Source organism: Tenrec ecaudatus, chromosome 7, assembly GCF_050624435.1.
Source record: "Tenrec ecaudatus isolate mTenEca1 chromosome 7, mTenEca1.hap1, whole genome shotgun sequence".
In the NCBI taxonomy this organism is placed as follows: Eukaryota; Metazoa; Chordata; class Mammalia; order Afrosoricida; family Tenrecidae; genus Tenrec; species Tenrec ecaudatus.
Genome location: NC_134536.1, coordinates 5,133,091 through 6,286,523, shown reverse-complemented (window position 1 = coordinate 6,286,523; position 1,153,433 = coordinate 5,133,091). Strand labels below are relative to the sequence as shown.

General features: G+C 45.7%; 2 protein-coding genes, 1 non-coding gene and 2 pseudogenes across 3 annotated transcripts in view; 2 read left to right on the top strand and 3 right to left on the bottom strand.

Moving 5' to 3' along the window:
- PRKN (parkin RBR E3 ubiquitin protein ligase) overlaps positions 1-377,463 on the bottom strand; it is a 1,192,284-nt gene extending 814,821 nt beyond the window's left edge. The window contains exons 1-4 of the mRNA XM_075554213.1: positions 377,451-377,463; positions 376,675-376,838; positions 205,589-205,826; positions 133,838-133,956 (exon numbers count right to left, since the gene is read on the bottom strand). Coding sequence (XP_075410328.1) covers positions 133,838-133,956; positions 205,589-205,826; positions 376,675-376,838; positions 377,451-377,463 — 534 coding nt within the window. The remainder of the gene's footprint in view (positions 1-133,837; positions 133,957-205,588; positions 205,827-376,674; positions 376,839-377,450) is intronic.
- Positions 377,464-380,936: 3,473 nt separating this feature from the next.
- LOC142453134 (phosphatidylethanolamine-binding protein 1 pseudogene) lies at positions 380,937-381,582 on the bottom strand (annotated as a pseudogene).
- A 189,006-nt stretch (positions 381,583-570,588) lies between these two features.
- Positions 570,589-1,126,567, top strand: PACRG (parkin coregulated). Its single transcript, XM_075553861.1, has 5 exons — positions 570,589-570,913; positions 670,208-670,342; positions 881,203-881,374; positions 909,286-909,435; positions 1,126,200-1,126,567. The coding sequence occupies exons 1-5, from the start codon at positions 570,758-570,760 to the stop codon at positions 1,126,358-1,126,360; spliced, it is 774 nt and encodes a 257-aa protein (XP_075409976.1). The 5' UTR covers positions 570,589-570,757; the 3' UTR covers positions 1,126,361-1,126,567.
- LOC142453065 (ras-related protein Rab-4A pseudogene) lies at positions 598,760-603,054 on the bottom strand (annotated as a pseudogene).
- Positions 630,743-630,906, top strand: LOC142454153 (U1 spliceosomal RNA). The gene has a single exon (XR_012785673.1). It is a non-coding gene; the product is annotated as a U1 spliceosomal RNA (small nuclear RNA).
- Positions 1,126,568-1,153,433: the final 26,866 nt, after the last annotated feature.

Below are 1,153,433 nucleotides of genomic sequence, written 5' to 3'. Positions count from 1 at the left end.
TATATCGATGCTTTTCTTTCCTCAACAGTATTTTAAATTCTATGCCACTGGCTAAATTAATGATACTATCAATAGAATTACTTTATGACCTAAAGGGATAATTTACAATGTTTCACAATAAAAGAGTAACGGCATCTCTAAAGTGAGCTGGGGATATGTATAAGCCAGAGATAGAGGAGAGGATTTTGAGCTCACACTTAGTCATTGCCCTAGTCTAACAACATTTACTGCTTATGACTAGGCCCTTCTCAGTATGTGCCCCCAGAAAGAGGCCACTGAAGATATGGTACAGGAGGAATAGTACCTGAGGTCTTAAGGGCTTGTCTTAAAATAAGCAGCCATTGAAGTGAGGCGTCAGCCAAATACACACAGAAGAACAGCAATCCATGTGATCCTACGATTTTTAACAATAAAACTCAAACACAGAGGAGGGAATAGAATGCCAGCTTGAATTCTGAACACGTGGATATGCAGAAGGCTACGCTGACCGTGCAAACACGAGGCCCACTTGCAGGGTCTTCACATGGATGAGTCTCTGGCGAATTCCCTCCCTCTGACTAAGGACTAGTTATGTGAATGGTGTATGTGTTTCAGTTTTTAATATTTCCTATTGAAGTTTCTCTCTGTTTTTTTTCTGAAGTTTTTGTCATTGTTGTGGGTTTTTGGTTGTTTGCTTTCACTTTTAGTTTAGCGTGCTTCTTTGTATATGAAATCCAGGATCGGAGAATCCATGTAGAGAGGGATCAATCATTTGCTAGGAGCAAGGCAGGGGAGGTAGCAGGGGGAATGGGAAACTAACAACAATAAGTACAAAAAAGAAAGAAAATGCCCCCAAATTGATTATGGTGATGACTGCACTACTATTTTCAATATGATTGAATTATTGAATGGTGTGATATGTGAAATATGTTGTAAAAAATAAGAAAATGAGGTGGGAGCTGTCCTAAACAGTTTCTTAGCAGACAAATTCTTCTTTATAGAGGACTGCTAGTAAATGTAATAGAGAATTATAAGTGACTAGACATACCTATGCATACCCAAATATGCCTATCTATACATACATGTATCTATAGATATTTACATTTCTCTCATTATGCCACCAGGGGTCTACTTTTATAATATGAATACAGTAATTGAATAAAGCAAGAATAAAATGAATCCTTATGAAGATTAACGAGTGATGTGGGGATTGATAGAAGTGATAGTTGCCAACATGATGAAAGTAAATCATGGCCCAAAAGTTTTGTGTACAAGAGGTTAAAAAGGCACGGGCTTGGTTACACCTTTGTGATATATTTTATCACAATTTAAAAGAGGGAGACAGAATGCGAGAGGCAGACAGATAGGCAGACATGGGTTTTATATGTGTGGGGAGAGAGAGAGAGAGAGAGAGAGTTGGGTAACAGGAAATCTCATGTCCTGAAAATGCATTTTACTCAGTGATGATACAGGACAAAGGGCCTTTATGAGTGAGATCAGGGCCATCTCTCAGGTAAGTCAATAAGGGAGCACTGCACGACAAATACCAAAAGTCAACTTGTTGTCATGTACCTGTTGAGATGATACAATACCAGGTACATGCTGTCTAGAAAATACCTGTGCTAAATATGCTTACAGTGAATGTAATTATGAGAATTACAACCATAGAGGGAAGAGCGGAAAACGACCAGGTTTTGAGCCAATTGGCACAAGACAACTGGCCTAAAATTATGTATGCATTAGGTTTACCAAAGAGATGCAAATTTATAATGTATTTCATTTTCCTATTGGAATTTTTACTGTGATGTTGTAGGATATCTTGAAATGTTTACTTGTGCCTTTGATTTAAACACAGTTTTTTATTTAAAAAAAGAAAAATAATAATAATGTAAGTCATGCAGAAAACAATTGACAAGAGGTACACAGAAATTCAGGAGTCGGGACCGAATGCAACATGTGGTCCTTCGTGGGCTTAGACCAGGGAAAATGAATACAACCACATGAGGACAAATGTTGTAATGCGTATATGGGCTGGATATTAATTAATAATTATTAATCAATGTCAAATCCCCAGACTGCCATAACAATGCCATGATTATGGAAGAGGCTGACTTTGTAGTAAACAGTTATGTACTGAAATATCAGATGTAAAGTGTTAAAATAATTGAAAATAAATCAATAAAACATATGCATATATGAAGGGCTGCCTATATCTTCACGGGAAACTTACATGTTCTTTCACATCATTCATCCATGAACCTCTTAAAATTTCCATACAAGGGGAGGGAGGGGAAAAAAAAAAAAGAGGACCTGATGCAAGGGGCTTAAGTGGAGAGCAAATGCTTTGAGAATGATTGGGGCAGGGAATGTATGGATGTGCTTTATACAATTGATGTATGTATATGTATGAACTGTGATAAGAATTTTAAGAGCCCCTAATAAATTGTTAAAATTAAAAAAAAAATTTCCATACATGTGAACACTCTCAAATAACATGGAAACATTTATCTCATCTTTGTATGTGAGATGTGTAGAGTTATGTGTATTGCGACAGTGGAAAATGTGACAAAAAGTGAGTGCAGGTGAAAAGGATTTAGTGTACTACTCTTTGAACTTTCCTAGAGCTTAGTTATTAACAAAATAATAGCTATATGGGAAAATGGGATTTATTCATTTTTTGAAAAAGGAGGAAAAGACAGATAACAACCAGAAATTTCTGATGATTGAATTAAAAGACATCAAGTGGTCACTATGCCAAACATTGAGATAATGGGACATCTCATGTTTCCACTGCCTTCAAGAAGAGTGGGTGAAGGGAGACATTGGACAGTGTAGACATAACAAAATAATAATAATTTCTAAATTATCAGGGATTCATGAGAGAGGGTAGGGGAGGGAAGGGAAAATGAGGAGTTGATACCAAGGACTCAAGTAGAAAGAAAATGTTTTGAGAATGATGAGGGAAACAAATGTACAAATGTGCTTGACCCAATGTAGGCATGTATGGACTGCGATGAGTTGTAACGAGCCTCCATAAAATGATTTTGAAAAAAGCAAGAAAACCTCCAGGTCTCTCCTTCGTTGCATCAATGGACAATGTGGAGTAAAATCTTCTTTCTAGTATTTTTGAGTACAGTGATGATGTTCCAATTTCATACAATCCAAATGTGTCTCAAAGTCCTCCAGAATGAATCCAAGGCAATATTCTGATTTTTAAGCCAAATTATTTATCGCCATTCAACACCCTCGATACTTTAAAATCCAAAGAATGCACGTGTTCCCCTATTAGAAAACTATAATCCCTTGTTTCAAAACTAGAATATTTCCACATAGCGCATGAAATTAATATTCATTATATATATCCACCTTTATGCTAAAGATTGTGGTGACATTCTTACAGGCCAAATCTCTTCAGGTGCACATGATAATCCAGTCCAGCTACTTTTGTTCTGTTTTTTGTTTTAGGAAGAATTTGAGATAAAAGAAAGAAATATTCAAAAGCATCTATTACTACATTTTTACTATGTATTTTTAAAGAGCACTGTTTACGATCCTCACTCAGGCACTATGTAAGTTCTCTCTCTCTCTCTCTCTCTCTCTCTCTCTCTCTCTCTCTCTCTCTCTCTCTCTCTCTCTCTCTCACACACACACACACACACACACACACACACAGCTTTAAAAAGAGGTTTTAGTCATCTTCAGATAATTTCAGTTGAATTTTGACTTATTTAATGCAACACAATAGCCACCTAACGACCGTCAACTAAAACCCTTGCTTTGGACCCTGGCTTTGTTTGACCTCATCCTCATCTTGCATTCTGAACGCATTGAAGATGGGAATTCAGGTTTCAGTTGTACACACGAAGAGAGCGTGCATGTATTCGCCCCTGGAGAACTGACTAACTGATCCCATGATTTCATGGATTAAAGTAAATGAAATATATTCCAAGAAGCTTAAAGTTAATGCCACTTGAATCCCACGGAACATGTCAATGAACCATCTGACACCCTCCTATTAGGGAACGGGGTGAAATGGCCCCTGGTGCAGCGCACACTCTCTAGGTAATAAGCCATATGACATGCTATGTCTTTCACCCAGCAGATGCTACCTTAATAGACAGGCTCAGTTAAAAAGAATGCTAAAAGGTCATCAAGCCTGATTACATTCTACTCAACACTATCCGGCGCAGTCAAGTATGAATGATTATGGAGCAAATTATGAATGATTCATTCAGAGTAGGTTTTTTTCATTAGAAGGTAATGTCTCCTTTTCCAGTAAAGTCAACACTGTGATCCAGGAGGGCATTTCTTAGAGTTTATGCTATTAAACAAAGATCTGACGTGGGAGTCTTGTTAAGTGTTCTGCATGCACCTGAAAATGAAGTCCCATACTGTGGTCACTGGAGAGGGGGGAGGAGGGATGCATGTGTGTGACACAACTCAAGAGAGTGTACCTGCATGTATATGTGTGAGTGCATGAGCAATTTTCATTCCTGGCCTTTGATTTGGTATTCAATTACAAATACATATTTCCTTAATGTATTCAACATTTTTGAAAAACAACAACAACCCATCATTGGTACTTAACACGTTCGTCGTTATCAAATATTAAGTAGCATTTGGATGACTCCCAGTCATCTGCCTGGGGTGAGCACTGTGAGGTGGAGAGTGAGGGATGTTAATAAAAATCGTTCACCAAAGCACTGGATCCCATGATCCCATGAAGATAACCCTTCACACATGGCTAGATATATGAAGAAGTCTGGGCACATCACGGAACTCCTTCTTGTAAAGGTAGGCATTCTTGGTAACAGGAAGAACCCTTTGGAATCCCATGTATCAACAGCACTAGCTAAATAGCTCGATGGAGTTTAAAATATAGCTACTTTCTACAACACTTGTTTCCAAGGAACATCTTTTTAAATGCTTTCAATTTTCAGTCTCTGTGAAAGTCACTTAACAGTTTTTAAGGCCCCTTGTCTTGTACATCTTTTTGAAAGACAGAAATAGGAACTCTGAGAGATAAGAATTTCCTCCCCCCTTGTACAGTAAATTTGCCCTTCCATAAGTGATACATCACCCATGTAATGTTCCATCCTTGAGGCCTACCAGGCATTTTACTCAAAATCAAACCCATTCCAACTCATAGCCGCCAAAAGTGCAGAGTGTGACTGAGCAGACAGCCTCCTCTTTGCCCTGTGGAATGGCTGGTGAGTTTGAACAGGCAACCTTGCGGTGAGTAGAACAAATGGGCAGCCCTCAGCGCAACCACGGCTCCTTTGAGCCCGGGTTACACGTACGTCAATATTGGTAGAATAACGGCAGAGCATTTCAATAGACTTCATATCCCAGTATGTTCATCCATTCCAGAGCGCTAAATTCCATTCGGGAACTGCGGGACAGGCTAAGATTGGGAAGAGAGTAAGTCACAAAGTACTGATACTAGGGGTTCCACTTCATACCTGCACATGTTCATTCAAACAACATGTGCTCGAACACGTCTCTGTAATCAGCGAATGGCTGCAGCCCAGTTCTCTCAGTAACACCCTTGGCATATTAGTCTCGTGAGTGTGTCTTCAGGAAAAAAAGTTAAATCAAAACAGTGGCTTCCAAGGAGACCCGCTGGGTCGGTTCAATCCAAGGCAGAGAGGTCAGCTCAGAGGTTATGGCAATTTATTTAAAAGTTTATTTCAATGGGTCAATCTTGATAGAATTTTTGAAGGGTACAGGAAGACCATGGGGGCTTATTAGGAAGAAGTTTTCAGAAAACTGAAAACTGCATTAGGGAGGAAAATGCCAGGATGCTTTCTTCTAGAAAAAAAATTTTTTTTTCTCCTAACTCACAATGCAAGGGCTGTCCTGTGAGAATTTGGTCAGGAAGTCTGTCCCCTTCACCTACCTAGACACCCTTGGCTTTTTCCCTCAGGGATTTCTTTTGGTTCTCAAGACTCAAGAACATTGAAACGGAGCACAATTTGAGTTCATCGATGAGGCCCAAACTCCCATTCCGACGTGGCGTACAGGAACGAGCACAGCACTCGGCGACGGGTTCCGAAGGGCAGAGACCCAGACAGGAGCCATGTCGAGGAACAGCAGCTTCCCATAAAGGTGTGCTGGCTTTGTAGTACTGCTCTCACACTTAACCTCACAAGAGAGTTGTTGTTGATGTTAGGTGCCACGCAGTTAGTGCGACTCATGGACATGCACGCACAACACACTGAATCACTACGCAGTCCTGTGCCATCCTCACCACTGTGCCAATCTTTCCTGTCCCAGGTCATCCTCTGCCTCATTGCCCCTCTACTTTACCAATCATTATGTACTTTACTAGCCACTGGTCTCTTCTGGATACAAGTATAGGAGAGGAAGTCTGTCCATCCTTGCCTCTAAGGAGCATTCTGCCCCTACTTCTTTCTAGACAGAGTGGTTTGTCCTTTTAGCAGTCGATGGTCCTTTCAATATTCTTCAACAGCATCGTAATTCAAATGCATCAATTCTTCTTGGGTCTTCCTTATTCAATGTCCAACTTTCACGAGCACAAGAGGTGACTAAAATTACCCTGGCTTGGTCAGGAGCATCTTAACCCCCAAGGTCACATCCTAGCTTTTCAACATTTGCACAGGAAATTTACCCAGTGCAATGCGTGGTTTTAGCTCTTGATTGCTGCTCGTGGTGAGCTCGCGGCACAGTCTTATGTAACTGACTCCGCAGTACAGTCGATGAACACGTGAATAACTCCAGGGACTGACTTTACTCTCTTACTGGCATCTATGTTTCAACTGATGATGATGTTCTGTATCCTGAGTTTTCCAGTAACTACTTTAATGATCTGGCTGTCCAGGAAAGGGACAATAATAGGAAGATGCTTGTAGGGGGAAAAGGGGGATATGAGCCTTTGCCTAACTGGCTTTCTCATTTCCTCTTCAAGCAGATAAAACCCAATCTGAGAAACTGAGCACTTACAGTGGGGTAGGCAAGGCTGTATCTGTGACATGAATTTATTCAGTCTAGAAAGGTTATGAAGCTTGTCCTGTTGGCCATACATCACTCATAGTAGGATAAAAAATTAAAAAATAATTAAACCACTGCCATTGAGTCAGTTCTGACTCACAATGAACCTCTAGGACAGAGAACAACTATTCCTTTGGGTTTCTGAGCCTGTGACCTTCCATGGGAGTAGAAAGCCTTATCTTCCTCTGCTAGACCTGGCTGGTGGTTTTGAACTATTCCCTTTATGGTTAGCAGCCCAACACAGAACCACTATGCCATCGAGGCTCTAGACAGGACATACCACTAAAAATTCAGGGATGAAGCAAAAAGTCTCATGGAAGATGCACACAGACCAGCAGGCCAAGAGTGGAAGATATTAAGCAGAAAAAGATTCCCATAAAGGAAATTGTAGGGATCAGCGGAATTCATCAAAGGGGTTTAGAGGGTGTATCACCTTGCCACCGGAGGAAACTGGGATGTTTTCAGAGATATGATATCGTGGAAATGTGGGCAAGCAAAGATCACAATAGAACAAATCGAGGGATCAGTGTTTGATTCTGAATATATTGGGAAAACTTTGAGAGATTTTTAAGGAACTGAGAAACATTATGCAGTTTCAAGTCCCTAAGATAGCAATTTAGAAGGCGGGGTTCAGCGCCATGAAGTATGTTTCCTCAAACAGTAGCTAGCCGTTTCTGTGCAGCACATAAAAAAGGGCAAAGCTCTCTGGGGAAGCAACCACCATTCACATGATGACACAGACACCGCTTTAAATCATTCGTGAAAAACATTGCAAGGAAAGGAATCCACAGGTGGGAAGGAAGAGGGAGGCGGGGCATAGCATACCCATGGGAGATGATTCTAAACCTCCTTATTGCTGGCAGGTATGTGGTTTGATAACAGACAATTCTAGGAAACACTGTGGGACACCAAGAAAGAGTTGTCAGCAGGATCAGTTCCTCAGAGGTCTAATGTAGTATGCTGGCCATTGTAATAGGTTTCTGTGCCAGCATGAATCCCATAGGAACAGGTGGACAGAGTTTAGCCTGTCATTCAGGTCACAACTTATTTTTAGGGTGACCAAGATAAATGATTCTCTGAAGGCCAGTGCCTCTGTCCGCCCCCCCCAACCCCCGCCGCTGCATACTCCTATTGAAGAGGCAGTTCAATCCATGGTGATGGCAGTCAGAGTTTTGGAGATGTGTCCATCACTGTTGACTCTACAAGACTTTGCACCCACAAACCTGTGAGCTTCTTGCATTCTGCATCATTGCATGTGGCTGCACGTCTGAAGAGGGATTTATGGACTACTATCAGGCTTATGGAGCAGTGATGGATTTATTGACTTGATCTGGACTGGCCTGGGTTGTTTGCTTGATAAACCGTTACTTCTCGATATAAAGCTTTCTCTTACACATATACGAGTGTTCATGGATTTGTTCTCTAGTCAACCCAGCCTAACACAGCCATCAAGTAGATCTTGCCCTCCAACTGGGGCCCACGTCTCCTACAGCCACAAACAAACAAACAAACATCAGACCCGCTGCTAGGCACAGCACTGTGGATTCCAGAGTGGGACTGCGCTCTCTCTGGTTTCCCATGGTTGACTTTTCAAAAGTAGACTGTCAGGCCTTCCCTCCAAGTTGACTTTGAGTAGCTTGGGATTTCTAATCTGTGGTTAGCAGGACTTTGAAATGATTTACACCACTCAGGGACTCTCTCCTCTTTACCCAGAGTGTGTGAATTATATGTATCAAAGATAAACCTAAATGAGACAGTGTGATAAGCTTATTCCCAAGGCAAATGCTCCCCTACCGGATAGGGCAATTAGGGTAAAACTGTAGGCAATGTTGCAGGAAAGATACACACACACACACACACCGCCAGTGCACATGCTCCCCTCCCCCACCCCGCATCAGCTCTCAGTTTCTGTCTCCATTGTATCTTAGGCATTCAACAAATACACATCTTTTTGATTCAGAAACTCAGGAAGAAACCCCAACCCACTCCATCCTTCCTGTACCCAGACTGGCAGCCCAGGCCCTGGCCTGAAGAGAAATGATGGAGGGCCATGGACCAACGGACCTTTAATAGAGCTACTATGTCAATTTTGTCTCTCTGGAAATATCATAAATAATCTTTTGATGGCAAAAAAAATAATGAGGGAAGGGAAGTGATACCACACTATAGCTCACTTTGATATGAATACAATTTTAAATATATTTAAAAGGTTGGTATCAAGTGCTTTAGATCATATGTCCATTAGGAATTTTCGTTTAAATGCTGAAATTAAAAAAAAATAGTATGGCCATGCTAAAACACACATGCACACACACGCACGCACACTGTTCAGCTTAGAGTTACTGCATTTTTAGACTAAATCCTTTCTTTCATTTTTATCATTTGGTAAAGATAAATGGATTTATTGAACTTTTAAATACAAACAGCAGCTCACCATGTCACTGCTGCTCAAATCCTATGTAAATGTCAAGTGGAGATAAGCACAATTTAGGGTTATAACCTTGAAATGGGCTGGTGATCAATTACTGAGACATGGCAGCATTAACATATGCCCTTGGAAAGCAAATAAAACCACCCACAAACAACAGGCCATTTAGTCTTTGTTTTCATTGAGGAGAAATCAGTGCATCCTGAAAGAAACGAAGGACAAAGGAAGGAGAGATTCCCAAGCCTTGTTCCATTATGCTGTGCGCTGACTGCACAGTGGCAGCCGGCTCGGTTCTTGGAACAATGAAATGATGCTCTTTTCGTCACACTTCATGCTCTCAGCATGTTGCACAAGGTGCCCCTTCCCTCCCGGCTCATAGGAAAGGGCTGCACCCTGGAATGTTCTTCACCAAACCAAAAAGTATCGGACAGACTGTTTAGATTGGCATGGCATGCGTACCTCTCCAACACTTTCACCAAGGAGCCTGAGTCTATCTGCCTTAACGCTTTCACCAAGGAGCCTGAGTCTGTCTGCCTTGTGTGCAGCCTAGTATAAGAGACTTTACAAGAGGTCTGCACTTATGTATCAAGCGACTCTACCACATGGGCCTTATGAACCAACTGTCAAATTGCAATTCAGCCATCTCCGTCGAATGGAGATCCTATCGGGCTTTTTGTTGATTCTGATCTGGTCAGAACATAGATCACCATGAGACCATGGGCATGAATTGTCCACAGAACAGTGGGTGGAATTTCACCTGCTTCAATGACTCCTCTCAACAAGGTTAGACCCATCCACCAGCTTGGCGGGAAGAACTGCAAGGTCAACTGGCAGAGGAAGAAGTAATTTAGGCTTCATTTACAAGGAATTCTGGATAATATGCTTCCACCGACAAGTGACTACTGCAAAATTTGGCCACCTGCTTTGATGAGGCTGAGGCCCTGATTTGCCAATCCATGAGTTTCACCGCATGGTGAAGGAACAGGATTGGTTGCAAGAGCAATATGAAAGCATTGAATATATCTCTGAAACATGGTTCCAGAATGTGGAGATAGCTGTACCCCATCTAGAGATCAGAATGTGGAGCTAGCTGTGCCCCATCTAGATATGCTCACCAAAGGGTGTGTCCTGCCGACAAAGACCCGGAGATCAGCCCAGCACGCGCCCTCTGTTCACCACGGAGGACAGGCGAACAAGCGCCTCATCTGCTAACTGCAAAAACAAATGCTAACGATGCAGTTTTTCACAATCCCCCCAAAGAGTCCTCTTTGAAACAGGCTGATCACTCTGAATGCTTCCATTGTGGAGGGGACAGAGAAGTGTCCTCATTGGAAAAGATATGTATGCTGGACACTGATTTACCTTTCCTGTCCACCATGCTTCCTCTCACCTACTTAGGGCAGATGATCAGGCGGGACGCTCCTCTGGAAAAAGACACCATGCTCGGAAGAGCAGAAAACCTAGCCCAAACCAATTGCCACTGTTATGAGTCAAACTTAGTGACACTCGGGTTTCGGAGACTGGAGGCTCATGGGAACTCACAGCCTGATCTCTTGCTTGTAGAGTGATGGGGGGTTTTAACCACCAACATTGAAGTTAGCACTCTAGCACTGAACTCCCAGCACCACACGCGGTTCCTTTGGTAATTCAGAGGGAAAGGTAACCCTCAGAGACGAAGGAACGCAGCGGCTGTGACAATGGTCAAACACAGCAATGGTCGTGGGAATGGCGCAGAAGCAGGCAGCATCTTGTCCTGGGGGAGCTAGAGTCACGAAAGAATCGGAATCTACCAAATGAAACCTATTGACAGATGTCACAACCTCAGCTTCCTTGTATCATAGCCCACAGGACGCTGCTTATAAATAGAACTCATTCTGCTGCAAGGAAGTGCTATCAATGGACTTTGGTGTACTGACTTTGTCCTAGGTGCCCTGATAGAGGAAGAAATGGCTACTGAAGACTCAAGGGTGGGGCCAAGTGGCAGCCACATTCTACCCAAGCTTTATCAACCACTCTGAAACAGCGACCAATAGAGAGAACAGAAATCAAGAGGTGGCAATAGGAGGACCTATTTTCATGATTACGGCTCATCATAGACTCAAGAAACGTTTGCTTTCTACCTTCTCCATCTAAGGCCCTGCTGATTCAGATGACTGCCAAGGTAGGAGATATCTTCTAAAACACAGGCCAGTGTGGCTGACCCAACGAACAAGGTAAAGGGCTCATTTACTTACTAGTCTGTAGTGAACAACTTCACATTTTTCTTCACATCAAAGATTCTGGGGGAGCGGGGCATGGTGGGCGGGGGGCAAAATGGAGACATATTAAGGATTCCATGTAGAAAAAGAATATCTGCAAACTGATTGTGGGAACAAGTGTACAATTCTACTTGATGTGCTTGAAATATGGAAGAATATATGTATTTAATCCCAATTAATAATAAACAATTTTAAAAGATTCTGCTCCTAGATCTGGCTGACAACTATCTCTCTCCCAACTCCACAGCCCCTCCCTACAGAAGCCAATCTTCTTTCCCCCAGTTCACAATCCCTGACAGGGCCTGAGTACCCAGCGAGCAAGGTCAGCATGAGTGTATTTGTGCTTAGGTATCTACTTCATTTCACGATTGAACTCCAGAAGCAATCCTTCACTACAGATTAGTAAGTGAGCGCAAGTAGTCTTCCGCTTACCTAGCTGACATGGAAATCTTGACTCCCCCACCCCACCCCAGCTTATAACCGGGGTGGGGGGTTCAAGGCTCCTCCAGGGAACACAAATAGCTGCATGTATTAAAATGAGACTTCTATCTGGCCGTCTCTGATACTGAATCAGCAGGGAATAAAGGGTGTGTGGAGGCTGGAGAGTGGAGCCCGGTTCCCAAGAGGAGCTAGGATTTCTGACACATCATGATAACCATGGATAACTATGGTCCCTCGTCAATATACCCGAGCCACGTGATAAATATCCTTATGAAGAGCCACGTGATAAATATCCTTATGATAAATATCCTTATAAATATCCTTATGTGGCAAACAAATACAGATAAGACCATTGATTATTTAGGCCATTCAAGGATGAGGGTCCTGATCACCAGATAAGGGAAATAATCCCTCTAAACCGAGATCACATTTGAGGGAAATGGTATGAATGAAAGCACTGTAGAAAAAATATATTTTAAAAGTGAATTAAACCTGCATTAACAAAATTAACAAAAATGTGATTTTCCTTCGTTGTCTGCGCGTATTTAGATATATAAAATGTACTTCCATCCAGTCACTTATGATTCATAGCAACACCATATACGGATTCCAAGACTGTAAATCTTTATAAGATTTCCCGAAGAGTGGCTGGTTAAGCCGTTCAGTGCTTAACTCACTGCACAACCTGGGATCCTGTTGAGATGTACAGGCGCACTGATATAGCTATATCTGTGTGTCTGTGTGCACACATGTGTTTTTCTTCTTTCATATTTTCCTTAGTTAATGAACATGTCTGTATTTTTGTGGTTAATTTTATAATGCAATCATGGGAGTATAGGGTGACCTAAAGGAAGAATGAACTTTGAAATGTCTATTAGAATGTCTCTTTTCCAAGACCAGGAGAGACTAAGAAAGGATCTGAATAGATACCGTATATACTCAAGTATAAACAGACCCGAAATTTTCAAACCAAAATTTTGAAAATTTATACTCAAATATATACGGTACTTATTTCTTGCTACACCCATTCAGAATTTGCTGCTTTGAAAAAGAGACATTTAAATATGTACACAAGGGTGCACAAGCATCCTGAGTAGCCAAAATGGGACGATGCTTTGGCAGCTGTCTCCCAACGTCAAGCCCACCATCTGTACTTGGCTCTCTAATGCCAGAACTGGGACTAGACATATTAGATCATACAGATGCCTTTACCAGGTGGCTTCTTAGAAGGAGTCAGGGGTTTAGGAGGCGAGGTTTGAAAAATAAGATGAAGAGAAGAAAGGTGCTTCTTTCCTCTAGTTTCTGGATACTCCCGGACTGTTCTCTTCCCCACCCCCGCCCACCCACACACACACTTGTTGCCATGGCGTCCCTTACAACTCACATCAGCCCTGCACACGAGAACTGTGAAACATTTCTGGGGAGAAAAGTAAAGTCAGAAGATTGAATTTTGAAAATGGCTACATTTTGTTGTTCCACATAAACTCTATCAAGGTCAAAATACTTTGGCATGAGATCAGATCATCCAAGTAGTCCATCCCTAAAGAACAGAGGGTCCTGAGTATTGGAGCATGTTGATGCAGTCTTTTTTGCATTATTAGTTGAAGAAAAAAAATGGGTGCCCTTTATTTTTTTTAAAGATTCAGACACCATGAGGATGCCAAAGGATTTCCCATAAAACTTCTTGCACCTTCAGCTTTGTTTGATGGGATGTAGAAACGGGAGCATCCTTGGCTCTCTGGTGAAGCTTTCCCAGGCATTTGTCTGCTAAAGTGTGGGGTCACCTGCCTCAAACATGCTCATAGTAGGCAAACATCATCTCTCTTTGGTCCTCTTGAAAGTCAACCATCACTACACCTTGGGCATTCCCAAGCCCATTACCATAAACGTTGTCCTTCACAGCCTGGCTTTGGCTATGGATAGACCACTTCCACCTCCTGGAAGACATTGCTCTGTATGTGCTTTGTCTTCACGATCATACTGATAACATCCTGTTTTATCTCCTGGTACAGATCCTCCAAGATATGCTTCAGGATCTTGACCCCATTAGATTAAAAGTTCCATGGAAAACCTGGTCTTGTCTGTTGCTAATCTGGTTGCACCACTTTTGGCACTTAATAACTAGACAGTTCAAACTTTTTTTTTAATGTCCTGTCTGAATTACATAAGGCAAGCCAATTGATATATCTCAGATGTTGGCTATCCTTTCTTCTGCTAATCACTGGATAGGGAAAAAACAAGGTTAGTTGATGCCTCAAAAATTGACAGGAATGGTCTAAGTGCTGATTGTGGGACTCCTCTTCAACATAAGCCATCCCACCTTGAAACTAGTTCTTCATTCTGCTGATTTCTCTGGGTTTTTTGCCACCAAACTTCGCATAGAGCATCAGTGATTTCACTATTCTTCCACTCAAGCATTGCCCTCACCTTGATGGATGATTTTCATTTTCATTTTAGCAGAATTCATGTAGTTCTGACAGGGCCCCTCTAAAATTGCAGTCTTAACCTTCTTAGTGCCTCCGGTAGTTAAAGGGTTAGGCCAACAGAATTCTCAGTGTTTGGGCAGTAGGGCACAGTATTCATCCAAGTTGTAATGTAACACAATGAAATCACTCTGTGATGACATCTGTCATGAGCAGCAAACATTGAAAGGATGTTTCCTGGGAGTCTGGCCTGCTTTCCATATTACGTGGAAGCTGTAGAATAGCTTACTCGCTTTTCAGGGGGTCTGGTTCCTGCACTTGGTTCATCACATGACTTCCAGTTCTTTGAACTTGAGCCAGCATTCTGCTGTCCTCTCTGCTAATCTTAAGATACATCGGCAGCTGGCCATCTTATCTGCTGACCCTGGACTCACCTCTGAAGGCAGACACTTTCTATCTGACCTGCCGTTCATCAGTCTCTACAGCTGCATGGGTCAGGAGATGTGTCATCCCGTATGAAATATACCACACAAGTTTGGGACTTTCTCTCTTCTGCAACTGGGTGAACTGCCAGCTCCTTGATTACCACCCTCTCTGTGTATACATACATCGATAAGCTTCACTGAGTTGGTTTCACTCGGGAACCCAATCAAAGGCATGAGAAAGACCTGGGAGTCTGCTTCTGTAAGCTTTCCAGCCTTGGGAAATGTCTGCGTGGTTCTGCTCTGTCCTATCATGGTACCCACCGGGAGTTGGAATCCAGTCCATGAGAACACGCCAGGTGGGTTTGGGGAAGACGGGAAATCAGTGAGAGAAATGGACAGGGAAGAGTCAAGTGGAAAATGGATTGGGAAGAATGACATCACTTCAAGCCACGGTCCATAAAGCAGGTGGGTGGCAGGAAGGGGGAGTCCGTCGTGTCACATTCCCACAGAGGAGATCTCCGCCAGTGCCAAGTACAACGTTTTTAGAAAGTGAGTAACTCTCCCAAATGCCATCTACCAACCTGCCAGCTGTCCCGGGGGGCGGGGAGGGGGGTGCATCAGCATACTCACTTGTGATCTAGTAAGAAGGACACGACCAGCTAGCAAACATAGAAACAAGAAGAATGCTGCCAACGTCGTGTAGCACATCCCCAAATACAGCCTGCTTCCCAGCCAGACTCGGAGCGCTCTGGGAATACAGGCAGTGAGCCGATGGCCGGTGGCCCACCTCCAAAGTAGAAAAAATAGTTTGAAACTTGGGACTCACCAGGAGTCAATGCTTCACAGACACCCTCCCCCCACTCTCCCCCGGCATCCTGTTTTGTTTTATTCAATCGGCAACAGGCAAATATCATGCTCATATCTTCCTTTAGTCATGACAATTTTTTTTCCTACAAAAGACGTGAGTTGAAGGAAATAAAACCCAGCCTGAGTTTAGCAGAGTTTTGAGTAGGGACTGGCAGAAATAATGAGGACGCAATCATGCCCGGGGATCAGGTAGAGATCCACCAGGCACCCGTGCAAGGATTCCCATGACTAATATAAAGCAGCCACAAACATAGGGTGTCAGTTCCATGGCCGGTGACGCGTGACTGACAAACCTGCAGTCTTGTAAAACTAGCCAAACGAGTGGTACTCCGCTTCCCAAGCAGAACTGAAACCCATCTTCAGAGCCCATCCAGGACAGGACTAGACAAGTATTTGCATAAAGATATAAGTGACCACATGGTGACAGAAACTTCATGTCAAGGGATGTGAATTGCTGTCGTTAAACCAAAGAGGTCTGTTGTCCAGGATCCCACGTGCTGTGCAGAGTCAACGTGTGGGTGACGTGTTATGGTTTGAAATAACTCTTTGCACCATGTGTGTCCAACCTGTACACTGGCAAATAATGTGAGCAGCTGAACTACATGGAGAAAACGAAGCATCGAGATTTAAGGAAGGATCGTTAACAACCATCCCTAAGGAGAGGACATGATCTTGCTGGCTGAAAATGAAGAGAGCTTGAAACACTCGCTGATAAAAATCAAAGGCAGCCCCCTTCGCCATGGAGGGTAACTTAAGGCAAACAACAGAAAAAGCCTCACAACTGGACCGAAATTGCCAGTGAGTTTATTTTACTTAGACCAACAATCAATGTTCATGGCAGCAGCAGTCAACAACAACAACAAAACCATGACAAATCTCCTGCACACAAGACCTCTTTAAGATGTTAAAGAGAGATGTCACTTTGAGAACCACAGTAGGTCCTGACCTAAGCCATGGTACTTTCAGGTGCTTCGTATGCGTGTGAAAGCTGAACAATAAATAAGGAAAATTGGAGAAAAATTGATTAATTTGAATTATGGTGTTGGTGAAGAATATGCACAGTATCTCCATTGCTAGAAGAACAAACAAAGCTATCTCACAGGAAGTGTAGCCAGAATGCTCCTTAGAAGCAAGGACGGTGAGATCTGGTCTCACATATTTTGCACATGTTGTCAGAACAGACAAGTCCTTGAGAAGGACATCGTGCTGGGTAAAGCAGTCAATGGAAAAGTGGAAAATCTGCATAGAGATGGATTGACTCAGTGGCTGCAACAATAGGCTCAAACATACCAACCACTATAAGCGAGGAGGAGGGAAAGGCAGCGTTTCTGTTTGTTGTGCTTTGAGTTGCTCTGAGTTGGAAGCAATTGTTGGGTTCCTAACAATAACAACAACCATTAATTCCAACTCATAGTGACCTTATAAGGCAAAGTAGAGCTTCCCCTGTGGAATTTCAGGACTACAACTTTTTTTTAATACTTAGTAATTATGGTTAAGTTTATCAATTTCTACAAAAGACATGCAATGTGCAAAGATACAACAACATTACAAATATTTAATACATTTTTGAGTTGCAACTTCTTTTCAAAGTTATCAGAAATCAAAATTTAAAATTTCAAGGTGAATTTTTATACATCTGAAAGACTCATCTGCCATTTTTGAAAACATATGTATTTTAATTCAGAATTTGCTCTGCCTAACCATCATCAAATGTATATAAAGACTGAACAATGAACACTGTTAGTATGATAACTCACTCACTCATTCACTTTCATCTAATGCAGCAGTTCTCAACCTGTGGGTAACGACCTCTTCGGGGGTCAAATGACCCTTTCGCAGGAGTCTCCCAATTCATAACAGTTGCAAAATTACATTTACGAAGTAACAACAAAATAATGTTATGGTCAGGGGGTCACCACAACATGAGGAACTGTACTAAAGGGTCGCAGCATTAGGAAGACTGAGAACCACTGAATTCTGGCTCATAGTGACCACAAAGGAGAGAGCAGAATTTCCCCTACGGGTTTCTGAGACTGTAACTCTTTACCACAGTAGAGAGCCTTGTCTTTCTTCCTGAATGATAACAAGTATGTGCTAAATTGTTCACTTTTGCAGATATTGTCTGAAGTGTCTTAAACTTGTTATTTTGTGCTATTTTATTTCTTTTTAAAAATAGTTTTATTGGCATCTGATTCACACATCATGCAATTCAATCTTTCAATCATATTACGAAGAGTCGTGCAATCATCAGCACTTCCAATTTCAGAACATTTTCTTCTACATTCATTGTTGCTAGCTCCCCATTTGCGCCCAGCCTCCTTCGCTGTGCCCCTTGTTGTTAGGTGCGCCAGTCTGTTCTCAGCCAGAACAACAGTGTGCACAACCGAACAGAACCCTGCCAGTCTTGTGCCGTCGGCGCGATGGTTCCCATGCTTGAGTCCCTTATTGCGACCTCTAGATGATAATTAATTCAGTTGCTATCTGGTTAGATTTACCTATCCTGGACTTCATGCACACAAAATAAAACAAAACAAAAACTGGAAGCAAACAAACAAACCGACAAGAGAGAAACAAGTAAAAAAAAATCTCAGTGGAAAAGAATGCAGAAAATATTAAAAACTGAAACAACTTTAAAATAGGTCAAAAGAGAGTCCATCTCAGGCTGAGTACAGCTGCCATAGTCGGCTTTACAATGCTCTCTGTCTGAGAGAAAGGCTCCTCACACCCTGGAACATCGTCAGAGGGGACTCCGCGGAGGCTTGATCCATGTGCGGACCCTGCAAGTGGGCTGGGGGCTTCCACTGTCATTCACAACTTTCTGCAAGCTGGCTCTTTACAATTTAAGCTCTGATACCCTTCCCTCCTTTGGATTTGGATTTTATTATTTATAATCCTTGAATCCTACAGGCTGGTATGCTTCTCCGTGTGTGCTTAGTTGACGTCTCACTTAGATAACCGTTTAAGAGGAGTCCTCAGACTCCATTCTTTCCCACAGCCAGTCACTGTCCAGTCTCCTACCACACTTTGCGATGGCACCATGTCTTCATGAGCTCTTCATGAGGGTGAGTATCAGGTAGAGCCTTGTCACAAGACCTCATTGTTCTGGGACTGGGGGCTAGGATTTAGTGTGGACCCAAAATTAATTATAGACATATGGATGGAATTGGGGCTCATACTTCATGTCTCCAGTTCACGTGAGAGACATCATTATCGTTTTAAGATAGAGAACATTCTAAATCCTTCTCCAGCTTCACATGGTAATTCTATTGATCCTGCCAATGGGATAGGATTCAAAACACTGATGAGAAAAGGGAAGTACGCAAGAATAGGTGGCAATATATGAATGATTGACTTATACAGATGAAACTCTTAAGTGACTGAATACTGTTTCATGAACAATGGACATTGGGAGTGGGACAAAACTTTCAATAACAATCATGCACAAAGGCAGAATCATGCTTGCCAGATTAGATAACAATATAATTATTTAAAATAGTAACTCTGCGGTAGTCCTAGGCCACCATTCATTGGGCGTCCTGGAAGCAAAAGGTCCGGACCAAAGTCCAACAACAACCAAGTACATGACCTTGCAATAGCAGTCATCCGTTTTTCTCACACAAGTTGGTTTCAGGTGTGTCTTTAATCTACAAAGTTCTTTAAATCTGATACAGATGAGCTTGGGGTAAAACTGTTTGTCTAGGGACTTTTCCACATGGAATCTTCTGGTGTGGCCTATGAAAGTCGTTGTGGGTCTCTAAAGGACAGAGTCTAAAGACCCAGTCAGAGTCTATAGCGCATGGCCTGGTTCCCAAAGAGCTGGTTCAAACTAGGTCAAAAGTGCCCTCAGGGGCATACTCAGTGCCTCTGAGCCAATGCTGACCCAACGAGCACCTCCTGCCACCCTGCCTGCCCACCCGTCCTTCCCCTGAGGACCAGTGAGTGCAGTGGTCTCAACCTTCCGAATGCTGCTTTCATACAGTTCCTCAGGTTGTGGTGACTGCCCAACCATGAAATTATTTTCATTGCTACTTCATCACTGTCATTTTGCTACTGTTATGAATGAGGTGACCTCTGTGAAAGGGTCATTCGACCCCCCCCCCAAGGGATTGTGACCCACAGGGTGCAAACCACTGAGCTAGTAGTTTTGAACCATGGACAATATGTATTGCTGCCAGCTCGACTCCTCACCCCTACACACCAGGGCTGCACCGTTAGGAACAGAGTGTGGGCATCATCCCCCATCCCCACCCTTCAGTCCCATCGAAGTATTGCTAAGCATTTTGTTTCTCCCAATGTCAGGTTGTGCTGCCCGGTTTACCCACCAACAGAAATATATCCTCTCTGTCTCGCAAAGACAAGCTACTGACCCCTGCCCCTGACTTGCCTTGCCTTCCCAGCAAGACTCGAGGACCACTCTTGTAGGAATAGCTACAAATTAGGGGTGACTTTAGTTCAATGTTGACTGGAAGCAACTGAATGGTCTTTTCCCGCTCACCTCATCTTGTGGAAGTGACCCCAGCTGAGGGGAGGTCTATTTTGTCAGAATAATTGTTAAGCCAAACCTATAAAGGGAGTGATATATGGCTCCTGGGCACAAGGCAGGCTCTCCGCCTCACTGCGTGGGAGCCGGCGTTAGAGAATCACAGAACCTGGGAAGAGGCTTCCTTCGTGTAAGTATGGACCCTCAGAGTAGTGGACTCACACGATAGCTGTCCTTTTGTGACCGAGGAACTTCACTCAGCATAATAGGCTCCAGGTCCGTCCATGCATAAAGTGTTTCATGATTTTGTTGTTGTCTTACAGGAACGCGTAGCAGTCCATTGTGTGTGTGTTCCGGGCTTTCTTTATCCCTTCAACTGGTGGGCATTTGGCTGCTTCTGGCTTCTTGCTAATGTGAACTGTGCCACAATAAACACGGGAGAGGAGAGGATTCTAACACTTTAGCGTCGCTATGAATTGGAATCGGCTCCATGGCAGGGAGTGTGGTTTTGAAACAACCATTAACAACTGCACAAACAGGGTGCTGGTAGGAAACACTATTTGACCCCGAGGTCCTTGTTTGGAACTACACATACAAAGTTCATGAGCACTGACCTCTGTGGGGTGCGGTGGGTTAATTGATGGGCTGCCAACCCAAAGGCTGACAAATGGAATCAATCACTGTCCCTTAGAGAAAACAATGGAGTGCGGGACATGGGTAGCCTTGGAAACACGACACAGCAGTTCTAGATCATGTGAGAGGTTTGCTGTGAGTCAGAATCCGTGGGCGACTGTGGGTTTATGTGTTAGACAGGGTTCTCTAGAGAGACAAAACCAGATTGCTAGTAATTTTATATACATATGGCGTTTGGGGCGTTCAGGATGTGAAGCCCTGGTGGTGTAGTGGGTATGTGCAGAGTTGTGATCTGCATGCTTGGCTGTTCCAAACCACTAGTAGCTCCAAAGGGGAAGGTATGGGCTTTCGACTCGCATAAACAGTTACAGTCTCGGCAACCTGAAGGGGTTGCTCTGAGTCAGGCTGGACTCGATGGCAGAGAGGTTTCCTTTGATGTGCTGGATGACTCTGGAGAGTGCAATGCGAAAGTGAACGAGAACCTGGGATGTGCGGCAGGGGCACAGATCCAGACGCATGCCTTCAACCACAATACACATCATCTTTGTTGTATGTTTGTTTTTAATTGCCTACAGGGCCAATATACAATCAATGCATTTTTAATAAAGTATATTCAGAAGGACAGGTATCCATTTATAATTTTTGTTTGTCATTGGGGTTAAGAGTCTTCTTAGAGGAGTTGATACCAAGGGCTAAAGCAGAAAGAAAACATTTTGAAAATGATGGTGGCAACATGTATACAAATGTGCTTGACACAATGGATGGATGGGTGGGTGGACTGTGATAAGAGCTGAGCCCCCAATAAGACAATTATAAAAAACAACAACAAAGAGTCTTCTTCGGGCATCAGTACGAGATAGAACACACATCCACAAAATGCTCCTGATGCTGCAGCTAGTGCTCTTTCGCTCTCTGGGCTGCGCCCTTGCCGAGAGGCTGTCCGTAGTGGCATCCTTCCCTCAGTCCTAGACGTGGAACTTTGTTGCTGCCTGGGTCCCAGGTCTGGGCACTGTTTCCGCAGGCCATCTCTCAGGATGTTTGCCCCAACCACCCCCGGCGGTCATGGGATGAGGGCTGTGTCCACCCTGACAAACTTAGCATCTGTATTACAACGGTGGGTATGGTAGTTGGATGATTTTATGCCAACTAGACGGTCTTGACTTGGGGTGGGGTCAACCTGCAATATCTGGATGACACTTCATTGGGGGCCTTGTGTAGGAGAGTAGGGGGTTCTGGGAACTGCCTTTCTCTCAATCTCTCCACCACTAAGCCTTTCTGGACTTGGTGGGCCTTCACTGGGACATATGTCTTCCTTCAGGGGTGGTCCCATGTAAGCCACCAGACCCATAAAAGCTGTAGATCCCCTGTCATGTTCCCGCCAACCTTGAATCTCTGAGAAATTCTCCACCAACAGCCCTGCTTCCTGCTTCACTTTCTGCTTCATCAGTCTGCAGCTACCTGAGTCTCCAGAGGGCTTGGATAGCATTGGATCTATGGACTTGAGCTGGAATGGGCTGTGGTAGCTTCTTGATGTAAAGTTGCTTCCTAATATAATTTTTTTTCTGGTGCATATATGGTTGTTTCTCTAGGTTTTTTCTCTAGAAAATCCAGGCTAACACCATGGGAGAGTCTCCAAGCACCCAGGTCTTTTAACTGTGATGCAAACCCACTGAGGAAAGAATATCTGTAGCACTCCACTGACTTGTGGTGACCCTACAGGGCAGACTAGAACCGCTAAGTGGGGTTTGCAAGGTTACAAATCTTTCTGGAAGCAGACTGCTTAACCTTTCTTCAGGGGTGTGGCTTGTGGGTTTAATCCATTGCTATGCATCAGAGAGGGCTTGACAGAAGTGGGTTTGCTTGATAGCACTCTAGGAGGATAAAGAGGGGCAGGCATCAACATGTAGACACTAACCCATCAGTCTCTCTTTGGTGTGAGTGTCCTAAACCTTTGTCTCTGGCCTAAGAGTCTCTTGTTTTCTGATAGCATAATCAAAGCTTATTAGCTTGTAACTATGGAGACACTGCAGTCTATTAAGATTGGCTTAAAAAGGAGATAAATGTGAAGATATGATGATTTAATACAGCCAAAATTTTAGGTTTGGGTGCCTCTGTCTACTTATTCTCTTTTTAAACCAGAATCCATCTCAAATGCTTGCATGTACTTACACTACAAAGGTTTAGTTGTCAGCACCTAGTAATTTCTGAAACAGCTCTCTGTTTCTTTAAAATAGAGTGGTGTAAGATATATTGAAAGTCATTTGAAAACATCTTTCAAGTTCTTACTTTCAAATTCTCACTCAACCAGGGGTGTCTCAAATAAGTTTAATTAGTTAAGATTGATTTCAGATCAAATTTACCTATCCTTATTTAGGAATAGATCAACTTATCTGTTCAGTGTTACCACAGTTCATTTAACACTAACAAAGTTATACATTCACTGTGCTATTAGGAAGACATGCTGGTAGCACAGAAGTTAAATGTCAGGTCGCCAACTGAAAGGGCAGTAGTACAGACCCAGTAGCTGCAACACAGGAGAGAGATGGGGCAATCTGCTTCCATAAACATCCACAGCCGTGGGATCCCAGGGGGCAGGGTTAACATGAGTTGCAGTAGACTTCATGGTGGTGGGTTTTAATATCATAATGCCATCAACCATGTAAAAAGTAGTCCACTGACCAATGTTGATTAATAATGGGACAGTTTGGGGCCAACAATACTTCTTCTGAAAGGTACATGGTTACAGCTCTTGGTTCTTTTATTCTCTGATTTAGTCCAACACCTCCAGCCCTGAGTCCTCTTTCCAGACACGTCTTCAGTATAACGGTCCCCAATATAGTCTTGATGGCTCTCATAGGGCGGTTTCACTGTGAGCAACAGGGTAGGATCCACTCAGAAGAGCGAGTTATGGAAGCAGAAGGGTGAAACGGGGGCTTCTGGAATTCACTGGCCTTTGGCACTCAGTCTCACTCCACTTTGAGCAGCAACTTGGTGTCCTGGATCACAAGGCTCTCCTTTCTTGCCCCCGTGTCTTCTCAGCCACCAGCCCCCTTTCTCCGTCCAGTTGACCTCCTTGGTCTTCTCTACAAAGTGGTTTTCAAACTGGAATCCCTCTGCCTAGTAAATATTTTCACAAGCTTTCTCAGTTGATAATTAAATGAATATATATATTTAAAGAGAAGCATATATTTTATAACATAAGAACAAATAGCATCTGCCACTGAAGAGTTATAGAAAATTCAATAATCAACATGGTTTGACAGAAAGCTAATTTCTATGGCACTGTTAGAACGGCCATTTCCATAATTACACTTCTGATAACACTCACTTCAGATAGCTCCACAATGTCCAGCAAATGTTCACAAATGCTCTACCTCAGTTATCCTGACCAAGTCATGGGAAATTCCAGATAAAGTGACCAAGACTGAGCTATACACATGTACAATTCAGCAACAGAATGTGTGTCCAAAATTGCCAACAGCATGCCAGTACCTTTAAACCTTCAACAGGGCCGAAGAGCTTTCTCATGGCCATGGTAGAACCCTGGTGGAAAACCCTAGCAAGCAGCTCCTCCAGTTTGACCCTCAAATCACGGAGATGCAAACAAACAAGCAAAAATCATTACCTTCCAAGTGATTATAAAAATTACTTTCGCTTCAGCTATCTAGTGACTACCCCTGAGTTCTAGCTACTTGTACGGCCCTGTGCTGGCCATTGCTGAGAGTGGACAAAATAGAGCGTTCACTGGTGGTGACTTAGAGACGAGAAAACCATCACTCAGTCCCTGACCAGTTCTCATTCATTTCACACCCAGGTGTGGTCCCATCTCCAACTGGACTCTCTACTCCTCTGCCTGGCTCCTTGAGAAGCTTTTACTCACCTCTAAGCTCAAAGCCACGTTTACATTTACTCCTGGCTCAACAAGCTACCAGTGTTCATTGTTCCTCCCGTCTTTGGCCTTCACTCTCACTCAACCTCAAGTGGCAACCTGGCTTCCTGGACCTCCAGGATCTGCCTTCTTGTCCCTGGTGTCTTCTCCGCCACCAGCCTTATCTCTCAGTCTCGCTGACGTCCTTGATCTTCTCTACAAAACATGGGCATCTCTGACCCAATGCCATGTGCTTGTGATATTTCAAACTTGCCCAGGTCCTGATACTGTACCACCGTCTACATAGAGCCTCCGACACATCCTTCACCATCACGCTGCACAACTGAAATTGAGGCCGGTCCTAATTTGTAATAATCTTGGCATTATGCTCAAGGATCAGCTCCATGGTTTCTCTTATCTTTTTCGTCTTCCTTGAGGCCATTCCTAAAACTACTAAAATGGGTACTTGTAGAATTTTCGGCCACACATTGAATAATAATTTAAAATAATCTAATAAATAATATAATATCAGTGCACTTTTCCTCAAAAGAAGACTCTCCTTGGGGGACAATGATGAATGTTATCTATTGATAACAGAAAGGCTTGGCATTGGAGCACCTGGTGCTTTGTGAGAGAAAGGCATGGCAGGCGGTTTTCATAAAGATTTACAGTCTTTGAAGCCAAAGAGGGCAGTTCTGCTCTATCTCACAGGGCCCTCTGAGTAATCGTCAGTTGGATGACAGTAGGCAGGGAGTGACCTAGTCATGGGATGGTGTCCATCCTCAGCTTCACAGACAGGCATGTTGTCCCTTTGACTGGGTGCCACATGGAGTCACAAAGAGTGACTCCTCCTCTCAGAGTGACCCCACAAGACGACTGTGCCCTGAAAGATACCACCTGACCAGCTCCACTTCAATGGCTAATGTAGGACCGACTTTCAGTGTTGAATACAATCATCAAAGGGATGCGAGTAGCGATACGTAAGCTGGGAGAAGCTAAAACACCAAACGCTTCCCCAGTCTGTGCTGCTGTTGTGAGTTGGCATCATGCAGATTCCGACTCACGGGGACCAAGATCTGTGCGGCTGTTCTGGTTGTTGTTGTTTCTCTTAGGTGCCAGTCAGTCAGTTCCAACTCACAGCAACCCTGTGATCAGCAGAGCAAGACACGGACTGCACCTGGGCCACCCATACGAACAAACTCACTGCCACAGAGCTGATCCTGACTCAGCGATGCTCTCTGTGGTTTTGAGGCTGTAAATCTTTACACGAACAGAGAGCCTCATCTTTCTCCCAAGAAACAGTTGGTAGGTTGCAGCTGCTTGCCTTTAGAGGAACAGCCCCACGGGTAACCCATTATGCCCCAAAGGCTCCTTGTTAAGGTGTACCATCTATATGTTTATATGAATGCACTGCCAGAGTCAATTCTGACTCATGTTGATCCTCTAGAACAGGGGAGACATGTATATTTCCAAGATCATAACTCTTCAACAGGAATAGAAAACCTCATCTCCCCTGGCGAGCACCTGGCACTGTTATTCTGCTCACCTTGCAGTAGCAGCGCATTGTGGAACCCACTAAGCCACATGCTGATATTGTACTGTGGTTCACTGCCCGCCTCCGGAGGCAGTGGGAGAGGAGAGCAACGGGGAGCCTGGTCTCGCATCCTGAAACCGGCCAGGCATCGGAAGAGCAGCAGTGAGAGAAGTGGGAGGACGTGAGGGGCTGAAGGTCAGGGAGCAGTACAGGAAGGCATCAGGCATTTTTAATTAAGTGTCATATGGCAGCCAATTGCATTCAAAATTTCAGCTAGAAAGTGCCATTTCATTCAACTTTGTTGAATCATTTATTTCAGTTGAAAAAATATTTACCTAATTAAAAATATCTGGAAATGAAATTTCCCAGGATGTAAAATGTTCATAGAAAACAAAGTAAATAGATAATAAAATTTGGGGGTTTTTTTAAGGCAACCATCTTGAGTAATAAAAAATTAGGCAGAGAAATAACCATTGCAGTTTCAGAGCTGATATAAAGATAATTAACAATTCCCTACACCCCTAATTCCTTTTAGAAACGTGACTAAGAGTATAACACTCTCTAAAACAAGTCTCCATCTTACTGGGCATTCCCTGGCCATGCCTGCCCAGGCTCTGGGGACCCAAACTCAGAAATCTCAAACTCCACAGTCTCTTCACTTACACCCCACAGTGCGGACTCTCTAATGAAGTGTCTCTCATGCCAGGAATCCCATCCTTCTCCCACTGGCTCCTGTGATGAAATGGTTAACTCAACTGCTAACTGGAAGGTTATGCGTTCAAACCACCCAGCTGCCCCCTGGGGGAAAAGATCTGGTGAGCTGTAGTCTGGAGACACCAGCCACTCCACAGCGGACTTCTGCTCTACCCCGTGTGACCTCTACAGACCAGAATTCACTCAGCAGCATCCGAGAACGACAATAAAAATACACGGTCGATGTTTATTTATCAAACCAATTGATATTAATACAATCTACCATCTCACATAAACACATTGCTGTAGAGTCCATTCCAACTCTGAAACCAACCTTAGAGGCTACAGTCGATCTGCTCCACAGGGTTGCCCAGGCTGTACAGTTTTAGGGAGGAATTGAACTCATAGTCTTCTGGGGGGGGGAGAGTAGGGTTGGATTTGAACTGCTGGCCTTTACTAAACAAGTTATCAGCCAGGCTTTTACTCACTGAGCCAATGAGGCTCTAAACCTAACCTCCAAACACAAAGAGTGATTCCATGGGATGAGCTATGGCCTATTGACGACAAGGTCGATGGGTCACACCTACCAGTTACTCATGGAAGTAAAGATGAGATGAGGCTGTCTGCTTTTTAAAGCTTTACTGTCTCAGAAACCCTATGTTGAATCATAATGAGACCTGGTGACATGGTGGCTTATACATTGAGCTACTAACCACCAAGTCCACAATTAAAAATCACCAGGTGCTCAGAAGGAGGAAGATGAGCAATCTCATCCAATAATAGTTGACAGCCTCAGAAACCCCAGGAGAAGTTCAATTCTGTCCTATAGAGCCACTATGAGTCAACATTGACTGATGGCCACTGGTTGTTTTTCATGAGTAAGAATCAACTCAATGACACTAAGTTTGGTTTTGAGATTTTTAGCCACAAAACACAAATTTTAAATCTTGGAAGTGAAACAAAAACCACTGAGAATGTAACAGCATTACACTTCTTCTGGGGCACGGGGGTGGGAGTACATATACATATGCACGGAATTGCATGCAATTTCAAAAAGGCATCTCCCACATCCAGAACTGTTAAATGAGCAGTCACTAGGTGATATCATTAATTATGGCCAGTGTCCCGTTTTGCTGAGTTTTGGTGTCCATTCCAATAAACCTTCTACCTTCAAGTCAATCCTGACTCACAGCCACCTTGGACAGGGTTTCTGAGGCGACACATCTTTCTCGGAGAAGATAGACTCTTCTCTCCGCTGAGAAGTGACTGGTAGGTTTGGAGCGCTGACCTTGAAGTTAGCAGTCTCATGCTCACCCTCCATTGCCACCAGTGCTCCTCGATCCAGATAAAGTGTCAGATAAATATTCTGAATAAAATGCTTGCCTGGTAACATGGGTCTTAATCTGGGGAGTGTTAATATAAGTGACACTGCTCCATGTATGACGACTGCACCAGCACCCAAGGTCAACATATGCTACCTACTGACTAGCACATGAATTTCAGAATCAGAACATCAGACTTCAAAACTTAGTTTTACCAAATAGGTGCCCTGCTAGTTGTGCTGGGTAAGGGTTGGACTGTTAACCCCAGGTCAACCATTCAAACTCACCAATGGCTCCATGGGAGAAAAATGAGGCGATATGTACATATATTCTTGTAAAGATTTACAGCCACACAAACCCTATACAGAATCACTAAGTCAGAATCAACTTGATGGGAGAGCGTTTCATTTGGGATTTGCTGTGAAATATAAGGGCAGAGAGTTATCTTTCTGTACTAGAATTTTATCATCTGCAAAATTGAGATTGTGATAGTTGAGGCTTTGTATCAACTTGGCTGGGTCAAGATTCTTAAGTGATTTGAAGCCTAGTAATTCCCATAATGAGAGCTTATCAAGGTTGTGGTCTCCATCCAATATAAATGGGTGCTGTGGAAAACATGATTGATTTTTGCTTGGTCTGGATCCTTCATTTGGCCCTTTGACCTCTGGTTCTTTGGACTTGAGCCAGCTAACTGTCATATTGCTTGCTGACACTGAGAGTTTTCAAAAGTCCACCATTTTATCTGCCAACCTGGGATTTATTCACCAAAGCAGCCACAAGCTTGACCTGCCAACATTGGATTCAATTGGCTCCACAGCTACAAGCCTGCTGTCTTCCTGCCAATCTTGGGTTCATCACCCCCGCGGCTATTTCAGTGGAGAGAAACCTCTAGCCTAACATGTGATCCAAAGACTGGTGGCTTAGTCACTTGTAGAGTGATGTGGGCCATTTCCTTTAAATAAGCCGCTTTTACAAAACAAAGCACTGCTTGGTCCTGCACCGCCCTCTTAATCATTATGCTTGAGCCTGTTATTTCAGCATATTTCCATATCTCTCTGGCAATAATGGACTCACACATAATGATTCGTGAAGATGGTGTAGGGCCAGGCAGTGTTTTGTTCTGTTGTATACAGAGTCACTATGAGTTGAAATTGACTCAACACCTGAAAACTGCTACAATACAAACATTTATATGCTTCATTGGTTTTGCTTCTCTAGCCAATGACAGAGATAATAATCTCACTATCCAAGGGCCACAGGTAGAGCTATGTGACCAGGATGTCCATATGTGCCATATTGAGGGAATCATCACCAATTCATGATGAAGATGGTGAAGTCATTGATTATGCTGATTAAAATTATATACTCCAATATTTCAATAACTACATTGATAGCCTAAAATGCCCTCTAATGTTCAAGGATGGCTAAGTTCAAAGTACCTCTGCTGAAAATTCTATTTCATTTGAAATTATTTCTACTTCAAAACCAATCTCCCTCCTAAAAAAAATCTCAGCTCCACGGTATCACAAATTATGAGGCAATCCCAGAGCCATGGCGTGCCCCATCTACAAAGACTTGGGACCACTGATAAACTTCTACAGGTTCAGCTCACATCTCATTTGCTGAGGGTCTATTAGGCACTAGGTACTGTGTACACAATAATTTTATCCCATCGAATTGTCGCACTGTAAACTGGAACCAGAGAAGCGGTGGCCTCAGATGAGAAAGAGAATGTAGCTCCAATGCAAATCAGGACGAAAATAGCAACCTGAAACTGAGGGAGTGCAGCCATGGCTAGATGAATTCTCGTTCTATCAACGTGCTTTCTTTCATATTGTTTCATAGCCTACATTTCTAGTCTTCTGTGAAAATGCAGCACATGACGAAGATCAACATTTATTATCTTAGCTTGTATTCCTAACTCAATGTCCCCGAGGACTGCTATACATGTGATAGGGTCTGGGACTGAATTAACAAAGCTATTTGGGTAGCAATTGAAATAAGATCGAGAATGAAATAATGCGTCTATAAATCTTTTTCTGTGTCTGTAAATTCTGCACTCCCTTCGAGCAACTTCCTTGGTACCTGGAGGAGAAAATGATTATTTTAATTTTAGAGAGCCAGCAAGTGCAAGTATAGGCTGGGAGGTGGAAATAGGACTTAGCTCTTTGAAAGAGATTTCATATAATTTGGATATGGCTGCAGCAGGAGAATTTTTGCCTCATTTGAGCTTCTGAGCCTTGGTCGTGCAGAGGTTAAAGCACCGGGCTGCTAACCAAAAGGTCGGCAGTTCGAAACCACCTGTGGCTCCACGGGAAAAGATGTGTCTGTAAGATGCACAAGCCACACCCTTTTTTTTTTTTTTTGCCTTTTTTTTAACAATTTATTAGGGGCTCATACAATTCTTATCACAGTTCATACATATACATACATCAATTGTATAAAGCACATCTGTACAGTCTTTGCCCTAATCATTTTTTCTCCTCTTTTCTTGCCCACACGCTTATGGGATGATTCTACTCTGTCTTATAGGCCCCCTGTGAGTTGGAATCCACTTGATGACAGTTGGTTTGCTTTTGGACTGTCCTCGTAAAGGCTCAGAATAGAATTATTATAAGTTCATTCATTCATTCAACAAATACTTTGGGAGAGTCGTGGTGGCATAGCGGGTCATGCTTTGGGCTTATAATCACAGGAACATCAGAAACCAACCACTCCACTGCTCTGCTGGAGAAGGACGGGGCTCTCTACTCGTGTGAAGGTTTGCAGTCTCTGAAACCCACTGGGGCAGTTTTACTCCATCTCACAGGGTCACGGTGAGTCAGAATCGACGTGGTGGCAGTGGGTTTTTGGAGGGGTAGTCCGTGCTACACCCTAACTAGCTGGCAACCACCACCAGTAGGGACACATGGGAGGTAGGAACAGGTATGAGACATGATTCGGAGTGAAGCTAACTGGCCAGGATGTGACCCTATCTGGTCCTAATCTCTACTTCCAGAGGGTTAGGTTGAAAATGAAATTGCTGCTCAGTGCTTATTAAGGCTTCAAAAGAGAGTTGGTTTCATGCCATTGTTGCAATTCTGTTCTCACAATATCCAAATCATAGGCTTTCAGAAATGTAGGGATTCACATGAAGAAATAAAAATGTTACTTAAAAAAATGAAGAAGAGTTTTTTGCACTAAAAGATGTTGACTTTGATGGTTACCAGGGCAGGGTAGGGAGAAAGGGAAGGAGAAGCCACAAGTTCAAGGGCAGACAGGTGTTAACTTAGGGGAAGAGGAAGACGGTTCAATAAGAGAAATATGCCCCTCCCACAAAAAATTCTTGAAACAGAGAAAGCCTTTAGAAGGCTTGATAAGTTGTTGGACATAAAAATGATGATCTGCTCTGCCAGCTTTTCCCAAATTCACACTAAAGTTCTTTCATAAAGAGATATTTTTAAAAAGAAATAAAAATGTTATAATTTAGATGAAGAACTACAGGGTAACATTTTTCAATATTGTGTTTTTAATTACATTATTGTAACACTTGACCCCTGGTAAAAGTGCAGTATAGCTAGGCACTTGACAATCTATTCCCAAATACATTTTGTTTTTAAACTGCATGTTATCATTCTTTACTGTGTTTTAAGATGTAATAACCTACTTGATTATTTCTATTATAACTTGCTCTTCCTATGTGACTTGTAATTTCTCTCATTTATGTTTTATTTTTGCTTTTGTTCCTGCCTTTAATTAGCCTAATCATATTCAAAGTAATTAAAAATAGGGCAGCTTCATTCGATTCCTTACTCATTAATAAAAAGGTTAGTAATTCATCATTCTGTAAGCCTGTCTGTAGGAACCAGAGTTAGTAGTAAAAAGACTTGCTCTACACTCACATGCTTTATAGCCACGGCTAATAAATGCATTGTAATTTGATTGTTCCTAAAAAATAATGAATGATACCATAAAATCATTAAACTTCTTAGTGCTGAAAATTCTGATGTAAACATATATTAGCAAGAACATGATCTATTGGGTTACTGATGTTATGAAATTGGGGAACGGGAATAAGACACCTGCTCCTAAGACTTTAAACACAAAGTAACAGTAATAAAAACAATAACAGAAATCTTGAGAATTATAACTATAACAGAAAAATTATCTGCTAATATCTACTGATGATATAGCGTAGTTACCACTATACTGAATGCCGGCACTGATATTCATCTATCCACTCATGCACTAACTCTCCACCCATCTACCCACCAACCAATCTAAACCCACCCACCGTCCATCCATCCATTCATCCATCCATCCATCCATCCACCCAACAACCGACCTACCCACCCATCCCTCTCAAAACCAGTCTCCCAGTGACCTACTTTGAATCAAGACCGGCTGTGGGTGCTAAGAACACAAAAGGATGTTGCAAAACATGCTCGCATGATGCAGAGGGGGAGATACAGACTAGAGATGAGCAAGATGAGTTTAGAATCCATTGTGTAATGTGTTCCAACAAGAAAATTATACTGCAGTCAAAGGAGTGCGTGTTGTAGGACAGTGGTCAGAGAATCACTTAGAATAAACAACATTTGCACACAGACCAATATAAAACAAGGGGGAGAGCCTGAGGTGAAAACATTCTTGGTGAGCAGTAGTCCAGAAGTCTGCGGACCAGTGCGGGTAAGAGAAGGAGATTTGGTCTTAAAGGCTTGCAGAGGGCTAGGGGCCACGGGAAGGATTAACTTTAGCTTTCCTTTTAAATATGCGTCTGTTTAGACATGTGGGGAATGTTTTAGGAGGACTGTTCCAGCTGCTCCCTGCAGAACAAGCGGAAGTTCGACAGGCTCAAAAATCAAGGGAAAGTTTTTCATGCCAAAAGAAAGAGACGTTGATGGTTGCCAGGGGTGGAAGCAGAAGGATAGGCAGAAGGAAGACAGATGTTAAACTGGGGGAAGAGGCAGATAATCTCCTGCAAGATGGCAATGCGGAAAGGGAAGCAGGGCAAGTCACTGGGAAAGTAGGATGCATCATTGGCTGCAAAATTGATGGTCTCAGTTATAGACCCCACCTAACCCACAAGAAGAAGTTGTTATCATACACACATAACCTAACAAGAGAGGAAGGAAGAAGCCCTGTGAGGAGGCATTGTGGGGAGCCAGAGGGAGCCAGGGCAGCCTCTCTGGTGAGGGTGGTAGTGGAGAAGGGTTCGCAAGATCAGATTTAGGACTAGTGTGAGACACACTTCTCTAGGTTTGCTGATGGATTATAAGAAAGTTACATTACTTTCCTCTAGTTCCTAAATGCTTCTCCTCCCCTTCCCAACCCCCCCCCCCCCACTATCATGATCCCAATTCTACTTTACAAATCTGGCTAGACCAGAGGATGTACCCTGGTACAGATAGGAACTGGAAACACAGGGAATTCAGGGCAGATGATCCCTTCAGGATCAGTGGTGTGAGTGGTTATACTGGGAGGGTGGAAGAAGGGTGGGTTGGAAAGGGGGAACCGATTACAAGGATCTACATGTAACCGCCTTCCTGGGGGACAGACAACAGAAAAGTGGGTGAAGGGAGACATCGGACAGTGCAAGATATGACAAAATAATCATTTATAAATTATCAAGGGTTCATGAGGGAGGGGGGAGCAGGGAGGGAGGGGAAAAATAAGGAGCTGATGCCAGGGGCTTAGATGGAGAGCAAATGTTTCGAGAATGATGAGTGCAATGAATGTACAAATGTGCTTTATAGAATTGATGTATGTATTGTGATAAGAGTTGTATGAGCCCCTATAAAAATTAAAATATAAGAAAGTTGTATTAATGACTTCATACTATTATAATTTTAGCCTTACCACCTCAGTACGATTTTGGTTTTTATTGTTTTCTGTTGAGTTCACAAGCTGTGAAGCACAGGAGAAGTGGATGCACAATGAGAATAACTGATACAAGGGGACATAGGGAAAGCAGGGGTGGGCTGTAGGTGATAGGGAGAGAAAGGGGTTTTCAGGAGTAAGTAATGAAGGTAGGAGGGGGCAGGGAGCCCTAGAACTGATTGTGATTGCACAATTCATTTTAAAGGTGATTTAACCATGAGGGAGGGGGAAATCTCTAAGATTGATGTGGTGTAGACTGTATAATGCCCCTTGGTATGAATGAACGATTGAATTGTATGATAGGTAAAGTATGTGCCCATAAAATGGTTGGGGGTAAAAGCTGAGTGAGAAGGTGAAGGATCAGATAGATCCCTAAGATTTTGGAGTTTGCCAAAGGCAGCGGGAAGGAAAGAGAGAGAAAGAGACAACAAGGGGTTACATGGTTGACAGGTGTTAATGTGGGTCAAATGAGAAAGATAGCTCACCATAAGAGGGAGAATACAAGCCATGGAGCAAGTGAGGGGTAAACTATTAAGGGATTTGAGGATTGGTTTAAACTGTTGAATACAATGCTGGTGATCTAAAGAGGAAACCCCTGCCTAATAAAGAGTTAAAATTTAATTCTTTGAAATATATGTATTTGACTCAGCAATGAATAGCAGTGCTATGAGGGGAGATATGGGTTGTGGGGGGAAGAGTGGGCTTGACACGCACTACGTTGAGTTGCATGATGGACATGCCATGTCTGAGACACCTATTCCCCATGACACACTGATTCAGTAGTCAGTAAGCGAGGGAGTATGGGTAGAGAAATCCATTATGGAGTCATCATCGCACAGTTGCATTAAGAAGGAGAGGTCTACATGACACACATAACAATATTGTACAGAACAGAGAGCAGTTCTCAGAATTCGGCCCTCATGCTTTGTTCTGAAGCAGAGAGGAAATCACGAGAATGACTGAGAAGAAGTGGCCCATGGGACCGGCAGGCAATAAGAAGTGCTGGAGTCCCAGAGGTCACAGGACAAAGGGGTGTGTACCATGGGACAGCATGAAGACTTTGAAGTGGTTGAACTGAGGGACAGGCACAGACAGCCATGGGTGGGAAGGCAAGGCAAGGCATTGAGCCCAGATAATGTTGAGTTTGGGTTATTGTAAAAGAGAAGGAAAATGGTGCGGCAGACTGTCAGTGTGAAGCATGTCATCTATTTGCACGGAGTTTGTGAGCTAGTTCAACACCCTCTGTGTCCACAGGAATGACCCAGTATATGTTATCCTTTCGAGCATTTACACCACCTCTACAAGTTAGACGTTATCACCATTTCACTGAAGAAGAAATAGATTTGCAAGGAAGGTGGTCTGGCCAAGGATGTCAGATCTACTGGCAGGGCTGGGAAGAACACAATTCAAATAAAACAATCTTTCACCTCTACCAACAAGATGTGTTTGTCCTATTAGCAGTCCATGGAATTTTCAATATCCTTCTGCAGCACCACAATTGAAACGCATGGATGATTCTTAGGTTTTCCTTATTCAATGTCAGCTCTCACATGCTGGGTTAGACAAGGTTGACTAGAGAAAAAATCCACTGACACTCATATATGTGTAAGAAAGAGCTTTCTATCGAGAAGGCCTTATATGTCAAGCAAACATCCTAGTCCTGTAGAGATCAAGTCCATTATGAGTCCATAAGACCCTCATTTAGACTCATCCAGGATTATCACAGGCAGGTGGGTGGTGCAGTCTTGTGGATCCAGTAGGGGTAGATGCATCTCCAGGGCTTGGACAGGTCTCAGCATGGATCACCAACAGGAAAGGGAAGGCATAGAGAGAGGGGAAGGGTCCCAGGTCCCTCCCTAGGAGGAGCCCACAGCCACCAGGAGGCAGCATCAGGCTGTGACCTGATTGACAGGCTCCACTCAACCCCTACACTTCAAGTTGGCAGGAAATTAGGCAACTGCCACACATACATATAAAGTCATTGAAAATAGTATGGTTTGGGTCTGACTCACCTGAGTCTTCAAAGTAACTTGTCTTTCAAAACTCTAAAGAGGCCGTGTGCAGCCCATTTACCTCATGCAGTGGTCCTCAGCCTTCCTAATGCTGAGACCCTTTAATACAGTTCCTCATGTTGTAGTGACCACTCAACCATAAAATTATTTTCGTTGCTACTTCATAACTAATTTTGCTACTGTTATGAATTGTGCACCCCCTGTGAAAGGGTTCTTTGACCCCTTTGAGGTTGAGAATCATTTACCTAAAGCATCGTGTCCTTTCATCTCTTGATGGCTGTTTCCATGAAAATGAGGTCATTGTCTTTGTCCTACTTCAATTACATTCCGGCATGGAGTAGGGAACCAGTGGAGAGGTCTGGGAGGCTGGCCCCAGTACCAAATACTAAGGGAATGCCTGCCCCTCCCCCAGAAGAATTTATTTCAAAGGACAGCACTGAATCTGCAGCTCCTGGAGAGGGACATATCTGATCAGAGCACACGCGAGCAGATGAAGGGGGAGTAGGAGAGAGTGGAGCACATCCTGGCCCACCAGGCCCTGAGGAGGATGACCCCAATTAGAGCAGCCAGTCCACAGAGAGGACCACATGGCGGGCCCCACTGTGAGACATGACATCCCTCACTGACCCATGGCCCTGCGGGAGACAGCACCTGAGACACAGTGTGGGAATTGCGCCTGATCTGATCCTGCCAAACGGAGGCAAAGCACTGAGGGAGTGCAGTGGAACAGAGAGAAATGGAGCAGCAAGGTCCCCTGGGAATGCTGAAGGTGTACTTTGGGGCCAGGGCATGGTGCCCCAACAGACTGGACTGGAAAACACTCCTAAATGCCAACAAACGATCCTTGAACTAACCATAAGATTTTCTTTCTTGTGTTTTGTTTTGTTCATTGTCAGTGGTTTGTTGTATATTGTCGTTTGGTTTTGCTCTGTCTTGTTTTTGTGCATGTTATTATCTCCTCAGGTCTGTCTAAATAAGATAGAATAGATGAACAAGCTGGAGGAAAAACAATAGGACCGACAGTTCCGGGGGGAAATGGGATAGGGGGAGGTGGGGTTAAGGAAGTGGTGTTAACAAACTCAGGGACAAGGGAACAACAAGTGATCCAAATTGGTGGTGAGGTGGGTATGGCAGGTCTGGTAGGGCATGATCAAGGGTAATGTAACGAAGAGGTATTGCTGAATCCCAGGTGGGGATGGAGCATGATAGTGGGACAGGAGGGAAGTCAAGGGAAATAGAGGAAAGAGCTGGTAGGAAAAGGGCATTTACAGAGGTCTAGACAAAGACATGTACATATGCAAATATATATATGAGGATGGGGAAATAGATCTATGTGCCTATATTTACAGGTTTAGTATTAAGGAGGTGGAAGGACATTGGGCCTCTACTAAAGTACTCCCTCAATGCAAGAATACTTTCTTCTATTAAATTGGCATTCTATGATGCTCACCCTCCCGACACAACCGCTAAAGACAAAGCGGGTGAATAAGCAAATGTGGCAAAGAAAGCTGATGGTGCCTGGCTATCAAAAGAGATAGCGTCTGGGGTCTTAAAGGCTTGAAGGTAAACAAGCGGTCATCTAGTTCAGAAGCAACAAAGCCCACATGGAAGAAGCACACCAGTCCGTGCAATTACGAGGTGTCAAAGGGATCAGGTATACGACATCACAGAACAAAAAAATCTTACCATAGTGAATGAGGGAGAAGTGCAGAGTTGAGACCCAAAGCCCATTTGTCGGCCACTGGAGATCCCCTTGCAGAGGGGTCTAGGGGAGGAGATAAGTCAGTAAGGGTACAATGCAGCACCGCACTGATGAAGAATACAACTTTTCTCTAGTTCCTAAATGCTTCCTCCCCCCACCCCCCACCCCCACCACTATCATGATCCAAATTCTACCTTGCCAGTCTGCATAAAGGAGAGGATGTATACTGGTGCAGATAGGAGCTGGAGGCACAGGGAATCCAGGACAGATGATACCTTCAGGACCAGGGATGTGAGTGGTGATACTGGGAGGGTAGAGGGAGAGTGGGTTGGAAAGAGGGAACCGATTACAAAGATCTACATGTGACCTCCTCCCTGGGGGACGGACAACAGAAAAGGGGGTGAAGGGAGATGTCATACAGGGCAAGATATGACAAAATAATAATTTATAAATTATCAAGGGCTCATGAGGGAGGGGGGAATAGGGAGGGAGGGGGGAAAAAGAGGACCTGATGCAAAGGGCTTAAGTGGAGAGCAAATGCTTTGAAAATGATGAGGGCAATGAATGTATAGATGTGCTTTACACAATTGATGTTTGTATGGATTGTGATAAGAGTTGTATGAGCCCCTAATAAAATATTTTTAAAATAATAAATAAAGCAACAAGTGTCTTTTTATCTCTTGACTGCTGTTTCCATGAAAATGAGGTCATTGTCTTTGTCCTACTTCAATTACAATCAATGCTCATGGAAGTAGCAATCAAGGTAAGACTGGAGTGGTGATCACAAAGCGATTATAAAATTTGAATTGAATGCCAAATCTGAAAATCTGTTTAACAACAAAAGAACATCACAAATCTGTTGCCTTCAGGTAAATCCAAACTCAAGGCAGTCCCAGGAATGCTGAGTAGAATTGTGTTTTAGAGTTTTCTTGATTGCAATCATACTGAAAATAATTAGCTAGGTCTTTCTCTTGCAGTGGTGCTTGGTGGGTTGGGTCCACCAAACTTTAAGTTAGTATTTAGGTGAGCAGTCAGTCAACCTTTCAGTTAGCCACCACTCATAAACCACAGGCACCACCCAGGAAGTCAGTAGCCAGATAACATTGTTTTTCTTGCTCTGCTTGATATCTATATCTATTGCTCTTCCCCCCGACCCCCACCCCAAGAAGGAGAGAACTATACAAGAATCCACAGGTGAATGCATAAGACGTTTCAGAGTCAGAGATGAAGTCACACATTTTAGAAAAGAAAGCAGAGTGAATTGGCTCAGACACTTCAAGGGCAGGCAATTTGCTTAACTAGAATGTCAGAGGAGGAAGAGATGACGGCAGGAGAAAGTTGAAGTCTTGGACAGTCTAGTCAAAGGCTTTGAAGTCAAGAGGAAGGATTTAAAGCTGCTTCTCTTTAGAGCGAAAGATGCTCTGAGATCAAAGCCATGGGGGAAAGAAAGGTTGACAGCATCATGGAGAATTGATTGGAAGACGTTTTTTGATGGAGGCAGAAGGCAAGAAGTGCCAGAAAGAAAGACTGGCTGTCAGCTCATTTGCCAGGCAACTAATTACAATAACGAGCCTCCCCTAGTACTGTGAAAAACTAGAGATCAGAGCCCACTATTGCACAGAGCTGCTTTTACACGAAAAGAAAGCCTTACATTTTCATCAGGGGTGCTCGCTCGGGAAGTATGATAATTCAATCACCTTATACATCTATACCTTACAATGATAAAGGTGCATCTCCTAAGTGGATACGAAACTCGTTTGCCACAAGGCTAGCTACTGCCTGACTAGTAGCAACCCTGTTGGTTGCTTGAAGGGCAAGATGGGCAAACAAAGGCTGATAAAAGAGGCCAAAGCAATTTTGCCTGTAATCTAAATGGGCTGTACTTCTTTTAAAAAAAGAAAAAATCTCACATCTGAGAAATAAAACAATAGTTGATCAGATACTGGAGAATTAGAGAATCTGGAGCAGAATGACCTCTTCCTACATGAAATGGATAGATATTTATTACCCCAAACTGAGGGAAACAATAGAAGTAACAAAGAATAATTTCCTTTTTTTATTTTGGTATGGAGTTCAGCATGATAAATGGAGAAGACTGAAGTTGTCAAAGAATCTGTCTTGCTTGGATCCACAAACAAGGCTCATGGAAACAGTATTCAAGAGGTTTAAAAACTGGATTGGATTAGGTAAATCAGCTACAAAAAACGTCTTTAAAGTGTTAAAAAGCAAGGATATTACTTTGAGGACTAAGGTTGGCCTGACCCAAGCCATGCTAGTTTCAATGTGCACATGAATGCTTGCCACTAATTGATTGAGGAGGACTAAAGAAGAAGCGATGCAGCAGATTAGGTTACCGGAGAAGAATATTGAAAGTGCCATGAACTGTCAAAATGGTCAGAATGCTCCGTAGGAGGGGAGGATGGTAAAATTTTGTTTCACACACTTTGGGCATGTGGTTAGGAGAGACCCGTTCCTGGAGAGATAGACATCCTGCCTGCTGAAGTAGAAGGCTCTCAGCAAGATGGATTATACAGTGGCTGCAAAAGTGGGCTCAGGCCCTGGTAGGTGATGCTTTGAAACAGCGGTGCTCCGCCTTCCTCAGGCCGCGACCCTTTCAGACAGTTCCTCACATTGTGGTGACCCCAACCATAACATTATTGTCATTGCTACTCCATAACTATAATGTTGCTACTTTTATGAATCAGGTGACCCCTATGAACGGGTCATTTGACTCCCCAAAGGGGTTGCGACCCACAGGTTGAGAACCACTGCTTTGAAGGGTTTGAAACTGTCAACATCCTCTCGGCAGAAAGACCAAGGTTTCTGCTCCTTAAAGACTTCCAGTCTCAGAAGCCCACTGAGTCAGAAATGACTTACTGGCAGTGAATTATTTCAGCAGGAACTGTTGAATGTAAAATTGTTCACCTTCTCTGTAAAACCTCACCCAATTCACAATTTTTAAAAGGTTGGTAAATAATAAATAAATTTCAATGTAATGTGTTCAAAGGAAATGGAGTTGGAATTTTTCCTTAATGAGGAGAAAGCTAGCTCTTCTCCCCAGAGTGCTGGTGGTGGTGGTGGTGGGGTGACCATCTACCTCCGCCAAGGAGGGTTAGCCTGTGACCAGGAGGCAGAGCTCCAAAGAGGAAGGCAGAAACACAGAGGTAACCGTGGAGGGGTGACCGGCAATGCCTGCAGCAGCGCAGGCCATTCCTGACCACAGAGAAAAGGGATTCTGGGGGATCCTTTCACTGAAACAGAGCAGCGCTCATATTGGACTTAACTGAGACCAAGAACAAGTAGAATCTAATAAGTGACATTCTACAAAGCCACTCCGAATCCAATGGTGACTTCAAAGCTCAGGCCAAACGTTGTCTTCAGCACTTGTCCTGGACATTGCAACTGCTGTTCATACTCAGCTCAGGATCCCACAGGATTGGGGGCGGGGGCGGGGGGCAGTGCGGGTTTCAGCCAGTTCACGCCACTTCTGCAGAAACGACACCTAGTGCTGTGTCGTGTTGAGTTCGGCAAACGGGTTGTTAATATGACACTCGTACAGCCAGCTGCCTACCATGGAAATCACAAGGTCACGTTCCTTAGTCTTTGGTAACATACATCTGCTCACAGCATATTCCAAGCACCAGAGTAAAGCTCGTTCCATTCACACGCATAAAAAATTACACACAGCTACGCTTATAACGTTTACTTATCTTTTTATAAAAGTGTAATGCAATCCTTTTAATGAAATACTAATTTTTCATTCCATTGTGTTTGTTAATTCTATAAACAAGTACGCAATGTACAGAGAAAAACTGCCAAACAACCAAAGGGTGACACCGGTCATTTGTTTCAGCTCCAAATCCCCAGGAGGTAGTATGGGTGCACTGGTGCCCCATTCAGGCAAACCAATAAGAAGCCAGGGTAAAATGAGAACCTGGAAATAGAAGGGTCCGATGGGGAGGGCAGGGAGGGAGTTGATGAACTAATTACTTCAGAAACCTTCAAATTCCTAAACGTGTTTAAAGAGCTAAAAATTTCTCAGAAAAATTGCTGTAAATTCAGCAGAAACAGAAAAGGCTTTTTCAAAAGATGGACATAATATGTTCAGAGGCGAGAAGTCACCTGGTTCTAAGATATCCAACGCGAAAACTGCTGTCTAACTGGCCAACCTCTAAGGACAGGGACCCTCCTCTGAGAGAGAAAACACGGGAAGGAAAACCCGCCGTTGCAATGACGCCTGGATCAAAGGGACAGCACAGCGAGTGAGGACCCCAGTCGGGAAACAAAATGAAAATAACTTAAACGACTGCTTTATTGTTGTCGGGGATTATTGCATGTTTTAAAATGACTTGTTATCCCATAATCTAGTTTTGTGTGCCTCTTCTGTTTTTATTTAAGTACTGTCTGTAAAAAATAATAAGCTATCTTTCTTTATATCTTGTTTATTTTTTTCCATTTAAAACAGTCATTAGAGTAGCAGACTGGTTGTTAAATGTTGTGAATCCTACCACTAGGCAACACTGTGTGTGTATGTGTGTGTGTGCGTGTGCGCGCACGCGCGTATGGGTGAAGAAGCAGGTGCAACTTCCAGTTATACGTTGATTTGCTCTGGTTGGACTGTGTCAACTAATTGTTCAACTATGTGTGAGAAAGACAGACTTGTTGCCCTTGTTGTTGCCGTTATTCCCAGCCGACACTTAAGAAACACAACATATGCCTGTGAAATAAATGGAGGAAAATCAGCATATGGAATCAAGAGTCAAGGAGGTTAGTGAGGGAGTGTAGTCATTATGCATTGGGTTGCAGACTGCAAGGTCAGGAATTAGAAACCATCGGCCTTTCCACAGGGGAAAGACAGCCTTGTAACCGTGTGTGGAGGTACAGTGTGGGAGACCCACAGGAGCCCGTTGTACCTTGTCTTATAGGGTTTGGCTTGGTTTAGTCCCTAAGAAAGGCATTTCTCATATAGATGATTAAAATAAACTGAACTACTTAAATAGCTTTTTAATACGGTTTATTTTATAATATAATATAGAACCATATACGATCTACCATGCTCTTGTGGTTAGCTGCCATCGAGTCAGTGCCCATGCATCATGACACTGTGTAACAGAAAGAAAAGACTGCCGGGACCTGTTTCCCCCTCACAATGCTGTTATAGTTGAGCCCATGATGGCGACCGCTGTGTCAATCCGTCTCCTTGAGAATCTTCCTCTGCTTTCCGGACTTGCTACTTTATCAAGAGTGGTATCCTTTTACAGGGGCTGGTCTCTCCTCACAACATGTCCAGAGTGTTTGAAATGAGGTCTCATCATCCTTGCTTCCAAGTGTCCTTCGAGCTGTACTTCTTCCAAGATACACGTGCGTGTTCTTCTGGCAGCCCACACCATGTTCCATACTCTTTACTGACACGGTGGTGCAAACGCACCCATTTCTCCTAGGCCTTCCTTACGTGGTGTCTCATTTTACATGCCTATGCGGGGATTAAAAATCTCATGGCCTTTTCAAAGTGACTTCCTTGCAGTTCAGCATTTTAAAAGAGATTTGGGGCAGCAGATGTGCCCAATGCAGTCGGTTGTTTGGCTTTTGACGGCTGCCTCCATGCACAGTGATTTTATGAATCCAGGCGAGATGAAATCCTTAACAACTTCACTATTTTCCCTGTTTCTCATGCTGTTATCTATTGATGCCATTGTAGGTATGTTGCTTTTCTTTCCACAGGGCTGCAATCTACATCGAAGGCTGTAGCCCTTGATCGTTAGCAGCAAGTGCCTCAAGTCCTCCTCATTTCAGCATGCAAGGAATATCATCTGTACATAAAAATCAAACTCATTGACATTGAGTCAATGCTGGGCCCTAGCACACTAAAGGACAGAGTAAAACTGCCAGGGTGTTTCTGAGACTGTAACCATCTACCAGAGTAGAAAGCCTCATCTTTCTCCTGGAGAGTTGCTCATAGTTTTGTACTTCTCAAATTGAGGTTACTCACCTAATGTGAAACCCACTTTGTCACGAACTTTTAGAAGATTGTTACTAAGCCTTCCTCCATGCATTATGTCATATTATTATTCTTATAGACCAGCTTCCAGAATTATTTGCTCAGCATGAAGATTGGCTGAGTATGGTATGAGGCTACACCCTTGATGCATAGCTTTCCTGACTGTGAACCATGAGATATTCCCTTGTTCTATTTGAACCACTATGTTTGGTCCATGTCCAGGTTCTGAATGAGGGCATGCAGCAGAGAAGAAGGGGGAGCAGAGTGATGAAAACCCCAGGAAGGGGGAATTGCAGAGTGGAGACCCAAGGCCCAAGTGTCGGCCAATGGAGATCCCCTCATAGAGGGGTTTAGGAGAGGAGATGGGTTAATTAGGGTACGAGGTAGTACCGATGAAGAACACAGCTTTCCCCCAGATCCTGGATGCTTCCTCCCCCCAACTACCATGATCCGAATCCTACCTTGCAGGGCTGGATAGGGCAGAGGTTGCACACTGGTACATATGAGGGCTGGAGGCACAGGGAATCCAGGGTGGATGATACCTTCAGGACCAAGGGTGTGAGGGGCGATGCTGGGAGAGTGGAGGGTGAGTGGGTTGGAAAGGGGGAACTGATTACAAGGATCCACATGTGACCTCTTCCCTGGGAGAGGGACAGCAGAGAAGGGGGGAAGGGAGACTCCGGATAGGGCAAGATATGACAAAATAACGATGTATAAATTACCAAGGGCACATGAGGGAGGGGGAAGCGGGGAGGGAGGGGGAAAAAAAGAGGACCTGATGCAAAGGGCTTAAGTGAAGAGCAAATGCTTTGAGAATGATTGGGGCAGGGAATGTATGGATGTGCTTTATACAATTGATGTATGTATATGTATGGACTGTGATAAGAGTTGTATGAGCCCCTAATAAATTGTTTAAAAAAAGAAAAAAGAAAACCCCAGGAATACCAAAACTAGACTTGGGAGACAGAGTGTGGCACCCCATCAGACTCGACTGGAAAACACTCATAAAGGCCAACAAACAGACCTTGAACAGTTTATAGGCGTTTCCATTTTTGTCAGTGGTTTTCTTTTTGTTGTTATCTTGTTCTTGCTTTCTGCTGTTGTTGTGTGGTGATTGTTGTGTTGGTTTTGACTTCCTTTGTTGTTTTATTTGGCTTTGCCTGGTTTTTGCACTTATTAATGTATCTACATGCCTATCTAGATAAGACAGGCGGGAAAAATAATTTGGAGATGAAAATAATGGAACCAATGGTTCTGGGGGTATACGGAAGAAGGGGAAGTGTGATAAAGGAAATGGGTGGGGGGCGGGATCCAACCCAGAGACAAGGAAGCAACAAGTGAACTAAAAACAATGGAATGAAGGTCATAGGATGCCTAGTGGGGCTCAATCAAGGGCAATATAGCAGCGAGGATTTACTAAACCCGAAGGGACAAGAGGGAAGTAAAAAGGAAATAGAGGAAAGAACCAAGAGGCATAGGACATTTATAGACACCTAAATATAGGCATGTGCATATGTAAATATATATAATGAGAGGTGAATAGAACTATGTACTCATATCTATATGTTAAGAATTAAGGTTGCAGATGGACATTGGGCCTCGACTCAAGTACTCCCTTAACACAAGAACACTTTGTTCTAACAATCCAGCATTCTATGATGTTCACCTTCCCAAAACAATCACTGAAGATAAAATGGGTGCACAGCAAATGTGGTGAAGAAAGGTGATAGTGCCCAGCTATCAAAAGATACAGGGTCTTAAAAAGCTTGCAGACAAACAAGTGACCATCTAGATCAGAAGCAACAAAGTCCACATGGAAGAAGCACATCAACCTGTATGATCATGAGGATCAGGCATCAGGCTTCTAAGATGCAGAATAAAATCATACCCAATGTGAATGGGGGGGGCATGGAGTAGCAACCTAATGCCCATCTGTAGACAATTGGACATCCCCTCACAGAGGGGTCACAGGGAAGAGATGAGTCAGGGTGCACCGATGAAACACACAACTTTCCCCTAGTTCTTTGGTGCTTCCTTCACCCCACTATTATGACCTCAATTCTACCCTACAAATCGGATTAAACCACAGCATGCACACTGCTACAGATAAGAACCCACAAGATGGGGAATCTGGGATAGATAAACCCCTCAGAGCTAACAAGTAAAGTAGAGATACCAGGAGGATTAGGGGAGGGTAGGGGGAGAAAGGGGGAATCAATCACAAGGATCAACCTAGAACCCTCTCTCCCAAGGGGACAAATAACAGAAAGGTGGGTGAGGGGTAACAGAAGATGATGTAAGATATGAAAAAATAATCTATAACTTATCAAGGGTTCATGAGGGAGAGGGGGAGGGAGGGTGAAGAAATGGGGAGCTGATATCAGGGGCTCAAGTGGGAAGAGAATGCTTTGAAAATGATGATGGTGGCATATGTGCAAATGTGCTTGACACACTGGATGAATGTATAGATTGTGATGAGAGACATAAGAGCCCTCAGTAAAACTAGGATTATTCTGTGTCTTTTGAGAAAGTCCTTCGAGAGTACTGCTTTGCAACCCTCCCAAACCAATCATCATAATCTTCTGAGTGGAACTTTGTGCTTCAATTTAAATATATATTCCAAGCAGCTTCCTGTTGGAAGCCATCATTTTGACTGGATCTCTTTTTTTATTGAAGAAACCCTAACAAGACTAAGACATGTGTATCACCCTGAGAATTTACCTGCAGCCATCCAGTGACTACCAAGACCTGTTGAAGCATGTTTTCTTTGGAATAAAATGTGCATAAACTAACGGAAACCTTGCCTGAAACACTCTTGGATATAATCTGTTGTAAGGAAGAAAAGAGATCCCCAGATTTCAGATATAATTTGTGTTAGTCAGGGCTGATTAGAGAGACAAATCCAGAGACACTCATGTGGTGTAAAAAAGAGCTTTACATCAAGAAGTAGTCATAAATCATGAAAACATTCCAGTCCAGTCCAACTGAAGTCCATATGCTGGATACTAGACCATAAATCCAACCTCATACTAGACCATAAATCCAATCCTAGTCCATACATCCCTCTGCAGACTCATGCAGACACATGCAAGGATGCAAAATTCAGGAAGATCCCAGGCTGGTGGGAGAAAAATCTTGTGATTTAATGGGATGGGCACATCACAAGGCACACACAGTTCTCAGCATGGCTCACCAGCAAAAGGTTGAAGGCTGAGAGAGAGAGAGCGGGAGGGTCTCAGGACCCTCCATATGAGAAAATCTTGCCCACAAGGAGGCACTATCAGGTTGTGATCTGATTGACAGGCTAGACTCCACCCCTACATGTCAGGTTGACACAAATTTATGTAAGCTACCACATAATTCAGAGATGCATATTTATTAAGTCTGAAAGAGGACAAAAACTAAAGAAGGCAAAGAGAAGTCCTCTAAATGAGGAGAGTGTCAGCATGAGTAGTTAATGGCTTCTGGGGATTTACAGAAATGGAGTCACATAAACAGGAAATGGCATGCACATGGGAAACTGTCACAAAGCATGACTGGTTCAGGCAGGATGACAAAAGCAGGACAGGGGCCATCACTAGGATAGATATACTATTCTACATAGAAAAGCATACACAATTGGTTGGAGGCCCCCCAAGCTAGGAAGTATGAATCAAAATCATGTACCAATGTCACTGCTCCCAATCCCATCAAGAGCACACTTTAACCATGTCCATAAGGGCTACATTGCACCTCCTTGGGCTGGCTAGAAGGAGCGCTGAAGGCATATTAGGTTATACATTGTTAACCAAAAGGCTATCAATTTGAACCCACTAGCTGCACCTTGAGAGAAAGATGAGGCGTTATGCTTCCATGAGGATATGCAGCTTCAGTAACCTGCAGGGGAACTTCTGCCCCATACTACGAGTTGGAACCAACTGGAGGACATTGAGCTTTGTTTTGGAGTTTGGGGTTGGCTAGATTCAAGAGCTCTGGTGGCCTAGTGGCATACATCCCTCCCCCCCCAAAAAAAAAAAATCTCCAAAGGAGAAAGACGAGGCTCTCTCCTTTGGCAAAGATTTAGAGTATCCGTAACCCCCGGGGCAGTGCTCTTCTGAACTCTAAGCCACTGTGGGTCAGCGCAGCCTGAACGGCAATGGGTGTTGGAGAGCACTGATAGCACTCGGTTTTCTAACACGCTCTGCCTGAGAGCAAAGCTACTCTTATTGCCTGTAATGGTCGGAAAGATTCAATGGAGGTTAAATCCACATGGATAATTAAAAATTAATTCAGTGCTTTCACTGTAAACCACAGTCATCTACAAACTAAGGGGCAGTTGTGTCCTTAAAAACCCTATGGGGCAACCCTACTCTGTCCTCGATCATTGAAATGCATCAGGACTAACTCTCTGGCAATGGTTTTTCTATGTTTCTTTGTCTTATATAAATGCTGCCTTATTTATTTGCTTGGTGCAAGTACAAACCATACACTAATAAGCAATATGTGTTCACATTTGAGCCAGAGGTTATAGATTTAAATGTGAACTCTGGAATTGATCAGCTATGACATTTGGGGCAAGTTAATTAACCTGTCTAGGCACGAATTTTGTTGTTTGTCAAGAAAGAAGCGTGCCTGACAGGACGGCTCAGAGGGCGGTAGGAGATGACATTTGTGAAGTGTTCATTAAGGGTAGCCTCATTATCCCGCTCACCTTCATCATCATAATGGTGATCAGTGAGTTGGCTGACTTCATCTCTAAGAACAGGACCCTTGAGTGGAGAAGCTGGGTGTTGTCTGTGTACTTGTTACCTTCTGGGAATTAATTCCAGAAATCAGGGAGCCCAAGTTTCAGCAAAGTTTACCTAAAGCAAGACCATGAATGGTGGTGGGGGACTTCTCAGGTATCAGAGCAGATGACTTCACAGGAAGGGGATTGTTAAATCAGAACTTATTTTTAAATCTCCTTTATATATACCTACACTGAGATAGAGACTTAATTAAAGCAAATTGTATCCATCAAATAGGGATTGCAATGGAGTAGAGAGTCAAAATAGATAGAATATCGATGTCCTTACTGCATGTTTCATTTTCCTGTGAGGTTTTGAAAGCGACATTCAAGTGATCCAAAGAAAACAGTTATGTGGGCAGTGAATACCTTTAAAGGAGATTGCAGCTGTGAATGACTTTACATAGAAATCATGTTCTTTCTGTCCAATCTGGACATCTGTCTAAGACATCATAAGAACACCATTATGCTGCACAGGCTTTGAAATCTTACTGATCAGATGTGACATTTCCACTTATCACCTGCCACAGGAGTGGTCCTGGGGAAGTTACTCACACCGCCTTGGAGTCGGCATCCTTATTTATAAAAGGTCTATGATATGAATTGCTGTCCCGTCCACTTCGAGGCTGATTTTATCCAGTGGGTTAAGTGAGAATTCTACATCCCTATCAAAGGAGTCAATGCTGTGGGAATTATCCTTACACCACAACCAACTAGAAAACCAGAGGTTAGAAATACTCAGATCCATGGAACTGGCTGGACACAAATGGAGATGTGGCCTAGGTCACTGCCTGGACACTCTGAGTCTCCATCACAGAGAAAGGCAACAAAACAAAGCTTGACCATCTCAATGGGTACAGGAGACAGAGGAAGCTCAAATGACAGGGCAGATTGTGTGAAGGAAGGGAGCCACACAAAAAAGAGTCTCTGCAGAAATAGAGGAACCTCGTATCTGCTGCTGGCGAGCACATGGGTGAAGGGAACACTTCCCAAAGGGCACAGTAGTCTGCAGTCCCAGCAAACAGAGTGGAGAGACTTGGGACGGAGACTCCATGAAGACTATTGTTATAATGGGCTGCTGTTAGGTTCCCTTCAATCTGTCTGTCTCATAAAGGCCCTATGCAAACAGAATGAAATATTGCTACATACTTAACCGTCCTCACCTTCATCACTCTGTTTGAGACCAATGTTGCAGGCTCATCTTGTTGAGAGTAGCCTCTTTTTCATAGACCCTCCACTTTACCAAGCATGATGTCCTTGTCCAGGGATTGGGTCTCCTCTAATAACATGTTTAAAATAAATGAGATGGAGTCTCACTATCTTCCCTTCTATAGAGTTTTCTGGCTGTGCTTCTGCCAAACAAATGTGTTGGTTCTTCTAGGAACCCGTGGCATATTCAATATTCTTGACCAACACAGTCATTTAAATGCATCGGTTCTCTGGTCTTATCCACTGGCCAGCTATCCCATTTATACAAAGTTGTTGAAAACACCATGGCTTGAGTCAGGTGCACTTTAGTTCCAAGTGGTATCTTTGTTGTGTGTGTGTGTGTGTGTGTGTTTGCTTGTTTTGTAGGAGAGAGTTTGAAGAAGATGTATCCCATGCAACATATCCTTTGATTTCCTGAATGCTGCTTCCATGGGCATTGACTCTGGATACAGATAAAATGAAATGTTTGGAAAAGTCTTCCCCCCACCCCAATAATGCTGTTTACCTGTGCAGTTGTAACAGTTTTTGTTGCTTTTATGTGGAGACCTAGTCCATACTGGAGACTATAGTCTTTGATCTTCTTCAGTACATGCTTCACGTCCTTTTCACTTTCAGCAAGTAAGGCTGTGTCATCTGCACATCACTGGCTGCTAGTTACAGATGTTAAACCCTGCAGTCTCTCCTTGTTCTTTGCTAATCACGGTCTCTTATCTATTGGGTACTCCTAGAGATAAGGGTATTGCGGTAGTTACATAATCTGTTGTAAACTTGAGACTATCAAGGGTTAAGAGGTGGGATTTAGCCTATCAATCACGTCACAGATTGATGACCTCATTTAGCTTGCTGAAGGCGAGACATGCACTCTCTCTGGGAGACATTCCTGTTGACAAGCCACATGGAGCTCCACTGAGTGCCAGGTCCCTGGAGGTGGAGGAAACACGTGGGGACCCATACCAGTGCTGAGATACTTCTACCACCACTGGATCCACAAGACTTTCCATCCACTGACCTGTGATATTCCTGCATTCAGCGGCATCATTGCATATGTTGCATGTGTCTGAAGAGCACTTTATAGATTGATATGGGTCATATGGGCTAATATTGAACTTATGGACTTGATCTGGACTGGGCTGGGATATTTTCTTAATGTATAATTGCTCTTTTATATAAAGCTCTTTCTTTTACACATATGGGTCTCCCTGGATTTGTTTCTCTAGTCTATCTGGAGTAACACAGGTATTTAAAATATTCCCATGACTCCAAATCATTGTAAATAAAGGTATATTAGCAATGTACCATACATATACAACATAATCCACTTGAGGAAAGTGAGGGCATCTTGAAGCACTTGCTCATGAAGATCAAGGATTTTAACCTACTTAATGTAGAGAAAACCCATATCCTTACAACTAGACCAAGATAGAACATCATGATAAATGAAGAAAAGTATGAAGATGTCTAGGATTTTGTCTTGCATGAATCCAAAATTAAAGATCATGGTAGCAGCAGTCAAGAGATCAATTAACCCATCACTTTGAGTAAATCTCCTGCCCAAGAGATCTTTAAAGTATTGAAGAACAATAATGTCACTTGGAGATCTAAGAACTGACCCAAGCCATGGAATTTCAATTGCCTCGTATGCATATGAAAGTTAGCCACGGAAGAAGGAAGATCAAGGAGGATGTATGCATTTGAATTAACGTGTTGGTGAAGAATACTAAAAGTACCATGAACTGAATACACCTTAAAAGCAAGGGCGGTGAGACTTCTACTCATGTATTGTAGCGATGTTACCATGAGAGATCAGCCCCTTGAGAAAGACATGAGTGATACAATGGAAGGACAGCAAAGAGAAGGAAGGCTCTCAATGAAACAGATTGACATGGTGGCTGCCGCAATGAATTCTACCATCGTAGTTGTGAGGATGGCCCAGGAGCAGGCAGTGTTTCATTCTGCTGTGCGTGGGGTGGTTTAGGGTTTGAACAGACTCAGAGGCACCCAACCACAATACGAACCTCCACCTAAGTGCTTCAGCAAGTCTCAGTGATAGCAGATGGGTCACAAGTGACAGCACTATCTGCAATGTCCAGCATTCTTTAAAAGAGTATGGCAAATTCCCAAACCCACAACCATAACATTTACAGTGTCTGCAGTCCAATATAGAAACAGATACAATTAGCTGTCAAGAATGTTTAGCAGCGATTATAAACATGCCCAAACTTGTTTAAGATCGTGGAGAACAGCGTGTCCTTGAATACAAGAGAAATTCACAATGGAATATCTGGAGAGGAAAAGACATAATGATTTATATGAAAACAAACTGGATGAAAGTAGCAATTGATTAGACATGAGGGAAAAGGTCAATGAACTTGATAATATCACAAAAACAGCTACAGATACTTGGGCCCTCCGCTCACTAGTAACCTGGAGAAGAATATCAAGTGTTAAAAGGAGGAGAAAGTGGACACTCGGAAGAATAGAGAGAGGAGGGATTGACAAAAATACTTAGGAAACAATGGCGACATATTTTATAAATATCAAATATCCATTGAATACTATATACACAATAGTGCGCATACCTGCGTATACAGACAGAGTGCTCCTGGCTTAGCAGCAACGATGGCAAGACTTTGCATGTACTTTGGACATGTTACCAGGAGAGACTACTACCTGAACAAGGACATCATGTTTGGTAAAGTAGAGGGACAGCAAAAAAGAGGAGGGCACTCAAGGAGCTGGATTAACAGTGGCTGCCAAGGTTAGGTTCTAGCTTCTGGCCAGGAAGAGGTGGTACACCTTGGTGGGCAGTACACCTGGATTGGTCCATCTAGGCCAGGTGAATTTGGTTCGGCCAATGGGGTCGACCAGTATGCCTCCCAACAGGGGTCCTAAAAAGAGGTCCTAAAAAGCCAGAAGTTTTCTCTGGCGCTCTCTCTCCCAGCAGCTCCAACACACAGTGAAATGGGCCAAACTGTGGTCACATGGGAGCATGACTCAGCCCCAGGCCCGCAGTCCATGCAACCGCGCCACACACTCTGTCTGGCTTATGTTCCATTTACTGTGAATCTTTCTCCTGCGAAGCCAAGGGTGAAGGAATATCTCTCCTAGGCGAGATCGAACACAACCACGGGCTCAAACACAGGAACAACTGTGAAGATGGCACAGGACCAGGCAGTGTTCCCTTCTGCTATGCATAAAGTCTCTCTAAGTTAGAACCCACGCAAAGATACCAAACAACTGTGTGTGTGTGTGTGTGTGTGTGTGTAAGATACTTATATAATCTTATCAAAAATAGCATTGGGATGAAAGTATGTTGTGAAAGTGCATTACTTTATGCATAAACAATGATGATATTTGAAAATAGATTGTAGTAAGTTGAATGTATATATTACATACCATAGACACAAACCAAATTCCACTACAGTTGAATGAATGACTCCCAGTGGCCCTATCGGACAGGGTAGAGCCGCCCTGTGAGTTCCTGAGACAGTGTCTCTTTATGCTTTTGAGTTTCTGACATTGAGGTTAACAGCACACAGCAGAAGCACTATGGCCTCGTAGATCGACTGCCATTAAAACAGAGAGGTTTAACTATACCTTGGTAAATATATAGATAGATACAGATATATAAATTCAAAGGAAAGCAGGTAATTGAGGGAAATATTAAAAAAACTTAAAGGACACTGAACGAAATTACAAGATGATATATTTATTCCTAATGAATATATTGATATTTTACCACTGATAATTACATCATTGATAATTATAGTAAATGTTAAGGATCTAGTGACTTCAATAAAAGTTGCTTTTTAAAGAATCACACTTAAAACATAAACACAGGGAGAGGTTAAAGTAAGTTAAATAAAAGAGCAAGGATTTTCTATATAAACACTAACCCTAACAGAGCTGGAGTGATGACATTAATGTCACATAAAGGTGATTTCAGAACTGCATCTATTACAAGGGATAGAGGGGATGCTTCCTGAAGATACTGGGGCTAATTCATGACAAGAACCTTGAGAGAAGGTCCCATAAAGCAGAGCTTCAAGGAACATGAAGAATAGACAGAACCAAAGGGGGAAATACGCATCTCACAATTTCCATCAGAGATGTCAGCACTTTTCTTTCATGAACTGAACAGATAGCCAAAATTTAGAAAAGGTATAGAAGCCTTATGAAATATAAACTAGCCATCAAAAAACACAACCAAAATGTACATTATTTTTTCAAGTTCTTGTAGAACAATCATAAGGATAAGCCTTGTCATGGCTTCTGATATAAGTGTCAGTATAGTTAGAGTAATTAAAATCTCACAAAATTATACATTCCTTAATCACCTTACTATCTCTATACTAATAGCACAATAAAGGAATAAATAAAAGGCATAGAGCTGGGGAAGGAAGAAGCAGAGCTGTCTTCAGAGAAAACATGATCTTCTATATGGAAAATCATAAGAAGTCTGACACTCCCTCTTATTGGTGTCCAAAAGTGCTACACAAACTTCTAAGTGGTTTGAGAAACTTAATTTAATTACATCAATGTGCAATTAATTATAGTTTTAAAAAGTAGTAACATTCAAATCTTTGAAATTGAGGTTCAAATTGCAATGACACAAACAGTAGCTGTAAAGCTAGGTAATACTTGCAATTTTTGCCAGATTTATACACTACAATTAAAATATATTTCTGGGATAAATGAAAGTAAGTAATAAATGGAGGGATATACCGTGCTTATGGGCCAGAAGTCTCATATTGGTCAGTTGTCAGTCCTCCCAAATTGATCTGTATATTTAATTCAAGACAAAACACAAGCTTGCATTTTGACATTGACATGCTATTCTTAAAATTTTTCAGGGGATAGAAAGAACGAAGAAGAGTCCAAATAATTGTGACAAAGAACAAAGCAGCATGACATTTCAAGACTTGCTAAGATGCTACCACTATCCAGACTCGTGGTTCTCGACCTGTGGGTCGCAACCCCTTTGGGGGGGGGGTCAAAGGACCCTGTCACAGGGGTCACCTGATTCATGACAGCAGTAGAATGACAGTCATGAAGTAGCAACGGACATAATTTTATGGTTGAGGGGTCAGCAGAGCATGAAGAACTGTATTAACGGGTTGCGGCATGAGGAAGGTTGAGGACCACTGATCTAGACAGTGTGGTGTCCGTGTATGAAAGGACTTGAAACTGGCAGGTAGAATGCAGTAGAGTTGGGAATTAGGCCCGTGTGTTTGGAACGCTGCTGGCTCCGTGGTGATGCACTTGGTGCAAAGTGCAAAATCAGTGGTTTCAATCCTCTGACTCCTCAACAAGAAGATCTGAAAATCTGCTTGCTTACAAACGGACACCCTTGGGAACCCCACAGGGAAGTTCCCCTCTGTCTCGTTGAGTCATAATGGACCCAGTCGCATGGGTTTGAGTGTATCTTCTCGTCAGTCTTCTCTATCTAACCACAGACTTGAATCGCCAATTCAAATTATACTTTATATTCACTGCCATCGAGTCGCTTTTGACACATGATGACCAAGTACGACAAAGTAGAGCTCCCCCTGTGAGATTCTGAGACTGTATTTCTTCGTGGCAAGAGAAACCTAATGTTTCCCCTGTGGAGCGCCTAGTGGTTTAGAACTGCTGACCTTGTGGTGAGAAGCCCAACACACAAGCTCCTGGGCCACCAGAGGGTCTTCCCATTCACATTAACATACCACACATAATGGAATGCTTGTTTCTCTCACTCCCCAAGGGAAAAAAAATCAGTGCCATCAAGTTGATTCCAACTCATAGCAACCATATTTGACAGAGTAGAACTGCCCCTGTGGGTTTTTTGAGATTGTAACTCTTTAAGGGAATAGAAAGAAGCCTCATCTTTCTCCCATGAAGCAGCTGGTGGACTTGAACTGTTGACCTTGCGGTTAGCAGCCCAATGCCTAACCATTCCATCACCAGGACATCTCAGACTACTCCAGTCTAAATTTGTTCCTTGTCTAGTCCCCTGTATCGCAGTCAACAGCTCTCCTGTCTGGTCTCAAGCGAGATAGCAGGACTCATTCTGTTTCCATATCTTTGCCTCCACAACTCATCATCAGCAAGCCACTGGGGTCCATGTGGCTCTCTAGCTCCTTGGCCACAATTCTGATGCAGCCGTCACCACTTGATGGCACTGCAGACCCCCTCAGTTACCTCCTTTCCTGTTCCCATTCTCTCCGTTTTCTCTTCCACGGCCTCTGCACTGTTCCTTTGTACACACCGTGTCTTCTCTCTCTCACTCAATCCATGAGCTTACCAATTCCGAATGACAGGCCTTATATATTTACTTCCCTTGGCTCGCTAGTGTCGAACACATAGTCTTTTATCAACAATATTCTGCGAGGGACTTATCCTAGCTTCATGTGTTTACCAGCAGTCCCCGCCAGGCCTGTGTAGCTGTAGTAACATCATAACTCAATCTCCACACTGATTCTCTCTTTCTATAAGACTCCACTGAAGAGGCATCGGAATGACTCTACTCTGAGATGAACTCATTGAGCGTCATGGATACCATCATTAACTTTTCAGAAACCATCCGCATGGAAAGAACACATTCCACAGATAAGGTTCACTCTTACAATACAGGATTAAGACTTGGTCGTGGATTTTTAAAGAAGAGAATTTAATGCATAGCAGTTAGAACACAGTCACGGCTGTTACAGCAAGAGACAAAATACTCCTGTCTTAGTTTTGATTAGTGTTGTTGTTATTGTTAAGTGTCAAGTGGGCTCTGACCCATAGTGACCCATAGTGACCCTGTGCATAACAGAAGGAAACACTGCTTGGTCCCTCACGACCCTCACAATTGTTCCTGTGCTGGAGCCTGTTGTTAGAGCCATGGCGTCCACCCACCTCCTTGAGGGCCTTCCTCCTTAGCTGTCCCTCCACTGTACCAAGCAGGATGTCCTACTGCAGGGCCTAATCTCCCCGACAATATGTCCAAAGTATGTTAACATGAAATCTTGCCATCCTTGCCTCTAAGGAGCACTCTGGCAGTACTGATTCCAAGACAGATTGGGTTTTCCTTTTAGCAGTCCATGGTATTTTCAATACTCTTCCCCAGCACCGCAATTCAAATGCATTGATTCTTCTCAGCTTTCTTTATTCAGTGTCCGACTTTCACATGCATCAGAGGCAACTAAAAACATCACGGCTTGGGTCAGGTGCATCTTAGTCCTCAGAGTAGCATCATTGCTTTTCAGTGCTTTAAAGAGATCTGGTGCAGGAGATTTACCTAATGCAACCATCTTATGATCTCTTGGTTTCTGCTTCCATGAGAATTGACTGTGAATATAAGCAAGACAAAATCCTTGCTACCTTCACCCTTTTCTTCATTTATTAGGATGTTACCTATTGGTTTTGATAGAGGTTTTTATACCCCACTTGGAGTATATGTGAGGGACCTAGGTTCCTCCATTCCTGATTTATTGCCATGCCTGAAGTACTGTCTTCATGTTCATGGTCAGATATGACTCAACACAGTGACTATTCCAGGCAATAAAAGGAGGGGAGAACATGGATATGTATTTCCTTTGAAGAGGCTGATCTCACCAATACATAAAACCCTTCCATTGACATCTCACCAGCCAGACCTTCGTCACATGACCACATCTAGCTGCAAGGGAGGCAGAGCAATATAGTTTTAAATTAGGCTGCGAAGTGTCCAGCTAAATCTTACATTGCTATGCTGTTGAAGTTAGTTCTTACCCATAAGGACCCTTTGTGCAGCAGAAAGAAGTGCTGCCCAGTCCAGTGTCATCCTTAAACTGTTGATAGGTCGGAGCCCATTGCTGCAGCTGCTGTGGCAACGAGTGTCTTCCCCTCCTCTCTGATCTCTGATACCAAGCATGGCGCTCTTCTCCAGGAGCTGGTCCCTTCACATAGCAAGTCTGCAGTAGTGAGACAAAGTCTCCCCATCCTGCCTCTAAGGAACATTCTCTCTGCCACTTCTTAGCAGGTTATGTTGGTTATTCCGGAAGTCCATGGTATTTATACTATTATTTTCCAGCACTGTGATTCAAATGCATCCATTTTCCTGAAGCCTTCTTTATTCATTGTCCAATTTTCACATGCGCGTGAGGCAGTTGAACATACATGACTTGCGTCAAGTGCACTTTGAGTCCTCAAAGTGACATCACTTTAGAAAAGAATATTCAGGGCATAACTATTTAATCTGTGAGCTCTAGGAACACACTTTGGACATAGTAATTACTAACAAAGAAAATATGCAGCCATAATTATACTAGTTAAGATATACACGCTCAGGCTTTTGATCTCCATGCATCCAGGCCCATAGAACACCATATACAATGTGTTTCTATGCTTGCATCTGATTAACTATCTAGTAGCTCAATCCCCACCACTACATGAACGTAGTTAAGCTTTATGTTTAAGTCTGGAATGGATGGAACAATTGAACTTTAATTATTTTCAATAAGACTTCCAATTAATTAATTAACTTTATTTCCTGGACATCTAGATTTTCAGTAGTTATGCACCATTCTTGGAGAAAATTAAGAAAACTATGAATCCAACAATTTCTGCCTTTTGTGGTGCATATAAGAGATATTGATTGAGACAGCGATCACCATTATCATAAGGGTAAGGATTGATTACAGATTAAAGACCTTTGGAATGGTCCTCATGATAGGCTGTGCTCTCTTCTAATGCTTGCAGATATGGAGATCTAAGTGTTACTGAACCTAGAAGTCACCTGTCTCCATAGGACACGCTCCTCAGAGGTCTTAATTTAAGAACCCAAACACTGGTGCATTATATTGCACGAAGAATCAAAACTAACCCAGGAGAAGATTTTATGTCACATTCAGGAGGTCTGATGATTTATTAGAGCAGCGGTTCTCAACCTGTGGGTTGTGACCCCTTTGGCATTAGGAAGGTTGAGAACTACCGTATTGGAGGGTTATATATGTGACTGCTAATTTCTAGGTGAGCAATTCAAAATTGGTAGCCATTCTGTGGAGGAAAGATGAAGCGTTCTGCTCCTATGAAGATTCACAGCACTGGAAACCCACATGGGCAACTTCTACTCTAGTTCTTTAGAATCCCTATGAGTTGGAATAGACTTGATGGCAGTGAGTTTGGTTTTGATTCTGCACATTACCTACTCATAGATAAATTTCCTTCGAAATGTTAGCCTCAGTGATTACCTGTTACAGGCATAGAATCTTCAAGGATAGTGTGGTAATTACATAATCTGATGTCAACTTGAGACTATTAAGAGTGAAGGAGTATGGTCTAGCCTGTCAATCAGGTTACAGCTTGATGACCCCATTCTGAAGGTGCAATGGAGATAAATAGCTCACTGAAGGACAGATGCACTCTCTCTGCTTTATCTCCCTGTGAGACATTCCTATTGACAAGCCACATGGAGCTACACTGATGGAGCAAGAGCCCTGGAGCTAGAGGAGTCATCTGGAGACCTACACCAGCACTGAGATCCCTCCACCACTACTAGATCCATAAGACTTTCCACCCACTGTCCTGTGATCTTCCTGCATTCGGCATCATTGGATATGTTACACGAGTCTGAAGAGGAACGTATAGCCTGGTATCAGACATATGGGTTAATATTGGACTGTGCTGGGATGTGTTCTTAATATATAATTAGTTTTTGATATAAAGTTATTTCTTATACACATACAAGTGCCTCTGGATTTGTTTCTCTGGTTAACCCGGACTAATGCAGATAGTTATAGGGGCTGCTGGTGTCAAAATCAAAGCAGAAAAGCTCTGGTGGTGGCCGTCAGTAGCTATCTGATCAACACTGCAAATGCACCAGAGACTCTTTGAGAGAAAGTTGTGGCAATCAGCGCTTCCATAAAGATCACGGCCTTAGGAACTATGAAATACTTCTACTCTCCTTTATGCAGTTTCCATCAGCTGGAACCAGGTTGATGACAATGGGTTTACTTTCAGGTTGTTGGTAAAGTCAGACTACATCAATGCTTTATCCTCCTCAGGGATGTCCTCATGGGTTGAGCAAATGTCTTCTCTGGGTCTTTCCAGAGACATATCGATGAATTTTTCCTCCTTCCAACTCTTTTTTACGCTGTTCTGGCTATTATGTCACTTCCTTATTAATAAGCTATCTATCCAGAAAAGTACAATCAGATTAGCTTGAGAGAAAGTTTCTTAAAATTATACCTTTGGAATGTCTCCCTGAATGCCAAGTTACCATGACAGAATGGGAGATGACTGCAAATTATCTCCATGCTCATATCTATTTTCTCCCTCAAGAACATGACTGAAAAAGCAGCTGGACTTACCACCAGGGCTACGCTTTCCAGCAAAGAAAAACCAGGGAGAGCACATGCTCCTTAGAACAGTCCAGAGTTCACGCTATAAAAGGAAGCCAGAAAGGCGAGGGAAGAAGGATCCTGGAGGAAGTGGGAAAAATACTATGACATGGTGAGGATTGAAATCAATGTCACAAAACAGAATGTATGTGGGTTGTTGAGTGGAAAGCCAGTTTACCTTCTATCATTCCCCTGAAAAACAATGTTTTTCAAAGGTCAGATGGGAGAACTAAGGTTTTACTCCCATAAATTAACTGCCCAGAAGCTGTAAAGCCTGAAGCTTTTTATGAAAATGTCCCTCCCTGTGTTTATCAAGAGAAAATGAGACACTATTTTGTCAAGAAAATTCTCTTGAATCCACAAGATGCAATGGAATCATATTTGGTTGGTCATCTTGCAAGGTGAGAAGAGCTGATTATGCTGCGTCTCCTTCAGGGTGATACTCATATTGGTCTTTATCACTGTTGGACTTGACTTAATGTTGGACATTGCGTGAACGCCTGTGGAGATGGAGGGTCAACATAAGCATACAATCAACCAGAGATTAGAAACAGCCAACACAGAATACCTATCGACCTTTCATGTGAAAAAAGAAAAATGGAGCAGACTGTTGACCACACATTTAATTGCGATGAAACATTCTACATAGAAGGAAGGGAGGTTATCTAGACAACCCGATGCACATGAGAAGTCCTAGAGATTCCAACATACACAGGACTATAAACTGAGGGATCTATGTCATTCGGGATACTCTCAGCGTCGTGTAACTACGGACTCTCCAATACTATGTGACAATTGCTGAAACAGAGAGCTCTTGAGCTGACTAATAACATGGTTCAATGATAGGACCATGGTCCAGTTTGTCTCTGAGCCACGCTGCAACCTTCAACCTGTGCCTATCCCTGTGTCAGTGCTCCAAAACAAATGGGTCTGGTACAGAGAGCAGATTTCCACTCAGAGCAACCATAAAGGGCAGTGTAGAACTGCCTCTGAGTTTCTCTGCTGTCAATCTTTACAGGAATAAAAAGCCTCATCTTTTCCCCCATGGAACAGAGGTGGTTTTGAACTGCTGGCTTAGAGTTAGTAGCCTGATCATAACCCACTATACCAACAAGGTTCAAAGATGACGGCACCTCGCAGGGAATATTGAGGTGGTTTTCACTTGGAGGAAAAGTGGCTCCCATATACTACCAAATTGTCATTGGAGAGAATCGCTTTCATTTAATCCAAAAACCCTTCCTCTGAATGAAGCGCTGTCTCTATCTGCTTGCACATCCACAGGAGGCGGCATCCACGTCCTTATTAAGGGACCCTGATGATGCATCGCTTAGACACTCAGCTGCCAGCAGCAAGGGTGACACCTAAAATCCACCAGAACGTCATAGGAAAAAGAACTGCTTACCTGCTTCTTTCATGCCCTCCATTGGTTCCCACTCACGGACACTCTGCGCAGCAATAAGCCACTAACCAGACCTGTGCCATCCCCACAATCGTTGTTCTGCACGGCCCATTGATGAAGCCTCTAAATTCATTCACTTCCTCATGGTCTTCCTCTTCTTCACTGCCCCCACCCGGCAGGGTGTCTCTTTACAGGAACTGGTGACTTCTGATAACGTGTGCAAAACTTAGAACACACCCTAAAAGGCAAGTCCATCATCTGTCACAGGGTTGCTGCGAGTCAGAAAGAACTTGGATGCACCTGAAACAGCAAGTCTTTATTTGCAGCCAATAGCTTGGAGTATCAAGAAGTAGTGGGAGTGGCTCTGTGAATATATATCAAAGCAGAACCCACCGTCATCAGAGACTATGATTTTAATTTGATATCAAAAAGATGGCATTGAAGTGGATACTTTCACGAAAGCACGTCAACAGGGACTTTCTCCACTAGAAATTCAATCTGATCTCGCCTATAATTAGTGATTAACAGCAAATGACCAGTGGGAGCTTTATGCAAAAGGCTGAATACTTGATTAAGTTCTGAGGACGAAAAATGATGAGTTGGTTCTTTGCTCCTATTCCTCAATGAGTTAAGTCTTTTATGTTTATCCTCATAGTTTCACTCAATTCTGACTCAAAAAAAAAAAAAAAAAGGTTCCTTCCCCAAAACCACTCAGTCTTTATCACCCACAGGGAATATTTCACTACAAAGCTGAAAGCCAAAAATAATAGAAATGTGATCAAGTTACAGCTAAAGCCCAAGGTCACTCCATGATATGGTCACCTTAGCCACTCGGAGTCAAGGCTAATGGGACTATTATAGAGGTCAGAACACAGTACCAACTGACCTACATGTCATTTCCGAGATGCCAGTGGTCAAGCCAGAGCTGTACATTTATAAGCTGCCTTGGTGCTATTTACGGAATAAAAATGAATTGACTCCAAAAGAATGAAAGTCTAAACACAGATATCTATTATGGCAGCAAAGACATAACATTTACTATATCAGAAAGACTAGCTTGATGATTATTCCACAATAGCATGGCAATGTATCAAGAATTTCTAATTTTTCTGATCTTTTACATCTTGCTTTATCACTCATGGCTAATTTAAATCCTTCTCGCCTTTCCTGGGTTGGCTCCAGTCTACCGTTCTCCATGGCATCTTCCACAACCAGATGCGTGTGCACATCTCTGTCTGTGTCCACTCGTCCACTCAAGCCTGGCTACTTTGTTCCCCTTGAAGGCAGAGGTGGAAATAGGGCAGCCTGATCTAGATATGTCTCAGGCATCTTTTGAGTAACAGAGAAATATTATTGGTTGGTTCTCTGACTTTCCCATTTTACTGGGCATTGTTCACTAGGTTTGGCACCTCGCGGGGGGATGTCAAAGCCAGTGAAGCCACTCTTGACATGGAGTGGGTGGAGACCACAAATGAAACACTGGTCAGATAAACTGGAAGGAAAACTACAGATGCTGGTCACTGAGCAAATGCTAGTGCACGAAGGGAGAGGATTGGCTTTCTAGCTAAGGGGATGACACAGGTAGTTGTTCTAGCCATTAAGCTGGACCCGTTTTACCTTACGCTTCCATTTGTTCTTGTTGAGTATGCACTTCTCTCTCTAATTAGTGCTCCTTGAAGCTTTGAGTGAGCGCTGTGCGGTGGTATCAGAAGCTGAGTCTATGAGACCACTGCTTTGTTCTGTCTGAGCCACAGCCAATGGTCCGCCCCTTGGAAGCTCTGGTTGCTTATCTGTTGTATAATTAAGAAGTCTTGAAATACATATAGCAAAAAGTGACCACAGAGATTGCCACAGCCTGTTTGGAAATCACGTTGGCTTTCTATTTGTGTTATGTCTATGGTTTTGACATCATCCATAATGCACAACAACCCAATATAAAGGAGACCACATCATCACAAATAAACCAATAATTAAGTAACATCATGATAAGTGGAGAAAAAGTTGAAGTTGTCAAGTATTTTATGTGGCTTAGCTCCACGCAGTCAATGTTCATGGCAGCACTGTCAAATCAGAAGACACATTGTATTAGGTAAATCTGGAGCACAAGACCTCTTTATAATACTGAAGAGCAAGGATGATACTTTGAGGACTTAGATTCTTAGATGTACCTGGCCCAAGCCATGGTATTCTCCATTGTATCATATGCATTGGAAAGTTGGACAATGAATAAGGAAGACTTTAGAAGAATAGATACATTTCAATTGTGGTTCTAGGGAAGAATATTAAAAGTACCATGGATTGCTAAAAAGACAAATTTGTATTGGAGTAAGTATGTCCAGGGTGCTCCATAGAGCACTGACCAAAGGTTTAGGGTTAAGACTCACCCAGAGATGCCTCAGAAGGAAGGCCAGGCATCATGCTTTTCAAAGGTCACAATCATGAAAACTCTTTGGAACATAGTTTCACAGAGATTCTGGATTGGGTCTCTGAGTGTATAATGGCAACGTGCATCAAGGTAAGTAATGGCAGATTGAAAGAACTCATGAGGTGCAATCAGGCTCTGATGGACGGGTAGTTTGTGTGGGCTGCCCAAAAGACAATTGTATGCATGCACCTGGTATTCAGAAAACACTGACCTATGACCCATATTTCTCTCAGACCTTTCAGGAGGAATCAACATGGCAGATAATCTCAGTTAGACCTCTCCCTCCAGAACTTGGAGAAGATAACATCTCTGTTCTTTGAGGTCCCTCACACTGTTAAGTTTTCTTATAGCAGTCCTAGGAAACTAAGCTGATTCACAAGTAACAGCCATGGTGCTTTGTAAAGCAGACTGACAGTGAAAAAAGAGGGAAACCCTCAAGAAGATGGATGGTCGTAGTGGGTGCAACAACGGGCTCCAAACTAACAACGACAGGGGCAACGTTCTGCTGCGGTGCACACAGTCACGATGAGTAGAAACAGACTTGGTAGCTCTAACAATACGGCATCTCATTTAATACACATAATCTAATGAAAGGAAGACAAATAATAAGAACGTCTACGGCGATCTGTTTCAGAGTGTAACAATGAGTACGTCGTGTACTTGAAATGTGGGAAGAGGTCGCACACGAAAGTGCAACATCTGGCCGAAGATGCAAAACCAAACTCAAACCAAACCGACTGTTCCAGAGCCAATGCGGACTCACAGCAACTCCCTGAGGACTTCTGAGACTGTGACAGTTTATGGGAGCAGACAGCCAGTCTTTCTCCCATGGAGCTGCTGGTGGTTTCCAACTGCTGGCCATGTCGGATTACAGCCCAACGTGTAATCCCTACAGTATGAGCGCATTCCCTTCCCTTCCCTTGTCTTCCCTGTACAGGGCCCAAGGCAAGGGCAGCAGAGGTCAGTCTGGCCAGGTGTCAGCAATACAGGAGGCTCTAAGAGACAAGTCAAATGTTCTTCAGTAATGGGAAAAATGGTCACAGAGCCTCCCTCGACACTTTTAGCCAAGACAGAAATGGGCAGAATTTGGGGGAAGCCTGGGCCCGAAGTTGCCAGTAAACACCATTACTCGCATGGGCAGCTGCAGCCAAGGCAGTTCCCAGCCGGAAGCATTCTGTTCCCTCTCTCACACTTAAAAGGTAGACAGACAAGCACAAACCAAGGAAGCAGACATGCCACTGAAACCTACGACCCCACTCCTGGGTCTGACCATTTTGGTGCATAAAGTGAGTCTTTCCTTGAACCATTCCTACCCTGACTGGGCCAACTCCTTCCTCCTCTGCAGATTCACAGTCCCAGCAGGCCATGGGTCACACAGAACTGACTAGCTGGGACTTATGGTACAGCGGTCTTTGACTCGTGGCTGGCTGCCCCGTGCCCATGAGGGGAGAGCTGTGCACCAGAGCTCTCAAAGGCTGAGTTTGTCAGTCAATCACTAGGCCTTTCTTGCAAGTTGCCCATGGATGAGTTAGATCTTTCTACCTTTCAGTCACCTGTCAAGAGTATTTGCTCCTTAAAATATGCTCTTATTATGAGATGCCTTTGAGTCTGTTCTGACTCATAGCTCTTCTTGGTACAGCAGAATGAAATGCGGCCCCGTGCTGCACAATCTTCACTCTTTTCTACGTGTGAGGCCATTGCTGCAACTACTGGGTCCATGCATCACATTGAGCGTCCTCCTCGCTTTCTTTCTCGGGCTCGACCTAAGTCATGGATGTTGACTCATAGTGATGCTGAAGAACAGGATGGAACTGCCGCTGTGGGTTTCTGAGACCGTAACTCTTTATGGGAATAGAACGCCTCATCTTTCTCCTGTGGAGCAGCTGGTGGTTTTGAACTGCTGACCTTGTGGTTAACAGACTAATATCTAATAACTATGCCACCAGAACTCCTTAAAATAAAACTCATTCCTTGCCAGCTGGTCAATCCTGACTCATAACATCCCTGTAGGACAGAATATAATAATTGCCCCTGTGGGTTTCCCAAGCTACTCCTCCGGGTTTCCAGATTTGCGGTAATAAAAGGCCTCAAGTGTCTCCCGAGGAGTGACTGGTGGGTTTGAACCAGCAACTTTGAGGTTAGTCGCCTAACACATAACCTACTATGCCACCATGGCTTCTCCTTAAAATGCAGGACAGTATGTTTTCCAAAGTCCCGTGAGTATGAGGTCAGGATGGAAAGGAGGCAGGTTCCTGAGGGCAGAGTGATTGAGGTCCTGTGGTGTGACACTTACAGGGTTGGATCATTTGAATGTCAGGGGGCCTCTTAAAAACTCGTTTCCATGGAGTCCTATCTGAGCCCTGGTGACCCTGTGGGACAGAACAGCACAGCCTCCTGACATTCCAAGGCTGCCATCTGACAGAAGCCTATCTTCTCCATGGAACCAGCCACCGTCCTGTTGGCAGTTGTGCATTCAACTACACCCCCACGAGCAGGCAGTGTTCACATAGTGTGTGTGTGTGTGTGTGTGTGTGTGTGTGTGTGTGTGTGTGTGTGTTTAGGGGAGGAGGGCTCCAGCACTGAGATGGTACAGGAGATGGGGTGGTGTGGGCAAGGCTTATGAAGAAGCACCAGGAGGGCATTCCCAGGCTGCAATTGGACATGTGCTGGGAAGCGGTGTGTGCAATACACTCTGCCCAGAGTGCTCATCACAGAGGCGTCTTGGTCTGCAACCCCCCTGCCCCCCACCCAGTGACTACATCATCACTTTCTGACCTACTGGTCACTCTGTTCAGTGAGATCCACCAGGGATACAGTGATGCTGCTTCCTGGTCTTTTTTATTTTCCTTTTAAAAAGGGGGCAGCAGCAATGGGTCATGAATTTGGAGGGAGATGGATATTTTCACAAACACCTGGTACCCACAGACAGTGAACGACCAGACCACAGAGTGGACAGGAGTGCTGGGAAGCCTGCACGAGGGCTGCCTTTCTGCTGTCAGGATGTTTTCCAGGAGCTTGGGGGAGCTACTCAGGTCTGGCTTTGCTCTTCCCTCCCTATAGAGCTCCAGGGGATAAATGTTTTCTAGGGGCAGAATCTTCACAGGCTTCCCCCAGAGGAGGCTTCTGGGGCAGAGCTGCCCAGGGGCCCAGGCTCTGGCCCAGCAAGATGGGCTGAGTTCAAGCAATAGATCCTGTCTTGGTAGGAGGACATCTAGGCCAGGGCTAACTGGGCCTTTATAAAGGGTTGTGAACACCTAAACCACCCTCTGCTTTATGCACAGCAGAACAAGTGGGGAGGGAGCTCCCCTGCCAGCTCTCTTGAGGAAGAATGAGCCTGTGGTTTCAGTCCCAGGAACAGCGGCAAGGTGCCAGCAGCTTGGGTTCCCCCTACCCCCATCCCCTCACACTCTGGTGCAAACTGGAAACAGAAGAGCTGATTATTCCTTTTAAGGAAGCCATCTAATTCTGGTTCATCTGGCTTTATGGAATCCTACAGAGCCAGCTGGGCAAGCTGTGAGCCTGGTGTGGCGTGGTTGCTGCACTCTATAAGAGATGCTTAGCTGTCACCAGAGACCGTGGCCTAGATCCCATGACAGAGATGCCACTCAATGGAAAAGAGAAATTGGACCGGCTCAGGAAGTTGATGAGGAGTCAGGGGGTACAATGGCTCAGCACTTGGTTGCTAATTGAAACTTACCCGCTGCTTCGTAGGAGAAGAGACTTGGTGGTCTGCTCCAGGAAAGACTGGTGGTGGTGGGTGTCCTCGAGTCGGTTCCAACTCGGGTACAACACAGTGACTCACTGCTGGCTCTGCACCATCCTCACAAGTGTTACGTCTGAGCCTATGGTTGTAGCTACTGTGTCAGTCAATCTCATCAGGATGTTCCTCCTTTTCACTGCCCTTCTACCTTACCAAGCAGCATGCCCTTCTCCAGGGGCCGGACTCTTCTGATATCATGTCCAAAGTGTATGTGACAGAGTGTCCCGCATCCCTGCATCTACAGCCAGAGAAACCCGATGGGCCAACTCCACGCTGTCACAGAGGTCTGACATGAGTCAGAATCTACTGGATGACACAGAACAGAAAGAGAAACAGATAAAGGATAGAAGCTGCTTCAATTTCTCTTGAAGTCCAACGAGGAGAAAAGAAGACCCTATCCAGAAAGATGCCAAACATGACGCAGGTGGGGCTACATGGGAGAGCCAGTGCGGAGCGCGCCAAGTTCACTTCCTCTTCACTAACCTTCAGGAAGTGGTGTGCACCAGTGGGCAGCAAGGCAATCGGTTGACCTGGCTGCTGGCGGGGCCTGTGTGATGCCATAGACCCACCCTGAGAGGCCTTCAGTGGGTGCTTTCTGTTCGGGGACCTAATTCAGGGCATTTTGACTGCAGGGATGGGCAGATTCTGGTTGGCTCAGAGCTTGTCTCAAAGTCTGGCTGCCACGGGAGAACAGGTGGACTAGCCTCTCCTTCTTCATTCCCAAGGGCACCTTCTTAGAAAATGAAATTTCATGCTCAGTCAGACTTTAGAAACATATGATTTAAACATATGCTAGTCTCATTCTACCTATTTGCAAGCTTCTCAACTCTCCACATCTCAGGCTCTTTTTTAAAATAGCTTTGGGCAAAGCCCCAAGCCTGGCTGGACAGTGATGGTTCCTTCTTTCTGATCCACAGCAGAGAACTGTGAGAGAAGGGAGTAGCCACAGCAAAGCTGAATCCAAGGCATTTTGTAACTGTGGTCAGGCTTTCTCAATGCCTGGGACCATTTGCAGGACTATGGAGAATTTTCTCCTCTTGGAGATGCAGGCTTCCCCAAAAAATGTAATTTTTTTTTTGCCATTGACCATAAGCAATCAACACCTGCTAGTCCAACATTTAGAAGAAAATAACAAAAGTGTGAACAATTTATGGAGATATAAATATCTTGAAACGGCAGGAAGTAAATTATTTAATCTGAAGGCAAGTTGTTATCTACATTAAATAAGCACTCATTTCTCTAATAGGCCACATGTATGAGACCTTCATTCAACTAGAGCCAGGCCTAAAAGTTGACTGCTAACAGGAGGGAGAGGCTCACTCAGAAGAGAACAATCAACTATTGGTGCTCCTAACCTAAGGGAGCATTTGCCCACGGGCAAATTCAGTAGTGGAGGTGTGGTGGGGGAGGAAGGCTTAGGGATCAGGGGAAAAGGAGGCATGCATGTAAGGGAGAAATGGGGAGACGGAGTAGGACAGAGAACCAGTTGAGCTACACTGTGGGAGCTGCAATCATTGATATGAAAGAACATGTGCATGCATTGTTTTCTTTCTCAAGGCTCATAAGACATAATAAACACTGTTTGTAGATAGAGGTCAAGAGAAAAAGCAAGCAGGAAGCAGCTGTAGAAGAGTGAGCTCAGGCGCAGGGCAGCCACTGGCGCTGTCTGTCCCATGCAGAACTGTGCTCCACAGGGCCTTAAAAAGATCTGCTCCCACCACACTGAGGCACACACTATGGGGTGCAACAGAACAGCAAGCGACTGGAGCAGTGAGGTCCCCAGAGAATGCTGAAGGTGGACTTTGGGGCCAGGGCGTGGTGCCCCAATAGAATGTACTGGAAAACACTCCTAAAGGCCAACAAACAGTCCTTGAACTAACTACAAGCTTTTCTTTCTTGTGTTTTGTTTTATTGTGATTGGTTTGTTGTTGTTTTGATGTATATTGTTGCTTGGTTTTGCTCTGTCTTGTTTTTGTGCATATTATTATCTCCACGGGTCTGTCTAAATAAGATAGGCTGGATGAACAAGCTGGAGGAGAAAACAACAGGACCGACAGTTCCTGGGGGACATGGGAGAGGAGGAGGTGGGGGAAAAGGTAGTGGTGTTAACAAAGTGGGTGAATAAGCAAATGTGGTGAAGAAAGCTGATGGTGCCCAGCTAGCAAAAGGTATAGGGTCTGGGGTCTTAAAGGCTTGAAGGTAAACAAGCAGCCATCTAGCTCAGAAGCAACAAAGCCCAAATGGAAGAAGCACACCAGCCTGTGTGATCAAGAGGTGCCGAAGGGATCAGTTATCAGGCATTAAAGAACAAAAAAAATCATATAATGTGTGCTCACCTCCATATGATCGCTGAAGACAAATGGGTGCATAAGCAAATGTGATGAAGAAAGCTGATGTGCCTGGCTATCAAAATATATAGCATCTGGGGTCTTAAAGGCTTGAAGGTAAACAAGCAGCCATCTAACTCAGAAACAACAAAGCCCAAATGGAAGAAATGCACTAGCCTGTGCGATCACGAGTTGTTGAAGGGATCAGGTATCAGGCATCATCAGAACAAAAATCTGTGAATGAGGGGGGGAGTACGGGGTGGAAACCCAAAGCCCATTTGTAGGCCACTGGACATCCCCATATAGAAGGGTATTGGGATGGAAATGAGCCAGTCAGGGTGCAATGTAGCAAAAATGAAAAATACAACTTTCCTCTAGTTCCTAAATACTTCCTCCCCTGCTACTATCAAGATCCCAAACCTACCTTGCAAGTCTGACTAGACCAGAGGATGTACACTGGTACAGATAGGGAAGCAGGGAATCCAAGGCGAATGATCCCTTCAGGACCAGTGGTGTGAGTGGTGATACTGAGAGGGTAGAGGGAGAATGGGTTGGAAAGGGGGAACCCATTACAAGGATCTACATGTGACCTCCTCTCTTGAGGGCAGACAACAGAAAAGTGGGTGAAGGGGGACATCAGACAGAGCAAGATGTGACAAAATAATAATTTATAAATTATCATGGGTTCATGAGGGAGTGGGGAGCAGGGAGGGAGGGGAAAATGAGGAGCTGATGCTAGGGGCTTGAGTGGAGAGCAAATGTTTTGAGAATGATGAGGGCAATGAATGCACAAATGTGCTTTACACAATTGATGTATGTATGGATTGTGATAAGAGTTGTATAAGCCCCTAATAAAACGATTGAAAAATAGCTAGTTCATGAAAAGGAGAAGATCACTGCTAGGCTTTGTTGCAAGGCATCTGTAGGTGGACTCAAACCTGTAACCTTTGAGTGAGCAGCTGTGCACATGTACTGTTTACCCCACCCAGGGATTCCATCACCCCAATGGCATCGGGTTGATTTTGACTCACAGCCACCCTGTCAGCCCGTGAAGGGTGGCCAAGGTTATTCTCCTTATGGAAGCTGTCCACTGCCAACTTTCTCCCTTGGCTAGCAAGTAGATTGGAATCTGTCCTTCTGGTTAGCCAAGACTGCACTATGCCTCACCGGGGCTCCTTAGGACTCCAGCCCACTGCCAGGTGGTTGATTTGGACTCAATACCACCCTGTAAGATAGAGCAGAACACACACCGCCCCCCCCAAAGGGTTTCTGAGATTATCAGTCTTTAAGAGAGAAGATCATCTCATCCTGCTCCTGCAGAGAGGTTGGTAGGTTTGAACCATTGGCTTGGGAGTTAACAACCCAACATCTAAACTTCACTGTGTAAGTAGATTCTCCTTAGGGGCTCCACATTTCTTATTTAAAACAAAACACCAAAAAAAATTCCAGCTACTATCCAATCAATTCTGCCTCTTGCAGAGATGCATTGGATGTCAGAGTGGAAAGGATCTCCATAGGGTCTTCAGGCAATGAAACCCCAGCTCTTGCCTGTAAGGCATCTCAGAGTGAATTCAAGCCACCAGCCCTTTGCGCAATGGCCAAGTGCTTAAATTATCTGCCTGACTCTGAGTTACGAGTTACATGATAAATCGTTCACATTGATTTCAAGTAAGAGTTCTTTAAAGGAACACTTTAGACCAAAATCAGATAGTCATGATGTTTTAGGTCTCCTTAGGTTAATATACTGGGGTTTACAATAGCAAAGGGAATTTGTCGAGGGTGAGCCTGCCAGGGACTCTGAAGGCCACAGTGGTTCCTTAAATGGAAATTCTCTTCCTCGCGCCAACCCACAGCAGCTGACCCACACCAATGAACAGTTATTTCCCAATCCGGACACCCATCTGAAGTGCTGTTTTGTGTCCAAGCTGATGGGCTCCCAGTTTCCCAAGCTCATCCTAGCTGTGTCTGCTCAGTTCTCTAAAATTCCTTCATCCTTCCTGGCACAAATGAGTCCCCATGTTCTCAATGACATGCATGTGACAGTCTGCCAGGCTGCTGCTGCCCACACCAATCTCTGCTAACCCTTTCGATGGCAGAGGGTTTGTTGGGGGTTCAGTTCTTCCCTCCCTTCTATTCAGATATGCCCCGATCTTCTTAGTGAAGGTCCCTGAGACCAAGTGGCCAGTAGTGATCAGGGCCCATGGTTACAAAGCTTTCTTCCAGGGACCAGTATTTGTTCCCTGGTCCATGAGGTGAGCCTCTAGACCTCTTCACGGCAGCTGACGACAACAAAAGTTGAGAGGCACTTTGATCTTTTGCTTTTAAAAACTATCTTGGCCACTATTCATTTGCTCCCTCACTACTGTTACATTCTGAGCAATCCAAAACATTTCAGTAGTATGCAATATAAGAGGTAACTTTTGTTTACCCACCAGAGCTATACCTTAATCAAAGAAACGTATTTTATTTTTCCTCAGAACTCAAAAACCACGAACACAAACAAAAAACACATTGATATCAAATTCCTTCCATCTCATAGCGACCCCATAGGACAGGGTAGAACTGCCCCTGCGGATTTCTGAGACTGTGCGTCTTTAAAGGAGTAGTCGACAGCCTTGTCCTTCTCCCACGGAATGTCTGGTGGTTTAGGATGGAATTCATGGTTGGCAACCCGATGTGTATTTCACGGTTCCACCAGCACTTTTCTCTTTTAAAACAGGACAATGATTTTTTTTATCATCTTAAAAATGCAATGGCAATGCCAAGAGGCCTATTCCTTTCTTTCAGTGCCAGATTCTCCCTCTGGTGTGCATATAGGAATGTGTCTCTGAAAGAAAGGTGTCAGGTGTAGGACAGGAAGTCAATTCTGCCTTTCGGGTGGTGTGCGTCAGCTTCGATGCCCTGCATCCACACGTCAGCGCATCATTAGTGGGATGACTGACACATTTGTTTTCACTGGAGCATTCTCCCTCGGCGAGATGAGCCAATCGGCATTTATTTACCTTCCGGCACTGTCTACCAATCTTTCAACACAGTCTTCTTCATGTACCCAGTTCGTAAATATCAAAAGTCTGCTAACTTTCTTTTCAATTTTGCATTGTGCTATTTTAATTACGCAAAACCGATCAAGTGAAAACTAACTTAATGATGAAGTAAAAGCCAAGGGCGCGCCAGTGGGGCTCTGCTCAGACCAGAGCAGTGCATCAGGCCCAGCCTCTTCACTTCGGAGCATTTGGGATGGGGAACAGAATTCTCTTTAAACAGCAGGACTTAATTACCAGGAGGATAGGGAGAATGAATATTGAATTTCAGCTGGAAAAGCACCAAGTAAATTATCGCAGTGTGATGGAGGGGCTCTCCGAGCGTTCATGGTAAAGTTGATCAAGCAGAAATGAACAGAACCGAGTCGTCTCCAAGGACCAAAGCATTCACTGTATCTTCGATTCCTGGGAGCACTTGCCTCCATTGGATCTTAAGGAGCTATTCCCAAAGTCAGGAGCAGGAGCCATGGGTCCGTGAGCCTTGAGCCTAGCAAAGCATGCATCAAGCTTGAAAGGGGCGCAGGGGGGAACAAAATCAATTAAGGGTGGCCAACTAAAAGCGTAAAGCATTATGAAAGAGATTTCAGTAAGAAGTTTCGAAGCTTGTATGAACTAACTACAAAATGGATGAGCCTGGAAGCATCGACTTTGAAATGATCGGATTTCTCTGCGATAAAATAAAAAGGGCCTGAGGGGGGAGGGGAACGAGGAAGAGTCCAATGAATCCCAAACATTCGTCTTCATTGAGACCCTTGGTTAAACTGAATCGTGCTTAGAGATTTCCATCCTTGCACGGGGCATGGAGTTTTGCTATGTCAGACTAAGGATGGCAGCTATCGCCACACGGACTGCAACTTGGCACAGGGCAACACTCCCACTGAATCAAGTCTGCATCACATCAAATCAGAACCTCCTGGTTGACAGCTGAGCCCTTGAGCCATTGTGCCCCCTGGACTCCCTAATAAAAGCTTAGGGAATGTAATACAAAAGAAATGCAAAAGGCATCCCCACTGGTCTATATTCTTTCAGATGATATTTTCCCATATGGATTGTGTTTGTTATTCAGTGGTGATGAAAGAGATTATAAAGGAGTGGAATTAAATGTATTTCAGAAAGTTCAGGACCTTTCAACAACCCTGGTTGGATGACTTGGTCCAAGGCAGCATGAGGGCGGTCCGACTTTTCCTTCTGCTTGCCAACGTGCATTGCTTCTGATGCTTGTTGGGAATGGATGCTAGGTGTGAGTGGTCTCTGGACTAGCATCACCTTATCTTGTATAATGATCGCTCCTAAGCACTTCCTCTCTTAATATCTAGTTTCATGTTGACCCCTCCGATTTTCCTGTCTGATTTCCTGCTAACTCACTGCCATCTAGTTGATTCTAACTCATAGCAACCCTATTCTAGAGGGTTCCCAAGGCTTTGTAAACCTTTCTGAAGAAAGATAGTCTTATCTCTCTCCCAAGGAGTGGCTGGAAGGAAGGTCTGAATGGCTGACCTAGCAGTTGGCAGTTCAATGCTCACTGGACAGTAACACCAGGGCTCCATGATTTCCTGCTACACGTCATTTACTTCCATCACTTATCAGAAGCCAACTCATGGAACAGAATATACACATCAAGGCATGATAAATCTCTTCAATAAGTTCTATTTAACTCATTAAATCAGTGTGTGTGTGTGCGTGTGTGCACATGTGCGTGCACGTTTGCGTGTAAAATGCAAAGTTTAATAAATACCTGTACTTTTAAGGGAAGAGTTAGTTTAGTTAGTTTCCATCTGTGCATGGAAATCATCTACAATACATTCCAAAGTAATCCACAGATCTCATCCCACTGACTGGTCTCTTCTTTGGCATCAGAAGATACCACATGCTGAGTATCCGCCTCCTACCACAGGGGTTCTGAATACTGACAACAGGATGCTAAGGACTTTCCCTTTTTGCGAACCAGGGCACTCACCTTGCATGGTATAAAGCTCAACATTCTTACTGGGCCAAGTTCTTGCAATTGCATAGAACCAGAAAAGCATACACAACCACTTAGCCTACAAATTACTATTGATTTAACTATCAATAGGTGGGCTAGGAGCCCTGTTGGCTGAATGTGCTATATCTATTGGGCCTCAAACCACAAGGTCAAGGGTTCAAAATTACCATCTGATCCTCTGAAGAAAGCAAGGCCATCTATTCCTGTACAGAGCTGCAGACTCAGACCCACAAGGACAATTCTAGTCTGTCCTACAGGGCTGCTATGAGTTGGAATAGTCTTGATGGTTGTAATTTTAAATATTTAAATGAGTGGAGGAGTATTTAATGATTACCTAGTTCTCGACTGGATGAGGGAGGCAGAGAAGCAACTCATCTGCATTTGAGAAACTCATCATCTAGTTGAGTACGAGATGCTCTGCCGAAAACATCGTTTAAACTCTGCTGAGACACTGTGTTGGATAGAACTTGAGACTGCTTAGAGGCCACCCCTCCTGTACACTGATTGGTTGGTACAGTGACTCTGTATTTCTTCCAGGTTCTTTTGATGCATCCTTCACCATGTATCTTTTTCCTTTTAATTGCCTGCTGGCTCTTTAAGTCTGGTCTGTTTTAATTTTGGAAAAGCCACTGAACCCTGTCTACTGTGAGTGGCCCTGCTAGCACTTGAAACATCAGCATCAATGCTTCCAGCACCGCAGCAAAACTCAGGCCACAACAGTGGGGCACGCTGAGGGATGAACAGTAGACCTTACGGACAGCGGTTAGTATCAATCTTATGGCACTGCTCATCTTTCTCTTCTTAATAACCTTATTATATTTTCCTTATTTCATTGTATTATGCTAGGTAATAGTTCTGTAGATTTTAAATTCCTTAAGGGTTGGTACTATATCCTATCATTCATCCTCATTATCTACAGCACTCAGTTCAGTGCTCTGTACAGAGTAGAAATCAGCACAGTACTTTGTGTGCAAGTAGGACCATGTATATTGGATTTATTGGTTTGACTTTTTAATAAGGTTTATGTACTCTTGCTAGGAAAATGATCTCAATTTAAACTTGAGAGCTATTTATATTGTAATTACTGTCTAGGAAGCGAGAACCTGAGGATGATATTCGGTGAAACAAATAATGTCTGTTCTCACTTGTAGCCCTGGTGGCATAGTGCTTATGTATTGGCCTGTGATCTGCAAGGCTGGTAGTTCAAAGCCACCAACTGCTCCATGGAGAAAGACTGGACTTTCTACTCCTGTAAAGAGTTATAGCTTTGGAAAATCACAGGGACAGTTATACCCTGTCCTATTGACTCAATGGTAGTGAGTTACTTGGGTAAATGAATGCTGCAAAAAGAGTATTCCATTAAGGATCTTGTACTTGGGTTTTAATAAGAGATGAGATAAGATAGGTGTGTGGTTCCTGTTCCATATGGAATTGTATCCACCCCTTAAAAGTAAGGGTTGAGGGGGAGGGAGGAGGGGAAAAAAAAGAGGACCTGATGCAAGGGGCTTAGGTGGAGAGCAAATGCCTTGAGAATGATTGGGGCAGGGAATGTATGGATGTGCTTTATACAATTGATGTATGTATATGTATGGATTGTGGTAAGAGTTGTATGAGTCCCTAATAAAATGTAAAAGAAGAAAAGAGAGAAAAATGATTAGGGCAAAGACTGTACAGATGTGCTTTATACAATTGATGTATGTATATATATGAACTGTGAAAAGAATTGTATGAGCCCCAATAAATTGTTAAAATTTAAAAAAAAAAAAAAGAAATCACCCCAACCCAGTACTGCCCAAGCCCACAAATCCAACATTAGCCCATATGTCCAACACCAATCCACAAAGTCCTCCTCCATCTCCCAAAATGTATAAGCATCTCCGCACTGGCAGGGGTCCTAACACGGCTGCTCCAGCACCCAGGGCTGTGTTGGGGTAGGTCCATATGGCTTCTTCTTAGGGTTGTCTTGCAGGAAGTGAGCCTTGCAAGCTGAAAGAGGAACTGGCTAAGGCAGCTGCACCCTGGTCCGACCATCAGAAAGCAAGACGCCCGAGAACTAGAAAGGCGAGACTCACCAAGCCATTCATCTCTCGGCCCTTCAATGAACCCCACGTGTTTATCGGCCAGGTTGGCCCAATAAACTTTAACTAACTCAAAAAAAAAAAAAAAGTAAGGGTTGAAAGTCAACCCATTTATTTATCAATGTATCATATTGTATCTAGAAATATATATTATATCTAGAAATGGGGTTTTCTTTTCACGTGTTTTTGGGGTCATCCCAAACCTGATCATCTGAGTCATAGTAAGACACAGACATGGTTGAGAGCAGGGACCATTCAGATGAACACAGACACCAAGAAGCATCAAACAACTCCTGAGGCTTCCAAACAAAAAGGACAGATTGCCTCCCATTGCCACACCCAAAATGTGGATTTCTCACCTCTGGAACCCTAAGAAAACAAATGTTTGCTTCTTAAAGCCTTCCAGTAAGGAAACTGAGGCAGTTTGCTAAAATCCAAGGTGACTTCTAGCGAACAGAATCACCTTGCAGGTGAAACAGTTCCCATGAGATTCCCGGTTCCACGGGGGCAGTGATAACACCACTCCACTCTCCTGAGCATCAACAGCGGCGGCAGCCAGCTGCTGCTTCCTGAAGTGCTGAGACCATTTGGGCACTTCTGGTCTTACGAACAAGAACAAGGAACAATGGTCAAATGAGCTAGGTTTCTCAGACTAAGACATTATTAAGAGAAAGCTACCTCATAACTAATTATACTTGATTATCTTGGAATAACCCACCACCACAAGAGATCCTCCTGCTGTAGACATTCAAAAATAAGTAAAAAATTGGTATCCGTTTATTTAAATCTGTTACAAAGCCCATTAAATTTTAAGACACGGAAAACTGCCTGCGCTGTATATGGGTATATGAAAGTGATTGCTAAGAACACACCAAACTCATTGCCACTGAGCTGATTCTAACTCACAGTCACCTACACACAGGGTAGAACTGCCCTGTGGGTTTCTGAGTCTGTAACTCTTTATGGAAGTAGAACACTGGGTCTTTATATGGAGCGGCTGGTGGTTTCGAACTGCTGACTTGGTGATTCATTTCCAAACTGGTATCCACTCTGCTACCAGGACTCCTCCAAACATGCCAGGCCTAGTTTAAAGGAAGGTCAGGTGAACAGCAAAAACACCCTATTTGTATTGTATTACAGGTATGTGTTGTTGAGTAAGTCTTTGCCTTCTAGCGACATCATGGTTAAAAGGTAGGTCTGCTCCCTGGGTTGTCTAGGTTGTAACAGTCACAGAATTCGATAGCCTCGTCTTTTCTCCTACAAAGAAAGAGGCCAGTTCTCAGGACAGACTTTTCAGGTAATAGCCTATTTCTACTTCTGAAATAGTCTATTATGTTAGTGTTATCTGAAATATAATTTTAATGAGAAATACCGTTTAATGGTCTACCTTCAAAAATCCGTATCTGGATCCACGTAAAACTTCCATTAAAATGGTGATTTGTGCATTATAATCCTGGATGAATATTACACAGTCATAGTTAACACTATGAAAGAATTATAACAAATTCCTTATATTTTTGTGGCTCGCATGTTTCTTTGATGCTGACAATTATTCCACTGGCATTCCAAAGATAAGTAGGCTCCCCAGGGGTGGACAGGTTTCAGTAGAGCTTCCAGATCAAAGCAAAGAGGGAAGAACCGGCAGTCCACTTCTAAAATACGGAGCATTTGAAAACCACAGACAGAAGCAGAACCTTGTGAGAGTGGCAGAGAGAAGTTCCTCAGATTGGAAGACCCCTCAAACTATGACTGGGGCAGAGCTACCTCCTCAAAGTAGGGTCAACCTTAATGATGGGGTGGTTGAAAGCTTCAGGAAGCTCATTTCCTGATGCGGCATGGCACAAAATGAGAAGAAATGGATGTACACATCCACTAAGATCTAAACAAGGAGTGTATAAAATATTAATCTACAAAAGTTGCAAATCAGAGGGACTTCTGGGAAGATGGTGATGGAGTGACATATACCAGAGGGACTCCGCAGAATTCAGCCAAGGAGAGTTGCTTAGAGGGAAATTTAACGCTGCCGGAATGCAGGAGGAACATCATAAAGATAAATAGGCACAGACCCACCAGGTTTTGAGGGGCTGGGGGCTTTTGGTGTACCTCAGTGGAATCCAGCTGGGGCTTGACCTTGGCCCCGCCACTGTCTCTGCCAGAGCTGGGACCACTTGGAGCCAGTAGTGGGCCTTGGTAGCAACCCAGCTGAGCCAGACATGGTGCAATGTAGCAACGATGAAAAATACAACTTTCCTCTAGTTCTTAAATGCTTCCTCCTCCCCCACTATCATGATCCCAATTCTATCTTGCAAGTCTGGCTAGACCAGAGGATGTACACTGGTACAGATAGGAACTGGAAACACAGGGAATCCAAGGCAGATCATCCCTCCAAGATTTGTGGTGTGAGTGGCGATACTGGGAGCATAGAGGGAGGGTGGGTTGGAAAGGGGGACCTGATTACAAGGATCTACATGTGACCTCCTCCCTGGGGGAAGGACAACAGAAAAGTGGGTGAAGGGAGACGTTGGACAGGGCAAGATATGACAAAATAATAATTTATAAATTATCAAGGGTTCATGAGGTAGTAGGGAGCGGGGGGGGGGAGAGGGAAATGAATTGCTGATGCCAGGGGCTTAGGTGGAGAGCAAATGATTTGAGAATGATGAGTGCAATGAACATACCAATGTGCTTTACACCATTGATGTTTGTATGGATTGTGATAAGAGTTGTATGAGCCCTTAATAAAATGATTTTTTTAAAGTTGAAAATCATAACAAATGCAAGGGAATACATGAAAACCAATACCCTAGCCACTCATTAGTGAGCTGAAGTAGACTAGACTGGGTATTGGCCACTTTGAAATCACCAAACATATGGTCTATTATGCAAAGGACAACAAAACTGAAGAGAAATTTAATGACACCCATACTCAAAATGGACAGTTTAACATCTATCTTAAGTACAACATAGTCAGTGACAGGAAAACACCCATACACCTACACCTTATTTAAATTCAAATACCAAACACTAATCCCAAAAATGAAGATACCATTTTTTTCCCCAAAGTCTGCAGCCTGAAGCTGATAACACATGTAATGAAGATGCAGGCCTGGAACTATTTGCAGACCACTCCGCACACCCTCCTCCCCCCTTTTTTTTATCATGTCTACCTATATAAGATAGGCAGTATAAATAATCCTAAGGAGAAAACAATGGGGCCAACAGTTCCAGGGGAACAGGGGAGAGGAGGAGGTGGGGGAAAGGGAGGGTGTAGCCATCAAACCCAAGAACAAGAGAACAACAAGAGATCTAAAATCGACAGTGAAAAGGGCAAAGAATGCTTGGTGGAGGGTGATCAAATGCAGTGTAACTGAGAGGAATTACTGAGAGTCAAATGATGGTCGAACTTGATAATGGGACAAGAGGGAAGTAAAAGGAAATAGAGAAAAGAACAAGGAGGCAAAAGATAATTATAGAGGTATAAATATGAGCATATGCATATGCAAATATATTAACATGTAACGATTATGGAGGTATAAGTTTGGGCATGGGCATATGTAAATATATTGATATATGCCGATAGGAATATAGGTCTATGTACATATATTTAAATGTTCAGTATAGAGGTAGCGTACATTGGGTTTCCGGTCCATGCTCTTCTTCCTGGTCATTTAGAACTTGAGACACAAAGTCTGCAGTGACCCTTCTCATCTGCAAACCTTCTGTTAAAAGTAGCTGAGCTGAGTTCCAACATACTCCGAATAACTTCCCCATCTCTTCAATGGTCTGTTGTAAGTTGAGGAGCACAAGTGCACGGATTTTGTCCACATTTCTGTTTGTTCAGGAAGTTGATGGACGTCCAGAATGAGGTTTGTCATCAATTGACATTTCATCTTTTTTTGAACTGAAAAAAACACTCATACACTTGAGTTTTTCCCGTAGTGCTGTCTTTATAAGCTGTGTTCAACATCACGGCAGTTTCTGCACCATTTTTCCCAAGCAGGAAACAAAATTTCACAGCAACACGCTGTTCTCTTAAACCAGCCAACACAAAAAAATGAAGTTCAAGCAAAATTACTTTTATGAAAAAATTCACTGTGACTGGGGAGAAGCTTCCCTGGCCACGCTACTAGGTGCACTAGTTGTGAGCATTGCTGAACGCTCGTCTAGACGAAAAGTGAGAACGACAAAAGTTCCACCCAGCGGAGCTTTTTTCTAGTTTTTTGTTTGGGGGAACCCCACCATAGGGGTCCGTGAAACTTGCTCATGAATGGAAGAATCATGAAGGAGCGCTAAACAGTCCATAGTAAGGGGTTGCTTGAGAAAACAAAGTAAATTATTTTAATATAATGTGCAAAGTACGAAGCCTGAAGCTTAGAAAACCACAAGCAAAGAACAAGTTCAGCATTGCTCAAGGTGGGAGACCTGGAGAAAACTGAAGTCTTGAGGTGCACACTTTCGGCTGTAATAACCACGAAGTTTAACTGAAGAGGGGGTATTAAGAAAGATGCGAGGTGGTGTTTGCTTGATTGCAAATCCTTGCTCATTGCACTGGTGTGGAACCAGACCCACGGTATCTTCCGGTTATGCCCACGGCATAACGCAGATCGAGAACTAATGTACTGAAGACCACTGGTCTGTCCACAGAGGCCCAGGATGGCTCACTGTTGGGACATTTGGGGGATCCTTGGGACTCAGGGAGTGTGGCATGGTGCCCCAGCGTGGGTGTAGAAGACAGCAGACCAGGAGACACATTGTCTGCTGACAAGTCACACGCTGCATAAGCAGGAGTGCCACCAGGGATTCCCCACAAGGACACTGACTGAGGAGAAAGGAACCTTTGTTAGAAATTCACTAAGACAAGTGTGAGGGGACCATGATCTGGAAAGCAATATCTCCTTAAGGTATTTCTACCTATTACACAGTATCACAAAACTTGCAAATACACATCAAACCAACGTCCACAGGCTGCGTCCCCTAGCTGCTCGCTGCCATTGCAACAAGGAAACCTTTGCTCATAGGATAGTGATTCCTCTGGAATAACGACTTGTCGACACTGCCCTTGATAGAGTGAACACCTTCTTAGACTGCCTCAAGATGTGGTGTGGCCGTTATAGAATCGTTTGTCAATTTAAGAGGATTAAGAGTGAAGGGGTGGAGTCTAGCCTGTCAATCAGGTAATAGCCCATTAGGCCTCTGTATGGGAATGGCCTTCTGAGGATTCTGGGAACTCCTGTATTCCTCCTTGGAGATGGGAGACACACTCTCTCTCTGTGCTGACTCCATGGGAGACACAGCAGCTGACAAGACACATGGAGCTATACTAGCCCCAAGCTGGAGGAGGCCTATGTCAAAGTTGAGATGATTACAACGCCACTGGATCCACAAGACTTCCCACCCACTGGCCTGTGCTCTTCCTGTATTCAGCATCATTGCATGTGCTTTGTGAGTCTGAAGAGGACTGTATAGATTGGTATTAGACATTTGGACTAATATCGAACTTACAGACTTGATCTGGACTGGGCTGGGATGTTTTCTTAATGTACAATTACTCTTTATATAAAGCTCTTTCCTATACACATATGAGTGTCTGTGAATTTGTTTCTCTAGCCTACCCAGACTAACATATGTGGGGAGTTTGAGGGCAATTCTGCCAGTGCCCCCATCTTCCAGGGTCTGTCTGTCGCATTGCTGTCCATGCCGACAAGTCCATCTATCTTGAGTCTGTGCTAAAGCGAGGGAACTTAGGACATGCTACATGTACCACTGCGTCCATGCTCAATAATGAATATAAAAAATGCCCTTCCTCTCTTAAGAGTACTGTTTGTCTTACGTTCTCATTAGTCAAGTTCAATGAACAAACTACCACGTGGTCTTGTGATATTTTCACAGTAATTATAGCTTCTAATTGATATCAATATGCTCTTTCATAATTTCCAAAAGTGACATTCTTACAATCCATAAGTTCTATGAGGTATAAAGAGAATTACACTACAGATGAGAGCTTGTGCTCTGCTCTCCAGCCAGAGAGGGACGGAAACTCTAAAGAGGGAAGCAGGTTTTGCCCTCCACAGATAAGTGATGAATGCACGAAGCATGTTTGAAATGCACAGCAAGGAAATCAGTCCTTCACAAAATAGTACTAAGCCAAACAATTATCAAAGAGGGGAACACAACACACTGCACTACCTTGAGCGGCCCCTAAAGCAGTGGGGACCTCATAAAGTCAAGTTCAATTCCTGGGCCTACTGCCAGGGGAGAAGAGGGTTGCAAGAGAAAGGGCACCCTGCTGCTTCTACCCACCTTGTGTAATAACCCGATCACAACTCAGGGTGCCAGCTCCTTCTCCCACCTGTACCCACAAATCAGGAGTTGGGTTCTAAGTGAGTCCCCTCCACAGCTACAGCTGTCACTCCCGATTAAACCAAGCTGCCTGCCTTGGAAGAGCGCCCCGCTCAGTAGTGGATGAGTACCTGAGAGTGTGCACATGGAAACAAAACTGGAGACAGCAGGAAGGATACCTGAGGAAGGACCCTCGAAGATGTGTAAGTTGCAGGTGATGGAGCAAGTGTGTGCAAGCAGGAATTCACGTGACCTGTGCTGAAGAATGGAGCACAAGCTGCTGACCATCAAGGTCAACCCAAGTAGAAATGCAGCAGTTGGTGTTAGTAAAATAACTGAAAACCAAGTTCACTGCCAGCCAGTCGAAGTCAACTTCTAGTAGAGCACTAGGACCAGGTGGAACTGCCTGCCCCCTGTGAGTTTCTGAGACAGTAACATGTTATGGGAGGAGAAAACCCCATCTTTCTCCCCAGAGTGGTTGGAAGTGTAGAAATTTGGACCTTTAAGATTACAATCCAAGATGCAAGTAAAATACCAAAGGATGTATGTGGTAAGAAGTATTTTGTTGTTTCTGTTGTTGTATAAGCAGTTGCACTTTTTATGTGTGAGCACTGAGCCTCCTTCTTTTGCTCTCCTACCATTATTCCCCTACAGGAGAGGGAATAGCAGTGCACCACTGGCGGTCTCATGAAGGATTTCATCTTGTTTGGACCCACAATCAATGCGGCAGTCAAGACATCAAAGGATGCTTCACACTGGGTAAATATGTGGCACACGACCTCTTCAGAGTGTTGAAAAGCAAGGATGTCACTTTGAGGACAAATATGTGCCTACCCAACCATGGTATTTCCATTCACCTCCTATGCTAGCAGAAGGTGGACACTGAATAAGAAAGCCCAAAGGCAAATCGATGCATTTACATTATGGTGCTGGCAAGGAGTCTGGAAAATGTCATGGGCTGCCAAGAGAATGCCCAAATCTCTCTTAGAGGAAGCACAGCCTGCATGCTCTTCAAAAGCAAGGAGAGTGAGGCTTCGTCTCATGCGCTTTGAACACTTCGTCAGGAGACACCAGCCCCTGGAAGAGGACGTCCTGCTTGGGAAAGTGGAAGGGCGGCACAAAAGGGGAAGGCCCTCAACAAGACAGATGGACACAGTGGCTGCAACAGTGGGCTAAAGAGGAACCATGAGCATGGTCCAGGACGGGGCGGTGTTTCATTCTGCTGTACAAAGGGTCGCTACGCTGTGGAACAGGCTCAAGGGCACCTAACAACCACCACACAATTGGGAATTGAGAAACTGTATTTATCGGCAGATACTTCTTACAATGGAATATGACAACATTGCCCAATGTATACAGACATATTAATACCTATTAATAAAGGTGTGCGCGTGTATCTTGGAAGAAGCACAGCCATTACGCTCCTTAGAGGTAAAGATGTGGAGGCTTAGTCTCACGTACTTTGGACATGTGATCAGGGGAGGGAGAAACCAGTCCCTGGAGAAGGACATCATGCTCCCTAAAGTAGAGAGACAACGAAGATGAGGAAGGGCCTCAATGAGATAGATCGGCACAGTGGCTGCAACGAGGGGCTCACACATAGCCACTGTGAGGATGGCACAGGACTGGCAGTGCTCTGATCTGCTGTGCATTGTTTCACTATTATACAGAACCACCTCGATGGTACGTCAGCAATAACACTTAGTGGAAGAAGGTGGGGTACCACCTTTATCTGCCTTGTGCCTCGCTGCACACCCTCTCCGTACATTTACTTGTCTCTCACACAGCCCCATGTCCCTTTGAAGAAGGGTCTTCTTTTTCTGAAGGCGGATGACAACACACAGTAGGTCCTCAGTGGCAGTGCCAATAAATCCCACACTCAGGACTGGGACATGTACCTCTTGTTATGTTCTCGAGTTTTCCTTGATGCCAGTTTCTATCCACTTTGAAATTACTATTTTTTCCGTTTCATCCACATTCCCAATATAAAAGCAATACAAGGAATGACTAAGGATAGGAAGGAAGGCCAGATCTAAACAAGACCACCTATTAGTTTCATCAATGTCATCACAGGTCAGAAAACACAGGTCATAAAAGCGAGTTTCTGGTGTAGATTTGCTTAGATGATTGACAAGATCTAACCTGGACGTGCAGGGCATGGATCTCGCCTTCTCCTTCCCAAGGAGTATTTAAATAGAGAAAAGAAAAAAACAATAAATAAAAGATCACATTGTAATTAACTCTATACTGTTACCATTTGCAGCCCTGAATATTGATCATCTCTTCCTAAAGAATCTCTCTTCTTGGAGATCAATGATTATGGACCTTCTCTGACCTCTAACTTGCCCTCCATAATACACTCTCACTGAGACAAGAATAGCATTAACATTAATAATGTACGTGGCTCATTTAACAAAATCACCTAGAATTCATAGTAAGTAGCCCCCTTGCACTGAAACTAGAAGAGCCCTATACAAACTGTGTGTTTCATTTCATCTCATAGCCAATGCACCGGAAATGAGCCCTTCTGAATGAGGTTATATTGCTAGGCTCAGAATCCATCCACATAGGCAGAACATGAATTATTGCCCAGGATAGGCAAGGGCTGCATTGTAGAGACACTGGTGGCAAGTGAGACCGAGATCATCAGGGTGCAAAAGCCCCATGTTTCAGTGGCGGTGTCAGCCATCCTCCACTTGTCCCTGGACACCTGGTAACCCCCTCCACAACAGAACCAAGCATAAATTCACTTAGAAGAGAGAGTATGTTTTAGAATTGTTATAGATAAGAACTTGCTGAGCGAGAGAGAGAGAAAGGAATGAGTGACAAATCAAACTTCTAGCACAGGGATATAAAAAATATACTGGGAAATGAAAGCCTATAGGAATATGTAAGAAGGGCTAGAGCTGTAAATTAAGAAAAATGTAATGCAAGAAGAAAAATAGTCATAACGCAGGATCCAGGAAACCTCCAGCAACATGAAAGGGAGAGTAGAAACGGATTCCACCACCAGGGACAGGGAGCCCTGGGCTTCTCTCCATCCCAGCAGCCAAATCGCGATTGAAGTTTCCTAAGTGAGGCCTTCCAGACATGTCATAACAGACATGCTATTAGGAGAGACCAGCCTGTCCCTGGAGAAGGGCTTCGTGCTTGGCAACGTAGATGGTTCGGGACTAGAGGAAGAGATGGATTGGCACAGTAGCTACAACAATGGGCTGAAACATACCAACAACAGTGAGAATGGTGCATGACAGGGCTGTGTGTCATGCTGTGTGGTACATGGGGTCTGTGAGTCAGCAATGACTGGACAGAACCTAACAATAACACAAGGGACAAAATAGGCTAAGTGTGAAGGTGATTGCTCCCAGGATGACAAGTTAAAGATACCTAAGAATCCCATCCCCTACTATGTTGCGGTGCTCCACGGGGTTCTGAATGTCTCTTGGCATTCAGAGGGTGCCCTGGTGGTGTAGGGGTTATGCATTGGGCTGCCATCAGCCTCTCTGACATCGATAATGTTTTTTTTTACTCTCATTCAGAGTGATAGTCTGGCAAACTCACAAAGGCAGTGGGTTTCTACTCTGTACTAGAGGGCCGCTGTGAGTAACTTTCATGGGATGGCAGTGAGAGCCCCTTTCAGAAGCAGATTACCGGGATGACAAAGAAGGTGTTTTCTATGAAAAAGTCTGAGAGAGAGATTTCAAGGCATAGAGCAAGCCAGCTGGGGTTGGCTCATGGTAAGCCAAAGGTGTGCTGACATAGGGTGGACTCATTCAACAATGGCTCCCAGTGCCAACCATAGACCAGGCAGCATTGTAGGTACTGGGCACAGAGAATCGAGCTACAGAGACACAAATTTGCTCACCGAAAGCTTACTTAACAGTGGACTCTCTGAGGAGATGGTGTAGAAGCCAAAGACTGGGTCACCAAGCTTGAGGTTTGGGGGCACAACGAAAGGTAACATATTTTTCACACCCTGGCATTCTTTCAGGTGCCTGGCACATCCTCCATCAGGCCTGATTATATCACAGTTGTTAAGGACAGATCAAGACATACTTTGAAAACAAAAACCTCAAGGACAACTATGAAAGACATGGCATATCGACCTAGACTTCGAGGTTGGCCATGGACTTGGGCTGAATGGACCTGTTCGTAATGTGGCGACCACCCTATTCCTTGTTGATTCTGCTCATTGCTGGTTTAATTTTTCATGATCTGGCTAGGGATATTTGAATGAGAGACAGAGAGTATTTAAACCAAGAGTGTTAATAATAGTCCATCATTTCAGGTGGAAGGAGCTTTAAATAAAAAATTCATTCTCTTGCTCATTCAAATGACATTTATTGAGCGGTCTTCCAAAAAAAAAAAAAAGTGTCTTGGAAGAGAGAATCACTCCAAGGCCGGGGTAATCTGCTCAAGCTATTAGTGAAATGTGAGGGCCATTATCGGAAGAAGTAAAATTACGGTATCAATCAAAGAATAAAATATTTCCCATAGAACTAACCGAATGAAGCTGCATGTTCTTACAAAAGTAATTACTCTCCCCTTATCCTGGAGAAATTGTGGATCTTCGCTTAGAAAATGAAGACTTCAACGGTTAAGCTGGTCTAGTTTCGTGGGATCACAGTCTCAAGCTGGATGCAAGTCGGAGGGTGTCCAGGGCAGTCAGGTTGGAGAGTGCTACCACAATCCAAGGCGGTCAGGTGCTGCTCTGCACCGTGTACAGTGGCTGCCTAGACTTGTATGAAGTCCTGGTGAGGCGGTGGGTAAGTACTCGGCAGCTGCGAATCTGTCCAAGGTTCGCACCCACCAGGTGCACCGCTGGAGACAGATGAGGCAGTGCGCTTCCACAAAGATGACAGCCTCCCGGGCCCTCTGGAGCCGGCCTATTCTTATCCTGTAGGACTCCTGTGAATTGGACTCTGCTCGGCAGGGGTGGGTTTGATTTGGGTTATTGGAGATTTTATTTCCCATCTCCACTGAATGAGGTACAGAACTTGTCTGTGTTTATATTTTCTTTTTAACTCAAGGGGAATTATGACACCTGCAAGGTAAATCTGGGCATTTCATCCATCATTCTAATCTGTCTCACTAAAAAAAAAAAAAAAAAAGAATGACCGAAGAAGCAGCATTTGGGGAATAGAACAATGGGCAGAAAAATAACAAAAGTAAGTCAATAAAAGTGATATTTCAGAGATCCAGGAAGCTGGCAGCTAATATGAACATTATCACTTCATCTCCCTAGACAGCATATTATCACCGATCATGTTATTACAGATGATATAAATCGTTGGCACGCCACCCATTGTATACTGAAAAGTAGCAGAAGGAATTGGGGTCTGTGCCAGGATTCAGGAAACAGTAGACGCGAGAAGTCAGTGCACCAGCTGGAGAGAACGCTAGAGCCCACCCGCCAATGCGCGTCTGTGCTCCTGTGGGCACGCGATGGGAAAGAGAATCTGTACCAAATGGAGTGAAAAGCTTACTCTTGGCCATTACTCACATAGTGTTGCCTATTTTTCTTTTCTTTTTAAAATCACTTTAGTGGGGGCTCTTACAGCTCTTATCACAATCCAAGCATACATCCATTGGGTCAAGCATTTTTGTATATGTGTTGCCATCATCATTTTCAAAACGTTTTCTTTCTACTTGAGTCCTTGGTATCAGCTGCCCATTTTCACCCGCCCTCCCACAACCTCCCTCCCTCATAAGCCCTTGATAATTTATGAATTATTATTATTTTCATATCTTACATTGTTCGCTGTCTCCTTTCACCCACTTTTCTGTTGTTCATCCCCCTGGGGGGGTGCGGTCTATGTAGATCATTGTGATCAGTTCCCCCTCCCCCCCATCCCACCTTCAGCCTACCATCCTGGTATCGCTACTCTCATTATTGGTCCTGCGGGGTTTATCTGTCCTGAACTCCCAGTGTTTCCAGCTCTTATCTGTACCAAGGTATATGCTCTGGTCTAGCTGAATTTATAAGGTAGAATTGGGGTCATAATAGTCGGGGGGAGGAAACACTAGAGATCTAGAGGAAAGTTGTATGTTTCATCAGTGATATCCTGATTGGCTCATTGCATTAGTCTGGGTACTTTGGAGAAACAAATCTACAGAAACTCATGTATAAGAGAGTTTTATATCAAGGTTAAGTGCACATCAAGAAAACATTTCAACCCAGTGCTACCCAAGCCCACAAATCCAACATTAACCCATATGTCTGACACCAATCCACAAAGTCCTACTCCATCTTACAAAACCCACACAATAATGCCGACAGCTGGAAGAAAGCCGTGTCATTGAATGTGTAAGCATCTCAGCGCTGGCAGGGCTCTCCACAAGACTGCTCAAGCACCCAGGGCTGTTTTGGGATAGGTCCATGTGGCTTCTCTTCAGGGATGTCTTGCAGGAAGTGAACCTTGCCAGCTAAAGTAGAGAACTGAGTAAGGCAGCTGCACTCTGGGCCTACCATCACAAAACAAGAGACCTGAGAACTAGAAAGGCGAGGCTCACCCAGCCATTTATCCCTCCGCCCGTCAATTAACCCCACGTGTTTATTGGCCAGGTTGGCACAATAAAATAACTACCTCACTCGTCTCTTCTTTGTGATCCTTCTGTAAGGGGATGTCCAATTGTCTATAGATTAGCTTTGGGTCTCCACTCTATGAGTCGTCTGATTTACATCAATAAAATTTTTTTGTTCTGCGACTTTGATGCCTGATACCTGGTCCCTTTAACACCTCAGGATCAAACAGGCTGGTGTGCATCTTCCATGAGGATTTTGTTGCTTCTCAGCTATATGGCCACTTGTTTACATTCAAGTCTATAATTTTGTTTTTTTTAATCATTTTATTAGGGGTTCATACAACTCTTATCACAATCCATGCAGACATCATTTGTGTAAAGCACATTTGTACATTCATTGCCCTCATCATTCTCAAAATATTTGCTCTCCACCTAAGCCCCTGGCATCAGCTCCTTATTTTTCTCTTCTCTCCACACTCCCTACTCCCTCATGAACCCATGAAAATTCATAAATTATTCTTTTGTCATATCTTTCACTGTCCAATGTCTCCTTTCACCCACTTTTCTGTTGGCCGTTCCCCAGGGAGGAGGTTATATGTAGATCCTTTTAATTGGTTCACCCTTTCCAACATACCCTCCCTCCACCCTCCCAGCATCACCACTCTCACCACTGGTCCTGAAGGGATCATCCGCTCTGGATTCCCTGTGTTGACAGTTCCTATCTGTACCAGTGTCCATCCTCTGGTCTAGACAGAATTGTAAGGTAGGATTTGGATCATGATAGTGGGGGCATGGGGGGGTGGGGAAAGCATTTAGGAACTAGAGGAATTCACTTGCTTTGTCTTCAGTAGTTGTGTCGGGAAGGTGAGCATCATAGAATGCCAGTTTAGTAGAACAAAGTATTCTTGCATTGAGGGAGAACTTGAGTGGAGACCCAATGTCCATCTCCTACCTTATTAAACCTATACATATATGCACATACATCTATTTACACATACTCATATATAAATATATTTACATATGTACATGCCTTTATTTAGACCTCTATAAATGCCCTTTGTCTCCTAGCTCTTTCCTCTATTTCCTTTTACTTTCCCCTAGACCTACGATCATGCACAGTCTTCATTTGGATTTCAGTAATTCCTTTTGGTTGCATTACCCTTGATCACGCCCTACCAGGACTCCCACACCCTCCTCACCACAAATTTGAATCACTCGTTGTTCCCTTGTCCCTGGGTTTGTTAACACCACTTCCTTACCCCCCACCTCCCCCTATCCCATTTCCCCCCGGAACTGTCAGTCCCATTATTTTCTCCTCCAGATTGTTCATCCAGCCTATCTTATTTAGACAGACCTGTGGAGATAATAACATGCACAAAAACAAGACAGAGGAAAACCAAGCAACAATATACAACAAAACAACAACAACAAACTACTGACAATGAACAGAACAAAACACAATGAGAAATAAAAGCTTGTAGTTAGTTCAAAGATCATTTGTTGACTTTTAGGAGTGTTTTCCAGTCCAGTCTGTTGGGGCACCACACCTTGGCCCCAAAGTCCACATTCAGCATTCCTGGGGACCTCGCCGTTCCATTCCCTTGCTGTTCTGTTGCACCCCCTTAGTGTGTGCCTCGGTATGGCGGGATCAGATTGGGCGCAATTCCCACACTGTGTCTCCGATGTTGTCCCCTGTAGGACTATGGGTCAGTGAGGAGCGTCATGTCTCATAGTGGGGCTGACCATATGTCCTTTCTGTGGACTGGCTGCTCTGAGCAGGAACATCGTCCTGAAGGCCTGGTGGGCCAGGATGTGTTCTATTCTCTCCTCCTCCCCCTTCATCTGTTCCCGTGTACTCTGATTAGACATGTCCCTCTCCCAGAGCTGCAGATTCAGTGCTGTCCTCTGATATAAATTATTCTGGGGGGAGGGGCAGGCAGACACTATGTCTTTTGATAGCCTGGCACCATCAGCTTTCTTCATCACATTTGCTAATGCACCCATTTTGTGTTCAGTGATTGTGTCAGGGAAGGTGAGCATCACAGAATGCCAGGTTATTAGAACAAAGTGTTCTTGTGTTCAAGGAGTACTGGAATAGTGGCCCAATGTCCATTTGATACCTTAATGCTTAACATAAAAGTATATACACATAGATCTATTTCCCTATCATTATATATAAACATATTTCCATATGTATATGCCTGTATTTAAACCTCATAAATATCCTTTGTCTCCTAGTTCTGTCCTCTATTTCCTTTTATTTTTCCTTCCTCTTGTCCCACTATCATGTTTGGACTTCATTAGGGTTTCCATAATTCCTCTTGACTACATTGCCCTTGATCAAGCACCAACAGGTATCCTATGGCCTCCTTGCCATCAATTTCAGATCACTTGTTGTTCCCTTGTGCTGGGTTTGTTGACACCCCCATTTCTTTCCCCTACCTCCCCCTCTCCCGTGGTCCCCAGAATCGTCTGTCCCATTGTTTTCTCCTCCAGATTGTTTATAAGCACAAAAACAAGACAAAGCCAAACAAAACTACGAAAGACAAAAACCAAAACAACAATAACAAAATGACAAAGAAAAGAAAAGCCTATAAATAGTTACGGGTCTTTTTGTTGACCTTTAGCAGTATTTTCCGGTTGAGTCTGGTGGGGTGCCATGCTCTGGCCCCAAAATCTATCTTTGGTATTTCCAGAGGACTTCACTGATTTCCTCCCCTTGCTGCTCTGTTGCATGCCCATAGAGTTTCACCCTATGTGGTGAGATAGTGCTCTGGGGGACAATACTGCAGACACGGTGTGAGAATTGTGCCCGTTTGTGTCTATTTTTCTAGGCAGGTCTATTCTGCCTGTCTAGATTCTTAAGTACTATATCTCACTGTGCAATTCAAAAGCCACATGAGGTCACAAGATTCCAAGCGTTACCCAATGCCAGCTCTGCTGAGGACACTGGAGTCCCTTCCCCTAAAATCAGTGGTCACCTGGCATACAGGGATAGGTAGCTAGCTAGATTTAGGGACAAAGGGGTTGTCCCTCCCATGCCTGCAAAGGCGCCCCAGAGGAGGCTGGAAGGCAATTGGGCAACCAGTAGACTCCTAGGGAGACCCCAAATTCCTATTCAAGCCCCAGCCAGGTGGGAGGTATACCTGGGCAGTCCAAACTAGGCCTGGTTTCATGACCTCACCCAGGTGGGCATAACCCAGCCAATGGGGTCAACCAATCCCATCAGCCACGTCTCCACAGCCAGAGGTTTGAAATACCCTGCCTGTGGGAAGATCTCTTCTACTCTGCTCCTGGTCAGCAGTAGTTTGGAAGGTGGGGGTGCCCATGAGAAGCCCCTCAGGGCCTGCTCTGAGCCTCCTAGGGGCCCACAACCTCTCGCCTGCTTTCTGGTTCCCGCTTGTGCCACAGCCTCTCTGGACCCCTAACACTGGCCCTCGTTTCGCACTTGGGGATGCTATTTTGTTTGTTTGATTTTTATTAAAAGATCATTTTATTGGGAACTCTTACAACTCTTGTTACAATCCATACATCGCTCGCATCAGGTGAGTTTGTACACATGTTGCCTTCATTCTTTTCTAGACATTTACTTTCTATTAAGCCCTTGGTATCAGCTCCTCTTTTTCTTTCCCCCCTCCCTCTCCCCCCACACCCTCCTAACCCCTTGGTAGATTGTACATTGTTATTATTTTCATAGCTCACACCGACTGCTGTCTCTCTTCCCCTGTGTTTTCTGTTGTTCTTCTCCCTAGAGAGGGGTGCATGGCTATGTATTGATCATTGTGATCAGTTCCCCTTTCTTCCGTGCTCCCCCCTCTTCCCCTACCCTTATGACATCGCTATTCCCACTCCTGTTCTTGGATTCTATGTGTCATGATCACCCATGTCTTATCTATACCTGTGTACTTGTTCAGGTCTAATCTGAATTGAGAAGCAGCACTGGGGTCATGGCAGTGGGGGTGAGGAAGCCTCAAGGAACCAGAGGAATATCGTGTGTTTCATCGATGCTTTACTGCACCCTCATTGACTCACCCATTCCCTGTGGCCCCTCTGTGGGGAGACTGTTCCATCGTCTATAGAGGGGCTTTGGATACTCTTTTCCATTAGGTTGCTCGTGCCCAGTGTGAACTCCAGTGATACTTCTGCGTGGCTCGGGACACTTTCCAGGGATAGCAGGTATCCTTTGAGACTGTAAAACCTGCAACTTGTCCCATACTTCATAGAACCCCACTTGGATTATTAAACGGGCTTCAGTGAGAATTCTTTCATCATGTAAAGCCAAGAACCAGGGTATCCACTCACTCAAAAAACCTTACTCGCGCAGCAAGACTTTGGCGTCTCTCCTCCTGCTTTCCCTTCTGTTTAGACTCGCACAGGTTCCCGAACTTGTTTGGCTTACAGTCCCCCCTTCAGACACAAAAACGACTCAGTGCCCCCCACCAATTAAAAACATTTATAGTGTAGCCCACGATCCAGGACAAAGTGTATCTGCTTTTGCAGGCCCCGGGATGGTTCCAGTAGAGGAAGAGGAAGGAGTGACAGTGGAGCAGGGGGTTACATAAGGGGCTGTACCTGAAAGGTCGGCGGTTTGAGCCCATCCAGCGACTATCCTTTCAAGTGTACCATGGCTCTTTGAAATTGCATGGAGAACCATGAGACTTGCTGCTCCGGGAAATATTAGCAGCCTGGGAAACCCCAGGGAACAGTTTTATCCTGCCCTAGACGGTGGCTGGAAGTCAGAATTGACTTGAGAGCGGTGAGTTCAGTTTTGTTTTGCTTTGTCTTTTTGCTTTATTTTGCTCTGTGGGAAGATATTTGGCTCTTGTTGCTATTGTGTCGTTTGTTGCTGTTGTTGCCCGTGACTAGTGCCGTGGGGAATTTGGGATGCTTTCATGACTGTGTGGTGTGAATGTGTGGGTGGAGCACAGCGGCTGGCTGTGAGGCTGAGGCTGAGCTCTCCAGGTAAAGGAGTCTGAGCCGTAGATGGGGCAGCAGCAGGCAAGCTCCTCAGCCTCAAAGTCAATGACATTGAGGATGGCACTCACTTGTCAACAGCTGAAAGCCTCACAGGAAGACTGCTTCCGCTCTTCGGACAGATGTATGGGGTAGGAAACAGGTCTCACCAAGTGGGGTACAAACTCATTTGGCAACCCCACGTGTGCCAGAAGAGAACTGTGTTCCAAAGCTTTCAGTGGCTGAGTTTTAGAGTAGGTTGCCTGTAAGGCTCCCCTGGGGTGGATTTGAACCTTTGGGTTATCAGCAGGCACAGCTACATGTTGCACTAACCACGCATCTATAGCCACATATGGCTGCCCCCCCCCGACACACCGCCACCTCCCCTGCCCCCCAGTTTCATGGGACAATGGTCAGCATGACTCTATCAAGTACCTTCCCTGCTCCTGCTCTCGGCGCCTCCATTTCCTTTGGAGACAACTATAAAACTGGAATGAGAGATTGGGTTTCCCGCCTCTTCCGCTGAGTTATTTATTTATTTATATCTGCTTCAGGCAAGAGCGTTGTGGTAAATGTGAGAACAATTCACCCATCAATGTTTTAAGATTCCCCCCCTATAAATGGCATGGCTACCAAAGATGTCTCCCCATAGGCACTAATTAAAAAGCAATAAGTTCACGTCTGGAGCACTCCTTCTTTGTGCCTCTGTACCAGAGGCTCCTCCGTAGTTCAGTTTGAATATGACGACTCTCTGCCAATACGGAAAAAGAAAAGAGGCAGAGGATAATGCTAAGGAATAAATTGGAAACACAATCTCTTAACCCACAATATCTGCTGCCCTCTCAAAAAAAAATGCTAAGGCTTTAACTTGTTCTGCATCCCTGAAGTATCAGGTGACAGGTTTTTTTGCAAGGGCAATGACCAGAACCCGTGACCAATTAGCTGGGCGTCTACAGCCACGGTCATTCTATCTTTAGCTGCTGCTCACAACTACAGCTGGAAACTGTTTGTCTGACACCATTTTCTATATTAATCACCTAACCTCAGCCTACAAAGAAGGAACCAAATTGCAAATGACAAACTTGAGCTGCGGAGAGAGCTTTGAAATATAAGACTTCTCCATGACCTCCAGCTGTTTAAATAAAACATAGTCTGAATTTCATATGCAATCTCTTTAATACAAAAAGATGGTTACTGTCATTAAATGCTATCAAGTAGGTCCTGACTCATAGCATCCTACCCACAACAGAATGAAACATTGTTTGATCCCACTGCATAATGAGCAGAAAAATCAAGGCAAGACCAGGGCCGAGGAGCATCTACATTTTGGAGGAGACAGTGATAGTTCAGTTGGTGAGTATGGTGGGTGATTGGGGAGAAGTAACCTCACATTGGAAGGGGTGCTAAACAATGAGTAGAGGGAACCTAGGGGGACAATGGGCCAGATTTTATGTTTCTGGGTAGAACCTACTGTGATAGGTAGGTTTATTGTACAAACCTGGCCAATAAGAACATGTCGGAATAATGAGCCACAGTTTGATTGGAGGGCAAAGAGACAAATGGCTCTGCAAGGCCCACCCCTTTCTTTCTGGTGACTGGACCATCAGTCAGCAGCTTTAACTAGTTCTCTGACTCAACTTGTGAGCTATACTAGCTGTGGAACAGCCAACCCATGGATCATGTCCACAGAGCTCGAGGTTCCTTCGAGACCTGCTTAGCCATGCTCCTGGTGTATACATCACTGCATCACTTGAGCTTGAAACTGGTGGATACTGTCATCTAGCATCGCTTGAGTTTGATATCCCATTCATACCTACTTTGATAAGCTCCTGAGCTACTGACTGTTGGTGACCCGCCCTGCTGTTTGCTGCCTGGGGGTGGACTCTGCCTACATTGCCCAAGGGAAGACTCAGCTTTCTGCTTCGTTGACCTTGACCTAGCAGAAGGACTTCCAGTATATTAACTTTTCCACAGAAGTGAGTTGAAGTGAGCCCTCTGTACTGCTGTGTGGACTAATTAGCTTTTATATTCTATATACATATATAATCATGTGTCCTGGTTTTGTTTCTCTAGAGAACCCCATCTAACACAACTGCGTATACATTTCCACCCAACCCTCAGTGAAACATGTTATGGACTAAACACCATGATGACCTTGGATGCTGACCTTAAAGCCAGGGGCTACACCAGAAGGACTTTACATGGAGGCCTGGCAGAATAAACTGATCCATGCCTCAAAGATGCCTGCAACCTGGGACTAACGTCTGGGGTACTCGGATAGCTGAGGAAGCAGAGAGTGGCCATCTCAGACCTGTGGAAGTGGCCGTCATTGGACCTGTAGGGGAACCCCCGGTTTGGTTGGTGCCCAATGCAAGGGGACCAATAATCACCATATATCTAGTACCTAGATGTTTTCCTCACAGCAACATGACAGGTTTTTGTCTTTTGGGTTGGGGGTTGAACTTGAAAGCAATGACAGGAAGTTTCTCCTGGCACCAACCCCCATGCTTAGAGCTCAATCTAATGGGAGAGTGAACTGTACTTGCATAGAGTCATCATATCTACAGTGTCCAAAGTGAAGTGTTCTTGGAAAAATTGATGATGTTACAAGTGCAATCGCCTTATACCTGAGGGGAATGCTTGACAATGAGTTACGTTTCTGTTTTGATGGAGGTTTTGTTTCCCTATCTTTAGTTTGCTTGTTTTTGTTTGTTTGTCTCTTGTTTTCTGCTAGTTGGTTTGTTGCTGGTGTTGGGGTAGTTGGTCCAATGGGGTTTTGAATTTTTCAAAATATGGCCACCAAAATAAACCTAAGTCATGCAAATCTCAGGGGCAAGCAGATGGATTATGGGCCCCCAGTGAACTCTAGCCCCAATCAAACAACAGTTAGTTCTGATAGCATAGCCCTGCTCAATACTCACCTTCGTGAAATGATCACCGAAGATAAGAGTGCGAGTGTCTGGGGTCTTAAAGGCTTGCATTCAAGCCAGCAGTGATCTAAGCGAGGAGTCAACTAAACCCACATGGAAGAAGCGCACCGGCCGGTGTGATCCAAAGATGACAATAGCAAAACCCAAATATGACAAAGGGAAAAGGGTCATAGCCTAAATTGTGAGTCCCCAATTTGTAGAAGACTATAGAGGACAGTAGGAGTCCCAAACCCATCTGCAGCACATCTGGCTTGATTTAGGTATTGGCACGTCCCCACAAGATTACTCTAGGTGCAAGCATTCCTTGCTTATTCCATGACAAAATGTTCTTCCCTGGCCTTTTAAATATTCATGGTGGTCTTATCTTTTGTACCCACTATCTGTATTTTTAACTCATTATTATTTAATCCTTACCACTTTTTTACTGTTTTTTACCGTTTCTGTTGAGTTTTCCAGTTTGTGAAATACATAAGGAGTAGAGGTATAGAGATATGAACTGACACAAGGGTTTGGAGGGGAGGTACAGGTAGGTGTGGAAGATAGGGAGGGTGTGAGGGAGTTGAGGAAACAAACAATGTATGTGGGAGGGAGAAGGGAGCATGCCCCAGAACTGCTGGTGATTACACAACTCAGTTTAAAAAGTGATTATAAATAAAGATAGGTGGATTTATCTATGTATGTATATGTAAATAAATACAATAAAGAAGCAGATGGACTTTGGACCTCTACTTAAAGCCGACCTCAGTACATGAATGGTTAATTTTAATAATGTGGCAATGTATGACACTCATCTACCTGACAGGATCACTGGAGACAAAATGCGTGCAAAAGCAAATGTGGTGAAGAAAGCTGATGGTGCCCGGCTATTACAAGTAATAGAGTCTGGGGTCTTAAAGGCTTGAAGTTAAACAAGCGACCATATAGCAGGGAAGCTACAAAGACCATATGGAAGAAACACACCAGCCTATGTGATCATGAGTTGTTGATGAGAATAGGTCTCAGAAGTTCAAAATCGAGCAAGCAAGCTAATGTTAAGGAACACAGGCAAAGTGGAGACCCAAAGCCCACCTATAAAATAATTGGACAGCCCTCACAGAAGGGACATATGGGATACCAGCATGGTATTCATTTATTGAAGCACCTTTATTGGTATTGCATCAGCTCCGGGAGCCTGGCTTTACACCAATGCCTTTGGTGCAGCTTGGACATCTTCCTCCATACAAACAGAGTTCTTGAGAAGATGCCACTTCTTCGGTGGTTGAATGTTGAGTCATTGTTTTAGTCTAGTGAATTGGCTTTTGGTAGATGATCTGGCACCATTTGCTCAACATTGTGTCCCTAGAACCTTTCAACTCGGCAATGCAAATCCTGAATGTTTTCTTCAGTTTTGTCAGCTTGAGACACGCTGTTCCCACTTATTTTCAGTGTGTGTTTGTTTTTAACTCATATGTGTCATTTTCTTTTCTCAAGCTGCCCTTTGAAATCTCCTAGTCAGCCTTTCACTTTGACGTTGTACTGTTAGGGGCCTGGTGGTGGAGCAGGTGACTCTTTGGGCTTCATCAATGATGAGGCTTTCTGCTATCATAAAGTGTACAACGGCATAACCCTAAAAGGGCAGTTCTAGTCCATCCTGAAAGGGTTCCTTCCCTAAGTCCAAATTGACTTGCCGGCATTGAATTTGGTTGTTTTTTGATGTTGTCATCTTTAGAAAACTACTTATTAAAGTTTATGAGTTCCTCCGTGGAGGGAAGTGGTGGTTTGGTGGTGGCAGGTGGCCAGTTATTTCCTCAGGCTGACTGTTACTGGACAGGCCTCTGTTCTCCAACTTTTTTTTTCCAATTATGAGACCAGCCATCCCTCACATGGCACTCTCCGCTTCTGTTGGGTAAGTGAATTCATTTCAATGGCAACATAGAACGCACAAAATGGAGCTCACAGACAGTACTCAGGATCATTGGAAAGAAACAATTCAGGATCAAGAATGACTCAGGATGTAGGTTGTCAGTCAAGGCAGTTTCTTAGCTGCACCCAAGGCCGGCCTATCTCTGGCCCACAAACCTCTTGGGTTGACCTCTCCCCTGCTTATGTAAGTGTTATAAACCTCATTAGCACCACCAATAAGTGCACAGAGGAACCCCCACTCCACCAGCAAGTCTTCTACCCAAAGGTGTTCCGCTTTCTCACTCTGTAGGCTGGGAAGCCCACCACACCATCTCCTGCTGTCTCTTGGTCCATCTGTCTCTGCTGCTGCCATTTCTTGTCCTCTACTTCTCTTCAGTTCTTGCTGTCTCCAATATTATATATATGAGGGGGGTCTATACTTCCCCCTCCAAAAAAAACAACAACAGGAAAAGCTCTGCTGGGCGGAGTTTTTGTAGCATGCATTTTTTTTTTTTTTTTTTTTTTTTTTGCCACTAGGCAAGCATTGAACAACTTGATCTGAGTTACCCTTTGGCATCGCCTGGGAAGGTCTCTCTGGTTACAGTGATTTCTGCATGGGTCACAGAGCTTCTGGCCATGAATTCAATGTCAGTGCATTAAAGCAAGGTTAGGCACCGATCAGCTGATGACCATGAGGGGACCAGAGCTCTCATGAACAGAACCCTGTAACTCTCAAGGAACTAGGGCGCAGCGGTGGTTCATTCCATGTGGGCTGCGACTTCACAGAATCTAACCAGTGTGAATAAGGAGGATCAGCTACAATCTACTTCTTCTAAGTACAGGTCACTCTTTGGGGGGTTGAAACTCCATTACACTTGGATGCAGACATTCTGAAGGAGCACAGATATAGTGGAGGTGCACCCTGGAAGGGCCCCTGGCCTCACCTACCAGAGTTTTAACCTGACCACAGCACTGCAGCACAGTCAGGGCTCTGCTGAGCCAGGGGTCAGGGGCATCTCCTGCACCATCCAGCCCATCCCTAGACCTAGAGATGAAGGAAGGAGGCACCAAGGGAGTGCCAAGCTCGCTCGTCTGGGGAATTGAGCAGGTACCCAAGAGATACACTACGGACGAGCTGAGATCCTGAATGTGCAGACTCCAGGAAGGAATGGGTTCAAGACAGGGTAGAGATCATTCTGCCTCTTGTTCTCATGCCCCCCACCATCCTTTCTCCCTAAACCCAAAGAGGAGAACATCAGACATCTCCCTTCATCCTGTGCCAGGGCTCCAAACAAAACCAAAATGGAAAAAAAAAACAAAAACCAACCTAAAAACTAAAAGCCACACCTCTCCTTGTCAACAAATTGATGCTGATCCACAGTGATCCTATAAGACTGGGTAGAACTGCCCCTGTGAGTTTCCAAGACTGTAACTTTTTATTGTAGTAGAAAGCCCTGTCTTTCTCCCTCTGAGCAGCTGGTGGTTTTGAACTATCATCCTTGCAGATCACAGGCCAATGAGTAGCTACCATATCAAGTCAGGGCAATCACTTTTAATTCCCAGCATGGATGGCCCACTGCCACCAGGCGCTGCATTGCCCTCCCCTCATGGTTTACCACCCCCCTTGCCCCTTAGATCTTCCCTGCCCCGGCTCCCTATCAGCGGACAGTCTCGGGCCACCAATGTCCACACCTAGACACCAACACCCAGAAAATGAGTCCAGCAATTAGATGGAGCCACCACGGTGAGAGCGGGAGAACTCCCTGTGCCATAATAATGAAAGGCCTGCAGTGACCGCTTCGTGCAGACAAATCGAGCCTTCCTGCGGGTGGCCTTTGATGGCAGCAGGCAGCTGCATGTGTAACTGGTCCTTGACATTTAAAGGCAGATATTTTGATACTTGTAAAAATTATTTTTAAAGAATGAAGAGGGAGGGGAGCAATCAGACTGAATTGTTCTGACATGACCTGAGGGCATGTCTGACTTACAGCTGCAGCTGTGTTACCACTGAATACCGGTTTCCCTCTATCCTTCTATCCCAAAGTAGAACCTTCCTGTGAGCCTTTCCTCGGTTGTAATGGAGAAAAACAAATAAGCAATTGTCATTCCTTTATATGGGAAATCTTTCTCCACAATCACACACTTGGAAAATCACTGGCCAACCCATGCAAAAGAGCGCAGGACACCTCAAATGACACCCAGTGTTGCTCCCAGACACAGTGCTGAGCTCTGGCTGCCTGAGGCTGGGGGCGGGGGACAATTCCCAGAGGAGGAACTAGACAGCACACCACGCTTGGGCTGGGGGTGCTGGGCATGCAGCTTCCTAATGGGCGCACAACAGGCAGGCAAGTGCTGAAAACTTCTAGCTCTGCCTTGTGCTTTTGTTTTTGTTGTTCAAGTGGAAAAAAAATCTTCTTTGGATTTTTTTCTCTTAACAAAAACTGGCACTGCCAAGGATTGTAAATAATAAAATCCAAAGCTAGGGGAGGGAACAGTAGTACAGCTTAGCAGGAGACGATGGATGATGGCGAATGTCCAGAATCCATTGCAGGATCCCTGTGAAGTGCAGTGTGCGTGTGCCATTGAGAGGTAGAGTTGATATGCTCTATGATTTAAAATAGGCTTCAAAGAGGGGACGAGTTTCCCCAAAATAGTGGTTTCCTTCTAGTGAATCCTCACCCCTAAGGAAGATCTGAGTCTAGATTCACTAAAGAAGCAGAGCTACTTGAGAATCTGTTCCCTTCCCCTCGGCAAATATGCAGTATTAACCCGTGGATGCTGAGCCAGGGCCCCCAGACCCGCACCCTCACATACCCAGGCGCATCTCGCTTCCCACCCTGAGGACACGCACGATCTGAGATTTGTTTCTGAAAGTCTGTGTGCTCCGTCTGCTATTGCACTCCGCCAGCAACATTCTCCAACTGCGTTTCCGGTCTTACTTTGTTTTTTCCTTCCCCTTCTTCTTAGCTACGTTAGCTCTCGATTGAAAATACAGTTCTTCCCATAACAGGACACACGCACTATCTTAAAGGGCTCACACTTTGCAGGTGCACGTGCTTTATCTCACCACTTACCTAGATCACTAGCAATTCTGGCTTCACCCAGACGTCTAATCAATTCCATATCCTTGTCCAACGCGTGTTTTCTTATTTTTCACCTTGAGTCAGGTTCCCTTCTCCTTGTTCGCTCTTTTTGTTCATTTCACACACAACTGGTCCCATGCATAGGAGACACCTGCTTATCCAATTTGTCGTGCTTCACAAATGAATCTTTCTAACAGAAAGTCATTATGTCCTTCCACCTTCAGAAATACTGACTGGGGAAGAAACCTGAAGCTATCCTGAAGGCCAGACCATTTATCTCCTGTTCAGAACCATCTCAGGAACTCACCCACACTGTGACCCAGGTGGGGAAGTCCGGAGGGTTTTTCAAATCACTGAGAAAGGAGTTGTTCCCTAGATGCATCTTCTTCCACAAAGGGATGCTCTGTGCTCTGCTGGAGAGGCAGGAGACATCAGAACGATATTGGATTCAAATTCAAGGTTTTGTTTGTTTGCTTGAACTTGTTGTTGTTCTTAGTTGCCATCAAGCCCGTTCTAACTCATGGCACTCATGTGCACAGATAGAACTGGGCTCTGAGGGGGTTCCAAGGGCTAGCTTTTCAGGAGGTCGCCATAGCTTCCTTCCAAGATACTTCCTATGAACTTGAGCCGTCAGCCTTTAGAAAAACCCACAGCATGGACCCTTCACACCACTTGGGACTCTACATCCTCGCTGTTGTGTTGGCATTAGATGAAGGCCAGCTGCTTCTGACTCGTAGTGACTCTTTGTTCAACTGAACCGGGCACTGCCTGGGTCTGCATCAGCCTCACGGGCATCAGGCTTGGGTGCGTTGTCCCAGCAACAGTGTCAATCCATCTTGCCAAGAGCCTTCCTCTTGCTTGATGACCCCTATTTTATAAAGCATGGTGTCCTCACCCCTTCCAATTATATACCCTCCCTTCCAAGGAGTATTTTGGCTGTACTTTTTTTCCAAAATAGATGTTTATTGCTCCTACCAACTTGCCATGTATTAAATATATGACATTAAGCCTGCCTATTAGTTACTAAAATCCCGCCACACCATCTGCCTATGTCTTGCAGACACTCAACTCAGTTATCTAATGTTGTGGTTGGCTGATCGATGCCATCAAGTCAGTTATGACTCATAAAAACTCTACGTAAAGAGACCAAATCCCTGCTTGGTATGGCGCCAGCTTCGCAACTATTCTTCTGTTTGAGTCCATTGTTGTAGCTGTGCGGTGGGGGGCTGGGGGCGTCCAGGAAAGCTGATGCACATTACTCACCACATGGAGGCCGAGCAATGGGAGGACGCCGAGCTCTCAGAGACGTGAAGAGCATCGGAGTGATGAGAAAGGAGTATCAGAGGAGGAGCCAGAGGGCCACAGGCACGTTCATGCTCAGAAAGCCCCCGGTCTTCACAACACAGCCTAGGTTCAGAGGGCCACAGGCACGTTCATGCTCAGAAAGGCCCGGGTCTTCAGAACACAGCCTAGGTTCAGAGGGCCACAGGCACGTTCATGCTCAGAAAGACCCGGGTCTTCACAACACAGCCTAGGTTCAGAGGGCCACAGGCACGTTCATGCTCAGAAAGACCCAGGTCTTCACAACACAGCCTAGGTTCAGAGGGCCACAGGCACGTTCATGCTCAGAAAGACCCGGGTCTTCACAACACAGCCTAGGTTCAGAGGGCCACAGGCACGTTCATGCTCAGAAAGGCCCAGGTCTTCACAACACAGCCTAGGTTCAGAGGGCCACAGGCACGTTCATGCTCAGAAAGACCCGGGTCTTCACAACACAGCCTAGGTTCAGAGGGCCACAGGCACGTTCATGCTCAGAAAGGCCCAGGTCTTCAGAACACAGCCTAGGTTCAGAGGGCCACAGGCACGTTCATGCTCAGAAAGGCCCAGGTCTTCAGAACACAGCCTAGGTTCAGAGGGCCACAGGCACGTTCATGCTCAGAAAGGCCCAGGTCTTCAGAACACAGCCTAGGTTCAGAGGGCCACAGGCACGTTCATGCTCAGAAAGACCCGGGTCTTCAGAACACAGCCTAGGTTCAGAGGGCCACAGGCACGTTCATGCTCAGAAAGGCCCAGGTCTTCACAACACAGCCTAGGTTCAGAGGGCCACAGACACGTTCATGCTCAGAAAGCCCCAGGTCTTCACAACACAGCCTAGGTTCAGAGGGCCACAGGCACGTTCATGCTCAGAAAGGCCCAGGTCTTCACAACACAGCCTAGGTTCAGAGGGCCACAGGCACGTTCATGCTCAGAAAGACCCGGGTCTTCAGAACACAGCCTAGGTTCAGAGGGCCACAGGCACGTTCATGCTCAGAAAGACCCGGGTCTTCAGAACACAGCCTAGGTTCAGAGGGCCACAGGCACGTTCATGCTCAGAAAGGCCCAGGTCTTCACAACACAGCCTAGGTTCAGAGGGCCACAGACACGTTCATGCTCAGAAAGCCCCAGGTCTTCACAACACAGCCTAGGTTCAGAGGGCCACAGACACGTTCATGCTCAGAAAGCCCCAGGTCTTCACAACACAGCCCAGGTTCAGAGGGCCACAGGCACGTTCATGCTCAGAAAGCCCCAGGTCTTCAGAACACAGCCTAGGTTGTCATGGCCAGCTGGTTCCCATTTGGGGCGTCAGTAACTCAAATCCCAAACTCCTATGGTGATTCTTCCAATAAGAGAAGCCCACTTTCTAGCCTTCTCTGGATTAGCAGAAATAGGAAGAGAAGACACTTTCCCATGGATGCCACCAGGGAAGATGGCTAGGGTCTCTCTCTGGAGGCTACACACCACAGAGCATTTCTGAAAAGGAGGTTGGGCAAGCGGACAAATGATGGGTGTCCAAGACAAAGCACTTGCACATAATCTGTGTTTAATATCGTACAGAGGTCCGTGATTCCAAACACCATCTAAATTCTGATGACTTGGAATTGATCTCATTTTATATCATACATGCCAGCCCAATGGAAAATCTATTAGGCTTCTGAAAAGGAATGTCCAAAATAGAATTCTCAATGTCCTACCAAAAATCAAATCCAACTTGCCATTCTCCCACTTTTTCATCCTAGTAAGTCACACACTGCTTTCCCCATTTTTTAGGCTAATTAATGCAATTAATGCTCAAAAAATGCACCTTTGTCTCATCCAAAGAAATAACATCCCAATGCAGGCCACTACCTGCCACGGATAAAGCTCAAAACCACTATGTTGAGTGAAATACCTCATTTGCAAAAGGAAAGAATAGTGGATGCTCTCAGATACATAAGCTAAGCTAACATGTGGAAGCCACCAACAGTGGAAGGCAGAGAAAAGGTGGGTTTTTGCTAAGAGGACATGAAGTTATCACTGGTGGAATGATGCTAAAAAAGCAACTAACTGCCCAACTTGAAGGATGCAATTGAGTGACCTATTCAATTGTACATGTAGAGATTTGTAAAGAGCTATCTATTTTGCTATTCATGGTTCCACTACAAAACAATAATAATAATAATTTGGAAGAAAATCCACATTTTGTGAATCATGCTTGTAACCTGTATCTCATCATTCACATAAAACCCTTCAGCGAATGCTAAGCACCGCATCTGTCCTTCCACTCTGTCTCATATAGCAATTATGCCCCACTGTTTGCCACGATCTTGATCAATATTTCTCCAACAACTTATCCATGTTACATACTGTAGATCTTCAGTTTAATTCCCAAATTTCCCACAAAACTTAAAGGCCACGAAGACTCAGATTTTTGTTTACTGTATTGTTATGTTTCCTAGGTTAGTTCACAGCACATGTAAACACATCTGACACATAGTAGGTATTCTATGACCATGGGTTGAACATAAAACATACTGACTGATTCTTGTTGTGACCACTGTGCCTTCCCACTGCCATCAAGTTGAACCCTTTTCGAACTGATACTTAGTCTATCAGGTGGACAGTCTCTTCTTTCCATAGTACTGGCTGGTGGGTCTGAACTGCCGGGCTTAGAATGAGCAGCTGGGAGCTGAATCCACAGCACGACCTGGGAATTTTTTGGCAACCACATGGAACTACAACATAAAGATGACATATCCCTCACCTTCTAAGGTTGCAGCATATACTTCCATGACAGTGTGTGCTGGAAGATGTATGTTAATGGATTTCTACCAAGTGGGAACCAAACGCACCACAAATAGGAAGAATTAACTGTCTTTTCCACTGTGGAATGGAATTAAATAAACTGCAGTACAATAACCAGTGACCCACTCTACAGACACCTTCTAGAGCAATAACTATTCCATAAAGTCACGTATATCCCTGCGGCTGCTGCTATTAGATGACAGAACATGGTTCCCGTTGCACTGTGGGACAGAGACCACGTAGGTCACAGGATGAAACACGGCCCACTCGGGCACCACCCGCACAATCAGTGTTATGCTTGAGCCAACGTTTGCAGCCACTGTGGCACTCCATCTTTTGTAAATGTCTTCCTGCTCACTCTCCCTCTACCAGGAGTGCCGTCCTTCCCCAGGGGCTGGATCCGCCTGATAACCTATCCAAGGTACAGGAGACAAACTCTTGAAATCCTTACTTCTTCTTTTTTTAAAATACTGTTATTGGGGGTTCTTACATGTCTTATCACAATCCATACATTCCTCCAATGGGTCGAGCACATTTGCACATATGCCGCCATCATCATTTTCAAAGCATTCTCTTCCCTCTTGAGCCCCTGATATCAGCTCTCCATTTCTTCCCTCTCCCCCACCCTCCCTCGCTGACAAATCCTTGATAAGTTGTAGATTATTTTTTCCATATCTTACATTGTCCTCCATCACTCCTCACCCACTATTCTCATATTCGTCACCCTGGGAGGGGGTTCTAGTTTGATCCTTGTAATCAATTCCCCCTTTCTGCCCCCACCCTCCTCTAATCCTCCTGGTAGCTCTATTCTCCTTGTTGGCCCTGAGGGGTTTATCTATCCTGGATTCCCTCCACTCTTGTGGAAGGTCCCATTGTTCAGCTTTCATATATTATAGAAAATACCATAGTGAGTGATAATACCTTTTTTGAGACAGGCCAATAGCAGTCAAAGTGACAGGTGCTGGTTAACACTTCAGGGAAGTCTTGTGAAACAGATTTGTCCAAGGCAATACGTCACTTCATTCTTTAATTGCTACTTCCATAAGCACTGCACTGACTGTGGGGCCAAGCAAAATGAATTTCTCCACAACTTCAAACATTTTTTCAGTATGTCGGGATTTTGTCTATTGGACCAGTTGTGAGGATTTTTTTTCACATTGAGTTGCAATTCATACTAAAATCTGCAGTCTTTTACTATCACCAATAAGTGCTTCAAGTTTTCTTCTCTTTCAGCAAAGCATGGCTGAGTCATCTGCACATTCTAGGTTTCCCTCAAATCCTTACCATGGACCATGAATCCATATGCAATTTCAGATGATTTTTCTCAGTGTATGGATTAAATAAATAAACATGACAAAGGATATTGCTTTGATCCACACTTTTCCTGATTTAAAACCATTAAGTATTTCCTTGGTCTATCAGAGCAGCTGCCTCTCACATCTGATCAGAGCACACAAGAGCAAACAAAATGGGAAGGAGAGAAAGTGGAGCACATCCTGGCCCACCAAGCCCCAAGAACGATATTCCTGCTCAGAGCAGCCAATGCACCACCATGAGACAAGACATCCCTCACTGACCCATAATGCTATGAGGGACAACACTGGAGGCACAGTGCGGGAATTGTGCCTGATCTGACCCCACCACACCAGGGCCAAACACTAAGAGCATGCAACAGAGCAGCAAGGGGAACAGAGCAATGAAGTCCCAGAGGAATACCAAAAATACACTTTGGGGTCAGGGCATGGCACCCCATCAGACTCGACCAAAAACCCTCCTCAAGGTCAACTAACAGACCTGGAACTATTTATAGGCTTGTGTGTGTGTGTGTGTGTGTGTGTGTGTGTGTGTGTTTATTGTCTCTGCATGTCTATCTAGATAAGACAGGTGGGATAAACAAATTGGAGGGGAAAACAAGGGGACCATTGGTTCCAGGTAGACACAGGAGAAAGGGGAGGTGAGGGAAAGGAAGTGGGTGTTAAACAAACCCAGGGGCAAGGGAACAACAAGTAATGTAAAATTGACTGTGAGGAGGGTGTAGGGTGACTAGTAGGGCTTGATCAAGGGCACTGTAACCAAGAGGAATTACTGAAACCTGAATGATGTCTGAACATGATAGTGGGAAAAGAGGAAAGTAAGAGGAAAGAACTAGGAGGCAAAGGGCATTTATAGAGGACTAAATAAAGACTTTTACATATATAAACATATTTATATATAACTATGTGGAAATGAATCTATGCACACATATTTATGTTAAGTATCAAGGTAGCAGACAGACATTGGGCCTCTACTCAAGCACATCCTCAATGCAAGAGTACTTTATTCTAATAACCCAGCATTCCTTGATGCTCACCTTCCCAACACAATCACTGAAGACAAAACAGGTGCATAGCAAATGTGGTGAAGAAAGTAGATGATACCCAGATATCAAAAGATAAAGTGGCTGAGGTCTTAAAAGCTTAAAGACAAACAAGTGGTCATCTAGCTGAGAAGCAACACAGTCCACATGAAAGAAGCACACCAGCCTGTGTGATCATGAGATATCGATGGGAGGAGGTTATCAGGCATCAAAGACCTAGAACAAATAATCATATCAATGTGAATGAGGAGGAGTGCAGAGTGGAAACCCAAAGCCCATCCATCTATATACAATTGGATATCCCCTTACAGAAGGGTCACAAGGAAGAGATGAGCCAGTCAGAGTGCAGTACAGCACCAATGAAACATACAACTTTCCTCTAGTTCTTTAATGTCCCTCCTCCCCCACTATCATGATCCTAATTCTACCTTAAAAATCCGGCTAGACCAGAGCATGTACATGGGGTACAGATAAAAGCTAAAAACACAGGGACTCCAGGACAGATAAATCCCTCAGGACCAATAATGAGAGTAGTGATGCCAGGAGAGGAAGGGGAAGGTGGTGGGAGTAAGGGGGAACCAATCATAATGATCTTCATATGGCCCCCTCCCTGGGGGATGGAAAACAGAAAGGTGGGTGAAGGAAGACATTGGTCATTGTAAGACATGAAAAAATAATAATTTATAAATTATCAAGGGTTTGGGAGGGAGGGAGGGTGGGAGAGGGCTCAAGTGGAAAGAAAATGCTTTGAAAATGATGATGGCAACAAATGCACAACTGTGCTTGTCACAATGGATACATGTATGTATTCTGATAAGAGCTGTATGAGCCCCCAATAAAATTATTTTTAAAAGGAAATAAAAACAGCTGCCTCTTCTTCTATGTACAGGTTCTACATTAGCACAATTAAGTATTCTAGGATTCCCATTTTTCTCATATCCATAGTTTGCTATGATCCACACAGTCAAATGCCTTTGCATAGCTAGTGACTAAAAAAGATGTAAACCTCTTTCTGGTATTCAATGCTTTCACCCAAGATTCATCTGACATCAGCAATGATGTCCCTTGTTCAATGTCCTCTTCTAAATCTGACCTGAACTTCCGGTAGCCTCCTCTCCATATATTGCTGTACGTGTTGCTGGATGATCTTCAGCAAAAAGCCCCTTGCATGTGGCGTCAATGATATCATTCCGCCATCTGAACATTCTGTTGGGTCACCTTTCTTTGGAAGTGTACAAGTATGGGTCTCTTCCAGTCCGTCAGCCAGGTAGCTATCTTCTAACTTTCCTGGCATAGGTGAGTGATCGCTTCTAGTGCTTCTCCAGCTTGTTGAAACATTTGAATGGTATTCCATCGATTCCTGAATACTTATTTTTAGCTAATGCTTTCAGGGCAGCTTGGATTTCTTCTTTCAATAATACTGCTTCTTGCTCATATGCTACCTCTTGAAGTAGTGGAATACCAACTCGTTCACTTTGGTACTGTGATTCAGTGTATCCTCTCCATCTTCTATTGATGAGCCCTGCATCATTCACTATCTTGCCCATGAAATCTTTCAATATTACAACGTGAACCTTGAATTTTTGTGTTCTTTCCGTTTAATATATGCTGAGTGTGTTCTCAACTTTTGGATTTTTTAACTCTAGACTGCATATTTCATTATATTTTTCTTTGTCTCCTTGAGCTTCCCTTTGAAATGTCCTTTCCTGCACTTGGATTTCATCATTTCTTCCATTTGCTTTAGCTACTCTATTAAGAACAACTTTAGGAATCTATTCTGACATGGAATGTTTTCTTTCATTTCTTTCCTGTCTTTCTAATGAGCTTGTTTTCTTCATGAATGATTTTATTGATGGCCTCCTTCAAACCACCAAATCTTCTGTCGTCAGTGCTCGATACAACCAACAGAGCCTTAAAATGTCCTTAGAATTCAGCAAAATAGACTAAAGGTTGTATGTTGGCTCTCGTGGACTCATTTTAATTTTCTTCAGCAGAAACCAGAACTTACAACTGAGCAATTGGTGGTTGGTTCCAGTCAGATCCTAGCCTGGTTTTAGTTGCTGATATTGAGCTTCAATGTTGTCTCGTCCCACAGATGTAATTAATTTGATTTCTGTAGATTCCATCTGGAGAAGTCACCTTTAGTGCTTTTGCAGAAAGACATTTGTTACACACAAGTCGTTGGTCTTACAAAATTCTATCATGCAATCTCAAGCATCATTTCTATCACCAATAGCACACTTTCCAACTGCTGTTCCTCCCTCTTTATTTCCAACTTTTGCATTCCAACTGCGAATACCTATCTGTGGATCTTGATTGCCATATTTGAGAAAATTCAGACTGAAGACATTGGTAGACTTCCTCCACATCTTAATCGCTAGCTTTAGTGGTTACTGCATACATTTGAATAAAAGCTGTAGTGATTGTTTCCTAGAATGTGGGTAGATATAATCCCAACGCAAACAGGGTTGTCCTTAAAAATAGACTTGAAATATTCTTTTTTTACAATCAATGCAATGTCATCCCTCTTGATTATTTCATTCCCAGCAGAGCAAAGCATATGACTTTCTCATTTAAATGGCCAATGTATGTCCACTTCAGCTCACCAGCACCCAGGGTATCGATCTTTATGTGTTCCATTTCATTTTTGAAGACTTCCAATTTTCCTAGATTCATCCTTCATACATTCCAAGTTCCTATTATCAGTAACATTTTGTAACTGTTTCTTCTGCTTTGCACCCTTGGGTGTGCATGATTTGGAATTGACTTGACCCAGTTCTCTGGTATTCACTAAATATGCTGTTAATTTAGAGCAATATATCTCGACTTCAACTGTTGTTACTTTTTTGTTGATTGCTGACAGGTAGATTCCAACTCAGGGTAAGCCCAAGTGTCAGGGCACAACAGCTCCGTGTGGATTCAAAGCTGTGACACCACCATACCACCACCACCCTGGAAGCCAGTGGGCAGGATTTAATCGGAGGCATCTCTGAGTGGGTTTGAATTGTCCACGTTTTGATTCACAGGCTGTTGTTTAACTGTTTTTGTCACCCAGGGAATCCTGACTTAGCCACTTAAACAAAGAATATTGCACCTCTTTGACAAGCTGAAGAAGGAGAATGTCACTTTGAAGACTAAGGTGTGTCTGATCCAAGCCGCGGTGTGGTCAATCACCCCCGATGTATGGGAACATTGGACAGTGAACACAGAAGACCAATGAAGAACTGATGCATTCAAATGACGGTGCTGGCCAAGGCTATTCAAAGTACACGGGCTGCCAGCGGGACCAACACATCTGTCTTGGAAGAAGTACTGCCAGAATGTTCCTTAGAAGCCAGGACGGCAAGGCTGCCCCACGTCCTTAGGAGCTGTGTTCATCAGGGACCAGGCCCTGGATAAAGACATCAGGGTTCAGTCCTGCTGTACACGTCAGAGTCAGACGTGACCTGAGTGCACTAAACAACAAAAGCACACTCTGAATACGTGACGAATCATGGTGGAGCAGTGGGTTATTAGGAAAGACTTACAGCCACTGTATCCCCAAAGGGCAGTTCTACTTACTCTGTCTTTCAGGATCACTATGCGTCCGAATCAGCTCAGTGCCAGTGGGTGTGGTTGGGTTTCACGCATGCATTGATTCTCAAAAACGCGGCATGCAGTAAAATGTAGGGAGGGGAAGATGGGCCAGCCAACCCAAGGCCGCTCCCCAAAGTCTTGCTTCTCCATGTGTGAAGGACTGCCTGCAATGTTCCATGGGAACCCTGATTCCCCAGCCTGCAATGTTCCACGGGAACCCTGATTCCCCAGGGACATCAGCTAGGACAGAGTGTGGAGCCAGAGTGTCAGGAGGGCAGGGCTCTGGTCCCCCACCCACATAAGTATCACAGCAGGGAAGCTTCAGTCCACCTCAGTGAGTGCCAAGGACAAGTGGGCACTTCTACCAGGCAGCAAACCAGGCGAACATCATTGATACAATTGTCATTAACATCTTAGTGACCAACCCACAGCCTGGTTTTAACATGAAGCTCAGGAAATACCTGCTGCTAAGCCTCTCTGCAGGAATTTTCTCCACAAACACTGCTCCTGAAACCGGCCTGTGTGCCCTCTGCATTCGGCCTTTATAGACATGCGTGCACCAGCTATTTAACTCTGGAGGCTGGCTCTAGGCTTTTTATGATTTTGTAAGTAACAGTCAATAGGGTCGGAGAAAGATGAAGCTTTCTACTTCTATAAAAAGTTACAATCTCACAAATCCACGAGGGTCATTCTACTCTGTCCTACAGGAGTGGATTTCAGGTGAGTGAGTGAGTGAGTGAGTGAGTGAGTGAGTGAGTGAGTGAGTGAGTGCTTGAGTGAGTGCATGCATGAGTGAGTGAGTGCATGTGTGCGTGAGTGAGTGAATAATGTGAATGAGTGAGTGAGTGAGTGCGTGCATGAGTGAGTGAGTGCATGTGTGCGTGAGTGAGTGAATAATGTGAATGAGTGAGTGAGTGTGTGTGTGCATGAGTGAGTGAATGAAGTGAGTGAGTGAGTGAGTGAGTGAGTGAGTGAGTGAAGTGAGAGAGTGAGTGCGTGAGTGAGTGAATGAAGTGAGTGAGTCGAGTGAGTGCGTGAGTGAGTGAATGATGTGAATGAGTGCGTGCACAAGTGAGTGAGTGCGTGTGTGCATGAGTGAGTGAATGAAGTGAGTGAGTGAGTGAGTGAGTGCGTGAGTGAGTGAATGAAGTGAGTGAGTGAGTGAATGAAGTGAGTCGAGTGAGTGTGTGAGTGAGTGAATGATGTGAATGAGTGCGTGCACGAGTGAGTGAGTGCGTGTGTGCGTGAGTGAGTGAGTGAAGTGAGGGAGTGAGTGAGTGGAGTGAGTGCGTGAGTGAGTGAATGATGTGAATGAGTGAGTGAGTGGAGTGAGTGAGTGATGTGAATGAGTGAGTGAGTGCATGCATGAGTGGATGAGTGAGTGAAGTGAGAGAGTGAGTGAGTGCGTGAGTGCATGAGTGAGCGAATGAAGTGAGTGAGTGGAGTGAGTGCGTGAGTGAGTGAATGATGTGAATGAGTGAATGAAGTGAATGAGTGAGTGTGTGAGCAGGAGCCTCTGGGCACATAGCATCAGCACCCATGCTCATCATCTCCCTTATCAATTAGAAAACCCCACGACCTCAGCACAGGAGCTGCTGGAGCCAGCGTGGTTGAAAGCATGTGTTCAGGTCTTCATGCTCCGAAGAAGTAACAGAATGAGTCGGGTTGTGTGTTTGGAGGGATGTGGGTGTGGGCCAATCATCTTCACTTTCTAGCCCCAAATGCAGTGCTCAAAAAGACTCCAGAAGACAATAAAAAGGGAGAGTGGCTGCTAGAGGCAAGGCGGCTGCTTCTTTTACCCTAACACGGTGGCTTTATTTATCCCTTAAACAGTCACACCAGCAGAAGACCATCCGTTACACAGGAAAGAATGACTCCTTCTCACTTTACAGACAAGAGGGGCATGTCAGGCCAGTGAGAGTCTCCTATCTAGTCAACTGAAGAAATCCCTGCAACTGGTTAACATGTGCGGTTCCTAACCCAAAGGCTAGAAATCCATCTCTAGAGGTGGCTCCGAGGAAAAGCCAATCCACTTCCCAAATGTCAGCCACTGAAGACCCGCTGAAGCACAGTTCCACTCTGACATGCCTAACATTGCCATTGAGTTGAAACGTTCTATTGATTAAATTCTCTCTCTCTCTCTCTCTCTCTCTCTCTCTCTCTCTCTCTCTCTCTCTCTCTCACACACACACACACACACACACACACACACACACACACACACACACACTCACATGCACGCACGCACGCACACCCCTATTAACTGGGTCACTGTAGTCACACTCATGGACACACAACAGGGAGAGAAAGTGCATATCACACCAATAAATCACCAGTAAAGCAACAAAGTAATGCCTACAGAAAACAACATATCACCTCAGAGCACAGGCTATTAGGCAGGTAGAAAATTCCACGGGACAAAGAGTAACTGAAGGAATCGTTAGTTGTCCTCATGTCCCTCAAGTTGGTTTGTCCTCATAGCAACTCGAAGCACAGCAGAACAGAAGGCTGCCTGGTCCTGCGCCAGCCTCACCCAGGTTGCTATGTCTGAGCCACTACGGCAGCCCGTGTGGTAACCCGCCCACCTCGTGGCGCTTCCTCCTCTTTTAACTGCCCTGCCACCTTATCGACCACAGCCTCCTTCTGCAGGGAGCGTTCGCTCTTAGATAACAACATCTTGCCGCCCTTGCTTCTAGGGGGCATCGTGACTTCCTTCTCCCACGGCAGAGTGTTGTCCTTTCGACAGTCTACGGAACTTACACTTTCCTTTGTCAGCACCACAATGGGAAAGCCATGGTTCCTCTCGTCTCCCCTAGTCAATGTGCAACTCCTGCATGCACACGAGGCTACTGAAGACGCCATGGCTTGGGTCAGGTGCACCTCAGTAACATGCAACCTGCGAGAGCATAACAAACTAGCAGAAGAGTGATAAGGAGTCGCTAGTCGGAATTAGTAAGAAAAACACATCTAGCTAAAAATCTGTGTTTGAACATAAGTATGTAGCTGGTCACTGACATGCTACCTGCTGCCAACAAGTCGGTTTTCATTCCTAGTCAGCCTACAGAACAGAGGTGGCTTGTCTGCAGAGTCCCCAAGGCTTTAAATCTTTACAGGAGCGCGGAGCTCATCTTTTGTCCTACTAAGCAGCTGGCGGGTTCAAATCCCTGTCTTTCCATTGCCAGCGGTGCACGCAAGCACTGTGCCACCCCACGGGCCCCGCTAAAATGTCAGTGACAATTACAGCATCGGTTTGTGCCTAACCGTTATTGCTAACATGGCTCCAATATTACATAATGAGAGTGCATTTTAAGACACAATAAAGTTAATAAATCTACCGGCATGTGGAAAAGAGTCTGGTGGAACTGGTGCTTTCCTGAGTCAAATTTAAAAACAGACCGGGAAGCTCGTGGCCTTCCTGCTTGCCATCAGCGTGTCTCACAGGAAAGAACAGATGGCGGTCTTTTTGAAAATGGCTCCAGGCCCATCATTCCCAAGAACTCTGCTACAATGAAGGACAACTGAAACAGAGGTGAGTTCTCTCTGCGCTTTCAACCCCCAGCAAGAAGACAGACATTTGGCCGCGCAGTTAATAAAGAAAACAAATTAAACAGAGTGCTCTGCACTGGGCACTGAGATCTCAGTGGCAGCTGCCAGCATTAAAAAATGAAGACCGCACCATGTTCCTGCAGCTCCGTGGCACCTTGGCCCCGGGCCTCATCAGTGCCCACTGGTCCCGGGATGTCCTTCACTTCTCTTTGAGCGTGTCCAGGCATCTTGAATGAAAACACTAGGCAGTGTGCCTTCCGATCTCTGAGTGCCGCTGACCGCCAGGAACATCACCAGCAGGACTCCTGCTTGGAGATCAGATTCCACCCTCCTGGCTAAGGAGGTGTCTCTAACAGAGGCCGCTCTGCATCCCTCGGCCCTGCAGATCAGAGGAACTCCGTTATGCCATCGGACAGGTCTCTTTGAGTCCGAGCTGCTCCATCCTACCAATTCCGGGAGAGAGCATGGAGACGGGTATTCCTTGTGGATCATCTGTGAAATGTTCCCTGTGAATTTGCAAAGCCTCACTGCAGAATGGAATTGTGGAGAAGAACTCTGTTTGGGAGTAGCCTGTTTCAGCCACGGTCTCTCCTGGCACAGCTGCCCTTCAGAATAAGGCTGTGCTCTGTTGAGCAGTGCTTCTTCAGATAACTTAGCATGAAAGTTGGGGAACCCAGAGTTGAGAAGTCACAAGGATGGGGCCAGCCACTATCACGGCTCAGTGTAGCTGTGGGTGGGGCAGGCATGACAAGCCCAACTCCCTTTAGAGTTGAAGGTAAGTTTTTACCATCAATTTCCTGATTTAAAGATTAAATCTGACTATTCTCAATCAGTACACTTCCATGTTGCGCCAAAGTACTCCACGTGGGCACAGCTCTGTGCCACATCTATCGACGGCAATCAGGAGGACGCGCCAACATTCAGTTTGATCTATGGCTGCAGACTAATATAACCATCAGACATCTGTTTTCTCACAGCCCTGGCTAGAAAGCCACATTCGAGGTTTGTCTCGAAGGGAAAGCCGTCCTCTGTCTCTGAGCATGAGTAGCCTCTCACAATCCTCGGCGCTTCTGAGTTGTACAGGCATCTACATGCATCCTTGCGGAGACAGTCTCCTCCAGTGTGCCAGGCATTAAAGGTAACAGAGGCACATGCTATTGCATACAGGTTCCTCCAAACACTGTGATCTAGGAGGAGATGCGGGTGTAGACATTCATGCTCACTCAGGTATGGGAGGGAAAGTGGGCATATATCTGTGACTATATATAGGTGTGACAGAGGGTGTTTGTCTGTGCGTATTTACCTGTGCTGCAAATCTATCCATGAGTGCGGAGAAGCATACAAAGGAGAGAGCTATTGAAACTTCTCGGCCATCACCAGATACCTTGAAGGAATAAGTCACTGCACTTGGGGAATCAGGTACAGAGCCTCGGGAGTCACTAAGAGCAACTGGTATAATAGATCATGAGGTCAGGGGTCGACATCCTAATTTGGTAAATACTGACTGGCATTTTAGAAGCTCATGAGCAGCCATATAAGGTACAATGGTTGGGCTCTCCCTGTCCAGGGGAAAGAAGAGAAAGGAAATCGAAAGGCACAAGGGAGCAAATCCTCCGGTGTTGGTGTTCGATGCCACTACTCAGTGGCACCTATGGGACGACATGCAAAACAGAAAGAAACAGTGCTTAGTCCTGGGTCATCCTCCATCTTGTCCCTGTGCCTGAGCCCACTGTGGCAGCCGCTGGGTCCGTCCATCTCCTTGAGGACCTTCCTCTTTTTCGCTGCCCTTCTAGTTTGCCGAGCATGATGGCCTTCTCCAGAGACTGGCCTCTCCTGACAAGCTGTCCAAAGTGCGTGAGACAGCCTTGCCATCCTTGCCTCCAAGGAGTACTCCAGTCATGCTTCTCCAAGACAGATTTGTTTGTTTTTTGACAGTTTGGGGTGCTTTCAATATTTTTCTCCAGCACCACAATTCAAATGCATCAATTCTTCTTCAATCTTTCTTATTCAATGCCAACCTATCACATGCATGTGAGATGATTAAGACTACCATGTCCCTCCCATGGGGTTGCTGTGCGTGGGAATGGATTCCAAGGCTTGCTATTTTTTCTGGAATGCTGGCCCCACAAGAAATCCCCAATCCATCTTTGGCACCCCAGATGGGGGTCTAGTTCACCCATTGGCTCTAGCCATGGCAGTCATGGCCAGGGCTCTGCAGAGCCACTGAGCAAGCCAGAGATGCTTGCTTCCCTCCTTCCAGGACCACCCTCAGCCCCTTCCCCAGTCTACCCCCTAAGGTGTTTGCAAGCTCTTCTAGTAACACATGGTCCAAGTGTTAATAGCCAGATGAAACCATTCAGGTCAACAGAGGTCAGTAGAAATGTGGGGAACTTAATGAGAAGGAGATGCAGGAGTTTCCTATGTACTGAGGCAATATCTAGAACTGTGTCTGGATGGATCTATGCAGGCCCCTTACTGAAGACTCATGGTCCCTACTTATTATATGTGATAAATAAATCAAGACCCCAAATCTACCATTATCTCCCCTTGCGTCCTTCTGCATGGCTGCTATTTATCTGTGTGTGTGTGTGTGTGTGTGTGTGTGTGTGTGTGTGTGTGTAAGAGAGGGGGAGAGAAGTGTTCAAATGTTTACTCAGTTTATTCACCTGCATGTACATGGTAGGAGATGAGGTGACGAAGGGAGGGAGGAAGAATGGAGAGGGGATGAGAGGGAAACCAGTTTTGTCTCCTGCACAACACTGGATCGTGGGAAACAATGTCAAAGAAGCAGATATTTAGCCTGAAGATACAAAAATGATCATTTGGACTCACTTTTGTTCCCACAAGCTTTCTTCCTATTTCCCCCAGAATAATCTCAGGGAGGAAGGAGACAGCAGGAGAGCATGTAGCAACGCTTCTTTCCTAAAAATGCATAGTGGACGCGATGCCACCGCTGAAGCCCTGGGAGGTCTGCATGTGAAACGGATGCCGAGGTGCGGTTGAAGTGAGTGCTTCGCCTTAATTCGTTGTGAGTCTGGGGCTGTACTGATAACTGAGGCGGAGAGGACACCATTACTGTGTTGTGTTCAGCATAGTCTACACGCATGGGGATTTTCACTTGATTGAAAGTCTTCCAAGGTCTTGAAGACATGACAAACATGACAGTCACTTCCACAACAAGTCTTACTCTAACTCCTCCAAATAGTTGTTAAAGACAACGTGGGCAGAGAGTGTCTGGTGTGCTCAACGGGCAGCTCCAGATGAGCACTTGACCCCCCTCCAGCCTTTCCCGTTCCTGTACTAAGTAAAGAGTGTGTGGTCTTGTAACGGTATTTCTCAATTAAAAGAAACAAACTCAAATCTATTGGGTAGCGAAACTTACTCAATGAATCTATCAGTAGCTTAATTGTCTTCAAAGTTGTATGTATGTAGGCAATAGACAGTGGATTATGTAAAGGAGTTACTATACACCCTCCCAGTTCTTGTTGCTCAATGAGTACAATCATTAATACATTCAGCATATATACAAATGAGGAAGAAGCAAGGGCCTACACAAAGCCAGATAAGCTATAGACCCAAGAGAACATCCTATGCACATAGTCCCCAAGTTATAACCTATTGAGTAACATGGATTGTACTCATCAATGTCTGCTTTGGCCTTGGGCACCCTTATCATCGTGGCATCCCATGTACTGTGTGTCAAAGAGCACTGGAGGCACAGTGAGTTACGTGGTGGGCTGATAACCCAAAGCCAGCGATACAGAACCACCAGCCACCCTGCCAGGGAAAGATGAGACTCTACTCCTGTCAAGATGTACAGTCTCAGAACCCCACAGGGCCAGTTGGACCCTGTCCTATATGGTCACTGTGAGTCAGAACAGACTCCATGCCAGTGAGTGAGACAAAGAATATGACAGGGTGTAATCTGCTGAGGATATTCCTTACAGATGTCCACAGATTGGGTTTATAAAGAAACTGATCATTAAAACTAATTTGATGGACCCTAGTTAGACCAGGGTGGATTGCTCCTCAAATTCTCAGAGGCCACTGAAGCACAGCAGAAAATAAAGAAGCAGATCAATAGAGAGTCAAGCCTGGACCAATGTTGAGTGGACCAAAGCATCCCACAAAGTTCACCTGAAATACAAAATAACAGTGATGACAATGATGATGTATTGATGATGATGAAAGTTAAAAGTTGGGAAGTAGGAGAAGAAGGAACTAAGATTTACTGAGCAAGCACTAATGATTGGACCCATCTGGTGGATTGAGCTGAGTGGAAGCTTGTCTTAGGAGGGCTTCCACCATCATGCCTGGGTAGCTCCCAGGCATGATGACTCTCCAATCCCACTGTGGTTGTTAGGTGCCATCATGTGAGTTCCAACACAATGCACAACAGAACAAAGGACTGCCCAGTCCTGAGGCACGCCACAGTTGTTCCGATGCCGGACTCACTGGGGCAGCCAAGATGTCAACTCAAATAGCGGAGGACCTTCCTCTTTGTTCTGCCACTCCACTTTACCAAGCATGGAGGCCTTCTCCAGGACTGCTCTCTACCAAGAATATGTCCAAAGTATCTAAAATAAAGTCACCCCATCCTTGTCTCTGGCTGTACTTCCAAGACAAAGTTGTTTGTCCTTTTGGCAGTCCATGGTACTTTCAATAGTCTTCTCCAGAAACACAATGCAAATGCACCAATTCCACCGAGAGCACCAAAAAGCACTAGTGTTTTGGTCTCTGGTACAGGGCCTGACACAGTGTTAGGATTTGATTATGGAGACTCTCAATAAGTGGTTCTTATTGACAGCAATCTGTCATTCAAAAGAATATGTGTGTTTTTAGTTTACAAATGAATGACGATGGTATACTTCGGAATATTCAGGTGAACTTGGGTTCTGTGAAAAACACTTTTCTTCAGCTGCAAAGGCATATTCTTTACAATGTAACTGGTAAGTTAAAAATGGCATTTTCCTGTGGGTTTGAAGATATGGAAACTAAAAACAATATCTGTAAAGGCAAAAATCCTGGGTTAAATACTTGTGATTTCATTTTAAACACCCATTGGCTGTAAGACAGGAGCATTCTCAGAATGTTCTTAGCCAGTGGGATTATAAAAAGCACTCTGTGTTGACCAAACTTAAACAAATTCCTTCCTGAATCCCATCTCTCCCTCTGTCAACTTTCCTTCCCTCCAGATCCCTCAACTTAGAGATGCATACCCCATAACATAAGAATTACTTATACTTTTTGTGAAAGATATACCAACATTTCCTGCTTTGTAATATTTGCTCCAATTTTGTTTCCCAAATAGGGCATTTATTTTAAAAAATTCATCATAGATTGAATTCTATCCTGCCCCCTCCAAAGTCAGTGTCAACTTGGCTGGACCATGATTCCCAGTATTGTGTGGGTGTCTTGCACTTTGTGACCTGATGCAATTGTCTGTTAATGCTACTGCTTTAGATTAAAAAGGCAAGATTAGTGAGGGTCGCTTCTAGGGTCACAGACTTATCAGAGGCTGTGCCTCAAGTCCTACTCTTCTTACTGGTCACCATCATTACAAAAGCCTGTACCATTGCTTTGGCCACAGCCTCATTTGAGACGTGTCTTTTAACTGGCAAGAGCTAAAAGAATAGAGTTGTGAGCAGAGAGAAGAGGGGACTCACTAACACCCAAAAAGAAGAGCAGGAACAAAGCATGTCACTAGACCCCGGGGTCCCTACACTGAGAACCTCCTATACTCAGGGAAAGATGGATGACAAGACACAAGGGCATCATCAAGGATGCCGAAAGAAGACAAAGATCTTCCTCTGGTGTAGACACAGAGATAAGGCCTCCCACAGGAGTCGGCAATTGACTGGGTTCTAGCCTTTTAAACGATGAGAAAATAAATGTCCGTTTGTTAAAGCCATTCTATTTCTGTTATAACAGCACTAGAGAACTACAGCAACTAGTATATAAAGAATTGCAATATTTTGTTTTTTTTAAAAAACGCAAACAAGAAAGAAAAGAAAAAAATTGCTAACCTTGGCCATCTGCACTGAAAAACCTTAGCCAAGTCTCATCTAATAAGACATATTGAAATTTGTTATGGAATTTGTTTTAGGCTCAACTCTTCTGAACATATAAATTGACATAATCTTAGATTTGTGATAGTTATTTAGAACATATTTTACCAGAACTACATGCTGCAGAACATTTTTCGATGTTATAGATTTTTTTGCCCTAAATTCATCAGATTTTGCCAAGTGTAATAAAAAACATAGCCATCTGAAAACAAATATTCACTAAATCTTCAGAGTAGCATGTATATGTGAAATGTCTTTCCCATTAAACCCAAGAAGAACACACGTAGAACCATGCCTATGTATCAACTGACCCTCTTCAAAATCAGAGCTTTTTTAACCAATAAATAAATCCATTGCTCAAATTAATGCTCCAAATTAAAAAGGTATCTGTATCATTACTAAAAGTCATTCAACTGAGTGAGAAAACACTTGGAAGAACTAAGCATCAGGTCAAATCCTAGTAGGCGATGAGGTCTAAAAAATGTTCTGTCCTTCGTCGTATGGGATAAAACAATCTTTATCTCTGCAGGAATGACTAGTCGGTCAGAAATAAAGCAGACACACACACGCACACTTACAAAAACCATTCTGACTCACCATGACTCTGCAGGGCGATCAGAACTGCCCACAGAGTGTCCAAGGCCACAGTCTCTACAGTAGCAGACTACCACATCTTTCTCCCGATGCCTGGCTACTGAGTTCAAACTGCTGACCTTTCTGTGAGCATCCCAGCGCTGGGCCACTGTGCTACCAGAGCAGAGCTGAAACAACAGCACAATCCACATCCCAGCTACTTTCCACCTCTCATGTATCTTTCTACCATGACAGGAGGGGGAGGGGTAGAGACACGTGTAATGAAACGTTTAGCAAAAGATGTGCCAACAGCATCCCTGCCCTCAGCTGCGATGGAGTCTCCCTAGTGTGCAAGGAAGAACGCATGACGACATCCTGGAATAAACAGATGGGCAGTGATCACCACACTCAGAACATCCCAGGTGGGCTGAGTCTGAGGACTGTGAACAATGGTCCTCTCAGGACATCTTTGTGAAGAAGCATTTCCAAGGCAGAAGGTCACTGCACAATTAGCAGGATGGCTTTCTACATTGGCAGGAAGTCCCACATGCACAAATGAAGATTCCAAAGACATTAACAACTCAGGTAGTTCTGACATTGGACAAAAATCTCTTTTGAAACTAGCTGGCACCACCTGAGGTTCAATCACAGGGACAATGCTCCCCAGGCTCAGAGACACAGGTGAGCTTTTTGGGACTCCCACTTTTGATTCTTTGGCTTGCTCAGCATGCTGCTGCTGTTAGGTACTTTTTTTTTTTAATTTTAACAATTTATTGGGGCTCACAAAATTCTTTTCACAGTTCATGCATATACATACATCAATTGTATAAAGCACATCTGTACAGTCTTTGCCCTAATCATTTTTTTCTCTTTTCTTCTTTTACATTTTATTAGGGACTCATACAACTCTTACCACAATCCATACATATACATACATCAATTGTATAAAGCACATCCATACATTCCCTGCCCCAATCATTCTCAAGGCATTTGCTCTCCACTTAAGCCCCTTGCATCAGGTCCTCTTTCCCCCGCCCCCCCCCCCCCGCTGTTAGGTACTTTTGAGTGAGTTCCACCTACTAGTGACTTTATGCACAAGGGAACAAAGTGCTCTGGTCCTTCACCATCCTCACAACCATTGCTATTTCAAGCCAACTCCATTTTTTCTAAGTGTGATGTCCTTTACCAGGGACTGGACCTTGTGATGGCAAGACCCTCCCCACCCCTCCACTGCCATCAAGTTGGTGCTGACTCATAAAGACGGATGGGACAGGGTGGAATTGCCCTTGAGGGTTTCTGAGACAGTAACTCCTTACAAGAGGAGTGCCTTGTCATTCTCCCCTGGGGGTTTGAAGTGCTAACCCAACGTGTAACCACTCCTCCACCAGGCCTCCTTGATAACCTGCCCAAAAGGCCATGAAATGAATGCTTGCATCCTCTCCTTAAGGAGCATTCTAACGGCACTTCCTCCAAGAGAGATTTGTTCATCCTTCTTGGCATCCGTGGTAATTTCAATATTGTATGTCAACACTACAATTCAAAGGCATCAATTACTCTTTGGTCTTCTTATTTATCAGCTAGCTGTCCCATCTTTACGATGGTGATCCAAAATACCACAACTTGGGTCAGGATCTCTCTGGCCTTCAAAGTGACGGCTTTGCCTCTGAACACTTTAAAGGCATCTTTTGCAACGAACTTGCCCGATAATGGATCTCTTACAACTTCCGATTTTCCTAGATTCATACTTGTACACCCCATGTTCCAATTATTAATGGATACTATTAATATAGCTTCTCATTTTTGAGCCATACCCAGTCAGCAAGTGAAGCTTTACTTCATCCATGTCATTACGCTTGACTCCACTGGGAGGAAGGAGCCCTAGTGGTGCTGTCAAGTAAGCAGGGGGCTGCTAACCACAAGGTCAGTGGTTCAAACTCGCCGTGGGAGAAAATGAGACTCTTAGCTCCAGATTAAAGTCCATAGCCTTGGGAACCCTGTCACTGTGAGTTGGAAGCAGCACGATGGAAGTGGGTGGGCTCCACTTGGAAGAGGCGGCTCTTCGTTGGGTGTAATATTTTGAGTACCTTCCCACCTCAGGGGCTCAGATTCTGGGACTAAAGATGACCATGTTCAACTGCTATTTATAATATGTCCCCCTGCCAACATTTTAGATGTTGATCATCAGGCCTTCTTTCTTGTCTGCTTCGTCTGGAAGTTCCACTGAATCCTGTCTACCATGAAGGCAGGTGGCATAATTTCCAGATCACACCAACACACAAGCCCACCATGGTGTGACACGCTGACAAGTGAGTAGTGTCCGTTTGCATTAGATTTTCTAACAACCTACTTTGATTAACTGGTGGTGTTGTGGCTAACTAATGGGTTTACTTTAAGAAAAAAATTGAAAGAAAAAAGGCCGATGGATAAGACGTGACAGAACTCCTTGAATTTCCTTGGTTTCCTTCTTTCCAAGTTCCCGGAGGAGCATCTATTTTCTCTTCACTAAAGGAAAGTGTCCCGTTTCACTGCCCCAGTTGCTGGATTTAGACTTGGCATCAGGAATGGAAGCCAAGTCAAGCCGGCCTCTCTGAGGAGAGGGCTTGTGGAGAGCAGCCTGCCTCTCCCGCAGCCCTCCAGGGAAAGCAATGTAAGGTGAGAGGGGGGTTTTCAGTAGGCCTCCAAACGTGGGTTCTCCAGATTTAATTCTCCATTTGGCTCCTTCCTCACTGTGTGACCCCAAGAAAGTCAATTAACCTCTCCATTTCCCATCCGGCTTGAATGATGCATTTATGCAAGTAGCTTGATATTCCCAGAAGGAACGCAGCCTGCTGCCTCCGTCCAAACGCTTCTGTAAAGTAACTGCAGCAACGTGTTCAGTTCAGACCTGGCCTCATTCTCTTGTAGGATTTTTTTACCGCAGAGCCTGCCTTGTCTTTTTATTGTTATTATTATTAAAGTTAATAGACTTGGTCTTTATAAAGTGGTGACAAAAGATCCACTCTGGAGCAAGAGAGGGCAGGCAACTGAATTATTTTCATCTGTCCCTGAAGATGTCTCAGAACTATTTACTTCTTAAGCAAAGCACAAACAAATTAACCCGCTGCCCTAAAGATCTATTTATTATTTCCACAATTCTTGATAAGGCTTCTAAGTAGTCCAAGGGATAATATATCCTTTTTATCCTTTAGACAACCAGAGAGCTATACTACGCCTATGTGAAGAAAAGCCCAACAAATCAGCTGTGAGGTCACACACACAATTCCAAGGCTGGCCACGTGCCTGTGACTGTCGCAGTGATACAAACAGGGCATCCCACGGTCCAGCTTTCATTCCTTAATGAAACGAAGTTGATGGCAAAGACCTAAGACGATTACCCATGTACAAATCTGGCGTACGTCAGTCATGGCCCAGGAGCGGCCCCTCTCCTGCTCTCCCCGTGTTAGAAGAACTCTGGTGATTGTAACAGACCAACCCTTGGGATTGAACTGGGGTTGGCAGAAGAAAACCACGGCCGATCTAGTTCCTTCTGGCAAAGTCTTGCATTACAAGTTTCCGTTGCCGGGATACAAGTTCCTGGATGGTGCAAATACTTGGACCCAACCACTAGTCGACAGGTCAACAGTTCAAACCCAGCCAGTGGTCTGGCAGAACAAAGGGCCTGGAGATGGGCTCCATTCAGACTGCAGCCAGGAAAACCCCAGGGAGGAGTCCTGTTTGGCGACACATGGAGTTGCTAGGGATTTGGTATCCACTGGACGACAATGAGTTCGGTTTGGTTTTGCAATTGCTAGTGGACACGTGGTCCAGCTATGACAAGTGATCTGGGAGGGGCCTTCTAAGAAGGACTGCTATCATGTCCTTGTTTGAGCACAAGAGACATACATGGGTTGCCTCACCCACCCTATCCCATGCACAGTCCTGAGACTCTGACATCAGTGGTCAGGGCCCCAACACCCAGGAAGAAGACCCCAGGGAGAACAGCCTGCCAGGCCTGGTGACAGCATGATATGTCCTGATGGGGCAAGCTGCTGGCGCTCTTCTCTCGCTGCCGGGGACAGCACCAGTAAACAAAGCAGCCCGATTGTGAGACACGGTAGCTGCAACTGCCACTTGTAAAGGCAATGGTGAGCTGCCTCAGGACCTTCCTTAGGACAAGTGACCTTTCCCTTGGGGCTACACCCACGCCCAAAGCTGCGTCTGTGGGTCCTGCTGCCATGCGCGAGAGCCTTGAATGTCAGCAGACACTGTGCTCCACAGTGTTTTCAATGACTCGCTAGTGGGGGGTAGGGGGATAGGAGGGAGGCATTTTCCCCTAAGGACCTCTGGGTAGACACCAACCTTCTAACTGAATGCGCATTGCCCAGGGTCTCCCTTAAAACTCTCACTCACTGTCATCCAAGAGAGAGCGGCTCCCAGTGAGCCTGCATAACAGTGTACAACTACCCTGTGGGTTTCTGAGATTGCAACTCTTTACAGGAGTAGAAAGCCCCATCTCTCTCCTGTGGAGTGGCTGGTGGTTTTGAGCTTTTGACATTGCGGGTCACAGCCCAACAATTAACCACCAGGCCACCAGGGATCCCTAGTAAAATTCTCAAGAAGACAAAAGTATTCAACTGAACTTGAGGAATCATTGAGTGCCACTCAGCAATGAAATCTAAGGTAAGATACTGTGGACTTTGAAACTGGGCAAAATAAACACCTCTTTGGTTAAACAATAAATTGTGAGTGGAGGAAGTGTTGGAAAAATAAAACTTTAGGGAAACAGAAAACAATTGAATTGAATAATAGAGAGACATCATAGCAAACAAATACCTCCATATGAAAGGTGGGCATTTGGATTATATACATAATCAAAAGAGAATCTCCAAACATGGCATGTCCACAAAAAAAGAAACTATTCTCAAGAAGGTGAATCTACCTGTGGCCCTTATCTTTTCCTAAATGGAACATTTCTTTAAATTATATTTTAAAATATGTCATCGACTATTTAGAAGATAATCCAGTGGGAAACACAATAACAATAACCAATCAATTACAAAAGAACATTCTAAAAAGCTGTCCTTTCCTATGATGTGTTGGTACCATTAACCAGTGACAATTGGAAGGGGGTGGACAAGACGGAGCCCACTCAGAGGTTTGTACCTATGTGTCGATTATCCAAAAGGCATGATGCTTTTTTAAGGAAATGGCACTAGGGACTATTTATTTAAACTCTTACAATTGGCTTGTAAAAGCTGACATGGTGCATGGAAGTGGTTTGGATCAAGTTGACTTCACAGTTGATACCAATGAACATTTAGAATTTGTATCAGACTTGTAACCCATGGGGAGCTATACGGAGGTGGCACAAGGCACCGAACCATGTAATGCTCACGTTAGTTCTTTCAAGTAGAATTGTTTGTTGCTGTGCACCTTACACTGGCTCTGGTCCCGGTGCTGGTCTGAGAAAAAGGACAGTGTTTGAACATGTCCTCAGTTGCCCCTGGGTTGGGTGTTTCCCCAGCGTGTGGGCAGGCATCATTGGGATGTGGGATTGAGGATGGAAGCATGACCTCATTGGGAGGGAGGAATTGAGATAAATGATGGCAGGAGGGAAGTCTCTGAAGGACACCCCAGGGAAAGGTCTTGACAGGACTAATGGCTGAACATGAAGCCTCTCTCCTCCCCGCCCCACCTAACCCCACTTATAAGTGAAATAAACCCACTGCCCAAACCTGGTACTCCAAGACAAATGAAAACAGAATCCCACTCTCCAGAGAACAATGACGGAAGCACAAAGCACTTCAGGTCATGAATGGACCTGGAGAACATTCTGCTGAGTGAACTGAGTCAGCCACTCACCAAGGGCCCACTATTTTATGAGCCCAATATTACAGGGCAGGGTGGGCGACAAGATAAAGACTTTCACACCAAAGGGAACAGACTTTGGAGGTTAGCCAAGAAGGGTGCGCAGGGGAGGGGGAGATAAGGCCATGGGCCTGAGGGGTGAGAAGTATTAAGTGGTCCACAAAAGGAAGAAGAGAAAAGAGGGAAGGGGTGGGGTTGACTATGGGGGATGGGGATGAGTGGTTTGCAGTGTTAGATGCAGAGTTGATTGAAAGCAATTGAACTGAAAGGCAACTTCCCACCAAGCTCACCATAAATAAGCCACCAGATTACTTAATAATTCATTAAAAGACATCAACTGTCCTACCACTAATAAGAAGAAGGCAGGTAAGGCTGTGATTTCACCATTGGGACACCCAAAATGTATGATAAAAGACTAAGAATATTTAAGGACAAGAACTTGTACCAACTTTTCCACTGGACGCGGAAAACCGAGACATGCCCCCGATGAAAGTCAGCGCAGGTACCGCGGGGTGCAGAGATCCGAGGTGAGCACTGGCGTGCTCTAGGACTTTAATTGATGGCTCAGATGGGAGCGAGGGTTTTGATAATAAGAGCAGCAAGTCGATTCCTGACCAACAATTAATCTGTAACAAATATTAAGTTTGGGATGATTATGCAGTCAGACAATATTTCTTAATAAACTTCTGCCCATAAATTGTGCCTAATCTATAAACCAATTTTCAAGCTAATCCATCATGCCAGGCACTCTGCATCTTCTCCTATTTATTGCACCATTTCTCATCAGAAGCTTTTTAGCGTTCCTGCCACCCCAGGTCGGAGCACCTCCTTAGAGTAGTAACGAGCAAGTTTTCCTGCGGTTAATGCAATGGTAGGGGTGCCAGGGAGCAAAAGCACCCCGCCTGCTTGGCTGCAGCAATCGCCTGGGTTCTGATGGGCTTCACATCTCTCACACTGAGTGCAGGCCAAACAACGCTAAGAGGAGAGGCTGAGGGCTGGAGCACCGGTGTGGCGCCTTCGTCAGATGGAAAGATCCGTCCGGTAGGTGGGATTCTCTAGCATGATGTCACCTGGTGCTTCTGTACTCACTTACTTATTGTCTTACTGAGCAGACCACTCTTCCCCTGAACAAAATGATCCCAATAGCCACCAACCTTTTTGGAATGGGCCAAGAACTCGGTGGCACAGTGGTCAAGCGCTCAGCTGTTGACCAAAAGGGCAGCTGTTTGTATCCAGGGGCTGCTCCACTAGAAAAAGGTGTGGCAGGGCTCCACCTTGACAAAGCTTGGGATTTGGGGAAGCTCATGGAACAATGGGGTGTCCACAGGTCAATGGGCAATTGCACAGGACGTGGCAATGTCCGCCACAATGCAGAGGACGGTTTGGCTTGCCATGGGAGGGACAGAGCAGAGCATGGAGAGACCACAGAGACCAGGCAACACTTCACAGGGTCTAAGAGATGCAGAAAAAGAAACAGGTGAAGGGGGAGTCAATGCTTGAATTGAGGGCATGAACGGTGGAGCAGTTCTGGGGCCCAGCATAGGTGGTCCTAGGAGCTAGAATTGGAGATGGGTGGAGAGGGCCAATGAAGGGCCTTGTTGGCAGGTCCACGCCAGGATGATACCCCACTGCATCCAGGTCGAGATGCTGAGATAGATGCAGCCCCAGCCTTCTTCATGGAGGGGAGGGGATGAAGGTGAGAATGTTATCCATGCTTTAATAACAACTGGTTATTTAGGAACACGGATAGTGAAACTGCATCTCACCTACTTTGGACATGTTGTCAGGAGAGACCAGTCCCTGGGCAAGGACATCACAATTAGTAAAGTGGAAGGCCAGCCAAAAAAAAAGAGGAAGAGCCTCTGTAAGATGGACTGACACAGTGGCTGCAACAATGGGCACAACCAGAAGATGGATTGTGAGGATGGAGCAGCACGGGGGAGGGATGATTTGTTCTGTCATACATAGAGTCCCCATGAGCCTGAATTGACTCAATGGCAGCTAACAGCAACAAACGACCCCAAACAAACTAAATATTATATATGTATAAACCCTAAGTATAATGTGTATACAAAAAAAGAGTTCAAGTCTGAAACGAGCGATGTATAAGTACATATCGCTGTTGAGTATGCTCTGACTCATAGTGATCTTATGGACATCAAAATAAAACATTATCCTATTGCATGATCAAAGTAATAGCGTAAGATTTTTAAGGTTTCTGCTCCAGGTCCAACTCTAAACACTCTTCTCAAATTAACTAACCTTTATAAGAAAGAAATAGTGAAGGGAACCCTCTATTTCAAATGTCCCAAGTGAACATAAACAACCCAACTCCCTGCCACCGAGTCGAGGACAACTCATCGCTCGATCCTTTGAGCAGCCCTATCGGGCAGAGAAGAACTGGCCTTGTGGCTTTCTGAGACTGTCATTCTACATGGGAGCCAAAGGCCTCATCTTCCTCAACTGCCAGTTCCCAGCACAATGCCTACCCACTATGGCACCAGGCTCCTTCAAGTTAAGAAGTTAGGATTCTAACCAGGCAGAGCCTGGCCCTCAGTCAGTCTGACAAACTCTGTCACCCAGCGTCTCCTCCGTCTGGGCTTTACCCACTGGTCCCCTACCTCACTGGGCATATCTTCAAGTGAAAATTGTCACACTTAATTCCAGATTGGTTATTTTCTTGATTAGGAAAATAAATAACAATTTGGTCATATTAAGACATCACCCCATCACTCTGCCAGCTGCAGGCAGGGCTGGCCAGGACCTCACCCATCTACCACAGTCCCTGCCACCCCCCAGGGCTCACGTGTGCCTGGATCTCCTCCTCCTGCCTGGTCACGATGGATACTTGAGTACAGCTTATGCTAATTGTAAACACAGCCAAAGAGCACAACGGAGAACGATGGTGGAGCTCAAGTTCAGGTCAGGAAGCCAGAGTTCAAAAACCAAATCAACCGTTTTTTATTCCCTTGGGGATTTTTAGAAATATCTTTAAACCTCCTCTGTCTCAATCCTAAACTAGGGTTCCTAATACTAGCAGGCCCCAATAGTCCTAACAGCTGTGAGCATGGCACAGAACCAACCATTATCTCCTTTTGCTGCACACAGTGCGACAGCCTACTCGATTACCTAACGCCACCTTAAGGATGATCGCGGATGGCAGCCTTCAGTATGGATTACAACTCAATGTAATTCTCACAACTGGACCAACAGGTAACATCATGAGAATGGAGACAAGATTGAAATTGTCAAGGATTTCATCTTGCTCAGATCCATAGTCAATATTTCACAGAAGCAGCAGTCAAGAGATCAAAGGTTGTATGGCATGGGTAAGTAGGTTGCACAAGATTTTGTTAAAGTGTTGAAGAGCAAGGATGTCACTTTGAGGACTTGGGTGTGATGGACCCAAGCCATGATATTTCCAATAGCCTCACATGCATGTAAAAGTTGGACATTAACTCGGGAAGATTGAAGAAGAATCAATGCAATGGAATTATGGTGTTGGCAAAGAATATCTCAAGTATCATGGACTGCCAAAAAAAAAAGGGAAATTTGTCTTAGAGGGCGTACAGCCAAATGCTTGTTAGAAGCAAGGATGGTGAGATTTGTCTCACGTACTTTGGAAATGTTGTCAGGAGAGACCAGCCTGTGGAGAATGACATGAAGCTTGGTAAAAGAGAAAGGCAGTGGGCAAGAGGAGAGTGGTCCGACAACAGGCTCGAACAAGGGAACAATAGTGAGGAGCTGGGGGTGTGCATTCTGCGGCGCAGGCGGTCACTCTGGTGGAACCTAACAACAACAACACCTGCGTAAGGTGTCCTTTCATGCCTCTCTGCCAAATGCCCTCTGCGCCCACGCAACATGGTCACTCCTCTTCCATCTAGCCAAGTCCTCCTCAACCATCACTTGGAATCCCTGAAAACACCCTCCCGCTGTTTTAAACCAGAGGCGCCCACTTCCCCTACAGCAGGAGGAGTAAACAGTTCGGGCTTCGCAACAATCAGCTCACCTCTGGCCCCACCACTGGAAAGCCCCTGGAGTCACGCCCTAGAGGAGTGTCCTGATACAACTCCCTTTATGAACATGGAATATACATTTCATTTACTTTACGCGGACCATGGGAACATCTTTCCTTACGTTCCTCCACCATCTACAAAGCGTAAAAACACACTGAGCCGGAGGATTCTACAGCAGCAGGCAGCGGGCCCTGTTTGGCCCGTGGGCCACAGATTGCTGACCTGACGGCAATAACACATTGTTTGCTGACCGCCCGTTTTCTCTTTCGCTTTCTTCTATTGAAGCAGAACCCATACCTGACACCTTCAAGTGTTCTTCCCTTCAAAGGCAGGGCAATGAGCTTGGACATAAAACCTTCAAGTGTTCTTCCCTTCAAAGGCAGGGCAATGAGCTTGGACGTAAACAGACAGACAATCTGACCACCCCACAGATGAAGGCACTGAGCATTTCCGGTATTCCAGAAGGCTCTTTCACACAAAGAAGTCCCTTCTCATAGACTCTCATCAAAGCACCATCACTTTGTTAGGAATGCGGTATCTCCACTCTTTCCCAAGCGGTCTGGATCAAAAGGATCTGGGCAGCGGCCTTGTGCTGCTCGAACTAGAACAGAAAGAATCCCAGCAGGCCAAGCTGCCACTCAAGCTAGAAGTTCAGGGATCGTGGGCTCTCCTGGCCACACACAACAGTGCCTCTCACTGCCCAGGACGTGTGACGAAGACGTAGAACCAGCCAAGGGCACACTTTGGGAGATTCACAGATGCCGGCTGCAGTGCCTTACCTGGGTCAAGGTGAGCGTGGCTTGCTTGCAGGTGCCGCACTGCACCCTCAGTTTTCCGGGCTGCACCGCCTGACAGGGGCCTTTGCAATACACATAGAAGCTGTTGTAGGTGCGTCCACCTGGGGGAGCAAACGCAGAGGAACCGTCAGTCAATGCCTATCACCCACTTTGGGCCATGAAGCTCCCTTTAAAGTACTTGATAGAGGAAATGTTCCAACTTACTCCCCACTCCGGGGCCTGCTGAAACATGAGCAGGACGAGTGTTTCAAGGAGGACCCAACTGTTTAAATCAAAACACCTCGTCCAGCGCTCAAAAGAGGAGCGGACGTTTCTTCTTGGCACCAGCCCCAGCGACTGTGCAGCACTGGAAGCAGCCTGCTGCCCAGCTGGACACTGAGAGCCTGTGCAACTCGGTGACCCTCGTTCAGTGAGTGCTCCCTGGGCTGGGGAGCACACAGAGAGGATCAGAATGCAAGGCCTGCTGGGGAATCAGAGACCCCTGCTCTGGATTCCGATGGAATGTACTGCGCACATCTGGGAACGGTCCAGGTTTCCCTCATAAACCCTGTCCATAGGGACATACCAGCCCCACTGCTTGTGAGACATTCCAACCATAGACACGGGTGGGAGTGCACATGATGTGGAACAAGGCCCTGGGAGGCTGGCAGACCAGGGTCTTGGAGCAGAAATGGATACTTAGTATGTCGTAAGCGGTCTCCATCACTGACACGTGCCATTGGAAGAATGCATGGGAGGGGCTCGCAAAAGGCTGTGGAACAGTGGGACACAAAGGTCAAGAGATCTACCCACATGTTCGGTGCAGCCCTCTCACACATTTCACCAGGGCAAAGGCTGCCCCAACTAACGACAACAATATGAATTCCACACGGCTGATGTGGCTCTCAAATATTAGAACATGGGGATAATATTAAACCAAAGAAACAAACTCACTGCGGAAGAATGGATGATGACTCATCGTGACCCTTTAGGGAACTGCCCGAGGGAGTTCTCGAGGTGTAACTCTATAGGAATAGAAGGTTCCACACTTTCCCTGCAGAGCAACCAGTGGTTTTCACTGCTGACCTTGTGATGAGCAACCCAAATCTTAACTACTGCACCACGGGGATCCTTAGGGATGGAGCAGGACTTCACATGGCTGCATCTTCACAGTGAATCTTATTTGGAAGCATTCAGTAAAGCACCCCCTGCCCATCTTTGTCAATGTCTAAACATTGCTAATAACTCCCTTACTGAGGCTGGAGTCCTGGCGGTGTAGTGGTTACTCATTGAGCTGCTAACCACAAAGTGGGCAGTTCGAAACCACCAGTTGCTCTTCGAGAGAAAGATGAGACTTTGCGGTCCTGTGAAGAGACAGTCTTGGAAACTCACAGGGGGCAGGTCTACCCTGCCCAACAGGGGGGCTTGGAGTCGGCATCAAGCCGGTGGCAGTGACTTTGGTTCTTGTTTAACTGCGGTTAGACGGAGGCAACATAATTGGCTGTGGAATCAGATCTTGTCTAAAATTTTACTAATATATCCAACACACCTAAAACTAACATTCAGGAAGGCTTGCTGAATGTCCCATGCGGAACCATTAGATCCCTCAAATGCCGTGGTTGCCTGAAATCCAATGGAACACAAAGGATGGCATGGCACAGAGAGTAAGTGACCGTGAGCCACGTCCGCTTGTGTTTCTCATTTATGGAAAGGGACTCTGTAGACATACTGCCCTGATGTTTGTTCTGTCACCCTTACTAAGATGTGAGGGGACAACACTGGGCAAGATAAAGCTGCCACGCTTTACAAGTGTATCATGTAATGACAATGTGTTTTATAAACATGACAGAGATTAATGCAGAAAGTTCCTCGTAGAGGGGGGTGGATCACACACAAAGGTTTGTCTGTGGTGGTGAAAAACTACGATTCCCTGACACTGCTGCACCGTGTTGGTGCCTCAATGGGTAAGATCTTCGAGTTTATAAATATAGTGGTATTAGCAAATATAATTCTTAGCATATATCTTCAAGATTTTATGCACACCATAAACACAATAGATCAGAGCCATGGATTAATGGCCTATAAATATTTATAACCTGAAAACTGACAGAGTATCCAGAGACTGTAAGCCCTGGAACCATTCTAACGTGTACTAAGCAAAACTTAGGGAAGGAGACAGGGGCCGTTCCTTTTTATCAGCAATCGGGACAATTCCCATTTACCATTTTCTCTTCGCCTCCTGTAAAGGTTAAGCGTGAAGGAAGAGGAGAGAGGAGTGGGGGAGGCCGAACAGGAGAGAGGTTCTCCAAAGGGAAGTCAGGGTGAAAGAGGCTGGTGTTGAAAGGTGCATTAGCAGTAATTTTCCAATATTAAAAGCAGCTCAGAAATAGCAGGAAATGAATACGACTCCTCTCTGCCAGAGGGCACCGACAGTGTTTGTGATATTGTTTCAGCTAACCATGTACCAAGGCAGAATATGGAGGCTGCAAGTCCCTCCCCTGCTCCTTGGTGGTAGGACAACCTTCACAGGAGTCCTTGAGAACTTATTCAGACATTGCCGCGTGCCTCCGCCCGTCTCCGCCATGGGCCCTGGAAGCCTGCTGGAGACGGGCTGCAATCTATTACACTTTGCTTCCCAGAGCTGGCCGCAAGTTGGGGATTAATAGCCAGTCTGAGGAAAATCAGGTCAGGCCAGTCTGAGCTCTGTGAATTTCAAGCTGTTGACTGCTCAGGCCAGGAGTGTGGGCCCCAGCTAACGTGTGAGAGCCAACCAGACAAGGTGCCACGGTCTGGATGGCACTGGACCACCGCTTCAAGTGGACAAGCTTTTCTGTCTCCTGAAGAGCCCCACATTCACTGCACAGGGATAAGGTCCCAGTGGAGGCAGACTCCTCCCAGGATGGCGAGTCAAGTCCACACAGGTCTGGGAAGACTTCCTCTGGGTGCATAGCTGCCCCTCCACACCCGGGCCCCCCTGCACTTCTTTTGGGCGCTCACCATCATTTATTCATTACTATCATGCCCATCAATCATTAATCGGCTCTCCAAGCTGGCGACTCTTCGCAACTCAAAATAATCAATAATCAAAGACGCTTATGTTTGGGCTGACAAAACGCCCTTCCACTATCAAAGGTGGGAAATCTTGCCAAAATTGTAGCACTTACTCCCTTCCCAGTTTTCCACATTTGCTAACCATTTGAGATACTCTCGCTCCATGTATGTGTATGAGTGTGTGTGTGTGTGTGTGTGTGTGCATGCGTGTGCACATGTGCCAATATAAACCCAAACCAAACTCACTGCCATCGAGTCTCTGCTGACAGGCTGGGTGGAACTGCCCCTTTGGGTTTCCAAGGTTTTGCATCTTTCCAGGAGCAGGCAGACCGCCACGTCTTTCTCTCGAGGGTACTGTGCCTGCTATTGTTGTCAACAGCCCCACAGGTAGCCCCCACCACTAGGGCTCTTCTGTGTACACATACATACACAGACCCACACATACATAGGTATGTACACACACGCGGGTTATTGGCTGGATCGTTTATAAACAAGTTGAAGACGTCACAATACATCACCCCTTAAATCCTTCAATATCAACATCCTTAAAAAAAATCTGCATGTACCACCAATCAGCTTTCTACTAAGAAATTTGGTTACTTCAGTTGTTCTATTATTAGCAAAATTAACTATAAAATAAGCCTGTGTTAGAAAACACTATGGTAGTTTGCATGCTGCTAAAAGGTGCCGCACACACTACAATATAGGAGACTCTTGGGTTCAATCACCCTCCGTTCTGCCCAGTTAACCCCGTTCCCAGACTCTAAGCTCTGCAGAACTTCTGGACTCTGACTAGAGAAGGAAGCGTGACAAGCCTGTCCCTTCCTGACAGAAGCATTCTGTGAAGTTATATTTCTCAGAGGAAGAACAAATGTGAACCCCACTGACCAACCATTCCACTTGGAGGATAGGCTTCAGTCGGAATGCTCCTTAGCTGTGAGGTTGGCTTGACCTCTCTGACTTTGGATATGCTGTCAGGTGGGACTGGTCCCTGAAGAAAGACATCAAGCTTGGTAAAGGAGAGCAGCAGAACCATGCTATCTCCGTTTTGCTCGTCACTGTTTCTGTTGGGTTTGCAGTCTGTGAAGCACAGCAGGAGTGGATGCAGAGATAAGGACTGATACAAGGGCTGGTAGAAGATACAGGCCGTGGGATTGGGGGGTGGGGGGGGGACAGTGAGGGTGGGGGATTCCTGGTGTAAACAATGAAGGGGAGGGGGAGTGGACTAGAATGTTCTAGCACTAGAACGGAATGTGATTACACAGCTCATTTTAAAGGCGATTGATTTAATCATGAGGGGAAAGAAAATAATGAAAATGTTCTAAATTTGATTGGGGTAATGATTGCACAATTTTTCTTGATATGATTGAATGGTATGCTATGTGGATTATATGCCAATAAAAATGTTGAAAATTACATAGAGGGACAGAGACAGCCAAAAAGAGGCAGGCCCTCAACAAGATAAGACTGGCAGGGGACTGCAGCCATGGGTTCCTCAACTATGGTGAGGCTGGTGCAGGACTGAGCAGTTTCTTTCTGATGGAAACAGGGTCTTCAGGAGGGAGAGCTGACTTGACTGCACCCAGTGACAACCGTGACAGGAAGCATTGGTCCAACTGGGAAAGTTTATAACCTTAAAAACCAGCTGACACTGAGTTCTGCCCTTCCCTCCCCCAACCCCCGGCCCCCAAGCACAAACCCAAACAGTGCCCTCACTGCCAGGGAGTCAATTCCCACTCATATTAACCCTACATAGACTGTCCAAGACTGTCCATCTTTCCAGGGGCAGGCAGGTTCATCTTTCTCGCTTGGAGCACCTGGTGGGTCTAAACCTTCAACCTTTCTGGTAAGCAGTCTAATGCTTATGCACACAACCACCGAATCCAAAGCTCCTGGCCATCAGGTGGACGCCAACTTACCACGACCTAGTGGACAGGGGAGGACTGCCCCTGTGAGTGTCTGAGCCTGAACCTCCTTATGGGAGCAGAAAGCCCTCTGAGGATGGGCTAATGATGGTTTCAAGCTGCTGACCTTGAAGTTAGCAGCCCAACAGGTAAGCACCACGCCACCAGGGCTTCTATGGCTCCTTCACCCCTAAACAAACATATATAATTCGTTTATCATTTGCCTGGAGGCGTGGCTCACTAATGTAATTCTTTCCCAGGGTAGCTATATTAATTTCTTTCAGAAGCTATTTTCCCCTCCTACCACAAAGATGTTAAGACCACAGGTAGTGTGTATGTGTTCAGGGCCTTTTTAAATGTAGCACTGAACATTAATCTGCTGTCAAGTCAGTTTCTACCACAACTTAGCGTTATCATTTTATTGTCAGCCTGAATTTTTCTCTTCCACTTTGACTAAATCATCCCTAATCAATGTTCATCTTTTCATCTATTCTCCTTCCTTGGCCTTAAAACCTATCAAGAGCATTAACAATATACAGAAGGTATTGACTGAAGCCTCCATTTGCTTCTGGCTTTTTGAGAACACCACTTCATTTACAATACTTCATTTTAAAAATATTCTAATGGGTTTTAGTTAATGGGCTTTTGGCCCGAAGACAGTTGCTTCAAAGAGATACATGGGTAATTAAGAAAATCCATTCTGGTTCCCATGAAAAGGTGCCAATGACCTCCGAAGAGGCGGTGACAGAGTCAAGAGCTTAATTTACTTGACAATGTTTTTCTCATCGGTGAAGGAGTTAAGACTTAGTACATTTCTATGTCTGTGTAACATACCCTTCTGTATCAATGGACTATTCAACTGCCAAGCACTCAGAACACAAAAGATTCAAAATAATGTTGATTGCATTGAAACATGTTAAAAAAATGAAGTGAGAGAATGCTTGCAATGGACCTGTCTGAGGTGATAAAAAAACTGTCTATGCCTACACTTTCCAATAGAGTGGCTGCAATGTGACCTGTTGTCAGACAAGAGGTAGGAGCTGGAACTTAATACACAAGCAGGGTCACTCAAGGTGGGTGGGTGTTGGCAGAACATCTAGCGTGAGAGAGACCAGGAAGAAAGGCTGGTGATCTCCTTCCAGGAAGTTCTCAGTGAGAATCCTGTGGTGCTTGTAGAGCAGAGTTTGGGTGACTCTGAAAATACAACTTGACCACAACGATGGATTCAAGCTGACCAATGACCAAGGAGATGTCACAGAAGGGGACAATGTCTCAATCTGTAGTACACAGGGGCAACAGGATTCTGTACTAACCTGATGTCAACTCAGGGACAACAAAGCTAGCCACCTGTGGCAATTGAAAATTTTTTTAAATTCTTTTTGATAATTGAAAATTTGCAGAGTGATGACAGTGAGGAATTATATTTCAGGCTGTAGTCCTTGTAAATAAATTTAATCGAAATATCCCTATTTGGATGGCAGCTATTCAATTAGAACAGGAGTAGACAATGCATTAATGTGTCCGGTCCCTATCTCCCTGTCTAACCTGGAACACAGGTAACCATACCAAGGAGAGTCTTCCAGAACTCTGGAGAAAAAAATGATGTGGTCCCTGCACTGGTACAAGATAATTTTGGATATATAGAAGAAAAAACAGAAAGATTTGACCCTTGAGGTCTGTGAGGAGGGGCCTTGTGTCTTATTAGGTTCCTCTGATTCAACTCTGAATTCAGAGTGGACCCATAGGGACCCCATAAGACACAGGAAAAATTCTCCATAGCTACTACGGCTGTAAATCTTGACAGGACCAGACTGCTTCATCCTTCACCCTGGGAGAGGCTCCTTCGTTTGGACTGCTGACCTTGAGGTAGGCTCCCCAGTATTTTAACCCACTGTCAAAGGTGTGTTCCTTAGATTGTCATGGATATATTGTTAAACAATTATATAACTAAGTATAAGTAATAAAGTATCCACCCCTGTTGCTAGTGGGGGTCTTGCGGTCAATTTGACTCCCATGTCAGTGCATCCTCAGGGAACAGAACAAGAGGCTCCAGAAGGTTCGCTGGTGTACTCCAGGCGGCAGTGCTGGCTCAGAGATGACTGTGACTTTGTGATCGCCAAGCCCAGCTCTGCTCTCTGCCGTGTGACAGCAGTGCAGACTGAGACAATAGATTGCACGACTTGCTTACTGCAGGAGATTGATTCTATGGAGGCTGAAGAGTGGCACCTTCCCGCAGGTTGGCAATTGTGGGCCATGGCCAGCAATCACTAAAAGGGCTGCTTTCCTACCAGCCTGGCCCTCTCCCTGCTTCCCTCATTCAATCAGTGTTAGCGGCGTCATGGAAATGTCCATGAATGCTTTATTGCACTGGCATTCAGCAAGATGTGCACACACAGCAATTACCAGTCAGGGAAATAAAATCTCATTTTTAAGAGTTAGCATTTAACGCCAAAAGGGAGTGCTGTACTAGGAAACGGTAATCTGTGGCTGGACCTCAGAATAAAGAGAATCCAGCATTTATTTATTTATTTATTTGCTATTCAAAAAATATACATTTTTAAATCTTCAAATGTTAATCGTTCAACATACTGGAGAAAACCATGAGGACTTAAACTCTCGAGGGGGCGAACTTCTTTGGAAACCTGGCAAGCCTGCCTTGACTCTCCCCACACAGGTCCGCCTCCATTCCTCATCCTACTGCACCTGTAGCAGCCAATGTGATTAGTTTGAGGATTATGCTTTACTTCAGTATCACATTAATAACCTGCACTATGGGCATGCCATACTCCTTTTCCAGAATCCGATTATTTGAAGTATTGCTTCTTGCTACCCCTTGTCATCAAACCCATTCCAACTCACAGTATCCCTGGACGTGATTTCTGAGGCTGGAAGTCTAGAGGGGAGCAGGCAGCCATTTCTTTCTCCGATAGACCGCTCAGTGGCTAACCCACAGCTCCACCGGGCCCTGCGTAGCAAGTGATGAAACAGGACACATTAGTAAACCTGATCTTTTTCATCATGGATTTCAAAAACGCTGTGGGAAACGGAGCTGCAGACAAACGCAAGTCGATCTGAAGAGCCGGGAAGGATCACATCCTTTGGGTGATGTGGTGATTCATGTGAAGGTACTATGATGCCACCCACTAGGGACAGGAGAAGAGGAAACGACAACGGGTCTCTTAATCGGAGGTGAAATATTGAGAATGATGTAAGCTTCTCCGCTGCAGACAGGAATCACTGTGGCTGAAACAAGTTCTTGAGCTCTCAACCCACAAGGCCACCAGGGCCCAGCCAAGTCCAAGGTTCAGAACCAAGCTGCAAACCTACTCTTTCTCAAAGATTTAAGCAACTTACCCCTACTGTGCTGACTAGGAGACCTGATGGCATCGTGGTTACCTGTTGCACTGGTCACCACAAGGTCAGCAGTTTGAAACCACCAGGCAGATCCTGTCCTAGAGGGTTGCTAACAGTCAGACAGACTCAGTGGCAGCGACAGTTTGAGAATCAGTCTGATACCTGGAATGCTTCTCTTCAGCAAGGCCTGTGATGTTTGCTGATACTGAGGATTGCACGGCTCTCTGACGGCCCATGGACTAGGCTCTTCCCACGCCTGGTCTAGTAACCCTGCTGAAGCCAGTCCAGCATCGCAGCAACATGCTAGTCCCACAGGCTGCTTGGTGGTGTCTGTGCGTGATGTGTGCCGCCTAGAACCCTGCCAGGGTCGCGCTCACAGAAGGGGAGAATTCTACCACTGGACCAACCGATGCCACCTCTGTTTCCTTGCGTTGTTGGTGTTGCTTGGCTCTGACTCACAAGCGGCCCTGTGTTTCCTTGTAGGATCAGTTTTCTAAGGATAAGGATCCACCTCCCGCATCTTCATACCGGGGCCTCTGCAAGCCATTAGGACCCCAACAGTACCCAACCTGGGACAGAGAAGGAGCGCAGAAGATGTACGAAATGAGCAAAGGGGCTTTGCAGAATTCTTCATACTGTCGGCAGACTTTGAGTTGTAGGCCTGTCATTGGTCACCTGCAGAGCAGATTTGCCCGGGGACGTACTGGCCTTCCTCTGAAAGCCCCTAACTACTACTGTTGCTCAAGCCCTAAAGGGCAGCTGCAGCCGCACAGCCGCAATGTGCAGGAAAAGCCTCATTTGCCAGGTTAATCTACATATTACAAGGAGCTCAGCAACATTATGGGCTAAGAACTGGCATTTTCATTTTATTACTATAAATATTTCACCAAGAATAACAAAGTAGATTTTCACACAATACAGGCAGTCTCCAACTAAGACTGATGTCTGTCCTGATGAGTCCTTTAAAAATTGGTTTTACCACAAGGAGAGACCCTCTTTTTGTTGTTTTGAGTTCCTTTTTTTTTTTCTTTTTTGGTCTGGGTTTTCTGAGTAAGAAGAGTAAGACATTCTTATCGCCTTTTATTATAAATATTTCTACAATCCCGATATTTGAGCATCTGTGAGTCATATCAGCAAGTTGTATGCTGCAGACATTGTATGTAGGTTAACACGCTACTAACGATACGATGTGCACACGTGCACACACACATGATGGTCTAAACACATCACTGACCAGTCATGTTTTCATTCCCAAACACGGCTGGCTGGTCATAAGGTAACTCATATTTGCATGTACGCTAGTTTATGCAACTTATAAGCTTTGAAACCATGTCTTATCTGTCAGTTTGTCATACTGTGATGACTTACATACTTTGGACATGCTATTTATCAGGAGAGACCAGTCCCTGGAGAAGGACATCATGTTGACAGCAAACGGGCAGAGAAAGAGGAAGGTCCTCAATGAGCCGGATGGACACAATGGCTGCCCCAGGGGCTCAAGCTTAAAGACAGTGGTGAGGGCGGAGCAGGGCCAGGCAGTGCTCCTTCTGTCTGCTCTGCTCTGTTGTGCAGTGGGTCTCAATGGGTCGGACCGACGCCATGGCACCTCACAACAAGCCTGGGAAGCAATACTGGTCCTCCCAGGGGCTGCCTGCATGTGAGAGTCTGGGCTTGAAACAGCCAGTCAGCAAAGTGTTAGCTACGGTTTGTCATCGTAATGCAACTACTTCGTCGTCTGACACTGTCTGCACCATCGAAGCGACTCCCAGAAACCTTTTTCAAATAGTACCCACATGACGAGCAGCCCTGGTGGCTGAATGGGTATGAATTGGGCTGTGATCCGCAAGGACAACAGTCCAAACCTCCAGCCACTCCATGGGAGAAATACGGACTTTCCACTCTCTGAAACAGCTACCGTCCCCGAAACTCATTAGGGCAGTTCCACCCTGTCCTGTAGGGTCACTCTGGGTCAGCATCTGACCCACTGCAATCAAGTCCATTCCCACTCAAGTGACCCTTCCGTTCAGAACAGAGGTCTCTGAGACTAACTTTTTATAGGAGTAAAAAGCCTCATCTTGCTCCCTGGAACAGCTGGTGGCTTTGAACTGCTGGCTTTGGGGTTAGCAGTCCACTGTATAACCACGATGCCACCAGGACTCCTCTTTTAACTGTTACTTAGAGAGAGGAAAAAAGCTTCTCATCTTTTGAGACATCGGTGAATATGGAGTGCCGCCGGCTGCCGTCTGACACAGGTGGAAGCCATTCAATGACACCTGGGCCAGCTGTGTGTCATAGCAGATGGGCTGTCTACTGCCCCTGCGGGCTCCCCTCCCTTCTGCCCTCCCTCTTCTCTGCTCCATGGTGTTTAGCAGGCCACCTTGCTTCCAGTCCCTTCAAAACCTATCAACTCTCCAAATTGCTAACAGATTAATTTTCTGGGGGAAAAAGTTTTTGATCACATCATTCATCATAGATGTCTCCTTGCTGTCTTCTGTATAGGATTCAATTTTCTTTAATTCAGAACCCTTCATTTTCACATGAAATCTACTCTTCTATTTTTACCTTCCACTATTTTTCTCCATGAACAAGCTAAACTGAGCCCTCGTGTGACAACCCTGTTTCTTTGTCTGAATAAGTCTCTGAAACTTCGAAATGAGATGATAAAAGCGAGTTCAAGTTCTCCCAATGTCCCGGGGGCAAACGCCATTTGAGGAAACCCCAGGAAATTCTGCACAAGTGGGGAGCTCTACCATCCTGGAAACATTCTATTACATTGTCCCATAGGACAGCCACTGCCCACACGGAGCCACCGAGCCCGTGAGGAGCATGTGAAGTACTACGACTCCAACTGGGGGCTCGCTTTTCCTTTATGTTAACACTTGGGCATTGGACTGACAACCCGAAGTTCAGCACTTCAAATCTGCCAGCAGCTTCTTGGAAGAAAGAGGAGGTTCAACTAAGTACGACGTATATTTATAGACTCAGAAAGCCTAGGGAGTGTTCCACTCCGTATTAAGTCACTATGAACTGGTATTGGGGAGGTGGCAGTGGGTTTTACTATTCTTTAGGTAATCTTAGGGGGCAGAGTTAGCATTGTATCTAGTGTTGATGAATAATAATAGGAAATATGAGGGGGATCCCCCCAAAAAAACAGGAATTGTGCTGGGCAGAGCAGAATTTTTGTAGTACGCATTTTCCTGCCACAACTCACTCTGAGTTGCACCCAGTGGGGTTGCCTGGAAAGGTTCGCTCAGGCCAGTGAGTTTTTTTGTAAAGGTAGTTTTGTTCCAACCTCATTTTTTGTGATGGCTGATTTAAGAAAACAACAATGTAGCTGTGAATTTTTGTTTCCTGCTCAGGAATAATGCTGCAGAAACTCTTGTGATGTTGAAAACAGCTTACAAGGACAAAACCCTATTGGAAAACTCAAGTGCACAGGTGATTTTTCTCCTTTCAAAGAGTGAAATGTCAATTGATGACAAACCTTATTCTGGAGGTCCATCAACTTCCCAAACTGACAAAAATGTGGGCTCGTAGTGCATTTGGAGTTCAGTCCACCAGGTCAGACTGTTCATCAAGTGTTCTATTCAGAGGTTCTGAAAAGACTGCACAACAGTGTGCAACAAAAGGCCTGGTTTCTGGCAGAAGGGGACTGGTTTTGCCACCACAACAATGCACCTGCTCACGCAGCCATCTCGGTGTGCCAGTTTTGGGGAAAAAACAGTATGCCTCTCTTGCTGCACTCACCTGACGTCACTCCATGCAACTTTGTTTAACTTCTTTTTGTTTCTGCGAATGAAGAGGGGCACGAAAGGACAGCTGCCAGGGGAAGCCAGCCCCTACCACATCATTATGGGTCCGGTAGGCGCAATTGTACAGCGATAATAAGTAAAGATTATAGTAAAGTTACAGAGGGCATGCAAAATAGAAGAGAAATATTAAAATAAATGGAGTCAGACACAATTCATGGTAGCATGCTCACCTCAGCCCCGCTTGGGGTCCACATGGAGGGAGAGAGGGAATCTTCAATGCTAGCCCAGGCTTTTATATTCTCTGAGGACGTGCAAGCCCCCTAATTACAGGTGAAGACATAGGTCACAGGAAGGGGTTGTGCTATAGTTAATACAGTAATGGGAGGGGGTGATCTAGGGGTATCCACACAATAGGAAGATGAGGGATTGGGGATACACATGTGGCCAAGATGGGGGATCCTAGAGTCAGGATGGCAGCTGGATCTCCAGAAGAACCATTAGCAGTAGGGTGTAAACCCCACCTACAGGAACCAAGCTAATCTTTGTAAGCCTCAGGGAGAACCAATCCATTGTCTTTAGCAGCAGGGAGCAGGCCCACCCCTGTGGTGTGGCCAGACTGCATTCTGCCTCCAGGGAGAATGTCTAAGCATCTGACCTCTCCCCACAGACAGTGATTTGATGACTTAGAAGTGAAGAAAAAAAACAAGGGAGGTGCTGTCAGCCATACAAACATATGAGATTGAAAAATGTTTTCAAAAGTGGAATTGCACATTTGACAAATATATTAAGTGTAATGGAGAGTGCTTTGAAGGTGATAAGGTTTTTTTTCGAGAAAAAAAAGAATACATAGCTTTGCGGGTGGGGGGGGGATCCAGTTTGGGGGGGGCGGTACCCCTTTGAATATGCAGGGAGTCAAGCACCTGGACTTTAAATTAACACACAGAAATCCAAGAAAGTATTCTAGTGTGTGCAGAATATGAACTTTCCATCTAAAAACATTAAAAGAAAACAAAATACCAACATTACCGTGAACTTGAATTTGATCCACAGGGACCCTATAGGCTTGCATAGGACCATTCCACGGAGTTTCTAAGGCTGACCTTTTTAAGGAAGCACACTGTCCCATCATTCTCCATGTGAGTGCTGCTGGATTCGAACCATAGCCTTTCTGTTAGCAGCTCAGCCCCTAACTTGAAATAACATAATCTCTGTGACAAAATAATGAGAAATGTCCCAGCAGGCCCATTAGGATGACATGCCAGTTGATAAGTATTTTTACAGTCTCGGGATTCTGAAACTAAACGTTTTCTCAGCTTCTGTTATTTGGCAATGCTAAATGAATGTTGTCAGAAGATTAAATATAAATTGGTGATAAATCTTCATTTAACTACATTGTGTAGGGAAGGCTACATTACAGCCGTCGTGTTTGTGGACACTGAGGAAATGAAGTCTTATTTTAATTGGGATTAATGTTTATTCTACATAATAGACTTTGGAATGGGGGTAGGGATGTTCACTGGTCATCCGAACAGATGAGCACGTTGGGGAAAAAAATTAATAAATAAAAACAGTGAGTGAACCCCACTAAGATTAACTGGATGGAACATTATATTCTCTGTGACGTTGGTCCCCATTTGCCAAGAAGCCTGTTGACTGAGTGAAAGACTACGTTGCTCCTTCTCAGCAGATTTCCCACACTGACTTCAGGAAGGTGTCCTTTGTCAAAGTCCCTTGGGCTGACATTTTTCAGGGATCACCAGCCCTGGGACTATCGATCTGAGGCATCATCTGGAGCTTCTGACATTGTGAGCTCCTGCGACATCATCCAGAGATGAAGTTACAGTCCCACTGCCATGTAGCTGCAGAGCTGGACGAGCATCACTTCACCGAAAACTGAGCTCGCCGCCAAACAGTGACGACACGGGGTCATGGGAAGATCATTTTCCAGGATCAGCAAAAGCCTGCGGAAGAATCCCCTCTTGTCTTGAGGTGCTGTGGCTTTGGGGAGATCAGATCTCTGGGCTTGGGAGGCAACCAGCCCTGCAGCAATCACGTGCATTCTCCACTGACAGAGATTCTATAACTTCACAGTAAGCACTCAGCTGACAACCCAAGAACAGAAAGGTGGCCTATCTGCCGCATGGAAGCTGTTGTTAGTCCAAAAGTGAGGTTCTAAAGTGAGCAAAAGCCGAAATGACCTTTTCTTGACATATTCCTTTAGTATAAAGCTTAAAGATAAATATATATATATACGCATGCAATGACAAGTGACCAGCAAGGTGTTTAGTACATGTGCACCAAGACTATTCTGGAGGAGGACAACTTTGAAGGAAAAAAAAAAAGAGGAGGGGGACATATCTGATTAGAGCACACAGGAGCAGATGAAGGGGGAGGAGCAGAGAGTGGAGCACATCCTGGCCCACCAGGCCCTGAGGACGATGACCCCAATTAGAGCAGCCAGTCCACAGAGAGGACCACATGGCCAGCCCCACTATGGACATGACATCCCTCACTGACCCATGGCCCTGCAGTGGACAGCACCGGAGAAACAGTGTGGGAATTGCGCCTGACCTGATCCCACCACACCGAGGTAAAGCACTGGGGGAGTGCAGCGGAACAGCAAGGGAATGGAACAGCAAGGTCACCAGGGAATGCTGAAAAGGGACTTTGGGGCCAGGGCATGGTGCCCCAACAGACTGAACTAGAAAACACTCCTAAATGCCAACAAACGATCCTGAACTAACTACAAGCTTTTCTTTCTTGATGTGTTTTGTTCTTTGTCAGTGGATTTTTGTTGTTTTGTTGTATACTGTTGCTTTGTTTTCCTCCGTCTTGTTTTTGTGCATGTTATTACTCCACAGGTCTGTCTAAATAAGATAGGCTGGATGAACTATCTGGAGGAAAAACAACAGGACTGACAGTTCCGGGGGGGACATGGGATAGGGGGACGTGGGGGCTAAGGAAGTGGTGTTAACAAACCCAAGGACAAGGGAACAACAGTGATACAAATTGGTGGTGAGATGAGTGTGGCAGGCCTGGTAGGGAATGATCAAGGGTAAAGTAATGAAGAGGTATAGCTCTAACCCAGGTGGGGACGGAGCATGATAGTGGGACAGGAGGAAAGTTAGGGAAATAGAGGAAAGAGCTAGGACACAAAGGGCATTTATAGAAGTCTAGACAAAGACATGTACATGCAAATATATATATGAGGATGGGGAAATAGATCTATGTGTCTATATTTATAGGTTTTGTATTAAGGTGGCAGAAGGACCTTGGGCCTCTACTCAAGCACTCCCTCAATGCATGAATACTTTCTTCTATTAAATTGGCATTCTGTGATGCTCACCCTCCCAATACAACCGCTGAAGCCAAAAGTGGGTGAACAAGCAAATGTGGTGAAGAAAGCTGATGGTGCTGGCTATCAAAAGAGATAGCGTCTAGGGTCTTAAAGGCTTGAAGATAAACAAGCGGCCATCTAGCTCAGAAGCAACAAAGCCCACATGGAAGAACACATCAGCCTGTGTGATCACGTGGTTCTGAAGGGATCAGTTATCAGGCATCAAAGAACAAAAAAGTCATATCATTGACTGCGCACCTCCATGATCGAATCGCTGAAGACAAATGGGTGCATAAGCAAATGTGGCAAAGAAAGCTGATGGTGCCCAGCTATCAAAAGATATAGTGTTTGGGGTCTTAAAAGCTTGAAGGTGAACAAGCGGCCATCTTGCTCAGAAGCAACAAAGCCACATGGAAGAAGTACACCAGCCTGTGCAATCACGGGGTGTCGAAGGGATCAGGTATAAGGCATCATCAGAAAAAAAAAAAACTTACCATAGTGAATGAAGGAGGAAGTGCAGAGTGGAGACCCAAAGCCCATTTTCTGGCCACTGGAGATCCCCTCGCAGAGGGGTCTAGGGGAGGAGATGAGTCAGTCAGGGTGCAAGGTAGCACCGATGAAGAATACAGCTTTCCTCTAGTTCCTAAATGCTTCCTCCCCCTCCCCCCCCCCCAACTACCATGATCTGAATTCTACCTTGCAAGTCTGGATACAACAGAGGATGTACACTGGTGCAGATAGGAGCTGGAGGCACAGGAACTCCATGGGGATGATCTCTTCAGGACCAGTGGTGTGTGTGACAATACTGGGAGGGTACAGGGAGAGTAGGTTGGAAAGAGGGAACTGATTACAAGGATCTACATGTGACCTCCTCCCTGGGGGACGGACAACAGAAAAGGGGGTGAATGGAAACGCCCGACAGGGCAAGATATGACAAAATAATAATTTATAAATTATCGAGGGCGCATGAGGGAGGGGGCAGCGGGGAGGAAGGGGAAAAAAAGAGGACTTGATGCAAATAGGCTTAAGTGGAGAGCAAATGCTTTGAAAATGATGAGGGCAAAGAATGCACAGATGAGCTTTATACAATTGATGTATGTATGGATTGTGATAAGAGTTGTATGAGTCCCTAATAAAATGTTTAAAAAGAAAAAAAGAGGGAAGTTGGTAGGTCATGTTTTGTTTTATATAATCATATTCTTTATACTTGTGCTTTATTTAATTTCCACAACTATGAAAATGGTGTTCTGAACCAGTAGATGACTTGGCATGGTGTTCATCTATTGAAGAGATTTTCTAAAGCAAGACCAGGAGGTCACACCAGGAGAAGTCCACCATAGCCTTGGTTCTGCCTCCACACTTAGCGGACAGCTTGCAAAGAACACAGCGTTCCACATGGACACACACCCACACAGCAGCCGCTGCGGAGTGAACCTGCTGAAGTATGTATGGCTCTTCTCTCCCTGGCTTGGCATTTCCCACCATGGCACTGCGTGGGGCTGTGCAAAAAAACTCAGTGCCACCTAGTCCCTGCGGACTCCTAGCGACCCTGTAGGGTAGAACAGAATTGCCCCTGTGGGCTCCTGAGGCTGTAAATCTGTCTCAAAAAAACAAATTCCCTGCCATTGAGTCCATTCAAACTCATAGTGACCCTGTAAGGGCAGGGTAGAAATAAATGTCCCTGTGGGCTTCTGAGGCTGTAACTCTTCACAGGAATACAAAGTCTCGTCTTTTCTCTTACTTACTGATTTCAAACTGCTGGCTTTGGAGTAAAAGCCCAATACCAAAAACAAAACACAAGCCAACACCAAACTGAATTTAGAGACCATCTCAAGTATAGATTTGACCCACTGAATACTAATGACCAAAGACCTAAAGATCTGTATGTAGTATGACATCAAAGCATCATATTTAGAGAGAAAATGGCTATTGAAAGACAAAAAAGAAAAAATATATCTAGTTCAGAGTGGATACCAGAGAGACCTTAACACTTGCTCTTTTATGTAGAGGAGCTAAGGCAACTGAAAGAAGTGAAGAGATAAAGGAGCTGAATAAAATTTTCAAAAGGCAACTTGAGAAGACAAAATGAAGCATTATTAGGATAAGATGTATAAAAACCTGGAATTAGAAAGCCAAAAAGGAGGAAGACACTTAGCATATCTCATGTTGAAAGAGTGAAGGAAATATCCAAGCCTTGAGTTGCAATACTGAAGAAAGACTTCCATTGGCAAAATACTGAATAATGCAGGAAACATCAAAAGAACAGGCATGGGCTTAAAGCATAAATTGCTCTAAAAAGAGTAAAAAAATGTGATGCACATTTCAAAGCCCTTCCCTCTGTCACATCTGCATTAGATTCACCTGCACCCTGAGCTAATTCCAGTTTCTTTTCTTTCTCTTCCTTCCCATCCAGCTATTATGAACATTTGCAACCCATTAGAGATTCAAGAATAAAAATTGTACTGAATACAAGTATCTCTTACTTGTTCCACGACAAAATTTTCTTCCCTGGCTTTTAGTACATTAATTAGGGTCTTTTTCTTACACATTATTTCTATTTTTGTCTTTATACTAATATGATCTTATTCTTACCACCTTAGGGCCATTTGTTGCGTACTGTTTTCTGTTGGGTTTCTGAGCTGTGAAGCAAAGGCGGAATGGATGCATAATGAGAATAAATGATACAAGGGGATCTAGGGAAAGCAGGCTGGGAGAATAGGTGACAGGAATGGAAAGAGGATTTCAGGAGAAACTAGTGAAGGCAGGAGGGCGGAGGAAGCACAAGAACTGAGTCTGATTGCACAACTCATTTTAAAGGATATTTAACCAAGGGGGAGAGAGATGGGGGATGCCCTAAGATTGATGTGGTGGTGATTGAACAATTCCCCTTGATACAATTAAAAGACTCAATTGATTGGTGTATAAATTATTTGCCAATAAACTGTTTTAAAAAGCAGTGATATACAAACTTGGAAGTGAATTATGTTAATAGTTACACCCAGTAAACATAATTAACATTGCAAAAATGTAAATGTACACATGTTTAGGTGGCAATAAAATAAAATTTTCATTAAAACAATTGAAAACCTCCCCTAAAAACTTGGATGAAATGCAAAGCCCCAAACCAAAAAGAACCATTCAGCCATTTCAAGAGGAAGCATGCGATCGGGACCGGCTGATGCTGAAGTAAGACATGTAAGTTGAACTGAAGATATTAGTGAAAAACGGGGTCTCAGGGGTTCCTAGCTATAAATGAAAGCACTTCAACAAACGATGCAATGCTCAGAGCACTCAGTTCATCCATGTCAAGAACTATGGAAGGCAGCCAACTGCCTTCCAACTGAGAGATCCGTATTTGTGTTTGCACCAAAGAAAGCTGATCCAAAAGAGTGTGGACATGATTTAACAATGTCCTTAATATCACATGCAAGTAAAGTTTTGCTGAAGATCATTTAAAAAGGGTGACAATAGCACCTCATCCAGGAGCTGCAGAGACTCAAGGCAGAGCCAGAAGAGTAATGTGGGATGAGAGCTATCTTTGCTGACATGAGCTGAATATGGGCTGAAAGCAAGCCATTCCAGAAAGATGTTGACTTGTGTTTCATTGACTCTGCAAAAGGCATTCAACTCGATGGATCATAACACGCCATGGTTGCAATTATCAACAGTGGTAATCCAAGCACATTTCATTGTGCTCATGCAGACCTTGTACATAAAAAGCAAAAGACAATCTTCTGGACAGAACAAGGGGAGAGTGCAGGGAAAGATGTACATCTGGGTTGCATCCGTTCACCACACTTACTCCGTGTGTCTGACGAGCCAGTCAATGAAGCAGCTGGGTCAAGTTAAGGAGGCTGCGGCAGTGGTACTGGGAGTACACTCAAAACCTGGCAATACGACCGCGCTTACTGAAAGGGAAGAGGACTTGTGGAACTTACTGCGGAAGATGAAAAAGGAGCAGCTTCAGTATGGATTCCAGGAGCCCTGGTGGCAGACTGGTTACATGTTGGGTCACTAACCGTAAGGTCAGCAGTTCGTAACTACCATCTGCTCTTCAGGAGAAAGATGAGGCTTTCCATCCCTGTTACAGTCTCAGAAACCCAGAGAGGCAGTTTGATCCTGTGCTTTAGGGTTGTTATGAGTCAGTACAGACTCTTTGGGAGGGAGACAGAGTGGATTATAATCCTCACAACTGTACTGATCAACGACATTATAATAAATGGTGAAAAGATTGAAGTTGGCAAGCATTTTGTTACTTGAATCCATGAGCAATGCTCATGGAAGCAGCAGTTACGAATTGAAAGGACATACCGCATTGGACAAATATGTTGCATAAAACTTCTTCAATGTGTTCCAGAGCAAGGGTATCACTTTGAAGACTAGGGTGTGCAGGGCACAAGCCGTATTTTCTCTGCATGTGAACACTGGATAATGAATAAGTAAAGCCAAAGCACTGATGCATTATAATTACTGTACTGACACAGAATACTAACTATGAGTTGCCAGAAAAATAAACACACTTGGATTGGAGGAAGTGCTGCCAGAGCGTTCCTTAGAAGATAGGAGTATTTCTGGTCACACACTTTGGACATTGTATCAAGAGAAACAGTGTCTTGGAAAGCATCCTGTTCAGTCCGGAGAAATTCAGTGACCGAGAGGAAGACCGTCAAAGAGATGGGTGTGGCGGCTGCAGCAATGGGCTCAAACACTTATGAGGATGGTGCAGGACCGGGCACTGTTTCTTACATGGAATCACTAGGAGTCAACACTGACTCCGTTTTAGGGTATGAAAGAGACCCCAACTTCAAATAGAATTTAAGGAGAACATTCTTTTGTCTTAACTAAAAGAGAAAATAAAGACAAAAACTATAATCTCAATGAAGGAGACCATTAGCACAAGGTCAAAATGATGTCCAAGGGTTTTGCTGAGATTTTAGAACACAAGGACAGGAAAGGACAAAGGAAACTGTCACAAAAGCCTGAATGGTGACAGATGAATGCATCACGGTTCTTGACACAAGAGCCAAAATACAATGTTGAGTCTGCCCCACCTGGATCTTGGGCGTCTCACAGATTGGGGCCTTGAGCACGCACTGGGCTTGCATCTACAGCATCTCGCATGAAGAGAGCAAACTGGTTATTAAAAAGACAGGAAAGGAGGAAGAGGCCAAAGGGATGGATGTCAGGAGCAATGGGAACTGGCTCTGAATCGTAGAGTAGCTAAGGTAAACAGAAGAAATGAGGTAGTCACCCATCTTCAGAGAAAATTCAAAGAACACCTCCAGAAAACAAAGTAAAATGTTATTAAAAAAATGTGCAAGACTACTTAGTTAGAAAAGCCCAAACGTAAGGGCATGCTCGGTTATCTTAAACGGAAAGAAGTAAAGAAAAACAGCTCAGGCCTGGAGTTACAATATTAAATGATTCTATCGGCAAGTTGTTGGGAGAGCCGAGTCCCTGGAGGAGGACCTCATGCCTGGTGAAGCGGATGGGTGACGAAAAAGAGGAAGGCCCTCCCCTGGATGGACTAGCACAGTGGCGGCAGCACTGGCCTCAAACACAGGAACAGGGTGACGATGGAGACGGAGCAGGCAGTGTTCCCGTCTGTTGTACACAGGCTCACTGGGAGTCGGAAACGACTAAAGGGCACCGAACAGCGTGTTTCGGCGAACACAGGGAGCCATCACAGCTCAGCCAGCTTTCTGATTAACAGCTAAGGGCTTGACCCCTGCACCACCAGAGCCCTTTGATCTAAGAGGCGGGGGATGGCTACCTGCGGATGAGGCGTCCAGGTGGTACATCCACCAAGCATCGAAGCAGGGATCTCTTGTCATCGTAGCCCCTTTCTTCATGGATTCCAACCCTCTCGCCCTTCTCTGTGGCCTCCCAGTGTTTGTATTTCTGGGAGGGGTCTAGAAAGGAGAGGGTGGGGTTGGGCCTCCCAATGAAAACACAAACAAAGAAACAAAGACTAGGTCAACTAAAGGAGAAATACTTCCCTTTCCACCAAGCAGAAAGAGAATTCCTGTCCTTGTATGCAAATATGCCTTGAGCTAGAGGGGCAGCCAGGGAGGTGTGGGGGCAATTCACATCACCCTGTGAACTTTAGGTGGGTTGGACTAAGCTGAGGGAGACTTCCCTACCATTAAAAGGTCAGCAGCACCCAGGGAGGTAGCTTCCGTCTTGACCTGTGATGCTGGTTTAAGCATGTGACAGGGTCAGGTATGTGCAGACACTGGACTGCCTTGTCAACAGCCCCCTATTTTTAGGCCAGGGACGAAAGCAAGCACACAGCTGTCAAGTTGATTCCAACCCTCAGGGACCCTATAGGACAGAAGGAATCTGCTCTCAGACTGGAATTATTGAAAGTACCATGGACTGCCAAAAGAACCAACCAATCTGTCTAGGAAGAATGATAGCCAGAATGCTCCTTAGAGGCAAGAACGGTGTGAGTTCATCTCTGTACTTGGGACATGATGTCAGGAGAGACTTGTCCCGGAAGAAGGACACCATGCTTGGTAAAGCAGAGGGGCAGTGAAAAAGAGGAAGGCCCTCAGCAAGAGGGATTGATGCAGTAGCTGAAACAATGGGCTCGAAATGAGAACAAGTGTGAGGCTTGTGCAGGACCAGGCAGCGTTTCACGATATTATTATGCACAGAGTTACTGTAAGGCGGAATTGACTGGAAGGCACCCAACAACTCTTCGTGTGAGGAGACAGCCTCATCTTTCTCCTTCAGAACAGCGGGCAGGTTTGAACTCGCAGCCTTTCTGTTAGCAAGCCAATGTTCCACCAGGGCCCCTTAGAAGTCAGCACTTCGTACCCATGATGGGGCATGCCCAGGAAGGGGAGAACCAGACCCCTCCCACTTCCTTCAGAAGCCCCTGAACCTGTCAGCAGGAATCCAGGAGGGGTGGTGATACAGGGTGCTGCAAACCATTACGATGCTCAACTGCGAACCTAAAGGCTGGGGGCTGGGACCCACCCAGGGGGAGCCTGGGAAGGCCAACCTCAGCCCCTGAAAACCTCCAGGGTACAGCCATCCTGGCAGTAACTAGTGAGGGTGGAAAGGGGGTGGGCCAAGTTTAACCCGGTCCTAGGAGCAGGGGAGGGCTCCTCTCACCCAGGGTGGGTAAGCTGCTGGGGGCTTCTCCTGCAGGCAAACTGTTGGTGAGGTGGATGTGGGAGGCCTGGTAGGGCATGATCAAGGGATTGCTGAAACCCACATGTGGACAGAGCATGATAGTGGGACAAGAGGAAAGTCAAGGGAAATAGAGGAAAGAGCTGGGAGGCAAAGGACATTTAGAGAGGTCTAGATAAAGACATGTACATAAGCAAATATATTTATATATGAGGATGGGGAAATATATCAATGTGCCTATATTTATAGGTTTAGTGTTAAGGTAGCAGAAGGACATTGAGCTTCCACTCAAGTACTCCCACGATGCAAGAATACTTTCTTCTATTAAATTAGCATTCTATGATGCTCTCCCTCCTGACACAACCGCTGAAGACAAAGCAGATGAATAAGCAAATGTGGTGAAGAAAGCTGATGGTGCCCTGCTATCAAAGGATATAACATCTGCGGTCTTAAAGGCTTGAAGACAAACAAGTGGCCATCAAGTTCAGACGCAACAAAGCCCACATGTTAGAACACACCAGCCTGTGTGATCATGAGGTGCTGAAGGGGTTATCAGGCATCAAACACTAAAAAATCATATCATTTGGTGCACACCTCCATGATACAATTGCTGAGGACAAATGGGTGCATAAGCAAATGTGGCAAAGAAAGCTGATGGTGCCCAGCTATCAAAACGTATAGTGTCTGGGATCGAAAGGCTTGAAGGTAAACAAGCAGCCATCTAGCCAGAAGCAACAAAGCCCACATGGAAGAAGCACACCAGCTTGTGCGATCATGAGGTGTCGAAGGAATCAGGTATAAGGCATCATTAGAACCAAAAAACCTTACCATAGTGAATGAAGGGGGGAGTGCAGAGTGGAGACCAAAAGTCCATTTGTCAGACACTGGAGATCCCCTTGCAGAGGGGTCTAGGGGAGGAGATGAGCAGGTGTGCGATGTAGCACCGATGAAGAATACAGCATTCCTCTAGTTCCTAAATGCTTCCCCCTGCCCCCCACTATCATGATCTGAATTCTACCTTGCAAGTCTGGCTAGACCAGAGGATGTACATTGGTACAGATAGGAACTGGAAATACAGGGAATCCAGGGCAGATGATCCCTTCAGGACCAGTGGTGTGTGTGACGATACTGGGAGGGTACAGGGAGAGTAGGTTGGAAATAAGGAACTGATTACAAGGATCTACATGTATCTCATCCCTGGGGGACGGACAACATAAAAGTGGGTGAAGGGAGACATCGGACAGGGCAAGATATGACAAAATAATAATTTATAAATTTTCAAGGGCTCATGCGGGAGGGGGGAGCGGGGAGGGAGGGAAAAAATGAGGACTTTATGCCAAGGGGTTAAGTGGAGAGCAAATGTTTTGAGAATGATGAGGGTAACAAATGTACAAATATGCTTTACACGATTGATGTATGTATGGATTGTGATAAGAGTTGTATGAGCCCCTAATAAAATGATTAAAAAGAAAAAAGAAAGAAAGATTAAACCATTTTCATGAATTAACAATAGCAACATTACCAGGAGATATAGCTGATGCCTTTAACTTCAGAAAGCATGTACAGAGGACAGGAATTTGGAAGGACAGTTGGGATTTACCTGAGAAGTAGCTATTAACTTATCTGAAAAAGAACTGGTTACAGAAAATAATTACTGCCGCTGTCGACCTCTCTCTCTCTCTGTATGTGTGTGTGTGTATATATAGATATATATACACACACATACATATGTATATGTGTGTGTAAATGTGTACTATATATATGCATATACATGTATTTTCCCATACTGTGAAAGAAAGGTTACTAGAGTTTGGTTTGATGAATGAAGAGATATTTCTGTAAATAATAAGAATAAAGCTGCACTGTGCTTAGAGTTTAAGCTACTTGATTAAACAAGCCCCATCTTAAGTCTCTGTGGTTCAATAATCATCGAGTGAAATACCTATCTCAGAGTTGTGGTTAGGTGCTGGCAGTCCGCCCCAGCCCGGGGAGAGCCCATGTGAGACGGGAGGAAGCACCACCTGTGCCTGCGTGGTCCTCACAAGTGTCCCATATTGGGGCCCATTTTGCAGCCACTGGGTCAACCTTGCCTGTCAAGGGTCTTGTAAGTGCCCCTCTGCTTTGCCAAGCATGATGTCCTTTTCCAGGAACTGGTAACATGTCCAAACTACATATAAGAGATAGCAAAGGATTTCAGGATTTTTTAAAATGAAATAATTCCTTTCTCACTGGGTGACCCCAATGTACTCCAGCCCAGCACTTATACATTTCTCACATACCTGAGTCTCTTCTATTAAATGTGAATGTCCTTGATGAGTGTAATACGTCATTTTCACATTGCTACCTTCAATGCTACATGCAATTTGCTATAATGTGTGTACAAGGTCACAGTGAATATATGTTGAGCAAATGACAAGGACTAAGAGTTTTAAAACACTTGGAATTGTAGAGCCCAAACCTCTTCAAATGACTGAAATGATTACTGTTTCTACTCACCGAGTTTAAAACTATCTTCAAGTCCTTCTGTTGCCCTTTAGTGTTAGGCATTATTCTCTAAAGAAATGACACCAGCACACTTATGAATATATATATGGATAGGTTTATACAATGAGAAGAAATATAACACCTAAACTACTGGGAGTCCTTCAACTCAGGTGGGCTGCCGAGTCCAAGGTCAAGGAAGCAGACAGCAGAATCCTCCCTGACGCAAGGCGAGCACAGCCTGCCCACATGCAGCAGGGTGGCTCACCAATAGTCAGTAGCTTGGGAACTTAGTGAAGCAGGCCTGAATGGGCTATCTAACACAAGCAATGCAAGGTGACAGGATCCACCAGCCTCACGCTGAAGTGATTGATTTATGCACCAGCAGCATGGTGAAGCAGGTCTCAAAGGAGCCTAAAGCTCTAGTGACAGGATCCACAGATTGGCTTGGCCCACAGGTAGTATCGCTCACATGTTGAGGCAGAGAACTAGCTACAGCAGCAGCAGGCATGCTCCAGCATCCTCTGATCACCAGAGAGCAAGAAAGAGGAGGATGGACTGTGTAGAACCATTTATCTCTTTGCCCTCCAATCAAACTGCAACCTGATTAATCCCACATGTTCCTATTGGCCAGGTTGGCACACTAAACCTACATATCACATCAACTAGCAAAAACATTTTTTTCTTGTATTAGTGTTCACAGGATAGTAAATAGAAAGATTGGAAATCTATTCAAAAGATCTTGGAAGTGATATTTATAAACTGGTCACCAATTTTACAATTCCTTAGAACTGTTATAAATTGGGAAGTATCACTTAATTTTAAACCTAAGTAAAGAAAGACAGAGGAAGAGATAGAATGGCTGTAGGGCACTGTCCCGCTTGTTCCTGAGGTAGGTGCCCACCAATCTTAACAGATGAGAACCGAGAGTCTTCTACAACAACTTGTTGTGAGGTGTTGAGTCAGTTCCGACTCATAGCAGCCCTCTGTACAAAGGATGGTCTTGTGCCATCTTCACAATTTTTCTTATGTGTGAGCCCATCAATGCAGCCACCATGTCCATCCATCTTGTCAAAGTTCTTCCTCTTTCTCCCTGCTTAGCTATTTGTGGCTACAGAAATATCTACACCCTGACACAGGTGCAGAGGAGGGTGTTGTACTGTCCACTATCTGTCACTCTCTTTTTCACAAATGATAAGCATTGATACTCACAGCCAAGGAACAAATTCTTTTCTGTGTATGTATGTGTGAATTCTCACTTAAAAAGTTCACACAGTCCATTAAGAGGAAAACAAAGATTTCGGGCAAGAGAATCGTGTCATCCATTGATCTCTCACGATGCTGAAGGATTGCTAAATGGTTTGAGATGAAAGCTTGAAGAACACAGGAACTGACTCAAGTTATAAATATCTTCAAAGAGCTATTGAAAGCTTAGGAAAAGCCCCACTTTTTTAATGAGGGGGAAAACATAAAAATTAGCTCTGCTTAAATGCCTAGAAGAGTCCACTATTGTACCTTAAAAACTGCCTTCTGCCGAGCTTATTGGTTCCCACTTTAAATTCCAAATTACTACAGTGGATCGGATCTCTTTATCAATCGTGCGTGTCAAAGGGAAGATGTCCACATTTGAACCTGTGGTCATTCCACAGCAAAGCCTGCTCCAGGCCACTCTCCTTCATCTCGCTAAGAACACTACCATTCACACACGGGTCAAGTCAAAGGACCTATGGACCCTCCTTAATGTCTCTCTTCCCATCATAGTCTAGATCCATATAGATTCTAGCTGCAAAATCTATCCAGAACTGGGTCACTTGTTATGGTTTCTGGAAGTATAAGCCCTAACCCAAGCTGCCACCATATCTCACATGGAACCTCATAACCGGTCCCACTGCCCCATTGCTGTCTCCCCAAAACTATTCTTGCATTGAGGCTACAGTGTCACTCCTCAGCTCTCCAGCCTCCCACACTTCACATCCTCCCATTTTACTGTGGGAGTTACATAATTTCATGTCAACTTGATGAGTATAGGGGCGGAGTCTAGTCTAGTCAACTTGATTAATGAGTATAGGGGTGGAGTCTAGTCTAGTCAACGTAATTAAAGAGTATAGGGGTGGAGTCTAGTCAACTTGATTAATGAGTACAGGGGTGGAGTCAATCAGGTCACAGGCTGATGATGCCTCCTTATGTGCGTGGCCTTCTCATAAGGATTCTGGGAACTTCTGGTCTTTCTTCTGTGAGATGGCCACTGTCTCTCTTTCCGCTTCACCTGCCTGTTGAAGACCCATACTTGGAGATCTGGAGGAGCCACCTGGAACCCTGCACCAGCACAGAGATGCTTCTACCGGCACTGGATCTACATGACTTTCCACCCACCAGCTTGTGATCTTCTTACATTCGGCATCATTGGACGTGACGACATGAGTCTGAAGAGGAATTTTGAACAAGTATCAGATATATGGGTTAATATTGGACTTATGGACTTGATCCGGACCAGGCTGGGATGTTTTCTCAATATACTATTTCTCTTTGATATAAAACTCTCTTACACACATATGAGTCTCTCTGAATTTGTTTCTCTAGTCAACCCAGTCTAACGCACTTACAAACGCCTTCAGGATTCCACAATATCCTGGCATTGCTTTCCCAAAGTCCCTAGGCTCAAACCCCAAACAAGCCTCATGAACCTTCTTTCTATGTCTGTGTGAGGCACAGGTACAGTTCACCTGGGTCAGGGCTAGAATAGGCTGTGGAAAACCAAAGTTTAGGTGGGCCTAAGTGTCAGTTTCTCAGAAAGGGCCCAAGGTTCAGTTTCAGGAACAGACGTAAACCACTGCCTGTGATGTAGCCTGACTCACGCTGACCAATGTGACACAGTGACTCACGCTGACCAATGGGACACAGTGTTCAACAGGTGACCACCCACCCTCAGCAGACCAATCAAGAGGACACACGCGACTCTACTGGCCAGTCACTGCCAGACAAGACTGGCACCAGAAATATTCTCCAATCAATTTAAAGAATAATAACCCTGGACTGCCCCTTGCCCCCTAACCCTATAAAAGCCTGGAGAACAAAGAACTCAGGGCTGATCCCCTTTGGACGCTGGGTCCCGCTGCGCTGGGCAGTGGGGGGAGGAAGCCCTAGCTCGAGCTAGAAAAATAAACTCCTTTTGCCATTTTTGCATCTCAACTGGTCGTAAGTGCACCCAAGGTGCGCTCGCATTCCATTCCCCAATCTAACATCTGCACATACCAGACTCAATACCTCCATGAAACCTTTGCAGCTGCTGGTTCCTCTTCTTTTATACGCTACCTCCAAACATTCTCAGGGAGACCAGCAGTCCACCTCCCTCTCTCCCTGCAGTCTGCTGTATACGTCCTGTGGAACTCATCATGCCCAAGTGGCACAAAGAGACTGACTATTCTTGCTATTGGCTGTCTTCCCACTACAGAGTTAGCTCCTTCCTGTCTGCCAGGTGCCACTACTGTATCTGTAACCCAAGTTATATTACTTAATGTCCTCAGAAAACATCCCACGCCCGCCTACAAAGTGCAATTCGCCTAAGGTACTTTACTGAATGCAGTCTCTGTGGAATTTTTATAACTTGCTCAGTTGTGTAAACCACCACACTATCACACACATGGTTCCAAATCAGGAAAGGTGTGTGCCAGACTTGTATCCTCTCACCACACTTGTTCAATCTGCATGCAGAGCAAATCACCAGAGAAGCTGCATTAGATGAAGAAGAGTGTGGCATCAGGAGTGGAGGAAGGCTTATTATTAACCTGCGGATGCAGATGACACAACCCTGCTTGCTGAAAGCTAGGAGGACTTGAAGCACGTGCTGATGAAGATCAAGGATTGTAGCCTTCAGTATGAATTATGACTCAATGTAAGGAAGACGCAAATCTTGACAACTGGCCATTAGGTAACTTGATGACAAATGGAGAAAAACATTGAAGTTATCAGGGATTTTGTCTACTTGGATCTACAATCAAGGCACATGGAAGCAGCAGTTAAGTGATCACAAGATGTATTGTGTGGAAAACTGAGAAACAGGAAATGAATGTATGAGGCAAATTTCCTACACTCATAAGTAAGAGTCCAGGAGGCAGACTCTGGTGGAGGAAGGCCTTCACTCTCATGAGATGGAGATGAATCCGTCACATTCTCCTAACTAGAACTCATCCCCCAAATGCCATCTGTAATAATACTAATTTTATGATGCTTCTGGTAAGTACAGGTTTCCTGCCTGAAGGTTCTCTGCCAGGAGCAATCAGACCCTATTGCCCCACCCTATGACCCACTCCCTTCTGATAAGGATCATTGAGAAGAGTTCAGGACAGTTAAGGTCAAGCCAGCTGAGAGGAGGCCAAGAGGTTAAGTAAGTTAGGACTTCCCCATCCTGGTGTGCATGTCTCATGTATATCCTTCCTATCTCTTGTATGCCTCCAAGACAGTGGATCTCAACCTTCCTAATGCCACGACCCTTTCATACAGTTCCTCATGTTGTGGTGACCCCAACCATCAGAAATATGTGTTTTTTTTATGGTATTAGGTGACCCCTGTGAAAGGGTCACTCAACCCACCAAAGGGGTCGAGACCCACAGGTTGAGAACCACTGCTCTAGGACATCCCCTTTTGGTTTTGTGTATGCATGCCTCTAGTACAGTGGTTCTCAACCTGTGGGTCTCAACCCCTTAGCTAGGACATCCCCTTTTGGTTATGTGTATGCATGCCTCTAGTACAGTGGTTCTCAACCTGTGGGTCTCAACCCCTTAGGGGGTCAAAGGACCCTTTCACAGCGGTCACCCGATTCATAACAGTAACAAAATTACAGTTATTAAGTAGCAACAAAAATAATTTTATTGGGGGGGTCACTACAACATGAGGAACTGTATTAAAGGGTCTCGACATTAGGAAGGTTGAGAACCACTGCTGTAGCACGTCCTTCCTGTTAGGTATATGTGTGATGTGACTTGCAGGCCCTAAGATTATAGAAGTCTGTAGGAGGATACATCATCCACCCCCTCACTCTCTGGTTCCAGACTCCATGGAAGAGGTGAGCCTTTGCATGCCTTGTCTGTTGTCTCTAATTTTTCCCTTTTAAATACACAATCACTCCTTAGGACCTAATCCCTTGTGGAGGCTGGTCCCCTACAGTATTGCATGAGGGAGATCTGCTGCACAAGACCTCTTTCGAGCATTGAAGAGCAAGGAAGTCACTTTGAGGACTAAGTTGCACCTGACCTAAGCCATGGCATTCTGCAGTCCCTCATGTATGTGAAAACTGGACATGGAATAAAGAAGACTGAAGAATTGATACATTTGGATTATGGTGCTGGAGGAAAATATTGAAAGTACCATGGACTACTAAAAGGCCAAACCTATCTGACTTGGGAGAAGTATGCCCAGAGTGATCCTTAGAGGCAAAGATGGCAAGACTTCTCGCACATGTTGTCAGGAGAGACGAGACCTTGGAGAAGGACGTCATGTTTGGTAAAGTAGAGGGTCAATGGAAAAGAAGAATGCTCTCAAGGTGATGGATTGACACAGGGGCTGCAGCAATGAGTTCAAGCACAGGAAAAATCACAAGGATGGCAAAGGACTGGGCAGTGTTTTGCCCTATTGTGCATAAGGTCCCTATGGTCCCAAACTGTCTGTCTGGCACCTGACAACCACAGTAAGTGTGCATTTAGCTTGTTTAAGCACCAATTGATTGCATTATTGCCATATTGGGGGTCACAGACTAATTTTATGGACCGTAGGGGGACTTGGACCAAAGGTTGCATATAAGCAAAGACAACTTCAGGCATCCCTAAGCAAGGTCTGGGAGGCTTCTGTCCCTGAACTAGAAATATCTTCAGAAGCAAGGGAGAGGGCAGAGTCCCCTCTCTGACAGGGGTAACTGAGCCATCTTCATAGCTACCGACACGGGCTCATCAATCCACCAGCTTTTGGACCCTGCCAGTACCTGCAGAAAGACGGATGGAAGTCAAGAAAGACAGTTGGCGGTCAGCCAGGCTGGAAGGGTTGAGTTTGGTCAGAGCCAGGGAAAGAGTTAAGAGGAAGGTTCTTGGCTGATAACCAACTGCCTACATCGTCCCACTTAATTTCGCGATTGGTATTGCAGCCATTTTAAGAGTGTTCATCAGAGAGGCTGTTCTCTGAACAATAGGTCCCCTAGGACTGTCCATGTTAATCTGCTCATATTTCAACACGGAGCAGTGTGTACAGTTTGAAGATAGGAATCTATACAGCTGTGGACAATGGAGGAGGTCATGGAAATCTGTTAACAGCCTGTAGTGAAGCATGGCCCTGCTAGCATGGCAGTGAATTGTACTCCATGCAAAATCCTTCCTGCTAATTCACTGGCTTCCTATCTTGCATAACCTAATTCACAGGGAATAGGAGGTTTGCCTAGCTCTAGGAAGCAGCACTTTATGAAAAATTCTGTGCATGCCCGCTGAGAAATAACTTAAAATCTCTATTGTAGGTCTCTGTTCTCCTCTCCATTCTGAAAAATATATTTGCAAATTAGGTCTGGGGCTCCACCGCATGTCTTCACAAGGTGAGGAACAACCACAGGTTCTTGGCCACCCTGCTCTCCAGTGGTGCTGCAAACTGGTGTATTTGTATTGGCCTCAAGAGGATCAGCTTTCTCGAGATGGGAAAGTCACCCTTTTTTTGAAAAATGGGATGAATATGTGTTATCTTCTTATTGCGTAAGCCAAATCCATTCCAAGACATGTTTCAGAGTGCTAAGGGATCCCAAGCAAAGATGCCACCCCTCCCTTTTGCCCAGTTTCTCTCCCTCCAGCTTAGTCTATTGGCTGTATATTCCTATTGAGATGCTAACAGCCCCATTGTCTATCTAGACAATGTCTTCCCAGGTGGGAAATCCTAATTCACTGCCCCCAAATCCCAAAAAATATCTGCATGGCAAATGGAGCTCAAAGACTTGGAGGGGTCCTGTCTCCACAAGCTGAGTAGTCCCCTATGCTTCTTCCCCTGTGGCCCTATGTCTTTGCAGACTTGTACCTGTTTTCCAGTTCAGGTGCCCTGAACTTCCAGAAGGTAGTATGGCCTGGGAATGTGCCCTGGGAAGAGAGGGTGGCTGGGGATTCACAGCTCCCGCCTGGATCTCCAGCCAGCACCATGAAAAACCACCATGTGAGGACACAGAACGCTCTTGGGAAAATGGCTCCGGAGGAGCGATCCCATTCACTCTGTGAATCGCCCACGTGCTGAGGCTTTTTGCAGTGTGAAATTAGGGTATTACCTGTTCATTCATAAATCAGAACACCCAATTTCATCTCATTAGCCATTGTCCCAAGTGATTAAATACATCCCTGAGATAAGGAGGGAAAATGAAACAGTGCTGTCTCACTGAAGTAAGACGGGAGAGGAAGAGGAGGAATCCCTTTGTAGGAGGGACCTGATACTGAGTCTCTATAATTCAGGGTGCCCACCTCAGTGACCACGGAGACCCCATGTGCACAGAGTAAAACCGTGGCCCTGGGGTTTTTATGTTATTTTAGTCTTTCAGTGGTTATGTGTTGGGTTACTCGCTATCACATCAGCAGTTTGAAACCACCAGCTGCTCCAAGGAGAAGGAGGACACTTTCTACTCCCATAAAGAGGTACAGTCTCAGAAGCCACAGGGGAAGTTCTACCCTGTCCTAGAGCAGTGGTTCTCAACCTTCCTAATGCCCGACCCTTTAACACAGTTCCTCATGTGGTAGTGACCCGCAACCATAAAATTATTTTCGTTGGTACTTCATCACTGTCATTTTGATGTTAAGAACTGGGTGACCCCTATGAAAGGGTTGTTTGACTCCCAAAAGGGTCGCAACCCACAGGTTGAGAATCGCTGTTCTATAGGATCACAATGAGTCCAAATCCACTCGATGGCAGTGAGTTTGGTTTGTTGACTGGAGTTTTACTCTTTATTGTGAATGGACTGAGAGCTGACAGAGCAGGTTGGTGTTTTAGTCAACATGTCACTTCCATTGTGTGTCTGCCCACTGATTGCCACCCCGGCGATGAAATGCCGCACATCCCTCTGGAAGCCTGAGGGTCCTGTGGCACCTCCTCCTTCATTCCTGTCCCTTCTGAACTTTGTCCTTGAGCAGGTGCCACCCAGACTTGGACCCCAGAATGTGTTGCCTCACAGTGATCTTTCAGAAGCAGGACGCCTGGTGCATTTCCCAAGGCAGTGAGTGTGTTTGAATGGCCAAATGTATATCCAGTTGTGTAGCGCTTAATCCTGTGTGCCACCCAGGGACATAGCGGGTAGCGTGACATAGTATCAGCTCTGCAGCACCACGCACATCCAGGTTGGTGATGTGGGTGTCAGTGTGCCCTGACATCATTGCCCATCACACAGAGCTCTGTGCCAAAGGGGAGGGATATTTGACTTCTTCTGTACCCTTGTCCATGTGAGTCAGCCACACTCACAGCCCCTGGAATGGCTGATTCTGAAGTCCATGAGAAGGGAGCGGACTCCTCCTCAGGATGAGGTGGAACCAGGCCTGAGGCCTGTGGAGAAGGGGTGCCATGAGCATAGTCTCATTCTCTGCCATCAAGTCAACTCAGGGACCCTAGAAGGCAGAGTAACATTGCCCTTGTGGGGTTTCCCAGATTAAACCTCTACAGGAAGATAAAGCCTCATCTTTCTCCCTTAGACTGACTGGTGGATTCGAACAGCTGACCTATGAGTAACCCATTATGCCACCAAAACTCAAACCGAATTCACTTCCATCAAGTTGACTCAGATTCAGACCCACCCGATGGGAGAGGGCAGAAGTACCCCCGTGGGTTCTAGAGTCTGTATCTCTTCAAAGGATTAGAAAGCCTCACCTTTCTCCCTCAGAGTGACTGGTGACGACTCTGCTGACCGTGAGGTGAGCAGCCCCACCCTCTGTCCACTGGAAGGTACAGTCTCTGAGCCCTGCAGAGGGCACCTACAGGGCTGTGGGCTGTGTGGTAGGTCTTCCTGCCTCACCTCTCCCTCGCCAGATTTGACTGCCTATTCCTCTGTAGCTCCTTCCTCTCCTTGGGGGGAGGGTGACAAAGGGAGATGCAGCCCCCACCTTGGGCTCATCCCCCTGAGGGATGATAGTTCAGCTTAGGGACTGGCTAGTCGGATGTCCATGGAAAGTAACGCTGGCTCTAAACTGGTCAGTTTGTCACCTCTTCTGTCACCTCCACCGCAAGGGACCCAGAACAGAGTAGTGTTTTGTTGGGAACTAGGGATTGCCTGGAGCAGGAGCTCAAACCAATCACTTCCCACTTGTTCTTATGAGCTCAGGGTTTCAGGGCATCTCTCCCACTCTGCTGGGACCTCATTCCAGGCACTGTAACATCATTGTCAACCCTCGGGGTGGCCTAACAGAGCCCTCCGCGCAGCCCCATGTCAAGAACCGGTTCCCTGCCCCTCTCTGCGCTATGTACAGACCTTGGCCTTGAACCGCTACTGATCAGTGCAGATGGGAGATGCTCCATTGTGTTCCTTCCTGAAGGGCTCCGTGTCAGGGGGCTTCAGCTAAAACCCATTCTTGGGTCACAGGAAGTCAAGGTAAATCCTGGAGTAAAAGGCAAAATCCATCACCAGGAAAGTGTGCTTTATTTCCTCTCTATAAATAGCACCCAGAGCGCCAAGGAACAGCCTAGATTCCCCTACAAAATACCGATGCAGCAATAACAAAGACGGAATGCCTCATGCAGCATGCCAAGCAAAGATGTAGGATTGTGTATGATTTCACCCTGACGTGCACAAAGCCGCGTCCCCACTTCAAACGATCCACAGCGTATATCTCAATAGCAAGTGAAGAGAAATAAGGAAATCTTCTCTACCTAGTTCAACACGCCCATTCAATAATCTTGGTCAATTGGATGTGATGTTTAGCCAAAACAAACAAATAAACCATAAGCTTATTCTGAAGGCAAGTGACCACACCTGTCGTTCTATGAAGTGACTTGAAGTAACACATTTGAGGACACGTCAAAGTCAATCTGATCCAGTCTTTCTGCTACAAGAAGCTTCTCCTCAGGGCGCAATGAGTCCCAGGTGCACCTACGCCCGCACAGCGGCCGTTTGCTGGAGTGCTGCTACCAGGCAGTAGCTTGGCTATGCGAGAAAGGCATTCTGCAGGGACCCACTCGGTGAATTAGAGTTCAGTTGGACGAAATCAAAAGGAAAAAAAATGCAAACAGACTCACTGACACAGTGTTGTTCCCGGCTTAGAAGAGTTGTTTCTGAGCATTTCCAAGATTGTACTTTTTTAAAGGGCCCCAAATCTCCAGTTTCTCCTGAGGAGCTGCGGGTGGTTTTGAGCAGTTGATTGTGAGGTTCGCAGCCCAGTGCAAAATCCACTGTGCCACCAGGGCTCCCTCTGCAGCTGTCCGGAAAAGGGAATGCGATGCAGCATAAAAAGCCACCTGAGCTTGGAGTAGAGCAAAGATCAACTGCATTCCATTTGAGAGCAAGGGTGAGTGGCTTACAGTGTTCCATGCAGGACACCCCTCCCCATCTTAACAGCCATGATCTTGACTGCATTTGTCTGTAGATATGTTCCCTAAGCCTCCAGTCACTAATCATACATGGACAATGGTGGGTCCATGGGGAATTCTCATCTTTCATACCAGAGACGAGACAAAGCCTCAATGTCTAGCCAGTGCAACTCCGGTAGTTAGATTCTGTCAACTTACACCCCTGTAGGGGGCAGGATCCAACTTGCCAATGAGGTTGCAGCCTGATGATGCCTCTTTGGGTGAGTGGGGGTAGCCTTTTTATAAGAGAGGCACTGGACCCCTCCCCTTGCTGTCTGTTTCGTCAGCTTCCTGCTGGCTGGGACTCTGTCTGCCTCTAGGGATGGCCCAACCCTGGAACTGTCAGAGCCCTGCCCTGTTTCCATCCCCATGCCTCTGAGCCACTGGCCTGTGAGCGTCCTGCTTCCCTCTTCCCCTTCCTGCATCATTGGCCTGCAGCTATGCTGGAATGGAGTCCGAAGAGGGTCTGGTTCTGCTCAGACCCGGGGATTTGAGTTGGACTGGGCTGGGATGCCTTCTTGATATTAGATTACTTCTTGATGCCAAGCTCTTTCTTATGCATCTGTGAGTGTCACTTGTTTTGTTTCTCAGCACCCTAGGTGTGGCTGACCACCCATTTGAATGTGGGGCTGGTATACTGCTATGAAGTTCCTCAGGTGTCAGGGCAGCCGGCGGCCTAAGAGGGGCTACGAAGAAAGGCCTGGCGAGTACCTTCAAAAATCAGTCAGTGAGAACCCTCTGGCGTGGGTGACAGTGCAGGACGAGGCGGCACCCAGCTGCAGTGTGTATGAGGCTGGCATGAAGGGAGAGCACAGAGCACTGCAGCTGCCAACCACCAGCCGCGCCTGAATTGCTGGGTCCTAGGATGCCAAAATGGACTCGGGCCTAGAGGGCCACGCCCAGGGGCCTTTCCTGAGCAGTCCATGGGGAACTGGGTGGTATTCCCAGTCACATAGCTGTCAGATTGCCAGTTTAGGAGTGAGTACCTGTGTGTGTTTGCTGTACTGCTAGTCCCGATTCATAGGGGCATTAGGTACACCAGAGTGAAACATGGCCTGGTCTCGCACCCCCCTCCCTAATGCTCTGATGTGGGAGCCCACAGCTGCAGCATGTGTTTAGTCCGTCATTCCCCTCTGAGGACGTGGTCCTGTCTGGACGCCTGTGTGACTGATGCACTACAACAAAAAAAGCCGAAGGCACGGCCCCCTCGGCCTCAGTCCTCTGTAAAAGGACATGTGGGCTACCCAAGAGCACACAGACAGAGCAGGCACGCTGGGGCGGCGGGGGTTTACTTCTAGTAACTCTTCCTAGGCCTCATCTTCTAGCTTTCCCTCCACAACTTGGAAGGATGGGAGAGGCATGACAAAGCGAACAAAGCAGCGACAGACCAGCTCTCACAGCCACCGAAGGACACATGCAGTGTGTGAAGTCCTTTCTCAGGAGGCAGGGAGAGAGGAGGGGTATGGCCCTGGGCCAGACTGAGGGCTCAGAGGAAGGAGAGAAGCTGCCTTAGGGTGAAGAATCCCATTCTTGGTGGTCGGGTTGGGGCATTAACAGTAGGCAGTGAGACAACAACAGACAGTGGTCAGTGACACAGTAACAGACAGAGGTCAGTGACATAGTAATAGACAAGTGAGCAGTGACATAGTAACACAGTGGTCAGTGACATAGTAATAGACAGAGGTCAGTGACACAGTAACTGACAGAGGTCAGAGAGAGAGTACAGACAGTGGACAGTGACACAGTAACAGACAGAGGTCAGTGACATAGTAACAGACAGAGGTCAGTGACATAGTAACAGACAGTGAGAAGTGACATAGTAACACAGTGGTCAGTGACATAGTAATAGACAGAGGTCAGAGAGAGAGTACAGACAGTGGGCAGTGACACAGTAACATAGTGGTCAGTGACACAGTAACTGACAGAGGTCAGTGACACAGTAACAGACAGTAGTGGGCAGTGACATAGTAACATAGTGGTCAGTGACATAGTAACTGACAGAGGTCAGTGACACAGTAACTGACAGAAGCCAGAGACAGAGTAACTGACAGTGGACAGTGACACAATAACAGTCATTGGGTGGTGACACAGTAACAGTGGACAGTGACACAATAACAGTCAGTGGTTGGTAACACAGTAATAAGGTGGTCAGTAACAGTGGACAGTGACACAGTAACAGTCAGTGGGTGGTACCCCAGTAACCCGGGCAGGGCAGGGAAAGCAGTAAGGTGTGGAAGGACACATGTGTGCACAGTCAGGTCAACTTTGGCCCTCCTCCCGTGAACATGTCTTTGTTCACAGCATCCAGCCATCTGTTAAATGGGGCCATGCATCCGTGCATGGCTCATCAGCATTGTCTTAGGAGTGAAGGTGGCCTCTATCACTAATAACAGCAGCTATATGATTAGAATAGGGAAATGAGTTGTTTTGAAACATGTATTTGGTCCTTGCCTTGATGGGTCATCACAGTGGGGAGATGGGGGATTTCATAGGATACACAGCACAGAGCCCCTGGTGTAGAGTCCACAGAATACACAGAAGATAGCACACAGATATGAGTGCAGCACACAAACCTTATATCGAGCATTGAATGGAGCACACAGTATACAGAGGATACTACACAGATCACAGTGCATGAATATAATGCACAATACACAGAATATAGTGCATAGCAGACAATGCACAGAATACAATGCATAGAATATAGCACATAGTGTTGAAATCCAGTACATGAATAGAGCACATGATACACGGAATACAGTACACAGTACATGATTATAGCACACAGCACGCAGAAGATAGTATGCAGCAGACAATGCACGGAATAGAGTACATGGAATATAGCACAGAGTGCACAGAATTCAGCACATAAATAGAGCACGTGACACATGGAATATAGTGCACAGCATACAATCCACGTAACATAATACAGAGAACATAGCACACAGTGCATGGAGCTCAGTGTATGAATATAGTACACAGCATTGAGGACAGATCCTATATTATACATATGCAGCACAGAACAACAGCACACCGATGCCAGTCTAAAACGCACACATGAATTCCGTACACAACATACAGTGCACCTTATACAGCAGATAGCATACAGTAGACCACACACATGCAGGTGCATATGCATACCGCATATGCTCTATACAACGCAGAGCCCACAGCCCACAGCACAGAGCAGCCTGGGCTTCAGAGCAGGTTCGCAATAAGCAAGTGGCCACCAAGGGCCCCGGGTGCCTGGTGTTGTGAATCACTGTGAATGGGGGCTGTTCAGTAAGCTCAGGACATCTTTCAAATCTCCAAGTATGGTTTCCTCAGGGAAACACATGGCAGGAGGCAGGTTAACCCCCAACCTCTTGCTGGGTCCTGGGAGTCCCCGTCCACCTGGAGCCTGGGTGGTGGTGGGGGGCTCTGGTCTCTCCATGGTACAGACAGAGGATGCCCTCTCCGCGGTGTCCAGTTGAGCAGTGCGCAAGAAGAGTCACCTTCACCTTGAACACTGACATAAAACAGACCCTCTCAGGCTACACACACACACACCTCTATTTTCAAGAGCATGTTCATTTTTTTGGAAGGAGTCCTGGTGGCACTGTGAGGCTGGTGCTGGGATGCCCACCACAAAGTCGGTTCCAACCCACCGGTAGGACCAGGGGCAAAAGATGAGACTGTCTTCTCCCATAACAATTCCTAGTCTTGGGACACCTCTGTAGGGTCACTGTGAGTCAGGCTCACCCGCAACGCAGTGGGTTTATCCTTTGGGGAAATTTTTAGAGACATCAATGAGTAATTTCCCTGTGCCTAATAGGTACCCACTGATTAGAAATAACATACGTGTTTCTGTTAAGAAGCCATTAAGTGAAGCTGGAAGAAATCTGAAGAAGAGCAAAGCAGACGCCAGGAAGAGACACCAATCCTCTCTCGCACAGCAGCCAGGGCCAGGGGAGCCTCCCTGAGAAGGCGCTCCCTTGCTCAGGGACAGCAGGAAGGCCAGCACCTGGCCCTCCAACTGAGCCCAACACCCAGTGAGAGTGAAACGCCGCCACATGGGGAGCAGGGCCTCAGAGAAGAAGAGTGGGGACGAAAAGGGTACTCAGAATGACAGTTTCTTATCCCAGAGTCGCCCACTTAGTCACAGGGCCGGGCCTCTTTCTCCCTTTATCTCTGCATGTTTTCTCACATAAACTGATTCACCCGTTGCTGCCCGGGCAATTCTGACTCACAGAACCCTCGAGGCCCAGCAGCACTGCCTCACGGGGTCAACAAGGCACCGTTTTTATGAACGTAGAGGGCGGCTTCTCTGGCTCTCTCCCATCAGAGCTGCCTGCAGGTTCAAACTGCAGCCCTGGAGGCTGGTTGCCAGCCAAGTGCTTAACCACTGAGCCACCCGCTTTCTATCCTAAAAACCAGTGATCAGATTTCAGGCCAGAACAGTTTAGGTGGAAGGATATCTCTCTCTCTCTCTCTTTCTCTCTCTCTCTCATTCAATCTGGCTCTAATGCAGAGAATTTATGAGCTGGCTTCTTGCATTTCCGTTCACGGTTAGAAGTCCAGACTCGTCGATCTATGTTCAAGTGTGTTCAAGTTTCACACCTTGTCTTGTTTCCTCTTACTCTTTGGAGGCGATTCAGTCAAGTGCCCTTTATTACAAAGAGCAGTGGGTTACGCGCGGGGCCGCTCACTCGAAGGTGGGCTGTGGGAGTCCACCAAGGCCTCCTTGGGAGAAAGATGGGACAGTCACCATCTCTGTCAGACATGCAAGCTGTGAAACGCCCTTGACTGTTCCCTTGAAACTACGGAGAGTCATCCTTATTGTCATCAATCGAAGAGGAAGGCAAGACCGGGCTTGTGTTTTGCTCAGAAGGGCTGGAGAAGGCCCGGTGGAGCGCTGCTTACTTCGGGCTGCTACCCAAAATGTGGGGGTGATGGCGGGGAGTCCTTCGATCTCACCAGCTGCTCCTTGGGAGAACGCAGGCTTGGAAACCCCATCGGGTCAGGTCTACTGTGTCTTAGAGGGTGGGTTCAAGGGAAGAGGCTTTCAGTATTCCTCAGAATCGTGTGGAAACCTCACTGTAAATACACAGCTGCACAGTCTAAGGATACTGTCTCAAGGGGCAAACGCAAACAGGAAATGGGCCAAGAAGTTTATTTGAAAAGGCGCTGAAATGGCACAATAAATAGGAGCTCAAGTAAAGAGGAGCTCATTTGGTGCGATATGGGGATTACAGAGCCAGTGATTACAGAGTGAGAGGACAGAGCAGACTCTAGGACTTTAGGACCCGTTGTAGCATTAGCCTCCAATGCCTCTTTCTATTGCTAACCAGAATATTAGCTAGACAGAAGCCGGCAAAGGGAAAAGAGGCGAAGACAGCAGACTGTTAACACAAGACGAAGGCGTACACACTTCACACACATGCCTGCCCTGTACAAGGGGGGTGAAGGGCAGATAAGATACATTTCCTCATCAAGCAGACACCAGAAGTGGGGAAAAGGGGTGCTGGTGGTGGGGATGAGGGGGTAATACAGGATATTTACCCTGCCCTACTATGGCTGAATAGTCTCTTGGGTTTGGGGTGTGGATACAAGGGCATAGCATGAACTCTGAGGTGCAAGGGTGCAGGGATGCACATACCTGGAGTGAGGAGGTAACGCCACAGAGAACCAGCCAATAAGAGAAGACCCTCCTGAAGGCCGGCCACTGGTGGGAGGTTGGCCATTAGCTGAATGCCAAGTCTGGCTCAGCATTCATTCCGAGGGGCCTTTCAGACTAGCCAGGGTCCCTTTGCACTTCTTTCTCAATATATCAACCTTTTCTCTGACTCTGCTCTGAATGCTGTCCCTCACCTAAACTCTTCCTTGGGAGGGAGACAAAAACAATGGGACTGAGGATTAGAGAGTCTCTAAACCTTGAGCTGCCTCCAAGAAACAGTAGTGAGGTTAAAACCAAACAAACAGACTGGAAAGCTCCACCCTAAGTTCACATGCTATCCCATCTACTAGTTACCTTCTGGAGGGAGACTTCTTGGGAGTGTAAGCTATTAGTTGATGTTTGGTTTTGCTCATTGAATACTTTGTCACAAAAATGTTCACATTAATAAAAAGTGCACTGTGGGTAGCTTCTAGAAGCCCTATTGGGCTACTAACCATAAGGTCCAGGGTTCAAACCCACCAGCCCAATCCTTGGCAGAAAGTTGAGGCTATCTGATCCCATAAAGATCTAGAGCAGCAGCTCTCAACCTCTAGGTCGTGACCCCTTTGGGGGTCCAATGACCCTTTACATGGGTCGCCCAAATCATAACAGTAGAAAAATTACAGTTACGAAGTAGCAACGAAAATAATTTGATGTTTGGGGGTCAACACTGCCTGAGGAACTGTATGAAAGGGTCGTGGCGTCAGGAAGGTTGAGAACCCCTGCTCTAGAGCTTGGGAACCCCTCTACAGGGATCCGAATGGGCCCACTGGCAGGCGGTGAGACTGTAACATCCAGCACGTATTTAGAAGCATGAAATCGACATAAACACCAGAAAATCTGGGAAAGCAAAAACATCATGTTTTCTTCAGCTTAGCAGACACTGTGTCTTGTTTCAGTAAAGTAGAATCTCTTTTAGAAGGAATTGAAAAGAAAAAGAAAAAGAAAAGGCTGGTTGTCTTGGTATTTCCCCATAAACACACACAAAACCCATGTCATTGACTCGCTGCGGCCTGCTAGGCAGTAAAACAGTTCCCTGTGGGTTTACAGTGCTGTTGACCTTTAGGGGAGCAGACCTCTTTGTTTCACTCCAAGGAGTGGTTGCTGGATTCCGAACTGATGATGTCATGAGCAGCAACCCAATGATTAATCTACTGTGCCAGCAGGACTCTTGTGATTATGTCAACTTAGTCCTGGGTAAGTAAGGGTAGGGGTAAAGTCCTGCCTGTCAATCAGGTCATAGGCTGATGCCACCTTGTCATAGTGGAGCCTTTTGAATAAGAGACCCAGCAGAGTAGAATTCTCTTTGGCCCTTCACCTTCTGCTGAAGCCGGATCCTGCATCTGCAGATCCCAGGAACCTTCAGTGAACTATCAACAGTGGATTCATTAAACTGGCTGTGGATTCATTTACTTCACCATCTGCCAGCCTGTACCCCCCTGCCAGCTTTGTTATCCTGTTTTCTGTTCATCTTCCATGAGTAAGGAGAAGCCTGATTTGAACGAGGCTGGACTTACGACTTCTGAAACTGTGTGAGCCACTGCTTGCTATAAATCTCTATCTACAACACATACAAGCGTCACTGGTTGTACTTCTCTCAAGAACCACACCTAACAGCTCCTTAGACACAGACACCACCGTGCCTGTAATTTGTATCTGGCAACAATCCACACTAATGATTCAGTTAAACCAAATCCCCTGGGTGCTTCTCATGTGGACTTCCACACTGACCAAGAAACAACAATAACAGGAAATATTGAGAAGAGAGAAGAAAACAAATGGTTTCCAGAACATACCCAGGTATGCCCATTCCATTGAGTTACCTGAACAAAATATGCACATGTGTCTACACCCAGAGCCCTGGGGGTATCATGGTTATGCATGGGGCTGCTAACTGCAAAGCCAGCAGCTGGAAACCAGCAGTCTCTCCTAGGGAGAAAGATGAAGCTTTCTACTCCTGTAAAGAGTTACATTCTCAGAAACCCACAGAGACAGCTCTACCCTGTCCTATAGGGTTCCTGTGAGTCAGAATCAGCTTGATGGCAGATAGTGTGTGTGTCTACTCAACTCTAAGGGGAAGACAGACTCTCTACACATAGACCAAAAGACTGACCTGGGGCCAATAAGAGGAGAGGCACTCCTTTCTGATGCTCAAGGGGCTTCCAGAGCAGGATGTACAACACAGCAAGCCTGCAGGCCAGACAGAAGATTTTCCAGTGGGGGTGGGGGTGGGGGAGAATGGGAGGAAAGAGAGGGGGGGAAGGCTTGCTCTGGGAGGCTTTGTAGCGTTTGAGTGAAGTGGGCTGCCAGAAACTAGCCACATGGTTGCCATGATGCCAACATACCCAGAACTCAGAGTAGGGTAAGGGAGCAGGAAGCGTTGGCCGTGGTCCTCTGGCTGTGCTGTAGCACCCTGGCTCCGTGTGCAAGGGTGTATTTGAGGTGGGTCCAGGGACACAGAGAGGACTCGCACAGCTGTGGTGGCTGTTTTTTGGAGCATTAGCACTTGTCCCTACAACACAGTAGATATATTTACACACACACGCACACGGTTTCTTCCTGTCATAGTTGTTGGTTGCTGATGCATCCATTCCTAGCTATTCTGACTCCATGTGACTGAGTCAAACTGTTCCGTTGGGTTTCCTAGGGGAACCCTTGGTGGCACAGAGGTTTACTCTTTGGCCGCTACTGCAAAGGTCCATGTCTGAACCCACCACTCACTCAGTGGAAGAAAGACAACTGGCTGCTGCAGCAACGCCGGAGTCCAGCCTTGAAGCCCTTTGGGGCAGTGACCCTCTTCTAGGGGGGCTGAGTCAGCCCGCATCAACACCGTGACAGTGCAGCTGGCTTGGTCGTAGAAGCAGGTCACCGGGCCTGTCTCTTGAAGTACTGGCTACAGAGCTTCGAAGGACAGCCTGCTCTGGAATCATTTCACTGTCTGGGGCCCTTGTGGTCTCACGAGCTCACTGCCATCAAGTTCACTTCTGGCCCTGCAGGATAGAGCAAGGAGCTGTGGTGGTGGTGGTGTGGGTTATGTGTCGGGCTGCAAATCCTGAGGTCGGTGGTTAGAAACCACCAGCTGCTCCATGGGAGGACGAGGCTCTCTACTCCCATAAAGAGTCACAGGCTCGGAAACCCACAGCGGCAGTTCTAGCCTGTCCCGTAGGGCCGCCGTGAGTCGGAATTGACTCCGCGGCATTGAGCTTGGTGTTTTGGAGGACAGGGTGAAGTGGCCCTACAGGGTTTCCCAGACTGATGACCACATCCTGCTCCCAGGGCGAGGCTGGTGGGTCCAGCCCACCCATGAGGTCACAAAGGAGGGGCTTCTCCCTGGGAAGGTGTCCCTACCAGCAACGGAAACAGAACATGCTGAGGTAAATGATTGTGTTATATTCTATTGAGATTTCTCCTATGTAAAATTCACTTGTGTACTTACCATGCATTATGAATATTTACACGCACAAGTTGCCTCTTCCATGTAAGTCAATAATCTCTTCTTACAGAACAATTGACTATTAAATCATGCAGAAATATCCCCAGATCATGTACGCACCACACTTTGCTCAAATAAAGAAAGTACTCACATCTACAAATGCCTTCACCATGGGGCTGTGGAAACACGTGGAGCCCCATGCGGACAAGAGCCACTCAGACTCTTTTGTGCCCCCACCTGCTGTCTAGGTCTGGCCTTCCAGAGAGACAGCTCTCGCCCCGGCCCTCGCCCCCCCCCCCAACCCATTGCAATCAACTCGAACGGGCATGGAAGCCCCTGGCCAACACTAGCAGACATATCCCACAGAGATGACTGTGCTGCCAAGCAAGCACACCTGGTCCGTAAATGCCACTGACCCTGTTTAGAAAACCTGTCTCTCTCCAGGGCTGGTCTCTGTGGACTGTGGGCTATGAGGGAAGGTACCGTCTTCTCAGAGTTAAAAGCCTAAGATGGGAATGAGGTCTTTTCCATGGCAGTGGTGGCAGTAAATGACCAAGTGGGCTCTCTGTTTACAGAGATGGGCTCCATGAGTCATTGTATCGAAACCGCTCCGTGATGCTAATGCGTCACAAAAGCACAGTCTGCTTGGCTGGCAAGTCAGGAGGGGCTACCTAGTTCCACATGGAGGACCAAGTGGTGGCAAAGCCAGCACCCTTTCAGGGTTAATGAGGAGCCTTCAAAGTATGTTCACCAACAGCAGCTCCTCAGTATGCTCTACCAGCTAGAGAAGTAAAAAGAAAATTCATTAAAATTTTAATTTGCCAATCCATTTGAAGGAGTCTCTGGGTGGTCTGCAGAGCAAACAATCTCAGATGCTCGCCAGAATGCTGGAGACTCAAACAGGTGGTGTAATTCAGAGATTTTAACAATTGGTTCGCTGCTTTAGTGACCTTTGTAAGTATAAAAAAAGATGTATCAAAGGTAGTTTATTATTTGATACACTTAATACTTAAATGAGAATAAAAGAGGTACATAAAATTAGATGATGAGTTTTAAACTATTAATGAAAAATATCACATAATACAAAAATAACAAAACGGTTATTGAAGATATTTCCATATTGCGCTTGATTGGCGTCCTCACTTGCAGTACTCTGCGCGTTTATCTGAGCATCAGGGGCTGTGTGATTGACCTTGGACCATCGTTTCATGGGAGGAGTTTCATGGGATCCCATTCCTTTCCGGGTTGGCCAATTAGACAACAATTCTTGAGTTTGATCTATCAGAGACTAGTCTTCTTTGAGTATAGATGTCCATCTTTGAAAAAAAAAAATTCTTTCTGCTTCGCTGAATTTACAGCAGTTATTCTGACAATATGTTTAGCTCTCAGAACACTTTCAGGAATTATAGAATTCCCTCGTACTAGCTCGCGGGCACGAGGGGCGACACACAAAGCTGAAAGGCGTGACAGCGTGTCACCCTCCGGATGCTTGGCACTTTTTCTCTTTCCATCACATGTGTTTACTTAAGTAACAAACAGAGAATAAAGAGGTAGTATTTCATGAAACGTAAAATGAGTTTTATGAAATGATAACTAAATGTTACAAACATAGTTCCATCAAAGTTGGGGGAAATGACCATGACTTTGGGCTTAGAGCATGCTGTTGTGCAGATCAACATTAAAACGGAGTAAAGAATGTCAATTTGTGAGAATCTGGGGATTTCCCTCAAATCACGATTGAAGGATGGGATACACTGCTTACAAAGCAGAGTATTGGAGAGAGGACTATAGGAGATCAAAACGATAAACCTGACTTGAACGGTTACAACCTTGTCACTTGATCCACCCTCTGATGTACCTGGAGCCTGATCTGGTTTTCAATGTTGTCTATCTTCTGTCTTAAAACTGGAGAAGGAAGTTTTTTTTATAGCTATTTTTTATTAATCATTTTATTGGTTTTTTTTACAAATCTTATAACAATCCATCATTGAATTGTATTAATCACACTTGCACATATATTGCCATCAACATTTCCAAAACATTTTCTTTCTACTTGAGCCCTTGGTATCAACTCCTCTTTCTTCTCCTCCCTCCCTCTCCCTCCCATCCTCGGGAACCCTTGATCAATTCTATATTATTGTTATTTCGTGTCTCACACTGTCCGTTGTCTCCCTTCACCCACATTGCTGTTACTCGTCCCCCTGGGGGGTGGGCTATATATCCAAACTTGTGATGACTTCCACCTTTCTCCCCCCACCCCCAGCCCCTATCTGTTTTTTCCCCATGGGGTTTGTCGCTAATGTATTTCGGCATTGTGGGTAGCCCTCTTGAATTGTTCGATGTTTTTCTGGTTTTCGGTATATGAATCCCAGGAATGACGAAACTACAGTGACAATAGTAGAATAAGGGTTCCTGGGGGTATGGTGTGTGTGTGGGGGGGGGGGTAAAGAGGAGCTGACAACAAGGCGTTCAAGATGGAAGAAAATGTTTTGAAACTGAATGTGGTAGCAATTGTACACTACTGCTCAGTAGGATTCAACTACGGAATGGGATGACATCTGTAAGAGGTCCCAATAAAATTTTGTTGGGGAGGAAAAAGTATCATTTTCATACCAGTTCACCAAACTCAAAATTAAAAAAAAACAATTATATATTGGTTTTGCCCAATTTTGTGATCTGGCTGAGTCCCCACACTGGCTAGAACCCACGGGATGCAGCCACTCGCAGCCTTGGGAGAGGAGCTTCACGTCGTGTGGGTCTCCAGGTCGTTGTTCATGGCCAGCTAGGGAAGCCATGCCCACCGACTTTAAACACTTATAAAACTGGATGTTCATTAGAGCTGAAAGGAGACACTGCTGGACGTCCTGGAAGTCAGCGAATGACTGACAACCACCAAGTTCTTCGGGATTACCAGGGGACAGGCAGCCAAGCAGGGAAGTTTCTCCTGCAAAGTTCATGGATATCTTTGGAGTGCAGTGACTTGGGAATGGACAGAGAGGATGGCTGTGGACTTGAAGGATGCGCCTTGCAGGATTACTGCTCTGTACAGGGAGACGTGAATGCTCCGGCACCTATAGCCTCACCACAATGGAAACCATTTTTAGATCACTGTTGAGAATGGCATACGTTTGGGCATTTATATCATTAACATGATTCTCAAAGAAAACTTTTAAAAATCCATTTGCAGAAGGCGTATAGCTTTTACAAAGCTAATGTGCATATTTCTGGGTCACCTCATTGCGTCTCAATGAAAGAGGCTGCTTGGGCTTTTGGGTCACCTCAATGCGTCTCAATGAAAGAGGCTGCTTGGGCTTTTGACAAGCCCCAATCCCACAACTCAGTCTAACCCCGGGGGAAAGAAAGATGACACGCTCGGGACTCCACACAGACGAGACAGCATTCCCTAGAGAGACGTCTTGGTTCCTTCTTTCCAAGAACGATCGATTCTCTCCTATCCCCACGGACTGTGAACATAATTCATGCATAGATTGTATCATCAATCCGTCAATAATGTGTGTTTCTGGTCAACCACAGTCAAACAGCAGAGTGAAAACACATTCCAACCAGACAGCTCCCTTTGGACCAATTATTGTAAATCAAAGCAGCACAGAGGAGAAACAGTTTCTCTTTAGAAACACTCGCCCAGTCTATATCTGGCATCCACATTTCGAATGTCATCCCCTAGGCAGAGTGCAAGCCAGTAGACCTGCAAGGACAGACGTGGCTTTCTGGTTTGCTGGTTCAGAGGCTGCGTGGCTGTGTGGTGACAGGGTGTACAAAAGGAGTGTCCTTTATTCCAGGCAGCCATTGTGCATGGACCACGGACCACATTTTGAAAGCACTCGCAAGGAGTTGGTGAATCAGAATGCAGGTGGTGGCGGTGCCTGGCTGTGGACGGTGAATATTATAATTTTACACTTATACAATCTTCCACTGTATAAAGAACCAAAACAAGTTGATTCCAAATCAGAGTGACCCCATGGAGCCGAATAGAACTGCCCCTGTGGGCCTCAGGGGCTATAAATATTTTCAGAAGTAGAAAGCCTTGTCTCTGGGAGGAGATGAGCCAGTCAGAGTGCGATGTAGCAATGATGAAACATACAACTCCAGTTCCTAAATGCCCCCCCCCACTATCATGATCCCAATTCTAACTTATAAATCTGGCTAGACCAGAGGATGTACACTGGTACAGATAGGAACTGGAAACACAGGGAATCCAGGGCAGAGGATCCCTTCAGGACCAGTGGGGTGAATGGCGATACCGGGAGGGTGGAGGGAGGGTGGGTTGGAAAGGGGTAACCGATTACAAGGATCTACATGTGACCTCCTCCCTGGAGGATGGACAACAGAAAAGTGGGTGAAGGGAGACGTCGGACAGTGCAAGATATGACAAAATAATAATTTGTAAATTATCAAAGGTTCATGAGGGAGAGGGGAGTGGGGGGACAGGGGGGAAATGAAGAGCTGATACCAAGGGCTCAAGTGGAAAGAAAATGTTTTGAGAAAGATGAGGGCAATGAATGTACAAATGTGCTTTACATACATTTGTTGTATGAGCCCCTAATGAAACGATTAAAAAGTAAGAAGTAGAAAGCCTCTTCTTTTTCCCTAATCTTGTAGTTTGTAGCCCAATGCATAACCTACCAGGCTACCAGAGTGCTTATATATGGGACAGAAATGGGTTCTCCAGCACACTGTGTCCTGACCAGGAACTAAACTGCCGCAAGGTGTGAATGCAATATCCCGGCGTGGAGTAGGGAACCAGTGGAAAGGTCGGGGAGGCTGGCCCCAGCACCATAAATTAAGTGGATTCCTGCCCCTCCCCCGAAAAAAATTTGTTCCAAAGGACGGCATTGACTCTGCAGCTCCGGGAGATGGACATATCTGATCAGAGCACACGGGAGAAGATGAAGGGGCAGGAGGAGAGAGTGGAGCACAGCCTGGCCCACCAGGCCGTGAGGATGATGTTCCTGAGTAGAGCAGCCAGTCCACAGAGAGAACAACATGGCTGGCCCCACTATGAGAAATGATGCCAATCAGTGACTAAGGGCGATACAGGGGACAGCACCGGAGACACAGTGTGGGAATTGCACCTGACCTGATCCCACCACACCAAGGCAAAGCACTGGGGGAGTGCAGCGGAACAGCAAGGGAATGGAGTGGCAAGGTCCCCAGGGAATGCTGAAAGTGGACTTTGGGGCCAGGGCGTGGTGCCCCAACAGACTGGACTGGAAAACGCTCCTAAGGGCCAGCAAACAATCCCTGAACTAACTACAAGCTTTTCTCTTGTGAACTGTTTTGTTCTGTTCTTTTTCAGTGGTTTGTTTTTGTTGTTTTGTTGTCTGGTTGTATACTGTTGCTTTGTTTTCCTCTGTCTTGTTTTCGTGCATGTTAGTGTCTCCACAGGTCTGTCTGAATAGGACAGGTTGGATGAACTATCTGGAGGAAAAACAACGGACCGACAGTTCTGGGGGGACTTGGGGTGGGGGAGGGGGATGGGGGGGGTAAGGAAGTGGTGTTAACAAACACAGGAACAAGGGAACAACATGGGACCCAAAATGGTAGTGAGGGGGAAGTGGCGGGCCTGGTGGGGAATGAGCAAGGGTAAGGTTGCATAGAGAAGAGGTACAGCTGTAGCCCAGGTGGGGATGGAGCATGGTGGTGGGGCAGGAGGAAAGTCAAGGGAGATGGAGGAAGGAGCTGGGAATCAGGGGCATTTATGGAGGTCTAGACAAAGACATGTACATGCAAATATATATATATGTATATATATATATGGATGGGGAAATAGATCTATGTGTCTATATTTATAGGTTTAGTATTAAGGTGGCAGAAGGACCTTGGGCCTCTACTCAAGCACTCCCTCAATGCATGAATACTTTCTTTTATTAAATTTGCACTCTATGATGCTCACTCTCCCAACACAACTGCTGAAGCCAAAGTGGGTAAACAAGTAAATGTGGTGAAGAAAGCTGATGGTGCCCGGCTATCAAAAGAGATAGTGACTGGGGTCTTAAAGGTTTGAAGATAAACAAGTGGCCATCTAGCTCAGAAGCAACAAAACCCACATGGAAGAACTCACCAACCTGTGTGATCACGTGGTCCCAAAGTGATCAGTTTTCAGGCATCAAAGAACAAAAAATCATATCATTGGCTGCACACCTCCATGATACGATCACCGAAGACAAACGGGTGCATAAGCAAATGTGGCAAAGAAAGCTGATGGTGTCCGGCTATCGAAAGAGATAGTGTCTGGGGTCCTAAAGGCTTGAAGGTGAACAAGCAGCCATCTAGCTCAGAAGCAATAAAGCCCACATGGAAGAAGCACACCAGCCGGTGCGATCATGAGGTGCCAAAGGGACCAGGTATATATACCATATATATATATATATACCATAGTGAATGAAGGGGGAAGTTCAGAGTGGAGACCCGAGCCCCAAGTGTCGACCACTGGAGATCCCCTCACAGAGGGATTTAGGAGAACAGACGGGTCAGTCAGGGTGCGATGTAGTACCGATGAAGAACACAGCTTTCCCCCAGATCCTGGATGCTTCCTCCCCCCAACTAACATGATCCGAATTCTACCTTGCAGGACTGGATAGGGCAGAGATTGTACACTGGTGCATATGGGAGCTGGAGGCACAGGGAATCCAGGGTGGACGATACCTTCAGGACCAGGGGTGTGAGGCGCGATGCTGGGAGAGTGGAAGGTGAGTGGGTTGGAAATGGGGAACTGATTACAAGGATCCACATGTGACCTCCTCCCTGGGAGATGGACGGCAGAGAAGGGGGGGGGGTGGGAGACTCCGGATAGGGAAAGATATGACAAAATAACAATCTGTGGATTATCAAGGGCTCATGAGGGAGCGGGGAGCGGGGAGGGAGGGAAAAAAAAAAAGAGGACCTGATGCAGAGGGCTTAAGTGGAGAGCAAATGCTTTGAGAGTGATTAGGGCAAAGAATGTACAGCTGTGCTTTATACAATTGATGTATGTATATGCATGGATTGTGATAAGAGTTGTATGAGCCCCTAATAAAATGTTTAAAAAAAAAAAAGAATAGAACACTGCCATCCTCACAACAGTTCTTAGGTTTAAGCCCAACATTGCCGCCAGGTGTCAGTCCAGCTCCTTGAGGGCGTCCCTCTGTTCCTCTGCCCTCTACTTTCCCAAGCACAAAGCTCTTCTCTAGGGACTGGTCTCTCCTTACCACATGCCCAAAGGACATCTCATGTCTCAAGTGGTCCCAAAGGTCAGCTACACACATATCGGAAGAGGTTATCTGTGTGTGTCCTGTGATGCGGGCCCTTCTTCAAAGGCTACACAAACAGACATCTTTTCTGTGGGGAAGGACCACTCAGCTGCTCTATATAATCCGAGAGTTGTGGAAGAGCTGACGACTGGTTTGTTGGTTTTGCATCGGAGCGCACAGAATTAGTGTTGTTCTGAAAAGACATTCCAGGGATAAGCCGACACCTATGAACCCTTTGATCCAATCCAAAGTGAGCCAGACCTTAACCTCAACATGTTTTAGTTGGAGGAACTTAGACAAGAATCTTAGTTTATGAGCAAAAGGTAATTGGTGCCCTCATTTTAAAAATCACAAAAGAGAATGCCAATGTACATGTTTCACAAATGGTTAAATCCATCGTCATCAAGCCAATTCTGACTCACGGCAACGCTATAAGTTAGGGTAGAATTGTCCCTGTGGGTTTCTGAGACTAAAGCCTCCTCTTTCTCTCGAGGACTGGCTGGTGGTTTCCAACTGCTGACTTTATAGTTCGCAGTCCAGCTCTGTACCATCATGGCTCCTCGATGCTAGTGAAATATGTATTACTCTGCTGAGATTTTAACCAATGTTTCTTTGCCACGTCGACTAGGGTGCTGGCTAGAGGGAGTAGAACATTACTTTCTGTAACAGCTCGCATTTTAAGTAGAGTAGAAAGGACTACTCCTAACTTCATTCAGTATTCTGAAGAGATCTATGAAACTTGAAATTAGGCCAAAAGGGTAACTGGAGCTTTGGGAGCATGATGCTGATTGACTGATGAGCTAGTTTACAACTTTGTAGGCCAGGGCAGAGGTTAACGTTTGTTCAGTAGAGATGCAAAGAATCCCTGTCCTGTGAATTCAAACCAACCAAACCTGCTGCCCTCGAGTTGACTCCAATGTGGAATCCCATCCCTTCTGAGAAAGACAAGGAGCAGATTACATACAGCAGGAAGCTCATCATACCGGGGAAGGCCGATGGCATGTGGGAACCCCCAAGGGGCCATGGAAGACCTGTGTCTAAGGACACGAACAGAATCAACATGGTCAGTTGCTTGATTTGCAGTTTTAGCCCCCAGCATGATGAGAAAATACATTTTGGTTCATTAAAATGAAATCAATTGTGCTATACTTATGTTATAGCAACTCTAGGAATCTAAGTTACTATCTATTTTCAGTTATCTATGAACTTCTTTAATTCTCCTTGACCCAATTTGTACACGGTCCTATTCCCCACATCAAGAAATAAGTTGAACGGAATACGGAATGTTTGGCATTTGTTCATTTTATATATTTACATGAGAATCTTGATGTTACCTTTTTGAAAATGATGCCTTACCACATTTGGTGGGGCCATAGTTCTGTGCAAATGGACATGTTGGATGGAGCCAGTGTAAGGGAACTGTCAGAGATATGAGTCCCATAGGTCCATGCACATCTTCTCTAGAGTCCTACAGGAGATCCTGCTCCAAGAGGGCTTCCTCTCCCGCCCCTTTCTGCTACTGGTGGTGGGTTCAGCTTTCTGTTCCTGACTCATGCACAGATGAGAGTTTATACTCTTGATGGTCACCACGATTGAGACATTGTTCTAGGGTCTGACTGGTCATTTCTGAAGATGGATAATAGAATTATAGAATTTGGTTCCTTGTTGAGCAAGACACACAATAAAAATCTGTTAACTTTTTTTTTTTTTGCTTATCTCTGATCTCAAATCAAGTTTTTAAAAAATATTGTGTTTGTTGGAAAAGGAAAACACTTGTTGAGCTCTGGACCAGTAAGTTCCCGTGATTGTGTGTTTACTTTTGATCTGTGAGTCTCGCCTAGGACTGAAGCAACACGTGCTCCGCATGCCCGGCGCCTGTAACCCAGGAAGCATTTGCCCTGCTGTGTCTGAAGAGTCTCTCTACCACCAGGGTTTTTTAACAGGCTGAAGCACTAGGTTTATAGACTGGTTTATGGAAATAAATAACTACATATGTAAATGGAATATCCCCCAAACTCTTGGGGAAAAAACTGAACTTCAAATCTGTTAAATACTCTGGATATTTTAAGAAGAAATAGGAAGTACCAGTCTGGAAATGTTTGAACAATTCAAATTTACAAACTTAAGCTAGGTCTTTGGATAACTACATTGTTTTAATAATTTGGCCATACAAAAGAGAAATGGCTATAGCTCTTAATTCTGATATGTGAATCTGTTTTATGAGACTTGGGATTTGTTTCTAATGAACAGAACTAGATGAAGTTCCAGACTTTGTCATATTAGTTTATTGATCAGGTAACCTAATGTTCCACTTACATAATACCTATGGACTAGATGGATTGACAGTGACTGCAGTGATGGGCTTGAACGTAAGAACCATGGGGAGGATGACACAGGACCACATGGCATTTCATTAGGTTGTACATAGGATTTCTATGTATTGGAATTACCTCAATGGCACCCGTACCAACAAGTAAAGATGTATATTTTCATATGAATAACTTGAATCATAATAAAGAGAAAATATTTGCATTTAATAGTGATATTGCATAGTCAATCAATTGAAAGATAATTTCTTAGATCCTCAAGTATCTTAAATTTTTGAAGTTATACTAAATCCAGCTATTTAATGAATAATCTTTGGGTGCTATTGTTATTAGGTACCATTGAGTCAGTTCCGATCCATAGCAATCCTTTGGACAACAGAACAAAAACACTGCTTGGTCCTGGGCCATCCTCATACGTATTCTGATGTAAGTTTTCAGTATCTGACAATGTTTAACACTACCCATAAGGTTTTTCAGTGGCAAATTCCTCTGAAGGAGAGCCTGTTCCTTCTTCGGTGTCTGACTTAGCCTGGAAGCTCTGCTGAAACCTGTTGACTTTGGGTTCCCTGCTGGTGTTGAAATATCAGCGACAGCTTACAGTGTCACAGTGGCACACCAGCTATCACAGTTGGACACACTGAGAGACGAGTGGTAGAATTTTGGGAGAGCTGGGGAATTTTTCATTATGACAGGCTGCAAATGCTTGGCTAAATAAACATAACTTAAGGTTTATATATTCCTGACTCTTTATTTTTGTATGTTATAATATGGCTTCCTTTGGGGCCATGTTTATGAAGTGTTAGGCTTTTGCTACTTTAGGAAAGTTCATAGCTATGGAAAAGTGTGTGAGGTGTGTTAGCTTCGCTCAGCCGCTAAAATGCTTTTGTACAATAGCTGTTCCTCCAGGACCTCTAACTCGGTGCACCCCATGGAAACAATGCTGGTGTTTGGGCTGACACTTGTCATCGGTCCTGGTGAGGGAGCCTAGGGAATCCATCACGACAGCAAAATAAAACTGGCCAGCCCAGGCTGTGGGACGTGGTTTCCTTTTTTATGGGAGAAGAGAGCTTTGTCTGTGTCTGTTTCATACTACCCACAATCAGTGGGTTCCAGGGCATGGAAGAAGGCAGAGACACAGCCTGAGCTCTTACCAGCAGTTCAGCAAGCTTGAGGGTAGCTCTGGTGCCATCGTGGGTGCAGAGCTGTGCGGACTCCAAGCAGGTGGATTCAGACTTGCAGGGCCCCGCAGCTTTCTGGATGGCCAGCAAGCAGGAAGGTCTATGAAGGCCACAGCCCCAAGGCCACAGTGTCAGCGTGAGACCTGATCGATAGGTTTGACTCTAGCAGTCAACTAGCCAGCGGTGTCTAGTTGACATATAGTCATCTGACTACCATAGAGACGCTGGTCAAACCCTTATGGTAACATTTTTGACTGCGTCACCAAAGTGAACTTTATTTTCCTGAATCTTATATTCCTGGGCACTGTAATAATTAACCATACTACTCAGTTTTACTGTTGAGAACCGCACTGTGAATACAGACCAGAGTGTGTGTCTTCAGTACAGAAGAAAGACAAGGCTTCTTCTCAGCTTCACAAAACAGGTTCTGTTACCAAGACTTCTGAGCTGACACTATCAGCTCAACAACTTTTAGGTTTACACCTGTGGGCTGAATCAGGCTTTCCAACATTCACGTTGGAACATTCTGGGAAAAGACATCCTCATGAAAATATACCATGAACCCAGGTCGGTCAACCCACAACAAGGACCAAATAAACTGGAGAGGTTAATTTAATGATGCCCATCTTGTAAAATAGGAGCCCTGGTGATATAGTGGTTATTTCATGGACTGCTGACTACAAGATAAGCAGTTCAAAACCACTAGCTGCTCAGAGGGAGAGAAATGAGGCATGCTACTCCTGTAAACAGTCTCGGAAAACTCATGGGGCAGTTCTACCCTGTCCTATAGGGTACCTATGCATCAAATCAACTAGATGGAGCTGAGTTTGAGATTTTGTGAAATATTATTGCTATTTAAAATTTGATTTTTAAAAGAATATATAAAGATCTCTTTCTTCTTAGGACTATCACCTTCAACATAGACTATGCCATTGTAAACTCTTTAAACTATTACACATGGGACCTGGTTTTGACTTATGCTCACAATCAGAAACAAGTAGTCTTACCGGCTCTCTTCACTTTTCACAGCAGTACACTTAGTTACTTGCAAAAGTTCAATAGGAAACTGTTCTCATTTCACCAGGATTTAATTCACAAAGTTATTGTACAAAAACTTCCTAAGCGGGGAGTTGTATCAGAAGATAACTCTCACTATTTGTAGTCCCTAGGTAGGTAGTGCAAGTGGCTAACGAACTTAGCTGCTAACAGAACGGATGGTGTCTGAAGTCCACTCAGAGGCACTTTGAACAATGAGCTCAGACATCTACTTCTGAAATATTTGCCATGCAAAAGCCATATGGACCTTGACAAGCGAAGAGAAAGTAAGCAACAGTAGACTGTTGACGGGTGTTAACTTGGGTAAAATAGAAGCCTGTAGTCTATGGGGGACAGGAGGAACTAGTCTATGGGGGAAAAGAGAAACCAGGGAGGGAGAGAGAGGACAACTATTGGGAGAGGGTCTTGGTGAACACCCTCTGTTGAATACAAAGTGGATGACCTTGAATGTAAACCTCCACCTAATTAAACCAGAAACAAAAGCTACGGAGCCCAGTTGGACAGTTCTACTCTGACAGGAGACACAATGAACTCTGCGATGACTGGTGGCTGTGGTGGGGATGGTGGCATGGGAAACATGATGGATAAATGCCTTGGGGCTGTCTTTTCAGCCTTGGGACAGAACAAATGATAAAGGCTTTAGAAACTTAACTCTGAGATGATTTTGTGAAAATGTTCAGGCAGAGTACATTTTCTGGTTCCAAGTTTATGGATCTAGATTTGCAAAACAAACCTAATAAGGCTTATATAAGCGATTCTCAACCTGTGGGTCACCACCACTTTGGGGGTCAAATGACCTTTTCACAGGGGTCGCACGATTCATAACAGTAGCAAAATTATAGTTACAAAGTAGAGATGAAAGTAATTTTATGGTTGAGGGTGACCACAACATGAGGAACTGTACTACAGGGTCGCAGCCTTAGGAAGGGTGAGACCTGGCTGGTCTGTATGGTTTATATTCAGTCCAGCTGCACCAGGTGGCCTGGCTTTCAAATAGGTCAAACATAGCGGGAAGTACTCCCTGCCTTTTTTGGTGTTAAAAAAGTCAAACTTTTAGGTTATTTATGATCATATAGATATGGAGGATCAGAAAAATGATCTGAAATCTGGAATTAGGGGAAAGGGATTATAAGTAGCTCTTTTTAACATACTTTTAAAAATAATTTCAATGTGTTTCAATAAATGATACATGGTATCCTTTTTACTCTTGGATTATCCCATCTTTGGGAAACAGGCCTATGTGTACTTCAAGCTTGTCCATTACCCTTCAGTAACATCCACAAACTCTCCAGCAAAACAGCTCAACAAAGTCCCAAGTTCCATCAAGCTTACATGTCTGTCCTGGGACAAAGGCTTAGAATGAGCCTTTCTCAAAGATTTCCTGGTTAGTTAAACAACACTAATGGGCTATACTAGGAAAGCCCAGGACCTAATTCTTAAATTTTTAAAAATTGAAAATAAATAATTTAGAAAATTTTTTGAAAAGAATGGAGTAGAAATATGATGTGATGAGTCAGAAAGAAAAGCAAAACCATAAGGTCTGAAAATGTGGCCATTCATCAGAATGCCCCATGGAACTATTAGCATACAGGTTCCTGGGACTCAGTCCCCTCACTGTCTGCCGGCTAGTCATGTTGTGATGGCTTGTGAGTTGCTAGATGCTGAAAGCTATGCCACTGGAATTTGTAATTCAGGGTGGACAGTGTCAGCCGAGCTTCAAGACTAAGACTGGTGAGCAAGGAGGACTTGTTATTAATGTACTTCTAGGCACAGTGACCACTGACCACATTAAGAAAAGCAGTGTGGCACTGTTGGATAGAGTGCCAGGAAATGAGTCTCTCAGGTCGAAGACACCGGAAATACTGCTACAGAAGAGCTGCCTCTTCAAAGGAGAGCTGATCTGAATGATGAGGACAAAGCCTTTGCTTCCTGATGGGCGTGATGCAAAATGAGAAGAAAGCATTGCAAACCTCCATTTATAATCCGAGTGTGGAATGTGCAAATTATGATCCTATTGAAAGTTTTCAAAAGCTAGATGGAACGTTTAAAGAACAGCTATCTTAGTGGGAATGGCTCTGAAGAAGGCTCCAGCAAGCATCAAACACCGTAGACTTAAGTTAGCCTACGCTGGAGTGTGCCTTCTAGACGACTTCTTGCTGTAACGGTCTGTCTTGTGCGAAGATGAGTGTCACTGGTTTGGTTGCTCTAGACAACCAAGCCTAACACAGAATGCTATGCTGAATATCTTTCTGCACAATTCCTTAATGCGTCATTATGATAAACTGGTGCTGGTAGCCCGATGTATGCAGTACATCTCTTAAATTAAGATAATGAAATAACTAATTACAAATGCAAACTTTTTTTCTTTCTTCCCACAAGCACAGAAAACAATTTGCTATGGGGTACAAAAAAAAAAAAACAAAACACCCAACTGGAAATAAAGGGAAATAAGCTGGAAAAAGACTTGTTTGGGAAATATTAGATTATTGTGCTTATGTAACAGAGAAGGTGGTGATAAGAAATGTCAACCTAAAACAAATGTCCCTCTGTCACACTTAGCAGGTGGTAGGCCTGCATGTGCACATGCCCCCAAGAACACTGGAGTTTTTAACACTGAGGAGGTGATATGATCTGTGGACATATGACTTTTTTATGGGCATGAGGAAAAAAGAATAGGCAAAGGAATTAAAGGTACAGTTTTTCTTCACCAGCAGAGGTTGACACATTTGAAATAAATCAATAGCAGCTATGCTAGTATTACTAATTAAAGCATTAATTCCTCAGTGAAAGATATCATTTTCATTTCATGAAGGGGCACCCTATATGGTTGATATAAACTGAGATGCATTGAAATCTGCAGAAACTTCTCTTGGTTCCAATACTTTACTCATTTGTTAAATATACCAAAAAAAATCACCATATATTTCTGTCATCCACTAAGGAAGAGTCAATGAAGTCAATGACTATCAGGTTATTCAACAACACCCTAAACACCAATAAATCAAACTCACTGCCATCAAGTCAATTCTGACTCCTAGGGGCCCTATCCCCTCTCCTCATGTAACAACATGTCTCATTTTCAAATAGTGGGTGAAAATCGGCGTTCTGCAAATTTCAGAGGCTGCCCCAGTGCTCTAGCTCTGGGAGTCATTTTGAAGGAGTTTGATGTAAGACAATCAATCTATGGGGCTGCTCCCGCCTTGCAGCCAGTTTCTGAGCTGCAACTTCCCCACTTCTGGCTGGGTTGGTTGGCTTGTACTTTTTCAACCCACAAGCAAAGCTGATTAGGTCAGCTTTATAGCCAGGCGACTATTCGCCCTCCCCCAACCTACTCGGAGTTCTTGCTCTCCCAAACACATCCATTCTGCTTGCTTCGGGGGCACTGAGTTCATTTAACGGCGGTGGACCAATTTGGAGAGGGCTAACAATAATGCAACACGAAGAGTATCCTCAATGGCACTGCATGTAGAAGGTGTTGAATTGGTGAACTGGTTTTGTTGTGTACATTTTTGCCAAAATGGGGGGGGGGGTTACATGAATAACAATGAGTACGGCAAAAAAGAAAATGTTCTAAAACTGATTGTGGTAAAGATTGCACAACTCTTCTTGAAGTGGTTAAGCTATTGACTGTATATGTGGACACAGTGCCAATAAAACTTTAAAAAAAAAAAGAGTCCACTCCTATGGGCTCACCAGTGCTCCCAGGCACTCAAGGGGCACATTGTGGTTTCTGCAATGAATGGACTGCAATCCTTACCTGGCTTTCAGATAATCTAAGTCGAGTTTTAATTATTTTGTTAAGGTGAACTGTTGGATAATGAGATAGTCATTAAGTGAGAACTATCAGTCGTTAAGTGTAAATACACTCAGTCATTAAATTTATTCTTTCAAAGATGAGACTTCAAAGCCATCAGTTAAGAAGCAAAGGGCCTGACTGGCTCTTTATCACTAAAGAGCTTCTACTGGCGCCAGCAGCCCATGCAACAAGCAGCTTTTTATTAAAAAACCACTCAGGCAGGAGAATAACTGTCTTGACACGCTTTGCGACAATAGAGAAATTGCATGGCAAACAGCAGTAATCTGCGAAGATTGGCAAATCATCCTCGCCTCAACCATCACTCAAGATTAAAGTCAATGCCTTAGTTTGTCAATGGCTTAGCAAAAACGGTCTTGCCTCCGAAAGGCAAAGTGTCAAGAAGATGCATCCATCTTTTTCTTGCAATGATGTACGAATGGGAATTTTGAGATCCACATGCAGCCCTAACTTCCCTGTCATGATCCCAACCTGCACATATGCTACAGTAAATGACACGAGGGTTGGGTCGGGTCGGGGGAGGGGGGAACAAGGCACACTAACCTTGTCTGGCTTCCCTAATACCATGAGGTTGGGGCCAGACCTGCTTCTGTATGTACGCTGACACCAACTGTCCCTCCCCTGGCACCCTACATCTAGGCGGGGCTCTACAATCATTGCGTTGGCCAAACACAACTCACAGACAATACTTACCATTAAGAGGGTTTACCATAGAAGTTAGGGAGCTCTAATGGCCTAGTGGTTATGCACGGGGCTGCTAACCCAGTTCAAAAGGCCAGCAGTTCAAAATCGCCAGCCATTTACCAGGAGAAACATGAGGCTTTCTACTCCCATACAGAGTGGTAGTCGCAGAAACCCACTGAGGCAGTTCTACCCCATCCTACAGGGGTGCTGGGAGTCAGCTTTGACTCAATGACACTTTAACAAGCCTAACTCTCTCATTCATTGAGAGTTTGATTTTTGGTTTGTTAGGGAAGTTGACAGGCTACCAAAGGTCAGCGTAAGTAATGGTAAGGATAGAAGCATTGGTCCATAGCACCTCTTCTCAGCCAGCAGCCAAATCCTTCACTCAGTTCTCAGCCTCTCAGCCACATATCCTTGGGCTGTGCCTTCATGGCCCAGGAAGCCAGCCCACTGGTCACTTTCCCAGTCCCAGTGTCTCAGCAATGGCCCTATGGTTGGTGTCATGTCATGGTGCCCTTTTCTTGTCCTCTGGCAACCATCTGGCTCTTTGCTGTGTCCCATCCTCTCCATGCCATAGTCTCTGGTCTTGGCCTCCACCGCTTGAGACAGAGATCTTACTGAAGAGCTTCCTCTTTATCTCTGCCCCTCTACTTGACCAAGCATGAGACTAGCTAGGTTAGTTATAAAAGAAACAAACACGAAGTCTTAATGCTCAGATTCTGAATACACCCAAAGTAATCAACCTCATGTAATCATCAGCAATTCAGAGAGAACGTTAAGGTTGTCCAGGGTTTCCTGGGCACCATCTGGAAAGTTCACCATCACGCAATGACTACGGATGGAGTGGAACAAGAGTGGTACACTGGGAGGCACTGAGGAGAGGCTCTACTAAGTCTTATGTAGTTGCTATGAGTCAGAATCAAGTCAATGGCAGTGAGTTTGAGGTTTTTGAGTTTACTGATATGAGCATGCAAACGTGTCAGATGAAAATAAGACAGATTCCCAAGTACAATAAACCGAAGGGAGCGACAAATTCTGCTTCTGTATGACTATTTTTATTGGATCAATTTTACAGGACAAATCCTGCTTTTATAGGACCACTTTCCCCGACCCAAGTCAACCCATAATATTCCAGATGGGCAAAATTCCCACCAGGCTCCTGCATCTTTTTCTGGGCTTTCTCTTGGAATGTTACAAAAAGCACATTGGGAGCACGTACATGGTCACAGATCAGAGCTGGAAAGAGAGGGAATCCAGGACAGATAAACCCCTCAGGTCCAAAAGGAGAGAAGCCATACCAGGAGTATAAGGGGAAGGTGGGGGGAAAGGGGAAACCAATCACAAGGATCTACATATAACCCCCTCCCAGGGGGACAGACATCAGAAAAGTGGGGGAATGGAGACATAGGTCAGTATAAGACATGAAAAAAATGATAAATTATCAATCATGGCAACAAATGTACAAATGTGCCTGACACAATGGATGGATGGCTTGCGCCAAGAGCTGTATGAGTCCCCAGTAAAATGATTACAAAAGAAATAAAAAACACTTTGGAGTAAAAGTGAAGGTGCTGAAGAAAAAGTTAAATTCTTGGCAGAGTCAAAATTCATTTTAATAATAGGATGTGCTGTCACTATTACATGAGATGCAGCCTTTGTCATTTCAGGGGAGATGGACAGCACAGGCATTCTGAAAACAGGTCCAAACACCAAGGACTCACACTGTCCGCCTCAAAGTTACCAGCATGGGTGGTTCCCATTTTCAAATATGTGGGATTTGATATTAGATAAAAGGTGAATTAAGTCAGAAGCTTAGCTTTTTTTTTTTTGACATTCAGTTCTCCTTTACTAATTTGTCTTTGATATGTGTTCACTAATTTTTAAAAAATATTTTATTAGGGGCTCATACAACTCTTATCACAATCCATACATATACATACATCAATTGTATAAAGCACATCAGTACATTCTTTGCCCTAATCATTTTCAAAGCATTCGCTCTCCACTTAAGCCCTTTGCATCAGGTCCTCTTCCCCCCCCCTCCCTCTCCCCCTCCCTCATGAGCCCTTGATAATTTATAGATTATTATTTTGTCATATCTTTCCCTATCCGGTGTCTCCCTTCACCTCCTTTTCTGTTGTCTGTCCCCCAGGGAGGAGGTCACATGTAGATCCTTGTAATCAGTTCCCCCTTTCCAAACCACTCACTCTCTACTCTCCCAGTATTGCCCCTCACCCCCTGGATTCCCTGTACCTTGAACTCCTATATGCACCAGTGTACAACCTCTGCTCTATCCAGACTTTCAAGGTCGAATTCGGATCATGGTAGTTGGGGGGAGAGGAAGCATCCAGAATCTGGGGGAAAGCTGTATTCTTCATCGGTGCTACATCACACCCTGACTGACTCATCTCCTCCCCTAGACCCCTCTGTGAGGGGGTCTCCAGTGGCCGACAAATGGGCTTTGGGTCTCCACTCTGCACTTCCCCCTTCATTCAATATGGTAAGATTTTTTTTGTGTGATGATGCCTTTTCCCTGATCCCTTTGGCACCTCGTGATCGCACAGGCTGGTGTGCTTCTTCCATGTGGGCTTTATTGCTTCTGAGCAAGATGGCCGCTTGTTTACCTTCAAGCCTTCAAGACCCCAGACACTATCTCTTTTGATAGCTGGCACCATCAGCTTTCTTCGCCACATTTGCTTATGCACCCGTTTGTCTTCAGCGATGATATCATATCATGGAGGTGTGCAGCCAATGATATGATTTTTTGTTCTTTGATGCCTGATAACTGATCCCTCCGGGATCACATGCTCACACAGGCTGGTGTGTTCTTCCATGTGGACTTTGTTCCTTCTGAGCTAGATGGCTACTTGTTTATCTTCAATCCTTTAAGACCCCAGACACTATCTCCCTTGATAGCCAGGCACCGTCAGCTTTCTTCACATTTACTTGTTCACCTGTTTTGGCTTCAGCAGTTGTGTCAGGAGGGTGAGCATCATAGAATGCCAATTTAATAGAAGAAAGTATTCATGCATTGAGGGAGTGCTTGAGTGGAGACCCAAGGTCCTTCCGCCACCTTAATACTAAACCTATAACTATAGACACATAGATCTATTTCCCCATCCATATAAATATAAATATATATATATTTGCTTGTACATGTCTTTGTCTAGACCTCTATAAATGCCCTTTGTCTCCTAGCTCTTTTCTCTATTTCCCTTGACTTTCTTCCTGCCCCACTATCATGCTCTGTCCCCACCTGGGATACAGCTGTACCTCTTTTTTATGTAGCCTTACCCTTGATCATTCCCTACCAGGCCTGCCACTCCCCCGTCACCACCAATTTGGATCCCATGTTGTTCCCTTGTCCCTGGGTTTGTTAATACCACTTCTGGGGGGACTTGGGATAGGGGGAGGAGGGGGGGTAAGAAAGTGTTGTTAAGGAAGTGTTCACTAATTTATGATGCCAGATTAATTTGCATCTGGTTGTACATTTCAGCATTGGAGAAAAAAAAGAAAAGAAAAAAAAAACCTTGACAAGAGGGTATTCCCCAGTAATTCATGATGGGACTATGATATATATCCAAAGCTTACATCTTTTTTTTAAAGATCATTTTAATGGGAGCTCTTACAGCTCTTATAACAACCCATACATCAATTATATCAAGCATATTTGTACATATGTTTCCATCATAATTTTCTAAACATTTCCTTTTTTTTTGTTTTGCCCGCAGAGGCTTGGCGGCCCATTATACGCCAGCACTTGCTCTGGCTCCGCAGCTTAACACCCGCCCCTCCTCCCCCACCTCCTCCCAGCTGGGCCATGGGCAGACGAGGTGGGTTCAAACGCAACGTGATAAACATTTACTTTCTATTGGTGCCCTTGGTATCAGTTCCTCTTTTTTCCCTCCTTCCCCCACCCTCGTGGACCCTTGATCAATTATAAATTATGTTTATTTTCATATCTTACACAGACTGTTGTCTCCCTTCACTCACGTTTCTATTGTTTGTTCCCCTCAGGGGTATATGTGTGTGGGGGGGTGGTGGTTGTTATGTGTCTCAGTTCCCCCCTCCTCTCCTTTTCCCCTAAAGTCTTAAGGGCATTTTCTTTTACTTAAAAAAGTATCATTCATAGTTGGCCTATTTTAATATTTCTCTATTTTGTTTTCAACTATATATCAGTAATTCCATTTAATTTATGAGTTGTTGTTAGGTACTGTCAAAATAGGTTCCAATTTACATGGCCCTGTGCACAACAGACAGAGCCCTGGGGCCACAGTGGCTGCCCTTTGGACTGCTCACGGCAAGGTCAACAGTTCGAACTGACCAGCAGGTCCACAGGAGGAAGATGAGGCTCTCTCCTCCCGGAAAGATTCACAGCCTCAGAAACTCACTGGGGCAGTTCTATTCGGTCCATAAAGCAAAACTGACTCCCTCCCATCATGCTGGTTCCTATTGACAGTGACTCTACAGGACAGTGGTGATTCTGTGATAAAAGTGCTCAGCTAGGAGCAGAAAGGTCATTGGTTAGAACCCGAGATTTACAGCTTTGGAAACCATATTGAACTAGATTTCCTGTTGACTTGGTGGAGCCAGGGTTCTCAGTAGTTTGGAAGTTAAAGCCTAGTAATCCCCTAAGAGCTAACCTAACCTAAAGTCATCACAGTATAAGTGGTGAGACAGAACCCTTACTCAGGTCACAGTCCTATTGCAATCCTTTGAAAGGACCTTTCCTCGCGAATGGCCTGCTTCCAATATGTGGACACTACGGAAAAGCTCACTTGTTTTTTGCTGGGTCTGGGTCTTCTATCGGGCTCATCAGCATCCAGTTCTTTGGACTTGGGTCAATGGCCTGCCCTATTGCCTGTCCTTTGACCTTCTGGTCTTGGTTTCATTTGCCTCTGCAGCCACCAGCCTGTGGTCTTCATGCTGAGTGTGGGTTCATCAGCTACACAAGTTAGGAGAAGCCTCCAGCCTAACATATGGCCCATGAATTTGGAACTACCCACTCTACAACTGGGTAGCACTTCCTTGATTCAGATTTATGTTATCTGTCTGGTTTGGGGATTATGAGTGCCACAAGTTCTTGATGTTATGAGTACTGCAGAATTTCTGTGATTTGAGAAACCAAACTGTGTGAGTACTGTAAGTACTCACAAAACAGCCAGGGGGAGCCTGTCTACTTTTGCTCAGACTTCCTCTAGGGGCCCCCTTCTTACTGGGGGAACATTCTGAGCACGTGACCCTACATAACTTGGACCTGCCCTCTCTGACATCATTTCCTCCCAGCTTTCACCTGCCTCCATTCCAGTCAATCCAGGAAGAGGTTTCTCTGCCTGAGGGTCTAACTCTGCTTGGGATCCTTGAATGGATGTGCTCTGACTTATTTCCATCTCTGCTCAATCATCTCCTTGGAGGAGCCTCTGAGACCTTCCTCCCTTATTCCGCTAATCTCCATAGACCAGACGAAAATTCCTTATGTGTTTCTTTATCCTGGTTCCCTCCCAACTACAATGAGCTCCATTGGGTCAGATCTTCTGCCTGGTTCTAGTTGCCGCCACATCCTCAGCACCCAGGACTGTGCTTGGCAACTCGTGAGGGATCACTTTGACTAGCTGCTTAACTGCAGAGCAATGCTGGAGACCAGACCTTTTCCTACACCTGATCGTCAGGGGTGATAGACGAATGAACACCTTGGCGCTCAGGAGTAACCCTTTCAATGATCTTATTTCAAGCTTATAAAATGATACATTTTAAACAACACTATTTCTAACTTTTCTATGGGAGTGCAATTCAAATCACAGTTTGCAAGCCAGCAGTATCAGTAAAACCTAGACGTCTGGAAGAAGCATGATTTAGTGAGAATGGACTTGACGGCAGTGGGATTGCTACAGTAGACCCCTAGTGGTGCAGCAGTTTGGGTCTTGAGTTGCTAAGCGACAGCAGTTCAAAGGTACAAGTTGCTCTACAGGAGAAAGATAACAGGTTTAGAAACCTTAAGGCACATTTCTACTTTGCTCTATAGGGCTGTGATGAGTTGGAATTGAATTCACAGCATTGGCTTTATCCTAAGCCACCATCACCCATATATGCTGGAAGCTATCACACCAGTTGTTCAAATACCAGCAGGGTTAGCCACTGTGTTAGGCTGAGTTGTCTAGAGAAACAAAACCAGTAAAACTCATATATGTATAAGAAGAAACTCTACATCAAGAAATTGTGCCAGCCCAGTCCAACTCAAGTCCATGGGTCCAAAGCTAGGCGGAACCTGTTTCAGACTCACAATCAATAGCTGATGATACAGAAAGTTGAAGTGGATGCAGGGAGATCACAGGTTGGTCGGTGAAAGGTCAGTGGAAATGCAGCAGGGTGCCAGCAGCTCTCAGGGTTAGGCAGCCCAAATGGGACCACCACTGGAGGCCAGGATGGAATCCCAGCAATGAGAAAGGCAAAGAGGCAGCAAGAGAGAGGAATCTCCATTGTCTCTCTTATGAGAAGGCCATACCTCTTATGGACAGGTTGGACTCCCCCTCTACACAAGTTGACATATAATGAAACTTCCACGCCCACTAAGGATGAATAGTTTCAATAGAGCTTCTAATCTAAGATAAACTAGAAGAGCCTGGGGATCTACTTTTGACAACTAGCCAATGGATCACAGTGGACTATTTATTATTCAATGCCACTACTTTGGAAATGGTGTCAAGAGGAGTTGATGGCTAAGGAGAGCACCTGGTCTGGTGCAAAAGGCCATCGAAAGTAAAGGAGACCTTTGGTGAGATAGAGTGGCACCGAAGCCACAGTGATGGTTTCCAACATGCCAGGGATGATGAGGGGGACACCAGAATGGGCTATACTTTGCTCTCTTGTAGCAAGGGTCACCATGAGGCAGTTGATTCGGCAGCAGCTATCTGTTTGTCTATACCCAGACCAACTAAACCATCCTTTCTGGAGCAGGGTTAGCAGTCTGAGGAGTAGGAGAACCACTGTGTAGGGAATACGTAGATGGGTCATTTCATTTCTTTGAGTTCTTCAGGTTCCCTGTAAAAGAGCAGGTTCTAGCTTTATGTACCAGCCGGATGACCAGCTGCGGATGGAGAGCAGGAAGCCCCCTTCATGGGAACCAGGGATCCCTTTCCATCTACAAAGACCGGAAGGGCACCTCTTGGTGTTGGAGGAGTCTGCCACGGGCAGCGCCAGCTCAGCTGCTCTCATTGGGGAACCTAACTTCTTCCTTCTGGGGACACTCAGAACGTCAGCCTGGGACCAATAAAGGAAGTTCTCACTCTAGCCCCGCACACAGGCTTTGCAGAACTTAGACTGGTTTTCATATTTTCTTACTCACCCTCCCACCCGCCATTCTACAGAGTTCAAATAAGAAAAATGCCCTTCTTTTCCTGTGACTGAGTAGATGCTCAAATCCACTCTACCTTGTTCACAGACCCGTGCTCCCGTCCCGTGCAATTTTCAAAGACCCGTGCTCACTTCTTGGTTCTCAGCTCCTAAGACGTCCTCCTCCCAAGGGCTGTGGTCCTTCTCCCCTCCTCAAGTCCAAGGCCAAGGAGCCAGGAAGCACACCCACTCTCCCTTCCACACGTCCCAGGACTTCCAGAGAGCCAGCTCAGAACTTAACATCATGGCCTCTCCGTCTTTCTTCTTCTTGCCTTTCAATTTTTCTTTCGTGTTTTAGAAAACTTTAGCTATATTTTTCAATTATTAAACTTTATTTAGTGACTCTAGCAGAAGGCATGTTATGCTATTTTAGGCTTCCATCTGGACAGTTCTGGAGTGCTCCAACATTCCCTGAATCTTGCTGTCCTAGGGCTGCCTACAGCCTTGACCCTTGTGTGTGGGAGAGGAAGAACCTTGGCCATGAGAAAGCCATTGTGATCAGTTTGTGGTTCTGTCGCCCACCGTGAAAATCGCTCACATACATTAGACCTTGGGCTATTTGGACTGGAGAATTGGACCCTAAGGAACCGTGTTGTCAATATTGTAAAATAATCAAAGGGATCACCCCTTGCTAAAGGGAACGAGTTCAGAAATGGCCACAACAAAGAGAGAAGGAACACTCCCTCCTCATGATGAATTCCGTCAACGACATAATGTATCAGCCTAAACAAAGGAGGATGAATAAAATTTTTTGCAAAAGTTTCCTTTTCCCTTTCAAATATTTCTTTACATTATCACAAACATACTCAATGAATGCATGCTTTAAGATTCACAACAAATAGTAAACAAACAAACAAAAATACATTGGTGAGAATGGAGGGGGTTGGAGTAGAAACCCAAAGCCCATCTGTGGACAACTGAACATCCCCCCACAGAGGGGTAACAGGGAGGGGATGAGTCAATCAGGGTGCAATAGAGCACTAATGGATCTCACAATATACCTCTGATCCTGGGAACCTCCTCGACCCCATTATCGTGATGCCAACACCACTCCCCACTCTGGACTAGACAGGAGCAAGTACATAGGTATAGGGAAGAGATAAAACTCACAACACATGGAACCCAGGAACAGGAATGTGACTAGATATACCAAAAGGGTACGAGAAAGGTGAGGAGAGGTGGGGAGGGAGGCGGGCACCAACTGCAATGAATGTCATATAACCACATGCCCCCCCCCACACACCCCAATCCAGGGGAAGAACAACAGAAACCAGAGGGGAAAGGAGACAGTGGTCAGTGTGACATTTGAAAGTAATTAACAAACTATAATCTGTCAAGGGGTCACAGGGTTGGGGTGGGGGAGAGAGGGAAAGAAGAGGATCATATTCCAAGGGCTCAATGGAAAGTAAATGTCTAGAAATGAACAATGGAATATGTATACTAATATGTCAGATGCAAGTGATGTATGGATTGCGACAAGAGTTGTAAGAGCCCCCAATAAAATGATGTAAAAAAAAAAGAATTAGGAAGTAGACAAAAATAAAGGCAAAAATGGAAGATGGATATATATTTCCCTACATCACATAAGTTACTCCTTAAACATTTTATCATATTCATACCATGATAATTACCATATATATTCATGTATAAGCTGAGTTTTTCAGCACATTTTTAGTGTAGTTTTTGTGGTAAAATTAGGTGCCCTGGCTGATATTCAGGTCAGCCTATACTCGAGTACCTATAGTAAGTTATTTGTCAACTTGGCTGAGCCAAGATCCTTGATTCTCATTTGTGTGGCAGTTGAGGCCTCCCCAGTCACATAATCTAAAATGATGCATCCACGCAGTGATGGGATCCACTGTGAGCAGCAAAACAATTCTGGGAAGATTAGGGTGGAGTGCAACCCTTTACTCAGGAGCCGTCCCCTGATGTGCCCTCCGGGGCGGGGGTGGGGTGGGGTGGTGGTGGTGGCCTGCCTCATGTATTAGTTGATGTTGTGGAGAACTTATTTGCTTCTTGCTAATATGGAACCTGCATCTGGTTCATCGACCCCCAGCTCTTTGGACAGGAGTAATTGCCGGCCATATTGCCGCCTAACGCTAGATGTTATCAGAGGCTGCCAAGATGATCTGTTGACCGTGGATTCATCCCTCTCTGCATCCACCAGCTTTGTTCATCCTGCTTCCTCGTTAAACATCCCTGACAGCTACTCGAGTTAGCAAAAGCTGTCCATCTTAATATCTGACCCAAGGACTTGAACCAGACTTACCCACTTCTGTAACTGTACAAGCCACTTTATTGGTATAATTTTTTTATGTCTTTGGTTGGGTTCTCTAAGGAAGCAAAGCAAACAGCACTTTTATGTGATGTAGATGGAAAGATATTTATACTAAGAAATGGCTTACCCAGTTGTAGGAATGAGTATGTCTAATTCGGTTCAAGTCAGGCTTCTCCTAATTCATGGAAGCTGTTGAACAGGAAGCAGAATGATAAAGCAGAAACAGTGGGGAAGCCCAGGCTGGAAGATGCAGAGGTAATATGAATCTGAAGTCAGCTGAATGAATCTGCTGTTGGTGGTCCACTGATGGCTGCTGGGACTGGCAGGTCATGCGACAAGAGTGGAACCCAGATGCCAGCACCAGCGCTAGCCACAGGCAGCAGGTTGAAGAGGATTGAACTCTGTTTGCTTCCTCTCTGTCTTATACAAAAGGCCACACCCTCAAGGAGGTGTCATCAGGCTGTGATCCAATAGATAGGTTGCTGTCTATCCCCACCTTTGCCCTGGAGTGCCTAGTTGACATAATCCCTAACTATCACCCATAATCATCCCTTGATTTGCTTCTCTAGAGGAACCAACATAACATATCTACCTACTACTGTACTACAAAACAAACCCAAAATAAAATTCTCTCATCAGACACCCTCGCTGTTGCTAACACTTATTCTTAAATATGAAACCCAGTTCCACAGCACTTATGATGGAATGCATTCATTGCATATGTTATGTCCTTTCTCCTCATGATGTCTTCCTCTTGAGATTATAGACTCAAGTCCCAAACCTACCATAAATGAATTATGTTACCACCCAAAACCAGACCAGCTGTTGTCCAGTAAACCGTGGCTCCCAGTGACCTGGTGTGTATCAGAGTGGGACTTGGGATTCTGGGGTTTTTCAGTGATTAGCTGTCAGGAGTAGATGGTCAAACCTTTTCCCTGCGGCCTCTTTGGGTGGAATCCATTTTTCTTTCTTCTAGCCCTACCCCTGAGCCCCAGCCATGAGGTCATTCTCCATGAAGACCTGACTATGCCACAAAGGAATCACTTTAGTGAGTCACCTGGGAGGAGTTGCAATTACCTGAGCTCACAGATGGTGAGGGGGCACTCCTGCCATCACTCAGGACCACGGCCAGGCCCACTGAGTCTGCAGGGAGGATGGAGCTGCCCAGGTCCACCCGGGTCAAGCTCGCAGGCTCCCTCCCAAGGCCCCAAGCGGTGTTCCTCAGGCGGGCCCCTCTGGTTGGCTCAGGTTCCAGAGGTTGGCTCTGGGGTCTCTGCACAATGTGGACGATGCTTTGCTGCTCCAGGTCACAGTTCTGAGTGGGTTCAAAAGAGAAACAAGGAAACACAGCATTAAACAGCCAGCACCATCAAACTTCTCCTCAAGGTTTTTACCCTCTATGAGCAGAAATGGGACTTCAAGGGAAGTGACATGTGCAACCTGGTCAGATTTGGCACATTTGTCCTGATGGCAGGGTCACAGCTCCAACTGTGTGCATGTTAGACAAGAAATATTACATGAGGGCCAGATGCTGACATTTGGGAATACACAGAACACAGCAGAATATAACAACACTATTCAAAGGGACATAAACTCTGAACAGAACCAGCTGCCATCAAGTGGGTGGTGTGGCAAAGACCACGTGTAGGACAGAGTAGAACTGCCCCGAGGGATTGCAAGGCTCATGTGGAACCTGTACAAGGACAAGGAGGCAGCTGCTCAAATAGAACAAGGGACCCTTTGGGGTTTTAGATCAAAAAAGGTGTGTCAGGGTAGTAGATGTTCACTTGTGTGTGTTGAGGGGATAATGAGAGGAGCTGGATTATGTGAAGAAGAATGTGGCATCGGGGTTGGAGGGAAGCATGTTCACAGCCCGTGATATGCAGATGGCATTGACTTGCTTGCCGAAAGTGAGGACTTGAAGCGCTTGTCGATGAAGCTCAAGGATTGCCGCCATCAGCGTGGATGACAGCTCCACGTGAAACAAACCAAACCACGTCTGCATGACTGGACCAATGGGTGACATCATGATCAATGGAGAAAAGACGGACTTTATCCAGGATTTTGTATTGCTTGGATCCACCATCAACATGCAGGGAAGCAGCGGTTAAGAACTCAAAGGACAGATTGCACTGGGCTAATCTGCTGAACAAGCTCTCTTTAAAATGTTAAAAAGCCAATGGATGGGTGGGTGGATTGTGATAAGAGTTGTATGAGCCCCCAATGATATGATTTTAAAAATAAAATGTTGAAAAGCAAGGGTGCTACTTTGAGAACTAAGGTGTGCCTGACTCAAGCCATGGTATTTTCATTTGCCTCATATGCATGGATGTTGGATGTTAGATAAGGAAGACTGAAGAAAAATCAATGCATTTGAATGGTGGCAGTAGTGAAAAATATCAAAAGCTCCATGGACTGGAAAAAGAACAAATATGTCTCAGAAAGAGGACAGCCAGAATGCTTCTTTCTCAGAGCAAGGATGGCAAGACTTTGTCCCAAGTCTCAAGTCCTCTGCTTCAGGAGAGACTAGTCCCTACAGAAAGATATCATACTTGGTAAAGTAGAGGAGCAGCCAAAAGGAGGAAGCCCCGAGAGAAGATCGGATTGACACAGTGGCTGTAATATTGGGTTCAAACATAACATTTGTGAGGATAGTGCAAGACCAGGGAGTGTGTGTTTTTAAGAGAGGGCAAAAGTGTGTGTGTGTGTGTGTGTGTGTGTGTGTGTGTGTGTGAGAGAGAGAGAGAGAGAGAGAGAGAGAGAGAGAGAGAGATTTAAAAAATCTAGCAGCTAATCATCTCAGAAGCAAGGATGGAGTTGTGAGACATATGTTCTATAGATAACTCTGTAACTACTGAAGTTTGCTTTGGGGCCTTCTATCCCCCTTGGCACCTCTTAGTGAGCATTATGAAAATCTGGTTTGGCAAAGGAGAATGTATTCATCTTTTGGATTTCTTCCACATTTCTCCAATTTATGTGCCCCTGTAAATGTGCTCAGGTTCATCTTGTGTTCCATGGTATCTGAGCATATGGGGATTTTTAGAATATCACTATCCTGCTTGCAGAAAGTTGGAATTTTACCAGAAGAATCGTGGCATCTGTAGCTTCTGCTTATTCCAATGTCTTTGCATATTTTCCAAACAGGATTTTGTAAATGGAGCCGCTAAATAGGATTCTGAGGCTTGACTGATGCACAAGAGCAGGCAACCCTCTTTTTTTTTTCAGAGCCCATAAGTGAGTATGGTGATGGCATTGACTTGGTTTTCACCTGCTTCTATTGGTCGCTGTGTGTACTCCCTACGTTTCTCTAAGTCTAAAGAGCTATCTTCAAAGTCGATATGACAATGGGGCTCAAAAAATTGTGGAAAAATTCCATTATCTTCCAATTCCATTTTTGGATGAACTATTTGAAGCCACTTCATATTAGTGCCAATGGCAGGTGAAAAAATTGAAGCTTAGAGACAGAAGCAGTTTGTCACACACCATACAGCTCATACATCACCCGGGGTTGAGTTTCTTTGAATTCTACTTTCATGCTGTCTTTTGCATGTTTGGCTGATGCTCCGTAGATGGCGTTAGGTGCGGAAGGTCTGGTTAGGCATATTGTTGACCATTTCTTTCACTCGTTCCACTCCACACTCATACACTTCTTGAATTGTCCATTGTCCTCTTGTCGCCCTGACTTGGTGGTCAGCCGAGAGCCACCCCCACGATGGTGAGTCCATTCTTGGGGTGATTGCAAATCTTTGAAGATGTCTCTTACTTTCTTGGCTCTCTGCCTCACTAAGCATGATACCCTTCTCCGGGGACTGGTCTTTCCCTATGTGTGGGGATGGCAGGGCCTTACAGGAAGAGGGAGGGCGGGAGAGGAAAATGAAAAGGATACAACAAGGAGTTGCTGCGGGGCCCAATCCGGCCCTTGGCAAAGCCCACGTGTGGCCGAGTGGAACTGTGCTCCACAGGGTTTCCATGATGCTGTGCCCTTTAGAAAGCTGATTGCCATGTTTCCTAGGAGGTACCTCTGGGAGGGTCCCAATCACTAGCCTTTTGGTTAACAGTCAAGGACCTAACAATTTGCACCATCCAAAGAGAACTGTAACCTAACCCAGTGTCACACAGTCACTTCAACTCATAGCAGTCACTTCAACTCATAGCAACTCAAAGTAGCCCAATGCCTAACCCCCAGACTCACCAGAGGGCGCTCCATCTACAAACAAACAAGCAAACAGAAAACCTATCAACTCTGCCATTGAGTTGATTCCTGACTCATAGTGACTCTATAGGACAGAGTAGAACTGGCCCAGTGAGTGTCTGAGGCTATAAATATTTAAACCAAAAACAAACTCACTGCCATCCATTCATAGTGACCCTATAGGACAGGGTAGAACAGGCCCTGTGAGTTTCTGAGACAACAACTGATAATAAGAGTAGAAAGCCCTGTCTTTCTCCCATGGAGCATCTGGTGGTTTTGAACTGCTGACCTAGCATATAATAATTCTGTGCTCAACTTCTATACCACAATGGCTCCTGTATGATTTTTTATGGGAGTAGAAAGCCTCAATTTTCTTCCAACAAGTGGCTAGTTCTGTCTGAATGACTGATCATACAGTTAGTAGCTGAATACATCACCCACTACACTACCAGGGCTGCCCAGGGGAGAGGAAATGGTGATGCATCAATGGTGGGGAGAAGAGAACATCCCAGACAAAGACTAGGAGCCGTAGTGCCCTGAGCCAAGGGGCAGGACAGGAAAATCCTCTGTCAAACCAAGGGAGGTGGCTTGTTTCTTCTGCGGCTCCAACATGAGTCTTGAGGGGGCAGGGAGGTGTGGTAGGGGGCTGGGTTAGAATGAACAAGTCTACAGGTCCTGGGTGAACAGCAAGGTTTGGAAGCTGTAACATGGTCAGCCGTGGGTACAGAGGAACTGCTGAGAAGGGTCATAGCACAGAGGACAAGCTGGAGGTAGTCACAGAATGCAGAGCTGGATCTGATGAAAAGGGGATGGTTGTGGGAACCCAGTGCAGCTGATGGAGAGCTTGTGCAAGCCCACTGAAGGGGAAGTGGTGGAGTCCGGGGAACAAAGCAAAGCACCAATAGCCGCAAAGGACTGGGTGTGGTGACAGTCTTCTTGTGTGTCCTCTCACGCAGATCTTCACAACTCAAGTGTACAACGCTCACCACTCTGTGCTTCCTTCCATTAGCAGACAGGGCCCTCTTTGGGAAAAGGGCCTGATTTTTTCTCATCCCATGTCTACACCAAACAGCTAAGGCTGTTCCTGATACAGCACAATGTAGGCAGAATGATCCCATGAACCTGTGAAGCACAAACCTATCACTGTAGACACTTAAGAGACGAGAAAACTTTTCAGACGATTTCAATATGGTGCCAAGTCAATGAAGCAAATGGAAGAGCCATAGGTGCAGCCTAAGTGTTCTGGTCCTTTGCAATCTGCCCGCCAGTACCAGTTGATATCGAGCCCACTCTGACTCATGACTATACAACCCATATGTGTTCAAATAGCATTGTGTGCCCCACGGTTGGTTTCCATGCTGTCACCCCCTGGAGGCGATCACCAGACCTTCCAAGGTGCCTCTGGCTAAGCTTTGAATTCCTAGTGGAGTGCGTTCACAATGGGCACTCCCAAGGAATCCTGGATCCCTCTCTCCAGTCTCTGGGGAGTGGTTTCAGACGCATCGTAATCCAAAGGGATGGAGGAGGACAGCCCCGTAGGATTTCCAAGGATGGGACGGATGCAACGGGAGTTGGCTTGCTGAATCTTTACAGAAACAGATGGTCATCTCTCACTCCTGTGAAGCACCTGGTGAGTTTGAACTGTTGATCTTTTGCTTAGTATTTAAGCACTCTATAACCAGAGCTCCCTCCTCATGCCTTCGGAGTTTATTCATTTCTATTTCCTCACACACAATGCTTGATAACATCTCGGTAGAAGACTAGTCATGCCCCATTACAAAACACCAAATCTGCATGTGGAATTTTGAAAATCTAATTTAAAAAATAACAGAACACACCACATTTTCTCTAGGAAAGCACTAATTTTTATCAGTGATGGATTATCAGATAAAAAAGGTTTCCTAATTTTCTATTCAGTGATGTTATCAGATTTCAAATTAAAAATGAATTTTATTTAAAAATCACTGTAAATTTTTTAAAAAAAAATCATTGTATTGGGGGCACTTACAGCTCTTATCACAACCCATCTATACATACATTGTGTCAAGAACTTTTGTAACTATATTGCCATCATCATTTTAAAAATATTGTCTTTCTACTTGAGCCCTTGCTATCAGCTCCTCATTGTTCTACTTCTCTCTCCCACCCTCCCTCTGGCATGAAACCCGGATAAATTATAAATTATTTTCATATCTTCCATCGTCGGCTGCTTCCCTTCATCTACTTTTCTGTTGTTCATCCCCCCTGGCGGTTGTTATATGTTGGACATTGTGAAAGGTTCCTCCAAACTAATTTTTACATGAAGCATTTTCTTAGCTATTTTTTGAGAAACACATTTGATATAACAACTTCAATTTTCTTCCTCTTTCCCTTTTTTTGGGTGCTAAAAATAAATGCAGCACACTGGTTACTTCTTTTGAAAACAACTTCTAGCAAACATGTTGTTTGTTTGATTTTTGTAAGCTTACCAGTTTGTAATAATGCATTTTCTGTGCCGAGGAGCGAATAGACGGCCGCTGTGAGGAAGTCATTTAAGGGAAATCATTGAAGTGGTTTGTATGGTCACTGCTAACAATGCTGTAGAGACAACACACACTCACAGATGTTCAGAGAGGCTCCGACTAACCGACAACGGGATTTTTCCCTCAGTGACATTTGCGATTGAACTGCACTCTGCCCTCCCCCCACCCCATTGGTTCCAGAGAACGTGAAATGCCAATTTATATTAATTGGAGGAGAATAAAAACTATTCCTTCAACTAGATCCTTCGGTTAAAAAATAATAAAAAAGCAGACCTTAAAAAGATGGATACTTGGTGACTTTACACTTTGAATTTATTCCACTTTTTTTCTAGCTGGTCCCCATTATAATCAAAGATATTATGCTAAAGAGTGATCTTGAAAGGCCTCTCTCACATTCCCAAAGGCAGAGTAATACAATTACTGTGAAATGTCAATTAGCCCCACACTAATGAGCTGACCTGGGTCTTGGCCATGTCCCTGAGTTCCCTTGACTCCTTCCCGCTGACGGTCCTTGGCCATTTACCTTCTCATTAGGACCAGTACCAGAGGGGACTCAGCCAGGCAAGGGCATCGAGAGGCCTGGGAAACCACAGAGTCTGCGCCGCCATTGCCATGACTGAAACTGGCATCGGTGTAGGAAAAGGCCAGTGCCGTAGGCTCGAGCGAAGTCTGGGATTTCATGATTCCACATTTGCCCATCCTGTATGCAAACGGTAGTGGATCATTAAGCTGAGACCCATGAAAGCCAAGCTAAAGCCATGCTGGAATTTACACTTAGCAAGAAATGCCCTGAAGTGCCATTCCATCAAAGATCATTTTAGCACTTGCTATGATAGGTCTTTTGAACATTAGGAAATCGATGTGGATTTTTCAGACAGTATTTATTTTATTTAAAAAGGCCATCATATGTACCTTAGCATACTCTTGGGGTGGGTGAACTCCTGGGGTGGGTGAACCAGCAAGCTCTTCCTCTCATGTGCTGTGTGGCAAAAGGGGCGAATACTAACAACCTATTCTATAAAATGAATTTTTTCCTATAGACAACCTCCAAGTACTTCAGCTGCAGAGAAGTGTGTGTGTGTGTGTGTGTGTGTGTGTGTGTGTGTGTGTGTGTAAACAAGCTAGTTCCCCACCCCACTCCTTGTCTCACTGGGCTCTTCTCTCCTCATCCTAAACTCAGTGAACGTGTTTATTACCATTAACAAATGTGAGCTGGCGCAGATTCCTAATGAGACCAGAAGGAAGTGCGGTGGGGCTGTGGGCTTAGCTAAGCACTGGGTCAGTAACTGCACGGTGGCCAGGCCACAGGGCGCGTTCCTCAGTGGGAGGAAAATGAAACCGTCTGCTCGTATAAGGAGCTACCATCTCAGAAACCCTGGGGAGCACCTCTGCCCCGTCCTACGGGGTCACTGTGTGTCAGAATCCCCTGGTTGGGTGGGACTATGAAGAAGTAGGCCCTTCTTTCTTCCAAAAATGTCTTAGGAAACAAGAACCCTTTCTTAGGAGATGAAAGGCATGGATATTTCTTCTTATTCGGGTACACCATAATGTTGAACTAAGGGAAAAGAGATGGGTACAATCGCTCACTCAAGGGAAGAAAAAAAATAAGCTAGGCACCTTATTTTTAACAATTCCAGGTTTCTCTCTAAATCTCCCAGGTGCCTCCTAGACATCAAAGATGATCTAGCCCAGCGCCAACCCACAGTTCCATTCACTCTCCTGCCTCACTGTTAACTAGGCCCCCAGGGGGAGTACACGTCTCCCCACAGCTCTAGGGCATGGTAAGCAAGGGCAAACGCCTTCTCTCTAGTCTTCATCAGCCAGGAAGAAACCAGAGCTGACAGGCACTGATGTTTATGCTTCTCAACAACACAGAGGACAGCAGGTACACAACTTGGCTGTGAATTCCATAAGGCTTAGGTCTCTATCGTGGGTCTAAACATGAAACACGCTGAGACCCAGGCCTGCAACTCTCTCATAATCGGAATGACTTCTTCCCTGTGCCATAGTTCCTCTGTTCGGCACAAATCACACATCGAGAGAGCCCTCCTGCTGTACTCCACTGCTTCAACACACCCTCGGGAACTGCTTGAAAATCCCTGCAGACTGGGGCCAAGGAAAGTGACCGCAGGCTTCTGTGACCCCGGACACATTTTCGATTGTCACGTGCAACCACAGGAAGGGCTAATAGAGGGCATCCCCCAGATTCTTTCATTTCAGTCCATAGTCCTAACAATTTCTTTTCTTCTAATCATTTATTCTGGAGCAAAAATGTGGAAAGGGCACAGGCCACCTAATATGATGGCTGAGAGCCACAGGTCTTACTGGCCAGGATTTTGATGAGCTTGTGGTCACAGCAGGCAGTCTCCAGCCCCAGGTGAGGAGAGAATCGGGTCTCTCATTACTGAATAATGCTTCAGTCCAATGTAACTGATGAAAGCTCTCCTTGGCGAAAGGAAACTATCTGGAAAGGATTTTATGGAGCCCATCTACAGGTACTTCCTTGACAAATTGTTGAGGAGGCGTTTTACATTTTCGTGATGCAAATGTTCAGTGCTTTGTTATGCAGATGAGAGGAGCATAACAGAGTTCCCCTGGTTTCCCTCTGTGATAAACCTATTAAGATTCAGGAGACTTCATGGTGAATGAGTTCAAACTGCAGACCTTGTTGTAAGGAGCCCAACATGTAATCCACTATGCCACTGGGGTTCCTGAGGGGCTTAAGAAGAGACACTAATAATGGCATTATAAGCTAACATTTTTGGAATTGGCTACACGTCTGGTACTGTTTCCATTTGTACTGAGCCCAACCACATAGGGAGGGAGATGCCATGAATGGCCTTCTTTTCTAGATGAGAAGTTGACGTTCAAAGAAGCTAAGTCTTCATTGAATGTCTCAATAGCCACCAAATGCCTGGGCTCAAATAAGAACTAATATTTGTGTGGCACTTCTCCCATTTGCAAATCCCTTTCACAAACAGCGATATATTTAATCCCACATAATGCTTTCTCAAGTAGGTTTTATGTTCGGTTTTTTAACAAAGTAATGTAGCGCTCCAGAGACAAGATGGATCAGTTGGGGTGATACAAGGGTTATCTCAGCAGATGTTCTTCTAGCCTGATAAAAATATGCACAAAAAAGTCATGTGAAATGTCAACTCAAGGAAGAGTAATTTTATGTTTCATGGATAATCCTATGGCTTCAGCATCTATCAGGGCTGTATCCTAGAAATTCATGTGCTGAAGAACTCCTGGTAACTCGAGCTGTGCAGTCCGTTAAGAATGCCCTTGGTGGCAGAGGTTGTACACTGGTGCATATGGGACCTGGAGGCACAGGGAATCCAGGGTGGACGATACCTCAGGACCAGGGGTGTGAGGGGTGATGCTGGGAGAGTGGAGGGTGAGTGGGTTGAAAAGGGGGAACTGATTACAAGGATCCACATGTGACCTCCTCCCTGGGAGATGGACGGCAGAAAAGGGGGGTAAGGGAGACTCCAGATAGGGCAAGATATGACAAAATAACAATCTGTGGATTATCAAGGGCTCATGAGGGAGGGGGGAGCGGGGAGGGAGGGGGAAAAAAAGAGGACCTGATGCAGAGGGCTTAAGTGGAGAGCAAATGCTTTGAGAGTGATTAGGGCAAAGAATGTACGGATGTGCTTTATACAATTGATGTATGTATGTATATGTGTGGATTGTGATAAGAGTTGTATGAGCTCCTAATAAAATGTAAACAAAGAAAAGAAAAAGAAAATGATTAGGGCAAAGAATGTACAGATGTGCTTTATACAATTGATGTATGTATATGTGTGGATTGTGATAAGAGTTGTATGAGCCCTTAATAATATGTTTAAAAAAAAAAGAATGCCCTTGGTGAGACACAGAGTGGGTTTCAGACCTTGGCATCTCTCAGTCCTCCAGTGAAATCCTCTATTGTCACCTGGTCACAAAATACTCAAGACCCAGATTTTCCTCAGACTTCAGTTGAAGCTGATGATTAGGTATGCCAGTGAGTTACACATGATATGGCCAAAATAATGCCTCCTTGCTCCCACACCACCTGTGCCTGCCAATCTGGGTTGGAGTTCAAACTCTGTAGGAGCCCTGGTGCCACAGTGGTTATGCATTAGGCTGCTAACAGTAAGGTCAGCAGTTCCAATCTACCGGCTGCTCTGCCAGAGAAAGATGAGGCTGTCTGCTCCTATAAAGATTCTCAGCCTTGGAACCCCCCAGGGGAAGTTCAACCCTGTCCAATAGGGTCACTATGAGTGGTAATCAATTCAGTGATTGACAGTGAGTTTGGTTTGATTTGGTTCACCTGTGAATGAATCCCATTTGGCAGTAGGGATTTCTCTGTTATGTAAATTAGATCACCCCCAGTTGAGTGGTTCTAAATGTAATCACCTCTGGTTATAACAGAGCAGAGGAGATGCAGATGTTCACATACACAGGGTGGAAGTGCCCACCATGTGTGGGTGGACTACAATACAAGGTGCCTCAAGGAACACTGGGGAGGGGGCGCTACCAACAGGGGACCTCTACAAGGCTAAGACCTTGATTTGGATGTTCAGCCTCCAGAAGTATAATAGCTTCCCACTCTTCACAACTCCTACAAGTTGACATTTGCACGAGGAAACTAGCATAACCAGAAAGAGTTGGGGAATGACAAAGAAGAAGGCTCTAACCCACGAAGGCTCCCATGACACCAAGAAGCTTGTAATAGTCGTTTTTCTGCTGGCTACCACTCTCTCAGTACTGGTCACTAACATGTTAGATCTAATGAGACCCACAGGCTTCGCAGGAGTACTAGTTACTCATAAATTGGACAATGGAAAGGCTCGTTCTCAGATAGGTTATGCTTACTGTAAAAGAAGGCACAGGGTACAATGAAGAGCAAGTGCATGCAACCAGATACACTTGCCAGATAGTTACAAGCGACCAGTAGCAAATGTGGCATCAGTTCTGTGTTTGGAGGTGGGTCCCTGGATTATCGTACATAAAGTAAATCATGTGTGAGGCCACAGGCAGATGACAGGGATAGGCCTTGCCCGTGCTGAGTGGTTTCATTAACCTATCAAATGTTTGGAGCAGCACCACATGAAGTCAATGGCAGAGAACATTCATGTTTTGAGTACATTGATGACTTAGGAACTGTTTCACCTTCTCTGGCTTGATTATCTAGCTTAGATTCTATCTTGGCTTGTGCCAAAGGGAAGAGGGTACATGAATAAAACAAACTCATACATAGAGGTTTTTTGGGCACCAATGCCCACAGGTAGCACTCTCTACACTATCCAGCTAGCAGGAAGGGATGCTTTGAGCAAACGAAGAAAATCTCTGCAGCCCACTGGTGTTACCAGAAGTTTCCATGGTGGGGATGACCACAGAAAGCTGCTACTAGTGTGGGCTCCCCGACTTTGGGACTAACCATCATGCAGTGTGTGCAAGGAAGGAAACATCAGCTGGATAAATAGCCATGGAGCTGAGGGTAATTAAAACACTTAAAAGACCAAACCCACTGCCCTCCAGTCAATTCTGACGTACTGACCCAAGAGAACAGAGCAGAACTGCTCCATGGGGCTGCCAAGGCTACACCTTTTGACAGAAGTAGACTGCCTCATCTATTTCCCCTGGAGTGAGCTGGTGGGTTTGAACTGTGATCTATTGGTTATTAGCTGAGTGCTTACCACCGTGTCACCAGGGATCCTTGAAGCAAATAATTCCCATTACACACACACACACACACACACACACACACACACACACACACACACAGCAATCGAGTAAATTATGACTCGTATCAACACTGTGGGTCAGAGTATAACTTCTTCAATGCATCAGCTGTGAGTCTGAACTGCAACCTTTTAGTTAGCCCATAATCCACAGGGCCTCCAGGGCTCCTTCACACACAGGACCCTAGAAGCATCCATAAATACATTCTACATCCTGAGTGCGAGGAAAGCATTGAAATTAAGGCAAAATCCCTATGCTATAACATATTAATAAATTGAACAAGCTCAAAATTAGAGTTTTTTAATGACAAAATGTATCATAAGCCTAGGCACATGATAAATTGGAAGGTAAAATATTCAAGATTTGGTACCAATTTGGATGATGCTGACTCATAGTGACCCTATAGGACAGGGTAGAACTGCCCCTGTCAGTTTCTGAAACTTTTACAGGAATAGAAAGCCTGGTCTCTCTGAACTCTTAAAAATAAGAAAAGTTTAAAAATCTCCCAGAAAAATGGGTAGAAGACAGGAATAGTTGCAGAAGAACAAAGGTACAGATGAATAACAAAGTATGAAAAGGTGTCCACCTTTAATACATGACAAATGACAATTAAAATGCTTAATGTCCTTGTTATGAATGAAATTGAACAAGTTTCAAAAGCTAAAGAACATGCTCTGTTTTCTGTGAACTGTTCCGGAAATTAGCCCTCAACAGCTTCGGGAGAAGTTGGCACTATTTAACAAAGGTACACACAAGTGAAAGAGAAAGCCCAAAGGTAGAAGCCCCCACCATAAGATGGATTGATATAATATAGTGGCTTCAACAGTGGGGTCAAAGATAACACCAATTGTGAGGATGAGGCTGGACCAGGTGGGGAGTTCTTCATTCCGTTGTACATGGGGTCGCTCTGAGGGGTAACCAAAATGACTGCAACCTAACAACAAGACAGCACAGATAAGCTAAGCACTTGCTCTCCACTTCCAGGCGTTTATGATGAGCATAATATACCTCCACAATCAGCAAAAAGCTTACGCACCAGTGAGGGATTCTTTCTAATAGCAAAATACCAGACACAAGTGACACACACCCATTCACAGAGAGGCAGGGAACGCTGCATACTTTGAAAGATTTCACAGCACAACAAACATCCAGGTGGGAGGGAAGGGAGGACAAGTTACTGGCTAGAAGAGAAAAGAGGGCGAACTTGCTGAAAGGGAAGGCAGGATACCACAAGAGGAAGGTCAGCAAAAACATGGTGGAGGCAGGGGAAGGCATGGGAGGAGTGAAGACGACAGACGTTGTGGAAATACCATAGAAAAACAACGAGGAAGCTTGACACAATGGATGGGTGGATGGATTGTGATAAGAGTTGTATGAGCCCCCCAGTAAATGATTTAAAAAAATGAAAAGAAAAACAATGAGGAAGATCTGTATTGATAAGGAATGATGAGTGTGGCAGTTAGATAATCTCCTGCCAACTTGGGAAGGGGTGGAGTCTAGCCTGTCAATCAGGTCACAGCCAATGGGGCTTCTGTGTGGGCATTTCTTTCTCCTGAGGATTCTGGGAACTCCTATATTTCTCCCTGGAGGCTGGAGACACTGTCTGATTTTTCTTCCTGCTGACAAGCCACAAGGAGCTACACTGCTGCAGCCAGAGCCCTGGAGCTGGCGGAGCCACGGGGAAACCCATGCCAGCACTCAGATGCTTCCACCACCACTGGATACACAAGACTTTCAACCCACTGGCCTGTGATCTTCCTGCATTCAGCATCACTGCATGGCTGTGATAGTCTAAAGAGGAATTTATGGACTAGTATTGACATATGGGCTAATAACAGATTTATGGACTTAATCTACACTGGGCTGGGATGTTTTATTAATGTACAATTGCTCTTTGATATAAATTTCTCCCTTACAAACATATGAGTGTCTCTGGATTTGTTTCTCAGGTCAACTCGGACAAAACACAAGGAGACTGAAAAGAAAACCAAACACAGAATAGGAAAGATTATGTGGCCCTTATGTGTAACAAGGATAAGGCAATCCACATATGTGTGTAGTTTACTTTACAAAGGAATGATATCATTGTTGATTTGAACTCCTAACAACCCGTGTGAGAGGAAAACAGCCTATAGGGTGTTCTAGGCTGCATTCTTTTTTAAAGACAGGTTTTTTTTTTATTTTTTATTTTTTTTTTATTTTAACAATTTATTGGGGCTGATACAATTCTTTTCACAGTTCATACATATACATACATCAATTGTATAAAGCACATCTGTACAGTCTTTGCCCTAATCATTTTTTTCTCTTTTCCTCTTTTACATTTTATTAGGGACTCAAACAACTCTTACCACAATCCATACATATACATACATCAATTGTATAAAGCACATCCATACATTCCCTGCCCCAATCATTCTCAAGGCATTTGCTCTCCACTTAAGCCCCTTACATCAGGTCCTCTTTTTTTTCCCCCCCTCCCTCCCCATTCCCCCCTCCCTCATATGCCCTTGGTAATTTATACATCGTTATTTTGTCATATCTTACCCTATCTGGAGTCTCCCTTCCCCCCTTCTCTGCTGTCCCTCTCCCAGGGAAGAGGTCACATGTGGATCCTTGTAATCAGTTCCCCCTTTCCAACCCACGATGCTGGGAGAGTGGAGGGTGAGTGGGTTAAAGACAGGTTTATTGGCATAGAGTTCACAAATCGTACTATTTAACAGTTTGATCAGACTAAGAAGAGATGTGCTGTCATCACCACAATTTCAGAACACTATCTTCTTTCTCACACTCCCTGCGAGGGAAGTATCAAGTGGGACCATGTCACAGACCAGCTGCTCCTCAATTACGAGGACGACGAATAAGTGGGAACCCAAATCCACGCTCAGATTCATACTTTCTATACGTCTCTGGTTCACTTTTCAGACATCATTTTCATTTTGTGATACAGAACGTTATAAATCCTCCCCGAGGGGAATGAGATAATTCTGCCGATAGCATCATTGATTTACAGGCTGTATTCTTTATAGGGGTTGATCTCTCGGAAAAGGCTATTTCTACATTGGGAGACAGGTATCACCTTATCCAGGCCACAACCAGTATGACTTTAACAGAAGACGATGAATCATTTTCAGAATGCCAGAAATGGATTAGCAGGTCATGATAGCTCTGAGAACGTTATTGGCACAAATAAATACATTACCCAAAGCAAATGACTTCTCTTAGAATCCTAAAACAGCTCCCAGAGTCTGGTGCCAGGATTGATGAAACACCAGATCAATTACTACACGTGTGTGGCTGAGCTAAGGAACCGACTTCGTCATTACATAGGCATGAGGGTGCATGGCCAGCGTCACTGGGTGACATGACCACTAACTGAGAGGTTATGGGTTCCAGCCAACCCTTAGAAGACAGACCTGGGGAATCTGCTTCCACAAGTCACAGTCTTGAAAACCCCATGGTGCCGTTGTAATCTGTAGGCCTGGGTCCTATGGGGGAGGGACGCCAGGAGTTGGAACCTGCTGACCAGTAACTAAGAATGGCCACTGAAAACCCAAACGCCTGCCCTTGATTCAATCATGATAGAACTTTCCAGTTTGTAAAACTTTATGGGAGGAAACTGCCTCAATTTTTACCATCAGAGAGGCTGGTGGGTTCGTATCTGAGGAAACCCCGCACTTCCAGAACTGGGAGAAAACTAACTCCTTTCTTTATAGGCACCCATTCACATTGCTCTTTGAGAAGCAGGAGGTAGCCAAGATGCACCTTGTATTAGTCTGGGTAGACTAGAGAAACAAATCCACAGAAACTCATGTATATGTAAGAGTGAGTTTTATATAAAGGGTAAGTGTACATTAAGAAAGCATCCCAACCCAGTGCTGTCCAAGCCCATAAGTCCAACATTAGCCCATATGTCCAACACCAATCCACAAAGTCCTCCTCAATTTCACAAAACACATACAATGATACCGACTGAAGGAGGAAAGCTGAATCAGTGACATTGTAAGCATTTCAGCACTGGCAGGGGTCTCCAAACGGCTGCTCCAGCACCCAGGGCTGCATCAGGGTAGGTCCATGTGGCTTCTCCTCGGGGATATCTCCTAGGAAGTGAGCCTTGTCAACTAAGGAAGCCGCACACTGGTCCGACCATCAGAGAACAAAAAAGGCGAGGCGCACCGAGCGATTTATCCCTCCGCACTTCAATTAATCCCACATTTGTTTATCGGCCAGGTCGGCACAATAAACCTTAACTATCACACACCTCACCAGGTGTTTGGCAGTTTCCCATCAAAATGAACATTTTGGGAACATCGTAATTCCTAAGCAAATCCGCAAACCCCTCATCTATTGCTCTCAGAGAGAAAGTACTATTCCCCCGCTGAGAGCGAGAAGAGATGTTTTGTGAGACTCATGGTGTGGTTTGGATGGTTGCCATGCCAACACCCAGTTCTTTGAGTAGAACTACCATGAGGCATTCGTTAGGAAAATCAGTTCCTAAGCACTGTGGTTGATGCTTTTCAGCATCTAGCAAACTAGCTGAGCTGATCGAGCACTTGACCATTATTTTCTCATTTTAAACGTTCTAAAACAAGTACAACTTTGCTGAATATAATTCATAAAATGATTGCACAGGGAATCCAGGACAGATGATCCCCTCAGGACCAGTAGTGAGAGTGGCGATACCAGGAGGGTGGAGAGAAGGTGGGGTAGAAAGGGGAAATCGATTACAAGGATCTACATATAACCTCCTTCCTGGGGGATGGACAACAGAAAAGTGGATGAAGGGAGATGTAGGACAGTGTAAAACATGACAAACTAATAATAATTTATAAATTATCAAGGGTTCATGAGGGAGTAGGAAGCTGGGAGGGAGGGGGAAAATGAGGAGCTGATACCAAGGGCTCAAGTAGAAAGCAAATGTTTTGAGAATGATGATGGCAACAAATTTACAAATGTGCTTGACACAATGAATGTATCTATGGATTGTGATAAGAGTTGTATGAGTCCCCAATAAAATTATTAAACTATATATACACCATAAATTTATTTTTTAATATCCAATTTGATTCTTAAAATATTAGGGGCCAATTAAAAGAAACGCTGAACTCAGAATTGACTCCTTGGTAAATATTTCCATCTGACAAGCTTTACACCAAAAAAACTACACATGCTGCCCTAGTGAATTTTACTGTGTAAACATTGCATCAACGATGCGACAGCTAAAAAATATGCCTTCTAATCAACTGAAAATTTTGTTATCTAGTAATAACATTTTCTGAAATTAAAAATATATATATTTGCAGCAGAATGATGACATGCGATTGCCAGAAATGAAGGCCTGATTCAGAGAAATACATGGAATGGAGGATGTCATTGGCAATGCTGGATGTGTCTTAGTTGGATGCAAAAATGCTAGAAAGTTGTTAACTTATGTTTTATTGATTTATGCAAAGACATTTGACTGTGTGGATCATATAAAAACATGGGTAATTCTGAGAAGCATAGGAATTCCATACCACTTCATTGTGATCATGAAGAAGCTGTACCTAAACCAAGAGGCAGCCATTTGAACAGAAAAAGGGGATAGTGCAAGGTAAAAACCAGGAAAGGTGTGCATATATCCCTTCACTCTACGCATCTAATCGGCATACTGAGCAAGTAACCTGAGAAGGTCAAGTTTGTGAAGAAGATCACAGCATGAGACTTAGGGGAAGGCTTGTTAAGAAACAGCCATATGCAGATGATGCAATCTTGCTTGCTTTTTGTTTTTTAAATAAATCACTGTACTGGGGACTCACATAGATTATAAGAAACCACACATCATTGCCTCAAGCAGACATGTACAACTATTGGCATCAACAATTTATAAACATCATCTGTCTTCTTGAACCCTTTGATATCAACCCCTCTCTATTCTTCCCTCCCCCACGCTGCCACCCCTGGGAACCCTTAATAGATTATGTGTTGCTATTATTATTTACACATATCTTACACCTCCCACTCTATCTCTTCACGTATTACCCTGGTATTCTTCCCCTTAGGGGGTTATGCTGGCAACATTGTTATCTATTCCCCCTTCTCTACCTTCCTCCACTTTCTCTTCCCCTAGTCTCTTGGAATCATTGCTCCCATTACTATTTCTGAGGGGGGTTGTCTTTCCTGAGTTCCGTATATTGAAAGCTCTCATCTGTGCCACTCCCTGTACACTGGACTAGCAGGAATTGTGAGATTGGACTGCGATCATAATAGTGGGGGGAGGAAGGATTTAAGAACCAGAGGAATGTTGTGTATTTCATTGGTGCTAAACTGACCCCTGGATGCATTTTTCCCTCTGCATAGTCCCTCTGCACAGGGTCATCCAATGACCCATGGGTGGGTTCTGGGTCTCTAGCTTCACCCGTTTCCATCACCTCGATGAGGTTGTTTATTTTTGGAATTCTGATATGGGAATTTTAGTTATTTTAAGTGGAACGGACTTGACGTGCTTACTAATGAAGATCAAAGACTACAGCCTTCAGGAAAGATTGCAACTCAATATAAAGAAGGCAGAAATTTGCCATACTGGACCAATAGATAAGATCCCTGATAAATGGAGAAAACACTGGCATTGTCAAGGATTTCATTTTACTTGGATACACAATTTGCATCTATGGAATCAGTTGTCGGGGAATCAAAAGCTACATTGCAGTGGGCAAAGCAGCTGCGCAAAATCTCTTCAATGTGTTGGAGAGCAAGGAAGGCACTTTGAGGACTAAGATGATCGTGATCTAAGACATGGTGTTTTCAATCCCCTCATATGCATGTGAAAATTTGACAATGTATAACAAAGACATAAAAAGAATCAATGCATTTGAAATATGGTGTTAGCAAAATATATTACTATACTGTTAATTTCCAGAAACAAACAAACAAATCTATCATGAAAGAAGTATATCCAGAAGGATGCTTAGAAGCAAGGATGATGAGACTACATCTCACATCCTTGGGCATGTTATGAGGAGAAACCAGCCCCTGAGTATTGACATCATGCTGTCCTGCTTGGTACAATAGTCACTGGGAAAGAGGACGACCCTCAAGGGAATGGGCTGACACAGTGACTACAACAAAGGGCTCAAACAACAACCATTGCGAGGGTGGCACAGGACCAGGCAGTATTTCCTTCTGTTGGGCCTGGGTCGCTATGAGTCAGAACTCACCTGGAGGTGCCAAACAACAACAATCCCTTGAAAGAAATATTAGATATTTACTGATTTCAAGGAATTGTTGAAATAAATATTAGATATGTAGGAACTGAAGCTTAGAATATTTAGTTGAGTTCTTAACTTGAAAAAGAATATTTGTGCTCAGCTCATACCCCAAACAAAAACCAAAATCACTGCCACTGAGTCCATTCAGACTCATATCAACCCCCCAGGACAAAGGAGAACTTCCCTGTGAGTTTCTGAGACCAGTACCTCACTCGGCTGCTAATCGCAAGATCAGCGGTTCGAAACCACCAGCCAGCAGCCACTCCTAGTCCTGGGGAGGGGCCTAAAGGTTGTTGCTTTGAAGTGGTGCTGCAGAGGAAAGGCCTGCCCACCTACTTCTGAAAGGGCAACAGGATACTCAGGAAATCCTACAGAGCAGTTCTCCACTCTCTAACACACAATGCTACCTTGAGTCTCACTGACTCCTTGGCAACAAGCTTGCTTTGGGTTCGGGTAGTGGATATGGGTTCAGCTGGTAACCACAAGGTCAGCAGTTCAAAATCATTAGCCACTCTGTGGAAGAAAGATGAGGCTTTCTACTCCTGTCAAGATTTATAGCCTCAGAAACCCACCGGGGCAGTTCTATCTTGTCTACAGGGTAACTGTGAGTCAGTATTGACTCAATGGCAGTGAGTTTTGTTTTGAGGGAGGGGAAAGATGACTTCTCGCTCCTTCTGTGGGTGGAAATGAGGGCATGTGAAAAGGCAGCAAGAACAGCAAGCCACCTTTTGGCATTCCTGAATGTTGGGGTGCACATTTCAAATACTTTTTATTGTGATTTGAACTAAGGTTTACAGAACAAATCTATTTTCCAGTTAGAAATCCATACTCATTTTTCTTCTCTCTCTCTCTTTTTTTTTTTTACCGGATCCACGATTATGAGGTTTATTTGGGAAACAACAGGTTTTTATTTTAATTTTCAATCATTTCATAGGGGGCTCTTACAGATATCAAAACATTCCATAGTTCAATCACATCAAGCACTCTTGTACAATGGCTACCACAATCCATTTCAAAACATTCTCTTTCTTCTTAAACTCCTTGATATCAGCTCCCCTTTATCCCCTCCCACCCCATGCTAGCCACCAGGAACTCTTATATCTATCTATCTATCTATCTATCTATCTATCTATCTATCTATCTATCTATCTATCTTCCCTATAATAGTCTATTTGCTCTTTTTATTTACTAAAGTATAGGTGACTGTTTAAGAGGTGTACACCTGCCTTGGGATCTACCAAAAGCCTCACTATCATTGAGTCAATTCTGACTCACATGGACCCTACAGGCCAGGGCAGTACCACCCCATTTGGGTAAAACTCCAAAAACCAAGTTCACAGCTGTGGAGTCAATTCCAGCTCCTAAAGACCGTATAGAACAAAGTAGAACTGCCCCTGTGGGTTTCTGAGGCTGTACATCTTCACAGGAACAGAAGAAAGCCTCATCTTTCTCCCTCACAACTACTCTTGGATTTGAACTTCCAACCTTATGTTTAGCAGCTCAATACATAACCCATTACATTAGCAGAGATCTTAATACACCTTATGAGTCTGTCTATTGTTTGACTGAAAGCTGAATCAAGAATAGTGACCAAGGGCCATCCAACAAGACTCTCAAACTTCTTCAGCATATTCTCCGTGGTGGACTGTGTTAGTTCGTGTTGACTAGAAAAACAAATTCATTGACCCTCATATATGTGTAAGAGAAAACTTTATATCAAGATTTAATTATGCATCAATAAAACTTCCCAGCCCAGTCCAGATCAAGTCCAGAAGCTTGATATTAACCCATACATCCACTATTAGCCCATTAATTCCTCTTCAGACTCATGCAGCACATGCAATGATGCTGGATGCAGGAAGATAACAGGCCTGTGGGTGGAAAGTCTTGTGAATTCAGTGGAGGTGGAAGCATCTCCAGGGCTCTGGCTCCCATCAGCAGGGTTCCATGTGACTTGTCAAGAGGAAGGTGAAGCAGAGAAAGATTGTGTCCCAATTCCAGGAAGGAGGAGGGGTTGTGACCTGATTGACAGGCTAGACTCCACCCTTTCCTTCTATTTATCAAGTTGACATGAAATTATGTAACAACCACATGGCCTTTAGAGAAAAAATGTAAGATTGCTTTCCTCAATCCAATCCAATGGTTCGTCATTCTTTCTGTTACTTATGCAAATGATATATGTTGTTGTTGTTGTTGTTAGATGCTGTTGAGTAGGCTCTGACTCACTGCAACCCTATGCACAACAATGCCCTGTCCTGCACCATTCTCATAATTATCCCCATGCTTGAGTCCACCATTGCAGCCACAGTGTCCATCCATCTCATTGAAGGTTTCCCTCTCTTTTGCTGTCCCTCGACTGTCCTTCTCCAAGGACTGGTGTCTCCTGATAACATATCCAAAGCACGTGAGATGAAGTCTTGCATCCTTGCCTCTAAGGAGCACTCTGGCCGTCCTTTCAGCACTGATCGCTTTGGCCCTTTAGCACTATTCTTCTTCAGCACCACAATTCACACCCATCAATTCTTCTTTGTTCTTTCATATTCAACGCCCGACTCTCACATGCAGTTGAGGCCATTTAAAATACCATGGCTTGGGTCACGGGACCCTCAGTCCTCACAGTAACATCCTTGTTTTTCAATACTCTAAAGAAGTCTTGTGCAGCAGATTCTCCCAGTGTAATGCCTCATTTGATCTCTTGACTGCTGCTTCCCTGAGCATTAATTGTGAAGCCAAGCAAGATGAGATCCTTGACAACTTCAACCTTGTCTCCACTAATCATGATGTTATCTGTGGGGCCCGTTGTGAGGATATGGGTCTTCTTGATGCTCAGTTTTATTCCGTCCTGCAGGCTGCGATCCTCATCTTCACCAGCAGGTGCTTCAAGTCCTCGTCACTTTCAGCGAGCGAGGCTGTGTCGTCTGCAGAGTGCAGGTGGTGAGTAAGCCTTCCTCCCATCCCGCTGCCACATTCTTCCAGCTTCCTGATGAATTGCTCAGTACACAGACTGAGTAAGTATGATGAGAGGATACAACCACCACACACTTTTCTGATCTTAAATCATGCAGTATTCCCTTGTCCTGTTTGTACAACTGCCTCTTGATCCATGTCCAGGTTCTGCATAGTGATTCCTAATTATGTCAGAAGAAACCTGGAGTGGGTTAAATAGAACGGCCTGGTTGCTTTCATTCAAAACCTCAGATTACCAAGAATCCTTGTTATTAAGCCCATTCCAACACAAGGCAACCCTATACGGTGGAGTAGAATGTCCCCATAGAGTCTTTAAAGCTGTGATATTTACGGATGCCGACTGACCCCTTTTCCTCTCATGGAACCATTGAAGGACCACAGGACTTTCTGTAAACTGAATCTCTTGCTCTAAAGTGAAGGCAGGGAAACAAGGCTTGCTGAGCAAAAGTGAAAGGTGTTTTTGAAAGTGAGGCCCACAGCGGAGTGCCCAGTAAGAAGATAAAAGACCCGGCTTAAGGAGATCACCTTTTCATATTACCTTGGCAAAGACTTGCCTTTTATCTTCCTGCGGGTTATTCCACGAGGGGCCAGTGGTCTCCAGTGGGACCTGTTTCCCATTGCACAAGAGTTGGAGCTTGGGCCCTGGGGCTTGGTAAGGGAAGTTTAAAATTTGGGGATAAACAAAAATATTATTTTTATGTCGAGCCAACTTGGGGGCTCCTTTTGCAAAAGTGAACAGCGACTGGCAGGTAAACTTCATTTATCTTTCTTCTAGTTTTTGTTTTTTTTTTTTGTCAACTGACCCTTCTTTGAAAGACAGCCAACTAGTCAACAGAGAAGCAATGCAGCAATGGAGTGGAATCTTTTGAAATATCACCAGATAGATTTTTCTTTGTTGGTTACCCCCTGTATGCCCTGCAGCCCTCAACTTTGAGACCGGCCCCTCAGGCAAAGATTTATTCCCTCTAGGAATGGAAACTATGTGTCTGCCTCCCATAAACACACACACATACACAATTATCCCATGAGAAAGGTGCAATGGTTGATTATCAAGTTCCTGAGAAGAGCCTGGTGAATCGCTCCCAGACTTAAGCTGCTTCTTCTGGCCAAGGCACACCTGTGACTAGCAGAAGCTGGTGGCTGTGGGAGCCACTTTTCTCTAAGACAGTGTTTCCCAAAACAGGAAACACTAACCCCTGGGGTGCTGGCACAATCCATGGGACGGAAAAGGCAGATACCTACTTTATCCTGCATTGGGGCCTATAGGATAAAAGTTTTTCACTCCCAGGTGGGAGATGAGTAATATTTTTTTTAAATAATGGTAAGTCAAGTGAGTGTGGGACTTATGATATGGATTTTTAGGAGGGAATATGGCCCTGCTGAATTTCCATCTGCATTTTCTAGAGCAAAGGGAAAATACATTTATTTTGCTTTAAGCCACTCAACCTAAAAGCAAACACCCCAAATCAATGCTGTCCAGTCCAACTGACTGTGATCCCACAAGACGGAGTAGAAGGGTCTGTGGTTTCCCCAGCTTTACAACGGGGTCGTGGTGGTGTAGTGGTTTCATGCTGGGCTGCTAACGGCTAGGTCAATAGTTCAAAACCACCAGACACTGTTTGGGAGAAAGGCAGGGCTTTCTATTCCCATAAAGAGTGACAGTCTTGGAAACATACAGGGCCAGTCCCACCTCATCCTACAGAGTCACTGTGAGTTGGCATCTACTCAGTGGCAGTGAGTTTTGTTTACTTTTAATTAATAAATCATTTTATTGGAGGCTCTTAAACAGCTCTTATAACAATCCATACATCAATTGGTATCAAACACATTTGTACATATGCTGCCACCATCATTTTCAAAACATTTCTTTCTGCTTGAGCCCTTAGTATCAGCTCCTCTTTTGTCCCTCCCTCCTTCACCCTCCCATCCTAGTGGACACCTGCTAAGTTATAAATTACTATGATTTTCATATCTTACACTGTCTGCTATCTCCCTTATCCATATGTCTGTTGTTTGTCCCTGTGTGTGTGTGTGTGTGTGTGTGACACGTTGATCGTTGGAGTGGGTTACCCATCTCTCCCTGACAGTGAGGGTTTTATTTGAAGCTTTTACAACAAAGACGGCCACATCGTTCTCCTCAGAGCAACCTGCGGGGCTCAAACCCCCTACCTGTAGTCGGTAGCTGAACACCTAACCAGTGCACCCAGGCCTCCCATGAGTCCCCCACCCAGACTCCTTTGTGGTAGGTTTTGTCGGGCAGCCCTCCAAAGCTCATAAGGAAGCTAAAGCAATGACACAAGGGCAGCATCAAATTCCTTTAACTAGAAAGAGCAAAGGGTCCGTTTGGAAGTCCAAGGATTTGCTGTCAGTAGACAGTGCTGCACTATCATCCTTCAGTCTTCTGGAGCCAGTACTCCAGTGCCACCAGGCAAGGACCACTTCTGAAAAATCAAGCAGGGTCTTCAGACCACGGAAATGACTAAGCATCCTGTCTGCAGCGAGGGAACTCCTAGCGTAGGATGCCCCAGGTTGGCTGTAAAGATCAACCTCAGTAAACTCAAAACTCCACACTCTCTGCCATCAAGTTGATGCGATTTCATAGCCACACTGTAGGACAAGGTAGACCTGGCCCTGTGAGTGTCCTTAGAGGCAAGCTCCGTGCCAGTTTCATAACCTCCGCCTCACGCTCTACACCAGTTGCAGTGGACATGGATTGATGCTGCTCTTTGGCAGGATTATGGGCTTTATTTTTCATGCCTGCTTTCTCAAACGTTGTCCCTCAGGCTCCTCCTGGCCACTGCTATTACCAATTGTTCGTGCGGCACAAGGGAGCGTTTGAGTCCTTCGCGGCTCTGAGAATCCCATCCCCAACACATACCGGGCCATCCAGGCAGTGGTGCTAATATGTTAAAGTACCACACCAACCATTTGCACGTGGCACTGGCCCAGCTGTGTTTGTGCAGCTGGTCCATCTGGACCAAAGGACCATAGCCAGATGCAGCAGGGATCCAGGCTAGACTGTGAACGAACATCTGTTTGAAAACCAAGCAAAACCAGATATGGCACTGGAAAGAGCAAATGGATCACGAGACACACATGTCACCACGCAGGTACAGTCAGGGACACCCACAACTGATGACTGCATCAGGAAATCCGTCTATTGTGAAAATTTGTGAGCATATATATTTTTGGAGAACATTCCTTCACTTCCAGGGGAAAATATAATTAAAAGATACCTAGGAGAAGGAGAGGTGACAAATACTGTATTTCCTTTTTCTTTCAAATAAGTGCCCACATAAATAAGTAACACCTCTATAACACAGGAGGCAGAAACAGGAAAGTTATGTACAGAAAAGGGTGTGCCAAAAACCATATGGCCTACTGTGTCATTTGCATAAAAATATGGACCATTTTTGGAATTATTTATAAGTGATCCTCTCTACTCTATCTTTTATCTTTCACTCTAATGTCATCCATTAAATATCTAGTTTAGAATTCTGTCCAAATTTAAAACCAAATCCACTTCCATTGAGTCAATTTTGACTCATAGAACTAGCCCTCGGTTTCTGTGATTATAACTCTTTAACTCTTTAATGGAATAGAGAGCCCCATCTTTCTCTCACAAAGCAGTTGATGATTTTGAACTGCTGACCTTGTGGTTAGCAGCTCAATGCTTAAGTTACTTTGCTATAGCTGAAAATAAGAAGTACACTTACTATTTTGAGGGCCTTCTCCTTTGTGCTTACTCTACTTGCTCATCCACTATGCCTCCCCTTGTCCCTCCTCTGTGTCTTGGAGTGCTACCCACCTGGATATCCCCGGGACTCAAACTCTTTCATCTCAGTTGGGTTTAGGTGTTTTGAGGTATCATTGGAAGCAAGGAGGGCAGATAAGCACCTAGTTTACACTTCGTATTTGGTGCATCTGGGTTGTATCCTATTACCATATTTATTCAATCTGTATGCTGAGAAAATCATCAGAGAAGGTGGATTATTTGAAGAAGAATTTGACATCAGGTTTGGAGGAAGGCTTATTAATAACTTGTGATATGCAGATGAAACAACCTTGCTTGCTGAAAGGGAGGAGGACCTGTAGCACTTGCTGATGAAGATCAAGGACTGCAGTCTTCAATGCGGATTACGACTCAATGTCAAGAAGAACAAAATCTTTACAATGGGACCAGTTGGTGACATGATGATAAATGGAGTAAAGGTTGAAGTTGTCAGGATTTTGTCTTGCTTGGATCCATAATCAATTCTAATGGTAGCAGCAGTCAAGAGAACATAAGAAGTGTTGTATTAGGTAAATCTGCTGCCTAAGTACTAGAGAGCAAGGATGTTTCCTTCAGGACTGAAGTGCACCTGACTGAAATCATGGCATTGTCTATCTCCTCATATGATGGGGAGCTGCCAAAAGTCCAGGCCAGACTCATAAGAGAAGGGGCACCATTGCTAATGTCAGATGATCCTGGCTCAAAGCAGAGAATATCATAAAGACGTGTATATGAGGCTCATGGACTATGCCAAGGCATTCGACTATGTATACTATAATAAACTGTGGATCACCTTGAGAAAAATGGAAATTCCAGAACACTTCATTGTGCTCATTTGGAACCTGTAGGTGGATCAATTGGCAGTCTTGAAAAGAAAATGAGGGAGTATTGCATGCTTTAAAATCAGGAGAGGGGTGCTTCAGGGTTCTATCCTCTCACCATAATTGTTCAGTTTATATGCTGAGCAAATCTTCAGAGAATATGGATTACATGAAGAGGAAATTATTAACAACCTGTGATTGGCAGATGACACAGCCTTGCTTGCTTACAGTGAGGAGGAATTGAAGTGCCTGCTAAAGAATATCAAGCATTGTCGCCATCAGTATGGATTATAACTCAATGTAAGAAAAACTAAACTCCTCACAACTGGGCCAACAGGTAACAAGATGGTAAACAGAGTAAAGGTTGAAGTTGTCAAGGGTTTTGCCTTGTTTGGATCTTCCATCAATGCTCATGGAAGCAGCAGTCTAGAGATCGAACCACGCATTGCATTTAGGTAAATGTGCTGCACAAGACCTCTGTAGAGTGTTGAAGAGCAAGGATGTTTCTTGAGGACTAAGGCGTGTCTGACCCAAGCCATGGTATTCTCTATTGCATCATATGCATGTGAATGTTGGACAACGATTAAGGAAGACTGTACAAGAACCGATGCATTTGAAGTGTGGTCCTGGAGAAGAATGTTGAAAGTACAATGGACTTCCAAAAGACCAAACAAATCTATCTTGGAGAAGTACAGCCAGAATGCGACTTGAAACAAGGATGGCAAGACATTGGCTCAGATACTTTGGCCATGTTGTCAGGAGAGACCAGTCCTTAGCGAAGGGTATCATCCTTACAAAACAGAGGAAGGCCCACGGCAAGATGGACTTACACAGTGGCTGCAGCGATGGGCTCACGCAGAACCATTGTGAGGATGGTGTAGGACCAGTCAGTATTTCATCCTCTGGTATGTGGCGTTGCTATGTGTTTAAAAAAACTCAATGGCCCCCAACAAAAACAACAGGAATAACAAAAACAATAAGAGAGAGTGTGTGTATTTATTTCTAGTTGAACTTGAATGGTTGGAATTAATCCAACATCACTGGAAAACACAGACTGCTTTCCTTTAATTAGCTATCACCATAATTATTTTCATGGCGACACTGTTGCTTTTCATGCAGGATACACAGTGCTATTATTGGCGACTTTGTGTCTACATGTGTCCACATTGCTGTTGCTGGGGGCTGGGGAGATGATTTCCACCACGCCATGTGACCGACTAGAAGCGCCCCACTAGGATGTAATCTTCGCTGAAGAGCCTGCTTGTGCAGTGATGAAATGCTCAGCTGCTAACCCCAACGTGGCACGTTGAGTGCACCGGCTGCTCAGAGGAAGAGAGGTGGGCAGTCTGCTGTCTGTGGCAGACATGCGGGGTTTGCTATGGGTTGGTATGGCCTCAGGCAATGGGCAATCTTTACTGAATCAGATTGCCAGGTATTTCTCCCGCAGGACAGGTTAGAATCACCCACTAGGTAAGCACGTACAAAGTCTCCCAGCAGCTGAGTGTGGGGTTTAAGAAATTCTTCCCGCCTGCTGAGGTTAGCCTTTTGCACAGGTGTGCTCAGAATCTGTGAATGATCATTCAGATCGATCCTTAGATGCACATTAGCTCCAGCGCTAAGTATGCATTTGTTTCTTGTATAACACCCCCCACAAAGCTGTGATAACAGCTGCAATCAGAGTTCTGTGCCAATCGCCCAGCACCCATTGCAGCATCACTGATCAGAGGCATGGTTGGTTTGTCACTCACGGAAAAAGAGCATCATGCGATTCTCCTAGTTAGTGCTGAGCACCGGCCATGCTTGCATTCCGCTCGCTGTCCTTTCGTGAGCCACACAGTTTCAGACCAAAATCTACTGAGTATGGGCGCTGGCCTTCCACGGCCACAGCAGTGGGCAGTAAATGATTTCTGAAAGTATCTACCCACAGTAATCCAACAGTGTTATACATACATAATTACTTTCATAAAATTTGGGATACAGACATGACTGGAGTTGCTTGCTCCATTCAGTGCATTGTGCCAGCCTTTTCCTTCCTGTGACTCTCTCTCAGCACAGTGCCTTTTCTCATTTAAAAACAAAAACCAACATTTCAAATGAAATCACACCTTCCATACGGTCAGAGTGTACCTAAACCAATCCCAACCTGTGAAAGCCTGCCAAGTCATTTTCAAGACCAACAGAGATGATTCCACAGTCACCACACCCTTTCCTCATGCCCTTTGCATATTTCCTAGTGCGGTTCCAGATGAGGGAAGACCCCCTGGCATGCCCCTTGTTGCTCATCTGTATGAAGACTGGGGGTTATTCAGCCCCCTGTGTTTTTCATCTTGTCCCTCTTAGGTACTGTGGAGTCGGTCCCAATGCATTATGGACCTGTGTACCACAGAACACAGCACTGCATGGCCATGCCCAGGCCTCACATGGTTGTGATGGCCAAGCTCATTGTTGCAGCCACCGTGCCAATCCATTTGGTCGAGGTCTCTCCTGGCAGCATGTCCAAGGTCAGACCTGGTTTACTTCTTCCAAGACCGATGTGTTTGTTCTCCAGCAGTCCAGGGTACATTCAATGGTCTTCAAAAGCACTATAATTCAAATGCACCTATTCTTCTTAGGTCTTCTTTAGTCAATGTCCAAAGTTCACACGTGATGCAAATGAACATACCATGGCTTGGATCAGGTGCACCTTAGTCCTTAGAGTAACAGCCTCGCTTTTCAAACCTTTGAAGAAGTCTTGCGCAGTAGATTTACCTAACGCAATATGTGGAGCAGCTGGTGGGAGCAAACCTTTTAGGGTGTGCTTTGCTTAATCCACTGAACCACCAGTGCTGACCTACAAGTAGTCTCAATTCTCATCTTTGCCTTTAGATGTTAGTGTCTGTTATTGGCCATGCTTCCACACCTCCCTCAATGTGCTTTCTCTCCTTGCTGGGTCAAGAAGCCTTCTGCTTTCGTGACAAAGTGCTCTGGACAATCAGTGCAGAGAACACATTACATAGAATTTGCATGGACTGAATTTAGAGTCATGTGTGTGTGTCACTCTTAGGAGAACAGCTTTGTGGTTTTATTTTTCGAATCCTGCTTTGTAAAAGCAATGCTGTCTACTCTTGAATTTTGAAGGAAGCCCTTCAGTGACCTGGATCAACACGGTGGGTGTAATAAACGGCTCACACATGAGAGCAATTGTAAGGCTGGCACAGGGCCTGCTGGTGCTTTGTTCTGATGTCCACATGGCCACTAGGAATCAGAACTGGCTTGATGGCATCCAACAACAGAGAGTTCCAGGCATTCCATTCCATGGATAATTGTTGACGAACAGGCATTACTTCAATGATTCTCAACAACAAAGTACTCACAGAGTTTCAACTATCACCGAGTATACAGAAAACCCCAAATCATACTTGATAAGTATACATATTTCTACCTTGATGTCATACATCTTTCCCACACTTAAACCCCTTAAATAATTCACCGTGAAAATTATGGGGAAGACATAAATAGAACATCTTGGGGATAGATTAATGTAAGTCTTCGATTAATAATTAGGCTGCTTTAGTTGTTTGACTTAAGGAAAGCAGATGATATGGACTCTCTTTGCACACAGAGTGTCTTCTACAAATGTTGATGCAAATGCAGACTGTGGCATAAGAGCCCAGAGACAGGTTATGTGTTAGGGACCTGCGTCTGGAAACGAGGAAATCTCAAAGCTGGCCCGGGTGGCTGGCCTGGGGAGCCGGGTGACCCAGAAAGGCACTGCGGAATGATGGTTCTGGTTCCGCGGACTGCCAGACCGGACAAAGACCAGATGTCCCTGTCTGGAGAGGCCATGGCACTTTCTGGTAAAGGTCAGCTGGTGCTAACCCCAGGCGGGCAATTTTCACTATAGGTAATTACTTTTTGTGTATTTAATCTTCCCCGAGCGCTCAATTGGGAATGGTTTCATTAAATGTTTTCCTTTCTGTGCCATAAATTAATCCCTGTACTGTACATCCCATGTGTGTCTCTGGCGGGAGTTGTGAAAATTAATCATTTAATTGGTGTGAATGGCTTGGAGAGGTCCCATAGGCTCTCTGAGAAGCTGGAGAGATGCACAGATGCACAATACGCAAACCCTGTGGCAAATGCATGCCTTTCCCCCACAACTACCCTTCCAGATGACGGGTGTCAGCGAGAGAGACCAAGGCTAAGGAAATCTCTAATGGATTGGTAACTTGTGTCAATACACAGCTCTCTGAGTAGACCTGGCCCAGATGGGCACTGCACTCTAAAGTCTCTGGGGCTGGAAAGGGGAGACAGAGCTGATTGTCCGCAGGGATCCCAGAAAACAGGAGACCTTGCAGCCCACCCAGCAGCTCCAGGCACTTGTCTCTCATTTGATACTGACTCTTGAGGACCTCCTGTGTGTCACAGCAGGAGTGTACCCCATGGGGCTCTGCCCACTGATGTTTCAGGAGTATGTGGTCAGGCAGTTCTTTGGAGGCACTCTGAACCAACCCGAACTTGCAACCTTTTGTTTAGTGTCTGAGTGCCTTCACCATTTGCAGCACCCAGGTGATCCCCTGACAAATGTGATCATCTCAAATTGGGTGTCTGGGTCTATGACCCACAGAACTGGTGATCCAGAGCCGTGTGCATAAAATGAGCCAGTGTGTAAAGGTTCACACTGATTCAAGGTTTTTCAAAGGTATTTGACTTGATGGCCAATCCAATCACATCTGTAGGCCATGTTCAAGGCAGGCCAGTGCTGCGAAACCTCACTCAGGTACAAAGTGATGCACGAGAATTTGCTAACTCTGTTTCCACCTTGGCACGCTATCTCTTTTCCATGCTTTAACATCTTAAACATTTGGCAATGGAAGTAGAAAGGAGATAGAAATGTAATTTCTCAGGAATCCGGGGTCAGTTTGTAGTCATTGATTACTAGTTAGGACATGTTAGCATGCATCCAATAGCAGGAGGCGGCTGCAAGAAGTTCATGTAAAAACGGAATTCGAAGGCAATGGGACACTCCCAGGAACTTCTTGGAGCCCTCTCTCCTGTGTTCCAGAAAATACATGCGTGAAAGAGATACATTCCGGACTGCAAGTAGGAGCGAGTGATGTCAGTGAGGAAGAAAGACCTGAATTTCACAATGAATGAAAACACTCAATCTTAGATGATATAGGTGGGTGGGCACAAGACTGGCAACATGTCATAGTTGATAAGAATTTCTTGTTTGGAGTGGTGTCAAAAGTACAGCAGGCACCATCCTGACAGAAAAAAAAAATCCAGAAAGCCTTGCACAGGTGAAAGGAAACAGTGAGCAATTTCCAGAGAAGCCCAGTGGGCACAACCCGGACTGTGTCTCTACAGATGATCAGAGAAGAAGAGGGTGAGGAAGAGAAACACAGTTGCTTTTAAGGTTTTAAGAACAGTTCTTTGCAATGCATTCTGGGACCCAAGGGAAAGGCAGCCAAGAAAGAAAACCTCAACATGTTCTCTTAGAACATTAAAAAAATTGTTTTCATTTGTGTTTGTGTGTGAAGTTGGGGGATTGGACACAGGTAGCACGTGAAAATTCAGTGCTCAGTGAAAGGTCCCTTCCGCTGGACAGGCCCCATGCAGGCTGGTGGTTTGCCCATGAATAAAGAAGCTGGTGTCTGTGTAGAGGTCCATGCTGGTCCCATCATGGCTCCCTTCATGGCTGGGCATCATTACACCTGCTCCCATTGTTTTCTGTCCTGCAGGGCCAGTGCACATCCTCCGGGCCCACTTTATATTCCCTCATTAGTGGAGTAGCAGCCACCATGCAGTGTGAAATAATATTCATGCATCTCGGCTAAGCCAGAAAAGTCAGACCTTGCGGGGGAGGGGGTGGGGAAAAGGGGGCAGGGCACCAAAAATATTTTGTGTATGGGAAGAGAGAAGTTGAAATGAGATGGGTTGAAATAAAAGATTGATGAGAAGGTATTCAATGCTTGCAAGGGGAAAAAACATTGTGAAACAATTGATGTTGGGAAGCTTTTGATAAGATACTCAAAAGTTCCATTTTAATATTTATGGCTTGTCGTGAAATTGATTGGTCTCTCTCCGCGTGATGAGGTCGTGGGAGAGGAGATGGATGTGCAAATTCATTATTTCTGCTTCTGTTCTTTCTATTTTGATATTAGTCTATTTCTCCCCCATAAACCATCCTGTGGCGCACCTCCCCACTCCTCTGCGTTTTTTAAATATAATTTTCCTGCCATCTTTAATAAAATACTGGCATTCCCCTCTGCTGTAAGTGTAGGGATAAAAATAGATTCTTTGGGGGAAAAGGGCTGATTCAAAGTTTCTAGAGATCTATACTGTAAACCATATAAAAGTTAGGTCAATGCACTGATAGGCTGTCAGCCCTCCTTGTCTGTAGGAATGAGCACTGGGGCGCTCATTAATGTAGAGATCTTCTTAGCCCTATACACTTCCTTTGCCTACCTGTTCAACCACAGCAGTCCCATGCATGCCCTTCAGTCTCGTTCCGTCTTTCCCGTCCACGTTTCCATGAGCATTCTGAAGTGCCCTGGAGTACTTAGGGTAGACGATGTTTAGAACATCTACAGCAGGTGTTTGGTATGCACAGTGGCAACAGTCTATTATTACATTTATATTAAGAAAAGTAAAACAACTATATCAGCCTTTTGTTTTCAATTTTAAAATGAAAATTAAAAATCACTGAATTGCATGATTAGAAAGGCACTCTGGAAATCACCTAGTTCTTCTGTTTCCCAATAAGTGGTACCTAAAGTCTACGGAAACAGAACATGGTAAATGCCACGTTTCCCAAGGCGTTCCACTTAGGAAAGCACATGAAGGTGAAAGGCAGAAAGTATCCATGTGAGACCGAAGTAAAGAACAGTGAACGAATAAAAGACTCTTAAGGTAGTCACTAGAAGGGAAAAGTATTATTATCTATTAACTAATAGGATGAGGTTAATGATCACTCAATACCAGCTACTAATTTTTAAAATTTAACCTGCATTTATTGGGTATCTTATCAAAATGATGAGTTTTATTGAAATCTCTTTGATAACAAGGACAGTTGGCTTTCCTGCAATACTTGAAATTTTGCTCTATTGGGTTAGAAGAACCGATGAATTATAACTTGGAGATAAAAAATTATTGCTGTACAAATATATTTGCTAAAGCAGTTGTTGTAGAAAACTGTGATTAATGAATGCCTGCTGGGTGGTGGTTGGGCCAGGCAACCCTGGTTACAGACCAGACCTGTGCCTAGGTGTGTCTTTAAGCGGAGTTTGTAGGTAAGTGTCAGAACAGATGCTCACGGTACTTATGAAGGCTTTCTTCAGTACAAAAAAAGACTGAATTCTTCCAGATGATTTGAAAGCTATGTGTGCAGCAAGTGAAGGTGATTGTGGGGAAGGACTTCTGCAAGTAGAGACAGAGGGAAAACAAATTTACATACCATCAAAGAGCAAGTACAGTAGGTGTTGTCTTCAAGTTGAATGTTCATAACCCTGAGGACTGCCTGTACCTGGCAATTTGTGATAATGAACCGAGACTGGTTAACTTCACTGATCAGGGTCTCATGAGCAGAAACTGTATAACAGAACCATGAAGAGACTCTTAAAGTTAGGAACATGGTTATGGGCTTGTGACCCCCTTATGAATGCTATCTTACTCTTGGGCATACAAGTGACTCAAAGGAGCCCTGGTTGTTCAGTGGTGACACTTGGCTGGTAATCAGAGGGTCAGTGGTTTGAACCCACACTGCTCCTAAGAAGAATGACGAGATAAGCTAGTTCCATTAAAGATTGTTGTTGTCATCGTCAGGTGTCATTGAGTAGCTTCTGACTCATAACGACCCTGTGTCCAACAGAAGAAACACTGCCCAGTCCGGCGCCAACCTCGGTCATTGTCAAGTCCATCCTGGCAGCAACTGTGTCAATCCATATTGTCGAGGGTCTTCCTCTTTTCCACTGTTCCCTCCCCCACTTTATGTCCTTCTCCAAGGACTGGTCTCTCCTGAGAAATTAAGAGAGACAAAGCCTTGCCTTCCTGGTACTAAGGAGCATTCTGGCAGGACTTCTTCCAAGACAGATTTGTTTGTCCCTTTGACAATGCTTGGTACTTTCCATACATCTTGCAAGCACCGGAATTCAAAAGCAATGTCCAGCTCCCATATGCATAAGAAGAAACGGAAAATACCCTGGATCTAAGTCCAAAAATGACAGACTTGCTTTTCAACACTCTAAAGAGGTCTCGTGCAGCAGACTTACCCAGTGCAATGTGTCCTTTGATCTGCTGACTGCTGCTTCCATGGGCATTAATTGTGGATGCAAGCAAGATGAAATCCTTGACAACTTCAGTCTTTTCTCCTTTTATCATGATGCTACCGACTGGTCCAGTTGGGAGGATTTTCTTCTTCTTGTAATCCATCCTGGAGGCTGTAATCCTTGATCTCCATCAGCAGGTGCATCAAGTCTTCCTCACTTTCAGCAAGCAAGGTTGTGTCATTTGCATACCTCAGATTGTTAATAAGCCTTCCTACATTCCTGATTCCTCTCCATCTAATCCAGCTTCTCTGAGGATTTGCTCAGCATATCTACTGCATGCGTATGGTGAGAGGATACAACTCGACGTTTTTCCTGATTTCAAGCACATCTTTCCTGACTTTAAACCATGCAGTATCAGCTTGTTCTAGTCCCACGATATGTACAGGTGAGCGAATACTAAGGACTGCAACCGTGGCCTCTCCGTGGGGCAGTGCTTCTGTTCTATAGTTTACTGTGAGTCAGGATCAAACTCCACCACAGATGGATTGCTGTGGGGTCAACCATGGGGCGTCTCCTGTGCGTATATTCCCTGGAGTCCCACTCGCACCATTTTCCGGGCTGACGGTCAGAAAAATCCATAGCATTGCAGCCTGTCCAACATCTCTCCAGGAAGCTTTGTCCCCTCCAGTTAGCATGGTTCTCACACAATGCCACCTGCTCTAATTTTCCAGCTCCACATATTGATATTCAGTTTCTTGGGAGGATTCATCTTTAATCCCTTTATGTTCCGGTTTTCCATCTGACCTGCTTATCTTGGGCTCACCAGCCCCTTCGGTTCCATGAGTCAGGGGAGGCCTGCAGTCTGACATCAGACCCAATGACTTGACACCTGCCTGCCTCTACAGGCATATGAGAGCTATTTGCTTGGTGTAAATCTCCCCCCTCTACATATGTATTTTCATTGCTTTTCTTCTCTGGAGAACTCAGTCTCAGACAGATTTAGCTAAGCCTTTGGCCCATTATATTGAGACCCTTTGGAATCCTAGGTATTTGGGTTTTCCATAACCGGTTCTTTCCATTAGACTTCCGGCCCGGGGTCCCACCCCAGTTTACGTTATGCTGCACTCATCCTGTGGACTTCATAGGAACTGGCTTCTCTTCATTTCTCCAATCGGTCAAGAATATATGGAAGTCTAACCTTGTTCCCCTAGGTTTTACTCCTCCATCTGATTTGGTGACGTCTTCAGAAATCAACTCAGTGGCAGTGAGTTTGAGAGTTTGAATCCAGACCAGGTGAGCATACAGTCCATTGCACCATTCAAGACACCGTGAAGACAGTGAGTAGAACTGGGCATTGGGTTGACCAACGAGGTTCACCACTTGCGTCTGCCAAGTGGATGTCATGCCATTATTACTTACTCGGAAGGAGACATGTCCAAGACGAAAGAGGGTAGCCTACCTATAGCATCTCTATCACTAAAACAAGCATCTCTTGGGCTTCTGTTGATGTTCAGTTAGCTAGACAATTCTTATTCTCTCAGATGTCATTGAGCCGTTAGGACCCTTTAGCCATACGATTCCCTTTCCCGAAGAAGCTTGCATGTTTGTGCTATGGTGTGCTGTGTTAGGATTTCTCATGAACTTCCTCAATGCAGATCATAGAGGTCCAAATCATATAGGTAAAAAATGCATAATTAAGATACCCTTAAAATGTTCCATCCTGTGGTGAAAATAACCCTTTCAGATCAAGGGTACATTTTCCCAGTGACAAACTTGAGCGGGTTCAGAAAGAAGGAGGCCAAGGACGCAGGCAAAGTGGAGAGGGATACTACAATGAGGGAACCGCGGTCCATGAGAAGAAGTAAAATAAGTACGAACTTTTGAATATAAAACTGTTGCTCTGGAAACCTTTACCTAATTCACAATAAAACATTTAAAGAATTTAAAAAAATTTACCATCTGATCTCAGGGTGAAAGATGGGTTTTCTACCCTGTGAAGAGTTTCAGTCTCAGAAACCCACAGGGGAAGCTCCCCTCTGTCTGATAGAGTCACTGGCACTCAGAATTGACTCAATGGTGGTGAGTTTGTTTTTAAGCTTTGCTTAAAAACTACAGCATATACATTACCATGGGAATTTGGAAGATTCAGTTTAACGTATATTGACCTACATCATCAGGTAAAATAATTATTCACATGCTTAAAGGAGTTTTTTTTCTTCCAGTTGTTGAAATCAGGTGAAATGAAAATTTCAACGTGTTAAGGAGCAAAGATGACACTTAGAGAACTTAAGTGCCCCTGACTGAGGACTTAAGTCTCCCTACCCCTACCCCAGACATGATATTTTCAAACATCTCATTTGCACGTGAAAGCTGGACAGAGAAGAGTTGATGCATTTGGATTTTGGTGCTGGAGAAGAAAACTGAAGTTACTATGCACTTCCAAAAGAACAAACAAATCTGTCTTAAAAGAAGTACAGCCAGAGGACTCCTTAGAAGTGAGGGTCTTGAGACTTCCTCTCATATGCTTTGGACATGTCATCAGAATGGATAAGTCCCTGGAAAAGGGCTTCATGGTTCATAGAGTAGAAGGTTCGTGAAAAAGAGGAAGGCCCTCAATAAAATGGATTGACACAGTGGCTACCGTGGACTCAAGAGTTTAAAGATGGTAGAGGATTGGGCAGTATTTCATTCTGTTGAATGAGGGTTGATATGTTTCAGAACCAACTCAATAGTAGGCACCTAACAGCAACAAACTATTTTATGTAAAGTTTTGCGTCAGTCTTACACTAGAGAAACAAATTCAGGGAGACTCATTCATGCATAAAAAAGGACTTTATACACAAGAGCAATTGAATATTGAGAAAACATCCCAGTCCAGTCCAGGTCAAGTCCATAGCCCATATGTCTGATTCCTCTTCAGACTCACACAACACATACAATGATGCCGAATGCAGGAAGATCACAGGCCTGTGGGTGGGAAATCTTGTGGATCCAGTGGTGTTGGAAGCATCTCAACTCTGGTAGGGGTCTCCACATGGTTCCTTTGGTTCCAGGCCTCTAGCATAGTTCCATGTATGTTCTCCACAGAATGTCTCTCTGGGAGTGTCTGTGTGTCCCACCTCCAGCGAGTTATTTATCTCCTTAGCATCTCCAAATGAGATCATCAAGCTGCGACCTGATTGACAAACTAAACTCCACCCCTTCACGCTTAAGTCTGAAATTGACAACAGATTATGTAACTACCACAAGGTTGTTTACATTTGATATTTTCAGGATATCTTTAAGAATCTTTTGTTTTGTTTTTTTTTTTTTTTCTTTAAGAATCTTTACAGTAATCCATCATGTTTATTATTAAGCTTACTAGACATGTAGAAACCAAAAGCAAACCAAACTCCCTGCCATCTAGTTGATTCTGACTCACAGAGACTGTATACGACAAGGATGAACTGCCTCTAGTGAGTTTCTCAGACTGTCAAACTTTACGGATTAAAAAGTGTTGTCTTTCTCCCAGCTGGTGGTTTCAAACTAATGACCTTGTTGTTTGCAGCCTAATGTGCAATCACTACACCACCAGGGATCCTCCTCCTCTAGAAGCAGATGCAACACAAAGCAGTGCGGAGAACAGTCACACACCCTGATGAAGGCACAGAGCATGGTTCTGAGCGGAGCCTGTGCTCTGAAGTCCTGGGCACAGGTTCTCCTTCATGCTTGTTGTACAGAATGTATTGGTCTTCCCAAGAATGCTGCTGGGCAGCTCTGTGTACCCTGTATTCTGGGTTGAGCAAAAGGAAATGAATCAAGTGTTGTCCAAGGTACAGGGCTCACAAGTGACGGCAGTGGAATTCTAAAGTGCAGCGGGTTTTCCAAGACCAAGCCTTCTTTCCACAGCTCCATCCCAGGGAGGTAGTTCAATAGAACCTACTGACTCTATTGAAAATAAGGCTCATATTTGGCTCAGGACCACTTTTCTTCTTCCTTTGTATTCTTCACAGTAGCTCCTAATTTTGCTGTGAAATCATTAAAATGGTTACATTATTATTTCCACTCAAGAGCCCTTGGGAAGCTGAAGAACATGAGCTTGTCCTCTAAGGATTCAGATCGGTAATCTTCTTATGCTTCCCCACCCCGTACTGAGACTGGCCTTGAGATTCATCACCATCCTCTGTGGTGGACAGACTCTGGACAGTTAAGCTGTGGCCACATTGTATTTTATATGTACCCCATTCAGTCCACAGAATGATCCTTTCATTTGCCTGCCAACTTACTCAGCGCCCGGTCATCCACGGCTTCCCATGTGGCACGAATCGCTTGGGAGGGCATCTCCTCTGACATGCCTTCCACCAACACATGGGAAATCCCAAACCCATCCTGCTGTGTGTCACGCTGGTGTGCCATTCTGAACTTGGGACCCACTAAAGTCTAAGATGCTTTTCACATAAGCAACTCCAGAGTCGCTTCATCCTGAACATAGGCCCCTGGCTTTCTGGAAGTATGTGCTTACACGTTCTGCACAGAACACCTCTAGGACTTACTGCCACCATCCTGTACACTGGTGTTTTTCAACAGGATTCAATAATGTGTGCAATACTGTGGCTGGTATGTCTGTTTTTGTCTAGCACAACATTTTGGTAAAGTAGGGGAACAATGAAAAGGAGGAAGACCCTCAGCAAGATGGAAGACACAGTGAGTGGCTGCAACACTGGACTCAAACATGGAGACAACGGAGAGGGCGGTGAGGACCGCACCACGTTCCCTTCAGTGGCTCGCAGGCTCTGTGAGGTGGAGCTGACTCGGTGGCACGGATCAGCAACAACAGCAGGACTGAAAGGTTAAAGCCATTAATCAGTGTATCTTGAGCAATGTGATTGAAATTGAAGCGCCAATAACAACTCAAAGGACCACTTCTGACCTTCAAGGGCAGTGCCCGTACGTTAATAGGTGAGGAGCCGACTCCAAGAGTGTGCGCACGGTCGCCGGATTGCACCTGTAGGCATAGTTCAACTGGTATGTTTGTTGTGTGTGTTCTCAACAAGGGAAGTTCAAAGAAGAAAACGCTATCAGTTTAAGAGTAGTTCTACTCCTTCTATGAGTTCTTCCATAAAAGCAAATAAAATCGGTTGTTTCTGAGACCCTCCTTCCCACCACAGCCACCCATTTGTCCCGGCTTGCTCTGTACAGACATTTTCTTTTCTTTTTTTTCATTTAAAAAATTTAATGAATCATTTTGTTGGGGGCTCTTACAACTCTTATAACAATCCATACATCAACTGGATCAAGCACATTTGTATATATATTTCCATCATTTCCAAAACATGTTCTTTCTGCTTGTCAGCTTGGTATCAGCTCCTCATGTTCCCCTCTCTTTCCCACCCTCCCACCCTTGTGGACCCTTAATAATTCATAAACTATTTTTATTTTCATATTTTACACCTTCTGCTGTCTCCCTTAACCCACTTTTCTGTTGTTTGTCTCCCTGGAGGTGGTGTTGTAGGTCAATCATTGTGATCGGTTTCCCCTTTCTCCCCCTTCTCCCTCCTACCCTAATGGTATCACTACTCTCATTATTGGTCCTGAGGGGGTTATTTGTCCTGGATTTCATGTTTTGGGAGCTCTTAACATATGAAATCCAATGTACATGCTCCGGTCTAGCTGGATTTGTAAGGTAGAACTGGTATCATGGCAGCAGAGGGGAGAGGAAGCATTAAAGATCTAGAGGAATGTTGTGTGCTTTGTCAGTGCTTTACTGCACCTGGCTGGTTTGTCCCTTCCTTGTGACTCTTCTGTGAGGGGATGTCCAATTGTCTATAGATGGGCTTTGGGTTTCCATTTTGACCCTACTCGAATGGAAATGGTTGTTTGAAACAGTTCTCATAGACATGGTTATTTGTTTTGGATCTCTTGATGCCCGATACCTGATCTCATCAACATTTCATGATCACAGGGGTTGGTGTGCTTCTCCCATGTGGGCTTTCCTGCTTCCCTGATAGATATCCACTTGTTTGGCTTCAAGCCTTTAAGATACCAGATGCTATATCTTCTAATAGCCAGGCACCATCAGCTTTCTTCAGCACATTAACTTATGTGCCATTTTGTCTTGAACATCAGAGAATGCCAGGTTATTAGAACAAGTTGTTCTTGTAGTGAGTGAGAACTTGAGTAGAGGCCCAATAGTGACCTTCTACATTAATACTAAACCTATAAATATGGGAAAAAGAGCTATATCCCTATTTTTAAAATAAAATAATATATTTGTATATGTACAGGCCTATGTTTATAACTCTAGAATTTTGCCAACTAGTTCTTCCCTTTATTTCCTTTCCTCCTGTCCCACTATCATGTTTGACTTCATTCTGCTCTCTGTACTTCTCTTTTGGCTACATGGCACTTGATCAAATTCTACCAGGTATCCTATGCACTCCTGGTCATTGATTTTAGATCTCTTGTTGTTCCCTTAACCCTGGGTTTGTTGGCTCCCCCATCTTTTCCTCCACCTTCTCCTCTACCCTGTCCTCCCAGAACCATTGGTTCCATTGTTTTCTCCTCAAGATTGCTTATTATCCTGCCTATCTTATATAGATATACATGAAAAAAAATAGCCTATGAATAGTTACAGGTCTGTTTGCTGACCCTTATGAATGTTTTCCAATCGGGTCTGATGTAGTGTCCAGCCCTCCATCTTGAGTCTGAAGTCTAGTTTCAGAATTACTCAGGGACTTTGGTGCTTTGCTCCCCTTGCTGTTCTGCTGCACCCTGGTGTGTGGGGGGAGGCCAGACAGGGCACAATTCCACACTGTGTCTTCAGTGCTGTCCCCTATAGCACTGTGGTGCATACAGCATACCAACATAAAAAGCGGGGGGGAATAGGCAGAGAGGCAAGAAAAAAAGGGGGAAAGGATGAAGGCCTTGGGGGAACAGGGAATTAATCCCCTATAGGGTGGGCACTTTAATGACTCCACAGGAAAGGGAGAGATGGACTACACTTCAATCTGGTGCACCAAGCCTTGCGAACAACATACCCGCATGAAGTAGTGAACTTACAGAAAGGTCTGCGGGACTGAGTCGGCTCTGGTCCCAGCTATGTTGACGCCTCTTCCCAGAAGAATGTGCTACAGAGGATAGCACTGAAGATAAAGCCCTGAGAGAGTGGCAGGTCTCGGCAGACCACATAGGCATAAACTAAGAGGGGGTGGGTAAGAGATAGAGAGAGAGAGAGAAGCATCCTGGCCCACCAAGCTTCAAGGATGACATTCCCACTCGGAGCAGTCAATGCACAGAGAGCACCAGAGGGTTGGCCACAACACAAGACACAGCGTCCCCTTAGTGACCCACAGCTGTACAGACATTTCCATCTCTGCCTCACAGAATGAAGTACACCTATGAAAGCATTTGTAAAAAGAAAATACGAGTAGGAATCATCTCCTGTCTCTTCCACTGAAATCTTTTCTGTGAGCTTAAAATGATAAGGGATCTGATGGTGTTACAAGAAGTTAGTTCTTGAAGTGATTTAATTTAGTTTGGAATCGCCAGAACCATCTCAGGGAATTTTATTGTTGTTATTAATTCAATGGACGCAGCTAATAACTCACAAAGGTTAAGGCAGTCGTTTGAAGTGGCCGGGGCCAGTTACAATTATAATATGACTTGTGGAACAGTGCCAACAACCGCAGAGGAACCGCCTCGGCCGTAGGGTGACCAGACGGAGCAAGTTAACAGTACAAGGCACTCTGTTAAATTTGAATTTCAGATTTGTTGATCATTAGCATTGGAAATGCATTGTCTTAAATTTTATCTCGAGGCCTGTGCATCCGATTTGGACACAGCCCTTGCTAATTAAGAGAGACATTATCACTACCACAATTACTTCTCTCTCAGGATCCACCACCTGGGGGTGGGGGTGGGGCAGTTGCCAATGTAACTTTATATTTGACTTCTATGCATTTTGAAAGGTGAAGTCTTCTCTGGGAACCATTTAGACCCTTAAGGGACATGGTAAAACCTTAGAGAAACCAACTGGCATTTTTCTCTGTGTCCATAGATATCTTAAAATCACAGGGGCAGGTAAAAGTCCATTAGATCTACCTATATACTGCACATGACCGCTTTAAAGTATTTAAAAGCAAAGATGCCACTGTGAGAACAAAGGTGCGCCTGACCCAAGGCATGGCATTTCAAGCACTTCAGATGCATATGAAAGCTGGACAATGACAATGTGGGGCCACGGAGAATCAATGCCTTTGATGCATGGTGTTGGTGAAGAATATTAAATAGGTCACTGACTGTCAGAAGAATGGAGAAGTCCTTCTCAGAAAAAGGACAGCAGGAATGCTCATTAGAAGAGAAGATGGAAAGACTGTGTCTCGCGTGTGTTGGGCATTTTATCAGGAGAGTGGAGTCTCTGGAGAAGGACACCAGGCTTGGACAAGCGAGGGTCAGCAACAAAGAGAAGTCCCTCGGGAGCTCAAATACAGCCACACTGGTGAGGCCGGTGCAGGTCCTGGTGCTGTTTCCTTCATTTGCAGCAGGGTCGCTTGGCACTGGACCCAAATTGAGGTTGCCTAACATGAACAGCGTGCCCCAGATGCTCTGCAAGGTGCTTACCATTCATCAACACATTACATTGCTATGACAACCCAATGAGGAAAAGACCACTGTCTTCCCAGTGGAAAATAGGCTTTAGGATGCTTACATAATTTCCCAGTTCAAATCACCAGTACACTAGTCTGTTAGTCTGGGTACTTTAGAGAAACAAATCCACAGAAACTCATGTATGAGAGAGTTTTATGTAAAGGTTAAGTGTGCATCAAGAAAACATCCCAACCCAGTGCTGCCCAAGTCCTCAAGTCCAATATTAACCCATTAACCCATATGTCCAACACCAATCCACAAAGTCCTCCTCCATCTCACAAAACAGACGCAATGAAGCCGACAGCAGGAGGAAAGCTGAGTCAATGAATATGTAAACATCTCAGCGCTGGCAGGTGTCTCCACACGGCTGCTCCAGCACCCAGGGCTGCTTTGGGGGTAGGTCCATGTGGCTTCTCCTCAGGGATGTCTTGCAGGAAGTGAGCCTTGCAAGCTGAAGCAGGGAACTGCTAAGGCAGCTGCACCCTGGTGCGACCATCACCAAGCAAGAGACCCGAGAACTAGAAAGGCCAGGCTCACTGAGCCATTTATCCCTCTGCTCTTCAATTAACCCCACTTTTGTTTATCGGCCAGATTGGCACAATAACTAACTCCACTACCATTTGTCTAATAGGAAGATGGCAAAAAGCTTCAGCAATATTTCAATGCGTTACACGTAAGGTCACCATAAGTCAGAACTGGATGTCAGCTAACAACAAGTGTGAAGGATAGCAGATTAAAGTAGACGCGTTTTGTGATCATATATTATAGATATACAACAACAGGGCTCTCTTCAGCATGCCTTCATTTGCAACTAAATTAAAGCCTCCACACTTGGGTAGTCAGGCCAGGGAGGATGTTCCAATTCCTGGTGATTTTCATTTTAATAGTCAAGGAGAAGATTTAATTTGTCCATAAAGTAACTTATTATTTCCCTCTCAAATTTTATTTTACTTATTTTAGGCTATTTTTGTTTGTTCTATGATCTCTTCCTCAAATATCTATAATAAACACAGTTGAATAAAAGAGACTTTATCATAGGAATTGGCCTTTGGGGTAAGTGGGCTATGATGTGCCAGGGATTCAAGAAGGTAAGAATAGTTTTGTTGGTCAAAACTTCTACCACTTAGAAACTGTGACTTTTGTGTGTCCCCTGATCTCTCAGATGGTGGACAGCTACTTCTGCTAAATGCATGTTATCGTGGTGGGTCAATGAATTAGTGCACCTAGAGGCCCCGGGACTCCAAGTAAGATATCAGCGAAGGTCACACAGGAGCACACTACCGTTTGCAATGCAAAGACTGCAAATAATGAGATACAAGGGCAAAGGGGACCTGCAGCCCAGCTTTAATTCTGATCACCTGGTTTGGAGAAGTCTATGGATGACAGCGAAAGCTCATTACTAGTTTGCAGGCTTTCTCTCAGTATTAAACCTCAGGTGAATTATTCCTGTCTATTGACCATGGGTGTGAACAGCCTTTGATCAGACAGCGTGCACTGGATAGGGAAAGGTAGGGATAGTTAGGATAATTTTAAAAAATCATTTTATTGGGGGCTCATACAGCTCTTATCACAATCCATACATCCATCCATTGTGTCAAGCACATTTGTACATTTGTTGCCATCGTCGTTCACAAAACATTTTCTTTCTACTTGAGCCCTTGGTATCAGCTCCTCATTTTTTACCTTCCTTCTCCCATCTTCCATCCCTCATGGATCCTTAATAATTTATAAGTTATTATTTTTTCATTTATTACACTGACTGATGTCTCCCGTCACCCACTTTTCTGTTGTCCATCCCCAGGGAGAAGGGTTATATGTAGATTATTATGATCAGTTCTCCCTGTCTATCTCCATTTTCCCCTGCCCCTCCTGATATAGCTACTCTCATTATTGGTCCTGAGGGGTTTATGGTTTATCTGTCCTGACTTCCCTGTGTTGCCAGTTCTTATCTGTACCCATGTCCATGCTCTGGTCTAGCCGGAGTTGTAAGGGAGGATTGGGATCACGACAGTTGGGGGTGGGGGGTGGCGGGGGAGAGGATGGAAGCATTAATGAGCTACAAGAAAGTTATATGTTTCATTGGTGCTCTACTGCACCTTGACTCGCTCATTTTTTCTTTTTGTAAGGGGATGTCCAATTTTTCACAGATGGGTTTTGGGTCTCCACTCTGCACTCCCCCTCATTCACAATGATATGATTTTTTTGTTCTGGGTGTTTGATGCCTGATACCTGATCCCATTGACACCTCATGATCACACAGGCTGGTGTGCTTCTTCGATGTGGACTTTGTTTCTTCTCAGCTAGATGGCCACTTGTTTTTCTTCAAGCATTTAAGTCTACAGATTCTATATCTTTTGTTAGCCAAGTACCATCAGCTTTCTTCACCACATTTGCTATGCACCCATTTTGTCTTCAGCAATAATGTTGGGAAGGTGAACATCACAGAATGCCAGGTTATTAGAACAAAGTGTTCTTGCATTGAGGGAGTAATTGAGTAGAGGCCCAATGTCCATCTGCTACCTTGATATTTAACATATAAATATATGTACATAGATCTGTTTCCCTATCAACATATATAAATAGATTTACATATGGACATGACTGCATTTAGACCTCTATAAATGCCCTTTGCCTTCTAGTTATTTCCTCTATTTAAGTAGAATAAAATTTAACACCTTATTATTGGTTCTCCCATTTGTTCCATCATAAATTTATTAAGAATTTTTATTATTTATTATTTTCTACTTTCTTTTCAATTGAGATTTTTCTCAGTTTTATTTTATTAGTGTTATTGTTTGCATATGTTTTTTGTCTATATATAAAATCCAGGATAGATCAATCTGTGGACACAGTAACTGAATGAAGAGTTTCTTAGGGTTATGTCAGAAGTATTTGGGAGCTAAAGGTAATGAGAATAAGAAAGAAGAAAATGTTCTAAAATTGATTTGTGATAATGATTGGACAACTCTATTTAATATGTTTAAATTGTTGAGTCATATGATGTGTAAATTCTATGTCAATGACATTGTTAAAAAAAAAAGAAAGGTAGATAAAAAATACATAAAGGTCCGTGGCACTGCCTGAGCCGCCACAGGCGTTCCACAGACATGAGCGTGTCCCTTTCTATTTTTGTACTTGTGTTATGACAAACATAAGACAGCAAGTAAATTGTCATACATTCTAGTTAAAATGTACTGAGAACCTTAAAATATGTTAGAGCCTTAAAGAGCATGTCTCAATATCCCCAGGAGTATTGTTACTGAGAAAAAACATTACAGATTTATATTTACGAGTCCCTCGGGTCAATAGATAGGATCTTCACCTCATTTATCTGGGAAAAAGTGGTGGTGATTTAGAAAGATTTATTCCGTGCCATGTGACATATGATGAAGAAGTTGGCTTATATGGGGCACCTTTAAGAGTACATAGAAGCAAATTGCTTCATTTATGAAAAACTATGACAACCCTCTCTCATATATAGATGTTATAAGGCATTCACATATGAAGGATCTGCTCTTTTTCTTTAAGATGAATATCAACTACTCTCAGATCAAGCACTGGAGAAGAGAAAGGACAGTCCATTCCTCTGGCTTAAGTGCCATTATGAAATAGGAATTGCACATTGGCACTGCATACAGATAGTAGGTAAACATATATCTTATAAACCAGCAACCCTACTGCCATAATTGATCCGTGGCATAGAACAGAGAGGCATGCATATATGGGGAAAAGACCTTGTGCAAAGGCAGTTAAGTGGAGGAAACAAAACAGAAAGTCTTAGAAAGGGGGAACTGATTACAAGGATCTAATCTACATATAACCCCTCCCCGGGGGATGGACAACAGTAAAGGGGGTGACGGGAGATGTCGGATAGTGTAAGATATGACAAAATAATAATTTATAAATTATCAAGGGTTCATGAGGGAGGGGGGAGAGGGAAGGAAGGGGGTAAAATGAGGAGCTGATATCAAGGGCTCAAGTAGAAAGCAAATCTTTTGAGAATGATGATGGCAACAAATGTACGAATATGCTTGACACAATGGATGGGATGGATGGATTTTGATAAGTTATTCGAGTCCCCAATAAAATTATTTTTTTAAAAGTCTTTTCAACAAATGTTGGTGGAACAACCTTTTTTAAAAAAAATCATTTTATCTGGGGCTCATACAGCTCTTTTAAAAACACATATGCACATGCATTGTGTCAAGCACATCTGTACATTTGTTGCCAGCCATCGTTCACACCACCACTTATCAAGCATTAGTTTGAAACTGATATTGGACCCCAATGTAGCATATGAAACAATGAAATCTCTAGAAGAACATATAGAAAGGATGTTTTATCATGCTGTAACAGGAAAATAATTCTGTGATAGGATACCCAAAGTATTATCCATAAAAGAACAAACTTATAAGATGCATTCAATAAAAAAATCAGCAGTTTTCCCTTTGAACCATACTGAGTGCTTTGAAAGTTCTAAGAGGATGTAAAGGAAGGACAAACCTGGAAGAAATGATGTTCAAATGTTCATCTGATAAACCACCTGCACCGAGAAGCTACTCCTAGGAAAGAACTGGGAAAGTTCAATACTGAGGCGTATCAAAATGCATATTCAAAAGATTTAAATGAAGATTTCACCAAAGAAGACATGTGAACCGGTAAAATTAAAAAGACAAACCACACCATGTATTGGCAACGATAAGGAGCATGTGGAACCCTCTCACTCTGCTTTTGGGAACAGACAATGGTAAAATCACTTTGGAAGACCGTGAGTTTATTAAATTAAGTAGGCACCTACTATATGTTTCAGTCAATCAACTCATGGAAATGAATGCATATCTACTCAAAGATCTAAACACAAATATCCGCAGTACTTTTATTTGTTATAAAGAGCCTTGGTGCTACAGAGGTGAAATGATCATCTGCTGACCAGAGGTCCGCAGCTGGCATCCAGCAGCCACTGTGTGGGAGAAAGATGTGTCAGTCAGCGTCCACAATGACGTTTGGTGCTGGGTGCTGAGTAGCTTCCAACTCACAGTGAAACACGGCCTGATCTTGGGCTACCCTTACAATGGTAGTCATATTTGAGCCTGTTTTTGTAGTCACTGTGTTGACACAATTTTTAAAAATCATTTTATTGGGGGCTCATACAGCTCTTACCAAAATCCATACATCTATCCATTGTGTCAAACAAACACATTTGCACATTTGTTGCCATCATCGTTTTCAAAACCTTTTCTTTCTTCTTGAGCCCTTGGTATCAGCTTCTCATTTTCCCCCCTCCTTCCCCAAGACTGGCTCACTCACCAAACCTTGGTAATTTATGAATTATTATTATTTTTTCATGTCTTACACAGACCGATGTCTCCCTTTACCCACTTTTCTGTTGTCCATCCCTTGGGAGGGGGTTATATGCAGATCATTGTGATTGGTTGCTCCTCTCTCCCTCAATCTTCACCTTACCCTCCTGGTGTGGCTACGCTCAATCTTGGTCCTAAGGGTTTATCTGTCCTGGATTCCCTGTGTTTCCAGTTCTATCTGTACCCGGTCAACAGAATTTTGTGATGACCCTCCGCCAAGTAGAGACTGTTGCTCTTAGATGCCACTCCGACTATGGCAGCCGCCCTGGGTACAGAGAAGGAAACACTGCCAGGTCCTATGCCTTCTTAACACTTGCTCCAGTGTTTGAGTCCGACGATACAGCTGCCTTGTTCAAGGGCTTCCTCTTTTTCTTTTTTCTTTTTCCTTCTGCCCCTCCACTTTACCAAGCATGCAGTCCTTCTCCAGGGACTGGTCTCTCCTGACAAATATCCAAAGCACATGAGACCAACTCTCGCCAACCTTGCCTCTAAGGAGGATCCTGGCTGTGCTTCTTCCAAGGAAGATGGGTTTGTTCTTTTGACTGTTCATGGTACTTTCAATTTTTCTTAGCCAGCACCATCATTCAAATGCATCCTTTCCCTTCAGTTTTCCTTATCCCATGTCCAACGTTCACATGTGTAAGACGTGATTGAAAGTACCATGGCTTGGGTTCAGGGCATAGTCCTCAAGCAGACGTCCCCACTCTTCAACAGCACTTTAAAAAGGTCTTTTAGGGTTATCTCAGAGCTGTTACATCATTGGGAGTCACCCTCTTGAGGTTGTGTTATGTTTTTCTGATTTTCGGTATATGAAACCCAGGATTGATGAGCCTATAGGGAGAGCAAGTACAATAGTGTTTCTTATTTGGGGGTGGAGTAGGGGCGAGGTACAGTGGTGGTGGAGGCGGAGTGTTAAAAGTGAGACGGTGTCAAAGAGTCCAGGAAGAAAAAGGATGTTTGGAAACTGATTACGGTGGCAAGTGTGCAATACTGCTTGACATGATTTAACTAAGAAATTACACATGTATTAACTCCCAATTAATAATATTTTAGAAAGGTGTTATGTAGAAGATTTGTCCAACGTAATATGACTTTGGATTTTCTGACTGATACTACTGCCAGGAGCACTGACTATGGATCCAAGTGAAATGAAATTATTGGCACCTTCAATTTTCCCTCAGACGTTACTTATTGATCTTGTGAGAATTGGTCTACTTTATGGTGAGTTGTAATCCATATTGAAAGCTACAGTCCTTGCTCACCATTAGCATGTGTTCAAGCAAGGTTGTATCATCTGCATATTTCAGGCTGTCAGTGAGCCTTTCTCCAATCTTGACACCCCATGTTTCTTCATAGTCTGCTCCACACACAGACGAAGCACAGTGCAAGCACCAACTCTGATGCCCACCTGTCCTGACTTTATGCCACGCCATAGTTACTTGTTATGATCACAGGACTCGTTATCTATGTACAGGCTTAGCATGAGCATAATGAAGCGTTCTGCACAGTGCATACTTCTTAATGCCATCCACAGCATTTTATGAGCCACACAGTCAAAAGCCTATGCACAACCAATATACAGTACAAGTAAACGTCTTTCTGGTATTCTCTGTTTCCAGGCAGGATCTGTCTGATGCCAGCCATGATCTCCTTCATTCCATGTCCTCGTGGATTTCTGGCAGATCCTGGCAGAGGTATTGCTGAAACTGTGGTTGACATATTTCCAGCAATAGAATTACTTGCATGTGTTATTAAGAATATTATTCCATAATCTCCATATTCTGTTTGGTCACCTTTCTTAGGAAAAGGTATAAATAAAACTCTCTTCAAGTCAGTTGACCAGGTGCTATCAAACATTTCTATTTGTGTTCTATCAATTCCTGGAGACTTTTTGTTCTGTTTCCCTAAGGTCTTCAGTGCAACTTGGATTTCTTCCTTAATTTTCATGGTTGTTGATCATATTCTACCTCTTGAAATGATAGAATGTCTCCGAGTTCTCAATGGTACAATGACTATGTATTCCTCCCATCTGACCCATTGAATCAGTCAACATTGCAGTTCTAGGCTTCTGTTTTTCTTATGCGAGCATACACTGAACATGTTCTTTTACTTTCTATGTCTACATCTTTGCACATTTCATAATGTTACTTTGTCTTTTCAAACTTCCCTTTGAATTTTCTGGTCAGCTCTTTGACCTCATCATTTCTTCCACTTGCTTTAGCTGCTTTACGGTCAAGAGCATGTTTCAGTCTTTTCTGACATCCACTTTGATCTTCTTTTTATCTCTTGTTTCTTAATGACCTTTGGCCTTCTTCATGTATGGTGTTCTTCATGTCTTCCCACAGCTCACGAGATCTTTTATCATTAGTATTCAGTGATTCAAATCTATTATTGATATTTTAGCAGACTTCAGGTGGGATATACTCAAGGCCATACCTTCTTGTGGACTTGTTTTAATTATCCTTAACTTCAACCTGAATGTACCTATGAGCAATTGACAGTCTGTTCCACAGCTGGCTCTTGGCCTTGTTTAGGTGCAAGAAGATACTGAGCTTCTCCATTGTCTATTCCCAAAGATGGAGTCCATGTGATTCCTGTGTATTCCATCTGGAGAAGTCAGCATGTGTAATCACCTTTCATGCTGTTGAAAATGTCTTTGCAGTGTGGAATTCATTCTTTTTACAAAATCCTATCATGTCATTTGTAGCTTTGTTTCTTTCTATCACCAAGGCTATATTGTTCAACCAATGCCCCCTCCTCCTTTTTTCCAGCTTTAGCACATCAATGCATCCTGGTGGCATGTTTCATCAATTTCAGACTGAGCTGGTAAAATTCTTCATATTTCTTCATAACTAGCTTTAGTGGTTTGTCAGCAAATCTGAATAATAGCTATATCGCCTGCATTCCCTGTACGTTTATAGATATTATCCTTTCACAGATAGCATTGTACTTCAAGATAGATCTTTTTTTAAAAAAATCATTTTATTGGGGGCTAAGATAGATCTTAAAATGTTCTTTTTGACCATGAATTTGACACCATTCCTCTTGTATTTGGCACTTGAGACATAGTAAATCATATGACTGTCTGACTAAAAATGGCCAACATCAGTCCATTTCAGCTCATAAATGCCTCAGATAGCTATGTTTATGCATTCCATTCCATATTTAATGACAGCTAATTTTCCTGGATTCATACTTCATGCATTCCATGTTCCAGTTACTATCCGGTGTTTAAAGCTGCCTGCTTGCATTTGGAGTGGTGCCCCACCAGCAGCTGGAGGTCCTGAAGGCTTTATGACAAAGTAGACTCTACATCGAGAAGTCTCCTCCTTCTCAGCTGAAGAGCCCTTCACCCCTGACGGGCTCATCTCTTGGCCCTATATCTGACCACGCATAATCTTTGGATTATAACTGTTCAGTTTACCAGTAATTCCTATCTTCCCTTTTAAGTTCTGTAAATTTGCCTTCACTTTGAAGTGTCTACTCCACCACCACCCCCACCACAATTAGTTCTCCATCACAATCTCCTCCACTTGTTGCATGATCCACTTTCACATCATGGTGGAGACAGCTTCAGGGCTTTACATGCACTAAACCTAAACCACCAAAACCTCTGCTATGGAGTCCATTTGGATTCACTACAACCCTATGGGACAAAGGAGAACTGCTCCCGAGAGTTTCCAAGGCTACACATTTTTACAGCAGCAGACAGCCTCATCTTTGTTCCACAGAGTAGCCAGCAGGTTTGAACCACTGACCTTGGAGTTAGCAGTCCAATGCTTAACCCACAACAATCTTAGTTCCTTTTATTGTACTAACCTATGCACTGCCATTGACCCTATCCACCAAACCCTGTGGCAGAGCTTAATGGGACTAATAGCAACTCTCTATAGAGTTTCCTAGGCTGTAAATCTTTATAGGAACAGACAGATAGCCTCATCTTTATCCCTTGGAGTGACTGGTGCATTCACACTGCTAAATTTGCAGTTAGTAGCTGTGGTGGAATGAAGTGTTTTCAATATGGCTCTTCTGGCCCATGTCTCTGTAACAGCCACCAAAATGAGTATGCATACAAGATGTGTGAAGCACTAATAGAGGGGATTGGTCATGTTTAATCACCACCTCCTTGGTGATAAGGATGAGTGTCTTTGAAGCAGGCACAGAGAGAGAAAGCCCAGGACCATGGGAAGAGCACGCTCCAGATCTGTCTGAAGTGGTGGAGGCTGACACCAGAGACACCAGAGACTGTGGCACAGAGACTGCATGTCTGACCAAGAGGAGCAGCACCAAGGCAATGGGACTGTGAGACAGAGGCCCAGGAACTGCGTGATTGCGAGGCTGAGGACCAGAGAGAGACTTGGCCCCTGGCTGAGGAAAGGTGCTACTGTGGACGAATGACTACATCCTTACTGTTTACTGATACTAGCTTTGGTAACCTGTGAACTCCCCTAGGAAACTCTATCAATGCTGAGTATTGTCTGTCAGTTCTGTGTGGCCATTGCAACAAACTGCCAAGCCCAGCACAGCAGTAGAGTGGCGTGGGAAGAATGGTGAGTATCAGAGTGGGCAAAGAAGGCTGTCGGGTGGAGGCCTGTCTGACTCCTGCCCCCTGGAAAGAGGGACGCCAGAGGTGGGACTTGGTCAGGAATGGCTCCTCATGCTTCCCCACCATGTCTTGGGATAGCCCTTGAGTCACCCATTATGCCCCCAGAAAGGCTAAATACAAACTGCATGTATGTGCACTGCTTTACCGGCAAGTTCGGCACCTTTAAGAACTCATCTTTTTCCCAGCCCAGGGACAGGCTTCACTTCAATTTTTTTGCATCTGATCCAAAAGAAACAAAGAAATAAATACAACCACTACTGGCTTTGAAATCCCTGGGGTAGTTTCCCCAAAGTTTAATTTAAAAAACAAAATCAGCATGCTAGCGTAGGCAGACCCCGGATAGTTTAATTGCAAGGACTGTGTCCATAGGGACATAAAGATGACCATCACTTGAAAGGGGAATGCCTACCTCAGATTCCAGAAGCAAGTGTCGGTCTCAACAAGCACAGCTGATACTGTCGTAGCCCGCACCCTGGCGCTCCAGACCCAAGGGCCCTGGGGTGAAGCTCCCTGAAGGTGAAGCAAGCCAGACAAATGGCTCTTCTTCATTGACACTGTTTGGCTGCTTAACACAAGTTATGGACTCTGGGATTGTAGGTCGCCAAATACTTCATAATTAAGAGCACTAGGCTTTTGAAGATATCTTTTCTTCCGACATTCATTTCTTAGTTCTGCGTAAGATTGAAAACAAGTCTCCTTGTGAATGAGGGGGAGTGCAGATTGGGGATCCATGCACCTCTGGAGGCAACTGGACATCCCCTTACAGAAGGATCGTGGTGAGGAGACGAGTCAGTCAGGGGGTAGTGTAGCAATGATAAAACATACAACTTTCCTCAGTTCTTAAATGCTTCTTCCCCTCTCCCCCCACTATCATGATTCCAATTCTACCTTAAAAGTCTGGCAAGAGCAGATGATGTAAACTGGTACAGATAGAAACTGGAAACACAGGAAATCCAGGAAAGATGATCCCTTCAGGACCAGTGCTGAGAGTGGTGATACTGGGAGGGTAGAGGGAAGGTGGGTAGAAAGGGGGAACCTATTACAAGGATCTACATATAACCTCCTCCCTGGGGGATGGACAACAGAAAAGTGGGTGAAGGCAGATGTTGGACAGTGTAAGATATGACAAAATAATAATAATTTGTAAATTATCAAGGGTTCATGAGGGAGGGGGAGCAGGAAGAGAAGGGAAAATGAGCTGATACTAAGGCCTCAAGTAGAAAGCAAATGTTTTGAGAATGATGAGGGTAACAAATGTACAGATATGCTTGACACACAATAGATGTATGCATGGATTGTGATAAGAGTTGTACGAGCCCCCAATAAAGTGATTTAAAAGAGAAAAGAAAACAAGTTTCCATAGTATTTTTAACTGACCTCAGTTGGTTGTACTGTTGCAAGGAGGTCTGGGACCCTGCTTCTTCTACCTCTTTCCTGATCCTGGAGTCAAGCAAGGCCCACAGTTGCTCCCCCCACAGGGGAGCGAGATGGCCCGTCTGCAGACCCAGTCAGGGATTGAATTGTGTGGGACCCCAGCCCTTCTACCTGTGGATGTGATCTCATTAGCATTAGGATCATTGGTTATGCTAAGGAGCCCTGGTGGCATAGTGGTTACATGTTGGACTGCTAACTGCAATGTCAGAAGTTCAAAATCACCAGGCAGCTTCTGAGAAAGAAAAGGCTTTCTATTCCTGTAAAGAGTTATAGTCTAGGAAACCCAAAGGAGCTGTTCCACCCTGTCCTATAGGGTCACTGCAGTCTCAGTGGCAGTGAGAGTTTCTTTTGTTGTGATTTGGTTTGATTTTAAGATGAGCCATAGCACTGTGCACTGTGTCTAAACCTTATCCCTTCTGAGTCCTAACACAGCAGACTAGAAAGAGAAGTCTGACAGACATGCCACTTGGAGATGCCCAAGGAACCAGGGAACATAGAGGCTTCAGGAGGTGCAGCAGGGAGATAGGGACCCTCCCAACCCACCCCAGGACAGACAGACAGCTTGCCCTTAGGGCTGGTGCCCTGAATTCAGACAGCAAGTCTCTCACATTAGTAGTACTAGCTAAGGAAGAACCCCTTCCAGGAGTGTGGGAGCCTCCTAGGAAACACACACAAGCCTCGCCCTCCCCCTTGCAAACCTGATTCACCCTCAGGATCCTGAAGACTCCCTGAGACGTGAGTCAGCTAGACTGCTACAGAGAGCCAGTCGAAGGAAAAGCAGGTGATAGGAAAAGCAATCCCCAAACAAAAGGCACACGTCCTGTAGACTTCCCCAGTGTAATGGCAGGTCAAGGGCAAATAAGACACATTTCCTTATTAATGGAAGAGAACCGAGGCCATAAAAAGTGTGGTAAGGAAAAACAAGATGCACACACACACACACACACACACACACCAAGGGTTGGATTGAAACTTGGTTTGGGGTCTGGCAACAAGGGAACAGCAGGATCTCTGGGGGCAGGAGGGCAAGTATTTGGAAAGAGGAGGTACTCTACAGAAAGCCAGCCAATAGCATAAGATGCCCTGAAAAGCCAGCCAATGGGGGAAAGTCCACCATCCTCACAGCCAGAGTCCATGCCAACTCATAGAGACCCTATCAGACAGGGCCAAACTGCCCCTGTGGGGCTCTCAGACCGTACCTCTCTTCGGCAGTAAAAAGCCTGCTCTTGCTTCCTGAGAACAGCTGTTGGCTTTGAACTGCTGAACTCAATGTTAGCAGCCCACCTTGGAGCCACCACGCCACCAGGTCCATCATTAGCCGAATAAAAACCTTGCTCCTCAGTCGACTACACCCTCAGACTAGCTGAAGACCCTTTTTGTGTTCTATGAAAAAAAGTATTTCTCTAATAAATTCATTCATTCTGTTGAAATTTCTTCTCCTTCTCTGGTCTAAATGTTATCCTCACCTGGATTTTTTTTTTCTAGTGAGTGGGACCAGAACTGAGAGAGGAGAGGCTCTAAGTCTTGAGTCCCCCTAGGTAACAAGACTAAAGGGCGCTCCTCTCTTGATGTTTGTATTCGTCCTAAATAACCATTGGCACTAGTAGATACTTAAAAACATGGAAAGAGAGTCTGAGTCAGAATTGACTGGGGTGAGTAAGCGAGTGAGTGGGTGTGTTAAAAACAAAACAACACTTTGAAATCTATTCTGCTGCCTTCAATCCGTTTGCAACTTCTACAACGTTTAAAGACTGCTTGCTTAGGGAAAGCAGACAGGACAGAGAAGAACTGCCCCACAGGCAGGTAGCAAATCTTTACAGACGCAGAGAGCCACATCTTTCTCCTACAGCTCAGCTTGGGGGACCCCAATCCCCACCTTTGCCTTAACCACCGAGGCACCAGGGCTCCTACTTTGCAAACAATGTGCTACATTGAAACTGTATACTCTTCAGAGTGGTGGAATACCTGCCATTCTCACAGACTCCAGTGTAGAGTCTCTTAAACACCCGCAGCAATAAATAAAAATAACCTCTATGTGTGAGTCAGTGGTGTCTACTGGTGACTGTACAAACTAGGAGCCACTCGGAGCTCAATAAAACACACTATCACATGAGATCACTCACAGAAGGAAGTCAAAATGTCTTTACTACAGGAGGTACCATTTGTAAGATCTAAACCGCTACTGCATTTTAATCGTCTGGATGAAAGTTGAATGGAGGGAGGGGGAGGCTTCTTTGCAAGCAGAAAGCTGTGTCTTTCAGAGATTTTACAGTATTTGATAATTTGCAGGAGTTTGAAAGGTATTTTAAATTGGAGGAAGAAGAAACATGGCCACAATAAAAGAGCCCTGAAGACAGGCTGCGTGATAATACTGTGCGGAAGAGTCTTAACGAGGCCCGACTCCATTGTTCCCAGGGACTAAGAGTCAGATAAAATTAAGGCATGTGGCATTTTTATGTAATATTTGGTACGATACGGTTACCTAACGGCTTATCCTAAAGCAATATGTTTCTGCTTTTATCAGTTGCCTGAGGATGGAAAACTATCAATGATTTCTAAATTTCCAACCCTCTTTAATATTTGCATAATATTAGAGGAGCCATAATCACATATAAAGCGACCTCCTAGAGAGCTTTTGAGAATTGCTTTTGCCTCAGGTCCTTGGCACTAGCACTTCAAGAGATTAAAAATATCTTTCTTGAAAAGAGCTTTCTTCCTGCCCAGAGAAATCTAACAGGCTTCGTTAAACATAGACAGAAGAGGAGATGCTATAAATCAGTGATGCTCCTCATAATGGCCAGAGATTCCAATCACAGATTTTAAAAAATCACCAAGTCTTGATGGAGAGATTCCCACTTAGAGCAGCGAATCCACAGAGAAGACCATATGGCTGGCCCCACTATGAGACATGACATCCCTCACTGACCCATAGCCCTACAGGTGAAAACACTGGAGACTCAATGTGGGAATTCTGCCCGATCTGATCCCACCACACGGAGGCAAAACACTAAGGACGTGCAACAGAACAGCAAGGGGGACAGAGCAATGAAGTGTGTGGACTGTGTCTCGCCTTCATCATTTTTAAGGACCATGTTGGCTGTACTTCTTCTAAGACAGATTTGAATGTTCTTCTGGCAGTCCACAGCTCCATCTGGCATAAAGGTAATGAGGGAATGGACAAGAGAAGGGGAGGGATGATGTGGTGTGTGGATCACAGCGGGTTCAGGCCAAGGTCTGTTAGATGGTGGAGGCTGTGTCTTGGGAAATGACCCGAGAGCAGCCCCAGTATGACAAGGCGGATGTGATAGCCGATGGGTGTACATACACACAAAGTCCCGAAGTCTCTCCCCATCCCTTTGCATGCAGATGTATCCTTCTGGGGTTGTAGAATCTAAAGGAATGAGCAGGTACAATATCAACACATTAAACAACCAACAAGGCAATAGCGTGTTGGAAAGGGTCCTGTCTGAAGTTGTCTGGCCCTATCTACTTCTGACGGGTGACGGTTAGCCCTCAGACACTGCCTGATATTTTCTATATCCCAATTGGCTTCTGGATTTCTATTAACTTAATCTCACCTAGAAACTTTTCTGTACTTACTCTGGATGCATTTATCTTGAGGAAGAAAAACAAAAGGGGACAAAGAGAACACTAACTTTCACTGCACAGTAGTTTCAGTCAAATGACAAAATGGGATTACAATCAATATCAAAAAGAACATTTAAAGGCATATCTTGGAGCACAGTACTGTCAGTAACGGGGTAATATACATATGCTTACAGGGAACCCAGTTGATGTAATTATTACTCAAATTTATGTACCAACCACTAAAGTTATTGAGAGAGAAATTTAATAGTGCTATCAATTTCTTCAGTGTTACATTGATCACACAAGCAATCAAGATGTATTTGGTACTTATTGGTGATGGAAACGTGAATGTTGGAAACAAAGAGGATGGGGGGGCGGGTAGTTGAAAAATAGGGCCTTCTTGATAGAAACCAAGCTGGAGATTTCATGATAGAGTTCTGCAAGACCTACTACTTCTTCATTGCAAATACCCTTTGTCAACAACATAACTAGTAATGGTACACATGGGCCTGACCAGATGGGATACACAGGAATCAAATTGAAAAACATCTGTGGGTGGAGATTATGGGGAAGCACAATATTATCAGTCAAAATGAGGCTAGATGGAAGTTCAGATTAAAGTAGAAGAAAAAAAATTAAAGTCCACGAGAGTTAAAATATGCCTTTGGCCATATCAACCTGAATTTCAAGAACATCTCAAGCATATATTACACACAGATGACCTTATATGGTGTGCAATGACATCAGGAATACCATACATGAGGAAAGTTCATTAAAAAGAACTTGAACATAGCGTACCTTTTGAACATAGAGTGTCTAAGGCAAATGGAAGAAATGATGAAGTAAGAGTTGAGTGGAAAATTTCAAAGGGCACTTTGAAAAGACGAAGAAATGTATTATAATGAAATGTGCAAAGATCTGGAATTGGAGTAAAAAAGGAAGAACACACTCAGTGTATAGCAAGCTGAAGGAACAGAAGAAAAATCCAAGCCTCCAGTTACAACATCGAAGGATTCTGCAGACAAAATATTGACTGATATAGGAAGCATTAAAAGAAGATGGAATGAATACACAGTCAGTGTACCAAAAAGAACTGGTTGACATTCAACCAATTCGGGAGGTAGGATACGATCAAGAATGAATGATGCCAAAGTAAGAAACACAGCTGCATTCAAGGACAGAGAAAAAGAGAGGGGGTGCTGCCCAGGAACTGATAAAATATCAACAGAAATGTTTCAACAAGCTGATGAAGCACTGGAAACACTTTTTTACATTAAGACATTTGGAAGGAAGCTAGCTGCTGGACAGCCAACTGAAACAGATCCATTATTTGTGATCTTTTCTAAGAAAGGTGACCCAGCAGAATGTGTGAATTATTAAACAGTTTCATTAATATTCATGCAAGTAAATTTTTCTAGAGATTATTCAACATTGAAAGGGCCATGGACTGCCAGCAGAGCAGATCTGTCTTGGAAGGAGTATAGCCCAAATACTCCTTAAGAAGGAAGATGGTAAGACTTGTCTCCCCTTCTCTGGACACGTTGTAGAATGGTCAGTCTTTAGAAAAGGAAATCACACTTGGTAAAGTAGGTCAGCAAACAGAGGAAGACCATCAAGGAAATGGATTGACATAGCGGCTGCAACAACGCACTCAAACATCGGCATGATTATGAGGATGACATGGTGTCTTGTTCCATTGTACACGAGGTCACTGTGGGTCAGCACCGAATCAGCATTCACTAACAACAAGGACAAGAGTTTCCCTCCCTTTTGGATAAAGCAAGTAGCAACAAATTAAGTCAAAACTTTTATTTTAGCAGACTAGCATTTTCAGAAAATGTTCAGCTGTTTGCTCATTCAATTCATATTGATTGATTTCCAGCAAAAGTCCAAAGAGCCTCATTGTGAGTCTTATGATCAATAACAGGAATGCGTCACTTATGCCTTGCCTGCCCAGGCCTGAAGTCAATTCCTTAAAGACACAGGCAAGATCAACTGCTAAGTTTGCTTTCTCTGGCTAACCTATTGAATTACCAAAGTATAAACCACCTTTTCAAATAGCAAGGATTTTACATAACAATCCAAAGCCTTCCATCCCTTAAGGAACTGGCAGATCTAAGTAGCAACTCTAAACCTTTACATATTAGCAGGGCCGAGATTAGCTAGAGACAATTAATAACAACCTCTACTGATGAGTGCTCTTCTTTAAGGGAATGAAGACGACTTAGTTGCACAGTGGTTAGCATTTTGAAACCACCAGCAGCACCTTGTGAGAAACAAGAGGTTTTCTACTCCCATAACTCTATAGGAGTAACCCAGAGGGGCCGCTGTATCCAGCCTATAAGGCTGCTATGAGTTGGAATCAACTCGATGGTAGTGAGTTTGAAATGGTTTGGAGTACACACACACACACACACACACACACACACACCGGAGTCCCTGGGTGATACAAAGGTCAGCACACTGGCTGCCCATGGAATCAAACGACTCAGTCCTGCATCATCTTCATGACCTTTGACCTGCTTTAGTCTATCACTGCAGCCACCTTGGACCTTGAGTGCTATCCAACCCAGGGGGCCCAGCATCCAGCATCATTTGGGGCAAGATGCTGTGGTGATCTATGATCTATGATCTCTGAAGTAAATCCCTAGGCCTTTCTCTCCTGTTTGTTTTATCTGGAAGCTTCGTTGAATCCCACCTAACTTGGTTGACCTTAAAGGCATCTGAGTACCTGTGGGCATAGTTTCCAGCATCGTAGCAACATGCATGGTACAACACACTGCCAGTTGGGTGGTGGACAGTTCCCCACCCCCCAGTGCCCAAATCCTGGGTAGGAAGGCTGCCTTTCCTGGTCCTTTCCGGTTCCCTCAGAAGATATATTTCAGTAGTCAGGGCTTCGCAGATACCTGGTCTCTGAGGACAATGCCCTGGTGATCATCCGCTCCTCTCCCCAGACAAATCCCTTACTGCCCTCTCCCTACCACACACATGCACAGCCTGATACAAACACGTGTCTAGGGAGTGAACTTCCAACAGCTGCTAAGTGCACAGGCAGAACGTGCACTAATTCACAGAGGAGGATGTGCCCGGGCTTCCTACGCTTTCCCGGAGTGACACTAATGCTTGCTCTCAAACCAGGACGCTTTTTAATGTGAGTGAACAGCATGTGAGTGTGGCATGGCAGGGCTCTGGATTGACAAATGTCAACCCTGGCTGGCAGTTTCCATGGTACCCCTCCTGCTCACCTTCTCCTCTGCCACAGAGGGAGCCTTGCCTAGCCACTGGCTGTACCTTTCAATGGAGAAAACAATCCATCCAGGGCCATCACGTCTGTTCTAACTCAGAGTAGCCCCATATGTGCACACATTGCTGACCTTACACGCGAGCAGCCCACCATCTCATCTGCGGTGACACCGGGGGTCTGTTGAGAAAGTCATCTAACTGGTTGGTCCATGCAAAGTAATGCCATGGTGGTCAGCATCCCCAGGACCAAAGGGACTCCCAGCGGAGGGGCCTTTCAATACTGAAATCTGCAAAGTCCTGGGAAACATGGGACCAGTGGTCGCTCTGACAGGCAGCTAGGTTCAATAATCACAGCAATTCATCCACATGCCTTGGCTTTCTGTCAACAAGTGAGCTGCCCTTCTCCCAGTAGCTCCCTGGAACTGAGCACAGACAGGGATGGCCACGGTCCCCTTTTGTGAAATAGCTGGGTAGCAGTCATCGGTATTAAGCCCACTGCCATTGAATCCACCTGGACCATTGAGTCAATTCCAACTTATATCCAGCCTGTAGGATAGGCCGGAACTGCCTACATAGGAGTTCCCAGGCTGCAATTGGACAGGAGCAGACTGCCACTTCTTCCCTACATGGAACATCTGGTGAATTTGGACCGGTGACTTTTCAGTTAGCAGGCAAGGGCTTTTACCAGAGTGGCGCCAGAACTGCTCCCCAGCAGTACTTAAGCCACTGCCATTGTGTTAGTCCTGGTAGACCAGAGAAACAAATTCATAGAGACGTATATGTGTATAGAAAGAGCTTTATATACAAGAACTATTGAATATTGAGAAAACATCCCAGCCCAGTCCAGATCAGGTCCATATTAGGTCTGATATTAGCCCATATGTCTGAAACTAATCTATAAAATCCTCCTAAGACTCACTAAACATGTGCAATGATGTCGAATGTAGGAAAATCACAGGCCAGTGGGTTGGAAGTCTTCTGGATCCAGTGGCCTTCTCAGCGCTGGCAAGGGTCTCCATGTGGTTTCTCCGGCTCCAGAGGTCTGGTTGCATGAGGATAGGTCCATGTGGTTTCTCCAGCTCCCAGGGCATAGCGCCAAGTGTCTTGTCAGTAGAGCATCATCTCAGGGAGTGAGCAGAGAGAGAGAAGTATCTCCTGCGTCCAAGGAGGAAAATACAGGAGTTTCCAGAATTCTCGGGAAAAGGCTGTGCCCACACAAAGGCTTCACTGGTTATATCTTGATTGACAGGGCAGACCTCACCCCTTCACTCCTAATCATCTCTAATTGACACAGATTATGTAACGACCACTGCCATCAAACCCGCTCAGCTGCATAGCCAACCTAAAGGGCCAAGGAGTGCCCCATTAGGGTTCCAAGACTCTGACTCTCCAGACAGCGCACTTGCCCCTGTAGAGTGCCTGCTGGATCCAAGCTGCTGACCCCGCTGTCACCTGGACTCCCTCCAGCAGCGTGAAGGCTATTGAAACGACGCTCTGAAACCAGGAGTGGCTTCCTCCTAATTAACTTTTGTTTTTCTTTTCATGATACTCAGCTGCAAATGTAGCGTCCCCTTTTAAAAAGTATGAAGTGTTCATTTTATTCCATCTTCAAAATCTTTCCACTTTTCCCCCCTTGCTGGAAATATGTCTCCACACACCCAGTGCCAATTTCAGTGAACACTCTGGCTCCGACTCTTCCCTTCCCTCTCTGGCTGCCTCCGGGGATTGTTTGGGTGACGGGGAGTCGTGTATCCAAACAGTCTTGTGATTCTGAAAGTTACCGATTCCCATCTGGTCCTGAAGGCAGTGCCAACTCTCAGGGCCTGTGCTGGTGAAGATCCGCAACCTCACGTCAATTCCCCGCCCAGTGTGACAGACACTGAGGAGGATGAAGAGGCTAGGGCCTGCCGGCTCATCCACAGGGTCTCTCAATGCACAGCCAGTGGTCAGGAGAATGGCACATTGTCCTAGAAAAAGCTCAGCTGGAAGGCTCTTTAGAAGTGAGGACGGCGAGACAGCTTCTCAGTACTTTGGGCACGGTATCAGGAGAGACTAGTCACTGGAGAAGGGCATCCTGCTTGGTAAAGCGAAGGAGCGAAGGAAAAAGAGGAAGGCTCACAAGACGGATGGACCCACTGGCTGCAACAATGGGCTCAGACATAACCATAATTGTGAGGGTGGGCACGGCCAGGTGGCATTCTCTTCTATGGTACACAGGGTCACTCTGAGTTGGAACCAACAAATAAAGCAGATGATACTTGATTTCAGAACACTTCCCATGAATTTCACTAGATTCAGTAGCTCTTAGAGAGACTCAGGATCCTGGCTCCATTCCCAGAGATATTACCCCTTTCAAGACTGAATTATTTTCTGCTTTGAAATGTTTTTAGAGTTGTTGCTATTTCCATGTGTTTTCAGCAATGTAAACCATTTTGAATAAAATGGCGGCGGGGGGGGAGACAACCCTTTTTTCTCGGAGTTACCGGAATTCTGACACAATCAGTGGGACACATGTTTCCTGAGGGGTCTCTGGTGACAGAGACGGCAAGAAGGGACCATTTCACCAGATTCCTATAGTGAAATAGGCCCCAACCAAAAGGCAGCATGTCCCAGAAATGAGCACACGAACCCTAGAGGTGAAAAATGCAGGGGAGGACCGTAGAGCCCGGTTCCCTCCTTCTTCCTGACTGCTTGCATGAACAATGGACACGGCTTGCCTCTGACAGGGAGTGTAACCAGAAGCTATGTCATCTCTCCTCGGAGTGTAACATGTTTGGGGCACTCTTCAGATACATGACTCGCTCTCCCTGCCACCAAGTCAATGCTGGTTCACAGCACCACCCTTTCAGCCTCCCAGACAGAAACTGTTGACAGGAGTAGAAAGCCCAGTCTGACACCCTCAGAGCTGCTGGTGGCTTCAAACTGCCGACCATGAGGATTCCAGCCCACCACGTAACCACTGCACCGCCGGGGCTCCTTCAGAGAAGTGAAGCTACTTATTAAAATGTATTACTGGTACGGCTACATGAGCAATAATGAATAATGCCAACTATTTGCAGATGGAATCCGGTTGAAGTAAACGGAGCGGGTATGAGAATAATGAGGTGGGGGCCGAGGGCCGAGCAGCTTCTTCCCACCCGGGGACGCGGGAGGCGCACGGCGCGAGCTTCCTGGTTTCACTGGCAGCTGGAGGAGCAGCAGGTCTCGATCCGTCATCATTACTTCCCTGGCCCCACACCGGCTGCTAGGACTCACGGGCCTAAGACCGACCAGCTAGCAACTTGGCAGGGCGCGGAAGGGACTGGGCAACTGAAAGGAACTTAGAAGAGAGCCAAGAATGGCTGGCTGGGGTCGGAGGCTCAGAGGCTGGATGGGAACAGGAGGCTGGAAGGAAATGATACGTGTTTAGGATAAAGTAAGGACCTGCTTCCAATAACAAACTCACTGTCATGAAGTCAGTTCTGACTTACAGCGGCCCTGTAGGACAGGTTATGTCATGAATGAGGTGACAGGTATATATTTTAACACAATCTATCCAGTGCCCAGAGGTGACCAGTCTAAAGTATACTTGCAGAACAAGCCCGGAACAGGGCCCATAGGTTGCCCTGGGCTATGGGACTGGTTCTCCCTCTGTCAAGGTTCCTACAATCATCTAGGGGAGACAATGGTGCTCTCATGGCCACTGAAAATATAAACAAAACAACCCAAAAAACCAGTAAAATCAAACTCACTGCCATCGAACTGATTCCAATGTATAGGGACTCTGAAGTACAGGGTAGAACTCTTGTTGCAGGTTTCGGAGACTGTAAGTCCTCAAGGGGGTAGAAAGTCCTGTCTTCCTCCTGAGGAACGACTAGTCCTGAAGTCAGCAGCCCTGAGCTTAAGCGTGCACTAAGAACACACAAGGGGGCAGTCCTGGCGGCTCCGTGGAAGAGTCATCACCTCCCCTGCAGGCGGCCCAGCATAATTGCTTGTCAGTGCTCCTTGCCCATTCCTCCCTGACTGCAGTGTAGGTGTGCATGTTGCTGCATGGGGAACAGGTTTCAGCAGAGCTTCCAGAATAAGATGGGTCAGGAAGAAAGGCCTGGTGATCTCCTCCTGAACACTAGCCAGTGATAGCCCTGTGGACTACTCCAGACTGATCCCCAATTGAATGTGGAGATGCTGTGGAACTGGGCAGTTTCCTTCTAATTCAGGGCCACCTGGAAGGCAGCTACAATCACTCACAAAGACCAGCAGAAGTACAGTCTAGGCATATTTTGTTCTTCAAATTGCCTATATTTCTTTTACTTCAAGTAACTTGGATATGACACCGTAATGGAATTTTGTCTCAAAAATTATTTATTCAACCTTACTCTAAATTTTGAAATGATCTTCTAGGAATTGGTTGGACGAGGCTCTCCTGTGATCTCATAGGGTTTTCATTTGATACTTTTCTGAAGTTGATTTCCAGCTCTTTCTTTCTAGTCTGTCTTGGGAAGGTCTGCCCATCCCTGCCCACTATGTGTGCCCCTGCTGGCATCTGGAATGCTGGTGACACAACTTCTAGGGTCCCCGCCACATGAACGGCAGGCAAACTGATGGTCTGAGGTAGATCCATAGCAGGTGATATGCTATTAGCATGTATATTTCATGGTTGAAGAAGACTGATGCTTGCAAGCAAAGTGGATTTTGTTTTGGTATCATTTTTGGTTTTTAATTTTTTTTAATTGTGAAAAGGGTGAAGGTCTACAGAGCAGATGATGAGTTTATGTTTTACCTTTGACAGTTTGGATTCATTTTGTTTCATGTCACTAATTTCAACCCCCACAACGTCACATCGCTCACCCCTTCTCCTCCCCATGATCCTTGCTTCTGTGCCTCCCGCTTGCAAACCCATCTGAACGCTGTCTTTGGGTCAGTGCTGCCCGTTGGATCTCAAGTGGTGGTTATTTTAAGGTGCAGACCTTCTACCTTCAAGTGTACTGTTCCCTTTCCATGAGCTTTGGGGGAGAATCATTTCCAGACCTGAAGGACGAGTAAGGGCCATAGCCTCAGGGGTAGTACTGGTCTTCATCAGGCCAAATAAGTCTGGTAATCTTCTTCTTTTTTTAAATGATTTTTCATTTGTCCCACATATTCCAGGACAGTCTAATGTGGTTCCTTTCAGGGTGGCTGGTAGAAACAGCTGGCACCATCTAGTTCTTCTGGGTTCAGTGGAGGCTGAGTGAGTTAGTCTGGGTAGACTAGAGAAACAAATTAATGGACACTCATATGTGTATAAGAAAGAGCTTAATATACAAGAGCAGTCAAATATTTAGAAAACACCCCAGCCCAGTCTAGGTCAAGTCCATAAATTCTATATTAGCCCATATGTCTGAAACCAATCTATAAAGTCCTCTTCAGACTTATGAAACACATGCAATGATGCTGAATGCAGGAAGATCACAGGCCAGTGGGTGGAATGTCTTGTGGATCTAGTGGCAGTGTTGGCATCTCAGCACTGTCAGGGGTCTCCACGTGGCTCCTCTAGCTCCAGAGCTCTAGCGTAGCTCCATGTGTCTTGTCAATGGGAATGTTTTGCAGGAAGTGTCTGTTTGTCTCATCTCCAGCAAGCTATATATCTCCTCAGTGCCTCCAAATGAGGTCATCAAGCTGTAATCTGATTGGCAGGCTAAAATCCACCCCTTCATTCTTAATTCTCAAATTGACCAAAGATTATGTAAATACCACACTGAGGTTCCTGTGGGCCCTTGCTCCACTGGACTAATTGTTCCTGTGTGTTTTAGATTGGCCTTACTCGTTTCCTCTGATCAGGGAGAGACTAGAAGCTGGACCTCAGATGGCCACTCATGAACGAGCTTTAGCAAAACACTAACTGGACAAATAACTGCCTGCATGTGGTAAAGAGTGAAGAGACACTTACTTCCTGGTGTGGTGACTCTGAAGGCCATGGACGCCACAGCCTCTTGGTGGCACGTGCGGTGTCACTTAGGTGACAATGCTAAGGTTGCTGAGGCAAACTAAACTGACAGCCCTGGCTCTCAATGCCAACAATGGCGAAGGCTCTCTTGAATAAAATTAATGGGCGTCTGGTCCCCTGAACACTATGGCCATCGGATGACTACCACACTGTTTGCTTGTGCTTCCTTTTCTTTGCCAAGCTAGCATGGCACATGGGCACAGGCACATAGACGGTGACTCACGGGTGCCTCTGTTCACAGGGGTGCAGGATATATGGCACCGCAAGTGCGGACAGCTGCAGATTGCTTGACGGAAGTCGTTATTGCTGGGCATGTGGTCCAGGCCGCCGTGATGAAGGCATTTTTTTAAGACAAAGGATGGCTCTTAAAGCAAGCATCCGTGGAAGGTGATATAAATAACCACTAGGAAGAGCTGGGGTTAGGGAAGTAGATGTAGAATTTGTTTCACAAAAACAAGCGGCAGCGGGGGGTTGGGGGGGAGTCTTTTATAAAGTGCCTGTGTTCCTAAAGCAAATATTTCTCATCAGCCGAAATGCCTGCTCCTGTTGGCGGCTCCGTTCTCTTCTCCCTAAGAAATATACTTCATTCCTGACAGCCTCTGGCTCCAGTCTCCTCAAATGTGCAAGTGGAATAAAACAGGGAGAAGACCGTTAAACCGGGAAACCAGGGCTGTTAGCATTTGCTTTCAGTGATGATTCATTGTGGACCCATTTATATTGCCTTGCTGTTGTTAGGAGTCAATGAGCTGGTTTGACCTCGCAGTGACCCTGGGAACAACTGAAGGAGTCCCTGCCCAGTCCTGTATCATCCTTTATGATGAAGGGTGGGTTCTGAGCAGGCTACTCTCTGACGTGGAGACACTGCGCGTGTGTGTCTGTACAATCAAGCCCTGGTGGTCATGTCTGTTTCCTATGCTGGTTCCATGATGTCAACTGCCTTTCTTGGTCTTTCATGAGGCTAAAAGGTGGCGTTGCTCCCATTTCTAAGGTACAGTCATAAGAAAAGAGTACAAAGCACCACAGCTGGCAATGCCCCTGGCAGCCAGGTAAAGGATGCTGAACTCTGAGACCGAGTGAGGGCTCTGAGACTCCCTGCATGGTGGAACCCTGTAGAGATTTAGAAATACAAACTTGGAGTAATGCATGCATTGCTTGCTTGAGTTCATTTTCGTGAAAGGGGTACGTGTATAAGTAGAAGTCAGAGATTACAAAAGTAAGATCTATGGGGGACAGAACTGGGAAGAGAGCGTATGCGAACAAATTCTCTACATTCAGACATTTAAAAGTGTTAAGGAGTCTGGGATGCTGTGGAGGGAGACCTTCACGTTAGTAGGTTGGAGATGTGTTCCAGTCGTAGTCTCCTAAGTGAAAGTTATTGTCCATAATGTCCCCTCAAAATAAAGCCATAGTTCCTTGTAAACACATGGCTGCAACGATATACACTTGAAGGTAACCGCTTGAAGGCTACTTGACTGAAGGTTGCCTGTCAGGGAGAGCAATCAGATCCGATTGTCTGTCCCTCCCGAAGTGGGGTCCACTCCCTTCTTTTAAAGATGATGAATTTTTTCTCTGGGCAAGAGCTCAGGGAATTTAAGGTCAAGTCAGCTCAGAGACCACCAAGATTAGGCTGCCATCTTGACTCTAGAATCCACTCATCTTGTTACATATTTACCTTCCTGTCACATGTATGCCTCTAGTACCTCCCCTTCCTATTGCGTGTACACCTCTAGCTCATCCCCCTCCTGTTATGAGTACATCTCTAATACAACCCTGTTACATATGTGCTTGCCATAATTTGCATGCCCAAGATTACATACGCTTCTGAGAAAAACACATTACTCCCTCATTCTGGTTCCAGTTGTCATGGAAGAGGTGAGCGCCTGCATGCTTTATCTTGTCTGATGCCTCTTTAATTTACCCCTCAATTACACAACTGCCCCTGAACCATTCCCCCACCGAGATGGTAATACTGTGAAGGCATATACATTGGTGTTTCAGGAAGCTTACTGATTTCCAGAGCAGCCGAACGACAAATACAAAGCTTCTTCCCTTAAAACCGACACATCCCACACTGTTCTTTATGAGATACGCGCCTGGGGAATTACTGTGGGGATTGCACCCATCAACAATACAGAAGAAAGGCGGATCTAGTCCAAAGGGGGAAGAGCTAGTCTAATGGCCATCACGTTTCTGCCACCTTCACAAGTGCTCGACTCAGAGCTGGGCTGGATTGGATGGTGGCGTCAGAGTGGCCATCTGTTGCCACCGTACAAATGTAAGAAGAGCCTGAGAGGAGAGATTGTTTTCAGGGGCCATTCCCACATGCATATCATCCCCCAATTACTGGCACACACAGGACTAGCTTTGCATTCCTCCAATGGATGGCACACAAGTCCACCTGCTCCCACCTGGGCAACTGGGCAACATGACTCCCTTCTGAAATGGCTCACCACAGATTTTCAAGGCAACACAAAGATGCATGTGTGTACCACGCTCACTGCAAGCAGACTAATGCAGTGTTTGCTGGTTAATTGGTCCCAGGAGGACCCCCATCGCTGTGGCAACGGAGAGGGAAAGGGCTGCTCTGATACTCCACCCAGACCACCAGACACACCCAGACTGCCTGGTGGCAACCCGGTTCCCAGGTAATCCAGGTCTGATGACGGGAATAAAAGGAGTGTATATCAGCAAGGTCCCACACCATTCCCCCTTCTCTCTTCCTCTGCAATGCTTCTCAGAGGCTGCCTGGGGGTGCATGGCTGGGGCTTAGGGGAGCTGAGTGCTCTGAGCTCTGGAGCAAGTCAGAAGGTACAACAGATGTTGGCTACACACAGAATGATCCCTGGGCAGAAGCTTAGACTTGGATGATTCCTTAGAGTGAAGGAATTAAAGAAAGCACTCTGTCTTCTGGGTGGGGAGACAAGAGTGGTGGCAGCTGCGAGCCTGCATCCTTCCTAAGGGATGTGATGAGTTGTGGACTGCCGGTTTCTCCTCTGGTGCCTGCTGACTCCAGGCTGGGCAACAGAAGGACTGAGTGCTCGTTAATTATGGGAAGCTCTTCTTCCACCAAGGTTCCCCAGTTAGGCATGAAAAGAGTATGCGCAGGCTCTTCTTGGGTGACTCCAGGGCTACCACATCCCCGACGTGCTCAGTTATGCAGGGGAGTCAGAAGAGTCTCATTCTCTCTTCCAGGCATATAGAAATGTGATGGATTTCAGAGTATTCAAGTTTTCTGCTCAATTGGGTTTCCAAGACGGCAAATCTTCACGAAGAAGGAAGCCTGACCTTTCTCCTGAGGAGCAGCTGGTGGTGCCAAACTGCTGACCTTGCAGTTAGCAGCTCAATGCAGAACCATGACACCAGCTAGTCTTCAGACTAGCTTGCTGGGGACAGAGCTGCCTCCTCAAAGCTAAGTTGACTTTAAGGACATGGATGGAGTAAAGCTTTGGGGACCTTCATTCATTTGCTAATGGGGCACAACTCCAAGTGAGGAAAATTGGCTGCAAACATCCATTAATAATTGGAACATAGAATGTATGAGTATAAATCTAGAACAATTATTGCTGTTAGGTCTAGTCAAGTTGATGACAGCTCATACTGACCCTGTGTACAACAGAACAAAACACTGCCAAGTCCTGCACCATTCTCACAATTGTTGGTCAGTTTGAGTCCATTGTTGCAGCCACTGTGCCAACCCATCTCCTCGATGGTCTTCCTTTTTTTCAATTGTCCTACTGTACCAAGAATGGCATCCTTTTCCAAGGACTGGTCTCTTTGACAACATAGCCAAAGTATGTGAGATGAAGTCTCACCATCATCCCTCGAAAAGAGGATTCTGGCTCTACTTCATCTGGGTACAGACATGTCACTTTCAAAATTCTTGGCCAGCACCATAACTCTACTGCGTCAGGTCTTCTCTGCTCTTCCTTAGTTAATGTCCAGCTCATGTGCCAATGCTGTTGTTGTTAGGTGCCATCAAGTCAGTTCTGGCTCACAGCAATCCTATGTGCAATCAAAAGAAATACTGCCGGGTCCTATGTCATCCTCACAACTAATTACTAACTTTGAGCCCATTGTTGCAGCTACTGTGTCAATGCACCTTTACTCTTTTAGGCTGTCTCTCCACCTTAAAAAGCATGATGTCCTTCTCCAAGAACATGTCGAAGCGCATTAGATGAAGTCTCCCCATTTGTGCTGCTAAGGAGCATTCTGGCTGTACTCATACCAAGACAGATCTGTTTGTTATTTTTGGCGATTCTTTTGGTACTTTCAGTATTCTTTGCTAGCACCATAATTCAAAATATGCATATGAAGCAATTGGAACTCCCATTGCTTGGGTTGGTGAACCTTAAACCTAAAGGTGACATCCTTGCTTTTCAACCCTTAAAGAGATCTTGTGCAGATTTGCAGGTTCTCAACCTGTGGGTCTCAACTCCTTTGGGGGGTCTAATGACCCTTTCACAGGGGTCACCCAATTCATAACAGTAGCAAAATTACAGTTCTGAAGTAGCAATGAAAATAATTTAATGGTTGGGGGGTTACCACAACATGAGGAACTGTATTAAAGGGTTGTGGCATTAGGAAGATTGAGAACCACAGTGCGTTGTTTGATTTCTTGATTGCTAGTTCCATGAGCATTGATTTCAAATACAAGCAACATGACAGTCTCTACAACTGCAATACTTTCTGTTTGTCATAATTTTATCTCTTGCTTAAATGATGATGGTTTTGGTCACTTTACAATGAGCTGTAATTCACACTGAAGGCTGCAATCTCTGGTCTTCATCAGCAAGTGTTTCAAGTCCTCCTCACTTGCAGCAAGCAAGGCTGTAGCATACGCATACTGCAGGTGGTTAATAAGCCTTCCTCTAATTCTGATGCCCAACTCTTCTTCATAGAATTCAGCTTCTCTGATTAATTGCTCAGCAGACAAATTGAATAAGTATGGTGAAAGGATACACCAACCACTAAAGCCAAAGATGAGGGAATTCAAGAATTTATAAGCTTCTTCAGGCTGATATTCATCAAAATCAGCACTATTCATTACTGACGATTGCAATGTAAAAGGCGGAAATGAAGACGGTCTGGTAGCTGGAAAAGATGACCATAGTAAAAGAAACAATGTTGGAGACCCACATGACAGATTTTTACAAGACCAGAAACCTATTCATGCAAACATGTTTCTCCCCACCACCTAACTGCTGACGAAGCATGTGGAGTTCATCTACTAGAATGCTCAGGAATCAAAGCAACTACAGCTGTGGAGAGAGACAATGGAGAAACCCAACATTATGAGTGAGAACAAAGCAGGGTCCTGCTGTGGAACAAACCATCCAGTTGCAATACTAAAGGATTCTCAGGGGAAATATGTCAAATGATATAGGAAGCACCAGCAGAAGATGAAGGAACACTCGAAGCCACAGCACTGCAAATATCTGGTCCATGTTCAACTATGTTTGTACGTTGCATATGACCAAAACCTGGCGATACTGAGGAAAGAAACCTCCAAGCTTACTGACATTCAATGGCATCCACTGGAGATCCTGGTAAAACCAAATCAAAACAAAAATACAAGGCTCCAGGAATTGAAAGACTGCCAATGGCGATGTTTTCTTAGAGGTAATTCTGGAAGTGCTCAGACAGATATGATGAGAAATTTGGAATACCAGGCAAACTCACTGGTCGAGATCCATCTTTGTGCCCATTCCAAACAAAGACAACACAACAGGATGCAGAAAGTATCAAACACTTTCATTCACATCACACATAAGTAAAGGTAATTTTTTCTCATAGTAATTTTTTTAAATGGTTGCTAAGCCACACCAACATGGAACTGATAGAATCCAAGTCAGTTCATATGAGGGCAGAGAAGAGGAGACATCATTGCTGACGTAAGATGGATATGGGCTGGGAGCAGAAAGCACCAGACAAATGCTTATCACTGTTTTTATTGACCGTGCAAAGGTATCAGTGGTTGTGTCTATAATAACAAATTATGGATAACCTTCTTGGGGGAAAAAAGAGGAAATTCTGGAATACTGAATTGTGCTCACCTAGACCTGTAAGTAGCTCCAGGGGCCCTTGTCCAGGCAGAACAGGGGCTACTGGATGGCTTAGGATCAGGAAAGTTGTGTGCTCCTGTCAACCACACGCGTTCATCTGTGTCTTGAGAAAATTATCCTCGAAGCTGCACTCTGTGAGGAGGAGCATGGCATCGTGATTGGGGGAGGACTCGGTGACAACCAGAGATGCGTATTAAAATCGTGGACTTGTCATCTGTGCTGCCCACCGTATCTGAATTATACAACAGCAATACTGTTACCAAGGGCGTTTATCTGATTTTTCCCCTTCTCCATCTTCCTCTTCTCCTTCGTCTTCCCTGAACCACCACGATTACCCTAGTGAAACCCATGCCACATCAGTCAGTGGTTTGTTACAGTGTACAAAAGACCAAGGGTAACAATTTACTAGCAAAAACATTGTTACTATCAGGTTTTACAATGTGACCACGGGCAGATCTGTATCCAGAAAGTGGCTCATGGTCAGTCTGCTAACCTTCATTTGGCAAATTATACTTTTCCACGGCTCCCATGGAATCTGGGATGGAAGAGATGACCCACATTTTATCTGTGTTCTCCAAAAATTAACACAGTCTTTCCCATGGATGTTCATCCAAAAAATAACACAGTCTTTCCCATGGATGTTCATCCGAAATAACGCAGTCTTTCCCATGGATGTTCATCCGAAATAACGCAGTCTTTCCCATGGATGTTCATCCGAAATAACGCAGTCTTTCCCATGGATGTTCATCCGAAATAATGCAGTCTTTCCCATGGATGTTCCCCCTAACACAGTGCAGTCTTGTCCACATTTAGGATAGGCTAAGATTTTGTTGCTGAAAACGTAGCCACAATATTCAGAAGGCTTCTGAATATCACCGACTTTATACTGTATAAGTATTAGCAAACATGCCTTAAATGTTTACTTCATGATTACTACCGCTTCTAGGTTCTATGTCTGTGGGGTACAAGCAGATTTAAAAAAAAATCAAGGCAGTTCTCCTACCTTGTGCTGCGTGTGACATTCAGTGACAAAGCTAGAAGCCAGACAGAGGTTTGGCCTGCCCGCTACACACCCAGTGGTCCTTCTTGTTAGAACAGATTACATGGGTGGGACATGGTGATGAGCCACGTCAACAGGAGGTGGGAGGCCCGTCCTCCTGACAGCGTGATTCGGCAATGCTTGACATGTAGCAGCACACACAGTAGCCCCAGGAGCTAGCCCTGACTACAACGCTCAAGACTGATTGGTGTGGGTATGGAGTACGGAGACCTGGGGAACCCGTGCGCCCAGGTGGCCATGAGGAGCAGAAGTACTCTCCACATGCAGGCATTAGGCCAACTGTGAAGCTGTAAGAGCAGAGATTCAGAAAGCTGCCACCTGCCATCAGAGTGAGTCACCCACGTCCACCTTTACCTGCACAACACAGGTAGGGCGGCTCCCAAAGCTGCGGTGACCCAACCATTTCTCGCAAGCTGCGCAGAGCTCGTGTGTCCAGAGGCTGTGAACCTCTGCTGCTGTTCAAGGGAGGAGAATCCCCTGGTCAAAAGCCAGGTCAGGTCAGAGGGATAGGAATCCTGGAACCCCCTCGCACAGGGTGGCCCCCTCACAGTCACAGCCTCGGGCAGGGAATAAGCAGACGTTTGCTGGGAGGAGCAAGAGAAAAGCAGTCGGCCTGCTCCCATGGAGACCATTTCCATCTCATGAATGTCCCATTATTTTCTTCTCCAGCATGCTTCTGAAATTACAGGGTCTTCCTAATAGAAACATCGAGAGAGGATGCAGGGGGTATTGTAATTCTAGCAATTAGAAGCTAGCCACCTCCTTTTCTGGGTTGGATACTGGGTCTTAAAATGGTACACTGGTTTCTCTCTTGGGACAGCACAATCATGGCAGAATCCAGACCTTAAGTAGCTAAGATGAATAGATGGAAGGTGAACCTATCATGCTTAATCTAAAACTAGAATTTTTTTGTGAAAAGCCCCTTCCCGGCCCTGTCCCTACTAGCAGGGAATGGATACCATTAAACGTGTTCTATTATTTAAGATGCTGTGCTTAATTTTTGTGGTTTTCAGTACACGCATGTCCATTCTGCAGGCCCCCAGTGCCCTTCTGCAGGCCAGCACTGAAAAGGCCTCAAACTGCTGGCAGGGCGGGGGCCTCCCCCTTTTGCTTCGTGGTTCCCTGAGTTGGTGTTTTTCCTTTAGACCAGAGGTGGAGGTGGGGAGGTGGGGTGGTGGCCTGTTTTCTCTGCATGGCCATGTGGATCTTTATAACACCACGCACGGTGTGCTACTCGCTGAGCTGCCAAGTGTAGGCTCCGGAGTCGGGATCTGGAGCCCACCTGCTGCTCCAGGAGAAAGAACAGGCTGTCATTCTCATGAAAAGCGACGGTCTAGGAAGCCCACGGGGACAGTTCTTCCCTGCCCGTACAGGCAGGGCCTGATGTCAGTGACCTTGGAGTTTGGGGGATGTGATGGCTGGAGCTGCTTCTCTTTGTGAGGCATGAGCGACGTTGACAAAACTCCTGAGCCCACTGCCATCAAGCAGACTATGGGAGCAGACAGCTTCTGCGTCATCTTTCTCTCTAGGAATGGCTGGTGGCTTTTGAACCCTGGACCTGGCAGTGAGCAGCCCACCACTCCCATGGCAAACCCACCAGGCCTCTGTTAGTGGAAGAAAAGGACTATACAGGGCCATGCAAAACAAAAGAAATGACAGAGGCTCCAGTAAGCCATAACCTACTGCAGTCAACTTTTGTATTAATTAACCCTGACTTTTACCTTGTCTACATCCCTGGGAATCATAGGAACCTAGCATGGTATGAATAAACGAATCCAGGGTTACGGCCAGAGAGCCTTAAACAGAAATCCCCCTGCCCACTTGCTGGAGATTGGCCAGTTTCGTGTGTCTACAGTGTCAATAGTAACGGACTTCTCGGAGTTCCCTCGGGAGGCACAGTAGGGTGTAGCTGCAACAAGAAGCCAACGATGAGATGCACAGCCGCCACAAGGAGAAGCAAAACCATACACTGAGTGCCCGTGCTTGCCATTTTGCTGGGTTTTATCATTGTTGTAGCTGTGTGATTATTGCATCTCTGCAAGCTCCACATTTTTTATCGATTATCTCAGCATAGTAACAGTAGCTTCTGGTTTTGTGAAATGAGTCGCTTACCTAGATGTTCAGTTTGTGGAACATGGATGGAGCCTTGTCTCAGAAAGGTTCCATAAAGTTCTATGTATGTATTCATAAGTGTGTAAAATGTCATACTTCACTAAAGGGGAAGGTATCTACAGCAGCACTAAACTAAAACAAAAATTTCTAAGAAGATGAAAGAAAACTAATTCACTCATTATTTAAAAACCCATATATAGAAGAGTAATGTATTGACGTAATTCCCCTAACCATCTACTCGGGGTTGCTAACAGGACAGTTGCAAGATATAGGAAAACAATTTAATAGCAGCCTAGAATTGGACAGCAATGCACTGTCTTGGTTAAGAAGACTAAAATCATTTATGTACCATGAGTAAAAAGAGACCAGACTTTCTCCTAACTCCAAGTGAGTAACATCATAGACTGAAATCTCTACTGGGGCCAGAGCCTCAAGGCTCACGTCTTAAACTACACCATTAAGTAGGAATCATGTGAGGCGTCTGTGACAATCGGAATAGCTTTTCACCTGTAATGAGTCACAAGGAAACGAGAGCAGGTGCAGGCCAAGTCTCTGTTACAGTTACTCGCTTTCCAAAATGTGTATTCTCACTTTGTTACCCAGCTTGACTTATAAGAAAACGTATTTTCTGTTCCTTGACTCTCCATTTAAATACAAGGTGTCATCTTAATTGTTCTCTCCTCGGTTGTTTTAAACTATTGTATTGTTTGTCTTGATTCATGTCCACTAACCAGCCACAAACCATTTCTTGGATAGGATTATGTATCGGCCTTTCTTTTTTTCAGACTAATGGATTTTTATGCAGGTATTTTTATGAAGGATATGGAAAATATCAAATGGATGCTTTCAAAAATCAGATTGAGGAAATGAATGCAAACACACCTTGATTTTCCTTGTTCAATTAGAAAAATTAATATTGTTACTCTCCTACTCAAATAATGAAAAGGTAACTCAACTTATGAAATAGCATAATGCCTACATTATCAGTATGTCCACATTAATTATCTACAAGTTTATCATTAATACTATGCTGAGGTCTTTAGAAGATTAGAAATGTAAAACTAAAAAAAGTAATATTGTAACAGTTTGATTTGGTCCAGTAAAAACATTTATTATGTTTTCTGGTTTCCCAGAAAGAGGATACCATTTATGTTCATGCCATTCTGTTAAACAATAGAGAATTTCACACTCACGATTTAATTACAGAGTTAGATTTGAAACTATGTTGTGCTCTTGTTGTTAGGTGCCTTTGAGTATGTCTGACCCATGAAGAGGGCTACACACGATGGAATGAAGCCCTGTCCGGCTTGGCATGTAAAACCATCCCATATGATTTACATAGATGATGTTTAAAAAGCAGGATGCAGGAAACAGAACTTTAACCAGAACTGAACTTTGACAAATAGAATGATGATGCAACTTCTATCTTATTCCAATATGTTGTCTAGTTTTGTTACATCGAGGATGTAACTTTGAGGATTAGTTGACTCAAGCCATGGTAATTTCAGCCCCGCATAGGCATGGGAAAGGCAGACATTGAATGAGTAAATCCAGAAAAGAATCGAAGCCTTTGAATTATGGTGCTGGTAAGAATACTGAAAGTATCATAGATGGCCAAAAGGAGAAGCAGATCTGTTTCAGAAGAACAGCCAGAATGCTCCTTAGAAATGAGGATGGAGACACTTTGTCCACATTTTTGGACATACTGTCAAGAGAGATCAGTCCCTGGAGGAGAACATCATGCTTGAAAAATCAGAGAGACCACAAAAGAAGAAGAACCCTTGAGTCGGAACTGGTTCAAAGGCACCTAAAACAACAAGAATAATACATGGATAATAATACTCTCTGTAGGGACTTTGAAAGTATCAAATGAGTGCTTTAACAATTAGATTGAGCAAATGAATACAAACACAAGTTGCCTTTCCTCATTCAATTAAAAATTTATACAATTTATGTTTGAGAAGTTATATAATTTTTAGAAAGAGTCTGGAAATTTTCTGAAACACATATATATATTTTCACTTAGGAAAACTTCATGTTTATTCCATGTTCTCAGTATGAGAGCAGAGCTTTCTATCAGGAAAGATCCCTAAATATCATCTTCTCTCTCTCTCTCTCTCTCTCTCTCTCTCTCTCTCTCTCTCTCTCTCTCTCCCCCCCTGAGTCACTGCCAACTCATAGTGACCCTATGGGGCCAGGTAGAACTGTCCTGTGGGCTGCTGAGACTCTAGCTCTTTTTTTTTTACATTTACTTATTAACAGTTTTATTGGCATGTAATTCACATATATAATTAAATCCTTCAATCATATTAAATGCAGCTGCACAACCTACTGTAGAACACTCTCTGCTTTCCTGCCCTCATTTCCTCCGTCTCTGCCATACCTCCAAGAAACCATTGATCCACTTACTGTCTCTCCCAAGGATAATGGTTGAATTTTCCCTATTCATTACGGAAACAAAACTCATTGACCGAGCTACAAGTGGTCTCAGGGTTGAAGGGGCAAGTCCATGTTGCAGTGTCTACGCAGGACAGGCAAGAGAAGGGCAGGAGAGCAAGCGAGGCGAGGGGCAGAGAAGGGAAAACAAGTGCTCGGTATCAGCCGGACTCCAGGTTTTACACCACATTAAAAGAGGGCTAAAGGTCTATTTTGAAAATTTATATCTAAGTCAGGAATTCTGAGTGGCATGAAAGGAAACTAATTCAGGAAGCATTTATCTTTCCTGGGGAATTTATTATTAAGCAGAATTTGCTTACAAGGGTAGAGGGTCAATGTAGTTTGTCACTATAGATCAATCTGATGGATTCCCAAAAGTAACTTGTAGAAAGCAAAAGCAGATGTATCGCCAGGAATGAAGAGTCTGCACAGAATGAGTGGGTCAGTCTGACTGTGGTGCCATGATGTTTCTGTCATCAAATTCAAATTAAGCCACCAACATACCTCCTATAGACTGAATTGTGTAACATCCCCCCGCCCCCACCAACCAGTCCCATGTTTAAGTCCTGACAACCCCCATATGTATACACATGTGGTCTTATTTGTAAATGATACCATTATAATTTTTGTAAAAAAATAAAAGCTTTTCTGCTTTTCTTTTACTAAGAAAAATTTAAAAACATGCAATGCTTTTTTAAAGTGCTACCTCTGTGGTTTCATATGCTGCACATCTACATGTCCCCATTCCCCATGGGAATCATCCTGCTTCCGTCCTCCCCAGGGGTATCGCAGCCTCGACGTTTAGTGGAGAAGGCACAGGCCTCAATTCTGACACTCAATGCAAGTGTGGGGACAGTTCCACAAACACCCTCAAGTGTGATGGTTCACATGAGCTCACAGCCATCGAGTAAATTCTGACCCCAAGGACGGGGTGGAGCTGCCTCTGTGGGTTTCTAAGACTGTACCTCTTTATAAAATAGAAAACCTCATCTTTCTCCCGTGCAGGGGCTAGTGGTTTTGAACTGCTGACCTTGTGGTTAGCCGCCCAATGTGTAACCACCACTCCCCCAGGGTTTCCTACTCTTTATTAAGAGGGACAATCTTGCACACTCACCGGGGCAGTTCTACCCTGTGCCCTGTAGGGTCACTGAGTTGGCATCAACTACATGGCAGTGAATTTGAGTTTCCTTCCTTTCTTCTGAAAATTCCCCTCCAAATTTATGGTAATCAGGTTTGGGCTCACGTGGAGTTGGCTACTCCTTCCCCTTGTGAATTGAGAGGAGGTCAGACACCACCACCTCATCCCCACCACCCCATGGTGGCAACAACGCAATGCATTTACCCGATACCTGGCATGTTTTAGGTTAAAAAACTATTCTTTCTGATGCTCTAAACTATGACCAATTTATTCTTTCCTTTATTTGTTATTTTTGTTGATGATTCTTAACTTTTTGCCTTTCCATAAGGTGTGCTCACACTGGCCTCAATTTTCCTGTGGACCACTGGCTTTGGAGATGGACATTTTAAAACATCAGCATCTGTTCTGTCCCCTTTGAAAGTCAGCAGTAAACACATTAACAAGACTTTGAAGAAGAGAGTATTTCCACTAAGAGATGCTGAATATTTATGTTGGTGTCTTCTAACACTTCCGGTAGAGCACCCCTCAGATCTAAGCAGGTCCCAGTTCTGTCCTTTTGAACCCTAAAAGTGGCCTTTGTGGGAAGCCCTTTGTTGCTTGGGTAAGGGAGAGGAAACAAAGCCAATGGAGCAACATAGCGTGTGTTATAGATTGGACAGTGTCTCCCAGATCCCTGTGTTGCAAAACTCAATCCCTACACTCTAATAGGACAGTGGGTTAAGCATTGGGCTGCTAACTGCAAGGTCAGCTGTTTGAATCCACCAGCCGTTCCTTGGGAGAATGATGAGACTTTCTGCCCCAGCACAGATTTACGGCCACTGAAACCCACAAGTGGAGTTCTACTCCAGCTGTAGGGTCCATGGGAGTCAGAACTGACTCGACTGCAGTACATTTCTTGTTTGTTTTCTAATATACCAGTGACAGTGCCCCATTGGAAACTTGGCTTACTCTGCTGTGGTAATTAGGTAGAACTCAGGTGCTTCAAAGGTTGATAGGGAAATTCCATTCTCTTTACATTCCACTGCTTCCTCAGACTTTCTGAAGACCCCTCTTACTAGGGTCCAACCAAATCCACCACCATGGAGTGAGCCAATTCTGACTCAGAGCCATGCTTTAGGATAGGGGAGAACTTCCCCTGTGCATTTCAGAGATGGTGACTCTTTACTGGAATTGAAAGTTTCATCTCTGTCCCAAGGACCTGTTGGTGGGTTTGAACTGCGACCTTGATATTAGCAGCCCCCAAAGGTAAGCCAGGGCTTCTTTACATTTATGCAAGCATCACAGATTCGATACAACAGGTACCAGGATAAAGGACTCAAATCAACAATAAGGATGGCTTAAGGAGTTTGTCATAGGGCAGTGGAGAGCCAGTAAGCACTGCTTGAACCAGAGGGGCATGATCTGATTCTCTCTCCACTCCAGGGTTCTTAGAGTGGACACCCCTCAGGATGCAGAATGAGGAGCAGCACACGGAGGAGAGAGGCCATGCCTCCTTGTAGGTCACCGGGACACTAAAGAACAGCAGCTGAAACGAGACAGGATCTTCCGCCTTGTACAAGCACCTTGCTCTTGGATTATACGAACACACATGTTGTATAATCCAGATCCCTCACAGAATGTCACGGAAGCCTCCCCAAGGCCAGGAGCTCTTGCTCTGTCATCCTCCTTCAGTCTACATTTCCGTAGCACAGTGCGCCACGGGCCAGCCAGACCCTGCTTGGAGCGGCTGTCCAGAGCGCTCTGTAATTCTCTCTCTCTCTCATCTTTCTTCTCGATGGGGGGCAGAGTAGTGATTAAAAGGAAATGGAGCTGGTTTTTGAAAGGCATCATGGATAAAGGATGACAGCTCAAATGAAATATGTTGACAGCTTTGAGCGTTAGTGAAAATTAGAATTTGGAAAAGGAAATGAATCAAGCCACCGCCACCACCACCACCTCTACCTCCACCTCCACCACCACCACCACCTCTACCTCCACCTCCACCACCTCTACCTCCACCTCCACTACCACCACCACCTCTACTACCAACCACCACCACCACCACCTCTACCTCCACCTCCACCACCACCACCACCTCTACCACCACCTCTACCACCAACCACCACCACCACCACCACCACCACCTCTACCTCCACCTCCACTACCACCACCACCTCCACCACCACCTCTACCTCCACCTCCACCACCACCACCACCACCACCACCACACCACCACCACCACCACCACCACCACCTCCACCACCACCACCACCTCCACCACCACCACCACCACCTCCACCACCTCCACCACCACCACCTCCACCACCATACCACCACCACCTCCACCACCACCACCACCACCACCACCACCACCACCTCCACCACCATACCACCACCACCTCCACCACCACCACCACCACCTCCACCACCTCCACCACCTCCACCACCACCACCACCACCACCACCACCACCACCACCACAGCACACAAAGGGCCAGCATGGCGAAGGACCCATGTCTTCAGTGTGATATTCTCATCAGAAATGTCCACACCTCTCCTGCTGCCTTTCATCTCAGCTCCAAACAAGATGAGTCATGTCATCAGCTGGCACATAACTGATGGACAGCAGTCACTGCCACACGGTCACGTTTCTACGTCACAGATGGTTTTGTGTTTACAAAAGCTGATGAGAGGTTTAAAAAGAGAACGAGACAGGAACAAGGTAGATATTTCTTGCTGGCCATTTAAAAAAATAAGATTTATTGGCATATAATTCATGCATCATACAATTCAGTGGTTTAATCATATTAAAAAGAGTTGTGCGATCACCACCATCATCAATTTCAGAACATATTCTTTCCTGTGCTCATTGTTAGCTCCCCATTTCCCTTCAACCTCTCTTACCTTAACTCTAATAAACTATTCTGAATTTCTTGTACAGAAAGACATACAAAAAGATGGGGGGGAACCCCAGAATAAAAACTTTAAAAAGCAGAAAAGCCTCACTTGAAAAGAAAGTAGAAAAAATTAAAATACAGAGAACGTTTTACATGGTTGGCAGCGAGGATGGATGATGCAATGTCATATGCTAACCTCACTGTGTCTGCGTTCGTGCACCTTCCAATGCACTCTGGGTGTCGGACAGGATCTGGACACTGTTCTTATCAATTGCTCTTTAGGGTACGTGTCTGGGGAGCACAGGCAGTACATATTCAGCTACTAACCAAAGGTTGGTGGTTTGAATCCACCTCGAGGTGCCGCTAAAGAAAAGCCAGGTAATCTGACAAGCCATCACAAAGCAGGGAAACTCGATGGAGTGCAATCCTACATGGGCCCACGTGAGGTTGGCCTGATTGAAATCGACAAGAGGGCAATTGGTTGGTATCTGTTTTCATTTTGTTCCTTGTAAAATATTGGCTCAATTTTGTGATTCACACTAGTTGATGCTAGGGTTCTCTTCCTGCCAAATGAGGTTCTGTTTCCCTACGGAAAAGAAACCTAGAGAAATGGACAGCACTGAGGTGTCCAGAGTTCCAGGTGCGCACGCACGTCCAATCCATGTTGGCAACAGGGGACTGAGCTCAAACCAGCCAACAAAGCCATTGCTTCCCAGTGGCCTTGGGAGCAGCTGTGGACCTTGGAACAAACAGGGGCCAGACAGCCAACAGCAGCAAGTGCAAGTCCATCCCAGGAACAAGAAAAGCATTTGAATGGACCATGAAAACGAAGGACTGGGAAAACTCCAACTTTTCAACTGTGAATCACTCAAGCTCTACACTGGATGTGACAAATTCTGGGAATCCCAGGATCCAAAAACATCCTGTCCAATAAATTCCGCAGCCGTGTCGAGGGAAGCCTCCAAAGGGAATTTCTTTCCAGAATTACGGCTCCGTCGATAGACGATGGAGCCGTGAAGAACGCACTGTAACTTCAGTTTGTCAATTTATGAGTCGACTCAGCAGGACGACATGTATTTATGAAAAATCAAATGATCACTAGACTATCCTCCATCCCACATGCACTAGATAAAATGTGGGCTTTACAAGCTGTCTGCTATGCATTTCAGAATTCCATTTTATGGAATATAAAACACGTTCATAACTCTTAAAAATATCATGATATTCACTTGCCTGTCTTTAAGAGAGCATTGCGATATTATGGGAGGAAAAGGAACTACGAGAAATGGGTCATTTTAAATTGTTGCAATATAACCCTCTTTCTTCCTTTTAATTTAATCAAAGGAAACATCAATTCTCTCCCTAGCCCTATTGTTTCTTTTTAGCTTTTCCATTTCACGCTTTTAGGTGAACAAAAACATGGCAGATGAATGAGACTAATTTGGAGGGAGATTGCAAAGCTTGGGGAAAGAGGAGAGAAGGGCAGCTCATGGTCAAGGTCAGTTCCTCCAGACCTTCTCACCCAAGAACTCCCAGTGGACAAGTGCCCGGTGGTGTCAGGACACAGGCGTGGCAGCCTCCCAACCAATGGAAATACTGCCCCTGCTACACTGAAGGCGGTTGTACACAGTCATGACTTCCACTGACTGGAAGTCGAAGTAGGCACAGCTGACACCCATGACATTGCTCCCAGGGAAAACCCAGTGGCATGGTGCAGAAGCCCCACTTCAGAGGCTCCTGTTATGCAGTTCCCTGCCTTTTCAATGAGCTCTGATGGCACTGTGGGTTATGCAAGGTCAACAGCGTGAACCCCCAGCCCCTCTGCTGAAGAAAGAGATGTATGTACAGCCTGGTCAACCCTCGCGGTCAGGTCTCCTCTGTCTGATCAATCACCTGCAATGAGCCCTGATGGTGCTGTGGGGGAGGTGAGGGGCTGCTAATGCAAAGGGCAGCAGGTCAAAATCAACACCCCCTCTGGGGCAGAAAGGTGAGGCTGTCTACTCCCCTCAGATTTACAAACCGAGCAGTTCTCTAAATGGGCATCTATGTGCTGGAATCTACTCAGTGGCAGTGGGTTTGGATTCACGGTTCCGTGACATTTGGCTGCTACCTTGAAACATCACTTCCGAATTGCTCTTGTGACCCCTGCTTCACAGAGCAGAACGGCCTCAGAAGGGTTTGTTTCCAGGCTGTCCTGGTCATAGGAGGAGCAGAGGTGGTGCAGTGGTTAAGCGCTCCACTGCTAACTGCAAGGCCATCGCTTTGAACTGGGCTGGCTCTCCATGGGAGAAAGGTTTGGTGACTTACTCCCATCAGGGGATCGGAGAATTGCAGCAGGCCAGTCAGGACCACTTCCATGGCAGTGGTGTTGGTCTTGGTAAAACCTTCACCCAACCAGATGCCCAGGCCCTTATGCTGCAGTGGGGCTCCAAACTGCCGGATTTGAGGAAGAAGCTTAATGACAACCCATTTGTACTACCCAGCGTCCTGAATAACCCACTGCTCCCTTTTCACATTAAAAAAAATGGAGTGTTCTTTCTGAATCCATACACACCCCCTAGGCAATCTGCACTTCAGTGTATTTCCCCTTAACATTTAATCCCTCCCCTCACTACACTGTGCTAGTTCCAACTCACAGCCACCCAACAGGACAGGGTAGAGTTGCCCCAGTGGGTTTCTGAGACCTGTACCTCTTCATGGAAGCAGAGAGCCTTGACTTTCTCGCACAGACTGGCTGGTAGTTTCCGACTGCTTGTGGTTAGCAGCCCAATGCATGACCACTAGGCTCATATCGAGTGAGCCTGCCTGCTTGCAAGTTCCGTTGCCCCTTCAGCACCTGGTAGCGGCGCAGAGGACACACCTAGAGGCAGCAGAGAGGTGACGGCAATAGCTGCTCCTTCTTCAGAAGACATGAGCATTTCCTATTGTTACCTGGTGAGCTTTTAAAGTTACTTTCGCAGGATAATAAAAGTAGAGCTGTGATATGTGTGCACACATATGGTAACATAATCACATACAATTAGCCATGATGACATGAAATTACAGTCCCAGTTGGACCTTGTTATAGATTAAATTTGCATCTCCCAAAATGATACTTGGGCATGCCAACCCCTATGTGCTAGGGGGTGACTTTGTTTGGAAATAGGGTCTCATCAGTTAGGTGAGCAGGAGGTCATACTGGAATGGGATGAATCCTAATCCCCTCTGAGTATTGTCCTTGTAAAGAAGAGCAGCAGACACAGAGACACTGTAGGGGCATGCCAGGTAGAGGTGTATTGACAAGCCAAGAAATGCCAAGGGTTGCTGAGAACCACCAGGAGCTAGGAGGGTAGCCTGGAGAAGATTCTCTCTGCCAGCCCTCGGAGATTTATCAGGGACAACACCCTGTGTTAGGCCAGGGTGACTAGAGAAACAAATCCAATGACACGCATACAGGTGTAAGAGAGAGATTTTTATCACAGAGTAATTGTATATTCAGAAGACGTCCCAGCCCAGTCCGGCTGAATTATATAAGTCCGATATTAGTCTGATACTAGTCCATGAATCCCCCTGCAGACTCATGCAACACATGCAATGACGCAGAATGCAGGAAGATCACAGACCAGTGGGTGCAAAGTCTTGTAGATCCAGTGGTGGTGGAAGCATCTCCAAGGGCTCTTACAGTTCTCCAGTGACTCAACAGTAGGAAGGTGAAGCAGAGAGAGTGTGGACCACCTCCCGGGAGAAAGTAAGTTCCCAGAGTCCTCATGAGAAGGCCACACCCAAAAGGAGGAATTATCAGGCTAGACTCCACCCCTCCACTTATTTATCAAGTTGACATGAAATTATGTAACTGCCACCAGAAGATATAAACAATAAAGTATTGTTCTTTAAAACTATTTAAAGTGCTGGGTAGTATTTTCCTATGGCTCCCCTCCCCTAAAACCAAACTCACTGCCATCAAGTCAGTGAGGACTCACAGCAACTTTATAAGACAGAGTACATCTGCCCCTGTGGATTTCTGAGACTGTAATTCTTTATAGGAGCGGAAAGCCTCATATTTCTGCTACCGAGCAACTAGTGGTCTCGAACTGCTAACTTTGAGATTAGCAGCCCAATGTGTAGCCACTATGCCGCCAGGGCTCCCTAGGCAACTAAGGCCTCTTGCTTTCTGTCATGGCTACTACAAGGCATCAATGTAGAAAGATTGCTGTGAGGGGTTTCAGGTTACTTGTTTGGAAGTAGATTGGCAGGTCTTTTGCCTTAGGTGCCTCAGGGTGGACTTGAACTGGCAATCCTTTGGTGAGTAGTTGAGCACTAATCATTGTCACCACTCAGTGACTCCATGAGTTTGAATGAACTCATTGGTGGCTGATTGGTTTTGGTTTTCTTTTTGTCTTGCCGAGTGTAGCAAGGCTCCGTGTTGGCTTAAGCTGGCCATTTCTCAGGGTTGCTTACGCAGCTGGGACCATTAACAAAAAAAGCAACCTCTCCCCCCAGACAGGAAGCAGGCTTGCTTATTGTTGTGTTTGGTGTGATGTGCCATCAACGCAGCACTGACTGGCAGCAGCTCCAGCACAACACAGCAAAACACTGCCCAGCAGTGCCCCATCCTCACAATGGCTGCTGTGTGTGAGCCCATTGCTATGGCCACTGTGTCAGTCTGTCTCATTGAAGGTCTTCCTCTTTTTCCACTTCCCCGAGTGTCCCCAGTGGTGTACTGGTTACTTGTTGAGCCGTGAGATTGATAGGACTTCTGATTCCTATAAAGTTACAAACCCAGACACTCACAGGGGCAGTTCTATCCTGTCCCATAGTGTCATTATGAGTCAGCATCCATTTGATGGCAGTGAGTTTGGATTTTTTGTTTGTTTGTTTGTTTGTTTGTTTGAGTTTCGACTTCCCCAAGCATGATATCCATTTCCAGATGTGCGTATTGCTCTTTCTATAGGAATGGACTCTTCCATCTCAGTATTTCTGAGAAGTGATGTGAACCCTCGCATCCATCCACCTGGGTCATCGGAGTGCTCTGGGGAAGCTAGGTGCAAACGGAACCAGCACAAACATGCTGCTGCTCATGGTACTGCCCAGCAGAACAGAACTCCAAGCTTTTCCTCTGGGCCCAGGATCCCGGGCCTCCCGGTAACAAAGTGAAACAGGCGCAGGCGAAGTCGTTGGGCTGCAGGTCCAGTAAAAAGAAATCGCAGCCCTGAACATGCTATCTATGCAGCCTCCGCAGGCACGGTTAAAGAAAGGCAAACGATCAATGTAGCAATCCACAAAGAGCCGATGACCTCGCTGAGAGTTATGCGCTTCAGAACAATCCCAGAGCAAGGAAGCGGTCTCTATTCTCTTCATCCTTGACCACTGTGCACCATTGACCAGGTCAACATTCCAACAGAATTCCTGTGGGTCTCCATTAGTTTCTTAATATAGAAACCTGCTTCCTCCAGTTCCGTGGAGATGCCCTTCCACGTGACCATAGTTAACCCAGGAGTAAATGTTCCCCAACCAGCACACAGGCATCGACTTTTCCAAGTGGGAGACCAGAGGAAAAGGGCATTCGACATGAAAGGGAGCTCTCAAAATATTCTTTCCAGTGAAGAAAGACCCCCTCCAGGACCTTATCTTGAAAGCTCACATTGGTCGGAGGGCGACCTTTTGAAAGATTACCTTAACATTCAAGGGATTGGGCTCTCTCTGATTCCTCCTGAAATTTACACTAAGGGGGGGGGGGAAGATCTGCAAAACTGATATTTTGAAAGTGGTCAAGAGTTGAAGAAGAAAAGCTTAAATTCCCCAAATGAGCTGGAGTTCAGATGTATAGTCCTCTATGAAAAAGGCAAACAAGCAGAGATGTCATCGCTGGCTATCAGTGTGCAGAATGCAATCCAACGCTTCTGCTGCAAGAAGCAGGCAAGCAAAGCACAAGCCCCAACAAGCCCCAAGGCAACGGTTTAGAATAGAAATCTCTGTACTATGCCAAGAGATGCAACGAGATCTTCTTCAGCTCAAACGATCCCAGTGAGCCACTTTCCTAAACATGCTTGAAGAAATGCCACCATGCTAAATGCGTGCTTTTATATCACCCACACCAAACCCACTGCCGTTGAGTCGACACTGATCCACAACCACCCTATTGAATGGGGAAGAGCTGCCAGGCAACAAGACTTCATGGAAGGAGAATGCAAATCATCATAGAAGCTGAATTATATGAAGAAGAATTTGGCATCAGGAGTGGAGGAGGGCTTAGTAACGTCCTGTGTTGTGCAGATGACACAGGTTTGCTTGCTTAAAGGGAGGAGGACTTAAAGGCACTTGAAGATCAAGAGTTGCAGCCTTCATTATGGAATAGGACTCGGTGTAAAGATGACCAATCTGTTCACAACGGGGCCAGCAGGTGACTTCATGATAAAGGGAGAAAAGGTTGCAGCTGTCAAGGATCTTGTCTTGGTTGGATCCACAGTCACGGGGGCAGCAGTGAAGAGATCAACCACCACACTGCACTTGGATAAATCTGCTGCCGGAACTCTTTCAAACGAGGAGAAGCGAGGATGTGACTTACTCTGAGGACCGAGGGGCACCTCACCCAAGCCATGGCTTTTCAATTTCCTCATATGCGTGTGGAAGTTGGGCATGGAATAAAGAAGACCAATGAGGGATCGATACATTTGAATTGTGGCGCTGCCGAAGAATACTGAAAGTCCTGTGGAATCTGAAAGGAGAATTAAAGCTGTCATGGAAGAAGTGTGGCCTGGGTTCTCCTTAGAGGCAAGGAGGGAAAGACGTAGTCTCGTCTACTTTGCGCATATCGTAAGGGAGCTCAGCCCTTAGAAGACATCATACATGGTAAAGTATAGGGGCAGCCAAAAGCAAGGACAACGCCGACATGATGGACTGACAGGATGGCACAGGAGCAGGGAGCGTTTCGTTCTGTTGGGCACAGGGTTGCCATGAGTGCGGACAGACTCGACACCTAACACAACGTCACTGCATGAAGGTAAGTTGCTCGGTAAACGTGAGATGAACAGTAGGCTCTGAGCTAAGGCTATCTTCAAAGTCTGCAAAGCCCACCAGCCCCTCTGAGGCCGTCTGTCTCCCTAAAATTGACAGCTTCAGAAACCCACAGGGACAGTTCTACTCTGACCTACAGGCTCGCTGTGAGACAGGCTCTGCTCGATGGCAGCGAGTTTGGGTTGGTTCGGGAGAGGTTGGTAGAAGTTTTCTGCTCGCCCACCTTCCGACTCAGACATCTCATGTTTGCTGAAATCTTTCCACCCCTCCTCAACCTAAGTAGTCTGAGGGGGCTGCAGGGGGCACTACACTACCTTCTGGTTTGTAGCTTCACCTTTATACCCCTCACTCGCTGACAGTCTTGTCCATGATTTCCCTCCCCGCCCCCACCAAGTTAAGTCTTTCTTCTCGCTGTAAGAGGAACTTTTGCTAGTGCTCCCCAATGCAGCCTTTTTAAGGAGCTCGATGTGGGCCACAATGGCTTTCGATAAATAGCTACCTTAAAAAGTTGGGGGGGGTCCCCAATAAATGATTTTTTTAAGTTGGGGGGAGGAGGGATGGCAGGGAGAGGTAGCTAGAATATTCTCTGGGTCTTTGGCAGCATAGTGGTTCCAGGTTCTGCTGAAACCACCAGCTACTCAGAGGAAGAAAGATGGGGGCTCTGTACGCCCATAAACACTGACAGTGTTGGAACATCACGGGGGCAGCTCTCCTCTGTTCTACGAGGGGCTCGGCATGTCAGCATTGCCTCGATGGCAGCGAGCTTGCTTGGAGAACACTCTTCAGTGTGTAACGCAGCACATGAACATGTGCATTTCGATGACAGCGAAACTGAAAATGGGAACACTTACGTTTTGGGGTTTGGGGGTGGGTGCGTTTGCGTGCACGCTGATGAAGCTTCGAGGGCCCCTTTCATTCCTGCCAACGTTTTACAAGTGGTACTGTCCCTTGAATGGAGAGGGGCTGGCTAAGGCCAATCTGAGAGGGGGGTAAAGAGGAATTTTCTCTTTGTTCATTCAATTGCTAGCCTGCGTTACAGAATCTTTTTTTTACATGTCTATTGCTTTTGTGTTCCATTGATATATTCATCATTTAAAATGGCGAGATTGTTTTTTTCTTTGTGATTATGAAAATCTCATTTGTGCCTCTTTTGTCAGAGTCTGAGGGGGTGTTTTGGTGGGTTTATTGAGGTCTTAAATCTGCCAGGAACTGATGTGCTCAAAGGCTATTATTCTTTAGAAATGCAGAGGAGACGTTTTCTTAATAGAAAGTAGCAATTTTGGAAATTTTTTAGAAAGTTCCCAGAACACAGCAAAGAAAGTAAAACCCACCCAGACAGAAGCATTGTTACTTGTATGTGATTTCCTGGAACTATGCTTCCTTTCAGAGAAGCCACATGGGGGCCAGAAAGGTCCAGAGAGGCCACCAGAGCCTAGAGGAAGCCAGGAGGATGGAAGTGAAGATGAGCTAGGGGAACATGAGAGGAGAGAGAAGGGGGGGGGCGGGTGTTTCCTTCTCCTGTCTCCTGAATTACAGGAAGAACAGACCAGGAACCAATGGCCTAGGCCCCTGGGAAATGTAGTTTACTCCCAGAACAGCAAAACTGGTAAATGCCACTGGGGTGAGGCCAGCAGGAGGGGTAGTCTGAGTGGAGCCTGCCAACTTTCCCTGGGACCCAAGAATGGACCTTACACTGAGGAACAGATGTGCTGGTCTGGTTTCATGGGTGGGACACTAATATTGTGGGATTTACTTCCTGGGCTGCTTTGATCAATAATGCACCTGCTGTAGATAGGAATCCATCAATACTTCAAATTCTCCCTGAGTTCATATCAACGTTCCCAGGGCCTGCTGAGCTAAGGGTGTATGTTATATGCGCCCTGGTCAATGTCAGTGCTCTATCTGTTCCCAGTAAGGTCAGGGCCTGGTCCTTCTCTGGAAGCACCAGAAGGGACTCGTGTCTCCTGCCAATGGTGGGGTGAGCAGTGGCAGGGACGCTCAACAAATGCAGGCTGGTTTCTACCCAAATGTATACAATATTTCAGGCATGAGTCAGGGAGGGGGGTGGAAGCATCACTTCACAACCCAGGCAAGGAGCTTCTAGTTGGTCACCTACCCTTTAGCTCTTCATTCTCAGTCAAATATGTTCCCTGCAGTTGAAAAACACAGCTCCTTTGTGTCCCAACCAAGTGACTGGATATCATGATGATATGGACAGTCAACTCTGGTTCTCTCTACTCATCATTTGGCTGACTTGTCAGACAGGCCTGGGCACGTCAACTGTGAACACACTTGTTGTTGGTCGACTCACAAGGAAACACAGCTTGGTCCTGCACCCTCCTCTCCGTTATTCTTATACCTGAGCCCACTGTTGGAGCCACTGTGTCAATTTATCTCAGGCGGGCCTTCCTCTTTCTCACTGCTTCTCCACGTTACCAAGCATGGCGTCCTTCTCCAGGGACTGGTCTTGCCTCAGAACCCATCCTTGCCTGTAAGGAGCAGTCTGGCTGTACTCCCTTCAAGACAAATTTGTTTGTTCTTTTGGCAGGCCATGGTATTTTCGGTATTCTTGACAACACCACAGCTCAAGTGCATCATTCTTTCCTTTAGCTTTCCTTATTCAATGCGCTCCTGTCGCAGGTATAGGAGGCAAATGAAAGACACTCCATGTTTCACGGGGAGTGCCGGCAGGAGTTTCTTCTTTCACAATTGGGTCTAGGCTGCATGGTCACAGTGGGCAGAGAGCTAGTCTATTAGACTTTCATGGAAGCCTACCCCTCAGGCAGAATATGCTTTCTGTTTCCAGCAGTTCAAATACACCTGCTTTGGTTTACTTAACCTTTCTGTGTAGCTTCAGAAACTCACTCTCATACCTGTATGCCATGAAATAGGTCAAAAGTTCCCAAACTTATTTGGACTACCACTGCATTAAAGGGAAAAAAATACTCAGTGCCCCATTGCAAGGAAAGAAAAACTTTCATACTAGACTCCATTGTCCAGGATAAAGTGTATGCATCTGCTTTTGCAGACCTGCCTGGATCGTTCTAGTGCCCCCCCCCCCCCAAGGGCAGTATTGCTCACCATAGGAAATGCTGAAATAGATCGTAGCCCCCTCCACCTCCCCCCCAAGTCTGTGTCCCCTTGGTTGAGTACAGTTCTCTGTCTGTTTTCTGGCAGTTGGATAATAAGGTCCTCTGATGGTCACGTGATGAGATCAATTAGAGGACGAAGTGTGGGTCAACCCAAACCAGACTCCCTGCTGTCAAGTTCATTCTGATTCAGAGGCCCTGTGGATATAGCAGAACCTCCCCGTGAGTTTCTGAGACTGTGGTTTTCTTTACAGGAGTAGAAAGTCTCATATCTCTCCCCTAGAGGGGCTAGCAGTCTAGGGTGTAAGCATGGAACCACCTTAATTCAGTCACAGTCCTGGACCAGCCTGAGGAGCTGGGAGGTGCCCTGTGATTACCAAAAGAGGAAGGGGCAGAAATCAGAGAGATCTATCAAAGAAGAGAAGAGAGTGGAGTGGGTCTTTCTGACATGGGATCTCTGCACTGTGAAGCTCCTAGACCAAGGGAAGATTGATTCCAAGACACAAGGAGATCTCTGAAGAATGCCAGGTACACAGATGCGGAAAGGCAGCAAAAGGAGACAAGGAATGTTCTCCAAAGTCAACAGATACCAAAAGCCGTCCTCTGGGGCTAGCACCCTGGACGGAGACTGGTCAACCCTGAAACCTGGAGAGGATGGCCGTGATTTCTAAAGCCACCCGCACGTGCTACTTCCGCGAATGCAGCACTACATGACAAGGGAAGTATGTGTACATCATAGATGCATAGATGATGATAGAGAAAAGTGAAACCAGAACACAAGGCTTGGATTAGGTACCTGTGTTGGTGTATTTATATTTAATTGGCAAGTTCCACTTAAGTTTCTCTGTGGTTAAAGGAACACAAGAAAGACCACATTAGAAACAGAGTTGGTGGGGACACCTGAGCTTGAAGGAGCCCTGGTGGCATAGTGAGTTATGAGTAGGGCTACTAGCCACCAAGTCAGCAATTCAATCCCACCAGCTGCACCTTAAGAGAAAGATGAGGCTCCTACATGGATTTATAGTCTCATGTATCTATAGGGGAAGTTCTACTCTGGCCTATAGGATTGTTATGAGTCAAAATTGACTCAGTGGCAATGGGTATGCTTTGATCTTGATAAAATTAATCTCAGTTATATGAAATATTGTTATATTTGAGCAAATTTCAGGGCTCAATTAAAGCTATTTGTGCCATAAATATACCCTTAAACACTGGCTCTTGGAATCCCATCCTTTGCTTCAAATAAAAATTGCATCATTAGCCAATTTGTTGGCAGTAAAACTGTGCACAGTCCACGCACAGAAACTACTTGAAGAGCTCAGCATCTGGCAGTGCCAATTAAATTAGGTCTTATTTACTCACAGAGAAAACAATGGCAAATGTATTTGTCTCGATTGAAGAGCCTGTGTTGATATTGTATATTTAATTGGCAAACTTGTTTAATTCTGCTGGGGCCCATAAGCTTACTTGCATTTAGACCCCTTTTCATGCGTCCTTTTTCCATCCGTGTGCCAGAGATCTCTGCAGAGAGCCAACCTTCAGGGTTGGAAACCACCACCCGGAAAGGTGCTGCAAGTTAGGGAACGCGCTCCGCTTCCCTGGAAACTGGAGGTAGCTCCTCCCGCACCACGGCCTCTCGAGACGGAGCATAAGGAAGCACTGCGCGTGGGCTCTGACAGAAGAGTCGCTGCAGCTGGCCCACCTGCTTCAGGACTTGTTGCTATGTGAGAAAATAAAAGTCCTTGCTATGTAGGTCAACTGGTGTTGGGTTTTCCTATTTAATGACATGAAAGCATCGTAATCAGAAATGCTTGCACTTCCATTACTAGAGAATAAACACCCACGGGCTCTCACTTCACCTGCAAATGACCACTGAGTCTAAAGAGTTCTAATACTAGAAGCATAGGATTTTTTTTTTCCTATTAAGAAGGCTCTTCTCTTCACATGAGAAAGCTTAATGGCAATGTTCACAGACATGGAACACTTCACCCTCATCTCTCTTCTCTTTCTTAAAAAAACAATTTAAAAAATATAATTCACATTTCAGACAATTCAGTAGTTGAATCATATTAAGAAAAGTGTGCAATCAACACCACAATCAATTTGAGAACATTTTCGCTCTTGAACTCAATGTTGCTAAGCTCCCCATACCTCCCTGTCATGCTTCTAGGTACTTATCAATCCAGTGACTGATTCTATAGATTTATCTATCCTGGATTTCACATACAGAAAATCAAACAGCATAAAAACAAGAAACAAACAAAACAATAACATTGACAAAGAAAAACAGAAAAACCTCAATTGAAAAGGAAGCAGACACTATTAGAAACGGGGAAAAAAAACTTTGAAATGAGAAAAAAATGAGATCAAATGATAGGGTACTAAACTTTAACCTAAGTACATTTCCCATAGTTGACCTGACAATGCTCTCTATCTGACAGCGAGGCTATTCATACCCCTATGGTGGTCGGAGACAATTCACCGGAAGCTGAATCCTGCAAACGGACTTTCGTCTTCCACTGTCATTCACAGCCTTCTGAACCCAGTGTTCTCACTGCAAAATCTGGCGTCATCCCCCTTCCCAGATTTGGAGTTTATTATGTGCAATCCTTGGATCAACCAGCTGGTGTTCTTCTTCTCTGTGAACTTAGTTGGTGGCTGGCTTGGAGAGGTGCTTGTGTTAAGACGAGCCTCTGAGATCCCAGACACTCTTCGTTCTAAAAGCTCCGCCATCCGATCCTGCAGCCCCCTTTGCTCTAACGCCATAGCTTCAGTGATAGTTTCCTGAGCAAGAGTCTTGGCAGCATCATTCTCCTTTCAGACTTGACCTTCAGCTCTTCGCTGGAGCACATGTTCTTTTCTGCCATTGGGAAGGACCCCCGGTGACAAGATGATGTCGATCGGCAAGCTGTTTTTGGAGATTGTCTCTCCTACAGATTGGGCTTATTGACATATTCCAATTAGAGGTGGTTTCTGTTTTGCAAAAACAAATGGTTTGGTGGGAAAATAGCACATTGTTTCTATATTAATCTAACTGAACACAAATAAGAAGAACACAGGGCTAAGGAACTGTTGTTGAGTTGCCACCATCTTGGTTGCGACGTAGCGCACCGTGTACAATGGAACCCGATACTGCCGGTCCTTTCCCCGTTTGCACAAACATTGCTGTTTGTGAGCCCATGACTGGAGGCACTGTGTCATTCCCTGTAACTGAGGTCTTCCTCTATTCCGCACACCCTATGCCTGATCAAGCACAATGTCCTTCTCCAGGGACTGGCCCTGCCTGAGAAAATTGGCAAAGTGCATGAGGCAATATCTTGCCATCCTTGCTTCTACAGAGTAGGCTGGCTGTCCTTCTAAGACAGGTGTGTTTGTTCTTCTGGCAGTCCACGGTACTTTCAATATTCTTTCCCAACCCCACCATTAAAAATATCTCTATCTATATTTCATTGTACAGATTTCACATGCATGTGAGAGGATTGAAAATACTTGGGTCAGATGTACCTATACATGCAAATGACGTCTTTATCTTTTAACACTTTTCCAGCCAATTTCCCCAGTGCAGTGTGTTGACTGCTGCAACCAGGCATCTTGAATGTAAAGCCAAGTAAAATGAAATTCTTGACAGCTTGAATCTCTTCTCATTTTACCACCGTGTTGCTTATTGGTCCAGTTGAGAGGAGTTTTGCCTTCTTTATGTTGAGGTGTAACCTGTACGGCAGGCGGCTGTGTTTGATGCTCATCAAAGAATCAGTCCTTTTGGTTTTCAGAAAGCAAAATTGGTAATGAGCCTTCCCCTGATCCTAATACCATATACTTTTAAATAATAAAAACTGAAAACCTTCAAAGGCATACCTTCTCATGTTTTATTATCTTAGTGGCTTGAGGAGTACAGCAATCAATTTCAGCCCCTTAAAACTGCATTTCAGTACAAAACAGAAAGTTCTGAAAGCCATCATTTATCCTATTATGGAAATACTCATATCACGGTTACTGTCACCTCTTTACTTTGGTTCTGGAACAGGTGAACATGTTTAGGCTTATTGGAAGAAACACCGTTATGTAAACAAAATTTGGTGCCAGTGCCCACGTGAATATTCGTGTCTGATCTATCAAAAATAGTATATGTCAATCTACAATAACAGATGTGAAATGACTCATTCACATACCCGAAGGAGATGTCGCACGACTTGATATACTGGTAGCCATTTGGAATACCATTGTTGTTAGGTGCTGTCTAGCCAGTTCCCACTCATAGCGACCTTATTTACAACCCAAATGAAACACTCTCCAGGCTTGTGTCATCCTTACAGTCTTGGCTGTGTTTGAGCCCACTGTTTCGGCCGCCAGGTCACTCCATTTCACAAACAGGCCTTCCTCTTTCTCACTGCCCTCCACCTTACCACACTTACTCAGCTGGTGTGCGGAGCAGGCCATCACAGAAGGTAGATCATCTGAAGAAGGCTGTAGCATTCAGACTGGAAGATGGCTTATGAACAACCTGTGACATGTAGCTGACACATTAGCAAGAATGCCGACTACAAGTTCTATTTTAACAACCAGCTCTCTGAACTTAACCAAAAATTTACTCATCAGTCCTGCCAGCTCAATCTCACCACCAAGTGTGACCGTGGGCAGTGAGTGACTGTGGCCCTGGTCCCTTATGCTGAAGATTGAGAACAGCAAAGGGCCCGGCTGTGCACAGGTTGTTATGAGAATGACACCAGGTGTTATCTGGCATGTGATGGGCCTTCAGCAACCTTCAGAATGACACCAGGTGTTATCTGGCATGTGATGGGGCTACCTGTTGTCATTCATGCCCTGAAGTTGCAAGGGCCTCAATTCCCTCCAGGAAAGCATTCTCTTCCAGTTTCAAATGTGGCGACCATATCCTCTTTGTAAGGTTAGACAAGGGAGCCTGCTAACCTGGAGGTACCAGAGGGCATGCTCAGTGCTGGTGGGTTATGGTGCTCTTGAACTTTCTTGACAGGAGTCCCACCAACTCTCACAGACGCTGTCCTGACAGAAACTCTCTTCCTGGCCTGCGACATCTTGGGAGAATGCCAAAGGGATTCCATGCTTGCCGCCATCTTCCTCAAGATGAGCAATGGGGTTGCTCCCAGAGTGACCCAGGCTAGGGTTAGCCAGGTGACCAGGTGGGGTAAACGGTGAGTGGGCAAGAAGATCTGCTACCTGATCGGGTTCGTCGCTTCTCCGTGTTAGTTAAGCCCGCTAAGATGTTCTAACTTGGTTTAGCGAACATTTTCCACATGATGCATGAAGTGTATTATCATTATGTCCACTGAGTAAGGCGTTGTGTGTTCAGACAATTTATGTAAAGTCACTGGCCCAATAGTACTATAGACTGACCTGTGGCCAGTCTTTGTTCTGTCTTAGTAGATACCCCAAACAGCAAACTCGTGGCCAGCAAATGGACTCTGGCTCAAAGCAGCACTCTGAAACAGAATGGAGGGCCTCTTGGTGCTTCCAAGGCTGTGAAGCTGGGGCTTTCCACACCTAGAGAGGTACAGCCTCACAAACAGACACGCAGGGGCAGTTCTACTGTCCTTTCTGGTCACTATGAGTCGGAGTCAACTTGAGGGCAATGGGCTCAGTTTCTGAGCTTGTATATTTCGGGAAGCAGACTGTCATTTCTTCCTCCCATGGAGTGGCTGGTGGGCCTGAACCAGTGAGCTTTCGGCTAACGGCTGAGTGCTGAATGCCTGCGTCACCGGGGCCCCTGGACTGATAGAGTAGTGCTGACATAATGAGTGGTTCCACAAGTGGGTGGTTTTAAAAACAGAATGTAATTTTCTTCCACATTTAGAAGCTAGACCTCCACATCCGGGATCTGGCTGCAGGGTGGACATCCATCCTTGTCTATTTGAGCCGTCAGATGCTCGTGCATTCCTGTGTGTGGTCACATCTTGGGATCTAGGCAGCGCTGCAAACAGTTCATAGGGGCGGGTATAGGTGTCACTCCCTCACCCAAACAAAAGCCAAACTCACACTATGGAGTTGCTTCAGACTCAGCAACCGCGCAGGACAGTGCAGAATGGCCTCTGTGGGGTTTCTGAGAATGTAACTATTTCCAGGAATAGAAAGCCTCATCTTTATCCTTATTCACTCACTGCTACTGAGTCAATTCTGAATCAAAGGTCAGGGAAGAATCATCCCTGTGAGTTTCTGAGAATGTAACTCTTTATTGGGATTAATAAAGCCCCATTTTCCTCCTGGAGAGCAGCTGTTGGTTTTGAACTGCTGACCCTGTGGTTAGCAGTCTAATATATAACCACTAAACCACCAGGGTTCCCTAGATGCACTACCTTAGAACCTGCCTTTTCACAAGTTCCCCGGGTGATGTTTATGGTTTTAGTATGGCCTGAGGCTCTTGTCACAATGTGGATTCTGGTTCTGCATATCTGGGGATAGGCAGGTGGGGAATGAAAACTCCCAGGAGGGAGAATGAGCCAGTTCAAAGGCCTCCTTTCAGCACACACTCAGTGCTCAGCATTCTCTGCACACAAATACCAAAAAGAGCCGCGAGGCAAGAAATAGCATACCAAAGACCCAGAAGAAAGTTTCGGAAATATTTTAGAGAAGACAACTTTGAGAAATCCAATATAAACCATAGATGCTCTACACACACACACACACACACACACACACACACACACACACACACACCACGTCAATGAACCAAAACAAACTCACCACCATTGAGTCCATTCCGACTCATCCTGACCAGAAGGCACAGAGAAACACTGCCCCTGCGGGTTTCTGAGACTGTAACTCTTCCTGGGAGTAGAATGCCTCATCTTTCTCCTGCCCAGTAGCTGGTGGTTTTGAACATTTGACCTTGCGGTTAGCAGTCCGATATATAGCCACTACCCCACCCAGCGGGCTCCTAGCCATGGGGAAGGAAGGTTGGAACTAGCACTGTGCCCTATGCCATGCCAGCCAGTTTCCACAAGTCCATGTGAATGTTTAAGTTCTAGCAGCCCCGCTGGCTTGGTTTCCCTGCCACATAAGGGTCGACATGCCTTTAAAAGCTGCAATAGATCCTGGTGGCACAGGTGGCCAGGCTCTGTCAGGGTGACCCCTCCCCTGGCACCCCTGATGGAAGGTGTTATTGCTTGAGCCATCAGAGCCCCTCAGGTGGGGAGGCACAGGCCTAGGGAGTCTCCTGGGAAGGAGGAACCACACTACAGGTCCTCCTTACTGCTGGCTACTCCCAAATCCTCACCAGTGAGCAGTGTCATGGTAACACAATAAACAGAAAAGACTGAAGCTGTCAAGGATTTCGTTTCGCTTGGATCCAAAATCAATGCGCATGGAAGCTCAAATCAAGAGCTCAAATGATGCACTGCATTAGGGGCATGCTGCACAGCGCCTGTTCCGAGTGTGGAAAGCAAGGACGTCTCTTTGAGGACTCGGGTGCGGGTATTTTCACGGGGCTGATATGCATGTGAAAGTTGGACACTGAATCAGGAAGACTGAGGCAGGATATGAACCATGGTGCTGGAGAAGACTATCGAGAGCTCCACGGATTGCCTAAGGAACAGACCCTCTCTTGGAGGAAGTACAGCGACGACGCTCCTTAGAAGCAAGGATGGCGATACTCTGTCTTATGTACTTGGGGCGCACTATCAGGATCAGGAGAGACAAGTCCTTGGAGGGAGACATCAGCAAAATAGAGGAAGGCCCTCAACAAGATGGACTGACACGGCGGCTGCAGCAAGGGGTTCAAACTAAGAATGGTGCAGATGGCGCTGGAGTGGGCAGTGCTTTCTGCTGCTGCACCGAGGAGTGCTCTGAGCTGGGACTGACTTGGACACAACAACGCCCCCTCAATCACTGGGACTCTCTCTCTCTCTCTCTTTCTCTCTCTCTCTCTCTGAAAGAGAGCGTTTTGTCTACCAGGATTGTCCGAGTCTGTCAAGTTGGACCTGATGTGCCACGACCCCGTGAATAACAGAACAAAATGTTGCCCAGTGGCCAGCACAAACACAATCTAGGCTGTGTGTCAGCTCGCTGGGGCTGACACGCTCTCTGAGCTCCAGTAAAACTCTCCGAGAGAGAGGGTCCGTGGTGGGCAGAGTTCTCTCGGGGGACAGGGTGCAGGTAGGTGGCCCAGCCTGGAGACTGGCTGCATGAGCGCACATTCTTGGCTAAGGGGACAAAGATGTGGTCCACTTCCCATGAGGAACTGTCACAGACTGGGAGCTGCCAGCATTGCCACCTCCTGCCAGAGGCGAATCAGAATAGAATGCTGACACCAGCCCATAGTGCTGGGAGGGAGCTTGTGAGACTGACTAGCCACTAGACGTAGCTAAGAGTCACTGGAGCACGGCTTTTTACTGCCTAGATTTTCAGATGACTGATGCTTCTAACCCCTGACTGCTTGAAGCTGGTGGCTGAAGCTGGTGGCTGAAGCTGGTGGCTCTTGGAGGAGAGGGAACGGGTCCGTGGGAAACAAAGTATCTTGTGCTTAGGAATGTTCTGAGGAAAATCAGAGTCTGAGCAGAGAGGGAGGCACCTTTCTGCCCTTTGGGCAGGATGCTGTGCTCATTCAGAGGTACAGACATGGCACCATCCAATGGAGTGCTTGTGCCATCTTGAAGTCAAGCTACAACTGCCAACGTATGGTGCGAGGCAGAAATGGACCAGCTACCTGCAGGCGTTTTCTCTCCTTCTGCGTGTACAAGGCAAGGACAGAGGAAGAGAGACAATGAATGAGAAGAGAGGTGAGCGCGGGGATGGCGTGTTTGGGGTGAACCACCCTACCTGGGTCAGGAGGGCACATCCCTCCATCTTTCTTCAGGGACTCCAGTTGGTGAGTGGGGCCCAAGGTAATCACAGGGGTGTGTGTAGGGGGTGGGGTGGCCAGACTCTGCTCAGAGCGAAAACTGCCTTCCACTCCCTGGCAGCTCAGTGTGTTTTCTGGGAGGTGGGCCGCTGAGGGCCCAGGTACCTGCAGGCCTGTGGATGTTTATTTGCAGCCAGAGCCAACAGCACCAGCAAGAGTAATTTCCCCTTCCTATTAACCCAGTGTATTTTAAGACATGATTATTCAAGCTTTCATCTGCTATAATTAGTCTCAGACGTTCAGGATGATAAGAGGAATGGGCCTGGATATCCAGTCCCACGTACAATCGCGTTCAAATGGTTTTCCTGCTACCTGGCTGTGCCTAAGAAGGATTAAATGAGCTCAAACCTGATTATCAGGAGAAACAGAACGCACCGCCAGAAGGCATTCCTTAATGTCATCATTGGAAACCACAGGTACTGAGAGATCTTGCTGTTGTTGCTGTGTTAGGTGCCCGTCCAAGTCCAGTCCCCCCCGACCCACCCCCACCCCGCGAGGGAGCATTGTGAAATGTAATTCAGAGAAACCCCAGCTCTTTCCTCTCCAATCCCCCCAGCCCCCAACTGCTTTTCACACATTTCCAACCCCGTCCCTCTTCTGTAGGTAAAAGCGTTATGGAATCTGGGCCGTATCCGGCAGCAAGCGTTATTAGACCCTGTGGCACTTCAGCTGTGTCAATGCGGACACCTATAGATGGGCGTGCTCTGAAGCTGGCTCTGGTGCCTGTGACTCCATGGATGGACCAGCCAGTCCCATCTCCTAAGTGCTTCCTACAGGCCGGGAGTAGAACCTCCTCCTCGATGCATCCAGCTGGGAAAAGACCCAGATTCGAGGCTGGCAGCTTGCTGGCGGTTCTCAGAAATGCCATTCCCTACCTCCCGCGTGCTTTCTGGGGATCTCATTTTCTCTACCCCGCAAGGCTAAATAAATGCCAACTCAACTCTCTGTCGGGATTTTGAGGCTCCAGATAAAGCTTCCATTTGGGGTTGGGCTAATCCCCTTAGCTCTCCTGGGCAGGCAGGCAGACAGGCAGGCAGTCTCCCTGTCCTGGCCTGCCTTCTCCGCTGCTTGCTCTCTGAAGCTGAGAGCACTCCGAGGGGCCTGCTTACTGCTGCTTTTGGGCTGGATCATTCTGGAGCCTCCGGGGAAAGCCACACGGCCCTCCTGCTATGCGGGCCACCGTGCAGGGTCTGCGCAGACAACGTCTCTGAGGCGCCGTCAAAGTGCAGGCCAGTGCAAAGGAAATGGACCACTTGGATTTCATTCAGGAGCCTTCAAGCCTCTGCTGCTACTGCAGGCCGACGTCTGCCTGGCACGCTGGGTACAGGAGCCCACGGTGAAGTGGATGAGCTGTGCCAACCCGAGGGAGGCAGACTCGAAGCTTCCATTTAAACGGACGCCTGCAGCACTCACTTGTGCATACCAGCTGTCAAAACAATTCAATACCCAGAGATAAACAGAGGCTAAGAGGCCCCCAGTACACTGTAGTCGGCTTGGCAGAACCTGAACTTAGCCCAGGTGGCCTCCATGAGAAGGCTGTGTCTAGAAGAATATGTCATGTGGGCATTTTGCTTTAGGACGAGTGGATTCAGTGCTGACGGAGATGGGTCAGTACAAATGGTGCCAGAAGAGGGTGTCATGACACCATGAGGACACATGGAATCGGTTCATTGGGGCGACTGACTAAGGTGTGATAGTACAGGGTGCACGGGTGTATAACTCGTCGTAGGACGAGGTCACCACTTGTTATCCAGTCAGGAGAGGAAAGGCATTCTGCCTTTGCATTATATTCAAAACAAGGATGAGTGAAATAAGCTGCAGGGACAGAAAACGTCCACCTCCTCCTCATCCTCTAGGAGGGTCCCTGACCGCCCTACTGTCACTGCTTCCTGCAAGTGCATACAAGTGTGTGTGCCCACATGCATACACACACACACACACACACACACACACAGTTCTGCCCAGATACACTGTTTATCCACATCTCAATGCTCCCTCTCTGCTGAGGACTGGATTGTGTCTCCACCACCAAACAAACAAATAAACAAAAACTTACAATGAAGTTCTCGCCTCTGAACGGTGAGTGTGACCTTGTTTGGAAATTCGGCCTCTGAAGACATCACCAGTTGCTTGACAAGAGGGCACACTGGAGTCAGGGGATGCCTAGCTCAATCTAAGTGGCGTCCTTATAGAAGAGACAGAGAGAGTCCTCGCCAAGAGAAGATATGAAAATAAGATCATTTATATTTTATCAGAGGTCCACGAGGGCAGGAAGGTGAAAGAGGGAAAAAAACAGAGGTGCTGATACTGAGAGATTTTGAAATCGGTGATGGCGGCATAAGTATAAATGTGTTTGATACAATTGGTGTATGGATTGTTATAAAAGCTGTAAGAGTCCAAATAAAATTATTTATAAATCTAAAAAAATTAAATTAAAAAAAAACCAGAGATAATTGTCAGATCCTGTTGGCACTGCAATTTGGGACTTCTGGTCTCCAGAACTATGCGACTGTAACTGTATGCTGGTTACAGTCACCCACTTCGGGCGACGATGGACTTCAGCATGGTTACAGTTGTGACACTGGTGCAGGACCGGGCAGTGTTTCATTCTGCTGTACCTGGGGCTGCGGTGAGCTGGAAGCCACCTGATGGCACAGAACAACAAGGGCTCTTAGTGGCCCTTAGTCCGGCCATGCAAGGAAGCTAAGATGCCTTGAAGCCTCTGGTCTGTGACCAGTTTCAGTCTTGAGTCTAACTCTTAATTGTCTGTGGAGGCGGCTCCTCTCTCCCCTTCCGAACTACGCTTTCCTAAGCCAGGAGTGGGAACCCGATTCCTTCCCAGGGCCATTTGGACATAGACACCACATTCTCGGGGCATACTGGTCAAAACCTCACCCTTGATGGGACGGCTGGATGTGCTTCTCTTGGGTGATGCGTGTGCTGTGAACTGGCATGGATGCTTTTGTGGACCGAGGGCCAGGTGTTTCCCATGCCTGGCCTAAGTCAATCTCACCCACTCTTCTCTAGTCATTCCAATAACCTTCTCCTTGGCCTCTCTACCCGCACTGTCTCCTTCCACCTCCACGTACTCTTGGAAGTAAGTCATCTGCTCCGTGGACAGATGGTCTCTTCCAGTACAAACACGGCACTGCACTGTCCACAGGGCTGAATCACGTGCAAGCTAAAAACTCTCATTGTGACTTTCGAAGCCCTTAGTGACCTGGACCCCCAAGCCCAGTCCCTTCTATTTTTCAGTGGACCTGTGGCTCCTGCATTAGAAAAAAATACTCCCAAATAACGGATTGGTCTTGCAGAAACACACCAAGAGGCACTGTTGTGTAGGACAGAGGGTTGGGTGGTCAAGGTCCCCAGTGAATGAGGACTCCTCTGAGACTTAGTTCGCTTGAGTGCAAAAAGAAATCGGGGATATGATTATTAAGGATTGTTGTGCTTAATCAATAGCAGAGTAGTGTTTCTAATCAATAGCAGAGTAGTGTTTCTCTCAAAGCCGTTCTGGTGGCATAGTTTGTTACACATTGGACTGCTAACCACAAGGTCAGTAGTTCGATCCCATCAACTGCTCCAAGGGACAGAGGTGAAGGGTTCTGCTTCACTAAGGAGTTGCAGTCTCAGAAACCCACGGGAGCAGCAGTACTACTCCATCCCATATGGTCGCTATGACTTAGAATTGATCGTATGGCCACGGATTTGCTGGGCTGATAGCTCTCACAGGAACCCTGGTGGCACGGAATGCTACACACGGGGCTGCTATCACAAGGCTGGCAAAAAGGCAAGGTTGTCTGTTCCTGTAAAGATGTACAGCCCCAGACACCCACAGGATCAGTGCTACTCTGCCCCACTGGGTTGCGCGGAGTTAGAATGGAGGACTTGAGGGCAGCGCGTCTGGTTTGGTGGCTCTCAGCAACTGGGAGGCATCGCCAAGGAAGAAATGAATGGCAGAAGGAAGGAAGAGTCCCGTTGAAGAATCTGCATCTCCACACCTCCAGGGTTCCTCCTGACTCATCTCCAGCAAGCCTGCTTCCTGGAGTAGCTCCCTACCACCTTGCACCAGCATGAGAGCTGGGCAATAAGAACTGATACCTGTGCAAGGGACGCCTCGATGGCCTCAGGGTTTGTGTGTTCCACTCCAGTGCTTCTGGGTAACCCACCCACAATGCTCGTTTGCTACCTGGCCAGACTCACTGCACCCACCTAGAAAGACAAGGCTTGGGCGCCGCCACCCACCCACAGGCCCCCAGCAGGCAGTGTCCACTGTCAGTGGCTTCCTTTTCAAGCATAGACCTGTGACTAGCATTGCCTCACCACCTCAGTCGCGGGGACATTTGTCACCAGTTCTTTTTGACATTCTAATGCCCCCACTCATTTGCTATGTTTTGAGCTTATCTGGCAGCTATTACCTAAGAGAAGTTTTGTAAGCAATGCGAGCCCACCCCTGCAGTGAACCTTCCTGAAATGTAATCACAGTCACTTAGACACCCATTACAGGGACTTAGAATCCCATCTGAGGAACAAATATATTTCCATTACTCACGTTTCTTTGTCCATAGCTGTCTTAAGTCTCACGCACCAAAATGCTCTCAGAAGAGGTGATAAACCATGGCGCACACGCCCCTGGCCTCCCAACCCCATGATAGCACGGTTAAGGAAATGCTTCTAGTCACTGAGCCCTCCTGCCTGATTCCTGCCCTCGGGTTAAAGTTGAGCAGCATAAACTGCTGGCCAGTGCTCGGTGGACTGAGAGGAGGGAGATCAGAGCATTTAGCTTAGGTGATTAACACACAATTCTTTTTACAGCAAGATTGTCTCGAACTCTGGGTAGGATTCAAGTAAAGCCCATAAGAAATAGGAAAAGCAGGTGGGCTGACTGGCTGAAGTGTTTGATTTTAGCCTGACAAAAGTAATCCCACTGCCCTCAAGTGGATTAGAGTCACCATATAAGAACCAGAAAAACAAACAAACCCATGCTTAGGGCCATCGATTCAATGCTGACTCATAGAACAAGGTAGAACTGCCACTGTGGGTTTGCTAGACTGTAACTCTTTACAGGAGTATAAAGTCGTGTCTTCTCCCATTGAGCAGCCAGTTTTCAACTGCTGACCTTTTGTTAACAACTCATGCAGCTGATAACAACAAGATCCACACCAGCCACGCTGTAGGATGAAAACAAGGCTTTCTACTCCATCAAGGGTTAAAGTCTTGGAAACCTACAGGGACAATTCTACCCTGTCCTAAAGGGTCATGATGAGTCTGCATAGACTTGATGGCAGTGAGCTTGTACAGCTATAGGTGAGGTTCATGATAGGCTTTGCTACGCATCTCTTGACGCTACTCATGAACTACCCACCTCAGCCAGCACAAGCTGACCCTAGAAATCAAGTACATTGCTTTCACTCTCATAAAAGAGGTGAACATATTAGCTAGTAATAGAAATTCAATTCTACCTGTCTTCTGAAGAGATAGGTAGAAACGAAAGCTCTCATTGTTACTCATGTTTACACCTCGTCATGGTATCTCATCTGACTTACAGTGGTTGGGTTAAGGGTTGAGCCACTATTCGCAAGGTCAACAGTTCAAACCCACAAGATGTTCCACAGGAGAAACACAAGGCTTTGCACTCTTGTAGGGTTGCAGTCTCAGAAACCCACAAGGGCAGTTCTACCCTGCTGACTCAGTGGCAGTGAGTCCAGGTCGGGTCTGAGTAACACAGGACACAGTAGATGCGCGCATCAGGTTTCTGAGGCTGTGAATCTCTGCAGAAGCAGACCATCTTTCTCCCTCTGCATGGCTGGCAGTTGCGAAGGGCTGAACTTGCTGTTAGCAGCCAAGTGCTTAACCACTGTACCACCAGGGCTCCTCTGGGGGCTGTACAAAAAGAAAAACAAATCACTTCCGACCCATGGCAACCCAACGGGCCAGGGCAGAACTGCTCATGTGGTTTTCAAGACCATACCTCTTTACAGGAGTAGAAAGCCCCATCTTTCTCCTGTGGAAATGCCTAGTGGTTCCAACCTGAGGACCGTTTGGAAGGTCCAGCGCATCACCACTGTGCTGCCAGGGCTCAAGGCGCCGTCCAAGTAGGTGAACCTTTCATTTTCAGTTTGGAGATGGGGAAATGCATCCAGAGAGGACAGATAACTTGTGTAAGAAAGGGGAGTCAGGACCAGGGACAGAAGTGAATGGTCTCCAACTCCTTTTTATCTGTTGACAAGTCCTACCTTCCCTTTGCCCCCTTTTCATCTCCAATCCATGTCTATCTCACAGCTCATTTTAAATGTTTGGGAGCTAGGCCTGGTCCCCTTTATGTCTTAGCTCCATCAGTCCAACTGACGTGTGGACCCAGAGGGCCCAGCACAGGGATTGTCTGAAATGTGACTGAAGAGAAGATGCCGTTGAGAAAGATGTTTCTGGAACTCAATGAACGTGGAAGGTGCGTTACCTCCACTTTCCCTGAAGGGCTGGGAAATGGCAATAAATGTTCACATTGTCTGAGGCTTCTCTTAGCTTAGAGGGACCATTGATGGTGTAGTGGGTTATGTGTTGGGCTGCTAACCTCAAGGTCAGCAGTTTGAAGCTGCCAGCCACTCCTCAGGAGAAAGAGGAAGCTTTTTACTCCCATAAAGATTCACAGTCCCAGAACTCACAGGGGCAGTTCTTGTCTCTCCTATGGGGTCACTGTGAGTAGGAAGAAACTCTATTTCTGTGTGTGTGTGTGTGTGCGTGTGTGTGTGTTTGTTTTGTTTTACTCATAGGTTATGTCAACGTACCTGGAATGTACCAATATATGCTGTAGATAAGAGTCAATATTAGAAATGTATACAATAGCTAGTGATTCCCAGATCTTTCTCTCTCTCTCTCTCTCTCTCTCTCTCTCTCTCTCTCTCTCTCTCACACACACACACACACACACACACACACACACACAGATTTGATGCCACCAGAGTGCCAATCATTAACGTCACGAGTGGCTCACTGGCTGACTTGGGTCACTTTTCCCTGTTCTTCTGACGAGGATGACATCAGCTAGACCGCACACCCCCCCAACAACACACAGGATGATACTTCCAATGGCCATGTGCACTTGCTGTCATGGGCTCTCCCCATCTCTGCAGGGACCGTCTCTTCTGAGCTCACCACTGTCTTCTATGCTGACAAGGCAGGGGGGAGGGGAAGCTTGTTGGACCTTCTTCCTGGGCCCACCCCTGCCTACTCTGCCTTTCAGGAATTCCTTTTGGGAGGGATGGGGGAAAGGCTTCTTTTAATCCTTTAAAAGCAATTACATTTTATTTTCACTCATTTCCCCCTTACGGAAAAACATTTTCCCATTAAAAATTTTCTTTATAAATATCTCTATGATCCATAGAGATCAAAATAAAATAAATACAATTTGCCTTGTCCTCTTGAGAATGACAAGTTTACTGCAACCCTGGGAAAATCAATTTCTGTAAATGGTAATTTTAATATACCCTGTATATAATTGTGCATCACTTAGTGAGTGTAATAACACTGACCATCCATCCTGTAAACCTTCACACACTTCACAATCAAAGATTGAACCGGGGGCGGGGGCGGGGGGGGAGGGAATGAGACTCCATTCAGAAGCTACACAATGATTTTACAGTTTCAGACTCAATGTCACTGTTTTGGAGGATAACATTTTTGGCCACTAAGGAGGCATGTACTAAATAAAATCGCCCGCAAGGTACAATGGTGCTGTGTTGCATGTGCTTGACCACACGTGACAGGGTAGAAGTGACCCAAGGCTACACCTTCATGGGAGCACATGAACAGGATTTCCGCCCCCCCAGGAGGCCCCAGGTGGCCTCCAGCCGCCTGCCTTTCTGTGAGCAGCCCAGCGCTCTGCCATCGCACCCCAGAGGTCCTGCACACATACCCAGAAGAGTGCATGCGGAACCAGTGCATTTCATGATGTGCCCAGGCAGGGGCTCCTCTTCAGAAGGACGTGTGACTAACTGGGAGTCTGTGTGAGCACGTGCCCCGGCACCTGTGCAGGCTGCAAACGTCTGTGGAGAGGATAGGTGAAAGATCGCGGAGTGTTTCCACAAACGTTTGGAGGTCCTCCTGTGGGTGCTTACGCGAAAGTGAATGCAGGCATCCCTACACTCGCGGACACATGACAAAGAGCTCGCAGGGATGTCACCCTTAAGAGACCGATGAAAGTGGGAGAGAAAAATACAGAGGGAGGGAGCAACATGCGTGGGTAGGACGGGTGCTCTATGCCATTGCAAATAGAAACCCTTGTCACCAGGAAGTTCCCTCCCACCAGGACTCAGTGGAAAGCCGGGGCACAGAAAGAGGAGTCCTGGGGCCACAGTGGTTATGAGGTGGGCTGCAAACCAAAAAGTCAGAAGTTCCCAATGACCAGCCACTCCCTTGGAAAAAGTTGAGTGACAGTCTTTGAAAACCGCAAGGACAGTTCGACCCTGTCCTACAGGGCCCGCTATGAGTGGGACTGGACTTGCTGGCTGCGAGTTGAGGCAGACACATACACATGTGCATGCACACATGCCTATAGGTGTATGTGTTCTAAAGGGCGGTGCTTGACCAAAAGCTGTGGTTTTAAGTTGCAACAAACCAAGTGTGATTCATATGGTGCAACTGAGAGGTAACAGTGAGTTTTTGTGCAAATGGATAGAAGCAAGAAATCAAACCCAAACTCACTGCTATCTACTTGGTGCTGACTAGTGGTGGCCCCTGTGGGTTTCTGAGACTGTAACTGTTTACTGGAGTAGAAAGCCCAGGAGAGCTGCTGGTGGTTTCGAACTGCCAGCCATGCATATTGCAGCCCACATGCAACCACAATACCACCAGGGCTCCCAAGGAAACCAAATTAATAGTTATGGTTTCTACAACCTCCTCTATACACACACAGAACAAAAATTATGTAGATTTTTAAATCATTCCTTCGATTAGCAAAGTCGAAGCACCTCCAAGTCTAAGCATGAACTGAAAAGTTCCACGTTGACCCTTGAGCACTGTAGACTGAACTCTCACCAGCCTGACATTTGGGACTAGTACCCCGAGGAGTCCCATTGCCGGTGAGTTGATTCTGACTTGTTGCAACTCTGCAGGACTTCCCCGTTGGATACCCCAGGCTGTAAATCTTTGTGGAAGCAGAAGGCTACTTAGTTCTCTTGTGCATCATGGGTGGGTCTGATGGGTGGGCTTGAACCCTGAACCTTTCCCGTGGTAGCTGAGTACTTCACCATTGTGCCAATAGCGACCCTTTTCCCTGGGAGGCGATGTCTCCATTGCATGGCCTAGGACATCTCAGCAAAATAAAGGAGGTAGGCAGTTGCATTGAAGGAAACTGGTTCCTGGGAGGAGCCCTTGGAAGCACTGGTTCTGGCCAGCACCCTACAGAATCTGACAGTGCTGGGGACACAGCAGGGGGTCTGGCAGGCAGGTCCCAGCACACCTGACAGCCCAGTGGGGGAGCTACAATCCACAGCACACACAGACTGGCCTTCTGCAGAGCAGAGGAGTTGGGTAAGTACCTGTAACAGGGAGCTCTTCTAGAGGCTGGGTGGGCTCATGCAGTTCTTGAATTGCTCGGGGTGCTTTGAGCTGGCCCAATGGAATGCAGAGATAAGGAACTGGGTGTCCATGTGGTGGAAGCAGGGACTCTGGGCACTGCAGGATTTGGTTGAGCAGGTAGCCAGGGAAGGATGTTCTGGGAGCTCCTGGCAACCCCAACTGTCTGCACCTCCACACCACCCGCCCATCCGGTGGCCAAATGGAGGTCCCCAGGATACCCTGCACAAGGAAAGGGCTGACGTTCATTTCTCATTGTTTCTACCATAGGTGGCCGTGATGACTCCCTGGTGATGTTTAGTCTTGGTGGTGTAATACATCAGGCTACTAACTGAGAGGTCAGCAGTTCGAAACCGCCAGTAGCTCCTCGGGAGAAAGACAGGGCTTTTTATTCCTGTAAAGAGGTACAGTATCTGGGGTGAGGACTGTGTAGTATGGCAGAGACCAGATCAAATCCAGGGATGCACATGGTAGACAACTGGGGAGGAGGTGGGGAAAGGAAAATAAAAGGATGAATATAAGGAAGAAAAGGGGAGCGGGGGCATGGGACACTAACCCACCCAAGGGGAGGGTATTGTTTATATCTCCACAGGGAAAGAGGGGCCAGACTTCAACCCAGTGCTGGTGAGGGGGGAGTGGCAGGCCTGGCAGGGAATGATCAAGGGTAAGGTAATGTAAAGAAGAGGTATAGCTGTAACCCAGGTGGGGACGGAGCATGATAGTGGGGCAGGAGGAAAGTCAAGGGAAATAGAGGAAAGAGCTAAGAGGCAAAGGGCATTTAAAGAGGTCTAGACAAAGACATATACATGCAAATATATATATGAAGATAGGGATATAGATCTATGTGCCTATATTTAGAGGTTTAGTACTAAGGTGGTGGAAGAACCTTGGGCCTCTACTCAAGCTCTCCCTCAATGCATGAATACTTTCTTCTATTAAATTGGCATTCTATGATGTTCACCCTCCTGACACAACTGCCAAAGCCAAAGCGGGTGAACAAGTAAATGTGGTGAAGAAAGCTGAGGGTGCCCGGCTATCAAAAGAGATAGCGTCTGGGGTCTTAAAGGCTTAACGATAAACAAGCGGCCATCTAGCTCAGAAGAAACAAAGCCTACATGGAAGAAGCACAGCAGCCTGTGCCATCACAAGGTGTCAAAGGGATCAGATGTAAGGCATCATAAAAAAAAAAACTTACCATAGTGAATGAAGGGGGGAGTGCAGAGTGGAGACCCAAAGCCCGTTTGTTGGCCACTGGAGATCCCCTCACAGAGGGATCTAGAGGAGGAGATGAGTCAGTCAGGGTGCGACGTAGCACAGATGAAGAATACAGCTTTCTTCCAGTTTGTAAATGCTTCCTCCCCGCACCCCACTACCATGAACCGAATTCTACCTTGAAAGCCTGGATAGAGCAGAGTTTGTACACTGGTGCAGATAGGAGTTGGAGGCACAGGGAATCCAGGGTGGATGATACCTTCAGAACCAGGGGTGTGAGGGGCGATACTGGGAGAGTAGAGGGTGAGTGGTTTGGAAAGGGGGAACTGATTACAAGGATCTACATGTGACCTCCTCCCTGGGGGACCGACAACAGAAAAGGGGGTGAAGGGAGATGCCGGATAGGGCAAGATATGACAAAATAATAATTTATAAATTATCAAGGGCTCATGAGGGAGGAGGGACCGCGGAGGGAGGGGAAAAAAGAGGACCTGATGCGAAGGGCTTAAGTGGAGAGCAAATGCTTTGAAAATGATGAGGGCAAAGAATGTACAGATGTGCTTTATACAATGGATGTATGTACATGTATGGATTGTGATCAGAGTTGTATGAATCCCTAATAAAATGTTTAAAATTTTTTTTAAAAAAGAGTTACAGTATCAGAAGCCCACAGAGGCAGTTCTCTCCTGTACTAGAGTCTCTCTGAGTCAGCACTGATCTGGGAGGAAGTGAAAGTTAGGTGTCTTACTCTCCCCCATGTCCCCCTGCCCATTAGTTCACTGCCAGTCATAAGGGAAGAGGCTGAGGGCTGGTCCGAAGGTGATGGAACAGGGAGAGCAGGCTGCTGGTGAGGGCAGCTGCTTCCTCAAAGCTGCACTGTGTGCTGGGCCTGGGCTGGCTCTCTGTGTCCCCTGCTTCACCAGTCTCCTCTCACCCAAGAAGGAAAAGCAGGGGGCCCAAGGGTCTGAGGCCCCGATCAAAGATGCGCTGACCAGCTGGGTCCAAATGTCCCCAGAAGGTCACAGAGATCATGTCCCCTGTCCCTTCCCAAATCCAAAGCCCATAGCACACCTCTCAACCTCCTCCATTAAAAGTTCTTGAAGCCAGAAACACCCTGCCTCGGTGCTTTGCTGCTGTGGAGTCAGGCCCACCCCACGGGGACACTGTGTCCATCCAGAGTCAGACAAGGCTGGCCCTGCACCCCGAGATATACCCCATGTGAAAAAGGAGAGAGTAAGACAGGAACCCTTTCCAGAGTGCTTTGCTTTTCAATGGGCTCACATCTCTGGCCAAAGGGCAAGTGGTTTTGTCAACTACAAATGGCTTCTAAACCAGTGCACAAGAGGCAAAGGGTTAACATACTCAGATGCTAATGGAAAAGTTGAATATCTGAAGCACCCAGAGGCACAGAAGAAAGGCCTGGCCATCGGGGTCGGAAAACAAGTTGTTGGAAAGTCTGCGGCTCTCGGTTCTCCTTGAACATGAGAGTAGTGCCAAGGAGCCACCTGATGGCAGCTGTGCTGGTGAGGTGAGCTCAGGGCTCAGAGAGACAGCCAGGGGCAGGGAGGGGGCACCCGGAAGAGGTGGTAACCCAGGGAGACAGACTAGGAAAAAGCCACCTGCCCAGCTCCTTCCACAAGTCACCACTCACTCACTGCCGTCCAGAGCATGCTTACTCAGAGCGACCCTGCAGGCTCATGTGGAGCTGCCCCTGGGCACTTCCAAGTGTAACACTGGTGGGATGGAAAGCCTAGTCTTTCTCCTGTCCCACATGTCATCGCCTTGGAAACGAATGGCTGCTCTTCATTCTACCTGTCTGGTGAGGCATTTCTAAATACCGGATGATAATTAAAATAAGTTTTTTAAACTAACTTTACACAATGGCTTACTCATAAAAAGGAAAAAAAATAAGAGATCTTGCCACTCCCCAAACCCTTATGAAAAATAACTACCGTGACAATTCCTTTTACTCCAAAAGAACTACGTGACATCTACTACGAAAAGTGAATCCTCACACTCATAGGAAATAGATGTGATTACTCGGAATTTACAGACCACCCTCACTCACTGGGGCGACTGACTCATCTCACCCCTTATGGCAGAGTACACTCCCCTGGGGGTTTCCAAGACTAGAGCTCTACAGGAGAAGAAAGCCTCATCAAACAGTTGGTGATCTTGAACTGGTGACCTTGCAGTTAGCAACCCAACGGAGGACCCAGTGCACCAGCAGGGCTCCCAAGGAGACTGAAAGGAGACTGAATTTGTAAATTATGAGACAGCTCTAGATAACCAGGAACATACCAAAGACTATCTGGCTAGTGAGAGAGAGACCTGGACTTCAAGCCACGGCCATCTGATCCCAGAGTTGTTGCGTGCTCCCCTGGGGGGAAGTCACAGAGTGGGGTGGGGGGTGGGCTTGCCGCCTCTTCTGCCTTGCTTTGCCTCAGTCCACTTAAGGAAGATAAATCTGCGTGTCCATAGCCAGGATGTTGACAGAGAGCTCAAACCATTCATCTGACTGACCCATGTGGCCAGTGTCCTCCTGGAATAAATCAAATGGAAAGGACTGACCCACATGGTCAGCTTGATGATGCTTTGCTTTTCTTTTAAATCATTTTATTGGGGGCTCGTACAACTCTTATCACAATCCACATCCATCCACCGTGTCAAGCACATTTGTACATCTGTTGCCATCATCATTCTCAAAATATTCACTTTCCACTTGAGCCCCTCGTATCAGCTCCTCATTTTCCCCTTCCTCCCCACTGTCCCCTCCCTCCCCTTCCCCCTCCCTCATGAACCCTTGATAATTTATAAATTATTATTATTTTATCATATCTTACACTGTTCAACATCTCCCTTCGCCCACTTTTCTGTTGTCCATCCCCCAGGGATGAGGTTATATGTAGATCCTTGTAATCAGTTCCCCCTTTCTACCCCACCTTCCCTCCACCCTCCTGGTATCGCCACTCTCACCACTGGTCCTGAAAGGATCATCTATCCTGGATTCTCTGTGTTTCTGTTTCCTGTCTGTACCAGTGTACATGCTCTGGTCTAGTCAGGTTTGTAAGGTAGAATTGGGATCATGACAGTGCGGGGGAGAAAGCATTTCAGAACTAGAGGAAAGTTGCACCTTGACTGGCTTATCTCCTCCCCATGACCCTTCTGTAAGGAGATGTCCAGTTGTCTACAAATGGGCCTTGGGTCCCCAAAGTGCACTCCCCCTCATTCACAATGATATGATTTTTTGTTCTTTGATGCCTGATAGATGATCCCTTTGACACCTCATGATCGCACAGGCTGCTGTGCTTCTTCTATATGGGCTTTGTTACTTCTGATCTAGATGGCCGCTTGTTTACCTTCAAACTTTTAAGACCCCAGATGCTATATCTTTTGATATCCAGGCACCATCAGCTTTCTTCACATTTGCGTATGCACCCATTGGTCTTCAGCGATCATGTCAGGAAGGGGATCATCATGGAATGCCAGTTTAATAGAACAAAGTGTTCTTGTACTGAGGGGGTCCTTGCGTGGAGGCCCAATGTCCACTGATAATGCTTTTCCATGGTGGGTCCTGCTCTGGGGGCCAGTTTCAGGAGGGGCAGAAACCCAGCTAGAGAAAGGAGATGGAGACACATGCAGCTGTTGACTAGTTGGCCATGTCAGGACATCAACTTGTTCCAAGTGTTCCTGGTTGAAAGACATGCCGGTGCTTAATGAGTCCATGGATGGTGCTGACTTCTGTACACATCATGGCACGACTACATAGTCAAGGGAGTGTGGATGTAAATATTTCTATTTCTTTCTAGCTGCTGCTTCGTTGCATGGCTTTCTCAGTCTATAGAGGCCCCAAGGTAAAACTATTTATTGGTGTTTCTTTTCCTTGCCTTTGGGAACTGCCAACACTTAGAAGAAAAGCAATACTTTCATTAACCCGGTGCTGTTGAATCAAGAGCTCACATGCTGCAATTGCGTCAGGTAAATCTGTTGCACAAGGTCACCTTAAAGTGCTGCAAAGCAAGGACAGCCTCTGAGGACTACAGCTCACCTGATCCAAGCCATGCTATTTTTAATGGCCTCATATGCATGTGACAATTAGACACTGAATAAGGAAGAGTGAGGAAGAATCAATGCATTTGAATTACAGTGTAGGTGAAGAAAATTGAGAGTACTGTGCACTGCCAAAAGAACAAGCACATCTGTCTTGAACGAGATGCAGCAGGAATCCTCCTTAGATGAGAGGATGATGAGACTTTGTCGTCCTGTGGACATGTCACCAGGAGAGACTAGTCAGTCCCTAGAGAAGGACACCATGCTTGGGAAAGCAGAGGGGCAGCAAAGAAGGGGAAGACCCTGTACCAGATGGACTGACACTGTAGTTGCAAGTGTGGCTGTAAGATAGGAGCAATTATGCGGCTGCGCAGGGCCAGTGGTGTTTCCTTCTGTTGTGTCCAGGATCACCATGAGTTGTAACCTACTCAACAGCACTTAACAAGAATGCTGGATTAGCATTAAGTACTGGAGGTAGTAATCCCCCAGTCTCTCAGGATGCATTCCTAAGTAAATACTGAAAATGCCTGTCTTCTGCTTTGCAATCCTCTCTGGTATGCAGGATGGGGTTCTATTCTGACTCTTACTTATCAACCCTTCTATGGCAGTGGTTTTCAACCTTCCTAACGCTGTGAACCTTTAATATAGTTCCTCATGTTGTGGTGACCCCCCAACCAAAAATTATTTTCCTTGCTACTTCATAACTGTAATTTTGTTACTGTTATTAATCAGGTGACCACTGTGAAAGGGTCATTTGACCCCCCCCAAAGGGGTCATGACCCACAGGTTGAGAACCTCTGCTCTCTGCTTTATACTGAAAAATTAATTTAAAAACCTGCTGGTACCAACTTTCTTAGAAAACATAACACTCACCCTTTCAAAGCTTCTCATTTTTTCAGGGGAGGGAGGGATGGTGTTGTAGCATACTATTATATAGAAACAATTCTTAAGAATAAAATCTAGTGCTATTTTGTTTTATACACAGTGCAAAAAAATTACAGAACAAACTATAGAATTAAGCAAGAAATAAATTTGGGGGAGAAAGAAATGAAAAAGAATCATTTTCTCCCAGTCTAAGCAGAGTAAACACCACAAGTAGCTTTCCATTTTAATGATTGAATTATAATGAGGGACTCAATAAGTTCATGGAATATCCACATTATATTCTGACTCCATTTTTCAACAAACTATTTGAACCCTCCCAAGTGGCATAGCGGTTTATGAGTTCGACTGCTAACCACAAGGTCAGCTGTTTGAACCCACTAGCAACACCAAGGACCATATACTACTGTGCTTTCTACTGTAAATAGTTACAGCCTCAGAAACTCACAGGTGCAGGCCTACCCTGTGCTAGAAGGTTGCAATGAGTCCACATGTACTCAATGGCAGCAAGTTTGGGTGTTTTGTCTTGTAGCAAGCCCTTGGTCAACGTGTTGTTAGAATTCCAGGGACACTTTGGGGTCACCTCTGTAAGCTCAGAGAAGAATTGTTTTTGAGGTCATGGGTGTAGACCTAAACATGGTGAGGTGGTTGCCTCAGCTACTCTGCAGTCCGAGGATGCTGTAGAAGACAACGTCCTGACTACAGGTGCTTACTTCTGGATCTCTGCAAGGGACACCTGGGTCCCACCCTCTAAACGCTCTGGGAGCTGCAGGAATGCACTTACAGCAAGGCCCACACCTTCTTTCAGACTTATGAAAATGGCTTAGGCTGTTGCTTGTGTGGGGTGCTGGTGAGTAGGAGGGAGCACTGGCAATGTCTGCACCATCGCCACAATTGTCAGGTGTGGAAGCATTAGTGGAGCCTCTGGGTCGATCCATCGCATTGAGGGTCTTCCCCTTTCCCTGCTGACCTTCTGCTTGACCAAGCATGGTGTCTTCTTCCAGGGACTGGTCCCTCCTGAACAACAAGTCCAAAGCATAGGAGATGAAATCTTGCCATTCTCACTTCTAAGGAGCATTCTGCTAGTACTTCTCCAAGACAGGTGTGTTTGTTCTTCTGGCAGTCCACAACAGTACTTTCTTTTTTTTTAATCGTTTTATTAGGGGCTCATACAGCTCTTATCACAATCCATACATATATCTATTGTGTAAAGCACATTTGTACATTCATTGACCTCATCATTCTCAAAACATTTGCTCTCCACTTAAGCCCCTGGCATCAACTCCTCATTTCCCCCCTCCATCCCTGCTTCCCCTCCTTCATGAACCCTTGATAATTTATAAATTATTATTTTGTCATATCTTGCCCTGTCCGACATCTCCCTTCACCCCCTTTTCTGTTGTCCATCCCCCAGGGAGGAGGTCACATGTAGATCCTTATAATCGGTTCCCCCTTTCCAACCAACCCTCCCAATATTTCCACTCACAACACTGGTCCTGGAGAGATCATCCGCCCTGGATTCCCTGTGTTTCCAGTTCCTATATGTATCAGTGTACATCCTCTGGTCTAGCCAGACTTGCAAGGTAGAATTGGGATCATGATAGTGGGGGGCAAAGAGGGGGAGGAGGCATTTAGGAACTAGAGGAAAGTTGTATTTTTCATCACTGCTACATCGTACCCTGACTGGCTCATCTCCTCTTGAGACCCTTCTGTAAGGGGATGTCCAGTGGCCTAAAAATGGGCCTTGAGTCTCCACTCCACACCGCCCCCATTCACTATGATAATACTTTTTTGTTCTTATGATGCCTGATACCTGATCCCTTCGACACCTTGTGATCGTACAGGCTGGTGTGCTTCTTCCATGTGGGCTTTGTTGCTTCTGAGCTAGATGTCCGCTTGTGTACCTTCAAGCCTTTAACACCCCAGATGCTATATCTTTTGATAGCCAGGCATCAGCTTTCTTCACCACATTTGCTTATTCACCCGCTTTGTCTTCAGCAGTTGTGTCAGGAAGGTGAACACCATAGAATGCCAATGTATTTATTTATCTATTTATTTATTTATTTATTTTGTGGAGCAAAGATAGACTTTATAGGGGGAATAAAATTAAATCAAGTGAAATCACTTGTACAGGTTGGTGCTTCTGGCCAGAGACTTCTTCCACTGGCTCACTATGACCCGAGATAATCTTGTTCAAACCTGCATTTGGAATCCACCCAATTGCAGTGTACTTATATAATTATGTTTTATGTCGTACTTTCTTTTTTTTTTCTTTACATTTTATTAGGGACTCATATAACTCTTATCACAATCCATACATATACATACATCAATTGTATAAAGCACATCCATACATTCCCTGCCCCAATCATTCTCAAAGCATTTGCTCTCCACTTAAGCCCCTTGCATCAGGTCCTCTTTTTTTCCCCCTCCCTCCCTTTTCCCCCCTCCCTCATGTGCCCTAGAATGCCAATTTAATAGACTAAAATATTCTTGCACTGAGGGAGTATTTGAGTGGAGGTCCAATATCCTTCTGCTACATTAACACTAAACCTACAAATACATGCACATAGATCTATTCCCCCATCCTCATATATAAATATATTTTCACATGTCCGTGCCCTTATTTAGATCTCTATAAATGTCCTTTGCCTCCTAGCTCTTTCCTCTATTTCCTTTTACTTTCCTACTGCCCCACTAACATGCTCCATCCCCACCTGGGTTTCAGCAATTCCTCTTGGTTACATTACCCTTGATCATGCCCTACCAGGCCTCCCATACCCTCCTCACCACCGATTTGGATCATTTGTTGTTCCCTTGTCCCTGGGTTTGCTAACACCACTGCCTTTCCCCCCACCTCCCCTTCTCCCATGTCATCCAGGAACTGTTGGTTCCGTTGTTTTCTCCTAAAGGTTATTCATCCAGCATATCTTATTTAGACAGACTTGTGGAGATAATAACATGCACAAAAAAACAAGACAGAGAAAAACCAAGCAACAATATACAACAAAACAACAACAAACCACTGATCAAAAAAATAAAACACAAGAAAGAAAAGCTTGTAGTTAGTTCAAGGATTGCTTGCTGACCTTTAGGAGTCTTTTCCAGTCCAGTCTCTTGGGGCACCATGCCCTGGCCCCAAAGTGCACCTTCAGCATCCCCTGGGGACTCGCTGCTCCGTTCCCTTGCTGTTCTGTTGCACCCCCTTTGTGTTTTGCCTCGGTGTGGCGGGATCGGATCGGGTGTAATTCCCACACTAGTCCACAGTACTTTCAATACTCCTCACCCACACTGTAATTCCACTGCTATCTCCTCAGTGTTCCTTATCCATTGCCCGAAGTTCCCAAGCACATTGAACTATATGACCATGGCTTAGGCCAGCCATACCCTAGTCCTCAAAGTGACAAGCTTGCCGTCCAACACTTTAAAGATGTTTGTGTTGTGCATGCTTTGTAAAACATGAGTATACTAAATTTTTCCTAGGAACACATACATATTTACACGTCTAGAATTGAAATAGAACACTTGGTTGTTGGCTTTAAGAGGGGTTGAATAGCGTTTTGTGTGTAGCACTTTACCCTTTCTCACTTTCCTAAGGGTCCTATTCCCGGTTTTGTTTTGTTTTTCTATGTCATGTGGATGCTATGGATCAGGACATGGGTTTCCTCCTTGAGTGAGCTCTCTTGACTGCTGGCCTGGTGAAAGGAAAGTACTGTCTGATACCTCTTACTAAAAGCAAACAAACAATGCCAAAAACCAAACAAAACATTGCCTTGTTATCTGCAAGTTAGCATGACCTCCTTTCATCTTTCTACCTTGTTCTGGTTGGTGCTCAGAAGCAGCAATGAGAAAGTATCTGTTCAGACCTATGTTCTTCACAACCCATTCCTCACTGAGAGTTCCCTTCATCTTTCCAGCAACTCGAGTAAAGTCCAGTAGGTTTAGGGAGCATTTCTGCTTCTTTGCTTCATAGCACTTCTATCAACCACAGTGTCTGAATGGTGCACCCTCCTAGACTTACACGTTGCTATCTACCTCTTTCACCTATGACTATACTTCTGTTTGGAAACAGGGCTTTTCTTTTATGATATTACTGAGGTCATACCAGAGCAGGGTGGGTCCTACACCTAATCCCTTCTGAGTGATGGTTTCTAAAAGGGGGAGACCAGAGTAACAGGATGAAGAACCTGCAAACCTAGAAACTCCGAGGATTGCCCACAGACCCTCAACAAGATGGACTGACACAGTGGCTACGACAATGGGATCAAACATGATAACAAATGTGAAGCTGGCCCAGGACCAGGGAGTGTTTTGTTCTGTTTTATGGAAGGTCGGTATGAGTCAGAACCATCTTAAAGGCACCTATTGAACAATAACAAAAACTGGAAGCTGACAAAGGAGGGTCTTCCATTGGGGCCAGATCCCTGAATTCAGGCTTGTGGACTCAACAAATGGGGGGAGATCAAGTTCTGTTGTCAAAGACCACCCACTATTGGAGTTCTTTGATGAGGTAGCAGGCATAGATACCTACCCACCCCTGCACACTGTGGTCCGTGCACTGTTCCCTGGAGCAAACCCTTCAGCATTCACATTCCAGCTTTCAAAGGCCTCATGATAGCTCTGTGAGATAACTTAAATGGAGCCTTCTCTAAGCGCAGGTCTAAGACAGTGGATTCACGTTATGGTTCCAGTAAGCTCATGTGCTATTTACAGATGTGCCAGGCACATAGATCTGGCAAGTCCAACTTGGATTGGAATTCTGTGGTGGGTTGGGTGTATCAATATGAGCACTGTAAGCTTTATCTTGGTCCGAAGCCCAGTGTTATATTGTTGCCATCATCTAAGCTCCTGGAAATAAATTCCCATCATTTGGGGGAACAGTCCATCTTTGCCCAGAGCGCAGAATTCAGAGAAAAATGTGCTCTGCTTGTCTATTACCCACCGAGATACCTGTACTGAAATGCAGAGCTTTGAAGAGAGTAAAATATGCCACTGGGGACTTTTGGTTTTGTGGGTTAGGATCACCGGTGATCCAGACTCAACACTGCGTTTCCTGACTGCACAGTGTGATGTGTAGTTCTCAGTCCTCTCTGCCGCCTCTTATCTCTGACTCATATTTCACAGGAGTCCTTCTTTGACTTGAGGAACGTCCAGCATGCTGGCTACTTTTCTGTAGGACGATGCCACCTTATAAGGTGAACTAAACCACAAATTGTTATAGTTGAGGCTAGGGGGAAGTGAAGATATTTGAGACTTTACATGAAATCTCCAAATGTGAATTCATCAGTGAGACAATGAAACTGATCTTCTATGAACCCCATTTTCTTTACTCCCACCTGATACAATCAGTTCCAACTTTACTAGAAATGCCACCCAACATGGTATTGTGAAGATAAGTAACTGAATTTTTATCTGGCATATTTATTTTGGGATATACATTTTTTTTAAATTGAAATAGTTTCATGACCTCAGGCACTTCATAAATGTGGTAATCTTTTCTCCCGGAAAAAAACAACAACCAGGTAATAATCAACTTTATTACAACCTAGAAAATTATCCTTTAAAAATGTCTTGCAAAAACATCACATTTAAAATATTTAATATACTGGTAATTATATTGCTTATCAGGTAATAAATACATAGCTACCCCAGGTTAGATAAAATGATAATGGTTGCTTACTAACTCATATTTCTATCATCTAGACATGATTATATGGTCATTTTAGCAGTAATTAGTTACCAGAAGTATTTAAAAGTTGAAAGTGACTTGATGGCAGTGTTTTCATTTTTGTGTTTTCCCCTCAGAGGGTATATAGAACGAAGCTTTATATTTTACCCACACTGCTATCCAATACATTTCAACTCCTAAGTGGTTACATGGTGACCGATAACTATAAGGTCAACAGTTTGAAACCACCGGCTGTTCCAGGGGAGGAAGATGAAGCTTTCTCCTCCTACAGTGAATTATAGTCTCAGAAACCTGCAATGGCATTTCTGCCATGTCCTATTGGGTCAATATGAGTTTCTTACTTAGAAACCTTTAAAAATCTTTCTGGACAATAGTGTGCTGAAAGGTACTGTGGCAGTTATATATTTTGTGTCAACCTGTACCCGTGTGAAAGTGTAGGGGTGGAATCCAACCTGTCAATCGAGTCACAGACTGATGATGTCCCCTTGGGGGTGTGGCATTTTTAATAAAGGAGAAAGTGAGAAGTTCTCCTCCCACTCTCTTTCTCTTTGCCTTCCTCCTCACTAGGATTCTGTGTCTGCCTCCAGGGGTGGCCTCATGAGGGCAACTGACCTGGAGACTGTCAGGACCCTGCCATACTTCTCCCACCAAACTTGAACGCACGCCATTCTGTTACCGAATGGCTTGTGCGCTCTCTGCTGCCCACGTCACCTTTCTGGGTCATCAGCCTGTGGCTTCATGAGTCTGAAGAATGTCTTGGGTAGCATCGGACCCATGGACTGGACTGGGATGTCTTCTTCATATAGAGTTCTTTATTATACATGTGTCAGTATCACTGGTGTTCACTCAGTGGACAACCCAGCCTCACACAGGCATATGTTTATATTTGCTAAGAGTAACCTGTTTTTCCGAGGTTACTCACCAAAGCTTTTGTTTTCCTACCCTGTAATACCTTGAGCCCTTGCTTGGACTTCCTATTCTTACACATTACTTAAAAAGGTTAAACATACTTCAGGAAGAACGAAAGGAACCAGTAAGTTTCTTCTTTGGCTTTAGATCTCAAACCATCAAGTCACTCATGCGAGTCAGTGGAATTAAAATAGCCCCTGGGCACCTTGGGGAGCATGTTTCCCGGTGTGGAGGGACTTTGCTACCTCTTTAAAAGGACCCGGTCCAAATGAACACCTCCCAGTCACATCGGGACACGCAGCAGAGCATATATGAGCAGTTCAAGTGGTGCAGACCTCTTAGCTATAATCATACACACTGAAGGACTAAGTAGACCTTCGGACCACAGTCTTGAGGGACATCTAGGTCAACTCGCCTAACAAATTCATACTATGTTCTACATCTTACTTTGGAGATAGCAACTGGGATCTCAGTAACTATTCAATGGCCACACCTGGAGTCAAAAAAGAGCAAAGAAAATTCAAGTCTTAGGAAGACAATTAACCCAAGGAACTAATGGACGACAATCACTGGTCACAGTCTCTCTTAGCCCGAGTGTATCCTCCCATGGAGGTAAGGAGCCTGGTGGAGCTGTGAGCTGATAGCTACAACAAGGTCAATAGATCACAACCACCGGGTGCTCCTTGGAGGAAACATAAACAAGGGCAGACTCTGTACATAATTAGAGGCTCGGAAACTCACCAGGGAAGGTGTCTTCTATCCTATAGGGTCTCTGTGAGAGGGAATCGGCTCAAGGGCAATGGGTTTTTAATTAATTAATTACCACAGAGGCACGTTTAAGGAATTTATGAGGCTGCAAATCTTTATGGGAGCAGGCAGCCTCATCTGAACCTTGTAGAATGAGTGGTGGGGTTGAGCCTCTGACCTTTGTGATTCTCAGTCCAACTCCTAACGTGCAGTGCCACCAAGAACCCTGTGAGTCCAGTAGAATTAAATGGTGGCCGGCTCCCATGTCTGACCTTTCTGTGGGATCCTGACGGAAAGTCCTGAACAGAGGGTGGCAGGGGTGGGAGTGTAGAACAAAATTCAAAATCATAAAAAACCAGAGACAGGTGGAATCCTTGCAAGGACAGCCTCGAACCTCAAACTGTAATCACTTTAGATAGCCTCGAACCTCAAACTGCACCCACTCTCAGGGATCAGTAGACAGGCCTTGGAAGTGAACTCTACCACCCATGGGAACATACTTCTTAGAACAGACACCCACAAGAGACTAGAAGGACACACAACAAATTAACGAGCAAAACAAAGTCCAAGTGGCAGCAGGGCCAGGTGAGATGGGCACCTGGAAGTTGGGAACCAAGAGGACATGAACAGCACACTGTTACACTCAAGGGCCTGTCAAGAGTGTCAGCAGACAAAGCGCAGACACATTGCTGAGTGGGAAACTTGCCCTGGAAATGTTCAGACGAACCACAATAAACAATCATGATAGAGAAGGATTGCTTCTTCAGAGCTTAGGGTGCTGTACGTAAATATGTATTCCTCTAAATGATCTCCATCAGGGAGTAGCTCCCCTGATGCCGATTGTGTTTAAGGTCAACTGACTCCTCAGTGGGATTGTAATGGATTCACTCGTCACTATTACAGGCAGGGCCGTGCGGCTGCAATCCACAAGGAGCAGCCCTTTCTGGATTTTTTTCTGCAAGTGGCATTTTGGACACTTAAAGTAAGCCATCATAGTGCCATTACAGATAAACGGCTTCCCTGTAGAAAAGATGGCATTTGTGATACATCCCCAGACCTTATCGCATGCACGCCCAGGGAAATGCATTCATTTTGCCTCGGTGTAAGGGAACACATCACTAAATTACTGAGAGCTCTCTGGTGCCATGTGAAAACCAGCACTTAGCATGCAGAGCGAATCATGACGCCGGCCTGGAGAGGTTATTGTGCTCACCGTCATCCAAACACAGGCGTCCCATTTTCCTAAGGAAATCACCTTGACACCACGTGTCACTTGTGGCCTGTAGGATCTGGATACAGGCAAGTGACCACTCTATACTACATCTTGGCCGTAATGCCTCTTTTCAGTGATGAGACATTGGCAATGAAATGTCCACATAGGAGATTACCGACCTCATAGAAGGCATACATTTCCCCAGAGAGCCCCCCTATGCCCTTTCACCATTGCACAGCGAGCTCTCCTGCCAAGAGGAAGCTTTCAAGATGACCCTCAATGATGCACAGCTCAGACCATTGTACTGTCCCTTCTCATGCTGATTCTTGGCTAGCCCTGGATGGCATACAATATGGCAGTAGTACCAGTGCTGGTGCCTGCGGAGGCTGGGACATAGAAAGCAGTATAGCTTTGCCCTTGGACTTTTGGATCACTCATTCCAGGGTAGTCAGCTATTATGCCAGGCGGACAGTACAGCCGCAGTCCTGTGGGAGGTCCAAACAGAGAGGAGATAAGGCCCGCAATCCACAGGGAGCACCAGCTCACCTTCCATGCGATTTACCACTGGGGCAGCAATGCCTGCAGCCCCAGTCCGGCCTTCAGATGATGGTATCTATCTCTCACATGAGAAACTGAAGGATAAATCTGCTCAGCAAGGGTTGTTCACCATGTCTGACCCACATAACGAGGCAAAGTAAAACGTGATCATGACAGTTTTTGTATCTTTTTTTTAAATTAATCATTTTATTGGGGGGCTCTTACACATTTTAAGACAATCCATCATTCAACTGTATTAAGCACACTTGTACATATGTTTACATCTACATTTCCAAAACCTTTTCTTTCTACTTGAGTCCTTGGTAACAGCTCCTCTTTTTTTCCCTCCCTTGCTCCCTCATTCACCCACCCTCATAAATCCTTGATCAATTATATATCATTGTTTTTATTTCATATCTTACACCGTACATTGTCTCCCTTCACCCAAATTTCTTTTATTGTTCCCGCTAGGGGGTTAGCCTATATATCCAAACTTGGGATTGGTTTCCCCTCTCTCCCCCTTTCCTCTGCCCCCTCCCCATCATTCCCCTACCCGCATGATATCGCTACTCTCACTACTGTTTCTGAGGGTTTTATCTCTCCTGAATTCAATGTGTCAAGATCTCCTGTCTGTACCAATGTGCACACTCCGGTCTAGCTAGATTTGTAAGGTAGAACTGGGTCATGGTAGTTGGGTGGGGAGGAAGCATTCAGGGGCTAGAGGAATATTGCATGGTTTGATGCTATACTGCACCCTGGCTGAATTGTCCCTTTCTGGTAATCCTTCTGTGGGGGGGATGTCCAATTGTCTACAGATGGGCTTTGAGTCTCCACTCCAACCCCCGTTTTTCACATAGATATCATTTTTTGTTTTGGATCTTTTGATGCCTGCTATCTGATCCAGTTGACACCTCATGATCACACAGGCTGGTTTTGATCCATCGATTTTAGTGTAACTTGTTAGTAAATAGTAAAAACCCCACAGAGATCCTAAGATTACCCTTATCTGCTCATTTCTGTACTCCCAAATTTCCTGCTATCAAGTTCATGCTGACTCTTAGTGACCCCTGTGGGATCCTGGGACTGTAACTGTTTGCAGGAGTAGAAAGCCAGGTCTTTCTTTTGCAGATAGACTGCTGGTTTCAAACTGTTAACCATGCGCCTCCCAGGCCAATAGGTAACCACGACACTCACAGGGCTCCTTCCTCTTTGTACAGAGAGGGCAATGATGGAAATTTGTACAGCCAATGTCCACCATACCCTGGGGTTGTTTTGAAGATTTTAAGGTTCAAAATCTTTGGGTAAAAGAAGATCTAGTGGCCCATTGGTTACACATCTAGTTGCTAACAGAAAGGTCTGCACTTCACCCTGGAGAAAGAAGCAGCCATGCCTGATTCTGCAAAGATTACAGCCCAGGGAACCCTGTGGAAAATATACTCCATCCTAGCGTCATGAAGAGTTGGAATTGACTTGCAACAATGCATTGTTGTTTCCTTGTTTTGTTCTTATGCTTTTGGTCAATTAAAAAGGAAGGCTGAATAAGAATTGACGCATTTTAATAGGAGTGTTGGCACACAAAAAAATGGAGCATACTATAGATGGCCAGAAGAACAAACATTTCTGTTTGGAAGAAGTACAGTCAGAATAGCCTTTAGAAGTGAGGGGGCGAGACTTCGTGGAGATTGCTTTGGACATTTTAGGAAGGAAAGCCAACCCTTGGGACAGACAGCATGCTTTGGAAAGCAGAGGGCCAGCCAGCAAGAGGCAAACCCATGATGAAAGGGAGGGCACCCTGGCTGCAGTAGCGGGCTCCAACCGGATGGTGCTTGTGAGGATTCTTGGAAATGACGCTGATAAGGCTTTAACTAGCTTCCTTTGAGCAAACCATGCAGAAACACCAAAGGAAAACGATAGAGCATTAGCTAGAGCGTCTATAACAACAATACCCCAAGCAGGTGACATTAGCAAGCAGAAATTTATGTTTTCACAGCTATCTGAATACAGAGTGCTGGCTCTATGGGGGAGTGTCTCTGTCTCCCGCACCACCACCCCCTCCCTGGGAAGGTCCTTGTCTCTTCAGCTTCTGCTCCCGGGCGGTCCTCATGAGTCGCACCGTGTCTCTTACATGCCTCTGCTTAGCTCACTTGTTCAATCTCTTTCCTATCTCAACAGAGATGGACTCAGGACATCGCCCGCACAATCCCTTCCGCGTAAACCTAGCAAACGCAGCCACGCCCAATGTGGCTAGAACGGCGGAGGTTAAGATTACAAGCGGCACCGAGGATGCGTCTCAAATGTGTGTGTGGAAAGCAAGCAAAAGCAGCCGAGAGCCACACCACTGCGAGCCAGGCAGAGCGCTCACTCCGCAAGCACTTCACTTCCAAGCAAAGAGCCCGGAGCGCTGTGGCTACCGGAGCAACAGGCAGACCAAGCCATCCGTCCGTCTGTCTGTCTGTCCGGGCCAGTGCCTAGGAACACCTGCTCCTTTAGGACCAGTGTGGGGACTGCAGCTCTTATTTTCGGTCCCAAAGCATCTCCCCACTGTAGCGAAGAATTCACGGCGTGCAGTTTACAAAAATGAAAGAAAACCTCACAACACACTCACGGCCATCAAGTAGGGGCTGACTCAGCGCAGGACAGGGCAGACCTGCCTCTGTGAGTTTCTGAGACCGTCTCTTTGCGGGACCAGAAGCCCGACTTTCTCCCTGAACAGAAACCACTGCTGTGACAACCTATCTTCCTAAGAACGAAACTGCCAACCTAAGCAGCAACACAAAAAATACGACGAAACCAAACCTTGGAGCAGAAACAGGCACAACGGCCAGAGAGCACGCAACTTAGGCACTGCTGGAGAGGAACGCAGGGGAGCCGCTGAAAGGGAAATCAAGGCCAGGGCTCAACTCCCACCCCAAACAACCCAACACACCTCCGGAGGGGTGCTGGGAAAGAAGAGCAAGAGTTTCCAAACACGCCTCCATTCAATTTCTGAATAACAAGGCCAAACCTGGTTGGGGGGTTGGGGGAGGGGGTATAGCTGAAGGAATAATAGGAGAAATGAAAGCTGACCTGGATTGGGGTCGCTAAGGGGGAATGCCCTCCATCAGTCAGCACCGAGATCTGCACAAATAAATTGATTCTATTCTTGAGTTGGAGAAAGAGCCCCCAGGGCAGGCAAGCACCCAAACAGGGAAGAAAGGACGCATAATCCGTTCCACCACATCGAATAGGTACCACGGTGGGCCAGCACATCCCCTAGGGATGAAAACCGCACATCTCCTGGGCCCCTGCTCCAGGAGAAGACCTGGTGGCCCAGTGGTTGAAGCACCCAGCAACTGATTCACTGCCAGGCCAGGGACTCTAAGCCAGCAGCAGCCTTGGGTGAGAGAGCCATAGTACCAGGATGACACACCGATTGGTGATGTGCCACACATTTACACACACACACACACACACACACACACACCAAGTGGGAGGACTCACATTTCCTAATGTCAAGACACTGTACAGAACTACAGTCAACAAAACCAGGGGATACTGGTATATAAAAGGTAGACAGGAAGACAGATGGATTAAAATACAGAGTTTGTAAATAAATTCCTACATCTATGGCCAATAATTTTTTTCAAGAAACATGTCAAGTTCATTCAAAGGAGCAAGAAAACTCCATAAATAAAAATCCCACCCAAAACCAATGCTTTTGAGTCAAGGTCAATTCATAGTGATTCTATCTGGTATCTGTGAGACTATAAATCTCTTGGGAGCTGAGAGCCTCATCTTTCTCCAAGTCACAGCCATTTGGTCAGCAGTCCAACATGTAACCCACTGGATTAAACTCTCCAAACTTCAAATCCAAACTCGCTACCATTGAATAGACTCTGACTCAAAGCAACCCTACAAGGCAGGGTAGAACTGCCCCCATGGGTTTCTGAGACTATAACTCTTTATAAGAATAGAAAGCTTCATTTTTCTCCTGCAGCGAGGCTGGTGGTTTTGAACCACTGACCAACACATATGAATTTCAAAGGAAAAAACACAACATAACATCATTTTATGATCACACCTAGAAATGACAAGTAACCTGCTAGCTGCTCCACTTAAGTGATCCTTTTAAGCAACTGTGGCCTTAAGAGTGAATGCAGACTGAAATCATAGACTGCATTAAAAATAGTGATAATGAAAAGTCCTGCTACCACAAGGATTGATAAAAAACAAGGAACCAAAACAGGGTCTCACAAGCAGGTGGTATAAGGGAAGACAGACCCATGAATACACAGGTGTGAACGATAGGAGCCTAAGAGCAGAAGAGAGGACGTGTACGGCGAAATCAGGATTCCACAAGGAGAACATAGGCCCAAAGAGCAAAACACTGCACGTAAATTGAAAAGCTAGTTATTGAGTGAGAGAACACACACACGCACACGCACACACGCACACACAACCCTTTATTTCAAAGACTACCAGGACAAGAAAGGAAAAACATAAAGATCTAGAAAATGAAAACAAGGAAAACCAACAGATACAAAGGTCGCAGGTGCATGCTGCATTAGCTCCGGGGCGCTGCTATAACAGAGGGTGCGGGCAGATGTCTTTCACAGGCAGACACGCACTCGAGGCCCTGAGTCTGAAGGCAGGGCTCTGTTGGCTCGAGGCGGCGGCTTCCTTCCCTCTGTTGGCTCTGGGGGAGGTGCTTGTCCCTTCTGAGCACCTGCTCCTTGGTGATGAGACTTGGCCTGTCTTTTTCCGGGCTCAGCTTTGCTCCCTCGTCTCATCTCTTTCACATCTCAGGAGAGATTATCTCAATACACCCTCAATCAATGCTGCCTCGCGAGCACAGCAAAGACAGTCCATTTCCAAACAGATTTAAAACCACGCTGCTGGCACAGAGACGCCAACAAATACTTTGGCGGGGCGTAATCCTGGGGAGACCAGTCCCTGGAAAGGGAGGCCCTGCTTTGTAAAGGAGCGGGGACGTTTAGGAGGCAGGTTGGCAGGGCAACCACAGCAGTGCACTTACTCAAACATCAATGACAGGACCCCAGTGCCTCCTTCTATGCACCACAGAAGGAAAGAGCCTCGTTGTCACCTAACACCAACAATTCAACAACGCATCCTAAGTTATAACCTGCTAGCATCGGAAGCTCCTCTTTGTATGGAAATGTACTCAGATGCATGAGCACTTTAAAGAAGGTTGACTCCAGGTACAAATCCCATGACGGTGATGCCCATAGACGCATTTGCCCGTTTTGGTTACATAACTCTTTAACGAGCTCTGAGCAAGCATTAGGGATCAGCCCAGCGTATTCCAAACAGCAGTGTTCACTTCAAAGGACACACACAGCTAGAGTTAAGGAAATGCAACCACATATCTGCCAACTGTCTCATCGTTGGAGTTAATGGAAAATTAAAAATGAAAAAACACATAAAAATTTGTTTTTTCATTTGTGAATCGATGGAATTAAATGAAACAATTCAACTAAAAATGAGCACACTACATGAACTTGACCAAGGAAGACATCCACTCAGATAATCCAGGAACACATGTAAAGATACTTGCCACTATTAACTGTTAATCACTCAACGCAGCTCAGCTCAACTCACGGCGACCCTGTGGGACAGGCTAGAAGTGCTCCCTTTGGATTTGGAGGCCTGTGACACTGTGGGTATGGCGGGCCTCAGTCTTCTCCTGTAGAGCAGCTGGTGCTTTCAAACTCTTGACCTTTTTGGTTGGCAGCCAGCTGCATAGTCCGCTGGACCATGAGACTCCTCACTAGTCTTTCACTCACTACCATCGAGTTGCTCCGGACTCCTAGCAGCCCTGTAGGACAGAGTAGAACTGGCTCTCTGGGCTTCGGAGGCTGTAAAACGGTGAACAGGAGTCGAAAGTCCCATCTTTCTCCCTCATGAACCATTAGAGATAGGCAAATTAATACTAGAATGAGATACCTGCTCATCCCAGTGATAATGACAATGATGGGACATCAAACATGAAAAACCAAAACAAAGAAAAACAAATGGGGGCTAAGACGGTGTGGAGATGGAAACTCTTATACTTTGGTAGTGGGACTGCAAAACAGTAGCACCACTGGGAAAATGGGAGGATGCTTCTTTCAGAAGCCAGCGATGGGAGCATGCTATGCACCAGGACCCCTGCTCCTAAGTATGTAGAGATATACCCTCAGCTGTAAGAGCTATAGCACACACAGACATACGCACATGCACACCCAAAGTCGTCGCAGCAGCGTTCCCAACAGCAAATGAACTGGGACATGTTGCTAGAGGTAGGCGCCCTCCAGTTGATTCTGCCTCACAGCGACTCCGTGTTCAATAGAAGGAAACACTGCTCCTGGGCCACCCTCTTCTTTGAGCCACGGGGCAGTTCTACCCTGCTTTGTAGGGTTGCTATGAGTCGAAGTCTACTCAACGGTAGCGAGTTTGGGATTTTAAGTTTGTAGAGTTTAATCCAGTGGGTTACATATTGAACTGCTGACCAAAAGGCTGTGGCTTGGAGAAAGACGAGGCTCTCTTTACACCCTGAACTGCTAATTCCTAGGTCAGCAGTTCAAAATCACCAGGCGCTCTGCGATAAAAGATGGGGCTTTCTACTCCCGGAAAGAGTTCCAGTCTAGGAAATGCACAGGGGCCATTCTACCCTGTCCTACAGGGTCACCAAGAGTTAGGATCACCTCTGTGGCACTGAGTTAGGTTTGGTTTGGGCTCTTTGTTAAGCAAAGCTCTGTCCCCTCACTCCTCCAGGGTCCTCTGACTTTCATTCTCAGCCTTGGAAACCCACAGGGGCTCTCTGTCCTCCCTAGTTGCAAGAGTCTGAAGGTTGAGTAATGAGCAAATGCCTGAGGATCCACGGGTTTCCTAACACCACCGATTTAACCTAATGCTTCAGCAAGCGGCTTGTTCGAACACGCATTACAGGTTACAAAGGCACTGTTTAATCCCTTGAGAATCAGGGCAATGGCTTCCATTGCCATGTCGGGCTGATTTATCAGGACGAGGGCTTTCTCACTGGGCACCACCCATGCAAACAGCTCTTGGAGAAGATCCCCAAGGAAGACTTTAAAAGCCACCCTGCAGCTGGTCAAATCAAGCCCTCTTTTCAGAGGACAGCAGTCACATGGGAGCCAAAGAAAAAAACACCCACCGCCACCACCCACCTCACACAAAACCAGCAGGGCATTCTCCTTTTACAGGATAGAAGTGACCCTGCTGTTTTAAAAGGAAGAAATAAGATAAGCTGATTTTCTTTCCACGGCTGGTGGGGGAAAAAAAGTTTTTAATAGAGGAACCTTCCAGAACTCAGCATGGCTAACAAAATAACATCACCAATGAGAAGAAAACAATGGATTAGCCCCACCATCCTGCCTTCGGATTTCAGAGGACTTCTCTCCCCCTTCAGCCCCCCTGAATATTGGCAGGCCTCTGAGAAAGAAAGCTCACACTGGGGGGTGCCTGTTCCCACAGTCCACTTGCAAAGAATAAAGTCCTCTTTCTTTCTTTCCCTTTTACATTTCAGTGGGAGATGAATTGGTTTAGGGGCTGTCTCTGGCCTCCCCACCCCTCCCAGGAGGTTTTTATTCCCCCTCTTCTTCTTCTCAGTTTCCCCCCTCTCTGAATCAGCAAGGATGGCCCCTCGACCCCATTCTTCCCTCAGAGGGAGTCCCAGGTGGAAAACTTTGGGAGCTTCACCAGAAACAAGCTCAAGACTAAACAGCGGGTCCAAAAAGCTGCCAGGGGTCTGCAGCTGACCGTCCAGATGGAGAGGAGCCCAGCCTGTCCTGTTGCCTGCCTTCTGGAAAGAGAAAGAAGCAGGAGGAGGGAATGGTGTCCTTTCCCACCTGGGCTCTGACCTGAAAGGCAGGGTTGGGCTGCCATCTTTGGCTGGAAGAGGTCCTTTTGGCTGGCTGTCCAAAAGCAGGTCTTGGAGGAGCTCAGGGCTGTGTGTACCAATGCAGAGGAGAGGAGAACAGAGGTGCTTATTAGGAAGACTATTCCCCCCCATCACTTACAGGGTTCCGGGAATCCTGGTCCCTTTAATTCCATGTCCAAGCACACTCAGGTTGATTCCAGCTGGGGGCCCTGGCACTGGGAACTGCTGAGCTGGGAGCCTGGCTTCAGTCATTCCTGTCCCACAGAGCCGAGGACTGTCACAAAGATTCAATCAGGGCAGTCTGGAGCCCAAGCCAGCAGAATGGGAGGCTCAAGAGGAGGAACTTGGGACGAGGCAGAGTGGGGATGACTGGTGCCAGGCAGGGGCCTGGGACTTCCTCTGAGCACACTGCTAGACTGAACAAAGCGGGAAAACAAAGCAAAAAACTAATGTGATTCTTCTAATATGTAAGGGCTTCAAAAAACTCATGGAGAACAAGCAAGAACGCAAAATCTTTTCATCCCGGTCGCTCACAGACTTCCTGAAGCCCATTTGTATTTGGACAGTAGATAAAACCCAAATCAAACTTACTGCCAAAGAGTCCATGTGTGGCAGTTACATAATCCACTGTCAACTTAAGTGAAGGGGTGGAGTCTAGCCTGTCAATCAGGCCATAGCCAATAATGCCTCTGTGTGGGCGTGTCCTTCTGAGGCTTCTGGAAACTCCTGTCTTCTGCCCTGAAGGCGGGACACACTCTGTCTCGGCCTTCCCTTTCTAGCTGTTGAGACACTCAGAGAACAGAAGGAGACACGTGGAAACCCGCATCAGTGTTGAGATGCTTCCACCTCCACTGGATCCACAAAACCTTCTACCCACTGGCTTATGATCTTACTGCATTCAGCTTCATTACATGTGCTGCGTGAGTCTAAAGCAGAATTTATGGACCAATATCGGACACATGGGATACTATAGGGCTTATGGACGTTATCTGCACTGAGCTGGGATGTTTTCTCAAAATACAATTGCTCTTTTATATAAAGCTCTTTCTTACACTCATGAGTTTCTCTGGATTTGTTTCTCTACTCTACCCTTACTAACACCATGCCAACCCATAGCTCCCTATAGGACAGAACAGAGCTGCCCCTGTGGGCTTCTGAGGATGTCACTCTTTGTGGGAGTAGACAGCCTCATTTTTCTCCTGCAGAGCAGCTGGTGGTTTCAAACTGCTGACTTCGCGGTAGATACTGACCTGACATTATAGCTACTGAATCATAAAACATGAAATATCCAGAAGGGAGCATACATTTTTAAAGCTTTTCCAGGCTTTCCTTATAATTATCTATAAGAAGCTATCATTTTAAAGCAGGCGCCTCTAAGCAATGGTCTGCTAACCACAAGGCAGGCAGTTCAAACCCACTAACCACACCCTGGAGAGAAAGTTGAGGTTGTCTGCTCTCATAGTGATGTGTGATTTCAGAAATCCTAAATAAGGTTGCTATGTGTCAGAATCAACTCAATGGCAATGGGTTTGCTTTCCATTTTTGTGTTTGGTGTTAAGGGAAATATTAGAACATTTGTTTTTAAAACATTTATCTTTCAATGATGTTCACAAGTATTGCTGTGTAACCAAGTAGGTTCCATTCTATAGCAACTTTATGTGCAACAGAATGAGACACCACCGGGTCCTGCACCATCCTCACCATTGATCCTGTACTTGAGCCCACTGTTGCAGCATGGCATCAATCCATCTCATTAAGGGTCTTTGTTTTCACTGCTACTTCATCAATCGTAATGTCTTCCTCCAGACACTGGACTCTCCTGACAACATGTCACAAGAATATACGACAAAGTCTTACCATCCTTGCCTCTAAGGAGTTTAAAATCTGAGCCTTCAGTTTGCAGAAGGCTATGGATGACAGTGACAGCCCTAAATTTGTATGAATTGCCCCCACATAGATTAAGCCTCCATTGAACGCTCTGTGATACTTAACCAAGAAAGGAGAAAATCTTGCCCTCTGGCACAGTGCCTTAGAAAGTGGATTACCTCCATCCCTCTCCAGTCAGCTCAGAGATGGGTCTGGGTGTGTCCTTGATGGATAGTACTAGGGGTCTCAGTCGTGAGGCATGCCCTGTCAGTCATGCCCCGACTGCCTTGGCTGAAAAGGACTGGAGCAATCTTGTAAGCTCCTCTCTTTAACACAGTGTATGTGTCCCTACCATGGCCCTGTTCCGCTTCTCTAGTACCACCTTTAACTGCGATAGATTGCTCTGCCACCAATCAGGAAGTTGCGAGTTTCCTGTGCTCCATGACTTATTTAAGTAGCATCATGACTGTGAATCTTGGGGTGCCATTTTGGCCTCCTGCCTCATCCAAATGATATGTCCTTGTCTTTGTCCCATCTAAGGCTTAATAAATGTTCTCCTTAAACTATATTTGACATGGAGGTCTCTTTTGTACCCGGTAACAGAAAGTAAAAATCACATGGCGATTAATCTATCTATCTATCTATCTATCTATCTATCTATATCTAGTAATGCAGAAAAAAATGTGCTGGGAAACAAATATAAATGACACCATTAGGCTACCCAAAGCATAACAAACAAACAAGCATGCATGCATTAACAGAATGATATCAAAACTACCCATTACTGTTGAGCTGATTCCAACTCAGGGGAACGCAGGCCTGTTGGTCAGGGTGGTACACTGATCCTTAGGGCTATCAAGGGCTGTGGCGGTTTGCAATTAGATGGCCAAGCCTAGCTTCTGAGGCTCTCTGGGTGCATCTGAACCACTTAGCTTCTGATTGGTAGCGGATCACTTAACTGTTGATGCTACCTAGAGACGCCAACAAAAACCAAATGAACAAACCTTGGGGTACATGTGATTCTTATGCCAGGGTAATGATTCTTAGTCACTAACAAATTGTCTTTATTTTGTTGAGGGGCTGTTTAAATAAGATGGCATAAGAAACAAGGATTTTAAAGATTAAGCTTAACATCCTGTAACAGATGTTAGGTAGTTGTTTGGCTGTTGTTGTGTTGTTTTATTTTTCCTTCTACCGCTGGGAGGAATACAATATTGTTTGAGATGACAGTTGTCAACTGTACATTGCATGTGATAAATCACAGAAGTGAAAATAAGGCTGAGTTAATAAGCATTCCACTTGGATCACCACTGTTATTTAAGTACCACCTGCAAGAAAAAAATCCAAAAAAATTTAAAAGTCTAAAAAATTGAGACCATGAAGAAAGAGGCACATCATGACCTAAGACTTAAAAACTTTTTTTCAAACACAATTAAAATTTGGAATCAACTCCCCCTTCTGTTATCCTCCTTAATCTCAGTCATGATGAGGGCATGACACATAGCACACAAGACACACCCTGAAACGTTTTCAACTCTGCCTGCCATCTTTATTCCAACCTCCTCTGGTCCCTGGTCCCTTACCTCCCACTGCCCTCGCATGACTTGGAAGCACAGAAATCGTTGATGGAATTGGAGACTTCCATCTGTTAGCCAGGCGCCAGTTTGGACTCGGGGAGTCCCTGGGCTTTCAATTACGGTGCAGATTGAGCTGGGGAACAAGGTCACTTCCTGGAAAGACAGTGTGAACATTCTTTGGTTCACAGATGAGATGAGTGCATTCTGTGTTAGGAGAGATTGGGCTGCTTCTGGAAGGAGGAGGTTGTCCTTGGTATAAAAACAGAATGGGCCTGGCCCACTAGGCCGTGATGATGATATTCCTGAGTAGAGCAGCCAGTCCACAGAGAGAACAACATGGCTGGCCCTACTATGAGACATGATGCCCCTCAGTGACTAAGGGCGATACAGGGGACAGCACCGGAGACACAATGTGGGAATTGCACCTGACCTGATCCCACCACACCGAGGCAAAGCACTGGGGGAGTGCAGTGGAACAGCAAGGGAATGGAGTGGCAAGGTCCCCAGGGAATGCTGAAAGTGGACTTTGGGGCCAGGGTGTTGTGCCCCAACAGACTGGACTGGAAAACGCTCCTAAGGGCCAGCAAACGATCCTTGAAGGAACTACAAGCCTTTCTTTTGTGAAGTGTTTTGTTTTGTTCTTTGTCAGTGGTTTGTTTTCGTTGTTTTATTGTCTGGTTGTATACTGTTGCTTTGTTTTCCTCTGTCTTGTTTTCATGCATGCTAGTGTCTCCACAGGTCTGTCTGAATAGGACAGGCTGGATGAACTATCTGGAGGAAAAACAATAGGACAGACAGTTTCGGGGGGACAGACAGATCTGGGTGGGGGAGGGGGCGGAGGGTAAGGAAGTGGTGTTAATAAACACAGGGACAAGGGCACAACATGGGACCAAAATGGTAGTGAGGGGGGAGTGACAGGCCTCATGGGGAACGATCAAGGGTAAGGTTGCGTAGAGAAGAGGTATAGCTGTAGCCCAGGTGGGGACGGAGCACGGTGGTGGGGCAGGAGGAAAGTCAAGGGAGAGGGAGGAAGGAGCTGGGAGTCAAGGGACATTTATGGAGGTCTAGACAAAGACGTGTACATGCAAACATATATACGAGGATGGGGAAATAGATCTAATTGTCTACATTTATAGGTTTAATATTAAGGTGGCGGAAGGACCTTGGGCCTCTACTCAAGCACTCCCTCAATGCATGAATACTTTCGTTTATTAAATTGGTACTCTATGATGCTCACTCTCCCGACACAACTGCTGAAGCCAAAGTGGGTGAACAAATAAATGTGGTGAAGAAAGCTGATGGTGCCCGGCTATCAAAAGAGATAGTGACTGGGGTCTTAAAGGCTTGAAGATAAACAAGCGGCCATCTAGCTCAGAAGCAACAAAGCCCACATGGAAGAACACACCAGCCTGAGTGAGCGAGTGATCCCAAAGGGATCAGTTATCAGGCATCAAAGAAAAAAAAATCATCATATCATTGGCTGCACACCTCCATGATAGGATCGCTGAAGACAAATGGGTGCATAAGCAAATGTGGCGAAGAAAGCGGATGGTGCCCGGATATCAAAAGAGATAGTGTCTGGGGTCTTAAAGGCTTGAAGATAAACAAGTGGCCATCTAGCTCAGAAGCAAAAAAGCCCACATGGAAGAAGCACACCGGCCAGTGCAATCACGAGGTGCCAAGGGGACCAGGTATAAGGCATCATGCAAAAATAAAAAAGAACATGTGTATATATATGTATATATATGTATATATGTGTGTATATATATATATATATATATATATATACACACCACATTGAATGAAGGGGGAAGTGCAGAGTGGAGACCCAAGGCCCAAGTGTCGGCCACTGGAGATCCCCTCATAGAGGGGTTTAGGAGAGGAGATGGGTCAGTCAGGGTGCAAGGTAGTACCGACGAAGAGCACAACTTTCCCCCAGATCCTGGATGCTTCCTCCCCCCAACTACCATGATCCGGATTCTACCTTGCAGGGCTGGATAGGGCAGAGGTTGTACACTGGTACATATGAGGGCTGGAGGCACAGGGAATCCAGGGTGGATGATACCTTCAGGACCAAGGGTGTGAGGGGCGATGCTGGGAGAGTGTAGGGTGAGTGGGTTGGAAAGGGGGAACTGATTACAGGGATCCACATGTGACCTCCTCCCTGGGAGAGGGACGGCAGAGAAGGCGGGGAAGGGAGACTCCGGATAGAGCAAGATATGACAAAATAACGATGTATAAATTACAAAGGGCACATGAGGGAGGGGGGAGCGGGTGGGGAGGGGAAAAAAAAGAGGACCTGATGCAAAGGGCTTAAGTGGAGAGCAAAAGCTTTGAGAATGATTGGGGCAGGGAATGTGCAAATGTGCTTTATACAATTGATGTATGTATATGTATGGATTGTGATAAGAGTTGTATGAGTCCCTAATAAAATGTAAAAAAAGAAAAGGGAAAAAAAAGAAAGAAAGAAAAGAAAATGATTAGGGCAAAGAATGTACAGATGTGCTTTATACAATTGATGTATGTATATGTATGGACTGTGATAAGAGTTGTATGAGCCCCTAATAAAACGTTTAAAACAAACAAAATAAAAACAACAGAATGGGAAACTGAACCTGTGGACAGCAACTTCCTGGTGCCGGCTACTAGTGACTGTCAGCGACTAGAACCTAGAGCCAGGATATCCTAGCAGAAAAGCGCAGGGCATGAGGTGACAAGACCCTTCCTGGAGGTCGGGCACACAGCTGCAAGGAGAGAGAGTCTAGGTCAGAGTCGAAGAAGGGCATGTCCTGTCTAGAGGATTAGAGGAGTTAGTGAGTGGTAGACCCAAATACAGTGAGTGTGGTCCACGGGGAAGGGGTTGTAGTGTGGTACCCACAGTTCATTCATATCCCCTTCCCCCTGCATCCCAAGAATGAAAATATGTTATATGCTCCTGACAATAGGCTTGTACCCAGACACTGAGCACAGAAACCACTGGGGAGGTCACTTCCAGGCTGACTCTGTCTTGCTTCCTAAGGGCTTCCAGCAAGAAGAGGGCCCATCCATCCTCCTTTCTAAGTGTTTTCAACAGGGTTGTAACAAGTGGCCCTTTCCCACTCCTCGCTGTTTATCATGACACATGAAGCAGTGACACACTGTGCTGCTGACCCACCAGCTACTCTGGGGGAGGGATATGCGCAGACTGCTTCTATAAAGATGCCAGTCTGGAACCCCATCCCCCAACCCCACTCTGGGGCAGTTCTATCCTCTGTAAAGAATACCATGAGCTTGAAGCACACCCAGGGCAGGGGATTTGCTTTCTTTGGCTTTCTCGTTACTGCCCACCATGTATTTCTGCCCAATAGGGAAAAGCTGGAGCTTGAGAGCAGGGAACCTGACCACTGTTCTCAGACAGGACATACACATTAAGCCTTGGTTTTCCAATCTCAGGGTTGGTGGTTCAAGCCCACCAGTGCCTCCTCTGGAGAAAGACAAGGCTGTCTGTTCCCCTAGGATTTGCAGCCTCACAAACCTGGCAGAAGCCTGCTACGAGTGGGAATCAAACCTGTCAGTGCGTTGCCTGGGTTTGCCATCCTCAGATTATATCTGCATGAACGGATGACACAAACACACAGACATTATTTAAACCCCAAACCCACAACTCACTGCCATTGAGTCGATGCTGACTCACAGCGACCCTGGAGAGAAGGGTCCCTGTGGGCTTCTGAGACTGAAATCCTTTATGGGAGCAGACATTCCAGGACTGAGAAAAGGTCAGCTGGCTTTAGGGGGCACATTTTTAAAAGCTTCAGCGGAGAAGGGACTGGCGATTTCTGACCTCGGCCCTATAAGGTGAGGCGGGTCGTATAGTGAGTACAGCACGTGTGACACACAGTCTAGATTAAGGAGAGGATGGCTGGAGCACTTGGTCTCTCGAGCAAAACACGTTCCTTCCGTGTGCATGTTCAGGGGTGGTGGGCAAAGAAGAGGGGAAGTTGGTCTCATGCACAGCCCACCTGGTGACGAAATGGGCGGAAGAGAAAAACTAAACTGCAAAGCCTGTTTCCACAGTCCGTTGGGAGTTTGCCTAAGAAGCCCTCGCTACCTGGGAGTCAGGACAAATGAAGAAGCCGAGTGAGCTGCAGCGAGGGTGACACGCGGCTGGCGCCAGGTCATGATTTATGCGCGGGGCTGCTCTGGAGAGTCTCAGCTCTGCGGGGAGAAGAGACCAGAGGGTCTCTGGAAAGGGATGCAAAACGAGTCAGGACAGCAGCAGGCTGGAGTTAATCAGCTGCCTGGACCGTGACTCACTGACCAGCCAGGCATTTGACACAATGAAGTGAGGACAGAGGCACAAAGGCCCCGCTGCCTTTGGGGCTGGAGCTCCTTCCTCTTGTGTGTCACTCGTCAGACGGTGCCCTAAATCTCCTGCCTATATTGGCCCCAAACAAGTCTTGCTTGCTCACGCCTCTGATTTGTTTCCCCCCATTTATGAGGTAAGGTCACATTTTAGTATTTCGACTGCAGTCCCCTCGCTGTGTTTCTTGTCTAATGGGACGGAGCTAGAATGTCATCTACCGGCGCTGTCTGATTTAGTCTGAAGCTAGCCTTTAGATATGCTGCCTGGGGTCAGTGGGGAGGTGCCAGCAAGACATAAGATTGGGTCCTCAGGCGTGGTCCCTCTCAGGGAATGGTGAACCAGCCTTCCCAGCTGAGACCTGATGGCTGTAGGAAGGAACCACACCTGTGACTCTGTAATATTAACTTCAACATGCAAGGCTTCCTATAGGCCCAGGACTGCCATCTCATCTTAAGCTGCTTCCGCGAGAGGTCAGGACGGGCAAATCTGACCTGTTCATGATTTGGTTGCCCACCTCATAAAAGTCAGCATCCTCAAACAATGTCGTGCTATACAATAAAATGGGAGAGTGGACTAGAAAGTGTAGAGCACACACACACACACACACACACACACACACACACACACACACGGTGCGTCAAACACTGGGGTGCAAGGACCAGCGTCAGTGGTTCAAACCCAACAGCTGATCTGTGGGAGAAGGAGCCTCGGTGCTCCTCTCAAGGATGGTAGTCTCCGAGAACCTCCAGGAGCGAGTCTACTTGTGCAAGAGGGTCAGGGAGCCAGAATCCAGGGACAGCAGTGAGACTGAGACATGTATATGACAGGGCTTCAGAAAGTCCTGAGAAAATGGAAATGAACAGATAAAGGAAGTTTCCCACAAACTCTTTGTGTGCATCTCTGTATCTCCATACCTACATATTAGAACATGCTAGGTGCCATTGAAATGAGTCATTTCTTACTCCAAGTGACCTTAATCACAAGAGAACGAAACACTGCCTGGGCCTGCGCATCCTCACGACTGTCCCTGTGCTGGAGCCCATTGCTGCAGCCACTGTGTCCGTCCAGCTCGTCGAGGACCTGTCTCTGTTTGGCTGCTCTCCTAATAATAGGGTCCAATAGTTTCCACATCCTGTTGGATCCTTTCTTTGGAATGGGCACAGATAGAAATCTCTTCCAGTTGTTGTTCAGGTAAGCTGTCTACCTGAGTGCTTCCCGAGCCTCATCGGGGGTTTGAAACATTTCAGTTGGCAGTCCATCAATTCTTGGAACCTTGTTTTCCAACAATGCCTTTCTGTGAGGTTTGGACCTCTTTCTTCAATACCACTGATCCTCGACCATTAGCCAGCCTGTACCAAGGTTGACTGCCAATGAGTTATTTTGGCACAGTGGCAGCGTATCCTTTCCATCTTCCTTTGCTGCTTTCTTGTTGTGATTATAAAAACAAAATGAAAGCACGGTTCTTGAGTGAATTCTGAATTCTAGTCACCCTAGAGGATGCCTTAATATTGCACCTGGAGCCTTATCCTTTTCTTCCGTTCAGTTTCTGCGTGGGGCTGTGCTGAGCATGTTCTTTTGGTTTTCTGACTCCAGGCATTTGTGCATTTTATTACACAGCTTTACTTGGGGTTTCCAAATTTTCTGCTCTGCTCTTTCACATCATCATTTCCTCCTTTTGTTTTAGCTGCTCTCCATTGAAGAGTAAGTTTTAGAGTCTCTCCTGGCACTCCACCTGGCCTTTTCTTTCTTTCCTGTCTTCTTATTGACCTTTTGCTTTCTTCATGTAGGATATCCTTGATGTCGTCCCACAACCCAACTGGTTCTTAGTCATTAATGTTCAATGTGTCAAACCCACGCTTGAAATAGTCTTCAAGCTTAGGTGGGTTGAATTCAGGTTCATACTTTAGCTCCCATGAATCTGCTTTCCTTTTGTTCAGCTTCCACCTGAACTTGCACATGAGCAATGGGTAGTCTGTTCCGCAGTTGGCCTCCGGCCTTATTTTGGCTGTGGGGATTGAGTTTCTCCTTAGTCTCTTCCCACAGACGTACTCGGTTTGATTCCTTGGTCTTCTCTTCAGCAAGATCCACGTGTGTGGTTGTCATTTATTTAGTGGGGTTTAAACAACTGACTCTGAAGTTAGCATCCTGACTCTGAAGTCACATCACCACCAGACTCTATTCTTACCAATGGAGGACCCTCACAAATGACACTGAAAATGGACAGCTTTCCAGTGGAGACGTTGTCAAGTGCCCCTTGTTTGTTGGCACCAACATTGAAGAAACCAGTGCTGTTGAGTAGGGGGTGAGGCCCTTACTTTCCCCAAAGACATACCACTGTCCCAGATCTGATACCCGGCATCATACTTTCTCAGATACCAAGCCGCTCCCTGTGGATATTTCAGCCAATCACCCTTGCTCCACGTTTCCACCATCACTGTGCCTGCAGCCAGGTTAAGGTTGCTGAGTGGCATGACTGGCTTGCCATTGCTACCCCATTTTCCTCGTTTTTAAAATATTCACTTCAATTCCCACCCCCTCCTGTGCTTTTCACCGCACAGCACCATGAAGGACCATCCTTGCTTCGAGGGAGTGTGCCATTCAATGAGGTGGGAAGAACTGCTCTGATAATGCTTTATTCAACTTGGATGAACAAGAGCATTCCGCTTCCACCTGCAGTTGAAGCCTTCTCTCTCCATCATTTGCTTCCTTCTCATTTCACAGTGATGTACCGGTGGGATAGTGGTTATGCATTGGGTTGCCAAGTGGAAGGTCAATAGTTGGAAACCACCAGCTGCTTCTAGGGAGAAAGATGAGGCTTTCTCTTCCCACAGAGCCACAGTCTGGAAAACCCACAAGGGCAGTTCTACCCCATCCTCCAGGGTCATTATGCATGGTAGTGAGTGCTTTAAAAGCAGCAAAGTCAGTGTCCTTGGTGGGAAGCACAGGGGACCTTCTGTGAAGCCCTGCTGCCAGTGTGTATGCTTGTGCGTGTGGGGTTTGTGGGATGTTATATCCATCAATGTTTCAATGATTTCATTTCAAGGTTTTCTTTTCTTTAGGCAGACAGAAACAAACAAACAAACAAACAAAACGATTTCCTATATTCCTAGATCTGCCCAGCTTTTGCTTTCCGGTCTTATTTTTAATGATGTTTCTCCTTAGTCTGGGCCAGTTGAGCAGCATGCTTGAAATTCCCACCAAGCATCCCGGGTGCACTTCCTAGATCGCAAAGGGCAATTTAAGTAAATGCATGTCACCCAAAGAGTCTGCACATAAGAGATGAAAAAGCTTTAAAAAGACACTTAAATAGACCAGCTCAATAATCCACGAAAAGAATTCCAATGAAAGGGTGGAAACCTCCTTTGACATGCAGGGTCCAGTCTTGGAGCAAAATCCAATGCAGCCCATACTCTAGCAGCTGGTTTCAACAGGCAGACCGTGCACGCCAGTACCCTAACAGCTGGGAGAAATTACAGTCCAGGAGACATGTGTGTAATTGGAATTAAACAGATGCAGGCTGTGAAGAAAATCAAACAGCTCAGGGTAATAGACGCAAACAATGTTAAAGAAACAGCGAAGAATCTGTGCATTTATGAATTTTCACAAAATGCGGGGCAAATGTTGCCCTTCTTGTGCCAGAAGCGACCTGGACTAGTACAAGTTAATGAATGATCCCTACCCTCATCCATAAGTCCAAAGGAAAGCAAGTCAAATTCTAAATCCAAGCAATGCAATCCTTTCTGTCTTCCATCGCACGTCTTTTTTGATACGAGATATTGATCATGCGTTTACATCAGCTGCTTCACCTCGGATCAGCTGCCCTGATTTCTCTAAGGGGATCCACACAGTGTGTAACAAGCCAGACCAATTACACCATCTCAGGTTGTGGGAGTTTAGGACCAGGCTGGAGGGAGAAGCGTGCCTGGCTTGCAGGGAAATGTTTGTTCTGTGGAAGAGGTCTAACTGAGATGCCATTTTCCAACCAGGAGGGGTTAGGGCCCACTTTAATGAGCAAAAACCTTGCATTTAAAACTACAAGTTGTTCCAGCACTTTGGGTCAGATGATGTTCTTTGGAATCAAAGTGTGCTCCAAGGAAACATATGCACAGTCTTGGGGCCTCCTCCTGACAGCAGCATTTCTCCCAGAGTATGCCCTTCAACGTTTATGGCCAGTGCTTCCACCAGTGTTTATGGGTCTTCAGTTTAGAGTCAAGGAGTTAGCATTTGCACCGTGGGTAGTCTGATGCTAACAGCCACCCCTCACTCCAAAATACATAGGAGGTGTGTGTGGGTGTTCGTATATCTACATCTATCTATTTATCTATCCATGTATGTGCTTTCTTATATTTCTTAAATAAGATATACCTTACATACCTTAACTAGTAGACTGCTCACCACTCGGTGAATGTCAAGTTATTGATATGAAACAAAATAAAATCTCAATATCAGCAGGCATTTGGAAAGGCATCTATCTGTTTATTGATCACGTGATGAGATGTAGAGTCATCCTAAGGTTCCATAACTCCAGCCCCATGTACACACACACACAGTAAATGTCTGCCTATGTAAAAGCAAACCAAACAAAAAGCATGTGCACGAATGTTCATAGCAGCATTACTTATCATACCCCCAGAACGAAACACCCCAGATACATATGGACTGATGAACATAGAACTAAAATGTGATATCCTCCTAAAACAGAATATTAAAAGACAATAAGAGGGGAGGGAGTACTGACACCAATATGGAAGAACCCTGAAAAGCCTTCCATTTGTGTGCAATAAGCCAGACACCAAGAACTGCATTTCGCATGAGCCCCATCAGTGCAATTTCACAATTATATGGATGCACAGATGAGGCAAATCTGGAGAGACAGAAAACGGTCCCCAGGAGCTGGGGAGGAGCAGTGCAGGGAGGTAACATCTAAGGGATAATGAAAAATGCCCTGAACTGAATTTTGGTGATGGCTGTACAACTCTGAGGAGTGACAAAAAGCCATGGAATTGCCCACTTTCCATGGGAAAATTGGATGGCATGTGAACTATATCTCAATAAAGCCATTACCAATTCTCAGCAGGCATAAGAACTAGCTCATATGCTGTCTCGTGAACAAAGCCTGAGGTGTGTCGGACCCAAGCCCTGGTGTTTTCAGTCACCACACAGGTAGGCAAAAGCTGGTTCAGGACTAAGGAAGACAGAGGAGGAGCCATGCATTTGAATGCATCTGTTGGCCAAGAGCGCTGAATGTGCCACGGACCACCAGAAACACAAGCGAAACTGTCTTGGAAGAAGTAAAAGCAGATTGTTTCTTAGAAGGGACGATGGGAAGACTTCATCTCTTGTACCTTCCACCCATTAGCAGAAGAGAGCCGTCCCTGGAAAAAGACATCATGCTTTATAAGGCAGACGGCCAGCAATAAAGCAGATCACCCTTGGTGGGGTGGACTGAATGGGCTTGAACACAGTAAGGACCGTGAGGATGCGGTAGACCGGGCAGTGTTTCCTTCTGCTGCAGACAGAGTCGCTATAAGTGGGAGCTGATGGGAAAGCACTTAACAACAACAACAGCAACAAAGTCCACCTTTGTATTTTTGGCACTGGGGTCCTCTGATACTTTACTTTTTTTAAGTTAGAAAATCAATCCATGTTTCTTATGAAATTCAGATCTTTCAGACATGTGTTATTTGTACAGTGATCTACAGACATCTCCCCCCCTACTCCCTTGGCTTCCATCCACATTCGGGGTTTCAGACACAGAGGACCCCAGCTGGAGGAGGTAGGAAAATGAGGGGAAAGTACCACTAAGTTAATTCCCAATGTTGTGTTTTGTTTTTTACAGTCATGGACTGGATGTTCTAATAAACAGATTTAGCTTGTGCCTGTGATTTTAAGAGTTCAGAAGGAAGTTTGCTAATGACTGAACGAAAAGCCTTGGCTGTTTTTAGTCATGCCTGGGGCCAAGATGCGGAGTCCTGGTGGCAAACTGGTTGTACATTGGGCTGCTACCTTCAAGGTCACCAGTTCTAAACCAGCAGTGGTTCTGAGGGAAAAAGACAAGGCTTTCTACTGCAAACATATACAGCCGTGGAAACCCACAGGGGCAGTTCTGCTCTGTCTTGTAGGGTCATTATGAGTCAGAAGCAACTCTATAGCAATGAGTTTGGAGTTTTTCTTTCATGAATAAAGGGATGGTGGTTTGTGTTAGACCAGAGAAACAAACCCAGAGACACTCATATGTGTATAAGAAAGAGCTTAATATAAAAAAATAATTGTATATTAAGAAAACGTCCAGCCCAGTCCAGATCAAGTCCATAAGCCCAATATTAGCCCATGTGTCTGATACTAGTCTATACATTTCTCTTCAGACTCATGCAGCACATGCAATGATGCTAAATGCAGGAAGATCACAGGCCAGTGGGTGAAAAGTCTTGTGGATCCAGTGGCAGTGGAAGCATGTCAGTGCTGGTGAGGCTCCTCAACAGGAAGGTGAAGCAGAGCAAGATTGTGGCCCTCCTCCAAGGAGGAAGAGAGGAAGTTCACAGAACCCACATGAGAAGGCCACACCAGCCTACCAGGGCAAACTCAAGGAGAAAAGGGGATTGATCCATGACTTCAGTCCTCATGGAACCTTCCTCCAGCCTCCATATTCATCCCTATACTTCAAACCACTGTGCAGGGGAGTGTCTAGCCCAGGTGTCCTCAAACTACGGCCCATGGGCCACATGGGGCTGAGGACATTTATCTGGATTGCCACATGGTTTTGCCCCATTTTGTGCTTTACTTCAAAATAAGATATGTGCAGTGTGCATAGGTATTTGTTCATAGTTTTTTTTTTTAACTATAGTCTGGCCCCACAATGGGTCTGAGGGACAGTGAACTGACCTCTGTTTTAAAAGTTTGAGGACCCCTGGTCTACTCAGTATGCCTTAGCTCAGTTCTGTTTCTGAGAGCTGGTCTAGCATCAGATCAGGTCCAAGTGTGTCAGATTTTGAACATATTAGGTTGTAGATAGCCTTTGCACCTGCTGTTAAGTTGCCGACAAGGCCATTCTGACACATGGCAGTCCCTTGTGTACAGAGTGGCACTGTCCTCTATGTGTGGTCAAGGCTGTGCCCCTTCAGAATGTCTCCCCATTCAAGGTGCCTCGTTCAAGAGCCTTGAGATGAACTGTTTGCACCCTGAAGGGACTCCCCACCAGTGAATAACTTGTAACTGTGAGAGGCAAGATACTCACTTAACAAATGTATTCTACAAAATGTCTCCTCACAGCACTCGCGTGGGGCAGAAGTAAGAGTTACATACATGAATGCCTAGCTTGAGCCATGCTCTGTTAAGGTGCTTTGCAAATGTTATTTACCATGACAAACAACAACCAAATAAAACACATCAACAACGATCAAAACACACACATGAAACAAAGAAACCAAAACCCAAACTCACTGCTATCAAGTTGATTTTAACTCTTAGTGACCCCATAGAACAAAGGAGGTCTGCTTCTTTGGGTTTTCAAGGTCAAGAATCTTTACAGGAGCTGAAAGCCTCATCATGCTCCCGTGGAAAGGCTGGTGGGTTCAAACTGTGGAACCTGGGTCAACAACTCAAGACTAATCCACCCCAACCCTGACCACACCATGAAAGGCAGAGATGATGATTCCTGCCTTATCAAGGCGCACAGGGTAAACAGATGAAGGCGGCAGAATATTTAACTAACTTGTCTAACATCTCATGGACCACAGATGACAGAGTGGGGACTCTGTGCCAGCAGTCTGCTAGTGAACCACTTGGTCTTCTTACCCACTATGCTTAATGCCCACACCCCATGGCAAACCCAGATTGTTATCATCCGACACTGTTGAGTTGGATCCTGCCCCATGGCCATAAAAGAAAGACACCCTTCCCGGTAGGGTACCATCTCTGTGCTAGGTCATAGACTGAACCTTTGTGATCCATAGAGTTTCTTCCTAGTCCATTTAAGTCAGGAAACTCCTTCGAAACCTGTGCAACATCATAGTAACACACAAAACTCCACTGACTGACAGATGCTGGCTCTGCATGAGGTTCCCTGGCTGAGAATCTGACCCCATCTCCCACAAAGAAGGCCAGAATTCTACCACGGAATGACTATTGCCATTAACTTCAGAAGAACAAACACAGTAACTTGGGCCAAGACAATGAAATGATAAGACCAGGTCAGACATAATAAAATGATCACATGGCTTTTACTATGCTAGGCACAAAGTATCCCAAAAGACTTGGAAAAAATCGCTGCATATTCAAATTCCTTGGCCCCTGTTAGAAGCAAATGTGCACCTAATAAATGCGCACCTGAAATGAAAACTTCGTTACCTGCTTGAGGGTATTCCCTCCAGAGGAATAACTAAATTTCAGTAGGAACCTAGCAGGCATCTAAAGATGAAAGATTTTGATGATTAATTTTAGAACAGAGACTTGTACATTTTGACCTGATTAACCTTCAGTCTAATCCAGATAACAAATCCACTCACAACTGAGCAAAATCTTCAACACTCTAAATAAGAATAGACAAAGAAAGTGTTTGGGGAACAAATAAAACTCTGACTTAGGCATATCTGAAAATACTTTTTGAATGCTTAATTCTATTTGTTGGGCGAAGTCTCACAACGTCAACTCACAGTGACCCCCATGTATAAGAGGTCAACCCCGGATGCAGCAGAGCCACCCCACAGACAACAGAATCAGCCTGTGTATGACAGAACAACCCACATACAGTGGAGCCAGCCCACGCACAAGAGCAAGTCGCTAAGAGAACAAGCTCACATACAGCAGAACAGGCCCCTGTACATCAGAACAACATGCCTACGTGACACCAAGTCCCTGGCCTTGCACGATCGTCCAGTTGTGGTGATGTGTGAGCCCTTTGTTGGAGAGGGATTCTCTCTACTCTACCAAGCATGATGTCCTTTTCTGGGAGCAAGTCCCTCCTGAGAACAAGTCCAAGGATTTAGGCTGATGTCTTGTCATCCTTGCTGCTGCGAAGCATTCTGCCTGTCCTTCTTCCAAGACTGACGTGCGGCTCCTTTGGAAGTCCACGGTATATGCAATAGCTCTGTGCCAGCAGAGTAATTCAGAGGCAGCAGGTCTGCAAACGTCCTCATTCACGGTCCAGCTTTCACCTGCCTGTGAGGCGACTAAAACACCCTGCCCGGAGCCAGGCACACCTCAGCCAGTCTTCAAAGACACATCGCTGCTTTCGTACCTCGTGAAGAGGCAGAAGACTGTCCCGGGGCATTAGGCTGCTTGATTGTTTGCTGCTTTCCTGAGCGTTGGTTGGGGAAGTAAGTAAAGAGAAATCTTTGACAATGTCAGTCTTATCTACATTTCGTATGATGTTGCTTACTGGACAAGTTATATTTTTATTTTCTTTATGTCGAATTGTAATCATATTGAAGACTGCAATCCTTCCAGTGTCATACGCAGGTCTTCATCACATTAAGCAAGTGTGTGTCTGAATAGTCAGTTGTTCATGGGTCTTCCTCCACTCGTGTAGCCACGTCTTCTTCATAGAGTCTAACTTCTCTATTTCTTCAATATACAGATTCAATAAGTATGGTGAAAGAATATGAATCTGCGGTATATCCTCCCTCATTTTAACCACTCAGTATTCCCCTTGTTCTATCAAAAACACTTGCTTTTGTCCTATGTACAGATTTATCATGAGCACAATTAAGTGCTATTCTTCACATTATCCAAAATTTATAAGTATTCATATAGTAGAATGTTATGCATAGTCAATAAAACAGAGGTAAGCGTCTTTCTGCCATTCTCTGCTTTCAACCAAGATCCAGGCGATATTAGCAACGATATTCCTTGTTTATATCCTCCTCTGAATCAGCTCCAGTATCTGACAGTTTCTGGTCAATGTACCACTGCAACTGTTTTTCTAACTATTTTTAGCAAAAGTTAACTATAGTTGGAAAGTTTCCACATATTGATCTCCTGCAGTTGTTGGAACATCTCACTTGGCATTCTCACAATACCTGGTGACTTGTTTGTGATGAGGGCTTGCAGGGCTGTCTGGACTTCTTTCTTCAGCACCACTGGTTCATGGTCATATGTTATGTACTGAAATGATTGAATGTCTCTCAGTTATTTTGATACGATTCTGTATATCTCTTCCATCTTCTTTTGATGTTTCTTGAATCCTTTAATATTCTACCATTGTTGTTGTTAGGTGCCGTTGAGTCAGTTCCAACTCATAGTAACCTTATACGTGGCCAAACAAAGCCCTGCCCAGTCCTTCACCATTCTTACAATCGTTCCCAAGCTTGAGCCCAGTGTTACAACCATGGTGTCAATCCATCGCCTTGAGGTTCTTCCTTTTAACACCCCTCCATTTTACCAAACATGATGTCCTTCACCAAGAAAAGATGTCTTCGAACATGTCCAAAGTACATAACACAAAGTCTTTCCATCCTTGCCTCTAAGGTGCACTCTGGCCTTACTTCTTCCAAAACCAAATGGCTTGTCCTATTAGCAGTCCACGGTGCTTTCAATATTCTTCTCCAACACCACAATTCAAGTGCACCGATTCTCCTTTGGTTTTTCTTTATTCAATGTCCAATCTCCACACGCGTAGGGAGCAATTGAAAATATCATGGCTTGGGTCAGGCACACCTTAGCGTTAAAAGTGATATCATTGCTTTTCAATACTCTAAAGAGGTCTTGTGCATCAGATTTACCTAATGCATCTTATCTTTTGATCTCTTGACCGCGGCTTCCAGGAGCATTGATTGTGGACCCAAGCAGGACAAATCCTCGACAACTTCAACCTTTTCTCCATTTATCATGATGTCACCTATTGGTTCAGCTTGTAAAGATTTTGGGTTTTCTTTACATTTAGTTGCAATCCATACTGCAGGCTGCAATTCTGCATCTTCATCAGCAAGTGCCTCCAGATCTTTTTGCTTTCAGCAAACAAGGTTTTGTGTGTTAGTCTGGATAACTAGAGAACAAACTCATAGACACTTGCATGTGTATGAAAGAGAACTTTCTATCCAAGAGCAATTGCACATTAAGGAAGCATCCCAGCCCAGACCAGTTCAAATCTATAAGTTTGATATTAGCCCAGATGTCCAATACCAGTCTATAAATTCCTCTTCAGACTCATGCAACACATGCAATGATGTTGAATCCAAAAAGATCACAGGCCAGTGGGTGAAAAGTCTTGTGGATCCAGTGGCAAAGGAAACATCTCAGTGCTGGCAGGGGGCTCCATGTGGCTCCTCCAACTCCAGGGATCTAGTGTAGCTCCATGTGTCTTGGAAGAAGGAATGTCTCGCAGGAGTGAGTGTATATGTCTCTTCTCCAGTGAGCTCCAAATGAGGTTATCAAACTGTGACCTGATTGACAAGCTAAACTCCACCCCTTCACTCTGTAGTCTCAAATTGACAGCAGATTATGTAACTACCACATTGTGTCATCTGCATACTTCAGGTGGTTAATAAGCCTTCCTCCAATCCTAATACCATATTCTTCTTCACATAAACCAGATCCTCTGATTATTTGCTCAGCATTTAGATTAAATAAGTATGGTGATTGGATATAGCCCCGTTGCACACCTTTCCTGGTTTTAAGCCACACAGTATTCCTTGTTCTATTTGCACAAGTGTCTCTTGTGGACACGTTCTAAATTTAGCGCAGGCAGCACTCCTTGTTCTGTTTTCACAACTATCTCTTGACCCGAGCGCAGGTTCTCCGGGATTCTGCCACCCAAACTTTTCAATGTGGTAACTTGATTTTTCTTTTTCTTTCTTTCTCTTTCTATCTTTTCAGCATAGGAAAGGCCTAACATTTTCTTCTCTTTATTTTTGTAACTCCAGGTCTTTGCACATTTGGCTAAAGCACTTGACTTTGTTTTTTCAGGCTGCCCTTTGAAATCTCCTGCTCGGCACTTGTGTTTTCATGTTTCTTTCATTCACTTGCTTAAGAGGAAGTTTCTAATTCTCTCTTGACAGCCAGTTCAACTCAGCGTGGGGCCTTTCTAATGTATTTGTACATGTGTGATTCTCAATAACTGAATGTGTTCAGGGTGAGGGAGCAATCTTCTTTGACTGTGTTCATTAATGAGCCTCACATTTGGACAGCTATATTTTTATGTATTCAGATTCAGCTTAATATAGATTAAATGCATTTTCATTTATGTTTTCAGCAAATTGTAGACACATTTTAAAGTGCTCCCTTAAAAGGAGTTACTCTAGCATTAGAGTGCAATAAAGGGAACAAAGTAATGCGTGAAGAGAAATGGACATAAAATGAAAAGCAAGCCTTATTTAGTCATAATGATCAAACAAAACTGCAGATAAAGAGACCACACTCCCATCCGCATGCTAGAAGAGCAAATGGCGTCATCCCAGCAGCCGTGCAGTCACGGGTTTCTTCCATCTAAAATGTTCCCCTCCTCTCTGTCTGGAGAGGCGCTCAGATTCGACAACAAAACAGAGCTCGGTAAACCATGCTCTTTCGAGGTGGCATCGAAAGGCACGGGGCCAAAGGATCTGGTCCAATCTTGACTTCGTGAATGAGTTTCACCATGTTGAAGCCAGAACCTTCTGGTGTGCCCCTGTTTGTTCATGCGGTGCACAGCCATGCCTGGGCAGCTCTTTGGCTGTGCTGTTTGTGGTCTGGGCTAGTCCAATGGGCTCTCGAGTGGTGACGCCTCCATTGGGGAGAGTTCATGGGATTTTCATCAGCGAGTTTCAGAAGCCGATTGCCAGGCCTTTCTTCCCAACCATGCTCAGTCTAGGACTTTCCCATAACGTGGATGGCACCTAGTGCTGTTTCAATGTGGTAGCAGTTTTCTGGTGAATGTCAACTTCTACTCTGATACTTCTGCACTTCCTGTATTTGTCTGTAAAAAAACTGGCATTGAGTATGCACCATTACTTAGGTTTTCTTTTAAAAAGTTGTTTTTACATTGTGTGTGTGTGTGTGTGTGTGTGTGTGTAGTGTCAGACACGATACATTAGGGCAAATACTACATTCATTCATCCCTGCTTTTCATTATACAACTTCAGGATGTCTTGTTAGACATGCTCTCTTTCTCTTAACACACACGCACACATTCACCTTCAATCAAGTTGGTTCTGACTCATAGGGACTCCACAGGACAGAGCGGAAATTCGCCAGTGGGTTTCTGAAACGGTCCATTTCTATGGGAGTAGAAAGCCTCGTCTTTCTCCCAAGGAGCAGCTAGTGATTTAGAACTGTGGATCTTGCGGTTAGCAGAACAACATGTAACCCCCTACACCGCCCTGGCTCCTAGCTGGACAGTGACATGTGTATTGTAACAACTAGTACATGGAGGTGCTCTTGGTGTGTGGGTACCCTTGAGTTGAATCCACCTCACGGTGATTCTAGGTTAGTCTGGCAGTGTCCTCACAATCAGGGCTGGGCATCCCAGCCCGGTCCAAGTCAAGCCCATAAGTCCAATGCTAGCCCATCAGTACCTCTTCAGACACACATAGCCACATGCCAGCAACACAGACAGATGATGCAGGAATGCAGGTAGATCCCAGCCTAGTGGGTGCCGAGTCACATGGATCCAAGGGTGGTGGGAACGTGGCAGACTGGCGGCAGTTCTCGGGGCCAGATGGCCCACATGGGGGCTACTCCTTGAGGCAGACAGAGTTCCAGAAGGCAGGAAGGCTGAGGGGTGGAGAGATAGGCAGTTCCCAGAGTCCTTCACGCTTATACAACAGGCCATACCTCCAAGGAGGTGTCATCAAACTACCACTTGATTGACAGGTTTGACTCCACTCCTAGCGAGGAGTGTCTACTCAACAACAAATCATCTACCACACCAAGCATGATGCCCCTTCTCCAGGGACTGGTCCCACCTGATCAAGTGTTCAAGGTACAAGAGGTAAAGTTTACTCTAAGGAACATTCTGGCTGTATTCTCCCATCCAAGTACTAACCAGGCCCAACCCAACTTAGCTTATGATATCAGACGAGATCGGGCGCATTTGGGCTGGTATGGCTGTAGACACATTCTGGCTGTATTCTAAGGCAGATTTGTTAGTTCCTCTGGCAGTCCACAGTACATCTGTTCTCCCCCACGGAAAACAGAAGTGAGGTAACTCCATTAAAGGACACATGGGCACCTGTGTGTATAAAGTAATGTCAAAAAAGATTGAAAAGGTATGAACAGAAAGAGCTACAAAACGAGGAGGATTTCCAGTAAAATGTGAGAATGTGATGTCTGATTTCAGCCACATTTATGTTACTTGCATTGTCTGTTTTGCTCAAAGCTGAGACATGCACATAAAAGGTCTTTTCACACTGGTGGAGAAAGTTTGGGTGTTTCTCAGACTTAAAACTATGGTGAAGAGATGCTTTCAGTGTGAGCCAGGGAGGAGTCCAGAGCCTAAATCTCTCAGGACCACAAGTTTCATTCCATAGCTTAACATCACCTTCCATGGGGCAGAGTGTGGACATCCAGTCACTCTTGGGATCTGACACCAAAGACCTTTGTCACAAGATTTTGAATCAAAACCATGAAATCTGGAGCACGTTTGAAGTGCTCACAGAGCTGACAGGAGGACTCTGAGCAGAAAGCAGGCAGAGTTCCACCCAAAGCAGTCAGCCTGTGCAAGGAAACAAGGAGCATATCCACAAACAGCGCAAACATTCTTTGAAACGAAAATCAAGTAGTCAAAACTGTGCACACAATTAAGTACAAATGACATGTAATGTTTAAGTGATCCAGAATGCAGGAATAGAAACCAAGAAATGCAAAATATGAAACAGATGGCAAATGCATAGAATATCCAGGTTTTGAAAGTCCAGCTCGCCCCCAATTAATGTTCCAGAACTAGAGGCTGAAGAGAAGGGAAGAGAGCCAATACTTGAAGATATACTAAGGATAATTTTCCAGAAAGAATGGACGATGGGAATTTTCTGATATGGGATTCATAGTGGATAATGAAATAAAGTTAACAACTAACCAGATTGTATTGATAATGTCTGGTATCAAACATAAAAGAAGGCTTTTAATGCAGCCAGAGAACAACAGATTGCCTACAAAAGAACTACAATTATACAGAAGGAAATTGTATCCATATTAAAAATAGACATGGCATTCTGGATCTTCAAAGTCTGCAAGAAAATTACCTTCAATTTAGCATTCTCTTACAGGCAATTAGTAAAATAAGCCGAGGGTCCCCATGAAGAACAAGACGTGTAGTATGGAATGCCCTGTCAGCTATCAAGAATGAAAAATCCACGATAACAAAGAAGAATACTGAAAATAACATGAGCAGCCAAAAGGATAAACAAATTTGTCTTAGAAGAAGTAAGGGCAGAGTGCTCCTTCGGGGCAAGGATGGGAAGACTTCATTTGACCTACGTTGGACACGCAGTCAGGAGAGACCAGTCCCTGGAGCGGGACCTCATGCTCCGTAGAGTGGGTCGGGAGGCCGTGAAAAAGAGGAAGGACATAAATGAGCTGGACTGACACGGTGGCTGCAACAATGGGCTCGGGGTTGGCCACGATCGTGTGGTCATGCAGGTCCATGTGGTGCTTTGTTCTGTTGTGCACAGGGTCGCTGTGGGTCAGAACCAAGTCGATGGCACCTGACAACAACAGCATAACCAAGACAAAGAGGCACTGGTGGCAGGAGCACCAAAAGAAACCTGAGGGAAGGAGGGCACGGAAGTCGGTCGAGGCGTGCATGGAAACAGGCTCGATGTCAAGGGTGTGTGACGTGACAGGGATACTCCATCGTGAGCATGACGACGAAAAGATTCCTCATGAAAAAACTTTTAAAGGGTATCTTTTTCATGTATCATTCAGAAAAGATGCGCTCCAATCAGGCCAGACTTATATTTGAAAACTAAAACTATTAGAAAAAAAGTATCTTTAAAAAACCATCCTATCATAACATAGAAATATTTCTAAAATTAGACTCAGGGACATCATTCCATAAAAGAAAAGTTACATTAAGATTTATAGATTAAGGCAGAAGTTGTTACACACACAGTAACTGTCTAAAATAGAACTGAAAGATTGGTCTCTTCTACATACATTGGGGTGGATTTTGTTTTTTGAAATTTATATGTATATATATCCTCAATAATAGATACATAAAATTATATGTAATATAACTTAACTTATATACAATATAGTATTGTATACAATATTTATAACTACTATATAATAAACTATATATGATATTTGGTTATATATGTTATATAAAGTGGAGGGGCAGTGAAAAAGAGCAAAGCCTTCAGTGAGGTAGACTGACACAGTGTCTATAACAATGGGCGCAAGCACGAAAATAATTGTGAGGATGGGGCAGGGCCGGGCAGTGTTTCGTTCTGTTGTGCACAGGGTCTCTATAGGTCGTATCCTACTCAATGGCCCCTAACAACAACAACATACACTATACCATACATATAACTGTTAGTATTTAAGATGCATTTATTAAGTAGAAATAGACGTAAAAAAGACACGTCCCATTGGAAAACTTGTAAAATACAATGAGTACTCAGAAGAAGAAATAAATATGACAAGATGCATGATCAAAAAATGTAAGCTACATCTATGTTCATATAAAACCTGACACCGGTCAGGTTGTGAAACTGAGTAAGTCTGAAAATACTAACCTTGACTAGTAGGTGGACCACAAGGGGTGGCTTTGAACCAGAATCAACTGGATGCCAACAGGGAAAGTGGTAAGTGTGATGGCCACACAGCAGAGCAATTTTTCGTGTATCTAGCATGGTCAGAGGTGCACACACCCTTCCCCCAAAAACTCTCACCACAAGGGGCCCAGCTAGAGGGATCCCTGCTTGCAGGCTCAAAGCCTGGCTTCAGGCTGTTCAGTGCAAGTATTATGTGTGACACTAACAGTTAGCAACCACTGGAGTTCCCAGCAGTGTGAGAGGGAGCATGTGCTGACACGTTCCTCATACTACAGGCATGCACTTCACTAATGCACATACATGCTGCAAGCTACACTCATCAGCACGGCTCATATCAAAATGACATTGAATAAAAAGGCAGAGTTACCTAAGGTAGGTGGAATATAATGTAGTTAAAGGTTACTTTTTAAAGAAAGATATTAGTATCTCATAATATTTATGGATTGATTATTACATAAAAAGGTATAGAACAATGGAAGAGAATGATAAATTACAAACTCAGGATGAGAGTGATAGTCTGAAGAAGAAGAGGCATGACACAGAACCAGAGAGAAAGGAATTTAGGACTTTAGCTTTGCTGTTTTTATAAGGTGTCATTTGGTCAGTTCCCACCCATAGTGGCCCTATGCACAACATAGGTCCTGTACTGTCCTCACAAATGTGCTGAGCCCATTGTTGCAGCCAAGGTGCCAATCCATCTCATTGAGAGGCTTCCTCACTTCCATGGTTCCTCTACTTTACCTACCATGATGCCCTTTGCCAGGGACTGGTCTCCCCTGATAACAGCTGTAAGGAGCAGTGTTCTCCTGTTAGCCTTAAGCTGGTGACGGGCACTGTTGTTTTTCGTATATGATTTCCATGTTCTTTGCATTCCTGAAGCATTTTGTGATAACAATTACAAATACATCCTTGCCCTCTGAATTCTGCCCTGAGGATATACACCATTCCTTCCTCTTCAGCATGTAATGGAAATTTGACTTGTGCAGGGAATCAAGATTGCCAATCGGAGACATTATAAATGAGCAAGCACTGCAATCAAATTCAACGTCCGAGGCACCTCCCTCCATGCAGTTCTATTACGGTTTGCCATTTAGACTCTTCAACCAACCTCACTTTAGGAACATGGTGTCTATTCTAAACGTTACCTGATGAGGGAGTTTTGCCGTCTGCTCTGTTCTTTGTTAGTACTGGAGCATGGAGCTCCAAGTTGACAATTCAGTTCTGTCCTCTTACCCACAACCTTGGACTTGGGGAAGCAAAGTACTGCCATCAAATGGATTCTGACTTACAGCAACCTTTTGGGACAGGGTAGAATTTCCCCTGTGGTTTCTGAGACTATAACTCTTAGAAAGAGTAAAGTCTCATTTTTCTCCTGAGGAGTGGCAGGTGACCTTGAGGTTAAGAGTCTGCCATGAAACCCCCTTGCCAACATGGCTGGCTCTCTGTAACCCAAAGACTCGGAGTGTAGACTTTGCCATTTCCAATAGTGGTCTACGTCCCATTCCATGGGGATGATCCTGACTCCCAGCTGCCTTACAGAACAAAGTAGAACTGCCCTATGGGGGTTTTCCATGACTGTAAACTTCACAGACCCATGGAGCAGCTGGAGGATTTGAACCAATGATCTTTTGTTTCACAGCCAAACATTGAACCATTGGCCACCAGGGGTTCTTTGACCCACAAACCCATCCACCTCGTCGATTCTGACTCACGGGATCCAATATAGACTTTACAAGACTGTCAGTCTTTACAGGAGCAGACAGCTTAGTTTTTCTCCCTGGAGCAGCTGGGGGATTTGAACTGCCAACTATGCGGTCAGCAGCCCAGTGCTTCCCCATGTCAGGAAGTCTGACAATGGCCATTTTTCTGTTTGAGAGGCTGTCAAACACCTGCTGTTCATGATATAAACCACCAGCTGTCAAACACCAGCATTTCATGATATAAACCACAGACGACACCTGTGACATCAGAAACCCACCCTTTCCTTTTAAGGCTCTTACCACAAACAGGCCCGCGGGCACAGGCCCGTGAGCAGACACTGCATTAAACTACAGGGACAGAACCGCACCATGAGCTGTAAATGGACTACAAGATGATGGATTATGGAAATATAGTGCTTCCACAACACAGACATTAACGAAGCCAGAAATTAATCACTAAGTGGGTCACGGGATGTGCTTCCTCCTCTGTGTGATTGCAGACGCTCTTGCCCTTGACTTTACATGCCAGTGGCTCACAGAACTCCCAGGAGCCATCTCGCACTACTGTGCATGCTGCCTTAAACCAATTTTGGCAGCCAATCCTCCAGGCCAATTGCGCAGACGCACATCTATTCGTCGAAGGAAGGAGCAGCACGCACTCTACCCGGGTGGGCTGTGCCCTTGTCTTAAGAAAGCCGTTGATGGGGAGAATGAAATCGCAGCAGCAGCTCTGACGGGGTGGTCCAGACCCCGGCACTTTGTAGACAGCCTGAGCATGGGCTGGCCGACATGCCACAGGAATTCACTCACCGCCATCAAGTCAATGCGAACGCAGAACAGCTCCATGGGGCAGGGGAGAACTGTCCCTGTGAGTTTCCAAGACTGACTGTTGATGGGAATAGAAAGCCCCATCTTCTTTTGAACTGCTGACCTTGGAGATCACAGCCCAATGGATAATCACTGTGCCACCAGGGTGCCACGGGGCATGCGGTCCCTTTTGGAGCAGTTTAAAACAGAGCAGGTTTCTAGGCTGAAGCTAGGACACACTAGAAATCAAAGGATTAGCTTTATGTTTGTGAGTGTTTCCCCGGGTTAAATTAATAATGGCTAATATTATCATTGAGCCCTCACACCTGTCACAAAACGTGCACTATATGTGTAGGTTTCAGTAGCTTAAATTTAATGTCATGATCAAAATAGCCCTGTGAGGAAATGCACACCCCTGTGACGATTTCCAATGAAGCGGGGAGAGAATGTAAGTCTGCAGAAATGACCCAACTGGGCCCCACCAAGCGGGGCGGACGTCAGAGTCGTTCTTTGAAATGCTGAAGGAGATCCTGGCTAAATGGCTTCACCAAGCGTTGGCATCCTTGAATTGCTAGTTTTTCCATTACACCCAGAAGCTTCCCTATGCCTACACGTGGGTGACACTATAAAACCCTTCTTTGGTGAGCAAATGACAAGGAGCTGAGGCTTCTACACCAGGGCCAGAGGCTCAAAGCCACAATGAGAGGCTGAAACACAGGGAGGGTGGTGCAGATGGGACACGGCAGGCCAACACAAGGCTCTTCTGCCATTAGGGTACAAAGAGTTGGCGGGGACTCTGTAGTAACTAACAACAGCAACAACAACATAGTGGGCATCTCAATTGTTCAAAATGGAAATATTTGCCACAGAGACTGGCAAACGGAGTTAAACCAAGGAGGCATATCCTACCTGCCTCAGCAGGTTCTTGCTTCCTCTGCCCAGGTTTTAAACAGCAGGAGAATGATCTGAGTCACATTTTTGGTTTGCATTTTCTCCCATTTCTGAACAACGTTTTGCTGAATTATGCATGAACGGAATGCAGACACGCAGATCCAGTTCCCTTGGAAACACTGAGGACCATAAAAACGAACAGGGACATGCCGGGAACATCTGTACTGAGTGCCCAGAAGCCCCCATATTGGGCCACGAGTACGTGATGTGCTCCAACACTTCAGCACCAGAGGTGTCGTGCATCAGCCATCATGTCACTCTCCTGTGCCAGAAGTGGATTCGTTTCACAAGGAGAGCTCCTTGGCCCAATTAGTCTACACAGTACATCCCTGGGTTTTTAAATGTTTGTCTTAAAACAAGCTAAGTCCACGTTGAAGAAGCGTACTAGACTGTGTGTGTGATTCAAGGATTGTAAATGACAAACTCTAAGAATGGAGGAGGGAATTGTATGCGAGCTTCAATTCTGAGTCTCCAGTTTGCAGAAGGCTTTGGATGACAGTGACAGTGCCAAGTCTATTTGCAGGGGGCCCATGCAGTTAAGCCTCCAGTGAATACCCCGACCATAGACCTGCTATCTTGCAGAATGCATTGGAATGTGGATTAATGCCTATGTAATAAGGTTAAAATTGAACACTTTATCATTTGACCCCTTTGGACCTTTTTAAAATTTGTTATAACTTTTCAATATTGTCTACTTTCTTTTCAATTGAGATTTTTCTCTGTTTTACAATGTTATTGTTAGTTTTTGTTTGGTTTGGGGTATGTTTTCTGTATACGAAATCCAGGATAGGTAAATCTATAGAGACGGGTGGATGGGGGCGGGGGTGCTGATGAGCACAAGAAAGAAGAAAAAGCTCTCAAATTGTGGTGATGACTGCACAGCTCTTTTTAATATGTTGGAGCTATTGAATTTTACGCTGTGAATTATATGTCAATAGAACTATTTTTACAACTCCCAGGGGACTGACATTTCTGATGTCACAATGGCCAAACTGACTGCTGGGCTGGGGACAGTCCACAGCAGAGTGAAATGTGAAGCAGAGCCTGCTCTGGTACCCTGCAGTGTACACAGACGTGATAGCTGCTTTCCAAGAATTGCATTCCCCAAATCACCGTGCGTTTGCCTGCGCGGTGGTTCTTAAGTACAAAGGGTTGAGATACTCTTAAAAATAATCCACAAATATAATGAACAGGAGAGCCCAAGACTGACACTAAGTTTACCAGCCAGGCGCTCGCACCACAGACCAGGAAGAGTGACCGCAATTCAGAAGAGCCTCTGCAACCTGGGCAGTGGCACGTGGCTGAAGACCAGCCTCCAAGCCTCTCTTCGGTGCCTTCAGAGGGTGAGGATGGCAGCATTGACGTGACCCATGTTAATTTTCACCAGATGTTCACTTGGTTATGAGGGGAGGCAGCTATACAAAAGGTCAGCAGTTTGAAACCTGCAGATGCTCCACATGAGAAGGACAGGGCTTTCCGCCCCCATTCACAGACACAGTCTCAGAAACTCAAAGGGCCATTTCCAACCTGTGCCATGGGGTTGCTATGAGTCAGCATCAACCTGATGGCAGTGAGTGACTTTTGAACATCTGCCAGAATGCTCCTTAGTGGCAAGATGCAAGACTTCGTCTCACATACTTTGGACACACGTTGGCATCGACTAGATGGCAGTGAATTTGAATATCGAGAGGGACCAGTCCCTGGAAAAGGGCATCATGCCTGGTAGATGTAGAGGCAGAAGTAGAGGAAGTCCCTCAAGGAGACGGACGGACACAGTGGCAGGGACAATGGATGCAAATACAACAGTTGTGGGGATGGCGCAGGTCAGGGCAGTGCTTCATCCTAGTGTGCACGGGGTCACTATGAGTCAGCAGATTCAAGGGCATAAACCGCAGTAATGGTGTGTAAGGACTTGAGCCCCATGAAAACCACGCCCATTCAGAAGAGTATAAAACTAGCATGCTGGCATGGCACATACCAGCTGAGAGAAAACCCAGATGAGGGCATGTCACATTTTGATCAGCCACAGATAATCTCGGTGCATAAGCTTAAAAGGACTTTTTAATAGGAAACCCTTAATTGCTACCTGACAGTAATCCCAGGCATGGCCCAGATCTACCCTCCGTTATTTGGTAAGAGTGAAAGAGGCAAAGGTGGGATCAGGCCAGAGAATGTCTTTTGATTTAGATGCTTTGGGGATGAATAATGTAATAGATAAACACACACACACACACACACACACACACACACACACACACACTCTTAGTCTCCTCAGCCTTCCCTTAAACAGTGATGACTGTGTTTTCTTCTGCAGAATCAGGTCAATTGGTATGCTGGAATCTGAGCCAATAACAGACAACAGAACAGAATACTGAAACCGGGGCTTCAGTGAATAGTAATAAGATTTGCACGGTGTGTAACGTCTTCTCTTTCATTTGTCAGGCTTCCTATGAGACAGGCCTCCACATTATGAGCACTAATTAAATGCATCCTCTGCTCTGATTTGGGGGGTTGGTTTCAAGAGTCACTCACACACTGCCTTGGGAACCAGGGTCAGAGGAGCGTGGGAGTGCCTGAGACCAGGGCTCAGCACACTTACAGGATATGCGGCTTCAGCTCCTTAGCAGTAAATAGTATCTCAACTGTGTGGTTGTTGTTGTTGTGTGCGGGTCTACGCATGTCTGTGGCAATCCTCAACAATGTGTGCTATGGCTGCTGGACTCTGAAATGGCAAGTCTTCCTTTGGGCTGTAAAACTCCATTTCTGAGGGGTCTGGACAATGCAGGGATGGGTGACGCCGATATTGTCGGTGTGGGACACAAACAAGGAGGGATAAGCTGACCAAGCAAGGTTCTTCCTGAAGGAGCGCTCTCGCCACATAACAGCCGCCCTGCAAGTTCACCTACTAACCCCACAGCATCAGCCTCTGTCCTCAGTAATAGTTTTGTCTGCAAGAAAATCTTTCCATGAAAACAATCCGCCAATTTCCAAGTACCTAAAACACTGAACTGAAATCTAACAACAGTTCCAGGAGGAGGGGGAAAAATGTGTTTCTTCAATGCCTGCCTGTATACTTGAACTGACAATGATAATAAAATAGAAGACAATCTGGTAGTATTCATGGAAAATACATGAATTATAAAATTATAAGTGCTAATATATTCATTACGATATAGAGAAAGAACAACTGGTCAACTAGGAAAAAGATACAATAGCAGAATTATAAACAAAGTCTAACCCACTTCCACAAAGACCATTTTGACTCGCTGTAATCCTGAGCAGGGTTCTGACATTGGCTTTTAACAGAAGCAGCAAACCTCACTTTTCTCCTGTGGAGCAGCCAATGGATTTGAACCAATGCCCTTGCAATTAGCAGCCCACAGAAACCTAGCAGAACTATTGGGGGCCTGGTGATGCAGTGGTTAGACGTGAAAGTTACCGTGCTCACTGGTCATCTCTACTGGGCTCATTGTTCCTTCTTGAGGTTCCAAGATTCTTTCTCTCTTTATTCTTAAAAGCCCCCCGTTGTGTGTGATAAGCCGTGTGGTCATATCACTTCACTAGTAAGTAAACAAAGAACCGGGAGGCTCACACCCACTCAAGGGCTGCTTGGAAGAGAGGCCTGGTTATCTATGATGGCACCCGGCCCCACCGGCAAGGAGTCTGCTGGTATTTGCACCTGTGTCCTTTCAGTTTGTACAAACAGTATCTATGAGAGGGCTTCTAAAAGTTCATGGTAAAATGGAGGTAAGCAACCACAGAACTTTTCAATGACGTTTTGAAGCTCCTTCATCCCAAGGGATAACGAGGTCAAGGAGACCATGTAGGGAAAGATTGGTTGGAAGTTGATTGTGGTAGCAATGGTACAATTCTACTTGATGTGAATGAAATAGAGAATGATATGATATATTTACTAAATCTCAACTAATAAAAAAGGAAGATACATGTAAATATATATATAAGTATATTCAAAGACACATGATAATGTTGGAAAAAACATTTAAAAACTTTTTTTAATGTCAACATTTTTGGAATTTGGATAACATATAAGCAGTGGTTATGGATATAGGCCAGGGACATAGTGTCTCTGTACAGCTTTGTAAAGTTTCAGATCTCCCCATGGTGACTCTCAATGTGACGGGCACCATCTATGTTCCTGACTGTAACAGGTGTGTTGTCTTACCGATGGCAGGGCACTGCAAGTGGCTTACCTTGTCAGGCAGAGGCATTTGTCACTAGTCACAGATTTTAAAATACTGCTATCATATGTGTCACTAAAAGCATAGCTAATTTAATAAGTGGGCCTCTCTCTGTAATTTGTGTTTCTCTCACATTTACCACTTAAGGCTTTCAAATCTAAATGTCCCTGGTCCTCTGCTCTCAGACTTTGTATTAAAAGGCATCGAAGAGATGGGAGCAATAAACTAACATCCTTTAATACTATAAGAATGACCTATTTTATAAAATGAGTTGCTAAATGTGTACACACACAATTAAATATTTGTTCAAAGGCATGTATGGTTATCCTGGTGAATCATTTTATAAAATGGAATATTCCTTTGCAAATGGAATAATCACAGGCCGTCTTCTAGTTTGTAAGTTAAGCCCATCATTACAAAGATACCATGAATAGAGTCATTTCTCAGGGACGGAGATTTAAGTATATCCAAGTTTCTCCTCTCTGGGTTAACATATACCTGTCCATTCTGACCCACCATGATCCTACATGATGAAGCAGACCTGCCCTAGAAGGTTTCTTTGCTCGCATTTTTATGATTGCAATTGGCAGGTATTTTTCTTGCAGGGCCAATGGGTGGGTTTGAACCATAAATCTTTAGGCTAGTAGATGAATGCATAACTATTGTAGCTCCCGGGTTCCTTAATAAACCTATATTGGTAACAATAAAAATAATACAAACCAGGTCAATCAACTAAAACCCTACAGAAATTCTCAAGTCCCTGTTATTAAAAAAAAAAAATCTGTCCTTTCCCTTTTATTTCTCAGTGCCACTCACAGCTTCCAGAATCTGCCTATTTAAGCGTTTCACTTGATGTTTTCTGTTTTAAACTTGTTTTTATTTTAGTTTTCTCACAGCATTCTCATCGGCATGAAATTCCCATATCATGAAACTCAATAGTTCAATCAATCAAGAAGAGTTGCACAATCATCACTCTAATGCGTCTGAGCGCAATTTCTTCAATTAAGTACCTATTAACTTACAAGGTAGTCTAACTATAACGCTCACCAGTTTTAGTATGCCAACAGCCTCAAGTCAATTCCGACTCATAGCAACCTCATATTCAGCTATATTTGAATTGTTGCTTTCCCTGTCTAAGCCCGAATAATGAATTAGAAGTTACATAAGGTGATTTTAGGTATGCTGATGGGTAGTATGTTAGATCTGAGTATTAGAAGACAGGGTTGCCCATCATTTGAACAAATCCTGAATCCTGTTACAAGAACAGACAAGAGCCCTTTATAAAGAGAAGACATCACTCTGTTGTAAATAATATGTCAAAGATTAATATTTTATTATATATTCTTATATAGATAGAAGAAAAAGGATGAAAACATCTAGAGAGCACTAGTTATAATGTAGGAAAATAATGTATAGCTCTTTCTCATTTGCTGCTGACAAAGAGTGTGATGTGGATAACTGGTTTCAGAGATTATCTTTTAAAACAATGAGACCATGATGACTCTTTTCTAAACACGACAGGTCTGGGTTTTCACTTTAATCAAAATAGTTAAAACATTCTATAAAGTTTCACGTGTCAAACACATGCTCATATGTTTTTGTTCCAGTAGAATCCTTATGACATTATTATTGTGTTAACTCCTTATTGCAAGCCCACTTGTCATGATTCACTGTAAGAGTCCTGGTTTATTGAGGTTGATGCCTGCCTGATGATGATGATGATAGTGGTGGTGGTAATTGCTAAAATTTCTATAGTACTTGCCATATGTCATATTCTATTCTATGAGTTTTGCTTAATTAACACATTTACACCTCAAAAATTCCAACAAGGTAAGTACTATTACTATTCCCATCTTACCAATGAGCAAGGTGGATGACCCTGAATGAATGATGGACAGGATAGCGACACACATAAGTTACTCTCTAAATAGGCAGCACACACATTTTCAGAAAACATTTTGGCTGGATTTGAAATGTGGAATAGTGAATATGGTAGTAATATATAATCGGGTATCACCTTGAGAATTGGAGCTGAAAGTTATATACCAAGAAATAAGCTTATGATATAATGTTAAGTGAAGAAAAAGTCAGAATAAAAAATCCTATTTACAAACTATTTAAATGGTAGCAAGCAGCCCTGCCTGCAGTCAATGGCTAGAAAAAGTAGTACAACGTGGTGTGGACGTGCTACTTCTCCAGTGAACAGCCCTATCTCTGCCTCTCCCCCACGTTTGTAGCAAGCTGTCTGTCTGTGCTCTGAACATCCTGTGTTCCTGTTCCCTTGCTCAGAGCTTACCCCTGTGGTCAGGTGGCCAGCTGCCGGACTGGTCGACAGCCCCGAAGGTCTCCTCAGTCACCAAACTCACCAAACCAAAAAGCTGATTCTCCCAACCTTCCTCCACCTCTTCACAACACACGTGATCCTTACCAGTTCCTGTCTATTTGTCCCTTCCCCTTTCACACAAAGCATCGTGACTTACTGGCTTTCCTCTTTTATTAGCTAGTCCCTTTATTAAATTGTCACGACAGGAAATCTTATTATTCACCCTTTGTCCCTAGAATCAGGGGTCTACCAGATAGCCTCAGAAACGTCAGTGGAAGAAATGCGACCTTCTTTGCTGGCCTCTCCACTTGCTTACATCCTTCCCCTAGCTCGCTCTCCATGCTGCCCCGTAGCAAGGACACCTTAGCAAGGAGCTGCAGTGTGTACCTCTATGCACACTGTCCTTAATTGTGAGACGAGCCCTCAAAGCTCCAGCCGGAAATGCCCAGTGGCCTCCCAGGTATCGCCACAGGTATTATCAACCTGCAGGTTTCCACTCTCGTCACAGACAGAAACACATCATTCTTCTGATTGAACCCCAAGGGCTCTCCATCTCTATGCATCCTCCTCTCTATGGCAGGGTTTGCTTCTCTTTGGTCACGTGTATGGTTAGCTGGTAGGAAAGGTGCAGAAGGCCTTACATGGCCCATAGATGGACGTTCCTCACCTCTGCTCTAGAACCTGAATGTTCTAGTCACGTATCAGATGGTTGGCGTAAGGTCATAGGCTTTACAATCATTTATTTGTGCCAGAACATTCTTGGATCGAGAAGTTGGCAAGTACAGCCAAAGAAGCTTTACAGAAGCTTTATAGTTTGCTGAACTAAAAATCAATCAATCAAAACATTTTTTTTAGCACACACACTTGCCTTATGAACACAAACTGCCCTAAATTCAAGCTCTGCAGTTTGTGCACAGGGAGTCCATGTGCCACTGCCGGCAGGGGGTGATGAGGACAGTGTGCCTTTCAGTCTCTTCCTTCATGCCCCCAATTCCAAAGGCCTTTCACAAAGCCATAGGATAACCCAGAAGAGACTGGGATGGAAGGTAAGTACTGAGGGTCAGCTATGCAGACAGACACGAGGTCACCCTCCATGAATCTGAGCTGGTGCAGAAGGGGGAGGGGTGTTTGTAGGCTCCCTGAGTCACTTGTCCCACTGTTGAAGGCACCAAGTGTGTGGAGGCTTCTGTAGTGAATGCTGAGTGGCACTTGCTGGGTTCCGTTCCTTGCAGGCTGTGTACCGATGGCTCCCTACCTCCTGCCCACAGCCATGTGCCACACAGTGCGCCCAGAGGAGCAACATGCCAGGTTCTGATTGGATTAGGAGCAGGTGTGATGGACAATGGGTGAGGGGCCACTGCCTGCTTCATAACTTCTGTGTTATATCCGATTCTGAGGAAACAGACCCAGCCAAGCTGACCCTCGGAGAAATGACATCTGCACATGTCTGTCTGTTGTGCCTGCTCCTGCTCTCTGCCAGCTTCGAAATGACACATGTGTGACTCTGAGCCCACCCTGGGCATCCCGGACCTTGGAGCAGTTTCGGAGCACAGCTGTCCTCGGATGCTGGGTGGTAGATACCCAGCAGAGCTTCAAGGAGCCTCCAGGGGTCACACTTGGGTAATGAATCCCTCCCCTCACACTGACTGGGGTGGCCTGGTTTGGAACCATTTATTCCAATCCTTCTTCATTAAGATTCAGATGGAATGGGTGAGGTGGAAATCGAAGAGACCCAGCAATTGCACAGTCTGTGCCTTACAGTCGGTAAACATTTATCCACCGAGCCCAGTTGATTTTCGTGTTCTCTCTCTCTCTCTCTCTCTCTCTCTCTCTCTCTCTCTCTCTCTCTCTCTCTCTCTCTCACTTGCTCTTCTAGCCCAGCCTGCTTGCAGCTTTCATGCATAATTAAGAAGGTCAGAATTAATGAGGCAGAGAGGAGTAAAGTTCAAGGATTCCCCAGCCACTGCTTATTCTATCAGATCTTGGGCGTGAATGTCAGACTGACTGCAGACAAGGCAGGAGCCAGGGTGCTGGCCCAATTCTAGAAGGTGGTCACTTGGGAACACTCACCTGCAGAGTCCACTCGTTCCGAAGCTCCTTCCCGGCGAAGATCACTCGCAGCTGGTCAGCCGGAACCCCCTGTCGCTTGGCAACCGCCTCCTTGAGCTGGGAGATGCTGGTGTCCTGATGGACCTCCACGGGAAAGCCATGGCTGGAGTTGAACCTGACGAACACTGAACCAGATAAAAGCAAGTGAGCAGCCTATTGGAGCCCACTGGGCCCGCACACACTCCCAGGGATGGGCTTCGTAAACGGTTTCTACCTGCCACCCTCATGCCCCAAGATGTTTGCAGTGTGGACAAGCACTGCCAAAAACACCTTGGGTTTGAAACGCGATTGATGTTGAATTAATTTGGGGTCGTGTGCACTTATAAACCGTTTCCTCTTGCAAACATTTTTGTAATCCTCACATTCAGTGAGGTGCCCCACATGGAACCGTGGCCCACAGTTTAAAAGGCTTTGGTGTAGAGCATAAGTTCCCCAAACTTATCTTGCCTAGAGCCTCGTTTGTAGAAAAGAGAGGTGTCAGCAGCCCCCAAGCCATGAAACACATGTGTACTAGAGCCCATAATCCAGGAGCCCTGGTGGTACAGAGGGTTGTTGTCAGACTGTGAACCACAAGGTCAGCAGTTCAAGTCCAGGATCAACTCCGGGAGAGAAAGATGAGGCTCTCTAATCTTGGAGAGTCACAGTCTCAGAAACCCACAAGGACAGCTCCAGTCTGTCCTACAGAGTCGCTATGAGCTAGAATGACTTCATGGCAGTGAGCGCTTGAGTTTACTCACTTTCACCCCCCATGTCCGCCCCCCGTCCCCCGCCGCCCACCTCCTCTCTAGGATGATCCCGGCACTCCCTAGGGGGCAGTATTGGCCATTTGGGGAAAGAGTAAAATAAACGCATTGCCATTGAGTCACGTCCTGCGTATAGTGACCCTGTAGGGCAGACTAGAACTGCTCCTGTGGGTTTCTGAGCAGGACACTCTTGCTGAGAGCAAAAAGCCTCATCTCTCTCCCCCTGAGCAGCCGGTGGTTTCAAATTGCTGACAGTGTGGTTAGCAGCCCCTCCCCTAACTCACTATGCTACCCATATAGAGCACCTGGGAACACAAAGCTTCTCATCGGCTCCCGGTTACAGACTAGTCAGGGACCGCACACCATGCTGCGTGAGAGTGGGCAGAGGGTCTTGAACAGGACTCAGCTCTGGCAGCCTGTGTCGAGACCTGCTGTTTACATGGAGGCCCCGGAGACAGATGAGCAGCCACCTAAGAGATTGGCAGCAGACCCACATGGGTCATGCTGGGGAGCCCACCAGCCACACTGGGGCCCAGGCAGAGATGTTGGATCAGCTGGTGGTTTGCACTTCTGGCCACGTGTTAACAGCCTAATGCTTAATCACTATGCCCTGGGGCTCCTTCCCAAGTGCTGGCTCCTCCTCATGGCAGACGGAAACCTCTCCTGGGATAAGGGAAATGATAGTAACTGACCTGCTTCCATTTTATGAGACATTTAAGGGTAGGATGAAAGTGTGGCTTTAATGAGACCTGCTATCACACCAGAAACAATGACCGATATCCATACTGGGTTTGATACATTTTTTTCCCACAACATGATGAGTTGGTAGACAGATGGCAGGGAGTCATCCCTATCCTGGTGGTTTGGGTGATTCAGACGACAAGGAGGGACCTGGGAGGGGGCAGGGAAGGCACTGCTGGGACATGGTTGATCCTTTCAAGGTCTTGGTGCTACCTGGCTAGACTTCGGACATCCTCAAACAAGAACGACTAGAGTCATTCATTCATGGCTGAGACTGTTTCAAGGTCCTGGCTGCCTCCCTGACATCCACCCTGATCCTTCCTCAGCAGAGGAATCATGACTGGAGGTGGTAGCAGGGTGGGAACACTCTCTCATCCGTAGGACTCTATTTTTTCTTTTGTTCCTTTATTCTTATCATCACTAAGCTTATTAGCCAGGATTGCCTTAACTAACACACAGGCTTATAGTTCATATGCAATTGACTATATCTTCATAGTAAATGTTAATTTACATGATTTTACATCATATTCTTATTCAAAGTCTCATTCTCACTGGACTTTCCAACTCCTTCTTTTACCAGTGTCACATGGCTTCCCTGGAATTGTTTTTAATTCCTAGAACCCGTCCCTACACTTATTAAGTGATATGATTCGCTCACAATATCTCTGCCGTACAGCTACTTAAGAAATCCTGTCCAAGAATCTGAAACCACTTGAAAAACAAGGTAGAAATAAGTTGCTTCCAATCACATAGTTTACAGTGAGTAAGTGATCAGGAAGTCAAATATTTTTTTCACCCTATTTCTTGCATTCATAATTTACACTACTCGTTAAAGAGGTGTGATGTATTAGGAGTTGATCATGGGATTCTACTGATGAAAAGTTCAACAATCCCCACCCCACCCCCACCCCAAACTCTACCATTGAACCAATTCTGACTCATAGCAACAGGGCAGACTGACTATAGGACAGGGTAGAACTGCCCCTGAGGCTGTAACTCTTCATGGAAGTAGAGAGCCTTGTGTTTCTCCCTTGGAGCTGGCTAGTGGTTTCAAAGTGCTGACCTTGTAGCTACCAGCTGAGTGCATAATCACTACACCACCAGAGCTCCTGAAAACTTTGGGGGGGGGAGTCTTTCTTTAATAGCATCAGTGCTTCATCAGGTGTTCCTTTCTGAAATGGTGGAACATGGACCAATCATTTTTGGTACAGTGAGTCTGTATATTCCTTTCCTATTATTCTTTTTTATCAGCCCATTCATTGTTTCTATTTTTATTCACGATAAGGAAACAGCAAAAACTAACACAACGTTCAGCAACTCCAGAGCAGCTCTACTGACCCCAGAGAAGAGGAACCAATGTGACAAGCATGGACTTAAGGAGCCCTGGATAACCTCTCCCACAGTACTTGCGCTAGTCTGAACAGCAGGGCCTCAGCACCTGAAAGTATGTCTGCTTGTAAGAGTTATCCCTTGTTCTACCACTAGATTTGGGCTTTTAATCTGGATTTTATTTTGATTTTATCCTTTAAATTGCTATTTTTATAAGGAACAATTTGTTGGGCCTTGTGGTAGTTACATAATCTCTTGTCAATTTGAGACTTAACAATGAAGAGGTGGAGTTGTAGCCTGTCAGTCAGGTCATAGCTTGATGACCTCATTTGGAAGCGCTAAGGAGATAAATAGCTTGTTGGAGGCAGGACACATGCTCACTCCCTGGGAGGCATTGCAGCTGACAAGACACATGGAACTACACTAGTGCCCTGAGCTGGAGACGCCACATGGAGACCCCTGCCAGCACTGAGATGCTTCCACTGCCACTGGATCCACAAGACTTTCCACCCACTGGCCTGTGATCTTCCTGCATTCAGCACCATTGCATGCGTTGTGTGAGTCTAGAGAGAACTTTATAGATTGGTATCAGACATATGGGCTAATTAATATTGGATTTATGGACTTGATCTGAGTGGGATGGGATGTTTTCTCAATATTCAATTTCTCTTATATATAAAGCTCTTTCTATACACATATGAGTGCCTATGAATTTGTTTACCTAGTTAACCCAGACATATAAGAATATAGATATATACAGAATGAAGGAATATAACAACTAATTAGTCCAAACAGCAGTACAGAGAACTCAGGTCAACTCACTTCTGTGGAACTGTTAATATACTGATGTCCTTCAACTCAAGAGGGCTACTAGGTTCAAGTTCAAGGGCAATGCCGGCAGTCTGGCCATAGGCAGCAAACAGCAGGGCGGGTAAGCAGCTCAGCAGCTTAGCAAAGTAGGGCCAGATGGGATATTAAACTCAAGCAATGCAGGATCCAACAGCCTAAAGCTCAAGCAACGTATACACCAGCAGTGTGGTGAAACGGGTCTCAAAGGAACCTCAAGCTCTAGCAATATGATCGACGGGTTGGCTGTCCCACAGGTAGTATATCTCACAAGTTGAGGCAGAGAACTAGCTAAATCAACAGCATGCTGGTCCAATCACAAGAGAGCAAGAAAGAGAGGGGTGGGGCTTGATGAGCCATTTATCTCTTTGCCTTCCAATCAAACGGTGACCTTATTAATCCCACATGTTCCACAAGGCACAAGAAACCTACCTATGGCAGGCTTATCAAGGATACCAAAACATCACCCCAAATGGAGTTCAAATTTGATCATAACATAAATAGGGACATGTGAGCTATAATTATGAAGGGAAAGTCACTTTAGCTAAACCACTCTCTGACTTTTCATGTCTCACCTATGAGAAGGAATGGGACCCGGAACTGGGAAGAGGAGAACTCCAGATGGGTCACTGAATTTGAGAACATCACTGGCACCTCAGGACCAGTCTTCATGCCCCCATGTTCCTGCTTCCCCAACAGCTGCTCATAGAGCTGGGGCACATAGTGGTCCCATTTACCTGGTAGCATATGCCAGCAATGGGGGAATTTGAGCTTGTACTTCTTTTTTGGAAAGATGCCACCTTGAATTTGCCTCCGTGTCTCCAGATTGGTTTCTAAGAATGAGTTCATCACACTTCAGAGGCCTGTCCTGCTCGCAGACAAGTCAGACATAGCAGTTGATGTTTGTGCCCTTGGGCAGCAGAGTCCACATAATCGGAGGACCGTGCCACTGCTGGTGCCGTTGCCCTTCATGTTGACCACTAGAAAATCATGCCATTCCCTGAATTCGGGGTCCTCCCTGCTGGGTGCATCTCAGTCTGTCAGGACCAAAGTGTAGAGCTTACCTGAATTTAGGCCATCTCATGTGATGGTGGTCCTTCATCTGAGTGGGAATCAGCACTTCTGCCACACCGTGTTTGACCTGCTGTGGATGTTCATCTACTTCCTTCAGGTTCGAGGGTCCAGGCCACTTGCTGAGGTCCACAAGCATCTCAGGGCAAGCAGAGTGGCTAGACAGAAGTGCAGCAGCAGGCAGAGTGCACACAACCCAGTAACAGTGACGACAGACTCGCATCTTCTTTTCATGTTTTCCACGTCATTCCATATGTTGCAGAGAATCCCTCAGTATTGCAACTTGAGACTTTATTTTTTCTTTCTTTCTTCAGGCCTTTTTAGCTAGAAAAAATTCAAGGGCTGTTCCCCTTTGGTTTTCTAGTTCTAGGTCTTTGCACATTTAATTATAATTTACTTTGTCTTCTTGAGTTGCCCCTTAGTTCCATCATTTCATCCATCGTCTCTGCCACACCCTGACACACACACACACACACACACACACACACACACGCATGCGTGTTAACTACACTACATTCAAGAACAAGTTTCATAGTGTCTTCTGACAGTGACTTTGCCTTTTCTTTCTTCGTGCATGATGTTCTTGAAGTGATCCCACAACATTTCTGGTCTTTGAGTCTCAATTCAGCCTCTAAATTCAGGTGGTATATACATACTTAGGACATAATGTGGCTCCCAGGAACTTGTTTTAGAGTTTTAGTGGACCTGTGGATTAGACCTTAAGTGGCCAACCGGGAGTACTGGTTCAGACCCACAAGACACTCTGTAGGAGGCAGATGAGGCTGCCTGCTTCCTTAAGGATTTACAACCTCAGATGCACTTTCTAGAGTTGCTATGAGTCAGACTCCAATCCATAGCACTGGGTTTGGTTTTTGTTTTCGACTTGTTTTGATTTCTTCTGCTTCAACTTGAACTTGCACATGAGCAATTGGAGAACATGAAGCTGGAGAAGCTAGCTATTGGATAGGCCACCAGAGAGGAGACCACTGGGAAAATGCACTCCGTTGCAACCAAAGATGGAAGGATTTTACCCTCTCTATATTTTTTGTTTTGTTTTTCAGAACAAAGTCAAAAGATGTACCATTATTTTGAGTCCTACCTACTGCACTGCTGCAGGAATGTAGTGAACACTCAGTCATCTAGTCCCATGCTCCCAGGAATCATGTTTAAGAACACAAACTCTAGACTTTGACTGAGTTTTTGGAATCAAAGCTCAATGGTAAGTGACCTTACATAAGCAATTGAGCCTTCAGCATGTTGCTATAAGGACCCAGGTTATAATTAGCTGTTACTATTTTTAAAAAACTATTCTTGTATCACATAACTTAGACCTTGATTATATGCTGTCTGCTAGCATCCTGTATTAACTGCCTGCATAACTCCTGATCCTAGATTTCTGGCACAGTCTGTATGGCAGGAGCCTCATTTAGCATCTACCCCCTTCGCCCGCCCCCCAGCACCACAGTATGAAGCAGCGGCCAGGCGTCGGCTTCCATAACAGCTATGTACTACGACAGCCTGTCACATCTCCTGCAGAAAAGGACTGCCGAGTCTGTACTTGATGGAAAGCACAGGCCCTTGCAGGCACTTCAGGGTGAACAAAAGAAGGGGGTTCTTCTCAGGAAGAGACTAGCAAGAGTGACCCTCCGTGAAGCCAGGGTCTGTTTGCACAGCTCTGAGCCTGTGGGCAGACGCAGCCACATGAGCACGGCCTGGGGAGGCAGAACTTTGAGTCTGAGACAGTCTTGTACCCTTAGGGGAGAGAAGGAAATCCCAGGAAGACAAAAATAATCCAGGGAACTTGAAAAGAAAACCTTGCTGCCAGCCAGTTGATTCTGACTCTTGGAAACCCCATAGGACAGGATAGAACAACCCTGTGGGATCCTGAGGCTGTGACTCTTTGAGAGAGTAGAAAGTCCCATCTTCGGTGCAGCAGCTGGTGGTTTTGAACTGCTGACCTTGCGGTTAGCAGCCCAAGGCATAGCCACTACACTACCAGGGATCCTCAATCCACCAAAAGAAAATTCTCTCTATATCTCTGGCCGACCCCAGAATGATGAAGGTGCACAATAAGCTCAAAGCAGCTCAGGTCAGGAAACAAGGTCGGCTTGAGCAGGGGGAGCGTGAATCCTGAGTCCCGAGGGTGGTCATGAATGGCGGTCCTTGAAGAGCAAAAGGGCATTCGGTAGCATCTAAAGAAATACCAATACAGTATGGATCTTAACATTGCATTTAAACTGGTTAATTGCAAAAATGTATTATAATAATGAATGATGATAGAAATAAGGAAAACCAGGTATGGGGTACATCATAACTCTGAATTATATTTATAGTTTTCTCTAAATCTAAAAATGTCATTAATAAAAAGTTGGCTTATTTAAAAAACAAACATCTGAACTATAAACAGAACTGCTAAAGGAAGAACCTTGTTTTTGTTTTGTTTTTTTGAATTCAAGCCGTACCCTCCACCCCAACCCCCCGCCCCAAATGTTTTCTAACAAAATTGACAGCTGTCATGAGAGGAAAATGGGAAAGTGGCAGAGCGCAGGATTGGCAATACATCACACGGATCCTGTCCGGGGTGACGCGCAGGAAGACGAGGATGGTGCAGGGCGGCATAGTGATTCACTCTGCTGCACAGAGGGTCGCTGGGAGTCGGACCCGGCACAATGGCACTTAACCCAACGTGAGACAAAACCGGAAATCAGTACAGGTTTTCAGGAGGGCAGAAAATCAACCGAGATAAACTCTGAGACCACTCCGTTTTGGGAGCCAGCAGACAGAATTTTTCAAAGCGGTTTTTATAACTGTTTCCAGGGAGGTAAAACACGAGTCTGTTTGCAAGGCACGGATATGCAAGATGGATAAGTAGATGAGAAGAAATTATTTTAATTTAACTTGAACAGAGACTCTGTAACTAAAAAAGACAAAATATGCAATAAATAAATCATTGAGTAGATTTAATATCTGATGGAACATGGCAGGGCAAACTACTAGTAAGGAATGCTAACATGAGATTTTTTTTTTACATTTTATTAGGGCCTCATACAACTCTTATCACAATCCATACATATACATACATCAATTGCAAAAAGCACATCCGTACATTCTTTGGCCTAACCATTTTCAAAGCATTTGCTCTCCACTTAAGCCCTTTGCATCAGGTCCTCTTTTTTTTCCCCTTTCCTCCCCACTCCCCCCTCCCTCACGAGCCCTTGATAATTTATAGATTGTTATTTTGTCATATTTTGCCCTATCCGGAGTCTCCCTTCCCCCTCTTCCCTGCCGTCCATCTGCCAGGGAGGAGGTCACATGTGGATCCCTGTAATCAGCTCCCCCTTTCCAACCCACTCACCCTCCACTCTCCCAACATCGCCCCTCACACCCCTGGTCCTGAAGGTATCATCCACCCTGGATTCCCTGTGCCTCCAGCTCCTATATGCACTAGTGTACAACCTCTGCCCTATCCAGTCCTGCAAGGTAGAATTCGGATCATGGTAGTTGGGGGGAGGAAGCATCCAGAATCTGGGGGGAAACTGTGTTCTTCATCAGTACTACATCGCACCCTGACTGACCCATCTCCTCTCCTAAACCCCTCTATGAGGGGATCACATGAGATATTTTTTTAAGACCAAATCTCAGAGCCTACAATGTAACGATACCAAAGAGTCTAATACTGACATATAATTAGTCACAAAAGGAGAGCAGAGAATGGGGCTAAAAGTGTTTGAAGGACTAATGCTTTCCAATGTAGCAGATGAGCGAGAGACATGTTTACCTATGCATCGGGCTCGACAAACATCAAAGAGTGCGACTGTGGGTAGGACTAGGGTGAGACCCTACGTAGCCTTGGTTGTTGAAGGCCAAAGGTAAAGAGCAAGGATGGAAAACCACAGAGCTGGGAGACACCTTCATAGAAGGTTATAATGATGTGCTTAATGGTTGACTACTCATTAACAATGAAGGCCAGCATCAGGGTACAACGTCCCCAGTGTTCCCCCCGGGGGAGAGGACCCCAAATTGTCAGCACCCAATTACATATCCTGTGATAGTGGGTGCACAGCTTAAAGCACTCACTGGCCTACATGCCAAGAAATCTGTAAAACAGCTACCAAGCCAACTAACTGGAAGAGATGTATATAGGATCCACTCCAAAGAAAGGAGATCCAACAGAATGAAGAAATTGACCAAACATATTATTGATATCACAAACAAATAAAATTTCTCTGCAGGCAACTCACTACATCACCAGGGAATCACCAGAAATGCCAGAAAGCTGTTAATCTGTGTTTTCAATAAAATGCTATGCAAAGTTTTTGACTGTGTAGATGCTAACAAATTATGAATCACATGATGAAGAACTGGAATTTCAGAACACTTGTCATTGTGCTCATGTGAAACTTGTACACGACCAAGCAGCAGTCCTGAGAGCTGAACTAAAATTCCCAAACCGAACGCACTGCCATTGGGTCATTTTGACTCATACTGACCCTGTAGGACAGAGAAAAACTGTCTCTGTGGGTTTCTAATATTAAATCAGTATGGGAATGGGAAGCCTCCTCTTTCTCCCAAGGGGATATACTAGGTGGTTTAAAGTCAGAAAAGGTGTGTGTCAGGGTTGTATCTTTTCACCTTACTTATTCAATCTGTGCTCTCTGTAAAGCATCGGAGAAACTGGACTATGTGTCGGACAATGCAGCATCAGGATTGGAAGAAGATTCTTTAGCAACCAGGGATATGTATTTGATACAACCTTGCTTAAAGAAAACAAAGAAGACTTGAAGTACTGAAGATCTAAGACTACAGCCTTCAGTATGGATTATACTTCAACATAAAGAAAACAAAATCCTCACAACTAGACCAATAAGTAATAGATTTTTTTTGATGGTGTAGAGGATTTCATGTTACTTGTATCCATAACCAACCCCCATGGAAGAAGCAAACAAGAAATAAAACAGCATACTGCATTGGGCAAATCTACCACAAAAGGTTATTTAAAGTATAACAGAGATGTGACCTTGAGGGCCAAGCCAAGCCAAGCCATGATATTCCAAACAGTCACATAAGCATGTGAAAGCTGGACAATAAATAAGGAAGACCCCAAAATAGCTGATGCCTTTTGAAATATGGTGTTGGTAAATAATATTAACTATATCATGGACAGCCAGGAAAATAGACAAATCTGTCTTTGAAAAAGAACAGTCAAAATGCTCTTGAGAAACGAAGTAGACAGACTTTGTCTCACACACTTTGGGCATGTTACCAGGAGACCAGTCTCTGGAGAAGAGCACCATTCTTGGTAAAGCAGAGGATCTGCATTACAGAAGAAGATGCTCAGTGAGATGGAGTGACAATGAGATGGGCTGACCCAGTGGCTGCGACAAGAGTCCAAGGACAGATGGCAAGAACTGCACATGTGGTGCAGGACCGGGCACTGTTTGGTTCTGTTGCACTTAGGGTCTCTATGAGTCAGAAGCAGCTCGATGGCACCTAACAACGCCTGGGTAACTAAACTGTGTACCTCCTATTTTCCTTTAATAAGAGGGATTCTCCAGATGGAGCTCTATTTCATTACGCTTTATAGTACAATGTAATTGATCTCAAGTGACTTTAGAATCCTGATAATGATGCTCTTACAGAAATTATCTTGGTTAATCTTAAGAACAGCACTGAAAGGTAATTGGGACAGCCTTTACTATGCCTACTTTAAAAATTAAGAAACAGATGCGCACATAGGAAATGTGGTTGAGCCAAGATTTACAAGGACTAGCACAGGAACCAGGGACTAGGTTCTTAACAGCCCTCCCTCCCTCATATGGGTGCTATCCATCTTGTACTGTGTGTCCGACTGGGCAAATGAAAGACTTGCCCATGGAAGGCCATCTCTCTATCTCCTGTCCCCCCTGCACCCATATTTAGCACCGATGAACTTGATGCATGGTTGTAGATGACACATCGTAACAGAACCCCGTCTTACCATCTCTTCAGAGTCACCCTCCCATTCTATAAAGCAACTCCTGGTGTAAGCATCATCTCAGGGTGTCAAAAAAGCCCGCGCATGACCCATTGGTGAGTGGAGTCTCTTCTATTAAGGTCCCATCATCCCACTGTAGAGCTTCACTTCCTTCGCACTAAGGTGATGCTTGCGACAGGAACAGTGCCATTTTCGTCATCTGGAGATGTCAGGAAATCAGAAACAGACTGAAGACTAACAAGAGGAAGGAAAAGGTCATTTAACAACATCAGCTCTTACAGCCCCCTCAGTAACACCAAAGAGCCCATGCCTCTGCAGAAGAGCTTCAGGAGAGCACCTCTGTGAGAGTGATCTGGGACGCTGAGGGGGACTGCCCATTCATGACCTCATTTTTCATCCATATGCCCGCTCACCCACTTGCTCCATGCAGTATAAAAGTCTAAAGTTAGCAAAGGGACTCAGAAGAGCCCATTTTATTTCTGACCAATTAGGTCTTACTGACTGATTCGGTAAAACTTAATTTTCTCATAAATTGAATTAATGATATAAACAACTTCCAGGATTTTTGAAAAAAATTAAAAACACACTTAGAGATACAAACACTTCATCATAAATATTTTACTGGCAAGAAAAGCACTGTGATACATAATATTTCAATTTCCCAACCTTTCCTAGATGTATCAGATTGAATAAAATCCCTCTCAATGGAAGGATAGCAAGAATAATTCATAGTGAGTATAAAAAACCTTGGTATTCTGTGAGATATATTTCCCAGAAATTAAGGTGAATGATTCTATATGAGTACTTTCTAAAAAGGCACTTGCAAATTATTTCCTTTCAATAAAATTAAAGGTGTACTTAATTGAGTTATCAATGGACAGATAACAAGAACATTTGTAAGAATGAATTACTAAGTAGTTTTGGGCAAAGTATAAAAGTGAAGACAATTTAAAGATGAAGTGTTGTTACTACAATAAAGCCCCATGTACTCTTCCATTAGAATAAGCGTTTACAGCTACAATAGAGAAGACCTTGCAGCTCCATTCCCTTGCTGTTCCACTGCACTCCCCAGTGCTTTGCCTCCGTGTGGTGGGATCAAGGTCCCCAGGGAATGCTGAAAGTGGACTTTGGCGTGGTGCCCCAACAGACTGGACTGGAAAACACTCCTAAAGACCAACAAAAGGTCCTTGAACTAAGCTTTTCTTTCTTGGTGTGTTTTGTTTTGTTCTTTGTCAGTGGTTTGCTGTTATGTTGTATACTATTGCTTTGTTTTCCTCTGTCTTGTTTTGTGCATGTTATTATCTCCACAGGTCTGTCTAAATAAGACAGGCTGGATGAACTATCTGGAGGAAAAACAATGGGACCGACAGTTCCAGGGACTTCAGATAAGGGGAGGTGGGGGGTAAGGAAGTGGTGTTAACTAACCCAGGGACAAGGGAACAACATGGGATACAAATTGGTGGTGAGGGGGCAGTGGCAACCTGGTAGGGAATGATCAAGGGTAAGGTAACGTAAAGAAGAGGTATAGCTGTAACCCGGGTGGGGACGGAGCATGATAGTGGGGCAGGAGGAAAGTCAAGGGAAATAGAGGAAAGAGCTAGAAGACAAAGGGCATTTACAGAGGTCTAGAAAGACATGTACATGCAAATATATATATATGAGGATGGGGAAATAGATCTATGTGTCTATAGTTATAGGTTTAGTATTAAGGTGGCGAAAGGACCTTGAGCCTCTACTCAAGCACTCCCTCAATGCATGAATACTTTCTTCTATTAAATTGGCATTCTATGATGCTCACCTTCCCGACACAATTGCTGAAGCCAAAGTGGGTGAACAAGTAAATGTGGTGAAGAAAGCTGATGGTGCCTGGCTATCAAAAGAGATAGCGTCTGGGGTCTTAAAGGCTTGAAGGTAAACAAGCGGCCATCTAGCTCAGAAGCAACAAAGCCCACATGGAAGAACACACCAGCCTGTGTGATCACGTGGTCCCGAAGGGATCAGTTATCAGGCATCAAAGAACAAAAAATCATATCATTGGCTGCACACCTCCACGATACGATCGCCGAGGACAAATGAGTGCATAAGCAAATGTGGCGAAGAAAGCTGATGGTGCCCAGCTGTCAAAATAGATAGTGTCTGGGGTCTTAAAGGCTTGACAATAAACAAGCGGCCATCTAGCTCAGAAGTAACAAAGCCCACATGGAAGAAGCACACCAGCCTGTGCGATCATGAGGTGTCAAAGGGATCAGGTATAAGGCATCATCAAAAAAAAAAATCTTACCATAGTGAATGAAGGGGGAAGTGCAGAGTGGAGACCCAAAGCCCATTTGTCGGCCACTGGAGATCCCCTCACAGAGGGGTCTAGGGGAGGAGATGAGTCAGTCAGGGTGCGATGTAGCACCGATGAAGAATACAGCTTTCCCCCAGATCCTAAATGCTTCCTCTCCCCCAACTACCATGATCCGAATTCTACCTTGCAAGTCTGGATAGAGCAGAGGTTGTACACTGGTGCATATAGGAGCTGGAGGCACAGGGAATCCAGAGTGTATGATAACTTCAGGACCAGGGGTGTGAGGGGCGATACTGGGAGAGTAGAGGGTGAGTATGTTGGAAAGAGGGAACCGATTACAAGGATCTACAAGTGACCTCCTCCCTGGGGGATGGACAACAGAAAAGGGGGTGAAGGGAGATGCCGGATAGGGCAAGATATGACAAAATAATAATTTATAAATTATCACGGGCTCATGAGGGAGGGGGAAGCAGAGAGGGATGGGAAAAAAGAGGACCTGATGCAAAGGTCTTAAGTGGAGAGCAAATGCTTTGAAAATGATTAGGGCAAAGAATGTACAGATGCGCTTTATACAATTGATGTATGGATATGTATGGATTATGATAAGAGTTGTATGATCCCCTAATAAAATGTTTTAAAAAATAAAGAGGAAGAGTAAAATTATACTGAACCTCTTTCTTTCCAGCAACTAGTAAGATTCATCCACAGATATATGTATCAAATTAAGACAATGATCCAACCCACCTAAGTAAAAGATATATTTTCAATATCATGTGTATCCTTAATAAAGATGTGTCAAAAATACTGTCTGATTATTAATATGAATATGAAAAATACTTACATGGTTTTAATAGTTTTATACTAAGAACAACACTAATAGTATCCTTATCCTGTAAACATTGATAATACCAAGACTTAGGACAACATAAAATTGAAAAACAGGAGAGGGGTTCAAAAAGTTTGTGGAAAAATGGAATTTTTCCATGAATTTTTAACTTGTTCAAGCCCCCTTGTATATCAAAATGAGTGAATGACCAAATATGATGTAGTAAGATGATGGTGCCTGGCCATCAAAAGATATATCATCTGGGGTCTTAAAGGCTTCAAGCTAACCAAGTGGCCATCTAATTAGGGAAGCAACAAAGCCGACATGGAAGAAGCACCAGCCTATTTGATCATGAGGCATAGACAGGATAAGGTATCAGGCATCAGAAGACCCCTAACAAAAATTACATCAACCCACATGGGGCAGGAGGGGAGATCAAAAGGCTATCTGTAGACAATGGGACATTCCCTCACAGAGGGTCGCAAGGAAAGACTGAGGCAGCCAGGGGGCAGCACAGCACCTACGGGACACACGATATTCCTCTAGTTCTTTAATGCTTCCTCCTCCCCACTATCATGACCCCAATTCTACCTTACAATCTGGCTAGACCAGCGCATGTACACAGGTACTGATAAGAGCTCTCCACACATGGAATCCAGGACAGATAAAACCTTAGAAACACTAATGGGAGTAGGAATACCATGAGGGTAAGGGGTAGGTGGGGATAAAAGGCGGAGAAATGGGGAACAGACTACAATGACATATAATTCCACCCCCTTCTCCCACCCTATCCCCAGGGGGGCATAAAAGAGTAAAGTGGGACACCAGGTGGTGTAAGATATGAAAATAATAAAAATTTATAATTCATCATGGGTCCATGAGGGTGGGAGGGTGGGGTAAGGATGGGAAGAAAGAGGAACTGATAACAAGGGCTTAAACAGAAAGAAAACATTTTGAAATGGATGGCAACATATGTATAAATGTACTCGATACAATTGATGTATGATTTTTATAAGAGCTGTAAGAGCCTTCAATAAAGGCCTGGTAAGGTGTGACCAAATGCAATGTAACTGAGAGGAATTACTGAAACTCTATTGAAGGCGGAACATGATAGTGGAACAAGAGGAAAGTAAAAGGAAATAGAGGAAAGAGCTAGGAGGTAAAGGGCATTTATACAGGTCTAAATACAGGCATGTACATATGTAAATATATTTTTATATATAAGGATGTGGAAATAGATCTATGTGCATATATATATATATATATATTTGTATTAAGGTAGCAGATGGACATTGGGCCTCCACTCAAGTACTACCTCAATGCAGGAATGATTTGTTCTATTAAACTGGCATTCCATGATGCTCACCTTCCCCACACAATTGCTGAAGACAAAGCAGGTACATAAGCAAATGTGGTGAAGAAAGCTGATGGTGCCTGGCTATCAGAAGATATAGCATTGGGGTCTAAAAGGCTTGAAGGTAAACAAGCAGCCATCTAGCTCAGAAGCAACAAAGCCCACATGGAAGAAGCACACCAGCCTATGAGATCGCAAGGTATTGAAGTGATCAGGTTTCAGGCATCAAAGTACAAAAATTCATATCATTGTGTGCTCACCCCCTGATACAACTGCTGAAGACAAATGGGTGCATAGGCAAATGTGGCAAAGAAAACTGATGGTGCCCGGCTATCAAAAGATAGAGCATCTGGGGTCTTAAAGGCTTGAAGGTAAACAAGCGGCCATCTAGTTCAGAAGCAACAAGCACGCATGGAAGAGGTACACCAGCCTGTGCAATTACGAGGTGTTGAAGGGATCAGGTATCAGGCATCAAGGAACAAAAATCATATCACTGTGAATGAAGGGGAGTGCGGAGTGGAGACCCAAAGCCTAGCTGTAGGTAATCCCCTTACGGAAGGGTCGCCAGGGCAGACGAGCCAGTCAGGATGCGATGTGCAACGATGAAACATAAACTTTCCTCTAGTTCTTAAATGCTTCCTACCCCACCCACTATCATGATCCCAATTCTACCTTACAAATCTGGCTAGACCAGAGGATGTGCACTGGTACAGAAAGGAACTGGAAACACGGGAATCCAGGGTGGATGATCCCTGCAGGATCAGTGGTGAGAGTGGTGATACTGGGAGGGTGGTGGGTGGGTGGGATGGAAAGGGTGAACCGATTATAAGGATCTACATATAACCTCCTCCCTGGGGGATGGACATCAGCAAAGTGGGTGAAGGGAAATGTCGTAGAGTGCAAGATATGACAAATAATAACTGATAAATTATCAAGGGTTCATGAGAGGGGGGAGTAGGGAGGGACGGGAAAAAATGAGAAACTGATGCCAGGGGCTTAAGTGGAGAGAAAAAGTTTTGAGAATGATGAGGGCAATGAATGTACAAATGTGCTTTACACAATTGATGTATGGATGAATTGTGATAAGAGTTATATGAGCCCCTAATAAAAATATTTTTTAAAAAGAGCCTCCAATAAAAGAATTTATATATATATATATATATATATATGTATAATAATTCTGATTCAGTTGTTGAAACCACATAGACAGTTAACGGTGCACACATGCATGAGGTGACCATGGGTTGACGGCACTGTAGAAGGTCCCACGGTTGCTTATTCTTCTGTTGGATTAGTCGTAGATAAAATACTTTCTATATGCAATTTTTTAAAACTGTGGGAAATTTAAAAGTGTTACACCTATCAGTGGGTTCAATCAAAAAGTTGTTGACAAGGGTATGAAGAAAAATAATTTCTCAGAAGTACCATTTTCGGTAAAACTCAGTCTTACATAAATACACCCAGTACTGAATGGACCTACCACCCAATTCCTGTCTTTGTCTCACCTACTTTGGACAGGTAACAGAGAGAGGCAGTGAACAGAAGGAAGCCTGGCAAGAAGAGCACCTAGCAATAGCAAATACATCGTTACGTAACTATCAAATTGCATCATTACCTAATTGCCAAACCATTGATCATAGCCAGTATTATTTCACCTCATATTTTGGTGTTTTTTATGGCTAGATGTATGTTGTTAATGTACAAAAGAGTCGGTAGATTTTTCACTTCGTTTAAAGAGTGAAACGCCTCATAATGAGACAGTTAATAAATGAGGAGTAGGTATTGGTTAAAAATTTCTCTTAAATTCTACCTGTAGAATTTTTCCTAAAAACTCCTTTACGCATGTGGGGAAATGAGAATTGTACACTGTTGATGGGGGTGTCAGATAGTGCAGTGCTTTGGAAAACAGTGTGGCAGACGGCTCAACATAGAATTACCATAAGACACAGCTATCTTACTCCTGGATGTACATCCAAGAAATGAAACTGTGGTTCACCAACGAATGTGTGTATGAATTTACATAGAAACACTACTTATAATAGTCCAAATGAGAATGGACTGACAAATTAAAACACAAAATGGATTGCATGCAGACCATGGGAAATTATTCAGTAATGCTCAAAAAAGAATGAAGGACTAATATGTCATAAAATGATGAACTTTGGTAATTGAAGAAGCCAGTGCTGAAAGGCATGTTGCAGAACTGCACACAGGTGAAATGTGCTGAGCAGGAAGAGCCCTAGAGACAGGGAGGGAGGGCACTGGGGCAGGAAGCCTGGAAAGAAGAGGGAATGGCGGATAAAAGGCAGCGGCTTTCTTTGGGGGATGAGTATTGTGTTCTAAAATTCATTGTGGTGATAATGGAATAACTGTGGTTTGAATGAACCATAAAATGCTGAGTTTTATTCCTTAAATGGGTGAACTTTATAATAAATTACATCTCAATCTGGCCTCCCTAAAATAATAGTGTAATTCTGACCTATTAAAACACCTAGACAGGGACAGTTATTTAATGTTGTGTTTTTTAAAATAAACAGATGAATAAGCTCACTTATTCACGTTACTTTTAAATGGCTTTTCCCTATTTTTATACCTTCTATAAATCATGGCAGTGAATGTACAAAATGTGGAGGCATCATGTTTTGCATTTAGATCTTAATCTTTTATAATGCAGCCAAGTTGAAATCTTCTGTTAGTTGCTGTACCTAGTAGTGCTTTCAGGATCTGAAACCATGCTAATGGTAGGAAACATTAAGACATAAATCTCAACATTTAATATAGAAAATCTAACTTGCTTAAATTACTCACAATAATTCTAATTTCCATATGCTCTAATGTAAGTATGAATAAGATTTAGATGAAATTGGTGGTGACATTAAAATTCATTCACTCGCATTTTCAACAAATATTTATGGCATAAGTAACTATGTGGTAGGTACATTGTTAGAAACTGATGTCACAAAAGTGAATACCACAGCCTGGGGGGAGAGACGTTGAGATGGAATGATGTATGATGATGCTATGCGTGCTTCCTCAGGATCGGTACCCTATGCAATCAGGAGCCTTCATGGCACTGCTATGTAGACAGTGGACTGCTAACTACAATGCTGGTGGTTCAGACCCACCAGCTGATATAAGGAAGAGAGTCGAGGCTTGTCTGCTTCTGTAAAGGTTGGCAGCATTGCCATCTAAATGAGGCATGAGTTACAGTCACACAGCCTGTGCGATCCAACGATATTTAAATAATAAAATCCAAATCTGGAAGAGGGAATGGCATGAGAGCTTAAATTCTGAACGCTAGTTTTGCAGAAGACTCCGGATGACAATAGAAGCCCCAAGTGCATTTGCATGGCCCCACGTGGGCTAAGTCTCCGGTGATTCCTTCTAGTCACAGCCCAGGGAGGGGAGTAGTCTTGCTATCAGAAAGAGCGCACTGTAAAGTGGAATGTGGTAGACTTGGGCTAAAATGTCACACCTTATTATACGATCTCCCCTTTGACTCATTTTAAATTTGTTCCAGTTTTTAATAGTCTACTTTCTTTTTGCTTGAGGTTTCTCTGCTTTGTTTTGCTATCACGGTTGGCTTTTTGCTTGTTTGGTGTTTGCTTTGTATATATTGTGCCTTGGATTCCAGGAGAGGTAAATCTATAGAGACAGTAATTGGATTGATAATTTCCAATGGCATGGCAGGATAGGTTAGCAGAAGATGGGGAGCTAATGACAATAGGTACAAGAAAGAGTAAAGTGTTCTAGAATTGACTGGTGATGTTTACATCGCTTTTCTTAATAGGATGTATGAATTATAAGCCAATGGAATCTTTTAAAGAAAATGAGATTTGCTGCATCAGAACACCTATTACCAGGAGTTAGAACCAACTCCATGGCAGCGGGTCTGGGTTTGGGGGACCAGGGTTCAACCACCAAATGCCCTGAGAAGAGAGAGTGGCTAACAGTCTCTGCGAGAGAGAATTCTACATGGAACTCTTGGGTTTCTGTGATCTCGTGAAAGAGACACTTATGTCCTCTGTGTTGGCCTCTCTTTCCAAGGATGTTTGGATTCCAAATTCTTTGAAAGATCTAGGTAGTGCCTCCTGTTAATAAAAGATGTAGGCTCTCTTTTGAGGGCCTGGTTACTCATTAGGCTGCTAACAGCAAGGTCAGCAGTTCGAAACCACCAGCCGGTCCACAGGAGAAAGATAAGGCTATCTTCTTCCATAGAGTTATAATCACAGGGGCATTTCTACCCTGGTCTGCAGAGTTGCTATGAATCAGCATCAATGCAATGGCAGTGAGTTTTTCTTTCTTTTTTTTTAAATTGGTAGCTCTTACAGATATTACAACAATCCACAGTTCAATTAGATCAGACATAGTTGTACAATTGCTGCCACCACCATTTCCAAAACATTTTTTTCCTTTTTGAATTCTTTGATATCAGCTCCTTTTATCTTCTCCCCTCCCACTACCCCCCAGGGACTCTTATTATTGTTATATTATATATTATTATTGCCATATATTCCACCATCCAATGTATCCGTTTACCTACAAGTATTCATTGATTATTCATTCCCCTCAAGTAGGGGTACACAGTCATCATTGCTATCAGTTCCTCCTGCCCCTGCTTTCAGCACCCTCAGGGAATTGTTGCTCCTGTTACTATTTCTGAAGGGTTTATCTCGCTTGAATTTCATGCATCGAATTATCTTAGTTATACAAATGAACATGCGCAGTTCTAACAAGACTAGTGAGGTAAAACTAAGACCATAATAATAAGGGGAGGTAATATTAACAAACTAGAGGATAGTATTGTGTTTCAGTGCTATACTGCATTCTGGATATATCATCCCTTCCGTGTGGCCCTTCTGTGAGGGACTATCCAGTGATCTTCCAGGTGAGTTTTGGGTCTCCACTTTGTTTACGCTCCTTCATATATCCCGTCCACATGGCAGCACACTAAGAGGGAAAGGGAGCGAGAGAGCAGACCTCATTCTGGCACGCCAAGCCTTGATGACAATGCTCCTGCTTAGAGTTTGCTCATTTCTTTATAAGGTCATAAGGGATTGGAATGGACTCTATGGCCGTAGATTTTGTTTTCTGTGTTGGCTGAGTATGTATGTGTCACCTGGGATTCCTCATGTCACCCAGGGGGTACTGGTGCTCAGAGGATGATGGTCCTACGGTTCCTGCTATTGTTGCAACAACTCCGCATTTCTTGACCCAGGAGTCGCAAATGCTCCACCAGCCCCTAGCACTCCGGCTGCTCCAGGCTAACGTGTTAGGTTGTGGTGTGGACAAAGCTCCCCACACTTGCCACCATTTCTCTTGCCTCAAGCATCACCTTCTCATTAGTTGGGGAGTGAGTTTCTGTTTTTTATTTTTCAGAAATCTAGAGAGGACATTTAGGAAATTAAGCATAAATGCAGTTTGAGTATGAGCCTTTAACCTTTAATTAGTGGTATTCCCTGCCTGTCCTTTGTGTGATCATGAAATAACAGGCACGCTCTGGAGACGTGCTTACAGTGCTATTAACTGCAAGCACGTTCGGAGCCACGAGAATGCTAACAACCCTGAGACTTTATAAGCCAACTTAGAAGAACAGCATCATTTTTTCCTCTTCACCTGGAAAATGTGCTGAGGCAGGTTGGAAGTTGATGATTCCACATTTAGGTTTTTAATCCAAATGGGATGTATCCTTATAAAGGGGATTCAGGGATACTATTTATAGCACTCACTAAATGGCAGAGATTATGTGTGTGTGTGTGTGTGTGTTTACATAAACGAGCTGTGCAATCACGGTGTCCCTGCATGAGAAAGCATTTCACTCACCCTCTTCAGGGTTTTGAAATTTTACCTTAAGTCTTTTGTTGTTGCCCTTAAAACTCAAGCTTTGATTTTCAAACAGCCCTCCGGATTCCGCAGTGAGCACAGCACACGTACAGGCACTAGAGAAAAACTTTGAGAGTCACATCAGACTTCACTAGAAGTTGGTCTGAGGATGCACATTTCAAGGGCTTCCCCACCATTCCTAACAGATGCTGACGGAGTTACCGTTAACACCTGGAGAATGTCTAGAGGCAGACTGGCCTGCAGGCGGACAGGGGGTGTCCCGAGCTTGTGGTAGGCTTCACATGGACCCCGGTCTCCCATGCTGAGTGTCACCGACTTGGAGTCATCTGTCATCTGCATATCCGCCTCTCCCCGACACACACCAAGCTCACGAGAGGATTCTTGCCCTGAAGACACTTGGGACTGGTGAAAAATTATTGGGTGGATTATTTTATCCAATGTTTTTCCGTAGAATTGCCCTCTATTTGAATTCCATTTTAATTCTCCAACCAGGCTGGAATCTCTCAACAGGAAGCTCCAAGCTTCACCAAATGTTGTCCTTCTCTGAAATATTCGTCTGTCACTTGCAATTCTACACAAGCCTTTGAAAGAAGCATTCAAAAATTATACAAAGTTCACTGCCACCGAGTCAGTTCTGACTTTTAGTGACCCTACAGGACAGGGTAGAACTGCCTCTGTGAGTTTCCCAGTTGTAACACTTTAGCAGAGTAGAAAGCCTCCTCTTTCTCCCATGCCGTTATGTTACAACAGCTTATGGCTTTGCCCTTTTAATTCACAATGGAGCCTGAGCTTTTTGCCATAGTTATTTTGATTGATCTTTTATTGTGATATAATGCACATGCAGTCAATTCTTGTTATAAGCAACTGCTAAATTCTATAAAATAGCCACTGAATTAGCAACTACTGGACCGTTGCTCTGTGGGTCTGTTGCACAGACCGTTGCTCTGTGCGTTGGTTCCACTAGTCTCTAATCACAACATTTTTGTCAACCAATCCATGGATCGCATTGCTGTATGTATGTGGCTGTTTCAAGCGCTCTATTCCGTACACTCTGTGATTCCTGAACTTGACATTCATGGCCAACAGTCGTAGAACACGTGCCTTCTCTGGCTCAGCAGCACTGGGCAGTCTTCAGCACTACAAAACAAGCTCAAGACGCTGCCATCTGTAGATTGCTGTACCCAAACCACACAACTTATGGAGTGATGCCTGTCACATAGCCATTTTTACACTCCTCAGCTGGGTGCAACCACCACTACTGCTTCAACCTCAGAATCTACGCGATGGGGAAGGGTAGAATGGCCCTGGTGGGTTTCCAAAACTCGAATCTTTACGGGATAAGAAATCCCGCGTGTTTCTTGAAGCGTGGATGGTGATTTCAAACTATGGATCTTCGGTTTACCGACCAACATGCAATCCACTACACCACCAGGGCTCCCACCAAATGGAACAACAAGGAAATAAGCAGGAAGAACCTGGCTCTAAAGAGACTGCAGGAAGGACACTTGTGCCCACACTGGGAGCTGACACGGAAGAAAGAGCATCACCAGTTGGGCCTCCGCTTGGAAGATGTGTGCCTGGTATCTCAAGGTCGGCCACTCTGAGCAACTCTGGTGACAAAAGCGTCACTAGCATGGATTCTGAGGCTACAAGTACATTTTAAAACAAGTAGAAAAAATCCACAGAGTATCCTCAAAAAAAAAGATTTTATTGTTTTGTAAAATTCACAATTTACTGAAGAGCCCAATATATTAGCTTTTATAGTGTTCAGACTTGTGCACCACCATTACTACTGAACTTGAGAATATATTCCTTAGCCTCAAAAATCCCATGTCCATCACCAGTCACTCTCCTTTTTTCTCTCTCTCCAGTTAGTATTTCATTGCTTTTTACTGCTAGATGCGATTTCATTGCATTCATCGGTCACTGCATGGTGATAACCTCCTATCAACTGATGGATACCTGAACTGGTTCTACTTTTTAACTAATATAAGTAATACAGCTAAGAACATTCAAGTATAAGTTTTTGTGAAGAATATGTACTCACATACATATACTATATAAAGAGAACATCATCAGGATTAGATATGCATACACATTTTATGATTCCTTATTTTCACAGTAAGAGAGTCCAAACAGGAAACAAATGCACAAGTCAGGTTTTAACTTGATCACCTGCATGACAAGGCATCTTCATAATGTGAAATATTTCACAATGCATGCTTTTGCGAATTTTATGATAGCATGTTCTGGCAGTGTTTAAAAGTCTTCTGACCTTAGTGTTTGTTATATAACTTGAGCAGGAGAAGAATTGATGTAAAGTACAGATTGTAAGGGATTGATATAAAATATGGAGAGTGGAAAAGGGAGAGAATAGTTTAAGAAATTTATTTTTTTAAGCCAAAAATACGACTTCAAGATTTCTCATTTGAGAAACTAAGAGACCAGTCATAGTTGAATGGTGATGGATCACACGAAAATAAGGGCCATTTGGATTGTGCGGTGCTTTCACTAGCTAGACCATATTACTCCCATCCCATCAAGGATGCCCTCAGACTTGCTCAACAGCCTCACTTCAGCACACATGCACAAAGTAGATCTTTATTTTTACGATTTAAAAAATAAAAGCATGAATTCGTGTTTTAAAAAAATTCATGGATTCCATGTGATTTGAAACTAGTAAGGTACTAAGAGAAAATGATTTTTTAAAGATTATAATTTTCTGCATTAAAAAAATCTCAAACTTAATTATAAAAAGCACTAAACTCCTTTTCATCGAGTAGAGGCCTAGAACAACTCTAGGACAGGGTAGACCTGCCCATGTAGGTTTCCAAGACTAACTTGTTACAAAAGGAGATAAACTTATCTTTCTCCCACAGAGTGGGTGGTGGTTTTGAACTGCTGGCCTTGAAGCTAACAGCCCCACACGTAACCACTATGCCCACAGTGCTCCAGATACTGCTTAAGAGAGTGAATCCTATTTTCAGCCTATATTTGCTTATGTTTTTATATATAATACAATGTCAGTAAAAATGCTGATCAGAGGAATGGAATGTCAACATTATGTCAGAAGAAACAGATTAAACTAAATAAATAACCCAACTGTCCCAAAGACATTAAAATGCAAAATAACTTTCTGGAGATAATAAGAAAGTAAAAATAAAATAAGATAGAATGATAGTATGAAAATGGTGTTATTTCTTCTTAAATTTCAAAACAGAATAAAAAGTGTTAAGGTTATATTCATAATGTTATATTAATTGTATAAATAAAACTAATGATAGGTAAAACAATTAAAAAATGCTGATTTTACTTGCCCCAACCCACCCTGGAAATTTTGTCATCATATAAAACCTATCAGATTAAATATTAATCATACTTAAAATTTTCAGTATGTTTTATACTCCTCTGAAAATTCATTAAAATTGTATTGAAAGAGGGTAGGTGGTGTTATTTGATGGTAAAGCAGAGCTATCACAACATCATCACACTGAGGCTTGTTTTGTTATCACTCTCTCATTTTATCTACAACTGCTGGATGCATGATGACTAATATATCTTAATGTCTTTCTGTATATCAATAGTTTTATTATGTTATTTCTTAAGATGACAACTCCACATAATAACTAGTGCTGAAAGAAAATACCAGAAACACCAATATTTTTCTTTCCTTGACATGCTTGCAGATACATATTTCTATGTTCATAACAGAAGTTAATAAAGAAACAAAACCAGCTTATTATTTCTGGATTGATTGCTGAAATAGCTGCTACCCTTTATGATGACGTGGGTGTGTACACACGTATTGATGAACAGCAGCTGTGACAGATTACTTCAAGAAAACGACACTTGTCATGGCTTTTCTTTGGTCCAGCTCAACTTGGGCTCTGAACTGAAATGTGCTTCAGCTGGTCTTCAGTAGAAAGAAATGACCGTTGGCAGACCACACTGTGAGCTTGCTTTTAGTATCCACCTCTGCCCAGACATTACCTGCTGGTGTGGTTAAGCGCTGTCGAGTCGATTCTGACTCATGGTGATCCTAAGTGCAACAGAACAGAGCATGGCCCAGTCCTGCACCAGCCTCACCATTGTTCCCATGCCTGGGGCCATTGTGGCAGCCACTGTGTCCGTCCATCTTGTTGAAAGCCTTCCTCTCCGTCTCTGCCCTTCTACTTTACCGAGCATGATGTCCTTCTCCAGGGGCTGGCCTCCCCTGACAACTTGTCCAAAGTAAATGAGACAGTATATGAGTGCTCATTCTAACTGTGTGGACATGTCAGCTGGGTGGAAGCTGGCTTCCTGGGCTTGGTCTAATAACATGGCTGAATGAAGAGTTTTATCCAAGGAGTGCCAAGTATGTTCAACAGTTCACACAATGCAGAAAATATTTATGTGCTGAGATGCCCCAGAGCTTGGTGCTGGAACAAAAAAAAAATGACCTATGATCTCTCACCTAGAAGGGTGCATAGGTGTTCTCCCAGCAGATCACAGACCTCGGTTCCATGCTGCTGTTGTTAGATGCCATCCAGTGACCCCGGGCAACCTTGAGATATCCAAGTGTGATGTCCTCCAAGGACTCCTCTCTCCGGATAATAAGCCCATGGTATATGAGATGGAGCTCTCACCATTCTAGGGAGCATCCTGGCTACGTCCTCCAAGGCTGATTTGTTGCTTCTTCTGGCAGTTCACAATTTACATAATTTTAAATGACTATGTTGGATAACTAAATATACAACAGTTCTATAAATATTATCTAGGGATGGTATGATAGATAAGTTTATTGGGCCAACCTGGCCAATAGGAACATGTGGGATTAATCAGGTTATAGTTCGTATAGCGGGCAAAGAGATAAATGACTCTGCATGGTCCGCCCTTTCTCTCTTGCCCTCTTTGATCAGACCAGCTTGCAGCTGCTTTAGCAAGTTCTCTGCCTCAACTTGTGAATTACACTACCTGTGAGACAAGCCAACACTACCTGTGAGACAAGCTTGAGGCTCCTTTAAGACCTGCTTCCCCACACTGCTGCTGTATGCATCACTTAACCTTGAGGCTGGTGGATCCTATCGTCTTGCATTGCTGGAGTTCCATTCCCCATCTGGGCCTGCTTTGCTAAGCTCCTGGGCTGCTGACAGCTGGTGACCCATTCTGCTGTTTGCTGCCTGTGGGCAGACTCTCCCTGCATTACTGGAAGGAAGTCTCATCTGTCTTCTCCCTAGACCTCGACCCAACAGCCTTTGAAGGACTTCCAGTATATTAACTATTCTATAGAAGTGAGTTGAACTGAGCCCTCTGCTGTATAGACTAATTAGCTGTTATGTTCCTTTGTAGTGTATAAACCCATCTATCTAATCTATCTATCTATCTATCTATCTATCTATCTATCTAAATAATAATTATCCTGGTCTTGTTTCTCTAGAGAACCCTGCCTAACATGGATGGTAAGAAAATAAAATAAAGATAATAGTGAATTAGCATCCAAGAGATGATAACCACCTGAAAGGCTGGATTAGATTCTTTTTTCAGCATTTCACGAATTCAATAGCTCAACTCAATTGAGAAGAGCTATGCAATCACCACCACAATCAATTTCAGGAAATGTTCTTCTCTCTTATGCATTGCAGCCGCTGCCTCCCTATTTGCCCTGAACACCCCCTGCCGCATCCCTAGGTAATTATTAATCCTGTTGTGTCTCTAAATATTTACCTATCCTGGATTTCAGATACAGAAAAATCACAGAGAACAAAACCAAACCAAACCAAAAAAAAAAAAAACCTAATAAAGGTGACAAAAACAAAAAGAAAACTCGGTCTCAAATAAAGCAGAAAATATTTAAAGCTGAAACAACTTTACAAGGGGCAACCGGGAACAAGTTTAATCCTTTAAATGAAAGGTAGATGAAGTAACTAGAAGGCCCTCCTCTGACTTCCAAAGTACCAGCTCTATATTCACAGAGTTGACAAAGAAGGTGATCATTCATCAGACCCTCTGTAGGTGGCAAGGAGACCTGGTGGCACAATGGTTCAGGTGCTGGGTGGCAGATGGAAACGTCGATGGTTGAAATCCACTAGCCTCTCCTCATGAGAAATATGATGCTGCCTGCTACTGTGAAGAATTACTGTTTCAGAAACCCTAGGAAGCACTTCTCCTCAGCGCTGCAGGGTCACGATGAGCAGAAATAGATGTGACTGCAATGGTGTGGGGGTGGAGGGGAGGTTCAGAGTCAACCGCCATGCACTGATCAGGAAAACTGCCTTCATCCAGTGGTGCCTCTCACAAGGGAGTCTGAGCACTGGGCGGGTTCACTATGAGTCGGAATCAACTAAACAGGACACAACAGGGACAACGACATCCAGCCTCTGCTAGTCAAACGACGCCAGACTGTCCCAATCAGTAGCAGATCCCACTCTTCAAGAAAATACCCAATGGAAACCGTCACGATAATGAGCACACTTGCCGTTATGACTCTTGGAACTGTCAGAAGAATTGGCCTGGAGGCTGTGGTGTGTTTAGGCAGAATGGGGGGCTGCAGAGATGGTGTGACAGCTGATAACTGTTTCCCAATATTCCAAAAGCAGGTGTGTGGGAGAAATATTAGGTCCCACTCTCTATGGTACCAAAGGAGTCCTTTTGGGGCAATGGTTACGTGTTTGGCTGCTGAGAAGTTGGCGGTTCAAACCCACTTTGTGGCTCTAAGGGAAAATGCCCTGGTGATCAGCGTCTGGAGAGATTTCACAAAGCCCAGCATGGAGACCACTATCCCACCAGGGCTCCTCTCAGAGAGATAACAGCCGACAAGGCAGCTCTACTTGTTACCTGGGGTCTCTAAGAGTTGGAATTGCTCGCTGCCACCTAACGACCTATATGACGGCAGGGCACAGCACCAGGAGACTCTTGTTGTAAAGACTTTGGTGCAGTCAGCAGTCTGTGCCGTCCTAGGAGAGAGCCATTGTACCAGAAAGGGAGTTCTCCGTGGATGGCAGATATCCACAGCCCCTGGGCGTCCTCTCGGCCAAGGTGTGATATGGGGGCTGGGACACTGAAGAGTTGACAGGTTAGGTGAGGACTGCACCCCACGATATTAGACTTCTGTGATCTTATGAGAAGGAGTATGAAAAAAGAGGAAGAACAAATTCCCCTTCATGCATTTCATTTATTCACTCGCTCCTCCATCCAATGAACACGCGCTATTTATACTGTTGCAGGTGGTGGGGATACAGCAGTGCATGTAAGTGGGGCAGATCCCTTGCCTTCATGATGTTCACCTCTGGGAAGAGCTCACGACAGAACGGACTGTGCGTGCAGAGTACTAGTGTGGCTGTCGCTGAGGTCCATCTGGAGGCAAAGCGATGCTCGGACCACTCAGGAATGTTTCCGGAAGTGGAAGGTGTCGTGGAAACTGCCATTTGTTCAAGCTACAGTGATTGTACTGCTCCCTCTGAGAGCCTTCATCTGTACTAGCTTTCCCCCTTCTTTTTTCATCTACGCTTGTCTCCCTTGCAAAATGACGATTTATAATTAATCATCTATATTTTGCAATTATTAATAAAATATGGTTCGCCCTTTACTAAAAAAACACAAACAGATATTAACTTTCTCTCTTGGGTTTGATATCCTACACGTTAAATTTTCCACTTGTAAAATAAAATAAGCATAGAATTAATTATTTAAAATGCATAAATTATAGAGAAGCATGAAAAATTAAAGGGTATATATACTTCTGGTCTTTTTATAGAATGATCTATGCATACATACAAATATAGATTTAGGCATATAATTTTCCAAATCTGGGGGCACTTTTGCAGCTTCAGTTTTTGATGGTGTTATGAAAATTATTACAAAGCTAGACCATTTGGAATTGATCTAACAGATCCCTGAGTTGGAATTACAGCCACCTATTACCATCTTTCTGATCATTCATTAGAATTTTTTAAAATCTGACAAACAACAGTCATCCAACAACACCATTGGGGTTCCTAAGTCTAAGAACATCGGGTGATAAATATTCCTGGTTGTATAGTGGTTACCTGTTGGTCTGCTAACCACAAAGCCAGTAGTTCAAATCTACCAGCTGTTCTATATAAGGGACAGGAGGCTTTCTGCTTCCATAAAGATTGATACTGTCAGGACACAGAGATAGGCCTGCCCTGTCCTGTGGAATGGCTATCAGTCAGAATTGACTCATTGGCAGTGAGTTGTGTTTTTAAAAAATAACCGAGCCACACCAAGTTACCAGTACTCAAGGTTTCCTGTGATACAATGATTGTCATATTCTATATAATAACAGAAAAACTTTAGAAATACACATTTGATTCCCCATTTATCTAAACACATCTAGAGGCTATTTGTCCTTTGGGTTGAAAGTTTTTTGACTTCTGTCACAAGAGTAAGACATTGCAAGCCAAGCCCATGTGTTGTAAAACAGTCTATTAAACTCAAATGTTGAAATGAGGGTTGATAGGACCAAACTATTTTCAGAGACCACTCTGGCCTCTGAGATGGAGCATGAAGGCATGTCTCACCCCGACTAGTGGACCTAGGAGAGCCAGAGGAGGTCAGACATGGCCATGTCCACACTGATCTCACAAGCTCCAGTCTAGAAACTCTCACGTTGAGACTATTGTTCACTGCCATGGACTGGATGCACGGCTGGTGGTTTCAAACCACTGACCTTTCAGATCACAGCCCAAAGTTGAGAAGAATGAGAGAGGGGCAGAGGCAGCTGGCAGGCAAGAGGGACTGGAATTACAGCACGAAACACTGTCTCGTCCATCACAATCATTCTTACGCCCCAATCCACTGGGGCAGTCACTGTGTCAGTCCCTCTTGCCAAGGGCCTTCCGCCTTTCACTGTCCTCCACTTGAGCAAGCATGGCGTCCTTCTCTAGGACTGGTCTCTCCTGACAATATGTCAAAGTATATAAGATGAATGCTCATCATCCTTGCCTCTAAAGAGCACTCTGACTGTACTTCTGAGACAGATTAGTGTGTTCTTTTAGTCCATGGAACTTTCCGGATTCTTCACCAGTACCATAATTCAAATGCATTGATTCATCTTTGGTCTTCCTTATTCGATGTCCAACTTAGGAGGTGATTGAAAATAGCATAGCTTTGGTCAGGTACATCTTAGTCCTCAAAGTAACCTCCTTGCTTTTTGTTTGGCTTAACTTTGATTAGCGATCACCCCACCACCACCACATGAGGAGACCGGACTATAGGCTAACCATGGCAGGAACACTACCTTCAAAGGCAGGGCAATGTCGATGATATCCCCAATTGGACCCAATTTTCTGGTCATGTCACCCACTAAATGGCGTGTCTGTGTGTCATTTGTTTCCCAGACATAGTCAATATATGCTATGCTTATTTTTCTGGAAGATTAGAATTTATTAGCACACAAAAATTTCTCAAACCTAAATTACTATCTTTCCTGGCTGTTAATACATGTAAAAAAGTGGGGATGAAAGTGAAGGACCCCTGGCTATCAGAAAGAATACAGTCTGGGATCTTAAAAAACCCTCTTAAAACTACCAGCCATCTTCTAAGTGATGTGTCAGCTAAGCCCACACTGAAGAAGCCCACCAGCCTGTGTGATCCCAGGATTTTAAATAATCAAATCCAAGATCAGAGAGGCATTCGCATTAAAGCTTAAATCCTGAGCCCCAGTCTGCAGAAGGCTATGGAACCCATGCCCAGGGCAGGGATGTGAATAGGCTTGCCCTCCGACAGAGGGCGTCAGAAAGTAAGTTAATGCTGAGAGCGCTAGATTAAATTTTAACATCTTATCATCTGTTTTCCCTTCTGACCTATTTTTAATTTGTTCTAGTTTTATTATTTTCTGATTTCTTTTGAATTGAGGTTTTCTTGTGTTTCATTTTATTATTGTTCTTTTTGTATGATTTTTTACATGATACCCAAGATAGGTAAATCTATAGAGACAACAGGCCGAGTAATAGTTTCTTAGGGTTTTGGCAGGGGATGCTAGGAGGGGGCAGGGTGGGGTGGGGAGTTCATAATAATGAGTACAACAAAGAACACCTATCAAGTTGACTGTGAGGATGACTGCACAACTTTAATTGTATGGTGCATGAATTATGTTGATAAAAATGAATAGATATTCTCCTGTGACTTGGCATGCTAGGGTACCTCCCTACTTTGCTGCTGTCCCTTTGGTTCTGTTTCACCTTTGGAGTATGATTCCAGTCTCCCCTTCAGGAACCGCAGAGATGACCACAGCCGGGTCCAGCTGTGTACTCAGATGGTGAACCAAATGGAAGCCAAGGCCATTGTCACCAGGTCTACTCACGGTGACCCTGCATGCTCCAGACCTGTGCTCCCCAGGCTTCTCCTAGCTGCCATCGCCAGGCCTTTCTGCTGCCCAATGGTGAAAGGCATGCTTGTCTTTTCACTTGAAACAATGACACCCCCAAGGTGCAAACATAAAGATCCATTTCAAATAGCTGTCTGCTTTAAGCCAGGCACTGACTTTCCAACAAAAGTGTGGACAGGTTTTTGCTTTTTTGTTCTTTGCTAATCATTTTTCTTGTTTTATATTCACTTTGTGCTAAAGAAGAAGATTCTTAAGTATCCCAACCAATGCCCCACCACACAAATACTTCATCGTCCATCTCCACGGTCCACTTGGAGAACATCCAGCTAGAGACATGCATGGCCTTCTGTGGTTACCCAGGAAGCCCATTATGATGAGCCACGGAGGTGTCAGCATACCACAGGCTACAGCTTCATAATGCTGTCGGGCTGTACGTGCTTCAAGAAATCAGATGCTCAACGAAAAGCACGACATTGGTCACCGCAGCAGTGAAACCTACTAATGCTGGGATCAAAGATAATTAGAATCAGGGGTGATTGATTGGCTTGGTTATCTGTGAGGGGTCATCGAAAAGTAGTGAAAATGTGGAAATCAGAGATAATGGAATTTTTCCATGAACTTTTTGAAGCCCAAGCTCAAGTGTGTGTGTGTGTGTGTGTGTGTGTGTATTTTCTTGTTGTTGTTGAGAATATAAAGTATGTAGAATAGAACATACACCAATGCAAGGTTCATCCGCGTACAAGTCAGCGATTACTGATTACATTCTTTAAATTGTGCAGCCGTTGGTACCCTGCTTTTCCAAATTGATACTCCCCTAGTACCATAAACCCCCAATTACCCATCTAATCTTCCAAGTTGTTGCCAATTTAACCCATATCGATCAATCTTAAAAGAGAACAATGTCTAAGGTCAACATTCATTACCATTTAAGCTGAGACTTGAGGGGGATATTTTGGGTTTAAGGCTTAGTGATTATTTCAGGCTAACAGCTTCAGGGGCCCATTCAATCTCCAATCCAATCCTATCAGAAAGTCTGGAGTCCATAAGCACTTGAAATTCTTCTCTGCATTCTCTCTCTTTTCATCAGAATTTATCTTTAGAATTTTTGAATAAAGAATTCAGTGATGGTAGCTGAGCACCACCCAGTTCTTTGGTTCTGATGGCAAAGGAGGCAGTTGTTTAGGGTCAATTAGCCACATATTCCATATCTTCCTGCTATATTTCTTATTGGATTTTCAGGTTAGATTTTCACTGAATAATTCCTATTTAACTTATTCAATGACCTTGATTACATTTTTTTTTCAATCTCAAGAAAGCAAAATAATAAACAACAGACCTAATTAATAATGGGCTAAAAGGGAAAACAGATGCTAAGATATTAAATTTTTACCTAAATATATATCTGCAGTAGTTCCTTTTCTGATGGACTCTCTCTGTGGACAGGGCTTTGAACATCCATGGTAAATGGTCAGAGGGCACTCAGTGGAAGCTTATTCCCTTGGGGTCTAAGCAGGTGGATTTCGGGCTTTCAATCATCCATCCCAAAAGTCAAACTCACTGCCACTGAGTTGATGCTATCTAACAGTGACTCTACAGGACAGGGTAGAACTGTCCATGTGAATGTCCAAGACTATCGCTCTTTATGGGAATAGAAAGCCCTGTCTTGCTCCTGAGGAGTGGCTGGTGGTTTCTAACTGCTGATCTTGCAGTCTGAGCCCAACTTGCAACCACTACATGACCAGGGCTCCCTCACTGTCATCCATAGTCTTGTGCAAAGTACGTGCTCAGAATTTTAGGGCCAATACATTTCTCTGCTCTGATCCTGGGTTTTGTTGTTTACAAGCCTTAGATCCCATAAGTGGATACACTTCTCCGGTGTGGGTTTAGCATAGCTGCCCTCCTCCTTTGTTTGACTCTCAGTCTTTCTCTTTTGCTCCAGGCACACAGAAAGCAAATGTGTCCTGGGTGCCCAATGACAAGCTATTAAGACCCCAGAGACGCGAGGAACCGAGAGATTTAAGAGAAGCACTGAACATGGTTTAGGGAAGTTAACTGGGATCTCACGATTTCTTGGAACCAAGACCCCCAACCACCAAATCAGGAAACCAACTTCCAAGAAGTATTTGCTTTTACAAAAGCAACCTCCGCAACTGCTCTTTTTGTTCTTGTTGTAAATCCCTCCAGTTCAATTATCTAAAGAGGTACATCTTACTGTCAGTCATTGTATTAAATGGCTGCACAGTCCTTGGCCTTAATCAATGCAATATTTTGCATCACTGTAACCCCAAACTTAGTGCTCCATATATATTTTTAAATGTCTTAATATTAAGAACAATGAAAGAAAAATATGTAGTGGGTACACTGTGCAGAGTGAACAATGAAACCAGAGGAGACAGGAGTTCTATTGGAACAGAGAAAATCTCCAGACGCGAAATCTAAAGTGAGATGGCTGGGCTCTGACAAGCCCACACCTCTGCAGCCTTCCCATGAAGTGATCCTGGAGATCGTTTACTCCAATGACCATGCAATGTAGAGACCTCGGCTCCGTCATGTCTGATGGTTCAGCCCCAGCTGGAGCACTTGTGGGCTCAGAGCGGCCCCTGCTCGGTGACACAGATTGCATTGTCCGACAGCTCTAATTGTTCATGCTCACCCTTTCGTGGGTGAGGAGGAGCCGAAGACCAAGACCAAGAAGTGACTGACTATCCTCATGACACTCTCGATACACAGCACGCTCCTCCAGACTGCCAGAAGAAACCAAGGGTATAGTCTCCTGCCTCAAGGACAGCTCACCTGCCCCAGAGTTAAACCTGACACGTCAGTGGGTTAGTGCCAGGTCCTCAGAGAAAGAGGAGGCATCAAGATGAGAGAACCTGTGCAGGTGTTAGGGAAACACCTTCGGGGGAGGGACAGAGGGTCTTTGGAGTGCTGGCATTCTTCTGTGCCCTGTGAGTGAGTAGCTGGGTGCGTATGAAAAGACATAGAGTGCTCTGTCATCCAAAGGGAATTTTATTGTCCCCATAGAATTAAAAAAAATTAAATATATGGTTGAAATTTTTGGAAAGAGCCATGGGAGTCTGGTAGAGACTGAGCTGTGGGTCCCCTGGGAAAAAAGGGTAAGAGGAAAAGGGGAGGGTGTTTGGTGACTTCTAAGGGGAGGGTGCTGGTGAGGCTCTCAGAATGTTCTGGAGAGAGGCCCTGAGAGTCTTATATCAAAGTCTGCTGCCACAACAGCTTGCATCTCCTAGGAGTGTGCCTGCCTGCATAGCCCTGCTAGACCTTGAAGATGCTCAGCCTGGGTCTGGTCTTCCACTGAATCCTCCTCTAGGTGCTGTTTCCTCAAGGATCTCTGGTGGTACAGTAGGATGTGGATTTCTCTGGGGGAAGATGTGGCAGTTGGCTCCGGGAAGGACAACAGCCTTGAACAGCCCCGGGGGCAGTTCTGTCTCGTCTGCTAGTCACTATGAACTGGATCAACTCCTGGGCACTGGGGCTCTATGGACCTCTAGAATTCATTTTCTGCCCAGCTACCATAACAAATTCTCCTATTGTTTGTAATAGTTTCTGGGTTCTTCCAAGATGCAGTCATATTATCTGTTGATTTTGCTCAGCCTGATTGTCAGGTGAAGCGGATACTCACAGGGGCAGGAATATCTCTTAGAGGGTGACCCTTGTTCTCTTCTGAGAGGCTCTGGATGGAGCCAGGGTGGGCTTAGTGAGTGTAGGACATGTCAGAATGATGCTGTAAAGATACAGGAGGGATCTGAGGGTGAACAAAAGGACAGGAGAATGAGGAATTGCAGGGGACATTCTGGCATTGACCATCAGCAGTTGAGTAAGCAGTGTGACCATTTGTTGAAGCAGCAGGGGTAAAGTCTCAAACAGGAACTCTGTCTTAGCACATTAAACCTGAGCTGTTCATTGGCCCCCACCCCCAAGCAAGGTGTTGACAACCCATCAAACTTTATGACCGTGCCTTTGCTATTCGTCATCATCCAGTTGATGGAGACTCAGGGCGACTAGCCTGGCGAGTGGAGTGCATAGAACTGCCCCCCTGCGTTTTCCTGACTGTGACTTTTCCAGCGCAGGTGGTCAGCCTGTCTTTCAAGGTGCCTCAGGACAGGTTTGAACTAGCGATATTGTGGCGAGTTGGTGAGCACTTAGCAGTGTCTACCACCCAGGGACTCTCTGAGCTGGTGTAGCAACACCTCATTCTAAGTAACAGCTTTTCCAAGGTCAGTGAGATGGCCCACATTATGTGATTATCAACCCTGTGTGTTGCTGCTTCTGTGACCACCTGAGTTTTTGCTCAGTTCCCTGCTGGGCATATCCAGGGAGTTCCAAAAAGTTCATAGAAGAATTCCATTTGGGTTTAATTCCATTCTCTCGTGAACTGTTTGCAGCTCTCTCATATGTTTATTAGTCTGCAGGAGCTGTATCATCTTCAAGACATGAGGGATTTTATTGTGTATATTAATTTTTTTCCTTGGCTCATTTTAATAGTTGAATTGCTTATAATGTCATTTTCCCTAGAAGAATTCCTAATTTTACGCCGTCACATCTTATAGTCTTTTTTTCCCTCTGCCTTCTGGCATATTTTTATTTCAAAATCAGAGAAAAAAACAACCTAAAGACAAGTCCCATTATTAATCTTTAATGCTGAGATAAATTGCACAATATAAAAATATGCCTTTGAGTATTTTAAAACTTTTACAGAAATTAGCAAGAATGGAGGGCACAAAGTGGTCATTTTTATTAAGCCAGTGGAAGATTTTTATGAAGTTAAAGTTATAGATATAATCATTGCTTCACTCCTTAAGGGGGAAAAATGATAGCAAGAGGCATTTCTTGAATTCAAAGTCTATATCAAATAAGTATTCCTCAGAGGAATGGCAGGAGTTATTTTGACGCTGAGCAGGAGAGCTCAGCTACAGCTAATCAGTGTGTTTCCAGGTAATAGTTTTAAAACACGGTGACTCTCTTCACTATTTTTAAATGCACCAAAGTGATATGAGAGACGCTAGTCCCTCTGTCCTTCCATGGATTCTGACTCCTAGTCACCGTTTAGGACAGAGCACAGCTGTCCCATGGTGCCTTCGAGGACGGTGTCCTCATGTAAGCCACCCCATCTGCCTCCCGAGTTCACACCACTGACCTGTTGCCTTGTAGCTGAGCACTTTAACCACTGTGTCACCAGGGAATCCCCATACATCACGCTGCTGCTTTTTAAAGTGCCACTTAGCACAACGAGTGATTTATAAAGGAGGTCATTATCTGCTTTAATGTCAGAAGGAAATTTAATTGCTAAAGTAACCAACCCAAATCAAACTCATTGTCAGCCAGGCATTTCCAACTCACTGTGAGGCCTCAGACCAGAACAGTCCCTTCCCTGTGGGTTTCTGAGACTAAATCTTGATGGGAGTAGAGAGACTCATCTTTTGCTCATAGAGAGGCTGGGGTTTCGAACTGCCTACCCTTTGGTTAAGCAGCCCAGCACCTAACCGCCTACACAGAAGGGCTCCCTGAATGCTAGAGTAGAAAGTGAAAATGAGTGTGATTGAGGTTGCTGTTAGGGGCTGTCAAGTCAATTCTGACTCGTAGCGACCCTATGTGCCCCACAGTGCAACACTGAGCCATCCTCACAATTGTTCTGCTTGAGGCCCTTGTTGCAGCTACTCTGTGCGGCCATCTCACAGAAGGGCTTCCTCTTCCTTCGCCCCTCTACGGCACCAAGCACTGGTCTCTCCTGATAACATGGCCAAAGCTTGGGCGATGAAGTCTCCCCAGCCTCGCTTCTAAGGAGCAGCGTGGCTGTATTCCTTCCAAGACAGATTTCTCTGTTCTCTTGGCAGTCTGTGGTTTTAATAGTTATTAAGGTACAGCCAGATAAATCTGTCCTAAATTAACATCAGACCCAAACCACCAAAAAAAAAACCCCCACAAAACCAAACCAAACCCACTGAGATTTGGGGACTGGATATCCAGGCCTCTCTTCCCACACCTCTCTGAGCGGACTTGAACCTCTAACCTTTCCAGGAGCAGGCAGTGCCTTGATCAACTGAACCATACACGGGCTCCTGCGACTCCTCCCTGTGGGACAGGGATTTCCCTCTCTCGTTCCAACCAGAACTCCATGTGGCATCTCCGCGTCACGGATCCTTTCACATTGCACTCTGCACCCCAAGGACCCCCCAGGCCTCCCTGTAACCACCTGTGTTCAGCAATGCTTTATGTTCTAGGGTCACTTTTCCCCCATCAACCTCCCTCTATGTCCTTGGAGTAAAATTCTGAGGAGGGGGTTCATGACTTAGAGTCTCTTTCCTTTTTACAGCACTATAATGGGGACAAGAGAGCAGATGTGAGTAATCTGATAACCCTTCCATCATCTAAATTTCATCCACATATAAAGAGGTAGGAGATCTCTCCCCCATTCCAGCGCCCCCAAGAGCCTCTCAGAAGCCCAGGGACTCTGTCGCTGGCTACCATGTGATGTGTCTTCATCAAGAAAAGGTGTTGGTGGGGAGGGTGCACATTTCTGGGCCATGGCTTCATGTAATGATTAGGTTCTAAGTCAACTTGGGCAGGTCAGGATTCTCCTCTGATATGGTCTAATGCAGCATGGACAACTCTGTGTGCAACTGCCAACAGCTGATCTGGTCAGAGTCTTCATACATTTAGGGAGGTGTCATTCATCAGCCTACTCTTAGTATAGACTGACTCTGTGGAAGTGAACTTCTCCTGCTGGTTCCTGTTATAGAGCCTGCTGATCCCAGGGTCAGCAGCATTCTGCTGACCCTGGATGCATTTAGCCGGCCTCTGATTCCTTCGGCCACTCTCAGATTCATTTAGCTCAGCATCCACCCGCCTGTGGTCTTCCTGCTTCATCTTTCTGCTTCCTGTTCATCAGCCCCTAAAACTGCCTGAGTCAGGAGAAGCCTCCAGTTTACATCTGACCCAAGGAATTTAACCAGTTTGGTCTTAGCCACTTGTACAACTATGTGAGACATTTCTTGATATAAGTATCTTTCTATGCACATACACACTGGTTTCACCTCTCCAGAGAACCCAGTCTAACACAGCTCAGACTGAACAGAAAAGAACCACGCTGTCTTTTCTGACAACTAGCCCTTGATGGAATATTGGGTAAACCTTTATTTACTGCCCACTGACCATAAGGAGAACAAAAGAAAAATAGCCCTCCCCCCCCCCCACTTCACAGTGGAAACAAACGTTTGACTACTGGCTTGGCTTTACATTTGCTTCAATAGATCAGGCCACAGCTTCCACCAGCTCTCCTTTGACTAGGCTCCAAAAAACTCACTGTCATAGAACTGATGCTGACTCACAGCAACTCCTGTGCATTTCCAAGACTGCGGCTGTTTACCCAAAAAGCCCAGTCTTTCTCCTGTGGAAATGCTGCCGGTGGTTTTGAACTACCAACCATGGGGACCACAGCCCGGCGTGTAACCACACCACCACCAGGCAGTGCAATACAGAGTGACACCCACTGATAAATCAGAGGCCAAGATGGCAATGGCGAAAGCCAACCTCCGGGTATGCTTCTGTTAGGCTTCCCTGCATATTGTTTAGCAAACAGTGGGCTTGGTTTTCCTTCCCAAGCTCCTCGCATGGCCCTTTGAGGTCTCTGAGGAGACGCCGCAGTGCCCACAGAGTGTGCGGCCACACTCGCATTTGCTGCGCGGACAGCGTCCACTCAGCCACACTCTACTTGCCCACCCACTTCAAATGACAGCAGAGGGTCCTAGGGCAAGCTTCTGGGGTGCTCAGCCAGCCTTGCAGGTGCCCTCACACTTCTGAGGTCATGAAGGAAAACCCCAGGGACGGGCTCTGGAATGTGATATAGGTAATGACGAGCCCATCGCCGGGCAGAAGAGACACCTCATGGTCACTGTCAAGGAAAACCAAGGAGGGCCCAGAGAGAGGTACAAAATGACTCCACAGTTTTGTGGTCACCTTGTCCCTCCACTCGTTGTTAGAGAAACCTGTTCCCGTCAGCTGTGACTGATGGCCCTTTCCTCAGCTCACCTGGACCCTTACACTCTCAGCCCTGAGCCACTTCATTTTTTTATTTATCATTTTATTGGGGACTCTTACAGCTCTTATCACAATCCATCCATCCATCTACCCATCCATTGTGTCAAGCACATTTGTACATATGTTTCCATGCTCATTTTCAAAACACTTTTTTTCTACTTGAGTACTTGGTATCAGCTCCTCATTTCCCCCCCCCCTACCTCCCCCCCACCCTCCCTCATGAACCCTTGATACTTTATAAATTATTATTTTTTCATGTCTTACACTGACTGATGTCTCCCTTCACCCACTTTTCTGTTGTCTGTCCCCCTGGGAGAGGGTTATATGTAGATCATTGTGATTGGTTTCCCTTTTTCCCCCCAACCTTACCCTTATCCTGCTGGTATCGCTACTCTCATTATTGGTCCTGAGGGGTTAACTGGTCCTGGATTCCCTGTGGGTCATAATAGTCATGGGGGGGGGGGGGGGAGCATTAAAGAACTAGAGGAAAGTTGTATGTTTCATCGGTGATATACTGCATCCTGACTGGCTTTTCTCTTCCTTGTGACCCTTCTCAAAGGGGATGTCCAATTGTCTACAGATGGGTTTGCGGTCTCCACTCTGCACTCCCCCTCATACACAATGATATGATTTTTTTGTTATGGGTCTTTGATGCCTGATACCTGATCCCTTCAACACCTCATGATCACACAGGCTGATGTGCTTCTTCCATGTGGACTTTCTTGCTTCTCAGCTAGATGGCCGCTTGTTTATCTTCAAGCCTTTAAGATCCCAGACACTATATCTTTTGATAGCCGGTTACCATCAGCTTTCTTCACCCACATTTGCTTATGCACCCACTTTGTCTTCAGCTATTGCATTGGGAAGAAAGTGTTCTTGAATTGAGGGTTTGGACCACTTCTTCCACCAGCCTGCAGGTGTCTATGGCAGCCCCTGGGTCCTTCTACCTGTGCACCTTGGAGGAGCAGGGGAGAAAGGCAAAGACCCACTTCCACAGCCTCACTGTGCACATGGGGCTTCCAGTTCCTTCTCCCACCCTCTTCTTCCAGCCTCCAGCCCTGCCACTTGAGCCAGATTTTCAGAGTTTAGTCTCACAAGAAAAAGTTGCTGTAATTCTTCTTTATGTGGCAAAACCAGGCACCACTTTCAAAGAGAGGAGGAGGACACATAAAATTATTCTACGGGCCATCTTCATTCCTAACAATGGCATTTGATCTTCTTCTAGGTGATAATTATCCCCTGCTCTTAAGACTAATCTTAGGTGTTTAGGCTGAGATATATCGTGTGACTAAAAGCTACTCAGAGAAGAGGCTCATATTTTAGATACGAAAAGCTTTATCTGAGGATTAGGGTTAGGGTTAGGGTTAGGGGTTAGGGGTTAGGGTTAGGAGTTAGGGGTTAGGGGTTAGGGTTAGGGTTAGGGTTAGGATTAGGGTTAGGGTTAGGGGTTAGGTGTTAGGGGTTAGGGTTAAGGTTAGAGTAAAAAAAAAAAGGAAGAAAAAAAAGAAAAGCTTTATCTGTGGGGTCTAACCAACTACAGCCATGAAAGTGTAGGAATGATAAACAATAATCTCCTTACAACCAAGAGGACAGAGTCTAAGAAATACAAAAGTTAAAAAGCACTGCTACAAAATTATAGAAAACTTTACCCAACAAATACAATGTGAACATACTGTTTGCCAGTGTTTCCTCCATCCAGGTCCACACATGTCTGAAGGTGGTGTTTGTATCTCTTGAACCCTTCCCCTGAAGGAATTCTGTGACCATCCATATGTACCGTGTCAAAATGGTACTCATTCAGTGGGAAGATATATTAAATGGGGAGGGGATAGTCTCTTCAACAAATGGTGCAGGCAAATTTGGGTTAAATATGCTAATCCAATGAATACATTTAAGAAGGGAAGAGAGTGTATCTTCAACAAGTGGTGCAGGCAAAATTGGATTTCCACTTGCAGGAGCAGGAAACAGGACCCATTGCTTACTGCAAATTCAAAAACCACCCCAATACAAGAATTGCGTCATCCTCAAGGGACTCAAATCGTGTTCCCTTTCAGTATTCTTTGTGCTTGGGACACCAAAAGAAGTCTGAGGGGGCAAGATCATGGCTGTAGGGCAGATGAGGTAAGGTTTCCTAACAGAATTCTCCTCGGACAGCTCTTGCTACTCTTAAAAAATGAGCGGGTGTACTGTCATGATGGTACAAGCTTCCTGGTCCTTGTCTCACCATGCACTTTGCAAATGTTTAAACCTTCTCCCTATGGAACCCACAAGCCCATCCTGTGTGGTAGGTAGGGTCCTCTAGAGAAACAAAACCAGCACACTTATGACTAGATAGATAAAGTTTATACAGCACAAAGGAATGCAGCAGCTACGTAGTCCACACAGCAGTACAGAGGGCTCAGTTCAACTCACTTGCATGAAACAGTTCCATGGAACAGCTCATATACTAGAAGTTCTTCGAATCACAAGGGCTGCCGGGTGTAAGGTCAAGGAAGCAGGCAGGTGAGTCTTCCCTAGAGCAATGCAAGCACAGGTAGAAAACAGCAGGGTGGGTCACCAATAGTCAGCAGCTCGGGATCTTAGGGAAGCAGGCCTAGATGGGATATCAAACTTAAAGAATGCGAGAAGACAGTATCCATCAGCCTCAAACGCAAATGATGGGCACACCAGCAGTGCGGCGAAGCAGGGCTCAAAGGAGTCTCAAGCTCTAGTGACACAATCCATGAGTTGGCTTGTCCCACAGGTAGTGTAGCTCACAAGTTGAATCAGAGAACTAGCTAAGGCAGCCACACACTGGTCTGATCACCAGAAGGCAAACAAGAGAGGGATGGTCCATGAAGAATCATTTATCTCTTCACCCTCTAATCAAACTATGACCTGATTAATCCCACATGTTCTCATCACAATAAATCTACCTATCACACCTTGTGTCATTTGAGAAAATCTATCAAGATTATTTCTTTGCGACACACACACAAAAAAACAAAAACCCAACATACTCAAAACCCACAATAAAACACTTCCTATAATCTCTAAGCTGATTTCTTTGTCTTTAATTTAACTAGCCAGCAGATGCCTTTGGAAGTCACTGTTTTGATCGAAACTTTCATCCTAAAGCATCTCCAGTGGTCCTGAAATGCCATTGCCTGATCACAGGAGCCACGCACCTTCCCAAGGTGCTTGATCAGTGCCGTCGCCTTGCTCACAGACACTCAAGTTAGACATGCTGGCACCATTCTTCCTCACTTCTGGCCTCTATCATTGGCTGCTGAGACCTACGAAGCTCCCCTTGGACGTGTCTGAATAGGCTGTAGCCTCTGGTCGAGGTTCTCACTCTCTCACCCGTTGACCTCCAGTAGCTATGAGCACTGTTTGTATGCCACATGCTGGTATTCCCTGTGTACCACATGGTCCTAGTCCTATAATGGTGTGCACTTGATCCTGAGCTTTTTTTGGTATCCCCCATGCAACTGTCACTGTGTAGCCCTTTGTGCACAAACCCTGGTTTCCTGAAACCTCAACTCTTCCAGTTACAACAAAACTCTTTAACTAAATGCAATTTGGGGCCAACTATTTGACTTGGATGGACAATGATAGCCCAGCCATCATCAGTCACCATACAAGACACAGGAAGTGATATTAACCCAAACTTAGACATTTCCTGGTTGCTGCATTGTTAGCCTGATCTCTCCTATCTACCTGTATTCTCTCAAAAAGTAACACATGAAATGCAGGAGCTGTGTCCTCCATACTTGCTGCTGTTGTGTGTCGTCACGTCAGTTCTGACCCATAGCTACCCTATGGACAGAGAACGCTGCTGGGTCCTGCACCAGCCTCTTCCTGATGGCCATGTTGAGCCCACTGGTGCAGCCATTGGGTTAATCCATCTTGTTAAGGCCTTCTCTTTCCCCTGACCCATCCACAATCTGATTGTGATGTCCTTCTCCAGGGGCCAGTGTCTTCTAAGAACTTGTCCAAAGTACCTGAGACATAGTTTCACCATACTATCTTCTCAGGAGAAAACAACAACAGCAACAACAAAAAAAACAGTTGTACTTTTTCAAAGAGGTTGGTTCATATTTCTGGAAGTCAGTGGTACTTTCATTATTCAACACCACCACTCAAAGATGGAGCTCATTAAGAGTACTGTGAATTTAGGTCAGGATTAACCAGGCTCTTAATTTATATTTTTTCACCAACGACTTCCTATAATAAAAAAATATTTATCAAAATAAGTACAAATTACAGAGCCTCTTTTGGTTCATACTCTTTCATCAGCCTGGGCTAAGGCTCCTTAAGTCGTTGGTTTTTTTCAGTCTCACCAGTATAGATTAGAATGATAAATGGTAGCAAATCCTGCTTGTGGAGAGCAAATGCAGACTGGCTCGCATGAGTGCCCTCTACATCCCGTGGAATGGATTGTACATAATGAGCGCATGTATTTGTAACAACAGCGGGCCACTCGAGCAGCGGAGGTGCAGCTGGCTCTTCATCACTGTCAGGTGGGGAGGAGGCTTGGTTTTCTTCTAACGCGGAAAAACTCCTGCTTTCCCGAAACACCAAATATGTAATCTTAGGTTAAATTAGAAGCATTTTCTTCTCAGTAATAAATGAATAGATCAGATGAAAGAAGTCTCTTGTCTCTCTGTGTATCTCTCTGTGCGAGTCTTTTTTGTGCATACCCGCATATTTCTCCGTCTCTCTCTGAGTCTCTCTGTGTACATGTGTGCACGCATGTCTCTCCCTCTCTCTGAGTCTCTTTGTGTACATGTGTGCATGCATGTCTCTCCCTCTCTCTGAGTCTCTTTGTACATGTGAGCACGCATGTCTCTCCCTCTCTCTCACACTGGGTGTCTCTCAGTCTGTGTGTCTGTGTGTGCTCTTCTCTCTCTCTCTCTCTCTCTCTCTCTCTCTCTCTCTCTCTCTCTCTCTCTCTCTCTCTCTATCTCCCTCCCTCCCTCCCTCCCTCTACACAGATGCAGAGCTGTAAAACCTAGGTGTGTGAGTTCTATTCCCCCTTCACGCCCGCCTTAGCTGACGGAAAACAGATGCCGTCTCTCTGCCGGGCTGCCACGAAGACTAACGTGGAAAAAGCCAGTCCCCGGGTCATAAACATCTAACTTACAGATGATTCCTACTTGTCTGTAAATGTTACACAAATTCGCCCTCGATTTGAAAAGACTGAACACCTCCGCCCCAAACAAATTCTTCATTGAAACCCCCTGCACCTGCTGCACTTGGGGCTTTCAAGTAATTAAATGGCAGTCAAGACCTGGGGAGCACGGCCACAGGCACTATTCTGAGTCACCACATAAGGAGGGAAAGCCTCAGGGACAGAACTCACCATAAGGCAGGGGCAGCCTGGCTGTATCCCAAAGGGCCCAGCAGAGCATGGATGCTTCGAGGCAATCCGGAGACCGTACCTGTAACTGCACACTGTTTACCTGCCGTCTAGGTGGCGAGCAGCCCTGCTGGCAGAGTGGCGATACATTGGAAAGGTAACTGCAAGGCTGGCAGCTGTAACTCACCAGCCCCTCCGTGGGAGAAAGAGGAGCCTTTCTACTCCTGTAAAGAGTCACGGTCTCAGAAAACACTCAGTGGCTGTTCCACCAGCAAGTTGATGCCCGAGGCTATCCTTACAGAATCCGGAGAGACTCATCTTTCTGCAGAGGAACGGTCGGGTGTTTGAACTGCTGACCTTATAGTGAGCAGTCCACCTTTCCCCAGAATTTCCCCAGGGTGAATGCTAACAGGCTGCCTCAGGCCAGAGCTGCTGCTCCCAGCTCCTCGTCCCCCTTCCATGTGACCCAGCAGCACACGTCCTGAGTGGGTAGGCCTTCCCCTCACAGCCACTGTATACATGGTCAGCTCCCCAGCACAGTGCTTGGTCCCAACTTTCCTGGGGCTGGTGGTACTCAGAGTCATTGCTAGTGGTGTGAATGCTCAGTCAGCTGGCAACAGATCCCTTCTAAGGCAGTGCACTCCTACTGCCTGAAAGGAATGACTCCTGTAAGGATCGGAGGGCCCAGCATCATGGCTGCTGACATACTGTCTTCCAGGGGAACACAAGCAAGAAACCATGTTCTTTTGTGGAAGAAACTGCCACTGACGAAGACCAGACATTGTTCAGAAGGGAAAACTTCTGACTGCTCTTGTGTCTCTAGAAAAGGCCCGGTGCTTGGTGACATGGAGGGTCAGAGAAGATGAGGGAGGACCAGGAGGCTGCAACAATGAATGGGCTCAAGTGCATCCACGGGAGGGATGGGGGACCCAGCGTCTACCTAGGCCTGGGCCATTACACACTGCCTGCTGGTCGGATCTCTCAATGTCAGCTAACACTCAGCGCCACCACAGCAGCTACTGTAGTGCACACCACCGTCCCTCAGGGAAAGGGAAAGGTATGTGCGCATTCATTCATTCATCCTCCCATTTATGCATGAAACAAATACCTTCGTGAGACTGTACTTACTGCTGCCAAAGAGAAACTAGATCCCAGCCCACCCCAGCGTGGGACTGCCTCATGGCCCCCTTCCACACGAGATATTAACTGCCTCCATGATCAATCTGGGCCTCCCTATCTCTTTCCCTCACCTCTTCCTTCTCCTGCTAAAGTCCCTCGGATTGGGCCCGGCTGCCTCTCACCCCCACAGCTCTGGAGAGAGGTGTGCTCTGCACGGAATACCCATCCTCGCTCCGCTCTGCTGAGAGGCTCTTGCTCAGCGGAGGGAGCTCTCGCTCTCCTAAGGCTCCCATATTCCATCTGTAACTGCTGGGCGAGGAGTTCCTCCTGTGGGCCCATGGCCCGGGCGGCTTCCCTTCATCCTTCCCTTCATCGGAGCTACCACGAGTTCACGGCTGCTTCTCTGCCTGCTTCTGTCACTTCGTCTGTGGATGAGGGGATGACAATGATGCTTGGGCCCATGTGCCCCATACCTGGCAGAGTGCCTGGGAAGCATGGGCACCGGTTGGATGTAAGGCTCTTATTCATGGATACACGCGGAACACAGAAGAAGCAAGGTGCAGAGAAAGCTGTCTGGCTAGGACCCAGGAGACCCAAACAAACAGATCTGTCATAGGAAATGTCTGGTCAGAGGGCTCTTTAGAGGCAAGAACGGGGCGTACTTTGGGAATGTCAGAGAAGACTAGTCCCTGGAGAAGAACATCATGCCTGGTCAGGCAGAGGGCCAGTGCAAAGAGGAAGGCCCTCTATGAGATGGACTGAGGGTTGGGCTGTACCAATGGGCTCGAGCATCAGATCAATTGGGAGGGTGAGGCAGAGGACCAGGCAGGGTTCCCTTCTGGTTGCCGTGGGTTGGAGCAGACTTCGTGGCACCTGACAATAATATCAACAATACCAACACTAGCTACCTGTGCTAGCAGGATCCCGGAGACCTCTGGGAGCTCGCTGAATCTCTTTGTACACAAAGACCCCCTCCTTAGCTCTATGGCTGTGTGGCATTTGCTGTAACAGACTGAGCTCTAAGGTGGCCAAGGCTGAGAGAGAGAGAATTTACAACTGCAACGAGGATATTACTTGCTTGCGCACGGAGACATTCTCTATCTTAATTTCAGATTGCTCAGGACAGGGGCTCTGATAGAATGCACTAAGTGTCAAATGTACCATCTTTTCCAAAAGATTGTGTGTGTGTGTGTGTATATACATATATTCCCCCAAAGACTGCCCTCCGCAACGTATCTCTAAGTTGTCCCTGACTTAATAGTGTTTTTGTCAGGTGCGACGAGTCAGTTCTGACTCATAGTGATGCTATGAACAGAACAGTAGCAGGATAATTAAGGATAGACAACTGATTTCTGCTCTAGCTAAGAATGTAGTGTAGTTCTCGGCCTGTAAGGGGAATCCTACACCCTGCAATGGCTCATGGCCCTGGACAGGCAACTTTTAAATTCCTCTTGAGCTGCCCCTCTCAGACCCATCTGTCTCTTCCCTCTGGTCAGACCCCTACTCACCCAGATGGCAGTTCTGGGGACCAGGTACAAATGAAGCTACCCACTCAACAAGGCACTGGGAGTGTGGATTCTTGGGAAACGCATCCAGTCCTCACTTAGTGTCCACAGTGAGGCTCCAAAGACCAGGTCATTCTGCCAACATGGAGAGTGACCCCATCACCTCACTTGCCGGTACTGTGAAGGACCCACCAGGCCCACTGAGGTCCCTGGTCACTACTGCCTCGCCAATCACCTCAGAGAACTTATGCCCCTCCGGTCCCAGGGGGTAGGGTGGTACCCAGGCTCACAGGGATAGCTTTCTGGGGCACCAGGGTCCTTTTGAAGATGGAACAGGAAATGAAGGCTGGCAGGGCATTACTCCTCTAGGGGAGGCAGGCAGATGTACTGCAGGGTGGGGGAGGGGGTAGCTCCAAACTCCTGTGGTTGCCTTGAGATAAGAGGCATAGACCAGGTTGTTTCAAAGTGGGAAAGGAGAGGAGCGAAAGGACCGTGTGTATCCTTGAACCAGACCGCGCGGATCTAGAGGGAAGAAATGAGGGTGAAGCAAATGCACTGTGCTCTCTGCTTCCAGCCAAAGCGGGCGGATATTCCTTAAGATGCCTTGAATATTCTTCATGTTAAACAGACCTCCTCCCCCAGTTGCCTTCGGTGTTTGAGATTGAGTACAGGAGGGCAAAGGTCAGTGGTTCAAATCTGCTTGCTACTGCACGAGAGACACCTATAAGTCTGCTTGAGATAAGATGCACCCTTGGAAATCCTATGGGGCAGTTCCATTCAGGTCGCTATGGACTGGGACCGAAGCAAGGGAAGCTGGTTGAGGCAGGCGGAGATGGAGATGCGGGAGTTGGTCCCACGGCTGGGCTACATGAAGAGGGCCCACGCACAACAGTATGACAGGGCTCAGGCTTGACCCTGTGCCCCAGGCGAAGGCAAGGGGTAGTGGAGAAGATGTGGTGCTGTGGGGTGCCCTGCTCAAGGGGGCTCTGATAGAACACAGTGTCCTGGGGGAGGTGGAGAAAGACGCAAAGGTTCCAAAGGCCTGAGCAGACATTGGTGAGAAACCAAGGGTTCGGGTGCCCGGTTGGTCTAACATGGAGACTGACCAGGATATCAATCAAAGAAGAAATGAGTGTGAGGACAAATGTCCCCCCACCCCCTTCTTCCCAGGAAAACAGAAAATAAGAAGTATGAGACGGCTTCTGGAAGAGGGGACAGGACGAAGGCTGCACATTTTCTAGCTGTGAGAAACAGCCGCGCTGTGGGGTTGTCGCCCCCGCTATGGGTTCAGAAGAGGTTATTGACACCAGGAGGAGGATTTGTTCATCAGAAAGTCCTTGTCCCCTTTGAAAGGACTATTTTATTAGCAGTCCGGGAGAAAAAGTCATATTCCATTACCTGGCAGATTGGATGTGCGATACGGAATTGGTAGCAGCAAGCATGGCCTAATCCTTCAGATGGTTTCAGGACAGAATATAAATAAGGGAGGTGACAGCTGATGGATTCAGGCTTCAAGGAGGTGGGGTAAAATGGAATTATGGGCCCGGGTTAAAGGGTTAGCTCTGGGATTGGTGAGGAACTCCTTCTCAGATAAGGGCAGAAGATGGAGAATGAAGAGCAGATAAGCCAGGAAAAGCCAAGAAAAGTTCAAGGAGAAGCTGGCTCCCAGCCACCATGAACTTGGATTCAAGGTCCCAGCACAGGTGCCAAGGACAGAAGCAAGGCTCCAAGATCAAACTCGCTGCCATGGTGGCATTTCCAATTCAGAGTGACCCTATGGGACAGGGTAGAACTGCCTCTAGGGGTTTCCAAGACTGTAACAACTCTTTACAGGATTAGAAAGTAGCTGGTGGTTTTGAACTGCTGACCTTGCGGTTAGCAAGCCAGTGAGTGCCTCTTCCTAACTGAGGAAGAGGCAAGTTGGGACAGGTGCATGGAGTTTTCCAAGGAAAGAGCACAGGATGGTCATACCAAATTTCCAGGGCTTTGAAGATGAGAGAAATGGTGTATGATGAATGTGGATAACTTGAAGTTGACGTAAATAAGGAAGGAAGACTTGATGTTCTTTACAAAGACTCGTTTCAGAGTTTTTGTTGTTTACTTTGCCAAAACCAGTGTGCTATTTCCCACCTACAGATGCTCGCCCAACTAGTTCACAGGGACTGGGAGTACCTTTCTGAGTAGCTAGAGGTGCAGGAGATAGGTCAAAGAAAACATCCAGGTTTCTGACAAGTTCATCTCATGCTTGTCAAAAAGCAAAGATGTCTTCTATTAGGTACCAGGACCCCCTGAGGCCCTCAATGCCAGTGAGTCATGAGCATATAGGTCAACTGAGTGATTTGAGAGTGTCGAGAAGAAAAACAAGCCAGGCTTTGAAGAAACCCCGCCAGGGTGCAACACCTTTGGTGCAATAAATATGTAAAGGTGGGAACTCTTAGAAGTGGTGATGGAGAGGCTGCCATTCAGAAAGATGAATCCCTAGGAAAGGCTGCCATGTTGAGTAGAAGGTCGGTGAAAATGCGGGGAACCCTCAGTGAGATGGGCCAACGCGGTATCCGCCCCAATGGACTGCAGCATCGCGGTGGTCCTGCAGAAGTCTCGGGACTAGCAAAGCTCCATGCTCTTGAACCTGGGGTCACCATGAGTCGGAACAACCTTGACAACAACTGACAGCCGACACCCACCATGCCCTCTCTCAGGCCCTTTTAGCCTAAGCACTTTGACCCAGAGAGTCTCCGGGCCTCACTCCTGGCTGGAACTCGAGGTAGCTAAGACGGAGACAGGAAGCTGTTCAGGAAAACCAAGCTCAGAAGTCTCCAAATGAGGGTTCAGCTATTCAGATGAGAGATCTCAGTGTCTCCTGGCCACTCCCATTCCGCCTCTAAACTGGTGAGAGTGAGGTACAGCCAGCTGAGCTTCACAACAGACCCCTGCACCCCAAACAAAGCCCTATGATGATGCTTGCCCATGATGGACAGTACAAACAAGGGGATCTGGGTGCTTTAAGTCCATGTTCCTTTCATAGCATTTCCCATTGGGCCGCCAACTGTGAGGTGAGCAGTTTGAAACCATTAGTCACTCTTCAAGAGGAAGATGAGGCTTTCTATTCCCATAACGAGTTGCCCCCATATTGGAAACCCACAGGGGAGTTCTATCTGGTCCTACAGGATCGCCACGCGTCAGAATCGACTCGATGGCAGTGAGTGAGTCTTTCTATAAAAACAGTTGCAGAACCAGCCTCCTTTCCAGTTCTGCAGTTTGTATGATGTGTGTTCAGTGCCGTGGTGCTGATTCATAGGGTCCCTGTGCACAACGGAACGAAATGCAGTCCAGTCCTGCGCCATCCTCACAATTGTCCTTATGTTGAAGCCACTGTGTCCATCAGCTTGTTGAGGGCCTTCCTCCGTTTGGCTGCCCCTCTACTTTACCAAGCATGATGTCTTCTCCAGGGAATTTCCTCACTGACAACATGCCCAAAGTATGCGTGAACTAGTCTCGCCATCCTCGCTTCTAGGGAGCCTCTGGCTGCCCTTCTTCCAAGACAGATGGGTTTGTCCTTTGGCAGCCCATGGCACTTGCAATATTCTTCGTCAGCACCATCATTCAAATATATTAATTCTTCCTTTATCACTGTCCACTAGGGGTCTTTTGTGTTTGGTCTGCCAGAGAGAACGCCTGACAGCCATATTTGTTCAGTTCTTTGGCTGAATATTTCTAACAGGTAATTCAGCAGACGTAGTCACATGTGGTTCTATGGTTGCTCCACCCTGCTGGCCCTGGTCCTTAAAAATATAAAGGATCAACAAAAACACAATGTGGGAGAAGGTGCCCATGTGCTGAACAACTTTGCTCTTACAAATCAGCTTCAGCTAGGATATCATGGGTAAACCAGGCTCCATCGGAGAGCCTCTTGCAACCATGTTTAAATGCATGTCCATTTGCTCAGACCAAAAGGAGATCATTCTTGAAAATGACTGTGATACTACAATGGGAAAGCTGCTGAGCTGGCTGATCCCTCAGGTCACAATGGCCCCACAACTCCTCTCCTTGGGGGGATGTTTTCACACAGGCAAGGGCTGATCCAAAAAAGAAAGGTGTGCCTTGTCTGATTCCATGGTTCTGTTTCTAACAAGAATGGGGTGAATTTTTAGATGGCTCCACATCCGCCAGGCAAGGCCTGAGTCCCGCTGGAGCTGAGCTGGGGAGAGACGGCCCGAAGTCTCTGCTTGTTGGGACTGTTCCTCACGCTGATGGTGGCAGGTCTTCAATAGACGATGAAAACAGGCAACTCCCATCTGGCGTGTCGCTCTTTCATGCTCAAGACCTCATTTCAGATGCAACAAATCTCTACAGCGGTTATTCAAAGGGCACAATGAAGGAGTGGGAGGATGGAGGTCGGCCCGAACAAGCCTTTGGTTTCCTCAATGCGGAGGCTCCGGATGGGATTGTCTCCTGTGTTGCAGCGGGCCTGGAAGCTGCCAAGTGCCACAACACTCCATGCCCAGCCCAAAGACTGTGGTGCCCAGAGACAAGTGCTGCTGCTCCTGCCAGCCCCAGGCAGAGTGCTCCAGCAGATTCTGGCCACTGCAGCAACCCTGTTTGGGAAACGGACTTGAAATCGAGCCGCGCGGGTAAGTGCAGGCATGCATCTTGGCTGCACACACTGAATCATGCTGTAGGTGTTATGCAGTGTTTGGGATGCATGTCGAAGGTGATGAAGGAAGACATCCACCTGGGACTGCATGCAGGGAACCCGACTCTGAGCCAATTCTACTCACTGTCGGCTCACTCTCCCTTCCTAAGAGCAGGCCCTTATCAAGATCCAGTGCTCTTCAGGTAAGCTGAATGGGAGGATCAAGGAGCATATGCCCGGGCTCCCTGTTGCCAGTTTATGACTGAGCAGCGCCTCTGCTTCCTGCTGACCGCTACGCCCTCTGTCACATCACCCGCTCAAGAGCAGCTCTACTGGACACGGCCACTTCACCATCACAGGGGAGAAGGTGGCTGAAGAAAGGTCTGTTCCAGGACTCTACTTTGGCAGTTACATAATCTCCAGTCACCTTGAGCGAGGGGTAGAGTCTAGCCTGTCAATCTGGACATAGCCAATAATGCCTCTGTTTGGACATGGCCTTCTCCTGAGGATTCTGGGAACTCCTGTCTTCCTCCCTGGAGGTGGGACACACACTCTCTCTCCTTCACATTCCTGATGATAAGCCAGAAGGAACTATACTGCTTCAGAACCATGAGGCTGGAGGAGCCCTCTGGAGACCCCTGCCAGTGTTGAGATGCTTCCACTGCCACTGGATCCACAAGACTTTCCACCCACTGGTCTGTGATCTTCCTGCATTAAGTGTCAACACATGTGTTGTGTGATTCTGTAGAGGAATTTATAGACTGGTATCGGACATATCGGCTAATATCAGACTTACAGACTTGATCTGGACTAGGTTGGATGTTTTCTCAATATTCAATTGCTCTTGCATATAAAGATCTTTCTATACACATATGAGGGTCTATGGATTTGTTTCTCTAGTCAACCCAGACTAACACAACAATCAATTTCAGTATTATAAATAGGGACAGTTCCTGGAGAAGGACACTATGCTTGGTACAGCACAGACACAGCAATACAGAGGAAGACCCTCGATAAGATGGACTGATGCAAGGCTTCATCAATGAGCTCAGGCATAAGAATGATTGGCGCAGGACAAGGCAGTGTCTCCTTCTGTTTGCAGAGGGTTGCAATGGGTCAGAACAAATTTGATGGTACCTAACATCACTTCCAATAGTGGGGAGTATGTTAGAGGGGCTGTGAAAAAGAGGAGGCCCTCGACAAGATGGGTTGGCACAGCGGCTGCAACAATGACCTCACCCATGAGAACAGTTGTGAGGATGCTGCCCGCCCAGGCCACGTTTTGATCTGTTGTGTGTACGGTCGCTATGTGTCAGCCCGGACAGGGATCAAGAGGCAGTTGTGTGAAAAGAAAGGAATGTCTTCCCCAAGGACCGCCGAGCAGGTCTCCAAAGCCTGCTGTTGTCCAATGGCCACCAGAGGTTCACCACACGGATTGATCTGTTCACTGAATCAACAACTTGACAAAGGAAACCCAATTGTTAAACTGAAACAGACAAGAAGCATGATTTTCTGTCTGCTGAAGAAATGTAGACACCTTAATCCAGGTGTTACATTCACCTGTAATTGTTTTGGCTGTAAAATTAGAAACCGGCTCTCTGACAAGCTTGACGTTTCTCAAGGGAGACCTTCACCATTGTTTACTTGTGCCAGGATCCTCTGCGGCCTTCAAAATGGAAATTAAGTTATTCATCGAACTCCTGGCAGCTACGCTCTGGGTGCATCAACTGAAACCAAGGCCATGCTTGTGATTCCATCCCAGCTCCCAGTGACCCTGCAGGGCAGAGGAAAAGACCCTGCGGGGCTTTCCAAGGTCATTTAGCCTGGGCTTATGGGAGGTCTCCTAGCTAAGGAAACAACAAACAAGACAAAAGTACCACTAGACTGGACTCTGAGATTTACCCACTCTGGAGGACAGAGCTTAATTACTCCCTTGGTCTATCTTGACTAGAGCAGATGGCCACAGGGTGGCTGAGGAGTTTGAACCCCAATGACTTAGAAACCGAATTCACCACCCAGACATCACCAGGGCTCTCTGTGTATTGACAAAGTCATTCATTAAAAGTCAGAGTAATCTGAGCTAATGAGAGACCCGTGTGTCCCTGTGTAAACCCGGTGACTTGTGTCTCTAAGGAGTTGGGTGGACTGCAAAGTCCAAGAACCATCCTGAGTATCTGACTTGGGCTTCTTGCTGTGCTAAATCAATGTGGCCGTCAAGGATCTGGGCCAGTCGATGAGGGGACTCGTGTGTGTGTGTGTGTGTGTGTGTGTGTGTGTGTGTGTGTCTTCCTCATTTTCCACCAAATGATAAGAACGAAGTTGCCCCCCACCTTCCCTGGCTGCATTTTCTGGTAACTTCTGCTGCCTATATACCAGAGGGTTTCAGAAAGTTGGGGGCAGGGAGGGAGGAGCTGAAAGATCGTGGTATTTTCCACCTACTTTTTAAAAGGTCCCTGTGTGTGTGTGTGTGTGTGTGTACATGTGTGCGTGATGTGAATATTAAAACCACAAATCAAAATCAAGAATACAAGGGGCCCCAAGGAGTCTTTGGGCAAATTCTCTGACCTTTTCATTCCATGAACTTTTTGAAGCCCCTCCTACATACAATTCTGGCCCATGGTGTCCCCACGGGTGTCCTAGTACAGCTGTTCTCCATGGGGTTTTCAGTGAGTGGCATCTTTGGAAGGAGTTTGCCACTCCTTTCTTTTGCATTGCCTCACAAACCCAACTTGCTGCCATCGGGTCAATGCCGACTCATGGCGGCCAGGTTAATGTGAGCCCCACATATATGGTTAGCAGGCAAGCCCATTAACCAATGCATCCCCCCCCCACCCCCCTAGGGACTCTGTTCACGTGCACAAGTCTTCGTTTTTAAATGCAGAGTCAAGTCCAGGTCAAATTGTGGGTGCCGGGGGCAGTACAGTCATGAATAAGGGATTCCCTCAAGCAGAAAACCATGGGGGACTTCAGGGAACTCATGGGAATCTTCCATTATCTTTTATTTCAACTCCTCCATGAATCGTTTGGGATCCCCTGGAATTCCTGCCAGGAGCCCTGGTGGCGCAGTGGTTACGCCATTGGGCTGATAAGTGCAAGGTCAGCCGTTTTAAAGGACCAACTACTCCGCTGGAGAGAGATGGGGTTTTAGACGGCGCTAGTCTCAGGAACGCGCAGGGGCAGTTCTACCCTGTCCTCTAGGGTCACTGTGAGTCGGCATCGACTTGATGGCAGAGAGTTTGGTTTGGTTGTCTTTGTATTCCTGCCACTTCATCACCGCCTCAGTGGACTTGAGGACAACACCCTTATCTCTGGGAAAGAAAAAGGGTCCCTGGAAGCCTTAAAGGTGCTTAACACGCTTCTTATCTTTCATCGGTTACACGTCGGTAATTTTAAAAGACGATACATTATTCAAGATTTCAAATCGCACTTCTTGGAATCAATAAAGTAATTAAAGATAACAAAACACCCGTCCTGGTGGTAAACAAACGTGGCTGAGTGTGGAAGGAGGAGATTTGGAAGTCACCGGTCAATACAGAAAAACCACAGAAGAATTACCTGCCTGGGAAGGAGCCAGACTTTTCTAGACCATACCTCACTGCCGACTATTTCGGGGATTAAAAAATTTAAAAAATGTAAATTCTACCTTATAAGTTGATGCTCTCAGTACAAATGAGCCCCATTACATAGAAAAACAAACAGCAGTTAACCCGTACGTGCCAGGCGAGTGACCAATAGCCAGCTGTAGGGGAATTTCAAACATGGTGTTCACGTCAAGAGGGGCTGGTAGTGAGGGGAAAGATTTATAACTGAAGTGTCACCTTGGGAAAATACATAAGTGCACACACACAATTTAGAGTCGTGGAGGAGCCCTGGTGGCATAGTGGTTACATATTAGGCTGCTAATCCCGTGGTCAGCAGTCCAAAACCACCAGTCGCTCCTTGGAAGAAAGAAGGGGTTTCAAAGAGTTAGTCTTAGAAATCTACAGAGGCAGCTCTACCCTGTCCTATAGGGTGGCTGTGCGTCGGCATCGACTCAATAGCCGTGAGCGTGACGTCGTTGAGTTGTATCCTCTCAGAAGCTCCTGGCACTTCATCTCTGGCCCCAGTTCATCCTGAGCCACTTGGATCAGTCTCCCGTGTTGGGTTCTCACGTCGGCTTGGGCGCACAGTGACTTCATGCAACAGAGCCCAATGCCCCATGGAGTGTCCCTGTCTCTCATCTTTGTGGAGCAGACCTAAGACACCCCTGTGTGGATTTGAACTGCAAACCCTGAGCTGGTAGGGACAGAGGGCAGGGGCTTTCTTGTGGTGGCATTGGGGGGGGGAGGGTGGCATGTTGCTCCTGCTGCTGTGGCAGGTGCGGTGGAGTTGGTTTTCTACTCACGGTAACCCAGGGACGGAGCAGAACTGCCCATTGCCTTTTCTGACTGCTGGTACAGTGGTTGTGGGTTGGGCTCTCACTCTCTTTTTTTTTAAGTCATTTTATTTGGGGCTCATTCAACTCTTATCAATCCATACTTACACCCATTGTCAAGTGCATTTGTACATTTGTTCCCGTTCTCAAAATCATTTCTACTTGAGTCCTTGGTATCAGTACCTTATTTTTCCCCTCCCTCCCCCTTGATAATTTACAATTCTTATTTTTTCATGCCTTACACTGTCCGATGTCTCCCTTCATCCACTTTTTTACTGTCTGTCCCTCAGGAAGGGGGATTACATGTAGATCACTGTAATTGGTTCCCCCTTTCACCCCCAACTTCCCCCTATCCTCTTGGTATCACTACTCTCATTATTGGTTCGCAGTGGTTTATCTGTCCTGGATTCCCTGTGTTTCCAGCTCTTACCTGTACCCATGTACATGCTCTGGTCTAGCTGGTTTTGTAAGGTAGAATTGGGGTCGTGATAGTGGCGGGGCAGTGGGGAGGAGGAAGCATAAAAGAACTAGAGGAATGTTGTATGTTTCGTCGGTGCTATATTGCAGTGACTGGCTCATCTCCTCCCCTCGACACTTCTGTAAGGCGATGTCCAGCAGACTACAGATGGGCTTTGGGTCTCCACTCTACACTCCCCCTTGTTCTCTTAAGCACGAGGTCAGTGGTTCAAATCCACTAGCCACCCTGTGGGAGAAAGATGAGGATTTCTCATATCATAAAAAATTATAGCCTCGGAAATCCACGTGGTCAGTCCCACCCTGTCCTATAGGGCCGCTATGAGTCGGAATCAACGTGACGGCGGCGAATTTGCTTTATTGAGTCTGAATCTTCATAAGGGTCAATGGCCTGGCCTTTCTCCTTTGGCCTGTGGGGTTGGTGAGAGCAGCCAAGCTTTGAGTTACAGCCAGGCGCTTAACCATCACACTACCAGTGTACCTTGTATTTCTCCTAGGCACCCACAATCATCTGACCCCTGAACTCTAGTCTCTAGGTACAACCTGTTTCTGAATAACCACGAACACCCCTTGCTAAATCTGAGAGTGGCCAACCAATGAGTTGCCAGAATCTGCTGGAACCCCAGGACGGCCCACGGACTTACCATTGTCTCTGCACTAATTTACTTTTTAGGGTACTACTCTGAGCAACTGACTAGTTCAATTTCTGTCCTTCCGATTTTTAAATGGAAAGAAAACATCTAGGGTGCCTGGTAAAAGAGGCAGATTGAGACGGTCAGACTGGTCCTCAGTCGATGGCTTTTGCCTTTTGCTAAGCAGATCTCTTTCCAATAGCTCATGAGTCTGAGCGTCTTACCATTGAGCTGTAAATAATGTCCTTCATCTAATGACTCTGGACTTCTGAGGACCTGCAGGACCAGGATTGGCAGCATGAATGCAGACGTCCCTGCTGCAGTCCCACAAAAACATCCAGCGCAAGCCGGAGATGGCGCCTGTCCTGCCGTCGGCGAAATCCTGCTGTGGGTCAGCAGAGGATTTAATACCTGCCAGGCTAATCATTTAAGCATGTAATTGATTCCTATTTTCTTTCGTATCATTGTCATCATTTCTATCAGAACTGTCACTGCCACGTAAACATTCCATTGTTTATTTACAGTTCTGCCCATGAACCCTTCCCTAGGGGAAAGGATATCACGAAACTCTTCACATTTCCCCAAACCCAGCCATTTGATGAGACCCCACCTTCTCCGCAGAGAACTTCCAAGATAAGAGAGAACGTGGACCCTGGGAGAGTGAAGGGCCTTGGGTTCAGATTTATTGTGGGAAGTTACGGTGATATTGACATTTAATGGCCTACAAACCAAAGGATGCTTTCCTCCCTCAGAAAAGTCTCATCTCTTTCACCAGCTTCCTCCAAACTGCCCTGAAAACCCAACGAAAGAGTCCTCCTCATGGCATCCATTGAGTTTGTAAAGAAGACAATCGTAGCACCTAAGTGCATTATAACCATTTCCTCAGATCAAATGATGTAAAGACTCAGTTTTCCTGTGAGTGTGTTCATGAGGGGCAGTTGGGGTGTGGGGCTATTCCTATTTTTCACAAAACACAACCGCACTACTTTCATAGAGTAAATAGAGAGACAGTGAGGACTAAGTTAGGTCTGACCCCAAGTCATGGTATTCTCAATCACCTCACATGCATGTGGAAGTTGGGCATTGCACAAGGAAGACCACCGAAGAACAGATGCATTTGGACTATGGTGGGGTGAAGAATCTTCCAAGGACCACGAACTGTGAGACGAACAAACAAATCTGCCTCAGAGCAAGTACAGACAGAATGCTCCAGAGAGGTGAGGATGGAGAGACTTTGTCTCATGTACTGTGGACACATTATCAGGAGAGCCCAGCCCTGGCGAAGGACGTCACGCTTGGTAAAGTAGAAGGGCAGCGAAAAAGAGGAAGATCTTAACGACCAGACAGATTGGCACAGGGGCTGCAAGAATGGGCTCAAACCTAAACATTCTGAGGATGGTGCAGGACCGGGCAGTGCTTCATTCTGCTGTATGGAGGGTCACTCTGAGTCAGAAATGACGTGATGACACAGAACACAAGGTCCACTTAGCATGTACACATTTATGCATTTGGCAACTTGCTGCTTTACAGAATATGACTGAAGTGTGAAATACAATAATTCCAAATAAAATAAAATCAGCCCTTTACTTAAAGATGAAGCAAATTTAAGCATATTGATTATAAATAAATGCCAGAGGCAAGGACGTTTAAGTAGAAGTATGGAACTTCTATTTAACATCATATTTTTCACTCAGTATTCCTATTATTTTTATTTTTCAATCATTGGAGACTTCATGGGAGGTGGCCCCATACTGACAATTTCTTTAGATGGAACATTTTAGCGGAATGGCTTATAAAGATATCAGCCCTTTCTCCCTGCAGCCCTGTATTTATGCTTATTGTCTGCCACCTGACATTTCCATTTCAGTAAGATTGAGTGCCAGAGTATCAATGCTTTTATGAACAACTGACAATTATTTCTGATGACTTTTGCCAATAGTCGACAAAGCTCTGGGCATTAGTCTTTACATCACCATGAAGCAGATTAGGGTATCTGGCTTTTCTGTTTCTTGCTAAGCTACTTTCAAATTAAGAAACAACTTTTGCTTGTAGCCACACGTTCCAGTTAGTTCCTTCTCCCGGCTGCTGAGAGGCTGGGGCACCGGACAAGGCACACAGGCTGCGGGGGGAGCCCACAGGTCAGTGAGAATGGGGCAGCTTCACAGCCAGGAGGAGGGTCATACCAAATGCAGACAGGGATCCCCAACCGCATTCTGAGGACTGACAACCCACTGTTCTCCAGTCAATTCTGACTCTGAGTAACCCTACAGGACAGAGTGGAGCTGCCCCTGTGGGTTTCCAAGGCTGTAAATCTTTGGGGGAACAGACTGCCACAACTTTGTCCCCCAGAGCAGCTGGTGGATTGGAACCACTGACCCTCATGTTAGCAGCCAAATGGATAGCCATGGTACTATGTGTAATGACGGGACTAACCAGAAATGCTTCACCTATTCTGTCATGAGTTGTCCTTTCTCTCATGATACCACCTATGAGAGTATGTTTTGGAAAAACAATTATCAGTATGTGTGTTGCAATATAATTCAGGCCAAAAACCAAGTCATGCATTTCAATTAATCCCTCACTGCCGTCGAATCGATGGTCCTGTGAGTTTCTGAATCTGTTCATCTTTATGGGAGCAGAAAGCCTCACCTTTCTCCTGAAGAACAAGTAGTGGCTTTGAACTGCTGACCCTGTGGTCAGCAGTGCCATGTGCAATACCCTACACTACCTGAGGCTCCTTTGTTTGGATCATACATCCTGGAAAACATGAACAACTGATTTTTCCAATAAGCAAAGTGCCTCTGCCTCCTCCTAGGCTCCTTCCTCCTTTCTCGATTACCCATAACACATCAGTAGAGGCCAACACAGGAGTGGTGGTCGTGTTTCCTCTCATAGGGCCATGACCTTGAAACTGTCACACCCTGTCCAGACACTCTGTACATACCCCTGCTCCCCCAACCCAGAGCTAAAGGTGCGGGCTGCTGATGGCCTCCTGGATGCCTGGGGAGAGAATTATGACCAGCAGAGCTTGTTTTACTCTGCTATCGAGATAACCAGGTATGAAAGGTTCAAACAATCTTTTAGTAGGAGCTTGTTGGAGGCTGAGCTTACTTGGACTCTCACAGTTTGGTCATTCTCACAAGACTCCAGTCTTTTCATGAAGCTAGTGCCCACTTAGCAGATAATTGTGGCTGTTGTTAGGGTGTCACCGAGTTGAGGGGAGACTTGATAAGAAGGTTGGAAGGCAGAGGCTTGTCTGTGGCCTGCCCCATAGGAGTCAGCCTGCAGCAGCTGATGCTGGGAATTTCTGATCTACAAGTTTGCGCCTGGAAATCTCTGAGGCCTCTTGCTTCTGACCTGCGCCAGTCACGATTCAAACTGGCTGGGACTTTACTTCCCAGTCCGGGTGGAGAAGAGAAAGAACGAGAGGAATGGAGAAGGGGAAGAAGAGGCCTTGGCTATGTAGGACGGTGGATTACATGTCCTTCAAGGTCAGAGTGACTCTGGCCCCAGGGTGAGACTCTGACCGTGGCAGCAGCCATGGGGGAGCCAGCTACAAGGGGGTGAGCATCGGTGCACTCTGTGTAGGCCGTGAGACACAATGCCTGGCCTTGGCTTGGAGAGAAGCCATTCACGTTAGGGCGCATCCATCAGTGTGCCCCTCCTGTGGAGCGACTTTCATTTTTATGTGAGTTCTTTTCAAAGTCAGAAACAACTGATGCATTGTCTGCCTGCACACAATTCATTTACAAAACATCTAAACTGCCCAGGAGCCAGGGTGACTGATAGGCTGGCTTAGAGAGGTGAGCCAAGGTGAGGGGGTTTGCAACCGAAATCAGCAGTCATTCTCTTCTGATACAACCTAAAACACCTCTCCCCACATTTTTCAGTGGCTCAGAGTCTCCCTAAGTGGATGACACAATAATCAGCATTTGGAGGTGTTGCTAGCTCCCCACCCACCCCCCACACACACTCACCCCAATGCTCCCAGGCTGTGATAGGGGCAAAGTAGAGAGAATCTGTGATGTACACCAGCTGCTGGGGTTTCCATTCAGAGTGCCATCAAATCTTCAAGACAGAGGCAGAGTGCAGGGCAGAGTGCAAATGAACGACCGTCTCAGAGAAACATAGAAAGGGGTATGTCTAACTGCTTCCTGATGATGAGAGATGGGAGCAGAGAGGGAAGGAGAGGGGCAGACACGCAGGCCTGGGACACTGGGCCTGGGACCCAACATACACTACAATATAACTATAACCATGACTGAGTATGGTGCTGGCGAAGAATACCGAGGGGATCATGGATTGGAAGAAAACAAAGTGATCTGCCTTGGAAGAAGTACGGCCAGAGTGCTCCTGAGAGGCAAGGATGGCAAGATTTTGTCTCACATACTTTGGGCATGTTGTCAGCAGATACCAGTCCCTGGAGAAGGACGTCATGCTTGGGAAAGTGGAGGCACAGTGACAAAGAGGAGACCCTCAAAGAGATGGATGGTCACCGTGGCTGCAACAGCAGCCTCAGGCACAGAAACCATTGTGAAGCTGGTGCAGGACCAAGCATTGTTTCATTCTGCTGTACCCAGGGTCTCTGTGAGTTAGAGTCTGAATCCATTAGACCCTAAATAGACCAAACTCACTGCCACTGATTCAGTGCCAACTCAGCAACCCCGTGGGACTGTCTCTGGGGGTTTCTGAGACTGAATCTCTGTGGAAGCAGAGAGCCTTGTCTTTGATAAGCCAAAACAAGCAGACTCACTGCCACTGAGTCAATTCTGACTCACAGACACCCTACAACATGGGGTAGAACTGCCCTGTGAATCTCAGAGACTGTAACACTCCAGAGTAGAGAGCCTTGTCTTTCACCCGTGGAGCTAGCTGGCCAATCTGTAACCACTATGCCACCAGGGCCTGAAGCAATAAACTGCGGATGAGAAGCCCATGAGGGGAAGCAATGAGAAAACAAGCCCAGGGAAGCGAGTTCTCAAGCTTGGGAAGAACTTGGTATCCTCAGAAGAAAAGTAATATATACGTTCCGAGAAAGCCATCAGACGCTTAATGATACATAGACACAGAAGGAACTTTATGGGACTTTCTAACCAATGCCAGCCCCTCAGCTCCAAAGCACCCGGGACCTACCTGCAGCTGGGGGAGAGTAGCTGGGGGTGGGGTGGGGGTGGGGGGCTGGGCTCAGGGAGGAGTGGACAAAGAGGAGGCACACAGGATTCAGGGCCTTCATGAAACACACTTGCAGAAGGTCAGATTGTCGAATTTTGTGGACTTACGCCATGGAAAGAACGCCCAAACATGCCCTGCTGGACAAGGGCCCCTGACCGCTAACACCTGCATTAGCCTCTCAGTGCACGGCCACCAGGGTGGTTGCCCGCTTTGGTTTGCACTTATTCTGAGGAGAACACAGCATCAGACCAACCAGCCCAGAAGACCAACAAAATGCCCAGCCAGTGGACAGAAACCACCCTTCACTGTAGTGTGCCCATTTGCATGAATTGGAGGAAGACTGCCTAGCTCACGTGACGTACTCCTAGGTATGATGACTGGTTTGCTCCTGGGAACTTGCAGTTGCGAAATGAAGGGGCACAAGTTACCACCATGGGAGCACTTTCTGCTCTGACTGTAGGGTGGGGTGGGTGGGTTGGGGGTGGGCATGGCAGTAGGGCATCCCACAGGTCAGAGGAAGGGGGACGAGCAGCACCTGACAGATCTAAATGTGACTGTTACCTCTGCTGAAATGTGAAGGTACTGGAAGCCACCTTGAGGAAATAGGCACAATCTTTCACAATCAGGGTAATCCCCAAAGAGAAGCTCCTGGGGCGAGAGTCTCCTTGCCACACTCTCCTGCCTTGTCTTGGAGAGGAGCGCATTCATCGAAGGGCTCCTTCCTCTTGAGAGATGTCTGTGTTGAGGTGCGTCCTGTTCAAGGTCAGAGACCATAGGGGCCTCGGCAGCCTGCGATGACACCATGCTGGGTGGACAAGTGCCCCCCTAAATAAATCTGCCTTCACAGGCCAGACCAGTCACGCGGACACAGGATTCTGGATTAGCTGAGATGCACACAGTGGCTAGCTGGGAACATCTACCTGCAGACCTAGAGCTCCTTTCGGGGTTCCAATTCAAAGGTGAGCCGCTCAGCAGGATGCTGGGCCACAGGGAAAGATCAAAGCAGTCTTCGCCCTGTGACCAGTTCAAACTGGCCAACTTCTGGGGGGAACTCTTTTGCAATGGCAGAGGCCAGCAGAGACTTCAGTGGGGTGGAGGGTGGGGGGCAGTCTATGGCCAGGGTGACTTGGTGGCACCATAGCTAGGTGCTCTTCCACTTAACTGAAAGGTTGGCAGTTCAAACTGACCAGAGCTCCCCTGGGAAAAAGACCGCGTGATCTGATCAGGTCAGAAGGACAGCCAAGGAGACCCTGTGGTGCCAGCTCTCTCAGCCCTACAGGGTCCCTAACAGGAGTCATCCGGAAGGTGGTGGCAGGTTGCTAGATAAAGGACAAAAGGGAGCTGTCTTCCGTAATGCCTTCGCTAAATGATAATTAGCTGTCGATGCCACAATACAGGGGTTGCAAAGAAATCAGGTACACTAATTAGACACCTATGGGAAAATCCAAAACTGAGCATGCTCAGACCCAAGCTGCCTAGGCTGGTGGAAGCGAACCTGGGCACACCCGTCTTAGGCAGCAGCAATCTGACGTCACATAGGTGCGCCTAAACTCAGCCAATAAGGTCAGCCAAGGCCTTCAACTACGCCTCCCAGTCAGTGGGGTGGAAGGGGATAAAAGCAGGCCGCAGGCCCCTCCTCACTCTCTCTTGCTTCAGTGTGCTCTGCGAGCAGAGGGCGAGAATCCTCCCTGCGCACCGACTTGTGGCCCGTTCACTCTCTTGGGATTTCGTGCTCTGGGTTCGTGCTCCTAGCTCCTCGTGCTGGTTCTGCACTCCTGTTCCAGTTTCCTTCCACGTTTTTCCCTTGAGACGGCCACCTTCAGTCTTGAACTTCCCCAGCCCGCACCCCCATAGGCCCTGCCTGCTGTCCAGAGACAACTTGTTCACTTTCCGTGACTGTAATACCTGAGACGTGCCTTCCCCGCATAATGATCACTGGGATTTACAAACATGCTTCTGCCACGTGAATTCTTTCAGCGTTGCACCCCAGAAACCTCACAGTAGGGACACCTTGTCCTGATGGTCACTATCAGTAGGAGTCAGTTTGATGGTAGGAACCTCACCCCATGGGGCAGCTCTACCCCAGCCTCGAAGGCCTCTGTGAGTAGTCAGCTCAATGGTGGGCACCATAATAAGGTGGGCCTGGAGCTAAGAGTGGTTCACAGAGAGTGGGCTAAGAGGGGAGGCTCCGGGCCTTTTAGAGGCAGATCCTCACTTCTGGCCAGCCTTGGCACACCCATCCCGCTCACTTCAGTCTCAGAACTATCTGGGAGGGAGGAAGTGGCCCAGTACAGGAGCATGAAGCCCTAGGTCAGGCTGAGAAGGCAAATCTGGGCTGTGTGGCTCCCCAGTCTGGCAACGGGCACCTCAGCAACATGGAGACTGGACAGGTGGCCAGGGAGCAGCGCACCATGGCTGCAGAGGCACAGGGGTGCAGTCAGACATGGCAGGTCTACCTCATAGCCCCACCTGGTGACCAGGGCCCTGATGATCACGAGATCTTTGCTCAAGTGGAGCTGCTGGTGGGTTCAAATGCAACTCTGGCTCGCCGTCAGGAGGGTGAGGACAAGGCTTCCTTGCCACTGGCCATGGGGAATGAGAAGTATGGAAGGGGCAGTGGGAAGGGCCCCATGGAGTCCATTGTGGTGCAGAAAGAGCTGTTCATGGACAGTGTGTTCCCATGTATGTGACAAGCAGTAGCAGCAGCAGGCAGCAGCAGCCACCACCACCACCAAAGGGACATTCAAAAGCTTCCAGACCACTGATGTTCTGTCCAGCCATCGGATCTAGTCCCGTGGGAAACAAAGCCCAGCACTTCGCTGCACTTACTACATGAGGACTTCTCATTTGCATTAAGATAGCACCCCGGCAGCCATTGGGTCTCTCTAGACGATGACACATGTGTGCCCTTCTGTCCCAAACAGGAGACGGTCTTCCCCCCAGGCTTATGTTGAGGCCTGTCACCGCAATTTTGATCTTTTTCCAGCTGACACAAGGGGCCCCAGCCCCTAAAGGCTTTATAGCACAAGACAAAGTATGTCTCCAACCTTGGAATGGTTGCTTTGATAGGAAAACAGTCCAAATCCACTGCCATCAGGCCTCCCTATAGTGAATAGTGAAATAATCCTATGTTCTGCCATGAGCTGCTAGGCGTATATAGCCGAGATCCTCCCCCCACCCAACCGCCTCTGCCAACATGCAGCCTTCAGGCTTGTTCTGAGACATGCCCCGGGGTCTGCCTTGCAGCAGATAAGTTGCATGTTTGCTCCTGCTTGGTTAGGAGTCCCCCGAGTGGAATCTTCTGTGTGCAAGCTTGCTATCTCATTCTCCTGCCATGAAGGTGGTCCCCGAGCTCCGAGGACCCAGGGCTCTTCCAGGGGGTTGACATCCTCTTTATTTCTGGATCCTCGCACCGAACCCGCTTTGTGGGAGGCACTAGGCACTCTGCTCATGCTGCGGGGCTGAACCCCCCTGAGTGAAGATGCACTGTGAACCACGGGTGCCATGGCATGACCTCCCTCCTTCGAGGCGAGGACCACGTGGGTCTGAAATTCGAGCAGAGGCTGGCTCTTCCCTAGCTCTCTCTTCAGGATCAGTACAGAAGCTCAGCTTGATGTTTCTTTCTGTGGGTGGGCCACCTTCCGGGCAGAAAAAGCCAGCACTTAGCTCTTTGATGGTCTGAGAAAGTCAACACACCCCACCCGCTGGCACTGCCCAGAGCTAGTTGCTGAGCAAAGGAGATGGGATCCCATCCAGCAACAGTACCCACCCCCAAAATATGACATGCTTGGCCTCCAGGTGCCGACACACCTCACATTAAATGGTGCCTGGAAGATGCAGGGCCATCTCACAGTGGCTTTGCTGCTTCCTGTCAGTGTACGTCAAGACCAGGCTGCTTTCAAAGCATTCTCATCTCCACTGGAGGGCAAGCCCAAGTGCCTTGGCTCTCACAGGTGTGGAAGCTGTATGCATAAACCACAACCAAAAGCCAAATTCACTGCTATGGAGTCATAGTGACTCTGACTCATAGGGCAGATTAGAACTGCCCCTGTGAATTTCCAAGACTAACTCTTTGTGCTTCATTGACTGTGCAAAGGCATTCATGTGTGAGCCATAACAAGCTGTGGGTCACCAGAGCAGGACGGGAATTCCAGAACGCTCCACTGGGTTCATTCGGAAAGGGTACATGAGTTAAGAGGCAGTTGTGGGAACAGAACAGGGAATACTGCATGGTTTAATATCAGGAAAGGTGTGTTCAATCTGTACGCTGAGCAAATCATCAGAGAAGCTGGATTCTATGAAGAAGAGGTCAGCATCAGGAAGGCTTAGTAACAACCTGTGATATTCAGATGACACAACCTTGCTTGCTGAAAGTGAGGAGGACTTGAAGCACTTGTTGATGAAGATCAAGGACTGTAGTCTTTAGTATGGATGACAACTCAATGTAAGGAAGACCCAAATCCTGACAACTGGACCAATGGGTCACATCATGAGCAATGGAGAAAGAGTTGAAGTTGTCAAGGATTTTGTCTTACTTGAATCCAAAATCAGTGCTCATGGAAGCAACAGTCAAACTGCATAAGACCTCTTTGGAGCAATGAAGGGAAAACATATTTGAGGACTAAGGTGCGCTTGTCCCAAGCCACGGTATTCTCCATTGCCTCATATGCATGTGCAAGCAAGGCATTAAATAAAGAAAACAGTAGAAGAATTGATGCATTTGGATTGGGGTGCCGGAGAAGAATATTGAAAGTACCCCAGACTGCTCAAAACCCATCTGTGTTGGAAGAAGTGAGGCCAGAGTGCCCCTTGGAGGCAAGGAGAGCGGGACTTCATCTTCCATACTTTGAACACATCAGGAGAGACCAGTCCCTGGAGGAGGACATCATACTTGGTAGAGTGGAGGGGCAGCGAAAAGAGGAAGGCCCTCGATGAGAGGGATGGACACAGTGGCTGCAGCCATGTGCATCAGTGTGTTTCATTCTGATGTGCATAAGGTGGCTATGGGTTGGAGCCATCTGGAAGGCACATAACTCCTTATGGGAGTAGAAAGCCTCATTTTTGTCCCAGGGAGTGGCTAGTGGTTTCAAGCTGCTGACATTGCTGTTAATAGCTCAGGGGTGACTTATAGCATTTGTAAGAATGTAAGCCCACAAAATCATCAAAACCAGCTCACCTAAGAGCATCACCCTGCATCTAAGATGGCTTCACAAAGCTTGTGGGAAAAATGGAACAGAAGATAAAGGAATTTTCCCATGAACTTTTTGAAGCCCATGGTGTGTGGGTGTGTTCTTGCACACATGCATATGTGTGTATACCACTCACATAAAGGTTAAGGTATCTATGTTGACCAAAGAACACTGTTACTTTTTTGTTGTTTGCTCAGTGTTTTCTTGTAACCGTGTCTACTTTGCCACTTCTAGAAGTTCCGGGAGACAATTCCAACCCCCCCCCCCCCTTGCAAAGTCCCAGGTCTTGTTTCCAACAGCAACTCCCTGATCTGCTTTCTGGGAAGGATTCGGTAATTGGAGAACTCCATTCTTGCTGAACTGAGATTTGCTTGGGGAACTTTTAAGAATATTAAGTAGCAAAATACCTGACCCGTGGTAGCTAATCAATGCCTGGAAGTCTCTTCCTCCATGATCTTCCTGCCTGTTGGCTGGCCCACACTTGCCTACAGGGGACCTTATGGGATCTCGTGGCCCTCTGCTAAGGTACCCTCAGTTTCCTGAAAAGCACCTGACATCACCCGGAACACTCTCACACCAGCTCAGTGGCCAAGACTTCATTCTTCCCACATGATGTAGCTCGTCCATCTCCCGGATCCTTATCTTACCAGTTTAATATCTGTTCTTGAACCCCTCCCCCAGCAGGTAGTCTTCCTTTACGGACCTTCCCCGACTCTAAATCCCCATGCCCACTCTGGTGCCCTGTTCACTTGCCACAGTGCACACGGAATGTTAGCACTCTCAGGCCGCCCACTAAAGTCCACATTTGCACTCCTTGCCCAAGGATACATTTACCACCAGGCAGCCCCTCTCTCTGCAGCCTTCCCTCCATTTCCCTCCTGGGACTCTATGTTCCATCACAATGTAACCCTTCTTGGAATAAGGCCAAACCCAAACCAAACTCTCTGCCATCAGGGCCGCTTTCCCAGTTTCTGTGATGTCCTGGGGGAAATCCATCGTGCAGCTCTAGCAGTGAGGAAAAATGAACTATTCAGCACACGCGGCAATGAGAGATGAGAGGTGAGAAACGGGCTGATGGCTGCCGGAGCTCTGTCCAGGGAGTCCAAAGAGCAGTTGGTTGATAGTGTTTCAACAGGCAAGCTAGCAACGTCCATCTCCTGTCAATGCCTGTCCTCTCCTGTTCACCCCTCCGCAAAGCCCCTCCACCTCCACTTTAGTTTGCGTAGGCCTTGTTTCTTGAACGTGAGATGTTTTCAGTATGCTAGGGAGACTTCCGGGGCTCTGGTGGCATAGTGGATTATGCTCAATGGGTAAAAGATAAGGCTTTCTACTCCCGTAAAGAGCTACGATCTCAGAAACCCAATAAGGAGAGTTGTACTCTTTCCTACAGGATGATAGAGTTGGAATCGACACAATGGCAGTGACTTTCATTCTGGAGGCATGCTTCCACCACCCATTGGTCATGGTATGCTGCCTTATGTGACCCCCAGTATTTCCCGTGTCAGCGGGGTCACCCATGGCAGCTGCTTCCACTGGAGCTTCTAGGTGAGACAGTCTAGGCAGAAAGTCCTGGTGCGAAACTCCTTAAAATTAGCCAAGGAAAACTTCATGGATCACAACAGGGCATTTGGATGGCATTCACTCTTCACATGCCAGCAGTCATGAGATGGTGCAGAATAATCTGCCATCCTGAGTCATAGCTGCTTCCGTAGCCACCAGCAATGACATCCATCGGGAGACTCACATAAGAGTTGGACAGTAAAACAAGTCATCCACTATCGGGGCCTGACTAATCCCTGGTCGTGGTTGTCTCTAAATTCACAAACACTCTGCCTAAAATATACCCCTTACAAGGGCACAAATGACAGTGGCACCAGGGTGATCTTATATCCAGCTAGACAAATAGTCACATCCACAACTAGCCTCTCTCTTTCCCATCAGAGCTCCCTGAAGAAGAGATTTCTGAGTCCAACAGAGACCCCAATCTCAAATACCACTTAAGGAGAATAGGGCAAGGCTGAGACCAAGACCAAGATGCATCATCCAGATGAGGGAGATCACTAGGATGAGGCCATCATGGTGTCCAAGGACTCATACCCTCACAGCTGCTTAAATGGGGGATGGAACTCAACAGAAACAGTCTCAAATCCATCCGTGGCAGATCAATGTATCACAGTTACAAGCGGGACTACAGAAGCAGGAGCATGGCCATGACCGGGCCACATTATGTTAGAGAGAGGAGCTTACAAGATTGGTCTGGGGCCTTCCCACCAAGGCAGTTAGGGCACAAGTCATGATGATGCTATGCTCAGTACAGTGGTCTCCATCCAGGACACATATAGGCATATCCTTAAACGAGACTGCCCCACCAGAGGTGGCTGAGTGGTGGTAATTGACTTTCGAGTTCACTCTGGCCAGAAGGAATTCTGTGGAGGCGGAATCCCTGTGAGGACTCTAAAAATGGATATGGGGCTTATCAATGTCCTTCAAGGCGCTCTGCAAATTAAGTGCTCAGCATTTAAGCTCTACCACAGAGTGCGCTATCCTTTTGAAAGTCAGACGGAGGCATGGACTCACCCTGTAGCTAAGGCCAGCCAAGCTGAGACGCTGTAGCTGCTCATCAAGCCTACATGAGGCATCTTGATAAGGATCACGCACAGGGTAAAGCACACCAGGCTAAGTGGCATGAGGGTGCACCCCGCGGCCCTGCTGCCCAGGCGCAGGGCGTGTCTGTGTGGTTCATGACAGCTTGAAATGCTGACTCTAGACAGAACCGTGGGAGAAACGGCCACCCACCTGGGAGAAGTTGGCCCCTTGAACTTGAGACTCACCAGGCGACTGGGTGTGTGCACACGGCTCTTATAAAGACAAGGTGAGCACGGGCAAAATGTCTTTGCAAATTAAGTGCTGGGACTTGATGGCTTGAACACCCACTGTCTGGATGCAAATCCCGTCGCACACATTCACACTTACAAGAAGTCTGTTTTTATTATTATGATTATTTTGTTGTTGCAAACGCTTGCTGTGAGTTTGCCTTGAAGCGATGGCAGCCAGTTTGGTTTCAGGAGCTTTTTCTGCCTTGGCAACATTTTCCGTGTTACTAAGGAGGAGGTCCCGGATGGGGAGCAGTGCTAGCCACTGGCAAAGGTGGGTAATGACAGAGGTGTAAGGCGCTATGTGCCACGGGCCTCAGGTGGCAGCAGGTTTGATTCATCAGACTAATCCTGGGCTGAGAAAGTCACCTGATGCTCAGTAAACTCTGATTATTTCTATTAGAAAGTTTCTGACCTATAGACTTACACTATCAACTTGATAGCTAAATATGTAGTCTTGTTTCTCCACTGTATGCAAATTTAACAATTCAAAAGGAAAATACTTCCTGCGGAGGCTTCTGTGAAGTGTCTTGGCATTTGTGTTGATAGAAAATATTCGTTTCCAAATAAGTTAAAACTCCCATGATTCGGGGAGGGAGAAAGAGAGAATGATAAAAGAGGGTCCATCAAATTCTCATCGAGAGAGCAGGCAGGGCCATTCCCACCTGGTGGCTTTTGGTCATTTTCCACCCTGAGGAAGAAGGCTCATGAGAAGATGGAGCTGTCTGTTTCTGTGCCCGGGTACCGGGCACCATGGGTGTTGTTTACTGGATGGTGACTGAGGGGCAGGGCAGACGGTGTCAGTCAAACGGAGGGGCAGGCAGCTGTCCGGGCTGCAGTGTGGCTGAATGCCAGGTCAATTACAGCCGTGCCGGGGAGGAAATAGGAAGACGGATCAGCTTAATTCTGAGTGGGAGCATCCTGGCTTCGTAGAAGCCAGGGACAGATGAGCGTGATGGCCAATTACTGGAGAGCGAAGCAAAATGCATTCAGAGGGCATCTTGCTACATGTGAGGGGTCCTATGTTTTATTTCTCATTAATCAGAGTGGACGCAGGGGGCATTTTTCTTCCAGAACATGTCCATCCTTATTTCAGACAGTGACACATTTCTCATGGGACACTGGGATCCTCTGAGCCTGATCTTCAGAAGAAGACTTTCAATACTTAACCTATGGTGCCTGTCATGAGGGTTCCTGTAAAGGTTGCTGTTACCTCCATAAACCAGGTCGGCACAGCGCATCAACGTTTGGGCAAGCAGGCCAACAGTATATCCTATCTGGTCACACGACTCAGCATGCCTCTCGCCATCCATGTCAGCACGTGCTGTGGTTCTAAGTCCTCCCCATCCATTCCCACCATCCCAGTGTAGCTGATGACTGAAAGGATATGGCCATATCTATGTACCTGTCAACAATGGTGAGGATGGTGCAGGATGAGGCGGTGATTCGTGCCACTGTGCACAGGGTTGTTGTGAGTCAGAAATGACTCCATTGCACCTAACAAAACAACAAGAACAACAACATATCTAGATACTGCCTCATTTTACAATGAGGTGCTCCAGTGAGGTGGTGGTTATATGTGGGGCTGTGATCCACAGGTCTGAAGTTTGAAACCACTAGCTGCTCTGTGTGGGAAAGATTGGGCTTTCACCTCCAGTAAACAGTTATGGTCTCAGAAACTCACTGGGGCAGTTCTACCCTGTCCTATAGGGTCACTATGAGTTGGTATCAACTCTATGGCAGTGAGTGAGATATCTGTGAGAGCTGGTCAGGGAGACAAGGTGAGTTACCTTGGGGCAAGTATAGCCCTAAAATAACTGGCTGACATGATGAGACACCACACCTCCCAGCCCTTTTCCTCTTAGGGTGTAGCTCATCCTTGGTCTGGCGTGTCCCTGCTGCATTCACTACCTGCCCACTAATCATTGCTGCAAATCTCTCCCTGTGCCTAACATAGAAATTAAGCACAACCACAATGTGTCTGCATGTTGAGGACAAAGCCTTGTACATATAGGGTTCTCAACTCTCTGGGGGTTCAGGCATCCCCCAGAGTCTCAGAACACTTCTCCATGGGTAAGGCATGGGTGGGCGGGAGGTGGGGGGCCACTACTGTGTTATAGCCACTCGTAGGAACCCTGGAGGACTGCTTGCTCTTCAGCGTTTCCAGGACAGGGAATCTGTATGGGAGCAGAAATAATTTGCCTCATCTTTCTCCACTGGAGCAGCTGGTGGGTTTGACTTGTTGACTTCGTGGCTAGCAGTTCCAGGCTTAATGCCAGTGCCACCAGCATTTTGTTGCTATGTGTCCTACGGCTATTCACCATTTGACAAGGGGCTAAGCTACAGATAGAGAAACAGAAGAACCCACTATGCAAACTTCAGGCCCAATTTGGAATCTCAAAGACCTAACTGGGTAAGCATTTATTTCCTTAAAAAAAAAAAAGGTGGGATGTTTCTTGTAAATTCTGAAGAAGAAGATAATTGAGACAGAAGATTTGACAGCCCCAGGGGCATGTTAGTAACTAAAGAGTTACCATTAGTTTGGCAGCTCCATTTCTCTCTTCCAAGTGAAGGTAAAAGAGCAAAAATAAATGCCTTTTCCTTTCAAAGTAGGGCAGTAAGCAGAAAAGGACAAGTTGAAGCTGGATGATCTTAAATTGTTAAAATTCCAGTGTGACAAAATACACACATAAACATGCGTATGCAAACCTACAAATAAACAACCAGCTATGAAAACCCAAAAGACAAATTACATTATTAATCTATGAATAGTTCTGATAAGCAAATATGAAAAAGATAAGTACCCAAATATGAAAAAGATAAATGAAAAAATTGATATAAATTTTGAAATGAAAATATGAAAAAGATAAATACCCAAGTAAAAGTAAGCAAATGATCGAGCCAGTTCCAACTGAGAGCGCAGCTGCTGAAATGTCGCCTGGTCCTGTGCCACCCTCACAATCACTGTCGTGTTTGATCCCAAGGTGACAGCGAGTTTGTCTCTTCATCTCATGGAGGGACCTCCCTCTCTTGAGGAGCCTCCACCCAGGAAGCAGGATGCCCTCCCGGTAGCCGTCTAAAGCACAAGAGGTGAAGTCATGGCCTCCTTGCTTCTAAGGAACATTCGGGCTCTACTTGCTCCAAGACAGATGCATTTTCAGCTGGCAGTCCAGGCTCTTTTCCACTTTCTTCCCAGAATTATAATCCAAATGCATCGATTCTTTTTTGATCTTCCTTATTCGTTCTCCAGCTTTCTTGTGTGTATGAGGCCATTGAAAAGATGATGGTTGGGCGAGACATACATAAGTCCTCTAAGAGACACTGTTGCTTTTCAACACTTAAGAGAGACCTTGAGCAGCAGATTGGCCCAAGGGAACACACTGATTTCATGAGTGCTGCCTCCATGGACATCGACTGTGCAGCCAAGCAACACACACACACACACACACACACACACACACACACACACTCACTCACTCATGTTGTATCCCACTCACTCACTCACTATCACTGAGCCAACACTGCCTCAGAGCGAGGCCCCCATGGGTTTCCAAGACTGCAACTGTTTACAGGAGTGGAAAGCCCAGTCTTTCTCCCTCTGAGCTGCTGGTGGTGTTGAACCACCAACCAAGCGGATTGCAGCCCAATATGTAAGCACTACACCAGCAGGGCTTCGTACATAGCATCCAGTAAATAATATACAGTATGGTATATTATAAAGATGGAAGGTGAGGCACTGTGTGCTGCTGTAAAGATTTTAGCCTTGGGAGCCCCAGGGAGTAGTTCCACTGTCCCCTAGGGCTGCTCTGCGAGGGACTTTGACTTGACAGTAATAAGCCTGGTGTGGGGGCTGGGTTTCCCAACTCGCTGCCTTTGGGTCAGTTCAGGTCAGAGCAACCCTCTAGGGCAGAGTGGAACTGCCCCTGTGCGTTTCTGAGAGTGTAACTCTCCACGGGAGCAGAAAGCCTCTTTTTCTTTTCCTGGAGAGATGCTGGTGGCTTTGAATTGCTAACCTTGCAATTAGCAGCCCAACGTGTTACCTAGTATGCCATCAAGACTATAATATCAAAAAGGATAATATTTTACATATGTGCGCACGCACACACTATTTCCTTTCCTTGTTTCATATGTACAGACAAAAAGGGAGTGGGAAGAATATAGTTTTAAATTATGAAGCCTGCTCACATATTCTATTTGTTCATCATTCAGAATTTTTTTCACACAGTTTCAATGTCATGAAGCCTTAACCGTTTTGCTCTAAGCATCTTTGATTTGATTTTTCACACATAGTATATTTTAAGGGCTGTTCGTTTGATTGCGTTTGGTTCATTTAAACTCATCTCATCAAAATGCAAAATTTCTAAGAGCTATTTTATCTCCAAAAAGCCATTTAAGTCTAATTTATGTCCTATTTTTTTCTTAGAAAACGCAAAACAAATCCTACCAGAAGCAGATGAACTTCGTCTCCCTAAGCTCCCATCTGGCACAAAAGCATCTTCAATACCGAGAGGCTGGACAGATGTCTGGCCTTCAGTTCTTACTCAGGGCTTACCCACCCAAGGCCAAGGCCAAGGCCAAGTTCATCCCTCTACAAAGTAGATGGAACTGCCTTTCCATAGCTTTCAAAATGGTGTGTCCTGTGTCATTCTTTATCATGAAAACAGAGAGTGGCCCATTTCCATATGAAATTTGAGGGCAACATCAAGGGGGGTTGGGGATTGGAGGATGGGGAGCTATGTACTGAATTTCCACTCTAGCCCAGGTAGCAAGATCTTGCAGCAGCATGTGGAGCACAAATATGACATAGCAAACACTTAAAGATATCAGCAAATAGATGTATCTGAACTCTGGGATCTCAGCTACATCAATTTGTAGTGATATCACAAGGTCAACAGTTGGAAACCATCAGCCAATACTAGGGAGAAAGACAGGGTTTGGTACTCCAGTAAAGAGTTACAACTTCAGAAAACCACAGGGGCAGGTCTACCCTGCCCTAGAGGGTCACTGGGAGTCAGCATCGACTCCATAGAAGCAAGTTTGGTTTGGGGGAGTTGAGCTTTAGGAAGCTCAGGCTCCAATAGGTGCCACATCTACAGCCAGTTCCCGAAGGCCAGTGGGTGGGGCCATTCCTGTTTTCAGAGGGGCAGTTTCAGGGTCTGAGACACATGTTGCTCGGAGTGCAGAGGGCCAAGTGTGTTTGCTGCGCTGAGAAATGACCACAGGCTGTGTTCCTGAGACACAAGGATGGAGCCAAGGCCAGGGACATCCCTTCCTAGAACTTGCCTCTCTAGCCGACTCCCAGCGGGCCTCACTGCTAAATTAAGACACTGCCACAAAGGCTAATGGGAAGATGAAATGTATTACCAGAGAGAACTGAGATGAATAGAAATTTGATTTCTTTTCCCCCAAAGAATATCAAGAACTGAGAGGCGAGAGGTTAAGAAAAGGGCAAAAATGGTAGAGCAATTCCTACAGAGAAGAGACTGGGCAGTCCTTTACCTTTGAGTTTTGTTTGTTTTTTCATCAATTCTGATTCACAGTGACTCTCTAAGGCAGAGTAGAACTGCCCCTGTTGGTTTCAGAGACTGTAACTCTTTGTTTTCCCAAATAAATCACTTTATTGGGGGTGTTTTCAACACTTATAATATTCCATACATCAATTTTATCAAACACATTTGTATATATGTTGCCATCAACATTTCCAAAACATTTTCTTTCTACTTGAGCCCTTGGTATCAGCTCCTCTTTTTTTCCTTTAACTTTGAATGGAGTTTTGTGGGACCCCGCCCAAGAGTAGCCCTCTGCTGTGGAGTCATGCTAACTCCCACCCCTCCTGCTGTCAGGGAAGAGGGGCCCCAGGCTGTGACATGAAAGTGGCTGACTGCCATGCCTCTCTCCTGTGGCGCATGGGTGGGTGGGTTTGAACCTGGTGCTGGTGGCTGCTGGGTGCCACTGAGTTGGTTCCGCTCATGGAGACAAGAGAAGGAAACCTATCTGGTCCCACTTCATCCTCACAATTGTCCTAACGCTGGAGCCCATTGTTGCCACCACGGTGCCATTCCATCTTGTCCAGAGTCTTCCCCTCTTTCCCTGCCCTTCTCCAGGAGAATGATGTCCTTTTCCAAGGAGTGGCCTCTCCTGACAATATGTCCTAAGAACATGAGACAAAGTCTGGCCATCCGTCGTCTAAGGAGAATTCTGAATCTACTTCTTCCCAGACAGATCTGCTTGGTTAGCAGTTATGTAAGCAGATGTCAGCTCACCTGCGTCATGGTATCAATAACAAAAAAGCCTTTGTTTGGGTAAGGAACCATCAACCTGTGCTGGCTTGTTGGTCTTCTCCTACAAAGATCACCATTGAACTCAGATTTTACCAGCTATTTCCCCAGTAGGAGTTTTGGTTGAAGAAAGAGAGATCCGTTTAGCTAAACTGCCCTCACATTTTTTACCCAGTTTGCTCCTCCAGTGGGGAGCAGATGCCTGCTCTCAGGAGGGATCCATTCCCAGGGCCACGCTCAAGTTTAACTCTGCAGGACAACATCTGTCCTGTTGTGTTTCTCTTAAGACCCAACCAAACAATGCAAGCTGTCTGTTCCCAGATGCAGGACAGAAGGAACCCTGGGGACAGGCTAGGTAAGGGCTCAGCCACTCCCGAAAGGTTCAAACTGCCAGCCGCTCCACAGAGGGGATGCTGTCACAGTCTGCCCCATAAAGATTCACAACCTTGGAGATCCTCAGAGGGCAGCTGGACTCTGTCCACCACCAGGATGGCTCAGGGTGGGATCTGACTCGGTGGAAAGGCAATGGTTACTTTTTTTAGCCACTGCAGCTTCATCTTTTAAATGCCTTATGGTTAAGCCTCTTAACTGTGAGACATAAATAAACATAAATCTCTCTGATGATATTATTAAGTGTTTCATACAGTACCTCTTGTCTGTGAGAGAGTGCTAAGGAAGAGGAGGGAAAGAGATTATGTCCGAGCAAGGCGCCTGGTCAATGGGGCCTTGGGCTCCCACTGCGTTGGAGGATCCCATGGACTGTATACTAGTTCAGTGAGAGACATTTTCAATCGGAGGACAGAGCACTTTCAGAAAGTGCAATCGTGTCTACAGGGCATCAAACAGGAAGCGGGCTGGACAACTTCCTGCATCATTGGTTTGTTCTAGTTTCAGAAGATACCTTGGATGAACTAGGACACCCATGCCCTGAACACAAGCAAGGGTTTACGCCATATGAATGTAAACAGAGGCTCTGGGTCATACTGTCAGGGGAGATGAGTCCCAGAGAAGGACATCATGTTTTATAAAGTAGAGGGGCAATGAAAAGGAAGAAGGTTCTCAACAAGATGGAATGACACAGTGACTGCACACTGGGATCAAACACAACAATTATGGGGATGCATAGGACCAGGCAGTGTTTCGTTTTATTGTGCATTGGGTCACTATGAGTTGGGATCCATATGACTGTATCCAATAACAACTTCCTCCCATAAAACATGGGGAACATGAAAATCCAAGATGAATGTGAAACCATTTTCCCAAAGCCTCCAGATGCCATTCCAGGGGGGTAGTCCATAGCGATCTCTGCTGGTCAGGGAAAGGTTCTTCCTGTGCTCTTTGAGTGTGGCTCTGCGGCTGAAACTGACTGACCAGAGAACTTGGGAAAACAGAAACAAAGTCATAGCTGAGATGCCTTCAAAATGTCGGACCCCTGGTGATGCAGCAGTTAAGTGGATGCTGACTGCTAGGTTGGTGGTTTGATCCCACGCCAAGGCTCTGTGAGAGAAGCACTTGGAAACCTGCCCCAGGAAGATTAAACCCAAACCTACTGCCCTGGAGCCAATTCTGACATAGAACCACCCTGTGCAGGGTTTCCAAGGCTGCAAGTCTTTAAAGGAGGAGGGTAACCTCATCTTTCTCCCAGTGAATAGCTGGTAGCTTTGAACCACTGACCTACTAACTCCCTCAAAACTCACTGCCATTGAGTCAGTGATGATTCATAGGGACCCTATGGGCCAGGGTGAGTTTCTAAGACTGTAACTTTTTATAGGCATAGAAAGCCCTGCATTTCTCCCACAAGTTAACTAGTGATTTCAAACTTCTGACCTGTCAAATCTCAGCTGAACGTATAACCACGGCACTACCAGTGTCTCCTAATACTGACTGGCAGTGCCAACAAAACCCTACGGGGGCAGTTCTTAGTTCTGTTACTCTGGCACATAGAGTCACTATGAGAGGGCATTGACTCAATATCACCCAAGAACAACCAGACCCAAACCAAACAAAACCCACACTCACTGCCACTTCGTCAATTCTGATTCATAGAGAACAAAGTAGAACTGGCCCTGAGAGATTCTGAGACAGCAAATCCTTACAAGAGTAGAAAGTCTCACCGTTCCCCTAAAGAGCGGGCAGTGGTTTCAAAGGACTCATCATGCAGGTAGGCATAACTCATGATGCCACCAGAGTCCCCTGACCCACCCCAACAACAATGCTATCTTTGTCATGTACCTCTTGATCCACCTGATGAAAATCTCTCAGTCCATGATCACCTTCAATTAGAGATCAGAAGCTCAGGTTAGAATCATGTGTATTCAGAAAACATGGTTCCTGGCTCGGCCCCAGAAGTGTTCATACATAGTCAATACTGGCTGTGCATGAAAACTAAAACCAAACTCACTGCCAACCAGTCAATGCAGACTCCTAGCAGCCCTCCAAGACAGGCAGAACTGCCCCTGTGAGTTTCCAAGATGGAAACTCTTCACCGGAGTAGAAAGCCCCATCCTTTTTCCCGTGGAGTGGCTGGTGGCTACCAGTTGCTGACCTTGTGGTTAGTAGCCTAACACGTAACCACTGCACCAACAGGCTCCTGGCAGGGGACAGAGTTTGTGAACCATCAATCAGGGAAGTGGTTAGACTAAAGCCCACTGGTCTTGCATCTAGAAGTCAGAACATAAAGAAAGAACATCACTGATTTATGTCTGAATAGCATCATACTTATTTCCAGAAATGATGAAGGAAAAATAAGTGGCAGCCATATGTTGAATTTTAGGGATTTGCCATAATGTGATGTTAGAAATATCGTCTATGTTGTTCTGGAAGAAGATGAGGCTGTCTGTTCCCAAGGGATTGACAGCCTCAGAAACCCTAGAGGACATTTCCAGTCGGTCCCATAGTGTTGTGTGAGTCGACATCAACTCAATGGCAGTGAGTGTGGCTTGCTTGTTATGCCCAATTTAACTTTGAACGGCCTATTCAATAAATACCTTCCTTCTTCTACTTTAGAAATGGTCTTCTATCTTGTTAGATAATGGTGACATAAACAACACTTGGAAGAAGACACTTTGAACACATTTGCTGTTCAATCACAATAAATATGTTAGCCGATCAATAATGGCTGTGATTACTTGAAGGATCGCTTTCACCTACTGAGGAGTCCTGGTGGCTTAGTGGGTGTAATAGGTAAGTTTATTGTGCCAACCTGGCCAATGAACACATGTGGGATTGGTTGAAGGGCAGAGAGATGAATGGCTCAGCGAGCCTCATCTTTCTTGTCTCTTCCTCTTTGATCATCGGACCAGTATGCGGCTGCCTTGCTTGTTCTTTGCCTCAACTTGTGAGATACACTACCTGTGGGACACCTAACCCATGGACTTTGTTGCTGTAATTGGAGGTTTCTTCAAGACCTGCTTCACCATGCTACTGGTATGCTACTTCATACATCGCTTGAGCTGGGGACTGTCGGACCCTGTCATCTGGCTGACTGTTGGTGACCTACCTTGCTGTTTGCTGCCTGTGGCGGATTGCCTGATTGCTCTACAGAGAACACAACTGTCTGCTTCCTTGACTTTCACTTGGTGGCCCTCGTGACTTAAAGGACTGCTAGTGTATTAGCTGTCTCATGGAAGTGAGTTGCACTGAGCCATTTGTACTGCTCTTAGATTAATTAGCTTTTTATTTCATATGTTGTATATCTACCTAAATATATATAAAATTTTTTGTTTCTCTAGAGAACCCTAACATAGTGGTTAGGCAGTAAGATCCTACCTAAAAGTTTGGTGGTTCAACACTACCAGCTGCTCCATGTGAGAGAGATGAGGCTGTCTTCTCCCATAAGGATTTAGTCTCAAAGCCCCAAGGATCAGTTCTGTCCTATAAGGTTGTTATGGCCAGTGGCTCTGAATCAACTCCAGGGAAGTGAGTTCGGTTTGGGACCTTTTTATTGAGTGACTAATTGTCCCCATGCATCTGTCTGCATTTCACCTTTCTCCCTCTGTTCACGTTTAGTTCTCCTGGGATCATGGGACCAATTCCCACCATCCTTAAAGCCCGATGTCCCACTCCTCCCATAAATACTTGCTGCAAAGTATTCCCAGATGCCAGAGGTTGGTGTTCACTATTTTCAAACATATAAGGATTCCAGTCTTCCCACTGTTCTGTTGTTAGTAGGTTCCATTGAGTCGGTTCCAACCCATATCAACCCGCCTGCGTCGTGCTCCAACCTCCTAGCTGTTCCTATTCTTGAACCCATGTTTGAAGCCATGGTATCCGTCCAGCTCCTTGACGGCCTTCTTCTTTTTTGCTGCCCCACCCCCACTATACCAAGTCCGATGTCCTTCTCCAGGGACTGCTCCCTCCTGATGACATGTCCAAAGTATGTTCCATTAGCAATTCTTTAAGGTGTAGACTATAAGCAGTAAGATGAGACAAAGGCAGTTAGAAAGTTCCATAACTGTTAACAATGTGGTGGGGTCTTTTCTCTCGTTGTTTGTTTGGAGATTTTTAAGCCACACTCCATGGAAAATACACTGGCTGTTCTGCAGGTTTTATGCTATTTTGTTACAAGTGAACTTCTCCATCTGGGTAGTGATGCCATCTCCAAGATGGAAGAACAGGGAACTGGATTTGGAAAGGTGATGTGGTGTGACTAAGACAAGGTTGCAGTGGCCAAGACACCCCCCCCCCCTCAGCTGGATTCACTGTCTCTGGCGCATGGCAGGAGAGGGAGGGCTGTCTATCGGCTTAGCAGACTAAGTGAACAGGATGTGATGGCGAGGGACATCATCGTCATGCAGACCTCACTTCCTTGGTGGGTGATAAAGCCACTCTCATAGAAACCTGACACCCTGATACCCCTACTCTGAGAAAACCAAACCACACAAAGGCTGTTTCTACTTCAAATGGAAATTAAAATATACTCTACTAATGCCACCTGTGGAAGACCACAGAAGACACATGCATACAGATGTGCTTGGATGGTCAGAAAGCTGCCTTCAGATGTTCGTGGAATGGGCCAAGGTGGACTCACACCTCAGGATCTTGGCCTTGTGTAATGCTGGACCGTGCCTGCTACTGCGGAGCCAAAGACTCATGGTACCCCCAGCACCGTGTTCTGCCTGCTCAGGGAGGACCCTGAAGTTCTCCCAAGAGAAACCTGCACCTTATGATCCTTTCCCATCTGACAGTGAGCTGAATCACAGTTGCTGGCCCTGGAAGTCCACCACGAGGGGCTGTGAGCCTGGAACCCACTTGGCAGCTTCTGCATATCCAATATACAATCCAGAGGCCAGCCAGGTATCTAATTGAGGACATGGTGCCATCTCCCTAACAGAACAAGGAGTTGTGAAAAGGTCAGATGTGTTTGAAGGTCAGAGCGGGGGAAGAGAGGAGCAAAGAGACAGAGAGGGAAGGTGGACCAAGATAACAGAAATATTAGCTCTTACATTGGAGTGACTCTTGGTGACTTAAGGAGTTGAAGTTAGGTTTAATAGACACTCACAGGGTATCTTCTAGAGGAACCCTGGTGGCTCAATGGGTTAAGTACTGGGCTTACCTTGCAGTCCTCAAGGTCCTCCTTGGGTGAGAGATGAGCTGTCTGCTCCTGTGGATATTGCCTTCTCTGTCCTTTGCTGCTTGGGTTTAGCTTTCTGTGACCCTGTGGTTGGCTCTTGGATCAAAGGTGACCCAGAGGCCATTCCTAGGGCCCATCCTGAGCCTCACTGTCTTTCAAAGGGCCTGTGTACAGTATGACAGGCACAATAAAACAACCATAGCCAAGTGGAAGAAGGCATTTGCTCATTCTGATACTTTTAGAGATAGAAAGGTTTTAATTGAAGTATAAAGTACTCATCCACTAAACTCTGAGGCTAGAGGTGTTGCCGAATGAAGACTGACCATCCACCCACTGCCCTCGAGTCTGCACTGGCTCCTAGCACCCCTGCAGGGCAGGGAAGAACTGCTTTAGAGTTTGGGGGCTATCGATCTTTATGTGAGCAGACAGCCTCATCTTTCTCCTGCTGAGAAGCTGGTGGGCTTAAAACTCAGGTCTTGTGGTTGGCAGCCCAGTGCTTAACTCACAGTGCCACCTGGGTGTCCTATTTAAAGACCCCATTGTTAATTCAGACACTGGCAATCATCAGAAACAGAAACATGGAGTCTGAGACCAAAAGCTGACCTTCAGCCATGCACAAATATGGGCCAACATGAAAATAAAACCCCAAACACAGTGCAGCCTCTGACCTATGGTCACCCTACTTCCCACGGAGTCAAAGAGCCCCCTGGGGCTTTCCTGGCTGTGATCCTGACAGAGCCATGTGGCAGGCCTTGGTCCTGAGGCACTGCTGGTTCAAGCCACAGCCCTTGAGGTGAGCAGTGGAGAGCAAGAGGTGAGAGCACCCAGGACCCTTGGTGGCAATGTACTGATAACCGGAGTGACATTACATGGCATGACAACCATGCAAAGAATAGGTTACTTGGATAGTTACTGCGCACATGCTTATGACATAATACGTATGCACAGGGCACTGTCAATGTGGTCTCAGTGGCTTATCACTAAGGATTTAGAAATGAACCTCCTAGACACTCACAGAGCAAGAAATGTGTCCCCACCTATGGCAACAGCAGAAAGTCATGCACCACAGCGAGCAACCGGAAACCCTACTCAATCAAGTTATCACAGAGGGAACAAGAAATACACAGGGGGGGAGGAGGGCTGGAGGGAGGAAGGAAGCTCAATCATCCATGCTGTGGAGAGATTCAACATCTCTGGTATAGCGTCTTCTCTCAGCGCCACAAATACATAGAAATTCTTCATAACTTTTCTGGGAGGGGGTGGGATATAATGCAGCAACATAAATTCATTGGAATTAAATGAGTTGTACTGAGAGAAAGGCCAGGTGACTATTCTGACCTAGAAAGTGAGGTAAGACAAACTCTAGGCAAAGAAACGGGCTGGCAGACCCTCCGTGGGGAGGTAACACTGCTGAATTCCCCAAACAATGAGCAATAGTGAGCTAGGATTACCTAGCGATCAAGTCCTCCAGGACCATGAGACTGCTGGGACACAGTCCTGGGTACTAGCACTGGTCCCAGGGGGCATCCCGGTCCTGGTCCTGGTCCTGCCCCTAATCTCCCCCTCAGCCTTACTGAGCAGCTCCCTGGTTCTCATGAATACCAAGTTGCTGTGCTGCACCTTCAACTGCATCGTGACTTCATCCACATCAGGGCAATGGGAGACATGCCATCAGTTGTCATTGTCATCATTGCTGAGAATATGAACAGTACAAAGCCTGTGGTCACCATCCTAAGACTGTCTGTCTCTCTTTCATCCCCAACTCTGCCCCCTCTCGAGAAGGGTTTAAAGCCAGGAAGGTTGCAGCCTCTCACCATGCCTATTCAATCTGCATGATGAGCAAATCATCAGAGAAGCTGGACTCAGACTAGGACTGCATCCGGACTGGAGGAAGGCTTATTAACAACCTGAATACTCGCAAGACACGACCTCGTTTGCTGAAAGTGAGGTGGACTTGAAGCACTGGGTAAATATGCTACAGAATCCCTCTTTCAAGTGATGAAAAGCAAGGATGTTATTTTGAGGACTATAGAGCACCTGACCCAAGCAATTTGCATCAAATGCATGTAGAAATTGGACATTTAATAAGGAAGGCTGAAGAAGAATCAATGCATGTGAATTGTGATGACAACGAATATTGAACTGTCAAAAGACAAAGAAATCTGGCTTGGAAAAAGTACAGCCAGAACACTCCTTAGAAGCACGGGTGACAAGACTTGGCCTCACGCACTGTGGGCGTGTCGTCAGGAGAGACCAGTCCCTGGAGGAGGATAGCATGCTGGGTAAAGTGGAGGGGCAGCGAAACAAGGGGGACAACAATGGGCTGCGGCACAGGCACGATTGGGAGGACGCAGGACTGGGAGGTGTTTCGTTCTGTTTGCACGGAGACACTGTGTGTCACAACCAACTCAACAGAACCTGACAACAACACCTTCTCCTGTGGGCACCGGGCGGACCCTGTCTCCGTCCCTCCATTCCCCATCTCTGCTCCCACTGCCACAAAGGCGTGCTGCCTTTCATCACGCCAGAGCATCATGACAGTCTGTTGTGCCCAGCAGGAGTTATGGAACTGACCCAAGCTATGTGACCGAGGGACTGCATGGTGGCACAGTTTTCCCTAGCCCACTCATCAGAAGGTTGGCGGTCCAAAGTCACTTGAGGCTCTGTGAAAGAAACTCGTGGTGATCTGCCAAAAAAAAAAACCCAAACCCTGAGGAGCGGAGTTCTACTAGGTCGCACCTGGGGTTGCCAGGAGCCTTCAGCAGTCCTACAGTGAGGGCTTATCTATACCTGCTGATCTCCTGCGGAAAACCAGCCATGGGAAAACCCCATGGGATGCAGTTCCATGCCCATGCTCCTGGGGTCACCGTGGGTCGGAATTGAGCTGATGCCCACTGGTGGGCTGGATGTGCCTGGGAAATGACGATGTTTGCGTGACCCCACAGGATGTGGTCTCTCTCCCTGTAAGGCAACGACATTGCTATGTGGTTGCTGTTGTTGGGTGTCCTGCAGTCAGGTCCAATTCATGTACAACGGAACCCAACACTGCCTCGTCCTGCACCATGCTCACAACTGTTGTCAGGCACGAGCCCACTGTGTCCACCATCTCCTGAGGGCTGTCTACTTATTCTCTGCCCCTCCCCTGTGGCAAGCAGATGGATGTCCTCGTCCAGGGACTAACCCCTCCTGGTGGCATGGCAGAGTACATGAGACATCTCACCATTCCTTCCTCTAAAGGCCATTCTGGCTGCACTTGTTTCAAGACAGATCTGTTTTTCCTTTTGGCGGTCCACGGTATTTTTCAATAATTTTTCCAGTACCAATAGTCTGAGAATTGTCTTTATGGATATTTCTGACTTCAGCAACATTCCTCCACAAGGAATAGCCTCTCCTTTGGCTCTGTGGGCTCTCTGTCTGTTGAGACATTTGACTACCATGCCCACTGCTTTGAGGGAATGCTGAGTCCTCGCTTTCCTGTCTGCTGCTCTACAAGGGCGCCGGGGCCTGCCCATCAGTGGGACCAGCTTGCTCTGGGCCCAACCCTTCCAGGTGGCTTCAGTGTGGAGCACTCTCCATCTTCCTTCCCCCATCTGTCCCTTTAGTAAATTACATGCTCATTACAAACCAATATGGAGAATAATAAAAAGCTGAAGCGACATTTGTAGGCCCTCTTGGTATTCTATGCCGGCAAGTGGGTTCTGCCTCACAGAGATCCTACAGGACAGAGGAGGGCTGACCCGTCTAGCTTCTAAGGGGAACCGCCAAGAACTCGATCACTGTGCCACCAGGACTCCCTCCTAGACCCTCGCCCAATAATAAGGACGCCTTCACCCTTGGTTTCTTTCTCCCCAACACCCCTCTTTCTCACTCAGGCTTCTGGAAGCAAGAGAGATAGGGTCACACAAAGTCAGTCACTATTTCTAGTCTTCTCTGTACAATTTTACATTGTGACAGATTTTTTTCTGCCTTGAAAATTATTTGCAATTGCCTTTAAAGGCAGCTATTTCCATGGACTGAATATGGAGCTAAGCTTTCCCAGCACACTGATTAGTCAAAATGGAAGTGAAAATAAACTTTAGCTTATTGTTACTATTTCCATCTTCACTTAATTCTGTCAATCACTCATAGAGACTTATCTTTCTCATCGTTTTGCTCTTTCCGCACTAAACCCACACGCTAACACACGGTGTCATTTGTCTTTTGTAAAGCTGTGACGTGTCCCTATCACCAATAGTCAGTAGCACACGGGGACCATGAGTCAATGCTTGTAAGCTGGACCTGGTTAGGGAGCATTCCACTCCTTTGTCAGTGGGTCCTGCCGTGGTGGCCTGGTGAGGCTGGAGGCTGTACCAACAGCATATATTCTCAAGCACCAGCAGGGGCACCAGTGGTAGATTTTAGCACAGATCTCAGATGAGGAAAAGACTAGGAAGAAAGAAAGGTCGTCCACTTCCGCGGGACTGGCCACTGGACACCTTATGAATGGCAGGGGAACGTTGTTAGATACAATGCTGCACGATGAACCTCTTGGGTAGGAGGGTGCTCAAAACACCACTGCAGAAGAGCTGCCTCCTCACAGTAGACTCAAGCATAAGGATGTCGATGGAGCCTGTTACAGAACTTTAATTTGCGGATGGCACATCTCACAGTGCAAAGAAGCAGCTACAGACATCCACTGATCACAAGAATGTGGAACATACAAGCTAGGCGTCTAGGAAAACTGGAAGTCATGATAATTGAAGTGGAAGATTAATATCCTAGGCATTAGGGAACTGAACTGGACTGGTATTGACTACTCTGAGTCACGCAATCATATGATTTACTATGTGGGAATGACAGATTCAAGATAAGTGACATCACATTTATATTAATATTTTTTCAGGAACTATCTTGATGTATACTGCTGTCTGTGATATACTAATATCTATATGTTTCCACGGAAGCCCCTTTAATGCAACTACTATTTAGATTTACCCTGCCACCACTAAAGCCAATGATAAACAGCTTCTTCCTCACTCTGAACTTGACCAAACATGCAATTAAGATGCATTAACAATCCCTGGTGATTGGAACGAGAAAGTTGGAAACACAGAGGAAGGAGCATTCGTTTGAAAATATAGCCTGGTGATAGAAACAAAGCTGTAGATCACATCACAGAAGTTTGCAAGACAAGAACTTCTTCATTAAAAATGCTTTCTTCCAGAAGCTTCAAGGTGATTTTAACATGGGCCTCCCCAGACGGACTACACAGGACTCCTAAACAAGGTCAGGGCCGATGGTGGAACAGACAGATCAGATCATCAATTGCTCATATGAAAATTCAGGTTAAGCTTGAAGAAAATTCGAACAAATGCACAAAAATCAAAATACAAACTCAAGCATATCCCATCTAAATTTAGAGCCCACTTCAATAGCAGATTTGATGCATCAAATACTGATAACCAAGGATCAGATGAGCTGTGGGATGACATGAAGAACATCATAAATGAAGAAAGCAGAAAAGTCATTAGACTGGAAAGGAAGAGGTGATGTCAGGAGAGACTGTGAAACTTGCTCTTCATCATAGAGTAGCTAACGGAAATGGAAGAAATGGTGAAGAAAAAGCTGAATGGAAACGTAAAGAGCATCTCAAGAAGACAGAGCAAATCATTATGATAAAATATGCAAGGAGCTAGAGTAGACAACTGCAAGGGAGCAATAAATTCAGCACGTATCAAACTGAAATAAATGAAGAAAAAGCCTGAGCCTCAAACTGAAATACTGAAGGATTCTAAAGGCAAAATATTGAAAGATGGAGGAAGCATCAAAAGTAGATAGAAGGGATACATAGAATCACTGTACAAAACAATGGTTGAACACTCAGCCATTTCAAGAGTTGGCATATGATCTAAAAATGATGGTATTGAAGGAAGAAGCCCAAGCTCACTGAAAGCATTAGTCAAAAGCAAGGCTCCAATTTATGGAGTGCAATTGGTCAAAAATAACAATGCCGATTTCTGGAATACAGATTGAAATGTTTTAACAAATGGATGCAGCACTGGAAATACCTACAAGTTTACGCCATGAACAACTACTTGGCCAACAACTAGAAGCGGTCCATGTGTGCACATTCCAAAGGAGGCAACCGACAGAATATAGAAAGCATAAAACAATACCATACTAGGCTATGCAAGTACATTTCTGGGCTGAAGACAACTGAAAATTTGGTTGTACCATTACATCAAGAGAGAGCTGTCAGAAAGTCCAGCTGGATTCAGAAGCGGGTGTGGGACAAAGGATATCATTGCTGATTTCAGATGGATCTTGGCTGAAAGCAGATGATACCAGAAAGAGATTTACTTGTATTGCTTTGTTGACTCTGGAAAGTCATGCAACTGTGTGGATCATAACAAACTATGGCTAACATTGAGAAGAATGGGGATTCCAGATGCTTCATTGTGTCCATGTGGAGCCTGCACCTAGAGGAAGAGGCAGCTGCTGGGGCAGAACAAGGGATACATCATTCAAACATGGTGAAGATCAGAACAGGTGTGCATCAAAGGTGTTTCCTTCCGCTGCATTTATTTGACCTGTATGCTGAGCAAGTAAGTTGAGAAGCTGGGCTATCTGTGGGCTGAGTAAGTAAGTTGAGAACAAAATGTCAGGATTGCAAGAGGGCTTATTAACAATGATAATACGCAGATGACACAGCCTTGTTTACTGAAAGCAAGGAGGACTTGAGGCATTTGCTGACGAGGATCAAAGACAGCAATCTTCAGTATGGATTACAACTCAATGTCAAGAAAGGCAAAATCTTCAAAACTGGACTAATACATGACATGATAATCAATGGGGAAAAGACTGAAGTTGTCAAGGATTTCATTTTACTGTGTTCCACAATGTTCATGAAAGCATCAATCAAGAAATCCAAGGATGCACTGCATTGGGCCAACCTGCTGCCCAAGACCTCTTCAAATTGCTAAAGAGAAAGCAGGTGACTGAGGAATGAGGTGTGCCTGGCCCAGCCAGGGCATTTTCATTCCCCTCATCTGCATGTGGAGGCTGGAAGAAGGGTAACAGCAGAAACATTGTTGCCTCTGAATTATGGTGTTGGTCAAGACTACGGAAAGTACCATGGATTTCTAGAACAAATAAATCTGTCTGAAGTACAACCAAAAGGCTCCTTCGAACCGGGGATATTACATATCTGAAGATGTTTCCAAAGGGATGAGTCTCTGGAAGAAGCACCCGATGCTCGACAGAGGGTTGTGGAAAAGAGGAAAACCCTCAAGGAGATAGATTTACACAACAGCCACGACCATGGGCCCAAGCACCCCGGCAGTTGTGAGTGCGCTGCAGTGAGTGTGCTGTTGTACACACGGGGGCTGGGGCAGCCAAAACCGTTGGGAAGGCAGGAACAGCTAGCAATAACAGAGAGGTTTCAGTTATCCGCGATGAGGAGATAACAGCCCTTTGGATGCTAAAGAATTTGTGTAGGAAATACCAAAGAAGTGCATCCCTTAGAAGTCCCGCTGCCTTGGTAACACTGCGCATCAGAGGGGTGTGAAATCTCTGAAACTCCCAGATAGCTTCCGCTTGCCAGAATAATGCTCTCTTCTCTTTTCCTTTACAACAAAACTTACTTGATATTTTTAATCTGTGAAGCAATAAATCCTCATTACAGAAATTGTACATTTAGAGAAGCACAGAAAAGACTTGTCTATTTCTGCCTACGAGCCCTACCTTTAAGGAATAATAGTAAGCATTAGAAACCATATCATTGTCATTCAGATCACTGGTCCAAGAGAGAGAGGAAAGGTTTGCACTAAAATCTAAAAATACCTGCTGATCAATCTATGGAATGAGAGGAGAAAGCAATGATCTTAATTCCGAGTTCACGTCCACCTTCACACACGGGGAACGGCAGCGGCTTTCTTGTGGTCTTAGGTACGAGGGCCCACGAGGACAGGCCTGCGTGGCTGCTACAGCATATCCCATGGCCGCTATTCATCTCGCGGGCTTCCCTGCCACCCTTCATCTAGATCCTTTGGACACCAGTCAGGTGGGTGCAGGGTCCACGGTTGCCCCACTGAGGGGCGCACATCCGACCAACGAGGGCATTTAATGGAGGGTCCTAGAGACCATGCAGGCCAAGGAGACACCTAGACATGACACTGACATCAGCCACAGATATCTGGGCTACAGTAAGTGCTTGTGAGCCCAGGCTCACCTGTGACAGTGCCCCCTTGCAGATATGTCTGTAGTTTGGGAAAAGACTGGACCACAAGTGAGGAATTCAGCCCCAGACCTGGGTGGTGAGGGGGGAGCACCCTGAATTTGTTGAACTCTTCTATGAACCTTGAAAATACTAATACCTAAAATACAAAGGATCTCCTCACTCACAATTCAGTAAGATGAATGGTTTGAGGGCTGTACTTCTGGAGTTTAATAAGAATTTAAATTCAAATTAAATAAGGCAAACTCCACACCCACTGCTGGCAAGTCAAATGTGACTCATAGCAACCCCAAAAGACAGGGTAGCACTGCTCCACAGGTTTCCCAGAACTGTGCATGTTTATGGGAGCAGACCAAGGCAACAGAGACCCAAACTCACTCCTAAGGAGTCAATAACAACTGAGAGTGACTCTATAGGCCAGATCAGAACTGCCTCCATGGGTTTGTGAGATGGCAACTGGCTACAGGAGTAGAAAACCTCATCTTTCCCCCTCTGAGTGGCTGGTGGATTTGACCCATCATCCTTGTAGTTAGCAGTCCAATATTTACCCAGTGTACCACCAGGGCTCCTCCCTTAAGTGTAACTCTGACAGCATTTAAAATGTCTTCTGCAGTGAAGTACAACGATTTGGCAACTATACAGCAAATATGAAATGACTACACACACCCTGCTCTTCCGAGCGTCCTTTCATGAGTGGTTCTCTTGGCCTGTGTTCTCATTCGGGTCTACTGAGCGGTTGTAAGTTATTCAGTGAGGTAAAAACAGGCAGACGGCCCAAGGCTACTGTGGCTCCAGTGTCTCCAAGGAATCCCACAGACATCGCTGGGCAAGTGGTTTGCTTTTGGGCCACTGAAAACTGCAGCGATGGCGACTCGGTGGGAAAATAAATCCCAGCAGGCCCCTTATTCTCCTCAACCTTAGCTCAGAGTAGTGTGAGAGCAGCCCTTCACCACACGGTCTCCACCACCTCTTCCTCTTCCTCCTGCCTGACCTGGCCCTCCGCTCTTCCTTCTCCTCCCCCTCGCCATCCCACCCTCTCTATCAGCACCTCGTCCTCCTCCACCACCATCACCATCACATCGCCATCACCACCATTTCCACCACGACCACCATTTCCACCACCACCACCATCACCATGGACGCAAAGGATACAACATAACATGGAAACAGGGCGCATCAACATAACTTCAGGTACTCTTTTAACTTGATCTCATCTCAGAAGGAAGCTTGTCTGTGTACTCGGGGAATGCTAAGAGGAAGGGCCTGAGCTGAAGCTCGGGATGAACGCTAAAGAAGCTCTCAAAGTCTGCTAGCATGCCCTCGTCAGCTAGTCCACAGGACGGCTGTAACCTTTGACCCCAAGCCTCCTGTCCGTCCGGGCTGGACAGTGACAGCAGCATCAACACTTAGGAGGGTGTTGAGGAGGAGGACAAAGCTGGACTGAGGAGAGGAAGTGCTGGTGTCACTGTGTGTGTGTGTTTTAAAAATAAAAACATCCATGAAATTACAACAAGAAAGACATTATGCGTAAGCCCAGCTTACACATATCAATACAATTCTCCAGAACACCAAACTCACTACCATCTAGTTGATGCTGCCTCTTTGTGATGATGCACGTATGACAGGGGGAAACTGGGTTTCTGAAACGGTAACTCTCTACAGGAGTAGAAAGCCCTGCCTTTTGCCTCTGGAGCAGCTGCTGGTTTTGAACTGCTGACTTTGTGATGAACAGGCCCACCATAACCACTAGGGCCCCTGGGCTGCTATCAGGATACTCACAAGGCCCTTTGATACTCTCCCATACCCCCGCCCAGTGCTCTCAGAAATGAGGCTCCACCGTGCTGCTTCGTATCACAGATCACTGGTCTCGCCTGTCGGTCCTACACGTAGGTGCTGCTGTTGCCTTGGTGTCCCGCAGGCTCAGATTTTGTCAGATTTCCTTTTGCTTTGCTTCCGTGTTGTGGGAAAGAGCATTTATGCTCTTGTGTAAGTTAAAGGAGAAAACTCAAATGAGGTTTCTGCCCAGTCATTAACAGTGTTGCTATGAATGATGTGGTGATTCGGCGCAGACAGATCTTACTAAACAAGTGATTGGTAGTATCTGTAAAATCTATGTCATATTACATTTTATACAATGTACAACTCTATTTTGTCACACTTTTCTATGATTAAGAGTGATAATAAATATTACCGTATATACTGATGTATAAGTCAAGTTTTTTCAGCACATTTTTATGCAGTTTTTGTGGTAAAATTAGGTGCCTTGGCTGATATTCGGGTCAGCTTACACTCAAGTATATAGGATACTAAAGATTCTGCCTGAGCCCCATTGGCCTGCTGGGTTGTATGTTGGGTTACTTATCACAAGATCAGCAGTTCAAAACCACCAACTGCTTCTTAGAGAAAGACAAGGCTTTCTATTCCCATAAAGAGCGACAGTCTGGGCAAGTCCTAGGGCCAGGTCTGTCCTGTCCTATTGGGTCACTATGAGCCAAAATCGACTCAGTGGGACTGAGTTTGGTTTGGGCTGTTTAAGGATTCTCGATGGTCATACAGGAGGTGGTCAACAGGGTATGGGTGACACCAACGCCAGTGGTGGACCAGCCATGAGCCTGGTGGCAGTCACTTCAGCTAAAGCATGCACAGTTCCAGTGTCTGGACAGGAGAAGCAATGGACAGATGAAGTAGAAATAGGGCCAGTTATGCATTAGCAGGAGGGAGGTGGTTCCAGTGTAGAATCCTCATCTTCCTCTCATGAGCCCTAGGTTTGATTCCCAGCCAAGTCACTGCATGCTTCAGCCTCACCTGTGTGTCTGTGGAGGCTTGAATGTTTCAGCCCAGCTCCTGGGCTAAGATGAACCAGGAGGAAAGGCCTGGCAATCCATCTCTGAAAATCGGTCCCCTGAGAGGTTGGAAGGTCAAACCCACCAGCCACTCATAGGAGAAAGAAGATGCAATCTACTCCCCTAAAGATTTACAGTCTCAGAAACCCCATGTAGGGCCCTATGCATCAGAATCGAAGGCAGAGGTGTTGGATGGTTTTAGTTTTTAAATTATATGCATTGAATGGAAGTAGATGATTATTTAAAATGATACTTCCTGCTTTATATTTACCATAATTTTGTAAGAAGTAGATCAACATCATCTTTCATATTCTTATAAAAAGCTCACAAAATCAGTGCTGGTGGGGAGGGGTAAGAAAGGCAATAACATCCTAGGCATTGAAGTAAAGCGATGAAGCACCTTCTCTGGCATTGTAACTTACCTTTTTAGGCATTCTAGCAGTGTGATTATGTTTTCTATCATAAAGGAGACTGTCCACTTTCAATCATATTAACAGTTAGCAACAGACATCTGAGTGGGCTGGAACCCCAACCAGAGTCTGCCCTATTCCAGATAGCCACAGACAATGCGCGGGGCCTGCCTTTATAAAGAAAAGACACTGTGGAAGGATCCCCCTTCTTGCTGTTTTCTAGAGACAGAGAGTCATCAACTGCTGCTGCAGGAAGACTCTTACATCCAAGGAGGAGGCACACTGGGCCTTCAAGAGAAGCAGCTCTCTGCCTGGGTCCTAAACATAAGAAATGCTAGTGTGCCAGCTCTTATAGGGAAGAGAAATCAGTTGTGAAGGCACTCGTTTGATGTAGCAATGACTGGCATTAAGGTCTGAACCTGGGTTTCTCCCTCCACCTCACTGGGAATGGACGATTGCTAGGCAGCATCTTTGGATCTCTTGGACTGTTAATGCAATCCAAATGGGTCCTAAGCATTGTCTTCTGGCTCAAGCTTTGTAGGAATCCTACCTCCCTGTTCTTCAGGAAGGGACTCCTGGTGGTGTCATGGTTACCCATTGGGCTGTGATCCAAAAGGTCAGCGGTCCAAAAACACCAGCAGGTCCACATGAGAAAGATGGGAATTTCTACCCCCTTACAGGGTTACAGTCTCAGAAACCTACAAGAGCAATTCTGCCCTGTCCCATAGGGTCACTATGAGTCAGCATCGACTCGATGGCAGTGAGATTTTAGTTTGATTCTTCAAGAGAATGTAATCAACTTTTACAATTTTCTACTGCTTTGGCAGATCTTTTGGCATGTGGAGGTAAAACAGAATGCTGGAGATGGCGTAATTGCTTCGGATTCTTGCATATTTTTCATCAGCTCTTCTGTGAAATGTTTAATTAAACAGACCAGGATACCTCTGTTTCACAGGGTGGCTCTCCTGGGACGAGCCCTCTCTGAATCCTTCTTATTAGATGTCGCCATTGTTTTGTCTAAATGAACTGTCTTCTCTTTGCTTCGTGGCTTATGTTCCTGATGAAGTGTTCATCTATTTCAAAATGATAATCCAATTCTCATCTTACACGTGCAAAGCAGCTCTTGATTGAACCTATATCACACACATGCTATTACTGTGCAAACATCTCGGTGACTGGCAATGTGGGTCAATATCCACACCCTCAGGCCAAGCCAGGGCTAGAAACTCACAGGGTCCCTTCTATTATAAATCATTTGGGGTTCAAGTCGTGGTGATCATTCCCTCTAACATTATAGTTAGAAATAATCTGTAATAACTTTAATTCACTCATATTTGATCATGAGTGGTAAATTACAATGATCTCTTGTTGCCCACAAATAGGGGGCTTCCAAAAATGTGGGAGGGAAAAAGTATTAAAAGGCAATGGAATTATTCCACGCATTTTTCAAAGCCCCCTTTTAGAACATTAATCCAGAATTATAATCCATTAAGCATGTTCCATGGGATTGTACACCAATCAGGTGTTCATATGAATTAACATAGGATCATGTTGGAAACAAGTTCATTTCCTATGAATTAGCCACCATCCCCTGAGGCCATAGCTACTATTGGTGTTACACAAGTAATTATGCATCCAATTTTTTGTTTTTAATCTTGCTTATTGTCTAAGTATGTCAGAAATGATTATTGTCATAACATGGAAACCTATTTCAAATGACAAATGCATTGGCTTCTTCAGCAAAAAGGCGAACATGCAAACTTTTGGTTTTTTTAATGACTCGAACAACTCTTGAGTTTCCTAAATCGCACTCCTTTACTTATTATTGCAAGGGAACGCTCGATGATGTTTAGTGAGATCTACTCTTTCCCCGATCAGAACAATTGGGAAGATGACACTGCACACGCCGTGCCCGGTGCTGTGGTGCCGACGGTCGCCATGAGCTGGCACTGCCTTGATGGCACTGCACACAGGAGCAACAACTCGTGGCCCGGTGATCACTGTCCCAGATTCAGAAGTGATGGGCACAGAGCGGCTGCCCCTTCATGGAGCACATCCCCCACTGGGGTTCTGGAGAGTCCATGAACATGCTAATAATAAGTGCCCAGGGAAACCAGGGAGGGGACCCAGCCTTCTGGTCTGTCAGAAGGACAAAGGCCACAGCAAGAACGAAGAAGGCATCCATGAAGCTGAAAGAAGATGTTCTAAAGTGACTAGAGGTAGCCTGACAGAAAAGTCATGAGCCCCTGTGGTCCAGACAAATTAACAGTACCCCAGAATCCAGACGTGATCTGTTCCTTATTCCTTCCGCAGAGAAATCGCATCTATTACTTTCAGAGGCACCTCAGACACGCTGACAACACAACTGCTATTTCTGTTTGTAGGAAGTGAACTGCAACCCTCCTGCCCCAAAGCACCAGACACTGGGATTCAAAGATCATGACCCCTTTCTCTGATGGTGGAGCTGGCAGGGGCTTTCAGAGATGGATGGGTAGGAAAGTGGGGTGGGGGGTACTCATTCAGCTTAAGTCAGTGGTTCTCAACCTTCCTAATGCTACGACCCTTTCTTTAATACAGTTCCTCATGTTGTAGTGACTCCAAACCATAGAATTATTTTTGGTGCTACGTCATCACTGTCACTGTAATTTTTCTACTATTATAAATCAGGTGACCCCTATGAAAGGGTCGTTCAAACCCCAAAGGGGTTGTGACCCACAGGTTGAGAACCGCTGGCTTAAGTGTTGCCCACCAGCCCTGCCCGCGAGGATCTTGCTGGTTTTGGGAACCAAAGGGCGGCACACGATTGTCCCTGTGAGACAAGCATGTCTCCTTGTCCTTCACAACTTGGAGAGGAACCACTTCATTCACCCGTAGAGCTGAGTCCTCAAAGGCTCAACCCGGTGATGGGCTGGTGAGGTCGGCCAGCAGCACAGAGAGGCCACAGGGAAAGCTGTCTCTGTGCCTCAGGAATATGACTGAGAGCATTCTCTCCAAAGAAGATGCTCACTTCCAACTACAGCTACGCAGAGATGACAACATGGGGGAGAGGACTGGGGGGGGGGGGGAGGATATGAGGGGGAGCACTGCTCTGAGCTGATGCAGGCTGAAAAGGGAGAAATACCCAGTCCCCGGAGGGTACCGGGCTTCCTGGTGACAGAACCCAAATGCAGATGTTCCCCCAACCAAGGGGCAGTGAAAAAGAGGAAGGCCCTCGATGAACTGGATCGATGCCAGGGCTGTAGGACTGGGCTCAAACACAAGAACGTGGTGAGCATGGTACAGGGCGGGCAGTGTTTCCTTCTGTCGTGCACCAGGTCACTGCGAGTTAGACAACCCAATTGCACCGAACAACGGCAACACAGCTCTCGTACATAGAGGTTCGGTGGGATGTAGACTCGTCCCTTCATTTGCTATTCACGCATGCACATGTGACAAGGTCTACAAGAGCAGAGTTAATGGCTTGGTGACGCCTCCCTACAGCAGCCCTTCCCTGAGTCAGCTGTCAGCCTAAGAGCTGCTTCGTGCCGCTCCTCGGCCATGGAAGGCGATCTGAGCACCCCTGGGAGGCAGTGTTTGCTCTGTCCCAACAGCACAAGTGGTTGAGAATCAGAACCGACGACTCTACAGCAGATGGTCTCTCTCAGGTGGGGTCCCACAAAGCTAGACCTTCAATAGGTAAACCACCACCCGAACTCTCTCTTCTGCTGCAAATCACTTAGGACTCAGCACTGCCACCTGCTCACAATGCCCCCCAGCTCCCCGGTGCCGGGCTGTAACTCTCTAAGGCATGGGTGGCCCTGCAGTGTGTTCCCAGCCTTCTGGGAGTGAAGCCCTGCCCTGCCTCTCCCCACTGTGTCTGGGGTTGGCCCTCCAGAAGAGCAGGGTCCCTCTCCTGAGCAGGTCAAATGGTCAGACCCTGCTGGGGTGCCCCCACCCCATATGAAATAGTATAATCCAGTCTCACCCTTTGCAGCTCGATTCTGGAAATGCACAACAGCAGATTTCCCTGAGTGGAAGGGCACTGCGTTCCCCTTGTTCCCAGGCGCCCAGACTGGCATGGGATGGTCAAGTGAGACAGAGGTCACACCCCCTGTGGGGGAGGGGGACAATCCTTGACTGCCTTTTGTTAAACTCAGACTTCTGATTTTCGTTCCTCCATGCCTCTGATGGTAAAAACCCCAGAGCAGGTTTGTCAAGAGAAGGATGATGGTTCAGGTAAATGGTATAGAGTGTTCCCAGCCCCACTATTTATCAGTCTGTAGTGACAAGGACTTGGGTGTGACCAGACTGGGAGGTCCACACACCTCACATGGTGAGAAGAGAGGACTGATGTATGTCACGCGTTTGGCCCGTGGGCATCTCTGGGTCCCACCAAACAGGTGCAGATTCAGGAATCAGATTCCAAAATGATGCATCCATCCGCCTGAAGGCAAAGCATGTCCCTTCCCTCTGCTGTCCTTCTCAGCTGAATGACATCATAGTTGTCCCAGCAGAGGACTGTTGTTTCTTTAGTCAGAATTTTCTAACTTGAAAATACTGAATGCATGGCCGAAGATATAACAGGCAGAGAAGAAATTAACCAAAGGACTTCCATGTGCTAGATAAATGTCTTTATGCTCACATACGGACATGTTTGTATCCACGGTGCTGGTAAAGAATATTGAACGTACCATGGGTGGCCAGAGGAACACTCACATCTCCCTTGGAAGAAGGACAGCCAAAATGCTCCCGGGAAGGAAGGATGATGAGACCTTGTCTCTGAAGCACTTTGGACACATTATTCCCGGAAAGAGATAGCACGCTCCTAGAGCAGATGGGCCGAGAGAAAGAGGAAGGCCCTCGATGAGATGGATTGATATGACCCGGTGGCTCCGACAATAGGCTTCAACCTAACAATCCCTGTGAGGCTGGCGCAGGGCCAGGCGGCAGTATTTGGTTCCATGTACATGAAGGTGCTCTGAGTCAGAACTGAGGTGAAGGCACCTAACATCAACAACAACATGCATGTCTCCCCACTAATTGCTTTATTCTTACTTGGTAAGGGGCAACAACTAAATTGACTGACAGTTTCACCTATATACATGTTATATTACACACATGGAATCCAATAGCATGGAATTTTATCAACACCAATACAGGCATCATACCTCCAGAAAACCAGTTCGAGACAGGACAACATTTCACTGACCCCGAAGTTGGAGCTGACTAGACAGCAGCTCACAACAATCATACTCACTGCCATTGAGTCCACCGACACTCACCAGGACCCTGCCCTACAGGACAGGGTAGATCTGCCTCTATGGGTTGCCTAAACTTGAACTCTTCAACGGAAAAAACAAACACACCGCCATTAGTCCGTTCAGACTCAGAGAATAGGGTAGAAATAGTCCCGTGGGTTTCCAAGACTGTACCTCCTTAGGGAGTTCAAAGCCTGGTCTTTCTCTTGAAGAGGGGCTAGCGGCTTCAAACTGCTGACCTTGAGCTTAGCAACCCAACAGGTAACCACTGTGGCACGAGGGTTCCTTGAGAGCAGCAGGCTGGCGATGGGAATCCATTCACTTAGCATTCATGCACACCTTTCCAGTAATTGAAAACGACCCATCTTAACCAACCAAAATGCTGAAGCAAGCTTCATAATTGGTTGATAACAGGCTGATAAAATTTGTTTTAAAATCACCACCGGTAGCTGTTACCTACAAGAGTGGAAGGAAAAGGGTGCTCTGGGGCAATAACTATCTCTCTCCGTGCTCACACGTCGGTACATGTGAACATCAGAGCAATGATAGTCGTACTTAAACAGGAAACAGAGTGCTAGGAGGAAACGAGCGCATCAGAACAACGGGTCCTAGCACACTGCCTGCTGCAATCACGTGCCAGCATTGGGCGCGGGGGGTAAGGGGGCACCCTACGCTTTGTAAACCGGAGTAAAGGTTGGTTGGAACTTGGAAGTGGGCATTTCCCCATGGGAGCTCTAAAACATATTTTCTCAAGAAGCATGCATGCGTGCAGTGACAACAGTTGAGGGCAGCCTGACCAGAATGCCACTGGTTCCTGATGAAGCAATCCAGGGCTTACTGTGAATTCCAGCGTCCAAGGCCACGCCTCTTGTTGGAGATGAGATCTGTACATGTGCAGAGAGTGATGGCCCACCGCAGGGCAGGAGCAACACTGAGGCCAACCTCAGTGGGACCTGTGGCGGTGTGTGGATTCCTCTTTTCTTTGATACCTATTTATGCCTTTCCTAGAGACTGTCATCTTGAGAAACTCATTATGCTTGTTGGGAACATTAATACAAGCACACCAGCTATACTAACTAAAACAGAACCGACATATGGTGACAATTTGATTTCCATATAAATGCATATCTCTGTGAACTCTATCTCACCAGGCTGGCACCAGTCATTTTGGCACAGCCCTAAGCCAGAATGAAAGGAAGAGTCTTAAAATGAAGTGAAATGCAATAAAATGACCAATAAATAAACCCACTGCCTGCACAGTGAGCCCACAGGACGGAGTAGGACTGCCTCATGGCATTTCAAAGTAGTCATCCTTCTGGGAGCTGACGGACAGCCCTTTGCTGTGGCTCATGGGGTCACACCACTGACCTTTCAGGTAGCAGCTGAGAGCTTCCCCACTGTAGACAGATTGTGAGAATGGGTCAGGGCCAGGGGGTCTTCAGTTCTGGCTTTAGGTAAGGTCACTCTGAGTCAAACTCAATTCGATGGCATTTAAAACAAGCCGGAAGCCCCAAAATATCAGAGCTCAACCTTCTGAAACGCACAGCACAGACACTGAATAAAACCAACAGAAGGTCTAGAATAGATCATTAGATGAAGATGATTAGAAACAAAGAAATTGAAATTACATTTTTCCACAGTGCCACTTTGAGTCTTTTTACCATGTCACTTCTTTCCTGGACATTCATATTTGAGACAGGGGAACCCAAACCTAAGTTACTGCACCACCATCACCACAGTCACCACCAACACGACCACCACCATCACCACCACCTCTACCTCTACCACCATCATCACCACCACCACCTCCACCACAATCAACACCACCACGACCACTACATCACCACCATTACCACGATCACCACCACCACCATCACCATAATCACCACCACCACCACCACCACCCCCACCCCTACCAAGGCTAGTCCGTACATAGCATGTACCCTGTTCAGGCACTGTTCTAAATGGGTTGGAAACAGAACTCATCTAGTTCTCATAACAGTCCTTGTGACTTAGTCACTATTCTTCTCCCTATTTAATAATCATGAGGAGACAGCTCTAGGTCAGTGGTAGAACTCTTACCTTCACACTGGAGACCAAGGTTCAACTCCCAGCCAGGGTACCTCATGCACAGCCACCACCAGTCTGCCTTTGGGGGACAGAGGGTGGGAGTGGGGTCTTGCTATGATGCTGAATGGGCTTCTTCAGGGTTCGCAGACTAAAAAGAGCCCAGTCTGGTGATCTCATGATCGACACATATGGGAATCAATGCAGGGAAGCCTTTGGATCACAACAGCCATGGGGTCTCATCAGGAACATGAGTCTTGGGCCAGTTCCACGGCAGCTAGCAATCGCACCCCACTAAGAAGGGTGCAGCTATGGTGCAGAGACGTGATGAAACTTTCCCAGCAAAGGACATGAACAGACAGTTCACCAAAGAAGAAATCCAAGTGGTTAATAAAGATGAAAAATGCCCATGATCATTAGCTATCTGGGAGATGCCAATCAAAGAACCTCCTTATGGCAACAATGATAGTCAAACACACACAGGGAGGGAGGGAGGGAGGGAGGGAGGGAAGGAGGGAGGGAGGGAGAGGGAAACAAATGATGGAGAGATTGGAGCCCTCATACACTACACTGCTGGGGAGTCTGTAAATATGTACACTCACTATGAAAAGCAATATGGTACCACCTCAAACAACTGAGCAACCAAGAATGGACATGCTTTAGGATTCAGCCAGCCCTCTGCTAGGTATACATCCTAAAGGAGCAGAGTCAGCACACAGATTGATGCACCCCAATGTTCAACGCAGCACTGCTCACACAGCAAGAAGATGGAAACCAACCAAATGCTCACCAGCCGAAGAAAGAATAAAGAAACTGGTGCAGACGCACAATGGAACATTGATGTCTTGCTAACAACCCAACGCCTCCTGGCATGAATGGCCCTGGAGAAAGAGATGCTGAGTTAAGCCGGGCAGTCGTCAAAGGGCAAACAGTGTATGAGACCACTGTTCTGAAGAAAGAAAACAACAAGCCAAGACAAAGACTCACTATCAAGGGAACAGACACTGGGGAGGAGGCAGGAAGAGGAAGCAACAGGCTGGCGGGTTGACAGGTACTAATGTGGGGGGAGGGGAATTTGATAACCCACCAGAGGGAGGAGAGAAATCAAAGAGGTAAGCGAAGTTATTTGGGGTGGGGGGGGGCCATTGATTCTTAGTTTAAACTGTTGAATACAAAAGTAATGATCTGAAATGCTAAACTCCTGCCTCCTTCACAATAAAAAAATGTTCGTTTTTTTTTAATTAATAAAAGAAAAGAAAGAGAATCACCTAGGCGTCCACACCTGCACAATGCAGAGGCTCAAGCAGCTGGCCCCCAATCTCCTTGACCACGGCCCTTCAGTTCTCTCCTAAGGTGCCTCTGGGGACACAGCTCATTGGTGCATCCATGGTGAGTGGGACCCTGACTGTGTAGACACAACACGTCACTGCCAGTTGTCCCTTCAAGCACCGGAACAATCACGTCCTGCTCTAAGCCCTCAGCAGGCCTGCAGACATCACAACATGAACAAGGAACGTTAAGCCATAAAGCAATTTGTACATAAGTGAGGGGTGCTGGCCCTATCATGGTCACCATAGCAACCAAGTAAGATGGGCCTGCAGAGTACAGTGTGTCCTGGGGTACTGAACCCCTCACAGAACACATTTCCTCAGTGCACCAGGAAGATGTGACCTGCCACAGCAAAGCAGCAGACCACCTCCATAACGGATTATCCTGCTGTCCCAAGTGGCCGGGGTTCGTCTCGGCACTTTGGTTTCCTGGAGATTATGGGTTAGGCTCGAATCTGCCCAAAGTACATCTCAGAGCTGGGAGAGCTTAACCTCGTCAAGATCTGACACTCCATCAGGGCTAAGGTAACTGGGATCATTGGATTTCATGTACCTGTGTGGAAGTAGGGGTCGAGTTCACGCCTCTCCATCAGGTCACAGTCTGGTGATGCCTGCTTGGCCATGTGCTCTTTGAGAAGAGAGACCTTGAGAACTTCTTTCACTCTTGTGCCTCTCTTCACCTTCCTGCTTGCTTGGATCCGGTGACTGGCTCTGGGGTGGGCAAACCATTCTGCCTGCTGACCCTGGGAGTTGTCCAGGGTCAGCCAGGTTCCTATGAACCTTGGATCCACATGGCTCCACAACCACCGGCCTGTGACCTCCAGCTTCCTGCTCTGGCTCCCTGCTCCACCAACCTGTAGCTGTGTGAGTCTGGAGGGACCTCTAGCTAGCAAACCCAGGCACTTGAGTTGGAGTGGGCCTGGCCACTTCCTGGATATAAATTTCTTTCCTTTTATGCAGGTCTTTTGGGTGTATGTCTGTGTTTGTCACTGGTTTTCTTTCTCTAGAAAACTCAGCCTAACCTTTGAAAGAAATCATGGCATTTGCAGAAGTTCAATGAAGGAAAAAAAAAACAGGTAATTACTCAAAATACTACAGCCATGCTCTGTAAGTAAAAAAACAAAAAAAGTTGGTCTCTAGTACAGAGTACATCCATAATCATCTCTGGATATATTTCTCTAAGAGTAACATATTTTAGAAATCAAGATCAATTGTGAAGAGTAGGCCTCATGGGAGAAATACTGTCTAAAGATGCTTAATAAATATTATTTAGAGAAAGACTGCCAGTACTGCATGCAGGATTAACTGAGAAAGAAATATTGAGCGAGGCATCTGGCTTTGCTCCAGGGGTTGGGGTAGCTCTGTCCTCAGCAATCTGGGGCAATGACATGGATAAATTGGAGCAGGTTATTGCATTTCAAATATTCGGGTGACAGGAGACAAATGAGAAATTCAGATAGTTTGGTACAATTTGCTGATCTTATCAAGCTCAAGTTTAATATAAATAACCATGCTGGGGCTTCATCAAAACAGCTTCACAAGGGCAAGAAAGACGGAAACAGCGTAGCATTACATCAGAGCCTCTGTCCCCAGAGTCTGTAAGAGTTAAACATTGTGTGTGTGTGTGTATGTGTGTGTAGAGGTGGGTGGGTGTTGGCCTTTCCTTAGGTGACCAATGGGTATACAGGACGAAGGATACAGAGCTGAGCCACCCCTGTGCGACACAAGAACTACAGCATTGCATCTTAGAAAGGACACCATCATGGACAGACATGCCAAGGAAAGCAACCAGGAGGGGCGTACTATGTCTGCAGCACATGCAGAGTGACACAGTATTAAGATGTGTCACATAAGGAGTCAATGTGTCCCCTGGAGGTGGGCCAGAGCCACTCCACCAGAAGTCCTGGATGTCAAGACTTGTGACAGCTGCATTAGGTAAGGCTTGCTAGCCTCCGAGCCCCTGGTTTGACAGACACTGGGCTGGTCTCGACCACAATGTAATACAATGCAATCACCTTCCATCTTGACGTGAGCAGCCAGCTGGGGGGAAGAGGAGCTTCCCTGGTGGTGTGGCCTGCCGCTTGTGCATCAATGATGGTTCTAGAAAAGTTCTCTTTTGATATTGCACTTTCTAGGCAGCTGACCTCCAGTTTCTGGGGTGTGCCCCTGCACACGTCTCCGGTCTGCCACCTGAGCTACAGATTGTGGCTCCCCTGCCCCCTCCATCCTGTGAGTTAGATAACTCTGGTTCTGCTCCTCTGGAAACGTCAGACGGAGGCAGGGGCTGGCTGCATCATGGGCAGTTTGGTGCTCAGTCACTGGACGAACAGACTCATGTGCAGAAGAGAAGCATCAGGGACGCCAAGACGGGGAACAGCCGTATGAAGGAAGATGAGAGAAAAAACCTACTAATCACTCTGTCTGACCCCAAACGTAGGACTCGAGGTTGACGGCACCAGAAAGTATGCCCCCTTTGACCTTGGTGCCATCCAGAGCCCCTGGAGAGGGCCCCCTGCCCAGTTCCTCATGCTGACCATGGCCACGCCACATGAGAAGCCCACACTAACACTTGGGGACAGGGCTTCCCTGCACACGAGAAAGCCAGGGACAGGGCCCCTGTGATAGGGACACTGGACCCACCCCTTCAGTGAGGACAGCGCCCACTGATGTGCTGGTGGACTCAGGTGCAGCAGCTTGGACGTGCACCCTTCCGCGGACTCACCCCATAGCCAGCAAGTCCATGCTGACTCACAGAGCCCCTAAAGGACAGCATGGAACTCCATGCAGTTTCTGAGGCTGTGGATGTTCACAGGACACAGATGCGGCTTTTTCCTGCTGAGACTGGTGGGTTTGAACCACTGGCCTTGCAGTGGACAGCCCGACATTTTCACCCAGGACAGCACTCCTGGTTACAGGGTAGCTGCTGGGTTATTGGAGCAAGTTCATCCTGGATGGTGATGGGGGCTTTGGCATGGCATGATGGGGTGTCACAAACTGAGGGCTGAGAGCCACTTATCCAAGTGGCACTTTGCCGAGGTGTGCTGGGCCTGCTCTGGCCCACCGAGGCCCCTGGCTGTGTGTGCATGCCACACAACTGGCTCATCAAGGAACGTGTGCATGCAGTCTCTCCCCACCAAGCTACAGCCCAGGAAGGGAATGTGGAACATTCCTGCTAACCCTGACGCCCTGTGACTGTCCAAAGTGCCAAATGCTCAATACAGCCTGTGAGGCAGGTAGTTTATTGTGCCCACCTGGCCAACAAACACATGTGGGGTTAATGGAAGGGCAGAGGGATAAATGGCTCGGGGAGCCTCACCTTTCTAGTTCTCGGGTCTCTTGCTTTGTAATGGTCATACCAGGGTGCAGTTTACCCAGTTCCCTGCTTCAGCTGGCAAGGTTCCCTTCCTGCAAGACATCCCCAAGGAGAAGCCACAGGGACCTGCTCTGATGCAGCCCTGGGTGCTAGAGCACCCATGTGGAGACCCCTGCCAGTGCTGAGATGCTTACACATTCACTGATGCAGCTTCCCTCCTGCAGTCAGTGTCATGGTATGTGTTTTGTGAGATGGAGGAGGACTTTGTGGATTGGTGTTGGACATATGGGTTAATGTTGGACTTGTGAGCTTGGGCAGCACTGGGTTGGGATGTTTTCTTGATGTGTACTTAACCTTTATATAAAACTCTCTATTATACATGAGTTTCTGTGGATTTGTTTCTCTAAAGTACCCAGACTAACACATTCTGCAAAGGCCAAGATGAATCCTAAGAGCTGGTAACATTTCATTCTGGTTCCCTGGGCTAGAGGGAGGGATGAGTGAGGAAATATGACTCAGACAGAAACTCTCCCAAAGGCTCAGGGTTTGGTGGTGAGAACCTCCTGACTCCAGAGACAAGCTTCAGCCACAGGGGTCACACATGGCTCCCACTTAAAGATACTGCCATCAAGAACAGCAAAAAAGAGGGAGAGAGACAGAGACAGGGAAACAAGGAGAAACAGAGAGATGGAGAGAGAGAGAGATGCAAGGCTTTGGTCAGATAGAAGCACCGTGTAGTGTGGAAGCCACTGTGGGATGATGCACATGTAGGGATGATATCGAATGAACTGGAGGATCAGTGTCTGCACAGATCAGAGAAGGCCTGTGAGCATGAATGGCTCTGGTGAGGACACGGGCAGGTGAAGGGGCAGGGACGGCTGCCCTTGGGGTCTGAGTTGGCAGACCAGTTCAGTAGAATGAATGGATAGTGTCATCACATTAAGAATCCTGATTTTAGATTCTATAAAATACTTCACACACACATAGTACATACATTATATACATACATGTAACTGGTGTAGGATGTCCATTTTACTACTTTGTCCTCTCCTGTAGTAGCCTGGGTGACTGCGGGCTGGGCACGGGGTTAGTGGTTTGGCCCCACCAGCCACTCAAAGGGCAAGTGACCAGGCTGTCTGCTCTTAAAAACAGTTATGGTCTCAGAAATCAAAACCTTCCATTTGACACTGTCCAACAGTCGTTCTGAGTCAGGATTAACATTTAATTTAATACCCTACAAAATCCTGATCTATGCGACCTCGTGCACATGGCTAGGAGAGGTTTGTAGGGTGATTAACGAAACACCTGACACTTTAGGGAGCAAGATGATCGACCTGATCACTGGATTCTCATTGCAGGGGCCTATAATAAGATGGTGGAGGAAATGGGTTGGCTGAAAGTGTTAGAAACAATGACTATGCTTTATTCAAAAGGACAGAAGGTGGACTAGGGTCAGTATGGAAATGGCTGCTGGGGGAATCCTAAACTAGTACAGTGAACAAAACCCCGAAACTACTGCCACGGGGGGGTGGGCACTCCCAATTCATATTGCCCCTGCACAGCGGGGTGGGGAACCTTTTAGCTGCTCTGGACCATTTGGCTATTTACTACATCATTCGGGGGGCATTCAAAATTATCCACTTGAAAATTAGCATGCCATACTTGGTCAAACATGTCAATAGCTCAAACCTACCATGATAGCTGGATCTACTTCTCTGTGGGGAGGCAAGTGATGTTAGCTGGTATTGACCATTTCAATGGGCCTTATATGGCCTCTGGGGTGATGTTCCCCATCCCTGCTATATAGTGTTTCAGAGACTGAATTGCTATAGGGAAACAGTCTGCCTTACCTGTCTCCCCAGGTGTGGCTGGTGGGTTTGAATTGCTGACCTTGTAACATACTTAATCCACAGCACCACTAGGGTTCCTTAATGGACCCCAGGAAAAGGGGAGGTGACTGCTGTGCTGGAGGAAATACCCAGCCCTGGACCCCAAAAAGCAAGACTAGTCAGGGCTCTGCTCTACAAGCAATTTTAGTGCCTCTTCTAAAAATATTTTAATGGCCCTTGTAAAATGGTGTATATCATGTACACTAATTTATATATGGATTTAATAACATGCGCCCATAAAATTTTAAAGTCCCTAAAACTCTAAATACATTTAGCGCATGCCTCTAAAGTTGTATTTACATGTCAAATGGATAAATGTCAAATAGGCACATAAATTTTTACAGTGGAAAAAATATGGTTAAATCTGACTTCTGGTTGATTGGCGGGAGAGTCAACCTGGCCCAACCCAGATGGATGCTGACGAAGGTACCAAGCCTCTGTTGGGAGAGGGCAAGGTGTGGCTTGGAGCTCTGAGTAGGGAGGTTGGAATCTATAAGAACAAGGTGACGCATAAAGGATGACATCTGGAGCCTGCCGTCTGACAACTAAAGATGACCAGTGTGCGAAGTGGCACTCAGACGTTCCGGAGGCCCGTCTGTGTGTGTGTGAAAGTAGAAGCAATGGCCCGCGGCAGAGATGAGGAGAGGTGCTCCACCAACGTAATCAACAGCCACCCCGGGCCTCCCCACTCCTCTGCAGTGAGAATTCCACCCAGGGAGGCCCACGGTGCCTCTTTGCTTTATTCTCCCCAATTAACAGATGATTGGATATGACAGTAATTAGACACCTCAGCTGGAAGAGCATCATTATGTCTTAATGAGATGATTAAAAACCAAAAAAATAAATAAATAAAGCATTTCTTGATAAATATTAGCCTGTACGGACAGTCCCCAAGTTAGGGACGCCTGACTTAGGTACAACCGGTAGCTACCAATTCTGGGAGGCTGTCTCGGCCAGTGTCCGAGGCCGAGGCCAGGATGATACTTTGAGATTGCAGATGGGTGCTGTGCTGCCACATACATGCAAACAGCATGTCCGATACAGGGTGATCGTGTGAACAGTGCTTTGCTAGAGAGGAGCCTGCAGATATCTACCCGCAGAAGCCAATATTTGACTCAGTGCTGTTAGCTGCAAGCCATGCTTCGGGCTCCAATTCATGCCCAAATCCTCCCAAAAGAAAGACAAGACTTAGGAATGGAACTTGTTCATAATCTGGGGACCACATTTGTCTGTAGGTTGGCTGTGCTTTTGTCAGCCCGTATGACAAATTCAGCAACCAAAATATGCCCTAGAAAATTATACAATCTGGACAAAGTACAGCCTTTTTTAATAACCAGAGGGTGGGTTTAAGGCTGGATTTATGTGGGGGATGTTTACTGGTGGTGCGCCGACAGGGCACATTACAGTAGCCACAGAGCATTACAGAGCTTCTCATGATCTATCCAACAGCAGGGGGAGGGTCTGATCCATCACGGAGTTCTCTTCCCCATTCCAAATGTTACTTAATCCATCTCCATGCGAATAAGAAATTATTTAAGGCTGAACAGAGACCTAGCTATGACTGCCTGGCAAACACATATGAATGTGGACTACTGGAGAACATGGTATAACACACATGCCCCCTCCGCCCAGGTCAGATGTCTGAGTCAGGTAGGGAGTCCTGTTCCCTCCCACCCCGAGGTGGCCTGCATGTGTCAGCTGGGAGGGGTGGTCACTGCGCAGCAGTCCTTGCTTTCCTTTCTTGGCTACGTTTGGACACAGTTAGGGGCAGAGAACCTGGACAGGCCACCAGAAATAGGGGCCAGGAAGAGAGAATGAGTGGGACACCAACCATCTGAGTTGAGGTGCTCATTCATTCATTCATTCATTCATTCATTCATTCATGCCTTCTTCTCACCCATTCACTTACTCCGTCAGGAATCACTGACTTCACATCAACTAGGTGTCAACCCAGCCGAGACGGAAACTTCACAGCTCCTCATAAGCACGTTGTAGGGGACTGCCTTTCGCTCACAGTCATCCCAATCAAGGACGTCCTGTGTGACAAAGTAGTGGGTCCATGAGAACGAACGAGGGGGGCCCTCAGTGAGATGGATTGGCCGCACAGCCCACACCATAGCTCAGACATGCCGAGGACGGTGAAGGTGGTGTGGGGCCGGGCAGCACTGCATTCTGTTCCCCATGAGGTCGCTGTGAGGCTGAGCCAACATCAGGGTGACTTACATAAACAATGAGGCAGGACCGACCCTTCTTCCATCTTAAAGAAGGAGGTTGTTCTCTTACTGAAACATCACTTTAACTGCTAGTGTGTAAACAAGAATTGAGTCCTGGCACTGTACGCCCATGTGTTCAACACCCAGATGTCATGGGTCACCCACCTGGATGGTGTCTCTAATGGGCTCAGCTTTCTGACCACTTGGTCCCTTCTTACTCAGGACACTGTATGATGACAACTCTATAGGGGTGTGATCTGTTTGATATCTAGAAGGAGACCTTGGGAAGAACCTCTTCCTCTGCCGGCTGGCCTGGATCCTGCATTGCGTTTCTGGGGACTTGGGTTAGTAGCAGCCAAGTGTCTTGCTGACCCTTGGGAGCTGCCGCCATCCTGCCATGTCCCCTGTCTTGGACCCACTGGATTCTATTCCAGGGGCCTGGGGTCTTCCCACCCCCTGCTTCACTTTCCTGGTTCATCCATAGGAGGCAGCTGTGTGGCTTGGGAAGGTTTCTGCCTAGCACCGGGCCCATGGACTGGAGGTGTGGGCTTGCCTACTCTGGAGGTGTGGGCTGCTTTCTTTGTATGCATTTCTTTCTCTGTCTTTCCTACACATATGAGTGTGCTGGATTTGTTTCTCTAGAAAATCCAGCCTGACAGTGTCCAAAGGTCCTCTTCTCTGGGCGCTTTGCTCTGGGCATGGTCACGCAGAGTGAAGTGACCGTGCATGTGCCTGCAGGAAGCCCTCTGAGGGCTAGGAGCTAGCTTACTGGGGTCATATTCCCACATCCTGCACTGCCACAGATAGGCCCGTCCTACCTACTCCACCCCCACCTCTACCTCACCCCCACCCCGGGCTGTTAAGGTTGTTACTCTGTCACACCACTTGTACAGAATTTTTTTAAAAGAGATTACCACTTACATTGTACGAAAGAGCAGGTGTGCACCTGTTCCACCCTCCTCTACCCACGTGGACTTTCCTCAGGTGGTGTTCTCACTCGGAGTTGGTAAGTCAGCAATTCAACCCCCCCTCCCAGTGGCTCCATGGAGAAAGCTCTGGTTTTCTGTTCCCCCAAAGATTTTTAAACTCCCCCAACTCACTGGCATTGAGCCTATACTGACTTACAGTGACCCTATTGGACAGACTAGGGCTGTGCCTATGGGTTTCCCAAACTGTAAACCGTTGCTGAAGTAGAAAGCTTCATCTTTCTCCCAAGGAGTAGCTGATGGCTTTGAACCGCTGGCCTTGTGACTCGCAGCCTAATGGGTTATCTATGGAGCAGTTCTGTTCTGAAACACACCACGTTGCTGCGAGTTGGCACCTACTAGACAAGACCTAGCAACAACAATGTACTCAACCCATGGCTTAATGGTATACAGCCTGGTGCAACTGACCAACACAATGGCCTTCTCCTGCTCTCTTCCATCCATCAATCTGTTGGCATACCACAAAACGGCCATCCCTTTGAACCGAAGCAGCAGCAAGCCCTCCATAGTACAGCACTAGGCTGATGCTCCTTGGCAGACACGTCCTGTAGCTGCATTCTCCTTGGCTATAACTCGCACTCTAGACGGGGGTCCTTCTTTCAAAGTAGCAATATCAGCAGGAGCAGGACTCCTTATGCTGAAAAAGAAGGGGTTTATCATACAAGAGTTCTAGTCTTCTGAAACCAGTATGTGGCAGGGAACAGCTAACAGGTGCATGGCTCACACAGTATGCAGGGGGATCTACCTGGACCTTCAAAAGGTACTTGCTAACAGTGTGATGGCCCTCACTGTAAGTATGTTTGAACTTGTACGATGAAGTTCGATTTTATAGCCCTGGGGTAAAATATGCAATTATACACAGGAACTTCAAAGAGTTCATGGGAAATGCATTATCTTCTCAGTCTATTGGAAGCCACTGGTATAAGGGAAACAACGCTGCCATCATGCAACACTTCAGTCTCCACGGCCACGGGCCCTTCAGGGGCAGGTGGCCATTGCTTTCTCCTGCAGCACCTGGGTAGGTGCGACCAAACACTTTTACTTTAGGAGCCCAGCACTTAACAGTTTGCAACATCCAAGGCCTCCTCCTGAAGACCAAGGGAAGAAAAAGAAAAAAAAAAAAAAAGCCTCACTTCCATCTAGTTAATTCTGCCTCACAGGGTCCTGGTGGCATATTTTGGGGTGCAAATTTCCAGGTCAGCAGCTGGAAACCACCAGCTGCTCTGCTGGAGAACCCTGCTGCCTTAAAGATGATACGTAGCGCTTACACACTGGTGCGGTTATACTCCGTACTTAGTGCCCAGGACGAGCATCAGCCACCCCGGACACGAGGGGGTGGATGTGGGACAGTCTCAGGCTCAGGACCAGCTGTGAGGGCCTGAGCACCAGTCTTCCACAGGTGCACATCTTCATGTTTTTGTCTTGTTTTTATTCAAAATCATTTTATTGGGAGCTAGTAGAGATATCATATAATTCCAACCACATCAAGAAGTGCAACTGCTGTCACAATTCATTGCAAAACATTCTCTTTCTTCTTTTTTTGTTTTAATCACTTTATTGGGGGCTCATACAACTCTTATCACATTCCATACATATATCCATGTGTCAAGCACATTTGTATTTTTGTTGCTATCTTCATTCTCAAAACATTTTCTTTCTTTTGAGCCCTTGGTATCTGCTCCTCATTTTTCCCCTTCCTCCTTGCTCCCCCCTCCGTTTAACCCTTGATAATTAATAAATTATTCTTATTTTGTCATGTCTTAAACTGTCCTACGTCTCCCTTCGCCCACTTTTCTGTTGTCTATTCCCCAGGGAGGGATTATATGTAGATCCTTGTAATTGGTTCCCCCTTTCTACCCCACCTTTCCTTCACCCTCCCGGTATCACCACTCTCACCACTGGTCCTGGAGGGTTCATCTGTCTTGGATTCCCTGGGTTTCTAGTTCCTATCTGTACCTGAGTACATGTTTTAATGCAATGAAAACAGAACACCGTCCTAGACATGTCTCTCAGAAACTGGAATCCTTTTTTACCCCCATGTTTGAAGTGCATTTTAAAATAGGGATGATAGAAGATCCCCAGTCACTAAAAGTGCAGAAAATTCAGATCTCAGGAAGCAATGTGCCCCATGCCATCAACTCATGGAAAACAGTGACTTATCTGACAACGGCCTAAAACCTAGCCTTTCATCGGAAATAAAGGGCAATTTTAAGCACTGTTGGGGACACTTGCTGCCAGTCCAATGTCTCGTCACCTTGAGGTGAAATAATCCACTTCCGAGATGCCATGTGTCGGCTGATCATGAATCCACTACTCGAAACGTTTGTCTAACTCCAGGCCCCCCCCCCCCCCCCCCGGCAGCTTCCACCCCTGCAGACGCCAGAGTAGCCACCTTCCTATCCCTGGAATAGACCTACAGGCAGAGGTTCCTAGGCTGAGCCTGGAATCTCAATAGGCCTCAGCCCCAAAGAGCCTTATTGCAGAAGGATAATCCCTCAGTTTATAATGAAAATGCTGACTCCCTTTCCAGCTACTGCATAACAAATGCAAGCTATGCAGAGTGACAGTCAGAAACTCTGCTTTTATTTCCTGCCTCCTAACAGATGTGCCGGACTTCCTCTGAATCCCTCCCGGCCCCCCAGAGTTAATTGCCTGTCTATCAAAGAGATAAACATCTTGTTTCAGGCTTTGGGGACATTACATGTGCGAAGCAAACCAATACTCTGGAGATCCGTTGTGGCCCAGCTGCATGTGCAGGAAACCTAGTGCCCCTTCTTGGTCTCTGAACCTCAGGGAGCTGTCCATAGGGGCAGTAGTCAGTCCACAGTTCTGGGGCATTTGTGGGACTGAGCCAAGTGTAAGATGCTCTGCGTGGCTGGTGGCTGTGGGGCATGCCTTTAGTGGGTGTGACAGGAATGTGGCTCGCAGAACTGTATTTTTACAGAATGAAGGAAGCACCCTGTCAGGCTCTGGGAGCCAGAGGAGGGTCCTGGCAAAAGGCCTGTTGCCCCTTCCCCCCACTGTCATTGAGTCGATACCGCCTCACAGGGATCCTTTAGGGCAGGGTAGGAAAGGCCTGTGGGGGTTTTCCGAGACTCTACTTCTTTACGGGAGCAGAAAGGAGGAGGCTGGTGGTTTTGAACTGCTGACCTTGCAGATGGTAGCATAACCACTACACTGTCAGGGCTCCTGTCTGCTGGCCCAGAGTTTGTCACACAGGGACTCCCGGCTCATTCGTGGGTGATAGCCACTTCTTAGCGGTGGCTTAAAGTGAAGAAGAAAAGATCAGCACACATACAATCAGCTGGGTTCAGTGAGTACACCACACACATGCACACATGCACACACGCACGCCCATGCACAGGTGGACTGGACTGTGCGATGGGACAGGAATGGAAGGTGCCATTGCAAGAATGTTTATTTTTCAAGAGACTTCCCCCAGCCAATGAGCTCAGAAACTCCATGGTCTGGCAGCAGAGTGCCACGGTTCCTTCTCCCCCCGCTGCTGCGAGTATTTATGTCACTCATGGGCATAAGGTCCTCTGACACTTGTTTTAATGCAAATTTCCTTCACCTTTATCCAGGGCCTTGAATGAAGTGCATGCTGTGACCCGTGGGTCACAGGAATCCTGCCTCCACCCCTTTAGTACTGGGATTTCCAGCCCACAGGGGTGGGGACACCGAGGGAAGCTCTGGACCCAGGCTGGCCACTGTGGAGAGCACTGAGATGTCAGTCACAACATGCCCCGGGAATTCGGCAATGCCGAGAACAAGCCCGGATTAGCCAGAGGATGAGGCACAGGGCCTCTCTACTCCCACCACCACAGCCAAAAGTCGCAGAGTTGGCCGAGGTCCCCAGCCGGACTTCCAGCTGGCCAGCTGTAGGAGACAGTGCCTCCACATCAGCCACAAGGACCACCCAGGCAAACAGACACACGCAGTACAAATGGTGCTTGGTTTATGCTAAGGCATTTGGGGGTAACTTCTTACAAAGCAAAAGGTAGCCGAAACAGTGTTGCTTTAGTTCAAGACAACAATTTTCCATGACCCTTTTACTCTTTCACTTCCATTGCATATGTATATATCCTTTATCCATTGTTGAATCTACTGAATCAATCCTCTCCCTATTCCAGGTACCTTTGTCCCCATTTCCTTGAATTTCTGCTTCAAGCCTTGGAAATTGGCCTTCAATTTAACTTGAATATCAAAACTAACTTCAGCTTCAACCACATTTCTATCACGCACTTCAATCAGTTTTTACTTTGCTAATCATATTTTTTAAATTTCCTAGACATTTATCCTGCTCTGATTACTTTTATATGTATATATAATGGCCTATTATCACTACAGTATCCTCTCAAGTCCTGCTGAGAGTACTAATCAGATTTCTGTCTCAAGTCCTCATTCTCTGAATTCCACCTCAAAATCTTCTGGTTTCAGTGAGGGCCTCTCTCTGTGCCTGTAAAAATAGTTTTCCTTAAATACCCCATGGGCCTTGATATCTGTTTATTTTTTCTATAACAACGACTGCTGATTAGCGTGCATTGCTCTGACTGTCTCCTCAACACTGTTAGGCGTGGAGTCCCAACAAGCCCTCCCAGGAATGGATGGGCCACCTTGGCCACCGGAGGGCCTTGGGGTATCCAGCCAGGGCAGCAGAGGGCCCACACCCACCAAAGGAGGAGGTTTATTTCACAGGTGGACCGCTCTGGTGGACTTCGTCAGGGACAGCTCCTTGACTTCCTTCTCCACATTGACTCAATGTGGAATTTCGCTGTTAATTAAGGCATCCTTTCTGTGGCTAGACTGCTGCCCCGGGAGAGAGGGGAGACTGCCAAGGGTGTTGACCCTGCTGTCCCAGACTGGGGAGAGAAACCCCCTGGTTCCCCCAGATCTCTTTCAAGTTGTAAACCCCTGACGTGGGGGACAGAATCCATGGACTTCATTTTGGACTTCATTTCCAGAGACTACGGACCAGCCAGAAACACATCTGTAGATCGCGTGCCCGCGTAGGATCCTGTGAGAAACAATGAAAGCTCCCTCCTGGGGAGGAGGGGAAGCTGTGTCTTTCTTTGCTCAGGGATGCTGCGGTCAGTTGCCATGGGGGGCGCTGAGTAGAACTGCTCCCCAGGGTTATCTGGCCGTGACCTGCTTGAGGGAGATGGCCAGGCCTCACTACTGAGACGCTTCCGGGTGGTTTTGAACTTCCACTCTCTCCCTTAGGAGACCAGCACTTCACCATCTGAGCCATTTGGGAGCTCCCTCCCAAGCGCACACGCACAGCGCTCATGTGTGCACGCCTTTGTGTTGAACACGTTCCAGAGGGTTCTGGACAGGGGGGCACTGCCTTGAAGTCATCAGCGTGTCCCCTCCTCTCCTATGCCTCCATCTGCCTTGCTTCTGGTCCGCGCCCCGCCGCTCTTCACGCCCTTTCAATGTGCGTACCTTCCACATATCCCTGTTACTATCTGACCTTGGAAGTGGAGGCCCACAGGGCACGGCCGGAACTGAGTCTGTGGAGAAAGGAGACTTTCAAACGGTTCCATTTCTACCTTCTCACTCCACGCCGGGCAACGTCAGCATCCTGGAAGTTTTGGGAAAACAAGTATTTCTTAATCACCTTGAGTGGCCAGGGCTGGAAGGAAGGCCTGGCGGACTGCTTGTGAACATCTGCAGGTCTGTAGCGCTCGTGCACACGCGGGCTCGCCAAGGGCTGGAACCGACTGGACAATGGCCGGCAAAGCCAGCACCGTGCCGGAGTCCTCTTCGTACAAATGGAAGCGGGGAAGACAGACAGCAGAGTCCTAGGGCGGCTGCACTGGAACGTCTCCCAGTCACAGACTAAGACGGGTGGGAAACCGCCCCCTCCTATTGACCTGTCACATAGGAGACTTCCTTGACTATAGGATGAGAGGCGTACAATCAGAGCGCTGACACGGGGCCAATGAGGAAAGCCTGTTTCACACCACGGGTGTGCGCATGTGGAAAAGTCCTCCCACAGAATCCTTGACCATATGGTCCCCGCGTCCTTTTGCTAATTACCTACAAATCACTGCACAGGTGCCACAGATGCTGCTTATTACTCACGGGGCCGCGTTTGCCGCAGAGATGCGTTCCTTCCATCGTACCTGTTGGTCTCCACCGTTAAGAAGAAACACTCCAGTGGCGACCAGGCTCCGGTGCCCAGCCTTGGGTGCTGGCCACCCACATCCTCCAGGGATGCAGCCCGGGGACTGAAATCAACGCTCGTGACTTGAGCAAAGTTTCAGCAGACCAAAATACTGCTCAAGTCTTATTTCCATCCACATTTTAAAGATTCTCCATTCGAGTCTGGCAGCCCAGAGCACAGAGCACGCCAGGCTGGCAGTGAAGTGTTGTAATAACAGCTTCTGATATAGAAAGCAATTAGCTCTTTGGAAAAAGAAAGAAAGAAAACGCCTCTTTTATATAAGCCATATCTAATTTGGGACATCTGCTTTAAACAATGTTAGAATTAAATCTGAGTTTCGCAGCATAAAAATCTGGAATCTTTATTAATGTTTTAAGGCACATGCAGCTGGGTAGCATGGTGGCAAAAAGGGTAAGAAAGAAAAGTTGTGCAAATCTGGATGCAATCCTCACTGCTACCTTTCCCAGAGGATTTCTGTTAAATTCTATGATGTATCCAATGGAGTTCAAGACTGGGTCACAGGAGATGTATTTGTTGCTGTGACGCAAGCAGGCTTCAGCAGTACCTTGTGATTAAGGGAGATGAGCAAGAAAGGCCTGGCACTCCAATGGACTCTCACGGCCTCATGGGCCACCCACTAGGGTCCACCCCAGTGGAGCCAAACATGATTGTGGGCAATAGAAAAGCTACACATTTCTTACTCCTGCTGCGACTTTGTTGTTGCTCTTGTTAGCTGCCCTCTGGTCTGCCCCTTACTAGGCATGAGCCCCAGAACAATGGAACCAAGTGGTGCCTGGTCCCAGGCATTTCCACGATGGGGGTGGATCAGTCTATGAGGGGCCCTAGGGTTTTCCCTGGCTGATTGACAGGCTTTTGTTCTTAGGAAGTGCTGCTGAAACCTAGCCAGCCTCACAACACCCACTAAGTCTCCCATAGAACTCAGATATCAAAACTCACTGCCATAGAGTGGATTCTGACTAATCGCAACCCTGTGAGACAAGGTAGAACTGCCGCTGTCAGTTTCCAAGACTAACTGCTTACAGGAGTAGAAAGCCTCCTCTTTCTCCCTGGGAGCAGAGACTGGTATCAAACTGATGACCCTGAAGCTAGAAGCCCAATGTATAAACCACTGTGCCACCAGGGCTCCTTCATATAGTAATAGAAAATTTTTTAAAAAGAAAGAAAAAGGTCTGAATATACCCGACCGTTCATTGGTATCCTAAAGGCCACTGTAAATCCTCCCCTAATCTGCACACTGTCCTGCCAGGATAACGAGTTTTCTTCTTGCTAATACTGCACAGATCTTCAGAAAAGCTACTATCAATTACTTTGATTTGCCAGGCAGCCCGATTGCTAATGGAATTGAGTAATTAAAGTTCTTTTAAGACAATCCCAAACGGGAGCATCTCCACAACCGGCCTGATTACTGAGCGCCGCCATCTGCATTAGCAGGAATCGTTGCCAGCGTGTAATATGCGTTTGATGAGGCAGGCTGATCATTATCTCAAATCCTCTTCCTGAAATGTGACGTCTGTCTGGGGAGGGCCTGAGATTGGAGGGTTACGATGCTTCTGTTTCCAATAACTGGTCTCTGAGAGGCCCACACTCCAGACCCCTCTAACTGGGGACAGCCTTGAACCCTGCAAGCACCTTAAATGGCCACCTCACTCATTTTCCCCCCTCTCACCAAAAACTGCTAGTACGCACTGACAGATCCTGCATACGGTTCTGGTCTATATCCCTAGAGGGAGGGTGGGGAGGCCCCAGAGACTGTGGAAACATCCAAGGAAAGATCATGGGACTTCCCCCAAACTTTGAAGCCCCCAAACTTATCATTGGAAGAAGGTCCCCAGTGGATAGCCAGCAACTGCAAGAGTTCACAATTCACTTCCCAACCAGACGTGCTCCTTTGTGAAGTGAAAGGAGGCCTGGTGGTGCAGTGGTTCCAGTGCTTGGCTGCTGGCCGAAAGGCTCACACGCTCGGCGCGAGGACAGTGTGACTCTCTGCTGCTGTGAGGTGCCAGCTGTGGGACCCTCTGGGGCTTCCAGGAAGGCAGTGATCCGACTCTCTCCTACAGGTCACTAGGCACCAGGACTGCCTCTACCACGGGGTAGAGTAGGTGTGTGTGTTTATGTGTGGCAGTGTGTGTGTGGCATGTGCATATGCATGTGGGGGGCATGTGTGTGGAGGTTTAGTTTTTTGGTTTCAACAAAAGATCAACAGGAAGTGAAAGAAGGCTGGGAAAGCAAAGGACAAGGACCCCATTGTACAGCATCACTGGGCCACAGTTGGGGGGCTTTTGGTCAAATGGACTGGGGTGACCTGGGAGTCACAGTGCTTTGTCCCGAGCTCTTCCATGTGCTTGTCCTGTTTCAGGGTTGCATGTGGAGGGATGGCCAGCAGGCCTCTCAGCCATGAAGTGAGGGTGCTGTAACCGGATTGCTAGGTCTGAGGGTGGCGGGGGCACTGGGCTCACCTGTGCTCCCAAAGGTATGAGTGTTTTACAGGGGTCACCACGATGTAGTGGTGGCCCACACAGAGGTAGAGGTGCAAACCCACTGCTGTCAATCATTGCCTATAATGGCGGGACTCACTGCTCAACTTTTCCAATGGGACATTGTAGCACAAGCCCTGAGGCCTGGGTCTTACAGCTCCTTAGGGAAAGTGGTGGTGGGGAGGGGGATTCCAGGAATAAATAATGAAGGCAGGAGGGGGAAGGAAGCAGGAGAACTGATTGTGATTATACAACTCATTTCAAAGGTGATTTAACCAAGGAGTGGGGGAAATTCTCTAAGATGGATGTGGTGGTGATTGTACAATGCAGCTTGATATGAGTGAATGATTGAATTGTGTGATATGTAAATTTTGGGCCAATAAAACTGTTGTAGGGAAAGAGCAGAACTGATTTTGTCTGGTTGCCATAAGGAAGCAGGTGAAAACACACAAACACACAAAACAGACCCCACTGCCAGTGAGTGATTCAGACTCATAGTGACCCTAAAGGACAGGGGGGAACTGCCCCTGGGCGTTTCCAAAACTGTAACTCTTTATGGGAGTAGAGAGCCTCTTCCTCAGTGGAGTGGCTGGTGGTTTTGAACTAATGACCTTGAGGTTAACAGCTAAGGTTAGCTCACTATGCCACCAGTGCTTCCACAAGGAAACAAGTCGATCAAGCTAAAGCTCAAAATGAGATGAGAGGCCCAAACGTGCCCAGGAACTGATGATTGGATTCTTCCTTCAGGAAAGTGCTATTCACCCTGAGCACCCTCCAAACAGAAGGATCACGAATGCTGGACAGTGCAGTGCGCTGCTTCAACGTTTCCTTGGGATCTGCAAGTGCCTCCCCTTTCTCTCTCATCCACTAAGATCATTGACGTAATTGTATTTTAAACAATGACCGAATACTAAATTAAAAGTATGGCCCAAACCAACCATGAAGCAGCAATTTATTTTGTAATCTAGTGATCGGGCAATAAGAGGAATAGCCTTGGATCATTGTCGCGTCATCGAAACAGGCACGCTAACTTGTCTCTAGTAAAGCTGAAACCCAAAGGATCAGCAGGTACAATCCAATGGGAACAGGACATGGTTGCCGAAAGCATTAATGTTAACAAGCTCACAGGGTGCACTGCATTAAGTGAATCTGCTTCAAAGTGTTGAAAAACAAGGCTGTTCCTTTGAGGACTGGGGTGCACCTGACCCAAGTCATGATACATTCAACCACCTCATGTGCACATGAAAGTTTCTGACTGAATAAGAAAGACCTAAGGGAAAATGATGCCTGGGAACTATGGGGCTGGCAGGGAATGGTGAACGGACCCGGGATTGCTGAAGTACAAACAGATCTGCCTTGGAGGGAGCGCAGCCAAGGTGTTCCTTAGGGGTGAGGATGGCCAGATTTCGTCTCCCGTACTTCGAACATGTTCTCAGGGAAGACCGGTGCCTGCAGGAGAACGTCTTGCTTGGTAGAGCAGAGGGTCAACAAAATCGAGAATGTGCTCAACAAGATGAACAGACGCAGTGGTTGTAACAATGGGCCCAAACAAGAACAATCGTGAGGTTGGCCCAAGAGCAGGCAGTAGTTCTTTCTGTTGTACAGGGGGTTTCTATAAATAGGAACTGACCCAACGGAACCTAACAACAACAACATGTTATGCTTGGACCTGTGTTGTGTTTAACATGTATCTTAATTGGCATGTCATTAGAGTTTGAATGTATGCATATGCTATGCAGCATTTGGTGGTCCCTTCTACTGCTTATGACACCTGTAGGAGTCAGGTGAGAGTTCTAATTCATGGAATAAGTGAAAATGGATGAACATTTCGATACATTTTCCCAGTTAGTCCATAGGAAAGGGGAGGTTGTAATTCCCAAGATTGTCCTGTGTAGAGATGCCGAGTCATGTATAAAGGCACATTTAGACAACCTTATACCTTTGGATGGCTGTTAACTAGGGACATCTGTTCCATTCATCAAACTACAGAGCGGGTGGACTGCCTAGTCTTTGCCCCTCTCTCCAAACACTGGAGCCCAGTGTGTTCCTTTCAGTGTGCCTGGATGGGAGGACTGTCAGTCAGAGCCATGTGGTCATGCTGTCATGACTGAATGGTGTGCTCCCAGGCTGTGTGTCACCTTGACTGGGTCACCACTGCTCAGTATGACCCCGTGATCCTCTACTTGTGACCCACTGTGATCACCTGGAGGGCAGCACATCCTAACCTCTGTGATGCTGATGAGCACAGTAGAGCCAACAGGATCAGGTTGTGGCTGAGTCCATATCTTCTGAGCTATGAAAGAGATGACACAACCAACTGGATTGTAGCAAGTAGACCACCAGCCATTTCTTCCTCCTCTGTCTTGGTCAGGAGGCTTCCTGAAAACTGTTCAGCACCAGCCCCCTCCCCCACACCCTGGCACACAGGTGCAAGTGAGGTGCACTGGCTGAGGGGGAAGGAGCCTTGGGTCGCCTCTATGTGGTCTGACATGCATGAGTAACATGATAGCATGCCTACTGGTAGATGTAGGGACTCCTGGGACAGGGACCTGCCCTGTGGTGTATGTTGTGGGAGACGTAAGACCTAGATCTCTTCTTCCTCACTCTTCGTAATGGTTTGGAGCAGCCGGTCTTGGGCGTTCCATGGATGCCATGAGCCGACCTGACCTTGAATTCTGGGGCAGCTCATGTGACCCACACAGCATTTCAGATTGGGAAGAAACATTCCTGACCTCGCCTGTGACTTCGGTGCTCATTTTCCCCTAAGATCGCAGCTTCCCACGGATGGCTTAGAGCCCGCAGCCGCCCTGCTGCCGCTGCGGATGAGCCCGAGGCCACCCAGCTGCCGCTGTGGATTCCCACTCAGGCCACGCAGTGGAGTAGCTCCTGAGTGGCTCACCACCTCACCCACAGCACCACCAGGGCTCCTTTAATTTGGGCCATTTTGTAAGGTTAATGAGAAGTTTGTTATTAATTATTCCATTTCAAACTACTTTAAAACCTCTAATGTAAGTCGCTTATTCTTAAATTTACTTCATCATTATTGACTCTCCAGATGCGGCAGCTCCTCAAAGAGTTCAACTTGAAACTGCCAGGTGTCCCCGGACATCCAGCCACAGGGTATGGTGGTGGTTGTTTGGGGCCTTCGAGTCGGTTCCCACCCATATCAACCTCGTGCACAACAGAACTATCCACCGCCTGGGCCTGTGACACCCTCACAATGGTTCCCGTGCCTGAGCCCACGGTGGCAGCCACGGTGTCCATCCATTGTGTGGAGGGGCTCCTCTCCTTCACCGCCCTTCCACTTTACCAAACACAATGCACTTCTCCAGGGCCTGTCTCTCCTGACACCGTGCCCCGAGTATGCAATCTCATGAAAGATGATGAAATCTCACCGTCCTTGGCTCTAAGGAGCACTTGGGCCATGCTTCTTGGGCCCCAGGTACTTGCCCAAAGCAACAGAAAGCAGGGAATTGATCGGATCCACCTCTCTCTGTGCTCTCTGTTGCAGTATTCACAACAGCCAGGAGGGGGAAATAACTCATGTGCAGACAGACAGCTGTGAGGTGTACTCATGGGGATGGGACGTTGCTCTGCGGTAAGAGAGAGAAGGACCATGCTGGCTGGCTCTGTACTCTGGAGGAACCTTGAATGCATTATGCTGAGAGAAGCAAGTCAAATAACAAAAGATGTAAACGGCAGGATCACACCCATTTAAAAAAAATATCCAAAATAGGCCGCTGTGTTAATGACAACAGTGGTTAGCACAAACTGGGGGAGGGGGAGTTACAGCTTAAGGGGTTCTTTCTGTTTTGGGTGAAATGCCTTGAGCATTGTTTTTTTTCAAAGTGATCCTTAAGAAGATTATTTATGGCAGTGCAAGTACTGCAGCTGGATCCCAGTGCGTTTCATGACCTCAACACCAGCCCCCCATGGCCTTAAGTGAGGTGCTGGCATAAGGCAGGAAATAGGGGCATCGAAGGAAATGCAGCAGAGTGGACTGCAGTCTGGGAGATCACTGAAAGGAGACACTGTTGGGCTACTAACCACAAGATCAGCAGTTTGAAACCACCAGCTGCCCCACTGGAGAAAGATGAGGCTTTCTACTCCAGTAAAGAGTTACAGTCTTGGAAACCCACAGGGGCAGTTCTACCCTGTCTTATAGGGATGCTGTGAGTTGGAATAGACTCACTGGCACTGAGTTTGGTGTGGTATTGTGGAAGAACACCCCCAAATTACCCAGGTGCCAGCTCAATATCCAATTGGGGCATTCAGGGGCACGGACATGTAGATTAAGAACACGGAGGCCATCAGAATGAACCCTTGCTAACTTCCCCTTCATTGACAGATTGAAGCAGCTGTGGGATTTTAACCTTACCTAGAAACGAGACCACATGTCGGGTATTTGTTTCGGCAGGAAAGACCAACAGCAACTTCCCTGACGGGGCTCTTGTTGCAAGGGGGCGATGCCGGAGCTGAGCAGGCCGTGTGGATCCCACAGATCTAAGACTCATATCAGCTTGCAGGAAACACCTATTTCATTTCAGTCTGAATTTTATAAACATGCTGTGCACTTTCATGGACATCTCAGAGCTCTCTTGAAGCTCCTCATACAGGTTTTCTGAAGTACACTAAATTTTCCACTGAATAATTTAATTCAATTAATACTTTTTTTCTTTGTAGGGAACAGCAAATTACTCAACTTATTAACACCCTCTGGACTTCCATAGCATTTTAAATTAGACCAGGCACAGAATTTCTGCTGTAGGTACTTGGGAAGCAAAGTTATATAGCTCCTTAGGTTTCCTTGTGCTTAGGTATCATTTCATATTTATTTAATCAAACAGAGGATAAGGAAAGGATAATTGTGGTAGTTACATAATCTCATGTCAACTTGAGAATATTAACAGTGAAGGGGTGGAGTCTAACCTGTCAATCAGGTCACGGCCTGATGCCTCCTTGTGGGCATGGCCTTCTCATGAGGATTCTGGGAACTTCCTCTCTTCCTCCCCAGAAGCTGGACACACTCTCTCTCTGCCTTCCCTTTCCTGCTGTTGAGACACTCAGAGAGCTAGAGCGGAGGCCTGCACCTGCATTGAGATGTTTGCACGGTGACTGGATCCACAAGACTTCCTATCCACCAGCTGTGATCTTCCTGCATTTGGCATCATTGCATGTACTTTATGAGTCTCAAGAGGAATTTTTGGACTAGTATTGGGCATCTGGGCTAATATCAGAATTATGGACTTGATCTGTACTGGGCTGGGATGATTACTCAATATGCAATTGCTCTTTGATATAAAGTTCTTTCTTATTATATATATGAATGAATGTCCCTAGATTTGTTTCTCTAGTCAACCTGGCCTAACACAGTGATATTTGGGGGAAATGCAGGTATGCCCCATCAAAGGAAAGAAACCCTAAAAGCTAAACTCACAGCCATTGTGTCAGCCTCCTAGTGACCCTATAGGACAGGCTAGAACTGCTCTTGTGGGTTTCCAGAACTGTAACTCTGTATAAGGCCAGAAAGCCAATCTTGCTCCCTGTGGATGGCTGGTGGTTTCAAACTGGTGACCTTGCGATCAGCAGCCCAATGCATAACCAGGGCTCCTCCCGAATCTCTGGAGAGCCTGTGTATTTACAGAAAAGTAGCTTTCATCTAAGGCATATGAAAAGAATGCACATTCACTTTAGTAAATTTGTGGCTGGAAATCTTACAGCCAAACATGGCTCTGTCATTTCAGGGCAGCTACAAGTTCACATCGGCAATGACACTTGAGGCTGAGAGATTGAGACGCACTTCCCCCACCCCCAGAAACAAAGCTTAGTCCTGGTAGCCAAGATGACAGGGCCCTTAAGATGAAAAGGAGAGTTCTTCTGGTACCCTTTACATGAATTCCACCTGAAAAAACAAACATACAGGAAAGAAGCTGTGGTCTTCCCTCATTCTGATAGTAAGAATCTAGGAAAAAATACCAGCCTTGCCTCCCTGATCATTGCCCTCCAGGTCCCACGTGTGAATACACTTCTTTCTCAGTCTCTATATGTAGCCGACTGACATAATGGCCACACAATCTCTCGTCCAAACCCAAACAAGCAACCCACGGCCAGTGTGTCAATTCTGACTCAGAGACACTCCCGGACGGACGGAGCCTTGTCCTGTGAGTTTCCACAGACTGTCAATCTCTATGGAGCAGACAGCCTCATCTTTTTCCTGTGGAGCAGCTGGCGGGTTTGAACCACAGCCCTTAACCACCAGGGCTCCTTTGGGGAATAGAAAGGGCTATTTATAACTGGGCCAGAAGCATGAGCCTAACCGGGGCTATCACAGGCAAAGGGGCACTGTCTATCCCGTAAAGTATGAAAAGTGGCAAAATGCACCAAGATAGCGATTACTTGTGCTATCTACATGACTCTTTCTCTACTTGTCTGTCCATGTGGCGCACTGTGGTGGCTGTGTGGCTGTGATGCTGGGAGCCTTGTCGCTGGAATTGTCAAATGCTGGCAGGGCCACCCGTAGTGAACAGGTTTCAGCAGAGCTTCCAGACTAAGAACAGACAACAAAGAAGGAATAGGCTGTCCACTTAATGAGGAATTAGCCACTTAGTAGCAAGAATGACGAGACTGTGTCTCACATACTTTGGACATGCTGCCGGGAGAGGGCAGTCCCCAGAGAAGAACATTACACTTGGTAGGGGGGCAGTGATAAAGGGAAAGACCCTCAATATAATGAATTGACACCGTACCTGCAACCATGGGCTAACATAGCCACATAGCCACAACCTGAGGATGGTGCAGGACTGGGTAGTGTTTCAGTCCATTATACTCAGGGTGGCTGGGACTCAGTACCAACTCTACAGCACCTAACAACGACGCATTACTCAATGATCTCCAAGTGAAAATTCATTGAACTTTCGCTAAGTGGAAGCATGGATCCGTGGCTACAATGTAACAACACACAGCACTGGGTCATTAGGCGTGATGTAAGAACAATAGTTGCATGGGCTTCAGAAGCCACAGCTACGTCAATGAACATCTCACCACTGGAGGAGGCTGAACCAGGGACAGCCTCACACAAATCATGCTGCCTCGCAGCTTGAGGGGCCGAGGCCCAGAGGGACATTTTCCCAAGAGAGTCCCTTGATCTCAGATGCCAACCAGGTCCGATGCGCCCATTTTCAGCTGGCATTTCATTTTCTGGTCCTGAAACATGTTCCAGAGGTGGACCAGATGCCTGCAGCCCAAACAAGGCCTCTCCTAGCAGTCTGTTTCTTTTGCCCTGGGTCCCTGTCAGTCTCTTTCATTCACAGCTTTCCCAGCATGCTGTGCCCATTTAGCCCAGATGTTGCCCCTTCTACACTCTAACCCCCCACCGCAAGTCTCTCACCTGGAACAGAAGTGCAGTAGTCCTGGTGACATATGGAAGGGGCCGTCAGGGGCTAGCAAGCCTCCATGTGCAGGACTAGTCCATGTGCCTCCATGTGCAGGACTGCCCATCTCTCTGGCTGGCTCATCCCTCCTCAAAGCTGATGCGAGCACAGCCTGGTCTGAAGTATTTCCCAGTGGCTGCGCCTTCCTCCACAAGCCACTGACCCCTTCCCCAGGGTCTGAGGGAGTCTTCCCAGAGAAGGCACACTGTCCCACCACGTGTGGGCTTCACCTGGGACCCAGACCTCTTGGTACACTGTGATTAGCTAAGTGTGCTGTCTAACCCAACCTCAGGCCATTATGAATGTATGACCTCACGCCATTGAACAATTCTCGGTCTGATTAGCCATAAAGAGTGAGCGTGTGAAAACGGGTGCTAGAAACCCAAGTAGAAGCAGTCCAGTCACACACAGAAGGTGGGCGCTGGGATCCTACAGACCCGGTGCCACTGCCCGTCTGGTTGTTGGTCATCCTGTGCATCGTTCATACCGTTGTGGTGCTGGGGCTTGGTCACTGGCATTGTGAATACCAGCAGGGTCCTCGATGGAGGACAGGCCTCTGTGCAGTGCCCAGAATATGTCAACTATGAAGAAAACCTGGCCCTCGACTTTGGCACTGGGCTGGTGAAAACTCTCTGACTATAACAGCAGGAAGGGGAGTGGCCTAGGCTAATCCCAAGCTAACCTAAGGCTGTCGAATGAATTCAGACTCCTAGCAGCCCCACAGGACAGAGCAGACCTAGCCTGAAAGGGCTTCAAGGCTGTGAGCTTCAAGGCTGCCACATCTTTCTCCCACAGAGTGGCTGGGTGGCTTGAATTGTTGGCCTTTGTGTCAGCAGCCACGCCTGTAACCTCTGCCCTCCCAGGGTACCTTCCTAAGTTAGTAAAACTCAATGTTGAGGAGTTGATTCTAGCTCATAACAGCCTTATAGGACAGAGTAGAAGTGCTCTGTGGAGCCTTCAAAGTTGCCATCTTTATGGAAGAAAACTGATGCATCTTCCTCCCCTGGAGAGGCCGGTGGGTTCTGTTAGCAGACAAATGCTTAGCCCATATGCACACAACCAGAGCTTTCCTAGGTTTATCATGAAACCATCCCTACCCTTGAGTTGATGCTGACTCACAGTGACTCTAGAACAGGGCAGGACTACCCCTTTAGGAGCCTGAGACTGTAACTCTTCATGGGAGCAGTAAGCTTTGTCTTTCTCCCTCAGGGTGACTGGTGGCTTCACACTGCAGTTAACACCCTAGTGTGTTAGCACTACACAACCAGGGCTCCATCCTATTTGGGGAGGCACTCAAAATGCACATAGGGCACAACAATAACCTTGGGCAGGCCAGCCAGCCATCACCAAGAGGGGCGCGGACCCAGGCCCTGTTCGAGTCTGCTGGGCATGGGTGACCATGAGGCAGCCCCAACACAGTGGCAGCAGCCTCGCAGAGTGGTGGGGAGCCCCAGCACTGGCATTGAACTGTGGTGGGGTTTGGAGAAGGAACATAAGCTTGGGTGATTGAAAACCATGACCTGTCAGGCTGCTTTCCGGATTTGTGATCTGAGGTCTGCAGAGGACCTAGCGTAGTTGCAGGAATGGACTAAACAGTCAGAACTTGCTGGGGAAACTTTATTAATATTGCCGAGTATTTGCTGGCATTGAGCTTCCTCCCAAGTGCTTGTTTATAGTGTTCACCCAGGTACACAGTCAAATCTTCAGTTTTATCTTCATATTTGACCAAACATATACATGTTCCTGTGTTGACACCCGCCTTATTGGCCATTTTATTGACTAGTGTTGGGTTGAATGCTCTAAGTTTATTAGAGTCTGTTGATCCTTTGTACTCATCTAATTATTATGATATTTTGTGTAACAAATCACATAAAATACCAAGAAAGAGAGAGGGCAGGGGTGACAAAGGATAGAGTGGAGAGGAGGAGACTGGAGTGCAGAGGGGTGAGGAAGGAGAAGGGAAGAAGGGAGAGGAGGGAAGGGGAGGGAGCAGGAAGATGGAGAAGAGAGTTGGGAGAAGGGAAAGGAGAAGAGAGACAGAGTGGACAAACCGCAGTTTAGCAAGACCCAGATTCCCTTCCCCTTCCCAGTGTGACCATGTGTCTGGCTAACAGAATGCCAAACCAAGACACCAATCCAAACGCACTGCCACCGAGTCGATACAGGCTTGTGGTGATCCTATAGGACCAGGCAGAACTGCCCCTGTGGGTTTCTGAGACCGTGACTCTTTCTACAGGAGTAGAAGGGGCTTTTTCTTCCACAAAAGCCCAAAGTTCCTGTAATTAATTAATTATGACTGTGAGTCAGCATTGACTTAATGGCAAGGAGTTTGAAGTTTTGGTTTGAGGTGTAAGATCTTGCCTGGTCAATGTCACCGAGAGCAATAGCAAACTATCATTCTTTTGAAAAACAGGTGTTTTGTTTTAGTTTTTGTTGTTGTTTTTTATAAATGAAAAACAGAGAAAGTGAGAACCACCGACCACATTTTGATGTACATTTCCTACCTGTCTTCTATGAATAACACACACACACACACACACACACACACACACCCCTAGGTAGAAGAAGGGTGTGGAGATGAGACAAGCCCCCTCCGCTTCCAAGAGTACTGCACAAACGTCTCAATCGACCACATTGCCAGATGCTCTCTCAATTATCACATTTTGAACAAGAAAGCTCCATTTGAGGCAGCTGCATTAACCTGAGGCAACCTCAGCCCAGACTCGGTAATTATTCCCGCAGGTTCCACCCTCATAATCACCAACTCTGAGGGTCATAAATAAAATTTTTAAGGACTGCTTTTAAAAAGCCATGCTGTCCATGTTCACACGGACGATAATTAGGGTTGTTCCCTATAGGAAAGATAACCACATGCCCTGGTGACACGCCAATGGATTCAGAAAGTGCAGGGACTTGACAGCCTGTGGCAGAGGCTGTATAAAGAATCTGAATAAATGTATTTCATGATCACGGAAAAGGTATATGGATTCTTGTTTGTATCATTGCAATGTGGACTAACAAACAGATGAGATAACTGACTTTTTACCTTTCCCCTAAGGTTTACCTAGGTCAGGACTTGGGTAAAAGCGTTTAAAGGACCCTTTTAAAAAATTTTTATTAAATCATTTTATTAGGGGCTCATACAACTCTTATCACAATCCATACATACTTCAATAGTATATTTATTGTCCTCGTCATTCTCAAAAACATTTGCTCTCCTCTTAAGCCCCTGGCATCAGATCCTAATTTTCCCCCTTCTTCCTCACTTCCCCCTCCCTCATGAACCCTTGATAATTTATAAATTACGATATTGTCATATCTTACACTGTCCGACGACTCCCTTCACCCAGTTTTCTGTTGTTCGCCCCCCAGGGAGGAGATTATATGTAGATCCTTGTAATCAGTTCCCCATATCTATCCTACCCTCCCGGTATCACCACTCTCACCAGTGGTCCTGAAGGGATCATTCACCCTGGATTCCCTGTGTTTCCAGTTCCTATCTGTACCACTGTACATTCTCTGGTCTAGCCAGATTTGTAAGGTAGAGTTGGGATCATGACAGTGGGAAGGAGAGGAAGCATTTAGGAACTAGAGGAAAGTTGTATGTTTCATCATTGCTACACTGCAGCCTGACTATGACCTTTCCGTAAGGGGGTGTCCAATTGCCTACAGATGGGCTTTGGGTCTCCACTCAACACTCTCCCTTATTCACAATGATATTACATTTTTGTTCTGATGATGCCTGATACCTAATCCCTAAATACCTCATGATCACACAGGCTGGTGTGCTTCTTCCATGTGGGCTTTGTTGCTTCTGAGCTAGATGGCCGATTGTTTACCTTCAAGCCTTTAAGACCCCAGATGCTATATCTTTTGATAGCTGGGCACCGTCAGCTTTCTTCACCACATTTGCTTATGCACCCATTTGTCTTCAGCGATCATATCGGGGAGATGAGCACACAATGATAAGATTTTTTTTGTTCTTTGATACCTGGTACGTGGTCCCTTTGACACCTCTTGATCACGCAGGCTGGTGTGCTTCTTCCATGTGGGCTTTGTTGCTTCTGAGCTAGATGGTTGCTTGTTTTCCTTCAAGTCTTTAAGATCCCAGATGCTATATCTTTTGATAACCACGCACCATCAGCTTTCTTCACATTTGTTATACTCATTTTGTCTTCAGCAATTGTGTCAGGAAGGTGAGCATCATGAAATGCCAGTTTAATAGAACAAAATATTCTTGCATTGAGGGAGTACTTGAGTGGAGACCCAATGCAAAAGGACCCTTTTTATTTGAGTAGTTCAGGATTTTTATTATCATTTGTCCTTTGTTTAAGGACCAGCTCATATTCGAGTTTTTCAATCTTGGCACTATTGACATGGTTAGTTAAATATATACTTATATTTATATTTGGATAAATAGATGATAGATGATGATAGCTAGATAGATAGAGTTAGGGATAAAGATAGAGATAGATAGATGGAAGCCTCCATAGGTAAATTCATATTTATTTGATATAACAATAATTTAATAATATTTAAGATAGCATATTGATTTAAGGTACTTACTAGGGATACCCCCCAAAATTGAATTATTTTTTCAAAGCTATGTATTTAATTTTTTTTTTTACAAAACAACCATATCACCTTCAAAATACTCTCCATTATACTTACTATATTTTTCAGTTTGCAATTCCATTCTTGGAAACTTTGTTCAAACTCTTCTGTTTGGATAACTGACAGCAGCACGCTCATTTTTTTCTACACCTCTTCTACATCATCAAATCACGGCTTTTTCCTATCCCTCTTCATTTGTGAAAACAAAAAGAATTCACATGGAGTGAGGTCAGGTGAGTAAGGTGGGACAAGAGAGGCATGCTGGTTTTTCCAAAAGCTGGTGCACTGACATAGCTGTGTGAGCAGGTGAATTGTTGTGGTGGCAAAACCAGTTCCCCATCTGCTTCAAATCAGGCCATTTTTGTCACACACTGTTATGCAATAATTTCAGAACCTCTAAATAGAAAGCTTGATTAACAATCTGACCTGGTGAAAAAGCTCCAAATACACTATCCCCCTGACATAAAAAAACAAACAAACAAATGAGCATCATCTTGATCTTTTGGGGAAGTTGACACACATCCAGAATGAGGCTTGTCATCAATTGACATTTCACCTTTTTTGAAACGAGGAAATCACTCATACGGTTGAGTTTTTCCCATAGCACTGTCCTTGTAAGCTGTGCCCAACATCACACGCTTCTGTGGCATTTTTATTGAGCAGGAAACACAATTTCACAGTTGCTGCTGTTCTTTTAAATCACCCATATTTAACTTATGGGGGCTGTCTATGCATTGAAAAGTGTTTAACAGCATCTTTGGTCTAGAAAACTACAAGGCCATCACACACCCTCAGTTGTTCTAACCAGAAATACACCCAGATGCTGTGTCCTGAAGGACAAAACCACCTCTGACTGCAAACAAATGTCTTATATTTGGGACCGCCTCTTACTTGACCACATTATTGTGGTTGTTGGTACTGTGGAGGTGGTTCTTACTCAGAGACCCTAAGTACAACCGAGATGTACAACACCAGAAAGCACTGCCCTGCACCCTCCTCCCCAGGGTTGGCATGGTCAAGCCCGTCACTGCAGCCGCTATGTGGACCTATCTCATTGAGGCTCTTCTTATTCTCAGCCCTTCTACTTTGCCAAGCATAGTGTCCTTTTCCAGGGACTAGTCTCTCCTGATAACATGTCTGCAACACGGGAAACCAAGTCTCTCTACCTGAGGAGCACTCTGTACCTCTTCAGAGAGATTGGTTTGTTCTTTTGACAGTCTGTGTGACTCTGGACGTATGGGAGCCCTGCGCGCATAGTGGTTACACTGCCGACCAGCAGTGTGAATACACCGGCCTCTTTGAGGGAGGCTTTCTACTCCTATAAGGAGTTACAGCATCAGAAACTCACAGGGGCAGTTCCATCCTGTCCTACAGGGTCACTGTGAGTCAGAATCAGCTCTAGGGCAGTGCGTTTGGTTGGTTTTGAGTTATGGCACAGCAGTTAAGCACTCAAACACTAACTACAAGGTGGGTGGTTCAACTCCTTTCAGTGGCCTGCCAAGGAACGGAGTGGCAATCCACTCCCATAGAGACCACTTCCTAGAAAACCTTATGGGGCAGTTGTGCTTGGTCATACGTGATTTCCATGCATCTCAATGGATTTGAAGTCACCAAACAACATCACTCCCCCCACTCCACCCAGTAACATAAAATTGTACTTGTCAACGTGGAGTGATTCAAGAGCTTGTCAACAGCACTTGTGTGTTCTCTCTCTTAGATTCTCAGGCAGGGAATGGCACCCACAGTTGGGATCTGCCTGCTGGGAACAATCCTGACGATCCTGATGACTCACAATGACCATGAGCCTTTTACAGAGAAGCTATACATGCCCCTAGACATAATGATCCTGATTGGCATTCAAAATAAATGCCAAGTAGGAACTGGTTTTTCAACTCCCAAGTGGATGGAGTTATTGTAGGTCTTTTACCCAGTTAATATTCACTGAGCTAAATGGCATCTGGTAAGAGGTTTTGTAAGGTTTCCACAGATAAGCTGTATTTAGTTAGTTTAATTGGATCAACTTTACCATCTGAACCAGACCCACTACTCTCTGAAGAGGTTTGTTGGAATTTCCAGCTTAGGATCATCCTTATCAATGCACCCTACACATAAAGCTTACTGGAAACATTCTCAATATCAGTCCTGTTTTCTCGGGCTGCTGCTCTGCTGGTGCTTCTTCAGGGAGGGTTTCTGGCTATCGTAGTCGAATGTGTTCCTGCTCAGCCTTTTCCACCCTGTACTACAAAAGAGCCCCTGAACCTCTAAAGCTCATCAAGCCAAGAAGGATTTTTGTTTTGTTTTTCTTTGCAAAATTACAAGTTCCCAGATATACTAAGCCTAGAAGTGTCGAATGAGCCTTTTCTAATTCTTGGTTGTTAATTTCATGTACTGAGCAGAGATGTTCATGAGTAATGACCATTAGGCCCTGTGGATCTGAAGGCTCCCCAGGTCACCTTTCTTTCTAGTGAAGGATCACCTAACACCTGTGGCCAGTATTGTTTATATCCAAGTCTACTCAAGCTTAACCTACTGCTTGAGTGGATGCCGACTTATAGTGACCCCATAGGACACGGTCAAACTGCCCCTGTGAGGCTCTAAGATGGTAACTGTCGATGAGAGTAAAAGGTCCGTTCTTCTTCGGAGGAGTGGCTGGTCGTTTAGAACTGCCATCTTGCAAATGTCAGCCCATGCCTAACCAGAGCCAGGCACAAACAATTTAACTTGCAGGTGCCACTGCATCATCAAATAGCACGATCAAGTGCCAACATTATGATTTGAACAATGCCACATCAATTGAACATAGCCATTTGGGGGGTGGGAATGGAGTATCAACTTAATGTGTTTTAGCTTCACAGCCAAGCAAAGAACTGCATGTAAAGAAACTGCCAATGTACAGCTCTTCTTAATAGGACTGAATGATTAAACTGTATGATATGTGAATTAAATGCCAATAAAACTGTTTGAAAAAGAAAATTTCATACACTCCACAATATGGTCTTTGCTAAAGAATTTTTGGTCTTTGCTAAAGATTAATTTCAAGGGAAAGATTTAACTACAGCTAACACTAACTTGCCTTAGATGCTCGTGAGTATGTACATACAAATACTACCCATATAAGTCAGAGAAATAAATTAGATGAATCACCAGGACCTCACGTGTGTTTGGTACCCTTGTATAATAGTTATCATCAAAGTACTACAAGAGATAAGGCAATGCTTCTACAAGAAGGCAGTCAGACCATGGAAGCCTTGATCCTGTACCCACCACATGTCTTTACAAGTCCCCCTCATGCCATGATGTCACCCAGACGGGACCTGGGCTTCCAGATCGATCCGTAATAAAGTCGGCTTTCCTGATTGACTTCTTAATCTACTGCTAGAGACCCACACCTTTGCTCTTTTCTAACGTGGCCACTTCAGAGAAGTTTCCCTTGAATTGTTGTTTGCTGCTCTTTAAAGAAATGCTCTCCTTACCATGTTAGGGTCAAACAAACTATCTCCAGAAACTAGTCTACAAGTGCTATGCTGCAGTTGACAGTTAAAACACCAAGCGAAGCACTCCAAAGTTATGATTCCTGCAGTAACTTCAACACAACACAACTCTGAAGAAATTATACACTCATGCCCCATCCCTGCTGTGTCACAGACACACAGGACCATGCATGCCATACTGTACGCCCTAGCCGTTCCCCCCCCCCCATGCTTGCTCTTGGCAGCACGTAGCATTTGAATTTCCCCAAAAACACTCTAATTCTTACTCATAATGCTGCGTCAACAGGCCGAGGGCAACAGTGGCTTTAGGGTTGTCCACATATCATATGTCTCTGTGGGGCCTGCAGTAGCAAACTAAAAAGCATAGGAACAGGACAAGAAATAGGCATGTGCCCGCCATCCTGAGGCATCTGCGTGTGGTTGTATCTGAGAATTTTCCTAGAGAAACCAGGATCAGAGGTAGACATTGGTCTTCTTGATAAAGGTCAATAATAAGCAGTTAAAAACAGCAAGAGGTTAAAATTTTACAGGGTGCTTTTCTTCATACTAAAGTTCTAGAGCCCCATTTCCACTTTCTAGACCATAACATGTCAAGCATTTCTTCTTGTTTGAATCCATAATCGATGCTCATGGAAGCATCAGTTGAAAGACCAAACGATGCAATGCATGGAGTGAATCTGTGGCACAAGAGCGCTTTGAAGTGTGGACAAGCAAACATGTCACTTTGAGGACTACGGTGTACCTGACCCAGGCCAGGGATGTTTCAATTGCCTCACATGTATGTGAAAGTTGGACAATGAATAAGGAAGCCCAGGAAAGAATCGATGCATTTGGATGATGGTGCTGCAGAGAATACTGAAAGTCCCATGGACGGCCAGAAGAACAAACAAAGATGGCTTGGAAGAAGTACAGTCAGAATGCTCCTTAGAAGAGAGGATGGAGAGACTTCCTCACGACTCTGGACATTCTGTCAGGAGAGACCGTCTCTGGAGAAGGCCATCCTGCTTGGTAAAGTAGAGGGGCAGCGACAATGAGCAAGGCCCTCGACAGAAAGCTTCAACACCGTGGTTACCACGTGGCCTCATGCACAGCAGCAATCGTGAAGCAGGCACAGACAGGGTGCTGTTTCCTTCTGTGGCACACAGGGTTACCATGTGTCAGGACTGACTGGCCAGGCCCTAAGCAGCAGGCCACACCTCCCCAGGACGTCAACAGAGAGTGCCACACTCAGCAGAAACGGGCTCTTGACACACGCATGCCTGTGTCGGAGAGCTCACATCTCAATATGGACTCCCGTGCTGGTGACTGCTTGAAAACACAGCATCTGGTCTGAAGCCACAAGTTCTGTCACTAACTCATATGAATGGAACACGATTGGGGTCAGGGAGGAAAGATTCAACAGGGATCTAGAAAAACTGCTAGTACCTGACCAATGTCTGTACGCGACCAATGTCTGTACATGACCAATGTCCGCATGTGACCAATGTCCGTATGTGACCAATGTCCGCATGTGACCAATGTCCGCATGTGACCAATGTCGGTATGTGACCAATGTCCGCATGTGACCAATGTCCACATGTGACCAATGTCGGTATGTGACCAATGTCCGCATGTGACCAATGTCCGCATGTGACCAATGTCGGTATGTGACCAATGTCCGCATGTGACCAATGTCCGCATGTGACCAATGTCCACATGTGACCAATGTCTGTACGCGACCAATGTCTATACGTGACCAATGTCCGCATGTGACCAATGTCCGCATGTGACCAATGTCGGTATGTGACCAATGTCCGCATGTGACCAATGTCCGCATGTGACCAATGTCCACATGTGACCAATGAATCATTCAAGGGGAGCCTGTTCAGCCGGTGCTATCAATGCCCAGATATGGAGCATGTGCTGACACCACGTGGGACTAGAACTGCTGGCAGGTGCTGCCAAAGACGCATCAAGCAATAACTTCCCTGCAGTCACATCATTCTGCTCCCTGACGCCCAGGACGGTGCTGTCATAACGGGATTCGGGAGCTAATTTCCTAGGCTGTTCCAGACAGCTGAGAGATGAAAAAGTTATTTGGGGTAAATGCATACTAAGCCTTGCCTCTTCCATATTCTCCCCTATAATTACACAAATTACACTCAGTAAATTCTAAATGTGAGTTCCATGCTAGCAAAGAAGATTGAAAGGACTGTGAACTGCTCAAAGGACAAACCAATTTGTCTTGCAAGATGTAAGGTCAGAGTGTTCTTTAGAGGCAAGGATGGCAAGACTTAGATGTTGTCGGGAGAGAACAGTCTCTGGAGTGGGAAGCACATCATACTTTGTAAAGTAGGGGGGCGGGGGCAGCGAAAAAGAAGATCGTCAATGGGATGGGTTGACACAATTACTGCACCAATGGGCGCAGGCATCGGAACCATTGTAAGGATGGTACAGGGCCAGGCAGTGTGCTCTTCTGTTGTGCATAAGGTCCCTAGGGTCAGAACTGACTCAACGGCACCTGACAATAACAACAAAATTCCAAAGGCTGAAAGAAGCTCCCGAGTGCATGGACTTCAAACTGTATCATGAGAACAGGAAACTCTACCTAGTAACACACGCCAAGCCCCTCTAGATTGTCTGCAGGCTTTAACTCTTCCATCACAGGCTGGGTATTCACTCCTCACTATTGGGAATGCATGGAGCTAGGCACCCAGCTCCCACACCCCGTTACTGGGCAATGTTATCATCTGAAAGCTTTCGGTCCTGTGACTCAAAACTCTAAATGATAGCTGGGCCTTTCACTCCCCAGGTTTACAGGGAAGAGAGTTTGCTCTTTGCAGGTATTTCAGAAGGACTGACTCAGGGGTAGTACCCTCACCTCCCATGCAGGAGACCCATGTTTGGCTCCCAGCAAAGGCTCATCATGTGCAGCCAACGCCCCTCCACCCCCACCCCCACTTCCCCACCCCTGGTCAGCGCATGCAGCAGTGTTGATATATTGCTATGACGCCACACAGGTTCCAGGCTCAGTCCTGTGTGTGTGTGTGTGTGTGTGTGTGTGTGTGTGTGTGTGTGTGTGTGTGTGTGGTGAGTAGGGGAGCAAGGGGGGCGGGGAGACCAAGTGATGTGTTTCCCGAAATCAGCCACTGAACCCCTGTGGATCCCAGCAGTCCTATCCTGGAAGTGTTTTGTTCCATTGTGTGTGGAGTCACCATGAGTCAAGGTCAGCTTCGGGCCAGTCAGGAAGGGTGACAGGAAGAATGCAATCTTATGTCATGAGAATATTTCTGAGGTTTTGAAACCATTGAAGAGCAGAGATGCAGCATATGGCTGATTCTTATGACCGAAATCCAACTTGTGATAGTTGGGTTTATTGTGCCAAACTGGTCACTGGGGACATGTGGGATTAATCAGGTCGCAGTTTGGTCGGAGGGCAAAAAGATAGATAGCTCTGTAAGGCCCGCCCCCCCTCTCTCTTGCTCTCTGGTGATCAGAGAGTGCCGGAGTGTGCCTGCTGCTAGTTTTCTGCCTCGGCCTGTGAGCTACACTATCTGGGGGCCAGGCCAACCTGTGGATCATGTCTCTAGAGCTTTAGGCACCTTTGAGACCTGCTTCGCCACACTGCTGGTGCATACATCACTTGAGCTTGAGGATGGTGGATTTTGTCATCTTTGCTTACATTCGATATCCCATCTGGGCCTGCTTCGCTAAACTCCCAAGTAGCTACTGACTGTTGGTGACCCGCCCTGCTCCTGTTGTCTGTGGGCAGGTGCTGCTTCTGCTTACCTCACCCCAGGGAGGACTCTGCTGTCTTCTTCCTTGACCTTGGACCTGGCAGCCCACGTGAGTGAGTTGAAGGGCTTCCAGTATATTAACAATTCCACCTCTGGACTGCTGTATGGACTAATTAGCTGTTATATTCCTTCTTGTTGTATAGACATATACATATATGTATAAGCACACACATATAAATGTATATATATGTAAACACACACATATACTCATAAGCGTCCTGGTTTCGTTTCTCTAGAGAACCCTGCCTAACACACAACCCATGCTGGTGAAATGTCCCTAAAGCCCACTGTGATTTCGGGAGAGGCACCAAGGTCATTCTGCATTGTAAAACAATGGCACCACCACTAGTGCTAGTCATAGGCATATTGGAGTATATTGGGTTGGTCTCCAATGATAGGATTTTAGTGGGCAAGGGCTGTCCTATTCAATTCCCTTTCGCTAACTCTTCACTCCGAGTTATACTTAATAAAATATCTGTGAAGAGCCAGATGTGAATGAGAGAATATTTGCTGAAAATAAGGCAAACTGAGCATCAGCATTCATGGTCATGACAGCCTAGGGCGCTAGAAATAGCACCTACGATTTGAACATCACTACTCCAGGCATCCATTTTCTTTAAATTCATGGATAATTAGCTCCACGAGAAGCCAATGCCATGTATGTTGCTGGGAATTCAAGTGGGATTCAAGACACAGCGTACCTTGAGATTCTTTTAAAAGACTGTCCAAATCTGTATTTTAAATGTTAGGATGCTTAACACAGACTCTGCTCTCATCCCTTGTTTGGTGGTCAGTGGCAGAAGTGGTGCATGCCGGGTAGAATCAAGCTTTAAAAAGTCTTGAAAAATGCATTTTTTTTCCCCAGGGGATGCTTTCAGATGGTGAGTCTGTAGTGGCTAATTGTGTCCAATCTTTCACCACGTGTGGACGGTAGACGATGGAGGACGCCTTCAAACACCATCCTTCCTTGTGTGAACTCCAGGAGACCCTATGGCCTGGTTGCAAATGTAGTGCCTTGCTGGCTACATTTAAAAGTGGCCACGCGCTCCCTGTACTCCTCACATAGCACACAGTCCTCTTCCAGTTTCTTGGCTTGTAAAGTTTGGATGGGAACACATTTCATTCCAGTGGGGTCTGTGACATAGACCACAGGGAAAGTTACTTTCCTGTCTTGCTCCTAGAAAGCCATCTCTAGTCCTGCACAACATGCAGATTAAGAAAGTTGCACATAATACGGCATGCGCTGGCGTAATTTGAAAAGATTCATCTTGCTCACGTTTGCTAGCTCCTAGTAAAAGATTTATAACACTAGTGAAACAGGAATTGATGAATTCATCACTGTCTGGGGCATTTTGATCATAATCAATAACATAATTTTACCCTTAAAAAGGATTTCAATTAAAGCGCATTTTTCAAAGTAATTTTACGTTAGCACAAAAATGGGCTCTGGGATCCAGGAATCATTAACCCATTGGGTGCTGTAACGAAGATCGCTGTCTCATTCATGGTGCACATCAGAGAGGTGCAGGAGCCAGAAGCCAACTCTCTTTCTCCTATTCCACATTCCCCACAGGTATACTGCACTGAAAAGATTCTATTATAATCCTCCCATCCTGGAGAATGGAAGGTCATATCTTTTATAAATGAGCCAACCATAAAATCCTATCAGATGGAATCCCAATGACTGCCTCCATGTGAACCGTACCAGTTACTGTACGCATGAGCCCAGCGTCATTTCACCAAACTCAACCGGTCATGGACCATCAGAAACACAGGAGAAAGCGAGCGAGCTGGAGGTGTGGTAGACTATTTCCCGTGCATCTTCTGACAAGCCTCCTACAGCATCATCACTCTATTCACTTTGTCTTGCCCTCATTGAGCACTGGAGGCTGGGCCTCTGGTCACCTTGCCTGTGGATGGACCCCTCCAGGGTGGTGTTTGATCCCAGCTGGGAGGGAGTGATCAGATGCTGGGAACTTCCTTCCAGTAGGGACATCACAGATTTGAGGTCACTATTTCTCTGCCTCCAGTCCAGCTGGGACTTGCTTCTCATGAGCAGCTCTAAGCCCAGGGGAGCAGCCATAAGAAGAAGGCAGCATTTTCAGAGCCGGCTGGAGCTGTCCGTCCACACTGGGGTTTTCAAGAAAGCATTAAGACCGATAGGACTCCCAGAGTCCAGAGACAGAAGTGTGAGCAGCCAGGAAGAGAAAAGGTGTGGGTGGAAGGGGACCTACAGCCCTTAAGTCAATCCCGAATCATAGAAACCTGAGAGGGAGGGGAGAGGATAGCCGCAAGGGTGGGGTGGAGGGATTGGGAGACTTGTCTTTCCAGAATCAGAGAAGCAGTCCAAGCCTTATCCCACTGTGCCGCAAGGACTCCTTGGGATGGGAAGGATGTAGCCCAACTTGACGACTTGCCTCCTGGCAGGCGAGAACCCGCAGCTTGTGTGGTTTGTAATTCAGTCTCGAGAGTCTCCAGGGAAGCAGGAGGGAGGAGGAGGGGCAGCTTCTGCTTCTCCTGGCTCTCTGATCAGGATGATCAGGAGGAGGCTGGTCTGCAAAGTCTAAGGGCCATGAAAACTGCACAGACATACTGGCACCTATTAACAGAGCCCCCTGGATTTTCCACTGATGGGGAGAAGTCAAGAGGATCAAATACCTGAAAGGAGGCCAAACCCACTGGGAGGCAGATGGGAACCATCTCATAATTGAGGAAATAGCATCAGGGTGTGTGCACAGAGTGCCCCTCGGCATTGGCACACAACAGCACCCACCTGGAATAGCACCCACCTGCAACAGCACCCACCCACAGATGTCTGCCTGGAGATGGACGGAGAGAGAACCCCCCAAGGAGCAGAGGGAACTAGAGCCTTTGCCGAGTCAGGCAGGAGAAAGGCGGGCTGACCATCTTGGGAACCCATGGGGTAGTTCTACCCTGCCCTATAGGGTCACTTTGAATTGCAATCGCCCTGGTGATTGAGTTTCACAAACTCACAGTGGAAAGAGAGAGCCTGCTGATCAGGGGATAATACCCCAGTGGGTTGTGTGCCACAGACACACTCGGGAGTCACTATTTTGCCAAAACAAAACAACTGAGTATTAAGCTGTGATTTTAAAATGCTGTTGGGGTTGAAACATTTTCTTTTTATAAATTACTGTCCTCTGAGGTTGGTCATGAAGCGGAAGACCTTCCCAATACATTGGGAAAGTAAGGGCGGAGATGGAGGTCCCACTGCAGTGGGACCCCTGGGTCTGCAAGTCTAGAAAGCAAGCTCTCAGGCCTCAGCTGCTCACAGGCACAGGGCAAGGTGCCCTGGGAACGTGAGGGGACAAAGTACTCAGGATTATGGATTTCAACCAGTATTCTTAAGTAGTGTGAACACGTCGGGCTCACTGTTACACTCCATCTCATTGCTTACAAATTAATCAAGGACACAATAAAGGAAATTATCATCTGAAAAACACTCTTGATAATACCACTAAGCACTGTCGGGCCCCAATTATCCATGCTAATTACCATCACTGGCTAATCCTACACAATAGATGCTTGAACAACTCCCTGAACTGGCCCGGCTCATATTCCCGCGCCAGCCTGAGGGGTCTGAGGTCCATACTCTGTGCACCCACAGGCGTGGGACCTTCTGTGCTTACCACATTGAGAAAAGGCAAACAAAACCCGCCATCGAGTCAATTCTGACTCACAGTGACACTGTAGGACAGCGCAGAAGTAGAATTGTGGGCTTACGGGAACAAAGTAGCCTCTTCTTTCTCCTACAGAGTGTCTTGTTTACCTCTCTCATTGACCTGGTTCTAATTCACAGTCACCCTGTAGGACGGAGTAGAATGGCCCCAGTGGGTTTCCAAGGCTGTAGCTCTTTACGGGAGTGGGAAGCCAGGGTTTCCTACCTAGGAACCTAGGTGGGTTCAAACTGCTGACCTTGTGGTTAGCAGGCCAACGTGTTACCCACGATACCACGGAAGGGCCTCCTCTTTGACACATAGTGACTCTGGAAGGTTCCCGAGTCTGTAAGCCTTTACTGGCACAGACCACCTCATCTTTCTCCCCAGGAGTGGCTAGTGGGTTTGAACTGATGACCTTGCCATTAGCAGCCCAAAGACGTAACACACAGTGCCAACAGGGCTCTTTAAAATGAGAAAACATCCTTTTGATGTTACAACTTGATAATAAGTTATCGCAAAAACAAAAAAGCATGAGTGTCCCTTTGGGGTTCATCTGCCGTTGACAATTTGGAACCATACCAAGGAGAGGGTGTTTGTTATCTTGTCAGATACTTGGCCGGGGGGTGGGGGTGGCGGTGAAACCACAAAATGGTGAGACTGTTTTCCCCCCATGAACTCTTCATATCGGCAAGCCCTATATGTGTCCTGGGTAGAGTAGCCAACATACTAACAGTGCCGCTTGTCATGCTGCCCTCTGCCTGGCCCCTGAGGGATAGTGGCCACACAGAGTTGATGGATCAATTCCCCACCCTGGGGAGAAGTGCTGAGTTCTGTCTTCCAGGGGACAGAGATAGCATTTTCATTGCCTCAGCCCACAGAGCCACATCTTATAACCAGCTCCAAGAATGGGGTAAAGGGGAAAACAAAACACAAAAATAAAAAAACTAGAACTTCATGACAAACACAAGAAAATAAATGTTCGTTTTAAAGGCGGTCTCCTCACTCCCGTTGGCCACCCTGTCCCCCCGGCACTTCAGTCACACTCACACCCTTCACTGTAATGTCTCAAAAATCAATAGCAATTTATTCTCTTCTCTGGACCCCAAGCAACAAAAGTAAATACTGCTGTCACCTCTGGTCTGCCTGCCAGGACAGTCTTGCCACCAAAATGCCACCAGAAGCAGCTCTTTACCTACGCCAAGGCTGCTGACTGGGGGTGGGTGGTGCACTTTCAGCATGGACAGCAACTTCAGCAAAGCCACACAAAGGGTCAGGCTCTCAGACGTTCGACAGAAGTGCAGACAGCGGCCACAATGTGGGCAAGGAGGAGGAAGATCCAGTAGGTGGACTCCGCAGATTGTCCAAGGGAAGGGGGCGGGAATTAGGAGCTCCAATATGCTAGACGCATGTGTGCACCTTTGTCTTCTCTTATAGAGCGTCAGAAACCACCAGGCCTCCAAAAGCCTCCAATAGTATGTTGCAGCTAAGATCTGTGATGGGCCAAGTTTGACATTATTTGGCTGATGCAAATACTAATCAGTAAGCAAACTCGGAACTAAAACTAGAAAGCCGTGGTTCTATCGTGTGCAGCAGGACCACGTTAACTGGCACGAGACACACTCATGAATAAAGAAGGTGGCATTTAGAAGCAACAGGACACGTAGGGGCCATTTCACGTAGTCCCACCATTTACAAATAAAAACATGCTGGCAGGGCTCCTGTTTGTTCTGAACCCCTTTAGCCACACTGCATATTGATGAAAAATCACTTACAGGTGATTTGGGGTGTTTTCTGATTTAACAAACAAGACACGTTTGCACAGGAGATTTAAGTATTTTTTTAAAGTTTCCCTATGATGTGGCATCATGGGTCAAAAGCCTTCAGGTGGCAATGTCAGAGTGACACGAGAAGCCCATTAGTCAGAACGAGTCTTCAAGAAAAGCGCGTGGGAGGGGGCCGTGCTCTGGCAGCGGGAGGGCAAAGGTGACCTCTCAGGAAAGCTGGAAACTTGGGACTGTCACAGGAGCCAAGAGCAACCCGGTCAACAGGCAAGTGATGAACCTTAACACTCTGCCATCATTTTCATATGATATGAGGGAGATGCAGAATGTGTCTGGGAAAAACCCAATGTCTTCTAATTCCATTTTTCCAGGAACTTTCCAAAGTCACTTCCTATTGCTGAATATAGTTGATAGTCATCCACTGATTACTCCTCGTATTGCGGGCTTTGAAGAAAGGGGCCGACACACTTGCAAACGGACCTGCAAACATGGAAGAGGGGTAACAGGTAAGCAGCACTCACACCAGGGGGCTTGGAAGCTGAGCCACGCTGTGGGCCCCGTGCCCCCGGTGCTTACACCTGTGCTCAGCACACACAGAGCCAGCCAGGATCAGGGCACGTATCTAACTACACAAAGTGGACACGTTGAACCCTTCCTTTGTACTGATAGCCACTTACATTTCTAACAAAACTGAAGCTACTTATAACAAAGCACGATACAGTGTGGATACAAGTGGAGGGGAAAGGAGACCTGCATCATGTAGACATAGGAGGAAAAGGACAGAACAGAGGAAACCCAATCACATCCTTGAACTTCTTGCTGCGCAATGCTACATCAGAACTGTAAGTGAGGCAGTAAAGATTTACAATAATATCGCCAAAGATTTACAAAGCAAAACGGAAGAACACGCTCCGCATACCTCAAGCTGAAAGAACTGAAGACAACTTCCAAGTCTCTGCTGCAATTCTGAAGGATTGTAAAAGCAAATATCAAATGACATAGGAAGCATCTATGCAAGAAACAAGGAACGCAGAGAGTCACTGTACCACAAGGATGTGGTTGGCCGCACCATTTCAAGGGGTACTGAAGGAAGAAGTCTAAGTCTAGCTGAAGCAGCTTAAGAAGCATCACTCACTGGTCTATGCCAAGACATCTGGAAGACAGCTTCCTGGTCACCCAACTGGAAGAGATCCATATCTGTGCCCATTCCAAAGAAAGGGGACCCATCCGGCGGAGGAAATCATTGCATGATATCATCGGTATCCTTTACAAGTAAGGCTTTGCTGGAGGTCAATTCAAAAACGGACATAGCAGTACATCCATAGAGACCTGCCAAGCATGCAAGCCAGATTCAGAAACAGAAATGAAGTAAGGGATGTCGTTGCTGATGTCAGATGAATTGTGGCCCAAAACAGAGAATACCAGAAAGATGCTTACTTTTGTTTTATTCGCTCTGCAAATGCATGCCACAGTGTGGATCATAACAAGCTATGGATAACACTGTGAAGAGGGGAAATTCCATAGCACGTATTTGAGCTCATGCCAGAAGAAGTACAGTCAGAAGGCTCCAAAAACGCAGATGGCAAGACTTCATAGTGCATGCTTTGGACATCTCATCAAGAGGGACCACTCCCTGGAGAAGGAGATCATGCTCGTCAATGAAAAATAGGACAATATTTAATGAGATGGGCAGAGTGGCTAGAACCAATGGGCCAAACACAACGATTGTGAAGACGGTGCAGGACCAGGCAGTGTTTACATGAGGTCAACCAGAACCTCCTGGACAGCACCTAACAACAACATATGAAACGCTTGGCTAACTGAAGCCTAGCCTACACCGCCCAGTTGGAAGAAGATCTTACCAACATCTAGCAGGGCCTCAGAGGATGTCCTGTGTAGAGGTATGCATGGTTTTATGGGAAGTGAGAGGAAGAGACGATGCACCCTTGAGGGTCAGAGGTGCTGGGCAACAGGAAAGGGCATCATGGTCAAAGTGGTGTATAACAAGGACAGGGTCAAGAAGTCGGGGGGCACCGAGACAAGGGGACTGGGGGACAGGACTGGGAAGGCAGAGGTGATGCAACAGAGGCCTGAGGGAAGAGCCTGTGGAAGCAGATGGTGCACAGATGAGGGAAGATGCTGGTGGAGGGGCCTCGAGGAGTAGGACAGTAGACTAAGTTGGGTCAGTGTTTGGAGCGCCACAACTGAACAAAGCATAGCCATCTTGGGCCAGTAACAATGCCTGCGTTTCAGATGCTAGAATTGTTATCAACAGAGGCCAGGACACCAAGAATCCCAGGTCACAGAGAAAACTGACTGCAACTAAGTCAGCGGGGGTGGGAAGTAGATGCCCATGCCCACATGCATAGCAGGGAGGCACAGGAACAATAACTGTGGACACGGCCATCCAAGGTGATTTCTCAGTTGTGGCCTGCTAGAGCTGGGGCAATGATGAGATCAACTAAGGAAGGTAACACGGGTGAAGGACAACGTAAGGTGGCAGAGAGTGACAGATTTCAAAGACTTTGAATAAAAAGGCGGCTTGGAATACAAGGGGTGAGGGGGTGATGCTTAACAGTAAGATGGAAATGAGACACTTAGCTCAGCAGGCAGATTTGGGGGCAACCTGCATAAGTTGTTGCTGCTGTTGCTAGGGGCCATGAGTCAGTTCCCACCCATAGGAAGCCTCTGCACAAGAGAACAGAACACGGCCCGGGGCGGTGCCATCCTCGCCGTGGTCCTATGCCTGAGCCCTCGGGCGCAGCCACTGAGTTCGTGCATCCCACTGAGGGCCTTCTGAGGGCATGGAAAGTAAGAAGGAGGGGAAGTGGTACCCCTGATAATATCAACAGGAAGTGTCAAATGGCTCTACTAACAACCTCCGAACAGAAATGATTGTGAAGAGGAGAACCTGTGAGAGCAGGAACCTGTGTAAGGTGGAAACCAGTCAGAGAAGGAAGCTCAAATAGATTCTCGTAAGAGAGAGAAAGAAAAGTGCTGTGACTGCATCCTACCACACGAGCACAAGATGTGCAGGGCCAGGTTCATGGGGGGGGGGCGGGTGTGTGTGCGGTACTTATGTAATCTGTTGTCAATTTGAGACGAAGGTCTGGGGAGCCCCGATAAGAAACTAAACAACCCAGCAAAATGCTGAGTCACTGAGAATAAGTCAACAAGTGGACTAGGAACCACCCCAGAAGGTCTGGGGAGCCCCGATAAGACTTCAAATGGCCAGCTGAACTGCCTATATAAACCCCGGTAGAGAGAATGAAATTTCAGAGAGCTAGGAACCAAGGAGACATCAACTCCTGTCCTCTCCAACTCTGCCCGGAGTGAGTACACCGAGGAAGGCAATGCTTAACAAGACTGCGAGGCAAAATAATAGTGTTTGTAACCATCATAGTTAATGATTTATGTTAATTTTAGAATTGTTAGATTGTTTGATGTGTGTTTGCAGTGACTAAATGGAGCATTCGAAAATGTCAAAGATCGTTAAGTAATTATTGATCGTGCTGCTCATGATGGAGACTTAAGAGTGAAGGGGTGGAGTTTAGCCTGTCAATCAGGTTGCAGCTTGATGACCTCATTTGGAGGCACTAAGTAAATAAATAGCTTGCTGGAGGTGGGGCACACTCGCTCCCTGTGAAACATTACTGAGGAAAAGTCTGACGGAGCTATGCTGATGCAGCCAGAACTCAGCTGGAAGAGTCACGTGGAGACCCACGCCAGGGCGGAGATGCTTCTACTCCCACCTGATCCACAAGACTTTCCACGCCCTGGCCTGTGGTCTTCCTGCATTAGGCATCATTGCATGTGTTTCATGAGTCTGAAGAGGACTTTATAGATTGGTATCGGACATATGGGTTAATATCAGACTTATGGACTTGGATCTACACAGTTTGAGGTTGTAAAGAATTTTGTTTTGCTTGGATCCACAGTCAGTGTTCATGGAAGCATCAGTCAGATCAAAAGACAAGTATCATTGGGTAAGTGTGCCGCACAAAACCTTTTTAAAGTATTGGAAAGGCAAGGATGTTACTGTGAGGACCAAGGTGAACCTGACCCAAGCCATGGCATTTTCCACTGCCTCCTATGCATTTGAAAATTGGACACTGGATGGGAAGACCATAGAAGACTTGGTGCATTTGAATTGTGGGGCTGGGGAAGAACAGAGCCAGGATCGTGGACTGCCAAAAGGACAAACAAGTCGCTCTTGTAAGTATGGCCAGTGTGCTCCTCGGAGGCTTACTTTGACATGTAATTGGGAGAGGCCAGGCCCTGGAGGAGGACATCATGCCTGGAAAATTCTAGGGGAAGCAGAGAGGAGGAAGGCCTTCGGGGGATGGAAGAAAGAACATGGTAGCTGTGAGAGTGGGAGGAGACATCAGAATGATACGGAGATGGCGCAGGCCCGGGTGTTTGGTGCATGGTAGCTCTGAGCCGGGAGGGACTCAGGGGCAGGCATCTAGAAGCAGAAGCAGCATGAGGAGCGTGTGGAGCACAGGGGCAAGAATCAAACTGGGGCAGAGAGACATGAGGAAAGCACTTGCTCTGGGGAAACAGTGCCTACAGACTTGACTGGAGCAGGGTGGCGCCAAACTTTCCATTTGTCAAAAGCCCACAATGGACTCAGAGCACAAGAAAATGAGGCAGCGGCACCATGGAGCTGCTAACCACATGGTCAGAAGTTTGAAACCACCAGTCACTCTTTGAGGTGGGGAGAGATGGGGCTTTCTACTCCCAGAAAGCGGTGCAGTCTGGGAAGCTCACAGGGGCAGTTCTGCTCTGTCCTGAGGGTCACTATGAGTCCAAATCGACTCGATGGCAGTGATTTTGGGTTTTGGCTTGACCATACAACTCTCTGCAGTAGAACCAAGAGTTACACAGTTCCCCCTGGGATTGCCACAATGGCTGTCGGAGGAAAGAAGAAATAGAAACAAAATAATTTCAAAATACTCCCAAAGTAATTTTTCTTGTAAAAACGCTTTTTTTTAATGTGGAAGAAATGCAATTGAAAATCTGACAACTGGAAGCAGTGTCTGACTCCCCTAAGCGAGTAAGTACTTGTGGAGGAAACCCTCCGTCGTTCCTTATTGGTGACGAGGCGGCGGTGGGGACCAGCCATGTGCCCTCACAGGCCAGCATGACGGTCAGTTTTCTCTGTTGCTAGAATTTTGGCAGCTCATATTCTTATTACGCAGGATAAATTTCCCATTAATGTTCATTTAATTTTCCTGATCTACCCTCATCGTTTAATAGGTATGTTCCAATCAACTGTGGATTACCAGGCCGTGTCCCTCCTAGTGACGGGGCAGCTGTCACTGCCCTGCTGCGAGCACCTCAAAAGGCCAGGTGCTGGGGCTGTTCCCTGAAGCTGCGGGGGGTGGGGGGGGCTGGGATTTCTCGCAGCAGTTTCGGTCCGGAAGGTTTGAAACCCAACTCTTGAGCCAGGCAAGGCCACTGCGTGAACTGTAGCTATGGAGGCCAGAGCTGCATTTAACAGTGTTTTATATCCCCGCCGCTTCCAAGCCAACTCAATGATTATGTACATTTTACAGGGCTGCTAACTGCTCCTCAGAGGTGGGAATTGCATCCCCACTGCAATTATTATCAGCAGATAATCCTAAGAAAGTGTAAGCTTAATGACTCCCTTTAAAATGTGTCTATTTAGAAAAAGCGATCTTAGTTGGGGGTGAGGGGTGGGAAATGATGACAGATTACTGGAGGTCTGATTTCAATGACTGATTGCATTGCATCTTTAGGCTTTGAGTTTCTTATCTGGGAAGGGGGGGGCAGTAAGAAGCAGAATGCCCTGTGGGTGGCTGTAGTGGAGCAGTGGGGACAGCTGGTGGGGCAGGCTACTTATCTCACATTCTGTTAAATATTGATAGGGCAGATTACTTGAAACAAAAGCAGAACAAAGGGGCAATTATTAAATATACAAACTGCAGCAGGGTTACCGCTCTCGAAATCCATTTCACAAAGATGTACAGACAAATCCGTGAGGTATGCAGGTAAGGGGGCTAGGGCACAGTGGGCTAAGTGGTACACTGCTTAACTTTAACTGCAAAGTTAGTGGGTTCAAACCCACTGGCCACTCCGTGGGAGAGAGCTGAGGCTCTCTTCCCCAGTAAAGATTTACAGCCTTGGAAACCCTAAGGAGCACTTCTCCTCTGTCCTGGTGGGCTGCTGCCAGTCAGAATCAATCAACTACACGGCAGTGGGTTCTATTATTTTTTGTATGTTTATCTTAAATGCAAGGTAGCTTTACATAAAACTTCCTAAACCTTGACAATGCCACTTGAGAAGGTAATATAGATGCAGCTTCTTTAATGCACACTTTGTGCTGTGAACGTGAGTCAACTTTGGTCTATCGCATTGGTGGGGGCACGGCAGCTGTCACCCGCCTTCCCGTTGCTCTCCACACCAGCTCTGCCCCTCACCAGCTGTGCTGCAGTGGGGGCAGCTTGCCTCCCAGTTTGGACAGTGAGTCTTCTCGGTGGCACGCTGGGCACCCAGGGGTGCTGTGTGGCACTGTGGTGAGGCTGGGTTTGCTGCAGGGCCCAGGTGGCAGAGGGGCAGGAAGTAAGGGCCCTGCATCTTCCTGGTGCCCTCTTGGTGGTGTCCCTCTACCCCCTGACCTCGAAGAGCCCAGTGAGTACTTTTTCACCGGGGATGTTCCAATGTCAATCACTGTCCCCGTGAAGGAGGAGGACCACACGGTCTCATCCAGGAATACTTGAGCACACAGGTGCAATTTTCAGTGGGGATCATTCCGTCTCCCGGTGGCATTGGGCAGCGTTGATCCTCTAGCCCAGCGGTGCTCCGCCTTCCTCATGCTGCAGCCCTTTAACGCAGTTCCTCATGTTGTGGTGACCCCCCAACCATAAAATTATTTTTGTTGCTACTTCATCACTGTAATGTTGCAACTGTTATGAATCGGGCAATCCCTATGAAGGAGTCGTGACCACAGGTTGAGACCCGCTGCTCTAGCCCACCCTCCAGCATCAAGTGTACACATCTGCATCTGCAGCCCCCTTGGATCATGCCAGTGACCTCTCCCCCATCCCCCAAGGGGCGGTATTGCCCACTTTGGGAAACACTGCCATAAAAAATGTACACGAATGTGGGCTTTTTGTTTGCTTCCTACAAAGCCTGACCAGAAATGGCCCTACATTTACATTTGCAGTATGAAAAGCACTGCCCGTTCTTGGAAAGCATGGTAACAGGGAATGGGGGGAGGAGAAGGGTGAAATCCAGAGGGGCTCAGCCTTTCGCAGCTGCCTTGAGTTTGTGAGAAATTGACCCGCCTTCAGTCCTGTCTTTTGGCAGAGGTAGGGAAGGAGGGGCCACTTCAGCCAGAGTGGGGAAAGCCATGGGAATCCAGAGGCACATGGTGAGGTCCAGTGACTAAGATTCTCTTCTCTCTGCCCAGGGACTGATACGATGGCTAAGTGTCTGGTTGGTGACCACAAGGGCGAAGGTTAGAACCAGCGCCCAAGGGCTCCTCAGAGAAAAGACCCAGCGTTCTTCTCGGATGAGGCTAACTCCGTCCCTTCAACTCTGTCCCATGGGCTGACCGGCGTCAGCGTTGCCTCAAAGGCCTCCAACAAGAGTGTGCTCGGTGGCGACCAAAATCTCTGCTTTGGGTGACGCTCTTTTCTAAGCCTGAGAATGAGTGTGTCTGAGGGGGTGGTGCAGTGAGACCCAACACCCACACTCACACCCCCCCACATCACCTGCTTCTCTTGCTTCACTCCCTCGGCACTGGCTAGCCCCGTCCTCTTTCTCCCTGCTCACCTCTCCTCTGTCCCTACTGAGTCACTGTAGTACCGGCTTCTGTGGAGCTGGGGCTGTTCTGAACAGCGTGGTGTGTGGACTCTCAAATAGTTTCAATCCCCACCCTGAGGGGTCTCATGTCGGCCGCACAGGGCGACCTGGGACCCTCGAGGGTGGCAACAACAGCATGCGCAAGTTGAACAGGCGGCACAACGGCTGAGAACCTTTCTCTCTGAGAAATATGGCTGGAAGGAGCCCTTTATCCATGGCGCTCCAAGCACCATACCAACGGCCAAGCCCTCCAGCATGAGCCCGCGGCTGCTCACAGGAAGGCCCAGGGCTCCAGAACACAGCCTTGGAAACCCCGTCAGTCTGGCACAGCTCTCCTCTGCAACCCGGGGCTGCATGCGTTGGCACCAACTCCACCGACAGCATTCACTGTGCCAGCCTTAAGGAGTCATCTGGTTCGGCCTGAGCAAGCCGTCTTGGCACTGGAACCAAGATCTTTTAAGCTCATGGGAAGCAGTAAGAACAATCCCACTCCCAACAGGGCGGGACACAGATGGTGGTCGGGAGGCCTGATTCTGGAGGGGACATCCTCTGGGTGAGAGGGAGGGCACTTGGAACCAGGTAGGAAGAGGCTGGATATCTAATCTTTCATGGCTAATTTGGGCTACAGAAGAAAAGAGACCTTTCAGAGCACCACAGAGGAAGCCACAAGTCATCAGAAGGCTGAGACACCAGCAATGAATTAGACGCCGAGCATCCCTAACAAGTGTGTTCTCCATGGAAATGGAAATGAACCGCCGCTCAGCATCTGAAGATGCCAGGTACCCGGGCACTTATTTATGCTTATAAAGCACAGGCACAGTGATGAGGGAGGCTGGCTAGGGGCAGACACAAAGCCCCTGGGCATCCTCCTGAGGAGTTTGAAGAGACAGACTGACGGACCCTTTCCTGGGCAGCTGGGCTCCTTCCGTCTGCGGAGGTAATGGAAAGAGGCAGGGTGAAGCTGGGTTTATGTCAATGTTCTCCAATTGCCCCACTTCTTTAGGGTCAAAGGCAGATAGGAAAGTCATTGTATCCTTGCTCATGCTCCATCTAGGTGAACCGTGGGCAAGCCCGTGTAAAAACCAAAACAGCAAGTCGGTGATGACGTCTGAGAACATGCTGGGTGAACTATACACAGAGCCACCTGAGAAGCTGAAACAACATGTCGGTGACGACTTCTCTGGAACTCTCCCACCTGAGCTACTTTTGTGTCCAGCCCAAACCTCCCAGGAATCTCTAATTACCATACCAGTGGGGTGACTTCACAAGGGGCTTGCCGGCCCAAGAATATAATTTGATTCTCGGCATGACTGTAAGAATGGCAATTTACAAGCTGCAGCAACAAGTTACTGGGTATGATGAGCTTGTTAATTTGTACATCAGAGAGCTCAGGGCGCGGAGAGTAGCTGGAGCAACTTGGGAAAGAACCCTTTTGAGCCCTTCCATTACAATGATACTTATTACCGGGTGTTGGATTCAGGTCCCAAAGTCAGGGCAATGATTCCAGGGGCTGTAGACGTGATTTCCTAAATCTTCCTGAGAGTCAGGGGCCTAGTCTACTTACTCCGCTCACACCCACGACGGAGCTGAAAGTAGGCAGCCTAAGTTTCTAAAAGAGGTCACGAGGCCAAGGCTTTCAATGCACATGGCACCAGTTGCCGTGACTACCTCTCCTGTCCCGTGGGCATGAGGTCTCCCTTGTTAGCAGCTAGTGGTGACAGCTCATCCGTGCCTTCTGTACGGATCCACCTCAGAGCGACAACATAGCCCAGAAGGAAACACGTGTGGGAGAAGACCCTGCACCGTCCTGCTTGTATGAAGATCAGGAGCGACAGAACGAGTCCGCACTCTGTGCAGGGACTGGCTGAGCCTTCGAAGCTGTTTGGGGATATCCCATATCTTTGCTTGGATGGTGGGGGTCGTGGGGATGGATGTACACACGATCCGTGTGGAAAAGTCCTTTGGCTAGATGAGTGAGACGTGTGCCCTATACTGTTGGTCCATTCTACCCCAGTACCAATGAAAAAGTAGGGCACGGGACTTTGCCAGCTGTCCCGTACATATGAATAACCACACTAGATGAGTGTCTGCTAAGTATAAAGTACCCTGGATCTTTCCTAAAACAACAGTGCTAGTTGCCCCTGGGTGTTAGGGAATTCCATTGCTACCGGCCCGAGGAGGTGTCAGGACCGTTTCCTTGTGTAGCGGGGCAGTAACTATTGTACAGTTCAGAGTGGACACAGGCCTGGTGCTCCTGGTGAGAGGCCCCCAGACGCATGGGGATGGAAAGGTTCTTGATTCTCGCCAGCCATCTTAACACCGAGCAGCAAGGACACTTGCAAAGGATCCCGCTCTCGCAGCAGGACTGCGTGGCTCTTCAGCACAAGCATCATTATAACTGCATGCCACTCCCCCAACCCTTCCCCAACACCCTCCTTGCTTCTCCAGGAGTGAGGTGGCAGTGACTGCACGATAAACCTGGACCTCATGAAGGGGCATGAGCCCTCACTGACCCGCAAAGACAGTGGGGACAGTGATTTAAGGGGTGGTGGATTTTCGCGAGGCTCCACGTGAGATGCTCAGAAAAGACTTGATAAAGCTGCATTTCCAAGTCACCTTTCCCTGCTCCCGGTGTTCACCAGCAGGAGCGGGCTGCCGCGCGCCTAATTTGTCAGGATCTGGTGGACAGCATTGTTGTACAGCGCCTGGCCGCCTCTTCTACAAGGGCCCGGCAGCCCTGTGGGCAATTAATAATTCATGGCCTTCCTTGGCGCACAACAGGGACATTACTCAGAGGGCATCACTCTGCCTGCGATACGTAAGCAGCCACAGGCAGATCAACAAAACACGAGTCACAGAAGCAGTGCCCCCCCCCCAGACTGTGGGCTCCAATTCTGACGCAGAGAAAGGGAGTCATGACACCATGTTTACCTGTGCTCGCCCCACCAACGTGCCTGTGGTGGGACCCCATGTTTTAGGGCTGCCATCAGGTGTATGGGCCTGGAGACCCTCCGGATTGCTTCATTCTTTTGTCAGTTGGAATAACTGGTGCCCTGGTGGCTTTGTGGTGACAAGTTGGGCTGTGATCCCAAGGTCAGCAGTTAGAAACCCATAGCCTGTCCCAGGGGAGAAAGATGGGGCTTTCTACTCCTGTAAACAGTCACAGTCCTGGAAAGCCACAGGGGGCTGTTCTCTCCTGGCCTGTAGAGTCACTATGAGTTGACACTGAGAATGGGTGTGGGAAGGAAAAGTACTCTCTGTTTACTGAGCTGGTTTCCACACAGTAACCTTTTGGGCCAGGAGATAACATCTGCTTTGGGGTTCCAGCATCACCTATTTACCAAGGGCAGGGGTCCCCAAGTCTCCCAACTGGAAAATGAGACCTCCAAGAAGAGAGTTGCACACCACCAAGCCTGACCATCCTTGGGGTGAATCTGAGACCGGTGATCTATCCAATCCATCCAGACCAGGGTAGGGAGACAGTTTTCCCTTGTCCAGCACCATCTGAATATTTATAGCATCATTTTCGGGCCATACAAAATTATTAACTTAAGAATTAGCCTGTTGTATTTAGTCAAACCTTTCATTAACTCGCCCCTCAAGTGATGGCTGGAACTGCTTCTTAGGCAAGGTGAGTGACATTTGCTGGTATTGATGATTTAGAAGGCCGGATGCTCCCCACTCTAGATCTAGAATGAATGTCAGGGCCTCAGGTTCCCCAGGTTCCAGAGGGACATTGAGCAGGAGGTTAGGGTAGCCCAGGAGTCCAGAGGGAGCCCAGGCAGGCTCCCAGGCATTTCAAACACCAATCAGAAACAGACCCAAACCATTGTGAGTACAATGGGAATCTGCGAGTCTGGGCCCATGGTATGCGTCTATCTGTATTCTGCATGCATTGGGGTACAAAATAAGGTGTGCTTGTTCCTCGAAATGAATGCTTATTTTCTTGAAGAAGAAGGATTTGAGGAAACGCCCGGATCGATACAAATTAAGTTCCAGACAACGCAATGAGTATTCTGAGCAGCAGTCAACAGGAAGCCGGCTCTAATTACCAAACCTGACTGTGCCTGCTCGCCGCCAGGAGCTTGGGCCGGTTGTTGCCACTGACTTGTGCCCTAGTCGATTCCGCCCTACAGAAACCCTGCAGTCGGAGAGCACAGCTGCCCCTTACTAAGGCTTCCTCAAAGGCAGCTCTTCATCTGAGCTGGTCACCGGGTTTCTCCGCCCACAGAGGCACTGTTACTACTGATAGGACACCTGCCATCCCCACGTTAGCATCATGCCAGTTTGCTTCTCCTAGACACCCGTGTTGTGGTTGTTGTTGGATGCCATTGAGTGGACTTTGACCCAGACTCAGACTACAGTAGTATGTTTTCCCTAACCAAAAGACATTCTTGGGGGATTTTACATAAAAGGGCACAAAGGGAAACTTTCTAGAGTTCGGGGTTTGTTTTGTAGTGAGCTGTTAAGAGGTGGCACCCCATACCCTTCCCAGTAGCCAGGGTGTTGCCACCAGGCTCCATCCCAGGAACTCCGCTCAAAGTCTGGGCATCATGCCGCCAGCCCTGAGGGCCATGTCTTTGAACATTCTGGGCCATGGTTATTGTGGGTTGGGGATTTGTTGGGTATGAGTTGGTAGGTTATATTTGGGAGAGGAGAATGCTCAAAAATGCTTCCTATGTAAATGAATGGTCAATGCATCTTTGTTTTATGCTGTTTCAGGAACGCTCAGTATTTGGGAGGGGAGGGGAGAAGGGAGGGAAGGGGAGCGGAAGAGCGAGAGGAGAGGTCCAGGCTGGCAGGGCCAGCACAGAGACCCCGGTCTCAGTCCCCATCTCCAGAGGCCAGGATTCTGCATGCCCCACTCTCTCTCTCTGTACCATCTGACAGATCTGCTTTCCTTGATCAACACTAGACTGAGCTCAAGCCCTGGGAAGGCACTGACCAGGCCGGGTCCATCCTGGAAGCAGCAGCCGAACATAGCAACCAGGCAGTGGAGTCTCCAGCACACAGGCAGTCAAGCCGTGGGGCAGCCTGGTCATGAGTAACCCACTGCCATCTAGTCCGTGCCAACGCAGAGTGACTTTGAAGGGCAGAGTGGAATGTCTCATTGGGTTTGCAAGGCTGTCATCTTGACCCAAGCTGATTGCATCTGCTTTCTCCCATGGAGTGGCTGGTGGGTTGGAACCACTGACCTTGCAGTTAAACAGCCAAGTGCTTAGCCAGTGCCCCACCAAGGATACATAGCCATGAGAAAGCTCCTGACCTGATTAACCTTCTTTCTTGTTTTCTTGGTGGAAAACCCCTAAGACAAAGCCTAGCAAGCAAGGGATCTTGGAAGGTGCTTAAATTTTCCTTTCGTGCTAATGTCTTATTTTAAAAGGTTATCAACTAGATGGCGCAGGAAAGACCTGGCGGGAGACCTAACTGTGGGCACTGAGGGAGATGCTGCCAGGATGGTCACAGGCACACACAAAAAGGTGTCGTTAGGCACAGCGTCAGATTCATTTACCTGCAGTGTTTCTTACTGGCTCTTGCAAGGGGACCAGACCGACATCAGAATGACACTGAGCATCTCACTCATTGTCCGAGTGCGTGTGACGGGCGCCAAGCCACCAGAACTCTTTTCACAAAGGAATAACTCTGATGTTGTTGTTGGACATGCAAAGACAGGCTGTTTCAACTAGATAATCAGAACACCACAAATATCTTCCCTCAGCTTACACATTTAAGACCAACATCCTGAAATGTTGTAGCACCAAGTATTCTAATGGCGTTTGTCACTGGATTAAGAATAGGCTGCTTTCCCCTGATGGAGAGACAACTAGCTGTCATCTTGCCTAACAGATGCGGGCTAGGGAATCTCAACTTTATGCATCATTCCAAGAGTATGTTCTATAAAAAAAATTAAGGAGCTGTGCCTCAGATATCAAATAATAATGGCCAATATGGTGCAAGGAGCCTTCTATTCGGAGTTCCTGCAAACACTCATCTCATTACGACTGACAGAAAAGAGTGCTCTGCTTTGACAGTGTGGCCGCTCTCACTAGCCCCGGTGTAACCCCCTGGTTACGGGCTCTGAGAGCCTTGCTGCAAAGCAGCATTCCCTTGGTTTAACCCTGTGTATCTTAGGCTCCATTGGTCATTGGTCTTTCATCCAAACCATCCAAAGAGCTGAAGGCAGCAGTGTGTCCTGGATGCCAATGAACTTGGTAATCTCTTAGGGCCTTGCTCTCAGTTCTCACTCGCCGCCATCGAGTCATTGTGGACTCACTGTGACCCTATCAGACAGGGCAGAACTGCCCCTGTGAGTTTCTGAGATTGTAACAGTGTATGGGAGCTGAAAGTTCCGTCTTTCTCCCTGTGAGTGGATAGGCTGGTGGGTTTGAACCACCGATCTTATGGTTCGTAAACCAAGGTGGAACCCAGCAGCCCGTCAGGACTCTTTCATTTCATCCTCATACTTCGAAATTTGTGAGAAAGAGCTGTTTCCCAAACCAGCCTACAGGGGAAATGAAATCGCTCGGTCAGCACTGCTGCGGAGGAAAAAGAGGAAGAAAACCCTTGGTCACTTCAGGAGGGCAGCCTTTCCAGGATCTGGATAAAATTCAGAAACCAAACCCACTGCTGTCGGGCCAATTCCGACTCACTGCAAACCCACGCAGGGCTTCTGAGATGGTCAATTGTTATCAGAGCAGACAGCCTCATCTTTCTCTCTCAGGACAGCTGGTGGGTTTGAACTGTCAACTTTTGGTTAGCAGCTAACTACTGAACCCACAGTGCCCCCAAAGCATGTGGGAGGAAGAAGAATACCCTGTTAGGCCCCTGTTTGGGGCTAATGCCTGATTTCAGTGTTGAGAGCTGGTGCAGGACTGGGGGGATGTCAGTCTGCTGCACAGGGTTGCTGGGGGGCAGACCCACTCCAGGACCCCTGACAACAGAAGCCGAGCTTTCTGTTGACTGGACTTTGGAGGAGGTCATTTGATTCTGAAATTGCAGGTAGTGATGTTTTTTTACAAGGTCATGTATCTACCCGCACAGATAAGAAGTATCTACTGTTTCTATAGAGCGAGATAAGATAGCAGGAGTTATGAATGGACCTGCAAACAGCACAAACCCAAACCCTCAGTGGATGAGCTGATTCCTACTCAGGGCTAAACCACAGAGGAGCAGCCGGCCTCATCTCCACCACCATCCCAAAGCAGATGCTGGGTTTGAACCTCCAACCTTGTAGATAGCAGCTCAATGCCTAACCCACAGTGCCACCAGGGCTCCATAGAGATTGCTAAAGCTGCTTCTGTGTAAGCCACTCTTTCTCTGGCGGACTCAACAGACGGACGGCATGCACACCCAGCCTCACCCCAACCCAGCACGTGCCTACATGAGAGCAGGGTGTCCTGACCCATACTCCCCTCCCTAACTTCTTGCTCTTCACAGTGAGACCACACTTTGCCCCCCCTTCAGTAGGAAACAGGCCTGAGCTCAGGGCTGTCAGGACGTGGCTGAAGAAGGTAAAGATGCTAAAGCAGGCAATGTCTTCCAAAGCACCTACCCCCGCCCCCTCGCCGCAACCTCAAGCCCTCCACCTTGGCATCAGTTCTTCTGGAGCCACTATATGAGGAGTCAAGAACTGCCTCCTGCTATCAAGAAAACATGACTACTGTCAACAGGCCAGAAACGCTTGGACCCTCAAACACCCCATTCTCTGCCCTGGATTTCAGGCTGATTTCTGTGCATAATAAATGTCTCATCACAGCCTCTCTCAGAGTCCCTGTTTGAGGGATTTGGTGATGTAGGGACAAGTCAGCGAAACTCCAGATGCACACCCGTTTTTGGATCATGACACTTGTGAGCTCCTAAGGAGACACAAAGCACAGCTGTGCCCACTGCCTTTACACAGCTCCATGGGCAGACAGTGGGTCAAAATTAATGCCCCACTCCCCAACATGGTGTCAGTTCTGACCGATGGATGCCTTACAGGAGCAGACAACCTCCTAGCTCCCCTTCAGAGAAGCTAGTGCATTTGAACTGCCAAGCTTGTGGTAAGTAGTCCAACACCTATCCAATAAAGCCACCAAGCACCAAGCTGATGGCCACCGCGTACATTCCAACTCATAGCAACCCTACAGGATAGAATAGAACTGCCTTTGTGGGTTTCTGAAGCAATAAATCCTTACAGGAACAGAAAGCCTCATCTTTCTCCTGGGGAGTGGCTGGTGGGTTTGAACTGTTGGCCTGTGGTTAACAGCGCAATGAATAAATAACCCAATAGGCCACCAGAGCTCCTTCATAATGCCACTAGGGGTCCTGGAAAAGGGAAGGATGCTAGCGTTTTACTCAGAGGTTGAGGGGAAATACAGACAGCTCTGGAAGCACCAGGCTGCAAACCCAAAGACGTGTGGTCACTGAGAGGAAGACATACATGGCAGCGGCATTCTGTCTGGCAGTGCTGGCCCGGGTGGGAATGGGCATGGTGGCAGTGGGTTGGTTTAGGTTAAACATTGATGTCCATGCACACCCGCAGCTTAGCCACGGTCACCTCTCTCATTCATTCTGAGTACCTGAGTACAGGAGTGGGTTGCAGCAGTGGGAGGGGAAAAGGGCCATGGGCAGCAGTATCAAGAAAGAACTGTGTGGGGGACAGGGATGCATGTGTTTTTGTGACCCCAAACCAAATGACAAAACCCACTAGCATCAAGTCGATTCTGACCCAGACAGATATTTTCCTGAGAGCCCCAAAGAAACCTCCCCATTGCCATGGTCACCCTGGTAACACCCTGGTAATGCCACCACCACCCCTAAGTTGAAAGACTCATTGAGGATTTTTTAAAAATGAGCCTGTGTCTCTCCAAGAAGGAAGGGCTGGAACTGGGTGCAACTCATCTGCTGATGATGAGGGCCTAAAGCAGGGACCCAGAGGGTTCATGCCCAAGTCACCCGTGTGCTGACCATTCACTTAGTGTCCTTCAGAAAGAAGACCAGTCTGGGACAGAGAGGCATGCAACTTAATCTGGAGGTGATTTCACTTGATGAGAAATGCATTTAAATTATTAATCAGGATTACATCCGAAATAGCTCAAGGCTTCCAAAATAGCTTGAGAACAGGTTTCCCCGTTGCCTCTGTACAGTCAGTGGGGCCTTTGGATCAAACAGTTGAAGTCCTTTCAGGGAGCTAGGCCTGCATTCGCATTTACAACAGGCAAAGGTGCTTAGTGCCACCATCGTGACCTGAGCCATGTCCTCCTGGAACCTGTCACCATTCCTCTCATCTCTAACACTTTGAAGTCCAAGGTTCCTAAGTGTTACTATGCTCCTGTCATATCTACACCTGTCGCCAGGCTGCAGTCACTGTAATCTGCAGACAGAAATGAGAAGAAATTGAACATATTTTATGGCCGTTCTGCTTGATGGAGGAAGAATAAGGTGTATCAATACTTCTTGTCATTTCCCGAGAGCATTGTCTTCCCTGAGACATTTAGCCAGCACTTGCCCATTTAAGCAAGGACAAAAACATTAAAAAAAAGATAGAGCGATAGAGAATTTTAACTCAGAAAATTAGCATGTCAATATTTCTGGGTCACAGAAATTGAAGCCGGATCCAGCATTACTCTAAGCCCAAGTGAAATCCACTTGCAAGGTTGGTTGCTCTTACTAATGGCAGCTATCATTAAGAATACCTAAAACTTCAGGAAGGAAAGGCCATCTTTAACATCTTATTATTGCCATAGAAATATGGGTAAGTTTATAGTCTATTTAAAAATGCCAAGACGTGACTTTCCATGTAAAATCCAAACATCAGAAACCAACTATGACTGGGCTTATTTTACCCCCATTCAATGTTTCATCAATTCAGCAGGAAACTTTTATACAGGAAAGCTCATTAGACTTTACTGTTTAATATTATTTCTAACCTTTGTAAATGGAAGAGCCTTGGTTACACTGAGCAGAAGAATATAAATGTGAAGGTCAGCGAGACTACCCAATGGTCGTTCAGAATTTAGGAAATGATGTCTGACCCTGAGCAGAATATATTGTCTAGAGTCATAGAAACCAGAAAGCAAATATGAACATGCCACCTAAGACAGGTGAGACTGAAGAAATCATCATAAAACTCTCTGGGCCCAGAATTAGCCTGTGCCTAATACTGTTATTGTTAAATGCTGTGAAGTTGGTTCCAACTGATAGTGACCCCGTACACAACAGAACGAAACATGGCCTGGTCCTGAGCAATCTCCATAATCATTCTTATGCCAGAGCCTCTGAGTCAATCCTTATTGTAAAAGGTCATTCTCTTTGTCAACATCCCTCTACTTTACCAAGCATGATATGCATTTCCAGGGAGTGGTCTCTCCTGAAAACATGTCCAAAGTACATGAGATGAAATTTCTCCATCCTTGACTCTAAGGAACATTCTGGACATGCTTCTTCTAAATCAGATTGACTTGTTCTTTTGGTAATCCAGGGTACTTTCAGTTTATTTCACTAGCACCATGATCCAAATGCATCAATTCTTCTCTGGTTTTCCTTATTTAATGTCCAACTTTCATATGCATGCGCAGTGATTGAAAATACCATGGCTTGGGCCAGGTGCGCCTTAGTTCTCAGTCTTGCTTTTTATAATTTAAAAGAGATCCTGTGCAGCAGATTTGTGCAACACAGTGTGTCCTTTGATCTCTTGACCACTGCTTACATGAGTATGGATTGTGGATCCAATGGGAAAACTCAAATGCAAGACTGCTTTGAAAATCAAATGGACATCTATGAGGGGGTATCTGAAAAGTGCATGGAATTATCCCATGACCTCTTCAGTACATTTTCCCCATGGCCTTTTGAAAGGCCCCTAGTATAGACAGCATCTGACACAAGGCTTAAGGTGTTGGGCAAACCTGGCTTTCCCTCTGCCTGTCTGTAAATTAACATGATAGAATACACACTAAGAAGGACGAAGGGGAAATGTGTGTTCTGGGTTAAGCTGAATGGAGTTCTCAAAAGAGGCATGTTGTTCTCTTAACCCCCAAGTCCTTGTCCATGGCTAGGGTCTTTGAGGGTGTCATCAGTTAAGTCCAATCTGAGTGCGGTCTTCAAGAAAGAGGAGAAGTGACACAGCAGGAAAAGGGCAGCACTGTGCTGTTCTTGCAAACTGGGACTCAGGATCTTCCCCTGGATCCTCAGAAGAAAACATGGCCCTGCCAACAGCCTGCATAAGGACACCCAGCCTCCAGAACCTTGAGGCAACAAATGTCTTGTCCTAGAAGCTTCTTGGCATGTGGAGTTTCGGCACAGCAGCCTAGGAAACTGGTGCATGGCATCGAGAGGCCCAAACAAGCCACATTCATGGCAGTGATGATGGTTAAAGGGTAAGAAACAAAATAAGACAAAATACACGGCTGGATCAATTATATCTCCATGTGTGAAGTCAAGGTGCAGAATTTTAATTTCTAAGAAAGACGCACTTCTGCCCACAGCAGGAAAACCAGTTCATCACAAGAGGGAACAAAGACGCTCAAGCCTTGCTTTGTTTGGGTTTTCTTTTGGTGGGTTTGTTAGAGGCTGGTGGATTTAGTTCTGTCCATCTAGTTTAGCAATGAATAAAGAATATCTAAGGAGAACCAATGCATTTGGACTATGGTTTTGACTAAGAGTATTGAAAATACCACAGACTGCCAGAAGAAAGCATGAATCTTTGGCAAGAAGCACAGGCAGAATGCTCCTCAGAGGCATGGGTGACTAGATTTTGTCTCTTTGGACATGCTATCATCAGAGGCCAGTCCCTGAAGAAGGGCATCACGCTTGGTAAAGTAGAGGGTCAGCAAGAAAAAAGGAAGGCCCTTAGCTGATGGATTGGCACAATGACTCTACCAATGGGCTCAAACTGGACTGCTTGGGAGGATGGTGCAGGAGCAGCAGTGCTTCTTTTGGTTGTACTTCACATTGCTCTGGGTCAGAACTGACTTGAGGGCCCCTCACATCGATGACAACAGCTAAGCTCCAAGCGCTGTGAATGGAACAGTCATGTGGAAGTGTAATCGTTTGTTTATGAGAAAATTAAACACCGGAATTCATTATATTATCTATTATAATCACTAGTGACTGAAAGGATTTTTTAAATAGGCCCATGTTAAGCAAAGGCCCGAGATTGCATTATTTGATAATATACATATTTCAGAATGTATCTCCTAATCAAAGATAAGGATTCTTTACAAGTATACAATACTATTAACACATCTAAAATATTAGCAATATATCCTTACTATCAAATCTCCAGTTAGTCTTCAAATATGCTCCGCTGTCCCATAATGTCTTCCCCAGTGTGCTCATGGGGGTGGGAGGTAAGTGAGGGAACATACAGGGGAGAAAGGTCAGTTGGGAGTCAATAACTACTCACATTCGGATGGCGGGCTGGGAGAAGTCATTGTGCTATTTTCTCCACAAGCAGTTTGCACTCATAAGAATATTTTGTCTTGTGTATAATAGAAAATTAAACACAAATAAAGGCCATTATAAATTAGCACTGAATATAAATGGCAGCGCTTAGATTACACAATGGTGTTGACAACCCGATCCTCTGAGATCTTGGTCCTCGGGAATCAAAAAGTTACCGAGATGAAGAACTCACTTTCTAGGAAGAAAAATAAACCTAACAGTATCCAAATATTCGGAAATTCACTGCTATCGAGTTGATTCCAACTCATAGCAATCCTGTAGGACCAGGTCCAACTGTCCCTGTGAGTTTCTGAGACTATTACTCTTCACGAGCATGGAAAGTCCCATATTTCTCTCGCTGACGCTGACCCTGTGGTTAGTGTCCCAACTTGTAGCCACTATACCACCCACCAGAGCTCCTATCATCCCCCCAAATACTCCTTGGATAAGGAATAAAGTCCAGCTTTACCCCGGGTCAGCTGGTGGTTATCGTCATGTGCCATTGAGTCTAGCTCAACTCATAGCAACTCTGATAGACTCAGTAGGCGTGCTCCTCACAAAGGCTTTAGTCCTCGGGGAGCAGGTGCCAGGTCGCTCTCTCCTGGGGTGTTGGTAGGTTGGATCATCAGTCATTCGGATGGCAGCCAAGCACTTGACCGCAGGTTTCATTCTAGGCAGGGGTATAAAGGAGAAATGCTGCTTGTCATTGTGGAGACTATTGTCTCACTCAGCGTTTTACAATTGCTAGGATGTACCCCACAAATGTACATTCCCTCAGGCAGCGAGAACTCCTCAAATGTCATCCACTGGAAATAGTGCACCATGGTGTGATTTTCTGTATCTAAGAAGGCAACGGAAAGCATGGAGTCCAGAGGTTTGCCAAGCAGTAAGTTTCAGATAAGGTTAGTTTTTGTCGATTCACAATGGCGAAAAGCTGCAGAGACCAGGGTTTAGTTGCATAGTGCCTAACCTCCGTCTTCAAGCGCACACCACATGGCATCTGACCTTCACCGGCCCTTCAGGCATACGCTTTTGTATCATATCCAGGTGTCACAGGTAGTTTATTAGGATTATATCCCCAAACATGAAAGGCCAATCACTAGAAAAGAACATCGTGATTGGCAAAGTAGGGGGTCAGCCAAGACAGGGAGGTTCTCGAGGAGACAGGCTTACACAAGAGCTGTGACAACGGGCCCAGACACATCAGAGATCACAGATTACGAAGGTGAGTGAGGCAAGTCTACCAACAACCAAAGCAAGCTGTGGTGCATGAATCGTGCACACAGGGCACTGGACTTCATGGAGCAGGTGGGCTTCATCTAGTATCAGACAACTAAAGCCAAGAATTGAATGGACGGAGTCTTCTGTGCTCATTCCTTCTTACATATTCTGATGAAGTACAATTGAAATAAGAGCAACTTTAAAAGTGAACACCTAATGTTTTATGTTTGCATGATTGAAAGAAATATGAAGTCGTTGATTTAATCCCATTTGGAGCTCAGTTGGAAGACATTGGAGTTAATGAGCATGCTCGATTTAAACCTCTCAGAGTGATGTGTCCAGAGGAAGCAGGCGGAGGCCTGTCTGTCTTCTGCACCAAGGAGAGAACCTGTGAGCCTTCACCAAAAAGTCGAGAAGAGGAATCAACAACTTGCGAATACAAGAAGCCATTATGCTGACCATGAAACTGGGGACTGTTGCCAACTGGCATGTACAAGACACATTTGGACTTTTGGAATATAATTCTTCTTTCCTGGTAGTTGGTGAGGAAATAACAATCCAGTATGATTCGACTTGTAATTGATTTGACATGGAAAGCAATGCCTCAATGAAACACTGTGGGAAGGAATGTCCATAAACTATTTATTAACTTCTGCCCAGTCAGGTAAGAACAGAGAATGGAAATGGACTTTTATCAGTATCTGGGTAGAGTCACCATTGAGTAAATGTCAAGTAACTTTTCAGTTGGAAGGTGCATTGTAAACCTCTTGAGCTCAATCAGAGGCGCCCTAGTGGTATAGTGGTTATGAGTTGGGATGTTAACTGAGAGGTCAGCAGTTTGAAACCACCAGCTGTTTCACAGGAGAAAAGCGGGGTTTTCTACTCCTGTAAAGAGTTACTGTCTCAGAAGCTCACAAGGGCAGTTCTACCCAGCCCTATAGGGTCGTTAAGCGTCAACATTGACTGGAGGGCAGTAAGTGAGTTAGCTCAATAGGGGAGCACTCAATTGCACTCGGCTACAACAGGGGCTTACATCAACTATTTACTTTACACATGACAAAACTTAAACACATGTATAAAGCCCTGAATGCCTGTTGTGTCAGTTTAGCCAGGGCTAAAGGGTTGGCCTCTACTACTAGATGGCAGAGGATTGGTTTCTTGTTTTGCTGTTGTTGTTAGAGATAATTGAATATAATAGCCTGTAAAGGCAAGAGTCAACAAGAAAGAGTGCCTCTTGGTGGGTCAGTGAGCACCTAGCTTTAACCCTACACATGTCAGGTATAACAGCATCCATGACCTTCAGGGTTCTCAAAATTAGAACTTTAAAAAATTCCCTGCTTCTGTGCATCTTATTTCTACACATGGTGGATGTCATCAAGTCTGTTCTGATTTATAGGAATCGCACACACAACAGAGTGAAGCACCGCCTGGTCCTGTGCCATCTTCACAACTGAGGTTATGTATGAGCCCATTGTTGCTATGTCAGTCTATCTCATCAAGGGTTTTCCTCTTGTCCCTGCTCCTCCACTTTACCAAACATGATGTCCTTCTCCAGAGACTGATCGCTCTCTCCTGATAGCACATCTAAAATACATAAGGCAAAGTCTCATCATCCTTGCTTCGGAGGAGAATTCTGACTGTACTTCTTCCAAAGCAGAATTGTGTGTTCTTTGACAGTCCACGATACTTTCAATATTCTTTGGCAGCACCATAATTCAAATGTATTGATTCTTCTTAAGTATTTCTTATTCAATGTCCAACTTCCACGTGCATATAAGGTGCCTGAAAATACCATTTACACATAAATGGCATGAAATAAAACCAACAAACATTCATGGAGGCATTTATAGAAGAGATGCATTTATAGACACACTGTTTTCTTGTAGCTCCTGTTAAATAAAATGCTTAGAAATCAAATCATATTAAAATATCTTCCTAAAACAAAAGCTGTCGTATAAATGGATGTCTTTAAAATAAGAGTTAACAATTATCCTGATAGCTGTTCTAGGCTTAAGAAAATTAGTGAAAATATCTTAGAGAACCAAATTTCATCCATTCACATTGATGTCAACGCAGTGTGTTAGTGACTGTCAAGGACTACAAACAGCAGGATGTTGAAATCAGTGTTTCCAAATACTGGCCAGGACATATTTGATTTTCTGGTTTATTTAAACCCTTTCCTCTGAAAGCCATCTCTGGGGACTTTTGGCGCGACAGCAACACAGGGACTCTGGAGAAATCAGCGCAGGGGAGTCACTAAGAGAGCAATTCCACACCGCCGGGTCACAGAAGGAGCATCATACAGATAAGTAGGCACAGACCCACTAGGGTTTGAGGAGCTGGGGGCTTTGGGCTCACCTCTGTGTAGCTAGCTAGCGTTTAACCTTAGCCCCACCATTGTCTCAGATAGAGCCAGGATTCTTTGGATCCAGTTCAAGGGCTGTATCTCAACACAGCTAAAGCTTGCCACCACCTTGTGGCAAGGTTTAAACCCCTCCAGCCCCATGGTCAGGGATCAGGGCTTAACTATATTGCTACTTTTGTTACCCTGTCTTCTCTTTGCCCCCACAGTTTCAGCGGGCTCAGATTTTTCTTTTTTTCTTGTTTGTTATCTTTTTCTCTCACATGCCACTGAGGACCTGCAGGCCACTCTCCTTAGCCTACGACATTTACGCCTGTCCTCCACCCGGCTGGTAGAGCCTCAACCTCTCCAACATAATACAAGACTGGGGAAAGCTCGCCCACTTAATTCCAAGGGATATCCCGCCCACTTTCTTCCAGGAGAAATCCTGCCACCTTCTGCCTACCCACCCTCTGCAGTGCTTAACATGCAGCTGGGGAAATCTCACTTAGCTTCTTCTGGGGGAAGGCCAGGCTGCCTGGCTGGGGGAGCTCCTTCCAGACCTCTGGGGTGAGTGAGGGAATTACCTTCTGCCTGCTGGAGTACCTCATAAATCTTAAGGCAGCTCATCAAACACTCCAGCACTCCACGCTACTGCAGGAACCTCTGTCAAACCTCCACTGTGATCTAGCTGACCAGGGCAATTCTACCCACCATCCACAGTGCTCTATATCAAAGCAAGCACACCCACCTATCTTCTGCAGCTCTCCCATTTCAGCAGAAACCCCTGCACACCCTATTCAGTTCCCAAAGCTGCTGTGGGCCACACCATCACGGCTTCTTGAGGGACCACCCAGTGCAGCACCATCCTTATGGGTCCACAAACACCCAACCAGTGTCCCCTGAGAGGACCGTCCAACTTTCCCAGAATACTGGTTTACTATGGAAAAAGTGAAGGCATAGAGGGATAAAGCAGTAGACCAATCCCATAGTGCAATTAGATGCAGGAAGTTTGAAGAAGCATTCTTATGAGTCTCCCAGAGAGAGCCCAGCTCTTCGACTTTCTGGCAGTTGGCACCGGGTTCCTCTAACACAACAAAATTCAAAGAGCAATCAGCTCCAACGACCTCAACGAACAAGCAGGAAGCAACAAGAAAGGCAATGTTGGAAGATGATCAAAAGAATGTGCACAGAAGAAGCAGACATTGATCTGCCACAGAAATACATTTTCAGAATGATATTGGAGTTGTACAAAATATGAGTGAAACAATACATAAAAAGGATGAAATGATAGAGGAGATCAAGATCATACACCAAAGAGCTTAGGGACGAGACAACAAAACCAAGTAGCAGACAAATGGGTTTTGGTAACTGACTGGGGGAGGGAGAGAACCATACCAGTGCCCTAGAGGGCAGCCAAACAGATTTAACAAATGTGTACAAAAGTTTAATAAGATCATCAGAGAAGCTGAAGGAAACCTAGGGGCTATGTCTGATTCTATGAAGAGGAACAACCTCAGAATGATTGGATTACCAGAGGAAGATACAACAAAGAAGTCAACTACAAAAATAGTGAGAAAATTCTTGGAGGAAAACTTCCCCAGCTTAATGAATGAAAATCAGGAAACCATTCAGGAGATTGAAAGAACACCAGATAGACTGAATCTCAAGAAGAAGTCACCAAGGCACATAAAAGTTAAACTATCCAACTTTGAGGAACATGAGAAAATCATGAGAGCAGCAAGGGAAGAACAAGTAGTCACATATAAAGATTCCCAAATAAGAATATGCTCACACCTATCAGCAGACACTATGAAGAGGAGGAGAGAATGGAGTAACATATTCTAAAAATTGAAGGAAAATAACTCAAACTGAAGAATACTCTATCCAGCCAAATTATTTATCAAGATAGAAGGAGAAGTAAGAGTCTTCCCAGAGAAGGAAAAACTCAAAGATTTGTTAAAAGAAACCCAGCCCTACAAAAGATCCTTGCCCAACCAGTATGGGCAGAAGAACAGCACTCAGCAAGCACAAATAAGAGATTGTCACACAGAACAACCCCACTCAGAGTGTGGCAAAGGGAAAACAGCCCCCAAGATAGCTCTGGCTTAAGGGAGGAAAGAAGTCAAGAATGAAACACACACAAACACACATACGCACAACACACTGATAAGGAAGGGACGCACACATACACACACGCACAACACACTGATAAGTAAGGGAAGTAGGAAAATACCCAACACAAAAGGTCTAAAATGATATCACAGAGTCCACAGATGGATGTAATAACCCTAAATATCAATGGACTGAACTCGGGCATTAAAAGGCTGAGGCTAGCAGACTGGCTTAGAAAACACAACCCAATAATCTGCTCACTACAGGAGACACATCTCAAGATTTCAGACAAAAATAAGATGAGAATCAAAGGCTGGAGAAAAAAAATACCAAGGAAATAGCAATTCAAAAAAAGCAGGGGTTGCAATCCTAATCTTAGATAAAATTGACCTCAAAATGCAAACCATAAAAAGAGATAAGGAGTGACACTATATAATGATCAAAGGAACTGTGGACAAAGAACCACTAAGCATTTTAAACATATATTCCTCGAACAAGAGACCAGCTTAATATGTCAATCAAACGTGCCAAAAGATGAATAAAGAAATCACAGGATCAACAATTATAGTAGGTGACTTCAATACACCACTCTGAGAAAGATAGACCACAGGGCAAGAAACTCAACAGGGAGACTACAGATCTAAACAGTACTATTGCACAATTTGACCTGATGGAAATTATAGAGCTCTCCACCCAAATTAAAAATAAATCATATTCTTTTCAAGACCACATGGCACATATTCAAAGATAAACTAAATGTTGGGGCATAATTCAAATCTGCATATATTTAAGCATATTGATATCATTGTGACCACTCTTTCTGACCACTGTACCATAAGGCTGAAAATCAACAAAAGGAAGATGAATAAAACAAGGCAATTAGAGGATGAATAACTCTTTATTGAAAAAGGAGTGTGTACTGGCCCAGATCAGAGATGAAATTAGGCCATTTCTAGAAACCAACGAGAATGAGAGCATGATGTACCAAAATTCATGGGACACAGCAAAGGCAGTTATCTGAGGAAGTTTCATAGCAACACATGCACACATGCAAAAGACTTATGATTTATATGTTAGCACAAAATGTATGTCAACTAGAGCAGAGTCAACAAGACAATCCTACTAATAGCAAAAGAAAAGAAATAACAAACATCAGGGCTGAGATTCAGGAGAGAGAAAATAAGAAAACTATGGGGTAAAATAATGCTGCTAAAAGTTGGTTCTTTGAAAGGATAATCAGAATTGACAGACCGCTGGGAAACCTAACGAAAGAAAGGAGGGAACAAATTTTAATAACAAGAATGAGGAGTGAAAGAGGAGACATTACAATAGACACTAATGAAATCAAAAAGATAATTACACAGTACTATGAAGGACTGTACTCCAACGAATTCAACAACTTGGAAGACATGGGCAAATTCTTGGAGAAACAATCCCTCCCCAGACTATTCCTGATAGACATCAAGAATCTCAACAGACCCATAGCAATAGAAGAAATAGACAAGGATATTGAGAGATTACCAACAAAAAAAAAATCACCTGGACCAGATGGCTTCACAGGAGAACTGACACCAATCCTACACAAACTCTTCCAGAACATAGAAAAAGATGATAAACACCACAACTCTTTCTATGATGCCATAACCAGGCAAGGATCCCACAAGAATTGAAAAGTACAAACCATTATCTCTAATGAACATCAATGCAAAAATCCTTAACAAAATACTGGCCAAAAGAATACAAAAGTATGTAAAACAAATAATTAACCATGATCAAGTGTGATTCATCCCAGGGATGCAGGGATGGTTCAACATACGAAAGACCATTAGTATCATTCGTCACATTGACATGAAAAACTATAAGAACCACATGATAATATCAATAGATGCAGAAAAACCATTCGACAGCATCCAACACCAATTCCTGTTTAAGATACTCAAGAAGATAGGAATGGATGGAAAATTCCTCAATATAATACAAACTACAGATGAAAAACCAACAGCCAACATGGTAGTCAATGGATAAAAGATGCTAACAATCCCACTGAAAAAGGGGACCAGACAAGGATGCTCCCTACCCCCACTCTTATGTAACATCATACTGGATGTCTTAGCAAACAGCATAGGACAAAGAAGAGACATCAAAGGTATTCATCTGGGGAAGAAAAAGGTGAAATTATCGTTATTTGCAGATTATATGATTTTATATATGGAAAATCCCAAAAGCTCCAGAAGGAGTACTGGAAGCAATAGAGGAATATGGTAGAGTGGTAGGATATAAGATCAACAAACAGAAGTCCGTCAGACTGCTATACACATCAGACAAGACCACAGAAGAGGAGATCAAAAAGGGTACCCTTCATAATAGCCAAGCACAAATAGAAATATCTAGGGATATACCTGTCTACAAAACAAAAAGATTTGTATGAGGAAAACTACAGAACACTATTACAAGAAACCAAGAGTGACCTCAACAAATGGAAGAATATCTCACACTCATGGATTTCAAGACTCAATATAGTAAAGATGTCAGTTGTGCCCAAGGCACTGTATAAGTTGAATGCAATCATGATACAATTACCATCATCTTTCTTCAAAGAAATGGAAAAACTAATTACAAACTTCATATGGAGAGGGAAGAAGCCCAGAATTAGCCGAGAACTCCTCAAGAAGAAGGACACAGTGGGAAGGCTTCCTTTACCTGACTTTAGCACATCCTATAAAGCCACAGTGGTCAAAACCACGTGGTATTGGTATAATGACAGATACTCAGACCAATGCAAAAGAATAGAAAATCCAGAAATAAAATCATCAGTATACAGACAACTGATCTTTGATAAGGGCCCCCAAAATATCAAATGGAAAGTGGTTGCCCTCTTCAACAAGTGGTGCTGGAATAAATAGACATCTACCTGCAGAAAAATGAAGCAAGTCCCTTATCTCACTCCATGCACAAGAATAAACTCAAGGTGGATCACAGACCTCGAGGTAAGACCACAAACTATTAGGGCCATCATGAAGGAATTGGGACAAACCTGAGAACTTTGGCACAGGGGATACTTAGGCTATCAGAAATAGAAAAGGGCACTAATACAGATGAGTCACAAATTGACAAGTGGGATATACAGAAGACAAAACACCTGTGTACATCAAAAGAATTCCCAAGAACGTAATATGAGAGTCTACAGACTGGGAAAGTATCTTTAGCAATGACACATCAGAAAAAGGCCTTATTACTAAAATCTACAATACTCTGCTAGCTTGCAAAAGAAAAAAAACTAATTGCCCACTGAGGAGGTGGGCAAAGGACCTGAACAGATATTTCACAGGGGCAGAAATCCGAATGGCCAATATACATATGAGAAAATGTTCCCGATCATTAGCCACCTAATACCCTCAAAGATCATCCAATTTAAAAAATCAGAAAACAATAAGTGTTGGAGTGGCTTTTGTCCACTGCGGTGGGTATGTACAACCACTATGGAAATCGATTTGGTGATATCTAAAACAGATGGAAGTTGAGCTATCATACGACCCAGCAATCCCACTACTGGGCATATACCCAGAACAGACAAGAAACAAACCATGGCCAGACATCTGTACTCCAATGTTCATCATGGCACAGTTAGCAATTGCAAATTTCCATCAACAGACGAATAGATTAAAAACTGTGGTACAATCTAGCTCAGAAGCAAAAAAGCCCACATGGAAGAAGCACACAGGCCAGTGCGATCACGAGGTGCCAAGGGACCAGGTATAAGGCATCATGCAAAAAAAAAAAAGATATAAGTGTGTGTATGTATGTGTATATATGTATGTGTATATATGTATATATATATATCATATTAAATGAAGGGGAAAGTGCAGAGTGGAGACCCAAGGCCCAAGTGTCGGCCAATGGAGATCCCCTCATAGAGGGGTTTAGGAGAGGAGATGTGTTAATTAGGGTGTGAGGTAGTACCGATGAAGAACACAGCTTTCCCCCAGATCCTGGATGCTTCCTCCCCCCAACTACCATGATCTGAATTCTACCTTGCAGGGCTGGATAGGACAGAGGCTGTACACTGGTACATATGAGGGTTGGAGGTACAGGGAATCCAGGGTGGATGATACCTTCAGGACCAAGGGTGTGAGGGACGATGCTGGGAGAGTGGAGGGTGAGTGGGTTGGAAAGGAGGAACTGATTACAAGGATCCACATGTGACCTCTTCCCTGGGAGAGGGACAGCAGAGAAGGGGGGGAGGGAGACTCCGGATAGGGCAAGATATGACAAAATAACGATGTATAAATTACCAAGGGCATATGAGGGAGGGGGGAATGGGGAGGGAAGGGGGGAAAAAAAAGAGGACCTGATGCAAGGGGCTTAAGTGGAGAGCAAATGCCTTGAGAATGATTGGGGCAGGGAATGTATGGATGTGCTGTATACAATTGATGTATGTATATGTATGGATTGTGGTAAGAGTTGTATGAGTCCCTAATAAAATGTAAAAGAAGAAAAGAGAAAAAAATGATTAGGGCAAAGACTGTACAGATGTGCTTTATACAATTGATGTATGTATATGTATGAACTGTGAAAAGAATTGTATCAGCCCCAATAAATTGTTAAAATAAAAAATAAATAAATAAAATAAACTGTGGTACATGCATACAATGGAGTATTACGCATCCCTAAAAAGCAACGATGAACGCATGAAGCACATTGCTGTATGGGACGAACTGGAGGAAATTATGCTAAGCAAAGTAAGCCAAGCACAAAACAGCATGAGTACCCTGAGGTAAGCTTTAAAATGCAAAAGGAGGATAGGGGAAAAGCTACTGTATACATACATTCCTGGGGTGAGGTTCAGGTCATATGGCAGGAGCCTGACCAAATCCAGGGGTACATAATAGCCAACTAAAAAGGAGGGGGAATAAAGACAAGGATAGCAGGGGAACAGGGTACTAATCCACCCAAGGGGAGGGTATTGATTATATCTCTACAGGGAAAGGGACCAGATTTCAACCTGGTGCTCCAAGCTGTGAATGCAACATACCAGCATAAAGCAGGGAACCAAGAGAGAGGTCTGAGGGGCTGGTCCCAATCCCAACTATGTGGATAGTACCCCCTCCCTGCAGAAGAATTCACTTCAGAGAACAGCACTGATGCTAGAGCTCAGGGAGAGGGACATGTGTGATCAGAGCACACAGGAGCAAATGAAGGGAGACAAAGATAGAGTGGAACACATCCTGGCCCACCAAGCCCTGAAGATAATAATCCTTCTGAGAGCAGCCAATGCTCAGAGAGCACCAAAGGGCCAGCCTCACTAAGAGACACGACATCCCTCACTGACTCATAGCGCTACGAGGGATAACACTGGAGACACAGTGTGGGAATTGCTCCTGACCTGACCCCACCACACCAAAGCAAAACACTAAGGTCATGCAACAGAACAGCAAGGGAACAAACTCCCCAGGGAGTACCAAAAATATACTTCGGGGCCAGGCATGGCGCCCCATCAGACTCAACCAGAAAACACTCCTAAAGGTCAACAAATAGATCTTGAACTATTTATAGGCTTTTCTCCCCGCCCCCGCCCCCCCCCCCCCCGTTGGTTTGTTGTTTTCTTTTCCTTTGTTGCTTTGTTTTGCTCTGTCTTATTTTTTGTGCATATTTTTATCTCCGCAGGTCTATCTAGATAAGATAGGCAGGATAAACAATCTGGAGGAAAAAACAATGGACCGATGGTTCTGGGGGGAATGGAAGTGGGTGTTAACAAACCCAGGCACAAGGGAACAAGTGATCTAAAATCAATGGTGAGGAGGGTATAGGAGGTCTAGTAGGGTTTGATCAAGGGCAATGTAATGGAAAGGAATTCCTGAAACTCAAATGAAAGTTGAACATGATAGTGGGACAACAGGAAAGTAAAAGGAAATAGAGGACAGAGCTAGGAGGCAAAGGGCATTTATAGAGGTCTAAATACAGGCATGTACATATGCAAATATATTTAAATTTGATGATGGGGAAATAGATCTATGTGCATATATTTATAGGTTTAGTATTAAGGTAGCAGATGGACATTGGGCCTCTACTCGAGTACTCCCTCAATACAAGAACACTTTGTTCTATTAAACTGGCATTCCATGATGCTCACCTTCCCTGTAGGATCACTGAAGACAAAGGGGGTGCATGAGCAAATGTGGTGAAGAAAGCTGATGGTGCCTGGCTATCAAAAGATATAGCACCTGGGGCCTTAAAGGCTTGAAGATAAACAAGTGACCCTCTAGATAAGAAGCAACAAAACCCACATGGAAGAAGCACACCAGCCTGTGTAATCATGAGGTGTTGAAGGGATCAGGTATCAGGCATCAAAGAACAAAAAATTGTATCACTGTGAATGAGGGGGAGTGTGGACTGAAGACCCAAAGCCCATCTGTAGGCAACTGGACATCCCCTTACAGAAGGATCGTGGGGAGAAGACGAGCCAGTCAGGGTGCAGAATAGCACTGATGAAACATACAATTTTCCTCTAGTTCTTTAATGCTTCCTCCCAGACCCCATTGTCATGATCCCAATTCTACCTTACAAATCTGACTAGATCAGAGGATGTACACTGGTACAGGTAAGAGCTGGAAACAGGAAATCCAGGACAGATGAACTCCTCAGGACCAATAATGAGTAGTGATACCAGGAGGGTAATGGCAATGTCAGGGGAGAAAGGGAGAACTGATCATTATGATCTACCTATAACCCCCTCCTTGGGGGACAGAACAGAAAAGTGGATGAAGGGAGACATCAGTCAATGCAAGACATGAAAAAATAACAATAATTTATAACTTATCAAGGGTTCATGAGGGAGGGAGGGAGGGAGGGAGGATGGGGGAGGGAAGGGAAACAAGGAGGCGCTGATAGCATGGGCTCAAGTAGAAAGAAAATGTTTTGAAAATGATGATGGCAACAAAAAAACAAATTTGCTTGACATAATGGATGGATGGATGGATGGATAGATGGGTTGTTACAAGAGTTATACGAGCCTCCAATTAAATGATTGGGGGTAAAAGGAAAGCCATCTAAAGTAATTAAGCAACAAAAATCCTCTATTTCAAAATACTCTCACTTCCAGTTCCTCCACATGTGGCCATTAAAGAAGTTTAAGCAGCTCTAGTTCTTAGCAAATAGCACACGGAGAGCAGATAACCAGAAAGGGTAACTTTCAAAGAAATGGACCAAGAGAACGTCCGTCTCCCCAGTCTCCCCCTTGGCCCTCGGTGCCCACATTGGCAGCATGAATGAGAGCTCCTTTCTTCTGCGCCAGCTCTTTGTCCTCCAAAGGTTGTATAATCATATTCATCTCTTAAAAACGAAGTAAGCAGCCTTTCCAAAGTGGTGTTCGCATTAAATCGGCTTTCGGATCCGTGCATTGCAGGAATAAAGCAATGCAATCACATCTCAAATTGGTTTACAGCAGGCTGTCTACTTTATCCCAGTTCCCAGGATGGAGGCAATGAGTAGTTTCAAAATAGCACTTTTTGAAGTGACATGGGAATTAATAGTGCGTAATTATCTCGGAGCTGACACATGAGAGAAGGGGACCTCCTGAATTCTGCGTTTCTAATGAGCCACTGTCGGAGAGGGCTTCCAGATGGGGGCCTTGTTGATGGCTATCGGAGGGGGAGGGTTGAACCACAAAGCCCTTCTAAAAGCCAATTTCAGGTAAACATCGAAGGAATCCACTTTCATATTTTAAACAGTCTCTTAAGATTGTGCTGCAGGGGTCAAAATCGTGCTTGGTGTTAGCTTTCAGCTGGGGGCCTCAATTTCTGTGCTATCTGTTAACCAAGAAGCAGTCGACCTTTTCAGAAAGTTACATCCAAACAAACGTTGGCCTGAGCCCCATTCCGTGAAAGAAAAGGCCTACACGAGGAGGGCTTTAAAAGGCAGGGCAGAGAGGATGGGACTGGGCCTTCTCCTTGAGGATTCTGATGGCACGGAACTGCCAAAGAACGGCACCACCAGTTCCATTTAAAGAAATCCCAGGACGTGTGAAATAGTTACGCCAAGATTACAGGACCACGTGGAACACTAGTGCTTTAGACATGCCTCTAGTCTCACATTCATAGTCAGTAGCGAGGAACTCTAACCTGGTCGCCGGGCTCGAACATACGGACTGCCAGGGTGGCTCAGGGCCGGGCGGTGTCCTGCTCTGTTGTACATCACGTTGGGTGGCTGTGAGTGGGGCCGAGTTTCAAAGATGAAAACTGGGCATCACCTTGGAGATAAGGTCCCTTTGCTCACTCGCTCTCTTAATTTGCTAGCTTCAGTGCCCAAATCAAAACTGTTCAAATAAGAGGAGGTTTTTATAACAATGACTGGAAATTGCTTGCTTCAACTTGTCAGCTATGTAAAGGGAACTTTTCACTCAGGGGAGCTGTGCTGGATGCCCTGCCAAACGTGCCACCGGAAGAGTTGTGGGTGGTGGGTGAGGGGTGCGGCTGGGGGCAGAGTGACCAGATCCTGGGGTCAGGTTCATGCTTAAACTTCCCCCTCCCTCCGCCTCACTTGCTCAAATGACACCTTAAAGATCTCCCCAGGGTTCTCCCTGGATTTGAAATCCTGATCCCAGGGGCAACACCCTTCATGGGGCGTGTCTCATGGAGCTCTGTCAGTAGGTATGTGTTGAGACAGTCTGTCTCTGAACAGTCAAGGGGACGCAAGACCAGGCCTTCAGGAGGCCAAGAGGTCTCCCCCTAAAGTCAGCTCTCAGAACACTGCCCAATGTCCTTCGAGAAGTGACAGGGAGGCAGGAGCCACCTGGGAAGTTTGAAGGAAGCATCTCTGCCCTGCCCCATGGTGAGAACCAAATCATTTTCCTGGCCTGGGGGACGTTGCACTTCCATTTTAAGCTGCTGTTCTGCAGCTCGCAGCCAGACCAGTGGGAAGGTAATTATCCAGACTCCAAGGCTGGTCCCTGCTGGGTCTTGGAAGTCAATTTGGAGAGCTGAATCAAGGTACTGAGAGGTAGTAAGCTCACGGCTCCCCAGAGCTCAGCTGTGTGACCCCTATGGAGTCTGGCACAGGACGCACCACACTCCTATTTACCAGCCAGGCAGCGACCACACAGCACACCGGGTCACCCTGGACCAGCTTCTGTGCCTGCCAATCAGTATTGGCTGCACAGCTGCCAACCTCAGGCCCTGCTTTTAAATGACACGTGTGAATGGTATTGGACTGTCGGCCTTGGCACCAAGTATGTTCAGTTTTACCCATACGCTCCTCCAAAACGGGGTCTGGCAGGACAGCTGTCATTGGGGGAAGAAGGGCTGACAGCCTGTCCCCATGAGAGGGGCCAAGAGGGGCTCTGCTCCCAGGCCAGCCTGGACGCCCTCTGTCCACGGTGAGCCAGCCAGGCGGGCCATTTACTTTCCCCAGGAAATGCAGGAGGAGATGGTTAAGTTGAGGCACGTGGTATCGTCACCTGCCTTGTTAGCCTCTGAATGGAGTCAAGAGGGAGCTGGGAAGGCTCTGTAGAGAAAGGAGAGGTGCAGGGAAGACCGACAAGCAAGAGCAACATGGGTCAAACGCCTGGCTCCCACTACTGCCAACATGGCTCACAGCCTCCTCCATCAGCCCTCCCTGGTACCTCAGTGGTCCTGTCTCTCCTAGGCATAGGGGAGACTCCAGCTTCACAAGAGGGTGCAAGGAGAAAAGGAAACAGCAGAAACGGGACTGAACACTCCATGAAGGCAGACACGGTATCTACTTCCTTTTCTCTTTGAGTCACACACACACACACACACACACACACACACACACACACACACACACACACACACACACAATAAAGACGAGTCTCAAGCTCCTTTTAGGAGTTCAGTGTTTTAGTAGCAGAATTGAGATGTCTGAAGACGAGTGTGCTTTGGTATCCTGGAGGAGGAGATGAATGAGAGAGATGACTTCATCCTTGGATCAAGAATTCTGGAGAGGTTTCCTCTTTGAATGTGGATACAAGGGGCAGGAAAAGTGGCTGCTGGGTGACTAAAAAGTGGGTTGGCCGAATCGAAGTTGAACTTGTGATGTTACTGTTGGGTGCTGCGGATGAGATTGGCACTCCTGGTAACCCACCAGGACAGTGGGACTGCCCCCCACCCCCACCCCAGGGTCTGAGGACAGGTTGCCAGGCCTTTCCCCCTTGGAACCACTGGTAGGAAGGTGGTGCTTTTCCACGGAGGGTAAACAAGGACTCTGAGGACATGACCAAGGTCACCCTCACGTGCATCCAATGCAGGGCCACAGGTTTACATGCCCGGCTTTCACAGGACAGCTGCTGGGCAGATAAACTCATGGGGTACACTCAAAGCCCCATTATGGGATGGCGGGGCAGTGGAGACCACTGAGGTAGTTACATAATCTGATGTCAACTTGTGGAGTCTCGCCTGTCAATCAGGTCACAGCTTGACGACCTCACTTGGAGGTGCTAAAGTGATAAACAGCTCACTAGAGGTGGGACACAGTTTACTCCCTGAGAGACTCACCTCACAAGACACATGGAGCCACCCTAGAGCCCTGGAGCTGAGAGAGCCACATGGAGACCCCTGCCAGGGCTGAGATGTTTCCACTGCCACTGGATCCATAAGACTTTCCACCCACTGGCCTGTGATCTTCCTGCAGTCAGTGTCATTGCATGTGTTGCGTTAGTCTGAAGAAGAATTTACAGACTGGTATTGGACCTATGGGCTAATAACAGACTTGGGAACTTGATCTGGACTGGGCTGGGATGTTTTCTTAATGTACAATTACTCTTTATATAAAGCTCTTTCCTATACACATATGAGTGTCTATGTTTTTTTCCTCTAGTCTCTCCAGACTAAATACAGCCACCCTTGCCCTGCTACTCCCTGGCAAAGCTTGGCCCCAGGTTAACAATGGAGCTTTCTCCATCCACGAAGCAAGCTGGGAACTGGTGGGACCAAACGGCTGCCCTCCTCGTGGCAGGCAGAGGAGGTCCTGCATCTTCAGAAGGACCCCACCGCATGCATGACGACCATGACAACGGCTGCCAGGCATTATGTGACTGAATACAAGGCTGTCACAAATATGCCACATCACTGGTTTCCTATCTGAATATTTTTTTAAAATCATCAATTTAATTCAGAATACATTTTGGGGCTCAGAACAGATACTGCGCCGGACTGCTGCCTTCAGTAAAAAGACAGGGGTGAATTCAAGGGCTCCGTTCCCCCAGGGGTGACCTAGGGCCATGCCCACCTGCCCTGATACCACAGGGAAAGAAGTATGTGAGGGGGTGGGGAGGTTTCCTGGCTCTGCTGAACACAGGGGCCATGCTAGGAGCTGTGAGAACCATTCAGCAACTCTAAGGAGAACTGTTACTAGGTTTTGATTGTCTTCTATTTCATTAGTATTATTTTTTACATTGTTAGTGACTCAGCCCCACTGCGCCGTAAGAGAGTGGAATCAACACGGATGGGAAGGTATTTGGAAACAAGGGTGAGAAACTGCCCACACGTCTATGCCGGGAGCTCACAAACGTTATGCTTCAATTAAGGGCAGCAAATACACTCCGAGGTGTCTGCCAGGAAAGATGATAGGAGTGGAAACCATAGCTCTGGTTTAATTATCATGGTAAAACAAATAGAAAATAAAACCCCTGCACGCACCCCAGGAAAGCAAATAGCCCTTCCAGTAAAAGGTAAGCAGGAGAGCAGAGATGAACCCTCACTGACAGGCAGATAAGATGTGGGGACCCCGGTGCTGACCAGAAAGGGAAGGTGGAAGTGAGGCCCTCCTCCTCTCACATGCAGACACTGCCCCCGCTTTAGAAGTTCCCACATCTCATGAACCCCAAGGCCCTGTGGGAATCCAATAGCCTTTTCCTGTCCTGCTTCCAGTACTGGCCTCACCTTATTTCAGGGAAGTTTCCAAAGTAACACAGCCTGTCTTTGCTGGTACAGACACACTGGCAGGGGCAGGAGGAGTGGCTGAATGGGCCAGCGGGCTGCCCCAGGTCCTCGTGCACCCACACAGGGCACTGGGTCTATCAGGGTGGCTCCCACACCTGGGCCATCCCTCGGGTCATTTTTGCTGTGATGAGGCAAGCTCTGCCCCTGCATGGGCAGTGGCTTGCTTCCTGCATATTTGCTAGAGCTTACTCCCCAGGCTCAAAGTTCACAGCAGGTCACTGGAGCAGAGCTTCCATATGGACCCCCAAACCTGGGACAAGGACAAGGGATGCCAGCTGCTGATGCACAAGCAGTTGTGGAGCCACAGGGTCACAAGATCCTCTGTCTCTGACCTGGGTATGTCTCCTGTCTCTGTTGGGCATCAGAAAAGAGTAACAGGCTCAAGTGTTCAAGAACAAGTAAGGTGAAGCCCATCTCAGACCCAACAGCTTTGGAGAAAAGATAGGGATGTCGGCAGAAGCATGGATGTCTTCTGGAAGCTGGAGGGAAGGGGGGCATAGGGCCATGACGATGCCTTGTCATCTGGGGCTGAGAGACCAGCAGCCAAGAGAGAGGCATAAGCCAAGGGGGACCAATGGTGCCTGCGCTGTTTCTCACTGCTTGAAGCAGGATGGCCTTGGGACATCAGAAGGTAGTGTGGGAGTGAGTGCTGGACCCAGTAGTCCCTGGAGGGTCAGTGATGGGTGTGGATAATGGCCTTGCTGTCAAATGTAGGTCTCAGATGGGCCATAAACCAAAGCTCTAACCAGGAGGCCCCTGGGACCAAAGTGCATGATGGACGTGGAACTGCTCTCTATCCCTCCACTCTGCACATAGCTGTCTTCAGTGGAAAGATGACTGGGATGGACCCAAGGGACTGAGAGCCAGACACACTCGCTCTTGTGAGATAGGGTGGTGGGGGTGGGACACAAATTTGGATTGCTGCAGGTGTCCTTCCTGCCTGCCCCTGTGGGAGGAGGAGACACCAAGCTCAGGTGATGGGGTGAGTTACCTGTCAGTGCGGAGGCGGCAGCTGGTACTCTCCTGTGCAAAGTGCATACCTGGGATGCCCACAGCCACTCAAGTGCCATGCTGAATAGATCAGAGAGGGCCCCACAGACCTCACTGGTCAAATGGAAGTGGCACATTCCGGGGATCAGCTGGTCTGAGCCAAGCTTCACCCCGGCTCGATAGAAAAAACGGCAGCTACTCCTCTGGGGGAAACCATCTCCCCCACACCACCACCTGAAGCCAGCTGCTGCAGCCCCCTGACCCTGATTCCTAGGAGTCCCCGAAGGACAGGGCCTGAGGCTCGTGAGGTGTGACTGCGCTAAACGCAGGTCTGACGAGTAAAAATCTGGGACCTGGGTGAGCAGGCTCTTTCTGAAACAAGGATGGAGGATAAGTGCGTGTGGACACCCAGGAGAGGGGTTTAGAGGGTGACATCAGAACTGGCCAAGAGCATGAAACCAATTTTTTTCCCCTTTTAATACCATAAAAAAACAAAACAACCTCAGGATAATTAAAATCTTATCAGCCCAAATGGAATGCGTAGGGTGTTTCCACTATGAGGCTGTACATGGGACAAATAGCTGCCGACCTTGCCCTGCTGCTTCCCTCATCAATCATGCCAGGGCCCAGAATTAAATTGAAGTGATTGGATCAAGGAAAATCAGATTGTTGTTCTTTCTTTTCTTTTTAGCATTTAGGTTCAGAAATGTGATTATGAAGCTTTTAGTGATACTGTAATGACTTGGATGTTTGGAACATATGTTTCTGCTGGGAGTATTCCACGGAGAGAAACAAGCGCGTGCAGACCCTGATGAGGCAGAGACGCGGGAGGGGCTCAGTTAAAAGCTGAAGGTGGAGAGGGGACAGCCCACTGGTGCCTGGTACCCTGCAGGTGGAGCAGGGAGCGCCCATTTTCAAACCCCAGATCACCCTGAGGATGAGCATTGGCCAGGCTGTCGAAGTCCCAGCAGGAAAGGAAGGAGCAGGGTCATCACCCAGGCTCATTCCGGTGTCCCCACTGGAAATGGGACAGACAGAAACATGTCCCCTAAAAGGGAAGGAATTAAAAATACGTATTGTGGACTGAAACCAATCCGCATCATTGTTTCTGGTATTTGCGTATTCATTCTTATATCCATCCCAACACTACCTGGGAGCCAGAGAGAGCAAATAGCAACAGAGAAAAGAAGGAGGTACAGGCAGGCCTTGAAGGGATTGTGGGTTGGGGTCCAGCCCAACTCAAGAAGGGGGCCACGTGAATTTCCTGATGTGCTAGAGCTCACCCAAGCTCTGCTGACACCACACTTGTCGGTGAAGTGTCCACAACCCGAAAGGGCGGACCCAAATGTGACACAGGGACATGGAGCAGCCCACACTGCTGGAAAGCGGCGTCTATAGACTGGCTCTGGGCTTCAGCACAGGGACCATTGTGAGGATGGCACTGCACCAGGCAAGTGCTTCCTCCTGCTGAACGAAGGGTCACTATGGGCCCGAACTAATTCAATGGAATCACACAACAACACAGACTTGCTCGATGCAGGTTCATCCCAAACCTGCCATCTGGTAAAAGGCACACTGTCTGTGCAGCTTGGTCACTTGAGGTCTGCCTGTGATCGATACCAGGATGAAGATCAGAAAGATGAGCCCAGAGACCAGGGCAATGGTCTCCTTCAGTCCTACCTCCATCCATTCAGAGGAGCCCTGGTTAGGCTGCCATATGAAAGGTCGGCAGTTTGAAACCACCAGCTGCTCCAAGGGAGCAAGGTGGACTTTCTACTCCTGAGTTCCTCTCAGAATTCGGCTCAGAAACTCACAGTGTTAGTTACCCCCTTGTCCCACAGGGCTGCTATGAGCAGGCATTGCCTTGATGTCAGTGTGTCTGGCTGGTTTGCTTGGTTCATTCACTCATGAGATGCAGCCCATTAACATGGCCCTTGTAGCCATAGTTCCTCCTGGGTCGTATGATAATTCTGAACTGCCTATGGCTAAGATCCTGTTTTGTAAGGCGTTCTCTGTTACAGGATTAGGGTGCGGTTCAGTGCTGAGCTTATCGAGGGCATGAGTCAAGCCGCACCCTTTGTTTCCTGGGGGCATCTTTAAGCGGGCAAGGGTTCAATTTAGGACACTACCACCGTTCTTTTTCCTTGGAAGTATGATCTCTGAAAGACAAGACCACACCTCATCAAAGCCATTCTTCAGTGCCTAAGATCCATCTAAGACACAGAGCTTGAGCCCATGGCCATTGGAGAAGCTTGTCCAAGAGCTTCCTCTGAAGTGGCAGGGGCTGCTGAGACCAGGCGCAACAGAAGCTCAGAGGAGCGGCGCTGAGCCCATGGGGGCCTTCTCCTCAGGCTGGCTTTCTGGTCTGCAGATGCAGAAGCCAGGAGGCCGCATGGGTGGAGAGGTGGAGGACTAGAGAAAGACTAGGCTGCTGGATGAGATGAAGGGTGGCTGTGGACTAACTTGCTGATCTTGACTTATGGTAACCCGGTAACTTCCCTGATCACCTCCTTCAGTGGTAAGTACCATCTGTGAGTTCTGTGCAGCCACTGCAATGCACGACGGAACCCAGCGCCGTGGGAGGAACCACGGGCATGATAGGAGGTAAAGAGGGTGTAGGGTGAAGACATGTCTGGCCCCTGCCTGGAGGCAATAGGTGAGCCAGATAGGGCAGGCATGTCCAGCCTTCCATGCCTGTTACTGCAATTCAACCATTCCTTAATGAGCACAATGAGCCTCTTTCCTCATGCCTGAGGCGGGCAAGCTGATGCTGGACCTCAGCATGGGAGCAGCTGTGTTCTTCGTAAGGAGGGTCACCCTCCCAGGGTCTGAGAGCACCGAGAATGCCTGGGAGTGGGCCGGGGTTGGGCCTCACCATCTGGACACAGTCCTGATGGAGTGGAAAGCAAGTGGTCCTTCTGGAAAAAGTCCCCTCCTCGCTGGGGCACCTGGGGCTCTCGAGACTGGCTGCAGACCCAGGCCTGGGGATTGGAGGATTCCTTCTTCTTCCAGGTCAGAAGTATTGATTCCTCAGGCCTGGGTCTGTGGTCACCTGTGAAACTGAAGCTAACAAGGCAGGGGATGCCAGTGCCGTCCGCACTGACCCCTGCAGGGCAGACAGGACTGCCCCCCGCAGTACTCAAGGCTCGTTCTTTCTGGAGCCAGCCTGCCTAAACCTTCTCCCTGAGGTTCACAGCAGAGTGCTCTCACCCCTGGGTCTTCGAGGCTCCTTCATTACCAGGTTAGTATTAAGATTCAGGAGAGCAGGAGCGCCTCCATCTCTCAGCAGAGATGGCAGAGACAAAAGCTGGCAGCCAGAGTGCCACTCTTAGGAAACAATCTTATAGTCGGGTAAAGGGCAGAAGTCAGACAGGAGAGTTGTGGACGGCCAGGAGGACACAGCCAGACTTCCTTCGAAGCAAGGATGGTGAGCTGTCATCGTGGGTCCTCTGGACATGCTCTCAGAGGAGACCAGCCCCTGGAGAAGGACAACATGCTTGCCAAAGTGGAGGGGTGGCAGAAAAGAGGAAGGAAGACCCTTGGAAAGATGGATTAACACCGAGGCTGCAGCCATGGGCTTGAACACAAAAACGCGTGTGTGGGCGGTGCCGGACCAGGCAGTGTTTTATTCTGCTGCACACAGGGTCATCCTGAACTGACTCTATGGCACCTAACCATTAGAAAGAAGTCCCTGGACTGACTTGTCCCAACAGCCCTCTCTATCCTCGGGATCACTCACATGAGCAGAAAGCCTTCTTTTGTTTGTTTGCTCTGCCCAGGTTGAAAAAGCTCTCTAACACACAAACACACACAAGACTAATTCACAAGTGTCTGAGAAAGCTGCATATGAACAAACTTGGAGATGTGTAAGAAAGAGGTAAACTAGAGGCCCAGGGACCAGCAGTCAGGCAGGAAGTGGCATCAGGAAGCCATCTCCCTGCTGCGGTGGGAGACCCGGCACCCCCATGGTTACCTGGGAAGACTTTCCTGATTTCCCAGGATGCCAAGGGAGGGAGATGGATTTCTCTCAAATGCTGCTTTCCACAAGGCAAGACATTATCCAGACTCTTTTCCCTCCCCCAGGCAAATTCAGAAAATACTTGACAGATTTTATTTACTGTGTTGATTCATAATTCTGATTACAACTGATAAAAAACGTGTAGCCTAAAATGTCACAAAAAAAAAAGCATATCTAAATGTTCAACACCATTATCATTAGTCCAAAGCAAACCTACTGCTGCAGAGTCAGCTACAAGTTATAAGAGGCCTACAGGACAGAGTAGAACTGCTCCTTGGGGTTTTTAAGACTGTAAATCTTCACAGGAGCAGACAGCCTCATCTTTCTCTGACAGAGTGACTGATGGATTTGAACTATCAACCCTGTATACCTAACACACTGTGCCAACAGGGTTAAACTGGCGAAACTCCAGAAAATTGACAACACTGAATGCATCAACTCTGTGGCAGTGAGTTTGGTTTGGGGTTTTTTGTTTTTTTCTTTTGGTTGGTGGTATCGTGGTAAAGCTCTTGAGTGTTAACCAAAAGGTCAGAGGTTCAAGCCCACTGGCTGCTCCCTAGGTGAAGGCATGCTCTCTTAAATATTTAGATCCTTGACAACCCGATGGGGCAGTTCGACTCAAAGGTTGTGGATCTGGAGAAGTCTCAGAAAGGCTAACTCGTGGGTGGAGGCATTATATTTACCCATGATTCTCTGCTGCAGGGGGAAGTGAGGTGACCAGGTTGGCAAGTGGTAGCATACATCAGCCAACAGCTTCCCAAGACAAAACTTAGAGAGAAGCCATTCAGATGTGCACAAAGAAGCCTTCACAATGAGCTCATTAAATGCAAATTAAAACAGAAGTACTGAATAAGCACTGGACCACAATTAAAGATGGAAGAAACAGCAGGTAAGAAACAATTTTCATTGATCAAAGGACTTACAGCTAACAGAATAGTCTGCATTGAAACTGCTCCCATGAATATGAAGCATTGCAAAGTGAAGACTCCCCCTCCCCTTTTGAGGGCTTTGTTCAAAGAAGCTTTGGAAGTAGAAATGGATTTGCATATTTTAATATAAGGCACTTCCATTGAATAAAGAAGGCTCCATGCTTTTGAATTGTGGTGCTGGCGATGAATATTGAAAGTACCATGGACTGCCAAAAGGACAAATAAGTCTGTCTTGGAAGAAGTAAGGCTAGAGTGCTCACATACTGTGGACATGTTATCAGCAGACATCAGTCCTTGGAGAAGGACATCATGCTTGGTAAAGCAGAGGGGCAGTGAAGAGAGGAAGGCCCTCAACCAGACAGACTGACACAGTGGCTCCTGGAATGGGGTCAGCAGAGGAATAATCGTGAGCATGGCACTGGATCGGGCAGTGTTTCATTCTGTAGTGCAGAGGGCTGCTATGGGTCAGAACTGACTCAATGGCACCGGACATCAACAACAATCTCCACTGAGTCATCTTCGAGTGATGGAGCAATGAGGTTGAACAAATATGCAGACTGCACAGGGACCTGAGGAGTAGGGCCGGGGGAAAGAAGGCAGGCGGCTGTCTCTGGGGCACCTTGGACTCCAAGGAAGAACCGCACATGGTACACGAATGAAATCTACAAGGAATGACAGGTTTCTTGGACTCCCCTTTGTGACTGCGTCTCATCCTGAAAAAAGCTTTCTAAGCTTGGGGACAGTCTATAGACAGTTCTTCCTCCACAACTTTTGAAATGGCACGGCAAGGAGCTGGCTTCGTGGATTCAGCTATCCACATACATCCCCAGCTGTTAAAAGCCACCACATAGAGCTTGAGAACACACGGACAGACTGCTTGGCCAGTCGGTGTTGGGCCTGGCACCCAGGGTGGCAGCTACTCTGCTTCTCTCCTTTCTGGTTCTTTTCCTGGACACCCCGAACCCTGAAGAGCACAGGACAGGGGTCCCATGCTGGGCCTGGTTTCAGGAGAATAAAGCGTTAGCAACGGAAACGTGGAAGGTTTTGCCTCCAAGGACTCATCATTATTTCGTGAAGATGCCATTGTTTCTCTCTCTGAGTGACACCAGGGAAGGGGGAGGGAGGTGAGGGCGCACAGCAGGGGAAGGCATCCCTTGACATAAAGGCTGTGGGGGAGAGAGGGACGGCAAGGACAGTTGTGCAGTATATGCACTGTTCACAGGCATGAAGCCCAGGGGGGTGGTAGGTGGAATTCAGCAGGTGCTGTGCCTCTGTGAGCTAAGTGCGCTGTTTTTGCCGGGTGGCAGCACACCTCACTGCTACCCAGGGGCACGGGAGGCCAGTAGGAGTGCGCCAGCAGTGGGCACCTCTTTTAGAAACTTTAGAGACAGCCATCTGAACTCAGCATCCATCCAGAAAGGGGACGGATATGTTTTACCTTTCGTGCATGTTTGCGTACACAAGGGAAAACTGCGGGCACAAAAATCCTCAGGTGAGGATTCCTGTCTGTGAGTCTCCAGACTGCCCACCCCTCCGTGGGTATTTGCACAATCATGTACACCCACATCATAAACACCCAAGCAGTCAGCACTGGGGGTAAACTTGTACTTGGAGATATGTCAGTTCTCCCAAACCGTTTCAGCTGCATAACGTTCAGCAGAGGTATGTCCCAATTAATGAAGTAACTTAGAAATATAAGATATTAAATGTGAATTTCCAGACTGGCAGCTTGGCTTCATATCTTTTCATGTGTGTGACCCAAATCCCTAAATTCGGTACCATAGGCATTAAGGACATAGCACAGATATGACTCCTGGCATTTAGTGTGTAATCATAGGTCTTCGGATATAAATTGAAACAGAAAAATGTTCAGCATGACACAAGTTCTAGAAATTGAATGGAAAATGTCTTACTTTTTTTTAACGAGGTGCCCACAAAGACAGTTTTGTAAAGGCTTTCTTAAGCTTCCCCACTATGCTCTGCAGCATCCTGAGACCTTTACCCATCGTTCTCCCAAAGTCACGTTTTCCATCAACTTCAACCATACTCTTTCTACGACTGGGTGGGCCTGGGGCTGTAACAGAACAATCATCATCCAATCGGGAGATGAAAGTGCTCAGGGAAGTCTAGGCACCACTTGGCATTTTGAGAAATTAAAAAGGGAAGGTGATTTATTGGTGGTAAGCTCTTGGCATTCCCCTTTCTGCCGTAGCCTGCTAAGACACCCACCTTGTGGTTCTTCTTCTTTTTTCCTTTTCAAAGGTCACAAAGATAGGAGCAAAGTGTAGCCCTACTATGCACAGTCAAGAAGCTGTAGTAAGTCAGGAGAAGAGAGCACAGGCAGCAGAAACAGGGGCTCTTTCCTAAAACTGCCTCTGTCTCTAACAGAGAAAGCAGGCCCCAGACACACAGTGCACCTATGAGCATCCTGACCTCCTGCTGACAGGTGGAGACAATGTCTTCCCTGGGCCCCATGCTGCCCACATAAACAGGACACCAAGCTAACCACTTCCCTTTCATCATGTCCACTCCCTTTCTCCTGCTTTTTGCACTGTTCAACCATGAAACATCCACAACTGGATATTACGCTTCTTATCAGAATGTGCCCACCGACAGAAGGAGGAGGAACAATCAAACATATAAAATAGCTGATGTTGCTTCGCTCATTGCATGCCTTCAAGGGGAACCTACCCTGGTATCACCTGCTTCTATGCACTGTCTGGTATTAAGGGTGGAGTTGGAATTGAGAAGCCCATCCTGGCTTAGTTCGGTGATTAAACCCACTGCCGTCCAGATAATTCCACCTCAGAGAGCAGAGGTGCTCAGTAGGATTTTCCAAGACTGTACATTTTTACAAGAATAGGCAGCCTCCTGTGGAGTGGCTCCTGGGTTTGAACTACCAACCTTACAGTTAGCAATTCAATGTATAACCCACTCCACCAGCAGGATACTTCCTGGAGTCAACTAGAGAGCAAGTACAAAGAACAAATGCTTATCTGTGAACAATCTCACTGTCATAGAGTTAATGGCAGTGAAGGGAAGAACTGCCCCTGTGGATTTCTGAGACTGTAATTTTTCTCCTATACAGACTGCTAAGTGCACCCGCCACAATCTGTGTTGGGACCCTAACCCCAGTCCTTCAGGAAGTGACCCTTGGGGGAAATAAGGTTTGCTTTGCAATGTTACATATGCCTGTGCCTTTAAGGCTCGCACATTGAACAGCTGACCACAGATCAGTAGTTCGGTCGCTCCAAGGAAGGAAAGTGAGGCTTTCTGCTCCTGTAAGGGAGCCCCAGTGGCATTGAGCCTAAGAATTGGGCTGCTAACTGCCAGGTCAGCAGTTCAAAACCACCAGCCGCTCCATAGGAGAAAGGGAGGGCTTTCTACTCCCACAAAGAGTTGCAGTCTTGGAAACCCACAGGGGCAGTTCTATGCTGTCCTATAGGGTCGCCAGGAGTCAACATCAACTCCACGGCAGTGGCTTGGTGTTGGTTTTACTTGCTCCTGTAAGGACCTGTAGTGTCTGAAACCCAAGGGGCGCTTCCACTCTGCTTTATAGGGGTGTTATGAGTCAGCTTTCTTCTGTTTATGGTGCCTTATCAGAACTGTGGGAAAATAAGTTTCTGTTCCTGAAAGCCATTAGCCTGTGGTACTTCAGTTATAGTAACCTAGGAAACTGAGACATAATCTGAGGTGTTTTACACATCCACCACACCTGGTGCCGAACAGTCCGTACCCAAGTTCAGATGTACCTGCTGCATTCAAAGGTATTTGCAAGTGACATAAACCCCAACAGTCTCACCAACCCCCAGTGCACAGCATGAAGCAAGTTCCTGCTATAATAAGTCCCCCAAATGAACAAGTTTGTCTAATCCCACTGTGCATTTCCACCAATGCTCAGGGCTAACTCCACCTTTAACAACCCTGGAAGAGAAGCTCTTTGGTCACCTTTAATACCATAAACCAAGAAAACCAAACTCAATGCCATCAATTCCATCTCAAAGCAATTCTATGGGTCAGGGTATAACTGATCCTGTGGTTTTCTGAGACTGTAACTCGCAGTAGGCAGCCTCAACTTTCTTCCAAGGAGAGGTTGGTAGATTCAAACTGCTGGCCTTTCAGTTAGCAGCCCAACATGTAACCACTATGGCCCCAGACCTCCTCCTGAAACACTATGGGGTACACAGAAGCAATTCTAAATGCCCACTTCCAAAGCTTCCTTCGCAGCATGACATCTGGGTCATTCTGTGTTCAGGAATAGTCCATCTATGTGCATATTAATTCATGATGCAAAATGTATACGATTCATACTGCCAATTATTCTTTGATTTCACACTTCCAGTGCAAGAGTGTAAATCCACACAAGGGAAGTTTTGGCCCAACCTTGCATCTTTCATGGGAGTTCTAGGACTCTAGGTTTTCCCATAGAGTCCTCCTGACAGGTCACAAAACGTCCTAAATTGAGACAACCAGACAAGTGCGAAAGGACACTTAGGCAAGGTGAGGGGACACTTGAGCAAGGTGAGGGGACACTTGGACAGGGACACCTTCGAGAGGACACCTGCGCATGGAGATAGGGGTACTTGGGTAGGACACCTGGGCAAGGTGTGTGTGAGGACACCTGGGCAGAGACACCTGGGTGGGACAGGAGCTCTATGACTCTGGCCTGGCGGGCAGCGTCCATGGGGCTCTAGAAGTAGGTGTTCACATGGTCTCCTGGGAAGGGCGTCAGCTGGTCATATGAGGGCCATGGCCACACCAGCGCCAGCCTGGCTGCTGTCCCTGGCTAGCTGTCTTCGCGGGGTCTGCTCGCCCACAGGAGGACGAGGTCACACACTTGTGTCTGGGAGCAGAGCAGAGACCACGGGCCCGGCGTGTCCGCGGGGACAGGAGCCCCGGCGGCGTGGGCACCTGTCGTCTGCCACTGACAGGTGTCATTCGGGCACTCGGACACCCGGGCCCCTGGGCCCCGCGCGGCACGGCGGCGCACAGACGATGTACCTGGCAGGCACCACGTACCTATCATGGTCACTGCGCCGGCGGTTGCCGCTCGGCAATGGAGGGCCACACGTCCCGCGCCCGCCGCCTCCCACGGCCGCTCTCCGGCTGTAGCTCTGCTCTTGGCCCCCTCCGGGAGTCCAGCCTGCTGCGCACGCGCAGAGGACTGCGGCCCGATGCCTGCCGGGAGTCGTAGTCCGGGGGCGTGCGGTAGCCGTTCCCCACCCCCCGTGACCCGCCCACTCCTCTCCGCCCACCGCATTCTGGCCGGGGCCCTGGCACGATTGCGCAAGCGCCGAGTTCACGCGGCCCCGCGGCCTGCCGGGAGTCGTAGTCCTGACGCACAGCCGCGGGCCTTTCCGGCTTGAGGGCCCAGGAAGAGCACGTCACGACATGACGAGGCCGTTCGGCCTCAATGTTGATGCGTTGCCTGGCAACCGCAGGCTTACCTTTGGAAGCTTGTTGCAGGTCGGCTCAGGTCCTGCCTTCCTCCCGCCCCTCCCCTCCCCAAAGTCCCTTCACCTAGGCGCTGACAAACATCTGGATTGGCCTGGGCACCAGGAGGGGTTGGCTTCCATCAGTAGTGTGCCTTTGGGCCATCTGCCCTGACCTTCTCACATCCGTAGGCCCCACTGATCCTTAATACACAGTGGTTTTTTGTATGAGAACAAGACATTCCTAGGAAGATGGTGGCAGAGAAAGAGACCCTAAGCTTAAGCAAATGCCCAGACAAGATGCCGAAGAGGACCAAGCTGCTGGCTCAGCAACCGCTCCAGGTGCACCCGCCGCACTCACTGGTATCCGAGGGATTCACTGTCAAAGCCATGATGAAAAACTCGGTCGTAAGTGATCTCCTGTGGAACGTATGCCCCCACCCCCTCCTGCCCCTGTGCCAGCAGCAGGCTGGGGTGCACAGGCCCTGCCTGCCCTGGAGACCCAGCCCGCCCCAGGGGAAGACCTACCAAGCCCGCTGCTTGACCCAGCCCAGGGGAGACTCACCAAAGCCACAGCGTGACCCTGCCAGGGAAGCAACCCACTAAGCCCACGGAGTAACCATGCCCACAGTGTTAACCTGCGGGGGGTGGGGAGGAGATCCATCAAGCCTATGGAGTGACTCTATTTGGGGGAAACGCACCCTGCCCACTATGTGGCCCTGACCACAGTGTGACCTTGCCAGAGGTTAGACCCAATCTGCCCACTCCTGCCCCTGACTATAGCATGATCCTGCCAGGGGGAAACTCTGCCAACGAGAGACTCACCCTGCTCAGAGTGTGACCCTACCAGAGGAGAGACCCTGCCCAGAGTGTGTGTGGGCCAGGCCAGCTGGGTGACAGAGGTTCCTCAGCAAGTGACACCCATCCCCTTTAGGAGAACCTCCTTGTTCTCCCTCATTTCTAGACCACCCAGATTACACCCAGCTCTTTACAAGCAGAACAAAACTCCCCTTATTAACTGCTGACCTAGCTCTGCCCAGCAAGGAGCCATCAGAGGGGGACGCTTAGAAACCACAAGCTGTCCTGCAAACCTAGTATGTGCTTATGGGCCACCAGCACCCTAACTGGTGCAATCTTCTGAGATGAGAAAGCTCATTTATTTAGGCAAATTTATAATTTCTTTCCCCTTTCATTTCAAAATAATGACAGTGTGTGAGCATCCTGGTAGACAGCTGAAGTGAATTTCCTCATAGTATCCTTAAGCGATGCTTTAAATAATCCCATCTCCAGTTCAAGAATCCCTGCCTGCGACAGCCAGTCCAGTTCTGCTTCTAGCTGTGGTCATAAAAAAAAATATATTCTTAATACTATTAGGGAGGAGAAATTTGAAGCACACACGCGTGGTTTGGCTGTGTGAATAATTTGTTTTGTTTTTATAAAAAAGGAAAGCTTCCTCTTTGTGAAAGAGCTTGAATTTTGGTATGCGAGACCAGATTTTACTACTGTGTAAACACCTGTCTGGGAAGGAGGCCTTAAATAATAAATGGAGCTTTCAAATCTGTGTAATTTACACCCTGGGAGGATCTGACTTATTGTATTGTAACTCATTATGTTAAATGAATAGTGCCGCTTCCCGGTGTCACATTATTAGTTTTACTTAAATGTTGCAAACGCAATGCCTTGTTCCTGAAGCACATCCCTCAAAGATGTGAATGAGACAGATGACCTCTGGTCCCCAAAGGCGGTGGCCCACAATGCTGTTCTTGTTCTTGGTGTGTGCGCCCATCCATTTGCAATGGTTAGAATCCTGGGAAACAAACTCATGCCCCTGCCTATTGTTACTGCAGCCTCTCCGCTGAATTGCAGGGAAACACGTTTCTGGGGCAGCCGTGCAGAATATCATGGGCCATTGAAGGGCATCGTTTATCTTTCCTTCCGTACACTGTTGATGATGATGACCATTTGATGATTTTTGTCCAGTGCTGCATTCTAACATCACAACATGTAGGGGGGTGGGTAGGAGTGGGTGAGGGGAGGTTCCAAATGCTTTACTTTCTAAACCTATATTCATAAATGTTTCTTCATGTGTGTTCTTGAACATAGCTATAGACTCAAAGTCTTTGTTCAGGATAATCATGTGTTTCAGTATTCAAAAGAAAACAAAGTCAAACCCAAAACCCAAACCTGATGCTGTTGAGTAGATTCCAGTGCAGAGCCCCCCAACATGTGTTACCAAGGGTCTTTTTTTCACTGTGACCTTCAGGGCAGCGATTTCGGGGTTCAAACTGTCAACCTTTCTGCCAGAAACTGATCACCAACAGCTGTGGCAGCTGACTAGTATGTTGACCAAAGCATTGGTTCTGAAGTAGCTTTTTTGTGTACGGCTCATGGGAGATGACTCTCTCCTTCTCTTTGGATCGTTTTGAAAACAACATTTAGTGTAATATTTCTCTCTCCACTGGGACCCAAAATGGGATGAGTCTTTTTAACTTTTTACACTTAATGGGCATCATAATTCTTTGATGTAAATATGATTCTGTCTGTAGAGAACTTTGGAGGGAGGTGGGGACTGGAGGGAGGCATGGGTACTACATGTGAAGCAGTGTTGAGGATTGGGGATCAACAGTAAACAAAAGCCCCATCCCCAGAAGAGCTGATCACCACCCCGGCTGGCCCCCAATCAAGTCCTCAAATAGCAATGGACAGGGCTGTGTATGCACTCTCACTTCAGGGGTGCCGGGAAGCAAATATCCCCCTGTTCAGGGTTTGTCACAGTGGAGCTCCCCAGGCCTGTTTGTAAAGTTAACCGACCCCTCAGTCCTTTTGTGGCTGCTCCTCTCTTCCCAGAGCACAATAACCTAGCTTTTCTCCTACTGGTAGAACTTGGACTCAATTCCCTTGCTCCATAGATGACTTTGTACTCCTGAACGGTATCCTCCCACCAAAAACATATACAACCGGGCCTCCAGGAGTTACTCTTCTGAGAGTGATGTACTGATGGTGTCTGGGCTACTTTGACTTCAAAGTGAGCAGTTGGAATCCACACATCCCTCTGGGAGAAAGATGTGGCCATGCACTTCCATAAACAGTACAGTCTCAGAAACCCACGGGGGCCATTCTACCGTGTCGTATGGGGTCACTAGTGATGAGTTGGAATTGACCTGATGGCTGTGAGCTTGCAATTTCGGTACCAACAGTCACACAAAGTTGACCTCAAGCAGACTTGGTCCGATGGGCCATATGAACAGGAACCCTTATCTGAACAGCCAGAAGCTCTGTTTGAGAATGCCAGACTATTTGCCAAATAATGATCAGTGTAACCAGCGGGTATTTTGAGGTCAAGGTCGAACATGAGTTCTTCCATAATGAGTTGTTTCCTTACTTCTGTGAATTCGCTGCTGTAGTTTCTGAGAACACAGACATAAAAAAGAGACAAGCAATGGAGAGAGAACCTGCTGGTTGCTCCCAGTATAAAGTTCGCCTGGAAAGAGTGGCAGTGGGTAAAAAAACTTTGAAGTTTTTGTAGTATCTTGTCCCGGGAAGGCTATGGCTCCGTAGGACCTGGCCAATGCCCACAACTCTGGGAGCCTGCTGGTGGTGCGCTGATCTAGGCAGGCAGTAGAGGCTTTCTGTGCTCGCTTACCTTGTTAGAAGGCACGTTCGTGTGTGGACCCCAGGCGATGGTGGTAGAGAAGCTTTCTTTCAGTTGAAGCTCTGCCACAGCTTCAGTCTCTCTTGCCTATACCTGGTTTTCTCCACGCTTGGGGAAACGAAATCCTTCCTAAATTTACTTTAGAGAGAGAGTACTTTATACTTGCCAATCATACCTTCATCTGAGAGGCAGCAGTTGTGGTCTCCAATGATACATTGTTAGGGTACTGATGCGGCTGCTTTGAGAGAGACTGAGTAAGCAATAGCTTAAATAAGACAGAAGTTGGTTTCTCCTGCCACGAGGCTGGGCAGTTTTCCTCATGAAGGGAAGAAAGACACCATGGGGTCAGGTTGGCTCCCCCCCACCCCTGCAAGAAAGAGAACAGAGGGAGGAGAGGACTCTCTTTTAGCCGCTTAGTAGTTGAGATGTTTCCCTCTGTTACCACACACATTTCACTGGCTGAGATGAAGTAATTGGGCTCTATTTACCCCGTTTGGAAAAGCATATGAAAGGCTGACCCCTAAGCAACTCTCTGGCTCTCAGCCTCACAAGTTCCACCAGAAAGGAAGAGTCCCCTCCTGCCAAGATGGAGTAGGTCTCCTCGACTCATTTGTTTTCTACTTTGTTTCAGAATTGTCTTGCTTGTGTTTTATTTCCCAGTGAGGGCCAAGTTCAGGTCCAGACCATCCTTCCATCCTAATCTTCTCCTAAAAGTGCACTCAATAAATACTTAATGAGTGATGACAGGACTGTCCCAGTCTTCCCTGTGTCTACCTTCTCCCTCTTTCTTGACATTGTCATTTTATTTATCTCTAGTCAGCTTTTTCTTTTCTTTTCTTTTTTCCCACCCACCTTCCCCTAAATTAAGGAGCCTAGGAGATCCCTTCACAGCAAAATGTGATTAGGTGCTCTCTAGTCAGTTCGGATTCACAGAAAGAAACACTTCCCAGCCCTGCTCCAGTCTCACCACCATTCCTATCTTTCAGCCTGTGGTTGCAGCCACTGTGTTAATCCATCTCCTTGATGGTCTTCCTCTTTGTCGCTGACCCTCCACTTCACCAAGCATGATGTCCATTTCCAGGGACTGGTCTCCTCCAATAACATGTCCAAAGTACTTGATACAAAGTCTCTCCATCCTTGCTTTTAAGGAACATGCTTGCTGTACTTCTCGCAAGACATATTCTCTGGTTCTTGTGGCCATCACGGTGTTTTCAATATCTTTGTCAAAACCATAATCCAGATACATCAGTTCTTCCTTATTCACTGTTTTCCTTATGTGATTGCCCAGCTTTCCCATGTGTATGAGACTGTTGAAAATAGCGTAGCTCTGGTGAAGGGTACATTAGTTCTCAAAGTGGCATCCTTTCTCTTCAACACTTTAAAGAAGTCTGGTGCAGGAGAATTACCCAATGCGATGCATCCTTTGATTTCTTGACTGCTGCCTCCATGAGCATTGACTGTGGATTCAAGCAAAATGAAATCCTTGACAACTCCGATCTTTTCTCTGCTATCACGATTTTCCAGAGCAGAGTCCTTGGCATTTCCCAGAGACACACCATCTCCCAATGGGTCCACCATGTTCTGGTCACCTTTGCCTTTCTAACTTGTTACTTACCCCTTTATCCCTCACTCATCCTGTCCCATGCAGAGTAGGTCTCCTTGATTCATTGGTTTGATCCTTGAAGACATCAGCCTAACTCACTCAAGGCCTCAGGGCTCTCGGTTCCCTCTGTCTCAAATACCCTCCCCCCAAAATAATAATTCCTTGCTCTTTACCCTCCTTCAATATTTTGTTCAAAAATTTAGCCCATCAGTGAGGTCTTGCATATCTCTTATGTAGCCCTGGTAGCATAGTCACTATGCATCGGTCTGCTAGCTGCAAGGTCAACAGTTTGAAACCACAAGCCTGTCCACTGGAGAAAGATGAGGCTGTGTATTGCCATAGAAAGTTACACTCTATAAAATGCTCAGGGAACTTCTATCCAGTCTTAAATGGTCCTTATGAGTCAGAATTAACACAACGACAGTGAATTTTCCCTAACTTCTCTATTTAAAATGTCAACCTCTGTGTTAGGCAGTGTTCTCTAGAGAAACAAAGCTAGGACACTTAGGATTGTTGAATATATATATATAGGTTTATACAGCGAGAAGGCATATAACAGCTAATTAGTCCACACAGCAGTACAGAGGGCTCAATTCAGCTCACTTCCATGGAACAGTTAATATACTGAATATCCTTCCATTCTCTTGGGCTGCTGGTCCAAGGTCAAGGAAGCAAACAGTGGAGTCTTAAAGCAGATAACAGTGTGGGTCAGCAACAGTCAGTAGCATGGGAGCGTGGGGAAGCAGGCCCCCATGGGATCTCTAACTCATCAAGCAATGCACCGTGACAGGAAATACCACCCTGGAGCCTCAAGCTCTAGCTACAACCCACCGGTTGGCTTGGCCCACAGGTAGTGCAGCACATTGTTGAGGCAAAGAACTAGCTCAAGCAGCAGCACACTGGTAACCAGGGAGGAAGAGAGGCATCAGAAGGCCATACCCACAAGGAGGCATCAGACTGTGACCTGATTGACTGGCTAGACTCCACCCCTTCATTCTTATTTATTAGTTGACATGAAATTGTGTAACTACCACACTTTTACTGTGTTATTATTATTTTTATTTACTTTAGCTCTGTGCAATGTGCCCCTCTTCGTGTCTAATTCTTACTACCACATTCTCAATTAGCTCCTCCATCTCTAGTCTAGCACTTGTATCTTCCTTCCCTGCTTTACGGTTTCCCATACAGTCGTTCCACTCTATCTGTAGGGTTCCCTATGAGTTGGAATTGACTTGAGAGCAGTGAGTTTTGTGTTTTTTAAAAATGTTAATTTGTTCATTCTTCTTGCAGTCCATGGTATAGTTAATATTCTTTGCTGGCACCATAATTCAAAGAAATCAATTCGTTGATCTTCCTCATGCACTGTCCAGATTTCACATACATATGAAAAGACTGAAAATACCATGGCTTGGATCAGGTGCACATTAGTCTTCAAAGAGACATCTTTGTTCTTTAACACTCTAAAGAGGTATTTTGCCACTGGTCTGTCCAGTGTAATATGTCTTTTTATTTCTCGACTTCTATTTCTGTGAGCTTGATTGCGGATCCAAGTAAAATGAAATTTTTGAAAATGTGAACCTCTACTCATTGTGATGGTGCTAATTGGTTCAGTTGTGTTAGAAGGACAACGACAATGTTCCTGAAAAGCTTGGAAGCGAGCATGGCAAGGCCTCAACTCACATGCTTTGGATCTGTTGGCAGGAAGGACCATCTCCCCTGGAGAAGGACACCCTGCTTGATACAGTAGAGGGTCATCAATGAAGAGGAAGACCCTCAATGAGATGGGCTGGGGGAGTCATCCTAACAGTTGGCTGCAACCTAAGAATAATTGTGATGACGGTGCAGAACCAAGCAGTGCCCCCCTCCCCCCACCCTCCAGTCATTCATAGAGTTGCTGCAAGCACAGACTTATTTTTATTTTCCATTTGTCATGTGCATTTCAGACAGTTTAATTTGTTGCTGCGGTTTTTCAAGGTTACTTAGTCAATGGCAAAACAAGGAATCAAACCTAGATGCCTAGATTTTCCTGGTTCAAACCAGCCTTCTATCAGTCACTTAAAAAGAAGCAAACAAGCAAAACACCCAAACTGGTTACTGCTGATTATGTGTACAGAACAGCCACATGCTCCAGTGTGGCCAGCACTCAGTTCAGGGGACACTGGCAATTCCAGGAAATCACCTGGACCTCTTTAGGATCACACCCCAAACACAGCCCCGGGCTAACCTCCTCCTGACTTCCCCCAACATCCTTTGGTTTTGCTTGTTGACCCCAGAGGAGTATGAATGGACTCACACAGCATGGGATTGTGTTCTCTGACCACATCCTTCCTACTCCTGTGCTCTGTGTGTGTTTGAAGTGTGGGGATTCACCCACCACAGCTCCTTTACCCTGCCTCTGTAATGGATACCTGTCCGTCTTCTGTTAGTGAAGGAAAGACATTCTACTCTAGTCTTTGGAGGGCACACGTATGCAACCCCGGCTCCTAGTGGACCTCCTCGGGAGCCCTGGTGGTGCGGTGGTTGAGCATTCGGCTGCTGACTGAAAGATGGTTGGTTTGAGGTCAACAGATATGGCAACCCTATGGGGCAGATAGTCTTTTCTTCTTTTAGACTAGTTCATTCGACACACACAAAAACACTGATGTCCATTTCAATTTTAATTTTCCTCCTTTTATATCCACTTGGACCACTGTTTCGATCTGAAGGGTAAGGAAGCCAGGGGTCTTTAGGGGCGGGACTTCTCTCTCTTTTTGAATGAAAAATTTATTTACTTGGAAAACGAGATGATTTCTCCTTTTACTCACGGAGGAGAACACAGACACACAAAATCAGAGGGCGCACTCTGACACAGCGCATCGCATCAGAACAATGATGGGGGCCCACAAAGCCCCCAGTGATGCTGACTTCCTTTTCTTTCTCTCCCTCCTCTTTTTCTCTTTCTCCTCTTCCTCCTCCTCCTCCTCCTCCTTTCCTCCTCCCACCTTTCTGCCCTGCCCCCCACTTCTCCTTCTACTCAGTGTCACATGACTCTAATCCCTCTCAATGGCAACAGGTGCCTGGTGGGAGAGTGCACTTGTGATCCCCTAGGAAGACAGAAGAACATCTTTCCAAGCTGATGTTTCCGATTCATGCTCTTCACCCGGGATGTGTGACAGGGTCTTGTGCTCCATGGTCTTGCTAACAATTGGATTTTGAATGCAATGTATGTGATTTCATGGATCCATGCCCCGGTGATGCTGTCGGGTAAGCAGTCAGACTGCTAGCCCCAGGGTCGGCCAGTCAAACTCACCAGCCACGCCACAGTGGAAAGATGAAGCCATCTGCTCCCATGAAGCTTTCAGCCTTGGAAACAACATTCGGAGTCACTATTAGTCAGAATTGACTCAATGGCAGCGGGTTTGGTTTTTGGAGTGGGTGTTGGTGGGGTGCTCAGGATACAGTGAGTTAGACATTGGGCTGTAGCCCCAAAGGTTAGTGGTTTGAATCTACCAGCTACTCGCTATTAGAAAGAAGAGGAAATTTGCTTCCATTCAGATCCACGGCCTCAACAATTCTCCTCTGCGCTTCCTGCAAGTAGAAGTTGGAAAGGACTTGATGGCAGTGTGTGGGAGCAGTGGGAGCGAGTATGTAATGTTATTTCATTATGGACTTAGCATTCATTTTATTGTGAAGTTAAGGCTTATAGCCTTCAGTATTGATTGCAACTCCATGTTAAGAAAAATTTAAAAGACCACCAATGGACCAATAGGGCACATTATGATAAATGGAGAAAAGATTGAAATCAAGGATTTTGTCTTGGTTGGATCCACAATCAATGCTCACGGAATGAACAAGTAAGAGATCAAAGGTGCATTGCATTGGGCAAATCTACTGCACAATATCACTTCAAAGTACTGAAGGCTATCACTTTGAGGACTAAGGGGAGACTGACCTAAGCCATGGTATTTTCAGTCGTCTGATATGTATGTGAAAGTTGGACATTGAATAGAAAAACCGAAAAAGAATTTTTGCATTTAAATTATGGTGCTGGTGAAGAAAATGGAAAGTACATGGACTGCTAAAAGAACAAACCACTATGTATTGGAAGAAGTACAGCCAGAGGCGGCTCAGAGATAAGGATGATGAAACGTCATCTCACTTATTTTGGACATATCACCAGAAGAGCCCAGTCCCTGGAGAAGGCCACCATGCTCAGTAAGGTAGCAGGGCAGTGGAAAAGAGGAAGGCCTTTGACGAGATGGACTGACAGATGGCACAGGACCAGACAGTGTTTTCTCCTTGCACATAGGGTTACTATGAGGCAGACCAACTCGATGACACCTAACAGTGAAGTTAAAAAACTTAGAAATCAATCTACTGGACATTTGGATGTTCTGTCTTGTGAAGTGCTTTTTCAAAACGTTGTCTATTCTCCTTTTGCCTTGATGGGCTTATTGATTTGGCAGATCACTTCATTCATATTCCTTCATAGAATACGAACCATTTGTCAACTTGTCCGTATTACAGACATCTTTTCCCACCCCATTCACTTAAAAGAGGGACATTCTCTTGATGGCAAATTCCATCCCTTGTTTGTGTATGTGGGAGGGGGAAGAAGATGTTTAAAAATTAATTCATTAATTTGATGTTCCTCAATCGATTCCATTTGGCTCACAATGAAATAGATGGGCATTAAGATACAAGGCTCTGAAGATGAATTCAAGCCATCAGAAGCAAAGCAGAACAAACAAAAGTGAAATAATGTAATAAAATGTAATTAAAGTAGAAAGCCTGGGCTAAGGAACAGGGGAATCAATTCTGCCTTTTTAAGGGTCAGTGTATTTATTGATGGCTGTTCAGATTTGATCCTGAGCACCTTGGCCTCTAGTGCTGGAAGAGGAGCTTAACATACTCCCCACCGCACGCACGAGGCACCTCATCAATCCCAGGGGGACTGAGGCTTCTCTACAGAGAATTCTCAGGCAAATTGATCATGGAGCAATTTAACCATGTGCAGTCTGCTGTATCTGTGTTTTTGTCTCCTCCAAGAAGCTCGAGTTTTCTTCATAAGAGATAACAGGCTCAAGTACTTTCAATGAAAGCATATCCCAGGGGAAGCAATCTCTTCTCTGGGATGGAAATGACCTGCCGCATGTATTGGTGTCCAACTTGATCCTAGAACAGAGTCCACAGCACCACAGCAGGGCGTCGGGTGCGTGCAGAGTGAGTGTGCGTCAGAGCTCTTTGTTCACTCCACAAGAGGTACGAGAACACCGTTACTTTTGTCAGCTGTGCGAGAGGAAGTGAGTGTGTGAAGCCAGGGCTGAAGGGAGTGAGTGCACAGAGCTGGGCGGAGGGGAGGAGGTTAGGTTCGAGAAGCTTCTAAGAGGGAACCATGCTGGATGAAATCAGAGAGACCATGAGGACCCAGGGAAGAGATGGTAGAAGTGGACGAGGCCCAGAGACTAGAGATATCCAGCTACCAACATGTTCTGTTTTCCATTTTTATCTTCATAAGATAATTGCCACTTTCTACTTTGTGCCAGGAAATGTTGTGTCTTAAGTTCTGTTTATTACGTATTGTCCTTAGGTGCCTTCAAGTTGGCTTCGACTCACAACCGAACAAAACCGTCTGGTCCTATGCCTTCTTCTGAACTGTGGTTATGTTTGAGGCCACTCTTGAAGCCACCATGTCAATCCATCTTGTCCAGCGTCTTCCTCTTTTTCACTGCCGCTTTGCTTTACCAAGCATGATGTGATTTTCCAGGGACTGGTATTGAAAGTATCCGAGACAAACGTCTTACCATCCCTGTTTATAAGGAGCACTCTGGCTGTACTTCTTCCAGGACATGTGTTTGTTCTTCTGGCAGTCCGTGTCACTTTTAATGTCCTTCGCCAGCACCGTCCTTCAAATGCATCCATTCTTCTTCAGTCTCCTTTATTCAGTGACCAACTCACATAAGCATAGGTGAAGATACACAATACCATAGCTTGGGTTAGGCATACCTTAATCCTCCAAGTGAACACAGTTGATTTCATCCTTTCAAATAGGTCTCGCACAGCAGAATTGCTGACGATAATATGGGTATGTCCTTTGTTTTCCTAACAGCTGCTTGTAGATCCAAGTCAACTGAAATACTTCAAATACTTAAAAGCTTCAAGGAAACATTTGAAATGTGTAATTTTTCATATTTGATAGACGATATGCACACAGAGATATATTAACCCATTATGCCACCAGGGATAGACACATATATCTCCCTGGTAGTATATTGGGTTATGGATTGAAATTGAGTTTCCTAACCACAAGTCAGTGGTTCAAACCCACCAGTTATTCCACTGGATAAAGATGAGGCTGTCTACCTCCATAAAGATTTAAAAGTTTTGTAAAACCCAAAGGAGTAGATTAACTCTATCCTATAGGATCACTATGAGTTGGAATCAATTAGGTGGTAATGAATTTTAGTTGTTTTGATACACACATACACACACATATAACTTTGAATAACATACATATGTACACATAGATATGCATTATTTGTGTATTTATTTTGCGGTGTGGATACCTGTGATAACCCACTGGCATGTAGTAAATTCTGACTCTTCCAACCGTACAGGACAGAATATAGCTGTTCCTTTTGTTTCCCAAGGCTGTATATTTTCGAAGTTGCAGACAGCCTCATTTTGCTCCCTCAGAGGAGCCAATGAGCTTGAAGTTAGCAGCTGAACCCACTCTGCCATCAGGGCTTCTATTGCCTATGATAGTGTCTATATATTATATACATATAGTGTTTATATATAGTATATGTCATTTTTGTTTCCTTCTAACATGAAGATGTTTGAAACATTATTAATAAGTTCTTCCTAAGCATTTAAAAGACATCATAATATTCTGTCTGCTCAATATGCCCTTAGTTTACATAATCATTTATCCTTCCTTTCTGATTTAGGTATTATGCATAATGTTATTGTGGATATTTTTGTACCCAGGGCTTTTTTGTGTTTTTAAATGTTTCACTGAGATGCGACTTCTGAAGTGTAAGTACTGGGTCAGAGGGCCTGGCAGTTGGGGCGGATCTGAACTGTCGCAGGCGATGTTCAGTGGGCCTGTTGTGTTTCTTCCTGAGAGCTTGATAGTCTAACTACCCCAGGCCCTCCTGCCTGCCATCTGCCCGCCCACCCTGCCCAGTGTGGAGGGGAGCAGTACCTTGGCACCTCCAAACCCTACTCTCGAGATGGGCAGAAAACATCCAAGGCTATAGCTCTCAGGTTATGACCTGGCATCATCTCAGAGTCAGGGTGGCATAGTGGGTCCTGAGTGGGGCTGGTAACCTCAGAGTTGGCAGTTGGAACTCACCAGCAAAGACAGAGGAGACCATCTGCTCCTGTAAAGACTGGCAGCCTCAGAAATCCCAAGGTCAGTGTCCCTCAGTACTGGAGGGCCGCTCTGAGTTCAAATCAACTTGATGGCTGTGGGTAAGAAAGAGCAGTCGTGTCTGGCTGCTGACCGAGGATTCTGCAGTTCCAGCCTCCCTCCCAGCTGTTGTGCAGGAGAAAGGGTATGGTCCTCAGCTTCCTTTGTTTAGATTCACTGCCTTGGAACCCTTGTGGGGCAGTCTGGTCTGGTCTGTCCTACCGGGTCACGATGAGCTGGGATTGATTGACTCAAAGGCAGTGGCTTCAGGGGACCTTAAAAATATACTGATTCCTGAATCCCACCATGAAAAAATTCTCATTTCAACTGTTCTCTGGTTAATTTAATTAGCATGTAGCTGAGAATGCTTGGGAACTTAGTATTATGGGAACCAAGCCAAACGAAGCTCAGTTCTGACTCATAGCGACCCTGGAGGACAGGGCAGCACTGCTCCTGTGAGTTCCCAAGACCATAATTCTTTAGGGGAGTAGAAAGCCTGGTCGTTCTCCCTTGAAGCTGCTGGTAGTTTCGAACTGCTAACCTCACAACGGCTCTGAGGATTCTGGGAGGATCTCAAAAAGCTGTTTTAAAAATAGCTATTCCATTTTTTTAGTCATTTATTAAATAATGTTTCAGTCCCAATAAGTCTTGCTGTGATTCCTATTTTGTCACATATCTGCATGATATTCAGATATGTGAGAGGAACTTTTAACCAATGTCGCAGTATTTTCATTATTAGAACATAATATATTTCAAAAACTAGGAAAGTTAATTTCTACTATTAATTCCTACTCCTAATGATTCTTTTAGCTTTTATTACTTTACCAGTTTAATCATCCCAACAACCTTCTAATAACAGACCAAGCTAAAACATCCCTCTGCAATACAATGACTCTTTAAATCACTAGGGGAACAATTGCCTTCTTATCACGGTACCTTCTCATCAGGGTATCTGGTAACAATGGATCAATCATTTCATTTTTGTATGTAGGTCAGCTTCCTATTGTCTATTTTTTGTATCTATTTTATATCCAGTAACCTCACTCCCACAATTTTTAAGGTGACATTGCTCCCAATGAACCACATGCTTCATGTTAGTCATGTGTCCACATAGTAAATCCCTGAGTTAGAAACAGTCCCCACAGGGACACCTGCCACCTTCCTTTCATGGGATGTAAGTTTTCCCACACTTTGAAAGGACTGAGGGACCCCTCTCTCATTCTCACTACCGTCGAGTGGATTCTGACTCATGATGACCCTATAGGAGAGAGCAGAACTGCCCCTCTGGGTTTCTGAGACCCTTATTCTCTCCTGGACTAGGAAGCCCTGTCTTTCTCCCAAGAGGGGAAACCCCTCCTGGCAACATATCCACCAAAATCACCTTCATTCACTGTACAGGCAGCTTTGAAATCACTGAAAAGGCTTCCAGCCTTTGCACTGAACCAACTGCCATGAGACACTTAGAGACCCTGCCGTACAGAATAGAACTGTTCCTGAGGGTTTTTAAGATTAGATCTTTCAGGAGCAGACAGTCTCTTATGGCTCCCTCCCACCAGCTCTTGGGTTTGAATTACCAACCTTCTGGTTAGCAGTACAATGTTTAGCCTACCTGCTCACTGCCATTGAGTCAATGCTGCCTCATAACAACTCCTGTGGGTTTCCGAGACTAGTATCTGTTCACAAGAGTCAAAAGTCTCATCTTTGTTCTGAGGTACTGCTGGTGGTTTTGAACTGCCGACCATGCGGATTGCTACCCAGCACATAAGCACTATGCCACTAGGGCTCTTTTTTTTCTTGCATGAAAACAAAAAACCAAACTCACTGCCATCAAGTCGATTCTGACTCCTTGTAACTGACACCAGTGGGTTTAAAATAGACCTGCTTCTAGGGGGTTCCAAAAGCGGTAGATCTTTACACACATAGAAAGCCTCTTCTCTCAGGAAGCAACAGGTGGATTTGAACTCCTTACCTTAAGGTTAGCTGTGGAAGGGTTAACTGACTATGCCATCAGAACCCCTCTTGTTGTAAAGCCCTGTTCTCCAAAGTGGGCAATACTGCCCCCTCGAGGCACTGGAGCCGTCCAGAGGGGCTGCAAAAGCAGGTACCTGCACTTTATCCTGGGTAATGGGCTATGATATAAAAATTTTAAATTTCTGGACCAGGGGCTAGGCTCTGAGTAATTATTTTTCAGAAAGTGGGGGCAGAGGGTCAAAGAAATTTGGGGACCTAGGTTCTAAAGTAAAGTTCAAAAAGAACCAAGAACCGCATGCACCTGCCCCAACTTACTTACAAATTCGAAGTAAAGACACCCTTAGGAGCAGGTCTGATTTACAAGATAGGGGCTGCCTGTATGTACAGAAACCAATGGACTAGGCAAGTGTTTGTCGCCTCTGTGGAATACCTAGTAGTGTTGTATTATAATAACTTTAAATTCTTTTAAATCACCCTTTGATCTGGTAGAACACACATTAAACCTGTCAACAGGAGCTGCAGCCTCACAACCCCTTGCCCCCGTCCACATCCCCAGCCCTGGGATAGCCCGGACCCCACCTGTTTTTTCCAGTGTGTTTCTGTGCAGCCATACATAAGAGAGAAATTCATCTATGAGGAAGGAATTTATAGGAGTACCTCCCACCTTGGCTTTTCGTGCTAACTCAGGTTCACTTAGTCCACAGTACGGGATTCTGCAGGGGTTTCTCTGTGATGTTCCCCATTGTGTTAACATTCTGTGTCAACACAGAGTAGTCACAGCTGGATGAAAGACACTAGCCCCTCTGGATGTAGCTGTGACACAGGAACGAATGAGGGTCATGCAGAAGAGCATGGTTACCTGCTCGCCCCAGGTTCTGCTTCCTGGTTCAGAAGGTGCCTGTGCTGAGACGTGAGCTGAGGAATATTGATTCTAGTATTTCTTCAACGTTAGACACAAGGGATTTAACTCTTCATTGCTACTATTACATGCTATCAAGGTGCTTTAAACTCATAAGGACCCTATGTACAACAGAAAGAACCTCTCCCGAGTCTTAAGCCAGCCTCAGAATCGTTGGTATGCTTAAGTCCATTGTTTAGGCCACTGCATCAATCTATCTCATTGACGATCTTCCTTTTCACTGACCCTCTGCTTTACCAGGCATGATGTCCTTTTCTCTGGAAGCAGTCTCTCCTGATGACATACATGTCCATATTTAAATTTACGAGTGGATTTTTATTAAAATGATTATTTGTGCTGGGGTTACAATATTGCTTCTTAAGTGTTATTGTCCCCTTATTATTCCTGTTGCCCTTGTCATTCCTAGTGGGCAGCTCAGGACCACATATCCTGTTTTACCCAAAGGTATGCAGGCAGTCTTTACCTGCTGAATCATCTCTCATCTTATTAGTCTGTCGGTTGTTCATTCTCTTCCTGAGAGACTGCTAGGTATCTTCATTGCCAGATCACCCACAGCCCCGTGTGTGTGTGTGTGCGCGCGCGCACGCGTACACAGATGCCTGAGTTAACCACAGGTAGAATTGCTAAGTCATAAGTCATACCTTCAACTTTAATAGACGTTTGGTCAATTTTCTCTCCAATGCCTGGTGACTTATAAGGTGACAGGCAGCTGATAAAAATCCTTGTTTCCAAAATCTTAGTCATCACCTGATGATCTTAACCCTAAAACTGAGGTAAGTTCAAAGGTATGAAGGGGTGTCTGGTTTTAATTCTCCATCTTCCCAGAGATACTGATGTGACTTTCTTGTGAAAGTATATTATGCTTCTTTCTCTGTTGTCCACCTGCAAAGTTTTGGCCCATTTTACCCTACTTTAACTTTATTTATCGATGTTTCTGTTTTATTTCCTTTTTCCTGGTTGGGAGAATATTCACAGCAAGAGCACACATGAACCCATGTGTACTGCCGTGGCATTGATTCCTTCCTTCCTTCAGACTGTTCGTGGCTACTATCATACCCACCCACTTCTCTGAGGGGCTTCCTCCTCCCAATCAGTGCCAGCCCATTGCCCCTGAAGGCCCTTGTTAACCCTTTCAGGTGGCTGCTGCTGTGGTAGACCTTTGCTGCTCGGTCTTCTGGCTGTCGGTCTTGTAGGATCCATATAGGTGGTCCATTCCCAAATCTTCTGGAAGACACACCTGACTGTGACTTGGGACTTTCCCCTTTTTTCTCATTGTCTTTGATGAACAGACATTCATCGCAATTTAAGATCAACTGCCACATTTTGTGAGCATTTCTTGTCCAATTTTAAGTGGAATTATACCGGATGCAGAAGAACTGGAGGCTCCTAGCACCCATTTCACTTTACTGGATATGATATGTTTTCTTAAGAAACTTTTTTGTGAGAATTATTGATTTTTATCAGGATTTTTTACTTTTAGGCAGCAGTCTGTTACTGTGTCCATTTACATTAATCGGTGATATTCTGAAGTCTAATCTCCCTTGAAATGCTGTACAATTGAGACACCTTTAGTTTGAACAACAAGGAGGAATTGTAGTTGCCCCTCCCTTACCAGGAGGCCAGGTCCTCTTTCATCCAGCCCACCAGAAACCCACTGCCTTTCTGAGTCGACCCTGGAGGGCAGAGGAGGGCTGCCCCACAGGCTTTCCAAGGCTGTAAGCCTTTATGGGGGGCAGACCGCCTCCACTTTCTCCAACCAAGCACTAGGGAGTTTGCTCCTTCCAGGTTAGCAGTGCATTGCTTAACACATTGCGCCACCAGGGCTGCTCGTAACCCTGCCAGTGTCCCCTATACTTTATCGCCCAAGGTAGATGTCATCACCACTGTGGACAGGAGGGTTTATTACATCTGACTCATCCCATGGGCTGGAGGAAGGTCACCTTTCCCAGAATTCTTTGCTGCCAGAACACAATGATGTTTATATTACCTAAACAAAGAAACAAAAACCCAACTAATGAATGACTGTTGGGAAGAAAATTAAATATTATGTACTGCATTTGAATTCTGGGAAAAAACGTATGTTTTAATATAATTTTAATATTGTATTCTGTAATAATTGCTTTTATTGTAAAAGAGGGGAAATTCTTCTTTAGACTCTTGAATCTATACCTAAATGAGACCAAAAAAACCCTCAAATTCCATCTGCTAGAATAAGTCACTCTTAAATTATTCCCAGAAAACCTCTAAATGGTCTTTGTGTTAAAATAGGAATCATACAGATATTGTTGTTCTATTTTAAAATTCAGTGCCTGCCCTCATTATATTCTCCCAGCTACTTTTATTAATAGAGTTGATTAACTTTACTGATGGTGCATCTTACCCTCTCATTGATGCATGGATTTTCCTAGTTTTGATAACAGATTTCTTCTAATTTATACTTTTACATATTAGTTTCTCTCTCTCCATACTCCACAGTAACTTTCTCCTCCTTAGCGTTGGATTGGAATGTTTATTTCATGTCTTTTTATGTTGAGGCCTTTTAAAATAGAGACTATTCAGATTACTGTAAAATACATGTAATTGTATTTTTTTCCTCTTTCATAACATTTTTATTTGGGGGAGGTTATTTCCCTCCCTTGGTTAGGGATCAATGATAATTTTTGTTATGCTCTTTGTTGTTAATAGACTTAATTAACTGATGGTTAGGTAATTTGGTTTCTATGCTTTCCCTGCTTAGAATTTATTAATGTCATCATTTTAGTCTAAAGTAAGATGATTTTCTAAAGTATTCTGTAGAAACTTGAATAAAGGCATGTTTTATCTATACTTATTCTAGATTATTAATTTCAGAGAGGATATTTTCATGCAAAAAAGTTACCAAGTCCATCTTTATGAAACTATGACCAGCTGAATACTGCAAGTCCTAAGTCAGAAAGATTGAGTGCATTGTAGGCAATTCTAAAATAAATAAAATTTGGCCTTCCCCTCTAATTCTTTCTATATCTTTAGCTAATTCCATAAGACAGCACACTTATGTAGGTTTGATAAATTGTTGTAAGATTTTAAAAGTAGCACTTTGTTTGTTAAAACCCCACCTCTGAAACATGTATGACTCTTGTGATTTTGACTAATGAGGCTAAAATGCAAAAGAAAAGGCATCGGGTTGTCCTGTTTTTTCCATCTCTGTTATTCTTATCAGGGGACCTACTTAGGAATTCTGAACATGACCTGCCAATAAGTAAGAATCATATCCATTCTTAATGGAAGGACTCAGGATTTCAGAATTCATTGTCTGTGTAATTTTTCTTTTAAACTTCCTTTAAAGTGTGTATTTATAGTTTCAATGTGCATCATTCATATTTAATGCCTTTAAATGAAATTTTAATAGAAGATGCAGGAAGTCCTTTGATTTTGCTTCTGCTTCCTTAATACAAATTGACTTCAAAACCCCTGTGCCACACGGGACAGATTGTGGGGACACCTAGGCCACCCAGCGGTGACTGTGGATTGTTGAGAAACACATTGAGGGAAGGCTGACTTGGTGCGGCATTGAAAGTGAGGGAAGAAACACTGGGAATGAACGTTTGGAATGGAAGAGTTGAAGCTGCAAAGCATGCCTGGGGCTAGTTAGTCCAGGGCAGTAAAAGAGTGCTGTGTGCAGGGAGAGATTTTTCTCTCCCCTTTTAGTTTTCCATAACCCTGCAAGAATTAATACCTGAAGAAAAATGTAAGCTGTCTTTATCCACGATTTGTTTATTTCCCCAAGATACTGTTGTTTAAGAATGAGCATGTGAATTGATTGTGCCATAAAGAATAATTGCATTGTATAAATAATACTTTGTATTTTGTAACTACCCTGTAAAAAATTCAAATTCAACTCATTGATAGAGCATAGTTAGTTAAAAAAATAGGAAAAATATGATGATCTAATGAATGTCAAGTAAAATAACGAACACAAGATAGATCATGCCTAACTACTGTCCCTTTGTGGTTCTCAGTTAGCAGAGATTTCCATGGGGAAGTATATTTCATCAATTGTATGTTCTCAATGAAAGCTGCTACAAAAAAAATAGTCCCTGAGACAAGCAGTAAATCCTTTACCAAATCTGTGTCCTTAATGTGATTTTTTAAGAGCAATGCTGATGTTTCCATGACAATAGTGCAGCTTTGCTCTATTCCAAATTAAATAAAGTGACACACCTTTAAATGTTTCCACATGAAGATTAAAAACAAATCAATCTAAGCACCCTATGTAACTATGTTTTAGGGTTCTATGTGATGTAGTGATTGGAGATAGCACAAAGGAACAACTACATGGAAGACATCATGCTCTTTTAGAACAATAACTTGGGTACATCTGCTTATACCTTGTTTCCATTTGGAATTTCTTCAGTGAGTGATAAACACCATAGCTACTGGTGCTTACACTAGCTTATACACATGGTAATTTACATACACACCATTATCTTCTGCCATTATTATGGGTAGTTATTAAACCCTTTCAGGAGGAGTGCATGAAGCCTAGTTTTTATAAGACACAATGGCGTGTTAGATCAGGTCGACTAGAGAAACAAATCCAGTGACACTCATATGTGTGTAAGAGAGAGCTTTCTATCGAAGAGCAATTGTATATTGAGAAAGCATCCCAGCCCAGTCCAGGTCAAGTCCACAAGTCCAGTAGTAGCCCATATGTTTGATAAATTCAGATATTAGCCATATGTCCATAAATTCCTCTTTAGACCCACACATCCCATGCAATGATGCCAACTGCAGGAAGATCACAGGCCAGTGGTGGATCCAGTGGCAGTGGAAGCATCTCAGCCCTGGTGCGGGTCTCCACGTGACTCTTTCAGCTCCAGGTCTCTGGCTCCATCAGTGTAGCTCCATGTGGCTGGTCAACAGGGATGTGTAGCAGAGAGAGAGTGTGTGTCCTGCCTCCAGGGAGGAAGATAAGAAATCTCAGAATCCTCATGAGTAGGCCATGCCCACAAAGACAGATCAATCAGACTGGCCTGATTGACAGGTTGGACTCCACCCATTCTCTCAAGTTGACAGGAGATTTAGTAGTTGCCACAAATGGGGAGCGTGAATGGCCAGGGTATATTGGCATTCTTCGCCAACACCCTAACTTAGATGTGACTCGTCTCCTGTATTCCTTATTCACTGTCCACCTTTCAGATACACATAAGTCAATTGATAACATGGCTTGGGTCAGGTGACCTTCAGTCCCCAAAGTGACATCTTTGCCATTTAAACATTGTAAAGAGTGTTTACACCTAACAACAACAAACCCAAACCCACTGCCATCAAGTTGATATCAACTGATAGCTACCCTGTACAGGGTTCCTGAGATACCAAACCTTTACAAGGCAGTCAGCTGCCCCATCTTCCCCTCGCACAGAGGCAGGCAGGTTTCAACCCTCAAACGTGTAGCTAGAAGCCCAATGGCTAACCCACAGCATCACCCAGGCTCCTTGGAAAGGGCAGAGGCAACAATCTTGATCCTATCACAGGCCAGATCCAAAGTATGGGGATTTTTCTGTGGGGTGTGGCCAGCACCAACTTTATCTTACAAGAGATCAAAGGATAAAGAAGCAGAGGCCACAAGAACCTACTACCTCCAAGAAGAAACTGGGAGTGGAATGCGTACCATGGACCTGAGATCACTGCAGTAGGGAACCCTGAGACCCCAGGGAAAACTGACACCAAGACACACGAAGATCTTCAGTGAATTCAGGCCAACAGATGCTGAAAGGAGACAGTGACTTTTCTCCAAAGACAACAGAGATCAAGCCTCCCTCTAGAGCTGACTCAGACTTCTTGCCTCTTAAACTGAGAAAATAAACTCATCTTTGTTAAATTCACCAACTTGTGGTGTTCCTATTATAGCAACACTGGATAACTAAGACGGGTTAGTTGTGGGTCCAAGTAAAATGAAACACTTGACAGGTTCTATGTTTTTTCCATTTATTACAATGGAAAAGGAGTTCTGGTGGCATAGGCTGCTGACTGCAAGGCCAGAAGTTCAAAATCCCTAGGTGCTCTGAAGGAGACAGGTGACTCTTTCTATCGCCATAAAGAATTGTAGTCTCAGAAACCGACCTAGGCACTTCTACTCTAACCTATAGGAATTGACTTGATGGCAGTGAATTATAATGTGAGGATTTTTGTGCCCTTTATGTTGAGTTGTGCCCTCTGAAGGCTGTAGTCTTTGATCTTCATTGGTAAGCATCGAGTCCTCTTTGCTTTCAGTAACCAAGGTTTTACCATCTGCATATCACAGGTTCTTAAAAGAGTCTTCCTCCGAGCCTGGTGTCATATTCATTCTTCTCCATATAGTCCAGCTTCTTGGGTTGTTTGGTAAGCATACAGACGGAATAATTATGGCGAAAGGATACAACCTTGTTATATACCTTTCCTGAAATTAAACCAGGTCGTACCCCCGCGTTCTATTTGGACGACTGCCTTGGTCTTGTGTACAGGTTCCACATGAAAAACATGACATGGTCTAGAATTCTTCAGGAAGCCCTGGTGGCATCATGGGCTAAAGGCTGGGCTGCTTTCTGCTAGGCCAACAGTTCAAATCCACCAGCAGCTTCTTGGGAACAAGGTGTGGCCTTTTGCTCCAGTAAAGATTTACAGCCTTGGAAAGTCCGTATAAAGTTGCTATAGATCAGAATCTTCTGGTAAAATCACCCTTGGCCTGTTATTTTTACAAGCACACGTTAACTGGATTGGTTTGAAACGTGTCAAGATATGGTAGTTCCATAGAATCAGAGGAATTTCATTCACTGCTTTTTATATTAAAACCAACAGAACCAATCCATTGTCATCGAGTCCATTAAGGCTCATAGAAGCCCTATCCAGTGTTTCTGAATCTGGAAGTCTCCACCATTCCTAGAGCCCCTTCTCCCTTCTTGTGCTCATGAGAGGAGTTCTGGTGTTGGCTTGCTAACTACAAGTTCAGTAGGTTGAAACCACCAGCTTCTTCATGGCAGAAAGAGAGCCTTTCCACTCCTGTAAACAGTCACAGTCTTGAAAACACACAGAGGCAGTTCTATCCTGTCCTCTAGGGTGCTATGAGTTGGAAACAACTCAATGGAAGAGAGTTTGGTTTTATGGGAGACGCCAGTTTGAAAGGATCTTTCCAATTAAATGCTACCTCCATCATTCTCCAAGACCAATGTTCCTTGTCTGTGGGTGCTGTAAATGGTTTGGAAACATAGATTTGATTCTTATCAAAGCTTGTCCCTCTACTGCATCACTTTAATCACCTCACTCAATTCTCTCCCCTTAAAGCCTCCCCAAAGCAAGCCAAACTCACTGCCATCTAGTCCATTCTGACTCACATCCATGCTTTGGCTAATTAACCTGGGGATTTTGTGTTTCCCAAGATTGTTGATGTTGTTAGGTGTCATTCAGTTGGCTGGACTCATAGTGACCCTAAGCAAAGCAGAAGAAAACACTTCCTGGTCCAGCACCATCCTCACAATTTTTCTTGTGTTGGAGCCCATGGTTCAGGCCACTGTGTCAATCCACTGCGTTGAGTGTCATCTTCCTTTTCACTGCCCCTCTGCTTTACCAAGTATGTGTCCCTATCCCCAACCCCCAGGGACGGTGGCTAGTGTCCACAGTAAGTGAGATGAAGCCTCATCGTCCTTGCATCCCATGGGCATTCTGGCTGTGCTTTTTCCACGACAGATTTATTTGCTCTTTCGGCAGTCCCTGGTGCCTCCATTATTATTCATCAATACCATAATTCACATACATCACTTCTGAGTGATATCACATATATCACTCTCAAAACTCTGATTCCAACTCGTGGTCTTCTTTACTCATTGCTGTGCTTTCCCAAGATTAGCTCTGGAGTGACACGATGTTTGTATGAAATCACTGAAGGCATTTCAGTTATACCCAATAGGCTTAATGTACTCAGTAGTACTCAGTAGTAATGTAGTCACTCAGTCCTTTGACACCTCCCAAGGACTTTTATTCCCTCAATTTTGCAAATCCAAATCAGAAGGGAGCCCTCATGGCACTGTCAGGTCAGGAGTCCAAAGTCACCAGGTATTAAACAGGTCCAAAAGTTGTCTACTGTGAGGCTTATATTGACAAATCCATGGACACTTGATGTGTCCTTGTTCTATAAAATAATGCGTTCATCTTATTAATGAATGCATTTCATTTAACTCTGTTTTATCACCATACTTCTCACCTCTTATAATCACTTACCAATAAATGACAATTGTCAATAATGAAAAATAGTTTGGAGTGAATCAGCTGAAATTCATCAATGTATTGGAAAACCAACTCAGAATCATTTATAGTAGAATAGTCTTACAGTCTTACATTGTCAGTACCTTTCCAAGTGAAAACTCATTTTTAAAGTATCCATGAGATGCGTGTTCAGGTTAATGAGTGCAGTTGTAGAGAATGGCTTATCAATGTACATCGCTCACAGTCCTAGGCCTCCCCCCTCGCCCAGCACTCTGGCCCTTTAGTTTCACCTGGAGAAGTTGAACACTTAAAAAAAAATCATTGTATTGGGGGCTCATGCAGCTCTTATCACAATAAATACATCCATCCATTGTGTCAAGCACATTTGTACATTTGTTGCCATCATCATTTTTAAAACATTTTCTTTCCACCTAATCCCTTGGTATCAGTTCCTCATTTTTCCCCTCCCGACCTCCCTCACAAACTCTTGATAATTTATTATTTTTTCATGTCTTACACTGTCTGATGTCTCCCTTCACCAACTGCTCTGTTGTCCTTCCCTCAGGGAGGGGGTTATTCGTTGATCATTGTGATCGGTTTCCCCTTTCTCCCCCCACCTTCCCCTTTGCTTCCTAGTAGCGCTACTCTCACTATTGGCCAAGGCAGTAAGGGAGGCATCGGGCAGTGCAAGACATGAAAAAAAATAATACTTTATAATTATCAAAGGTTCATGAGGGAGAGAGAGGGTGGGGGAGAGAGAATCAAAAATGAAGAGCTGATACCAAGGGCTCAAGTAGAAATAAAATGCTTTGAAAATATATATATACACATACACACACACACACACACACACACACACACACACACACACAGTATCTCCAGACTACAGCCGCATTCGTTACTGACAGACACTAGTACAGCCGCTGGGACTAGAGCTGGTGGCAGGTAAGGCAGAGACAGTGAAGCTCTCAAAAACAGGCAGCGTGCCGAAAGGTTAGGAAGTGGCAAGAAAAAGAAAGAGGGGAGAAGAGGAGGAGAGAGAAGAAGAAGAGAGAAGAGGCTTAGACAAAGAAGTTCCCCCTACTTAGAAATCTCGGGGAGAGTTGTATATCATTTAACCAGGAATAGTTCCACACATGGTCCCGATTGGCAGTTTGTAAAAGAATGTCGTCCTTTTAGGGACCTAGGGATCCATTTGCAGCTGCAGGCAGGGATGCTGGTGTGTGGCTGGGCAGCAGGAGTGGGCAGAGCGAATTTTGTAAACAAAATGGCTGGGGTTGCAATCTGTAGCGCTGCTGCTAGACCCTTTAGTGGTCCCTTGGCCTCTGTCTCCTTTTGGGTTAAGAAGACAAACTGCTACTTTGTCTCACAGCCTCATAGCCTCTGTGCTGCTGCTTTGCTCTGTCTCACAGTCTCCTTGCTGCAGCCTCTGGTCATGGTTTGGCTCCTTTGCTCTGCCCCGTGGTCTCCTTGCCTTGGTTCTGGTTCTTGGGCGCTTTCTGTCTCCTGGGGTCTTAAGTGGTGGTGCCCTGTGATGTTTCCAGAAGCACATTTGAGAGTTCTAGTCCTCAACATTCTTGCCCACACCCAATGATCCTTCTATTAGATGTATGACAGTAGCTCATTGATATTTAAATTTGTGTACCTGGTGAGGCTAAGGAGCCCTGGTGGCACAGTGCACTAAGTGTTGGGCTGCTCACCCCAAGGTCAGTGATTCAAATCCACCAGCCATTCCACAGAAGGAAGATGAGGCTTTGCATTACAGTAAAGATTAACGTTCTCAGAAACGCCAAGGAGCAGTTCAACTCTGTCCTATACAGTTGTCCACAGTTGGAATCGACTGGCTGGCAGTAGTTAATGATATTGAAGTCTTTTTCATGAAGAAGCCACTTTGTGTATGACTTATACTAGTTCTTCCATCCTGTAATTTCTCTTTGCATTTCTTAAAAAGTGGTATTTAAAGAACAAGCCATTTTAATTTTGGTGAAATGTATTTTAATGACTTCTTTCTTTAGGGATCATCTTAAGCTGGCTGAGTTCTCTAGCGAGGGAAAACCAATGAAGCTTATCTATGACTGTCTACATTGAGAATTTTATCCTAAGGAAATAGCTCACACAGCTGCAGAGGTGGGCAGGTTGCAAGCAGTGGGTCAGATGTCAGCTTGGAGGCTTGTCCTGACTCACATACCTTTGGGGGCTGATGAACTCAAAGTCTATTGGTAGGTTTCTAGCTACAGAGGAGAATAAATCGAAGGTAAGATGACAGGCTGTGGAAGATCCCAAGATCAGCAGGTTACATGGCAAGATGTTACCTCAAGTCTGTAGAATTAGAGGTCAGGTATTGAACTAGACACAGTATCCAGACCCAGAAAACTGTAAGAATGTCCACATAGATTGGAAGTAGGCCACACAACCAACACAACCTCAGGTCAAATTCCCTTTTATTTGATTGATTGCTTATAACAGATCTCATCATGGAAATGATAACATGAAATCTCATCATGGGCATGGCTATAGCTTAACTGTCAACACTGAATGCTGGCCCCGCCAAGTGGACACAAATTTAACTGACTCCAGGAGCTTCATATTAGAAATCTTTGCTGTGCCTAAAGACATCAAATATATATATTCTTTCCTTTTTATTTTCTTCTTCTAGAAGTTTTACATTTTCCCTTTAGGTCTATAAGTCATTCTGTATTAATCTCTGTATATGGTGAAGGTATGAATTGATGGTCACTTCTTTTTGGCATAAAGATGCTCAATTTTGTCGGAAAATTTTTTTTGAAAATACTCTTTTTTTCCCCACTGAATTAGCATTTAATTTGTTGAAAATTACTTATGCATATTCATGTGGGTTTCTGTCTATGTCTCTAGTGTCAGTTGACCATCTTTGTGCTGTCTTCACAATGTGTTGATTACTGGATAAAGCTTTATAAAGAATCTTGAAATCAGATCTGTTAGTATTCCAATTTTTTCATTATTTTTCAAAGTTGACTTTCCTAGGTCCTATGAAATTTCTATGAATTTCATAATTGTGAATTTCTGCCAGAAAAAGCTTGTTAGTATTTTAGTAGCAATTACAGTGAATACATAGTTCAATTTGCAAAAAATTCATAGTTACCTAGTGCTATAGTAAGTAGATGTTACTGTACTAATACATACTATTAACAGTATGGTATTGGCAAAGAATATGATTATACTGTGGACTGCTTGAAGAATGAACAAAGAAGTTCTCTTGGAATAAGTACAACCAGAGTATTCTTTAGCAGCAGGCATGATGAAAGGTCATCTCACACACATTGAATATGTTGGCAAGAGGGAGCAATCCTGGAGAAGGATATCATACTTGATAAAGTAGAGGGTTAGCAAAAAAAATAAAGGATGACCGCCAAGAAGATGGATTGATTGACCATGGATGCACAACTGGTCATGCGACAGTTGTGAGGATGGTTCCGGATTGGGCAGTGTACGGTCTCTGTGAATTGGAGCTGATTCAAGGGCACCTACCAGTACCAAGAGCAGCAGTAACACAAATGCCAGCGAATGGCGCTCGTAAAGAAACTTCCAGATTCTCATAGTTCTGGAGGCTAAGGTCCAAATCAGAATCTAGATATGTAAATTTCTTTGGAGAAACTTTCACCTGGTTTCTAGTGTCTGTGTGATCCTGGGGTTCCTTTGCTTGTAGACAACCCTACCCTGTCACTTTGTCTTCTCCGTGTGTCTTTATCTTTGTGTGCATCCTGGTCTTTTTATTTTATGTGATATTTTTGAAAAAAAAATAGTTTTTTCATTTTATTTTGTTATTAATGAATAACTACTGATCTAGTATTTCACATGTAGATCATGTAAACACCATATAGAGTGTAGTAAACAGTTAAATAAGAAATGCACTGGCCTTCAATGCCAGAATCTTTGAATAGGAGGTCATAAGTATAACTAAGTGTGCAATACAATCAATATAATTGACACGATGATAAAAAACACCTCACAATAAACAAAATTTAGTTCATATGATTTTAAAAAACTAAACTGCATTTAGTGCAACATTATATTTTATCGCACACATCATCTCCCATGCTGGAGAGACTTACTGAACTAGAATATACTGTATACACTTGAGTATAAGCCAACCAAATATCCGCCGAGGCACCCAGCTTTACCACAAACACTGCATAAGAATGTGCTGACAACGTGGCTTCTACACCAGTATATACAGTACAATGCCATTTTTCAAACTTAAGGGAAAATGTGGACCTGAAAAATGTTACATCCATGTATACATTTAATGGTATTGCCCATTGAGTTAGATTTATTTTATGGTTTGCTGTGCCATGTCTGCTACCCTCCATAACAACCCAAATCATTATTCCACCACAAAGATCTATTTCTGTATAGAGTAGAAAGAAAAGGTGGTAAAAAACAAACCAGATTCTTTCAGCTCCAACCATTGTGTCTCGAATACCGTGGCATGTACCCCTTGCTTGCCCTAGTGCTGATTTTTAACCACATTCTTGCACATCCTGGGCTTGTGCTCCACGTGAAGACCCCAGCTGCCTCAGGGCAGTATCTCCATCCTGGATACCTGGGCCCATCCTTTCTGGATCCAGACCACCTGAATCAGTTTTGTTAAGTACTTCCCTTGCACACTGCACAAGGCTTCTTCTCCATTCTCCCCTGGTGGTGCACTTGTTTCCAGAAGCATCAGCTCGTCTTCTTGAGTGGATCTGGAGGCTTCTAAGAAAGTCACTTCATGATCTGCATCAAGATCCTTCTTGTTTCCACAGAGGATGATCACAGTGTCCCGACTAGCCAGCATTCTGGCATCTGTTGGCCAATTAGAAAGCGCATTATAGGTTTCTTGACATAGGTCTTGGACACGGCGTCTGTGACATCTTGGAGCAGTATGGCCTGGTCATTTTTATTTTTAATCAAATAATTCAGAAGTTAATAGGTTTAGCGTCTACCTGACACTGGCGTTACCTGGGCAGAATGATTATATTATTATTATATTATATTATATTATATTATATTATATTATATTATATTATATTATATTATATTATATTATATTATATTATATTATATTATATTATATTATATTATATTATATTATATTATATTATAATGCATTATGGAAGTTGGTTATACAACATTACATCTCATTATGGAAAGTGATGGAATTATACTATATTGCATTACATAATATTACATATGTAATCTGCTCCACCCAAGGCCAATTGCTTAATCTTGAAGAAGGACATCATGCTCGGTAAAGTTGAGGGTCAACCAAAGAAGAAGGCTCTCAGTGAGATGAATTGACACAATGGCTGCAGCAAAGGCTCAAAGATGGCAATGATTATGAGGATGGCATAGGACTGGGCAGCGTTTCATTCTGCTGTCTATGGGTCCCTATTCATCAGAACTGACTCACCAGCACCACCACCAACAACTACCCCATGCCAAGAACTAGACCATGACAGTGGGGCGGGAGGAAGCCTCAAGGAACCAGAGGCATATTGTGTGTTTCATCGGTGCTATACTGTGCCCTAGTTGGCTCATCCCTTCCTCGTGATCCTTCTGTGAGGGAATGTCACATTATCATGACCCCAGTCCTGCCTTTCACTTCAGGTTAGACTGGAGCATGTGCACAGGTACAGATAAGAGATCACGATACACAGAATCCAGGAACAGGAAGGGGAGTAGGGATACCAGGAGCATAGGGGTAAGGTCAGAGAGGAGGGTTGGAAGAGGGAACCAATCGCGATGAACACATAACTACTGCCCACCACCACCACCACCACCCCAGGGGGATGAACAACAGAAACTATGAGGAAGGGAGACAGTGGTCGGAGTAAGATATGAAAATAATAATAATTTACAATTTATCAAGGGGTCACAAGGGTGGGGTGGAGAGAGGGGAAAAACAGGAGCTGATACTAAGGGTTCAATGGAAAGTAAATGTTTAGAAAATAATGATGGCAACATATATACAAATATGCTAGATATAACTGATGTATGGATTGTTATAAGAGCTGTAAGAGTCCCCAATAAAATGATCTTTTAATAAAAATAAAATAAAGAAAGAAAGAACAAGACTAGTATTTGGGCCAAACAATTGGGAATTATGCCCTAGCTAACACCAAGCTAACACATAAAATTAGCCATCACAGAGATCTTAGCAATGTCAAGTCTTCTGATCTGTGGATATCATATTCATTAGTCTTTTATGATTTATTTCTGGAATACATAGTGTTTTTCAACATATAAACCTTATCATCTTTATCTGCTTTAAAATGTTAATTTTTAATTATGAATGTTTTTATTTTTCTATATATATCTTTATCTCTTTTGATACCTATGTCCTAGTGTCCTGAGAGTTTTTTTAAATCCATTTTTAATGGATTTAATCTGAGTAATATACTGCAGCCATGGAGATGAATATGTATATATCCAAAAGTGCATATTTGGATGATTTCTTGGACAAGGCACTCTTCAGCACTTCAGAGCTCTTTCTTTGTACTCTGCTCTGTAAAATCTGGCCACCACTGTCACCTGGGCTTCTCTGTCCCATCTTCCTGACTCAGGTATTTGCTGGGTTGCCCTGGACCTGCCTATCCTGGTTTTGTCCTAAAAGTGATTAAGGCTCGGGAAATCACAGCATTGACCTCATCTGTTTCCTGTCTCTTGGGGCTCAGTGCCATTCACTGGTATCTAGTGCACTTTAGTTTCTTCATCCATCCATTGCAGACATCATCTGTTCAGTTTCTACTGATATGGACGTGACACATTGCAATTTACCTGACTAACCCCTTTCCTTAGTTCTTCCTGTTTCTCCCTTTAATATAGCTATGCTCTGATAGTAACCCTGGAAACTTCAGATACAGTATTTAAAGCACACTGTTTTACTGCATCCTCTGTAGATCGAATCTCTTTATGCGGTGCTTTCCAAGATACTTCTTTCTCCTTTTTGACTTCTCCTCCTCCTGTTGGCTTCCACTTCTCAACCATTACGTTTCAACCCAGAGACTTGGTAATACTTTTTATTTTATCCTTTAACCAGAAAGCATTATCTACATACTGGTTGATTTTGGATGTTAGATAACCAGTGGATAATATTTAACTCCATTATGAGAATTCAACATTTGTTCACTGTGCAATAGAAGGGCCAGCTAACTAGTTAGGGAGGGATATTCTTACTTCAACCTCCATCCTCAAAACACACAGGCCTTTCTACCAGTAACATTCCCTAATGTAAAGTTCAAATATATTTTCTCTCTGTCTGCACTCCGTTTTCCCATACAAATGTTCTTGTCCGTGTATGTGGGCGTGTGCGTGTGCACGTGCGCACACACACATTCCTTTCATTTGCTTTTGATGTTCATTTTTGCTTTTGCTATTTCTGCGATCCGAAGAGCCCTGGTGGTGCAGTGGCTACCCATTGCACTGCTAACCTCAAGGCCAGCAGCTGGACACCACCAGCCCCTCCTCGGGAGCAAGATGTGGCTTTCTATTCCCATAAAGAGCTAGGGTCTCAGAAACCCACAAGGGCAGTTGTACCATGTCATGTAGGATTACTGTGAGTCAGAATTGACTCCATGATGGTGAGTTTGAATTTTTGAGATTTCTTCCAAAGAATCCAGCCGTTTTCCAGATCCCTGCCCTCACCCAAACCCCCGCTCTTCTCGGAGCCTTCCATCATTTCCTGGAAAATGGGAAAGGTGGGGCAGGTCACTTTGAGAATACAGCCACGGAATCACTACTTTCCATGAAACTATTGGGAAGCAGAGGAGGCACAGCCTCTTTCCATTGTTCCTTCTTCCCGGGAAGTTATATTAATGGCGGTAACACGCTCATTCTTGTCATGTGTCAAACAGGGTGAGGTCTCATACTGTGTGCACACGCCTGCTCATCACATGCGGACTCTTCTTTGAAGTCTTTACTGCAAGGAATAAATGGAAAACAAAGCATCAAGTTATCTCCTGTTTTGCTAAGGGTACAGCCGTCTTCTCATAATCCGAACCATCCTCCTCACTCCATTGATCTTTATGCAGTACTAAATATAGGGTTACAGTATGAGATTGACTGAAGTATTGCTATACGACATGGTGAAAACAAAGTCTTCATAATTTTCCCCATGAAAATCTGTTTTCTGTGTGTGGTTGTTCTCTCTCTGCTGTAGGTTGCCCAGCATATATTAATGTTTAGAATTTCTCATTTAACTCCATGGTAGTTATGCTTTACCATTTTGCTTCATTTGTTGGGATTTAATAGTCCCTTGTACATAAAACTGAAATTTATGGCCGCATTCATTTATTTTCTTCCACAGATATCGTAGGACTCCTTCACATTTTATCAGGAGCCATAAATTTGTTTCCCCTAGAGCCAGCAGCTAGTTTTCCTGCTGACCTAGAGGCATGCATGCAATTTAGTCGGCGGATTTTGAAAATTTGAGTGATAGCACATTACAGTAGAATAATGAACCAATAAAAAATTTTATAGCATTCAGAAAAATTATTTTTCAGGCATTCACACTGTCATTTCACGCGTTAAAAATTATTCCAGGATCATAAGTTAGGCCATGTATTCCTAATGCTTAAAATACCCACCGACCTTTCCTGGTGATCACATGACTTGGTCTGCCTGCAAGATACTCAGTGTGCTCGGTTTAGAAAGGCTGGGCCAGGCATTTGTAACTAGATTATTTACCTTTAGGTAACAGAGCAAACTCCTTGTGAGTCCTTCCACATGGATCGTTAGTGTTCCTCTCGTGTGGAGTGCGAGGGATTGGCACCATTGTAGCTTTTGTCTTGGGGTAGGGTCTGCCAGTGTATGGCCTGGGCATCTCCCTTTCTAAACTTGAGCGATTTCCTCTGCAGATGGAAATGCCGCTCCATGTTCATTATCCTACTGTGGGGATCGAGTGAACTGTCCCTGGCAGAGAAAACACCATGCCCAGCTACATGGAACTCCCCAAGCATTATGTGTTCACCCTCCAGTAGCTTTCATACTCTCCACACATCTGTTAACATGTAATTGGGCTGTCCTATAACCCAGACCTTTAAGGATTTTATTAGATTCTAATCTGCTCAGTGCTTTAGCCACGATGGACCGTGAGTTATGTGCTCAGGAAGGCATACTAACGCTTACGAGCCACTAAGGTACTATTTGGTGTCTGCCTAATAACGTCACTGGCCTTTGCCGCAGCGGACAAATGCACCTAATCCAGTAAGGAAGAACGCCCTCCCGAGGCGCTCCCCCAGCGACGGGAGCTGCCATACCACGCACGTTGTTCTTATTTGGGTTACAGAGGAAGTGTTTGAAACTGAGCGTGGCAGCTATCCATAGGGCTATTTCTGGGTTCCATTACGGCGGATGAAGAAAATCGTCATGCTTTTCCAGTACCCAGTCCAAGTCAAAGAAAAAGAAAGTCCCCAGCTACGCATTTTTAGATTGGAGCTTGGCAAGTAAATGCTTTTATCCAAATGAAGAGCTGATGGAGCTTATTCATATCCTCGTTCGTCATCCGGGCGTTGGTTTCTAGTTGCTTCACGTTTCTGCTGTATTTCAGTTCAAGGGCTGCAATGAAACACCGCTATTTGTCCCACAAGCATTCTGAAATCTTCCCGCTTCGTTGCAAGAAAAGCAATACGAATATTCTATAATATATGGTCTTCCATCAGTTGGAAATTTTCTTTTTCAGTTGTTAGTCTCGATCTTAATTGTGACTATGAACCGGAGCCTCTCAGATGAGTGATACAGTTTCCAACTTCCCAAACACACTCTTCATTTTCCCTAGACTGGGCCCAAATTGCTCTGTTTGCATTTATAGTCAGAAATTGATTGGGTTGCTGTGGAAACTGGAAAAGTGAATTGCTGGGTTGAGGGAAAGGAAAAAGAGCATGGAGTATGAAGTGGCGTTATCATCCATGCCTGCCCTCCTCCCTGACTGTCTTTGCGATTCAGGACATTGATAGACGTTCCACGTCTGAATCCAAACATTTCCCTTCAGAAGATGGCTTTGTGAGTAGTGTTAACCCTGTAATTTGATTTGATACCAAATGCGTTGATTACATATTTAATTTGTTTCTGCACTGAACTATTTTTTTCTTTACACAAAATGAGATTTGTTTTCATTTTGCTCATGTTTCCAATGCACATCTCAGGAGGGAAACGCAAACAAACCTGGAGCATGGTAAAGTACTGCCTGGAAACCAGACTCCAAAGCATGCCAATGGCCCAACATGCTCAACTCACTGCCATTGAGCTACTGCCGACTCGTATCAACCTGATAGCACAGGGTAGAGCTGCCTCTGTGGATTACCAAGACTGTGCATCTTTATGGGAATAGAAAGCCTCATCTTTCTCCTGAGGATCATCTGGTGGTTTCAAACTGTTTACCTTGTAGTTAGCAGGCCAACCTGTAACCCACTAAGCCACCAGAGCTCTTAGTTGCCCAACAAGAAGACCCCAAATCAAGTGAGGTAAATTCAGATGGGAAGGTAGTTTTAATCTCCGGGTCTACAGAGATACCGGAAGAAATAAGATCTAGTTTATGCATAGAAGCAGTAGCAGCCACATGAAAGCGAAGATGTAAGATGCATCCCCATTGGTTAGCAATGCCTTTAAAGGGTTTGCGTGTTCAGTGTGAGAGTTGGCATGGAGGCAGAGGTCACCCAGCGTTAACATGGTTCATCCAGGCAATGGGGTGTGACAACAAAATAAGGACGTGGCCTTGAATGGAGTCTGAAATGGCCAACTCTTCCAACATGCTCATCTTCTCCCCTGATTCCACCCTTGGGTATATTTCCTCACATCCTTGTTTTGTTCTGCCGCAACATCCCACAGAACCTCACGAACCTTTGAGGGAATGCCTTAAAATCAGTCAGAGGCCAGCCAAATGCAGTGTCCAGAGCCAGAAGTCAAAGTTGTCTAAAATCCACAGCAGGTCTTTTTGGTTTTACCAAAGCTTAGTCAGGAAACAGGGATATCGCTTTCCAGATGAGGTGAGGTGATGTGTTTCAGGTGATGTGTCTGGTGGTATACGTGCATATATATGTATACACAAAACATACATGTATATGCAAACATATATATAATTGTGTGTGCGCGTTTATATTGAGGAACCTTGGTGGTGTAATGGTTACGCATTGGGCTGCAGTCCAAAAGGTCAGCAGTTGGAAACCACTGGCCACTCTGCAGGAGAATCAGGCTTTCTGCTCCAGGAAACAGTTACAGTCTCAGAAACCCACTATAGGTTAGCACAGACTCAGTGGCAGTGTGTGTGTGTGTGTGTGTGTGTGTGTGTTTGTGTGTGTGTATGGTTTATATGAGTTTCCCATCCCAAACTCAGTGTCATGGAGTCGAGGTAAAGGACAGGGTAGAACTGCCCCTATGAGTTTCTGAATTGAAGTACTTGCTGATGAAGATCACAGATTGTAGTCTTCAATATACAACTCAATGTAAAGAAGACCCTAAACCCTACAACTAGACCTATAGGTAACATCATGATGAGTGAATGAAAGTTGAAGTTGTCGAGGATTTCATCTTGTTTGGGTCCATAATCAATGCTCAGGGAAGCAGCAGTCAAGAGATGTACACAAGACCTTTAATTTTAGAGTATTGTAGGGCAAAGATGTTACTTTGAGGATTAAGTTGCGTGTGACCCAAGCCAGGGCATGCTCCAAAGCCTATACATGTGAAAAGTGGACATTGAGTAAGGAAGGCTCAGGAAGATTCGATGCATTTGAATTGTGGTGCTTGAGAAGAATGTTGAAAGTACCATGGGCTACTAAAAGGACAAACGTATCTGTGTGGGAAGAAGTAAGGGCAGAGTATTTCTTAGAGGCAAGGCAAGTCTTCATCTTACATATTTTGGGCATATTATCAGGAGAGACTGGTCCCTGGAGAAGGATGCCATGGTTGGTAAGGTTGAGGGGCAGCCCCTCAGAGATGAACTGATACTGTGGCTGCATCAATGGGCTCAGGCTTCGGAACGAAACACTGCATGGTCCTGTGCCATCTTCACAATTGTTTCTATGTCGCTACATGTTGGAGCTGAATCGATGACATCTACCAACAACAACAGATCCCATCCAAGGAAGGCAATAGATGGTGTTTTTAGTAACACTATCTACTAAGGGAGAAACAGGGTGTGTCTTAGTTCACACCCTCTACTGAGATCAGGTGTCAATCCCACTTTCATGTCATAGCAAATGCCCTCCAAAATAGAGTTCTAGCCATGTAACATATAACATACTAGATCACATCAGGAATTGTGGCTAGAAGGACCATGTTCACTGACTGTAATGTGATCGTTTTACTAATGGATGGTGTTATTTATTTAAGTCGGTCTGTTAGTTAGCTAGAAGATGTCCTCAGGGAATCGTTTTGATTCAAGATTTGGTGTGTCGGGGTGTAGTGTCAAGGAACCTTCTCAGTCTCAACTAGTATGGCAAGCCTGAACTTTTTAAGAATTTGGGTTCCGTTCCATTTAGTATGCTGCTGATCAGAACAGTCAGTAAATGAAGTCATGCACCAGTTAGTCTTGTCTTTGTGTAAATGAGGTCATGGTTTGTGTAGACTTTGATTCCTGTGAACCAGCATCTTCTCTGAATCTTTCTTTTCCATCTTTCTCTTTTACTGTGAATGCATCTAGACCAGGAGATGACTGCTTGCATGCATTTATTTTTGACACTTTTCCCTCCATACATGATTGATGTAAAGCCAATGTACATAATACAGGTTTTGAGATTTCTTTAATAATGTGATCATTACATCTGCTGTTATCATTTTATCTAAGATACGTCATTTTAATTATGTATTGATGAGTTTAAATTTTTCCACACATAATCATATAATATATGAATGGAATCTTTCTTCCTTCATTTCCAACATTTTTCTTGTCTTACTGGGTGGGCCAGACTTCTAGCTTATTGTAGAACAGATGCTATAACAGTCAGCATCTTTGCCTTCTTCTCTAACTCGGATAGCAAGTTTCCATATTTCAGTATAAAGTATATTTCAAGGAGTTTTACTTCAGATTCCCTTAATCTAATTAAATGAATTTTCTAAAAACATATATCCTAAATAGATGTTGGTTTTGTTTTATATCTATTGAGATGATCACTGTGGTGAACTGAATTGATCTGGGATGACTCTTCCATCCGTAGTCTTTGTGACACCCACCAAATGACTGGGTGGGAGCATAATACATAAGGTCCACAGGACTCCAACTTGGGGATTAACCAGTTTTGCCTTTCCTTTGGGTATAAAAGCAATCTCAGAAGCAGGAAGAGATGAATCCTGGGGCCACCAAGAAAGAAAAGCCATCAGTGGTGGAAGCACAGAGGAACCAGGGGTCTCAACACTGAGACCACGAGGCTTCCTGGCCCCCACAATGAGGCAGAGGGTCAGAGGCTACTTGGCTGAGAGGCCAATGCCCAGAGAAGGGACATGCCTGCCAGCACAATTGGGTGAGGTGCTGCAGATCAAAGAATTATACCTTAACATTTTGTAGCCTGTTAACTTCCTAAAAAAGCCTATGATCTTGAGTATTGTCTGTGAGTTCTATGTGGCCAATAAATAAATGATTGAACTCAGCAGAAAAGTCGAGTGCCCTCGGAGGGAGGGACAGTTGGTGTCAGAATAAGGTGGCGGAAGATGGAGGGTGGTGGCATGTCTGACTTCTGGCTCATAGGAATCAGCCTTGGACCAGTTTGGAGTTGTATTCTTCTTCTCCCTCCTGTAGCTGGAGAGGGACAGATGTGGCCCCACACCGTTCCTCATTGGTATGCTTAGAATCTTCTCTGATGTTTGCTTATGAATGTTTTATGTATGGTCACAAATGATCCTGTCATATTCTTTCTTTTCATGTCCTGTTGAAAATTACTGTATACTGTGAAACCAAGAATAAAACTGGCATTAGGAGACTAAAGCCCATGTGGTTCAGTGTACACCTATGTACACACTTGATATGCACAAAGATGAGAACCAGTGGCTTAAGCGTCACAGTAGGGAGGTTTTATTACTAGTTTTATCCTAAATCAGCTGTGTGATGCTTTTCAAGTCATTGTTCCCCTTGACCTCTCCCCCTTTTTTTTTGGTAAAATAAGGCATTTAAAGGTGTTATTTTTGAAGCCTCATTCAATTCTAGAGTCCTGTGATAGGCAGAGGGTTGACTTTCTCATACCTCTAAATACAAAGGGGCTTAAGCAAGTTTCTGGAAAAACACCATTATCTTTCATCCCATTCTTCCACAAAACCTTCCAAGCCTCGTTCTATACTTAAATGCATGTTATCCTATCTGTAGATGGAAGAAATAAATCTTGTATTATACTCGTGTATAAGCTGGGTTTTACAGCACATTTTTAATGCAGTTAAATTTAATGCAGTAAAATTAGGTGCCTCAGCTGATATTCAGGTCGGCTTATACTCAAGTATACATGGTAGTTGGCCAATTTGCATCCAGTGGTCATTTGGCTTCATTGACTTTATATTTTCCATACTCTGAAGGAGCCCTGGTGGCATAGTGGGTTACATGTTGGGCTTCTAGCCACAAGGTCAGCAGTACAAACTCACCATCTGCTCCAAGGGAGAAAAATGAGGCTTTCTGCCTGAGCTAGAGCCTCAGAAACCCACAGGGGAAGTTCTGCTCTTTCCTACAGAGTCACTAAGAGTCGGAATTGACTCAATGGCAGCGAGTGTGAGTTTTGTGCTCTGTGTAGATCCCCTGGTTAGCTATTGGGCTGATAGCCACAAAATCAGCAGTTTGAACCCACCACCCAATTCAATCCACAGGAGAGAGATGAGATGTTCTGTTCCTGTAGAAATGTCTAGCATTGGAAACCCTATGGAACATGTCTGCTCTCGCTTGTAGGGCTGATATGCATCAGAATGGACTCAGTGGCTATAGTTTTGTAATAGAATCAATCCATTATCTTATATCCTCAGAACATAGTATCTTCCCTTCATTAATAGTTAGGGTTACCGATGTTTCTCCATCACTTTGGGGCCAATGGGTAAGCACTTGGCCATCAACTGAAAGCATGGTGGGTCAAACCCAGGCAGAGAGCCCTAGGAGGACAGGCTGGTCCATTTGTTTCTGGAAGGTCACATGCTTAGTAATTCTATACAACAGTTCTGCTAACTCTCAGGGCATTACTATGAGTTAGAGTCACTGGAGAACAAACAATAACAATGACAACAACAATGCTTTTCCTCCACATTGACCAGATTTATATGTTCTTCGTCAGTGAGAGACTTGACATATGAGAGGGCTTCGGGACTTTACTGGAAAAGGGACATTATCTTTCAATTCTTTCTGCCCATGAACTTTCTGAAGCTCCCCAATCCCTGAAACGACCATGAAGATATTTGTGAATATCTTAGCTATGGTTTTCTAGAAAGGAGTCCAAGCCAGGGATTCTTGTGCCAATGGTCTATTACAAAGCTGGATGATCTTCTAGTTTCCAGGATGATCTGGTTCCAACTGGCCCCAAGAAGACTCGTTTGCACCTGGGCTTCATTTCTGCCTGGAGTCCAATGAGTCAATCATTAGATGTGGACTATTGCAGGTAGAGGTCTTACCTTTCAATTCCTAGGGCCATGACCCCCAGCCTCCTCTGAGCGAGGTTCTCGCACAACCCAAGAAGAATCCTCTGAGAAGGTCGTGAGTTTTGAGCTGTCAGCCACAGTGCCCACAGGGACTGCTGGGGACCTGCATGGGGCACCCACAGCCTTTCACAGACTCTGAGTAGAATATTCACCCCTTCACACATGAGTGACCATTGAAGGCACGTTCGGTGGCAGGAAGGCATGTAGTGTGCTTGAAGAGTGCTCTGATGGACACCCCTAGAGAACTGAAGCAAGTGATAGCAAAGGAGAAGGAAAAAACGATGCAGCCGAGGACTCACGGTCCAGAGTCTTGGAGAGCAACAGGAGATTGCATATTGAGTGCCATGGAAAGCCGATGAAGGTAGGTGATTTCTTCATGTGACCCGGGACCTCAGGAGGCTAGCTGGGCTGGAGAGTGAATCAACAGATTCTGGAAATTTCCAAGAAAACCCCCAGCTCCATGATTCACTAGAAGGACTTACAGAACTCAGAAGAACTGTTATGCTCATGGTCATGGTTTATTATAGTGAAAGGCACAGATTGAAATCAGTGTGAAGCAGAGTGTAGGAATGACTAGCTATGGGACATCCAGTTGTCTATTCCCAGGGACTGGTGTAAACAACAGCTCTTTTTCTCCCCTGCAGTAATTTCTAACAACATATACAGTTTTGTCTCCAAATGAGAAGCTCATCTTAACCTTGCTGTCTACACTTTTTACTTGGGGATCAGTCAATGAACTTGGATGGCCACCTATGCTACTGATATTAGCCTCCAGGGGTCAGACTGATACTAAGCATCACAGTCAGGTTAGCCTTCCCAGCAGGGTCAATTTTACGGTGTCCTAGGGTCACTGTGCATTAGAATTGACTCTGTCACAGTGAATTTGAGCTTGATGTGCCCTTAGAACCATGAACAGGGTCACCATCAGTTGGAATGGACTCAATGGCACTGGGTTTGGGCTTTAGATTTTTTTGGTGTGGCCCACGCCCCAAATAAATAAAGCCACTCTTATGAGGCAGGAGGTTCTAAAGACTTCTTCACTAAATTGGGCTGCAGTGTACAATTACTCCCAGGGCTATAGGTAAGGACCACACCTTTCTTTAAAAACAAACAAACACCAACCCCTTGTTTGCAAGCCCAGTAAGACTTGGTTTACTTTATAGGACTGAGTAGAAGTGCTGCCCCTCTGGGTTTCCAAGGTTATCGGCTTCCGTCTTTGTTCAAAGTTACACTCCACCCACTAATGGCAAAGAAAGCATTTCAAGGTTTTTTTATAGTCAAATTTTGATCAAGCATGCAATCAAAAGGCATTGATGATTATAGCTTATTAGAATGTGAAGCTATTGGAATGTAAGAGCAAGAAGAAGGATTCAGAGCTGGAGAATAAAACCTTGAAAGTAGAAAAGAAGCTGAGTGGCTGTGATAGAATTTTGCAAGACCAAAGACCCGGTCACTGCAAGTACCGCTTTTCAGCAACAATGCCAATGTGGACCTTACCACATGGGAAACACAGGAACCCAGTTGACTCCATCTCTGAAACGACCATGGAGAAGTTCACTGATATTATCAATCAGCTATCAGTAACTTGGAGGAAGGAGAACTTTGTTCTGACATGATGCCTCATGGTAGATGGGATATCTGAAAGGTCTTTAAAACTAAAAAATATTTCAGCAGGTTGAAAATAAATTCACCCTAAGCCAAAGAAATGCTGTGAAAAAAAAAGCCAAGAAGTTATGTACAAGATAGTTTATTTTCTACATAAAAATTTAGAATTAAGACTAGAAAATATTTATTATGGATCATACCGGCTAAGGATTTTGGTCTTCAAATCTCTCCACTTGGACAGCCTTTTGGGGTATTAAAGAGTAGGGATTGTGAGGGACACAGAATTCTTCTTCTTCTTATTGTTCTGCTTGAGTTTTTTCATTTAAAGAGCAGTCATTGTTTGTTGTTGTTGTTCTTTTGGATGTTCTTTAGAATATGTTCCAACTCAGATCAACCCAACAACAGAACGGAATACTTCTGGGTCCTGCTCCATCCTTACTGTTGTTGTTATGCTTGAACCTATTGTTGTAGTCCACCATGTCAATCCATCTCTCAGAGGGTCTTCCTCTTTTTCCCTGACTCTCTACTTTTACAAGTATGAAGCCCCTTCCCAGGGATTGGTCTCTCCTGACAACATGTCCAAAACACATGACACAAAATCGCCACCATTCTCGAGTCCAAGGGGCGTTGCGGTTGTACTTCAAAAGACGGAGATGTCTGATCTTCTGGCTGCTCATGATATATTTAATATTATTTGCCAGCACCATAATACAAATGCATCAATTCTTCTTACATGTTCCATATTCATTGTCCAGATTTCACATGTATATGAGTTGATTCCGCAAGTGCTTCAGGTCCTCCACACTTTCAGCAATCAGGATTGTATCATCTGCATATCATAGATTGTTCATAGCCTTCCTCCAATCCTGATGCCAGATTCCTCATGTAACTCAGCTTCTTTGATGATTTGCTCAGCATATAGATTTATTAAGTATGGTAAGAGGATACAAACCTGTTGCACACCTTTCCTGATTTTAAGCCATGCAGTATTACCTTGTTCCGTTTACACAACTACCTCATGATCGAATGCACAATATCTGCATGAGCACAAGGTTTTAAGGATCCACACTGTCAAATGCCTTGGAATAGCCAATAAAACACAATTAAACACCTTTCTGGTATTCTCTGTTTTTAGCCAAGATCCATCTGACATCAGCAATGATAACGCTGGTTCCATATCCTCTTCAGGATCTGTCCTGTACCTCTGACAGATCCCTGGAAATGCACTGCTGCCACCGTTGCTGGGTGAGCTCCAGCAGCGATTGAAGCACTTGCCGATGAAGATTAAGGATCGCAGCCGTCTGTGTGGATTACAACTCAATGTAAAGAAGACCAAAAGCCTCACAACTGCACCCATAGGTAACATCATGATAAATGAAGAAAGGGTTGAAGTTATCAAGGATTTTGTCTTGCTTGGATCTACAGTCAGTGTTCATGGAACCAGCAGTCGAGGGATTAAAAGATGAGTTGAATTGGGTAAATCTACCACACAAGACCTCTTTAGAGTATTCAAAAAGCGAGGTTATTACATTGAGGATTAACGTGCACATGACTCAAGCCGTGGCATGTTCAGTGGTTTCATATGCAGTGAAAGTTGGACATGGAATAAGGAAGACCGACAGTGTGGCGAGAATGCCCTGGGTTCTGACTTCTGATCTGTTCATTGTGACTAGTGCGGTAAGCGATGTGAACAGGATTTGTATTCTGCTGCTTTTGAAGGAAACTTGTTTCTAAAATCGATTTTACATATATTTGTTACATAAAGAGCAGTGAGTAATCAATTGTGGAAGGTGATCATTCTGCATGTTTTCAGACACTATCTTTTCATTCATGATAGGACGTCTATTGATTTGATTATGATATTGTTTTACAGTAAGATATAAGCTTGATTTATATTCTCTCGTTCAGTATTTATGTGAGTTTACCAGGTGTGTGTATTATTTTATCTCTGTAGTTACAGGGAATGTGCCAGGTTTTCTTCTTAATGACACTTAGGGATGCATTTAACTTAACAAAATCCAACAAAGGGCCTATTGGTTCTGGTTTAATGGAACCATTTCATGACCCTGGCAGACTCTCACTTTTTTTTTTTTTAAATACTAGACTCACACAAACCAGAAGTATCCAGACTTTTAAATTTACAATTTCCACCCAAACCTTAAATGCCCTTGATTAATAAAAATGCACGTGACAGCAAAGTGCAGCCCTGCTTTTAAGCTGTTAGCGAGAACATAAAGCGATTATGGCTTGCAGTAAGTGTGGTTATGGCCCTAGGATGTTCCCTGAGGGACTCTGCAGACTCTTGCACTTTCCTTAAGACTGACCCTGCCTCCTTGAGAAGCCGCGCTGAGGAGAGCTGCAGAGACGGAGCGCTGGCAGGTCAGCCTCTCCTGGCGCTGACAGGGCTCCGATAGAAACCTAATTTACAGTCTCAGAAGCATATCCATTATCCTTCTGATTTTAAAATAGAACATACATCAGCAAAATGATAAGAGAAAGTACTTAAGAATTATGAAAGTCAAGGACTATTTCCTTTCATAAGTCACAACCCTTTTGGCAATAGTATTACCTTAAGTTATAGAGGAGTTTCATATGATTCATGTGTCCTGTCCTTTGGAAATTAGTATCACAGTACTCCAACTATTGATAATCTCATTATCACGGATTAACTCTTGGCTCCCTTCTGTAATTAGCTTGATGATCTGTTCGGCATTTAGGGAATCCTTTACAAAATGGATGTGCCCATGAATATTGCTGCTGTTAGGTACGGTTGAGCCAACTGTGACTCATGGTGACCCTGTGCACAACAGAATTGAACACTCTCCAGGCCCGCACCATCCTTGTCCCTGTTCTGTTCAAGCCATTGCAGCACCCACGCATTATTCAGTCTCACTGAGGGTCTGCCTCCTCTCCTCCACTAAGCGTGATGTGCTTCTCCAGGGACTGGTCTCTCCAAGAGCAGGAGCTGAAGTGGGACAAGGGAAAGGACACTTGGCTGTCATCCATTGCTGTAATGCAGTTAGTGAAGCTCTCTCTGGTGGTGCACTGGGCTGAGGGGTGGGTCCCTGAGAAGTTGACACTCCCAGCCACTCTGTGGGAGACAGATGAAGCAAGTTAGCTACCGTAAATATTGGAAACCATATGGAGCAGTTATATTCTGTCCTGTTGGGTAGCTATGAGTTGGAATTCACTCAACAGTCGTGACTTTGGATTGTTGTATACATACACATGGGTATGCCCCCACCCTCCAAATTGAATTTAAAAAAATCTATGTATATGTTGTTTTTTTTTTTTTTTTACAAAATAACCATGTCACCTTCAAAATACTGTCCGTTCCACTTAATACATTTGTCAAATCTACAATTCCGTTCCTGGAAACAGTTTTCAAACTCATCTGTTTAGAAGGCTGACAGCACCTCCCTCATTTTTTCTTCACTTCTTCTAAGTCTTCAAATTGCTGTCCTTTCATGCCCCTCTGCATTTCCAGAAACCAAAAGAAGTTGCACGGAGCAAGGTTAGGTGACTCAGGTGCTTGGGACAAGAGAGGCATGGGTTTTTTTTTGCCAAAAACTGATGCACTGAGATGACTGCATGAGCAGATAGATGCATTGTCATGGTGGCAAAACCAGTTCCCCATCTGCCACACATCAGACCTTCTTGTCGCACGCTGTTATGCAATCTTTTCAGAACCTCAAATTAGAAAGCTTGATTAACACACTGACCTGGTGGAACAAACACCAAATGCAATACAAGTTGACTTTTTCATCCCTTTGGGAAATTGTTTGATGAATGTCCAGTACAAGGTTTGTCATCAATCAACATTTCACCTTTTTTGAAATGAAAAAAAAAAAAAAACCTCGTACACTTGAGTCTTTCCCGTAGTGTGGTCCTTGTAAGCTGTGTTCAACATCACAGCCGTTTCTGCAGCATTTTTCCCAAGCAGGAAACCAAATTTCACAACCACATGCTGCTATCATAAATTGGCAATCACAAAAAAATGAGGTTCTAGCAAAGCTGCTTCTGTGAAAAAAGTTCAGTGACCAGAGAGGACCATCCCAGGTGCCACCACTGGGGACACTAACTCATAGCCAGTTGCTCAGTGCTCACCTCCCCTGAGGGTTTCTGAGATGCTACCTCTGTGAGAGTAGAAGCCTTCTCCCAGAGAGCAGTTGGTAGTGTCAGATGCCTGGCCACACCGTTAGCAGCCCAAAGCATAGCTCACTATGTACCAGGGCTCCTCACCAAAAAGAGAGGCAGTTTGGATCTTCCCAGCATTCCTCAGAAGAAAGGTCTGGTGATCCACTTCAGAAAGATCATAGCCTTTGGAAAACCAGTGGAGCACTTTTCTTGGCCACACGTTTGCGGGGGGGAAGGGGGGGACGGGAGGGGAGGGGAGAGCTGTGAATTGGAATCAGTGGAATCGGCTTCCTTTACACAGATAGAGTTGCCAATACCTAAACATTTTTACCCCTTTGTTCATTAGAAAGACTCATCTATTTTTATTTTTCTGTACTAAATTTTTAAAATCTGATTTTGGCTTTTGCCATCCAGTGACCTCATAGAAATGAGATGGAGTACATTCCACATTAGTCTCTTTTCTCGAAGAGTTTGTGTAAAATGAGGATGATCTTATCTCTCAGTTTAATTGAACATTTCTGAAGCACTATTGGGATTTTTTTATGTGAACATCTACAAATAGTTGTCGAAGAACTACCTGTGTGTACAGTGTTTTTATAGCTATTTTTTTATATTGAAATCAATTTATGTAACTGCATCATGGAAGGAACAAAGGATCTATTTTATTTTATTTTTGTGGAGAATTACTCTATGAACTAATATAGGATATATGGTTGTAAGGATTCCAGGAGTCCTATAAAAATATGTCTGTACTCTAAATTTTGGTTGTAGAACTCTCTGACTGTTATTTGAGCCAAGGTGTGTTTCTTGGCTTATGTACGTGTGATGTGTGTTAATGTGTATGTGTGTGCTTGTTTATATGATGTTGCTGGTTTAATATTTTCCCCTGGGGTCCTTGGCCTATCAGGTGAAAGATGGAGCTGTTCTGAAATATCCATCCACAAGGGCCGATTTACCTATTTCTCTCAGTTTCATGTGTTTGTTTTGTTTTTACATAGTTTCAGGTAATCTCACTAGGTGCAAAAAATTGCATAAAATTCAGAATCATCTTCCCTTCCTGGTGACTAGAAATTTTACCATTATCTAGTGATTCTTTCTCTAATCTTTTTCTCACTTTAAAATCAAATGTATAGCCTGAGAGTCATATAACTACTGTACTTTCCTGTATTTAGTGATCCCTTCTCTGAAATTTTGAATATATTACTTCAATATTTTCATATCTTTGGGGTTTTTGAGTGGGTGACTCTCTTAAAAATAGGATCTACACTTTTAATTTTAAATCACATATATGCTGACAATTTGGGGAGAATTTGGCCTATTCACGTTGATTGTGATCACTGGTATACTTGGACCTAATTCTACTTTATTACTTTCAAATTTTCTTTGTGTTTTTAATACTATAGCTCTTTTTCTCACTTTCTGTCATTTAGTTTTTTTCACCTACTCTCTCTCTTTTTCTTGAATTATTAGTCTAGTTCTAATCCTTTAATCTTTGCTCTTCCTCTTGAACTTTGGTACCATGCATAATTTCCCTAATAAAATTTAAATGTGGGTTATGCGTTAATGTAAGAACACTTAAAGCATGACCTCCATTCTCTTAGCACACAGGCTGCCTCTTTATCCCCTCCCCCTGCATTTAATATCATTTTCAGAAGCCCACCTGCCTTACACATTATTTTAATTATTTTTGAACAGTTAGCTGGACATACGTATGTTCACCAAGGTGCTTGCTCAGCAGTCTTCCGAACATCCCAGACCATTCAGAAATCCTCTTCTTTCTTCCTGGAAAAATGGGCTTCCTTGCTGCTTTTAATGAAGGTCTCTTGGCGGTGACGCTATGTGTTGAGGAAAATGTTTTTATTTTACCATCACTCCTGATACGTAAGTTTAAAGCTCTAGAGTGATAGGATAATGGCCATTGGCTCTCAGATTTTCAAAGAGATTACTGAATGATCTTCACTAGCTAGAAGCCTGCCCTTCGTTTGTAGACGATGTGCTTTTGTTCCTCATTTTTGCATATTTTATAATATAATTGTGCATCATTATCATTTTTATAATTCCCTCCGAATCTTTTCCATTCAGCAGTTCCACTTTGATGTCTAGGTGCCCATTTGGCATTTATTGGGCTGCACATACATTGGGAATATTTTCTTGGGTCTGGGGGATTTGGAAAGTTTTTCATTATACTTCAAGATGTCTGCATCTCCTACTTTCTTCAGGGGTTGAAGACATATTGTTATGTTGCTTATGCCCTTTCCACCACATTTCTTAATTTTAGAAATATGTTTGTGTGATCTCTTCAGCTCCACTTCCTGCTCTTGTTAGCTGCTGTTGGTACTGCAGCAGACCCTTATGAAATGTTGCCTGGTCCTGCATCATTTTCATGCATTTTGGTGTGTTCAAACTTAGTGTTGAGGCTGGTGTATCAGTCTAGCTTGCCAAGGTTTCCTCTGGTTTCCCATGGCCCACTACAGCCAAACACGGTGTCTTTTTTCTAGTAATTGGTCTTCCCAGGGGGTGTGTCAAAGTAAACAAGATGAATGTTTGCCACCCTTGCTTCTAAGGAGTTTACATGTTTTCTTTCTTCTAAGATGGATTTGTTAGTTCTTCTGAAAGTCCGTGGCTTCAGAGAGCAACACTTGAGCCATAAGATGACGTTATCTAGGAGTAAATCTAGGAACACATGCACACACCCTAAAGGTGTAACAGAAATGCCTTTTACGGATATCTCCAGATGGACACAGGACCTTAGGTGCCACTGACAGAAGAAGGGTCTAGTTGCATGGAAGTGAGTGAAACTCAACTCTACAAACCCAGGTGACACGTCAACCAGTGTCAGGTCAAGTGCTTGGCAAGGAGAGCGGTTCACAGCGGGAGGTCGTCCAGGGCTTACCTCTCTGTGGCTTTCTCTAGAAGCGCCTACATTGGAGCCCATGCTTATCCTCTGGTCTGAGACCAAGGCACCAACTGACCCCATGTCATATGGAGCCTCAACTTTCAACCAACTAGAGACATTGTTCATTCTTTTCACCTAATTGTCATGTAAGTTTGACATATCTTTTTTGTAATAGCCTTTGTGCCTTGTACTCAGCATTTCAAGCAAAACCTTTGACTTATCTAGACAATGGCAAATTGTAGTTGACCTTGAGTCTCAGTTCCTCCAATAACCTGACGTTGTGAAAGACACATCGAGTGTACTGGTGTCATCCTTATGCCAAGGAGCCCCCTTGGGTGCTCTCCACAAGGGTGCATTCACTAGTCTTTGCCAGCACACCTCACTTCAAATGTTTCCATTCATCTTCTTCTTTCCTGGCCCAACTGTCTTATACAAATGAGACTGCTGAAAAGACTATGGGTCAGGTCAGGTGCCCCTTAGTCATCAAAGTCGCTTCTTAGCCTTTTGGAACTTCAAAGGGGTCTTTTGCAGCACACGTCCCCAATGTCATTTAACTCCTTGACTGCTGTAGACACTGGTCATTAAGCCAAGTTGAGTGACATTACTGACATTAGTTTTGCTCCATTTGTTGTGATGTTGCTTATGAGGATTAAAAAAAAAACCCTTCTGGGACCCTTTCTATAAGAGTCAAATCATGAATTCTTTCCTCAGCCTAGAAAGATCGAATCGAGAGGAAAATAGAATACAATTCCATATCATTGTATTCACGAGTTCTGAAATACCAACCTGAGTATGAGGAGGCGATTTCTTGACTCTCTAAAGTGTCTCTGAACCTATTATTTTTATTTAAAAACTTACTGCTCTCAGGTGAATTATGAATCATTGTTGTTAGGCGTCTGTGAGTTGGTTCTGACTCATAGAGACCCCGTCTCCCACAGAACACAACTACCAGTGCTGGGCCGTGCTGAGGATCCTTGTGATGTTTGAGCCCATTGCTGCAGTCACTGTGCCAACCCATATCACATTGATGCCTTTTTTGCATGATGCCCTTTACCAAGGACTCGTCTCTCTTGATAACATGCCCAGAGTAAGTGACATGAAGTCTTGGGCTCCTGACTTCTAAGGAGCGTTCTAGCTGCACTCCTCCAATACAGACTTATTTGTTCTTCTGGCAGTCCATGGTACTGTCAGCATTCTTTGGTCTTCCTTATTCAGTGTCCAACCTTTACATGCATATGAGGTGATTGAAAATCATTGAAAACCATGGCTTGGGTCAGGTGCACCTTAGTTCTCAAAGTAACACCCTTGCTCTTCCACACTTTAAGGAGGTCTCGTGTGGCAGATTTATCTATGTAGCAGTCAAGCAATCAAGCTAAGCATGGCATTGAGTAAATAGCTTTCATAGTGACCCTGTACTGCGTTTCTAAGGCTGTATTTTATTTTTTAAAGATAAATGATCTTTTATTTTGGTTCTCTATGTTTATATAACCAATTGACTACCATGTGTATGTGTATGTTCTTTGCTTTTTCCACATAGCAGATTTTGGAGATTGTCCAGTAGTTGTTCAGAAAGTGTTTGCTTCTCCATTCTTGTTTATTCCTCCATAGTCTTCTGCTACATAGATGTCTCATAGGTTTTAAACCAGTCCCTTGGCTTTGCTGTTAGCTGCTGGTGAGTTGGCCCCAGTGAATGGTGACCATTTGTAGAGCAGAATGAAATTTTGCTTGCTCTTGGTTCTTCTTCAGGATCATCGTGTGGCCAGTGGGTACTTTGAGCACCTCCCAGTACTACACAGGACAATATTCTATTGTGATTCATAGGGTTTCCGTTGGCACCATTTTGGATTTAGATCACTAGGCCTTTCTTCTTAGTCTGGATACCTCATTCAAACTTGTCCACCCATTGTGAATGAGGGGGAGTGCAGAGTGGAGACCCAAAGCCCATCTGTAGGCAATTGGACAAAAAGGTCGCAGGGAGGAGACGGGCCAGTCAGGGTGCAGTGTAGCAAGTATGAGATACATTCCTCTAGTTATTAAATGTTTCCTCCCCCATACTCTCATGTTCCCAATTCTACCTTACAAATCCAGCTAGATCGGAGGATGTACACTGGTAGAGATAGAAACTGGAAACACAGGGAATCCATGACAGATGATCCCCTAAGGACCAGTGGTGAGAGTGGCGATACCGGGAGGGTGGAGGAAAGGTGGGGTAGAAAGTGGAAACCAATTACAAGGATCTACATCCTCCCTGGGGGATGGACAAAAGAAAGGTGGGTGAAAGGAGATGTCAGACAGTATAAGACATAAATAATAATAATAATTAATAAATTATCAAGGTTTCATAAGGTAGTGGACAGGGAGGGGTAGAAAATAAGGAGCTGATACCAAGGGCTCAAGTAGAAAGCAAATGTTTTGAGAATGATGATGGCAACCAATGTACAAATGTGCTTGACACAATGGATGGATGGATGGATTGTGATAAGAGTTATACTAGCCCCCAATAAAATGATTTTTTAAAAACCCAACTTGTCTACCATGGGTGACCCTACTGATATTTGGAATCTCAGGAACAGGGATACCACTATTATGGCAACTTGAAAGTTATCACGCACATTTCATTCACAGGCAGGTAGAGCATTCCTTCAAAGTTTGTCTGCAAAAGTCCACTTCTTCTCCCATTCTAAGGGAGTTCCATTTAATACAGAATTCTAGGTAGCTGTGTTTTGTTTGTTTGTTGAGGCTGTAAATCTTTACAGGTGCAGGTACCCTCACCTTATCCCCACAGGTGGTCAGAGATTCTAATTGCAACATAAGTGAGCATATTTGGTCAGCATTGCTCACTTTAAGTCAAACTCGTTTTCAGGTTTCCCAGCTCAGACAGAAGTGGGCTTAAACGATGCATCCTGTGTGAGCCCCTCTTGCCTGTCTTTCCTGGTTGTTATCGACCAGCCCTGCCTGTTCTGCTAGCACACTTTAATTAACCATCTCTGCTCATGCACTTGGACTATGTCCTTGTAGCTGTCTGCTGACTTGTCTTAACCCCCTGGAGGGTCCAATGGAGAAAATGCATTGGGATCTGCTCTATTCTACCCAGTAGGGTCTCAGTGAGGTAGAATTGACAGGATGGCACCCAGTGACAACAGCCATATCCCAAGCTAAACTCCCAGCTGAAGCACTTCCTTTTCCGGCCAAAGGAAGAAGCTGTGGCAGCTTGGTGGGACAGACCTTCAGGTAGGGGCATTTCCTGAGACAGGACTGACAGAAAATGTCACTTTCACACCCTGTACTTAGACGCCCCCCTCCGTAGATTGAAGGCCAACAAGGAAGACAGTTGTCTTAGGAAGTGGCCTGGGCAAACTGAAATCTCCCTCAGAGAGAAGCAAACATTTATTTTGTTGAACCCCTGGGAGTTTCCAGGGAGGTTCTTACTGCTTCATGACCTGACTTGGCCGGCTGCTGCTGTTCGGTTGGGAGCAAACATTATCATGCCTGTTTTCTCAGGGAGGAAATGCAGTTAGAGAGGTTAAATGACTTGCTCAAGGCTAGTATGTGCTTTAGTGAGAACATGATATTATTCATAGTTGTCTGCTCTTTAAACCTTCACAGTCTTTGTGCCTTCTCTATAGGGCTGGTACTTTCTGCCCCAAAGGCCACGTCAGGGTGATTGAGAGTATATTGATAAGGTACTAGGGAGAAGACATAGTTTATATAAATAATGTTGATGTAACACATACGAAAGCTAATACATTTCGAACAGTGCTCTTCACTTCAGCTCTGAACATCTGGATTTTCCTCCAGGAACATAGAAAAATGTATTGAACACAAGTATTATTCTACTGAAAAGCAGGTTAATCTCATTAATTTACCAACTGTGTAATTTTTAAGACTACTGGGGATTTTTAAAAAATATTGGAGATGTCTGGAGACTGTAGTTATGGATGTCATTGTGACTGGTTCTTTTGGATTACTTTGGAGTGGCGTTACATCTTATGGATTTTCCATATTTCTTCTTTTTCACAGACTTGAGTTCTCCAAGATCTTTAAGATGATATACTTACAGTGGTTTGTAGACACATGGTGGTTACGGATCCCTCTATAATTTCTATCAGCTACTGTACAGCTATCCTAAATGATTGACATATCTACAAATGGTAGTTTGAAGGCAAATCAATGTCCATTTCCCCGCGGATCCTCTCCATACTCCCTGTAGAGAAATTCCTATGAATGCTGCTGCTAAGGTGCTTTAAACTTTAATGGCGTAGGTACAGCCCTTCAAACTTAAACATTATCTGTTCCGTCAGACAGTTTTTCTAAAATATTCCGTTGCCATTGAGAATTGGCTGAGGCATGTTTGTCAGCTTTCCTAAGGTCTTTCCATGGGTATAGTTGGGCACCTCTCGTACAGTTATCCAGGTTTGCAGACCGATTGCACCTAAGCTGATCTGCATGAGCTGCGGACCTATGGCAAGCCGACTTTCCATCAGCAGGACTCCTTCCACTCCCTCATTTCTGTGTTCTTGAAGAACTTTTAGAGACCAAGAGTTCAAATGAAATCAGAGAGTAGAATCAGAGAGTATCCATTTGAGAAGGCTGATGTGAACAAAGAAGCTCAGATTTTGGAGTTTTCACAAAAGAAAAAGCATGAGGGGACAGCGGAGAATTGGACTGAGACATATCTATAAGATGGTGTTAAGAAGTGGGTAAAGTGTAAGTTTCAGGATTATTGCATGTGTGATACTCATGGAAATTGCAGGTAGAGACTATTAAGTAGCAGAGAAACAATGGATGCTCACTATCTACTCTATATAGCCCATCCTCACTGTCCTGACTGCTCCACAACCTTACAGTTAGTCTGGGGCTACAACTTGTTCTTCTCAATGAAAGAGGTTGCCAGGCTTAGTACATAAAAACTTAGGACATGTAATTAAATTTCAATTTCATATTAATTGGCAACAGGTTTTTTCATATTTTAAAAATATCAATACCTCTCAATATTTGGGGCATAGTTATGTTAACATTTAAAATATATACATGTGATTTTCCAGGAATGGGACTTCAGAGTAGGTAGGTTCCTCCTCTCCTCTTTTCCCCTGCAGTAGAGGACTTTGAAATTGATGTCTGCTATAAAAGTAAAAGACCCTGGATCCCTGAGACACTAGCTGGAGGAGAGGCCCTGCAGGAGCACAGAACAAAAGGTCCGGAGATCACATCCAAGAAAACCCTGCATAGCAGTTCTACTGTTACACATGACGACACGGAGATGAATCAACTCAAGGGCGACCAACAAATTATTCTTTGGAAATCAAAGTTTTATTGGAACACAGACACACCAATTCATTGAGGAATCATATAAGTCCGTAATTATGTTGTAGTGGCAGAATTGAGCAAAGGAGACAGAGACGATTTATCCACTACGTGTAAAATACTTATCAACTGATTAATGCTATCCCACCAAGATAAAATGCATGGAAGTTAATTTTAACATCCACTGAGTGGCTAAATGGAATGTTTAGGAGAGTGTTGTTCTTGCTGTGAAGTGCCATCCAGTCAGTTCTCATCCACATCAACTATGTGCACAACACAAGGAGACATTGGCCCAGCGCGGTTCTCCCATTTCAAGTGCATTGTTGCAGCCCCTGTGTCCACTCATTGCGTTGGAAGTGCTTTATTGTCTGCTGACCTTCTACATCACCAAGCATGATGTCCTTTCCCAAGGATGGGTCTCTTCTGACAACATGTCCATAGTACTTGTAATGCAGTCTCACCATTGTCTTCTAAGCAGGATACATTCCTAAAGAGCATACTATTGCTTTTAAGGAGTACCTGGCTGTCCTATTTCCAAGACAGATTTGATTATTCTTCAGGAAATACAAATTATTTTCATTATTCATTGTAAGTACCATAATTCAAATGCATAAAATCTTCCTTAGTCTTTCCCGTTCACTGTCTAACTTTCACATGCATATGAGGAGTTTGGAAATACCATGGCTTGGCTGAGGCACACCCTCAATCTTCAAGGTAACATCCTCATTCTTCAACACTCTAAAGAGGCATGTACAACAGATTTTCCCAGTGCAATATGTTATTAGATTTCTTGACTACTGCTTCTATGAACATTGACTGTGGGTCCAAGCAAGATGGAATCCTTGGACACTTCAGTCTTTCTCCACGTATCAGAATGTTACCTATTGGTCCGATTGTGATGATTTTTGTTTTCTTTACACTAAGTTGTAATCCATAATGAAGATCACAGTCCTTCAGTATCATCAACAAGTGTTTCAAGTCCTTTATTTCAGCAAGCAAGATTGTATCCTCTGCATATCACAGGTTTTTAATAAGCCTTCCTCCAATCATGATGCCATCTTCTTCATGTGGTCCAGCTTCTCCGATTACTTACTCAGAATGCAGATTGAATAAATATGGTGAAAGGATACAATCCCAGCACAGATATTTCCTGATTTTAAACCACGCAATGTCCCCTTGTACTGTTTGTATGAGTGCCTCAATACAGGGTCGCCCTGAGGACAGTGAATTGTTCTGGAATTCCCACTTTCTGCGGGTTTACCAGGATCCCGAAAGTTGAGTGTGTTCAACTGATCAACAAGTATAAATAAAGGTTCCTTGTGGTGTTCTCTGCTTTCAATCAATATTCAGCTGACATCACCCTCAAGCCACATTCTCGTCGGAACCTAGCTTGCATTTCTGGCAGATCCCTGACATCGTTCTACTGCTGCAACTATGGTTCCATGACCTTCGACGCCTTTTTACTTGGGGTGACATTAGTGATTTGATAATTTATGCATTCTGTTGGTTCACCTTCCTGCGGACTGAATACAACTATGGATCTCTTCCAGTTGATTGGCCAGGTAGTTAGCTTCCAAGCTTCTTGCGTAAGGTGAGTACTCCCAGTGGTTCCTCCAGTGGTTAAAACCTTCAATTGGTATTCTGTCAGTTCCTGAGCCTTGTTTTTTTGTTAATGCCTTCAGTGGAGTTTGGGCTTCTTTGTTTCTGTATCATTGGTTTTTGTTTTGTTTTAATCATTTTATTAGGGGCTCCTACAACTCATCACAATCCATACATACATCAATTGTGTGAAGCATATTTGTACATTCATTGCCCTATCATTCTCAAAACATTTGCTCTCCACTTAAGCCCCAGGTAATTCTATGTATTAGTGAGCTAAAATGGACTAGTTTGGCTATTATGAATTTAAAAAGTGACATGGTTTGCTATGCTGGGAATGACAGGTTCAAGTGAAATCGCTTAGAATTCATGGTCTAAAAAAACATTTCAAGATCTATTATGAAGTACAATGCAGTCTGTAATAGGATAATATCTATCTGTATACAACTAAATCTAGGCAATACAACTATTATTCAAACTTCTGCACCAATCATTAAAGTGAATGATGAAGAAATTGAAAAATCTATTGTGTAGAGCACATTTGTACATTTATTTCCCTCGTCATTCTCAAAACATTTGCTCTCCACTTAAGCGCCTGGCATAAGATCCTCATTTTCCCCCTCCCTCCCCACTACCCCCTCCCTCATGAACCCTTGATAATTTATAAATTATTATTTTGTCGTATCTTTCCCTGTCTCCTTTCACCCACTTGTCTGTTGTCTGTCCACCAGGGATGAGGTTACATGTAGATCCTTGTACTCCGTTCCTCTTTTCCACCCCACCCTCCCTCCACCCTCCTGGAATCACCACTCTCACCACTGGCCCTGAAGGGGTCATCTGCCCTGGATTCCCTGTGTTTCCAGTTCCTATCTGTACCAGTATACATCCTCTGGTCTAGCCAGACTTGTAAGGTAGAATTGGAATCATGGGAGGAGGAAGCATTTAGGAACTAGAGGAAAGTTGTATGTTTCATCGTTGCTACATTACATCCTGTCTGGCTCATCTCCTCCCCACAACCCTTCCGTAAGAGGATGTCCAATGGCCTACAGATGGGCTCTGGGCCCCCACTCCATACGCCCCCTCATTCACAAGGATCACTGGTTCTTGCTTAAATGCGACCTCTTGAAATAGTTGGATGCCAGCCAGCCAGTTCTTGGTGCAGCAGCTCCGTGCATTTCTTCCATCATCTTTTGATGCTGCCTGCTTGCTCAGTAGTTTGCTAATGTTGCTGCTGGTTCTTTCCCATACGGATATTCTGCACAACAGAATGAAACACCTCATGGTCCTACACCATCCTTAGACTTGTTGCTATGCCTGAGCCCATTCTTGCAGCCACAGTGTCAATCCATGTACTTGAGGGCCTTTCTCTTTTTGCTGCCTCCGGCCTTTCCAAGCATGATGTCTTTTTTTTTTTTAATCATTTTATTGGGGGCTCTTACAACATTCCATACACCAATTGTATCCAGTATATTTGTACATATGTTGCCATAATCATTTCCAAAACATTTTCTTTCTCCTTGAGCCCTTGGTATCAGCTCCTCTTTTTTTCCCCTTCCTTCTCTACCCTCCCACCATCACAAATCCTTGATCAATTATCGGTTGTTTTTATTATTTCATATCTTACACTGTTCGTTGTCTCCCTTTACCCACAATTCTGATATCCATCCCCTTGGGGGGAAGCTATATATCCAACCTTATGATGGGTTCCCCCTTCCTCCCCCTCCCCATCCATCTCCCCACCCTCATGATATTGCTACTCCCACTACTATTTCTGAGGGGTTTATCTGTCTTGAATTCCATGTGTCAACAGCTCTTATCTGTACCAATGTATGTTCTCCAGTCGAGTCAGATTTGTGAGGTAGAACTGGGCCATGGTAGGGGGGATGGAAAAAGCGCTCAGGAACCAGAGGAATGATGTGTGCTTCTTCTTTGCTATACTGCACCTAGGTTGAATCATCCCTTCCTTGTAACTCTTCTGTAGACAGATGGGCTTTGGGTCTCCAGTCCAACCCCCAAACCGCATTCACATTGATATAATTGTTTGTTTTGGATCTTTTGAACTTGATACCTGATCTCCTCAACACCTCATGAGCACACAGGCAGACGTGCTTTTTCCGTGTAGGCTTATTTGCTTCCCTGCAAATGGCTGTTTGTTTAACTGCAAACCTTTAAGACCCCAGATGCTATATCTTTTAATAGCCGGGCACCATATATACATGCCTAGAGCTATACCTCTATAAATATAAATTGCCTCCTATTTCTTTCCTCTTGTTTCCTTTCACCTTCCTCCTATCCCACTATAATTTGGCTCTCAATAATTCAGTTGGGTGAAACGTGAAGGGAGTGCAACAGGGCAGCAAGGGGAGCAAAGTAAACAAGTCCCCAAGGAATCCTGAAGATAGACTTCTGATCAGGGGACAAGACTTTGCACCTCATCAGACTTGATTGGAAAATATACATAAAGGTCAGCAGACAGACCTGGAACTATCTATTGGTTTTTGTTTTATTTTTCCTTTTCTTTCACCCTGTGTCTATTTATATGAGATTGGCAGGACAAACAAACCTAAGGAGAAAACAATGGGACCAGGTGGTTCTGAGGGGATATGGGAGAGGAGGGGGCAGGGCAGGGGAGTAGGAAAGCCAACAAACTCAAGGATAAGGAAACAACAAGAGATCTAAAATTGTGGTCAGGAAGGTATATAATGCCTGGTGAGGTTTAATCCAGTGCAGTGTATCCAAGAGGAATTTCTGAGAGCCAAATGATGTCCTTTAAGGATTGGTCTTTCCTGAAAATACGTCCACAGTGCATAAGATGAAGTCTCACCATCCTTACCTCTATGGAGCACCCTGGCCAGACTTTTTGCAAATTGACTTTGCATTCTTTCCTTCAGTTCTTTCAGCTTGAGATTATTTGAGTGTGCTTTTTCTTTTTGATTTTTGTAATTCCAGGTTTCTTCACATTTCATTAAAATACTTTACTTTGTCTTCTCGAGCTGCCTTTTGAAATTGTCTTTTCACCTCTTTTTCCTTCATCATATCTACACTTAGCTAAGTCTCTTCTGCTATCTATTGTGACCTTCTATTTCTTTTTTTGTCTTCTCGGTAACATTTTTCTTTTTATGAATATATGCTTCATGTCATCCTGCAGCTCATCAAGTCTTTTGTCATTAGTGTTCAGTAATTCAGATCTATTCTTGCAATTCTCTAAATTCAGGTTACATATATTCAAGATAATATTTAGGTTCTAATGGGCTGGTTTTAATTTTATTCAACTTCAATCTGAACTTACATGTGAGCAATTGGTGGTTTGTTCCACAGTTGTTCCCTGATCTCATTCGGGCTGCTAATATTTAGGAGACTAGATATTGAAATATCATTCTGAATATTTTTGGACCCCTTTTGATTTTTTATCTGCTTTTTTAATATACATTAAAATAAAACAATCAGAGAAACAAAACCTGTGACCATCAAGTTAATTGTCAGATTAGAACTGCACTACTGGGATTCAGGGGTTCCAGTTTTGATGAACGCTGACTGCGTTGTAGTAGCTGGTGGATTTCACCCTCTGACCTTCTGGTGAGAAAATGAGAGGTTGGGCACTGTGCCATCAGGGCTCCTGGCATGCATACGTACGTCTCCCCACGTGAAATGATACAAGAGGGCTTTTTAAAAACTTGTGGAAAATCCCATTTTATTTTAATTCCATCTATCCACAAACTTTTTGGAACCACGTTGTATATCTGCATCTTATCACATCTCACTCTCCGCTGATACCACTCTCAGTGCCAGTAATATTATTTGTATTATAATTTTCAGTGGTTATTTTGAATTCCTTTTTAAAGATACTCTATACTTAATAATTTTTCTCTATTTTAAAATGTGCTATGATAATTATTATTATACCCACATCTCTGTGAACTTACCAATTACCTCATTAATATAGATTCTTGGAAGCATAATTGCTGGATCAAAGGGTATTAACATTATTAATGTTGATAACTATTACCAAACTTCTCTCTACAAAGATTGAACTCAATATTCCAACCATCTAGTAGAATAATAGTGTATTTTTCTGCTCTTTCTAACAATTAATATTATCGATCTAATTTTCACAATTAGTTAAAAGAAAAGGGTATGTTTGTGTGGGTTTATATGTATTAGAAATAGGGATGTATTTCTATCACTTCATATGCCTTGCTGACATATTAAAATATTTTACTCTTTATGATAAATGTAAAATTATTTGGTCATCTTCCTTAAAAATGCATTGATTTGTTTATAATTATCTTGCCTAATTAAAATATATAACAACCGTATATAGTGTATATATAGTTATAGATTATATATAGATTATAGGTACACATTTCATCTCTGGAATATTTCATATTCTCCTAGTAGAAAAAATATATACATCTTTATTTCCTTACGTCTTTACTTATGACCTTCAAGAGAGCTTCGTTATTACTTTATTTCGTGATGAAGGAACCATATCTTCTTCTTTTTGCCAGCAGTCTCCGTTTCCGGGTTCCCTTGCAGATATGCATGATCACACACTAAGTGCTAGCAAGAGAACAGCATTTCCAGCCCTTGCTTGTAAAACCTTTCCATCATCACCTTAGCTGACTTCCTCCGTCTCACCTGAATGTCTCCCACTGACCAAGGACTGCTTTCTTGAGCCTTATGTGATGAAGAAAAAAGGTGTTACTGTTTTTAGACAGTAAAGTTTTCTTTGTTTATGTGGGGAAGCAAATCAGAGAGGAGTCCCCTAACACAGAAACTCAGACATTGGTACAAGGAATTGGGGTGGCCCCATAAGAAAAACCAACACCTAAATGTTAACTATTTAAATTCTTGCCCCAATCTTGAATGCCAATGATGGAGAAACTGAACATTTATACAAACTTCTACAGCTTGATATTGATCAAACATGTAATCACAATGCATTGTGAATTATTGGTGATTGGAATGCAAAAGTTGTTGGGAACAAGGATCAATATTTGGAAAATATGATTGGTGTTAAAAAACGAAGCTGGAGATTGCATGATAGAATTTTGTTTTATCAACAACTAAGTCAGTGTAGATATACTACTTTTCAACAACTTTAATAATGACTAGATATGAGGACCTCACCAGATGGTATACTCAGGAATCATATCAGTTGCATTTTTGGAAAGAGAGAATGAAGAAGCTCAATATCATTACTCAGATAAAGGCCAGGGCTCAACTTTAGAACAGACCATTAATGCTCATGTGGAAGTTGAAGATGAAGTTAAAAAACTTTTAAACAAATCTATGAGAGCCAAAGCACAGCCTTAAGAATGAAAAATGAATACTTACCTGGCAGAGGAGATACTGTGATCACGAAGGTGGTTTTCTCAGGGCGAGGCTTATCCATTGCACTCCGGATGTGCTGACCCCTGCGATTTCCCCAAATGTGGGAAACTCGACTGCATAATTGGTGGTAGTGGGGGGCTGCGTTTGCGCTCTCCCCTTAAAAAAAGAAAGTTAAAAAAAATGAAAAATGAGCAAAAAACCGAAGCCCACTGTCAGAGAGTCAATTTTAGGTCATCCCTCCTCTGCGAGCCTATTAGGATTTCCAAGACTTTGCCTCAGAGTGGCTAATGAGTTTGCAGTGATGACCTTGAGTTTAGCAGCACAGTGCTTATCTGACATCATCACCAGAGCTCCTTACCTTGACACACACCCCACCTGAATTTAGAGACCACGTCAATAAGAGATTTGTTGTATTGAACACTAATGATTGTAGACCACACTAGTTGTGAGATGACATCAAGTGCATCATATTTGAAGAAAGCAAAAGATCATTAAAACAGGAAAGAAAGAAAAGACCAAAACAGACATCAGAAGAGACGCAGAAACATGTTTCTTGAATACGGAGTAACTAATGCAAATGGAAGAGATGATGAAGTAAAAGCTGAACAGAATATTTCAATGGATGTCTGAAGAAGACAGAGTAAACTTCCGACCTTCCCATTAATACCCCAATGCTTAACCCACTGTGTGTGCAGTGCTCCTTTCCATGAGAGCAGCCGTCAGTGAGCTGGATGGATTTGTAGTGGCTGGAATCACAGGCTCACACATTACAATGTATGTGAGGATGCCATAGGACTAAGCAGGATTTCGTTCTGTCACACATGAGGCACTTAGAAGTTGGAATTAACTCTACATCACTTAAAAACAACAGCAAATATGACAATGACTTTTTATTACTGGGCATCAGGGCTGTGAGTTGACATATACACAGGGTGAAAAAGCCTGAGAAATGTTGGTCTTCAATTTAAAAATCCTTTCCTAAATGCCAGCTCTGATAATTTGGGATGCTGTTCACGACCTACACGACACTGTGGTTCTAGAAACATGGTTGGAAAAGTTCAAAATAATAGTGCATGCTGGTGACTCTTGGTTCCTTCAGCAGGCTATTATAAGAAAGAGATGCTCTAGGATAACAATCAACCAGTTTCCAAACAGAAAAATGTGACTGGAGAAAGGTTAGCCTTCAGCATATCCTATAGTTTGCAAAATTCATCTGCTTCTTGACCTCAGATAACGAGAAATATGCTAAGAAAGTTCTAAGGTGCAAAGGCCCAGTTAGAATTCTTAATAGAACAAGCTAACTTGGGCCTGAACCCTATTGCACATATGGCTTTTCCAATTTAGGTTTCAGAGCTGCCGGGTGGCCGCAATTATGCTGAGAGTGAGAGAGAGACAGAGAAGCATACTGGGACAAAGACGCAAAGAAATAAATCAAGACTGAGAATTATAGCAGTAGAAAATAATTTTGGATACGGCTATTGACCCACCACTTTTCTGTCAGTTTGTCATACTGTGGAAGTTTGTATGTGTCTGTGATCCTGGAAGCTATGTTTCAGTTACCAGCTGGGTTGCCCAAAGTGAACAGATTTCAGCAGAGCTTCCTGACTCAGAGGAGACTACAAAGAAGGAATAGGCTGTCCATTTCAGAGAATTTAGCCACTGGAAACCTATGGATAACATAGAAACATTGTCAGACACTGAAAATCTCAAAAGCAGACGCAGTAGTTACCAGAGATAGTGCCGGAAGATGAACCCGTCTGGTCAGAAGGTACTTTAAAAATGAAGGAAGATTAGCTACCTTCTCAAAACAGAGTCAACTCTAACGATATAGATGGAGTCAATCTTGTGGGAGAAAAGCCTTCAGGACCTTCATTAATAATGGGGTATGACTCAAAATGAGAGAAAGCATTTGCAATCCTCAATCATTGGAACTACTTCTTACATATGAAGTATGAATCCAGGAAACTTGGAAGTTATCATAATGAAACAGAATGCATTAAATTGTAATTCTAGGTATTGGCGAGCTAAAATGGACCAGTATTGGCTATTTTTAATTAAAAAATCACTAGGTTTACTTTGCTGGGAATGACAGATTCAAGAGGAATTCATGGTCAAAAAAGAACATTTCAAGATCTATCATGAAGTACAATGCAGTCTATAATAGTATAATATCTATCGGTATACAACTAAATCCAGGCAATACAACGATTACTTACACGTCTGCACCAATCGATAAAGCTAATGTTGAAGAAACTGAAAAATTCTATCAACAACTTCATTGGAAATTGATCAAATATGCAAGCAAGATGCAGTGAAAATTATGGTTGATTCGAATGCAAAAGTTGGAAGCAAAGAGGGAGGCATCATAGTTGGAATCTATGGACTTGGTGATAGAAAAGAAGCCGAAGAGCACATGGTAGAATTTTGTAAAGCCAATGATTTGTTCATACCAAGTACCTTTTTTTGCCCCTAAAACATCAAAGGCAACTATATACATGAACTTCTTCAGGTAGAATCCACCTAAATCAAATTGACTGCATCTGTGGGAAGAAATGCTGAAGAAGCTCAATATCAGCCTCTAAAACCAGGCCAGTGGCTGGCTCTGGAACACTCCCTCAATTGCTCGTATGCAAGTTCAGGTCGAAGCTAATACAATTGAAACGACTTCACAAGAGCCCAAATAAGACCACTATCCCATCTGAATTTTGAGACTATCTCAAGCATGGAGTTGATGCACTGAACACTGAGTACAGCAGACCTGATGAGGACCTCTAGAGCATCACACATAAAGACAGCAAAAGGTCATTAAAAAGACAAGGAAGAAAGACCAAAATTTATGTCAGCGAAAACAAACAACCGCGGAAACTGGCCATACTTACTCCATCCACATGCTGAGAAAATCATCAGAGAAGGTGGATTATATGAAGAAGACCTTGGCATACAAATTGGAGGAAGGCTCATTAACCACCTGTGATATGCTGATGACGGGACTCTGCTGAAAGTGAGGACGACTTGAAACACTTGCTGATTAAGATAAAATAGTGTGGATTATACAACTCAATGTGAAGCAAACCAAAATAGGTAACATCATGATAAATGGAGAAAAGTTTAAAGTTGTCAAGGATTTCATCTTATTGGATCCACAATTAGTGTTCTTGGAAGCAGTAGTCAAGAGATCACAAAATGTACTGCCTTAGGTCACTCTGCTGCACAAGACCTCTTTAGAGTGTTGACACACATGAATGTTCCTTTAAATGCTAAGATGCACCTGACCCAAGTCACAGTATTTTCCATAGTCTAATTTTCATACAAAACTTGGACACTGGATACAGCTTTCGAAGAACTGATGCGTTTGAATTATGGTTTTGGCAAAGACTATAGAAAAAGTACCATGGACTTCCAAAAGAACAAATAGACTGTCTGGCAGGGAGCTCAGGCAGAATGCTCTTAAAATCAAGGATGGCAAGATTTCACCTCTTGCACTTTGTGTCAGGAGACACCAGTCCTTGCAGAAGGACCTCATGCTTGGGAAAGTAGAGGGACAGTGAAAGGGAGGAAGACCTCTAACAGGACTGATTTACCCAGTGATACAACAATGGGTTCAAGCATAAAAATAGTTTTGAGGATGACACATAGCTAGACTGTGTTCAGTTCTGTTGTACTTAGGGTCACGATGAGTCAGAACTGACTGGACAGCAACATGGCTATTGACATACAAATCAGATGGAAATAGATAAGATCAGTAGGTTTGGGGGAGAATTGAATTGCTAAAGACTTTTGCGACCTGAAAAAGAAAAACAAAGCACAACCCCTCAAAACTGAATAAGAATTTTTAAGTTAATTCCTTACATAAACATTTGGATCCCCATATTTGCAAAGCTAGAAGCAAATTATGAAAGCATTATAGTTCCCAAATGTATCATAGTCCCCAACATCAAATTTTGATGTGACCCGAAAGGACAGACATCCTTTGGTCAGAGTGTGGGAATGTGGAGGACAAGAGACAGGATTTTTTCCAGAGAGCTGGACTAGGTTCTAATCCAGGGATCTTCCTCATTACCATAGAACAGAGTATTCTTGGCAGGGAATGCTGTATCTCTAACTCCCCCATTTCTAAGTGGAACCCTTGTTGTGTGAGCAGATTCACATCTGAGCTGATGACGAAGATTACACGTCACCCAGATACCTCCTCGATTCAACTTTTGGTTTCTTCAACACTAGGAAGAACTTTGAATTCTCTGTGGGGAGAGGGACTATCTTTTATGATGAAAAAGAAAAGTAAAATGGTTATTTGCTGATAAGACCTGCAAATGATAGGAACAAAAACCATACATGAAGAAAGTCAAAGGTCATTACAAAGATAGAACGTGAAGAAAAGACCAACATGGCCACGAGTGGCCCTGGAATTGCGATTGAGCCAATGGAATGGGAGTGGAAATGGTGTATGCCGTTTCCTGTAAAGCCCCAAATATCTCCCAGGAGTCATCAGCCATTTGCTCTCTTCCTCATCCGGAGTCTTTGAACCTGGAAATGGAGAGGTAAAGAGTAGAGGAGGCTGGTGTCCAGAGTGACCTTGTGGAAGGCAGGACCATCTGATGCGCTGGTCTCAGACCAGAGGAAGAAAGTTCCTTTGGGGTTCACACAGTCCATTGGGGGTTTTGATAATTTTAGAACCAAATATTAGTTATGCCAATACATTTCTTTCTTTTTTCCATTGTTATTAATTTTGGTCTTCACTTTTAGGGAAGTTGCCATTGTGAACCATTCAGTAGCCTAGTTTGAACAGAGGCATGCATTCATTCACTTGCCATCTGTTACCTAGTTTTAATTAAATTAGGATATGATAAGATTTGCAAAAGGCAGAATCTGTGTGAGGTGAGACTGTCAGAGAAGGAACTGGCATATGTATATTCCCCACAAATTGTGAGAGGAAATGTATGGATGGATTGTGATAAGAGGTGTATGAGCCCCAATAAAATGATTTTTTTTTAAGTTGGAAAACATTGGAGTCTGGGTAGTACAAAGTCATCCCATGGGGCTGCAGCTTTCACGGGCTCCCCTGCGCATTGTTAGCAAAGGAGGCTCTTAAATCTACTATTGAAGACCATGGGCTATAATTACTAATCACTGCCACAAACTTGGCCCAACTCATAGCAATCCCATGAGGAAGATCTCCCCTGTGAGTTTCCGAGATTGTACTGTAACTCTTTAAAGGGGAGGGAGCCATGTCTTTCTCCTGAGGAGCAAGTGAGGGTTTCAAACTGCTGACCTTGTGGTTAGTAGCCCAATTTGTAACCCGTTATGCCACCAGGACTCCTTGAAGGGTCACTTCAGCTGAGATCATCTACAAACAAGTATATATCCAACACAGCCACTGTGCCAGCAGGGCTCCTCAGGAACTAAGTATTGGTCATAATTTCCACAGAACATTTTAAATGCTACCAAAGAATAGGTTTTATAAGTAGAAACCATGAAATCGATGCCACGAGTGAGCAATAAGTAGAGGAAGGAAAACAAGTGTGTGACCTGCCCTTAGTGTTTGCCTGAGAGCTGAGAAGGCACGATTTAACCATCGGTCATTCACTTAGGAATAGCCCTGGGTTTCATTCCTGTCCTGTCAGACTGTGAAGACCAGCCACCTGTACTAAAGCTGCTGATGTGCCCTGTACGTATAGTTTTATTACCTGTTGGAGAAGCTACACAATATTGGCAGTCTTAAATAATGAGCACTTTGTGTTTCCTCATGTCAGCAAATTTCTTAGATTGATGCCCTTTGTTTGATTGATGGGATTATACTGACCTTTTTCTATTTTTTAAGGGTGCTAATTTCTCTAGATGCTGGTAAAAAAAATATCTGGAGGGTGTGTGTGCATGCGTGTGTGTCAGAAGGCTATGGCAAGTTTCTGGAACACACACACTTATACGTGTATATGTGGGAGAATAAAATAGTTTGTGGAAAGTTTGCATGATCTTTTTTCTTCCATTTTTCTATGACTTGTTTGAATCCCTTTGTGTATCTTTGCATATAGATGAGAATGAAGCAAAAAGTATTACTACTAGGAGTAGCTAATTAATACATGCACAAATTTATCCCAGGCAAAAATTGCTTAAATATATTTCTATGATCCGCAGATAGGTGCAGACAGGTTCATTAGTAATATATGTCTTTTAGTCTCATTTAGGTGCCTTCAAAAAAGATCCAATCATATTACAGGTTTTCTGTAGGGGCCCTCGTGGGCCATGTGAAGTCAAGGCAGAGAGGTCAGCTCAGGAGGTTATAGCATCATTTGGTGATGCAAATACTTTGTGGTTAAAAATAGGAAAAAGACTGTGAAGGCTGCACCTTTTCATCATACTTTTTCAGTGTAAGTGCTGAGCAACTAATCTGAGAAGCTGGATATATGAAGAAGAATGTGGCACTGGGATTGGAGGAAGACCTCTTAACAGGCTTCAACACTCAGATGACACAGCTTTGCTTTCCTGAAAAGAAAAGATGTGACACATGTACTGATGATGGTCAAAGACTACGACAGCCTTCAACATAGATTACAACTCATCAGACCAAAAAACATAGATTTCAACTCAATGTAAACAAAAATCCTCACAGCTGGACCAACAAACAATGTCATGAAAAATAAAAATGAGACTGAATGTGTGTCAAAGATCTCCTTTCACTTGGACTCACAACCACAGCTCATGAAAGCAGCAGTCAGGAAGCTAACAAAGCAGTGCATTGGTCAGTCAGCTGCAAACCTCTTTACAGTGTTAAAGGGCAAAGCTGTCCCTTTGAGGACTAAAGTGCGCCTGACTTACACCATGGTGTTTTTAATGGTCTCATGTGCACACGAGCGCTGAACAATGACCAGAGAAGAGTGAATACATTTGAATTATAGTGTTGGTGAAATTTTTCCAAAGCACCATGGAAGAACTACGACCAGAGTGCTCCTTCAAAGGGAGGATGATGAGATTTCATTCCACATTCTTAGGACATCTTATCATGAGGGCCCAGTCCCTGGAGAAGGACATCATGCTTGGTAACTCAGAGTCAGTGGAACAGAGGAAGATCAAGGGGATGGATGGACACAGTGGCTGCACCAATGAGCCCACCCTTAACTATGATTGTGGAGATGGCACAAATAATGGGTGGTGTTTCTGTCACACAACTTGACAGACTTCCCAACGACAGCAACATTGACTGAACAGTTATTAGTTTAAGTCCACTTAGTTGCACTGTGAGAAATGGTTTGGTGACCTGCTTCCCTCAAGTCCACTGTCCCGTTAATTCTCTGACACTCACAACTACTCCTAACACTTGAGGTTTCCATGAGTGTGAATGAACTTGAAGGCAAGAAGTCAACTTTTTGGTTTTCATAGTGATGTTCAGTTGTGTTTCTTGGACTCTGAAATTTGCCACAAACCTTCAGGTTTCACGACAGCACTCTTTCCTCATTCCGTGATCAAGAGAGAAGAACGACCACTTCTATGCTTTGTGATTCCTTGCAAGTAACTGACATATTTTTTAAGTTTTGCAACAGAATGGAATTTAATTCAATTAATCTTTTTAAATTCTAATCTCAAGGTTTTGAAAAGAGGGTCGCAGTCCAACATTGGTATTGAATCCGCTGAAACAGTTTTCAAGAAACAAAAGACAGGCCTCATTTCTACTCCCTAATTTGAATTCCTGGTCAAAAGATTCCTATTTTCTTTCTGAATCTTTTGTGGTCTCCCTCCAAGTCTTTTACAAACCTAATAACCTAGATGCCCGCATATTGATTACTGATTCTTTATATGCTGCTGTATGGTTAGATGCTATTGACTTGGTTCTGACTCCTAACAGCTATAAATACAACAGAAGGAGGTGTTGCTGGCCTGGGCCATCCTCAGGGCCTCTCTGTGAGTCTGAATTTACTCGGCGCAGGGAGTTAGGTGTGAGTTGATGCCATTCTCACAATAGTTGTTTCACCTGTTATTTCCATCACTTTGTCAATTCATCTCCTTGTCAGTTTTCTAGACTCAAAGATACACAATATAAGTATTAAGATTGGTGTGCCTTGTGACTGTATATGAGAACTAGTCAAAAAGTACTGCTACAAAATTCATACATTACATTAAACAAATATATCTAAATCAGAAGCTCTTGTTTCTTGACATATCCTCAATCTGGGTCTGTACTCTTCTTAAAGGTGGCTTTCCCTTCTTTTTAGCCCTTGAGTGACAGAGTGGTTATGTGTTGGGCTGTGATCTGAAGGGTCAAGACCACCAGCCACCCCATGGGAGAAAGATGGGCTTTCTACTCCCACAACTAGTTTTGGAAACTCACAGGGGGCAGTTTTATCCTGTCCTCTAGGGTCGCTATGAGTTAGCATTGACAAGATGGTGGTGTTTTTTTGGGTTTTTAAATCCCTTCCCTGGAGAATGTTGTGCTTTGATTTATACCAAGTCAAAACAGTAGTTTTGATATCTCAAGGGACTCAAATGCTGTCCCTTTACAATATTTTTTGAGTTTGGGGAGTACAAAGGAGTCTGAAGGGACAAGATCAAGGGTAAGGGGTGGGTAGGTAAGATTTTGCATGGAAATTCTCTTGAGACCATTCTTGTCACCTTTGGAGAATGAGCAGGTACATTGCCCTGATGAAAAACAGTCCTAGCTGAACGTTCCTGGCTTTTCCTCATCAGTGCGGTGTTTAGTTTTCTTTAAGCTTCTTCGTTAAAAGCCTCCAGAATCGCCCTGTGCCCTTCTAACAGCATTGATACCCCTGGTTTCATAGCCTCTTCAGAATCGGACTGGAATGTTCAGCACTTCCTTGTGGATCAACTGCTGCAATCATTTAGAATTGTCTTCATCAATTTTACTCTTGTGTAATATTAACGATGATGTTGTTGTTGGGTGCCTTCTGGTTGGTTCCAACCCACCGCTACCTTCTCCACAACAGGAAGAGCCCCGCACAGCCCCGCTCCATCCTCACAGTTATTCCCAAACTGGAGCCCATCTTTGCAGCCACTCTGTCGATCCATCTCCTTGAGGGCCTTCCTCTTTTCTTTCTTTTTGTTTGCTTCTCCTTTTCTGCTGCCCGTCGACTTCCCAAACATGGTGTCTTTCTCAAGGGACTGGTCTCTCTTAACAACATGCCCAAAGGATGTGAGATGAAGTCTTGCCATTTTACCTCTAAGGAGCACTCTGGCCTTATTCTTCCAACACACATTGGTTTGTTATTTTGGCCATCCATGGTGCATTTAGTACTCTCCTGCTTGCACAACTTCCTCTTGATCCATGTGTAAGCTCTTCATGAGCACAATGAGGCGTTCTGGAATTCCCATTCTTCTCAAGGTTCTCCATGGTTTGTTATGATCCACATAGTCAAATGCCTTGGCATAGTCAATAAAACACAAGCAAACATCTTTCTAGTATTCTCTGCTTTCAGCCAAGATCTATCTCACATCAGCAGTGATACCTCTTGTTCCGTGACCTCTTCTGAATCTGGCCAGAAACTCTCTGGCAATTCCCTGTCAATGTACTACTGCGCAGGTCATTGGGTGATCTTCAGCAAAATTTTACTTGTATGTGATATCAGTGATACCGTTCAATAATAATTTGAACATTCTTTTGGTCATCTATCTTTGGGATGGGTATGCATACGGATCTCTTCCAGTCAGTTTGCTGTCTTCCTGGCACAGATCATGAGCACTCCCAGTGCTTCATTAGCTTGTTGAAACAACTCAACTGGGATTTCATGAATTCCTGGAGCCTTATTTGTGACTAATGCTTTCAGTGCAGCTTGAACTTCTTCCTTCAGTACCATTGATTCTTCTTATATGCTAACTTCTGCAATGGTGGAATGTTGACTAGTTCTTCGAGGGACTCTGTATTCTTTCCATCTTCTTTGGATGTTTCTTGCATCATTCAATATTTTGGCTACAGAATCTTTCAGTATTGCAGCTTGAGGCTTGAATTTTTGTGTGTTCTTTAAGTTTCAGACATGCTGACCATGTTCTCCCCTGTAGGTTTTCTAATTCTGGGTCTTTGCACATTTCATCCTAAGATTTGGCTTTGTCTTCTCTAGCTGCCCTTGACATTTTTCTGTTCATATTTTTTACTTCATATTTTTTCATTTGTTTTAGATAGTCTACAATCAAGAGCAAGTTTCAGAGTCTCTTCTGACATCCACTTGGATCTTCTCATTCTTTCCTGTATGATTAATGGCTATTGCTTTTTTCATGTATGGTGTCTTTGGTGTGCTCCCATAGCTCATCAAGTCTGCTGTCATTATTGTTCAAGGCATCGAACCTGTTCTTGTGATGTTCTCAAAATTCAGGTGGGAGAGACTCAGGTCATATTTTGGCTCTCATGGACTGGTTTTACTTTTCCTCAGCCTGATCCTGAGCTTACACATGAGCAGTCGATGGTCTGTGCCACAGTCAGCCCTTTGCCTGGTTTTAGTTGCTGAGGTTGAGCTGCTTCATCGTATCTTCCCACAGATGTAGTCAGTTTTATCCCTATGGATTCCATCTGGACATGTCCTTTCATGTTGCTGGAAAAAAAGGTATTTGCAATGAACACATTGGTTTTGCAAATTCCATCAGGTGATTTCCCAACACGGGTTCCTTCCTGTTTGTTTTCAACATTTTCATTCCAATTGCCAATAATTATCAATTCATCTTGATTGTATGTTTGATTAATTTTCAGTTGATGTCATTAGTAGAATTCTTCAATTTCCTCATCACTGGTTTTTGTGGTTGGTGTATAAATTTGAACAATAGTTGTATTGATTAGATTCTCTTAAAGGCAAAGTATAACACAGATAGCATTGTATCACGATTGAATTTTCAGTGTCCTTTTTGAGAATGAATGCCACATCATTCCTTTTGATTGTGTTGCTCCCAGCACAATAAATCATGAGTTTCTCATTCAGAATGGCCAGTACCACTTCATTTCGGTTCACTAATGCTTAGGATATTGGTCTTTGTGTTCATTTCGTTTCTACTGCAATTTCCTTGTATTCATACTTTCCCTAGCTTGAACTTTCCAAGTTCTGATCATTGGTGGATTTTTGCAGCTGTTTCTCCTTACCTTGAGTCATGCCCCATCAGCAAAGGATGATCCCAAAGGCTCCGCAGGTTTCGCACAACTCACTTCCCCTTGGTTTACTCCACTCTTAGAAATCAGCAAGTCCTCCGTCACAGTTCAAGTGCCCTCTGACCCAAGGGTCCCATCCTTTGGCAGTAGCTCCAACAATGTTCTGTTTCCTTTGTTTGGCATTCAGTATCTGACAACGTTTAGAAGCTATGTGTGAGATTTTCAGTGGCTCCTTCCTCCAAAATTGGGACCAAGTCTCTCTTCATTGTCTGCTCTTAGTCCGGAAGCTCTGTCGAAGCCTCTACAGTTTGGGTGACCCTGCTGGCATTTGTAATGCCAGTGTCATAGCTTCCATCAGCACGCAGCCAGAAGCCACTGCAGTACATCAAACGGAGAGACAAGTGGTAGGATATTAATGACAGTGTTCAATGATTCCATGATTCTGTCGGGTTGTTTTTGTAATGGACACAGATATGGGTCTCTTCCAATCAGTTGGCCCGGCATCTGTCTTCTAAATTTCTTGGTATAGAGGAATAGCACCTTCATCACTGTATCAGCTTGTTGAAACATTTCTATTGATATTCTGTCAATTCCTGGAACCTGGTTTTTCACCAGTGTTTTTTACCTAGTTTTTCACCAGCTTTAACTTATTCCTTCAAAATCATCTGTTCTTGATCATATGCAGTCTCCAAAAATAGCTGAATATTGACCAGTTCCTTTTGGCATAATGACTCCATCTTCCTTCTAATTTATTTTTATGCTTCCTGTGTTGGACAACATTGTGCTGTAGGATCTTTCAGTATTGCATCTGGAGGCTTGAATTGCTCTTCCTTTCTTTTAGCCTGAGAATTGTGAAGTGCAGTCATGCGTTTTGGTTTTCTAACTCCAAGCCTTTGCATATTTTATCATAATATTTTATATGCTCAAACTGCCCTTTCTGTTCAGTTCGTTTATTACTAGTTCCCCTGACACGCCAGCTTCTCTACATTCAATTTCAAGTTTGAGTCTCTTCTGACATCCATCTTCTCTTTCTTATCTTTTTCGTTACCGTTTGCTTCCTTCATGTGTGCTGTTCTTGATGTCCTTCCACAGCTCATGTCCAGTCATCAGTGTTCAAAGCATCTTATCTATTCATGAGATGGTCTCTATATTCAAGTGGGATCCGCTGAAGGGTGTATTTTGCCTCTTATGAACTTGTTTCAATTTTCTTGAGCTTCACTTTGAACTTGCGTAGGAACAATTATTGGTCTGTTTTATGGCCAGCCCCAGGCCTTTTTCTGGCTGATGACATTGTGCGTCTCTGTGATCTCTTGCCACACCACAAATGTAATCAATTTGATCCCTGTTTATTCCTTCTGGAAAATTCCATGAGTGCATTTTCTGTTTATTTTGTTGAAAAAAATGGTACTTTCAATGATAAGTGATTGGTCTTGCAAGTGTCTATCAGGCAGTTGCCAGAATAATTTCTATCACCCAGGCCATATTTTCCGACAACTGATTCTTCTTCTTTGTATCCAACTCACATATTCCAGTCACCAGTTAGAAGTTAAGCAAAGGTTATGCACATTTCCCTGAAGCCTTGAAAATTGCTGTAATCATTTTTATGATATTTCAATAAAATAGTTATTAGTTTCTAAATAGCATGACAAAACAAAGTTTTGTGAACACATATAAATTCATTTTATTTCATTTTAGCATAACTATGCTTTATACATTGAGTATTTGACCATGTCTATTACATAAACAGAACTAACAACTGGTCCACTACAGAAAAAACCACCATAAGAACCCATAGTAATCCTGCTTTCCAAGGTACAGTTTCCACTATGGAGCACACTTGCTTGATAGGGGTTAAAAGGAACACATCCATCTCAAATTATTCTTGGCTAAGCTCTAGGATGAGCTTTCTTACATCATCTTCTATTGAGTTATTTGAAAATTAAATGGGTCCATTTCAAATCATATGAATATCATGAATTAATTGACATAAAGTACTCTTACTTTAATTATCTCTCAGTATATCATCCGATATTAATTTAGACCATTCTCATAAGTCTCTTAGATTTCTTCAGCAGAAAATTATTTCCTGAAAATTTGCATTAATTATTTTTCCTACATAACAAGAGTGAGATAACTGTGAAGATGAGTGGTCAGAGAGAGTGCAAATTAATTTAAACCACTCTTCTAAGCGTTATGGGTGAGCTTGATGATACCTTACCATGAATCCATATACTCTAAGCCTATATATCTGTCTGCACGCAGATTAGAACCTGACCATAAAATCAGGCATCTACGTGAACAGTCTCATCTTTCCCAGTAGTAACGTTAGAGCTGAATTTCAACTTGTGGACAGTGCTTCTGTTTATCTGTGTTGCGATAAACTCTGATTCCATAGGGTATTTTAACATAACACAGTATATCTAAATGATGTTTTAGTGTGTTTAGGTCTGACATGTATTGGTAAAATCTTTGTTTCCCTTGTATAATGTTGGGTTTAACTAATTGTGTGTGGGTTGTGTTATCGCAACAGGATTAGGGCTAAACAATGAATATTTATAGGCTTAATAATTCAGATGGCCCATAGACTCTACAGGTCCTTAGTTTTCCTTTCTCTAGCTCAATTTTAAATATTCTAGTGAAGGGTCTAATTATTTTGTAGCAATCAAATCTTCTCTTAGCCATTCCATACATAGTTAATTCTTTTAATCTCTCCTCATCAATCAATCTTACTGGCCCATTAGTCATCCGTACTGCCCTTTGAAAATCTGACCATATATATTCTTTCCCTCAGTACCTTGTAAACCTGATTTCCCCTCCGCACAAAATTTATTATACATTCTTAAGTAGGCTGAAGGTAGAAATTGCTTTTCAGAGGAATATTGCTTTAACATTAAAATGTCTCTACGAGTGGCCTTAGTTAGGTCTGTGTTGATCTCCTCTATGTATCAAAAGACAACTTAAAACCAAAAGAGATCTGAATAATCTTTTAAATTATTTTACACTTCTAAAATATTGAGTTACACTTGACTAGATAGAGCTAATAAACCAACAAGATTTATCACTTATAAAACCTTGCAACTACGTTATTGTGTATTGTCCAGGAAAATTTCCCAAAGGAAAAACATACAGATTTAAACCTGTAGCAGAATTTATTAGTGTACTTGAGTATAAAATACTTCCAATTGTTTTCTCTCCCTAAAATATATCATGGTTAGCTAGAATTAGCACGTTGCTTTCAATTTGTATGTGGGGTGCCTATAATTTTACACAACTCAAGGTGTGTTTTGTAGTGGGTGTGAAATTGATGGAGAATCAAACACTATTATATTGGTCCTTAACTTAATTTGTGTATGTGTGTGCTTACAAGGGCTGGCAGTGAACAGTAGGTACATTTGCTCGAGTCTATTTGGTGCCTCTGAAGTGGACACCACCATTCCTTCTTTGCACACTCCTCTGAAACCTGCTCACTTTGGGTGACCCTGCCAGTCTGTGAAATGCAGGCAGCAAAGCTACCAGCAGCACACAAGCCACCACGGGACAAAAACCCAACAGACTTGTTTTCAGGGAGACCAGTCATGCTCAGAAAAGAGGAAGGGCCCTTGACAAGATGGAGTGGCACCTAAGAACAGTTCTGAGGCTGGCGCCGGCGCAATAGTGTTTGGTTCCATATGCTCAGGAGCATGGGCGCCCCCCCCCCCCCAGCAGCAAGACAGGATGTGTTCTTCCGACTGTCTGCAGGGTCACTGTGAGTCAGAACCAACTCAATGGCACCCAACAACAGCAACAACAACAAACATTTGGTGCCTTGTTCTGAAGGTCCCTTTTTAATACAAGGCCCAGGTTCAAGATCTCAAAAACGTTGACTCCTCCCTCTTTTCGCTCCCATCCCATATGTTGCTGTCGCCAGCAACTCGTCCACTCCAAATCAGAGCAACCTGTAGGACAGGGAGGAACCGCTCCTTGTGTGTCAGAGACTGGAACTGCTTGTAGAGGTAGAAAGCTGCAGCTCTCTATAGAAAGAAAACGCTACCTGGTCCCTGCACCATCCTCACTACTGTTCTTGTGTTTGAGGCCACTTTTGCAGCCATTGTGTCAATCCACCTGCTTGAAGAATATCCTCCTTTTCACCAACTTTCTATCAATGATGGTGTCCTCCAGGGAGTGGTCTCTGCTAATCACGTATCCAAGTACATGAGGCAAAGTCTCCCTAGCCTTGCTTCTAAGGAGCATTCTGAGACAGATTTGTTCATTCTTCTGGCAATACATGGTATTTCAGTATTCCTCATCAGCACCATAGAAAATAGGGATTTTTCAAATATGCCAGAGCAGTAGCATGTTGGTAATGACCTATGTTTTCTTATTACGTTAACTAATGTATTTATAGTTTCCCTGCTCTTTCTGGAATGTAAACTCCAGGAGGGCAGGGTTCTCACCTGTCTAATTCATTCCTTATGTGTAAGGAGAACAGTGAATGCCTAATAAGTCTGGATAACGAATTTATGAATGGCACTTATCTGTCTTCATTTTACATTAGACTAAAACCACACACGCTAGTATGTTTTGCTTACAGGGGAAATTTAAAAACAAAAGCAAAAGCCATTGCCCTCTAGTCGATTCCAACTAAAAGCAAACCTACACAACGGAGTAGAACTGTCCCTCTTGGATTTCCTAGCCAGTAATCTTTGTGGGAGCACATCACCGGGTCTTTTCTCTCACTCCTCATGGGAGAGCTCCCGGTGGGTTCGAACCTCTGACCTTTTAAGTGTAGCTGCACACTTAACCACTGCACCCCCAGGGATCCCGGTCAGGATTGATGGGGGTCATACTCAGCTTTGCCACACCCCCAGGCAGGAACACAGGGTGTACCCTTCCACCTGTGGTTATGTGCCGGACCAGGTGGATGGAACCAGTGGAGGTTCTCTCTGTGCCATTTCTGGTGTCCAGTAAGTAGAAGCAAGACCCTCAGCTTGAGAAGGAGCACAGGTGTTATAGGCGAGAATAAAAGACATGAAATAGTCATCCATGTGAGTGGACAAACGTGGAGGAGGTCACTGTGGAAAATTGCCCAGTGACTGCCTGGATCCAGCCAGATGACCTGTTTGTTAAAGAGTGTAGCTGGACTGAGTCAACTGTAAAGGTGTTAGCACAGAGATAACAGGGAGTTGATTGTGATTAAATGCTCTTCTGTTAATGGTTCAGATCTCCAGCCACTCCAAAGCAGGACACCATCACCCACTTCTGAGTAGATTACAACCCTGGAAATCCTATGGTGCAGTTCTACTGTGACCTATAGGTTTGCTATGAGTTGGCATCAACTCAACAGCATTCGGTTAAGTTTTTGCAAACATTCAGAGAAGAAGACAGGGATTTGGGAAGAAAGGAAGGGGGAGATAACAATGATTAGTCATGAACTTAAACTGGCTGGGGAAGAAAGTATGGAAATAGGGAGGAAGGACAAGGAAGAGGAGATAGAATAATTTGATTTTCAGTTTTATAGTTAGGAGTTCAGAAAGATTGAGGTAGAAAGAGCCATTTGTGTTAGGGAGAGAAGAAACTTGCCCTGTGGTGTGGTTTGAAGCCACTGAATCGATTCTAACTCATAGTGACCCAAAGGCATGGGGTTATAATATGGGTCTTGGAGATAAAACAGCCAACAGTAAAGGGGGCAGTGTCCCTAGGGGACTGTCAGTTCTCCGCTGGAGCAAGAAGGTGAGGAAAATATTCTGAATTGTTATAGAGGCTAAAAGAGATTTTTCTGTGAGCTGTGGTGAGTGTAGAAGGAAGAGTGTAGCAGAAGCTCTCTAACATACTCACCCACTCTATACATTAAGATTTTGTGTTGCTTTTCTTCTACTCCACACTGCTGCTGTGAACATCTATAGCTTCTCCCAGTACACTTGCTTATTGAGAAAGACAGCCATCCTGTGAAAGGTTCTTTTGGATAGAAGCCCAGGAATGCACGTACCTGCTCACCAGGTGTATGTGTCTTCACAGATTCAGCTTCACTAGACAATGCCAACTGCTTTGCAAAGTGGCTGTATCATCTGCCATTTGAGCTCAGCAGGAATAAAACCTCCCATTTCTCCACAGCATCCCCAGTGCTTGTGATTCCGGAGTGCTTTACTTGATACTACTAAAACCTGGTCCTTGGTCAGATGTTAATGCTTGGCATCCTCATATATTGCATCATCTGGTATCAAACCTCCCAAACCAGACCCACAGCCATCCAGTCAATGCCTTTGGGTTTCCAAGACAGTAGATCTTTATGGGAGCAGATAATTCCATCTTTGTTGTGTGGAGCTTGAGGCTGGTAGACTTGAACCTCAGACCTGGTGGTTGGTAACCCGATGCATAATCTTCTGCACTATCAATGATGTTGTATTAATCATTTAGATTTCACTCTATGGGTATTATTAAAAGTAGAGCTGTTTTGGTTTTTTTTTTGTTTTTTTTGCTTATTAGATGCTCAGGTTTACTTTCATGTTTAGTCGGTATTGATTTATTGAATTCTTTTCTATTGCATTATTTACATTTAGCTTATTGGTATTTTGTACTGCTTAGGTGTTTTGGAAACTTTTTAGCAACTTGTGTGTGTGTGTGTGTGTGTGTGTGTGTGAGTGTGTGTGTGTGTGTGTGTGTGTGTGTGTGTTCAATGTATCTGTTCTCAGTCTGGGGCTTATCTCACGTTATTTAATTTTAAAACAAAAATATAGTGATACTCAAGGAAGCCTCTCATTGACTCTGGTAGTGTGTGTTAATTACTTGTTCAAGCATAGGGGATAATTGTATAAAAATTTAATCATAATGCCTAATATATTCCCAATCATCCATTAAAATCCTATTCAAATCTTGGAATTATATGCAAGCTTCTAAAGTAAGGCGTGCTGTTCAAGAAGAAAAATACTGGATGTTAACGGAAGCTATTGATAACAGCTTCTACACTGGTTAGTGTAAGGGTCCAATTAGTATTGGCTAGCCAAATGGCCTGGTCAGACTTATTGCTAATGAGAAGGAGATCAAAGTTTATTCTCCACATGCAGTAATTGGCATTATTTTGGCCACACGCTGACAACTTCAGCCAGCCAAATGATGATTTTGGCTCATGAAAACTTCTAATTTACCACAATAACATACCAAATGAAGTTAAAACAATTCCATTCAGAAATAGCAACAAGAAGGATAAAGTACATAGGAATACATTTAACAAAGGAGGTGTGCAATAATCTCTGAAAACTGTAACACAATGTAGAAGTCATTTAAAGAAGATGTAAATAAATGGAAAACACCCCACGATTATGGATGGGGTGATTTAATACTGTTCAAAATTGCAATACTCTCAAATGTAAGTACAGGTTGACGGCAGTTTCTGCCAGAGCCCAGATGATTCTTTGTAGATCCTGGCAAGCTGATTCTTCAAGTCATATGGAACCATAAGGGTGGGCGAGTAGCCAAAGTAGTTACTTTTGTTTGATTTTAATAATTTTATTAGGGGCTCATGCAACACTTATCACAACCCATACATACATCAATTGTGAAAAGCACATTTGTACATTCATTATCCACATCATTCTCAAAACATTTGCTCTTCACTTAAGCCCCTGGCATCAGCGCCTCATTTTTCCCCTTCCCTCCCCTTCCCCCCACCCTCATGAACACTTGATAATTTGTAAATTATTATTTTTTCATATATTACACTGTCCACATCCCCCTTCACCCACTTTTCTGTTGTTGGTCCCCCAGAGAGGAGGTTATATGTAGATCCTTGTAATCGGTTCCCCCTTTCCACTCCACCCTCCCTTTACCCTCCAGGTATCACCACCCTCACCACTAGTCCTGAAGGTATCATCTGTCCTGGATTCCCTGTGTTTCCAGTTCCTATCTGTACCAGTGTACATCCTCTGGTCTAGCCAGATTTGTAATGTTGAATTGGGATCATGATAGTGGGGGTTAGGAAGCATTTAGGAACTAGAGGAAAGTTGTATGTTTCATCTTTGCTACAATGCACCCTGACTGGCTTGTCTCCTTCCCATGACCCTTCTGTAATGGGATGTCCAATTGCCTACAGATGGACTTTGGACTCCACCCCTCACACGCCCTTATTCACAATGATATGATTTTTTGTTCTGATGATGCCTGGTACCTGATCCCTTCAACATCTCATGATCGCACAAACTGGTGTGCTCCTTCCAGGTGGGCTTTGTTGCTTCTGAGCTAGATGGCCGCTTGTTTACCTTCAAGCCTTTGAGACCCCAGACAGTATATCTTTTGATAGCCGGACATCATCAAATTTCTTCACCACATTTGCTTAGGCACCCACTTTGTCTTCAGCGATTGTGTCAGGAAAGTGAGAATCACGGAATGCCAGTTTAATAGAACAAAGTATTCTTGCATTGAGGGAGTACTTGAGTGGAGACCCAATGTCCATCTGCTACCTTAATACTAAACCTATACATATATGCACATAGATCTATTTCCACATCCTTATATATAAATATATTTGATATGTACATGCATTTATTTAGACCTCTATAAATGCTCTTTGCCTCCTAGCTCTTTCCTCTATTTTCTTTTATATTATTTTTGTCCCACTATCATGTTCAGCCTTCATTTGGGTTTCAGTAATTCCTATTGGTTGCATTACCCTTGATCACGCCCTACCAGCCTCCTACACCCTCCTCACCACAGATTTGGATCACTTGTTGTTCCCTTTCCCCTGGGTTTGTTAACACCACTTCCTTTCCCCTCATCTCCCCTTCTCCCATGTCCCCCTGGAACTGTCGGTCCCATTGTTTTCTCCTCCAGATTGTTCATCCAGCCTGTTTTACTTAGACAGACCTGCAGAGATAATAACATGCACAAAAACAAGACAGAACAAATCCAAGCAAGAAAATAAAATAAAACAGCAACAACAACAAGCCAATGACAAAAACAAACCCCAAAACAAAACCCAATAAGAAGAAAGAAAAGCTTGTACTTATTTCAAGGACTAGTTCAATCCTTTAAGATTATTTTCTGGTCAAGTCTGATGGGGCACCAAGTCCTGGCCGCAAAGTCTATTTTTGGTATTCCCTGGGGACTTAGTTGCTCTGTTCCCCTTAGTGTTTTGCCTCGATGTGGTGGGATCAGGTCGGGCAGTATTCCCACACCGTGTCTCCAGTGTTGTCCCCTGTAGGGCTATGGGTCAGTGAGGGATGTTGTGTCTCATAGTGGGCCTGGACATGTGATCTTCTCTGTGGGTTGGCTGCTCTGACCAGGAATATCCTCCTCAAGGATTGGTGGGCCAGGATGTGTCCCACTTTCTCTTCCTCCCCCGTCATTTGCTCCCGTGTGCTCTGATCAGACATGCCCCTCTCCTGGAGCCGCAGATTCAGTGCTGTCCTTTGAAATAAATTCTTCTGGGGGGAGGGGCAGTTATCCACATAGTTGGGATTGGGGCCAGCCCCGCAGACCTCTCCACTGGTTCCCTACTCCACAAAGGCATGTTGCATTTACATCTTGGAGCACTGGGTTGAAGTCTGGTCCCTCTTTCCCTGTGGAGATATAAACAATACCCTCCCCTTGGGTGGGTTAGTGCCCTGTGCCCCCACTACCCGTTTATTTTATTTTTCCTCCCCACCCCTCCTTTTTAGTTGGCTATCATATGTATCCCTGGATTTTAGCCAAAGTAATTCTGATATAAAAGGGCAAAATGTGAGGACTTAACTCTGTGATCTCAAAGCCCATCACACAACAGTTTTAATTAGTAGAGTTTTAATTAGTAGAGTCTGCTACTAAGGGTAAAGGTAGAGGTAAATATGAAAGGGCTTCAAAAAGTTTGTGACAAAAAATGGAATGAAAAAATAGTGGATTTTTCCCATAAACTGTCTGAAACCCTTCACATATGTATCAAAAAGCTCTTGTCGTCGAGTTGACGCTGACTTATCCTGACCCTGTAGGACAGACAGGGTGAACTGCTTCTGTGAGCTTCCAAGACTGTAACTCTTTATGGGAGTAGAAAGCACTTTATTGATCGTGAGGAGTAGCTGGTGGTTTGAGCTGCAGGGCATGTGCTTAGCAGCCCAATAGCAACCACTATGCTTCCAGAACTCCTCTTCTGACACCTAGATCAGTAGACTTCAGAGTCTAGAAGTAAACTTACACAGCTGTGGGTGTTTTGACAAGAGTACTAAGCTCATTCGATGAGAAGGAATATTCTCTTCAACAAATGGTGCTGGGATAACTGGATTGACACATAAAAGAATGAATTATGATCTTTAATTCACACGCAAAAATCAATTAAAAATTGATCAAAGGCCTAAATGTGACAGCTAAACCTATATCTAAGAATAATAATTAAAAAATAAATAAAGAGCCTTTATGGTCTTGATTTTGCTAAAGGATTCTTAGATAGAATACCAAATACATAGGCAACAAAAGTTGTTGTTTCTATTGCTAGGTGCCACGGAGTCGATTCTAACTCCCAGTGATCCTGTGGATGTGCAATAGGAGGAACCACTGCCCAGTCCTGCACCTCCCTCACGATTGTCTTTATGTTTGAACTCATCCAGATAGCACTGTGTCAATCCTTCTTGTCGAGGCCTCCTTCCTATTTTTTGCTGCCCCTCTATTTAACCAGGCATGATGTCTTTCTCTGGGGACTGGTCTCTCCTGATAACATGTCCAAAGTAAATTAAGTGAAATCTTCACCATCCTTGCCTTTAAGGAATATTCTGGCTGTTCTTCTTCCAAGACATATCTGTGTGTTCTTTTGGCAGTCCATAGTACTTTCAATATTCTTTGTCAGCACCATAATTTGAATGCATCAATTATTCTTCAATTATTCTTATCCAGTGCCCAACTTCCATGGTAGGGTGTGCTAAATATTGCTTTCCTTAAAATAATAGCAAGTTCTTATTGGAGAATATCAGTTTGTATCATTCTACACAGAGACCTTCAAATTTTATATTTAAATATTCATGGTATGAAGAGGGGAATGGTAATTGTATCTTCACATATGCAAAAAATAAGCTCCTCATGCTAATTATGCAGAAAGAAATGATGCTGTTTCAAGACACAGAGGATGTATGTTTGGATATGAACTATTTGCCAAGCTCTCTTCGCTAAAGGGGCTGGAGGAACAGTCTATTCGGAACGCTTCCCCATTTATATTCTCCTTTCGCATTGAGCTCCCTCGTTCCTTTCACTGTGGTGTTAGGTGTGACAGTGTATTAGCAAGCTGTCTCAGCTATTCAGGCATTTTATCAGTTCTACAAAGGCAGATGCTAAACAGCATGGTCTACACTGAAATCTCTGATGACTCTCCAGAGACACGTTGATGGCAAGCACCACACTGGGCCACTGAAGTAGGTGGCCTTTTCATCTGTGTAACCGCAAGGACAGGGCAGCTTCGGAGGAACCTTTCTTAGCTTCTTTTCTTTTCCTCCATCATTTGAGCATTGAGTTCTTTTGGAAAGCTATCCAGTTTTGTTCTCAGGGCAAGGAAGGATTTAAAGCAACCGCCCTCCCTCTGCCATTAAGCTAAAACAATGTCTGAAACAGCGTGCCATCTGACCGCTCCATCCAGGCTGAGCCCATGGAGCCACGCTAGAAGTGGGTTCTAGGTTAGTCGTCCATTGAAAACGGCACAAGCGCGACTTGCTCAACAATCTCTGGGTCTTGCTGATGTCAGTCAGTTATTATAGAAGGAGTTCTACTTTGAATGAACGACCTATTTATGTTACTGGATTTCTGCGTGAAAGAAGCCTATGAGACTGAGCTTGCTACAGGTGATGGAGCTGGAAAAGTCAGCGTTGAGATGGACGCAGGGATAGCTGTTTGCATTGTCCTTTTGCTTTGGATTCAGATTAATGAAGAGCAAACTGAGGGGTAGGTGCTCTTTGAGGGCCTCCTTAGCCCTCGAGGTACATGGATTCCATGTTCTGTATTGTAGATCCTCAAGTATTTATGGACTTTCTATACATGGTGAGTTTTAGATGTGTTGAAGAAATCATAGATGTTAACCAGAATTTTTAAAAGTCTAAGCTCATGATGTTCTATTAAGTTGTATTGCTGTGTCACATGTGTCTTCATGAGCCACCTTAAGTCCTTTTAGGAACAACCACCCCATCCGCCCCCATGAAATTCACTGCCATCCAGTTTGATGACGACTCACAGAGACCCTGTAGGAACAAGGCAGAGGATAATTGCTTGCCATAAGAAAGCTAGGAATAATACCAAAAGATTCTGTAGTCACTTAATGAATTACTTATATTGTCATTTTACCATGTCTTACTATCTGATGAATAAGCCCACACCTTTCCCATTAAAATGGAAAAGTGCATTATTTGATTTTTTTCACTCTGTAATCATCATATAGTAGACTCTCCACTATATAATTTCTATTTTTATATGTGATAATTATATTTAAATTAAGTACTTTTGAATAAAGTACTTCAAGTATCACGTAATCTTTCAATTTCAAGCAATATTTTTCTAGCTTTACAACTGAATGCAAAAGAGAAATATATAGATTTTTAAACTAAGATTTTACAGAAAAAAAATGTCCTGGTTTTATTCATAGTGAATGGTTGGTGATAAATGTTGTGATAACAATTGATTTAGATCTAAGAAACTTACAAGAATTTCAGGAAAATTAAATTGAATGCAGCCATCAATAGCCACCCACAAAAAAACAACCCAAGCAAAACAAAATAAACAAACAAAAAAAATCCACTACCAGTGAGTTAATTCTGACTCATAATGACCCTAAAATATTTGAGGTGGGAGTATGTGAATAAGGATTAAATTAATCTTGTTTGAGTCCAGTCAAAAAAGAACCAAACTCATTGCCATCAAGTCCATGCTGATTCATAGGTACCCTAAACGACTGGGTAAAATTGCACCTGGGGCCTTCCAAGACTAACTCTTTCTCCCTCGGAGCAGCCAGTGGTTTCACACTGCTGACCTTGCAGTTAGCAGACCCCTGTAACGCTATATGACCAGGGCTTCAAAGGTGGCTTTTGTTGAGGTGAAGAGGGGGATAAAGATGGCTGGTTCCACAGCACAGTTATGCTCATTAATGTTCGCTGTGTGGTGTCAACTAGAACAAAGTAGTCCTGCTCTGTGGGACTTTCTAGACTGTCTTAGCTACACATCAAAGCACATCACCAGGTCTTTGTCTCCCCCTGGCCTTTCCGAGGGCAGCCCAGCGCTCAATCATTGTGCCTCCAGAGCTCCCAACCCAAACCAAACTCACATCAAGCTGATGCTGGCTCATGATGACCTGACTCATGATGACCCTACAGGACAGGGTAGAACGATGGGTTTCCAAGACTCACTCTCTACAAGAGTAGAAGGTCTCCATGCAGATTGCTCCAGTGGTGTGCTGAGGTTAACTCTGGTGAGCTATCCCCCCGAAAAGCCAAACCTGAGGAAAAGAAGCAGGAGCGTGAGGGAGATGAGTTTTGGGAGAGGATCCTTCGAAAGGTTAGGTTTATGCTGAGTCTTCAAGGTAGATCCTTAGGAGAGGGGAGGGATGTGGGAGACCTACAGGCTGATGGAAGAGCAAGGTCAGCAAGACCAGAGAGCATAGCCACAAGTTCGACTTATGCGTTGGGGGCCTGTGGAGAAACACCTAGAGAGAGAACGCCAGTCTATATGTGTCATTATGTATCGTGTCATTGAGCAATTGTTTATGGATTTTAAGCAGATGTGAGAGAGTGTTTCATTACTCCCTCCGAGTTTCAGTACACGTCAGCCAAAAGAATGATCCAGAGAAGGCAAAACAGGAAGTAAAGATAGGCTTCCTAAGCAACAACGAGAACCTTTCATGGTTAAATAAATATCCCAAACAGCATAAAAGCTCCAGTGCCATCAAGTTGGTGCTGGCTCATAGTGAGTGACCCTATAGAACAGTGTAGAACTGTCCCTGTGGGTTTCCTAGACTGTAACTCCTTATGGGAATAGAAAGCCCTCTCCTTCTCCCATGGAACGGCGGGTGTTTTTTGAACCACTAACCTTGAGGATTGCAGCCCAAAGAGTAACCACTATGCTATCAGGGCTCCTGCTAAATAGATCTCAGATACAGATGAGAATAAAAAGGTCAGGCGATATTTGCAGTAAATGCCATCACTGGTTGATGCTTTTCAGTATAAAGAGGTCATGCAAACGTGTTGACTTGGAACAGACATACTGTATGAACAGAAACATGTGCAGATAACATTTATGCTAACGGGGAACTTGTTCACCGTTTGTTTACCAGAGCAATCCAAATCGAACAATAGATAAAGAAGACCTGCTCTTCTGTCTAATTAGTCAAAGCTTTTATCAAGAAGCATAAAATATAGATAAATGTTGACCTTATTATCTCACGCTTGGAACTCTGAAGGAAATAACATAAAATATGGAAAATGTCACAAGCCTGAAACGCTTATGACAATGTAAATTAATTGGGAAAAATGGAAATAGCGTAAGTTCCAAATAGTATTGCAAATTACGGGTAGAATATTGCTTAGCCACACACCAGAACAGGAAGTTTTGAAGCTAATAGCACCCCGGGCACTTACTGCTCTAAATGAAAAGACACTGAATGGGCAGGACAGAAACTATAAAAATATCATATCTACAGCCGGTATGTTCTGGGAAACCCTAGAAGGGAAAGCACAAGAGCACTCACAGGTGAGAGAATTAGAGGTGGCTTAGGAATGTTTTTCTCCAGATCTTCTGCAGGCTGTTGCCAGTTACATGATTCGAACAGCTGTTTGCCACTTGGTGGTCTTGGTGTATGTTTTCTCAGTACCTTTCTGTTCTCCTCATCACGCCAGTCCGCTCTGCGTCCCCTTTAGATTGTGCCTAAGTTCAAACAACTAGTATTATGTGTGAGGCCATGTCATTTGGAGACAATAAGCGCTACTAGCCTTTCTCTAAAATCATTTCCTTTGGCTTTGTTGAAATTCGAGCCACACAGTGAGCACAGTTTTGAGGGACTTTGTTATTCTTGATGCCATGCTCGTTTGAGATCTTTGCCTTCATTCCTGGGCCACCACAGCAAAGTTGAAATTGATCTCTTTGACGCCACATGACCCTGACTTCAGGCCATCCTCTTAGATATCGATGAAATCATGTGCGTAGAGTAGCTTTCCAACATTACTTGGGAGCTGTCCTTCCCATGTAATCTTTTCTGGACATTATATGATCATAAAACATTGTAGTGTCTAATATTGTTAATAAGTATATTTTAAACCTTCTTATAGTAACTTTAGCTGATAATATGAGCTCCTTTTTGTTATTCTTGAAGTGTCCCATGTACCATTTGCAGTCAGGTTTTCTAGTTGTAATACTTTTGCAAGTATTTTCTTTGTCATTTGGTGAGCTTAATTGATGCATAATTAGTATCAGCAAGTTGGGAAGACGCCATGTTTACAATATTTCTTACTCAGAAGTCCAGGCTATCAAAATCTCAGAGCAAAGACTCATCTGTAGGATTAGTAACCACAACCTCATTTAACCTGAGACCAGAAGAACTAGATAGTGCCCAGGTGTCATCACTGATGGATCTGATCAGGGTCCCAACAGATGACCCTTGGTAGAATGGTAGGAAAACATGGCACAGGATTCAGATGCTTAAAAGCTCCAGACTTGCTGAGCCCATTGAGAGCCAAGGACACTGAGACTTGTTCTCAAAGTAAGCCCAGAGACCACCTTTTATCAAAATAAAAGAGTGACACACAGAATGAAGGCTCTTATCTGTGAGCACAGAGCTCAATTAAAAATGAAAATGTCTATATGAGGCCAACAGTCCAACCATTACTCTAAAGCAAAGATGAGACATCAAGGATGCAGGGCACCCAGAATTCTAGAACCAGAACAACCAGGTTTCAATGAAAGAAAATGTGGGTTCCTTGTGAGAAGTGTTAACTCATGCCACTGAGCAAATTACATAGACACTGTTAAATAGGGGGCAAATTTACTGCACACATTTTCACCCAAATCAATAGCACATTGTATATAAAAAGTCTCAGCTGATACCAGCTAGCTTGCCATCTTGGGATTGACAATAAGCACCTGAGGATCTCAGACACTCCATGCCCCTCCAATAAGGTGCTTAGCTGGAGCTGTCATGAATAAAAATTTTATATCGAAGCTGCAAAACACATAAAGTCAATGTCTTCACATATTATTGTTTTAATGGTATTGAGTTGGCTAAATGAACCAATTAGATTTCCCACATGAGTCAAAGGCTTTGTTTTTCTTCTTTTTTTTAAACTGCTTCAGTTTATTCTAAAAAACAAAGATACTAAAAAAGAGACTTGCAAACCTTCAGATGATGAATTTCAGAAAGGCTTAAAGTAGTCTTCCCTACTAATTATGATTACTTTTGTGACCACGTGACAGACACTGTGATCTAAGCCCTACATTCATTATGGCACGTTCAATAAATGGAGGCATCTGAAATACTCTGTCATCCATCGTCATTAAAGGCTGCATTCAATATCTGGGTCCCCAACTGCATGAGATTGTATTAAATGCATTCTGCCACAACATCCAGTCCTCCTAATTGGTTTACAGATGGCCCCCACCACTCAGGCACATCCTAATTGCATTTTTCCACATGTCTAACTTGATTTATGGTTCCTTATTTGCTTTATGTTATTTATAACAAATTGGGGTAAGATTGTGAAGACACGAAATATAATTTACAGTAGTTCTTCTTCCACAAAGATGGAAGTTACCTAAGAATTCCTAACAGCATTTTTGCTTTTTTATAAAGTGGTTTGCTCAGATTATAACAAATAATGTCTTCATTCTCTTTCTAGAGATGATTATGCTTTTTCCTGATTTTCCATTGATAAATGTTTAAAATTATTTGGGCTGAGTTGTGTGCACAATACCAAAGGAATCTTGCCCTCGGTCAAGTCTAGATGGGCATTTGGAAGAGAACCCATGTTATCCAGAAGCGAGTGAGCAAGCGCGGAAGTATCTGATTAAAATTAAGTCAAGGCACTACTGCAACAAGGCCTCTTACTGTGAACGATCTTTTCTGTTCTACAAACAATAACTTTTCTGATGCCAGTGGTTTAATTTATAACGAATTGAAAGCAGATAAAACTATATGAAGTATTTCAGAATAGTAGGCAGAAATGTAACGACAGAGAATGACAGCTGCTAGAGAAAGAATCCCCTCGCTGTTCTGTGTTATGTATCATCATGGAGAGTTTTTGCCAACTCTCTTAAAAAATGACTTTCCATTGGAGTTGTAGGCAGGGGCTCATTTCTATAGGAAGTCCAGGAAAATGTATGTGAAGAGGAGGAAGCATGAGTCATTTACAACAATCTATAGAAAGCCTCTGGTCTTCCTTTGAGAGGAGAGAAACAAGGTTTATACCACCAGGATCTAGGTTCAAACGCAGAGTGCATGAGTAAAAGAGACAGAAGGGAAAGAGAAACTGATTGGAAGAGAAAAATGCAAAAAAAGCGAGGGAAGGCTGATCATTTCAATCTTATTTTTGTGAATTAAATATGTGAAAGGTTGCAGTCCATAGTATAAATAATAAATTGGCGCTAGCAAAACTAGAGATGCTGGTTACCAGACGATGATGCAGACGATCTCAATAATGGTTGCAGTTCAGTTCTTAAAAGAAAGTTTTTCTACTTTTCATTTCCTCATGTGAGCCTACACTTCCACCCCTCTGTACTGAAAAGTCCCTCCCCTCCCCTCTGGGGTGATCCAGGAAGACACCCCATGGAAGGCTCCACTGGGGCCCAGGAGGGTTGAAGCTTCTCCATCTGTGGTGTTGGTGGAGTTCAGGGGAATTGGGGCAAAAACAATCTGCTCTGTTTGCCCCTTCTAGGAGGTCTGGTGGCTTAGTGGGTGTACATTGAGCTGAAAACCACACGGTCAGCAGTTCAACACCACCAGCTGCTCCTCGGGAAGAAAGAATAGGCATTTTACTCCCTTAAAGAGTTTCAGCCTCTTAAACCCACAGAGGCAATTCTACCCTGTACTATAGGGTCACTATGAGTCTGGATCCACTTGATGGTAGTGAGTTTGGTTATTGAGTGTCCTCTCCCTTCAAGGAAAGGAGATATGAGGGAAGGGTGAGTGGGGAGCTGGAATTCCTATCTCCACTCAGCTTCAAAAAGGAACTGTTTCCTCCAGTGTCCATGCTGTCCAGTAGATTCGGAGGCTTCTAGCCCAATCCAGCTTGAACAAGGCAGTTCTCCCTGAGCCCTTCCAGAGAGATGGCAGAAGGAGTCAGCTGTGGCAGGAGGTTTAAAATTAAAGTTTCATAACACTCCCAAGTTTCAATAAAAAAAATTACTCATCATACCAAGACCGGGAATATCTCAAATGAATAGCAACAATATTGAGGTCCCAAAAATGTTAGATTTATCTAACCAAATTTTTTAAAAGTAGATAATCACCACTTTGAATAATGAAAATATAGACAACTCCAGCAAAGATGTGGAAAGTCTCAGGGAAGTAGGAGATATGAAGGACCACCAACTGGGAATTTTAGAATGGAAATAGGATATCCGGAATGGAAACCAGAATGCTTGGGTTCAACAGCAGAATGAAGGTAGAAAAAAACAACTGAACTTGAAATTAAAGCAATAGAAATTACTTGATCCAGAAACAGAGAAAACAGGAGGCCTAACAAAAGTGAACAAAGAGAGCTTCAGGGAACTCTGGGACTACAAGGGGGTAGTACCAAAAACCAATACCACCACCACCAACAACAATAACCAAACAGAATTGCACTGGATGGAGCAAAGCTTTCCTAGTACACATTTTTCCCTATAGACCAGCATCCAGCAACTCGCACTGAGTTAGTGCATCCAGTGTGTCACCTGGAAGGTTCTCTCCGGTCACAGTGAATGCTTTTTGTAAAAGAAGTTTCGCTCAAATCTCATTTTTTTGTGATGATTGATTTAAGAGAACAGGCTGTATCTTTGGAATATTTTTTCCTGCTCAGAAAAATACTGTAGAAACTGTTGTGATGTTGAACACACCTTACAAGGAGAGCATTATTAGACAAACTCAAGTGTATGAGCAGTTTTCTCATTTCAAACGAGGTGAAATGTCAATAGATGACAAACCTCATTCTGGACATCCATCAACTTCCTCAACAGACGAAAATGTTGACTTGGAGTTCATTTGGAGTTCATTCCACCAGGTCACACTGTTAATCAAGCTTTCTATTTAGAGGTTCTGAAGAGATTGCATAACAGTGTGTGACAGAAATGGCCTGAATTGTGATAGCCGGGAGACTGGTTTGCCACCATGACAATGCACCTTCTCAGACAGCCACCTCAGTGCACCAGTTTTTGGCAGAAATCCCCAGCATATCTCTCTTGCCCCATCCACCTTACTCACCCGACCTCACTTTGTGTGACTTCTTTTTGTTTCCTTGAATGAAGAGGAACATTAAAGGACAGTGATATGATGTAGAAGAGATGAAGACAAAACAAGGGAGGTGCTGGCAGACATCCAAACCGAATACTTAGAAAAATGTTTCCAAGAATGGAATCACAGATTTGACAAATGTAGTAAGTGTAATGGAGAGTACTTTGAAGGTGATAAGGTTGTTTTGTTTTTAAAAAAATTAATTATGTAGGCCTGAAAAAAATAAATCCATTTTTTAGGAGTACCTTCTCCTATTACAGAAATGTAATCTCTCCCTGGAATGCCAGAGTGAAGGGAGGAAACGCCTGAGAATAAACCCAAGGAAACCCTAACTGAGCACTTCCCAAACATGCCAGGAGCCATAGCCTGAGCAACAAGACGCTGGGCATACCAGGAAAGTATACATCTAAATTAATTCATGGCAAGGGACATCATAATTAAACTTGAGAAAACTAATGAAAATACAGAAAAATGACACTTTACCTCTAAGGAAAAAATAAATTACATGACTGGAGTTTTCACCAAAACCAAGAGGGAGAGGGAAGTGGCATGGTATTTTGTAAGAGCAACGAGCAAAGTACAGGGATCCAAATGCCGATGTCCAGGAATAATGTTTTCAGGAATAATGGTAAAATCAGGATATTCTCAGATGGAAGGACGCTAAGATTTTGTTTACAGCAGTCCTACCCTAAAGTAATGCTGTAGCAAGACCGCTTTGCAGAGTGGAGATAATAGAAAAAGAAACCTTGAAACATTGGAAGGAAGGGGAAGAACATGGTGAAAAATATGGCTAATACGCCAGACTTCCCTTTTACTTCTTGAACTTTCTGTTTTATGCCGATGCATGAGGCAAAAATGATGTCTGTATAGAATTTAGTTCTAATAATTTTGTTATAAATAATGAAGAGTAATGGATGAAATAGGAGGTTGGGTTTCTACATTTCATTTGAACTGGTAAAATTGTACACCAGTAGACTGTGAAAAGTTAGGTATTTATAATGCAGCATGTGTGTGGGCCAACCTTTCTGTCAGCTACACAAAGAGATCCACTCCACAACGCAATGTGGCAGGTGTTCTTCGGTGGCCTTGACACATTTTAACTCATACTGACTCTCTGTACAACAGAGCAAAGCACTGAGTCATCTTCATAATTGTTCTTATATTTGAACCCATTGTTGCAGCCGCTGTGACAATCTATCTTGCCCCAGGACCTTCATCTTTTGCACTGCTCCTCTGCTTTATGAAGCATGACGTCCTTCTCTGGGGACTGGTCCTTCCTGGTAACATGTGCAGAGTACCTGAGACAAAGTCTATCCATCCTTGCTTCTAAGGAACATTCCAAGAAGACAGATGTATTTGTTCTTTTGGAAGTCCATGGTAATTTTTTAGTATTCTTCACCAGCACCATAATTCAAATGCTTCAATTATTCTTTGTCCGATATTCACCTGCATGTTAGATGGTTGAGCCAGTAACAGTCTTGTTTCTCAACACTTTAAAGAGGTCTTGAGTAGCAGATTTCCTAATGAACTGCATCCTTTGCTATTTTGATTTCTGCTTCCATAAGCATACATTAAGGATCCAAACAAGAGCAAATTCTTCACAGCTTCCATTTTATCTTTATTTATCGTGGTATTAACTATTGGTCCAGCTGTGAGCTGTAATTCCATACGAAGGCTGCAATCCTTTATCTTCATCAGCAGGCGCTTTGAATCCTCTTTCTTTTCATCAAGCATGTTGTTTCATTGACATAGTGAGGGTTGTTAAACTTTCCATTGATCCTGATGCCACATTCTTCTTCATATAAGTCGGCTTCTCTGATTACATCCTCAGTTTACAGTGTGAATAAGTGTGGCGAAACCTGACACACCCCGACACTCACCTTTCCAGATTTTGAACCATGCAGTACTCCCTTGCTCCATTCACACAACGACCTCCTGATTCATGTACAAGTTCTTAGTGAGCACAATCAAGTGTTCTGGAATTGTCATTCTTCCTGAAGTTATCCTTAGTTTGTTGTAATCCACGCTCTCAAATACATTAGTTAATAAAACACTAGTAAATATATTTCTGATATTCTCCATCTGATCAGCAATGATATCCCTTGTTCCACCTCCTCTTCAGAATCCAGCCTGAACCTCTGTCTGTTCCCTATCAATATATTGTTGCAACTGTTGTTGAATGATCTTCAGCAAAATTCTACTTGCTTGTCATATTAATGATACTCTTCTATAATTTGAGCATTCTGTTGGGTCACTTTTCTTTGGAATGAGTACAGTTGGCCCAGTTGCTCCCTTCCAAATTTCCTGGCATAGATGAGTGAGTGCTTCCAATGCTTCATCAGCTTGTTAAAACATTTCAATTTGTATTCCATCAATTCCTGGGGTGGCCTTTTTGACCAATGCTTTCAGTGCAATGTGAACCTCTTCCTTTAGTATCATTTGTTCTGACTAGTTCTTTTGTGATTCAGTGACTCTAGTGGTTCTATAGTCTTTCTATCTTCTTTTGATGCTGCCTGATCATTCAATATTTTTCCCATAAAAACTTTCAAAAACCTGAGGCTTGATTTTTTTTTAGTTTAAAATATGCTGAGCTTGTTTATGGGGGGCAGTTTCTTTTGTCTTCTAACTCTAGGTTTTTTCAAATTTTATTATATTTCACTTTGTCTTCTCTAGCTGCCCTTTGTCAATTTTCTCTTCATCTCTTTGAAGTCATTTCTTCCATTTGCCTTAACTAATCTAAGATTAAGAACAAGCTTTAAAGTCTCTTCTGACATCCACTTTGGTCCTTTGTTCTTTTCCTGTATTTTTAGTGGCTTTGTGCTTCATGAATGATGCTTTTGATGTCTCCCACAGCCCATCCAGTCTTCTGTCATTAGTGTCCAATGTGTCAAATCTGTCATTGTGATGTTCTCAAAATTCAGATGGATTATACTCAAGGTTGGATTTTAGCTTTGTGGACTTGTTTTCATTTTCTTTGGCTTCAACCTGAACTTCCATATGAGCAATTGATGGGATGTTCCACTGTGGGCCCCGGACCTGGTTGTAGCTGCTGCTATTGAGTTTCTCCATAATATCTTCTCATAGATGTAGTTGATTTGATTTCTGTGTACTCCATCTGGACAATTTCATGTGTATAGTCACCTTTGTGTTGTTTTAAAAGAGATATTTTTGAGTAATCATTGTTCTTGAAAATTTTTATCACATCTTTTCCATCTTCATTTTTATCATGAAGACCATATTTTCCAACTACTGTTCCTTTCTGGTTCCAACTTTTGCATTCTAATTGCCAATAGTTATCAATGCATCTTGATTGTTTATTGGTAAATTTCAGACTGAAGATGTTGACAGAATTCTTCATTTTGTCTTCATCCCTAGCTTTAATGGTTAGTACAAAAATTTGAATAGTTACAATGATTGGATTCCATTTTATGTGGATAGTTATAATCTTAATACAGATAAGATTGTATTTCAAGATAGGTCTTGAAATGTGCATTTTATAATGAATGCAAATTTTTCTTCTTGAATGTGTCATTCATAGTATAGTAAGCCTTGTGATTCTTTTGGTTTAAAATGGCCCACACTAGTTCATTTCAGCTCTCTAAATACCTACAATATAAATCTTTATGCATTCTATTTCCTTTTTGACAACTTCCAAATTTTATAGATTCATCCTTTTAATATTCTAAATTCTGATGGTTAATTACTGTTTGCAGCTGTTTCTTCTCATTATGAGTCATGCCTCACCAGCAAATGGTGGTCCCAAAGGCTTTACTTACATAGGCTTTATGCCACGGGCGTAATTATGGTCTACTCTAATTTGAGAAAGCATCTATTCTTCAGGCATATTTGGGTGCCTTCTGACTAGACAATGTTCTGCTTCTAGTCATAAGATTTTCAGTATATCAGACAGTGTCCCCAGCTATAGATAGGACTTTCAGGACACCAGGTGATGTTTCCCTGCTATGCATAAGGTTTTCAGTGGCCAATTCCTCAGAAGTGACTCATTCCTCAGTTGACTCCTTCTTGGTCTGTTCTTAGTCTGGAATCTCTGAGGAACCCTGTTCCCTTTGGATGGCCCTGCTAGTATTTGAAACACCAGTGACAGAGCTTCCAACGTCACAGAAACCACAACAGTATGATACAGACAAGTGATGGGCATGCCAGAGGATTCTTGAAAAAATAAAAGTTCAGACATTCAGAACAGATTAGTGGGATGATTGGAGGTGATTACAGGGAGCAGACAATGGTGATGGCGATGTGGTTATGGAAGCGTTTGACCCCAGGCGCAGATATGTTAATCTAACTTTACAAAAGTGTGACTCTAAAAAACCTTTCCCTTTTTATACATCTCTGTGTTCTGTGCAAGGCAATTGTCGAATGCATCCAGCTTTTCTCAAGTTTGGCTGAAAAACCAAACTCTCTCCTGTCTAGTCGTTTCCAACTCGCAGTGACCATATAGGAAAGAATAAAACTACCGCTCCATAGGGTTTCCAAAAGTATGGTCTTTCCAACGCAGCCATCTTTTTTTCCCCCCTCTTGGAGCAGCTGATGGGTTTGAACTTCTGATCTTGACCTTTTAGCCAGCAGCTGAATGCTTTAACCACTGCTACACCAGGACTGCTGTGACTGAAAACACTAGAACAAATTTCAAGAATTTGATAAGTAAACAAAAATCATGCTTGCCTGCAGCTCAGTGTCTCCTCCAAGGTGTAGGTCCATATACAAGGACATGGGATGCTCTCTATTGAAGCAAACGATAATTTCCAGCATGTGCTTTTGTGTCGTGTCAGCCCTCACCTCCACCTCATTCACCTGCGCATTCCTTTTCCTTCCATTTTAAGTATCAGCCTTTGTGGCCACATTAGGGAAAGCTGGTGGAGTGATAGTTATGCTTTGGGCTGCTAATGGGAAGGTCTGCCACACTGAGAGAGCAAAACAGGCCTTTCCACTCCAGTAAACCATCCCCTTCTCAGAAAGTAACAGGAGCAGCTCTACCTTGCCCTACAGGGTCGCTGTGGGTCAGCATTGACTGGACAGGATTGAGTGAGAGCCTAATTAGATCTCATCTGTCATGTCTAACATAGGTTATTGCATTAGACATACTGTGTCTTTGGTAAAATTAAACATCCCCACAAAAACATCAAAAACAACTGTTTCCCAATGATTTTAAATATTTAGATTTTATATACTTGATTTGCTAGCTTGCCCAATTTAAGCCATTACCAAAATGATTCTGGTTTTATGAAACTAATAAATGACTGTACGAGAGTACTTCAAAAATTCATGAGAAAATTCCATTAACTTAGGATCTCATTTCCCACCAATTTTTGAAGCCCCCCTGGTATTGACTTTTGTGTCTTCAATCATGGAAAGTCAACAATGTTTAAAAGATGCATAAGGAGCCATCTTTGGGCTCTCCTTTCCTGAACAATCTACTCGGCACTGTGTGTTTTATACCCCAAAAGAATTAATTCAGATGTAGACAACATACCGTATATACTCGTGTATAAGCCGAGTTTTTCAGCACAAAAAATGTGATGAAAAACTGGGGTTCGGTTTATACATGGGTCAGTGGTACCCCAGTGAGGAGTAACATCTCGCTGGGTCCCCCTTTCCCCAGGTAACGGGACGAGCACCCATTATCTCGCGGTTGATTGCTGTTTTTCTGCTGTTCATTCAAAGTTCCGCTGACACTGCAGGGCTTTGAATGTTTGTTTACTCACATCTAACCAATCAGAGCCGTCCTATGACATGGATGGCTCCAATTCGCAGAAGCACCCATAGTGATTCACTTACACCAGCAGCTGAAGTGGTAAGGATGTATCTGTGGCTGCACTCCATCTCTCCCCTCTGGTCTCTGTGTTAATTCACATCCTGCATCCCCCGCTGGCACAGACTCCCCCGCCTCCTCCTGGCTAACACATCCCAGGGCGGAGGGAGGTGGGACATTACCATGAAAGTTCTTTTTCAAAGTCTTGTTTTTTTATCCTATTAGAAATGGATACTCTTGAACCAAAACAAAAATGCCAGTCAGAGGAGGCTGGTTTCAAAATGAAGGTTGTGTCAAGAGCAGAAGAAAGCAATAATAGTATTGCAAGTAAGGAATTCTGTGTTGACGAAAAGCAAGTGAGGGAATGGCAGAAAATGAAGGCTGATTTGGAACAGATTCCAAAAGCTAAAAAAGGTTGTTGTGGTTTAACATCTTTTTATGGGGCTCTAGAGAGTGAATTGCATAAATGGGTTATGGAGTGTCGTCAAAATGGTTACTGCATAACATGCATGGGAATCCGCATACGTGCTCTACAAATGGCTAAGGATGACAAATATAAAGCACCAGGCATTGAAAAATTTGCTGCATCAGCAGGATGGTGTACCCGCTTCATGAGTAGGTTTGGTCTACTATGTTTGAGACAAAGAACAAAGATTTCCCAGAAATTGCCATAAGACCTTGAAGAAAAAAATTATGTCATTCCAGCCATTTATTATAAAACAAAGAAGGATTTATAATTATGACCTGGCAGATATTGGGAATATGGATGAAACTGCCATGACTTTTGATCTTCCAAGCAACAGAACTGTGGCAAGTTTAGGAGAAAAAACAATTTTTCTCAAAACCCCAGGAAATGAAAAACAAACAAACCACATTACAGTCATTTTATCATGTTTGGCTAATGGAACTAAGTTGTCCTGTCATTATTTTAAAAAGAAAGACCTTGCCTAAAAAGATCAATTTCCCACCAAAAATTACTGTGCGTGCACATGTTAAAGGCTGGATGGATGAAGATGGGGAAAAAAATGGCTGGAAGAAATTTGGAACATATAACCAGGAGCAGCCTTAAAGAAAAAGTCATCGTTACTTTTTTGGGATTTGTTCAGAGCCCACCTATCGGATGACATAAAAATTTGGCAAAATCCAGTAAAGTTACTTTAGCCGTTATTCCAGGTGGGCTTTCATCTGTCCTGCAGCCTCTGGATGTATCTTTGAATAAACCTTTTAAAGACTGTGAAGGATGTGGCATGAATGGATGTCATCTGGTCAAGCCCGACTAACAAAAGGAGATCATCTCATGAAGCCTGACACAGAGTTAATAGCCAAGTGGGTTCGAGATGCATGGGAAGACATTTCAGAAGACATGGTGCGACGTGCCTTCCAGAAATGTAGCATTAGTAATGCTATGGATGGCAGTGAAGACTGTGCTTTGTGTGAACATGACAGCAGTGATGGTGATGACGGCGATCTCAGTGAGGACAGCATCTATGATGACCTCACACCAGCTGAAGCTCTGCATTGGGATACGGATGATGATGAGGAACACAGTTTTGAAGGATTTTAACTCTACATTTTAGCTTGGTTGCTGATTGAGCTCAGGGAATAGTACTCTTAAGGTTTCATTGTTGATACCTTATTGTTTTTGTTGAACCTATTTTCCACTTACTGTGCTGGTTTACTAATGTTAAAGAATTTGTCTTTTTATTTAAAATAAATATTTAAATGCATTACCCCACTGATCTCAATTTTTAGTAATTTTATTTTCATTTGTTTTGATTATTGAAACTCACCAATAGCTTCTGCATTTTCCAACCTAGGCTTATACTCAAGTCAATCAGTTTTTCTGGTTTCCCAGGTAATAATTAGTACCTTGGCTTATATTCGGGTCGGCTTATACTCGAATATATACAGTAGGCTCAAAAGACGCGTTCTATGTAAATAACTCAATATGGAATATTTCTTCTTTGATGCAAATCACATTCCCAGGGAGTGAAGATTCACAGGCTAACTATTCTAAAGTTAATTCAGTTCCTCTTGCATGTGTTTTGCTGGGTGTATGCCAGACTCATATACTGTAGGCCACCATTGTTTTCTTGTTAAATAAGCCATTCACCCTCACTTCATTTTATGTCAGTGTTATGGCGTTGTTGCTAAGATTCATCCTGTGAGAACCTGTCCCTCACTTTGTCTACACTTTTCCAAACTCACTGCCATCAGTGATGCAGACTCATGGTGACTCTACTGGACAGGGAAGAACTGCCCTTGTGAGTTTCTGAGAATGTAACTGTCTAGAGGAGTAGAAAGCCCCGTCTTTTTCCCTCAGAGCAGCTGGTGGTTTTGAACTGCTGACCTTTTGGTTAGCAGCCCAATTCGTAACTAGTATGCCACCAGGGCTCCTTACTCTTACCTATGAAAAGATTGAAATGAAAAAACAAACAAAAACTTCAAGTACATTACTCAGCTTTCCACAAATATATTGGATCCGTGATAAGAATTTGCAATTCTTGAGCATCTTAAAAAGCACATTTAACAGTCTGCACTGGTTATTAGGTGCCCTTGAGTGGTGCCAACTCATAGTGACCCTGCGCACACCAGCAAGAAATACTGTCTGGTCCTGGATCTTCCTCACAGTTGTTCTTATGGGTGAGCCCACTATTGCAGCCACTGTGTCATTCCATCTTGTCAATGGCCTTCTTTTTCTCTGCCCCTCCACTTTACCAAGCATGATGGCCTTCTCCAGGGACTGGGCTCTCCTGACAACATGTCCACAGCATGTCAGACCAAGTCTCGTTGCCCTTACCTCTAAGGAGCATTCTAGTGCAGTTCTTCCAGGACACATGTGTTTGTGCTCTTGGCAGTCCCTGGTACTGTCAATGTTCAGTGCCGGCACCATATTCCAAATGCTCTTAGAGACCTCTATTTGCATGGTTTCTCTCAACCAAAACTTCAGGCTTCCATGTAACGTGATATTTTTAAAGTAATACTTTATAGGAATGCTTTCTAACCTACAGGAAAACAAAACTGTCCCCTCAGAAGTGATCATGAAGGAAATCTTCTGACTCCACAAATGTTGGTAGTATTGTCCTTTCTGGGGTCCACTAGGAATTACTTGGCCATCCACCTTGTAGCGTGCCTTAAACAGGGCACCATCTTTGTTAAGAACCACAGCTGTCTCCTTGGGGATTTTCTTGGGGGTGTTGAGACCTAATTGTCCTTTTCTCTTCCCTTGAAGGTGAGAGGCCCCCCCACGGCAGGAGCTTTCAAAGAAAGACCCACGAAGCCCACAGCATTTCGGAAATTTTATGAGCGCGGCGACTTCCCCATTGCCCTTGAGCACGACTCGAAAGGAAACAAAATTGCGTGGAAGGTAAGTGCTGGCCCGCGCTGGTGCTGCTGTGTGCTGACGAAAGTGACACCCCCAGCGCCAAACAAACGTGGCTGGTAAGTAAGCGGCGTCCAGTCATTTCTCCTCAAATGGAAGATGGTGGGTCCAGGTCAGCGAAAGCCCCCCTGGTGACAGCCGGCCACCTTGACGAACAATTAAATTACAGCCTGCGAGGAAGAAAATGACAGAGTGCCTTTGCCTTGGAGAATTGCCTGCTCCCCAATCCATCTCTATTTTTATGAGAGGCTGGCAGCCCGGCCAGTCTCAGGCAGTCCATCAGAAGATGGAACTACTGCTGGCCAGACGGAGCGAGCACTGGCCATTTATCTCCCCCCATCGCCATCTCTCCCCCACTCCTCCCTCCCCCCATCCCTGTTCACCTTCCTGCAGGACATTTCCAAATGGAAGCTTTAATTACCTAAATGGATAGGTCGCAATGGCCTGCTCCCAGCCAATGCTGAGCAGAATACCAAAGCAGGCAGCTTCCCCTCCCTGGGCCTGCGGGCGCAGTCACTGTCCTACGTGCCCCTGTTAGTCGCTGACCGCCGCAGCCACCATTACAACCCCCCTCTCCCTCTGACAAAAGGTTAATTGGCTTCAAAATAAATGCATTGCCTAATGGCTCCATTCCAACGGGGCTGTGTTTCTTTCTAAAAGGCTCGCTGAAGTTATTAGCCTGGAACTCACCCGACTCCTACCTGGAGAAGGCTTTTGCATTTAATTTGACAAACGAATGCTGTCCTCCCACCTGCTTCTGCAATGTCATTGCTGGGGGGCGGGGGAGGGTGTCTCTCAGTTTCCAGGGTCTCTGTGCAAACACAGCCCAGACCCACTTGGGTGGGAGTCAGGGAGACCCCAAGCCTGTGAAAGGAGGGATGGGCACACTTGACCACCCTGTCCTCCAGGGGTTGTCTGGGGGTGACATGAGGACTTGTTTGCAAATAGGAAAAGATGGAGTTGTGTTAGTTTGTGGTTGCCGTGTTTAATAACCCTGTCACGTTGTAGGATTTCTCAAACTACATAGCTTAGGAAGATTCACTAAAATGCAGCTTTTCCTCCCTCCATGGACAGCCTGGCAGAACTGTTGGTCTCATTTCCAGGAAGCCTTTAAAGGATGCTGCCTTATTATCAGCCACCATTTCTCGATCTCGAGCTGTCACCAGCTACTCGGTGATGCAGCTTAGAGGAATCCTGAACTAGCTGGCAAGAAAAATGTGCGCCCCAGTCGGTTCCTCGTTAGGACAAGATCTTGTCTCTCAAGGGGGCCGGCGGGGGTGGGGTGGGGTTTGAAGGACATACTTTGCTTGCTTTTACACATTTCTGTGACAATGTTAAGTGAAAATGCACCCACAATGAGACAGCAAAGATAACTTCTTTATATTAGTCTTGGGATAAGTATGTATTCTCAAAAGGTCCTTGTGCTTTGGGGTTCATTTCCATTCGCTGCATTTCATGGATCTTGTGTGTGATTGTCCATGGACCGGTTCACATGGAAGAAGTTCCTAAAGGGCTAGGCCCTTTTAAGGCCAAGAAAAAGGCAGTCCTTTCTACAAAAGGAGTGGTTGTCAATATTTTAAGTCGTTATGCCCTACAGAGAGAGACATGACAGGGAGAAAAATAATTTATTTAGATTCATTTTGATCTATTCACATTATTTGATGAGCACCACTGGGGTGTAGCAAGAGAGTGGAAAAGACGTACCTTTAAGATGAATTAGTAAGAATAAAAATGTAGGAGAATCATTTTGCTCTACCTTTGATAGCCCAAGAGTCAGTAGAGATATGAACGGCTTTGCTTTCTTAGAGTGGTATGAATTCTCTGAAGCCACTATCAACTGTAGCACTGATTCGGCAGGCTAAAAAGGAGTAATAAAGCGGAAGCAATTTATTTGCTGTCACTGGTAGGATAACATCATACATTTAAAGGAGCATCTTATTCCATAGCTTGTAGATCTCGACTCTGGTCTTTTGAAGCTTTGCTCACAACACTTCAATTAACTTAAGAGAATGCTGAAAATAAGGCATGAAAACCGTTCAGCACAGGCCCGGGCACAGACCCTCAGTAGCGGACAGCCTGGCATCAGCGGGCAACAGAGGGCCCCTTTAGGTGGCATTCCCTTCTTAAGGAAAGGATCCCTGGTTGCGCAGTGGGCTAAGCACTGGACTGCCAACCACAGGCCGGCCTGTTGGGAGCCACCAGCTGCTCCTTGGGAGAAAGAGGAGTCTGTCAGCTCCTGTACAGCCTCGGACCCCCTATGGATCAATTCTACCTGGTCGCGCAGCGTCCGTGTGAGTTGGAATCAACTTGACAGCTGGTGGGGTCAAGCACCCAACTCTGCCATCAGCAGCCCACAAATGAACTCCCTGGGCCACCAGGGCTCCTACAGGAGTGACAACAGTCACCGGCAGTGAGGGATAGGCGTGTGCTGTTGCATGCGTGCTATGGCCTCTCCACACATATCCTGAACTGACCCAGGAGTTTAGTACACAGGGAAATGGTCCCTTGCTCTCCATTCAGCATTGACAACCTGCATGTCCCAAACGCTCTGGTGTAGCCCCAGAACAAGTTTAGCAAACTATCTATAGGGAAAATGCCTACAGGCCTATCTGTGACAAGTACATTATCAATACATCTGACTTAGTCTGTGAAGAACATGAAGGAGGATGTCATGCTTGGTCAAGTGAAAGGGTAGCTAAAAAGAGGAAGTTCCCGAAGAGATGGACTGGCACGGTGGCAGCCACAGTGGGTTCTAGCGTACCAACAGGTGTAAGAATGGCGCAGCCCCACGTCTCAGTTCAGTTTCAGACAGCCTTCAGTGCTCCTCAGAGTTGTCCCTGCAGCCTCTTCCTGCTCCCCCCCCCCAGCCTTCTTCTTGCCCTCCTCTATCTCCTCCACCTCCGCATTTCCTGCGTCCTCCTTGTTCCCTGCATTTCCTGATTTTTCTTCTTTCCCTTTCACCTCTTTTTCTCCTTCTATTTGTCACCTCCTTAAATCCAGATTTTCTCCTATTGCTTTTCTGGGGTTGATTAAGGGATCAGAGCCCCACTGGTCCTCAGTTTTGGCAGGAACCCAAAGTAATTTCAAATATTGTGTCTTAAAACTACCAATGATTCTTCTTCATTTAATGAGGCCCACAAATATGACTAATCACTAGCATGATGACACTTGCCATTTTATTAGCAACTTTAATTGATTCCAAATCATTGTTTCACATCATATGGAAGTACAAATATAATTAAAATAGTCACTTTGAGAGATCTTTAGAGAAAGAGTTGGCAGAAATATCATAGGCATATTGGATTAAAAAAATAACTTTGTGGTATTCTCAATAAGCCAGTCACTGAGTTTGGAGGTGACTTTGGAGGCATCGTGATGGAACAGATGCTAATAGAAACCACTGCTCCCCCACTGGCCGCCGTTCCGGGCTCCCTGACAGAACGCGAGGACCCTGAGAACGCCCAGCTTCTGAGTAAACCTCAAGTAATCGCCCTACGAACGCCCCAGATATCGCCAGGATTTGAATAAGCAATCAATACCTTACAACTCACTAGCCAAATTAGGATGGTGTATAAATGCTAATACACACGCAGCTGTGCTTGCAGCCCTTCTGATGTCTCAAATGAAGCTGTGCTTTATTGCAGAGCCCCCTCGGTCAGCCCTTCTCGCTCCTCATCTGGCCCAATCCTTGACATCCTTGTCCCAAGCAGCATCAGTGCTGGCCCGCATTTCTGCATTCTCGTCTCCGTTTAGCCTTCTATTTTACACCCACGGTACTTTTAGCAGCCAGTTCTGGCGCAGTAAAATGAATGAAGTCAGAAGTGACACACAGAGAGAGGAGCAGGTGAGCACTGGCATTGGGTGGTCTTTAAAGCCAAGAGTAAAACAAGCCAATCAAAAGCTCAAGTTGATTCGGACTCATAGAGTCCCTCTAGGCCAGAGACTGTAAATCTTTACGGGAGGACAAAGGCTCATCTTTCTCCCTCAGAGTGGCTGGTGATTTCCATTTGCTGCCTTTGGGGTTATTAGTCCAACACATTACCCACTGCGCCACCAACGCTCCATCGGATGATCTTACTCATTGTCAAAATGTTTTTCTCCCGCTGGCCTGAGGAGGATGTATGAGAATTTATCACTAAGGAGCAGAATTCCCTGGTGTTAGTATCCTCATTGTGCAGTGACTTGTTGATGAAGCCGTGGGTTATCCCATGGACCGTTTTTCTTCGGGGAGAAGAGTGGATGTGATCTTGAGTTGTCTCCAGGTGCTGTTTCTTCGGATGACTGCCAGAGCCTGAGTTCGGAGAGCAGGCCCGTGTCGGATCTGTAAGGCAAACTTTACAGGAGAAGTGACAGTTTACCTGATTTCTATACAAGAGAGCTGCCGTGTCTCCACTATTAATTCCTCTGTGATTAATTAATAGACAGCGTGGATGCTGGAAGTCTCAGAAACCGAATCCACTGGCAATTAATGCGCTGTGCTGTGTGTTTCGGGAGGAGGGGGGCACGCACAATTAATGCCACTCTTCTCTGATGCAAATTGTTATCCCTTAAAAGCCCACAGATGAAAACACCGGCCTGTCTCAGAAATAACTTTAACTTAAATTGGCGAGCTGACCTCTGAAAGCTGGACGAAAGATTTTCTGCTGAATGGGCTGGTGCTCCCTGCTGCCCATATAATTGATGTGAGAAATTAGTGCGAATGGCTCACTTTTATGGAGCGGTGCTGCTTGTAGCAAGCCTGCAGAAACAATTTCCCCCCAAGCCTCCATCTGTTCTTCAAACGAGGGCATATGCCATTTCTTGGAGCTTGAAAGTCAACTGATTTATATCTCCTGCAAAGTGCAGACGTGGAAAAGAAAGGTCGGCTGCGGCTACGTGACAGTGATTTGTTGGGCACTTGGCTAAGGACAATTCCCATTACCAGGGACCCGAGGGGAAACCAGGAGTGTGGTGAGTGCCACAGCCCAGTAGATGGACAACTAGACAGAAAACAAACTACCCAGCTTTCCCGCCAAACGGCCACCACTGCGGAAAAGATGGTACCGTCCTGGGAGTGTGGCGTTAGTGTGGCCCCAAGCTTGATCGCACCCCTCCCCCCCTCCCCCGTGACGAACTGCAGTTTCCCACCTGGCTCCCAGGTGTGAAGGCTACAATCATGGAAGGGCCAATTGTCCCATCTGTATGTCCTGCGTGGGGCCACAGGAAGGCTTGGATGCATTTCCTGGATCCCCTCTCTGTCTTCTCATTCACCACACATATCTTCCCTTGATGGAAGGCCCGTTAAGCTAACGCCTCCATTAACAGAGGACGAATAAAGTCATGCACACTATGACGATCGAAAAACAAACAAACCTTGTTGGCTCGATGTTTCCACCTAGAGCGGGGTTGAGGGTGCCTTCAGATCGGAGGTTTGTCAATGCCTCGTGAGTTTTACCACCGCTTGTCTGTCGGGTTGTCCTACTGTGGTGGCTTTCGTGTTGCTGTGATGCTGGAGAGACATCACGGGTGTTTCAGATGTCAGCAGGATTGTCCAAGGTGATCAGTGGGATGTCCACCAGGTTTCAGTGGAATTCCAACAGGTTTCTTGAGACCAAATCTAAATAAAATGTCAACGAAGAGGCCCAATGATTTTTATCCAATCTTCAGCCAATTTATTTTGGGGGGGGGGGTGGAGATATGTTTCTTCTTTTGTTTTTCTATGGGAAAAAAAGTGTGACCAAGTAGTTCAGCATTGTTCGTGTGTACAGTTTATTGGCGTCAGTTATGTGCAGCATGTTGTTCCACGGTCATTCTCATCTGCCCCCTTCCTTGATCCAAATGAAGAGCCACTTACTTCTGAAAGGTCAATGAGAAAATAAGTACAGGTAGGACAATCAGTGGAACTTAATATGAGTGACATATAAAACGTTCTTCATTTTATGACCCACAAAACATACTTCATACGAACTCTATCCATGTTTATCTTAAGGAAAGGAAAACTCTCAAACGTTGAAGAAACAAATAAATCGTCCTTCCTTCCACTATGCTCTGAATATGCCCATTAGCAGTTTTCATACTTGTTTCCATCGTGTTCTCTTTGAGCATAGGGGAGATCACAGTCTATATAATGCTTGACATTTGTGTTACATAATACATGGGCATCATACACACTTACTCTTAGAGTTTCTTGATGTTTTTCTAGTTTAAAAGTAATGCAGGCTTATTGTGAAATATTTGGGAATGGAAAAGAAGTAAAAGAAAATAAAATCAGCATTGAAATTATAACTTCATATTAATTTTATTTGAGATTTTGGTGATTCTGTTCAGTGTTTTTCCCACATGTATGTTTTCTACATGGTTGAAACTGTGTTTCTTATGTTGACCTTCCAAAGGACTTGTTAAACAAGAAAGCCTGCATTTAGTATTAATGTACCTTTAAAAGTCCTCAAAAACAATTACTCAAGGCCTTTGGAAGAAAAGATGCTAATCTCTGTCTCAGTGCACCTCGACTTTAGCAAGGACAGAAATGGCTTTTCTTGTAGTAATTCTTGGTTCAAAGTTCCAATCACATAAATTGGTTTGTCATTTGAGTTCGTAGCATGTGTCTGAATAGAATAATAATAGCTATGTAAAGAAAATTCACCAAATAGAAAACATGTTACTTGGTTTGGGAAACTGTGCAAAACCAGAAGAGGATAGTGGATGGAATCATTATAAAGCCACCCTCTTCCCCAGTTTAAGGCATCTCTCTTCCAACAAAAATCCTACAGAATGACCATGCCTCCAGTCCAATCTGAATGCAGGAGCATATTTAACCCTTTCAGTCCATGAATCCCCAACTCTGGAGTTCTTATTCAGACCCATCGTTTTCTGTTGGTGTATATGTTTAAGCAGTTAGGTAGGAGATACAGGGGTTAAAGATATCTAAATCTGTATCAGAAAATATGTCCAATATAATGTACCTGCTTCCCTACATGAAGCATGATTTTATGTCAAACCCCTGACCTATCAGCTTACAGCCTGGTGCTCAATCCGCTGTGCCACCAGATCTTGTGATGGAAATGGTCATGACTTTTTGAAGCTATACCCCTCCTAGTCTCTGTAGAATGAGGCAAAAATCCATTCCTCAGGTGTGAGTGCAGACGATTGAAGACTCATGACTTGTAATCCTTTGGTGGCGGTCTGTTTTTGTTGGCTTAGGTTTCTGTTTTGTTTTGTTTGTTTGTATGACAGTGATTCCACTGCTTTTCTTTCGTTATAGTGATGTCCACCTAGTTTTTCTTTTTTTATTACACTTGATCTTAGCCAAAAGGCCGAGAAGCGATTAGGTTTTCTTTTTTGTTGTTGATTCTTTCCTTAAATTTTCTTTAGAGGCGTCTTCTAATTTGGTAAGCTTATTTTGTCTACTTACTTGAAGCATTTTTCAAGTGAAAATTTTTCTTCCATCATCACATTATCATTCTTGTAATTTCTCTGCTTTCTTTCCTAGAACAAACAATACATGTAGATACATGTGTTGTCTGATTGTTTCCTTCATTGTCTGTCTCTCTGAATACTGTCTTCTCCTTTTTCTTTTCTTTTTCTTTGAACCTTCAGGAGGGCTTTCTTAAGTTCCCTCTTTCCCTTACTATGTTGCTCATCTCTTCACATGTGTCATTACACACATTTGCTCACGATTACTGTACAAGACATTTTATTATAGAAACTGTTTTCATGCATTCGTCCACAGCTCCAAAATCATATCTCAGACTAGCAGAAAATTGCTAATGTACTATAATCCCCAATCCGCTTTTCAGATCCTTATTTCTCATCTAATCTGTATATGCAAATTTAAAATATCTTAATAATAATTTTTTAATTAATGCAATTTAATAAATGGTACTTCCCTGTCAATGAATATGGCCTTATATCTAATTTAAGTGTATCTCTAAACTGTCCCACAATTTAACCAGTTTCTTACTGTTGAATATCAATATGAATGTTCTCCTCAATATTTTGCCATTAGATAATACTATTACCTAATATAATAATAATAATAAGTCTATTATCAACATAATTTAGACGTCTTGTCAGGAGAGACCAGCCCCTGGTGAAGGACATCCCGTTAGAGGAGCAGTGACAAAGAGGACGGGCTCACATCTATGAACAACTGGAGGGAAACCAGGCAGTGTCTCCTTCTGTTGTGCACGGGGTCACTGTGAGTCACACTGACTTGATGCCACTTGACAGCAACAACATTATCAACACCGTTGCCTTGCAAGCGTGCCTCAGTGTTCCCTTAGGATAAAATCTTATTTTCTCTTTTGTCTCAGCCTATTCACTTCAGATTGGTTTCTGTTCTTCTGTCAGAAAGATTTGTCTCTTGAATCCCTGAGAATGCCCGTTTCTACAAAAGAAAAATCACAGATTTCATTAGTCATGATTTTAAAAGGGTTTCTACACATGCTACGTCTATAAGAATCTATTTTTGGGGTGGGGGTGCAGGATATTTATGAAATTGATAGTTTGGTATTCATATAGATGAAATTTGGTCCCAGTCTAGGGTTGGTGTCAGGCAAGACACAGGGTGCACCTTTCTGCCTGATCTCACTAGCGCTTTGGGTGGGTTCCACTGGGCTCCTTGGGAACTTCACGCCAGCCCTAACATCAGGAGCCACTCAGGTTTCACTCGGCACTGTTCTGCTGGCGTCACAGGGTAACTTCTGGCACCTGGAAGCACCTGGAGTACACACACTCCTAGAGTCTCCAAAATAGCTGGGCCCCTAGTCTTTCTATTGACCTATAGCACTTTGGCTCCAGGGTGGTTTACCATTTCCTGGGATGCAATGCAGCGTGTTCCCAGGAGGAGCCCTACGGCTGCCTAGTGAATTGTCCTCTGCGAGCTGATGAACTTGCTATGGATGTGTGATCTAGGTGGAGGTAAGAATGGAAGCAGGTCCCCTTTCTCTTAAAAAATCACAACTTTTGGGGTAGAAAAATGGTGGCTTAGCATCCTGCTTCTTTGTCTTAGACCTTAAATTTCAGCCCAGGGAGCAGGAAGCACGGGAGGGATTGAAGAAGCCACCTACTCATCTTTGGACAAGTGCTTTGGGGACAGGAGTTGACCCTCAGTGGTAGTTTGATTGCTGCTATTATTTGCAGAAGTGCATTTTATGTCACCCTGGTTTCCAGTGACAAGTTGAGTGTTACTTTTGTTCTATCTTCAGAGAGAAGTTTGTGGCATCCTGGGAAAGATAGCCCAAGGCTCTGGCCATATGCTACTTAAAACAGCTTAGTCTGATTTATTTCTGTCGATTAATGACTGGGCCATAGCTCATTACAGAAAGTAATGTGATCTCACTAACATGGCTTATCTATTCATAAACATGCAAAACCTATAATGGAGGAGGCTCAGTGCTGAGCCCTATACCCTGGGTGGTAGGGGGACTGACTTTAAGAAGCTTATTGACTTGAGCACTCATTATTCAAAGAAGACGTGGAAATGCATATCTAGTCTTAAAACTTGCCTCATGTTTCATATCATAAATTAAGAATCATTTATGCACTATGCGTTAAACACGTATTCCCTTGTTAATGAGAGTCATATATATTCTCATTGCCATAGTCAATTTCAACTCATAGCGGCCCTATGAGACAGGGCAGAACTGTTCCCAGTGGGTTTCTGAGACTGTCACTCTCTATAGGAGTGAAGACCTATTGCCATCGAGTCAATACTGACTCATAGCAACCCTATAGGACAGGGCGGAACTACACCTGAGTTTCCGAGACTGTAAAGAGTTAAGGGAGTGGCAAGTCTTGCATCTTTCCCATGGAGCAGCTGGTGGTTTTGAACTGCTGACCTAGTGATGAGCAGCTCAACACACACCCCACTATGCATTCAGGGCTCCCTCAGATGAATCAGTAGTAAAATCAGTTGTTTATAAATTGGTATCCATTTGGGACCTTCTGTTTCAGCCTTTATGTTACCATGAAAAGGAATCATAAATTTTCACCTTCTGAGTGATCTTGAGGTGAACAATCGCCACACTGATGTATCTGCATATCGCGGTAATCCCAAGAATCAACTAGAAATCACTAAGAACAGACTTCTAGTATGTATTTTAGAGAAAGAGCTATTATTTATGCTTACACCTAGGCATGGATTTTAAAGATTTATTCTGACTGGTTTCCCTGTTAACTATGTGCACCCTGGCTGCTGCTTGTCGTTTCCATGACGCTCTACCTCTTCTTAGTTTCAATCTCTATCTCTTGAAGTTTTATTCTAGCCGATTTCCTTACATTTTTCTTCCAAAATAATAATATTTCTTTCTCTCTGTCACTTTTGTTCGGTCTCTTTCTATCTCTCTCTGCTGGGTTTAATCAACTGCTTAATATGTATGTTGACATTTTAAAAATACCATTTCAGTGCATATCAATCCTAGAGTTTGCATGAATTTGTTTAAAAGGTATTCCTCTTGGGTTTTTTTTTCTCTCCTCCCCCCTCCCCCCCCCAGTGTCTTTTCACGTCTGGTCGTTCATACTCATTCATGTAGTCATCCGCATGTTCATTTAAAGGTTCCCGTGCTGCTGGGACAAGAACAAGGCCAGCAGTGCTCACCTGAGCGTATCCACTGGCTTTAGTTCCTGGGGTGCTAATCAGCCGGGGTTAGTTTCTCTCCCTCAAAACCACAGGGTGCATCCTTCCTCACTCTATGATTCTTCTTGTGATTTATGTTTTTCACCTGGGAGCTTCTCTTCCGTGGAACATGCTTTCCATGGGGATCCCCAGTGCCCCGTGGCACAGTTTTAAGTGTATCTCTACACGTTCCTATTAGACGTAAGCGGCAGTGGCTGTGTTGATGGCTCAAACAGAGGAGCAATGGTGAGGATGGTGCAGGGCCGGGCGGTGCTCCATTAGGCTGTGTAAGGAGAAACTGACCTGACGGCACCTCTAAACAGCAGCCGCACATTCCCACTGACCACACCGCCCTGCTGTCCCTGACCTCCCTTTAAAGACAGCCCTCCTGTGTCTATGAACAAGATAGGTCCCTTTCCTCCTCCTGACATTGGCCACACACACACACACACACACACACACACACACACATCTATATTTGAATTTTTTTTCCACTTGGATTTTATTGGGGGTTTCCTTTGGTCCCACTAACAGAAGGTTTTCTATAAATTCTACAGCAGTTTTTTTTTCAATCAGTTAAATAACTTGGCTTAGATAGCATAGAAAAAAACCATCCTGAAATATCATCTCTTTTTGTCTTAAGACCAGTTCTAAACGTTACCCATGTGAAACACTCAATGAAAGAAGAAACTTCCTATTTCTCGTGGGAATCCTTTTGTTTGAAGACTGGGAACCAGTACTTTCTTAGTCAGGGCTACAAAATTCAGTAGTTCTTAAATTGGTGTCCATGTCAGTGAATACAGCTTGCTGGTGCTTCTGTTTTTCTTCCATTTCGCCTTTATATTATTATAAAAATAGTGAATCGCACCTTCTAGGTGGCCTTGAGGTGGACAATGCCTGTGGCATGTAATGGACACATATAAACGTTTCCCTAAAGGACTGTGAGGATGGGGCTTGGACACACCTCCAGGGAAAGACTGGGCGAGTCCACAGCTTTCTCTTCCGCACGTGTCTGCGGTGTGTGTGCTTGTACCCGTGTACCTACCTGTGAGTCTATGAAGAGAGGCGCACAAATGTGTGCATACATTTTGTTTCTATTGGAGCAGTAGAGTTAAGATTTTAAACTTCATTCTGTAAAACTCAACCAGCAAATGAAGGTCAGAAAGGTATTCCTGAAGGAGACCTTTATCTCCTCCTTATTCACATCTCCTAAGAGGGAATCTCTGGAGAAGCATTAGCCCATCCATTGAAAAATATATGATTAAGTGCTTTCCATTTGCAGTCATGTTGTATCACATTTTTCCTAATGTAAGCTTTTTAACAGTATTAAGTTAAAAAAAAAAGAACAAAAACGGCCAACATACCATAGCATTAAACAGGAGAGAATTGAATGTTTTTTTAATAAATCGTCCTTCACAGAAGGAATGGTTTCAGCTTTGTTGATGATCAATATTCCTTTTTGAAGAGTGGGTTTGTATAATGAAGAACCATTTGTATATGCACAAAAGGGACAGTTCATTTACATACCTTTTTCTTTACATATATTTGTAAATGCAATGTGGGAAGTGTTCCTGAATTTGACTGGTAAAATTAAAACCACAAGTCAAAAAACAAACAAAAAGAAGAAGTTTAAGATTTTTGTAATTCTATTTGGGAATCTGTAGCCTTCTCTGCTGGTGCGGGTTATAATTTTAACACTTCGTTATTGTAACTTATTGCATTTAATAAACTAACAATTGGGACTAGCTTCAAATCTCAAGAAGCCATTTAGCAGATGGCTCATTTCATGAAGGAGAAATGTAGACTGTCTCCGCTCTGGCTGTGCTTTGGGGGAGAGAAGGAGCAGGGGAAAGGGAGGTGTAATCGGTTAGCTGAAGTATTACTGTAATATTTTGTTTGTCGGTAATATGAAGATACTGTGTTCGCAAGAATTGATCCGTTTGCAGAAAGAATGAGCCCTAAAACAATGGATATACCCTCTGTGGGATATAGCAGAGAACTATTTGCACCTGAAATTTTACCTGTTACTCGTGTAAAATAGGACATTTTGGCCTCTTAAAGCAATCACTTTGCCATTTTGCCGTCTACACAACAGAAACCATCACGTAGGGAGATTCCCTGCTGGCCGTCTTGTTTCTCACCTCTTAGCTTTTGCATCTGTCGCCTTCACGTCTTCAGCGAGTGCTGTTTCATCTACCCAGACTCAGCTCAGGAGTTCCCTTCTCCCCTAGTCTTCTGAGAATTTTCAAGAACATACCCACTGCCATCAAGTAGACTCTGACCCCTAGAGATGCTTTGAAGCAGAGTAGAACTGCTCCCACAGCATTTCCAAGACTGTAAATCTTCATGGAGAGCAGACAGCCTCACTTTCTCCCCGGGAGCAGCTGGTGGGCTTGAACCACTGACTTAGAGTTCGACTCTGTTCAAAAGCTAACCCACAGTGCCTCCAATGCCTTTGGCATGACATGAATAACTCTTCGGTGCTGATGCTTCAAATGATTCTTTAAACTGGAGGAGTTGTGTTCACTTTACTTTTTTGTTGACTTGTTTGATCCAGTAGCAGATTGACTTTCCATCCTCTCAGGTACCAACCTAGAGCCTGACTATCTTTACCACGTCTTACATTTTGTCCTTCACACCCCATACACTTAATTTCACATGTTTCTTTTAGAATGTTGTTTGGGGAGAATTTTTCAGGGTCTGAATAGAGCCAGTTAAATTTCTTCTTGTTGAGGCATAGAATTTGTTCAGTGAATCCATTGGCTGGGTTTTCCTCAAATCCTACCCTTTGGAGTATGCTTCTTCTGACTGTGAGCCTGGTGTCCCTGGCACTTAATAGGAAGCATCCACACATGAAGTGGATACCACCTGAAGGCCCACCATGTGCCAGGCAATGCGGCAGGCTCCAGAGCTACAGCCACAAATAAAGGAGGACATTCTCTGCCGTTGTGGAGCGTCCATTGTTGTGATGACAAAGTAAGCAGCTGAACAAGAAAATATAGACAGTTGGTTTTGTGGTGGCCTTTTGAAGAAGTGTGAAGCTGGGTGGTAGGGAAAGAGCCTGATGGGAGGACAGGGCATACTTCAGGTGGCCAAGTAAGTCAAGAGTCCTCCTTCCTAAAGGGATATTAAAACAGAGGCTAATTAGTAATATAATCTACATTTTTAAGTCTTTGGTTTTTAAATAAAAACCCCTGCTCGATGCCTAATATTGAACAAAAAAAGCAAGTGTTAAAGAGCAAGCAGAATGAAAATAACCAAATAAATCTCAGGCTCCCAGGACCTGCTAATTAAATGCAAACAGTGCCAAAGTTATAAGCCAACACTAATGAATTAGCAAATTGCATTTTCATTAAGTTCATACTCATACACTAATTAAGGGATCACAAATGACTGCATTTTTGTTTATTTCAACATACATATTTTATGAACCTAGGCAAATACACATTTCGTTAAAAACAAACCTCTCCCTGCCTCTGACCAGGAGCAGGGTAAAAGAGCAAGGCCTTCCTACAACCTAGATGTTTCAAACCTCTGCCTGGGGAGGCGTGGGTATCGGTGGCCCTCATTAGCTAAGTTAAGCCCACCTGGGTGGTGCCATGAGCCTGGGCCTAATTTGGATGCCCAGGTGTACCTCCCACCTGGCTAGGGGCTTGAGTATGAGCATGCTCAGTTTGGGATCTTCATAGGTATGTAATGGCTGCCTGATTTCTTTCCAACCTCCTCCATGGGGGCCTTTACAGGCATGGGAGGAACAACCCCCCGTCCCTAAGTTAGCTACCTAACAAAACTACTACTGATCCCAGCTAAGGTGGGTCTTCATGATTTCATGATCGTAGGTTGTTGTATTGTTGTATATGGTCCAGTTGATTTCATCTCAATGTAACCTTGAGGGCAGAGTAGAGCTGCCCATTGGGTTTCCTAGGTGATAAACTTCACTGCCGCAGACGGCTAGGGCTTCTCCAGTGGAGTGGACGTTGGATGGTGGGCTAGGAGCTCTGACTTTTCAGTTAACAGCCACGTGTATGACCATTGTGCCACCAGGACTCCTAGGTTATAGATCATCCACGACCATGGAGTTGGTTCCAACTCGGAGCAACATTGCGGCGGGTCACCAAAGCTGTACGGCTTTACAGGAATAGTCATTCGTATTTTCCTCCAGAGGCGCGTCCAGTGGATTTGAACTGCCAGCTTTCTCATTAGCAGCCCAGTGTCTATTCTTATTCAGTAGCTCCATCAGGGATCCTTGATGATAAATGAAGGCTATTCAATTAATATTTATTGAGTTTCATTGTTTTAGGTATTTCATTCAACAAGTACATGTTGAAACATCTGCAGTAAGTTAGGCCTTGTTTCAGACACTGGGCGATATAGCTGGAGCATGTAAATCCTTGCTCTAATGCTTCTTGGGTTATTGACTAAGGTGAAATCTATTTAAAAATAAATATCCTCAGCTATCGCTGAGATTTTTAAATCTAAACAATGATATTCCTAGCCTTAGGAAAATGTTCGTGCATTTATTTCCCAATCCTTTGATTAAGCTCTTTTTCCTCCTACCCTATTGAAAAATGAGAGCTTTTAGAAGAAAATAATTTAAGAAAGGAAAATCTCTTTAAATTACTGTAAATTTTAAATATGTGGCCTCAGGTTTGGGGGAGGCTGAAAGATCAGGTTGAGTGACAGTTGTGGAACTCCATTGTCCCCATCCCTTGGGCCCCCCAGTAACTGTTCAATAAAGTGATTGATCTCAAAATTTTAATCATAACAAGTATGTGGCCTCAGTATTCCAACCTACCTGGACTGGATGCTTCTAAACTTTATTTTCAATAGTACAATGCAACAAGCAAAATTCTTGCTCTATTTGGCTTCAAATAGCTTTGATGATCAGCATCTGTTAGTGGCAGAATTTACAAATTTTGAAAAACTTTCCCTACATCTATTATGTTCTCTAGCTCCTGCTGGGAGTTGCAGCTTAAAGGAAAGTGGGAACAATGTCGCTGGTATTATTCTGATAATTAACATCTGTGAAGGACAAGCTTCTGCATACATTTCTCTCATAATGGAGGGGAGCTGCAGAGAAGCCGAATGAGGCATCCTAGGATAATGCTTTAATATTTAAATGTTGTCCTGTCTGGGACCTAGCCTCCAGCCTCCACACATAAAATCCCTCTTCTTTCATTTATTTATTTTAAAATTTATTTTACCCCCACACCCAATAAATCCAGATGATTCCAAATAAGCTTTTGTTAGGAAATAAGAGTCTCTGTCTCTGTCTCTCTCTTTGTTTCCTACACATGAAAACCAAAGGATTTAATTCCCTCATAGCCTTTCAAATAATTTCTGTACCAACTGCATTTAAAAAAAAATGATTCTTGGTATAAATTGTAAAAGGAAGATTTAATCAACAGTTGAAAGAATCAGGGCCAACTCTGATTTTGATCAGTCTCATCTATTGAGACCTGCTCAGCATGTTGAGGCAGAAATGCAGGGTTTCACTCTCACCCACAAACCAGTAGTTAGGGATGGCATGCTGAGTTTCCCATGATTCCTAGGTCAGCTCCCGCTGCCTCTTCCTAGTGTCGCAAGACCACATGGTTCGGTTTTGTTACGCAGTTGAGCCACCGTGATAACAGGCTCAGAAAGGAGTCTTGAGAGGGCACCGCCCAATGCTTCTGTCTCATCGCTTTCTGTTGTGAATTGCACTTCTGGTGTGGTTTCATGGATGGCCTTGTTCTGAGCAGGTTCCCGTCATTCTGGATTTGCTATCACCAGCCATTATCCCTACTTTTGATACCTGGAAGTCATCTTTCCTCTTTCTGTGACAGCTTGTTTCATCTTTCTTTTCTTTCTCCCCATCAGAACTGACACATGCCTTTTAAAAAAATAGTAACTCAAAAGTTGAGGTCACATAGTGAATTTTAAAACCACTTTAATGAAACCCGAACCAAACTCACTGCTGCCAAGCGATGCCCACTCATAGCAAACCTATGAAGTAATTTATAGGCTCAACACAGGTTTTGTTATGTATAGAGTTTCTTGGTACTGTGAAATCTAATTTGGATCTTGAAAATAGGAAAATATTTAAATCAATGATGTCACCCTACTAATGGTTGGTAGCTATCGAAGGAGAAAGACAAGAAAATGGTTGGCCTCACAAAATGTATGTGATTGCACTAGAAATGGAAATAGCAAGGTTCCTGTAAGCCCCGCCTGCAACTCTGCCGTGCACTCTAAATGCATCACGTATCGAACTCATGAGTAGAAAGCTTTTCAAACATTAGAAAATGGTGCAAGATGCTTAAAATAATTGAAATATGGATATGCCAGCTCCCCAATACTCACTTCTGTCTCCTTACTGCAGTGTAGTAGTTATGAAGTGGACCGCTAACCAAAAAGGTCAGCAGTTCAAACCACCGTTTGATCCATAGAAAGCTGAGGCTCTCTACTCTGCAAGAGTTACAGTCTGAACCCACAGGAGCAGTTCCAGCCTGTCCTGTGTGGTCTCGTGAGTCGGAATCGACTCAATGGCATTGAGTTCACCTGCACCTCTAGGCACGTATGGGTACGTGTTCACCTGTTTGTGTTCGATTGCATTTCTACCCCCAAAATATGTGGTGCCTTATATTCTTACTAAGACAAGGAATTGTGTGAGTTGATTAATTTTAATGTATGTAAAAGGATCTTGTCAGGCCTCAAGTTCCTTTGACCTCCAAGCTGCCTTTGCCAGGAAAAAAGCTTTTAAGTAGCTGCATTAGTCTGGATACTTTAGAGAAATCCACAGAAACTCACATATAAGAGAGAGTTTTCTATAAAGGTTAAGTGCACATCAAGAAAACATTCCAACCCAGTTTGCCCAAGCCCACAAGTCCAACATTAACCCATATGTCTGACACCAATCCACAAAGTCCTCCTCCATCTCACTAAACTAAACATATGCAATTACGCCGACTGCAGGAGGAAAGCTGAATCAGTGAATGTGTAGGCATCTCAGCGCTGGTAGGGGTCTCCACGTGGCTGCTCAAGTACCCAGGGCAGTATCAAGGTAGATCCATGTGGCTTCTCCTTGGGGATGTATTAAAGGAAGTGAGACTTGCCAGCTGAAGCAGGGAATCGGCTAAGGCAGCTGAACCCTGTTCTGACCATCAGAAAGCAAGAGACCTGAGAACTGGAAAGGCGAGGCTCACTGAGCCATTTATCCCTCCGCCCTTCAATTGACCCCGCATGTGTTTATCAGCTAGGTTGGCCCAATAAACTAACTACTTCAGTAGCTAAGCCCTCAGTGAGACTATCTGGTACAGTGGCTGCAAAAATGAGCTTGAGCCAAAGGTTGGAAGAACCGTGAGGCTAGCCAGGGCCGGGCAGCATTTCATTCTGTTGTCTGTGGTATCACTGTGGGCCAGAATCCGCTTGAAGACTACAACAACACACCATCGGAGGGGGCTTGAAAAATGATCATGGCGAAAGGAATGAAAAGTCCTGGAAAATATCCAGTAATCTTATGAGCCCCCCTAGTTTTAGTGAGGGGCCTTTGTACATATGTAAGGAAGTGCATTTTGTCGCTGGAAATCCAGAATGTGAGGCTTTGGTGTGAAGCAGCATTCAGATGACACTCCTAAACTTAATTCTTCCATAAGACTTAGTAATGTATTTTAAGCTATATAGAAGTTCGTTATAACATAAAACTGTTGTGAAAAGGACAAACGAATCTGTCTTGCAAGAAGGACCGCCAGAGTGCAGTTAGAGGCAAGGACGACGAGACTTAGTGTTTCATACTTTGGACATGTTGCCAGGAGAGACCACTCTCTGGAGAAGGGCATCATGCTGGTGAAGCAGAGGGGCAGTGATGGAGAAGAGGCCCTCCAGGAGAGGCATTGGCAGCTTCGCTGCTACAATGGGCTCAAGCATAAGAGGAGTTGCGAGGATGTGGCAGGATGGGCCACTGTTTTGTTATGATTGCTATGGGTTGGAATGGCACCTAACAACAATAGCAATTTATTTTCATCAAAGAAGAGTTTCCTCCATAAAAGATTAGATTATCTTTACTTTGGTGTATTAAGTTGTAGTCCTCTTTTTAAAAATTACAAAATGTAAATGCATATTTAAGGAGCCCTGGTGGTACTGTCTGGTAACTGTTAAGACTCACCTGTGGGAGAAGATGAGACTGTCTGCCCCATGAAGATGTACAATGCCCCCGAAACCCTGTAAAGAGTTACTATGAGTCACAATTGATTGGATAGCAATGAGATGTGTGTGTGTGTGTGTGTGTGTGTGAGTATGCTTTAGAAATAGCTTTTCTAATATAGCAATATATTTCATCAGTCATTTCTATTTGATTTAATATGCAAAGTATACTTGAAGCATTACTCCAAGAATCTTTACATTAAATTTTATTGCTTGCCATTTATCATCCTTTCATAATTGTGTCTAAAGAAGACCCCATTCCTAAACTGAAGAATCAAATAGACTGTGTCTGTGGGAAGATACAATCAAGAAGCTCAAAATCATCAGCTCCAAAGAGCCCCGGTTCCAACCGTGGAACAGACTGTCGGTTGCTCATTCTTCAAGTTCAGGTTGAAGCTGAAGAAACTCTACACAAGGCCACAAGAGCCAAATATGACCTTGAGTACATCTGACCTGAATCTTGAGAAAATCTCAAGAACAGATTTGGCACCTTGAACGCGAAGTGCCAAGGATGAGTTTGGGGATGGCGCTGAGAACATCAGACATGAAGAAAGCAGAGGGCTTTAAGAAGAGAGGAGAGAAAGGAAAAAGCCAAATGATGTCAGAAGAAGCGCTGGCCTTTCTTCCAAACTTAGAGCAATTACAAGCAAATGGAAGACATGATGAAGTACAAGAGTTGAACAGAACATTTCAAAGGCAGCTCAAGAAGACAAAGCAGAGCATTTTAAGGAAATATGCCAAGACCTGGGGTTAAAGAATTTAAAAGGGAAGGCCATGCTCAGTACGTCGCAAGCTAATAAAACTGAAGAAAGCTTCAAGCCTGCAGTTGAAATATTGAAATATTCTATGGGAAAAGTACAAAATAATGCAGGAAGCATCAATTGAAGATGAAATGAATACACAGTCGCTGCACCAAAAAGAATTAATTGACACCTGCCATCTTGAGAAGTCGCGTCTAATCATAAACCAATGGCACCGAAAGAAGAACCCCAAGCTGCTCCAAAGGTGTTAGTCAAACACAAGACTCCAGGAATCACTGGATCACCAGCTGAAATATCTCAACACACCAATGCAGCAATGGAAGCATTCTCTCTTCTGTGCCAGGGATTTTGGAAGAAAGCTCCTGACTGGGAGAGATCCAGAGTTGTGCCCATTCCAAAGAAACGAGGACACAAGCGAATGAATATTTTACTGAACAATGTCATAGCACATCCAAAGACAGTTTTGCTAACGATCACTTCACAGCGATTGCAGCAGTACACTGACAAGAGTTTGCCAGAAATCCAAGCTGCACGCAGAAGAGGATGTTGAATGAGGAATATCCCTGCTGGTGTCAGCTGGACCTTGGCAGAAAATACAGGGAAAATGTTAACATGTGTGTGTTTTTAATAGACTTAAAACTTTTATTTTGGATCAGGTGAAATTTAGAGAGCAGCCCATTCAACAGCTCCTCGAACCTCCCATCGTTTTTACCCGTCTCCTTCTGGTGGGACATGGTCTTCCTCTTCACCCAAGTTAAAGCCTGTCTACCCTCTAGCCGGAGACACCCTCTCCGTTCATGTCCCCTCTCTGCCCTGGTAGCCACCAATGTCTGTTTCTCTTAGTATAAAAGCCCTTTCTGTTCTTTTTCTTTTTAATAGTTTTATTGACACATCGCACACAGTCCAATATATCCATCCACACAGAGTTCTGTAGTTCAATCCCACTGAGTGGAGTTATGCAGCCACCAATGCTGTGAGTTGCCCATTCCCACCCCTGACCCCCACCCCAGCCCCTCTCTCTCCCTGTACCCTCAGGATATCATTACCCCTGTTACAGTTTCTGCAGGATTATCTATCTCGGCTTTCATTTGCTGAGCAATCTTAAATATACAAATGAACATACGCAAATCTAACATGATTGACACAGTCTTATTTACTATGCAAAGCCAAAAGCAAAAGCAGAGGCATTTAGAAAATTATGGATGGCATTGAGGATAGGAATACCAGAACACTTCATTATACTCATGTGCAACCTAGACACAGATCAAAAAGTAGCTGTCGGATCAGAAAAGGGAATACTGCAATGTTTAAATTCAGGAAAGGTGTGTGCCAGGGGTTAGATGCTTTCACCATGCTTATTTAACTGGAATGCTGAGCAAATAATCCAAGAAGTTGGGCTATCTGAAAAAATACACATTAGGATTGGCAGAAGACCCACTGAGAACCTGCAGTATGCAGATGCCATACCTTGCTTGCTGAAAGTCAAGAGAACTCACACAATTTGATGAAGATCAGCAACTGCAGCCTTCAGCTAAAGCAAAGACAACAAAAATGATCAGAATTGGACCATCAGACAACATCATGATAAACAGAGAAAAGAGTGAAATTGTCAAGAAGTTCATTTTTCTTGGATCCAAAATCAAAGCTTATGGAATCAGAACTCAAGACATCAAAACAATGTGTTCTATGGGGCAAATTAGCTGTTCAAGACCTCTTTAAATTGTTAAAGAGCAAAGACATCACCTTGACAATTGTAGTGCACTTGAGTTATGTCTTGGTGTTTTTAGTCACCTTATATAGATGAACAAAAAAATCTGTCTTGGAAGAGTTACAGCCACCTTATTAGGAAAGACATGGAGAATTCATCTTACATACTTTGGGCATATTCTAAAGAGAGACCAATGTTTGGAAAAGGACATCATGATTCCTACAGTAGACGGCCAGCAAAAAGTAAAAGAGGAAGACCTTCCAGGAGAGGACTGACGAAGTGGCTGCCACTGCCGGGTAAGACGGAAGAGCCGTGGTGAGGATGGTGCAGGACTGGGCCACGTTCTCGTCTGTTGCACATCGGAGAGCTATGAGTGGGGCCCAGCTCAACAGCACCCACCAATAACAGCAGCACACTGCAAATGCAGGCTGGCTGGCCTTTCTGCCTCCTCTTTTTCCAGGCATTTGTCACAAAAGGAGCTGGACACCCCTTCCAGAGGGGTAGTGTGGAGGAGATGGGCCACTCAGGGTTCAGTGTAGCAACAATGAAACTCAAAACCTTCCTCTAGTTCCTGAACGCTTCCTCCCCTCCCAATCATCATGACCCCAATTCTACCTTGCCTGCGGACCTGGTTATACCAGAGGATGTACATTGATGCAGTGGGGATCTGGAGGCACAGGGAATCTAGGACAGACGAACCCCTCAACACCAGCAGTGGGAGTGGCGACACCTGGAGGGAAGGGGGTGTAGAAAGGGAGAACTGATCTCGGAGATCTATGTGTAACCTCCTCTCTGGGAGATGGGCAATGGGGAGGGGAGATGCCAGGGAGTGTAAGATAAGATATAATAATTATTTATAAACTATCAAGGGACCAGGGGTGGGATCGGGGAGGGAGGGGGACGGGGGAAAAAAAGGGAAAACTGAGCTGATTCCAGGAACCCAAGTGGAAGGTGAATTATGAGAATGACGAGTGCAACGAATGTATAAGGGTGCTTTGCTCAATTGATGTATGTACAGACTGTGATAAGAGCCTTATGAGCCCCAATAAAAAGATTTTTATAAAAAAGGAGCCTTGGTGGCACAGTGGTTGTGATTGCCTAAAGCAGTGGCTGGGGTTCAAACTTACATCTTCTCTGTAAGTGAAAGATGGGCAGTCTGCTTCTGTAAGGGGCACAGCTTTGGAAAGCCCTAAGGTTCCCATGGGATGAACTAGGCTCAGTGGCAGTGGTTTTGTTTTGGTGTTTCGTGACGCAATGGTTAAGCGCTCAGCAACTACCTGAAAGGCAGGCTGTTGGAGTCCTCAGCTGTTCCATTGGTTAAGACCTGGTGATCTGGTGACAGCCTGGGGAATCCCGTGGGGCCATTCTACTCTGTCCTGTGGGAGTGTTAGGAGTCTGAATTGACTCAGGGGCAATGGGTTGGCTTTGTGCTTAGTAGCCTAAGAGGAACAAATCTGTCTCCAGTTCTTCAGGTGCATTAGGAAATTATTCTTCACTAAATCCCATAACGTGTAAAAAGATAAAAGCATTCCTAGTGGTAAAATTGACACCAAGTGGACATATTTGCCAACCATTGGTTAGTTATGAATGCATTTTGTTAGCATTTATCACACGTCCTCAAATATATGTTTGATCATGCCTCCTGATAAGCCACACAAAATCTGAAGCTCTAAGAGTTTTAAATTCCTGCATCACGCCGAGAGAATCTGAGTGTTTTCGCTTCTCGCTGCAGTGTGCTGCACTTCTGGACCGTGGGCCCTTCAGCTCTCCACTGTCCTTTCTGCCCGCTTGTCAAGGACAGATTGCTTGGTGTCAGGGGGAAGAAAAGGGCTGTGGGTCTTGCAGCCGGCCACTGGCCTCATTTTAACCAACAACAATAATGCCCTGGGAGTTTTAACTCCTTTCAAGTTTTCTGGAAAGTAGTATGCTATTTCTACAAAATTCTTGTTATCATTCCCAACTTGGAACAAGAAAACAAAACATGATCTAACAGCCACATATACCTTCCCCACTCCCTTTTCCCTTTGTTTTTGTCAGGTCTCTACCGCACATCCTGGTCTGTCTTTTTTTACTTTATTGTTATTAAATTGTTTCCTGTCCTAAATCTTCCACTCTAACATGTTTTTAAAATTTGTTTTAAGGTTTCATTTGCCACGGGCATGATTTATATGTTTCTTTTTTTTCTCTCTTTCTTTTATTGTCTTGGCCAACACTCTGTATGTTCGTTATACAGTATTTTGGGCGGGAAAAAGGCATAATGAATTTTTCTCTATTCCTTTGAATTTTCATTTCCCCCTGAATTGACAAATGATTTTAAACACATGCTTCTCCCCTCTTTATTTTTCTCAGTTGGGTCATTAATTTTTTTTTTCAAATCTTTGCTATAGGTTGGCTCAAGAGTAATCTGCAGGGTAACTGATTTCAGTCTCAACCCAAAAGCTATAGAGGAGTCTCTCTCTCTTGACTTCTCCCCTTCATCATAGCTCAACATCTCCTGGTTTCCTTGGCTGCTAGCCCAGCAAGGTGAGACAGGGACACACATCTGAACACCTACCTCTCGATCCTCTCTCTTCCTTCTGGGATCCCCCAGACTAGCGGGATTGAGCTTTGGGCTTTCCATCTCTGTTCCACCATGGATCCTCTTTTCCTACTCATGAGTGTGGCTCCAAGGTCTTAGGACTGAGCTGAGAGGGAGAATCTCTCTCCACCACAGTGAAGTTCTAGTTGCCACCACCGGCCCTGAATTTGCCCTGTGCTTGTTACCCCATACATTCCTCGGATCTGACGTTTGTCTCTTGTTCCTCTGGGCCTGCTTGCCCAACCATGTACTTCTCACCAGTCTTTCCAAGGTGTCATCATAGTGTGTACAGAAGAGATTCATGTCGACATATTCTTATACCTTGTGCTAGGAGGATTTCTTCAGTAGAGATTATCACGAGGAAAGGATTGCTCAGAGCATCTTCCTGTTTTCAAAGTGTAGACATGATCTCAGGTAGGTTTTGTGGTTTGCTTTCAGAACTATGAAGCTAATTGGTCACGGGGATGGGACTTGATCCTTCATTTGCTGTCACCTGCCACTCCACCTGTTGACTTTTCTGCTAGGATCCCAGGCCCTTCGCAGCTGAACAGGGTCAAGAATTCCCATGAATTTATGTGTAGAAAAATTTAAATATGGCTTCGGAGTGGCCCATCTGACTGAGAAATGAACATTAAAGTAATTTGATTGATCACTGGGGGGAAATGTGTGCCGAGAGTAAAGGAGAAGACTGAGACCAGATTGTGAAGGGCATTGGGTGTCCATGTTTTCTGTGCATCCTGGGGAGAGGGCAAAGTCTGAACTGAACGTTTGCCTAAGAGTTACGATTACAGACACTTGCTGACTACTGTGAGTCAGTTACTTTATGAAAGCACACTGAGTATACAAGTCAAGCAAAGTGTTAATTTAATAGCTTTCGGCTGCCGGGTTTGTGTGGACTATGCTGCATTCCAGAGGAAGTTTCAGATGTCATGTAGAAATATTAATGAGCATGAGAAGAAAGATGACGGATGAGAAGATAGAATCGGCAAACAATAGAATGCTTGGGCTCTAAAGCAGGTAGGTGTTTAAAAAAGTTCAAAATACCAGCAAGAGGCAGAAGATTGCAGTTAAGATATCATTTTACATGAATAAGGAAAAAATGTTACAAACTCACTGCCATCAAGTCCATTGTGATTCATAATCACCCTATAAGAAAGGACAGACTGCCACTATGGGTTTCTGAGACTGTTCACTCTTTACAAAGTCGAGAGCCTCATCTTGTCTCTACAGTGCAGCTGCTGTCTTCGAACTGCTAACCACAAGGTAACCAGGAGCAATTTTAGTGGAACTTTGCCACTTATCTAGAAGAAACTAATGTGATGGCATTTTCTAAGGCAGGGATGAAAAGGAAGCTCCCCTCTACTATGTTTGAACAACTTTTGTAATGAAAATACAGCTTAGCACACAACTGGCACAATCTTTAAAAAAAATCAGAGAAGGTACACACCCCAGCACACAGTTTTTAAAACATTGGTGGAGGCATTGCATGTCCAAAAGACAGGGTGCGTGTTCACTGAAGGTATCTTGACATGTGAGAAACAATTTGAAGGACGCGAAGGAAATTGTCAGCATACCTTTCACCATATATGTAAAGGAATGCTAGGTGGATGAATTTTAAAAAGAAAATCAAAGAATGAAAGTAGGGGGAAAAGTCCAATAAATGTTGTTATTAAAAAGGATGTGTACAGTATTGGGTTTAGTTTAGGAAAGATGGATTCTACAGAGTATTGTAAGCAAGAAGAAAAGAAAATTACCCCCTGGAGGAAATAGTGTTAATAGTTTGTCATATTATTTCCAGGTGGCGACACTCTGCTCCTATGTTAGTTGAGACATGGTTATAGATCATTTTTATTCAGCATAAGGATGTCCCCTGATGGGGAGGTTCACCCTGGCTGCTGTCGAAAACCACACCCATCCCCAGTGTCCTGACATCTTAGCACTCACTTGTCAAACACCTCAGCCCTGAGCTTCCCTGGAGGGGCTCTGCTCCGGCTGGGTTTCTAACATCCCATGTCCACAGGCTGCGTGGCAGAACCCTTCCACTGAGGCAAGTGGGACCTGAGCCACGTCCGTCTCCAGCCTCTGCCTTTCCCCAGGGCCGCGAGCCTTTGCTGCATCATCTGCTGGATTTTTTCCCTGCGGATACAGAAAGGGACAATGTGGGCCATTGCGAGCGATGGCAATTTGGGGTCAATTCCAGTCCATCTTCTGCCCCTCCTTCACGCCCACCTACCTTTCCTTGGTCAGAAAGCAGCCCCCTAGCCTGACTAAGCCAAGTGGAGGCTGGGAGGTCCAGCTGTGTGGCAGGCGCACAGTTGGCAGGACTCTGCCCCACCAGATCATCGCAAGCCCCTTCTCGTATCAGGAGCATTTTGAGCATTTCCGAGGCAGCTTAATATTCAGGGCCCAGATGACTTCACGAACAAACTGCTGCTTCCTCTGGAATAATTAATCCAGAACAACCTGGCACCGCTGTGCTCTTTCTACTCACTTGTCCTGCTCCATCGTGTGAAGGTCGCGTTGGGTAGTTGGCACCAACTCCACCGCCACAACCACAATCAAAATCACAATTGACACCTTCCAAAGTCTCCATGATCTGTCGTCAATCAGCTCAGCACAGAGATGTCTTAGATGGTGCTCACTGTCATGCTGGTTCACGGAGGAAGGCCAGGCAGTTCCAGTCCCTTCACGACCAGGTGTCCTAATCCCTCGTGTCATGGTGGTCATTCCGAGCGTTGTGGACTCTTGCAGCACACTCCTCTATCCGTCCCACCTGAGAGTCATTCCAAATTTCCACATGAAGCCGTAAAGATGTGCTCTCTGATTAAACAATTCCATAGCCGGGCTGTGTGGGAAATGGTGGTGCAAAGAGAAGTTTAACCTGTATGAGAAGATGTTTTTCTCATGATGAGCATTTGAAAGCAACCTAAATCTCTTCAATTGGATACTACTTAGTTAGAATTAACATCATAGGATATTGTGTTTTAATTTTGCAGATGATAATGTGAAATTTTTGGTGATGCTAATGCCAAGTTAGAAACAACAACAACAATCCCTCTGAAGCACAAGTGGTGTATTCCAAAATTAAAGTTATGCGAATCCCATTAACATGTCAAAACAATCAACAGTTACACACCAGAGGTGTAAAATCTCTTATTTTTGTGTAGGAAGAGGTTTTTTCTTTTTTAAATTACCTTTGGTTATTATTGTCTTGTACCGTTAGATAAGGTTCATTACTTATAAAGTTAACATTTGTAGGTAAACATGATATTTTTGTTAGATGCTGTGTGAGGCCGGGTTGATTAGGGAAACAAATCCAGTTATATATGAGAGGTTTATATTGAGAAAGAGTTATATATTACAAACAATTATATATCACATCCCAGCCCAGTCCACCTCAGTCCCTCTTCAGACTCACGCAGCCACATGCAGGGATGCAGAGTGCAGGACCCTCTCAGGCTGGTGCGTGCAAAGTCCTATGGATCCGGGGTCGGTGGAAACAGGGCAGCTCTCAGAGTGTCCGGCAAGCTGGGAAGTCAAGGCAGGGGCAGGATGGGGAGTTCCTCGGGCCTTCCTCATGAGAAGGCCACGCCCACATGACAGGTGGAATACCACCCCTACACTTTTAGATATCATCAAGTTTACATGATATTATGTAACTTACACAGGGGCCATCAAGTCTCTTCGGCCTCCTGGCACACCACAGAAGGAAATACTCCCGGGCCATTCACCATGCTCACAGTGGTGATGTTTGAGGCCATTGTGGCAGCCCCGGTGTCAGTCCAGTCCGCTGATGCCCCTGCCCTGCCCGTCTCCTTTGCAAGCATGAGTGCCTTTTCTGGGGACTGGTCTTCGCTGCAACGTATCCCAAACTCACTGCCATCTTGGCAATGCCAACTCTGAGCTACCCCACAGAGCATGGTGGGACTGCCCCTGTGGACTTCTGAGAGGGTCACTGCTTATGGGAGCAGAGAACCTTGTCTTTCTCACAAACAGACATGTGCACAAGGGCAAGGACTGATACAGAGCATGCTAGCTCTGGACACTGGTAGTGACAGTGACTTTTCTTTCCAAGAAGATGTTGCTGCTTCGCCCACAGTGTTTCTAACACCCATCACTACTAACTTCACACCACAACCCTTTGTAGAGGTGCGAGGTTTGGGGGCCTATATGATCCACATAACTTCATTCAATTTTTTTTCAAATTACATGTTTACTGTTTAATAGAAAGGTGTTAATTTGCCTCCAGCTGTGAAAATTAATTGCCAGTTTGTGTCTTTCAGTCTTTGCATTTTAATTTAAATGTTATCACACACTACCTAATGCTTCATATCCTGTTGTTATTCCATGCCCCTCTCCTCCCCCACCCCATCCCCTAACTGTGGCATTCTGGCTATTTCCCAGCATGACTAGAGTCTCTGCATTTGCACATGTCTCGCCCAAGTGGCAGGTGCCAAGACAGGATAGAGCACCCACGGAATGCAAGAGACAAGGGAGGAGAAGCTCTCTGCAGGGGAGACGGGGGTGGGAGGAAGTCTGGGAGAGATGAGTCGGGCCAGGATACAGGTCCACCCCAAGTGAAGGAGAGAGAGAAGGAAAGACATGGGTGGAAACTTATTTGTAAAGATGGTTATTAAAACCAGTATTTCCCAAAGTGAAAGATATTGCCCCCTAGAGGCTACTGAAAAAGCCAGGGGTGGAGCAGGCCCGCACTTTATCCAGGAGCCCCGTGGACAAGGTGCTCTGAGGTTTGAAACCACCAGCCTCTCCACGGGAGCAAGACGAGGCTTTCTACTCCGATAAAATGTTAGGCTGGGAAACCCGCAGGGGCAGTTCTACGCTGCCCCATAGGGTCCCTATGAGTTGGAATAGACACAATGGCAGAGGGAAAACACTTTATCCTGGTTTGTAGGCTATAGACAAACCTTTTTAACAGGTAGGGTGAGAGATTGAGTAATTTTTTTCCCCTGAAGAAGAGACACCATGCCAAATAAGTTTGGGAACTTATGATTTAAAATTTTATAATTTATAAAGTTATATATAACGATGAAAGCTTAATATTAATATCATAAACAGCATGTTTATGTTAATATCCTATTGGATAGAATAGAAATATGTTACATTTATAGTCTATAATGTTTATTAATACAATACATGATATATTCATATAAATTTCAAGTAAGACATTGGTTAAGTAGACATGAAAAATAATAATAATTTATAAATTATCAAGGGTTCGTGAGGGAGGAGGGTGGGGGAAGGAGGAGGTAAAAATGAAGGACTGATACCAAGGGCTCATGGAGAAAGAAAGTGTTTTTAGAATGATGATGGCAACAAATGTAAAACGGTGCTTGACACAATGGATGGATGTAGGGATTGTGATAAGAGCTTACAACCCCCCAATAGAATGATTTAAAAAAACAATAGAATACCATTCATAAATAAAAAATAAACAACTGTTGAAAAAATCAAATAAAATCACATGCAATTGTAATTTGCACAACTGCATGTGAAAGGAAAGGCTGCAGATTGTCTGCTCACCACAGAGCGGGGCTTCGAACCCGTAAGCCAGCCCCTCAGCGGGAGGAGGGTGAGGCCATCTGCTCCCCTGAGGATGTGAAGCCTCAGGAAACCCAAAGGGGCAGTTGTCTTCTGTCGCGCGTGGCCGTGTTGATGTGGAGAGCTGCGTGAGGGCAGTGAGTTTGTGGTGGCACTGTGGGCTAGGCATCGGGCTGGTACCCGCTCACGCCCACCAGCCACTCTGCGCTCTGCCCCCACACAGAAGTGCAGCCTCAGAAACCTCAAGAAGCAGTCCTACTCTGCCCTATAGGGTAGCTGTGAAGATGATGACAGAAACAGAGAGACCTGACCATCCAATAGTTTATGTCCAAATCGAATAATTTGAGCTTTATATTGAAAGCTATTGAGAGCATTGAAGGAGACTTACGGAGGCAGGGTCTGGTCAGATTTGCTTTCCAGGGCGATATCCTGTCAGGAACGTAGAGGAGAGTTTGGAGGGGCCCGTTGGAGCCTGCTCTGTAATCAGGTGGAAATGAGGCGGCCTTGAGAGGAGGGGCCTGAGGGCGACACTGGAGAGGGACCAGAGACAGCTGCTGGTACGTTACTGCACAAAGTGGGTAAGTGAGGCGCCAGTGCCGTAAGGTTAGGTCAAGGAGAGCACCATCTGGGAGTGTTGCCGTTAGGTACCGTGGAGTCGGTTCTGACCTCATTGCGACCCTCTGCACAACAGAACGCAACACTGTCCAGTCGGATGCCATCCTCAAATTGTCCCTGTGCGTGAGCCCATTGTTGCAGTCGCCGTGTCGGCCCATCTCCTTGAAGCCTTCCTCTCCGTCTCTGCCCCTCTGCTTTTCTTGGATATCTTTCCATTTGACAAGAAGTCGAATCTCTACTTCCACTCACTTTGACGCTAGCTCCATACATCAGCCTCTGCCCTCCCTGAAAAAAAACGAGGAAGCGCACATCTTTCTTTCGCTGATACTGAAAGGTGTCCTTCAGCTATGGGAGGCCCATAGGCAGAGTCAGGAGAAGAAAGGAACACCCCGGACCAGGCTGGCCTGGCGAGCTAACCCCAGCGACCGCGATCCAGCGTTTGGCCCAGGAGGTAGAATCGGATTCAACACATCACAATGTGGTGTCGCAGCTCCTTCAGAAAGAAAAAAGGAAAATCCCATTCGGGCATCTGCAAAGATGTACTTCACCGAGCCCTTTGCTCGGTAGCAGAATACCAAGAAGTGCTTTGTGAAACGCTTAAAATTTTCCTTCCCAGCTTTCAAATCAAGGTACTTTAGTCTTTCAGAGGCTTTTCTGAAGCCAACTTTTATGAAGAGGAAGAGAATTTTGAAAGCATCTGAATTTCTTTCCCTGTGACTTTACTTTGTGTTCATGGATGGTAGCTTTATAGCCTTACTGTCACTTAAGACATATTTTATGCAAATCCAACTAGATAATAATCACTTACTGAATCATCTGAATATGTACTATATGCCAGGCACTGTACTAAGTTTTAGAAATGCAAATATTTCACACAACATGGTCTTTGTCCTTTGAAGTTTATTGGTTTAGGGAAATGAATATGCATGTATTTATGCTCGGACATCATTTTGTACGTATGTGTATGGTGTTGGTGTGGTTTGTCATTGAATCAGCTCCAACTCATATCAAAATGTCCATGTAAGTGGATCTACCTGTATGATCATGTATTTGTAGATTCACACACATTTGTTATACGGACATAAAGATTCAAGTGCTATGGAAATACAGACGATGGAACCACTTTGGGGAAATCAGGAGGTCTATAACACAGAAATTAGCAACTGAGTTGATTCCAAATGGGAGGCAGAGGCCACCAAGGGAAATCAGGGACGTGAGCGAGGGTGGTGTGATGAATAAGGCTGACTTCATCTAGACAGTCCTGGGAAACAGCAGGGGTGGAGCCCAGCCTATCACTCGGGCCTTAGCCTGATGACACCTCCTTGGGGGGCATGACCTTTTCTCTAAGGAAGACGATGGAGCACAGGCCAATCCTCTGTGGTCCTTCGCCTTCTGAAGCTGAATCTCATGTCCGGTTCCTTAATCTCTTGTTATGTTGCCTGCCGGTCCCGGTAGCTGTCAGCAGATTACTGAGAGTGGATTCATCTGGCTGACTTTGGATTCATTTACTTGTCTGGGCATCCAGCAGTCTGTGGCCCCCGCTGTCTCTGTTTTGTCATCCTTCTTCCTGCTCATCTTCTTCCACAAGTCAGGAGGAGTCTGACTTGAACCAGACTGGATGTACCTATTTCTACCACTGTGTGAGCCATATCTTGATATAAATCTCTTCCTATGTGTGTTAGTCTGGGTAGACTAGAGAAACAAATTCATAAACATTAAAATTCTTTGACAGACTAGATACCACCCCTTCACTCTTAATCCTGTCAAGTCCTAAATTGACACCAGATTATGGAACGACCACACTATGTACATACACATACAAGAGTCACTGCTTTTGCCTCTCGACAAGACCCAGCCTAACACACGTGGATTCCAGGGAAAAGAAACAAATGTTTGTAGAAACAACCAAAATATCAAGGAATTTGGCATTGTTGTGCAGACAGTAAGCAATTATGTGCATTGGCATCAGAAAAGAATGGAGGAATGACTCATTGAAAAGATTTCACAATAAGTTGTTCAACTTTACTCTAACACACACACGCACACACACACACACATTGTGCAATAAGGCATGGGGGGTAGGGCAAAACAAAATAACAGTATGGGTTAAATCATCATGTTGTGTTGAAACTTCCATGAGCTTCATCAGCTCCAAGATCTGGTCCCTGGAGTAGAATATGAGTCTCATCTCCCACTGTCCTACTGACAAGAAAGATCGTCAGAGCAGAGCACAGGGACAGAAGGCCACGCCATTGTCAGGGTGCCCACTGCCCAGTATGACCCCGAGTTATCATTCACCAATTTGCATGGTCTATGCAGGATTTTTTGTTGCTTGAGGTTGGTGGGGGAGTAGGGAGTGGAAGGTAGGTAGATGGGACCTGAAAATACTGTATATCCTGTCTTCATTGATAAATATGCAGCTTTCTCTTCTTGAATTTTTTTACAAATGTGGTGTTAACTGAAAATGACAATTCAGAATTTGCAGTGATCAAAGTAACAGTGAAACAGTATACATGTCAAACATTAAAAAATCATTTTATTAAGGGCTCATACAACTCTTATCACAATCCATCCATCCATCCATCCATCCATGTGTCAAGCACATTTGTACATCTGTTGCCATCATCATTCTCAAAATATTTCTACTTGAGCCCTTGGTTACACATCAAACTTTTGCAAGTACCCAAATATCAATGACCTCATATGGATGTGAGGGCTGGACACTGAATAAAGACGACGGAAGAGGAATCGATGCATTTGAATTGTGGTGCTGGAGAAGACTATTGAAAGTTCCATGAACGGCTACCAGGACAAACAAATTTGTGTTGGAAGAAGTACGGCCAGAGTGTTCCTTGGAGACAAGGACGACAACACTTTGTCTTACATACTGTGGACATGTTGTCAGGAGAGACCAGTCCCTGGAGAAAGACACCATACTTGGTAAAGTAGAGGAGCCACGAAAGAGAGGAGGACACTGGATGGAGTGACACAGTGGCCACAACAATAGGCTCAAACATAGGGACAATTTGACAATGGTGTATTACCGAGTGGTGCTTTGCTCTGTTGTATAGCGGGGCATCATGTGCTGGGGCTGACTCGATGGTACCAAACAATGACAATAAATATGACAACATAGTGTGTGTCAAGGAGAAAGGACATGCTTTCTGTGTACCACAGGACAGAACAGCATCCCTTCCCTCACCCCCTAAAGCCCCACATTTCAACTACTCAGCAGATTCAACTTCATCCACAAGAAGCATCTTTCTGTCACAACTATCCTCCAATTGTTGTTTTCTTGGGTCATGTACAATTCCAAGAACTGATTTCTATATGTATATGTTTATGTGTATGTATATATGTATATGTATTGATCAATCACCAAGAAACTGTATAAGAACCTTTATGTATGGGGAATATTTCCTTTTAAACAAAATAAAACAAAACTTCATCAGTTTTATACTCGGCAATTTGTACCATTTTGCTCCATCTCATTCATTGCAATTCCCTCCATGCAACGCCACTCAACTTCCATCTCCCCTCCCTGAGCCCTCCCTGAGCCTCCAGTCTCTCCTCTCCTCTCCTCTCCTCTCCTCTCCTCTCCTCTCCTCTCCTCTCCTCTCCTCCCCTCCCCTCCCCTCCCCTCCCCTCCCCTCCCCTCCCCTCCCCTCCCCTCCCCTCCCCTCCCCTCCTCTCTCTCTCTCTCTCTCTCTCTCTCTCTCTCTCTCTCTCTCTCTCTCTCTCTTTCTCTCTCTCTCTCTCTCACCCCTTCGGAACTCTGTCCCTGGGCGAATGCCACCCTCTTGGTCTCAAATGGCTGAGGATTCTAAGGTGTGCTTGTCTCCCTAGTGATATTATTTCTAGGGAAAAGGTTTTCTGATATTAGCCTTCTTTGTTTTGTTCATTTATTGGAAAACCTTACAGATAACTTGCAATAACCCAGTGTACCACCTAACATCTACAACTACCGTAAGACCACTGTGAGTTCTAAGAACAAGGATTTGGCTGGAGCCACTTACCACCTGCATGTCAGCAAGGGTGCCACTTCCAGCCCCCTCGCACGATCTAGACCTGGGGATGGTGGAGCCCGGGACATTCCCTGCCAAGTATGGGGACACTGAGGGGCTTCCTTCTTTTGGAACTCCACAGGTGAACTATTGTGAAGAGGGAGTTGGGTCAAGGGCATGCCAAGGCATTCTCCAGCAGGTCTGTTTAAGGAGAGAGTACATTTGGACGTAGCCATCTGGAAACTGAGCCCCTAAGGACACCTGAATTATAGCAGCTCTCGTAAAGCCTTTGCTTTCGCAAGATTTGCCTCCCTGGCTTCAGGCCCGCTGCCCTGGAGGAGTTGAACCTTTCTGGAGAGCAAGTCGGTGGTTCTGTGTCTTTCCCGGAAGCACTTGCTTGCACCAGTGGCCTGCAGAGCTGCTTCCCTCTCGTGGCATGTTCTCATTAGCATGGACTCCGGGACCTCAGAGGTCTCCCAGCCCATCCTTTTCCTCACACCCATCTCCAAAACCAAACTCACTGCTACCAAGAAAATTCCAACCCATCGCAGCCCCACCGCCAGAGGAGCGCTGCCCCTGTGGGTTTCTGAGACTTCACATCTTTACAGGAGTAGACCAAAAGTCAAAAGACCAAACTCAGTGCCATTGAGTTGATTCCAACTCAAAGCAACCCTATAGGACAGGGTAGAACTGCCCTTGTTGAATTCCTAGACTATAGCTCTTTATGGAAGTAGAAAGACTTATGTTTATCCCACAGGAATGGACAGCCTCATCTTTCTCCTGTCGTGTAGTGGGTGACTTCGAACCATTGGCCTTGTGGTTAGCAGCCCAGTAGACCACCAGGACTCCTTACACCCTACTGACCCTCTCATAAACTCCGGGAGGGAGGGAGGGATGAAAGAAGGGGGTTGGCTCAGCCCTGCTTTCTATGCACCCTCCAAGTGGCTATCAGAGTGTCAGTGGGAAGAGTGACACGCCCTTCTGGAGGGCATGCCCAAAGTATGTGCGGCAAAGTTTCACCAACCTTGCTTCTAAGGAACATTCTGACAGTACTGTCTCCCAGGCAAGTGTGTTATTCCTCTTGCAGTCCAAAAAATGCAAAGCCAAGTTCACTGCCATCACGTTGATTCTGACTCATAGCAACTCTATAGGGCAGAGTAGAACTGCCCTGTGGGTCTCTGAGGCCGCTCATCTTTAGGAGAGTAGAAAGCTTCATCTTTCTCCTGCAGAGTAGTGTGTGTTTGGACCCCCGGCCTTGTGATTAGCAACCGAACACTGCATCCACTGCACCACGGGGTCTCCTTCTTTGTAGTCACAGTATATGTAATATTTTTTTGACAAAACCATAATTCAAAGGCATTGATTCTTCTTTGATCTTCCTTATTCATGGTCCAGATTTCATATGCATATGATGCCATTGACAATATGTTAGCCTGGGTCAGGGGCACTATAGTCTTCAAAGTGACATCTTTGGTTTTATTTCTCACCAATCCTGTAAAGAGCTATAGTCCAGGAATTCAACAAGGGAATACTTGATTTCCTGGTTTAAGCAAAGAGCGAAGTTCATTTTTTTTTGTGCTTTATTTGTGACCTTGAACACAATAATCATTCAGTAAGTGTCTGTAGTACAGGTGCTGGTGGGTTACATGTTAGGCTGCTAATCACAAGGTCAGCAAGCAAAACCACCAGCTGCTTTGCAAGAGAATCGTGTAAACCCATCGAGACAGTTCTGCTCTGACCTTTAGGGTCATGAGGAGTCCGCGTGGACCCAATGGCAGTGGGTGTGTGAGGCCCTTAGGTAGCTTTGCAAGTCCACGGGGTTGACTGAATGCAAGGTTCAGTTGGCAACACAAATGTCCAGCCACAGAGTTTCACTAAAGAAGAATACCTGTTGATGCCTGTGTTAGGAATAGGAGCTAGAGGTTTGCACAAGCTCCAGCTAGACATGCCGCTGGACCGCAGACATCTTAGGCAAGAGATGAAGAGGCCAGCATCGCGTGCCCTGCAGCCAGGTCATTCTGTAGCTCATGCGTTCTGCTAAATGACAGTAAGTGGACGGGACACTGTGGACAAGAACCTGGTCACTGTGTGGTCCCTGACTGTTAATGTCGTTTTGTTTGAGGCTGGGTTTGGAGAGTGCCCAGTATGAAATGAACTTGATTCTTATTTTGTCTCCACGAGCCTGCCTTCATGTTTGAAAAGCCCATTCCCACTCCAGTTTCTTTGGCATGGTCACTCTGTCAGTCTGCTCCTGTGACTTGTCCATTAATTCCAGGAGGACACGGATGTTAAACACGCACCATCCAACCACTTCCCGTAATTATATATGTGTCTGTGGCAAATCATTGACACTTTTTTAGCCCGTTTACTCCTTAAAGCTGGAAGTAAGAGACCACAGTACTAACACCTGCAGCAGTAAGTTCTCAGTACCCTACAGCTTTCCTCTGGTTCTTTAATGCTTCCTCTCCTCCCCCCCCCCACTATCATGATCCCAAGTCAACCTTACAGATCTGGCTAGACCAAAGCATGTACATGGGTACAGATAAGACGTAGAAACACTGGGAATCCAGGAAGGATAAACCCCTCAGGACCAATACTGAGAGTAGCCATACCAGGAGGGGAAGGAAAAGGTAGGGGGAGAAAAGGGGAACTGATCACAATGACCTATCTATAACCCCCTCCTAGGGGGATGGACAACAGAGAAGGGGGTGGGAGGAGACATATGAAAAAATAATAATTTGTAAATTATCAAGGGTTCATGAGGTAGGAAGGGTGGGGGAAGGAGGGGTGAAAATGAGCTGATACCAAGGGCTCAAATAGAAAGAAAATGCTTTGAAAATGACGATGGCAACAAATGTACAAATGTGCTTGAGACAATGGCTGTATGTATGGATTGTGATGAGTCGTATGAGCCCCCAGTAAAATGATTTTAAAAAATTCTTAGTGAAATAATGCTTGCAAAACACTTAGCACCCTGGCTGGCACTTAATGAGGATGCGCTGAGTGGTGCTGCTGTCATTTGTCATCTGCAGACCCTAACAAAACCATGGGGGCCTTTGGCCTCTGCGGGTGTTGAGAGTCACTGCTCGGGCCCCACAGCCCTTTCTGTCTACGTCTCAAGGACATGGAAGCTCGGTGCCTTTGCTTTCAATCCCACATTGCTCAGTGAAGAAGGGACTTCAGCCGTCAGTTTTAATGTGTTCCATTGTACAAATTTCAATTGTACCCAATTACAAGCATACGAACAAGCCCAAATTGTACCAAAATACAACGACCCAAACATGGAATGTAATTACGTACCAAATTATGGTATGTAATTATACCAGACCACTGCCATCTAGTCAATATTGACTCCAAGCGACCCCCTAGGACAGGGTAAAAGTGTCCCCTCCAGGATTAGGAGACCAACTCCTTAAGGGAAGAGAAAGCTCTGTTGTTTTTTTCTCCTGCAGAGTGGCTGTTGGTTTCAAACCACTGACCTCGAGGATTGCAGCCCAACTTGTAACCGCTAGGCCACCAGGGCTCCTGTTGTACCAAGGGGAGGTGTGAACATTGAAAAAGAGGAGAAACAGAATGGGGACTTGTCTGACACAGCACTAAAATGGATTTTAAAATGAAATAACCCAACAACGTCTTAAGGGAATCAGCTGAAGAGCCGGTGAAATGACTGACTCGGCAAAAGCCCTCTTGTGAATCAGAGAGCTCTCTAGGAGGCCGGAGGTGGAAGTGGCACACAGCTGGCTCTGGAGGCTGGCGGACACCTAGCTTGTCCCAGGATGTCTCTGTGGTATTTCCCTCTCCTGGTGAATCTAGTAGCATTCCCTTCCACTGGACTCTGGAAAGGGATGGATGGTCTTCCTCAGGCGCTCAGAACATCTCACTAATTAGCCAGCCTTCACTAGTGATTGCATCTCAATGCAAAGAAAACTCAAATCCTCACAACTGGCTATAGACAACCGCATGATTAATGGATGAAAAGTTGAAGTCGTCAAGGATTTCATCTTGCTTAGGTCTACAACTAGCACTCGTGGAAGCAGCAGTCAAGAGCTCAAGGGGATTACTGCATGAGCTTGGGCTCGGCCATAGCAACAATGGTGCGCGTGGCTCAGGACTGACCAGGCTGCATTTCCTTCCGTCGCGCAGAGGGTCTCTTAGAGTTGGAACAACAGCATTGCATTAGGCACATAGGTCAGGCCGCACAAGACCTCTGCCGATTGTTTAAGAACAAGGATGCCATTCTGAGGACTAAGGTACATCTCACCCAAACTGTGGTATTTACACTCACCTCATATGCAAAGAAGGAGCGATGCGTTTGAATTATGGCACTGGTAAAACCATTGAAAGTAACGTGGACTACCAGGTGAACCAGCAAGTCTTGGTCTTGGAAGAAGTACAGCCACATGCTCCTTAGAGGCAAGTCTGGCGAGACTTCATCTCACACACTTTGGACATGTTATCAGGAGAGACCAGTTAATGGAAAAGACATCATGCATGGTAGAGGGGCAGCCAAAAAGAGGAAGGCCCTGGACAGGATGGGGTGACGCAGTGCATCAACGTGAAAATGAGCTCATCAGTGGACTCAAACACCAGCGTTGGGAGGATGGTGCAGGACCCAGCGGTGCGTGGCTTTGTTTTGCAAGGTTTGCCATTAGTTGGAACTCACTGGACTGCACTTAACAACAACAACAAACAACAAGCAACAAACGCCAATCCTATCACAGCCTCTTTTCCCATGCCATCTAGGCCATTGCTCTACCCATTCATACACTGTTCTGGTATACCCCGACCTTTCGCTGTACCTGATCCAGAAGTCACTCAGCCTTATCAGCCTTAAGAAGCCCACCTTATCAAGATGACAAAGAGTTTCCACCCAGAAGACCCAGCAGATTAGCTGGAGTCACTCTGAAGCTCTTGAGGATTTTGCCGTATGTGGTAGCAACATGATTTTATGTCAACAGGAAGATACCTAAAAGTGTATGAGGTGGTTGGTATTAAGCCTGTCACTCAGGTCACAGCCTGATGGTGCCTCCTTGTGGGCGTGGTCTTCTCATAAGGAGGGTCCCAGGAACCTGCTCCACTCTCTGCCTTGACCTTCCTGCTTGCTGGCCACCCTGAGAGCTGCTGAAGCCCTGCCAAGTTCCCACCAGTCTTGGATCCACACAGCTTTGACCACATAGGCCTGTGATCTTCCTGCACGTGACTCTGTGAGTCCGAAGAAGGGCTTATGAACTTGCATTGGACTTGACGACTTGAGCTGGACTGAGTTGGGATGTTTTCTTGCTATATAATGACTTCTTTGTATCAAGCTCTTTCTTACACAAATATGGATGCCACTGGATTTGTTTCTCTAGTCAACCTGGCTTAACACACCACGGCATGAAAGCAAATAGTAATAACTGCCCCTTTCTTAGCTGCGCTTCATGTCCACTCCCTGCCCAGGCCACCCACCAAATTATATATATGTCTGCAGAATGGTGAAGACTTTCAAGTGGCAGGACCTTGCATGTGTCAAACCATGCTTCCAATAGCTGAGAACTGCTGGCCATGATTTGTTGCTGCAGCGCCCGCTGTCGAGGGGCTGCTTTGGTAAAGCCGTCAGAATTCCATTTCAGTGTCGCTACAGAGCGCCTAACACATTCACCAACAGCGTCTTTACTTAGCCACTTTTCCACGAGTCGAGTCGGGTGTTGTAGTATGCTTTTATTAGTTCTTATTGGTAGTAGTGACAGCATGGTCCAGAGAGCTGCCTCTTCCAGATGTCGCCGCATACCCATTTTTGGCTGAGTAGGCATTGGGAGGGAGTGTCCAACACATCCTGGAAACAGACCCCCCCCTCCCCGACCCCAACCGGAGTTATTCCATGATGATCCCATGAAGGCAAGAGAAGTGCTCTTACCAGTAGGTGGCTCACTCTGTATGTGCTTGGGAAGGGATCAGGCCTGTCACCCCTCCTCCAAGTCTCCATTGTTTTCAATCCCTGCAGTTTGGAGGCATTTTCTGTCCCTTTACAGGAGAGGGGGTAGAAGGGAATGAAATAAACAGAAGAGAGCACCGGCCTTTAAGGGGAAAAGCGAGCCACCCCCCACCCCTCCATCTCAGCCTGGAAAGACAGCCCCCAGAGTCCCCTTTACCCTCCCCGCACACAATTGCTCCATCTTTTGTTCCTGGTGTCCTTGGCAAAGACTGAAAGCTCTCAAGCTGTCATGCTTGGCCCCTCTTGGGTCCCTTAAGAAATAATGCACCATTGTCTTCATTAAGGGAGGTCCTTGTTTTAGCAAATAGAATCCACATCCTGGAAGGGGACAGGGGAAAGGGGCAGACATAGCCCAGAGAGATGCTGTACAGAATTCCCTAGAGAAAGGCCTTTGTTGCTCCCTTCTCCAGGCTCCTTCCTGAGCAAGATTCATATTCAAATAGGCTGAGGTTGTGAATTAGTCTCTCGCACATTCTCATGCACCCAGGAAGGCTATGATTATGGCTAATTACAATGAAGAATGAAACCCTAACAAGAGTGCTCAATCAGATTGTTGTTCATGCATGAAGCAACCGAGGCCAGCCAATGGAGGTGTGCTTTTGGTAATTACAAACAATGGGGCTATTTGAAAAGTGCTTAGTAAATCTGTTCAAGACAAAATAAGGTCTAATTAATCACTTTAGGCACTGAATTCTCCAGATGATCTGCTGGCTCTGTTTTGTGTGTGTGTTGTTGCTGTTGTGTGTGCTCCCCTTGCTCCCTCCAGTCCACACCGCTGCTTTGTTTTTTTCCTTCCAGGGCTCCCATTAATACAGGAGATCTGAGATCCGAAAAGCCCCAGTTTCCATGTGTTATGTGAATGACACGGTGTCATCTGTTGGGAGGTTCCTTGTCTGCCGATCATGTTACAACCTGCTTTTAATGCAACTTGACAGAGGGTTATTAAAAATAAGTATGTGTGTATTCTTGTTATTATCTGACACAAACATACGTATGAGCAGCTCCTGTTACTGCTAACCATTAACTTCATAAGCACGGGGGTACCGTCAGTGAGTTGTTGGATGTCAACTCCTGACTGTCTATCTGGTAGAGGGTCTGTCCGGTCCTGGCGTTCCAGTGGTGAAGGGCTCACCTACGAACTAAATGGTCAGTGGTTTGAGTCCACCAGCCTCTTCTGTAAGGATGACAACCTTGGAAAGAAACACTGTGGGGCAGCTCGGCCTTGGGCTGCAGTGCCACCCTGAGCCAATACCAACTCTGCAGCAATGTGGCTGGAACATTCTCCCTAGAATCTTTGGGTGTCTCTGGGAAAACAAAATGAAAAGGTACACATCCCTACAGCCCAGCATATCTGACTTTTTAAAATAAAAATGCTTGAACTGAAGGTGTCTTGAACCAAACACTTTTTCTGTTTCCCACCTTTACTTCCTCGTCTAAAAACAGGCTACTAAAACCACCAGAGTTATTTCAAGAAATACAGTGACAAAGATCCCCAATCAGAGCTCCCGTCGGCACGGCTCGTCAAGTCCATCCGAGCGCTCAGTAGTAGATGGGACACTGTCCCGGTGTCTGAGGAGGCCCGTCAGCTTTGCCTCCTTTGATGTCTGCCTACGAACCAAAGGGAGCGGCCTTTTCTTAATTGAATTAATAGGACTAGAAATTAACCTCAGTCCAAATGTTTACTTAAGGAGTCATGTAGTGCCGTCTTACAAACTTGGGTGCTATTCTTTTTAATTGGGGGCAGGAAGGGATAAGGAGTAGCCCCCCACCAAAACAAGATAGTTTTATTTATTATATTAAAAACCAAAACCAAATTCACTGCCCTTGCATCGATGCAGACTCCTGGGGACCCAAAAGGCAGGGTGGAACTGCCCCTGAGGCTTTCTGAGACTGTCACGCCTGATGGCAATAGAAAAGCCAGGTCTTTCCCTTTCAGAGAGGCTGGTGGCTTTGAACTGCTGACCTTTCAAATTGCAGCCCTAATCGTATCCATGAGGCTACCAGGGCTCCTTTATTTGTTAGATACCTTATTTTGAATATAAATATATAATATATACTATATATATAAAGCATCGTAATCTACCCAACAACAAGTTTGCTTGTCAGCTCGTATCTTCTACAATGGCACAGTGTTGGTTTCCTCATGAGAATCACTGTGGAGGAAGCATTCTTGTAAACTCCAAAACAAACCGAAAAGCCTCACTGCCCTGGTGGTGTATACTCTCACAGCGACCTCACAGGACTGGGGAGAACTGCCCCTGTCGGTTTCTGAGACTGGAGCTCATTGTCCTTCAGCGGAGCACCTGGTAGCTCCAAACACTGCTGGCCTTGTGATTTGGCAGACCAATACATAACCCAGGCCCCTTAATATTGCTGCACCACGTTTAAAAATAATCCCACATGTCATTTACACATCTCTACAAAAGGCCTTCAAAAAGTTCATGGAAAAAAATCCATGATCAATTACTTCCATTTTCCCACAAGCCCCCTTACATATTTCAGTTCTCTGAACTGATATATAATTAGACAGCTTCTAGTATTTTCATCAAAAGAATTATACAGATAATGAAGACATAACATAATAAACAGCTCAGAAAAAGTGGGGTTCAGACGCTTGGCTCACTTCTTTTAGCCGTCTACGCTCTCGAGACTACTGACTGCTGTGTGGTCAGTGCTAACTTGTAGTGGCCACGCATGACAGCGTGGAACTCCCTCTGTGGGCGTCTGAGACAGTGCCTCAGTACAGGAGTAGAAAGCCCTGTCTTTCTCCCTTGGAGCTGTGGTTGGTTTCAAACCGTGGACCTTGCAGATTGCAGCCCACCTTGTAACTGCTATGCCACAGGGTGAGAGTAGAGCTTGCCCACTTGACTGCCTTGCCAGTGGTCTGGAGGAAATGAAGACCCCACATCCAAGTATATTTTGCAAAGACCCCTTTGTTAAATCGTAAGCCGGACCCAGACAAGACAGAGCATGAGTGAGGGCTCAGTAGGAGACCAGAATGGTGTCCCAAGGATTCATGGCTCCATTGCTTGTTACAGATAGAAGATGGAAAACAAAAGAAACTCAACACAAAATAATGGTTGGGACAGACCAAATCATTGCATTTGTAAGGGTTCTACAGAAGCAGAAAGGGACCAGGAGCCTCTGAGCATCTTGGTCTGGAGCCTGACTCATGACCACGTGGCGCTGGTTCCCCATTTCCTATCAAGGGTGAGCCAAGGCAGGTCCCTGAATGAGACCCTGCCCCTGCCTGGGCTGGCCAGGGAAGTCAAAGCAATTTAAGTACACTCTTGCCCATTAGGTTAATAGAAAGAACTCAACAGAGCTTCAATCAGTTTAAGATCAAAGTGGGTGGGCTCGACTTGGAATTTAAGCTCTACTCCAGCGGTCTGTGGAACTCAGGTCAGCTCACCATATTACTATTATTATTTTATTTCAAGAAGCAAGTGGATTAGAGTCTTTGACCTGCAATGTGTATAGTTCAAGTCACCGTGATTGTTATTTTAGCCACCCAAATATCTTCAGCATGTAACAATATAGAGCATGGTTCTCAACCTTCCTAATGCCACGACCCTTTAATACAGTGCCTTAGGTGGTGGTGACCCCCCCAACCATAAAATTATTTTCATTGCTACTTCATCACTATAATTTTGCCACTGTTATAAATCGGGCGACCCTTGTGAAAGGGTTGTTTGACCCCTAAAAGGGGTCATGACCCACAGGTATAGACCATCTGTTTAAATAATTGACAATTTTGTATGTAATGTTTTATTTCAGATTGCTTGTCAACCAGTCCACACATCTTTTCCAATTTTGTAATCTCCATCCAGGGAGGTAAACTTAAAATGTGTGTTACAGAAGTGAGCCCTGTGGTTATGTCCCCTCAGCAGGCTAGGGAGAGTCTTAGCTGGTGATTATTCTGTCCTTTATTCTATCCTTGTCCTGGTAGTGCCTTGAAACATGGGCATTTCGAGTATCAGCAAAGATGGCTAAAAAATGGGAGGAATCCCAGCGGTTGCTCAGGGGGATGAGTGAGGTCGCTTTTTCGCCCCCATCCCAACTGAACCCCTTCTTTTTCTGCTGGCCCAACCCATTGATGCCGATGCAAATGAGGTAAGGCCACTTCCTCTGTTTCAGCTGTCCCCTTGGATCAGGGAGAAAAACAAGGAGCCAGGGAGGGGCGGCTTCCCAGGGAAGCTTTACCTTTCTCTTACCTGCAGAAAGAATATTTATGGCTCCCACAGCTGGCAGCCAAGCACCCTTGAGAACTCTCACCTCCTATTCAGCTCACAGGAGTTGCCAACGCTATCCATTCAAAGCGCAGACACTGGGAGAGCTAATAGAATGTCTTGATAACTGTTTGATGCATTGATGTGTGGTTGGTCTGATGCCTCATTCATCCACACAGTGAAAACGAAATTCCAATCCTCACTCGCAGGTGGACCTTAGAGGATGTTCATGAAGTTTGTCTCGAGATGGCCCCTTTCCCAAGAATGGGAATACGGTTAAATGTCATCCATCAAAATATAATTTCATATTTGGTTTAAAATCGATTTTAGGTAGCAGTGGTTTTGTACTTGTGCAGTGTTTTATATGCCCCAAATGTTTGTTACTTCCCTTCACATCTAAATTGCAATAAATGAAAACCCCAGCAAGAAAAGTAGGGGAGGTACTCGTGGCCAATTGGCAAAGAAGGCAGCTAAGTCTCCGAGTGAAGTTACGTACCTAACAAGCACCCAGAAGTAAGTGAGGGGTCACTGGTCAGACCCCTTGCCACACTCCCTGCCTTGCTAAATACCGGGTGTCACCGCCATGCACAGACACAGAAGCGGTGGCAGAAAGTGCTGGGTAATTATGTGTTGATACATCTGTTCTTCCTGCGCCTTTTTAAAAAAGTACACTCATTACAGCCATCGGTGCAGTCACTTTATGTCTCTTATAAAATCCTACTGGGTTCAGTTTATAGTGGTATTCACAAGTCATGATCTAGCTCAGCTGAAATGCCTCGGAGATGAGCAGTAACAGGGAGCGAGCAGTGAGGACCTTTGGCTTGGACAACAGCAACCCCACTCTCAGGAGCCTCTGTGGCCCAGTGGGTTGAGTGTTGGGCCACTAAACCTGAAGGCCAGCAGTTCGACCCACCAGGAACTCTTCTGGAGAAAGACAAGGCTGTCCCCCTTCTGTAAATACGTGCTATCTTGGAAGCCCTGAGGAGCAGTTCTACTCTGTCTTATAGGTTGGCCACGTGTTGGAACTCTGTTGATGGCCGTGGGTTTGGTTAGGCTGAACCTGTCTCTGTCTAACTTGAGCACACGTTAGCTAGAAAGAAGCTGGGTCCCTCCATGGATGGAGGAGGGACTTGAGAGCTAGGCTGGGGACACGGGATTTTGGATGCCCAAGAAGCTCTTGCAGATTAATCCCAATAAGTCCCACCGTGCCCTTTTTTGCAAGATTCAGAGCTATGGGAGAGAGAAGAGCAGGACATGGGTCTTGTAGCCGCACCAGAGAGTGAGGGGACAGCGTGGCTGAAGGTGCTTCCAGGGTCCCTGTAGGCCTCCTGTAGGGGTGACCCAAGCACCATTAACTCTCTCTCATGAGCACCTGACACTGTTGGAGAAAGGAAAGCCCCAGAGCCCACCAGAATGCGCAGTCAGAATGCATTTGATCCTGGGCAGAGAAGAAGGGATACCAGTCCACTGTAGTATCTAAGTTGTATCGCAAGTTTTCTAAACTGAGAACATTTTGAATATTGCATGTCCTAGATTCAAAGAAAGCATGTACTCATCACATTACAAGCTGTCCCCTGTGTTTGGAAAATACTTGCCCGATTCAATGCATGCATTACAACCCTCATCCTGCGGGACACCATGCTTGCTAAAGTAGAGGGTCGGGTGCTGGCAAAGAGGAAGTCCCTGAATGGATGGGCAGACACAATGGGTTCAAACATAGCAGTGATTGTGAGGATGGCACAGCGCTGTACACGGTCTCTGTGAATGGACCCCATGGTCCCTAACAACAACAGCACCCCAAGTATCTCATCTCCTGACCTTCCATTTGGCCCCCACACAGATTAAACAGGGATCTGAAAACTAGGCGGAGCCCCAGAGAGGACAGGTACCAGGAGAAGAGAAACTGTTCCAGGAGGTTTTGTCATGTCTCAGGATTTGAGACAATTCTGCCTGTCTTCTTTTGTAGTCTGTTCCTTCCCTCTCTCTCTGTCTAGCCCTGTGAACCCTGGGCCCACCCCTTCTGAAACACACCCCGTCATGTTGCCTTTTTACCCTTGTTTGTCTGGTTTAGATTTGGGTTGAAAACTGAATTTTGAACTGAATTTGACAGGACACTGATTATCAGGATGTTCAGGAACTCATATTTCTCTTTTCCGTCTCAACCCCGTATATTAAACAAAAGCAGGTGTTAGTGTGTCAAGAGAGTATGCAGTAGAGTGGGCAGAGTCCTGAGCTTTTGCCTCCTTGTGCCTGATTTGATGATTGAATCATCAAATAACTATAATATGAAATACCTCTCTGGGCCCCAAGTTCCCGATTTTAAAGTTTTTTCAGTGATAAAAAGAAAAATGGAAACACATGTGGATTAAGCCTCTGGTGAATTCCCTCTGACCACAAACCAGTAAGGTAAACGGCCTCGCTGTCATGCACAGTACCTTGGATAGTGGATTATGGCAGATACTGTTAGGTTACAGTTTAGCATCTGATTATTTGATCTCCCTTTTGACCTATTTTAAATTTATGCTAGTTTTTTCTTAACATTTTCCACTTTCTTTTCTAATGAGGTTTTTCTGTTTTACCTCGTTATTGTTGGGTATGTTGTTTTTGGTGTAAATTTTTCTAGATAGGAAAGCCAGGGTAGGTAAGTCTCTGGAGACTCACTGCATGTCATCCCTTGAGGGTATGGCAGGGAAGGTGGGGGGTGTGGGGAGCTAATAACAATGGGTACAAGAAAAAAGAAAATATTGAAAATTGATTGTGGTGATGATTGTACAACGCTTCTTAATATGGTTGAACTATTGAATTGTATGATATATGAATTATATGCCAATTAAACATTAAAAAAAGAATTAGACTAGACAATATTTGAGACCCTTCTTTCATAAGGAATCATTCTCTAATATGAACCAAGGAAAATGTGGACCTGGTCCCATGCCTAAGGTATGACGTAGTGGTTATTCTTTGGACTGTGGTCTACCTGGTTGGCAGTCAGAAACCAACAACAGCTCCTTGGGTGAAAGACTGGGCTTTCTACTTCTGTAAACAGTTACAGTCTAGGAAACCCATAAGTCTGCATTGATTTGATGGCAGTGAGATTGCAATTTTGTTTTGTTTTTATTAACATATTAATATATTTCAAAACACTCTATTATATAGGGTTGCTGTGAGTTCAAATAGACCCCATGGCTCTCTCTCACTGCCATCTAGTCCATGATGACTCAGAGCGACTCTATAGGACAGGGTAGAACAGCCTCTGTGAGTTTCTAGAGTGTAACTATTCACAGGAATCGAAATCCCGTCGTCCTCCCTCCCAGGGGTTGGTGGTTTGGAATTGCAAACCTTGTGGCTTGCAGCCCAGCCGCATAGCCACTATGCCACCAGGGCTTGTTGACTTGGCGCCAGTGAGGTTTTATTTTATTTTTAATTGCTGTTGGTTGTTGTCAGGCACGATCTAGTCTCCCTTTTCAGAGCAACACCATGTGTGACAGAAGGAAGCACTGTCTGGCCCCGCTCCGCCCACCCTCAGCATCCCCGACACGCGCGCACCCCTGGTGGCTGCCACTTTGTGGACGGCCTTCTTCTTCTGTATCTCTGACCCTCTCCATCACCGCGCCTGTTCCCTTCTCCCAGGACTGGTCCCTGCTGATCACACGTCCAAAAGACTTGAGGTGACTTCTCTTCATGACAATACATCGGCGCCTGTGTCCACTCTCTTTCCCCTAATTAAAAAACGAGTCTCTTTTACACGAGGCTGTTCTTAGTAGAAACCAGCTGGATGGTAGCGATGCTAGTGATTTAAAAATTTTTTTTTTTCACTCTCAACGAGAAAGGATGATGACCCAGGATGGAACTGGGTATCTGTTGAGAATGGGATGGCTCAGGTACATGGAAGCACACTTATACAAGGGGTAAGCATTTAACATGCTGTTGCTCGCCAGGCTACTCTCAGATATTCTCCATGCCATCCTTCACAGGTCAGTGAGATGTGTAAAATTGCTTCTTGAGCATGGAACCACAGACTCAGAAGGACTGCGTGATGTGCACTAAGATTCGCGGTAGGGTCAGGGTTAGAAGGCAGGTCTGAATAGATTGTACATGCGCTTACACTATGCCTTATTGTTACTGAATTGCCTCATTTGAGAGACTTCTGCACTTTCCTTTTGAGGAAACCTTATCCTACCCCATCTTTATCTCCTGACCTTCTGTTACTTTCCCCCTTCATCCTTGATAGTTCCATTATCTGTATGCTTCTTCATCCTTTGATGTGAATCTTTTCACTCTTGGGCTAAGGGCTCTTTACTCCTAATTTCTCACCAGATACAGAATTCCTTCTATTAGTAAGTACCAACAGCAACCTGTTTATTTCCAAATCTGACCTGTCATCTCCCCTACTTCTAAATTGTCTGTTGCATTCTCTGTTAGGATTTTAATAAGTCTTTGACACCTGGTACTTTCATTAAAAAATGCCCATTTGAAAATGTCAGACTGACTGCCAATCCTAATTGTGTTGCTTGAGTTCCACTGTGAAATCATAGTTTGGTGTGAAAGATAATACTTAATTATAGAAACAGTCAAATTAAAAGAGAGAGAGAGAGAGAGAGAGAGAGAGAGAGCCCTAGGACAAACAAATATTTCTTCATTCCCTCAATCCCTCTTGTTGATTACCTGCTGTGTTCCCCGGGATTGTTCTGGGTGCTTATATATTTACTTTTCCTGTTTATCCTTGGAGTTTAAGCATGAATTACGACTGCTGAGTTAATGTTAGTTGACCTTGAGTTGGCACCTACCCATGACTACCCCATAAAAACAGAATAAAACGCCTCATTCTACACCATCTTCTTGATCATGAGTGTGCTTGGGTCTATTGTTGAGGTGACTGTGTGTCCTGAGTGCTTTCTGACCTGGGGGAGGGGTCTGTCTTCCGGCATCATGCTGGGCAGTGTTCTGTTGTGATCGGTAGAATTTTCATGGGCTAATTCTCAGCAGTATATTCCCGAGTGGTTGCCCTGGTCTGCATTAGTCTGAGAGTGCTAGCAAAGCCTGTCCACCGTGGGTGTGCCTGCTAACTTTTGAAATACGCGTCTTCCAGCATCACGACAGCACACAAGCCACCACGGAACAATAAACAGACAGGTTAGCCGTTACAGAGATACAAAGTGAGACTAATGCGTTCTTTCTCCCCACTTGTCTGTGAACAATCATGAAGGTGGTCTAGGACTGCCTACACCAGCCTGGCTCTGCTACACTTGTTCTGTGCGTAGGAGTTTGGTCCATAGCAGATGACAACAATAATAACACCAGTCTACTTGTCTGGCTGCCCACTTACTCATGGATGCCTTCATGTGAAAAAGGGCCCAAGGTGAAGAAAGCCAGTCTACAAGGTTCTGGTTCTAGTCCTGAAGTTTAAGTGAGCTCCTATCTACATATTGAGAGATAGGCCATTAATGTGCCCCTTAATCCTTATGCCCATGGCAATGATCTCAGGTTGGGGGGGGGGGGGGTCTGTGTTTCAGGATTACGGTGTGGTGAAATTCTGACCTTCACAGAGGGCGCCAACTAAGTCACACCCTTTGTTTCCTTGGGGGCATTTCCTTGGAAATGACTGTATCAGCTTGTAGAACTTACCACACCATCCTTTGTTTTCCTTGGCTATAATGGTTGGCTAAAAGACAAGAAAAAACCCCAAAAACCTCAAAAATTAAATTCTCACCCAAAGCTACAAATGTTTGATTTCACATCCAAGAACACTTCTACTGAAGCCCTAACTGCAGACGGATGGGGGTTTCTGTACATCTATTGACTCTGACCACTCAGGCTGCTGCTGCCGACACATATATATGTATAATTTATGTATCTATGTTATATATATACATATACACACATATGTTAACTAAAATCCCTGGTGGTGTTTCTGCATTTTCAGCACCTCAGGTGAATCCTGTACCAGTTGCCACATGCTAACTGAATACCGGTGAGCATGTGTCCTCTACTCCCTGTGGGACAGTAGAAAACCTCAAGTAACAACAACAAAAAATAGCCCAAGTAACCTAGGAAAATAGCCAAGCCCTTGCTCTGGACGGTGCTTCTCAATAATCATTGATGTGTAGTGGTGATTTAAGACCTAGCAGCCGCTCTGGTTAGAATACCATTTGTGGTTTAAAAAAGGGGGAGCGGGGACTCTGTATGCCATCTGTATGCCTTTACTCCCCTCAGTTATGAAGTTTTTAAAGGTACATGACCCATGAGCATTTTGAAAAGAATGCAATATTTCTGCTCACGATGATAGCTCTGTTCTATTCCCTACTTTTGAAGAACAGGGGCACTCACTGAAGAACTTGAAGAAAGGATCTTCCTTGAAGAATATGAGGCCACTCAGCCACCAGGGTCAGTTCCGACTCACACAGGCCCTAGAGCGGTGGTTCTCAACTTTCCTAACGCCATGACCCTTTAATACAGTTCCTCATGGGGTGGTGACCCCCCCAACCATAAAATTATTTTTGTTGCTACTTCATCACTGTCATTTTGCTACTGTTATGGATTGGGCGACCCTTGTGAAAGGGTCTTTGACCCCCAAAGGGATTGAGACCCACAGGTTGAGAACCGCTGCCCTATAGAATACAACTGACCTGGGTTTCTGAGACCGTAACTCTTTCAGAGTGGGAAGCTCCATCTTTCTCCCCAGGAGCAGCCAGTGGTTTCAGACTGCGGACCAGTGGGGCAAACAACTCCGTGTGGGTTCCCTAGGCTCCGTGGCAGCAGTAGCATGGAAACTTCCCTGTGCATGCGTCACACAGAAACAACACTTTGATTTGTTTTTTCTGTGTAGATCAAGTTTTGATGGCACCGATTCCTTTAAAATGTTCTAGAAGAAGATTTTGAAAATCTTAGCCCCTTGTTCCTGAATGCACAATCCCCCTAAACCCTGCCCCCCAATCCTGACAGTGCTTAGCAATTCATCCATTACATAAATCAATCGACCAGTTTATTTTAGACTCCATGAAGACCCCGAAATCCTTACACTTGTTTAACAAAAGGCTCATGGGCTCGAGAATCCAGCAATCTCCCCTCATGCCATTGGTATGTAGAAAGGCTCAAATTAGCTGGAACAGCACTGAACAGACCCTCTAATTAACCAGACAGAGGTTTGTATCTTTTTCTCTCTGCTTCTAGAAAGGGAGCCGAGATCACTGGAAAACAAACACTCTCCTGGGGTTGTTTGCACCTCAGTCCCCGCAGTTCATGCTGGGGTCACCGACCAGCTGGCCCAGGTCTCCTGTTCTCAAAGGACGAGACGTTGTGAAGCCTTGAGAACAAGCAAGCCAGACAACCAAGGTTTTCTGGTTCCCAAGAGAAATAGTATATTATGTCTGCTGTGTGGTAATTTGCCAGGGCAGGAATAGGGAGTGAAGAGCTACAGCAAAGTTGGATCCAGAATCGGTTTACTAGTTATCATGCTAAAAACCGAGAAATCCAATAAACCCAAATTCATGCTCACTTGAGCGTTCTCATTAGCCACACGGATTGAAGAACACACAGGTGAAGACAGATGAGACAGGCGTGTGCTAGAAAAAACAGAAAACACACACAAAAAAACAGGTGACGCGTGTGGTCAGAGGAAACACTGATTTGCAATGATGGCCAAGTAGGCCCACATGCATGGAGGGAGAGCACAGCTGAAGTCCCGTTCTTCCCATCTCTGCCAGGTGATTCCCTAAGTCCCCAGTCACCCTGGTGGCAAAGCAGGTGGCATGTTGGGCTGCTCACCAAAAAGTCACCAGTTCAAGCCCACCACCTTCTCTGTGGGCGAAAAGATGAGGCTGTCTGTTTCTGTGAACAATCAACAGCCTTAGAAAGCCTCTGGGGGCCGCCTACCCTGTCTTGGCTGTAGCTATGACTCAGCATGGTTTTTGTCTCTGTGTCACCAGCCCCCCTCCAGAAATGTCTGCAAGGCTTTCTGACCGGCTCTTGTTCACTTGCTCTCTAGCATCACATTTTAGGGTCAGCAAAGACGGCCTGACAAGTGACTGCCTACATGCCACGAAAACCCTCTCACTCTGTAAGCCCTGGCCTTGGCCTGTGACGTAGTCTTCTCCCCGGGTCACCCTTGCACAGGCTCACATCCTTCATTCTTTGGGATTCCAGAGAGGCTTGCCAGACACCTACCCGCTGCCGCCCCTTAGACTTTGAGTCATACCAAACTCATAAGGGCGAAACACAATCAACTCTCCAAATTAGAATGCAGCTTTCTCATTTGCCAAACACTGTCATTTAGCCACTTTCCTACATCCCCAGAGAATGTGGGAAAACTGTAAAGACCTATTTACAATTAAAGCCTATATGTAAAGGGGGAACAGGAATTGAGAAAGCCAATTCTACCTGTGGGGCTGGGGGGCTGCTGTACTGCAAAGGAGAGCCATGTGTGACTGAAAAGGTAGCACCTCTCTTCATGAAACCCCTAAGTTGAACTCGCTGCCCTGGAGTCCATTCTGACTCACAGGGACCCTGTAAGCGAGGGCAGAACCGCCCCTGTGGGTCTCCTAGACGGCAACGCTTTACAGGAGCAGGAAGCCTCGTCTGTCTAGGGAGGAGCGCTGGGGGTTTGGAGCTGCCGACCTTGCAGTTAGCAGCCCAACTTTGCCACCAAGACTCCTCTATTCATGATAAGACAAGCAAAACAGGAAACATGCTGAGTCCCATTGTTCCAGTTTGATGAAAGGAAATGGGCTATCGCATCAGGAAGAGAGGACATTTTCTCTGAACTGAACTTTGGGCTCCTCGTATGGTAGGTGTGTGTTTACTATCCCGTGGACTTGAACGCTAAACACTGAATGTACGGGACACTTAGGTGATGGACAGGACCTGCAGCGGAAGGCTGGAAGGCAGGTCCCAACTCCTTTTCTCTTCCACCATGCAAGGACTAAGCAGAGCTGAGCAATGTCCCTAAGACTTTCAACCCACCGTGGTCCCCAGTTACAATGTTCTGAGCCCCCATCTTGCACACTGGCAGACGCTTACAGACCCTGCCCAGTGACTTGCTGGGTTCCTCCTGCTTTGTTTCATTCAATTGTTGTTTTTATTCTAAACTCCTCTGTAGGGTTTTCTACATGTCCCCCTCCATCACTGTCTTTACTTCTCCCAAATCACCAGTCATAGAAATCCAAGCTAACAAGCTTGAGGTTGTGGTTGGGTTTTTGCTTGAGGCATGGAAGTCATGGTAGGGTGATTATAATGCTCCACATGGGAAAACATTAGCGTGAACTCACAAACATGTTGGGGTCGGAATGATGGCCACCTTCCCCTAGCCTGTGACTCTGGGCCTCTTTCATTGCCCTCTTCTTCTTCATGACTATTTCTTGACAACACAGGACTCCCTGCCCCATCAATCCCATCCACTCTGTTCCCCGGGCTCATCTTTGCACAATCAAAGGCGCATCATGGTATTTTCCCAAAGAAAACTGGAGCCTGACACTAAGAGGGTCATTTTATCCTCCTTGGCCAACGAGTCCAAATGTAAATCAGATTTTTGAAATTAATGAATGTGTCCAGCATGCCCTAAGCAGAGACCTTGATGACGAGGACGCTGCGAACCAGGCCACAACACCCTAGCACCCTGGGAACGTACACCATTCAGAACACACTCTGAGACTTCGGACTGCTCACTACACGTCGGATCCAGGAGGCAGCATCTCAGAGGAAAAGAGCATGGAGTCTTCTAAGGACCTTGTAGAGCCTCACTTTTCTCATCAATGAAGTGCAGATAAAAGTGTTAACCTTGTGTATGCTGTGCCATAGTCCTCTTCCAAGTGATCATCTCCTCCTCCTCTTCCTCCTTCTCCTCTTCCTCTTCTTCCTCCTCTTTCTGTCCCACCACTCTCCTCCTCCTCCTCTTGACTACTTACATTTAAACTTTATCTCCAGTGGTGTGATCCACTGCCAAACCCACTGTCATCAAATTGCTTCCAATACAAAGACCTTATAAGACAGAGGAGAATTACTCCTTAGTGTTTGCAGACTAAATCTTTTAGGGAGCCAACAAACCCCATCTTTCTTCTACAGAGTGACTGATGGGTTTGCACCACCAACTTTTTGTTTAGCAATCCTGTGCTTAACGAGGTGAGCCACCAGAATTTGTTCCAGTGTTTAAGAGAAGCTTTATTTCAGAGGATCTTCAGGAACCTCTGAGCAGGTAGCAGGGACATGTTGGCACAGAGCCCTTGGCTATCATACCAGCATATTAGGCTGCAGGCCACACAGCCAGCCTTGAAGGTGGACCCTCCTCAATCATGTAAGAGAAGAGCAGTTGGCTTTGATAAAAGGTATACCACCTGGATTTTCAGCTCTGCTTTTTGTCCTACTAGAAGAGTGACCTTGAACTTTGTCTAGTTTGACCTACACTGGGCCTCTCTAAGCCTTAGAGTCTAAGGAGTCCTGGTGATGCAACGGGTAGATCTTTAGACTGCCGACCCACAAGGTCAGCAGTTCAACCCCACCATCTACTAGCTGTCTGCGTCTATGAAGATGACTGCCTTGGAAACCCTATGGAGCTGTTCTATTCTGTCCTACAGGGGAGCTATGAACCTGAATTCCTTTGAGATCATTGGGTTGGGTTTGGGGTTTTGGACTTTCTAAAGTGTAAGAAACAACCCTCATTCTCAGGGTTGCTATGAGGCAGTTCTTTGCATAGGGTTCAGAACCAGTTGGTCTCGTCAGAGCAGTTGAGGGCCAGCCACAGAAGCACAATGTTCACACCCAGCCCACTGGCCTACTTCCCTGGTTGTTGGTCTTCCTGAGAAGTAATGATGGAGGCTCTTTGGAGAAGAACCTGGTTTGGACATCTCCAACCTCTTCTAGCCTCAACCCCAACCTCCCAACTTTTGACCAGAGCTTTTGTGACGCATCCTCTTCTTTCCCGCTTGGGAAACTTAGAGCCCCTCCCCATGCTTAGACCATGTGGTTTCTAAGAGGAACATACTGTATTTAAAAAGCAGACTCTTAAAGCAAAATTAGAAGTAAGGCAATAATTGAAATTTATGCAGTCTATTTAATATTTGATGTTCAATTTGTGGCAACATTTCCAACCAGAGAGTCAAAAATGTTCCAAAGAAAAATAATCTTTCACAGATTCATACACTCCAGCTTGTCTCTAATAATCGTGCATTGCCATGGAAACAGGGCCTGAATAATGCTTACAGAGTAACTTGTGTGCTTCCAATATTTTCTTGAAGAACTATTCCGACAATTACCGATTTATCCCAAGACATAGTTTCTCATCTGCCCTTTGACATTTCTGTTGTTGAAACTGCATGTAGATAGCTCTTTAAAAGAGCACAGGGCCACAGGTAAATGCTCTTCACCAATTAAGAGGAACTATTGTTCACTTCAAAGATGAATTCTAAGAAATACGTTTCCTCAAAGTTTAAGGTTCAAAGATGATACAAGGGTGATCTCGATTGGGTGGTTCATTTCAGCCACCATGGAATCCAGAAAAATGGGTTCCTCAAGACTGAAATACCCCATTCCTCCAGACGGAGGACTGCTTTTAATTGTTACCCAATCACAAGCTGGCGACAAAAGAAGGCCACAGCCACACCCAATTTCACACCAGACCCTGCCTGAAGCCACATTTCCTTGCTCACTTTCTCGTTGAGACTGCCTTAAACTCTATAGCTGCTGAGGAGCTACCGAGACACTTAAAGTAGGACAGTGATGCCTTCAGAGATTCTGCATATCCATGTACCAGCCTATGTAAAGAAACACGACTCACCGACTATTCTCTGATACATGGCGTTTCAATGTCATCCTGTACAGTGACGCTTTATGGGTCTTTATAGAATGGTGAGAATTTATCTCACGTACTTTGGATGTTGTCAGGAGAGACCAGTCCTTGGCGAAGGACATCATGTTTGGTGAAATAAAAGGGCAGCAAAGACTAGGAAGGCCCTCAGGGACATGGGTTGACATAGAGGCTGCACCATGGGCTCTAGCGTAGGGTGATTGTGAGGATGGCACAGGACCAGGCAATGTGCTGTGTGTTGCACACGGTCACTATGCCTCAGAACTGACTCAGTGACACCTGGCAGAATCAACATGGAATGTCCAGGAAGAGTTGTGGGGGGTTGTCACTGAATAACAGTAAGAGAAATGTCTCCAAAATATCTGTAGAATGAGCTCATTGTCACTAAAATGCAGGGGTGGGCCAGGATGCCTCTAAGGTCCCGACTGGCACAAAACATTGCTTGATGCCGTGATTCAATCCATCTAACATATCCTGGAAATCTTAGAGCTTGTGTTCTGAGTCTCTCCCTGTGGAATGCCTTGTCTACCAAAAGCTGAACTTGATTATTTGAAAGTAATGAATCAGAGCAAAAAAAAAAAAAGATGTAGAGACTGTAGGATATTATGAGTTTCAAGTTGACTAATCCTTATTTTATGAGATTTAATTTCCATGAAGTTTACTTTCCCTTTCAGCTGATTGTCAGAAAGACAGTGCTTTTTGTATCTGATGAGAGATAAGCAGAGGCACTAATGAACGTGTGCCTTTCTCTTGCTCAGATAAACGCCAGAGCTCCAAGAAGTCACTGTGGGCGGCTGGGACCCTATTGTTTACTAGGATCAAACTAATACCTGACATGCTTTCTAAGGCATTTGAGAGATGTGACAGATTTATTTTTCATATAATTTCCAAGTTAGAATGCTGGAAAATATGAAGCCAAATTCTAGGTAAATTCATTGGCAATAATAATCCTAGCCAGAATAAAAGGACATTTTTAGCCCTAGACAAAATTTTTATATATCATTTTATGTGGTATGACTGACATGAATTGCATGTTATAAATGGTGAGTCATTAAAGTGACCTGAATATGTAATGTGGTTTCCCTGAAGAGCATCGGGGATGTGTTCTGGGATGATTTGGTTGTATTGTGAGCTGTGTGGTTCCAGGAAACCAGGGGAAATCCTAGAGTCTCTGAGCTCTCAGGGCCTGGAGAAGTCCTTGCATTTCCATCAAGTGGGTGTCGTTTCTGCAATGACCTCTGGAAGTGGAAAGACGACCTCCCGGGGCCAGTGCCAATGCTATGTCCTGGGTCACCCGTGTTGTCAGGAGAGACCAGGCCCTGGAGAAGGTCATCACACTGGAGAGACTAGAGGAAGCCCCTCTGCGAGCTGGATTGTCACAGTGGCTGCAACCATGGGCCCAAGTGTAGGAACGACTGTGAGGATGGTGCAGGACCGGGCAGTGTTTCCTTCTGTTGTCTGTGGGTCTCTAGGGGTCAGAGGCAACTCGAGGGCACCCACAGCAGCAGCACTATATTTTCTTTGTTAAATATTTTTTTAAAAAATCATCAATCAAAATTACATCAATCAAATGATATGTTTATTAACAGACATGTATCGGAGCCCCAGAGAGACAACAGGTTTTATGTGTGCATGTGTGTTGTTGTTAGATGCCATGGAGTCAGCTGCGACCCACAGCAATCTTAGGCTCAGCACATCCCTAAAAATATTAGCAATGAAACTTGTACAGACCAGAGGAAATAGTCATACCAAAGAAAAAGGCAAGTAGGTGAGGCTTATCATTGGATGACGTTGGTTCAACAATATCAAGAAACAGTGCAGCTGTAAACATCTGCCCTTCCCTAGCAACACCCTCTCTACCCCATCTTTCGATGGCACCCCCGTCTCTGGGCAGAACTAAGCAGAGAGAGAAGTTTCTAGAGTATCCTTGAACAAGTACTCCACCGTGGTGCTGTACCTTCTTATCTCTTGCTAGTGTTCCAGTTTTGGTCCCTAGGCCTGAATATCATCAGATGAGGACTCCCGCTTCATGAGTATATCCTGAAAGATAATTACTCATCTAATAAGTGAAAAGTAGAACCGGTTTAATGTGCAATAAAGCCATTGGCAGTGCCAATGTGAACTTTGGACTCACATGCACATTCCAAGCTTGGAGATTTTCTATGCAATGTGCTGCTTTTCCACCCCGCTCCCCCAATGGAAATGTTTGCTTCAATATTTTCAAGACGTGAGTATAAAAAAAATAGGAATACCAGATTCTAGGAGTAGCTTGTGCACATTGCCGATGGATTAAATCAAAGTTTCCCCGTGGGCAATCCATTAACAGGTGAGACGTTGTGTGAGAGCGGGGGCTTTCTTTGCCACTCTATCCAGAGAACCTAGTACAGAGAATAGCCCAGTTCAAAGTGCATATCAATAAAACACCAGTGCAGTCATTCCAGTTGCGTCACACATTGCTGTTTTCCATGTGTGAAGGGTAGATACTTATCTGTTGCCATTGAGTCAATTTTGACTCGTGAAGACCATCAACACGTTAGACTGCGATCTGGCCTGGCGGTACAAGACCACCAGCAACTCCTCGGGAGAAGACTGGACGTTCTACTCCTGCAAACAGTTAGAGTCTCAGAAACGCATAGGGGTCGCTGTGAGTCAGAATGGACTCGAAGGCAGTGAGAGTTTAAAACCATATCAGACAGGATAGAGAGGTGTTGTAATCTGTACAGGAGCTGACTGCTACATCTTCCTCCTATGGGACAACTGGTGGGCTTGGACCCTCATCCTTTGGGCTATCAGTGCTATGCTTACCTACTGTGCCACCAGGCCCCTTTTAGTGGTAGGTCCTATGACTTCTTGGTAATCCTCACTTTCATTCACTTAACCAATCTGCACACATCCTAGCTGTCAGAATGTGTCTTCGCTGCTCTCTATACAATGCCCTCAAGTGACGTCATCTTTTCCATAGTAGAGAAACATTCACTTGCCGAGATGTCTAAAGCCTGGACAATGGCGGCCATTGTTTTGGCGGGAACCACCAGGATGCCCTTCTTGATCCCAGCTATGTTCAGAATGCCTGTGAATGCACTCCAACACCACCCTGTCCAATTTGATCCTCACTAGCCTGGAGAAAGCTCACGGGACTCTAAATGTGTTCAATGTTCTTGATGCCTTAACCATGAATTTGGCATTAAAACTTTTAGGGGTTCTTGGGCTAGTATCTGGCTGCCTTTAAAATAATTTGGTATTATCCCCAATAGTAGGCATGAAGAGGAAGGACGGTTAGGAGGCCATTAGGTGCCCTGGTGGGGCAACTGTTAAGCCCCCGGCTGTTAACCAACCAAAAGGTTCACCATTGCAACCACCCAGACAGAGCTGGAGGTCAGCTTCCATATTGACGACACCCTCAGAACCCTCATCCTGTCAGGTCGCTACGCGTCAGAATCAGCCCCCACCACCCGCAGCACATGTCACCGCCACCTTTCAACTATGAACGGAGGAGTACAAGAGCGGTCCATTCATTTGTTCGTAGGTTTCTTGTAACTCAAGCCATCTTCTCTTCAATAAGTTAAACCATGCAACTAGCAGATTTTATTGCTTACAAATGCGTGGTGTTTCTGATTGCACATTTCCCGTTAGACCTCATATTAACATCATCGATTCTTCTTGGCATTTACATAAACTCAATATTGGAATGGACTTCTTTTCAGTTGCTTTATATTCTAAATCAGACAGATCAGCCAGAAACACATGGGGAGTTAAGAAATATGTATACATTCTCAGATGATGGATCACTTGTATAACAGTCCAGAGATTTTTTTTCCCCCTCCTTTAAACTTTGCTTCCCCTGCTAAATACTCTGATACCTGCAAGGCTTTTTATCAACCAGGCAACCTGATGTCATCTTCCCTTTCAAATTTCTCCTGCCAAGTTGCCCATCATCGTGTTGACTGGTAGAATACAATTTCTCATCCCTTTATTCCAGTTCGGTCTTTGAACTAAGGCTGGATCCCATATCCAGGCACTTCTCAGTTTTCCACTGAGGGATCTGTATGGAGGAGGGCCTTGAACAAAATGGCAAAGTGTCAGGTGATTAGTGAAGATAGGGAAAGGGCCTGATCATTGTGAAGTTCAAGTGTCCCTTGCAGAAGTAGCCTGGGCCAGGACCTTATCATGTCTCTTCCCTCTGGTTTTATCCTTTCAGTGGGGCAAGACCCTTCAGAACCATGAGACCTAACAGAGGGGATGGTGGATCATGTCTACTGGTGGACATATGTGTACACACACACACACACCTTTCAAACGATGACTCCTGCAGGATGTAGTTGTGTACATGCCCCATCTTTTCTCAAGAAAGATTTTTTTAAGCCCCTAGCCAAAAATAGCTGGAGGAAATGTCTTCTTTTTCTTCTATAAAATTCTTCTTGCCTACAGGTTTCCCATGACCCACATGTCCTCTTCCTCTTTGTCCAAATCTGGTCTCCCCCACTACATGTTGCTGTAATGATTGTTTCCTTGACTCTGAGTTCATAATGCTGAAGGCAAAGGATTTCAGTCTTGCAATCTGTTAATGCTCAAAATTCTCTTTTAAAAGAGTTTTCAACAGTTGCATTTTGGGGGCTTCCAAAAGTTCCTGGTCCTTTCCCATTATCTTTTCATTTCGTTTTCCCACAGAACTTTTGAAGTCCCCTCCTATTTCTAGCAGCTTGTCTTCCTTCAGCTGATGTTGTTAGGCGCCGTCGAGTCCCTTGCCCTATCCTGTGGTTACCCCCTGGGCTACTAACTGTAAGGTCAGCAGTTCAAAATCACCGGCCATTCCGAGAGAGAAAAATGAGACTCTCTACTCCTATAGAGTTGCAGCCTCAGAAACCCACGAGGGCCGCTCTGCCCTGTCCTGTAGAGTTGAGTTGAGTTGAGTTGTGCCGCCCGCACAGTTGTTGCTACCTTTGAGCCCCTTGTTGTTCTTGTTGAGGCTGCACGGCTATTCCGTCTTCACAGTTTGTGTGGTTTCCCAGGAATTTGTGTTGCCGGGCCTGCCTGCTTTTGTCATCGCCCCACATCGAGCTTGTTCGCACCGCACTGCAGTATTGGGAAGGAAAATGTATATCCGTTTCCTCTCCTGGCTGGAGTCCAACGCGGTCTTCTTCCTCGTTGCCCGCTTTCTCCTGCAAAAGTCCTGCAGTCTCGACGCTTGCTGGGAACCTCTACCTAGCACGTGGGAGGCAGCCATCTAGGGAGGTACCAGTTAAATAACTGCCACGTTTGAGGGTCGAAAGTTCCCTAGAGAAGGTAGTTTCAAGTGGGGCTTCACTGAATATAGATTTGAGGATCTCGCAAGTAAACCATCCTGACACTTTCTTCTGACGACGAGGAAGGAAAGAAAGGGACTGGGAGATGAGGCAGTGCGAGCCCAGTGGCGACAGGCCATCATTCCCTCTTCTGGCCCCACTCTAGCAGTGCGGAGGACCACAGGCACATCAACTTCCACACACAGAGAGGCACCCAGAACTGCTGAGGGTATGGGCTAGGTGCAGGGTTCTCTGCCCATGTCCCTCATCAGATATGACGTCTGGGGGCCAAAGAGGCAGCACATGTAAATATCTTAAAGACGGGTGCTAAAGAAAGTATTGTCCAATGTCCTTTCGTTCAGAAATGCCCTTTCTTCTCTTCTCCAACCCAGATAAACTGCTATCCTCTCATTTTAACAACGTTATTATTTTTCATGAAAAAGACAAAGGGGGTGAGCTTTCCCTCTAGTTACCGACAAACCATTTCCTGCCCCACATGACTCAATTGCCATGCTCATCATGTCGATTCCAACTCACAGCAACCGATACAAAGCAACTGCCTTAAGTGCTGTATATATTTTCTGAGAATTATTTCTGCAGCTTTACCAAAGTGATAAGTAGTTTCACTGAACTATTTAAATGCTAAATTTAGAATGCATTTGTGAGTTATAAGAAACGGGATAAAAATTTTAATGTTAGTGGTGTTAGTGGATTAAAATTCTATGAGCGTCGCATACTGGAGTGATTATAAATATAATAACATTTAGATGTTTATATCTATTAATGCGGATGAGATGTAATAATTAGCACATTTTACATTTGACAATAGAATTAATGTTACATCACCAGAATAATAGCTATTAAATACTAACGCGTTTGATCATGTATGTAAATAATAATGTATACTTAGAAACACAAATAAGAAAATTCATATACTTAATTTTTAGTGTTTCTTCTTCAAGTCTGACTACATTAGTGTCATTCTCCTAATAATCAGCTCTTTTTTGGATAAAAAACAAGGAATCTTTCTAGTAATGGTTGAATATTTTATCTTATGTACTATTTGATGTTTTCAAAATGAATAAATCGATATTTGTAGTGATGCTTTGAAAGAGAGCTCTTCTTTGTATATGTAAGTTTAGATACTGATTCTTCTTATTAAACTCCCTGCCACCGAATTAACTTTGACTCATAATGACATTAGGGCAATCAGAACTTTTCTCATCTTTGGATGTGGGGATAAAACGGACATGATAGAAATCATAGAGGATGAAGCCTCTGGCTTTAACTCCCTTATTGTTTTTAGCTTATAACTCACCATGATTCAGAGCGTGTTAAAATTAATGTGTACACAGAGGCCCATACGCTTTTCGAAGTCTGGGTGGGATGGATGACTGTGGTGACAAGTTTAAGTAAAGATATGTTGCTTTTCTTAGTTTATGTTCCAGAAGTATTGTTGCTTTATAGAAGGGTTCTTTGTATTTAATATTAAAGTTTTAGTAGTACTTAAATTTTTATTCGCCAAATATTACTTTTCCTTTGATGTGTAATTGCATACAAATGAGTCGTAGCAGAGCCAGCAGAGCCTGAACACCCCCCTTACCTTGAAAAAGCCTCATCTCTTGCTGCTGGTCCTCGTAAATTAAACCCCGATGTGATTCTCAATAAATTCACAACGCACAATATTAAGCTTAATGTAAAAAATATATATTGTAAAATAAATACTTTATTGCTAGTTGTGCCTAGAGTCATAGTCTACTTTTAGCATTCATTGAAAAAAAAAACACCCCAAACTTATATATCCTCTGCTCTGTAGAAATGGCCCTTGGCTGGAGGGAGAGGATGACAGGAACAGTAGAATGGTGAAAACAAGCATTTTACTTCCATTTGTGTTCAAACCATCTAAGATGTGAAAGTCCTACTTTTCCAATTGGGCAAAAATTCAAATTGCTCCCTGGGATATTTGACCTGACAGACCCGGCTGAGGGGACTCTGCCTTTGGGTTTAATGCTCATTGATGGTATTGATGGTAGATGGCATGGTGTTGGGGCAAATCATCGGGATCAATTTGATACACTTACAAGATGCAGACTCTAGATAATTCAATATCCAGTAAAAGAAGCTAATCTAGTAAATGTTTTAATCAGCAATTACAGTAAACGGGGGACTTCCTGCGCTCCTTCAACCTCATTCATTCAACCGCACGTACATTCAAGGAGATAGATGTAGAGCTTCCAATCCTCTAAACAAGGGGCAGAGTTGGGCTACATCAGCCTCACGGGGCGCTTGTGCATCCTTTGTTATCTGCATCTCTCTTCTCTGAGACCTCTATAAAACACCGACCTCATAGCATGGCTGCATCTCCGTGCCAGGTGGTCAGTGCCTGCAGTACTTAGCAGAGCCCTTGGTTGGTGGCAAGACCTAATCGCCCAGTGCTGTGCTTCCTCTGGTGGGTCTAGGTCAAAGCATGCTGCCTCTGCCTTGTGAAATCCCATGCAGTTGTCCTACTTGAACAACTAGTTTATACTCACAAAGGGGAGGAGCGTCAGAGAGAGGCTGCTGAATGGGGAGTCCCACAAGAGGTGATTGCCCAGCTCCTTTTATGCTTACAAGTATGTCAACTGGACAACGTGCTCTTGAGACATCTGACCTCCCATATCAGCTTGTTTTGCCTTCCCTGTTTAAAACTTATCAGATCTGTTGGATATGAACTCGCTTTAGCAAGAGCTTACTGAATGTGGACCGTAGAATAGTCAGTGTTGCCTACTTAGGGATTTGCGGATGCCATGACCCAGGCCTTGCACCGAGACGTTAGCCATCAAGGTGCATACCAAAGGTGATGCTCCATGACTAAGACCAGTGCCATTTCTTGGACTCACTCTGTCCACTGACGAATGAGACTATAAAGTAGTTTTCGTGTTGGAAAGGTGACATAGCCAAGGAGGAAAGAAGGACAGAGACCTTCGCACAGATCACGGAGCTGCCAGGATCAAGGAAAAATGCTGATGTTCTGTCAGCTTTTGAATGAAGGACAAGATCTCCAAATCAAATGTATTGCCATCGAGTCAGTCCTGATTTATAATGGCCCTATAGGACAGAGTTGACTGCCTCTATGGGTTTCTGAGACTACATACAGGAATAGATAGTTTCATCTGCTCCTGTGTAGTGGCTCGTGGTTTTGAACTGCTGACCTTGTGGTTAGCAGCCTGACACCTACCCCCTGTGCCATCATGAGGTGCAAGATACAGACTTCTAAAGCTGGACATTTGAACCCTTCAGGAAGGAGGGAGCCCGGGGCAAATAGAACATGGGGAAGGAGGGCATTTGGAGGGCAGAAGGCTTCCTCTTGTCAATAAAGCAATTGGGCCTTATACCCAAATTATCTGTGACTGCTTGAGACTGTCCAGCTAACGACTCACTGGTCCAAGGAGATACTCAAGGCAACCAGGAGGTGACTGTCAAGAGTTAGAATGAGACGGGGCCCACCAGGAGCTCACCCTGGGACCGACATAGATTCTTAGGTTCAAGGCCACACTTTCTTCTTCATTAGTGGGAAGTGATTTACAACAACTAGCATATGCCATTTTGCTAATCTACCCCTCTAAAATGAGACCAGAAAACTGTTATCACAAACTACTATTTGATAAAATATGTAGTAACTACTGCAAGATTTAATCATAAATGTTAGTCTCCTTTGCTTTCCTAAATGAAAACAAACTAAACTTGCCCAAATATGGGACATTTAATTCATGAAGACCATGCTATCACTGGATAGTCTGTGTTAAGCAAAGTCACAGGCACTGCTAGTGGTTGTACAACTGTAAAACAAGCCAGGAAGCCTTTCAAATGCGAAAGAACGTGCTAAGTATAGTATTATGGTGGAAGGAAAGAATAGTCTGTTCATATATGGAGCCCTGGTGGCATAATATGTTACACATTGGACTGATAACCACAAGGCCACCAGTTCAAATCCACCAGTTACTCTGAGAGAGAAAGATGAGGCTTTCTGCTCCAGTAAAAGTTTACAGCGAAGGAAACCCACAGGGACAGCTCTAGTGTGTCCTGTAGGATTGCTACAATTGGAATCGACTTGGCGCCAGTGTTTGTACATATATTCTTATTGGAGTCTACCTGAAAGAATGATCTCTTACTTGATATTGGTATTTGATGGATTTATCTGGACTCCTTGTTGTTATACTGGTATTGTAATACCAATATGCTGGTCTATTTATTATAGGAAAAAAATGAAAAAAACAGAGAGAGGTTTTTGTCACATAATATAGTGCAGAACAATGTTTCCTGTAGTGTTTTGCATATCTGAGGTGGATGGTGGCAGGCGGCCAAAGACTGTGGGTATTCATGAATAAAACGAGGTGAAATACAATCCCTTGTCTCTTTCAGGCCACCCTGGAGAATATGCAGTAAGGTCAAGGATGGTTATTAAGCAAGAATGCTGGAAGAGAAATGAAAATGTATATTCCTTTCATAATAAATTTCCCCTTAAATTTCTATAGCGTATTATACCTCAGAAACGACACAAAACTGCACATGAAAATAGAACAAAACAAATTAAAAAGAAACAACCTGATTGCACCTCTGTGACTCCCCCTTCTTAGGCATCCCCGAACGACAAAGCACACTTATCGTAAGTCACACGGTGTGAGCATGGCTGTGACTTCTTTGTCCCCAAGATGGGAGAGGCAGAGTCCACTGGGGATCGTGCAGTGCTCGCCGGCTGTATCATAGGATCGGGTATTTCTAGAAAGTCACAAACGTTCCAGGATATCACTGAGTCCTGGTGGCCTAGTGGAGTCCAAGAGGGGCTGCTAACCACAAAAGCTAGCAAATCAAAACCACCAGGTGCTCTGAGGGAGGAAGATGAGGCTTTCTACTCCAATAAAGATCGACAGCCCTGGAAACCCAGGGGTAGTTCTGCTCTGTCCTACAGGCTTGCTGTGAGTCAGAGTCAACTTGATGTCAGCGAGGTTTTTGTTTGGCAGCTACTGATGGCGACCATGGTGGCCAGGTCTCAGAAAGCAAGTGCGAGCCAGCGTGCCTGCTCTTGTCCAGGCTCCGGGCACCGTGAGTATGCTTAGGACAGGATGTTATCGCAGGTGAATTGCAGCCTGGAGTCCCTGCCTGGTTCAGAGACTTGCCTCCCACGCTACCTGAGGACTCTTTGAAATGAGCAAAGGTTCAATGGCAATTATTTCTTAATGACCCGATTCTCCTTGGGGCTACCAATGAGGTCATGCACCATCCTCCACACAGAAGGCGAACTCTTCTAAAGGACCTTTCAGGAAGGACTCCAGCCCCGCTGTTATCGTCCGGTGCCATCAGGTCAGTCCCCACGCATCACGGCCGTATGCACCCCAGATGGAAACCCTGCTCCGCCCGGCGCCATCCTCACAGTCTTACTTGTGTTTGCGCCCGCTGTTGTGGCCATGGCGTCAGTCCATCTCATCAAGGGCCTTCCTCTTTGCTGCTGCCCCTCCACTTCACCAAGTGCCAAGTCCTTCGCCAAGGCTTGGTCTCTCTTGACAACAGGCCCAAAGTACGAGAGACCAAAATGAATATTCTGGCTGAACTTCTTCCAAGACAGATCTGTCTGTTCTGTTGGTCGTCCATGGTACTTTAATAAATTCTTCATCAGCACCAGAATTCAATTGAATAGATTCTTCTTCAGTTGGGCTGGTTCAAAATCTAACTTTCACACACGCATCTGAGGCAGCTGAAAATATCATGGGTTCAGTCAGGTGCGCTTTATCCTCAAAGTAACATCTCGGCTTTTGTGCACTCTACAGAGGGCATGTGCGGCAGCTGGGGCCAATGCTGCAGCTCCATGGGAGATGTAAATTAGGAGAGGAGGTGGGTCAGGTATGGAGATAGTGGCCTCTCCAATAATAACCTTGGAGAGACTGGCAGAGGCCTGCACCTGTTGGTTTCCCTTTGGGCTGCAGGGACAGCAGTACTGGGTGTCTTTGCCTCAGAAATCACAAACCCCTGTGGACATCATATCTTTCTGTCAACGGAGCGCCCAGCCCATGTGCTTCCACTGGTGTCCATTGCTGCCCGTTGGCTGTTACTCACCTGACTCCAGGGACAACAGAGGCCATGTTGCTATGTCCCGCATGGTCTTCCCTGTGGTTGGCATGCTGTCGTGCCCCATTGTGGTCTCGATAAGTCTGGGGAGTTCTGTCACCTACTGGACACATCTACCCGAGCAGACAATGCTCCATTAGGATGTCTTGTCAGTATTGGGATGTCTTGTCAGTATTGGGATGTCTGGTCAGTATTGGGATGTCTTGTCAGTAGAGCGTCTCTCAGGGAGTGAGTAGAGAAAGCGTTTCCTTCCTCCAAGGAAAAAAACAGGAGTTCCCAGAAGTCTCAGGTGAAGGCCATACCCAGAGTCCTCATTGGTTATATCTTGATTGACAGGCCAGACTCCACCCCTTCACTCATAATCCTCTCAAATCGACAGAACCAATTCAACAGCAACTAAGGTAATAAGAATCCTTTCTCATATATAGACACATGCGTATGTGAGGGTGTGAGCATGCATTTATGTTGTGGTCAGAACATATATGTAGTTCATCATCTCCATTGATGATCTTGTCTCAGTGAAAATTCAATGAGGTCAAACAGAAATTTCAGGAAACCATTTTTATGATTTATTTATTAGCCTCATACGAATCCAACTTATGGAAACGTATTAAAAATGTGCCAGGTAAACTTATGTATGTGTCACAGAATTTTCTGTTCTCTCATCAGTTGACTCATTCATTTTGCTTAGCTTTACCAGAACCATGATCAGTGCCATCAAATGACACGTGCACTGGTCAGTAAAGAAGAGGCTGCCCCTCAAGGGGATGGGTTGACACAATGGCTGCAAAAATGGACTCAAACATAAGAACGATTGTGAGGATGGTGCAGGACCAGGCCATGTTTCATTGTGTTGTCCACTACAGGTAGGAACCACATTAACAGCCCCTGTCAACAACAGCTCTGGGGATGGATTAGCATGCTGAAGATGAAAGGAAATACGGTATTGTTTTCTCTAATGACAATGCTACCATTGTCATGATACCGTCTTTTTCTGAGATGCATTTTCATGAAGAATACAGAAAGTACCACAGGCTGCCAAAAGAACAAGCACATCTGTCTTGGAAGCACAGTCAGAATGTGCTTCAGAGGTAAGCATGGTGGAGCTTCATCTCCTATACTTTGAACATCGCAAGTACTGTGACCACCAGTTGCTCCGCAGGAGAAAGGTGAGGCTTTCCTCTCCTGTCAACAGTTACACAGTCTTGGAAACTAGCAGGCCCCATTCCACCCTGTCCTACAGAGTTGCTATGAGTCAAATTCTAGTCCATGCAGTGAGTCGGGCCTTTGTTTTGAGAGATGGCCCTCTTATTAAACAAAAATATCAAGATGCAAAGCTTTGTTTCTTGACAGAGTTTCCATATAGGTCTATGCACTTCTTAAATTGTTGTTTCTGTCTCTCCAAACTTTCCCCAAAGATTCTCCATTCTTGAATTTAAACCATGTCTAAAGGACAATTTTAGCATCCCTGTGATTCAAACTGTGTGTAGTCTGAAGGTCAAGGATTGGGGGCTGTAGAACGTTGGGAGAAGGTTTCCCAACCAAATTCTTATAGGGGGCCCCTTGTGATCCCTGAGAAATGAGCAGGTGCATTGTCTTGATGGGGGAAAAATTCCCTCAGTGGGCCATTTTTCCGAAAAGCAGTTTCCAGAAACTTCTTTAAAATAAGTCCCTGTGATTTTCCTGTGTCATTTGAGAAAATATATCAAGACGACCCTTTGAAATCCACACCTGCCCCAAATCGTCACCATAACCTTACAAGTTGACCTCTTGTGCCTTGAATATCAATGCGCCAGCAGATTCCTTCTGAAGGCACAGTTGTAGTTGGACGTCTCCCAACGAGGCTAAGACAAGTAGTGTTATTACCAAGAGAGCTTGCTTGCAGTCAGCCACGGTTTATAAAGGCTTCGTGCAAACCGTCTGCCCGGAATGAGCCTGCGTGTGTATGACCTAGAACCTTAGTAGCTGCATTTTATGACTCAGCCTCGGGTTTTCCTCTTTTATTAGGGACGCCATTTCGTCCCTGGGAAAGCAGAGGCAGTGTCTGCGCCACTATAATGAGTAGCCGTGTTCTGATTTTCTCTGGAGATAAACATTTGGGCTTGAAAATTATACATTCCAGATACTTGCTTATTTTTTCTTTTGGTTTGGTAATTTGAATAATTGAATTATTAAAGGAGAAAAGAAGAAATCTCACCTATTGCATAATTATGCAATCCAGATTATAATTGAACAGTACCTCCTGGTATTATGACCATGGTCTTTATCAACTGCCAGCCTGGAGCAAGGTGCTCTCAGATCATCTGGCAATTGCCAATCAAGTAGAAGAAGAGCCCAGTGGATGAGGGATGACTGACTTCCTGGGGATACTTGGCTATCTCAGTGGAACATAGTAGGTGCCATTCTGCACACATGGGCTGCCTTGGGGATGTATGTGATCATGAGTGGCTTCGCTCTCTGTAGTTACTGAGGTGGTCTCCTGGGAAATCCCTCCTATCACACTTCCTACACATATTCAAAGTGACAGAACTAAAATAATCTTTTCCATTCCAGACAGAACGATGAGTGTTAAGAAATGTAACTTTACTTTTCATATATGAGGTTGAATTTTGAGATGATCATACAAAGTTCAGAACCCAGCCCAGGACCATGGGGTTAAGCACAGCTCTCCCTGGGGCTAAGCTGAGTCTTGGTGTTGGGAGCAACAAGGCACAGAGGGAAGGGCATGGGGGAGGAGGTAGATCCCAATCATCCTAAATAATCAGTTGATCCTATGGTGCAGGGGTCAGACATACCACCCGCCAACCTCCCAATTTAATGATCCTAACACCTCAGATACCTCTCATGGCACACTCTACTTCTCAGCTGCATTTGATAATTCATAGCAGTGGCCACACAGAACTCACAGACAAGATTCATGATGGGTAGGCATTATTAACATTTAAACATCAGAAATGTTCAGGATGCACTTCTTTGGTCAGGACAGCATCTTCTCTGTTGTGCCTATAGGCAAAAGCCTCTTTTGGGTTCCTCAGCACCTTGGCCTGGCTTGTGGCCTGCTCAGGCAGTACTGCAAAAACTCTTATAACACTGCTGATAAGTGGCCAAGGCCATACTACTCCCTCAGCCCCAAAGGGCTCGGTGGGTTAGCAAACCCAACTCCCTAGTTCAGTGCCTGAATGCACAACGCTCCTCGGGCACAAGCTTACTTGCCATGAGATCTGGGAAGCCCACTGCTCTGTCTTGTGCTTGGGCTGTGTTTCTGCTGCTGCTGTTGGCCCTCTGCCACTCCTCTACCACACCCCCTCTTGGGTCAAAATGTTCTGTCCCTGCAACAAGAAGGCTCAATGTGCAGGAATCATAGGACCCAAAAGATGCTCTTCATTTCTTGATAGCTGTGAAATTGTCCCTCCTGCTTCTGAGGTGTTGCATCCTCTGTGTCGTTCGATCTCATTGAAGGTATTTCTCTCCTTTTTCACTACCCTTCTATTTTGCCAAGAAAGATGTCCTTTTCCAGAGTCTGGCACATGAGAGGAAGTCTTTCCATCTTCACTTCTAAGAGACATTCTGACTGTACTTCTTCTAAGACATTTATCTGTTCCGGCAACCCATACGTGATACTTTGAACATTCTCAACCAGCACCATAATTTAAATACATCAATTCTTTAGTTCTTCTTTAGTCTTCATTATTCCGATTTTTCCATGCATATGGGATGACTGAAAAAAATCATGGCTTGGGTCAGGCACAACTGAGTTTGCAAAGTGACATCCTTGCTTGTTAGTGTGTTAAATGGATCTTATGCAGCAGATTGACCCAGAGTGGTATGCCATTTAATGTCTTGACTGCTGCTTCCATGGGCATTGATTGTGGATCAAGCAAGACGAAATCCCTGACAACTTCAGTCTAGACTCTGTTTAGAATGGTGTTATCTATGGGTCTGGTTGTGAGGATTTTAGGTTATCTTATATTGAGTTGTAATCCATACCGAAGACTGTTGTGATTGATTTTCATGAGCAAGTTCAAGCCCTCCTCACTTCAGCAAGCAAGGTTGTGTCGTTTACATTTTGACGGTTGCTCATAAGCCTTCTTCCAGTCCTGCAGCCATGTTCTTCTCCACACAGTCCAACTTCTCAGATTATTTGCTCAGCAGACAGATTGTGTGAGTACTGTGAAAGCATGCAGTCCTGATGCACACTTTTCCTGCTTTTAAACCACTCAGTATTCCTCTTGGTCCATATGAGTACAAAGAAATGTTCTGAAATTCCCATTCATTGTTTGTTATAATCCACACAATCACATGACTTTGAATAGCCAATAAAACACAAATATCCATCGTTCTGATTGTCTCTATATCGAATGAAGATCCACCTGACAGTGGCAATGATATCCCTTCTTCCATGTCCACTTCTGAAACTATCTTGAATTTTTAGCCGCTCTCTGTGGTGTATACTGCTGCATCCATTGTTGACTTATCTTCAGCAAAATTTTATTTGCATGTGATACTGATTATATCATTGATAAGTCCCACATTGTTGGGTCACCTTTCTTTGGAAGAGATACAAATATCAGTCTCTTCCAATCAATTGACCATGTAGCTGTTTACTAATTTGGGGGGCATAATAAGTGAAGACTTCTAGTGCTTCATGAACTTAATGAAACAGTTCAGCTGATATTCTGTCAATTCCAGGAGCCTTGTGGTTTTGCGAATGTTTTCAGTTCAGCTTGGACTTCTTTCTTCAGTAACCTTGGTTCTTAATTGAATGCTGCCTCTTGATATGGTAGAATAATTCTTTTTGGTACAATGACTTTATGTATTCGTTCCTTCATCTTTTGATGCTTCCTGCCGGATTCAAAATGTTTTCCATAGAGTCCTTAAATATTACAACTGGAGACTTTGGTGTTTTTCTTTCTTTTGTTCATTCAGCTTGAGATAAGGCTGAGTGTGTTATTCCGTTTTGGCTTTCTAACTCCAGGTCTTTGTACACTTCACTATAATATTGTACTTTGTCTTCTCAAGCTACCCTTAGAAATGTTATATTTAGCTCTTCACCCTCCTATTTTCTTTAGCTACTCTACATTCAAGAGTAAGTTTCAGAATCTCTTCTGATATCCATTTTGCCCTTTCTTTTGTTCCTGTCTCTTTTAAAATAACCTTTTGCTTTTGTAATGTGTGATATTCTTGATGTCAACTCACAGCTCTTTAGGTCTTCTGTCATTAATGTTAACTCTGTCCATTTTGTGCTTGAGATGTTCTGGAGATTCAGGTGAGGTGTACTCTAGGTTAGCTTTTGGATTTTGTGGATTGTTTCAATTTTCTACAACATCAACCTGACCTTACATATGAACAATTGATAGTCTTTCTATAGTCAATCCCCGGCTTCATTTTGGCTGCTAATATTGAGCTTCTCAGTGTCTCTTCTCCCAGATGTAGTCAATTTGATTCTTGTGTATTCTAACTGATGACGCCCATGTGTACAGTCACCTTCTGTGTTGTTGATAAAAGGTATTTTCTATAAACAAGTCATTGATCTTGTAAAATTCTGCCATGCAATCTCCAGATTTGTTTCTATCACAAAGGCTAGACTTTCTAACTATGGTTCCTTCCTGTTTGTTTCCAACTTTTGTATTCTGATCACCAATAATTATCAGTGCATCTTGATTGCATACTTGATCAATTTCAGATTGAAGAAGCTGGTAGAATTCTTCAGCGTCTTCATCGCGAGCTTTAGTGATTGATTCATAAATTTGATTAATAGTTGCGTTGCCTGGATTTCCTTGTATGCACATAGATGTTATCCTATCACAGACAACTTTGTACTTCAAGATAGATCTTGAAATGCCCTTTTGGATAATGAATGTGGTGCATTTCTCTTAAATTTGTCATTCCTGGCAGAGTAAACTATATCATTGATTCAGTCACAGTAGCCAAGGAAAGTCCATTTCACCTTCCTCATATCTAGCATATCAATCCTTTCATTCATTCCAGTTCATTTTTTTAAACCACAGAGATTTACTCTACAAAGTTTAATAGAATTGAGGAATGACCAATTGTAAACTACTGTGGTGAGTTAAATAGCCTGATCAGCTCACGAAGGTTCTCCTTGGAGCCCTGGGCTGGATGGGCACTTTTAGACACCCCCACAATCCATTTCGTGCCCCCGGGTGTTGTTGTAGGCTTCCCAGCAACAGTCTTTGTCTAATGAGATTCTCTAACTGAAGCCTTACAGGGTGGGGCATGTAGGAGGGGGAGGGGCCAGGTCCCCAGGTGGTGGCCCACCTTCCACTAGGGACCCAGGTGCCTCCTCCATGATGCTCACACAGCACGTGTGATTGCCATCTCAAGAAGGAAGTGGTTTCCTGTCCACTTCAACTTTGATGACTTCCAATTTTCCTAGATGTGCGCTTTGTACTGACATATGTGATTTATTAATGGATGGTTGCCGGTGAGTCTTCTCATTTTGAACCATGCCCCATGAGCACACGAGAGTCTGGAATGTTTAACTCTATCCACATCATTTTGTTTGAATCTGCTTTGATGTAAGGTTATATTTTGAGTGCCTTCAAACCTCAGAGGCTCATCTTCTGGCATTCTGACACTGTTTTACTGCTAAACATACGGGCTTCTGTAGCAAATACCTCATAAGTAGACAGCCTTTTTCTTCTCCATAGTCTCTTCTTAGTCTGGAATTCCACCTGAAACCTGTTCATCTTGGGTGACTCAGATGGTATTTGAAATTCAGGTGACATAGCTTTCCACATCACAGCATTGCATGAGCCACCACAGTAAGACAAAAGGATAGACCTGTGTTCGAGCCTCACATTAGAGTCCCATATTTCTATAGTCACAGTTAGCCCTGTTAATGATTATTCACCATGGAGTCAGATACTCCTGTTGGCATCTTTTCCAGTCGTTGCTTTCCCCAGTCCCATCAAGATGAAGTCTTTCTGGCGTGAAGAGTCCTATCTTGTAATCTCCTGCACTACATCTGGTCAGGAGGTTTTCCCTTGTGTTTTGACTGCCACTTTGTTAGCAGTCAAACTTGGTCTCATCTCTGAAACATGAGAGACCACTGGGTCCAGCAATATCCCCAGCACATTGTGCCACTCCTGGGCATGATGCTCAGCTTCAGCAAGTCTGTCCCTGCACCCTCCAGATCCATGGGCTCACCCATTACTGCTTCTGGATCCTGGCCTCTTTCCAGGACGTTCTGAGAGTCCCTTGCTGAATCTAAGTCTAAACACAGTTCGGTCATCTCTCCTCCTGCTCAGCATAGCTGGCCTGCAGGGAGCACTGCATGCTCCATGGCTTTTCTCTGGAGAGACCTGACAGCTCCCTCTGCCCTTACCATCACCTGCACCCCCTGACCTCAGTCACAGGGAAGGTGAAGAAAAAGTGGGTCCAAGCACAGTCATTTTTTAAAGACACCACAGTAGCATAAGCTGTAGGCTGCCCCCGCCAAGACTGGAGAACAAACACCCTCTGCTCTGGAGGAAAGATGGAAAGAAGTTCCTTAAATAATTACTCTCCAACTTGGGTGGGCCTCCACTTGGCTTCTGTCAGTGTTGGAACTCTTTAAAAGCAAACATCTTTTCTCCGATCTCTTGGAGACAATGGATTGCTGGCACAAAATCTAGGTGCTGTCCAAATGGGAGAAAGGGCCGGAATGTATGGGCAATAACAATGGAAGAGAGCACAAACATTTCAGAGTGTTACCCTGTTTTGATCAATATCGAAATACGGTCACATGATGAGCAGGTGAGGGCCACTCTTCCTTAGCGAGTCTTGGTCACAGGATGCTCTCCCCCTGTGACAAGACCACACTGGCAATGTCATGAGCACTATCATAGCAGTAGATCAGGGCCAGCAAGTCAAAGGGCCCACTCATTTGCATGCGCCTTCTTCATCACTGGGAGGCCCCAACAGTGTGGTCACACAGCTGTTTGTTTTGTCCAGCTGTGCAAAGCTGAGACATTTCACCATAATCAGGTTGGCTAATTCTATTTTCCCTTTCTGTCCTTTCCTGTGGCACATGTACGTGAAACCGGAGTGGCGCTCGGCAGGTAGGGACCCGGCCGGAGGAAAGGGGTGTGAGGCTACACTGAGTCTTGGTTAATGTGACACGGGTTGTGTGGCTTGCTTACTGCCGCTTTGCCCATGTGTTAGAACTCATCGCAGAAGGCCGCAGCCAGAGATGTGGTCTCGATGTGGACATATCCTACAGCGTCGGCCGCAGTCATACCTGTGTAGTAGGAGACACGTTAGAAATGTGTACAGCACGAAGCACGTCTGTGGAACAGCCTTCCCTCATCAGAGGGGCAAGAAAATAGCCAGCGGAAGATTCTTTTCTCGGAAATAATGAAGCATTTACCTACTGCAGGCATAGCCATTGATTGGTTCCTTTTCCTGTGTGAATCATGCGAAATGCCGCTTCTCGCTTTCCTCCCTTTGCCACTGGTGGTCCCTGTGTGAAGTTGCCGGCGATATGCCTCTCAGCGTAGGGGACCAGCTCTCAGCATATCTAAAACACCACACATCCCACCCCCAAAGCAATAATTCATTAGGAGAGAGAGACACACACACATTTCAAACTCAATTAATGAATCAGCTCTTCAATTAAAAAAAATTATGATTCACCTAATGAAGAGGGGTGGGTTGACAGAGAGCCATTGGAATAACCTTCCGACATCAATGGAGACCATCTAGTGTGCTTCATAGACTCATGCCAACCAACCCCAGCATTGAGCGCTTGGTGACAGATCGGCTAGTGAGCCCCATCAGCCCAGAGCATTTGAGATTCTCCCCAACCCCAGAAAGCTTGAGAAACGCTGAGACCATACAGCTCAGATGTGAGAGAAAGTTGGGCTTCCTCCAATTTGGCAAATCTAAAAATTGCACATGATGTAATCACTAATGAGTTGTGAAGCCGAAACAAGCTGCTCAAACTCTAAGTAATAAAAAAGAAATTTAGATCAACCATGCTAAAGGGAAGATTGACTTCTCTTTCTGTTCTCTCTTTATAAAATGCTGCTCATAATTTCATATTGTTTTGCTCAGTGCGCCCCTCAAATTGCCTGAGCCTCAGGCCCCACAGACCCTAGGTTTACCCTGAGCAGGTTCCAGATACTCCCTTTCCAGAACTTAAGGGCTCGTCATTCGCGTGAGATACTGAGGTAGAGAATTTACTCCTGAAGAGGTAGGTAGTCCATGTGAACTGAGCTGAGTGTGGGCAGGGAGAGGGGAACGAAAGTAGTGCTACCATAGCAAGACTACAAACACAAGTAACACAGTTTGACTTTACAGAAGATTCTGGTAACCATCACAGCAGTAGGTGGTGAAGAAGTCTGTAGGATATAGAATCTTACACTTGGCGTGTATGTCTGTCACCAGGGTATCCTACATCTGGCATGAGATACTGGTACGCTAGTAGCACTCTTGGTAATCATTGGACTGCTGACCAAAAGATTTCTAGCTTGGTAAATCTGAGATAGGGTCGCTGTGAGTTAGAGTGGACTCACTGGCAGTGGGTCTTGTACACTACAGAAAAATGGATGTCTAGTTTGAGTATGTGCGTGGCCGTCTGGCACTGTAGACCTTGGATTATAGAAGGGATCCCCAAGCAGGATTTGGAGACATTGCCAAGGCTGATGCTTCTGCATGGAATAGGACCCACAGGAGACTGATTCCATGCTAAAGCCAGGGAAGCCCCAGGAATCCCACATCCCCAGATACACTATCATCTGGCTGTACTTCTTCCACCTTTGCTGTCAAAGTGACATCCTTGCTCTTCAATATATTACAGAGATCTAGTGCAGCTGATGTACCTAATGGGGTATGTCATCTGATCTGTTGACTGTCACTTCCATGAGCACTGATTGTGATCCACTTTAGGAACTAATGTGGACCTGACCCAAGCCAAGGTATTTTCAATTGCCTCATATGTATATGAAAGTTGTACATTGAATAAGGAAGACTGAAGAGGAATTGATGCATTTGAATTGTGGTGTCAGGGAAGAATATTGAAAAGTACTATGAACTACCAAAAGAACCACCAAATGTGTCTTGGAAAAAGTACACCCAGAATGCTCTTTAAAAGCAAGGATGGTGAGACTTTTTCTCACACACTTTGAGCATGTTATCAGGAGAGACCAGTCCCTACAAGAGAATATCAGCTTGGTAAAGTAGAAAAGCAGTGACTAAGAGGAAGGTTCATGATGAGACTGATTGATGCAGCGACCACCACAGTGGGTTCCCAGGTACCAACAACTGTGAGAATGGTGTAGGATTGGGCGTTGTTTTGTTCTGTGGTCCATGGAGTCATTATGAGTTGGAGCCTGCTCAATGGCACCTAACAACCTTAACAACCATCACGCGACCTTGGTGCCAAGAAGAAGGAGGAAAAGATCATAAAAACAGCAGCTTGCATTTATTGAAGCATTTAGATATTCTTATTACTTTTATTTTACAGATAGGGAACTGAGGCATAGAGAAATTCATCACGTGTGACAATTTCAGAGCTGGGAAGAGACAAGGCCAGGAACTTGATGTCATTCCTGTCCACTGAATCAGGGTGGTTCAGAAGATGAGACAGGAAGCATCAGCAGTGACCCCCAGCAAGTGGAGGGTCAGAAAGGACAGTTGTGTGTTGGATGGCTGGGGAAAGACAATGGGTCCAATATGTCCAGCTCAGAGCGTGCTGGCACGTGTTTGAGAATGTCCTTCAGAATCAAGTAAGGGCAGTGTTCCCTTGCTGTAGAGTTTCACTGTAGCTTTTACTAAAAAGACCAAATTGCCCGCGCTGGACACATTCCACTCATTAAGTTTCATTTCAAATCACCTTGGCTTAAATCTCTGGGTGGTAGGCAAAGGAGCTTGGAAGGATATTCCAAAGGTGCCAAAGCCATCCTTAGAGAGCACACTATACAAAGCTTATGCAGGCAGTCAGGGCCATGCAGGTAACTGCCAATCACCCAGCTGATCACATGTCTGCAGATTTCTGTTGGATCAATTGGTGTGTGTGGGGTGCTATAGAAGACCTTGTTGACACACGATTTTGTGGCCATGTGAGCTGTGTGTGTCCATGATGTACCCAAACTCTTTCCTTTAACAACAACAACAAATACCATGCCAGTTTATTGCCATGTAATTCACAGATCATATAATTCAATAGTTCATTTGCATCAAGAAGAGTTGTACAATCCTTACCATCACCAGTTTTCAAACATTTTCTTCATTCTTGTACTTAACGTTATTAGCTACCCATTTCCCCCCAACCTTCCCTACCATACCCCCAAGGAACCATTAATTCAGGCACTGTCTCTTTAGATTCACCTATCCTGGATTTCACATACAGGAAACCATTTAAAAACAAACAAAAACTAACAAGAATAGTAAAGTAAAATTGATTTATAAAAACCTCCATTGAAAAGAAAGCAGAAAATATTAAGAACAAAACCAAGTTTAAATGGATCATAAGGGAAATCAAATGATAGGGTCCTAAATTTTAACCTAAGTGCACCTGCAACTCTCTTACCCTTTCTCTTCTCTCTGGCCTTGACACGAGGACTCCTGCCTATCAGTTCTCCAGCCCAGACCAAAACAAGCATTTAGACCTTCACACTTGTTATAAGTTTTGGATCTGCCAAGTTTTAAGACATCTTAAAACAAAACCAACCAACAAAAAAGCAACAACTTCTGAAGCATGCCCACTGCTTCAGGACCAGTAATGTATGTGTGGCTATAAGATGAAGAGGAGAGCCATGCTTGCAAAGATGAAGGACATTAGGTGTGAAACCACCAATCCGTAGGCTCCCGGGGGTGCTTGGAGTGGTTTGTAAACCTTTCAATATTCTACATTAAATACATAGCATGCTGAGCACCCTTAAGTAGCGCCGAGATGAGGTGGTATGTTTGCTATGAAAGATGGTAGGAATTCTAAGTCTAGATTCAATCTAGGCATAACAGTCCAAATTATGTTTCTTTCTTTCTTTTGAAAATGTTTGCTTTTTAAGAAAGGAAATGCTTTTTGCATCTAGTTCTAATTTATCATTTTGTGGTTCTACCCATTGAACTGATGGACCATTATCCTATCTTGTTAAAACACTCAGGACTTGTTGCGATGACAATATATCAACAGAAAAGCAAAACAAGGCAATGCCGACTGAGCAACTTAGTCAATTTTGTCTTTGCAAACCAGGTTTCTAGGTAGGGATGTTGTAATTCTTAACAAAAAATGCAAGGCTGAGTTTATTTGTGCTTCAGTTTCCGATCAATTTCTGAGACAACAATAATCCGTTGCTTTTGTATGTTAGCCAAATTATTTTCTCCTGACTCTCCCCAAAGGAAAATAAAGTATTCTTTTTATCAGTTTGACCCGGTTACAGATGTTGCCCTGGAGGCTTTCTTCTTCAATTCCAAAAGGCATTTTAACAACCATAATCCAAGACAAGAAAATAATATATGTATTTGATTTTTCACAATGCCTACATTTCTGCTATAATAATATACCTCCCTGTTAGTCCTTCCCAGCTCTTAGATGGAATTGTGTCTAGTGCTTAAATATCCCACAGCCAAAATCTTGCATTATTTCTAGCTTTGCATTAAGGATAAAATTCATCCAGATCTTGATAAAACTGGAATTAATGAATGTGCATCTCTCCCCACCCATCATGGTGGTTGTTTGGTATCAGGAAGCAGCTAGTGATATTGGTCGAATCTGAAGGTAGCAAGCAGGTACAGGTAAAAGTCAGTTTGTGTTCTCCGGTGTAGGTTGGGAAGGTTGGAGAGTATGTTTTTCTCTACAAGGAAAAATAATATGCTACTAACCACGGAAACAATAGCTGTGCCTTCTAGAAGCCCTGTTGGTGCCGTGGGTTATGATTTGGGCTGCTGACCCGGGTCAGCAGTTAGAGCCCACTGGAAGAAGATGAGGAGTTCTGTTCCCATAAGGAGTTGCAGTCTCAGTTCCCACGGGGACAGTTATGCTGTGTTCTATAGGGTCCCTATGAGTCAGAAGAAACTCGGTGGCCGAGTTTGGCTTTTGGGCTTTAAGCTAAAAAAGAAAGCATGCTCTTCCCTTTGGGTCTGCTGACTCCTGGTCTTTGCATATCTCATTATGAAACATTGCGTTGTCTTCTTGAATCACCCCCTTAAGTCTGAAATGCAGCATGCCGCGGGGAGGGAAAGCAGCGACTGGAGTGGAGGGCTAAGGTAGAGGTGCTGGCGTGCTCTGAGCTCAGCAGTTGAGTTTCCTTTGGGAAGAAACTTTCGTGGGGAGGCCTTCAGAATGAGTCTGAGTGAGCTAGTGGGGAGAAGGGTCCTCCAGCCCGAGGGGCCACAGTGCAAGAACTAGGGTCCCTCAAGGAACTGAAAGGATTGGGAGACAGACACACAGACAGACAGATAGACACTGGCCTAAACCAAATCCTCCTGAACTCTTTGTAGGCCATCACCAGTATTTAAACAACAAGGGGTCCGTTGCCTGAGAGAGGAACAATTAAAAGAGAAAACCTCTCAGTGAGGAGAGAGATTCAGTTTGGACTATGTTAAGTTTGAGAAACATTTGGGGTTCTACACGGGGAAACATTATCTGTGAGGACGGAGACCCGGCGCCATTGTGGGTTACACATTGGACTGCTAACCCTGGCTTTGAATCTACCAGTCACTCCAGAAGAGAAAGACGAGGCTGTCTGCTTCCAGAAAGATGCAAAGTCTCAGAAATCTGAGGGGGCAATTCTACTCTGTCTTATAGGGCGACTACTAGTCGGCATTTAATTGATGGGAGTGGGTACTATTTGAAGCGTCTATGTGTATGGAATGGGGAGATGCCTAAAGATGGAAAAGACTGTCTGAATATTATGTTTAAACAAACCAACAAACAGGGAGCTAGTGCTCGTGTTGAATGGCTCTCCCACAAGTGCCCCTGTTATCAAAGAAAGCCTCAGCTTGTTAGCTGCACGCACAGATCTTTTCATCCAAAGCTTACATTTGAAAAGTAAGGCAATTGACGCCAACAGATGAGCTGGACCAGAATCAAACCCTCCTGGCGTCTAGAACGTTGCTTTTCCTGCCACAGTGGGGAAGGAAAGGGAGGGAGAGAGTGACACATTTTCATTTGTCTCATGCTGCACCCTCAATTTCACTTTTATTCCTAATCTCGGCATTGAGATTTCAGTTAGTATGGTGCTATGATTGATTGGTGGTGGCTGTCTGAGATGCAACATCAAGGGGATTCTAAGACGATATTGAGACCAAGTTGAGGAGTCCACGAGGAAAAGGGCATATTTCAGCTCCACATCTTTCTCAGAAGAGAAGCCAATGGTGACATGTCGTTAATTATGCAGCAACAGCAGGCAGGAGCAAGGACTACACCCAGAGAAGTTGGGACCATGGTCTCCCCATAGCAGGGCCCATGTGTGGGGTTTTCAATCCAAGTAAGAAGTTATTTTGATCCTGCCAGGAAAAAGAAAACATGAAAATGGGGGGAAAATTGATTCTGAGCGTCAATGAAGTTTCAGATGTTTTTGAGGTAAAAAAACAAAAAAAGAACCACAAAACCTATTGTCTTCTACATGGATGTTTATTAAATATCGATCTTGAATATAAATAATGTTTTCCTCATAAAAGCAGTGATTTAAAATAGTGACTGTTTATTTAGTAGCCACAGTCCACTTCGATTCCAGAGAAATGTCAAAGCAGGAGCACACTGATGCCGGTCTAACTCAAAGCTCTTCCTTCTGCTCGCCGGCGTGATCTCTCGCCATCCAAGAACAAAGGAGAACAGACCCTGTCTCTGTGAAGGTGGTACCCCGGGGTTCTTGTGGACTTTCCAAAGCAACTGTGACACCAGAAGGAAGGGGGCTTCTGTTGGAAGAAGTTAACTAACCAGTGGAGTGACTTAGGAACTCTTGGAAAGTGGCAGCTCTTACTGGTCGGAATGATCGAATGAAAGAGCAACACATCTGGAAGATGCAGTTGCCCCCATCGGGAACAGAAGATTCATTGTTAGCAGTCATGATGGGCTGGGCTCTCTGCCCACCACTCTCAGGGGACACTTCCTCGTGGTCTTCAAGGCATTTGTCTCGGATTTCAGTGACTGAACTCTCCTGTGTGTAACAACAGAAAAACTCCCAATGGCTTGTGGTGGTTGCCAGTTACCACTGGGTTGATCTTCCCCATGGCGGCCCTGTGCAGTGTCCCCTTCAGAGTTTAAGAGGTTGGTGGACTTGTGGTTAGCTCTCTTTGAGTCAGTTCTGACTCATCGTGACCTTATGTACAACTGAACAAAGCATCACCCTGCAACCGCTGTGTCAGTTTGTCTTGTGGAGGGTCTTTCTCTCTTTTGTTGCCCCTCTACTTGACCAAGCATGATATCCTTCTCCAGGGACTGGCCTCTTCTGATAACGCATCCAAGTACATGAGAGCAGGTCCCCCCCATCCCTGCTTCCAAGGAGCATTCTGGCCTTACTTCTTACAAGACAGATTTGTTGTTCTTTTGGCAGCCCGCAGGACTTTCAGTATTCATTGTGAGCACCACAACTCAAAGACACTGATTCTTCTTCAGTGTTCCTTACACCTGGGTATCTAATGGGTTACACATTGGGCTGCTAACCCTGAGGTCAGCAGTTGGAACCTAGCAAGCCACTCAGCTGGAGAAAGATGAGGCTTTCTACCCCTGTACACTGTTACAGCCCCAGAAACCCATAGGGGGGCAGTTTTACTCTACCCTAGATGGTCCATATGTGTCGGAATAAACTCAGGTGGCAGTGAGTTTGGCCAAGTTTAAATCAATTAAAACAGAAACTTGGCTAGGACACCACCAGGTATCACACTGTCAATGATGACAGTGCCTGCATATCAATACCAAGGCATCTGCAGAGGAGGTACGAGTATTCAGCGTAGGGATCCGCGTAACTAGAAATTTCAGAAGGTAATCCACATGTTGTTAAAAAATAGACCGAACATCCGATAGCAATGAGACTCTGTGTTGGACTCTGTACCTCAGAGTGCAGTCCCTATACCTAGTTCATCCCAGAAATGCTCCTATTACGGAAATTCGTTTCAGAATCTGGTATATAATTAATAGTTATTAAACACAATTTGAGGCACTGGAAATTATACACATATGCAAGTATCTCACAGATGTAGCAAGCTGAGGTTTTTAGGGTATTCAGAATTAATATTTACTATGAAATGTTTTTGTAAACACCAGACTTAAATAAACCCAGACCCTCATCCCTTGTCATTCAATCGATACTGACTCATAGCGACTCTGCAGGATAGAGTAGAACTTCCCCTTAGGAATTCCAAAGCGTAAATTTTGATAAAAGGAGACTGCCACATCTTTCTCCCCCAGGGTGACTGTAGATCCAAACCACTGACCTTGTGGTTAGCAGCCGAGGGCTTTAACCAAGGTGCCACTAGGGGCTCCAGAATTAAGCAAAAAGCTTCCCCAAATAAAAGCAAAAGCTCCATTGTTCACATGCTGTGAGATTTTCATTTAAATTACTTACATGTATCAATTTTAAAATATGGAAGGCTTTTTTATTTGTCCTGGAAAACATACATTTGCTTATGCAAATCTTGCCCTTTAAATCTTACAACTGTTACAATTTAAATATAGCTCTTCTGTGTTCTATGATTTAGAAAATGGATTCAACGGAGTGATGTTATTCTCAAATAGTACGAGTCCATGCCTGCTTTTCTTCATTTAGAAAAGTGAATGTCTGCCTCATTCTCAAGACAGATTTAAACTTTTATAATTTTCTTTTCTCTTAATTGGACATGCCTAAAATTTTAGCATAGTTGAAAAATCACCCCGGGGACCACTCGAGAACAATTCTGGCCAAAGTTAAAGAGAAAGAAAGAAATAAAAAAAGGCTTCCTGCCATCATCCCATTAGCTAGGACAAGGTAGGGATGGTCTAATGGGACTTGAAGCAACATGACCTGGTAGAAATAAGAATGATTTAAAATATTTTAATCCCAAACTTCATTAACATAAAGACCCATAAACATTAGAAATGTATGACTCTTTTGTTTCCTTGCTATAATATTTTATACCCGTGATTTCTAAAAATTGCATTTACAATTAAAATATGCTCATGAATAGGATGAAGCCATAAAACATACTCCATTAAAAAACAACAATAGTATGATGTCTTCAGCATGTGCCCCGTAGTCTCCTCTTAGTGAGTTGAGAAAGGAAAGTGCCCTCCAGAAATTACATGTTTTTAGTAATTTATTATCAAATTACCATTCTCAGGGCATCTGCCCCCTGATTCCAATGAATGAAATGTCACATGTGTGCCTGTAGTTGTTCACTGCTCTTGATGTGATTCTGACTCGTGGTGGCCCATGGGGGGTTAGGAGACCTAAACCTCACGGAGTGCTGCTTGCACAGCAGTTAAATGCTCAAAGGCTGCCTGAAAGGTCCCTAGTTGTAACTCACCAGCAGCCCGGTGGGAGAAACCCATGGCAGTGTTTGCTTTTGGTTTTTCCAGTAGAGTCTGACAGCCTTGGAAACCCCATGGAGGCTTTTACTCTGTCCTATAGGGCCACTGTGAGTTGGTGTCTACTTGGTGGCAACAGTGACGTGAGGTGCCTCTCAAGTATAAATGACAACTGCAATTTGGATATGCTTTCATGAGGTGTCATTGTTCCATGTTACGCTCACAACTCTCCCCAAACCAAACTGACTTCCATCTACATGCACAGAAAACCTCATTGCATCTAGGGGGGATCCCTACTCACAGCCGGCCTAAAACTCACTGCCATCGAATTGCTTCCAACTCATAGCAATCCTATAAAACATGGTAGAGCTGCCCTTGTCGGTTTCTGAGACTGTAACTCTTTGAGGCTTTTAATGCCAGACTTTGCGGTTAGTAGGCCAATGCATAACCCACTGAACCACACGTCTCCTGGTAGCCGCCCTCTATAGCTACGTTTCTCTGCTCAAGTGCAGCCTACAAGCCAGTTACCCAAGACCACAAGCAACCCCCCCTAAGCAAAGGCCATCTATGGTGCCTAGGGCACCCTCGGAGGCGCTTGGAAACTGGACTGCTGTAATGAATGCTTAGGGCTCTTGTAGTTGCTTCCTAAAGAAAGTCCTCAACACAAGCACAGGATGGGAAGTGTATTGGATCACATGCAAAAAGCCCAGAGGCACACTGCCTCCTGGCATGATGTTGGCCCAGAGATTTTGAACCACTTCATCATGTTACCATCTCACAGAGAGTTTCTTTCTAAATACAGATGCTTCTGGCAGCCGAACCCTCACCTCTGTCTGTTGGGAAAAGCCAGCAATAGTAAGCCTTCTTTCCCAACAGCCCTGGCAGGAATGAGCTGGAACAATTGTGATTAGCCAGCCAGCCTTCAGTACCATGAGCATCTAGGAACCAGTTACAATGGGTGGGGAGGGGGTTACTTTGAAGCCTGAAGCATATGTCCAGCCTTTGGCTGTGGCCATCGGGGGCAGCAGGATCAGTTTCATTTGAACCCTGTGGGTGAGATGTCTCACTGGAGGGGCGCTATGTTACCCTACGATGGGAATGAAAACTTGGTGGGCAAGAAGCAGCTGATGTGCACTACAAATCATCTCTGAGCACACCAACACAGTGCAGGCACATAGGGGCTGAACGAGGGGCTCAAACCTAAGAAAAATTGTGAGGATGGAGCAGGACCATCATACACTTAAGGTGACCAGACGTCCTGCTTCTGGTGGGACAGTTCCAATTTTTTAAAATTAATAAATCTTTTTATTGGGGTTCATACAACTCTTATTACAATCCATATATACATCAATTGAGCAAAGCACCCTTGTACATTCGTTGCACTCGTCATTCTCAAAATTCACCTTCCACTTGGGTTCCTGGAATCAGCTCAGTTTCCCTTTTCCCCCTCCCCCTCCCTCCCTGCTCCCCCCTTCCCCCTGGTCCCTTAATAGTTTATAAATAATTATTATATCTTACCGTACATCGCCCGGTGTCTCCCCTCACCCACCCTCTCATTGCCCATCTCCCAGAGAGGAGGTCACACATAGATCTCCAAGATCAGTTCTCCCTTTCTGCACCCCCTTCCCTCCCGGTGTCGCCACTCCTACCGCGGGTGTTGAGGGGTTCGTCCGCCCTAGATTCCCTGTGTTTCCAGATCCCTACTGCACCGCTGTACATCCAAGGTAGAATTGGGCTCATGATAATTGGGAGGGAGGAGGCGTTCAGGAACTAGAGGAAGGTTTCCCAATGCCCATCTATAGACAGCTGGACATTCCAATTTTTAATAATTTGTCCCGCGGCATTTTTTAAAAGTCCTGATTTTTGGAAAGAATACATGACAAGCTAGGGAATGGCAGGAGAACAGGAAGGGAATATAGATAATACATAACGCCATTCAAACAGCTGCTGATTTGTTGCCCATAGATGTGGAAAATACTGTTATTGAAATATATTCTTATTTCTATATATACACTATGCTCATTGAAATGCTTAACGAATTTTGTGAAACGGCGGAAGTCAAATATCAGAAAATACTTGGATACAATAAAACATGCTGGTTAACTCTTTTGCCGGCTATCAAAAGAATTTTGAAAATATATGATCCTTTGAAATCCTACTTTCTATCACAGGATAAATGTCCTAGAATTTTAGATGATTTTTAAAAAAGAATCTTCAAAAATTTGGCTAGAGTTTGTACACAATCAAGCAGCTCTTTTTCAAAATGCTATAAAATTTATTGAAGGTGACAAAATTTCGGTAAACGAAGTAGCAAATGAAGTTAATAATTGAAAATTTCAGTGTCAAGAGCGGTTAGAAAATAATTTTCTTCTGTTAACTATCTGTAACAGTATAAGCCAGCTAGAAGAACAAGGTGCAATAAATCGTGCAGATATCATGAATCACATTAAAAAGTTCTATAGTAACTGCATAGATTATTTAGAAGAGTGAATGGTACAATGATATTGAACATTTTCAGTGGGTTACATTAAAACAAGAACTTAATTGGAATGATGTGCAAAAATCATTCGATCATATTATTCAAAATTTCCCATATAGTAATATTTCCAAAAATGATCTTTTTAATGAGATATCATTATTAAAAAATATATATTAATAAGGAAAAGGTTAAATCCTGGGCATCAGCAAAAATCACAATGGAGAACAAATAGTTAGAAATATTTCATCATTTTGAAACAAACCATGTTCCATACCATAATGCACTAAAAATTGTGGAATATGCGCTGTCCTTACCAGGAACTAATGCTGTGACTGAACGCATTTTTTCTATGATAAATAAAATGTGGACATCAGAAAAATCACAATTAAGTGTTGAGACTTTGATAGCCATTTTATGTGTGAAATATAATTTAACAAATTCTTGTGAAAAATATCATGACCTTTTAAACGACAGCAATCTACTAAAAAAATTCACTCAAATGAGAAATAAGCCAAAGAATAAAATAATACTATACATAATTTTAACATATTATATTTGTAAATTGTACTTATGTTGAAATTAAAAAATATATTACAATACTATTTTTGCATTCTATGAAAATTTTTGTTGCTCCATATAGACCAAATTTTTAATCAAGAGCAACCCCCCACCCCACCCCTGTCAATGGTGTTCCGCTTTACCAATGTTAAAATCTGGTCACCTTATCATCCACAGACTGGCAGTAAGTCGGAACCGGCCGGTGGTGGCTAATAACAACACAAGTCATCTGAAAGTTCTTGTGTGTCTATCATTCTCTGTGTTCTGTTCCCTGCTTCCAGAGTGCTCTGGTGACATCCTCCTGCCAAGTGACAAGATACAATGTGGTCCTCGTAATACTCAAGCCTCTCATCTTAATGCCTAGCCTCTAACTCTTCCAACCTGGCCAGCCTGCTTCCCCATCCTCCTCTTTACTGAGCGATTCGTGAGCCTACTGAATGGCATTGGTTCCCAGCTACTGCCCTCCTCAAGTCCTCCTCTTTCTCCTGCCAAAGACTTTGCACGGCATCTCTTCTGCCTGGAAACCTCCCCCACTGTTGTCATAATTCCTCAGGACATGGCCCTCCTTCAGCTTGTTTGCTTCCTTGAACTTTCTCAGACTGATGTTGACCTTTCTCTTCCAGACATCTTACAGGGCCCTGGTGGCTCTGTAGGTTAGTCACTGGATGGCACTCTAGGAAGGTGAAGCGGTCTGCTCTTAGAACGACTACCATTTTGGTAACCCAACACAGGGTCTCCTGAGTTGAAATTGACTTGATGGCAGTGGGAGTGATTTCTCGGTTTATTCCACTCAGAGAGCTCTGTGTTTGCAGCTGTCGTTAGCGTTCGCCGTATTGTATGGGAGCATGTGGCTTATCAGTCTATCCCCACTGCATCATGAACGCCTCCAGAGCGTACCAGATGCCATCAAGGCAGTTCCAACTCAGGGTGACCCCTGTGTGTCAGAGAAGAACAAAGGTTAAAGAAGTGTAGCCACCTCTAGACCACCCCTCCAGGCATCCTCAAACTATGGCCTGCAGCCACATGTGGCCAGCCGAGGACATTTATCTGGCCTGCCAGGTGTTTGTGCCTCATTTGTTTTTTTACTTAAAAATAAGATATGTGCAATATGCATAGGAATTTGTTCATAGTTTGTTTGTTTTTTTAAACTATAGTCCGGCCCTCCAATGGGTCTGAGGGACAGTGTTTAAAAAGTTTGAGGACCCCTGCCCTAGGTAGTTCAGACATGAGTTGGCCTCATGATTGCGAAGATCTGATATTGCTCATTCTGCAATCCCAAACTCATGCAGGTAGACTTCACATTACAGGCCTGGTTGAACACACTGCTAACCCATTAGGAGGCCTAAGGGAAGGGCAGACACTTTTTGAGCTGGAAATTGATATATGTTCTAAGCCACAGTATGCATTTGCATAGATATCAATTTGTTTTCATTAACTTAGACAATTAAAATCAAGAACTAAGTTATTTTAAGCAAACAGCTTCATTTCACATTCATTTATTTCAATTTCCATGAAGCACAGCTGCATTGTAATGTGAACAAGCACAATAAACTGTGCTCTATTGTTTATAGATGGAAAATGTTTAGCACTCAGGTGGGTCTACCATTTTACCTGAAGTCTTTTCAAAATACAAGTATGAGATTTCGTTCATTTCCCAATATAACTCTTAGTCAAACTTTACAAACTATGGATTTTTCTACCTCCTAAAGGAGCATGGTGTGGGTTTGGGACTGCAAGATCAGCAGTTCAAATCCACCAGCCATTCCAAGGGAGAAAGTTGAGGTTGTCTGCTGCCATAAAGATTTTCTCTCTCAGAAACCCTAACTAGGAAGGAATGCTGTGGGTCAGAATTGACCTCATGGCGGCAAGTTTCATTATTTTGTTATGCCTTTTTATTGCCCAAACGGGAGAAGGATATTGTGCTTGGTAGAGAGTTAGCAAAAGGGAAAGACCTTCATCAAGATGGATTGACACAATGGCTGCAGTTTCTTTTTGCTTTGCCTCAGTTGCTTGGAGTCAGAGCTGACTGGGACAGCATCTAACATTAACAATATCGATGAAACAAAGGGAATATTTGGGGAAAATAGTTCAAGATACTTAATCAGAAGTACCTTTTCCAATGTGTGGAATCCTTTGGATCAGTGAGTGTTTGGGATATCTTCAGGCTCCATACTTGCATAATAGAAGTGCTCAGGTCATGAAGGAGTGTGCCAGGACTCTAGACCCACAAACCAGAGTGGACTCTGTGATAGAATATGTCCATATTTAGCTTTGCTGGTTATTGCTCAAGTGCTCCCTAATGAAGGCAGGATAATCATCGGCGCCTCGTTTGTCAAGATTACCAAGGTGGGAGACGAAGCAAACCAAGAGATGATGCAGCCACCTTTCAGCGTTCTACTGTGACCTGGCGGAAAGTTTACAGGGCAGCTCAGTTTTCCATTCAACACTTGTAACTCACTTTGTTTCGGGCACCGATCCTCCCGACAGTGTGAAATTCTTCCCACTTCCTCTGCTTTCCGAGTCCATTTGTTCTTTCCCTGACCACTCATTCTTCCATGGCCCCTTTGGTCCGGTTGACCGTTCTAAAGGAGCCTGTTCTTCCCTGGTGGCACTGGCCACCCTACAGTCCCGTCATTGCTTTGCCTGAAAGTTGATCCGGGGGGTGGGGGAGTGAGTTCAATTCCAGGTTTGAAGGCTCTCTAAGGGTAGCTTCACAGTTGAGATAACTGGGTACAAATGGATGAGGGGGGGGGGGATGTTCCCTGGACCTAGAGCTCATGTGGAAAAAGTTGTTTTGAGAAGACCCAGAAGAGAGACTTCCATGGGAACAACATCCTACTTCACCCTCCTTCCTCCTTCCATTCTTGTGCCAGAACCCACACTGGCCAACTGGTCTGGCAGTCAGAAGGCGCTGGGGTCCATTCTGGTAGGACCTGCAGGTCAGCTGCTCAGGACAGACAGCAGGCAGGATCTGGATAGGAAGACGGAAAGTGTCTAGCTGCCAAGTCTCTTCAAGTTATTAAAGTAGAGCTCATCAGTTGCTACATCCTGTTGCAAAGTAATCCCCAGTATATTCCCATTTTTAGCCTATCCTCTGCCAGTGACACCTGCTATGAGCAGCATTCTTGTACATGTGTCCCTACAAACTTGAGGATTTCTTAGGGTACATACCCAGAGGAACATGGATAGACAGAATCTGACTATCAAGTATCTCCTCCCTCAGAAGTGCAGTGTTCCCACATTCCCGCCTCTTTGTCAGCATTTGCAGCTTTGTAACATTTGCCCATATAATCCATGTAAATGAAGTTGCCTGTATACAGATATATGCATACATCCAGAATGCTTTCATGTAAATGTTAAGCCCATAAACCACACATCGTATTATTTTTATATATATATGTAATAAAATATGTAAAAGGAGATTGGAAAGCTACCATCCTGCATTAGCTCAAGGGGAGTTTCAACTGTATGTAAAGTTTTATGTACATAAAGCTTGAAGAAATATGGCAAGATACTAACACTTATTTCTACTGTTCTAATGTAAGTTCAACATTTATTATTTTAATATTTGACTGTGTTTTGGATGAAAGCATACACAGCTAATTAGGCTCCCAGTTAAGAGTTTTCTATACAGATTGTTCAGACATCAATTATGTTCTTGACTCTTGGTCAACATTCTGATGACTTTTGTTCCAATCATTCCATTTCCAGAGACCTGGTTTCCTTGATCCCCTTACCTTCTTATGGCCATTACATAGTTTTGTGTCCACTTGAGGGGATTAAGAGTGAAGGGGTGGAGTCCAGCCTGTCAACCGGGTCACAGCTTGATGATGCCTCCTAGTTGGTATGAACTTCTCATGAGGATTCTGGGAACTTTTTCTTTCTCCCTGGAGGTGGGCCACACTCTGTCTGCTAATATTGAACTTATGAATTTGACCTGGACTGGACTAGGTTCTTAAAATATAATTGTTCTTTGAGCTACAGCTCTCTCTTACATACTTCTCATCTTTGCTTGAGAGTAACGTATGACCCTTTGGTCTCATGTGGATGATTTTTCATTTGAGAGGAGAACAGCATCCATGTCTAATCATCTTTATTTTATGAGGAAACTTAATATTTAGGCGACAGGTGATCCCCGGGAGTAGTGTCAGTACAATGTTTCAGTATTTGAAGGGCATCTTGGAGCATCTTTGGGCAATACTCTCTAGGGGTCTACAAGCTTCAATCAGTCCAATCAGTCTGGACTTTGAAAGAATTTGAGTTCTGTTCTGTATTTCTCTCCCATTCTATTAAGGTCCATGGCTCATTGCCCTGAACAGAATGGTTGCTACTGCTAACCGGGCACCATCTAGTTATTCTGGTCTTAAAGTAGCCAAGGCTGTAGTTTGTAAAGTTTATTTTGTTTGTTTTTGTTTTCTGAACCTTTGTTTTCCTTCTTTATCTTTGACTCTGAATGTTTAGGGATCAAGAGTTATCTCTTATAGATTTGTTCACATTACAGTTCTACAACTTCATGGGAGTTTAAATAAAGTACAGTAAATCACATTGACTTAACGTGTACAATTTGATAAATGTTGGCATATTATCCACCCATGGAAATGTCAACACCATCATGATAATAAGCATTCCATCACTTCCAGTTCTTTCCTTTGGTTTCGTAGCAATTCCTCCTCTTAACTCTGTCACCAGGCAAACTAATGGCTTAGTTTTTTTGTCATTGTAGACTAGTTTGCATGTTCTAAAATTTTACCAGAATGTAATCATACAAAAAGTACAATTTGTGCTTTTTAAAAACTAGTTTCTTTCCGTAATCTTGTGATTTTGACAATGATCCTTTTGTATTTGCCGGTGACTGATTTAATGTAGAGATGTTGCTACTGATAAGTGGTTTTGAGCCAATTCAAACTCATAACGAACTGATTTACAGATGGATGAAACGCTGCTTGGTTCTGTGTCAGCCACAAAATCATGGTTATGGTTGAGCATTCCCTTGACATCTTGTCCATTTTTGCTGAACTTCCACTGTACTAAGCCGGGTGTCCTGGGGCATCATGCAGGGTACAGTAGGGGACTGCTCACTCCTTGTAACAGGTCCAAAGTATGTGAGACAAAATCTTGCCATCCTTGCTTCTAAGGAGAATCTGGCAGTAATTTCTTCATGACAGATTTGTTTGTTTTTCTGGAAGACCATGGAACTTTCAATATTTTTCAACAAACCCCAAGTTCAAATGTATCAATTCTTCTGCAGTCATCTTTATTCATTGTCCAACTGTCACATGTGTATGAGGCTATTGACAATATCATGACTGTGGAATTTCAACTCCAAATGTTTTATGTGTATAAAACATGAAGAAATATGACAAGATATTAACGCTTATTTCTACTGTCCTGATATTAGCTGTACCTCTGTCCTCAAAGTGGCATCTTTGTTCTCCAAAACTTTAAAGAGGTCTTGTACAGCAGATTTGCCCACTGCAACATGTCATTTGATCTCTAGACTTCTAAGTTCTATGGGTGCTGATTGTGGATCAAAGCAAAATGAAATCATAGACACATTTGATCTTTTTTCCCCTTGTTATCATAATGTTATCTATTGGTCCAGTTCTGAGTATTTTTTCACTTTGAGTTATAATCCATACTGAAATCTGCAGTCCTTGATTTTTATCAGCGAGTGCCTCAAGTCCTCCTCACCTTCAACGAGCAAGGTTGTGTCAGCGGCATATTGTGCGTAAGTCTTCCTCCAACCCTGACGCAGTGTTCTCCCTAGAGTCCAGCTTCTTGGATTATTTGCTCAGCAGGCAAACTGATGAGGTCTGACAAAGGAGGCATCACGCACCCCGACCTTTCCTGATTTTAAACCATGTGCTATTCTTTTTTTCTAGTTGAATGAAAGCCTCTTGGTCTTTGTACACCTAGAGCAGGCAAGCTTGGTTAGCACAATGGAGTGTTCTGTAATTTCTATCTTCTCAATGTTATCCACCATTTGTTGTGTCCCTATAGTCAAATGCCTTTTCATAGTAAATAAAACATGAATAACAATCGTTCTGATATTCTCTGCTTTTAGCCAAAATCCAACTGAAGCCAACAATGATATCCCTTGTGATAGGGAGGTTTATTGTCCTATCCTGGCCAATAGGAACAAGTGGGATTAATCAGGTCGCAGATTGATTGGAGGGCAAAGAGATAAATGGCTCTGTAAGGGCTTCCACCCTCTCTCTCTCTCATGCTCTCTGGTGACTGCACCAGTATCCTGTTGCTTTAGCTAGTTCTCTGCCTCAACCTGTGAGCTACACTACCTGTAGGCCAAGGCAACCTGTGGATCATGTCGCTAGAGTCTGAGGCTCCTTCAAGACCTGCTTTACCACACTGCTGGTGCATACATTGCTTGAGCTTGAGGCTGGTAGATCTTATCTCCTTGCATTTCTTGAGTTAGATATCCCATCCCGGCCTGCTGTTTTCTGCCTGTGGGCAGCTTCTGCCGGTCTTGCCTGAGGGAAGACACTGCTGTCTGCTTCCTTGACCTTGGACCTGGCAGCCCATGTGAGTTGAAGGACTTTCAGTATATTAACTGTTCCACAGAAGGGAGTTGAACTGAGCCCTCTGTACTGCAGTGTGAACTAATCGCTGTTATATTTCTTCTTGCTGTATAAACCTATACTTTTATATATATAACTATATAATCATAGGAGTCCTGGTTTTCTTTCTCGAGAGAACCCTGCCTAACACATCCCTCGTTCAATGTCCTCTTCTGAATCTAGCTTGGATTTCTGGCAGCTCCCTGTCAATGCAATCATTTGTGAGTTGTCTTCAGCAAAGTTTAAGTAAAGTGATATTAGTGATTTTGTTCAATAATTCCTGCATTCTATTGGGTCACCTTTCTCTAGGATGGACACAGATATTGATATAGTTAGTCAACCAAGTAGTTGCCTTCCAGGTTTCTTGGCATTGATGAGGGAGTGCTTCCAGCACTTCATCAGCTTGTTTAAACATTTTAATTGATATGACATTGATTCCAGGAGTCTTGATTTTATTGTAAATGTATGCTTTTTGATATAGTATACCATATTGTTAATAAGCATTTTCAACTTATTTTGTTTGTTTGTTTTGGGCCTTCACAACTGTGTTGCTATAAACAACTCTGTGTACTTTTTCCTTGCGTGGACACAGGTTTTCATTTCTTTTGAGCTTCAGAGTAGAACTCTACTCCATGGGATTTTCTTAGACGTCATCTCATGGAAGCAGATCACCAGACTTTTACTCTTCAGCACCAAGGGTTGTATTTCAACCGCCAACCCTTTGGTTAGTACATTGAGCACTTAGCCATTTGGACTATCCGGGTCCTGTACCTACACCCTGGGCAAAAGCCTTGAAGTACAGTGGCTGGTTCTTGGTAGTATATGCTGACCTTTTTAGGAAATTTCCAAGCAGGTTTACCGACTCCTTGCTAAGAGTTACGTCACCACTGTCAGCATATGAGAGTTCCTTCTGCTCTGGCATGCACCCATTCTTGGTGTGCTTGTTCTTTTACTTTGAGCCAATTTAATAAACAAGTAGTTCTAGCTCACTGGATGTTGCCCAAATGACTAATAATTCTAAGCTAGCTATTTCATCTCCCTGAACCAGGGTGTTTTCATCTATAACAAGGAAACAATAGAATTGTGACAAATAAGCCCAATGTGTTTAAGGTGGTTATTAAGTGTCCTTGAGTCAGGTGCAATACATGGAACCTCTGCACGAGAGAAGTGAACACCACTCAATCCTGGGCCATCCTCACAATTGTTGTCATGTTCAAGTTCATTGTTGCTGGCACTGTGTCAATCCATCTCCTTGAGGGCTTTCCTCCTTTCTCTGCCCCTCTACTTTACCATGCATAATGTCCTTCTCTAGAGACTGACCTCTCCCTGATAACAGTGAGACAGAGTCTCACCATCCTTGCCTCTAATAAGTGTGCCTTAGAAGCCAGTGTTTAAAGTATCCAGCATTAAAGCGGCAAGTAGAAGTAGTAGTTACTCAAATAAGATTGCTTCTCCCAGCCCCTCACATCCTATTTTCACTTAGCTTAAGATGCCTGCAGGTCTTCCTCCTCTCCTCCTCAGGCTTCTTGCTAGAACTCTTGGGTGATAGTGATTCCCACAAGCTCTGACATTTATGGATGGATAAATACATGATGGAATGGGTATGCTTCTAATGTCTGTCTGTTTGTTACAATGGACTTGTACTATAGACCCTTATAGGGTCTTCTTATGCTGATCGCCAAATAGTTTTACAACGTTAGGTGGGATATAGAAGGTGGACAGACAAATGTGATGCTTCTTGGTATCAAAAGAGCGTCCTGACTTCTTAAATACGGTTCTCTAACTAATTTAGCAATTGGTCATAGGTCATTCTCATTCACGATTAAGTGAAAATACTCTGTCCATTCATTTTTTCTTTAACATCCTATTGTGCCATGGGTGAAAGTTTGCATAGCAAATTTGTTTTCCAATCAGTAGTTCATGCTCAAGTTGCTCCGCAGCATCACTGCTGGCAATTCACAGAGCATGTCAGCTTGGTGTGCTTGTTAGGTGCCGCCAAGTCGATCCAGTCCCATCGCAGAACCCCATGAATAACAGAAGCAAAGCCTGAATGGTCCTGCTCCACCCTCACAGTTGTTATTGCAAGGCCAGTGTGGCAGCAGCCCACTGGGTCAAACCATCTCCAGGGGACCTTCCCCTTCCTCCCTGCCTTCTTTACCAAACACGAGGCCCCTCGCCAGGGATTGGTGTCTCCCATCCTTGCCTCTAAGGAACATTCGAGTTGTACTTCTTCCAGGACAGATCGGGTGACCCTTTCAGCAGTCCGTGGCACTTTCAATATTCTTCTCCAGCCCCACCGCTCAGATGCATCAGTTCTTCTTCGGCTTTCCGGATTCGTGTCAGCACCCTCCCTGCTCCCCCCTAGGGCTTTCCCTTTCCTTTTGTCCCGTTTCCTTGTTCCTCGGACCCTCTCTGCCTTCTCGTCGTCTTTGATTTGGGCCACATATTTTCCCCGTTGGTCTCCTGTAGATGATTATTCTAAGAAGCACGTTTTACATAGACGTTTCTTTTTGTTGTGTAGGCCCATCTAGTCCTTGGCTGAGAGGTGGCTTCTGGGAGTTACATCCATTTTGTGTTATAAGTTATTGTCTCAGGGCAATTGTTTTAAGGATCCCTCTAGCCCCCCTTCAGGCTAGGTAAGTGATTTTTTTTTACTTTGAATTATTTTACAGCTTTTTTCTAACCAGAAGATTGTATTGTGTTCTTGGCTAGAGTGGTCAATAATGGCAGCTGACTACTATCTAGTTCTTCTCATCTTAGGTTAGAGAAAACTGATCCATCCGGCCTATTCATCCATTACTCTGTCACTTCCAGTGGAGTAAAGCACACACAGAGAGAACCCAATTTTGTTATCAGAATTTGTGTTTTCCACAGAATAGGAGGTAAAGTCCATTAGTCTATATTTAAATTAGAGCCTGTTTGCATTCTAGGTAATAGGGAGAACAAAAGTCATTATTTTTAAATTCTATGTAAATGTGAAAATAAATGCTACTCATACTACATCTGCCTAAGGCTTTCATAAAAACACAGTTAATTTCCCCAAAATAATGTATCTATTATATTTTATGTTCACATGGATAATTTGAAACATATATTTCTACTCTGGGACTTTTGAACTAAACAGTGGAACAAACTGAAATAATTAGCTGAACTACAAACCAAACTTGAATGTTAATGCGTTTGTACATCAACAACTTTTATATACATATATATATATATATATATATATATATATATATATAAGAGCGTCTGACTATGGTGAAACTCACGCTGTAAAGCTTGGTAGCTAAAGCAGCCACACTCATTGTTGTGTAGGCCCAGCCAGGACAGTGTGCAAATGTGATGATGGCCCCTCATCTTTTCACGTAGAGGTTTCAGCCTACCTCCTTCAGGAGAGCAGGACGTGAGCAAGGAATAGAACCAGTCCATGTATGAGAAACTCCAGGAACCTAGGCTGACCTCACCAAGGGGAGGAGACAGCTTTGAGCCAAGAGCCCCAAGACCATGCCTCACACCTAGATGTCGAAGCCGCATGCCAAGCTACAAGATGGCAGCGCCAACAGGAAGCCTCTGATGGGGGTGATGTGTGCACCTTCAACAGATGGAGGAAATTAGTGGTCGAGGTACAAGGGATTTTCTCTTCTGCTCTTTCTTCTTCCATGCACGCAGGTGACAGGGTGTGGACTTTAAGACCATAGGCCACAAGAACTACCCTTTTGGTTGTCGCCTTCTGCGACTGCATTAGACATCTGAATCTCACTGCTTATTTTGCTTCCTCCACCTCTCCGAGGCCATGGAGGGTCGACCTGTTCTTCCCTACCCTCGCTGTCCATCAGGGTTCTCTGGGAAGCACTGCAAGGTCTAGCAGCCAGGGCTCCCCGCCTGGAGGTGTGGGCTCTCGGGGGCTGGAAAGAGCACAGTATCGATCTCTTCCAAGTATCTGTCTCCCAAATTTCATGAAATAGACCAGTGAGCGCTTCTAGGGCTGCATGAGTGTTTTGAAACATTTCGATTCGTATTTCATCAATTCATAGAGGCTTGTTTATCACCAGTGCCTGCGACGCAGTTTGAACTTCTTTCAATACCATCAGACTTTGATCATATGCTACCTCTTGAAATAGGTGAATATAGAAAATGTCTCTGTATTTCTCCCATCATCTGCTGATGCTTCTTACATCACTCTTTCAACATTATAATTTGAAACTTGAATTTTTCCCTTTAGCTCTTTTACCTTGAAAGATGTTGAACATGGACATCCTCTCAGCTTTCTAACTACTTACCTTTTAACATTTCATTGTTATTGATTTCATATGTTCCGTCCTGTTTGGTAGAATTCACTCGATTGATACGCTGGGTCTAGAGTTTTCTTTTGGGGGAAATTTTATTCAGAAGTTCAATTACTTTAACACAAGGGAGCTATAAAATAATTTTTGGATAAAGACAGAATTAAAAGAAAATAGAATTTCCCCATAAACTCTTTGAAGCTCCCTTGTGCACAGAAGCCTACCCACCTAGCTTTTTCCTCCTGAGTGAGTTTAGGCAGTTTGTTTCTCTTGGAGAACTGATTATTTCAGTTGTCAAATTTATTGGTATCGATTTATTTAGAATACTTTCTTCCTGGTTTCTTTAGAAAATGTACTGCACTGATTTCTTTGACTCTTTTATAAATTTGACATTCCCCACTCCCTACCCTGATCATCCTGTTGAGAAAATGATCTCAAATTTAATGGTCATCTTGGCATTTGTTTTCTTCATTCGATTTGTTTTTGTTTCAGCCCCACTTTTCCCAGCTTTTGTTCTTGTTGCTGTTGTTTTGGTAACAGAGCTGCTGTGAGCCGGAATTGACTTGATGGCATTGACTTCATTAAAATTAATTGAGATTCTTAATGGCCCCATGGTATCTCTTGTGCAATTGTTGGGTGTAACTTTTCATTGTGCTCTGTTGACTGTCACTCTACTGTGTATGGCATGCATCTCTAATTACGGACCACCCTTAAGTGACAGAATGCATGTCAGTACATGGGCCTTCTTTGTCATGGTGCTAAGGTGCCACACTTGTTACCTGTGTGAATGTTTGCGGCCTCCCTCGAGACTTGTGCTTTATACACTCATTATCGTGGAGCTGGGCTTGTAAAACTGTTTGCATCTAAATGACTTCTTTTCTACTTACTCACATCTTTACTATGACCGGTGGGTTTTCTCTGTCACTTGTGTAGATGCAGCTTATCTTTCATATTATTTTCTTCTGTCTAAAGAGCCTCGTTTAACACCCCTTGTACTTCAAGTCTGTTGGTGAGGATTTGTTTTACCTTTTTAACTTCAAAACCACTTTCATCTCACCTGATTTCGTTTTGTTTTCTCTTTTTTCATCTTTATATGTTCTGCTACATTCATGGATGTGTCTACAGCAAAGGTAATTAATTACCCATGTACAAGTATCCTCTCTCTAATATGTGTGTATATATGTATATGTGTGCATATATATGTGTATACACACACACACACATAGCTGTAGGTATAGCCCCTCCCCTTCCACAATCCTCTGGGGATTCCACTTTCCAATTATCCGGGACTTCCTATTCCGCCTTCAAGTCAGTCAACTGCCTGCTTTGCCCAGGTTGTACCATGGGCACTGCACCTGGAAAAGCTGCCAAGCAGTAAACTGGGCCAATTGTGGGGTTCCCTCTCAGTAATGCCTAAGGGTGGCATCTAGAAACCACTTCCTCATGTATCTTATCCTGCTTTTTAGTATTTCCAGGAGGGGAAATACATGTGGTCTTCATTATTGCATCTTGGCTGGAAGCAGAAGCTGGATGGGCCAGCAGGGGATGAGGCGGTGAAAGAGACCCAGCATCTCCCCAATGATGGCAGTAACTTCTGTAGCAAAAAGAGAGTGGTAAATTTTCAGCACCTTTGAGAGTGGACAGAAGGGCAAGGAAAGCATGTATTTTGTAGAGTGTGCTTGTCTGGAATGAGACTTTCAGAGATAGCAGAGCCTCAAAAATCTCCCCCAAAGGTGAAAGGGGCCGAGAAATCAAGTGTTTCACTTGAAGTGTTTTTCACATTTTATATAAAACGTTTTCATCACCTCGCTGCAAATCCTAAAAGCTCAGTAGTCATGTTTTCTGTGTGTTCTGAAGAAGCGGAATCACATTGTTTATCTGAAGAAAGGACTTATTAATATTGTAGACACCTGTGACAGGGGTGCGCAACCATGCCAGAGTATAATGGCTGAGGTTTCAAAGCCTGACGTCTTTACCACCCCCACCCCCCAAAACGAAGAGAGAAAGAAATGGAAATTCAGAGAAGTGAAGATTTAGATAACAGCCTGAAGTTTATTAGCATGAATCGGAAAGCATATTGTCAAATTTAAAATAAGAGCCCAACAATTACTGGAAGCAAATAAAACAGATTTCAGAATTACTGCTTTCTGAAAGAATTATGGCCAAACATGCACTTGGCATTCTTTCGACTAGGTGTTGTGTCGATCCCAGAGCTCAGTCTTATCTACAAGTGTATTAACGTAGGAAGCCTTCTTATCACGCAACAGGATTTTCACTGCACTGCCCTGCATGTCTGAAAGCTATTAATTGCTGCAATGCTTTGATTTGGACCACTCGGAAGGGCAAGCATGCTTTGCTGTTTCTACAAAGAGGGGGCGCGCTTGCACTCAGTCCGGCCTCAGAGCCGGCAATGTGGGAAAGTTTGCCACCTTATCCGAAAGGCGGGTGATGCCTTACCAATGCACTGCTCACAAATGCTGCACTTAAGTCATTCTTAGTAGAGACTGTTTGGCTAAACGTGGATTTTAAATCTTGCAACTGTTGTTCAGATGCCACTTTTAGGAACACCCTTCTGTTATAGAAAAACAAACAATTCATTTTTTAATATTATCTAAAATTTGCAGTCCATGTTTATGTGGTCCTGTTTCTCAGAAATAGCTTTTAACAGTTGGTTTATTTGTATCAAGATTTGCAAAAGATAAATGTTTATGTTTCGGAGCCTCTTTGAAATGGGAGCAGTGCTCCCTCCGCTCCTTCCAGGTTTCTTCTTTACTTTTTTTTTTTTTTTTACATTTTATTAGGGACTCATACAACTCTTATCACAATCCATACATACATCAATTGTGTAAAGCACATCTGTACATTCTTTGCCCTCATCATTTTCAAAGCATTTGCTCTCCACTCAAGCCCTTTGCATCAAGTCCTCATTTTTTCCTCTCCCTCCCCGCTCCCCCCTCCCTCATGAGCCCTTGATAATCCACAGATTATTATTTTGTCATATCTTGCCCTATCCGGCGTCTCCCTTCACCCCCTTCTCTCTTGTCCATCCCCCAGAGAGGAGGTCACATGTAGATCTTTGTAATCGGTTCCCCCTTTCCAACCCACTCACCCTCTACTCTCCCAGTATCCCCCCTCACACCCCTGGTCCTGAAGGTATCATCCGCCCTGGATTCCCTGTGCCTCCAGCTCCTGTCTGCACCAGTGTACATCCTCTGCTCTATCCAGACTTGCAAGGTAGAATTCAGATCATGATAGTTGGGGGAAGGAAGCATTTAGTAAGTGGAGGAAAGCTGTATTCTTCATCAGTGCTACATCGCACCCTGACTGACTCGTCTCCTCCCCTAGACCCCTCTGTGAGGGGATCTCCAGTGGCTGACAAATGGGCTTTGGGTCTCCACTCTGCACTTCCCCTTTCATTTTTATATGAATTTTTGTAACATCTCCATTTTATATCTGTAGTGTCTCCGAAAGCACCTTGCTCTTTAGGCTTGCTTGCTGAGAGACCTGCTCACGTCCAGTGTTTCCACTCAGATTCACTCCTGGAGTATTTCCAAAACCAGGCATCATTGAGGCTGGTTGATCACCAGGACAACTTCTAAGTTTCTGCGTTAAGTCACTGGGACCAAGGGGAATGAGGGAGGAGGGGCCTGGGCTGCTGGTCAGGACAGGATAGATGCTTTCATTTTGGCCTATACCAGTCAGAGACATAGTTTTCATTATGATAAAAAAAAATATCTCCTCCCACCTTGCCAGTGCAGCGGGGGCACCTCTCTGGAAAGCTTGCGGTTTTACTTGGCCGGTGAATTATTCCCAAATGCACCCTCAACCAAAAGACCCGATCTAGCTAAGATTGGAGTTGTTGTTGTTGATAGGTACCATCCAGTCAGTTCGGAGTCACAGAGACCCTATGTATGTGCAACAGAACGAACCAGAAAAGAGAGCATCTCGGAAGGGGGATTCACCTGAGAATGGGAGAAGGTAGCAGCAGGGCACAGAGACTTCGTGGTGCACACGTGATTTGCAGCTGGACACAGCATGTGTCTCATGGGGGCCTACAACCAACACGAGCAGAGAGGCGCAAGGAGTGGTAAGAGGAGAGTAGGCAATCAAGATACCTCCTTGCTGGTGTTTTACTTCATTCCTTTCTATTCTTCCCCTGCACGTCTCTGCTCTCTTCTTTCTTGACTTCCATGCTCTTTACCTCTCCTTTTTGAAGTTATTATCATTTTTCCTCATAACCTCCTCCTCTTCTTATATTTTTTTAACTTTCTGATTTATTTCCCCCTCCTCCTTTTTTCCATCGCATACACACATGCACACACACACACACACACACTCCCATGAATGAGTCACAGAAGTATCGTTACCAGAACCTCTAAGGCTTAATTAAACAAGACTATTAAGATGTGAAGCTACGATTCCCACTGTATTCTCCATGTAGGCCTGTGCACTTCTGAAGCTTATGTTTCCATCTCTCTGGCCCTCGCTGAAGAATTCTGCTTAAGTCAAAGGTCAGCTTGGTGATTTTCAAGGGATGCTTGAATGCTCTTTGAGTGGAAAAGCAGAGGGCGCCTGAAGGACAAGCTCAGGGCTGTGAAACGGTAGGATGAGCCTTCCCCAGGGCATTCTCACTGAATGGCTCTCCTGCTTGAAGAGCAAGTAGGTGCATCGCTGTGATGGAAAAGGATCTCTCAGCACAGCTTTCTTGGGTGTTTTCTCACCAACATAGTTTTTTATTTTCTTGAAACATTCTCATAAAAGGCCCCTGTAGTTGTCCTGTGTCCTTTGGGAAAATCCACTAAGATTACGCTTTGGGAGTCCGAAAAGACAGTTACCATGACCCTCTGAGTTGACCGCTCCCTACCCGGAATTCATCTGAGAAGTCTTCCTAGCCTTCTTTAAGGTACTTGATCCATCTCAAACCCCTTGTTTCTGTGGGACAGCAGTCCTGTAAGCTGTCGCCAAGCTTCAATGATTTGAGAAGTCCACTTGAGTTTTGTTAAAAATAGGATCTTAGCCCTGACCTAAAAATTGTGTTTTTCAATGGAGCAGAAGTCTTCTGTTTTGAAGACACACTAGGGAGACCAAGACAAGTCTATTACTGAGAGGATGTCTCTTCAGCCATCCATTGATCACAGTCATGTGAAACTCTATTTAGAAGATTCCCACTCATATATGAATTTCAAAGCTAGTAACAAAATTTTTGATGTACTTTAGTAAATAAAAATAGGACTATATTATATATACCATATACACATATAGATCCTATACATACAAATATATATATATATATATATTTAAACTAAAACATTCACTGCCATTGAATCAATTCTAGAAATGCTTCATTGGGTTTCCTAGGTTATAAATCTTCTTTTCTTCCATATAGTAGCTGGTGGGTTTGAGTAGTGACTTTATGATCAAACCAAAAGATAACCCACTAAGCCACCAGGGCATGTTCACATGTTCTCTGTCTCTGTCTCTTTACACACACACACACACACACACACACACACACACACACACACACACATATGTTTATTCTTTTCATCTTCATTTCTCTCTCTCTCTCTCTCTCTCTCTCTCTCTCTCTCTCTCTCTCTATATATATATATATATATATATATATATATATATATATATATATATCTTATCTATCGAGCCCTGGTGGTGCAGTGGTGGTAGTTTGAAAACCCCAGCAGCTCCGAGGGAGAAAGAATAGGCTTTCTAGTTTCTTAAAGAGTTACAGTCTCATAAATGTAGAGGGTGTAGTTCTGATTCATCAATTACTCCTTGTCAGTGACTTCAGAGTTCGGAATACACACACACACACAATACATATATGCATACATATATACATACATACATACATACATACAGGGGTAACTCCCCCCCCCCACACACACACACAAACAACCACCAACACCAACGGGGAAAAGCTCTGCTAGGCGGACTTTTGTAGTGTACATTTTTCTCTCTAGCTGAGTATCGAGCATCTCCTCTGCGTGCATCTAGTGGCATCCCCTGGGAAGGTTCTCTCTCGTCACAGTGAATTTTTTTTGTAAAAGCAGTTTCGCTCAAATCTCATTTTTTGTGTTGGCCGATTTAGTAGTACAGTGTGTGGCTGTGAAATTTTGTTTCTTGCTCAGGAAAAATGCTGAAAAAGTGTGTGATGTTGAACACAGCTTACAAGGACAGTCCTATGGGAAAAACTCAAGTATATGAATGGTTTTCCTGTTTCAAAAAGGAGAAATGTTGATTGATTACAAACCTTGCCTGGGTATCTTTCAATTTCCTAAAAATGTCAACTCCTAGAGCATTTGGAGTTCATTCCACCAGGTCAGACTGTTAGTCAAGCTTTTTATTTAGAGGTTCTGAAAATATTGAGTAACCATGTGCTACAAAATAGGCCTGATTTTTGGCAGATGGGAGACTGATTTTGTGATCCTGACAATGCAGCTTCTCATGCTGCCATCTCAGTGCCCCAGTTTTTGGCAAAACCCAACATGCCTCTCTTGCCCAGCACCCTAGCTCACCTGACCTCGCTCAGTATGACTTCTTTTTGTTTCTGAAAATGTAGAGGATCATGAAAGGACATTTGACAACATAGATGAGATGAAGAAAAAAAATGAGGACGCTGTCAACCATCCAAATAGATGATACTGATAAATGCTTCCAAGAATGGAATCACAGATTTATCAAATGTATTAAGTATAATATACTTTGAAAGTGATATGGTTGTTTTATAAAATAAATAAATACAGACCTTTGTGAAAAATATTCCTGATTTTGGGGGTACTTCTTAGTGTGTGTGTGTTTTGAGACAGAGAGAAGAAAGATTAAAAAAAGAATAAACATATATATGAAAGATTGAAAGAAGAATAAACATATATATATAAGGAGAGAGAAGAAATGTTGAAAGAATAAACATTTATATATATAGAGAGAGAGAGAGAGAAAGAGAGAGAGAGAGAGAGATTAAAAGAAGAATATATACATACATACACACACACACACACAGAGAAGGAGGATGTTGCTTTGAGGACTAAGATGCTGATCTGAGTTCATGGAGAGTCAGTATAAAAGACAAACCCCCTCAAAGAGATGGATTGGCAAGGTGGCTGCAACATGGGCTCAAATGTAACAGAAATTATGAGGATGGTAAAGGACCAGGCAGTGTTTCATTGTGCTGTACACAGAATCGCTATGGACTTGAACCAACTCAACGATGACATATGGGTGCCAGAAAGTTTGTGAAAACTTTGAGCTAAGATATATAAAGGGTGTTTTTTGGTGAACTTCTTGAAGCCTCTTTGTGTATGTGTCTATGATTGTATATAGGTATAAACATACATATTCTGTTTCTCAGATCATTTAACTGTTTGAGAGGGTTATTTTCCTTTAATAACTATTGAAATGATTTTTAAAGTTGTATTTTCCATTGGGGTTTTCTTCACTTAGCTTGTTCTCACATGGGCTGGAAGTACATGTTTTATTATCTGTTACAATCATGGAACACTTTTATGTTCTGTGCTTTTATTTTATTTTTATTTAGACAACACTTTAAATTCGTAATCATATTTAAGTTGTTAATTTGAAAAATTTATTTAATGCCTGCTGTCACTCTTTTTTCTTAAATTAAGAAACATGCAATAAATTATTTCATAGTAGTAATTATATTTTCTAAAATTATTGAAGCAAATCAAAACTAGAATGTCAATATATTTCTCTCTACTGATGCTAAAGCAAACCCATAATTTAAGTTTGTTGCTAATTCTAATTGCATATAAACACTCCTTATAATAGATCTATACTTCCTCTTGATTATGGACCCAGACTTGTATAGAGTGTTAGTCTAAAAGGAAGCAGTATGGACAAATCTCTGCAATATATCCTTTTACAGGTATTGATGCTGAAGTCTGGAGAGAGCCTCAGATGTGCCCAAGGGCAGGCAGCAAATTAGAAGCCAGGCAGGTTTGGATGCGATGAGCTAGAAGTCAGACTTCAGAGCACCTGCTACGTTCTCAGACAGATGTTCACTGTCCCCTTCTCTTGGGCTGGGTCTTTCCCTCCATGTCTGCTTCTAGTTTTCTCTCTGGTCATCTTTACTTGGTGGATCTCCGTGCCTTCTCTCTCTCTCTCTCTCTCTCTCTCTCTCTCTCTCTCTCTCTCTCTCTCTCTCTCTCTCTCTCTCTCTCTCTCTCTTTCTCTCAGTCCTGGTTGAAGCAAACAGAATACAAGGATGGTGCCTCTAGGGATTAGATGTCATCAGGAAGAGAGGAATTGGCTCTTTTTTTCACAGGACAGGAGGCAGAACTCTGAAGCTCCTTTCTGTCCTGACCCACCCAGGACCAGTTAGTCAGCATGCACTCTTGGATCTAGACTTGTATAGAGTGTTAGTCTGAAAGGAAACAGTATGAACAATATCATCATCCTTCTAATGAGTATGTGACAGTGGATCTTCCTGTCTTGGGTTTGGCATTGTGGGTGTTGTTTGTTTTGTGGGAAATGGAAAGTGGGAAGCAGGAAGGTGATGGCAACAATGGTACCTTCTCACACTCATTAGCACACAGCTCCGACACTGACCTTTTCCTCCCTAAGAGAAAGCAGTGCCTTCTGGGAGCACCAAGACTCAGGCAGATGGATCCCTGGGAGACACTCAGTTAGACCCCTTCAGGCTGTGAGGGAAGCATTGTGAGGGCTGCCATGCTTCCAATTTCCCATAGCCCTAGGGCTACCTCTTAGGAGGGCTCATCTGAAAGACTGGAGTATTTACCAGATCCCTCTTCTTCAAAAAACCCTGCTCTCCCTGCCTCCATGTCTAAATCTCTACTTAGGTGCCAATATGACTTCCAAGCTTCTCTCCTGTTCATGTGGAGCAGAGGAATCAGCAACTGTCCCAAGGGGAATTGAACCAGAAGGTGGGTGTGATGGTTAATTTTCAGTGCCCATTTGGCTAAATTGTTTGGCCAAACATTAGTTTGCTTGTCATGGACTAGGTCCTTGTGACTAGGTAGCTTGTTCTTGAGTAAGGTAGATGAGTTTCCATAATGTAATGCACTTAATGTGATCCAACGACTCTTTTTAAAAAGTCATTTTATTGGGGTTCATACAGTTATCACAATCCATTGTGTCAAGCACATTTGTATATTTGTTGCCATCATCATTCTCAAAACATGTGCTTTCTACTTCAGCCCTTAATATCGTCTCCTCATTTCCCACCCTGCTCCCCCTCCCTCATAAACCCTTCATAATTTATAGATTATTATTATTTTGTCATATCTTACACTGTCCGACATCTCCCTTCACCCACTTTTCTGTTGTCAATCCCCTAGGAAGGAGGTTATATGTAGAGCCCGTTTTTCTGCTCCACCCTACCGGTAGCACCACTCTCACCACTGATCCTGAAGTGGTCATCTGTCCTGGATTCCCTGTGTTTCCAGTTCCTATCTGTACCAATGTATTTCCTCTGGTCCAGCCAGATTTGTAAGGTAGAACTGGGATCATGAGAGTGGTGGGGGAGAAAGCATTTAATAACTAGAGGAAAGTTGTATGTTTCATCATTGCTACACTGCACCCTGACTAGCTCATCTCCCCACGACCCTTCAGTAAGGGGGTGTCCAGTTGCCTACAGATGGGCTTTGGGTCTCCACCCTGCACTTACCCTCATTTACAATGATATGATTTTTTGTTCTGTGATGCCTCTTACCTAATCCCTTTGACACCTTGTGATCTCACAGGCTGGTGTGCTTCTTCCATGTTGGCTTTGATACTTCTGAGCTAGATGGCTACTTGTTTACCTGCAGGCCTTTAAGACCCCAGATGCTATATCTTTTGATAGCCGGGCACTATCAGCTTTCTTATCCACATTTGCTTATGCACACATTTGTCTTCGGCAATTGTGTCGGGAACATGTGTATCATGGAATGCCAATTTAATATAACAAAGTGTTCTTGCATTGAGTAAGTATTTGTGTGGAGGTCCAATGTCCATCTTCTGCCTTAATACTAAACCTATAAATATATACATGTAGATATATTTCCCCACCATCTTATATAAATATATTTACATATGTACATGACTGTATTTAGACCTCTAGTAAATACCCTTTGTCTCCTAGTTCTTTCCTCTATTTCTGTTTACTTTCCTCTTGTCCCACTATCATGTGTAGCCTTCACTTGGGTTTCAGTATGGATCATTGCTTTTTCTGTTTTGTTGCCATCTTTGTGTTCTCTTTTGTCACTTTGTCTTGCTATGCCCTGTTTTTTGGTGCATATAATTATCTCTGCAGATCTATTTAGATAAGATAGGCTGGATAAACAGTCTGGAGGAGAAAACAACGGGACTGATGGTTCCAGGGGCGCATGGGAGAAGGGGAGGCAGCAGTAAGGAGGTGGTGTTGACCAACCCAAGAACAAGAGAGCAACAAATGATCCAAAATTAGTGGCAAGGAGGGTGGTGAGAGGCCTGGTAGGGATTCAGCGAGGGCAATGTAATCCAACCACTCTTTATAATATTATAACATAACCATATCATATAATATAATATAACATAATATATAAATGGTACAGTGTGATGTAATGACCTTAAACCTTAACTGCCTAGGTGGTCGAAAGTTATCAGTCACTGTTCAGACTTAATGTCCCATGAAGTGAGTTGTAATATATTTTAAGGAGAAAGAGCATTGGTGAATGCAGGCATGTCTCTTCTTTCTCTGACTCTGGCCTTTCGGGTCCTAGACACCTTGGCTACTTACTGGCCTGTGTGTTCAGACTGCTTTCTTTTGGTTTGTATTTGTTTGGGGTATGAACTACCCAGAGACAGAAATTCTTTCTTAATTTGTTTTAAGAGTTTTCTCTCTTTCCTATCATCTTGCTTGCCCCACCCCTGAATGCTTAGAATATCATATTTTGGACACCTCCTTTGGCTGAAGCCTCAAGTTTCAGTCTGTGATGACAGAACATCCCAGGGAGATTAAAGCCAATCAGATCCCTAAAGGTCCACTTCCATCTACTTTAAAAAGTTCTTTAAGGATTTAAAAACTACGTCTTTGTACATGCGGATATTTAGAAGACTTTCATTGCTTTGGGAAATGTTTATTTGGGGCTTAAAGAAATTTGAATTTCTTTAGCAGTTGTGACAATTCTCATTTGTTTTATCAATTTGCAGATTCATATCTTGGAGTAACTAATATTTTCGAAACTGGAGTGTTGTACTTCTGTGACACCCTTTTTGTGCCCATTCGTTATCCCACCTTGCTTAAAAATTCTTTTTTCAAGTGCTTTTTTATGCTACATATTATTAGATATGTAACATGTAGAAGAACTGCAGAACACCTCACCCAAAGGCACTTGCGATGTGTTGGCATGTCATCAGCAAAGGGAAGGTCTCCGCTCTGCTCTGCATTTCCATTGGTTCCATGGGCTGCTAGAACAAATTCCTACCTACCGTCTGGCGTTTGCACAAATGGTTATGTCTCAGTATCCTGAAGGCTCGGGTTCTAGGATCAGAGTGCTGGCCATGCCGGTTTCCTGTGCAGCATTCATACAGCATCTAGTCCATGACTCTCCCCCAGCATCTTGTAGTTCCAGCATCACGTGAAGCCCTGTCCCTCCCCTCACTCTCTGTTTTTCTTCTCCTCTTTTATCAGGATACCAGACACAGAGGGTTAGGAAGGCTCTGCTCCTCGTTGAGCTCCTATTTCCAAACGTAGTCACATTCACAGTTTCCAGGGTTCGGAACTTCCACAGATCCTAACTAGGGAGACACGCCTGCCAAGCATCTCTGATTCTCTCAGCATCTTTCATTCCACAATGGTGGCCGCTTCCTCAATTGTACTCTTTTTCCCCCTTCAAATAAATATTCACAAAATTTGCACTAAACCAAATGTGTCCCAGTGTATTAAAAGACTGAAATTCAAATGTTCAGATTAACCTTAATCCTGAAAGAATTTTTGCTTTTCCTATCTTGTGGTATATACATGCTTTTGATAAATTAAAAAAAATTTTTTGGAAATTAAGAAGTAACTATTAATCCTTTTGAAAATAGCATAACTTCTAGAAGTACAAATTCTAGAAGGTAGGATCAAACATACAGGCACTTGTGAGGCTGGCGCAGGGTTAGGTGGTGTTTCGTTCTGTTGTGCATTGGGTTCCCAGTGGTCGGAAACAATGCAGTGGTCCTGAACAACCGCCAAAAGAACAGACAAGTCTATCCGGGATGAAGTCCAGGCAGACTGCTCCTTAGTGCAGAGGATGGCAAGATTTCAATACTGCAAGGACGGTGCAGGGCCAGGCAGTGCTTCATTCTGTTACACTTAAGGCTGCTCCGAGTTGGAACTGAGTCGACATCAGCTAACATCTCTCTTCTCAATTGGGTGGTAGTTGTGTATATTTTAGCTTATCCCATTATCCATTTTATCCACAATGCAATCCAGAATTACAAACATTCCAGAGTTACCAATTCAGGACTTCTTTCAATGCATCTTTTCAAAGAGCTTTTTTGTTTTCTTTTCATCTTCCCAGTGGGGGAAGAGCTAGTAAGAAGAGGCAGGCTTTATCTAGCATCCCAGATAGCTTTCCTGGCCTTAACCCATCATCTTAGCTTCGCCTCTCCCAGAATTCTACTGGGCTCTCCAGGTCTGTGCTGATAAATCTTAAGAGGGATGGTTTGTGCATTTCACAAGCACTGAAATTCGATCTGTCACTTAACAAAAAAATGCCAACAGCTCCAACATAATTGAGCCTGAAACTAAAGGGGGAGGGGGCCCGATCTGTTTTCTCTGTGCCTCTGAGAGTCATTAAAGATGTAGGCTCATTATCTAATAAATTAGCTCTTCCTCCTGTATATTGCAATACATTATTTATTTGTTGCTAACCTAGCTTCATTATGAGACAGCATTAAAGGAAGACTGTAACACACACACACACACACACACACACACACACACACAAGAAAAACCACAGCGTGCTTTTAGGAATGAAGTGATGTGGACCTCTTTATATCTAATACCTCACCTTCAGCAGCTCAATATTCAAACGTAGGAATCCAGGTTTGGCTGTAGATTGGTACATTTTCATAATACAGCCCTTTCCTCTTTAATTCAAACTCTCCTAAAAGAATCTGCTCTCGGAAATCACTTTCACAAAACCTAAGCCGTTGGGTGGTTCCACAGATAAATAGCACTGTTCCGCAGGGAGTGAAGTTGAGTCCAACCTCAAGTCTAAATTAAATGAGCTTGATCGTATCTCTCTGGTCTCTTGTGAGCAGCGGTCCAGAATACTGAACTGTATGAATAATTCCACCGTTCAACATGATTGATAGCCTTGGCTCAGGAGACTCCCAGAATTGAACTAACAACCACGCTAAATTGTATCACATCTTTAAAGGAGATAGCCCTGTTTAGTGAGGGCTCGGCTAGCAGAAAAGGGCATGCTGAGCAACATGCATCATCTTTAGCCTGGGACTAGGTAGAGAGTGGCTCCTGGCCCGGCCCTTGGGTTCGCCATTGCAGTGGGTTGTGCAGTTCCCACTGCATGGAATGATGATTTTCTGCTTGGTTGTTACTTCTAGCGCTGTCTCTTCTTTACGGGTGTGATATTTGTGTGACCGTATATCTAATCAACAATATGTGCGTTTGTCTTATCGCATCATTTGACTCTGGCAATGATAAGAAATAGCTGTGGCTCAAAGATATAAAACATAATGTTATGGCCATAATCCTTGTACATTCTTTGGGTCTAAAAATATAGTTCATCAACCTACCTATCAGTTAGCTACATGTTAATGTTTTAAAGAGGAGAAGCCTGGGAATAAAGGGGGCTCATTGTTTAATTTGAAGGGATAGGCGTGGCATAGCTGCACTGACAATGTATTTTCTCATAACCTAGAGTCAAGCAAGTCAGTTTATAGCCTTTTAGACCCTGTTGTCTCGTCATTAAGGAGGAGCTCAGGCAGACATAATATGAAAGGTAGGATGCCAGCAATGACTACCTCTGTAGGATGAGGAGACTTCGAAAAGATTGTGGGAAAATCCCTTTATGTTTTCATTCCATTCTTCCACATGGACCTTGGGAAGCTCCTTGCCCTTGTGAGTACTTGTTAAGCTTTCCTGGAGACAGATCCACTTGCTATTTTCAAGCTTAATTTGATTTTTAAAATGATACAATGCACTTTAGAAAAAGCAGTGGAAAAAATAACTTATAAACTAATTAATAAAAATATTGATTCCTAGATAAATGAACTTTTTTATCTTCCTCTGAAAGCCAACATAATAAAAGCAATGGCCTTTACATCATAAATTTGGGCATTTTAGCCTCAATTATTTTTAGTATTGTGAGAATGTAAGTGGTTTCAGATGAGTGTCTGTGCTGGCTGATTATCAAACTAACAATTCAGGTAGCAGTTGTTTTTCTCTGGAATGGTCTAGAACTGCAGCAGTCCTTGATTGGAAGGACTTGTGCTTTCTTTGCCTATCTGCCTCGTTATTCTACCAGCAAATGCCAGCCATTTACCACTATGAAAGTTAAGGTTGTGTGTCAACTCTGTCAGTCTAGGATTCTCAGCATGTTGGCAGTTAAGATGAAGTCGCCACCCCCCGCCTCACCCCCCCATGATGAGATCTAATATAACATACTCACTTCCATAATGAGACTCACTTCCATAACAAGATCTGCTATGAGCAACCAGTTTTCCTCAGGCCGTGACCTGCTTCCAATACATGCGGATGCTCTGGAAAACCCCGTTTGCTCTTTGCTGGGTCTGTATTCTGCATCAGTCTTATCTGTTCTCTGGTTCTTTAGACTTGAGCCAGCAGCTTGCTATATTGACTGCTGATCCTGGAAGTGGTCTGCAGCCTACCAACTTTCCTTGTATCCTCTGAAGCCAGACAGAAGCCTGCTATCTGACCTGAGGTTTCATGAGCCCCTGCAGTTACATAAGTCGGGAGAAGCCTCCAGCCTGATCTCTGATTCAGCCTCTGAACTTGTCAGTCTCTGCAACTGAGCCATTTCTTTGAGATAAGCTTCTGCCTATATGCACACAGGGTTTCAGAATAATCACAATGATGGTACAGGACTGGGTAGTGTTTTATTCTGTTGTAAATAGGGTATCTATGAGTTGGAACTGTCTCAACAGCACCCAACAGCAACAACAACAACATATATAGATATATAAGCTTCTCTGGTGAACTCATCCCAAGCAACGATTAAACAGAAAAGAATGATGGAGCAGTCTCTTCTCAAACATCAATTCACATTTTCATTAACTTCATAGACTTAATATAGCTCTATAGCCTGTGGTTTTGTTAGCTAATTAAACACAGGCATAGAAATAAAAAAGAAATTAAAAATAATATATGAACTTATTGATACTGCCTTAAAAATCCTATGGAAAAATAAAGGCAAAATATCACACAGCATACCAATTACTATTTTTTAATTTACATCTATGAGAATGAAGCAGCCATAAGTTTAACAGTCTTTTAAAAATTGATTGAATGGTAAATAAAAGAATATAAAATAGTTACCATTTCACTGTGGATAAGTTTATTAAAAGGTAATATTTATTTTTATAAGGTATGTACTCTTTTTGCATACTAGTGTCCAGCTAAGCAAGTGGGGGGTTAATTAGGGGCATCATTTTATATGTTTTGGCATAAACTTCTCAAAGCAATACTTTTAAGTACTTTGGGTGAATTTCTCAGCTGTGCTAGGAAAGAGAGTCATGATTTGGCTGGGTATCTGTCAAAAGAGCAAACCCGGTATTGTGAAGCCCATGGCCCTCATGTACAGTGGGAGAAGAGTTTGAGATCTCTTTCTGAAACCCAAACTTTGGAAAGACCATCTCAAAATTTCCAGAACGTTCAGTGACCCCAAGCTTCTCCACTGGGACCTGGCCATTCCACAGGTTACAATGTGATTTCTGTAAATACAGAACAAAACACAAACTTTTCCTCTACGGCCAGGCCCCTGTTTTTGGTGTTCATGTCCCATAATGGTTCACACTAATTCACCTGGGCTGCTTTTCTCCACCACCTTTCTGTGTTCATTCGTTAACTCGGGAGGTACAACATATACTGTGTACTAGGCAGCTGTGCTGGTTGATGAAACTATAGCGGTGAATAAAGACTTTCTGTCAAGTAGCTTGTAGTTGAGTATTAAAGAAAACCAACTCATGGATTTCCAAGGCTTTGTAAATCTTTATGGGAACTGACAGACTCATCTTTCTCCCTGGGAGTGATTGGTAGGTTGGAACCAATAACCTTTTAGTTATTATCCCAACCCTTCTCCAAAAGCACCCACAGGGACATCGAAAGGGTAAGCAAAGTAATTCGATGTTTAGCAAGTGCATTTTTGATTCTTCTTCCTCTAATATTTTACACACAATATCTTGTATGGATAATCGCCAGCTACTCGTGGTAGATAGCCTGATTTTTCTTTTCATATATTAAGTATAAACTAATATCAGTAATTGAGAATGCTAACACCAAATAGAATCTGGTGGTAATTAGCCTATCAGGACAAATCAGGTAGGGACCAACAGTACCTGCCTGATCCCACCAATAAGAAGTAGATTAGATTCAGTATGAACCTAACAAACAACCTTTGTTCCAGGTAATAAACCTCACTTTAAAATGAAATTAGTTTTTGTCATGGAGTGTAGTTCACACTTGCAGGAAAGGAAGCCATGGGCAAATGAGACCAAGAAACAAAGAAGAAAAACATGAAAAAGCCACAGTGGATTGCTGGCCGAGTGGACCAGGCACTGTTGATAGTTTTAGGTACTGTAGCTCCATCAGGTCGGCCCCAGCTCAGAGAGAGCCTGTGGAGCGCAATGCCCGCCCTACACATCCTCACAATTGATCTTATATTTGAGCCATTGCCACAGCTGCTGTGTCAGCCCATACTGTCAAGGGGCTTCCGCTTTCTTGGCTGCCTCACATTTTACCAGCCATCATGTCCTCTTGCAGGACAGCATGCACACAGCACATGAGATGACATCCCACCATGCTTGTTTCCAAGGGACATTCTGGCTGTAATTTTTCCATCACAGATTCCAAGGCAGGCAGGAATTAAAACAGGCCAAATGAGAAAGTATTGCAAATATCCTCTGGCAATCATTTTAAGTATCTCATGACAGGAAAACATTGCATTTACAGTAAAAAAAAAAAAAGATGACAAAATTTCTAAGACATTAACTCCTTCTTCAGTAGCTTTTCTCCTTCATCACTGCTCAGCAGCACCTTTGACTGGGAGGCCTTGTGTCCATTGGTTACACAGCAAATGGTTCCAGGTCTTTGCAATAGAATACACCAATGCCATTTATGTGTTTAAGGTGAAGGTGCATGGATTATGTTTAGTGTGTTCTGGATTCCATTTTATTTCATTGTTTACTACCCATTTTTCCTCTGTTTAGATAAAAGAGGGCCACTTAAAAGAAAAGCATTTCTTCCAAAATTAAGAATCCCAGAACTTAGTCTACTTAATGATAAAAAGTCAGAATGTACTTTCAACTTTGAGGAGCTATATCAATCCCCCAAATCAGTCAACACTAAGCTGGAAAGAAGGTCCCTGCATCTGCTGAGGACTGGGCCGCACACGAGAGCTCCACAGATCGGTCATGGAAGACATGCAATTGGAATGAAATGGAATTTTCCCAGGAGCCCCTTGAAGCCCTGTTGGTATGTGATTTTGAATGGAAGGGAAGACAAGCTATAACTCAGTTGGAATTTCTATGGGATGTCTCCCATTTACAACAATAGTACATCTATTATCCAGCCATTGTGAGCATTAAGGACGCTGGATGCTCCCGCTGACGGTGACACCAGCTTTGATGATTAAGGCGTTGTCAACGTAGTTGGGTCACGATTCTCAGTGGTCTGGTGGCGCTGTGTAGTGATGCACTGAGGCAGTTGTGGAGTGAGTACTGTGGTCCTCTTTCCTTTGGTGATTTGATGGCTATCCTCCATTTCTGTTTCATGCCGATTTTTAAAGAAAACCTGTTCTTTGAACCCCCTAATCATATTGCTATGTGAGGAGTAAGTGTACAATTGTATTGCCAGGAATACGAATGTTCTTTTTTTTTTTACAAATGTTGTAAACATTATATAAATGATTTAACATTATTGATAATGATATAAAATTATATAAAAACATGAAAAATAATATAAAACTGTCATTTTTTGCTGTGAACATACGTAAGCTTTATCGAGAAGGAAAGCTACTGGAATTCTGAGAATAATTTGAACTTCTAATTGTTGATTTCCGTACCCCTGTTTCGGGACTTTGGTGGCGTTGTTAGGTGTCGCAGAATCACTTCCGACTCAGCAACCGTATGGACAGCAAAATTAATCAACGTGCCATCTTCACAATTGTTCTTATGTTTGAGTCCCCCCCTTTTTTTGGATTATTTTATTGAGGGCTCTTTCGATTCCTATTGCAATGTACACATCAGCTGTATCAGGCATATTTGTATATATGTTGTTCTCATTCTTTCCTGGACAATTACTATTGAGCCCTTGGTATCAGCTCCTCTTTCCCCCTTCCCTTCCCCACCCCTCATGGCCCCTTGATCAATTATAAATTATTATTTTCTTGTCTCACACCAATGACTGTCTCCCTTCTGTGGTTGGAAGGGGTGCCAGCCCCCCTCCACTAATCCCAGGTTTAGTAAGCACAATTGTATGGTTAGTATATATAAAGATTATAGTAAAGTCATAGGGAGCATGAGAGATAGAAATAATGGAGTCAGACACATTTCATAGTAGACTGCTCACCTCCTGGATGACCATGATCTTACCAGCCATCCGCACACGGCGTGGGCCGAGGTGAGGTGGGGCAGGGACCCGGCAGCTGGCTGGCGACCTGGCAGGATGCTCAAGGACCCCATTTATTGCTATACAAGGATTATATCTCCTTTCGGGGGCGTGATTGCAGGTGACCACACGTCACAGGAAGGGACAGCGCAATAGGCATACACATTATAGGAAGGGGATGTACATGAAGTGTCCTGGAATTCCAATTCTTCTCAAGGCTATCCATAGTTTGTGCTGTTCCACATGTAGAATGTTTTGCACTGTCAATAAAACACAAGTTTATAACTTTAGTAAAAGAATTATGGAATATGACAAATATTCCTTATGTTGGCCGGTGCAGCTCATGAATCATTAGATACTTCAGGTGGTAGTACTTTGCAAATCTAGCTAGAAAAAGGTTTTGAAATCTGTGTTCGCTTTAAGATCAACTGCTTTATGAAAATGAATGAATTTCAAACATTAGTATTTCACATTAATATTAAATACTTATTTTTAAATCCATTTTTAAAATAGTTGAGATTTTTACACAGTGGATCCCATATAATTCTTAGGACTTTGAAATTCCTGAGAATACTTAGTACATTGTTTATCTTCAAGCCTTTAAGACCCCAGATGCTATATCTTTTGATCGCCGGGCACCATCAGCTTTCTTCACATTTGCTTATGCACCCACCTTGTCTTCAGCAATCGTGTGGGGATGGTGAACATCATGGAATGCCAGTTTAATAGAAAAAAAGTGTTCTTGTATTGAGGGAGTACTTGAGTAGAGGCCCAATGTTCATCTGCTACCTTAATACTAAACTTATTAACATATGCACATAGACCTATTTCCCCATCATCATATAAAAATGTATTTACACATGTACATGTCTGCATTTAGACCTCTATAAATGCTCTTTGCCTCCTACTTCTTGCCGCTATTTCCTTTTACTTTCCTCTTGTCCCACTCTCATGTTCAGCCTTCATTTGGGTTTCAGTAATCTCTCTCGGCTACATTAACTTTTATCAAGCCCTACCAGGTATCCTACACCCTCTTCACCATCAATTTTGGATCACTTATTGTTCCCTTGTCCCTGTGTTTGTTAACACCCATTTCCTTTCCCCCATCTTCCCCTCTCCCATGTCCCCCAGAACCATTGGTCCTATTGGTTTCACCTCCAGATTGTTTATCCCGCCTAGCCTATCTAGATAGAACTGCAGAGATAAAAATATGCACAAAAAAACAAGACAGAGCAAAATAAAGCAACAAAAGAAAACAACAACAGCAACAGCAAAAACAAAAAATCAACAACAAAAAGAAAAGCCTATAAATAGTTCAAGGTCTGTTGTTGACCTTTATAAGTGTTTTCTCCTCGTGTCTCATGGGGTTCCAAGCCCTGGCTTGGTCTTCTCTGGGTATGTCGTTGCTCTGTTCTGCTGCTCTGTTGCACGCCCTTGTGTTTCACCTCAGTGTGGTGGGATCAGAGAGGGCACAATTCCCGCAGTATGTCTCCAGTGTTGTCTCCCATAGTGCTATGGGTCAGTGAGAGATGTTGCATCTCATAATGGGGCCGGCCTGATGGTCCTCTCTATGCTTTGACTGCTCTGAGCAGGAATATCATCCTCAGGGCTTGGTGGGCCAGGATGTGCTCCACTCTCACTTCCTCTCCTGTCATTTGCTCCTGTGTTCTCTCATCAGACATGTCCCTCTCCCTGAGCAGTAGCTTCATTGCTGTCCTCTGAAGTGAATTCTTCTGTGGGAAGGGGTGCTGTCTTGGAGCACCGGGTTCTAGTCTGGTCCCTCTTTTGATAAAGTAACTTTTGGCCAGGTGAGGGCCCCATATTTCCCTTTGCTGTTGAAATTATTTTTGTCAAGTATGCACGTATGGATATATTTATAGTGTGATACATTGACATATATAAACAAAATGAATGGGAAGCCATTGAATCCCTACATGCCAGCACAAGAGGGTCCCCTCACCTTCCTGATATCCATCCTCCTGGTTATTTTCACAGACCCAAGTCTTTCCAGTCTGTGTTGATTTTTCAGATCCTTAAATAAGATTTCTCAAAGAAGAATAATGTGCCCCAAATCGTGATTGTTCCACTAACAGTTGCAAAGGATGGGACAGCTGGACATACCGAAATGCAGGCTGGAGTTCTTACTCCCCTGCCTATATCAATGACCTTGAGTTTGCACTTCTTCCCAGAGCTGAAGGTTCATGCATCTTTCTGCTACCTGATGTTTTAACCCAGTGATGCTCAGGCTGTTCTAGAGCTGTATTGGTTTAAAGGTGCTAGTTTGCTACAATCAAATTAAAATGACTAGAGGGAGTGTGAGAAGCTCAGGTGGCATCGTGGTAAGCATTTGGGCTGCTAACCCTAAGAGCAGCAGTTTAAATCCACCAGCAGCCCCTTGTGAGAAAAACAGGGCTTTCTGCTCCCATCTAGACTTACAGCCTGTGAAGCCCCCAGGGGCAGTTCTATGCTTCCCTCTAGGGTCGGCGTCATTCAGAATACACTTGATGGCAGCAAGTGAGGTGAAATGTGAGTTGAAAGTCAGGATGAAGAGAACAAAAGTATGGAAAGGAAGGCAGGGTTTTCTAAGAGAAACTTTATAGGAATGGAGGATGCTGGACTGGAGCAGGAGAAGATAGGTAGGGGATTTTCAAGTATGAAAAGGTCACGTTTGTTTAAGGAACATGGTTTATAGTAGCTTACAAGTCAAATTTGACTCCCAGTGACCCAGTAGGACAGAGTAGAACTGCCCCTTTGAGGCTCTGAGACACTAAATCCTTCCAGGAGCAGAAAGCCTCATCTTTCTCCTGCTGGTTTATAATAACTGGTCATACCTGGCAAAAGATTCTCCATGAGGTGCTTATGTCAGTTGCACAGACGTGTGCCAGCTTCTTGGCTAAGCAGGTACCAAAGCATGGAACTTCTCATCTCCCATCTTGCTTTGTGTGGAATTGCAGGCAGACCTATAACGCTCATGGATAGCAAATTCATCATTTGGAATTTTCAACTCCAGCTCATACAGACACATGAAATAAAATAAAGCACAACCATGCGCTTAACATTTAGACATATAAGGGACCTTCAAAAAGTTTGTGGGAAAATGGCCTAAAATATAATGGAATTTTCCCAGGGACTTTCCGAAGACACCTTCTATAAAAATTGTGTGTATATAAATGTGTGTATGCGAACGTGATTTTACTGACCTTGAAATTTGGCAATCTCAGATGCAACCCACCTGAGATACATCTATGTAGGCCTCTCGATATATCTTCATTTATAAATTTATATGGAATTATAGTCATAATATTTCCTTGTAATAGTTCAGTTATAATATTTTGTTATAATATGAGATTTAATGCTCTGGGTTGGAACTACACATGACTTGTACAGAGTCTGGCAGTATATGGTACTTTCCATATTCATTGCCAACATCATTATTCAAATGCTTAATTTCATCTCCATTCTTCCTTATTAATTGTACGTATGACTGTTGTAAACCCCATGCTTGCGTTAGGTGCCCCGCAGTATGCAAAGCGATGTAGTTGATCATTAAAGCTGTCTTTTGTAGTAGATTTGCAGAATGCAAAGTATCATTTGATTTGGGACTGCTGCATCCGGGAGTGTTGAGTGTGGATCCAAGTCAAAAGTTGCGTCATGTATACATTGCAAGGGGGTAATAAGCCTTCCTCCAATCCAGTGATGAGTCTTCTTCATTGATCCAGCTTCTCGGATTATTTCCTCAGCAAACAGATTGAATAAGCATAGTGTAAGGATGCACTCTCAACGTGCATGGAAGCTGCTTTCAAACCATGTATTGCACCCTTGTTTCGTGAAAGGATTGCCTCTTATCCTGCGGCTCTGGCAAGGGCAAGGAGAGTGAGCAGTGGACTGGCATGGCCTTCAGGAGGGGCGGGGGAATCAGCCAATAGAACCTAAACAAAGTTCTGAGACATGGTTTAGTAATTCATTCTTTAAAAATTCTGATTGTCCTCAGAATTTCCGTGGTTTGTCTCCCTCTCAATAAAGCTTAAGTATGTGCATAGCAAAAGACAGCAATGTATTTTATATCATTTAAAAAAATTTATATGCCTGGCAATAAAATTATATACTTACTCTTGGCATCAGTAGGCTCAGCCCTAAGAGTAATTGTGAGGATAGTGCAGAACCAGGTGGCATTTCGTTCTGTTGTCCATCGGATCACTAAACTCAAAATCAATTCTATGGCACTTAACAACAACGACGACAAAATATATGCACCTATCATTGGGTATTATTCACCAAATATTTCTAGAGAACACTTTCCCTCAATTGCATGCAATTTGACATCGTGCAATTAGTGAGGTACACTTGACTGTCCCATCATCCTTTAAGTTGGATGTCAGACTGTCCCAACCAAGTAATTAAAGGCATTTCTCATGGCTGTGAGTCTGTGCTCCTCAGAAGGCTTCTGTCTTTTTCTGTGGAATAAAGCCAAGCCCCCTGAGATCTACCACTGTTCCTTGTTGTTACTGTGACGTGCAGCAAGTTGGGTCCAACACACAGAGACCCAGGCACAGCAGAACAAGCCATGGATGGGTCTGCACTGTCCTCAGAATTGTCAATATGCAGCTCACCTTAATAAAGGAGCACTGGACAACCAGACTTTTCGGTGCGTGATCCTAAAGTGTATTGTATGAAATTCTAATGAGAGTGTTCTGTGACCCACTTCATTGAGACAATTGTCAAAATAACCAGAAATGTATGGCTGTCTCTCTGATGGCTGTATTGTGAGGACTTGTGAGGCACGGTAGTCCTGGTTGGCATTTCTTCCCAGAAACTCAAGGCATGAACAAGATCAAGCTTTGCTCGGAATGGCATATGCTTTCCCGCCCAACCAAACATGAAGATGTCAGAATGACACACACTCCGAGTGAACGTCCCGAGTCCTCGGACATGTAAAGGTATCGATGCCCCAGTGTGACAGATTCTACTCCTGATAGATGCCCCCATGTGACAGACTCTACTCCTGAAGGAGGCAAGTGGGTGGAGAAAGAATCGTTCCCCAACTTTCAGTCAAACAGGAGAGCACGCGTGTGATAGCGTGCAAAGAAAAGAAAGTGATAAGTCCATGTTACACAGGGCCAGAGTCTTACCCAGATCTTACTTACTCTTAATGTTTAAGTCAGAAACGAATGTTTTCGTTGTGTGCCTGCTGCCGAGTCGATTCAGACTCATGGTGACCCCACGGGGCAGCGCAGAAATGGAGGAACATTGATTTTGTTCACTCACATAATCATTGGTATAGTTTTCTTTTGAGCATCAAAAATAAGCTAAATATTACTGATAGCTAGGTCTCTGGTGGGTACAAATGATTTTAGTGTTCAGCATCTAACCCAAAGGTTAGCCTTTCCCATTCCCTCCAAGGGGTCTGGAAAGAACTGCCTGGGAATCTCCCTAATTCCAAATGATCATAGCCACGGAAAAGGCTGTATGGACCAGTTGGACCCTGAAGCACAAGAGGTTAACCTAAGTCCACCCAACTCATGGACAGTGGAGATTCAGGCCCAGCTGTCAGAAAGCCAGGAGTGACCCTGGATTCTTCCCTTTCCCCTTGTCACCCCCAATCCATCCAAGCCGTTAATGGATGTTGATAATGTCCAAAATATAACTCCAAATCCTTCTCCAGCTCCACTAATATCTCTTGCTTGGAAAACAACACCTGACCCTACTGACCCTTAGACCTTCTCTCTCTTGCTGGCCTCCTGTCCCGACCATTCTACACAGCAAACACAAGCTGGCTTCTGAAAGTGTCCATCAGGTCCTTGTACTTCACAGCAATGGCTTCCCATGGCATCTCTCCTCCACCGGGCCTCATGCCTCTTGCTCCTTGCTTACCAACTTTTGGGAAGTTTGACCTTCTTTCAGTTCCTTAAAATCTCTCAACCAAACTCAAAACCCAAACCAAACCCACTGATTCAAGCTCACAGTGACTCTGTAGGACAGAGTAGAACTCCCCCCCACCAACCCCCGTGGATTTATGAGGCTGCAAGTCTTTACTGGAGTAGAAAGCCTCATCTTTTTTCCTGAGGAACAGCTTGTGGTTCTGAACTACTGATTTGGCAGTTGGCAGCCCAACTAATAACCACTACACCACCAGCCATGCCATTCCCTCTGCATGTGCAGTGGCTAGCTCTTCCTCGCTCATTCCTCAGAATGTGCCTTAGCTGTTATTCCCCTTCCAGAAGTTTTTCTGGAGCCCCTATTTCAGCAGAGCATAGCCATCTCCCTCCCCCACTTTGTAGTCCCAGCTGGAATTTGTTGGAATAAAGGCTATGAAGGATGCAGAGTGTCTCTGTGGAGCACTTACTGCAAAGTGCACTCACTTTACTTGTCCGCTTGCGTACTGCTTGCCTTCCTCATCCACTGCAGGAGCACCTCCTGAGTGCCCAGCAACAGGCTGACATGCAGCAGTATGGAATAAGTAGAGGGATTGGGTGAAGAGTGTCATTAGGCCGGATTTAAGAGCGTCTACACTAGAGAGTCTCTCGATGAACATACTCCGGTGGAGTTATTTTGATGTGAAATTTGACAGTGGCTACTTCACCTGGATTTCACTCTATGCAAAGTGAAGCCACGCATATGTGTCCTTCTGAGGCGATTTTACCTCTGGAGTTGTGTCCGCCAAATATATGTGTCAACTTGGCTAGGGCATTATGTTCAGCATTGTGTGATTTATACTCTTTAAGTTGCGATCTGATGTAATTATTCTATACATTGAGGCATAAATCCTGGTCTTCGATAGTAATGAAGCAGGATTAGAGGCAGTAATGTTAATTAGGCAGACTGCAATGTATTGTATTATATTTTTAGGAGATCTCTTTTGAGCTATAAAAGAGATTAAAGAAACCAGCTAAAATCATAGGGACTTTCTACGACTAAGAGTGGAGATTCAGGAACAGAAGGCATCATTTTGGCCTGGGTCCTTGGGCTGAGAAGCTCCTAGACCCAGGGGAAGATGGATGTCCAAACATATGTGGATCCCCAAGGAACATGGAGCCCACCTCTGCTGAAAAGAAATAAGGACCTTCCTGTGGATCTGACAGAGAGAGAGAGAGAGAGAGAGAGAGAGAAAGACTATCTTCCTCTAGATCTGGTGTTTTCAATGAGCACTTCTAGCCTTTTAAACTGTGAGAGAATACATTCCTGTGTGTTAAACATCCACTCACAGCAGCACGAAATAACAAAAACAGATGAGTGCAGGCGTTAGCGGCATGGACCTCAGGTACCTTACCTACAAGGAAAGGCATCACAGCAGATGTTTGCCCAATATCAGCCCAGCTCTGGAATACTCATCTGCGTCTGAGCTGCCACTCAGGGGCTACATATGCCACTGAGGCCCAACACAGCTTGAGATGCAGCAGGTAGCTCAAGACTTTTTGGTTGCAACTAGGAGCCCAGCTCAAGGCATCTAGAGGTGGCTATCTGGTAGCAGACTAACGGGATTGGCCCTTCATGGCTTGCCTGGTCCTCTCTGATCCTTTGGCATGGACCCCACTACAGGTATGGAGAACCAGCTCCCTTCGCAGATGGCAAACCAGGGCAATGCTGTTATTCAGCTTCACAACCCCTGCTTCCTCCACCTAGTCCCCCTGCCTCCCACCTACATCTTCAATCAAGGGGGATCAACCCAATGAAGAATAGGTTAAGGAAGAGTAACCCATTACAGATCTGTTGAAGATAACTTGGGAAGCAATCCTAGAACATTGCCTAGTGGTCTCTTTTCATGGCCTTTATCTCTTGGGGTTGTGGAGATAACCAAGCTAAAGTTGCCTACCATCCATCAATCCTTGTCCTTAACACTAGCAATGAAAGGCATGAGATATTTCTGATCACAACTCAGGTCTCACACAGCCGAGAATTATAACAGAAAACAAAATTTAATACTGGCATGGCCCTTGTCACCCAGGTCCATATACTATTGACTGAAGCAATCAGCAGAGGGTATTGTGGGTGTGCAACAATTGTTTCAAAGGCTCTTGGCTTGGTAAATGCTTTCCACCTTTAATATCCCATACTCGTTAAGACAGAGATTGGAACATCACTCTTAGTGGGATCTTAAAAGGGTGGCAGGCTCGAACCCTTGTCCATAACTGCTTTTCAGTGTTGCTTTTTTATGGCAGTTTCCTTGACATGGCTTCCGGTCATAGGAGGAAGCTTTCTTCACCGCTACACGGCACGCTTGGTGAAGCCTTTCTTGTTTGCCAGCTGCAGTTGACAAGCATTTTGGAGCGTCAAGATGGCCAATTATAGGATCGGACAAGGAGTCGAAGGAACAAGATGCTAGTATTGATTTGTGGAGCCTGGCGTCATTTTCCCTGTCTGTGTTTCAGTTCTGCCATTTATAAAAATATGGATCACGGGCCCTATTGTCAATCGGTGTGACCTATGAAGTCACTCACGAGAGAAAGAATCCTGCTGCTCAAATGTGCCAGCTTCCTCCGTCCACTGCAGCAGCGGCAGATCAGGGGGAGCGGCCACGGAGCCGCCCAAATGCGTGGGGAGGAAACATAAGGTGAGACCTGCTAAGATACCGCCGCCTGCCCATCTCTTGCAATTCCTTTTCCTTCTCTGTTTTGTGTTTTTGTTTTCCTGGCATGCTAGACTGACATGAGCTGTATTTCCTTCTCCAGAGGACACTCCCTGTTTCAAGGGTGCGCATAAATTCGAGAAATGTTTTCCAAGGAAAATGACTTTTGCTCAGAGTAATCTTAGCGGACAGGCATGTTTACCATTCCTAAAGCGCAGCCTGCAGAAATGTGTTTGAATTATGGTGTTGGCGAAGAAGAGTGAAAGTATCAAAACTCCGAATCTCACCGCCATGGAGGCCATGCTGACTCTTGGTGACCCTGCAGGACGGGGTAGAACTGCTCCTGCGAGGTTCTGAGCCGGTCACTTTTTACAGGAGTAGAAAGCGACCTCTTTCTCCAGTGGAGCATCTGGTGGTTTCCAAACTGCTGCCCTTGCAGTTAGCAGCCCAGCAGGGCTCCTGAGAGTCCGTGGACAGACACACCTGTCCTGGAAGAAGCAGAGTCAGAATGTTCTTCAGAGGGAAGGACCCAGAGAGCCTCCAGCTCACGGACTTTGAGCCCGCTGTCAGGAGAGACCAGTCCCTGGAGTAGGACATCATGATTGATAAAGTGGCGGGGCAGCAACAGAGACAAAGGGCCTCCACCATACGGAGTGACTCAGTGGTGACAACAGCGGGCTCAAGCACAAGAGGACAGCATAGGAGCAGGCGTTGTTTTGTTCTGTTGCACGTACGGTCGCCATCAGCCAGAGCCTTCACTCTCCCCCTCCCCTTTCTTTGTCAGTCTTTGACCAGCATCCTTAAAGCTGCAGTTCTCCCCAGAGGGACAAGTCTACCTGGAGGCTCCAGCTGCCCCTCTCTGTCACTATGAATGGTGATGAGCACTCTGACCTCTCAGGACCCAGCACAGGTGACAGCAAGGCATGCCCAGTTGTGTCCTTCAGAGGTTGTCAGACTTTGGCGAGCCATCAAAGGTCCTCACCTGTCAAATGAAGAGATGGGCTTACATGTTCTTTACAACCCTTCCTACTCTATGGTGGGTCTCTATCAGTGGTGAGCCCAGTGCTTTCCGATCTCGGTCCTCCGCCGTCGGCACACCAGCAGTGAACACAGCTACCTGAGGCTATTTACTCACATGACTTGTGCCCATAGAAGCACCTGACAAGACCCGCTGCTTCAGCCATCATGCCACATTTTCCTCTGGTGGGAGAGATCTTCTTTTGGTTGGCCATCTGTCATAATCAGATCCTTCCTAGTCCACCAAGATCCAGATAAGCTGTGTCTCTGCATTAGTACCGTACGGAATCACATCTCCTCGCAACTCTCCCTCTGTACTTCTGATATAAACCACAAACTAACTGGATAATTTCATCCATCACCCCCACCCCCAGCACACTACTACTACACACATTACTTAGGATAAAGGTGGAAAACAGTTTAGAGAGAGTCTTCCTTACTGAGTGGTGTCATAACATACACACCTTAGTGGGTGGTTTGCAGAACAAGAATGCACCCAGTCACAGTTTTGGAGGCCAGAAATCCAAATCAGGACATTGGCTCTAGGAAAGTTGAGTGGATGTTTTCTGAGACACTGGATACATGAGGATGCAGTCCCACATCTGCCACAGCACTGACTGGCCCCAAGACAGCAAGCTTCTCTGCTCTGGTCTCAGAGTTCTCAGCTGTGAATTTCACGAGTGGGTATCTGCCCTAGCCGCCTCACACTATTGACTGGAAAGCCAAGTAAGAACACGAGTGGAAGTGCCTTACAAATACTTACAAGTCTCTAGAGACCTCTACCCATTGCACGTCTGATACCTCTTTCACTTATCTGAAGAGTGAAACTAAAGCCATGTTTGTAGAATTGGCACTCCAAGCCAACAAGCCTGTGCTGGGTACTGAGAGTCGGGTGGGTGACACCTTCTGTTGCTGACAGGAGCCCCACTGGTCGTGCGGGTTACCTGTTGGGCTGCTGACCCAAGGGCAGCAGTTTGAGACCACCCAGTGCTCCTAGGAGGAAGATGAGGCTTTCTACTGCTATAAAGAGGGCCAGTCTTGAAAACACACCGGCTGCCAGCAGCTCTGCTCTGTCCCATACAGTCACCCCGAGTCAGAATCCACTCAATGGCAGTGAGTTTGGTTTGGTTTGGGGTTCTGTTGTTTTCATACCCAATTTTATGCCATTTTGTCTTTAAAATCATTAGTCTTCTTTCTGGAAATTCCCCATATCCTGAAATCTTCCCCTAAAATGTGATAATCCCACCGGTGTCTACTCGCACTTTGAAATCTTACTCAGCACAGTTACGTTGTCCAAAGCCATTGTTTCAGCAAAGCTGAAGACAGTGGTCGCCTTCAGTCAGTGCTGTTGTTTTGCGCAAAATATTAACAACTGATGTGACAAGAGGGGCTGGGCCGCAACATAGCCTATGTGTGTGTTCTGCATTATATTCTTCACATAAAAGAATATACATACATACATATAAATTAATTAAAACAAAATAAACCAATAAAGTGAAAAAGGCAGAGAGAGAATACTCACATCCTGCAAAGCCCTCCAGACGCCTGATGCATCTGATCTAAACACGGGCTGAGCGGCTAGAAAGGAGGCAGGGTAAAACGGAAGCGGACTGGAGTCGCTTTGCAACAGCCTGGTGTTGGAAACAACAAGAAAAACATAATGTTGACTGTGTGTGTGTTTGCACAAGCGTGCCCTGAGAAAGACGAGTCTTTTGGAGAACAGTGAAAGTACGTTGGCGGATCTGTTACTTAGGCAGAATGAGTGAAATGGACTGCGGGGCTTCCTAAGATTAGCAGCGACCTGCAGATTTCGGGGAAGAAGGAAGCCAGCGCGCCATCCCCCAAAGGCAGATTCTCCCAGGCGACTTCATTAGTTCCCAGTGACTCGGTTCCCACATCTTTTTGTTAGTCAGGTCTCCATCGTCACTTGGAAACGTAGCAGAAACTTTGGGTGCAGGCTGCTTTGATCGTCAAACCACAACTGAAGAGATCGTCACAGTGAAAGGACCCTGCAAGCTAGAGCGGCGCTGGGCACTGCGGGTGCACACCGGGGCCATCCTTTCAGTATTTCAGCTCGACCACCGCGGACTTCCTCCCTGCCAGTGTGGGTGCTGCGCTGCCACTAGGGACTTGGTAATGCGAGAATGATGCCCCGCCATTGTTCTATCTAAAATACCTTGAGGAATGAAAATATCATGTCTAAGTAAATTCTGTAAAACATTCTACACACACACCCCTACACGCACGAGGGAAGTTTGTAGAAAATTTATGTTACCCTTTACTTCCATTTTCCATGAACTTTTGAAGGCCCTGCCTGTGTGTATGTGTGTATACACTCATATGTTTATAATGTGATTCGAGAGAAACCAGTCCCTGGAGGAGGACCTCATGCTTTATAAAACAGCAGGGCAGCCCCAGAGGAAGGCTTCTGATAAGGTGGATTAGCACGGGCCCTGCATCGACGGACTCAAACCTAAGAATCACTGTGAGAATGACACAGGACTGGGCAGTGTTTCCTTCTGAGGGACGTAGGGTCACTATGAGTCAGAAGTGACTCTCGGCCACCTAACAACAATAACAATATAATTCTACTTAAAAATATATGTGAATGCATATGAAGATTTGTAGAGACCCTGGAGGACAGGGTACAGCTGCCCCTGTGAGTTTTCAAGACTATAACTGTTTATGGGAGTAGAGAGTTCCGCCTTTCCCTCATGGATTGGCTGTTGGTTTTGAACTCCTGGCCTCACAGATTTCAGCCCAACGCATCACCACTTCACCATCGGGTCTCCTATAGGGTCGCTATGAGTGGCGTTGATTTGATGGCACTGAGTGGAGTTAACTACACAAAGAGTGGGTTTGACAATTACTGTTGTTGTTATCACTGATAGGTTCGTTCCTCATGCTTCTTTATAGCAATTTTATAAAATTGTGAGCTCACAGCCTTCATAGTGATGATTCATTTGGTAACCAGTTTCCTTATAGATTGTAGTGCATTTCCATTATATACCGATGAAAATATATTACATGTAGAGTAGTTTACTAAATAAAAATATTAGCTCTTAACCAGAATTTTGTGACTTTTCTGTTTTGCTGTTGACATACAACCTTCTTCCTTACATAATGGTAGCAATGACGATGTCCATCATAAGGAGCACTGGTGAAATGATGGGTTGCACAGTGAGGTGCGGACCACAAGGCCAGTGGTGCAAACCGCAGGCAGAAGTCACTGCACAGGAAAAAGCCTGGGCTTTCTGCTCTAAAGATGTATAGGCTCGGGACCCACAGGGACAGCTCTCCTCTCTGAGCCAGAGTGGACTTGTTAGCAATGGGCTTGGGCCTTCATGGCTGTAATCCAGAAACAATTCACTGCCATTGTGCTGATTCCAACTCATAGAGACTCTACCAAGAGCTTCTGAGTCTGTACATCTTTCTGTAGAACATACAGCCTCAGCTCCTTCCTGTGAAGAAGCTAGTGGGCTTGAACCACCGAGCTTGTGGTTAGCAGCCCCACTCCTAACCCACAGTACCAGCAGGGCTCCTTTGTGTTTTCGCGCCTTTTTGCAGTTAAGATGGTGAGTGCAAGGAGCTCAGACAAACCAGAGTCTCTGAGGACAGTGCAATGTTCTGTTCAGTTATTTGTAGATCAACAGTTGGAGAAGGCGTGATGGCATCCAACAAGCCCCATGAGGGGGCTTCAAACTGCGGGAAAATGCCATTATCTTTTCATTCCACTTTCCACCACATTTTGAAGTCTTCACATGCGTTAGCTTCATATTTAATGCTCATGAACATCTTTAAGAGGTGGATATGATGTCGCTTGTAAGGGTCCCAACCGCAGGGGACACGGCCTGGTCTCGCGCCATCCTTGCTTGAGCCCATTGCTGCACCACGGTGGTCCATGCGGCTTGCTGCGGTTCTTCCTCTTTGTCCCTTCCCCTCTATGGTTACCAAGCACGATGTCCTTCTCCAGAGACTGGCCTCTTCAGACAACCTGTCCACAGTGAGATGAAGTCTTGCCATCTTCGCCTTTAAGAAGCGTTCCAGCTGTGCTCTTTCCAAGACAGATGTGTTTGACCCATTGGCAGTCCATGGGGCTTTCAGTGTTTTCACAGCACCATGATAATTTTCCCAAATTAGAACTAATAAATTCGCAGTAAAGAGTGGTACTGCGACCCTGGTAGGCACTCCACACTCCACTGTTAGCCCAAAGGTGGGGAGTTTGAACCCAACAACTGCTCTGAGGGAGAAAGAGGAGGCAGATGGCTTCTATAAGTACTTGCAGTTTTTGAGACCTTAAGGGGAACTTTTTTTCTATTGGTATTTATTTTCTTTTTTTATATAAATCATTTTATTGGGCTCGTACAACTCTTATCACAATCCACACATACATCAATTGAGTAAAGCACCCTTTTACATTCTTTGCCCTCATCATTCTCAAAATTCGCCTTCCACTTGGGTTCCTGGAATCAGCTCATTTTCCTTTTTTCCCTTCTCCTTCCCTGCTCCTCCCCCCCCCCCCGACGAACCCTTAATAATTTATAAATTATTACTCTATCCTATCTTACACTTCCCAGCGTCTCCCCTCGCCCACTTTCCTGTTGCCCATCCCCCAGAGAGGAGGTTACATGTAGATCCCCGAGATCGGTTCCCCCTTTCTACACCCCCTTCCCTCCCGGTGTTGCCACTCTCACCGCTGGTCCTGAGGGGTTCATCCATCCTAAATTCTCTGGGTTCTATCCTGCCATGCCCTGTGACTTGGACTGGATTCATAATCAATGTGGTTGGGTTGTCATTTGGTTTTTATACACCGGGGAGCAACATTCTAGGTGTTTTGCCATGGGTCTCCATGACCATGTCTTACAGAAACGAACTCTCTGGTCCTGAAAACCAACTTACTCACCTTTTGTTAAAAACTTAGAGAAAGTAGTGGCTGTGGTGGAATTTCCAGGGAAGCACCAGGAAGCCCTGAGGCAGCTTCTCATCCGGAGCCTGCTTAGCACAGTGCTGAGGTGCCTGTCCACATAGGTCTGGGAATGAGAGACACGTGTTTGAGTGACATATGCTGACAGATCGTAATGCATGCTCTGGGAGTGAGACCAAACTGCCTTCATACACATTCCTACACTGATCTATCTAAACTTAGATTTTTCTAGTCCATAAAAATTAAGACAGGCTCTAAATCTTTCTTTGTTTGAAATGAATGTGTTTGTCACTCAAGACTCCGTGTCCATTGCTGTTTTACTTTTCCTCGGGTTGTTGTTGTTGTTGTTTTAAGCCAGTCAGATCAATATTTAGGTTTGAGTGATCAGGGACTCTGGGGGGATTTTTATTTATTTGAAGAAGCACACCTTATCTATTAACACAGCCTATCTCAAGAAATGAAATCAACAGCACTATCCTGTTAGGCTCTCCATAGATATGAATATTCTCTTTCTTTCCCAGCCCCCCTCCCCCCTCAGTGTCCTGTCCCTGCCCTCTCCCTATTGCTGGCCCCAACCTGGCCTTCCTTATAGTCACCAAAGCCTTGTTTTTTTGTTGTACAAACCCTGACTCTCTCTCCTTGTTTGTCCTAATAATAATGGTGTTGGTAAGTGTTTCTCTGTGTACAATTGACTAAGTTTGCTAAGCAAAATGGTCCCCAGTTTCATCCATGTCTTTCGGTGTTTAAGGGAGATACCACTGTTTTTTATTGATGCATAATGTTCCATTGTCTGAATGGTCCTGAATTCGTTTATCCATCCCTCTACACTAGGAGTTTGGGGTTATTTCCATGTTTTTTACTATCATGGAAATTCCTGCAGTAAACATGCATGTTCATATCTGTTTGTGTTGTATTCTCTATTTACTTAGGGCGTATAGCCAATAGACATATTGCTCTATCATGAGATATTTGTATTTGCATTTGCTTAAGAAAGTGTCAGACTGATTTCCATAGTGGCTACACAATTCTATAGCCCGGACAGTCAGGTGAAAGCATTCCTATCTCTCCATATCCCCTCTAGTATTTATTATTTTCTGTTTTACCGAATTCTGCTAAAAGTAAGACATGATATAACTCTAACTACACCTGGATCCATGGTAAGCGAGTGGTATGTAGTTCAACTTTCTAAGTTCACAACATGTCTTAATGCACGAGGGGTAGGATTGCAGTAAGCACTAAAGAACTACAGGAGAAAATTAATCATCCCCTCTCCCACAAATTCCCTTGTATAGGATATCTGTCCTTTGTGTTTCATTTTTTTACTTTAAATGCAATAAAGTGTTTACAAAGCATAAAGCGCCATGCTCATTTGTCATGTTTTACTCCCGTTTTTCCATTTATTTCCTTGTTCTCCAAACCACTTTTCACTGAAGATAAGTTTGCTGACATGCAGCAGAATTATTCTTTTTCTCTCTCAGCTAATTCTGTGCTTAGATTTTTATGTAATCGAACTTAGTTTTGTTTTGTTTATTCATCTTAAACACCTCTCTACTCTGTTTGTTGGTTTACTCTGTTTACAGCAATATAAAGTAGATGGTTTACTCGAACAAGCAATTGTATTCAAAGGAAGACCTTTAGGGGTGCTAACTATCCTTTCCTCCACCAATAGGAAGGGGCTTAAAAATGTTTGTGGAAAAAATGGAAGTAATAGATGATGGGATAATTTCCATGAGCTTTTGGGAGCCCCCTTGCACACAGTATTAAAGTCATTCTAGTGTTGCCTGAACCACACCTGGGTTTCAGTGTTATACTGAGTCCTTTGCTGTGGATTAAAAGATGAAAAGATACAAAACTGTCCCTTGGGCATTCCCACCTATAGTGAGGAAAACAACGAGCTTGTAGGAACAGAGATAAAGGGACGAAGGGCTGGGCAGGACTTGGTGGAAGGGACGAAGGGCTGGGCAGGACTTGGTGGAAGGGACGAAGGGTTTCTGAGACAGGGTTGGAAGGAGGAGCAGACACTCATGGACTGGAGGTGGGTTGGAAAGCCAACCTGGGCAGCGAGGTGAGTAGCGAGAAGACTCTAGTCTGTAAAAGAGCAAATGTGTATTTGAGAAATCCTGAGACCAGCAGCCAGGAAGTACTTCCTTGTGATGACAGTTTGTTGTAGCATTGTGAGTGTCATGGAGACAATTCCAACTCATAGTGGCCCAACGTACAACAGAATGTCACAGTGCCCGTTCCTTTGCCACCCTCTCAAATGTTATGCTCGAGTCCCTTATTGTGGCCACTTTGTCTATCTATCTTCAGGGGGTTCTCCTTTTTAAAATCTGGTCTCTCTGGATAACATGTCCTAAGTTCTTGAGACAAGTCACACCAGGCTTCTAAGGAGCATTCTAGTAATACTTCTTTCACGGCAGAGTTCTCTGCTCTTCTGGCAGTTCCTGCTATTCTCAATCATCGCTGCCAAAGTCATAATTCAAATGCATCTGTAGTTTCTTATTCGTTGTTCAGCTTCGCATGCACGCGGGGTGACTGAAAATGAGTCAGGTGCACCTCAGCCCTCAAAGTGACACCTTTGCTCCGTAGCATTTTAAAGAGGCCCTTGTGCAGCAGGTTTGCCCATGCAACTTGTTCTGATATCACTCTGACTTGCTTCCAGGGGCATTGGTTGTGGATCCGATGAAAATGTAATCCTTGACATCCTCAGTCTTTACCCATTTGTCATGATGCTGTGTATTCATCCAGCTGTGAGGATTTGTGTTGTCTTTACATGGAGTTGTAACCCAGACTGTAGGCTGCATAGTCGTTGATCTTCAGTGACAAGAATGCAGGGTTGAAAGACACAGTGGCAAATGGTACAAGATGAGTCTCGCAAGAGTCTTCGGTTCCTCAGGATGGAAGGCACTGTGTATCATGCTTAAAGGTTAATTTTTATTTGGAAGATTTAAAGGAATTACTAAAGATTTTGATTCCACGAAGGGAAAAGGGCTGTCTTGGGTTTTAACAACAATTCAACGAATCAGCTGCAGTGGGATTATGGACAGAAAGAGGGAGAGGGGCTGGGCGATTTGTCGTAAGTCGAATTGTTGGGACTCCACAAGGAGTGGAGTAAAGAGGTTAAGAGGAAGGTGATCGAAGCGAAGAGCCTTCCGACTTCCAAATAGAATGACTGGAAGATGAAGTTGTCATTAATCACTACGAGGATCATATGAAGAAGAGCAAGTTTTATGCAAAGATAATTCATATCTTAAAATGTTGGAAGTGAACAATTAGTGAGATGTCCATATTAAGCCATAAATTAAAAACTGGTAATAAAAACCCAAAGGTGAAATAGAGAGCTTTAAACTACATCTATAGATATGCTAGCTGAAGCCATAGACAAGGATGTTCTAGCTGTTCAGGGCTAAAAATGTGAGTAAAGTGAGATCGAAAGTCAGAACCTGGGTATGTCTAAGATTTCAAATCCAGGGAAAAGAAGAGAAATTTTGTAAACTCAAGGTGCAGCCCGGTGGGCAGGAGAAGCGAAGGTCTTTTGTTCGTTTTCATCCCAAATAGAGCAATTATACTTAAAATTTCAGCTGTCTCTGGAATAAGGTGCATGCCAGAACTGATAAAAACACTCCTATATTAAAATTCCAATAAAAAGCAATTACTGATGACAAAGTACTAAAGTCATTGTCACTGAAATGGGAATTTTAGCTAATGTAAAAGTCAAAAAATGCAATCAGACAAACATCGAAAATAAGAAAAATTATATGACGGCAGCAAAAGCAAACAAACAAGATACTCAGCTAAATAGTATTCGAAGCACCAAGAGAATTTGATTAGGTAGATAGAATAAGACAAATTTATTTATAGTAGTGTTAACCAGGAGGAAATGAAACAACGTTGGGAGCAGGGAGTTGCCGAGAACTCACTAAAAATACACCTATGTCATTTCTAAGGAAAATGGCAGGATCAGAGTTACAAAACTTAAAAAAAATTATCAAACAATAAATAAATACATATTCCCATTCAGATTGGGGCCATAGTAGTTACAGGCGGGGCTTCATTCCACAGCCGGCAGTTTGAAACCACCAGCAGCTCCAAGGGAGAAGGGGCTTTCTGCTCCCGTAAAGAGTTACAATCTCAGATACGCACAGGGAGCAGTTATTCCCTGTCCTGTAAAGTTGCTATGAGTGGGTATTGACTCGATGGAAGTCAGTTTTTTTTGGTTTATTAACAATCAAATTTGGTAACCTAAATATACCTAAAGTCTAGATCAATGGTGGTTAGACTTAGAGAAAATAGTTATAAACACAAAATAAACAAATCATGTCACGAACTTGCCAGGAAGATCTAAAGCCTCACAAGTGGACCAATAGGTGACATTATGCTAAGGGTAGAAAATATTGAAGTTGTCAAGGATTTTGTCTTGTTTGGACGCACAATCAGTGCTCATGGAAGAAGCAGTCAAGAGATCATAAGACGTTTTGCATTAGGAAAACCTGCTGAAAAGACCTCTTTAGAGTAATGAACAGCAAGGATGTTACTTTGAGGGCTAAGGTGTGCCTGGCTCAAGCCATGATATTATTCATGGTATCATATGCATGTGAAAGTTGAACATTGAGTAAGGAAGGTGGTAGAAGAATCGATGCATATGAATTGTGGTGCTGGATAAGAATATTGACAGTACATGGACTGCTAAAAAGACAAACTGATCAGTATTGGAAGAAGTAAAACCAGAGGGGATAGCTGACTCCATCTTACATACTTTGGACATGTTGTCAGGAGAGACCAGTCCCTGGAGAAGACATGTGTTTGGTAAAGTGAAATGGCAGGGAAAAGGAAGAAGACTCTTGACAAGATAGTGATGCAGCGGCTGCATCAATGGGCTCAGACATAGACGCAATTGTGAGGATGGCACAGGACCATGCAGTGTTTCGTTCTGTTGTGCATGGGGTCATTGTGGGTTGGAGCTGACTCAATGGCACCTCACAACAACAACAACAACAACAACATAAAAATCCCAATATAAGCCTAGTGAGTGGATTCCAACTCACTGTGCTCTATAGTGGGTTTCCAAGTCCCTAAGTCATTACAGGACCAGACATCCCATCTTTCTTGCACAGAACAGCGAGTAAGTCTGAAGCCATGACCTTTCAATTAGCCATCCAATCCCCACCCGACAGTGCCGCCCGCTAGGGCTCCTTAAAGCTCCTTCAAATTGAGAATTCAAATATAAGTAGTATAAATAAAAACAAGCTCAAAAACAAAAAACCTCACTGCCATCAAGTGGACTCTGACTCATAGTGACGCTATGTGACAAGTACAGCTCCCCCTGTGGGTTTCCAGACAAACGGTTCATGGCAGCAGCGAGCTTCCTTTTTTCCTCAGTGCCGCTAGTGATCTCGAACTGCTTACCCTGCAGTTAGCAGCCCATCGCAGAAAAGGAAAATAATTTAAACAGCCATGGACTGATACAGTGTAAGGGTCATCTTACTACAGAGTCTTATAAATTAAATAACCGTGCATCTCTTTAATGTAAATATTGACATTTATTTAATATAAATAGTGTGACATAATTAATATAAATAAACATATCTTCTTTAAACTCAAAGTTGAGGAAGGGGAAATTAAACTAAGGACAGAGCGCGTTTTCTGCCATTAACTATGTAGAAGTTCAAGAGGGAGTCATCAACAGCCGGTCCTGGCAATGGCTAAGCAGGTAGTCATTTGGCAAGAGCCACATTCCAGCTGCTAAATATCTGTTGCCCTGAGCCCATACCACCTTCCCACTCAGCCCTGGAAAAAGAGACCCTACTTGGGAAAGTAGGGGGCAGCCAAAGAGAGGAAGGCCCTCGACAAGATGGGCAGGCACCATGTCTGCAACAACGGGCTCAAGCACAGGGACCACTGTGAAGAAGGCGTGGGCCTGGGCAGTGCTGCATTCTGTTGGACCGAGGGTCGCTATGAGTCAGAACCAACTCCAAGCCTCCTAAAAACAACAGCTCCCCTGGCTTACTGGATCGTCTCCATTTCAAGGTGCAGCAGTCAGTGGGGTCATGCATGCATGGTACGTGAACATTTCTGGATCATCTTCTGTTGCTTGTGGAAATACTTAGATCATCATGTCTGGTCAATGATGGGGAAATGGATAGTTACTTATCCTATATGTGGAATTTTGAATTGCCGAGACTTTTTTGGAAAGGAGTGTACCGGTAATACCTGTTACAACCCAGTGCGCGCACTTATCTCTTCACTTTCAATAGCCAAAACCACCAACAAAACTACACGCATGAATGCTTATCAATAAGAAAGTGACTGAAGAAGCTATGGCACACCTCTGCAGTGGCCGATGTTATAGCTACTTCAAAATAATAAATGAGATTCATGTGTATTGACCTGGAACGGCGTCCTAATGCACTGTCTGAAAACTTAGAAAGCACCATGCGGAATAGATAGTCTGCATGTTTACAAGAGCAGGAGGCTAATTCTCTTTTTTTTTTTTTTTTAAAAAAAAAGGCCTTCTGTCTGTCTTTCTCTCTGTGTGTCTCTCTACCTCTCTTTCTCTTTCTCTCTGTGTAATCCACAGACACACACACACACGGTAGACATAAATCTATATAGTAGGAGGATTAAAATGTGTGGGGGAATACACTGTAATCGTTGGGTTATCAGTGTACAGGCAGCCATATCCAGGGAATTAACTCTTCTCCAATTCTGAATTGTTAGATTTACTTTAATAGGATTTTTACTTTTTGCCCTTTAAGAAGTCAGAGAACAAGATAAAAAAGCTAGTGAAGAATCCAAGCAAAATCACGATCCTAATAGAACATGGCCTATTAAACATGAGCTAGATTATTTATTAAGGGAAGAAAAATTTCGAGTCATCAAATAATTTGATATTTTGTTCCACTAAAGTATTTCTTCAGGAACATTGGTTTTTGATATTTGTAAGGATCAAATGCCCTTTGGAAAATCTGACGAGACCCCCGCCTGCAGAAAAGTGTACATGAGTTCTTAGCCCCCATACGTTGCTCAGGTTTACATGGGATGGGTGGACCCTGATTCTCGAGCCTTCTCATTAACCTTTCAGTATAAAAATAGAATTCATTGAAAATAAGATCGTAGTAAAATACTTCTTGGGATGTCATGTTTTCCCCTTGTTTGGGTAAGAACCTGTCTCTAAAGGCACCTGCTTTCCTAGGAAGAGTATGTCGATTTCGGTGTTAAAGGTTTAAAGCAAATCTTAACCACCCTTTCTACTTTCAAATCCCTTTGCACTCCCCTAAAACTCCCTGCTCCAGCCAATCCAGGCAATGACTTATTTCCCAAACACAGCCTAAAAATCCCGGGAGTTGATTTCCTCCATCACCTCGCCACCTCTGAAAATACCCTTATCACCCACGCCGCACTAGCTTATCGCATTCCACCTAAACCTTATCCATCCGTCTAGCCCCAGTCCCCATGCTTTCGCTTTAATTAAATCTTCCGGAAGCCATTAGCTGGGATTCATCACGCAATATTGGTGACCCCACAACACTGGTTTTTATTCCCACCATGTTTCCTTCTCCCTTATTATATATAACAGTTAATTGCACACATCTCTGATCTCGTCCACTAAATGGTAATGCTCTTGAATGGGAAGGCATACCTGGAGCATGGCAAATCTTCCCTAGCATCTGGTTCTAAGCCGGGCAGCCAGGTCATGTCAGACTGAGTGTGTTTGGAGCCAACTTCCCACACCAAATGGCTTTGGGAGGTATGCATTCTTAACATGAAATTTTTCTTCTTTTGTATCAATGTGTCTTAGTCTACACAAATTGTCGGTGTATTTAACTTCTCCCATTCAAGTGGCACCCTGCTTCCAAAGATTCCAGGAAGTGGTATGGATGTAGTGGGAGATGTGGTTACTGTTGTCAGGTGCCGATAAGAAGGCAGAAAGGAGATGCTGCCTGGTCCTGCGCCATCCTCACAAGTGTTGCCTTGGTGTTCAGTCCATCTGGTTGTAGGTCTTCCCTCCAAGAATAGCGAGTGTTGTCTGTTCTGATTTTCTTTATGAACAATGGGGTCCCTCTTAAAGAAATTCTCCACTCACTGCCATCAAGTCAATTCTGAATCACGACAACCCTATCGGATGGGGTGGAACTGGTCCCTGAGGGTTTTCTGTACAGGATTAGAAGGCCTTGTCTTTCCCCCATAGAGTGGCTGGTGGTTTTGATCGGTTAACCTCTCTGTTAGCAGTCTGACGCATAACCACTATGCCACCAGGTCTCCTCCTGAGTGGTGCTAATGAGCTAACACTAAGGCACTCCGGGTGGCACTACAGAGGAGCCCTGGTGGTGCTCTTGGGAAGCACTGCCCACCAGTCACTCAGCGGGAGAAAGGGAGGCTGCCTGCTTCCGTGAAGGTGTCTGCTGGTGTGGACACCCTGTAGAGGGTCCCGCTGAGTCGGACTTGACCCGGTGGCAGCGGAGTGCTGGCACAGTGCCCAAGCACTAGGCTGCTCACTGAAAAGCCAGTGGTTCAGCCCACCGGCAGCTCCACGGAGAGAGACCCGGCGGTCTGTTCCTGTATAGAGGAGAGCCTTGGGAACCCTACAGGACAGCTCCACTCTGCCCTCCGGGTCCCTGTGAGTGGAACTCGATTCGATGGCAGGGGGGTGAATAAATTAACAATACACTTAACGCATTTGATGCATGCTTCCTCTCGTTTTCGCTGTCTGATGCCAGGGAGTCAGCTCCAGCTCACTGTGCCTTCATGTGCCAACCAGTAAACATTGCCCTGCCTTGAGCTTCACTCTCATTGCTTCTTCCAAGTCCCTTGTCTCAGTCCAATTAATTCCATGTTGCCCTCTTTTTCACTAACCCTCTCCTTGATCAACCACTCTTCTTCCCTTTTCGACCACCCATCTCCCATTATTATTATCACTGAATCAGTTCCTACCCACAGGGACCCTATGCACAGCAGAACCAAACCCTGCCCGGTCCTGTGCCATCCTCCCTATTGTTCCTGTGTTCACGCCCATTGTTGTAGCCAATGTGTCCTTCCATCTCCTTGAGGGCCAGCCTCTTCTTCACTGCCCTCCTCTTTACCAAACATGATGCCCTTCTCTGGGGACAGGGCTCTCCTGACAACATGTCCAAAGTACATTAGCCAAAGTCTCACCATCTTTGCCTCTCAGGAGCATTCTGGTTGTATTTCTTCCAAGACAGATTTGTATGTTCTTTTAACAGTCTGTGGTACTTGAAATTGTAACATTTTACATGCATTTAAGTTTGATTTTCAGTGAATCATATATATATGTACATATATATTTCCTTATTCTCATATCAGAATGAAGACTGTGCACAATGCAAACACCAAGAAAGGGTAGATGCAGGGTTATTTAATAGTTATTATAAAGTGTACTCACATCAAATAAATGTGCAGGTCATGAAACCTTTCTCTCATGGGATGCTAACCCATTAAGTTGGTAAATAATAGTCAGGTCAGGGAAAACAAAACTTAAAAATTAACATATAATTATGAGAAAATAACAGCGATTTATATTTAGAACAAATATGGGGTTGAGAAATTTATGAGTTACTGTGCAGTATATACTCGAGTATAAGTCGACCTAAGTATCAGCTGAGGAACCTAATTTTACCACAAAAACTGCATTAAAAATGTGCTAAAAATACTCGGCTTATGCACTAGTATATGTGGTAATTGAATGGTGGTATTTCGCAGGGCCCTGCTGGTGCAGTGGTTACATGTTTGGCTGCTAACTGAGAGGTTGATGGCGCAAACCCATCCGCTGCTCTAAGGGAGAATAAGGGGGAAATCTGCCTCCACAAATAGTTACGCCCTTGGGAACCCCAAGGTAGAAGTATAATCTGTCCCATAGAGTCTCCTAGAGAGTTGGAATCAACCTGATGGCATTGTGTTTGTTTGTTTTTATTGTCTTTGGTTGGTGACATGTAATATATAGTCAATATATTAGCTTCTTTCATCTGGCAAATTCATACTATGAAGAAAATGTGACATTTTCTCATTACTAGTTCTTATAAAAATTATATAACACACATTTGTGCATGTGTTCATGTTCTTCCAAATGTAATTACTTGAATAATATTAGTAATATTGAATACATATTTTATATCATTAGTCCCTACTCACAAATCTATGCATGGCATTATTCACTCAATTTCTGATTTATTTTCCCTAGTCCCTGACAAATAAATATGAAAATTGTTCGCCCCTCTGGTCTTTCAGCAGGGACAGGTGGAAGGTAATCACTGTTTGGCCTTATGATCAGACAACTTCTCACTCTAGATGCTACCATCATGTTTTCCTGTCAACACAAAAAGTGTGCATCCGCATGACTGCACGAGGGACGCAGTAATACTCCGTTTACGTGCACTGGGGGCTGTTGGCCCGGTCGTTGGGAATCACCATGCATTTCTGCATGTTCATACATTTCATTCGAGTGGCATCCTATGGAATGCCAGCAGAGAAGGTTCATCATGTCTCCCCAACTTACAGAGAGGAATGGCAATGAAGATGGATTCTTTGCTCATTTAGGAGCAAAGAATTTCTCACTTGAACCCACCTGAATGTACTTCTCCAAACGTCAGCTGTGTGAAAGGCAACCTGATCACCTGTTAATAATCCATGGCCCTGCCTTCCAAAAACCCACTGAAAGGCCTCCATCTGAAACGCACTACTCACAAATCTGTGGGGATTGCTACAAAAGTGAAGGGGCATGAGAGTCGACAGTAGGGAGGAAAGATGTCCCTTGTGCCTTGAGGAAGGATGCTGGGGTACATTTTACTTAGAAGGAGACAGGCTCGGTTTTAGAGACACCACATTCATCTGAATAAAGCAAGACGGTGGGGGGGGGCCCACCTCGGTGGGGATGTTGATCCCAGCACAGAAGCTGGGGTCAGTGAATCAGCGAATTTATGTGTCAGGTGGAACAGATGTACAAGGTCTCAGAATCACTAGCCAAAGAATGTAGTCATAATTTGTAGTGTGTGACCAGCCACCAAGCTGTTGTTGAAACAGGCAGAGACAGGACCAGGCAGGTTCCATAGAAGCTTCATCTGACCGTTGTGTGGAGACCAGACAAGAACAAGAACCATCTTAAATGTTTATGAACCGTGCTGCAGAGAGTCCCCTTCCAAGAGTTTCTCCCAAGGAAATCACTAAATCGGCTGAAGAAGCTGTACTTGTGCAAGGGCTTTCACAGGAAGGGACATGATTGTTGAAACTACGGAAAGCAACACACATTTAGATGTTGATAGTGAAATGTTACGAGTATGTAAGGAAATCGCCAGGCCACAAGGATAGAGAAAACAAGATTTAAAAAAATAGAGACATGGTGTGACCATAACTGGTTGAACAAAATGGTGTGTAGGGAAAATCCCAGAGATGTCCCACAGAAGGATCTTCTTTTAGAGATTCGTTTCTCTGAGCATCTCCGTGTTTTATGACGTTGTCCTCAGAGGGTGTGTGACTTCTACAATGAGAAAAATCAGACAGTTTTCAACAGCACAGACAAGAGCAATCAGGGTCTTGGAGCTTTCAGCGTGCAGAAGACGGTCAGCTTAGAAGCAAACAGGATTCCAGAAGGCATGGAGGACAAGCGCGACCTAAGATCACTGGTGGTGTAGGGGTTACTCATTGCGCTGCTCACTTCAAGGTCGGCAGTTCCAAACCACCAATCGCTCAGTGGGAGGAGATGAGGCTTTCTACTCCCATGAAGATTTTAGCTCAGAAAACCAGAGGCCAGTTCCACCCTGCGGTCTAGGGTCACTGTGAGTCAGATTTGTCTCGATGGCAGTATGTTTGAAGAGTCAGTGCTGACAGGACAGCTTCTGACTTCCCGTGGGCTCAGTGAGGCCACTCTCAGTCTGGGCAGCAATGGAGGAGGAGAAGCGGGATAGACACAGGAGAAGAGGATGCACTGTGCCATGTTGAGCATGTGGGACCTACGGGGTCTTTAGGTTGTCCAGGCACGTGTGTCCTATTGACTCAAACTCAAACCAAAATCACTGCTATGAAGTCACTTTTCCCCCTCATTAAGTGGGATTAATACATATATCAAATTATTCCATAGTTCAATCAAGTCCAGCAGAGTTGTCCATGTGCTACCACCATCAGTTTCCAAACATTCTTTTTCTATATGGACCGCTTGATGTCATCACTGCTTTAACCTGCCACCACTTCTGTTTCTTTCTCCCCCAAAAACCCTTGTTCCACTTGCTGATGCTGTATGTTCATCAGTCCTGGTTTTTGCACACCAAAAAATGAAAAAAAACATATGAGTATACCGCAACATGAAGAGGGTGACAACCAATGACATAGCACTCCTTGGGATACTCCCTAATATGTACAAGCAAAATCCAGGAAAAACAATACGACCCCAAATAGATAAGATTTTGGGTACCAGATCAGGTCCAGCATGCATTGTAGGGAAATTTGCTGACAAGTGTCAACTGTTCAAGTCAGGCTTATGCCTTTAATTTTCTATACTCAACTCACCAATGCACTTTTTTTAGTGAGCACTTTCCTCCTATCCCTCAACTGTGGACAGCTCCTATATACGTCCCCCAGTGAATCATGGGCGCCCACTGCCATCTGACCTTATAGGACAGGGTAGAACTGGCCCCTGTGCGTTTCCAAGACTATAATGCTTTATGGGAGTAGAAAGGCTTGTCTTGCGTCCACTAAGGTAGCTGTTGGTTTCAGACTGCTGACCTTGAAGTTAACAGCCCGATGCATAACCATTATACCTTCAAGACTCCTTCGTCCTAATGATAAACATATCCAGCCCAGGCAAAACTAGGAACACAAAGACACAACTAACCCAATAGAAGCCAAAACCCACACTTTATGAGGATCCTGACTGCCACATGTTGACTACAATCTAGAAAAAGCAGAAAACAAGAGAAATGAAAGCATTCCTTCCAAAACAGTAGCATGACTAACTACATCATGATGAATCCGGTCCATGGATGATCAGGTAGCAAGACAAATAATACCAACAGATAAGTTATAGAGGAGAAGCAAACATGTTGAATGTCTGCCGTGGGACTTGGAGCTTGGGAAGTATCAGTAACACCGGGCAAGTCCTGTATCAAGGCACTTCCAGTTCCTTTAATAGTTCTCTGCTTCTCCTTTCTTTTCTACCAACTGGTTTTTATAACTGGAAGTTACGGAAAGAAAAAACCCTATGAAGAAGGTTTCCTGGGTTTGGGAAGGCTTCATACACCAGTAATAGTGCAAGTCTCCAGTAGTCAGTCATTAGGGGCCAGGGAGAGATGGCAGTGTTTCTCTTAATAAATGCTCTAGTGCAGAGGTTTTAAACAACACCCTGGCACATTTTAATGACCCAGCCACCTGCTTATCAAGGGCCAGCGACAGCCCCCTGGACTCTGTGCTGTGGGGATGTTCAATCCCAAAAGCCTGTCTGGTTATGTAGATTTTCTAAAGATAAAACCTGGGGTTTTTGTACAGTCAGCTGCCTCTTCACTTGTCTTCCTGAAGCATGCTCTGTTCCGTTTCAAGACAATACCGAGCAAATCTACCCAAGGCATAAATGGGAAAGCTTTGTTTGCCCCGGGATCTATTTTGCTCAATATAATTGGACTGTCTGCCTGTGTTGGACATATGCTAATGAGGCTGTGAGAAAGCCAAAGTACAGTTTATTGGGTCGCATCCATCTTTTTTCTAGCCGAACCAGCAACATTTATTCAGCACCCATTCAAATGCAAGAAATGAAACATGACAAGCCACCACCAACTTGGTCCTGGAGAAACAGATGTGAACTGCTGACCTAAGGCAGCGGTAGAACAGTCTTAGAAATCTGAGGAATTCCATGGGGCTGTGAGTCCCAGCCAGTGTCATGAAGGAGGCATGACATGCGTCTGGAAGCCGAAGTGGTGGTGAAGCAGAGGAGACGGTCAGTTAAGCCCACCTGGCTGTGCTGGACAGCCCCTCAGAGTCTCCACAGTGCACACCCTCATGAGCATGCTGGTCAGTGCTGAGACCAGTCATCCTCCCTGCGCTCACAAGGTCCCGTGTGTGTCCTGGCCTGTGGAGTTTATCTATTTCTTATGAACTAGAGGCGTTCTCTCCGATGCCCAGCTGCCCATCCTCACCAGGAAGGCCTGTTCCATCCCGTTTGGTGTCCAGGCCGCCTGACTCAGCCAGTCCTTCCACAAGTCCCTGCAAAGAGAGGACGGTGACAACACCTGTGGCAAAGGGTAGTTGTGGGATTCAGTGAGGGAACAGGTAAAGCCCTCAGGACTGAGTTTCTGCAGTCCAGTGCTTAATCCTCTGCACCACTGGGAACTCACTAAGACTCCTTTTGACATATCATTTAAAACCCACTGCTGTTGACTTGATTCTGACTCTTAAGTGACTCCATAGGACAGACTAGAACTCTCATAGGGTTTCCAAGACTGCTAGTCTTCGCAGGAACAGACGGCCTCTTCTTTCTCCCAAGGAGCTGCTGGTGGGTTCGAACTGCTGACCTGGGTGTTAGCAGCTCAATGCATAACCAACTAGTCATCAGGGCTCCCAATAGAGCACAAGTATCTGGAAATACACTCCCATGACTTATCTCCCTGTGAAAAAGCAAAAGACACAAAAGCACTCAAATATCATGAGTCCAGGACCCATCACCTCTTATGAGCCAAACCACACTCACTGCTGTCTACTCAGCACTGACTCACCATGACCCTCTGGATTTCTGAGACTATCTCTAAGTTTACTGGAGTTAGGCCAGTCCTTCTTTTGTGGAGCTGCTGGAGGTTTCGAACCACCAACCATGTGGATGGCAGCCTAACACAGAACCACTAGGCCACAAGGGCTCCCTCCTTACACAAGACCCTGTAATAGCAGCAATTTGCTGCACAGACCCATTTCTTATATCTCAAACAGTGCTGCATTGTGAGGGGGAAAGCTGAAGCCCAGCAAGCTCTAGGGGTGGGGGGTGGGGACCATTAATGGGCTTATTCACTGGGTCCTGTGAGCACCCTTACATGGGATGCACTTACAGGCCTTCGAGGTGGAGCAGACAAGCTGTGTGTGATATACTGCCTCGTTGTGGTGGCTGCCAAGAGTGGGTGCTCACTACCCACCTGACCCTTTGCGTCCTCCACAAACTGAAGCTGGGCTTACCACAGCCAATGTCAGAAGCACATTTGTTTGGGCATCTGTATGTTCACACTAGACAAACCCCGTCATTACTGAGGATTGGCAGCCTGTATGCGAAATGTTTTCATGTATACGGGCTGCTCTTCCCACAGGTTTAACCCACTAGAAGCCGTGTTCCCTTGTCTTTCTTCATGAGCTTTACTTTAATCCACATCTCCGGACGTTTCCAAGAACGCCAGTACTCACCCTCACGATCCCTGGCCTGCCACTGCTGTTCTGTAGTCTTTGGTATTAACTCCTGGTGACGCAGTGGTGAGGTGCTGGGCTGCTGACCACAAAGTCACTAGTTTGAAACCACCAGCAGCTCCAAGGAAGAAAGAGGAGGCGTTCTGCTTTCATAGAGTTACAGTCTCAGAAACCCACGAGGGCAGTTGTGCTCCGCACTATAGTGTTGTTATGAGCCAGCATAGACTTGATGGCAGAGAGTTTTTTGAGTATGAAATCTTTTATTTAGAAAACTGCAGATGTCAGTGTGACACCCCCGCCCCCTCTCCTACCCCTGGAATGAGTTAGGAACAGTGATCATGAGCCACGGTTTTAACCACAAATGCCTATGCTTGTGGTCAATTCGCAACTTGAAATTTCACCAGAGCCCACCAACCAGAGAAACTTCAGAGTAACCTATGGTTGAATGCATTTAAATGAACTGCAAGAGACTCTGATTCCATTCAGGTGAGCCCAATAATTAAGGTCCTTGTACTGGGTAACTAAAGTAGAATAGCTTCGACCTGAATAATTTTCATCCTAAACCACCAACCCCCTACCCCCCAAATAGATTTATTTTCCTGTTCCATCACAGACCTGACTGCAGCATGTCGTTTGGATCAGGCTTTTTATCGGGAAAGGGTGGCTTCCACTGACTGAGGTACAGCACCCACATGTTGCCGAGGGGCCAGTCCCGCCTTCTGAGAGTGCTGGAGAAAACCATGTCCTGGGCCTGTCATGAACATAGGCCAGCACAGGTGTCCCTCATCACCACAAAGCTGCCCCTGGCGACCACATGGGAGAATGGGGTGGGGGCTCATTCATTGTCTCTGAAGATGAGACCTTCTGGCCTGAAATGGTAGCTCCACACAGTCTGACTATGTGACATTGAACATGTCTGCAAGCTTTTCCTCATCCATTCCCTGACCGGCAGAATGAGGACATGCCAAGGTGGCTGTGAAGACTAGAGGTGACATAGACCAGGGGCGTTCAGAAAGGTCAGAGGAAATGGAATTAGAGGATCATGTAATTTTTCTCCACACACTTTTTTAAGCCCTCCTATCCTAGGGATCCTCTTGCTGAGTAGGATGAAAGTAGGTAGCAATTAGATTGTTGCTACTTCTTATTTCTTATCAGTCTTCTCTCATTTATCTGAAGCTTTCTATTGAAGGTTTATTCTGCTTCTGGTTCCTTATACGGTTCTGAATAAGTGGCTCGTGCCCTCAGAGAGCTTAGAGATTAGTCACGGGAGAGGCAGGTGAACATGGAATTGCAGCTCAGCGGGATCGGTACTGAGAGAGGGGGGAGTGCTTTGGGCTTCTGGAAAACAAATAAGGGTACCTCAAAAATTATTGCTTCACAATCATAGAAACCTTTATTCAAGGAAATATCAACATGAAAGGCCCTTGCTTTTTGACATATCCTCTGTCTAGGTCTGTGCACTTCAGAAGGCCGTGTGTCCATCTCGCCAGCAACGTGTCCACCCCTCTAACCCTTCCCTAATACTTCTGTGCTCTTCCATTGGCACCAGGTCAAAAAGGGAAGATTGGGAACCTTCAAGGAACTCAAATCATGTTCCTTTTAAATGCTATTTGTGTTTGGGGAACAATGAGAAGTCTGAAACCTCAGTCTCAGGCTGGTGGGGGAAAGAAGTAAGGTTCCCACACACCACACACACCACCACCCCGCCAACCAGGACCGCCCTTGCTACCCTCCAGGAACAAGAGGTACCTTGCTGTGATGTGGGGAGGGGATTCTTTGGTCCAACTCTTCTGGCCTTTTTTCTCACCAATGATGTGGACTTGGGATTTTAATAAGTTCTCCCTAACATACCTCATGCATGTAGAAGCTGGAAGTCTAGTGGCAATTCTTTCCCATTTTCCCTGGTGCAGAAGACTCTGAACGCAGCCCAGGGGAGGGCCAGCAAGACGGGCTGAGAAACTCAGGATGTGGCTGGAGTGTTGAGCCCTGATCTGGAGGCAGAAGACTCTCCAACAGATGGAACGTTCGCTCTTAAATACGCAATTTCATGCCTGGTCCAAAGAGATGTAATTAAATTGGGTAAGGAGAAGCTAGGGCCCCCAGGTGAGGTGGCAGGCATAGTGCACAGTATTGTGATGCCTTAGGGCAGCTGGGCAGTGCTGCCAGACACGGTGAAACGCGGACTCCAGGACTCAATAAACCCATGTGCCTCACCATCCACGCCCTTCTAAACACCCCCAGATTCCCCAGACCCAGTGTCAGAGAGCAGGCATGAAAACTGGAATGAACCAGTACGTTCCTAATGCAGTGGGAGTGGCCACCCACAGGCAGAAGGCAGAACAAACAGGCTTGAAAGCCATCCGACCAGACCAGGGAGAAGGAAACGAGAGGCCAGCACAGGCCCCATGGACAGCGTCCAGTGTGTGCCCGTAGTCGCTGTCGGAGGGAGTGAAATAAGAGCATGCTACCCTTTCCCATGCAGAGAGCGTAATTACTATGCTCGGAAAAATGCCTTCACCCTGTTTGATTCCTGGTGGAACTTGATTGCATTCGAAGGTCCTTCGGACGGATTTAAGCCAAACACAGCACTCCCTTATTCACAAATACAGAGAGGTTACATTGATAAGACTTCGTGGATGACTTTTATACACACTAATGATAGTCCAGCCTAATGTGCCAAGACAGAGCAGTAGCATGTGCCATTACAACATTTGTTCAGCCCAAGGAACTCACTCAGCCAAGAAGACCACTGATAGTACACTCGTTTAGTGTAATTACCCTGTTATGCACAAAAGAATGTGTTGGAGGAGAGTTAGGAAACCTGTTTTAATCACTGCAGTAAGTTGTAAATGAGCTGAAACAACTCCGGCTCTCACATCGAAAAGAACTGCAAGCATTGTGTACCCTGCCTGCCCTCCGCGAGGCCAGCAAACGCGGGGCGCCGATGTCCGATAGAAAGCATGCTTCCGAACTTCTCATGAAAAGGCCCCTCATATTGGTCTCTTTCACAACCCTGGGACTGTCTCAAGGATAACAAGTGAGCATTTCTGGAGGGTGTTGCATGTAAAAATGAGCTGTGTTTGTTGTCTGGTCGTGAGTTGAGTCAGCTGGCCTTCACAGCATTTGTCTGTTGCTAGAGAAGGGATTTCACTGAGAAGTTATTGACTGACTGTCAGTAATTCCCATTGTTTTCTTTAGTACCTACCTGACGCTCGACCTTCACCAAGCTCTCCACAGCCACGAGCACAAATATGAAGTGAAAGAAACGGGGAGGTAGAAAAAAATTATGTGGACCGGCCAGCAAGGTGATTTTAGAAAATGCCAGCTTCAGGTTTTCTGTTGTTTTTTGTTTTGTTTTCAGAGGACAAAAATGATTACAGAAGCATGGAGTAGCAACCTTATCTTACTGAGCTCTGTGTTCCTCATTGGGCCTTGGTCAGAATAGATGCTCAAAAAAAAAATCCATTGATTACATGAGTGGTTTAGCCATTCAGTCAATGAAAACTATCTTACCTTTTTGTAAAGCCTTTTGATTAACTGGGAAATATTCTATTTATTACCACATTTATAAAGATGCATATTAGATAATCAAAGAAAATAAACAGGTAAGAACATGATTATGGGTCATTGTGGTCGTTACATAGCCTCATGTCAACCTGAGGGTGTTATGGACTGAAGGGGTGGAGTCTAGCCTGTCAATCAAGTGGTGGCCAATGATGTCTCTGTGTGGGAGTGACCTTCTCATGAGTCTTCTGGGAACTTCCTGTCTGTTGCTTCTATCATCAGAAGAGGCAGGCCACTCTCTCTCTGCTTCACATTCCTGTTGACAAGACACATGGAGCCACTGGACCCATAAGACTTTCCACCCACCTGCCTGTGATCTCCCTGCATTCGGCATCATTGCATGGCTGCATGGGCCTGAAGAGGAGTCCATGGCCTAATATTGGACTTGTGGGCTAATATCGAACCTGGGACCTGCTCTGAACTGGGCTGGATGTTTTCTTAATATATAATCACTCTTTGATATAAAGCTCTTTCCTGTACACATGTGGATGTCCTGGATTTGTTTCTCTCGTCTACCTGGACTAAGCCAGCAATCAGAAGAATATCAACAGCTACGTGCTTTCCATGGGACCATTTTCCTTTTCATCAAAATCACTTTCATTTTTAGTTATGTCTGCCCAAAGATAACATCTGGGTCATGGAGAAGCTTGAACTTAGCACCGCAGGGATCCAGTCCTCAGAGGTGTCTGATAAGCATGAGTAATTAATTTTTGAGACATTCAAAGTATTAGAATCTTCATGTTCAAAATTTCCACTTCTCTAGAACACTGCAAGCTTCGGGTTACACTGGGCCCAGAGGCCTTAATGTCAGTAAATAGCTGGAGACAAGTGACCCCTGGCCCTTACAAATAAGTCTACATTCGCCACGATGTCCACCCTCACCATGTGCTTCTACCCCCAGTGGACATTAGTCATCTCGTTTGTTTTATTATTTTTCTTCAAGTAGAGAAGTATTTCTGTGGGCCCCCGTACCTGTCAATGGGCCCATAGAAACAAATACTTTGGACATGTTTACATTTCATTGTAATCCATACCGCAGGCTGAAATCTTTGATCTTTATCTTTTCTTTGTTGTCTGCTCTTAGTCTGGAAGTTCCACTGAAATCTGTTCACTTTGGGTGACCCTGTGGGAATTTGAAAATACCAGTGACATAGAGTTTCCAGCAACACACCACACACAAGCCACCACAGCATGACAAACTGACAAGCGTGTGCTGCGTTTGCCCCGTATTGCCATGAAAATGGGAGAGAACAATTTTTTTTGTCTGAGCAGAGAGAATGGGCAACCTGCTTCAATTGTGCACTTGGAATGCCTCATTCACTCCCTGCTTTACAAAGATTTAGGAGAAAAGGAAGGGAAAATTAAGTCTGTTTGCAATTCAGGAGTGGAGTTAGAATAAGAGTTGAAAAAAATCTGGGAAAGTACACATCCCAGGAAAAGCATGGGGACCGACTGTAAACGTGGCCAAGACTGTTCTCACTTCTTTCCATATTCACTGCTCTCTCTCTTTCTCTTCCTCCCTCCCCACCCCCTCGCCCTGTCCCTCCTCCCTCTTTCATTTATTCTCTCCTTTCCCAGTTTCTCCCCAGAAATCCATTTAACAATAACCAGAGTTGAATGGCTTGTAAGGAAATGGAATTCCTTCCCAACAAGAGCAACCACAATGAGAACTGCCCTTCTCTCCTTCTCTCTGCCTGTCACGGGGCTGGCTGCTTCAAGGACATTAGCCCTAGTCTCACAATTAGTCAAGATAGCCAGGCTAACTCCATCTGTAGGAGTGGCACGAGAGAGAATGAGCGTGTTTGAGGAATTGTCCACAGCTCACGAAAGCACAGCCATGGTTCTGACTTGGCTCACATGATTCCACTGTGCGCACTCTGCCCACTAGGGCTTGCCTAAGAGTTGGCTAATCATTCCACCAGGCTCATTAACTCATGATTTCCTCCCAGAAAACACCACATCAATCTGTTTCAGACTCACTGATCCTTACAATTAAGAAATATAACTTACCCACATCTTCTCTCGCTAGAATGGAAGCCAGATTAGTCTTTACTTTCCCGCACGTCTGCATGGAAAGCTTAAAACATGACAGAGCTTCTGCAGCTTCAACTCGGAGGCAGTTAGTTTATGTGCTAACCTGGCCTGTAAACACATGTGGGGTTAATTGAAGGGTGGAGGGATAAATGGCTTGGTGAGGCTCGCCTTTCTAGTTCTCGGGTATCTTGCTTTGTGACGGTCACACCAGAATGCAGCTGCCTTAGCAGTTCCCTGCTTCAGCTGGCAAGGCTCACTTCCTGCAAGACATCCCCAAGGAGAAGCCACATGGACCTACCCCGATGCAGCCCTGGGTGCTGGAGCAGCCATGTAGAGACCCCTGCAAGCACTCAGATGCTACACATTCACTGACCCAGCTTTCCTCCTGCAGTCAGAGTCATTGCGTTCGTTTTGTGAGATGGAGGAGGACTTTGTGGATTGGTGTTGGACATATGGGTTAATGGGCTAATGTTGGACTTGTGGGCTTGGTCAGCACTGGGTTGGGATGTTTTCTTGATGTGCACTTAACCTTTATATAAAACTCTGATACAAGATTTTCAGTGGATTTATTTCTCTAAAGTACCCAGACTAACACAGTGTCTAATATGTTAATATATGTGTACATTTATAACATTGGATATGAAATATATTAGCTATAACATTAAGTTGATTCTGACTCACACATTACACAAAGCCAACCCCAAACCAGTTGCTATCAAGTCAACCCCAACTCCTCCTGCCAACCCCATGTGTGCGAAAGTAAAATTACGCGCGATGAGATTTTTCACTGACTGATGTGTCAGAGGGTGATTGCCAAAACTTCCATCTTTCAGTGAACAGCCAAGTGCATTAATTGTTCATACCACCTAGGGGTCTATGTATACTATATTTCAGTTTTTCTTGTTTCTTTTATAAAAAACCCACTGCCATAGAGCTAATTCTGATTCGTTGAGATTATCTATAGGGCTTATGAGACGCAAACAGTCTCATCTTTTACCCAGAAACAACTGTTGGGTTTGAAGTACTGATCTTTTTTTTAATTAATAAATCTTTTTATTGGGGCGCATACAACTATTATCACAATCCATACATACATCAGTTGAGCAAAGCACCCTTATACATTCGTTGCACTCGTCATTCTCAAAATTCGCCTTCCACTTGGGTTCCTGAAATCAGCTCGGTTTCCTTTTTTTTACCCTCCCCTCCCTCCCCACTCCCCCCTCCCCTCTGGTCCCTTAATAGTTTATAAATAATTATTTTATCTTATCTTACACTGGCCGGCGTCTCCCCTCACCCACCTTCCCATTGCCCATCTCACAGAGAGGAGGTTACACATAGATCTCCAAGATTGGTTCTCCCTTTCTACATCCCCTTCCCTCCTGGTGTCACCACTCCCACCACTGGTGTTGAAGGGTTTGTCCGTCCTAGATTCCCTGTGTTTCCAGATCCCTACTGCACCGCTGTACATCCTCTGGTATAACCAGGTCCGCAAGGTAGAATTGGGGTCATGATAATTGGGAGGGGAGGAAGCGTTCAAGAACTAGAGGAAGGTTTTGAGTTTCATTGTTGCTACACTGAACCCTGAGTGACTCATCTCCTCCCCACTACCCCTCTGCAATGAAGTACTGATCTTCTGGTTAGTAATCCATTGCCTAATCCACAGTACCACCAGAGCTCTTAAATATAGATATACATATGGGTAGAAGTATAGATAGACATGTGTACACAGATATACGTTGGAATCAACTCAATAGCAGTGTAGTTGGTTTTACTTATGGCTTTGTATTTATGTATACATATGTATGAACAAAATATCAGGATAGAAGAGAAAGTATAGGAAAATACAGTATATATAATGAGAATATATATTTCAATGCTATTATATTTGCAACTTTAATGTACTTAGGGAAATTAATATTTTTCTTATTGGAAGTTTTTAATTGTTCATGCAGTCATTTAGAACAGTAATACAGGCAGCCCCGGGGAAATGAGCATCTGATTTCCAACTGGTTGCTATGAACTAGACCGAAAAAGATACAGTTCATGGTTCAGCATCACAGAGGCGTGCTTTGTGACACACACAGCAAGCCATCATCATCGCCATCATGCTCAATGCGTTGTTTTGTATCCAGAAGTGTTTCTTTAACACTTTGGGCCATGGAAAGGCATACTATGTGCTATATGTAAGACCAACTTATAATGGCTGATGTTAGATATGAACCGGCTTTACTTAAATACAAATTTGACTTTTGGAGAGACCTAGGCATGTAGCTCCTTCATAATTGAGAACTGCCTATGTGTGGAGAGAAGCATACCCCTGAGTTAGTCTACAAAATCGTACTCAAGCTACTTGCCTCTCTGTATTTCAGAGTTTCTTGTTTTACAAATTTGACAGTGTCAGAATACTAGCTACAGAGCGGGAAATACATTTTTATTGTTTATTGAATGTTCTCTTGTTTTTCTTTCCAAGGAATGTGTGCGTTTCATTGTTGTTATGGCCAATGGCATACGAGGACTCGAATGCTGCTGTGTGCCAGCTGTGACACCCTGAGTGGCATCGCCACTCTCCGTGTTGTCAGTGACACTCTGCTCCCTGTCTGCTCTGCTGTGACGATGCTGTGTAGTTTGTCAGTCGTATTGGTCTTCCCAAACACCCAGCCGTAGCTCTCATTGATTAGCTCCAGCTTCTTCCTTTTATTCTATTTCATTGATTCTCCTAATGATCTTTATTAGTTCATTTTTTGTGCTAACTCAACGTTGTATTTCTATGTTTTTCTCCTTTTTTAAAAATACAAGCGGAGATTCCTGATTACAAATCATACTTTATCCTAAAGAGGGGATTCTAGTGCTGTGAATTTCTTCCTTTCTGCTGTACTACTTGCATCCTTCCAATCTCGATATTATTCATCTTCATATTGTTCAAAGTACTATTAATTCTCCTTTTGATTTCTTGTCATGCAGATTTTTAAAAATATTTTATCTGGTATCCAGATATCTGGAGGGGTGCTAGATTCCTTCTTGGGAAAGTGCCCACCCACCACCCTTTTTCTTCATTCTCATTTACTTGCTAGTAGCCCCAACATGTAATGTAATTTGGCATTAGTCATCTTATTAGCATATTATTTTCTCAAATTAGAGAAATGTCCTAACTGAGTGTCATAGTGGTAAGAAAATAGGTTGTGGTAGTTGTTGTTGTTGGGTGCCATTGAGTAAGCTCCAACCTATAGCATTCCTGTGCACAGGAGAGGGAAACACCGCCCAGCCCGGGGCCATCCTCACAATCATCCCTGAGCCTGAGCCCTGCCTATAGCTACACTGTCCATCCCTCTTGTTGAGAGCTTTTCTTTTTTCACTCCCCTCGACTTTACCAAGCATGACGTCCTTCTCCAGGGACTGGTCTCTCCTGACAACATGGCCAAGTGCGTAAGACCAAGTTTCGCCATGCTGGCTTCCAAGGACTGTTCTGGCTGTACTTCTTCCAAGACAGATTTGTTTATCCTTTTGATAGTGCAAGGGACTTTCAAATTCTGCTCCATCCACAATGCAAATGCATCAGTTCTTCTTAGTTAAAACTTAAGAATTGGAATGCTTTCCAGTTACCTCTGCACCTGCTGGCTTTAGAGCATCTCTCTTATACATCTGTTCTATTAATTTACCAACACAGGGCGTTCAGACAAGTAGAGGACAAGATTTTTACCAATCTCACCACAAGGCTCTCTCTTTTATCTTCTTTCTCTGTATGAACAAACAAGTCCATCCTGACTCAAGGCAACCCTATATACGACAGGGCAGAACTCCCCATGAATGTTTCTGAGACTTATCTCTTCATGAAAATAGAATGCTTCTTCTTTTTCTTCTGGAGTGACCGGTAGTTTTGAACTTCTGACCTTGCAGTGACCAGCCTAAGTTGTAACCACTATGCCACCAGGGCTCCTCATTTTGTTTTTGTTTTTTTTACATAAGCCTTAAACCAAACCAAATTCGCTGCCATCTAGTTGACCCATAGCAACCCTAGAGGAAAGGGTAGAATTACCCCTGTGTTTCCAAGACTGTAACCCCACCCAACAGTTTCATCGGCATCTAACTCACATATCATACAATTCAATAGTTAAATCAAGAAGTGTTGTACAGTCATCACCACAGTGAATTCTAGAACATTTTCTTCATTCTTATACTCATCGTTATTAGCTCTCATCCCTCCAACTTCCCTATTATTAGCTTCCCACTTCCTCCAAACAATAACAAAGTGAAACAGATAAAAACCGAAATCGAAAAGAAAGCAGTGAAGTACCATTTTACAAAGAACAAAAAATGACATGCTGGAGAAGACATGGAGAGAATGGAATTCCTATATGTTGTTGGTGGACTTATACATACATGCAAATACTATGGAAAACGATGTGGCAATGCCTGAAGCAACTGGGAATTGACATTCCATATGATCCTATACTGCTTTTAGGCATATACCTCATAGAAATAAGAGAAAAAACACCAGAGGATGTGTGCTCTTCCATGATTACAGCAGCACAGTTTACAATATCAAGAAACTGGGAGCAGCCCAAGTGCCCAACAGTAGAAGAATGGATGAAGAAACCATGGTGCATGCACACAGTGGAATACTAAGTGTCCTGTAGAACAGTGATTAAAGCATGCAACACTGCGTGACATGGAAGGTCCTGGAAACCGTTATGCTGCATGACATTAGTTAATCACTAAAGGACAAATATTGAATGAGCCCACTACAATAAAGAGAAACATCGAATAAATAAATCTCCAAAACAAAGGGGGGGAAGTCTGCCTATTGGCCATGTGCCATACATCCCCTTCTTTATAGGCCCCTTATGAGAAGCAACTCAAAAGGGGAGCCCTCACATCAGCTGGGGTCACTCTTTCAAGAAGGGGGAAGGGAGAAGACCATCCATGGGGTGATGTCCATCATAGATACAGGACTGTGACATGTCAACAGAGACCGCTCAGGAATCAGAGGAGCCCCTCAGTGGAAACTCAAGCGAGGAGCAGAAGAGGGAGTCCCTGCCGTGCAGAGGAGCTGTGTACAGTTCTGCTGGCAGGTAAACGGGGAAGGGACGCTCACAGGCATTGGAGGGAACTGGCGAGGAGAATGACATCAGTTCTGTGGTCCTGTGTAGATCCTTTTGAATTTGTTGCTATCCATGGGTGAACCGACCATGGTCTCAGCACTAGGATGACCTTAGATTCTGGCCTTATGTGGTACATGGCATCCCCCATGGGCCATGCCAGAAGGACTCGACGTAGAAGCCCAGCTGAACTTGCCTGGCCCTAACTCAAAACTGCCTGTCGCCCCTGCACTTAGGGCTGAAATTCCCTGATGGGAGAGGAAGCAAAGATGGCCACCCTAAGACTACGGAAGTGGTGGCCATTGGACCTTGGATGGGACCCCATGCTTAATGATGGATAGATCGCCACCCAATGAAAGGGGATCCAGACCACGGTGTATTTGCTATCTCAGTTCTCGCCTTGCACTCATATGTCATTAATTAATCGGATAGGCAAGGATCTGCCCCTGTAAGGAATGCCCCTTAACATTTCAGCTGCTCTCTTTCCGTAACTGCCAATTAGGTCAGTGGGCTCATGATATGAGTTAAATCGTTTGATTGATTGCTGTCGAATTGGTGCTGACTCGTGGCAGTCCCATGTGCAACACAGGGAAGCACTGTCTGGTTCTGCACCATCTTCACAATTGTTAGTTTGAGCCTGTCATTTCAATCCATCTTCATGAGGATCTTCCTCGCTGTAGCGGACCTTCTGGGTTACCATGCGCAGTGCCCTCCTCCAGGCTCTGGTCCCTCCTGGTAACACGCCCAACATATGTGCGATCAAGCCTCAGCATCCTTGCTTCCAAGGAGCATTCCGCTGTACTTCTTGCAAGACAGACTGTCAGTGTTATCCAAATACTGTATATTCTTATAAAGGTTTTTCACTATATGTTTTACCAGCGATTATGAGGGGATGTTGAAACCTCTGACTGTAATTATAGGTTTCGCTAATTCTTTTCACAGTTTGATCATTTTTTGTTTCACATATTTTGATGCTCTGCTATTAGGTGCACGAAGGTTTGAATTGTTATGGCCATTGATCAATTAATCCCTTTGTAAGTATGAAATTATCTTCTTATAGTAATAGTCAATATTCTGAAATTTACTTTTGTGATATGAATATAGCTACTCCATCTTTCTTTTTATTAGTCTTAGAATTATCTATCTTTTCCCATCCTTCTACTTTTATGTATTTAAAATGTCAAAAATATTTTATAATCTTGTTTTTACATCACCCATCAGTTTCTGTTAATGTAATAACCTTTCATAGAATTATATGATTGGTTCTAAGCCGACCATCTGACTACCTGGGTTTTACCTGTTCCATCGACTCCTGTTTCCTTTTCCCTCTATCTTTGTCTTCTGTCGTGCTGCTTCGTATGATTCCCGTTTTGCTTATTTATTCTGAATTCCTGTGTTATCCTAGTAGTTGCCTGGCCTGGAGAAATCCCATTATCTTTTATTTTCATTTTTCCCAGGACTCTTTGAAATCCCCGTATATATTTATTATAGCCAATTGCACTACATCTTCAAAAGAAATTTTATCATTTCATACACAATGATTTTCTAAGAGCAGTTCCCCATTTCTTCCTTCCTGACTTTAGTGCGGTTGCACTCCTTTCATTTCTTTGTGGTACAAGGCCTCGGAACATTGTTTTATGTGTGCTTTGCTGTCATTATTTGTAGAATAGCTCCCTGAAGGAGTCTGTGTTTGCCATGTCGTTGCCATTCCTGATTCTCTCTTTCCCTGTGTTAACTCCAGACTTCCATGGGCTACAGTTTTCCATCTGCTTGAAGGGCATCCTTTAACATCCATAGAGGTGCAGACTTGCTGGTGATGGGTTCTTAGAGCTTCAGGATGACCGAGACAGTCTTCATTTCATCCCCATCCATAGACATTTTCATGGGCAAAGAAGTCTAGTTTGGGTCTTGGATCTTAAATGTCTGTTATATGCATAGCAGCTACACAGAAAATTTTGAATTTAACTTGCTGAATGCTGGATATTTTTTAATTCCAGTAAGTGTGGTGTAAGGTGTTGGACTGTGAACAGTGAGACTGATGGCTTAAGCTCACCAGCTGCTACACAGGGGACAGGTGAGGCTACCTGCTGCCCTGGGGACTTATAGTCTCAGAAGTCATAGAGAGGGTTGCTCTGAGTTGGAATTAACTTGATGGCAGTGGGTTTGGTTTGTTTGTTTGTGGGGTAACTGCTATGTAGCTTTGTTCCAGGACACAACCAAGTTGCTTGGAAGTAATTGGGTTTTGCTCTGTTCCATAGAAAGAAAGCATTGATTTGTTTAGGGTTAATTTTCTCCCACTATGAGGCAACCTCTTCTGAAGATGCTATACAAGATCCCATGATTCTTGAGACTTCTGTCTTTGATATAAGTGACCGGCACTCTTCTTAGCCAGAAGTTCTCTGAGGATGGTGCTCTCTGACCCTCTCAGAAGGTCCTTTCCCCTGGTGGGGTGGGATGGGGGTCATGGACATTAATGGATCAGTACTCAGCAGAAGAGCTGTGCACCCTCTACTCTGCAGTTTTCTCTACTCCGGCACTCTGCTCTCTGACCTCGGGCTGCCTGGGCTTTCCTGCCCTTGGCCATGACTACTCAACTAAAGGAGACCAAGGGCACCCCGACAATGTGCTTTCTCCAGGCAGGAAGCTAGGGGTAATTATAGCCCCATCCATTTGTGCCTTCTCTTGGGATCGTGGTCCCCATTGCCTGGTGTTAGATGTCTGAGCATAAACAAGGTTTCCTACATTTTATCTTGGGTTTTAGTTGTTTCAGGCGGTTGATGAATGACTTGCTTCCCTGTTGCCTTGGCCTGGAGTGGAAGTTATGGGCCCTGAAGTGAACCTTCTTTTGCTGAGGGCATATTCTGATGCACCAACCTCAAGCACGTAGCAACAGGCTCGCTGGATAGTGGGCATCTTGGTCAAAAGGCCTAGAAGTGCAGTACCTCCAACGTCCAACTTTATCAGAAACCTTCAATGTGAAAAGTGGCTTCATTTCAAATCACATACCCACCCCCCCGCCCCCCACCCCCATCCTTGCCCAACATATGTGATATTGCAATTCTAGGGCTCACCTGGTCACTACTTAACAATATTCTTCTTCTGCATTCTCCACTTCCTGAAGTTCATCAGAGAAAAGAAAGCACCTTAGCCAAAACTTAACCAGGCCCTCATACCTCATTCTATTATTCATTCAAGCCCCAGTTTTTCCCTAGCTCACCTCAGTACACCAAAGACAAAACCCAGAGTCACTGCCAACAAGCCAGTTATGAGTCACATTGGAACTTCCCCAGGGGGAGGGGGGGTCTGAGACTGTAAATCTTCACAGGAGTAGAAAGCCTCATCTTTCTCCAAAGTAGTGCATGATAGCTTTGAACTGCTGACCTTGCAGTTAGCAGGCCAATGCATTACCACTATTCCACCAGGGATCCTTTTAACCACACTCCCTAAACCAAATAGGCTAGTACTTAGTCCTTCCGAGATACACTTTTATGAAATGCTTTATTAACACTTGTTTCCTGGCCATAAGCTCTTCTGAAATAAAAACAGCAAGTCTGCTGTGAAATCAGGCTAATTGGCCGAGTCCCCTAGAAGAGGGTGTCTTCTTATCTGCTCTGATCTTGTTGGAGGGTTTCTTCCAAACACACACCTGATCTTGTTGTGACCAGCTCTCATTTTCAAGACTCTCTAACTCCTGGATTGAAAATCCTACATCACACCATCTTTGTTTCTTTTTGCTTTGCAAACACTGGGTCCACGTGACAGCAGTAACAAAATCCAGTGGCTGGGAGCATCTAAGTGACCAGTTTAGTCCGTCACACCTTATTTAGGCTAATTTACTTAGGGAAACTTTGACTTAATGAGATATTTTGTATTATGACCATAAATACTAGGAATTAGTAGCAGATTTAGGGATCCAGGTTAAGCCATCTCAAATTCTTTTATCTTTCTGCATGAGTCCAATATTTTGTATAGTATTTTATAAAATAAAGCCAAGCTAGATTTAAAGACAGGATTACCTAGTGGTAAAGACAGGTATTCCTAGTTAGATATTGGGCACTCACCCCAAGGTTGGTAGTTCAAACCCACTGGCTGTTCCTAGGGAAATTGATGAGGCTATCTGCCACCGTTATGGTCTTAGAAATTCCATAAAGGGTCACTATAACTCAAAATCAACTTGATGGCAATAGGTTTCACCGAAGGAAAGTAAATTTAGGATTGAAAATATAAAACTTTCCATCACTGGAATTTACCCTGTACAAATCTCAAATTAAGCATTGAATTAACATGGTTCATTACATTTAATGATTTCAATAAAGATTAGGACCATAACTGCCAGGAATCAATTAGATCTTCTTCCTGTGGTCTTTAGAAAAAGATTGTGTTTGTTGTCCTGTGAAAATCTTCTCCAGAATTTTTCAACTAAGCATGATTTCTCTAAGAATCCAAGTTATAGAAATCGTTTGCCCAGCTGACCACTTGTATCCCCGCGATGATGAGCAGTGAGCTAATTAGGGAAGATTGCAGCACTGACTGGCCAACTGTGATGGAGTTATTTACACCTCTGGATGCTGTGTGGAATCTGACACATCTGAAATAAGGCAAAGTCATTCCCGGTAATAGAATTGTAAACTCGCATTTACAAAGCTGCCAAAAACTTCAAGCATTCGATTGATGATTGTTGGGCAATTTAATTGTTAAGATATTTGTGTCATTTTTCATTTACTAAGAGTCACTATATAAAAAATAAAGAAAGCAAGGTTAGATTCAGCGAGTGGAGAAAATAAAGAGATGCAAACTGTGTTTTCATTGACATAGAGTGGGGTGAGATACACTGTCTTTAAACATTTATGCAGCTCTGTTCACATTCTTCCCTGTCCCTAGTCTTGTGTAAGCAGGTGACATAGAAATGTTCTGAATCAAAAGGAATAAGAATTGGTACTAAAGTTTGTGATCTTGTTAGTGTTTGGGAGTCAGGGCATTTTCAAGATCCAAGTGCCCTATAGCATTTTATTGAGTTAAAAAAATAAGAGTCCCTTAGCAATGTGCTGTAAGGCAGAGCCCATAAATTATATTTTAAACACCTAAGGAAGGTAGAGTGAGCCTTTATAATCAGATTTTCCCAGCTATACTAGATGATGCAGAATCATAAATGTTTTGTTGAGACAATAAAGCTAAATACTAGATGTGTTTTATCCCCACCCCGACCCCCGCCAAACCCTTTGTTTCTTTGTTCTGGTAGCACCTCCTCCCAGTAGCATCCAGGAGAACTGAGGGGGTCATGCTGCTGATTTTTATTAGTGTTCTTACATGCAGCTGGTCCTTCCTTGGGAGGTAGGACAATGGACTGAAATGTAAACATCCTCCACTCCCTATCCCACCCACCCCATCCGTCTATAAAATCCTACCTCCTTTAATAAGTGTGCCCTACCTAACCAACTAACCAAGCCCATTCAACCATTCTTTCATCAAACAAAATGATGGCGATATTCTCTTGTTGACAAGTACTCAACTTCTGCCTCATGATGTCAGACTTTCTACCCTTGTCTGTGAGCCACGATGCTACTTTCTTTCCTTGGCCTTCTCTTCTCTCCAAAGTGGAGGTCTCTGTGGACTCGATATATAACCTCCGCCTCTTCACCCAAATTCTCAAGACAGTGAAAATTCACTCATTCTCCCCTCAGTACTACTGTGTATGAGAGAAGAGACACCATGAGTAAGTCATCTAGGAAGTCTTACCCTCCTGGAGCCTACAGGCTAACTTCTGGAAAGAATGAATAATAAGAAAGAAATCCTGTTATTTGTTGTTGTTAGTGATCACTACACCAGTTCCTGAATTAGGGTGATTGCATGCACACATGGGAACTAAATGCTGATCAATCTGTGCCATCATTTTATAGATCCCAATTATATGTTGTTGTTGCTCATTGCTAATGAGTTGGTGCATGTGATTGCTTATGTTTGTGTTAGGCTAGAGAAACAAAACCAGTGACACTCATATATCTATAAGAAAGAACTTTTCATCATGAATCGATTTTGTATCAAGAAGACTTCCCAGCCCAGTCCAATGCAAGTCCATGGGACTGATGCTAGCAAGAGCCCTTATCAGACCACTTAGCCAAATGTCAGTGATGCAGAAAGGTAAATTGGGGAGATCATAGGTCAATGGGTGTAGAGTCACAAGGATACAAGGTCAGTGGGAACATGGCAGGGTACCAACAGCTCTCAGTGTCTGCAGTCCACCTGGTGCTGTTCCTAGAGGTAGACATAGAATGCAGGAAAGTGAGGAGAGAGACTCAGTCTCTCTTATAAAATGACCACATCCCAAGGAGGCGTCATCAGCCTACCACTTGATCGACAGGTTGGACTGCCTCCCCCCACCTCCACACAGGCATCACTAAGTTAACATAAAATCAAACTACCGCAATGTTGTTGCATACTAGAGAGGCCGTTGGGACTCATAGAAATCCTATGTATAACAGAATGAAACATGCAATCTTATTCCAGTTTCCAAAAAGCTGGTGTGTTTGAGCGCATTGATGTATCAATGCAGCTCATTGCAATTCTTCCTCTTGTTCACTGACCCTCTAGCAAGCATATCCTATGGGTTCTCCTGATAACATGTCTACAGTACGCAAGACAACATCTTGCCATCCTCATTTTTCAGGAGCATCTGGTGCTGCTTGTTCTGAGACAGATTTGCTCGGTCTTCTGGCAGTACACGACATATTCTGTATTCATTGCTGCACCATAACCCAAAAACATCAGTTCTTCCCCAGTTTCTTCTTCATTATCCAGTTCCCATGCACTTGTTCAGCTTGACTATGGCTTAAATCACTGCAGTCCTCAAAGTGATTTCTTCCTTCCTTCCCTCCTTCTTACTTTCTATATTAGTTAGAGTTCACTAGAGAAACACATTCATAGAAACACATATGTGTATAAGAAAGACCTTTATATAAAAGAACAGTTGAACATTGAGAAAACATCACAGCCCAGTCCAGATCAAGTCCATAAATCTGATGTTAGCCCATATGTCTGATACCAAACTAAAAATTTCTCTTTAGACTCACACAAAGCATATAATGACGCTGAGTGCAGGAAGATCACAGGCTAGTGGGTGGAAAGTGGAAGCATCCCAGCGCTGGCAGGGGTCTTCACATGGCTCCTCCAGCTCCAGGGCTCTAGCATAGCTCCATGTGTCTTAACAGCAGGGAGATGAAGCAGAGAGTGACTACCACCTCCAGGGAGGAAGACAGGAGTTTCCAGAGTCCTCTGGAGAAGGCCATGTCCACACACAGGCCTCACTGACTGTGACCTGATTGACAGGCTAGACTCCACCCCTTCACAAGGTGACAGATTATGTAACTGCCACACCTTCCTTCCTTCCTTCCTTCTTTCCTTCCTTCCTTCCTTCCTCTCTTAGTACTTTAAAGAGATCTTTTGCAGGCCATTTAAAATTGAAGATTTACTTCCTATTATCTTTCACATCCTAATTTAGTCTAGCTACTTTGGCTAAAATAGGATATTAGAGATTTTTCAATGAAATCAGGTGATAGCATTAAGAAATCCTATTGTTTTTGGCTTCCTAGGTCTGTCATAACAAACCCCACAAGGTGTGTGACTCTTAAGGACAGATAGGTACTCTCTTATAGCTGTAAAGGTACCCATTAGCTACTGCTATTTAGTCAATTATGATTCAAAATGACCCTGCAGGACATTTCCCTGTGGGATTTCCAAGTACAAGTTCCCTGTAGGGTCTCTAAGACTGAAAATGTTTATGGAAGCACACTGTTACTTCTTTATCCTAGAAAGCAGCTGGTGGAATCAAATTGCCTACCTTTCTGTTAGCAGCCAAGTGTTTAAGCCATTGTACCATCATGGCCCTCGTTAAAGAAGCTAGTAGTACAAAGATGGTCCTATCAATCAGGATAGAGTCTGAGGTCTTAAAGGCTTGCACTCAAACAAGCAGACATCTCAGTGAGGCGTCAACTAAGTCCACATGGAAGAAGCACACCAGCCTGTGTGGTCCAAAGACGGCAAGAACAAGATACAAGTGTGAGGAAGGGGAAAGTATCAGAGCCTCAATTGCGAGCACTCAATATGTGGGAGGGTGCGGAGGACAGCGGGGACCCAAAGGCCATCTGCTGAGTATCTAGTCAGACTAAGATACTGGCAGGTCCCCTCTAGCCACCGGCAAAAGTCTTAAACAGCTTTACTATGAGACAGCGATCATTATAAACTTGATTATGATGGATGGATCGAACTTGATACTTGGTCATTTGACCTCATGACTCATCCTAAATTTGTTCTGCATGCAAGTATTTCTTGCTTACTCCATGACAAAAAAATTCTTCTCTGGCTTTTAAAATATTGATGGTGGTCTTTTCTTTCTGACTCATTATTTTTATATTATTTTATCTGTACGACTTTGTCTTGCTTTTGTTTTTGTTGGGCTTCCCAGTTTGTGAAGCACAGAAAGAATAGATTCATAGAGATAATACTGATGCAAGGGCTTATGGGTGATGTAGAGGTGGAGGTGTGAGATAGGGAGGGTGAGGAGATTTTGGGGGCAAACAATGAATGTGGGAGAGGAGAGGGAACACTAGAACTGATTGATTATACAACTAATTTAAAAAGTGATTTAACCGTGGAAGTATATGATATGTGAATACTATTTCAAGAAAACCACACACACACACACAGAGAGAGAGAGAGAGAGAGAGAGAGAGAGAGAGAGAGAGAGAAGAAATAAAGAAATCAGAGTGGACCAATGATTCTGTAGGTGAAGGGGAAAGAGTTGTTGTGTAGGGCCATTTAGTGTATGTCAATGGTGGTAGAATAAGTTGGAAAGGGATACCAATAGTGACTCTCAGCACCAAGAGTATAATCAATGACACTGGATTATACAAGTAGAAGTTGTGGAATTGGAGAATGCTCTGTTGGGTATGTTTTTGCCACAATTAGAAATAAAATAATAATTACACGAATAACGTGGATAAAGTGCTAATAAAACTATTTAACCACTCAGCAGCCTTATAAGACAGGCTAGACCTGCCCGGTGCTTTACTGAGGTTGTAACTCTTTACAGGAGTAGAAAGCATCACCTTTGCCCCTCAGAGTGGCTGGTAGCTTCAAACTGCTGACTTTATGGTTGGCAGCCCAACTTGCAACCACTGCGCCCTGGGCTCCTTGACAGCCTGATAAAGGAAAGCACAACAGAAGAAGGTGTAACTGTACTGGCGTTGCTGTGCAAGGGAATGGATTCCATGCCAGGGGGGTCATTTTTGTTTCTTGGGTTTTTTTTTAAGCAGAAGCCACCTGTACCCTAAGGGGTTTTTCAAATGCTAGACATTCTCAAGCTTTCAGAAGCCAGCAGCTCACTTACTTTACCAAGACTGAGGGGGCTCTCCAGATGCCATGCTCACCTACTATGCACTAGTTTTTGTCTTTTTTCTTACTGCCATCTAGTCCATTGCAACTCTATATAGGGTTTCCAAGACTATAACCTATATAGTAGTAGCCTCATTTTACTCCCATGAATTGACTAATGGGTTTGAACCGCCCACCTTGCCAGGAGCAGCCCAACATCTAAGTGCAGCACAACCAGGGCTCCTTGCATCAGACTGTGCTGGTGAAAATCCTGAAAAACTTCCGTATAAAACAAATGCACCGTCATCAATTGGTAGTCGACTCCTGGCGACCCTAGTGGACAAGGTAGAACTGTCCCCTGTGCACTTCCAAGACTGTGACTCTTTACAGGAGTAGAGAACCCCGTCCTTCCCCGAGGGAACAGCTGGTAGTTTCCACTCCTGAAATAACCTCTGCCCCATACTCTGCCCACCCCCCTGGGCTTTCCACAGAATCTACATACTCTAGCAAGTGGGGGCTAAAATCAGGCATAGCAATGCCCAGGGATGCAGCATCCTTGATGCCGTGCCCTAGCTGTTCCAAAGGTCAGCTATGCCTTTTGGCATCCCCAAGTGTTCAGAGCAGGACTGCCCCACAGGGGTCTCGAGGCTGTGGTCTTTGAGAAGCATTTCGCCAGACCTTTCATTCAAGGTCCTCTGGCTGAGTTCAAACCACCAAGTGTTCTTGAAAAGCAAGGATGTCACTGTGAGGGCCTGACCTACCCCATGATATTTTCAGTTGCTTCATGTGCATGTGAAAGTTGGACACTGAATCCGGAAGACTGAAGAAAAAAATCAATGGATTTGAAATACAATGCTGATGAAGAATTTTGAAAGTACCACGGACTGCCAAAAACCAATCAAATCTCTCTTGGAAGAAGTACAGCCAGAATACTCCTTAGAGGCAGGGATGGTGAGACTTTATTTCATGTACTTTTGACATACTATCCGGAGAGGCCTGTCCTTGGAGAAGGACATCCTGCTTGGGGAGGCAGAGGGTCAGAGAAAAAGAGGAGGCCCTGGACAAGATGGGCAGGTACTGCAGCTGCAACATGGGCTCCAACATAAGAACAAGGGTGAGGTTGGCATTGAGCCGGTCAGTGTTTGGTTCTCTTGTGCACAGGGTTGCTATGCGTTGAAACCGACTCAACTAACAACCAATAGCTAAATGCTTAAACATTTGTACTGCCCAGGAACAATTTATGGACAGTGTTGCCATCTGCTAGCTAAAGCGATGAAGGAGACGGCCCAGGTGTGTAGCACTGATTCAGCTCCTTTTCCGTGGAAGAAAACACTAGGAGTAGGGATAAAGCATTCCACCCCAACATTCATGAAAACATTTTAGGCTTATGCGGACAAGGAGAAAGCTCTTAGTACATACGTGTTCAATGTGTTTGTTTTCAAAGTGTATTCCCTGTGGTTATTATCATAAGTTTAGTCAGTATATCTTTTCCCTAATGAACACTGAATTGTGAAGGCATTTGTTTCTATGAGATTTCAAGTGCATTTGTCAAAACTTCCCATCTGCAAAGGTATAACAAAATAAAGGCTTGCTTTTCACTGTTCAGTAAGAGCTAATGACATCTTGAAATACGTGGATAAGCAAATAAGAGGAGCACAAAGAGAGAAGATTGCAAGAACTTCAGAAACGCAATATAGGACTGAGCATGAATGTGTGCGTCTCGCTGTTTGTGTTCAATGCCATCAAATCGGTTTGGACTCTTAGCGACCCTGTGCACAACAGAACAAAATAGTGCTGGATCTTACACCATCCTCACAATTGTTCCTGTAATTGAGCTATTGCTGCAGCCACTGTATCAATCCATCTCATTGAGTGTCTTCCTCTGGTTCACTGCCCATTTTACCAAGCTTGATGTCCTTCTCCAGGGACTGGAGTCTCCTGAACACATGTCCAAATTGCAGAGACGGTGGGTGTCTGACCATCATTACCTCCAAGGAGCATTCTGGCTGTACTTCTTCTGAGACGTAGTTGCTTGTTGTTCTAGCTTCTGATATTCTTTACCAGCTCCGTAATTCAGAAGCATTGGTCCTTCTTCTGTCTTTCTTTTTCAGTGTCCAACTTTCACATGCAAATGAGGTGAATGAAAATACCTTAGTCCTCAAACTTGCTGACTAAGGTAGTCTTGCCTCATGACCAATGCATTGCATATTTTTAAAAACATTTTATTAGGGGCTCATACAACTCTTATCACAATCCATACATATACATACATCAATTGTATAAAGCACATCCGCACACTCCCTGCCCCAATCATTCTCAAAGCATTGCATATTTTAATAGATGTGTCAGTCTAGCTATTAAAAAACAAAACAGCAACAAAAATCCCAAAGCAATGATTACTAATTGACTGCTCGAAGACACTGAAGAAGAGAATGTGCTTCAAACCAACCCCAGGCACCAGGGGTCACCACTGTGCACAGGGGTCAAATCTTGTTGTCGATGTCTATGGACAGCACAAGTCTGGTGTGACTGAGACCTCACTGTGGACTCCCCATCAGAGCTGTGCTTTGCTGTCCACCAGAAACTCACTGAAAATGTGTTAGATATTGTGTACATTCACAAGAAGGGTGGAGGATGGCAATAGAACAATTGTTCTACCATTATATGATTCCCCATTATACTACATCCCTGACACAACGATGAGCCTCCAAGTGCACACCTGAACTGATAAATGACGTTGAAGTGTAAAATGTAAAGATATTCATCCAAGATAGAAAGAAATCTTACCATATGGTATTCACATATGCTTTCAATTAAGTTTTATTTTCTGATTTAATCAAATCCTGACATTGGATTAAACACAACATACCAGGACGGTGGACCCTGGTGACATAGTGGGTTATAGTGCTGGAAATCCAGAGGGGCAATTCTACTCCATGCTCCAGAGCTGATTTGCATTGGAATTGATGTCCATAGTTTTGAGACCAGGGTTTGGATTTGAGACCAGGAAGGCAGTACACCTAAAGAAAAGTTGTTTTAGGAAGTAGCAATATTATTTGGAAATTATTTTCATTGTTCCACATAATCCCTGTTTAATGTCATCTATAACATATATGTTGCCCGAACAGAACAAGGGCATACTACATGGTTTAAAATCAGGGTTGTATCCTCTAACCATACTTGTTCAGTTTGTATGCTGAGAAAATTATCAGAGCAACTGGACTATATGAAGAAGAATGTAGCATCAGAATTGGAGGAGGACATATTAACAACATGCATGTTGACACAACCTTGCTTGCTAAAAGTGAGGAGAAATTGAGGTACTTGCTGATGAACATCAAAATGTTCACTATGGATTACAACTCAATGTGCCTCTCACTCACTGCCATCAAATCAATGCTGACTCACAGTGACCCCCTCTGGATGTCTGAGACAAGAACTGTTTACAGGAGTAGAAAGCTGTTGTTCTCTCTCAGAGCTGATATTGGTTTCAAACTGCTCACCATGTGGATCACAACCCAACTCATAACCACTATACCACCAACGCCCAAATCCTCACAAGTGGACCAACAGGTAACATCATGATAAATGGAGAAAAGTTTGAAGTTGTCAAGGAATTTGTCTTGCTTGGATCCATAATTGATGCTGGTGGAAGCAACAGTCTAAAAATAAAAATAAAAAGGTGCGTAGCATTAGGTAAATCCGGTGCACAAGACCTCTTTGCAGTATTGAAGAGCAAGGATGTGAGTGTGAGGCCTGGGTACCTAACCCATCCATGGTATTCTCTATTGCCTCATCTGCATATGAAAGTTAGATGTTGACTAAAAAAGAAGAAGGATCAATACATTTAAATTGTGCTGGTGAAGAATACTGAAAGTACCATGGAATGCTGAAAGGACAAGCTGGTCTGTGTTGGAAGGAGTAAGGGCAGAGTGCTCCTTAGTGGCAAGAATGGTGAGACTTCATCTTACATACTTTGGACATATTATCAAGAGAGACCAGTCCCTGGAGAAGTACATCATGCTTGGTAAAGAGGAGAGGAAGTAAAGGAGAGGAAGGCCCTCCAGGAGATGGGTTGACCCAGCGGTTGCATCAGTGGGCTCAGGCACAGGAACAATTGTGAGGGTAGCACAGGACCATGCAGTGTCGCTATGGCTCAGTGCGGACTCGATTCCGCCTAACAAGAACTTACTGTATATGATCATCTTCCTTCCTTTGTAAATGATATCTTGAAAAAAATGTACTTGATATTTTAGAATATTAATTTCTTTAATAATTATTCTTTTAAAATATTTAATTTTCCTTTAATAATAATAGTTATTTCAAGTTACTATAATGTCCTAGATTAGTATAAATGTTTTTAAACTTACTATAACATATACCAATGAAAGTCTACCATTTTTTATAAAATTATCTTACTCCCTTTTATGTTACAGAAATTTAGCATAATATCTGCTTTGTTGAGCTCACATTTGAAATGGATAAAATCCTGAAGGATAGCTTCACACATAAAATAAACCAGTATTTTCCCTGTAGTACTTCAATTATTAAGAATTATAGTGACACAGTTCTTAGGCATATAGGAGTATGTATGCCAAGTGAAAAGCTGAGTCATCTTCCAGAACAGAAAATCTATTCAGAGCTATCTAACACAGCTTTCGTTCCATTGCATTTGAATAATTACATTGTAACTGTCATTTACAATCCCTTTTTATAAGCATTTATTTGGTAGGGTAAGGAACACAATTTTAGGGCATAAGCTACAGGATATCTGGTGTTTCGCTCTCTCTCTTTCCGCAACTAGGATGTCACCAAAGAATAGGAATCCTGGAGGATTTTTTAAGTCTGTGATCTCTGTGTGTGTGTGTGTGTGTGTGTGTATATATATATATATGTATATATACATATATACATATATATATACATGTCTCTCTATATGTACATGTCTCTATGTGTGTACATGTTTCTTTTATACATGTCTCTATACATATACATGTATATATACATTATACATATAGGTATATGTATATTGTATATATGATTTTTTTCTTTCTCAATTTCTAAAAAGTTGACATACACACACACACACTTACTGTGTGTAGTATAATCCATACAAAGAAAGGCAGATGTGATGTAGTCACACAGAGCCATCTCATCAAATCGGTGACAATACACCATTAACCCCCCCAGTATATGTGGTTCTCCTTTTTCTCTTCTCACTTGCCCTTCCTCCTTACCTTACTGTTCCTTCTGTCTCCCTACTCCTGCCTCACCCTCCCTAGCCCTGGCCTCATCATAGTCTTTCAAGTCTTACTTATCCTTTTAGGGTGAAAACAATTTTCTTTTTCGTTTGTTCCTTTATAATTGTGGTGTCTGTATGAGATTGACTAACTTTGCTGAGCGAATTGTTCTCTAATTTAGTCTATATCATAAGGTGTTTAACAAACTCATCATTGTTTATTTTTATTGGATATACTTCATATAGCATACAATTTAATTAAGAAGATTTGTGTAATTATCACCATAACCAATTTCATTACCATTAGGTTTTTTATTTGTTTATTGTTTTGAAATACTTTTATTGGGGGCTCTTACGTCTCTTATCACAATCCATTTGCACATATGCCGCCATCATCATTTTCAAAGCATTCTCTTCCCATTTGAGTCTCTGATCTCAGCTCCCTACCTCATTGTTTTTAAGGGTGCGTATTATCCCGGTGTCTGAATGTACTGGAGTTGGTTTATCCTTTCCTCTATCGTCGGGATTTTGATGGTTTCCATCTTTTTTGTTAGTATGCAATTGCAGCAATAAACACGAGTGTGCATATGTCTGTCTGTGCTTTGTTCTTTCTTTATTTAGGGAAGATACCGAATAGAGAGATTGCAGGATCATAAGGTGTGTGTATTTGCATTTGCTTAAGAAAGAGCCATACTGATTTCCATAGTGGTTGTACAATTCTGCAATCTCACTAGCAATGTATGAATGTTCCAATCTCTCCACATCCTCTTCAGCATTTACTATCTATCTTCTGTTGTTTTGAATTTTGCTAAGAGTGTCTTATGAGGTGGTATCTCATTATTGGTTTAATTTGTATTTATCTTATAGCTTATGAACATGACCATTTCTTCATATGATTGCTTGTCACCTGGATGTCATCTTTAATAAATTTTTATTCATGTCTTGTACCCACTTTTATTGTGCTATTTTCATTTTCCTTGTTACGGTGTTGTATTTTTTATAGATTGTAAAAATTAGCCCTTATCTGATACATCATTGCTAAATATTTTTTCCCAATCCGTGGGTTCTCTTTACATTCTCTTGATGGAGTCTTTTGATGTGCCTAAATATATTTTTAGATGGTGTTATGCCTCTATTTTGTTTTCCATAGTTGGGTAATTTTCATTATGTCTAGCAGTATATAATATGCCTTGTATTAGGGATCTCAAGTTTGCCCCTATTTTTTTCATTGATAGTCCTTATGGTTCTAGGATTTATATTTAGGTCTTCAATCCATCTTGAGTTCGTTTTATAACATGGTATGAGACATAGGTCATATTTCATGCTTTTGCATGTAGAGAGCCAATTTTTCCAGTGTCATTTATTGAAAAGATTCTCTTTACTTAGTTTTAGTCTTTTATCAAACAGAAGTGTTTTGAGGTACTTGTTTGTTTTGCTGAGTTCTCAATACTAATCCGTTGGTCTACACATCTATTTTGTATCAATGTTACATTATTTTGATTACTGTGGCCATATAATAGGTTTTAAAGTCTGAAAGGGAAAGACCTCCTACATTTTTTTTGTTTTTATAGTGTTTTGCTTATCTTGGATTTCTTTCCTGTCACTATAAAGTTGGCAATTCGTTTTTCCTTTTTTTTTTAAGAATATGCTGAAATTTGGATTGGAATTGCATTGAATTTATAAAGATTTATAAAGCGATTTTATCAAAATTGATATTTTCACTATATTAGTCTTCCTATCCAGGAGCATAACACAATCTTCCATTTTTAACTCTTTTTGTTTGCTTATACAAATGCTTTATCATTTTCTCTGTATAAGTCTTTTGTTTCTCTAGTAAGATTTATTCCCAGACATTTAATCTTTGGGTAGTTATTGTAAATGGTATTGTTCCTTCTACACCCTTTTAGTGTCATCTTCAACATACAAGAATCCAACTTGTTTCTGTATGTTGATCTTATACCCTGCAGCACTAATAATTTTCAATTAGTTCCAGGTTTTAAAAATGGAATCTTCATGGTTTTCTATGTTTAGGATTATATCATCTGCAAATAAAGAGGATCTGTGGATGCCTTTAATATATTTTTGTTGTCTTATTGCCTGAACAAGACTTCCTGGTGTTCCTCTTATTTTCCACCGATTTTCTTTGTTTCCCTTTTAGGGAAAATACAATATATGAATAAAATGAAATAAGATGTATATATAATCACCATCACTTAGTTAAAGTTAAAGAAGTTCTCTAGATAAGACCTTTTTATTGTTGCTAGATGCCGTCAAATTGGTTCATACCCTCAGCAACCCCACCCCCAATAGAAATAAGCACTGCCAGGTCCTGCACCATCCTCTCAATCACTGTTGTAGTTGATCACATTGTTTGAGCCCATTATTCCAACCATCGTGCTCACCTACCTCTTCCCCGATCCTCTGCTTTATCAAACGCAATGTCCTTCTTCAAGGATTGTTTATGTCCAGAGTAGGAAAAACGAGTCTCTTCATACCCACTTGTAAGGAACTTCCCAGACAGAGGTGGAAGTACATGGCATATTCTTCACCAACACTGTAGTTCAAAGGAAAAAATTCTTCTTCAGTTTTCCTTATTCATTGTCTGGCTTTCTTATTATTTTAAGTGGTTGAAATAGTATGACTTGGGTCGGGTGTACATTAGTTCTCATTTTTGCCTCTTTTTAAAACTTCTAAGATGTGTTTTGGAGCACATTTACCTAATTCACTATGTCATTTCATGATCTATCTTTAAGTACAATGCTGTCTATGATAGGACAATGTCAATGCAACTATAAGGAAACTCAGTCGATACACAGTTGTTCATATTTATGGACCAACTAATAAAGCCTAGGAGACAGAAATTGAAGAATTGTATCAACACCTTCCATCTGAAATTGATCAAACATACAATCAAGTTGCATGTATAATTATTAACAATTGAAATGCAGAAGTTGGAAAGAAAAGCAACAATAGTTGGAAAATATGGTCTTGGTGATAGAGATGAAACTATTTTCAATGGCCTCATACATAGAAATGGCGAGAGAGACTTGGTCTCAATGCTGTAGACGTGTTACCAGGAGAGACTAGTCCCTACAGAAGGTCATCATGTTTGATAAAGTGGAGGGGCAGCAAAAATGAGCCCTTGATGGATTGACACAGTGGTTCTACCCATGGTTTCAAGCATAGGAACAGTTTTGGGGATGGTGCAAGACGGTGTGCTTCCTCCCGTTGTCCATAGCATTGCTATGTATCAGAAAGGACTTGAAGGCACCTACCAACAACAATGTGTCATTTTATTTCTTTGCCGTTACTTCCATGGCCATTGATTGTGGATAAAAGTAAGTTGAAAACCCTGACAAATTCAATATTGCCTCTGCTTTTTATGCTCTTGTTTACTGGTTCAGTTGTGAAAATTTTTGTTTTCTTATTGGTGGCACTATTGGGTAAACAGTGGACTTCTAAGTTTTCTTATTGTGGTTCAGACCCACTAGCTATTCCACTGGGGGGGGGGGGGCGGAGATGAGGCTGTGTGCTTTCATGAAGATTTACAGCCTTGGAGTTGGAATTGACCTTGTGGCAGTGGGTTTTTTGTTTCCATTGTGCTGTGATTCGTTTTGAATGCTGCAGTTTTTTTAAATCTTTATCATTGTTTTAAATCCTCTTCACATTGAGCAAGCAGGGTTGTGTCAGCTGCATATCACAGATTGCTAATGAATCGTCCTCCAAACCTGATGGCCTATTCTTCTTCATTTAGTCCAGTGTCTCAAAGTATTTGCTCAACATAGAGGTTAAATCAGTAGGGGAAAGATGCAGCCCTGATGCTCACCTTTTCTAATTTCAAGCCAAGTAGTATGCTGTTATTTTTTCCACTGACTGCCTGTTGATCTGTTTAGACGTTCCGCGTGAGCACAAGTCAGTGTACAAGAGTCCACATTCCTCCTGATGCCATCCAGCATTTGTTTTCTGGTCTGCATAGATGAACTCCTTTGTGTGGTCAATGAGACACAGGTCAATATCTTTCTGGTATTCTCTTCTTACAGCCAAGACCCATCTACATCAGCAATGTTTTCCTTCCTTCCACTTCCTCTTCACATCCAGCTTGAATTTCTGACAGTGGTATACTGTTACAACCATATTTGAATTATCATCATTAAAATTTTTCTTGTGTTGGATATTAATATTGTTTTATGATGTCTGCATTCATTGAATCATCTTTGTTTAAAATGGGCACAAATGTTGATGTCTTCTAGTCTGTCTGGACAGTTGGTTAGTTGCCTTCCAAATTTCTTAGTGCACGTAGGTGAGTGCTCCCAGCATCGCATCATTTAATTACCTTAATTGGCAATTCATCAATTCTGGGAGGTTTGCTTTTCCCAACAGACACACTCCACTCCAGGATCTTCTTTCTTGATGGTAGTGAGTACCCCAATTCTGCTGCTGACATGCCTCCTTTTATACCCAGCAGGATCATCAATTCGACCTGTCCTCAGGTTAGAATCCCAAGCTTTTGCAATTGCAATTAGGCCTGTTAACAACCACTCCCAAATGAATCAAATAATCCTGTGAGCAGCATCACCCACCGTGTCTCTTCTCCAACCCCAGGATGAAAATGTTGTTTGGCGGGAGTTACAAAGACTGCGAGTACAAGAGCCAGCTCATTCAAATAACTCAGGGCAACACGCCCGGTCAGGCTGAAGCCACCAGCTTTTAGGTTAGTGGTTGAATGTGCACCATTTACATCATCCAGAAACCTATAATGATAACAGATTTGGGCTGCCAACTAATAAACATGATGCTACCAAGGTTCCTACTAACCCCTGTACATATTATCCTTTTTTCCTAACTTCATATTCCTTTGTAAAATAAATGAAAATTCAATTGCAGTATTTTTACAAAACATTTAAGAAATATTTTTTATTTATAATGCAAAACCACCAGCTGCTCCAAGGAAGAAAAACAGGGCTATCTACTCCCATAAAAGAGCTGTTGTCCCAGAAACTCACGGGGACAGTTCTACCCTGTCCTAAAGGGTCATTATGAGTCAGCAGTGACTCGATAGCGGTGACGGTTATTACTGACAATATAGTGTGATATGCCATTACGGGAAAAATCACAACATCTTCACCTTTTAGGAAAGCCAACAATCAGAGTTTGTTTTCCACTGAATACCATACACTGGCTCTTAAGTTTGACTCTTAAGAAATGGAAACATTATCAATTTAAATATATTGACATAGATATTAAAATAAGTTCTAATATCTTTGTATATAATGAGTAAAGTGAACTAACTGGAAACTTCTTGTAAGCAAATTCACTGCCATTGATTAAATTCCATATGTAATCCATATGGTGCCTGATGTAACAGTAGAGTAAATGTTAGACTGTGAACCATAAAGTAGACAAGGCTGCTGTTTCTGTCCTCGTCCCTCATAAGTGAAGCATGGCACATATACTTCCCAGCTGGGTTTAAAAATCAAGTGTCGATGCATACACAAGCTGAGAAAACACCCTGTCCAGGTGATGGTTGCAGACGTTGACAGGAGGCTGGTTGAGAGAAGATGGAGATGGACGGGGATATGGATATGAATAGAGTTATTTCTTTTGAAGGAAAGGACCCAATATGCTTGAGGGGAGAGTCCATATTTGTTTGGATTCCTGGCACTTCTTAGTTTTTATTTCGTTGTTCCCTTTGACTTCACAAGTGTGTTCTTGTTGTTATTGTTTTTCCCACCTCTTTCTTCCATTGAAAGGACACTATTGTGCCTCTCTTGTCCTGCATGGCATATTTAGTGTAGGGAGGAGGCCACTCTGCTTGACGGGCCACACACAAGGCACTGGGGCATCCCTGTTGAGCACATTCCTGGGAGCGTGTCTTTAGGTTAACAAAGAAGAGAGGGACTTATCAGCCATCTTGGCCTGTGCTTGCATCCCCTGCATACAGTGGTGTTATAAAATGATAGGGATCACCCTGCCATTTTTATATAGGCAGTGTGTGTGTGTGTGTGTGTGTGTGCAACCTTCCCCATGGGTCTCTCTTACAAACATGTTAAAGAACTAAAACTTACTGCCATGGAGTCATAACGATCCAATAAGACAGGGCAGAACTGTCCAGTGTGGGTTTCTGAGACTATGACTCAGTGGTGCTCAACCTTCCTAATACCGCAACCCTTTAATACAGTTCCTTGTTTTAGTCACCCCCAAGAAAAGATTTTCATTGCTACTTCATAGCTGTAATTTTGCTATTGTTATGACTCAGGCGAACCCTGTGAAAGGGTCATTCAACCCCCAAAGGGGTAATGCCCCACAGGTTGAGAACTGCTGCTGCTGTAACTCTTTACCAGAGAAGAAAGCCTCATCTTGCTCTTGCAGAGACACTAGTAGGTTAGAACTCACCTTATTGTTAGCAGCCTAATACATAACAACTACATCCCTGGGGCTCCTGCATGCTAACACACACATTAGTATGCTGTGTGTCCTTAGGTGGTGGTTGATCGTTGCCTGAACAAATGCTGTGTGGCCTGTCAGGCGGGGTGGCCCCCTCCATGCACTAAATACAGGAGAGACACGTCCATGCCCTTGAATGAGGTGGGGAAAGCAACAAGGACACATGACCCCATGTGCAATTGAATGATGTGTTGCCTTGTCTTATGTCAGCCTCATGGTCCCATCCTGAATCCGTTGTCGTTTCTGATAATGTCCTTTTGTGAGAATCTGACAATGTCCTATTTCATTGGCTTTGGGGGTAAGTAGATCAGCAGGCCTTTCTCCCTGAGCTGTCTCATTTTTGAAGTTACCCTTAAACTGACCAAACACTGGTAACTCTGTTGTCCTTTGAAGTGCCAGCAGCATATCTTCCTGCCTTGTCGTAACCTACAAGTCCCACAGTAAATCAAAGGGGAGGATGGGGAGGGAGATGCTGTCCTTCTTCGAGAAAGTGGGATTTGCATTTCCCATCCCGCACATCTGATTTGAAGTGATACTCAAATCACTGTTATGAGTGTTCCCTTACTCGCTCCATTCACCTTCCTCCATTTTCCAATATTTCTCTTTTGTCCCCATTACCAAAAATAGGTTTCTATTGTTGTGAAGTGTCTTTGGTTGGTTCTGATTGGTAGTGACCCTATGCTCAACTGAGCAAAACACTGCCCAGTGCTATGGCATTCTCGTAATTGTTCTTACGTCTGAGCCCACTCTTGCAGCCACTTTGTCAATCCATCTTGTCAAGGGCCTTCCTCTGTTTCCCTCCACTTCACACAGCATGATGACCTCCTCCGGGCTCTGGTCTCTTCTGCCAACACGGCCAAAGTACGTGTCAGGTCAGTGTGTTCCTGCTCACCAAAGGTTTGATGGTTCCAACCCACCCAACCCTTGAGAGGACAGTGAGACTGTCTGCTCCTTAACAACTTATAACAGGAGCGGGAAGCCTTGTTTCTGCCAAGGGCCATTTGGAAGTCACAGTGCCATTTGTGTGACATGCTTGTCAAACATTGAAAGAACCCACTCCTTACTGTACGGCTGCAACTTCTCCCTGACAAGGTGTATGATGTTAACTAGTATTGAGGACTTTGCGGGCTTGCTAGGTCCCTTGGACCAGACATTCCCTATCCTGATTTACAGCCTAAGCAACCCAGTATCTGGTCGCTGTGAGTCTAAATAGGCTCCTGGCTGTGGCTGGGGTTAGTCTTCCCTCCTGTCTTCGCCCACTTGTAGCTGGATGTTCTCTTTCCTTTGCTCCACACGCCACTCAAGTTACATTCTCCTCCACCACTTTCTACTCACTGGGGGGCTTGGTGCTGGCAGTGAACGGGTGGTTTTGCTGGACTGAGAGGACTTTCAGACCCCTTGTCTCAGACCGCTCGTGAACTATAGCAAGTCCTGTCCCAGCCCCAGAGCTCAGCCTGCTCTCTCCCAGCACCTGCTGGTGGGAGTCCAGTTGGAGATGCAGGAAACGGCCTACTGCCTCCTCTGCCGCTGCCTCCACAAGCGCCGACACTGCCATGCGCGCCACACCTGCACGTCTGGGGCCAGGAGGGAAACTGCACATGATTGTGTGGTCGCGTTTGTGTACAGGTTTGGGGTGTGCTGTCCTAATTGTTTTGCCTACCAGTTTTTGAGGGGACTTAGAGGGATTCAAATGCCGGGCAAACACCATTTGTCCTTCAACCCTCCGCTTTGTGTGGGCGCGAGTGTGGCCATGCTATGAGCAGCACCACGCCTTAACTTCTCTCAAGATAAATGGGGCATCCTCAGTGCCAGCATCGTGAGGACCAAGGCCATCTCAGATGACTTTGGCAAGATGTCTTTGATTTGTCAAGAGCAGGAATCCTTGGAGGATCCTAATTATGGAAAATAATTACAAACAAACACGCTGCCCTTCATTTCAGCTGTCAGGATAACAATGTAAAGAAAACATCAGACTCACAGAGTCTTCTCCACCAGTGCTGGCGATGGCATGATCTTAAGGCCACCTGCCAGGAGCACAGGCCAGCTGTTACAAGATTTAATTAAAGCAGTTTTGATAATTAGCACAACTTGTTTATGCATGTGAAAATAGTCCTTATGTGAGTATACCGGTCACCTTGTCAGTTATGGTGGGCGGGGGCGGAGGAGAGATCCATCAACATATGGAGTGGTGACCCAATTATTTAAAACCCCAGGAATCATTCTGGAACATTCCTCTAGTCACTGACACTCTCATAAAATAAAGAAAAGACAACCAAATGTGTTGGTTGTCTATATATAGAGAGATATACATCGTTATATATGTTTATGTGTGTATACATGTATAGGCACATGTATATATAAATTTGGTTTTCTTTTATTAATTTATATGTATGCATCTAAATAAATGTATGTTTTAGTATATTTATGTATGTATGCATTCTCTTTGTATTATATGTATTGTAAAACATATCTTTAAAAATATATATTCAAAACATAATTTACATCTATTTAAAATACATGTATTTTGAAATGCATACCTGTGTATTTTAGGTATACATACACACAACCAAAACCAAACTTACTGCCATTGAGTGGGCTCCATCCGGAAACAACTCTATAATATACAGTAGAACATACCTGTGTACGTGTGTGTGTGTGTGTGTCTGTCCCAGCTTGATGCCTTCCTCCAGTATGAGCGCAGAATGGTACAGTGTTCTAATTACAGTTCATTGGATTGCAAATAAATACAAGGGCACCCAAGCCAGCCTCCGCAGTGGCTGTTTTACAGAGCCACAACCTTGAGTCCTGCGTGCTCCTCAGAGTTCAGCTGTTTCTTAGCTACTTCTCCTTAGAAATCCTTCTACATTTTCCATATTTGTACATCTATTCTCCGAAGCATAACAAATTACCCAATCTTCTTGCCCTGCTCAGTGGGTTTCAGATGGAAAGGGCCGTCTGTGGCTTTCCATCGGTCTGCAGCCCTGTAGCTTAGTATCCTAACTGCTGAGAAAATGGCCTTGTGTGGAAAGGGGAGCCTGCACAGGCTTCCTAAAGACCAGGGTCGTCATCAATCCACAGATCATCTGCAGTTAGTATCCCTTGTCTTCTCTAAACCCTTTGCCGGTCCCGGAGACTCCGGCCACCCTCCGGCCTGCCTCAGCCACTTCAAAGCCTGATCATCTCACCAGCCAGGCTCTTTCTCAGGGGTCCTGGGACAGCCACCCACCGCTGGCCCACCACTCTGGCTCCTGCTCCCTGAAGACCCATCACTTCAGCCTAGATTTCTTTTCAAGTTCCAGGTCCACCCAGACAGGAATCTCCCTGCAGGGTCACTTCCTGAGGGTGGTGCCCAGTCACCACCTCTCACCCACCAGGACCCACTCCTCATATTTCCCCCCTGCCAGGCTAGCTCTCTGCACCCTGCATGGGCATGCAGGGAGAGGCCAGGGCTTCTTGACCGTATACTCTCACCCATTTTCTTTCTTTTTCTTTCTTTCTCTTCTTTCTCCTCCTCCTTTTCTCCTCCCTCCTTCCTTCCTCCCTCCTTCTCTCCCTCTTTCTTTCTGCCATGCTATCTTATTGGGGAGACTCCCCTTTGACAGTGTGCACAGGATCTGAGCGGTGACGTGACGTTTTTCACATCATATCAGCACCCCCATTGCTGTGCCCTAGTTCTTCCAGTTCTGGAGCTCTCCCTCCTCTGCCCCATAATGACTCGTCCTTGTGTTGGAGGCCACGCTGACCCGTTAAACTCGCGGGGATTGATTCTTGGGCAAGCACCAGTCTCAGGCCTTCATTCTGTGTGGCACCTTGCTTTTCTGCTATAAGCTCACTCTCACCTCTAGACCCTTGACTCTGATCTGTAACTTCTCTTTCCTAAATGCATCTCAAATGTTTCTTCTCCCCACCCCATTCACTGACCTCGATTCCACAGAGCACAGTGGTGTCCGCGGTATGGCATGTGGCATAGACATCTGGCTTATCACTAGACATGTATGCTCAGGCCTCCCACTCTGTGCCCACTGACTCACCGAAGAGAGGTACCAAGGACAATATCTCTCCTTCCCCTGATGGACATTTCATCCCTGCTGGAATCAAAGCTCCTAACTAGGCCCTTCAAAAGGAACCCTGGTGGATACACATTGGACTGCTAACTGTAAAATCAGGTGTTCAAAACCAACAGCTGCTCCAAGTGAGAAAGATGAGGCTTTCTATTCCCACAAAGAGTGACAGTCTCAGAAGCCCACATGAGCAGTTGTACCCTGTCCTGTAGGGTCACCATGAGTCAGAATAGGCTCAATAGCACTGAGAGAGTTGAGAAGATCCTTCAGGGTCCCGCCTGTTTCTCTGTGCCCAGCCTCATCTCCCATCAGTGGTCCACTTTTCCCCCGACAGGCAGTGGTTCTCAACCTTCCTAATACCATGACCCTTTAATACAGTTCCTCATGTTGTGGTGACACCCCCCCCCGCAACAAGACAATTGTTTTCGTTGCTACATCATGACTGGAATTTTGCTACTGTTATGAATTGGGTGACCCTGTGAAAGGGGTTTGACCCCCAGAGGGGTCACGACCCACAGGTTGAGAAGCGCTGCCTACAGGCATGTGATTGAGAGGCAGTGTCTGTTTCTCAAGGATGCCTGCTCCCGGTTAACCAATATCCTCATGCCGACACATAACTCACTAGATTGGTAACAGTTTTGTTGGCATATAATTCATGTATACTGCATTAGTCTCAGTACTTTAAAGAAACAAATCCACAGAAACCCATGTATAAGAGGGAGTTTCATATAAAGGTTAAGTGTGCATCAAGAAAACATCCCAACCCAGTGCTGCCCAAGCCCACAAGTCCAACATTAACCCATATGTCCAACACCAATCCACAAAGTCCTCCTCCATCTCATAAAACACACACAATGAATTTGACTGCAGGAGGAAAGCTGAGTCAGTGAATAGTGTAAGCATCTCAGCACTGACAGGGGTCTCCACACGGCTGCTCCAGCACCCAGGGCTGCATCGGGGTAGATCCATGTGGCTTCTCCTCAGGGATGTCTTGCAGGAAGTGAGCCTTGTCAGCTGAAGCAGGGAACTGGCTAAGACAGCTGCACCCTGGTCCAAACATCAGAAAGCAAGAGACCGGAGAACTAGAAAGGCAAGGCCCACCGAGCCTTTTATCCCTCCACCCTTCAGTTAAACCCACATGTGTTTATCAGCCAGGTTGGCACAATAAATTAACTCATATACCATATAATTCTGTGGCTTAAATGTATTTAAAATGTTGTGCAATCATCTTCAGAAACAATTTTAGAGAATTTTCTTCATTCTTGTACTCATTTTTACTAGTTCTCTCTTACGCCCCCTGCTATAGCCCCAAAGAATGATTATCAAGTTACTATTTCGAAAAATTCACCAATCTTGGATTTTATATAAAGAAAACCATACCCCAAAAAACCCTAACAATGAAGACAATATCAAGCTGTAGAAAGCCTTAATCAGAGATAATATACAAAGCAGAAGATAATAGAAACTAGAACCAAATTAAAAATAGGTCAAAAGGGAAAACAAATGATACGATGTTAAATGTTAACCTAACTATATCTGAAATACTCAAAACAGAGCCCTGATTACATGTTAGGCTGCTGACCACAAGATCAGTGGTTTAAAACCAGCATCCGCTCACGAGGAGAGAGATAAGGCATCCTACTCCCGTAAGGAGTCACAGACCCAGAGGCCCACCAGCACAGTTCTCCCTGTCCTACAGGGTTGCTGTGAGTCAGAATCGACTTGATGACAGTGAGTTTGCGTTTTGGTCTTATATCTGGAGTAATCCATTTTCCAGTTCACTCTGTGTGAGGGCAAGATTATTCAAGTCCTGCTCAATGGTTTGAAGGAATTCAGTGGAGGCTTATCTGGGAGGGGGCTCTGCAAATGGATTCGGGGTTTTCACTGTCACCCAGAGCCTTCTGCAGATAAGCCAGTGATTTCTTTTGCCCTCTCCAGGAAAAGAGAGCGGAGCCTCTACCCTTCCATCTCCAGTACTTCTCAGTACTTGGTTCCTCGTGAGAACTCGGTGGCTTCACTTATCTGAAGCTACATGTGAACAACAAGTCTATGAAGTGGGGAAACCACTGGCCAATACACATTTTGATGCCTCAAATTTTAGACCTGTTGCTGTGTGTGTGTCCCACTGACTCCAAAACCGGCACGCGCTTCCCCTCTCGGCTCTCATGTTTGGGACATAGAAGCATGCCAATTACCAATCTTGACTCTGCTCACCCAGTAAAAACCAGGGTGTTTTAATGCAGTGTTCGTGAGCTTGAGGCAGAAGAACTGCACACTGTCTTTATATAAAGTAGTTTTCACTGTACTAAATTTTTAGGTCAAGTTATACTTCACAGAGTGTCCTTTGATCTAAAGATATATTTGAGTGGCGCAAATTGCAGGAACTTAGAATTTCCCCCAAGTATGGCTTTTACCTTTACTAGGAACTGAATAGCAGGAAACTCCAGTTTGTCATCTTCAAAGGAGGTCAGAAATAAGAATCACTGTATAATAAGCACGGAGCCCAGATGATGTAGGGTGTTATGTGTTGGACTGCGAGTCACAAGGTCAGGTTTTGGGGCCCGCCGGGCCCTTTTTGAGAGAAATATGAGGCTTTCTGTTCCCAGAGAGATCCGCAGCCCTGAAACTCACAGGAGACGTTCCACTCTGTCCTGCAGTGTCTCTGCGAGTCTGATGATGGTTGCCGCCATCGTCTCACTGGCAATGGGATTGGTACAATAAATAGACCATCAAACATTCTGAAACTGTAAATAGGCCCCATCAGAGATCAAACACCTTCATTAAAATGAAAATGTTTCACTCTTGTTCTAAGATGGCATAGCCTCTCTCTTGCACATAGAAACCCCTCAAAGAAAAGTTAGAATTTTTCTTATAAAGATTTTGGTAGTCAATCTTGCATCTGAGATATTTAACAAATTATCCACTGGCTTTTATTTATTGAAATATGTTCTGAAATGCTTACTGCATAATTTGAGGGAGAAAATTGTACACCTTCAAAATAGTTATGAAAATTACCATGCAGTCTTACATTTCCAGAGCTCTGAATTGCCCTTACATCTTCTGAATATGTGCCTTTTCAATTGTGTTTCTTTTAATTTTCCACTCTTTTCCAGCTGTGTTCTGGCTCTGCAGTATCCAACTCATAGTCTCTGTATACACCTCCCAGTGTCCCACACCCAAAAGAGAAACCCGCTGCCATCTGACCAATTCTAATTCATAATGACCCGGGAGGACAGAGAAGAGCTGCCTCTTTGGGTTTCCGCACCTTTTTAAGTCTTTTCCTGGCTGCAGCATGGCTGTTAGGTTCAAACCACTGACCTTATGACTGGCAGCTCAATATGTAACCAACTAGCTAACATGAGCCCATACACAATTTCCCTTGGAAGTCCCTTAATATTTCATTCTTTTTAAAAATATTTCTTTTCTAAAATTTTATTTATTTTTTCTTTTTTACCAGTTTTATTGATACTTCATCCACGTGTCCTATAATTCAATCATTCAGGCACACCAAGAAGAGTTGTATAATTGTTACCACAGTCAATTCTAGAATATTTTCTTCCTCCCTACACTCATCATTATTCATGTAATTATCTTGTTTTCTCATTGTGGCAAATATATACATAACACAACATCCTCAGCTTCCACAACTTCTACTTGAATAATTCCATGCCATTGATTATACTCTTCGTGTTGTATGATTATTAATAGCCTTTTCCAGATTATTCCACAACCATTGACATAGACTTCATGCCCCCTAATAAAAATATTTTTTACCTTTGTTGTCTTATCCTGTAATTTGTGGGTCTGAATTCTTCTCCTATGTAAAAGGAGAATGATCAATTAATAAATCAGTAAACCACATATATAAGAAACTAGAGCTGACGTGGTCTACCCAAAGCAATTTTGCGAGTCAGCATCCCAAGTAACCCCAGGCACAGACCTGAAACTCAAGACATATATGCACACATATTTTTGTGGTTGGGCTGTGTAATCATTGGACCAGCCCCACAGGGTTTTGTGAGGACTGGGGATGTATGTGAAGGAGAGAAAGCCGTGCTTCACAGAGAGCAAGCGCGTCTCCAAAGCTACAGAAAACCAGCTGCCCTCAGGCCCACTCCAACAGTCAGGGCCGCTAGTTTGAAAGCAGATCACCAAGCTTTGTCCCCAAGGCACCTCTGAGTGCGCTCACACTCCTCCCCTCTGGTTAGCAGCCAAGTACTTAACCTTTTGCAACACCCGGGATATGCTGGGCCTTATAAACAGGAGCAAGAATAAAAAGCCTCATTGTTGGATCATTTCATTTATGTGATGAAGTGTTCTTACTAAGCACATTCATTGAGGGGAGAAAAGGCCCATTTCATTAGGCCAGATTCTGTATAATGGCTTCTTCTTCCTCTTCAGTTTCTGGCTAGGTGCGGGTGGGTTGGGACCACTAGCCCTTTGATTATCAGCCAAACATTTCATTGTTATGACATCGTGTGGGCTGTAGATGGGCCCTGTCCACAGCCACCTCTTTGTAGCTTCATGCCTCAGGTTCTTTTGCTTGTGAAGGTGTTCAATGGCAGGGAGAGCAGGTACCATGTGGCAAAATTGTACAGATTAGCTCAGAAGGATGGGGTGTGACTGCCGGGGCCTATGGCTATAAGGGGAGACCAGGAGGCGCCCGGTTCTATGTCCTGGTATGACTTTGTTGTGTGTACTTGTCACTGACACCCAAGGAAGTGTCCATTTTAATGATCTCCCAAACCTCATTCAATTTCTGACTGCCACTATTAGCTACCACCCTGGATCCACAGTGTGTGTCACCGGCCATTTCCCTTACAAGACTCAACATCTCCGCCCGGACAGATTTCACCTGATCGTGGTGTGCTTCTCCCACAGGGATGCTGGATTTCTTTAAATAATTTACACCATCCCTTTCTCAGATACTTTTGTCTTTAAAAAGAGGGGTGGGGTGGATTCTTCGGAAAGCCTGATGGCTCGGAACTGTTACAACCCCCGCAATTTCTCTTGGTTCCTTTTTCACAGCCTTTAGGTTTACTTCTCAAATCCCTGCACACCAGCTCGATCTTGTTCTCAGATAAGTGAAGACATGAGCATAGCAATTTCACTCTCCAGACGCCCCCCTGTCCCTTCAGCAGCTCCCCCATGGGTAGTGGCCCCCGCGATTGCTCGCACACTAGGCGGTGTGATTCTGAGCGGGAAGTGTGCGTGAAGAACTGCTGTGATCATTGACAAAAACGGACGAGGCGCCTGCCAGGAATGCAAACCAGATTCAGAAGATGACCTGGCAAGAGGGTTATCATTGTTGCTGTCCCATGGATCTTGGCTGAAAGCAGAGAATACCAGAAAAACCTTTCCTTGCGTGTTATTGATTATGCCCAGGTGTTTGACCGCCCGCGACGCTCATAACAGACTGTGGGCAATATTGAAATGAATGGGAATTGCAGAACACTCCCCAAACTTCCTCTCTCTGGATGCTGAGCAATCATCAGCACAGTTGAACTAGGTGCAGAAGAATGCGGTCTCTGCATGTGAGAGGCTTCTCAGCACCGTGTGACATGCAGAGGACCCCACCTTGCCTGGTGCAAGTGAGAAGGACTTGAAGCACTTGCTGATGTTCAGAGATTACAGCCCTTACGAGGGACTGCAATTTAATGTAAAGAAAACCCAAAGTTTAAAAATCTGACCAAACGGACAACATCGTGATAAATGGAGAGCAGGTTGAAAGTGTCGGGGATTTCATTTTGCTTAGATCCACAACCAAGCAGCAGTCCAGAAATCAAGGGGGTTATTGTGTTGGGCAAATCTGCTGCACAAGATCTCTCTAAAGTGTTGAAGAGCAGGGTCACTTTGAGGACTAAGGTGTGCCTGATCCAAACCAGGGCGTTTTCAGTGCTTTCATCTACATGTGAAAGTTGGACAGCGAATAGGGAGGAAGACCACAGAAGAACTGATGCATGTGGAATTATCGTGTTCAAGAGCTCTAAGAATGTTGGAAGTACCATGGACTTCCAGAAGAAGATCCTCAAGGGGACGGACGGACACCGTGGCTGCAACAATGGGCTCAAACATAGCAACAGTGGTGAGGCTGGTGCAGGACCAGGAGTGTTCCATCTGTTGTATGTGAGGTTGCTGTGGGTTAGAAATTACTCAACATCGCCTAACTGTAATAGCAGCTAGGTTGTTTCCTTTTGAAGTTCAAGTTTGTGACTTTGCCTTTGATTTAGAGGGAGAAAGAAGGTTGAGACCCTAGTTCCCCTTTGGGTACTAAGTTTAATAATATAGGTAAATTGAGTGCTGTGTTTAATGACACAGGTAGATTGAGAAGCATTTGCTAAAATCTAGAAATAGTTCTCCATTGAAAAACAAAATACACTATTTCACACCTCAACTGAATTTCTCAAATGAATGCAATGTGCGTGTGTTTTATAGTAGGAGTACTTGCAAGGTGATTCTTGGTTTGCTTGTTTGTTTACCTCACACCAAGAGAAGGGAGTTTGAGGTAATGTTTTAGGACTTCATTCCCCCGACTCACCCCTCAGGGTCACAGTAATGGAGCCATGGGTCCAGGGGCCATGTCTAGACTTTCCCTAGCTGATGTCATGTCAGGCTTATCAAAGCCCACTGCCGTCAAGTCAGACGACTGACCCTGGAGGAAAGAGTTGAGCAGCTCTGTAGGATCTCCAAGGACGCAAATCTTTAAGGAAGCAGACAGCCTCATCTCTCTCCCGCTGAACAGCTGGTGGGTGCCAGCTGCTGACATTTCTGTTAGCAGCCCAGGTCATAAACCACGTTGCCACCAGGGCTCCTTTGTCAGGGCTAGCAAAGAACGACCCAGAGTAGCTTCCAAAACATTGAATAAGGAAGCCCAAAGAAGAACCGATGCATTTGAATTGTGGTTCTGGAGAATACTGAAAGTGCATGGACTGCTAAAGGGAGAGTTACACCCTGGCTGCCACAGTGGGTGCGGGCATCGGAACAACTGGAAGGATGGCGCAGGACCAGCAGGGTTTGGGTCTGTTGTGCGAGAGGTTGCTCTGGGTCAGAGCTGACTCAAGGGGACCCAGCGATGACCACTTCTCCATCACACTGCTCCCTGGGCTCCCAGAGAGGAGCGGGCCAAGCCAAAGTGAGGAGGCAGTGTGTGTTCACTGACGGCACCCAACTCAGGGTATCTCCTCTTAGGGGACCATGACCCTGATGTTAGCCAGCACGTCGCCACCCGCAGCCCAAGGTGAAGCCACAGTGAGGTTTGTCTCGGCATGCCTGTTGAGGACCCGTCACTTGGCCCTGTGCCCCCTGAGCTCATTTCAGACACAGCTTGTTCACGCTGGTGAGACTCACCATGGCTAGGCATATGAGGATGACTGAGTGTGTTCTACCACTGACCCAGCGACCTGTGGGAAGAGGTGCATTTTTTTCTTTTTTTACATTTTATTAGGGGCTCATACAACTCTTATCACAATCCACACATCAATTGTATACATCAATTGTATAAAGCACAGCAGTACATTCTTTGCCCTAATCACTCTCAAAGAATTTGCTCTCCACTTAAGCCCTCTGCATCAGGTCCTCTTTTTTTTCCCCTCCCTTCCCGCTCCCCCCTCCCTCATGAGCCCTTGATAATCCACAGATTGTTATTTTGTCATATCTTGCCCTATCCGGAGTCTCCCTTCCCCCCCTTCTCTGCCGTCCATCTCCCAGGAAGGAGGTCACATGTGGATCCTTTTAATCAGTTCCCCCTTTCCAACCCACTCACCCTCCACTCTCCCAGCCTCGCCCCTCACACCCCTGGTCCTGAAGGTATCGTCCACCCTGGATTCCCTGTGCCTCCAGCTCCCATATGCACCAGTGTACAACCTCTGCCCTATCCAGCCCTGTGAGGTAGAATTCGGATCATGGTAGTTGGGGGGAGGAAGCATCCAGGATCTGGGGGAAAGCTGTGTTCTTCGTCGGTACTACCTCGCACCCTGACTGACCCATCTCCTCTCCTAAACCTCTCTATGAGGGGATCTCCAGTGGTCGACACTTGAGCCTCGGGTCTCCACTCTGCACTTCCCCCTTCATTCAATATGAGATATATATATATATATATATATATATATATATATATATATATATATACACTTGTGTATGTATATACACATATACATACACACACATATATATATTCTTTTTTTTTGCATGATGCCTTATACTTGGTCCCTTTGGCACCTCGTGATCGCACCTGCTGGTGTGCTTCTTCCATGTGGGCTTTATTGCTTCTGAGCTAGATGGCCGCTTGTTCACCTTCAAGCCTTTAAGACCCCAGACACTATCTCTTTTGATAGCTGGGCACCATCAGCTTTCTTCGAAGAGGTGCATTTTTGTGGCACCTTTTCTCTGCTTATAGGCGCCCTGGTCCTTTAGGGGTTTCTCATTGCTCTGCGGTCTACAAGATCTGCAGTGCGAAATCATCGCCTCTCTGTGGAAGAGAGATGAGGCTTTCTACTGCTGTAACGCAGTGCCCTCTCAGGGGCTCACAGGGGCATTCCTGCTGCGTCCTATAAGGTTGCTGTGGGTCAGCATTGACTCAATGGCAGCCAATCTGTTTTGTTCTTTCTTTGCTTGTTGGGGCTTCCTCTTCTCTGTCTACATCTTCACAACTCAGCTGGGGTCCTCAGGCACCCTCTCCCAGAAGGCCACACATCCTCCATGCTGCTCAGTCACCAGTGTGGGCACCAACCCCAGCACCTCCCAGGGGATACGCCCATGTGCCCCTCCACTGGGCATTCTTCTGTCTTCTTGCTTTGCTTGCAGGGGGAGTTTCGGGGGAAAGAGGATGCAACGCAAGATTCAGGGTTTTAAAAAGAACCAAATACATTGTGAAGAAATAAACGCACATGGCATGATTACCTTTAGAAAACACAGTGAGTCGGTTGAGCAATAGATTGGACAGGGGTGGCGGGGGTGGGGTAACGAGGGACCTGGACCAGGTGATTTGTTGCAGAGGCCGTCGGAAACGCACCGCCAACTCTTTCCAGTCAGCCTTGCTGGGTGACCCCTAGGCTGTGCAGGACCTCCTCCTCAACTCCCCCAGCTTCCTGCTTTTGCCACTCTGCTACTTCCTCCCGTCTCCCCATGGCAGAGCAGGTGTATGAGTCTGTGTTAAACCATGATTGGCATAGAGAGGACTCTTTTAATCAATTCTAAGGGTTAAAAAGAGAGAAGGTATTATTTATGAGAAATAACCTCTTAAGAAAAGGAGAGAAAATAGCTGCTTTTTACTGCTTCTGGACAGGGCTGTGTCTGGGTTTGGTGGCTGCAGTGTCGACAGCTATTTTGTGATCAGCAGGGGAGCTGGCCGTCTGTGGGTGGTGGGGAGGAAAGCAGGAGACACTGGCTGCTTGGTGACACTGCTGAGCCACTCTGTCCGCCTGCTGACTATAGAAGTACCTTCACATCTCAAGTCCTGCAACGGAACACAACCTACAGAGGGAAACTGAGAGTGGACACTGGCAGGCCAGACCTTCAGCCTCCAGTGTGGAGCCTGAAGGAAGTCATTAGAAACAAGAGGAGATGAGAGAAGCAAGTCTGGGAAGTGACCCATTCCAGAAAAGTTGTCCCGGGGCCAGGAGATCAGCTTCCCTGACTTCAATAACGTAAACCTTCTTCGTTTCTTGGCTTGCAGCTTTGGTATTCAGCCAGTTTACTTAATTTAGACTGCTCAGTTGGGCATTGGGCTGCTAGCTGTGAGGTCAGCAGTTCAAACCACTCCATAAGCAGAAAGAGGAGGCTGTCTGTTCTGGTGAAGATTTATAGCCTTGGGGGCCCTCTGTAGGGTCACTGTGAGTCAGAGTTGACTCGTTGATAGGGGAGGGTTTTTTGTTTTTGTGAGACAGAAGTCATATGAACTCACTATGACTTCTGACTCACAGGGCCAATAGTTCAAGACCAGCAGTCACTCAACAGGAGTGAGATGAGGCATCCTACCCCTGGAAGGGTAGACCTGCCCCCTGCGTGTTTCTGAGACGGGAACAGAGAGTCTTTTCACTCCCCCTGTGGGTTGAAACTGTTGGTTTCAAACTCCAGATCTTGCTGTTTGCAGCCCAGCTACATTCTGACTCCACCTCTCCCTTCAGTAACTGTCAATATCCCTTCAGAGGCATGTGGCTTCTGGGAGCTGATGAGCATTCCCGCCCTCCTCCACATCCAAGGATTTCTGATCTGTAACATCAAGATGGCCAAGAGGGTACTATTTACACCAGAAAAATCAGCAAATGAAAGGAACATTTCTCTGCAGCCCCGCCCACAGCCCAGCCTCCCTTGAGGTGGTCAGCACTTGCCTGCACAACTTGGAGGGACGAGGGCAGGATGCGTACCTCCATTATCAGTCTAGCTTACATAGTGGTGGCCGGTGCCTTATCTCAAATGACAGTGTAGCAGTATGACCACTGCTTCAATTTGCTGAATCTGGCTGCCCACATTTGCTGGGCCAGTCTATTAAAATTAGGTGCCCATATGAACAGTCCATCCGGAACCTAGCTGAAGAAATGACACTTCGCTTTGTTCAAGATGTTCCTTTCTATTTTTTAAAATCTCTCTAGGGATGAAAATTCCATACTGTCCAGGGTCAGCACTGAGAATGCCTCAGTCCTCTCCTCCCCGACTGCCTGCCTGGGAGGAGTGCTGCGGGGGTTCTCTGTACTGCACTGCGGGGTCCTGCGGACAGCCGGGCTGTGCACTGTGGTCTCTGGAGCTCAGCCCTGGGACCGGGTGGCCTCTGATAGCCGTGCCCTTGTTGGACACATTTCCTGAAGTGAGAGAGCCAGGAAGGGGTTGAAATCAAAGGCCCCTTTCAGTAGAGGAAGAACAGAAACAAGGGACCAAAATGAGTCAGGGTTGATGAGTGGGCCACTCACTCACTCTCTGCCTCTGAGCAAATCCTTGTACCCGGAATGGGCTTCTTGCTCTCACACGCGAACCAAAGAGGGGATTGAAATGAATGATTGAAAGTCATGCAAAATTACTTAGTACTACCAGATGACTACGTCTAGAAGGTCTGAAACCAGCCATTACTTAATGTATCTGTGACATATCTGCTACTTGATGTAGCGGAAATTTCCATAAAAACACACTTACATAGAGAACATATGATCCAGAGAGAGTGGAATAATAAACTAAAAGAGCACACACCCCATTTTCTTCCCATCCATCCCACCCTTCTTTCTTCTTCTCTACCTCTGCCCCATCATTCATCCTCCCATCCATCCACCCATCCATCCTCCCATCCATCCACTCATCTTATCCTCCCATCCACCCATCCATCCATCCACCCATCCATCCTCCCATCCATCCACCCATCCATCCTCCCATCCATCCTCCCATCCATACTCATCTTATCCTCCCATCCATCCACTCACTCATCTTATCCTCCCATCCATCCACTCACTCATCTTATCCTCCCATCCATCCATCCACCCATCCATCCTCCCATCCATCCACCCATCCATCCTCCCATCCATCCTCCCATCCATCCACCCATCCATCCTCCCATCCATCCACTCATCTTATCCTCCCATCCATCCACCCCACCCTTCTTTCTTCTTCTCTACCTCTGCCCCATCATTCATCCTCCCATCCATCCACCCATCCATCCTCCCATCCATCCACTCATCCATCCTCCCATCCATCCACCCATCCATCCTCCCATCCATCCACCCCACCCTTCTTTCTTCTTCTCTACCTCTGCCCCATCATTCATCCTCCCATCCATCCACTCATCTTATCCTCCCATCCATCCACCCATCCATTAATGTCTCTGAGAGATGCTATACCATACAATGTAGTGTTCTGGAATTCCCATTCTTCTCAAGGTTATCCATGGACTTCCCAAACTCAGCTCACTCTGATGCTGCTGAGAGTCAGCCATGCCTCTATCCTGTCCTTGACCTTCAATTGTCACCTCCTGTCTCTGCGATGACTTTCACATCCCTGGGAAACAGGCCTGAGAAACACATTGCAGCATCATGCCCTTGGTTCTCTACCGAGATGCTCACTGCCCTCAAGCTTTTCTAGTGTTTACAGCACACACACACACACACACACGCGCGCGCGCGCGCGCATGCTCCTCCCTGAGGTGGAGGATATGGGACTGTAATGATCAAACACTTGGTCTTTCACTTCCTGCTGCTCTGGCTCCACACCCCCTTCTGTATGGACATCATTTCTGTTATGTCCATGTTCCTATCTCCCTACACCTTCGTCAAGTCCAACTGAAAAGACGACAGTAGATCTCTTTCACATGGCTGCATACATGCCTCTGAGGTGTGATGATTAGACATTCAGTGGCAGCATAATGGATCTAGGGCTGTAAGAGTAAACGTGATGAGCGTGAGCCTAATGACTAGTCTGCACCGTCACCGTTCTAGATGGCTTATACCGATCAACAGATGTATTAGCCACCGGGTTGTTGAAGTATGTACTCTTATGATCTGCATTTATAAGGAGACAAAGGTAATGTCACCAGGGTCATAGGAGCAATTAGAGGCAGAGGCCGGGAACAATTTGAACTTAGCCTACCAAGCCCTGTTCTTAGCTACCCTTATGCAGAAAGGAAGCCATTTGGAGGATTCCATTGAGGATAAACAGCCATGCATCCAAATGGAAAGACAGACAGATACTCTAGGGCGATGGAAAAGCAGAATACATTCTGAAAGGAGTGAAATGTTTGGTGACCAGAGTTCAGGTTGTGGAGGAGAAATGTCTGAACTTAAAACTGTTAAGAGGATGTGGCGTGGGTTTTAAAGGGCCAGGCCTGTGAACCACAGAGCAGAAGAGTTTGCAGATGAATGACATAGAGTTTTCCACCCAGAAAATGGTACTGTCCACATGCTGAAGAATAGCATGAGAGGGGAGCAGCTAGTGTCCATGAAACCATCTGAGAATCAGCTCTCCACTCATTCAGTCATTCAACACAGACACAAAGTATGCCCCGAGTCAACAGAAAGTGGTATCAAGGGATCAATGGATAGGCAGTGGGAGAGAAGATGGAAACAAGATGGGAAATGGCCGGATGGAGGCATAGACAAGCTGCACCACTGACATGGGTGCTCGGTTCTCCCAAGGAAGAGAAGGAAAGGTGCTCTGAGCTGAGAGCCAAGGCAGGTTCCTTGGGAAGTGAAGCAACTGATGTGGTTAGCTTCCCTCACCTTTGACTAAGATCATGGCCTTGCCATGTCTAGCAGTCTAGAAGCTGGTGACAGAATGGAAACGCGGTGTGAATGAGTATCTCAGGTCACTTGGCTGGCCATGTTTGCTGCATGGTGAAGCGGGTGTTCAGCCACCGTGTAGGTGAAACTAAACTCACTGCCATCCAGTCAGTGGTGATTCATCGTATCCCGATAGGACAGAGTGGAAATGCCCTGTGGGTTTCTGAGATGGCCATCTTGATGGAGTAGAAAGCCCAGCCTTTCTCCCAAGGTGCTGGCTGGTGGTTTTAAACTGTCGACCTTGCAGTTAACAGCACATCATGGAACCACGATGCCACCAGGGATCCTTTACCATGTATTATAGGCCTTCCAGAAGTTTGGGGGGAGCAGGGAATCCATTATTTTTTCATTCTATTTTTTCCACCAACTTGAAGGTCCTTCATGATTTAGAGTACTTGATGGATCGGGACACTCCAGTGACTGAGCAGATTTATTAAAACCCATATGTGGTGGGTGGCATTGGGTACTTGAGGTGACCCAAGCATTATCCTTTTGCTTATGGAGTGCACAAACACAAGACCATAAGCCTTTTTCCAGAGGAAACATGGTGGAACGAGCAACAGCCACAGACTAGACGAGATGGTGTCAAATTATTAACAAAGGGTGTAAGCACCAACTCCAGTGACTCTAGGACCCAGGAGAACAGGTGAGGCGAGGACATTGGAGCAGGAGCAGAAGAGCACAGCGCATCCTGCTTAGTAGTCCTTGGGCTTCTGGGTAGATGTGCAGAAGGCAGGGCTCCCTGTGCGAAGGAGACACTGATGCCCCAGTGTGAAAACAAGGAGACGGAGCCTTTCATGCTGGCGGTTTGAAGCTTCTATGTAACCATTCCCATATGAAAGAAAATACCAGTATCTTCCTGACTAGTAAGTTCTTTCTGATGACAAAGGAAACAAATCTAGTAAGGTTAAAAAAACTGACTTTGAACTTGTAGTTTAAGATGCTCCTTTCTGGAATTATACCCTGCTCTACAGACGACAGGAGCCCTGGTGGTGTAGTGGTTACACATTGGGCTGCTAACTGCAAGATCAGCAGTTCAAAACCACTAGCCACTCCAAGGGAGAACAATGAGGCTTTCTACACCCGTGAAACTCACAGGAGCCTGTCCTCTAGGGTCACTGTGAGTCGAAATCGCCTCGATGGCAGGGAGTTTTCTGAGTTTCCGCAGGCTATAAGAAGCCCTGTGGTGCAGTTTTAGATCTGGGCTGGTAAGGGCAAGATTGGCAGCTAATACCCACCCATCACTCCTGGGAGACAGATGACGCTGCCTGCTCCCACAGAGATGCAGTCTCGGAACCCCTCTATAGGGTCAATGGCGGTAATATTAACCCAGTGGCAGTGGCTTGGGTGTTTTGTTCTCTAAATTGTGGAGTCTACCATGCTTCCTTGGCATAAACTCCAAACCCACTCCTGCAATTGCTGCATGCCTTCACTCTGCTTAGCTTTCTAGCACAGTCCTTGAGTCGCCTGTCCTCCAGGTGTTCTCCAGGTGTGCTATTGCAGGTAGAGGTTTGGCAGGGCTAACTGATTGGAGAAGTTGCAGCGTGTCCTGGTACACAGTGACCACATGTCTCTCTCAAGACATCAACTCAGCCCCTTTGTAAATACGTTTGAGCCTTGAACTACATGGGCTTGAACCAAGAGGGTGAACTTATACTTGGCTTTAAAACAAAAATCAAACAAAGACTGCATGACCCCACCCATCTCCCCAGTAAACTGAGAGTCCCAGTCAGAAATGCCCTCCCTCTTCTTGGGTATTTTTGTCATGTGCAGCGCAATACGGTAAACCTTGTATAAGTTGGTGGGACCCCACACATGGAAGCCTGCTAGAGGTGCTCCCAAGAAGCAGAGCAAGGCCAGGGAATTCCAAGAAGTTGAATTGCCTGATGTGCATTGCAGATTGAAACAAGGTAATGCAAGGACCATTTTTAAAAAGAGAAAGAAACTCCACGAGGGTGTCCGTGGAGCTAGGCCACCAACTGGGAAACCACCCACTGTTTGCCCAGTGCTTTTTAATCTTGTATTGAAGATGCCACTTTTCTGTGGTGCAGTATATATATCATGCATATGGCACGCAGAATGAAGTTAAACTGATGGTCATGGCACCGGGGGGACTTCCCATCAACAGGCTCTTTGTTGTGGTTAAAGCCCTCACGCTGGTACCATCTCACAGCAACCTGATGGACAGCACAAGGAGCCTTCGCCCAGGCCTCTGCCACCCTCGCGATTGTTTTTATAGCCGAGCCCATTGTTGCGGCCTCTGGGTCCATCCATCTCGTCAAGGGCCTTCCTCTTTTTCACTGCCCCCTAGTTTATCAAGTATGATGTCTTTCTCCAGGGACCGGTCTCTCTTCACAACATGTCCAAGGCATGTGAGACAAAGTCTTGCCCTCTTTGCCTCTAAGGAGCGCACTGGCTGTGTGTCTTACAAGGCAGGTTGCTTGTTCTTCTGACCTGCGTGGTACATTGACTATGCTGCACCAGCACCATAATTCAGATGCATCAGTTCTTCTTCGGGCTTCCTTATTCAATGCCCAACTTTCACATACACATGAGGTGATCGAAAATGCAATGGCTTGGGTTCGGTGCATCTTAGTCTTCAAAGCTGTGGGAAAACCAGGCTATCGGAATTGATGGAATGGCAGTTGGAATGTATCAACAAGCTGATGAAGCACTGGAAGCATGCACTCAGCTATGCCAGGAAACAGGGACGATGGCTACTTGGTCAACTGGCTAGAAGAGCTCCACATGTGTATCCATTCCAAAGCAGCAGAGGCTCATAGTATAGAACAATATCGTTACTACCACGTGCCAGTAAAATTCTGATGAAGATCATCCAACACCTATTGCAGTAGGACATTGGCAGGATGCTACCTGAGGTTTAGGCTGGATTCTGAAGAGCAGGCTATTAATAGTTATATTTGGGGGAATCAGAAGTCATATGCAGTTTTCAACTGGGCAGGGCTCCGCATCCCTTCACGCTCACCTTCACCTTGAGTTGTTCAAGGGTCGTGTGTCCTTTCCCACTGTGAGAGACATGGCTTGAATTGTTGTCATCTTACACTTGCTTCCAAAATTCCAAGTCCAGGCTTTGCCCTGCCTCTCCAGCACCCCCTGCCAGCACATCTAGACTCAGGCCACTTCAGTACAACTGGCCACTATCATCTGACACTGCTGTCCCCACTCTTGTGCCACATCTCTGCTCGAGCTGTGGCCCTTTCTTTCCCTGAGGCGCTCCCTTCTCACCTCACCAGACCTTGCTGGGGCTGCCCGGCCAATGAATGGTCCTATTCACTCCAACTCAACGTTCTGTTTACAGAACCAGGCCTTTTTTCTCCCTTATTGGCTTGCCAGTCTCCTTGAGCGTTCATTCATTCGTTCACTCCTAGAAACGTTACTGAAACTTTTTGTGGCTGTATTATTTTCTCTTCAGATGATAGAGGGAGGATTAACATCTTGTAGCACATACGATCACTGAATCCCGATGACGAGCCTGTGAGTTAGGTACCACATAGCAAAAGATGAATGAAGGCCCAGAGAGCTTCTGTCACTTTCCACAAGTCTCAGAGCTCAGCACACAGGAGCAGTGGGCTGGAAACAGCTTAGCCTGACCCCAACCCATGCAGCTTTCCACCACGGGCGTATGCCCTTCATCCATCCATCCATCCATCCACTCCCCCATTAAGCACACTGGTAATGTTCAAACATTGATCTTGGGGAGCAAGTCTTATTTGCTCCAACATACTTTCCCGTTGCCGCCCCCCGCCCCCCACTACCCACATTTCTCCCCATCACTCTGGACTGCGTTACCCAGTAGACACATTTCTCTTTGTGACCCAGTGCAGCTGAAGCTGTCACAGAAATAGCATACATGACTGGCTTGACAGAACATAAATTTGTCTTCTCATAGTTCAAGAGGCTGGAAATCTGAATTCTGGACATCGGTGCTAGTGGGAGTCTCTCTCTCTCTCTCTCTCTCTCTCTCTCTCTCTCTCTCTCTCTCTCTCTCTCTCTCCTCCTCGCTTTTGCTCTCCTTGGAGGCTCTGGCAGCAAGTCCTTCTCTGCTGGAGTTTCTGGAGCCTCAGTGTTGCTGGGTTCCTAGATGTCCTTCCTGTGCCATCTCTCGTCCCCATTTGTGCTGGCTTGTCTTGGTGCCTATGGCCACCCTCAAGAGATTAAGTTCAGGACCCAAAGACATTGAAGCGACCTATTTTCAGAACAACAACAACAAAACAACCCAATTTCCAAATATGAAATGGCATAGGGCAAAGGATGCCAGCACATGTATTTGGGGAGTACAACTCAAACCCTGTATCCAGTATATTGTTTGTGTTTGATTCCTAGATGATGATTATGTATAATCAAGTATAATCAAGGTATGATCAAGTATAAAGAATTCTGAATATAAAAGATTATTGACAATTTGGTAACTAGTCCCTGCAAAATATGCATAGAAAATTATGCTTTGATATGAGCCAACCTTTATTTTTCTTAAAAATGCTTCCTGAAATTAACTTCACCTGAATTAATCCTTCTAACTTCTAATTACTTGGTTGAGTTCAGAATACATAATCTAATTCATGGATTTTTTTTTTGGTAAAATACCATCATGTTTTGCAATTAATTCCAGTGTAAAAGCCACGTCGTCTCTTTCTAATTCTGAATTCTTAACACTTGGCCCTTTCCAGTCCTAGCTATTTTTTCGTTCTCTGTTTTCTTAAGATGTCTTTGCTCAAATGTGATAATGATCCCCTGCACCTTGGAACTATCGTTTAGCATTCAGCAGAATCATGATAAGGAGAGGGGAACTTGAGAGACATAATTCAATGTATCGTTTACTCTTGGTCATCACCACACTGTCCCCGCCAGTTCCAAAAAAAAAAAAAAGTAGCTTAAAAGTTTAAGGGAATTCTTTAAACTTTATGACAAGTGTCAGAGAGAGGGGTGTTCAAACGTATAGAACAAGGACTTTCCTTTTATTTATTGCCCCGGAAAGTATCACTCACTGACTGCTGTAGCTAGGAACACACACTTCCTGGATAATAAAGGTTAAGCATGCATAAATTCCAGGCCTGCTCACAAGTGACCTTTAGCTGTCTTGTTACCGTTTTCGACAGGAACTTAAAATAAGGTTATTCCATAAAATATTTTGACCTCCCTTCCCAAGTCCAGATTTGTTGCTCTATAATTAATATGTCCCAGTTAGTCAGGGCCATCAGTGTTTGTAGTCAAGATAGCAAGCCAGGGAGGCAGGGAAAAGGCCCAGGGATTGATGGGAGCCAGCACTATGAGGTTGGGGCTCTCACAAGTGCCGTGGACCCCCCCAAAGCTGCTGTTTCTCCCTCTAACCAACAGAAAATGTGCCTTGAATGTAGGTGGCCGTGGTGGTCTGTTGCCCTCCACTGCGTTCCGAGGCAGAGAGATTCTGTGTACAACAGGATGAAGTGCGTCATCCTACAATGGCAATATTTGAACCCATTCTTTCAGTCACTGTGTCAGTCATCTCTGTGACAGCCTTCCTCTTCTTTTTTTCTTTTGCTGCCCTTCTACTTTACCAAGCATGGTCTCCTTTTCCAGAGAATTGGGCTCTCCTGCCTGGAGCCCTGGTGGTGTAGTGGTTAAGCACTGGGCTGTGATCTGTGTAGCCAGCGGTTCAAAAGCACCAGGAGCCCCTCAGGAGACAGATGGAGTGTTCTGCTCCCATACACAGTTACTGTCTTGGGAACTGCGGGGTTGCTATGCGTCAGCACTGACTTAGCGGCAGTTTTTTGAGTCTCTCTTGATAACATGCCCGAAGCGCATGCAATGAGATGAAGTCCTGCCATCCTCACTTATAAGGACCTTTCTGACTATACTTCTTTCAAGACAGAGTTGCTTGTTCTTTTGACAGTCCAGGATGTATTAAATATTCTTTGCCCACAATGCATTTCAAATGCATGGCTTCTTCTCCAGTTTCATTCCTCCGTGTCTGACTTTCACATGCGAGACGACTGAAACCCTTGATTGGGCCAGGCCTGCCGGGATCCTCAATGAGCTATTCTTGCTCTTCAATGCCGTATCTTATTTAGTTACAATCGCAACATAAATTAACCCATTTATTACGGGCCAGAGAGGTTCCAGGTAGTGGAGCGTCTACTGGTCTTTCAAGTCCTCAGTCTTCTGATGGCGGCCTTTCCTGGGACAGCAGACGGGGTATTGTAGGTCCAGGCCCACCAGCTCCTGTACCATGGTGCCAGATGCCCATCGCACATCTCTTCATTTTGGTTTTGCCACAGAAGGAGCAAGTGTAATTGGAATGGTGGCTGGTTTCAATTTTCTTCACCATTTTCCTGAGGGATGCACCATAACGGGTCCATATTTGCCCGTGATCCCGGCCTTCTTGGTGCGTTTGGCCGTCTCGCTGCAAACCAGTTCCAAACCCAAGAGGATGCTCTTCAACACTTTCAAGTGGTCTTGTGCAGCAGACTTACCCAATGCAAAGTGTGGTTTGATCTCGACTGCTACTTCCATGTTTATTGTAATGATTCCTATTGGTCCAGTTGTGAGGTTTGATTTTCTTTACATTGAGTTGCAATTCATATTGAAGGCTGTGATTTGTGATCTTCATCAGCAAGTGTTTCAAGTTCTGCTCACTTTCAGCAAGCAAGGTTGTGTCATCTGCATATCACAGGTTGTTAATAAGCCTTCCTCCAAACCTGATGCCTGTCCTTCCTTGTAAAGCTTAGCTTTTCTGATGATTGGCTCACCAGAGAGATTGAATAGTATGGTGAGGAGAAACAACACTGATGCATACCTTTCATGATTTTAAATCATACAGTATCCCTTGTTCAGTTCTCCCAACTGCTCTTGATCCATGTACAAGTTCCATGTGGAATGTTCTAAAGTCTGCATTCTTTCAAAGTAATCCTCAGTTTGTTGTGGCCCACACAGTCAAATGCCTTTGCATAGTCAATAAAACATGAATAAACATCATTCTGATAGTGTCTGCTCTCAGGCAAGGTCCGTCTGGTGTCATCAATGATGTCCCTTCTTCGTTGTCCTCTGCTGAATCTGACTTGAATTGCGGGTGGCTCCCTGTTAGTGTATTACTGCAACTGTTGTTGATGATCGTCAGCAAAATTGTATTTGAATATTATGCTAATCATATTGTTCAATAATCTCTCCACTCTGTGGGGTCACCTTCCTGTGAAATGGGTACAAACATGAATCTTGTTTGTCAGTTAGCCAAGTCTCTAACTCCCACTGCTTCATCAACCTGGTGAAACATCACAATCGATGTTCCATCAATTCCTGGCCACTGTTTTTGGCTAATTCCTTCAGGACAGCTGGACTTCTTTCTTTGGTACCCTCGGTTCTTGTACATTTGCTGCCTCTCGAAATGACTGAGTGCCAGCCAGTTCGTTTTTGTACAGGATTCGACAAAAGGGAAGATGCATTCCTTCCATATTCTTGTGATCCACTCAGTACTATGCCCGTGGAATGTGTCCATATTGCCCTGGCTCCCTTAGGGTCTTCTGTGTTGATTGTTAGTTGTTTTGTTTAGTTAGTTACCTTCAAGGATTGGTTTTATTTTATTTCTTGCTATTTTCACTATCATGTCTTAAAATATTATCTAAGTTGGTTTTTAGTGTGTTGATCTTTTATGCAGTTTGTTTTTGAGTCATGTGAGTAATGAAATGTGCCTTTCGACTCCCTGATCCTTCTACCTGGGTAACCCTCTCACCCTGTAGGGCTTTTTAGGGATCCACGTCAGTCTTGTCCACCATCTTTCCTGAAGTTTCCTTTTCCAACCACATCAGAGTACTTTTGTGTTAAAATTCTCATCAAAAACATCATGGACTACAACATGATAGTGCTTGTGCTTTTCTTATTATTGAGAGAGTATAATGACATGATATATTTTTAATTCCATAGCCCACCCACATCCATACGTATTTTGAAAAGAGCAGTTCATCTTCATATAAAATATTATAGGCACCTTCTGCAGCACTAGGCTTTGGTGATTGTATAAATTGTAACATCTCTTATGATAACCAAGGAACCCTGGTAGTGCTATGGGATAAGTATTGGGCTGCTAACTTCAAGCTCAGCGGTTCATACCCACCCACCCTCCCGTAGAAGAAGATGAGGCTGTCTGCTCCCATGAGCCTCAGAAGCTGGAAGTCAGTGGCTTAGGTTTTTCAGTTCTTGTGGTAATGAAACAACTATTTGAAAGTTTGAAAACAATTGAGTCAATACCTCATTTTAGAAAGGTTCAATCAGTAAAATGGAGAGTATAATATATACAACTAGATATTTTTGTCAACAAGAGGGAAAGATAATTACACTTTTTGTTTGCCCTGTTTGTTTTTTATTCTAAGGAGGGTTCTAGGGAATTATTACAGGAGGCCCAATAAAAGATTGTTTCAATAATAATTGATTTTCTGAATGAAACCATGATATAGAAAATATATCTTTGATGTGAGTTGCCTTAATGTATGTGTGTGTGTGTTTTATTTAAAGAAAAAAATCACCTCCTCATGCTTCTGACCTTTTAGTCCAAGTGTTATGGTGATAGGCTGCCCTATCTGGTAAGGCTGGTCAAGTTAGAATTGTACTTTGGACCAAAGGTCATTGTAAGATTTAGAGATCAACTCACCCTATGTGCTCTTTAAAAAGTTATAAAACACCCATTGTCAAAGGGAGTTCTGTAAGTAAAATTCTTGACATTTGTGAGTTCTTCAAAGTAGCCCTCCATCAGTGTATGGTACCGTAGCTTTACTCCCTAACGGTAAGGAAGCAGGCCTTGCTCAGTGTCCCACTTCCAGCACTTCCTGATTCAGGATACTGTGCGTAAACTTTGAAGAAAGATTCCCCCAATTCAGAAGAAGTTGGGAAACTAACATTTTTAGGAATATTTGGAAAACATACCAAAAATGCAATGCTCACCATTCTACCTAGTTATCATGAAAACAAATGATGGCCATGTTCTCTGTAACTCTACATGAAGGAAAGGAGCTATCGATTGGGCAGCGTGTAGAGTATGAACCAAACCAGTGTCCCTCTGACTCACAGTGACCCCATGGACATCCAAGTAGGACCGTGCCGCCCCCCCCCCCAGGTTGTCAGTGGATGTTGGTTCAGAAATTGACCACCAGGCCTTTCTTCCATGACCACATAACATTACAAAAACAAACAAAAAATCTCGATGTCACCAAGTGGATTCCAACTCTCGGTCCCGCTTTAGGGCAGAGTAGGACTTCTTCTTAGGTTTCTGTTCTAGCTCTCATTGAGTGGCAGGTGAACTTGAATCATCAAGCTCATGGCTAGGAGCCTAATACTGCAGCCACACCACCAGGGTTCCTTACATAACACACACACGTATGAGACTATAATTTGAAGAACACACATAGACAAAGTTAAATAAGCAAGCCCCTAATCAATCTTTCCCTTATATTTTGTTTACATTTTGTTATTCTCAACACCTGGATTTTTTCTTTAAAGACAAACATGAACTATTACCAATATATTATTTGTGGGCATTTAAAAAAAAGATCATTTTATTGGGGGTTCATACATACATGCATACAACTTTTATCACAATCCATACATCCACCCATTGTGTCAAGAACATTTGTACATTTGTTGCCATCATCATTTTCAAAACATTTTCTTTCTACTTGAGCCCTTGGTATCAGCTCCTCATTTTTCCCCATCCACCCCCACCCTCCATCCTCATGAACCCTTGATAATTTATAAATCATTATTAATTTTTCATGCCTTACACTGATCGACGTCTTCTTTCACCCACTTTTCTGTGTCTGTCCTCCTGCGAGGGAGTTATATGTAGATCATTGTGCTCCATTCCCCTTTCTCCCCCCACCTTTCCCTTCCCCTCCTGGTATCACTGATGCGTTTGAGGGTTCTCTGAGAAAGAGAGGCCTTTCCTTCTAAGGCTTTAAAATTCAGCAAAATTGTCTATTCATCTTAAGTGGTTTTCAGTAAAATGAGGGTAAACAGAGCCACTAAGAAGCCAATCCTGAATTTTTACTAAGATTCTCACAACATTCCAGAAATGTACATCACTGGTGCCATCTTAACAAGAAGGCAAAATATAACAACAGCATTTTAGTTGTGGATACAAAGTATTGGGATCGGTAAGTTAATAGGGACTGATACCCTCCTTCGTTCTATAGGATCATTCCGCTGACTGCCATGGTCCCTATCCCAATGGTCCGTAGCCTCTTGTCGTTGAGCCATTGTTCCTTAGCCGGGGAGGACCGCTCAGAGAAGTTAACATAGCGCAGTGATGCCAGAAGTCAGAATTAAAATCCGACTCCTGCTTACTTAGCATCCCACTATGATCTGCCTAACAAGGAGCCTGGGGGCAGGGAGTACAGTGGTTAAGCAGTGAGACTCTGTGGAAGAAAGATGTGGTAGTGTGGCACCGTAGAGATTACAACCTTGGAAACCCAACGGGGCAACCGTACTCTGTCCTATGCTGTTGTTAGATGCTGTTGAATCCGTTCTGAGACACCGCCCAGTTCTGTACCATCCTCACAATGGTTCTCATGCTTGAGCCCCGTGTTGCAGCCACTGTGTCCACCCAGGTAATGGACAGCTCCCCATAAACCCCCTACAGGGTTGCCCTCAGTCAGAACTCCCTGGCAGTGGTTGAGATGCTCTTATCTAGGAGTCGACATCAATTCTATCGCAGTGAGTTTTGAGTTAACACGGTTCTACCAGGAGTGAGTCCCAATCCATGAGGATATATGTCCATTGGGTGTTCTGTTCAAGGCTATGTGGGTGCAGTCCGGGTGGGTGGAAATGGGTGAGACCCCATAAAGGATGCCCATGAGTTGTGATCTACCTGTGGGCAGTGGGAAAGATTGCTTCCGAGGCTATAACAGAACACATGGGATTGTAAATGAAGAAATAGGAGCGGCCACAGAGGAAATCCACAAGGGATGGCCAGTGAGAGAATGGCCTCCCTGGCCTGAAGTCTTGAAGGAGAGAAGTTGCCAGGCGCAGGCTGTGAAGGGAGGGCACAGTGGGTTCCGGAACATCTCTAGGAGGAGTGAGCTGGGTGGTGGTTGAGGAACACGCAGGTACTGGTGGCACCGAATTGAGGACCCAGCAGGAGAGGGTGTGATGTGGAGGGCACAGAGCACCTTTCAGGGACCCCTCAGAGGACCTCTGAGAGCAATAGCAGGGGAGGGGTCCTATATGCATGAGAATGGAGAGAGGGAGACGATTAGGAGGCTCCTGTCTCCCAGACAAGGCAAGTTAGTGGTCGTGAACTCAGTCAGTAGTGAGCAAAGCGGTGGGAGTTGATGGATTTGGATCTAATAGGTGTTCTCATGGATTCACCCGAGGGTTCACGGGAAGCAGGTTAAGGATACTTGAAAGCTTCACTGAAGGTTTTCAGCGGCTCTTTCCTCTGAAGTGTGGAGCTGAGTCCTTTGTTGTCTGTTCACGCCGCAGAAGCTCCGCTCAAAACTGCTCACGTTGGGTGACCCTGCTGGCTTCTGAAATCCCAGGGGCATAGCTTTCTGCATCCCAGCAAATGCCAGCCACCAACGGACAGCAGACTGTCAGGGAGGTGGGGAACGAAGTAAGGCCAAGGGCTCCGCTGAGGTCGGGATGGCCAGACTCAGTCTCCCCTACTTTGGACGTGTTGTCAGGAGAGACCAGTGCCTGGAGCAGGACATCGTGTTTGGTAAAGTGGAGGGGCTTCCAAGAAGAGGGAGTCCCTCAAGGAGATGGATTGCCACAGTGGATGCATCAGTAGGCTCAGGCATAGGGACCATTGGGAGGCCGGCGCGGGACCAGGCAGGATTTCCTTCTGTTGTACTGGGGTCACTGTTGGTCAGCACCGACTCAATGGCACCTGACAACAACAATAACAACAGGTTGAGGACAACTAGCAGTGTCAACCACAGGGGTGGTGTCAGCCCACCTTCACAAGGTCCACCTTGTGCAGGTGATGAGACCAGCAAAGGGACTGCTGGATCAGACAATGGAACAGCCTCCGAAGCCTGAGCTCGAAGCAGCTGCAGGGAAGCCCTTGGGATAAATGCCCATTAGACGTGCCTCAGAGAGTGAGAGGGACATGAGCAGGGCTGGACGGTGACTACGGAGAATTCTTTCGGAAAACTTTCTCGTGAGACGCAACGGGAAAATGGAGCTGTGGCTGGAAGGGAGTTTTCAGAAAACCAGTGAAATACTATAGGTTACAGAGAAGCCAGATCGATTTGTAAAACAGAGAGGAAATGGTGGTGGGAGGGCTGGAGGTGGGGAGACCAAAGAAAGTGCTTCCTGATGCCCCTACGAGTTTGAGACCCAGGTCAACTTCATCCAGAAGGTGACCAAAACTGAACCACAACAAGGAGTCCCCAAAGACAGAAAATCAGGGGGAAAGTGACCAACCCAAATCTTTGTACAGCAAGTAGAAACAACAATACCTAAAGAGTTTAAAGATGTCTGGAGCCTCATTTTTTTAAAATTTATGGTTTTGACTACTTGGTCCGCATCGATGAGAAATCCTGGCTGTTCCCATCTCCAGTGCTCACACGGCTGTCTTGCTGCAGATCCCACCAGGTTGGACAAGAACCTCCCTCCCCAGGTGCATGACTGCGTCAGCATCTCCTCTAACCAAAGTCCATGCACATGCGCCCCTGTGACTCCCTCTCCGGTTTCATACGCCGCCTTTGCGAATTCTAGACCAAAGTCTGACCATCATTTGACGTTTGTCTCTCTAACTGCAGTTCTCACCCATGCACTGTCCCCAAACAAGCCGAGAAGTCATTCCATTGTTTGGCAGCAGATGTGCAGAGATCCAGATGTGTCCCTAATCTGTGAACAAGTCAGTAAACGGTCCCTTGAGAAGGGACATCTCAGCAGGGAAGAAGAGCTGGCGGTCAGCCGGTTGGGAGGATTCAGAGGCACTATCACCCCACCCCTCCCCCATCCTCCGCTGGTCCGCCTCTCAGGAGCTCCTTCCTTAGGGGTCTTCTCTCTGGTCCTTTGTGCCCTTTCTTTTATCTGCTTCCGTGGTGTCTTCCTCTCTCCTTTCCTTCATCTGTCTTCCCTCCCTCCTCCCTCCCTCTCTTCTCTTTTCCTCCCTCCCTTCTTGCCATCCTGCCTTCCAGTCTCTTTCAAAGCTTCTTCAGAGTCAGAGCCAGGTGTTGTTCAAAACACTCAACGCAGCCTCACTGCCATTGCACTGCTGTTGGGTGCCGTCGGGTTGATGCCGACTCATGGGCAATGGAAGGAAGCACTGCCTGGTCCTGCCCCAGCCTGACAGTGGTTGCGATGGTTGAGCCAGTCCATTGTGGAAGCCACTGTGTCATTCCATCTTGTTGAGGGCCTTCCTCTTTCATGACGCCCTTTCACGTTACCAAGGTGACGTCGGTGATCAGTATTTGTTCTTGGAAACCATATTGCCAAATGGTGGGGACACAGAGGAAAACGTTCAGCTGCTCAGAGGACACGCTCTTAGAATGGTAGAGGAAGGAAGGATGGGGGGACAGGAGAAAGCACGAAATATCCCGGCCAGCTAGTCGTAGGGGTATTGGTCTCTGATGGGACAGAAAGCACAGGAGGCCAGTGCAATAGAGTGGAATGGGAGAGGGACAGCCTGCCAGCCTCCCAGGGTCCCCCATGCGGTGTCCAGACTCCGGGAACTTCCAGGGAATCATGGCTGCCCCTGACTGGCTGCATCGTTAGTGAACAAATCAGAAACAACCCCATGGAAGAGACGTCTGGGACGCGTTCCCCAGGAGGGTCCATGTTAGATTCTTTCCTGTCACAAGTGCAGGTGCTCGTCTATTTTGAACTGAACCCCACCCCACGGCCATGTCCCCATTTTATTCTTATAATATGTATTATAGTTATTATTATGTTATTCATTTTATCCTTTCATTATCATTGATTAAAAAAATTACCCACACAAAAGAATGAAATCGCCAAATGCACCTAAACGTGGATTATTCCCCACGTGGCTGGTGGCCGTGACCTCCCTGAGAATGGAGGAAAACCAAGCTGGCTTTCCCCAGTCATCAGGAATCAAGGGCACAACAAACACTCACTGCCACCAAGTTTATGCCAACCCAGGGTGGCCCTAGAGAGCAGGGTACAACCAGCCGGTGGGTTTCCAAGATTGCCACTCTTTATGGGGATAGAGAGCCCTGCCTTTCTCCCAGGAGAGCGGCTGGTGGTTTTGAATGGCTGACTTTGTGGTCAGCAGCCCAGCGTGTCACTGCAGCGCCAGGTGGGAGTTGGTGAGTCCAGGGCCCAGCCATCCAAAGGAACACGCCCTGCTCTTCTTCCTCCTCCTCCTCCTCCAGGTAATGAGCCGGTCCTCACATGGCCTCTCTCCTCTGTCCACAGGTAGAAATCGAGAAGTTGGATTACCATCACTACCTGCCTCTGTTTTTTGACGGGCTTTGTGAAATGACGTTTCCCTACGAGTTTTTTGCTCGTCAAGGAATCCACGACATGCTGGAGCACGGGGGCAACAAGATCCTCCCCGTCATCCCGCAGCTCATCATCCCAATCAAAAGTAAGTGAGCAGGGGGGGGGGGGACACGCATCACTCAGAGTCTGACAGCCCGCTAATGACGCCGGGCACGTCCCCGAGTGTGTGGGACTTCTCCCAGCTTGCTAGGAGGCCACACAGCCCTTATGGCAACCCACGCCACCATGGGCGCTGCCCTGAGCTGATGGCACTCCAGAGAGGACGTGAGCTGGTGGTGGGTGGCTGGACAGGGCAGGGAAGCAAGCACGGGTACCCATGCAAACAGCCACACATGGGCTGGTAGGAGTCTGTGTGGGCATGGAATCCTGATGGTCTGGGCACAGTGGTGGTTTGCTTGGCCTCTCTGAAGTCCCAGTTCGGCACACGGGTGAGGAAGTACTTGAGAGCCATTGATTGGTGACAGGTGGCCTGGAGATCTGTGGTCACCCTACCACTGGCTCCTCTGCCTGTCTGTCTGTGAAGGGAGCTGGCAGCCTGTGCGCAGGCTCATTGTTCTGGTCTGAGCTCCACTGTCTGGACCCCTCTTTCCACCAGGTGTCCAGCTGAGAGACAGCTTCTAAGTCAGGGGTCTCAACCTGTGGGTCATGACCCCTTTGGGGGTCGAATGACCCTTTCACAGAGGTCACTTAATTCATAACAGTAGCAAAATTACAGTAATGAAATAGCCATGAAAATAATTTTATGGTTGGGGGTCCCCACAACACGAGGAAGTGAACTAAAAGGTCGCGGCATTAGGAAGGTTGAGAGCCACTGGGGTAAGTGACCAGACCTGGCTCGGCTCCGCAGTGCCCTTGCAGGGCTTAGAGGCTGTCCCTATCGCCCCTCAGACTCAGGGGTCCTGCCCACACTGTGGTGCTGTGCCCGGCTGGTTGCTGGTTCAGAATAGAGCTCCGGTGGCCCTGAATATGCCACAGGCAAGGGGACCCCTGCCACGCTGGACCTGACTACACACACACACACACACACACGCACACACACTACCTCCCAGACCTCACTTCCTGCCCCAGGGTGATTGGCCAGATGGCTCTCAGGTCTCAAAAGTAGGATCCAGTGGAATCCACCCTCCCCCTCCACGGTGTGCTTCCATCGGGTGTTTCACCAACACAAGAACCACACGCTCTGATCATCCCCACAGCCTGGGCTCTGCTGTCCTTCCTGCTGTTGATGTTGAGGAAGCGGGGTGAGCTTCCAGGAAGATGACTCCTGGAACCCCATCCAACACAGCCTGGGCCTGCCCGTCTTCAGGATGGCAGTGACCACTGTGCATTTTGAATGGTGGCATAGTGGTTTCACATGGGGCTGCTAACCTCTGGGTCAGCAGTTTGAAACTAGCAGCCACTCTACAGGAGAGAGAGAAGGCTTCTTGCTACTGCTGCTGCATACTGATCCTGACTCTGGCCCTGCTTGCTTCTTCCTGTTTTGCTGACCCCACTCAGCGTCACACCTTCCCCAGGAAGGGTCTGCGGAGCCACCATGCACGTGCGCACACAGTTCTGGGACAAGTGTGCTACAGAGTTGCGTGTAGCCTCAGACACCTTGGTGGCACAGAGTTCAATGTAGCACTGCTAACTGCCTGCTCAGTGCGTCAGAGCCACCAGCCCTCCACAGGAGAGAGGTGAGCTGTCGGCTGCTGTCAGGATCACAGCCTCAGAAGCCCCTCCGGGCAGCTCTTCTCGGGCCTACATGACCACGACGAGGCCGAATCAACTGGTTGTCAGTGGACGGGTGTGAACCATATCTTCAAACCATATTCTGAGTGTGCTTTTGATCCTGTTCAGGGGCCACGAAAGGAACCTCCCCACCACAGTCGGGAGGATGGCCCAGGGCAGGCAGTGTCTGTTCTGCTGTGCATGCCCAAACCCTGGGTTGGAACCGGCTCCATGACACCCAACAACAGCATCACCATTGCAAAGGGCTTACATATGGAGCGGCTCAAAAAACGAGTGGAAAAATGATATTAAATGATCATGGAATTTTTCATGAAAATTTTAAAGCTCCCTAGGAGTGTTTCTTGCATTCTAACCAGGAAGGTCAAGCTCAACATGTATCTGGAAGCTCACTTCGAGGCTGGGCTCTGGGGTGGTTGTCAACATATTTCGAGACTCTGGGATTGGTTTCAGCTCCTGATAAAGCAGATGTGCTGGGATGGGATCTGAGCATGCGCTTGGCAGTTCTAGAGTCTCTAAGCTAAGAACCTTGCTTCCCTATGACTGCTTCTTGTTTCCAGTCCCTAAGTTCTGCAAGATCACATTCGGTGAGAAGCTCAGTCGTCTATTCCATCTCTGCTGACTTGTCCAGTAACTGCATCCCTTCTCCTTCCCTCCCTCTTCCCTGATTCCTGGGGCTTTTCCAAAGTTCAAGCTGTGTTCTCCAAAAGTTATTTCCGTTTTCTAGAGTTAATCTTCTAGAGTGGGGTCAGCAAACTGTGGCTTGAGAGCCACATGAGGCTCTTTCGATACATCCATGTGGCTCTGAAGTAAAATTGAAAATGACATGAAATGATTATTCCGATAATGTTGTTCTCATTTGTTTGTAAAAATGTATTTATGACTCTTGAATGTTTTTTACGTTATTGTGAGGGACAGGATTGGCTCCTTCATCCCCAAAGTTTGCCACCCCTGTTCCAGAGTTACTGAGTATTCTAGAGTTCGCCGTCTCGGGTTAGTCTTCTAGAGTTATCTCATTTTCTAGAGCTCATCATTTCTAGAGTCATTCTGAAGGAGGCCTGGTGCTGCAGCTGTTACACACGGCGCTGTGCACTGAAGGCCAATGGCCTCCATTCATCAGTCAGCCCCTGAAAGAAAAGACCGACTGACCCGCTCCTGCAACGCGTTCAGCCTAAGAAACCCTCTGGGAGGTCCGCTGCATCACATGGGGTCAACATGAGTCCAAACCATTCCTCAACATCAGCAGAGCTATTTTGGGGAGACGACTGTTACGAAAACTCCAGTGCCCAATAGTTGAGGAGCCCCTGGGTGGTGCAAACAATTAACACACAGGGCTGCCAACCAAAAGATTGGAGGTCTGAGTCCAGCCCGAAGCACGTTGGAAGTAAGCCTGGTGACCTACCGCTGAAAGGTCAGAGCCCTTGGAAGCCTCTGTTCTCGTGCACATGGGTCACCATAAGTCAGAACCGATTCTACAGCAATTGGTAAAGTAATCTGAGTTGGAAATGGAGCGTTGACTGTAGATAAGGATGAAGTAAGAGGAGCCTTCTTTGCATTGTGATGTAGAGTTCCCTGTATCCCCGTTGCTCAGAGACTCTACCCACCACAGTAATAATACAAGAGCAGAGCCAGGGTAATCTATGAACTGCGTTTAGGAAGCTCTCCCTCCAAAAAGGAAGAGCAATAACAAGATCACAACCATGTGGGTCACTGAGAAGGAAATTTCAAAAACCTGCTCCAAATGGGAAAGGAAATAGTATCCTGAGCAATCCACCAGAGAAAAGAGCAGTCCAACAGCCCTTGTTACTAAGGACCCAGAAGGGATCTTTAGAACTGTTTGCAACCCTCAGGCTTCAGGAAGAGCCAGGCTCTCTGAAACGAAGTAGACCTTTGTAAGAGTTCCACCAGCCTCAACTGAAAATGAGCCAGTGTGGAATGAAATGAGGAGGGCTGAAAAACATCCCCGGAAGAACAGCAGTGTCCATGGGGTTATAGAGGATAATTAACTGTGCCTATCAGAGGACGGATGGCGAGCACAGCCTGAGAAACTCAGTCAAGAACAAACGAAACCAACCCAAACCCAAATTCACTGTCAGTCTACTCATCGGACCGTGGGGTTTGCAAGGAGCAGACAGGCCCATCTTTTTCCCATGGAGCAGCTGAAGAGTTCTGACCTCTGACCTTGGCGTTCACAGCTCCATGCATCCCCCAAAGACAGGCGTGTGAAAGTAAGAGGATTTGAGATAAGAGATGGGAGGCCATGGGACAGAAACATGAGCTGAAAGCATAGGTGTGTCCCCACCAGGCAAGTGACAGCAATGGCGAGAATGGAAATGATGACAACGATGCTTAGGACAGACGTTCCTTGGTGATTCAGTATAATCAAGGACTTCTATTGTACAGGTTGATCAGGCTCATTTTAATCTAAAGAATGTCAGCAAAAAGAAACCCACATCGAAGTACATTTTTGCCAAAAGAGTTGAAATTTCAAGAACAAGGAAATCCTTTCAAACACTTGTACAGAGGAGGAAGGTGACAGAGTGAAGACTTTTTGCAAGAGTCAATTCCAGACAATAGAGAGCAGTTTTGGGGAGACAGGTAGAGAAAGATATTCTAGGTGCCATTTTATTCTAAACATATGATCACAGGACCTCAGACAGCCATGAATTCAGAAAATGCTGTGTCACCTGCCCCACATACAGAAGGTCACTGAGGAGGTGCCTCAACCCACCGAAAGTTGAGCAGAATAAGAACCCTGGTGGCCGTGCCATCCTGTGATATGGGGGGACCATAATGAGCCACTAAACCAAGGGGGGAGTCTAAATGGCCAGCAACGTGAGATACCAAATACTCTCTTTTCAGTAGTGGGTCTAACAAGGCGCAGAGACTGGTGTGGAAGCCCTCCCTGTCAAGAAGAAAGATCAGAATCAGGGAAAAAACAGAGCCAATTAAAAGGACAAGAACTGAGTACACAGCAAAGGAAGTACTTGAGGCCCAAATCACAGTTCAAGATGCAAAAGGTGTAGCCAACGATATCCACTATGAAAATGAACTCTCAACATGATTTTAAAAACATAATAAAACAGAAAAGTGTGCACATAGCAACTCTGTGCACTCCCTCCTGAAAACCAAAGAACTTGGAAATACGTCAAAATAAATAAAACACACACCAAGTCACCTGAAAAAAAAAAAACATACAGGGGTAGTTAATGCTAGTACAATTTCTTGTGAAGAGATTTCAAGCATGTAAGAAGGGGCTGTTTGTCTAGACAAAAATATCCACAATAAAGATTTGAGAAGCACAACTTTTTTTTTTTTAAGTAACAAAGCTAAAAATCTTCAGGATCCAATGTGTGAACCTTCCTAGTCAATAGAAAAGATTTTTAAAAAAATAATGAAAACAGATCCTAAATACTAAACAGGACTTACAAACAAGTAGACAACAAAGCATGACACTTGGAAAGTGACACTCGCGGGGTTCTGCTGATCATATTCTTTGCATCTTGACAAAAAGTTGACCTCGTGACTGAGCGTCGTCGAGAAAAATACTTCCCACAGAGTTCCCTGAAGCACCACTCCCAGATTCTGACCTCCTCCGAAGCACCTGGAGAGCTCCCTGGAGGTCCGTTTCTGATTCATGGATGTGAAGTGGCCTGAGAGTCTGCGTTTCCAACCAGCTGCTCATGGGTACTGATGCTGCTGGGCCCCAGAAAAGCATCCCCCGCAGAGATGACCCTGACGACCTCCCAGACCCTACCACAAAGTCCTGGGCAGGAGAGCAAGGTCAGGGTTGGGCCTGAGGAGACCAATGGGAGTTGATTTTCCATCGTATTTTTAGAGGATCAAGCACATATTGCTTCACTCATGATGGACCTTAACGTGATTGGACCTAAAAGTAATCATTAGTAGATAGAAGAGAGATGGTGTAGCATATGAAATACTCAGCCAAACCAAACCAAGTGCTGCCTAGGACAAGAGTTTAAAAAGAAAGAAAAAGCCAAACTAACATTAAAACGCCACAAAAAAAGTGCAAATAACAAGCCAGAAGGAAAACCAAATGACCTGGCATGCTTGCACATAGATGAGAAAAGTAGATGAGTAAGCATGGCATGGCCAATGCTTGGGAGCTTGCCTCTCACTTCCCCCAGCCCCGTGGTGGTGGTGGGCTATCAGTCTCCCACACAGACCCGTGGGGCCCCCTGTGTGTCTTTTTAGAGCAGTGCTCCCGGGGGGTTGTCAGAAGTTATTCACTAGACCCACCTCCCCAGGCACCTCTGGAAGTGTAGACACAAACGTCCAACTACAGGCTCAACAGTCAGTACACGACCGTCCGCACCACCCGGGATCCCCCAGTCCTCTCAGGATGGTGTGCGTGTTGTTCCGCTCCACTGGCCTTGCCTTCCTCGCCCTCTCTCCATTACAGTGCATCTCATTTTGAGATAAATCCACCAGTTTTTACCCTATTGTACTCACACAAAAAGTATTCACAGCTAGCTGCCCATCTACTATGACTGTTTATTTTTCTTGTCCAGTCTTTAAATGTGTTTATTCTTCAGAATAGACACGGGAAGACATACACCAATCCAACAGTTTTGACTGTGCAATTCAGTGGCATTGAACACAGACGCTCTTCCGGGTGTGTGGTGATTCACATGCTCCTCTCTCAAGTATGCTTCCCCGCTTCACACAGACTCAGTGCCCCTCATGTTTCTTAAAAATCTTTCCAGTTGCTACTGTAAGTTTGAACTCATATAGAGCTTTTTAAAAAACATAATGCTCAAGGCACATGATTTAAAATTTTTTTTACTATTGTTGCTAGATACCTTTGAGTTGGTTCTAAACCGCAGTGTCACTGTGTGCCAACAGGGCAAAACACCACCTGGCCCTTCCCCAGTCTCACAAGTGCTCTCATCTGAGTGCATTGTTGGAGGAGCCATGTCCAGTCATCTTCCCTACTTTACCAAACATGACGTCTTGCTCCAGAGACTGGCCTCTCCTGACAGCACGTCCAAAGTACATGTTTTTCACTAGTTGGGATAAAATATTAGTTGGTTTTAAGAAAATTTCAGGGATTATTTTTAGTTTTGTAGAGTATCTCAGGAAACTGTTTTGGGGTTCAACCAGCCTCCATGACCCCAGAAAGTCCTCTAGAGCTTATGACTATTTCATTTCCCCTCCTTATGGATTCTCCCCCTTTGGATCAGAATTCTTCTATAGAATTTTTTATCAAAATATTCTGAATGGTAGCTGGGCACTGTCCAGTTCCTCTGGCTTCAAGTTAAAGGAAGCAACTGGTCCTGTAGGCGTGTAGGCACACATTCCACAGGCTCTTCCGAATCCGAACCCTCCTCCTTCCCTGGTTGGTCCTAGTGAAGACAGACTAATTGTGACTGCCTTGCTCCTGACACACTGCCCCTGAGTCCTTTCTGGCTCATAACAACCTGGTGGGACAGAACAGAGTTGCCCCTTACGGCTTCCTAAGACTAAGTATTTTGGAAGCAGACGCCTCATCTTTCTGCAGTGAGTGCCTGGTGGCCAGGAACCACAGACCTTTTTCCAGTTCGTATCTCAATGCTTGACCCACCCAAGCTTCTTTGGGGGTCTTAACTTCATTGTCTTAGTGTTGGTAACTTGTTCTTGTTGTTCTTTGCTTGGTTTTTCCACAATTCCCCCATAAATATTTCAGTGTATGGCAAATGAGTATTCTTTCCCAAAGGCTGAGAATTTCGTCTCTTTTCCTGGAGACTTCATCCCACAGACTGGGTGTTGTCTGGGCTGAGACTTCCTCCCATTCCTTTTCCGTGTCGAGCCTCTTTGTGACTATGTTGTTGTCATCATCATTCTCATCGTGGCTTGCATCCACAGTCATTGCTCAGGGAAGCAGAAGTCAAGAGAGAAAACGACACTGTACATTGGGTAAACCTGCTGCACAAGACCTCTTTATCGTGCTGAAAAGCAAGGTGTCCCTCTGAGGACTAAGGTGCACCTGCCCCAACCATGATGTTTCCAGTCACCTCAGATGCCAGTGGAAGTTGGGTACTAGATCAGGAAGACCAAAGATGAATCGATTCAGTTGCACTATGTGGCTGGCAAAAAAATTGTCAGGAAAGTAGCACGGCGGGGCAGAGAACAAAGGCATCTGTCTTGGAAGAAGCACAGCCACAGTGTCCCTTGGCAGCAAGGATGGCCGGGTTTTGTCTTGAGTAATTGGGACATGTTGGCAGAAAAGACCAGTCCCCGGGAAAGGACAGCATGCTTGGTAAACGAAGGGGCAGAGAAAAAGAGGAAGACCTCCGACTGGATGAACTGACCCATCGGCTGCGACAGTGAGCTCAAGCAGGCACAATTGTGAGTGAAGTGCTGTGCTGGACGGGGTTCTGTCCGCGTAAGGTACGCACGGCGGCTAAGTGTGGGGACGGACAGCAACACTAACAACTCCCGTGATGAGAGGTGCCCTTCAGTCCGTTTACATCCGATAGTTCCACCATCACATTTGGTCATTTGAAAATAATTTGCATTCAGAATGTTGAGGCCATATCTCTGTGCCCTCTATATTCTAATGCTGCTTTGAAAAGTGTGATGCGGTTTGAATGTCCAGTCATTTGCCTGGAATCTGATCGCCTTGCCCCTTTCTGGGCCACACCAAGCGTGCTATCTAGGCAGGATGTAAGTTATGATACAGACCTTTTTTTTTTATTCAGAGCAGTAACTGAGACCTTCTCATATGCTTGGAAGTTAGGACCTCTACTTCTGAAAAATGTTCTTTCCTCCTTTACTTGCAGAGAGGACTTGTGTGAAATGGTGGTTGCTTATTTAGATACGGGATAGAATTCACCACTGAAACCTGAAGGGTGTCCTTCGTAGGAAGCTTTTTGTGTTTTTGTTTTTCTATTACCATTTCAATTTATTTGATAGTGATGGTTCTATTAGATTTTCTTTTTTCTCTTTTTTCCCTTCAGGTGTCCCCTCAATTGATGTGAAGTTGAAAATACTTTCTTTTCATCCTTTTGATTTCTATAGTCCTCAGTGATACTTCCTTTGTTATTACTGTTATAAAAATGTTTATTTTGTCCATTTTCTATTTATCTGACTCTGTGAAATGTTGTCAATGGTATTCATATTTTCACAGAGTCTGCTTTTGACTTTGATAATGCTTTTTCATATTTGTGTTGTTTTATTGATTTATTCTTTTTATTCAATCCTAGTTATTATTTACTTGGGTTTCAATTTCTTCTACTTTTTTCCAGTTCCTTAATAATAGAGAAACTTTAGGAATTAATTCTTAGTTGTTTCTTTATTTCTAATAAGTCATGCAGTACTACTCGGTTCCCTTTAAAACACTGCATTAGCTATATCCCACACATTTGGACGCATCATATTTTTATTATTTAATTAAAATATCTTTATATTCTTACTTGACTTCTACTTGAGCCCATACATTATTTAGAATACGTTGCTTAACATCCAAACACCTGGTGATTTTCTAGATGTCTCATTATTCTTGACTTCTAATTTGACTCTTTTGATAAAACAAAATAAAATTTTAAAGATTTGAATCTTTTGAAACCTATCTAGACTTGCTTCATGGTTCGGTATTTGGTCTATCTTGGTAAACATCCACATCCACTGGATGGGATGGGCTTGTCATTATTATGCCTCCAGGTCTGTTCTTCAGTGTTGATGGAATTGAAGTGGTTAATGGGATTGTTCAGCTCCTCTGTGGGCTGACTGATTTTGTTTAGTTATGTCATCTCCTGAAAGAGGGAGGAGAACGTCACTAACTCTCCCTGTGGTTTGGTCTGATTCTGTTTCCTCTGTACTGAAGCTGTGCCATTCGGGTGTGCACCTCAGTGAAGGTTGTGTGTTTCTGATGCACAGGAATTTTCCCCGGTGCACAGTGAGATCCAGGGGAACCAGAACCCAGCAGGACTCCTTGTGCTTCCAGAAATCACACGATGTCTGCCTTGCAGGTGTGGTCTTAGGACTTTTCTCTTGCTTCCTGTGATTTGAATGCTCCTTCACCGACAGGTTTCTGCTTTATACAAGTTCTGGCTTGGCGAGCATGACTGTAGAATGACCTCTTTGTCATTAGCAATCTTCTTGGCACTGAAGCCAATTCTGTGTGACCTGTATTCGGTTTCTTAAACTTGCTCTGAGGCGTGTCCTTTCTCTTTCCTTACACTTTCAACCTATTTTTATCTTGAGTTGTGAACTATGCCTTTTGTTAACAACATGTAACTAAGCCTCGTTTTGCATTATATTTAGTTAGTCCATTTGCTTCTCATTATGTAGCTTTGTAATATTCATCATTGCTAGCTCTAGGATTTAAAAATACAGGCTAACTGATCACAAACAACTTAACATTAACTCTTGTACGACTTCATGTACCATCCAGAACTGTGCAATCTGATGGCCCCACTTACCTGCCCATCGCACATAATTGCTGCATGAGGTCTAGGTGATGAGGGCCTTAACAAGTTTGTAGGAATATCGCATTCGCTTTGAATTTCATTTCCCATGAACTTTTTTTTAAATATAACATTTTATTGCTTAGATGGTTTGATACACAACAGCGTTTCATTTTGAATTTGGAAGTACTGTACAACACAAAGAATAATGAAAGTACCCAAACCAAACTGTGATTCTCTGTTCATGTGGCATAAACCAGTTTTGTACGTAACACGTAGCAGCAGTTTTTAAGTTCCCTTTAGAAAAATATGAATCCTACACTTATTATTGTTTCCTGTTTAATGCATGGCCTGAAATCACTGGGATTGATTTCCTTGTTGAAGAAAGGGAGGAGTGAGCCCTGGGGAGGGCCAGGAGAGAGGACCAATCTTTCTGAAACGGGCACCTGTTGCATAGCTTCCCCAGAGCCATCTGGGGAACAGCCATTCAGGGGGCGTGTGGCTTTCACAGTCACGTGTTTCATGTAGTGATTGAATCTCAGCATCGTGTTCATTGATCAACGAGAAAAACAAACAGAAAAACTTGCACCTCAAAAAACTTTCAGAAGATCCATATATATATATATTTTCTTTGTAAAAGCCCTGAGAGACGGAAAAAAGAGAATCAAACAAAATGTCTAGAAACAAATTAGCTGATTCCCGGCATGCCCCTCACTCCTGGAGGTGGTCTTACTGCTCATGTCTGCAGACCATCTTTCTTGCCTTACAGAGAAGACTTCAGCGTGACCTATGGAAGTAGTATGCACAGCTCTCAGAGATTTGTCTATTTCCCCCTTCAGTATATTATTAATGTTATTGTTATTATTATATTATTAGTTCATCTGTCTGCGAATCTCTGCAGTGAGCAGAAATAAATGGGCAATATTTGTCCCCAGAGCCGGTGCCACCGCCGGGGCCCCGCGGGTGTGTCCAGCCACATTGGGACCAGCAGCCTGTGGTAGCCCTTCTACTGTACTCAGACCAGCCTCTCTTCCAAGATGGGGCTCCACAGGAAGCAGTGAGTGTCCTTGGCAACCAGCAGGGGAGTGCTCGGGCAGGGAGGGGGCCTGCGTCCCCACCAGTGTCTGGGGAGAACCATCTGAGGCAGCCCCAGATCCGCAGCCTGTGCCCAGGGCCTGCCCAAGACAGCAGGTAGTGGGGAAGCGAGATCTCCTCTGTCTTCCTGTTAAACCCCACACCAGCCTTCACCCCGCTGCATTACTGCCATTTGGAAAGCGAAAAACTACTGGTAATAAAGCTACATGTGCAAGAATATGCAAAGAAATAGATGTGTGATTACCTTCCTGCCTTTTAGGGTTGGTGCTGGAAGATTAAAAAAAAATACTTAAGAGAGTTTTTAGTTTCCCATGAACTTTTTAAAGCTCCCTCGTGTATACTATATCTACAACATCTACATTTGCTACAAATCTGTAATACTCGTGTGCAAGTTTTGCTTTAAATGATCATCACACACCTTTCAATGAATATATATATCTATATATATATATATATATTGAGTATTAAGGTTCATTGGTGGTACACGGGGTTTAGTACTCATCCACTAGCCAATGGGGTTGCATTGCAAACCCAGAGAGATGGGTGAGCAGGCTGGGACGTCATCAATACCAGCTTCCATCACCAAAGAGAAGCGGTTCCAGCCATCACAGGAGGGGTGAGTTCATTATGCGTATCATTTTCAGTCAAAAGACCAGGCTTTCTACTGCCATAAAGAAGTATAGTCTTGGAAACCCACAGGGGCAGTTCTGCCCTGCCCTATAGGGTCTCTGTGAGTTGGAATAGCTTCAATGGCAGTGGTTTGGGGGTGTTTTTTTGATATATACATATATGTTCATGTATATGTACACATATACATGTATCAGTATCAATGGTAGCATAGTGTGTTATGTGTTGGGCTGCTTACCACAGACAACAGTTCAAAACCACCAGCTGCTTTGCAGGAGAAAGATGAGGCTTTCTACTCCTGTAAAGAGTTACAGTCTCAAAACCCCCAGGGACCGTTCTCCTCTGTGCTACAGGGTGGCTGGGAGCCAGCACCCGCTTGGTGGCAGAGTTTGGTGCATCTGCAGGTGTATGTCCCCACCTAGCTCGCTCGCTCTCCTGGCACTTTGTACTCCTGTCTGGGGACTGGGGTTTCCACATGGCAATTGCTGTCCACTTGAAAAGCTTCTTTCCACACAGGTTAGCTCTGCGATTAACAGGTCTTTTTTCTTTGCTCAGCATTTTACCCTCTGTATTTTCAAGGTTTTCTCTCTGTCGCTGTATTTCAGCAAAACAAATATATTTTGTCTAGTTGTGGTTTCCGTTTTACTTATCCTGTTAGGGCTTATTGAACATTTTGATTTGGTGAATTTGTCTTTCATGGAATGTAAGAAGTTTTCTCTTCAGCATCTGGTGAAGGCACAGGGGCAGCTCTCCCCCATCCTTTGGGGTCGTCATGAGTTGGCATCGACTCAATGGCAGTGACCTTGAATTTGGTCTTCTCGATTGTTGGCATCCCTCCACCTTCAAGGTCACTGCCTCCTTCTGCTCTCTTCATACTGCAGGCAAGTTCATCCAGTTAGTCATCTTGTTTTGTTTTTATTAATGGTAATATTTCCCTTTGTTTTTTAATCATTTTTCTTTCTCTGATGAGATTCAGCCATCTTTTTATCATCATGAGTATGTTTTCCTTTAAGTTCTAGTACACTTGTAATTTAAAAAACAAACAAACAAGCAAAAAACCCTCACTGCCATTGAGTGGATTCTGACCCACAGCCATCCGGTAGGACAGGGTAGAACTTCTGTGCGGGTCTCCAAGACTGGAAGTCATTGCAGAAGTAGAAAGTCTCATCTTTCTCCCATGGAGCGGCTGGTGGTTTCCAACTGCTGACCCCACGTTAGTAGCCCAATGTGCAACCACGGTTACCACGACGCCACGTGTTGTAATAGCAGCTTTAAGTCGCTGTCTCCTATTGGAACATCGCTCGCATCCTGGTGTTGCTTAGCTTTTCCTCTTGAGTGTGATTCCCATTTTCCTGCTTCTCTGCATATCAAGTGATTGTGATAAAACAAAAGTAGTGTATTAATAATATAGTCTGTATTAAAGATTTCATATTCTGTTGTGTTCCTCTGTGTGGGATCAGTTTTCGTTCTAGCAGATATTTCATCTGTTAGACAAAATTCCAAACTTTGACTCCCCCGTGGAGCCCTATCTAGATTTCCGGCTGAGCTCTTCCTCTCTGAGCTACTGCTTGGGGTCTGAGCCTGCCCCCTCCAGGCTGTGTCACTCACAGAGGTCACCAACGGCAGACCCCCTGCCCCTCTTTCTGTTTACCTGCCCCCTAATGGCTACCCGTTCTGCCAGCCCAGGGCTCTCTTCTCTTGACTCCTGAAGCCAGTGTGTCTGCCACTTTCTTGGCCACGGGCCACGCCCTAGCTCTGGGGCACAGCGTTTGGCACTCTCAGACCCCACCAGGTGCTCTTCCCACCCCTCAACAGAGGGTCACCCCCAGTTTCTTCCAACTTTGCATTTCTGGGGCTGGTATTCAAGGACTCCTCCTTTCTGGCTACAAGATAATTTTCGACTTTGTTTCTCACCATTTTCCTTGATGCACACCCCCACCACTCTAGTCAAACTGATGGTGCTTTTGAACTTGCCTTGCACATGCCTGATTCTGTATTTTTGTTCTCTGTTGAAAATCCCCATTCTCACACCTCCAAGTGCCGCGACCCTTGAAGGCCCCACGCCAGTACTACGTGTTCTGCAGAGCCTCTTCTAGTTCTCCACTTCCTTCCAAATAATCAAACCCAACCCATTGCCATCGTGTTAATTCTGACTCCCAGGCACCCTGTGCTACAGGGAGAACTGCCCTGGTGTGTTTTCAAGACTGGAACCCTTGATGGGCGTAGAGAGCCTCTTCTTTCTCCCCAGGAGTGCCTGATGGTTTCAAACCACTAACCTTGTGGTTAGGAGCCCAACTCATGACCACTGCACCACCAGGGCTCCAGCCTCTCTTCCTTCCCTTCCCTCAGTTCTCACCATGTCCTGGACCCTGCCTTTCCTCTTCCACCGGACTGTGTATCTTCTCTTACGGCCTCAGAACAGAGTGCTAGGAAGTAATATCTCATGCTTGTAGCTGGCTAGTACATGTTGGATGCATCGAAACATTTGCAAAATTAATGTAATAAAGCCCATAACTACCATCTAGGCTGAGCCTTGTGTAAGCGCCATAATGGGCAGTATGAAATGGCCATTTGTGCCTGCCACTGTACTAGATATGGTATTGAAACAATCTTGTGAGAATCTCTAATAATAAACGGCAGACAAGCTATAATGATATAATGCTTCCCATCTATTAGGAGGATGACTTAAGTGGCCGGGATACACTTTTGTTGATCTCTCTGCCTCCACCAAATATGTGCTTCTTCCTCTTTCGGAGCAGCAGCCTACGTTTGTGAGCTGGCCCCCACGAAGGCAAGGTCACCCAGGTGGCTGAAGAATAAAGGCCTTTCCCTGACCCACAAGCAGGCGGATGTGGGGTGCTGCCTCATGAGGGGAGCGCTCATGAGCTGAGGTCACCAGCCAAAAGAACCAACATGCAGACAGCTGAGAACCATGGACAGTGGCATTATTTTTTAAATGCAAAAACAAAACCAAAGGATTCTTACTACAGACCACCCAATGAGGCAGTGGGGGCGGGGCGGGGGGAAGGCAAAGAGAGAGACCTCCACCAAGTAAGGAAACGAATATCAGAAGCATATCACAATACGAAAAGTGTCTTCAGAATTATACTTAATAAGAAAGAAACCAGAAAAATTTAATTGCCCTCATTTATAACCAAATAGTTTTACTTCTCTAGCTTGACACATCCCAAGTAAATTATTTCAAAAGTGACAATACAGGTGATGACTTCTACATGACGAAGAACCATTCTAATTTACCCTGAGAAACAAAGAAAAACGTGTATTGCTTGGAAACCCTTGGGCTAAAGCACACTACAAGGAAGTGGATCCCATTGCCCTGCAGTAACAGGAGATGCAAAGCTCAGCTAAGCCCACAAGCCAGAGGCTGATCTTTCACAGCCGCGGACACACCTCTTCCTCTCTCTCAGGGTGCTCCCTGTCCATCCTGGACCTCGGTGCTTTGTGCTTGCGCGGCCACCTCTGGAGGAAGAGCAAAGACCGCTGTCCTGAATGCCAGAGAAGGGGAGGAAGCAAAGTGTCACTAAGCATGTCTAGCTTTGGAGACAGAGGCCCAAGGGAGATGGACTCTGGTCATACTAACCTAGACTGTGCCTCCCTTTGTCCTGAGGGGCCAGCTAAATAATGGGCCAAAGCAGCGAACCAGAACCCTGGTGAGGAATGTACTTTTCAGAACAACCAACCTAATGACACTAAAAGCACAGCATTTGCCCCCAAGCTCAGAAAGCAGGAAGCGGAAGTGGAAAGGGATGAATGGAACCTGGGAAAGCAGGCACGGGGTGGGAAGAGTTTGGTTCAATGAAAGGGATGACAACCAATATCCCCAAACATGTGTGTACACTGTTGACTGGGAAACTCATGAGTCCAACAAAGGGTCTCCGGAACCTCAGGAAAATATCAAAGAAGGAAGGAAGAACAAGCATATGAGCCTTTACCTGGTAGCTTGCCAGAGCAAGGGTCTTTGCAGACCGGTGAGGAAGAATCACAAGCGATGTTCATCAGGCAGCACTGGCCAGGCCCTATGCAGATGCCACGTGTGACCACCATTACCCAGGCATGAGAGCAGGATTCCAGGGCTGATGGGACACTGTGAAAGGGAAGCCTGATAAGTCTCATTGTCATGAGCACAGGCCTTGGGCTCATGCACACTAGACCCCAGATGGTCATTAGCCATCTAGGAGTGCCCAAGCCGATACCCTGCCTTCCTCTGGCCCAAGGGGCAATCAAACCGGCTGCCCAGAGAAGTGTACGGATGAATGAGATACCCAAGTAGAATGCTTATCAAAGTGTCATATCAAGGTGGTCATCAGAAAATCATGATGCTGACCACCTTAGTGTTCCTTCATGGCCATGTTGCTACAGACTAGCTAACTTTGGGTTATCCAAAAAGTTGAGATTATGGATTTATTCAAAGTTACAATATTTTTTAATGTTAAATGGAAACCGATCTAGGCCAAATATAGGCCTCTGGGGTTTTTCACTGGGAGAAAAATGAGGCTTTCTACTCTTGTAGAAAGTTAGTCTCAGAACCTCACAGGGTAGTCCAGTCTGTCCTACAGGAGAGCTGGGTGTCAGAATTGATCCACTGGCAGTGTAAGGGTACTCCTTCCACGGAGACTGCGCCCATCGGCCACCACCACAACTGTTGAATTTTGTATTATTTGGATCCAATTATCCACACAGGGCCAAAAGAAACAAATAAAAGACAGCCCCTAACTCTTCCATCATCCCTATATCTTGCCTCTGAAAATATCAGAAGAGCTCTTCTCAGATGCCTTGTAGATATAGTGTGCTTATGCTCCCCTTTAGGAGTGAAAGTGTTCATATACGCAGGGTTGCTTGGCATGGCTTATTCCAGAGAACACACCCAGGATCCTAAGGATCACTGCTTCCCCACCCCCACCGCCTCGGAGCTCCAAAATCAGTCACTTATATAATCAGTCCTAGAATCATGCCCAGTATTGATGTCAGAGAGTCGCAGCTTGCAGTGTACAAACCACTTCTCAGTGGGGTATGGAACTGCTCCTTTTCTGTCCACTGGTATATTGAGTCATCTTCTCTTTTTTGGTCCATCATTCAGCTTTCTAATTGTTTTTGCACAAAAAAGCAAACCCTCTGTACATTATGTCCCTTTGGAAAGTCCACTACTCCTACGGTCTTGAAATCATGACCAATTTAGACTCCTTTTTTACCTCTGTTAGTTTTAGGTAAAAACTAACAGTAAATCGTTAAAAAGTATTGCTTGGTTTGTTACTTGGTTACTGAGGAAAATGACGTGAAGGCAAAGCCCATTCTTGGGTCCTTATTTCATCTGTCACCACGCTCCATCAAGCGAGGCTTAGTCAGCACTCTAGGGACAAGGAAGCCTGGCGCCTCAGAGAATCACAAGCTGTGCTGGCTTCTGACAAGCCCCGTATTGCGAGGCGTCTTCGAAATGACTGCTGGGAGCGCTCAGGCTGTACGTAAGCAAGCCCGGCCCAGCCTTGGTTGCAACAGGCCTGAAAGCGAGGGTGCCGGATTCTCTTCTTCTGGGGGTTTCTTCATGAATAGATTTGTCAAAGTAGAAACTAGGTTATGAAGTCACTGTCATTTGTCATCTGCATGAAGGAACTCTATGGTTGAAGTAATTCTGATCACTGAGTACTTTCAAATATTAAAATGTCAATTGTGGATTATTTATTTATCTTCGAAACTAGTTATTTAATGGGGAGAAATACTCAAAATTGTATTCTCTGGGCCAAGAGTCAGCATATGGTTGCTTCTGTGAATATTGAGGAATGATTTTGTTTGTTTGTTTGTTTGTTATGAGAATGAAAGGCATGACACCAGAGAGTGGTGATGGTCATACAACCTGGTAGATGCCTTTGGTTTTGGTGAATTGACACGTGAACATCATCAAATTATCAAAGGTTCCTTCCTCCATGTTGTTGTTGCTGCTGATAGTTACATTGAGTCTGGTCCAACTCGAGCAACCGACCGGCATATTGCAGAATAAAACACTTCCCTGCCCTACGCCGTCCTCACAGCCATCACTGCTTCTGACCCTATGGTTGCAGCCACGGATACAATCCTTCTCCTTGATGGTCTTCCTCATTTTGCTGACCACCTGTTCTACCAAGCATGATTTCCCGATCCAGGAACTGGACCTTCCTGATAACACCTTCAAAGTATGGGAGATGAGTCTCCCCACCCTCACTTCTCAGGAGCATCCTGGTCAGATTCCTTCCAAGACAGAGTTTTTCGCTTTTCTGGCAGCCAACGATATATCAAATGTTCTTCAGCATCACCGTGATGCAAATGTATCAATTCTTCTTCGGTTTCCATACTCAGCACTGTCTTCTGTATGTGTATGAGTGAGATGACTGAAACACCAGGCCTGGCTCAGGCTTGGGTCAGTACACCAAGGGACATCTTTTTATTTTTATTTTTTCAAATACTTTAAAGAGATTTTTTTTTTAATCAAAAGAAGATTTGCCCAATCTGGCACTTCCATGGATGATGATTGTGGATCTGAGTAAAATGAAATCCTTGACAACTTCAATCTTTTCTCTATTTATCATGATGTTGCTCTTGGTACAATTGTGAGGGTCTGTAGCCTTTATCTTAAAGTATAATCCATACTGAAGGTTGTAGTCTTTGACTTTCTTCAAGACCTCTGCACTTTTTAGCAAGTAAAGCTGTATCATAACCTATCAGAGGTTGTTGCTGCATCTTCACCCGGCACTGGATTGCATTCTTCTGCATATAATCCAGATTCTTGGATCATTTGCTCAGCACACAGAATGAATGAATTTAGTGAAAGGATACAACCTTGATGCACCTCTTTCCTGATTGTAAACCATGAAGTATCCCCTTGTTGTATTCCACAATTGTAGTTTGGTCTATGTACAGACTGCGTGAGCACAAGTAAGTCTGCCAGAACTCTGGTCCTTTGCAATGCCATCCATGCCGAATCTGTCAGGATCTGCACAGTCCAGTACAACACAGGTGAACATCCCTCTGGCATTCTCCGCTTTCATCCAAGATCCACCTGGCATCTCTAACAATATCCCTTGTTTGGCATCTTCTTTTAAATCTGGCTTGAATTTCTGCCATTTCCCTGACAGTACTTTGACAGTCATTTTTAAAATTTTTCTTGAGTATCATTTCACAGACGGAGTCTGGGAAGAAGGACCCAGCAGTCTATCTCTGAAAAGAATTGACTGCTGAAGCATTGTTGGATTGCACCCGGACATCGTGTGATACAATGACAGAAGTTGAGCTCGTCACGTTGGAAGGCATTCGAATACCACTGGTGATGAGCTCCCTCCAGAAAGCAGAGTTGATCTTAATGGTGTGCCTGGAGCAAAGGTTTTAAGACTTTGATTTGCTGATCTGTCATGACTCAAAATGGGGTGGGGGACAGCTGCAAACAACCCTTAATAATTTGGAATCTGGAATGTACAAAAGGATGAATCAAGGAGAATTGGAAGTTTTCCCAAATGAAGTGGCACACCTGCAAGTTGAAATCCTGGACAGTAGTGAGCTGAACTGCACCAGTGTGGGTCACTTTGAGTGGGGCAATCCTATCATCCACTGTAGGCAGCCAAAAGGACAGACATGTGTCTTGGAAGAAGCGCAGCCACAACGATCCCTAGAAGTGAGGATGGGGGGACCGCGTCTCGAGTACTTTGTACATGTGGTCAGGAGAGACCAGACCCTGAGAAGGACATCATGCTTGGAATGTGTAAGGGCAGGAAAAAAGAGGAAGGCCCTCAACAAGGAGGGTTGACACAGTGACTGTAACAATGGGCTCAAATTTCAGAACAATGGGAGGCTGGCACCAGACCGGGCAGTGCCCAGTTCTGTTGTATGCCGGGTCACTATGCATGGAAACTGATTGGATGTCACCTAACAGCTACAACAACAGCTCTTATTTGCTTTCTCCTCTCACATTCCAGCCCCAGTAGTTATCACTGCATCTTGATTGCAAGTTAATTTCAGACTGAAGAAGTTGATAGAAATCTCCAATCTCTGCAGCGTTGACTTTAGTGATTGGTTCATAAATGCAAATAATAGCTGGATTAGCCGGTCTTTTTGTATCCACATGGAAAGTTTCCTGTCATAGACAATATTTCAGGAGAGATGCTAAGACGTTCTTTTTGACAATTAGTGATATGCCATTTCCTTTGACCTGTCATTCCAGCACAATAGACCATGTTGACGTTGTCAGGTGCCTTCTAGTCTGTCCCAACTCGTAGCAACTCTAGGTACAATGGAACAAAACACTGCCCAGTCCTGCAGTATCCTCACAATGGTTCTTATGTTTGAGCCCACTGTTGCTCTGAAGGAAGGGGTCTAAAATGCACTGAAGGTTTGACGGTGAAAACCAAGGCTTCAGAAATTGATGGAATACTAATGGAGATGTGTCAAAAACAGATGCAACACCTGAAGCACTCACTCCTGTATGCCAAAAACATTTGAAGACAAATACCGAAAGACCTGGACAACTGACTAGAAAAGATCTTAATTCATGCTTCTTCCAAAGAAATGTGATCCGATGGAATGTGGAAATTATTGAACAAATCTGAATACCTTTATAACAATCAAAACGTTAGCTACTTGTAATGACAAATCTTTCATGGAAAATGGTAATTTAAGTGTATAAATAAATATTTTTTATTATTTAGGAGTCAAAAGAAACACCAGTATTTTTTCAATATATAGGTAGTGGTGGTACAGTGGTTTAGCATTCTGCCATGAACCAAAGGTCTAAGCCACCCGCCTTTCCTGGGGAAAAGATGTGCACTTTGCCATCTTAAAGATTACAGCCTTTACCCTGTGGGGGCAGCTCGCCTCTGTCCTATAGGGTCAGTGTGAGTTGGGATCAACTTGATGGCAACAAGTTTGGTTAGATTTTAGATCTGGTCCCCAACTTACAATGGGACCCTATTCTGACAACACTCTTACACAACGCCTCATTTCCATTTGTTTGTCATTAATCCTTAGTAATTCCTTTCTAATCAATATCTTTTAAAAATCTGAAATTGGTTTGCCTTTGGGGATTGAAAACATTACATATAAACTGATACATATACTTATATATACACAAAAATAAATCATAAAAATTCTACTCCTATAATGAAGATTTAGACAATATTGGCATTTTGTCAATAGCATTAATAACTCCATGTGATCTAAAGGTGTTGTGTCAACTTGAATGGGCCAGGATTCCCAGTGGTTTGGCAGTTAAGACCTGGTAATCCCCCATGATGGTATCTAATACAGTGTAATCACTTTCAAAATAGGATAAATATGAGTTGTAAGAAGATAGGGTGTGATGTAACACTCTTACTGAAATCCCACTCTGGTCCAATAAATTGAATGGAATTCTCAGTGGGGGCATGACCTCCTTCCAATATAAGGGGATGGTGTTGAACAGTTTGCTTTCTTTTGCTGGGTCTGGATCCTGAATCCTGCATCATCTTCTGACCACTGCTCCTCCAGCCTCCTATATTTGGAATCATCTGCCACCTGCCATATTACCAGCTAACCTTGGATTCATTCATGTCTACAGCCACTGGCTTGTCATTTTCCCACCAATTTGAATTCATCAGCCCCCTTTGCTACATGAATCAGGAGAAGCCTCCACCCTAACATCTGAGCCCATGAGAACTTGCCTGCCTCTACAGTGGTGCGAGCAAATTTCTTGATAAAAATTTTATATAAGTTTCTCTGCTTTGGTTTCTCTACAAAACTTGTAGAAGGTTCTGGATCATCTCTGGGAATGAGGATTGTATTTCCAGCCAGAAAATTAGTGAGATTTATGTTTCTGATACTTTTCTTTATCTTTCATTGTGTTAGTCTGGGTACTTTAGAAAAACAAATCCACAGAAACTCATGTATAAGAGAGAGTTTTATATAAAAGTTAAGTGCGCATCAGGAAAACATCCCAACCCAGTGATGCCCAAACCCATAAGTCCAACATTAATCCATATGTCCAACACCAATCCACAAAGTCCTCCTCCATCTCATAAAACAGATTCTATGATGCCGACTGCAGGAGGAAAACCGAGTCGGTGAATGTGTAAACATCTCAGCGCTGGCAAGAGTCTCCTCACGGCTGTACCAGCACCCAGGGCTGCATCAGGGTAGGCCCATGTGGCTTCTACTCAGTGAGCCTTGCCAGCTAAAGCAGGGAACTGGCTAAGGCAGCTGCACCCTGGTCTGACCATCAGAAAGCAAGAGACCGGCGAGCTAGAAAGGCAAGGCCCACAAAGCCATTAATCCCTCCGCCCTTCAATTAACCCCACATGTGTTTATCAGCCAGGTTGGCACAACAAACTAACTACCTCAGTCATGTATTTTGTGGTAGCATCTCGTGATTTCTTGAATCTACCTTTTGACCTTATTTAGATAATCAACATCTGAGCCCATGTTTTCAGAAAACTGAAGCCCCAGGTTAGTTTAGAAAAGACAACATCAGATAAATGACTTTCACTATACCTTTACTCTTCCTGTTCCCTTTCCTCATTGCACTGTACTCAGTACATATTAATAACAACAATATGAGCAAAATGAAGGGCTGTGTAAATGTGGCGCATTGTAACTTGAATACATCATAAGTCAAGGGCCGTCAGTGTAACGTCTACTTCCTGAAGAAGAAACCAGAAAGCAATGAATTACATAAAGGTTTTACTCTTTTATCATTTATGTCCACAAGGCCGTTGTCATTGGTTGCTGTCGAGTTAATAACTGATCCAAATATATGATGCTTTAACTGCCACAAATATGAGAAACCAGGTTAGGCTATATTTATGTGGATACTTATTAGACTTGCTATGGAAGGAGGAAAATTTCTACAATTTCAAAATCTAAATTTGGCTTGAAAACAAACTTTAAGTTTTTTCTACTCTGAGGATAAGTAAAAATAGATATATTACCACAAAATCATGGTGGTGGTGCTGTTAGGTGCTATCAAGTCTGTTGCGGCTTATAACGCCCCTGTGTCTCACAGAATGACCACCGCCGGGTCCTGCGCCAGGCTCACGACTGCTGGTGTCTGAACCCATTGTCAGCGCCACAGAATCAATCCATCTACTGGAGCTTGGCCTCTTGTTTGCTGACATTTCCCAGAGGCTTATCTTTCCTTATAATATGCCCAAAGTATGTGAGGCAAAAAAAATTCATAATCATAGAACCTTTTATTAAACAAAAATATCAAAATCTGAAGCTATTGTTTCTTGACTTGCCTTCCATCTAGGTCTGTACATTTCTGAAGGCAGTGTCTCCTGAGGAATTCTGTGCTCTTTGGTTTACACTGAGTCAAAATGGCAATTTTCAAATCGCTTGTCTTTAAATGTTCTTTGAGTTTGTGGGACAAAAAGAAGCGTGAAAGGGGCAGGCCAAGGCTGGAGGATGGGTGTGGGAGATTACCTAGTGAAATTCTCGAAGGCCGGTCCTTGCTACCCTTGAAAGAACCACGTTCATTGTTGTGATAGAAAAAAGAAAAATTCCTCAGTACAACTTTCTTGCCTTGTTCGCACCAATGAAGTTTTCCATTTTCTTAAAACGTCTTCATCATAAGCCCCCCATGATAGTCCTGTGTCCTTTGAGAAAATATACTAAGAAGGCCCCTTTGGAGTCCCCCCAAATATTGCCAGAAACTGAGGTCACTAATTTTAGCTGGCCCAGATGCACTCAAAAGACATGCTCTGATAGGACAGTTTTTATAAAGGCAGCACCGTGAACCTCAGGACTAGTGTCTGACCGAGAGAATTGGTCTGCAGTCATGCACTGACCACAAGGACATGTTCACACTGGTTTGGGTTGGAATAAAGCTATGCACGTAGGAGCTGGAACCCAAGGAATAATCCTTTCTGACTTACCCTCATGCATTCGTAGAGTACATGGCGAGGCGCCCTGAACTCCCAGTATCCATACCCACGCCAATCAAATTCAGCACGTGAGGCCATGTGCTGCCAGCAAGATGCACCGCCTTACCAGCCCTGTAGGGGCGACCTAACTCAGAATTGACTTGATCAACAGTGGTTTGTTTGTTTTTTGTTTTGGTTTTTTTGGTTTGTTTTGGTTTGGTTTAATGATTTTATAATCTTATGGATCTTTTATATTTTATCTCAACTATCCAATGCTTTAGAGCAGCATTTCTCAACCTCTGGGTCACGCCCCCTGTGGGGGTCAAATGACCCTTTCACAGGGGTTGCCTGATTCGTTAACAGTAGCAAAATTACAGTGATAAAATAGCAACAAAAATAATTTTCTGGTTGGGGGTCACTACCACATGAGGAACTGTATTAAAGGGTCACAGCATTAGGAAGGTTGAGAACCACGGCTTGAGAATATTCAAGTTGATTCCCATTATAAATAAGACATTTATAGAGTTATTTCGTACAGTTTTTTTTATACACGACTGCAATCACTTCCTTGCATTAAATACCCAGAAGTGAAATCATGGGTTAAGGCATGGCTTTTAGGCATGTTATGAAATTGCCCTATTGAAATGTTGTGGCTTACAATTTGGTATTTATGAGAGTGCTTTTCTTCAAATCCTGTTTTGACACTGATATTAACTTTTCAAAAGATTGTGTTAATATGATATCAAAACTATAGATCAGTGTTTTATTACCATTGTTTATTAGCCAATGAAATTAAACATTCTAGAATACTGTTCATTTATATTTATTTATCTCTGTGTTACCTGTATACATCCTTGTCCATGCTTTAATTGGTGGATCCAGTCTCTTACTGGCTGATGGGAATTATTTGTATATTAATGATTTGAACATTTGTAAAATACGTTGAACATCATATTTAGAATATATTGCTTTGCTTTGGCATTTCATGTAGTGTTCCCAGTTTTAAAAGAAGAAGTAGAAACATTTCAGATTTTTTGCTGATTCCACAGTAGTAAATTTTATCTAATAGAAAATGTTCTCACATTGCAAAAACTCATAGCAATAATGGATTTTATGCCAGAGAAAAATCATACATGTAACTTATAACTCTTTAAGATGAAGAAGTTTTACCATTTTGACTTTAAATTATTTTTTCTCTATTCTTCAGCAATTTCTATATCTGACAGCTCCATCTTGTTGATTATATTGAAGGCAGTAAGCAGTACAATAGAAATCCAATTTTCTGAATATAAAGGTTCCATTGGTTGATCTATAAAGTCGGTAGACATCTCTTGTTAGACCCTTTACAAAACCTTAAATCCTGAGTTCAAAGTCCTCACTTACATTTTGACAAAAGCTTTCCGCCCTATCAACACAAGAATGAACACACTTCTTCTCTTTCAAGTTATGAAATCATATTCTCTTTATATCTGTTAACATAGTTCTTCAAAGGAACAGAACTTTGTTTAAAAAAAAAAACCCTCTTTATTTTCTTCAACTCTATTGGGAAAGTCAGACCAAAAGACTCACACTTAATGGAATATCTCAATTCCCAGAGAGGGAGGAAGAAAGAGAGAGGAGGTTGAATTGGGCAGCAGAACAAAATCCCTCAGGTGAAGTGAAGAAGCTTTTCTATCTGTAGAATACACTTATTTTATTTCCCAGCAATCACCTGGCCATTTAGGAAGACATAGAGTTTCATTTGTTGTTGTTTAGTCAACTATGAAGTTATTGAAAAAAGGTATTAGCTATGAACAAGTCTTTGGTCTTGTAAAATTCTTTCAGGAGGTCTCCAGCTTTGTTTTTGTCACCAAGGCCATGTTTTCCAACCACTGGCCCATGTTAGATGCCATAAACAGGAAAAGTCCAAGCAGTTTACTTGTTGGCCATTGTCAATTCAGTAACATTGATCAACGCCATGTTAATTCAATTTGAAATCACAACAAAATAAAATGACTGCTTCCTCATAGCTCTTGTCATGATCAGCAGTGAGAGAGACCTAATGCATCCCCAAGTGATCAATTATCAGTACATATGTTGGTTTTCTTGTTAAAGTGCCATCTGGTCAGTTGCAGCTCCTAGTGACCCTATCTACGTTCAGCAGGACAAGAAAGCACCGTCCTCACCCTTATCGCTACGTTTGAGCTCCTTGTTGCCTCACGGGGTCAATCCATGTTATCGAAGGTCTTCCTCTTTTCCACTGACCGAGGGTAAAAACTCATGCATTTGAAGTAGGGTGTGAGCCAAGAACATTGAATGCACCATGGACGGCCAGAGAACACACAAATCTGCCTTGAGGACGTACCGCCAGAGTGTTCCTTAGAAGCAAGGATGGCAACCCTTCATCTCACATATTTTCAACATGTCACAGAGAGACCAGTCCCTGGAAAAGGGCATATTCTTTATAAGCATAAAGGTATACTCCTTACTTGGTAAATTCCATAAAGAAAACGCCTCCTTTAAGGCTGAGCACCCTCCAGGCTTTCCTATGGCAACACCCAGCATGTGGAGATTGGCTGCTGCCAACTCAGTTCCAACCCGGAGAGACTTTATGTTCAATGGAAGGAAAACACTGCCCAGTCCTGCACACTCCTCAACATCTTTGTTATGCTTGGGCCCTTTGCTGCAGCCACTGTGTCCGTCCACCACTTCGAGGGCTTCCCTCTTTTCCCCTGACCAAGCTTAGTGTCCTTTTTCCATATACTGACCCCTCCTGACATGTCCAAAATACATGAGATGAAGTCTCACCATTGTGTTTCCGCTGGCTGTCCGTGGTATACCCAATACTCTTTGCCAACACCACAATTCAAATGCATAACAATGTTTTCAGTTTTCCTTCTTCAATTCCCAATGGATATCATTAGAGAATGTTGAGGACTTGATTTCCCAAGTGTATAGCTTGCCTATTGTGGGGGAAAGTTGTCAGACATCAAACCGATGTATGTGATATTAGCAGTTGGTATAAGCACTTTGTGTTCTGAGTGTGAGTCTCATGGGACAGCCACCAATATGACACCTAAGTCATGAAAGTATGCTGGAGGCCATCGTTGTCATGTGCATCATTTGTCACTTCAAAATGACATTGTTCTCAATCTCAGTCAACCTTCTCCGTGAGCAGGTAAGGACATCCTACAAATAAGAACCTCTGATGGTATTTGGAGTCAGTTATCTGTAGAACCATGTTTTATTATTTCTTCTGCCACAGATAATTTGTCCTACTGAAACCATGAACATGAACTTGCAGCCACCTCACAAAGTCAGTGGCAGGTTCTCATGACTGAAGATGTATGCCCAAATTCATCCAGCCCATCTTTGGCATTTGTCACGCACAGCAGACACTGCCTTTGAGAATGGGACACATTCTGGCTTATCAGATCATTAACGGAGTCCCGGTGGCACTGTGGGTTGAACACTGGGCTGCTAACTGCAAGGTCCGTGGTTCAAACCCACCTCAGGAAAATGAGGTTCTCTTCTCCTAGAAACATGTACCATCTCAGAAGCCTCATGCAGGGTCAGTGTGAGTCAGTGGGCCTGATGGCAGTGGGCCATGGATGTCTGCAGCATAGCTTGTCCCTCTGCAGTCAGAATGATCTTTCGAATCCATTGGACTCCTTTAGTCGCCAATCCTAGTTTATGACTGCTGGTTCCTATTCTAGTTTATGACTGCTGGTTCCTTCTAAAGTTCTGGCCATTTTCAAAGTTGTGACTCCTTCCCCATTCCTTTCTTGAGAGTCTACATATTGCCATTCATGTTTGTTTCTTCCAAGAATATCCTCTGTGTTTTCCACCAGCCCTGCAGCATCCACACACTTACAGAATGCCCGGTTTCCTTCCCAAGCAAACATCTGTTTCACGGTCATGGTTTTCAAGGTACCATAGAGTATTTTCAACCTTCATGTTGTCAACGTTAACTGCTGTCGAGCTGGGCGCCCACAACAATTGGGGCACTGACAGATGTTCCTATCAATTTACTCATCTCTCTTCTCCTGTCTGCATTCTGAGGGTTGGTGCAACACCAGTACAGGGTGCCAGGAGAACCAATAACAAGCAAGAGCCTGCTCACAACTCCAGGGTGCAGTGCCTCGGTCGCAGCTCCTATCCCAACGGCCCCTTGGCGATCCCCAGTAAAGGCCAGTTTAACTGAATGTATCCTCCAGATGACTTCTCCTTAACAACGTGGAAACTAATGCCCTTTATTTTCTGCCCATTCCATTTCCTGGGTGCAGATGCTCTGAACCTCCGAAACCGGCAGGTCATCTGTGTCACGCTCAAGGTCCTCCAGCATCTGGTCGTGTCCGCGGAGATGGTGGGAGAAGCGCTGGTGCCTTATTACCGCCAGATCCTGCCCATCCTGAACATCTTCAAGAACATGAACGGTGAGTCGTCCCTGGGCCCAGGTGGCCCCAGACCTGTCTGAAGGGAGGACCCGGGAGGAAAGCGAAGTCAGCAGCGCTTTTAGGATTTATTGTTGCACATCAACCAGGACCCATTTGGTCCTCTGGGAGCATGCCTCCCACCCCGTCTCCTTCGCCTCCCTCGGGAAACAGTAAAATGAACAATTTCATTTATTACTCCCCACACGGCCAGCGTCCTTACTGGGCACAGAAGCACTGAAGCAGTTCTTTAATCTTCCAATAATTAAATTGTAAACTTTTCTAATAGTCTCTTGAGTACATTAGTGAGTTTTCAGTCGACCCCTTCACTTACTGGCCAGCCTGCTTCGTGTGCATCCTGTGGAAACCTCCCTCTGGGTTTTGCCTTCGTTGGCTTCGGGTCATTTTTCAAGCAATGCTGTGACAGGCGAGTTAGAAAGGCACCATGGTTATAGCCACTCATTTCTGGAAAAGAAGAAGAAACATTTGCAGTTGCTGATGGGTGCTCAGTGATGACGGATCGAATATACAGATAGAATATCCATTGGTGTTTTTCTCCCGGATAGTATTCTGTCAGCTTGGGGAAGGATGGATGGGCTCATAGGGGTCTGTTTCGCCGACCAAAGTATTGTAGAGTTTGGGGAGACTTCTTGGCATGCACAGGGTGCTTTCATCTGTTCACTTCAAGAGTGTGGCTTTCCTCACGCGCCTCTCCAAGCGATGTGAATCTAATTTCCTTTTAAAGTTGCTAACTTTGAAGTTGCAGACTTCTCACATGATGATGGAAGTCAACATGTGAAGTTAATTCCTGACAGCCGTGTGAAAATGGGAGTAATTTGGTGGAACACTGCATGAGCACTTTGCAACACAATCTGCTCTCGGTACAATACGGGGACAGGAGCGAGGGCGAAAACAGGACGGTGGGGGTGCGCGGGCGTCCCCCACCAACACAGCCCTAGTCTGGCACCGCCGTTCTTCCTCTTCCTCCAGAATTGGTGGGACGGTTGGGCTGCTGCAGACTGCGACTGCTCAGGAACCCAGGCCATTCTCAGAAGGTCCCCGCTGCCTTTCAGTAACTGGGACCTAGCTATTGTGTAACTCGGTGCGGGTTTGGTAACTGGGAGGTGGGAGCGTAAGAGGCATCGAAGTGCGTGAGCAGCTGTGCAGGTGGGGTCCAGACAAGATGGCTGCGTCTTCAGGAACACAAACGTCGGGATTCAGTCACAGTCTGGTCGCCTACTGAACAGTCCTCCTTCACGGGAAGCGTTTGCTTAAATATTTTCTTTCGTACTTTGGGGTCTTAACTTTTCTACAATGAAGACACGTCTGTCTGTACTTGTCCGTCGTGGAAGCTGCGTGCTGAAACATCATGGTGCCTTGCTTGAGCGGCTCCTAGGAGAGAGCACCCCACGCTGTGCCCTCCTTGTCTGCGCTGGAGGCTCTTGAAAGAAGCTCTAGGCTCCCTCGTGACACCGCGCAGCTCAGCCAACCTGATGGAGATGTCTAGGAATGGAGTTCACGAAGCTATGGGAAATTAGGGACAGCCAATCCCTACCCGGGTCTCAACACTTCAGCGCCATTTCTGGAGGGTGTGGTTCCCAGACGGCCTAGGCTCACCGAAGCCAGTGGTGCGCGCGTTCTTAGCGGTGGTCTTCCAGCGCGGAACGACCCCGGGAACAGAGCAGACCCCCGCCTGACCCTGCGCACCCTCACAGCCGCTCCTGCTGGAGCGCCTTGTGGTCCGCACTGGCTGGCTGCTCACGCGCTTCCTGGGTGTTGTTTTGTTTTGTTTTTGCTTGTCTGCTACTTGATCCAGCGTGATGTCCTTTCCAAGGACCCGGCCGTCCTAATGACATATTCAAAGTCCGTGCACTGAAATCCCACCATCCTCATGCCTGAGAAGTATTCTGTCTGAACTTCTTCCCGGACAGAGAGGTTTGTTGTTCTTCGGGCAGTTCATGACATAGTCCGGGTTCTTCCCCAGCACCGGAATTCAAAGATAAATATTTTTTAGTGTCCCTATTACTTTTCTTATATGCTGGACTATATATATATATATATATATATATATATATATATATATATATATATATATATATATATATACTGTTTACCTGTATTATTATATGTACTGTTTACATATATACCATATATATGTACCATTTTAATTTAACAAACTTATTGGCATATAATTCATATCATTCTATAACAAAAAATATTGCAAAGAGCCTTGCAAACATCACCACAAATCAATGTTGCAACACATTCTTCTCCTTGGTGCTCAGTGTTATTAGCTCTCCATTTCCCCCAGTCTCCTCTGCCATAGCCCCAAGAAGCTATTAGCCCAGTTACTTTTCTCTAAACTTACCTATTCTAGATTTTATATAAAGAAAAATGTCCAAAAACAAAAAAATCAGCTATGACAAAAAAAAACCCAGAAAAACCTGTATGTACTATTTATGCTCACTCTTTATATATACTGTATATGTGATAGATATATTACATCCCACTCTCATACATTGTTGCTGTTACCACTTGACTGTGGCCCGAGTTGTGTGTTTTTCTCCTGTGTGTTGCGAAAACACACCACTAGCCTGTGCCTGAGTCTTTAGTAGACGGTAGGTAACACGCTCTTGACTGACGCTTTGGTTGGCACAACAGAACTGAGGCCGCGAATCTCAGGCTCATTTGGGATCTGTAGATGAGAGAAAGCAGTGGTATTGTCACGAGTGTGGGACTCCCCTTCATTGTCTAGAAAAGCGCTAAGAAAGAGTTAGTAGTGCTGGGTAGAGATGGATGAAGCAAAGCAAGCACTTTCTGCAATGTTCTCCTTAGGTTTTCTTTCCTTAGCTATTTAACTCAGAGAATCCCCACATGCCCGTCAAAATGCATGGTGGACTTTAGGGACAGAATCACTATTTATATTTTCGCTCTGTGAGGAGTTCATAGTTTATACTCCAGCCCTTAGTGGGTCTCAAGCATCTCTAAGTCTTTTGGAATGTGTCTAAATGCGAGCACCAGGAATTCTACACTCCAATTATTTTTCCTACTTAATATCCTTCTGACATCTGAGGGGGAAGATATTAGTTTCAGCTTCATTTTCTACTTATCTCACAAACCTGTCACTTCACAGCCAAGATGAAGTTTCCTCATTTCCAGAGAGACCGTTTTCCAAAATTGGAGGCTTCTAGTGATGAAAACTTAAAGCTGGTCTTCAGAGTGGCTGTGTACCACAGATGTAATTCCTCCAGAAGAGGCTTATCACTGGATTTCCAGCCACGACACTGCTTTTGCTATAAAAAATAACATAGCGTTAATAACATTTTACTAAACACTGTTTTAAGAGTAAAGATTTTATCCATACTCACAGAACCATATATACTTATTTTATTCAAGCATACTTCTTCATTAACATATATCAAGGGACTTCAGAAAGTGTGTGGAAAATGGTATTAAAAGATAATGGAATTTTCCACAAACCTTTGAATCCCCCTCGTATATTTGCTTATAATTGAAATGATGCTTGAAATGTATAGCATGTAGCAGTAAGAGGGGTGGGAAGCCACTCTCAATTTTAGCATATTTGAGAAGTGTTTCACCTATTTCTCTTTTTCTTCTCCTCCTTGCCTGTCTGTTGTTTTTTTCCCTGTAAACCAATATCTTGCTAAATTCAGATTCAGACTGATTTACTTCAAGCCCCACTGTGAAATCCTTTTTTAGAATGAGATCAGATGTAAAGGGCAGAGAGAAAGGGTGAATGAGAGACTATTCTTTCAAGTAGAAAGAAGCCGGTCCTCCCCACTCAGTGTTTGCTCACATCCCAAGATTGACCTTGATAGTCTTGTTTGTTGGCTTGCATTGTCTGTCCTGGCATATACATAACTGTATGTCAAAGGAACTCTCTCTGAAGTGCGCCATGAGGACTAGGAAATCACCCTTAGGGAGAACCCCAGCCTGCTTCCCCAAGGAAAGTGGAGTGGGGGCAGGGAGGAGTCCAGGGTCCTGACAGCTCCTACTTCTGTCCCCAGACCCTCTCTCAGGTCTCACATGGCCATCATGCTTCTAAGGGGTAGAGGAACTTTCTGTTTTATTTATTTTTCATATTATTTATGAACATGATGTTTTCATGATTTAATTAGGTTATAGCTAGTTTTGTTTTCAGAGAACTAAATAAATCCAAGTTGTGAGTTGTATCGTGTCATGAAGAAGCACATAGAGGCCAGAAGACACTCTGGCGAGATTCCTGGCCCTGCCACTGACTATGGGGCTGTAGACAAATGACCGGCTTCTCGGCACTCAAAATGTACATCTTTAGAAAATGTTTGTAGCAGGGCCTGCTTTGTGGGATTGTCGGGCCAATGGTGATACTGCGTGTCTAGCCCCCTAGTGGGCGACCTGGTCCTCACGAGGGGCTGTGGTAGATAATCATTATAATTGTACAGAATCATTGTTGTGCCAGTGAATCGGTTCCGCCTCACAGCGCCTCTGAGCAGCAGAATGAAACCCTGACTGGTCTTGTGCCATCTTCAAAAGCCACTGCTGTGTTTGAGCCCCTTGTTGCCGCCGCCGTGCCAGTCCATCTCCTGGATCGTCTTTATCAAGCATGATGTCCTTCTTCAGGGACCGGCCTCTCCTGGTAACGTGTCCGACGTACATGAGACAAGGTCTCTCCATTCACCTTTCTAAGGAACACCTTCTTTAGAGACAGATGTGTTCTTTCTTCTGGCAATCTCTGCTATGTGTATTGTTTTTTTCACATAAAACCACAATTCAAAGGCATCAACCCTTCTCTCGTCTTCCTTACTTGTCCAACGTTCACTTGCCTGTAAGTGGTGGAAAATACCATGACTTGAACCAGGCTTGTCTTTGGTCTTGGCTTTTTTAACCCTAAAAGAGATTTTTGCCCCACATTTGGCTGGGGCAGTGCACCCCTGCCTTTCCTGACTGCAGCTTCTGTGGGGGCTGGTTGTGCACCCAAGGAAAATGGAATCCTTGGCAGCTTTGATCTTTTTTCTTTTTGTCACGACGTCATTGATTGGTCCTGTCGTGAAGATTTTGCTCTCTTTAGGCGGAAGTGTGCTATACACTCCAGCCTATTGTCTCTGATCTTCATTAGTGAGGCCTCCAGGTCTTGCTCACTTTCAGCAGGCAAGAAGTCGGTTACAAACCACACACGTTGTTCGCGTCGTCGTTGGACCTCGATGCCACGTTCTTCTTTATGTAGTACACATAAATAATTCAAGCAATGCTCCAAATTATGTAAGGGCAATATCAGTGGGTAAGTACTGAGTGTGACCCGCAAACCTCTCCCCTTTCAGGGCCTCGTCCACTTGCTCTTTCTGTGACCTTGTCAAGGAGGCTCGGCCTCTGGTCTCCCCAGTTACAGCCATGCTGGATGGGTCCCCCAGGGTCGGTCTTGCCTCTGATTGCCAGCTAGGTGGCCTGATAAGTTAAGGACTCTGGGGTTATCCGCAGGACATCTGATCCCGATCCGTTCTTCTCTGATGGAATCATTAATTACAGGGAGAGGACTGAGGTTTAGCGGAAACTCCCTCTTGAAACAGAAGAAATACGGATGGTTATGGGTAAAGAACACCTGGATTGGCACCTCTTCCCACCACCCAAACTCATACCGAAGCACTTTGGCTTATTTCCCTTAATTTTAAACAGCTAACTTTGGATGTTTGGAACATGCTGCCTTTTCAATGACTGCCAGGGGCAGAAAAGAAAGCGTTCCTATAAAATATCCCTGGAATATCTTTACTATACAGCCAGTAGCAGTTCCCTTTTTCCATGTTCTTCCCCAAATGTTTTAAAGGTTACAGAAAATTAAGACAATAGGAAAGTTCAATTTATGGCTCTCTGAGATGAAACTACAAAATTAATGACGCAGTGTATTGCATTGGAGAAGCAGGCGGCAGGAAATGGCATTAAAATATTTACAGCTCAGAGAGGGGCCTTTGCCAGAAGACTCGGGTGATCAAACCACTCTGTGTCCTGAGGCAAGGCTCCCTTTGGTGCCTCCTTCCCCAACTGCACCAGCAGCTCTGGAATGGCCTCCTGCTTTGATAAGGACTTGGCCTGTTGGCCCATGATGCTATGGTTCTTCTACACATGCATGGAAAAGGATTCGCCAAAGGGAATGTATCAGCGACCCAACTCCTGTTCATGTTTGCAGTACCCCATAGGCATAAGTTGCTAAATCTAAAGAGGGGCTGTGTTACCAAGTGGGGTGGGGGTGACATAGGTTATATGCTGTTGTTAACTGGGGGGGAAAGTTTGTTAAAAGGGATATAAACTTTTCCATTCTGATTCAGGTAACATTGAACGGGTAGGTAATGTGACTGCTTTGCATTTGTTTTAGGCCTTCTGTCTTGAGATTTTCAGCATCTTCTAAAACATGGGAACAATTGTGCCATGGTGACAGAGTTTTGAGAACAATAGCTAATGAGAACATTCGCATGCTTAACCCCATTCAAACCCTCTTGGGCATCGCTGCGCGTTCTATGGGGCCTGTTTTCACGCTCCTTTAAAATACTGGTGAACTTTTGAGAGCTGATTGCTTACAAAAGAGAAGCAAAAACCCTTCCATTTTGCTGTCACGTAATTCACTTGTATAAAGGTTATTTCTTTTCAGAGAGCTTTAAATTTAATTTTTGGAATTAAAGTTTATTCCCCAAGGAATTCTGAGTCATGGTGAGTCCATGATTTCTATTTCAGAAATGTACTTCAGTGTTCCCTTGCAATTTGGGGTTTATTGGATTTGGAAGCATTCAATTGCCCTGGATTTATTGGGAAAATCATTTGGAAGTTATATTTGGAACTACCATACATACCCTCAAACACACAAGGAACCTTCAAAAAGTTTATGGGTAAATTAAAAGTATAATGGGGTTTTTGAAGTCCCCTCGTGTGTGTATGCATAGATCAGATACAAGCATCATCAATTTCAATGTATAGTAACCCTATATTATATGGGTAGGGTTTCTGAGGCTGTGCTTATCGTTAATAATGACGCAGCAAAGGGATCGAAATAAATTTTGAGTAGTGGAGAGGGCAGTGAGTTTTTCTTCAATAATGATGCAAACTAATCAATAAAAGATAAAATAAATAAACAAGAAACCTTTCTGTCGCCTCTGCTGAACCCCCCACAGGCCTGAGTCAGGGTCAAGTGCTGATTGCCTGCACCTGTCACCTGCCCTGGTAGTGTGGTGGTTACCCTTCAGGCTGCTAACTGAAAAACCAGCAGTCGAAACCACCAGCTGCTCCACAGGAGAAAAATGGGCCTTTCTACTCCCACAAAGAGCTGCGTCTCGGGTACCCACAAAGACAGTTCTGCCCTGTCCCTGAGGGTCTCTCTGAGTTGTCATCAACTTCTTGAGAGGAGGGTTTGGTTGGTGAGTTTCTTTCTTGGAGTCGCTTGCCAAACCCACCTGAGCAAGTCAAGCAGGCACTCACATCTGAATGGGGGTTGGACCTCCAAGTAGGGATTTACCTGGTGGACCAAACCACTGCCACCATGCCAAATCCCGTTCACAGTGACTCTACGGGACAGAGTAGAGCTGCTGCCTAAGGTTTCTGAGCGCGTACTCCTGTGTGGGAGCAGACAGCCTCGTCTTCTCCATCTGAACAGCCAGTGGTGTGAGCTGCTGACCTTGCAGTTCGTTAGAAGCCCGAGGTTTGACCCGCTCTGCGGGCTCACATCTCTCAGACAAGGCAAGGAAGACATTTCAGAAACGTTTAAAATCAAGCAGTGTGGCCGGCTTTGCTGCAGCTGGACACAGCTCTTGCATCAAAGGCCCTGGCATCAGGCCATCACAACCTCTGTGACCTTGGCAGGTTCACAGCTGCTCGGGGCCTCTATCTCCGTGATTTAAAAAGGAAGTTGTTGTCAAGAGTTGCGAGAACTAATTTAAGGAGACCTTTCCCAGAGCATGTCAACTGTAGGGACTAAAGCAGGAAATTGCCTTGCGATCTTCTGTCTGTCTACCTACCTCAAAGCACTGTGGAGAAAAGCATATATGACTGGTTTCCTGTGGTTTTCCAAATATTGAGTAAAATCTAGTGTAGTTAATGTGACAAATTAGTTAGGTGATGTGTTGGGCTGGGTTCTCTAGAGAAGCAAAAACCATAACTCATAGGTATGGATAGATAGAAAAAATGTATATAAAGAAAACGGGTCACACAGTTGCAGATGGCATCGAGTCCTAGTCCCCCCAAGTCCAAGACAGGTACCAAGAATATTGGTGAGATATTACACTACAGATTTCTCCTGCCCCTTGTAGCTGCAGGGGCCGATAAGCCCAAGATTGGTAGGAAGCTGATAGGTTGATGACCACAGAGGTGAATGTATCCCAGGTCAGCAGGTCAGATGGCAGGTCACTGGAGACTCCCAGGGTAAGCGGGCAGTATGGCAGGCATACACTCAAGTCCAAAGAGCCAAAGGTTGATTTGCCAGATGCAGGATCCGTCCCCAACAAGAAGCAAGCAAACTTTCCACAGTAGGCAAGACCCCTGGGCAAAGCAGGAAGTAGGCCAGACCCCTGAGGAAACCTCCTTTCAGTGAGTAAGGGAGTTACACTCCACCCCCATCATCTTACAGCTGCTTACAACCGCACATCCCATTATGGAATCAATCTCGGTATGTCACATTGTGAGGCCCCCACTGGAAAACCAGCGGGGATCCTGGCTCAGCCAAGTTGACACAGAGCCCAACTATCACAGGTGAGTACAAGCAAAATAAATGTTCGAGAATCAATATCCTTTTAGATGCCAGCAGCCTGAAGTAAAAGGCAAAAATTTGGTTTTTTGGAAGCTAGATCCACCTGCTTTCTGAAATATTCCAACATAGACAAATGTCTGTATCTCAGCTTCCCCTGCCCCAGCCCCAACCTTAGAAAATTGTTTTACCTCTTTCTTTGAACCTGTAACTTTATTTCAGAAGTGGGTTGGGATATGTATTTAACCAAAAGGCATCCTTGAGAGGTTTATCAAGAATTGCCTACCATTTACTGGAGTCTCGGAACCCCACCCTCTTGGCAAGCTAGGAACGTCTTTCAAATCTCAAGTGCCTTTTCTGCCTGCAGCTTCTCTGTGTGAATGTTTCAGAATGTTAGGTCCAAGGTCACACGGGGCATTTGTGGGTCTCACCTGCCTTGGTGATGGCTTTCTCATGCCCTCACCTTACAACTGTACCTGCAGGGAACCGACAGCCAGCAGAATGCCTGATCGCAGATCAATGCCTAACCAGGGCACATCTCGGTAGTCCCGCTGCCAATGGCCAGCTTTGTATTCTAGAATGATTTAATATAGGTAAATGCCATTAGTCATTCAGAAGCCGGGGGGAAAGGCAAATGCTGTAGGGAAATAACCTTAAAATGAGGTTGGGACTGGCTGGCCAAAGGGTTATTCGGAATAGCCCATGGAATCGAATACCGCTGTTTCTTGGTCTCGGGAGCCCACCCTTGTCCCCAACCTTAGGACTCTCTCCAGAACCAAACCCGACTCCCATTCTATCCCATTCTATCAGTAGTCTTCCTCTGGCTTGCAGAGAATGGCTCTCTCATGTATGTGTGCACAAGCCTCTACCGTGTTCTTTAAAGATTGCAGACCCTGTGTCCACCTCCTCTGCTAGGCTGGAGGGCTGAGTGGGAAGGGAGAAAGCTACTGGCTCCACCCAGTCTCATTCCACGGTTTTGCCAAGCCACATTTGAAATGTAGCCCACGTGAGCCCTCTCCACTCCTCTGAGGTTCTCCAAGTGCGATTGACGGACCAAACTTTCTGTTCCCGGCTGGTTCCCAGTCTTTGACCAGGAGCCTCCCTAGGCTTAGCAGGAAACCAGCACTGTGGTAGGGGAGAAGGTTTCCATTAGTTCAGCTCGGGTCTTTGCGATATGCCTGGAGGAAGCTGCCTGGTGTGCTGTAACGCACATGAACGCTCAAGATGGGCCCCAAAGGAACAGGCTCTCGCAGGTACTCGCCCAGGCAGAAAGAGCGCCCCATGATTTATGCAACGGGAAGTATTAGTTGATCTGGGCGAGAAGGTACACCATCGTGTCGGTAGCTTTCAGTTGCCAGAAGCGTCCAGACTCAGTTGATTCATATTCTGTGCTTTTTTCAATCAATATCCTCGCTTCTGAATCATCTTTAATCTGCACCTCGGGAGATGTAAACATGCTGCTAATAGGGAAGGTCTTCTCAATTTCCTTTATAGACCAACCCCCCCTCAAAGGCCAAGATCTCTCCCAGAGGGCCAGACCCCCATGGAATCTCCTTCCCAAATGGGATGGGGGGCGCATGTGTGGAACTGCCCTTAGAGTCAACCTCCCCCCACCATGATCCCTCTCTAGTTCAGCCAACTGCGAATCTGCAGGAGGAATTCCACACTTAGGCTGACGTCCACTTTCTCGATGTATTGTCATCCTTTAAGTTTACATCTTTCACATTGACACAGCGGAATGCATATAGTTCAGCATAAACTTAACCATCAATGAAGGTGAAATTGAAAACTATCCTGGACATATTTCCTAGACAAACTGCAAATAGTATTGACGTTTCCTTGCTTGCCTGCTCTCTGAATTACGCCCTGGTGTATATCCTGAGTTAATGTCCCAGGGAATACAGAGGAAAGTAATGGCGGCCTTCTTGTGGGGACCGAGTTCTTTTAGGAATCTTCCAAGATCAATGTGCTTTTCTGGCCCTTTAATGTAGCAATTCAATCTGAGCTTTGGGTGCGCCTGCTTAAATTCATTTTGCAATGACCCTGTGATGAAAAACAAACAAAAGAATTGGCCTGCCAATTAGTTGTAAGCTTAGATTTTGCACACCTATTCCAACTCTATACCCCACCACACACACACACACACACACACACACAGACTCCACATTTTGCTTCAAATTTTATTTCAGGAGCTTTGGTTTCTCTTTATCATAAATCCGCACAGTAATGAATGAGACAATCTGAGAATTTTTAAAAACCGGAATATAGTGGAGCCACAGCAGCAGGATTGCTAGCTTTCAGGTGCCAGGAGTCGGTTCCAACTCACAGCAAACCCTCCTGCAACAGAAGAAAACACTGCCCAGCGCAGCACCGTCCTCACAATCATTGCTGGTTTTGAACCCATTGTTGGAGCCATTGTGCCAATCCATCCCCTCTGGGATTGCTGCTCAGGAATTCTGGTTCTGCTCGCTTGAACATTTTGCTGGGAATTAGGTGACAGTGTAAAGAGCAGATCATCCGTTGAGATTCAGCAATTTGTAACATTTTGTTTCAACTCATCCATTGCAGTCCCCTTAACGGAGCATCACTTGTTGTACTTCCTCGCAGAGTGACCTCTGCCCGCTCCTCCATCTTGCCAAACCCTCTGTCCTTGGGTCAACGCTGCCCTTGTGATGTGAAGTGGTTGAGGATTCTAACATGGAGCGATTCAGTTCCAGGCCAGAAGGTGACTGAGGGCCATAAATTTTGTGGGAGCTCTAGCTAACTCAGAAGCCTCGTCTGCAAACCAGAGGCTAGAAGAACTAGATGGTGTGCAGCTACCATGACTATCTGCTCTGAAAAGGACTCCTGTAGAGTCTACTGGATAGAGTGTGAGGAAAATATGGAACCTGATTCAAAATCATAAAACGACTCTTTCATATTGGTGGCATAGAGGCTGATGGGCTCTCCTCCTAGTTTAAGGTTTGCTAGATGTCCAAAACCAGATGTCACAGAAGAAATATGACCAGAGTACCCCTTAGCAGCAAGGATGGCCAGGCTCTGTCTTAAATGCTTTGGGCAGATTGTCGGGAGCGACCAGTCCTTGGAGAAGAACATCATACTTGCTAAAGTAAAGGAACAGCAAAAAAGAGGAAGACCTTCAATAAGATGGATTGACACTGTGGCTGCAACAATGGACTCAAACTTAAGAACAATTGTAAAGATGGCACAGAACCATACAGGCGTTCATTCTGTTGTACACAGTTGGCCAGAACCAACTTGATGGCACCTAACAACAACAGACCGTTAGGCAAGTTTGATATAGATGTCTACACATGATGGGATTGGGGGAGTTTGTAGATCTTCTGCAGTCCTGGTTGTTCTGTGGGTTAGACATTAGGTAAAAAACATCAAAGTCAGTAGTTCAAGCCCACCAACTGCTCCACAGTAGAAAGATGTGGCAATCTATTTCAGTAAAGATTTATAGCCTTAAAAGCAGATGGAGAAGTTGAGGATAGGGTCAGCTTGCCAGAGGTCACTTGGCAGAAATGAGGCAAAGCCAAGACTCAAGAAGTAAATCGATCCTGCTGCGCTCAACCTGTGCAGCAGACAGACAGGGGAAACGTCTTCTCCAGGAATGGTCTCCTGGTGATAGTTTTGAATACAGTGAAGTAAATAGAAGTTTCATTGATCCACTTTAGAAGCTATTATATGCTGTCAGATCAAAGGAGCTGCTGCTGATCTTCTCCCCCAATCCATATGCATCATAAAGCAAAAATTGTTTTCATACCATCAATTTCCGTTGCAAAGTAGTGATCGATTACTGGGCTGGGGTGGGGAGGGTTGGTCACCTACTACACTGACAGCAGACACCTAGAAGCAAGTTCATCAAATTATAAACAGCAAACACAAGGTATTAACGTGCCCAGTAACGGAAGTTGACTCTTCCTGCTAGGAAGATGCAACCTCATTTTCTATTTTTTATTTAATTTAAATCATTTTATTGGGGCTCATACAACTCGTAGCACAATCCATACATTCATCCATTGTGGCAAGCACATTTCTTGCCGTCACCATTTTTCAAAACCTTTTCTTTCTACTTGAACCCTTGGTATTAGCCTCTTGTTTTTTCCCTCCCTCCCCCCCTTGATGATTTATAAATTATTATTATTTTTTTCATGTCTTACATTGACTGATGTCTCCCTTCCCCCACTTTTCTGTTGTTTATCACCCAGGGGAAGGGGTTATATATAGATTATTGTGATCTATTCCCGCTTTCTCCCCCCACCTTTCCATTACCCTCCTTATTGTTGTTCCTGAGGGTTATATCTGTCCCGGATTCCCTGTGCTTCCAGCTTTTATTTGTACCCATGTACATGCTCTGATCTGGCCAGATTTGTAGGGTAGAATTGGGATCACGATAGTGGGGGGGAGGGGGGAGAGGAAGCATTAAAGAACTAAAGGAACATTACATGTTTCATCGGTGCTAAACTGCACCCTGACTGGTTCATCTTCCTCCCGTGACCCTTCTGGGGATGTCCAATTGCCTACAGATGGGCTTTGGGTCTCCACTCTGAACTCCCCGTCATTCACAGTGATACAATGTTTTGTTCTTTTATGCCTGATACCCGATCCCTTCGACACCTTGTGATCACACGGGCTGGTGTGCTTCTACCATGTGGGGTTTGTTGCTTCTCAACTAGATGGCCACTTCTTTATCTCAAAGCCTTTAAGACCCCAGACACTATATATTTTAATAGCCAAACACCATCAACTTTCTTCACATTTGCTTATGCACCCACCTTGTCTTCAGCAATTATGTCAGGAAGGTGAGCATCATGGAATGCCAGATTAATAAAACAAAGTATTCTTGCATTGAGGGAGTACTTGAGCAGAGACCCAATATCCATCTGCTACCTTAATGCTTTCTAAACCTATAAATATAGGTACATAGATCTATTTCCCCATTGTCATATATAAATATATTTGCATATGTATATACCTGTATTTAGACCTCTATAAATACCCCTTGCCTCCTAGTTCTTTCCTCTATTTCCTTTTCCTTTCTTCTTGTCCCTCTATCATGCTCAGCCTTCATTTGGGTTTCAGTAATTCTTCTTGGTTACATTGCCCTTGATCAAGCCCTACCATTCCTCCTACAAATTCCTCGTCATCAATTTTAGATTACTTGTTGTTCTCTTGTTCCTGAGTTTGTTAATCCCCACTTCCTTTCCCCCTGCCTCACCTTCTTCCATGGCCCCTTAGAACTGTAGGTTCCATTGTTTTCTTGTCCAGATTGCTTATCCGGACTATCTTATCTAGATAGACCTGCAGAGATAATAATATGCACACACACAAAAACAAGACAGAGCAAAACAAAGCAACAAAAGAAAACAAAACAACCATAACAACAAAACCAACTACCAAAAAAAAAAAAGAAAACCCTATAAATAGATCAAGGTCTATTTGTTGACCTTTATGAGTGTTTTCTGGTCGAGTCTGATGGGGTGCCATGCCTTGGCCCCAAAGTCTAATTTTGGTATTCCCTGGGGACTTCGTTGCTCTGCTCCCTTTGCTGTTCTGTTGCAAGCCGATCGTGTTCCTCCTTGGTTTGTTGGGGCCAGATCGGGCACAATTCCCGAACTGTGTCTCCAGTGTTGTCCCCAGTAGCGCTAGAGTCAGTGAGGGACATTGTGTCTGTTGTGGCTCATAGTGGGGCCAGCCCTATGGTCCTCTCGGTGCATTGACTGCTCTGAGCAGGAATCTCGTTCTCAGGGTTTGGTGGGCCAAGATGGAAGCATACTCATTTTCTCTCTCTCTTTTGTTAAAAAGAATTTGGCGAGGAGTAGGAATGGGATGGGGAGAGGGAGTGGGTTCCAGATACATTCCTTCTCAAAACTCTAAATAAATTCCAAGTCTCTCATGGAATCACCCTGTGGGCCAGGCCTTCCTAAAAGAAAGCCCTTTCCAAGTATAGCTTCCTGGAGAATGTGTTAGAATGTGTCTTGCCATATTTCATGAAGTCTAAGGCGTAATCATGTGTTAAGATGTTTTATCATTTGGTGAGCTGCTGAGAAAGAAGAAAGTGGTGCCACCTCCTAATTCTGAAATGTGAAAAGGTTGAAAATGCATGTCATCAACTTAACGTTCTGCGTTGAGTGTGCTCTAACTTGAAAAGCAAGGCATGGACTCGCTCAAAAATGGAAAGAACGTGAGCATGAGTGACACAGCCACCAAGGCCCATCAGGCTGCCCAGTCCTCACGGTGCCATGCGAAGATCAGCTCACAGACCAGGATAGTCGACTCAGAAAACTTCAGTGCTGAGCCAAGGCAGTCACACAGCCTTGCATTCTCAAACCTAAATTAGTGTGATCCAGCAAGTATTTTTTCATTTTCGAACAGGATTCACATCGCTTCTTTGTCTAGTAATGACTAGGGCTGGGGCCAGTATACTCACCCACCCTTGACCGTGGGCCAAGGGGACTAGTCCCCCAACTGTTGGCGTTGCGTTGCTTCTCACTCAGAGGGAAGAATAGAACTTGCCTGAGGGTTTTCCAAAGCATCACAGAAGCAAGCGGCCACCTCTTTCTCCTGTGAGTTCAAGCCACTCGCTGATCTTTCGTAGCCACTGTGCTGTCAGAGCTCCTAAGTGATAAAGAAGGAAGACACACACAGATCAAAAACGCTCCAAGTGGGGCTCTCATGGGCGTGATCTTTGGGTGGGAGTTAGGGAGGGCTTGTTTCCCAGGCAAACAGCGGATGGGTTCAAGCCTCCAGCCTGCCATCAGTAGCCTAGCTTCAAACTGTTTTCACCACCCAGGGAGTCCTGAAGAAAGAAACTCCTGTGTATACGCTGTACATTACCAAACTAGCAGAGGTCGACACTGCAGCTAAACAAGGTCACTGGGACCCGCATGTTGTGAGTGTTCACGTAAACAAATAAACAAACACATGGAGCCCTTCTGCCAAGTCAGACTCGGAATGCCCCCAGAGGACAGAGTGGGATGGCTCCTGACCTGTGTTAAAATAAAGAAATGAGTTGGGTTGCCTTAATAGATGCAGAAATAAGTGGCCCCCATTTCTCTTCAATGTTCTGTACAAAACACAAACAGCCAGGATCTTAGGACCTCCGACCGCCTGCTGAGAGCTTCGGCTTTAACCAAACTAACTAGTTTGTGCACGTGCTCACGCGTCTGTGTGTGTGTCTTTTTTGAAATTAACTATTCCCTTAAATGAAGAATTTTGAATTGGAAGTGTAGAGTTATAACTCTACACTGAAAATAGAACAAAATAATGAGATCCTTATAAGAAAATTAGGAAAAAAGAATGGAAGAGGGATGAGGAAAGCTTAACTGTGTTAATTAAAATAGCCCCAGTTGCTGTAGAGCCATGTCTGGGTCGTGGTCGCCCCGTGGGTCTCTGCATAGGATTGTGCTCCAGAAAGTTTTCACTGGCTTTTGGGGGGTGGGGGGTCTCGATCAGGGGATTAGATTGTCATCACCTTTCTTCAGCAGCACCTCTGGATGGTCTCAAACTCTCAACCTTTCAATTTGGACCACTCCAATTACAATGACCAGACCCCAAACCAAAGGCACTGCTATCAGGTCAGTTCACACTCATAGCAAGTCATGATAGACAAAGTTAGATGACTCAGCGTCTGCAGGACAGAGTAGATACACAGTCGTTGCTGAGCTTGATACACAACTGAACTGGTAATGAGGAAAAATTCATTTCTGATGATTTGGACTTCTTGCGAGGGGCAAGTAAGGGCCCCTGGTGTGTTATGAGATGGGCCGCCAACCGGAAGGCCAGCAGTTTGAAACCACCCACAGCAATTCCAAACAAGCTGAACAGCCTCGGAAACACATGGGACAGTTCTGCTCTGTCCTTAAAGGTCATCACTAGGGGTCAGAGTCAACTTGATATCACTGAGTGGGTTTGGTCAGTAGTTTGGGGTGACTACCTCAGTGTCTCTACTAGGCTGGAGAGTTTGTGGAGGCACTGAGTTCACATGAGTTGGAAAGGAGCAACTCAGAAAAGGAGGTAAAAATGGTTGTACAATTTGGAGAGTGTGAACAACGTGTATGTCAAAATTATTGAGCTGGCAACTGTACTGCTGCGTAGATCCTCAACCACAACCAAGTGAATACTTTTATTTTTTTCATAATCCAATAGGTCATCATTTCTGATGAATTTGGGATTTCTTTGGTGGCTAGTCTGGAATCTACTTTAGTGTTTACTGGGGCATGGACCAAGGTCGGAGTGTGAAGAGAGCTGAGATACCAACTTCCATGTGGTGGTTTGGTTGAATTAATTTTTTTTAATTTAAAAACTGAAGGAAGCTTTAACCCTGAGCAGTGTTTTCATTTGAAAACACGATTCTTTATGAAAAGACCACTTGGTTTAGGCGGAGTGGTTGGCAATTGCTTTGGCATGCCTAAGCCATAAGCCCTGCTGCCAACACACACTCCTTTCAAATCAAATCCTAATCGCTCTTTAGACCAAGAAGACGAACTCACTGTCAGCCAGTCCATTTGGACTCACAAAGAAGAGCTTTTCTACTCCCGTAAACACTCGTGGTCTCGGGAACCCACAGCAGCAGTCCTACCCTGTCCTTGAGGGCCTCCATGAGAATAGCAATATCGAATATTGAACTTTGTTCTTGCCATTTATTCTCCTGTTATTCTGCCAAACCAGTATTTTGAGTTAATCACAGTGTGGATTATATGGATCAACATGTTCTCCTCATCTTGATAGCCTCTCATGGACCAAGTGCCCCATTCTGTCTGCAGAGCAAACTGAAAAGATGGTGTTTCTCTGCTATTATCAGCTCATTATCAAGAACAGCTCTGATGGCCTTATTTCTGAAAAATGCTCTACTTTTCCTTAGAATTTCCTATCCTCTTTTACAAGAAATCCATTGCGCTATTAAATTCCTCTTAGTTTCCTGTAGCTTAAGAATAAGAGATAACCCAGTCCAAAGGAAACCTTCCAGGAGAATGCCCACTCTGTCTAGAGAAGGCTTCGCTATTGCTAAAGCTAAGTTTCCCCAAGTAAACTGTTTCCACGGCAAAGGCATACTCTGTCACGTTTACCTGTTAGAGGACCATCTGACAATGCAAACACTGCCATTAGAAAAGCTGGTGAGATACAATCTAACACATTTGAAGAAGTAACACCGGGATTGGTGTCGGAAGATAAACTATAATTACTGTTTAATTTCTTGGTTGAAAATCTTTGGCATGTATAAAACTGACTCTGAAATTATGCAATTAATATTATTAGCACTTAGAAATTCCTTTTGAAGCTCCAATGACTTCATCTATGTGAGTCAAAAATTACTCAACAGAGAAAAAAAGTTTAGGAAGCGGGGGTCCTGGTGGCACTGTGAGTGAAGCACTGGGCTGTTCACCAAAAGATCAGCAGTTCGAGCATACCAGCCATTGCATGGGGGAAAGATGCAAAAGCCTGCTTCCATAAAGAGCCACAGCTTCGAAAATTCTATAGAGTAATTTTACTCTTTCCTATTGGGTCGCTATGAGTCAGAGTTGACTCCACAGCAGTGGGTTTGGGTTTTTAATATACTCGTTGTGGTTGTTCGGTGCTGTCGGATCAGTTTTGACCCATAGCCACCCTAAGTACAGCAGAAAGAAACACTGACTGGTCCTGCGCCATCTTCACAATTGGTCCTTTGTTTGAGTCCATTGTTGCAGCCACTGTGTCCATCCAGCTCACTGAGGGTCCTTTCACTAACCTTCTACTTCACCAAATATGGTGTCTTTCTCTAGCAACTGACCCCTCCTGAGGACATGGGTCTGAGACAAAGTCTTGCCCCCTTCACATCTAAGGAGCATCCTGCCTGTTCTAAGGAGCATCCTGCCTGTTCGTCCAGGACAGCTTTGTGCGTTCTTCTGATATATGTACTGTTGACGGTATACTTAATATTCTTGACCAACATCATATGGCAAAGGCATCAATGTTCCTGTGGTCCTTTTATTACTATTTCTAGATCCTAAAGTACATGTTTGTTGTGACCATTAGGTGCCATTGAGCCAGTGCTGGCTCACAGGGACTCTGAGCAACAGAGTAAGACACTTGCCTGGGCCCCGGCACCCTCATCATCCGCGTTCTTCACCAGCACTCTAGTGGTCAGGGATTTCGTCCTCCTTGGATCCTCAGTGAACATCAGTGGAAACAGCAGTCCTGAAACCCAATGATGGACTGCATTGAGCGTAATTTCTGCAAAGGACCAATGAATAAGGATGACTGGGGACTGGGGTGTTTGAATTACGGTGATGGTCAAGAATATGTGAAGCACTATCGACGGCCGAAAGAACAAACAAATCTGTCTTGGGAGAAGTACAGCCAGAATGCCCCTTAGAAGTGATGATAGCAAAACTTTGTGTCACAGACTCTGGACGTGTTTAGACATGTTATAGAGAGAGACTAGTTCTTAGTGAAGGTTCTTGTGCTTGTAAAGTAGAGGGACAGTCGGGGGAGAAGAAGACTCTCAATGAGATGGACTGACATTGGCTGCAACAAGGGGCTTAAACGTAAGGTCCACTGTGAGGATGATGCAGGACTGGGCAAAGGATTGAGCACTTTCATGAATTAGCTCATGACATCTTCATAAGTCCAGGGGAAGGGAGTGTCCTTAATTCAAGTCAACGGAAGAGGAGAGGTTAAGTAATTTGCACGCTGTTGGTCAATCAGCAGAAGGACGCTGATGTCACAATTCAGAGGTGAAGAGGAGCAAAAGTGTTAACTCCTCCAGTTTTGCTTTGTTTCGTTTCTCTCCTTCACGCCCCACCCAGACTTAGAGTCAAGTACACTGAAGTGGGTATGCGTCTCTGTTATCTACTGCTGCTCTAGGAAGCACAACCCATGTGTGACTTTTCATTGAAATCATTTTACTGGGGGCTATTACAGATATTAAAACAGCACATAAACCAACTACATCAAGCAAACTTGTACCTATGTTGCCATCGTCATTTTTAAGACATTATCTTTCTACTTGAGCCCTCCTCCTCAGCTGCTCTCTGTTCCCTCCCCCCTCCCACCCTGGTGAGCCCTTGATGATTTATATATGTACTTATATATGTATTCATCTATCACACTGTCAATATTCACCCACATTTCAATTTGTTGCCCCTTGGGGAGGTCTCCCCTTTCTCCCTCTCCTTCCCTCCCCTCAGGGTGTCACTAGTCTCATTACTGATTCTGAGGGGGTTGTCTGTCCTGGCTTCTGTGTGTCAAGAGCTCTTAGCTGTACCATTGCACACTCCGGTCTCCCAGGATTTATGTGGTAAATCTGGGGTTGTGATAATGGGGGGGGCATTAAAGAACCGCAGGTTGTGTGTTTCATTGGTGCTAACCTGTACCCTAGCTGAATCATCCCTTCCATGTGACCCTGATCTTTCTGTGAGGAGATGTCCAATTGTCTTTCATAAACAGAACATTTATTTTCTCCCAGTCCTGGAAGAAGGTCCTTGCCTCTCTGGACTTCTGCTCCTGTCAGTCTTCTCATGGCTACCTGTTTCTTCTGCTGGGTTGTTTAATTTCTTTTTTATCTCAACAGCTGCTGAGTGCAGACGCACCCTACCTCAGTCCTGCCTCATTAGCATACCCAGACAACCCCCTCCCAAGGGGATTATGAGCACCCGGGCAGAGACTGGAATTTACATTTTCCATTTTGGCAGGACCTAACCCGATCTATAACCATGTCTCATTACAGCATATTCGGGCCACTCAGATTTATTGATTTCATCTTCCGATGTTCAAACCAACCCCGTTCAACATAGCTCCTTTTCCTTAAGCTTTAGTCTTGTCCCAAAGGTTTTTGCTAAATTCTTATTACTAAATGAAAAGGAGCTATGTTCAATACTAATCATTGCTGTGATTTATTTTTCAAAACACCATGAGCAGCAATGACCTTGGATAAAAACTAAACACAAATTCAGGACTTTGGCAACAGTATAAAACGTATATGACTGTAGTTTATAAAAACTTTAAATAAGATTTTATTGTGCATGTTGTATATTTATTAAAGCTCTTTTAAGTAGTTTGTAGACTTTTTCTGAATTCACGTGGACAGCTTTCCTTGGGAAGTGCGCAGGTCCGCACGTGTTCCAGTGTGCCCTTTGTGTAGAACGACGCTTTCATTGACGGCATCTGTTTCTTCACAGAAGACTGCATCGTTAGCAGGCCTTACCTTTTCAGTTTTTCAAACCAATCCTATTGGGAGTTCATAGAGATGCCATTCCACAGTTCAGTCACACGTGTCGTACAGTCGCTACCGTATCAGTTTCAAAGCCTTCTTTTCCTTCTTGAGCTCCTTGACATCAGCTCCCTTTGACTGCCCCGAGAAGCCCTTATTCCACTTGCTGTCCCTGTAGGCTCATCAGTCCTACACTGAAAAACAGGAAAACACATGACACAGATTCAAGAGGGCCACTCCCAATGACAAAATACATCTGAGATAAACCCCAATGTGAACGAACAAAAAGCAACTACATACAATGGTGAAAACCAGATCGGGCCTAATGTACATCAGAGCGGGGATCAACTGACAAGGTTTAGCTGTTCAAGTCCGGTTTATCCTTTTGATCTCCTCTACTCATCTCTCCAATGCACCCTGTTTAGTAACCACTTTTCTCCCATCCCTCAATTATGGATAAAGGTAAGTCACTTCACTGGAGGCTTACTTCCTATGGAGTGCCCACAAATGTATCTTAGGTTCCCACTGTCATCCATAGCCTCCTGCAAACCAGATTCTCACAATTTAGCCTCTGATACTATTCCCTCCTCCTGCTCTGGATTCTATGATTTACAATCCTTCAATCACTGATGTTGAGGTGCCTCTTCCACGTGGACTTAGTTGACTTCTCACTTAGATGGCTGCTTGATCGGAAATAAGCCTTTAAGACCCAAGATGTTATTTTATCTGATAGCTGGGCACCATCTAATTTCTTTACCACACTTTGCTATAGCACCCATATCTTCTGTGTTCCCTTCCTGAGGGCAAGTATCGAGCAGGGACATGATATAAGAATTAATCATGCTTAAATTAGATCTAGGATTTTGTGTGAACCCAAAACCGATTCCTGGGTCTATGTTTTGTTGGTTTTTTAAAATCTTCCTTTGACTCACTTTCAAAACTTCCTTGTTAATTTATGATAGAAAGTCTTATCGATCATCATCCTGGGATATAGGGATCTTCTGTTAATATGGTCATTGATTAGTCCTTGGCACTAATTTTGTTAAAACACTACTGAGAGGGATATTGGGCCGATGTAGGCTACCTCCATATCACAGTACCTGAATTATTCACTTGTACAGAATCATTCCTTTCATGGCTGGACACTATTTACACAAAAAATGGAATTTTGTTGTCAGGGAAATTTTGCAATAATATTTACTGGGCTCTCATTTTACTCATTTAATAAAATCTTTTCATGTAAAAATTGTTTTATTTTTAATAGGTCCCTACTCATCTATTTTGTCTTCCATGGAGTGAGCGTCCTTTGTTATATCTTGTGGCCTGTGTACTCAGCAGGGCCACATCTGGAGATGATTCAAGACAATTTTAAGAAATCTACTATGAAAAGAAAAGTTTACAAGATTTGTCCATTGAAAGATGTAAATTAATTGTAACTTGGAGAGATAAAACAAAAAACTCTAACTTCACCTTGGAGTTTGATGAAGACAAGTAGCTATACTAATCAGTAAAAAAAAATAGTCTCTGTATCTACATTATAGTACAGCTGAACTTGATATTGAAACCAGTTGTCCTGAGAGAGAGGAAACAAAGGCTGGAGGAAAAGGACCTTGAATGATAAGCACAAACAGACTTCTACCAGGTAGAGAAATGGTAGCCTACAGCTAGAGGGCTCTGTCAGTGTCTTGAGCAACTAAGAGAAAAATATGATGAAAAAATGGTAAAACTGAAAATGTACAGGAATGAGACCAAATGAAACTATTTTTAAAACTGTAGCCATAACTCAAGAACTGATTGAAAATTAAGGTCACAAAACATGGTTAACTGAAAACACCTCATATGGAATGTAGTTGGCCAATAATAGTCTCCACGAACTCTGCAGATTGAGGACTTCATTTCAATTGTGGAACCAACTCCCCAATAGCCTCCTTCCACACGTGATCGCCTACCCTCTGCTTGGATGCCCGTGGCCATGCGGTGCTCACTATACCACACTGCCCTAATGTCCCTCCTACAGACAGTTTAACTGAAAGGAACACCCTTCTTTGTATTGAACCTCAATCTGCCTTCTTGTGACCTTGGTCTTCATCTGCTGTCTGGGCCTCACTCAGTGGGTTGCAGTCTTCAATGTTCTCCTTGGACACATGCGCTTTCCTCTCATGGGCTCGCCCTGTCCCTAAGTCCCCAACTCTTGATGGGTTCTTGCCCATCCTCTCTTTTGACAAATTGAACTTGAGCAAGATAAACCTTTTCAGCGTCCTATCCCAAATATATAGACTCTGTCTTAATCACTTTGTGTTGAATTTCAAGACAATGTTTACTTGCTGTGCTTCCTCACTCTGTCTCCCTTATTTTCTACCAATGGCTCCCAACGCCTAAGGAACTGTTTGAAAGTTGGTTGATTCTCTGATCACACCGGTTTGCATCACAAAATGGATTATATCCTAGGTGTGTAGGAGTCTTGGTTTCTTTAAAATACGTACAAATTCAGACCTGTTGACAGTGCTCCGTTATCTAAGTTTTAGTTCGGGCATCAATGAGACTATCACTCTGAGGTGGCAGCTGGGCATCTAAATACAGTAAATTTCATATTAGGTCACTACCTTCACCAGGAAGCAAAATGTCACCTTTCAGAACACTGGGCTCACACCTCAGCAGACATATTGACACCTGGGTGGTCCATCTGCCCTTTTCTGTATCATCATTTTTATTGGACAGATGTGGGGGCAACAAGGTAGACGCCCAACTCACTGGATTCATCCACTTGTTTCATGAAAACCTGGAGTATCTGTAGGGTTTCTCTAGCATACAGCTTCCTTTAAAAGAAAAATCAAATAGGTGGGGTTTTTGTTTGTTTGTTTGTTTGTTTTCTCTGCAGCATGAAATCCAGTGGTGGACCTACCTTATTATGTTTCCATTTGCAGTTTTTTTTCCACCTCTCCAAAAACCAGCCTTGTGGTCGAGAGGCTTCTTTTTCGCCGACCCTCGGCTTTACCACGATGGTGTCTTTTTCCAGGCACTGACTCATGCTCCTAAAATGTGAGACAAGGTCTTGCCATTCTCATTCCTAAGGGACACTCTGGCTGTACTTCTTCCAAGACCAGTTTCCTTGTTCTTCTGGGAGTCCGCAGGACTATCCTTGTCGGTTGCCAGCACCACCCTTCAAAGGCCGCCATTCTTCAGTCTTCTCATTTATCGGCCAACGTTCACGTGACAGGAGGGCAGGGAAAGCACCATGGCTTGGACCAGGGGCACCTTGGTCCTCCAAGTGACATCTTTGCTCCTTAACACTTCAAAGAGTTTCTTTTCTTTTTCTTTTGTAATAGATCTGCCCATTGCAGTACGTCAGTTGATTTCTTGACTGCTGTCTCCATGGGCATTGGAAGTGGATCCAAGTAAAACGAAATCCATTGGTTAAGATGTTGGTCCGTTGGTCCACTTGTGAGGATTTAAACTTTCTTTTTCAAGGCTGTAGTCTTTGATGTCCCTTGAAAAGTGCTTCAAGTCCTCCTCCCCTCTGGCAAGCAAGGCTACATCATCTGCATACCACAGCTTGCAAGTGAGTCTGCCTCCAATCTGGCCGCCATATGCTTTTTATCTGATGAGGTTGGTAGCAGCCGTAGTTATTGAGAACTTCTCTCCACGAGCTGCTGCTCCGAGTGCCTTAGGTAGAAGCCCCAGTCAGGCTCAAGAGGACAGGCGGCTATGCTGACTCTTGCCTAAAATCTAGCAGTCACCTTGCTCTTTTCATCTCCTGACACTTCCTTAGCGAGGCGACATCACACGGTAGGGACAGATGAAGTCCAGGCTCACTGTGCTGAGTGTAAGTCTTCCTCCAGAAACTCACAGGAACTGAGCGAAATGCCTCTTTGTGCCAGCACGTTACTGACCAGCCCCACATACCTGCTGTGTTGTCACAAAGCCAGCTGGGGGCCTGGGGAAAATGAGAGGAAGCACAACCTCCTGAGGGACCATTGTGCAGTGGATCAGAAGACCTGAGTCCAATGACTACTTTTCAAATGGATTGCAGGACAGTGTCAATCAGCGTTCTCGCTGGGTTTCCTTCGCTGCTGAAGGGGAAGGGAAAACACTCACGTCCTCCAGTATGTCAGCCCCCAGCTGATCCTCATGCTTCCTGGGAAAACTCTCTGGGATCCTCCCCATCCCACATCATCTCCCATCGCCCCCACCTCGGACTCCCTCTCATGGCTCATCCAGTACCACATCCCCCTGGCTTCTCACCCCTCACTTTGTGCAGCAGCTACCTTCTATTCTGAGATCCTGGAGAAGGTTCTCCTCCAAGGAGAACCTGGTGGTGCTTTGGGTTAAGCATCAGACTTCCAAGGAAAAGGTGGGTGGTTCAAAGCCACCAGCTTCTCCACCACAGAATGATAAGGCAGTCTGCTTTGGGCAAAGAATTATTCTCTCAGAAACCCTAAGGAGCAGCTCTTCCCTGTCTTATAAGGGTTGATGTGAGTCAAATGGACTGGAGGATTTGGGTATGGGTGTGGGTCTCATAGAGGGGTGACCTGTCCCCCTTCCCTCTGCCAACCCAATCGACCCCTATTGCCTGGGCTCATCATGTACCTGCAGGACTGAAATCATTACATTCTGGATTTTATGATCCTTGGAAACTCTGGCAAAAATCAGTAAATACCAGGGAGTGAAGGACGCCAAAGTTGAAGCTATCTATGATGAGTTCCTGTATACAGACTCTGTGTACTACAGGGTGTCCCCTTGCTTTTATGCATAAATGGGACATTTATGCAAACAGCATTCACAAAGCTAACGCAACTGCCTGGAGAAAAGTAACATTCAACTTTAAAAGCTTGGTGCTGATAGGAAGTTTTCTGTTCATGATCTGGAGTACCTAATTATGGGAATTTAATGTGGGTAATTTTGGTTTGGTTTTGTTTGGGTTGTTGTGTTTCTGGTGCCCTCCCTTTGAAGCACGTTGCTGGCAGGTGACAAGGGCCCAGGGAAGCCTGGGATGTTGCTATGGAACAGCCCTGTGGTTTTGTTCTCTTTAATGCAGCACCTGCATTGCTCTAAAACAATCCGTGAAGCTCTGCACTGAGCATTGCTGTGGTCTTTGCTGTTTGGGGGTCTTAAGTATCTTAACTGCTTCTCTTTGGGGAGGGTGCTCGTCGACGTAGAAGTATCTCACTTTATCTAATAAACATGTTCCTGGAACAGACAGCACAAATCAGATTTTAACAAATTACATCGTATATTTAAATGCCTTAGGGGGCCCTCATTTTAGGAAATGGATCAGATCCTGAATTTCAAATGAATTCTTATACTCTAATTTTTGTTTTCAAACCCTCCAGGTTTTCACCTGGTCTGCTTTTTTTAGCTACACCTTGTGTCACCTTGGGAGCCCTAGGGGTGCTGTGGGTTCGGTGGTGGGCTGCTAACCTCGAGGTCAGCAGTTCAAACCCACCAGCCACTCTGTGGGTGAAACTGAGGCTGTTTCCACAGCGATTTCCCATCTTAAGCCCTACAGAGCATTGCTGTGAGCTGGAATCGCCTTGGTGGCAATGGATTTGTTTGTTTCAACTTTTTATTTTGGGGGAGGTGGAAAGTTATTACATTTCTGAAAGAATGTTTTTAAAATATGCAGTGGAAACCTACTTGGTTACATCATTAGTGATAGAGTTAATTGACTCCCACTGAAAAGCCCTGGTTAAAATTCCAACCAGCTACACAGTGATGAGGGTAATAGAAACAGCTTACTAGACTTCAACATTTTGGAGGGGTTTTTTTTAGCATTAGTGGTTAATCAGTCACAATTTTCAAGGGACCTCATTATAGAAATATTAATGTTCAACGACACTTCTTTTGCATGTAGCCTGTAATATCCCAGTGGTCTCGACATTTTAAGATCAACCATTGAGATTATTAATAAGTCAACCTGGTCCCTCGTTAGTCAGTAGGATCATAGAAGTTCATACAATCAGTTTTTAAGTAGAAACCATTGTGAGCTGGGGTCTAGTAATAGCTGGATAGGCAAGACATCACCTGGGACCACAAGGAGCTCTATGGGACCAAGAGGGTGGGACACCAAACCTAAAAAGAAGGAAATCTTTTACACTTTAATTGATACTAAAGTTGCCCAGAAGTGACTCTCAGGAGTCTGTGTGGATGATGGGGAATGTTTCCCAGGTGATCAGAAACGATCCTAAACTCACTGGGACAGCATAGAAGTGAGTATAATGATAGAAGCGAAATCATCTATAATTTCTAACTCGAGGGGTGCTTGACTAAAAGGCCCTAAGTGGGGAGAAAATAGCAGGACCAAGGGAAGCAATTCCATCGGATCGTCTTTGCGTTTAGGGGTGGGGGGTGGGAGGAGAGCCAACTAAAACCCAAACCAGGCTTACCGCTGTTTAGCTGATAGCAATTCTTAATGGCCCCAGGGGGCAGAATAGAGCTGCCCCTACAGTTGTTGAGACTGCCAATCTCACCGGAAGCAGACAGCCTTATCTTTGAAGCTCCGCACTTATACCATGAGGACAGTGACCCTTTTTGTAAAAGAAATGTCAGTGAGCAGGTTTTGAACCGCTGACCTGGTGATGGTTAGCAGCCCAGTGCTAAACCCACTGCATCACCAGGGCTTCTTAAAGCAGAATGAAGGTGCAACTTTATGGTGAAGTCACGGCATGTTTGCATGTAACTTGGTCAAAGCCAATGGCTTCCCCCCAATAATACAGGCAGGCCTGTATCTATCCATCCATCCCATCTGACGCGTGTCTCTGTAGGCCACCCTCTGGAGACGTGTGAGCTCGGCAGAGATAACACTAATGTTTCTCAGTGAGTTTGGGCTTTCCTTACATCACTGTCCCTCTTGCTCCTGTGAGTTTCCAACTCGTGGGGACTTCATATTTATACACTCCGGGGTTTTCAAGACTGTGAACTTTGGGCAGCAGGTCTTCAGACTTGTCTTGCTCAGGTGTCTGTTTTCCAAGTGCCACCACTTGGACCCTTCTCTTTCCCATCCAGCTGTGCTGGGACCACCAACTTGTCAACCCAGTGCTCAGTCCTTAACCTGCCACACAAATCAAGAACTCCCATGGCCCCTAGAGTCACTCAGTCCCTAGGCGTAAGCCCGCTCCTTCAGCTGTCTGTTTCTGTGGTCAAGCAAAGCTGTCTTTGTTTGCCATGTTGACCAGTAGGGCGGATTATGGAACCTTGGTTCCACTCAAAGACAAAACCACCCTTCTGTGAATGAGGGAAGCTCCGTGCTAGGTTTGATGTGACTGGATGGGAGTTTGTGTTTTGCCTAAATGGGACAATGAGCCCTGATATTCAGAACAGCACAGTGTGGACGGAGCCTTCTTGGTTACCACTTCTGGGAGATAGCAAAGCAAAGGCCAGGCCCAGTGGCCCAGGTGTGATGGGGCCAAGGACTTGGCCTGCCGCTCTTAGAGCCGCTCTTAAAGGGGGAACCATAATGGATTTCTGTTCCCTGGTACTGTTTCCAGGACTTGGGTCAGAGGCTTGAGATCCAGAGCCAGAGTCTGTGCCAAGACGATGGAGAAGCAAAGGCCCCAGGAGTTGGCGCTTGGAAGATCAACCAACTGGAATGACCAGAAGCCAGTGAAAGGGAATGTTGACACGCGGTGACAAATAGAAGTGATGCCACGAAGCAATTTTACAGGAAATTGTTGGATGGAGACTGAATTTATGGTGTCAACGTCAACCCAAAACCCAGTGAGGCTTTTACTTTTTAAAATTCAACCAGACATCCCAGCAGGTTAGCATACAGAGATCAAGGGGATTCAGACACGGCTGGGGAAAGCCGGCAGTTGGCTTAGTGATGATAGTTTGAAAACTGCACAATACTGAATAAGTCAAATCGTGGGACTGGGTGTTGAGGTCAGTCTCAGGCATCTTGGGTTTGAGGGGCTACTGGGCCTCCCACAGGTCCTGCTTGGAAGGCCCCCTGAAGACAGGCTTGCACTTCCCACCTGAGTGACACCATGCTCCAACTCCATCTGATTAGAAGGCATAGCTTGATCTACAAGATGGATGACCAAACCAAGGATGAGCTTGTCCAGTGAGACAGAAGGAACTGGGAATTAGAGAACATCCCCTCTAAGACATCAGGAATGGGAAAATGAATTCAGGGGCTGCTCGCCAAACTCCAACTCACATTGTGAAGCATGTTTCCTCTGAACACAGAGCTCCTACCTGCACTGGGGACAAGCGAAGGGGATTGCTGGCTGTCAACAAGTGAGGCTTCCACCTGCTCCTCAGAGCCCAGGCTGTTACAAAGGCTTCTTCACTCCAGGAAGAGCCCAGAAGGAAGGCCTCTGATCCCAACGCAGGAGGGGCTTGTTTCTGAGGGAGTTCCAGAAGCTCGAAAGCTATGGGCATTTTGAAGTTTCCCAAGGGAGCTTCTGTGAACAGAATGGGGCGGGGGCGGGATGGGGGGAGGACCATCAATCATAAATAAGATCGTCTGATTTTCAGTGACTCGCCTGGGTGTGAACAAACAAGATCCCAGGCGGGACAGTTTATCGCTGTGCATTTGCGGCTCATTCTCCTGTCTGAGGGGCACAGTTGCCAGCATTTGTGATCTCAAAATTAGAATGAGGCTTCAGAAAACGAAACCCTTCAGAGGAAAGAGGTCTAAGACAAATGTCCAGTCTTAAATGGGATGTCGGAAACATGGGGTCAGTGCTCGGTTCCGTCAGTTGTCCATTATGTGGCATCACGCTGCATCTGCACATCAGGGCAGACAGTCGTGAAGACAGTAATTATTTACTCTAAGACAGCTGACCACCCAGGTACTTATTTCTACAGCAACACCACAGAGAAAGAGAAGGCTTGCCATTCACCTGCCATGGGGAGGCAGTTAGGATGGTCTTGGATCCTCAGAACAAAGGGTCCGTGACCAGCTGCTCTGTCCTGCCTTTGCATGAATGAGACTTCCTGAACCCTGGTGGCCAATGAGCATCTTGTCCTCCAGGGTACTTGATTCATGTTTCCGCACCCACGGTGTGGAGGAGAGAAGAGAAAAGCCCATTCTTCAGAACTCAGTAGAATCTTAGTGAATGATAACTAAAGAAAAAAAGGGGGGTGAGAAAAATGATAAGATTACTGCATGGCCAAATGTATTTTATTTATAGGAATTCATTCCTGTGTCCCTTAAAGGAAAAGTGGTAGCTGAGACATGTGTGTAAAATCAGTCTAAGGTGTGTATGTATACACACACACACACACACACACACACACATACCTTAGACTGATTTTACCATACCTGTTTCATTTGTGGATATAGTAAAGAAGAGCTCAGCTTTAAAACTTCAGAGTGTCATATTTATTTTCTATACATCTGGTCACTTCCTATGGATGTTTGTAAACAAATATGCTCCATTCTTCAGGAGACATATGGCTCCTAACTTGGTTGACTTAATAAGGTAACAGAAGTTTTGAGTTAATTCTGCCGCTAAGGGCTGTATTCACTGACTGATTTAATGCTGCGAAGATTGTTTCTTTCAAGGGCAGAGCCGTCATGTCGAGCTCTCCTTTCCTCCCTCTCGGTCCTTCTCCTCCCCTCTTCTCTCTGTTTCTCCATCTCCCCTTCCATTCTCCACACATGAAGAAGAGTAACCCTTGCCAATTTAGAGCCAGAACGGATGTAAACACAGAACACATAGCCCAATTGTGTTTTCAGGGACCCACTCCCACCCTGCCTTCTCATGGCCAGGGTCACTGGGCTGTGTAATCTCAAGGTCACCTTCTAGAGCCAGCCTTTAGGAAAGACACCGCCAGGCTCCTTGTACTCAAGGGCTCAGCAGTCCCACTGTGTGCACCCAGGGCTGCCTGCTGCTCTCTCAGGAATGTCATAGGACAAAGCAAGTGGGGCACTTGGGGGTCACACTCTGGAACAGGCTCCTGAGTCCCAGTGCAGCCTGCCTTCCTGCATGGCCCGGAGTTCCATGGCCCGGCTATCCCACTTACCTGTGCCTCTGCTTGCCATCTGGGAAAATGGAATGTTAGCAGTGCTGGCCTCCTGGGCTGGCCTTAAGGTACGATTGCCAATTAGCAAAGCATTTAGCACATTGCGTGGTGCCTGGTAAGTTCTGCATAAATTTGATAAATGCAGAGCTTCTCCTGGCCCCAAGAAAGAACGAAATACTGGTTACTCCGATTGGGCAGGTGACGTTCCTCTTCGGTGAGATCCCTGGACCGTTTGTTCTGAGCAATGTCGCCGCTCAGCTCTGCTCGGCCTGGAGTACTACCGAAGACCTGTTCTGGCACGTATTTCACAAACTGTTCATGTAATTAGAGATCCAGAAAGGTCATTGTTAACCTAAATCCAGTTGACGGAGCTTGTACAGAGCCACGTTGCGGAAGATGGTCAGGGTGACACACGCACCCCACCCCACCCCCTTGCTGCTGAGTTGGTCCCAGCTCATGGCGGGTCCAGGTGTAGCAGAGCAGACCTGCTCCCGGAGGCGCTCTGGGTTGTCAGTTGTGTAGCCCGCCGTGCTACCAGGGCCCCTTTACAGGCTCATAGCTCAAGTATAATATAATACTTCCTATAGTTCTTTTATATTGAGAGCTGATGCTGTCTTTCCCTTCTTCCACAAGCAGATTTTGTGCCACCGTGCACTTCCTGCTTATGACAGGAGAAGAAGAAATGCCACCGCTGGGTGCCATCGAGTCAGCTCTGACTCCTGAATGGAACCGTGCTCCCTTGTGAGCCCTCTGCACCGCCACTGCTAAGTTTGAGTCTGTTGTTACAGTGACTGGGTCAGCCCATCGAGTTGAGGGCCTTCTTCTTTGCTAACTCTCTACATCACCAAACATACTGTCTTCTCCAGAGTCTAGTCCTTCTTCAGAATGCATCCAAAGTACCTTCTTCTGAGGTCAGAGTGTATGCAATAGCCTTTGTTAACAGCATCCAGGGGTGGCGATTTGAACGTGCTTGCCTGAAGAGGAAGTTTTTGGTGAAAGGCAGTGCGGCTGGGTGGGCACTGGGAGGAACAGCATGTGTAACCGGCTAAGAAAGAAAACTCGGGGAAACTGACATAGTGGTGGACTACCTAGGGAACGAAGCTCTGCTATCCTGGAGTCCCACCGCCAACTCATAGCATCTGCCTCCTGCCACACATCTATCTGACTGGTCTCCCAGTGCCCCAGGGCACACCTGCCCCTGCATAAGTGACGTGTGTCAGGGTAAAGAAGGATGTCCTAACTACAGCCCAGAATCCAGAACACGTCAAGGCCAGCTTCACAGATCTGATGACACAATCTGGAGTTACAAGTACCTTAACTTCCTAGGGCTGACATCACAAAATACAACAGAGCAAGCAGTTTAAAGAATAGGAATTTATTTTCTCACAATCCTGGCAGTTACATGTCTAAACGAGTGAGCAGGGCCCTGCTTTTTCTGCTGGCACTCGTGCAAGATCCTTCCGCATCTCCTTCAAGTTCTATTGCCCAGCGTTTTTTCTCAGCATTCCTTGACTTGTAGACAGGTCCTCGCTTGCTCTCTTCTTCCCATGTGCAGATCTGATCGTGTGCCTACTTTCCCTATTCTAAGACAGCACTCAGAAAGCATTAAGCTTGGGGCCCACCCTACTCCAATATGATGACCTTCTTAGCTCACTTGATGACGTCTGGAGAGAAAAGCTCTATTTTCTCCAAGTCACATCTCCTCATCTTTGAGGGGCACAGTCCCGTCGACACCACACAGCAGGGACAACTGGGACAAAACCATGTCCGCACACGAAAGAGTAAAAGTTTAATACCCCAAACAAATGAAATTCTCCCAGCAATAAATAAAAGACAACCGTTCCAATTGCGACAGGCAATTCAGAGGAGAAGAAATGTAGTCAAAACAAACAAAGAGAGATGATCAGTCTCATTAATAATGAAATAATGTAATTAAAACCACAATGAGAGGTGACATTTGGAGGAAATAGACACTCTTTATTTACCCTGGAAGAGAAGGCAAATAGGCTCATAGTTTTGAAAGATAATTTAACAGTTTCTATTAATATTAAGTTGCCTTCCATTCAACCCCTAAACTCTACTTCTAGGAAACTATCCCACAGAAATAACGCAGATCTTGTTGAAATACCCACCCACCCCCAAATTGTAAATAGTATAAGCATTCAACAGTTGTATATTCCAATGCTGTGCAATATTTGTAAAAAGACTTACACGTTCTGCCTTGAAGACAAGATAACCCCAGTTTTGTCACATGAACCATAGCAGACGTGCACACCAAACACATTGCATAATGAAATACGCATGGCTCTATTTTTAGCTGACAGGTGATGTGTGTGTGAGTGTACATAAAAAACGTCCGTCAATTCTAGTAAAAGCATAGGGGAGAAGATTGGATGAACAGACAGCTGACTCTAAAGAGTTTGCAGGTGGAAGGCTGGGTAGGGTCAGAAACTTATATTTCAATCAAAGCATGCCAAATGACGCTTACATTTATAAGACGTCAAGACGCGATGACATTCCATTCAATTCAAGCAGCACTGGGAAAGCAGGCGTTTATTAGCGCCTGATTATATTGCTGGGGTGGTTGACCTTGAGACGGCTCTAGAGCAGCACAGTGGCCCTCTGCTGAATACATGGAATTCCTTTGGATGATGCCCGCCTTCCATGGCAGATCATTTTACATAACGACTTCTCTGTGACATTTTCTTTTCACACAGCCTTGAACCTGAGATTGCCTTCCATATTTACGAGGGCATTTACAAAAGGAACCAGCACATGCAGTTGGGGCGCGTCACAGTGATTCTCCCAGTCTTTCTGACACACTGCGCTCCAAGCTTCACCTTTCCTCCACACATCCTCAATTAGATTAAAATATAGCATCAGAAGCACCAGCAAAGGAATCAGAAAGGGCACTGCAGAGGCGAAAATAAAATAACTCAGCATAAACCATTCCAATTATGAGTGAATACATTTAGACTTTGTTAAGACAGAAACGAAGGCTAATTATCTGCTGCAAAAATGGCAACAGAGCTGGCAGAGGGGAGAGGAAAAGCAAGCTGGAGGCCAGGCAAGTCCCCGATGGCAGCAGGCACACCGGGGATTGCCTCTAGATCAGATGCCATCTGTGCGCACGCGGGCCACGGGGAGGCGCTCATTCCTGGAGCCAGTCGGATACTGTTGTGGGTGACTCTGGACAGCCTGGAGGGATGCTCTCCGAGTTCTCAACCCCTTCTCCCTCACATGTGGCTGAGAACTTACTAACCAATGAAAGAAAACAAAAGAATGGCCATTGAGTTGACTCCAACTCAGGGCCCCTCCATCAGTATCAGAGAAGCTCTCTTCCACAGGGGTTTAGTGGCTGGTTTGAGGGAGGTAGACAGCTCTTCGATGGGAGGGTTCCATCCATTTCATTAGTAAGAGACTCTGTGATTTTTTTCAGAGACTTCAACCATAATGGAGTCCTTGGGTGGTGCAAATGGTTAAACTTTTGAACACTCTCTCCCCCTCCCCCAACCAAAATGTTGGTGGTTCAGGTTCCCGAAAGGGCCATTGTAACAACCATTGTGCCCATCCGAGACTGGCGTATTTCTCCAAGGACTCATCCCTCTCAACAGCATGTCCAAAGTGCCTTCTTCTGGCATTCACAGTGGAGTCAATATCCCTCGCTAAAGAGAATGTTTCATTCTGCTGTGCATAGGGTCGCTATTAGATGGATCCAACTCGATGCTACCTACCAACAACAGGTGACACCACCAATCAATTGCCTGTCAGTTTTTCCTGCTGTGGTAACTTGTGTGTTGCTAGAATACTGGAAGCTATGTCACTGGTATTTCACCCTAAGAGGACAGGTTTCAGTGGAGTCTTCCAGATTAAGAACAGACAATGAAGAAAGAATCGACGGTCCACTTTGGAGAATTAGCCACTGAGAACCTCATGCGTAGCATGGAAACACTGTCATAAACTGACGGCCTGGTGAAAAGCAGCAAGGCTTTGTCAGAGGTAATGCCAGAACATGAGCCCCTCAGGTCAGACGACACTCAAAATACGAATGGGAAAGATCTGCCTTCTCAAAGGAAAGTTGACCATCATGACCTGAATGGAGTAAAGCCTATCAGAATGAAGCCTTTGGCACCTTCCTTTGCGGATGTGGCAGGACTCGAAAGGAGACGAAAGAGCTACAAAATCCCACTAGTAAATTTGGAAGGTGTGAAGGATAAATCTAGGAAAATGGAAGTCATCAGAAATGAAATGGAACACATAAGGATCGATGTCCAGGCTGCTCGTGTGCTGAAATGGATTGGTCATTTGAATCAGTAAATCATATGGTTTATTAAGCTGGGAATGGCACTATCAAGAGGAATTGTGTTGCATTCATTGTCAAAAAGGACATTTCTAGATCTGTCTCAAAGTACAATGCTGTTTATGAAAGGATTGTTTCTGTCTGACTTCAAAGAAATCCGATCAATACAACTGTTATTCAGATTTATGCACCAACCAACAAAGCTCATGAAGTTTTACCCAAGTCTGAAATTTATCAATTATGTAATCAAGGTATCCTGATGGTTATTGGTGATTGGAATTCAAAAGTTGAAAATAATGACGAAGGAACACTTGGAAAATATGGACGAGATGATAGAAAAGATCCTGTGAACACACGATGGAGTTTTGCAGGATCAACAGCTTGCTCACAGCAAACACTTTTTGAACAACACAGTGACTAAACATATGGAGTTCTCTAAATGGAAAACATAAAAATCCAATCGACTACAGTTGTAGGAAGAGATGATTGAGAAGTTTGATGTCAATAACTAAGATGAGGCCACGTACACAGTGTGGAACAGACCACAAATTGTTCACATGTAAGTTCATGCCGAAACTTGAGAAAATGAAAATACATCCAAGAGAGCCAACATACAACCTTGAGGCTATGCCACCTAAATTTCAAGAACATTTCAAGAACAGACTTGACGCATTGAACACCAATGACAGAAGACCTGATGGTCTGTGGGAGGACATCAAGAACATCATTCATGAAGACGACAGGAAATTTTTTAAAAAATCAAAGTCGGGAGAAACTCTGAAATGTTTTCTTAATTGTAAAGTAGTTAAGTAAATGGAAGAAATGATGGCATCAGAGAGCCGAACAGAACATCTCAAAGGGCAGCTCGAGAAGGCAAAGTCAAATAGTTTAACACATTGTGCAAAGACCTAAAGTTAGAAAACCAAAAAGGAAGAGCACGTTCAACATCTTTGAAGCTGAAAAAACTAACGGGAAAACTTAAGTCTTGAATTGCATTATCGAAAGATTCTGTGGGCAAAATTTTGAACGATGCAGGAAACATCAGTGTAAGATGGAAAAAGACACGGAGTCACTGTACCAAAAAGAACTATTTGACATCCCACCATCTCAAGGTAGCTCATGAGCAAGAACCAATGGTGCTGAAGGAAGAAGTTCAACCTGTGCTGAAAGCTTGAGCCAAAAACAAGGCTCTGGTGGCCTACCCATTGAGATGTTTCCACCAGCTGATGAAGCACTGAAAGCACAAGATTTAGGAAGAGAACTGCTTGGCCAACTGACTACAGGAGAGCTATACTTATACTTATAAAAAATAAGTGACTCAACTCGCATGTTATAGAACTACACATGCGAGTTAAAATTTGCTGGAGACCATCCAGTTGCGGCAGCACCTTGACACGGAGCTTTCAGAGGTTTCAGCCAGACTCAGGAGAGGCTGTGCAACAAGGGATAGCATTGCTGGTGTCCATTGGAACTTGGCTAACAGCCGGCAGCAGCAGAAATATGCTTGCTTTTGTTTGATTGGCTACGCCAGGCATTTGACTGTGTGGATCATAACAAACTGAAGAATGGGAATTCCAGAACACTTCATTGGAACCTGTGCAGGTGTCAAGAGGCAGATGTGCAAACAGAACAATGGCAAAGCGCATGGTTTAAAATGAGGAAAGGTGCGTGTCAAGGTGGTATCCTGCTGCACAAGACCTCTTTAAAGTGTTGAAAAGCAAGGTCACCTTGAGGACAAATGTGAGCTTGACCCAACACATGGGATTTTGAATTTCCTTATACGCACGTCAAAAAGAGGAAGGAGCCCCATAAGATTGGTTTACGGAGTGACTGCAACAACAGACTCCACAGAAGAACAACTGTGAGAAAGAAAGGTGCAGGACTGGGCGGTGCTTCGCCGTGTTTTACCTGGGGTTACTATGAGTCAGACCAGATTCAATAGCACCTACCAATACAGCAAAGGTTCTGCAAGAGAAAGTCTTGTTGATCGGCAGTCTACTGTGTACAAGCACTGAAAACCCTGTGATGCACAGATTTGAAACGCAGAGTCCTAGCCAAGGGAAAGACAAAATGTGTCATAAGTGCTGTTTGAGTTGCAATAAACACACTTATATTTTGCCTTCTTAATAATGTAGACATCACCCAGTACCTTGTGATTGACATCACCGAAATGAATTAGCCCCTAGCCCAGCAGTGGGGAATATCTGACCCACAGACCATACAGGACCCACGAAATCATCCGCCAACAGCAGCTGATGTCACTGCCCTCCTCAGACAGCAGCAGTTCTGGCCATCGCCTTGGGGTTGAGTTCATTAAATGCTGACAGTATAGAGCAGGCTAATTTTTAAGATGATGACTTTGGATGGCCCATGAGTGAAGTTATGAATGCCCAATGGCCCTCGCAGAGAGGGCTCCTCACCCCTGGTCTTAGAGCAACTGGGGACCCTTGTTTAGGATACAGAGCCCAGGACGCTCAGAGGAGCAAGCGGAACAGAGAAGGCCAGTTCGTCCACTAACAAAGCCACCTTATTTTCCAAGTCTCTGGCCCGTCTCCTTGGCTGGGGTAGGGTGGGAGTTGGGTGGGCTGCCGAAAGAACAAGTAGAAATGTTGATGGAAGGCATCGTATTCCAGACAAATAGTTTTCCCCGGAACGTTTTGTCAAGTCATGACGCTGAAAGCACAGATTGCCTTAGCCCACTCGGACGGAGCCTTTCTCTGCCACTGTGAAAATCACCCCGTCTCTCATTGCTACTCGGCGCCAACTCACGTCTCTGTGGAGAGAGTACACGTCGTCTTTTCCTAGGGCTGAAGAGTGAGTGTCTGCTCTTCGAGCTGCTGTCCGCAGCAGCGCCTGGACTTAGCAGGTCCCCAGAACGAGTCGGGTTGAATGAAGAGCCTCTGCATCAGCTTCAATGGGCTCCTCAGGAGGACCTTCTATTCCTGCTCTTCTCTGCGGCCCTGGAGTCCTCCAAGGCTGGCGCTGAAGCCATCAAAGGCCTGGCCACCCAAAAAGGACCTGGGCGTACGCTGTGGCAAGCATATGGGAAAGAAGCCATTACCTTGGGAGGTATTCATGGCAACCTCGCCCTCTTGGCAACATCACCCCACTTGACAGGCCACAAGCTCCTGCCATGAAGTGCGCTTGTGTTTCACAGAGAGGACAGCAAAGCCTGAACACAGCCTGGTGTGTCACTGAAAATCAGCACATCATGCTTAACCCTGTGTGCTCTGTGTTGCCATAAGTACATAAATATAAATAAATATGTAAAACCATGCCAATACATATATATTTTAGCATAGTTAACCCATCTCATCTCATGAAGCTTAGAAGATGAACCTGTGATTTTGTAAAAATCTTTGTTCCCTGATTGTGATTTATCATTTTTCACGGAGCTTTGAAATGTCCAATTTCCAGAAGCTTTCTGAATGTAAAGTGTAATTGTTTCACAATACCAAAATTAGTGAGATTATCTGAAGGAGATGATTACAGAGACAGAAAGAACACCTCTTGAAATCGGGTGGAATTGGGGAATCAGAGCAACAGCTTAATTCCCAGAAAATGAACCTAAGCTTTCTTTGGAATAAGAAGCGGGACCAAGAAATTGCCCTCCTTCATTAAAGGAGAATGCTTTTAAACATCCTCCTGAGGAATTAGACTTTCGTTCCAGTTAGGAGTGGCTGAGCAAGGGAAAAGGTGATTACTTTAAGGCACTAAGTATGTAGCTTAGGAAAGAAAATGCAAATGCCTTCAACCAGGGGCAGCCAATACGGTCCACCATGTAGACCCTTGTAGTGTGTCCCAGGTTGATCAATAGGCCCCCGCTATGGGTGTGACTCGTAGTGTGTCCCAGGTTGATAGGCCCTGCTATGGGTGTGACTCGTGTACAGCATGAAGCTCCAATGCTGTCATTTATCTGTAAAGAGGGTTTTCTTAAAATAAAAACAAAAGTGAGCTGTACCCATGGAAGTTTCAGAACTTAGTTTACTTGCCTGCCACTGAGGCCTTGAAACATTTGTTTATAAAAATTGTGAGACTCGTGTGCTGCCCACCACCCAGACCATCACCACCACCATCCCAGATGAGTGTTTTCCCCAAGCTGAGCCTAGGTGATGCATAGAGCGAAACAATAGCCCGTGAAAGAATTTTCACTAAGTATGGATTTCAGGTTGATTGTTCTGCCTCATGGTAAGGTGTGTGTGTGTGTGTGTGTGTGTGTGTGTGTCTGTGTCCCCAGAAGTAATGTTCTTCCAAAATCACACTCACTGGCAACGAGCCAATCCCCACTCCGAGTGGGGGACAGCGTAGGACGGTCCAGTGGGTTTCTGAGGCTGTAACTTTTTCCAGGAGGAGACAGCCTCGTCTTGTCCTTCTCCTGTGCCGCAGCTGGGAATTTCACACCAACTGCTGACCTTGCGTTAGAAGCCCAACGTATAACCACTTCGCCACCAAAGGCTCCTCTTAGGCACCTTCTAAAGACGTCACCATTGACAGCTGATGGAGCATGTGGGTTGATGATCGCTAGACTTCATCCCACATACGTGGTACATGTGATCAGGAGAGACCAGTCTTGGAGAAGGACATCGTGCGTGGTGAAGTAGAAGGTCAGCAAAAGAGGAAAAACCCCCAATGGGATGGACTGACCCAGTGACTGCAACAGTAGGCTAAGACATAACAATTGTAGCGATCACACGGGACTGAACAGTGCTTCTTTCTGATGTCCGTGGGGTCACTGAGAGTCAGAATTGATTCAATGGCACCTAACTATTGATGGAAACCTAGAGAGTATAGGAGGGGGTACCCCCCAAAAGAAAACAGTGCTCATTTGTTTTTATGATGTGAAGGGATAGTGCATTTGGAGTTTGTCCCACCAGGTCAGAGTGTTCATCAAGCTTTCTATTTAGAGGTTCTGGAAAGATTGCGTAACCGTGTGACCAAAAAAAGGCCTGATTGTGGCAGATGGGGGACTAGTTTTCTGGTTTTGCCACCATGACAATGTACCTGCTCATGCATTCATCTCATGCACTCGTTTGGGGCAATAAGAAATACACCAGCATGCCTCTCTTGCCCCATGCATGTTGCTCATCTGACCCCGCTCTGAGCCATTTCTTTTTGTTTCCGAGATTAAAGAGGGACATGAAAAGAATTGCAGATTTGATAAATGCATTAAGTATAACGGACAGTACTTTGAAGGTGATAAGGTGGTTTTGTCAAAAAACTTAAATACATAGCGGGGGGGGGGAATCTGTTTTTGGTGGGTACGCCCTCGTGTATGGAGTCTAATATGTGAAAGAATTCTTTGTTTATGTGAAAGAATTCTAAACAGTCTAAATGTAATTTAAAATACTGGGAAAACACCGAAAATCTCTGTGATCCTGGGAGCTGCGTCCGTTTGCTTATGAAGATTTAATGTGCTTACATTTATCAGATGCTTCAAGTGTCACTTGGAAAATAGCAATCGCTACATAAGTGTTTATTCATATATAGAGATGTATTTATTTATTATGGAAGGGGTAGATCATCCCAAGAAAAGAAAGAATAGAGAGGAAGGTAGACTAATTTGCATCAAACTGGAATAGGCATTATCCTCAGAAGAAGCATGTACATTGTATGTCTCATAGAGGTGTACATTGTGTGTCTCATAGAGCTCCTGGGAAAATTTGTTGTTGTTGTTGTTGTTAGGTGTCGTCAAGCAATTCCAGCCCATAGCAACCCTACGTAGAACAGAACGAAACACCTCCGGCTGCGCACTATCCTCACAGTTGTTCTTAGAATTGAGCCTATTGTTGTAGCCAGTGTCGATCTGTTTGTAGAGGGTTTCCTCGTTTTTGTTGCCCTTCTGCTTTATCAAGCAAAAGTCCTTATCGTGGGGTGGTCTCTCCTGATCACATATCCAAAGTGTGTGAGATGAAGTCCTGCCATCTTTGCTGTGAAGGAGCGTTCTGGATGTTCTTCTTCCAAGACACATCTGTTTGTTCAGCAGCCCATGGCACCTTCAAGCTTCTTCACAAGCACCATGATTCCTTTACTTAGTGCAAAAATGATACCTAAAAGGAGGAATTCATAGGACAACATAAGCTGTCCCTCGAACATTGGATTCAAATGAATAGTAAATTAGATTACATGGAACAGTAAATATTAGGGTCTCACAGTAAATTAGATTAAATGGAAGAGTAAATATTAGGGTCTCACAAATATTAGAACAATAAAGTTACTTGCTCCTAAGTGGGTCTTGATCATTTTAATCTCATTGAGATGAAGGGTGGTTTCGCTGGGCGACTTTTGGGGCTGGAGAATGCTAACCTATTCACCTGTGTCTGTCCATAGAGTCCGCATTCCCTGTTTTTCCAAACTCAACATCTAAATATCTTGCTTTATGCTCTTTACTCCCTTGACTTTCAGACCTAGCCAAGAACTGATTTCTGATCATTTTCCCCTGTCCTATATCGCTTCTGATTTTTTTCGTATCCTATATGTTTTATTTTTGTTCAATTTTGGTTCTACGTCACTTCTCTTGGTTTTGCATTCCCATTTTCTCTTCTAGCTCTTTATTTGGAAGGCTTACCCTCTTGGTGGCACAGTGAGTTAAGCATCGGGCTGCTACCTGAAAGTCTGGCCATTTGAACCCTGCAGCCATTTCTTGTCATAAAGATGAGGCGTCAGAAACCCATGCTAGGGGGCTGCTAAGAGGCAGGCTGGACTCCTGGCAGGAGGGGTGGCTTGGTTGGGGGTTTAGTCTCCAGGATCATAGTCTGTTTCTAGTTCATCTACAAAAGTACCTACACTTGCACCACTTTTTCATTCAAAACCTCAGGGACACCACCCTAGCCCCCTCCCATAATGAGGTCAAAACTTTATCAAGTGGTTTTCAAAGATACTTTCCTCTCTGGTCAAAAGGTAGCTTCTCTCATCCTCTCTCACTGCAGATTGCTCTCCCACACCTGTGTCGCCACCCTGCACCCCTAGAACCAGACTCAGCAAGCACGTCCACAGCCCTTGCCTCTGCTCACAGTGGCACCTCAACTGCTCTGACCTGGACAGGGAGCCCTTAGAGAAGGCTCCCCGGAGCCAGAAACAGTATGCTGGGGTGTGAGACCAGTGTTCTCACTGTGAATAGAGATAGGGCACCTATCTTTTACTAATTCCCGCACTGTAGTGAGAATCAAAGGAGATGAGGAACGTGGGTGCGCTTTAGAGGTGTAATGAAAATGCTGGCTGCAGTGTAGGAAACCCAAGTAACCGAACTCTGGCAGTCCAAAGCAGTGGTGAAGGGACTGCTCCCCAACGTTTGCCACTTTAAACTCACCGAGCTGTTCTTCAAGAGAAAGACCTGGGATCTTGCTCCCATGCCTAGGCTCCCAGCCTGGAAAGCTCTAGAGGACAGTCCGACACAATCGTCTGAGTCAAACACTGACTGCACTGCACCAAAGGACAGCAGCAAGCCATTTTCTCGCACAGCCCTGTCCCCACCACGCTCGTCACGAGGGACCATCCCTGGAATAGGCACCAGGCTTGGTAACACAGAGAGGCAAGGAAAGAGGAAGATCTTCGAGGAGATGAAGCGACACAGCGGCTGCAACAATGGGCTCAAACAATGGGGAGTAAGTGGTTCATGCTGTTGGACATGGGATCCGTGTGCATCAGGACCAACTCTACTGCACCTGACAACAGGGCGACACTTGGTGCACGGTCTGTGCGCCAGAAGCACTCCTGTTGACTATTTTCTGAAATGATTCATTAAGACTTGGCATTGGTTTCAAAAGACCTGAACATATGTACAGAGACAAGACTCGTACTCGAGAGTACTGTGTTAGCATTTATATGCAGCTTTTAGTACTTGGAGTGTTACTTCAAAAGATGATGAGTCAGTGTGTCTCGATGAATCTGAGTAATGCATTACGTGACCATATTATTCTGCTACATATTTATTCCCAACATGCAGATGAAGTGAGCACTCTGGGTTTGACAATATGATTTATTTTATTTAAAATTACACAATTATTTGTCTATTTGTTTTCACAACTATGACTGGTTTTATTTATGCTACTTAATACAAATCTAATACATGTAGGTTTTACTTTTTTAAATGGCTGTTTTAATAACCTTCCTTTGAATGTGCTCATCAATAAAGCTAATCAATTGCCTATTTGAGCAATAGAACAAGCTTTCTGTTCTCCCACAGTGAAGGGATATCTTTCAAGGAAAAACTAAAAGACGATGTGAAGACAGGCGTGATTAGTGAGGGGAAGTTCGGTGTTAGTGCCCACATTAAAAGAGAGAGGGAGTGCCAACAGAATTTGACTCCCTCTGTGTTACATGCATGTGAGAGTTGGACCTTGGAGAACAAACTGAAGGAAAACCGATGCATTTGAACTGTGGTGCCGGCAGAGACCATTGGCAGCACCATGGACGGACCGTCAAGAGAACAAACAGATCTGTCGTGGAAGAAGCACAGCCAGAATGCTCCCAAGAGGCAAGGATGGCAAGATTTCATCCCATATACTTTGGCTAGGTTACCAAGTGAGACCAGTCCCTGGAGAAGGATGCCATGCTTGGTAAAGCGAGGGACAGCAGAAAGAGGAAGGCCCTCACAAGATGGAGGGACACAGTGGCTGCGACTCTGGGTCCAAATGCAGGGACAGCACCAGGAGGTGTTTTGCTCTGCTGTGCACAGACTGGGTCACCATGAGTCAGAACCAGCGCGACGGAACAACAACAACCTATTCCTAGCAGTTTGCATGCGCTGTGGTTCACACAGCCTTCTACTAATCTAGTCCCCTTTGCCACCACATCCTAGACTACCAGCGGATATTGTGTGGACCACCAGTAGAGGTGTTTGGGTGGTGGGCTTTTTCTCTTCTTCTGGATCTCATGGGTGCTATAAAGAGCCCAGAAGTAAGTCTTACTTCAGTATAGTTCCATGTGAACATCAAATGATTTTAGTCCGATGTGCTCCAGGAAAATGTGACTTGGGAAGTTGTTCCCCTAAGATCAGCGAAGAAAAGGGGAGTGGGAGAAAGAGCATCATCCGCAATCTTGGCTTCTTTTGGCTGCACGGTGACTGCATTCATCAGATGAGGCTGGGCAGTGCCAAAGAGCCCTCATGCCCCAACTAAGCACGTGGTCAGCGGCTAAGTGCAAGGTTAGTGATTGGAACTGCCCTTGGGAGAAAGACTTGGAGGTCCACTCCCATGATGAGGACAGCTGAGGAGACCTGGGGGGGGGGGGCAGCTCTGCGCTGCCCCTTAGCAGGCCTGGGAGTAAGGGCTGACTCAATGGCACACACCAACAAGACATCAAAGTCATAAAGTGCAGCACCCAAATCCGGTGGCTTAAGAGGCTGTGTTTCCTCCTCAGGTGAGGAGAGGGTACTCTGCTCCGTGCAGCTGTGGTGACTTGGGCTGACAGGAGCTTTGTCTATCAACATGTTGCCTCATGATCCCAGCTATCTAAAAGGAAAACAAAAAAAACCATGGCAGATGGAGCATTAATAGGGTATATTGGTAGGTGGGAAGAGATACAAGCCACTTACTCTCATGTTCATTGGCTAGAGCCCCGTCAAGTGGCCGTAGGTAACTGCAAGGGAATCTGGGAAATGTCACCATCCATCACACAAGCACAAAGGGGGAATGGCTCCCAGTAAGTCGTTAGCAGTCTGTGCAATAAGAAAAATGTGCTCGTTACAGAAGATGAGAAGAATTCACTGGCTTTCTTTTTAATCCCCAAGCAAAAGAAGTCTGATTCATGTTTGTTTGTTTCTAAAACTGAAGTAGATCATTCTGGGGAATATGTGATTAGTCAGAACAGCCCTGGAGCACAGCCGGAGCGCTTGTCTCATCCCCTCCTCCCTCAGCTCCTAACAGACCCTCGGAAAGATGCTCGATGGCTGGCCCAGAGAGCAGGGTCCGCACCCAGGGCGAAAGGGATGCTCAAAACCCCTTTTCCAAAGCAGGAAACTGTCCTGGTCACTCGATGGACAGCTCCCCCACACTTCCACCCCTACCCCCCCCCTCACACACACACACACACACACACACAGTCTCTCCCTGACTTGTCCTGGTGTGTTTCATTTGCTGTTTGATGTCAAGATCTCACTTACTGCCACTACGTCGATTCTGACCATCTTGACCATCTAGGACAGGGTAGAACTGCCCCTGTTTTCCAAGACTGTAAATATTTATAGGAGCAGAAAGCCTCACCTTCCTCCTGAGGAGCAACTCATGGTTTTGAACAGACAACCTTGCAGTTGCCAATGTGCAACCCACTAGACCACCAGGGTTCAAAATCTAAAATATAGGCAAAAGACTATTGACAGTACTGTGGACTGTCATAAGCACAAACAAACCTGTCTTGGAAGAGGTACAACCAGAAGGCTCTTTAGAAGCAAGGATGGTGAGACTCTGTCTCACGTACTTTGGACAAGTTATCAGGAGAGAGCAGTCCCTGGAGAAGGACGTCACGATGGTACAGTAAAAAGTCAGTGAAAAAGAGAAAGTCTGGGTGATAGGCTCCAACATAGCAATTGTGAGGAAGGTGCAGGAGCGGGCAGTACTTCCTTCTGTTGGACGTAGGGTCGCTGAGTGGAAATGACCCGCTGGCACCTATCCACAACTAACAAGAGAGGAGAGATGACCACTTCAAAGATGAGATGTGAGTTCAAGTTTAAAGGAAGATGTAAAAGCACCCTACATACGCACTTGAGGGACTGGGATTTCCCTGTCTCTGTCGGCGCTGGGTCCCTGCCTCCGCATTTCCCTTCGGCAAGCACTAGAAAGGACCTGCATATGCCACCAGGGCACCTCATCCAGGTGCAGATGCAACAGAACCGACACGGACTGCCCAGAAGGACCCAATGGCGTCCACCCCCCCCCCCACTTCGTGAGGAGCACATTCTCTGCCCGCACTGCCTTCAGCTCCCACTTGTCGGCACCCACCTGCACGGACTGGCAGGGCACAGAAATGAGGGGGCCCCAAGGACCCCTTTCCCATTGGCTTATCACTTCCTACGTCCATGACCAGTAGGATGGGTAAGCCGAGGCAGGGCAGATGATGAGTTCCTCTCACACTTAGCTGGCATTTGTCACTGTCGTCTCTCGGAGTGGACGCCAGTTCTGGATCCAACAGAGTGTGACCATCTGGTGCTACGCGTGCGACCTTGGCCGGGTGTAGGTGTCATGGGCTTACTTCCCCCTCCACGTGGGTCCCAGCCCAGCCCTGATTTCATGGGGCCTTCTGCACGCCAGGTGAGGATGTACAGCAAGGAGAGCAAGAACACAGGCACCTGCGCGCATGCTCCCCAGGCCCACCTTCCGGAGGCTCAGACCATTGCTGCGGGCCGTCCCCAAGCTTGAGGTTCCGGGTGACTGACCGCGCAGCTCGGTGACTGTGCAGCTGACCCCGCCACGGAGAAAGAACCTCTCTTGGCTTGGGGACATGCACGCTTTTATACTTTCACTGCAGCCGGCCATAACCATGAAAACACATGCGTCAGATGTTTTTTAATTTTATAGACATGGGAGAATACTGCACACATCATTCCTATTTCCAGAGCTGTATTGCTACATTCCTTTAAACATTGCTTCGTTCTTTAAATCACTTAAGAGGGTCCATTCTATATCACGACACCCCCATGCATTTGTCCATTTGTACTGATTTCCACTTTCAGTGCTCCTTCCTCTTCATTGAGAGGAACGACGGCTCAGAAAGCCTTACTCCAGATCGCTCTTGGAGTGCGTCACGGGAAGGTTCTGACGTGGCATCCAAAAGTGGTCATGCGTGGGGCTGCTAACTGCGATGTCGATGGTTCAAACCCACAAGTTGCACCTTGGGAGAAAGCTGCCTGCTCCAATAAGGACTGTAAACCTATTGAGCAAGTCTACTGTATTCTGTAGGGTCACTTACCCACGATTCAGCACCAACCTGGAGGCAAGGCGGTGTGTTTCGATGGGGAAGTGCCGGGGCTCCATCTCCCAGTTTTCTGTCAACCATCCCACGGGTGCTCTAGTTTGTACCCCCATGGGCAATGTGCATTTCCCACAGGCTGCCCAGCACTTGGCAAGGTCAGGCTCCTCTGTGCTGAACAAATGGTTGTAAAATGCTATCTTTTAATTTGCAGTTCCCTGATGGCCAGTGAAGCTGAACATCTTACATTAACTGATCGAGTTTCTCTTCCATGAATTGCCTCTTTAAATGCTTTCCTCATAAAGTTCTTCCCCTTTGTGTTGTTTATCTCATATCCGTGTGCTGGATTTTACTTACTCTGAATACTGCTGCTCCTTGTGACTATGGGATGGGGGAGAAAGGAACTGGTGGGGTCGGAGCTTTGCAAAGTTCACAGGAAATGAAATTGGGAGCTATTGTAACTCTTTTCCTTGACCTTTGTGACAGGCTTTTGCTTTTCATGTTTGCCCCTGTTTGTACATTCCTGTGTAAAAGATAAGATTGTACGTGCAACATAATCCAAGTTATCCAAAGTCTCCCTTGCAGCTTCAGGAGTTTGCACTGTGGCTTAAACGGCCCTCCCTTTCCTGAGTTCATAGACAGAATCTGGGTATATGTCTCCAACGAGAGTCAGGGTCTTCATGTGAGCATTTTGCCCATTCTTCCCTTCCAGATGTTATGGTCCCGCCACCCCTACCCCACATTCTCTGTGGCCTAGGAATGGAGTTTTTCCAATATCATGCATGAGTGGTCCTCCCTGAGCCCAGCCATTTCTTCCAGCGCCACTGGCACTCATGGTCTTTGCACTTGAGAAGCCTGCTTCTGGTCCCTCCTGGTTTAACCACTGCCCTCCTGTGGCTTGCCATCAAGCTGACTCTAATTCATAGTGGAGCGCTGAAAGGTTCGTATGGTTTCCATTTGGGTAAAGCAAATCCCATCATGCTCTTCATGTTCAAAATCCTCCAACCTGTCCTTGCCCCACTGTGCTTCTGTTTGCATTTGAAGATCAGCTTGTTGGGGTCCATGGAAAACCTGGCTTGAAAAATCTTTGCTTTGTGTTTCCAGATAACTCCACGGAAAACCAACATCGTTAGCAGGTTGACTGCTGCTGTTGGTGATCAGATTACATATCTCTATTTCTTTAGTTCTTTCTGCGCCCCGTTCATGGTTTTAAACTATTTTCCATGAAAGCTTGGCACCAGCTTTGGTCGCTGCTCCTGAGAGATGCCATCAAGTCAGTTGCAACCCGTAGAGACCCTGAGCACAACAGAACTTAACGCTACACGGGCTGAGCCATCCGTGCGATTTGCCTGGGCCTGTTGAGGGCTTTCCTCTTTTCCACCGCCGCTCCACTTTCCCAAGCATGATGTCCTTCTCCAGGGACTAGTCGCTCCTGACAGTGTGCCCAAAGTGTGACGAGATCTTGTCATCCTTACCTCTAAGGAACACTCGAGCCCTACTTCTTCCCAATGGCTTTGTTCCTTTAGCAGGCTGCAGCCCTTTCAACTTTCTCCTCCAGCACCCCACCATTCACATGCATTCATCTTTTCAGTCTTCCTTTTTCAATGTCCAACTTTCACACGCGTAGGAGACGATGGGAAATACCATAGCTTTAAGATATTTGCTATAATCCCTCGACTTTTTCTGTGATGGGCTTCTGAGACTGTAGCTTTTTACAGGAGTAGAAAGCCCCATCTTTCTCCCACAGAGCAGCTGGTGGTTTTGAACTATTTGCCTTTTGTTTCGCAGCCCAACACATAACCACTACACAACCAGGGCTTCTGTTCCTCATACGTACAATCCTCTAAATGTGGTTTCCTTCATCAGTGGCTCTGGAACCGCATACCGCCCTCTTGCTTGCTCACGACCCCGGAGCTTACTGACTGGCTAACAAAGACTATTGCATGCCATTCTACATCTTGAACTTTGAATGTCCAACTAAATACGTTTAACAAATAAAAAGTATGCAATGGATTTAAATACCTTTGGAAAATTGAGAATCCTCTTATTTGTGTTTCATTTGAAGTGCATTCTAAACACATGAATAAAATAGAAAGGTTCAGGGTCTTTTCCTCCTCCAATCGAAAGGCTGTGGACACATCTCTGTCTCTAAAGATGAATAGGTTAGACGTCACTCATGTTTACAATCATGCTCCCAAATGCAAGGGGAGGAGGGACTTTCTTACTTGAACTATTTGGAGATATAAAAGAGGCAGAGGTCTCAAGATAGCATTAAACTAGCAATCGTATTGAAATATGAAAACAGCATCTCTAGTGAAATTGCTACCCCCCAACACGCACAGACATCATCGATGTTCAGCAAGTGTTGGTGTGTTTTATCTGCTCCTACCTGATCCCCCACCATCATGTGTCTGCCAGCATATCATACCACCATACATCGTGAAACATATAGAAAAGAATGACATTGTAAATGATTGTGCCTTGCTTGGGCCCACATACAATGCTCAAGGAAGAAGCAGTCAAGAGATGCAACTATGTATTGCATGGGTGAATCTAAAGAGGTCACTTTGAGGACTAAGGTGCACCTGACTCAAGCCATGGTATTTTCAGTCACCTCATATGCATGTAAAAGTTGGACATGCATTAAGGAAAACCAAAGAAGAATCGGTTAGTTTGAATGATGGTGCTGGAGAAGAATATTGACAGTACTGTGGATGCCAAAAGAACAAACAAATCTGTCTTTGAAGAAGTAAGGCCAGAATGCTCCTTAGACGTTAGGATGGCGAGTCTTTGTCTCACACACTTTGAACAGGTGTTTTTAGGAGAAACCAGTCCGTGGAGAAGGACATCATGCTTGGTCAAGTGAAGGGGCAGCAAACGAGAGGGAGGCCCTCAATGAGATGGACGGACACAGTGGCTGCAACAATGGGCTCAACATAAGAACAATTACGAGGAAGGAAAGGGTCAGGCAGTGTTTCACTCGTTGTACAAATGGTCACTGGGAATCTGAACTGACTCAACAGCCTCTCACAACAACAACAGCTTTAAGGACCATTACTCAGTCTACTGTCTGGGCTATGTGAGTTCAGACCAATTGTTTAATCTCCCTGAATTCTTTTTTTTTATTAGGAGATGAACATAGTAAAAATATTTCATAAGCTTGTTGAGCCTCAAATTACATAATTCATATAAAACTCTCTGCAGGGTGACTGACATAAATAAGCTTCCAGAAAATAGTACATCCTTTGTTCTGTCTCCCAATTAAAATTTTTCAGTATTGTTCTGTTGTTTTCTATCTAAATCCTTTAGTCTGGAAATCTCATTATGTCCTCTTCTGGCCTGAGAAATCTCCCCAACATTGCCTTTTACTACCCTCTTTTAAAAACCAAAATAGGAATGTTTTATTGTGAATTGGGTAAAGGTTTACCGAGCAGATCATCAACTTTCTATTCAATAATTCATACACATTTACAGACCTTCTATTCTAACCAATTTGTTCTGCCAAGTACACCCTAGCATGGCTGTCGTGCTTCTCTTTCATGCCTTTTTTGTTCCTTGCTCCTGTCTGTGTCCCCTGGCCACTTCCTTCTGGTCTGTTATCCTACTAGGACGAGCTCAGTCTTATCTTCTTTTGGGAGCTGTCCCCACCAATCCAGCACAAGCTAGTCCCCTAGAGAAGACTCTCCAGGATATATGTTCTTAAATCAAATCCCAGAGAGAAAGAGAAACCAAGGAATCCAGAGCTGGCTCCACTACTACACTGTAATCTTATCTCCTTAGACCAGTGGTCCTCAACCTTCCTAATTCCACGACCCTTTAATACAGTTCCTCAGGTTGTGGTGACCCCCCCAACCATAAAATTATTTTCATTGCTACTTCATAACTGTAATGTTGCTACTATTATGAATCAGGCGACCCCTGTGAAAGGATCATTCAACCCCCAAAGGGATTGAGAATCACTGCCTTAGAACATATGCAAAATCAAAATGCTAAGCACCAAAGGCTACAGTAAAAGAGCAAGATGTGGTGGCAGAGAGCCTGGCTTCCATAGGACAGTGGGGAGTAAACCACTCCCTGTAGGAAGGACATCAGGTCCAGGCTTATTGCTCAGATTTAGGAGTATTCTGCTAATTAATTAATAATAATAGTAAACCTTTGTCAACTGTTGCCTGCTGTTGACTGAAGGAGGTTGGAAGGGGGCTTGTGTTTGATGGGATGTGCCAGGAAGCCAGCAAACTATTGGATAAGAAGAACAAGCACAGATTAGAAAACAAAGACTCCAAAAAACCCTCTAGACACATGAAGAAATCAAATGTTCAACAACACAACACCCAGAATAAACATTTGGAAAATATATTCATTCCAGATTAAAATCATTTTTCTGTAACATGATGAGAGAGACGCATAAGGTACCATATATACTCAAGTATAAGCCAACTCGCATATCAGCCAAGGCACCTAATTTTACCACAAACACTGTATTTAAAATGTGCTGAAAAATGCAGCTTATGTGAAGTATATTGTGGAGGTACAAAGAAATGAGTGGAACTAGAAAACACAGTGGCTAGAGAAGTTAGCCAGTCACAAAAGGACAGATATTATATGAGGCCCCAGTACAGTAAAAAAAAACAAGCTAGATAAATAAATAAAATGAAAGATGTTGGAATTTGTTAAAAGGAAGGAGGATAAGGAAGTGGAGATAAAGCAGTAGACTAGGGAGAAGAGAAGTCAAGGAGTGTGGGGAAGGGTAGACTGCTGGAGGGGGGCAGGTTGATGAGTAGTTTAAACTGCTGAATACAACTTGATCTGAAATATAAACATCTACCTAATTTATAATTTTAAAGCATTTTAAATAAATGAATATTTAAACCGAAGTTCTTTTTAAAAGAAGATAAGAAAGTTAGGACAGTTGGATATGAAGAAGAGTGAATTATAACTTTTGGTTATATATACTGAAAAGCTGTACACAGAGAATGAGCTTCAAACAGAAGCATAAAAGGAGAGACGAGTGTCTAAGAGACGTTCATAAGATTGGAGGTGCTTTACACACTGAGCAAATTAAATCTGACACATTGAGGTAAAACAGGATCACGTTGAAGAAAACAAGAAACATTACAGAACAGCCAGAGAGAAATGACAGACCCCACAAAGCAACAATTAGATTGACAGTAGATTTCTCAGCAATAAAATATAGAGAACAATTGATGGATATCCCAAAAGTGCTAAGAAAAATCCATATAACTGACGACCTACACTTTTACATCAGCTAAAATACCATGTAGCATGAAGGCAAGACAAAGATAGTTTGAGAGATGTGAAGATTACGAGCATTGTTCAACTTCAAATAACTCTCTGTGAAGTTACTGTTACTGTATCAACAAAGACAGAGCCCAAAGCTGAGAGAGATGACGGAAGTGAGGGAAAGCCCCCAAACTGGTAAAATATTAGTAAGATTCATTAACTATTATCTGTTTTTGAAAATTAACTATTGAAAAAGGAAAAAAAAAGCCAAATATGTTCAACATGCATGACAGGATGTTAACATGGTTACCAATCCTCCTTTAAAACTTTGTTTCATTCAGGAGAAGGGAAAAAATAGCTTGGGTTACTTTAGACCTTCTATACATAAAACCATACTATAAGATTGAATTCAAAACTACGAAACATATGTACATTCAGCTGATATAGCAATAACAATATTAGTCAAAAAGAGTATTCATAGGAAAGGGAGAACTTTTACATGATAGAAGCAAAAGAAATCAAACTGACACAAAGTCATGACCTATTTAAATCTTGATGTATAATCTGAAGTACATGAAGCAAAAAACTGAAATAATTACAAGAAAACTTGACATATTTATAAAAGAATAGATCATGTTTCCAACAAACCAACAGATCAAATATACCAAAAAATTATCAACACTCTAGATAATTTAGACCAATAAGATTAACAAGCCCATGATGAACATGAGTATGTCAGAGAGATCAGACCCAATTAGCAGAGAATATACATTATTTCTAGTTTCCATTGAACATTTACAAAAATGGATCCTGAAGAATAAGTCTCAATAATTACTTCAATAGGCTATCTTGAAAAAGTACAACCAGAATGGCTGCCCCTTAGGAGCAAGGATGTCCAGACTTCCTCTCATGTATTCTGGACATGTTATCAGGAGAGATCAGTCCATGAAGAAGGACATCCTTCTTGGTAGAGAGGCAGTGACAAAAGAGGAAGACCTTCAGTGAGATGGAGTGACAGCATCACTGCAACGATAGGCAGTGTAGCAATCATTGTGAAGGTGGTGCAGAACTCAGCAATATTTCCTTCTGTTGTGTGTGTGTCAGGTAGCTGTGAGTCAGACCCAACTCAATAGCCCCTAACAATAACATCCCCAAGAACGACGTAGCCTATGAGATTTCACACCGATTGTCTGATCTCTCTACCTTTTATTTCCTTATCTACAAACTGGACCTAGTTAAAGTATCTATTTCTATCAGTTAGGGCCAACTTGAAGGCACTTAATATGGTTTGAATAGTATGATACCTAAGAATAAAATTATTTAAATTGTGGTTTTAGACAAATTCATCAATAATTCATAAGCTAAAGTTTACAAGGCTAAAAACAAATGTTAGATTTACAACACAAGAATAAATAGGACACTGTGAAGAAAACGGAAAGTAGGAAACAAACGAGTAAAAATTAATCAATTGGATGGCAAACAATAGAGAGGGCTTACAGAGTGAAAAGGTGCACCTTGGAAAAACTAATGGCTTTCCAATGGCTAATAAAACAGACAGTTTCCACAAGATTGGGCAGAGAACAATGGACAGAAATTAAAAATAAAATGTTGGGGTAAAAGGGGGAACATAGTATATTGCATCATATATACAAATACATTTATGCTAGTGAATTTGAAATTTAAGTTGAAAGGGGTAATTTACCAAAATATTTAAATTGTGAAAATCATTTCAAAAACAGAATAAACCAATAAGCATTAAAGAAATCAAATACATAATAAAAACTAGCTCCCAATTAAAAAACAATACTCAGTTGTTTTTCCCCCTAAATCTTCAAAGATTTTCCCTTTTTTATCATATAGGCGATTCAAGAGAATTGTTTTAAAAAAAAAAGGAATCAAAGAAGATGCTAGTACACCTTCTTGATAACCAAATTGAAGCAAGATGTTAGAACCAAACTCACTGCCATCCCATTGATTAGGACGCAGAGTGACTGTGGCAGTGGATTTTTTGTCAACTGGCATCTGGCAAAAGTGGAGTGATGGAGTCCAACCTATCAATCAGGTCACAGTCTGATGATGCCTTCTTGGGAGTGTGGCCCAGCTAGAAGGGAGACATTGGGAATTTCTCTGTTCTCTAGGGCTCTTCTCCTTCTGTATTACTGGGACCCAATGTCTACCTCCAAGGGAGGCTCCATGTGGGCCGACCCTGGAAGCCAACCTCATAACCTATGACTCTGCACCCACCAGCCTTTGCTCTCCCTGCATCCCGCTTCACGTTTATGCTTCATCAGTTTTCTGCTGTGTAAGGCTGAAGAAGGCTCTAGCTAATATCCGACCCATTAACCTGTGTTGGACTGAGCTAGGGCGCCTTCTTGATATAAAATTAATTCTTGATATAATTTTCTTTCTTATAACATATATATCTCAGGTTTTATTTCTCCAGTCTATCACAGTGACCCACAGGACAGAGTAGAGTTGTCCCTGTGTGTTTCTGAGGCTGTAACCCTTTATGGGGGCAGAAAACTCCCTCTGTCTCCCCAGGAACAGTTGGTGATGAGCTACGGGCCTTGTGTTTAACAGCCCAAGGCATAACCCACTACACCACCATAGCTCCTCAAAGCAAGAGGTTACAAGAGGACAAGTCACAGACCAGACTCGTGTATGAACATAAATGTAGAAGGTCCTAAATACACATGGTTGTCCTCTGATGCCAACTCGCAAGGCCCAGAGATGCAGAATAGAACTGCCCCCATCTGGAGAGCACAGGAATGTCAAACCTGTAGACGGATGGCTTCAGATGTGAGGACTAAATGCAACGCTGTATTCTGTGTGCTCCTGGAATAGGAAAGGGGCTTCACTGGATAACTGCTGGGCAAACACAGTCTAGAGCTCAGTTAATAGCAGGCCCCGCATAGTGTCTCTCGTTGCCAGATGCCATTGAATTGGTTCCGTACATAGGGACCCTGTGCAAAACAGCATAACACTACTGGTCCTGCGTCATCCTCATCCTACGATTGTTGTAGGTGAGCCCACTGATGCAGCCGCTGTGTCAACCCATCTCATTGAGGGCCTTCCTCTCCTTCACTGCCTTTCTACTTTACCGAGCATCGTGGTCTTTTCCAGAGACTGGTCACTCCTGATTACATGTCCAAAGTGCATGAGATGAAGTCTTGCCCTTCTAGCTTCTAAGGAGCATTCTGGCTATACTTTTTCCAAGAAATACTCAATTTTTGTAAATGTTCAGTGGGTACTAGAATTAGCGTGTGTCTTCTCTGCCATTTGGATCTTATCTAATGTACTAGTCTTGAAACTGGCCTGTTAACCTTGTCCTTCTAAATCACTCGGATGCTCGCTTTTTTGTCCACTTGGAAATAACAGGTGACAAATGAAGACATTAACATTAGGGTGTGCTGGTATGCAAGATTTCTCTGTACCACACCTGTGGTTTCCTGGAAACTTAAAGTTACACAAATATAAAAATATTGTTGTTGTTTAAATTCAATACTTGTTCTTGAAGGGAAGCCTTAGTCAACCAGAAGCACAACTTGATGATAGTCGCTGCCATTCTTCTCTGGTTCCCGTACGACCCGTGGGGATTTAGTCCACTGCATACTGTACTAACCGTTAACGGAAGGGACATGAAATAAGTGGTCTTCAACTTGATGGTGTTGTTGACGGTATTATCGGTCCTGTGATGGCATTATTCTTTTTATCATTTTATTCGGAGCTCATACAACTCTTATCACAATCCATACATCCATCCACTGTGTCAAGCATATTTGTACATTTATTGCCATCATCATTCTAAAAACATTTGCATTCTGCTTGAGTCCTTGGTATCAACTCATCATTTTCACCTCCCTCCCCACTCCCCCCTTCCTCATGAACCCTTGATAATTTATAAATTATTATTATTTTGTCATATCTTATATTGTCCAACGTCTCCCTTCACCCACTTTTCTGTTGTCTGTCCCCAAGGGAGGGATATGTAGATCCTTGTAATGGGTTCCCCCTTTCTATCCCACCTACCCTCCACCCTCCCAATATCGCCACTCTCACCAGGGTCCTGAAGAGTTCATCTGTTCTGGACTCCCTGTGTTTCCAGTTCCTATCTGTACCAGTGTACATCTTCTGGTCTAGCCAGATTTATAAGGTAGAATTGGGATCATGATAGTCTGGGGGTGGGGGAGGTGGGTGGAGGAAGCATTTAAGAACTAGAGGAAAGGTGTATGTTTCATTATTGCTACACTGCACCCTTACTGGCTTGTCTCTTCCCGTGACCCTTCTGTAAGAGGATGTCCAGTTGCCTACAGATGGGCTTCGGTTCCCCACTCTGCACTCCTCCTCATTCACAATGATATGCATTTTTGTTCTTTGATGCCTGATACCTGATCCCATCGACAACTTGTGATCACACTGGCTGGTGTGCTTCTTCCATGTGGGCTTTGTTACTCCTCAGCTAGATGGCTACTTGTTTATCTTCAAGCCTTTAAGACCCCAGATGCTATATCTTTTGATAGCAGAGCACCATCAGCTTTCTTCACCACATTTGCTATGCACCCACTTTTTCTTCAGCAATCCTGTCAGGAAGGTGAACATCATGGAACGGATGGTATTATTCTTATGATGGTATTATTCCAGCACCTAGCCTGGAGTTTTGCTTGTTCCTTAAATCCAGGGGCTCTTTGTGTGCTATCCAGCACCTGTCAGCCAGTCATACTCATGGATTCCCTCCTCAGACATTTGCTAATGCATAACATGAAGCGCGCACACACACACGCACGCACATGCACACACTCAAGGGTAAGTATAAAAGGAATTATTGCTCTTAGGGTTTCAGTTTATACCTGCATGGGCTTATTCCAAACAAAAAGTATCTATAATCAATGGATGGGTTCTCTCTCAGTAATCCACTTAATGTGGTTACAGTAAGTGCCTTCAAAAAACCCTAAAAAAAATTCTAATCACAGTAGGTTCCAAGGTCATCTGGTAGGCCAGTTGGATTCCAGACACAGAGGCCAACTCAAAAGGTGATGGTGACTTTTGGAGGGGTCCCGAAGGACTCATCCTAACAGATTTTCCCAGAGGACACAGGATGTTCTCTATTCCACGTCCTCTTCTGAATTTGGCTTGGATTTTTGACAGCTCCCTGTTGATGAACTGCTGCGAGGATTCTTACGTTGTTGTCAGGGACAAAATTGCTTGCATGTTATATTAATGCTATTGCTCAATGATTCCTGCATTCCTTTGAATCACCTTTCTTTGCAATGAGCACAAAGATGGCCAACGTGGGTCTCTACCAGGCTGTTGCCCATGTAGCTCTCTTCCATGCTTCGTGGCATGGACTAGGGAGTTCTAACAGTGCTGCCTCAGTTTTTTGAAATACTTCAACTGGTCTTCCATTGGTTCTTACAGCCTTGTTTTCTGATATGCCTTCCTTGCAACTGGTATTTCTCTCTTCGATACAACTGGTTCTTGACCATATGCCACCTTCTGAAATGTTTAAACACCTACCAGTTATTTTTGGAGCCGTGACTCTGTGGACTCTTTTCATCTACTTTTCATGCTTCCTGCCCATAGGATCCTTCAGTAATTCAACTTGAGGGTTGAGTTTTCTTCTTCATTTATTTCAGCTTAAGAAATGCCAAGCACATTCTTTCCTTTGGCTCTCTAATTTTAGATGTTTGCTCACATTATTAAAATATTCCACTTTGTCTCCTTTCACCACTCTGTAAGATCTCTTCAGCTCTTTTCCTTCCATTTGCTTTCGCTACTCAATGTTAAAGAGCAAGTTTCAAAGTCTCCTCTGACCTTCTCCACTTTTCTTTCTTTACCCTCTTTTTAATGTCCCATTGCTTGCTTCCTGTCTGAAACTCTGAAATCATCCCACAACTTGCTTTCAGTCGTTCATGCTGTTTATCAATTCTATTCTTGAGATGGTCTCTAAATTGAATAGGGTATCTCCAAGGCCCTGCTTTGGCGCTTTTGAACTTGTTTTCTTTTTTTTTTAATTTCATCTTCAATTTGCATTTGATGGTCTATGCCATAGTCAGCCCTGACCTTGTTCTGACTGATGACATTGCTTTTACCCCCCCCCCATGATCTCTTTCCACCATAGATTAGAATCCTGTATCTATTATCGAACATGGCCCATGGATATAAATACCATTTATTTATGTTGCTGAAAAGGTATTTGTACTGAATAAGTCATTGGTCTTGCAAAATTCTACCATGAGATCTCCGTCATTGTTTCCATTTCCAAAGCTATGTTTTGGAATTGTTGATCCTTCTTCTTTGTTTCCAACTTACAGATCCCAATCCCCAGATGCTAAATCCATCTTGATTTGATCAATTTCACACTGCCAAGGTTGGTTTTTAAAAAAGAAAAATCTTCCACTTCTTCAACATGGGCAGGAGTCGGTTCCTGCATAAACTTGAGTGATATGCTTGTTAACGGATCTTCCCTTTAGGGTAGAGTAATTATGTGGCTATTATCCGGTCATTGTCCGTGTCATACTTCAGGACAGATCTTGAGCTCTTATTGTTGATGATGGGTGTGGCACCTTCCCTCATCTGTGTGCCTTCCTGGCATTACACTCACATGCTGGGCCATCAGTCAGTCCTGACTCAGGGGAGCCCTAGTGCTTATACTTTGGGCTGCTGAGCACAAGGTGGCCAGCTTAAGACCACTAGTCACTGTGCTCCCATGAAGAGTTACAACTGAGGAGCCCAAAGGGGCAGTTATAGTCTTTCCTGTGAGTCACTGTAATGACCTCTGCATGGTATAGCACACAATGATCTGATGTAAGTGGCCAGTCGCAGTCCATTTCATCCCGCTAATGCTCAGGATAGTTATTGATGCTTATATATTCCATTTTCAAAAATTTCCAACCTTCCTAGATTCATACTTTCTACATCCCACGTTGCGATTGTGAATTGATGCTTGCTGCTGTTTTTTCTTTCTGTGTGTGGTGCCACCCATTCAATGGAGGTCTTCAGAACTTTACTGCAGGGACCTCTTTCAGGTAATCTCTACTTTGAGGGGGCTGCTCTTCTCCAGTCATAAGCTGAGTCCCTTCCAACATAAGGGACTCGTGCTCTGGCTCAATAACAAAAATTGGTCCACTACTATCCATAAGATTTTCACCAGCCAACCTTTTTAGAAGGAGATTACCAGAGCCTTCTCCCTAGTCTGGGAAGGTCCACTGAAACGTGGGCAGCGTGGGTGACCAGTTGGTACTTGAAACATTGGTAGCAGAGCTCCCAGCACGGCAGCATGTAAGCCACCCCAGAAAGTTAAACTGACAGACCATTGGTGAAGGATGGATGGATGGATGGATGGATGGATGGACGGACGGATGGATGAATGGATGGGCCCAAATATAAAAAGATAGATTGAGCTGTGGTGAACCTATGCATTGAGCACTGGGTTGCTAAACATAAGGTTAACAGTTAGAATCTACTAATCAGCAAGAGAAAGATGAGGCTGGCTACACCCATAAAGATTTATGATCTCTGGATTCCTAACTGTTTCTACTCCATCACATAGGGCACTATGAATCAGAACCTACTCAATGGCAGAAGGAAGCTACACATACACACACACACACACACATACACACACACAAGGACTTTAAAATGTCTATGAGAAAATTCTATTCATTTCATTCCATCTTTCACAAACTTTTTGAAGCTCCCTTTTGTGTCTGTGGGTGTGTATCTTCTGGGTGAGTTTGAAGGACCCACCTTTTTTGCTAACAGTCAAGTTTGCCATCACAAACCACCCTTGAGAACCCCGGCTGTTACAGGTAGAACCGCTTCATAGCATTTACTGGCTGTAATCTTAACACAAGCAGATCATCACGCTTCTTGTTCGAAGGTGCTTCTTGGTTAGCAGCCAAGTGTAAATTGCTTGTACTACTTCAAACCAAAACCAGGTCCACTGCCATCAAGTCGATTTTGACTCATAGCCATCCTATAGGACAGGATAGAACCTCCCCTGTGCGTTTCCAAAACTGTCACTTTGTATCAGAGTAGAAAATCTTGTCTCTTTCTCTCCTGAGGAGAGGGTAGTGGTTTGAACTGCCGATCTTGAAGTTACAGCCCAATTCGTAACCACTACACCACCTGGGCTCCTCCTTGTGCCACGTAGGAACTAATGTATGTGAGTGTGTGCATGTGAGATGCATGTGCATACATATAGGAGCCCTGGAGTGCTATCTGGTTAGCACTAGTGGTTAAGTGCCTGGCTACGATCAATGTGTGCGGGGTGTGTGTGTGTGTATAATCCTTATATATAATAACACAGTGTCACCTATGAGAGCTAGAACGCGACAGGATGGCCTTGTTTTTCTGGACCTCACAAGCTTTCTATAAGGTGCTGTCCCACCACTTTTCTCTGTCTCTCTGTCAGTGGCCAACATTTGAGCTTTCCTTCTCTGACAGTGTGTTAGTCTGGGTAGACTAGAGAAACAAATCCAGAGACACTCATATGTGTATAAGAAAGAGCTTTATATAAGAGTAACTGCCTATTAAGAAAACATCTCATCCCAGTCCATATCAAGTTCACAAGTCCAATATTAGTCCATATGTCCAGTACCAGTCTGTAAATGCCTCTTCCGACTCACACAACACATACAATGATGCTAAGTGTCCGAAGATCACAGGCCAGTGAGTGGAAAGTCTTGTGGATCCAGTGGCAGTGGAAGCATATTAGCTCTGGCCTGGGTCTCCACGTGGCTCCTCCATGTGGCAGCTCTGGTTCCATCAGTATAGCTCCATGTGTCTTGTCAACAGGGATGTTTCACAGGGAGTGTGTGTGTGTCCCATCTCCAGCAAGCTATTTATCTCCTTAGCGCCTCCAACCGAGGTCTTCATGCTGCGACCTGACTGACAAGCTAAACTCCACCCTGTCACTATCAAGGGTCTCAAGTTGACAACAGATAGAATTACCACAGACAGGTTTTAACTGCACCAGAAGGGAAAACAGCATCTTTATTACCTGAAGTCAGTCAAAATAGTTTCCACCTGGTCAGTTCATTAATTGACTCATTGATGTAGCAATTGATTCACACTCTGCCACGTTCATTTCATAGGCATTTATTGAGTGTTTGATCTGTTTTAGTAACGCGTGAGGCTCTGGTAATATTGGATTCCTCCTCTTAAGAAGTTTACACTCTGGTGGAAGACTGTGACATTAGATAAATAACCACCATGATGTGCATGCTGTGCCCTAGGCTGGTTGGTGTGTGTACATACACAATGCCCAGGGACATCTGAAACAGACCCCTCACTCTGGGCCCATGAGGAGGGAAGGCCTGAGTTGAGTCCAGAGAGCCAGAGAGAAATGCCTCAGGAGACAGGCTCAGCATGTGCTACAGCCTAAGAGCACAGATACCTTATGTTTAGCTTCGACTGGCCACCCATGGAACAGGTGGGGGGAGGAGGGCAGAGGGAAAAGGAAAACACGGAGAATGTCATGGCATCCAGGGTTCCTCTGGAGAACCAGGAAGACACTGAAGGGTCTTACACGGATCATTGGAGTTGCCTTGTAGGTAAGAAATTGGAGCGAAACAGGGTCCGAGGCCCAGGTTGTTTGTGCAGATTCTCAAAAAGTGAGGGGCCTTGCACCAGCAAACTGGGGCAATGGAGATGAAATGGACGATGGAGCACATGGGAGACCCATGGAGGCAGGGCCGAGTGGCCTTGGTGACCTCTGCTGGTGGGAGATGGGGGTGAGGGTGGAGGGTCAAAGAGCCTTCCTCCCTCGAGTGGGTGAGGACTGCAGTTCAGAGTCCTTGAGAACAGATGGGACGGAGAATACGGAGGATGAGAGGGAAGAGTCGGGTCCAGATAAGTTCTTTGAGTTCACTGAGATTTCCAAATGGACATTTCTAGCAAGTAATGACCTGTGTTTGGTTTGTTTGACTGTTTTGAGGAAAGTCGTTTTCAAATGGGCTCCCTGGGGCCGTAATGGTTGCCCCATCGAGCTGCTCACCTCAAGATAAGAGGCTGGAAAGCACCGCCTTCCGCAAGTGGGGAAAGACTCGGCGTTCTGGGCCATGAAGGGCGACAGTCTTGGAACCCCACAGAGGCTGCTCTACCCTGTCCTACCGGGTCTCTCACCATGAGTGGGAATCGACTCGATGCCAGTGAGGTTTTTCGTGAGCGTTGTCACATATGTTGGTTAGTCATGCGCCCCATCAATTAGATAAACATTGTGCACGAAAAGCCAACTTGTACGTGTGTACATATCCATGCCAATGTGTGTGCGCACACGCACGTGCTCCCTCGTGTACATGGGGATGTAAGGGGGGCTTCAAAACCTTTGTGCTTTGAAAATCCATTAGCTTTTGATTTCCCTTTTCTGCTAACTTTGCATAGCACCTATCTGCATGTATGGGCATCTCTGCATTATCCAACGCACAGAAATGAACCTGGTAAGGGGCGAGGTGAGAGGGAAATGTGAGTAGGGGTACTCCTCTCCCTGCCCCCCTTGGCTAGAGCCAAGTATCAGACAACAAATGGCATCCGGCCCTTTCCGGAGTTTGGAACCAGAGGGGGGCGGGTCTGTGAAGGATCACCCACCACCGAGCCGGGCTCTCACTCATGGTGTGAGCCTGGAGCAGGTACAGAACTGGAGGCCCCCTTTCCACCCTTTCTCCTCTTCTCATCCACATCCTGAGCAATGCTGGGGTGGCTGATGCCTCTTGTTTCAGCTCTGAGCTTACCGCACCCGCGTATCTCAGTGGCTTCTCACTTTCATTGATTCCAGATCCTAGCTCATCTCCCATCACAGGCAATTTGTGGAGAAAACCCAAAAGTATCTGATGGCTTTGTGTTGACTCTCATCTCCATCCCTCCCTCGCTGCGGGGCGTGCACGAACCACTCCCAGCCCTGGTTTTCTAAGCTATAAACCAGAGGTCCTATGCTTCCCAGTGTGTAATGGGGGAGATACGAGTGCTGCGTTTAGGAGCAGAAATTCTGGTTTTCTGTGGTGTAAACAACTACACCAGTAGCTGTTGATGTCATTCTTGCTCTTCTGCAGAACAGAGTTGAGCCGGCCCCAGTTACCCTCTGCCTCTGTCTACCATCACCCAGAGTCCACTGTGTTGTCCTTGCCCAACTGCAGAAGCTGCGCCCTTTGCAAACGAGCAGTCGCCCTGCCTTGCTTTGGCCGGAGCACTGGTTTTTCAGCCCAGGTGGTTTTGACCCCCAGGGGACATCTGACAACCCATGGAGACATTTTGGGGTTGCTTCAAATGAGGTGATGCCATTGGCATCTACTGCAGGGGTGTCAAAGATGCTGCCCGGAGCAGCTCGCCACCACAAAAACTTTCCTGTCCCCAGGCTTCAGAAGAGGAGGCTGAGACCCTGCATGGAAGTTCTAACCCAGCTTCCAATCCTAAGAGAATCTGACAGTGTTTGTGTGCAATGTCTGGAGGGAAAATCAGTGTTGGCTGTTGGTCTCTCCCCATTCTAGAAAAGTCTCAGGGTTTGGCCTGGGGCATGTTAGGGAGACACTGACACCTACTGGGGAGGAGACAGGAGAGCGAGGATGCCCGGGGAGCTGCCAGGGCATAAGAGGCAGCTTACCATCTGGCTTCACTTACTACTGTCACTGGTTCGGTGCGTATTCATTTTCTAGCGGTGAGAACCTTAACACTGTTGGATTTCAGCTCCTCCTATGGTTTCCTGCTTTCCCCTCTAATCCCTTCCCCTTTCTCCCCTCTGATCCAGTTAGTTCTTCTGACGCCAGAACACGCTGTCTTGTGCTCTTGGCATTTCCATCAACAAGACATCTTTATGGACTAGACCATCATCCTTCTATCCTCTGTTATCTTACAAATCTGTGTGTGAGTGCTACCCATTCCTAACTAGAAGATGCCATCCATAACCTAGTCCCATTCTCAGTTACCCAGGGCAACTGGGAGATGTTCTCACGCACCCCCCATCCCCCCTCATCAACTCACCCTGATCCCTTCTGTTGATGTCCTAAAACAGAAACCAAGTGGATCACCCGAATTGTGACTTATCCACTCTAATGGAATGGAAATTAATAAGCAAAGTCGTGAAACTGCCATCTGTCTCAAAGTTATCTACTTGTCGGTGTTTATCAAGCTAAGAAATTTGCCATATGCGCAACATATTGTCTGGGGGGAAAAAGGAAGAAACTCTGTACTTCCTGAAAAAAAGGAAAGAAGTCGACATTATTTGTTATGGTGTAGCTCGACCTCCTTGACTCTCTTCTCTTCCTGGCTCAGGTAAACGCAGCGGCTGCCCCATCCATCTCTCTATTGGCTTTACAATACCAGTTCTCAATGGCTTCTGGTTGCACAGGCTGTTCGCCTGCTAGACCCCATTCTCCCTTCCCTTCCCTTCCCTTCCCTTTTCCCAAAGAGCGTGTTTCTACTCTCCCCGCTCTGTTGTCCACTCACCCTCCTCAGTCCTGCCCTCTACCCCCGTTCACGCCCTTCCTCCTGGAGTTGGGGGACATGCCCTCCACTGCACACACTGGGGACTCTTTCTAACCCATTGGTCCTTCAAACCCCACATAAGAATCTCCATTCAAAACGTTTTGGAAATGAAAGGCCTGAAAGCCTCTCCCACATCCTGCCTTGCTCTCCGCCTCAGCCGACTTCTGCAGCCTCAATCTCCTCGCTTCCCATGAGCTTTTCCCTCCACCTCTAACTGAGCTTTATCCTGACACTGTTCTCACAAAGCACCTGGACACCCCCGGTCCCTGGGGGAACCCCTCACAGCTCCTCTGTATCTTGCCGATCCTTTTTCACCCTCCCAACCCACCTGGAGTGTCCTCGTGCCTCGGGGACCCTCCTAGGGCTCTTCCCAAGAGCTGACATTCCTCATCTTCTCTGGGAACTGGACTCACCAGTGACCACATCCATATGCGGCTTCCCCAAGCCCTGCTGGACCGGCCCTCCCATTGCCAGTCAGTTGACACCTCTTCCAGCTCTCCAACACCGAGCTGGCTCCTCGCTGCCAACAGCCAAAGCTGCCCCCTTGGTTCCCTTTTAGAAGGTCCTCCTTCATTTCCCTTGACTCAGCTGCATCGCATCTCATCTGTGGGTCTTCCAGCCCTGAGCCTCTCAAAGTCCGTCCTGTCAAGATGACATTTCAAGATGGACATTTGTAAATGCTCTAGACTAGCCCTTCACTGTATCTCTGTCTGATGCACATCACTCTCTGGGGGGTTTCTCCCCTTCTGGAACCACCTCCCTCCACTCACTCTCAAACTGATGAAGTTGTTGTTGGTAGCTGTCCATTTGACTCCTAGCAATCCCACACACAACAGGACCACACACGGCCTGGCCCGGCACCATCCTCCCAATTGTTCTTAGGTCGGAGCCATCATTGCAGCCACGGCATCATTCCATCTTGTTGAGGGTCTTCCTCTCCTTCTCTGCCCCTTTGCTTTTCCAAGCAAACTGATAAGGCCCCAAAAGCCATTGATGAACCCAATGCTTCACGTGGCATCCACTGTTCATGTGGTTTGGTGTCTCTGTGCCCCCCTCGTGTCATCTGTAAATGGGGGGATGAGCAGTACCTACGCGCCGAGTTGTTGGAGGCTGACAGGGGCTGCTGTAAGCCAGGCACTGACGTCTGTGCCTGGAGCTGAGTGTTTTCCCAGTGGAAAACTGCTTGTTGCTATTGTCACTGCACCAGTTTCTGCTCTGAGGGACTTCATGTGCCAGACCAGACCTGCCCAGCAATGTTTCTTAGACTGCAGTGGTTATGAAAGCAGACGGCCAGACCTTGCTCTCTTGGAGCTGCTGGGTGGGTCGAATCACCCGGCTTTCGGTTGGTCAAATGGTGGTGCCACTAGGGCACCTTTATGGCCCTCTAGTACCACGTGCCAGGCCACTAACCACAAGGCCACTAGCCACAAGTTCGAAACCACTAGCCACTCTGAGGCTGTTTGCTCTAGCAAAGATGTACAGCCTTGAAAATTCGACAAGGCATTTCTACTCAATCCTGTAAGGTTGCTGTGAGTTGGCATTCAGTCAATGGTGACAATTTGGGTTTGGTTTTGAGTAAGACAGTCAAATCATCCCACTGCCTGACTCTCTGAAGCCCCCATTCCTCTGTCCCTTCTCCCCTTTTGCTCCCTGGCTTGTGACCACACTAGACCTCTCCCTGTCCCTGGAGCCTGGGATTCATCTGCATACCACCCTTTCTTCCATTTAGATTCCTTGTCTTGTTTGCCTGGAATGGTCGCCTTCCTATTCCTGCCAGTTATAGGTCAAAGGTCAGGTCAATATTCAGTTCAGTGCTTTAGGCATTGCTCCAGAATCCAGACGCTTGCTTCCACATGCTGAAGAGGATAAGGTGCCTCCCTGTGAGACCCTCAGGACATGGTTAGGTCCTGATTCTACCTCAGCATGCACAAGAGAAGGCAGTCACTTCTTCTGTCTGGGGTTGACCTTGACTCTGCACTTGATGACTCATTCGGTCTAAACTTCACCAGCTTCACCTCGTGAAGAGTGTGCAGATCATATGGAAGTAGCCTCCCCTAAGCCCACTGCCTTTGAGTCTGCTCCAATAGGCCTGGGTAGAGCTGCTCCCTACGATTCCAAGTCTGGCCATCTGTATTGGAGCAGAGAGCCTCACCTTTCGCCCCAGTCCCAAAACCACTATGCCGCCAGGGCTCTTTTAATAAATATTGGCTGACCTCAATTATCATTCCTAAATTTTAAATGCCACTGGAAAATTAGGGCCAGAGATAATATCCAGTACTGAATTTTGATTATATCACAATTAGTTTTGGATGTTTATTTTGACTTGAATGCCTAAGTTTCCAATCTTTATAAGAAGGGTTTGTAAAAAGTAAATCTTGCCCTGAATTCTCCTATATCAATTTTTATTTTTTATGAAGAATCTTAACTAAACAACATGATTTTCGGAATGTGTACATCTTTGAAAAAGAGAGGTGAACTGGAAAACAATGTACTGTTTGCTTTCACATGACTGCAATTTGACAAATATTTTGGACATTTATGTATAAAAAAACATGAAGAATCTTGATTTTGTAAAAGACTTGATTGAGTTGAAATACCATCGTTGTATTCAAACAGAATGAAATATTTGTTGTACTTAAAAAACGGGGGGGAAGCCCCTTGCTCTTTAGACTGTTGTTTGAAATATTACATTTTTTTAATGTGCAGCCAAGGAGAAAGCACAGCTGCAAATTCCATTGTACGGAATACTGTGACCTTCTGCCTCCCAACCGCCAACACTCACAGTGATGTCTGCCTATGTTCCAATCCTTATCATCGGGTTTTTGTTCCAAGACTGAAGAACAACCACCTCCCACTCGATAAACACTTTCCCAGGGGCACACGTTTTCCCATTTGCATCTGTTCTGCGTTAGATTGTGGGGTGTTTCTGAGCATGTGTTTGACTGTGTTCCAAGTAGGGCCATGTGCCAGAAGGATGGTTTGTTCCGCCCAGGTAGGATTTGAGCCTCTGCCATGGATGACTTGACTTTCCCAATCTTTAATCAAAGGTGAGCTGACCTGCAAAATGTGACCACCAGATCCAAGGAAAATTATTTCTATCACTTAAAGGTGACTGTCTTGAGACCTGTCTATCTACCCACCTATCGTTCTTATTGGAGAGAAAGGGGTTCAGAGCAAGTTGTGTATCTGAAAGTGCCAAGAGGAAATGAGTCAATGCTGTGGCTTGCTCAGGCTCAATCCAGTTGTTGGGGTGGGAGAAGCACAGAACTGCCCCACCAACAGACCAGGGAGTGGGGCAGGTGTCCACCAGCAAATGCCCCTTTCTGATTGGGAGTCTTTCCGGGGGCTTGTGGCCCTGGTATATTCCCTTCCCTTATGTAAGACACCAGGGGTCCCGGTGGCACAGCGGCTACCAACCATAAGGTGAATAGGTCAAACCCCACTAGTTGCTTCCATGAAGTCTGTGGTCTCAGAAACTCCACTATGGAGCAGCTTCACTTGGTCCCAGAGGACCACATGAGCTGGAATGAACCCAGTGGTGGTGGGTTTGGGTTTTGTTTTGTCTTGCTTTTACTGGTATAAACCAGCAAGAGAATGTCTTCATCTTAAGTTTTATTTTTATAATGGTCTTATCATCAGAACTAGATTTCCAGAATAAATCATGAAATGGAATCAAGGCCTTAGCAAGGTTCCAGTTCGTTCTGAAGCAATAGACTTTCTACTCAATGCTTAGGGAATTGGATCTCAACATGTGAGCCCCTAAAATTGACTACTGAATATTTCTTCTCACATGTAGTTTATTTTCATTTGGATCTCTTTGGTTTAATGAGCGCTGAAGCCAGTGCTAAACTCAGTGGATTCTGATTCCTAGAGACCCTGTCGGATTACGGACAGGGCTGCCAGAGCCACAGCTTTCTCCCCCAGGTGGTTGACAGGTTTGAACTGCTGACCTCCTTTGGTTGGCAGCTGAGCCCTTCTTGGCTGAGCCACCAGAGCTCTGTAATGCGAGCTCCTGAACATAAATGCCAAATGATGATGATACTCTCCAGCTGTGTGCAGAACTTTGTATTTAAGTACCAATTTGTGATAAAGAAAACGTTTTCAGCCCCATTCTCATCAGCATTAGAGAACTTAGCAATTGCCAATTATTTTTCTAAATTACCTATTTTAATTAAGTAAAATATCATGAATTTAAGATTATGAGATGTTCAAGTATTATTTCATTTTTAACTAATTAGTGGGGAAAATAATATTTTTGGACACTAAGTGGCTATTTAAAGGATAAAATGCTTCTCTAGCTGCAGTGCCTCAGTTTCAAGGAAGACATATAAGCTTTTGTTTAAATCCTATTCCATATGGCATCTTTACTGGGGCATAGCCTGAAGTGATCATTGGTTCTAATTTAATGAAAATGTCTATATTAATTAGGTCCCAAATATTCAGGTGTTCAGGACGATATTGCTGTTAACTATCTTAGCACAGTTGTATTAGATGCTTTGATGACTGACATGCACCTGACCCAAGCCATAAGTGTGAAATTGAGCAATGGAAAAGGAAGGCAGCAAAGGAACCCTGGTGTTGGCAAAGAATATTGACTGCCTGAAGAATGAACATTGAAGGATATTGAGTATGACCTGTCAGAAGAATGAGCAAATTAGCTTTAGGAGAAACTCCACTAGGATATTCCTTTGAGACGAGGATGGAAAGACTTTGGCTCACTGTCTATGGACACATAACAGGAAAGGCCAATTGCCAGAAGGACATCACGGCTGGTAAAGCACAACCCACTGCCACAGAGTCAATTCCAGCTCATTGCGACACCATAGAAGGTTTCTGAGACAATGACTCTTTTTAGGAGCACATGGCCTCATCTTTCTCCTGGAGAGCAACTGGCGGATTTGACCCATTGACCTTGCAGTTAACAGTCCAACACGTAACCAACAGTGGCAAGCGAGCTCCTGGGTAAAGGAGAAGCTCCGATGAAATGAGACAAACCCTCCCTGTGATGGACTGCCATGCCAGCCTCAGCGGTACTCTCAAGCACACCAGGGAGCTTGGAGAAGGACTAGACGAGGCAGTGTCCCATTCAGCTCCCCGTAAAGTCACCAAGAGTTAGATCCCAATAATAGCAGCGACAGCGACAGATTCTTCAGAAAGAAGTACTTCCAAAGCACCTGTTTCCAGTTCACATTCAAAGCTGGGGACTTATGAGGGACCCTGGTTCATTGTGACCCAATCCTTGGGTCTATTCTAGAATTGCTATACCTACTTTATCACTGGACCTGCATGTGCTAGCATACTAAGAAATGTATGTAGACTAAGGAAAGTGGGTACCCCAGCCCCTCTGCCCAGCAGCTGGCAGCAGTAGGAAAAGGTATCAAAAGTCCTTGAGAGCTGGTCCAGGGAACGGGATTTTGGAGAGCTTTCCTGTGCACTGCAGTGCCGTCTGTGATGGCTCTGTTGCTTCCAGGCAGCGACCGCAAGCTATTTTTACAACCGCATCTCCCACGATTTGCTTTCCACCGGGCATGGCCCATTAGCGCTGCTGAGATCCAGAGAGGAAAGGGCTGGGGAAGGGCTCCGCTTGGCTGCTCTGGGGCAGTGCCAGTGTTTCCAAGTCTACTGCACTAATTAAGCACTCTTGATGAGCCCATTAGGGGACAATAAAGGAAAATGGAAACTGTTTGCAATATGTGTGGACAAATTTTCATATAGAATTTTTTTTGGCTTGGATCTTAATGTTGGGTAGAAACGTCCCATCATGACAAAAAAAGTGGGTTCTCTTTTGCTTTACTTTATTATTTTTTAGCGTCAGATTGAAACTTATCTTAGGAACTTTTATTGTTCATGATCAATGTAGATATTTCATTATGTGGTTTTGATCTGAGAGTGCTAGACTATAGCACTTCCACTAAAAGGGGGGGAGGGGATGGAATTTTGAAGTTCTTCTTAAGCTTATTTTAAGTGTTTATTTAATTCACCCACTTGCATCTGGAAATTCAATGGATAAATATCTCCTTTACAGGCATATTTATTAAAATTCTACATTCAGAATTGTTTTTCAATGTATTCAGCCCACACTGTTTAGCCTTTGTATTTTGAATTTTTGAAAATATAATAACATAAATAGATTAAAAGTCACAAGATGGGAAATATATGTATCAAGAAAACAGTAACCAAATAAAGATGGAGTGTGACAATATCTCTGACAAAAGAGACTTTAAATCAAAATCAACTATAAGAGATTAAAAAAGAATTACATAATGATTAAAGGATCCATTTCCTCAAGAAGATATAATCATAATAAACATTTATGCGCCCAATGACAAAGCTCCTAAGGCCATGAAACAAAACTCTGTAAGTGTATTGAAAAGAGAAATAGACAATTGCTCAATAATAGTAGTAGTCTTTAACATACCACTCTTGATTAAAAAGAATAACTAGAAAGAAACTCAGCAAAGAAATAAAATCTAAACGCCAAAATCAATGAACTTAACCCCATGCACATAAACAAAACCTGCCACCCAAAGTGACACTGTTCACAATGGTCTTCATTGCACATGGATCATTCTCCAAAATGGTTCAGATTTTAGGCCACAAAGCAAACCTCAAAAAATTCAAAAACATAAAAATATCACAAAGCAGCATCTTCCCTGACTACAATGCTCACTCACTTCCATTGAGTCGGTTCTGATGCATGGTGACCTTACAGGACAGAATAGTACTGTCCCTGTGGGTCTCTTTCTCCCTCCGAGCAACTGGTGACTGTCAACAGTTGACCTTGCAGTTGGCATCCCAACCAGAACCCATGACACCACCTGGGCTAATGATCACATTGTCACAAGATTGGAAACCAACACCAGGAAGAACAAGGGGGAAAAAGCAAATACATGGAAACTGAATATCATCTTGCTTAAAATTACTGGGTAATAGAAGAAATTTTAAAACTGTAGAGTCAAGTGAGAATGAAAAAACAAAAATCTTTGATACACCATCAAGCAGTGCTGAGAGGAGAATTTATAACAATAAATTCACACAGCAAAAAATAATCAAGGTTCAAAAGCAATAGCTTAACCCTACAACTCAAACAAATAGAAAAAAAAACAGCAAAATAAGCCCAATTCACCAGAGGAAATGACAACGTTTAGAGTAGCAGTAAATGAAACAGAAAGCAGAAAAACAAAGAATCAGCAAGACTAGAAGCTTGTTCTTTGAGAGAACCCGTAAAACAGACAAGCCCTTATAAGATACAAATAACCAAAAGGGAAAAAGGGAAATGAAATGACTGACATTACAACATACTCAAATGAAATAAAGAAGCCTAAAAAAAGAATATCATTGAAAATGTTGCAACAATGAAAACAATGTACTCTAATATGTATGAAAATCAAAAGTAAATGGGCAAAGTTTTAGAAATACATTACCCATGTAAACTAACAAATTGAGGTAAGAAATTAGAACAGACACATAGCAAAAGAAAAAAATTGAAGAAGTAAATATATATATATATATATATATATATATATATATATATATATATATATATATATATATATATATATATATATATTTAAAGCTATAGCACAGACAGTTTCACTGGAGAATTCCAGAAAACTTTCAGGGAAGAGTTGACACCAATTTAACTCAAATTATTCCAGAATAGAGAAGAGGAAGGATAATACCTAATTCATTCTATGAAACCAATATAAAGTTCATACCACAGCCAAGGAAAGATAACACCTAAAAAGAAAATAACATACCAATATCCCTTATTCTCAACCAAATTTTGGTCAGTAAAGTAGCAAAAACAAACAAAACAGTACAGTCAAATGGGATTCATACCAGGGATGTAAGGATGATTCAACATTAGAACACCCATCAATGTAACTCGCCACATTAATAAAACAAAAGAATGGCATGATCCTCTCAATTGAGGCAGAAAAGGCATTTAATAAAATTTAACCTTTCTTGATAGAAACTCTGAGAAGAATAGGAATAGTAGGGAAATTTCTCAACAAAATTAAATTCAGCATAATTAAATCCAGATCTGTATAACCAACAGCCAACTTTATTCTCAATGGAGAGAGACTGAAACATTATTCCCTTGAAAATGGAAATAAGACAAGGATGTTCTTTATCATTACTCTCATACCATGCTGTACTGTCGGTCCTAACTATGCAGCAATTGGGCAAGAAAGGGAAATAAAAGACATGTGCATTCGTAGGGCATAAGGAAAATTATCGCAATTTGCCGATGATGTTAGTCTATCCATAGAAAATCCCACAGACTTCTCAAGAGGATTACTGGAAATGAGATGGCTTCAGCAAAGCAGCAGGGCACATGATCAGTAAACAAACTGAGTTCAATTCCTCTGCACTAACAAAGAGAAGTCCTTAAAGGAAACCAGGAAGGAAATGTCATTTATAATAGCTCCCAAAGAATAAAGTACCCAGGAATGAGTGTAAGTCATGGAGAATACAGTATGGAAAACTATGCACCAGGTGTATGTGAAAAGGAAAGAGACCCCAGACAGGTAGCACATGACGGAAGAACAAGAAAGGAGAAGGCTCCCACACAGGCGCCCTCGACACAGCAGCTGGGCACTGAGACGTTGTCACACAGACAGAGAACTGGTTCATGGAGCCAGAGGAGGGAGAAGCCATTCAGCTCTCTTTGATAACTTATCTTTGAATAACAACTTTGATAACTTATCTTTGACAAAGAGTTGAAGTCCATTAAATGGGGGAAAGATAGTGTAACAAACAGTGCTGGCAAAAGAAGATACACACTTTAGAAAAGTGAAGCCTGACCCGTGCCTCACAGGACACACAAAACAAGTGGATCAAAGACCTAAGTGCTAAACCTAAGCCTAGAAAGTTCATAGAAGTATAAATAGGGTCAAAACTAGGGCCCCTAATTATGATACCATTAGAATATCAAACATGACTGAAAAATGCACAGAAGATAATTGAGACCTCTTAAAGAGTGAAATACTTCTCACTAAAAGAGTGAGCAGAGAACCTAGGGTGGGTGGGTAGGTAGAGGGTGGCAACCACATCCAATAAGGGTCTAATTTCTAAAATTTATAGAAAAATCCAGTGCTACAACAAAGAAAAAGAAACTCTAATTAGAAATTGGACAGAGGCCATGAACAGACACTCCATCAACAAAAGACATTCATATAGCCGACAACCTTTAGACATTAAAGAGATACTGATCAAAACTACAATGGACTAACATCTACCCCAGCAATAATGGACTAGCATCTCCCCCAGCAACAATGGACTAGCATCTCCCCAGCAATAATGGACTAGCATCTCCCCCAGCAATAATGGACTAGCATCTCCCCCAGCAACAATGGACTAGCATCTCCCCCAGCTATAATGGACTAGCATCTCCCCCAGCAATAATGGACTAGCATCTCCCCCAGCAATAATGGACTAGCATCTACCCCAGCAATAATGGACTAGCATCTCCCCCAGCAACAATGGACTAGCACCTACCCCAGCAACAATGGCACTGATCAAAACAAACAGAAAAGATCAACTGCTGGTGAGTTATGGGGAGGTTGGAACTCTTTTGCTGGGGCGAGGGGGGTGGGGGACTGTAGAATGTACGCCTCACAGAGCTAAAATTGGAATACCACATGGTCCAACACTGCCATTCCGAGGTAGCAAAATGATGGCAACCGTCTAAGTGCCCACCCAGGGATGAATGGACCAAGAAAATGTGAGGGCTGCATGGAGTATGACACTGCACTGGTGAGAGAATGCGGATGAAGGTGTGAAACATCCACCGTCATGGACTAATCAGGACCTCTGAGTGAAATAAGTTGAGCACTAAAAAGCAAATATTGTATAACCCATTACTATTAGAAGTCAAGAAAAGATTTACACACATCAAGATGGCTTGATGATCACTAACGTTAGGAGTGGAGGGAGGGAAAATCACTAATTGGATAGCATGCATCCAATAAGACTCATAGTGGTAGGGTTTCTGAACTTGGTCCGGAAGCCACTCTTGGAGATCACCTTTTAGCCAAATAACAGACTGACTGGCCCATGAAAGAAATAGTTACACCCACGCAGAAGGTGCTCCCTGGACCCACCAACTGGGCAAGGCCCCAAGGACAGCGTGTGCCCAGAAACGAAGACGAGGAGGCAGGGAGGGCAGGAAACCCTGGCTGCAACCAGGAGAGTGCTGACACATTGGTGATAGACCTTGCAAGTCAGATCGGCAACAACTTGTGTATGGGTTATTGAGTGAAAAAACTAATTTGCTGTGTAAAGTTCACCTAAGGCACAATGAGATGTTAAAAAATTATATATGTGTGTTTTTTAATTTAATCTAATTTGAAGAGAATGAATCTTGTCTCTGCTTCCAATATAATCATGTAAATTCTTGGAGTTTCGAAGAGGGGGATTTCTACATCAATTTGGATCCTGTATCTCTTGACAACTGGATGCATCCAGAATGCTATAGGCAAACTGGATGGATGGCTCAATTAAGTAAAACAGAAGTCAATAAAGACAAATGAAAGCTATTGTCTTGAATCACAAAAATCCTATCGATACAAAATAAGAAAGATTACTACTTAGATTCAGAATCTGGGAAAGATGAAGAGATTCTGATCAATGAAAATGGAATACAGTCAGAAGCATCACCAGCCATGTGGGGATTTGGTGATTGGGCGAGGTTGTGTGCCAGATGCATGGAATGAAGAGCCTTTCCCCACAGTGGCATAACCACTGATGGCAGTCCAGGGCCCAGCAGACTGCCCCGCCCCAGCCTCTGGAGAGCTGGCTGATGGATGCTGATGCTGAACCAGCCCAAATCAATTTGTCCAAACAACAAAGATTAGGATTAAGGGACCACACCCTTCCAGGCCCTTAGAGGAGGCAACTACGGGGACTCTGTGATCATTGGTTGGCAGTGTCACCAAAGGGATGACAGGAATTGATCAGGGACCTAGATATTGAGATCAAACACTGAAAAGATGGCATTGACAGCCACGGAAATGTACCAGTAGTTAGCCTCACGTTCTAAGGCTAAGGCTTAGAAGGTCAGAGTCCCTCCTCCTTAGTAGAGGCCCATACTAGGCCAGTAGACCACGGGGGCAGCTCCCCAGGTGAGGCAGACAAAGGAACATAGAACTGTGAGTGTCGGGGCAGGCGGGACCACTAAATCTGCCCCTCATTCCCCAGGAAACACTACGCCCTGTGTCAGGCTATTGCTTCCTGATTCTGTGCAGTCAGGATCTGCTAGATTGAGCAAATAAAAGCACCACATGCTCAACCCAATTTGAATTGCAGAGAAACAATGAAATGATTTCATCTATGTCTTTGTCGTCCAATAGTGGAGGCACGTTTATCCTAAAACATGCTGCTGCTGGTGGTGGTGGTTCCGTGGTCTTTGCGGCTCACTGGGTGTCCTGCACATCATCTGGCCTCATACTCACCAGCCCTGTGCCATGGCCACCTTTGTGCCGCATGCCAAAACTGTCACATCAATACGACCAAGACCAGGAGCACCGAGTTCCTCTCTCTGAAACACTCAGGAGTTCAGTTATTGGATGTAATTATTACCCTACAGAAGACCAGCATGAGTTAAGTAAGAATTGTCATTATTTAAAAAGAAAGCATAGAATTCAGAATCACATCTCTGAATGCAGTGTGGGTCGCCCTTGACCTCCTAACCTGGCCTTCATCATGTCACACCAAGGTGGTTGAACAGATCTCCCAACCAGCCCTCTTGCCTCACTGCTTTGCTGGTCACTTCTGTCCCACATGCCATTCCCAAGTTACCAGGCACCCCATTGCCTCCATGTGGCTCCCTGTTTAAAAAGCTGAGTGACTTCCCCTTCGATCAGCGCCACACTGGCATAAGGATGCTTTCTTATCCTCCTCCCAAAGATGCGTCTGCTTCCTTTGCCCCGAACTTCTGCCCCTGAATTGTGCCCTGAGCTAGGAAGCTAGAGATGAATCTAGATGAAGGTGTGACTCAAAGTAATGGGCAGCGAGAGACAGAGGCGGGGGCGTGGGGGGTGGCGGTGGCTACGGGGTTGGCAACTTACAAGATGGCACTGTCAGGAATGGTGTTTGAACCACGCTTTGAAGCGCGGTGAAGTTTGGACCTGGGGAGATGCAGTGAGGGAAGGCTGACAGGCCAAGCCTTGGCCTTGAGGCCTGGGTCTGGGTGTTCAGAGAACCACGGGTAGATGGCAAGTCTCAAGGAGACACTGACCTTTTTATTTTATTTTTTTCCTGTAACTGATCCAAACGTTTTGAGGACCGTGCTATCATGAGGGCCAGCAAACTGAAAACTATCTGGCAGCTATTTTAGGCATTAGAAAGTAGGGAGCTAATTAAGAAATATCTTTAATCCGTGCTTTCAAGCTTCATTTTCACTGTCACTACAAGTTCGCCCAACTGACTCTAAACCCAGGCCCAATTCCGAAACCCCTGATGGCTTTCTGCTGTCTGGGCCCCCCTCCAAGGGAAGAGGACCTCCTGATGGCCCTGTCCACCTTGTTCTTACCTCTCAGACGTGCCGTGCCATGTGCTTCAGCACTTGAATGTCGGTCTCTCCTACGGTGCTCCCCTCCTCCTGGAAGGCCCTCTCAGCCAAGTTCATCACTGAGGACTCCTTTCAGGAAACTCCCTGGAGCCCTTGTGCACAGCCAGGGCTGCCTTCTCTGTGCCGCTCGGAACGCTGAGCATGGTACACCACTGCCTCAGAACACAGGCTTCCTCTCTGGGTCATGTACCACACAACCTACTCTCTCGCTGAGTTCTCAGACCCTCCCCTGGCATCAACCCCCATCTACAGGCTCGGGGCCCCACCCTTTCTCCACCCTAAGGACTTGCGCAACAAACCACTTGCCCTCCGAGGGTCCCCACACTCTGATCGCTCGCCTTCCCCAAGTTCAGACCTGGCTTCTCTTCGGAAGTGTCATCTCCACCCACCTAGTCACCACCGGGACCATTTGAGTCTCTCTCCCCTACTTCTCAAGCTACCACCTCCAGCCTGCCCATCACAAACCCGATCTGTGGGTCACTTCCAGGCCTCTGGAGCCCATCCAGGTACCTCCTCCCACTCCTTCCACTGCAGCCTCAGTCTTCCGCTTGGCTGCGGCCCCTCCAGCTCCCGTAGGCCACCTCGTTTGTACTCACTGACGCCTCCTGGCTGCTGAGGGAGTTCCCACACAGCGAGTTGCCGAACCCACTCTGTCGTCCAGAAGCCCAGCGCAGGCTCCCGTTGTTGCTGTCAGGTGGCGCCCAATAGCTTCTGACCCAGGGCAACCTTCTGTACAGCAGCGTCTGTCCTACTGGACTATAATCGACACACCAGCAGCACTGTTCCTTGCAAGAAGCGCTGGGGAAAGATGATGTCCTCTTGCCTTTTTCATCGCCTCGAGGCTGCCTGCATTTTTTTTTCAGGTTTGGATCTTCTCCTCCCATCTTCCAAGGCCAACAGGCAGCACCTCTCTGTCTTTCTTCCTGAAGCACATCTCCATCCAACTCCCCCTTGTAATGACAACATGGTGGTTATTGTGGGGTGCTGTTGAATTGGTTCGAACTCATAGCAACCCGTGTGCCACAGAGCGAAGGAAGCACTGCCCAGTCCCACACCATCCTCACAAGTGATCCTATAGTGGAGCCCATGGGTGCAGCCCCTGTGTCCATTTATCTTGTCGTGGCTCTGCCTCCCTTTTTGCTCGTGGAGCAAGCATGATGTCCCTTTCCATGGATTGGTTTCGGCTGCTAACATGTCCAAAGTGTGCGTGACTAAGTCTTGTTGGCCTCGCTGCTAAGGAGCATTCTGCTGTGCTTCTTCCAAGACACATCGATGTGATCTGTTGATGGTCCTGTTGGCATGGAGGTTGCACATTGGGCTGCTAACTGCAAGGGCAGCAGTTTGAACCCACCAGCCGCTCCACGTGAGAGAGACAGGGCTTTCTAGTCCCGTGCAGAGTGACAGTCTCAGAAACTCCCAGGACCAGTTGTACTCTGACCTACAGAGTCATGGTGAGCCAGCACAGACTCCATGGCAGTGGGTTTGTGTTTGTTTGTTTGCTTGTTTGGGCAGTCGAATGTAATAACATATGGCCCATTCATAAATCCAGGATCATCTCCCGCTCTCAAGGTTCTTGACTGGAATCCCCTCTGCACAGTGTCTTTGGGTGTGTGTAGTAGTATGCACAATTGCTAGCAACGAGGGTATGGCATCTTCTGCAGGGGTGTTTTTCTGCCAACCACACCATCTCCTACTTATAATCACTCCTTGTGGGATGAAACCCCAATTTCCCAGTCTAGCATGTGAAATCTCTCCATGCTCTGCCCCAAGCCCCGTAACATCTACGTGTAAAACACGCCCTGACATTTTCTCTCTGATACTGTGACACCGTCTGCCTCTGGTCTTGACTGACTCTGCTCTCCCAGCCGCCATCATTTCCAAGAGCCACTCCCGCTGGATTGAACAAAATAACAAATCATTGCCATTGAGTCAATTCTGATTCATAGCAATCCTACTCTGCAGGATTTCTGACTTTAAATCGTTATTGATGAAAACAGCCTAATCTTTCTCACATGGAGTGGCTGGTGGGTTTGAACCACCAACCTCGCTGTGAGAAGCCCAGTGCCTAATGCACAGTGTCATGAGGGTTCCTTGTGTTTAGCCAAGTACTGCATAAGATTTCACTGAACAGGTGACTGATTCTCTGAAGGATACATAGTACATGTCCTGGTAATGGTGTCTGTTTCTCTGTAAAATACACGGATATTTATCAAGTGGGTTTAGAATATAAGCAACTACCTCTCAGATCGAAGAAGAGGAAAACTAGCTTTTCATGATACCACACTAGCAGTAATTGAAACAAAGCCATGCGCACTCTGCCTTGAGGATTCTATCACCGCTCCTTATTTTCTATTTGCCACGCCTTTGACTGCATAGTATTTTACTCAGCTAACCCTTTCTGAGAATTGAAAGACTCTGAGTACTGACATGCCGTTAGACCTTGCCCTTAAAACAGCAGAGTATCCGTCAATCATTCCTAGATAACTAATGAGTATCAGCTCGCTGATGGGCTTTACCTGGACATGTCTGTTTACATGTGGGGACCCCCTGTTCCTGGAAAAGAGGGTGGAAAAGAAAGCATTTGTTTGTTCACCTACGGATCCTTGATTAATACTGTGTCTTTCACTCCTCACTGGGAGCACATGATGCCAGGCTAGTAGTCTGCTTCCCCCTGTTCATATGGGAAAAAAGGAGGCTAGGGGATGTGGAGCCTGCCACAGAGCTTTCGATAAGTGGAGACGCCCAGTTTGCACTTAGTCTGTGTTGCTTCTGGCTCCACCAACAATTAAGTTGCTAGCTGTGTTCAGCCCTGCGTCTGCAGATGAACGGGGCAGATACTGGCTTGAAGATGAGATGGAGGAGGGAGAGGTGCGTTGTGATCCACTTGGGCATGGCCAGCTGACCGGAACCACTAAATCCTCCCACCTGCCCTTGCTTGTCTTTTAAGATGGGGAATGAGCCACCTGAGTCGATGAACCCTTAGAGATCAAGCAGTCTGTTTTTATGCAAATAGCCAAGATTGATAAAAGCTGGGAAAGAGAGTCGGGATTACCAATTGAGGGAGAATGGATATCAGTTGAAGGTACTGCAGTCCGGGTTGTCCTCGGCATTAAACGAGCAGCCGCGACAACTGTTAAAACTGGGATTTTAAAGGACCATTTTAATTAGGTGAGGTAGTGACTACATATATCCCTGAATTCCATGGCCTCTGTAATGCACCAGGATCTGAAGACTCCTTAAATACAAAAATGTGAATTACATATTATTAGTTGGGCTGTGATCTGCATAGTCAGCCGTTCAAAACCATCAGCCTCTCCATGGGAGAAGACTGAGCCTTCTATTCCTGTAACCAGCTCTGGTCTCAGGAGCTGTGAGGCAGCATTGGCTCCTGGCAGTGAGACAGGGGACCTGACAAGGAGCCTCGGCAGTGCTGTAGTTAGAGCGACCAGCTACTCACCAAAAGGCCGCCTGTTTGAACCCACCAGCTGCTCCGCAGGAGAAGCGCCTGACAGTCTGCTTCTGTTATGGTTGGCAGCCTTTGAAGCCCCCGGAGGGCAGGTCTTCCCTGTCCTATAGGGTCACTATGAATTAGCATCAACTCCTTAGCGACAGGTTAGGGCCTCTCTGGGTCTGCCACTTGCTGGCTGCATAACGTTAGGCAAGTAAACGGACTTCTCTGAGCCTTTTCTGTGTTGTATGCGCTTGTAACGGCCATATGATATATCATTGTTTTTTTAAGGGATTTACGTATTACATCTCTCTGGCCTTTGGTAAAGGTTTAAAAGGCCATCGTTCATTAAAATCAAGGAAATTGGATGCTCAAGGGGGAAGGACTGGGCTGAGTCCCTACTTCTGGCTTTAGTCCTGGCTCTCCGCCCCCCACGGTGTCTTCCATCTTCAGCCACCGTACTGAGCGTGTCCTGTGGGGAACACCTAGTGGGCGAGCTCTCCCCAGGTGCAGCCTACCCTTACAAGGCCATGGGTGACCTCAGTCAAGTCCTCTCGGTGCCTCTTCTGTAAGACAAGGATGTCAAGCCCTCTCCCGTCCCTTCACCAAGCGTGTTCTAAAGGAATCCCTCCAGCCAATTGTGTCTCTCTTTCCCTTTGGAAAGCTCTGGAGGTGGCCACAGCCCCTAGAGCCTTCGCTTCCTCCTCACACTCCTCGCCTCTCCTCCTGGTGGCCTCGCTGCTTCCGCTCCTGCCTCCCCCGAGATCAAAAGCACGTGCTCAGCCCTCACTCGGTCTTCTCCGGTAGAGCTGGGTTTCTCCTTAACCTTCTCCCACCTTTAACGACCTTGGCAATGGGTCTCAAGGGTATTGTTCTTACAGAGAAAACGTTCTGTGTACGTCTGCCTGCCATGAAGTTGTGGTTTGGCGAACCCCCTGGTGGTGCAGCGGTTGCAAGCGCTCGGCCGCTGACTGAAAGGTCAAGGGTTCGAACTCGCCAGCACTTCCGTAGGAGAACCGGGCGGCAGCGCCTGCCTCTGCGAAGCAGAGCCTTGTCTGCTTCCGTGAAGGCTGACACCTTTGAGCGCCTTCAGAAGCGGTTCTGCTGTGAGTAGAACCAGCTCCGTGGCAGCGGATTTGGTATGGGTGGGGTCAGTGATCTGGAGAGATTTCGTAGCTTCGAGAGAGATAATGTTTCAGGAAAAGGAGTGAAGATTCTGAAGCCTTCTTAGTAATCAGGAAACTATCGTGAAAAACGCAACTGTGAGTAACAAAAGTCTGTCTACCGGAAAGCTGTCACACCACACACGCGCGCGCACACACACACACACGAAGTAGTGGGCTCTACTCAGCGTCCCTCCTTCAAGATGTCTACTTCAAGACGTCTTGTCAAGTGTATTTAATACCCAGGATATTTAATTGAGCACAGAGTTAACTATATTAGTGTTACTTTCCATCGTGTTTCACAAGTCACTTAAACTAATGGAGGTTTTGACCTGCGAGCGAACAATTACTTTTCTGCTATCCCACGCGTGGTGCTCACAACATGTAGTAATGAATTAATAAATGGCATACCTGTTGTTCTAAATTTCAGCAAAATAGCTGCTTTCACGCCGCCGGATTGCAAGGTGGCGCGGTTCTGGCATCACGCTTGGTCTAGAGCTCAGCATTTTCGTAATTAAGTTAAACAGCTCTTTGCCCCCACACCTCAATGTTCCTTCCCGTTTCCCAACCCCAATTCAGGGTCGCTGAACCAGAAAGTTGCTGAGAAGAACACTCATCCTCGGCGGAGTCCCCCACCTCCTAGCCCCTTAATATGCTTAAGGAAACAAACCCTCTCTTCCTGAAGAAATTCCCATTGTGCTCCAATATATCATTATTTCTCCCTTCCCACTGGTTACCATCGTAAGCATTCATAATCACGGGCTTTCTGCGAGCCTCTTGATAGCTATTGTCGTGTGAGCCGGCGCGCACCGCTCTGAAGACTGTCCGGGGCAGGGCTTGCCCTCGGTTGTGACAAGGAAGTGGTCGAGTCAGAATGAAAATCTCCATGCCGCAGGAGCCCACCCGCTTCGTGCCCCACGAGGACACTTGCTCCTCAGTCCTCTCCTTCCCTGCTGTCTGGCCCACATCCCCGCCTATGGCTCCCTGCCCCTTGTTGAAACCCCATTAGCCTTGGCTTCAAGGCCCAGTGGGTCTTTCCTCCTGCGCTGGGATCTCTTCCAAAAGGGAGGTGACTCAGGATTCTCCCAGATGTGCCCTGTTGGCGGTCTTCTGGATGAAAGTGTTCTTTCTCACTGACTGCCCGCTGTCGAGTCTGATGCATGGCAGCCCTCCAGACTGAGGAGAACTGCCCCCATCAGTTCCCCCGGCTGTAAGTCTTCATGCAAGCAAACCAGCACTTCTCCCAAATGGAGCAGCCTGTGCATCCCAACTGCAGCCCAGCGCTTCACCCCCTGAGCCACCAGGGCTTCTCTAGGATCCTTCCCTTTTGAACGTTCAGGAAATGTTTGTATTTGGTCTTGACTTTGCCTCCTGTGTGTGTGTGTGTTCTTGTTTTCCCTTTAGCGCAATGCTTCACAGAACACGCCCTATCTGGGCATTCAGATCTACCCGTGTCTTCAAAGTCTTTTGTTTTTTTAAATCATTTTATTGGGGGCTCATACAACTCTTATCACAATCCATATATCCATCCATTGTGGATGTATGCACATTTGAGCTCTTGGTATCAGCTCTTCATTTTTCCCCTCCCTCGTGAACCCTTGATGATTTATAAATTATTATTATTTTGTCATATCTTATACTGTCCGACATCTCCCTTCACCCACTTTTCTGTTGTCCATCCCCCAGGAAGGAAGTTATATGTAGATCCTTGTAATCAGTTCCTTCTACCCTCCCGGTATCGCCACTCTCACCACTGGTCATCTGTCCTGGATTCCCTGTGTTTCCAGTTCCTATCTGTAACAGTGTACATCCTCTAGTCTAGCCAGATTTGTAAGGTAGAATTGGGATCATCATAGTGGTGGGGAGGAAGCATATAGGAATTAGAAGAAAGTTGTATGTTTCATCATCGCTACACTATACCCTATCTCGTCTCCCCCGCAACCCTTCCCTAAGGGGATGTCAAATGCATACAGTTGGTTACTTTTCCCAAATCAACGGCTAGGCCTTTCTTCTTGGTTTGTCTTAGTCTGGACGCTCAGTTTAAACCTCTCGGCCATGAGGAACCCTACTGGTATTTGAAATATCAGTGGCATAGCTCCCACCTTCTTACTAACAGACAAGCCACCACAGTGTGACAGAGTGACTGGCAGACAGAGGGACAGGTGGTAGCAAACTGGAGTAACAGGCAAAGATGACAGGGAGATAGAAAGGCAGTGGGGGGCAGTTTACAGAGCTGCACTTCTGGAGGAAGCCGGGCTACTCCAGATCTGGCCACCTCGGCTGCTTCTGTCATTCTGCTCTGAGCAAAGTTCCCTTCGGCAGTGTGAGGCGCTCTGCCCGACGCTGAGAACCATCGGTAGTCCCAGCCACCCAGCCAGGGAGCCCCCGCGGAGACCAGGACCTGATCCTTCAGCGCCAAGACAACTGGCTAGCCCTCCATATGCTGGCCAACATGGCGGACAGGACACCCATGTGGGATCTCCACTGCCAACGCAACTGCTTTCTCATCCACCCCATTTGCGAGTTTTAAGGGCAGGATATATATATATATATGATTTATTATCCATGTTTTGATACGATTTTACTTTACAGCAACTTTATGTTTTGTTACTTTAGAATTTTTATGAGTAGTTATGAGGATTAAGCATGAATCGCTGTAGGTCAAGTTTATTAGCAGACAGGCTTGGACCTCCAGCCTCAATTCGTTTTGGGATATAAATAAATTTTGTTGCGCCTATGTAAATGGGTAGGTAAGTAACTGTAGAGGAAGAGGTATTTCCAGAGTGGGCCTCTTTATTTCAAACCGATGCCACAGTGTTTTGAAGTAAACTCATCGATATTGCAGTTCTTGTTTTCTTAAGGGGTTGACGGCCCAAAACAGCCTTTCTCAGATAAGCCGAAATTGCGTTGGAGAGATTGCCTTTGCCTGCCTTCATGCTCAGCTGTGACATTCCAAATTAGGGGCAATGGAGAAAGTTTGACTGGGGGTAAAAGCCTCTAAATATTTGTTTAGAAAATGGTAAGGCTTTATTGGGGAGCCAGGGGTGGGGGTGGGGGTGCAAGATGAAATGTGGATCACTGTAAAATTAACAAAATAGTGTTTGTTTCGATTCGCGCCTGTTCTTCGGCTACCCTAATCCTCTTCTTATTCCGCCCCAATCTCAATCACATGAGCGTCCAGCACAGCCCGCCCCGCTTCTGTCTGCTCTCTGCTAGTGACACCCTCTCCCTTTGTGTCTGGCTCACTCACCCTAAGTCTGCCAGCGCCACCAGCCCGGCTTGCTCTACACTCCGGGCAGCTGCTGGATCCTGCTGCCTACGTAGGGATTTTCTCCTGTGTTAGGACAAGTCCTCACAACTTCCCAGGGCCTCCTTGGTTCTGCCTGGCCTCTGGGGGGCTGCTGTGCTGCCCCAGACCCTCCCCTGGGGTGCAGGGGTCCTAGGCTACTACCCAGGGCCGTCTGCCCGTGTTTCTTTACCTGCCCTTCCAGCAGAACTCAAAGCTGCAGTGCAGTCAGGCTAGCAAACATCCCAGGGCTCGGATCCGTCCCTCCTCCCAATCCCAGCTCAGTGTTGCTGGACCAATGACTCAGGCTGGGCCCCAGCAGGCTTGACTTTAAAACTCTGATGGCATGGGCTGAGCAGCAGAACCTAGCCTTGCTTCACTGTTCTGACAGCAGAAGCCACTTGTAGATCTCTCGTGGTGACTTGAGGAGATGATGCGGGCTCAGCTCATGGATGTAGAGAGTGAGCATGTGCATTCAGTGCTTATTATATGCACATGTTGTGCATGTGTGTGCGCATGTGTGTGCGTGCATGTGGGTAGTGTCGCGTGCATGCGGAGTGTAAAGGGGGTATGTGTGAAGGTTATAGAAGGGAAACAAAGAATATTGGGACCAGGGTCCCAGTTCACACATGGTTTTGTTATTAGGTACCATCTAGTCGTTCCCTGTGTACGACAGAACAAAACACCGCCCGGTCTGCGGTCCTCCTCGCACTCGTTCTGTCTGAGCCCCTGTGGCAGCCATGGTGTCATCCGTCCTGTAGAGGGACGTCTTCCTGTGTGCTGCCCTTCTGCTTTAGCAAACATGATGTCCCTCTGCAGAGACTGGTCTTTCCTGACATGTCCAAAGTACATGAAACCAAATCTCTCCATCTTGGCCTCTGAGAAGCTCTGTGGCAGCGCTTCTTCCGAGACAGATTGTCCATTCTCTTGGCAGGCCGTGGGGCTTCCAAGGCCATCGTTCAAACGTACCGATTCCTCTGAGGTCCCATGCAGGGGCTTATTCTCCACCAGACACCTCTCAACCTGTCTCTGCGGTCAGTGGATGGCAGCAGGCAAGTTCTCTTAACCACCCCCCTGCTCTTCGTCTCTGTAGGGTGCTTCCAAAAAGTGGAGGGGACAAGGATGTTGAGGGTGAGCACACACACATACACACATGCTCAGTATGCGTGCACACACCCCATGCACTCTCACACACAAACAGCTCACATACACGCACACATATGAACATTTCAACAAGGCACAAATGGACATCTTCCCGTATTGCTTTGCAACAAGGTTCCGCAACACCGCCATGGGCAGTACAGCGGTTTTTACACAGACAAAAGGAAGGTGGGCTGGCTTCAAAGGTGAACTCAAAGTTGGGGAGTCAGCTCAGCAGGTTATGGTGACTGGTTTCTTGGGGTTCCCAAGGGGTCGTCTTGACAGGTTTTCTTGACGAACACAGCGAGAGCACAGGGGTTCATTACGGAGATATTTTTAAAAGATCGAAAGCCGTACTGGTGAGAAAAAAGCCAGGAAAGTTGTGGCCAAAATATTTTTTTTCGACACCAACGCATCTGCTTGTTCTTCAAGGGTAGCAAGGGCTCTGCACGGATTTGGCCGGAGAATCTTACCCTGTTTCTGCGGCCCAGTGCTTGCCCCTCTGGGTCTCTGTCTGGTCCCCGAACTCATAGGCCATGTCAAAGAAATGTGACCTGAGCTCCTTGAGGTTACCCAAACTGCTCTCTTGACCCAGTGGAAATCCAGGAGCACAGAATTCTCGGGGGAGGGTGAGAGACGTAGAACCCTGCCTTCCCACACACACAGACCTTGATGGTGGCATGTCCCGAAACAGAAGCGCCACACGCCGATATGCTTATTTACGAAAGGTTCCCACGATTGCATGGCAATACTTAGGAGCCCTGATGGCAGAGTGGGTTGAACACTGGATGCTGAAATACAAGGTGGACGGTTCAAACCCACTAGCAGCTTCATAGGAGACCGACATAGGGGACTGTCTGCTCCCCAAAATATTTACAGTCTCAGAATCCCTAGGGACAAGTCCTGTTCTGTGCTGTAGGGTCACTATGAGATGGAATCGGCTTTCTATAGATAAAGATGATCTAGCTATAGATAGAGATATAATCACTTAGATAGCATATTTGAAAATCTATACCTATGTATATATGTGCAATACACATATATGTGCATGTTTAATATATACATATATAATGCATGGCTTATATATATAAAATGCATGATATATATACCATCAAGTCTATTCCGATTCACAGATACCCTATCCAGGCTCTCTGAGACTGTAAATCTTTATAGGAGCGGACAGCCTTGTCTTTCTTCCAGAGAGATGCTGGTGGATTTGAACCACCAACCTGCTGGCTAGCAGCTTAGCACTCTTTAGCCATGGCCACTGGGCTCTGTTTTACACAGTCCTGCCAGAAGGGGGTCTGCAGCAAGACTGGGGAAAGGAAGCTGACTAAGGGACCAGGCTTCCTTTTGGTGAACAAGAGGCAGGCACAGCCAGGAGGCAGCATGTCATTCCACAGGGTGAGCACCTGGCCGTACTCAGAGCACAGGTGTTCATGGCCAAGGTGGCCGTGCTCAAAGCACCGGTGTCCATGGCCCAGCATCTGTGCCAGCAGGGTGGACAGGCAACAGGCAGGGCTCCAGGTTACTACTGAGCCAGGGTCCCCATTTCTGCTAGGGTGTTTCCTGCGTGTGGACAAGGACCCCCTCCATCTCCATGCAGCTCCTCTAGCCCCTGGGGAAGGCTCAGGTGCCGCAGGTGAAGGCCCAGGAGAGGAGGCGTGCGTGGTTCGGTCTCAAACCCTCTAAGGAATGGGCCAGGACTGGCTTCGCACAGGCACCCACCACCAAGGGTGAGATACAGGGGCAGGAGCTCCTGGGCAGAGGCGGGGACCCCACTCAGGGCAGAGGAGCCTGTAGGGACGTGGGGGGAAGATGGACAGGCATGAGGAAATGCCGGGTCTACAGTTGGTTTGCTGCCCTCCTTGTTGTTTTTTTATCACATCTTTCATTAAATACAGGAGATTTTGAAGGAAAACTAAAACTTTGATTGCTCAACTACAATAACATTTTTTGTATATAAGTTGTCACTGGTTTTTGCCTGAGAGCTTCCTGAATGTCATCCAAATTCCATCTTGAGCAGGTGCAATGTTTCACCTCACCTTCAGGGTTTTGGGGGACTGTGGTGGCTAAGGCAATAGCCCCTCTTCTCACAGTCCCATGCCTGTGACACCCCTCAGAACTGACCTGCCCTCCATTTCTCTGCGGACAGCTGTTCACTCTGTATTTTCCCCAAACAATGACAATCACAGAAGCATGTCAATGGTACAAATGTGCTTGACACAATGGATGGATGGATTATGACAAGAGTTGTATGAGCCCCAATAAAATGATTTTAAATAAATAAATAAATGAAAATTTAAAAGGAACCCGTCAATGGGACCCACCCCTCATCTCAGCAGCCGTAGCAGAATTATTTGGTTAATTGGTGTATTGGTGTCCCAGGAACTGTTCTCGGCGCCAACTTATTAAAAATAAGTAGGCAAGGGGCAAATTAAACTTTGGATCACCTGCTCCTCTGGGCAAAATGCATAAACCAAATGGACTGCAACCAAATGTCATATTATTTACATGGCGTGCACAATTTATTTCCTGAAAATGTGCTCAGCAAAAGCCCTGTGCTCGCTCCTCAGCCTCTAATGGATCCCTCGTAATGGTGAGGCATTCCCGCGTGCCCTTCTCGCTATAATTAAATTGCATCGAAAAATGACACCAAACAAAATAAAAATGTATTTATTTCAGCCATATCTTCCCACAGCATGACGTGAAGGCTGAACAGCAACAAAAACAAACCACAAAAAAATCACTGAGCCTTTCTGTGCCATCTGTGCCGGTAGGAATGCGCTTCCCAGGCTTGCTAACGTAAGAAATGCTCCGAGTTGAATTAAGCAGCGTCCGCTTCTTGCCATAAAGCATCCGACCAAGCGAGCACACCTCGGACCAAACCCCCGGCCTGGCATGATGCTCACCGTTCTGTGCCTATCGGGTTGGCCCCAAACTGGCCTCTCAGGAGATGGCTGTGCTGAATTTCAGCAAGTCCACCAGCATGGATTCACAGATACCCGCACTCAGGAGACCAGCCTGTGCTGTTGCCATCGGCATCGAGTTCTCTAAGCCTTTCCCAGGCCCGGGACCAGTTTTTCCTAAGCAGAGGCGCCACTGCGACTTCGTCCGGTCCGGGTACCACTGCCCATATCATTTCCCCTTCTCTTAAGCCAAAGATGTATCGCCGCGACAACGTGCACCAGTAGTGGTGCCATCGGGGCCAGGTGGTTCCTCGCTGAAGATGAAAGGCCAAAATGCCTGCAGGATCCACGAGGCATAAACTTACGGCCGTGTAAACTTCGCCCTTTCAAGCAACACAAAGCTAAGGCTTGTACGTTGCCCTCCTGTGACTGCAGGCTTTGATGGGACACCGAAGCTTTAACTCCTGAGATTCCACTGGCAGTGCAGTGGTTAGGCCCCCGGCTGCTGACAGGTGGGCGATTTCACCCACCAGCCGCTCTAGGGAGGAAGATCCAGCAATCCTGCTCCTCTGCGAGGTTCACAGCTTTAAACCCACCGCCAATTGCTCAGAGAAGCCGTGTGTGTGTGTGTGCACTATATATAGTATATAGGTATGTATATATGCATAAATGCTCAATGAGGCCTCTGCATAGTTCATTGGTAAGATGTGAAATCTCATTAATTTTTCAGAGGGAAACTTGCTCGACCAGAGAAGCCCCGGGGTCCCAGTGGGAGCATTTCGTCACTAAGTATCCCTTGTCCATCCTCCCCTTTGACATGGTTCACCCAGTCGATTTCTGTGGCACTGTTCTGAGACCGAGAAGACAGCCAGCTTTCCAAATGAACAGTGCTTATAAAGAGGCCGTGCCCCGTCCAGTGATTCGTCTTCCTGGGTCAATGCCATTCGCATGGAAACACTGAAGCCCAGCTCCATTAGGAAAACGGCATTTGCCTAATGCAACAACATACCATCAACTAGCTTTTTTGTGTAACTACTGTGTGGGGCAAAACGCTTTTGAGCTATATAGATATAGATATATATCCATTTTATACACACACAACATCTACACATTGGCCATACAATCGACTTCATCATCTTGAATCTATACATACAAATAGGATAAAAATATTTCAGCTTCAATTGATTTTTTTGAAGGCCCACCCCACCCCACCCCCCTGAAGCCACCTTCGATGGTGACAATGTAGGATGAGAAAATAATGTGGAAACTGTTCAGCAAGACACAAAACTCGGAGGCTGCCACGAAGCAAACGGTTACATCAGTGGTTCTGAACCTTCCTCATGCTCCGACCCTTTCATACAGTTCCTCATGTGGTGGTGACCCCCATCCATAACATTATCTTCATTGCTACTTCATCACTGTACTTTTACTACTGTTATGAACTGCGCTATCCCCAAAGGGGTCGCGACCCACAGGTTGAGAACCGCTGGGTTACATGAACAGGTGGCAGTTGCTCTTTAAAATACTGACCCCGTGGGTTTCCCTCCCAGTGCAGCTCTGGTTCCCTCCAGCATGCAGGTTCTCCATGGATTGCATTTGGTTTCTTTTAGCCTTGTTTCCCCCACCACCCTGAAGGGGACCATAGACGCTTTCTCTCAGTGGGTTGCGCCTCCCGCCTTTCATTAGTCTGGCCAGGAGAGGACGGCCCCTGCCCATCCTCCATGCAGGTGATCCCAGAGGAAAGTGAGGGGTGTGCCGATAGACTGCTGAAGTCCTGGAGGAAGCCTGCTTTGGCGCCCTGTCCTAACTTACGGAATAGAAAACGACGATGACCACCCTGAGCATCACTGCCCTTTTGCCTTCCTCCTTTTCCCGTGTCTCCCCGAGGGCTGGTTTCCAGTCGAAGGCATGGAAAGCACACTGCCAGCCGAAGAACGAAGAATGGGCAAGTGACTCCACTTCAGAGTCCTAGCTTTGCTTCCCGGAGCTATGCCCTCAGGCCACCCTGGCAGGCTGCCACACCCTAGCCTTTCTGAGTTACCTGGGGACCTGGAGGTGGTAGCCATGGTCAGATGTGGTGTTTGTTGGTAGGGTGTGGTGTGGTCTGACAGGGTTGTGTATGGTGTGGTGTGATATATGACATGGCTCAGTATGATACAATATAACAGAGCATGGTTTAACCTTCCACCTGAAATCTTGAACGTGAAGGCATGGATGCTACCAGCCTTAAAGGATGCCGGTCCTTAAATAAATGCTTCCAGGACCCAAGCTAATCCAGTTCACTCCTGGCTGTTGTTCTGGAGACAGCTCTAGCTCCTGGTGACCTTGTAGCTACCAGAATACCACCCTTCCCTGTCCGGCACCATCCTCATGGCCGGTGCTATGTTTGAGTCTATTCCTGAGGCTGTGTGTCAATCCATCCCACTCCGAGTCTTCCTGGACCCTCCACTTTACCTAGCATGGTCGATGGCTACTGATGGGGCTTTCCGATGGACATGCCCTAAGTAACTGAGCTGAGCTCCCTCCATCCTGGCTTCCAAGGCATGTCCTGATTGCATTTCTTCCGAGATGGGTGTGTTTGTCCGTGCAACGGTGTGTTCGATACTCTGCCAGCGTCCTCATTCAAGGGCATCAGTTCTTCTCCTGTCTTCTTTTCTTATCACCCTGCTTCTCACACGCACAAGATGCTTCTGCAAGGGCATGACTAAGGTCAGGCGCACGTTAGTCCTCAAGGGGACGTGGTTGCTGTGTAACAGCAGCAGGTATACCCAATGCAGCACCCCATCCCTGTGCATGCATTCTCTCCTCTCCTTGGAAACCCAGTTAGCAGGAGGGAGTCTATATGGTCCAAGTGTATTAAACTCAGTGCTGAGTCATAGTCACAGGGCAGAATGACCCCTTCGAGTTTCCAAGACTGTCATTGTTTACAGGAGCAGAAAGCCCTGTCTTTCTCCCACAGAGTGACTGGTGGTTTCAAACTGCTGACCTTTTGGATCCCAGCCCAGTGCATGACCATTCTGCCACCATGGCTCCCCTAATTTATTAGTTACTCATTTTCCCCCAGGGGCCCTGCCAAAACTCCTTTTAGCCAAATAGGGTGGGAAAAGGTTTCTTAGAGAAGAAACTATTTCCAAGTCAAGACCAAAATAAATAGAAAAGACATTTACCTTTCTCTACTTTGAAGTCCATCCCCACTCTTCACTGGAAAGCCCGACATGTAAAATACTATGAATTAGAATGAAGGCATGTTGTTGTTGTAGAATGATTTTATGGTTTCACTGGCATAGAATTCACACATCATCCGAGTCAAGAGGCCCGTCATATTAAGAAGTGCCGTACAATCGTCACCACAATCCATTTTAGAACATAGTCTTCCTCCTAGTACTCGTTGTTAGAGTGCCCACTTCCCTCCAACCCCCACCCCCTGACCCCCCGGTCCACCCGCTGCCATACTCCCAAGAAATCCTTAATCCCGTTCCTGTCTCTATAGGTTTGCCTCCCCTGGATGTCATATACCGAATCTAATAAAAACCAGACGATCTGCATGCCGTTGCTCGCTGAAGTATCCCGAACAGTTGACCATGCCCATAAGCTTGCGTTTGGAGCTCAGGAAACTCATCTAGAACAGAAAGGGAGCCCCTCGCGGCAGAGGTGGTGGCCACTGTGTGAAAGATGTAGGGTCCGCTGTTGGACCAGGGACAATTGGTAGCTTCAGCTGAACAGTGCAGGTTGGGAACAGCCAGGAGCTTCCACAGGGGTGGCTGGCCAGGGACAGATGGAGATTTTGGGGGCACTGGGGGGTGGCAGTCTGAAAACCTTGGGCTTGCACCTCTTTACTTGGCTGTGTGCCTTGCCCAGCAGCAGCCGGGGTGTCCAAGCAGAAAGGCGCTCATCCATCAGCAGGTGTGGTTGTCTCCGATTAGGAACCCGTGGGTAGGGGGAAGCCAGGAAAGACACGTGTGTTCAAAGGAGCTGCTGAAGGTCGGGAAGAGGGGAGCTCTGGGAAGATGGCTCAGGTGGTCGTGGGAGACTTGACGAGAAGGTGGAAAGATGGTGTGCGGGAAGGGGGCTGCATGGGAATGCTGCGGCAGAAGATCGAAAAGCAGGAGTTCACGTGTGGCTGGATCATCAGGAAGGCAAGGGCCAGCCAGGGAACCTCTGGGGACAAAGTCAGGAGAGTGAGACGCTCAGTCGTACACAGTGTGCACCCTGCTGCATTATGTCCTCAGAGTCAGGCCTGAGACAGCCCGGGCCCATGTCACTCTTGCCCTAAAGTCCCTGGCAAGCAGGAAGCACCTCTCTGCGTCTCTGACTGGCTGGCACTGTCGTCTCTGCTTGCTAAGTTGAAGGAATGCATCCCTACTTCAATAGGTCTTAGAGCAGGTTTTTCAAAACTTTCCCTATGTGGGGATCTTCTACTTGGGGTACAGACGCCACAACCTCCCGGGGGGTTGAGAGGCTGCCCTGACTGACCTCACCCTGCCTTGCTCGGTGCCGTACTTGATCTCCTGCCAAAGAACCAACATCTCTTTACAACTTTGCCTCTTGTACATGCGAACTTGGGAATATTCTTACATCACATATACTCAAACTGTGAGGGGCACAGCCTCCTCCTCAGCACGATCCTCTGTCCCTGCCTTGTAGGCCAGACCAGTGTCCACTTACTCCTGGCCACAAACATGTTACAAAGCTGTGTTTGCAAGTGTCCAAAGGCCTTGCATGAGGTCCAGCTCCCCCATGTTTGGGTCCATAGCCCATAAGCCGCTAGTGTTGGGGCATGGCTCCGCAGTCAGCGGGCGGCTGCAGACAAGTCCTCTAGGACTTGCACTTGCCCGAGCCTCACGGGGGAGCCTTCAACATGAAGGTGTGGTGAAAGCGGTGCCTACTGTGGGTGTCTGCTGGGCAGAGATGCCAACTCAGGAGGTGATGTTGTTTGGAGATGCCAAAGGGGTTTCTCTGAAAGGACACAGGACCACCACACGGGCTTCTTGAGAAGAAGTTGTCAGGAAATGGGAAATGGATCGGTGAGTGAAAGGCCAGGAAAGGCACGCCAAGTAATTTCCTTCCCCTCACATCAGGGCAGTGCTCCTGCTGGATGGCTAGACATCTCAAAGGGTTAGACTTGCTCCTCTGTGAAACATGAGCACAAGGCCTTTTTTTTGCATTATTAAAATGTAATATGGCTAATTTAATTTGACTTCGACAGTTCAATGGATCAAAACTGGAGTTTTACACCATAATTTTTAAAGCCAAAAGAATGTTTTGTCAGCTCTATTAAAAATCATTGATCCAGTGACAAGTGGTAGGGTTCAAGAAATGGTCAGCAGACTGGGAGAAATCTGAAGGTCCACCCCCTTTCTGTTTCTGGTACCTGGAAGCCAAGAAGAGAAAGCCGCAAGCGGAGGAGGAAGCATCGCCAGGAAGGACAGCGTGACGCCAACCGTTACTAAGCCCACCTTGAGTTAGTGCCACATGTCTTGTTAAGTCGTTTTGCCTGTTTTACCTCACTCATTCCTCTGCACCCTACGATGGAGTATTGTTCTTCTTCTCCACTGGATCCCCAAAGCATAGCACTCGCAATCACCTGGCATGCATGTTAAAGTCGGACATGGAATAAGGAAGACCAAAGAAGAAGCCAAGTGCTAGAACTCTGATGTTGACGAAGGGTTGCGGCGGCAAGGACCGTGCACGGCTAAAGGAGCGAACAAACCTGTCCGGGGAAAGGTACAGCCAGCATGCTCCTTGGAAGCAAGGAATCGAATCTCTGTGTCACGTTTTTTGTGCCTGTTGTCAGGAGAGACCGGTCCCTGGAGAAGGGCATCGTGCTGGGTAAAATAGAGGGGCAGCAGAGAAGAGGACGGGCCTCGGGGAGACAGGCTGACTTAGTGTCTGCCATGATGGACTCAAACCTAACTGGTGTGAGGACGGTGCTGGGGGGCTGGGCAGCTGAGCTGGAATCAGCTTGATGGCACCTCACAATAAGAGCAAAGTGTCTGTGACAAGCTTTGGGAACCTGACGTTTGTAAGAGGCAGACTCAGAACTTCTCATTCCTCTGCCCTCAGCCTGGGGCCAACTGAGGAGTTTGACAAGGGCGCCTCTCCACTAAGTAGCATCATCCGAGGGGCGCTGTGGGTGCCTGTGTTCCCCAGTCCTGCGGTACCCAAGGTGGGAGAACAACTCAGCTCCTGAAGGCATTTTGCCTGAGTTGTCTGTGTTCAGCTAGTTCACGCTCAAGAGGGCAGACAGACCCGTATGTATTTGGCTCTCGCTAATTTGGTCAGGAGCCCTGGTGGAGGAGTGGTTACAGCTGGGCTGAGATCGGAGAACGAGGGGTCTTCTACTCCCCTGAAGAGTCCGTCTCCGAAACCCACATGGACTCTTCTACCCTGTGCTATAGGGTCACGATCACGCCACGGCGGTGAGTTTGGGGTTTGGTTTAATATTGATAAGGCTTGTACCTTGGTAGTTAGTACTACGTACTTGACGACTGACCAGAAGGTCAATGGTTCAAACCCACCAGTCACTCACTCCACAGGAGAAAGATGAGCCTGTCTGCTTCATAAAGTTTCACAGGCTTGGGAACCATCTGGGGGTAGGTGTCTGTCCTGCAGGGTCCCTATGAGTCAGAATACACTGAGGACAGGGCACGGTTTTAACATCTGTCGCATGGAAGCAGCGCCCTCCAGTCCCAGAACTAGATGCCCACATGCCCTGTGTCTCGCAGCTTTTCATGGGAGCCCCCTCAAGTGCTGGCAAAGTGAGTTTGGAAACACAGGAAGCAGGAAGAAACACAGGGGAAGTCCCCCTGCTTTGTGTTTGGCTTTGTAGAACCAGAGATCTCAGACGGGAAAAAGGGGTGTGAAGGATAACCCCCCGTGCTCCTAGGGAATGCATTCTCTCCATTTTGGGGGCTCCCAGCAAATGTCACCAGGAATGTGTGGGGCCATGCTGCTGTTGTTGTTGTGAGGTGCCATCGAGTTGGTTCTCCGCCAGTGACTGCATGCACTAAGAACAAAACACTGATGGTCCTGCTCCAGCCTCACAATGTCCCTATGCTTGAGTTCATCGTGGCAGCCACGGGGTCCATCCGTCTCACTGGGGGCCTTCCTCTCTTGCTGCCCCTCTGCTTGGGGCAGATGTAAGAGGGAAATTCTCAATCTGAGAGCAACTCCCGATGATCCTTGGATAAGTTCAGGGGACCCCACCGTGCTGCCTATAGAACTCAAACACCAGAAACAAAGCAAGCAGATGAAGGCTACCCGTGCCAGGAAGCAGAGCAGTCATGTTTGGGTTCCGGGAATGGTTTCTTGTATGCTTAGATCCTAGGCCTGCCCGTCTCTCACGGTCTGACCCTGGTGCGGATGGGATCAAGGCTTGGAATGCCTTCTTCTCCAGGAGCAACTATGGCTGGAAATACCAAAGTCCACCTTTTACCTTTAGATGTTTGTTCCCTTGGCTCATAAATGGAATAGATGTTTAGAAGTGTAAAGAAATGTACAAATCATCTAGCCCCATCCAGAATTTCTTTTTTTTTCAAAATTTCTATTTTTAAAGGAACTATACACACACACACACACACACATACACACACACACACACACACACACCTGGTTCCAGATCTTACAGTTCCTTTTGAAGGAGTGGTAAACAAAAAGAAAGATAAAGAAGAAAGCAAACTCATATATAATCTCTCTACCGAGAAACAGTACCACCACTTGATATATTTTATCACCAACACTTGATATATTTTCTTCTGAACTTGTTCCTGTGTGTAGGGGTGGTGGGGAAAGGGAGTATTCAAAACATAGCACAGGTGGTAAGACCTAATTAAGACTACATTGTATATGATTTTGCCTCCTGGTGGTGTTTTTTGCTTTTGTTTTTTTACTTAATGTTATATCATGATGATTTCACCCCACGCTTAAAAATCTTCCCCAAAACATTTTGATGGCAGCAAAATATCCCATCCCCTGGATGAGGCATGATCCGCTTCACCCAGTCCCATGCTGGAGGGGTGGGGTGGGGGGCAGGGGACATATAATTCCAGATTCTCCCCACTATGAAAAGCTGGTTTAATGCTCTGTCTCCATCTGCATTTTCATCCTAAATTAGTTCTTGTGGTTTAATTCTCAGGATGGTTGGGTTTAAGAACCCTGTAAAAATTCACGGGCAAGGCGAGCTATCTTAGAGATTAGGAGTGGAGGCCACAGAAGAATGGGGCTTTCTTGAGGCTGTGAAGTGATGTTGTGCCAGGGACATTCCGGGGGACCTGCCTCCCCAGAGCCAGCCTTCTGTCCTGTGTTCTCGGGACCCAGCCACAAGACAAGAAAGAAACCTTTCTCGGCCATGCGAGCCACCCTGTTGTGCCAGGAAACACCCACCCTGCTGAAGGCCTCATGCACGCTCCCATGGTCTGTGGGCACTAGTGGGCACCGCTGGGTCAGAAAGGCATTCTCCGGGGCCCATTGAGCTTTTGCCCTGTTGCCCAAGCAAGCGCAGCTCTGACAAGTCCAGTAACGGAAGGACAACACCCAGCTATCTCCCTTGGGCTCTGAGGACTCCCACTCAGGGGACAGCGTGTGACAGGAAAGCCAGTGTATTTGGGTGGGTGGATGCCATCTCCTGAGTTGAAAAGCCTGCTGCTTTTCAGTGCTGGCTACCGGGTGAAGGTGTGCGGGAAAAGGGCACGTGCAGGCTTGCCATTCTAAGAGACTAACTGTGGTACATGAAATGCAAACCCAGAGAGCCCCAGGAGTAGCATGAGATGCCCTTCCATGCCTGCAGGACGTTGGCATGTTGACTGGCTGAAGGATGAACAGAGTCCAGGTACCGCAGACCAGCGCTGCCTGGTTCTGCGCCATCCAGTTCTGATGTCTGAGCCCTTGTTTTAGCCCTTGTGTCAATGCATCTTCACGATGGCCCTTCTCTTTTACCTGTTTTCAGTGCCCAGGCTCCTGGCCATCAAGTTGATCTGACTCATAGAGACCCTGCAGGGCAGGGTACAACTGTCCCTGGGGATTTCCCAGGCTGTAGCTCTTTATGAGGATAGAACGCCTCCCTCTTCTCCAGAGGAGTGGGTGACCTTGAGGTTAGCAGCCCGACTCGTCACCACTAGCCACCAGAGCTGCTCCTGTCTTCAGGAGGTGAAATGACCCCGTCTCCTCCTACTTCTGGACCCGGCACGCTACTTTCCAGGATGGGTTGCTGATGGCGGTGTGACTGTGGGGCAGGAGGGGATGTTGACTGCTATTTTCCCCTAAGAGAACTCGCCCGCTGAGACCATGGAGTTTGGGGGAGAGGCACGGAGTTAATTTTCAAGCCTGGAGAGCACCCCTGCCCCCCCCTCTATGGGGGATTATTGGCAAGGGCCAAGGAGGTGCCCCTAGAAGCTGAGTTGCATTGTGACCTGCCATGTGCTTGGGTTAGACGTTTGTTTGCGTTGGCGTCGAGGAAAGAATTGATGAAGCCCTTGGGGGGAGTGGTTAAAGAGCATTCTCCTTACGCGCCTCCGTCACTCATGAGGAGTTTCAGTGACCATTAATTTCAGGGGAAGTTCATCATACAGTAGAAACCTCAATGGATGCTCTAGCACAGTGGTTCTCAACCTTCCTAATGCTGCGACCCTTTGATACACTTTCTCATGTGGTGGTGACCCTCCCAACCATAAAATCATTTTCTCTGCTACTTCATCACTGTAATGTTGCTACTGTTATGAATCGGGCGACCCTGTGAAGGGTCGTTCAACCCCAAAGGGGTCGCGAGCAACAGGTTAGGAAGCGCTGCAGCTCTGGTAACCCACAGGTTGCGTGCAAGCACCAGGTCTGGGAGCTCAGATGGGCCTCTGATAGGGGTTGGTGATAGGGGCTGAGAAAGGTCCATCCATATGCCACGTAGTGAGGAAGTGATCAATTACTCTGGATTCTCCACCCAGTAGCCCCTTACACTATGGAAGAGCAAGGGGTCTGGAAGCCGGAGATGGGAAGAGCTGCCGCCGCTGGGCTTCCAGCAGGCAGTGTTCCCACCAATGGTTCCAACATTTTTCATGTAGGAAAGGCAGCACCATGCTGCCTGGTCACCGGGGCTTCAAAGATGAAGGGGCCCTTTGCCCTGGGGCCTTTCCTGTCTCAGACATGAGAATCACTCCAGAGTTCGAGCGCAGCCTGTGTTTCCTTGTGGTCCAGGTTTAAAAACAAAAACAAACAAACAAAAACCCTCTCCTGTTTCTTTCTGAACACTTACCTGATTTAGAGATTTGGGCCTCAAAGAAATAAGCAACCACAAGAAGCTGAGTGAAGAGCAAGGGTCACGTCGGGGCTGCTCCACGCATGGACCCTTCGCCCAGGGGTCATCACCCCGCACGCCTGTCCAGTTTAGCGGCTCCCTCTGCTCTGGCTGCGGCCGTGACTGCCCTTGGACACCCAAAGTTGTCAGAACTTCCCCACCCTCTTTCCCCACCGGGAGCTGCTTCCTCGACGGGGTGGAGACAGTCTCCAGTAGCAGCTGACACTTTGTTCATCTTAAATCTTAAATCCCCAAGCCATGGTGTATTTCATTTGCCTCCTGTGCATGCTGACAGTGGCCGGTGGCCGGTGAAGAAGGAAGAAGAATCGATGCATTTGAATTCTAATGCAGGCGAGGAATATTGGAAGTGCCAAGGACGGCCTGAAGCGCAAACAAATCTGTGTTCGAAGAAGTTTAGCCAGCATGCTCCTTTGAGATGAGGATGCTGATGCTGCTCTTGTACTTTGCACATGCTATCAGGAGCTAGCTGTCCCTAGAAAAGGGCATTATGCTTAGTCAAAAGGGCATTAGCAGGGTATATAAAGGAAGGCACTAGACAAGATGCTCTGGGTGGGTTTGAACCTCCAACCCTTGGGTTACCAGCCAAACACGTTAACCATTGTAACCACTCACACTACCCAAGGACTCCATAAACCAAACCCACTTCCATCCAGTCGGTTCTGACTCATGGTGATGCTATGTAGGTTTTATGAGACTGTGAATCTTCACAGGTGCAGACAGTCTTGTCTTCCTCCCAAGGCGAGGCTGGTGGCTTTGAAGTAGCCCAATGACTAACCCATAGAGGCTACTCACCCAGCATCATGCCCAGGAGGCACCTACCCCAGGAGCCAGACACAGCTCTCCTTTCTTCTGGTCTGGTAGCTGCTGTCAAGTTGGTCCCAACTCAGGTCAACTCGTGTGCAACCAGAGCAACACTGCCTGACCCCACGCGGTCTTCATGATGGCTAGCACGTTCCAGTTCATCATTGTGCCCATTATGCTGATCCACTCCGAGTCTCTCTCTCACCCTTCCTGGCCTTCTATTTCATCATGCCCTCCTCTAGCATTTGTTCCCTCCCAATGCCACGTGTCCCAAGCAAGCACATCGACGGTGGGTTGCCTTCCCCAAACGTCAGAGCAGCACACATCCTTAACCTCCTTAAGAGGCTCTGCCGAGGCTCCGGGATGCTGCTGGACTTGCCAGAGGCCACACTGCTGGTTAGTGAATGCTGCCACGGGGCCTGGAAAGCGGGTTAGACCAACTCCAAACCCGGGCACCCCGCCATGTCACTGCCCTTTGCCACACTCTTTTGTTAATGATGGATTCCGCAAAGAATATGCAGGGCAACCTTCTGAAGCAGCAATCACAAGGACGCTTACCTATGCACAGAACATCTCAAAGACCAGGCCGGCCAGCCCCCAGTGACCCAAATGGCCACTTGGGGACAGCAGAGTCCCGGGGCAGCTACAGGCAGCAAGGAGGACAGAGAAGAAAGAGCCAATTCTCAATTATTCTGTGGGTCCCCAGAGAGGAACACTGTGAACTTGTTCCCAGTCTATGCCTCTCATACCAGCTGTCCCTCCCTCCCCCTTCCCTTGCCACGACCCAAGGACTTGTTCCCTGGAAGACTCGCCTCACACACGGGGGAGAGAGAGCTGGAGATGGATTGCCTGAGGTGGCAAAAAACAAAACAAAACCCAAAAAAGCCTACATACTCCTACATCTCCAGCAGCAACATTTTTTGGTTATTGTTCTATAGACCGGGCCTTCGCATTTCATTCCTACTTAGTAATCTGAGTTTTGTTTTATTATCTTTTTGTCCTTCTCATCATTAACTAGCCTATCACTCTAACTTGTTTGTCACTCGCTGGAGAAAAGTAGCATGTGTGCCGTCATCCCCTCAGCCCCACCTGGCCAGCACTGATGAGAAGCGTCCAGGGAGACAAGGGCAGGCCTTGTGGCCTATCAGGTTGCTGATGGGAGTAGCACTGACCAGGACCCCACCACCACCCCTTTGTTGGTCAAGGTTCTCTCCGCCTTTGAGATAGGATCTACCACAAAGCTGCTAATCCCTTCGGAGCCTCCCAACTTTTCTGTTCTTAGGGAAGGTTTAACCATTCTTGATCAAATTCCAACTCAAGTAGGTGCCCCAGGAACGCATTTTAGGCTTAGCCTACTCAGTTCCTCTCGCAGCTTCCACTAAAAGTGATTGCCTTGTCCGGGTCCTTTGATTCCCACTGTTGTGTTGTGAGACAGTCCCCACCTCTCCTATGCTAGAGGACCAGCTGCCTCCCACCAGTAAGGAAATGCTTTCAACCATCCCTGGAGATTGGTGTTTCAGCAGGTCAGCTGGTGGGTGATCCTAGCTGAAGAAATTTCCAACACATCCCACAAGGGGTTGTATAAATTAATAGTTTCACTCTGTCCTGATTCTCAGTTTAAAATACCATCCATTCAAGAAGAGTCTTTGGAACATTCTCTTGTCTGCAAAATCAGTCCAAACGGGACAATTATCTGCCTTCTTCCTTCATAGTAATAATTATCTTGTTGTGGCTAGGTACCATCCAGGTGACCCCAGGTGATCCAGTGTACCTCCAAATAGGGTTGTCAGAGGCAGTACTCTTTATGGGGTCTCATCATCAGGTCACAATTACCCAAACTCATAACTATCACGTGGGTCCCAACTTATAGACAAAGTGGAACTGCCCCTGTGGGTTTCTGTGACGGTAACTCAGCCTTAGCCCCTTTGTGATTGTCCAGCTTCACTCAGCATCATGTTCTCCAGTTCCACCCATAGCACAGTTTCACCGTGCCTCCTTAGCACAGTCATGCTCAACCTTCCTCATACCTCGACCCTTTCATACAGGTCCTCAAGTTGTGGTGACCTCCAACCATAAAATTATTTCCATTGCTACTTCATCACTGTCATTTTGCTGCTGTTATGAATCAGGTGACCCCTGTGAAAGGGTTGTTCGACCCCCCAAAGGGATCTTAACCCACAGGTTGAGAGCTGCTGCCTTTGCATTCCATAGCATTCCATTGTACCACACGAGTTCCTAAAGCTATTAGAGATCCTCACTGAATAATGAAATAGCTTACTAGACGAATGACGAAATTAAGCATGATCCTGTCTAATTGATATCGTGTGGTCATTCATTCTGAAACCAACTTGTGATGGGCATTGCAGGGCATCTCAGCATTGTTATCGAGTGTGCCGTAATTCCCTTGGGCATACTCATATGAGAATTTCATAAAAATTAGAGCATCAGTGACCATCAACAATCATCACAGAGAAGTTACAGGCTACCGATGCTGAGTACCAGAAGACTGGTCCATCTCACCAATGTTGACTCTTAGTGGAGCACCAGTGTGGGCTTGACTGACCAACCTTTTGGACAGCAGATGGACCCTCACCAAACCCCAAAACTCGTTGTCTTCAAGTTGGTTGCAACTCTTAACATCCCTTTAGGACAAACTGCCCCCATGGGTTTCTGAGACTGTAAATCTTTATGGGAGTAGAAAGCCTCATCTTTCTCCTTTGGAGCCCCTGGTGGTTTCAAACCACTGACCTCGGGGATATGATAGAGTAAATGCAGTGGATGCAGAGGAGGACAAGGTTCTTTGGGTTCTTAGGCACTAAGGAAGCATCCTGGGAGATGTGTATCGTGAAGAATTGGTGCTATCTGAATGGTCAAGGGGATGCAGTCCTGTAGCGATGGGGCTGATACCCACTACATGGCTGGTAAACGTGTGTAGAATGAGGAGAGGAATGAGTGAGTGAGTGAGTGAGTGAGTGAGTGAGTGAGTGAGTGAGTGATGCTTCAAGGCATCTGAGCTCAAAAACTTCATCTGAGCAAGGTAGGAAGGCACCCAAGGTTGTCCATGGCATGTGCTGTGGGGATGAATATGGTATCCTGGCTCTAGGGAGACTCCAACCAGGAAAGTAGAGGGAGATGAGCCAGCGTGGTGCTCTGGGACTGCGGAGGGCCCTGGAGGTCAGGCTGAACAGTGTGGACCTTGCCTTGCAGATTGGGACAGAAGGTCATTGCCTTTGACCAGGTCTGGTATCCTGAAAACAGTGGGGAGTCACTGGCAACTTCTACGGAAACACCCAGTGTTTTAGAAAGAGGAGCATGCTTCCGGTGGTCCTGATTTTAAGAACTTCGCTCCACGCTTGTCGGCTCCTTGCAGCCGCAGAAAGCTGTGGACTCGCGGGTCCATCTATCTAGCGGAGTAGAGTAGAAGAAAGGAGGGAGGGAGAGAAGGCAGTGGAGGAGGGAGGAGAGAGATAAAGACACTCCCACCCCTGACTCGTACCCGAGAGATCTGTTAAACGTTGTTCTCTCCATCAGGGGGCTTCATCTAGTCAGTGGGCCTTTCCAGAGAGGCACAAAGCTTTCCCTGCAAGAAACATTTAATGAAGCGATGTCCTGTTATGAAAGTGATTAAATGTGCTTCAGAAACTAGAAAACCATAGACTTAGGATAAATAAATATATATGTCTCTATCTCTCTATATCGCTGTAATGAAAAAGGTCCGTCCTGGATTTGATTTCATTCTGCACGTCTTCCTTTCTGCGTTCTTCATTCCGAGCGGTGGACTGCTGATGGGGTTTCAGAGCCACCGCGATGGACGCTTGGGCTGCAGGGAGCCGACTCTCCGGGGACTAGCCCTAGAGCGGCATTGTGCAGCCTCCGAGCGCGGTGGGAGGAATTCGATTCCGCCCGCCGTGCCAAAGCTTCACTGTGAAAGGGTTTGCTGAAACCGTGTTTTATTATATTCTTATTGAGCTCCAGCCAGTTGAAAATAGAATCTCCTCGCCATCCTTCAAAATTAGCCTTAAACTGCAGACAAAAGACAAAAATCAATGTCCAGATTTAGCTCCTTGCTCGCAGCTCCCTCGAGAAAGTGCCCGGGCGCTCATCCGCAAAGGCTCCTGGGTAACAGAACAGGGAGCCCTTGCGCGTTTAAATCTCCAGCCGCATTTCTTAGTCAATCGGCGTCTATTTAACTGTCTAGTCATTTCTGGCTCGGCGTCGTTACGCGGATGCTACAGGTTGGTCTGCGCCGGCGCGCAGGTCCCTCGCACCGTCCGCAGACACTTCCTGTGGCCATGACCGATTACGCCCATCGCTGAGCATCAACCGGTCATGGAAACACTCCCACCGAAGAGCCGAGCCTCCAGAGCTCCGCGGTCGTCTTAGCCGGCACACTTTATGAAGAGCTGTGAACAGTGCCTAAACAATGCTGCCAGCTATTTAAGTGTCCTGTCTCATGAATAACTCCAAAGAGCACAGAACTACCTGAACAGCAGGGACAAGCTGGAAATAAATTAAAAATAAATAAATAAAGGGACTACAGGTCCTCCCATCAGCTGTCCCAGCCTTGGCGTCTCTAATTGTTCTTAATGGAACAGACACGCTCATTGCTGCCTGCTCTCATCAGTGGGAAAGGTAACCCGGGATTCCTTCTACAAACCCACGTACTCCTCTCTCTGGAGAGCTGGACAGAACAAGCCTACAAGATGGTCACTCTATCTAACCCGGGTCTGAGGTAAGGGAACCTGTGCCCAGGTACCCAGGGTCACACAGGGTTGGAGGAAAGGGCCGAAGACTGCCCAGGAGGCCCCCAAACCAGGGCCCCACTGTGTGGGCAGGCTAAAGAGAACCAGCTGAGTGAGCTCTGAGACCTGGTGGGCAAGTGGTGGGCCTCAGGCCAGATCACAACAGGTTTGTTGTGTTTTCATGGCATGAGACCTACAAGGCTAAAGAGGCCGAGGCCGGAGAAGCCAACAGCTGTCCCAAACAAAGGGGTGATGGACTTAGCACACCGCCATCCATCAGTCTGTAAGGCAGACACAAACACAGCGGCTTGTGGGAGCTTGCAGGATGCCCCCACACCCCCACTGCCCAGGGCCCCCCAGAGGTGGAGATAAAGGAAGAGTAGAGCCCCGAGTTGTCACGGGGAGTTTTTTCTAGGATCATAAAGTCAGCGGGAACAATCGACTAGAACAGGCTTTTGATAGAAAATGAAACAGAGAGAAAGAAAGAAAGAAAGAGGGGGGGAGGGAGAGAGAGAGATCAGGGGACCTGGTTGTAAAGTAATCTACATAATTCTGATAACCGGGCCCCCTCTTTATAGGATATTCAGAAGCCCAGGCCCTTAGCTCAGCCCTGCCACATTCAAGGGTAATTTAGGATTGTCACAGGAAACCCAGCTGTTTCAGATTGCCAGGGCTTAATGATGCTAAATGCTGTTACTTTAATAATTGGTAGATTTCCCCACAGAGATGTTAGCCCTTCTTTAAATAAAAAAAAGGAAGGAGAATGAAGAAGACATCAGATGATCAAAGAGTCCCTTAATAAAAAGCACGACCAGAGTGGCCACAGTTTAAATTGGGGGCCTAATTGCAGCTCCATTACCTCTCCATTAACCTCTGGGAAGCTATTGGAGAAATAAAAAGACCATCACCTTAGCCCCTCCTGAACTATCCTGTAACATTGAGCACAACCCCGTGCTTGCTGGAAGCCTGGTTGTTATTGCAGTGGGAATGAATTTCATACTAAGTAAGCAGTCAAACAATGTTCTCTACCCTTATCTATCCCAATTTTCAGTCCTGATTCTGAGCCCTTCACCACACCTGGTGTCCAACTGCTCGAGTGCCCCCCATCCAGGGGGCAAGCTGCTTCTCTCCCCCACCTCTTTCAGTGCTCTGTCGTGTTTTCTTGACCGGACCCTCCTGACAGCATGTCCAAAGTATGTGAGCTGGATCTTGTCATCCTTGCCTCTAAGGAATATTCTGGCAATACTTCTTCCAAGACAGATCTGTCCCTAGAAAAGGGCTTCATGCTTGGTAAAACGAGGGGCAATGAAAAAGAAGGCGCTCAATGAGACGGATTGACACCGTGGCTACAATTGGCACAGTACCTGGTGGTGTTTCGTTCTGTTGTGCACAGGGTCGCTGTGGGTCGAAACCAACTTGATGGCACCTAACAACAAAAGTGCTCAGGTACCACCTTTGCTGTCTGACCCCTCACTATAAAGAACCCAGACCTCCATGTGGATACGTGTCAAATGACCTCCTTCTCTTAGAAGATGAAGAGTTCCTTGTAACCGGAGGTTGGTCCTATTCTCCTCCGTCCCTGGGGTGTAGGATCTCTCTCTCTCTCTCTCTCTCTCTCTCTCTCTCTCCCTCTCCCTCTCCCTCTCCCTCTCCCTCTCCCTCTCCCTCTCCCTCTCCCTCTCCCTCTCCCTCTCCCTCTCCCTCTCCCTCTCCCTCTCCCTCTCCCTCTCCCTCTCTCCTCTCCATCCATGGTCAATGAAGTCAGAAGCCAATAATTCTGTAGTAAAAGCTCCAGAATGGCCAAGTCTCTTTAAAAGGCCACTTACCACATTTGTTGTCGGTAGTATAGAAAAATGTTCTAAATATAATTTTCTAAGAGCTGTGTCTATTTATAGCAATACCTTTCCCCAAGTGCAATGATGTGGGGCTGCCCCACACATGAGGACTCACTTTCTAACAGCAGGGACACAGGGAATGCGCATGTGTTATCCTTGGCTCGTGTGAAGTAGGCAGTCACCCAAGGTTTAGTCGATGTTGAATTGAACTGCTGCTGCATGAACTGTTGGGTAAGAGTTGCTTTCAAATACCCATGTCTCCCAGTTTGCAGAAAGCCATGGATGACAGTGAAAGCCCAAATCCACATGCAGCGTCCACGTGGGTTAAGCCTCTGTCCATTGACCAAGGCTGCGAATGGCCTTGCTATTAGACAGAGTGCATTGGAAAGGGAACTGATACAGACGGAGTTACGTGAAAAGTTAGCACCTTACTTCGCATTTGCTCTCCCTTCCTGCCCATCTTAAATTTGTTCTAGCTTTATTGTTTTCTGCTTTCTTTTGGATTGAGGTCTTTGTTTATTGTTGTCGTTGTTTAGGGCCTTGTATGGTTTTCCGTATTTGAAATCCAGGAGAGGGAAATCTGTAGCGATAGGAACTGGATTAACAGTTTTTAGGGTTAGGGCAGGGAAAGTGGAGTGTAATGATGAGTGCTGGAATGTAGAAAATGTTGCAAAGGGATTGTGGTGAGAACCGCACACCCTTTCAATATGTGTGAACACTGAACTGTATGACGGACAAATTACAGGTCAATGACACTGTTAAAATTGCGGCCAGGGGTGGTGGGCCTGTGTGTAATCAACATGTTTGATTAAAAAAATAAAAATTAAAAAGGATCACTCTGAATCAAAGGATATATGTTTAAGTTCCCCCAAATCTTCAATAGGCTACCTACTGTGTTCCCCTGGCGGTGACCTTGATAAAACATTGTTTGACTACCATGTGGGTTGTCCCACCCCCCAATCCTCTTAAGACTTGGGGTGTTATGATCTGAATTGTGTCCTCCCCTCCCCCAAATATGTGTGGTGAATCCTAGTCCTTATGCCCATGATTTTATCATCACATTTGGAAATAGATTTTCTTTGCTTAGAGATGTTAGCATATGTTTCGTTAACATATATAACTTCTATGTTAGGTTGACATATATAACTTGCTATGTTATGTCAGCATATAGAACTATGCTAGTGATGGGTCAGGGTAGGCATAGAGAAGCTAGCAGAGATGGAGCAAGAAAAATGCCTCACCACACGAAGGTCACCAAGGAGCCCAAGACTAGAGACAGAAAAGAGACGAGGAGCCTCCCCTAGAAGCAACAGAAGGAAGGAAGGAAGGAAGGAAGGAAGGAAGGAAGGAAGGAAGGAAGGAAAGAAAGAAAGAAAGAAAGAAAGAAAGAAAGAAAGAAAGAAAGAAAGAAAGAAAGAGAAGAAAGCCCTCTCTTCAAACCAGCGCCCTGAATTTGGACTTGTAGCCCTTAAACTGTGATGAATTTGACCCATGGTGCTGGGGGAGAATATTGAAGATTGGAAGAGGGAACAAATCTGTCTCGGCAGAAGTACAATCAGAATGTTCCTTCGTAGCAAGGATGAAGAAACTTCATCTCGTGGTTGTGGGTATGTGATCAGGAGAGACCATCCCAGGGAAAGGACATCACGTTTGGTGCAGTGGGGCATCGGTGAAACAGAGGAAGGCCCTCGGGGAGGTGGACTGGCACAGTGGCTCATCCCTGGGCTCACACCTGACAACAGTTCTAAGGACGGGGGTTTGTCCTGTTGTACACAGGGCTGCTGTGAGTGTCAGCCAATTTGATGCCTCCCAACAGCACCAATAATACATGGTGAGGGAGTTCATTTGTCACAAAGGCCACCCGCACGCGGTACGGAGGGGTCCTAGCTCCCAGGGCCGAAGGTCTCTCACTCCGGACCCAGGGCTGGGCTTTGGTCCAGCAGGGCGATGTGAAGCGTCCGCAGCTCGTAGTCACTTTGGTCGCCCTTATCGCGCTGCGCCCTGTTTCATTTTTGTTACACTTTCTGTACCAACATTCCCATCATAGTTGCGATTACAATTTAGGTCATGCCTGGCTCTGTGGGCTGCTCTTGTTATTGTGTCACATCTGAGGCCGGCTGTCCTTGTCCATCTAGATAGCGCACGTCAGCCGTGGGGAGAGGATTCCTTCACACAAAGCAAGTGGGAGGCTAAGGGGCTTTCAGAATGCCATTCATCTGTAGGTAGTTTATTGAGAACAATTAGGAGATGCATCCCGGGACTTGAAAAACCCCTTTTACATTACATTTCCCTTTTAAGCCACCTACATACTTTCTTTTGATATTACAGTGAGCCGGGCACTTTCAGCCTAACAAGACGTGAAAGGAAAACTGTAAAAAATGTCAAAGGTGTTTGTAGGGTGGTGGAATGGAATGATACTGCAGAAAACATTTCGCAAAAGAAAACCAAAAACAAATTGAAGCGAGATGTGCCTAATTCATGCACAAAGCCCCTTTGTGTGATCAAAGCCAGCATTCCAGGCACCACAAATGTCCACATCTAACCCAATTTTGCTGAAGAAAAGTCAGACCCCAGATGAACGGGTAAGAGGTCAACTGGCAAATGCACAATCACTGTAATGACGGATGCCAGTTGGGGGTAATGCGATTCTGTAAGTGGACATTTAGCCAGTTGATTAACACGGCATTTTCAGGCCCTCTTAGGGATCGATGGAACAGAGAGGAGGATCTTGCTGACCAAGCACTTACTGCATCACAGAAGGGAACTAGGTGTTGTATGCCTGGCTCATTTATTACCTGACACCTTTAAAGGCTGAATATCACTGCCGGTTATTTACTGGCCCAAGTGCCTCGGTGAACACCTTCAAGATGGATGGTTTCTTCGTTCCCTGTCACACTTAAGAGCAGCGCCTTCCAGTTCACTATACCTTTCAAAACGTGGCGTCCCAGCCCCTCCGCTAGCTAACTCTGCTGGGGGGCCTGCAACTTAAGTTTGGGGAGTGGTTTCCATCGGTTGTGAAGCCACAGACCTTCACAGGAAGTCAGCCATTCCCAGAGGCACCTGTGCCACGCCCAGGGCTCTCCCAAGCTGTACCAACCAGTACAGAGACCCTGCTGTCCCCAGGCCCTGCCCCTCGTGCCTGACTCAGTGGAGCAACTTCCCAGTGGCCCATCACTGAATGCCATGACCTAGATCTGGGAGCACTGAGATCCGGGGAGCCCAACCATCAAGTGACAATGGTGGAACCCAGAAATTAGGGCAATCACTCCAAGAAGACAAGCCTTGCTCAGGCCAGTCCACAGTAAAAGGCAGTCGGTGTCTAAGGCAAGTCTTGATGGTCAGCTGTGAATTAGACTGACTTTCCCTTATCAATAATTGGCAAATTACGAAAAGCAACCCATTGCCCTCCTAACAGTGACATTTTAGACTGTTCCTAAATGTTGTATGAATAGGATTTCAAATGAATGTATGAACATTCTGAAATGAATTCCAACCATCTAGATGGGTTTGTTTTCTTTTCCCATCATTGTTACTATCAGAACAAAAGAGGCTTCTCTACCAGACATCCACCTAGAGCCAATGTTTAAATGTAAGATTTCTAGTTACACTGCAAACTGCAAGATCGGCAGTTCAAACCCACCAGCTGCTCCAAGGGAGCAAGAGGGGGCTGCCTCCTCCCCTAAAGATTCACAGCCTTAGAAACCCTAGTGGCCACACACTGCAGCCGTCTGAACCATCAAGGGCTCTGCAGGAGAAAGATGAGGCTTTCTACTCCCATAAACAGTTCAGAGCCTTGAAAACCCACAGAGGCAGTTCTGTCCCCTTCTACAGGGTCGCTAGGAGCTGGCATTGACTCGCTGGCAGGGAGTTTAAGTGAGGTGAGTCAGGATTGACTGGACGGCAGTGGGCGTGGGCTTGCTGTTTTCGTTTGTTTGGTTTGGATTTACAGCTAAAATGCAGTCTGGTTGGTACAAAAGCATTCACTAGACTCAAGTGTTGACGCAGATCTTTGGGAGGGGCTAAGGCCCAAGGCACCAAAGTCATTGTCCAGGTCAAATGTCTCTCTGAAAACCATCCCAAGACCTGGCAGACCAGCTCAGGGGACTTTGAAAGAAAGTGCTTGCAAATGAAATTTACATTTCTTTTCTTAGAGAAGAGGGAAAAAACTATCCATTTCCCACTTCTCTTCTGACTGAACTCCAAAGAGCAAAGATACTTATAAGAATCAAAGTTAATAATAATAAAAAAAAATGAACTCCCCAGTTGAGAGGCTCAGCAAAATTCACTGTAGATCTCAGACCTGGCATTAAGTAAAAGCCCACGGCTCTTTCTCCAAGACTGTAAAGTCCACTCACCTGTTCTGCAGGCCACCCCAAAAGAAAGGCAAGCAGAGATTTGTCTTTTGTGAGTTTTAGATTTGGTGTCAACTTGGCTGGGTTCTTGGCAGTTTGTCAGTTTAGGACCTCCCCCAGGATATGACCTAACACACCATCATCATCCCCATGATGGGAACTGCTGTGAGCAGCCAAGCCGTTGTGGGAAGGTTGGGGTGAAGGGCACCCCCTCTTACTCAAGTCACAGCCTTGGTGCAATTAGAAATGTGTTTCCTCAGGAATATGGCCTACTTCCTATATAAGGCGACACTGTGGGGAACCTCACTCACTTCTTGCTGGATCTCGATCCTCCATCTGGCTTGCTGACCCCCGATTCCTCCGGATTTGAGCCAACAGCCTGCCATATTGCCTGCCCACCCTGGGAGCCATCAGCAGCCTGCCATCTGATCTGCGAGCCTCAGACTTATCTGCCTCTGTGTCCACTTGCATGTGGTCTTCCTGCTTTCTGGTGTACAGCCCCCACAGCTGTACAAGCTACACAAGTCAGGAGAGACCTCTAGCTTCATATCTGACCCATGTGCTTGAACCAGACTGCACTTACCTATGTTTACAATCGCTTAAGTAATTTTCTTGATATAAATCTTTCTCTCCCTCCCTCTCTGTATTTATGCATATCTGCATATCACTGTCTTTGCCTCTGTAGAGAATCCAGCCAAACACACCTCTGTCCTATGATCAGTTCCATCTTATTTTGTCTTTAGCATGTGGTGGCCATTCCATCTGTTACTACACATGTATCTCAGAGATTTCTTTGTGTTTCCGTATCAACCAGACAGAATTTTAAATGTTATTTACATATTAGCATGGCAATGGCTTAAGAAAAAGTACTATTCAAATTCAAGTTAGAATAAAAGGATGAGACTAATGAACTCTTCGTCCTGGAGAACATCATCAATGTGTATGATAAATGCCTTTTCTTCAGTGTCCACTTTGTCTTGCTCTCTGCCTGCTAAACCTGCGGCCACGTTGGACATCAGTGCATCAAACATAGTAGTACAGAAATGAGATGCCACCACCCAACCACATTCCCTGTCAACCTCCAGCTCAAAGCTGAGTTACAGACATCCCCCGCCCTCCCCACCCCAGTGTTACTGAGAAGTATAATCTCAGCACTGGGTTTGACTCTCTCTGTCTTTGACCTGCACCCCTTTGCTTCAGCCCCTCAATCCCAGTGATGTGTTGCTCTTACCTCACTTCTCCTTCCCTGGTCTACTGTCCCAATCAGAGCCCTATCCTACTGCTGCATTGTCCACCTCACGAGGCCTGCACTCTGTCATTGACCTCTTTGCACCATCACACGTGGACCTCTCTTTGACCTCTCTCCTCCTAGTGAAGGTACATACTTAGGTCACTGATTAGGATTTTCTCAGCCCCAGGATGATATATGTGATGGTTGGCTGTGAGATGCTGTGGCTCTCGCTCTGCTCTCTCACTAGGGCCTTTGGTTCCATTCCATCTGACATGTCATTGGTGGGCCATGCTCTACACTGGGGTCTTTCCTCTGCTTCCTTCTATCCATAAGCCGAGACGCCTTCTTCTGCCCCGCTTGTCCACTCCACCAAGGAAACCCCTCGTGGTGCTTTGAGACTGTTCTCCAGTGACCCCTTCCCCCCTCCTAGGCCACATCGCTTGCTCCCTTTCCCTTGAAACCCGCAGAGACCTCCCTAGCACCGCCCTCGTGACACCAGTGTTCTGCCTGGTTTCCCTCATACTTGATTTGTACCCAACGTTGGCCGTAAGCATCTTCAAGACTGTCTTAGCGCCTCGCTCCAGGGTCCTTCCTGACCCGGCAGTGAGCACTGAGGGGCTACTTGTTGACTTGCTTTCAATTCATTCTAGTTCTGTTTCCTTGGTTGTTGTTGTTGTTGTTTTAATATATACAAAAGACTGGAACCAGCAGAAGAGGTCACAAGCTTGCTTTTATACAAAAAACAAAGCACAGTTGTGCAGCTGACTACAGAATTTCTGGGGCTTGGTGGGAATGAGATGGGGAGAATCCTCAGAAGCCAGCTGACTGCTGGTCAAACCAGGTGCCAGGAGAGAGGGGGAGAGAGAGGATTCTATAGTGTATGAAGGAAAATAAGATGCACAGTGGGGAAGAATACTGACATTCTTGCTAATGAGCCTGAAAGTATTATTTTTGCAAAGAATACCGGGATTATTTCGGTTCCCTTGTTGACTAATTTGTGTGTTCTTCTACAGATACTTTCGGAGAAAGCCCTATTGTCTGGCTTCTCCGCGCTGAAACACTGGCCATTGTTTGGAACTGTAATCGTAGTGCACATAGCTGGGAATGTGGGCCCAGGGATGGCGATGGCAGAGCCTCCCCCTCAGCTCCGCGCCACACTGGGTGCTGTGTTCTCTCCTCCTACCGCAGCCCCTTTGTGAAACGTGTAACGGCTCTCCCCCAGACACATTTGCAGTTTGTTATCAGCCATAAAAATGCCTCTGTGGACCTTGTTTTGGAACATTTAAACTTTGTTGGTCAGCCCCAAGATGCTCATGAATGGGGCGCTGTTTTGTTTTCGGTGCAGGTTTCAGACCGCGCATAAGCCTGGCGGCGCCGGCCTGCAAGGCTCACAGGAAGAAGCCGAGGAGACGCATCCTCCTTGTAGGGTGTGTTTCCTTCTACCTTCGCAGCTCCCAGCTCAGGGGGCTCCCCTGCAGGCTCCCAGCTCGGGGGGCCGGCAGGGGGTTGGGACAGGTGCAGACATCTGTGGCAGTGTGTAGCATGTGGCTGTCCCAGGATCCTGGCTGTCCAGAGCCTCAGACACACTCCACGACCCCCTGAAGCTCCCATTTCCCCATGGGCCCAAGACTGCCACCTGCTCTGTAAGCTCATGAACCCGGGCTCACAGCCCCTGAGAGACGAGGCCTTTTGATTGCAGACCTAGTGGACGGTACGGCTTTACCCTTTCCCGATTAGAAAGTGACCATTGGCTGCTTGGTGTAGGCATGGGGAGGCTTTCAGCCAAATGACTTTATAGGGCCATGCAAGGGACTCAAACCCATCGCAGACGCATGGGTGTCGAGCCAGGGGGCAATTTCAGAGCCTCCGTTTTCAAGTTGGAATCCCCACCGAGTGTGGGCATGCCACTCCGCGTCTGCGTGGCCAGGTGACGATCCAGTCACAGGAATAGTGTGGTCGCGCTGATGGTTTCCACTTGAGGCCGCGCTTCAGCCGGAGGGTCTGAAGTGTTGGCCTGCCTTTCAAAGGCCTTTCCATTGGGGTTTTCTCTTTGCTTCTGAGCGCTAGTGTAGACTTTCCTAAGACACGGTGTGGGGAGTTGAAGTCAGGGTTTGTGCTGTCACTTGGAAACATAGGAACAAGGTGGGACAGGGTAGGCCATTCTCCCCCGCACCGTCAGACTGGGCATGTCAAGGCAGACTGTTCTTCACCTCCACGTGGAAGAACCAACCGTGTGTGGCCCGGTGCTAAGTGGAGAGGTGCTAGGGAATGAGGACAAGGTTCCCTTGTTTCCCTGATGGGGCGGCAGCTGGTTTCTTCGTCACGGGACTTAATTGGGCAGCTTTCTTCTAAGACAAGTTTTCACACCTGAACTAAAAGGGGAAATCCGATGTTCATGTATTCGAAAGGCTATGTGTATCTGCAACCTGGCCAGGAAAATATGGATGAAGAGACTTCTTCAAGTGCACGTCAGATCAAGGGTGCTGTTGCTTCAGCCTGAACCCATCCCTTTGACCAGAGCTGGGCAGAGAGAGGGCCAGCCTGGGAGCTGCTTTATCCTAGAGAATCAAATGCACAACCCCTGATGGGGACTGAGTTCCCAGTATACAAAGTAAGCACAAGCTCTCTTCTGCTTTCCCACTGATTGGTAGGGAGCACATGCAACCCCATGCAATACCTTACTTATTGGGTAATCTGCCCCTAGATGGCTGCTGGAGCCCACCATCCAGTCTGCATCTATAAAGACCACCGCCTTGGAAACCCGGTGACGGGACAATTCTCCTCTGTCACCAGGGCTCCACACAGCGGGTTTAGTTTGGGGTTGATGACCCTCTCAGTCCTCTGGTCAACTAGGACCTGTATCTGAAATCTCTCTCTTTGACTTCTTCCTCCTCTCCCCCACCATCATCTCTATGACCAGGCTGGCCAGGGGCTATGTTCCTGGAAACTTAGAGACTCTCATCGCTGGGTGACAGAGGACAAGTTGCTTAGCTGCTCTCAGCCTTCAGGGAAGTGAAATGAGAATAATGAAAACCCACCTTAGCAGGATTGGGGGTAAGACAAGGCAAATTGTTTGTGGGAAAACACCTGCTTGACGAATAGTGGACATGACGCTCAATAAATATCAGCAGTCCTCGTTGTTACAGCTATTGATACAATTGCATCTTATCTGAAAGTCTAATGAACGAATGTTATGTAGTCAACAATTTCATTATGCAATCAGAGAAGAACCAGAAGCCAAGAATCAAGCTACACACGTGTATGTCTGTACATAACATGAGACCTAGGATGGGTAAATCTACCAAAAATAGGTGAGTAGGCAGAGGACTAGGTAGGTAGGTCGGTAAATGGGTAGATGGGCAAATGAGTGGATTTGGTGGGCAGTTTCGAAGGAGGAAGGGAGTGAGAAGGAAAGAGGAAAGGAGGGAGTGAAGATAGATAGATAGATAGATAGATAGATAGATAGATAGATAGATAGATAGATAGATAGATAGATAGATAGATAGATGTTGTTATGTGCCCTTGAGTCAGTTCCAACCCATAGCGACCCTACGCAGGACAGAAAGAAACCCTGCACGGTCCTGTGGCAGCCTCACAAGTGTTCCTATCTGTGCCTGAGCTCACGGATGCAGCCACTGTGTCCGTCTGTTTTGTCGAGGGCCTTCCTCTTTGTCTCCGCCCCTTCACTTTACCAAACATGATAGATAGATGATAGATAAGGAGAGGGAGAGAGCAGATGAGCAGACAGCTAGGTAAAGAGAGAGGTGGTTTGGTAAATGAATAAATAATAGAATGTATAAATAGTAAAGATACAAGTTAGGGAGAAAACTGGATTTTTAAAAAATAAGTAGAATTTGTAGTTATTTTACAGAACTCTTTAAAAAATAAAGACATTTAATGAGTGGGTATTTAACTTTTTGCACAGAAGAAAGTTCCCTTTGAATTCAGTTATACCTGGTTTTTGGTTACTGCTAATCAGTTTTCATCTACACAGACAGTTTTCGCCTTTTCAGCTGTCCCAGGAGTGTGAATCTATTTCGAAATTAATTTTCACTCTAAAAGGAGAGACCAATCATCTGTAATGCTATTATCTAGAGATGTATCCCACAAAGATGCCCCTTCACCTATTGTCCTTAGAAAGCTGGTCCTTATTCTTTATTCTGATTTAAAATTTTCTCCTTCGGCCTTCCCTTTTAAGGATATTGACTAGGAGTGAAATTAAGAGCAGTGATAATCTTACCTTTCAAAGCCTCTATCTAGAACTAGCCACCTCCGCAGGGCAACGAGAAAGGGTCCTTCCTCAGCCACTGGCCCAGGTGCACAGAGGAAGCAAGCTAGGTCGTGATGTCATAGGAAACATTGCCTGTAACAGTTTGTGCAGGTTGAGGGGGTCGGGGTGGAGGACAGGTCATTCGGATTTCACTAGTTTATAGATTTTAATGTAGAGGAGGAGGCCACACCCCTCCCTGTGCACCTCTCCCAAACCCCGGCTCCTCTCTGTGGGTGTTAGCAGTAGAAGAATGAATGTAAACACTTTGATCCAGTAACCTGACTTCCTTTGGGAAACAGCCATTCTTACCTGATACTTCCAAATAGCTAGCACACGTCTGAACTGAAAAAATCAGATTATGTATTCGTTATTTATTTATTCACGGTGTCTCTTGTCAAGAAAGGTCAGAAGCTAGGACATAGGTACCCCCTCAGGACAAGGTCTCCTCCAACACACACACACATGCACATCTACTCTCTCAATGCTTACATTCTGACCTATAACACGAGCTTGGCCTCACCCTAAGGCAAAACCGTTGTAACCTTGGACTCTCCACACCAAGGGCATGGCTGTGGGCACCTGCCACATTCTTCCGAGTTCACGCATACTTTCCGAACCCCACACAGCCCAGAGTAGGAGAAGGCTCGAGTTTCAGGGCCAGGTCTCCGGATGCCTTGATGGAACTGCAGCAAGAGTACTTTCTGTGAGCCAGACCAAGTGTTAACCTTTTCAAGCTCAGAGTGAGCGCCTGACCATTCGAGCTCGCAAACCAGAGACTCTGAAAATCCTTCCAGAGTTTCTGTTCCCGTTTTGTAGCATTGGGAGCCCTTTTCCTGAGTGGCAGCCATGCCGGCTTCCTCGGGACCAAGTGGCTTCTCAGAACACGGCAGTGCTAACATGGGCATGGTGGGGCTCAGCCTGTTTTGATGTGTCATGGAGTTGGGGCCATGGACTGTGGAACCGGGACCCAGTGTGCCCGGGCGTTACTGGCTGGGGCTGGACCAGGAGTTAAGGGCCTGCCTCCTGGGGGCTCGTGTCCATGAGCTCTTGCTCACCTTTGCTTGTCTTTCTGATGGTCGGAGTCCTGTGTGCTCCAGGGTCCCCATACACAATCCTCTGGTTTCTTACCATCCACTGTGCACAACGATCGCGTGGAAGGTAGCGAGATCCACGTGGGAATGGAATCCCAGAGCAGCCCTGCAGAAAATAAAGAGGTGACTCGTTTTAGTAGGACCGCTGAGAAGTTTTAATTTTACAGAAATGGTCTCTCACAAATCCTTTTACCTCCTGTTAGTTCTTCCTACTAACCGGGCAGCCCACTGCCATCAGGGTGACTCTGGCTCCCAGGAATCCTGTAGGCAGAATGGAGCTGCTTCCTCGGGTTCCCAAGGCTGTACATTGTTAAGGAGGTCACTGCCTCATCTTTCTTCTGCAGAGCAGCTGGCGGGCTCGAACCACAGGCCTATAGTCAGCAGCACAATAGCAGCCCAGTGTTTAACCCAGACATCCAATCTGTAGTCAAAAGACAGGTGTGTGCCAAGGAGACATGGAGGAGACATGCCCACTGAGTCAAAGGCTGAGGGCATGGGGAGAGAGGAGCACACAAGGGCGGCCAGCGCTTCCTGCGCCCATGTTTCTGTCATTAGAAACTAGACACAGATTCACTCACACCCCCACCTGGCCACCGTAGCCCTATAGGATAGGGTAAAGCTGCCCCTGTGGGTTTCCCAGATGATAACTCCACGGGAAGAGAAAGCCCCCTCTCTCTCCCAAGAGATGGATTGCGGTGGACAAACCTGCTTCCAGAGCTCTCTTCCACGCGTTACAAAGCCAAGGCCGTACCTTGACAACTAAGGTACACCTGACCCACGCCTCAAACGCCTGCCAAAGCTGGATGGCGGATAAAGAGTTCCCGGGAGAACCGATGCCTTTGGATTCTTGTGCTGGCAAAGAATAGTGAACAGACCACGACTCTCAGAAGAACAACGCATCGCCATGGAAGAAGGACAGCCAGGATGCTTCTTGGAAGGAAGGATGGAAAGACTTTGACTCGTGTGTTTTGGACATGCTGCCAGGAGAGACCAGTCCCTGGAGAAGGGCATCGTGCTTGGTAAAGTAGGGGCACAGAAAGAGAGGAAGGCCCGCAACCAGCTGGACTGACACAGTGGCCTCAACAATGAGCTCAGCGACAGGCAGAGGAATGGCGGCGAGGATTGTGTGGGGCAGGACCGACCGGCAGCGTTTGGGTCCGTTGTGCATCGGGTCGCTGTGGGTGGGAACCACAAGCACGGAGACCGGAGTGAAAGTGCGGGTCCCTCTCCTGTCCTCATGCCCTCGGTGCCTCAGCCCTCCCCTCTGCCACGTGCTGCAAGGTTTGTTTGGACCACTGTGGGAAAACTCCGTCAATGTGTGTGTGTTTGGGGGAGGGGAGCAGTATATGATTCGACATTTCACGCCTGTGTTTGTCCACCTTCTGCCAAGAAGAATAATAGAAATACGTTACATCCCTTGCCACCAACGGTCACATTTTATGCTTCTCCTTTGCACATTAAAATGAGGAGGCGTGAGCTAGGTGGACCCAGCGGGACTTCCAGCAAAGTGATCTTGGATTCCTTACCTGTAATTTACCAGAGCAATTCATACTCCCAAAACACACACACCCCCAAAAAATGAAATAAAAATATATGAAACTTGGCCTTAATTCCTAATGAGAATAATCCTTTGGTAACATGCCAGCTCAGTAAGCATGCTCCCAGAGGGCTGTGAAGAAAGAATGTTCAAGGAGACAGTCTGACAAGGGCTCTGCCACGCGAGAAAGGCCTGGAGAGCTACTTCCATGAGGATGACAGCCCGGGAAGGCCCGCAGAGCACAGTCTGCCCATGGGGTCACCGTGAGCCAGGATGCGGTCTGCAGCGAGGGCCTGGGGCTTTGAAATGAAGAGGTCCAGACTGAGTTTGGAAGATGGAAGGAGAGCTCGTCTTGTGGGGTACCTGGCCTCATGAAGCCAGAAGGGGGGCTGCAGAGGGAAGCCCCCAAAAGCCAGAGACCTGGGGTCAGGGCGTCTTCTTGTGGCCCTGGGGGAGGAACCCCAGGGCCCATTTGCACAGCCATGGAGGAGGACACATGGTTGTCCCTCTCCCTGTGCCCCTCACCTCCCTTCCCCTCCTTCCCACAACTGCCATCCCTCAAGAACCTGGACTTCCCCAGGCTCATCTTTGGGATTTATGTGGAGCAGGAGCTGGCTCCATGCTCCTTCCCACCAGCTGCCTTCCCACCTCCTGTTCATGAGCCGTCCATGTGTGGGCGTCACACTCACAGCACCCTGAAGGAAGCAGCCATTCTCTGTTCGGTCCAAACGCCCAGGACCATCGTGGCAAAGCCAGGCTCCTTAAACTACCGGGGACCACAGCCCACAGGCAGGGCACCACCACCAGGATGGCGTGGTAGCTTCCGGGGACTAAATTGCTTTCAGAATCAAATGACGGGGCTGGTGCATGTTCAGCGCGCCTCCGGCTCGCAGAAGCTGCTGCCAGCACATGAGCAAGCTGCTCACGTATGGCATCAGCAAGCCTCTCTGGGAGTAGCTGGTCACAGCACTTCAGACCTGGTGAGCCCGTGTACAGGGGAACGGGCCATGCCCACGGAGAGCCTCCTCAGAGCTCATGAGGGCGAGTCCCAGCACAGTGGTTCTCAACCCTTTCACAAGGGTCACCCGATTCATAACAGTAGCAAAATGACAGTGATGAAGTAGCAGTGATGAAGTAGCAACGACAATCATTTTATGGTTGAGGGGGTATCACCACAACATGAGGAACTGTATGAAAGGGCCGCAGCATGAGGAAGGTTGAGAGCCACTGTCCAAGAATATCCCCACCCAGCTTCCAAGGGACCGGAGTGGGGACTTGAGTTCTGCGTGCCACGGCCTTTGTGTCTTCCCCGTCGTTGCTCGGAGCTCCCCGTGGGTGTGGTGTCTGCGGGGCCCCGTGGGAAAGGCTGAGGTGGCCGTGGGGCAATCGCTTGGCCTCAGGATCACTCCCTCCTACAACAACATGCTTGCTGGGTAGTCCAAGTCCTGGGTCCCCTTCCTCATGAATCGTCATTTAGCTTCTTCCACCGGGCCTGGTTAGAGTCGAAGGGCAGCCCGAACAGCGGAGACCCTCGGCAAGACGGCTTGGAGCAGCAGCTGCAGCAGCTCAAACATAACCAGCGTCGCGTGGACGGCTCCGCACCGGGCAGTGCTTCCTCTGTGGAACAGAGGGTCCCTGTGGTGTCCTACACTGACCGTGTCCTTCCTCCTGAGGCGAAGATTCGGTCTCTCCATCCTGGAGTGAAAATACTGACCCCCCCCCACCCCCCAAGCCAAACCACGCTCACCGGCTTCCAGTGGATTCTGACTCATCGCCCCTTACAGCGAGGGAGCACAGGCTCAACAGAGCAGGCCCTGCGCCCTGCCCTACGCGTGGAGAAGGTAGAGCTGGGCCCTTGCATTGACGTCAGTGTCCTCTCTACACAAGCTGGGGGCTGTTTCTCCTGGGGAGCAGCAAGTGGATTCCGACCACTGACCTTTTGGTTAGCAATTCGATACTTAATCCACTGTGCGTCAAAGTCAATGTCGTTGTCAATATCATTCTGGCCTACTTTTCTTTTCCCTTGATGAGGGGGCTTCAAAAACTCGTGGAAAACTTCCATTATCGTCTACTTCTACTTCACCGTGAACTTTGTGGAAGCGCCCTCATGTCCTCTGTCTTGCCCTGAGGAAGCCTGGTCCACTTGGATAACAGCATCAAACGCACACAGTGGATCCCCCTACAAATTGAAGTCTAGACCGGTCAGAATCGGTACCTGTCTCTTTGGAAGAAATGCACATCCACACTCTTATTTATTTATTTTTACGGCGATAAAATTAGGAATCCGTGTTCACCAGCCAGGAGACGGGAGTGTGGCCGGGCCTATCTCAGCAAAGGCGGGCTCCACTCAAACACGGCGGGCGCCAGATGGACACTCCTGAGGAGGAGTCAGAACGCGGGCGGCCAAGCTGCCAGGCGCTGGAGAGCAGATGGAAGTGGTGTGTCTGGGGCCCCAGACTCTCGGGGCACCTCCCTCTCTCTTCGCACTTGTCTAACATATTGCCACTGTCTACACGAGCATAACTTAATAGCCCATCTGAATGGCTTGGTGGTGAACGGGGTGTTATTCTGTTAGCACGCTAGCCTGCGTCACATAATTTAGCCCAGGGTTTATTTTTGCTCGATTTGGGTTTATTCGTCTGGAGGAATAAAGCCCATGTGCTGTAAAGAATGGGAGCAATCTCAAAGGACGCAGCTGCGGAGCACACCAAAGGAAGGATCGTTTTACAGGAAGTGCAGGGCTCTACTGGAAAACACACAAACAAACGACATCTGCACTTGACCCGAAGGGCAACACTTACCCCTGAGGAAAGAGGCGAAGAGAGGGAGCCGGGAGACCAGAGCGTTAGGAGCAGAACAACCAGAGCACCATTGAAGAGGAGGTAGACACACTGTGCTGGATGACCCCCAGCAACCTGGGAATCGCCAAGCTGTCACCAGAAACACACCAACATATTCATTTGTGACAAAAAGAATGAAAACTTTTTTGTTTTTATTCACAGAAAACATTTGAGTGTCTCTTTTTATTTTCTCATTATTCACTTCGAGAGACTGAGTCAGTCACTTTCCATCAACGCCGGATGAAGGAGGTGGTGAGCGTAGTGGACTTCAGCAGCATGTGGGTCACAGAAGGAAAAGGGCAGACCCGGGAATTCAAGAGGAATGGTGTGTGCTTTCTTTTTTTTTTTTTTAAGGACTTTTTTAATTCAGGGGGAGCGCTTGACTAAATTTTCACCTACACTCTTGTTATGTATCTCTCTTGTCTGTGTGGATGTCTGCAGGCCTCTATACCCTGTGTGCACGTATGTATGTGAGTGGGTCGGCTTTAGCGAATTCTTGGGAAAATCCTCCAAGTGAAGCTTGAATGGAAAAGGCCGCCCAGAGGGCTCTTGCTGCAAGGTGCTGTCTAGCTGGTTCTGACTCACAGCCACCCGTGTGGCACGATGCAGCCCCCGCTTCCTCACAGTCCTCCCATCTCTGGAGGGTCTTCATCTGGTTCACTGGCCCTGTGCTTCACCAAGCATGGTGTCCTTTCGTAGGGACCGGGCTCTCCTGACAATGGTTCGACGTACGTGAGATCGAGCCTCTGGCTGTCCTTCTTCCAAGACAGATCCAATTGTTCTTTTGGCAGTCCATGGGGTTTTCAGTGTTCCCAGTCAGCCCCTTGGCTTCAAACACATTGTTTTTCTTTTCTTTTTTTTCAGTCTTCCTTATTCCATGTCCAACTTTCACATGTGTATGAAGTAAGTTAAAATACTCTGGCTGGAGTCAGGCACACCTCAAAATAACATTTTTGCTTTTCGACACGTTGAAGAGATTTTGTGCAAGACATTTGCCGAGGGCTGTATGTAGTTTGATCGCTTGACTGCTGCTTCCATGGGCGTTGGCTGTGGATTCAAGCCAGATGCAATCACTGACGGCTTCTGTCTCTTTTCTGACCCTCTCTTTTCTCCAATCTTGTCAGGTTCTCACATTAAAAATCAGTATCTTCTCTTGATTGACTGGCCCCTTTGGCCAAGGAAAGTTTAATAAATACATGTGCAGTGCATTGTCTTTAACCTTTTAAAAATACAGATCCTTTGTTATGTTGTAGGCTAAGCAGTGGGCTTTTAAATGCCAGGTCGGCTGTTCAAACTCAACAACCAGCCCTGCAAACCCCTCAGAGCAGTTGGACTCTGCCCCACAGAGTCTCGATGTGGGTGTTTGGTTTCTTTTGGTTGATGGTTGATGTGTCATGGGCGTTTGGGCTTCGTTGACATTTTACAGTTGGATTTTAGGATTTTGGGTGCAGTGACACACCTCCTCCAAAGACTATTTTTAAAATGCCTAATCTTAAGTATAAATATACACATACATTAAGTATATAATACATATATAGATATACACTTCATGTGAGATCACATTAAGGAGCTTCCAAATCATTGGAGATGGGGGAGTGGAAGCAAGAGAGCTGAATTTTTCCATGAATTCCGGGATGCCCCTCGTAGGTGAGTTAATTGTCCAAAGGAACGTTCCTAGACATGTATTTCATTAGTACAAACATTCACCTTCAGCCACACGAATCAGCATATCTTAGAATTGCTGATCTAAGGCAAGAGGAAAGAAGGAAAGCATGCCATCCGCCCAGATGTGTATTTCTAATGCCCACCGTCAGACCATTCGAAGAGCGCATTAGCGACGCGGAGCTGTCGCCTTCCTAATTGCTGCGCTCACATACTCCCGTGCCGCCCCAGCTCCCGTCCGGCTTTCTTTGAAAGGTGATCCAGCAGGCGAGGATGGGCAAGCTCTGTCCGTGAGCAGCTATAAATAGAAGCACAAGCCCACATAACCCATCACCTCCCACTCAAATTCATTTACTAAATAAGGTTCTGGGCAGTGCGAGGTACTTTTTTCTGACACCTTCCCCTGTTGACAAAGAGTTGGGTGGAGGCAGTCAAAGAAGCCGAGCGGGAGCTATTGTTAGCATTTATCAGGAAAAGTGATGAGTGGCCTTGAAATAGAGCGTCTTATCACCCACGCTTCGCAGTAGCCCCCGTAAAGAGAAGCTGGAGTGGTTCTGAACAGTATGAATGTGGCAGCCAACCTCACTGTGAACATGGCGCTCTGTGGAGGAGCCAAAGATGGATCTGGGTGGGTAAGGTTGAAGGTGGTTGTAAGTTGGTCTAGCATTTTCTATGCCGTCCATCAATCCCAAAATCTATAACAGAGAAACAGCTGTAGAACTCGAGTGGGTATAAAGTCGAGATTGAATGGTACAAACAACAAATACTTACTGATATTGACAGGTTATGGTACAGGGATTAGCTAATTTCACAGATGAGGATAGCACAAAATGAGACAACAACTACGCAATGTTTATTCTAAAGGAACATTACGTCTTTACTGGGTTTTTTTTAATTTCCTTCATATTGATTTTCTTTCGCAATGCATGAAATAAACATACATCAACCTAGTTAATACTTGAACAAGGCCCCAACATGTTCAAATGTGGTTTGCCATGAGCCTGTGTCACAAAGGCAGCATGGTGCTGAGGCTGAAGGCAGTGTAGCGGTCGTTCCATACGGCTAAGAAGCGCACCGTAAGAGAAGAGATGAAAAAGACGGTGTCTGTGGTGCACCGCTGAACAAACGTGGGAACAACAAACCCCGCTGCTGTTGAGTCCATTCCAACTCGGGGGTCCCCATTAGTCTATTAAAATCAGCACTCCATCCCACAGCACATGTATGCAGCCCTTGAACCAGGCCACCCTCAAGCCTCTGTCAACATCAACTGAATAAAACCAAACCAAACACAGAAGGTGGGTGGGGGAGTGAGGGGTGGGGAGGCGGGGTGGTGGCGTTCGATTCTCTACCCAAAGCCTTGTTTACTTGCCTCCCAGCAAATGTGCTCACCGGGCCCATAAACTCTCAAAAGCCAACTCACTGCCATTGTGTCGATCCCCACACTAGGCAAGAGCCTCTGTGGGCTTCTGAATCGAGAACTCTTGGCGGCAGTAGAAATGCTCGTGTTTCTCCTGTGGAGCGCCTGGTGGTTTAGAACTGCTTACCCTCTGGTTAGCAGCCCATCGTGCAACCCACTACACCAGCAGGACTAAACGGAGCTGTGACCACATTGAAACACATTTGGGCATTCTCCAGTGCATTAAAACCCCCATTAGGGACAGCTGGGTAGCCAAGAGTATGGAGACAGTGGTGTAGAAAACTCAATGGAAGGCCACCATGATATGTTCATTTCCTGCTCCTCTGGGGATTTGACATGAGCCCTGTCCCAAAGTATTCCTAGAACTATTGAAGATGTTTCCATTTCTTAAATGTATACACACCAAGTCCTTATCCCTTCTGGAGCACACAATATCCTTCTAGAATATAATACAGTGCCAAGTGCCTGGTGCCCTCTTTCAATGGTTGAAATATGAGGGCAGAGAGAGCCCAGTGGAGAATTCCCCTTTTTAAAAAGAAAGAAAGAAAACACTTCCCCATAAGCAAGAAAGTAGAGGCCAGCCACCAGGGAGCCCAGAGGAAGGGCCACAGGCTTAGGAGGTATGGTCGTAATCTGATGCATCCATTTATCCAAACCCAGCCTGCACCACGGCTTCCTCTTCAGTAGCGTGCAGTTGACACCAACTGTGGAGGCAATGTTGACAGATGAAATTGCCCAGTGCACATGAAAAGCCAGCTGTCTACTGACTTCAAGTAAGATTCTCCCTCCTAGGGAGCCTCCCTGACATGTCCAACACCGCCAGTCTTTGAAAGAGCAGACAACCTCATCTTTCTTCCCCAGGGAAGCTGCTGGATCTGAACCACCGACCTTGTGGTTAGCAGCCCAAAGCCTAACCCTGCTGCAAAAGACCTGGACCTAGCAGCAGGCTCTCAATGAGCTTGCATGGGTCTGTTCTTCCGTTATGTGGAGAATTACATAGCATCAGTTCTGGGTCCCGGCCAGTTTGTTCTCCAGAGTTTTCAAAAAGGACCCCTCCCACCCACTCCCCTCAGTAGAATGACAAATAAAAGAATATATAGAAAAAGCCGCCGTCGACACGGCGTCCTCCCTGATTCATACCCGCCCCGTGTGCATCAGAGCGAGACTGGGCTCCACCACGGGGTTGTTGGCTCCTTCTCAGGGAGTCGACTGCCAGATCTTTCTTCTGAGGTGCTCCAGATTGCTCCCATACTTCCCACCTTTCAGTGAGCAGCCTGGCACTTTGGCCATTGGCGCCACCCGGGGACTGTGCTGTGCAGAATACAAGACAGAGTAAACAAGACGCAGCCACCCGGTGGAGTCAGTGCGTGGTTTGAGGAGGTGCGCAGAAGGGGGTAGTTGGTCCCCAGAAAAACACTGGCCCGGCCAACTCCCCTGACCCCACTCAGCTTCATGCCCGGTCTCAGCAGATCCTGTGCAGACCCCAAGCTCCGTCAGCTGCAGAGCTGGCTCCCTTCAAGTGGGGGCACGTCGTGAAAGTCTCCCTATGTCACTAAAGCTTTATTTGATGACAACTAAACTTTATTTTACTTTAGGCTTACATGCGGGTTCCTAATCACAGATCTCTTTCTCTCTCTCTCTCTCTCTCTCTCTCTCTCTCTCTCTCTCTCTCTCTCTCTCTCTCTCTCTCTCTCTCCAACAATTTCCCTTAGCTCTTAGCATTGCCACACACTCAGAGCTGGTCTTTTCTTGACAGCAAGAAATCCTTCTCCAGGCAACCTGGCAATTCTTCGGTGTTTATGTGAAAACTGCGCACCGACCCTCCCTTTCAGGGAAATGTTTAGTCGCCCCGTGTATGACTCCGCCGTCAGTTTAGTGAAAACACTGCTGCCTGGTTTCATTAATATGCTCATATCTGCGATCAGCTTGCATCATTTATTAACTTACCTTGATAAGCAAAACATCTATCCTTATCCACTAATAACAAAGAAATAGAAAGCAGAAATAGCTAGCCTCTTCTTTTTTTTAAAATGGGCATTTAGACACCTAGCATATTTGATTATTTTCAAATATTAAAATCTAGGCATACATTTATTAAAAGAAGTAAAAAATTATTTGCCCCCAATTCCATTCTGTCCCAATTGCCGGTAGTCAAGTTAACTACACATAACAAGAAGACCTGGGAGAAGATGTTGCTTAATATGGTATAGCTGACTATGGCAGGAAGTTACTACGTGAGCCACCGAAATGGCTGAGCCTATTGGCTTTTCCGCACCCTCAGGCTTGGCTTGGAATTAGGAGAGTAAGCGAGCAGGATTGTGAGTGCCTGAGAACCCCTTCTTTGAGGAAGTACTACTCTCAAAAGAATCCCAAGAGCTGACGGGAGGGGTCAGGGGTGCATGTGGAGCAGGGTGAAGGGGAAAGGAGGGGTACGCTTCCCATCAGCATTGCTGTCTTCCTCCTCAGCAGTTCAGTCCAGCCCTTTGATGGGGTGGACTCTGATCCCTCAGCTTCCCACCCTGCTACTGTCAGGAGTGCCCCGGTGCACCTGAGAGGGGACTCCGAGCCTGTGGGGGCGAAGAGGCATTCCTGTGGTGTGGAGCAGTGTTGAGGGCTCTTCTAAGGGGGCTGACATGTTTGCACTAGGGGGAAGAGGGTTACTAGGCAGAGGTGGCAGGGAGAGATTGGTTAAATGCAAGGCACTGTCAGATAAATGACTGCTGAAAGCTTAATGGGAGGCAATGCGTTTAAAAACATGGAAAGATAACCAATTAGACTCTGCCTTACGAACCAGTAGACATGTTGGTATATGCTCAGGATTGTGTGTGTGTGCATGTGAGCGTGTGTATAAAGAGCCGTAATGTTGCTGCATCTCTTTGTATGTGTGCAAGCATAGCATATGTCCACTTTAGGAGCAGTGACACCTCCGAAACACCTGAGCACACCTGGCCCCTAGATGTTAGCTTCTAAATACTATTCACAACAGAAAGGAACCAGTTCTCCTTCAAGTAACGGATTCCAAGGCTAGGGCAAGAAATGTACAAGATAAGGCACCAATAGGCGTGCTCCATGAAGGTAGCGCGTGTGTATGGAACAATTAGGGCAGGTGCCATGACCCAGGAGCGGCTGGAACGGGCTCCCAGTCGATGGTCTAATATGAGCAGCGCAATCACGGGAGTAAATTAGGCCATAAGCTGCTGAGTAGAGTTTGGTGATGAGCTTGTACTCCTATAGTTTCCCAGTAGCTCCCACAACCCCAAACCCACTGAGACTGATTATAGCGAATCTGACCCTAGGGCACTAAAGGACAGCGTAGAACTGCTGCCTACATTCCTGTGCATTGTCCTGGGCAAGCAGTCAGCTTCATCTTTCTCCCATGGTGGGCTGGAGCTGCCAACATGGTGGTTAACAGCGCACACACACGTGCCGCCAGGGCAAGGCATTTACTCATGACAAAGTTCCTGCGCCGTTGTTTGGCAGGCACAGCCTTGATCTAGTGACGCAAACATTCACGCCACCTGAAGGGACTAATCACACTCCCGTCCCACCTGATAGCATGCCCTGTGCTGGCCCGGCCTCCGACAGACAGCTGAGCCCAATCAGGAGGAAATGACATTCGACAAAGCAGCATGCCTGCCTGCCATCTTCCTAAAATGCCAAGGGGAAGAAGGTCAAGACAAAGGAGCACCTGGCCCAGAGTGGGGCCTAGGAGACGCCTCCCAGCTCAGCACAAGTAGGCCAGGTGTGTGTGCTGGCAGGAGCGCAGTAGGACCCGCGGCCCCAGGTGAGAAGCACTGAGGATTGGATGGTGACCGTGTCTCAGTGCCACTGCCTGATCTCAGCAGTTGTCCTGGGATTATGTAGGGAAGGTCCTTATTTATGAAGAATAAATACTCCCAAGGTCCAGGTAGTTCTTTTATGACGACGCTGAGTATCTTTTGATTACCAGCCACTTGTCCTTATCGCCTTATAAAAATCCCCCCTTACATCCTTTGCGCATTTTTTGCTTGCTTCGGCCGTGTTTTCCTTACTAGTTTGTGCGCCTTCTTTGTAAGATGAGGAGACTAGCCGTCTGGCTGCCTACGTATTGCAAAGAGCCCGCTTGTCGTGTGTTTGGTGGTTGGTGTTCTTTGTGTGTTGCAAATACCCCGGCCGTCTCTCTTGTGCTTTCACAGTGAGGTCTTCGTTCTCGCTGCAATCTACTTCGGAGCGCAAGGTGAAGACCCAGCTTGACAGCTTCCCCAAGCGTTTGTCAGTGGCTTCGGGACCCCACAGAACACAGCCGGTCTCTCCCCATCCGTCCTTCAGAATACAATCTTCATCATCATCTAAGTTCCCATTTCACACAGGTAGAATTATGAACTTGAACCCATCTTTGACTGTCTGCCCTTCAGCACCAGTGTGTCCTTTATTGGAGCCCTTCGTTGCAGCCACTGCGTCAATGCGTCTTTCTCTCTGACCTTCTGCTTAGCTAAGCATGATATCCTTCCCCAAAGTACCTGAGACGTCTCGCCATCCTCGCCTCGGAGGAATATTCTGGCTATACTCCGCCCAACAGAGATGGCTTGTTCTTTTGGCAGTCCATGGTACTTTCCAGTACTCTTCTCCAGCACCATCATTCAAATGTACCCATTCTTCTTTGGCCTTCCTTATTCCATGCCCAACTTTCATATGCATATGAGGCGGCTGAAACTACCGTGGCTCCGGTGGTTATTCGCCTTAAAATCTTCAAATAGAAATGGTCATTTTTCCTTCCAGTATGTAAACTCCACCCCCCTTCCAGCCCCCTGTGCTCTCTTAGTATCCCTGGCCACTATTTCAAGAACAGTCTCAAACAGTGGAAGCTGTGGTTTTATCCCGAGCTCACCTCAGACTTTAATAAGTAGGAATTATTTTTGTATTTTATCATTGAACATAATGTTGGGTTAAGAGGTATATATCTACCTTTAAACTTAAGGCCAAACAGATCCCCTTAAGTCTTTTCAGCCCGAACACCAGTATAGCTTAATTAGTAAAGATGCCTGCCTTGAGCATTGACCTTCTCTCTCTCTCAAAGAACAACCTAGAGGGGGTCAAGCTGAGTAGACAGGAAACTTAGGGGGCGTGGGTTTAGGCTAATGAGGGAGAAACAATTGGGGAGAGTAGATAAGGATGGTTGCAGAACTTAAACACATTGATGTCACCGAATTGCACATGTAGAACTTTTGGAATTGATGTCTAGTTTCAAGAATAAATAAATAAATATTGAAAATTAGAGGAAAGACTATCAGTGCTTAGCTGCGTTACCGTTTTCAACCTGAGACATAGATGTTGATTTTTGTCCAAATGCCTCCTTGATGTACGGAGGGGCTTCAAAAAGGTTCACAAAAATGCCATTATGTCGTAACTCCACTTTTCCACGAACTTTTTAAGTTGTCCCTATGTAAGTTGCCCCCTTTGACCTACTTTTACTGTATGTTAATTAGACCCATTTATAATTTTATTTTGACCCATTCATGTATTTAAGACACCGATGTCACTTGTTGTTGTTGTTGTTGTTGTTAGGTGTGATTGAGTCAGTCCAAACCCAGAGGAACCCTATGCCCAACTACCGAACGAAACGCTGCCTGGTGCTCCACCATCCTCCGAATGGTTCCTTTGCTTGAGCCCATTGTGACAGCCACGTGTCAGCCCACCTCCTCCAGGCCATCTTCTTCTCACTGGCCCTCTTTGTCAAGCATGATGTCCCACCCTCTGAGTCATATCATCATGGCATATTCTTTTCCGCTGTTCTGTTTAAGACCCTTTAATAACTACTCTATTTAGGGTTTTGCATTACGGTGAGTTCCTACCTAAGTTTATAGCCAGTTTGCTCAAGTGTCGGTGTCAGGGGTATGTGACCCTCAAAAAAAATTAGGGGGTTTCCTTTTTTAAAATATGACTTCAATGGGTCTAAATTGGGCAGGACCAACCGCATGGAAAGTTGAATTCATGTACTTTTTTTCCACTTTCATCCTTTTTAAAAAAAAATCATTTTGTTGGGAGCTATTACAGCTCTTATCACAACTCAAACATATATCCATTGTGTCACACACATCTGTACATATGTTACCATCATCATTTTCAAAATTTTTCTTTCTACTTGAGCCCTTAGTATCAGCTCCTCATTTTTCCCCTTGCTGCTCCATTTCCCCTTGATAATTTATAAATTATTATTTGTTCATGTCTCACACCGACCACTGTCTCCATTTCCCCACTTTTCTGTTGTCCATCCCCCCTGGGAGGGGGTTATGTGTTGATCATTGTGATTGGTTCCCCCTTCTCCCCACCCCTTCCCTTACCCTCCTAATATCGCTACTGTCATTATTGGTCCTGAGTGATGTATCTGTCCTGGATCCCCTGAGTTGAGAGCTCTTATCTGTACCCATGTACATGTTCTGGTTTAGCCAGATTTGTAAGGTAGAATTGGGGTAATGATAGTAGGTGGGTAGGGGAAGCATTAAAGGACTAGAGGAAAATTGTGTGTTTTGTCAGTGCTATACTGCACCCTGGCTGACTTGTCTCTTCCTTGTGACCCTTCTGTAAGGGGTTGTCCAATTGCCTATGGAGTGGGTCTCCGCTCCGACCACCCCCATTGTTTGCATCCATATGATTGTTTGTTTGGCGCACTGGGCTGAAGTCTGGTGCCTTTCTCATTCCCCTGTGGAGACATAAGTAACACCCTCCCCTTAGGTGGGTTAGTGCCCCGTGCCCCCGCTACCCGTCTCTTTTTCTCTTTTCCCCTCCTTCTTAGTTGGCTGCCTTATGTATCCCTGGGTTGGGTTTGACTCCTGTCATAGTAGCTGGACCTCACCCCAGGAGTGTATGTGTATAGTAGCTTTTCCCCTATTCTCCTTTTGAATTCCTGCACTTCTTAAGGTGTTTGGGAACGGTGTTTTCTGGGGGTATTTTTTATAAATTAATATATATTTTTTAATTTTTAAAGATCATTTATTGGGGGTCATTACAGCTCTTATAACAATCCATACATCACTTGTATCAAGCATGTTAGTACGTATGTTCCCATTATTATTTTCTAAACATTTACTTTCTGTTTGAACCCTTGGTATCAGTCCTTCTTTTTTCCCTCCCTCCCCCTCTCTCCACCTTGTTGATAGCTTTGTTGACACCACTCATTGTCAAAGCCTGTTGGCCACCTCTTCTGAAGTCAGTCCCGTTTTCCTCGACTGGATAGATAGATACTGACACCATCATCCGAGCATTCAATTCCTGCAGAAGATGTCTGCAGGAAAAACAGCGGTTTTTACATTTAGGTTTCTTGCTCGTCAGGCATCAAGTTGGCCATAAAAGAGACTTAGGGGAGGCTTGGGTTAGAAAGACCTCACCTGCATGACTGAAGTGGGTAAGACCTCGCAAAGAAGATGCTCTTAGGAGAAAGCGCAGAGCCAAGGGAGGCTGGAGACCCAGCTTCTCGCTGCGCAGGTAGAAGGAAAGATTGGGGGAAAGCAAGGAAGTATTCCAGGAGCGAACACTAAACCCACCTGGTCGATTCCAACCCATAGTGACCCGTAACTCAGAGTAGAACCACCTCATAGGGTTTCTGAAGCTGCGAATCTTTACGGAATCAGATGGACTTACCTCTCTACCGAGGAGCACTCGGCAGGTTCAAACAGCCAACGTTTAAGTTAGCAGTCTGACACTTCACCTGCCCCGCCAGGGCTCCCTAAGAGCACACTTGTGGAATCGACACTGCACGGTGTGCCAGAGGGTCACGTCAGGTGAGCCTGGAAAGGCATCTACTGGGTCTATCGCTTTGGAGACCGCGGGGGCCTAAGAGAAAGTGAAGCCATACTTCCACTGTGACTCTGAGGTGGCCCAAAGTGCACAAGAGGTGAGGAGCTGGAGGCAGGAGTGTCGGCCCCTCCTGCCAGCAGCCTGGCTGAGAAGAGAAGGGCTCTGAGCATCTGGAGGAAGTTCTGACCCATTTCTGAATGGACCACCCCAGCCAAGCTGGCCCTCCATCTTCCCCCTCGTGCCTCCACCCAGGGCCGTCAGCATGTGGAACAAAGGGGCCCTGACCTGTCTGCGTGCTAGAGACAGTTGGCCACCGGGTACGTGCACAGAGGGCCAGGACCCTGCCCATGTGCATGGGGATATGGGCTGCCATGGGGAGACTCCAGACCCACAGTAATCAGATGCCTCCGCCCCAAAGACGGAGACCATGCGAGGGCAGAAAAGGGGAGTCAGGGCCCCAGACATTGCCAAGGAAATGAAAATAGAAAAGCTCAGGACCCGGCAGGGGCTGGGGGAGCCTGGGGGTCACAAGATGCCCTCTGGGAGGACATGCAGAAGGAGAGAGGAGGAAGAAGGAAGAGGAAGTGAAAGTCAAGGCTGGGTTTTTAGGGACATGCAGGCAACTGTTGAAAATGTTATCAGTAATGCCAACACAGGCTAGATTCAAAATACACACAGACATCTGCAGCGTAAGCTCGAGCCTGGGGCCTACCACTGCCGGCCAGCCGATTCCACTCATGGGATCCTGGAGGACAGAGTACAATTGCTCTGTAGGCTTCCCCGAGGCGGGTATATTTGCCAGGAGGAGCCTTGGTAGAGCAGTGGTAAAGAGCTTGGCTGTCTGCGCCTCTGAAGATGATATGCAGCCGTGCTAACCCTCAAGGGCAGTTCTGCTCTGTCCGACAGCATCACTGAGGGTAAGAATTGACTCGAAGGATTAGGGTTGGGGTTCCCCGCTTTGCAGAGCAGACTGTCATGTCTTTCTCCTACCTCAAACCACCCGCCAGCAGGTTAGCAGGGGAGCACTTGGCCACTGTGCCCCCAGGGATCCTCAGCTCCCTGAACCCCTGCCACCCCCAGCCCCACCCACCCTCACTGCTGTCAAGTTTATTCACGCTCCTTCAGAGGCACAGCTCAAGGTCTCAGTGTGGACTTGTCCCAGTAAGAGCCCCAAAGCCTATCCACAGAGGCTGCGCCTGAGCCCCAACGTCGCATCAAGGATTCCGTTCGCGCTTGCCCTGACTTTCTGATAATAGTGCTGCCCTCGTTGGCAAACACCGCTGGGAGGGAACCCTTGGACAGTCACAGATGAAACCTTCTCCGAGAAGAAAATTGGAAGGAGAAGATGGGTGGGGAAACCACTAAATTTCACAGCGATCAAAATCCTGCCATTCCTTACCTTCTCGGTATCAGCCAGACGCCTAGTCCCATCTGGAGGACCTTTTCCACTTCTGACCCAAAGATTCCCACGGATCTTTGGCACCCTCCAGTCAGTTCCGACTCGTCGCAGTCCCACGTACAACACAAGGAAGCATCGCTCGGTCCGCACTATCCTCACAATGGCTGTTAGGGTTGAGCCCACTGCTGCAACGACTGCGTCAATCCACCCCGTTGAGGGCCTTCCTGTACTTTACAAGCATGGTGGCCTCTTCCGTAGACTGGTTCCCTCCGGATGGCATGTCCAAAGTACACAAGACAAGGTGTCCCCACAGAGTCCCTTGACATAGACAAACACCATCTGCCACCACCTCTTAATCATGAGCTCGGATCCAGCCTCAGAATCAGGCTCAACACCTTGGTCTTGGCCCCTTGGAATCAGTCAAAACCCAGCCCCCCCTCCCACCCCCTGAGCTGAGTTCCTGTACATGCAAGCGCGTGCCGGGACCCCCGGCTACAAGATCAACCACACCCACAGTTCCTCACCGCACCGGGCTTGGTGTGAAGCACGCGATGCTGCCCTACCCACACTCGTTGGCAGGATGTGTTGGAGTGCACAGATAATCATTGCAGACAAATACGACATAGCCTCGGCTGTGCTGACTGTGGGAGGCAGCCGCTTGCTTACCCAGAGCCCTGTGTACCTGCTCTTCTCTGCTAACTGAAGAGGCAGTCTACAAATCACAGAGCTCCGATGATCCTTGGTTACTGACCGCCTGAGGAAGGGCCAGGAGGGTGAGATTCACTTCAAGCATGTTTATGACCAATAGAAAGTCTAAGGACAGAACTCACAGCGACCCTGCAGGGCAAGGTAGAACTGCCCCTGTGCGTTTCTGAGACTGCGACTCTTTATGGGAGAAGAAAGCCCCATCTTTCTCCCAAGAAGCAGTCGGTGCTTTCAAATGACTGACTTTGCCGGTAGCAACCTAACACATGACCCATTGGTGCTGCAAGGATCACGAGGAGTCCAAATGGACTTGATGGCCGGAGTTTGGGGAGCCTGGGAGGAGCAGAAGGTATGAGTCGCCTTTGAATAACAGGAAATGCCACCTGCCCCAGGTGCGGTGTTGTGCTGGGGCCTTGCTGGCCCGCGAGCTTCCTCGGTGGCTGGCCTTCCAACGGAGACCCATGCCATCATCCCCAGGTCGACGCAGAAAGACAAACCCTCACTTTGTCTTCAGAGGTGACCAATGGGAAAGGAAAAGAGGAGAAACAGATGAAAGAGGGCAAAACGGAACAGACTGGCAAAGAACAGGGCAGAGCCAGGGTGCAGAGGTCGGAATCACAGTGGGCGAAAAGCCTGGGCTCCTTGCGGTGTCATCCCCAGCAGGGCACATGCCTAGTCAGAGCTATGTGCAGCCCTGAAGCACAATAGGGAAAATGTGTTCTGTGTCCCCAGGGTCAGCGAGAAGGGGGCCTGAGGGGGAACACCAGCTGTGAACAGGTAAGTAGGCAGGAGTTGTGTGAAGGTGGCAGAGGAGAAAGAGGCAGCTATGACCTAGGAACAGACCGAGGTCACTAAGTGACCCAGGGGAGCTGATCTTTCTAGCAGGAGGCCCTGCCCCTTTGTCCCTCCAGCCCTAACATGGGCCTCAGCTGTCTCCTGCCTCAGTTTCTCCATTGAGCCTTCCCCTGGCCCCAAATCAGCAAGAGCCCCATGTTGGGAGCACAGTTGATGTGCCTGAGGGCCTCCCGCTCCCCCACCGCCCAACCCAGTGCCACAAAGGCACCTCGTGGAGGCCAGGGGGCCATCGTGGGAAACTCAAATGCAACCTCCTATTGTGACTTTAAGACATGTGGCAATGAGACCTGGTGGGATACGATTATCCAAAGAGGGTTGTCAGGCGTCTCTTCCGCCATGGAAACACTCTTGGGTACCATTTGCTTCAGCAGGTATGTCCTGTGATTGACAGGTGCCATGTGCTCTCTGCATCACTGTCCCCTGAGTCTTTCACACCTTCCTGCTGTGTTCCCTGAGATCTTTGGTGGGGGAGATGTCTGGATGGATGGCTAAAAAGACACACGGACTGGTTGACCTGCCAATCAAAATAGAGCTGTAGAGGGAGGGAGGGGCTTTGTGGTGTTTTCCTGGATGTTAACTTTCAACAGGGAAGGGAGCAACATGAAAGAATTGAGTTCCTCCCTTCTGAGCTCAGGCCAGGAGATCGAGACCATGCTCCTCATCGAGGGAGAAAACAGTGTTCGCGTTTAAATGTGAAGCGTTTTGAGCCTTGTCAGTTGATCCCCGCTCTGATGCAGGTTGAGACTAATCTGGTTTTCATCATTTTCTGTATTCTGTTTGTTCATATTGGGGTTTTATCTCAGATGTATTTTGTCATTGGGGGTACCCCTCTTGAATTTGTGTTACATGTTTTTCAGTATATGAAACCCAAGATTGACAATGAACCTATAGAGACAGCAAGTAGAATAAGGGCTTCGGGGGGTGGGGGGTACAGTGGTGAGGGGTGGGGTGGGTAAAAGGGAGCTGATATCAAGGAGTTCAAGAAGGAAGAGAAGGTGTTGGAATGGATTGTGGGAGCTACTGTGCACTGCTGCTTGATGTGATTGGAGCATGGAATGATATGATATCTGTATTAACTCCCAATAAAATGGTTTAGGATGAAATTTAAAAATTAAAAAAGATTGAAACATCTGCAGGTGGTAAGGCTCATCGGTGGCCACTAGGGAAGGTGAAAATGGCAATGGAATTAAGAAGTGGAGTTGACTTTAATACGTGTGCAGTGAGGGGAGGCAGAGGAATGAGGATGTTTGAAAAAGTGCTTAAGAAATATATGAGGTGGGGACTGGTCTTAATAATTGAGTACCACGCTGAGAACGAGGGGTGATGAAAGGTGACTCCTGGATTTCTGCTATGGAAAAGAAATGCACTCCCACGGAGAGAGCTTGGACTGCGATGTGAGTTTACAAGGAAGGGGACTGGTAGTGAGCTTGACTTTTATCCATTGTTAAGACTCCGCTCTTCAGAGCCATCCACATGGAAACGCTCCCTAGGTCATTGGGCACGGGGTTGTAAAGCTCGGTGTTTAAAAAATACCTGGTAGGAGAGCCCTCAGGTTTGATAGGCTGGTCAGCGTCCAAATGGATGTGGTTGTCCTCAGAAAATGGTGCCACCGGAGTCTCAGAAGACTCCCAGCATAACAGCTACCTGGACAGGACAGACACTCCCAAGGAGACCATGACATGGGAGGCACAAACCATGAAGAGAAAACTAGGGGAGCTGGCCGGTCCCCTTGAGAGAGACCAAGTAAATGGAGGACATAGTTGACACCCGCCCCCCTTAGATGATAAAGACCAATTGAAAATGCCGTGTGAAAGGAGGTGGTCACCAGGATTCCCAAACCGAGTTTCCAGAGGACGGTTCTCTTTTCCTTCAGGAATGTGAGTTATCCACTCCCTTCCCTCAAGGCCCAGTTCCTTGGAGGTAGAGCTTGGCTTGCCACCAGCTCGGGCCACCGCGCATGGGTGAAACGATGGTTTACCAGAGGTGACACCTTGCAGAATTTATCTCCAAGCACATGTCTCTCTGCAAATGTTTGAGTGTGAGCTGACCCGGCTCGGGGCAGCAATGGTCGGGAGATGCTCTGCCAGGAAGGTGGGGTCCCATGCCCCACTAACATCAGGACAGAGGGGTGCAATCCTGCAGCAACTCCCTCCCAGCCACCAGCACATGCCCATCTGCCTTTGGATAAAAAAGTATCGCTTCACTCGCCCCACCCCTCACGGAATGCGCTTGCTAAACAGCACTAACCCTGCTCATCCCTTGAGCAGGCCTCCTGAGTGCCCTTTACTGGCCTGAACCCGTGACCCTTGTGTCTATTTGTGTGTTTCTACCTTCTTGCCCCTTTTTGACAGAAAGCACTGCGTGGCATCTCTTCCATGTGCCCTGACTGTGGCCGTTGGCTCGGTTCTCTTGCGTAGCTGTAACAGAAGCCCACGTGGGTGGTTGTAAAGAAGAGAAATGGCTGTCCTCACAATCCAGGAGGCTAGAGGCTGGAATTCAAGGCACTGGCTCTAAAGGGGCGCTCTCTCTCTTTGTGTGTCATTCCTCCGGGAAGGTCTCTTTTCATTTCTGGCAACCTCGTATGTTTTTGATTCATTGGCCAGTTCCATGATGCGTATATATACCTGCCCTCCCATCCATGCTTGCTTCTCTCTATTCTAGTCTCTTCTCTGTAACTCAGGAGTGACTGGTTTAGGACACATCCTCCCCTGGAGATGTGTCACCAGGTCAATCCTTATCATCACAACAACGACACTATCCTCAAAAGGATAAGGCATGAAGGTTCTTTTGGGGGCACACCATCGATGTCTGTCGATGGACAAGTCGAAGAAGATGGAGAGCTTGCCACAGATTGCATGGCACTACTTGATTGGCAGTGACATGAGAGTCACTTGGGTGAACAAAAGACCAATACCAGCTAGCAGCATCGATGAAGACCGTGAAGGTGGAAAGAAGGCATGGAGAGCGTGCGGGCATGGCCCAGCCTATGCTGTCTCCCTGAAGAGATTTTTCAGTGATTGGCTGATCATGGATTAACTAATTTGAGATATAAAATGTGGATTCTTCCTTCCATGAGGGAGCATGATGGATTTCACCAGGCCTAACTATATGATAGTATTGCAATTGTAGTGCTGACGGAAAAGTACTGTGAACTATCGAAGACCCAACAAATCTGTCTTGGAAGAAGTTTAGCCAGAATGCTCCTTAAAAGCAAGGATGGTGAGAGTTTGTCCCACTTACTTTGGACATGTTATCTGGAGAGACCAGTCCCTGGAAAAAAGGGATCATGCTTGGTGGAGCAGGAAGTCAACTCAAACAAGGCAGACCATCAAGGAGCTGGGTTGACACAGTGACTGCATCAGTGGACTCACGCGTAACCACAATTGTGAGGATGGCGCTGCAGGCCTGGGCAGCGCTTTGTTCGGTTGCACGTGGCATTTCTATGAGTGAGACGCAATGTGATGGCACCTAACAACAACAATATACACCTAAAACCAGATCCGCTGCCAGCAAGTCGACCTTGACTCAGGGTAACCCCACCTGGTACAGAGGAGAATTCGCTGCTAAGTGGGGCTTCCTTGTCTGTGATCATCGAGAAGCAGATTATTAGGTCTTTATTCCGCATCACTGCTGGGTGATGGGGAAAACACCAGGTGACCTGCTTCTCTGAAGATGACGGGCAAGGGAGCCCACTAGGGCAGTGCTGCTCTGTAGCATTGGGGTTGCCATGTCTGGGAATTCCCATTCTCTGAAATGCTCTCCAGGAGTTTGTTATGATCCACACCATAACTGCAGATGTGTCGTCAGGTGCAAACTGTTTCTGCCATCCAGGAACCCAAATACTCATCTAGGAATAAAACCAAAGATCAAACTCACTGCCATCAAGTCAACGCTGACTCCCCTGTGGGTTTACAAGACTGTAGCTGCTTACAGGGTCAGAAAGCCTCCTCTTTCTCCCACAACTAGGAATGGAAGATGGTCTTTGTTTGTCTGGTTGGTCAATTTGGGGGTGTTTTGTTTGTGGGGGCTGGAGGAACCGGCTGGATTTTAGCCTCTTCTCCTTAGACTGATCCCATGCAAGATTTATGAAGTTGTTTTGGGATTCCCATATATCCTGACTTGTAGTAATTCTATTTCCTGGATAGGTACAATCTTACCTAACAGATTTTCTATCCTACAGCATGTTTTCTACATAGACATTTTTCACCCGTGTAGCTCATACAACTGGAAGTTTTAAAATAGAAAATCTAGCTTTCGTTCATTTTCCTCTTACTTGAGCAAAACAAAAACTGCTCAGCTCCTATTGATGGTGAATGCAAGTCCGACGATATCCTTACTCAAAGCAACACGTCATCATGACCTTCCTAAGATCATGTCATCCGGAGTGTGTCCTGGGCCACAACAGTCACTGACTTCAAGCTGTGTTTCCGTTTTTCTGTTCCTCGTGAGATAGTTCTTACAAAAAAAACCAAAAAAAAACCCTGAAGCACTATAAATTATATAATGTAGGGTCACAAATTAAGCCCTTTACAGCCGATTTTCTGGGGAAAACTCTTTCCTTGGGGAAAATCCTGCCATGAACTAGCTCACACGAATTCATTGAAGGGGGTATGTTGTTGTTGCTGTTGTTGTGTGCTGTTGAGTCAGTTCCGGTTCACAGCTACCCTTCGTGCAAAATCCTGCCCAGTCCTGCTCCACCCTCACAAGGGTTCTTGCGCGCGCTTGAGCCCAGTATTGCAGCCACTGTGTCGATTCATCTTGTCAAGATTCTTCCTCTTTGTCGCTGCCCCTCTGGTATGGGGTAAGGCTGGGCATTTTGCTCAGTTTCCTGAGGGATTCATTAGGAGAAGGGGGTTGCCAGCTACTGTCGTTCCATCTGACATCAGTAAGGAGATGCCATTATGTATCTGTCCTTGAGTGACATCAGACACACGTATTCTGTCTGCAGCTCAATCCCGGGGCCTTTGATGTGCCCTAAGAAGTACACATTCCTGATGCAGTCCCCAGGGCCTCCCTTTAAGGGTGGGCCTTAAGGAACAGCTGTGGAAGGTAGAAACATCAAGCCTTTCATGTCGGTCTGCAATTATCCTTCCTTCTTGGTTAACCGAAAGAAGGGATGCTTTTGATGGGGCTGTGGCCCAGCCTTGGAATGAATTTTACTCTGCTCTACTATTGAATTTATGATCAAAATTTTCAGATTCCTCTTTTTTAAGTTGGATTTTTTTTTTTGAATTGTATCTTATAAGAAACCAAATCCCTCCATCCATCACACTTTGCCCAAGATTGGGGACAGACTTCAAGAGCTACTTCAACAAGGGGGATCTCTAGGGAAGAGCAAGCAATTCAATCCTATCCATTCCAGAACCGACCATCGCTTCTTGTAGCGACTCAACTCGCTGCCATCGGATCGACCCCAGCCCCTAGTCACCCTGTAGGGCAGAGTAGAACCTCCCCTGTGGGTTCCCAAGACTCATTCTTTCCAGGATCTGAAAGCCTCACCTTGCTCCCACAAAGGCTGGTGGTTTTGAACTGCTGACCTTTCGGTTAGCCTCCCCATGTGTAACCACTATGCCCCTGGGCCTCCTTGGGGTGAGTGCTAGGACAGTCTCCCCTGAGGGTTGGTGGGAAGGTGAACACCAGGGAAGAACTGAGATGGTGCAAGCAAGCCGAGAAGCTCCAGGTCTTGCCAAAAGGGCGGAGGGTGAGCCAGTCCTGAAGTACTTCAGACAAGCCATGAAACGCTGGTTGCCCAGGCAGACATTACAGTCAGCTCAACGGCATCTGTGTGTGTGTGTGTGTGTGTGTGTTTTGTATCCAAACACACTTTGTGTGACTTGTTATAAATCTCATAAATTGTACGTGCTGCCATGCCTCTGCCCAGCCCCACAGGACACTCCTGGTAGCTGTAGAACAGAGGAGGGACACCTCGAGCAGACCCCATCAAGAGTCTCATCCAGTCTCTGTTCTGAAGAGCTGCTCTTGGCGTTCCTCCGACTGGAATCAGTCTCAGAGCAGAACGCCAGGGCTTTCCAGCGCATGCCCCTCGGGCTGCAAGCTCAGCAGCTCTCGCCACGTCTATATTTCTGTGACAGGGCATGTTCTGTGTGCTCTGTTCTCATTTCTCCTGAGCCTTCGTGCTTTGGTGAGTTCATCTCATGAAGACCGTGTGCGTGTGTCATCGTTGCGGGGGGGGGGGGGGGTGAGGAGTGGTGTACCCCTGAGAGCAGAGGAAGAGGAAAATGGTACATGCACCTCTGTTGCCCCAGGCAGGGGCGTTGGCACGTGTGGTTGCTGTGAGGTTCCGACTCACAGCGAGTCGACGCATGGGACCGACGCACTGCCCGGTCCTGCCCCATCCTCACAACTGTTCTTATGTCGGAGCCCGAGGCGGCAGCCACTGGGCCAGCACAGCGTGGCGTGAGTAAAGCTAGGGTTAGTCCATGATGGAAACCAAGATGCTCAAGTTTGAGTTCTAAATCCCATTCCCTAGATAAATGACTTTAAAAGGGGGGCTTCATCTTTTAGAGGTGTTTCCTCCGTAATGAAATGAGGTTGATAGTGTCTTTCCTCTGAGTCCTTGTGACGACCGTCTCACCATGGCCGTGAGAGCCTCCGACGGAGAAGGAGACCACTTTGGCAGGCAATGCCTGGCCCACAGTGCCACAAGAACCTTTGTCTAAGGAGAAGAGAAGGGAGATCAGCTACTGACTAACCTTAACTTGACTGATGGAGCCCTGCCCTCGCCCTTTCACTGAAAGCCACACATGATGACCTCTGGCCCTCCAACCAACCACCACTGAAAAATTCCAGTTGAGGAAGCCTGGCTCCTAGTGGGAAGGAACTGAAGGGTGACTCTGTAAGAAAGCAAACCAGTGGCAGGATTGATTTGGGTCAGGAATTTCTCTACAGGTGATATTAATCAATGTGTAGCTTTGACAACTAGCCAGTTGTTCAACTAGTAGGTTGCTGCCTGTGTTCTAATATTAAATGGCTCCCGACAACTCTTCTGCATTCTTACCTCGTGGCATACACCACCGCAGGTGCCCACAAATGCATACCAAGACGTGTCGCGGGGTGATGGAGACAGAGGATTCAGGTCGGCTCTGATCAGGGCTTCTGCTTGCTGAGTTTTTGTTTGGTAGGTGGATTGTGCATGGGGCGGAGGGTGGGGCGAGAGGCCTCTCAGAGGGAGCAAAGGATGGGAGCTGGGGAGAGAGCTGGGGCTGAGCGAAGGTGTGTTCGAGCAGGAAGCCCCCGGGTGCGGAGCTGTCAAGGGGGGGCCCAATTTTTTAAAGAGCACAGTTACTCCCTAAAGGTTGAGGAATCGTTTGGCCAAGGTACAAACTCTCTAGTCCCCTCTTTTGAAGGCCCCAGCAACTTTTATAATATTAGTGGCACCGTTGTATTGAATGTGGGGGGTCGACAATTGAGCACTAGGCAAGATCGGGGGTGGCCAAGGAGGCAAGGCCAGTGACAACTACGCCCCCTTTCTGTCAGCATCCATCAGCTCAACTCATTTGTCGTGCGCTCGTTAGCATCGACACCTGTCCCTCCATTGGCTCTATCCTCTCCTGCCACCAGGGGCTGCCTCGTGGCCACCATCTCATTGAGCAGCCATCATGGAGATGACCCAGGGCTGGACACCAGTCTATTCATCCAGCAGCACCTAAGGTGGGCACCACTGGTAGCTGAATCCCAGGCACCTAAGCAAAACAACATACAGCAACTTGGCCCAAAGTGTCCCTCCACTTGGGGCCGCAATCATGGTTTGATTCTGACTGATAACCCCAAGCCCCTCTCTTTCTCTTGGGGATCACTACCATTTGATTTTGAGGTGGGTGCTCAGATGGATGCCCCCTAGGGGGCCAGGAAGGAGGCTATACGTAGATTCTTGTAATCAATTCCCCCTTTCTACCCCACATACTCTCCACCCTCCAGGCATTGCCTGGAGGAGTCATCTGTCCTGGATTCCCTGTGCTTCCAGTTGCTATCTGTACCAATGTACATCCTCTGGTCTAGCCAGGTTTGTAAGGTAGAATTGGGATCGTGATAGTGGGGGAGAGGGAGGAGGTATTTAAGAACTAGAGGAAAGTTATATGTTTCATCCTTGCTACCCTGCACCCTGACCGGTTCATCTCCTCCCCACAACCCTTCAGTAAGAGGTGTCTGGTTGGCTACCAATGGGCTTTGAGTCTCCACTCTGCACTCACCCACCTTTTCAATGATATGATTTTTTGTTCCTTGATGCTTGATACCTGATCCCTTCGACAGCTCGTGGTCACACAGGCTGGTGTGTTTCTTCCATGTGGGCTTTGTTGCTTCTGAGCTAAATGTCCACTTGTTTATCTTTGAGCCTTTAAGACCCCAGATGCACATCTTTTGATAGCCAGGCACCATTAGCTTTCTTCACCACATTTGCTTATGCACACGTTTGTCTTCAGTGGTTATGTCAGGAAGGTGGGCACCCACTGATATGGTTTTTAGCAATTTGATGTCTGATAACTGGTCCGTTCTACACCTCGTAGTCAGCCAAGCTGGTGTGCTTCTTCCATATGACCTTTTATGCTTCTCAGCTAGATGATCTCTTGTTTATCTTCAAGCCTTTAAGACCCCAGGCACTATATCTTCTGATAGCCGGGCACTGTCAGCTATCTTCACCACATTTGCTTATGTACCCATTTGTCTTCAGCAATTGTGTCGGGAAGGTATGATCCTGGAATGCCAATTTATTAGAACAAAGTGTTCTTACATTGAGTAAGCGCTTGAGTGGAGGCCCAATGTCCATCTTCTGCTTTAATACTAAACCTCTAAATATATGCACATAGATAGATCTGTGTCCCCACACTCATATAAATATATTTACATATGTACATTCCAGTCTTTGGACCTCTATAAATACCCTTTGTCACCTAGTTCTTTCCTCTATTTCCTTTTACTTTCCTCTTGTCCCACTATCATACTCAGCCTTCATTTGGGTTTCAGTAATTTCTCTCGATTACCTTGCCCTTGCTGAATCCTTACCAGGCCACTCACACCCTCCTTGCTACTGATTTTGGATCACTTGTTGCTCCCCTGTCCCTGGGTTGGTCAGCACCACCTCCTTGCCCCCCCTCCCTCTCTCCCGTGTCCCCCCAGAACCTTTGGTCCCATTGTTTTCTCCTCCAGACTATTCATCCAGTCTATCTTATCTAGATAGATCTGTAGAGATAATATGCACCAAAAATCAAGTCATTGCAAGATAGGCAATGAATGAGAACACAGCTATGACAGTAAAAAGGGAAATCAATTACCCATGGAAGAATAAATTAATTAAAAGAAAAAAATTTTAAAGAAAGAAAAACCTGTAAATAGATAAAGGTCTGATTTTTTTTATCTCTAGGCATGTCCTTCAGTCAGGTCCAATGGGGTCCCATGCTTTGGCCCCAGAGTCTGTCCTTTGTACTCCCTCGGTGGCTCCCTGCTCTGCTCCCACGGTTTCTGTGTCGCACGCTTTTAGTGGTTTGCCTCAGTGTCACAGGGTCAGTCTGAGCCAGTCCCGGCCCTGAGTCTACAGTGTTGGAAATGTTATAGAAAAAATGGTGTCCAATATTTTTTAGGGCATTTGGAGTCAAAGAGGATAGTATTTTCTAGAGCTGGGCTCAGCCAACTGAGGCTCAAGAGCCATGTGTGGCTCTTTCAGAAGGTGCAGGTGGCTCTGAAGTACAATTGCAAATGAAAACCAAGCTATCTGGGCTTCGTGTATAAAATGTCTTGAGGCTGTCGCTCAGATCGTGGTGATTCCGTTTGGAACACCATCCTTGTGGCTCTCAAACACCTTGTAAATCGAATGGAGCAGCACCAGCACTTCCGTCTCAAACACTTGCTGTCTCTTGTTCTAGAGAGCCTAGAGTTCATTGACGCCATCGGGGTGACCCAAGTGAAGGCTGAAAGTGAGTATGGAATCAATAAGTGGCCAAACTTTCACCTCAAGGTGTGCCATGTTCTCATTGGCGAAAGAACCAGGAAGCTAGCCAACTAGGCAGGGAACATAATTTTGGACACAACCTCAAATTTCATCATGAGCGTCTCTCCCACTTGCCATCATTTGTCCAAAACACAAGACCTGCTACTATGGAGTCAATTCTGACTCATAGCCACCCCACTGGGTTTCCTTGACGAAATCTCCGAGGGACTCAGCAGCCTTAACTTTCTCCCCAGGAGCAGCTGGTGTGTTTGAACAGCTAACCAGATGGTGAGAGTCCAGCATTCACCCAAAAGCACCATGAAGGCTTCCTCTGGTTGCTGAGAAGTGGGATGAGTGTTAGACTGCTAACTTGCTAACTTCAAGGTCCCTGGTTCAAACCCCCCAGCCACTTCCAGGATGAGAGATGAGACGCTCAACTCACTCAATGATATACAGTCTTGGAAGCCCTGTGTAGGGCTACTAGGAGTCGAAGTCCCCTGATGGTATTGGGAGGGTCCATGGCTCACCTTGCATTCCAATCCCTAGCAGGTCCTTCGATGCCCAACCTATAGCTACCCCACAAGACAGGGGAGAAACGCCTCTGTGGGTTTCTTAGACTGGAACTCTATGTGGGAGTAGAAAGCTTTATCTTTCTCCCATGGAGTGGTTGGTGGTTTTAAACTTCTGACCTTGTGGTTAATATCCTTTCTCATGACCACTATGCCCCCAGGGCTCATAGTGACCCCCTGTAAGGTTTCTCACATAGTAACTGTTGACGGGAGCATGTAGCCTCATCTTTCTCCCTAGGAGCATCTGGTGGATTTGAAACACCGGCCTTGTGGTTCACAGTCCACACCTAGCCCCCAGTGCCCCAGAGCCAGCACCACCACTGGTCCACTTATTGAAACAACTGTGTGGAGCAGATCTAACAAGTGTGATTGACTTAACAACACCATTGATTATGTCTCCTACCCCCCACCCCCCAAATTCCTCGTTATGATTCTGTGTTTCACAAGGTGAGTGGGTTGGCTGGGAGATTACAAGCATTCTTTTGACTTCCTCCTGGTCCAAACCCAGCCATCTTTCTCCTGTCACATGCAACGCCATTCCTAATGAAAGACCGATACTCAAAGGGCAGCCCCTGCAAGGGTGATGTGACATCTCCAATTGTCCTCTGGCTTAGCAGGCGTTTACAAATAAGGAGGGGCCGGGTGGCAGGGGTAGTAACAGAAGGACTCTTCTACAGAACTGCTGAAAGGGGGGCGGGCAGCACCTTTGACTAGATGGACGGACAGTGGCTACAACAACGGACCCAAACATAAGAGCAACCGTGAGGATGGCGCAGGACCCGACCTGCCTCGCTCTGTTGTACCAAGGGTCACTATTGCGTTGGAATGGACTCAGTGGCACCTAACAACATCAAACTCAAAACTCACTGCATCGAGTCGATGCCAACACATAGAGACGCTAGAGGCCAAAGTAGATTGGCTACTTTTGAGACTAACTCTTTCTGGGAGTATATAGCCCCATCTTTTCCCCACAGAGCAGCTGGTGGTTTTGAACTGCTAACCTTTCGGATCACAACGCACCACATAACCACAAGGCCACCAGGGCTCAGTTTAACAAGGTAGAGAGAAGTTCCCACAGCCTCTTAGCTACGCTTAGCTTATCAGAGGGTGTTACCAAGAGCACCATGTGGTTTTAGGCTGCAAATCAACAGGTGTTATTTTTATTTGTCCATTTTCTCTTAACCCATTTCCCTTGAAAAGAGGATGTCTTCCAATAGGACGGGGGACATGTTCCTTCTGAGTCCCACCAAGTGCAGACAGAAACCAGCCTCCAAATGGGGCTCGATCGTGAATTGTAAATCGCAGCTGGAATGAGCCTTGTTTGGAGGATCGTCTTTCATCCGAAAGCAGGGGTCCTCCGGGACCTGCCTGGCACATGTGGTCAGGAAAGGGCATTTCTCTGGACGGAGGTGTGGGTCTGTCCAGGCACCATCTTCGAGCAGCTGGCTTGGTGGTCAAGACATTAGGTCCTGGCTGATTGGGGACGCTGGGGCCTGTTCATGAAAAGCATCCCCAGCACCCGCCCCCACTGGGCTCTGCAGCTGCTGGCTGCTGGCACCACCACACACAGCCCCTGTGAGCCAAGGCCCGGAGGGCGGAGGGGGGGACAGGGGTGGCTCGCAGCCTGGCACCACAGCCCCCAGTACATGGTCTCCACAATCCACCAAGTGTGCCCAGTCCACAGATGCGCTGTGCAGCATTACCCAGAAGCTCCAGTGTGCATGCACGTCCACAAAGAGCATCTCAGTCTGTGTGCGTGTGTGCATGTGTGCGTGTGTGTGAGTGCACGCGCTTTAGATATTTTTTTAACTCTCAAGTTTCTCTGTGTCTTAGGCAAGACATGTGGATCTTTCTATTCCTGAGACAGTGCATAGTTAGAAGCTGAGTGGACCAGAACATTGGGGCCAGGTAGAGACCAGACTGCTATCCTCAGTGCCTCAGGCCCTCCAGTTCCTCCTAGCCCCCTCAGGCCCCGGAACCTTGTAGCCCCCTCAGTGGCAGCAGCACCCTCTGAGTTCAGCACCTCAGTTCCTCTGTCCTATCCTCACTGGGATCACTGAGGGCCTGAAAAGGGCACACTCCCATGGCGCTTCTGTTTCCTCGGCCCCCGACAGCCGACATGGCACAGGGAGAGCTCTAGCCCTCCCCTCCCCCCGAGGTCTTTCTTGGCTGTAGGATTTATGGAAACAGACTGCCCAGCCTTGCTTCCAGGGTACTTCCCAATGGCTTTGAACTCTCAGCTTTCCGGTCAGTCACTGAGGGCAACCAGAATGTACCGCCTATCTGGCATGGACCACCATCCAGGACAGATGGAGTGTGGGCTGAGCCTCACCCTTCTTGGGCTGCTTTCTGCCAGGAATGCTCCCCACCGGTGCCCACCACCCTGCCCCACTTCATGTTCCACGGCTGACCCTCTGACAGCCAGCAGCCACTTCCAACAAAGAGCGATTGATGCTGAATGAGCCAGCACACAGCAATAAAAAACATTTTATCCTGGGAACGCCCAATGTATATTTTAATAACATTGTTCTGGCTTTATCTTCCAAAATCTACTTCAGGGATGGGCAAGGGCTGCACTTTTAAATGGAAACCAACTCTATACTATCGAATAAAACTCTTTCCAGACCCATAATTTTGCTTGGATTAAAAGGAGAACCTAAAGTAGGTTTTATTTCAGCAGACTGTCCGACTGAGGGGAAGACCCTTCATTCACTAAGCTGGTTTATGTCCATTTGAATTCATCATCCATCTCTGCAGATCAGGGAAACATTGGGCTGCTATCCACAAGGTCAGTGGTTCAAATCCCCCAGATGCTCTAGAGAGAAAAATGAGGCTGTGGGCTCCCGTCAAGATTTATAGCCTTGGGAACCCGTTATCAGAAACGACCTCAATGGCAGTGGGGTTGGTTTCTTAGGGGGGGGGGTTTCTGTGGCTTTCATTCTGACTCCTGGTGGCCCCATCTGGCTCCATAGAGTGCTCATGGGGAACCCAGTCCAACTTCACATGAACAGGAGGTGACTGGACCTCACTGTGGCTCGGGTCAGGCACACCTTTGTCCTCCAATAACACCCTTGTTTTCAATACTCTAGAGGCGTCTGGGCAGCAGTCACTCAATGCGATGATGTGCCTTTTGATCTCTTGACTGCTCCTTCCACGAGCATTGATTGTGGATCCGAGCAAGACAAACATCCTTGACCACTTCAACCTTCCCATATTGGTTGAGCTCACTGCAGGTGCCAACCAGAAAGGAAGCTCTCACGGAGCAGGAGCTCTGCCTTGCCCCTGAGGAAACCACTGGCCCCTGACACAGGCGATTCAATCCAGCCAAAAGGCATCGCTCACTCAGCCCTGGCCCAGGCCGTGCACACAAGGAAGCTGCACAGTGTTTGTGGGAGAATCCCATCATCTGCCCATTCCATGTTCTCCACGAACCTTTAGAAGCCCCTTCCTAGGTACCTCCACCTCTTTTCAGGTTGAAAACAGGTGGAAGCAAAGAAATGAGAGATGGAAACTTGCTGTGAACCCGCGTAGAGCGTGCAGGCGAGAGGCTAGCTGGTGAGATGAACGGTGCGCGGTGCTGTGCGCGAGCGAGCAAAGGGCCGGGTCCGCATTTCCTATGAACCTCTCGTTCCCGGCATATGAGTGACTGACTCAAAATGGCCAGTACCGCCCATTTCTGCTCACTAATGCCTAGAATATCAATCTCTGTGCATTCCACTTCATGTGTGACAATTTCCAATTTTCCTAGATTCATCCTCTGTAGTTCCCAAGTCCTGATTATTAACTGAGCTCTGCGGCTGCGTCTTCTCATTTTGAATCCTGCCCATCAGCAAACGAAGGTCCTGAAGGCTTTACACCCACATGCTTCCCTCCACCCAGCCTCCTTTGAGAAGGTAACTCCTCCTCAGTCATATTTCCAGCGCCCTTCTGGCCTGAGAAATTCCTCTTCTAGCGCTTCCTCTAAGGGCGGGCTAATTATTTTCCGTGAGGTTTGCAGGGTCTGACAGTGTTTCCATGCTCGTCCTGAGGTTGGCAGTGCCAACGCCTCTGAGTGGACAGCCTCTTCCTTCTCTGTAGTCTGTTCTCCGCCTGCCTGGAAGCTCTGATGAAACAAGGTCACCCTGCTGGTCTTGGACATGCCACTGACATAGCTCCTGGTCTCATCGAAGCATGAAAGCCACCACAGCATGACAAACAGCAGATCGGTGCAGGCAGTGGTAAAGGAGAGGGGCAGTGACAGTGAGGAAGACCCTCTAGAACAGGGGTTCTCAACCTTCGTAATACCGCGACCCTTTCATACAGTTCCTCATATCGTAGTGACCCTGTAGGTGGGCGTATCTGCATGTGGACGGACCCGCCTGGAAACAGATAGAGGAGCAATGTCTCAGTTACTAAAACCATTGGAAATATGGTCTTAGGTGACCCCTGTGAAAGGATTGTTCGACTCCCCCCAAAGGAGTCATGACCCCTAGGTTGAGAACAGCTGCTCTACAAGATGGTTGGACACCGTGACTGCAGTGGGCAGTGCCATGGGCTGCGACGGGGATCATTGCGAGGCTGGTGCGGGGCTCAGAAGTGCTTGGTTCTGCTGCATGCAGCATCACTTAGAGTCAGAACCGACTCACGGCAGCCACCCCCACCACAGTCAGGCTCACCCCTGGTGTGGGGGGTTCCGGCCCCCCTCGAGTTGTCTTGTCCTGCCTTGGTTCTTTGTCAGTCCTTTACCCCAGTCTCACTCGGACCCTTTGCCATCGAGTTGACTCAGCCTCGGGCACCCCTGTGTGTCTCAGAACAGGTGGGTGCTCGTACAGGTATCATATGCCAGTCCTTGGGCATCATGCTTGGGAAAGGAAGGCGCAGCAAAGATGGGGAAGACCCTCTAGGAGATGGATGGACACTAGGAGATGGAGGGCTGCCTCAGTGAGCTCAGGCACAGGGACAATGGTGAAGCTGGCACAGGACTGTGCCATGTTCCATCTGTTGTACACAGGGTCACTATGGGTCGGAACCAACTCAATGGCACCTGACATCAACCACAGGTCTTCTGAGCACCTCTGGTTGGACTCTGAACCCCAGCTTCCCATGAGCCAGTGCGCCGGGGCGACAGTCTGCACCCAGAGACTCCTCTTGGTTTCCTTAGTTATGAAGATCAGAATCATAAGGAAAATCTCACACGCTTCCAGGGTGCACCTTAACTTCCAAGAGTTGAAATGCTAAGTGACTATCACTGTGGATCTCCTGGCACGTAGACCCAGTGCTCACATGCAGGGCTCCTGCACTGCAGTTGGGCCAGGCCCCCCCACCCAACACCACACCCCACCCCTGGCGCACTCTCTGGGACTAAAAGCTAACTTGAAGCTCTTGGGGAGTCGTACTGAGCTTTGGGTTAAAGCTGTGGCCCTTTGCGCTCAGACCCCCACTCCTCTGTCATCAGCTATCTATAGAAGGCATGGTCAGGTGTGGCAACCCCACCACAAGCACTGCCTCTCAGTAAACAATCCAGTTTGTTCCTCTTCCCCACATCCAATCAGGCTCTCTCCCTGTGAAATTGGTTTGGGTTTGAAGGTTGCTCCAGGACAGGCAGAGGCACAGCCTGGTGAGGAGAAGGCACCGTCTCTCCTTCCTGCAGCGCCCACGAGGTCCTGGTGAAGCCAAGGCCACTACTGTGGGTGCCCACTGGGCTACAAAGGGCAGCGAGAGAGAGGCAGGAAGGAGGGCCATGGTGCCAGGCAGAGCTCTCCTTTAATGTCAGGGTTAGCTACCCAATTCTCTCACGGCAGGGGGCAGGGAGGAGGGGCCCAGTGCCTGCAGGAGAAGCATCCCCTTGTCTGTTCCCCCATTCAGCTGCCACTGAGAAGCAAAGCACGCACTCAAGTTGCTGTTGTTTGGTGTATTTCTTGTGGTTCTCAGCTCCGTACCCCTGCTCACTGAGAAGTTTATTGGGTTGAGCTCACTCTCCCCACTGTCCCTGGGTCTGGCTTTGGGCTTTATTGTGTTTGGCTTTTGTTGTTGGCCTTTGCCTATTCTTTGTGAAAATGCAGATAGATCTATAACAACAACACACACACATTCAAACAAATCAATTTTGACTCACAGCTACCTTATGTCAGTTGCCATCAAGCCCGTTCGGATTCATAGTGACCCTCATACAACCAAACAACACACTCTGTGGTCCTGAGCCCTCCTCACAACTGTCCTTGTGCCTGAGCCCACTGCGGCAGCCCTGTGTCCGTCCATCTCGCCGAGGGCCTTCCTCCTCCTCACTGCCCCGCGACTTGACCAAGCTTGAAGTCCTTCTCTAGGGCCAGGTATCTGCTGACGGCATGTCCAGAGTGGGTGAGACGAAATCTCCACATCCTTGTCGCCTTATGTTGTTCCCTGCCTTCGAGTTGATTCTGACTCACGGCCACCCTAGAGGACAGGGTAGAATGGCCCATGTGGGTTTCCAAGACTGTGACTCATTACAGGAGTAGAGAGCCTCATCTTCATCCCAGTGAGCAGCTGGTGATTTCAAACTGCTGACCTTAGAGTGACTAGCCCAGCACTCTGCCACCAGGGCTCCTGAGGACAGGGTAAAACTGACCCACCAGGTTTCCAAGGTCATTATCTTCATGGAAGCAGACTGTCAGCACTTTGCTCCTATGGAGTCACAGGTGGATCCAAACCACTGATGTTTTGATTGACAGCCACGCACTCAATCACTGCACCACCAAAGCTCGTGTGTATGTGTGTGTGTGCGTGATGCATTTGTATTTAAACTTATATTGATACCTATGTCTGGGAGTTGCCACCTGGTGATTCCCTGAACTCCTGTCGGTGCCGTGCGCGGTGCGTCGGAGTGCTGCCATCCACGGGGCTGGTGGCTGGCTCGTCCTTGTGGTCTAGTGGGCTTTCACTGGTGATTTTTGAAAGCAGCCTTTCAAACGTGTGTGTGTGTGTGTTGCTTATTATCACACAGCTCGATTGTTCTAGCATTTTTCATTAACAGGTATGGTCTTTTGAAAGGTAAACACGCCATTCCAAGAAACAACCTATCTCATTTAATGTAAGAAGTCTAGCAGATTAGACGGCCAGCCTGTTGCTATGGAAATCGCCAACTCCCCTGTTCCAGTAAGCAGCAGACTTCTGAAAGGAGCCCAAATCTAGTCCAAAATTCTATTTCCGATTTTACAACTCCACCTGCTCCTTGCCAAGTGACATAGTTAGGTTCCAGTGACCCAATGACCGGGTCATGATGCAAAAATATGTGTGATGACTAAAATGGAGAGTGACCACCTGAGCTCATGAAACGAAAGGTGCCTGCGCTGTGACGTAACTGGCAAACTTACCCACCAAGTCACTGAGAACCATGCTCATCCTGGAAGACACACAACAGCCGGCATTGCTACAGCCTCACAGCTCAGTGTTGGTCACTGTCACGCCTACACGGCCAACGCACAGAAAAGTGGAGAGTGGATTCTGTTGTGTTGTTGCTGTTGTTAGGTTCCATCAAGTTAGGTTCAGACCCATCGAGACCCCTTGTACAACAGCAGAAAACACCGCCGGTCCTGCGTCGCCCCCACACTTGCTATGCCAGAGCCCACTGTTGCAGCCACCATGTTGATCCATCTTGTCTTGGACCTTCTTCCTTTGGCCTGACCTTCTAAAAAGCAGCTGTCTGATAGAAGATAGTGGGTGAGTGAGGAGCCGGTGTCCGAGACTGCCTAACGGTCTGGTAAGCACGGACCATGTCCTCGGTGTGCGGGAAGCTCATGGCCATCGGCCTGCCTAAAGGAACGTGGACATCAGGCATGGCTGCTAATGCATTCTGGCCAGTTCAGTCATGCCGATGAAGCGACATCAGTGTGGGCCCCAGTGTTTTCAATATGGTTAACTGGAACAATGACCCGGATGGAGAAATAACAGGCTGAAGCCTTGGTAGGAACGTGAACTTCCTCTGAGGAATCAAGGGCAAGTGCATGCAGCATTGCAGCCAGCTCTCGATGGACTGAGTCTGAAAGCTGGAGGGGAACAGCACTGCTGTGAACGTGTGTCGCTGCCAGTAAAACCTCATCACCCATCAGTCTCCTGAGGGGCCTCACTACTCCTCTTTGAGACTTCAGGTCTTCCTCCGGATCATTTCCCCCCATTCTGGTTAGCATCCCAGGTCACCCACATTTAAAACCCCAGCTCTGTTCTGGTCTCACTTTGCAGGCCATGACTGAGCTGGTTCGAAGCCCTAGTTTGGGACCTACAGAGCTAGCAAGTCTGTAGCTTGCCAGTATGGATCACAAAATATGATTTTGATTATTTATAAGGTTGCAGACAAGCTTTGGCTCTGGGGATACACCCATAGGAAGCTGAGTGGTGCCAGGCTGCCAGGCCCAGCATCACTTAGGTTTCAGGAGGCTCCACCCTCACACAGTGTATGAGGAAATACCTATATCCCCAGTTCTGGGTGAGCTATTTAATTCTGGGTGGCCAGGGGCACCCCTGGGCTGTGGCGAGGGTGTTGGGATTTCTATGCTTTCTCTGATCAGTGGCTGACTTGCTCAGTTAGCACAAACTCCTGAGAACCCAGGGGCCTGTGTGAGGAAAGGCCCACCACTTCAACAGAAACGAGCCCTCTCCCAACCGACAGGGGTCCTCTCTCGTTCCTGCCTCACGGGAAGTGCTGCCGCTGCTGAGCCATCAGGCCCCTTCAAGTGCAGCCACCGGGACACAATGACAGCACCCCTCTCCCCTGCCCCCGCACACATCACTGAGGACCATTTTTGCATCATTGGTGGCATCCTTCCAAATGGCCATACGGTGACAGACACATTTTTAAATCGGTGCATTGTCCACCGCGGGAAGCTCCAGGAAGGCCATCTTTGCCTGTGATGCATTGAGTCGTCTTGCACAATTAAATGAAAGTTAGCGAAGCAACACGGACTCCTGATCCATCAAATCGGGGAGTCCGCAAAGCTACAGGCCCCTTGCTCAGGCACTTCACCAGCTGGTACCACAGGTTGAGTTTCTGCCGTGGCCATAGAGAAGCAGGAAGTGGAAAGCAGACATTCATCCGTGTGTGTTTGTGGGTGGGGTGGGGAGGCCTGGTACTGTGTCAGCAGCGCTGTAGCCGTGAACTCGTTAGCAGCGAGGAGGCTGGGGGGCCCAGTACACAGCAGCTTCCTTGGTGTTTCACCCTGCTTCTGCAGCCATGACACAGGGAAGGGGTAGGGAAATGGGTTTCACCCTTTTTAAAATTCCCCATATTGGGGAAGGCTTGCGGGGAACGGGGCTCTGTTTGCTCAGGACAATCAGAACCATTGCCTAGCCAGCATTGCACGTTTCACTGCCGCTGGGGAAGCGCCCAGGACCTCTGCCTCAGTACACACGTGGCTGGTCACCTGAGCCAGGAGTGTCTCAGGAGAAAGGGTCAGAAGCTCCTTCCAAAGGTCCATTGGCTGCAAAGCCCACAGAGCCTAGTTCTACTCAGCCATGCCTGGAGTCCACTCAGCAGCAACCAGGCTCTTAAACGAGTTGCCCAGCATTCACTCAAATCCCGTGGTAGTCCAAGTTGAGGAAGCCTTTGTTTCACAGTTGTAACCAACCTCGTTGGTCCACTGTTAAAAAATGCACAAGCACAAACTGCCACAACTTTGATCACAACTCACAGAAACCCTAGGCTACAGCATGGAACGACAGACTGCATTAGAGCTCCCCAGGCTGTAACCCATTATAGACACAGGTCGCCGCATCGTCTTCCCTGGGAGCTACTGGTGTGTAGCTTAGACCCTGGGCCGTCAGAACTCTTCTATGTGATGAGATCCGCTGGTCTCCTGGGGCCCCTGGACAGCAGCAGGACAAATGGAGGGGAGATGACATTGTCCAAAGATCTCCTTCTACTTGGATCAACAATGAATGGCATGGAAGCATCGGTCAGAAAATCCGAAGACACATTGCATCACATAAATGTTGTACAAAAGTCCCCTTGAAAGTTGTCAAAAGCACAGGCAACCCTCTGATGGTTACGGTGTATCCTACCCAGCGTCCTCGTGCTGCATGTGAATGCGGGCCATTGGAAAAATAAGACAGTCGAAGAACCGATGCACTTGAACTGTGAAGTTACCAAAGGCTCTTGAACCTGCCACAGACGGCCCGAAGAGAGAACCAGTCCATCTTGGAAGAAGTGCAAACCAGGGTGCTCCTCAGAAGCCAGACTTTGGAAAGACCAACCGCTAGAAAAGAGCACCATCCTAGTTGGCAAGGTGAAGGGTTGGCCAAATGAAGAAAACCGTCATAGAGATGACCCCTCAACCACGGACTGAAATGTACCCACAGTCATGAACATGCCCCCGGCCCGGGCAATCCTCTGTACACACATGAGCTTTCCCCGAGTCAGAACCAACTCAATGACAGCTCACAGCAGCGATGATGTTCAACGGATGGAGGTTGAATGAGGCGGGGCACGGGCCTGGCTGAATGCATCTCAGCGCCGTATTGTGCATAGGACAAGATCGATAACTGGTATGGTCATCTGAAGCTGCTGCAAATGGTCACTGCTGCCCTAAACTACGAAGTGCTGGCAGGTGCCTTGTGTCACCTGACTCAGAGGGACCCACCGAGGCAAGCAGGCCTCCGTGGTACAAAGAAAGACATCAACACCAAAAGAGATGGAGAGATTGGCAGGAGGCCCTCCTCTGTGGTGTCACCCTCCCCCGGCCTAATTAGCAACCATTCTCTGCAGGGTCCAACAGTCCGAAGACACACACCCGACTACCGCACAGGTGCTGAGTAAATGACCGGCTCTCATTTACGTCCACAGCTGATTACCAAGCTAGGAGGAGGCGCCCAGCCTCAAGCGCACATCTGAAAGAGGCGAGAAGAAACTTCCCCTCTCTGGGGAAGTAGGCATCCATTTCAGAGTAGTAGTAGGCAACCATTTCAGAAGTAGGCATCCATTTCAGAGACTTTCAAGTAGCTAGTCCGATCGTGACCACGGGGCATGAGCCGATGTGTTGGTGTGAATGTTCTATCTCCTTGAAAGTTCCTGTCCTGTTCTCCTGTTGTATGCAGTGATTGGGGGATGGTCGGTGGGCCTGGAGGCCACCTCACCCAACTGATCTCCACAGAAATGCTGGCCCGACCACCCCTCTAGGTCCCTCTGCACTCATCCTCACGTGGACACCTGGCTTTGTCATTGGCCCTCAGGCAGAGGTGGCGTGCGTCCCAAAGAGTATCTGAAGCTTAACGGGACAAAAATGGTGTCCGAGAGGTGAGGTGAAGTGGATGGTGAATGGGGGGAGACCCTGAATCCATTTCCTCCCATCGGGAACAGGCACAAAAAAGAAAGAGAGACGCCTCCTCGACATAGAACTCCAACGCCGCCCATAGAACTCCAAGTCCTGACCCGCTGCCCCACTGCTCCTGGCCTTGCTGGCAGGCATTCCAGATCCCAGACCAGTGGACATCAGTGGGCTCCACGAAGTCAGCTCTTTCCACTTAGGTCCTTCTTCAGACAAAGATGAAGTCGACCCAGAGTCCAGCATAGCCTCCGCCCAAGTGATCATCCAATGGATCTAAGAAGATCCCAGACAGCAAGGCCACTCTAGGTTCCTACAGTGCAGGGTTCAATCTCCCTCTGCTGGGAGGTGCCCCTCCCTCCTCCCTTCCTTCTGGCTTACGCCTCCCCTCCGCTAAGGAAGGGAAGCAGTTATAACTGCATCTCAGGACTAGGTCTGGCCTGCTGTCCACGGATGTCAGACCACCAGCGAGGACAGCAGCCATGATCTTCAGCCCAACTCCGCTCCCGAAGCCTCGCTGCCATCCCAGTACCTTCATTCATGGTCTTCTGTTCAATGATGGGACCCAGGCTTTCTAAGTCAGGGTCCCCAGCACCTGTCAGAGTGGGCACAGCAGGAAGACTCCACCGCAGTGAGAAGCTAATGAGTCAGCATGGACACCGACCATCATCACCCAGGGTCCAGGCCCGCGGAACCCTCCAACTGAAATAGCAAAAGCAGTTACTGCTGAGAGGCTGAGGGTGACCCCGTGCATGTCCGGCACGACTGTGCTCCATGGGTTGTCGCAGAATCACTCCAACTCCACATGTGTCAGGAGAGAACCGTGCTCTACAGGGCTCTCAGTGGCTGGCTTTTCAGCAGTCCAGCACCAGGCATTTCTTCCAAGGTCCTTCTTGGTGTACTTGAACCTCTAACCTTTTGTCCAATGCCATTAACATATGCCATATGCATTAACCGCATGTACCATGTAGTGACTGCAACTACAGTAGCACGCTCCCTGAAACGGCCTTTTCCTTGGGGCTCAGCACGTTGCTGTTGTTGGCTGGTCTCTGCGTTGGCTCCAACTCAAAGTGACCTCTTGCATAACGGAAGGAAACATTGGCTGGTTGTACCGTGCTTGCATGCTGGACAAGTCAAACTGTCACCGGGGCTTAGGGCGACTCAGGGAAGGAGGCAGACGGAGCTGGGTTTGGGGTACACAAGGGTGGGACAAAGCCAACAGACGCCAATGTGACCACCATTGGTGTCCACAGGACATTGAAGGTGGGCCCCATATGGGCATGTTCACCATTTCAGAAATGGTGGCAGGGGTCTGTGGGCAGGGGTCTGTGTATGTAGAGGGCAGGTGGATATGGCCCTGCACAGCAGGAGGAGCATGAAGACCTAGGAAGGAACATAGGCTAGAACTCAGACGTAAGCACAGAGGTGCAAGTCAGGAAAAAAGGGAGGAGAGACCTGAGATTCCCTGGAAATTGCTCCCAGTTACAAGAGGGCCTGGGTCTACTTGGAAACAATGGGTCATAGATTTGATATTAAAATCATTGACTCTATCACGACTAGGTTTGTAACTTCCTCGATTGCCTCCATTCTTTAAAAGTTATTACCCTTCCAGTGACTCATGTACTATTCCACTTTCTGCTAATTTTTCTATGAATTTTTAAACATATTTGACTTTCATTCTTTCATACACAGGCTAAAAGATGTGTATCTAAATTAATTTTTCTCTAATGTGCTATATCTCAAAATCATATGTCACTTAATCCTCCTCCACTGTTCTGCAGTGCTGGCATTGCTATAAGTCCAAGTCCCTGCTCGTCACTCAGCCTATTTGCATTCATTCAACAAATATACGTGGAGCCCTTGGGGTGTGCCAGGCACCCTCCAGGGTGCTGAGGCACCGCCATCAACCTATCTGTGCTTGCACTGTGATTTTAGATGGAAGGGGGAGTCGACAGCAAATACATACGCTGCTTAAACCATCAGTGGTGAGAAGGTGCGTGAGGAATGATTAGGCCAAGAAGGACAGGAGAATTGCTAGCCAGCAGCGGAGGAGAACGAGAGGCAATCTTCAGTGGAGTGTGAGGAGAGACCTCTCCAAGAAGGGAGCCTTGAAGCACCCCTCCAAGGGGAGATGGATGCGTGAGCTGCGAAGCAAGTGCAGACTCGGAAGAGCAGTATGCCTAATGGAGGCAGAGGTCAGTGTGGCTGGAGCGGAAGGAGGCCTAGGGAGTGGGAGAGGAAGGCAGTTGAGGTGGTCTGCAATCCAGGTGGAGATTTATGTGTGTAAGTGTTGGTGGTCCTTCCCAATGAGAGTGGGAGCCATTGGAAGATCTGGGAACACCATCGAGATGTGATCTGACTCGTGTCCTAGGAGGTGATACTAGCTGCCAGGGGGGCATGGGGGGGCATGGATAAGGGGGCCGGTGCCAAGCAAAGGCCCGTCATCAGGTGAGAGAGGATGGTTGCTCAGACAGATGGTGAAGGTGCCAGTTACCTCACAGCCGCTGACGCTCCCCAAGTACTTTTGTTTGTTTATTTACCTTGTCGCTGTGAGTTGAAAGGAGGTTTACAGAGTGGATCATTCAACAACTCACACATTTCATTTCGTGTCATTGATTGTAATCCTACAACGAAGCATCCCTTATCCCACGTCCTCCTGGCGTTTCCTGCCCCCGTCCCTCTGTCTCCTAACCCTACTGAACTTCATCCGTAGACAAACACTGCCTTTGTCTCCCATGGTTCCGCTTTTATTTCTCGCTCAGTAGCTTTAAATATCTGCTGGAATTCATTTCTCTCTTCCTCGCTTTCCTAGGAGGGTTGTATGAAATCTGTTAGTTTGCTTGCAGGAATATATCTTATTCAGATATGTATGTTACATTTGTGGATGGATGGATGGAAGGATGGATGGATCTCTAAGTAATAGAGAAGTATGCATTAGCTTATCCAAGCCTTTCATTATCTTTGTCAAAAAAATGTAAAGGGTTTGTTTATAGAAACTACATATGCCAAAAGTTTCTTGTAGGAGGCAAAATGAATGGGCATTACGATCAGGATCTATTGTTATTTTTATTGCATTGGCTGGTGGCTGCTGATAAATATCAAGGCAATTAATTTTGATGTGTTTATTTTAGATCTAGTATTTATTGAATCATTTTATTAAATATGACTATTTTCTGCTGATTTCTCTGCATATTCTGGTTTTCCATTATGTTAAGTGCAAATAATTATCTTTTCTCTCTCCCCATTGTCATTCCTCTTTGTTTTTTTATGTCTCGTTGCAAATGAGAGTCTTTGGAGCACCATTAAGGACTTACCCGTGTTCCCATTTTTGTACAGACCTTAACTTATCTACTCTTTAAGGTTCTTATTTGCTTATTAATTTTTGTCATGCTACAGAAGTAGCCCCTATTCTCAGCCTCTTAAATATGTTCATAACCCTATCCACTGTTATCAGTTGCCTGTTAGTTGTGTCACTTAACTTAATGTAACCTATTGGTCTTGTGTATTTGCTCATTGGGTGCCTTTCTATTGACTCGTTCTTGCATCCTGTATACTAACTTAGATAAAGATTCCAGGATTTGCATTTCTGTCTCTTTTTATAATTAGAAAGGTGCTGTATTTTGGTGACATTCTCATTAAAATCAATATTCTCACATTATATTACACTATTCACCATAATTATGGTGCCCTGGGAAAGGATCTTGGAGAACTGCCGACCAATAATTTTTATTAACACTTCTGGAAAAAGAACCAGCTTTCTGTATCAACATCATTATCATAAAAATGTATTTATGAAGTGCCTCTAATAACCCCTAATGCTTCACTCTAACACAGAACTGTTCTCAAGTCCTGGTGATGATAATACTAATTATTATTGTTGTAATTATTATAATTTTGCAGTATATAACTCATCATCTTCCTACAGGTTATCAGAGGGCAGTTTTCTTCTGCCTATTTTTAACCAATGAGGAAGTTGAAACTGAGAGTGTAGAGATATACTTCAGGCTGTCTACTCAACCACAACTGACAAAGGTGGGACTTGAATTCGGAATTCCTGGCTCTCAGTCCGGGATGACATTGACTCCCTACCCAGGAATGAAATTTGTATTTCCAATATTCATCAAAATCGTGGAAGGTTGTTATGAGTCACGGTGAAACTAGAGCCGCATGCCACTTGTGGAGAGATGGAAGACAGTTCTTCTGGAAGTTGCCTGCCCCCAAACACCTCTTCCAAACCACTACCCAACCCACGCTTGTGTCAATCCACTGTGCCTTGAAAGCTCATGCCAATGAGAATTATTCCCCCAGGTCCGTCCTGGTCTGGGTCATCTGCCAACTTCCTCAGCCACCATCCCATTCTGTTTTAGTAGCTGGCTCATGAGCTTCCTCCCACCCAGTCCCACGTCTTTTGAGACAGACCTTGCTAAGATAATTCCTTACACTTCCTTAATCTACTCAACTCTAAGGACTATTCTGAGGCCTTTCAGCCACCCATGTCCACAGCCTCGCTCCAGACTTCCTCATCTCTTGGCACCCCTCTTTCATCATCCCCTCTCCCCTATTTGACTGCGCCCAGACTTGCTCCTGTTTTATCACCCCATGCATCCTCGCCTGACCCCTCCTCCTCCTGCATGCTGGCTGCCCAGTGGGTCACTGGAAGGGCATAAGCCCGTCAGTTCCCTGGAGAGTGAGAGAAGAGGGCACTGTCCGAACTGTCTGAGGAGCTTGGTCACGTGGAAGTCCCCATCCTCTGGGAGATGTTCAGGGTTGGGATCAAGGAGAGGTTGGTTTGCTATTTGGGATGAACCTGCTCCCCCTGTCCAAGGAAGGATCAACCCCAAAATGCCATACCCAGCCTTGGCTTAGCCTCTTCACCAGATGGTGCAAACATGGAAGCCCTTGGCTACGAACTAAAAGGCTGGAAGGTCAAACCCACCCAATGACCCCTCTGAAGAAAGGCCTGGCAGTCTACTTCCACGAGTTCACAGAGTGCTAGAAAAGGATTCTGCAAGGATGACAAACCATCAGTCTGGCCCTCGCCCTGAAAATACAAGAGATACAGCAAGGAAACAGTGCTCGGCCTTGAGGAACTCTGCTGAGTGAGCAGGGAACTGCAGCTGAGGGGCAAAGATCAACTGGGGGTTCCTTCTACCATAGGAAACTCACTTCCTCACCGCCCCTGCCCATCCCCAGCCACAGGCACCAGACACTGGGGCATGTCCCAAACATTGAAAGCACACACAGAAAGAATTGAAGGCAGAAACAGACAGTACTACAATAACACCAAAAAGAACAATAAAAGGGAGGGGGGAGAGAAACCTTCCTTATTATTGAGTTCTGACTCACAGTCACCCCATATAGAGTTTCTGTGATTGCAAATGATTATAGGAGCAGGCAGCCTCATCTTGGTTCTTCAGAGCAGCTAGTGAGCTTGAACCACCAACCTTTTGGATAGCAGTCCAGTGCCTAGCCCACAGGGATGGCAGATCTTCCTACAACAGTGATATTACTACTATAATAGAGTAATAGATAGTACTACAGCAATAGTACTTTCAACATTAGACATGATATCTAGAAACAAGATCAATAAGAACACAGGGAACGGAATGACACTGTAAACCAGCCAGCCCTAACAGACAGAGTGGGCTGCCCCTAAGCAGCCCAATATATATTCTACTCCAGTGCATATGAGTCATTTTCTAGGAGAGACCATATTTCAGGTCACCATGCAAGTTTAATAAATTATAAAGATGGATATCATACAAAGTATTTTCTCTCACCACAATGGAGTGAATCTTAAAAAATTAAAAATGGAAATACACAAACATACAAAACCTAGAAAAACACAATGTTAAACTACTACTAGATCAGAGAAGATATTAAATGAAATATAGAAAATTTCTCAATTGTTAAATGAATATAAAAGCACAGCATACCAATACTTGTGGGTTGCAGTGAAGGCAGTACTCAGAGGGAAAGTTATAACAATAAACAAATAAATACCTACCTTAAAAAGAAGAAGAAATTCTACAGCTTAATTTAACAACTCCAGGAACTAGAAAAGAAAAACAAACTAAGCCTAAACCTACCAGAAGAAAGTAAATATGATTTTAGATTTTAGAACAGAAGTAAATAAAATAAATTTTAGATATACTCATAGAAAAAAATAAAATCAGAATCAGAACTTTTTTCTTTGAAAATATCAATTAATTTGACAAAGCTGTAGCTAGACTGACAAAGTGAAAAGATGCCCCAAAATAAAAAACAAAGGTGGAATCTGCACCTGAACCAAATAAACAACAAAATATTGTGAACAACTCTATGGCAATCAACTGGATAACCTAGACAAAGCCAGCAAATCCCTAGAGGAACACAACCTACCCAATGAAATACAATGTGTCAGCAGGCTTAGAAGGAATGAAACATTGAATCGGGAACCAGAAACAACCTACCAACAACAACAAAAAGTCCGGAAACAGATGGCATCACCCTGGGATTTTACCGAACATTTACAGAATTGACATCGGTACCGTTTAAACAGTTCCAAAAGATAACAAAGAAAGAATCCCCCCTAATTTATTCTATGAAGTATCCATAACCCAAATACCCAAGCCAGGCAAAAACTCTGCTAGAAAATAAAAATGTAGGCCATTATGTCCTATGAATATAAATACCAACGGCCTCAGCAAACACGAGTGAACAGAATGCAGCAGCATATTAAAAGAGTCACACCCATGACCAAGGGGGTTTTTACAAGGAATTCAGGGATGGTTCAACTTTAGAAGATCAGCTGACATACCATACCAAATGCAACCCACTCTGGGGTCGCTGAGTCAGAACGGATTTGATAGCTCCTAACAGGAACAGCAGCAACAACCAAAAAATACCAAAGGAAAGGAGCCACATGATCACACCCACGCCTGCAGAAGAAGCATCCGTTCAAATTTGGCACTCTTTCTTGATGAAAACGCTAAAGAAGACAGGGATAGAAGGCAAATTCCTCAATACCATTTAGGGTATGCATGAGAAGACACCAAGCAGTGTTCTCCTTCATGGGGAAACACTGAGAGTTTTCCTCTGGAAGTCAAGAATAAGGCAACGGGGCCCAGTCTCATCACTTCTGTGCAATATTGTATTCGAAGTCCTAGCCAAAGCCATAAAACAAGAAAAACAGATAAATAAAAAATTTCTAGACTAGAAAACACATAGTAAAAGTATGTCTGTTTGTGGATGATAGGATCTTTTTATAGAAAACCCCGAAGACTCCATGAGAAAATGTCCATAGCTAATCAAGGAATTTATCAAAGTTACAGGGTACAGGTAAAAATCATCTAGGTTTTCTAAATGCCTACAATGAAAAATACAAGAGAGAAATGAAGGAATCTATTTTATTTATATTAGCATCTAAGAGACTAAAATATGTGGATATGAACCAGGCATGTGAAAGGCTTAAAGAATTAAGATCGTGAGAACTAAAAAGAACTAAAAAAAAAATAATTAAATTAAAAAAAAACAATTAAAATGATGAAACACTGCTGAAAGAGATTAAAGGAGAAAATAACCCAATATGCCATCACCACATGACTGGTAAATGAACTGTTGTGCAGACATACAACGGAACACTACTTAGTCAGTAGAGACATGAGGTTTGGATGGCATGCCCCAGTCAGGCCGCAGCTTGAATCAGTTACCCTGGGCGCTCTAAGCCATTCACCAAAAGGACACTGTGTTTGACCTCACGTGGATAAATGGACCAGAAAGGGGAAATGTAGAGAGAGCAAAGTTTATTTGTAGTTATGGAGGACAAGAAGGAGGAGGCGGAGAGAGAGGTGGACGGGGTGGGAGGTGATCAATGGCGAGGGAAATATCACACTGATCAAGGGCGAGGCTCCATAGCCGATTATGGTCATGGCTGTCCAGCTGTACACAAGTGGTGTGGCAGATATCGTTTACACCGATTTTACAAAGAGCAGCTGCTAGGACACTGTGGGCAACCCAGCACCTCTTGGGCTTGGGCTCCTTGGTTTGGTGATGTAGGGGCATGGTTCCTGGGACTTGCCAGCAACTTGGCCTAATAACATGTTTGCTGCTTCCGTACTGCCCGTGTGTACCTGGAGATTTAAAAGCCTGCAAATGGCCATTCAAGGCACCACAATGGGTTTCTGTTTCCTCGGAGCAGCAGAGGAAGAAGGACCAGTGGGAACAGGATGGAAGATGGAAGTAATTACCTCCATGAGCTACTGCCTGGTTGGCCCTGAGACCAGAAGAACTGGATGTTGCCTGGCTACCATTACTGACTATTTTGGTCACCGATTGCCAAACTGCTCAAAAGAGGGGGAAGCACGGACCAGAATTTCAAAGTCTTATGGACGCTAGACTCTCCGGAACCACCCAGGGTGACTGCCCTGAAATCATCTTAAAACCCCCGGCCATAAAGGTCCCCTGGAGTCTTCTTGAAGCTCAATAATAGCTTAGCTTAACAAGTATAAAATGAAGGAAAGAAAAGGCCTGTCTTGAGCATCGTGTTCTTTTAAGAATGATCCTCATGGGACTAAGCAGACCGCACTTGCAGAGTGGCTAGGAGCATTGGGGCGCAGTGAGCTTCTGCTATTTAAGCCAGGGAAAGCTCAGAAGGGGGGATAGGGATGGTGGTGCTAGAAGGCAGTCACCAGTCTCACTAGGCTGCACTGGGACTGCTGACCCCCTGCAGGCCCTCTCTGCGGACCCTCCCACAGCAACAACCCAAATAGACTCAGACAGAGCGCCCTCCCTCCGAAGCACAGTTCCTTTCCAACACCCAGGAGGTCACCATCAGCACAGTGGACTTTACAGACAAGGGCCCTGGTTTGGCTTTGGCTTTGAGCCTCAAGATCAAAACCTAGCCCCCTGTTCAATCTCACCTCCCTCCCTCCCTACGGGAAACTCTCCAAGCCAATCCTCTCCAAGGTGTCCTGTCTGAGGATGGCGGGGACCCAACCCAGGGAGCTCAGGCCTGACCCTGTCTCCGTCTTGGCCTGGTCCTCTTCCACCCAGGCCCCTCTCCTTTTCCAAAAGGGGCAGCCCGACTGGCCCCACATTGGTCCAAATTGGCTGGGTCTCTCCGTGGCTTCAAAGCTCGTATACAAAGAACAAAGGCCAGTTAGTCTCTAACTCCGCCATTATTCAAAGTTCAGCCTTTACAGCCGGGGATTTTTCTGCTTCATCTACCCACCGCTCGGCAACTGTGTTTCTGCCGCTATTGCTATTCTATTTCTGTTCCTAATTGCTATTACAGAAAATCTCGCCGAGCGGCAGCTTTGGGGTTGCCAATCTGTGGGCTCCCTTCAAATGCAAATGTGTTATGCAAATGCCTGCTGGGGCTGGGGGCGGGATTCCGTGGTCTTCCCTGGACAGAGAGGGGAGCAGAATGCTTTCTGGGATGGCTGAGAAAGGAGGACAACACACTCCCCTTGTTATTGAAATCTCCGTTTCCTCTCCCGCTGCAGCAGCTGAATGTAAAACACCGCTACAGAGCCCAGCTTCTTGAGGACTCTGCTGCCCAGACCCAGTCCTCGTGGGGCACACAGATTGTCTCCCCGCTGACTCCTCTCCCAGGGGCTCGGGAGGGTGCCGGGAAGGGGCCCTGGTTGGCTCAAATAGGGAGCACCATTCTGGGCAGAAAAGTCTCTGCTAGCACAAAACTTTAAGTCATTGCTTTCTTTAATTCTGTAATTCTTCACTGAGGGATAGCTCAGAGCCTCACTTCTGCTTTAGATGACAGACTGGATAACTGAGCAAGGAAACGTAATTTGGATTATAAGATTCTTACTTTAATAAAAATTCCTCAAAGTGAGAAAAAAGAAAGAAAGAAAGAAAAGTCTTTGCTGAAAGTCAATAAGGAATTTTCCCACCACAGTAGCCAGCTGGCTGGAGGCAGTGGTCCTGGCCCAGGCTCCCCTGGCTCCTTCCTTTGGCTCCCACGCTCCCCAAATCCCTAGGCCATGGAAGCCCCTCACCTTTGGCAGCCCCCCCCCCCCCCGTGGTTCCATGTCCCCCAGGTCAGCCAGGCCCTTCCCACCACCCCAGCCCTCAACCACCTTCCCTGCTTCTCATTGGCCCCAAAGAAGTGGGGCTTTGCCAAGGGGTTCCTGTTCCCACGTGTGGAATGGGGGCTGTGGTGGGTGAGCCTGTGGCTGGGCAGCCCTGGGCCACTGGAAAGCATTTGTGTCAGGGTTTCTCAAAGTAAAATTTCCACCAGCGACGTCCTCTCAAAGTTTGTCTGAAAGCGCGTGGGCTCCGCCTTCAACCCGGTGTCACCCCTGCTACCTTGGCTACCTCACTAGGCCAGTCCCCGGAGAAGGACATCCCGCATCCCACGTGGGGCACCAACTAAAGGAAGGTCCTCTATGAGATGCGTTGGTGCCTCGATGGGCGCAAACATGCCAACCCTTGTGAGGGTGGCGCAGGAGCATGCAGGGTTTCCTGTAGCGGCAGCAGCAGCGGCTCGTGCTTGTGCTGTGCCTGTTGGCATCTCAGTAAAGAAACTGCTCTCTCGCTCACTCTCCCAGCGCACAGATGCAGTAAGCTCTCGAAGAACCAAGGACAAGAAGGCAGACAGGAAGAGAGAGAAGATGGGCAGTGGGTGGAGAAGAAGGAGGAGGGAACCAGGAAGAGCGAGGCCCTGGGCAGGCAGGCAGGGAGAGCAGAGAGGCTCTCAGCTTCCCAGGGAATCACCCCTGCCTCAGTCCCTCTCTGGCTGTTCGCTGTTGCCCAAACTCGCCCAGGCCCTTCACCGTATGCCCCCTGCACTTGTTGAGTTGCCCAGGAGCTTCTTCGTGCCATATTGCAGGTGGTTAATGTTTCCAAAGTGTGGAAAACGTGTTTCCATAAATGCGCGCCCATGTATCTTAAGATAGAGTGGATTCTAAGGCATGGGAAGGTAGAAGGGCAAAGCAGAAAATACCACAATAGATGTCTTTCATTCCTATTGTGCTTGTCTCCCCTGATAATTCCCTAGCAACCTGTTATCATTCAACTTCAGAGAGGGCGGTGACGGACGAACTCTTCCCTGCAATGCTACTGTGTGCAAGCGAAGGTGCTGAAAATATTGAACATGCGGTTAGCTTGTTTATGGGGCAGATTGTCTCCTGTGCCCGTGTCACTGCGTCCTATTGGGGAGAACTGGCCTGCATGTATACATGAGGACTTGAGCATCGGAGGAAAAAGCCTGGGTGTAAATGCAAGGTGACATTATAATTATCCAAGGGGCCTGGTGGCTCAGTGGTTACACATTAGGCTGCAAACGACGGTGTCAGCAGTTCATACCCACCAGCCACTCCACAGGAGGACGACAAGGCTTTGTACTCCCTTCAGGAGTTACTGCCTCAGAAACCCACAGGGGCAGTTCCACTCTGCCTTACAGGGTCGCTATCGGTGGCAGTGAGATTGGTTTGGTTTGAACCTCTAAGCAAAGAGGAGACCTCTCTGATTCACCACCACCATCATCTCTACCTCCACCACCACCACCATCACCACCACCTCCACCAAGTCCACCACCACCACCTCCACCACTACTACCACCTCCATTCAACACGGCCACCACCTGTCCCACCACCTCCACCGCCATCACCTGTACCACCACAACCTCTAGCACCATCACCTCTACCACCACCACCACCACCACCTCCATGACCACCTCTGTTTCTACCACCTTCACCTCCACCACCACCTCTACCACCACCACCACCACCTCTACCACCACCTCCACCACCACCTCTATCTCTATCACCTTCACCACCACTACCACCCCCATTCACCACCTCCACAACCACCACCTGTACCACCATCACCTCTACCACCACAACCTCTACCACCATCACCTCTACCACCACAACCTCTACCACCATCACCTCTACCACCATCACCTCCACCTCCACCACCACCACCTCCACCACCTCTACCACCATCACCTCCACCACCACCACCTGTACCACCACCACCTCTACCTTCACCTCCACCACCACCACCTGTACCACCACCACCTCTACCATCACCTCCACCACCTCCACCACCACCACCTCCACCACCACCACCTCTTTTACCATCACCTCTACCACCACCACCACCACCACCATCTCTACCACCTTCACCTCTACCACCACTACCTCCACCTCCACCACCACCATCTCCACCACCACCACCTGTACCTCTTCCACCTCCACCTCCACCATTTCGCTACCCCGGTTTTCAAGCCCTCGTTCATGTGTAATGATGTGTTACAAACGAGCAGACTTGGCCTTCGGGTTGAGCCTTCCTAAGAGGGCGACAATCTGGGAGCCCACTGGATCCTAACAGGACAGCTGGCCTTGCCACCCAAGAAATAAAGCATCGATTCTCCAGGGCAACCCTGTGCCCTGGATACGTGAGAATAAAGACAGTGACACCCACTGTGCCACTGAGGCCACCTCTCCCACCGCCTGTGCACCATGCGTGCAGACGCGTCCCCCGCCTGGGGCTACAATGGTGAAAGCCCCATTATACTCGGAAATATGTTCCTTTTGCAGGCCCTCGGCTGGCCGGTGCCTCTCCAAAGCTCGTGGATAGCGTCTCCCACGCCCGCAAAGGCCGTGGGAAGGTTGGGGAACCCTTCCCCCCCAGCGCTGTCTGGAGCCAAAGACCAAAAGTCAGGGTGAAATGACACTTGAGTTGGAACACTTTATGAAAAAGCTATTACCCAGCCATTTCCTATTTGAATGCAATTATGTTAATGTTATTAGTATATTATGAATGGTACTAATATGATTATTGTTTTGTGTGGTATTACAGGAAATTAATTTAAATGGATTTACATATTTGCAGATAAGAGGCCGGCTAGCAGGGATAAGTAAGAATGCTGATGGTATTTGCGGGGCGGCGGGGGGTTAGGGGGATAGTTTGAAAAGTCGGGGAGAGAAGGCTGGACTGTGACTTGCAGCTGCACAGATTTTCTTGCGTTCTTTTGAAATAGCGTTTTCCTACTCTTTTTTTTAAATCATTTCTTAAAATCATTTTATTGGGGGCTTTTACAGCTCTTATCACTATCCCTACATCCATCCATTATGTCAAGCATTTTCTTTTTTTACATATGGTGCCATCATAATTTTCTAAATATTTTCTTTCTCCTTGCCCCTTGGTGTCAGCTCCTCATTTTCCCCTCCCATCCCTACTCTCCCTCCCTCGTGAATCCTTGATAAATTATAAATGATTACTATTTTCTTATTTTACAATGTCTGCTGTCTCCCTTTGCCCACTTTCCTGTTGTTCATCCCCCTGGGGAGGTGTTATATGTCAATCATTATGATCAGTTCCCCCTTTCTCCCCCCATCTTCCCTTTACCCTCCTGGTATCCCCACTCTCATTGGTCCTGAGGGGTTTATGTATCCTGGATTCCCTGTGTTTCAGACTCTTATCTGTACCTGTGTACATGCTCTGGATTTGTAAGGTAGAATTGGGGTCCTGATCATGGAGGGGAGGAAGCATTAGAGAACTAGAGGAAAGCTGTATGTGTCCTCAGTGCTATACTGCACCCTGACTGGCTCATCTCTTCCTTGTGATCTTTCTGTAAGGGGATGTCCAATTGTGTACAGATAGGCTTTGGGTCTCCACTCTATGCTCCCCCTCATTCACATTGATGTGATTTTTGTTCTGAGTCTTTGATGTCTGCTACCAGATCCCTTTAAGGAGCCGTCTGAATTTGTGCTTGTCCCCAGCTCCCGCTGAAGCATTCTGAGCAACAATTGAGAGCTGAGCAGGTTGGTGTGCAAGGGATTGAAACAACTTGCCTCCTATTGTTCTCAGGGTGTCAGGCAGTATGTTTAAACTCATGCCACCCTGAACTCAGCTCTTGGACTTAGCTCATCGGAGAGCATAGCTTCTTACCAGGTCTCTAGAGTTCTAATGAAAGAATCCAGTGCCTCTCAGAACACGCAGTTCCAGGACTGGGGCCAGAGGATACCTGTAGGAACCGCTGTGAATGAACCTTGACCAGAGCAGACAGCCTCACCTTTCTCCTGTGGAGCAGCCGGTGGGTTTGAACTGATGACCTTACATGTGGCTAGCAGCCCAATTTGTAACCCACAGCACCACCTAGTACAGGGGTCACCACCCCTTTGGGGGTCGAACGACCCTTTCATATGGGTCACCTGATTCATAACTGTAGCAAAATTGTAGTTATCAAGTAGCAATGACAATAATTTTATGGTTGGGGGGGTCACCACATCATGAGGAACTGTATTAAAAGGTCGCAACATTAGGAAGGTTGAGAACCACTGACCTAGTAGATAGCAGGCTCTCAATAAATAAGCAAATGAGTGGATGCATGCGTGAGTGAATGAGGAAATACTACGACAGCAAGTCTGTTGGAGGTAATGTTCTGATGAACGATTGGAACACTGGGCTCCTGAAAAACTTTCAAGAAGCTTCCGCAGGTGGGGCTGCTCCAAGGGCTCTTCAGAGTATCCAGAAGCAGAGCCCAAGGCAGGCTGTCCAGGTGACCCTAGGTTCTCTGCCATCCTCTGGGCGTCTGGGGCCCTGTCCATGTCAAGGGGAAGGAGCCCACTCTGAGCCCAGAGTTGTTTTGCCCATGGTCTAAAGCAATATGAATAAAGCACCTCTCCACACACAGAATGAAATGAGGGTGAAGATGGGCATTCCTGCCTTATGTGGCTGATGTTTAACCCTTACGTGTAAGCATTGCATCAGTTGATGAGTGGGAATAACGAAAAACTCCAGTAAATGCCAACTCACTGCCATCAAGTCAATGCTGGCTCCTCGTGACTCAGAGGAGAAAGCCCAGGTTGTGTCCCATGGAGTCGCTGTTGGTTTCGAATCAGGCAGATCACAACCCAACAGGCAACCACGACACTGCCAGGGCTCCTTAATCCATAACTGTCAGTAATTAATAAATAGGAGCATAGTTTAAGTGATAGTTCCCCATTGTTGGAATTGCCTCCACGGCAGCAAGTGTTGGCTGTTCCTGTTATTGTTAGCAAGTGGCCTCATCCATCCAAATCCTAAATGTTTCCATTCTAACTTTAGGCCAAATACACATCATTCCTTGACTTTGTTTCAGAGGTGCAAATGCTGCCACTTTCCCATGGCACAGCAGTTGATTCCCTCTAACCAGCTAGTGGACATAATGGAAATGGGGCTGAAGTATTCCATCAGGATTTTGGTTTAGTGATTTTAAAAAAAGAACACCTATATTGTTATATTTAGCATTTACCATAACAGGATGTTTCTCAGTTCTGGATCAAGGATTGACATCATAATATTTTGACTGCTATGCATTTCACTTCTGCAAATAATAATTTGATTCACAAATTTAAATGATATTGGTGTGTCTCCAATTACTTAGCATCTAAATCATTCTATCATCACTTTATAATTATTTCCTCATTTAAGAAATAATAACAAACCAATTCCTTTAGAATCACTTGTGTTGAATTGAAGATTAATAGTCATTGACATTAAAATTCACAGTGATTAAAATACTTTATAAAGACATTATAAAACAAACCTCTTTTATATGTCTCAGGGATTCTCTTCTACCTATGCTGTCATGATGGCTAAAAATGTCCATGACATAGAATCTGAGTGTGTTAGGCTGGATTTTCGAGAGAAATAAAGGCCAGACACTCATACATGTCTAGGAAAGAAATTGATAACAAGAAAGCAACCCACACACACAGTCACAGAGCAGGCAAGGCCAGCCCAAGTCCAGTCTATTGGTCAGATGCTGGCTGAAGATCCTGCAGCCTCATGCAGCTGTTGGCCAAGGAACCGGCAAAGGAAGCAGGAGGTAAGAAGACAGTGGAGACAGGCGAGTTGAATCCAAGGGAGGAAACATAGAAGGCAGCCAACAGCCCCAAATGGTCAACAGACCATATGGTGACTGCCAGCCTAAGTCCCAGGGCGCCAGACTCAGCAATCAGGTCAGCAAGAGGAGGAAGAGAGAGAGGGTCTTCTCAATGTCGCCTATGGATATCAAATAGGCCATACCACCAAGGAGACTTCACGAGTGAGAGGGTGCCAAGTTGACACAAAGCCTAACTAGCTCCGTGAATAAGAAACACTTCTAGTCTTGTCTTCCAGAACAGTAGGAGCAGGGGGAATAATATGGAATCAGCCATTGCATTTAGAGTTCCCAAATTATATGAAAATACAATACTGATTAGCCAAATATTTTATAAAAATTAAATATATGTGCATAATTTAAAGGGCCTGGGTAAAGCCTGCTGCACAAGGCCGCTTTAGAGTGTTGAAAAGCAAGGACTTTCCTTTCAGGACTAAGGTGCAACCTGACCTGAGACATGGCATTTTCAGTCGCCTCGTATGTACATGAAAGTTGGACACCGCACAAGGAAGACCAGAGAAGAATCGATGCATTTGAATTATGGTGCTGGGGAAGAATAATGAACATCCTACAGACTGCTAAAAGGACAAGCCAGTCCGTCTCGGAAAACATAAGGCCGGAGTGTCTGTAGAGGCAAGGATGGCAGGACTTCGGCTCACATAACGTGGACATGTTGTCGAGAGAGAGCAGTCAGTTCCTGGAGAAGGACATCATGCTCGGCGGAATAAAGGGGCAGAGAAAAAAAGGAAGGTCCCCAACCAGATGGATTGTCACTGTGGCTGCAGCCATGGGCTCAAGCTAAGGACTGCTCTTTGGACCTCTCTGGAGAGCTGTGGAATGTGGTGAGGCTGCTTCCATCGATCAGCACATTCCTCCTTCCTGCCCTCGCCTGATGGCTGAGTGTGCTGACAGAAATGTCTGTAGCATGTTAGGCTATGTGCCCATATCCTGGCCAGAGAGCCGGCCCCTTGATGGAGCCCATGTGCAGGAGTCTTCTGTCGCTGAGCACGGCATGTTTCATCCCTCGGCAGCAAACAGCCCCCTCGTCCTTCCACGGGCGGTTATCTGTGCCATCGGTCCGTCTCCCCAAGCCCCGTCTAGATGGGAAGTGCTGCTGCCTCAGACCCACCAGTGAAGGGCCCTCCATCCTTTGTGACGGAAGGTTCTCTCTGAGCTCATTTGTTTACCAAACAGTTATGGCATGCCTGCGCTGTGCCAAGAATTCAGTGGCTGTTTGTTTGGTCAAGGAATGAGCCAACAGTTTGAGAGGAGAAGGTAGGCTGGCCTCTGAGTCTCTGTTTGAAGAGCATTTTAAGTCCACACGTATCCAAGGGGCCATAATATTTCACACCAATTCTGGGAAAAGTGATTTCAATTAGTGAAAAGCTTAAATCATCCAACATTTGAAAGGTCCAATTTGTTCCTTTGAAGTGTGCAGCATAACTCTGATTTGATTAATGAGATATTCCACCGGGCCAGCTTTAAAGATTAGATTAAATATAAATTTTAATTGTGTATCAATTCTGTTTATATATACAGATCCTCTCAGGTCGAGAAAAAGTGTTTGGGAAGAGTTCTTAGAAAATGTCATACAAATCCCCTGTTGTATTTACACTATTTACTGTACTTGTGAGTGAGGTTTTCTAAACAAGCAAACTTCAACACAGTCCCCAGTGAATAATAACTAATTCTGAATTACTGTATTTTTCTTAGGACTGGCAGATCTAGAAGAGAAACTGAGTAGCGCTCAGGGTTTACTACTGACAAGAGTTCGAGCCCATAGATAAAACGCTGATATTTTCAAAATGTTGCTTTGGAAAACATTAAAGCAAATTTTAAAAGAAGGAAGGCCGAAATACATTTTTGTTTTTTTTAAATCAGTCTCTTAATTTAAAATGAATACAGTTTCATGGAAAAGCCAAAATAAATCACACAATACCCTGGAAAACACTGAAATATTGTAGATGATAATCTTCCACTCAAACTATCAATAAGGAAAATCATTTATTCATATAATGCAGCTCGTTACTTCACATTCTGGTATAATAGAACCATTTGTTGCTTGTTACAAAGAAAGCATGAAAAGTCTCGCCTGCTGGTAATTTTTTCTGACAGTAAAATCCTTACTCCTCGCCCCCCCTCCTCATTCCCCACAGTGATTTTATGGTTCTATGAGCTATAAGATGCCCTGGTGGTGCATTGAATTAAACATTACATCTCTAACCCCAAGGTTGTCCATTCAAAGCCACCCATGGCTCCTTCGGAGAAAGATTAGGTTACGGCTCACAGAAAGATTTACAGCCTCGAACATGCTGTGCCGGTCTCTACTCTGCCTTCTGGGGTCATCAGAAGTGGGTCTTGACTAGACAGTAGTTGGTTGTTACCATCTTTTTTCTATTTGTTTTTAACCACCTATTGCATTGGATTTGCCGAACCTCTGTCTACATCTTCCAGCGTCATGGTTTTCCTTAGGTTATGTATATATCATGTGTATTTTCTTTTTATCCAGGGACTTGTCCCCCCTTAAGAAGGAGAACTTGAATGTGGGGCACTGTCTCGCTCTGAGTTAGCCTAGCCCTGGGTTCTCCTGCACCTCTGTCCTTCTTTGCCACTGTTCCATCAGGGCTAGGTAGACCAAAGCAAAGAGCTGATCCATTCTGTCTACTGGCTATCGTGAATGTCTCAGACGACACGCAGCGTCCCGTAACAGCCCTCTCACCACCCGAATGAAGGGAAGCCTGTCCTGCTCTTTCCTAGTTCCTAGAAGCTACCATGTTTCAAAGATTCCCTTCAGAATGTCAGGCCCAGCTGTGGAAGAGCTGTCTCCTCCAAGGAAAATCAACCATCATGATGTGGATGGAGTAAAGCTTGCTGATCGGGCGTGGCTCAACCTGAGAAGCAGCAGCTGCAAGCCTCCCTGACTCACCTGAACCTGAGCTGTGCAGAGTAGGAATCTAGGAAACCTGGAGTCATTAAAAATTAAATGACTTCCTAGGCATTAGTGAGCTGCAGTGGAGTGGAGTGAGCCATTTGGAACCAGGCAATGATGTGGTTTTCTATGCCACTGTTCTTTTATTTAGAAGCTATACCTACACGGAAGTCTAGTTAATAGCAAAGTATTCAAGTTTATGCACCATCCACTAAGGCAGGACCTAGCTTTTCATCACCAGCAGTCCAGGAAATAAGAGAAGATGGGCTGGCCCTTCAAGTGACATCCGCGTCCACGCCGTCGGCTTCCGGGGAACAGTTATAAGAATCCCACAGTGACGTGCAATTTGCAAAGTACCTTAGGCGAACTGCATTTTGTAAGGAGTTTTTCTAGGTACATTGAGTAAAATAACTTGGATTACAACAGGAGCGACAAATTCAAGAGAAATGGTGTCACTTTTCAAGGTCTTTCTTGAAGTACACACTATCTGTGATAGGATCATATCTACATACCTCTTAGGATGTCCAGGTAACACCAAGTATTCAAATTTACACACAGCCACTGAAGAACAATGGACACCCTTGAATGACGGCGCTGGCAGAGGATATTGAAAATACCGTGGACTTCCAGAAGAACCAGGAGATCTGCCAGACCGTCCTCAGAGGTGACCATGGCAAGATTGCGTCTCACGTACTGTGGACAGACTGGCCAAAGAGGCCGGTCTGTGGAAGTGGGCATCATGTTCAGTAAAGCAGAGAGTCAGCCAAAAAAAGAGGAAGACCTTCCCCAGGATAGATCGACAGGATGACTGCCACCTGGGACTCACGCATGACAATTGTGAGGGTGCATTGGACCAGGCAATGTTTCCTTCTGTTGGACCTGGGTCATTGAAATTGGAAGCGACTTGAAGGTACCTAACAATGACAATTACTCAGGGTGTGTCTTAGGGAGGCCACACAATGGACCAGAAGTCAAATCAGACTTGTGGGATTGGAGGCTTGCCTCATTATTAATAATCCAGAGGTTGCAGGCTCCCTGAGGTAGCAAGAGGAAGGCAGGTGGCTCCCTCGGCATGTGGAGATGCTCTGCCCCAGTGGAATCGTTGACGTCTCTAAGGAGCACATGGCATGTCACTTTCCATCGGGAAATATTTGCACCTGACACACCGGTAAATGCACAGTGACTTTCCTCAAGTAATACAGCTGCCCCTTGGTATCCTCGGGGGCTTGGGTCCAGGACTTGCGGGTATACCCAAACCCACCAATGTTCAAGCCCCTTACATAAGATGACAATCGCTTGCACGTCATTGACACACATCCTCCCATATTCACTGTGAAGTGGCCCCATTCTGACCAGATGAGGTCTGTGAGTGTAAACCTTCTTCCTCTCTTACCCATCCCTACTCCTTCCCAGTGGACTCCTCCTAGTACGATGTGATGACGTGATGCTGTGCTAGGCAAATAATACTGGGTGCTCCCTCTCAGCCCTTGAGGCATGGTTTTGACCACTTAATTGCCTCTAGAATATCTTTGGTCTCAGATTGTGACCTTCTAAGATATAGGTCTAGACTTCTTGAATTTAATAGTCCATCCTTGTCCTGTTTCAGTGTATTTTACCCCTTTGGAGACTCCTGTAGGACAGGGTAGAACTATCCCCTATGAGTTTCCAAGACTAGATAACTCTTTTTTTTTTCTTAATCATTTTACTGGGGCTTGTACAACTCTTATCACAATCCATACATCAACTGAAGCAGGCATGTTTGCACATGTTGCCCTCATTCTCTTCTAGACATTTACTTTCTATTGAGCCCTCAGTACCAGCTTTTTTTAAACCCCTCCCCACCACCCTCATACCCCCCGATAGATTGTATATTATTATTTTCATTTCTCACACTGACCGCTGTCTCCCTTCCCCCATGTTTTCTGTTGTTCTTCCCCCTGTAGAGGGGTGTATGGTGATGTGTCGAATATTGCGATCAGTTCCCTCTTTCTCCCTTCCTCTCCCCCTTTCCCCCTACCCTCTGGCATCACCATTCCCACTCCCGGATTCCGTGTGTCGTGAGCTCCCATCCCTTTCTATACCTGTGTACACATTCCGGTCTAGTCTGAACTGGGATGCAGCACTGGGGTCATGGTAGTGGGGGTGAGGAAGCCTCAAGGAACCAGAGGGATATAGTGCATTTCATCGATGCTTTACTGCACCCTGGTGACTCATCCCCTCCCTGTGGGCCCTATGTGGGGAGATTGTTCCACTGTGTACAGATGGGCTTTGGATCTCTGCTCCAGCACCCCTCATTCTCAACAATATGTTTTTGTTTGTTATGTGTCTGCTGATGCCTATTACCCAGTCCCTATGACTCCCCATGATCTCACCAGCAGTGTGCTTCTTCCTTGTGGACTTGTTGCTTCACTGCTGAATGGCGGCTTGTGTAACTTCAAACCTTTAAGACCCCAGGCATTTTATCTTTTAATTGCCAGGCATCATCCACCCTGTTCACCACATTTGCTTATGCACCCATTTTGTCTTCAGTGATTTGTGTTGGGAGGGTGAACATCTCAGACTGCCGATTGGTTAGAATAAAGTGTTCTTGTATTGAGGGAGGGTATGAGCAGAGGCCCGAAGTCCATCCCCTACCTCAGTGTATTGCCATATAAATATATGTACATGTGCCAATACCTCTGTTTTTGTGGATTAATGTATTTAAATATGTACACCGCTATGTTTATACCTCTGCTTTGCTTCCTTGGTCCTTCCTCTGTTTCCTTTTACCTTCCTCCTGCCCCACTGTCACTTTCCCCTTATTTCTGCCTCTTGGTACCTCCTCTTGGTTAGTTTGCTGTTGCTCTGACTAGATAACTCTTAATGGGCATAGAAAGCTTCTTCTTTCTCCCACAGAATTTTTGATGGTTTCAAACTCCCACAGAATAACTGACCTTGCAGTTGGCAACCCGACACTTAGCCCACACTTCTACCGGGGCTCCGTTGCAATCTACTTGACGATGGCAGTGAGTTGGGGTTCGAGACTTATCTCGTGGTTCTGTGAGTTTAGTGTCAGGCTGCTAGCTGCCGGATGGCAGTTCAAATCCATCAGACACCCCTCGGGAGAATGATGAAGCTGCCCGCTCCTATGAAGGCTTGCCATTTCAAAATCTGGATAAAGCGTCTTTATGACTTAGAATCAGATCACCTGGATGGCACTGGGTATGCCTGTCTTGCATATCTCTCACTTCAACTCTAATCATTCAAATAGCCGTTTGCTGTCGTTTGACAGTTCTCACTTCATCGCCTGTGCCTCTTCGTGTTCTCACAGGACTAGTCCTTGTGTGCCTTGTTCAACTCCGCCTCTGTTCCTAGTGTCCTGAGCTCTGCCAGCTCTCTTCTCATGTCCCCTGGACTCTGGAATGTGAGTGGGTGTGGTTATGCACTGAGCTGCTTCACTGTGAGGTCAGCCGTTTGAAACCACCAGTCGCTCCTCAGGAGAAACGCAGGGTTCCCTACACCTATAAAGAGTTACAGTCTCGGGAACCCACCGGGGCGGTCTTACCATATCCTCTCGCTGTGAGTCGGCATCGGCCAAATGACAGGGCATTTAGAGTGTTGAAAGGAAGGCCAAAGCAAACGTAACTTGCACCTATCTCATCATTTCTGAATCACGATAGTGTGTGTGTTGTGGCCTAGGACTTGTCGTAGGTTTTCTTGACTGTGATCTTTTATGGGCACAGGTCACCAGGTCTGTCTTCCACAGTCACACAGGGTAGATTTGAACTCCCAACCTTTAAGATAGTAGTCAAGAAAAAAAACGTTGTGCCCCCACGGGGATCAGAACAGTTAGAGGATGGTAGGAAAAATGGCTGGAGAGGTGACTGCCATTGGATCTTTTTTTTTTTTTAAAAAAAGGGCACCCTTGAAGATCTGAGACCCGTCACTCCAAACACAGCCATCAAAGGTTCTGAATGGGGTGGGGTGAGGTATGGGAGCAGCCGACAGGGTTAAAGTGACATTTTGATGGTCTCAGAGGCAAAGAAGCAGGTTGAACACAACGACTGAAGAGTAGTGATCGCCGACCATCAGGGGGACATCGTGCACTGTTTGGGTGCATGGCAGCCAGATAAACCCAGCCCACCACTGCTCTCCTGCCAACCCAGGCCCCTGACAGGGCTGGTTCCGTTTCATATCTGAAGGAGCAAACTCATCCAGCCCTCGTGAACATGATTCCTGAAATGTCTCACTCAGAGGAAAAATTCAAGCCACTTACATTCCATCATTACCGATTTGAAGTCAAGTGCAACATTCATAAAGTAATGACTTGTAATTGAAATACTCGGTACATGAGTCAGGCTACGCAGAGCTGACTTTGTGATCTGGTTCTCGAACACCACCGGCAGCAAGCCGAGACCTGCCCCAAATCCGCTCGCTTTCCGAATCCCATTCACTTGGACCCGTGTGCTGACAGCATTCTCTGTTTCCTTAGTAAAGTACGACCTCTTGACCATGAAACATGGAATCAGGTGAAGTCAGAGGCCCCCAAGGGGCAGAGGATGCTTTGCACAAGCAATGAAAACTGCCTCAGATGCAACCTTGAGGAAAATGAACATTCATTTGCATATGCTGTCCATCCTTGCTGTACTTCCTCCCAGACAGACTGGAAAGGACATTGACGGTTAACTCAAAGCCAGGAGGTGACGCGCTGATCAGACGCTTGTCCGGTACGCACAGGATTCCAGCACTTAGGAAAGACAAAGCCGTCGCCCTTCCAAGTCAGCATCCTGTGGGAGCCAGAAGGTTGCCGTCGGTGGAGAAAGTCTCCGTCCAGACGCGCCTCTGGCCTTGTTAGAAAGGGAAGTCCATTGGAATGGTCTGGGATTTCCCTGGAGAAGACTAACCCTGTCCAATCATGGGGTTTCTTGGTTTCCGCTCAAGAGATGGAAGGCGTCTGGAGCAGCAAGTCCTCTCAGCAAACCCTCAGGATGAGCTCGCTCGCTCCCTCATCAAGCCCGCCCGCTGCTGCCCTTCTGTGTAAATCCTGGCCCGCTTCCTTGGCTTCCTTGAGGAGTCCAGCACACAGCAGCTCTCCCCTGGGCTGCAAAGGGGCGCAGGGTGAGCTCCTCCTTCCTGTGAGTGATCCTTGATCTGCTACACCTTCCTATGAAGGTGTAATTCAAACACCGCCCTGAGCCCCATCATCCGGGTGGTTATACAGCGCGAGAATGCTCTCTTAGGGCCTTGGACGCCTCATTAGACAAAGTCAAAGCCGGATTTTAGATTAATTCGTGGCAGCACATTTCTTAGCTACAATCCCACCCGCCCAGCTTATGGGTGCCATTGCAAAGGCCCCTGGGAACCTTGAAAGAGGGAGTGCTCAAGGATCTGTCTGTGCTCTTTTCTAAATCATTTTATCGGGGGCTCATACAACTCTTATCACAATCCATACATCCATCCATTGTGTCAAGCACATTTGTACATTTGTTGCCATTGTCATTCTCAAAATATTTGCTTTCTACTTGAGCCCTTGGTATCAGCTCCTCAGTTTTTCCCTCCCTCCCCCTCCCCCTCCCTCATGAACCCTTGATAATTTATAAATTATTATTTTGTCATATCTTACACTGCCCAATGTCTCCCTTCACCCACTTTTCTGTTGTCCATCCCCCAGGGAGGCAGTAATATGGAGATCCTTATAATTGGTTCCCCCTTTCTACTCCACCCTCCCTCCACCCTCTTGGTATCACCACTCTCACCATTGGTCTTGAAGGGATCATCTCTCCTGGATTCCCTGTGTTTCCAGTTGCTATCTGTACCAGTGTACATGCTCTGGTCTAGCCAGATTTGTAAGGTAGAATTGGGATTGATAGTTGGGAGGGAGGAAGGATTTAAGAACTAGAGGAAAGTTGTTTGCTTCATTGTTACTACACTGCACCCTGACTGCCTCATCTCCTCCCCAAGACCCTTCTGTAAGAGAATGCCCAGTTGCCTACAGATGGACTTTGGGCCCCACTGCACTCCCCTCAATCACAATGACAGGATTTTTTTGTTCTTTGATGCCTGGTACCTGATCCCTTCCACATCTCATGATCACACAGGCTGGTGTGCTTCTTCACGTGGGCGTTGTTGCTTCTCAGATGGCCACTTATCTTCAAGTTTTTAAGACCCCAGATGCTATATCTTTTTATGGCCAGCACCATCAGCTTTCTTCACCACATTTGCTTATGCACCCATTTGTCTTCAGTGATCGTGTAGGGAAGGTGAGCATCACGGAATGCCAGTTTAATAGAACAGTATTCTTGCATTGAGGGAGTACTTAAGTGGAGGCCTAATATCCATCTGCTTCCTTAATAATAAACCTATAAATGTATGCTCAGAGAGCTATTTCCCCGTCATCATATCTAAAGAACTAGGAGGCAAAGGGCATTTATAGAGGTTCTGTCTTTTAAAGGTGGTGTCCTTTATTGTCCAAGTTCCCCATGACTTCCAAAAAGAACTTGACTCAACATGTGTTAACTTAGATGAACCAATTAGCTCTTCCACTCTTTGATGAGAGAGTGCTTATCCAAATGCATTTCAAATCTCTGGTCAGAAAAAAAAATGGACAAAGAAATCTATGAGTATTTTTATGAAAATTTGATGTTTCATTTTAGATATAACACACAACATTATGAATGAAAAGTGCTGGGTTATTCTAGCAAAAACACATTTAAATAGCAGTTACCCACAGGTTCATTTAGAGATGCGGTTGCCATGCATAGGATCGTGAGCAGTAAATGACCTTTGTCCTTGTGGTGGCTGTTCTGTGCCGTCAGTCAGTTCTGATTCAGGGTGAGCTTATGCATCGCCATGGCAACGAAATATTGGCCAGTCCTAAGCTTCACGATTGTGGATATGTGTGATTCATTGTTGGGGCTTCCATGTCAGCCCATCTCATCTAGTGCTTCCTTGTTCTCACTAATCCGCTACCTTAACAACCAGTGTGTTCTTGTCCAGCCATTGGCCTTTCTGGACAACCTGTCCAACCTGAAGTGCCCTGAAGTCTCACCATCCTGGTTTCCAACAGCATCCTGGCTGTACTTCTTCTGCAATTGCTTTGTACATTCTTCTTGTGGCCCCTGGTGTGTTGCTGTTAGTGGATGGTTTTCAACTCATAGCCACCCTATTCAGGACAGAAGGAAACGCCACCCTGTCGGTGGGGTGTAGAGTGAATACTCTTTCTTCACCAGCACCACAATTCAAATGCATCCATGCTTCTCTGCCTTCATCATCCTTGGCTTGGTTTTCACATGCATAGGAGGTGATTGAAAAGACCATGGCTTGCTCACCTTCCCGACATGATCTTGAAGACAAAAAGGGTGCATAAGCAAATGTGGTGAAGAAAGCCGATGGTGCCTGGCTACCAAAAGATGTAGTGTCTGGGGTCTTAAAGGCTTGAAGGTAAACAAGCAGCCATCTAGCTCAGAAGCAACAAAGCCCACATGGAAAAAGCACACCAGCCTGTGTGATCAAGACATGTCAATGGGATCAGGGATCAGGCATCTAAGACCCAGAATAAAACCATACCCAAGGTGAATGGGGTAGTGGCGAGGGGGCATAGAGTGGAAATCCAACGCCCATCTGTAGGCAATTGGACATCCCCTCATAGAGTGATCACAGGGAAGAGATAAACTAACTAGTCAGGGTGAAGTATAGCACCAATGTAACACACAACTTTCCTCTAGCTCTTTAGTGTTTCCTTTACCCCACTATCATGACCTCAATTCTACCTTATAAATCAGATTAGACCAGAGCATGCACACTGCTACATATAAGAGCCCACAACACAGTGAATTCAGGATAGATAAACCCTTCAGGGCCAAGGAGAGTAGAGATACTAGGAGGATTAGGGGAGGGGAGGGGTAGAAAGATCAATCTAGAAGCCCCTCCCAGGATAATGGAAAAGTAGGTGAGGGGCGACGGAGGATGATGTAAGACATGGGGGGGGAATCTATAACTTATCAAGGGTTTGTGAGTGAGGGAAGGGGAAGAAATAGGTAGCTGATATGAGGGCTCAAGTGGAAAGAAAATGCTTTGAAAATGATGATGGCGGCATATGTACAAATGTGCTTGGCACATTGGAGGAATGTATGGATTATGATAAGAGATGTAAAAGCCCCCCAATAAAATTATTCTAGAAAAGATCATGGCTTGTGCCAGGAGCACTGTAGTCATCAAAGAGACATATATGCTTTTTAATACTTTAAAGAAGTCTAAAGAGCACATTTTCCAAATGCAATGCCATGCATGGTTGGATTCTCACTGGTGTGCATACGGGCAAGTTAGGATTTGGCAAGTTAAGGCTCAGACTTATTTTAGATATTTGTACATTGAAAACAAGAACAGTATTGCAACATAGACAACACCCCTTTGCCAGGAATACTGTCTGTCTTATGATAGCATCTGAGTTCTGGGACTACAGAGCCAACTCGTGTCCCTCATAGGGATGTGACCTTCATGTGCCCATCAGTGCACCATCGTCCCTCCTCCTCAGTGTTTCCCCACTGAGTCAACGGGGTTGCCTCGAGCAAACTCTTGTTGCTTTTAGATGCCGCCCAGCCAGGTCTGACCCATACCAACCCTGTGCACAGCAGACTAGAACACGACCCAGTCCTGGGCCTGCTCGCAGCTGCCCCGGTGCTTGAGCCCATTGCTGCAGCCAAGGTGTCCGTCGATCTTGTTGAGGACCTTCCTCTCTTTTTGATGCCCCTCTACTTTCCAAACATGACGTCCTCCTCCAGAGACTGGCCTCTCCTGACCACCTGTCCAAAACACACGAGCCAAAGGCTTGCCAACCTTGCCTCTGAGGAGCCCTCTGGCTATACTTCTTCCAAGGTAGATTGGTTTATCCTTACCGCAGTCGGTGGCATTTTCAATAGCCTTCTCCAGCACCACAATTCAAATGCCTTGATTCTTCTTCAGTCTCGCAAACTAGCACTCTGAAAACCCCTCTTCCACCACACATATCAACCACACAGGAATCTGCTGTAAGCAATCAAGCGGTCTGAGTTAGAGTTTATTGTGACAACCTGGCCGATAAACACATGTGGGGTTAATGGAAGGGCAGAGAGATAAATGGCAGGGTGAGCCTCACCTTTCTAGTTCTCGGGTCTCTTGCTTTCTGATGGTTGGACCAGGGTGCAGCTGCCTTATCTAGTTCCCTGCTTCAGCTGGCAAGGTTCACTTCCTGCAAGACATCCCCAAAGAGAAGCCGCATGGACCTACTCCGATGCAGCCCTGGGTGCTGGAGCAGCCATGTGGAGACCCCTGCCAGCGCTGAGATGCTTACACGTTCACTGATTTGGCTTTCCTCCTGAAGTCGGCATCATAGTGTGTGTTTTGTGAGATGGAGGAGGACTTTGTGGATCGGTGTCAGACATATGGGCTAATGTTGGACTTGTGGGTCTGGGCAGGCCTGAGTTGGGATGTTTTCTTAATGTGCACTTAACCTTTATATAAAACTCTCTTATACATGAGTTTCTATGGATTTCTTTCTCTAACGTACCCAGACTAACACACAGTCCTTGAAAGATTAGGGTGGAGTGAGATTGAAAAGAAGTTTCCTCTGGCCTGAATCCTGCATCAGTCTCATCAACCTCTGGTTCCTTGAGCTTAAACCACAATGCATGCCAACCTTGGGAGATCTCAGTGGCCTGCCATATTTCCTGCCTGGGTCCTCAGCTCCTGGCCCAGTCCTGACCTCTCACAGAAAGAGACCAGGTCTTCATGTCACCTGGCATGGCAGGAGAAGCCAGCACTGCTGTGGAGATACCTGCTAGTGAGGCAATGAGGAAGATGGCCCTTGGTCACGGAAGGGTGGTGTCAGCTCTCTCTGGGACCCAAGGGCTGTGGCCTGGCACACTCTAGGACAGCCCGTAGCAAAGAGCAGTGCCCACAGCGGCAGTACTGGCTGGTTCCAGTTATTGTCCCCCACAGACTGCTGGAAAGACGGGGCGACTCAGCGCTTCCTCATGTCAGTGCACAGATGGTTGCTAGTATTGATTCATTCCTGGATGCGAAGGGAAAGGGCCATATGACGTGCTTTGGTCGTGTAAATCACTTTCAGAAGTCATTCTCCCATCGATAAAGTTATGCATGTTTGGGAAGATGATCTATCGCTGTGGAAGTGGAGGAGGTGCACATTGCATTTCATCAGAGTAACTAGTTCCTGACAATGCAGGCAACTTTATAGCCCGTGGCTGTGGGATGGATGGGGGTCCATTATGCGGTGCTTTGCAGAGTCTTCCAGACCCACAGCGGAACGACCACCCGTTCCCACTGGATGATATGGGCGATAAAGCTGGCGTGAATCGTCCATAAATATCTATTGTCAGGAAATAATCAGCGTGGATTGCTGTTTTCAGGGAAATAATGCATCACTTTATTATGGATACGTAAGCCGGGCGTTTATGCTTACGGCACAGAATAGCGTGGATTCTGATAGAATGGTGTCCTGTGGAATGCCAGGGAGGCAGAAATGAACACGAAGTTTCGGGTTCTGACACTCGATTTATCAAAAGCATTCCTAAGAGGCAGTGTTGCCAATCCCCACACCCTTGAGAGTTTTTAGCACGTTCACTCAGCCAAGAGCTGAGTGTCCGGGTTCGAATCAGTGATACAGGGACAATCTCTGAAACAGCAACTGGCTGCTTCTCCGAGCCTGCCTTCTGAACACGTGCCCAGCTCGACACTCACCACCAGCCCCACGCCTCCCTCCAAACGAAGAAGGACAGAAGAAAAACGGCAGATTCGTTCTGAGGGAAAACGCTCCACAAGCAGCTTGATGTACACTTTGACTGCGTCGCCGTAAAGCCTGTCTGGGCTGGCCGGCTTTCCCGGGCACCGTCAGCAGATGAGAGCTCCATCCGACTGTTCCAACCTCTGCAGGGTGCTTGGTTGAATGGTCGCGGGCTGAGGGCCCTGTGGGGATAAAAGCAACCCTGGCCGGGAGGTGTTGCGGTCAGAAGGCCATTGTCAGCATGCAGCAATCTCCTGGGCAGAGTAGAACTGCTCTGTCGAGATTCCTAGGCTGTGCTCTTCTTTTGTGGGGGCAGGAGGACGACAGAGCCCGGTGGTGCAGTGGTTAAGCATTTGGCTGCTAACCAAACAATGGGCTGGTTGACCCTCCCAGCTGAGGCCACAGGAGAAAGATGTGGCGTCCATAGAGCTCACAGCCTTGGACCCTGTGGGCAGGTCCACTCTGTCTCTATGGCCACTGTGAGTCCAGATCGACTTGCCATTGGGTAGCTTGCCAGTTTTGTTTGGCTTTGATTTGAATGTTCATGGGAGCAGATCACCTCAAAGGCTTGGGGTGGATTCAAACCACTAAAATGAGCAACCCCTGCACCACTAGGGCTACCGTACATCTCAAACTATTGCTACCAAGTGTTTCCAGGACAGGAGTATAATGTGCCAGTGCAGAGCCAAGAGCCCCGAGGGGGACAGGGTAGTTGCCGGGCGGTGCGAATGGAATAATTGGAGGTTCAAACCGCACCAGAGGTGCCTGGTGAGCTGCTCCCCAGAGAGCAGCCGGTGGAGACTCTGTGGAGCACAGCGCCCCTGGCAGGCAGCCAGTTGTCGTGAGTTGGCATCACCACCACAGGAGCCGGTGTTCTGGTTAAGAAGAGCAACAAGGGCGGGCACGGCCTTAATGGCTCTTGGCTTTCCGATGAATCAAAAAGGACCGTGTGCGCGTGTGTCCACTTCACAAAGTGGAACCAACATGTAGGAGCCCCAGTGGCGTTGTGAGCCCGCCATTGGACTGCTAACCACAAGGCCAGCAGTTCAAGCCCATCGTCCCCTCTGAGGAAGAGAGAGGAGGCTATCTGCTCCCGTAAAGACTGACAGGTAGTTCTCCTGTGTCCCAAGAGGTCACCGTGAAGGGGGAATGGGCTGGATGTCAGGGAGGAATCAGCATTTGAAAAGCTCTTTAGTTAGCTCCCCCTGCCCGGGGCTGACAAAAGGGGTGAGGGCACCCCCGTAGCAAACAGCTCCGTGTCCACACTCCCACCCCAGAAGCACAATTTTAGTCATAGAATGGTATGCGATCAGTGTGGTTATCAATTGCGACAGTGAAGTATTTCTTAAATTACTTGAATGTTCATGAGAACATGGTTTTGTAAAACAAATCTTTCTCCCTTGACGATGTGATTAGTGGCAATCTTGTTGGACAGTAAGGGGCAGCTAGTTTATCTTCCCCTGTCATTGTGGCTCCATCCTCCCAAAGTAGCCCCGTGGCGGTGGCACAGGGTTAGTGTGGGTGGGTTGGTTAGTGGGCTGTTGCCTCCAACTCCCCACCCGCTTCGGGGAAGAAAAATGAAACTGTCAGCTCCCTTCAAGAGTTATGGCCCCTCAACCCTAAGGGAGCTCTTCTACTCTGTTCTATAAGGTTGTTACGACTCTCAATGGCAGTGGTTTTTTAAAAATTATTATTCTCAAAAAAGTTATTGATACAGGTTCACAATATTGACAATATTGATACAAGTTCACAATATTGATACAGGTTCACAATATTGATACAGGTTCACAATATTGATACGGGTTCACAATATTGATACTCAAACTCCACATTAAACCCATTGCCATCGAGTCGATTCCAGCTCACAATGACCTTTTAGGACAAAATAGAACTCCCCTTTAGGATGCTTTTGGGGTTTCAGCAGTTATAAAACCTTTATCGGAGTAGACAGCCTCTTCTTTTTCCCTCAGAGCCACTGGTGGGTTTGAACTGCTGACCTTGCGATTATCAGCCAAATGAGTAACCCACTGCTCCACCAGGGCTTGAATGGAAAGTTTCAAAAAGTAAATTGGACTAGAGTTCCAGCCTGGCAGGTGTGTGGACTCATGTGAGTTGGCTTACCAAAATATGTTTTTGCTGTTAAAACTGACAAACCACAGGCATAGTTTATTTAAAAGAACACCTATCTGCTGAAACCTTTCCCAAACGTTGTGTAAACCACTGTCTTGGTGTGTCCCCCCCACCCCCACCCCAGACAGTGGTACCTGGTGCCGTCCACACCCCCAGCACCCTCCATGGTAAAAACCTACCTGGGTGGTTGTCTGACACCGGAAATGGCAGCTTTCCGTCAGAGAATTCCAGAAAAGGGCAGTAACCTAGCCCCACTTTGGCTCATGTGTAGTTTTTCACTCGTTTACACAATCACTCAACAAGGGGGTAGAATGGGAGGGGGTGACGTGCACCCTTTGCCCTCTGCCCTGCGAGTGCACGGTTACAGGGGCTCACGATACACCCCAAAAAGGGCTGTGTGTCTCTAGCATTGTCGCTTCTTGCCACATAAGGGGGTGCTGTGCCGAGGGCAGGCCTCCAGGCGCTGTCCTCACGTCCTTCCATCCCTGCTGAATGGAGACACTCCCAAGAGAATGGGAGTTGTTCCCTAGAGCTCATTTTTCCAAGACAGATATTACTCAGCTTGTGCAGACGTCTGGTCAGCAGGTCTCCCTGCGGCTCTGGGGCTCTTCTCTCACTGCACTTTGACCTCACGTTTCGCAAAGTCCAGGCTCGAGCGGCATCCAGGCGGTGGCTTCTCGTAAGCAGATCACTGATCTGTCTTCTAAGGCACTTCTGGGTGGGTCGGGAACGGGTGGGAGTCGAATACTTAGCCGTTTGTGTTACCTGGCGTCAGTGTGCCTCATGCAAGGGCCACTGTGAGTCCGAACTGACCCGATGGTAGTGAGGTGGGGGGACTGGGGACGAGAAACTTTACGAAGATTAGTAATAAAGGTATGAGGCTGTGGGATTTTTCAAATAACTGTTTTAGTTTTTGAAAACTAAATAAGGATCTAGAAAACCAGGCTTTTTATATCACGAGGAATAAAAGGGATCATTGCAGAAAGAAAACTGTAATACTAAACATGTTTTGCTGCATTCTCTCAAGGTCCAATAACATTTTCTAGCATTTTACACTTTTCCAATTCCTACCTAGCTTTTATTTTTTTACCAACTTCCTATCTAGCCTGATGCCTCCAAAAGCAATTATAGAATATGACCCAATTTGGTTTTGTTTGGGGTTTTATTTGGGGGGGGGGAATATAAATATGCAAATTAAGGTTTGGCTTTTTTCTGGAAGCAGAAAGTATCTTAATGAAGAAGATTTAGAACAAAAAATGCAATTGTGGTAAAATAGATGAGGACATTGTACTTTTTTGTATTAAAATATTCTTTATAAAACATTAAAATATGTTAATGAGGGCTTAATCTCATATAAGCAAGTTGGTTGGCTAGAATATCATTTTGTGTATGTTCCTATGAAATTGTGAGGGAGTATAACAAATTATGTCATCATAGGATTGCTCTGTACCCCCTGCAGAAATGTTCTTATACAACAGTTTAAAACACCTATCACAGGGAGAAAAATCTTGCACTTAATGAAGTTGGTATCAACGAGCTAGTGATTTTCATGGAGAAGTAAGGAAAATGATCCAAAAATAGAATCAATTTGCATTGAAATCAGTCGCTGTTGGTCTCAGTTTCCCCCTCCTGAAAGGGACCCCTTGGGGAGGGGAGAGTCAGTCACAGGAGAAAATTAGGACAGGAAAGAGCCATTGTTAAGCATCAAATAGAAGCTTTTTATTATCTCTTACAGTAAACTGTGCGGCAGCAACATCTATCCTGCAACAAAACTTTGCCAATCCCCGGCCAAGACCGCCGTTATATCATTAATTGCCTGGGTAATTCCAAAGCCACCAAGCACAGCTTTTAGTTCTCGGAGGACAGGACTGTCCCTCTGGTTGCATATGTCCACTTCTAAAGGTACATTGTAAAGTAGCGTTGCTGTTTGTGGGTGATCTTTTCACGTTATCTTCTTCCCATGTGTGTCGGAACTAAATTTCCACGTCAATATATCCATCAAGACTTTTGGTAAAGATTCCATGACTGCAAGTCAGGCTTTACCACAAGTTTCTCTCCTCTAAAGAGTATGGGTAATGGCATCATCACCAGGCACCAGATTATTGTGGGAATCAGGGCAAAATGCGGTTAAATTTGGAATCCCCAGGGCACAGTGATTGAACATTAAGTCACCAGCCCAAGGGTTGGCAGTTCAAACCAGACATTGGCTCTGTGAGAAAAAGAGGTGGCAGTCAGCTCCCGTGAGGATGACAACCTTGGAAACTGTTCTCTGTCCCACGGGGTTGCTGTGAGTAGAATGGACTCAGCAGCAGGGGGTTGGGTTCAAAGGCAAATGAACTAAGGCACAAAACGCAATTAGCACAGTCCCTGGGAAGTATTAAAATGTAGAATAGGTAGTTGCTTAGTTGGTTCTCTAATTAGTTAGTTAGTTTGTAGGTTGGTTGATTAGTTTGTTAGTTTTTTAGCTGGTTGGTTGGTTGAATGATTAGTTCGTTTTTTAGCTCATTGGTTGGTTGGATAATCGGTTAGTTTGTCAGTTGGTTGGTGGTTGGTTTGTTAGTTAGTTAGTAACCTGATTCTGACTCGTTTTTCCATGTACAGCAGAACAAAACGTTGCCTGGCCCTGGGGCATCTTCACCACCATGGTCGGGTTTGTACAAGCCTCAAAACAACAACTCACTGCCATCAGGTCAATTCTGGCTCATAGCGACCCTATAGAGCAGGCTCGACCCTATAGAGCAGGCTCGACCCTATAGAGCAGGCTCGACCCTATAGAGCAGGCTAGAACTGCCCTTGTGGGTTTCTGAGATCATTCCTTTACCGGCGTAGAAAGCCTCGTCTTTCTTCCCGGTGCTCTATATAAGTTAGATCACTCCTTCTTACAGTGGAGATACAGTTGAGTCACGTCCACCTTACTGCAATCTGACAGCACGAAACACTACCCGATGGTGCACTTCTCACAATTGCTCCTCTTTGAGCCTGGGTTGGAGCCACTGGGTCGGTCCGGCTCACTGAGGGTCTTCCTCTTTTTCTCTGCTCCTCTCCTTTACCACATTAAAAGGTGAGCCCGGTTACCTATTCTTGAAACAACAAGAAAATTGCAACTGGACTTAAAAGCATTTAACCCAAAACCCATCGCCATCGCCATCAAGCCAATTAATTCTGACTCTGCCTAATTCTACATAAGGTCCCTGAGACTATAAGCCTTTTCAGGAGTAGACAGCCTCATTTTTCTTCCTCAGAGTGGCTGGCCGGGTTTGAACCTCTGACCTGTGGTTAGCGGTCCAATGCTTTCCAGACAGAGCCACCAAGACTCCTTTCCAAAAATCCAAATTCACTGCCATCAAGTCAGCTTGGACTCAGAGCGACCCCATAGGACAAAGTAGAGCTGCCCCAGCAGGTTTCCAAGACGGTAACTCTTTACAGCAGTAGAGGGCCTCCTCTTTCTCCCAATGAGTGGCTGGTTGCCTCGAAAGGCTGATCTTGCAGTTAACAGCCCAATACGTAACCAATCTGCCACCAGGGCTCCAGGACTCTGCCGTGGTTGTTGTTGGGTGCTATCAAGTCAGTTTAGACTCCAAGCCTGCCTGCTCCGGCACCATCCTCCCAATTGGTGTTATGTTTGAGCCCATTGCTGCAGCCATGTGTGAATCCCTCTCCTTGGGGACCTTCCTCTTAGTCGCTGCCCCTCTACTTTACCAAGCATGATGTCCTTCTGCAGGGATAAGACCAAAGACCAAATCGCTCCATACTCGCCTCTAAGGAGCATTCTGGCTGTACTTCTTCCAAGACAGGTGTACGTGTTTGGGTTTTATTGTTGGCAGTCCTTGGCTCTTTCCATATTCTTCACCTGCGCCAGAATGCAAGTGCACCCTTCCTCGTCCGTCCTCCTTATTCCCGTGTGCAACTTTGACGTGCAGAGGGGGCAACTGAAAATACCATGGCTTGGGTCAGGCGCACCTTAGTCCTCCAACTAACAGTCTTGCTTTTCAACACTTTAAAGAGGTCTTGTGCTCTAGGGCTCCCTGAAAGGAGTTTGGCTTATGTAACCAGGATTTTTATTGCAGGCCTGGACGGTGGCTTGGTTATGCCTTGTTCCTGTCTTAATAGTGCTCAGGCAGGATTTCTTGGCAGACTCGGTACTGGACAGTGAACCCAGTAATGTGCTAATAGATCATGCACTATATTTATTAAGTGCGCTTTATTTTACCTCAGTCACTCAGGGCAATAATTAGACCCGTCAGCAGCTTTCCAATTCGGCATTGAATGGTTCGCACTCATTTCTGCAAGCAGCTTGTGCTTTTTCTCAATTTATAACCTTATACGTATCTTATAACAGGCTATCATTACATATAAGCAAGTATTCAACAAGGAAGAAAAATACCCAAGGGATTCAGGACTGAAAACACACGTCCCAAAATATCTCCCAGATGATGGCACGGGGGTCCTCCGCAATCTCCTAGGAAAATGGAGTTAAAAGACAATGGATTGTTTCCTACCAGCAAACCAAAGTTATACTCATGCCACTGAGTGGATACCAGCTCAAAGAACCCTACAGGCTGGAGTAAAACTGCCCTGGGAGTTTCGGAGACCACCAACTCTTTATGGGACAAGAAAGCTCCGTCCTTCTCCCAAGGATCAGCTGGTGGTTTAGAACTCCTAACCTTTCGGCTAGCAGCCCACTGTGTAACCTGCTACACTACCAGGGCTCCCCTAGCTTTTGGAAACCCTGCTGTATTTGCCTTGCAGTATAACCCTGCTGGAAATTCAGAACCCCGTTGTCATGTCTGTTTTCCCTTTCAAAGAATGCCCTCACTGGTGTGTGGCTTACTTCCTGCCACGAAGATATCTTTTACCACCTAAATTGGAGCAAGAACATGGAACTAAAGAGGGTGGGCAGGCTCATCACTCACTTGGAAACTGAACTGACACAGCCCTGCCGGTGGGTGCTCAGAGTCGGTGTCGCTCCACAGGTGGCCAAGCTCGTGGGAGCCAGAGGTCATGGCCAAGGTCACTGGCATGGTTTTGTCAGGAGGCTCACCTTGCAGCTGTTGGCACTGTCCTCGCCAGAAGATAAATAGCAGACTTCAGTTTCCAGGGCTTCTGGTGTCTTCACCTTCAGAAAGAACACACACTTGGCCTGACTGCTGCCCCACAGCTGCTGTGCCAGAAGCCCGGGCCCTCTCCTCACATGCACACGATTGCCTGCATGCCATCCGTCCCGGCAGCCTGTGCGGATATGAGACAGCAGGGCCATGCAGTTGGCTTGAGATTCAGTCAGCTGTAGGTCACCGTGAATACTTACCTTTTCTTATCTGTGCCCACCCTGCCCCTCCACGCCCCCACCCCCAAGTCACTCTGGTCTCTCTGGGCTCCTTTGTTGACGATCTCCTCTGAAGTGAACCCCCAAGGAGCCCTAGTGGCATTGGTCTGCTAACTGCAAGGACAGCGGTTCAGAACCACAAGCTGCTCTTCAGGAGAAAGATGAGACTTTCTACTCCCTTAAAGAGTTACAGAATTAGAGACCCAAGTTCGACCCTGTGCTATAGGGTCCCCAAGTCTCCGTGGACTCAATGGCATGGGTTTTTTGTTTGTTTGTTTGGTTGGTTGGTTGGTTGGTTGGTTGGTTGGTTGGTTTTTGGCTTAAGGCTCTGTGAACAAGAGGGCTGGAGCCCACCACCTTAGAGGTCTTAACTACTGGGTCACCCTTGTAGTTACTGAGTCAGGAAGGTGAGCTGATCAGAGGTGGGAAGTGAGTGGAGGGGCGAGCATGAGGAAAGATAGAGAACATTCTGGAAAAGTGGTGCACTGTGCATGTATGGCCCTCTCTCCCTGGAGAGAGATGAGTCAAAACACTGTTGATGATGTGACCTCCTCCACTCTGCTGAGCAGAGCCCCGCAAGTCCCCGGGTGCCGAGAGGGGAGCCGGGGCACGTGGGGAAGTTCCAAGCTACGCTTCTCTGAAATGGTCCTCGCTGAGCCCGTCAGCCAGAAACTGCTGGAGCAGAGGCTGTGCAGCAGCCTCTAAACCTGCAGGACTCTGGTCCCTTACCACGTTTCCCATGATGACCCCGTGATCCTATATGTCTTTGATAAAGGCCATCTATTGATAAAGAAGGGATGGAGTCCTGGTGGCATAAGGGTTAAGTGTTAGGCTGCTAACCACAAGAGCAGCAGTTCAAAACCATCAGCAGATCCGAGGGAGTAAGATGAGGCTTGCTCCAATGGCCGTGATGAGAGAGATTAGAGCAAGGAGCCCTGGTGGCACAGTGGTCCTGCACTTGGCTGCTAACTGGAAGGCCAGTGCTCCAGACCCACCAGCCGCTCCATGGGAGAAAGATGAGGCTGTCTGCTTCTGTCAAGATGGCCGCCCAGACAACCCTGTGGGGCCATTCTACTCTGTCCTGTGAGATGGCCGTGAATCAGAGCTGGCTGCGAGGCACGCAGCACTAACAGACAGGGCCTGAAATAACAATGAATCATCTCGTAAGAAAAAAAAAAAACCTACATCGTAAAACAAAAATTGCATAGCATTAACCCTCCTTAGAATTAAAAAACAGTGCTAACTACAGCAGCCTTAGCAAACACTCAGATGTACCTAATTAGCCAACAGAATGCCTACGGATCGCACCCAGGCCCGTAACAGAGCCGGTGAGCTCAGCGCTGCCGGTGGCACTGTATCTTGGCCTACGCTGAAAATCAATGAGGAGAAATGTACCAGCAGCCACAAAATGCACGTCTTTTATCCCAGTGGTTGCCCCACTTCCGAGAGCTGCTGGGTGGCAAACACGTAACCAAGGAGAAAGCGGTGTCCCGTGTGTGTCACCGTCTAACATGGTGATGATTTGGGGCTGCACTCAGTGTCTCATCTGCAGGAGAACAAAGGCTGGCTGCCACCACGTGGACCCTGTGGGCCAGAGGAGACGTCCTCCTGTGGGTTTCCCAGGCTGTACATTTTTAAGGGACTGGCTGGGTACATCTCTCTCCCAAGGAGCGGTGGGTGGCTTTGAACAACTGACCTTGCAGTCAGCAGTCTGATGCATAACCGCTATGCCACCAGAGCTCAACTACAGGGAAGAATACCAAAGACAGAGCAGTGTGTTTGAAGGCTCTTTGCCCTGCAGGCCATTCCCTCTCCTGGCAACCCCACGTGCGCGTGACTGCTCTGTAGGTCTTGTTGTCATGTTATGCCTCAGGGCTGCGACTTGTTAGTAAGATGATCCAGGCCTGTCTGCCTCCTCTGAATGGATTTCAACCATCAACCTTTCCGTTAATAGTGGCGTGCCTAAGCGTCTGTCTGTCTGTGCCATTCGGGAGAATAGTTCAGGGGTGCATACTTGTTCAGTTGCATCGGTATCTGCAGCATGCAGAAATCCTCCTGGGGGATGCCAAAGGGCCAGGGCCAGCTCATCCTGGTGGCGCTAGTAACACTTGGACAGTTCTCCAGGTCCCAGGGTCTACGCACTGCTGCCCAGGGGTTTGCCGCACCTTCTTGGGGAGGTTTTCCTCCACAGCAACACAGTCCCAGTCACCGTGCCCGCTGTTACGTTCCCAGCTCTCTCTGCGCTGCCCAGCATCTCACTGCTTTGTCATCTTTGCACACACCCAACACCCCCAGCCCCCGCCCACACACACACACTCTGGGGCCCAAGTGCCCAGAAGTTGACCTTCTCCCAGTCAGAGTTGGATGGCCACCTCTGAGTTCCAATTAGAAGCAGTTTCTTGTTTCCTCCTTGGGCTGATGGCTGCACCCCTCAGCCTCCAACCAGGGAACGCAGCCTCGGAGATGAGCGTGGAGGCAGTGATGGAGGCCCCAGGCAGGTGACACGGGTGCCAAGACCTGCTTGTTGCTTGGCCCCGACAGTGGGCCAGCAAGAACACAAAGAGCTCACCAAGTGAGAGAACCACACGGAGCCCCCCTTGGACCTCCTCTGGCTACAAAAGGGAGGAGACTCAGTCTGCACACCAGCCCAAGGCCAAGGTCAGACCTGCCTTCCTCCTCATCCTTCCTTACCCTCTGCAGAAAGCAACCGTTCCTCCCAGAACCCGCGACTTCAGGTTTGGTAATCCCTTACCGAACTCACAGACCAGACACAAGATCCTGGGGGTCAATTAGGGAAGTTAGCAGGTTCCCACAAGTCAGGAGCAGCAAACAGGAAGGATTCAGTCTTCGGTGTACAGCGACATCTCTCCTGAGCCAGCAGCCACACCTCTCTTTCCGGTCCTCAGCCTCCCAGCCACATGTGTGGTCCTTCTCAGCCTCAGTGGGTCCAAAAGCCCACCCACTCTCTGTCTCACAGTGCAGCATCTCAGTGTTGCTCCTCTTCCTCAGTCTCCGGTCTCAGCGTGGCATGGGCATGGCTGCTGCCTCCCTCACTTCAGAACGGCATTCCCAGTGCACTTTGCTGGTGGTGCTTCTCCGTGGGGAACCTGGGAAATCTCTCTGCTGCTTCCGAGAGGGCTCTTAGACACAGAGGCGTGCCCACACATCAACACTTCTAGACATCCCACCCCATGCTGAGAGTCACTTTGGCAGTTACAGATCTGCTCAATTACAGTGACATGGGCTTTGGGTCAGTCTGCTGCACCTCTTCAAAGTACTGGAAAGTAAGGATGTTACTTTGAGGCTTACGGTGCTTCTGACCCCAGCCGTGGTATTTCCAATGGCCTCACGAGCATGTGGAATTTGGACACTGAGTAAGCAAACCCAGAGGAGAATCATGCATTTCCGTTGCAGTGCAGGAGAAGAATATCGAAAGCACCCTCAACCGCCAAAAGGACAAGCAGATCTGTTGAAGAAATACAGCCAGAATGGCCCTTATGGTGAGGATGGCAACACTTCATCTCATGTACTTGAGACACGTTGTCAGGAGAGACCAGTCCTTGGAGAAGGACACCATGCTTGATGGATAGTGGAGGGCAGTGAAAACGAAGAAGATCCTCAGTGAGATGGCTTGACTTCATGGCTGCATCAATGGGCTCGGACACAGAACCAATTGTGTGGATGGCACAGGGCCATGCAGTGTTTCATCCAGTGTGCATGGGGTCACTGTGGGTCGGAGCCAATTTGATAGCACCGAGCAACAATCACCACGCCCAAGGACCTGTGTCTTGCTGATGGAAGCACTCCAGCCTCAATAGAATTGCTCTTGCCAGTTCCCACTCGTATGTCCTTCCCAGGGCTGGAACCGGATGAAGGACTCACTTAGAGGCCTTGGAGAGTCAGCGAGCACAAGGTCCCTAGTGGTGAGAACACAGGAGTGAGGCCAGGTTCCAGTGCTCTTGGTTCCAGTCACCACTGACATGACAGAGGCTTGTTGTCCAAGCCATTGTTCGGCCCAGTAAGGCAGGTGATACCGTTACGATGGCCAAGTGAGTGTATCTACCTGGTCCTGTCCCTCAGCTCACCGGAACTCTGAGTCTACAGTGCAAACACTAACCCGAGTGCCTGGCCCAGAGGTCCTCCCCGACCCCAGGGAGCCTCAAACGGCAGCTGCGGAGAGAGTAGAAAGGAAAGACTCTTCTCTTGGGAGCCAGAGGCCCCCGCAGGCAGCAAGGGAGGTTGCTAAGTGAGTGGAGACATGACAGAGGGCAAAGGACAGGTGCCCTGTCCTCCTCTTCCAAGCAGTCTTCCTGTGAGGTCGGGGCCTGAGCCCCATCACCACCCCAGTAGTTTCCAGCTGCCCCTGACATCACTCTCTCCTCTGCTCAGCATGTGTGTGTGTGGGGGGGGGGGGAAGCTGTTGGTTTTCTCCATTCTTTGTAAATCCGACGGACTTCATGGTGTAAAATGGAACTGATAGTGCACGGGGTGGGTGCGCAGTAAGTGGAGGTGTCATGCTGCTCTTGTCAGTTCCCACTGAGTCGGCTCCTGCTCACGGCAACCTCGTGGACAACAGAAGGAACGCCGTCTGATCCTGAGCCTTGGCAAAGAGCCCTGGCACCTCAGTAGTTACCTACGAGGCTGCTCACCACAGGACCAGCAGTTCAAATCCACCAGCTGCTCCCTCCCCCAGAGAAAGCTAAGGCGTCTACTCTGGAACACGTTACAGTCTCGGCAGCCCACAGGGGCATCTACCCTGCCCTGGCGGGTCACTGTTTGTCAGAATCAACTCGATTTACGGCATTGCACTTGGCTTTGAGAGTTTGGTGTCATCTTATGAGACCATATTCTGTTGTGACCCACAGACTTCCCATCAGAAGTGAATCACAAGGTCTTCCTTCGTCCTGAGGCTCCACCGAAAACAAGGTTCTTTTTAATATTCTCGGCCAGCACCATGACTCCAATGCTGCGGTTCCTCTCCAGTCTCTTATTCATTGTCCAGCCTTCACAAAGGCACGAGGCACTTGGCTCCAAACCAAACCCGCACCGCCATCAAGTTGATGCCAGCTGATAGCAGCAGGCAGGCGCCCGGAGTCTTCAATGAGACATCTTTTAACCCTGTAAAGAGGCCTCGGGGAGCAGACTTGCTCCCTGCCCGGCCTTGGTTTCTCAATCACTGCTTCTTCGGGCATGGACCCAAGCAAAAGGAAACCCTCGACCAAGCCAGTCACTTCTCCATTGATCGTGATGTTGCCTGGAGGTTCCGTTGTGGGGATTTTGGTTTGCTTGGCATTGAGTTATGATCCACCCTGAAGGCTGTAGTCTTCGATCTTCATTGAAAGGAGCCTCAAGTCCTCCTCAACTCTCAGCAAGCAAGGTGTGACATTGACAAGATGTGAAACTGACAAGGTGGGACATTGACACGGCCCATGTTGTTGATGTTGATCTAGGCCTGGGGAGGGAGCTGGGAGACCACTAGGGTACATTTGTGTCATAAATTGTTTGCTTACAAAATCCTGTCACCACTGAGCCTCTAGGCCCTCGGGGAGTGCCCCACCCAGAGCCCAGGGGCCCACCTGAACCAGCCTATAAACCATCCCCAAGGGGTGGTACAGCCAAGGCTGAGTTTTTGCCTTCAGAGTGAAACCAGGTGTTGATATACTTCCTCTCCCAAGTAATGTGAGGATCAAACAGCTAACCGATGGTCCATTCAGGAGGCTGAGAGTCTGCCCATTTTATTAAACAGTAAAACAAAAGGCAACTCCTTGTGGCACGGTAGACAATACGTCTGATCCCATCTGAGACGAGAGTGAAATTATGGGTGCGAGAACCCCATAGGTGAGTCACTGTGGTATTAATATCGGCAGCTTCTATACTACTGCTAGATGCATTGGGAGGTTTCCAGCAGTAGGTTACCAGGCCTCTCTTCCTAGCCACTCTTAGTCTGGATGCTCCCCTGAGACCCATTCCAAATCATAGCAGCAGGAGATGCCCTGGCTGGAAACTGAACCCCAATGTCCTGCAGAATCTCACCACTGGACCACGCCACCCTCTTGTACCTTTAGTGGGTATTATGATACCCATTCAGAGACTGCCACTAACAGCCCCAGGGTCCCATCCGTCAGTGGGGCTCCCTCTTGTGCAGCTTCTGCCTGGGGCTGTTGTGTCCCCCCTCTCCGCCTGCTCCCTTCCTCTCCACAGTCCCCCTGATGCAGAGAGAAGCGCTAAGCTGAGGAATGTAAGAGCGAAGACTGCAACTCAGGCAAATGCGCAGTCTTTATTCCAAGTGTCCGAAGTCAGCACATTTCCCACCAGCCAGGCCGACCGGCGCGCGTTCCCATTCTTGTGTAAACCCAATTTTGCTGCCACGGCAAATTAAACGGCCACATTTTCATTTCGCTTCCGCCCTGTTTGGGTACTTCCCTCTTTCTGCTGTATTTATTTATTTCTGTTATGCGGCCCCTGCTCGAAGCTCCAAACTTCTGTAAAATGCTGCATGACAAGCTGGGGCCTTTTCAGGTGGCAGAGATTGGCCACTGGTCGCTGGGCCGGAGAAGCTGATGGAGTGACTCCTGGTCCCAAGGACGTCCTTTCCCTCTGCCCTTCCCAGCACTCGGGGAGCTCAGCACGGCGCCCCCCTTGAGTGTGTGTGCTGCATGTTTGTTTTTCCTTCACTGGCTCCTCGGTGAGGAATCTTTCCGCCCTACAACTCTCTCAGCTAACGGCTTGGGAATCGACTCCCGTGTTGCACCCAGAGTTCATGTAGACGCGACACGAGGCGGTGCTCTAAGCAGGCGGCTCTGTGTCTCAATGATGGGGAGCTTTCTGATCTATGGAAATAGGCGACCCTGGTTTCTCTCTCTCAGCCCAGTGAGCTCATTTATGCAGGAGTTCCAGGGGGGCTCAAAGGAGCCCTGTTGGCCCAGCACAGCCCGGTAAACGTTCGACTGCATTTGGAAAGATGGCCGGTTCAAACCCACCAGCCTCTCCTCCGGAGAAAGACAAGGCTGTGTGTACCAGTAAGCGTGTACAATCCTATATAAGGTCGCTCAGAGTTGGAACTGACTCAATGGCAGTGGGCTGGGGTGGTTCAAAGGACCCCTGTTGGCACCATGGGTTAAGTGTTGGGCTGCTAACTGGAAAGTCAGTGGTTCCAACCCAAGAACCACTCCATAGGACAAGGCTGAGGCTGTCTGCTTTTATAAAGATTTTCAGCCTCAGAAACCTGAAGGGGCAGTTCCAGCCCATCCCACAGGGGCGCTATGAGTTGGCATCACTGCCACAGCCCTGGGTTTGGTTTGGTTTGGTTTGGTTTGGTTTGGTTTGGTTTGGTTTGGTTTGGTTCGGGTGGTTCAAACGGTCAAGCACCGGGCTACTAACTGAAAAGTTGGTGATTCCAGTCCACCCAGAGGTTGCTCATAAGAAAGTTCTGGCAGTATGCTTCTGAGAAGCCAGCCACTGCAGCCCCCCCACCCCATGGTCCTCTAGCACATATTGGGGGTCAGAGTAAACTCCACGGCTACTGGCTTTGACCCGGGTGGCATCTTTTCTCGGTGGCAAGAGAGCGGAGAGCGTGTGGAGGTTTCTCCTGCTGCTCAGGGTCCTGACGTGACGGGATCACCCACCCTCGCGGGGAATGTGACCTCTAGAAAACCAATGATCTAGCCTATCACTAATATTTCCTGACCGTGGAAACCATCACAACCCTTTCCATCCCCACGCATAATTGATTTTACATCTTCCCACCGGTCGAGAAGAGCTAAAATTGTCTCCCGTAAGTCTGCATCATTTCTGAAACCAGCAGTCCATAATCCCCTTTCCGATCAAAATCACTTCTTTTGCTTCGTCCTGAGCTGGTTAAAATTTGCCAAATAGCTGGGCAAGAAGGACTGCAAGCCCATCCAGAACACATTCACAGAGTGCGCTCCCAAACCCAGTACTTCCCCCAGCCCAGCCGGGAGCAGAGACCAGGCACAAAGTGACTGGGGTGATGGAAATTTTCACTTTGGAAAAAGAAAGCTTTTCTTCCCAAAACTTAAGGCTGAGCCAGTAAATCCCACTTTGAACCAAAGAGGCCTTTGAAGCAGAGCAGTCCTATCAAACCATTGAGATTTTCCTGTGTTCTTACTTATGCTCCTTTGATGGACCTTTCCAAATGCCCCTAAGTGCCATCTCCTAGGTAAGAGCTCACCTGGGCGTCAATAGAAAACTAAGACTTGGAATTGGGCATACCGGACACACTCCATGGAACACACAACTTATTTCGGGAAGGGTTGGTTTAAGTCAATCCCTCGCTTTCGTAAGCGCACAAAATAGCCCTTCATTCTCATTCCTTTGGCCAGTGCTCAGTTTTTATTTGACGCCAGTGAAGAGTTCGCGGCATCAGCCCGTGACCCTCCCCTCCCGGGGCAGCTGGGAGAGCTGGAGGACCATCGACCCTGCTAAGGGTTCAGGCCTGAGGCGGGGCTCTTGGGGGTGGGGGGTGGGCTCTAGACTATTGCTCGAGACACTCAGAGAAAAGGGAGGGGCTTGTGAGTCAACTCCACGGCGAACGTGAATCCAACTGTAAAAAGGAAAAAAAAAGGCTTTGGATTTCGCAAAAGGAGCCCTGGTTGGGGGATTGTGGTTGTGCGTTGGGCTATGAACCACAAAGTCAGCAGTTTGAAACCACCAGCCTCTCCTCAGGAGGAAGAAGGACTTTCTGCTCCTGTAAAGAGTTCCCGGCTCAGAAACTCACAGGAGCAGGCCCAGCCTGTCCTCCAGGGTCGCTGTGAGTCGGGATGGACCCCATGCCAGTAACTGGGGTTATTTGGGGTTATTTGGGGAGTGGGACTTGGGGAAGCCCAAGTGACAGCTGCACCTATTTGAGTTCGTACGGACCTGAAGCTGAGGGGAACGGAGGGAGGGTCTTGGCGAGGTTCGGGAGACAGGAGTGGCTTCCTCAGGAGAGCAACAGGTCACGGAAGGATCTGCCTGTGAACCTGGTGAGCCACCAGACAATGCCGGAATGTTGGTGGCATTGATCAAGAGAAGAATTATTCAGGAAATTGACCTGGCAGTGGGTTTCAGACTGAACGAAGGAACAGAGGGTTAGCGGACTACTGACTGAGCGTATATCTGGAGTACAACCGGGGTCTCCCTAACAAATCCCCAAGCACGACGCCGAAGCAAACTGAACAAAGAGGGGCAGTGCTCAAAGGCAGAGCTAGCCTCCCCGCCCTGGCTCAAGGTGACGGGTCAGCAGACACATGGCAGAGATGGGCTAGGTCCACATTACCTGTGGGGCCCACTGGGGGCCCCATGCCACCCTTAAGACCATGGAGTTTTGCCCAGGAATCACAAGGACACTTTCCTGAACCTCTTAGTCTCCATAGAGGCCATCAGCTGGACACATCAACTTCCCCATTAGTCATCTTTTGGGGGGCAGGGGTGTTACTTTTTAATTTTTAAAAGATCATTTTATTGGGGCTTGTACAACTTTTATCACAATCCATACACCCATCCATGTGTCGAGCACATTTGTACATTTGTTGCCATCATCATTCTCCAAACATTTTCTTTCTTTTTGAACCCTTGGTATCAGCTCCTCGTTTTTCCCTCACCTTCCTCTACCTCCCTCCCTCACGAACCCTTGATAATTTATAAATTATTATTATTATTTCATGTCATACACTGTCTGATGTCTCCCTTCACCCACTTTTCTGTTGTCCATCCCCCAGGAATGTAGTTTTATGTAGATCATTGTGATCGGTTCCCCCTTTCTCCCCTCACCTTTCCCTTACCCTTCTGGTATTGCTACTCTCATTATTGGTCCTGAGGGATTTGTCTTTGCTGGATTCCCTGTGTTTCCAGCTCTTATCTGTACCAGTTACATGCTCTGGTCTAGCTGGATTTGTAAGGTAGAATTGTGATCAAGATAGTGGGAGGGATGAAACATTAAAGAATTAGAGGAAAGTTGTATGTTTCACCGGTGCTATACTGCACCCTGACTGGCTCATCTCCTCTCTGCGACCCTTCTGTAAGGGGATGTCCAGTTGCCTACAGATGGGCTTTGTGTCCTCATTCTGCACTCCCCCTCATTCACAATGATATAATTTGTTGTTCTTTGATGCCTGACACCTGATCCTATGAACACCTCATGATCACACAGGTTGGTGTGCTTCTTCCATGTGGGCTTTGTTGCCCCTCAGCTGCTTGTTTATCTTCAAGCCTTTAAGACCCTAGACGCTGTATCTATTGATAGATGGGCACCATCAGCTTTCTTCACTAAATTTGCTTATGCACCTGTTTTGTCTTCAGTGATCCTATAGGGAAGGTGAGCATTGTGGAATGCCAGGTTAATAGAACATAGTGTTCTTAAATTGAGGGAGTACTTGAGTAGAGGCCCAATGCCCATCTGCTACCTTAATACTAAACCTATAAACATATGCACATAGATCTACTTCCCCATCGTCATATAAAAATATATTTACATATGGACATGGCTGTATTTATACCTTTATAAAAGCCCTTTGCCTCCTGGTTCTCTCCTCTATTTCCCCTTACTTTCCTTGTCCCACTATCATGTCATCATTTTTTTTCTTTCTGTACATATGCATATCATGTGCATGATGTTATGTTACTTTGAGAACCAACTCGCCGCCATTGAGTCAAAGCCAACTCCTAGCAATCCTGTAGGACAAGGTAGATCTCCCCTTGTGGTTGTCTGAGACTGAAACTCTTTACGGGAGTCGAAAGTCTCATCTTTCTCCCCTAGAGCAGCTGGTGGTTTCAATCTGCTGGCAGCCCAATGCATAATCTGTGCGCAGTCCAAGCTTTAGTGCAGATAGCACAAACATGTGTGAGAACAAAGTGTCAAGTGAATGGCTGACCGCCCTGGGAACCACCAGTTGGTTGACTGCTGTAAGACTCCTCCCCGCACAGGGGTTCTCCAGGAACCTGCCTCTGGATAGTCCTTCTCTTCTTTCGAGGGTAACCTCCTAGCGGAGGAGAAACGTGTTGACATAGAAGGTGAGGTCTCTCCTCCTGGGTTTGCCATCATGTTCCCAGATACTATGGCAGTCCTTGTAGCACTCCCCGCTCAGGTACAGCCCTTCCTGAACCTTGGTCCTGCTTCCTGCAGGGGAGCTCATCGGTCTCTACCCCATCGGGCTGGCCCTAGTTCTCAATTAGACTCAAAAAACCCCAATAAAACCAAGACCCCAAAACTCAAACTCACTGACATGAAGTCGATTCTGACTCATAGCAACCCTTTGACAGGGTATAATTGTCCCCATGTGTTTCTGAGACTATAAGTCTTTACGGGAGCAGAAAGCCTTGTCTTTCCCCCATGGAGAAGCTAGTGGGTTTGAACTGCTGACCTCAGGGTTAGCAGCCTAACTTGTAAACCACTATGGACTCCTCTTCTCAACAAGACAATCTGTGTTAACTGCAGGAAGCCGGGGTCCTTCTCAATACTGCTTCACCTTGAGAAGGGGGCAGCAGGGACTCTATTTGAGGCAGAACTAGACTGAGTTCCTTGTTCCTTGGTGACCCTGTCAAGTCATAGAATCACATGAGCCCAGAAAAATGGGACAGGGTTTCCTCTACAAGCTCAATTCCATGGTTACCGACCCTATTGTTCCAATTACTTTCGGAGCCATGAGTTGGTGAACAAACCTATGTCTTTCCCTAAGCTGCCAGATCAAAGTACCCTTAGTCAGAGCTGACCTTGATTTGCCTTTTTAACCATCTTCACCAAGTCACTGGCAACTGAGTGTGTTAAAAAAACAACAACCAGCTCAACCCATCCCTTCTGGTATCTGTTCTAGGAAGCCAAGCTCTAGTTGTTATTGGTAGGTGCCATGGGGTCCCTTCCAACTCAGCGCAGCCCTCTGCACCACAGAATGAGACAGCTCGTGGTCCTGAGCCATCCTCCAGGTTGATCCTGTTTGGGCCCCTGGTTTCAGCCACTGACTGTGTCAGTTCATCTGGTAGAAGGTCTCCGTCTTTCCATTGCCTCTCTGCTTTCCTGCTCCAGGGACTGGTCTCGATCAGTGGCATGTCCTAAGTAGGTGAGACAAAGTCTTGACATCCTTGCTCGTAAGGAGCATTCTGGGCATACTTCTTCCAAGAACTATGTTTATTCTTCAAAGTAACATCCTGGCTTGTCAACACTTTAAAGAGGTCTTGTGCAGCAGATTTACCCAATGCAGTGAGTCACTTGATCTCTTGATGGTGGCTTCCATCTATCTAGGTTTATTGAAGTAACGGAATGGAATAACTGACAGCATTGTGTCAACACATACTTTTCTACCATGTTGTTTCTTAACCAGAATTGCTTATATAAGTCTTGGGTCCTCTTGGGTTTTCTTAGAACTTGGCTTGAAGCCCCATGAGGTGCTTATGGGACTTGTGACGCGTTGTAAAGACTGATACAATTGCTCTATGAACATATTTTCCCTCAAAATGCAGTGCACTCATTAGATAAGAGTGATTTCCACAGGTTCACTCTGAAGCCACTTCATGATGTTATAAAATACCAGGCTAGGGTGGTAGGAAACCAGAGGTCTTCCCAAGCTCAGTCTCTTGGTGGTTGACAGGAGGAAGCTGAAACTCACAGACTTAGTCACCTGCCTCCTAAGTTATTGAAAAGTGAAATCCCAACTTACCTGCTTGAAGTCCAGACTCCTTCCACTGCACCAGCACACTTTGAATATTTTAATTGCTCAATTTTCAAAAATAAGTTCAGAAATCAGTTGAACTATATGGCGATTATTCAGACATTGTCATCATCTCTCTGAAGGGCACTTTAAATATTGAATGTGCAGCTGGCTGAAGATCCATGGTGTCTTCCATTTCACAAGCCATCCGTGCCCCCATTCAGAAGATGAAACCCTTTCCTGGGGCTTCTGAAGGGGTGAGGGCTTCATAGCCTCTTGCTCGAGTCACCCAGCGCCAGTGTCGAGAGGAGAGGCAGACGGAGCTCTGTCCAGCTGGGAGCCCAGGGCTTGCTTCAAAGCTTTTCTCTTCAGAGGAAAGAAGTCTTGTGAATTCTCATGAATGTCAACAAGATCTGAGAAGATTTGAAGTATTTAAGCCCTTGGGCATTTCCTACCGTCCAGAGGCTCTGGTTATAGGTTTGGGATGCAAAACCACTGCATCTCTGGTTCACACCCCCATGAACTCAGACATTGGAGAGAGACTCATGTGGTCCTGCTGGAGGGTGTGTGGATAAACCATCCATTCCCACAGGACTCTGAAGTCAGCCAAGTCAGGAGTGGATACGCATGGGTTAAAAACAGAAGCTCTAAGAATTCCGAACGAGTGCCACATGTTCTGGTTTGAAAAACATCAGTGTCTTCAAAGTGATGTGTCTGTAAGGTGCCGTTGAGTTGGCTCCAATGATAACGACCCACGCACAACAGAAGAACACACGGCCCAGTCCTGCCCCACACTCAAAATTGTTGCTATGACTAAGCCCAGGGGTACAGCCACCATGCGAACCCATCTCACCCTGGGTCTTCCCGGTGTTCACTGCCCCTCCACTTTATCACGCATGACGTCCTTCTCCGATCGCATGCCCAGAGGGTGTGCGATGAAGACGAGCAGCGTGAAGAATCCCGTCTGTGGGATTCGGATAACCGCTCAATCCAGGGTCTTCCCAAAGCCCCCTCTCTCCCAGCGAGAGCAACCAATTGTAACCTTGGTTTTCTTCCCTCTGCCAGCCCTCCTCATGCCTTCTCCTCCAGGAAGATCGGGCTGGAATTCCTACTTGTCACCCTTGTAGTTAGCCAACACGTATGGGAGAAACTCCTTTTATTCCAAAGCTATAAATTAAATGGAGTCCACGCTAATGCCAAATGAACAGAAACTTCAGGTAAAATCCTCATCGCTACAGTCTGATCTAGGTGTGAGAATCTGGAGTGAAAATCTGCTTCTGTCCCTTTACCCTTTAGTTGAGATTAAAAGAGATGAAAATAATCAGAACCGACCATTTCTAAGCTCATAAACATTCAAAGTACATTTTGAATGACATCTTGCTGGACAACAATAGCTAGTGATGTTTAACCATCTCTTTAAACAACAACAATCCCTGCTCTTGTTTCTCTAGGGCTGGCTTTCCTGTTTGTTTAAACCCCAGTGAGCCCTGATGGACGGGTCCGAGTTGGGCTGGAAGCCATCAGCTACTCCTGGAGGGAAAAGCTGAGCCCTCTGCCCCCTTCCATAGTGACAGCCTCAGGAGCTCAGAGGGGCAGCTCTACCCTGCCCCATGGACTCCACAGCACTGCGAATTGTGAGAGGCAGCACACGGTCCATCTCCTTGGTCCTTCCAATGCGAACCCCACCAAACCCCACATGGAAATTCGTTCACAGTCAACCAGCAAGAAATCAGCGTCAGTTCACTGTCACCGGAAACAGTTTCTAATAAAAGGTTGGCAGTATGTTGCCACCTGGGCTTACAGCACCCCACCCCCACTTTCCCTGGACGGGCGGATGACATCAGGAAAACCCAGCTGGGCAGGAATGCAGCTTGGGCCTGTGGCTGGTGCCCTGGCGGGTACAGGTCTGGGCAGGTAGGATGCCTGCCATTTTTGCTGTATAGCTCTGCGAAGAAATGCTTCCACTCAGCATTTCAGAAGCCAAAAAGGTCTTTGTGGCCCAGAAAGCAGCGAGGTTGCTTTTTCTGGTATTCTGTGTTTCTTCTTCCCTCAGCGTGCTCCAAGGAGGGCCCTGCCCTGGTCACCCAGACCTCTCACCTGGGTGCACAGCAGAAGCCCGTCTGGGATTTCCTTGAGGAAGACAAACACTGAGACTTGACCTGGATGCGCACGCCAATACAATGCAGACCACAACAGGGCTGCCTTTGGCCACAAGGCCCTGGCCAATGGCCAGGGAGACAGCAGGGACCCAGCCAGGGGTGTGGTCAGGTCATTTACATCAAAGCCCTGGTGGTCAGGCTGTCACCTGGCCTCCAGGGCTCTGAGGAAAGCTGTCTTCCTGACTCAGACACTGGCAGTTACCAAAAGTAGAGCAAACGCTGCTCCCTCCAGTTCATGATGACCTGCCCTAGTTGTCAGAGACCATTTGTTAATTCTGTGATTCTTTAACGTGCTACTGCCTACCTAGAAATACCAGCACCCTGTTTGTTAGCGAGCACAGTGGGCGCTACATCACAAAGGCAAAAAGCCTAAACGTTGTCTTGTGTTCTGTGGACACAGGTGGGTGGTGACCCTTCGAATTTTGGATTTTCCCTTCCAGATTTCCCAGCTCCATCAGGTAGGTAGTCCCTAGTGGAAGCTCCTTGAAGGGTGGAAATTTCTAGAAGCGCCAAACTCTCCAGCAGTTCCACAAGTCGGAGCCAGGGGTTGGGACCAGGCGCCTTGAAGGGTGGAAACTTCTAGAAGCACCAACTCCCAGCAGCCCCAGGGCCCTCGCATCCCACAGACATACAGGCTCTGCTCTGGGACTGTGTGGGCTCCGTTGACACTGCGGCCTCTGTGGCACCTCTCTCAGATTCACCAAAAGCCCCTGCCTGCCCTCACCTGCTTGCCCTCCACCCACCTCCGGGGCAGAGAGGGCCAGAGCATGTAGGGAAACGGCCCCATTTGCTTGCAACCAAATGAGTCAGACTTCAGTGCACGGAGAAAGCTGTCAAAGTGGTCATTTGTTTCTTTTTGTATTTCTGATACTTTAAATAAATGCTTCTCTTTTCAAATGGAATGCTCTTCATAGAAGAAAAGCTAAAGATCGGACATGTAAGAATCTTCCCCAAGCTGGGGGCTGGGAGGGGCCTGAGATTACAGTGAGCATGAAACCCCCTGTGGCCGCCGCTCACTGTTGCTTTTAAAAGCCTGCTTGTGTCTCAAAGACTGCACCTCACCTTCTTCAGACATGGGATCAGGAGCCCAGGCCTGGAAAAGGCCATCCTGCTTGATAAAGTAGAGAGCCAGTAACCAAGGGGAAGACGGCCAAGGGGATGAATTGACCCAGAAGCTCCAGCAAGGGGCTTAGACATAAGAACCATTGTGCAGATGGCACAGGGCCGCCAGGCAGGGTTCTGGCCTGTTGTGCCCGGGGTCAATGTGCATGGGTCCCCTCCATGGCACCCACCGCCACCCATACGCTTCTGAGATCAGAAGAGTCCATCTCAGGTTTTTGAAAAAAAATAAAATAAAACAAGAAGTCCAATGGCCCAGAGCACCAAGTGTGGTGCATGCTGAGTTGGAGGAGCAAGGAAATAAGGGACAATGGAATTTTCCATGCTCTGTGAGAGCCCCCTCGTACTGCAGAGAGGTTCTGTAGGATGGGGAAGGGGCCACAATGATCGGTCACGTTTCTGGAAAGGGCAGGTGACTAGGTAAGCCAGGTGATGATCCCAGGGAGTTGGCTGTGGCCCTGGCACCCAGGAGTGTCGGGTAGAACTGGGCACCAGGGCCTTCCCGACTGGTGACCAGGGTTTCCTTCAGAGGCCCCTGCGGTGAACTCCAAGCTCCACCCGCTCATGGAGCTGCTCAGCTTTGCCCGCTCCAGGAGCCCAGCCAGTTGTGACTGTGGGCTGCCCTGTCCCCCCCCCCCCCGCCCCCCTGACTTGTGGGAACAGCACGTGGCTAAGTAGCACTGCGCCTCAGGGCTTCCTTGGCTGGCATCTTCATGTGAACAGATCAAAGCGTTTCCTCCTGTGATGCGGCTAGCTGACTGTGGGTTTGTGCTGCCAGCCAACCAGCAGCCAACTGCTTAAACATCATGACACCAGGGCTCTTTGTCTACATGATAAAACCCCAATCTTAAATCTATGGTCACACAGTGGATGCGGGACTAGAGTAGAACTGCTGATAGGGCTTCTGAGACTTGTCAATCTGTACAGGAGCAGACAGCCTCACCTTCCTCCCTTGGAGCAGTTGGTGGGTTCGAACTGCAGATCTTTCCATCGGCAGCCCATCACCAGCTCCCCACAAGGCCAGGGCATCATTCTGAGGTGCCAAGTAGAGTGCTTGGTCTGCAATGGGGGCATCCTGTAACAGCAGCTGCCATTGATGCCACAGCCAAGGCTCCAGGCCCATACGTACACAGAGTGGCCCCACAGAGCAGACCCCCCAACTGACCAGGAAGGCCTGCATTGTCGCACGTCATAACTGTTTTTCCTCTCTCTGGCTTTGCCTGTCTTCTCTGGCCATCTCCTCCTTTTCCTGTAGTAGCTGTCACCGTTGTTAGGTGCTGTCTACTCATTGCGAGCCTGTGCCCGGCAGAATGAACACTGCCTGGCCCTGCACCATCTTCACCATGGTGCCCATGCTGGAGCCCATGGTTGCAGCCACTGTGCCAATCTGTCTCTTTGAGGACCTGCCTCTCTTTTGCTGTGCCTCAACTTTACCAAGCAAGGTGGCTTTCTCCAGGGTCTGGAGACAGGACAGGTCTCTCCTGACAGTGCATGAGACAGTCTTGCCATCCGTGCCTCTAAGGAAACTTACGGGTTTACTTCTTCTGAAATAGATGTGTTTGTTCTGTTGGCTGTCCATGGTACTTTCAGTATTCTTCCCTAGTAACAGAGTTACTGAGGTGTTGCAAGTAATAAGTAGACTAAAAGGAAAAAAGAGGCTAAGAGAACATTCCATCCGAGCCCTGCACACTGTGAGTCTGCTGCTGGTCCCCCAACCCCTGAGCAGCAGAAACGCATGTGAAACATGGATATGTCCAAGGGCCCTTGAGGACAAGTGTTAGGATGGTCACTTCCCGTCACACGCTGAAGTTATGCACCAAGAAGGTGTTCTCAGAGGACAAGAGGCTGTGCAGATACACATGTGCCTCGGGGCAGTCCCGAGGTTGTGCTTAAACATGACAAAACCAAGACAGCAGCGACACTGCATTCACGGTGAGAGGCTCCGCTGCTGACCAAAAGGCTGGAGGTTTGAGACCTTCCAGAAGGGCCTTGGAAGGAAGCCCTGGTGATCATCTTCCAAACAATCAGCCGTGGAAACCCCCGCCCCCAGCCCAGTTCTCCTCTCACGCCCTCGGGGCTGCCATGTGTGAGCTCCTGCTTACATGTCAGAGAGCATCCAACACAGGGGATGTGGAGACACTCCCACTCATTCTCAACCAGGGGCAACTTTCATGCAGGGTCTGTGATGAAGTGAAGTCCCTGAGTGTGGGTCTTCTGTCCATGTTTCGGTGGGGTCTTCATCTTCCATACTTCGGACATGTCAGGAGAGACCAGTCCCTGGAGAAGGACATCACGCTTGGTGAAATGGAGGGGCAGCAAAGAAAGAGGAAGGCCCCCAAGGAGGTGGATGGACACGTGGCTGCGTCCATGGGCTCAGGCGTAGACTCAGCAGGAGGCTGGCACAGGACACGGCACTGTTGCGGTCTGTTGGGCCTAAGGTCACGATGGGCTGGGAATGACTAGGTGGCACCCAACAACAGCGACAGCTCAGAAGCAGGAGGACGGAGAGTCCCGTGACCCTCAGGAAAGAAAAGCCACCAACAGCGTGCGTGCAAGATCTGTGTGTGCAGTGGTGGGAGCAGCAGAAACACCAGAGACTACAGCTCTGAGACCGGGAGGTAAAGCCGAGGAGCCGTGTCAAGACCATGAGGCAGGGGGCCCGGCTTCGCAGCCAATGGAGGCAGAGGCCAAGGGCCCACCTGACTGAGAGGTCAAGGACCAGAGCAAGACAGGCCTGCCAGCATAGCGAGAAGAGGTGTTTGGGACCAAAGAACTATACCCTTCACTTTCCCAAACAAGGCATGCCTTCTCCAGGGATCATTCCCTGCTGAGAACATGTCCAAAGCACGAGACAAAGTCTCGCCATCCTTGCTTCTGAGGACCGTGGTGGATGTCCTTCTCCCAAGACAGACTTGTTGGTTCTTTTAGCGGTCCATGATACTTTCAGAATTCTTAGCCAGCACCCTTGTGGCTAGCCTAGTGCCTAGCAGTGAGCAGAGTACAGGAACGAAGGAGGCTCAGTTCGGGAAGCCATCTCATTTGGAGTGCTGTTACCATTCCTGTTAGCTTCCCTAATCCACCTCAGAAGTGTGAATCGTGTCGGGGAGTTCTGTGTGGCCATGGAAATGAATAATCAAGTCCAGGAGAGAAGTCGAGTGCATTGGAAAGGGTGGGTGGCATCAGAATAAGGTACAGAAGGGTGGAGGGTGGAGGCACGTCTATAATCAGCCCTAGGCCGGTGTGGAGGCTGATTCTCCTCCTTTCTGTAGCCAGGGGAGGTCAGACAGGGAGCGCTCATCAGTTATCCCTGCAGAACCCCAACGCTCGTTCCAACCTTGTTTCAACCTGTATGGAGATACAGATACATATACACATATATCTGACTATAAACTAAGCACAGCGCCTCCATCACCAGTGTATCCTCTTAATAGCTGGCCTTAAAAGGATGGATGGACCCCCATCTTTCTCATCAGAATTGACAGTTGTGGTTTTTATTGGAAGTTCCCTAAGCACACCAGCTGTGTCACAGGGATCAAAATTGGGGAGCTCAGACACGTAGCCTCCATTTCAGAGCCTCAAGGAAACCGACAAGCCCAGGGCAGTGGGTGGAGACCACATCACTGGCCAGCATCTCCCGGGGCTGAGCACTCACCTGCGCGTTGGCAGCGGGGTCGCATGCGAAACGAGGGTGTGTGTGTGGGGGGGGGGGCTTTCTCTATACTGAGTCCCTTTTTGTTTGGCGTTTGCCCCAGCGATGCACATTCTGCAGGGACAAAGTAACGCCCACGCCAACACCCTCTCTGAATAAGCGACTTCTGTTCTACTGCTTATCGCTGGGGCTGACCACTCCAGAGACACAAAGAGAGCGGCACAGTCTCCTTACTCCTACAGCGACATATTTTTAAAAATAAGAATAGGTTATTATGGAGACAAATTGCTGCCTGTCGCCCTTTCGTTCTAGCAGGCAGTGGGGAAAACAGGGTGTGTTCAGCTTTGCAAACATCCTCTGCCTCCCCCGGAAGGCCCCAGCCCCTGTTAGCCACCATTCGTGACCTTTGGGCACACGAGCTAACAAAAGGCATATTTACTAAAGATGAGCGCGTCTCTTCCCGCAGAAGGAAAGGCCTGGCTGTCCTGATCCGGCACTGCCCTCCCCAAGTGGCTCTGAGGGTTTCCTGCTAGGCGGAGAGATGATGCCTCATCCTCCCCCGTCTGCCTCCAGGGTGTCATAGGCCCCACAGTGAGCCTGACCTCAGAGAAGAGCTTCTCCTTCGGGAAGCTGATGGATGAGCTGGTAGCTAATCCATGTGTCCCTCCACCTCCCTACCCACCATGCTCTCCCTCCTGCCCCTTTTCCTGACTCTCAGTTGCCCCCCCCCCCGACATTCCTTCCTTCACATCTTTTCTCTACCCCCGGTACAGGTACCAACACCCCACACTTTCCCCTACCCCTTTTCTCTTCATTCAGCTCAAAGACCTTCTCCCTAGGAAAGAAAGCTGCTCTGGACGGAGCTGGGGCCACCATGTTGTCCCTCCAGTGCGGCCTCCCCTGACCGCGCCAGCTCTGCCCAGACCACCATCAAGAGTCTGTTTACTTTCCGTGCGCATCTGTGTGTGCTGGCTGGTTTTAAAAAAAATGTATCTTTGCTGTTGTGCTCAAAAACAGCAGGGCAAGGACCCTGCCCAAATATCTCTCTTATTTATTGTTTCCAACAAGTATCTCTGCATGTTTGGGGCCATCAACTGCTGCGCAAATCACACTTTAACTGAAGTGAACTCCAGCTGTCTGTGTGCTGGCAGACGAGCGTCCATGATAAGGAAGAAGAATCCATCACTGGGGTCCACACACTCCGTTACCCATCAGGAACATTCCCAGCAGGAAATGACACGCACTCTCCTCAGTCCCGCCTACACCCAGAGCTGGGGGGGGGGGCGGTGAGTAGGGGGGTGGGGGGTGAGAATAATCCTAAAGAATGCAACCCTTGAGTTCCTTCCTGATCCTCACAGGAGAGTGAGTCCCCCACAGCTGCAGTTGGCAGGGTCGGGAGCTCCATCACATGAGAGGGGGCTTCAGAACGCTGGTGAAAAGTGGAATGAGAAGCTACCAGATTTTCCCCGTGAACTCTTGGAAGCCCCCTCTCATAGCCATGGTCAAGCATGGAGTGCCAACCCCCCAATCGGATCATGGGCCATTCCTTCTGAGCATGCCGGAAACAGAGGAGCTCCCTTCAGATTGAGCACAAGGGCAGAGCGCAAAGGCCTTGCTGCTGGTACCCTGGGTTGCCCTGTGATTTGTCCACGTTTCTTTCACTCCAGCAGCATCTCTTTGTTTTAGATGAATTTTCTCATTCTGTTTTTGTCTCTTTTTTTAAATTATATTTTTAGGTGTCTTCTAGTCTACCTTCTTTTTATTTTTTATTTTTAAATTCCCCTTCACCCAAGTTGACCTATGTGAATCCTTTAGTTAAGGATCTACCCTCCCTTCTCCTCCCCTCCCACCGCTGACACCCTGCCAAGAATGGCTTTTCTTGGGAACGATTTCTTGACTTTTTAAATAATCATGGTCTCCAACCATACTTTTCACTTTGTGGCTGACTGCCATCACTGTATATAACATCCTGCAGCCCGTCCATGCCGGGCGGTGTGTCACAGGCCTGTCCCAGTTCTTTAACTTTGCGTGGTCTCCCCTCCCAATGTCATGGATGGCCGCTCGGGCTGCATTTCCACCTCGAGTGTGTTTTCTAGTCGTTCCAATCGGGGACTTGGTCTTCCTGTACCATTGTTACAACTCCTTGACTTGGTGAAAGATCTGAGCCCCCATGCCCACCCCTACCCCAGAGAAAATGCCTAGGCGGGCATGTAGGACTTTGGGGGTGATGGCAAAGGAATAACTGGTCTCTTGGTGTGTTTGCTTGACCCAGTAAACTCCGGGGACGGCATTGACTACAGCCAGCAGAAGAGGGAGAACATCGGGGACCTGATCCAGGAGACGCTGGAGGCCTTCGAGCGCTATGGAGGAGAAGATGCCTTCATCAATATCAAGTACATGGTCCCCACCTATGAGTCATGCTTGCTAAACTAGTGGTGAGGAAGCTGGTCTTTGAGGAAGGCATCCACTGGAGGCCTGGGATGAGTCTCTGTTGCTTTGGGCATCTGAGGATTTATGACTTCTACAGCTGCTAAGATAGTAGTTTCTGGACCATTGGACTATTAGCCCTATTGAGAGCAAGGCTTTCCGATACATAAATAGTGCCTGTTTCTTAGATTACAATAGTGTACTGTGCTTATTTGTTCCAAGAGAAGAATTGCTTCTTTATGCAGCTCGGACAGAAGCTGGAGTCTGAGTTCAACCTTGGCTTGTATAGACAATAAAACTATAATTTTCATACGCAACTCAGCCCTTGCCGTGCTATGTCTGCCTGGCCTGCGGGTGATGTCAGAGGTCGTGAGGGAAGAGTCTGTGCTGGCCGCTTAATCGGTGTTTGTCAGGGAGAAGAAGCAGCCGTTCAGCCGGACACCCCCCCCCCCACGCAGCTGTGCAGAGCCATTTGCTTTGACATTTCATACAGCTGTTGAATCTATAGTCCAGTGACACATGGGCATTTGGACAAGCCCCAGACGCAGCACAGCTAGGAGTCTGCTCAGTGCTTTTAGCCCACCTAGGGCCTGATCTCACGGGTGCTGCCCAGTTCAAGTTTGGGTGGTGTGTCCCTTAAAGGTCGCCAGGGACAAGGTTACACATGCCATGTGCCTTTGTGCACGTAGCTAGAGCAGGGTCCCTCTTGGGATGACTTGGGTGGGATGCAATAGACAAAACCACACCATTAATTTGGGGCATTGTTTTGACGTGACCTTTGGGCATCCAGATGATCACCCCTAGAAACAAATCAAAGTTTTGTATTTGTTTCTCTTGATGAGCCTTCCTCTCCATTGCTACCACCACTCCCTGGATTTGATCTGAGGGCAGCATTTTGGAATGTGGCTGAGACCAAAGAAAGAAAAAGAGACGGGGGGTGGGGGTGCCCAGATCCCAGAAAAGGTCTTCTTAGGGGTGTCAGGTGTTGTGTTCTGGTCATTGACACTCAGCCAGAAGGTATCCTGATAGTGGGTCACTGAACCCACACACCTGGGAAGCATGGGGGAGCCTGAGGGAGGCCCTGACCTGCCTGCCTCCAGACGATGCTTCTGTGCAAAGTGAAGGGTCCAAACCCCTGTGGGTTTCCCAGACTGTAACTAGTGAAACTGGTCATAGGAGTAGAAAGCCCAGTCTTTTTCCTGAAGAGCTGGTGATGGTTTTGAACTACTGACTACACCAATCCCAGCCCAATATGCAATCACAACACCATCAGCACTCCTGATAGATACAGCTTCTGCCTTATGGCACCTCCGTGTGTGTCCGAGTAGAACTGTGCTGCAGACGGTTTTCAAGGGCCGGTTGTTTTTGTCTTTTTTCCAAGGAACCTCTGGGTTGACTTGAATCTCTAACCTCCTGGTTGGTATCTAAGTGCTTTGACTGTTTTATATCCCCCAGGGATTCCAGAGGTAGGTATAGCAAGACACAGGCAGATCCATAGATAGTTATAGATAGATCATAGATAGATAGATAGATAGATAGATAGATAGATGATAGATAGATAGATAGATAGATAGATAGATAGATAGATAGATAGATAGATGTAAGTAGGGAGGGAGATGAGTGGGAGGGCAGATGGGTAGATGGATGGACAGACAAGTAGATAGATAATAGATTCATAGATAGAAGGATGGATGGACGGATAGATAGACAAACAGACAAAGATGACAGGCAGGTAGGCAAGTAGATGGATTGGCAGGCGGATGGATGGATGGATGGATGGATGGATAGACAAGTATATAGAAAGATTCATAGATGGATAAGGAAATACATACATACATGGCTGGCTGGCTGGCTGGATGGATGGATGGATATATAGATAGAAATGTCAGTGGAAGCAATGATAGAAGCACAGCAACATGGGTGAAATGGACCAGCGCCCTCCCTAGCAAAGCAGCATAAACAGAGAAACCCTTCAGAAAGTAGGGTGCTTGTAACGAGGAGACATTCTTCAGAATCCCAAAGCAGGTGGGTAGACAGCCCATGTCCTCTGGAGAGTAAGAAGAAACACACACTTGTCCTGGTGCCCTGGTCTCCTGACGTCAGCCACCTCCAGGCTTGCCTTCCAGTCCCTCGGACCCTTCCCACGCATGGCAGAGGGCCATGCATGCTGCTCCTAGACCTCAGCGAGGCTGTGGCTTCCTCCTCTGCCACGTTCCACACGGGCATGTCCTTTCCAAGGCCTCTGCGGGACGGAAAGGTTAACATGTGCCCTCCCAAAATATGTGCTGTCGGTGCCACCACTTGCCAGTGGGTGGTCAGTGAAGCAGGTTTCATGGAAGGGCGCATCCTTGCTCAGTCTCTTTTGAGATATGAGATCAAACAAGAGGGCAAAGGCGAGACAGATGCTGCGCGACGCAGAGACTGCCTTGGACCCTGGGAGTACACTCAGAAGCTGAAGAGACAAGAACGCGCCCCCCCCCCCACCCCCTTGACAGCAGAGAAAAAGCCCTCCCTGAGAGTTGGTGCTGAGTTCGAACACCTAGCCCCAAGACTGAATTTCTGTTGGGGACAGCCTGTGGTGCTTCTGTTCAAGCAGCTCCCCAAACGGATGTGGAGACGTGAACTTTGGGTGGTCGGCAAGGGGGTTTGTTCGCTTGTCTGTAACTGAGTTGTGATATAGCTCCAAGACTCTCTCAAGTGTCCATCAGCTCGGGCAGCTATGTGTGAGGCCCCCAGCGGAGGAGACAAAGGGGGAGTCTGTCCATTCCCAGCAATAGTTGAAGGATGAAAACTCTAAATCGGAAGCTCCTCTTCCAAAGCCAGGTACAAAGACGGTTATTATCAGCCTTGTGCAAGGTGCACACCTGCAGAGGGGCCCCAGCAGGGGCAGGGCCTGTGAGCAGGCCCATGAGAACCCTCACTGTGGAGGTGACCAGCCTTCTCTGGGGACACAGAAGGTGCCAGTGCATGTGCAGCCCCCAGGCAGGGCCCAGTTCTCGGGACATCTGTGATATCCGTGGGCAGGGCTCCCCAGGGTCCTCACCTCCATGGGCACCTCCTCACTCCTGGTGACTTGCCTTTCCCACCACCTGGGAAGAATGATGCCCGATTCTTATGATCCAACTGTGCTCTGAGTAAGGAGCCCTGCCCTGCTGATGGCCGCCACAAGGCCTAAGGTTCAAACTCACCAGCTGCTGCTCCAGAGAAAGAGGAGGCTGGCTGCTCTTGTGAAGATTTACAGTCATGGAACCGCCCTCAGAAGCAGCTCTACTCTTTTCTGCAGGGTCCCTGTGCGTCAGAATGGACTCAGTGCCAGTGGGGTGGGTTTGGGTTGGGTTTAGGTGTGATGATGGTGGGGTGGGGGGTGGGGGTAGTCGTGGTGATCTCAGAAATTCCAAGAGGGAAATAATTGCTGAGGGTTTGCTCCACTGTAGAATTTTCTCTCCAAAAGGAAAGCTTCCTTAAGCAAACAAAGAAGCCCCTGAGCCTGTCTACTTACTTACCTCAGACCTCTGAGAAGGTGGAGCCTGTGGGTGGCTGAGAGTACTGTAACTGCAGAGGCTGGCGGGCCCTAGCTTTCCACCGGCTTCGGTGCCCCCTGCATCTCGAACGCTCGTAAACGTTGTGAGGTGTTTCCCACTAGCCCTTTACAAGCAGAGATCGGGAGGTTGAAAGACCAATTTCTCTTTTAGAGAACGAAAATTCCTCAGGAAAGTGGCCCCAAACAGTGTTTGAGATGGAAACTGCCCCACCCGATGAGATGTCAGTAGAGTCAGAGGGCCACGGGTGCTTTTCAAAGGCCCTCACACCCCACCCAGCCTGCTAGTGAAAGCGGCCCTTGTGTGACTACAGACCACTCGACCAATGTTTGCCCGAGTGCTAAGGAGTGTTCGCTTCCAGCAAGCAGAAAATAACTTTACCCAAATTCACCATGCCTGCTGAGTCCCCGGGGCCCAGACGTCAGGCTCTCTTCCCATGAGCATGAGCAGGAGCAAGCAGGGCGCGTAACTGAGGAAGCAGCATGGAGGGGATGCTCACCCAGCACAGACTCTAGAAGAAGGCCCTTCCCAACCTCCCTTGGCCTCATGGCTTCAAGGCTCATGGTCAGCGGTGAGCTGGCCTCACTGCTTGCCCTCTGCGCACAGTGCTTCTTCGGCCTGTTAGTGGTCAGGGAGGGTGGCCTCCCATGTTGCTGGAGGAAAGGCCCGCGTGGGGCAACGCCGGGCCCCTCAGCTGTAAGCATGTTTGCAAGCCCCATTCTCGGAGCTTTCCTGCATAAGAAGTTGTAAGCCTCCTCTCCGTGGTGAAATCCAACGCATGGGCCCTGCGGTTTATCCAGAGCCCTCCCCACAGGGAAAATACATCCCGGTGTGGAGGCTGGCTCTAGAAACACCTTGTGCTGTCGCTGTCCTGCGTGGCCCAACGCCTGTGCAGGTGTCAGTATGTGCACCCTGCGGGAAGACCAAGGCACCGGCAGCTCTCACTGCTAAGAGCTGCGCCCTGGCGCTAACCCGCTGGACCACACACTGAGCCTTTGGTCCACACGCTACGCACGGCCTCTTAGAGAGGAGCGTGGAAGCTACGTGCCGCAGACCCTAAGTTGGCCAAGTGTAGTCTACATGGTAGAGAGTCTGGCAGATTTTCTCTCCCATTTTAGAGCTCATGACTGCTGTCCTTTGGCTCCTCCCCCCATTAGTCCACCAGCAGCCCGCGGGCCTCACTCATTAACAGTCTGGACAGAGAGGCACTGAGAAGTACACTTTCCTCTAGGTTTCTCCATGTCAGGAACTGGGTTTTGCTTCCTCAGCGGGGTGTCAACGGAGTCTTGGTGGCATCGTGGCTTACATGTTGGGCTTGCTAACCACAAGGTCAGCAGTTCAAACCCACCAGCCACTGAGGGAGAAAGTTAAGGCTCTCTACTCCCATAAAGAGTCACCGCCTCAGACCTCCAGAGGGACAGTTCTACCCTGTCCTATGCATTGGAATCGACTTGATGGCAGTAAGTTTTGTTTAGGTTTTGATAGGGCTCAAAAACTTCATGGAAAAATGTAATGGAAAAATAATGACTGTATTTCCATGAACTTTCAGGAGCCCCACATACTGCTGTCTTTTGTGCTGGGTGCACAGGGTTGGAGCTCCTTGGTTTCCCATTCAGCATTTCCTAAACGTTTGATTTCGGGGCGTCAGTTGCCATCCCCTCAAATGCCACAACATTCTCCCGATTCCTCCTGGCTTCTCATTCCCATGTCCCTGCCCCTTCATGCCTCCTGGGCTTTGTTTGGGGACAAACAGTGCCCTTTGGTTGTACTGGGAGAACATTCCTCCCTGCTGTGATGGACCTTGGGGAGTGAGGTCAGATTCTGACTTCAGGGGTGTCAAAGGGCTATGGCTTGGCACCTCCCCCACTCTGTATTTGACCAGTAAGTCTGGTCTCTCTAAAGTTTGGGAATTTTGTCCCAGTGGGACTCTTTTTAAGGTCTTTGAATTCTTCCTTCATTTTTATTTTGCCAAATGCCTAGAAGCTCAAACACTGGCCACAGGGCTTGTTCTTTTTCCTGTGCTTGGTAAATCCCAAAATTTATTGTGCTGTTACTTTTTTATTGAAAAATGCCTCCTAGCCTTTCCTTAGCAATCGATTAGAGGCCGTTCACCCTCTCCCCAAGGGAGGCATGTGCACACAGAATGCTGAGGATGATTCCAGGGTATTTTCAGATGTTCTCCTGTCCCCCACAATGCACCAGTCAACCCCAGGGTGAGAAAGCTGATTTAGGGATATCCCAGGCTCACCCACTAAGAAATGGCAGTGTTTTCATTGCAGAGAGGAGACAGGAGAATGTACCTGGTAACAGCTTAGTGACAATGGCCCTGGCCACCTGACAAGGTCAAGGAGAGAATGGGCATGCTGCTTGGATAGATTCCATTCCCCAACTGACCTCTAGCAGTCATCCTTTGCTGCCCCCTTCTCTTGCTCCATACACTGCAGGGCCCAGGGCTCTGCTCCCGCTCTTCTCCATCCCCCTTTGCCCAGGCCCTGGGTGATGGTGGCTCCAGATGCCACCCACAGCCTGCTGGTCCTCATGGCTTGCCTGTCACTCAGCAGTTCTACAAGGCTGTGGAAACAGCTTGGCCAACCATGCAGATGAAGCCAAGTCCCTGATCCTCACCGTCCATCGACACTAATTGAGTTCTCCATCTCACTCCAGCCCAAGCGCAGAATCATTCCCTGTCTCTCCTCACGCCCTTATCCAGTCCCTTACAAATCCTGTCTACAGAGCCCTCCACACAGGCTCCGGCTTTGACCCTGCTCCTCCTCACTGGCTGGGCTGTCGGAGCCCAAGAATACCAGCCTCACCCAAGGCACCACCACTGGTTTCCCACCACCCTCACTGGAGGCCTACTATACAACGTGGTGCACGTGACCCAGCCATTTCTGACCTGCCCCACTCCACTCCCTGCTTTCTCTCAGAGTCCCAGCCCATTTCCCAGCCATACTGTCCTCATCCCTGTTGCAGCCAAAGGCATCCTTCCCCCCAAGACCTATCAGCCCACTCTCCCTGACTTCATTCTGGTCCCTCTTAGCCACACGTCCTCAGCAAGGCCTTGCCTAGCCCCTTTCTCTGGGTCTCCACCCCCTAACTCGGCTTTACTTGCCTCCAAGCCCTGACCTGTGTCTGGTCCGGTTTTAGCTACACGCTGATTGAATAATTGTCGGTCTACCCAGGAGGTGTTGACACCAGGTTCTCTCCCACACAGAATGTAGGATCCCCCCTTCCACCTGCCCCCCACATCCTCTCTGCCCTGAAGAATACTCAGCACTAAGTAAATATTCACCGGACGGAGTTATGAAGAGTCCTTATCAAATGGCATGGAAGGTCCATTGTCCACTTGACATGTCCAAGGTAGGTGGAAGACACCCCCCCCCCCGGGCCATTCGCCACCCACAACTGTCCTCAGACTCCATCTAAAGACACCGGACTTTGTGGGGGTCGGATCTCAGAAGGTCAGGTGCCAAAGATGTGCCCTCTGGAGGAGAGACAGATTCTCAGTGCACCAGAAGAACTCTGAAAGAGCTCTGCCACCTGGGGCCAGGTAGGTGACATTATCCTAGTTCAAAGAAGTCCAAGGAGATTCTCTGACGTATCCTCTGAGCCTCAGAAAGCACAGGCCCAGCGGCTTGCTCAAAGACAGGCAACCTCTCCTGAGCGTTACGGCACCAGCAGGGTTAGCTCTGCCGGTGGGCAGCACCCTGCCCCCGGACTCCTACCCGACTGGGGGAGCCACACCTCCTGGGGGAGGACACATGCTGGGCTAGAATCAGACTGCAGGTCACTTCCGATGGCCTTTCAAGCTCAAGGCTGTCCCTGTGGGGGGTTCTGCACACTCAGTGCCTGAGCGTTCATGTAACCCCAGGTCTTCAAGCGGGCATCTCGACCCCGTTGCCCGCCAGTTGTGGTGGCGGTGGTTGCGGGCCCTTGAGCTGCCACACTAGGTTCTGTAGGGTGTCACTGTCACAGAAGCATCTCATCAGGCCTTTTCTCCCATGGAGCTGCAGGCTACCTTCAAACCACCAGCCTTTTCCCTGGAAGCTGAGCGTGTCACCATAACAACCAGTTACCGCCCAGCAGCATACTCAAGAGTAGCGGTTCTCCAAGGGTGGTCCCTGGAGCAGCAACTTCAGCCTCACCCAGGAATTTGTGCAGGTGCACATCCTCAGGCCCCGCCCCTGGCCCCATCGAGTCAGAAACCCAGGCTGTGTGCTCCCAAGGCCTCGATTGTCTCTGCTACACCCGACAGCTTGAGAACCACCGCTCCACGCCCGGGTTTCCAGCCTCCACTGGTTCTCTCCAAAGCTGAGACATGCTTCAGCCCAAGCCAGCAGTCCCTGGATGGTGGCCCCATCACCCTGACCACCTTGCTGTTTTCCACCTGCAAGTGGACCCTCTTTAAACCACACCCCAACTCACTGCCATGGAGGAAGGCCATGCCGACTCCTAGTGACCCAATAGGACGGCAGAACTGCCCCCGTGGCTTTCCAAGACTGACCATCCTAACAGGGGTAGCCAACCACATCTTTCTCCTGAGGAACGGCTGGTGGTCTGGAGCCGCCACCCTTGAGGCTGACAGCCCAACGTGTACCCACCACAGACTCTTTTCCCAAGCCCCACAACTCACTGCCTTAGGGTCTGTCTGGACCTATAGTGACCATAGTGACGCTGCGGGTCAGTTAGAACTGCCCCTACCGACTGTAACCCTTTACAGGGAGCAGAAGTTAAGGTCCCGTAGCCTTTCAGGAGAAGAGGGAAACTTCAACTCCCTCGTCAGGAAGAGAATCAGATTTTCCTCAGTCTGAAGCATAAATAAGAGGGGTACCTGGTTAAAGGACGCCTTAAATCAACCCATAAAAATCCAAATGGTTAAAGAGAGAGAGAGAGGGAAATGCTATCATCTTTGCCCTCGATGGTGTCAGAGGGAGCGGAGATCCAAAGCACTGATCATTCCATAGTCTATCTCCAAATATTCGATGGGCATGTCATCTTAAGGGAAGGGTGCGGACGTAAGAGAATCATTTGTATCAATACAGAAAGGGACTTTTCTTTCTAATAAATGGCTCAAAACTCCAAGCCATGGAGGGAATCGGCCATCCTGAAACAACTGTCTTGTCTTCATTTTGCTTAGCAGACGCTCAGGCCGGCTGAAGGAAGGCGTCTGTGTCCGTGTTTGCTCTGTTGCCCTGGGTGTGCCTCTTGGTGGGTGAGACGAGCAGGCAGCCTACAGCTTCAGCTATGGCCGGGGACAGCCAGGGCTGTGTGTCTCAGGATTCAGCCCCACGCATAATCGGGGCATTCTAGAGCCCGAGTAGTAAATAGCCTTTTTGTCTCCTCCCTCACACATCTGGGGGCCGTGAACATTGCACTAAAATGCAGCACAAGGGGGTGCAGGGGGGGACTCCCATAAAGAACTTTATTGACAAAAAGGTAAAGTTTTAAAAACCCTTCAGCAGGCGCCCCTCAGAGGTGGGCAGTGTGCCATGGGGCGCGCGTTAGAGCAGGCTCACGGGAATCCTGACATTCAAAGAGACTGTTTTCAGTGGGGGGGAGCCCGACTGTGGAACATTCCTGGACGGTGACCATCTCCACCCCAAATTAATATTTGATGGAGGGCCTTTGTTTGCCGACCACATTCTGTTAGAGCCGTTTGTCCCTCAGCCCCAGTACAGTGCAAACATCCACATGGATGAAAATGCTGCTTGGGGCACATAGATTTGAGCCCCTCGGCCTTGCTTAAATTCCCACTAATGTCACTTGTTCAGCAAAGGCCACATAGCTCACAAATTCCACAGCGTTTCACAAAAGAGGTTTAAGAGCCCAGACTGAATAAAGCTTTTTCTCTTGGGGGTGGGGGGGAGGATGCGTGTGTGTGAAGCAGTTTACCAGAGAAGTTAAACATGTGTTGTCTCCTCACCAGAGAGGAAGACCACCCCAAGATGCCTCAGTGAAAGCCCCTGCCACCTCTCAGGTTCTCGGGAGACCTTCTGACACCAAGACCGCGTGCGAGCCAGGACAAGCCCGGAAGCTGATGAGCATCCTTCCCAGGCAGAGAACACATGCCGCTGTTTTGAAGCTCTAGTAACCCTCCAGCTGATTGCATCTGACTTCCAGCGCCCGTCCAGGTCCACAGCTGGCTGTCAAAGCAGCAGATGGAGATCTCCGGGGCTTGGGGGTACCTCGGTGGGCTGTCTTTCCTGAAAGAAGCTGGTGTGGAGAGGCCTTGGGAAGAGAGAGATTTGATTCCAACGTGAAGGACAACATCAAGTCCCAGTGTGGGGAGAGAGGGGGGAGTTGAACCATTTGCTTGGAGTTCAGGGCCAGGAGGACACCGTACCTCTGTGGCTCCACCCCTTACTATCCAGGGGATGTTGGTCCAGGAAGATGCTGGAACCTCAGTTTCCCACCAGAAACAAAAAAAAATTGTGGGAAGAAGGTTTTAGAAAGCCCCGAGTGGATTGAATGGTGTGTGTGTGTGTGTGTGTGTGTGTGTGTGTGTGTGTGTGTGTAAAGCACATAGTACCGCACCTGCGGTGTCCTGTTTCAGTAGGAGATGCTGTGGGTTGAAATACATCGCCTGGAGCCCCAAGCCCTGTCTCCGTGGTGGAATCCTACTTGGAAGCTGCACTGTCCTTGCCATGGCAATGACACCCTATCGGTGTGGGGTGTGTTTTCAATGGAATGACTTGTGAGTTCTAGAGACAGACAGCAAACTCGCTGCCATCCAGTCAATGCCGATGCATAGTAACCCTAAAGAACAGGGTAGAACTGCCCTGTGAGGGTTTCTCAGACTATAACTCATTACAGGGACTAGAAAGCCCCCATCTTTCTCCTTGGAAGCAGCCAGTGCCTTCAAATTGCCTACCTGGTGGTTCTCAGCCCACCATGTAACTGCTATGCCACCAGAGCTCCTCGGCGTTCTCAGGGCCAGCAAAGATACAAGGACGGAGAAGGACAACGGGGGGACGTGGATATCACATGAAGGTGGTCAAGGAACCAAGGAGCTACGGAAGCTGAACAGAGACACGGCCTTTCCTAGAAGAGACAGGAGAAAGGTTCCCCTGCCTGAGAGCCCAGGCCTGAACTTGAACTTCCAGCCTCCGGAGCTGTGAGAAAATAAATGTCTGTTCTTGAAAGACTCACTTGTGCTGTGTCCGTTACAGCAACATCAGAAAACCAAGAATCCATCCAGGACATATACCTATACGTGTGCCTGCAAGGGGGCATCCAGAAATTTGTGGAACAATGGACTCAAAATTGAGGCACACACACCTTAGAATCCTCAACCATTTGAGATCCAAAGGCAGCACTTCCGCACACACAGAGTTTAGCTTAGGGAAGGATGCCTGGGGCCAAGGGATGGAGCTCGCAGGGGATCGCCGTGTAGGAAGACGAAGCCAAATGCCTATGAATCAGCAAGTGTAAAACTGATGATATGCTCTGTAAACCTTCACCCAACTGACCATCATAAAAGGTTCAATGGAAAGACCCTGGGATTTTCCCCGTGAACTTTCTAGAGTCCCCGTCCTATCAATAAATTTATGAGTAGCCCTCGACACACCTCATCTTTAGTCCCAGACACTGTCGCAGACTCTGCTGTCCTTCGGATGGGTCACCATGAAACCAGATCCCCGCCGGGGCTGCTGCTTGTCTTACACAGTCCTCCGGGCGTGATGCCTTCGTGGCTCTCTGACCACAGATGACGGAGCCCGGGTGTGGTGGGAACAGTCCCAGCTGTGAAACAAGCGGGGTTTGCTTTGTGTTTGTTTTGCTGCCCACGCAGCGAACACCTATAGGATGAATTGGGGCCTTGCTATCACAAAATGCCAGGAAGCGTCCATTCATTGCCCCGGTGACAAACTCTGTTCCCTTAAAAGTTGGTTCCTCGGCATTTTGCCAGAGACGACTTCAGCGGGGCCGCGCCTGCCCCTCAGAGCCGTGTGGCCCTTTCGGGATGCTGATGTCCCCAGCCCTTGCGGCCGTGTGCCTGCCTTTCCCTCTGCCACCTTCTCATATTCCAGTTGCCTTCAGAGCACTTTCGGTCACGCTTGGTTGTTAGCGCCCGATCCATAGTCAGTGGTTGGCCAGACAACGCGTTTTCGTTTCCCGAGAACCGTGTTCATCCACCAGAGGCAGAGGGAGCCAGCGCTGAATCACACATGAGGTTTCATTTGTTTATTTTTAGCTCCTTATGAAAGTTTTCATGTTCCCTTCCAGGTCGTGCCCTTCATCCCCCTGGCTTTATTTGAGTGTGTTAAAACAAGGACCTGTGGTGTGAGGGAGGGTGGAGAGAGTCCGGGGTGGAAAGGGGGAACCGATTACAAGGATCTACATATGACTTCCTCCCTGGGGGACGGACAACAGAAAAGTGGGTGAAGGGAGACGTCGGACAGGGCAAGATATGACAAAATAATAAATTATAAATTATCAAGGGTTCATGAGGGAGGGGGAGTGGAGAGGGAGGGGAAAAATGAGGAGCTGATGCCAGGGGCTTAAGTGGAAGCAAATGTTTTGAGAATGATGAGGGCAATGAATGTACTTTACACAATTGATGTATGGATGGTGATAGGAGTTGTATGAGCCCCTAATAAAATGATTTTTTTTAAAAAAACAAGCTCCATCCTTGTGTGGGCAGAAATCGGCTCCAGTCTGCTCCGTGTCTGGGAAGACACGACGGCTGAGCCTGCCATCATCTCCTTTGCCTCCGGAGAGACTAGTCCTTTGGGGTGTCCAGGTCCCCTCCTGGTTAGTCCCAGGAGGAAGGGTGCTGGAAGCAAAGGTGATTCGGTGATTTGTGGTCAGGTGTGGCACTTAGCAAGAGGCCGGCATGGTGACTCCATCCTTGAAGGGTCCGGTAGCAGAGTCAGCACCAGACGGTTCCAAACTCTTCCCAGTCTGTGCCGAGCCGAGTCTGAGACCCTCTGCTGCTCATTGGAAAGGAGCTCTGGTGGGGTCGTGGATGACAAGTTGGGCTCTAACTTCAAGGTCAGCAGCTCGAACCTACCCACCCACCCTTGGGAGAAAGGCGAGACTGTCTCAGAAACCCCAGGAGCCATTCTGCCCTGTCTTAGATGGTCGCGATTCGTTGGAATTGACTTGATGGCAATGGGTTTGGGTTGGGGGTAACTGGTCATTGAAGGGTCCTGGTGGCTCCATGGAGTAAGGTAGCCACAAGGTCGGCGGTTCAAACCCATCAGGCACTCCATTGAAGAAAGAATGTCCAACCCTGTAAAGTTACCCTGCATGGAGCCGCTATGAGTGGGACTTAATTCTCTCACTGCTCATTGTGCTTCTGCCCAATGCAGAGGAGAAGACAAGGACACACAGCTGGGGACCACACAGCTGGGAGTGTCCCTGAGCACCGCACGTTGTGTAGAGAACGTGACTGACATGGACAATGCTATGACATCAGCATTGTAGAAACATTTTATAGATGAGACAACTGGCGTTCAGAGATGCTGCATACATGACCCAAGGTCACACATCTGGCAAACACAGGCGTCGGCCGTGAGCCTATCAGCGGGGGTGCAGCCAGGTTCTGGACGCCAGCCCACCTGCCCACCCATGCGCTGGCCTGGCTGTATCTGGGAGCATCAGTCTCATAACTGACAAAGCCGCCCTGGAGGTGGGGAGGTCCCTGCAAGTTCCAAGTGGGGCCAAGGTCCCTCAGTTAGACTCTGCACCTGGGTGGGAAGTTGACCAAGGTCATGGAGTGCATAGGACACCCAGCTAGAAGCAGGCCAACTGTTATGAGCCCAGCCACCTCTCCCATGATTTCCGACACAGAGATCGAGGGCCTTTAGAAGGGTCTAAAAGCCAAATAAGGGACAGCAGTCAGCGGTGGGGAGGACGCAGCAGCTCTGGCGGGCCCCCTTCCTGGGCTGAGCTTTACTCAGGGGGCAGTGGGCCCCAGTCCAAGATTGTCTGCAGGGGCCTGAGAATGAGTCACTCCAGACAGTGTCTGTTGAGGGAGCATCATGTGCCAGCCCCTAAGGTCAGGGACACAGTTCCCCAGTGAATAAAGAAGATAGACGAGCACTTTCTCCCTGTTGATTTCCACAGACTCACACGCAGGCAAGCAGAAGCTGCCTCCCTCTCCTCTCCTCTCCTCTCCTCTCCTCTCCTCCTGGGCTGCACTTTGCTCTGCTGCCTTCCTCCTCTCCTGCTCCCTCCCTCCCCCTCCTCTTCCCCTTCCTGGTGGTTCCTTTCTGGCCCCACCCAGGGGCCTTGGTCCTACTAGAGAATCTCCTCCCAATTGCTGTCTCTTAGTAAACAGAAGTGCTGCTTCCACTGGGTTTGGGCAAGGCAGGGAGTAAGGAAGGTGTCCAGAGAGAATCACCCTGGATGGAGAGAGCGCATTTGTAGGATCGCTACCATCCAAGAGGAGGGTTGGTGGCAAGAGACCTCTTTGGATGCTAAACTCATCAGTTTGTGCTGTGATTATTTATGGATGATCGATTGGCTTCTCCCCGGGCACATCTGATGCCTGCAATCAGGGGAGCTAGGGAATCTCAGGGGGGACAGTGCCTCAGTCTCCCATTCACAAGCCCCTCCAGGGACATTGACCTCATCCCAGCGGAGTCTTTGTCCCTTCCTCTCCACCCTGTCTCCCTGCCCTGCTTCCCCTGACAGCTCATTGTCCTCTGCTCTTTGGACCTTGTCTGGGGGTGAATGATTCTGAAGTCCCTCATGAAACATGCAGCCACCTGGTAGGGAGGCAGAAGCATAGTTCGAGAGTGGCGTCCTGAGCTATGGAATGAGTTTTGGTGCTCGGGGAGGGAGGGACACCGTCGTGATGCTGGACAAAAGGTCTGGATCGAGGCTGGACTATTCTTGGTGTCATCCAATTGGTTCTGACTCGTTTTGCAAGCATAGGTCCCAGGGAACCAAACAGGGCCCAGCACCATGCTCACAATCATCGCCACAGCCACTACGTCACTCCAGAACGAGATTGAGTCTGAGTCTCCATCTCATGATTGCCACCTGGATGAGGTAGCAAGGCCCCTGGCCATGCCCCAGGAGTGCATGCTCCCTGCTGGCTACCTGGCTGGTGTCAGTTGTCCTCTTGCCAGCCATCTGAGCAGGTGCAAATGGCCCCTCCTAAGGTGAGTAGCCTCTGCAGTCCGTTGGGAGCACACGGTGCTCCCTAATTGAACCTTTGGGATCCTGGCTCCCTAGGGGGCTGGGACCTGACATCCTCCTCCCCCCAATTGCTCGTCCCCTGTTCTCAGCTCCAGTCTCTGGACTTCCACCGTCTTTCCCACTCAACCCATGAGCGTGCCCCCGAGGGCTCCCGTTCTCCTTCCTCACTATCAACACTGCCCACCCCCCAGTGCGCCGGGTACACTAAGAGAGCCCCGCAGACAACTGGGATACCAGCAGTATCTGGCCTGGTTACCAGTCTCCTAGGCCTGCTGAATGAGAGGGACTGAGAAGGACAGTGGGGCTGACATGACTTTACATCTTCTCTGAGAGATTGCTTCCTGTCTGGCAGTGTATGATGGGTAGTCTTACTGAGGTCTGAGCAAGAAATCCAACTTCTGCTCCCCATGCTGAGGTGTATGAGTCTGGGTAGACCAGAGAAACAAATTCATAGATACTTATATGTGTATAAGAAAGAACTTTATATACAAGAGCAATTGAATATTGAGTAAAAATCCAAGCCCAGTCCAGATTAAGTCCATAATTCTAATATTAGCACATATGTCTGATACCAGTCTATAAATTCCTCTTCAGACTCATGTGACACATGCAACGACGCTGAATGCAGGAAGCTCACAGGCCAATGGGTGGAAAGTCTTGTGGGTCCAGTGGCAGTGGAAGCATCTAAGGGGTCTCCACATGACTCCTCCAGCTCCAGGGTTCTAGTGAAGCTCCATGTGTCTTGTCATAAGGAATATCTGGCAGGGAGTGAGCATGTGTCCCTCGTCCAGTGAGCCATTGATCTTCTTAGAGCCTCCAAATGAGGTCATCAAGCTGTGACCTGATTGACAGGATAAACTCCACCCCTTCACTCTTAAGTTTCAAATTGACAACAGATTATGTAACTACCACACAAGGTAAATCATTTCATCCAAGATAAGTTATGGTCACAGAGGAATATTACACAAATGGCCCTTACACACACACACACACACGCACACACACACACACATACACACACACGTGCTTTTTCTCATAAGTCATCAGGGAATCCCAAATTAAACCATGTTGACATACCACTTTGCACACATGGGAAGCCAAGACTAGCAATACCAGAACCCTCTTGGGCAGCGAACTGTTACGACCACTTTAACCATGACCAGCTCAGGCCATTTATGGGTATTGTGACCCACAGAAAACCTTTAAACACAAAATGACTTGCAGAAGAAAGTCCAGAGAGCTTTATTTTATAAAGATGCACACCTGGGAACAGCTGGCCTGCCCACCAACAGGAGGATGTGAACATACAGCGTATAGTAGGGCCCTAGGAATGTCTGATGGCCCTGAGAGTCAGGGGCTGGGCGTGTCAATCTGAGGCCCAGCCTCCTGGACTGGCCAAGGCCACCAGAAGGGGCGGGGCCATAGTGAAGAGATCTAGGGCCCTGATGGTGGTGAGCTGGGCCCTAGATTAATCTGAAGGTCCCCTCGTGGGGCACACGCTGTCTGAACTGTGAGCAAGGTCAGCTGAGACAGACTGTGCAGAGTGAGAAGCAGAAATCATGGAGTAAAGCAGGAGACAGAACAGCCCCTGCTGTCTTTTGTTCATCTTGCTGGAGACAGTGCAGGCTTCCGCGTCCCCCTGGAAAGATTAGCTCTGAGAGGTTCGTCTCTAAGGGTGATCTCAACACAGAGAAGACTATGTCTTTTCCCTTCTTTGGGCCTGCCTCTATTCCCCAGCTTTCTGCAGCCTGCGTGTAGGCCTGGCTTCCTCCTGATAAGGAGACTTGAAATTAAGGTTCAGAATAGAACACAGGGCTGGGCAGCCCCCTCCCTCCCCCTGCCTGAAAACTCAGCATCAGCTCGTGGGCAGCTGGCTCCATGCCAGGAGCAACTTTCATTATGAGGACTCTCCCAGATGTGAAAGCCCATGGTTCTTGAAGCCATTGGTGCTGTGAGTCAGTGCCCTGTGAGTCAGTGCCCTGTGAGTCATGCTTGACCCACAGAGGAAGTTTTCCTCATAAAAAGGCCTCCTCCTAGCCAGGGCTTGGACACTCAGCATGGGTGACACTACTCCAGCGATGACACCTCCTTCAAGGTCTTGTCCCCCACCCCGAGTGCTGAGGCTTTGTCGAATTGAATGCCTTATCCTCAATGTAGGTGACCTTCAGGCTGGGCCCAGACACAGACGCCCCCATCCACACGAATCAAGACTGCCTGCAGCTGCGTGCCTGGCCAGGCTGTCGTGTCCTATGCCAGCCAGTGGGCCCCAACAGAGGAAGCTGGCGGACTTCATGGCCAGCGGGGTGGCTGGACTCAGAGGCGGCAGATCCCCCAGAGACTTCCTGTCCCTAAAGAGAGGCAGAGGAGGGGCATTCCCTCCAACCGGGAGCCCAGCTGCCCCCACCTCCAGGTCCTCAGTCCTCATCAGGAAATGCTCTCAGAGGGCCCAGCAGGAGGAAGTGACTGCAGAGTTCCCTCACTGCACAGCTGGGGACACCAGGGGGCCTCGGTGGCTGCTGCCCCCCTGCCAGTGAAGCTGCTGCTGCTGCTACTGGGAGTGGGGAGAAGAAGGGGAACAGAAGTAGAGGGGGCAGGGGAAGGGGGACAGAGGGAAAAGGAAGGGAGGGGGCTGGGCGGAGGAAGAGAAGAGGGAAGGGAAGAGAAAGGAGGGCACACAAGAGAAGGGGTGCAGTGAGCAGAAGGGAAGGGAGGAGGGAAGGGGGAGGGGAAGAGGGGGAGGATGGAGAATAAGTAAGGGCATTTGCGGAGGGAGAGGAAGGGAGACCCAGGCCTGGTCTCTGGGCAGACCCCTGGTGGCCTTCCCAGTGTGGACCAGGCACCCCTCCTCAGAGGCTCACACCTTGGTCCCCAGGACCCCCCCACCTTCAGACCCCTTTCTCTGCCAGGTCACATTCCCTGAAACACCATGCCATCCTGTCATTTTCTTGCTCCAAGTCTCCCCCACACCCCTCAGCTCAGAGCAAAGCCCTTCTCCCCAGGTGAGCCCAGCTGCCCTGGGCCTTCCTCCTGCCTCGTCTCCTCGGGCTCAACCTGCTGGCCTCCCTCTCCCACAGGCCAGCCTCTCTGTTCCTGGTACCTCACACAGGATGCTCTTAGTCCTGCACACATCCATTCTGCATCCCTCTGTCTATCCACACTGTCCAGAGGAGCATCCTTGGAGCCACCAAGCTGCTTAGAGCATGAGGTCACATGGACTCCAAGCTTGTGAGGGGACCCAAGGACCTGGGTGCCTGCCAAGGTCACACAGTCAATGGACCCTCACGGGCTGCCTGCCCACCCAGGATCTGCGAGGCCTGCCCCTCGTGGGGCCTGCCGCAGCCCTTTAAGGAAGAGACTGCTGACCTGTGTGGCAGTGGGAAACGTGCTTGCTGAGCTCTCCGGAGACGGGGGGCAAGGTCTGGGGTGGCTGTGAATAGCTCAGGTGTCAGAGTTGGGTTTTGCTTCAACTTGGCTGAGCCAAGGAGCTCAGTGGTTTGGCAGTTCAGTCCTAGGGATTTCCCGTGATGAGACCTAACAGCATGAACTGGGCTTCACGCTGAGTAGGCTGTGAGCAGCTGGTCAGGTGTAAGAGGATTATGGTGTAATGTAAGCCCCCCGCCCCTCCCCAAGCTATCACCCTGAGGCAATTGAAAGGGAATTTCCTTGGAGGAGTGACCGAATTCCTATGTGAGTGGACGTTGTGGGGAAGCTAGCTTGCTTCTTGTAGGATCTGGATCCTGCATTCTGGCTCCTGAACCTCTGTTTCATTGGATTTGAGCCAAAGCTCTGCCCTGTTGCTTACCCACCCTGGGAACCACCATCAGCCTGCCATCTGACCTGCAGACCTGAGGTTCATTGGACCCACAGCCACAGCTGGATCTGCTGCCCTTGCATTTATGCACCTCTGCATCTACCAGCCTCTGGTCTTCCTGTTTCCTGGTTCATCAGTCCCCACAGCTCTATTTAAGTCCAGAAAAGCTTCCAGCTTCACCTCTGATCCACAGACTGGAACCAGGCTGGACTTACCCACATCTACAGTTGTGTCAGCTGTTTTCTTGAAATAAATTTCTCTCTGTGTATCTTATCTCTGGTTTTGCTTCTCTAGAGATGAGAGAGTTAATGTTTATTATGCCAACCTGGTCAATAAACACAGGTGGGGCTAATTGAAAGACAGAGAGATAAATGACTCGGTGAGCCTCACCCTGCGAGTTCTCGGGTCTCTTGCTTTCTGATGGTCAGACCAGGATGCAGCTGCCTTAGCCAGTTCTCTGCTTCAGCTGACAAGGCTCACTTCCTGCAAGACATCCCTGAGGAGAAGCCACATGGATCTACCCCGATGCAGCCCTGGGTGCTGGAGCAGCCAAGTGGAGACCCCTGCCAGCACTGAGATGCTTACACACACACTGATTTGCCTTTCCTCCTGCAATCAGCGTCATTGCGTGTGTTTTGTAAGATGGAAGAGGACTTTGTGGATTGGTATCAGACATATGGGTTAATGTTGGACTTGTGGGCTTTGGCAGTACTGGATTGCGAAGTTTTCTTGATGTGCACTTACCCTTTATATAAAACTCTCTCTTATACATATGAGTTTCTGTGAATTTGTTTCTCTAAAGTACCCAGACTAACCCAAGAGACGGCAGCTATGTGTATACTCACTTGTTCATGATTTACCAGAAGGGGCTAAGTATTGAACTGGTATATGCACACTCACCTGTCTGTGGATTCACTAGGGTAGGCAGCTGTGAGCACACCTGTGTGTACACACTCGCTGGCATGAGAACAGGTGTTTGGGGGAGAAGTAGCTAGAGACAGATGAAGCCATCTCTCCTGGAGCCTCCTGGTCTCAAAAGGCCAGAACCAGGCCCTGGACAGGGAGAAGGACGAGCAGCTGACCCAACACTGTGGCTTCCTGTTCCATGTCTGTGACACAGGCTCCAGGTAAAGTCAGGTGCGGCTTCAGAGCCTTCTCAGCACCCTGACTCCTCAACTTGGGCAGGGAACCTGATACTGGTTTACCTGTATCTCTGGGTGATGGGGGTGCCCAGCTCCCCTGAGAGACAGCACTGCACAGCCAGCTGGGCCCTCTACTTAATCACTTCCAGTAGTGCCCCATAACCTCGTGGAGTTGGTTAAGGCTCGACCGCACAGCCAAGGACTCCGATGCTCCACACCCACTTCCCTCGGGTTTTTTAGTTTCGTGCCCAAAGTGGCTGCATCCGCCCAGCTTATCTCATCAGAGTCCAATGGCGCTCAAGGAGCACAGCAGTCTTTCCTCACATGCTCTTCCTCAGCAGCAGAAGCGACCTGTCCCGGAGGCTTCCTGACACACTTCCTTGCTGGAAGGTCACAAGCCAGAGCCCAGCCCAATCGCAGTCCAGGGAGGGAGCGCCGGGATGGGAACAAGGGGGAGGGTGGTCAGGGAGTGTCTGCTCTCAAGCTTGACTCTCCGCCTTCAGCAACCATAGACCCCCAAAAGTGTCCACAGAGCAACCCCAGGACCATAGGATGGTCCCTGGGCCACGCTCCACCACCTGCTCTGAGGGAGAAAGCCTTGTCTACTCCCACACAGAGTTACAGGGGAGGAAGCCCGCAGGGACAGTTCTACCCTGTCCTAAAGGGCCGCTGTGAGTCAGAATTGACTCGATGGCAGTGAGTTTGATTTCTGCTTGTTTGTTTGTTTGTTTGTGGTGGTGGACTGTGTGTTCTTGAAAACTATACCATCATCCACATGTCAGATGCCAGCAGGGTCACCCATGGTGGACAGGTGTCAGCAGATCACCCGAGGAAGACAGATGACAAAATTCACCGATGGAAAGACTACCTATGGCTCCCGACAGAACAGGGCCCACTGGGGAGTTGGAGCTGAGAGGAGGGCACAGGCCTGAGCAGCATCGCGGGTTCTTCTCAAAAAGCACCAACAGAAATCCTGTGGATCCAACAGAACACGGTCTGTCGCACCGCCGGGGATGTTGAAGGCACACAGAGCACTCGGAGGCCACCAGATCCACCCCAGCTTGTCAGTCAGGGTGAGGCTGGAGATGGGCGAGGCCACGCAGCATCTGGCTAGGACGCCCGTGGTGGTGGTGGGGGGGGCGGCGCAGCTGACTCCAGGCTGCTAACCACGAGCCAGCTGAAGTGTGGGCGCACCAGACAGGGCCAGCGCCCACTGCTGTGGGAGGCCGGGTGAAGGTGGGTCTGGAGAAGTGGAGGGGACCCCAAGTTGAGTCTCAGGATGGCCAGAATTCCGAGAAGGACAGGCCGGCGGAGGCGTGGCCAGCACACGCGCAGCCCCGGAGGGCCCAGGCTTGGACATGACAGCCAAGTGGCAGCTGCCGTGTTAGCTGAGCCACTGGCGGGCTGGGCTGCATTTGTGTCCAGACCTCGAGTGAAAGAGCGAGTTCTGAGAACAAAGCTCCTGGCACAGACCTGAAACCCGAGCCCCCGACAGAAATAGCTTCTCATCACAGACGTGTGCACCGGCTGCTCCGAGAAGCTGGGAAGCGTTCCACTGGCGACAAATGGGAGACTCCTGCACTCCCACCTCCCCAGGACTGGCCGGGCCACCTGCCCGCTCCGTTCCACTGAGCGCCATCTTCCTGTCCTCCCGTCTCCTTGTTGTATTGCGCGCTTCCCGCTCCCGTGGGAAAGTCCGGTCCCCTTTGAAGCTGTTATGGGGACTGAGGATAATAGAGAATGGTTCGTTGTCTGTTTGTTGTTGGGTGCCATTGGGTCGGTTCTGACCCATAGCGACCCTCTGATGCACAATAGCATGAAGACTGCCCCATCCTGCGCCATGCTCGCAATTGTTCCCATGCCAGACAGAGCCCATTGTTGCAGCGGCGTGTCAGGCCGCCTCGTCGAGGGCCCTCCTCTCTTTCGCTGACCCTCTACTTTACCAAGCACGATGTCCTTCTCCAGAGACTGGTCTCTACTGATCACATGTCCAAAGTATGTAAGACCATGTCGTGCCATCCTTGCCTCCAAGGAGCACGCTGGCCATCCTTCTTCCCAGACAGATAGGATTGTCTCTTTAGCAGTCTATGGTATTTTCAGTCTTCACCAGCACCACAATTCAAGTGCATCAATTCTTCAGTCTTCCTTCTTCAAAGAAGGGATTTAGCACAGGTAAAAAGTGGGGTTCTTATCATGCATGACACTCAAGAGCACGTGTATCGAGAAATGCAGGGTGAATCTTGCCTGGATCACATTTCCCCGTCAAGGACAGGGAGACAGACTCCACTGATGTTTCTTACCGGAGCCAGGGAAAGTCCAAGAGAGGACATAGCTGCCCTGGATCCAGAGCTCCTTGGCCCTGGTCCCCTCCCCAGGGTTACCACGAAGCCTACTAGCCGTGGTCCTTAATGAGAAAAGCTGGTCACCAGAGAGAGGTAGAGCGATCACCCTCTGGAAAGTTTTATAGGTGGAGGACACCTTACGTGGGATATTTGGGAATCAAGCACGCCTTCTAAAATTGCACACAAAGTCTGACTTGCTGGGGGACATACTCAGCTGCTGACCCAAAGGTTGAACTTGGAATCTGCCCAGAAGCACCACATAAGCAAGGCCTGGCCACCCCAACCCAGAAAAACCTCATGAAGCAACCCTCCATGCAGCTACCCGGGAGCGAGCACCAGGGTCCACTTGTGCTCACACGTGACAGAGAACCAGACCAGGCTGAAGTCTGAACTCACCAGAGAGACTCAGCCTCAGGCCACCATCATGTGTCTTCCCCTCAGCCCACATCACCCCTCAAGAAGCAGTCAGTTCTTCCCCATCCAACTCTTCCCCCTAGACAGCACGGCCCAAACTCTGAAGCCTGTTCTATGTGTTAACCGCTTCATATCATGGCAGCCCTAAAATTAGGGCTGATGTCACCCAGCTGGCCGACTGAGAGCAGGTGGTGGCAGAGCTGGGTTCCAAGATGAAGCTCAGGGGTCTTGTCCACCCTGGGCTCCTTTGGGACCTGAAGGTCAGCTTCAGGAAGACTGACACCCCACCCCCATACCACCCCCCATGAATGTCCTCATACTCTCCGTCCTCCTGCAGTCACTGTGGTGCATGCTGTCCCTCTGCATCACCCAGGTTTCCCCTCTCCCCTTCCCAGCCCTTCAGCTGTTGCTCGGCCAATGACCAGTGGCCCTGCAGTTTCAGATGCTGACTGGAGCCCCTGCAGGTCCTACAGGACCACCCTCTGGTGGGCCGCTGGCCCAGGGGGCGGGTAGATCTGGTGGCCCACAGAGGCCAAGCCGAGCCCCAGTGCCTGCCTGGAATGCCCTCTGTTTCTGTTGGGTGGATGCTAATAGCCACGTGGTTCTGAGCTCAAAAGCTTTGGGAAGGATTTTCTCTGAGGGCCCATTAATGTGATGTTTTCGGGGAATACTGCTAAACCAGAGCCCTTCCCTGAGCTGTACACAGGGCCAGTAAGGACCTGACAGCATAGAGGAAGCAGCCCCAGTCTGCTGACCCCCATCTAGGGCAGAAGGGTCTGTGACTGGTTGTGCAAATTCATTTCTTGGTGTTAGGAATGCCAAGTGGGTGAGGAGGAGGACCCGGCGTCCAGGGAGTGACCTTCCAGTGCTGCTTTCAACTTGGGAAATCTCCCCATGTTCCCATGAATGTAAGCTCTGCCCATCCTGCCCGGCCACTGGAGGCCAGGCCTCACATCCCAGGGGGCCTGCAACTCCACCCCAGCATAAGCTGGCCTTGGCTGACCTTCCCAAGGGCATACACAGCGAGGGACAGGGTTCAGGGTATTTGAAGGAGGCAGCTGTTGGTGAGTCTGCTGGGGAGTTCTGGAAAGCATCAATGGAGGGCTAGGCATGGCCACTGGAGGTGGTGAGATTTGGGCAGGAAGCCTCTAAGTTTGGGCGCTGCATATAGTGACATTGTAAACACTTCCATCACCATGCTGTCCTTGTGTCCTGCTGCGAGGCCTGCGTGTGGCAGGGATGCTGGCAGCAGGGCCGTGAATCGTTCACTTCGCCCATGGTAGACAGGTTGCAGCAGCACTTCCAGACTAAGACAGACTAGGGGAAAGTCCTAGAGAGCTGTCTGACGATCAGGACCATGGGTCACAGCAGACCACCGTCCAATGGAAGATGGGCTACTCGACTAGAAGGCACCCAGAGCCCTCAGCAGTGGACTCCAACATAGTGGCTAGTGTGACCAATGGCCATGGCCCAGCAATGGTTGCCTGTGTTATACTGGGGCTGCCCCCAAAGATGAATCAGCAGCAGGACCATGTTCCTGTTCAGGAACATGTTCAGGCCAAAGGGCAGATGAACGAGAAAATGAATGACTTACTTCTCTCCCTGTCTTTGGGGGTAGAGAGGTCCTGCCTCTTCTTTGCTGCCCCTCTACCAAACATAATGTCCTTCTCTAGCAATTGGCCTCTCCTGACAACATGTCCAAAGTACATGAGATGAAGTCTCGCCATCCTTGCCTCTAAGCAACATTCTGGCCATACTTCTTCCCAGACAGATTTGCGTATTCTTCTGGCAGTCCACAATACTTAGAATATTCTTCGGCAACACCATAACTCAAATGCATTGATTCTCCATGGGTCTTCTCTATTCAATGTTTAACTTTCACATGCATATGAAGCAACTGAAAATACCAGGCTTGAGTCAGGCGCACCTTATTCCTCAAAGGAACATCCTTGCTCTTCAGTACTCTAAAGAGATCTAGTGCAGCACATTTACCTAATGCAGCACACCTTTTGATTTCTTGACTGGCGCTTCCATGAGCATTGATCATTGCGTGAAGCAAGATGAAAATCCTTGACAACTTCAATCTTTTCTCTGTTTATCATGATGTTACCTGTTGATTCAGTTGTCAGGATTCAAGTCTTCTTTACATTGAGCTGTCATCCATACTGAAGGCTGCAATCCTTAATCTTCATCAGCAAGTGCCTCAAGTCCTCCTCACTTTCAGCAAGGAAGGTTGTGTCATCTGCACATCACAGGTTGTCCATAAGCCTCCTCTGATCCTGATGCCACACTCTTCTTCATATGACCCAGCTGCTCTGATGAGTCACTCAGCTCCCAGATTGGTTAAGTCTGGTGAGGAGAGAGCCCTGACACGCACTTTTCCTGATATGAAACTGTGCTCTATCCCCTGTCCTGCTGAGGAGAAAGAGAAGAAAGGCCTGGTGGTCCACTGTTGAGAAGTCAGCCTGTGAAGCCCCAGGAGCACAGCTCTTCTCTGACACACGTGGCCCGGACGTGCATCAGAATTGCCGACGCAGCTATGGGCTTAGACAGCTTTTTGGACGCTGAGTGGTAGGTTCCACAACCTCTGCCCACCACACACACCGGTCAGGGAATTTGTGCAACTTCCTACTGTCATTGTCCCTCTGTGCTCCAGGTTGTGGTGGACAGTCTGCAGGTCACCCGAGGTCTTTTGTGGAGTCACCCATCAGCCCTAGACAAAGCCTTGTCCTTCCTGGTCTACTTGGGCTCCCCTTGAAGCTTGTGTGAGTGCTTGTGCCATCTGACCCTGGCAGTGGCCTCCAACCCTGCCACTCACAGGCTTCCACCTGATCAAGCGGGTAGTCCAGACGCTCTGGTACCCTCCTCTCCCACAGCTCCGGGCCTGGGAGAGATCCCCTCCACTCCACTCCTTCCAACGGGTTGGTCAGCCTGTCCACTTGTCTGGAGCCTGCTAACCCCCTTAACCAGTGACCTGCTAATGTGGTTCATCCACACAAAGCTCATCCCAGTTGAGCTGCAGTTGGTGGTGGTGGTGGAGGTGGTGGTTGCCATGGAGACCGTTTTGGTCAGAGAAGCCCATGTGATAGAGCAGAACCGCCCCATAGGGTTTTCTATGATGTCATCTATGTTCATCCAAGTTGACTAGAGAAACCAATCCAGAGACACACATGGATGTATGCGAGAGCTTTAGATCATAGAGCAATTGCATATTGAGAAAACATCCAGATCAAGTCCGTAAGTCCCATATTAGCCATATGTCTGATACTAGTCTACAAATTCCTCTTCAGACTCACGCAGCACATGCAATGATACCAAATTCAGGAAGATCACAGGCCAGTGGGTGAAAAGTCTTGTGGATTCAATGCTGGTGGAAGCATTTCAGCACTGACACAGGTCTCTACGTGACTCCTCAAAAAGAAGGTAATGGAGAGAGAGAGAGAGAGAGAGAGAGAGAGAGAGAGAGAGAGAGAGAGAGAGAGAGAGAGAGAGAGAGAGAGAGAAGCCTGCCTGCCTCTTCTGGTGGCAGAATTAAGAGAGAAGTCCCCAGACTTTTCATGAGAAGGCCACACCCACAAGGAGGGATCAATCAGGCTGTGACCTGAATGACCAGCTAGACTCCACCCCTTCACTCTTTCATTAAGTTGACATGAAATTATCTAACTTCCACTTCATCTTTACAGAAGGATTCCTAGCGGCTCAGTGGTTAACTGTGGGTGCTAACCAAAACATCACCTATTTATACCCACCAGGTGCTCCTCGGGAGCAAGGTGTGGCCTCTGTTCCAGACAGAAAAGATGACAGCTTTGGAGACTCTCTGGAGCAAGGCTACTCTGTTGGGTAAGGCGACTGGGAGTCAGGTTGCTTAACCTTTACCCAAAAAAGACCACTGGATCTTTTACCTGGGAGCCTGTGTGGTTTAAAACTGAAAGCCTTTGGGTGAGCAGCTGAGCAGTCAGTGGATGCCCCACCACCACTCCAGCTGTTGAGTGATGAGCTTCCTTTCTCAGCCTCCCCACCCACTTCCATACCCCAGAGGGAGCCTTCAGATAACACAACCTAGTCCTTGAATAAGGAAGACTGAAAAGCAGCCGATGCATTTGAACTATTTTGAACTATGGGGCTGGGGAAGAACGTTCAAAGTACCACAGACTGTGTGGTAGTTACATAATATGGTGTCAACTCGCGAAGGGGTGGAATCCAGTTTCTCAATCAGGTTGCAGCTTGATGACCTCATTTGGAGAGGTCAAGGAGATAAATAGGTCACTGGAGGCCAGTTACATACAGACTCTCTGCTTGTCTCTATGAGACATTCCTGTTGGCCACACACGTGGAGCCATGCTGATGAAAGCCAGAGCCCTGAAGCCAGAGGAGCCACCTGGAGACCCCTTCAGCACTGAGATGCTTCCAGACCACTGGATCCACAAGACTTCCCACCCACTGGCCTGTGATCTTCCTGCATTTGGCGTCATTGCAAGTGTTTCGTGAGTCTGAAGAGGAATTTATAGACTGGTATCAGACCTATGGGCTAATATTGGACTGATGGACTTGATCTGGACTGAGCAGGGATGTTTTCTCATTTTTCAATTGCTCTTGTATATAGAGTTCTTCCTTATACATGTATGAGTGTTTATGAATTTGTTTCTCTAGTCTCCCATGAGGAACACAGGAGAAGGACGGTCA

What these genes read in the sequence shown, in the direction of transcription:
- PACRG (XM_075553861.1), top strand. Translation starts at nt 570,758, where the DNA reads ATGGTGGCAGAGAAAGAGACCCTAAGCTTAAGCAAATGCCCAGACAAG. An exon ending in GCTCATCATCCCAATCAAAA is followed by an intron (nt 881,375 to 909,285) that starts GTAAGTGAGCAG and finishes TCCTGGGTGCAG; the next exon opens with ATGCTCTGAACCTCCGAAAC. An exon ending in CATCTTCAAGAACATGAACG is followed by an intron (nt 909,436 to 1,126,199) that starts GTGAGTCGTCCC and finishes TGCTTGACCCAG; the next exon opens with TAAACTCCGGGGACGGCATT.